This window comes from Solenopsis invicta, chromosome 5, assembly GCF_016802725.1.
Source record: "Solenopsis invicta isolate M01_SB chromosome 5, UNIL_Sinv_3.0, whole genome shotgun sequence".
In the NCBI taxonomy this organism is placed as follows: Eukaryota; Metazoa; Arthropoda; class Insecta; order Hymenoptera; family Formicidae; genus Solenopsis; species Solenopsis invicta.
In genome coordinates, this window is record NC_052668.1 from 16,957,168 (window position 1) to 17,999,213 (window position 1,042,046).

Here is a 1,042,046-nt window from a genome sequence, read left to right on the forward strand (position 1 = left end):
CGATTCGATCCATCATGATAAAAGTTAGAACTCTTCTGGAGGCTATCAGAACACAGAAGTATTGGAGAAATTCGCAAAAAAAGTTTTTCTCAAAAATTTTGGTCTGATATAAGTCTTTCGTTTTTCACTTTAGCGATTCGATCCATCTAGAAAAAAGTTAGAACACTTCTGGCGGCTATCAGAACACAGAAATATTGGAAAAATTCGCAAAAAAAATTTTTCTCAAAAATTTTGGTCTGATATAAGTCTTTCGTTTTTCACTTTAGCGATTCGATCCATCATGGTAGAAGTTAGAACTCTTCTGGAGGTTATCAGAACACAGAAATATAGGAAAAATTCGAAAAAAAAATTTTTCTCAAAATTTTGGTCTGATATAAGTCTTTCGTTTTTCACTTTAGCGATTCGATCCATCATGATAAAAGTTAGAACTCTTCTGGTGGCTATCAGAACACACAAATACAGGAGAAAATCGCAAAAATAATTTTACTCAAAAATTTCGAAGTTTGACTGATATAAGTCTTTCGTTTTTCACTTTAGCGATTCGATCCATCATGATAAAAGTTAGAACTCTTCTGGAGGCTATCAGAACACAGAAATATTGGAGAAATTCGCAAAAAAAGTTTTTCTCAAAAATTTTGGTCTGATATAAGTCTTTCGTTTTTCACTTTAGCGATTCGATCCATCATGATAAAAGTTAGAACTTTTCTGGAGGCTATCAGAACACAGAAATATTGGAGAAATTCGCAAAAAAAATTTTTCTCTAAAATTTTGGTCTGATATAAGTCTTTCGTTTTTCACTTTAGCGATTCGATCCATCATGATAAAAGATAGAAAACTTCTGGTGGCTATCAGAACACCCAGATATTGGAGAAGATCGCAAAAATAATTTTACTCAAAAATTTCGAAGTTTGACTGATATAAGTCTTTCGTTTTTCACTTTAGCGATTCGATCCATCATGATAAAAGTTAGAACTCTTCTGGAGGCTATCAGAACACAGAAGTATTGGAGAAATTCGCAAAAAAAGTTTTTCTCAAAAATTTTGGTCTGATATAAGTCTTTCGTTTTTCACTTTAGCGATTCGATCCATCATGATAAAAGATAGAACACTTCTGGCGGCTATAAGAACACAGAAATATTGGAAAAATTCGCAAAAAAAATTTTTTTTTTAAATTTTCGTCTGATATAAGTCTTTCGTTTTTCACTTTAGCGATTCGATCCATCATGGTAAAAGTTAGAACTCTTCTGGAGGCTATCAGAACACAGAAATATAGGAAAAATTCGCAAAAAAAATTTTTCTCAAAAATTTTGGTCTGATATAAGTCTTTCGTTTTTCACTTTAGCGATTCGAACCATCATGATAAATGTTAGAACTTTTCTGGAGGCTATCACAACACAGAAATATTGGAGAAATTCGCAAAAAAAGTTTTTCTCAAAAATTTTGGTCTGATATAAGTCTTTCGTTTTTCACTTTAGCGATTCGATCCATCATGATAAAAGTTAGAACTCTTCTGGAGGCTATCAGAACACAGAAATATTGGAGAAATTCGCAAAAAAAATTTTTCTCTAAAATTTTGGTCTGATATAAGTCTTTCGTTTTTCACTTTAGCGATTCGATCCATCATGATAAAGGATAGAAAACTTCTGGTGGCTATCAGAACACCCAGATATTGGAGAAAATCGCACAAATAATTTTACTCAAAAATTTCGAGGTTTGACTGATATAAGTCTTTCGTTTTTCACTTTAGCGATTCGATCCATCATGATAAAAGTTAGAACTCTTCTGGAGGCTATCAGAACACAGAAGTATTGGAGAAATTCGCAAAAAAAGTTTTTCTCAAAAATTTTGGTCTGATATAAGTCTTTCGTTTTTCACTTTAGCGATTCGATCCATCTAGAAAAAAGTTCGAACACTTCTGGCGGCTATCAGAACACAGAAATATTGGAAAAATTCGCAAAAAATATTTTTCTCAAAAATTTTCGTCTGTTATAAGTCTTTCGTTTTTCACTTTAGCGATTCGATCCATCATGGTAAAAGTTAGAACTCTTCTGGAGGCTATCAGAACACAGAAGTATTGGAGAAATTCGCAAAAAAAGTTTTTCTCAAAAATTTTGGTCTGATATAAGTCTTTCGTTTTTCACTTTAGCGATTCGAATTATCATGATAAATGTTAGAACTTTTCTGGAGGCTATCACAACACAGAAATATTGGAGAAATTCGCAAAAAAAGTTTTTCTCAAAAATTTTGGTCTGATATAAGTCTTTCGTTTTTCACTTTAGCGATTCGATCCATCATGATAAAAGATAGAAAACTTCTGGTGGCTATCAGAACACCCAGATATTGGAGAAAATCGCACAAATAATTTTACTCAAAAATTTCGAAGTTTGACTGATATAAGTCTTTCGTTTTTCACTTTAGCGATTCGATCCATCATGATAAAAGTTAGAACTCTTCTGGAGGCTATCAGAACACAGAAGTATTGGAGAAATTCGCAAAAAAAGTTTTTCTCAAAAATTTTGGTCTGATATAAGTCTTTCGTTTTTCACTTTAGCGATTCGATCCATCTAGAAAAAAGTTAGAACACTTCTGGCGGCTATCAGAACACAGAAATATTGGAAAAATTCGCAAAAAGAATTTTTCTCAAAAATTTTGGTCTGATATAAGTCTTTCGTTTTTCACTTTAGCGATTCGATCCATCATGATAAATGTTAGAACTTTTCTGGAGGCTATCACAACACAGAAATATTGGAGAAATTAGCAAAAAAAATTTTTCTCTACAATTTTGGTCTGACATAAGTCTTTCGTTTTTCACTTTAGCGATTCGATCCATCATGATAAAAGTTAGAACTCTTCTGGTGGCTATCAGAACACACAAATATAGGAGAAAATCGCAAAAATAATTTTACTCAAAAATTTCGAAGTTTGACTGATATAAGTCTTTCGTTTTTCACTTTAGCGATTCGATCCATCATGATAAAAGTTAGAACTCTTCTGGAGGCTATCAGGACACAGAAGTATTGGAGAAATTCGCAAAAAAAATTTTTCTCAAAAATTTTTGTCTAATATAAGTCTTTCGTTTTTCACTTTAGCGATTCGATCCATCATGATAAAAGTTAGAACTCTTCTGGAGGCTATCAGAACACAGAAATATTGGAGAAATTCGCAAAAAAAATTTTTCTCTAAAATTTTGGTCTGATATAAGTCTTTCGTTTTTCACTTTAGCGATTCGATCCATCATGATAAAAGATAGAAAACTTCTGGTGGCTATCAGAACACCCAGATATTGGAGAAAATCGCAAAACTAATTTTACTCAAAAATTTCGAAGTTTGACTGATATAAGTCTTTCGTTTTTCACTTTAGCGATTCGATCCATCATGATAAAAGTTAGAACTCTTCTGGAGGCTATCAGAACACAGAAATATTGGAGAAATTCGCAAAAAAAATTTTTCTCTAAAATTTTGGTCTGATATAAGTCTTTCGTTTTTCACTTTAGCGATTCGATCCATCATGGTAGAAGTTAGAACTCTTCTGGAGGTTATCAGAACACAGAAATATAGGAAAAATTCGAAAAAAAAATTTTTCTCAAAATTTTGGTCTGATATAAGTCTTTCGTTTTTCACTTTAGCGATTCGATCCATCTAGAAAAAAGTTAGAACACTTCTGGCGGCTATCAGAACACAGAAATATTGGAAAAATTCGCAAAAAAAATTTTTCTCAAAAATTTTCGTCTGATATAAGTCTTTCGTTTTTCACTTTAGCGATTCGATCCATCATGATAAAAGTCAGAACTCTTCTGGAGGCTATCAGAACACAGAAATATTGGAGAAATTCGCATAAAAAGTTTTTCTCAAAAATTTTGGTCTGATATAAGTCTTTCGTTTTTCACTTTAGCGATTCGATCCATCATGATAAAAGTTAGAACTCTTCTGGAGGCTATCAGAACACAGAAATATTGGAGAAATTCGCAAAAAAAATTTTTCTCTAAAATTTTGGTCTGATATAAGTCTTTCGTTTTTCACTTTAGCGATTCGATCCATCATGATAAAAGATAGAAAACTTCTGGTGGCTATCAGAACACCCAGATATTGGAGAAAATCGCACAACTAATTTTACTCAAAAATTTCGAAGTTTGACTGATATTAGTCTTTCGTTTTTCACTTTAGCGATTCGATCCATCATGATAAAAGTTAGAACTCTTCTGGAGGCTATCAGAACACAGAAATATTGGAGAAATTCGCAAAAAAAATTTTTCTCTAAAATTTTGGTCTGATATAAGTCTTTCGTTTTTCACTTTAGCGATTCGATCCATCATGATAAAAGTTAGAACTCTTCTGGTGGCTATCAGAACACACAAATATAGGAGAAAATCGCAAAAATAATTTTACTCAAAAATTTCGAAGTTTGACTGATATAAGTCTTTCGTTTTTCACTTTAGCGATTCGATCCATCATGATAAAAGTTAGAACTCTTCTGGAGGCTATCAGAACACAGAAGTATTGGAGAAATTCGCAAAAAAAGTTTTTCTCAAAAATTTTGGTCTGATATAAGTCTTTCGTTTTTCACTTTAGCGATTCGATCCATCTAGAAAAAAGTTAGAACACTTCTGGCGGCTATCAGAACACAGAAATATTGGAAAAATTCGCAAAAAAAGTTTTTCTCAAAAATTTTGGTCTGATATAAGTCTTTCGTTTTTCACTTTAGCGATTCGATCCATCATGATAAATGTTAGAACTTTTCTGGAGGCTATCACAACACAGAAATATTGGAGAAATTCGCAAAAAAAATTTTTCTCTACAATTTTGGTCTGATATAAGTCTTTCGTTTTTCACTTTAGCGATTCGATCCATCATGATAAAAGTTAGAACTCTTCTGGTGGCTATCAGAACACACAAATATAGGAGAAAATCGCAAAAATAATTTTACTCAAAAATTTCGAAGTTTGACTGATATAAGTCTTTCGTTTTTCACTTTAGCGATTCGATCCATCATGATAAAAGTTAGAACTCTTCTGGTGGCTATAAGAACACACATATATAGGAGAAAATCGCAAAAATAATTTTACTCAAAAATTTCGAAGTTTGACTGATATAAGTCTTTCGTTTTTCACTTTGGCGATTCGATCCATCATGATAAAAGTTAGAACTCTTCTGGAGGCTATCAGAACACAGAAGTATTGGAGAAATTCGCAAAAAAAGTTTTTCTCAAAAATTTTGGTCTGATATAAGTCTTTCGTTTTTCACTTTAGCGATTCGATCCATCTAGAAAAAAGTTAGAACACTTCTGGCGGCTATCAGAACACAGAAATATTGGAAAAATTCGCAAAAAAAATTTTTCTCAAAAATTTTGGTCTGATATAAGTCTTTCGTTTTTCACTTTAGCGATTCGATCCATCATGATAAATGTTAGAACTTTTCTGGAGGCTATCACAACACAGAAATATTGGAGAAATTAGCAAAAAAAATTTTTCTCTACAATTTTGGTCTGACATAAGTCTTTCGTTTTTCACTTTAGCGATTCGATCCATCATGATAAAAGTTAGAACTCTTCTGGAGGCTATCAGAACACAGAAATATTGGAGAAATTCGCAAAAAAAATCTTTCTCAAATATTTTGGTCTGATATAAGTCTTTCGTTTTTCACTTTAGCGATTCGATCCATCATGATAAAAGTTAGAACTCTTCTGGTGGCTATCAGAACACACATATATAGGAGAAAATCGCAAAAATAATTTTACTCAAAAATTTCGAAGTTTGACTGATATAAGTCTTTCGTTTTTCACTTTAGCGATTCGATCCATCATGGTAGAAGTTAGAACTCTTCTGGAGGTTATCAGAACACAGAAATATAGGAAAAATTCGAAAAAAAAATTTTTCTCAAAATTTTGGTCTGATATAAGTCTTTCGTTTTTCACTTTAGCGATTCGATCTATCTAGAAAAAAGTTAGAACACTTCTGGCGGCTATCAGAACACAGAAATATTGGAAAAATTCGCAAAAAAAATTTTTCTCAAAAATTTTCGTCTGATATAAGTCTTTCGTTTTTCACTTTAGCGATTCGATCCATCATGGTAAAAGTTAGAACTCTTCTGGAGGCTATCAGAACACAGAAATATAGGAAAAATTCGCAAAAAAAATTTTTCTCAAAAATTTTGGTCTGATATAAGTCTTTCGTTTTTCACTTTAGCGATTCGAACCATCATGATAAATGTTAGAACTTTTCTGGAGGCTATCACAACACAGAAATATTGGAGAAATTCGCAAAAAAAGTTTTTCTCAAAAATTTTGGTCTGATATAAGTCTTTCGTTTTTCACTTTAGCGATTCGATCCATCATGATAAAAGATAGAAAACTTCTGGTGGCTATCAGAACACCCAGATATTGGAGAAAATCGCACAAATAATTTTACTCAAAAATTTCGAGGTTTGACTGATATAAGTCTTTCGTTTTTCACTTTAGCGATTCGATCCATCATGATAAAAGTTAGAACTCTTCTGGTGGCTATCAGAACACACATATATAGGAGAAAATCGCAAAAATAATTTTACTCAAAAATTTCGAAGTTTGACTGATATAAGTCTTTCGTTTTTCACTTTAGCGATTCGATCCATCATGATAAAAGATAGAAATCTTCTGGTGGCTATCAGAACACCCAGATATTGTAGAAAATCGCAAAACTAATTTTACTCAAAAATTTCGAAGTTTGACTGATATAAGTCTTTCGTTTTTCACTTTAGCGATTCGATCCATCATGATAAAAGTTAGAACTCTTCTGGAGGCTATCAGAACACAGAAATATTGGAGAAATTCGCAAAAAAAGTTTTTCTCAAAAATTTTGGTCTGATATAAGTCTTTCGTTTTTCACTTTAGCGATTCGATCCATCATGATAAAAGTTAGAACTCTTCTGGTGGCTATCAGAACACACAAATATAGGAGAAAATCGCAAAAATAATTTTACTCAAAAATTTCGAAGTTTGACTGATATAAGTCTTTCGTTTTTCACTTTGGCGATTCGATCCATCATGATAAAAGTTAGAACTCTTCTGGAGGCTATCAGAACACAGAAGTATTGGAGAAATTCGCAAAAAAAGTTTTTCTCAAAAATTTTGGTCTGATATAAGTCTTTCGTTTTTCACTTTAGCGATTCGATCCATCTAGAAAAAAGTTAGAACACTTCTGGCGTCTATCAGAACACAGAAATATTGGAAAAATTCGCAAAAAGAATTTTTCTCAAAAATTTTGGTCTGATATAAGTCTTTCGTTTTTCACTTTAGCGATTCGATCCATCATGATAAATGTTAGAACTTTTCTGGAGGCTATCACAACACAGAAATATTGGAGAAATTAGCAAAAAAAATTTTTCTCTACAATTTTGGTCTGACATAAGTCTTTCGTTTTTCACTTTAGCGATTCGATCCATCATGATAAAAGTTAGAACTCTTCTGGAGGCTATCAGAACACAGAAATATTGGAGAAATTCGCAAAAAAAATTTTTCTCAAATATTTTGGTCTGATATAAGTCTTTCGTTTTTCACTTTAGCGATTCGATCCATCATGATAAAAGATAGAAAACTTCTGGTGGCTATCAGAACACCCAGATATTGGAGAAAATCGCAAAAATAATTTTACTCAAAAATTTCGAAGTTTGACTGATATAAGTCTTTCGTTTTTCACTTTAGCGATTCGATCCATCATGATAAAAGTTAGAACTCTTCTGGTGGCTATCAGAACACACATATATAGGAGAAAATCGCAAAAATAATTTTACTCAAAAATTTCGAAGTTTGACTGATATAAGTCTTTCGTTTTTCACTTTAGCGATTCGATCCATCATGATAAAAGATAGAAATCTTCTGGTGGCTATCAGAACACCCAGATATAGGAGAAAATCGCAAAACTAATTTTACTCAAAAATTTCGAAGTTTGACTGATATAAGTCTTTCGTTTTTCACTTTAGCGATTCGATCCATCATGATAAAAGTTAGAACTCTTCTGGAGGCTATCAGAACACAGAAATATTGGAGAAATTCGCAAAAAAAATTTTTCTCTACAATTTTGGTCTGATATAAGTCTTTCGTTTTTCACTTTAGCGATTCGATCCATCATGATAAAAGTTAGAACTCTTCTGGTGGCTATCAGAACACACAAATATAGGAGAAAATCGCAAAAATAATTTTACTCAAAAATTTCGAAGTTTGACTGATATAAGTCTTTCGTTTTTCACTTTAGCGATTCGATCCATCATGATAAAAGTTAGAACTCTTCTGGAGGCTATCAGAACACAGAAGTATTGGAGAAATTCGCAAAAAAAGTTTTTCTCAAAAATTTTGGTCTGATATAAGTCTTTCGTTTTTCACTTTAGCGATTCGATCCATCATGATAAAAGTTAGAACTCTTCTGGTGGCTATCAGAACACACAAATATAGGAGAAAATCGCAAAAATAATTTTACTCAAAAATTTCGAAGTTTGACTGATATAAGTCTTTCGTTTTTCACTTTAGCGATTCGATCCATCATGGTAGAAGTTAGAACTCTTCTGGAGGTTATCAGAACACAGAAATATAGGAAAAATTCGAAAAAAAAATTTTTCTCAAAATTTTGGTCTGATATAAGTCTTTCGTTTTTCACTTTAGCGATTCGATCCATCTAGAAAAAAGTTAGAACACTTCTGGCGGCTATCAGAACACAGAAATATTGGAAAAATTCGCAAAAAATATTTTTCTCAAAAATTTTCGTCTGATATAAGTCTTTCGTTTTTCAATTTAGCGATTCGATCCATCATGATAAAAGTCAGAACTCTTCTGGAGGCTATCAGAACACAGAAATATTGGAGAAATTCGCAAAAAAAGTTTTTCTCAAAAATTTTGGTCTGATATAAGTCTTTCGTTTTTCACTTTAGCGATTCGATCCATCATGATAAAAGTTAGAACTCTTCTGGTGGCTATCAGAACACACAAATATAGGAGAAAATCGCAAAAATAATTTTACTCAAAAATTTCGAAGTTTGACTGATATAAGTCTTTCGTTTTTCACTTTAGCGATTCGATCCATCATGATAAAAGTTAGAAACCTTCTGGAGGCTATCAGAACACCCAGATATTGGAGAAAATCGCAAAACTAATTTTACTCAAAAACTTCGAAGTTTGACTGATATAAGTCTTTCGTTTTTCACTTTAGCGATTCGATCCATCATGATAAAAGTTAGAACTCTTCTGGAGGCTATCAGAACACAGAAATATTGGAGAAATTCGCAAAAAAAATTTTTCTCTAAAATTTTGGTCTGATATAAGTCTTTCGTTTTTCACTTTAGCGATTCGATCCATCATGATAAAGGTTAGAACTCTTCTGGTGGCTATCAGAACACAGAGGCAGGAAGAAGCGGCACGACCAAGGGTGTCCGCTCAAGCTGTGGTCTGGGAGGGACGAGATCTTCGTCCTCTCCCGATTTAAAAACAGGGGACATCTCTCCCGCAGAAGGGAGAGATGCCTCGAAATATGTGAGGGGACCCTCCACCGGAGCTGGCGGGCCAGAACTTTTCAGCCCGTCCAGCTCTCAGGAGAACCCCCCAAACAAGTTGGAGACCAGAAGGCTCCAGATCACTCTGGAGGACTTCCTGCCGAAAGGTGGGAAGGCACGTCCCACCGGCTCGAGGCCGGGCCCGTCCTGCAGCAAGGGGCCGAAACCCGACAGCTGCGGACCGGATACCACCCGCCTCGAGAAGGTTAGTACTCCCGGGCCATCCGGCCTGAAAACGAAGAAGACGGCGTCTCTGCCGTCGTCCCCGTCCCTAGTCACGGACCCCATATACATGGACGTTGACACGGATAGGGATTCGACGGGGCGAGGGACAAAGCGGGCCTATGTAAAAAAGAAGCCCGCATATTACATCTCGTCCTCCTCCGAGTCGGACGAAGGTCCGACCAAGAGGGGGCGAGGCAGGCCGGCGAAAGACCCCTCTCATGAGGGGCAATTCACGGCGGAGGCCCTCGCAAAGAAGGCCGATGCAGCAAGGGCGAGGAAGGTGAAAAAGGACCACATGGCCATTAACGACCCGGAGGTCCACCCCTCCTCTGCTCGAGCCGCCAAGGCCCAAGAGAAGGCCCTAGAACGCGCCGAAGAACTGGAGCAACAGCCAATCGCGGCTGTTGCTGCAGTTATGTCGCAGAGCCTTGGGATGCTGGCCAAGTCGGTAGAAAGGTCCACAAACATCCAGGGTCCCATCAAGAGGGACTTATGGAGTGTGTACACGGACCTTACGGCCGGCTTGTCCACCATTGTAACAAGGCAAGCGGAGAGCCCTGAGGCTCGTGCGCAGCGAGACGAAAGCGCGGCACTGGCCAAGGCCAAGGCCAAGTGGGCCTTGGAGAAGAAGCGCCTGGAGGCCGAGATGGGGCAATTGCGAATTCGCCCTTCTCGAAAAGGGCCTCTCGGCACGAGCCGCCGGCGAGGGCGGAACGGACGTCGAGGTCCAGACGGATCTGGACCTCGACGACGAAGTCCTAGGCGCCCTGACCGGGGGGACCCATATAAACACGGAAACAGCCGTGGAGGGACCCCCTGTCGAGGAAACCTCCGCCAAAGCAGAGACCACCCGGCACAGAAAGTTGCCGGTAGTGGTCTCCACGGAGATATTAAAGGAGCCGTACTTCCGTCCGCCGCTAAAGGGGGTCAGCAAGCAGCTGAACCCCCTGTCTAAAGCGGCGGACCGGATAGCGGCTCCCGTTTCCCGCTCCTCCTTCCCTGCCCTCCCTCTTCCCTCCAGTACTCTGGAGACATCGGGATGGGCCAGGGTTGGGGAGAGCGGGAAGAAAGAAAGGAAGAGGGCGAAAGCCCTGACCGAGGACGGCCTAAAGGAGGCTCTCTCTAGAGTCCTCCCGGCCGTCCTCGCTGAGATGGGACTTCTCCCCGCCCCCAGGGGGGCGGAAAGGCCCAAGGCACCCCCGACTGCGGGCAAGATCGCCAGGCAGTCCGGGGCTGCCCCCCAGAAAGGAGCGGACAACGCTGTCGCAGTGGCCGCTAGGCCCGCTCCGACGACGCAGAGGGAGGCCACCCCGTCCATACTAGAGCTATGGACGGAGGTGGTCTCCAAAAAGACCAAGAAAAAGGCCGTCAAAGCCGCCGAAAGGGCGACAAAGACGGCCCCACCCCCGGCGGCGAGGCCGACTAGGGTCCTCCCGATCCCGCCCCCAAAACCCACCCACCAACAACCTTCTACTTCTTCGAAGAAGAAGAAGAAGAGGGGTGGACGTGGAGGGGGCCAGGGTGGACCAGGGGGGCAAACCCCAGGAGGAGCCGGCTCCCAGGGTCCGGCCAAGGTGACCAAGATCAGGCCGCCGACCACGGCGGCCGTAACGGTCACTTGCGCCGACCCGGGAGCATACGCGCAGGTCCTCAAGACCGCGAGGGAGAAGGTAGATCTCTCCTCCCTCGGGATTGAGGACCTGCGCCCGAGACGAGCCGTTACGGGGGCCCTGATCCTAGAGGTCAGGGGCGTAGAAAACGGCATCAAGGCCGACGCCCTGGCCGAAGGGATCAGGGAGGCCCTCGGAGTCAGAGATGACGTTAAAGTAGCTCGACCGTGCAAGACGGTCGAGCTACGGTTGAGTGGCCTGGACGATTCGGTCACCTCGAGTGAGGTGGCCGATGCCTTGGGAGCCATAGGAGGATGCTCCCCCCACGACATCAAAGTGGGGGAGATCCGAACGGCTCCCAACGGGCTAGGCACCTGCTGGGTACGTATCCCAGCCAAGGCTGGCAAGGCAGCTCTGGCCGCCCCCCGCGTCAGGGTGGGCTGGTCGAGTTGCCGAGTGGTGCTGCTTCCCCCTCGGGGGCTGCAGTGCCACAAGTGCCTGGCCCAAGGACACGTCCAGGCCAAATGTAGCAGCCGGATCGATAGATCCGGCTGCTGCTACAGGTGCGGAGGCCTTGGCCATCTGGCCAAGGCATGCACTGCCAAGGCGGGCTGCCCGGTCTGTCGCGACGCGGGCAAGCCTGCCGAGCACAGAATCGGTGCAAAGGGGTGCCTGGTTAACAAGCCGCAACGGGCGCCCCTGAGCACTGAGGACCGGAGGGAGGCGGGGCCATCTACAATCTCAGACTCAACCCCGCCCCCTGCTCCGGTCCCCATGGTGGTAGTTGAGGAGGAAGCCCCTCTCCCGCAAAGGGAGAGGACCATAAGAACCGAGAACGCGGAAACCCGCGAAACCGAGATGGAGGTGGAGGAGCCTCAGGGGACATCCGAAAATGCCCCCTAGGCTCCTCCAGGCCAACCTCAATCACGCCAGGGCTGCGCAAGACATGCTTGCGCAGTGCCTGGCGGAGGGGGGTGGCGGGCTGGCCATCGTCGCCGATCCTTATAGGATCCCCGAGGGCAACCCCAACTGGGTTGGAGATCCCTCGGGGAAGGTGGCGATGGTCAGCCATCATGTGCCGGGCGCTCCGCCGATGATTCCTCTATCGGCTGGCGAGGGCTTCGTCATGGTCGAGTACGGACCCATCGATGTCCTGGGATGCTATCTCCCCCCTAGCCTAACCAGGGGGGAGTACGAGGCGGCCTTAGACGGCATGGAGAGCGACATACTCAGTCGCTCTCCAAGGCCTGTCATCGTGGGGGGAGACCTCAATGCCCATGCTGTGGCCTGGGGCTCTCCCCGCACTGACGCGAGGGGCCGCCTCGCTTTAGAGTTTGCGGCGGGGCTCGGCCTGGTCCTTTTGAACCGGGGCCGGGTCAGCACCTACGTGGGGACCGGGGGAGAGTCCATTGTCGACGTGACATGGGCCTCCCCCGAGGCCCTAAACAGGGTCCAGGGATGGACGGTGGAGACCGGCTCCCTCGGAGAGACGTCTGATCATAGACTTATCTCCATGGAGCTGGTCTCCCCCCCCACGGAGGTGCGAGAGCAACACCGCCGCACCCGGGATAGGAATCGATGGGTTCTGAGGAAACTCGACCTAGAAGCCCTCGAGGTCAGTCTCCTCGCCTCCACTTGGCCGGAGGGAGGAGCTGACCTCGGAGCCGAGGAGGAGGCGGAGCGCCTCTGTGAGATTATGTCGCGTGCCTGCGACGCCTCCATGCCCCGCAGCAGACCTATGGCGCGCCGCGCCGCCTACTGGTGGTCCGCGGAGCTCGCCGAACTAAGGCGAGCTACCGTGGCTGCCAGGCGGGCGCACACGCGCGCCAAGCGACGGGGCATGGAGGAAGCGTTGACAAACGCCACGGCGGTCCTCAGGGATGCCAGAAAGGCCCTGAGGACCGCCATAGCTCGGGCCAAGGCCGCGGCCTGGGAGGATATGATCTCCGAGCTGGATCGCGACCCATGGGGCAGGCCATACTGTATAGTGATGAAAAGGCTTCGCTCATGGGCGCCTCCAGTCTCGGAGACGCTGGACCCACAGTTCCTCCAAAGGGTGGTGAACACACTGTTCCCCACCCGGGGGAGGGATATCCCGGAAAAGTCCGACCCTCCCCCAGGATGGTCGGAGGAACTGGAGGTGTCCAGACACGAAATGGTCGCGGCCTTCGCCCGAATAACTGGCAAAAAAGCGAAGGCGCCCGGGCCGGATGGCATCTATGCAAAAATCTGGGCCCGGGCATCGCCTATCGTAGGGGAGGCACTTCGTGCCACGTACACGAAGTGCCTCCGGGAAGGTACCTTCCCCAGGAGGTGGAAGAGGGCCCGGCTTGTCCTCCTCAAAAAGGAGGGCAAGCCCGCGGAGAGTCCCTCCGCGTACAGGCCCCTCTGTATGCTGGATGATGCGGGTAAGATCTTTGAGCGAATAATCGCTAACCGCATCATCCGGCATATGGCCCGGAATGGTCCTGAACTGTCTCCCAAACAATACGGGTTCCGAGAGGCGCGATCGACAATCGACGCGATACGTCAGGTTCGGTCCCTCTCGGAATCCCTAACGGGGGACGGGATGGTGGTGTTGGCGATATCCCTGGATATCGCCAACGCCTTTAATAGTCTCCCCTGGGGCGAGGTGGTGGCGGCGCTGAGCGAGTACTTTCGCCTGCCGCCCTACCTCGTCGCCATCGTTCAGGACTATTTCCGGGATAGGGAGCTGGAGTTCCGCGACAAAGACGGACTCCAGCAGCGGAGGGACGTGTCATGTGGCGTTCCACAGGGGTCTGTGTTGGGCCCCCTGCTATGGAACGCCGCATACGACAAAGTTCTCCGCACGGCCCTCCCGCCCCGCTGCTACGTCGTCGGCTACGCTGACGACACGTTCATAGTGGCGGGGGGGACCTCCTGGGGAGGAGCAGTCGCCAATGGCGACTGGGCAGTGGCCTGTGTCGTCGGTGCCATAAAAGGCCTGGGCCTGAGGGTAGCCCCGGAGAAGACGGAAGCCATATTCTTTCACGATGGCTCCTCCGGGGTACCGCCCCAGGCCTTCGTCCTGGTGGACAACACCCGTGTTCAGGTGGGTGCAACCCTGAAGTACCTTGGGTTGCACCTGGACGGTCGCTGGGCCTTCGCTGATCACTTTGACCAGCTGGCCCAGCGGTTGGGCAGGAGATTGAACGCCCTCAATGGGTTGATGCCCAACCTCCGGGGTCCGAGGGTGGGTGCTAGACGCGCGTACGCCCTCGCGATCATGTCCGGGGCTCTGTACGGAGCCCCGGTGTGGTTCCGCGAGGCGCTGGCCAGCCGCCGCATCATGAAGGTGTTGCACGATGTGCAGCGGCGGCTGGCGCGAAGGATAACGCGCGCGTTTCGCACCGCTCCCAACGCGGCAATCATGGCCCTGGCGGGGCTCCCCCCGGCGGAGTACACGGCCGATGCCCTGGCGTGGACCTACGCCAGGGCAAAAGCCATCCGCCTTGAGGGGGGGGTAGTCACCCCCAGGGCCGCCGCGTTGCTACGGGAGAGGGCCCGTCGGCGGGTGATGAGGTCATGGAAGAGGAACCTCATCGACAACCCGCCGACGGCCGGATCTCGGATCTTGGAGGCCGTCCTACCACACCTGGACGAGTGGGTGGGCCGCCCGTTTGGCGGCTTGTCCTACAGGACGACACAGGTGCTCACCGGGCATGGCTGCTTCGGTGAGTACCTGTGCAGGATAAGGAAGGAGCCGACGACACAGTGCCACCACTGTGGCGCCGCCCGGGACTCCGCGCGGCACACGATGGAAGAGTGTCCAGCGTGGGAAGAGCTGCGCGGAGTCCTGAGGGCTGAAGTTGGAAACGACCTCTCCCTGCCGGCCATCATCAGTCAGATGGTTGGCAGGGAGAGCGCTTGGAAGGCGGTTTCCTCCTTCTGCGAGCGAGTCATGCTGCAGAAGGAGGAGGCCGAAAAGGTGAGGGAGCGTCAGCCTGGGGGCCGTATGCCCCCAGGCGACGCGAGGAACAGAAGGGGCGGCGGAGACGGGGGTCACGCTTCGTCTCGGCCCCCACCCCGTCCACCCCGACCGAGAAGAAGCGGCCCCCGCCCCCGGAGTTCCACCGGGCGGCGGCGGGGCAGAAGAGCCGTGGCGGTCGCCCCCTCCCTCACCACTATCGTGGAGGAGAGGGACAACGGCGACCGCCACGGGAATGAAGAAAGGGAGCGACCCTCCTCCCCTTCGGCTGCCGGCCCAGTTTTTGGGACGCACAGCCGCGGGAGAAGGGTCCCCCGCGCTAGTGAGCCCGGCGAGGCAGATCTGACCTAACGGTCCGGGGGAGCGATCGCGCGCGCTACTACGCGCCATCGCTCCCCCTTCTAGCGCCTCGCCGGGGTGCTGGTGGGGGAGTGGAAGGAATTTCTTCCTACCTCCTCCCCCCCAACACTGAGAAGGAGAAGCCGCCGCGCCGGACTAGTCCGGCGCGTAGGGGCCCGGGACATCCGGCCGGGGGGCCGGACTCCCGGGCTTTACCCCCGTAAACAACTCAAGGGGAAGAGGCGGGGGAGGGCTGGTGTCCCTCTCCACCGACCTGAGGCCGGCTTGGCCTCACGGCTCTGCCGGGGGACCTATACCAGGGTCCTCCCGGCGTGCTGAGTCGGCCTCGGCCGACCGGTCCGGGGGGCTCCGGAAGCATGCTGCACGCGTTCCCGGAGTCCCCCAGCCAAGGACCAGAGCCGGACACCCGGAGGGGTTTTAGTGGGTATGCCCCTGTCGTCACGTCGACGGCGGGGGAGAGTCCCACATAACCGCCAGGCCTCCCCCGAGGCCTGGGGTATGCGGTAACGCATTTCCCCTCCGTCAACAAAAAAAAAAAAAAAAAAAAAGGCTATCAGAACACACAAATATAGGAGAAAATCGCAAAAATAATTTTACTCAAAAATTTCGAAGTTTGACTGATATAAGTCTTTCGTTTTTCACTTTAGCGATTCGATCCATCATGATAAAAGTTAGAACTCTTCTGGAGGCTATCAGAACACAGAAGTATTGGAGAAATTCGCAAAAAAAGTTTTTCTCAAAAATTTTGGTCTGATATAAGTCTTTCGTTTTTCACTTTAGCGATTCGAATTATCATGATAAATGTTAGAACTTTTCTGGAGGCTATCACAACACAGAAATATTGGAGAAATTCGCAAAAAAAGTTTTTCTCAAAAATTTTGGTCTGATATAAGTCTTTCGTTTTTCACTTTAGCGATTCGATCCATCATGATAAAAGATAGAAAACTTCTGGTGGCTATCAGAACACCCAGATATTGGAGAAAATCGCACAAATAATTTTACTCAAAAATTTCGAAGTTTGACTGATATAAGTCTTTCGTTTTTCACTTTAGCGATTCGATCCATCATGATAAAAGTTAGAACTCTTCTGGTGGCTATCAGAACACACATATATAGGAGAAAATCGCAAAAATAATTTTACTCAAAAATTTCGAAGTTTGACTGATATAAGTCTTTCGTTTTTCACTTTAGCGATTCGATCCATCATGATAAAAGATAGAAATCTTCTGGTGGCTATCAGAACACCCAGATATTGGAGAAAATCGCAAAACTAATTTTACTCAAAAATTTCGAAGTTTGACTGATATAAGTCTTTCGTTTTTCACTTTAGCGATTCGATCCATCATGATAAAAGTTAGAACTCTTCTGGAGGCTATCAGAACACAGAAATATTGGAGAAATTCGCAAAAAAAATTTTTCTCTACAATTTTGGTCTGATATAAGTCTTTCGTTTTTCACTTTAGCGATTCGATCCATCATGATAAAAGTTAGAACTCTTCTGGAGGCTATCAGAACACAGAAGTATTGGAGAAATTCGCAAAAAAAGTTTTTCTCAAAAATTTTGGTCTGATATAAGTCTTTCGTTTTTCACTTTAGCGATTCGATCCATCTAGAAAAAAGTTAGAACACTTCTGGCGGCTATCAGAACACAGAAATATTGGAAAAATTCGCAAAAAGAATTTTTCTCAAAAATTTTGGTCTGATATAAGTCTTTCGTTTTTCACTTTAGCGATTCGAACCATCATGATAAATGTTAGAACTTTTCTGGAGGCTATCACAACACAGAAATATTGGAGAAATTCGCAAAAAAAATTTTTCTCTACAATTTTGGTCTGATATAAGTCTTTCGTTTTTCACTTTAGCGATTCGATCCATCATGATAAAAGTTAGAACTCTTCTGGTGGCTATCAGAACACACAAATATAGGAGAAAATCGCAAAAATAATTTTACTCAAAAATTTCGAAGTTTGACTGATATAAGTCTTTCGTTTTTCACTTTAGCGATTCGATCCATCATGATAAAAGTTAGAACTCTTCTGGAGGCTATCAGGACACAGAAGTATTGGAGAAATTCGCAAAAAAAATTTTTCTCAAAAATTTTTGTCTGATATAAGTCTTTCGTTTTTCACTTTAGCGATTCGATCCATCATGATAAAAGTTAGAACTCTTCTGGAGGCTATCAGAACACAGAAATATTGGAGAAATTCGCAAAAAAAATTTTTCTCTAAAATTTTGGTCTGATATAAGTCTTTCGTTTTTCACTTTAGCGATTCGATCCATCATGATAAAAGATAGAAAACTTCTGGTGGCTATCAGAACACCCAGATATTGGAGAAAATCGCAAAACTAATTTTACTCAAAAATTTCGAAGTTTGACTGATATAAGTCTTTCGTTTTTCACTTTAGCGATTCGATCCATCATGATAAAAGTTAGAACTCTTCTGGAGGCTATCAGAACACAGAAATATTGGAGAAATTCGCAAAAAAAATTTTTCTCTAAAATTTTGGTCTGATATAAGTCTTTCGTTTTTCACTTTAGCGATTCGATCCATCATGGTAGAAGTTAGAACTCTTCTGGAGGTTATCAGAACACAGAAATATAGGAAAAATTCGAAAAAAAAATTTTTCTCAAAATTTTGGTCTGATATAAGTCTTTCGTTTTTCACTTTAGCGATTCGATCCATCTAGAAAAAAGTTCGAACACTTCTGGCGGCTATCAGAACACAGAAATATTGGAAAAATTCGCAAAAAAAATTTTTCTCAAAAATTTTCGTCTGTTATAAGTCTTTCGTTTTTCACTTTAGCGATTCGATCCATCATGATAAAAGTCAGAACTCTTCTGGAGGCTATCAGAACACAGAAATATTGGAGAAATTCGCATAAAAAGATTTTCTCAAAAATTTTGGTCTGATATAAGTCTTTCGTTTTTCACTTTAGCGATTCGATCCATCATGATAAAAGTTAGAACTCTTCTGGAGGCTATCAGAACACAGAAATATTGGAGAAATTCGCAAAAAAAATTTTTCTCTAAAATTTTGGTCTGATATAAGTCTTTCGTTTTTCACTTTAGCGATTCGATCCATCATGATAAAAGATAGAAAACTTCTGGTGGCTATCAGAACACCCAGATATTGGAGAAAATCGCAAAACTAATTTTACTCAAAAATTTCGAAGTTTGACTGATATAAGTCTTTCGTTTTTCACTTTAGCGATTCGATCCATCATGATAAAAGTTAGAACTCTTCTGGTGGCTATCAGAACACACATATATAGGAGAAAATCGCAAAAATAATTTTACTCAAAAATTTCGAAGTTTGACTGATATAAGTCTTTCGTTTTTCACTTTAGCGATTCGATCCATCATGATAAAAGTTAGAACTCTTCTGGAGGCTATCAGAACACAGAAATATTGGAGAAATTCGCAAAAAAAATTTTTCTCTAAAATTTTGGTCTGATATAAGTCTTTCGTTTTTCACTTTAGCTATTCGATCCATCATGATAAAAGTTAGAACTCTTCTGGTGGCTATCAGATCACACATATATAGGAGAAAATCGCAAAAATAATTTTACTCAAAAATTTCGAAGTTTGACTGATATAAGTCTTTCGTTTTTCACTTTAGCGATTCGATCCATCATGGTAGAAGTTAGAACTCTTCTGGAGGTTATCAGAACACAGAAATATAGGAAAAATTTGAAAAAAAAATTTTTCTCAAAATTTTGGTCTGATATAAGTCTTTCGTTTTTCACTTTAGCGATTCGATCCATCTAGAAAAAAGTTAGAACACTTCTGGCGTCTATCAGAACACAGAAATATTGGAAAAATTCGCAAAAAAAATTTTTCTCAAAAATTTTCGTCTGATATAAGTCTTTCGTTTTTCACTTTAGCGATTCGATCCATCATGATAAAAGATAGAAATCTTCTGGTGGCTATCAGAACACCCAGATATTGTAGAAAATCGCAAAACTAATTTTACTCAAAAATTTCGAAGTTTGACTGATATAAGTCTTTCGTTTTTCACTTTAGCGATTCGATCCATCTAGAAAAAAGTTAGAACACTTCTGGCGGCTATCAGAACACAGAAATATTGGAAAAATTCGCAAAAAGAATTTTTCTCAAAAATTTTGGTCTGATAAAAGTCTTTCGTTTTTCACTTTAGCGATTCGAACCATCATGATAAATGTTAGAACTTTTCTGGAGGCTATCACAACACAGAAATATTGGAGAAATTAGCAAAAAAAATTTTTCTCTACAATTTTGGTCTGACATAAGTCTTTCGTTTTTCACTTTAGCGATTCGATCCATCATGATAAAAGTTAGAACTCTTCTGGAGGCTATCAGAACACAGAAATATTGGAGAAATTCGCAAAAAAAATTTTTCTCAAATATTTTGGTCTGATATAAGTCTTTCGTTTTTCACTTTAGCGATTCGATTCATCATGATAAAAGTTAGAACTCTTCTGGAGACTTTCCGAACACAGAAATATTGGAGAAATTCGGAAAAAAAATTTTTCTCTAAAATTTTGGTCTGATATAAGTCTTTCGTTTTTCACTTTAGCGATTCGATCCATCATGATAAAAGATAGAAAACTTCTGGTGGCTATCAGAACACCCAGATATAGGAGAAAATCGCAAAAATAATTTTACTCAAAAATTTCGAAGTTTGACTGATATGAGTCTTTCGTTTTTCACTTTAGCGATTCGATCCATCATGATAAAAGTTAGAACTCTTCTGGAGGCTATCAGAACACAGAAATATAGGAAAAATTCGAAAAAAAAATTTTTCTCAAAATTTTGGTCTGATATAAGTCTTTCGTTTTTCACTTTAGCGATTCGATCCATCTAGAAAAAAGTTAGAACACTTCTGGCGTCTATCAGAACACAGAAATATTGGAAAAATTCGCAAAAAAAATTTTTCTCAAAAATTTTCGTCTGATATAAGTCTTTCGTTTTTCACTTTAGCGATTCGATCCATCATGGTAAAAGTTAGAACTCTTCTGGAGGCTATCAGAACACAGAAATATAGGAAAAATTCGGAAAAAAAATTTTTCTCAAAAATTTTGGTCTGATATAAGTCTTTCGTTTTTCACTTTAGCGATTCGAACCATCATGATAAATGTTAGAACTTTTCTGGAGGCTATCACAACACAGAAATATTGGAGAAATTCGCAAAAAAAGTTTTTCTCAAAAATTTTGGTCTGATATAAGTCTTTCGTTTTTCACTTTAGCGATTCGATCCATCATGATAAAAGATAGAAATCTTCTGGTGGCTATCAGAACACCCAGATATTGGAGAAAATCGCAAAAATAATTTTACTCAAAAATTTCGAAGTTTGACTGATATAAGTCTTTCGTTTTTCACTTTAGCGATTCGATCCATCATGATAAAAGTTAGAACTCTTCTGGTGGCTATAAGAACACACATATATAGGAGAAAATCGCAAAAATAATTTTACTCAAAAATTTCGAAGTTTGACTGATATAAGTCTTTCGTTTTTCACTTTAGCGATTCGATCCATCATGATAAAAGATAGAAATCTTCTGGTGGCTATCAGAACACCCAGATATTGTAGAAAATCGCAAAACTAATTTTACTCAAAAATTTCGAAGTTTGACTGATATAAGTCTTTCGTTTTTCACTTTAGCGATTCGATCCATCATGATAAAAGTTAGAACTCTTCTGGAGGCTATCAGAACACAGAAATATTGGAGAAATTCGCAAAAAAAGTTTTTCTCAAAAATTTTGGTCTGATATAAGTCTTTCGTTTTTCACTTTAGCGATTCGATCCATCATGATAAAGGTTAGAACTCTTCTGGTGGCTATCAGAACACACAAATATAGGAGAAAATCGCAAAAATAATTTTACTCAAAAATTTCGAAGTTTGACTGATATAAGTCTTTCGTTTTTCACTTTGGCGATTCGATCCATCATGATAAAAGTTAGAACTCTTCTGGAGGCTATCAGAACACAGAAGTATTGGAGAAATTCGCAAAAAAAGTTTTTCTCAAAAATTTTGGTCTGATATAAGTCTTTCGTTTTTCACTTTAGCGATTCGATCCATCTAGAAAAAAGTTAGAACACTTCTGGCGTCTATCAGAACACAGAAATATTGGAAAAATTCGCAAAAAGAATTTTTCTCAAAAATTTTGGTCTGATATAAGTCTTTCGTTTTTCACTTTAGCGATTCGAACCATCATGATAAATGTTAGAACTTTTCTGGAGGCTATCACAACACAGAAATATTGGAGAAATTCGCAAAAAAAATTTTTCTCTACAATTTTGGTCTGATATAAGTCTTTCGTTTTTCACTTTAGCGATTCGATCCATCATGATAAAAGTTAGAACTCTTCTGGAGGCTATCAGAACACAGAAATATTGGAGAAATTCGCAAAAAAAATTTTTCTCAAATATTTTGGTCTGATATAAGTCTTTCGTTTTTCACTTTAGCGATTCGATCCATCATGATAAAAGATAGAAAACTACTGGTGGCTATCAGAACACCCAGATATTGGAGAAAATCGCAAAAATAATTTTACTCAAAAATTTCGAAGTTTGACTGATATAAGTCTTTCGTTTTTCACTTTAGCGATTCGATCCATCATGATAAAAGTTAGAACTCTTCTGGTGGCTATCAGAACACACATATATAGGAGAAAATCGCAAAAATAATTTTACTCAAAAATTTCGAAGTTTGACTGATATAAGTCTTTCGTTTTTCACTTTAGCGATTCGATCCATCATGATAAAAGATAGAAATCTTCTGGTGGCTATCAGAACACCCAGATATAGGAGAAAATCGCAAAACTAATTTTACTCAAAAATTTCGAAGTTTGACTGATATAAGTCTTTCGTTTTTCACTTTAGCGATTCGATCCATCATGATAAAAGTTAGAACTCTTCTGGAGGCTATCAGAACACAGAAATATTGGAAAAATACGCAAAAAGAATTTTTCTCAAAAATTTTGGTCTGATATAAGTCTTTCGTTTTTCACTTTAGCGATTCGAACCATCATGATAAATGTTAGAACTTTTCTGGAGGCTATCACAACACAGAAATATTGGAGAAATTCGCAAAAAAAATTTTTCTCTACAATTTTGGTCTGATATAAGTCTTTCGTTTTTCACTTTAGCGATTCGATCCATCATGATAAAAGATAGAAATCTTCTGGTGGCTATCAGAACACCCAGATATAGGAGAAAATCGCAAAACTAATTTTACTCAAAAATTTCGAAGTTTGACTGATATAAGTCTTTCGTTTTTCACTTTAGCGATTCGATCCATCATGATAAAAGTTAGAACTCTTCTGGAGGCTATCAGAACACAGAAATATTGGAGAAATTCGCAAAAAAAATTTTTCTCTAAAATTTTGGTGTGATATAAGTCTTTCGTTTTTCACTTTAGCGATTCGATCCATCATGATAAAAGTTAGAACTCTTCTGGAGGCTATCAGAACACAGAAATATTGGAGAAATTCGCAAAAAAAGTTTTTCTCAAAAATTTTGGTCTGATATAAGTCTTTCGTTTTTCACTTTAGCGATTCGATCCATCATGATAAAAGTTAGAACTCTTCTGGTGGCTATCAGAACACACAAATATAGGAGAAAATCGCAAAAATAATTTTACTCAAAAATTTCGAAGTTTGACTGATATAAGTCTTTCGTTTTTCACTTTAGCGATTCGATCCATCATGATAAAAGTTAGAACTCTTCTGGAGGCTATCAGAACACAGAAGTATTGGAGAAATTCGCAAAAAAAGTTTTTCTCAAAAATTTTGGTCTGATATAAGTCTTTCGTTTTTCACTTTAGCGATTCGATCTATCTAGAAAAAAGTTAGAACACTTCTGGCGGCTATCAGAACACAGAAATATTGGAAAAATTCGCAAAAAAAATTTTTCTCAAAAATTTTGGTCTGATAAAAGTCTTTCGTTTTTCACTTTAGCGATTCGAACCATCATGATAAATGTTAGAACTTTTCTGGAGGCTATCACAACACAGAAATATTGGAGAAATTCGCAAAAAAAATTTTTCTCTACAATTTTGGTCTGATATAAGTCTTTCGTTTTTCACTTTAGCGATTCGATCCATCATGATAAAAGTTAGAACTCTTCTGGAGGCTATCAGAACACAGAAATATTGGAGAAATTCGCAAAAAAAATTTTTCTCAAATATTTTGGTCTGATATAAGTCTTTCGTTTTTCACTTTAGCGATTCGATTCATCATGATAAAAGTTAGAACTCTTCTGGAGACTTTCCGAACACAGAAATATTGGAGAAATTCGGAAAAAAAATTTTTCTCTAAAATTTTGGTCTGATATAAGTCTTTCGTTTTTCACTTTAGCGATTCGATCCATCATGATAAAAGATAGAAAACTTCTGGTGGCTATCAGAACACCCAGATATTGGAGAAAATCGCACAAATAATTTTACTCAAAAATTTCGAAGTTTGACTGATATAAGTCTTTCGTTTTTCACTTTAGCGATTCGATCCATCATGATAAAAGTTAGAACTCTTCTGGAGGCTATCAGAACACAGAAATATTGGAGAAATTCGCAAAAAAAATTTTTCTCTAAAATTTTGGTCTGATATAAGTCTTTCTTTTTTCACTTTAGCGATTCGATCCATCATGATAAAAGTTAGAACTCTTCTGGTGGCTATCAGATCACACATATATAGGTGAAAATCGCAAAAATAATTTTACTCAAAAATTTCGAAGTTTGACTGATATAAGTCTTTCGTTTTTCACTTTAGCGATTCGATCCATCATGGTAGAAGTTAGAACTCTTCTGGAGGTTATCAGAACACAGAAATATAGGAAAAATTCGAAAAAAAAATTTTTCTCAAAATTTTGGTCTGATATAAGTCTTTCGTTTTTCACTTTAGCGATTCGATCCATCTAGAAAAAAGTTAGAACACTTCTGGCGTCTATCAGAACACAGAAATATTGGAAAAATTCGCAAAAAAAATTTTTCTCAAAAATTTTCGTCTGATATACGAGGTGTGTTCAAAAAGTATCGCGAATTTTGAATTTTCGCGGGTTACGTATATTCGAATTTCGATCTTTTTGTGGCGTTATGTTGGTACTCATGTCTCTCACTTATGCCGACAAGCTCGGCCATTTTGAATGTTCACTTAATTGTTGACAGCTGCTTTGCTTGCACGTGTTTTGGATCGTCTTCGATTTTTACCTATTCAAAAAAATGGATCAAAGAACCTGTATCAAATTTTGTGTGAAAAACGAAATTAAGTGCGCGGATGCATTCCGAATGTTGACTGTGGCATACGGGGAAGCTACCTTGGACCGAAGCAACGTTTATCGGTGGTACAAAATGTTCTCAGAAGGCCGAGAAGATGTGAACGACGAAGAGCGTGCCGGACGCCCGAGCACTTCAACAACAGACGAAAAAATTAATGAAGTGGAGAAAATGGTATTGGCCAATCGTCGAATCACCGTTAGAGAAGTTGCTGAGGACCTAAACATATCGATTGGCTCGTGCCATTCGATTTTTATCAATGATTTGGGCATGAGACGGGTCGCCGCGAAATTCGTACCAAAAACAGCATCGCATGAACATTGCTAATGAGATGTTGGACTCTGTCCGCGACGACCCAAATTTGCTCCAGAGGGTCATAACTGGTGACGAATCGTGGGTTTATGGTTATGACGTGGAAACCAAAGCTCAATCATCTCAATGGAAGCTGCCGCACGAACCAAGACCGAAAAAAGCGCGCCAAGTTCGGTCGAATGTGAAAGTTTTGCTGACAGTTTTCTTCGATTGCAGGGGCGTGGTGCATCATGAGTTCTTGCCACAGGGTAGAACGGTCAATAAGGAATATTACCTGCAAGTTATGCGCAATTTGCGCGAAGCAATCCGCCAGAAACGCCCGGATTTGTGGAAGAACAAAAATTGGCTTTTGCACCACGATAACGCCCCTGCTCACACATCGTTGCTTGTGCGCGACTTTTTGGCCAAAAAAAACACACTAATGATGCCGCAGCCACCGTATTCCCCAGATCTGGCCCCCTGTGACTTTTTCTTGTTCCCTAAACTGAAGAGGCCCATGAAAGGACGACGTTACGCTACGCTTGACGAGATAAAGACGGCATCGAAGGAGGAGCTGAACAAGATAAAAAAAAATGATTTTTTGAAGTGCTTCGAAGATTGGAAAAACCGTTGGCACAAGTGTATAATATCTCATGGGGATTACTTTGAAGGGGACAAAATAGATATTCATGAATAAATAAATAATTTTTGAAAAAACCCAAAATTCGCGATACTTTTTGAACACACCTCGTAAGTCTTTCGTTTTTCACTTTAGCGATTCGATCCATCATGGTAAAAGTTAGAACTCTTCTGGAGGCTATCAGAACACAGAAATATAGGAAAAATTCGGAAAAAAAATTTTTCTCAAAAATTTTGGTCTGATATAAGTCTTTCGTTTTTCACTTTAGCGATTCGAACCATCATGATAAATGTTAGAACTTTTCTGGAGGCTATCACAACACAGAAATATTGGAGAAATTCGCAAAAAAAAGTTTTTCTCAAAAATTTTGGTCTGATATAAGTCTTTCGTTTTTCACTTTAGCGATTCGATCCATCATGATAAAAGATAGAAACCTTCTGGTGGCTATCAGAACACCCAGATATTGGAGAAAATCGCAAAAATAATTTTACTCAAAAATTTCGAAGTTTGACTGATATAAGTCTTTCGTTTTTCACTTTAGCGATTCGATCCATCATGATAAAAGTTAGAACTCTTCTGGTGGCTATAAGAACACACATATATAGGAGAAAATCGCAAAAATAATTTTACTCAAAAATTTCGAAGTTTGACTGATATAAGTCTTTCGTTTTTCACTTTAGCGATTCGATCCATCATGATAAAAGATAGAAATCTTCTGGTGGCTATCAGAACACCCAGATATTGTAGAAAATCGCAAAACTAATTTTACTCAAAAATTTCGAAGTTTGACTGATATAAGTCTTTCGTTTTTCACTTTGGCGATTCGATCCATCATGATAAAAGTTAGAACTCTTCTGGAGGCTATCAGAACACAGAAGTATTGGAGAAATTCGCAAAAAAAGTTTTTCTCAAAAATTTTCGTCTGATATAAGTCTTTCGTTTTTCACTTTAGCGATTCGATCCATCTAGAAAAAAGTTAGAACACTTCTGGCGGCTATCAGAACACAGAAATATTGGAAAAATTCGCAAAAAAAATTTTTCTCAAAAATTTTGGTCTGATATAAGTCTTTCGTTTTTCACTTTAGCGATTCGATCCATCATGATAAAAGTTAGAACTCTTCTGGTGGCTATCAGGACACACAGATATTGGAGAAAATCGCAAAAATAATTTTACTCAAAAATTTCGAAGTTTGACGGATATAAGTCTTTCGTTTTTCACTTTAGCGATTCGATCCATCTAGAAAAAAGTTAGAACACTTCTGGCGGCTATCAGAACACAGAAATATTGGAAAAATTCGCAAAAAAAATTTTTCTCTAAAATTTTGGTCTGATATAAGTCTTTCGTTTTTCACTTTAGCGATTCGATCCATCATGATAAATGTTAGAAATCTTGTGGTGGCTATCAGAACACACAGATATTGGAGAAAATCGCAAATCGTAAATCATGCGTATGCATGTATATGTCATTGTAACATAATAAAAAAAGAGTGGGCGCTTTCTAGTCTCTCTACGTCCCTGCGCAGACATCGTCCAAAATCCTCTTTCTGAATTTTACGGCCTAAGCGTAGCACGAAAAACGTTATCGGTTCGTGAGGGGAGTGAAGAGGAGGGTATGCATAGAGATAACATCGCCGCTTGCTCCATGTCTATCACCGCGATGCTTTCTCTCTCTAACTGAAGGCCTAAACAGTAAAGGACAGTCACGTTAAAAGAGAAAGAAAGAAAGTGTGAGAGAGAGAGAGAGAGAGTTGCGTTAAGATTTAAAAAAATTAAAAAAGCTAATTTTTTCAAAAGCATAATTTGAAGACATTTAAGTAATGAAGAATTATGTAAATATAAAAAGATGGTATATTTATTCATGGAGAGACATTTATTTCTTCTTCATCATATGATGCGATGTTAATTACAATTATTTTTTAAGTACTGCGTAAAATAAATGTTTCTTTATTAAAGAACCAAATTCTCTCTGTTACTATTAAACATCTTTTTTAAGTAAAAATATGATTGTACAAAATATGGGCATAAACATATTGATATGTATTAATATCAATGTTAATGTAAATAATTCAGACTATAATAAATAAAAAATTACGCGAAAGTAGACGTAATTAATCATTTGTGCACATTCTCGACCCCTGTTCTGGATGCAACCAAGGTCCATGGCCTTGGAGGGGAAGGAAGGTCGTTGCATCCACTTCAACGATGTGGAACGAAAATGGCGGCGGCCATACTTTTACTGCACACTCGCTCACTCACACAACTAATAGCTGTAGTACCTTACTATCTACGTACATACACTAACACTGACTCGCTGTCTCGAAAATGGCGGCTATGCAACGACCTTCCTTCCCCTCCAACGCCAATCCACGGACCTTGGATGCAACATACGCGATACGCGTCAGATTTTATTTGCAGCAAAATGGATGTTAGCACGGACAACAACCTACATCCATTTCTCGAGAGATGGATGTGGGTTGTTGTCCGTGCTAACATCCACACTGTTTTCAACGGCGAGTTACAAAATAGATGTGACACGTAGTTCCTATTCTGACCAGAATGGATGTGCGTCACTAGTGTACGGGAGTTTCGAAGCGTTATAGGAAAAAGGCCGCCGTGGCCGCTCTCAGGTTCCTCTCTGGTAATACATACATTGGCGTCGTAGTGTATGTCCACATTGTAGAGATGGCGTCTCAAAAAATTGTATTGGTGGAATCGTGGAGATGGCCACTCTCAAGCTTCTCTCTGCTCCTACTCCAATTGCTCCAATGTGCTTGCGATACGTTTGCTGCAAACGTATTGGAGCGTGTTGGAGTGAGTAGAAACAAACCTTATACGAAGCGTCGGTGAGTGCATTGTATACGCTTTGTAAATACCATGATTTTTTAAAGGGACGACGCGGACATAACGAGCGTGTCGTACGGGCGAAAGTCCGACGAAAAACGGAAATATTCTGGCGGAGATGACGCTCGGCAAGGTCTATCGTCTGAATGAGAGGTAGCACCGCAAAGATGACGCCTAAACGCAAGGTAAGTGTACTTACAGGTTATGACAGGCAAAAAGCAAAACTTCTATGCATTAGCTCTACTTACGTCATGATCCGTTTGTTTATCTTAGTTTTCTTCGTCAATTTAAAAATTATTGATTCTTTAATTTTTTTTTTTTTTTTTTCAAGAAAAAATCTTTTACCTAAAATATACGTGTTGAAGTGCCATATATGACTGTACCATATCGTGTTTTACAGACGACCAGTTCAGAATCCACGTCGTCGAGCAGCTCGGGCTCCTCGTCAAGTAGCTCGTCGAGCTCAGGCAGCGAGTCCAGCTCGTCCGACTCAGAGAACTCCAGTAGCTCTGCCAACAGTCAAAAAGTATCCGATAATGAAAGAAATAAGAAAAAGGCGCCGTTTCCAGCCACCCGTCATGTTAAGTCCAAAACTGAAGCAACGTCTGCGCCGACTCTGGAAAATAAAACTAAAGATAGACAGCCACCGAAACCCAGACCGTCGGCGTACTCCTCCGAGTCCGAGGAATCTCCCAGCAAAGCGAAATCGCCGCAAAAGAGGAAACCACCAGCCAAACCAAAAGCTACTGCTACTGTGGCACCTGTTGTTAAAACGCAGAGATCTCCCACGAAACCTGCATCTGCGTCGGGACAGCATAAAGCGGCACCTGTGTCAAAACCCACCAATGCCAAGCCCAGCAAATTTTCTGGTGAGTTTGTCATTTTGATTTTGTTAAGGATGTATTATAGCTACTCCTTAAATCTTGTAGAGTACAGTGTCACTCTAAAAGAGTAAAAATTGAATTTGTGCAACTTTTGAATGAGTTTTTACTCTGTAGGATTTAGAAAGTATTTTTAAAATAAAAAAAATTATATATTGTTTTATATTGAGTTTAAAAGTAATAAAAGAATTTAGTAGTAACTTTTTACAATCAAAAATTATTTTAATAAATAGAAATGTACTCTAATGAAATCTGTTAAGAAATAACGACTAAAATCTGAATGTTTTAATATAAATACTTTAAGTATTCGAAGTGATTTATGTAAAGTTTTACTAGGATGTATTAATTGTTTTTTAAATAAACAAAATTTATTTAAATAATAAAAGAACTTAGATTGATATGTGAAAACACAACTAATTAAAGAGCTTATTCTGTTACAACTATGATTTTAATGCTGATATTTCTTATATGATTTTTATATATTATAATTTTCAAGTTCATCAAATTGTGAGCTGAGTAATTTTTCTATCTTGAAATAGATCTATGTTTAATGAGAATAATATCACAATATTAAATTGATAATTAATTTAATAATAATGTTACTAACAAACATCTGTTATAGCAATGATACTAATAAGAGCTTCTTCCTCCAAATAATGCTTACAATTAGTTGCAACGTCTGATGAACTGGAAAATGTATATAAAATATAAGTTTTTATATTTTTGAAATAACTGATAATTTTTAAGGTTCTTCGAGTGCTAACAGCAAATCACCTGAGAAAGCTGGGAAATCAACGGAACCAGTCCAAAAGAAACTGAAAAAGAAAAGTATATTTAGTCCAGAAAATAGTAGCGAAAGTGATAGTGGCGTTTCAGCAAAAGTTAGCGCAGTGAAGCCTACAAGTGGTTCTTCAAAAAGTTCCAAAAATCCACCAGCCAAAGCAAAACTAAGTGATACTAAGCAAAAATCTGCGGCAGCTAGCAGACCCGGTAAACAATTTTATCTTATTTATAGAATGCAATAGTATTTATTGACTTCAGCTTTTTGTTGATAAGAGATTTGGTTTATTGCACATAATATTTCTTTACACATTCTTAAGGGAATATAGGATCCTATAAAAAAATAGGATACTATTCAACACTATTTAAAACTTTTATTTAAAGAGATAGATAAATAATGTGTTTCTCTTTTATTTATATTTGTATTTTTCTTATTTTTTTTATAATGCAATTTTAAATAAAATCAGGGTGCAACCACCTGTGGACAGACTATAAGACAGTGAAAATCATAAAGGATAGAATAAAAAACATTATGAGATCTATTAGTTTTACATTGAAGTAAAATGCTTCCAGGAATTCTCATTAATTTGTAAACATTTTATACAAATGATTCATGTGAAAGGAAAAAAAAATGTAACATTACTACTACATAGTAACATTACATTACTACTAGTAATGTATAAAAATTGCGGTATCATCTGATAGAAGACATTTTTTAGTTTGTATTTATCTAATTATGTTTTCAAAATTTTATTTCCAGTTTTTATTTGAGAATATAAACCAAACATAAAGTGGTATGTCAGTATCGGCGATTTATCTTTACTTTTATTTCTTCAAACTTTTATCTCTCCATATTTTTCTACATAATTATTCATAAGTTTATTTTATTTCTGCAAAATATAACAGTCACTCTCATCTAACCAATATTTATTCATTTCGTCCATATTGCTTTTTCATATGTAATAATCGTAAAATGTAAATGATTACTAATATTGATTTTTTAAATACAAACTTAACACATTGTTTTTAATGTGTCATGTAGTCGCGAAGCCTGTACAACCACAAAAATCAGAAAGTTCTGCAAGTTCAAAGAGTTCTGGCGGTTCAGCATCCTCAGGTAGTTCAGACAGCAGCTCCGATTCGGATTCATCAGAAAGCGTCACTAGCTCACAACCTCAACCAAAAAAGAAGGAAACGCAATCCAGTTCGCTAAGTAATACTGTAATACCACCTAAAAGGCCCTCGGCAGCAGTCGCTCCGGTAAAATCACAAAAAGCTGTTACAAGACGGCAAGGTTTGTTAAATTTTTTATGAATTTAATAATACATTGAAGAAGAAAAAAACGAATATGATTTTTTTGAATAGGTGCTGTAAAAAGTGACAACGACGGAGATGCGTCTGCAAGTGAGAAAGAGATAGACGATCGTGAAGCATCATCATCAAAAACAGTGGTGAAAGGCAAGCGAAAACTGCAAACGCGCAAAGGAAATAAATTTCTTCAGTTACAAACGAAAGCAGAAAGCGATTCTGAATCTGATACAGGTATAGGAAAAAATAATTTAATATTTTAATGAATCTTGTATTCGTTTGATTTTTTTTAAATCTAGAATTCAAGTTCTCTCCTCAATAATTTTTTAGGATTATATTTAATCATTTGTTTTGTGTTTTTTTTTCTTCTTATGATAGTAGTACAGTTTTCAAATAAAGTAATGATAACACGTGTGCGTATTCTCAAATTGTGATGATTTATTGAAAATAGCTGAGAGCAAGAGGAGCACGAGCAAATCGCCTGTCAAGCGCGCTGGTCCGTCCGCTGCCGCTAGACAATCTTCTGGAACTGGTAGATCGGCACAGAATAGTAGTACTCCCAATACAGGTAGTAGAACAAATCAAGCTTCTTACACTAGAGCACGCGCGGCGAAGGAGCGTGAATGTCCGCTGGCTGCGTCCTGCGATTCACGAGGTCATCTCTCTGGAAAACTCGATTCGCACTTTACTCTGGAAGCGTGTCCGTTTTATCACAATACCACTCCTCAAGCTTGCGTGTAAGTTGCTTTTTAGATTGTAGTTTGAGATCAACAGTATTAAATTAAAAACATATGCGTTTGATGGCGATCGAATAGAACAATTTTGATTTTTCCAGAGAATTTTATAAAGAGAGAAAAAAACGAGAGGACGAACGCAAGAAGGCGATAATAAATCTAGCCAAGAAACCTAAGGGTGTTCATCAAACTACAGAACAACGCAATTACCAACTTAAAGTACGAGAGATGAGAAATAAATGGAAGGGTAACACCGGTGACGGTAATGAAAGCGACAGCGGCAGTGAATTGCAGGGGAACGAAAAGGACAAGCAGCCTCGGCTAAGTAATCTCACACCTGATTATGACTTGAAGCTATTTATGGAAGCCCAGGCGAATGCCAGTGAAAAAATCGTAAGTATTTAATTTATGGCTCAATTAATATTATACCATGAATAAAATTGATCTTTAGATTTAATATTTAGTATTAATTTTTTTTTTTTCCCAAGTACATCACTGCATTCTTCTCTCACACTCAATACTTATTTTATATTTATAGGAAAAGGAATTACAAGAATTAGACTACGATGGAGAAGGCAGAAACGGTGGTGGCACTAAAGTTGTGGAAATGGGAAAATGGGAAATGGAAGTTTGGTATCAAAGTCCGTATCCCGAGGAATATAGCCGTGCTCCGAAGCTTTACCTCTGCGAATATTGTTTGAGATATGCGAAAAGCCGTCAAGTTTTAAGGAGACATCGAGAAAAGTGTTTGTGGAAGCATCCACCGGGACACGAAGTATACAGGTAAACATATATTCCATTGAATATTTTTTATTACTTTCACCTAATACTTCATATTTTGTATCATGGGATATAGGATATTTAAAAAAATAAAAGTTAATTTTTTGAACAAGTATATCTGTGAAATATTAGTGAAACAAAATTAAAGGAGATATAATTAAATTTCTGTTTTAATTCTTTTTGTATATTTTAGATTATATCTTTTTTCTAAAGTTATATTAAAGTTATGTAACGTTATAATTTAGATAATTTATAATTAAAATAATAATGAGGATAATAATTTAAATTATCGCATATTTTATAGAAAGGATAAAATAGGCGTATGGGAAGTGGACGGTAAGCGGTACAAGCAGTATTGTCAAAATCTCTGCTTACTGGCTAAATTCTTCCTGGATCATAAAACGTTATATTACGATGTGGAGCCGTTTCTCTTCTACGTCATGACAATCGGCGATTCCGAGGGCTGTCATACCGTCGGATACTTCAGCAAAGTGAGTACATATCTACTTGGCCATGTCAGTTTTTATTCAGTTCATAGAAATATTTTACGATTGTGTTATTTTGCCAAGATTATAACTGTAAGGATATCATCGCTTTAACGAATTGTTTTCGTGAAGCCCCGAAGGCTTTGAAGTTCCTCGTCAATCCGAATTTGATGAATTCCGTCGTTAGGTCTACACGATACCGAGCTTTCTTTCTGCAGCTTAACCAGCTCCCATCTCTCCGTAATGGCACGCACGTAGCGTGCACGGATTACGCGAACAAGGGCGCGCCTCATAGGGAAGAGGGTGTCTCGTATCTCTGACCTTTCTTCATTCTCTCCCTATCCTCCTATTCTCCCTCTCGCCATTGCCGCCACTGCCGCCACCGCCAGGTCTGACGTACATACACACACGTTGCCCGGAGGAGCAGAGTGAGGGTGGAAACCACGCACGCCTATTTACCGCGAGACACAGCATCGTTGGGAGTCGAAATCTTTACCGACGTTCAACGACCTCTGACCCTGGCGCTAGCAAGATGCGCCGCCAATTCGCGTCTCCACCCCTGCGCTCTCTCTCACACGCGCGCGCGCACACACGCGCACACACATACACAACCCCTTTTGTCTCTTTCTCCTTCTTCCCTCTTCTTTGTGAGGACGTGGAGAAAATTTTCTCCGGACTCGACTTAAACCTTTTCCCTCACCCTCTCTAATTCCCTTTGTCTTTCGCCGAGAGATGTCTATCTTCCGCGATCGGCGATCCGTCTCCGTCTCAAAACTTCCTTTCTCCTATTTCTTTCTCTGTTTTACGAGAAAGAAGTCCTTCTCGATGAAGGGGAGTGAGATGAAAGGAAGGATTATCCGTTCTACAAATTGTTACGCCAGCGTCTTGACAAGCGGATCGTTTTGTTAGATCTTTAGCATTTGTCGTTCTATCGACTCGACTGTCTCATTTCATTCATTACGTAAGGCATCCTACTTCTACCGTACTATTTTACGGACTCTGAACTTTGAAATCGATGTACTTTTAGTAAGAACATCAGGGTTTGTTAGTCATCTAGTAATTAGCCGATTCCGCAAATCGACTAAAGAATACGTCAATAAAAGATGTTTAAAATGGGACGTTTTGAATGTAGAATCTTCTTGTGGTCGTTTCTTCTCCCTTTGATTTGTTATTTTTTAATGAATATCTTAGGCAAATTTAAAAGTAATATTTTGTTTCTTACTTTTCAGCGTATACAAATTCAATTTTGGTAATTTTTATTCACGCGTTGATATGCGTTTAATTGCACTAACAATAAGGAAAAAAAGTTTTGTTCTATAAATTAAAATTTTGTTGTAATAACAAAATAATTTGATTAAAATGCACTGAACAAAACTAATTTAAATAAATATTTTTATATTTTTTCATCGCATTTCGCAAAAACAATTAAATTTTTTGTTACATAAAGCAAAATATTTGGTTGCTGTTAAAAAATGCCTTGACTAAACAAATTTTGCTGAAGATACTACATTTTTTTTCGATCAACGAACGACAATAAAATCTCAGTGACGATCAATTGATATGCTTTTGCATCGCGAATGCGAATTTCTTCGATCGAAGATGTAGCTTTAATAGCGCAAACTGCATAATACATGTAGTTTTATCGTTATTGCCGGGGGTGTCAAATCGCGTTACGTCTAACGTAAAAGAGGGCGTGTCCCGACGTGAAATATTCAGTTAAGTTCCTGAAGTATCCCTCTCGTTCAGAATTATATCACATGTCGTGAGCTTTCTCTTTGTAAAGCCCACTTATTCGATCTAAAATAATATTTCAAATGTCAACGAGGATATAATGGTGATGTCTTTAAGAGGATTTGTCCCATTTTTGAAATAATCTCGTCGTGCGTCACCCTTTGATCAACTTTCGGATAAAATACCTCAAATCGGGAACGAAGTCTCGATCGTTATCAGTATCGGATCCAGGACAGACGTGTGTAATTCTGGGTATACGTTACGCGCGCGGAATACGGATCTCTTTACCTGCGAAAATAGACTGACATTGATTCTGGTTTCACGGTATTAATATCTATTAATATCGGTAGATCGTCCCGACGCATCTCCTCTGCCGGCCGCCTGGCAAATTATGTTACACTCCGTATAAAAGGGCGTAACTCGCTTCCTGCATCCGCAGCGGTGGCGGCGGTGCGAAGTCAAAATCTTTATAGACGTTCAATGACCCCGACCCTGGCCAGACGGTCGCAGGGTAACGCCGGCGGTGGTGGTGGTGGTGATGGTGGTGGTGGTGGTGGTGGTGGTGGTGGTGGTGGTGGTGGTGGTGGTGGTGGTGGTAGTGGTGGTGGTGGTGGTGGTGGTGGTGGTGGTGGTGGTGGTGGTGGTGGTGGTGGTGGTGGTGGTGGTGGTGGTACTAGTAGTAGTAGTAATAGTAATAGTAGTAGTAGTAGTACTACTACTAGTAGTAGTAGTAGTAGTAGTAGTAGTAGTAGTAGTAGTGGTGGTGGTGGTGGTGGTGGTGGTGGTGGTGGTGGTGGTGGTGGTGGTGGTGGTGGTGGTGGTGGTGGTGGTGGTGGTGGTGGTGATGGTGATGGTGGTGGCGGCAACGGCCGGGACACGAGGGATGAAGGGTGCGAGGGAAAGAGAGAGAAAGAGCACGGCACGAGAGAGGGATGAGGGTGGCTCTGCTGCTGCTGCTGTTGCTGCTGCTAGCGTACGTACGCTATGCATGCGTTTCAGTAGACCAGGTGAAGAGAGGCGCAAGGGCAGGAAGGGTAGTCGGGCGGTTGGATGGTTTAGGCGGTTGGCCGATGACGGTGGTCCTGGAGAGGTGGTAGTAGCTCCCGCGGAAGGGGTTGTGCCGACGGTTGCGGAGGGTGTCGGCGCAGGAGGGGAAGGAGGGCGTCGCCTGCCGCGTCGGGTCGTCAACCTTTCTGCGGCACTGCGACGTCGTCGGGGTCGTTATTATTTCCTCCTCTTCCCTCTCCTCCTCCTTCTCCTCCTCGCTCCTTCTCATCCTCCTGGTTCCCGCGTGTCTTTGCACGCTCTAGCCGTCTCCGTCGCTCTTCCCCGTTCTTCCGGTACCACCTCTTCGTGGTGGCGCGTGTTGTTCTCCTTCCCAGTCCTCTTGCTCGTGTCCCGTCTTTCCGTTCGGCTCGTCTTAACACGCTCCTTCGACGCTACCCTCCGTGCTTCGATCCATCTTCGTATCCTTCGTTCGTTCGTTTGTTCGTTCGTTCGTTCGTTCGTTCGTTCGTTCGTTCGTTCGTTCGTTCGTTCGTTCGTTCGTTCGTTCGTTCGCACGGCTTCCGAGGTCGCGAGATCTCGCCTCCAACGATCGCTCATGCGTGTACACTCGTTCCCTTTTTTCCTCCCTCTTTCTTCCTCTTCGGATAGGTAAGCAGTCCGCGCGGTGTCTTTTATCTTCACATTTTACTTGTCTTCTTATGCAAGCTTCTTGTCCTCCTCGATCTATCTAGTCGCACGCGCGTAATTCTCACAATAATCATTCACGCAAGCTTCCTCGATTAATCTTCATATCGCTTCAGTGTACTCGATAAATTAACGCTAAAAAATGTTGATGCGTTTAAAGTGTACAAGCATGATTGCTTGATTTCGAGCGCCACTCGCCTAATGAGGAATCTGTTGTCAACGTGTCGACTCGACGTGAGAATCGGTCGTTCGTGCTTACCGCTTAAACCCGAGGCGGATATCCGAGCTTCTTACGTCTCTACGTTCCACGATTACACCGTCGTCGTTGTCGTCGCCTCCGTTCTCCCCCTTCGCCGATCTCTCTAACGCGACACCATCGCCGATCGCGATGAATATCGGGTCAATATTGAATTTCCAAGCGCGCACGCTTGTCTTTGAGCACCCGCAACGTTTCACCGACCGGTTTTGCCCGCTCGGCTTCAACCTCGCGTTCCCTGCTCGCGTTTCCTCGCGTTGAATTTCATCCCTCTCCTCCGTTCGCTTTTCCGTCCCTTCCGTCGCAATCGCTGCCGTCGCGTTAAACCGCAATGTCGGCTTCTCACCTTGACGTTGCGGAACGGCTACCATCGTGAGGCGATCACCCGAGATTTCTGAGAGTAGCGAACGAGTGGAATTTTGCTTCCTTTACGCTCCTCTCTGTCGAAACAATCTCTTCGAGAAGGAGAAATTTACAGCCGGAAATCGCGAGCCTGGATTCCTGCTTGACCATAACCGGCGGAGTGTGGATTAGTCGGGGTGGTATCATCCCGCGTGACTCCCTCGGTCTCACGGATTACGGGTTAGCCACCTTCTTCCTGATCCTTGTGAACGCAGAGAATAACGTTTATGCAGCTGGCAGAAAAAGAAAGCCGTTTTTAAAGTTGAATTTAATTTTAACAGTCTTGCTCTAAGCTAGAGTCTTCCAAACTTGTGTGGCTCGCAACCTACTGTATTTTAAAACGCCAAACACTCGCGACTCGTCTAATTCTATGGGATATGAAAAAGTGGAGGTGGGGGAGGGAGAAAATTGATTGTTTATATCACTTTACTCTGCCTACTTTTTAATCCGTTATTGAATATAATTTTGTAAACCTATTTCTCAAGTATATAATGAGGTACGAATAATGGCACTTAGTTTCTATTTTTGTTGATGATAACTGAAGATATTTTTGACGTTGATATTGATGCGAATTATTTTCATGTACGAGATAATTATTTAACAATACTGTCAGTACTAACAAATACTGACAATATTATTGACTGTGTGTATGGTTATTGTTGGATTGTAGAATATTGACAATTATACAAATTTTTTTATTCTTTCGAGCATTAGTGTCACACTGTGTGATAAGTATGACAGCGATAATGATGTTAGAAGAGGATGTGTCAATATTTCTGTTGATATAATTCCACAATCATGGAAATCACAAAAATTGCAAAAATAATTTAGGTTGTAAAAATATGGATGCACACTGTCAGTATTACTAACTCAATATTACTGATCTATTATTGTTCACATAAGGTCCTTACAAGCGGTTGCATTTCTTTTAACGATCGGAAAATTACATCATTATTTTTATTTATCATGGACACGTAACGATATTTTCTTACACTCTAGATTGGAATCTTTTTCCGAGCGACTAATAAGAGTACGGAAAATCAAACACGCAGGCTGTAATCATAATGGTTACTAATTAGGATAGTTATACTAATGGCTACGTTGTTCAGTCCGGTGAATCGAAGGTATGCAGCTCCGGGTAGAGATCGCAATCATCAAGCTTCTTTTTGCTTTACTCGCGAGAATCTTAAAGACGTAGAGACGACTTTGAATCCCCCAAAGTAGTTTAGGATTGTTCGTCGCAAGCTCCGACATCTCCGTCGTAAAAGTTCCTCAATTTTCTCCCGCCCTGCCCCTCGTAACTTGACCTTTCTATTCGGACTATTCGGACATCGGCATTTTGAACGACGCGGCCATTGACCCGGGGTAACTCGATCGTTGACCTTGAATCATCTGGCCGTTGACCTCGTGAGTGTCGCGGCCGTCGACCTCGGCTTGGGTCCCGCGACGTTGAACTTGGATAATCGCGCTCTTCACCTTGAACGGTGCGAATCCGTCCTTGGGATTATCAAGGATTCGTGAAACCGCCAATTTCTGTTACTGACAGCGCTCTCTCGCGTCGCGCGCATCTCGACTCCTCCGTTCTGCGAAGGTAGAATTTTGATCGAACCCTAAGAGCCTAGCCGAGCAGAAATTAAGAGGGTCGGATTGAGGCGTGAACGTTTACAGCTTCCGTCGTGTTTACTGAGACATGAAGACGAGCCGTTCTTCCGCCATTCGAAGCCTCTTCCCGCGCTCCGCGTCTATTTGTTCTCAGCACGAGATATTGCACTTCTTACATCTACCGTAAGTAGGGATAATTAGACCGAAGGTCGTTACGATGAACAGCAGGTACAGATCCTGAACGAAATGTTGATATTATTACGGAATAAAACGAACCTTTGGAAAGTAATATATTGAGAATAGTTACCCTTTAAATCTGAATCAGTGAAATCTTACTGATTTGTACAATGCTATACTTAACTGTGATCATCAGTGATTGTTCAGTGCTTCTTTTTAAGAAAGGGGTACTCTCACTGATTGGAATTAGTGTATTAGCACTAAAAAAAACAGTTCATATATCTCTTATTGATATATAGTTCTAAGTAAAAAATCAGGCTGTTCATTGTCTTTCAGCGAATAATTAATATACTGATTCTAATCTAGAAAGTAAGAAATTAATAAAACAATCAAATGATTTAATCTTTTAACGAGGAAATTTTTTTAAAATTAAAGCGACAAATAAGACGAAAATAAACTGCAATTATGACATATTGATTTAATTTATTATTCCTGTATTTATCTATATAAAGTACCAATATCAAATTAATTAAAGCAGAGAATCGATTATTGATTCAAAATTTTATATGTTTTTCTGTAAATGCCTCAGTCTGTGATGAGCATATATATATACGGCTGAACATATAATTATACGTTCCAAGCATAATAAATTCATGCCCGATTCCAACCGAATGGGTCCAAATGAGTCTAAACATACCCCCACCGTGAAACGTTTGCGATTGCGTTTTCTCCCGAAATACAACTCGCGGCAACGCGACTATGGTTTTAATAAGATTCAGGCTATATTTAAAAATCGTACCCCATTGGATATCCCGAAAAGGCGAAATGCGTGTCACATGAGATCTAGACGGAACCGGTTCTGGGGGTCGACAGGTCCCAGGTGCGGGACCCCGTTTTCCGATCTTGAAATCCTTGCGTGGTCTCGTGTTGATCGAGGACACAGCATGCACCGCTTAAAAGGAAACGAGGAAATTTTCGGTAGTCCGCCTCCCTCCAGATCTCCAGATCTTTGACAAGTGTCGAATAATTGTCGCTGTAATTGAGAGCTGTGTTCTCTTTTACTTTCTAAAGCAGTAAGACTTTTCTCAGGAATGTTGTTGCAGTATTCTGCTGCAAATATTTTGTGCTGCATAAGCAACACTCATAAATTCCTATTTTTAATTTTTTACTTCTCCTGTTTTCAATTTTTGTGGTAATCGAGTTGCGCGTCTGCTTTCTGTGCCAAATGCTCAGATCCACCCAGAACATATTAGTTTTTTTTAATTGAACCTCTCGGAAGGCATTGGCAAACTACTGAAAGTATCTTTGCCAAGACAGTTCATCACGGAACATGCATGAATAAATATTAAATAGAGACCATAATTTTCAGTCATAAAGGATCGATTTTCCGTTTTTATTAGTTTAATTTTCAAGTTTGTTACTTTGCAATTCTATCTTTAAATTTTTAACCACTATATCACTAGAGAAATTTATACATATATATATATATATATATAATTTTATTTCTTTATATTAATAAAAAATGTCTTTAAATGTTAAAATCTGAATGAGAAAGAAATGACACGCGCATTATCATGTTCTAGCATATGTCAATTTTATTACACAAGCTTACCTACAATTAACGTCTCATAAACACGATAATATCAGTACGTAATATCGAAAAGACATTTTGCGATGTACAAATAGACTAACGCAAATAGACTAACGAGTGGAGCGAGTTGCAACTCGGGTTCCAGCAACTTGGCCGGACGGTGCAGGCATTCGATTCGGGCAGGAAGAGAAGTGTGCGGGAGTCACGAGTAAACGAGACGATGGCATATCCTCTTACGTAAATATTCTAGAGTAACCAGTGCAAGAGAACAAAAAAAAAAATAAGAGGACGATGACTGGCAGCGGAACATGCATATACGTGCGAGCATCAGTGGTTGCAACACTGTTGTTTACACTATACGATCGCAAAAAACGAAGAGATATCGGATAGGATCTCGAAGAGGGTTTCTCGAGGCGTGAAAGTCCGTCGGACGAAAAATCGGGAAGGCTATCCAAATTGAAAAGAAGCAGACTATCCGTGTAACGCGTGAAGCGGAACGCATAACGCGAAAAAGAGAATTAAAAAATGAAATTGAGATGTTATGATTTTCCTGGACTATCGGTTGCTTTTCGTTAAAAGCGTAGGCTTTTGCAAGCGTGAGTTAATAAAAACTTTTATGCGCGAATTTTCGTTTGCCCGATGGAAACGCGTCTGCTCGTTTCGCAGCTGCGATACTACTTGCGTGCTATCTGAGTAAATTTGAGCCGGAGCGATGTTTGTGAGTCCATATGTACTCGCATTCGGAACGCAAGCACAGCGCGGTATTATTTTTCCTGAGTGCATCAACGAGGTACCTGTTCCGGACGGCGAGAAAGAGAAAAAGAGAGAAAGAGGGGGAGGAATAAAGAGAGAGAAAGATGGATATTCTTCCCGACGTGGGAGTTCAGTGAAATTCAATCCTCGTTCAGATAGGGACGACGATAGCGAAAGAAAATAAGCGGCGAATAAAAACGTTGTCGACATCGCGAGCGGTGTAGCTGGTTCCATTTGTGTGTGTGTGTTCATCACAGATTATAAATTACGCCTTTGATGCTCATTTATCCCGATATCGTCACGCAGTAATATAACATTATTATTATGAAAGACGAAAATGCGCGTCAACAACAAGAACTTTCGATCCGTATTCACTTGAAATTTTACTTAGCCCCCGCTGCAAAAGATCCTTTGCCCCTCCCAGCCAATCGGGATCCCCGGTAGTCGCAGGGCTATCTGGTATCCGCGCGACGTGGAAGTTGCGAGATAAAACACCCGACAGGATGTTTCCACTTTGGGCGGGAAAGGGCGTGAAAAATCGCGGACGCGGTTTCCGTGGAAACGCGACGATCCACGGTCGCTCAGGACTCATTTGCCTAACTTCCGGCGGTGCGCCAGTTAGCCCGTCACGGACGGCTCCGCGCGTTATATATCCTGAATAATGCATAGGGAGCGTTGGAGCGAGAAGGAGGGCGCGGAAGGACGAGAAAAGAAGAGAGAGCGAGAGAGAGAAGCGGGCGACGAAGAAGACGAGGGAAGAAGATTAAAGGAGAGGAAGAGAAAGAGAGTGAACGTGGAGTCGGGCTGACGCGACGACGTACCTGTGCCCTTCACGAGAGCGGTTTGGACCTGTGAAGGGTCCGACGAGAGAAAACCTCATCCGGCGTATATAATATAATAAATAGACAGACGGGGGTCCTCTCAGTGGGGCATTTATACACGTGCTTTATGACGGGTCAGAGAGGAAAGGCGAATGGCGGGAAAAAGGCGAGACGGGACAACAGTGTACCGAAATCTTTGGTCCACCTTTCAGCCTCTCGTCGGATTTTGGCTGAAAGACGATCGGCAAAAACACGACGAACGTTTGTTTTATGATAGAAACTACCGATCGAGATGAGACTGAAATAGTTAAAATTACTTTTTACAATTTTGCTACAATATCTTGCCTTTAGCCTGGAATAGATAACGTTAATAGATCAATGCGTACTGTGCACCAGATGTAGCGATCGCTCGGATGGGTCTCGCGCGTTCGTCGAAACTGTTCCTCTTGTTCCGGGCAGCACGGGCGATTGCACCAACCTGACAGGAAGATCGATCGCAGCGATCGGAAGTATCCGTTCTCGCAATTTCATAATCCGGCGGACGGAGTCACGGAGGAGCAGAATGTCGGGAATTCTTCGAGAAGCTCCTCGAGCAAGCCCTCGAGGGGGGGGGACTCGGAAGGGGCGGCGATCAGGGCGAGGAGGAAAGGACGAGGAGGCCGACAGGGGGATTTTCCAGGAGACGAGAGCTCCCCGAGGCTCGAAGGAGGAACAGACTGAGGGCTCCCGGGTGGACGGAAGAAAAGCATCAGCGCGGGAGAAGGGTCGCGCGCAGGAACCACCGCAAAAGGGAGGAAGCGAAAAGGATGAAAGAGACGGTGTAGTGGTGTAGACGAGACGAGACGGGCAGACGGGCGGGCGGGCGGGCGGGGTAGGAGGGTGAGAAGGACGAAGGACACGAGGGTCGGGCAATTTTCCTTAAAAATATCCCGCAGACGGTGGCCCGAGAACGAGAGGACGAGGAGACGCTAAGGGCGGCTGCTGGGAATTGCAGGCAGGCAAGCAGGCAGGGATAAGGGACACAGAGAAGGGATGACGTAGGGTAGTACCGTCAGAGAGTAGTACGCGTAGTAGTAGTAGAGATCGTCGATACTATACGCGCCTCGCTTCGTTGAGAAGAGGTTGGGGTAGGCTCGCCCTCCGCCGCCATCCGTTCAACTCTCCAGCCATCCCCTATTCCCTTATCCACCCCCGCGTTCTCTCTCTCTCTCTCTCTCTCTCTCTCTCTTGCTCGCTCATTCTCTCCCGGTTTCTCTCAGTCTCTCTTAACCGGTAAAACCTCGCCCCGACTGGGGTCGATCGATGCCAGACAGTACTGCTGTTCGTGCGACCAAATCCCGCCGAATGTACATCTACAAGAGTGTTTCCGCGATCTCTCCCCCTTTTCCCCATTCCCGCCGACGATGTTCTTCGGGACGCTCTCCTCTGGTTCCCATGGAAAAGGAAATCTATGGTGGCATACTTATCGCGGTCTCGGCGGCAACTAATGCTCTCGTCGATAAGAATCTTGATTTGGATTCTCTCTTTCTCTCTCTCTTTCCAGTCACTGATCTGAACGTTTGCGCTGACGATTACGATAACGACGCGAGAAATTCCTGGGGCGTCGTCCCATTCTCTTTTCTCGCGGGGAAAACCCGCATGCACCCGGTTCTCGTTACGTTCGTGATGTGTGTACGTAAATCGTGTGCGTGAATGGAGTTAAGCGCGCTTATACATCGGCAGATGAGTGGTTTTCGTCTGCAGAATTAATGGACTCCGAACTGCTTCAATAATAAATTATTGATCGGTTCGCTAGATTTTCACTCTTGAATCATCCTTTGACGTGGCAAATTCCGCAAATATTAAATAATTACATAAAACATTTTTCAAGCGTCATAAGATAAACGAGCAAAATTTAAGATCTATCAAAGAAACATGAAGGAAAAATTAAGTTTAATATGTACACACTTGTCAGCCTCTTCATTTCCTTCGTACAGCAATTGATTTGGTCGAGTAGGCAATTATTCGGGATCTCTGTCTTTCGCCATTTTACTCCTGGATGTCGTCGAGCGCGCACATTATTGAAACTTACGAAAGTCTCGGGAGGGCGGCTATAAGAGCATCATCTCACGGCGGCTCAGATCGAGCAAACTTGGGAGGGTTTTTTCTCCCCCGTTCTTTTTTTTTCGAATAGACCGCCGGATCGATGGCCGCCGTCTACAAGGTGTCTTGAAAGAAAAAGGGAAGAATGAAGAGGAGGAGACCGCGTGGGACGCGAGCGAGATACTTCTTCTTGCACCGCACCTGCTCGTCGCATTTTTAATTTTGCACGTTCAGATTTTTTTTTTTTTTTTTTTTTTTTTTTTTTTTTTTTTATACGAGTATATATATATATATCTCGCGATACGAGCGCACCCCAATAGGATCACCGTTTTAACAAGAGAAAAAAAAGGAATGAAACGGCAGTAACTAATAGATCCTCTGTTTCTGCAGAGCGGACAAAGGAGTACGGTCAGGTAATAACGGTTCGGCTCGGATTTGGAAGGACGAGAGTGCGCGACGAATAAGCCGAAGCCATAGTCGACCACAGTTCGTTTTTTCGAAATCCAATGGATCGCCTGCGAGACGACGCGTATACCCCATTGTTCGCGCACACCGGGGATGAAAATTTTCGGAACGGTCGTTTCTGCATTTCCTTCGATTTGCCCGGCTTCATGCGGGGAAGAATTTTTCTCCGGACGAGAGCAGGGCTCGCCGTACGTTATAATCCTTGCTCGCTCGTAATCATTTCCCATCCTTGCTGCTACACCGCAAGCCGAATTCGCGGAATAATTTCCCCGCAGCGACGAGAGCGCGCTGGGAAGTACTAGAGAGCCACTTAATTTATCTACTCTCCCGTCCCGTAAACGATATAATTGTAAAATTTGAGAAGCCACGTGTCGGATGCGGCTCTGTTCTACACGGTGGTCTCGTTCGACCGACGACGCTAAAATGCCACGATCACATGCTAATGCGAGAACGTGATGAAGCAGCGATCTAATTCGAAGACGAGGAGGTTCGTCACGATTCGCGGAAGGAGAGGCTCTTCGATACCTCTTGACGACGCATCGGAACGGATAACTCATCGACCGAAACACGCGGTTACATTGGAAATGCCGCGATAAGACTTCGCGTACACCCCGTGTGTTAACAGGAACGCTTTGTTCGGCATAAAGAAAGTGGAGGAGGAAACTCGGTGCATCTAAATATAGAAGTGACTGTCGCGAGGAGCTGCACAACCATTAAGCCACGCTCACACCGCCTCCTTTCGCGCATGACCAAGCGATTCGGGATAATTCATACATATGCCGTCTAATTCTCACGTATCTCGTTTAATTTCCTTGAGTCATATTTTTCCCGCAACTGATATTTTAACAGATACTTTTCCTAGAAAGCTCGTATTCTAGTCTTTACTGCCTATCACGATCGCGACTAATGCTAATTCTTAAATATAGATTCCGTCATTCCTGCATAAGCATTTCCTGCCGTAAAAGTCTGTTAAATTGAATAGTTAATTGTATCCAATTTAAATTATTTTTAATCATTTTTATAGGTCGCCATTACTCCTATTAAATATATTGGTAATTTAATTAAATAATTGGGGTTAAACAATTTAAATCGAGAAATGTTAAGTTTGACTCAAATTTAGTTTATTATTTACTAGGTTTCACGCTATTTACTTTGAAAGTAATTTAACCAATGAAGAAATGAGTTAAATGAAGTTTTTCTTTTAACTACGTAACTTTTTGTATTAAAATAATAAATTTTGGTACACATAAAAGTTAAAAACAAACAAGTTGTCATTTAATTCCAGAAATTACTTAAAATTCTAATATTTAATAGTTAAAGATGAAATTTTTATCAATTAACATCCATTTAATAATATCAATAAAATCGAGACAAGAAAATGGGAAAAAATAAGTTTTTCGTAGATTTAAATCAAATTGTTTTTTTTTTTTTTTATGAAATTCATAGATAAGATAAATAAAAAAATGTTTTTGCTGCACGGATAGTCGCTGTAATGTTACAAATAGGTTTTATTAATCCAATACGCTTGCAATTGCAACGGCAAAAAATCAACCATGCCGATGACAGGCTACGATCCCTCAGGAGAGTATTCGATGAATTTTTTATCTACCGTTCCGCTCGGTCGAGTACGTTTAATTTAACGGCAATCGGCTGCTGCGAAAAAGTTTTCGTTTGCCCATGCGTATCGAACTTTCGTCGCGGAAAAAAACGCGAAGACGCTCCGTATCAATTGAAAAATGACGCGCTTATTAGGAGATTAGGGCTGATATTCCCGATCGAAAAGAGAGAAAACAAATCAAAATGATGTTTCAGGGTTAATTTCCATTTACGCGCGAATCCACCTCGTAAATATCCAATTATCGAAGTGGAAATTTATGCCGTCTGCCCCGTTAAGCCGATTCTGCGACCGGTCTTTCCCAAGTTCCGATGACAGAACGACGGCACCACCGGCGCCGGCATCATAAATAAGCGGCCGCGAAAATTCCGATCGTTACGAGTCGCGTCGCGATCGCCTTACACGCTCCATAAACACCTCACGCAACAATACACGAGAGAGCGCCATTGTGCGTAAGATATGAGATGAAAGAGAGAAAAAGAGAAGAAGAAGAAGGTAGCAGAGGGAACTGTAGGAAACATGTTATTTATTATGCGAGGATAAGTATTTCCCAGAGGAAAGTTGGCGGATTAAAAATAAGAGACGAGCAGCGGAGCATCGCGGAAGAACTTTGTCTTCGTGCGACGCGACGCGACGCGACGCGACGCCTTGCAAATGCGACGCTCTGCAAACGTGTGCCCATTAGAAGGATCATCCGCCAATGTTTTTGTCCATGCAGCGATGGAACATTATGGATCGATTGTTTATTGACGTTGTACTGTTTGACGATACAGAAGCCAAATTGATCGAGTCTTTCTGTTCATTTAATTTCATGACTTTCATAGATTTTCTCTACATTTTATTTTTATGGACTTGATCAATTTGGCTTTTGAAAAAATTATATATGTATTAACGTGCAGTTGCTATGTAACAACGAAACTAATTCTTCGGACATGGGATATAGGAATATATTTTATGCTACAAATATTATTTTTTAGAGAAAACTGAGAAATGGTAGTGAAACCCTTGTTAGTGATGAATTTCCATGAAAAATATACTTTTAATTTATAGCACAAAATACACTCCCAATAGTCCTAGAAAATTAGTTTCATGATTGTACGTATAATTAAAAAATATACAAATATGCGGAGATTACAAATTTTCAAGACGTACTCTAGACTCTATAGTGCTCGCTACGGCCTTTCCGCTTGGATGCACAGGGCTAGAATTCTGATTAATTGCTTCTTGTCGAGGGACACCGGAGGGTCTCTCAAAGAGGGGCTTGTAGACCGATTGTTAAAGAGAGAGAGAGAGAGAGAGGGGGGGGGGGGAGTCGAGAGACGGTCCAGTTACAGCGAGGCACAAACTTTGCCCGTGGTCGAACACAATTATTTGATTCGCCTTATCCGCGCGAACGAGCGTTCTCTCGATGTATCTTTCTCCTTCTCTTACCTTCTTCTGTCTTGCTCTCTCGCAGACGTTCGTTCACCTACGCGTTGAACGACACACCAACGTCATTGTCGTCGTCGTCGTCGTCGTCGTCGTCGTCGCCGATGTGTTTATAAGCGACACGCGAGAGAGACAAAGGAGATATGCGTATGTACGACGAATGTGCTTTGCTTGCTGCTGATTTGCGCGTTCCAATAAGTTCTCCGCGCTTGTTCCTCCTCTTTCTATCTCTTTTTTTCCCTTTCTCACAATCAGTCTCGCAGCTTTTCCCTTCCCGTCGACGCACGTGCCCGTTTATCCGGGCACGCTTTACGATACGCGGGAAAGGATACTGACCGATTGGAAGTCTTTTACGAGCGACGCCACGTCGTCGCCGTCATCGTCATCGAATGTCTCTCCTTTCTGCATTCAGTGAATTCGCTCGAGACGAGTCGGCGAGGTCGGTGAGGATGATGATGATGATGATTCGCGGGTGTAACGACATGCGTATCGATCCGGTTTCTTCTTGCGCGAATTATATGTGCCGTCGTATGTATACGATATACAGACAGAAAAGGGAAACGACTCGTTCAGATTTATAGGCAACGTCTCTGGCTCTCGACGTTTACTTTACGCGATTCGTTCTTTCTAGCTTCGTGCTGGAAAATAGATAGCGATATAAAACAGATCACGTAACAGGGACAATAGAATTACAAGGGACAATTAAATTCGGGTCTCGCGTCCGCTCTGGGTACGCGAGTCTGCAGAAATTGCGATCAATCGGGCACCGGGGGGATCTTTAATGAACGATAACGAGCCGCCCGTCTGCGCGCTTCATTGATCGAAAAAGAATACTCGGCGTTAATTTAACGCCCACTCCGCTATCTCACTCCGGGAACTGTGAATTGTATGCGAATGCATATAACCGCGAGTTGAAATGCCATCGACACGCGTCGCACGTTCTCTCACTCGAGGCGATGGTTCTCACTCCGCGCGCGATTATTTCCGGCACCGTCTCGCGATTTAAAACTAACCGCCGATCGATGCGAAAGTACAACGTTGGAACCCAAATAGAAAATAAGCTAGAATATAACCGGTAAAATTGAACAGAAATTTCTTGGTTACCAGTCAGTATTACTGTAGCTGTACATACTCGTATACGTCCTAGTCGATTTGGCTCACACTTGTTTCGAAGATGACTAGGCAAAAAAATATCTGATTAGTTTCTGGTCATCTGGCAATTATATTCGAATCAGTTTTTGGTTTTCTCAGAAATTTTTTTGGAAAAGGAGATATCTATTTACACGCGCGCGCGTGAATTATTTTAAATCAGTCAAGATATTTGTATATAAAATATTGATATTTATTATAAACAGTAATCAAAATAAAAATTTACAAAAGAAACAAGATGAGAAACTACACTGGAAAAAGAGTTTGGCAATAGCTATCAAACATTGAGTGAAATAATGCCGATTAAATATTTGGTTACTACAACTAAAAATAATTTTACTTTACTAAATAATTTTAATTTAAATTTGATTATACTTATTAAATATTTAGAAAAGTTAATTATTTTTGGTTACATTAATCAAATATTTAATTAGCATTATTACACTCAACATTTGATTGATAGCCATTACCAAACTCTTTTTTTAGTATACAGATCTTTTGTTAAATCAAGTTTTTGATCAAGTTTTTCTAGAAATTTTTTTTTAAGGAGATTTCTATTTATTTTAAATCAACAAAGATACTTGTGTAAAATATTGACATTTTTTATAAAAAGTAATAAAAATATATAAATGAAAATCAAACTATAGATCTTTCTTACTTTTCTCCGTAGGGATCTATTAATAATTTCTTTTTTTTTTATTTATGAACTTCCAAAAGTGATGATTTCGCTCACATTGTACTCATGTGCGTTATTCAGAATTAATTTTCTATTTTCTATTACACCGTATTTTTCAATACGCTCACTCAAATTTATTTTACCTCCTATTTCGTCAGTGCTTTCACACAATGTTTTCGCTTTTTGGCTACGTTTTCGTTTCCAAATTTAATCGTCGCTCTTCTGCGAGTTCTTGCTTCCTTTGTTCCGAATCTTCTCGCTGTGCCTCGCAGCCTCGAATTCTCGTTACTTCATCTCGGAATTGAATCGTCACGGTTCGTGCGGTTCGATCACGTAGCGCGAGTCCGCCGTCGTGGATCTTTGATGAAACTATTTGGACTACTCGTTAGGCCAGCTAAGCTAATCGAGAGACAGAGAGAGAGAGAGAGAAACTTACATGTGCATGTATACGTATTCACGCATTTGTGATGTGCACGTATGGTTGCGCGCGTACATATACAGTATCGTTTCCACGGCGCAGATGGTGCGGTTGGTCGCCGAGAGACGTACATATATCGTTACGATCATTGATCTGTTTTATTCCTCTCTCGCACGTAGAGCGCGACCGTGGGCCGTGGCTGCGGCCCGCGATCGTTACTCTATGCGCCACCTTGCCGTGTTCCGGAGATGAAGGGAGATGAGAGGGCAGCAGGGAAAGAGAGAGAGAGAGAGAGAAGTGCCAGTATCGATTCTGGCGAACTATATATCCATGAAAGAAGCTGTACCTTGCCTCTTCGGCCGAGAGGACTGCACTTTCCTCTCCTACGCCAGGACGGCCCACGAGGACCGTGCCACGATTACTGACGCACACGAGTCAGAATTCCGCACGGAGAGTCCTTGACATGTGCATATCGCGAACAAAATGGAATGTGCGTCCGGTGTACCGTAAGCGTGATGGTAAACTGCCGGGACCATAAATCCTGCCGCAATTAACATCTTGTGTGACAGCCGGGAGCTGACTGAGCTCGATAAACACCGAGTGTAATATATCGGAAAGAAGGGAATGAAACGCGGAGTAATTGCGAAAATTGGATTGGTCAAGTAATAATAGCGGCGATTCGAATATTGTAATTTGCGCCTCGCGCAATCTACTCTTTAAAACGGAATCACGTGTATTATTCATCGATCCGCAGTACTGTATTTATAGCTGTGATCATCAGTGACTATTCACGGTCTTTCAGTGATTTCGATTAAAAGGGGGATATTCTTATTGATCGAAACCGATGTATTATTACTGAAGACAATGCACATTTCATTGATTGACGTAGTTATACGATAAACGTTCCAAAGTTGTCGAACAAGCCTCTATACTCTTACACGGAGTAAGAGTATATTTGTTGTTATTAATCTTAAATGCGTCTTTTTATAATTAAAAACTAATTGCAATCTTTAAACATCACATCTAATTATATTCAGTCAATTATCTTGTTCTTCACGTCATACGTGATCGATCTCTTCTACATCCGTGGATTAATTTCAGTTAATTGTATAATTACATTATTTTATACATATCGTACATTACAAAAATTCTCCAATCGTGACTCTACTTCGTTACATGTTCGTTTACTAGGACATTTTACCTTCGGTGCAGCGCTGAAATCATTAAAAGTTTACCGGTTCCGATTTAGGGAGTTACGATCGCCGCGTTGATCCGAGTCCCGCTGCGTTTGTCATCGCCGACCGATTTCGAATCGAATGAACGAGCTGACAAAGTGCTCCGTCGTCTTTACGACATCGTGGAGCGACCGGACAGCGCGAGGAAACGAGATCGAGTGGCCGAGAGGGAGAGAAAAGGAGCGAGACGAAGCTGAAGGAGGAAAAGTACATGGCCTCCTCCGTCACGGTGCCGTCGGTGGGGACGTCGAGACGGCCCTGAGCAGCTCGGAGACTACCAGGCCCAAGGACGTCACGGGCCCCAGATTCTCTCGCTCTCTTTCTCTCTCTTTCGCGTTATCTCTTTCTTCTTCTGTTCCCTCTCTTTCTCTCTTGATCCCCCTACGCTTTCCGCGGAACCAGCGAAGCGTTTTTCAATCCGCAACAGTCAGAGACCCAGTAGGATCTCTCCTATTTATTCAGCCTCGTTAGGTCTGGCCACGATCGAAGGTTTTGGCTCGATTGTAAAAGAGAACGACGAGAAATTCGTGTTTGACGCAGTGGCCTCGCCGCTTTTGGGAAGCCATGAACGAATCTTTCGACGAAGAAAAATTTCTAGTCCGTTTTGAGATCGATGGGGCGTCCTGTATATTTCAGACGTTTCCCGTAAGAAACGATGGGCGAATAGAATCGACGAAGACGACTCGGTCTTTGGGAACCGCTCGCTGACTCATTTCCATTCCCGTCGATTTGTCTCACTTAACTCCGACGACCGACCGTCGCGTCGAGACTAGTAGTCGCCCTTCTACACTAACAAATCACTAATACTTTCTCTATCGCGTTGCGTTTCTTAAACATCAGTAGTGTCCGCCCGAAACTTTTCAGGCATCGCGACGAATCGCCCGCCGGTACTTTCTAGGCATCCCACCGTCGATACTTTCTCGGATATTGTGCTATTTATAGCAACATCCCTGTTTCAAAATGCTCTGAAGGAGAAAAATCTATTTTATCCTTGGTAGCGGTTGGTCCCCCCCTCATCCCTCTGACGGAGACGGACCCCTCGGAGCGATTGCTTTCTCTCTCTCCCTCTCAGGGCCCAAAGTTCCCTCTTCTCCCATTGCTCTTTCCCCTTTTCATGTATAACGCGTATCTCCCTCGCTCTCGCCACGTCTATCCCTATTTCGATTCTCTCTTCTTCTTCTTCTACTTCTCCGAGTTAACACGCCAATACGCACACGTGGGCCGGCGTGTGCACGCATACACCGAGTGCGGGTCGTGTCCTTCGGACCGTTGCTGCCTCGGCAGTTAGCAACAGCACGGCCGGAAATACCGGGTGTCCGAATACCATCGAGACCATCCGTTCGAGCGCCGCGTGTCAAGGCGCTTAAGGATCCTCGGGATGTAACGTACGAGCGGATGAGCCTCGTGCCGGAAAAAGAGCCGTGTCGCAGCGTCATTGCGCTGCGTCACTACATGAGATAGATCTTAGGGGAAACTTGCTGAAATCGTACCTGGGCCAAAATCATATCACGTGTGCAATTTCGATTTGAAGATGTTCACAATCAAACGGTTCATAGTCAATCGTATTGCGCTAGCAAGAGTTATACGGCAGCTCCGAAATTAATGAAGAAATAAGCTTCTTCTTTACTTTCCAGTTAAACTTATACTTCTGTCCAATTTGTACTCATAAAGATTGACTATGAATTATAGTACCGGTATTTAAAAAAAAAATACCTGCTAAAAATCTTAGTAAAAAGATTCAGAATAATTCTAGAAGAAAAATTGATGTCGTTCTTTGTATAATAAGAATATAAAGGATGATGTACAATGTATGCAGCGCGAGATTTGATACATGAATTATGTAAGAGTAGAGAACACTCATTTATGCATTGATATTTATTATACATTACACTATTACTGTCGCACTATATTTATGCATTGGTTGTAAAAACTGCTCTTAAAATCACGAATAAAGTCATTATTGTACGTTCTCTACGCAAAAAAAAACGATTTTGCTGTACCTAAAAATTTAGTTGGATAGAAATCTGAAAATAAGTTTGTTAGGTCATCAAAATAATTACGGTTGGACTTTCAAACTGAATTGCTAGAATATCAAATTTTTTTAAGTGCAAAGGAGACATTAGCAAGAAATAATATTCAAAATTTAAAGTATGAGAAAAAAAGGAAGAAGAAAAGTAAAGGAAAGAGAGAAAGAGGGTGGGAGAAAAGAAAGGCCGTGGCAGGTGCGCGATGACTCTTAATTTTGCGGAAACCGCACGTTGAGCAATCATCCTATCCGAATTCATTCCCGAGAAATAACCGCGGTTCTAATACCTCTTTTCGTCCACCCAACGAGGTATATTCTCGAATGTGCGATACTCCGGGGAAAACGATAGTTACCGTCTCCGTAGTATAAGTTGTAATCCCGGCTGAGAGATTAAGCTCCTCTTTCACGGCGAGAATCGACGCGACGCGACGGGAGAAAGGAGAGAGAGAAAGAGAGAGATGAAAAGGGTTGAAGGGAGGATTTTGTTTTCTTTTGTGCCTGCTAGATGGCTATTATTCTATTGCAATAGCATTTTGCGACGTCAGGCGCTCACCGTGGAAAATACATCGGGTATAACAGTTCTTGCCCCGACTGCTAAAAAATCGTTTATATTCAGCTAAATTCAATGTGGCGCTTAAATGCGCGAGACTATCACGCGAAAATGCCTCTAGAGAAATGGCACTTCGTCACGCCGGTGGGATTAACCGAACGGCAACCATTCTCTTCCCCTTTTCTCTCGCGACGTCAATTTTTCGTGCATTTGCGACACATTTCTCGCAACGCCTATCTTCTCCAGTGACACTGAACGCGTCCAATGCTAAATTGATGCTCGAACGACGCGCGTCTGGACCGCGTTTGCACGTCGCGGACCGATTCTTTATTGCCGCGCGTCTTAGTGCTGCCACGGGACAAGACCGCTCAGAAATACCTTTCAGCACAAAGGGTTTCGGAGGCGGAAATGATGTTAGGTATGACAAACGAAAAAGGAACTCTTGCGGTTGTACGCAGTAAGGAAAATAGAATAACCGGTTGGAGAAACCGAGACACCCTGTATATCGGACATTCATTTCGCAAGTGCGATAAGTGAGGTCTCGAAGGCGAGTTCGAGCATGCGTTCCACGCCTGCTTTCAGCGGCACTTCGAAAAGTTCGCAACTTACAGTTGCTTTCATTATGGACGACTTACATGGTCGATACACACAGGTCGCGAGTCCGAAAAGGGATTTTATCTAATCTGCCGCACCGACGTTGCACACGGCCATCTCGTGGCCGCGTTAAAAATACTGGACTTACAGTCTTATTCGGTGTGGCCGGATGCTCTATTTCTGAGGGTGAGACTCTTTCGGAATTGCGGCGGTCTTTTCTCCTCTAGAGCGCAGGGCATTCTCACGATGACGACGACGACGACGGTCCTTGCGAGTTCCGCGAGCCCGTTATAAGATGACGTTGAAAAATTGATGCCGGTATTCTCGAGAGACACGTCTCTCGAGAGAGAAGGGCTCGCGGTGATCTTGAATTATTTTTTCGAGCTATATGTAATGGAGTCTGGCTCCTCCGGAAAGATCATGTCTCAGGTATCGCAGTGGATTTTATTCTAAATATATCGTTGCGAATATGCGTCCTTATCTTTCTCGCTTGCGAAAACGTGATGCATTTCCGTTGCATTAACGTCACACACTTTCGTGGAGCGTGTCTGACGTGTGTATGTACTCGCGCTCGTGGACGGTGAGTATCATCGATCATACATTTAATACCGAATGCATTTATATAACTTTGCTGCTCCCCGTGTTACTGCTAAACTTTTATTAACAAGCAACTATACTGCGAGACAGCAGCATCGTTCTTCGTTAATAAAAGTTCAGCAGCATTAATGATTTCGCGAATTATCCCGCGTGATAATAATCGTTAATTTGCAAGAATCTTGGAGGCGATAAATCGGCAGCGATGCGGTACTTTTAACTAGACTTCCGTGACTCGCATATGCATTCGTTAACCGAAGGCTTTAACGCTTGTGTTCCAGGAGAAGAACTCCTTCCTAAATTACAACGTGTCCTGCATCCTAACGCTGCCGCCTTACCAGAGGCAAGGTTACGGCCGGCTGCTCATCGACTTCAGTAAGTGTACATATATTAATACATTATATGCGCATTTCGCGATGACGAAGAACTGTATTTCCATTTTTTTTCCATGAATCAGTATAGCCGTTTGTACAAATCATCGTCGTTGCTGGTAGATTAGAGATATGCGAGCCAAGGTTCCTTAGCGTCGAACAGGGTTGGTAAAAGTCATGTTTTAAACATGTTTAAAACATGACTTTTACCAACCCTGGCGTTGAATCGTATCGAATTGATTTCCATTTTTTTTCTTTGAATTCGTATCGAAGCGAATTAACAAAATTTTACCTGAATCGAATCGTTGAAACTTAACTGTTAATTATCAACATTATTGTTGATTCGAATTTAAAGATTAAATAAAAAAGAGTTTTACCTACATAAGAATGATATAATTTGTATTTGAAACTCTTAGATTCGAAGCTTTCAAGTGGTTCAGATTCGAACCATAGAAGTGTAAATTCGAATCGAATCGGATATGATTCATAATTCGCACATTTCTATCAGCGAGCTGGTAGATGCGACGATACATGTACGTTCCTAAATTCGTTGTGCAAAGTTTAAAGTGTTTCTTATTTATTCTTAACGTCTACCTTCTTGATTTTGCATTTCCCATTACTTTTATCCGAGATCGCGGTTGATAGTCCCGCGGGCGCGTTTGACGCTAAACGCGCCGCGGAATGCGCGATCGCGCCGCTTCCTCTCCCCGTCGTTCGCGTGCCAATTCCACGACGAACTCGACGCGCGGCGCGATTCCTCGTCATCGACGATCGTCGTCGTCATCGTCGTCGTCGCCGCCGACGCGTACGCACGTATGTATGCACGCATGCACGTACGCACGGACGGACACGCGTGTGCACGCGCGCGAGTGCGAGCCGGCCGCGCGGCGCGAGGCGCGTAGCTTTGATAATTAAACGCGGGGCTTTTTGCCGTGACGTCATTTTCATTGATGCCGAGCGTCGGTGGCGTCGGTGGCGGGCATCGCGGCGCTACTACCGGTAGTAGTATGAGGGGGAAGAGCGGAGGTGCGTCGGGAGTTGGTTGGTCGAGGGTCGACGTACTGTGCCGTCGTGGTGTGTCGGTCGGTCGACGGGGGAGGTGAGAGCAGGGGAGGGTGGTTTCACAACCCCGCCGGCTTTTCCGCGAGCGAGACGACAACCCCCTCTCTATCCCTGTCTCTCTGTCTCTCTCTCCCCTCTCTCTCTCTCTTTCTTCATCCCTTCTGCATCCAGTGTCGATGCCATCGACTCCGCCGCCGGCTGTATTTCGACTGTACAAGGCCGGCGCTACGAGCCCGCGCGCCCCTACGCGAAATACCGAATCGCGCCCCCTGCTCGAATGGATTCGATAACGTTTGTTTTTCTGCAGAGAAATACAGGGTGTAGGGTTACCTAAGCATTAAATTACAAGATCCAAAATTGCTCTAGTAAAAGCATATATTATACGTACTTGAATTTATTTAAATAATTTTTTTTTTTAAGAGAATGTTTTCAAAGTTTGGATATTTTTTTACTATTTTGATCTTTTTATTCCGCTGTACTATTTCTTGCACCTTTTATCATTCTCCATTTTTATCGTTATTGTTATATTATTTACAACATTCACAACATTATCAATCGGCTAGTGAAGCTCAGCTTCAGCGCGTTAACATTAATACGTAACAATTTCATATACAATATTTCTTGTAAAAAAGAAAAACGTCGCTGCTTCCCCATCACTTTCATAAATTCGTAAATTTGACTTTTGTTTACGAATATCAAAGTGATCACGTATCGATACTGCGGAAGCGGTATCGTCCCTGATAACGGGGATGGTAGTGGTGGATGGTGAACCATGTAGCGTTAGGTTGGAGAACGAAGTGGTCTGTGGAAAGTGCGACGCCCGGCGTCTCGCCGCATCGATCGACCCCCCCTACGACCGCCTACCACCGCCGCCGCTGCCGCCGCCGCCGCCACCGACGTCGACGTCGCGTACACGCGTGCAGACACGCGTGCAGGCTACGCGTACACCCACACTTCCTGTCTCACGCACGCGGCGCGTCCTCCTCTCCTGGGCGACCGCTCCTCCGCACACCTTGATCCCTACAGAGAGTACAGGCTTCCTGTACCTGCCCTATACCATCGCCGCCGCCGCTGCCCTCGCCCCCGTCGCCCCTTCGCCCTCACCCGCAACCGTCGACTCGTCTCCTCGCACCCCGCTCGACGCAGGGCGCCCGAAGGGCTCGGAATCGTATGACCTCTCGTGACCTCGCTCTACTATCCCTACGTAGGATTGGCAGGGGCACCGACGCCCTTTCCCTATACCTAGGGACGAAGGGTACACGCCAGTTACGCGGCGGGGGAGGGCCTCGAAAGGACGGGAAGGGAGGGTTAGAGTCGGTGAGGGGTTACCGCCGCAACACTGCTGCAACTGGGCAGGGTCGGCATGGCGTGCGGCATCTCTCGCCTTCGTCAAAGCGGCAAAGAGCGGGATACGTGCTGCATCTCGTTGCGATATCATCCCGCCAGACGGACGAATTGGTCCTCCCATTGACGCGATATTTCTTTTTTTTCTCTCTCTCAAGGCTGTCACGATGTCTCTCCTGAAGACGGATCGTTCTCGTTTCAGTGAGAGAAATTACAGTCGGGAGCGGAAGGAAGGGTTGAGCTTCGATTTAACAACCTAAGCTGCAGCGAAATGAACATGCCCAATGATAGAATCTCTTGTTGATTCTCTTCTCATGCGAAAATTAAAAACAAATTCGCAGATCAAATGGGAATATTTAAAACAAAAAGAAACTAGGGTTTATTGAATATAAATACGAGAAGGAAGACGAACGAGATCCCTTTTGAAAAGATTTAGCGAAATTTTTAGCGAGGGCATCTTCTAATTCGAAATGTATAACATCAACATCAGCATCAGTTCGGATACTTTGGGATCGCTTCGATTAAACTATAAAATTCCGAGTTCGTCGGCATTTATCGAGATACACTTTCTCTTCGTTCCACCAATGTAATTGCTTTATCTACCATCGAGTAAGCATATACCGCGTGATAATTATGAATCGTTCCTAAATTAAGTTGAAATTCCATTTCGCGAAACATCGTGACTTCTGCCGTCGGTACTCCACTGAAATGCACGAAAGATAAATATTCCTGGTGAGTCGTAAATCTCTTCAGTCAGTGATTCTTCGATCGCGGGGCAACGAACTACCCTCAACAGTACCCAATTTCACCGTTTGCGTTCTTTTCGCGATTCGCACCCTCGTTCGCCCTGCGCCCTTCGTCGTGCCGACCCTGCCCGAGACTGGAACGTTTCTCTCTCCCTCCCTCTCCCTCTTTCTCTCTTTCTCTTCCCTTTCTCCCTTCCATCCCCGTCGATCCATCTTCCTCTCTCTCCCACCTCTCAGCGGTCACCGTTTTCCTCTTTCTCGAATTTCCACCCTCGAATTTCCTCCCCTCCGCCGGTTCTCCATTCTCTCCCTCTCCTTTCCCTTCGCTTTCCATCCTTTACCTACACACGCCGATCCCGAAAGTCTGCAAACTGAACGGACGCGTAATGAATGCGTTCCACCCTCCCAAAGTAATCAGCGGCGAAACGGAGAGGGGAGAGAGGAGGCGCGGGGGGAGGCCGCAGAGTGCCGAAGGCGGGCGGAGGGGAAGGATAGAAGTGTCCTCTCTGCCGGCGGAGATACGCGGTCTGCGAAGGTGGAGGAGATGGAAACGGCATGGTCGTTGAACCCTTCGCTGGCCGGGAACACCCTGGAACGGGAACGGAAACGTGGATGCGGGATCGGCATGTCCTGGTCAGGCTATGGGGGATATGTCTCTCTCGCTTCGTTTGTTCTCGTCCGCGGGATAAAGAGGCCTAAAGCTTCTCGTTCGACGAGGAAGCGTTCAGCGGACCCGGTCGATCTCTGCGAGAGGTGCATGTCAGACTGCTGACTTTGGAATAAAAGACATTGCGGTATATTCCTCCGAGATTTCTTTATAATTAAAAATAAAATACTTGCTCTGATATTAATATTTTTTATACGCAGGTGTTGACTTTTCCAAAAGCGTATCAATTGTCAAAACATTTCCTCTCTGCTTGAATCTCACGGATCACTGTAACTCTAAAGTGCTACTGTAGGTAAATTTTCACCCAAGAACCAAGTCAAGTATTTGCTATTAAATAGCAGCGCTGGCCAGGAACTTGTGGTTCCACCTATTAGGGTAACTTCGGTATTTACATCGCGCGAGGATTTACGCTGAAGAAGTAAGAAAGAGGGTAATTTATGTGCAAACACGGTGTGCTTTTTTGTCATATTAGTACTGCGCTGTGGTTTCGGTTTTTCATTATTAATAACGAAATTATTAACGAATGATAAAAGGTCACGTTTGAATTATAATGATTTAGATAATTTCGATAAATCCTGATAAGGATCTCGTCAGATTAAAATAAGAAAATTTTTTTTATGTATCGCTGGTAAATAACGATCGAGACCTCGTGTTACATAAGACCATCCTTAATACATTTCTATAATAAGACATAGGAAACAGTTCAATGTTGAACAAAGAATGTTTCATATGTTTTCCTTATTCAACATATTCAACTGTTCCGTACTCTGTTTCCTGTTCTTTATTCCTTCCATTGTGTCCGCGCCCTAAAGCCTAATGCACAATGAAACGCACAGGCGATAGCAGCAGGGAATAAGGAACAACTTCAATATGTTAAATAAAGAAAACATATAAAGCATTCTTCGTTCAACATATTGAACTGTTGTTTATTCCTTAGTCCCTATTTCGTTCATCGTATCTTAACGTTCTAAATGAATCGCAAGACAAACGCAAGTCAACTTTTGTATCGATGGCCGAGTACGGAAGTACGCGAGATAGATAAACGTTTCCAGAGAGATTTCGAGATTAAGAGACTCGGGACAATGAATCAAAGATGCGCCGTGGGTAATCTTTTAACACTTAATTATCTCGCTCTTTGATCCGTCAGCCGTGCGGAAGCGGCACATTCGGTGCTTTAAATAAACGTCTTTCGGCTGCGACGAGATTTATTCGGCGAAGGACGGCAGCGGGAGAGGATCACTTTGCTAATGAAGGAGGCTTTTGAACTTGTCGGCGGAGCGGGAGGTAATTTCGGGAATGCAAGGACGACGCGAAGAACGCGATATGCGACTGGATACTATCGCGAATCCATCGCGTTCACATCCTTAACACCGTACGCATACACGCGACAAGATCGGTTTATACATAATGCAAGGTGCAGAGCTATACCTGCTCGCTGCGGAGTTCGCGAAATCCATGCAAAACGCGAACGAACGAGAGCGCGCGCGCGAGAAAGAGAGAGAGAGAGAGAGAGAGAGAGAGAGAGAGAGATAGCGCAGGTCCATTAAATCCCGTCCCTTTCGAGATTGACTTTTACATATCCCAGCCTTGAATCCCGCGGATCAGTCCCGTCTCTTCTTGGTAGTTTCTCGCCGTGACTCTGTGTCACTCCGGCAAGAGTCTTCGTACGAGATAATTCTCAGATTCACGTCGCGGACGTAAAATGACGAGGATTACCAAACGGGGGCGGAATGCCCGCCCCGTTATAAATTTTACTCCGTCCGATTTCATCCTTCGACGACACTCGGAGTCGACGTTTAACGGAAACTTTGGGCGAAGTCGATTTTCGACGTTGTCGTGCTCCGGGACGAGCGTGGAAGGGGACTCTCAATCGATGTTTCCCAAGTAAGGAGGTCCTCTTTACACTTCGCAATCGTAGATTTTCAGCCGCCAGTCTCTGATAAGAGAGCGCCCGTCGATCGATCATCGACGCGCGTTTAAATGCGCGCGTTATCGATCTCGGGGTTGCGGTAGATCTGGATCTGGCATTTAAGTCGCCGTCTGAAAAACGGGTTTTTAACCGGTCCGTCGGATAATTCCATTGACGTGGACGGACGGCGTGCAACGGACGATTTCGCCGATTCACCAGCGAAGCGGGCAGGCCGCGCGGCACGAAACGCCTCGGGTTGCCTTCTCTCTCTTTTTCTCTTTCGTCTCTTCCTCTCCTCTCGGCTGTCTATACATTTTTCTTTGATGCCTCGTCGCAGAATACTTGGGACAAACGAGGCGGAACGGACGTTCAACCGGGAGCAGACCAGCCAGGGCTGGGTCCGTTTCTGTCGGGCCCACCGCCACTTGTCCGCTCGACTTTAAGTATATAATAGGATTTCGTTATCCAATTACGCTGTAGAAATTTTATTCCCTGATGTGCTGCTCCCTATACGAGTACCTTGAAGAATGCCGTATTTTTTGTACTGATCGAATTACCACAAATTATCTGAAATTACGATTTTCTTAAAATGGAGCTATTGAATATTTTAACTTTTATTCTATTTTTTAATAAGGAGATTTGCAGTGATGCATGAATTTTATTAAGACCTGCGGGAGAAGCTTGTACTGCGCTAATAAATGAATTTAATAGCACACGGAAGAAAGGATATTTTTGAAAATATATTTTTAAAATGTTAAATGTTAAAATGAGATTATGTTGAGTTCAACAGACATTGTTTACGTGAAGAATTTTATATAATTCTATCATTATTCAATAATAATTTTTTTGTACTGAAAGGAAAAAATATCGGATAGAAAATAACATTTTTAAATCAAAAATTAAAACTTGATTTTTTATTATTATTATCGAAATATCATATTGTACTCTTTAGGTGATATTATAATATCAAAATAAAAATATAATATTATTTAATTTATCGAAAAATATAATATTTTATTTTTATATATTTATTTATTTTGCTGAAATTTAATTTTCTTTAAAGGGATTTTAAACTGACAGAATTATTGATATTACAAGATACAAAATTCTCCGAATTGGCTTTATTGTATTGAAAACCCTTTTACACGTTCAAAATACACATGAGAATAAATGAAATACTCAACTTGAGCTTAAAAACGAAAAAGATTAAAAAATCATACACGATATGTCAATAACTTTTAATTTTTTTTCGTTTTTAAGCTCAAGTTTAGTATCCGACCATTCTTGCGTATACTTTAAACGTGTAAAAGAGTTTTTTTATATAACCAATTCGGAGAATTTTGTATCCTCTAATGTCGATATTTCCCTCAGTGTAGGATCCCCTTATAATAGATTAAATTATATAAGCAAGATTATCATTGTTTCATATATAATTTCTTGTTTTACACTGAAAAAAAGAAAAAAGATTTTATGTTAAAGTACATGTATTTATTTTGACATCATTTCCTTGATTTAAATAAACATTAAGCAGTATAAAATAATTTATTTTTAAGCTTATGAAATATTTTTTAAATCAAGGAAACGATGTTAAAATAAATATAATATATTTATTCGAACATAAATATATTTTTTGAAGTGTAGTTTTAATTTTCTATTAATATTTAATACCGTCTTTCTCTGTACATATTAAATATTTAATGAATAAATTGAACACGTTTGACAACTTTCTGCGCAGGTTACTTGCTGACGAGGGTCGAGAAGAAAATCGGTTCACCGGAGAAGCCGCTGTCGGACCTCGGTCTGATTTCGTATCGCAGCTACTGGAAGGACGTTTTGCTGCAGTATCTCTGCAATTTCGGCGGCAAGGAGATCTCCGTAAAAGGTAGGTCAGCGTGAAGCAGCCGCAGCCGCCGACCGTCAGTCCGTTTGGACTTCCGGTATTGCGGAGCGGCGTTTGAATATTCATGCGCGAATTGAAAGTACGCTAATGCGACTCCGCGGGAGGTCCACTTTGAACCGCTGATTTAACACCTGCCTTCGAAAGCGTAATTTTCGTAGAGGGAAAATTTACATTCGTCGCATAATACGCGAAAGAACTTCTCCGGGAACTTCTTGAAAATCTGGCGAGAGAAGACTTCCGCCAATCTGTTACTCTCCTCGTTACGTCAATCAAGATTTGATTCCGGCATTTTGGCACAACCGTACAATATGCGTAACATAGTTCAATTTCGGTGAACATTATTGAATCTATTTTAGATTTTGTCCCTCGAGAGGAGGAAATCGTCGGTACAGGATTTATACTACATTGTTATTGATCCGATGGTCAAGTTTTCCCAACGTAACTGGTTTTAGCGGTTGAATAATTGTATCCACGGAGGCCGGGATAAACCACCCGGCCGCTGAAAACCGCAGCAGATTATATATGATTCATCATTTCCTGCATTTTTACGACTCTTGTTATCGAGCTCTTCGTTTAAGTTTATTTTTATTGATATCAGAAACAACGTTAAATGAATTCAGTATTAATCGAATCGATGCAAAACGAATGCAAGGAACAAGTATATTTTTAATCAACGATTCGAGGAGGAAATCCGATGGTCGAATTTGTGTAACTAATCAGAGAAGCTATTAAGAAAGGAAAATGTTTTTCTCGAAACATTCGCGCGTGTGTGTGTGTGTGTTCATTTTTTACTTGTTGATAGTATTCTTCATACATAAAATATCTCCATGCATAAATATAAATAGTAATAAATTCACATGTTTTATTCATCGCGTATGTCTCTACTGGCCCCGTCAATTTTATTACTCTTGCTGTTTGGCATCGAGAGAAACAAGTTTCTTCTGTAAGATTGGATTATTATGTGTGTCCCTTCGAGATTTTTTCCATCGACGACAGTTCTCACTTTCAACGACGGGGTAGGGGAAGACCGTTGTCACACGAAAGAGAGAGAGAGAGAGAGAGAGAGAGAAGGTAATTCTTCTTTCAGATATCAGCAAGGAAATGGCCATCGACTCGTACGACATTGTCAGCACTTTACAGGCCCTCGGTATGATGAAGTACTGGAAGGGCAAGCATATCATTCTCAAGAAACAGGTAAGCGCTCCTTTGTGTCGTAATCTACCGCACAAATATGTATATAAACAAGCATGTACGGCTCCCCTTCATTCCGCGAAAGATATCGTCCATTCTTTCCTGCGAATACGCTTGTCGTCGTGCTTGTCGGGATTTATCGCGTCCGATTTCAGGAATAACGTTAGTAGGAACTCGTGTCGGGCGTAACGTAACGTCGAAGATGATCGCCTCGAGCGAAAAACGTCGTCGCGACTTTTATTGAGACTATGATAATCCAAACAAATCACGTTACATTTATCACGCGATAAATATATACGAAATAACAACGCGAGATAAAGAATAATATTTTTTCAGACTTTTAACTGAGGCATCACGAGCGCTGTCGTGAAAATTCTACGTGATAGAATTATTTATTGAGAATCAATCTCGCTAAAATATTTTATATGCAGAGAGAATTTTCTCATCAAATTTATCTGAAAATCTCATGGTAATCTTGGGACTACGTTGTATCTCGAAATATTTTATGTGATTTTTTTTTTATTCATTATATCTACCATGTATATTTTATATTTTAACATTGTAAAATATAAAATATGCAGTAGCAGTTAAATTTTGATCATTTTTAACTATTTCTTACATAATTTATTGTTTTAAGTAGAATAAATCAAGTAGCAATATATTATATATTTTACATGAATTTTGCAAAGCATCATTGCAATTTTACAAACAGCATGTTTTCAATCTGATTTAATCACTCATGATAATTTTATCGTACATGCTAATTAATTTGCGCGTTATTTATCCAATTTACCACAAACAATTTCGTACAACACGTTTATCGATAGTATTTTTCTATAATTTTTTTCTTTTACATGGATAAATTTTTAATTTGGAAAAAAATTAATAAATTAATGTTTATGTATTTGAAAAACTAGTTGAAGTTAAAAATTAAATTTTTTTAAATTAACTAAGTTAAGTTTTAAAAGTTATCAACTTTTTAACTTTATTGTTTAACTTTTTTACTAGTTACTATCCAACTCTGATTAGGAAACATTAAAAGACGTAATAAAATAAATTTATTTTAAAATTGCATTAATTCTCTAATGTAACCTGGAATAAAATTCCTGGAAAATCTCAGATTCTCGGAGAATTCCGTTATAAAATTTGAGTAAACACCCTCTAATATTTGATAGGCTGCCAAGTTGTCCCAAGCTTATTGTCACACATGATAAAAATTGGTAACGAATTTTATGAAGCGAATTGGTGACGAAAATATGATTGAAAAATTCCGCGTAGATATGCAATCTGGCATATTTTTCTCACTTGAAATTAACCGCGGAGGTAGATAACGAGGAATAATGGCCCGCTGATATAACGAAATGTCTCCCGCTATGCAAACGGCATGAATATCGGAAATATCATACGTATCTTATTAACGTGATTATCCCACAACAAGGACGATTCGATTTCACGCGATCGTTCGTCGCTGGTCCCGGGGAACGATATCCCCAATACACGACCGGACAGCACGACCGCGAGGCTAATTATCATTCTGTTAATTCGACCGTACTCACCCCTTGGCGCTCGTCCATTGTACATTTCTGCACTCCCTTTCCTCTTTCTCCTCTCCCCCCTCCCTTCTTCCATTCCCCCGTCAATTCGATCAAAAGCGTTCACGAGCTGTCGCGTCGTCGCCCGGAACGGAGCCGCGGATAAAAAAGAAAGGGACTGTTGAAATAATTTCAGGACGTGATCGACGACTACAAGGAGAGGGTGAAGAGACGGGGCCCCGTCTACAAAGAGATCGATCCGGAGTGTCTGAAATGGAACCCCTTCCAGCCACCCAAGACGCCCTCCGCCTCGAACTAAGGTCTGCCAGGAGCTTGGAAGTACGCCACCTTCTCCTCCCTTCGTCTGCCGACCCCCCCTCCTCGTCGTCGTGGCGCGACTCCATAGACTACGGTCGATTCTCGCGTTCCTCCTCGCCGTCGTCATCATCATCGTCCTTATCTACGTTTCTGACCTTCCCGCTGGCTCACGCAGCGCGGGGAAGCCATAAGCCGCCACCGACAGATTTCACGCCCGTAACGTAACGATGAGAGCCGTGAAAATCCTACCAGGAATCCCTCCGTCGTCCCGAAGCACGCGGGAGACGACGGTGAGGACGGTGAGTATCTCATTCTATTGGCAATAGCGTTAAGGCCTCGCCACGAGAACGACTTCTCCCCCACCGTGTTTAAGACGCGTCGCGGAGGTCGACAGGGTCTGATAATAATTGCGACTGGAAAGTCTCTTGCGCGCTGAGGAAACTGTCGCTGCGAAACGAAAGCAGGCAAGTGCGAGCCGACGCACCGGCGACGGGGATATCGAGGGCTGTTGCATATTCCGCGCCAGGCTACACTTGCGTTGTCGCCTCGCATTTGCCCATCCTATTCTTAAGTCTCGGGCTGTCTTATTTTTTAATTTTCTCTCTTTCTCTCTCTCTCTCTCTCTTTTGATATTGTTTTTACTTTTCTACACTGAAAAAACAGCTTGGTAATAATAATCAAGCCTATATGATCTTTTAAATGGTTATTAAATAGTTTTATTATTTCTATCTAGTAACTAAAAATTAAAGCTACTGAAAATCTCAATCAAGATGCGATGGTTTGCCTGCAGTTACTGCGCATAAAAGATGCGCAAAATCTGAATTTATTTATTGAACGAAAAGAGGACAATAAATGGACTATTCAATCGTTTAACGAGCAAGCCTGAAAATCTATCTTGATAATTAATACTAGACAATAACTGAGCAGGCTATCTACGCGTATTTTTATCAGGAAAACTGGTGATCGATTGTGTGTTATATGACTTGGTGAAAATAACAAAAGTGAGTAAATTTACTCGAATATTTATTTCATTCGTCAAGATCTAGTGAATTTGTTCACTTTTGTAATTTTCACTCAACTTATGTGATACTTTGGTGAGGTGGTACTCCCTGCTTTAGCCATTGAATAAAAGTCTATCAAGTCCATTTTCTACGCAATATTTTTACAATTATTACAATTAACCATTTAGTAATTGATTGATTACTATTATAATGTTTGAGTATTATCAATATAATTATTGAATAATTAAACTTGAAATCAATTCACCGAAGCTTGATTGTTTACCGAACTTTTTTCCAGTAGAAATGTTATCTACAATTATCTCAAAAGATTTGTTCTTTTACAGTAATTAAATTGCGAAATGATCATATTTATTAAGATATAAGTTGTGTATAATAAAAAAAAACGTTGAAGTTCTTGAATATGTAAATATTGTAAGATATCGATAAGCGACGGAAGAAACTCGTTAAAAGAACTGATCGGGATTTAAACTCGGGATCCTTCGTTCCAATAGCAAGTATCTCACTGTTATTCCAAATGCACCACTGATTTCCTAATGTTTTCCATTTGTCCATCAACACTTAACGATCTCTCGCTCCCCAGTATCTTACAATATAAATACGAAATGAGAATGTAAATAGAATTCAGTATTTTAAGTTGCATCGATACGATATTTACTTCGATAATTGAATGCGGAGACGCGCCAGCTTGTGCGCCGGTGTGTAGTGACGAGAAACGTCAGTTGTACAAAGACGAATTTCGCATAAGAGGTATTTGCACATAGGAATATCGTTGAACTTGGCGACGATAAGCCGCTCCTCTCTCTCTCTCTCTCTCTCTCTCTCTCTCTCTCTCTCTCTCTCTCTCTCTCTCTCTCTCTCTCTCTCTCTCTCTCTCTCTCTCTGCGCTGCGCTGCGCCGATGCTACGCCGAGGAGTTCGTTGGTGCATCGACCTTGGCATCTCTCATTGGTGCAACCTCGTTGGTGCAGTAAGTTGCATAACGGCGGGGCCCCGTTAACGCGCCGGCGGCGCATCGATCAGATTGCGTCGAATGCGCGAGCAGTGGACCACCCGGTGAAAAAATTCCAGAAATCTTTTGGCCTCGGGTATTACGCGGATAACGCACGACCCTCACACCAACGGAAATATATTCCCGGATGTGGGAGAGGAAAGGGGGGGGGGAGAAGGAAGAAAAAAAAATACGCATGCGTGTAAATATCGATTTTATTTTGGAATAACGGGCGAAATCATTTGGACGTGAAATTTCAGCTTCATTTCTCGGCGCAGCATATGACTCTCGTGTGCTCGCTGGTCAATAATCTCTCGCTGATTGTATGACCTCAAAATCTTATTCGTTTTAATCTGGAGCAACCCGATTAATCGCTCGCCATTACAACTGATATTGAACTGGTGGAAATGAGAAAGAGAGAGAGAGGGGTTTCTCGTTTAATATTCGTGTGCCTGAGCGCTGCGGAATAAAATTTTACCGTTATAATACCTCCAACTATACTGCACCGCGGCTGCAAGACGTAGGCACGAAAGATACATTATTGATCGGTCTAGGTGCATGCCTGGTTGCATGTATGTATGTGTGTGTGTGTTTGTGTGTGTTTGTGTGCAGAACAGAGAGAGCGAGAGAGAGATTTGCCAACGATGCAGAGGCCCATCGGCCTCGATCGAGCAATATGAAAATAACTCGAAAGGAGTCAAGGTCATGCACGAGTTCATTTTAAATATGTCGTATGCGTCTGGCCGTAGCAATATCCAGATGCCGAAGGACCGTCTCCAAACATCGTTTCGATAACTGGAGAGAAAAATTTGCGTTGATAAAATAGTTATCGAGTATCTTGAAAAGCTGCCGCGAAACATTGATTGAACTATCGAAAAATTATTAATTTCAGATTAAGAGATAATAAATCGCCTTTTTTTATACCTAAGACTTATTTATTTTTCACAACCCCACAGCGCTGTGAAAAATAAATAACTAATTACTTACTTGATAAATAACGAGCAATTATGCCTTTATTAATTTTTTAGTAACTTTTTTTATATATTTTTTTTACAGTCTAGAGTAACAAAGAATAAAGTATGTTCGATTATCTTTCACACTTTCGAGAAATTTTCTCTCTTAAGTGATCACTCGGATGAATCCAATGTCGGTTTTATTCTGCGTTTCCTTGGCACTATCACGGTAATTTTAATGCTCTGTTATCGTGCGATGCATGTAACGCATGTAACCCTTCTTGATACAAGCCGCGCCGTCGCCGTCGCCGTCGTTAATTAATACTCTTTCCAGCTACCGGGACTCTCTCGCAGTTGTTATTATGTGCAGTTAGCTTTGTGTGCGATGCGCTTCAACTCATTACATCGAGCTTTCCAGTCCGTATGTTTCGGCCGGAGCTTCGCCGCCGCAGGCAGTATACCGGTAGAAGCTCGACTTGCAAACTTGCTCAACTTTATCCTCGCGCGGAATGTCGAACTATCGAGAGTACTCGCGAAACTCGCGGGCGAAGCGAAGTGCATTCTCCCTCCTCAAGTGTATCTCACGAGCGCTGGACGTGCGTATCGTTTTACCGGAGATTGAAACCCGCGCAATCCCACCGTGACGGCGATTTCGATCGATTCGTCGCAGTTTTCACCGTGTCACCCCGATTGACCGTACAGATCGCTTTCGCCAGTACGGTGTGTGCTATTTCGGTGAAATATTAAGTTCAAATTAATTATAGAAATAAATGGAGAGCCAGCTCGCGCCTCGCTGAATATGAAAGACCTCGTAGCGCCGTAGTATCGAGATTTCGTCGAGACTTCGATCTCCGTGATTTAAGAGACGTTTATATATCGATCATGTATATTTCTTAACCCCTTGACTCGTCGCCGTTACATTTTATATATTTTTCTACTCGATGATATACATCGTCATCGCGCGCTGCGATCTCGCTGTGAACTTTCGCGTGCGCAAGCGAGATCGGTACGCGTGGACGGATAAATGATATTCGAGACCGACGGTCGGGGGTTGACGCATAGATTCAAATGTTATATGTTTAATTGTACATAAAATATAGACGTAGACGTATACACACTTTTATAATCATTGTTGTCATTGTCATGCAATAAAAGAGTCACACGAATCTACGTCTACATCATCTATTCTCGTCATCTCTAAAAAAAAACTATTAAAAAAATACTAAAAAAATATATATGTGCAAAAATGAGAGCATATTTATGTTTTTCGTGCATCGACTTGCAACGTAAAACTAAATAAAAGAAAAATTGACTCGTTTTAGAGAAAACAAAATCAAAGCGAGGATGTACCGATCAATGGGAGCCGATAAACGCAGGTCTCTGCGCGAAAACTCGAGGAACGGTATTCATTTTATTTGCGATAAATACTGGTATTAGTTTTAATTTTTTTTTTCTTATCTTCTTTTCAGCTATATATACATTTATCGTCAACAGCTCGCATTGCACTGTACAGACTATAATTTAAATGTGTAGCGTGTTGCTTGGTTTTGATCACACAATTTTTCCTTCCTGTTCCTTCCATTTTTTGGGGTATTTATTGTTAAAGTAACGCAGAGCCTATCAGTTAAAAAATAATTTGACGTAAAAAAAGAAAAAAATCTTGAAATTAGTCAATTTGATTCTAATAAACAATTTGTTAACTTAAAAGGGAAAAGAAATCTTAAAATTGGCCGATTTTTTGATTCGTTACGGTAGGTTAATAAAAAAATGGAAGTCGATATTTGGAAACTCGCTGATATAACGAGGTATATAACGAGGTATAAACGAGAACGGTAATGACGTCATGTCTATGCTGTTTTCGCAGAATACAGTATCGCGCTGATATAGTCCTTAGCACCAGTAGAATTGCAAAACTTCTACCGCGAACAAACCTCTTCACGAGTGGTACACGTCATCCATCGTATATAATATAGTCAACAAAATCAATTGCAAATTACGATCCAGAAAGGCATCCTTAGAGCGTTTCCGTCTTCGATAGTGGTTCATTTTTATTCCATTTAGTGCGGCAAAAATGTAAAAAGCTCTTTAGCATACTGCAAAAGAGTTTGATGATAATAATCAAGCCTAAATGATTAGTTACCAAATAACTAGTAGTTAAATTAATAGTAACTAAATATAATAATAGTAACTAATCGGGGTTATTAAATATTCATCAGTTACATACTATTATACTAATCAAATGTTTAATTAAAATTTTTGCCAAAGCTTGATTATTATCATTAAATTCTTTCTTTTTTCAGTGTATCATTTTTTGATCGGCTTTCTTGATCTGGCTTTCAGCTAGCGAAACTAATTAGAGAAACTTAATTGATAATGCATTCTTGGCAAAAAATTTAAAAAAGGGACCTCTATAAACTCGCTTTTACATCTCGAAATATTCAATTTCAAAAATCAGCAGACATTTCTGCAATTATCGAACAATTAGACAAGAAATTCGCTTACAAACTTGAATCTCCATACGGAAAATATCTCGGATTTGATTCGCACGCTGCGGAGATTTACATCTGCGGAAATTGCGTGAGGAACTAAGCTTTAATTCCACATTAATTAAGGATGGAAATATTCGTTTATAGTATGTTTATTAACGCGAGATAGAATTTTTTCAAAAGTATCTCTCTCGTTAAGATTCCCTTGTACAATGCCGGCATCCGCTTTGCAGTGAACCGCGATCGCGAGAGCGAACCGGTCGATCTTTTTTGCCCTTCCCCTCCTTTCCCGTCCCTCTTCCTCATGCATATGCAGGCGAAGCGCATAGCCGTGCTTTCGAGCGCATCTCCGAAAAAAAGAGGAAAAAATCATTATCGGACGCACGCGTACATGGGGCGTAAAACTGCCGATCAATTAGCGTAATGATAATGCAGTAGTCCTCGAATCGTACGAGTAAAATGAAAATGAAAATATAGTTTTTTGCGCATTGGACCTCTTCATGCCGGGATAGTCGTAAATATTTTTCGATCTGTGATCGAGAACGTAATTAACAGACTCACATTCGTAGATTTTATTATTTGGACTATGAATTGTAAACATTAAATATAGATTGACGAATGATCACAGAGTTACGAAACTATAAGTATTCTTCAAATAACGATTAGACTGTAAATATCTAAGGATCGGTTGTTCCACCTTCGAATAAACTATGTGGTAAGTTATTTAATGGATAAATGCCTATGTCTGCAAACAGGCATTATAATGGATGTGTAGACACGTGGACATTTATCCATCGGATAATTTACCACATAGTTTATTCGGAGATGAAACAACCGCCCGTTGGAATTTTAATTTTAATAACGAGACTGGAAGACGATAGGTACGAGAGCTCTCTCTTTCGAAATATTTCTTAAAGATAAACTCTAAATTATTTATTAAAAAAAAAAGATAGGGAATTTGTCCGCAAAATATTTTGCCGACGTTTTATCATCTCTTCTTAACTTCTTTTTTTTTCTTCCTTTTATTCTCGCTCCATCGAATAAGTGGCCGACTATCCCGTGGTAGTTCACATGGTGGTTATTTTCTCCGCGCAGCGCAATTATACCGGGGCGTGGCCAAATAGACTGAAATTACAAGCGCCAGGATATTAAACCGGTAATTACGTGGATCTGATATTAATTTCCGAGATTCTTTCGCGTCGAGCAGTAGCAATTTGCTGAACTGTATTACACCTCGCGGCACATGTGATTCGATTTTGCGCACGATTCTTTTTCTCAGGGTACCCATCGCGAGCAAGTCGATCGTCTCTCGCGTCGAAGGGGTCACGTAAAAATTTATGATGGTACATGCGCGCGGACATGGCGCACTTTGCAGAAACAAAAAGCGCAGCAACGACTGTTATAGCGCGTAATGCACGCTGAGGGAGAGCGCCGAGATACTATCAATACCGCCTGATATAATGCGTTGCCGATTAACGAATGTACCGACGTTGCAGTGACGAATATACTGACGTAATAGGCTTATACCACGGTCGCCCGATTAATAATTTCGTTCGCGTGTTTTTTACGATTAGGGCGCATTTGTCGCAACCCGAAACACGGAACTTGTACCGTTCTACACACGGAAAAAAAGAGTTTATTAATAGCCACCCACAAATGTCGAGTGGTGAAATAATGCCAATTAAGTATTCGATTAATATAATTAAAAGTAATTTAGTTATTTCCTATAAAAACCAAACGGGTTTATTTTTAAGAAAATTTAGCCAAATCATATTAGCGTTATACCGTGAATTTTATTCCAACAAGAATTGAACGGAAAACGATAATAAATATAAATAGATAGTGAATTTCAAATTTCTGCAAGAAAACCAAACGGTCCAGAGATTTTTTAACGGGTCTCTCAAAATATTAATTAAAGCCTAAAAATTTTGTTTTTTATATTTCTTATGTGTCGGGAGAAAATTATATTTATACAATAAAGATGAGAAGTTTTTTATTTCTTCAAAATTTAATCTTTTGCACTTGTTTGATTTTTACAGAAGATCATATAATACATAGAAAGTTGATGTTTCGTTTCACACACTGAGAAAAGGAATAATGTCAGTTAAATATTTGATTAATATAATCAAAAGTAATTTTACTTTTCTAATTATTTAGTAAATATTGCCCCAAATTCAGTAATACTCACTAAATATTTAGTAATGCCAGCTATTACTAAACTCTTTAGTGGATACCGAACTTTTTTAATATTAATGAGATACTTGGATGTATAATTTGCCGAGTCCAAATAACTGTGATCATCACTCGCCTTATAAATAGTAGTCTAGTCAGGGTCCCTATAACGGTAATAAACTTTTGATGGTCAAATTGTGTGTCATGCGGTCATTTGATGTCGATTTACATAAGTAATTTTGGACAACAATTCCATCATTTGGGTCAAATGCGGTGTTAGGAAACATTGGCAACCCTTTAAATATAATGAAGTCAATTCGCATAAGAACACCCGGCTCCTATCGACAATTTCTTGTTATAAGTAGTCATTAAATAATACAATGTAATCAATCGTTTGTTAATACTAAACGTTTAGAAAAGTAAAATTATTTTTTCTCATCTTGACCAAATATTTAATTGGTATTATTGCATTCAATATTTTTTAACTATTGCCAAACACTTTTTTTCGGTGTGCGCTTGCACAATCGAGTCAATAAACGCGATTATTTCGCGAAGGAGCTGTCCGGGTTTGCGCTTGAAGGCAAATTGCGATTAACGACGTAACTGGGACTCCAAAGTCGACTCGTACTATGCTTCAGCTGTAAGAAGCGATTTTTATTTTCACGTACGAGGCGCGCGCGGAGCGTAACGTCACCGATGTCGAAACGCGACTGCCGTAATCGGCCGCGTGTGGTCGATTAATTATTGTTAATTAATTAACCCGAGCTGGTGTAGAAACAAATGTCGCTGCTCTCGGATTCCTCCGCCGGGACGACGCGCTCATGAAGCTGAATAATTGCGTTATACGATCTCTTGCCTCGCCTCTCCCCCTCGTTCGTTCTCTCTACCCTGCCACGCGACCCTATGTAACGTCATTATCCCATTAGTTGACGATGAGATGTACGCGCGGCCCTCTCCTTCACCGCGGCTGCAGCAAACACAACGGCACGGTCAACATTCCACAGCGACGGAGCAACGTCGGCTAATTTTATTTACTTTATTAAACGTCTCTGCGGCATCGTGTGCTGTTCCGGAAGCGCCGGGTGACGGATACACTGGAAGAGCCAGGAGGAATGAGCCTTGTTAGTCCGCATGACATACGCATAAGTGCACCCTTATCAAATGTTTCTCTTTGCACATCAGATTTTTTGTATACGCGAGCTAAGCGTCTGGGTCCTCTCGCATATATCCAGCCGGACACATGGTAAAAAAGATGCGTATTTCCTGAAAAGATGGATATTCCATGTATTACAAAATATTGTTGGTTGCAATTCAAATAAATCAGTTTGCTAAAGTACAAAATTATGAATGTTCGAACGACAGATTTCCAAGAACGCTAGCGATTTGATTTCATGTAAATGATTCGCATCATGTACGTGCGGAGAATTTTCTCTGAGCATTTACCCTCGAAATCATAGTAGTGGACACGAGAGCCTTTGGAAAATTTATTACTATAACTTTATATTATTATAATTCTAAAATTTTAGCAATTGTATAGAATTTGTAATTATAAAATTACTATAATTTTAGTGAAATTTAACAAAATTCTAGTAAAAAATTAACCGAATTATTTTACATTATACAGAATAGTTTAGTAAAATTTTATTAAATTTTACTAAAAACATAATAAAATCCTTCAAAATCCATGATGATTATTATGATCCTGAGGATAAATTCTAAGAAAAAAATCCCTCTCTGTGTGCGTGTGTGTGTGTGTGTGTATAGTTCTAGCGGTAACTTTTTCTTATCAAACAATTAAAATAATTCTATACGAGATTTTTATTTGCTATGTTTACCTGAAGGTTCGCTCGCTTGTTTTTGGTATCGTACATTTTTGCTGTCGTCGTAAGTTATATCTTTACCTGCGCACAATTTCGACGCACGAACGTCGCAAAGGAATGAAATGTCATTCCAAGACTTTCTGAGAATCGATTACATTGCATTTGACTACATTCCGAGACAAATTTCATTATTTCGAAGTATCTCGAGTGATACTAAATTCAAGAAAATCTCGAATGCTAAACCAAATTAATTGTGCGTAAATGTCACTCTATATTTCGCAAGATTGCGTATACTGCTTATCGCACGCACGCTGTAATCGCGGAACAAGAATCTGCCGCGATTTAAATTACACGCGTTTGTAACACAGAAGCGGTAATGTGTACCACGTTCGTCCTCGTACGAGAAACAGTTTTCCCGCGGAGAGAGACGGTTTTCCGCGATGGGAAATCGCGTCGTCTCGCGGGGAAAATAATAAGGCAGCAAGGCACAGTCATATGAATTGCGCTCCAACAGGTGCCGGGTATCGGATCCACCAGAGCACCTGATGAAGTACAATTAACATGCAGCAGCCTCCACACGCTCTTCTTCCCCGATTCCGTTCTTCTTTCCCTTTCTCCCTTCCTCTCTCTTTCTTTCCCTCACATATACATGACACGTCGCGCGCACGCACACATACACGTGTACAGCCTTGTCCTCTTTTTTCCAGTCCCCTCGAAAAGGCGGTTCGTTTCTCCGCAGCGCGCGCTACTTCAGGTACCTGACTGACTTTTAAATTGGCACAGCCTAAAGTACCCGAGTAACGCGTGTCGCGAACGATACGTATGAATGAAGAAGTGGTGGTGATGGTGGTGGTGGTGGTGGTGGTAGTGATGATGGTGGCTTCGACCGCAGCACGTATCCTCCAGTCCAGAGTCTTCGCGCGTAGATCCAAGCTGCGAAGGAGAATGCGTCCTGTTTCCCTCTCCGACTACAAGGTCCGTTGAAGAAAAACCCAAGAAAAGACACGGATTAAATTTCGAAGCATAAGAAAGAACATTTCGACTTATTTATTTTGGTGAAACAATGTTTTCATGAAATTTGAAACAAAACTGACTACTTTCTGATAGTTTAAGAACACTTGTTTAGATCAAAACTTTCTATCGATTTCGAACATTGTTACGGTCGTTGTGGCGCTTTTATAAGCTGTACTTAACGACGAACTAAATGACAAGAATTTAAACATTGTTTAAAAACTCTTAGGCCCGTAAAAGTCTTTGCACCAAAATAATTTAACTTTAAACTCGGTTTAACTTACTTTCTACCTTTTTCTCTAATGCTAAGAATTTAGAAAAAAGGCGGAAGGTAAAAACGTTAAAACAAGTTTAAAGTTAAGTTACACTTACCCATCCGCTTAAATAAGCCTTTTAATTCGCACAATAAAATGAGGAAAGCAGCCTGTATAAAATCCCGCGAGCGTGTTTATCGATTACTAAAAATTCACCTCGCGACTTCATCTCCGGACTCCCGTCCCGAAACGACGATCCTGACATATATTCGCGCGATCTTACGGAATGGATGGAACACCGAATGCATAATTCATGGAGGAGAATTGCGAAGCTTTTTCCGTGGCATTACGCCGTCGGAGACCGTGTGTACAGCTGCTGCTCGCTTTTCCCCCCGCCCTCCTGCCGTCATCGGCGTCAAGTACAGCGAAAGGGAAGAAAAAAAATGCGCCTGCGAGATCCACGAATCGGCGGATAAATTTGCGCGACGCGCCCCGTCGATTCATCGTTTTCTCCGGCGAACCAACGGCGGGCTGAATCCGGGAGGAATCCGCGAGGATCCGTTGGAAAGTACCGCAAGATTGACAATGGACCCGGGGGTCCCCGGCTCACGGCTCAACCTTCCGCTCATTTATCAAGCCGAGGGACGCGCGCGGCAGATGTTGCACCGAAGCCGAGTAACGAGAATTTCAGCGATTTATTCGCGAGATGAGTATCACCGCGATCTCACCCTTCGTCCGCTCTCCCTCTCCTCTCTTTTCCTTCTTTGTCTTTCCAGAAATTTTCTTAGACTCCTCGTTACACTGTGTAAAAAAAAAAAGATATGTGAAATTACACGAACAATGTGCGTAAAAATGAGAAATTGCAAATTGTTTAATTACTATGAAAAAGAATAATTTTATCTGTAAATTTTTATTCTTACGTGTGTATAAATACCATTAATAGTAGGTCCCAAAAATTATCCAGTACAATAATTCTAATATGACATGTAATGTTTTTTTACAGTGCAACGTGGATTCCGTTCGGAGTCTAGAAAGGCAACAAATAAAACCGTGTCGCACGTAAAGAAATTCTTTAATCTTAGACATGGGCAAAAACGAGACTCAATATATCCACTGGCTATGGAAGAAAAAGCAATCGCATGATATGTAATTGCGGTTTTGTAAGCATGATAATTGTACGGCGTCGAATGAGCATCGCGTTCCATAGCAATTATCGCAATTATGCAAATCATAGTTGTCATCATTTATGAAACGCAGCACAATAACGTTCATAGCGTACGTTAATAACGTTCATCGCGGGCGTTCAAGTGGAAGATACGTTGCGTAAACGCATGATAACGCGTAAGGGTGAAAACGCGAATGCGTAACGGCGATGAGGCCAAGACGAGTGAAGTCCTTAACCCGTAACTTTTTCAACGTCGGTGCTTTATAAGTATAATAATTAAAAATCGAGACATGTTCCAAAAATGAAATAATGATTTCCAAACGTTAGAAATTGAAAGAGATCCATATTTTTTTTAATTTCATCTTGTTACGCGACATATTTAATTAGTAAATTTATAGATTTTCGTCTGGACCAGTTTGATTTGCGTGAAACTTCCGACGCATAATTCAAGCCGTTCGATTCGCCGCACGCCGCGCGATAAATCGCGTCTCATGTCGTCCGATCGCAAAATTTATGGCCGATCAGAATTATCGGATTCTAATCGATCGCGGCGCGAAGAGATCGCGAAGGTGCGCACGTGCGGCTCTTTCGTCAGCGAAAATCCTTTTATCGGAAGGGATATCAAGTTTCTCGTTTTTCTTTTATTTCCTTTCTTTTTTCTTTTCCTTCCTCCTTCCATTCTCGCTTCGCGCCCATAAATTACGCTCAGGTCGATTTATAATTCATCGGAAGGACCGTTATTAAGTGATTATCGGCAACGCGCGATTTCTCACACGCTAGTATTGCATGGAACGATTACGGGGCAACCTTGAGAAAAGCGGGGAAAAAAAATGCCGTCGCGACGACGACCCACTTTCTCCGACATCGACCGATAAATTGCTGTACGCGTCACATTTCACGGTGAATATCCCGCTTATATGTCTCAAGAATCAATCTCTTGATTTATGTATTTAATTGGAGCGATGAGGGAGAGGGTATATTAAATAACTCGGAATAGTTCCTCTAAATTTCAATAGTCGCCAAGTCGCTTACGATCCGTGATATACATCAGCGGAAATAATAAACGCTTAAGTATGTATTACGTCTACTTTTATATTAGTATTTATACTTTAAACAAAACCATATATATAAAAATTGTATTTATGGTAGTAATTTACTTTTATTAAACAATATAATTTTATAGTTTTTTTTTACTTTATTTACTTTCTTCAAAACAATTTATGCAAAATTTTATTGCGATTCTAAGCTTATTTTGTAAATAAATAAATTTTGTTTATTTATTTACAGAACAACTCTGCATTGCAATGAAACTTTACATAAATCATGTATCATCTTGTATATTTGAAATACTTCTATAAAATTTAGATTTTTGTGTCATTCCTTAGTACATTTCTATTAGATCATATTTCTATTTCTGATTAAAATAATTTTCGTTTCAGATAGAAATCCGCTATCAAATTTTTTCAAATGTAATATGAAACAGTCTGTAATTTTTTCATTATTTTTACGACCGACTGCCGCCAATAATGTCCTGCATAATAACGTATAATCGACCGAGAATGTCGGATGCCATTCCGGGAATTTATATTCGAGCCCGATTTCGAGAAACTGCCGGAAAACGTTCCGAGAAGCGAGCGATTATAAGTAAATAAAAATAAAAATAAAAAAAAACTCCGCGCCACGGCATTTCTCCTCTCCCCCTCCCTCTGCTACTCCGAGTGTCGTCGCGTTGTTTACACTAGTTTGTAACGCCCGCGCAGCCTACTTCGCACACCCTGAAGTCCGCTGCACATTAGGGTCCGAGCGCGTCGCGAAAGAAAAATGTAAACAGTATCAACACGCTCGAGCGGAGCATCCCGATTATTTACTGTGACAAGAAACGCGATAATGCCCCGTCGATGCAACAAGATGTTCGCGGATCAGATTTTTTAACTGTGCGATTTTTGTGCACTTCGTGTACTTATCAGTGCGGAGCGCGACTAATCAATTTTTATTATTCCACAGTTGGTAGAATCGGTTCCCCAGTCGCCCCCGAGCTCCGGTAACGATCGCGTCTGATATCCGTTATTGATCGCGGATCGAGAATATAAATTCGCCGATAAGAAACTCGGGCGGCTCCGGAAACGGTCCCTAGGATCTTCCCAAGGATCCTCCGATGTCGTGGAAGTGGTTGTGGACGGCCGGACGGTAGTCGGTCCTCGCGAAACGGAACGGGCGTCGCGGAGTGCCGCGTTCCGAGAATTGCGTCGCAAGTGTCGCGTCGTGTGTGAGGGTAAGCTGTTTTTCGACGGGTAAAGGACGAAAAGGACGCGTGTCGAAAAGTGTGCGTATCGAACGCACAAGATGAGATAGGAAACGTGGTGGAAAGTACTGGCGAATGCCTCTAACGGAGTAACGACTTCGCGAAAATTCCGAGGTGCCTACGTCACGCGCGGCGAGCAGTAATGGCGGACGAAGGGAGCAACGGCTTTTTTCAAATTTCCGAGGATGTGTCGTGGAGGGGGGTCGCGGACGGGCGGACGGTAATCGGTCCTCGCGAAACGGAACAGGTGTCGCGGAGTGTCGCGTTTCGGGAAATCGTCGCAAGTGTCGCGTCGTGCGTGAGAGTAAGCTGTTTTTTTCGACGGGTAAAGGATGAAAAGGACGCTTGTCGAGGGTGCGAGGTGAAAAGTGTGCGTATCGAAAGCGCGAGGTGGCGTAGTGATAAATACCGAAAAGTGCCTCTAATGGAAAGTGTTGTGTATATGCGTGAGATAAATGTGAAGTGTTTCGACACGTGGGAAAGAAAGGACGCGTGTCGAAAGTGCATATCAAAAGCAGAAAGTGAGAAAGGTGATGTGTAATAAAAAGTGCTTGAAAGTGCCTATCATGGATTACTCAAGAAAATGCGGGCAGTAATGGAAGCGGCCGAGGGGAGCAACGGACGGTCATCGAAAAGTAAGTCGAAATAAAAAGTATTTGTACTTTGATATAAGTATTTCGAGAGTCGAAGTATTTGTACTTCGATATAAGAATTTCTCACGATTTATGGCGAATAAAATTAATTGCAGTAGATTAGAGAGTAGGGCAGGTGAAATTACGCGTGGAATTTATTTAAAAAATTGTGATTAGGGTGGGACTTTGGTGATTTTTTTTTTTAAGTAAAATATATATTTGATAAAATTTTAATAAAATATAATGAAACTATTTTGTTGTATAAAATAATTAAAAATTTTAAAATTTTTAAGAAAAGAATTTTTTTTAGAAAAAAATTCTAAAATTTCTAAAAGTTTTCCAAGAATTTTTTTCTTAAGAAAATTCTTTCTTAAAAATTTTAGTAAAATTTAAAACCATTTTATGCAACAGAATAGTTTAGCTATATTTTTTAATGAAAATGTGAGTTAGTATCCTATTAAAGACAACGCGTCAATATAGACGATAAATATAGAAAGATTTTTATTGCGTAATTACATAAATAAGCTTTATCGTCACTTTATCGACACTAAAAGATGCGCCGCGTTCATTGATCGATGAATCATCGGTCGGACAATGCAATAAGAAGTACTTTCAACGAGCACTTTGAACGTAGAAGAATTCTCCGATATTTGTTTTTTTTTCTTCGAGCTTCTCTGATACTCCGATCAAAAGCTGAAACTCCGATGCGTACGGGCGCAACATCGGTTGTATCATTTCAAAAGTTGGGCAACGTATCTATGAGAATTCGTTCGTTACTCGCTGATAAATCGCGTTCCATTAGATTACAATTATCTTTACTGCCGGTCCGGATGTAAAGGAGTCACGCAACTCGGCGGAATCACGTGGCACGCAATTTGGCGATGCACGATATATCCGGCGTATTACGGCGATAAGAATAAGGATCGCCGAATGATTGGTGTAGTTGCGAGTCCCGAGAGCAAACAAATGAAGATTCTTCACTGATAACGCGCGCGCGCGCGCGCGCGCGCGATCAGTTATTGCAGATTCAAGATACCATTGTGCTTTTGGCTACTTCCTAACGCTGCACGGCTCGGTCAACGTCGGTTTTTTTTTTTTTTATTATTTTTCAGAAGATAGATAGCAATAAACGTGAACTTCGAGATTCGAAGTCGAGTGATTTATCACTGACGAATAAATCTCACGTGACGATAATTATGGACTTCTAATTACGTTCGCTGTTTTAAATATCGGTTGACAGCGCTTCTCATTTGTCAAACGCGTTATCGTCGCGTTATCTGCTCGCCAGGTGCAAATTATTCGCGCCAGTGACGCCGGAGAATGATTCGTAAAAAATTACACGTTGCAATTATTGTGACGAGCCGGTGAATCATTCTCTGGCAAAAACGAAATTTGCGAATTTGTATCGCGCGCAAATGGAGTAAGTTGAGACTGAAGAAACAAAGAGAAGACACTATTTCCTCGGTTACTTTGAGATTTTAACACGATAAAGCATTATCTTATCTAACAGATATTCGGTCTTGAGCAACACATGATAATGATAATTTCTAGAAATAATAACATTTCTCCTAACAATAGATACACAGAAAGAAACAGCGTCATACATGACTTTAGTCAAGTCACCGCATTAAAATATATTTGCATCTATTGTTTGATATATTTCACAAATTGTTTTCTTGTTTGCATTCATTTTTTTTTAATTTAATCTTGAACTTCAGCAAAATATATATGATATTTTTATTACAATATTACAATAGTCATCTAAAAGGCATATGACCATTTAAATATTAAAAAATTCTAACTTTTAAAAATATTGCTATTTTCTGTCCGATATTTTTTTCCTCTCACAAAAATGATTATGGAATAATATATTTTTCTTGATGAAGCTATACAACATTTTTTATGACAGCAAGTTACGTTCAACATTATATTTAATTTAAATATTTAACATTTCGAAAGAAAGGACGTTCTAAACAAATAAAAATGTTTCTTTCTGTGTAAGAAAGCCTTTCGTATCTTCGACAAAATACACTTTTCCGTATGTTTAAATATTTTTTTTTTGTAATTATGTAGATCATAACTTGATATTAAACACCGAACAAATCGCGCAACATTCGCCAATCAGGTGGTCATTTAAACGGCTTTTTGTTTATCGATATCGCGCGGGGATAACTCGATTTGCTTCACGTACGTACATGTATATATTTACCGGTTGATTTTCCCGCAACAATGACTCGATGTTGCGCGTTCAATTCGCCACGTCACAAAAACGCGTTCTAGAGACGAGCGTGCTTCTGCTAACGCAAATGTGGTACGACTAATAAATCGCCGGTGCAAAAAAAGAAGGGAGGGGAAAGGTTCCGCATACGAGTGCAGTTTTACGTAAGAAGAACGCGGCTGGAAATTTAAGACTGCAACAACAACGTCACATCGCAATGACGTGACACGGAAACATCTGTATTAAATTACACGTACTCGAATGGAAAAGAATTCGTCAAGTCTACAGAATGTAAACTACAGAGGTTTGAAAAGCAACAACGACGGATAATCGCGCAATAAACCTCAAGGATGTATCAGAGATCAAATTTCCGATGCAGTCTGTAAAAATTCGAGTTTTTCAAAAAAAAAAAAAAAAATTTTTTTAAGTTACATTTTTTTTCACAAAAAACTTTTTAAGGGATTCATGTGACTGTCTAATAATCTCCTACTAAAAATGGCTGTAATACAACCTTAAAATAAAACTTTCTAAATGCGTTAAACAAGCGGAAAGAAAGTACGCTGTCTTAAAATATGGAAATGAAGATGAGTCGCGTACAAAACTACGACATAAGTAAAGTACAAATTCATTTCCGTTTCTCACGGATGCCCAAAGAAAATTAGTCAGCCACTGGAAGTACAGGTAGAAAATAGGCAGGGGGCAAAAGCAGGAAGCGATCGAGCGAGCGGTTAAGTTGCACGCCGCGGCGTATTTCAGTGATCTTATTGTTAGCGATTTATATGTACCGAGTGATTGATAACGCAGACATTGACACAAGCAATTTTCAATGTCCACACTGCGTCTAAATGCGGCAAAGCTGCTACTAACGTCTGTTGCCACTACATGTCTACTTTCGCTATTTTTATTATTCCAAGCTACATGATGCTCTTCAGGTAGTCACGATAAAATCACGACTCATGCGAGCCCCGTCGTAGTGAATGTGAAAGCCGTTTCTATGCGAGAGTCGAGATAACGTGGGCCTGCGAAGTGAAGACCGCCCGACACAGGCGAAACGTATCGGAACGAAACGTTCGTCGATCGCTTTTGCGGAATAGGAGCACGAAATTATCTAATCTTCTCTCAAAAAACAAAAGGGAGCTGCTTTTGCAATGGCAGACGCTTCTTATCGAGTCGCTGACATTGCTATTAACGTCGGTTCTTGCGCTTGTATTCCTGGCGCCGGGAAGAAACTTGATAGTCATTCGTATGATGAATAATCTCTCGTGATTCATGAAACCGACACTGTTAGTCATTAGAATTATTCACGTACTCGTAAATAATGTAGATTGCGCGGGACTTATCGTGGAAAATGTTTTCTCTCTGCTCGCGCGTTTCTTCTGCACCCAATTCTTTCTACGATAAATCTCGCGGAGATGATTTCACGATTCGAGACGGGCATAAACTATCATTAATTTATAACCGCGTGCGCCGTAGCATTGACAATTGTGTTGTACAACGCTGCAACGAAACAATGAATCGCTTTTCCTTCGCGTAAAATATACGTGATGAAATGCAGTTTCCACCGAATTTGATTTTTATGCCCAAATCTTGTTGTCAAACGATTCGGGTTTTCTTGAAAGAAGTAAGATCAAATAAGGAAAGTTGGTAACTTTAATCTTGACGATTTAAGTTTATCGTGGCAATCGCGAATCGCTCAATAATTTCAATCTAATTTCTACAGCCGCTTTAAATTCCTAGTGTCGAATACAAATTGAGTTGTTCCTAATTTTTAATTATTCTTTAGGTCCTTCGAGATAATTTCTAATCGTTCCTTTAGGTCAGCATTGCTGCTATACTCAACAATTAAGTAATTTAGTTGTTAACTAAAACAATGGAGTTGAACTCTTTAACTCAAGAAATGTTTAATTCGACTCAAATTTATTATTAACTAAATCACTCGCATTCAATCGCACAGAAATGCATTGATTAGATGAGATTATTTTTTTAAATTACACGTTTCGCGTTAAAATAATAAATTTTGACGGACGAGGGGTTAAAAATAACAAAATGTTTTCTAACTCAAGGAATTCCATTCTTTAACATTTAATAGCGTAAGACGCGGAAAATAAATAAAGACGCAATGTGCACTTCACGCGACGATTACTTCTCGCGCCAGTCCATGCCGAATTGTAACAGCGGTGCGTAACTGCTCTTGAAGAAAATCGATCGAAAGGGGGGTCGCTTCCCGCCGATATCCGTTCGTCGTCCCCGGCCGTCATCTACGACAACCAAGTAAATCATGCGGAGGGAATGGCTGGAAACCTGCTTATCGCAATTACCGCATACCGTTATCGCGGAGATATTTATACATCTATTAATCGCTCGTCGTCGTTCGTTGCGAGCTTTCGAGACGACATTCCGCCTGAAACGCGTTTCGCTCGATAAGCAACTGATCGCGCTTTTTTTTTCGTGACTTTGTATTCTCAGATTTATATGCGACTCGCGCTAGCTGTGCGATCAACGTTTCGCATGAAAATCAAAATAAATATATTCCATTCGCTTTGTTTCAAAGAACATTGTAACGCAGTGCCATCGTAACTGCTGTGTTTCTTGGAGTTAGTTGCCTCTTATTGCTTCTTAGAAACGATTACTCCGCTCTTTAGTGAAATAAGTACAATTCATAAACAAGGAGATAGGGGGACTTTAAATATATCCTTTCTCCGTTAAAATATATTATTCGCTATAAACATAATTTCATTATCCATAGAATTTTACGACTGCACGTTTGTGATTAGATTTCTACACTGAAAAAAGAAAAGAGTTTGACAATAGTTACCAAATGTTGAGTGAAATAATCCCAATTGAATTATATTCGGTTAATAGAAAAATAATTTTGCTTGTTTAAATATTTAGTATTATCAAATATAATATAACTAATTGTTTGATGATACTGAGAAAAAAACATCGAAATATTAGGAAGAAAATGTTATTTGTGAGATTTTCATCAATATTTATTAATTATGAATAAAATGATGGTATAATATACATTTCCGCAATAAAAAGTTTTTTTATATTCGAGTAAATAAATTTATTTTTAAGCGCATCTTTTTCTTAGTGTAAAATATTTGAAAAAGTAAAAGCAAAAGTGTTTTTAGTTACATTAACTCAACATTTAATTGACATATTTCAACATTTGGTAGCTCTAGTACATTATCAAATTTTTTTCAGTACACAAGTTTCTTTGTATTTTTAGTAAATAATAAATCCAGTTGGGGATTGTAAGAAGCGTTTAGCTCGCGGGAATATTTCGCAAATTTCGGTCTTCCGAATGAATTATTAACGTACGCGAGAAAGGAACGTTGACTTTTTCTCACGATGAGTCGGGATAAAGTTGCGGCCGTATGTAAGTTCGAATCCATTACACCTCGATTTTTCAGCCGACAGCCCAAGGATTTGTGAAAGCCCCGGTCTATAGAAATGGCGAGTATCTCTATAGGGTCATTGCGATGAGAAATGCATCGGCACGTCCGTCGTCCGCTCGACGGAAGTCGCGAACGACGATGGGATCACGTAGAGGTGAGTGTGTGTAACGGCCATTAAGGAACTTCCGCTGCGAGAGAGCGCGCGGTAGGTGAGTCAGGAATCCGTCAGGAGAGAGGAAAAGAAAAGAAAAAGAAAAAAACAAGATCGCGCCACCTCGTGCACGTGCAGCGATAATAAACGTCGCGTTCGCGACGTTTCTTGATGGGTTTCGTCGAACGAAACACTTCGCCTCGATAATTGTGCCTCATTCGCCGATGGCAGTCCGCGAGAGACGAGACACGGTATTAATGGCGCGCGTCTGCACGAGGCGCGCATCCACCACGTCGACGATTCATCTCGCGGCTTTAACAATTCGGAGAAGCCGCTAAAATTAGCAACGAACGTAGACGACCTCATTGCAATCGCGAACGATCGGGGAGGAAAAAAAAAAAGAACTTCGCCGATATATCTACATTGTAGCAATTTCGATGTCGAACGTCATTCGATACGTTGGAACAAATGAAACGTCAGCAAATTATCTCTGCCTAGATAAACGGTTTTTTTGCTGATTTCCAAGTTATTTTTCAAACTCGATAGTACGATATCTGCGTTATCCATTTTATGGGAAGGTTGCGAGTTCGAGAACTTTTACGTAAGCGATAGCAACAAAACTTCGGACTTGCTAAAAAATTCGCACATTGATTAAGGTCAACACTCTCGGGCAATATCTATCGCGCCGCGAGATAGCCGTGGCTCCCTCGGGAACAGACGCAAACTCCTTCTTCCTTCCCGAGCGCAAAATTGGCAGAAAATCAACCCGGTCGGAATGACTTCGCCTTCTTATTTTTAGGTCACCGCAATGCGGGCCGGCGGAACGTGGACTGATGTTGCGAACGCGATTATACACGAATCGAAAGTTGTCATTTCTGGGCTACTCGATATACAAGATCGATTTCGAATTCCGCGAACGGCAGAGAAAAATTATTCATGAGAAATGCGTGAGGATGTTACACGATCAAATCGATACTTTTACGCTCAAACCTTTGCAGTCCTATACATATACACTGTTAAACATTTAAAAATCTTTAAACCAATTCCTCGAGTTAAATAACATTCTGTTATTTCCGTTATTTTTACTCTGTGTGTGTGTGTGTGTGTGTGTGTGTGTGTGTGTGTGTGTGTGTTGAAAAATATTTTAACAGAAAACATGTTGACATTTAGAATAAAAATAGAATACTTACAATGTTTTTCGTAACATTTGCAAAACGATGTCGTCTACAATCCTGAGTCACTAGTGTTCGCCACAGAAATCAACTCGATGCTGTTCGAAGGGAAATTGATGGTCTGGGTCGCACCATCGTACAGAGGTTCCTCCCACAAAGCTTTTTTACAAGGACATATAAGGAGTGGGAGACTTCTAAAGATTTCAAAAAACTTCCACGAATAGAAATCGGGCGAAAACCTTGAATAGAAATCGATCGAACACGGCTCAGGTTTGTAGCAAAAGAGTTAACGCGTGCACCTTAGTAAATAATATAAACTAAACTCGAGTTAAATTTAACATTTCTTGGATTAAATTGTTTATAGTTTTAAATTAACGACATATTAAATAGGAGCAACGGAGCGATCTCTAGTGTATATATATAAATTTAATAGTGGAATATGAAATTAGATTCGACGATTCTGGATTCACGAATGTTGAATGAAAGATGTCACATAATTAAATATTCGGTTACTGTAACAAAAAGTGATTCTACTTTTTTAAAAAAATATTTAGCAAGTGCTACAAGTACAATCAATCATTTGGCAATACTTGCTAAATGTTTAAAAAAGTAAAATTATTTTTGGTTATAATAATCGATTTTGTTATATTTAAGTGGCATTATTCGCTCATCAATTAGTTTCCAAAGCGTTCGAATCAATGCAGGATTACAATCAGCGAGCCACATTTTCAGGATATCCTCAGGATAAATTTCAAATAATAAAGATTCCTGGATTTATACTGACAGACTGACAATGAGTACATTAAATTGAGGATGGAATACTTCCCCTCGCGTTTATGAAAAGCACTTTAGACTACAAAGAATTAATAATTCCATACTCGCCTTCATAAATAATAACAATATTCCATACTCTTTCATAAATGTTTCATAAATTCTCTCTCTCTCTCTCTCTCTTTTTCTCTCTCCCGAGTTAATTGAAGATGATCTAACGGTAACGACACCGTGAGAGCTCATAAATTTTAACAATCGCCGCACGCATCGAAACGTCGATAGTTTAAGCGTCAATTGCCGCTCGAGCGCAGTTGCAACGCGACGCTTAAATGCAATTGCTACAACTGTTAAGTGCTATTTGAAGCGGACGATTAACGCGTAATTTATCTGCAGGCTTAAGCCTGAAGCTACGGTCTGAACGTTTCTGTCGTGTACGAGCCGAGTCATTTAACGAATAAGCTATTCCGATGCTCGGATATTACTCGCATTTGCAATTTAATCGGGGAACAATCGCGAGAACAAGCGCGCGGCAGGCGAATATTTTAAGCGAGAATCATTCCCCTACTCGACATCAATTATTAATGAATGATTCAGAATGTATTAATCAGATTTCCGCAAATACCGTAAATCCGACCGTCCGATCTGATAAACGCGCAGCTGTAAGATGCATAATTTCCGGCGGGCACTTCCCGCCGGGCAACGGCAACGACGGCGACGCCGTAAATCGCCATCTGTCCGATCGTCGAAGGGATCGAGCGCTGTGGAGATACACGGAGATATGTATAAGCGTCCGCGAGTTACATAGATAAGTTCGCATTAGGTTCTTCATGAACCTAATGTATTTGCGGCATCATTAAATGGTATCAGGCGCGCGAATTAAACGATATCGAGCCGGGGAGATCGACGCTGAGTTAATAATACAGATGAACAGAGATTATCGAGTGCAATTCTATTTAGGTCATAATACGTTATATCGAGTTCGGAAACTGTCCGATCGTCGACAATCGCAATAAATCTCATCGTAGATGAATTAGAGATTGAAATGAAATCTTGCGACGCGAATGTGGGTTTCATCGGGTTTAATAAATCAATAAAAAAAAAAAAAAAAAAAACGAATAAAATGTGTTACACAAATAACAACTAATTTTTTTTTCATCTCTCAAACGTATAATTTAGTAACGTGATACAGAATGGGCGGGCGGAATCTTTACATTGTTACAAATATAACCTCGGGCGAATAATAGAGAAATGCAATATATCGAGAGATTTTTTCTCCGAACTATTGAAGTAATATGTCTTCTTCAAACTTTGAGAAAAGAAAGCACGCTCTGGGAGTCGTAAAAGTATTTTGAGAACGGGATGAGGAGAAGAAACGGAAAAAGAACCGACCGAGACCTAAAAATAAACAATTCCGACCTAGCCCCTCTGTGCATTCTTTCCTTCAGCGAAATCTCTGCAAACTCACTGACGACCGTGTCTAAAAGGGATCGCAAAAGTCAAAGTTCAAATTTTGCCATCCTTTTTAAATATAGTCGTTCAGCAATTTTGAGAAATGACAATTTATTGTCGTGGGAAACGAAAGGGGTTTCGAGACACATGGAATGTCTCGGAAACTTCTTTCGATCAATTTAATAACGCCGAGATATTTTTGCCAAAAATTTATAGTACAGTCTATTAATTTTTTTTTTTTTTTTTCAATGAAATTCTCGATGAGAGAATTCGTAATTTCTTGATCCTAAACATTCAGATTTTTGCAATTAAAGTCGTCGTTAAGAAACAATCGGAATATAAATGTCGCAATTTGACAATTTGTGTAGAGATTAAAAATGGGAGAGAGAATTGCATCACACCGCGTTCACTTATTCCTACGCGCGTTATAAAAAAAAAAGTATATAAAATTACATAAACTACAAATGTAAAATTTTACGATTTCTAAGAGAAGTGTATACATTTAATTTTTTTACATTTTCAAATGTATACATATTTACTAAAAATTATGTAAAATTTATTACGTTCATTGTTCGTGTAATTTTACAGCCTCCCTTTTACAGCGCAGCTCGCCGCAACGGACCGCGATACCGCGCGTTTGCGCTTCATTAGCGGCCGGCTTCTCTCGCGCGCATCCCGGGAGCGTTTGCGGATGAGAATATGCATCCGACGCGACCGCGTTAAGAGGCACGTGTACAAAACGATCGCTGAGAAAAAAGTCTTTAAAAAAAAGGGCCGGGCTTTAGACGGAGATCCGGCCGAGGAAAATCGCGCGAGCAAATGCTCGCCCGTCGCTCGCACGTGCAGCATACGACAGCTTAACGCTCAAATTAACGTCAGATTAAACTTGACGTTATAATTAAAAACACTGCAAAGCCGCTACGCTAGTTAATCCCCTCGATATCGAATATCAAAGTTTCCGTAGCTCTGTAATGAAGTTCCTATGTTATACACGCAGAAAATTTATTCTCCTGCTTAGAAGAGGACTTTACAGGCGATTACTCAATTTTAAGTTTCCTCTTTTACGTAACGGTTTAATCTTCGTGAAGAATATTTTCTTGATGATAGTCCTAAACACACTCGTCATATGATAAACTTCTATGTGTACAGATAAATACATATTTTCTATAAATTACTTAAATTAAGTAAATATTTTTAATTTATTTCACAAATGTCCTAAGCTCATACACTGAGAAAGAGAGAACAACGTCAGTTTAGCAATGATAATCAAGCTTTGGCGAGATAATTTCAATCAAATGTTTGATTAATATAATCAAATATTTAGTCATATTTAGTAATTATGTTAATAGTAACCAATTGGTTATTAAACGGTTATCAAATGATTACTAAATATTACTAAATATTTGATTATATTATCTAAATATTTAATCAAAACTATTTCATCGAAGCTTGCTATCATCTACGTTTGATTAGTTTCATTACTCTTTTTTTTTTAGTGTATATCCGCACACACAAATCATCAAATTTATTTAAAACATATTTTAAATTTTAATAACTCAATATTTTAATCAAAAATATTGACTCGAAACAAAAATTCAATTTTCTTATTACTCTAGGTTTTGTTCAATAAAGTTTTATAACGTTCTTTGAAAGAATATAAATTTCGTTTTTTTTTTTAGTGTGTGATAATAAGTTTTTTTCTAAAATTCATAACGAGTATATTTCAAGACAACCGTCAAGAAAACATCCTTTGTTAAAGATAACCGTTAAAATGCATTGAGTTAAATCGCTTTTCTAAGCAGTAGAACTGTTCCGTGTGCGCTAACGATGTAGCGTAAAAAACTCGAAGTCCCTCATCTTTAAAATTTAAAGTCGAATTTCAAATCGGTTGCATCATAAATTATTGCGAACGCCCACGGGAGGAGGAGCGCTTGCAAAAATATCTCTCTGCAATTTAAAGGATCTCGATCTTCACGTCTCGGATTTAGCATCCGGGATGCTAAATGTGAAAAGGTTGAGAGACGTTAGTGCTGGAAATACCGGAGGGAAATCGAGTCTTGATCAACGCAACGGTATGGCACTCGTGCGCCTATCACACAATCTCCTGCATTCCCGACGAGTTACGCTCGATGGAAAAATAAGTTGTCTACCTACGGACTAGCGGGCACGTAGGCGCGAATCCGGTACCTTCTCATCGCGAAAATAGAACAACGCTCATCAGCGTCGCGCGCGTTCGCGCGTGCATTCGAGGAGAAACGGCATTCCTCGGAACGGAACATTTTCGAGGAGAGACAAGGGATTCGCGGAAACCGCAAGACCAGATGTGTCATGCCCGTAATTTCAATATCAGAAGATCACACGAGAAAACGTTGTATGTCCATAATGAGTAAGCGTCGTTTTATATAACGCTAGGAAAACGCGCTACACGGAACGCATCTGTTCCTGTTCGTGCACGTACGCAGAGACCATTCTGCAATAACGTAGCATAACGTAATTGTAAATGACTGTAAAGTGTTGTAAGGCGTGGCTGTATGTCCATTTCTGCATCGAGAAAAAAAAAAGGTCGGAAATATTAGCGAGCAAATGTTACTCGTGACGTTTTCTCTTTGATATTTACTATTCGTTATAAAAAAAAAAATTTCAGACAAGATATACATTTCTGTGAAATGTGTCTCTCGTTTTTTTTTATCATTTGTTTGCCAGGAACACAAAACTCTATTTCGCGGTACTTAAATAAAGATTTACTTCAGTAAAATAAATTTATATCCCACAAATAAATCGTTAAGTATCTTTTTCTCAGTGCGAATTAGCTTTAATCTCGGCTCGAGTTCCTTTTCATTTCTTTCTATAATAGCATTAAGAATAGGAAAAACCGAGAAGTTAATTTACGTTGATGGAAATGAATATGCAATATCGCGCCTCGCAACGTTTTATGAGCGCTTACAACGTTAACGCTATTGCAGAATGTTCTTGGAAGAATTAACCCTTTCGATAGACAAAACGATGCTTCATCTCTACCATCACGGGTATCTCGAATCTATTCGTTTAAAACGGTTCGAAAAACGGTTCTCTAAAAAATTCACAAACATATTTTCAGTTTTCCAGAACAAATATCGAAAGATCTTCACTTCAGAAAATAAAAATGTGTAATTTAACAATTCATCGAACTTGCGAGAAACTTGAACCACGAACAAGAATCGGTCGGACACGAGATGTCGAGAATAGTAGGGACAAGGTTAAAAATAAAGACTTTTGTCCCAGATAAATAATTTTCTCCGAGAATCTCGGGCCTTGGACAGAACCTACCTCAAGGTGTCAAAAACGGAGCACACACACACAACTCGGAGCAACACACGCAACGGCTCTCGGACACGACACGCAAGGAAACGTAAAGCCGCTGAAGTTTCGGACTATAATCGCGGGGATCCATTGACGAGAGCGACGAGCGACGAGCGTCGTGATCGACGAACGAAAAAATTTCGCGTCGAGAAAATTCTAATCCGGCACGCGCGCGGGACACGCACAGACGCGTTGCGTACGCGCGGGGTACCGACGGCGCGGCGACGAGGATCCCCGCGCGCACAGCGTGAATTTACGCGACAGCGAGACGGAGGGGCTCTCTCCCCTCCTCTTTCGCACTCTCCCGTCTGCCCTTGAAACTTTTGGTCTACGTGTCTGACCCCCGTTTACCCGACGCCGAACCGAACTGCCCTTGGACGGCCAGCCCGACAACGGGGAAGGCCCGAGACACGACGACGGTAGCGCAGAAGGAAAGCGGCGGCGGCGGCGGCGGCGGCGGCGGCGGCGGCGGCGGAGCTGCGGCGGAGGAGGCAGTTCAAACGAGATCCACGGATGCGGTGCTCTGGACGTGGTGGAGGGGTCGGTCCCCTAAACGAACCGTGCCATTCCGTTCGCTCCATGGCGAGAAGAAGGGAGAGGAGGGGACGACGCGGTGGAGGACACGGTCGCGGCGCCAGTGAACCGCACGCACGGATGGACGGACGGACAGACGGACGGACGGACGGATGGACGCACGCCCATGGCCGATTGTTCTCCGATCTCACGAATTTCAAGGACGTCTACGCCAAACCGGCTAGGGGGGATGGCAGCGGCGAAGGTGGGGGCGGGGGCGGGGAATCGAGGTTTAGGAATCTTCTTTCTTTCCATTCCGTCTATTGTCCGCGTCTCTCCCCCTTTTCTGCGTCTGCCCCGCTTTCGCTCTTGAAAAGAGCGACTTTAATCGTCCGTTTATAAATCTTCGCGATCCTGTTTGCGAGGTAAAAACGACAGGAGCGTCTCCGCAAATTAATCAATTAATTCGCGTCACTCGTACCTGGACCACGGACTTCAAAGTCCATCTCGATAGTCACAAGAGATAAACCGGTGATGCATCGTGGACATCGAAATTTGATACGGAAACTGGCGAAGAATTGAGACGCGCGCGAAATGAAAAGGAATTGCCGTCGTTCAAAGTTTACTTCACTGAATTTAATTAAATAACAGCTCGCTCGAAGATCGCGAAGGATACCGAAGGATTCACTCGCTCGCGCACTGACAAAGGCACTGAGACAGCTTTCGTCGAGACAACGAATTGTCGCTGACTGCGCGGAACCGGGCGACGGAATTCGGTTATATCCCGAACAACTCCTTCCTTCCTTCCTTGGACGAGGGAGAGCACACGTCTAAACGCGCGATTTCGCTCCCCCTTCGATCGTCCGACGTTCTCCGTTACAAGGTGATACGTTATGAACAAAGGCTACACCTTCGAAAATATTCAAAACAACACGGGAGATAAACACCGCTGTTCACCAGACAATAACGTGAGAGAAAAATATTATTGTGTACGACACACGACTTTGACTATATTATAATAATTTAGATAAAGATAAAATAAAGTATTTCTTTATCCAGACGATTTATCTAGATAATTTTACATAGATAACGGCAAACACTTGGAATAATGATTCTCTCCTTTCTCTGGGTATTATTTAAACAATATCGCCGTTTCGATTATAATTTCTTCTTCGCATCAGACTATTACCGTTAAATAACGATCGCACGTCAGCGTTTTCGCTCGCTTTGTCCGCGCGATGGCACATACGTAAGCGCGTGCGTATTGTAATGGAAGGAAAGACGACGAGTTTCCGCCTTACTTTCACCTAATCGCATTCGCACGTACGAATGTTCCGCCGGGAGTCCCAGGAGAGAAAAATTTCGTGAATTCCTTCACGAGACGCTCGAACGAAAGTGAAGACTATAAATAATATCTTCTTCTGTCTCCACATTTCTACAAACTGTCGCAGAAAGAGCGGAAGCCACGAACTTCAGTTGGATTTACGAAAAATGAGTAAAGAACCGCTTAAGGCACTAAGGAACGTGGAAACTTGGGTTTTATCTCTCTTTACGTATCACGCGGCATGCATCTCTCGCGGTGTGCGCGCGCGCACGATGACGTATTGGCGCAGGAATTCCGTGCAGCGCGGCGCGATGCTCCGAAGCGCACAGCCGCGGCACTCGCGGAACAGTCCGCGAGAGAAGCGCGGCAGGTAGCACGACGACATTCCAATTAGACAAACTCGTTTCCCGTTCGAGTCTCAATTGCGCGCCGCTCGACCACGCTCAGCTTCCGCGATCGCACGCCGGCGTATGTACGTGCGAGCTTCCAGCGAGATGCGATTCTCTCACAATCAGTCACGTTCGATTATGAGTTAATAACGGGAATGATAAATAATAAGAGATAATATAGATAGATAAGAAATAATAAATGGCTAAGAAATGTAAAAAAATAAATAAAATTTAGCTACATTGCGATTAGATTAATTAACAATGGCACATATATAAAAATGTCATTCTCCTGCTAAAAAAAAGCGATTACTCAATTTTTAGTGTTTTTTTTTCTTTTACACAACGGTTATCTTTGCAAAGAATATTTTTTAATAATAATGTTTTTATTTTTCTTAATAATAATCGTAAAATGCATTTCTCATTTATTTAAAACAAGTAACGTTTATTTAAAATAAACAGAAAAATACACATTTAATTAAATAAATATTACTTACTTGAAGTATTTCCTATAAATTCATCAAATTTATTCAAAATATATTCTGAATATTAGTAATTTATTATTTTAATCAAGAATAATAGCTAAAACAAAAATTCAATTTACTTATTATTCTGACTTTTCTTCGATAATTTTTTGTAAATTCTTTTTTTCAGTATTTGGTAATAAATTGTTTTTTCTAAAATTTGTAATGAGTATATATTAAGACAATTTTCAAGAAAATAATCTTTGTTAAAAATAATCATTATTTACAAGAAAAAAAGTAAATTGAGTAAATGCTTTTCTTAGCAATAAAACTTATATTTTTCTGTGTGCGTATCTTCTCGTTTTGCAGAGGAAGGCATTTTCGAATGTTAGATTAATTTCTTGTAAGTAAACAGTAGAATTAAAACACACAACCTCAAAATTTGAATGGAAATTAAATACATTTTCCAGATTTTTTTTTTTTAAGAAATGTTTAACTTACTTTTTCCATTTCTAAGAATTAGATAAAAAAAATAAGAAGTAAATTAAACCAAGATCATAAATTTAATTTGCATTAGTTGCAAAACAACTTAAATCTTCCGTAAAGATAAACGTCCATGTTTTGAATTGCGAAGTATCTCGCACAGCGGGACCGTTTCGGGTTTGACCAGGTTTGACTGTCAAGATCGGATTGCGCGCAACAGCGACGGCGATTCGGCGTAAGGAAAAAAATAAGAAATTCCAGTCGAGTCGCCGCGGCGCATTCCTAGAAGAGTCACTTGCGGCGAGCGGGCATTACGGTGCGCAGGTGCGCTCGCCGATTCAGGCGGAAACGCGTCGCTTATCGGCGACACGCAGCGCGTACTCGCGGTACTCGCGATTTAAATGTCGTCGTGGCAATCTCGCCGGCGCCGAAGGGTCGCGCCTCGATCTCGCGATAAAGCGGCCACGCGTTAAGTACCACGACGTTGAGTCTCGCCCGTGGTATTTAACCCTAGGATCACAAAGCTATACTTTCGTACACGCGGACTTAGCCGAATATTACTACACGTAATTTTCCGATAAAAGTGCATATTTTTTTCGACAAATTGTTTTCAGAAGCAGGCTAAGCATCGTGATATGAATAGATAAAATAAAAATTGAAACTATTGAATTGCTCAGTGCGAACAATAAAACAAGGAAAATTTCGAGAGTAGAAATTTGTTAAACAAGTTTTAATTTGTATTTAATTTTTTTATCTTTTTACAATATTAATTTGTCAATCCATTTTACAAAAGCAATAAGAGAAGTTTATTATATTTTACCGCTATTAATTTTGTTAATTCGACCAAATACCTTCTATTACGTGATATTGCGACCGACATAATTTATACAAGTAAATCAGAAACGTTCATAATTAAAGCTCATTTAACATCTACGGAAACTACTTGTTCATCATAATCATCTATTTGTTATTTAGCTCATGGATCGTCCGTTATTTTTGTTGCTTTTGCATTTAACGAGTCTTAAAGAGATTTTTAATTTATTCTTAGTTTAAATTCATTTTTATAATTTTCGTTAAATTAATGGCGTATCGAGTAGGAGCAATAGCGACTTATAGAAATAATTAAAAATACCTCAAATTGGGTCTAATTCGACACTAAGAATTTAACAGTGGACTGAGCATCTCGTGAATATAATTCCATGCGACGAGCGTTCGATCGTCCATCGCTCATCACGCTAACGAGATGTAGATTAAAGCGACAAATTGAGAAGCGGCGCGGCGTTTCCGGCCTCTCGCGAATCTCCCGGCGCGTCGAAGTCTCTCGAAAGAGAGGCCGAGACTCCGAGCGCGTGAAAGTCGAATCGACGAGCCGTGTGCGTGCCCATTATCGACGTACCTGCGCCTATCTATTCGGATCGGGCGACGCGACGTGACGCGACGTGGGCCCGCATGTCTGACGCGACGCGGCGGAAACACACAGACGGTGACGACGACGAATGAAGCACACTCGACCTCGGTCCTCGTTTCACACTCCTCGTGATATATTCCAATGTGAGGCACACTCGTGCGCGCGCGTGCGTACGATTCAACCACGAGCGAACAACACGGACACACGAGAACCGGGTACATCGAAAATAACTCCTCGTCGGCACAGCGTTACTCTTTGTCCAAATCGCCGCGGCGCGCCTTATCGCGAGCGAGCCTTAAACCGAGATGCGCGGCGGGCGCGGCGCGGCGCGGCGCGGAGCGGAGCGGCGCGGAGCGGAGCGGCAGAAAAATTCGGCGGATCTGCGAGTGCCTCGCCGAAACCGCGAAGGCCCTCGGAGTTAACGAACGAACGCAGAGTGGGGGGAGGATGGGGGGAATTGGGGGTAGGGAGAACGACCCGGAGTCGTTCGAAGCGGCGACGACTAGTTCTCGTCGTCCACTACCACTAAAGCGAGGAATGGAAGGAAATACACACACACGCGCACACGACGAGCTGCGAGCGATGGAGCGGAGGTGCACGAATGAAGAAAGAAAGTGCTGCGAAGAACTGAGAAGAACGAACGTGAGGAAAGAAAAGGGGAACAGCGCCGACGACGACGGAAGGAGAAGGCGGAGGATGCGGGAGATAAGAGAAAGGAAGAAGGACATTGACAGAAAGGTGAACCGGCGGAAAAAAAAGGGAAAAGTGCGTATATGTGCGAAGAGAGAGAGAGAGAGAGAGAGAGAGAGAGAGAGAGAGAGAGAAGCTCGTAGACGAGCGATTGGGAGAAGGAGTGGAGAGGAGAGGAGAGGAGAGGAGAGAGCCGACGGAGCGGTGAACGAGCACGCTGAGGGAGGAGAAGGAGGAAGAGGAGGAGGAGGAGGAGATAGCGGACGTCGGTGAGGCCGCACGGCGGCTCCGGTGGTGGGGTGGCGCAGACAGGGGCGGGGCACGTCACGCGGAGGGCCCCGCGTCGGGCGTACGGGGAGAGGAAAAGGGGAGAGAGGAGGGTGCCTAGCAACAGGCCTGCCGGCAGCCGGGCAGAGCAGCGTGATTAAATAAAACCGGCGTCGGGCACGGCGACCCAACAGGCGTTGACATCAGCACGCACCAACACAGCGCGGCGGCGATGGTGGTGTGCCGGTGGAAACGCGGAGGCCGGGTACCCGACACATGGAGAAAGAGGGAAAGAGAAAGAGAGAGACCTGGGGATGGGGTAAGGGGAGGAAGGCGACACGCACGAACCGGCAAATTCCCAGCCCATATGACTCTCTCGCCGGCTGCCGTCAGCCGCCCTGCTCGACCGACCGACCGACCGACCGACCGATCGATCGATCGACGAGCTCTATCCGTCGAAATGCTCCGAGTTTCGGCAGATAATAAATGCCTCTCGATAGTATCGAGATAACGACAGATCGCTAAAGTCGAACGAAAGGGGCATCGGTGGGTAGAGAACGTTACGCTAGAACGTTCGGATAAAAAACGACTAATGATATCTCGCGACATTTCTAGGACATTGCGCGTACTTTCATGACGAAGATTAATTATTCATGCTGATTTTTATAGGACGGTGGTTAACCGCAGAAAAAGAGAAGTCGCGTACTGTGAGGAAACGACGCGCGACAGGCATCGAGATATCGAATCTCGCGATGAAACCACGTGATATAACCAGAGAAACTCGTAAAACGTTAGTACCATTAGATACATAGGAATTACGATTCATGCGGCGTACGATTTACTGTCGCTTTTCAGGCTGAAAGCTAATTTCGATGCCACATGTCGTCAGCTTTCCTGAGAAAGCAACAAAGTTTGAAATATTTAACGTCATTAGCAACGTCACATTTTGTACAAATAATTTAAATCGTACGTGAAAACTTCGAAGATACGAGAGAGAAAATCGTTTCTTTCTTTCTTTTAGAACTAAACCTCTGGATATTAATACAATTGTGTCAATAAAGCAATCAAACGAAAATTGCGTCGAACAAAGTACTTCATTATCTCGACGCTGGACGTGTAAAATCAAAATTTGGACAACGTGAAATAAAGCAGACGTAGAGGAAGATAAATAGGAATCGTCACGCGTGAGATAACGAAATTTCAAACATTCTAGAGATAGTATTGAGAAAAGAATGCGTAAACGGAACTAAACTTTTCATAAAAATTTGACCGTGAATACATTTACTAGAATAATTTCCTCTTCTTGCCGTGTGTGTGTGTGTGTGTGTGTGTGTGTGTGTGTGTAAACCGAAGTAAATAAATTATTCTATTTACTAGAACAAAGTAATTTCAGCAGTATCACAGTAAACGTTAAGTGATCGATGGATTAATCAAGGTAACATATATTACACAGGAAAAAAGTTGTTAACTTGATTAAATTTTTCACCTTGATTGAATTTCTCGAGTTCAAACATTTACGTATTAAAATTATATATGTATGTAGTTCAAGTGTATCAAGTATTTTATGTATTTAAAGTCAAATACATAAATAATTAAACTGAACAAATTTTAATCGAGTTGAAAATTTGTTGCTCCTTTTTATGATTTTTAATTTTGTTATTCGATAACAAGCTAGCTTGTTCACAAGTTATAAGCTTTCAAGTTAATAACTTTTTTCCTCACTGTATGAATAAAAAAAGCCATGGCGCGAAGGCCAGTTTTTCGATCCTCGCGAGCGCAAAATCGCCGGCGATTAGCACCTCGCAGATTTTTCACGCGACGAAAGCGAGATTCGTGCCGGCAAAACGTTTTTTAGTCTTTAGTCTCTCTGCGGTTTCGAAACTCTGCTCGACAAAAAAATGCGCGAATTTCAAGCCAAGAATGATCTTTCGTCTTCGAGTTTCTCGTAAATCACGCGACGGCCCCGTTGCCTCGCAACTACTCGCGGTGAATTACGCACGCCACGCGTAAAAAAAAGAAGAAAAGAACACGAATAAATAAAAAAAGAAAGCGACGCACGCGAAGGCCGAAGTTTTTCGATTCTCGCGCAGCATAAGACCGCCGCCAATTATGGAACCGCCTCGCGAATTTCTCGCGCAACGAGAGAGACAGAGAGGAGGCGAGAGAGATTTCGTGCCGGCAGCACCTCGCGGACCTCGCGGACCTCGCGTCATTCGTTTCGGGAGCGACAGAAACACGAAGGAGAACGCGAACCGTGAGGACGTGTCATCGAAGGTCCGATGCACTCGCTACGCTTTTGGCCTTATACAGATCGTCGGCGCGGCACCTGTTTCCATCGCGGCACCGGATCTCCTTCGCGAACCGGCTGCACAAAGGCCGGTAATTAGCGCGAGCGAGCGAACGAGCGAGCGAGGAGCGCGCGTGGAGGTTATTTGTTGCAATTACGGGCTTAATTACTTGGCAATGCGAGCGTGGCGGCCGTCTCCTACTCCGCGCATTAAGACATAAACGAGCGGATGGCCGAGGGAGAGAAGGGTGGCGAGGAGGGAGAAATAGAAAGGGATGAGATGCACCCGAGTCCGGATCCGGCGAACCTCGGGAGCGAGAGTGCATTATAAGCGCACGTGCCTCCGAAGATCTCTCAAACTTACAGGAAATTACACATTATTCCTGACCATTAATCCTATCGAGTGCTCCAATTCGCGTTTCATCGTTCGCGTTTGATCGACAAATTACGGCACGGCAGAACGCGAAAGGTGGCGCGGAAATCCAGATGAATATTCTCGTAATGAGATTTATTATATAATTTTATCACGAATTTTATTTTATTGAATCTGGAACACTGCCTTTTCGTAATGAGACGCAATGATCGGTTGTTTTCAATAAAACAAATTAACGATAAAATTATATATCTCGTTGCGAAATTATTCATCTAGATTTCGCGGAATAATGCAATATAATTGGCGTGCACGAACGAAAAAAAAAATTCCCGCTAAATATCAGGCTGTTCGTTGTCTACAGTTATATAATTTTCAGAGGCAGACTTTTTTTCGCAAGTTATCTCTTAAGGTCATTCTACAATAGCGCAAACGTAATCGTAAGTGGCTCTAAAGTGTATTATAATAAGGCGCAGAGTTGTACGTCCAACGTTAATCAACTTTAATCTCGATTCTTATTTTATGAAAAAGATAAAAAGAAAGTTGAAACGAGATTACATAAAGTTAATTTGCAATTGACAGAAATGTGCAGCGACTGCGCTTTACAACTCCGCTCGTGATTATATTTACACTATTGTAGGAGACGGCCCTTCTCGCCGTGTTTCACCTTGCGACAGCCGGAGGCTGGACCGAAAGATACATGCACCGGATAATCATGCTTATCTCTGACGCGCGTGCGGCGATTTATTGTTTAATTCGAGGAAAACGTTATCTCAGCCAGGGATGTGCTAGTCATAATGAACAATAAATATCACCTGCCAGTGGTATTTATCTTCGCGATAAGATTCCGAGTCTGTTCTCTTTAATTGCGTACCAGCTTTCATGTGTGTATGTATGTATGTATGTATATATATATATATATATATATATATATATATATATATATATATATATATATAGGTGTGTGTGTGTGTGTGTATAAATATATGTACACATATCGTTTCTTGATTCGCGAGGAACATCCGATTGACTTTGACCTTAGAGATTATTCGTCTCCTTCTATCTCGGGCCATATTTAGCGAACCACGATTAAACGACAAACGACAAACGACATTACCGTACCTTCGCCCGACATAGGGGCGTGATTTCCTCCTACGTCAATTCAAATTACCTCTCATTCACACCAACAGGTTAATTATTTGACTTTTTTTCACAATTTTATCCTTCTTTTATATTACGTTGAAAAGAGTTTGATAATAGTAATCAAGCGTCTAGATGATAGTTAGCAAACGTTGGTGAAGTAATTTCAATTAAATGTTTGGTTACTCTATTAATATAATTATTAACTAACATGCTTCAGTGGTCGAATTGGCTAAGTACTGAGAAAAAGATACTTAAATATTTGTGAGACATACAAATATCTATTTCACTGAAAAAAATATTTTAATACGGCGAAATAAAATGTTATTCCTACCAAATCAATTAATTAATAAGATATATTTCATAGAAATGCATAGTACATCATTTTTTTTTTAACCAGTAGATATTGAAGAAAATATCATTTCAACAAATAACATTTCCTTGCTAATGTTTCAATTTTTTTTCTCCATGGTAGGAAAGTTTAAGTTCAAACATCCGAACTACGATATTTTTTGCAATAAATTTTTTATAGTATTTTAGGGGAAGAATCTTGTGTGATTGATGCTTAGCATTAATATTTAGCATTAATATTATTAAATTGACAATTGATATTACTATTCTAGTTCAATTTAAGAGATGCATTAAAAAAAATATCTGGTTGATCTAATAAAAAAATAATTTCATTGTTCTAAATATTTAGTAAGTATTATTAAATTTGTTATACTTACTAATTATTTTTAGTTATGTTGACCAAATACTTAATTGGTATTATTTCACTCAGCATTTGATAACTATTATCAAATTCTTTTATCCGGGATACTCACGCGTAAATAATCTCAACGCACTCTCCGCGGCGTGAAATTTTGCCCCAGTCGCCAAAAACGGTACGTCTGCGAGATTGCGAGGTAACCTTCTGAAATCATCCTACATGGTCGTCCTCTTTTCAAACTTTACAGGCACATTCGTGGTCCAAAAAGAGAAAGAGCCGTTCGCTCGCCGTGCGAGAGAGAAGGAGAGAGCTCGACCTTCGCTCGCTCGCTCACTTTATTTATCGAACAGCCGCACAGCAATTGCCGTCGCGCCTACGAAAGCTTCACGACGTACATACGTACGAGATCGTTGGAATTGTTGCGCAAAATGAACAACTATTCGCTTCACAAACGCGAGAGTCAGTGGGTCCTGAGGGGTGGGAGAGAGGGAGGGGGGGAGTAGCCCTTCCGACAAGCTGTTTCGCAGTTACGCCGCTACCAAGATTTTAATGCGACGAAACGGAGAAGCGGAGATCAGCTACGGAATCGCGTTGCTTCACATAGGCCCGTCGCACCGATGTATTTAACTCAGTTTCCAACTCGCATTTCATCGTCTTCTAGCTCTAGGAATAAGAAAAAGAAAGTAAAATCGAGTGTAAAGGTTGTACTATGTATCACCGGTGTCAAGCGGGCCTTAGCGGAAACTCGTTCGAAAGTCTACACGTCGAGCGAAAACAACGTAATTGCGATCGTTCAGTGCGCGGATAGGACGGTGTGTTGCGGCGCACATGTTTCTCTCGCGACGACGTAGACGCGTCGATAACGTTCTCAACGTCGCAACGCGATCCTCGCCATAGCCGTAATGCAGGGAGGTTGCACGTTGCAAGGTGAGAGCGCAATCAATATCGCGTATAGAGAGCGACTTACCTGGAGGCCGATGCGCACGTGCTCGCGCCACGTCGATCCGCGAGGTTATGCCGGGCGGCGCACACTGCGGGATGTCTGTCCGCCTTCTCTCTCTCTCTCTCTCTCTTCCTGTTTCTCTCGCCCTCTCGTCGATCGATCTCGCCTCGATCGACGTCACTTGTTTAGTGTCACTCGTAGGTCGTAGGCGCGTTCGTCTCTTCTCCCTTTTTTATTTTTCCTCTCTACCGTTCAATTTCGTCGCGTATGCCCGAATGGAGCCCGTCGGATGAAAAAAGAAAGAAGGGAGATGGTGAGAGATAAAGAGAGAGAGAGAGAGAGAGAGAGAGAGAGAGAGAGAGCCAGCCAGCGCGTGACAGTTGAAGCTTTCGAGAACTTCAAGCTCCGCTCTCGCGTGACACGACGACGTTACCCTGCCGCCGTCTCGGCAGCGACTTCCTATCGCCTTCTCGCGCCCGCGCCCCCGCGACCGCCGTTCTGTCCGCCCGCCCCCTCCCTCTCCCAGCCCCCTCTCACCGTCGTCGTCGTCGTCATCATCGTCGTCGCCGCCGCCACCGCTGCGCGAGTGATGCGCCTCTCACCATCTCCCGCGAGTAAGCGAGCGAGCGAGCGAGCGAACGAGCGAGAGAAAGAGAGAGAGAAAGATTCGCGATCTCGCGAGTCTCTGACGAAAGGAAAGGAATACGTGGAACACGTAGCTCCTTCCTCGCGCACAATTCGTCGATCGATCGATTGATTGATCCTCGATCGCTAGACACGCTACAACGCGCCCCTCTCCCCGTCAGAGTTCGCAATCCGACGGAAGAAACGCTCTCAGGCGCACCGAGAAGAAAAAAAGTCGAAACGACGTTATTTGCGTTTTCCTCGATGTTTATTATTAAAAAATTTTATTGCAACGACGAAGTATGCATTTCCGCGAAGTGCGTCTCATTCTTTCCTACTCCTAATGAAATTTTATCTCTCCGCATATTTAAACGCAGATTTAGAACAGTGAAATGAACTTTTAAGTTTCTTCTTTTCAATGTGCAAAGGGGCTCTCCCTTCTCTCTCTCTCTCTCTCTCTCTTCTCATTCTCGCGGTGCAAATGGCCGCGTTTAACACGTCACCAAACACTTGCAATTTTTACGCGAATATACCTTGTACGTATGTGTACATACGCGTATATACGAACCGGCCGGCGGATACACTTGAAGACTCGTTCGGGAACAGCTGGGTGCCGACACGTTCCCACCTCCGAGATGCGAGACCGGCGGAGCCGGAAAAGAACGCGGAAGAGACAAGTGCAGAAATATACGGACGGAAAGACAACAAAAGAGAAAAGCGAGGGGAAAGGGAGCGGGAGAAGCGAAGTAAAAGAAAAATCCGAACGAACTGATAGATTCGACGAGGACCGCGACACGCTGCGCCGCTGGCAACGGCGAGACCTTCCGGGGGCGAGGCGAGATTCGGGCGAGATGCGCGCGGAAGGTGCCTCCTCTCGCGAACCGCCGGCGACGAACTGGCCGAACGACGGTCGCGCGAGCTCGTAGAACTCCGATTCGCCGTCACCGCCGTCGCTGTCGCCGCCGCCGCCGCCGCCGCCGCCGCCGCCGCCGCCGCCGCCGCCACCGCCACCGCCACCGCCGCCGCCGATCCGCGGTGGCGCGCGCCTACTAACCGTTCCGCGCTACGTCGCCGGTCGCGTCGGCCGACGAGGCGAGGGCGAGGAGCCGCGCGTCCACGGGGCTCTGTCCATGCCGCGCCGGCCGGCGCGGCGGCGGCACAGCGGCTGACCGGCCGGCCGGTCGCGCCGGTCGCGCACGAGGCCGGTCCGGAGCTGCCCGAATTCGGCCGGAAGCGCCGCGCGTGCGAGAGAGAGAGAGAGAGAGAGAGGAGCGACGAGACGAGTCCTGGAGCTTTGTACTTTCCGCCCATCTCATCGGGAATTCCTGCCGGAATCGCGCCGCCACCGCGGTCGATCCCTTATCCCGCGCATACGTACGTGTGCATGCACGCACGTATGCACGAGCGTATATACGCGAGGCGCGGCGGCGCGCGTGTGGGCGCGCGATAGGACATGTATAGACGATACCGGCGCACACGGGTGAATGTGTATGCGTGCCTACGCGTGCGTGAACACGCACCCGCGAGGCCACCGACCGCGTCGCGACCGAAATTTTCTGCAGTCCGCGTTAAAGACCGGCTGCTGCCCCCGCTACGCGGGCAGTATGGGCCGTGGATGAAATTCGACTGGACGGAAGCGTAAATGAGGTGAGGGCGGCGAGGGTAAGTTGTATCAGGGACGAGATCGACGAAGAAGGCGAGAGAATCGAACGTGAAAGGGCGTCGAGCTTTTCTTCCGAATTGATTGGCGAGTCTTCCGATCTGCGCACCGAGAAAAATTGTATATTCTCAACTTGAGAATACCATTTTTCCTCTAATTATCTTTATAGCAGTCTTTTCTAAAATAGGCAACAAAACAGGATTCTCTTAATTTCAAGAGCAATTCTTCTAAAGGTTAGACTACACTGATTGTGAGAAAAAAATTGTTGTTCATTTGACTAAATTTTTTAATTTGATTAAATTTCTTTTGTTCAAGTAGTCACGTTTTTAACTTAAATACGTAAAATACTCTGGTAGAAATGTATGCCGTTTTCTTAAATATTCAGTTATACTAGTATTATTATTGTATTAGTTGCAACAATACTGCGTGGAAAATGGATAAAAACTTGGAGTTTTATTCAGGCTGAAACAGTTTACCTGGTAAAAATATACATAGAAATACACCTACTCAGTTATTGTCTCAGTATTAATAGACGGACTTATAGACTTGCTTATTAATCAATTGAACTGTCCATTTATTATCCTGGTTTTGTTCGCTAAATGAGTTCAGATTTTGCGCATCTTTTGTACGCAGTAACTGCAAACACAGCGTTATATCTTGATTGAGATTCTTAATTCATCTCAGTTTCACTTCTCAGTTACTATAGAAGTAATAAAACTGTCTAGTAACTATTCAAAAAATGCATGAAATTTCTACCAGGGTACTTGAATTTCATTTTTTCACTTAAATACATAAATTCTTGAACTGAAGAAATTTAATCAAATTGAAAAATTTACCCAAATTAACAACCTTTTTCTCAGTGTAGTAGCAAGTATTCTTAACAAGTTTAAATTACGTATTAGATGCAACACAAGTGATTTGTGTACAACAATTTTACACGAAGGGCCATAACAAGATTTTGATGCTGAAATAATAATTTTTTAAAAAATTTATATACATATACAAAATATTCTTAATTTTTATAAAGGTAGAGATAAGATTTTTATAGGCTACTCTAGGACTGATTTTCCACAAATATGAAAATTTAAAAAAATGTTACTTTAACATGTTGAATCTTATTGCAACGCACTATTTTCCGCCGATAAACAAATTAATAAATATTATAAATACTGATTTTTAAAACACGCAATTTGAAACGATTTAGTTCTTTTTATTACCATTTCATTCATTATTTAAATATCACAATGTTTAAAGCTTTACGCATCAAATACTACAATATACTGGCTGCATTAAATTATAATGATATAATTGTTACATACACCGAATGAAACATGATCTGGACAATGACATTCTATGTTTCATTTAATGCTTGCAATAATTATCATTATAATTCCAATCTGGACATAGAATATCAATGTCCAAAATATTTCACTAGAAATATAACGAAATATATTCTTCATTTCAAAAGATATTTTCTAAATATTCTCATCCATCAACAATGTGTTGCAATAAAGTTTGCATAACGTATAATCCTTTTATTTCGAAAATACCATTTTTTCGGCGCTGAATATCAGTTGTCCGATCGAAGATGAAATTGATGTGGACAGTTATTATAGATTCGTTACAACAGATACACTAATAATAATAATTGCAGTAGCATAACAAATGACATCCAACATCGTACAATTTTACACGCGAATTTACGACGAAAAAAAAACATGTCGATATCGCTGACGAGTACGTTGATACTGGGACGTTTAACGGACGAAGGAAACGAGATTTTTATCGATGATGCGCGCGACCGAAGGAACGACACGGGGTCTCGTGGGGACTCGCCGGGAACCGAAGTTATTTTACCATCTAAATAAAATTTATGCGGCTGCCGGCGGCGGCTCTTTCGCGAGTCATCCGCAGCGCCGTGTAATTTTAGACGCCAAAGTTCGCGTGGAAACGCACGCAATTTTCACGAAACGCTTCTCGCCGGGGAATTCCTCGCGGGATTCCCAGACCGGTGCATTTTCGTCGACATCTCTTCGATCGCACTCGCGAATCGCGCCTGCTTACAGAACGATAATCGCGATAACGGCTCCACGAAAAAAAAAACGCACGTCCGTACGCGCTTCGTGCGCGCGTTATCGGGCACTTTTAACGACCTACCCGCATATCGAAGCGTGCCACGTGGCGGTAAAAGTATCTGGGACAATATACCCGGAGAGAATATTACGAAATATGAATTACATGAAAAAAATATATTCCATTTCACAACGTTCTGTCGCAAAACTGAATATATCGAGATATTACAGCAGTTATTACCGCGAACATTGACGATAAGAGCTGCACTGTGTGTTTTTGCTAATTGCTTTAATAATAATTGTGTATAATAAATGATAATTTCCACCAAATAATGCCTGCACATTCCAAGATAACAAAATCTTTATTATATTTTTTTATCGGGATTTACGCATAAAATGATACATAATCTGTATTATGTGTTGCAATGCAAATTATGTTTTGCGTTATCTGTGTCAACAATAATCTATGAATTATATAATAGAAGATTCAGATTCTTTCAGAAATAGTGAAAGTCAATTCTTTCTTTGATTTTTAATATTATGTATTTTTATTTATAATTTATATTTTATTAATATTAAAATCAAATATATTAACAATTTTATAATTTAATTATTTTTGTACTGTTATTCAGTTTATGCAAATTCACGCTTTTGTCTACATGAAAAAGATTCGTGCAAACGTAACGTAAGCAATACATAAATAATCTACATAGATGTAACCTTGGCATAAGCGTAATTTTTATTATACCTTGCTCATAAACCTTTCTCCTTTCTCGAGCCATCGAGAATCGCGGACAAATATGGAGCTCGTACATGAGAAATAGCATCGATGATAGTAATAAGTATCCTGTCACCGAACGTCATCATCGGATTGCAATGCACGAGAGAGGAGTTACGTTCCTCCGTGCAGAATCGATTTTATGCGCCTTCGTTAATCCTCGCGTAGCCTGAGGGATGAATAGAAAGCTTCGCGTTCAGAATTATAACTTTATAAAAAATGAAAGTCGAATATAAAATTAATGGATAAAATGGAGAGAATACGAGATGTGCGATATGGGGATGGAAATATTTTTCGAATATCTGTTAATACAGCTATTAGCGTTGGAGAATAAATTTTACGATATAGGTTTGAAATTATACAAAAAAAGCAGAAGAGATATCTAAGCTCAGTTCATATTCGCGATTCTTTTCACATAAACGAAGAGAATTTTCTCATAAAAAAATTTACCTGAAAATCATGTTAATCGTAGTCGACAACGTATTTTATGTCATTTTCTCCGATTTATTAACACTGCACATATTTTATATTTTAACACAATGAAATATAAAAGATGCTTTATTTTTACTACACTGTATGACCTATAAATTTCAGTGATTTTGAAAAATGTGAATAATTTATGATTTATTGTTTTAAATAGAATAAATGTCAAGCAGCGACAAACACAAACAATATCTTACGTAAATTTTACAATGTAGAATATTTTCAATTCGATTTGATCATGATAATCTTACCATGAAGCATTATAATCGCGGAGGGTTGTTTATACCATAAATAAACAATAACACATTTATCAATAAAAGAAATAACGCAGAGTAAGAGAGGGACCCTAGATCTATAGAGGTCTCGGATTCGAATAAAGCGTGTATTTTAAAAGTAGATAATACATAATTATGTAAAGACGAACTTTATTTGAGATCACCTATGTATCATTAAACCCATTTTATAAGATTTATAATTTGCGACAGAATTTGAGACACAATTCTATTCCTAATTTTATACCGAAAACATGTGAACGAACAAGTCGCATGAAATATGCGCAGTGTATAAATACTCATGAAAAATGACATGAACTACAACTTAATCTGTCATCTACAATCTACATATTCTATATAATAATGTCATGGTCCTGGGAGCAATTAATACGTTTATTAACTGAACATAAATATTCTTGTCTATACATAGTAAAACCTACCAATTATAAATTAAACATGTTTGTAAGATTCTTTCTGAATTGAAACGTTCCTTAAGTAAATCTTCAAATTGTTTTTTTATCTCTTCTTAAAAAAATTTTTTATACTCTATTGGATCTTTAACTAAAAGTTCGTTACGCATTATATTGGCAAAAAAGTCATGTCGCTTTGTTTTCTATGTAAATGAAAGTTTTTGCTTTGTATGAAAAAATGCCTTTCATTTGCATAGAGGAAGAGCGACATGAGACTTTTTTGCCAACCTAATAGCACGTTGAGTCTCTTTCTCTTCTGATATACCATAACTTATAACAGATATTTCTTTTACTTTTTACTTAGTTTATTTCTACGTTCTAAGTTTATTTCTACGAACGAATATTGCTATAATTGTACCTGGAACGTACCTGATGTTATTATACAATATAAAGAATTCTCCAGGTTTTGTTACGCAATGTTTATATGTATTTCTTAATCACCATATTTTTTTAATAACTATGATATAAAATTATAATCGTGTTCTTGAATTCTGTCACGAATTATAGATCATGTAAAGTGGGCTATATATGACAATTTTTAAATTGTAAAAATTTTGCCTTAGAACATTTTACAATGCTGCGTGACCATTTTTATTAAACGGTTTAAAATGTCTTACATATTTCAAAAGTTCCTATTGTTATTCATAATATTTGATAGGTTGCCAAGATGTTGCAAGCTTATCGCCACACATGGTAAAATTTTTAGCGAGCTATGTAGTAAGATGCAACGAAAAATTCTCTCCACGTACTATCGCGGCTCTCGGAGCGGTTCCAATATTAAGTACATAAATCAGCCCCTTACTTTCTTTGAATGCGGCTTCGTGAGCCGCCTTACGTAACCGCACGTGCGTATTGCATCTCGATACTATCGGCTCAATGCCGATCCTCTCGCGCAGATCGCACTCGTATGGGTCGAGTACAAAAACGCGCGCGCGCGCAACGTTGCCCGTTATTACACGATCTTGTGCAACTGCAGGCAGGCATCTCGGCGCCACCTCCGTGTCCTGCGACTCGCTGCAAATTCCGACATTCGCGAAAGCGGCACGACACGTTTTCTCAATCGATATTATCCCGGAGGAAGCGGAGGAGGATGCGTAAAAGGATTCTCCTCTCATCGGGAAACGATTCTCCGATACGTCGGAGAGCGGGAGACGAATAGAATGAGAAACGGAGAGAGAAAATGAGGTACGAGACAAAGTCGAATGCAAATGCGACTAATAATATGCGAGGGACGTTATAAAGGCACTCGACGTCAAAGGGTACTGTGGAGAAGGAGGAGAAGGAGGAGGAGGAGGAAGAGGTGGTGGTGGTGGTGGAAGCAGGGAGGACGGTACTTTAAGCGGTTGCATTCGGAGCCAAGAACGCCGGTCCCCCTCCGTGTTCCGCAGAGTCGCGTCGGACCGTCCGTTAACAAGACGGCCGATAAACTCTTGACGATTTTAGTTATGCATCCGAGAGAATGGCCGGGCACAAAGAAGATTCTCTCGATCCCGCTCGCTACTCGCTCGCTCCACCCGGCTCTAACAAGATATCCAACCTCTCCGTTTATTTGCACACGGTACGGAATTACCGGCGATCAAATAAATTCACCGCACTCCCGAGGAGGAGAACGAGAAGGATAAGGAGGAGGAGGAGGAGGAGGAGGTCGCGCTTAAAAAAATGCTCGAGGCACGAGTGCACTCCTCTAAATCGTTTTAATCACTGCCAAATCGACGGCGGAAGTGGAGTTAGTCCTTTTCTCGATGTAACAAGCACCGCGTAGCTTCCGTCGTTTCTTTTACAGCTATTCGTATATCCATTACGGTCTACTGCAAGTGATACTGCTTCTTACGGTCGAAGCTAAAGCGTTTTACGTTTAAATGCCAGTCGGACCCACGCGGACGTCGGCAATAATAAAAATATCTCCCCGGCGCACATTCCACTTACATGCTACCGTCGTTCGACCGCAGCCTGGTCATATATATATATGTGTATATACATATATGTATGGATCCGATATTCGAACCGTTACGTGCTTCCGCGCCGTAACACGGCCCGAGGAAATCTTTGAGACCAGTTAAAAGGCACGTCAATGACTTACGAAAGAGATAGCGCGGAACACGATAGCCACACGCGTTCTTCCGTACCTCGCGCCCATTCTTTAGTCCGTTGTTACCCTTGGGATTTTTCTATTCGAATTGTTCTTGAAGAGAAAAAAGAAAATTTACAAATAATAATTTGTATGTCACAATTGACTCGAAAAAGGAAAAACTGTGAACGTCAATTTCATTAGCCCTGTTACAGTGGATGAATTCTCATTCAAATGCTAATTCATACAAGTTTAATGTAGTTTTTATTCTTAAAATTTTAGATAACTTAAAAAAGCGTTTAATAAGCGTTTAATTTTATTTACATGCAAGAAATATCGATATTTATTCTTCTAAAGATCTGTATAATATACAATATATTCTGAGAGAAAAAAAGGTATCCGAGAAATGTATAGAGACGAATGAGAAAAATAACGGAAACGTCGAGAGCGAGAAATTTCCCAAAAGTCGATAGATGCTCTAGGGAAATCAAAAGTCCACTCGCGATCGATACGGAAATTCGAACGGTCCAAAAAATCATAAGGTAAATGTCCCAGTGACCGAACCTACACTCAGACAGAAGCTTGCTTTTATTAATCTTAAATATGTTTTTTTTTTTATAATAATGAAATTTAATTGTAATCTTTAAATACTTAAAGATATTTATAAGATAGATTTTAAATATTATATAAAAATTAAATATAAATCAAAATTAAAAGTAAATCACACGAGAACATACATGTGAATGTTTATTATTAATCAATCATGTCAACATTACCAAAAAAAATGTGATCAAGAAAATAATTTTGTTAAAAAGAAATATAGAATTTAAATTAAAAAATAAAATTCTAAAATATTTCCTCTTGAGTATCAATAAAATCTTTTGAAAATCGAGTTTTCAATGATAGAAAAGAAAAGAAATTTTTAAGAAACCTTGAAAATTTCTGATTTTTCAGGATTTTTCTCATTGTCAGTGTTATATATCCTTACACGTCTGGCTGGGACATTTACCCTATGGGACCTTAGAAATTTCGTTCCTATTCTTGCCAGGAGTGCAACGTGTAATCGCAAATTTATGTGTACGTGATTGTCGATTCTGTTCAAAGAATCGCGAAAGATTAATAGTGTTTAATGGGGTCAAACAGCCGCAGGGGCGCGAAATTAAATTCTCGGGCGCATCGCTCGTTAACGGGAATTTAATAGCGATCCCATCGAATGTATATGCAGGATTGCTCGTTGCGCGACATTTACAAAATTAGTGGAGACAAGGAAGAAACGGAGAAGAGAAAGAGAGGGCAGAAATTTAGCGAATCTAATTTCGCTAACCAGGTGGACCTTGCAATTTGAGAAACCAAGCGACTTTTGATGTGTGTGTATGAACTGTGACGGCAGAATTGCGAAGTCGTCAAGTGGAAAAGGCGAAAAGATCTATGGTGATGTGTACAGCTGACAGCGGGACTAAGGAAAGCGGGCGTAAGGAAAAGATTGGAGATAAGCAACAGACTGAAACAGAAGACAATGCGGCTGAGAGTGCGGAGATGAGATGGGATGAGACGACTGGTTGTCGAAGAGATATGTAGCGGAAAGAGACACGCGCGTGAGACAGAGAGAACGAGAGAAGTCAAGGTCATGAAAAGAGGGAGAGAAATGGAAGAAGAGATTGGGTCCTTCACACGGCGAACAAATCGAACAAATAGCTGATCCACCGTCGTTTTTGCTGTCAAGATTTGCTTACTGGCGTACAACTCGTCGCACTGCTCGCTCTCGATGTCCGTCGCGATTATTATCGCCCCTGACATCGCCCATTACACAACAGCTGCGCGATGTCGCGACGCATTCGCAGCAACCGACTCGTGTCACTCTCTGAAATATTAAAGAAAAAAATAATGTACTAATATCATTTTCCATACTTAAACATATATGTACATTCCTTTTTTAGATACCTAAAAATGTAGACTGTACAAAAATAAAAGAAAGTTAAAGCGAAAGCCTTAGAAAGGGGGACGGAAGGTAAAAAAAAAGGGAGTAATGCGTCTCTATTGCCTCCTGTTGTGATAAGACGGGAGGTACGCGATAATTCGCGCGAAGGGGAAGAAATCGCAGTGTCGAACCCGCGAAACGGCGCGGCGAGTCACTTGGAGCCTCGATATCAGATAGAAGTGGCGGAGCGTGAGCAGATATAGCGGCCATTCTGCACGAGCGATTGACCAATTGCATCGCTCCGTGGGGGGACGCGGTGCAGCGCGCGCGCCGCGTGCCCTATCTGTACCCATGAAACTCCCGACGGTCGCGGATCGCGAGCGAGGCGAAGCGAGGTGTCGCGCGCCGCGGAACCGCGCGCCCACGAGCCTTTATCAACGAGTAACGAGAGTTCGAAGCGACCGTCTCTAACGAGTCCATTGAAAATGCCCGGAGGCATTACCCCCGTGCCCCGACGCGCTCCCTCTTATAGAACCGCCCGGCTATTTATACATTCGGCGTGTATTGTACAAGTGCCGGCGCACACTGTACGTCTGAAATTTTAATGCCGCGAAGAACTCGCCAGCAGCTCGTATATACGCTCCATGCGAGCTATATCCGACCTAGAACTATATCGCGCGAATCGCTATCGAGGCTAGGGGGGGGACCAGGGGTGGGTTGTACGGGCAACGGATAGGCAATAAGGAAAGCGTTCATAACGTGTAATGAGGTATAAAGTTAAGTGTTAGGTTTAATGAAAATATGTCCATCTCTTTTCGTTTTCATTAACTAAAAAAAATAAATAAATAAAAAAAAGTGCTAGTAATATAAAACACTAATAAATAGCTCTAATTAAACACTGCTGTTACATGGCATTGATATTGGGATATTAGTAAAGAAGTACTGCATACTGTTTACAGATAGAGTCGTTAGGGTTCTTCCTCATATTGTTTTGTTTCTTTACGTAGACGAGAGTACCGAATAAATTACTAAAGTATGTTCAGAGACAAGAAATTATAAACTAAAACATTCTTTTATATAAAGCGCCCCTGACGCTTCGACGCTTCGGGCTTTAATCCCGAAAGCCCAAAGGCAAACGTGCTACCGAGTTTACGTTACAACAATAATAATATAATAGCATAATAAAGTTGACAATAATATCGTGAAATTCTATAATATTATACTGAATTTTTTTTTATATTTTCGTAAAAGGTTTATGGTAGAATATTTTACATTTACTATAGTACATATTTATTACTATTATTAAGATTAAATTGATACTTTTATAATATTTAACAAGTATTTTTTATAATTGTACCATTACAAATTTTATTGTAATTAATGATATTAATGCGAGACTGATAAGTGATAACAGTAAAGCTAATTGATATGAACAAAAAAATGCTATTTACAAAAATTAATTTAGTTTTATATGTCGACATCTTTAGCTTTTCATTATTGGACTTTATTAATTATTAAATGTTTTAATTAAATATATTAATTATTAAATATCCTTTTGTCCTTTTTTTCGATAAATTATTAATGAAATGAGTATTTTATAGTTAACGATTTTTTACATTTTTAATTATTTTAATTCATAAATTTAAAAGAGGAGGTACGCTTTAGTAGACCCAGATATAATTTAGATGACCAATTGCATAAATCGTACCTTTCGCGGAATGTTACAAAAAAGTAATGAATTAATGAATTAATTAACTTTTTATTGATGAAAGTTCAAACATTGTAATAATAGGTACCTAAAACGATCGACAATTTCCAACGTTCATTTACGTACAAATCAATACCAAATGGGAAATAAAATAGAAAATAATTGATGTATTCGGCAACTCTCTCCTAATAAATAATTCAAGTATATGAAGGATTTAGCGTAGATCAATCTGTTAATTATTTTTCGAGGCAAAACTCTCCAGCGCCAATATGGATACTAATTCGTGGACCGGTGTATGTACATATAGCTCAGCGCGCCTGAACCGCCGCGCCGTGCGGTATGCCATATACGATCGATAATCAACACACTATTGGACCGCCGACCCAAATGAAAATTTTACATCAGGAGGCGGCCGGGCTGGCGACCGATCAAACGCGGACCGTATCTACTTCCGCGCCGTGTCACGTCGCAGGGCCGAACCCAAGATCTTCTCTCCAAGACTCCGTCTTCGTCGGGTGTTTGAAAATGACGAAACTGTCGGGAAAGTAATCCCCTCGTACCCCGTTGAACCACCGCCGATGTCTGACGTCGTCAATAGGAACGAATTAGCCAAGTGTTAATCCGATGGAGACAAGTTTGGTGGAAGGATTCACCACGACTCGCGCCCTATTCCGTGCCGAACTATTCGGAGATTTAGATTTCGGAGCGCGTCCCCGGTGAACGATTCACGAGCTCGGCTCTCGCACACGGCTGACTCGCGTTCGCGGAATGCTTTCGGGAGAATCGCCTTATCGATTAGACGGCAGGCAGCGAAGTGTAAACCTTGCGGCCAGATTGGCTGATTATTCGCTCGGCATTACCAGGTGTATCAAATGCTAATGCGCGGCGAAGCAAGGTACCCAAGCATCTGCTTACAGCCCTTCGCTCGTCTCTCCGCTCGACCCTATCTCCCGTCGCAAATCTCAACGACTCAATTCGGAGTTGCATAAGCGCCTGATCTCACTGCTCACTCGGCGTTATCATTCGATTTGCTCAACAGTCTCGGTATCCGTCCTCAACGTTGTTTGACACATATCCAAAATGGATCCCGGATTAATAGTAGGTGTGTCATATAAATACATACGCAGAGAGAAATTCTCGGGGATTTGACAATTCTCCATTTCAAAGAAGTGTATGCATTGGAATAGTTCAACCATTGTTTGAACTGATAACTAAGAAATGTTTGACTTTTCAAACAATGTGTGTTTACATCCTAATGTAAATATTCGTTAAAAAGAAATTAAATTTTTTTTCAACAAATAAACAAATATTCAAACGATTTCATTATTTCGGCGAAAGTTGCTTCAACAAAGAAATTTATTTGTTGATATATAAAATATATTTACTTTTTCAATACTTTAGTGTAATCAAAGAAAATGTTGTTTCATCGAAAATATTGTTTCGAACACTTGTGTTTTTTCTCTGCCAAACAATATTATTCAACATAACGAAACTAAAAAATGTGTATTCAACAAAATAATGTTTTATCTAAAGATATATTCTTTCTGTGAAGAGCAAATGCAAACCAAACAAATAGGAATACTGAATGTAAAAAATTTATCTTTGTGCTTTTGTCTTCAATCTGATTAAAAATTGAAAAAAAATGTTCTATCTGCTTAAATTTTCTCACGCATCACACTTATCCGAAGAACGTCTCATGAATGTCTGCAGGAAGATCTGTGTTGATTCACATTAAATAAAGAAATAAAAGACGTGGATTATTTTAATACAATGAATTATCTCTATTATACAAGAAACTTTGATAAAACTCATGTTAGCCCAAGTATTATATACGTAGCTTTCAAGGAAAAGATGAAATCCAGGTTGTATTACAATGGCTTTTTTAAGCTATCATTTAAATATTTAAAACAGGCTACATTATTATGCAAGTAAGTTCATTTTTGGCCGACGTTAACTTTTTTTTTTATACACATAATTTTTTTTCTCCTTTTTTTCGTCGCTACGTTAAAGGCATACACTCTCGGGCGATATTTATATCCTTTATATCGTGAGATTCTTTTTTGCATTTTGTGGCACGCATATGGGCATAACGTACGAAACGACTGTCCGTCCGATTCCGCCGCGCGTCTCCCCCGCTCGCCCCCCATTTTTCGCTCTCGCCTCTCCCTCAGGACGGGGACTATAGCGAATTCGCATCGGCCATATCAGCCGGTGCCAATAACGTACCGAGGCAGATGGGAGATGCGACGAGGGCCGGGTGGTTGTTGGACCGATCGCGATCGTCGAACAGACGCAGGCGGGGACAGCAGGGGGTGCTTTACCATCCGCAGACTCGTGTCCATCGATCATCGCACCCGTACCGTCTAATTATAACGATATATATATATATATATATATATATATAATTTCTCGAAAGTCTTGGTATAGCGTTTCTTATAAAATTTTTTTTTTTTGGTGACTCCAACTGAACATTTATTAAGTCAATTTTTCTATTCCGATTTTTTTAATTATTTTTTTTTCCTACGTAAAAGTATTAATATTTTTGTCTTAACGTTTTTTAGAATTGTATTTTCTTCAGTTTTCTTTAATTAATAAGTTTTTAAAATTAGATTATTCAAAATAATTACAATATGGATTGTGAAACAAATTTAATATTTTATTTGTAAATTAAGTTTATATAAAATAACAAGGAAATATTGTTTGCTTAAGTGAAAATGTATTTTTTTTAATTTCATTATATTGATAAATTTTTGACTGTAAGGAAAATAATTAATAAATTAACGTTTACACGTTTCAAAAGTAACTAGTTAAAGTTGGAAATGAAATCATATAAAATTAACAAAGTTAAGTTAAAAGGTGTTAACTTTAACTTTATTATTTAACTTTTTAACTAGTTACCACCTAACCCTGCATAATTATTATTAATCCTACATTATAGCACTAATAAAAATGGAGTTTCTGACCATAATTATTGTATCATAATCGTGCAATCAGAAGTTTTCTCTCGGTGTATAGGTTACTCGGAAAATTCATTGCAGTTTTCATACTTTGGTTGAACGATCAAATCAAAGCGTTAATCGAAAATAATCAACGCTACGCGTTTTTATGCGGTGGCGAACAAAGCCAGCTGAAAGAACAGTTCGTGAAAAGAGAGAGAGAGAGAGAGAGAGACAGAGCGAGAAAGACAGAGGGAAGGGAAGCTGTACAAGCATTTAAAGTGCACCATTGACGATCGTTTTCGTAGTAGTCGGTGGCGGAATTCAAAGTCAAGTACGCGGACCTTTGTCCGTTTAATTTGTCGCGCAGCTGAGCGTAATGACCGCGTTTGCCTTTGAACCTCGCGCATTCGCCTTTGCGTCGCGGTCGGTGTGTGAAACGTTATCGTCGTCGTCGTCGTCATCGTCGTCGTCGTTGTCGTCGGCGTCGTCGGGAACGCTTGCTCCCGACGCTCGCAAAGAGTACTGGTGCGCGCAATGCGAAATGGGGAGATGTGTGCGCGCCACGTGCTCTCGTCTTCTCGCAGGCGAGCGCGTTGCTAACGCAAACGGTTTAACGCGAACAAATTGTAATCGTATGTAAAAATATACGGCGAAATATGTTACCGAACTGTGTGGCTCTGGCTCCCCCGTTGTATGTATATTTATTCAACGTATCTAAATCAGTATGCGCTTTGCGTGGACATCCTGCATCTAATTGGCCGATTTTACCCTTTTTTAATAGGGTCACCGAACCAGCTAAACAATCACCAGTACGTGGTCATTTAAAAAAATATATTATAATAAAAAATGAGGTCTGAAAATAATAAATTACGAATTAATTCATATTTTTTAAATCTAATTTTCATACAGATTTGATTTTATCACTTTTTACTTGAAAATGTAATTATATTGAATTTTTATTTATTCATTTACTAATGCAGACATTCTACTACTTGTACATATGTTTCCTACTTTTTTATTATTACATTAAAAAGAATTGTGGATTTTTCATCCATCCTATAAATAGTCGATTTATTAATACAATAATTAAAAATAATTCCAAAACTGCAGATACATAAAGAGAAATGTTTCTTTAAATTTAACAATTTTTCTTAAATTCAAAGAAATTTATGTATTAGAAAATTTTAATCAAATTTTTACTTGAACTAAAAACTGCAATTATGTTGATATTTCAAACAATATACCTTTTCTATATTTTAAAGTAAATATTTAATTGAAAAAATTGAATTTTTTTTATTTGAACAATTTTATTAAGATTCAAATAATTTCATTATTTTAATGAAAATATTGTGTTATTTCAATTAAATACTTAAATTATTTTAATAAAACTAATTGTCTCCATTAAATTCAATTATATTCATTTATTTGAATAAAATATATTTACTTTCCAATACTTTATAATCTTGTTTATAAAAAGTCTTGAACTTTTACTTTAATAACTTTGCATGGTAATAAAAAACAAAAACGATTATCTCATCGAAAAATATTGTTTCAAACAATCGTGTTCTTTCTACCAAATAATATAATGCATCAAAACAAAAAAATTGTATTTAACAAAATAATATTTTACGTATAGTTTTAAAAACATTTTTCTCTGTATATATGTGTCATACTCTTGTTACTAAATGGACCTCTAACGTAGAACGTAGCTGACAATATTATTCCGACGACGATAAGCTGAGAATTAGGAGTGCATTAATATTTCGTCGCGAAGGTATTCGCGCTATTTTAGACACGTGACGAGCTTTAAGCGCCGCGCCGATATTCAGAGGAAAAGCGATGTTACTTGACGAATTTATTCCAACAAAGACTCGCGAGTGCTCCCACATGTTAATTTCGACGACGCGTTCGATGTCCTTGAAAGTCTATAATTACACGCCGTTCGGAAATGAAAGAAACTCTCTCGGCGCGAGGCTCGGCAGGGCCCCCATTGTTGCCTTTGCCGCTGCATGCCAATTCTTTGTACGGCGCGCGAGGCCGCACCGTAATTTTTCGGGACGCGCGAGATTCGCGTTGCGTACCCACCCCGGAGGAACGCCGAACGGTATTGGGACTTGCCAGCGGTCGGCGGTGCTCGCAGCCCTGTGTTTAGCGCTCGTGAAACGCTATTCGATAAATGTTACAGCATTTATGACAGCTGGCGCGCGCGCGAGTACACGGAACACCTCTTTTTCATAACGCGGAATGCGAGGAAACGCATCGGCGCGGCGTGGCGCGGCGTGGCGCGGCGCACGTAAAATTTCCAAGGCGTCTATAAAATTTCCGGCGAGGTGAAATATTTAGAGTGGCCGGAGAGCCACGTCGTCGTCGTCGTCGTCGTCGTCGTCGTCGTCGTCGTCGTGGAGCGAGTTGAGAGGAGACGGCGACCGATGTTTTCGCGAAGGTCTCTATAGGGTCTTCTCCGGGACCGATTCCACCGGGAAGGAAAAGAAAAGAGAGCTCGTATGTAGAGAGAAGGGTAAGTGCATATAGCGAGAGATTGGGAGACTCCTCCGGCCTAGCTTCCACCATCGACCCGATGAGTTCCCCGCTGGGAGGAACCAGGACTGACCAGACTTATTCCGGCGACGATTTTTATTGCTCGTCGCCTCGTATAAGGCTCGTCATCCTCCTCCGCGCGAACTTTCTACGAGCTTCGTGGAGGAGGTACCCACCTACACGATATTAATCCTCCGCTTCCTTTTTTCACCTATAACTTTTCATCTCTCCTCGCCGCGCGCCGCGCGCTTCTTTCGTGGCTTCATATCGGCTTCATATTCGTCTTTATTCTAACCGAGAGGAGGGAAATATATATTTCATGGGGAACGCGCGCGGGAGGGGGGAGGGGGGGGTGAGGGAAACGTCTGATCCCTATAACTGAAATTAATGCGTCTGCGAAATCAAACTGTGCGCCGCCGCGTCGCGCCGGTCGGACGGTACGATTACGTCTTCCGCTGCGAAGAAAGAACTCCGGAGCGTGCTGTCGGAGCGGCCTGATGTCGAGTGGCTTGTTTAACGTTTCGCAGCGCGTCGTTACGTCGTGCATAAAAACATCTGCAAGCGATAAAACCTGTAGGCTCGGTGTTTAATGCCGAGCGACGACTCTCGCATGCTCCTCGCTCGCTCTCTCTGCGCACTCGCCGATATATTCGACGTGCAATTTTGTGCTAAACTTTTAATCTTTCGTCACGCGCAACGCTTTGAAAAGGGACTCACTCTCCCATCAGCGGCGCGGGTCTGCGGTCAAATTTTTTCCTCTCTCGCGGAGACTTGCCTCCTTTTGACTCATTAACGCCGTTTCTCTTTCTTTCTCTCTCTCTCTCTTTCTCTTTCTTTCTGTCTCTCTCAAGCGACTCAAGTGCATATTGCAATCGCGACACGAGACGATGCTCGCTCTTCGGAACGACCCTGACGGAGTCTTCGAGTGGCCCTGCAGACGGATACGAGACGCGATGACTCGATTGCAGTAGCGAGCTCAGAAAACAAATAGAATTGCCTCGAAAATTCGAGCTCTTGGCTTTTGCCTACGCAGAAAAAAAGTTCTTTTCGAATCAAAAAATATTTGTTTGAATCAAAGAAATTTGCGCATTGCTGTACGGTTAAAGAAAAGTTTCTTTAATTAAAAGAAATGTTTTGGTTGTTCCTTTTAGATGTATTAGAATTAAAGAAATAGTTTGATTGTGCAACGCAAATCTTTTTTCAAATGAAAGAAATATATTTTTACAATCAGGACAACCAAATTATTTTTTAAATTTCTGCTAATTCCTTGAATTAAAAAATCATTTGTTTAAATTAGATAAATAATTTGCACAAATAATTTATTTACTTTAAAAAAGACTAATGCCATTTCTTGAAATCATAAATTTTTATTTTTCTCAAAGATATTTTCATTTTAATTGAAGAAAATTAAATTTAAAAAGAAAAATATTTTATGTCCAATTTATGTATGTATAAAATTTTTGCAAGCGCTCTTTTACGTGATCGATTTTTTGAGTTTGCATTTCGATATTTGGAATGCGCGTTTCGTGTCTAAAGCGGCAGAGGGGGAGGGGGTGCATAAATATCGATTACACGCATGATCGCGGAACCGGAAGTGCGAGCCGCGTATCCGCGCGAAATCGGCGGCGGTTCTTCCTGCAGCATACAATTAATTCTCCTAGCGAGGCGCGACTCGCTACGAGGCGAGTCGTTCGCCACGTGTCTCGTCACACGGAAAGAACAATAATTTTCCTAGGAAATACAGATCTAAAAATAATTATGTTGAACCGTTTGAAAAATTCGGATGATTTAACTTGATTGCTAAAATGTCAAAATTGTTTGCAAAATGTTTATCACGCTTGTATGGGCATCCTGCATAATTATTTTGACGGCTCAAATAAAATGAAATTATTTTCCGTATTTAAATTTTTAGATGCTGCAATAATATTGCTCTTTCTGCGTTAGCGTCGCTGAGAGGTAAAGGCCACGTTCGATTCGTTCGATCAAGTCGACCGGCAATAAAGACCAGGGCGACAAAAAGCGCGATATAAAACCTGCGCTCGGCCGTGATATCCGGTCGTTCGGAAACCGGTCGTTCGACGTGCATACGATTCCGTTCCTAGATAATCGCGCGCCGCAGTTTTCGGGACGTGTACTCGCCTCTTAAGGCATCGGCGAGATGTAAATGCGACGCAGTAATAAACTACGCGCCGTAAAGCACGCGAATCGGACGTTAATGTTATTAGATTACTGCACTGTTAAATATATTGAAGAATCAAATTTAAACCAATCTCCTTCACGGAGAAAGGAATACGCTGTTAAATCAACTGCAATTGGAAATATCTTGTTAATACAATAACAGCATTAATGCAACAAAAGATTAAAAGTAAAGACAAATACAGTTGCGTGAATGAATTTAATTTAAATGAATCGACTGCTGTATTAGTGACAACCCGCGATTCGACGTTTAATTGAATCAAACTACGTTTTAATTCATGTTACAGTACTTTTTTTCAGTATTAAATTAAATGACATTTTGTTATTGATTTCCATGCGCATCGAATTTATTATTTTAACGTATGCACTTAGTAAATAATAAATTAAATTTGAACCCAATTTAATATTTCTTGAGTTCAATTGTTTAACTCCATTATTTTAATTAAATTAACAACAGCATTGAGTAGGAGCAAAAGCGATTTGATATGAATGATTAAAAGTACCTCGAATCGAATACGTTTCGATACTACGAATTTAACAGTGAAATTAGCTGACCAACGTCGTGTTTTCTTTCCGAGTTATCTGAATTTTCTTTGTGATATACGGTCATTTTTATCTTGTTCCTTTATAAATAAAGAAAAAAAAACATTTATTTTATCATCTGACATTAAAAAGAAAGATCTTCGGAATTATCGGGAATTTGTAAGACTTATGCCGCGGATGCACTTATGCTATACGTTTATTTTAAGCGTTCCTGTAAAACGCATTATTGTAGCGGCCATTAGCGAGTCCGAGTGTCTTAGCACCTATCTTCTGCGCAGCCGGTGTACACAACGAGTACAAACCGCCTGCAGAGACGTCTCGCGCGCGCGATAAAGAGAAACGTGCGCGGCGAATCGATACTGCTGTGACACGTTGCGGTAGATTTCCAAAAGGACGTAGGCAGAGAGCTCAGGGAGAGATAAAGCGAAGAATGGAAATACCGACGGGCTTGTACGCGTGCAGGTAGTATCTCAAGGCTTTTAGTCGCTCCACTCTTCAGTTACGCTTCCGATAACGCCGAATGATGGGCAACACGAGTTGCCCATCCGTGAGCCTTAAGTCATAGATTATTTTTCACGAGGTAAGACGAAAAGGAACTTTAATAACTTTGCCACAAAAATTTCGGTAAAAATATACGACGTAATTAGCCCTCAAGAATTAAATTAGAGAAACTTATTGATTTGACGTTGAGGTCATTAATATAATTTCAATGTAAGAAGAAATTGAGAGGGGGGGGGACAGCGTTTTCATTGTTATGCATACTGCGCTGATGATGGTTCAAAGCGGAATCGAAACAATTTTGGTAAAGCATCTAAAAATTTAGCTATTTATAGATACAAGAAAATAATTTTGTTAGATTGCCAAAATATATATAATCATACAGTTTAAGCTAGAACGCCAAAGTATTTTGCAGCATTGCTCATCATGCTCGAGTGTCCTACATAATTATTTTGACGGTTTAACAAAATTATTTTCTGATCTGTAGCTGAGAATACAGATCTTTTCAGGTACTTTAGCGAAGCTGTTTTTCTTCCCGTGTATGCTAGGACGATACCTCGCTTGTAATTTACAGACACATTAGAGAAGAATTAATTTTGAAAAGAAATTACGCGCTAACAACTGCGTTTTTGTAGCCCTTACAGCCCTTATACCGTCCCCCTTTTAATTGTAAGAAAAATTGACTTTTTCACCGACGTGGCGGACAGCGCGAGCTGCGCATTTGGATAACGCGAGAGGGAATCAAATTCACGGACACCGCCCGAGCCCATTATCCGTCCATTTTCGAGCGTATGGAAAATTAGGGAGGCGCACACCGACATGCCTAAAACGGCGTGTCGCTGCTCGTTCTCCTCCCCGTATAGATGCACCTCGACATTGATCGAGCGCGCGCGCGCGTGCTCGTGGGCGGCTCGACGAGAAATCGCTTCTGATCGAGTCGCGTCGAGTAACACGCGGGTGCATGTGGGATAGAACCTACAGAGAAAGAGAGAGAGAGAGAGAAAGAAACGAGAGAGGAGCAGCGCGTCCAGAATCGAAAATATCGGTTCTCTCGTGCGAGCGAATCGGGCAGATGGATGGTCGTCATTCTGCGCGGATTCCGTTTGCCAGTATCGTAAAATAACGACTGTGCGACTCGCGCGAGCGAGTTTGGACACGTCACGGCAGGCGGTATGCTCGGTCAAGCCCGCAACGACGTTGCAGAGAATGGCGAAGAGGGAGGGCATGAGGGAGGCATTTATTGCGCTTGGGGAAAGATTCCGCCGGAACACGAAAGGAGATACGCGAAGAAACGAAACGGCACGAGCGGACGTGGTTACCTTAAAACTCGAGGATGCACGTGAAATAAAATACAATTTATGCAGCTCGAGAAAGGAAGCTGAATGTCGTAAGGATTTAATTTGCTGGCAAATGATACGAGCGACTGTCAGAATTGTCTCGATTAATTTTGCGCGTTAAAATTAGTTCGACAATATGTGAAACGTGATATCAATTAAAAATACATTTGTTACTCGGTGAGATAAATATCCGATTTATACGGATTAATTTATCTATAACGGTTATCGCTCCCCAACATTCGATGAGATTACAAAACAATTGGTTGAACAATAATGACGGTGCAAAAGGCAATTCGTCTAACGACACAATAATAAAGAAAGCTTAAAATTAAATCATTAAAAAGAAAGGAAAAAACGTAAAGGGTAAAAAGAGAAAGAAGGAAAGAGGAAAATCGGAAGTAAAACAAAAGGGCGAAGTCCGGTAATCGGGAAATAACGGAGGAGAGCGAGAGAGGGGGGAGGGAGAGGCGGAAAAAAGAGAAAGAGACAGTGCGAGGGGGGGTGACCTTAGAGGAGGGAGGAGGTCGGTCGTGGGAAGGAAAAAAACGAGAACGTTGGCAATGCGGCGATACGCAGGCGGTGCAGCGCAGCGCGGCGCGGCGCGGAACCGCCGAAAATGCAATGCGCCGTGCTGGAACGACGACGTCGACGTCGGGCGTGGCGGATAACTGACCTCGCCTCGTCTGGCTCGGCCGCCCCTGACACCCCGTCGACGACCGTCAGTTCCCCTCCTCTCTCCGCGTCCCTCTCCGTCGTCGGCCGGCACCGCGACGTCGCCGGCCAGGGACGGCGCGACCGCATGCGCTGCCCCGACTGCTCGTTTAGGATACGCCTTTCGTCTTTATTTATTATTCGCCATTGCCGCCGCCGCTGCCGCCGTTGCCGTTGCCATTGCCGTTGCCGTCGCTGCCGCATTGCATTTCGTGTTCGCGATATCTCGCCGCTCAAAGCGCGCAACTGCCATGGACGGCGGCGCACAAAGCGCCGCCGTAAACAATGTTTAGTTCTGAATAAAGCGAAAGAGACTGTGTGTACATACGCCGATAATTGACGGCTTGCTCGAAGGAATACGTAGCTTACGAACGGTGAAAATTATTTTTCTCTTATCCTCGCGTGAGTGAAAGAGTTGCGCGTTTCTAGCTTACATTGATGTAAATATGTATTATGGATATAATGTTAAAGAATATTATCGGGTGTTATTTTATCCAGACAATTTTCTTGAGATCCAATTTCCGCGTGTATTTTGCATTCTCTCTGCATAATAATTTTAGTCGTATTATATATACATATATATATGTCAGAGAGCCTTGATAATCTGCAAATGAGATTATGTACTCGCTCTCTCTCCCTCGAATTAGAATTGATATTGACCGCGTCGAATTTAATTTCCATATTTAATTAATCTTCCAATGGGCCCCCACTGATCAATTTCTCTAGTTGCTTATTATAAATGTATTATAAATCGACGAAAAAATTTGTTTCTTTTTCCTACAGTCTCTCATTTAATTATCCGCACGGATAAAAAATTACAGTGATCCCGTAATCTCGGCACGAAGAAGAGAAAGAGAAAAAGGGGAGCGATATATCTCCTGGCAATCTATTTTTCCATCTTAGCGTCGCAATAATGTGCAGCAGAAATCGCGCGCGAACAGCGAATCTCCGCTCGATCAATCCATCTTCGTAAATCCGGCCAGAGACCGATTCGCGGTATTGGTTGAACAATTTGGTTACAACGCCATCGACGAAATAAAAGCAAAATAAAAATAAAATAAAAAACAAAAAAGAGCGACGAAAGCGACGCGGCGACGACGACGACTACGAGGACCATCGATTATTCCCGGCGGAAAAAACAATTCGTTCATAGTAGTCGCCCGGCACCGAAATCATTTTGGCGAATATTCATTTTTTCCCTCGCGTGCACCCTCTGGCGGGCCGACCCTGCCGCCGGTGGATCAGCATCCACCACTCTTCAGCAGCCCCCGCCCCCGCGACGCCGACGCGGCCGACGCGGCCGACGTCGCGCTGCACTTGCCCCCACCGCCGCGCAATCTATCAGCGCAACCCTCATTGTGCGCGCTCGGGGGCCGCGTGAGGCAGCGCGAGGTGTCGTCGTCCCTCCAGCGCCCTTCGCATCCGTCCCCACTCCATCCCGTCGTCCTCCATCCCTCTACCTCTGCGGAGCCCTCCACCCGTACCCATTCGCCTCTCTCGCCCTCCACCCTTCCCGTCTGGCGCGCGCGTGATCTCCCGCGCACCCCGACCGATCGGCAGACGGCAGTCTGGGCAGTCTGGCCGTCTGGTTGCCCGGCAACGCGGCCTGCCTGCCTGCCTGCCTGCCTGCCTGCCGGCATCGATGCGAGAGGGTGCATCCATCCAGCCAGCCAGCCAGCCAGCTAGCGGCGATGGATCCTCGAGCCGCGTCGCAATCGCGCAAATTCCAAGAAATCTGGGTCCTTCAGAGAAATGATCTCGCGCGCGAGGGAGAAGGACGCGATTTAGTCTTCCACGCAACACGGCGACATTTCTTTCCTCCTTCATCCTATCACCTGTGTGTTGAACGCAGCAAACCGAGTCTAACTGAAACTCTTAACGATTTTATTATTACGGTTCATGTTCCGAGCATTTTATCACTGTACAAGATTACGCGATATCTTAGAATTCTTCCGTAATCAATTGCGTTCCTCTTCGTGTCGTCGCGTCGCTGCGATTTGTCGTGCGTTTCGACACGTCGTCGGACGAATGTGCTCGTCAGGAACAGGCTCCAATCTGGCTTATCGAGCGTCCTGAATACACGCGATAAAAATTAAGACGATATTCTAGGATACGGTGCTATCTAAATTTAACGACTCCGGTTTTGCCCGTTAATTACACGTCACGAGACTATCTTCGGCACGAAGCTGTTATCTTTAAACTCCGTCCCACATACGCTTTTAATTGGAGCATCATCTTGAGATTGTTGTATGATCCACGTGTGGCGGTATCTACAGGAAGAGCTATATCTGAAAGCCACGCCTGTTAACTTTAACTCGGACGAGGCTGCTCTCGACCGCTCTCGACTTTCGCGCGATCGCGTAAAAATATTAAATTCGAAAGAGAAACTAGCAGAGATCTCTGCAAAAAAGGAACGTAAAAAGGACAGTAAATCACACTAATCGTTCCTGGCAGCTTAACGCTATGATATAGATTATATCTAGAATATATGCTCGTAGGTGCACGTGTATGCTAATGATTAATTAGCTAAGTGGAGAAGTGGCACCTCGATGCGCAACGCGTCAGCGACACGTCAACGATCTGCCGGCGGCCGTGAGTCATTCCCAGCCGGCATTGACTCAGACACGAATATCGCGGCGATTCAATTAGCGCGGTAGGAGGGAGAAAGGGGGAGGTGAGGAGGAGGGAGGACATTCGTAATTGCTTAAACCGGTCAATTAGTCGAACGGGTGCGAGATCGCACTCGATCCTCTCGCGTCGCCGGCCGGCGTGGCTGCGGCTGCGGCTGCGGCAGCGGCGGCGGCGGCGGAGAGACAAAAGGACGAGCGAGGATCACCGAAGACGCGTTCGTAGCGAAGGGAATGTAACGGGGTCGCTCCTTTGTGCGGAAGACCGAACACTTGGGAGGGCTCCGGTCTCTTCTGCAAAATTGCTTCGAGTATCGGTCGGAAGCACAAAGGGGACGACGAGGAAGGGGCTCGTAGGATGGAGGAAGGATTGGCACACCCGGCTGGTGTGCGTCGGCGGATCTCGATTCTTCCTGGTACGGACGTCGCGTACGGGGAGAGATTACGAGACGTGTCGAGACTCACGAAAAATAATTGCTTGCATTAACACAGCGACGGAAGAGCCACGACTTTTTCTCTCTTCTCGCCTCCCGCCCCCTTTTTCCGCTGTCCTTCGTGCTCTATGCTCGCTCGACGAGCATGGATGCGGAAAGGGCAGAGAGGGACACGTGTCGCGTCCGCCGCTTACGCTTCGCCAGACGGGCGCGACAACGGTGTTTATAGTTATACGGGAGCAACATAATTCCAACCGAAAAGCAATTCTTAAACAACTTTTCCGCATGTCGATCGTGATGACCGTTAAATTTCTGAATCCAATGCTATTACTCTTGTATATTATAAAATAAGCTTGGTACACTTTAGCGGAAAAAATTCTGCAAAGTTCTACGCAGGTTTGGAAAGTGCTACAAAAAATTTATATGAAAATGCTGCAATTGGAACACTTTTTTAAATTTTTATAAATTTTTCTATTTTTTGCAGTGCGTCGTTTCTGTAATTTCTACAAATTTCTCGGTGAAACTACGTCAAGTTACAACGAACTACGACATTCTACACATTTCTAAGTAGCTTACTATAACGAAAAATATTTCTATGAATAAGTACAAAGTTCTATTAAAAATAGGAATTGGTAAAAATTATCAGTTTTTTTCGTAAAAATATTTCTTTTTTCTTAGAATGTATTTGACTACTAAAATTATTTGCAAATTGTTCCAATTCTATCACTTTTTTGAAGCATTTCTTAAATTTATATAGAATTTTGTAGAATTTTTTTCACCCGAGTAGGGTCAGTAATAATTATTGTAGGCAGAAGAATATTTTATTCTTAAATGGAAAAACACATTTAAATTAGACAATGAAGATTTGTGATAATCTCATAATGTTTTTGATTCAACAATAGACTGATCTGAAAAAAATTTTTTCTTAATAAATCACAATAACCCACAAAGAAGCTCATTTTGTGGACTACTAAAAATACTTCATCCCGTGGACAAAGTTTGTTGGGTTTTCCGCGGATGCATTAATTATAATGCATCGCGTCGTTTCTTATGGGAAAGTGCTTGTCCGCACAGTTCCCTGTCGACGATGTTCCGAACTGCGTAGCGATTAATCATCGTACATTATAACATCAAATAAATTTTTATGTAAAAAGTATAGCTGAAATTTACACGTATAACTCTTGTATAATAATTTAATCTTATATAATTCGACACAGAACAATTATCGACCTTGCAGCTTTTTTCACATTACTTTAGTTCTATATAGCATAAGATTGAGCACGTCAAAAATATTTTTAGTCTTGTTATTAAAAATCTTTTTTGAGAGCACAAAAAAAGATCCTAAAAGTTCATAAATATTTGTTCAAATTTTTAGAACAAGCTTCTGTACGTTTGGACAAAAATAAAATGTATTAAAAATTCGATTATTTTTGAAATTTCGAGAAACTTCCATGGATATAAATCGATCGAACACGGATAGACAAATTTGGTGATTCTTATTAAATACTTAATCTACATTCCAAAATATCCTCTCCGAGGGAAATTTTACACGTTACGTGTGCTATGTATTTCGAACAAAGTTTTCCTCGGAAAGGACGGTTTGGAATCTTAGGAAAATTATTTTTGGTAACCAATTACAAGTGCCAATTATTTCACCCAACATTTGGTAGTTATTACCAAACCCTTTCTTCAGGGCACGATTGGGTGTCTTGAGGGCCTAAATATTTTTGAACAGTTATTTCGCCTTTTTCAAATGTATCTTCATTCGTGACAATTCTTGACAATTTATGGAAACGTCGTAGAGGCTTGCTGCGAAGACAGTGCAGGTAGTCGACGCTCCTCTGCGTGTCGCTAAGGATGTAAGCACGGCTTTTGTCCGCTTTTGTGCGGAATTTGCAGGCCGCGTGGGTGAAGCTTTCATTCTTCTTTTTGTCTCCCCCTTTCTTCTTTGTTACGGACGTCCGTCCCTTTTAAGATGGAATACTACATGCGGGTGAGGTCCGAAGCGACCGGACATTCCGGAAAAATGTTTTCTCGCTAACCGCTTACCTATCCTCCCGTTTTTCCTGTTCTCTCGCTCTCTCTCTCTCTCTCTCTCTCTCTCTCTTTCCCTCATTCTCTCGCCGGACGTCATTGCGGCTCGCACGCAATGCGTGCGTTTGCACCGTGGAAAGCCGTGAATGGTACTGCGATAATATTAACACAAGATATACGTTTTGCCGATATATATATACATATATGTGAGTACGTATATACGTACGCTGACCGTCAATGCTCGCAAGTGGAGCCTTTTGTTGATAGACGACGACGACGATGACGACGACGATATACACACGCACGTGTATCAAGTGGGCGTCGATAGCCGTCGCCGTCACACGGTGGCGAGCTGCGTGACGCACGCGGACATTCGGTCTGGAACCATTTCGGAATACTCGTTGACGTGTCAACGTGAGTAATCGCACATTAATACGTACGCGGGAATTCGCGAGAGTATTAAGCCTGGCGCGAGATGAAACGTTCTCTGGCGATCGAAAAATTTCTATCCCAAATAGAGTAAAATCAGATAATACGAAATAAACTGCTAAACTATTAATATGGAATAGGGATTTATTTTTTTTTAGAAAGTATCGTATTCGAGTGGCAATCGCTGAAAGTTATTGCAGTATTATCATTATTTCTATTGTTATATTTGTGCATCCTGACTTTCTTATAAAAATTGTTTTTTTTTTTTACACTTTTAAGATTTTTCTACACTTTTTCCTATTTTATAAATTGTAAGGTGTTAGAACAACCAAAGTAATTTTAATGTAAACAAAATCTTATTAAATGTAATTTTAAGCTATCAAAATTTTAACAAAATTTGTATTAAACGTGAATTAGCATTTGGGTGAAAATTCACCCACAGTAACACTCCAAGTTTTACTCCTTAAGATTCTACCATCATCTCGATCGGGTATTCAGTGTTCGACCGATTTCTATCTATAGAAGTTTCTCGAAATCTCAAAGAGTTTCCTGCTCTTTATCCCCTCCTAAAAAAAAACTTTGTGATGGGAGAGACCTTTGTGAGATGCATTATGTGCGAGCAAACATAGTTGAGACTCTTGGAGATGACTATATACTGCATAAGGTTGCAATAAGATCAAATGCGACAAGAATATTTTTTAGGCTTGTTATTAGAAATCCTTTCTGAGAGGGTAATTTTTAAAATTGAAAAAAAGATAAAAGTAAAACCTAGATTAAAGTTAATCTGCATAGAAATGACAAATAAAAATGTAAATGATACACATGGGCTGCGTTACAAAGATTCACGCCGTCAGTACTGAAAATCTGTAATGTACGTAACGTGTATCATAGATTTTCAGTACTGACGGTTTATATATCGGAACGCAGCCTGAAAAGGACCAGTAAGCTCGTAATCACTCGAGGCCTCGTAATCATTCGTTCGAGCAACGTGCGAGCGGAGAAAGCGAGGACGAGACGCGTCGAGCTGCTCGGCTGCCTGCCCGCTTGCAACAACATTCCTTTGTTAGAAACCAATTCCTTAGCCAATAACGCCCGTCCGTGTCTGAGTCATAACGCGATCTGAGCCGAGTGACTCAGGCACCGAGACCGCCAGCAATGTCCTGACGGAGGACGCGGCATCCGGACCTGTAGCCCGATGTGCACGCGCTGTCCGCCAGAGTCTCGAAACCGCTCTCCACGATATATCCCGAATCGGACGTGTGCAACCAGAACTTTCTGTCGGCGCGACACGGGACGGGGCCCGCTTTACCGGGAAGGGCACATCTCGGCTCTTGCCTACAATTTATCTGCTATTATAGAGAAACGATAAAAACTGCGATAATAGGATAAGTAAAATAGGATAGTGCTCGAAACGTGATACTCAAAAGAGAAGTGTTTAATTTTAAGATATTTCGGTGTCCGTTTCTGAAATACTTAAAAATGTTTTAGACCGTGTTTAAATTTAAAACATTTAAAACTGAAATCTGTAAGAAGCTGGAACAGCCTAAAGCATTTTTTAAAAAAGTATTTTAAAAACGGAGATATAAAAAAACGATGTTCATAACTCAAAATTAAACGCTTCTTTGAACATATAAAAAATTTTTCGTTGTCTATATTTGTATCGGCGTAAAGAACTGAACGATTCAACGCGAAGATCTCAGACCGATAAAATATTTTTTGAATGACTCAATTCCTGTAATTTTTAACCCTCAAGGTATCATCATGGGTGTTCCGTGTCCGACCAATTTAAGTCCGATTCGAAATCTTAAATATAAAGAAATGAAAGAAATATATATTTTTTTTATTTTAAAAAAAGTGTGATAATACATACTGAAAAAGATTTTGGTAATAATAATTGAGCTTTGGTAAAATAATTTGAAATAAATTTTTGATTAATATAATCAAATATTTAATAATATTTAATAATTATATTAATAGTAAACTAACACAATAGTAGCTACTAATCGGTTACTAAACGGTTATTAAACGATCACTGAATATTACTAAATATTTTGTCATATTAACTGAATATTTAATTGAAATTATTTCACTAAAGCTTGATAACTAAGTTTGATTATTACTATCAAATTTTTTTTTAGTGCACCGTATTGCATAAAGAATCAAAGTTAAAATTAGGGCTCAAATAAACGATTCGAATGCATTATAAATGTTCGATTTGGTCGAATAGTTCGATGTAAAAAAAAGAGCATCTAGGTCGAATATTTCAGACAGTACAATTGAGAAAAATTTCCGAAGAATAACGATCGGATTATCCCGTCAAAAAGTACACAAACGGATATTTATGATCATTTAGATCGGCTAAAAATTCGATCATGATTCATTGGGAATAAAGCTATCGGAAAAAAATATCTGTCCGTTACTTTTCGAACAGATAATCCGTTAATTTCCGAACATTCCCAATGAACCGTAGTCGGATTTCTGTTCGATCCAAATATCCGTTTGTTACTTTTTGAAAGGCTAATCTGATTGAATAGTTTTCTTAGTGTGAGGAAGATTGAAAATAAAAGAGCAATTTTTCACAAACTTTTCTTATCTACTCTAATATTTCAGAAAATCATGGTTCGAATTATAACAATTTCAAACTTTCGAATCTGAAGTGAGTTTGGACATATCTGTAGTTTTAATTCGAACTATTTAACGTTATTCGATCTTCAAATTCAAGCTGTCCGAACTATTTAATCATCTGACATTTTCGAGTACTAGTTAAAATAAAAACGCGTTCGCTTAAGGCAAAGTGGGCAGATTTTTAGGGAAATTTTGTATGTGCATCACGGATCGTGCGCGTCAGGACAAGGTAATACCACCTCGCAAAAAGAAAGCCGACGCGACGTCCGGACGGCACGGCACCTGCACATTTGCCGTTCTCCCCTCGGCAGCTCGAATATTTCCGGCTCACCTTGCGACCGAGAACGCACGATCGCGAACGGTTCGCTCGAGCGAACGGTGCATCGCGCAGCTGGCGGTTTTAAGAACAGATTTTTTTGCCCTCCCCAACACAGCTCCCGCAATCAGCACGAGGCGTTATCGCATCGGCCGATCCACGACGTCTTTTTTTTTTTTTTTTTGGCGGTAGGAGAGGTGGAGCTCGGCGAGATTATCATATCCTCCACAACTGAAAAGCGACGCTACGTTTCGGTAAAAAATATCACTTTATTCGAAATTTCGTCGTTTACCGTGAAACAGAAAGATTAGCGCTCGGTGTAAATGCTACATCAAACAGTACTCGCGGGGGAGTACCGAGGTTGAATGAGCTTCGACATCGATGCGTTATATCGTATGTGCGGTATAATAGAAATCCTCGCTTCCTATCGTTCCTTATCTTTAATCGCATTTCGTTCTGTACATTAATGCTCCATGAGGAAAAAGCGATATCTTATAACTGTATATCTGTACACTTAGACATTAGATTCAGCATCAAGCTAGACAATAACAATTATTTTTATTAATAAAGATAATTGTATAATTATTATCTTTCGTACTTATTGCAGTAACACAGCAACAGCAGTTTTCGCTACTTGTATCCGTTATGTAGAATATACTTGAAATATGTATACCTACTAGAGTATATTTTATGTATGTAAACATGGAAAAACTTGTACAAATTTCTAAAATTTCTTTAATGCAATGCAATTATTATATTCATATATAATAATTGTTGATACAATTGTAAGAAAATTTCCTTTGCTATGATACCACAATATACAAGTCGGAAATTAGCTAGCTTTATAAAACTGAATAAAAAATGTAATTATTGTTCAATTTAAAAATAGACGCTTAATAATGTTTCAAAACGTTAAATTAAAAAATAATAGTAGATTCGATATGACTCACTTTTGCACTTGAGAAATTTCCTTTTTTAATTAAAGTTTTACGATTTATCAATATTCAATTTTTATATTATTTGTTATACATATTGGATATTAGTGTATTTACAAAAGTCAAATTAAAAGTTCTTAAGCGTTCTTCATGTGTTATGAATTTAAAAAATGTCATTAATTACATTCATATTTTGGAAATGTTTTTTTTATATTGAGTAGATTAGTACTCAGATACTCGATGCATTTTTTTTTAATCATCTACATTTATGCGCGTGCACGCGCGTAAATATGGTAAATTCAATATAATCTAATTGATTTATAAATAAAATCTTTAACACATATACATATATATCATGTTAAGAGATTCTATAAATTTACTATTTATAGTATGTCTGCAAAGAATATTTAATTTCTATATTCTAGTTAAAATTCTTCCAAGTTTATTAATATATTAAAACAACAAAATATTTTCTAATATATGCATAACCTTTTATATATTTATCTATAATAGTAATAAATACTAATATATAGATGCGTTTCTAATACGTTGCGTTTCTAATAACAATTATTAAAAAAAACTATTAAAAATAAATATTCACAAACAAAATTTTTTGTAATACAATTTATAAAAGACATTTTTATCGAAATACAAATATATACATATATGTATTTAAAATGCAAACATAGCTATAGATAGTAAGAATATAAAAAAAAATCTTGATACCTTTTGCTAATATATTTGTACAGTATTGAAACTCATCATAGCAAATTTTGTTGTTTTGAGATATCAAAATCGAAACTCGCTGGAAGAATTATCTTATGAATAATTTTTGAGGAATTTAATAAAGTATATACATTAAAATGCATTAGCGATACAGGCGCGCAAAATTTCGTAGAGCATTTGTAACCGTTTTCGGTGTTTCTGACCTAAAATATTATAAAAATTCAAAAAAATATGATCAATCAATTAGGTCTTGTAAATCGCTAAAAAAATTCATAGCAATTTCCAATAAATAAATCAGAATTTGTTTATAAACGTTTATAATTTATTAAGCAAATATAGAAACACTGTTTGATTTTTGTGTGAAAATTGCTATGAATTTTTCCGATATTATTTATATTTGCATTCAGTGTTGATATAAAATTATATGTTGCATACCTCGTGACTGTACTATGAAATTCAAGTAATTGATCGGGTGTTGCTGTAGGAGCTCCACCTGCGTTTTGCGACGGCATTGTTTTAATTGCTTCTTCCAGCCATTTTGACATGAGCTGATAAAAAACATAAGATATGATTTTGTCCATGTAAAATGTGACATATATATATATATATATATATATATATATATATATATATATATATATATAAGATAGGAACTGTAATAAAATACATACGTCTGCATCATTTCGGGTAAGTTCTATAATGACATCTGCTACATCGGATTGCATGTAAGAAGACAAATCAAACACTGATGCATGTAGCAATTTTATAACTAATGTTTGGCCTTTTTCTTGCAATATATTTTGTACTAATTGTCGTCGTATCGTGAAGTCTGATCGATCCTGAAAAATAAAAAGTAGAATATTGGAGCTAAATCTATCTAATTATACATATATTATACAGATTTTATTTTACTGTCTTTTTAAATAGTTTATAAAGGATTACCTTATAAGTGCGGCCGCTATGTAAAAGATCATAGAAGAATTTCATTACTGAACTATTAGCGTCTCTGTGATCCAAACTGCAAGCCATTATAGCACAATCTACAACGCTCCCAATAGCAGGAGAATGTAATAAAGGAATAGGAGCCCTTTGAAGAAACCTTTTGTATAAAAAGAATGAAACATGAGGCAAAATTTCTATAAAAATGTCAATCGATAACATTAATTAATTCATCGCAATACCTAGCACACAGCCTAAACAGATCATCTACAGTATCGGGGTGATTTTTCAAACCGTCTTCTTGTTCCAGAAGGGCAAAAGTAGGGCAGATGAAAGCTTGTAACATATTTAACAGATTCCATACACATTCCGAATCGGTTGCGTACTCGTCCACCAATATAGAGCCAAGATACAAGAAACAACTATGTTTATGTACCGTGTACAATGGTACAATCTGTACAGAAAGAAAAAAAAGAAATTATACGTATTTGATAAGTATTATATTAATAACGGTATAATTGGGATGTTAGACATCGTTATGTTCTGAAGTTATTACCTGTTTTACAATTGGCTCGAGCAAATGGGCAGCATGTTTGCCCACACAGCGCACTGCGAAACGTATACAACGGCAACATCTCTCCATTACTCTCACATCTCGTTGATATATTTCACATACATTTGACAATACAGGCCACATCTACGTACGAGCATAAAGAATGTTGTTAGTCGTTAAAAATTTCGCAAGAAGTTTTCTCGCTTTTGGTAACACTCACTTCAGTAACCACACTTTGACAAGGATGAGGTTTATTAGGGTCATCGATTTGAGGATTAGTATGTTTAAATATAGCGGCTAATCTATCCAGCCATATCACAGGATCAGTCTTTGTTCCTCTCTCGATTTGCTCTTCTCCGACTCTATCCACCAAAAGCGTCCATAGAGAACTAGCTTGAAAGCAGCACAGTTCTCTTATTGCCGGAGTAATTCCCTCGGGTGGTAACCTCGCCAAAATTATCGATACTCCTGTCGTAACAATTAGCAAATTTTATTATAAAAAAATTAATAGATAAGATTATGTATATTTTGTAACCGCATACTTTGTAATATATAACCTATAAAAATTTTATCCAACCTTTTAGTAGGCCAATAGCTGCGTCATTACTGATAGCAAAATTGTCAAGAGAACGTGCTATTTGCAAAAGTCCAGAGAAATGCGTTGTCATGTGCAACGGGCAAGCTGTACATATACTTAATAATGCGCCCGAAGCAGCACTTCCTAAACCTTTTTGATTTAAACAGTCTAAGAGAAAATTTAAAACTGGTTCTGAAATGACAAAATACATTTGAATATCGGTGAAATATCTGAATTGATGACAAGCATTTTTTAAAGTCTTACCTAATGATTGCGGATGCCTATCTATCCATTCACATAGTTCGCCTAGGAGAAGAATACTTGTATAGCGCACGGCTATATGAGTATTTTCTGGTAAATTAAGAATAGCTTCCACTACTTTTGGAACCACGTCATTTTCTTCTCTGTTACATAAAAATTCGTTTATATTATTTTATGGTCTTTATAACGCGTTTTCTTCAAAATATATGTAAATATATGTAAAAGAACCATACGGTAAAATATTTTTTGCCACCGCCTGCATTATAAAAAGCGCAGCTTCGGTCGAGTCCCAGGTAGGTGTGTGTACAGGTTGACCCTGCGGGCCAGGTCCTCCGGTGAGCGATGAAAACATTTGTCGGAAACAATGGCTACTTCCAACTACAAACACTACATCTTTTATCAAATCCGATACGCGACCTCGGAAGTCTGCAAACTCTTCACCTCCACCGCCTTCTTCCACGAGACCCAACTGGCAATTAATACATATTTTTAGTAATTATATCATTCTGTTGCCTCTTTTAAGATATTATTCAATAAAATTCAAATAGTAAATATACTAACGTGATCTGGTTCCATTTGGCAATGTCTACAGAGGGCACCGATCAGTCTCTCGATATGAGGTCGAAATACGGTATTAAGATCGTCACTATTTTTCTGATAAAGGACTTCTGATAACCGATACCACAGGTTAAAAGTTATTTGTGCAACCTTAAATAAAAGAATTGATTGAATTAATAATAACAATAATTTGTATTTATCTAATACAATAATAAATTAACATATATATTTTTTTTAAATACCTCATAATCATGATGACCAACACATGTGAGAACAAGGTCCAAAATTTTTATAGCATAATGCTGCTTTCCATCTTCGCTACCTGTCACCATAGTTTCTAGAAATGTCTCTGCTAGTTCCGTGAATATTCGACAGTAATTTATAGATCTGCAATATTTTTAATAACTAGGTTTATGCTACACAAATATACTTAAGTAAACTAAATAATTTACTTTTCCATGTCCTCGTGCGCAACAGATAAGTGATATGGTTGTTCTAAATTCATTACACTTGTAAAAAGGCACAATTGCAATTGTTGCAATTGTACGTTTGTTTCGTTGTCACTACCACGATTGGTATTGCTATCTTCCCCTAACGCTTGCAAAATTACACAGATGCAGTCAGTAGCCGTTTCGTGAAGTTGCGAAACAGCCATATGATTGCTGAGTATCTGAAAAGTAATTTGTTCGATAAAAAAAGAATAGAAAACAATTAAATCTTCCGAAAATATTTTATCAATTTCAAGAGACTTACTTGCAAGGCATAAACGACTACCTCACTCGACGGTACGGCTTTAAGTGGTATTGCATGAACGGTTATCCAGCTGGTAAAACATCGCAAAATAGTCACTTGGATTTGTAAATTATCACTGCTGTTTTTTAGGCACATTTTCTGCAATTACACTATATATGAAATGCCAATGTTAAAATAGAATGTGTGTATATATACAAATGTGTATGAATCAGGGTTGAGTAATAACCAGTTAAAAAGTTAAATGTTAAAGTTAAAAAATTAATAATTTTAATTTAATTTGAAATGTGTTAATTTTTTATTTCAAATAGAGTTATCTTTAAAACACATAAATTGAACTTATTAACTTTTTTCCTATTTATACAAAAGAGAAAAAAATATTTTCCCATATAAAAACAATACTTTGTTATTTCATATAAACATAAAAAAAATTAACTTAAAAAATATATTAATTTATTTGATGATTATACTGTAATTGTTTCAAAATTTAAAATAATTTTAAGAACATTATTTATATTAAATCAGAAAGTCGTATTATATTAAAAAATATTAAAAAATTACGGCGTTCTAATTCAATAAAAATAATTCTTTTAAAAAATAACTTTTACTTTAATTTAATCTTAATGCAACTTTTAAATGAGTTAATTTTTAATTATGCAACTTTTGTCATAACTAATTTTACAAATCAATAACTTTAACTTAATTTAGTTAAAAAATATATTTACTTGCCCAACCCTGAGGTATAAATATAATAGTAAAAATAGTAAAAATAGTTTATATATGCATATGTACGTATGTATGTATATGTATATATGTATGTATGTACATGTATGTATATGTATATATACATGTATATGTATATATATATATATATTTAGTATATGTATAGAAAAAACGTTAATAAATGCCGCAAGACTATGTAGAAGAATACGGTCAATAATTTCTTAGAGATTAGTTCTTTTTTTTAGTCTTTAGATGGTGGATATTTTAGATGCCTTTAAACTGCTTTAAGCTCGCTTGTCATATTAAGTATTAGAAATCAAGGATAACAAATTGAAAATTAGAATTCGCCACTTAACTAACTTTAATTTTAATCCATCTCATTTGATTCTGATTGATTGAATTCTAATCTCTGATCTTCAATATCGATTTGAATAAAAATGTTTATTTCAATCATCGATTAAATCAGTCATAATTATTAATATTTAATCGATTATTTTAGTTAAACTTAATCAATTAATTATGTAAAATCATAACAATTCATTAATTGATTACATTAATCACAATTATATATGTATATTTAAGATATTTTATTATTTTAGTTAATAACTAAATTAATTGATTAATTTCAAATACTGATTACAACCTATTAAGGAGAAATAATAAATTAATATATACTTTAAAAAACTTATTGTATAAATCATCATACATACCAGAAACTCTGTCACAGTATCTGCATTCGCACTGAGTTCATGTAATATATGTTGTCGATGATTAGCTCCCAACCTGTAAAAAAATTAATTCAATTATTTGTCACTTTGTGACATGAAATAAGTGACAAAAAATCACATTATACCTAAGTGACCTTGAATTTACTTCTTCCGGAAGTACCGTCATTATTTCAAGTAATGGCCAAAGGTTTGCAGTGTTTCCTCCAAATCTATTAATTAAATCTACCACTGGTTTCTGCCAGGAGGACATTTGTAAGGCCAGATCTGCTAGAGCTAGGCATAACTGTAAGTGCAAAAATTTAATGATAACGATTGGATAATAATCTATAGAACAAAGGTAAGAATTACAAAAATCTTTTAAAACAGTTTTATAAAGGAATATAAATAAGTACCTGAGTAACAATGGCAGAATTAGTATGTTCATTGATTTGCGATATATGTTCCATTAGGGAATCTCGCAATGAAGTATGAGCTTCTTGGGGTAACTCGTGGAAGGAGAGCTGAATTTTGGTACGCATTGTTTGTGCAGCAAAATAACAGGATTCTATATTTCGTTTTTCATGTAACATTTCATCAGCTATTTTCCATGCAAATACCTATAAAAATACACATACATAAAAAAATAACAAATTTTTTATTTCTCTATTATGAAGTCTAAAATATAGTAAATAATTTGCTCTACAGAATGATGTATATTATAATTGCTAATTAAATAATTGATAAAAAGAGATATGTCTATCAAATTTAGTAAGCCAAGGTTGTACTATTTTCATTGAACTCTTAACATATATTTTTATTTTTTAACAGAACACAAAATACAATCAAACATTTAAATTCTAATGTAATTAGAAAATTTTTAATCTGACTTAGTTAATACATGAATATAAAAAAAAAGATTGTTGATCAAAGTAGTGATTATCTTATTTCAGAAAAGTGTTTGAATTGTAATAAGTACACTTCTGAACATGGAATTTATATTTGTATTTCCCATAAATAAATAGTATTTTTTAGCACTTTTATTTCATGATAGTAGAGAAATTGACAAAGAGAGAAATTAATACTGCCAGGCCATTACAATTTGAAAAATTATACCTGTGTTCAAACTTAAACATTTAAATGTCTGCATGTTCAAAATTATACCTTCGAACAAAAAGATCAGTTTTTTGATCAAAAAGAAGAGCTGTACACAATGAAACTAGTAACCTTCATAGTTTACAACTTTTTTGCTGCTTTCTTAGTCCAACTGTGTCACTGATGAATAATTCAAAATTGGAAATTTGACCGAGTCTTCAAATCTCTGATTGGACCATAGAAGGATAAGTAAATTATTATTGACATCACACAGTGAGATTAGAATGATTAAATTTAAACTTCGAAGATCTTATTCAGAATTGTATCATGTTCGAAATTGCACTTAAGGCAGGAAACTCAAGTAAAAAATGCAACAATATTAGTTTCACGTCTAATTTGCTCATTTAGTACTTGATTGTTATGTAAAATATATTCTTGCAATATAATAATCTTTCCCTTTAAGGTTAGAAAGCGGCTTTCCATATTTTTTATTCACGACGCCGCTAACGCAAGTGTATCGAGAAATACGCTCGTATTTGATGTAACAAATAAAGATTAAATTTAGGAGAAACACATAGAGGAAACTTGAAAAATTTATGTTAAGAGGATCGTGTACTCACCGATTTTTGCAATTCTCCCAGCCATAATGACGCTTTTCCTGGTTCGGCCGGATTTGTATTGTTATATAAAGAAAACACGGCTTGATAAACGGTCTCCAGGTTCGGCGGCGAATCCATGTTTCAGAGAATATTCGGGTACCGCGAAATCTCCATGCAGTCGAACCTCCGGCTGACAAACGGATGCACTCGCGCGAGGCCGAACGTTTCTCAGTCCGATCTGAGGACCTAACCTCCAACGTGCAACGGACGGTATCGGGTGGCGCACCGCAAAGCCGTCATAGTAATTTAGGTTCTATTTAGCGGTCGTACCTCGTACTTCGGAAATGTATAATTTATATGTACATACAGAATATAAATTATAAATTATAAAAAACTCGTGCGCGAGAGGGGTACGATAGAAAGGGAGGAAATTTTGAAAAAAAGTACCGAAAGTGCAGTCAAAAAGAATAGAAGTTAAAGCTTGTATCAGACTACGAACTGAAAATTGAGAATTGCAAATTGAAGATTAGAGAATTTGGCCAATTAAACAATTTTATGCAATTTTAATTTTAAATTATTTTTATCTTCAACGACCCATAATTTATATCACATCACGAATTAAAGGTTAAATATTGCAAATTGAAGATTAGTAAAACACGTGTTTAACTAGTTTTAAAATAGAATTAAAATTATATATCGGAATTATTAATTATGAATTAAAATTAAATTTATCTAATCTGTGATTCTCAATGCGTAATCTCATATGGGTTTAGAGCTAATATTCATAATCAATTTATCAATTTACTTTTATTATTTATTTAGATATTATTTAAAATAATTCTACATGTAAAAACAATTGAAATATTTGATCAATAATTAATCTTTTTTTAAATATTTATTCTAATTCCAATAGTTTGTGTCGGAGTAAATGTGTTGTGTTGAGTAAATGCAGTTGTTTTTGTTGTTCACTTTACGAGAATTATTTATAAGGGTGGGGGAGGGGGGAGGGCAATAGTGATCGACAAATTCATATACCTTACTCACCAGTGTTGGACAAAAAGTATTTGTAATACAAAATATTAGTAATTAATAATTATTTGAATTACAAGCTTGTATATTTGATATTTTAAATCGAAAGGTTGCCAGTATTTTATATTTTGTAATTTAAATACTTTTTTTAATCTAGCATATTTTGGCTATTCATTGCTAGTACTAAAAATCTATAGTGTATATAACATAAAGCTATAGATTTTTAGAATTTAAACTTGCTTTAAAAAATTTTTGCAATCTAGCCCTTTTAATGTCCATTTTTACAAATGCGAAATAACTTTGATCTCTGTATTAGTGATTAGATTGTTTTTCAAATAATGCAAGTGTCTCCACGAGATTCGAGCTATTTGACGCTACAAGCGCTTTAAAGTATTCTTTGATTGGTCGATACGTAGAAATCTTTGTTCTGATTGGTTAATTAAGTGCTCCAAAGCATTTGTAGCATCAAGTAGAAACCATAGAACATTCGCAAACGCAGATACAGTTTCCACTCTCTATTAACCATGCGCAGTAAGCCCAGGTATTTCTTAACACGACGTGAGTTGACAGTTGTTGACAGTTTGATAAACTTGGAGCGAAGATTTTGGAGTACGACTGTAATCCACGATGAGTGACTATAAAATACCGATAATCGAACCGACTATAGACTACGCAAAGGTGTCAATGAGATTTTGATGTTAATCGTGCATGCACGTCGTCGTCGTTGGTCGAACTCGACGACGCCCCATGTTAAAATGCTCCACGATGATCGATGCGACGAGCAAACTTGAAATGATTTGTATTCTAGGTTCCGCCGATTAATCAAAAGCGAACGGTCTCCTTCATAAATCACTTTATCACTCACACCGTCACGTTTTTAAATAAATTTGCCCTGTCCTGCGAGGAGAGACTGTTTGATTTCGAAAATAAGTTGCAAAAATTAGAAGCATCATTAGAAATATTAGAATCAAGGGTATGTGTATTCTTGTAAGCGTATATAAAAAAACTATAAGAATAAATAATCTATTTACAATAAATTATCAAAAAATTATAACTAATGCTCTAAGAATACATCAAAACTGAAGGAAGAAGCCAGTGAGAGCGAATGCGAGTGACATTGCGTAAATTTTGGATATTTATTGTAAAATATTAGAGATTAGGCAAATTATAATTTGAATCTAATATCTTGATAGTTTTATTGTACTGAGAACATTATAAATTGCAGATGAAACGTTAGTGCAATCTTTGTAATTATAATAAATATCAAAAAAGGCTGAGTTTTGTTCAAAAAGAAAGTTTTTAAAGATGTGCAAATCTTTAAGCTTTTTTTGATGAAAGGGTTTTTGACTTTTATATGATATAAAAGTTTTTTAAATATTATTTTATGGGATTGTCAATATATGTATTTGAATTTCTTAGATTCAAATACATATATTGACAATCCCATAAAATAATATTTAAAAGACTTTTATATCATATGAAAAAATGTAATTCGAATTATTGAAATTTAAAGCTGAATCAAATTGATTTTTCATATTTAAAAGTTATACATCTCTAAAAAATTTCTATAAATATATTATATATTTCTTACTTAATTTTCAAAATGTTCTGAAATATTATAAACTTGTTATCATATCTATGATAACAAATTGATAATTCATGATATGATAATTCAAATCTATAAAAAATATTTTACTTTTTTTACTTCTTTGCTAAAATTGGCTCTTTTTTAAAGTCCTCATTTACACACTATTACTTGCATTGACTTCTCACTAGCTTGTTTATCAGACAAATCATCTTGTTTCTAGACTATACTTATCTTTTCACACATGTTTTGCTTTGCTTCTGCATAGTTATCTTCTATACCTGGTTTAGAACAAGAACATCAGAAAGAATCAAATAATGTTAATGAAACTAATATGAATAAATTGGAAGAGGTAGAAGTAAGTGGGATGGATGAGGCAGATGACAGTCAGATAAAGCCTAAAGATGAGGAGAAAGAAGTACAATCTGCAGCTAAAGATCCACGCTATGAGAAATATTTTAAAATGTTACACTTTGGTGTACCAAAACAAGCAGTTAAATTAAAAATGGAGCAGGAAGGATTGGATGCATCCATATTAGAGTAAGTTTGATATCTTTTTCTTTATATAAACCTATGATATTGATGTATTAATACAATTGATAACACATATTTACATTTAATATTAAATGGTAAGACTACCAATCGCAGCATTTAAATATTCATCTTAAAATTTTTAACTTAATTTTGCTACAATTTACTATGAAAAGTAATTATTACTGTGCATATGAAGTTTTAATTTATCTAGCACTACATGTGAGGCTAAAATATTCTAGTCCCTTTCTTTATTTTGTTAGCAATCCACAACAAATAGTTTCTATACCACAATTATCAGAAACCAATGAGAATCAAGCTGAATAAGTATCAAGGTAACTATTCTAGTGCTGTACGCGTCAATCACTTTAGAATTATTCAACATTTTTACATTATAAGATACAGAATAAAGACATGTACAAATTCCTATAGATTTATTTATTTATTAAATACAGAATGCAGAATGTAAGAAATTGAGTGGGTGGCTTAGAACTGAATCATTTGACCCTGAAAGGAGAAAAAATAGTTTGTTAATCAAAACTGATGCATGTTTTATTTCATATAAATATTTTCTAGATGTTCGTATTTACCTTTCTCTTCTTGTCACCTCCTAGTTCAAAATGTTTGCATCTTTTCAATGGAATTTGTTTCCTATACTTGCATTCCGTGCATTCCATCCTCAGTACAATTTTCTTTGTTGTTTTTGCCTAAGGTAATATAACGAAGCATATTTATATAAAAATTTGTTTATTACTAGTATTGTTATAAACTAAATTAATAGCATTACATAAATATTTTATTTAACATAGTCAAAGAATATTATGATAGCAGATAATAAATACACGCATGAATTTGCAAAATTAAAAGATATATTTATACTCATATTATTTTATATTCAATGAATAAAATTTATATAGTATCAAACTATCTCACGCACCTTCTTTCTGAAGATGGGCTTGGTCTGACCACCAAATCCTTGCTGCTTGCGGTCATAACGCCTTCTGCCCTGCGAGGCATGTCTCTCCTTACTTTTCTTATACTGCGTCACTTTGTGATTCTTGTGTACTTTGCATTTTTTGCAAAAAGTACGCCTCTGCTTCGGCACGTTAACCTATAAAGGAGACAGTTACGTAAAATTCTAATAAACAATCCGTTTGTTTTCTATTCCTGAACTCCCTGAATTAGTGTACACTTAAAATAAAATAGATAGAGGGTTTGAAAGTTAGCGAAAGCAAGAAGGAACGTTCCAGTGCAGTCTAGTGCAGGAATAGAAAACAAGCCTATTGCAACATTTTGTGCACTGAAGAAATAATCGATGAGATACGTCTGGTTTCTAAACAATTCACGAAACTCGATTAAATACACGCACCCTCGCATTGCATCGAATCAAAACATTTCATACTCATTAAGGTTATTAAAGGTTATGTTCCTCTCCACGTCAAATTATAGCACTGCAGTAACAAATATTTACAGGAAATTTCGATAAATGTAATTAGAATGCAATCGCGAATTTCATCAAATATCGTGCGACAACGATCCCCAAAATATTTACGGATAAAAACTCGTGAAAATCGAATTTATACCTACCATCTTGAACGCGTCAAGAAAAAGAAACGTCTGAGACCGGAAATCGAGGGCGCCTGTGGCTCCTGTAGAAACTGTGCAGCGCGCCTGCGCATGCGTTCTTTCCCGTTGCATTGCAACAAATTCAGAGAAACCTTGAGCATATTTTTTGCCCTTCCACATGCATAATTATTAATATAACGACCGATCGCCATGATATTTCTCGCATCTCGGTTGCATATAAGATCATTATGAAAGGAAACGCTCACGCGGTTTCGGTGGTCGGTGAGACCTCCGCGAAACCGCTATCGGATTTACGCCATTAACACAACTGACATCAAAATTGGTATATAAAACATCCAATCAATAAGTGCGATCTTATATTAAGCTACCCTTCATTATTCGCGTTACACCGGATATAAATAAACGAGCGACTTCGCACGGTGGATTCAGTCTAACGGTCCGCTTATCCACCTAATAATCTTGCGCGATGAATGAGCAACGTGCGTGCACAATTGGTCGACACGCAATGACTACGTGTACACATGCACTAAACAATAAATATATGTATGTATATACATATATACATATACGTACACATACAAAAATCTATACATATAGCGTATGTTTTTTAAAGGGGAAGGTCGAGATGTGTTTCTTTGTTTTCATTGTTTTCTCATACGTAACAAAAATGTAGTTTATTAATAGTAGTGAAACAACAGGATAATAATCTTTTCAATTAAAATAGACGCAATATGCTGTCGAACAAGCGTCGCGTTGCATAAAGGTCGACGAGCGTTTTGGAAAACTTTGTAAATTATAGCAGTATCAATATAATGCCTTTTCGCTTGAAGTCGGCTGCGTATATTCAAGATATATGTATAGAAAATCCGAAAAATAGTTAACTTCAAGCGATAGGCATTTTTTTATATATTTCGTATTTCGTCGCAGATGCATGCAATCCGCGTGCTTCGTTCTATCTATAGAATAATTCGCGCCGCACGCACTCGGCCGTGCGTCGCATCGACGCGAGGTACCCGCGAACGATGACGATGTGAATTTGCCGCGAGTCGAACGGTGGATCGTTCCCATTGCTCGATCGTCTCGCTCGGTCGTGCTCGGACGGAGGATATATCCATTATCGATTTTTCACGAATGCGAAATTGAAATCTACGTAGGTTTCGCAGCGCCAAGACTCATTTGAATCGAGCGACGTAGCCTCGAACCGGACGTCCAGCTCGGGCTACGAACTCTCGAACCCCTCGTCCTCCGCGAGTTTTAATTTTATTTACACCCGTGGCGGGCGCGTTAGACGCGAAAGCACTTCGGGAAGTCGCGAGACGTCGTGTGACGTTATAAAATCGTGACTTGTCCGCGGTAACACCGAAATACGGGCGATCGCAGGATCGGCCAATCAGGGATTTATCGGATTTCAAAGTCGCGCCATCTTCATTTTTGAACAAAGCCAGGCTGGATGTGCTGGAGGCGAGCCGGGATCTGGTAGTAGTTCGCTTTGCGCTATTCGCGCCACAGTCGTCGGCACACACTCCACACTCCTGTGACTGGTTCGGGCATCCCCCCCGGCCCACCGCTCTCCCCCCCGGCCCACCGCTCGTCCCTCATCACCAACGTCGCTCTCGCTCTTTTTCCCCCTCCTTTCGCGCTCTCACCCCCCTTCTCTCCCTCTCAGCCCCTCGGGTCTTCGCCTGACGACGACGCTGCTCTCTCGGGCATTTCGGCGGAAACCGACGTCGTGTGAGGACACGTATCCGTAGTCTCGTTCCGCGTATACGCCGAAACCGCCGCCGCCGCCGCCGCAGCCGCCGCCGCCGCCGCCGCCGCTGCTGCCGTCACCGTCCGCCGCCGCCGCCGCCGCCGCCGCCACCGCCGCCGCCAACGCCACCGCCGCTCTTTCGTACTTCACCGAGTTCAGTTCGAGTCGCGAAGCCGAGCTATTTGGATTATCGACGCGCACGCCGCTTGTTCGACTACACCAACCAACATGAGCACCAAGGAAAATAACGAGGTCGCCGTCGAGAAGGTGACGGAGAACGACAAGGCATCTGCGGACGCGAAATGCGACATCAAGGGAATCAAGAGGCCAGCCGAGGTGAGTAGTGCTGATCATATTCACGATCCTCTCTCTCTCGCGCGCGCACACACACACGGTTCAACGTTTATCCCGTGACGTTGGTCGCCACGGCGTTAGTCGCGCGTACGCGCCAACCGGCTAGAAATTATCGGTATGATGCGAATATGAGATGTGAGGCATGCACTCGTCGCCGGAGCACGCCACGCCGTCGACCACGGTTTCGCTCGCTCGGTCGGAAGATCGCATCGCATCGACGCGCTCCGAGATTGACGTCGCTGCTGCCGCCACCGCCGCCGCCGCCGTGCGACGGCGGCGGCGACCCGTGACCGCCACGACGGATTTTCCCGCCCGCTCGGCGTCTTCTACGCATCGCATCGTGGACCGCCGTGCCGCGCGAAGCGTGGCGAAACGTGCTCCATGATAGCCCGCGCCGCCGAGCGACGGCACGGCGTAGCGAGGAGAACGCCGCGCCGGCCGGCGTTTCATCGCCGGACTCCATATTTCCATGCGAGCGACTCCGAGCGTAGTCGAGCGCGCTCGATCGGACGCGCGGCGGCGTGCAGGGCACGTCTTTTTCGGCGCGTACTCGGTGCTCTTTCGTCGCAAGCGCGTAGAGCGCGCGAGGGACGCCATTGTGTATTTGTGAGGCCACCGCGAACGCGATGAGTATCTCTCTCTTTCTCTCTCTATCTGTCTCTCTCTCTCTTTTTCCGTCTCCGCTCGCCCGCTCGCTTGTTCTCGTCCGATGGCTGACGATGATGATAATGACGATGGCGATGACGACTCCTACCGGAATAAACTATAATTACCGCGTTCTGCGTTCGTAGCTGAAATTCGAGGCATCTCGCTGGAAGCCTACGCGTTCGCGCGCATGGGAAGGAAGAGACAGAAGAGACGAGAAAGAAAGATAGAGGGAAAGAGCGTTATTTAGCGGTTCGGAGTAGCGGAGCGAGAAATAGAAAGAGAGGGAAAAGATCGGAGTAACGGCGAGACTGTGCACGGCGCCATGTGCTCGTTTCCCGAGCGTGTCTTTCTTTTTCTCATCCGGCGAGAATTCGTCTCCTCGCGGCTTTTCTTCGTCTCCACGCGCCCTCTGCCTACGTACGCGCACGCTGCCGCCGCCGCCGCCGCCTCGTGTTTCTCGGCGTGCGTGTGCCGCGGCGAGCGCCATTTTTACGTGGTATGATGTCAGTGTCGCGATATCCTGGAAAAGCGGGTGTCCCGCGCATTTTTCCGATCGCCGCCGTGCTGCTGTTGGCCCGCCACCATTACCGTCGCAATACCCGCCGCTCGGTTTCCATCATGGCGGCTGAAACCAAGCCCGCGTTCATCACTCGTCCTTTCTCTCTCTCTCTCTCTCTCACACACTCTTTCTCCCTCTCCAACTCCCCTCTCCCGCACCGTCACGCTCCCACGCGTACGCGCTCTCTTTCTACCGTAATTGATCGATAATTCGCTATAAGAGGGTTAATCGCGCACGACGGTCGATCGATAGACGAGCGACGCATATCTACTCCAGGTCGACACGTTGCCCTGAAATTGTTTACCGATCCGCGCGCATAAATGCTACGCGACGAAGGCTTCCTTTTCTCTCGCTCCGTTTGTAGTTTGTACTCGGAGTATCTCCCTCCCTCCCTCCTTCTCTCTCTCTCCCTTCCCCGGTTTATCTATCTCGCTCCCACCTCTTACTCCGTTCTCGGCACCGCCGATGTACAACGGCGGCGGTGGCGACGGCGGCTCTCTCGCTCCGTCCTTCTCTTTCTATCTTTTCGTCGAAGGTACCCCACTTGCGCAGCTAGCGGCAACGCCGTGCATTATATACCCGGTGTGCTCTCCTACCTCCCTGTTCTTTTCGCGGCTGTGTGGCGGTCGCGCGCAGCGGCGCGTTACTATACGAACCTTCGAGAAAACATCGTTGCCGCGATTTTTCATCTTAAATCGCGGCACACACCGCCGCCCGTGTCGCGTCGTCGTCGTCGTCGTCGTCGTCGCCTGCCGCCGCCGCTGCTGTCGTCGTCCTCGTAGCGATAGGCCGTATTTTTAGCCGATAATTTACCATACGATTGTGTCTCCTCCGTGAAACGAGCGAAGGAACGGAATGAATACGGCGGAAATCGGAAAGAGTCCCTGCCGCGAGTTCTTCCTCCGTCGCGTTGATCGTCACGTGGAAAGGTCGGAGCGCCGCTTTACATATACGCTTACACGTTCACGCAGGTCGACGCGTCCTTATTACATCGCTCCTCCGCCTCTTGCTCCTCCTCCTCCTCCTCGTTCTCTTGAGTATCTATTAATTCGCTGGATCACGAGCACGCAAATGATCGAGGAAAGGGTAACGCGAGAAAAGACGGACAATTTCATCTCCTTGAGATATATATAAATACACACCCTTTTTGTACAAGAAGCGTCATTGATGCCTTTCCACTTGAAGTTAACTGCTTCCGATATTTGCTATAAGACATGTTGCATACACTGTAGAAAACTCAAAACGCTGCAACTTCAAGTGGCAAGGCATCAATGGCGTGTGGTGTACACTAGGTCAACAATGCCTTTTTGCTTGAAGTTAGCTGCTTTCCATATTCCGTACAGGATGCACGCATTATAGGAAATCCGGAAAACAACCAACTTTAAGCAGAAAGGCACTTTTGGTGCCTAGCGTGCATGCGCGTGTAAAAATCTAATATATATATAAAGCAAATAAAATTGTAAAAAGAATAAATTGACCCATAAGCCGGCGTTAGATCTTTTTTATGCTGTTTTCAACTTTATTGAGTCTGCGATTGTATTAATATTTTAGAAAATATGTATGTGTGTGTACACACACACACACACACACACACACACACACACATATATATATATATATACATATATATACATATGCGAGATTAGTATCGCTCCGGAACCGGCGAGCGGGAAAAAGGCGGGAAGCTCGAAGCCGAGGGAGAAGAGTTGAATGGGGAATCGCGTTTGTTGTATGTACGCTTGAAAGGAAATGTTCGCTCCGCTCTTTCGGCTTTCCAAAATTGCTGAAATTGCTCTCTCTCTTTTCCTGCCTTTATTTTTTGTCTCTTTCTCTCTCTCTCTCTCTCTCTCTCTCTTTCTCTCAGTACCGATACGACGTGAGTGACCGTAGTGTCCGGCGATCGAACGGTGGCGTTTGCCTATTGGGAGAAGGCGGGAAAAGGCGTCGCGTCGATCGGATAACGCAGTTATGGATCGATGTTCCGCCAGCCAGAAATAACTTATTGCATTTAATGGTTATCGTCGCGTCTTTCTCTTTCTCTCTCCTTCCCCTTTTCGTGGCGCTCGATTTTTCGCGCGTATATCTTTTTATCGGTTAATTATCTTAATTAAAACGGCTATACGCGTATTTCGAACGCCCGCCCGAAGACGCAATTAGTCCCCACAATTGTTGTTTTCAACGTCTTAGGATGATTGAAATCGTCCAGTTCTGACTTGCCCAGTGTGCACCGGAGAGTGTAGAGAAAGAACGCGCGCGTCATGTTGACTACTGACGAGACCGTCCCTCATTGCTCGTTCGAGTTTTCTCGAATGTCTTCGCCGGAATCTGGACGACGCTGGACAATAAAAAAGAATTTGGCGTTATGGCAATTCCGAGAAAAGCCGACTTGTTTAGCGTTTCGCATACTCGCGTAAACTACTGCCGATCGCTCGCTGATAATCTGCCGATGCGATTCACAGACGTCACGTGTTAATTACGTAACGGGCGTTCATCACGTCGATCGTCCGCTCGGAGAAATTTTATGAGGGACGTAGTCTACGCCGATAGGTTATGAGCGTTGGGTTATCTGCGAGACCTCGTGATTGGGAACGGATAGATAGAGGTAATCGTGCGGGGATAACAAGCGGCAGCAGCGGCGTCGTCGTTGTGCCGAGTCGAACCGAGCGGCCAACGGCGTGAACGTTGTCGCTGTCATTCAAGTCAAGACATAGTAGTACGCTCGGCGAGTCAACGAATGGGAGTAGTGGCGCGACGCGGCGAGCCGAGCCAAGCCACCGGCGAGTTCGAAGTAACGCGCGCGTTAGCTCTTCGATCGGGTTACCATTGTTTGCAGACGCCGCCGGTAACCGATCCTTCATTAGTATTTTATCGCAACAGGTCGACTCTGTATACATATACATATGGTGATACAATTACTCCAGATAGAGAAAGAGAAAAGAGAGGGAAGACGGAGAAAGGGAAAGGCATAACATTGATTGAGTTGAGGGGGTCTCGATCCTGCTCCGACACTTGCCGCCATGGGAGCCAAGTATACCGCCAGTTACTTCCGGTATTATTGTTACTCGATCGCCGCGATCGATTGCGCTTCTCGTCGCGATAGCGCGGGGAGTTTTCTCCCCTCCCCTCAGCCTGTGCCCGACGCCACGTGATATCCGTCTCGCGGAATGCCCGGCTCTCTTTAGTTTAGATTTATACTCTTATTCGAAGGCTTCGCGTTGCACGACACTTGGCACGCTGCTTCGGTATCTTCCTCCCTTATCTTCCCCTCCGGTTACTCCTCGTCTCGCTCGCTCGCTTGCGAATTGCACGCAGCGCGAACGTATCCCCCGCCATGGCGCGTGGCTCCGTCATCTGCCAATCACCGGCCGGCTTTCCCACCGCGCGTCGCCGATCCGCGCGTCTTCTATTGGCTGGCGTGAAACCCGCGCGCGCATCCGAAGCCGCTTTCTCATACCCGCCGATATACACGGCGCGTGTATGCTATTACGCCAGCCGGCAGTCGCTGTTACCACCACCACCACCACCACCGCCACCGCCACCACCACCACCACCACCGCCACCTTCACTTATACTACCACCACCATCATCACCGTCGCCGTCGTCACCACCACCACCACCACCACCACCACCACCACCACCACGCCACCTTCACTTATACTACCACCACCATCATCACCGTCGCCGTCGTCACCACCACCACCACCACCACCACTACCACCACCATCACCATCACCATCACCACCATCACCATCATCACCACTACTACCATCACCATCACCATCACCATCACCACCACCACCACCATCACCACTACCACCCTGCCGCCATCGTCATCACCATTACTATCAACTACTACTACTACTACTACCATGATCGGTCAGCAACGCCGTATGGTCACGAGTCCGGTGTTACCGACGCGGCCGGCTCTCTCGCAACCGTGCGAAACCGGAGCGACATCAGAATATGCCGAATGTCGGAAACCGTTCCGAGCGCGTCGGCCTCCGACACTTTCCGACACGTATCGGAGCATCGGAAGACGCGTCGCTCGGCTTATCGTCGTAACTATTCCGATTGTCATCGCGATAAATCGCTGATCCCGAATGACGATAAAGCGACTTGGGGATTTTCTCGTTGGCGACATATTTTCAGGTTGCCTTCGGAGCAAACTCCGGCTGCTGGCTGTCGTCGCTGCTTTCTCTCTTCGCCTCCCCTCAAAATCGATAAACTATGATGCTTATTGCGTTATGGCCGTTACGGGCCATCGGGACTGGATCAAGGGCATGGTACTACAACTCGGAGGACAGAGGGGTGGGGATGCTGGGGGAATTAACGTTGCGCGCGTGTGTAGGCGCTTATAGAGTTCGCGTTCCCCTTTTATCTATTTTATGTAAAGTACGATTCACTAGTCTTTCTCTTTCTCTCGCATATGCATACGTACATTCTTATACACACACATACATATGCGCGCGCACATACATACACCTTTAGCACGCGCCGCTTTGAAGTACGCGGAGGCGAAGTCACAGGACAGCTCCGCGCCAAGCTAAACGTTTATCGGCAAAGTGGTGATACTCTCTACTACCTGTTCTTCATGTTTTCGGCGCTGCCGGCTCGCTCGGTAGACGCGGTTCTCTCCGCCATTTCCCTTTTCCTGTCCTACCATATTTTAGCGGGTAGGGAAAGTCCCCTACCACCTCCCTTTCCGCGCCACCGTATTTCTTGGCGGGAAGGGACCATGTCCTCCTCGCCGGTACGCTTTCCTCCTATCTCTCTCTCTCTCTCTCTCTTGCTCTCTCTCTCGCTTTTGTTGTTGCCGCTGGCGCCGAATTTTCTTTCCTTCCTATCGTCCATTTGATGTTAAAAGAGGGGTAATACGTAGAACGAAACGATGTCGAATATGAAGCTATGCTTTCACAATCGAGATGTTCGGTAATCGGTAATGATTCACTTATTTCCTATCTGTTTATCATATCGAGTCTTAAATAAGCCGTTTTTTCCGTGTTATAGGAGAAAAATGAAGAAACAAAGAAACAGAAAAAAGAGGAGAACGGAGACGGAGAGGTAGAAGAAGAAGAGATTGAGGAAGAGATCGAAGAGGAGGAAGAAGTAGATGGTGATGGAGAGGAGGACGATGATGACGACGACATACCAGAGGGTGAAGAAGATTTAGAAGAAGGAGAGGGTAAATAAACGATTTGTCCGACTGTATCTCAAGTGGATCATTAAATGAAGAAACGTGTTCGCTCACCGAGACTTTGTCGCATTACAGATGAGGAAGATGACGACGCGGAAGGTGAGGTAGAAGGTGAGGTGGAAGACGATGAGGACGACGCATAATGAAAAAAGGGAAAACATTATGCAATTAAGAAGGGAGGCGTTAGGCACGTGAATACATCATGGTCGATTTTCGGCAAACTCAGCAAACTTACTCTCATATTGAGTGGTTGGTAATAATGTTGATATCCATCGTGCCCAATCCGTGTTATTGGATCCTCTCTATCTTCCGACCTACAAGTAAAAATTACCACCTCACCGGAATTGTGTTGGGCTGACGTACTCTACTTTGTCCTTGGCTCCTCGCAATTCTGGTCGTCTAGCCGTCACCAAATGCTATTAGGTAGTTTGAATGATAACTGTATATTCGTCCTGAGGATTCCATGAGTTGATCTTACTTGCTATCTAAATTCTTATTTCGATCGATCGATCGTTTCAATCGTTCGCGTGCACGATTCCCAAGACGAATCTATCGTTTTATCCGAATTACCTACATACTGGTATTTGCCGTCATTTGGCTTTTTTCGTCGTCGGGACAATTTTTTAACGAAAACTTATTTAAGATATAAAAAAAAACTATTATATTTAAATAGTGTAAAATGAAAAGTAATTTGAAGGTGATGATTTTTTTACATTTAAAATCAAATTTACGTTTGTAGTTCGACGAATGTCTCTCACCTTGTGCGTGTGATATATATTGAGTTTTTCTTCTCAAATCGAAATGTGTAATTGCAGTGTCTTCACAGGAGCGCGAGGCTTATTGAGCAGAATTAAGCGATTCATACGTAACATACGGCAAATGAATAAAGTAAATAGGCATGAATGGACATCTCTCGGCATTCAATGTATACTAAAATGTGAAAATCTTGAAAAAAAAATAGACTTAACGCCGCTTCGTGCTCCTGTTTGGTATAGAGACAGGAATTAAGATAAAATGCAACGCTCGCGTCAAGTAGTATGGATGAATAATATGTGACTTTAATATTGCATAATAATTATACATAGTATGTATAAAGTTATGGGATAAGAAACATTTTATTATTAACGATAATATTATGTAAACGTAATATAATGCGGAGAGGTTGTTACACTTTAGGCTTGGGCATAGATAAGGGAGAGCATCGAACAGTCAACTTATAAAGTGTAAGGGCCCCATCACCCTTCTCTATTCATTTCAACCAACTATATCATTTTTGTAGAAGATAAGAGTTCAATTATACACATAGATAAATCTATATATATATATTTATAACTCCAGAACTGCCGTACATGACGCGAAATTATAAAAGGAAAAAAAAGAATCCGAACTATATATTGTGACAATTATGTAATAAGTACTCTCCCTATATTTTTTGAATGTTCTCATTTTGAGTGTAATTCGAGCGTTTCAGTTACTTTTATCTATTACGATTTTATCTCGACTTTACTGTGGACTATTTTCGTAGCAATGATTCTTGGACTGTTGTAGAATGAGTTGGCGGGTTTTATTCATTCTTACACTCTCCTCACACGTATATAGTCCACGTTATTTCGATATCTTAATGACGATATGCACGTCACATTTGTCGATGGTGTCTATAAATTTTTATTAAATTATAATGACGTTGTTTTGCTGGTTCAACAACCGTAATAAAATATCGCTCTTTGTGCAAGAGTCGTCGAATCATTGCGATTGGCGTGTCCATGCCGCTACTTATTTTCGGGAGACTGTTAGATAAAGGGTGAAGAGACATTGCGGTTATACCATTGTACCATAGCAGCATAATAATTAAATAAAGGTAACGATAATTTGAATGCGAGAAGATGTCCCGTTTTAATGTACAAATATTTTCGAATGAGATAGTTAAATAAAACGCAGTTAGATCAGAGAAAATGAATTCGTTTTCGTAGTGATGAGTTTAATATCTCAAAAAAAGCTATGAGGAGACGAGCGGCACAAAGGCTGCTCTAAAAACCACACGGACTAAAAATCCCGCTGTATGGAAACCAGGAGATGGAGTTGGACCGTGTAAGCGTTGATACTTACGAAAGAAACGTCTCTTACCATCGGACGATTCGATGGTGCAAAAGAAAAGGAAATTCGAATACTCCTCATAACGTTGTATGTAACGCGTCCAACAAAGCTGATCGATGTCGATGTGTGGTACAGATCATACCATCTCCGGCAGTCTCTGTTAATCTACGGTTTTATACGCAATCTGCTGCTGTATTTACACGTGTTTGCTTCAAGATAGTAACTTGACGATGGCGAATTGGCAAAGGACTATCTTAAAGTACAGGTGCCTGAGCAAAATCAGTACTTTAGCGTTCATAGTATACTATACTATACATACTATAAGCATAGGTCCATTTAATTTTATTAAATACAACGCCAAGCCCCGTTGGCAACACACGCATTCTGAATAAAAAGAAAAGAAAAGGAAAAAGACTTGCGTTTTGTACTGTGTCAAGCCCGGCAGAGTACGGTACTCTTCTTCGCGCTCGAGTACTCGATGCGATTCGCAAAATTCACTTACTGGTGCTAACGGGTCTTACACTCAATCAGGCTGATCGCCCACACGTACCGTTACACCCCTACGTTTGTTAGGTAAGCATAAAAAGAAGTTTTAAGACATTAAATCCGGCAAATGACACGTGTGAGTGTGTCACACGATTTTGACGTAAACGAAAAATCCTAGGCTAAGAATTTGGTTTGTGTGTTCATAAGTCTTGTTCAAGCTACTTTTGTACAGGATACCATTTGCATCATCTCTCTCAACGTATAAGCAAGTAACCGACACACCACAGACTATATATTTCTGCCCATTCCATCAGAACTGAAACTTTCATTGTATTTTTAAGTAAATACATTTTGGAAAACAACAACGGATGGCTTTTTTATTCTTCACATGTGTGTGAAGCGAATTTTTTCTTCCCCGTTCGCGTGGATTACATATACTTGCATAATGTATTGTCGTATCCTTGCGAATACATTTGTGCAATTCAGGGACGCCGCCTGAGAAAGATTGTAAAGTAGTGATATTATACGACAGTTGTATGCCGTATATATATATATACATATATGTAAGCTACATTTTTACATTGAGATAATCCCAAGCGTTCACTGCCGACTTTTTCACGCTAAGTGTACGAGAGCGCTACTTATCGATCGATGTTATGTAAATACGCAGTCGTAACTGTAAATATGCACTTTTGTTGTATCTCTAAACAGGATATTAAATGCTTACAAAATGATCCGACATACAGTTGGATCGATGCGTGTATGTATCATTTTACTGTTTCTTCATTTTCCATTGCGTTTCATTTTTCACCCGATGTCTACAATGATATTTTTCATCAAAGAAAACTCGCGTATGACATACATATATATGTATAAAGCAATAAAATCCTGGAATTTATACGAGATTGTTAAAGCCAAACACCACTCTTTCTTTATATTTATAACAATTCTGTTTATTTACATTACAGGTATATAGTAAAATAATAAAGTATAGTTCTTAGATATAAGGTTACTTACATTTCCTGCACGTTATAATAATAAATTACCTGAGGTGATTGTAAAAATATATGTTTACATCGAAACAATGTCATCGCTATGTTACTTACTAATAAAAATTGTTCGGTTAGATTAGAGAATTGCACTTTTCCTCTTACATGTTACTTTTAAAGCTCCTGTAAAACATGTAAAATGAAGTATCTGGACGGAGAACGTTTACCGAAAATTTTTGAGTACGTTGACTCTTCAACATACTCTTCCGCCGTCTACGCTCTCTTTGAGTAAATGTTAATCCTAAATATGACAACGATATGTCAAATGTATAATTGTACAAATTGTCCGTGATTGTGATTTTGTAAAAATGTAACTGTGCACAAAGGATAAAAATGCAATAACAGTAAGCATAAAAAAAATGTGTATCTAATCTAATAATTTACAATATTGCCCGCGAGCTCTTACCCATTAAGACGAAATTTCCTCTGGTTACTGCGCGTAACTCTATTTGTCGCAAAGAATCGTATAATCTACGTATGAAAAACAAGTTATGAACTTTGATCACAGTCAGAGTATTACTTCACGCACAATCAATATTTCGTATCAAACCGCTTTTAATAACGTCTCGATCTGTAACGTCGGCAAACGAACGAACGCTTCGCACCAATGTTGGTTTCAGATCACCGACCGAACAATTTATCTTGGGTAGATAATGTTGATTACGTATAATTATCAGATAAATTGTATCACAAAAGCAACTAAATATTTATATAATATATTGTTTCAACTAATATTCGTCAATGAGTATGTAACAATTGTGTATTAATAATATTTAGTTAGAACAGAGTGTCTCTTCTTGTTCTTTGTCATAAATCTGTAAATTTCTCGAAATAATAAATTTAATTTAGGTGTAAACAAGATATAGATTAAGCAAGAAAATATACTTCTTATTGCGCTCTCTGTTTGTCCTTTTACAACATAATGTGCTTTTAGGTAATTTTTTTCTTTATAAGAAATAATTTAAATGATCTTTCTGGAGCAAGTGAAGAGAACACGTGTGTAAAACTGCATCTGAAACTCGAGTTTCTAAATTACAATTGTTTATGATCAATCTGGTAATGGTTAAAAAAACAACCATTTCTACCAACAAGACTCATTCGGATAAGATATGCTATAGCATCTCTTTCTTTCTCACGCACGCACGCACGCACGCACACACACACACACACACACACAGTATTTTTATATATTACATATATACTATATATATATATATATATATATATATATATATATATATCGCAAAATCATATCTTTTGATAACAAGTAGTTGTATCCTTAGATGTCGTTGTCTCGATTATTAGTTTTGAGTATCTTATTCAAAGCGGAAAGTTGTAGGTCTTGGTTTGACCAAGAAATACGCTCGTTTCTATCTTCATTATTTACTTCAGGCTAAAATCAAACAAAAAGAAAAAAATTTATTTAAAAATCGTAGATGAATGAAGAACATCATATTACGGGCATCACATTATCACTTTTGGTACCCTTTTTTAGAATTTTTTTTTAATAGGAAAAGTATATAAGCTATAAACTTGAAATCTGATACATTTATTCTTTGATATTTGAATGTTCTTCACAAACTTTTTCACTACATTAGGAAAGATATTTTTGGTAATTATTTGCAAATCTGTATGAGCGTATAAAAAAAAATACCAGCTTTGTTTCCACGATTTAAGATAAAAAAAATTATTTGAAGCAAAGATTAAAAGAAATTGTTAGTCTATAACAATTCTCGCTCGATTTATAAACAAATTAAAAACTTGATTTTTCCGTTTCTGTTTCGGAAACATTTTCTTACCGAAAAAAAATCGGAAAGTTCAAATTTTTATTTGATTGTAGGTTATAAGAGAAAGAAACGTATTGTAAATATCTTTTAAAATTTTACGTTAACTGTAATTAAAGAAAACTAGACAAATTATCATTTTGTTATTTAAATTAATTATTAAAAATGTTATTTCGAAAAAAATGCGTTTAAAATTTTGCACAAATAATTTATACATTAATAAAAACTTTTATATACCTCTTTAATTTACTTTCTCACTTATGGTTCAAATTATTAAAACATGTTAAAAAAATAATCGATTTTTTTGAAACCCAAACGTAAGAATACTCCCTTAAAATATGAAGTCGTGCGTAAGATACCTGTATAGCATCGGAAATGGATAATCCAGTTGACAAATTTGCGGAAAGATTTGCTCCAAAATCTGCGAGATCAGCGGAATTCCAGTCAAAATTGAATTGCTGACTATCCATGTCTAGCAGACATGCGGCTCCTGCGGTACCTAAAAGGTGTATACAATAGACCAATTGTTTAATATTTTCAATGTGCATTGTAAATGCACAAATTAAAATAACATTAGATCAGAATATAATTGAACAATTTATTATAATTGGAAGTTACCGATGTTATTTAACGGCTGTAAACCACCTTGATTTATTGGCGTAACTTTGTTTAACATCAGCAAGTTTGGTTCCGGCTGATGTAATTGCGATTGATCTGGTAACTGCGATTGATACGAGAATTGTTGAACGTCCGTTACCGACATATTTGATTGTTGCATTATTGGTTGAATGTTTGGTTGATACTGCTGTTGTATTAGAGATGGATTGTAGGTACTGTATTCCATAGGAGATGGTGTTCGTCTTGGTGATATTTGAGGCCTGAAAAGAATAAATGCATAAATACAAAGAGATACTTGAACATACAACTCTTGTTGTTTATGTTTTTATTTGGTTCTATCTATTCTAATCTCCAAAAATGAGCAGTTAAAAAATTAAAAGTTAAATAATAAAATTAAATAATTAATAATTTTTAACTTAGTTACTTTTTAACTTAAACTAGTTATCTTTAAAACTTTAACTTTTATTAACTTTTTTCCTAATTTAAAAGTTTACCTATATAAAAAAAATTCCTTGTTATTTCATATAAAAAATAAAATATTAAATTTATTTGATGTGATATACGTTGTAATTGTTTTGTTATTCAGTGTAATTTAATTTTAAAAAATTAGTTTAATTTTATATAAATAATGCTTTTCAAAATTAACTTTTAAGTTTTTTTTTTCAATTTTTAATGTAATTTTATAAGCTATTAGCTTCCATTTAATTCAGTTAAAAAAAAATTAACTTACTCAACCTTACTAATTTTTTATTCTTGATTGTTAATTTACCTTAAGGTTTGTATACTGCTTTGTGCTTGCGGAGACGATCGCATAGGTTGTAAATTGAAACCGCCTGTATTTGCGACTAGACCACCGCCGAATGGCGATATCCGCTCGGATGGCTCAGCTTTGACGATATTGAAACTAATTGCTTGATTTCCAGCATCTACAATGTTACACAGCAGCATGTATGCGATGAATGTTTTTCATTACTTATGAAAAGATGATTAATCCCCTCAAGGCAATTAAGATGATTTTAATTTACATTCATGCATAATGTTACGATGACATGCATGATATTACTATTAGTAATAATAAGCATAAAAGATATAAGAAAACATATAAGAAACTTCTCTATGAAGAAGCATGATTTTTTGCGTAGGTGTAGGTTTATACATGCAACTTTATATATTTTCACTCTTCAAACTTTTTGAGTTAAACTCTAAAAATCATTCTTCCTACACTAAACAATCACACGTCGTCTTTTTGCTTTAATAAACCACTAGCTAAAATCGTTTACACACTATACTAACGTCATTACGTCGTACCTGAATCTGCGACATGTATCAGTGAACTTTTATCTGAAATTGTGTGGGAGCAGAGAATAAACAGACACTTTTTTTGCATCACCAAGTGATCATACATATATGTATATATAGATGTATTACATCATTAATTCGTACAGTATGTAAATATATTGATCTGTTCGCAAAAGAAGCAGTTTATAAAAATTATATTACCATAGAAATATTGCACATTATTTGATTGTACTATGCTACAATTGCCGCATGTATATACATACACGCACAGCTGACTTTCAAAAGGTATAATAATTATTGTACAAGAGCAGCGCACTCGCACTATACAAAGTTTGAGCTATGAAAATTTTCACTTATATAAGTACCTATTGTCACGAATAATGATTCCACATAATCATTACGGCAAATTCCCCTTTATAAGATTTAAAGATCTGCGCGTACACTTGCTGCTCGGAATCGATTATCCCGTGTAAAAATATTCGTAAATAGAAAAATACAATATTATCATATCTCAAAATATACAAGCTCACTGCTCCCCAATCCTTCAAATTCAAGCTCCAAAGTCCTATGTAAAATACATCTTTAAATACATCTTTAAAAAAGTATAAAACAAGACTCTTTTTTACTTGCCTACATGTGAATATATGTATAGTGGTTTTTAGATATAATGAAACTTTATTTGATAAACTTCCCTTTTCACTATGAAAATTCGTTAACAATTTTCAGTTTATAAACAATTTTTGTTAAAGATGTATTACACCCATTTCTACAAAGATATTAATATTTATTCTTTAAATAAATTATATACATTTAAAAAGTGACATTTATAATATTCTAATTTTATTAAACAATACATGGTATAGTTTATTAAGCTTTTTATTATTATGATACTAAAGTTTAAAAAATAATGATAAAAATCTTGATTTTTTTATCAAATTCTTTAAATACTTTAAGATGATTTATGCGAAGTTTTATTGATATTCTAAGCTTAGTTATTCTTAAATAAATAAATTTTGTTTATTTATAGAATAACTAATCTTAGAATATCAATAAAACTTTATATAAATTATCTTAAATACTTAAAGTAGTTACATTAAAAAATTTTTACTTTTGTCATTATTTCTTAATCACACATTTCCATTAGAACACAGTTTTATTTCTTATGTTTCTTATTAAAATAATTTTTATCCAAATAGTTTACCCAATAATTTTTTTATTCTTTTGAAAATAAATGTAATACATTATATCGTTAAAAATGAACAATGTCGATGAAACAAAATCATATACGCACGAAAAATATTCTACGTATGTAATATTTCTGAAATGTTATATCGTATTTTCAAAGTGCAAAGGGATTGGATTAATTAGATGGTTAGTACATGATGAGACATAAGAACAATCGAATGTTGACCGTTTACAAAACTATACAATCGTTCGTACAAATACTGTATAATTATTTCTAACTTCGTATGTCAGTGTTCCAGTATCCCAGTGTTAGAAATTTCTTCAACAAATTTATCATGTTTATCGTAACAATTAACAAATGTATCAAATAGGCCTGCTAAAATGTACAAAAACTTCATAAATTTCATTGTAAAAGGCCTCTTGTTTAATATGCATATAAGCGTATACTTCATTTCTGCACAAAGAGTAGAAAACATCAATGGCAAAATTGATTACAGCATACAGAAACGAGAAACTGAAGGCTTGTGAGTGAAAATAAATAATTACACTCACTCCTTTAACGAGAAACGTGATGTAAGGATAAATAGCATGATTTTACATCCTAGATGAGATTTAGACTCCCGATGATAATACAACATAATATCAACGATATTGCCCACCGTAATCCCAAGCTGTAGAATTATGAAGAATTCTGCAAAAGTATACTCACGCTTCTCAGTTTCTGCTACATGTTTGAAAAGTATGGAGCTTGAGCTGTTATTAAGCTTTTGCCTCTTTCGCCTTAACGAATCGGCATCATCTATAAATCATTGTACATTATGAGTATAACGACTTTTCAAAAGATACAAACCGAGTAACGAGCAAAAGTTTGGGTGTAGTAATAAATATTTTTATTCTACTGAAGATATTTGATGACAAACCGTTACCGTCCCGACTTATTAATAATAATAAGTTTTCTTCAACTGTCATAGGATTCTAAGACGACCATTTGTCAAACAGCCAGGAATATAAATCTTGTTTATAGTCGAAGCTCACAAAGTATAAAATCTTCAAAATTAGTTGTGAACTATTCTTCGTAGGCTAGCTCCGACTACTTACTTGTGAAATAATGCATTAGATTGATTAGATAATCGAGTATTATCGAATGACAACTGACTTAGCAAGACGAAACACTCTGCCAAATATATTATTTATTAGAATAAAAATATTCATTATTACACTCAAATTTTTGCTCGTTACTCGGTCTGTATTATTTGAAAAGTTGTTTTACACATACAAGCTGGACACTCTTATTATTATATTATAAATATAATTTTCATACATCTCGTGTTAACATCGTGTACAATTGCTATGAACGAAGAAGGCCTCGGTTATTTGAACCTCACGGAATTTCTCAGTGTACAATAAAGTTTCTCCAAAAAAGAAGAGCCAAACTTCGGACAAACTGAGCTAAGGATTTATTGAGATATTTTTAAAATTAGCAGTCTCTCTGTAACAACATGAGAGAGCGAGAAAATGTTTGCATAAACTCGTAATATCATATAAAACTTAACAACAAATATAGTAAAGCAACGTATATTGGGAGTATGCGAAAATATAACAGCATCGAACTTTTGACTAGAAAAGAGTAGTTAGTTATCTGATAATAAATAACAATTATCGAAAACTTACAAATCATTTGTAAAATCCGTTAATAAGAAATATTAAAGAGAAGGCAACAAATTGCACCTCGACTAGACTAGAATTTTGCACACTTAGATAAATGCGTCGAGCTTACTCTAAGAATCGATCCATTTTATGTGGCAACGTGTCTTAGGAAACAATTCGCGAGAATTATCTCGTTCTCTGAAAAAATCTTTGGTCTAAAGATACAAATATATTCTTAAAAGAGTTGTAGCCTCAAAACTGCAAATTTACAACAAGAACCGACGATAGTAAAAGCTGCAATGTAAGACAACATTCCTCACATTTAGGCAGATAAAATCGGTAGACTCAAACAATATCATTTCAAATCATTATACAAATATTGAGTCATCTTTCAACTTGGCAGTATATCAACAAAGAAGTATCAAATCGAACAATAAAATACTTATCAAACAATAAATAGTTTAGGTCTCTTTTGCTTCTGTCAGTATCTTTCCACCCTCGACTAGACTATAATAAAAAGACATCTCGTCGAATTCTGACGCAGTCGCACGTGGTGCCATAGTAGTATACAGAGCGTAGTGCTCAGCTTCAGTTAAATCTAAACCGTACAGCGGAGTTTCATCGTCATCTAGCTTGAGAGACTTGACACTCGTAACGCTCGTCATGCTAGGACGTGGAATTTGTGATTGCGCAGCGTCTTGTACCGAGCTCTTCAATAAATACGAGGTGTTCAACGATGGATCGCTATCTCTGGTTAAATCCGATCCCGACCACTTGTCCTTTTTATTCTTTTTAGCAAACAACTTCGAAAATAGCCCTTGCCTCGCGTGTTTCGACAAAGTATCGGGTAAGGACGGTAAATTTTTATTCGGCGCCTCGGTAACGAGCGCTTGAGCGGATATTGGGCGCGGTAAAAGAGGCATTGATGGCATTTTGCGTATTCGCTTCGGAGGCAGAGGTGGCAATCTCTCCTCTGCCTCCTCGTGCATCACGTCTCTTTTAGTCGTTAATGTCGGAGTTGTAACGGACACTTCCGTATCTTGTTTCGGAACGGCCACATCTTCGTACTTTCTGTCATCGGTAATATCGAACAACTCTATGGGATTTTTCATAGCCATTTGTAAACTAGTGTAGGTCTGGTTGTCGCAAACATCAACGTCCATCATTTGTGGATTCACGTTTGTCACCGTGGCAGCTTGGACCAATTTATTATGCGTATCGGCATAAATTTCATCGAGCTCGGCCACTTGCGATAAAAATTCATTAAACGACTTATTGCCGCCATCCGCCTCATTTTTAATCTCAGTCTCATTGTTCTTCTCTTTAAGGCACGCTTCTTGTCCCTTCTGCACCCATTTGCCTATCTCGGAATAGTCAAACCAATCTGACCTATTCTTTGAATTATCTATATTTTTTAACACAGATGTGCTGTCTTCTTGCGTATTAGATTTCGCATAAGGAACAGCATCGATAATTTCTTCTTTATAATCGGTAGTAAATGCACCATTCTCTACATTATTACTGTCAAGAGCAGTATACACTTTGTTAATTTCTTTATTACTCTCCACATTTCTTCCCAAGATTAATCTTCCCGTCATTTCATTATTCTCAAAATTTAAAGTGGTTCTTTTCGCAGACTGATCTACGTTTTGTCCGGAATTTATTAACGTCTTTAAATCGCCATTACACAAATCAACGTTATTTTTTACATTATACAAATCGTTTAAAGCGCGCAATGCGGACATCTTATTCGGTATTTTCGCGTCCAGATCATTATTATTGAATTCGTCGATATTACGAGAAAACTTGGGAGTTACATTGTCAAGAAGAGCGGTCTCTGTAGACAAGATTTTACTGACAGTACTGTAATCTGCCTTCTTCTTGGCAAATGCTTTCCGCAAAGACCAGAAAGCAGGCCTACCTGTACCTAGCGGTAACATCTGAAATGGTAGCGGTGGTTCACTCGTAGCACCATCTGACGGCCTTCTGAGTTGGATGTACACTTGCACCGGTTGTTCCACTTGCTGTGAACGGTAGCTGGGTGTTCTGAACGCTATTGCAGTCTACGAAAAAACAGCACCCGTACAGATAATACAATATAGATTATATTTATTCAAATTTTGTAAAATTTTCCAAATTTTCTAGGAATTTTATTTAAAATTCTACTATAATACAAGAAAATTTTTGCATTATAAATAAAAAATTATCAAAGAAACTTTATTATAAAAAAAATAAAAAAATTAAAATTTTTAAGTAAAATTCTAAAAATTTTTATAAGCACCAATAAATTTCACGATCCATGATTTTCAAGGATAAAAAATTAATTTTTTTTTAAATTTCAAGTTTTCTTCCAATAGTAAATACCCTAACAAATTTTATTCTTTATTATTATATTGCAATTATAATAATGTATAATTAAATTAAGTTTATGTGTACTCTGCTATTGTTAACTTACTTGTTTATGTACATGCGTCGGTTGAAAATCGCCATAGCCCTCCCAGATTAGTTGCCCATCTTTCTCCTCAAAAAATCTCACTTGTATATCTTCTTTCGCAACTTTTTCACACAGTAAAATCATGTCCATGCTACCAGCGACCGGTGCGCTGCAATGGCTCAATTTGCAAATCACAAGATCTGACATTGCCTCTGAAACAGCATATATATTAAGTAGGAATTTTATTCTTTACATATATGTGCACATATATTTTTTAAATATATTCTAACTGTATTGATCATGGCACAAAGAGTCTGCTCTTTGTGTTGAAGATCCGAGTTCAAATCCCAATGATCAGAAACATCTGATTTTATTCGACCGCTATCTCTCGAAAAGCAATGGCAAACCACCGAGAATATTTTGTCATGAGAACCCCTCTAAATTAAATTACAAGTCCCGTATGTACATTGTAAAAAGCGCACACCACAGAAATACATTGTCAAGTCACCATGCTCTGACAAGACTAAGGACTGAGAAAAAAAATATATTCTAAAATGACACAAAATGCTACATACTTTTATCATAAATAGGATCAGATACAATCGGCGGCAATGGCTTGTTGAATTTTCCTTTCTGCTTTCCTTCCAGGAAAACTTGGAAACATAATCTTACCGCGTTAAGATCTATGTTAGTCGGATGTCTCTTATGGTCAAAACCAGCTAAAATCATTTAGATTTTCACAATTAATTAAATTAATGAGAAATTAATATAGGGAAAAAGACCACACATACTTCGAAAGGGATCTACTCGCAGCTCCTGACGTACTCTGAGAGCTTCTTCAATGTCCTTCTTTTTCACACATTGAATGCCCAGATTTGAAAAAGTGACAACCATATTTCCCGATGGAACTTCCACTGTGCAAACACCTTGCTTGCATACTTCCTTGCCAACAAGATTGTGCGGATGAGGTCTGTATGGGGCATCTTTTGTTACACAGGATACAACCACCATAGCGCGACCCTTATAACCCATAATCTGCAGGAAGCAGATATTATAAGTATATAAAAATAAGAAGAATGAGTTTTAAGTAGGGTGTTTACTCCAATTTTGTAAAAGAATTCCCCATATATCTCTTTGCTACAATTTTATCCATCACTAGACATATATTTATGACTAGACATACATTTATTTGTAATCGATTGTCGATATTTTACATTATAAAAAAATCAAAGAAAGGATTTCGTCAAAAAGAGATAGAATTAAAATTTAAAATTAAAAACTAAAAATTAAAATTTAAAATTAAAATTCAAAATTTTTTGCAAATAATGATGAAACTCCCTCAAAAATTCATAATTTTCAATCATAAAGAAATTTTCTGAAAATTGAAGATTTCTCGGTAATAAACACTCTGTCAAAGAATCGTTGAATGATTGAAACTTACTCGTATACTGGGAAAAGTCTTGTTCTCTGGCATACTATTGATACCAGGTATACTGCCAGCCGATCTGCCTTCGCATTCATAGCGAAACCGTAGCGCTTTACTAGCTGGTTGTTCTAGTATTTCAACATGTGGCTGAATGTGTTCGCTGTCCATTGCTATGGTAGCCATAGAATCAGGATCGGTGGTTTGAATGACGTCAACTGAAAATGGTTTGTTCATTAGATAAACTATACAACGCACAGATATTCCTCTACTTATGACGGAGTTACGTTCCAAGACTTCGGTTGTAAATCAAATTAATTGTATGTCAAATAACATTTATATTTCATATAAACAGAATACTATTCATGCAAAATAATTACTTTTTATTATTAAGATAGTCATACATTAGAAAAAATAGAAAATTAACTGAAAAGTAACAACATAATACTTGAGTAACTGTATTACTTTCTAGAAGTCAGTAACTTTTTTTATAATAATTAGTTATTTTTTGAGAGAAAAAAGCTGTAACTAATTATTTTTACAAAGTAGTTTTCTCAATTCTGATTTTATTATTATTCTACTTACAATTAATTTGATCTACAATCACAAAATGTTATAAGTAGAGGAATATCTTCACAAAATATAGTGTCCAAGGTACTTACTGATATCACTTATATTAATATCTCCATCACTTATACCATTATATTGTTCCATGACTGACTCTTTAATGTATTAAGTTCTAGCCATCTAAAATGTAATTATAAATACTCCAATTAGTCACATGGTTATATAGTCATAAAAAGAGTCTTCAGTTTTGCTATATATATTTCAACAATGAAAATATTTCTATCAAATACTCAGACATACTAGACAAATCTTAATGTGCAATCTGCATATCTTACATATAACTCTTCAAAAAATCTGTTTAGACCAGCATATTCCCTTTCTCTTCCAATATACAACTTTGATATTTTAAGCAGAATTTTTGTATGCTACAACTGCCGTGTTTGAGTGGCAAGGTATTCGAGCCAGCATCCGCAAGAAACTGGGCAGACAGATTGGCAATTTCTACGTAGAAGCTTCGGGGCCCCGGGAACGACAGCTGTTCGTTCCGTTCGCTCGTTCGCGTGGGGCACGTCCAGAAACACTGCGCGCAAGTGTCCCGGGGGAAAAAAGGAGCGCGAGGAGGGACGCAACGCTGATCCAATCATTATTTTGGGCGAGCCTAGGCCCGTACAGGCCGCGTATCTATAATTAAACTATCGTAGGACAATGTGACGGGAACGAGAGATAGAAGGAGCGAGAGAGGGAGAGAGAAGAGAGAGAGAGAGAGAGGGAGAACTCAACCAAGAGCAAAAGAGAGACAGAAACTTGCCTGGCGTACGAATCAACATGCTATATACTCTTCGAGGCTAACGCTGCTGCGTGCTCTCACGCCGCCGTCCTCGACGCGTTGTTCCCGTCGACGAGTTGCGACAACGACGACACGACGACAACGACGACACGACGACAACGACGACGATGACGACGACGACGACGACGACGATGATGATAATGACGAGTTGACCGAGAGATACGCGCGACGAGAAGAGTCGCAGTCGCGGTGTTCCGACCAGAGGCAGACCAATTTCCCTTGTTGTGACGCGGGACCACGGACGGTAGACCACGGGAAAAAAACAGCCGGAGGCTATTCCCACTATGCGGAATCGTCGCGTTCGCACTTCCGTTCCGTCACTGGTGGATCGCTTTGGCCTCGCGCGCGTGTTAACTGCGCGCTGCCTGCGTACTCTGCACTCGGCCTGCTCGGCCGTCCGCGACGAGCCCGTGACGTGAGAGCGTGAGAGCGACCGACCGGACGGTACCAGCGACTGACTCAGGCTGACTGACCGACCGACCGACCGACCGACGAAGGCGGAAAGAGCAGGCGGATGAATAAGAGCACGCGCGCGCAGCTTTTGCCGAGAGTGAGTACTCTGCAGAGGTACTCGCTATACTATGTCCTTCTTAATTTAGCTTGTTTTTTTTTATCTTTTTTGAGGCCCACCAATTAGAAAAGGATAAAGAAAGAAAAATAAAAACAAAGAAACCTTCGAAGCGACCGGGGTTTAAATCTGGATCCTCCAACTCTGCGGGCGGGTGTCTTATAGTCAGTTCGATCACCGTAGCACTTGATAATATTTATCGCAATAACCGGTGATGTGAAATAAACATAAACGGCCGACGCATATGTACAATGTAAACGATAACTAACAGGATTGGGAATTTCCATGGGAATTTTTATATACGCGTCGGCCGAATCGGTTATTGTGGCAAATATTATCAAGTGTCACGATGATTAAACTGGCTAAGGCGCCCGCCTGACAACAAGCGCTCACTCAACTGTTGAAGCATTCTTCTAGATCATCTGCATCATGATCCAGACCTTTAGATCTAGAATAATACACCAGTAGCAGCGAGCGCTCATTCAAGTGTTGAACACTTAAGAGTCTGCTGAACGCGTGCAATGACCGCATCAGCAATCCTGAAAAAATTGTTCCAGACAAAATATGTTCTAACACGTGTTCACGGAGAGACTCTAGGTAAACTGATAACATTGATAAAGTGTATCTCCCAAACGCAGCTTTAGTGACGTCTTAAATTTTCTGACAAGTTCCACAAAAAGAAAAACATTTCTTTAGAATAATCACACCTTATATATGAGTCTTCAAGTCAGTCATTTGTTTCCAGCAGCATCCATGTTTCGTCCCCATGACGAGAGACGCGCCGTGCGCAAACAATCTCAATCGTATTCGAGAACAGTCTTATGCGAAAATCGTAAGCAAACATGCCAGAAACGAGTACCCTGTCGAAACGGAATCCGGGTCCGCGAACCGCGGCCGTCACCAAGGTGGAGACTAAGCTGCCCCGATGCGTGCAACGTAGATTACCGTACGCCCCGGTACCCGTAAAATGTCATCCACGCTCGAGCCCATACCGATGCATCGATCATCGCGTATCCAGGAAACAACCCTACAGACTTGCGGTCGGGCTATCAGTGCCTAGAACCAATCGCGGACCGCCGATTCCGAAGAGTTGCTCCGACCGATGTCCGCCCGGCTTCCTGGCCATTGGCACTCCTCGCTGCAAGAAGAGTCTGTCGATGATGGACTTGACCCTGCCCGTCGCCAATCCCGACATCGGCGATCTCAAGTGAGCCGGTTTCTGCAAAAATATGAAATATTGAATTTACAATAGAGATACCTCGTGAAAGTCACATTGATGGTTGTCACATTGATGGACTATTGAAACGATAGCGATCATTCTGATTATGAAAGCGCGATCTAATCGGAGAATATGCCACTCAGATCAGAGAGCGAATCCTCTGCCAGTCGTTTCGATGAAATCGACAGGACCAAAGACATCTTGGTGAACGGCGGTAACACCTACTGCAGCGGCAGATCTTGGACGGACGCTACGCCATCCTCGGAGTCTGAGCAGGGTGAGGCTAAAGATGTGTGACTTATCGATTTTTTTTCTTTCTTGAAAACTGAAAAAATACAATTTTTTATTTCGTAAAATTACATATAATTCAAAATTTTGTTTTGCAACATAAAATGACATATAATTAAAAATCGCGTTTATGATACAAGAATACGCACAATTCATAATATAAAATAAAGATCGTAATGCAATGTTACATTTACTGCGATTATTATGATTTTCAAAGATCGCAATCACGATGCATAATTTTGCAAATCTCTCTAGGTGAGGCTACCAGTCCGACGGAGGATCCAACGATCAAGGCGGCAAACGTAGTATGCCACGTACTGGTGCTAAATGCGTGGCGACGCAGACGCGCCGAGATCGCACAGCTCGAGCAACAGGTGGAACATCTGCACCTGCAGATCGAGTTCCTGCGCCGATTGCTGCTTGCCGAGAACGACCGGGTCAGCAGGCTGAACAGCGAGCTGCATCGCGAGAAGTTGCAGCTCGAAGAGGTGACGCGCGACCGCGACGCCGTCAAATCGGTATAGTTGATCGATCATTCATTATTGAGCTGTATTTTGCATGAGCTTGTGTTTAGACTTGCTTTGCCTATTTTCTAATTTTGATCCAATAATGTTTATTTTTTCTTTTAAAGAATGAAAGATTTTAATAAAGAATTTATTAAATGGAATTTGTTAAACGTTCGCCACTGTAATGGAGGAAAACCCTATAACCGGTTTTGAGACTTACACAGCGACGCCGGCATATGCATCTCATACTTCCAGTGCGTCATTCTCGTATACGAAACGAACATGGGAGTTCAGTGACATGTTTCTAATTACGGGGATGATGTTACCGCGAAAATGCGCGACACGTGTTCCAGCGATACGCGATAGGCCGCGTTTTGACAGAAAAATATGCATTTTGCACTTGCTTCAACCCTAGAGTGTTGCTGTATTTTTTTAACGTTAATACTACTTTGGATAAAAATTTATTTTAATATTTAAGAATTTTTTTTACGCTCTCTTAAACAAATATTTTTTAATTTTTTCTACTTTATAAATTGCAAGGTGTTAAAATAATTGAACTAATATTATTTTGATGTAAAGAAATCTTACTAAATATTTTAAAATTATTAAAATTTTAATAATAAAAACTGTACTAAACTTGAAGCACCTTGAAAATTCATCTACAGCACTCTAAGTTAACCGTTCGATTAGCATACAAATTCATCAAATATTATAATTTAAAAAAAAATATAATATTTAAGTATAATATTTAATAAAATTGTAGCATAAAATAAAATTTAATATCCTTCCATTAATGTAATTCTATTAAATCGTTACAAATCTCAAACGCATTCGGGTAATGTTAAATTCTCTGTTGTAGGAAAAAGAAAAGCTGAAGATTGAACTAAAGCGCGTCGAGGAAGTCTCTCAGGAGCGATCGGTCACTGTGGGAAACTTGAGAAACGAGCTCCTGACTGCCCAGGATCAGTTAAAAGCGCTTGATGCGCAGATGGTGAAGGATCGAGAGAAGCTCTTAAAATTACGAGAAGATAAAAGGATTCTTCTGGATAAAGTTAGTTTCCTCTCTCGATTTCAAATTTCATCACCTAGGTGGTGTTTAAAAAAACCTCCCCTTAGAAAATCTGATAAAATTAGATAAGAAAAAATTTATCGTATTTTTAATTCGTAAATATCATATTTGTTACTTTTCTTGTGTTATTTAGTACATAACCATCTTTAGTCAATGTCCATTTAACCGTGTTGTGTCGAAATTGATATTGTCTTATCATATTTTCGTTTTACACATGATATATTATGTAATATTACTAAAGTCAGAATTTGTCGTAATTTCTCGATTTTCCTTAAACAATAATCTCAATCCTTGCTTACTCTTTAAATCTCGTAGGGTGAAAAACATCACTCGAAAAATTGCACAGACTTAGTTTTCATTCTTTCAAAGTGACGTATTACTCTACGAGATTTAGAAGGTAAGCAACATCCTAGGGAGCCACAGCAAACTCGCGATTCCTGACCGCGTGCATGTAAACAGCCGCATAGCGTTCGTATCCGCGCGGTGGTGATAAAGAATTGATCTGTTGTTTGGTGAGTCACTGCTACCCTCGTCCGAGACACGAGGTTACACGACGACCCCCTACCCCTCTTTCGCGGGGGTGAGTTCTCCCACGCGCGATTTCTGCGCGAACTCCTTTCGCGTTCCACGAATCAACTGACTCATTCTTTCTCCTTCACCCTTTCTATGGAGATTAGACATCTCTGCATGTCATGTAACAACAGTTAGTTGCGCAATTGTTGAGTAAACGACAGGGAAATAGTTATTAAATCGATACTTCGCGATTTCTTAATAGCTCAGACAGTACAGCATTGCAATGGAAACTATGATTTACTATTATAATTTTGAGAATTTGGAGGATGAGGATGTGGTTTTTAAATAGATGTCCTCTTTAAATGCTTCGGAATTATACTTAAAGAGACAAGGGTATTTCGATCGATTTAATGTACTATATGCTGCCAATTCGTTCAATCTAGATCGCGAGTTAGTGCATGTGTCACCGGACGATATCCACCACTTTTTTAAAGATCTCAGAATCCACTCATGGGACATCGTCAGGTCAATGCACGGCGAAAGAAATATAGCTTATGGATGAGTCACACCTTTCGCGTTTCGCCGATGACTCAATATCACGTAACACTCCTTCCGTACTAGGAAGAAGGATCAATACCACTTGCCCTATTAACTTTTATCCACCGCGGAATCGCGAAAAATTTGCAAATTGGCACAAATATATAGAACACATTATTTACACGCGCATGCAATTATATATGTGTATCATAGATCGTTCAATGTGATAACTCGAAAGGTGCTCATGTGATCTGGCTGAAAAGTTGCATCCTACACAGAAAAATTCTAAGTAACAAGCTGACGTTATTTGTTATCATTTTAACGTCAAAATAACGTCTTTGATAACATTGTGAAGTCAAAATTAAATTATTAAATTAAATTAAAAGTGTTGACAAATAAGCTTACTACGTGGTATCAATTCTATTTCTATGATAAGAGAAGAGAGTATTTAATTTACTTTTTTTTAATAACGGTTATTTTTAAACAAATAATATTTTTTCTGATAATAGTCTTAAAATACATTCAATACAAATTAAAAAAACAACTTACTACCATGTACTCAAAGAGAGAATACTCTTTCGAAGAATGTTATAAAATTTTATCGAGAAGAAAAGAGAATAATAAGCAAATCAAATTTTTATTTGTACTTAATATTCTTGATTGAAATATTAATTTAAGATTCAGAATTTATTTTGAATAAATTTGATGCTCACAACGATACTTATGATAGATTTTGCGGATATATGAACAAAATACTGAAATAAGTAATATTTAATTCCAATAATTTACAGTATGTATTTTTCTGAATGTATATAAATGTTTATTTTAACTAAATATTTTACTGGTTTCAAATAAATGAGAGGTGAGAAAGAGAATGTATTTTAAGAGCTATTACATCAAGAAAATATTCTTTTTAAAGATAACTACTTAAAAGAAAAAAATGACATTTTTCTGTGTATTGAATTATCCTGCACATTTGTAATAATATAATCAGCTGAAATCGATCGAGCAATTTACTAACAAAATAACTACTTAAAAAAATTAAATTACTTTTAAAAATTTAAGAAATTATTCGCATAAGTTTATGTCGTATAAATCTTATCATAAGGATTTTGCTTAGGTGTCAGCTAGCGAGGCACTGGCGACAGAACGTGGTGGCAGAGCAGATAAAGCGGAATCCGCGGTTGAGGAGTTACAGTTGCGATTAGTGGCTCAGATATCTCTTGCCGAGTCTTTGCAGGAACAGCTGCAGCGTACGTCTAGGTATACCTGAATTTTCAGGACAGCGACATAATTTTCATGTAACTTTAGGACGGAAACGTGAAAAATGTTTTCATTAACTTCTACAGAGTAAAAATGTTTACACATTTCCGTTCTAGAGAAAAAGTTACATGATCGCTATCCAGATTTCAAGAAACACTTTAACTTCGGGGTATTTGATATAATGTTTGCAATATGTACAATTAGGGAGCTGCAAACTGCGATGACCGAGAAACAGAGATTGGAGAAACGTCTGAAAGCTAGCGAGGGTAATGCGAAGACTCTAAGTTTACGCGCGATTTCTCTGGAGAGTCAGTTGGCTGATCGAGAAGCTGAACTCCGTCGCCTTGAAATGGAATATCATTCGCAAATGTAAGACAAATTTTGAAAACAAAAAAAAAAAAGAAATCTCGTTGTCGAGGTTAAAAGGATAGAGAGAAAGATATTTTTATATTAACATATCTCATTAGGACGGAATTAAGTGAGCTGAGAGAGCGATTGTTGCGACAATCTCAAGAGGGTGGCTGGAGCAGTCGGATATTGCAGGTCGCCGGTAGCATCATGCGCATGTCTATTCTACGGACTTTCACATTTCTATCCAGTGCTACTCTGCCATTGCCGCCGTAGGTAGGTATTTTATCACAGCTCAGTAATTTCCAACTTGCAATAATTGAGAGAACGCAAAATTTCACTCTTGTTCTACGTTGTTACCATATGCCGTTTAACAGCCGTGCGGATCCGTGACGTTGTGTAACTTGAGCAACCCTTGAACAATCAATAACCTTGTATAATAATAATAACATAAATAATGTAACATAATAACATATTTTCTTTTAGATAATATAAAACAAATTTGACATAGTTTCGAGACGATCAATAATATTGTGCAATAATTCTGAACGTTTAGAACCCATTTTAGATCGAATCGGTGAACATTTTATTGATTAAAGCAGCTGTTAGATGCTTATTTTACAATATTTAAATATTGCACAGTATTATTGATCGTCTAGAGGCCGCTTTAAACAGAGATTAATACAAGATTTCACTGAGGATTAGCGAGTATTTTACTTATCCTCGAAGATTAGTTTCATGTTTTAAAGCGACCTCTAGATGCTCGATAACATTGTACAATATTCCTCCTGAAAATGCAAAACAAACTCAATATAGCCTCCTAACGATCAATAATATAGTGAAATAATATTGAGCGTCTAAGAGTTTAAAAGAGTAAAATCGAGATATAAACATAATATTATATTTTGTAGATAAAGAGCTTAAACATGATCACAATTTTCCGGGATATAATCCGGCTTTAATCGGAGGAAACCGAATCAAAGATACCGTTCGTTCGGGAGAAATGCCTTCGGTCGCGAGGAAGAGGATGTTCTGTGATCGGAGTGCAGATAGGAGACTAACAAGGACGGGCGCTCGCAGGGCAGTTGAAAAATTGACAAGCATCAGCATTTCCTACAACATTTAAAATATGTAATTTTTTTTTAGCTAATATTTAATTTTTGAGGAGTAGAGATTTTATTTATATACGCTTGTCACAACACACACGTATACCGTACACATACCGCAGGCAAGATAAGCGGTTTTATTACGCCACGTTGGCATTTCGATTTATAGACTAAATTTTTCTTTTTCGTAAATTGTGGAAGCAAGAAGATGGATGTAATGGGCAGAGAACTTAAGAGGATTTATTGAATAAATGGATATGCCTTTTTAATCTATATTTTTTTAATTTTCTTCACATAAACTGATAAACTGATAAAAATAAATTACTGTCAGTATTATTTGACGATAGATAAACTGGCGAGGCGGTTAGTTTTTTGCTATTGCGAGGCGCAGTACGGTTTACGATCGTTGGCCGTTTGTTCATTATTTTGCAACAAATAATCTGCTATGGCGATTGCTACGTTTCATACTATTCCTTCTCTACTTAAATATAAGTACATATTATTGCACCTTAAATAAATACGTATACCAGAATGCGATGTTCACAGTACGATCGCAGTATTTCGTTATGACTAGGTAATCATGCTTATTATCGCGAATATTTTGCGCTGATAAGAAATAGATGTAATACGTAGTGTCTCAGAATACAATCATAATTTGTACTGGATGTACATACTAATTAGCTTATATTACATCCGCGCCATCATCGACGTTGGAAGTACCGTAATTTCGCCATGCTGTTATTACTATTGAGAAAAAACTAAAAAAAAAAAAAAAAATTAAACTAGCACAAAGCTTTAACATATTATTCCAAGCCTCATTATTTATCATTCTTCAAGTTCTGTTAAGATCACGCATTACGCGACAGAATGTATTTGAACTAATACTGATTAACGGAACGTTCAATGTGCTGTTACAGTGATCCCTTCATCAAATGCTCCAATCTCCACACTTATTATATATAACGAATTATATACAACAGTTACTGCAAAAAAAAAATTATTCATGCGTATATTTTGATTTGTTGTATCGTATATTCTTGTAGAGCGTCTTCAGCTACATCGTCGTACGAGGAACGTGTTAATGTAATTCTCTTTACGTTCAATCTATCATAAGTTTCGCTATGCTAAATCTCGATACAATAATATTGAGCAATTCTGATGTTGAGGTAACATTGCTCTTGCTGAATATTTACCGTTTTATAAAAACGTCATCGCGGCTCAGTAGAAATTGCATCGTCTACATCGTCGGAAGATTAGATTGTTCCTGATAGTCTTCGGCGTAACAGAAAAAAGGTAATTCCAAAAATTCTAATCGTCTACATATCAAAACGTGCGGTAAAGTTACCCTCTCTTCCTGACCTCGCTGACGGCAGGAAGTTACTATGCGATAAACTCGTAATAGAATCTATTATCGAAAAGACGTGATTTTTTTTTTTTACCTTAGAGAATGGGTTTCGCTATCGAAGAAAAAATGGATACATAAATTGATTCAATCAACGATTCTAGTCAGACTAGAAGTTCGATGGATCTTATGGTGTCCCGATTTAGATCATGCCGAAACCTTCGGTGCCCTCGCTGATTGCCAACAGCAACGCTCGTTCGAAGTGATCGTAGCACTCGTAATCAGGTAAGCAGAGTTGGTTAAAGCTGAAAAGCAACATTAGTGACAAACTAATGGTCAAAGACAAAACGTGAATATCCAAACGATACTCCTAGATGAGAACGTACCAAGTATGTGCTGTAGGCAAATTAGCGAATGTCGGTGCAGCCGTAATCTGAAAACGAGGACTCAATTGTTGAAATCCACCGGGCGGCAATTGCGAGCAGCCCGTGGTGAACTGGAGCAATCGGGCCATCTCCTCCTGTGTAAAATTGCTCACCGCCGTCCAGAACCAGTCGAGCACTCGAAGAAATTCTGGAGAACTTCCGTTAGCTATGTGATGCGCGCGTAAATCTGCCACGCTGTACTCGCCGGTTCCACACAATAACAACTACGAAAGAGATAGAGTCACGAAGTACCATTCTTCCGACACAAGTTTATTTTGATAGATTAAATTTTACACACCTCCAACTCATTTTCATCGAATATGCCTAAGAGGTTGTCGGGAATCAGTTCGTTGAGACCGCGCAGGAAATGATCGACTTCGTTGCGGATGGAACTGGCAAGCCGGTGCTGAGCGAGCGCATCCAGGTAACGAAGCTTCGTATCGTTGGTCACTCGGATTTTGCTACCACCGGGAATTAATTCTGCCACCTACGCAAAATGCAAGTGTTCATTATAGCTCTTGGACTGATGCAATTTTATTGCAAATTTCGAACGAGTGCGAAGCAGTTTATTGTTCAAGTATTAACGTCTATCAAGAAATAGCAATATGTACCTTCAATAACTGTCCATCCTTATCATATTCCTCTTCAACGAAATATAATTCCATTTCTTCAACATCGTTTTCGAGAATGTATTTCACCTTGCTTAAATATAGATCAGGATCGTCTTGCTCGAAATACTAATGACCAAAAAAAGTACAAATTTTCGCTTTATCTGTTATTGATTTTTTACGTAGGTATAAGAAAAAAGTTTGTTGTTACCTTGTAATGCACTCTAAGTCCTATAATTTGTGCGAGAAATGATCTGGTGAATCGCGCACGTACTAACTGACGATAGGAGCCGCCGAGCGCCGATTCGTAAAGACACTTTCCTACGATACGTCCGGCAAACTCATAGTGCTTCAATTTAAGATGCGGTGGTCGTTTGGGATTTGGATGCACCAGTGCCTGTTGCGATTCTCCAAACGATGCGAACAAACCGTTCCCCGGATCGAACAACGCGGCGCATATCAATTCGAACCATTCACGTCGCACGCCACCCCAATCAACACCTAAAATATAAGATAATGATTTTTGTAATTGTCTCGAAATCGATCTTCATAAAAGTTCTTTAAGGGAAGATGTATACACTCCTAGATGAGACAAAACAAGACCTAGTTTTACGAATTTTTTATAGAAAAACGAAAAGAAGTAGAAAAATCGTGTTCCTTTCATTATAAAGATTCTACTTTTTTCTATTTGGAATTTAAATTTTATTAAAAATAATATAAAATAACGTAGCTATTAAAGTTGTCCTGAATCATATTTTTATAAACGCGCGATCACTCTATCTTAAAAACGACTCAATCAACTTATAATTTTATACACTTTTCCTAGGTACTAAAAACTAGTGATAAATATTTTATTTCTTCAGCTTTTACTAAAAACTAGTGTTTGTCGTAGGATTTTTTTTATGATATTTAGATTTTTGACGCAACCGAGAGCAAAAACAGCTGGGTGTATATGCTCCTTTAAACGTAAATGAGACGTACCTTGCTCGCCTTGGAAAGTGATCTCAAAATTCCGGCACCAGTCGCTCACGGAAAATCCTTTAGTAGCTTTCATAGACTTTTAACAAAAATAAAATATAATTACAATTATGCAATTTCATGCAATATTTTAATGAATATTATTAATATATTTATATATTTACCGATTCTAAAAGCTTATCACGTTGCACTTTCATTGAGAGTTTCTCGTGATAATGTTTCTGGTGATGCTTACGGACCTCGTGATAGAAAAAATCTTGTTTATCAGCGAATGTTTCACTACCGCCGATGTTTTTCAGGAGAAACAAAGTAAAAGTGGCGGCTATTATATCACGATACAGAGATATTAATTCTACGGGAGGTTGACATCCGTCGTCTATCGAGAACGGGTAATATCCTTCGTGTTGATTAGTCGAACTTTCAAAATGGAACTAAAATGTATAATCCAAAGGTAAGCCATCATAAGTCTGCGACAGAATTAAAATCGACATGTAAAGTTATTTAATACCTTAGTCGAAGGGCACAGTCTAAATGTCACGAGTCTCTTGGGAATAAATTTTAATAAATATTCCTTAATTGTAAGTTGCTTAGGCGAGATGAAGCAGAAGACCTTCTTTGGTTTAGAAAATCTTTCCCCCTGCATGCCTAGCAACTTCGCAACGTAACAGATATCGGGATCCTTAGATGCTACGTTATTATGCACCATTCTCGCGACAGAATCTAGCAACGAGAAGCAAAGAGAGAATGTACAGACTTGATTATATAAAAGCGCAATAGGAACATATCCCTGAGCTTGAAAAATATTTTACATACTCTCGAGCACAATGATATCGAAATCTCCATTATGCAGTTGCAATCCTGCTAAGCTAACGGTTGCATGATAACATCCGCCTTTCGGAAAGCTCACTTTTAAACGAATTCTTTGGTTTGAAGAATCATAGTCGAGCTGAATGCTACAGTCTATCATCGATCCTTTATCTACTATGCTACCAATCTGAAGAAGAGAAATTTGGATAATCGGATTAAACAACAATCGTTAAAACTTTCATTTTCGCGATATTTTCTTATTTACCTGGGTAATATTGACATTATAGCCTTCCGTAGGCTGCTCTCCGGGCCCAAATATGCACAGATTGTCATATTCGTCACGTGGCTCTATTGTCATCGAATGGGCGATTCCAGCTGTACAAACGACTGTAGAACTTTGTCGTACAAAGACTGTCTTGTTTGGATCTGGTGGACCTATAGTAGATGATATTCATTACGATAGGATAATAATAGTAACTAATGATTTATATAACGCATTTTAAAGTTTGCTAATTAACATTAATTTACAGACTCTTCGGTTAAACATAATCGATTTTTGCTTAGCCAAAATGTCAAAGGTGGTAATTATTTGTTAGAAATATCTTTTTTTGAACATTAAATATCTTTGTATTGATCACTTAAGTTATAAATTAGCATAAAGGCTACTTGAAATTTAATAAAAGAGAATTTTATCATCGTATGCATTTTTAAAGTTCAAAAAATACATTAAAGAAAACAATTTTTAATATTAAATAAATTAATATTTATTTTAGTATCATTTCCCTATTATTTAAATATTAACAAGTATAAATTAATCTGTTTATAAACTTATAAAACATTTTTTATAATCGAGAAATACCGAAATAAATATATTTATTTAATAAAAAATTTTGTTAATCTATAAACTTATATAATCACATTTAAAAACTAATGATCCTTTCATGTTTCTTAAGCCATTTTCTATATTTTATCAGGTTTATTAATAAGGTATTTTCATTGTATTATTTTTGATTTCTAACTTTACAACGCACCATCAGACGTACGTACCAGGAAGGAAATTTTTAAGAAATGGACTGCCATGAACATGACACGATCCAATAAGTACAGCTATTCGATATTGTCCCGCATGGCGGACAGTAAACTTTACTACTGCAGTATTTGCAGCTAAGGGGTCAGTGCCTCCCAATTCTATTAGCGTAGCTACTCTGCGCGTATCCTCCGTTACCTCCACGATCAAATTGTCTTTGTCACATATCGGGTACGGTTGACCGTTGCGCTGATAAAACTGCAAACAGATATCCTTATATCTAACTAACGTCTAAAATAATGAGCTTTTTCTTATCTCTTTCTCTCTCGGGAATGAAGAAAACTGAATAAATCAATTAAAACTGACTCTATCTCTTGGCTTTACTGTAAGCGACACATCTCTCAAATAAATATATAAATATTTAAAGATTTAATCATTTAAAACGTCGTGAGTTTACATCTCGTGGTTGTACATCTACCTATTTCCCCATGGATGTCTTGTCGTTCTAGCGGAGATTATCGCATTCTGAATATAAATATCCGCGAGGAGATGCTGGTGGTGCAATCGTTTTACTCACTTTGACCGTAAAAGTCATCGTTTCGCCGACCAGCTGAGGCTCTTCCCACTCGAAATGAACGCGGCAGTTACTCGGCAATAAATATTTCCCTGTGACGTACTGCAGAAGAGAGTGTTTCGCTTCGGGTGCCAGAGCGGGCTGCGTCATAGCAGCCAGGGTAACCAGCCCTGCCACCGACACAGAAACCACCAACATACCGCCTGGAGAGTACAAGGAGTTATTTGTTAGGTCTACGCGTTTAATTAATGACCTCTTGATAAATGCCCATAAAAGTGTTTAATAAAAATGAAAGATGAAAACTTTTCATATTATTATTTTGCGTATGCTATTTTAATCCGTAAAGTGTTGCGTATTAAATTATTAGATAATTAATAATTAAAATATTATCTAATATATTATGTAAATATTATATACATAATAAATATTTTACTTTATTAAAAATTAATAATAAAATTTATATTATTTTATTTGACTATTTTCCTTTTATTTCGAAAGAACACATTTGTCCTTACGAAATCATATCCATCAGTCCCTTCTTTTTTCTTAAATTATCTTATTTTCGTTTTTGCAGAAAACTATGTCTAAAGTGCGGACTCTAGAATTCTCTTTCTTTTCTTGTAGATACCTGTTCTCTTCCTTTTCTGGCACAATATCAAATTTTCTAATCCCTCCGGAAAGCTTTTCAAACGCAAAGCTAGAAACTATGATCATTCGATTTTTGTTAAAAATGAATTCTGGTTGCGGAGAAAGGATTTTTGCGGAAACGGAAAGAACGTAGAATAAGAATATGGGCTCATACCCCATGTCCAAGCATCCTGATGTTGACTGTTCTTTACAACAGCACTCCACAGATCCGCTTTGAGAGTTTCCAAATCTTCTTTTGAAGTAGGTAACGACTGTCTAGCCTCGGTCCATCGTGGGAGATCCTTGCCAAGGGCCGCCCGTGCCGCATTGTCCTCCACCCAGTATACATCCTCCAGGGACATAACTTCCATTTGCATCAACCTGGCAAAGTACATCTTCAACGTTCAGAGTACACCTGGCAAAATTGTATCTTCGAAATCTTTTTCAAGATTTGTTTATTTTCAATAACCACGTGAGTAATTGATAAACAAATTTCTCGAAGAAGAGACTAACGAATGGCAAAGAGAAGATAATTATTATTAAATCTTCCTAAACGTGCTAACATAATCAATATAATTAAAGGGTTTCCTATACAAAAATTAAACAGGTTTAAAAAGTTAAAAAAAAGTCGGGTATTAGATCGATACAAGAATAACACTTTCAATTATTTCCGATTATGCAATCAAGTAATGCAAAAAACCAAATCAAGTCGACGGCTGATATTGATCCATTGTTGCGCTCTCTTCGTATTTATGTCATCGTTTCTTACTTTTGATAATAATTATGTAGGCCATGATCCATTAGCCATTGACGTAGCACCAGTCTCTGTTGCAGCAGACGCGCAGCGCGCTGCAGACGTTCCTCATCTTGCGCCGGCAGTTCGGGCAGCGCATTCACCTCGCCGCAACTCGCGAGAGTCGAGATGCCTGTCACAAAAAGAAAACAATTCACATTCGTTTGGCACGACGAGTGAATTGATTAACCTGAGACGAAAGAACGAGACAAACGTAAAAAAAATTTCGAAGAGCTAACTTTGGGACATTTTCTTGAATTTGCGCACGAGAAGAAATAAAAAAATATTATTTTTGTTACAAAATACGTGTTATATACATACAGTTTTATCATATCTTTTATTAAGAAATATAAATTAGGATTAAATTAAAACTAATATGTTTTGTTAAAAAATCATTGTTTCATGTATAAGCAAGAAATTATTTTTCGTTTACATATAAAATGATGATAATTTTATTTTTATATAAAATAATTTTTTTCTTTAATTTAACAATCTTAAATTACAGTAAAATATTAATATTTTTATCTCAAGATTATAGCATGTAAAGAGTATAATACGATTGTTTTGATTATAATAGTACCAAAAATTTCAATTTGTCGAAAATGTTGTTATATCCTATCTATTTTTCCTCTCAAGTTGCGAAAATCATGGTTGAATAATGAGAATGTATTTTTCTTGATGAAATTATAAATACAAGATTATGTATAAACAAGTTACGTTTGTTTAATGCTATATAAATTTCATTTAGCGAAAATAAAGATATTCTCAAAACAAGAATGTTCTTTTTTCCATGCATTTCGAGACAAGGCTAATTTTTTATGACGTCTCGTTGGAATGTGAATGACAACTCATCGTTAATGATATGTTTTTCAATCATAATCAACAGAACACGTAAACGACATCCGAGAAATTTGCGTAACAATTGTTTCACCGATAACGCGAGTATCATTGATAGAGAACGGGAAGCGTCGACTGTGATAATTTGATACATATGGAAGAATATGCTCGCTTATTCACAAATATCTTTTCCCTCGGTGAACAGTCAGTTGTAAAATCGCTCACAGGCAGAATGCGTTTCGAGATGTGCCGCGTCTCGCTTCTCGTTCTTCTCTGTGTTTCCGTCTTTATAGACGCCACAATCGCGACATGCACCAGCAGCACACACGAGGATGGTGAGGCAATGTTCCTACGATATTTTACGAGAGCCTTGTGTTCCCTCATCCATTCTTCAAAGAATTCCCTTTCTCTTTTATTTTTTAGTTTAGTTTTCTAGTGTGCTTCAGTTACAGTGGAAGTTGCTCGTTTTACTTTCGGATGAATTGTGAACCGCTCAAATTTCGTAAAGTGTAAAATATGTAAGACGATAAAAAAATAATTCTTATTAATTCGTACGTTTTATTAATGTATAACGATCAAGCATTTAAAAAAGTCGTCAAAGGTCAGTGCAAGCAGTAAATGTTATAATTTAAGAAAATTTATTATATATTCAATCAATTTTGAGTTATAAAAAAATATTTAAAAATGTTTGCGTATAAATTCCAATTATGAGCCAGCATAGTGTATGTCAATATACGTTTTTAATATATGTTATACTTGGTGTATTAAATACAATCTACTAATCAAAGAATTATTAAAAATTTAGAGAGTTTGTTAGAGAGGTTATTAAAGGTAATAAGTTTAATTTTTTTTCTAAATATCAACAATAATTGAAAAAGTCATTTTATATTACAATTATAAAAAAACTAAAAAGTATAAAAAATTTTCTCTAATTTTATTAACACATGTACGTCTGTAAAATATTTAATTTTGAAAATTTGACTCATAATTAGGACTCGGTTCCATAATTGATCGTCTTAATCACAATTAACCGATTTCTTTGCGTTGTTACTGTCACAATTTTTTTTTCATAAATACATCACCTAAATATTATCAGCAATTTAACTATGCCTAGGATTTAGCCAGCGTCTAAAGTGCTCCAACGTGACGTTAGATATCGTCCTAAATTTTGGTGGGCGGGTTATGGACGACATCATGATTTTTCAATCGCGGATAGAAAACATTCCCGATCGATCCTTCCAGAAATACAATCAGACTCTAATCACTCTGAATATACACGACTGCGGCATCAAGGAGATTTCCACCTACGCATTCGACGGCTTGAGGAAGCTGAAAAAGCTCGGACTACCGTACAACAACCTCACGTCAGTAAGAGATCAGTGGTTCGTCGATTTGACGTCTTTGGAGCAACTGGATTTGTCGTACAATTTCATCGCGTCAATCGAACCCACGGTCTTCGCGAAATTGCGACGTCTCAAATGGCTCGACGTCAGGGAGAACCGTTTGACGTGCCTGGAACCGACCCAACTTGTGCCGATGGCCGGCCTCGAGAAGCTCCGTTTCTCCGGAAATCCTCTCACCTTGCGATGCCGCGGCACGGTAAGCGTATCGCATTTTTTTCGTTCGAGAAAACACCGTCGTTCGAACGAGCATCATAACGGAACGAGCGCAACGGCGATGAAGATCGAGCTGCGTAATTTTAATCGCGATCCGCGATAATGGAGAATATCTACGTGACATGACATTGAAAGCAAAATGCATGGAGATATGTATTAATGTTTCACCGTTTGCTGCTCGCGATATCCGTCCGGACGATATCCGACATTCCGTTCTGACGCTCGCGTTATCGGTGACAGGTTCGTTATAACATGAAAGGAACGGTATTTCGGAAATAGTTTCAAATTCTCAGCTTTCACATTGCAGTTGACGTTGTGGTTGCAAGATCTGGGGATAAATTACAAGGGTGAGCAACGCGGGCGGGACAATTGGCTGGATAGCATATTGTGGCTCTGCGCCGCGGAGGACGATAAGATAGCCGAGTCTGAAGTTTTCATGAAGGAATGCGTCGTCCTGAATCTGTTCAATCAACTTCTCACCGGTTTGACTACGGCCGAATCTTTTCCCCTAACTATCCCGCAGAGTTGTACAGACGCAAGAAACGAGCTTACGAAATGTCTCGCTACGGATCGCAGAAACGGCAGGGAAGTTGTTACTAACGGACACGTCGTGAGAAAACTGTTGAGGCACTTAAAAGAATCAAAATCGACTGTATAACGATAGATGTACTCGTATATCAGTTAAAGTTGCCAAATGCGTATCGCTTATAAATTATTTTTTTTTTCAAATTATATTTCCCATTTGGTATATTGATTTCTATTCAAATAAATGTTGGAAATTTGTAGCATGTAAAATAATTCTTTTACGGAAATATCAATTTCAATCTAAAATTGCATGATCACTGAAAGAAAAGTGTTTGGTATTTGTAACTGTAATTGCATGGTAGTACGTAAGCACTATTTGATTTTTATCAGAAGAAAATTTGTTCAAGCATAGCAATGTGATGCTATCGATAGAAAATGATATGGTGCAATGATCCAGATAAAAAAAAAAAAACTCGGTTTTTGTAAGAAATCCTTTCATTGCAAAATATTATTAAATATTTGATTACATTAACATTTCATGAAAACTATTTCGTCACGATCTTATTATTACCAAACTTTTTTTTTCGGTGTTCAAATACACAATAAATTCCAAAATTGGAGAGTTAATTCGCCACGTTTTCTACACATGCGCAGATCTGACGTATTTATTATGCCAACACACATACTATATATCAACGCAAATTATGCAACACGGTATCAAATGGTTTATGCTGGCTCTCGAGATTCGCATCAGACATTCGTCCTCAGTAAGTATAGTAGTTACTCACCGGAGGATGCGCTCCCGCTGGGCTGCAACGACATGCCGATGGATGATATTTCGCCGGCAAGGAAATCTTTATTTTCGCGTTGTCCATTTCGACAGCCGGGATTTTTGTCCGGCATAATTCTCTCCTCCCCCCTCTCTCTCTCTCTCTCGGTTTTTTCTTTCTTAGCTTGCTCTTTCGTAGTTTTACAGTCGTTCTTAACGGCGCATTGTCCCGCTTACCGTCGTTGTCGCGTAGGTGACAATTCCCGCATCTCTTTGAAGGATTTCGTTATTCGTTTAGTCGAAACACTATGTACGTACTTGGGGTGCATCGGCGACAGCAAAGTGCATTGTGCGGTGATTGATAAGAGATCGCGTTTCGCGATATACACTATCTCTAAATGCGGGCGGTTAAATTCGTCGCGGAAATGCGACCGCTCGTTACTTCACGAAATTGCGAGCAAGTTGTTGGACAGACACTCGGAGGTATTGAGAAACGAGCGCAATTACGACGAGTACTAGTGCGGCATTAGACAGCGGAAATCTGGTTGTTAATTTGACCATTTTCCACCAGTTCCAGGAACTGCTAGAGACTCATGGAGATTAACATAAATTTCCACTAAATTGAAGTCGCAATAAAACTATTTTGATTTAATGCATTATGTATATTTTCCTCATAAACGTAGAGTGTCGCGTTTAAAATTAGCAGCACTAAATCATCGTATAATTTACGCGAGAGGCGTATGTGCAAATGCGTGGTTAATTCATATTTTATTGCTGGGAAAGAACAATCGGATTTTGCTGCACGGCTCAGTCGAGCTTGTCTTGCATTGAAATGAGAGAAAGTAATATAAGCTGGATGTGCATTGGAGAATTAAGCGGCGAACATCATTAATTTTTTCAATCGCGTGTATGACGCTTTTGTACGGCACAAAGCACTGAAATTACATCGCCGAGACATGCAAGTATACGCCGTGACGACGGTGCACTTTTGCTTGAAACACAAAAAAAAAAATGGCGAGATCGGGAGCTTAATCTACGTCGAGGAAGACAAAGGGCGTTTATGTTTTCGTTGAGAATTAATTCAACGATGGAAAACATTAATCACCCTTTCGCGCCGAACAATGGCTGCCTCCGGTACGCTTGCGAATGAAAGAATAGACGGGGCGAAGCGCAATTAATTTCAATTATTCGTGGCGATTCGCGAGTACGGATGCAGGTGGAAGCAAATAGAGGTGAGGTAAGCCGCTGCGATCGAGAGACAAAGCCAATAAAGTTGGATGGATGAACATTAATTAACAATTTGTAAATGTACCACCGCGGGAACAATCGATTCTATACATATACACGCGGACAGAAAAGAATATAGATTTATTCCTGCAAAACTGATTGGAATTCAATCGCGAGTTTTAACAAACAGAACTTCGAATATCGAGTTGTGTGTAAAAATATTTGGATATTTGCAGATTCGATTATTCGATTATTCTTGTAACGGTAAATCGTTTGTAAACTGCGTATGGTAAATCACCATTTCTTTGTGTATGGTCGGTTAAGAAAACAATTAAAAATTGTAGTCAGATAATAATAGATAAATTCCTCCAAAATTAATTCAAATTCAATCGTGAGTTTTAACAAATAAAACTTCAAGTGTCGAATTGTGTGTAAAAATATTTCAACATTACCAGATCGTTCTATTATCCTTATAATGATGAATCGCCATTTTTTTGTGCGTGTGGACAATTAAGAAAACAATTAAAAATTTTAGCTAGATAATAGATGAAAAGATTAAGAAAAATTAGCACTATGTAACATTTACTATCGTAATCTGTTCTAATAGCACGAATAATTCATACTGTACATCATCCTAGGTTTTAATTAAAGGTTCATCTTAATCCCGCAGAATAGCGAGAATAAATTTATGAAATAAGAACAATCGGTGAAATAGCGGCTGAAGAGCGCGATGTCCAAACTTCGTGAGAATTTAAATCTTTAAAGTTTCATCATTTAATTTAGAAAGTCGATTGCACGCCGTGTAAAAGTTTCAACGTGAAACGCTCGTACTGTTTTTACAGGTTTCGCTTCAATTTATCAACTACATGCAATATGACTGAAATTGCAATTGCAACTAAAAATTTTATTTAAAGCTATATTATTCCACAATTTAAACAACAAATAATAAATTAAAATAAATAAATACTAAATCTTCTTAAACAAACGATATAATTATATTATACGTTTAATTTAATGCAATTTTTGAAAGGTTTTTGACAAAAATCAAATAAGTCTTTTTTTTCTGAATTGGCGCCAAATCTCTCTACATCATGGAGAATGTTACTCTGGCAAGAATCGAACAGAAAACAAAAAATACAAATATAAATACATAGTAAACATAAGATATCTGGTCAGAAACAAACAAGTCTAGAGTTTTTTAATTTCTTTTTAATAGATTCTCCAAATTATTATATTAATCCTAAAGTCTAAATTTCCGTTTGTATATTTATTATAAATCCGGAAGAAAATTAGAAAGAGAAATAAAAGGATGTTTTTTGTTAAGAGCAACTTGCAAAATTTTGTAAATAAAAAATGAAAAATTATTGCTTTATATTTTAAATAATATTTTCTTCGTTCAGCTTTCATCATTATTGTTGTAGAAAAAGATAAATGTAAAATATATTATGAGTTAAATAAGTAATAAATATAAAATTTTCGCAAGAATCGAACAAGTCCAGAGATTCTTTCTCTCTTTTAAATTTTTAAAATATTAATTAAAATCTTAAAACAACCTTGTTGAAAAATTTTTTATTTTCAAAAAAAATTTAACTTTTGGACTTGTTCAATTTTTGTACGAACTCTTCAATTGCACATTGGTAATTAATTATTCAAGTACACGTGTACGTAGAACACATATAATTTCCAATTACCAGAGAGACAAAGCTTTGTAGCATTTCAAGTTTTTAGGCCATATCGTTTGGACGATAACGGACCGGTCAGTTTCCGGCGAATCTGAACGCACAAGATATTCCCAACGGCCTAATAAACATAACGATTTAATATTGAGGACGGCATCGCGACGGAATGGGGACGCGATCCTCGTTCAATCACGGTGACCATACATTACTATAAATTAAGTGTTTTCGAAAGGGGGTCAAGAGTCCACTCGAGGTCATAGCGGGGTTATCGTATCCACATTTTCCGCGCACTTCCTCGTTTTCTGCGCAAAATTGATCGCTTAATGTTATGTAGTCGCGGGAGGGCAAAGTTTTCCGCGAGAAAACTCTGTACGAATAGATAAAAATATCGAGACTGGGATGCACATTTTTCCGAGGTGCGATCAGCTCTTCGGGGCTGAATTCAATTTTCGCCATCGAAATGTTTAACATCCTTTCATAAGCTGCGTTTACTACATATTTAACGTAATGATCCCCCGATGATAGATGACTGAACGAGATGATAGATGTCTTATGGTAATGCGAGTGGTATATACATCCCGTATGAAAAATTGTAATGCGGTCTCATCGATTTCCGATATTCGTAATATCGTACAATACAACCGGTAATATAGTATCTTGCACGTGCTTAATAAACGCGGTATATCAGAATTGTTCTGATAGCACTAGGTAATATTAATAGGCGCCGGATTAATCTAGGGTACTGTGAGGGGGAGAAGTTGCGAGAATTAAGCGAACGCAATCTGAAAAAGAAAAAAAAACAGTACGATGCATACATTCGCACAATTAGAATTCCCCACGAGACGCAAGTAATGTACGTTGTGTTATGCGAATGTAAATGTCTAGATCCAATTACATACGTACGATTTGTAGAAAGTTTAAAGCGCTATAAAGCTCGAACGTCAATACCCCGCTAGCAATAACACTCTGATCCTTGAAACATTTAAAGTTCAGTGTGTAAAGGGACTGTAACGACTGAATTGTCGAATGGCGTATTAAACTCTTAACAGTCGTAACGATATCGTGGATATCGACACTCGTAAAACAAAGATTTTCTGAAACGCTTTATTTTCTCAATACGATAAAATTTCACCTAGTAAAAGTTATCGACGATAAATATTTCTCTCGTAACGGTAATAGACTGTGAAACGATCTGACACGTACAGAAAAATACCATTCTCGTATTTAAAAAGTGATTACTCAATTTTTAATGTTTCTTTTTTATATAATAGTTATTTTTATAAAACAATATTTTCTTGATAAAAGTTTTAAAAATACGTTCATCATATTCACTTGAAACAAATAATGAAATAAACACACAGAAAAATATATACTGTAAATTATTTGAATTATGAACATATTGCTTATTCAAATATTTCACAAATTTGTACATCCGCAAATCTATTATTTATTATAAACATCATATTTATTCAAATTATATTATTTCTGAATTCTAGTAATTTAATATTTCAATCAAGAATCTGTCTATTATTCAGAATTTTCTTCAATACAATTTTATAACATTCCTCGAAAGAGTATGCACAAATTCTTTTTTTGATATAAGTTTTTTTAAAATTAATGATGAATATATTTTAAGATAATTATCAAGATGATATTCTTTAAAGAGTAAATTGAGTAATTGTTTCTCTTAGCACTACATGGAGAGAATTTTCTCACAAATCTTATTTTGCAATGCTGCATGATAATTTTTACTAATCAATTTATAAAATATCTTTTGTATATTTCAAAAAGTTTCATCATTATTTAATATTTATTATTAATAATATAATTAGTTATATTATTTAATAATATAATTAATTAATATTTGACAAGGCTTGTCAAGCTGTCCTAAGCTATCACATATAATAAAATTAAAAACAAATTTTGCAATAAAATATAATAAAAAATCTCCGCAAAATATTTATATTTTCATGTGTGTAGTCTCGATTATAAAATCAAACCTTTTAAGGGGAATACGTTGTGCTTCGAGCATTAATCTCTTCACGATAAACATTGGCTTCTATAAATTACGCTAATCTGTAATCTGCTTCAGCAGATAGGGTACTCTCAAAAAGGTAATCCGTAAATGTTGTAAGACTTCGATCACATGTGAAACGCTTACGAAAGTTTCAGCGTCTCAGATTACGGTAAAGTGAAAAAAAGTTATGTCACGATAACTCAACGGCATTTTACTCGCGGTTCGCGCGAGAGTCTCGCGTATCTCGCGAGATGCTGGCTCGCTCGTCGACAGGTCGATGCATCTCTCACGAGGAGAGCTCACGTTTTTCCGTCGCGCGTAATATTACGCCGCCGGCGAAAATAACTTCCGGGCTAGGACAAAGGGAGAGAGGTCGCGCGGTAATCCCAACAAAGACTCTTGACCTTTTCGAACGGGATATCCTTCCGACGGTACTTTGCGCTAACGATCCTTCCAAAGCTCGTGGTGTGGCGAAAGGGCGAGGAAAACCGGGGCAATATGTATGTCACATATAGCTCATGGTTATGCATGAGAGGCTCGTGCTGGTACGCGAAGATAGGGCAGATCGATCGCTCATTTTCCGCGCTTGTTTTTGCCCATCAAGCGCGATTGCGATCCGCCAATTATAAAATTTCATTCTCTCGGCAAAATTTACGCCGCGCGATACCGTCGTCGGGGCCACGCGCAGACATTTTGCTCTTTCTTTCTCTCTCTCTTCAATGATACGTTTCCCACAACATGTTCCACTCAAAATTAATAATACTGCCGCGATATTACCAAGTCAATATATTCTCGCTTGCGCCGTCAAATAAATTAATTTCATTTGATTGATGTTCAATATTTTTTTCCTCTTCGTGTCGTCACGTCGTCGAGCACAATGCACGTAAATCTACCTCTTAATAAAGCAATAAACGTTCTGTCAACCCCTAAATGAAATTAAAAAAGTGCCAAGTGTACAGCTGAATATATATATATATATATATATATATATATATATATGTATCTCTTTATGCGAGCGGTACATGTTTTTCCACGAGTTGCATTAATATTTACATTCACCCCATCGTCGCAAACGAGAAAAAATTAACCAAAAAAAAAAAAAAAAATACGCGCTTTATTTCGCGCACCGCGCGTTAGCGCGAGTCCCATCGGTACCTGACAGCGCTTATAAACAATATCGTTGGCGCGATAACGGGGAAAAACGCATTTCTGCTTTCCCGAGTGACGTCATTACTCTTCCCGCGGTACTCGCGAGCCCGCAAATCGCGCCGACTGGATTCATTGCGTTCATTTCTCAGACGTCGCTGCAACAGACGTCGCTGCAAAATACAAAAGATCTATCTTCGTTTTTTTTTTTTACGCGGATGCTGCGCTACCTTACGTGTAATGTGTTGCGCTGAGATAACTCCAAATTATCTAGATAAGGATAAATTGCATGTTAACGTAGTTTAGCTAAGATAAATATGATTTAATTTTAAAGGACGAAAATTATTTTACCTAAAATTGAATATATAAGAATTAACAATTAGCAAAAGGGAAAAAATTAGAATTTGTAGTTGATGCAAAATTGTCGTCCAGTACCGGTCAGCTGTTAATTCGATATAGATTTTTAGGTTCAAGTAATTAATAATATATTACAAAATGACATTTAAATATTATATTATAGAACAGAACGTTTATGTTCAAAATGTACGTTTACGAATATCGCATGTATTGAATATTGAATATTTTCTTTATGTGTGCATTCGACGTGTGTTCAATCTGCACGTTTGATGATGCACTGCAATCTTCGTCGAATGACTCTTTGCAACTGATGCATTCAGTGACTTTTTCATCAAAGTCTAGTCCCTTCTTCGTTGAATCTTTTTTCTTATTTATCTTCCCCCCCCCCTAACTTTAATAATTTCTTTCATCTTCTCTTTCATCCGCTTCTCTTGATCTTTCGTAGCTATCTTTAAGTCTTTCTCAGCTTTTCTCTGCATTCAACTTTTTCTGTTTAATCAGTTTCTTTTTTCTGATGTTCGGCTATGAAAGCTGTTGATGTTAGAACTTTGTATTTGTTGTAAATAAATCTTTTTTAATTTAATTTTAATTGTTAACGGATTAAAAACCTCAATTACATTGAGGAAAAAAAAATTTGATCAGTACTGAACGATAGGCACATGGAAGTATTTTAAATTATATGATGAAAGTATTTAATGATGAAAGTAAAAACTAGCTTTGGTCAACACTGCACGATTCTCCCCGATCCTATTATCTATTATTTGTTGCCTCTTCAAAAAATTCTCTTGTTAGGCTAAATGGTAACTTACAGATTGAGGATAAGAGGACGATATTTGGTTCACGTTAGCTTAGATAAATTAAAAAAGATAAAATTTCTTTTATAAGAGATGGAGATAAAATATATTCTAATAATCTAGATGAAGATAAAATAAAATCACTTCTTCATTTAGATAAATCATCTAGATAATTTTATACAGATAACGACACAGATTGCTTAGGTTAGGTGTGATCAAGTTTAGAGAGATGCGGTCTCTTACGATCTTCCCAAACTCGCGTTTCGCGTCATTTCATGGAGGCAGCTTCCGAGAGAGACTTCAACTTTCAAGACTAATTGTAAGTAGTTTCTGCTCGTCAGTTCGTGATTGCGTCGATAACTTTTTAGAGCGAGACGGCTCGTGAAGGCGACACTCCGGATAACGATAGCAGTTCAGTCGCGTAGGTAAGGATAATATAACATCGGTTTCAACTAATTGGAAACTCTGTCATAGACGATACTCCCGAGTTATGCAATTATGCGGAGCACAATGCAGAGTTTCCCTACACGACCGCATTCAATTAGTTGCGTTTTATTCCCCGGAGTGTAATCGAGCTCACGTATACTCGCGGTGGACATTGGTCTACAGAGCGAGAAACAACGTCCTTTTTACGACGGTGAATTATGTGTCGGTAGAGAGAACCATTGTGCCTCGGGGAGTAGAAAAACGGTAATGTACCAACATATTTTGCACGAAGATGATAAGTAACACAGTCGACGAATTTTATGATACAGCTAATTTTTTTTTTTTTTTTTGCGAAGTCGACGTAAAATGTGATACGTTGGTCGAACAAAATATATTCGGTAAACCTTAAAAAGATACGCAGAGATCTGATTCCGAGAGCAACGCGCGTCAATTAATTTCATTCAACGAAATAATTTTCCGTTTCGTTATACTTTGATAATTCGGTCCTGTTCGTATTTACTTTAAGCGAAAAGCTGGATTGTAACGGATAAACGTGCACCGGCGGGCTGCATAAGCTAATTTTTATGCGTGGGACTTTGCAATAATCCGTAGTACCAGTTTTATCTCCTGGTTTGTTCGCATTAATCCCGTTTAGAATACCCAAGTGGTACGGAAAACGCGGAGCTCGGAGGATTTAGAGGACAAACATACTCGTATTTCCACATGGGGTTCGGTTGATAATCGTTTACTTATTGCTGTATGTCCTTTTCTTACAAGTAGATCAAGGTGTGTCACGAAGAACAATGTCATAATGCGATCGCAACATCTTTAACTTTAACTTTAATAACTTTATTGACATGCAAATAACAAAGCTTGTTATACACTGTTAAAAATGTCATAAAATTCAAAGTATTTTTAAATTACACAAGTACATTAGATTTAATGTATATATTACTGAAGAGCGTGCGCATGAAATTCAGTGCAGCTTTAACAACATTAAATTTGTTTAATGTACTCGCTCAAAATTTGCTTTACGTTACATTAAATTTTTTTGCGTAATTTTTTATAATATATAACACAGAACAAATGCATTTCAAGAGGTGACACTGAAAAAATTGCATTCTCAATTTTTCCTCTTATATTTAAAAATTCTTATTTTAGAGGAAATTAGAATTTCTCTCTTATTACTTTATTCTAAAATGAGCAGTAAGAAGATTTTTTCAATCGCAGAACTCTTTCAAATATTCCTCGAAAATCCATTATAATTATTAAAAAAATTGAAAAACCTTTGAAAACGTTTGTAACTTTTCAATAAAGCATTTTCGGACACAAATTTATATGAACTTTTCTCACTTATTCGACCTCATTAACGTTGTAAGTTTAGCCCCGATCTTACTAGACACCGATTTTTAGTTTCAAAAGATATTCTAAAAAAGAGGAATACGTTCTTATTTATTAAAAAATACGTGAATATATTCATTAAGAAAGTTTGCAAAGTCCTCTTATTTCTCGAGACGACAATTTTTCCGGCGCGGCATAGTACTGCCTTAGAGCCTGAATCTATCTTGATGGTCGCCGTGGAATATTACTGTGTCAAATCGTCACAAATTTCATCGTCATCGGTGCGATTTTGCGCCGATAACGATTTCCTAGATAACTATCGTGCCGGGGCAATTAACAGACTCATGCATTTAGATGATAGTTGGCAGCGGTAGGAAGGACGTGGTGTTAAATCACGCGAACTCTCGGATAGGATTTAATTTGCAATTCTCTGTACTGTGTAATCAGGCTCGGCAAAATGGCTTCTAGCCGCTCGAATCCATATCCTGCACTCGCGTTTCCGCACCATTTCGCCGAGGTGTTCCCGGAAAATTCGACTTACAGCCGCCAGCAACTTCTACGTGCCGTTCGCGATTGCATTCGTGAAAATAATCTTCGTGTTTACGAGAGTTTCGCGTGGCAAGTTACCTGCAGTCGAGTATGAAAAACGTTTTAATTTAGCTCGAAAGTTCCTAGCGATGAGCGATTATGAAATGTCAAATGATAAATAATTCGTATTAGAAGATAAATATAACAATAATACGTCAATTTATATAGCAGAATGTTTTCGAACTCAGAAATATAAAGATGCGTCTGATGAGAAAATAGTTATCTGCTTAGAAAATTTCTGTAAATTTAATGTAATTGCAAATCCCAAATGAATTTGAATCCATTCGAATTTCGAAATAAACTGTGGAAGCATATTCCTTTAGTAAAATTAACATTTATAACGTGACACGTACATATGATATATATTTATCTTGGAATTTATGTTTAAAAACTACATTATTTTTATATTATTTGTTTATTTGCTCATAGTGTTATTTAACAAAAAAGTTAAATACTAATTTTTAACTAAAAATATTTACATAACAAATAAACACATTTTATTATATTAAATTAATATTCAGGTTAACCGGTTTTTACAAAATGTTTTACACTGTAACAAAGTCATAAAAGTCACTGAAACTAATTATTCATTTACAGCAACTTGTTTACCACATCGTATTTGTTGAACTATCACAGTTCTTCCTCGGTGAACTTACTTGTGTTTATATGGCGTTGATAATTTCTCGCTTTAATGCTTTTGCGTCGTACCCTTTTGGCGATTAAGATCGTGGGCTGATACAGTGTCAGAAATTCTTTATGCAGCCTAAAGAAAAAACTTTCCGGCGTGGCAAGTTTGAAGGTTGAGGTCATCCGCGGCGATCGATACTTTTCCCTCTATCTATATACTCGTATGTAACATCGCGTGTAACACTCGAAAAATCGATCTCGCGTGCGGCAATGAGACGTAATATCCCTTATATCCCTTAATTCGAGCTTGCGTTGTGATTAACTGGCTAGTCCGGGCGTTATCTTCATCGCGCGGTTGAAGGTAATCACTGACAAGAAGAAAGTTTTCCAGGCCAAGTGAAACGTTTGGCGCTTATGCGCTTGAAGGCGAGACGATGGAAGGAAAACGTTGCCGCGAACGCTTCAACTAGTAACAGTTTCCTATTCACCGTCTATTCTCGAATATGGTACGTCAGACGGAGAAACTACACTGGCAAGATAACAAACGCGAGGCGAGGCACGGGCAACAGATTATATGTTTTTCGCCGCAATGCCGAGTTTCGGAGGATCGATTCTCGTTCGTTTGCGAAGCGTTAATCTACATCGCAAAACTCGTTGCCTGCGAAAGCTTTCTTCGGCTCGTTACTCGAGTATAATGTAAGCGCATGCATCACAATGAGAATGCTCTCGCATAAATTCACGGCACCCGACAATGAGGAAGATGACGGGGAACGTGATCCCATTCGGCGCGGCCGCTATTGTAACGGACACGGTGACACCAGTCCCGGGATTTTAGCATTAATTCTGCGTTCGACCTCGAAAATAACAGTAAATTATATTGTAACTAATTGCATTCTAAGTTAATAATAGCGACTACGAGGACACGCCAGATTTCGCGTTAATTATCGTTACAAGCATCCGTACAATCCTACATGTAGGTACGCATGTCACGTTAAGTCCACTAGGCATTGTTTTAATAGAATTATCCGGAGTTGAAATTATTCACAACCACGTCACTGCAATGCCAATTTTAAGAATAGAGAAAACGATATGGCCTTTGTATGTATAATGGTCGTAATATCTACGTCATTAGATGACGAATTCAACGTGATCATTTGTAGAATCATATGCTAATAGCAAATTGCAACAAATTGCATTGTGCAGTGACGCTAATAAGCCAATACACAATAACGAATGCTTGTTATAAAGCACTTTTGAGCATTTCGAAACTTGTTCAAAGTACACTGTAGCATTTAATTATACATATTGTTTTTGCTAATGTAGAGTGCTGACGTCTTAACGGGTCAAAGTAGTTATTCGAAGTGATTATTCGATAAGTTAATTATAGTTTTCTTCATTAAAAAAAAATTGTATTCTCAACTGAAGAATTTTCCTTTTACTTTTATAATAGTACCTACTAAAATAAGTATCAAGATTTTCTTAACTCAAGAGGGGAAATTCTTTTCTAAAGGATAGTATCAGATATTCTTAATTTTTATAAAAATATAAAAGTAAGTTGAGATTTTATAAGATTTATTCTAGGACTGATTTTCCACAAATACGAAAGAAAATATAATTTTATAACAATTATAATGTAGCCCGTTAAATGCGCTTCGATAGGCACAACATGGCTTTTTTTTCAAAGTTTTCATAGTTATTCCATAAATTGATTGTAATTCTATTAAATATTTAGTTTACATTTTTTTTACATCTATTATAAATTTTCAGTATTGCGATTTATATGCGGAAGAACGTACGTACATTTGCATATATTCTGCAACATTTTCTCTTTATTTTGAATAAATATATAATTTTATAAAAACGCTGCGTTTTTTAAATCAAACCAATTTTTTAAATCTATTTTTGTAGCAGGCCACATTACCAATTTTGTTTCTCTTTGTTTTTCTCATTATGCAATTCATTACATTTTTATAAGTAACCTAAATATTTCACAACTAATAGAAAGTAAAATTATTTTTGGTTATATTAATTAAATATTTAATTGGCGTTATTTCACTCAACATTTGGTAAGCTGTTACTAAACTCTCTTTTCAGTGTAATATAAAACTTTTTTTTTTAGTGTACCACATCTTCTACTGACAATGAATCGCATTCTCGCGCGCGCGCGTACATTAAAAACTGGTATTGAAAAATTGTTGCATATACATATTTGATGGATGCATATATATGTGCAAGGGATAAAAAGTTGTAGCAAAATAACGAAATCCCGGTAGTGGGGAGTTTTCAGTACGTCGTGCCAAGATAATCAAGGGTTAACCGCACGAATGGCGAACCATCTCCGCGTCATTCCGTTGCGGATGCAGCGTCGTTCGGAATCTAATAAAACCGCAACGACCACAAAGTTTTCTCACAACGGCAACGAAGCACGCGGAGTTGACGTCTTTTTCCTTCGGTATATTACGGGCTGAAATAATATAGACTTCGATAGAAATTGACAACAACAATGACGTCAAGTCGCGTTCGACACCCGCGAACGATCTTCCTTTCCTCCCCCCCTTAATAAAGTTTCGGCTTCAGCCGTGTATAGATCCACCACTGTCGGTGTCATTTCGAGTAAAATTCAACATAAAAATTTAAATTTATGGTAACTTCAACTTTCTCTTCAAGTAAAACCGCTGATTACATTATTTCGTAATTCGAAAACTTTCATCGTAACTTAAGTACGGCCCACACATCAAATACAATGAAAGCATTAGGCGTTTTCTTTCAATGGAATTTTATATGTGTTTCTTCTATCATCGAAGATGAGTCGCAAATTAAGTGTTCCTTTGAATCGTAAAGTGCTCTATCGCTAGAAAAAGAATTTAAGAAAATGTTGGAAAAATAAACGCCGTTACATCGAAGAGTAAAGATATTCGATTTGCTCGGTTTTATCTTTATTCTCTCGAGGTAGTGGAAACAATCATGAAATTGTCGTCCTGAGTAAATATGAACGGAGCAAAAATACCTGACATAAATCCATCCATCCTGATCTGTTTACGAAAAGGACGGTTTTGCAAAAGTATCTAAAAATTTAGTTGGATACAAATCTGAAAATAATTTCGTTAGGCCATCAATATAATTACGTTGGACTCTCAAACCGAATTGCTAGAACGTCAAAACTTTTGCAGCACTGCTCATCACGCTTGAACGTCTTACATACTTATTTTGCTAGTCCGACATAAATTTATTTTCTGATCTGTATCTATTGTAGCAACATTTTTAGATACTATAGTAAAATTGTTCTTTCCGTGTGTGATATGTTAATGTGACTTTGTGCAAAGGGGTGGAAAGCGACGCGGAATAAAGAGACGGAATCTTCTCCCAGATTAAATTTCGGTGATGTTTGTGACAGCGGGGTGCAAGTTTAGCGGCTCGGTGTCACCAGTGCGGAAATGTATGCCGTGTGCCGTGAAGAAGTGCGCGCTTGTGCTTGATACGGACGGATGCAGCGGGCGCAGTGGTGAAACTTACGGTTCAAACCGACGGCGGCTTCCATCTCTCTCCCCTCTCGGAGAAACTCTCGAATTCGATTCCAAGCGCTATCAAGATCTCCGACGGCGCCAAATGAAAAGAAGAGGAGGACGATTCGTTTCCGAGTAGACGAATACAAAGACGAGAGGGAACAAAGAGGGACAAAGAAGAGGGAGAGATTCTTTATACCGAGTAAGTTCACACTTTCGAGATCGCGATCGACACTCCACTTGCGAGAATAGTTCTCGCAGAGCAGGGTGAGATCCTTGTGTGAACGAAGTGATCTACAGAGATTTAGGTCGGGACAAGATGTGAGACTTTGAGAGTGGGAAGGTGAGAAGTAGGGATAAGAATGCTTCCGTTACACCTTTCGAAGACGCGAGTTGTTCCTACGATCGACTATATTCCACCACTAATGACAATAAAGTCGCGCTAAAGATCGAGCTGACCACCAGGGTGTCAAAGGCTCTCCGCGCGGTCAGCTGATCGGGACTCGTTCGCAGCCTCACCGTTGATAAGGACGCCGTTTCTATCGGGAGTAACGCGGACGCGCTTGTCGACCGCGAGCATAATGTCCCGCGTGCGTGAGGGCGGACGAAAGGGAACGTGAGAAAAAGAGGAGAGAGAGAGAGAGAGAGAGAAAGAGAGAGACGACAACGATGGCGAGATGATCCACGGAACGCGCTGCAGACCTCGCGGTGCAAGATTCAAACACAAACGTCCCTCCAAACCGGGTGTAGCGACTACCAATACGACGTGCTCGCGCGAACTCACGCCAGGCCACTGCATGCGATGCGATTACGAGGCCGGAGCCAACCCTCCGCGCCACGCCAACCCCACCACGGGCGAGCGCGAGAGGGCCACGCCACCCTTCTGCTACCCTCCAGGCGAGAGACACCACGCCGTCGACCTACTCTTGTCATCTTTCGAACGACTCTCCCGTCTTCGAGGCGTCGTCGAACCACGGCCACGCTCGACCACGCCACCCTCGCGCCCCGTCGCTCCTCCCCCGGCTCCCCTTCGCGCCACGCTGCTGCACCGTGTTCCCGATAGTAACACCGCACGTGATGCGTGCGTACGTGCTTCGACTGTCACGCGCTTTGGTGTCCGGAAAATCGATGATCGACTAAAAAAAACAGCGCGTCGGGACTTTGGACCGGTGAAAAGTAATTCTCGGGCGCAGTCCGTGGACACATAGTTTTCGCAGAGTATATGAGATTGCTCCGTACATAACAGCAAATATCATGCTTTAAAAAAAAGTATTTCGCACACAGAGAAAAAAACGTTTCTTTACATTTAGCATTTCTATTTGTTTGGCTTACATTTATTGTTTCACAGAAACAACATTTAACTTTAAATAAAACGTTATTTTGTCGGAACAAAGTTTTCAGGTTTGTGAAGCATTAAACCATGTTGTTTGACAAAAAAAACACGATTATTTCAAACACTATTTTTCTATGAAACAATAGTTTTTTTGATTACATTAAATTATCTTCCCGTGATTGCCCCGTGAGATTTCCACTCATGCAGCCTACAAATTATTAACATTCCTACTACAATTCGTAAGCAAGATTCAGTACAGGAAAGATATAAGATTGCACAAGCTTCAGTAAACACATTGAAAAAGATTTCGTTGGAATTACTATTATTATTACTCATTTATTTGATTGAAAGTTGTTTTATTGAAACAGCATAAGTTTATATAAAACATTATTTGTTTAAATAAAAATGTTGTTTCATTCAAACAGTATCTATTATTTGATGAAAATATCATTATCATTAATTACAATTATAGATTTAAACATTGGTTTGTTTGGACCATTCCAAATAAATTTATTTTGATACAATATTAAGTTCAAAGAAATAGTTTTCTCTGTACACCTATGATTCTACGTAATACTTTTAATCAATTTATTTAAGAGTTAAAATGAAATTTTTAAATGTAACAAAAATATAATTTAAATAAAATAACACAATACTCTCCATCAGAATAATAAAATTGTTTAAGTAAAGAAAAAATTAAATGATTTAAAAAAATATATATTTTTTTAAAGTAAAAATATATGTTATTTAAAAAAATTCCTCAAGCAATTGCATTTTTTAGTTCAAATATTAGTTTGGACTATTCCAATGCATTTTTTGGATTTTCAAAAATTTGTTAAATCTAAAAGAAACATTTTTCTCTGCACAAGGTAGCCGACCAAACTTTTCCAACGCGTTTGAATGTTCTCTTTATATGAAATATGTATGTACAATATACAGCTTTGATATAAAATGAGTTATGCTGAAAAAGTTTAGTCATTCATTTTTTTATGTACATTATATAAGAAAATACTGAAATTGATCTAAATATTTCTTTAATGGTTTTAAACTGTTCTTGAAACGAGGTTCAACAAAGTTATGATTTCTTACCATCGTAGATTCTCTCATTTCTTCGGACATTTTGCTGTAATGAATAACAAATTTTGCTGAACCGACGATATAAACCGACGCGACAGTCATGTCAAATGTGTCCTGAAAAGCACCGTAGTTCAATGAGGATGCGCCGGTGATGCGAGAGCACTGTCAGGCACGTGACTGGATTGAAATCGACATTCGCGAAAATCGAACAATTGTCAGGGAGCATTGCCAAGCGAAACGTACGTCATACGAGTTCCATTCTCCGGTAGGATATTTCAGTAACATTTTCCGGCGAAAAATGTGAAGGAGGATGAATCCATTTTGCGAACAAACTTACACAATAAAGTAGATTCGATAGAGACGTCGATCTTTTCTTAAACCTCTCTTTAAAGCAACGTCTGTTATTGATGGAAACGAAATAAAATTTCGAAATTACAAGTTACTTCTGGCAATTGCAGAAAAGAGTTTACGGTATTAAAAATTGTTCCGTCCACTTTTGCCGGGCGACGAGTTTTCCACGCGAAATTAGTTTCGCTGCATCAAAAGGACAAAAGCAAAGCAAAAAGTTTAGCCTCGGCGACTTAGCGTTAATTAGTTAAAAGCTGCGCTATTAACTTCCTCGATATTTGACTTTGGAGCGGCGACGTCGGTTTCTTTTGCATCGCGCGCACGACGCTTCGCGGAAGAGAACTTTAATGCCAGGTACGCGGAGATGCATTTTGCTTCTTATGGAAAGCAAAAAAGACTCGCTAAGTAGAACGACACGAGTTTTCTCGCTAAATCTCGGCTGCCAAGTTGCAACTATTGTACGGAAAACAAGGTATTTGAGATAATATGACCCGCTTTACGTATGCTGTGCACATAAATAATAAAGGTTTCCCCGCTAGAAATACAGATGATTGAAGTATCACTAAATAAAATTCAAGAAGATAAAAGCATCTTATATTCCCAGAAGAAATCCTATCTTGTTTTGTGGCGTAAAATTTTCAACGCTGGCTTTCACGCTTACAAAGATAAACCGCATTGGTACAGCAGACCTTATACGATATGATCAATAGAGTCAAATATTTTAGAAGCTGAGTATTGATCTGACACTTTTTTTTGTTGCGCTTTAGACGATTTTAAGGGACAAATAATTTGATCAAATCAAAATAATTTTGGTCCAAATGTATACAGGCGTTAAAAGAATATTAAAGTTATTTAAATTTTCTTAATAAAAAATCTTATTATCTATAGAATGAATTGAAAACTGTTATCACTATAAGATATTTAAACACCTCTGAAGAAAAGTAAAATGTCTAATGCAATTAAAAAAATATATAATAATTTGAACTAGATCGTTTAAGTGTAATATACGAATAAAATTGTCACCTACGATCGAGCCTGAATCTTGATACCTAATATTATTTTATATATAAATCTTAAATAAAATGTTAGTTCTTATAAACTCGAATACCGTTAGACTTGAAACGCAATCATAAATTGGAGCTAGAAACAATTATCACAAATTAAATTGATCGTCAATTTAATAACGATGCTATCAGCACTTTAAAAAACTGAAAATAATTTATTGCGAAAATTAATATTATTCAAGCTAGTGCATAATGCTAAAAAATGATATGATGTATTTATAAGATTTATGTATGTAATGGTAATGCATGTTAATGTTTTGACACATTTTTATGTGAAATTTATGTATGTAAGGTTTTAAGCAGATCATTAAATTATCATAATTGTTAATAAAAATAATTTATAATGTCAGACATTGTCACTGCAACATTGTCTTTACTACTTCAAAATCATCTTAAAGATTTCAATTTTTCGACAATTTCCATTTTAATATGAAAACCTTTTGAAAGTCGATTATACTAAATTGCCTATCCTTTGATGAGCCGCAGAAACTTCACTAACATTTCGCGTACGGAAAACTCCAGAAACCGTAATTTTGTCGAGGATAAAAACGTTCAATTCCGATGTCGCACTTCAGCGTAGAAGCATCTAGCTGTATGTCGGAACATCGCTCGAACATATTGCAATATTGGTTTTTGACCATTTCGTGGAAATAGAAATTGGAGTTCAACTCTGCATTTTTTTTCCGATAATTGCAACCTGTCCCTTGTTAAGTAGCGACGAAACTAGTGTAAAAGTATCGAGGACCTTAAAATCGGTGTGAATTTCTCGAATGTGATGCAATGTAAATTTATGATCGTCGACAACAATGCTAACTGTTCTGTATTGCAAATATAATACTACAGAGTAATGTTTGATCTTTTTTTACAGCAAATGCATAAGCTACCATCTCGTTGCTCTAATTAGTTTCACTGAAGTGCTAATTAATTGCGAAAAGCAAATAGTGAAAAGCTGACCTTCGATTTAATAATACCTTTACCCAATAGACTAAAATAATTTAATCTTTTGTCTCGACTGTAACATAATAATTAAAACATCTCGGCAATTAAAGTTTTCATTTTCATTTTCATTTTCCTCAACTTTAAATTTTCTTGCAATTCAGTCTATAATAATTTGACCGATATTTTCCTGTCGAGTAAAGCGGCAAACCAAACTCGTTGGAGCTATTCGCTTCAACAAGCGCGCGTAAGGAATCTGTAAACATACTTTTGCGTGGTCAAATCGATTGTTGAAAGCAATCGAAATGAATGGTAGTGCATGTCCGACGACATCCACTCCCGCGCGGATCGATGGATCCGAATGCCGCGTATACATTCATTATTCATTTTCAAGGCTCCCTCGCTCCATTCCGCACTCACTGACCAGACCATAGAACTTTCGGTGCTCTAGATTTCTTTCGCCGCAAATTGGTTGGCGGTTGCGGTCAGGAGCGCCGAAAGCACGCATTTAAAGCGTATTTATTTTGCCATCTCGGGAACACGACAAAGCACCACATTAATAATAATACTTGAGAAATGCTTGTTAGATTACGGAGAAAGGATTAACAAACGACTACGTCTAATTGAGCTTTGTTCTACTATTTTACTATCTACTTTATACTATCCCTTTCACGTGTCTATGTCCAACTGTAAGTTAAGAATCTTGAGATTTGTTCTTTCTAGCTGAACTTCTTGCACAGTTTATCTTTTCCTTGTCTTTCTTCAGAAAAAGAAAAGGAGAAAAGATAAACTATGAAAGAAGTTTAATACAAAAGAACAAACCTTTCGTTTAATTTCAAGACTATAGTCGACATCAATTTGCGTGTCATATTCGGTATGTACATTAAATAAGATTGGAGTTTCGAGACCGGTGTGAAGTTAGCGCCCAACTTTATAAAAAATAAAAATACTTAATACAGATCGATTGTACTTCGTTTGCATTCGTTTGTACCACTTTTCTTTTCATTCGTACCTCAAGGGGTAAAGAAATATTAGGGGATGAAAAAATAACCAGCGCCCAACTAACAGATTTTTTAATTTTGTTTATGCCATTCGAAAGAACATCGTTTGTACCTGTTTGTACCTCTTTTATTTTCGTTTGTACCTCAAGGGGTGCGGAGATACAACGCTTTTCAGTTTTTACGTACAATCTTCCTCCGGAAACTTGGCCATTTTAAAAGATATCGAAAAACGGCCAACGGTATCCGAAAGAGCGTCGTTTGTACCCGTTAGTACTACCTTATTTTCGTTTGTACCTCTAGAAATTCGGACATAAAAAAAAATTGAAAAACGTAAAACTAATAAACGCTGTATCTTCGCACCCCTTGAGATACAAACGACAAGTAAATTGGTACAAACGGATACAAACGATTCTCTTTCGAATGCCGTTGATCGTTTTTTGATATCTTATAAAATGACTGAGTTCTCGGTGGAAGAGGGAGGGGGGGGGGAACTAAAAAAACGCTGTATTTTCGCAACCCTTGAGGTACAAACAAAAACAAAAATTGTACAAACGGGTACAAACAAAGTACAATTGTATTAAGCATTTTTGTTTTTTATAAAGTAGGGTGCTAACTTGACACCGCTAGTTTCGAGTTTTCCTCTTTTTTTTCTTTTTTTCGTCTTTGCGACGACAGTTCCTGTCGATTATATTTAAAGCAACATTCATTATCAGCTATCAGGAAAACCGTGCCATTAGGTAAATGCCATTTATCGGTTAATGGATGGGATGTTAACAGTGTAGTGTGCTCTTGCCGATAGTAATAACAACCCGTGCTAAATCATCAATGAGATATGGGCGTGCCGATACGTTACGATATTGTTTCTTCCCGCACTAGAAATAGCTCGCGTTACTATTTCTTGCGCAAAAAGATCGGATATATTTCACATCTTTTTCATATGTTGTGTTTGTTATGAGATTTTGTTCGACTGCGCGATAACTGAAAGATAAAGAATCAAGGATTTCCGACTGCATACAGAAAATATCAATTCTACACTGGAAAAAAGAGTCTAGTCAAATATTAAACATAGATAATAGTTGCTAAGCTGGTGAAATAGTGTCAATTAAATATTCAGTTAGCCAAATGTTCAGTAATATTTAATAACCATTTAATAACAGATTACTATTATTATATTGGATTAACATAAATTATTAAATATTACTAAATATTTGATTATATTAATCAAACATTTAATTTAATTTATTTCACCAAAGCTAGATTATTATTACTAAACTCTTTTTTTAAGTGTTTTTTTTACTGCTACGAAAAAAGAAATTACACAATTTACTTTTTTTCTTTTAGTAAATAACGATTACCTTTAACAAAGAATTTTTCTTTATGTCTTAAAATATATTCATAAAGAATTTTAGAAAAACTCATTATCATGTATTAAAAAAATTTTATATTCTTTTGAAAAGTATTATAAAATTTTATTAGGAAATATCAGAAAAATAAGCAAATCGAATTTTTGTTTTAACTCTTCATTGAAGCATCAAATTGCTAGGATTATTAGAATTCAATTAAATGTAAAAGGGATTTGTAGTTAATTTAACCGTAAAAATACCGAATTAATTTCTACACCCAATATTTTTTGTGTACACATACAGAAAAATTTTAAATAAGTATTAGCTGTAAATAATGAGGATATTTTAGGACTATTATTAAATAAATATTCTTCGTAAAGATAACTGTTAAAAAACTAAAATTGAGTAACCGTTTTTCTTATTTGTAACAATGATATTGTTCTGCACGTGCAATAAGTTTGCAGTCAATGTGCATCGAAAGAAATCGCGCGTACGGGTTTCCGATCCAAGCTCAAACAACATTAAACATGTCGTGTTTGAGCGACTGGGTCGCATCCCTTCTGTAAACCGCCGATAACGAGATACACATACAAAGTCCGTGAACCGCGACAGCATGTGCGAGCGCCGCGATGTACCCGGCTACCGAGACGATAAAAGATCGGCGCAATGCGACTGATTTATCGCTTTATCAACGGCCTCCTTCCGGGCTCCGAGGTGGAGCGTGGAAGACGCGCGGAAAAACGAGCGCCACAACGATGATCCGTATATATCGTTGCTGATGCATGGCGATTAATCTCGGGGTTGGCAAGACGCAGCATCCCGCTCCGCGAGATTAATGGAGCGCGGATGCGCTTCCTCCTTGTAACAGCCACTCGCAAACTTCGGCAACAATCAGATATAGAATCTTTCGCCACGAGGAATCCTCCGAAGGAAGGACGCGAATATAACTTTTGCGGTATCGAACGGGGGGCTTGTCGCGGTGATAACGGATTTCGCTCTTTTTCCACGAGTAAGTTCAGCGAGAGTCGATATTTCGTCTCGGTGATCCTAAAATTTCAGGATCCCGATAATTAATCTCTCCACGACGACGTAATGCGACATCGCGATGTTCCACTACTGTCGATGCTATTGTAACATTCATCGAGATAAATTTGACGGAGGTTTTACTTCTGAATTATTTTTGTATTGATACAAATATAAGTAAAATTGAAAGCGGTGACTTCTGAATTTTACGACGAGTGTGACTGAAAATTTAATACTTTGTTGGAGAATATGTGGATTTAAATGAAATTCTGTCGGAATCTTTCTAGGTTGATATCTATGTTACACGCTGAGTCTGCTTGAAAGGAGCAGCTGCAGCTCATCACAAAGGCAGATCAAATTTGGCAAGGCAGAAGTAATCGATAGTATCCGGAATAATGCCCACGGAGAAATTGGCTTTGTGCCGAACAATAAATCTTTACGTCAAAATAATAAATGTCCGTTATCGTCTTATGCACTCTGTGAGAGGAGTTAATGTAATTTGCATCAGCAGCTCGCAATAATAGGAAAATAATATGAATAAAGTACTAGCACAATTCTCATTAATCATCTCGTTATAAGTCCAATTACTAAAAGTATCATCAAAAGAAATTGTGAAAGCAATACTATTATATCTTGAGATTGTTGCTTCTTAATAACTTTGAGTCTATAGAATCGATTGAATAACATATTGACGAATGTAAATGATAAGTTTTTAATTTAAAATATTGATTATTAACAAAGTTACTGTATAAAATGTAAATCAGAACCATAAGAGTGAGTACAAATTCTTTTTTTAAATACATTTTAATATTATAAAAAATATATTTTTTGATAATATTAAAATTTTTTGTAAAGATAACCGTCACATTAAAAAGAAAAAAAAAGCAAATTGAGTAATTACTTTTTTAGCAGTAGAATTGACATTTTTCTGTGTGCATGATAAATTCTTGGATCGTAAGAATCGTAAAGATGCTCGACTAACATTGTACGTGCGCGAGTTGCAAGCAGATTTTTGCGCAATTGTCGATACAATCTTGAAATACGTGCTATTTTAGGACATTATGTGCACAGAAATTAGCTTCAATTCATATTATTGTAACTGACAACGTATAAAGTCGCAACATCAGAAAACTATTTCTATTAAAAAAATATTTATATACTGTTATAACTGTTTTACTGAATAATTGTAAAATAATAACAAATAATTGCGATTCTTTTATTATATTTTTTATTATAATTATTAATTATTATTTTTTTCAATTTATATTTATTAGAAAGAAAGATCTAGGTCATTTTTGGGTTCCATCCCGATTTTCATAAAATAATTTTTTTTACTTTCTGATAGTCTTAATAAATAAAAAAATATAATTAATATCCGCATGAAGTTCCATTTATGATTGTAACTAACTCTTAATTGACAGAATCTGTTAATTAAAAAAAAATATTTTTAATAAAGTTTTTGAAATAATATTTAGATATTTAGATCATTATTGATTTCATTATCCATTATTATTATTCAATCACGATATATTTTAGAGATATCATGAAAGATGCTCAAAATTACTCTTGCTGGTCAAAAGAGAAATTATCAAATTTTTTCATAAGATAGATGATAACAAATGGCAGTAAATAATAATTTTAATTGCATTAAAAAATTAATGCAAACAGAAAAAATCAGAAGAAGATGAAATAATAAAATTAAAATATTGAAAAGATTCTTTACAATGATCGTAACGTCGACATAGTATAGCGACTAATGTGATCAAATAAAAAGGACAAACATATGAATATTTTATTACTAAACACATCAAACTATCATAAAATTTTTTTTTACAGCCATTCTAATTTATTACGCTAATATAAATAAAATACGTCGTAAATATTATAGTCATTTAGCTTTAAACATTGTTGCAAACGTAAGTAAACCTTGGACTTGTAACATTGTTTCAAAAAATTGATTAGAAACGCTTTTTCAATCAGCAGCTCAGATCAATTCACTAAAAGCTTTTACAGTTGTAAATAAAATTTTATTCGGATATGTATTATATTTTTTGTTAAAGCTATCAAAAAGTGAAAAAAAAATGTTTAATGAAAATTGGAAGAGACCCCCAAAAAAGCTTTATTGAATTTTCTCCTTTAATTAAAATTTATTGAAAAAAATTTTTTTAATGAATTAAAATGTCACCTGTTACATGTTACGTGTGCAAATGCCATCTATCGAAGTCTCTTCTAAATGTTTCTAACAATCCAATATCTTCAAACTGTCTCATTAAGATACAGCAATTTATTAGCTTCTTTATACGTTCATTTATGAATTAAAAGATCTTTTCCAGCTGACAGCTCAGTTACAGCTATGTCTGTCTCGATAGCTGAAACACCGCGGCAGCATCCCGCGGCAGCATCGCCATCGAGAATCTATCTGCCAATGAAGTCAACTTACCTTGCTTCTTAAAGAGCGGACGATACTGCGCGAGGCCGATTTCGGTGAGCCACTGATCCGCCTCCGTGAGTTCCCCATTGCTTCCGGTCCCCGCAGCGAGCATCAACAGCTTCCCCAGGGAGAGAACCATGGAGAGAGCCAAGAATACTCCGGACAGCACCGTCGACCATCGTGCCATTGCCCATGGAGTGCATCTACAACAGGGAAGAGGAACGTCGGGCGGCGATCGCACCAGGTCGTGACTTTTCGATGGACGTTTTCAGAAACGTCGCCCGCGACGTGACGGTCTCACGAATCTCCGCGCAATCTCGTCATCGGTGACAGACGAACGGACGATCCCGGTTGTCGCGTGCTGACGGGACCGACAGGTTATCCGCGGAGATTGGAGGTTAGGTGCGCCGCGATGTTTGTAAACAAGTCCGGGCGCCGGCCGATCAGCTGATCGTCGCCGATCAGGCTCGATCCAGCCGGTGGAAAATCGGCTTACCACATTTTCGCAGGGAGCCGTTCTCGTGCCGCACGCGGCCTCCGATCAGCACCGTGATCCTCGCGCGCAACTTTACGCCGGAACGACACGCACGTAGCGGTACGGTACGCCGTTGGAGGGAACTGCATAGATCTGCAGATGGAGCGACAGGTGGGGAGTGCGCGATAGGGAATTTCTCAAATCGAAGCGCGCGTGAAGGACAAAACGCCGAATGTATCGTGAAACAATGTCGATTTTCACTCGTATTTTTGCATTTATCTCTATTTTCCGAAAGATCCTAAAACAAATTATCGACATTTTTTTCATTAAAAAATATCAAATTGGCTCTATACGGTTCCATACTCTTTTATACAATTAAAGTATGCATATAAATGAAAACAAAGAGTTAATAACGAAAAAAACTTTTTAATTAAAAAAAATTGTAATGTGTAAAAAAAATTTGTTGTCTATATTTTTTGTACAATAAACATGAAATTAGCTTTTGCCCTCTTCTTTCTTTCATACGTACTTTAATTGTGCAAAAGATTTTGGAATTCTGTAAAGTCAATTTAAAGATATTTTCTAATAAAAAAATGTTGGTAATTTGCTTGCCTTCCCTTAAATGGATTATATTTATCATACGTTCACATTATTTCATGTTTGTTTAATTAAGTAATTAATAATGTATACGATGTATTCCAAATAAATGTTTAATCAAGATATTATTGAAGATTGACAATTTTTTATAAAAATTGCACGACTGTTAAAATTTATTATAGATGGTTAGCTCATGATATAATATTAATTTTATAAATTATTATTATTCCAACGTTTTCGTAAATACAATTTGATAATATCCAAATAATACAAAATCAAATGTTTAATAAATAAGTGTGATTTAATCCTCGACAGAAAGAGAAAGAGAAAAGCATTTGCCAACTGTGGATAAATCAGACATTCATGTTCAATTCGTCCAGATAGATTTCCCTCAGAGGCGACATCTTGAGATTACTATTGTGCTTTATTTTTAACAATTCAATATCAACTTGATCGATAAAATAATATTGAAAAACGTCTATATCACGATTGAGCAATTATAAAATAAAAATAATTTATATATGTATATAATGTAAACCATGTACTATGTACTATGTTTTGTGTTATCTATGTAAACAGAAGATAATTACTAGAATTGATGTTAATACCTTAAGAAAAGTTTCGATAAACTGATTAGCTGTATCAGTAACTGATGATGCTTCCTTAATTGATGAAATATCACCACTTATTGATATAATAATTAGTTTGAGTGGAACATTTTTTCATAAGGACGTAATGTAAGAATTTTATGTGCAACATAATAATTGAATAAAGTTTCAAGTTCAATACTTAATAAAAGAATTCAATTATAAGATATAATATTTAAGCTCACTTTAGACGCTTTATAATTTAGAGATGAACGAATCAAGATTGACGTTAAATTGAATCAAACCAAATTTTATTTCTTTGTTTAAATACGGATCGAACCGAATCTACAAAATCTTACCTAAATCGAAAAGTTATTATTATGTTGAATTATACAGATAATAAAATAAGATTTATATAAAAATAATAAAGAACATTGATCATATAATGTAAAGTTTAAGTACAGTTTAGTACTTAAGTACAGTTTTAGAGTTTACAATATTTTTTCATTCCTGATTTCAAATGGAAAAAAATATTAGGTTTTGTAAAAAAAAAAATCACAACTTATATTTTTTCCTGAAGAAAATATATAAAAGCTACAGTTATTATAAAACAAAATGTAATTCTTTAATATTGCTATTGTTATTGCATAAAAATTTTTTACGTGGGAAAAAATTTATAACCTTTTTATGTTATATTAGAAAAGAAATTTTTTTTTAATTAAAAATCTAAACATCTTCTGAGAAACATGTTAAAGATGATTCAAAATATGATGTTAAATTAAAGGAGAAATGATAAAAAGGGGCAAAAAAGAATATTTAATAAAATGTACAAAACTGAAGAATTAAAAATGAAAAATAAATAAAAAATTTCGGAAGTGAGGGTTGAACTCTCGAACCTCTTCCAAACCTGAATACGCCCATGTTTCGGGACCATTTCCAATTTCCTTTAATTTGTACTTTGCAGTAAAGCAACAGAGATCTTAAACAATTTAATTAAAAAGATAATTGCGGTTAAAAAATAAAAAACCGCAATAAAAGAGACGAAGGCCCCTTTTTTGCACGGTTGTTAAAGATTCTCGCCGGAACGAGTTTGATGCTCCCGATTCGATACACGGAACGAAGTTGTAAATTGGATGTCGGGGCGTAATGGGTGAATCTCGTTCTTTACTCGTGTCCGGTAAAGGAGGCTGAATTAACGGTTACGAAAAGGGTGCACGTACGAAGCGTACTCTCTTCTCGGCATCGTCTCGCATTCGCCGAATGCACCGTCGAATGTCGAATGCGACCGAGTTCTCGGCAGACTAGGCGTAAAAGTCAGTACTCAGGTTGAGACTGGTGGTAGCAAGCGAAAGCCACGATCGTCCCGTGTTCGTCGGCGCACGTGTATTGTAGGCTGGTGACTACGCGTATATTCGACCGTGTCGCCGCTAATTTGACCGCATGTGCCGTTTTCACGGCAGCTTCTATGTTAACCAAGTTTTATACAACCTCAAACATCTATGTCTAACATTTCAGCACTAAGACGAACATTCTCTGCTTCCCTCCCTATAAAATTATTACTTAGAAAATTTCACGGTTTTGCGAAAGCCTTTTATGATAATACACATCAATTCGTGACTGCTTGAATTGAAACGATCAATGACTAATAACATTGTCCTATTTAGCTACGAAGCATTGCCAATCTCACAATTCCGTAATATAGATATATAAATAAAGGGTTTCTCTCACTCCTGCAAAAACCAAACAAGTCCAAACATTTTTAAAAAACATAAAACTTCTTATTTTCAAATCGTTCATTGTACAAATACGATAATTTTTCTCCGGACATATAATGGATATAAAACAAAATGGTAGGTTTTAATTAATATTTTGAAAAATCTATTTAAAAGGAAAAAGAAAAATCTTTTGTTTTTTGTTCTTGCACGCATTTTCTTACCATAATATTATCCTATAATATTTTACATTTACCTCTCTTTTTGTAACATTAACGATGATAAGAATGAGGAAAAAAATATTATTATTTAAAGTATGAAACATTTTTTTACTCTTTAATTGCAAAATTTTGCAAATTACTCATAACAAAAATATTCTTTTATTTTTCTTTGTTGAAAAATCAACTTTATTGACTACAAATACAGAGTGGTATGCAGAAGATAAAACGCAACATAAATCTAGATAATTGGCTGCAGACAAAAGGCGAGATTATATGCAGCTTAAGTGCTGGATTGACTCCTGACCTGAGTAATAACGTGAACATATTGTAAATGAGTGTAAATAAGTTAATATAATCGAAAGAAAGTACTGCAAAAACAGATTAAACACTATTTGATGTAATACATATGATATCTCTAGCAGCAATAAAAAAATAAAAATAAAAAAGTACTTATTTCAAAGAAAACTGTAGTCGCACAGTTTCATTATGACACGTTCGGTAACAAGTTTCAGCGATTGCCACCTGAATGTGCTTTTTTTAAAAAATAATTTGCCCTTTTATACTATCTACCTCTACCCTAATAGATATAAGAACAAAATAACTATAAACCAAATTAAAAAAAAAATAGACATGTTTGCATGGTTTTTGTAGGAGATCCTATGTATTATTTGAACACACAGTTTTAAACTTTATTTGGTGCCGCACTGTCGAATCGGAATACGATCGGCATCGTTCGATAGCCGAATGAAGAGAAGATCGTAATGCGGAGGAAATAATGTATTAAGTAGATCAGGCACGGTGAGAGCGGCTTCGAAGTATCGGGCCGCAGGCGAACGATCGGCAAAACATGCAAATTATATACGCAGCCGCGCGGGCTACAGTGTGATATTTCTGCGGCATTATCACACGTTTCATCGAGCCGTGTCTCCTCGCAAAAAAACTTTGGCCGCGTGAAACGCATCTGCAACTATTTTCCCCTTGCTTTAACAAAGAGCGAAGCGCTCCGCGCGGAGAACGCGCCGCGAGTCCCTGTGCTTTTATCTCCGCGTGGCGATCGTCGCGGGACAAGGATCTTATTTCAGACCGCGGCACGGAGTCGAGAGCTGCAAGCAGATTTGAGACGGCGAAACGTCTTAAGCGAGAATTGAGCGCAATTTAATCCGCGTGTCGTCGCATCCGCTGGTTGCAGCGACTGCGAGTGTGGGTGGCCAAGAGGATGCGACAATAATGTTGCGACGCGACGCGACGCGCATGACGTGGCGAAATTGCGCGAAAATTTCGGATGTTTACGGGGAATTTCGCGCAAACTCTCGACGAGGGCGACGCGAGGCATGCGGGCGTGCTAATTCTCTCGAGTTCAAACGCACGACGATCGAGCCGCACGGCGGCGCCGCGTCGTCGACTTGGCACTGACGTGCGAAGTACGTTTTGGCAACGACTCTTCCGACGCACTATCTACACGGATCTGATTGTGCCGCGAATTAAAGTAGATTGGTATAATAAGTGGAATGAACGGAGCGACACACGAAGTACGCGCGTCTCGCGATACGGGACGGAAAAGAAGCGCAAATTGCGCTTCGCCGCGCCGCGCCGCGCCGCGCCATGCCGCTCTGCGCCGCGCCACGCCGGCGTGGCGTAATATATATCGCGTGTTAAGATTGAGCGTGATTATCACGGTAACCGCGGCGGGTTGCGCCGTTACGCAAATGCCGCGGAGCGAGAATGCGCGAGGAGCCGGCGCGGACGTAGCAAAGCAAAGCAAGAGCGTAATGCAGCGTGGCGTGCGTCGTCGTACGTCCGCTCGGTCTAATGACTCGTCGCGCAAATTAATGGCTCGATGATCAGAGTCGGAATCCAACGGATAATTCAATTTGGTCGACGCTTGGCGAAATTGCTGTCGCATTGTCGCCGAGACAGTCCCCGATAGGACAACATTTATGAACCTTTTCCCTAACATCCTGGGTATTTCATATCCGACCGAGTTTTATTCAAACTTCTTCAAACATTAAAACACCGAAAAAGCCTAGAGTTATTTTTTTACATTTATTTATTATACAAAATTGCAAATTTTTTAAATCAAATGCCATTTTTACCAAACTTACGATCCGACCGATTTTTTAATTCAAACTTCTTTAAACATCAAAACACCGAAAAAGCTTAGAGTTATTTTTTTTACTTTTATTTATTATAAAAAAATTACAATTTTTTAAATCGAATGCCATTTTTACCAAACTTACGATTACTTCTCTCGGCTATTAAATTATATACTACATTTTATTAATAAAATATTAAACATTCAGCACGATAATATATTTTAATTAACAAAGAATCAAACGGCTTTTGAAATAATTGTAAAATATTTATACCACAAACTTAAATTTGTCAAATTTTTGACAAATATTGTTTCGAAATTTGATTTTGATAAAATTCCTGCATTATGACGAGTCATCTTAGCGCAATATTGCAAAATTTTCGTCAATGCCATTAGTGTGCAATATTCGCACAATGTGTGCCTCGGGGCTGGTGATCAACGAGCGGTCGGTCAAAATTCAGTTTCAAAATCCTTTGAAACTGAATCGTCCTCGATGCCGAGCCTCGAAATTGCGCATCTTGCGGCTTCGCCGAACCGGACGCGCAGCGTGCGGTTTTAGTTGGCGTGTACCAGCGCGATTAGAGCCGTCCATCTTGGCTGCGATTCAGGTGTCTGATTACACGGATATGCGTTGCACAAGTGTGACATTGATGCACACGCGTGCCCAGGCATCCTCATAATTATCGCGGGATCGTTCCGGTCCAAAGGAGGGAATTTCGTGCTCGCGCGAGGCATATTTCTCCGAGCGAAACAGTAATTATGTCAATGAGGCACGAGAGCGGGAGGGGGATGCAATCGAGTCGTGTAACCGGTCACTGTGTACGCGTGAGGCATACACTTCTTCTTCTTTTTTTTTTTTTTACAAAGGAGAAGCCGTCACGCCCGTTTGTGTCACCGGATAATCGGTTTTTGTTGAGACGTCAGTTGAACTAACTTACGCTCAACAAACGCATTCGAGAGATATGAAATTAAAAAAAGAAATCGGATATTCTGTATAAAATGGCGGTCCCAAATTAATCATGAACTATTTAAGGTTAAAGTGATTTTAATTAGGACGTACCAATTTTACGTAATTAGGAGGTACCAAATGCGTACCACTCAAATTATTTCTTGTTACATTTCCCATTTGGTATTAATTTGTGAGCAATTATAACTTGTAGCTTGATGCTTCAGGAACTGTTACTACAATGTTTAACGTATCATCAATAGCAAATTAATTTATTCTTTGCAACATACTGTAAAAGGAATTAATTTTTGTAATTACGCGTTTTTATTCCTATCAATTATTAGTTTTATTGTTATCACTTATCAGTTTTACATTAATATTATTTATCTTAATAAAATTTGTAATGGTACGATTTAGAAAGCTTGATGGTTTCTATATAAATATCGAAATTGAATGCAAAACACAGCTCGTACAAATTTCAAAAAAGTAAATGAATTATAAGGCCATAACAACGAGTCAAGCGGTATTAATTTAAATAATATATATTTAATATTATAATAAGTATCTGTGGGACGACAACGTTTCACCTTTACGGAATCCTCTTCAGCACAAATATAACTCACAACTTTTACCTACATTAAAATTCTGAAGACACAAAATGATGTCAAGACGGTTTTATCTAATTAAATTATGGAAAATGTAAATTAACATCTGTTTATTTGCTCCTTTCTAGATTGCCTTATATGGTTTATTTACTTCTAAAAAATATCGATTTAATCTGTATAATGTTAATTGCAAATATATATAAACAAATCAATAAATAAAAAAATAAATAAAAATAATTACATGTACATTACACATACTTCTTTTATTCAATGAAACCTTTCTCGGGGTGTAGATTCAAAGACTTGATTCTCTAATTGCGAGCGTCACCTTACTTCTAATTGCTGAGTTTTTCATTAAAGTTACATATACATTTGCGATGATCAAACTCGCGAAGAAGGTCAAAGGTTGTTCGTGGCATATATCGCGATCCTGTCTGGGAACATAGTTAAGCGAGTCGCTCCGTAAAGTTACGAGCATGAGACCGGAACTGTCTTTGACATGAGCGAAATGTTTATTTAATGCATGGAGATTCGCGACTCCGTGAAGGAGAGGATGCAGCAGAGGCTGCCATGCGTGCACGGCTCGTTTTTTCTGTCATCCCGTATTATTTATTTGTCGCATCCGGCCAAGAGATATTCCCTGCCCAACTCCCAGCGAGGAGCATTTTATTTTCTCTCGGTGCTCGTGAGAGATACGTTCTTTCGAGAGACAGAAAGAACGAGCGCGCGCGCGCGACAGAACCGGACGCGGTGCGTATACGCGGAATTTAAAAGACGCGGCATTTTTATGCGACTTTCATTTATACCGAGGCGACGAGAAATTTTCTCCTCATATCATTTCGAACGACCAATATTTTTTTTTGAACTAGGTTGTCATGCTGATTCTTTTTTTTTTTTACTTTCTTTCTAGAAGCAGAAAGAAACTGGAGAGAGAGAAAGAGAGAGAGAGAGATCAGGAAGCAGGTCTAAACCACGGTTAAGGTTAAGCAATATCGGTGAAACCGGCTCACACAGTAATAAATCGTGCTAATCAGTCTGTCCGAGCTCTAATCCCTCGTGACTCTTTTTTAATTCACCTCGAAATGCCAACGCGCTTATCGGCTCTGTCACTCTTGCGCGACAGGAAAATAAATTCGCTATTCGGCTTTCCTGAATAGCGGGAAAACTGGATCATTCGCGAAACAAACATCGCTGCGTGAAGCCGTGCATTATTGCGCGCGTGCATTCTTGAGCTTTATTCATCAGTTATTTGTAGATCGATATCGAATTAACGAGACGGCCTGCAGTTTAACGGTATCCTGGTGTATTCCGAACCGGGATAGCGCGACGGCAGTTTATGGTGTCAACTTCGACTCGAGCCCGCGCGCGTGGCTAACGTTAAATGCACCGCGCGTATCAATTCGCGAAACGCTGCCGCCGCGCCGTTTTATTGGCATGCGATGTAATTAGAGCGGCTAACAGCCGCGCCTCGGGCGCGGGCAGTTGGGAAAACCGTAAACGCATACGGAAAGAACAATTTTACCGTGCTATCGAAAAATTTAGCTAGAAATAGATCAGAAAATAACTTTATGTCCAATTATCAAAATTATTATGCAAGACATTTAAGCACGATGATACTGCTGCAAAAAGTTTTGACATTTTAACAATTAGCTTAAACATCGAATATAAATTTTTTAATGCACTGAAAAAAATTACTGAATTTCAATAAATATTTGTTTATATATTTGCAAGAAAATATTTGCTAAATATAAATATATATTTGTTTAGTAAAAGGACGAGTAATCAAATTTAATTATCAATTTTATTTATTAACTAAATAATTACGTATTGCGAGTAAATATTTTCTTGCAAATACACAAATAGACATTTATTAAAATTTAGTGAATTTTTTTTCAGTGAGATACAACGTAATTATTTTGTTTTTCAGCAAAATTGTTCTTTCCGTCACGGATCGCGAAATGTTTTGCGCGCCGCATGCCGATTAACCATAAGACCGTAGAGATGAGTTTTTCATGAATAGAAAATCCGCAGTAGAGCTGCGGACGAATGCGGGTCGGTGACGATTACAAGTATCTAAGCATCCGATTCTAGGCTTTTACACGACGCACTGCGGCGATAAAACCGACCAATGTGAAACGACAGATTTCCCCGCATCAATTATTCGGAACCCGTGAAAGACGGCGTTTATTGGAGCGTTATACTCCGCGAACTCGCGGAAACGTTCGCCTCTACCGTTAATTAAGATTTCCTGGGGTAACAAACGAGTCGTGTAATCTCAAAGTATATACCTATACGATTAGATATTTCTCCTCAGCCTGCTTATTAAAGCGTTCTCCACTGAATTAAGATAACTTCCAATAGTTTTGTCCGACAGGTGAAATGATTGCGACAAATTTACGATCCCTCGTGCAGGTGTGCAGGAAAGGACGATTTTCTTGAAGTATTTAAATCTTCAACTGGATACAGATCTTAAAATAATTTTATTGAGCCATCAAAATAATTGTGACGGATGCTCAAACGTGATGAGCAATGCTGTAAAAAATTATGACATCCTAGCAATTTAGTTTGATAGTCGAGCGTAATTATTTTGATAGCCTAACAAAATTATTTTCAGATCTGTATCCCTGGTAGAATGTATGCAATTTTCCTAGACATTTATTCAGTTATTGTCTAGTATTCTCATTAGTTGTATTGTGTATTAAAAACAAGAATTTGATAGAGTTTTAGGTAGTGGCTGAAGCAATTTTTTTGATAAAAATATCCATAAATATCAGTAATTGTTTAGTATTAATGTGATAGGTCTTCAGGCTTGTTTGTTAAACAAATTAAATAGTGCATTTATTGTCTCGGTCTTGTTCGGTAAATAAATTCAAATGAAAATGATGATGATTCTATCTGATTTCATGAATTCAGATCTTTCATGCGCGGACGAAGCGTTACATCTTGATTAGGATTCTCAGTAGTTTTACTTTTCAGTTATTAGACAGAAGTAATGAAACTGTTTGATAACTATTCAAAATGCATAAAATTTCTACTATAGGGATCCAATTAAATTTTTAGATACTTGAGCAAAACTGTTCTTTCCGCGCACGTGTACGTAGCAACAAAGTGGATCACACCTTCTGGCGGAGGCCAACGGTCGTCCTGTTCACGTCATTAAATTTTAACTTTCTGGTTCTGAACATGCATATTTATATTGGGGGCGCGGAAACGGCTTTCGGACTCCGTCCAAGTCGCCTCGGGTCCGTCAGGACCGGCAGAATGCGTTATACGCCGAGAATTCGCATAATACGTTGAGAAGCGCACTGACTGGTTATCTGATTCCGCGAAGTACGCACGTTGTTTGTGCAGTTGATTCGAACGTGGCGAACTGTGTTTGACGTTTTCACTAACACTTCGTAGTTCCAAAAGCGAAGAACATTACCGATGAGTTTACGATTCACGCCGCTTACTTCCCATAAACGAAACAGTCTCCCAGAATTTTTAGTTACAATGGTACGCGATATAAATGAATGGAGCTCTAGTTTCCATAATTAAAAAAAACCACACAGAATAGAATAAAACTCAATGTTATGGGATTTTTCATTAGTATTCTTTTAAAATGATTCTGCTCTCTCTCTCTCTCTCTCTTGAATGCGAATCCTCAAATTTGGGTCAGAAACAAATAAGATAAATGTAAATTTTATTGTATTAAATTAGAGCATAAAAAAAGTCTGACACGGCCTCTCTAAAAACTGATAGCTCATTTATCATGTAAAAAATTTTCTGAAAGCATTGATCGATTAAATGATAATTAATTTTTTCGGTCTCCAGAATTCCCAATCTTGCAACTAATTAAGACGCTTTCGAAAGATATAGTACGCAGTAGTATGGCAATGATATCGATCGGAATAATTTAATAATAGACTTTTTTACTAAACAGTATAATAGTTGTGACTGAATAACAGTTTCAATGTAGCTGTTATTAAAAATAATATCATTAATACTGTGTCTTTTATCCTATTCTTTGTAATTTTTACGAAAAAATACATCCAGCTAGACGTTGGCGGTCCGAAATGACACTCAAATTGAGAGTTAACTCCTGAATAAACCTCCGAGTGTTAACACTCAATTTGAGTGTCATTTCGGACCACCAACGCCTACATAGTTAAGTGTATTTTTTCGTAACGGTCGTATCTCCCTTAGCGCAATTATGTGCACACTAGCCACTATCATATATTGATTCTAAGTAAATTTAGTGTCATTAGCAGAACATTTCGATAGATATAATAAGTAAAAATTAATCATATTATCTCATTATTTCAACAAGAGTTCCGATCCGTTCATTTTCCAATAGATATATTGATTGAATCTACCAGAATTCTAAATAATCAAATTCTTTTTCCAGTGACAGTTTAAAAAAGTTTTAAATATAATTTGGCTTAGCGAGAGAAGCTCGGTTAATAATAGCCCCACGATACAAAAACGTAATTTGGAATTTCATTATAGCAAACGTATTGTGAAAAGATCCGGTTGCTGATACTTCTCGTGCCGGAGATGAGAACCACGGCGGAAGAGGGTCGATCGCAATTGATCGCAAAATTAGGTTGTGAACAAAAGCAACGAACGCCGAGACGAGAGGAGATACACGACTAGCTAGCCATGTAAGGCGGCACCTCCTGTATAAGAAAGGCAGCTAGGCGGCGGCTGAGCCGTTTATTATGAAAGATAATGAGTCCATTCAATTTCAATCCGGTCAAAAGGTATCGCCGGTTCGCCGGCTATGTGTTATCTCATACCGTCATTCGGACGAGTCGCTTAGCTTAGACGCTTATCAACTTCCTTCGCGCCGCGCGCCGCCCGGTCTCGTTCAGCAAAAATTCATTGACTTTAATGTAAATCGTGCGAGACGCCATTCGTATCGTCACCTTGCGAGAGATAGGATATCATGCGGGCTGTTTTTGCCGTCGTAAACCCCGCGGGAGACGCAACCCGAGCAAATCGAGCGGCCAAGTACCATTGCCGTGCACGGAGAATAAAAGAGCGGATTTGTAATTGAAACGAGCCGTTCCGCACGTCCAACGTGATCCCGGCTCGCGTTGTTAAACACGTCGTCTCGGATCGTTCGACGCCAGATCGATTCGATCGGCCGTGCCGGCCAGAGATCGCGAGCGAGATACTCGCTGCTATCCGCGAGTCCCGTGTTCTCGATTTTACAAGTGCAGGCGCGGACAAAGCGCGGAAAATCGGTCGTACAGCTGCCGGCTATCCTTAGACCGAGTATCGACGTTAAAGGCGCAAGTGGGTTAATAGTAAGGATTGGAGAACGCAGACGCGTGTTTGCGTGCTCCGTACATATATATATGTATGTGTAAATGTAGGCGCAAGGATTCTGCGGCTCACTGACAGTTGATGTTGATGAACGATCGCCCGCGGGTCTCGCGACGCGCCGGCCGGGACGATTTGGCTGCAGCTGCATATCTGCATCTGTATGAGAAACATCCTTCCGCGGGCTACTGCCATACTTTCGTGCGGAGCGATCGGCGAACGTGTTCGCGTGCGTTTTTAGCCCTCCTTCGTCCGTGTTAGACGACAGCCTCTAACGGGAGCAACGAGAGCGATTCCGTTGAATCTGGAAAAGTGCATTTTTATGCTGCGCATCGATCCCAGTCTACTCATCGTCGATCGAAAATGCACAGAAATTCTGAGAGTGTAAACTTCACCATTATTAACTCTATTACTTCCCCAGTAGAAATTTCATGCATTCGTTGAATAGTTACTAGACAGTTTTATTACTTCCGTCTAGTAACTGAAAAGTAAAACTACTGAGAATCCCAATCAAGATGTAACGCTTTGCCTGCAGTTATTGCGCATGAAATCTGAATTCATTTACTGAACAAAAACAAGACAATAAATTGACTATTCAATTTAACAAACAAACCTGGCAATATATTAATAATAGACAATAACCAGGCAGGTGTCTACGCATATTTTTATAAGGAAAACTGCTTCAGTCACTGAATAAAACTCTGTTGAGTTCTTATGCACTTCCTGCTCAATTAATTCTATAAGCGCTACGGTATTTCTAGTATTTTAATTATATATTATCTATATATTATTTTAATTCTAGTAATATTATACAAATATTACTAAAATTAAAATAATATGAAAATAATATTCCAAAAATATTATTCTAAAAATATATTTTTGAATATTATAGGAATGTTATATGTTCGCTTTATATAATGTTCGTGGTATATTATTTCAATATCGTGAAAAATTATAAAAATGTTTAACAAATATTTGTTTAAAAATTAATGTGAATTATTACGCATAAAATATTCATAAACTTTATAATTATTATATTTAAAAATTATAATATTTCCGATAATTTAAAATATTGAAGTAAATATTATTTACTTCTCATATAATATCAAAAGGGGACATGTAACGACTCTTTATTAATATTAAATAATATTGTGGCGCTTATAATAGGGAATGAGAATACTAGACAATAACTGGAGAGGTGTTTTAGAAAAACTGCATACATTTTTACAAAGATTACGTTAGTGACAGAATTAATTACGATGCACGGGTTGAAAATTTAATAATACTTTTAAACAATTTTTTCCAATATTATTCTTTTCAAAAAATACCGTACCATTCAATTTCCACTTATTTTAGCAATAAAAAATACAAAATCTAACTACCTTGATTTAATTCCTTCCGGAATTTCTCTCGGGACAGAGAGAAAGAGAGAGACAGCAAAGACAGAAATACATATCGTGCAGTGGCGGTCGGATTCGTCACGCGCGTGAAACTGGTGCTCAGAATGTAAGTAGGAAAGGAGACTAATGTCGCTATCGTTAGCAAGAACATCCTCCGACATTTCTTGCGACAGTTCAATTAGAAAGTGTAGCCGCTAATCGCGTGTGCGAGCGGCCCTTGCATCGGCCGGGAGGATAGCGTGGCTTCCTCTCTTTCCTCTACCGGCAATCGTGAAAATGCCGTACTTTCAATTAATCAGTGCTCCAGACCGAACGCCCCACGTTCACTCGGTCTCACGTCTCGCTCGACCTACTCCGCCGTTTTGTTATCGACGATAGCTTTCTCGGGAGCGCTCTCGCGACTCGGGCTTCTTATCAGTCCTAATATCCGTGCGACAGGAGTGCGACGTACGAGCGCGCATCACCTCTCTCCAACTTCCCGAAAATCGGACGTGACGAAACGAGTTATTGCGCGAGGTCTATTCGGTACAGGCGTGCCATTGTGTGTAATCAATATGTAAATCTCCGATTTTTTCGCTCGTTTCGCACGATCCTTTCACGGATCACACACAGAACCGAACGGCGAGGTTCCTCCTCGCGAGGAGACTTCGGTTCCAGCTCTCGTCCTTATACCTTCTCCCTCTCCGTACCCGAGTCCTCGTTATCGGCGCGATTCGTGTCAGGACCGCGTGCAAAGTAGTATCCTTGGCCTCTAATCCATCGACGGCGAGTGGGACGAGATTCTCTCCCATGGGTGACGACGGAAACTACTGAAGAAACTGATCGTTGAAAGAAGTGACCGAAGAAGGACGACAAGAAGAACAGAAGAAGAATGTCTCACGGTGGAGAAGGAAGAGCTGGCCTAGAAACGCTGAGTCGGTGTTCCCCGGCGATGCGTTCCGCGACGGCGGCGATACGTCCAGAAGTGACGAGGAAGAAGGAAGCCGGGAAGGGAGGAGGGGGCAAGCGACGAGAAGGAGCCGGTGTAGGGTACGTTTCTTCCCCACCTCTCGGCGCGGGACAAGGGGCAAGTAGTATGTAGTAGTCGGGCGGTAGCCCTCCTCTCCTTTTGACGGTCGCCGTCGACGATGATGGTAATGGTAAATGGCCCATGGAGAGGCTCTCTATTCCGCGCCTCCACTGGAAACGGGAGCACGCCACGTGAAAGTAGGAAGGGGAGGCTATAGCCGGACCGACGTCGCTTCGTGCGCCTCAGTCGTTCGTGGACCTCGAAGGACGATAGAGGTCGAAGAGGGCACTTCCTCCTCTCCTGGCCTCGTGGCAATCCTTCGGCACGCTCTTCCTCGAGCTTCCTCGAGCTTCCACTCGGTCTCCTTGTACCTCTTCTTTCATCACCGCTCAACTGCCGCAAGACCTCAGTGACGAGGGTTCCGGCGATAGGATAATCGTTCGCCAGAGCGATTCCAGGAGGAATTCGTCGGCCGTGCGAAGATATCGTTTTGTGAAGTCACACCGGCAACATCGGTGACAATATCGGAAGAATGCGTCGGCAGCTTTCGCTCGTCCTCGGGATCGTCCTCCTGGGCTGTCTTCAAGGTCGGTATTACATTTGGGGATGTACCGAGAGAATGCCGCACGGTCGGAATATTTGAAAGCGACGTGGGACGCCGAGTGCCGTTCGATGTGTTATTCCAAGTGCGCGCTCGTAATTTAAAATTAAAGAAATAGCAAGGACGAAACGATCGCGACGAATTAATTTTGAGGGCAGTCTGAATGGCTCGATGTCACGCTACGGACACGGGAAGAACGGTTTTGTTGAAGCATCTCAAAAATTTAGCTGGATGCAGATCGGGAAATAATTTTGTTAGGTTGTCAAAATTACGTAGGACGCTCAAGCAATGCTGCCAAAAATTTTGACGTTCTAGCGACCAACTTGAGCAGCCTGTATTATTATTTCGATAATATAACAAAAATTATTTTCAGACATATCTAATTAAATTTTTAGATGTAACTAGACTTTAGCAGAATCATTGTTTTCTTTGGAATAATACATTTTTAATGACAATTTTTTTTTTTTGATAATTTTAATCAAATCTTGAATTGTGATGAAAACCTTTTTTTTCATTCAAAAATTAATAAAACGATAGAAAAGGGATTTATGCAATTTCTTTATTTATAACGAAAGTCGTCTCTCTTTTGTATTAATTTCAATTTCTTTTTTACGATTAAAAAAACTGTCTGTATTGTCATCACTTTTTGCATTCTTTACCATGACAATTTGATATCCACTCGCTTCACGCATGAGTAATTAAGAAGCGAACAGATTCGCAACCAGACAAATCCATTCGTTACTCCACGAGGAACGGTCGATCGAGAGTAAAATCTTCGTTAATGACCTGCCACAAATACTCAAGTGATGGATACAACGTTAGAATTCATGCGGAACATTAGACTCGGATCGATACTGGAAGTAGTTCAAACCATAAAATAATATTAAAATAGCGACTTTGTATGACAGGCAGAATTCAGTTATAATCAAATTTGTATCAATTTCAGAATGAAATGTTTACACACGATGACGTGTTATATATTCTGTCACAGATTTCTCAACTTAACTTTCTAACTAAACCGAAATTTTTCTTTGTAAAAATCGAATCGTTTTAAACTGCAAAAACGCAGACGTGTGATTTTATTTTCTCCAACTTATTTACAACAATTGAAATAATAATTTTGTTCTTTACTTCAGTAAAATAACTATTAACTTTGATTGACACGACGAAAGTTTGTTCATAAAATAATAAATTGGTCGTAAAGAAAGAAAAGTACGTCAGCGCGCAGTACTGACACTTCAGAGAAAAAAAGAGCGCTTAAATATATAAAAACTATTTGGCCAGGAATGTGTGGCCGAGGTGTGAAATTCAGATCTCCCGTTTATTCCGACACACACACGGAAGTTACGGTCCATGAGTATGGCTGCGATTAAGGAACCGTTTCTCCGTACAAGCCAACGAGGAGCAACAAGTAAATTAACAACGGCGTTGACCGAAATTTATACACGTACGCGCGCGCGTGTGTGTATCGAAGCGGACCACCTTTCCCTTTTCCTCGCGACGAAGGGCCCCGATAGAGAGGCGCCCATTGAACCCCAGCATCCGAAAGGCCAAATGCGACGCTCTTTCAAGGGAGGGAGAAGGAGAGAAGGAAGGCGGGGTTTTTAGTTTTAATCTCTCGCACGCTCGCATTCTCGTGCACGAGTCGACTCGTGAGGCCGATCTCGTTCCTCTTCCTCTCGACTCCTCCGATTTACGTTCGCTGTATGGCCCTTTTGCGTGGCTCAGTGGCGTAACTCCCCATCGGCACTATTAGATTTTTATCCGGATGCACCACCACCACCGAGCAAAAAGTACTCGTAATTACGGTTAGTTGAACGTCGAACGAATTGGAAAATGCACACCGCGAATGAACGCGATCCGTAACCAAGGAGAATCTCGTCTCGCCAGTAGCAGTTCCGAGTAGTGTAACTTTATCGATTGTAGAGTACTTCTGATCAACGTATCGAAAGGGAGCGCATCGTCGCCGCCGGTGCGTGGAAACATTACACAAAACTTATTCTTTTCGTGCCATTCCGCTTAATAAAAAATTTCTAATCAACCGCGCCTCGCGGAGGATTAAACTTAATTCCGGAAGTCCACGTACGGCGTCTGCGCTGCAGATGCACTACCGCTAAATGAGAACTGTTTATAACCATAAAATAAACTAACGTCGAGACTCCATCTCAATCTCTTCTCCAGCGTGCGTTATCTCCGGCGGAATGCGCGCGCGCGCGCGCGCGCGCGTATGATGCAACCGGGAAATACGTGACGGGTCTCTTCTCTTATGGTTTCGCAGTTGGAGTTCCGGGCGATGGTTACGCTACTGCAGTAGAGAAGTGCATAAAGGGCCCCGCGTATAGGTCGCCTCGGGTGTGTTCGGCCGGGCACATATAACGCGCAAAACGATGAGTTAGCGGGGCTGACGCGCCTAATTAAGTATGCTAATCGTCAGCTAAAACTCGTTGCTCGTACGAGCAACGAGTCTGGAAATCCACGGGACGCGCGATGCGCGCAAAAGGACTCGCGCGCGTGAGAACCCGCGAGTAACGAGTAGACACACCGCCGGTGCCCTTAACGATAGCGAAACCCTCCTCCATACCTCTCTCTCTCTCTCTCTCTCGGTCGTAACGAACTTCCGATCCACGGAAGTCTATAATGACGACGCCCGGTATGCATCGCGACCGCCGCCGAGTTGGAAAGTATCCGTTCAAGTTACCGCGACGATAATGGCATCGCCATCGAGCGAGCCATCGAGCGTGTCGTGCGATTTATGCCCTGATTAGCTAATCGTCGGCAATTCATATTGTAATTAAAAACAGTCCAGAGTGATCGAGTGAGCGACTTATGAACCGTGCGATTGGACTTTGCATTGAGCGTTGCTAATCATCTTAATTTATTGACTGAAAGAATATTGATTGAATTATAAAATGTAAATACAAGTTAACATTTTGGTATGTAAACGATTCATAATTTTTATTAAAATAACTAGACAGACTTACTTGAACGTATTCTGTTTCTGACGACACTGAGAATAAAACGGTTGTATTAATTGGAAATCAAGATTCAATCAAAATTCAATTAAAACGAATCAGAATTCTTGCAGGGATTATTAAATTTTTCAATTAATTTATTCTTTTTAAATCAATCAATAAATTTAAAAAATTTTTTTTAATCTAAAAATTGTAAATTCTAATTATCTCTCGTTTGTATTCGTCTTCAAATCGACACTAGAAAAAATGTTTTGTTGTAACAACAAATAATTTGATTAAAACCGAACAAAACTATTTAATTGATATAAAAAATATTTAATTAATAAAAAGAAATATTTTTTTATTTATATGTATTTCGTAGAAACAATCAGATTTACTCTACCAAACCTTTTCTCTACCAAGCCTTTGCTGAAGGCGCTAAATTTTTGTTCCTAGTGTAACTTTGAAAACTCGTAAGAGGAATCATTTTATTCGAATATTAATGAAAAATTTCATAATGCTTTTTAAAGCGTAACTAAAATACTTGTTTATAATAACCGGAAATTTTGTTTATGTCCTCACTAAAATTTGTTTAATTAACATGTCTTGTTAATTGAAATTTGTTTATTGTTGCTTTTTTCCTGCGAGAAATCGCAAAATGAGGATTACAAGAAAAAAAGTCTCATCACTTTGCGATACGTTTTTTTACTCGGATCAGGCTTGTTTTTACGTTTTTACGTTTTTACGTTACATAATTATGTCGAAATAATCACAGTAAAAAAAAAAACTTTGAACTGGTATCATAAATACAAGTACCGTTGACTAAATGTGTTTAGGCAAAATTATCTCTTCATTAAATAATAATTCGCGATCGTGCACGATAAAATATGTATCTGTCATCATTTAAAAACGAATTACAGTTACGTTTCACATTCTGCCAGATTGTGAGATAGTATTGTCCATCGTACGGGTGATCTCAATCCGCAAGCGAGTTTCAAGTCCAACGACAGTGAAACCGAACATAACGAATTTTCTGCGGTAATAATGCATGGCGTAAAGCGTACATAAATTACGATCATCGCCGACGAATTCATTGCGACGATTATATCTTCAGTGCTATCGCCGTCGTGTAGCACGTGTAATTTATTTTCCAATTAAAACAATACACGCTGGATTTTACTGGGCATTTAATAGCCGATAATTTATTGCGATCAGCGTAAGTGTCGGATCGTATACATCCATGTTGCTCCTTTCCTACACGGTCTGGCGCTATAAAACGGGATCGTTTCTTCCTCCTAATCGCGCGCCATCACGTAGCTCGATTCTCACTTCACGGCGTCGCAAATTTCATTAAGCCATCAGTAACGATAAATCACGGGTGTGCGTGTTCGAACGAGACGCAGAAACGCGCGACACGAGTAAAGCCGGATTTATGGATCCCGACGTGAGAAATCGAAGGGGAAGCATCGAAAATATTTGTCGCGGATCGTGGGATTTTTATTTCCGGATACGCTTTCCCAAGAAGACTCTCAGCACGAAGAGTAGCTGCACCGTGATTGGCGGTCTTTGAATGCTTAAGCTGCGAACGAGTTTCAACGCGGATACAAAGAATCCTTAACAATGCGTTCGACCGTTTCAACTAGCTCGGTGAGATGCCTTCCCTACGTACGAGAGAGAGAGAGAGAGAGAGAGAGAGACAGAGAGACAGAGATCTCATTAAAAATTGTAATCCTATTTAATTAGAATTAAGTACAATTACATAATTTGCGTAATTACCCGGTAAGGTATTTTCAAAAAAATTACTTTCCTACTCAGGATGACTCTGCACTCGCCTCTTAATTCATCCATTTTTTTTACACAATTATTCGCAAGAACGCGCGCATTATCTCTTTCGGAAGGTCTGATGAGATTTTAATTCTTCAACGAGAGCAGTTCCCTTGTTCTTAGATCGTTTGTCGGTGCAATTTGTAGCGCGAGAGGGGGGGAGGAGGGACACGAGAGAAGCAGAAATAAGAGAGGAGAGAGACAGTTGCATGCGCGGGCCCACACACCTTGAAAATTGCAAACTATTTTCATCGTCCTGAGGCGGCCATTGTCTTAGCGTGAGTCACCTTTTTAAGTCTATGCATTATATAGCCGGAATCGATCAAATTTAAAAAAAAAAAAGAAAAATAACTAATCATAGTCGGGCCACAATCTCGGCATAAATCTCCTAGCGAAGTTTTCTTTTTCTTTGTTAAACATAATTTCAAAGCAGATAAAATATTCATTTTATTAAGGCACCAGGGTTTAAAGTATCTTCTCTGCTGAAGTAAGTTTGAAGCGAGTTTGGAACAATTTCTCGCGTCGTTTTCCACATCCCCTTTATTAATGGAGAAAAACGTTTCCTCCTCTGTTAGTTTAGTTAAAAATTAAGTGTTTGCAATTTCCTGTAATTTCATTCGACGATCAGTAATATCATGAAAGTTGTTACTTGACGTTTATTGACGGCGTTGCGTGCAGTCACCGGTTTCTCATCATTTCTCATCGAGCAATGGTATCTCGTCTCTTCTTTTTTAACTGCTTACGTTATGACGCTGTTTACGCTCTGTCGCTGCCGAGGCTTATCTGCATTAAATTCCGTGTATATTTTCAATTTCCTTTTTCAATTTATTCTAGATTTTTAGCGACTTTTGTCTCGCAACGTATGATAAATTATTAATCAACGATGTACTGCAAAATAATTGACATAATCGCGACTTAACGCGACAATAATAAATAGCCAGCAGCAATCGTTTTATTAAATAGACGACATTTCAGATTTATCACGGGATGAATCGAGTTGGGATTTTGTGCGTCATTCTGCGTAGCGCCAACACTATTTCAATTTAAAACTATTCAAAACATCGATTTGCACGAGCTGGAAACTTAATCATTTGCGCAAAATTATTATCAAGCAGCAAGATCTGTCTATTCACCATTAATATTGTTTAAACAACTTAATCGCACGTTATTTAATTTAATATTTTGTTTAAGGGGATTTTATTAATTGGTCAAAGTTAATCTGAGCGATAATATGAAAGTAAATAACAATTTATTAAAGAAGGTGATTTAAACAGCATCGGGATGCACCTGCTGTCCACTTAAATGTACAGCCTTTTACGGATGGGCAAGCCCACCGATCGCATGACATCAAGCTGATTATATGGGCCGCGTCTTCGCGTTCCGCACGAGGGATCGGCCGTGACGGCTTCGTTCATAAAACAGGCCTGATAATGAATTCATTACACGTTACGCGTTCAGGTGCCCCGATAATTATAAACACAGTGACCACGGTCGCGTACAGAAAACTGGTAGACGACGACGCGGACGTGTGCCAATCAGTGCGAAAGTCCCGTAATCGCTAATTGCATGGACCAGCAGTCGGAGTAAATTATTTTCACGTTACTAAGTGCAAACTGAAATTTATTGATAGATCCGGATCTTATTATTCGGACTTAGTAACAGATTCGATACCGCGAAGCGGCGGTCAGCTTCTCACGGTCGGCTGCTTTCGACGTCCGAATAGTCATCGATTACAAATTCATTTGGCACAATTATTTTGACGTTAAGGATATTAAGAAAACGAGGAAAAGTGACGGCTCTCGTCTACATTTCGCTCGGCTGCTTCGTATTCACGCGCTCGAAACACCCGTTAAATGATTTGCGTGCGACAGCGCGCCTCCCGATTGAATATCTGGTTAATCGCCGAATCAGAGGTGTAATTTGTATTATTAAGGCCGAAGATATATACTTAGTACCGAGCCCCGGGCAGTTAGCTGTCTATAGTGCTGAATGAATGGTTCGTTAGTGCCTTCTCGACAGTAAAATGTTTATATATAACAAGTACACATAACACGTAGGCGGTGCATTTTTGTTGCTTTATTAGAGATATCACTCATTCGCGCATGCTCCGCTCGTTTATCAGAAATCGACAATTGCTTTTGAAAACGCAGAGGAGATATATTTCTGCAGTAGAGAAGCAAATCAGAATTTTCTTACGTCGAATCGAATCATATAATTCGCGATATTAAAATAATGAGATTTACATAGCGTATAAATCATGATTGGGAAAGGCCTCGGGCGAAATCCATAATTTGTGTACATTCGGTAAACGTGTATATACGTACTTCAAAGTTTCGGTAAGCTTGAGCGATACGTGTCACACGTAATGGTTAAAAATCGTAATTCCAGCAAAGAGCAAGAACCGTACGGACTGTTAAGTGAGCGTCCGTAAAGATTCGTGAATGTGTGTTATGCTAAGTGGAAAGGCGTTTACTTGTACGCCAGTGGAGTTGGGAGCACGCACTGGAGATGCTATCGAAACGGTTTCCTTGTCGTGTCGGCGCTATTTGTGCACGCGGGGCAGCTCGTAGAAAATGTAAATTATTCATTAAACGACGGATACATCGCAGTCACGTTCCTCATTCATTGTCAATTTTTATTTTACCTCGTGTACAACTAGTTGCTATTAGAATATTCAAACGAGACGGCAAAAATCCCGTCAGAGACTCGTTTGATTCTTACGAATCTCTTTCTTGCCACCATGTATCTTTAATAATCATATAATAATTATTACATTATGTTATTATTATTCCTCATTAATTTATCAGCAAACTAGGTCACGTGTCATTCTGCAGCGATTAGAAATTTAACTTATACAGAGAATAAATTAACTCTGTTTGTAGGTCACATCTGATCTTGGATTTTCATCGATCATTTTTAATAGAATAGGAATGCACAATCATTTCCTCGGGACGACGACAATGAATCTTCCTGCTGTATTTAATGAACCGTGTCGAGTATTGTAGTGGGGATTTTTTAAAGCGAGCTAAGTCATGGCAAAGTCATCTCGCACACCTTTTACGATTATTATAAACGGACCACAAGCGACAAATGGCTATGTTTTAATTAAAAAGTTATTTGAATACTCAGAATACCTGATACCGTTATTTCTACGGATCGTTCGCCGCAATGACAATAATATCGGCAAAACGTAAAATATCTCACGCACCTGAGAGTATGATAGACATGCACTACTTAATGAAGTTGAAGGAAACCCGTTTTGTGCGAGAGGCGATGTAGAATCTCTGAGTTACTATATTACAGTGGTAAATTGCGCGCGACAGAAATTTTTAGAAATGGAAATTCTCGTCTCGCGAGCATGACTCTCGCATTATTGAGTTGAAGCAAATCAACAGCCAAAAAGTGGATTGGATTTGAATTGTAAATACGAGATTGTAAAAACACATCCAGTGTTGCGCGTTACATGATACAAAATCGATTTCTTAGTACGTGCACATTGATTTTTTTCAAACGGCTCTATTAATTATAGAAGTGTGATATTTATCGCTCGCGAACGAGAAAAGAGTGTTAAAAGTAGCGAGAGTATAATTGAGCAATTTATTTAAATAATTCATTAGGCATTCCATCAAAGGATTCTCTAATGACATAATTAAATCTCGTCATTATGCGAAAAAATAATATATAATTACAGACGCGGAATCGTTGTAAATATCGGCTAAAACGTTATCGTCGAGCTATTTGTACTAACCTATTAACAGGACAACCTGCTCGACTCGTTCTCTGTCTCTTTCTTTTAGTTAATCATCAATAACCTTAGCATGACGTTGAGCATCAGTGTACTGGATAAAAGATGACGACCCATCTCTCTTTATAGACTCCATTTTATTAACGTTTCCCGAGTACGATAAATCTTTCATTTAATCTTCTATTTAAATACGGCAATAAATTCAAAAATTGTAGCTTTTCTCTTTCGATTGAACGACTCGTTAAAAGAAGTAATTCTCTCTCTTTTTATGTGATTAAATAATTACCTCGTAATTTTCGAAAATATAATCAATAATTGTATCCTTAATACTAATTGATTCAAGCAATTAGCTTCGTCCATCAATCATGCGATTATATTTCAACGTAACTTTGGAAAATGATTATTTTACGGATGGAGAGCTAGATAATTGAAAAACAATTACGTCTATTTTCTAAATAATTTTGCGACCATATCGTCGACTACGATCGACATGTGGTCATTAGGCATCGAGCCAACAGGTAGCGAGTGGCGATTGGCTCTTTCGATCGTCTCGGGTCAGGTTTTAAACACCGTTATTGTGGCCGATTCATCTTACGAGCCGATGCTTGACTTACTTTGCTGACCCGGAGACCCAGTGAATGTGTTCCCGTGAATATCAAATAAGTTGCGCAAACGACATATGATCTGTGACAGCGATATTTTGCGAGCGTGTGTGTACGCGTGTGGAGCTAGTGCGATTTTCGAACATCATTGCACGTGCTACATGTAATGACGAACGCAATTCAAGTGGGCAATTATAATTCTGCAATCTAGCATCTCTCACGTACGTTCACTTATTTGCATGTAAATCGCAAGTAATACTATATATTTGATAAATTGTGACTAACGACTCATAAAGAAAAGTTGGAGTAATATTATATATTAAAATGCTTCACATACAGGGTGTTTCATAACATGTGGGGACAATTTTAGAAACAAATTCAGGACATAAAAATAACATAAAAAATTCATGTACATTATACGTCAATCAAAATCAGTTAGCGAAATATAGATAATTTTGTAATTATCTATATTTTATTTTATTTATCGTGACAGATAAACAATATTAGATAGATACTTTTAACATTTATTAGTAACTTTTAATATTTTATTAAATAAATATTTCTTGATTATATTATTTGTTCAAAATATCCAGTTATTGTTTGTAAACTAGCTATTGCTCTTTATACAGATCTGAAATATTCAAATGAGTGTTAATGTCTTCAGTGAAAAACATATTATTTTACATATTTCACTTTGTATTATTCAAGAAAGCCTACATTAATCTAAAACACAAGAATTTTTGTCACGTTATCGTTGCAGTGTATGAGCAAATAATTCTAAGCGCAATATTTGAAATACGAGATTGCAATAATTTGCATTTTATCGCAAGAGCTTTCATATCCAAATATTTGCATCTTTCTCTCTTGTAAATTGCATACATTTGCTTTAGTTGCTTTTATCGACATCAAAGGATTCAGCACTCAGCAGAGCGGCATTCTGTGATAGTGAATTATTCTGCTAATAGCATTCGGGTTTCTTTATATTTTTGCGCGAGTTTCCCGATATGATCTTGTAACTTTATGATGTTGCGCACGTTCCTTATACATAAAATGCGGTAGCATTCCACGGTGCAATTTAAATTACAATAATTTAAAATGATTCCGCGCAAAATTTACATTTTGACAGTGTTTGTAAAATCCGTGTATCTTCCCTTTTTCGCTCTTTATATTTTTTCAATGCAACGATACTTGATTTATTCATTTGATCAAACGAATTGCATGCGATTTTAATGACAATAAATATATTAGACTATTGTTTCGATTACTTATTATTAATCTTAACTGTATATAAGAATGTTTGGCTATACGATACCAACTAAAAATTATTGAATTAAAAAATGACAAGCTTCTTAAGTTCATTTAATTTATTTTTTTGAATTTTGATTGCAAATATTCGAATTTTGGTTCTGAAATCAATTTAAAACAACAAAAAATTTAACTTACAATGGTTTATTCAACCACATTTTTGCTGCAGTTTTAGATAAAGAAAATTTTTAAGGAATAATTTAATTCAAATAAACTTTTACAATATTCATTAGAGTTTTATTAATATAAATAAATATTTTGATTAAATTCAAAATGCTATTTCTTCGTCAAATTCGCAGATATACTATGCAATTTTACATACAAAAGGCAAACAAAAAACTATTAGCTTTTAAACTAATAAGAGAATTGTGCTTAAAATTTACATAGTCAAACGTAATAATAGAAGAATCTAATGAAATTTTTATATTTTTTATAATGCTTTGAGATGTGGACATACATTCTTAATCTGTCTGCGATCGAAAGCTTTTAACGACGGCGAGCAACAGTTTTAATTAAAGCATTGATGATTCACGTATGTGCACTCCGACGATATTCTTCACAATATTATATCTCAAGATTGCTTGTTAGAAATGTAGAAGCAAGACAGGCTGCTCGAGAAATCGTGCGGATGAGAAAGCTGACGGGAAGATTCTTAAGAAGAGAAACGGATGATTAATCACGGAGCTCGCGTAATAAGCCATTAGATTCTCGCAGTTTGCGCGGACGACTGCGAGATAGTTTCCTCAGGCTAATGAAGCTGCACAATCGTTCCTACGCAGTCGGAAGACGGTGGAAACCCTGACCTAGACTTAAGTAGGTATGGAGGTAAGGTCGAGGTCACTTTCGTGTTTCCTCCCGGTGAGGAAGTTATCGCGATTAAATCTACCTCTGTCGAATCAAACGGCGAGAGCTTTCACTCGAGTTGCATAGATGACTGTCATCAAGATAACCCGATAGTCGAAAGACTTTAAAGGATAACTGTGCTTCGACTCTAATCTCTCTTCGAGATTGATCAGTTTGAGATCAATCGATCTCAAATTAACCAAGTAGTTGATAAGTCCTGAGAAAGGAGGACTACCATCGCGAGAACAAAATTGTCTATGACTTTCGCTTCGTTCCCATTCCGCATCGTCGATGGAACGTCACTTTGCATGATTGAAGATCGCTGCCGTAAGTCACGACGAGGCAAGAAAGTATAGAAGGTCGGGGTCGACGTCGAGATATATTCTCCGTAAAACAATCATTAAACGTACTAAACATCGACTATCCTCTCGCACCGATGCACGCTACTAATTAAGGGCTGAGGTAATCACTGCGAGTCTCATTACCGTGATTTAACGTTTACATAGTCATCACTGGCTGAACGGCGGAATTTGCTAAGTTTTTTTTTTCATTTACCAACCAAGTAAGAAAGAAAATTAATTAATCCTCCGCAGACCAATCTGTTTTTTAAGTCAAACCATCTAGCTCACTGATAAACAATTGCATTTTTCCAAAGATTGTAGAATTCTAAAAAAAATTCTGAAAACATTCTGGTACACTTTAACATTTAAAAATACGATTGTACATGACTTGACGATTTTTACTTTTTTTGCACATTTCCGAATTTAACGGGGAATCAAGTTAATTAATTTAACAAACCATTCGTTACTCTCAGATATTATTTTTTCGTTCAACAAGTCGGAAGAGTCCGCAAGAGAGCTCGTCGAATACTTCTTTGTGCCGTAACGTCACAGACGGCCAATAAGGCCATTGTACTCCCGTTATTCAAATTCGTTCGAGAGATTCCGGAGCCAGCGTGTCATTTACCAGAATAGTTCCATGAGCGTTCCGCCGCAGTGAGATGAAAATATAATTCACATCCCGCTAAACGCACCATCGCGGATACGCGCTTCGAACGGTCGGGGGTACGCGATTTAATGTGCACTTTGTTGCGTCTACGATTTTTGCCGCTGTCACCGACCGGTAAACTAATCCGCGCTGAGTACTTCCGGAGTAGCGCGAGATTACCTTCTTCGCGGCGCGCGCGCAAAGAACTCGCGCGAAAACTCTCGCGGCCCTTCCTCCGCGTACAGCGCAGCGTGAAGTACACCTTCGTGCGGGATAGCGATAAATTTAGCTGGCGGCACACCGTTGGAGATATATATCGTTTCGTGTTAAACGCCCGAGGTCATAATCCCTCCGTCGCCGATGAAAGTGTACGAGAGCCGCGAGAGATTCAATTGCGTTATCAAAGCCCGCGGCTAGAGTATGAAAATCGAAATCCGTACACATATACCGTTTACTAGCATATAGTTCACGCGCGTATCCGCTGATATTTGCTGGTACTCTGTTAACTATTTCACTTCCAGCTCTCTTTTGGGAAAAGAAACATCCAAAATTTAATTATTTCAAAGATTTTCAGGATCGTTGTATACGAATGTGAGATGAGTAACACATAAAAATTCTATACAAAGATAAATGTAGCGAATGCACGTGGAAAGAAATAAATTAAGTGATTCAGCAAAGCTATAGCTCGCTGCGGGCGTTCAACATCTTAACTAAAGAGATTTAATAGTTCAACAAAGAAACAATGTCTGAAAGCAATGAATGGTAAATGTTCCAATGGGGAAGCCAACCCCAATGACCTTGACCTTAACACATGACACCCTGAACAACATACGAAGGTTTCAGTCGTTACCCGTTAGTCGTCTGTTAAAAAGTAAAAATTTACATCTATAAAAATTATCGTTAAAAATTAAATCTATAATTTGAACTTGGCATCAATATCACATGATTTATACATTTGTACTTTCAGGTAAACCTATACATCCAACAATTATAGACCTTGTTTTGGGCAATAAGCATATTGGAATGGAATATAGGATTTATTTTACAAGGAGCGGCAATAAGGAATTAAAACGCGTACCTATTCGCATATGCTCCGCATTTTAATTTAAACAAACGCAGCGTGTAATAATTATCATTTAAATGGCAAATATCTAAAGATCGCGTGGTGACGTTATCATTTTACTAACAGCTTCACCCGGCAAACAAGAAACTGGGAAGCGTCATCTGGCTCGCGACATGCGATGTTACTCGTACACATAGGAAATAGAACATGGAACTGAACAGAAATATTGTGTCAACCGCTGAAATAACTGATCAAAAATCAGGGATAACTGATTTAACTTGACTGTCGAATCTTCAATCGTAATTTTAAGCTATGAAACGTAATTTCATTAATTTTTGTCTCGAAATATTAATATCTTACGGATTCCATGTATGAAATTATATAGTCATAACGAATATTTAAATTTGCAATTATCACGGAAAAAGAATTTGTTAAAACAACTGAGAACTTCAATAATTCAGCAGATCTACATAATCGTATTAATTTTTTGTTAAACTATCAAATATCTCTTTATAAATGTTGTACTTGTGCAACACAAGCTACAGCTCTGCTGAATCACCCAGCCGTGATACCGTGTTGTTTCATGCGACCTCTTACAAGTTATCTGACACGTAAAATCTCATAGCGAAAAATGTATCGCTTTCGAGCAGCGTGATAGCGGAGTGCTCGGTTGTGATTAAAATTATCTTTGTCAACGTATCGTGCGTATCGAGCGACACAATCGGACGCGGCCGAGCGCGATACGAAGCGCTGAATTATTTTCAAAACGCATGAACTGCGTTCCGCGCGATGGGCGGTCGCGCGCGCGCGCGCAGAAAAAAGCGCGAATGTGCGTATCGCAATTTTCACGCCGAGGCGACGAGGATAAAAAGAGGGCCGGTTACTGTCGCGTATAAAGACAGAGGAGGAAGTAGCGCGCGCGATACCTCTGTCTGCATGCGTCCTCGCCGTCTTGTAGCCGCGCCGGTCGAAGGTTTCTCCGATCTAACGGATCGGAGATCTCTCGTATGCGCGCACGCGCGCGCACGCACGCACGCATGCACGTGTGGAAGATCGTTCAACGCGAGTCCGATCCGGGGAGGCAGTTTTTCGTCCCAGTACTCCACTTACGACTCTGTCCACTTAAATTGAGACTCGCCGCCGCGCCGCTCGTCGTGCTTGATGATCGACGACGAACGGCACACATATCGGCGCGGTTCTTGCGCCGATCCGCGCGCGTACGCAGGGCCACGCGCGTCCCTTGTGTATACAGAGGGCTAGCCGGGATGATAGGGTACGAACACACGTAAGTGGAGCGTGAGTGGTTCTCGAGAGCGCGCGCCGCGAAAAGAGGGTCGTCCGACTAATTCGCGTAATTAGCGACCCTTCCTCTTACAGCTTACTCCATATTTATTACGGCCTCTCCGTCCTTTATCCGCGGCTTTTCAGCTTTTCATAAGACAGCGCAAACCTAATTGGCTTCGAAGCGAACGTCCAGTTGAGGCCTCGCTCGCGAACCGGAAATCATTTACCGGGAAAACTGACGGTGCACGCGACTGACGATGCAACGTGCAAAAAGACCGCTCTTCTCTCTTTTACTCATCACCGCGCGCTGGAACCTGCTTGTAAATAAATTATATGGAGGAGTCCAATACGTCGAAAGCGCAGTGGATTAGCATTCTAAAGTTCCTGTCCGAGGGATCAAACGGTAACGAATTCCGCGCGATACTTCGATACATCTGTTTCCCTGGAATTCAGGATCTCTCTTTGGATACGGATCAGGTCGCGCTTGTTCGTCAGACGACAAGGCGTGAATATCGGACGTAATTGGCAAGAACGACGGGGACTTTTAACGTCGATGTCGTCCAACGTTTTATTTTAGACGCGGACTGCAATTAGAGCGTCTTACCTGCAAATTATTGGCGCTCTGTATCCCCGAGCGTTAACTTTCGTTGTGATCTACTAAATGGAGGCGTACTTTCGAGACAGCGATACGCAAGCTATCCGCACGTTCGTACCGCAGATCGGTTAACGATAAGACGTCCTGTCGACGTCAGATATCAACGTCTTGCGCGTACTACATTTCCGATAGCACGCCTTCCGATAGCACGATAGGAGTGAAATGAAGATCGATGTGCCTAACAAATCAATAGTCACGTGACTTACTCAAAGATGTTTGGCTATATTACCAAAAAGTAATCAAAATGAAAAAATTTTGACCTCTCTTTTCAAGTTTATTTTTTTTCCTCTCTAATCAACGACTAAAAATTTTTTTATCGCAAATATCCAAATACTCTGAAACCAATTGCGAAGAACAAAAGCAACGAATAATTTAGCTGCAAATGGCTTTTGCAGTATAACTGATCATGTTTTGCTGCATGTAAATAACTTTTAAACGGGGAAGTGGTTCCAAACAAACCTCTGCAAAAATATTTATTAGAGTTTTATTAATATGTGTAAAAAAATTTGATTTAAGCCGCTTTCTCATAAAATTGCAAATAAGTACTATAAAACACGATTCTATAAAAATCAAGAGCAAACAAAAAAATTAAATGTCTTTTAAACCAATAAGAGAAATATGTTTAAATTTTTGCACAGACACACATACGTAATAATAGAACAATCAATAGATTTTTTTTAGCACGAGATGTGACACATATATTTTATTTTTATTTCATTATACATCTATTTCCTGTGATAAATTCATTTTTTGATTGATGTGTCTAAATGGACTATTAATTTAATATCGCAATCAGTACAACGACTAATTAATCGACGGACAATTATACGAGTTTCTGTGCGAGTATGCCGCGCTCGAATACACTCGAGCTACACGCGAATATCGCTGTTTTATTATCTGATGTTTCTCTTTCATCGTCGTGCACGTAGAAATAGGAAACATACCCGCAATTCGTGGGAAATAGATCGAATAGGACGTCCTCTCCTTTATCCTCGCACGCGAGTGTCCAGTCGGCCGTATCCCGCGATTTAATTAGTTTTTTGTCACGCGTTGAAATACGATATCGGCTCGTATACAGTTATAAGAGATCGCGGTGAACCGGTACCGCATGCGCGCTGTCGATCGGCCTGTATTCGTAACTTCTGCTTCGACCTCGAAATTCCTGCTGGCCAAATAGTCGCGGCACCGCGGCGTGCTCTTTCAGCTCGCTTCGAATTGCATTGTCATCTTGTGATATAACGTTCAGATTCATCGTCGACTTCATAATTAAGATGATGTCATTGTGTGTGTACGCAATGACAAATGTGGCAACAATGAGAATAATAAGTTCTTACATGTGACAGTCGATACGCTGAGAGAAACATTAGTAAATTTTAATAAATATTTATTGGAATATTATTATTAAAATATTTACTAAATGCAAATATATATTTATTTAGCACAAAAACTGAAATAACATTTTTTCTTATAAGAAAATATTTATATATTGTAAGTAAATATTTCATTAGTACTATTCGATTAAATACTTATTAGAATTTCGGAGTATTTTTATTTTTAGTGTATTAATTTTATAAAAAAAATTAAATTATTCATTAATATATTTCTCTGGTTAATAATTAAATTTATTAGATTCGTGTTTTTTTTTTTGTAAATTAACAATTGGGTTGAAGAAATAATTAATCGAATTATCGTGCAAGGGGGATGATTCTGCCATAGTCGCGCAATTCATAAAATAGATACTTCGTTGAAGATTACTGTCGTTATTTACTTATAGCGAGTCGTAGCATTCGACTAGTATTTCAAAGCCTCCAAAGAGTCTATGCTTTTGATCAACCTAGGAGCGATGCGGCTCTCATCACGTGCCGCAAAGTCGATAAATCATGTAAGTGCTGCCGCATGCCATCGTCGTTTCAAACGATCTTGCTTTAAGCTTCCTTAAGGTTGGTTAACGACACGCACGCGAAAGAGAGAGAGAGAGAGAGAGAGGAAGAAAGAGACATACAATACAGATACTATGAGGAAACCGAGATTGTTTCGCCGAGATATCGGAGAAACGTTGGCAGTAAAAATTAAGCATCTCATGAAGATGACGTATACGAGATCCTGATCTCGCGATCAATGACACTGTTGCGTTCCCGTCGCTCACGTTTAATCACAGGCACATAAAACAGATGGCACGGAGAACATTTTCATCTCGAGACAATCGAAATCAAACCCTTCAGGGTCACTGGAGGTCTGAATAACCTCAACTTAGAGGTTATTCAGACCTCCAGTGAATCTCCAATAAATCTTAAGTGTCGGGAGATATGTGATTAAAATTTTAAACGAAAGATGTTTAACGTGTTGTTCCAACTTGAAAGTGTTATGGTCCTCGATTTCTCGGCTCGTTTACGAAAAGGAGGTAAAATAATTTTGTTTGATAATTACATCGTTCCTCGTGCACCACCGTGCGGAGAGGCAAGGCGAGGCGTAGCAAGGCCTCGTTAATGCAACACCGTGCGGACGTGTTACGGGACAATGCTATGAGGAAGACGAGATCGTTTCGCAGCGATAAAGAGGCAGCGGCAGCGCCGACCGACCGGACCGGGGTGATCGGCCAACCCAATGTGTTTGCCGCTGCGCGCAAACGGAACAGTCCGGATCCGAGCACGAGCTCCCGCGATTTTGACGCTATCGATTGCAAATGATTTATGAGCCGCTCTCACGCGGAACGGACGTTATTGGCGATAGTGCGTCTCGAGAGCACGTAATTACGCCAAGACATACCGAAAGATCGGTCGAATCGGCCGTAGCCGGAAGCGCGACGATCTCTGAGCACCTTCAGATCGATCGTAAAGTAAATGTAACGGATATGTAACGATAGAGCCAAGAGTGCCAAATTTTTATACATTTAACTAAAAAATTAAATACGAAATAATATTAACGTACAAAAATAGAAAAAATTTTTAATTATTCTGAAAATAATCAAAACTTCAAAAATATCTAAAATGTTTATCTTTAATGTCCAAAATGCTTGTCAACGTATTGTATTGTTTATAAAAGATATATAAAAAAATTTATCTTAACAAATACGTTTTTAAACAATTTTGAGAACGACACCAAATGCAGATCCTATCACCAATAAAATCGAATAGAGATAAAAGTTTCAATTTATTAACCGATAAGCAAAAGCGTACGAGATAAGTATAAATTATAATAATTGGAAAGTACTGTAATTTGATTCTTGTTGCAAAATAATGCGATACCTACATTTGCCAGAAATTCCTGTTTGCACACTCTTCGTGCAAATATTTACGCAACCATATCGCGATCGCACGCGTTATCGTAACTGATGTTATGCAAACCGGTTATAATGACTGATACACTATCGCGAGGATGCACAGCATCGAATCATCATGCGATCGTTGATTTACCCGCGAAGATCATTCTATCGTTGCAAGAGTCTATAAATGAAATCGTTAAAGATTAATGTGGAAATTAATCATACTACGCGATACTGGAAAGTAATTAATTATATGCTTAATCTTTAAATACTGATAGTAAGTATAAAAAGTTAATGAATTAGGCATCGAAAATAAACGAAAACCAATATAATTTGACCTAATATATATATCCGTTTCATGGCAATATATAAAATGTAAGGTGATACAGTTCTAATTATGGATCATTTAAAGTTCAAGTAATTTTCGTCAATTTGTTTAAATTTAACGACCTAATATTTAAAAAGACTGTTAGTGTCAATGCAATTAATATTTTAATTTCAAAGAAAAATTATTATTATTATTATATTCAATAAACCATTTGTGAATTTTGGAAAAACATTAAAAAATGTTTATGTATGAGCCTCAATTTTGAGTCGACATAATTAAGTGTATCTTCATGTTAATGTATGTCGATGTACTAAATACGGTTTACTAGGAGTGTCATAATTATTTAGAAAAGTTAAACATTTCGTTTTTCTTTTTAGTACCAGCAATGATTCAAAAAGTAATTTCATATTTCAATAATTACAAATAAATTAAAGAATGTAAAAAATTTTCAATAATTTTATTAATACATGTATATGTTCGGAAGATATTTAATTTTGCAAAATTGATTTGTAATTAGGATTCGACCATCAGCTTGTATGAAATAAGAAATACGATCGATGCGCAGCGCGGTTGAGTTAAACGGATTTATGGGGTTTGTAGACAATGCGCATCGCCATTCCAACAACATCATCGATCAATGTAATAGCACGTGAAAAGCCTATGCATATCGGCGTTTCGGATCGCATTCAACGCGGCAATAGCGCCGGACAATTGAATAATTTATACTCGGGCCGCGTCGATTTTGCTCCTCGCGTGTAAAGTGACTACGGCTACGAGGAGCGGCTTATTCCGCCGAAGGGAATTTTCTTCCATCGCATAGTAACAGAAATTGCAAGCTAACGAGCTGTGCGCTTCCAAGTGAGCAGCGAAATGCTAAGAATTACTTAACAAGATAGCGTAGCAATAATTTCGACTATGAGGCACATTGCTGTCGGAAGGGAGCGTTTAGCCGGACGATTATCTTGTCACGCCGGTGGTTTAATAATCGTAAAGTCCCGATGAGTCGATGGGGAGGAGACGAAGCGAACGGGAAGATTTCTCTAACGACAGATTTAACTTCTTCGCGAAACAGCCTCGCCACGGGGTAAACGACACGCCTGGTAACTGTGCCGTTAAAAATTGTAAAATCTATTTAGCCGGCTAGCCGGCAGGTCGCCGTGAGGCACGACAAGTGCTTCCTCTAATTTGTCACGCGTCCTAACGAGTATCCTCCCCCCCCCGCTCCCCTAGTTCCGAGGGATTCTCGAAGGAGTCGCGAGAAGAAGCTGACACACTACGTAACTTCGGCACGAGCCCGATTCACATGTACGCACACGCTCGAACCACCATCGCGTACTACACCGTGAACTTGTAGACGTGTAATATGCGCGATCGTTCCGCTATCAATTACCGGCACGGCGCGACGTGGCGTGCTGTTCTTCGTCCTGCCTGGTTTCACTTCTATTTCTGGTTTTCACGATGTGCAGTCGAGAGGTCCATTCATCACCGGCGCGCCGGACGACCGATTTTCCTCGATTCCGGCCGCGAAATCGAACTCGTCGCTCCGAGCGAAAAGAAACTGAGATGACGAGTAAAGCAAACAAAGGGAAAGGGGCGAAAGAGGAGGGGGAAGAAAGTAACCCCGTATTAGTGAAATCGATTAGAAGAGATTCTCGAAGACTCTTCGTATAAATTTCGAGCGCGCTGTCGAGAGTAACGTCCGACCAGCTAATCTTGCAATTCTTCTCATCAAAGACACGGTCCGCGCCAAAGGGTTACTCACTCACGAAATCAATCAAGCATCCATCATCATTGAAATCAGTATGAAATCAATTTGAAAACAGAAATCAGTTGAAATAATTTCAACATTAAAGCTTTAAGAAATCAAATTGAAATCATGTATTTAAAGATGTGTAGAACGTTTCTCAAAACATTAAGATTATGAAAAATTGCAAATTGTTTTATACTTTGTACTCAAAAGTAATAAAATTTTCTATAAATGTTATCTCAAGAAGGAGACATGCACTTTAATAGAAATATAATTAATAATGAAATAAGACCAAATTCTGAATTTTTTTATTTAAGTACTTAAAATACTCAAAATGATTTATGTAAAGTTTCATTGCGATGCAAAGATCAGTTCTATAAAAATAACTAAACAATCACGATAAAACTTTATGTAAATTATCTTAAATACTTAAAGTACTTGCATAAAAAAATAAAGCTTTAATGTTTTACAAATAATTTAATTTTAAATACCAAATAGAATAAATAAACCATAAAAATAATGTTAATAAATAAAAATATAATCTTCACACATGTTTCATATATATACAAGTAGTTTATTTAAAATTTTAATATTAACACATTTCTAAATTTTATTTACTTTGCAGAGACCGTATGTCCGATACATTCTTAAACACGAAATCATTTGAAATCATTTGAAATCACGTTGAAATCGCATGAAATCACAAGAAATCGGAAATCAGTCAAGTACCCTGTTCACGAGTGAGTAACCCCATGGCCCGGGTGAGAAGGAGAGACAAAAGACGGCGCTCGGCATTAATCATTTTATTTACAAGCCGCGCCGCGCACACGATGCATGCAACGCACACACATTCGTATTCCCATATGAAATCATTTTCCGGTTCATTAAACTGATCTTTATTTCAGCAGTTATCAATCTCCGCGGCGTGCTCGCGCGACTTCGCCGCGTCCGCGCCTTCCACGGGCTCTCGTTTCGAGGACAAAAATTCAAAGTGCAGCATCCACCCAACCGGCGATGCATCCTTGCCGCGGTTCACCGACCCGCATATGCCTCCCTCTCTCTCTTTCTCTCGTCCCTCCTTCTTTCTCTCCTCCTCCTCCTCTTTCCTTCTCTACCCGGGCGCATTCATTGTGCATCGTACCGCATGCATGCATGCACGCGCGCGACCCGCAGTTTCTACGGTCCTATAATTCGATCTGCATTGTTCACCAATCGCCGATCGCCGCTTATCCGGACGTCGGTTGCTTATTGGCATAATTGATTCATTTAATCGAGTCGGGAGGGACAGAACGGCGTAACCACTTGTCTAGTCGTCTGCGAATGGACGCCGATCAAATTCTTCAGCGCGAAAAGATCACGTCATTCATGCAAATACAAGACGCGACTATTTAATGGATATAGTCTTTCCTCCGCCTTTTCATTTATATTTAACTGGCTTATATTTATTTCGTTCGTCATGGAAAATAGTTTTAGATTGATTCATACTTGATTAATTAATATGCGAAAATCATCAATTACTCCATTGAATCTCACGATACGCTAATTAATTTAAAATGATATCCCTGCAACACATCCCTTAATCTATTTTCCAATTTTATGCACAATTGGCTATCATCGCAACAATCAATTAGCATATTGAGCTCGAATACTCTTGAAAACATCGATGTAATTTGTATTTGCTATGTTTGATTACAATCACTGCTAGTAGATTATTTAATTTGAATAATTTTTTTAAGAGAACTATAGACGTATTCAAAGTTATCGCATCATTAAATTGATTCAGTCAACCAAATTGTATCGAAATGAGTGAGATTACACAATATGACAATTTTACATTCAGCTGTTAATAAGAATGAACAATAAGCAATAAGTATTGATTGTATAATTAATAACAAGTGATAGATTACTCACTCCCCGCCGCCCCCCATGGTCGTCCGACACCACCCAAGCCGGCTCCTCCTCTCGGAATCCCTACGTGGCTGCTTCCTCATGGCACTCACACTCACACATACACACACACACACACACACACACACGCGCGCGCGCGCGCACTAATTACCGAAACGTAACGAGTACAAGACTAATTACGCGGACCGATATTTCCCGATTAAACGTATCGCGATTCAGGACAGCCTCGCTCTCGTCGCGTCTCCGTGGCGTTTCGTTAACCACCGTAGAAAATTTCGATAGGGATAACACTCCGGTTTATCGCGCGCGGCACGCTAAAGTTAGGAATGCCGAATCGAGGAATGTCGATCGACCCTTGCTTTCCTTGTTTGTAGGCGCTATTTATCGCGAACGCGCGTCCCTATGGATTACTCCAATCAAATGCGCGTTTTGTTCAAAAGCGCTCGTGTAGACAAACCAGAGATGGAGATTCCCTTTTGCGCGCGTTGAACGTACGGCAACGCGTGCATGGAAAGCAGGGGTACCTGTACGACGCAATGCGATGTGACGATTTGTCCGGAAATTCAGAGAGACGGAAGAAAATGATACGGGATTTAGTATTCAGCACAAAAAAAGCGAAATTTTCGATTGCGTGAAACGCACGTTTTACTAACAAAAGATCGATCGCAACTTGCTGTTATTAATTTCAGTAAGCGACTCGCAACATCTCCGCGCGCTTTTCAACGATCTGAAGTTAGCGAATGAACTGCGGGTGCTTTAATCGTTGCGCGGGGAAAAGTTCAAATTTCAAATCGTTCAATGCGATGTATCTTACGTATGTACAGTCGTGAGCTAAAAGGTTGCAACACATTTTCTTCGATAGTTTTTGGAATGTAGACTTGCTCATTAATCGGCGAACGTAATTGGTTCTTACCTGTGGATCCAACCAATTAAAAATCGAACCATCTAACCATCGAAGAAAATGTGTTGCAACCTTTTAGCTCACGACTGTACATACATACATACAAGCATGTAATAATTATATGCTTGATTAATAAGAAGTCTGTAACCAAAAATTGATAAAAATAATCGTATAAGTGACGTGAGTGATTAGGAGATATTCTTGTTTTCAATACTCACTTTTACAAAAAATTTTTTTTTGAAAAAGTATAAAAGACATAAGTTTAAAATTTGGTATTTATGGTCATTGATATTTTAATATATTTTTTTTTAATTTTCAAACTTCTACTGTTGCAATGATTTAAGATTCAAAAATTATCAGAAACAAAAAATTAAAAAAATTTTCAATTTATATAAATGTAATTCTTGTTCAAACTACACGAATTAAAAAATTGATTTTTGCGCAAAAACGACAAAGTTTTAAAAAAAGTTCAATTTTTATGTCTTTCTTTTCGTGACTTTTTCTCACCGGAAAAATCAAAAGTTGGAATTTTTATTTTATTGAAATATAGAGGAAGAGAGAGAAAAATGTGTAATTCTTAAAGCAATTATCATTTCAAGAATAATTACGTAAACGTACATGAAAAACGTAACGTCGTTTTAAAGTTCATTACGCGTGCGAAACACCTCGTGATGGAAATCCATTTCTTTTCAATTATTATTCCGATCTCGCGTAGCATAGTGAAAATGATGAAAGGCGCGGCGCATCAAGCGGCACAACTAAAAAAAAAATGAATGATCGATAGGCAGAGCGGGTTACAGGGCAGCGCGGTGCGATCGATTCCGCTGGCATACAATCGAAAGAGCGTCTGTAAACGCGTAGAGTAACAAGTTTCGGCTTTTCGAAAGATGACATCTTTCAGGAATTTCCATCCTTCCCCCCTTTCGATACTCGCGATGAAGTTAATTTAGATATCGCGATGCGAGACGTTGATAAATATGGTGGCGCGAGTCATTAAACGGTGCCGGGCCGATCGATAAATTGTAATCAACGTACTTATACTGCAGTTGCCCGTAAACTTGCTTCACGCCTGTCCGCGTGGCATGCGCTACGCGTAGCCGATGATGCGTGTGTCCCGATTTCCCACGGAACGCAAAGAATCCTGCTTCGGCCAGGTTGTCGGAGCGAGACGCGACGACGCTTTGTCGAAGGAGGTCGAAAACGACGGTCGAAAAAAAAAGCTGTTCGACCTCCCTTCGTCGAGAGAACGCCGGTTCTCGCGTAAATTCGACGCAAACACTCTTTTAAGTGGGATGGACGGGGCGGGCGGTTCACTTTCAGCCGCTGATTACAGTGCAATTTGCGAGATTAACAAATAACGCGTTAAACTCACCCCGCCGCGCTCTGGAGGCTCGGAGGATCGTAACCCGCGTAATAAAGCGCGCCTCGCGTGATATATTTCCTCGATACACGACGAAACCTCTGGTAACCGCGCCCTCGAACGCCCGATACATCCCTAACTGTAAAGTTCGATTTTATAATTTGTTATATATTATGCGATCCGGTATGGAACGAGTGCCGTAAATCCCGTGTGCTGTTGACCCGACGCTCGCTGGACCGAGACCAGCAGCGGCGGCGGCGACGGCGGCGGTGCGGACTTGCACACAGCAGATATCTGCCTCGGACGGTCAACCGGAAGTAATTAAGGTTTCGACAGAGAATCTCCTTGCGGATAAACGCCACGGCCAAAAAGAGCGACGACGAGAAAGAGAGAGAAAGAAACCTCTTCCCTCTTTCTCACTCTCTTCTCCCTCCCCACTCGTCGTTTCTCTTAAAGATGCATAGAACATACAGTCCTCGTAAAGTAAACGAGATTTGGAAATGTGTTTAATATTAACACTTCGAATAAACTATAAAAACTTAAATAATATTTCAGGAATATTATTTAATATAAAATAATATTGTAGCGCTTACAGGGGACAAAACCCTGCCCGTGCACAATAGCCCGTTAATCACCGCGATTTAATACCCCGCGCCTCGCATCCCTCGTGTATACTATAACACCGCGAAAGGCGATGTACCTACCGGTGATGTACAGCAGCCTTTACCTCTCGTAAAAACCCGCGACATCGCGCGCTAACATCCCGGGCTTTCGATATTTCCGCGTGACCTAGACACCTCTGCGATTACATCGACTCCCGCTTTGCCTTCATGACATCTGGCCATAAAGCCTTCTCGCGATCGAGAAGGTGGATTTTACGCGCGTCCACGTCTGCGATAAATATTCCTCCCTCCCTCCGTCCACGAGATTGTTTAATAATCGTTCAGGAATGCGTGAGTACATCTCGCTCGAGCACACCGTGTGATGCGTTTCATGAGCGGCACGTCGCGATCAGCTCAGCGCGCCTGATTGTGCCAGACCGATCTTATCCGATGTATCGCGCATTAAACGTTTCCGCGAGCACTCTCCCGCGTTCAGCTATTTAATGGACTTCCTATGTTCAATGGACTGCAATATCCTGAGATATTTCGAGCGATCGTTTTGTCAGATGGGGGAGCGATCCCGCATTGAGAGAGAGCAGCCCGCTTGTATTCCGTATTATGGGTAAACCATGTGTATGACTCACTTCCTCCACTTAGGCAGGTATTTGTTTTTTGCAAGTTGACTTTATACTTCCTCTCCGTGCCATGCCGGCCGCGTTACACATATGCTCGAGCATTATTATTATTATTATAATTATTATTACAATTATGTCATTACAATAATAGGCGCTCTCTTAATACGCGAGGTATGTGACGGCGCGAGGTTACCGCGATGGCGCATAACAAAACGAAGCACCTAACAGTAAATGTTATTACACTTTTTTTCTTTTCTCTCTTTTTTCTTCTTCTTTAATCAGAGTACCGTTGACGCTTAAACTTCGCTTTTCTAACAGTACTCGGGCGTAGAACACGTCTATTAAATGAGTGGGAAGACGTACAATTTAGTGAAAGATCGTAACCAGAGTACATTCCATGTTTATGGTAATGCGATGCCATTAAGATACTATTATCTTTGATTTCGATTCGATTGATATTACGAAGAATTTATCGCGCGTACTTTACACGTACCTGAACCGAATATGATCTATTTAATTTATTTTATTTTTGAGACCAATCTTGTATCAACGCGTGCCAGTTCTCATGCCGATTGTTTGTCAATTTCCAAAACTTTCCTATCATTTCTAAATCTTATAAATTATTCAAAAATTTGTGTACGTAATAGATAATTGTCTTCGTAAATTTGTTTCAACATTTCATAAATTTATCATTTTATAGAATTTAGAACAAAATTTAAAAGAATTGCTTCATTATATTTTTCTAATAAAGAGCACTATAATACCATCACTCCAACAGTAACATTATAATTTATACGATATGTATTCAATACTCTCTTATCAGTATAATGCTCTCATATTCTGGTATCTATTAAAAATTTTTATTTAGTAGATCATTTTTTTGTAATTATTGCTTAAAATTATTACAATTAAAAAAAATATAAAAAAAAATTTGATTAGAATTTGATTCGTAGTCAAATTAAATAAATTCAATTCGATTTTGAATTTGTTATCAAAGATTCGATTCAAATTAATTCACCCTTACAAATGTTTGATTCATACACTTCTGTAATGCACATACAATGTGATTTTTATAAAAACGTCTCATATATCCATTTTATCATAAAATTTTTGTTGCACGAAAAAGACACATTACCACAGGTTCTAATTCTCTAGCCTCTCTCCTTTCCTACTTCCTATAACACATTTGTTAAGCACTCTAAACTCGTAAAGCGTGTTTTGAAGTGATAAATTCAAAATTGAGCCTTATTTAAGGATGTAAAGGACATTTCTCAAAACGTTAAAAAAATTATGAAAAAATTACAGATTGTTTTGAAAGTATAAGCAATAATAAAATAAAAAAATAATAAAAGAATCTGAGTTTTTTATTTAAGTACTTCAAATATTCAAGATAATTTATGTAAAGTTTCATTGCGATCAGTTTTGTAAAACAAACAAAATTTATTTGTTTATTTACAAAATAACTAGACAATTACTATAAAACTTTGTATAAGTCATTTTGAATACTTAGAGTATTTACACCAAAAAATTGAGATTTTTCTTAAAATTGTAAAAAACAATTTATTTATTTTTAATAACAAATAGAGTAAATAAACTATAAAAATGTTATTAAATAAAAGTATAATCTTATTCACATAATTTTCACACACATGTACATAGTTTATTTAAAGTATTAATAAAATATGTACATTTCCAAAATGTCCGATACGTCTTTAATGCTGACAATGAGCCTTATTCGGCTCAAGTACTACAATCAACGCACATGTTACTCTCGTTGACGTTGGTCTATTTTTTTTATGCAGATTACGTGTCCGGTGCATGTCCCAGGATATGTCCGCCGAGTGGGGAGCCCGTTTGCGGCAGCGACGGTGTCATATACGCGTCGCAGTGTGAAATGCGGAAGAAGATGTGCGGAAAGGGTAAGGCGCTTTTAATTATAATAGTTATTATAGTAGCACACGCTCTGGTTCGCTCGTCGCAAGATTATAGTTTTTTTTTTTGCCTCCCTCCCCGAGACGCTAGACGTATATCACGGTAACTCTGTATGATTTCGTTATCCCGTTTTATATATTAACCGACCGTAAGAATAAGCGCGTAGGCCCATTAGTAGCGGTTTATCGAGAAATATGACCGCGGCGGGCGCACTTCAATTACAATCACGGAAATAACGCGACCTTCATACGCTCGGTCTTCATGCGATATTACCATGCTTCACGGCGCGGTCACGATAAAGAGATTCCTATCGTATTCTCTTTCTACCGGCGTATAGAAAGTAGCCTATGGTAACGAGGATCCGTTCATTTGTATAATAGATAGCCACGATAAATTATATCGCGGCTGCAAAACGAATCGCGATTTCCTAGAGCGTTGAAACGAACTATTTACGCGTTAGAATATCGGGCAATTTGTACTTTCGTAGTGTGAGGATGAGGACGGGGGTCGTGTGTATATATACTGGAGGTATCTCGTTTCGCTTGATGACCGGGCGAAATCTATCCACGTATCTCATTATTTCGCCGTCTGGTACGGTCATTTAGGCGTTACCGTGGCCACGGAGAAGACGGCTTGCCTGAGGTCATCCGGTAGCAAGTGCGAGCATCGCTGTCCGGGCGATCAGGATCCGGTATGCGGCACCGATGGGCGTACCTATCTGAACAAGTGCATGCTCAGGGTGGAGATCTGCCGGGTCGGCATCGAGCTGTCTCATCTCGGGCCCTGCAACAATATTTCGGCCCACAGGGAGAACTGTCCGGTCTCGTGCGATTACGCGCCGCTCGACGGACCGGTTTGCGGAAGCGACGGAAACGTCTACAAGTCCACGTGTCAGATGAAGCTGCTCACTTGCGGGTACGTCGAAGGTCGACCCCGGCAATTTACGGTTACGAGCGCGGCGTGAGCTACGAAGCTCGGAAATCTTTTCCAAACTACGGAAAACTATGCTTGATCTCTCCGCGTCTGTCGCGCATTTCTGTACAACGAGAATTTCTTTTTTCGCGCGATAAAGTTAGGCCCGTTATAATATCTATTCGTGTTTATGTTTATGTCTACATCTCACCTGTTATTTCTACTGTTTTTCGCATGAAAAAAAAATTACTGGCTTTATAAATACTGTAATTCACTGTAGACGCCGTTGCAGTCGTCTCTCTCCTCGTAAAACGTAAAATGCGTATTATTCTGTGGGAAGGAGAGTTTATTCTCTAAGTCTAACATAAAACTAGCTTGGCCGCAAAGCGATTTTGACTTTTTCCGTTTCACAGCCAAGGCGTCGTGCGTACGAATAAGAAGCACTGCCAGACCACAAGACATTGTCGTGAATCGTGCTGGCGTGGTGCTAAGCCTGCCTGCGGTAGCGACGGCATTTTGTACTCGAACACCTGCAAAATGCGGGCGAAGAATTGCGGGTAAGCGGCAAATCACCGGTGAATTCAATGTACAACTGGGACCGTCCACGGAGGATCTTCTAACAAAACTCTCGCGAGCTCTCGTAACCTACCCCATCCTTTCCTCTCACCGTTGTTCCCCATACGCACTTAATCATTCATGAATTGCCCTCCCCGTTCTCTTCGTTATAACTCCCAGCCCAACTCGAAGATCACTCACGAACCTCATCCTTCGCATCCTCTTTTCATCGAGACTTTTGTATAAATATTAGATTTGTTAGAACGCAAAGCAACTGCGCGACCTAACAATTCTCGATACTTGAATTTTCTCTTGGAACAATCCTATAAGCATACAATATTCCTAGAATATTATGTATTATTGAAAATAAAAATAATATTAAAATAATAGTCAGAGAATATTTTTAATATTATTTTAATATTGTGGGAATATTGTGTGTTGAATGTTAGATGTTCATTTTTACATGATATTCGTGGTACATTACTTTAATATTCGTGCTTTTTAGCAAGCACGTCTTCGAAGTGCCGATGTCGTTCTGCGTATCTCGGGAACGGACATCCGGAAGCAACGCGTGTCCTTTAGACTGCAAAAACGAGCCGGAAGTATCGATTTGCGGATCGGACGGAAACATATACAGAAACGAGTGCGAGATGCAAATGCTAAACTGCGGGTACGTATTATCTACCGTATGTAAATTGTAAACGTGTAATTCTCATTAAATTGACTTTGCAGAAAATAAGTGATCGTACAACTTATTAGCAACACTCTCTTTTTTTTAAAATTCAAGTTGCTCTTGCTTTCTTGTTACAAATAACCGGTCGTCAAACATGAGTCTTTAGCAAAGTGTTAATCAACAGGCATGCCAGAAGAAAGGTAACGGTAGTAGACTTTGAGAAGTGCAGATCCCGGCTAACAAAATGCATGAAGCAGCAGCAGAGGTGCGGAAGCGAAGTGGATCCGGTTTGCGGTAGCGACGCGAATACCTATCCAAATCAGTGCCATTTGAACGTAGCGGTTTGCCTGTAAGTTGCATTCATTTCGAGGGGACTAACAAATTTATCCTCGCGTCACGATAAAAGTGGCAAATTGTCTATTGCAAGCTCTAAAAAAAATATTGAATTGTCGACAAATTAATTTTCTCCGATGTTTAATGCGTTTTAGAAAGGGCATCCAAACGGCTCATGTTGGCGAGTGCACGACCTTGAAAGAGATCGAACACTGCCCCGAAGACTGCGCCGAAGTACCCGAGGAACCAGTTTGTGGAAGCGACGGCAACGTTTATCGGTGATTAAGAGCGTTATTCGGATTCCAGAACGTCCATCGCCGAACATTTTAAGGGCGCGTGCACCTCAAACGGGTCGCTCGACACGAGGGCCCTCGGGCCCTTTTCATAACATCTTCTAGTCTGATATCCGGTTCTGATCGTCAATCGAGCAAGATAAATTTATTTTTATCAATTCCAGTTTCCGAGATCTTGCTACATAAATGTACATCCATAATCTCTCATAGTTGAACATCCGAGATAAAATTATTTCTGATCATGTCAGGTGCAACGATAGAGGCTTCCGCGGAATAAAATCGAAACATTTGTGCTCTAACATTTTTTTCTTAAATACGAGTCGAGCTGAACGTAATGTGTTATAACAACGCAACGATTAAATAACGCGGCCGCGGATCGTTCCTCCTGCGGAAACCGATATTTGCGGATACGTCATGCGTGCACTCGTATGCATTTTAGGTCCCTCTGCCATCTGCAACGAGAGACCTGCGGCCAGAGGGTGGTTCAAGTTCCGGCACAGCATTGTCGTACCACCGCGCTATGCAACCAGATTTGCAGTGGGGAACGTCAGTTTGTTTGCGGTTCCGATAACAAGCTTTATCGCAACGAGTGCGAGATGAAGAGGGACAATTGCGGGTAAGCCACGAATGTTGTGTTTGCTTTGTTTTACTGAAGCATAAAAAGCATTTGTTCGAGAAGTGCACGATTAGTGGGTACTTTTAATGAATTAATCCCAGAGCACTCCTCAAAGGAGCTCTCGAGAAGTGGACAATTGCACGGGATAATTGAATCTTATTAAGTCTCCTCTTCTCTTTGTAGCGGCATTTAAATAATTAATAATAGAAAGTAAATTAAATCGCTGCTAATTGTGGCGACAGGCAGGGTAATAACGAGTAATAAACAAAAATATTATCCTGACAAAGGTATTTAAACTGTTACTTCATCTTGCGAAATGCTTGGATCTTATTAGACTGTCTCCTGTTAATTGTAGATAAAGTTGCGAGATGAAATGAACACTTTTAATTCTCTTTTTAAAGAGGAAGGAGAACTTCAATTTCCTTTTTATTCGATCAAGCTTTCTACTGTCAAGGAAAGTAATTAAATTACCTAAGAATAATTTAGTGACGTTACTTCAATTTCAAGCATATAATCTTCATTCTGGTTTAGTAAAAACAAAAAAAAGCGCCTCTGAAATAATTTCATTACCACGTTGGAAGTAAGAAAGCTAATTATTCAAATTCGATTATTCTATTTATTCAGAAGCGACTAGAGAGCGGCGGCGCGTTTCGTGCCGCGCATATAATTTTGTTGACCGCGATCGTGCCTCTTCCCGATATAATACTTTCCATAGACTTTCATTACGCCCGATCGCGCCATTGAAACACATCCGAAGTAGAGGAGATCGCCTAAGAAACTGGTCCTCGAGAAACGGTTAATCTGAGCCGGTATCGCGTGCGTGTCCGATGAAAGTCCGTGAGTGATTCAGTCGACGAGCCATTCCATCACATCTTTATGGAAATAATAAACCACCTCTATCGCGCCGCATACCAGCAGGATGTTTTTGAACCCGCTGTTCAAATACGCGAAAGGAAAGTATCCTACTTCGGTAAGGTGAATTGAACACAATCGCGCGCAATCTCGAAAGTAGAAATTGTCGGTGCCTCCGCGCGCGGCCCATTTTCCCAAAGAAGTCATTTTCTATTTTCGACCGCTTTCTAACGCACGCTTTACCAGCCTATACTCATGCCAAATAATCCCTAATAATAAAAAATGTAAAATGATAAACGTACAGGCTATTGTGTGCAGTATAAGGATTAATCAAAATCCGTTACCCAAACTCCCCGAAAGATGTAATTCTAATGATGTTTCGTAAATCGTATGTATGTAAGTCGAGTTTATCGGTAAAACTGACGACTCCAACATCGCTTGAAGGTGTCTAAAAACATTTTAAGGACATATTTCCCAAAATAATCTTAAAGACGTCTAAATCATCTGACTGTAGACTTTATGTTGTCTGAGTACTTCCTACTGCCCGAAGTAAAATAATTCGATTTTTTTACTTTAATAATACGGTGTTTCAAACACAAAACAAAAAAAAAATATATTTTGATTCTAGGAAACACGTGTACGTGGTGCCTATGAAGAGGTGTGTCCAGGGCTTCCTGTTTCGCGGCTGCCAGAAGATCTGTCCACCTTATTACGACCCGGTTTGCGGCACCGACGGCATGACGTACAGCAACGAATGCTTCCTGGAGATCGAGAACTGCCGCAGCAGAAGTCTCGTCACGAAAAAGTATCACGGAGTGTGTGGGCAGCCGACGGAGGAGCCGAAAAATTATCTCTATTAAGCTCGACTGAGCTGGCACAGTGATACGAGAGAGAGAGAGAGAGAGAGAGAGAGAGAGAGAGAAAGAGAGAGAGAATAAAAAAAATCGATCGACAAGATTAATTTGGCTTACATCTCCCAAGTTTTGAGAAGCGACAATTACCATACATTGATTCGTCATGTATCACGTCATGTATCGAGTCGTGTAGTATTTAAGTTTCGCTCGGCTCGCATTAACCACCTGCAAATTCGATGAATTTCAATCGATCGAGTACTCGGGCTGTACGAGCGTAACGTTCGCGACTCTAGACTGATAAGCGCGTGATGAAGAACCGTTCACGTGAATTTCGGATACTCGATCGTCCCCTTCCCCCTCACCCCCTGCCCCTGACGATCCAAAACGCGCGCCGAATTTTCACGGGGAAAAAACGCGCTCGAGGGAAACGAGCATCTTGCCAGTTGCAGTCCGGATTGTTATCGTATTGTTACTGCTATTTCTACGATAATAGTACCGCGATTGCCGATCCCTTCTCGGACAGCCGCGCATCAGCAAACTCTCATCCGCAAACAGCGAAATTATGGTTCGCAAGCAAACCGTTATTGTACATGGCAGGACGAATATCGTCCAAATTATTTTAAGAAACTGTCTTTTTTTTCTTCTCTTTTTTTTTTTAATCGGGAAAGGGTCGCCAGTCGCGCATCGATGTAGTCCTTTCTTCGCACTTGACGATATAGACTCATTATTATTTATTATAGCATTAATCATTGCATACGATGCGATTCCATCTCTTTTTTTTTTATAGACACGCTCGTCGTTTCGATTATGACTATTAATGTGTCGACGTGGCGTTGTCAGAGCGTATTCACGTTGGGTTGGAAGGAATGTAATATCTTTTATCTTAAAAATAACTACTTTTTATCTTAAAAATAAAGCTTTCTTCATATTTTAAAACGGCTTTAAACAGTGATGTAATGATCGCTGTTTTCTGTACAATCTTTGCCATCTTTCGGGCAACTGCATAATACTTCGCGCGTAGAACTCGGGCATTTTCTCAGTGAATAAAAATGGTTAAAAATTATTTTTGCAGCTCTCTAGAATGTTGCAATATTGCAATATTTTTTTTCCGGTAGTTTAAAGAAACATGAGACTTAGTGCTGTCCTGATGGAATAAAACACTTTTTCTAATCACCAGTTCTACATTCGATTTCTACACACTCAATAATGCTTAGAGATTACAGCTGTCACAATTACGTCGTCTGAATTAAAGTTTTCTTCTAATAAAACACATTAAAGTCATCTAGAAAAAATATGACATTACTTTCCTTCCAACCCAATATTTAAGGGAATATTGTGCTATTACATCTCCCTCCCGACATGTGATGTGTATTCGTATATTATTATAATTATTATCATTGCAGTTTTAATTTATTATCGAGTATGCGAGAATTCCTTTTTTGTATCGACACTAACACTGTATACGCTTCCAATGTCAATAATAAATCATATATGTATATTTTAAGATATAAAAGCTGCGTAAATTATACGCGTAATAATTAATCGTATCGAAAATGACGTGTTATTTATTTATATTTACTTCTATTAAGATTGAGAAATCTAACTTTGGAGCGCAATTATGACACTTTAATGATATACATGTGTATCAAGGATTAATACATACAATGATATAATTTGGCTGAGTTTAATTCCTGTTGAAATAGCACGTGAAAAAAAGAACTTAAGCAGACCCGATAGAATAAATCACTAAAATTGTTGGTGTTGAAAATAAAAATTATTGAAATATTATTGAATATATTTCAGCATAAATAACACTTATTATAGACAAATACCATAAATTCTAAAAACAAATAAAAAAACAAAAATGTTAGAAAAATAATAAAACAGAAATAATAAAAATATTGTAAAGTTTTTAATTAAGTTTTTCTTCTACTTAAATATTTGCAAGTGAATTATGATACAAATGTTTAATGTTTACAAAATATTATACAAATTATTATACAAAAAATTGTAATTTTAAATATTTATAATATTTAAAATTTTAAAAGTCTTTTAAAAAGAATAAAATTATTTATTTATTTATAATTTCAAAATTTGCTTGAAATATTTTTATTCTGATCTACTTATATATAGTATTCATATATTAAAAATCTTGCTGAATAATTTTGTTAAATTCAGCGCGTTCATTGATTTTTATTTTAAACTTTATGAATTTTTTATAATTATTTTAACGTCTTGTATTAAATTCTTATTAAAATATTAATAAAATAATACTGAAAATAAATTAATTGAAAGATTGTTCATATACGATTCAGTAATATTTCAATGTTGTTCAAAACGATTTCAGTAAAATATTTTCATCAAAGTAGTGTTTCGTATTTTATTTTAATGAACAAATATAAGAAACATATCTAAAAATGAGTGACCAAACTTTGATTAATTTAATCGACAATTAATATTGTTATCAAGCAACATCTATGGTATTTTAATTAATACAATATAGAAAAACAGAATTAATAATTCTTTTGTTTAATATATAATAAAATTAAAGAGCTGAGGAGCGGCAGATTATACATCTGGAAATTTTGATATAAACAATTTCTCTCGAATTAATTGTCAATTAAATTAATCGAACTTTCCTTTCCATTTATACATAAAAAAATTTTGAAGTTATAATTACATACTCATTTGTCCAAAAAGAGTTAATATTTTGTAGTATCTACATCTTTAAATAATTTTAATTAGCAAAGCAAAATTATGAGAAATAAATTAAAACGTTCAACAGAAGTGAAATTACCCATAGACAATGAAAAAGAAAAGTTAATAATGTTAAAGTAAAAAATAAAAAGATAGTTATAATTCGTGTGAAAAAAATAATTGCATCAGTGAATTAAATCTATGCTTATTTTTTATACATATAACCGAAGGTTGGCAGCAGTCGTAATAAATGATATAATTAGATCTTTATAAAATATAAAAAATTGTATAATCATAAAGATCGATTTTTAATTTTTTTAATTTAATTTTTTAAATTAATTCTTTATTATTTAAGTATTAGCAATTATTTCCTGGAATGATTTTTCATTCTAATATTTTTATTAGATTGATACAATAAGTGCACCTCATTTATATAAATTTATAATATAAATACATATTAAAATTAATTTCTAGTAAACACATAATTACATTACTTTAGCAAATTAGAAAGCAGTTCAAAAAGAAAAACTTTGAACACAATAAATAAAAAATTAAAAACCAATCAAGACCAATATTTTGCTGCTAGTCATTTATAAAAACTCGTAAGTCAAGATTTTTAAAAAATAAATATTTATTATTTCATATTTTTCTGTTAAAAAATGTTTTTAACAACTTAAGCAAAAATTGGCTTCAAAAATATACATAGTATCACTTACCGACACTGATGCACAACAACAAAGTTGAAACTGCATTAATCTGTAACAATAATAAATATAACCAAGTTAAAATAATTATTGTATCATAAATCTTTGGCGTATAATTTTATTAGCAAATTACTTCTACGCATATTCATGTATATGTCACACTTACATAAACTTTGAAGGTACAATAAAATTAAGAAAAGAGGGACTTATTTTTCAAACTTTGCAGGTGACTTCCACATGCTACCCAAAAATTGTGTGCAAAGTTTTAAAAATGAGTAACATAAACTATAGCTTTTCAGTATTTTATAGTAGTTTATATCAGAACTCAGCCTTTTATTTGATCGTCTACATGACCACATCTTGGTTCTAGGTTCTAAGTAACTTCCATATGCTAGTTAGGATGTGTGCGCTGAGTTGTAAGAATGAGTCCCTTTTAAAAGGAAAGATGTGAGCAGACTAATTTGGAAGACTTCTTTGAAATAAATTTTTTATAACTTTTTCTAAGAGGGACTTATTCTTCAAACTTTGCAGACGACTTCCACACACTACTTAGAAATTGTGTACAGTTTTAAGAATGAGTCCCACTTAGAAAGAAAGTCATGAACAAATTAATTTTAAAGGTTAAGTTTCACATGTTTTTTCTTCAAAATTAATTTGTTCACTTGACTTTCTTTCTAACAGAGACTCGTTCTTAAAACTACACACACTTTCTGGGTAGTATGTGGAAGTCGCCTGCAAAGTTTAAAGAATAAGTCCTTAGAAAAAAAGTTAAGAAAAATTTATTTCAAAGATTTACACTCTTTGAAATTAATTGCTCACATCTTTTCCTTCTGGGAAGGATTCATTCTTACAACTCAGCGCACATATCCTGGCTAGTATGTGGAAGTGACCTGAAACCTGCAACCAAGAAATGGTTAAGTAGATGATCAAATATGACAGACTGCGTTCCAATATACACTAGCAGTATTGAAAATCTATAGATTATGTCACAAATATTGTAGACTTTTAGTACTGGCAGTGAATGTCAGTACGTAACCATATATGCAAGAACGCAGAAATACAATAATTAATAAAATGTTTACCAAACTGCCCCACGAATGCCACCTTCTGGATGGAAGTCTGCTGACAACTCGTTTCGTTGTTTTCGAATACACACGTTAATCGTACACACGACCGGAGAATTTGGCACTCTCGATATTACGCTGATATTTCATCACACACGATCGCAAACGCGAATAAAAGACAAAATGCACGCGAGAGTATGAACAGGCAATACATTGCGAAAAAGACCAACTGGCCAATGCGTCACGATACCTGAGACAGTGGCGAGTCGTTTGAACGGATACACGCGTAAATAGAAACGAGACAAATTCACTCCCGATTGCAAATCTTGTACTCAATATGATCGCACGATGACTAGTAACGATTCACTTGACATTCGCGATATTCTACTGCGTAGATGAAGCATTCTGTTCCAGCGAATACGACTGCGTACGAACTCGACAAAGCTATGCCACAAGAACACACGATACACGCGATTACGAAAGAGAACGATCACTTCTGCATGTGACACTGCGATTCACGACTATCAGAATACTCGTCCGCAATTACATCGACACACTCGAGACTGTATTTGTACATAATTCGGGTTTGGAACATGCGAGAAGCACGAAGATGCTTTGTTGCAACGTCCGACAACCGGCGAAACAGTAAACGAACATGGCGCAGGGTCACGTAGTATTGCGTATATCACGGTGGCACTAGTGGCGCTGCGACGCCGGAGCAGCGACAGCTCAACGACGATTGCCGAACGGCGACGGAGATGGCCGAGCCGCCGCGCGCCGAACGTGAGTAGTGGGGGTAGTGGGGGAAGCGTCTGGCGGACTAGACTAGACGGCACGTGATGCGTAGTACGTCGCGGCGTGGCATGTGTGGCCTTGTCGAACGTTGACCTTACGCCGCGATTAACAGCTCGTTCGTCGGTTAGCAACGTGCGCCTCAGCTAACGCAGTCTCAACTCAACGATTTTATACTGTTAGTGAGATCTACTTGCGTCGCATCGATTTCTCGTATTACGGACTCTTGTATCATTTGTTAAATCTGCACTTACGCGTACCGATCCCGGTGAAAATAGTATGTTTATTAAACATTTATTGCAGCGTTTATGAGATGTTTTCGTTGATAAAATCTCGCGTTATCGTACCTTTTAACTTTAGTTTCGAGAGTGTAGTGCAAAGTATCTGCTTTCAGTCATGATCTGCTTTCGCGAGTGCTATATAAAAAAAAATATTGTGTCTTTGATATTAAAAATTCGGACAATCTGATAGGGGAATGAGACCTCAGGACTTCAATGAAAGGAGGAAAAGGCCTAGTAGAAACATCGAGCATGGGCGGAGCAGCATGTGGTAAATATAATTTATTTATATCTTATGTGCGGAAGCGTTGATTATTTTTTAATTGAATATTTAGAATATAAAAATTAGAAAAAGAAATTTTACAAATAAAATTTGATTTTTTACTCACAAATCTGATACGCAACGGAACGGAGTTATTCAGCCACGAAGCTGCGATGATACTGTAACATACAAATATATTTAAAAATTATAACTACACTCAAAATAATCAATATTTGAAAAATTTATTTTTACACGCACGTCAAATTTTCAAAATTCGTTTTTCAATTAGCTATTTAATAATGCAATCATATCCGAAAAATACCTTTACAAAATTCAATTAAAATTTTATTTGAATTTTTTATTTCTTTAAGTATTTATTTTTTTTATTGAGATAAAACTGGATAAAAAAGGCTATTAATTTTAAATAAAAAGTTATATATACCTTAAGGTTGCTCCGCTGGAGCTCGATGTGCCAGACCTCCTCTCTCCCAGACCTCCTCTTCTCAAATCCGGGTTGTCGAGCCCCGTCGTCCCGTTGCACTCACGGAACACTCGCGTTAAATATTAAAATACTAAAATTGCGCCCGAGGACTAATTAAGTCCTATTACTTAAACGGCACTCCCGGAAAAAACGCGCGACGCGACAAACCGGTTACGATTCGTTTATTTAAATATTTATATTATCGACGAGTATACGTCAGTTTTATAAATCGAAAGAATAAGGTCGCTGAAGCAAATAAAAAATTAATTTTGAGGTATATATTTGAAAATATCTATAAACCCGACCAAATCATTTCATCTAGCTGTATGTAAAAACCAAATAATTCGAGTAATGACGAATCATCGACATGGACGAATTGATTACAATTGACTTAAAAAATAAAAAAATTTCTAATATGTTTTTTTATCGAAGAGATGTGTGTATTCTAAAGAAAGAAAGTTACAAAAAATCATGTTTAATAATATAATAAAAATGATAAATATAATTTTTAAAGACGATTACTTGTTACCTCAGAATATCATATTAGTCAATATAGGAGTCTGCTCTCCTAAGTTCTATCTACTTGAGCTCGTATAATATCTGGAAATGTAACTACAACAGGTTATTTATGTTTGTAGCTCAAATAATGTGATACAGTAAAAATATAAATAAATAAAAGATATTCACAAAATTTTATGCTCTTGCTTATATAATAAGAAAAATAATCTGATTATATTAAAAAAACTTAAATGATTAACTGTTTTTTGTAAAACCAGAAGCAGAATTTTTGATAATCATAATAGGACTTTGGTTAAAATAATCTGACCGTTTGACAGATTTAACTATAATTTGGTAATTCCTACAAGATTTCTGATTCGTCCGTTACTTGAATAGACGTCTTGGTTGACTCTACCAGATTTCCAAATGATGCAACACGATCTTTTTCTAGTGATAAAGTTTAACTTTAAAAAAATCATTTTATATCTATGCAAGTACCTAAATTTCTGTCACGTGCAACAGACATCGCTTGTTACGCAATTCGCGAAATAGCAATTTAGCGGTGGATACGGGATCGACAGTGAGCAAAAGAACGATTTAATAATTCGCGTTGGATACGGGATCGATAGTGAGCTCGTTGCGAATGAATTCTCCCTTTTGTGTCACGTTTAACACACGTCTAACGTCGACTAAGCTTTCTCAACCACGATTCATACGACACTTGTATTTTTTACAAGCCATAGTCGCAGGCAGCAAGTCACTTAAAGGAGACGCACTTTCTGGGGTGCTTTTGTCAACCCGCGACATGCTCACAAATCGTGGTTGATTCAGCTGATCGGCCGGTTAGACGCTAGATCCAATGAGACATAGTCACACTGAACCGATAACGTGACGAAAAGTTAGAGTAAACATTGCAATGGTCTCCGATACCGAATCGTACCCCTTAATAATACATGTGCCCAATCGAACGCGAAAATTAATTTTTGGGTGAATCACAATGTCTAATGCACTTACCACGTTGATGGAAAAAATTCCTAAATGTTACTGAATGTTTATTAAAATTTAGTAATTTTTCTCTCAGTACACGAAAAGCTGAAAAAAAAGAAATATACACCGAAAATCAAAGAATTTCTACTTTTAACAAATTATTTCATATTTCTGCGAGCATCTACTTCGTGGCACGTGCAAGAGACATTGCTTATACGCGAATCGCGAAAGAACGATTTAATAATTCGAACGCGTTGGATACGGGATCGATAGTAAACTCGCTGCGAATGAGTTCTCCCTTTTGTATCACGTTTAACACACGTCTAACGTCGACTAAGCTTTCTCAACCACGATTCATATGACACTTGTATTTTTTACAAGCCATAGTCGCAGGCAGCAAGTCACTTAAAGGAGACGCACTTTCTGGGGTTTTGTTAACCCGCGACATGCTCACAAATCGTGGTTGATTCAGCTGATTGGCCGGTTAGACGCTAGATCCAATGAGACATAATCACACTGAACCGATAACGTGACGAAAAGTTAGAGTGAACATTGCAACGGTCTCCGATACAGAATCGTACCCCTTAATAATACATGTGCCCAATCGAACGCGAAAATTAATTTTTGGATGAATCACAATGTCTAATGCACTTACCACGTTGGTGGAAAAAATTCCTAAATGTTACTGAATGTTTATTAAAATTTAGTAATTTTTCTCTCAGTACACGAAAAGCTGAAAAAAAAGAAATATACACCGAAAATCAAAGAATTTCTACTTTTAACAAATTATTTCATATTTCTGCGAGCATCTACTTCGTGGCACGTGCAAGAGACATTGCTTATACGCGAATCGCGAAAGGACGATTTAATAATTCGTACGCGTTGGATACGGGATCGATAGTAAGTTCGCTGCGAATGAGTTCTCCCTTTTGTGTCACGTTTAACGCACGTCTAACGCCGACTAAGCTTTCTCAACCACGATTCATACGACACTTGTATTTTTTACAAGCCATAGTCGCAGGCAGCAAGTCACTTAAAGGAGACGCACTTTCTGGGGTGCTTTTGTCAACCCGCGACATGCTCACAAATCGTGGTTGATTCAGCTGATCGGCCGGTTAGACGCTAGATCCAATGAGACATAATCACACTGAACCGATAACGTGACGAGAAGTTAGAGTGAACATTGCAACGGTCTCCGATACCGAATCGTACCTTATAATTAATTACATATGTGTCCAATCGAACGCGAAAATTAATTTCTGGACAAATCACAATGTCTCTTACACTTACCACGCTGAGAGAAAAAATTCCTATATTTTAATAAATATTTATTCGAATATTTCTGTGGAAATATTTATTTACAGTACATAAATATTTATTGTAGTAGAAGAAATAAAACTTGAATTTAATTAATGGTTCTTCTACTAAATAAATATATATTTACATTTATTAAATATTTCATTATTAATATTCAAATAAATATATATCAAAATTCAATAATTTTTCTCTCAGTACGCAAAAAGCTGAAAAAAATAAATTATACTTAAAAAATAAAAACAAAATTAGCATTAAAAAAGCATTTTATATTACTACGAACATCTTCTTCGTGACACGTGTAAGAGACATTGCCTGCTACGCGATTCGCGAAATAACCATTTAACAATTCGAACGCGATAGATACGGGTTCGATAGTGAGCTCGTTCAGAATGAGTTCTGCCTTTTTTCACGTTTAACGCACATCTAACGTCGACTAAACTTTCTTAACCATGATTCGTACGACACTTGTATCTTACAAGCCATAGTCGCAGGCAGCAAGTCGCTTAAAGGAGACGCACTTTCTGGGGTGCTTTTGTCAACCCGCGACTTGCTCAAAAATCGTGGTTAATCCAGCTGATCGGCCGGTTAGACGCTAAGTCCAATGAGATGTGATCTCATTGAACCGATAACATGACGACAAGTCAGAGTAAACATTGCAACGATTACCAATGCCGAACTGTATTCTACATTTGGTACATATGCCCATGCAAACGCAAAAATTATTTTTGATGAGTCAATGACAATGTCTTGTACGCATACCACGAAAAAAACATAGAAATATAAATGCACTGAAAAAGTAAAGTCTTGATTAATTGTTTATAAATCTAAATGAGTCAATCAATACGTCTGTTCAAAAATAGATGAATCAGAAATATTGTAGGAATTGCAAAGATTATTACAATGATTATATTAAAATCTATCAAATGTTCGTATTTTAAGATATCGAGTTCTGTTATAATAATGAGAAATTCTGTTAGTTTTGCCAAAATGCACTTACATAGAAAAAAAATTAGTGTACAATCAACAATTTATTACTTTTTGTATATGCGAGAATATAAAATCTTTTTGGAATAATTTGTAAACAAACATAATTCCCTTACATGAAGAAAAAATATTCTATATTTAAGCAAATTATGTTTGTTTATAATTATAAAATCTTCCGAGAAAATTTTATAGTTTTGCTTACATTGAAACAATGATCTAATTATATTAACAAAACTTATATGACAAAATATTCTATTATCTATATTCAAGTCCATTACAATTCTTTATAAAAATTTAATACTGTAAATTTTGTACTTTTCTGTTTGCATTTCTAATGTATTCTAATAAGAAATATAAATAACCTGTCTGGTTAGAATTTATATATTGCACAGCATAAATCTTTTGTGGACAATTCGTGTATTCACTAACATGAATTCCGGATGAAACAGGCAAACAAATTTTTACTATTATAGTTATTTAAAATGTGCATAACAAATTGTATTTTTGCGTTAATTTTTTGATTTATGTTTTTTTGCAAAATTCCTATACTGTATATATTAAAGCTTTATATTTCTTTTAATTCAATATTATTCAATTCGTCATTAATCATTATGGTATATACATAATTTTTATTCATTAAATTATTATTATGTGTGTGAATCACGATAACAATTCGGATTTAGTATTATGCTCTAAAGTAATTATTATTTACAGAATTATTATAATGTCATGACATAATTTTAATTTATGGAATTATTTTATGTCTCCACATAATTTTAATTTATCCAATTTAAATTATATTACTGCATAATAATAATTTAGAATTATTATTATTGTATTACTTGCCATAATTTTAATTCATGGAATTATTATTATGTCACGACATAATTTCAATAAATGGAATCATTATTATGTTACAACATAATTTTAATTCATCTAATTAAAGTTATGTCTTGACAGAATTATTTTTATGGCCACAATAAAAATTATAAATTCTTTTTATGTTTGGACATAATAATAATTCCACGAATTAAAATAATGGACGCGACGTAATAGAAATACCGATTTATTTTTATGTCGATTTTAATTTATGTAAACATTATTAGTTTGTGACATAGTTTTAATTTGTCAAATTATTATTATGCCTTGATATAATTTTAATTTACTTTTATTGTGACATAATAATGATTTGATGAATTAAAATTATGCCGCAACGTAATAATAAATTCATAAAATCTAACGTTTTTATTAGAGAATATTTCTTTTATATTATTAAAAAGTAAAATGGTTTACTATATTTCACAGTTTCGTTACCTTATTTATAAATTCTTTTTTATCACTCACCAATCGATGGGCAATAGTGGAATTATTAGATACATGATCATTATGATGAATCTGTAACATATAAATATAAGATCCTTATTAAAGTAACTCTTAAAATAATCAACGATTTAAAAGATAATTCTTACATAGAATTTTTTAATTGTTTTTAAATTAAAATATTATAATTATACAATTTTAAAAAGAATAACTTCATAAAAATAAATTTATCAAGTTTTATATTAAAATATGTTTTTCTCTAATTATTATTTTTTAAAAATTGAAACAAAATGACTAAAGAAATGGAAACAAACAATTAATTTTACGTGTGTAAGCAATAATGCTTATCGCAAAGTTGCTCCACCGAAGCTCGATAGCTCTTTTAACTCTGATTTGTTTCCTCTGAGTTGTCAAATTTTCTCTTCAAATTATATTCCACAATGTGCAGTAATAGAACTGTAGTAGATACATTAATATACGATCTGCATTACAAAAAAATATTCAAATACAAAAAAGTGTTCGATAACCAAAAAATATTCAAATAGGAATAATATTGAAAACAAAAATATATGGAAAAATTATTTTTGCAATTAAGTATCGTTTTTTATTTATAATTTCAACGGATATGTAATAAAAAAGTAAAGTTTTTAAATGAAAATAAATTATTAAAATACATGAATCGCGCGTTATATCGCAAACGAATATCAAATCCATGTTTTATGCGATAATTAGGTGCTGTTTAATAATAAATGTACGGTTAAACTTTGCTTACTAATTAAATGAGTAACTGAGTAATGCCATTTGTTCTGGATGTTTCGTTGATCCTTTCTGCTTACGCCGCGTTCTGTAAATAAAAAGTGAATGCAATTAAGAAGAAACAATTTCATTTCCCGCGCGGACAACTTCATAGCGACGCCGCACTTGTGACGTAGTGACGCCACGCATCCTGCTCTTAACTTCACATTCATGTACCGGTCCGCGTCTCAAGCAACAAATGTACGTTGTGTTTTATGACGATTATTATGTCGTGTTATAGTTAGAAGCATATTAATATTATAAGCTTGACATCCGCGTGCGTTACTTGCAACTTGATATATCGTCGTTGTCAACAGGTAGCGCGATATGCATCCGACCGAGTAATTATTGTGAAATACGCATTTGTACGAATCACCAGTATGAGTACAGAATTTGTATTACATAATGGTTAAACTGACAGTATTGATACGATCGAGATTAAGATTGATTTCACTTACTTATTAAGTCGCGACGCCGCTCGCTCCGGTTCCGCTCCATCCTGCGTTCGCCGCATTCTGCAATCAAACATGTAAATGCGAATCAAGATGGCGAGCCGGCTTCGTTCTCGCACGCGCGGTCAACTTTACGCGTCAAGACCGACGCCGCGATCGCGCCGCCGCCGCGCTCCACACGAACATCGAATTTACATTACGCGATGATTGCATTGGCAGTAAATTATTAATGCAAGCTTGATATAAGTCTCGTTCACCTGTTAAACGACCCGCGACGACACCTCCGTTCTGAAGCCGGTCCGTCCCGCGTCCGCTGCTTTCTGTAAATGAAACGTGAATGTAACTGAGAAGACGGCGAGAAGCGGTTCGTCTCTCGCGCGGCCAACTTCACGCGACAAGAATGACGCCGCATCCGCGCCACCTTGCCGTGGCGACGCTACGTATTCCGCTGCTAATTTTTCGTTCATGCATTTTCCACAACATTGTCCAGTTAACGAATAAATACGCTGTCTTTTATGAACGATTATCCCGTATTCGTTAGAGTAAGCGTGTTAATTTTATAAGAAGATATTCGCACGCGCTACTTGCAACACACGATAATACATGCTCGTCGTTTTGTCAATTATTCGCGCGATACATTTCTTCGGCATTCATTGTCGCGAGCGCGCGTTTTCACGAATTATCAATATACATATAAGCATCGAATCTTTATTATTTAGTCGGTTTGCGACGCCGCTCGTTTCCACGCTCCTATCCGCATCGCGTCCCCCGTGTTCTATAAACAGATAAAAATGCAAAGTTGGCGAGCCGGCTTCGTTTTCGCGCGCGCTGTTAACCTTACGCGTCAAGATCGACATCGCGGCCAGCGCGCACGCGAGCATCGAATCTACGCGATGATTGCATTTGCAATAAATGCGATAAGTCTCGCTTACCTGTTAAACAAGTCGCGTCGACGCATTCGCTCTAAAGACGGTCCCGCGTTCAATCGCGTCTTCTCCGTTGCCCCGTATTTCGTGTCTCGAGCTTTCGACGAGCGTCGGTACTTGGGAGCGCCGAAAGCGAAGTATCGCGCGTTCGCTCGGCGCTCCCTTGCGCGCCAGGTGTGCAAATAGTCGTGGATAACGCGGAGAACAACGTTATCGATATCGTACGGCAACGCACTAACAGCCAGTAACGCGGCCATCTATCGGCGCGAGCGCGCCGCCAACGGTCGCACGCGAGATGGCGCCGCGCGGAGTCCGTATTGACAGGTGCCTCGGCAGCATGGCGACCAGTGTTTACGACAACTGATCGCGGTCGATCGAACTCGTGCGGCGGCGACGGCGGCGACGGCGGCGGTGGTGTGGTCCCGGTCGAGTCAACGCACGGCTGTTTACGGTGTCGGTGGTGACCGCGTTTCTCCCGGCACGACAACGCGGAGCTTCCAGCGTTCGCGCTCTTGACAAACGCGACGCAAGAAACCGTCCTGCGAACGGCGCACGCAACGTCGTCGTGCAGCAAGTAGTGGCGCGTGGTGCTGGAGACGCAGCGGTGCTCGTCGGCGATCACGTCAGGTGGTGGATACCCTCGTCCCGCTGGAGCCCGCGGCGCGTCGCACGCACTCTCCTCGAACACCATCGGCCTCGTTATCGTGAGTACCAATTGGATTACATTGTTGTAACTTGTGTAAAGTCTGGGTCGGACGGAATCCCGTCGCGCGTAGCCCGGTATGCGTCCCTGAGGTGAATTCCGCGCGAATTTGACAACGGGGCGGGGAGAGGCCATCTTTGAGGCCGCGATCCTCCTCCTACGGTGTCGGTTCACGCCGGCGAAGGAGGATCGCGATTACGCGAATCTGCGTTACATAAAACCGGCCCAGACACGGCCGAACGCCGTGGGACGACGGCGAGTAAACCGGTCGCGAGTGTAGGCAGCAGCGGGGGCCTACCTACGTTGAGTGCACGCGCGCGCGCGCGCGCGCGCTCGAGATTCGCGATTCTCGCCAATTATTGTCTCGTGATTCGAAGGCCGTGCCGGGCCCCATCTCGATTCGCAAAATTTTATCCGCCTCGACGTGAATGGAGGTCCGGACACGGAGCACGTTGCTTACGCAGACTCCGTCCTCCTACGAGTTTTTCACACCGACAAAATTCGCGAGCGATTCGTTTGTGTGATGTCTCTCTTTTTGATATTTTGGCAAAAATACTGCTCGTGCGACGACTTTCGAGAAAAATAATACGTTGCCGAATTCAGGCCAAAATAAATGAGCTTTTTACAGTGAGCGTCAATTTAATCAAATTTTATTATTGTGCTTAAAATGTCAAGACGATTATATAAGAATATCAATCGTCTTGATATTTAAACACAATAATAAAATTTTATTAAATCGACGTTCATTATAAAGAGCTTATTTTTTGGAATGGGAAATTTATTATTTTGTAAATAATGAACGACGGTCTCATAATATTATTATCTTTCGACAAAAATTTTCTTAGAGCGTGAATATCTTGAGATTTCTCGTTAATAAAACGGAGTCATTTTTCTGTACAACATGTATCGAAAATCCCATGAAGAAAGGTTGTGCGTAACACTTCTCTTTCATGGAGTAAAATAAGCTTTAGCAATATTCGTATATTCGAAAGCTCTAAACTGGAGATGAAAATGACTGAAAAGACCAGAAACTTTGAGTAAAAAAATTTAGTTAAAAAAAATAGTTTTTTTATTGTGACCTTGATGTGAAAAGTATTTTATACATATATTCGCGAAAATAGTTTATTACTTAGAGATACTGCAGTTACTATTTTTATTAAAAAAAAATTAATAATTGAACTTAATGACGAAATAATTTTGAATTTTTTACATAAACAAAAAGATATCTATCTTTTAGATTTCTAAAAGATATCTTTTGCTCTGTTTTGAATATTTTTGTATTTTATCGAAACTTTTCGAAAAAATGCATTTCTTATCTGTTGGATATCTGTTGGAAATCTAAAAGACGTTTTACATAACAAATATCTTCAAGTATTTTTTTGTTTCTTCAAATGTCTAATGATATCTTTTAGTAACACTGCAAAGTTATTCTTAATAAAATTCTTTTAGACAACTTTTAAACATTTTCTAGAAGTATTATGAAAATATCTTTAGATCCATCGAGTTCTCGATATTTTCTGGGTTTCGCTTCAATGTATCTAATTTTCAATTCGTAAATTGCATTCGCAAAATTTATTCTCGTTTCCGTATCTGCTGTAAACTAAACGCTCTCGTCGAGTGATTACAGAGAATTTACGGAGAATCAAATGGAACGGCAATCACTTTTCGATTTCGCTACGTCATCGTTATCTTATCTTGATTGACAATAATAGGAAAAATCATTGATCACGCGCTCTCGCGAGTACGATTGCCTGTTTAACGTAGTTTCTCCATCCGTGGAAGAACGGCTGCTTCTGCGTATATACGTATATGTAATTAAATTTATCGATCGCCAAGAGAGACGTCGCGGCGGCGTTCGAGAATGCGAGAATGTTCGTGGATCGCTCTCACGTTTGTTACGCACCCTTTCCCCTTTTATTTCGCATTTCCGTCAAGCGCGGCAGCGAAAGAATGCAGTTCCGGCGTTGAATTGAAATATCTGTCATAAATAATTATACAGGATTGCCGCGTTGGTCTAACCGCGTGATCTTTATGACAGAGTTTCCCCTTCTTTTCGAATTCGGAGAGATTCCATTTCTCCGTAACAAAGATGACTGATTAACAGTCTCTTTGCAGTTTCTTTAAATTGAAATTGACTAAATTTAATTAAAACGTTAAGTGCATGTTGTGATGTTTATGTCTGACATTATTTTTTTTTATAATATACATTTTTAATCAGATACACGAAATCGAATTTCACTTTATCGTTTCTTTTCCACTGACTGATGCTAAATGATTTTTTTCGTTATATTATGCTCAAAATTTGACCATATCGTAATTATAATATGACAAAATGAAAGTAGTTCTTTTTTGTAACTTTAACTGCAAAGTTTTTTAAAATTTTGACGTGACAGAACAATTTGGAAATCAGATGATTTGCATTCAGTGTTAAAAAGCTATAGGAAATGATCAGTCCCGTCTTGGTATTATTTTTTTGTTGAACTGTGCAATCTTTTAATAAATATTAAATAATCTTACGAAATAAATGGCACGTGCTTAGCACATATTTTATTGCATTTTAATACACTTAGAATTAAATTCGGCTAAAAACAATTAAATTCATGCAATGTGAATCCGTCCAATATTCCGGGCAAGTACCTTGCTCGGTCCATTAAATGAATTTCCAAGCGAGTTGACCTACAGATTGGGCTTCTGCCCCATGATTGTCGCCGTCGCGCCGGCACTTGCATGGCTTTCATCACTTTTGCACATGGCCAGAATATAATGCCTTATATAAAAATCTCGCATGCTTCTTGTATGGTTTTTTTACGCAACAAATATTTATTACACCTATCACGCCATATCGAGCGGTGCGACTGATTTACGTCTTTATTTACTGAATTTCTTGAAACGTGCTGTAATTCTTTTAAGTCATTTCACTCGAAGAGATAGCGAGCCGATTACAGCGTCAAAGTAATTCTTGATATCGGTGTCATATCACGTTAATTATGATATCGGAACACGGGACGGAGCGGAATCTCGACTGGGTTTATTTTGTGCAACAATATCTCGTAAACTATATATTGTTCGTATCGAAATGTAGAGAATCGGGTTCCATAGCACGTTTTAATAGATGATCACGTAATCCTCGCGAACGGCGAGGCTCTCGCTCATTCGATCCTTACGCAGACGGACACCGATTTTCAATGCAAATTATTGGATCGGATCGGACGATGTATGTGATTATATAATACGCGCATACGGTAACTCGATATGTACATTCGTGTCGAAGAGACTCCTCTCGTCGGCTCCCCTAACAATTTGCGAGCGCGGTGTTCTCGCGATTCTTCGATCCTCGTGTTCGCTCTTCGTCAATTTATTTATAAATTGTCGACGTCATACCACGTTACAAGACACTGGACAAGATGGAGAGGTTTAAAAACGGAAAATCATTTAGATCTTGTTCTGGTTGTCCGCCCGAAGGCCACCAATCGCCGCGAATATCCGCGCCGCGGCTGCCGTTGTTAAGATTAATTATATGCCACAACAGCTTGAAATGATCTATTGTGTCTTAACGGCCGTGTCACACGCTCCAGCCTTGAGTGTAAGTCGAGGGAATTGACCTCGAACCGGATCTGGAATCCTTTTTCTTCGGGGAAGGGTAATGTGAAATTATAAAAGGGTGGTAGGTCTTGCATGTCATGCTAAAAGTCCCATGCTTTGAGTTTAAACGGAACTGTCTGGCGAATATTTCGTTTAAATACTCTTACGATCAAACTCTCAACTCTTTTGAGAGTATCTGTATTTTAAGGGGGTATTTTCCCGCCTTCGATACTCTCTAAAGCTTTGTAGAGTGATACGTTACTCTAAAGACGGTTTTTCTTTACAAATTTTTTTTGAATAGTAGAACAGATATTTTTTGCAGTTATTAGCAAATTTATATGGGCAAAAAATATCCATTCACTGTTATCATGATTCAAGATCCATAAATTATCTGAAATAGAAAATAAAAAAAATTCTTAATCAATATAAATATAGGTCTCGTACTCCGATCTACAACTAAGATAAAAAACTGATTTTTGTGTGTACAAAAACGGCAAAGTTTGAAATAAAAGTTTGATTTTTTTTTTTATCAAGACTTTCTTACCGAAAAAAATGGAAAAGTGGAATTTTTATTTGATTGTATAGTAAATGTATGGTAAATTGGTATAGTAAATCTCTCTCTCTCTCTCTATCTCTCTCAAAGTTCAAAAATATTAAAAAATAATAATCGAAATTGAAAAGAGTGGGAATACTTCTTTCTTGTAAGCTGATTTGCAATAATAATATTATGTACGTGCTTCAGCTTTCATATTTTCTTCGTCAACTTTAATTGAAACGTGTTTAGCAGAATAAATGGCAGTGTCTTTATTTATTTGTGCACACATAAATATAATACTTATACATATATGTGTAAATTTAAATAGTTAATTGAAGCTGACTTGATCGTTAATCAAAACTTTCTCACACCTTTAGCGCAGTCGATGCTGATAGCGAAAGTTTACCGTCGTTCAAGAGGTTAGCGATTCTATCATCGATCATCTTGATGTTCAACCCCGATCCAAGTTTGTCGGCTACTTTCATGCCCGATTCATCGTAATTAGCCGAAATATCAGAAATCGAAGCATCGACGTCCATCGTTTTTTCCCGCTGTTTATTTTCGTTACTTCCGCTTTCGACATCCGTACAATCCCTCCCGTTTTCAACCCTCATTCCGATTTTCGATTCTACAAGCTTAACCGTGTCGTTGTTTCTCCAATTCGTGCTGCTCGTACCCGAGTTCAGATAGAATTCACTGGTCGAGAGCTTCACGCAGTCTTTGCCACGCAGTTTCTGCATCAGACTCGTTATCGATCCGTCGGTTAATCTCTCGCAGAGTCGGATATAATTTTTCTTTCCCCTCGAGCGATTATTGACGACCAAGACATCGATCTTGTTCTCGTCCGCGTCCTTTTTCGACGTCACGCCGACGTCCAATCCAAGCTGCACATTCGCCTTGGCGAACTTCTCTCTCAGTACATCGTTAATATCCGGGATGTACAGGTGAAAAACATTCGTGTCTTTCTTGTTTTCTGCCGTCGTGTTTCTGGTTGGTGCCCCTCGTCGAGCTTTTAACTCATTCTTCTTTCGACGAAAACTCTCTGGGAGCTCTTTCGATAGCGCGTTTTGTAACCTTTTCGCTTGATTCACGAGCTGGACGTTCGTTGAGATGTCTCCGCGAATGGAGCTTAACGGGAGATTTTTCGATTCGACTTTAGCTTGAAAATCTACGTTCGCTTTTGCCAAGTCTCTCACAGGCTTCAATACTATCGTCGGATTCGAGGAATCATCCACAAGTTTATATTCGATCTTCCCGTTATCTCCGTGAATTTCTTTCGGTATGCCAACGATATCTACAAGATTGTTTGATTGCTCGGGTGCGATTGTTGCCACTTTTTCAAGATCATAGGCGTGCTGAGAAAAATATTATACAATCAAACTTTGAAGCGGCACGTTGTCCTCGAGCAGCGTACACTCAGAGAAAAGTTATGCTTAAATCGATGAAATTGTTTCTTCAACATAGTTTTTTCCAAGTTAAAGTGACGTTATTAATTTTTTTCCAAATAAAATAAATTATTTGTCTAAATTAGTTAAACAAATTTCTAATTTCAACAAATAATCTTTTAATGCAAAAAAGTTACTGACAGAAATGTATGAAATAATTTAGTTATTCTGGTTTTAAAAATATACATATTTCTTTCATTTAAAAAAAGATTTGCGTTGCACAACCAAACTTTAATAAAATGGAAGAATCAAAAAAGTTCTTCAAATCAAAGAAACTTTTCTTTAACCGTATAGCAATGCATAATTTTCTTTGATTCAAACAAATATTTGTCAACTTGAAACTTTTCTCTGGATATAATCTGGCAAAAAAAAGACTTACCGGCAACGATGGTAACAGGTAAAGAAAAACCGTGAAGGGGAAAGCAAAATTGAGAGCGCCCATCTCGATTCGATCAAGCGTCTGATTCGTTCGTCGGATGAACTAATTCCCACTTCTTTATGTACCCCAGCGACAATATACTCTTCAGAGTAATCATGCTTTTTTATCCATTTTTGTTTTAATGGCGCACTGCGTGTAATTTCGTCCATTTACGACGTATTGTCTGTAGAAATATCATCTTTGCCATTTTGAATTTGTTGCGGCTAGTAATTGCATTGCGTTCTTAAACTTGAGATTGTTTCTTCCATCGTAATTACTTTATTTTAAAGAAATCATTTTTACGATTTAACTTTTTTTAAATTCCTTAGTTAATGAGGAAATAGCGTGAATATCTTCTTCTACGGAAATCTCAATGATATATGAATTTATTATTCTTCATTAGACTTGGCTGTTAATTTCTCTTGCTAATTATCCACGTGATTGCACAGCGTCGGTAACGTCTTCACGACTCTCAACATGGTCCGCGAAATAATTTACCGGCCAATATTACCTTTGGCCAGGATTCATCGATTCAGCCGGATTTTCAGCTATCTGCCAGTTAATGGTCCGTGGCTTGAAAATTTATAGTGCGTATAATCGAAAGTTTGTGTTCGGCTCTCTCATCTCCTTGCCTTGATGTATACTTACATCCTGTTCGATACGGTTCGTTCGATACTTTACTACAAGAAAAACGTGTATTACATCGCATCTCAAGTATACCTGTACATGTAGATCGAATTTGTTGAACATTATCATCGTTTCTCATAATATAACATTATTATCGACTAATAAATATAATTCTCTCGTGCCTATAATAATTTTCAACACGCTAATATTTTCTTCTTCTTTTACATCGTAATCTTATTATCGTAAATACACAATGAATAAAATGTAACTAACTGTAAGCGAAGACTGTCTTGATCCTGAGCCATATTAAAGAAAGTTTATCTTGAAACGGGAATTTTTCTCATTTCATAAATTTCTTTATTACAATCTTCTGCAAAATTCTTTCCATACTCGCGGTAATACATAATTAACAAATTCTAATTTTGAATTCTAGTTTCTTCATTAAATTTATCAAATAGTATGATTTAATTATTGCATTAAATTTTGTTGATAAAAGGAAGATGAAAAATATAATATTAGTTTATTTAATTAAAAATTAAATATTACATGTCCTACATTAAAAAAAATTTTATGTTTAAGTAAATATTTTTATTTTAACATCTTTTTCCTTAATTTAAATAAATATTAGCTAGTATAAAATAATTTATTTTTAAACTTAGAAACTACTTTTTTAAATCTTACTTGAACATAAAATTTTTTTTTTAGTCGCTCTACATTTCACATTTTTAATCACTCTACAAGATGATCAATGATTTTTAAGAATATTTTAACTTGATATACATTTTTTTTTGTCAGTATAAAACAACGAGCGAGTTGTGCGGAATTGCGAACGCGGTGTTGCGCCCACGCACATGCCATTTATAGTGGTTCACGTTCGTATTTCCGGTCACGCGATTGTCCGATCCTTAATTAATCGTCGTTGCGATCATCGACCGATTACTGGCACAGAAAGCTTGTCGCATGAAATTCCCCTTTTTTCCTTTCTTCTTTGAGATCGCTTATTATTTGATGTAAATAACGACGAGAAGCTGATGAAACAGAGAGGAAAGTTGCTGAATGTCGCCTAAATTGCACATCATCAATATTTTATATTTTTAATTAATATAAGCAACATTTGGTAACAGAAATATGAAATAAACGAGAATTGAGTATTATAGACAACCGTTCAACAAGTTACATCTTGTTTTGTTAACAACACTTTAAAGAATCCATTAAAACTCATAAAAATTAATGATATTAATTTTTGATCAATTTATGTAATTACTAATAATGTAATGCTATTTTTTATACTAGATTTTTTTATATTTTATAAAAAAACGTTTAATGTAAAATACTTTACATTCAGTAAACATTAAATTGCAATTTCCTTACTTAACTGGACCGGTTTTCTGCATCATTGCAAATCAAATCCTCATCTGGTTAAAAGTTTAGTGCTATTTGTGTGCTAATTCGTTGCACAAAATTTTTGATCAGGTGCGAACTTGAATTGCGATGGTAGGAATCCATCTTAATAGAGGTCTCTTATTTATGTATGCGAATGCGTCTATTACATCTCGCTTCGAAGCGCAATGTACATTTCCTACATCTCCGTGCCAGAAACCGGAAGTTGTAAGCGCACATTACCCTTTGTCATGGTCCACTGTTTGCCCCTTGCGATAGGTCGTAATCTTATCTGGCGGTCCTTTACACCTACCGCCGTGAATATGATAAGAAAATCCGTCGTCTTAAGACTTCTTCTCGCTTTTACCGCTTTGGATTAATTGCCTTAATGCACTCTGCTAATTAAAAAGTACCGTAAATAATTAAGTGCGGATACGAGTCTAACGGCAATTCTGCAGAAGCTTCAGTCATGCCTGAAACTCTCACTTGATGAAAATCAATGAAATGAACATAATTTTTCTTTTTTTTTTTTATGAGGAGGAAGTGGAATTATATTTTTTCGAGCATGATAATTTTTTTTAACAAATGTATAAATACACGTTCCTCGTATCATATAATTTTATGACTATTGCGCTATGGCACGCTGAAGTACACGCTAAACGACAATTTGCGAATTGACATAGTTGAGACAATTTACTCAACGGTATACCGACAAAATTTCCATCTCGCGCGATCTCGCGAAATGGATTGCGCGAGCAAGAACGACGTCGTCGGGGATGAGGCTTACACGTTTCCGGTTGAAACAATTTACCGCTCGCCTCGCGACGACTCGGTCGGATTACAAAGATGATATCAGTCATTTTACCACGGCAATTAACGCCACCGACCGTGGACGCGCGAACAACCCCAGGAGCTTTTGTTTTCCGATGAACGAGCAAGATGCACGTACCGCAACTTAATGCTGCTCTATCATTAATCATTCGGTAAGCATGCATTTGGTTTGACTTTCTCGACTTATTTATCTATCGTCGTATAATTTCGTATACTTGTAAGGGGAAGTGTTAATCGCTTTCTTCGTATTTTATCGATTAAATTAACGACCGTGAATAATTTTCAGAAATCAGGACAGCGCGAAGAATGTTCGTATGAGATTCGCAGAAAAGATCGAGCGATTATAAATTAAAAATGTACGATTGGTCGAAATAACCCAGTCAGAGAACGCGATAACGGGGCTACACTCCTCTTCCTCGTTTTCAGCCTCGCACGCTTTCGCGTCGCTTTACAAAATACGACTTTAAACGTTCGTTGAGGGAAAAGAAGGATTTACGACGGAAATAATTTTCGGAGCTCCCGAGAGTTTATTCGGCACCGTGCGCTCTTAACGGCCAGCATCTCGTAAAATCTTCACGCCACACTCTGGCCTTTCTCTCCTCTCCCTGGTTCATTGACTTCGTTTACGACGATCGCTCATTTTCGATTTTTTGCCATAATTCGCAAGTTACTGTTGAAGTATAATTTAACTCTCGTGCGAGGACCAACAAAAATACTTAACAGTTACTCAAACATCTCAAGTAAGTTCTTATCGCGATATTACGAAACTGAATGTTATTGCGAAGAAATAGCTCGCTGGATATAAGAACATTAGAATTTAATTGCAATCGTCAATTTAGAAGGTAGATTATTTTTAATATTATAAAAATAAACGATTCGTTAACGATCTCACAGTGTAGGAGAATATTTAGGAGAACAAGCTCGGAAATGGCCGGTTGAAACGAGCGATTTCGAATATCGGTGCGTTCGGCGTTTTCTTCACTCCGTCGTCGTTCCGCGCCGCTTTTTCTGCGACCGATAATAAGTGGTCGCGCCAAATTGGCCGATCATTTCAGGTGAGTCTACCCTACGCGGACCTAGTAGTTAACATCCACCTCCGTCCGGTTATTATCCCACGGGATACAGCCTCCCGCGTCTCTCCTTTCCCCTAGTTGCTCTCCTTACACCTCGTAAAGGATAGAAATCAACGGGCAAGTAAGTATACGCGAAATCACACGGAAACACACGTATCTCTCACTACTTGTCACTTGAAAGATATATAAGTGAAGACTGCGTTAAAAAAATTACCCATCTCGTTGAGGTTTTTCTCAAACTTCTTTTCACACGAATTTACGCTGTCCAGTTAATTAAGCGACCCAGAAGTGGCTTAAAGATGTATCGGACATAAAATCCCGTAAATAAAATTTGGAAATGTCTTTAATATTAACACTTCAAATAAACTGTATACGCGTGAAAGATGTGTGAATAGAATTATGCTTTTAATTAATAACATATTTTTATAGTTTATTTACTCTGTTATTAAAAATTAAATTATTTTTTTACAACACTAAGAGAAATCCCAATTTTTTGTGGAAGTTTTTTTGCATAATTTTCTTGATGTTTTGAGAAATGTCTTATCTTACATCCTTAACATCAAAGTCGAAAACATTTCTCGTACATTATCCCGTCGCGTCTCCGCCTTTCCGTCGTTTCTCGCCGCGCCGTTTTTTTTTCTGCTTCCGTTTTCGAAAAAGGAGAAAACGAGCAGCCGCCTCTTGTTCGGCTCCTCACATTCAAACTACTTATTACGCGCGATTCCTCACTCCGTAGATAGCGAGGAAGGATTTCCTTTTTATTTATTTTTTTTTGTTTTCCTTCCACCTCCGCGCTCCTTCATCATGTCCCTTTTCATCTCTCCCACGATCCACCTCGCTGTTCTATCCACCGCCCTGTGTACTCGGCGTGTCTCTACACGCAGCTGCAATTGTAGAAAAGAAGCTTCAACTGGAGCAAGAAATCCATCGCACAACCTCTTTTTCCTCCGCCCAAGGTTGTATCTTAGAACGAATCGCGGTTTCCCGTCGAAGGGTGTTACGCGTTTACACGACTGATGAAAGAAATTTCCGCGAAGTGAAAATCTTCCAGTGTTTTACGTATCTTGAAGAAATTATTTCGAAAAGTCTTACGATAAACGCAGATGCAATTAATTAATTTATAATAATGATTAAGGATGTATAGAACATACAGTCTCTGCAAAGTAAATAAAATTTGGAAATTTGTTTAATAAACAAATAATAAATAAAAAAAATTGTTGATAAATTATTTTTTTACAACATTAAGAAAAATCTGAATTTTTTTGTGCAAGTATTTTAAATATTCAAGATGATTTACAAAATTTTATTGGGATTGATTGTCTAGTTATTTTGTAAATGAATAAACAACTGAATTTTGTTTATTTTATAGAATTGATATCTGCAATAAAATTTTACATAAATTATCTTGAATATTTAAAGCACATATAAAAAAAATTGAAATTTTGTCCCCAATTAAAATTATTTCTTATTTCATTATTAATAATATTTTTATTACAGCACATATAGTATGTACTTTTTCTTGAAATAACTTTTTATTCAGGTAGAAAATCGCCGCCAAATTTTTTCTACTATTTTTAAATGCAATATAAAACAATGTGCATTTTTTTCATAATTTTTTTAATGTTTTGAGAAATGTCCTATATATCCTTAAAATAACGTACAAAATCAAAGTCTTGGTTCCAAGATTAATTATTATTCACTCGGATTATAAATATTTGCAAAACGTTGGGAATTATTTTAAATACTAAAAAAGATTTATAATGATTTTTTTCCTAACGTGATTAGGTTTTTAAAAAATTGAACAAATATATATCTTAATCTTTCCCAGATTTAGAAGCGTTTTTTTTCGCGCAACGGAGAAGTTAATCTGCAAACAAAAATACTTACCGTATTTGTCTCATCCATTTCGGTTGTACCTTCCGGCTATTGAGGTCTATTTGCTTAGATCTTCTCTTTCCCCGTTCACCAATGCGCGTATCCTATTAGCTGTCGTAACTGGCGCGAGGAACGACTAGCCCACTTGACCTTATACGCCGAGTTCAACGTTTTCCATATTATCAGGAACATCCTTTTCAAAACGTCGCGTCTGCAAATTGGCATAAAGTGCTTGAACGACAATAACGTCCTCCTTCGTTCCATCTTCTCTCCTCCTTGCTCCTCTTCGCCTTCTTCAATATCTTCTCGTCTCGTCTCGTCTCATCTCAATCTGTCGTGGGTGGTGGATGATTCAGCTACGAGTACTATTACGAGTACTATTTTATAAAGAAAATTTCTAACAAAGCTTCGCTTTTTAAGCAATCTAGCCAAAAAGTTGATCGACTATTCGAATTGCCAAAAATCTTATTAAAAATGTATGAAACATCGACGAGCGTATTCCCTAGAATTTTCGACAGTTTTTCGGTTTAAATAGATGCATGTACTTTTTGTAATTAGCGGCTCTTTCTGTTTTGGGGTTTGTCAACGATGATATATGACAGTGATTACGTAATCATGTCAAGAGCGTATCAGATCCCAGAATCCTCTCTTATGGTATTGACCTTCCGTTGCGCACGTGCTTCCGTGGGACTGAAAATAGACGAAGTGGGGTGGCGACAAATAAGGTCGGTTACACATGCATAAGAACGAAGTTTAGCCGACCCCGCTCAATAAGTTCTCAGAAGATGTAGAGTGATTAATTTCGTGGTGGGACTTCGTGTCGTCGTTAATCATTTTCTAATCCGGGCATGTTAAGCGGAAAGTCGCGAGCATTTTTACAAAGTTTCGTACAGAAAAAACATTTGCGACGAAATGTTCCTTTGAAGATAAAAAAAAATGTTTTGAAAAAGATGCCTTTGTTTAAAAAAGAGGGTTTTAATGTTAGGCCTGTAGCTTTTTTATTATATCCACTGGAATATTCTAGATGAGAAAATGATAGCTTACACTTTGACTGAAACTACATGCGATGGTATAATAGATAGGTAATAAAAGTTCGTCGAGGCCTGCGTCATGAAATGATAGACTGTTAACGAAGTTGCATGCTCGCGTTCTTTACATTGATGATCGCGCCAACTTCTGACAGCTATGTCGACATGCATCGCGTCAGCTTTCGCGTTTGAGACGCATAACTCGCCAGCGAGCAGTTGAAACGGATATCAAAAGAGAAGAAGAGTGGAAAACACGATAATGCGGCTTGTCTTTCCACTGCATTTTCGATGCATTTTCGCCGTTTTTCGCCTCATGTCAGACGGATGCATCCTATATCGAAAAATAAGCTAAAAATAATATACGATTTTCTAAACAAGAGCTCTCTTAAATTTTTAGCCTAAAGTTCTCTGCTCTTTTTAAATGTATTTATTCAAATTGCGACAAATCTCCGTCATCAAGCGTGTGGCGCTGCATCCTTTAATTCTTTTTCGCCTCTACCTCGCACGAGCAATTTGTTTCACACGCGTGTCGTCTCTCCCGCTAAGCAGCTAGGGTAAAAAAGTGGCCGGGCTCGGTTTGTCGTTCGCTCTAGAAGGCTCTGTGATAACTTAGTCGTCACGTTCCTCGCGGCGACGTATGTACGTCGTGCAGGCACGAGTGCGTTTCCATTCCTCGATTGAGTCACCGATGGTACATGATCTAAGAGTCGATCTAACAATAAGTAAGAGCTATTATGATTTCCACGTTTACGTCACCATTGTTTTTACAGTATGAAACATTTCGTTGTCTACTTGCACGGAAAAGTTGCCCCGATTGTCACAACGCTGTCTATATTTCGAAAAGAAATGTATGCGAAATTATATTGATATTATATTGAATACAATTGTTGAGGCATGCTCATCTATGGCTAACAATCTTACAGTTAGTTTTTACAATAAGTAGCATTTGATTAGAATACGCTGATACCTGATTGCTTCAAACGAAGGATTGTTGCTATCTTTCTAATATGATCTGCAGAACAACCTTAGTACACAGAAAAGAAATTATTATAGTATCAAACCAACAATCACTGTCTCATATGTAAGCAAGAGTATAATTAGCAACAGTATAAATCTTCTCGAAAGAATTTTATACTCTTGCTTATATATAAGAAAATGATTGTTGATTTGATAACGATTTTTTTCTGTGTAAAATTGAAAAATCTCTAAGATACTTTCAGTTGCGCAACACTGAGAGTTCAGTTTCATCGTAGCACTAAAATAGATAGCAGGAGTATTATTATCAAGTTGCGAAGAATTTTCACATAAAATAAAGTGCGTGTTATATTGTGAGCTTTCTCGTGCGTATTATTTATATCCCACTCAGCGAAACGTTTGTAATGAACTCGTGTTCTTCCGGTTGAGTCTGCCAATATAATTTATCAGCTTATAAGCTAATCTCATGGCAGATTGGCGACAGATTCCGCTTAATTTCTGCTGTCAGTTTGCGTCAGACTGTTGAATTGCGTGCTAGAGCCGCTCTGTTTCTGCCATCAATTTGCTGCTAACAATAAGTGATGCATGTGAACAGATTCTATTATATTTCTGATAGAATTCCATCGTCATCATCTGATAATACGGTTATATTACGTTGTAATTTAACCGATATTGCGGTTGTGACATCCACGCAGCAGCTACGCTAGCTTGCTAAGGTTGAGGCAATCGTGCAAGTCACTTCCATAGCACTATGGCTCCTGTAATTCTTTTCTTGCCTAAATAGGCGTAAATTTTGTACAAAGTAATATTATTCTATTATGGCAACCTTGATTTTTCTTCCGTGTGACTTTTCGTCTCACACTTTCGTGAGCAGATTTTCTGGATTAGTCAACAGACGCGATCAATCGGTTTTCACGGCTATCACCTGATCCATTGTCATACGCGCGGTCTAGACTCATTCGCACAGGTGTTCCCTCTTATCCCTGAAGTGTATGAATCATCTATATTTCACGTTTATTTATTTTTTTCCTGCGACGATAGGATATCATGATTTTACGCGTAATCTTCTCCCTTGTATTTTACAAAAGATATAAAAAAGTTATTTGGTTAATTTCGATTTCGTTCTCCGATATAACGCGTATCTGATAAAACTTCGGCACTTTCCGCAGTGTCACAGTCACTTTTCTCAAGAGACATTGCAATAGGGATGGCAATTTCGAGAAACTAGAACGATACTAATTCTTGTCATCAACCCTTGGTCCTTCTTCTTTAATCCCGTACCACGGATTTTCTCCGGGGAATCAAGACCACCATCCGTGTTTCTTCAGAATCACTGAAGTGAGTGAACATAATCCGCTCTTTTATCCTTTTTCTTGACAAAAGAATGAGAAAACCTTTTCCCATTAAAAAGACGCAAAAAATCGGGAGATAACCTATGAATGATTGATGCATAAATTTTTCTGTTGTTCTCGAGAAAGCTGTCTCACGAAATGAGATCCCACGAAAGAGAATACGTTGAGAGAGACTGCAGGGAGGAGGACTAAGAGGCTGGAGAAACTAGGCGGAGAGAACGAAGACGACGGGAGAAAGAAAATGGAAAGAGCGAGACTTCATTTATTCGTTTAGGAAGGAGGGAGAAGCGGATAAGCGCGCTGATAAAGTGACGAGGACGGTAAAGCGTGAGGATAGAGAATATGTGCAATGAGAAAAGAGAAGGACAGAGGCAGAAAGAGGGAAAGAGAGGAACGATGAGACCGCAATGCGACGAGCGTGAGGGAAACGGAGACGGACGAGGTGCGTGAGCGAGAAGTGCGTATGTGAGGGACGTACGGTAGCTTCTCATAGTGAAGACAGTCGTTGCTTCGCCGCAAGGCTGCACGCATCGTGCCGGAAGAGGAGCCCATCTACACCCACCTTACGTGCGTGCCTTTTTTTTGCGTCGCGTGTGCAAATTCTTCCGCATTCGAATATTGACCGAAGGGACATGAAATCGTGTTGAAAAATTAAGTGCGTTTCTTTTTATCTGTCGTTTATTTCTCGTGAGACCAGTGCTTCCTGCGGTGCTCCGTGATTTAACGTGAAGCTCATACCCAACGCGTTGGTGCGTAAGCTTCTCAAAAGATGAAAGGCAGTTCGCGAAAATCGATGTTTCTCGAATCTAAATTTTTAGTTGTGTTTTAAGGCGTAAATATTTAAGACACAAGTTATTCATTTATGCTGGGAAAAGCGCGATAAATATGCGTGCTTCCTTCAAAAGTGATATCACAGCCGACAAGCAACTCGAGAGTCTAAATTTTGATTTAATTATCAGCCAACCTTCTTTCGCTTCCGGCACGTCGCAATCGATGACATCGGACGTCATAACGCAATCAGACAGGGCTGCTGTATAAATTTCGTCGCAACGCAAGCGCGAAAGAAATGCCGGAAAAATTAATGACGAGTCATCCATAGAGTGAAAAACGTAGCATACGTGTCAAGAGTCGCGAGAGATTGGTGCAACGCAGCCGTAGCTCCATGAGATTCTCGTTCCGAAAATAATCGTAGTATTTTTACCATCGCTTTTATGCTCACTTCGCTACCGCAAGCGAGCGCACAAAGTGGCGTCAATTCGGCATCCAAGTATTCTCATAACACGAAGCCGCGGAATCAGTTCGAGGGAGGGACTCTCTAGAGAAAGGATCATCGCGTATCCGCTGCTCGAGACACGAATCCGATCGTATCTCTGGTGCCGATAATGGCACTCGCGCTTTTATTCCCGATGAATCACGCGGACGTCTTTCGCTCGAGGCGTTTATCGGCGCAAGCCGTATAAACAATTTGAGCTCGGAAGCACGCAGAAACACCAATTGCACATCTGTATTTCAATCGTGGCATGTCCACGATTGATATGCAAGAGCCTCGAGGAGTATCGTCATTCACCTCCTTTACGTCATTTTTATTTCACGCGCATCGCATGTCATAGATACGTCCTACGTAATCGAAAGATTGCACGTCTTATATCGTTTCTTTTTCCCCGTAAATTAAACATAACTGGATAACAAGGTACATTATATTGTAGCAATCGACAGAAATATGCGAATCAAGGTTTTTTTGATTATTTCTTTGTTTGAATACGAATCGACAAAATTTTTATTTGAATTGAATGGAATCGTTGACATATAACTCTATTAATAACATAATTATTATTATTTTAATAATTATTAATATAATAAAAGATAGTTAATTTAAAAGTTTTTTATATTGTAAAAAAAATAATATTCATATGATATAAAGTTTATATTATATGTATAGGAATATAAACATGATTTTGAAAGATTGTTAATACACTGAGGGAAAAATTAGTAAATTTTAATAAATATTTATTTGAACTGTATTAATGAAGTATTTATTCAATATAAATGTGTATTTATTTAGTACAAGAGTCACTTATAATTTATTATTTTTTCTTATAGAGTAAATATTAATGTACCGCAAGTAAATATTTTATTAATACTGTTTGAATAAATATTTGTTAAAATTCAGGAATTTTTTCTCTCATTATATATGTAATTCGAGTCCTTTGGATTTAGAATATCGAATAGTTCCGATTCAAGTCATACAAGTATTATAAAGTAATGCAATATAAATGAGTCATTACATGTAGCTTTTTTGTAATTGTCGCGATGCCGTCTGCGGTTTTATCGCTTCATTTGGATGCTCGACCTTTCGTACACCTAATTTCTGCCTCAAAGTCCGATCGTGCCTCTTCGCGTTCGACATCGCAACTTCTAAGCGGCTAACGGGAATTCGAGTCACGGCCGGATGGCGCGATCGTTGAATTGATTTGACTTAGACTGAATGAAACGCGATTTATTCTAACTATCGCTTGTCACATTCTTCTTTCGACTGCTTGCCCATCTTTAAACATGGCTTTTGATCTATCAGTACGTCAATCAGTTTAGAAACGAATCACATAGCAGCCGTTATTTCGACAAATAGCTCGGTTAATGAGATCATTAGGATGATCTAATAAGTGCGTTAAATGGCCGGAAGACGAACGATGCGTGCGTATCGGACAATTATACTAACTCCGGCTGTATAATGGTCGGTGCAGAATAACGCTATAAAACGAATGAGACCACTTGCCAAATGCATTCTTTTATTGCGGGCACTTGATAAGTCTTATCGGTACGTTCCCGAAATTCGCTGACGCTTGAGCGAGAGATAAAGCGCCGCGTGCATTTGGAGCATCTTGAAACGGATGAGACGAAACGGCTGCCGCTGGCAGGGCAGTTACAATTATCGGCACTTCTCCGACGTGTAAACTTGGAGCTACCACCCCACCGCAATATATAGGATCTCGCTCGAAAATGCTGTCCGAGGGATGAGATTCGCACTCCCCGACATATCGACGCCACGACGACTTATCTCGACTTTCACGACATTAAAGCCTGATCTACAATATGCTTTTTGCTTCCTATTTCTTGCTTTTTGCTTCCTATTTCTTGCTTTTTGCCTCTTGCTTTCTTGTCTCTTCGCGCACTGTTTTACCGACAATCGTGTTTTTTGTCACGTGTTTCTTGTCTTTTCTGAAGTTCGTCAAATTTTATCTCGGACAACAAAGACAAAGAAACATGTTGGTTAGGTTAAATACGACCACGGTATCTTGGTGAATCGAACATAGTCTGATAAAAAATATGTCTGATAAAGAAAATAAAGCTGAGATACAAGTAAACGAAGCTTTTGGCGAATTGTTTGCTAATTTTGTGCAGAAAAATCCTTGCCTTTTGTGCATGACGATGTCTCTCGGCTTTGTGTGACAAAAATACACAAAGCAAGGAAACAAAAAGCAGAAAGCACAAAACAAAAAGCAAAAAGAACAAGACAAATTGCAAAGAGCACATTATAGATCAGGCTTTATTCCCGGTGGTTCCAACAATGAAATGCGACGTTGATTGTGAGATGCGATGTTTTTCCAATTGTTTTCTCGTACGAAGTCGTACATCGCAACAGGACCTCATCTCTGGCGCCTGGTTAGTTAGATAATTCTGAATTGAATTGCATTGAATTCTAATTGAGGAATACATATAATTACAATATGTATTACATGTATAATTGTATTATACACCCTATAAGTGTTACAATATTCTCAGAATATTATATGAATATTATTAAAAACTAAAATAATATTAAAGTAATATAAAAGAATATTATTTTACTGTTACGGGAATATTGTATTAATATTATATGTCTTTTTATATAATATCCTTATACATATATTATTTCAATAATCCGTGGAATATTAAAAAAATGTTCTGCGAATATTATTTTGGTAAAAAATCAATGTGAATTATTATTATGCATAAAATATTCATAAAATTTATAATTATTACATTTAAAAGTTCTAATATTCTTGATAATTTAAAATATTGAAGTAAATAATATTATTTATTATACTTCTCATATAATATCCATGTAATATACATATAACATTATCCAGGAGTGTATCACTTTTTATTAATATTAAATAATATCTCAGGAATATTATTTAATATTAAACAGTACTGTAGCGCTTATAGGGCATATAATTATATTATAATTATACGAGACCTCGCCAGATTTATCGCGAGTCAAAAGGAAAACGTATCATATAATTATTAGATGACCTATTTATAATGTAGGACTTTTCTTTAGCATCTGCGTTTTTTTTCGTCTTTATTATTACTTTGTTTTTTGAACCATCGAATCAGTTTCTTTTTCTCTTTTTGAACGTATTTATCTGACGATAAATTCTGCAGACGAGGAAAATTCGTCTGCAGAAATTTGTCGGAAGCGCCTCGCGGTCTGCCTCGTCTTTCCTGCGCCTCGCTAAAATCCTCCATCAGAAGCGTAGAGAAATATCGTCAGATTTTTCCTCGCGCGCCTTTAATGACGTGGTGGCGGGCCAAGTGCGGTCTAAGGAGCAAACCGAGGAGTAATCAAGTGGGGTAATTGCACTGTTAGGCGTTGCTGTTTCGATCAGCGGCTGCTGCTGCTGCAGGTGAATGAATCCTGACTCTCACGGTTCACGTTTGCCTCTTTAGTCTGTCCATCGACCCTAACTAGCTATTTATATACACAAGGAGCTCGTCTCTGTAGTCGTGCCACTGGCGGTATCTATGCTACGAACATGCTCGTACTCGCGTGTATGCATGTACATGCATTTTGCTGTCGTCTGCTGCCGAGTCACTCTATATGTGCGTCCTTGTCTGTACGCGCCCAATTATAAGCATTCTGGATATCAATGCGTGCTCGCGCGAGAGAACACGAATACGTGAATCGTTCTCTCAGAACAGTAGCCGTTTTTATCGCTGCTTTTGGACAGTCATGAACTGTAGGCGTGACGATGTCTATTCAAAAGAGATGTAGGTTTACGTTTTTAAGATGAAGTTCGATTGGTAATAATAATTAAGTCTATATGACATTTACTAAGTTTTTGGTAAAATAATTTAAACTAAATGTTTGGTTAACCAAATAGTAATATTTACACACAGAGAAAATATTAGCTGACATATAGTCATGGACCTTAGTCAGTGTCCTTAAAATAAGGATAGCTAATGTCATTTCATTGCTGTTAATATAATTATTAAATATTATTTTATTAAATTAATCAAGCATTTAATTGAAACTATTTCACTGAAGCTTAATTATCATCAAACTTTTTTTTCTTTTAATTCACTCGATTTTCGTCTTTTCTACTCTGCATAGTAGTTCATCTAATTGTGTATAGATATAGTAATTAATTATCTCAGCTTTTCAAAATTTGATCACAGCTTTTATGTCCCATATTTTTATACTAACTCTAGTTGAAACTTTCAATCAAACTTTTTGCCGCAGAAAAATTAAATTCATATGCACCGATCTAATTCGTCTAATCCATATAGATTGATTCCTTTGTTAGGCAAATATTACTGGTAGAAGCTTCTGTCTGTATTGAGCGGAAATAGGAACGATGCCTGGCTGCGTTCAGACTCGTTTGTCATTATATTGTTCGTCGTGCGTTCGTTTCGTTTCGAGTAATGGCTGAATCTTTCCCGTGTATCCCAGCTTTATGCGTTTGAACACGCGATTGGACTCTTGTGTCGGGTGCACACGGGGAGACACATGATAGTTTATTCGAGAGGAGAGGAGAGAAGAAAGGAAGAAAAGGGTATGTGTCACCCGCTGCTTACGGCGCAATGGTGAAATCCGACACTTTTATAATAACGAGTGTTTGACTTATCACGTGGGAATCGTCAACTTGGTACGATGTTGCGTAAGCGACATCGACGATCGCTAATCGATCACGTCGCGTCGCGTCGCTTGATTATCGTGATACATCGGCGGAAAGGGCGAGCGTACCTGTTAAGTAACATCATCACATAAACGAACGCTCTAGAGTCGCACTTGTACGTGCACCCTGACGTGTGACGTAGGTAATATGCGAGACCAGCCATGCCTCTTCGCGTTTTACTATTCCTTTTCTCTCATTCTATATCCGTAACAAAAAGGAGCAATCGCCGGTAAAGAGTTCGCGTGCGTGGATTTGGCGTAAAGTCGCCGCAATAAACGTGAAATTACGCGTATGTAAGTAGCTTGCTGTAGGAGCATAATCATTCTTTCTCTCTCTTTCTCTTCCTTTCTGTCTTGGTTCCTTCGTGAGTTATTATGCAATCTACAGAAGACGCATCAGCACTCTCTAAATTTCGTAGAGTGGAAAATTATCCGAAAAATTGCACAAGCTCAATTTTCATTCTTCTAAAGTGATATTTCACTCTACGAGATTTACACTGAGAAAAAGAGTTTGATAATAGCTACTAAATGTTGGGTGAGATAATGCCAATTAAATATTTGGTTAATATAACCAAAATAATTTTACTTTTTCAGACATTTTTTTTTTAAATATTACTAAATTTGATAGAATAGAATAGAATTTATTTGCTTCAGCTTTTAACAATGCCAAGAAGGGACTTGGTTTACAATATTGCTAAATTTGACAATACTTGCTAAATATTCAGAAAAGTAACATTGTTTTTTGTTACATTAATCAAATATTTAATTGGCATTATTTCACTCAACATTTGGTAGCTATTAACAAATAAAAAAAAAAAATTGTAGATAGTTATAGGAGTTCAAACTCTTTTGTCAGTACACGCTGAAAAAAATTTGTACCAAAAATTCAATTACAATCAACCTTTCTGATTGAAACGCGCAACGCGCGGCCGCGCGTATCACGGCAGCGCGTCGGATGGGCATGGAATTTTAACGTAATTTCTGTGTCCACGTCTCCCTTTTCTCCGTTCTAAATTCGTCCGCTGCAAAAGGAGCATGCACACGCGCGGGATGCGTCGCGTAAGAGAAATGTAGATTTAACGTGCGCGCGGAATGGCTGACTATTAAATTGCTCGCTGCTGATTTCGATGTTGTGCTCTGGAAGAAGATCTAATTATATGTATACCACTGCTTGAAATTCGCTCTCTAATCGGGGAATCGGTCCAGTCTGGCTTTAGGTGCGAGTTATCTCGACGGGAAATTACAGCATCGTCGCGGCAATCCCTTCTCGCGAAAGAAACTACTATCCTATGGGTTTTATTCGAGATTTCGTACTGAACGTACGATCCAGCGTCTTCTTTGATGTCAGTTATTCTCGTTCGGGCTCTCGCGCGCGTCTCAACGAACGTTGCGAGATAGATAGTTCTTCCATTAGCCGGGTGCGTTTTATCCGAGGATGCGCGAGACGCGGACCTGTTTTAAAAAGTTTATTATATTTGAGCATGCGCATTTACAGGATGATAGATTCGGCGAAACGCTCCCGTTTTCCTCACGCTCGCGCTTACTATCCTCGTCTTCCGGCAATCGGCAACGGTGAATTAAAAGCAAAGAAACGAGAGTTACGTGTGCGACTAATACAACGTGGAAAAGGGGCTCTTACTCGTAATTATTTTAAAAGCGGGAAATACGGTGTAGAAATAAAACATCGGAGCCATAGAGGGTGAGATTCCACTTTAGTGCCTTATAGCGTGCCATCTAAATAATCTAGCGTAGCCTGAGATACTGAACATTTAAACTTGTAATTAAATTATGGACGGATATCCGAGAATGAACAATTAATTAATGGGCATTCATTGCGGAGCGTTTAATAATTTAATTTCGGGATATAGATTGTGAGAAAAAGAAATTACTAAATTTTAATAAATAATTACTCAAATAGTACTAATGAAATATTTACTAAATGTAAATGTATACTTATTTAATACAAGAACCGCTAATTTAAGTATTATTTTTTTCTTATAAAGTAAATATTTTATTAGCACTATTTGAATTAATAATTATAAAAATGTAAGAATTTTTCTCTCAATGTGTATGCATGTATATTGAGAGTATTTCTACCTGTTACAATTTAGATGTAAAATTACATAATTTACGTCGATTTAAATAGTAGCCATAAGTATTTTTTTGTCTTTTTTCTCGTTTAACTGGTAAAAATTAAATACTGATTTTTCACAATAAATTCTTTACAATTTTTTCTGGAATTGGAAAAGGAATAATAAAATTATTATATACGCGCACGAACATCCAGGATCTGCTCGTATTGGCATTATTTCGTTATATTTCTGATTTATATTTCTTTTCGTTATATTTCTTTTTAAAAATTGCATTACTCGAATAAAAATTATTTCTTTATTTTATTTACATAAATATTTCAATCTAGAAATTTTTAATTTGACTGCAAGTAAATAAGCTATTGGGACCCACCAAATAAATAATTTTTTTCTTACAAGGTTTTATCTTTAATTCTTCCGAGCCTAATTGCTCTTTCAATTTGTTTAGATACCGATTAGTCACTTGCGAATAAATAAAACACGCGGGCGCGCACGTAGGCGGATTAGAATTCCGGTGCGCTTATGAGCTAATCATAATTTCCGTTATGTAGATCCGAGACGCCGTTACGTCACGCTGCGTACACCCGCACGGAAGCGTCGCGTCGAGATTACGTGAGCGTGGTGCTTGGGCGGTGCGTAATTTACCGTCAACGCTTGATCGAGCGACGACGAAAATTCGTGGTACGTGACGCGCGGAAAGCGCGTGCGTGAAAGTCGCGCTCGTCATGCACGCGTGCATGCGTGGCGCGCCGCGCCGCGCCGCGTCGTCGTGCGTCGTCGTGCGTCGTGCATTTTGAATGGAGGGACAGCGTGCGCGAACGAGTTATTGTTACAAGCGCGTGCGTATCTTCAGGCGTGTAAGTGTGGTTCGATGAACTTGGAGATACTTTTGTCTGCGAATGGTTGCGCCTGTTGATTTATCGCTCGCTCGCTCGCTCGCTCGCGCGCGCGCCACGCTTGATCTTATTTTTCGGCGCGGACACCGAGAACAACGAGTCGCTTCTCCTGACGCGATGCAGAAGACGTCTTATCGTCGCGAAACACGCAGAAGCCTCGTCGCCCGCGATTTAACGCACGAAATTCCTTGTAATTATTTGGTTCGCGAGATGCAAAATTGCAGCACTTAAATCACAATAGCGCAATGGTATAAGTGCATAATGAATTATAGAGCAGTTTATACAGTTAATTATTGTTGCACATGGTTTCTTTTTTAAAAAACACTTGAATAAAAATTATTTCTTTATTTTATTTACATAAATGTTTCAATCCAGAAATTGTTAATTTAACTGCAAGCAAATAAGCTGTTGGAACCCACCGAATAAATAATTTTTTTGTATTTTTTCTATCAGTGTATATTTATATTAATTAAACAATTTAAAAAATTATTAAATTGACTAATTTATAACCAATCGGAAACGCGAAAGAAAGGCTTCAAATTAGATAACATGCAAAATTTAAATTAGCATAAAACATATTTTGCTTATCTACTGATATTTTATTGTCCATTTAAATAGTCGTTAATGTGCATGTGTTATCGAGAAAATTTCTTGAGGATGTGCTTTTTCCTTCAGAAATGCATACTAAAGACATGACACAGCGAGAGATCATTAAAGTTCATATTAACATACGACCATAACTTTCTTTCCTTGACATGTCGTGCGTGAGTCAGTGTTTGCGCAAGTTATACATGATCGATTGACAATCATCGCATTAATGACCGTTCGATACCGTCGTATTATCGGACACCGGTCGATGAAGGGGGCGGCTTTATCACATTCACAATAAATAAATAATGGCCTCACGCATGGCTCGTAAATTCTTACGTTTTCATATGCGCTCATTAGCATTATCATGCACTAACGATTGTATGTTAATCGTTCGAGTTCAGCGAATTCAATTTATTGCGCTCTAAATTTTCCAGAAGAATTAACGCTCGCGACGAAACGCACAATTCGGACGCGATAAGCAGATCATTAGCAAAAATCATTCGCCAATTATCATTTGTACATTAACCTTTAAGGTTCAATTGTGGGTATTTCATAAAAATTTTATACAAATTAGTGTGAGTATATATTGTATTTTCTAAATTAATATCTGAGTGTCTGTTTTTATTTGAAAAGTATAATTTTACTTAAATAAAAAATCATTTATTTAAAAAAAAAATTTAAAGAATAAAATTGAAACATTAATTTGCATTGTACTAGCAAAATGACGTTAAACCTTTTGGATAAAATATTATTTTAGCATCATAATAAAAAATACTTATAACTCTCACCCAATTTGTGTGATTAACTAAATTATTTTATATTTTATTTTCTTTTCCAAAATGACGTACATTTCTAGACATTTGTTCTAGAAACTTGGAAGTATGCTGATGAAATTTTAAAGATTTTTTTAAATTACTTTAAATAAATGAAAAAGTCAGACAAGATACCCATGATTGAATGAGAAACCTTTTTTCATTGTACTGTAAGGGTTATTTCATTGTACCGTAAGGGTTAAATGGTCAGCGGGTGCAGCTGCTGAATTTTCCCAGGGCTTGATGTATTCATCATCGGATAAATCTCCCCCAGCATTGTCTCTTATTTCTCGAGCGGAATGGCTTCTGTTCGATATTTTCACGCGGTTATTCCCATTTATTGTTACGCGCGATTATGTTAAACAATTATTTTATTCACGTTAAAAGAGGGGCAACCGACTGCTTCGAAACATTAGTAATTTATTGCATCTTTCGAAATTGCTAGAGAAAACTCATGAAATTTCAAGTCGATTAAATGTGTTACATTAATGAAACGTTTCTCGGCTATTATTTGTCGTGGAGTACATTAAATGCGATGCGATAATTAACAAGAGAGGGGGTGAGGAGGCAACGACTGGCAGGAAGGGCTTTAGCGATAAGTCGCGCGATAAATCAGCAAGTGGTGCAAGAAAACGAAGAATCGTCGCGAACGTTGTCACGACGGCAGACCGGATGGCATGCGCGCAATCTTGCCCGCGCTTAGTACAAAATGCTCGGTGCTCGCTTGAAGTTCAAGGATGCCGTCATGCGCGAAAAATCACGGAAAATGACGGAAAAACTCGCACCGCGATAAAGTGGGGTAGATAACGCAAGAAGTCACGCAAACCGGGTACTCGGCAACGTGGAATTGCAGCAGACTATTTCAAAGAAACAGTTGTTATAAAATATAATAATAATAATACGCGTACGAAACAAACATTATTATGTTATTAAAGTCTTATCGAGGAAGATAATCGTTTACTGATATTCTTGTTACGTTTTGTACACTTACGTAAGCTTACATAGGAAAATTATCCAAATAAGGGAACGTTCGAATGGATTTTGATGATCTCTTACAATTAGTCGGATACGAGCAGAGCATCGTGGCTTGACGAATTAAATTACTCTGTTAATTTTACTTGGTCAATTAGACATCGCTGACCGCGCGTTATTTTCCTTTCTTTGTCGGAGAGTCCGCAGCATCCCCGGACGAGCACACGGTCGAGGGTGGACCGCAGATCGATAACTCGATATTCGTGTAGCCCCCTCGGCGTGAGCGGGCGAGACGAGAAAAGAGAATAGTCGCGGGGTAGAGGACACGCGTCGCTCTCGCAAAGGGGCAGGTCCTTCTGCCATCGGGCGATTTGCATCCGAGGGTGCTTGCCGCACGCGTCAGGGTTCCCTTTTCGTTAGCGCACGAATCAGGCGAGGATATCTGGGACCGAGAGAGGGTCGAAGCTCGAGGGTCGGCAATAATGTCTCTTCCGGAAACTTATCTTTCCTGGAGCGCGAATTAAATATTATCTCGCCGTAAGAAGTCGGAAAAAATGGTATTGATAAGACGTCTGCGTTTAAAGAATTGCTTTTTTTGGAATTCTCTGTAATTTAGAGGAAAGTGTGCGTTAAACAAATTTTTTTGTTTTAAATAAATAAGGACAGTACGGATTATTGGCGACGGGAATGTACAAAATTCAACTAGAGTGTCCTGCGTAACTTCATAATTTTTTAATAAATTTAAATATTTTTTAGAATGAAAAACCATATATTTCAAATATAAATAAATGAATCGGGCATTATATTTGATTTCAATCAAAATATGAGAAACATTGTTAATCCATATATATAATCTGTCTCGATTATAAATGTACATGATGTATAAAATTTATGTTGTAAAAGTATGTAAAAAAATAATTGTTACAACGAGAGAATTTCCATTGATTACAGTATTGACATATTGACAAGTCGTTCCGCACTAAATACCAAATTTTGACATGTTACATTCATCTCACAATCCACAATGAAATTTTGATTTATAGAATGAATCAATTAAATTATTTATGATGTGTTTCTGATTAATTAGAATTTTATCTTTTATTCGCATTTCACAATGTTCTCACTATCAAATTATTCATGTTGACCTTATTTAGAACATTTCTTTGATTGAAAGAAATATTTCACAAGTTTATAAGAAATTATTTTATACGTGTTATAATATTAAGTTAAATATAAAAAATACTCCAAAGTAAATATTTTTATTTTTTTAATACAAAAAAATTTTTTTTAGTGTACTTGAAATGATGTAATAAATCTATGCCAGACATGTAATTTTCATTGTGATAGGAATCAGAATATCAGATTCGATCTTGACCCCTTTTCATTTGCAAAACTCGGGCATTGCAGGTTAATTTAGTGTTTGCATGCTAATTACTTGTAGAAGTTGTGATTTCATGGGAAATCGAGGCACGCGACGAATGTCCACTATTCTTACTTTATTCTCCCGAATCCATCATATATAACAGGACACGATGGTACAAAGATTACGTACGTGCCAAGAATTCCGGGGTGTCGAATGGAATCGAATGCTACGAATTCCATCTCTTCGTCTTTCGTTCCGACAAAAACTTCGATGGTAGTTCCTTGTCTATGATCGAATTAGCCGCACGAGTGTGACTTCGCGCAAAGGCATCCGGAGGATCTCTTTTTCCTGGAACGAAGCATCGCCCTTTCCCACCCCTCTCCTGTCATCCTTTTACGATCGTTGTGGCCGGCAACGTTCCGTCATCTTTAAAGCCGTTACTTCGTGAAGTATTCATGATTTATATGCACGCGGGTTATTGTAACTTAATATTTATCGAATTAGAAAGTAGAATGCGAGAACGACTTTTCGACTGACTTCGTGTAGAAGAATCCGGAGAATTCTCTTCTTCGAAATGAAGTTTGCCCTTTCTGCCCTTTCCCTGTCATCCTTTTACCTTCATGCTGTCGCGTCTAGCAACAGCTCGCTATCCTTACAATCGTTACTTGGTGAAGAAATGCGCGTGAATCATGCGTCTTAGCTGATATAATCTATCTTGATTCAACGAACTAGCTCTTCAAGAGCAACTCTTTTTCGATGATTGCGTATTAAAAAGAATTTGGGAGATTTCTTTTCTCAGAAAAGAAGATTGCTTTTACCGCGCGTCATCATATCTATTATTTTCATGTTCGAAAACGTTATGACGAGAAGAAGTATGCATGAATTATGCAAACGAATTAATATAGTTTAATTTCCATAGTACTGAAATATGTACGTAATTTAATTCAGAATAACATTTTCTATCATGAGTATATTGATTCCGAGAAAAATGTAAGAGGAATAATTTCGACCAAAAAAAAAGTACAGAACATCCTTTTTAATTTACAAAACATCGAAATCTATAACAAATTACATTTACAGGTCAGGATAAAAATATTTGAAAGATTGTAATTAATCGCGTTTTATATTAAAATAGAGGTCGATATAATATCGACTATATTATAATATTTCTATAGTTCGACTTATTAGGATCGATCGAGGATACTTTGTATTTTTGACTCCATTCCGTATTTGGAATGGCAGTAATTTATTCAATAATGACGTCTCCGTGTCGGCGTTTGCGCGGTCGCGAAAGACCAACGATCTCTGCATCGTATTAATTATTAATGGGGTAGTCCGGGACACGGGGAGGGGGGTGGAATCGGTAAACGTCGAGAATCGTGCGGGATATATTTTTGAGCTTGGTACAGTGAACTCTGGCCAACACTATTTTCGGACATGACCCCATCATCCGTTTTCCGATAGAATCAGCTCTCTCCAGGTGACCGAATCGACAAATGCGAATCGCAAATAATACGCCCCGTCCATCCGTTCATCCCCGTATGCAGCTAATCCGCAATTGCGTCGTTACAAACGACACTTAGGCCGACCGACATAGACAGATATATGCAAATGTCCTCGGAACGGGTCGAATACGTGTCTCCCTCCTGCAGCGTCCAGCACATTGGTCGCGGTGGATATTCCAAGTTGTACAGGAAGCAGTGGGAGATTGGTGCGTATGTGTGCACGTGAATACATCGAAATAGGGTTGTGACCATCCAGCACGGAGGGGTTGGTTACTGTCGGCCAGTCGACTGTTCTCAGTCGGCAGCACGTACTGCAGGATTTTGCACGATAAAACTTCTCGTCGCGAACGACCGAAGCAAATTAGCTCTTGTAGAATAGAGTGGAGTAACACAATATAGAATAGAATGGAGTGACACAATATAGAATAGTTTTATTACGCTATCGTCTAAGACTTTTAATTAAGTATGCAACGAATTGCAATATTACTTTGCAGTAGAGGAATTGCATTATGACTTTGCCATATAAAAATATGAAATGCGAAAAGTTGAATAGTACTTTAATAATTATGGGAAAGAGACTCGGAAGTGTAAAACAAATATGCAGTATTGATAGATGAATGCATCGCAGATAGAGACGATACATAAGTATGCGGAACGTGTTTTTAAACACTCACTTGATCAGAATAGCAATTAGCGTATCTTCTGAGGCATCAAATTAATTTAGTAATTTAGTTAATCACACAAGTCTATTGGGGATCCATTACGGGCTACCCTGTAGGGTCATTGAGGCGTAATGCCTCTGCACTCAGGGGTGAATTCACGTTGAAGTAATTGTATAAATGCTCTTCTCGTTAATATACTTGAATTATTTATAATAGAGAAAACTCTCATCGTTAACAATCACATTATGTATCGCTCATTACATTAAAAATCGTTATAAACTTAAATGTAATGTGTTTGTGGACTAACAAACGTTGATTTTTTGTTAATATCTTATCCAGGCTATTGATAAGCAATGAAATATGCTGTGGTGTGCAGTAAATATTAAAAAGTTGTCTTATTATAAAATTACACTTTTAACAGCAAATTTAAGAATATACTTAAATAATATGTACAATCTTAATGTTTATCGAAAACATTTCGTTAATTTAATTTTACGCAGTTAAAATTGATAGTAATTTCATGGAATTCAAATATATGTTAAATATTAACAATCATTATGTTTTCAATAATATAAGCCACTTTTTTGCCGAGATCTGTATCAATCATATCCCCATAATCGTTAACTGCTCTTTCGCAAAGCAGTTGTCGAAGTAATGCATACATATTTGCGACTCTTTATCTTGATGCCATCTTTGCCAAATTAATTAAATTTTAATACTATAAGTAGTGAGTCCACGTGTACGGTACACCTGTGGGAATTTTGTTGGCAGGATTTCGTGCTATATCTGCCGTGTCTCTTGGTAGTCAGATTCATACTTGAGGGCTTCGAACCCAATGTGAAAGCCTTGAACTATATTACGGGGCAATGAACAAGTTATTAAAACTAATGTATTCTCTTGAGAAGAAGTGTGCACCCTACTTTTCACTTTTTTTTTTGCGTGTATTATAAATTATCGTAGATGGCACATATTTGATAATTAAATCTTATCTCCCTCTTTTCCTGTTCTATTTAATTTATTGTTTTTTAATCGTACACCTATAGCTTTTTATAGTATGAAGATAAATAATCTGTTCATACCAAGTACGAGTCAAATCAGATAAAATACACGCAGCTGTCATGTATTTTTATGTAAAAAGTTATACAAATATCTTGTTTGGTTCGAAGCTACTTTGTACGTCCACATTTCGTGGACGCTTGAGTCTATTTAGAGATACGTGGAAATAAAACTAAAAAGCTTTCATTAACAAACGTGTCAATGTCGTTTACGAAATTCCGCGTACGCGCTATTACAGCGGATTCCATCGCGGGCATTCGCCCCGGCGCGGCGTGACGCGTCGCGACGCGGTGCGTCGACGTCCACGAGGTCTGCCGCCGCACGCAGGGGTTGCAGGGGTGCCGACATCGGCAGGAAAGAGGGAGGAAGAGAGAGAGAGAGAGAGCAGGCAGCAGCGGTGGGAGTCGCGGCGGCGGAAGGACGCGGGCGTCGCGGCGCAGCCTGCCGCACCCAGCAAAGCGCCTGCTCCCCTTGAACCGGCAAAACATATACCTGACGACGCTGTAGATGCGCGTCGACCACGCTGTTGCTAGGCGCGCTGCTACTCCGTTCCTTTCGTCTTCGTCCAATCGCTGCACCGACGCCCACCGACCGTCGACGCCGGGTCTTCGTCTCTCCATCCATCCGTTTGTTCGCCGATTCGTTCGCGACGCCCGCCGCGACGCCGCGCGTCCATAGAATCCGGGAACCTTCGAGCGAGTCAAGGTCGCCCTGCGTCACGGGACTTTACTCGCGGAGATATCGCGCGATACCATTGCGTGGAAGCCGCGACGCGACGCGAAACTGGTGACTTCGAGGGAGGATCGTTAAGATGTTTGCAGTGATGTGGGCTTCGAAAGCGATCATCGCATGAGAATGATCTCGAGAGATAATCTTCACGAATGGGTGAAGGTTAATTGGGGCAGTAAGTCCGAGGACGCGCGAAAGGTGGTCGTGAGATCGAAAAGATATCCCAAAGGGAGTGGAAGGAAGTGAAAGGGGATCTTGTAAATCGCCTAGAGTGGTAAAGTGCTCCTGACGAAATGATCGTTTCGTCGAAAAGGGGAGTGATATAAGACTCGCTTGAGATTTGTGTAAAAAATCTTGCGGTACTTCTTCAAACACTTTCTCCAAAATTGAAACTTTTAATTTGAATTTTTTAATTGAAGATTTACCTGTCAATATATGTAAGCTCAAAGAAAGTTAATATTTTCAATAAGTCCTTCCTTTTCGCTTTTATTTAAGAAGGAGCTTTTTAGGGGGCAGAGTAGAAGTAGAAGTTTCTGAAGTGATAAAGTTAAATGACTTTTTAAAACTTCAGTCTCTCTCCCACGACTGACGATATTAAATGCGCGGTGAAATTTGGAGGTGGTCGATGAGTCGGAAGATCTCGGGGGGATCATTTTACGTCTAGCACGGGCGGAAGTGTTCGAGGCTGAAGCTTGGGGTCGTTGGGTGACCCGACGCTGAGAGGTGGAGTTTCGCGGAGTAGCGTGGTGTCAAGGTTGCACGACCTTGGTCCGGTCGGTGACACGAACGGCGAAATTCCGTAAAATCCGACATGTCACACGATACCTTATAACTTTGTTGTTTCATTAAAGGTGGCGTATATTTTTCCCGTTTGCTAACGCTTCTAATTTTAGCTCTCTCAGAGACTGTACGCGCTTAGTATTTATCTACATAAAATCGCAGTGAAATCGCTAGTAAATCTTAGAGATACGGAATATGCTAATGTCTTTCTGTTTTCTTGAAATTTTTGATGTCGTAAATTTCTTGAAGTTACAAAGATACTAAATAGATGGGAATTTGCAATCAAATGTTTCTTAGCGACACGTACACATTTATGTGCTTAAAGAATTATTTTCATGGGGACTCGGACACTTCTTGCTATTCGCAGAACACAATGGTCTCTCGGAGAGATTCACGGTTACCCCTTAAATTTTTTAACGATATCGCCATGGGCTTACAAGCTCTATTGGTCCGATTTAGAATTCTTACCGCAGGATAGCGTCGAATTACTCGAAAGTTCAGTGGTCTACGTAGTTCCAGTTTACATTCCTGTTTTCACTATAATACCGGCTTTACGAGATCTACGTTGCGTAGGCGTAAACTTTGTGAAATTTTACGAGAGCTAGACGAGACAGAAAGAGAGATAGAGAGCAATTTCATCGGGCTGTTGTTGGTTTTTGAGGCCGTGTGTAAGAATTTGTAAGAATTTATAAGCAAAGCTTTAGGATTATCGCAGGAAAAATCAGACGAATGCCATAAGAATAGTTTATAGATATATGCCTTGTACAGATTTGGTTAAAGTCAATTTGAAGACCTATCAAAGTGCAAAATATGTTTTAGTGTAAGAATAGGTTTGTATTTTTGAAGATTCTTTGCGAACATCAATATTGATTCGACCATACAAAGCACTTTCACGCACGTGATATTTCAATCTTGTGAAAGTTCTTAGTTTAAGATCTTCTTTTTAAAACATTCAATTTAAAGCAAGAATACGATAATCTAATTATTTAATTGAATTAAAATTTGACCAGAGAGCAATTACTAGATAAATAATTGAAATAATTGTAATTTAATTTAAATTTTATTTTGAAAAGCTACTATTATTATTATACGCAATCCTGTGTGACTTGGGGATGAAAATATCGGCATTTATTAATGTACGAGTTTGGCTTGGTACCAGGATAGGTTGCACTGCGGTGGTTGCTGGCCGCAGTGACTGCGGACAAACTTAGGCGGTGTCCCATAGTTTGGGGTAGGTTAGGTAGATTCACGTGTATACATACGCGTCCGCACGCGATTCTCTTATCAGTCATGAGGCTACTTGAGAAGACAGCGAATCGTTTCTCGAGCACTAAATGTAGCTTATAAGGACGGTCTGTTTCATCAGTTCTCACACTGAAAGAAGAGTTTGGTAATAGCTGCCAAGTGTTGAGTGAAATAATGCCATGTATTTGATTAATATAATAGAAAATAGTTTCACTTTTCTAAATTTTTGTAAATATCTGCTAAATATTCAGAAACGTGAAATTATTTTGTATTGCATTAACCAAATATTTAATTGGCATTACTTTGCTCAGCATTTGGCAGCTATTTCAAAACTCTTTTTGTAGTTAGTATTCTCTGCTCGAACTGTTCGAACTGCAATTCACAGCCTGTCGTATTTCTACAAACCAATTTGTCAGATGTGCAATATTCGATATTTTAATATAATTTAAAAATAACGGGAGGGTACAAAATGTGATAACATGAAATACGTTTTTCCTTACAACGAGTATATTATTACATTCTTATCGTTGTTAATTTATCTTAATCGAATCGGCTATGTAGACGTAGCCGGTGATCATCGTGTATCCTCAAAGTGCTATTACGATCAGGCGTAACGGTCTTATCGGGATAATCGGCAGAATCGGAAGAACGAGACATCGAGAGGGTAGCCAAGGGTCGTTGTTCGAAGAGGGACACGCTGGAGGACACGGTTCTCTAGTGCACCTGTCGCCCGACTGTTTGTGCCGAACGTATCGATTCGGCGGGACCGGCAGTATGCAGTGAACGGGAGAACGGGACGAAGCAGCGGTTTGTGATAAAATAGAAGACCGGCCCGGACATTCATTCAATTCCAACGTCGTCGTGCTCGAGCGACACTATTAATCGCTCGTACGGCGGAGCCCTTGATTTAATCGACGGTACAGTTTTGTCGGGAGGAACAAAAGAGTGCGCGCCGGCAAATATGAACGGCTGAACATTGATCGCCAGAACGCAGACGAATTTTCCTAAAAAAAAAAAAAAAATCCGTTGGAAATATACGTGTGTATATCTGAACCGTAGCTCTATCTCCGTAATTTCGTGCGTTTCATCACTGTGCTGTGTTTCGTCGTGAAACCAGTGAGAAGTGGGTGGGTGATGATAAGTGGCCCACCGTTTCGAATGAAGTGGGTTTTAGGATGATGGTAGAGCGTGTCGAGGATCACCTCTTCATGTATCGACGCCCCGTCTATCGCGTCTTCCAGTACCTCGAAACCACCGAGTAAGTATATCAGCCAATTACATCTCAGTATTTCTGTATGTGAGTGAGAGAAAGAGAGAGAGAGAGAGAGATTTAATTACTCGTAATATACTGAGAAAAATAATTGATAATAAAGCGAAACAAATAATCAGAGTTTTTACTAACGGGGTGTTTTTACTGTCGGGAAAACCTGGAATTTTCAGGAAATTAATTTTTTATCCTAAAAAATCATGGATTTTCATGAAATTTGATATTTAAAGAGAGAGAAATTTTTGAAAATTAAATTCTATTTCTCTTTTTCTGACAAAATTGTTTGATCATTTTTCTTGATAATACAAAATCGATTAACAATAAATATGACATATAAATTCATATGACGTACATTCTCTCGTAACTCGCGAGATTTTATTGAACATTAATGACAATAGAAGATAATATACATCGTTTTTAATTTGCATTGTATGTTTAATCACATTTCGAATTCTGTACTTTTTGTAAACTAGAACCATACATTGCAGACAGATTGTTATATGTCACATTTATTTCATATTATTTCTTTTCAATATTTGTTCAAATGGCTTTTAGGTATAATAAAATAAATTTATTTCAAAAAGTTGCATTAAAAGATTCTCTAATTTTACCTGGAATTTAGAATAAAGTTCCTGGAAAATCCAGAAATTCTTAGAGAATTCTTTTACAAGGTTAAGTAAACACCTTATTTAAATTTTAATCAATTTTGAGACGAAGTTATCCGACTTGATCATCGAAATAGATAATAGCAACATGAAAAATTAGTAGCGCAAAAGTTCAATTTTGAGTTGCCTCGCTGGGCTCAGTCAAGTTCTCCAGCTAATCGAACAGCGTGAAATAACATTTGGAACCCTTTGCGGAACGCTTAACAGACATTTAAATGAAGGGGAAGGGAGGTCTGTGTCGTTTGAGAAACAGCCAGTGGCAGGTTCCGTGTATAAAGGCTTTGATAGCTTCTTCTAATCTGTGAATGAAGGCATGACAGCGGAACAGAGTTACAGGTGCATAAAGAGATAGATGTGGGGCAGGGGAGAAAGGGGATGAAAGAGCCAGCTCTCTCGTGGAGAACATTCCTTTCGGGTTCTCCTGTTATGTCGATGGCGCTAGGTAACCATGGCAAAATCATCGACCGCAACTAGCTTGCAACTGCTGCTAATTGACGCCATTAATAATACTTCCGTATTGTCGGAGTGTTGGACGTTGCTTGTCGCCTAGAATTTTGCTCTTCTCGGAATAGCCAAATCGATTTTCTAGTCGCTAATGTTGATGTAATTAAACAATCGTTAACGTTGAATATTGAAATAGATGATTAAAATATTGTGAGTTGTGATTCTCGTACTAAGCTTTGAAATAAAATTGACAAATTAGTTAATTAAAAAAAACATTTTTGTATTTGTTTTACATTTGTTTGTCACGGTAATTGAAACACTTGAACTACGTTGTAGCTATTAATCATTATTAATTCGATATTTCCATCGAAATAAATTGATATTAATTGCTTTTTACGATATCAAGAATATTTATTACAGAGTTCTATTTTATTACTTTATAAAAAGGACACTTTATACATTGTGAACGCGCATTATTACAAAATATTTAAAAAAATTTGGTTTTTCCGATCGTTTTATTTTGACATACATTGAAAAAAAGAGTTTGATAATAGCTCCTAAATTAATAAATAATGCTAATTAAATATTTGATTAATATAACCGAATACTAAAAGACTAAAATTATTTTTAGTTAAATTAATCAAATATTTACTTGACATTATTTTATTCGGCACTTGATGACTATGGACAAATTCTTTTTTCAGTGGGAGAAAATTTATAAGATTAAAATCTATAAAAGATACGTGCAAGCTGTACTTTCCAAAGTAACAAGGGATAAGAGAGTAAGAGTCAGAGGAGAGAATGGTTAGAAAATGAGAAAAGTGCAGCTGGAATTTCTCATGGGACTTGGGTAGTCGAGATATGACGAAGAACTTTCGAAGGACATCTGCGTGACATGTTCACAAGTGACATTCGCAGGCTGGTGCAACCTCGAACTGCGAGTAGCTTTGAATTGTCATCTCATTTCATGTTGAGAGCACTTAGCCTAATAATACAAACGAAAGAGGCTTAACACGCTACTGCAATATCCTATTGATGAAAATTACGTTAATTTCTTGACAATGAGGTACTTGGATTTGTTTGATTAATTAATCACTTGTTCATTAAGATGTAAGCACGACAGAATAGACTCCGGTTTCGAAGATATGGAGCGAGTTATTTTGTGATAGTTATTTTGAAACAGCTTGCAACGATTCTATCTTTATCTGATTGATGTCACTGTTCTTGCTGTTATTTAATGCCACATCGCTCTTTCAATGTTGTACACGGAATGAATGATTTTGCTGAAATAGAGATCTAAAAATAATTATGTTAAACCATTTTAAAAATTGTATATTTAATCGTATATTTAACTTGGTTGGTAGAATATCAAAACCGCAGCAGCACTATCATGCTTGGGCGTTCCACATAATTATTTTGATGGCTCAACGTAAAATTATCTTCTGATCTGTATCTAGCTAAATTTTTAAATGCCGCATGAAAATTGTTCTTTCCGTGTAGATATAGGTTTGAAAATAATTTTGCTGGACCATTAAAATAATTGAGAAGAACGCTCGAGCATGATGAGGTGGAAAAAATTTTGACGTTCTGACAATCGGTTTGAATTTTTACATATTAATTATTTTTAGTTTCACATCTAGCAAAATTTTTAGGTACTTCAAAGCAAAAAAACATTCTTTCCATCCAGGAACTTAAATTAATTGCCGGCGTCTCGTGCGTATTGTAGCGTTTCAGAGATTGCACTGTACTTTCTTGTTATCTCCGACTCTCATTTCTTTCACCTCGCTCTCGTTGTTGGCGAACGAAGGAATAACTCAGCGCATTGTGTTCGTCGCGCTTCACGCCTCGACGTTCCTCTAGTGAATGTCATTAAAATTTTCCGCGCTCTTATACGTCGTACGAGGCGAGATGTGCCGTCATCAACGGCAATCGAACTGTCATCAGGTTGACACTCCGACTCCGATGGGGAAATTGACGATGCAATTGCTGCACGCGCCACCGTTTTCTCGGCTCGTTCCTTCGGGACGCTGCGCCAAGCGCGAATTCCAATCTTTCTTCGCGCCGAGACTATATCCAAGCCACGTTATTCGCTCCCGTGGTATGCCGAGAGACTGCCTATCGCCGCGAGCACCAGCATCGCGCGCCGTTTGCACAAATACTGTCCTGTTGTAATAACGCGGGGTTTATCATTTCATTCGTGACGCAAATGTTAATTAAAGTGTAAGACAGCTTCGAGAGATGTGAGATGTAACGAGATAGCGCGAAAGTTTGACAGCTACTAAGATTCTCCTCAGAAATGCACCGTTGATAATGGCTAACGATAACGTCTTTGCATCTCATCTAAGCGATTGTTTTTGCCTTCCCTTTTACGTAATGGTACAACTGGTGAGAAAGCGACGTCTGTATGTTTTGCATTACTCGCGTACCGTGATGTTTGCATTAACTGCACCTCGTTCTAATAACGTATTGTTTCGCATTGCGTAAATGAAGCGGTGACGAGCGTTCGTGAGAGACTCGTCCGATAGCTCTCTATACAATCAGAAATAAGAAGAATTGAATCACGCGACTTATTCTCGTTATTGTTTCAAAGCTCTTACCTAATGTTTCGTGCATGCACCCGGCGAGCGTAATATTCTTGCATCGAGCGTTATTGGCTTTTTACTTCGAACGCAACGGTACATCGAAATGCTCGTTAACCTGGTTAAAATCGTTAATCCCTTTCTTCGTTCCCGATAATTTACGGTAGATCGGGATTCGCCGTGGCGAATTTCTCGACGTGTGTCACGTAATCGGAATTCAGGCCGGCCTGTTCGAGTGGCTCCAACCGGATTCGCGCGTATACCGTAAGAGCGAAGGAATCATCGCTTTCGCTAATCGGGGGAATCGCGATGTAAATATTCAGAAATTGTGCCCGTCTCACGCTAGCTGTTTTTCCCGAAACTCCTCTTTGTAATCCTCCTCTTGTTGCTCACGCGGATCTCTTCCTCTTACAAAACTGTCGTAATTCAGGATTAAGTGCGATGCTCTCAGCGGGTCGTATTTGATTTCCTTCAGCGCGACGCGGCGCGGAGTCTCGTTCTTATTTTTTTCCAGAGCGGTGCGACCCGCAGGTGCAAGTCGTAATTTCAATATTTCGAATACGCGGGAGCCATTGATTTATTATTTACTCAAATAAAAAGATTTAATTATTGTCAAAGATTTAAAAAAGAAATTAGAAATTTATTCTTGAAAACGAAATAAAAATTCAAAATATGTACATTCTGAATCTTAGTATAATTTAATAATCAAAAATATTATGAAGAATATGAAGTCGAAATAAAAATTCGATTTGCTTATTCTTTTTGTCGATAAAAAATTTTATAATATTCTTCTAAGAGAATAAACTTTTTTTTTTAAATCCTTAGACGGTAATGAGTTTTTCTAAAATTACTGATGATTATATTTTATAATAATTATCAAGAAAATATTCTTTGTTGAAGATAATCGTTACTTAATTACCAAAAGGAAACAAGTAAATTGAGTGGTCACTTTTTTTAGCGACAGAATGTTTTTCTGTGTGTACCGTAATCAAACCACAATAATCCGATTGTAACGGACTTGTGTGCAAGTTAGTAGAAAGGTAACTGGGCTACGGATGAGGCAGACACGTGATTAAAATAAAGTACTTCCGTTTATGAGACGAGCCGATGTTTGCTTCTGCTGCCCGTGAATTAGAACATCCCGAGAAAGACACGTTGCAGATCCGCACGTCGCCGCGTCGTTTTAACATTCGCACTGTACGGCGATCGCTTCGGATTGATTCAGCCGCGCATGACGTTTATTATTTCCTTGTCCTTTGTCAGCCTTGAAACTCCAGACAGAAAACAGAAAATCGTTAAATTTATTAAATGAAAGGAGAAAAGAACGCCGTTTCGATGCGGGCGATTCGATGGTCACAATTCCGATGTCAAGGCTACATCAACAAGTTACATCATTGTCACGCTGGTCTCGTATTAAAGTTGCCTGGAGCTTCTCCAGACACGTATAGCGAGACAACTTTGTGTTTTAGTGGCGAAGTGAAGCGGTGAGAGACGTGATGAGTGATAAATTGATGAATTTTGCATTGAAAAAATATGTTTTGGTTGTACAAGCAAAAAGTACATGTAAAACGCATGAAAATTCTCGTTATTGTATATAATTGAACTTTTGATTTTTATAACTAGAATATCTGACAGGTTTAACAAGTGTCTGATTTATATCTGTCTAGTCGAATCTAGGTTTCTAATTTATGCGCAACTAGATTCTTTTTCTCGCGCGCAACTCAAAAATATTATACATCGTGATATCAGAAGCCAATTAAGAAAATCAAATTAATGGAAACTAAAGCGTTCGTATATAACGTTTCATTAATAATAATAAAAGGTTTCGCACTACCATTATGTGCAATAATATATATAATACGCAATAAGTTGACGTAATCCACAAGATAAGTGAAAGATTAAGATCTCTATGGGAGTACCTTGTCGAATAATTACGGCAGCTGGCGTGAGATAATAATCATGTAAGCGCTAGTCTTTTACCAGACCACATTTAACCACGTTGACCACACTTAACAAACTCGGTCGCGGTCCCAAGCAGTCTGCGATCGGCGTCGCATAGCGATACCGGAATCACTACGCGTCGTAAACACATGCCTATGGGAATTATCAATGCGTCCCACGCGTCGCGCACGGACACATACTTGCGGTAGAGAAAAAGGGAGTTTGAGAGAGGAGAGAATGGCAGGTGGTCTGTTCCGGCTGGTCGAGGCGATCAGTTTCTGTTGGGCTGCGAGCGCGCTCGCACGCACGCACGCACGCACGCACGCACGCATCGTCGCGGACAGAGAGCGAGGGGTGTTTTTGATAATATCGTGGGATGCGAATTTCCTTTTTATGAGTGGGCGAAATCAATCGGATTTAATTTGATCTTAGATAAATGGTAAACTGTAATTTTACGCGTTGGAAATTCAATATCTCCAGAAGGAAAAGAACAGAATTTCAGAATTGTAAGAATTGTGTTCAGGCAAAATGCCACTGTACGCCGACGTGAAGAAGCGAATAAAAGAATATGTGCTTGTATCGACGTCGTGGTATATGTAAATTGTTAATATACTTATTTTTGAAAACATAAAAAAATTGTACAGTTTGAGGGAAAAAATTCCAGAGAAAATTATTTGATCTGTTGAAGTTATATCGCTGTTAATCATATTACGGAAATTTCCTGTTATTAAATGAATTCCCGTGTCTCGACGATCGCAACGCGAAGCATGTTTTAATTAATAAAACGCCATCGCGTAATGTGTGTGTTCTGAGTCTTTTATTAGACTTTGCTGCGGTCAGCCGTTATGAATTCTTCAATCTTGCCTCTCCCACTTTCCTGTTCATCTCAATTTGAGTATTACATCGGGGATATATGATCTTCTCGATCCAGCGACAATCGTGTTACGAAGAAATGTAAAAATAATTGACAGAAGACCGATCGTCGTGTCGGAATAAAAAATTTAAGTCGACTTTATTCTCTCTCAATCTACTGCTGTTTTGAAGAATAAATCAATGTCGATTCTACATTATAAACTCCCACAAGAGCAAATGTTTAAAGTGATGGAAAAAAAAACTGAAGAGAGTGTCTTAAGTCAGATTATTAAAAACTTTGGAAAGGTAATTACCTGAGCGAATCGAATGAAAAGTAAACTTGGATGTCTATTATACTGGCAAAACAAGGATTACCGTGCGGCTTTCGAAAATTGTGTGTCGGCGAGCGTGACTAGTCGAGTTAAACTAAGCACTCGCGGGGAGTGGCTTTGATTAAGAGGGAAAAGGGGAAAAAAAGAATATAAGGAGAAGAGAGAAGAATCGATCGTTATAACCGGGACGATGCTCGGCAAATTGCGAAGCTAATTGCAATCACGGGTATTTGGAAAATGTTGGAACTCGTGGAGCGCAAAGCCAGCGGGATCTCCTGGCCTACGTGTCGCCCTCAAAATCTCGATGCCTTTGGAAAGAACAATCCCAAAAAAGGCGTACTGTTCAGGCGCAGGGAGAAGAATTGCACGCGCGAGAAGCGGTGGAGAAGAGACAGCAAGGGCTTGCTCTGCTCTCTGGGCCAGCTGGGCTGTAGCAACTCTTACAGTCCAGACACGCTGGGAACATGGAAATTTCATAAGGTGTCTCGCACGAGGTAAAGACACGTCGTTATAGCGGCTAGCCGAGTTCGTGATTGTCGCTCCCGGTGAACTTTTCACAGTTACTGGACGTTCTAGACAATTGCCCTTTCCTCTGTATTTTCTCTAATAAGACCGAATGTCGATTAACTAAACGTAATATGCGATTAACTTAAATTTAACAGATAAGTGACGTATCACGTCTATACAAACATGACGGGCAATTACATTTGTATTTTAATCTTTGAATTGAGACAAGTGCATCGATCACATTTTTTATGTATGCTGTTACGTGCGCATGTATGCTATAACGATCAGACGATGCAAAAGCGCAATCGAGAAAGTAATAGTGAAAGGAAAGCTGCGTAGGCGATAGTTGCAGGTGCGTACAAGTACCAAGGCGGGTCAGGGCCGGGGTGCACTCTCCCACCCCTTTTTGCATCGGCAATTTTTCGTCAAATCCTTTCAGTCGGGGAAAATCAGGAAGCTACTGAAACTAAATACTTTGCGATTTTGTACGCTATAAAAAAAAAAGATAAAGTAAAACAACTTGAAAGTAGGTAAACAATCCCAGATTCAAATACGGCGAACTAATTACCTGATTGTTTCAGTAAAATTTTAATGTTTCTGTTTTATCCCGCTTGTCTTAGACGCTAATAACTTTAGTTTTATATAGTCGTAAAATTAACTCAATCATTATTGGTAGTAAACGAAGGTAATGCGTACAGTTAATTGAAGAGTTTTATGAGCATCGTAAAAATAATTAGAATAGTTTTAATCGAGCTTTTCTACGAAGTAACAGGAACTCAATAAATTGTTGATGGTTTAGCGATTAGCCGACTCTTATCTAATGTGTCTTCCTGCAGCATTAATTATAATATGAATTGTTGTTTACTTTGCATAATAGACGTTGGAAATGGGACTTTTTACGACTTTCTTACTGTATGTAGATGTTAGTCAAATATTTCGTGCGAGAGGTTTGGCTTTTAATCCGATGTTATCTACGGAACGACGCCCGAAGTTCCGATGCGATGAGACGGATTACGTAGTTAAATGAACTTTATGATAGTTGAATGACATCTAATACTATACATTTAATTACATTTCAGTTTCGTCAATCTTTCGCAGATTCAATTTTTTAGTGCAATTTATTATGTCATGCTGTTTATCTTAAATTTAATTTTTTATTTATTTTGACTGATTATTTCGATCAGTTCGCGTAAATAACTTTGTGCAACTTTGAGACTTGGTACTTTCCAGCCTGAATTTCTTTTACAGTGAAATGAATAAAACGCTGAAGAAAGCTGTCATTTTTATCAGCGTAAAGCGCAAAAAAAATATATGTATAAACTTACATTAGAAAAGTATTACAACAATAATACAAAGTACCGTTAGAAATTCATAAGAAAATTATAAATTAATACAGATTATTAAGAGGCCGAGATCAGTTCTTAGTTTCCATCTGAAATGTTTCTCAGCGAGGAATAATCTCACGGCGACACAACTTCATATTAATTATAATATTAACATATCGCGTAAGTAGTTATTTATACTCGCCCGCGCAATTTGCGCACCCGATGACGTTCTTTTCCTCGCGCGCAACTCGCGTACTCGCGCGTAATTTATATCACATGTATCCTTTCGATAATTCTACCACCACCTACGAATCGCAAGATCGTAAACAAACAAGTCGCCCGTTGTACACGTGTTGCAACAATTCGCGGCTTGCGATTGCGTGCTTATCTCTGCGTAAAACTCGTGCGGCACGTCGGGATTTTCGGTTAATTTTGCAAACTCGGACGATCGCGAAGAGAAACCGCGTGGACGGGCGCCGATCGACTCATCTCCAATTTTTATTATTATTGATTCTTTTGCGAAAGCTCCTCGAGCATGTTGCTACGTTTATATGCGAACTGCGCTGCAGGATATCATCTGCGAATTCCGTTGAAACATATACAAATATAAAAAGTCAATTTTTTATCACTTTATTATATTTATTAAAAATGCATATTTGAACACAGAAAAAATATTTGCGCCAAATGAAACTAATATAATCTGTTTAACAATCGTTGTTTTATATATAAGCAAAAAATTATATTCTTGCTTATATAAAACAATGATAATTTTGCTTATAATTTAACCTTTGATATATTTTTATTTCAATATTGTAATAATTATCTAAAAAGCACAATATGATTTCTTTGATAGTAATAAAAAAATTTTAACTTTTGGTTTAAAAATTGTTATTTTTTTACTCGATATTTTTTTTCTCTCGTTTCATGAAAACTATTGTTGAATAATAAGAATATTGTTCTCGATGTAAAATTATACAACAATGTCTGTTAACTCTACATATAATCTCATTTCAATATTTAATATTTAAAAAAAATTAAATATTTTCAAAAGAACAAGAATGCTCTTCTGTGTGAAATTAAACAAATTCTGAGACACACGTGTTTTTTCGTTAGCACAATAATATATAGAGTTAGCCTAGTAGTAGTAAGGATAGCCACTCTCATAATTCTATTCGTGTAATTGCGTTCGCGATGATTTACGTACACGACCGTATCGTTTTACGGCCGTGATCGTAATGCGGATCAGTGTAACATTACGCGAAGAGCCGGGTGAACTTTCGCGCATAAATTGATATCGGCAGGCAGCTCGGACTTTCGTGAAGAGCGCAATTTGCACCAAAAATCCTTTTTACGATGCGTAAATCCGTGGTAAAAATTGTAAGCTTAAAATGCGATCCACCACACGCTTATCTCTGTGTCATCGATTTTATGTCATATTGAATTTTCTCGATCGCGTAGTAATATCATGAAAGTTGCTTTCGTTGAGACTTTTCTGTGTGCATCTTAAAAATATGATGATACCTGTTTTTTATTTCAGTGATGTACAGAGTGTCGTGAGATGAGAACAAATATGAGATTTTCATCTCTTTCCAATCTGTTTAAATAGAACGACGAAGAGAAGTTTATAAAATTTTTAAAGTGGAGAAGTTTGAAAATTTTCTCTCTAAATTTTTTGCTTTACCGTGATTGTGTTATCTGAAGCAAAGAATTGTGTAACACTTATGAAATTCAGAACACGATCATCGATTTTTTCTAGAAACTTTGCATGCTGATCAGCATCGTGGTTGGTGGTTCCCAGCGCAAACGCTTGGTCCCTGATCGACAGCATTCTTTAGCCATATGTTGCTCGTAATACACATTTGCATTAATAGGCGCAATGCAAATGCAGTTCACGGCAACGCTTCGTGCCGTTTCGATTGTATCGAAAAAAAACTGCATTTGGAGAGAATTGTTTGTTATATTTTATCACAAAATTTTCTACAAATTTTATCACGTATGATAATAAACGTGCAACAATTTGGCAGCCTATCAAATGTTACGAGTAACGACAGGAATTTTAAAAATATATGCAAAGGATATTTTTAGAAACTCTTTAATAACAAATACCATTCAGCATTGTAAAATGTTCTAGGAAAAAATTTTTGCAATTTGAGACAAAACTTTCTTATATAATTAATGATATTTAATTATATACAAAATTGGTCTTTATATTATAATTATGTATTTAATGTTATATATGTATACTATATATCGTTGTTTTTTTTTATTTTTTTATTTTTTATTTTTTTAAGAGAGCAGGCTTACTTTAGTATGATTCAAACCCGGGATCTATAAGAGTCCTGCCGTACGTGCTATACCATTTCTTACATTGATAGATATTATATATTGCCTATTTATGGGTCAAACAGCATGTCGATCAATTTACCATGCTACATCGTAAAATTTATGTAAGATATATGTGTTATTGCTCTTAGCATTTATTCTCTCTCTATTTCAAACAATAAAAAATGATGAACTATTATATGAATTATATGTAAAATTATTGAAATTTATAATTGCACAATTTACTAAAAATAATCAAACTTATTTTACTGTGTTAAAATATAAAATATTTGTAATAAATATCAATAAAGCAGAGAGAATCACATAAAATTCTTCGAAATACAATGTTGCCTTAAAATTGCCATGATATTTTCAGGGATAAATTTTATGAGAAGAGATTCTCTCCGTGTATCACGAGAGCGTCTCATCGAGAAAGCGTTTTATTGCGAATTTATTAGTCATTACGGCGTATAAAATCAAATGCACGATCATTACGTGACTTAATAATATCTCGGGCGAAAGAGCTCAGGCTTTGCCATGATCGGCAACGATGTCGACAGTCATTGATCCGCGCGGATGTCATCAGCCGGCAATCGTGACTCGATCTGTTCGATATAACGGGGCGACGAGGAGATGCGACGATTCGATTTGTCTCGCTGCACTTCAGCGACGCTAACACGATTTTTCACGACTTCTTGTGACACTTCCTTGGTCACGGTAACATCTGAAAGTGTCGTTCGGTTTCGCAATAGCTCTGGTTCTACGGTGATGGCACTATAGGGCTTGCGATTGCATTCGTCGCAGCCGCAGGACGCAACGTTCCACGTATCCGACAGATCGAAACGCGAGCGTTGTCCTTCAGGGTGAAACGAATTGTCGCGAGAGTTGCATGAGTCGCGCAAATTATTCTTGTCGCGACTTCTGTAGGAATCTACTTCTGTAGAAATTTCTTCTTCTGTTTGATCGTGCGAACTTTAAACAAACACGATGTGAATTGTTTCGCTGTCTGCGGAGAAAGAAAGGAATAATCAAATTACAAAAGTATATGAATTAGTTAGTGTTTGCCGTTATCTTTGTACGCCGAGAAAAAAGATTATTGAATTTTAATAAATATTTGTTCGAATACTTGCAATCAAAATATTTATTAAATGTAAATAAATATTTGTTTAGTACAAGAGTCACTAATGTAATTTAATTATCATTTTTTATTGAATAAGTATTTATATACCGTTGCAATAAATATTTCATTGCAAGTATTCAAATAAATTATTTTCTCAGTGCATGAAACTATCTGAATAAATATCTGGACGAGGAAATGGTTATATAAAAATTTAATAAGTCGTTACATATATAAGGTCGAAAATATAAGAACCTCGGATTATAAAGCTTTATTAAGAATTTTGAGACAACCTTTTATCATGAGATGATTAATTGATCTTTACCAAGACTTGCGCTCATGTAACAAGCGGTCTTCTGAAATAATGCATAATTGATGTGCGGAAACGTTCATTAAGCCGAACTTTTTGTTTTCTTTTTCATGTAGCCATGAGGGGATGAGCACTGGAGCAGGAGATGAAGGTGGAGGAGGTGTCGGAGGTGTCCAGAGCAGCGGCGGTGGCAGGAACACCCCGCCGCATGGCTCGCCCACCCCTATGGACAAGGCGACCTTAAAAGTCCATCTTCCCAACGGTAAGTTATTCCACCACGAAACACCTCGTCAAAGAACCCTTTGCGTTAGGCGAGAGAATGAAGGGATCAGTTGACGAGACACGCTTGCTTTTTGCTAGAAATAAAAACGGCTCTTCATGATGTCATTATTACTTTCTTATACTCTCGTAAACACGTTTGGTTTTTTAACTGTGAATATTAGCCAAATGTCATCAGTCAAAGAATAAAATAAAATTGTATAGATTTCTTCGTTCTTCTTTATCAAGGAGATTCTCCAATTTTTTACATAATATAATAACTTAATCAATTTTTTATTTTATTTTTTATTTTTTTATTTTATATTAATAGGCAATTCTGAATTTGTTCACAATTTTAAACTGTATAATTTGTTTTAAAGAACTTTTCGAAATAGCATTGAGTCGAATAGGAAGGGGAATTTGTTTAAGTAATTAATCGCAAAAAAAGTATATAAGCATTTTATTAATTATTATTTGTTTCTTGATACTGCAATTCAGGTGGCTTTAACGTCGTCAAATTCGGTGATGCGATCGACGTTAAAGGTATCATCTCTTTGGTAACTAGTCGATTAGCCGTTGGTACTAGACATTATCGAAATCTGTACGCAATGAGGCTACATCATCCCGGATCCGGAGAGAGTTATTGGTTGCATCAGGACACAACGATGTATCAGGTATAGATGAATATGCGTAAGTCGCGTGTCTAACGAAATGTCGAGACACATTCTGTTTCTCGCAGTTTCCTCGACTTGTATCTATTTTTCCAGGTACAAGAAAAGTACGAGCGAAAGCATCCGCATTGTGAATGGAGGTATGAACTCCGAGTGCGTTATCTTCCTCAGAATCTGAATGATCTCTATGAGAAAGACAAGGTCACGTTTTACTATTATTACGATCAGGTATGGTGACAATGTCAATTGACAATTAAGCGAGTTAACGTTTAACGTTTCAGAAATAAGTTGCATAAATTACATTTATCCATTTAGGTGCGAAACGATTATCTGCTTGCGAACCATGCCACTCTGGACCAGGACGTCGCGGTTCAGCTCTGCTGCCTGGAGATCCGCTATTTCTTCAAGGACATGCCGCAAATCGCTCTGGACAAGAAGAGCAATCTGGAATACCTGGAGCGTGAGGTAGAGTTTCTGGAAGCGACAAACCTCGCCCGCAAAAATAATTTGGATTTTACGATAATACACTTTCGTATACTCTTCCTTTGTTATACAACATGAAACGAATGAAATGTGTCTATATTTCTTTCACAGGTTGGCCTACACAAATTTCTGCCACGCTCTGTGCTGAACGGGATGAAGCCAAAAGCGCTCCGAAAATTGATACAGCAACACTTTAAAAAAGTCGCGGCGTTGTCTGAACTTGAGTGCATGTTCAAATTCTTTGATCTACTGCGAGCGTATTATCGTTTCGACCAGGAAAGATTTATATGTGCTTTAGGGGTAAGCAGTAGCATATGAAAATGTAATATATACATAAAAAGAACTTAAAGTAAAATTTAACCAAACTATTTTATATTAGAGAATAATTTATTTAAAAATATAGTAAAATTGTTTAAAGTTTATGTTTTTCTATGACTATTATGATTTTGAGAGTAAATTCTAAGAAAAAATTCTTTTCATGTACCTAATAAAACTAAAATAATTTTTTGACCCATAAAATGTGAAAATTGTACATGCAGAATTTATATTCACTTTTCGTATTTATTATACTTAATATCGCGCTTACAACTTCTATTCTATAACTTGCAGTCAAGCTGGTCAATACCTGTAGAACTAGTCATTGGACCGGACTTAGGTATATCTTACATGGCTCATCGAGGCGGAACAGTGGTATGTTTTCACACACATATATATATATATATATATATTTTACACTATATATATTCTTTTGTAATATAATTCTATGTAGTTTTTTTTAGAATAAAAATATCAAATCTAGTTTTTTGAACTAAAATTTTGATTACAGCCGACTAGGATGGCAGAATTTTCGCAAATACAATCCATCCAAACGTTAGTGTCTGATTGCAAAGAACACGCGAAGGCGTGCATTAAATTGAGGGTCGCGGGCGCTGCGGAGACTCTCAGTATCACTTGTTCCAGTTTAGATCAAGCGGAAAGTCTCGCAGATTTGATTGATGGATATTGTAGACTAGTCACAGGCAGCAACACTTCATTGTGGAACAGAAAAGGTGAAGATAAAAATATTATTAAAAAAACTACTATTATAAACTACTTACTTATAAACACTGATTCTACTAACATTAATAAAATAAATACTAAGTTTCTCTTTAATCTGTATTCGCAAGCTGGATCATGGAAGAATTATCCCTGTCCATGCAAAGGTAAAACAAATTAGAGACACATATGTATATATTATGTATATATTTGAATATTTTATGAAAGCAATACTATTTTATTTACATACGTACAAAATATGATTTTAATTATAGATGCACAACCACCGAAATATAGGCAAGATGGTACCAGCAGCCCAGCGGAGAAGAACGCCGGTAAAACTGGAACCATTTTGTCTGAAGATTATGCGGAGATCGTCGACGAAGAGGGAGATTATTCAACCCCAGCTAGTAAGTATATGTATCTTCATCGTTCATTTTAACAATAATCAAAAATGATTAAAAATGTAGTTATAATATTCTTTATAGATGTATTCTCTTTTTCTTTGTACTTTGTACAAAGATGTATCTACAATACGTGAGAGATGTTTGATTTGATGAATTTTCTTTGTAGCTCGTGATTATGAGATAGTCCGAAATCAAGTAGAATTAAGTGAAATCATAGGGGAGGGACAATTTGGCAACGTCCATAAAGGATCATACAAAGGAAGAGATGGCCAGACTATCGCCGTTGCCGTCAAGACCTGCAAGGTTGATGCGGATCTTGCGACTGCCGAAAAATTCCTTGAAGAAGCCTGTACGAGAATCTATATAATATAAATCATATATCGATTATAATAATAAAATATAATAGATACATAAACGTATATTTCTCGATGATTTTATAGGAAAATGATTTAAAATTTCAGATATTATGCAGCAGTTTGAGCATCCGCACATTATCAGACTGATCGGCGTCTGTTCAGAGGCGCCAATTTGGCTCGTGATGGAATTAGCCAGACTCGGAGAAATGCGTGCTTATCTGCAGTCTAATAAGCACCGTCTAGATCTTGCCACACTTTTACTGTATACCTTCCAATTGAGCACTGCCCTCTCGTATCTCGAAAGCAAGAAATTCGTGCACAGGTATTTATCAATAAACGAAATCTATTTGTTATTTTATTATCCGAACATCTAATATCCATAATTGTTTTATTGCAGAGATATCGCTGCGAGAAACGTATTGGTTTCAGCGCACAATTGCGTCAAGTTAGCGGACTTCGGCCTTAGTAGATGGGTAGAAGATCAAAGCTATTATACTGCTAGCAAATGTAAGCTGCCAATTAAATGGATGGCGCCGGAAAGTATAAACTTCCGAAGATTTACGACTTCATCCGACGTTTGGATGTTTGGTTAGTCTTTTTCCCTACTAATCGCTGATTGCTAATCATGTTCTACAAAAATTGCTCTTTTTTTAGAAGACACGCTAATAAAACTTGATTGTCGTTCCAGGTGTATGTATGTGGGAAATTTTAATGTTAGGCGTAAAACCATTCCAAGGCGTAAAAAATAACGAAGTGATACGCAAGCTGGAGAACGGAGAGAGACTCGCGCTTCCCAATCACTGTCCGCCACGATTGTATTCTTTAATGTCTCAGTGTTGGAGCTACGAACCTAGCAAGAGACCAACATTTAAAGAGATTAGAGAAACTTTACAGTAAGTATTTAAAATGTTAAAACTAAATGTTCTTTTTAAATTACGTTACATATTTTTTTTTTAAATCGTTATAGTGAGATTTTGCTAGAAGAAAAACATCAGCAGCAAGAGACGATGAGACGAGAGAACAGAAGGGTACAAGCTATGTCCTGGGGTACGTAGCAAGTTGTTTGTTATGCGATGATTTAATTTTTTAGCGAAAAGCACGTGCCATTTTGATATATTGACTACATCTATAAAATGATCCGTCTTATAGGTGCAGACGATGTGCCGCCACCGAAACCCTCCCGGCAGCCACAAAATACACCGGAGCAATCGCAACTATCCGCGGCACCGGTATCCACGTACATCGTGGCGCAAAGTCCCGAGGTTCTCGCGCAACTTCTCAAGGACAACCAAGCCAGAGGGGTATGTCCCTCCGTGTACACGACACCCGCGTCTCCCTTCAACACCCTGGCGGTACAATTTCAAGACGAGGATCAAGTCCTGACTACCGCCGTTGTATCCGACTTACCCTTCTTTGACCCCGCGCTTTCCGAACCGCCGTCCATTACCTCGCACGACACCACCCAATTAGGTGGTGATTCCACTCTGTCCGACACCAACCTAGACTCCCTCGATTCCTCGGATAGCATTCCCCTCATGTCGAGCCTGAGCATTTCAGACACGGCAGCGCAGACGCAGTCACCCGCCGCCAACCGAAAGCAGCAGAAGGTTAAAGAGATGCAAAACATGTATGCGGTTAGCTCAAAGGTGGTCGGTAGCATCACGGGGGACCTGTATTCCCCCGTGCAGAAATTCTCTGTGTCCAGCGCCGTTCCGCCGCCACCCGCGGCCGTGTCAGTCGCGTCAGCCGCGGTCGCGGGCAACGCCTGCGGCGAGATATACGGACCGGTCACTAGTTTCACCCAGAGCTCAGCTATCGTTGGTAATCTCAGTCAAAGCGCTAGCTTAGGTGGTAATTACGGTGAGAATTCCGGGAATTTCGGCCCTAGTAGTTTGGGAAGCAGTGTTGTAATATCAAATAGTAGCAGCCAGGCGCAATTCGCTGCGAGTGGTTCGCATGCTCTCAGTCAGTCGATTAATTACGGTAACTTCGCGGCAAGTAACAACACAAGCCAAGTATTTAGTAGTGGTGGCGGCGGCCAGTCTACGAATCAGAATGTCAGCGGCGTGCAGAGTGCTGGCGGTAGTAGTAGCGGCGGCGGTGGCGGTGGTGGTGGTAGTAGCGTTGTTTACTCTCGTAATATTAGCTCGGCGAACGTAGGTAGTACTGTGTCGAATGCGGACTGTTTGTATGGTCCGGTACTCAAGTTCCGCGCGCAGAACGTTCAACCGCAGTTGGCTGTAGCCGTGACCGCGGCCGCGACCGATTTGAAACCAGTTAGCGCGGCAGCTGGAAATTATGGTCAAACCGGAAGAAGTAATCTGGTAGTGCAGAATCTACAATCGCAGCCGATATATGCGCAGAATTATCCACACCAACAAATCTATTCTAATATCGCTCAGCCGGGACAGCAGTCTATGTATCTGCTGCAAATGCAGCACATGCAGAATATCCCGCGGCAGAATGTCGTTTCTCAAGCCGTATCTTATGCGGCGATACAGCACACGAACCAGCAATTAAGCGGCACTAATCCTATTTACACGGCTCACACCACGCCCGTGTCAGTGGTCCAAGCTCAAAAGGTGCACATGCCTAATTATGCTCACCAAGTTCAATCTGGAATTAGCGGTCAGACGGCGACTTGTCAAGCAACCGGCTCGAATCAATCGGCAGGCATTGGGATAATGCAAGCTTCCTCTATTCCGTCACACTTTGTCATGTCGTCATCGGCGACTCAGCAGAATATCCATTCAATATCATCTGCCTTTATAGTAGACCAACAGCAACCAAGTTCTCTTGGTTCTATTGATTATACTCAAGTACACGTTAACGTTGGCAATGTAATGACGAATATGAGCGGTGCGCATCAGCAACAAGTAGCGCAACCTCAGATGGCTACCGGGGTCGCGAAGGGGGCAAATATATCGCAAATTGCGACGGGCGTCGCCAAGATCACTACCTTCGTGACATCACAAAAGCAGGACGAGCAGTTGACGAGCTCGACCGACGGCACTCTCTCCGGCTCTCTGATCTCTTCCGCTGTCAGCGACAGCACCGTGTCGTCTAGCAGCTCGATGACAGAGGAGGCACAACAAGATCAGGTTTGACCATGCCTCCTAGGAATGTGACAAACGCATCTTCTTATATATTTGACACACCACGTCTTGTTTTGGTTTTTTATCTGGTTCGCAACACTTTTATCACATTACACTTCAGTTACAAGTCAGATGTATATTTATATTACGTGCTTCTCTGGTATATGCAAGATACGTACGCACTGGCTCACAAAATGGATCTTCTTCTTTGTTGCAATGCGATCGAAGAAACTTATTTTTTAGCAGAATTCTTGACTTATTCAGCAGGCTAATAATTTTTGCATGAAGAATGAATGTCACTGATGAATTGCTACAGTAATCATCAACATTTAATAAATTGCATGTAGCGAGTACGCGAATGCACTATCTCTTTATTTTAAATTTATTTTATATCTTGAGAAATATGCGTCTCTTTAATTTTTCCTGTATATACGTGTATATTATCGAGAAACGATTGTAACATAAATCGTTACGCAATTGTCCCAAAATTTTATAATATTAGAAAATTTGTAAATGTTGAGTAAGAAAAAACAGGTTTGCATTTCTAACGTAATTTTATTTTCATTGTTTTAGAGAAACGTACATTCGCAACTGTTCGACAGTCTGACTGATAATTTCAATAGTGGCATTGATGACGAACAAAAGCTACTGGAACAACGGTTGTTGGAACAACAACGACAGTCTGAAGAAGATAGTCGCTGGCTCGCGAGAGAAGAGGTATGTTAGAAAGAAAAAAACCTTCATTCATAATACGGTATTTAAATTTTGGTTTTTCTTATTATGTCAGAAACGTTTATCGATTGCTACAAGTGGTGATGAAAGTGCTAGTCCCCCGGTTCCACGATCAGTTACTCAATCACCAAGCCATGAACCACATTCTGCCAATACTGGCTCTCTTGGCTCGGATAAGAGTTCTGATAAAGTAATTGTAGTAAAGGTAAATCCAAAGATAATGAATTTATCAATGAAAATTACCTTTTCTTAGAAATTATCAACGAAAATTATCTGATATTAATAAATATTTATAAATTTTTTTGTAGAAAATGGAACCTACACCTACGGCAGATTTGGACAGAACTAACGATAAAGTATATGATTGTACTACAAGCGTCGTTCGTGCAATCATGTCATTATCACAAGGTAAGAATTATATTTTACATTATGTGTTTATGCCATTATTTTGGACAATTACGAGATTTTTATATTTTATTTGAACTATTCTATATTTCGACATAAAATTGCTCCATTTTCAAGATATTCCATTATTTCACAAAAAAATTTCCTTGTCTTAAAAATTAAGTGTTTCTAGACCCATAAAGTGATGTGTAGAGACTGATGCATTCCCACTGGTTTTCGTTATTATCACTACTATTATTTATACATTCGAAAACTTACAATACATTGTCATGCAAAAAAAGAAAAATTTGAATTGTAGGTGTTCAACAGAGCAAGGCTGATCAGTATTTAGAGCTAGTACGTAGAGTAGGGATCGAATTAAGGGCACTACTATCTTCTGTGGATGTTTTGGTAAAAATATTACCAATATCCGCGCATCGCGAAGTAGAAATGGCGCATAAAGTATTAAGTAAAGATATGGCAGAGCTGGTGGCTGCTATGAAGTTGGCACAAACTTACAGTGCCACTACGTTGGACGCTGAGTATCGAAAGTAATTATTATTTTGTATGATTATTAACAGATTAATACATAAATTGAGATTAATACAATAATTGATTGTCGTTACAATTCTTCTTTTAGGGGAATGCTTTCTGCAGCTCATATTTTAGCCATGGACGCGAAGAATCTGTTAGACGTAATCGATTCCATCCGTATTCGTTATCCATACGTAGACAGTCAGATTTGCCAAAAGCAATGCGATGTTGTTAACAGAACGCGGGAATCTACACCCGAGAATCGCATTCGTTCAAGTCAGTCAGGCGAGCAGTTTCTCAGAAGAAGTCAGTCGACCGAACGACAAGGCACGACCTTCAGACAAAGCCAAAGTGGTGATCTGTTACACAGAATGGGCCAATCCGTAGATCGATCTTCACCGGTAAGATAAACGCCTCATTAAGGTTATTATTATTTCTTGAAATTAATAACAAAGTTGAGTAGTAATTAGTTAAAATTAATATCAATATTAATAAAAAAATTAAATTAATATTAAAAACATTAACTTTAATAAGTGTTGAAATATTTGTTATTACTCAGGGAAGTCAATCCGATCACAATTCCGGCAGCAGCTTAGAAAGAAGACACAATATAGTAACTAATAGCCTTGAACGCAACTCGACTGCGAGAAGACAAATGGCTACTAATAGCTTAGAAAGAAAAAGACCCTCATTGACATGTAACGCAGGGCCTATGAATAATTCTGTTAATTTAGTGCCAGTCGCTTGCAATTTGGTTCAGACAGTAAGTCCCGTCATACATCCAAGTCAATCGGTTACAACGGGCGTTAATCAACAAACGGTGTTTACGACTAATAGTAAAGCCACAAGTGAGACTTCAATAAATGACAGCTAACGAGGTGCCTTGAATTGAGGTAAATTGATCATGATATGTTTTCTCGCATAAACGAGACGATCATTTACACGATTATTAATGTCAAATGTATTGATTCCAGGACTACTTCGGATCATTGCTTAACATGTATATAGATAGATGATATGCTACCAAGTTACCCGTGTGTACACATCTACACTTCAATATTTTAACAACGAGAGAACAATCTAGGATTTGTGCTTTTCAGCTCTTTTTAACCTTTAAATATGCAAATATTTTATCTAAGCGTACTTATAGATAGGACAGTATTCATTACTTGTAATATTATAGTAGGAAGTTTATCACTAGAGAATTTAAGTCACAGCTATAATGAAATATCACTCCAAAGGATTTAGGATTATCTATTTGTTATGTACAATGACGACATGTACGAGATGACACCAAATTACGTTTTACTATAAAGAAAGGAATATACACCATTTATTAAATTTCACATTAATATTATTAAAGGTCTCAAATTTACTCACACTGATCGTATTTGAAAATTTCTCGATTTTATTTGCGTCATCTCGTATAATCAGTTGATAATATATACATACATACGTATTTTAGAGGTATGTGTGTGTATGTATATATTTATAAATATATATTTAAACAAACAATATTTCCTTTCTTCGAACAATCTGCGCGAGAATATAATTTCCCGTAGGACATAATCGATGTTGTTTTTAACGCAAGTTCGTAATTTCATAGTCTATTTCCTACCTAGGAATATTATGGACAGTAATTGTAATGTAAAAAGAGGGACTGAATGTGTTATTTGTATTAAATGATTATTTAATGGTTTATACTAGTTTGCGACATTTATATACGAATGTTTTATAAAAAGCAAAAAAAAACCATTTTTCAGCGATAAGTCAGTTCCTACAAGGTGTATTTCTAGGAAGTTCCATTTTTGCGCATAAGTATACCATTAATAGCTCATCAATGCGATTTGCAATGATGTATTCATATATACAATGCATTTATAAAATCCGCGATTGAATACTTTGTGAAAAAAATTCCATTTTTACGCGAGTGCTTTTTGTATTCCTGGAGAAATTTATCTGAGGGAGTAATCTGTAAGAAATGTTCTTAGCATTCTGACACATATTATAACCGTTGTACTCATGCATTTTATCCATATATTGTTACAATTGGCATGAACGTGAAATATTTGTAGTTTGCGAGTTGTAAATTTGATATTTTAAATGGTATGTGGCTTTAAAGATTCATGTGCCAAGATGTGCTTATATGCTGCTCGAAAGAAACGAATACACTATATTTGTGTGTTGTAAATTTCCTATCAAAGGAGCTACTATCCCAGATACCAGGAAATAATGAATATTTATAATTATTGATGGTGCTTTTTCATTTGTGAAAACATCAAATACTTCTTTAATTTGAATATATTAATAATTCTATATATGAAAAAAAAGAATACGTTTATTAATTAAATTAACATTCATTTGGCCACCATATTATATAGTAATGCAATGCTATACATACATTTTATTATAAGAGTCATTTTTATCATTTGTTGTAAATATTAAAACTTATTTATTGTTATAAAAATTTTTTTATAAAAATATTTATGTATGATGTGTACTTTTATGAGATTTTTTCAGCAATGTTTTTAAGTAAATTTAAATTGTCTTTTCTTCTTATAACATACTTGTACATGTTTTATTATTTGACACATAATAATCCCTGATAAGGTAAATATCCAATTCAAGAATAATTTACGATTATTCAATCTATTGCACTTTTCTGAAGCATATTATATTCAATTGTAATTTATTTATAATACGAAAAAAAGCATTAATTTTCTAAAATGCTTCTATCATAAAATTTTGTAAGTTAATGGGATAACAAGAGTTATTTGCATAAGTAATAATAAAATTAATAATTATCGAGGCAAAGAAGAATTAAGAAAATAAACAAGCTTGAATAAGATGCGAGTTAAATTTCTGATGTTCTATATTAAAGAGCAAAGCAATGAAGTAAATCCACAAAAGGACAAAGTATCTCGACGAGTCTTATTTTTGTTTACTCGATGTGTTTTCAACAAAAACTCAAATATAACAGTGTACGCTAGCCACCGAGAATCAAACATGATTCGCCCAACTGACTTTCAAGCCTCATTTGCCCTTTGTCTGTGGTAAAAGCAGAAAGTTTGCTAAACACATTGGAAGCATGTTTTAATTTCTATCTGACATAAGTAAGTTGCGCTTTTCAATCATTACCCTTTTGACTCTATATAAATTAACTACTTATTAACACTTTATAATCATCGATTGTATATATACATTATTTACAGTTTTACGTCAATTTTAAGTTAATCGGATACGAACTGTAGTACTTTACAACAAATTTTATCCGACAAGTTGCCGTTTTAAATCTTTATTTTTTTGACTTTTATAACAGATTACATATATATTTACAGTTTTTTACATCAATTTTAAATCAATCGGATACGAACTGCAGTACTTTGCAACAAATTTTGTAACACTGTTCCAAGATCTATCTTTCTGATTCCACTTTTTCAAGCTTTTGTACGAAGAATCAATTTTATCCGACAAGTAAGTTGCCGTTTTAAATATTTATTCTTTTGACTTTTATAATAGATTACAGACATATTATATTTACAGTTTTACATCAATTTTAAATCAATCGGATACGAACTGCAGTACTTTGCAACAAATTTTGTAATATTGTTCCAAGATCTATCTTTCTGATTCCACTTTTTCAAGTTTTTGTACGAAGAATCCATTGCGACACGTTTAATTTTTAATCTACTGGCTTTATAACCGACATACCATGGACGATAATTTTTACGATTGGAAAACAATTGCTTTAATTATAATCTTCGGATTATCTGCGTTAATATTAGCATTATATATAATTTTTTCCATTATTTACACGTTGGTTCCCTTACTTAATCCGTATTGTGTATTCGTAATTTGGGTTTTTCTTATATTGCTGGCCGTGTATTATGATGATTAACATTATTACTATGATTAGATTATTTTCTTTGGCTGTTTTCTATCAGTTTTTGAGTATATGTATTTTTTGTCAATTTAACGATGACTGAATTCTAAAGGTTTTTTTTCTGTTATTTGTTTAAAATATTAAAAATAATCCTAAGTAGCAAACAATATTTTTTTAAATATTTTTAAAATATCCGAAAAACATATTTCAAAACATTAAAAATAATAAGTCAAATCCTCTTTATTTCATTAAAAAAAAAACGTTTATATTAATAAAAATATTTTTTAAAAAATGGAAAATGTTTATTTTAACTTTAAAAAAATGTGTCCTTTAATATCAAATAAAAATGTTTTAAAAATATTTATTTGATAAACATTGAAATAAATGTTTTTTTTCTATGAAATAAAGAGAAGTTGATCCATTATTTTTAACGCGTTTAAAAAGATTTTTTAAAGATATTGTTTGTTACTTAGGATACAGTATATGTAATGTAAACTATAGATTTTCAGTCCAAACATACTGCATTATTTTGATTGTACATACTAATAATTTCTTGATTTATATGCTAATAAATTCTTGGTTTAATCTTAATCATCGCATCTTAATCAAACACGGTTTTTTATCTTTCTTAATTCTCTTTTGCTTAATTTTCGAGCGTAATTTGATTTTTAATAATTATCTGAAATTATGGTCCTTTAATGAATAATTGATAACATACCATTGATAATATATCATTGATGTCATTATTACGTCAGTGAAATAAATGAAAATAATTATATACAATCTTATTTCGTCTCAAAAATACTTACAAATTGTATAAATGTAACTATGTGTAACACACGATTACAAGTTAAATAAATTACGCGTATTATTTTAACATAGACAATTATGAAATATCGTTCTGGCATTAATACAATTAATCAACAACATATGTATAAGTATTTATTGTAAAACAATTGAATGCATACTACAAATGTAATCGCTATATCACTTGCCATGTTTTGATCCGTAATATTTTATCCCATTTTTTGTCGAACATCTGGCATACTTGGTTAAAAGTGCATTAGCGTTCATTGCACCTTTTGTAAAACGCCTAAAAGAAACAATTACATGAGATTTAAATTAATGACAATATGTATTTTTTTTTCACTTACGTAATATAAGGTGTTATCTCTTCAATAGTCCATTTAGCCTTAATTTGGAAAAGTTCATTAAGTCTATCGTGAATGTTATTAGGTAGATCCACCTCAGGACAAGATACAATTTCCTTCTGCATTTTCGAAGTGTTGTATGTTACAAGGGCCGATCCACGTAAATATTTTTCTTTTGGTTGCATTTCTGAAACAAAAAAATTATAAGCTCAACTAAAGACTCTACAGTATTGGGCATTAATCGATTAATTTATTTGTTAAAATAATCAATTAAAAATTTAAAAAGTATATAACTATGTTTAAAATAATTAATAAAATTATTAAACGATTTTGTATAAGTCAATTGAGTTTTTGTTTAACTAAAGTAATTTAAAAATTAATGATAGATAAAATCACGATTAATTTAATCAATTATTGAAATAAATCAAACGCCATTGGTTTAAAAAAAATAATCATTAATCATTTATTTTTAATGATATTTAAAAAATTATGATTTTTATGAACAATTACGAACTTAAAGAATGTGTATTGAAAAGATTATTCAAACCGATATTCAATCGATAAATTTTTTTATTTATTATATTAATACTCAGTCAGTTATTAATTAAATGTTATAAGTCAGTAACCAAAACTAATTAATTTTTAAATCAGTAGTATTTTCAATCAATTGATTAAATTTATCACAGTTATACAATTTACTTTGATTCATTTTATTGATTAAACATCTATATGATTGAGTTTGTCTAATTGTAAGATTTATTTTAAAGTAATTACAAAATTGTCACTTCTTATCAATTAAGAATTTTTAGTTGTAATTATTCGATTGTTTAAATTTTGCCCAACACTGCCTACTATATACAATTACAATATCAAACTTATTAATTCCATACTATCGGGAGTTCCCAGATTCCATGTTTCTATGAACTCTTCATATTCAGTGACAGGAGAGGCAGCGAGAAGAACTTTCGCTATCATTGCACAACATTTTTCTTCATTGTACCTGCTCAAGACATTACATTTAAAAAATAAAGTCTTACTCAATATTTTCTCGTTAATCACTATAAAGTAATGTAACAGTTTACATACATGTACAATGGACTGCCATCCTTTGTTTTTGTGCTTACTTCTGTATATCTTTCAAATATAACATCAAAGACAGGTTTGTGAATAAGCTCTTTTAAACTTTCATAAGTTTTCTCTTTATCTACTTCATCAAGTTCCCAAGACTGTTCTTCAAAATAATCCAACATCAAATTCAAACTTCTTGCTTCCACGTCAAACGACACAAGACGCAAGTAACCTTAATAAAAGTTTTAAGTTAGATGATATTATTTATATGAATAAAGTATGATTTGTGTGTGTGATATTAGATCTATACATTGTAAGAGTTTTTGACAAATAAAAACACTTGTAAAAGTAAACTGCAACAACACTGTTTATTCAAAATAGTTTCTATGTGCTACTAGAATGTTGGCAATAAGTTATTAAAAGCAAAAGAAACTATTTTGAATAAAAAATATTGCTGCAACTTTATTTTTGAGTATTTTAATTTGTCAAAGAACCTTACAAACTTGTACATCTAATATAATAAAGATGGGTTTTTATTACATACCATCTATATCAGCTATTAAGAAATCTGTTAAAGCTTGCTTTAATTCGTGATCACTGGCTTGCAACTCACTCTGTAATCTTTCCCAACTATACAATGTTTTTTGATCTACCATAGATTCATATTCTAATCCCTTGAAGGACGACGAATTAAGCAGAGTAGATAAACCTGCCAGATCAGGCTTGGTTTCCTTAACCTTCAACACAAAAGAATGTAATTATATGTATTCTATGATTCAACATTTCAGATAACACTAAGATATAAAATGCTGTGAGTACCTCATAGTATGAATTGAATATCTTTTTTACATTACATTTCTCTACAGTTCTGTCATCCACTTTCCCAATGTCTGTCGCTTTGCCCAGCTTCAAGTTTGGTATCAACAACCATGAGTTAGATATCTCGGCCTCTCTGATCTCGTAAGTCCGAGTTTGCGTGCATAGTGTAGCATTGTCATGCTTGTTACCACGAAATGATACTCTGTCATCACAAAATTATTCATAATCACTTTACTCTGTAGAATGAGAATTGCAACGTTAACGTTTAAAAAAGATCTCAAAGCTCTACTTCACAGAACAAATAATCATAAGTGAAAATGTGTGAAAGAACGTACGTATCACCCTCGTTTAGTGCTCCTAATATGTGCTCGTCTACCTCCAACAATATCAGGTTGTCAACCTGATGATCCTTCATCGGATACAGACATTGTGTCACGGAATTTAAATCGGATTCTTTAATTGTGGCTAATTCTAAAATCTCGCAAACATCCTCCTTTGTGCGAACATTCCTTGACAGGAAGAGAGAAAAGATTGTAGAATTAATATCAAGAACATGTGGAAAAATTAAAATAATTTCTGTTAAATACCCTTTGTCAGCAGGTTCTATTGACAGATCAGCAGACTCCATATCGATTCATTTTCCTCCTTTCAATTCTTTGTTAAATATCTTCATCTATTTTTTCGAGTGCAGGTTTTTAAAACCTATATCAAAATATTCTCCCGCCAAGTTTAGAGTCATGGCATACAGAAAATCTTAAGAACGTATTCGATTTGTTGATTCCGTGGAGGACTAGAGAGAGCATTGCGGTGGTGGGGGTATAATCCTAGAGAACCTGGTGATTTTACATGAGCAGAGAGAAACCTGGGGGTCGATCATGAAACTTTTTCCCTAAGGCGGAAACGTGAAAAGTGAAAAATTTCTCCATTAACTTCAATGGTAAAAATTTTCACTTTTCACGTTTCCGCCTTAGGGAAAAAGTTTCATGATCGACCTCCTGACATGAGTAAAATGGGTGTATAGTCGTGAGCTAAAAGGTAGCAACACATTTTTTTTGATGGTAGATGGTTTGATGCTTAATTGGTTGGATCCACAGGTAAGAACCAATGACGTTCGCCGTTTAATGAGCAAGTCTACATTTCAAAAACAATCGAAGAAAATGTGTTGCAACCTTTTAGCTCACGACTATACACCCAAGAATTTTAATTCTGTCCATGGGAAAATTTTTCAAACTGAAAAGTCGCTATCTTTCTACATACTTACAGTTCATGATTAACGTAACGACCAATAAGCTCTAGTCGTTTCATTAACCATGAACTGCGAGTATGTAGAAAGTGGTGACTTCTCAGTTTGGAAAATTTCCCCATGGACAGAATCAAAGTCCTTGGGTGTACATCGACTGCAGCGCTACTTATAATAGAAAGTGCGTTATAGGCGGTCTCCTATGACGCACTTTCGATTAAAAAATTCATACCCCCATCACCGTAATGCTCTCTCCAGTCCACCGTGGTTGATTGTGGCTGTGTTCCGTTTTTACTGGCAGTACTGAAAATTTATAGTTCACGTCACATATACTATACATTTTCAGTACTGGCAGTTAATATCGGAACATAGCCTGTGTGTGGTTTGATCTCCTAGTCGATGGTCTGTTCTTTTTAGCTGCATTCCATCACAGTTCATCACTTCTTTTGTAGCCAAAAAGAACAGACCATTGCTTTCAAAGAAACCGAGTTTGGATTTGCTGAGCCTACGTTATAGTTTAAGTTCTTGACTGTGATTGGCTGATTCTTGATACGTGTATCGCAAATCGCAACGTGCGCTAACGGGACTCTTCTCCCTCCCACATCTACCAGCGAGCTGTAAAAGGGCCCCCAAATGACAACTCAGCAATCTCAGCATCTGAGTCCGCGATCATAACTTCCAGCATTCGGTGACCGCATTAATTGGTTGGACTTCGAAAGAGTACGTGATTCGGGATAACCTCGCTTTCGCTCGGCTGCACACGGGGAAACGCACACAATGACGGAGGTAGTGGTGGCCACTGACGAAGAGCAGTTACTCTTCCGGTTCACCAATCTCATCGCCCGTGCCGCCGACGACGCGATCTATCGCGACGATCGGATCTTTCGTTTCGGCGTGTCAGGTGATTTCGCGATTTTTTTAATATATAACTTTCTTTTTATCTCGTCGCATGCTCTAGCTGTTACTCGCGTTTCACCAAATTTTCACATTCTGCGCGTCTTCCACGGATTCGATAAGACAATCGTATTTCCGTGCTCGTAATCGCGCCAGAATGACTCTTCTATTCTTCAGTTTCACATGAAATGACGTACTCCTGTGCTTGTTGCGCGCGAAACAAGCCTCAAACTCGTTTACTCATGCAAGAATAAAATGGCATGTTTTTCATAAATTTCCGATTCTCGCGTGCCTTTGATACGAGAAATTTATATCTCAGCGAGTTCGTATCTGTTTTTTGATCTACCCTTATCATTTTTTTTTTATCTACACTTTCTGCACTGGACATAAAATTGGCACTATGTCGAAGTCATGGCTTGGTTATTTTTTTAGAGTAAAATTTTATCCGTAATTACATATAATAAAAATTTTATTTGATAATTTTATCGAGTTATTCTTGAACAATAAATGGTCAAATTATGTAAACTATTTTGCATATATATAGAAATACTTGTTTATTTATATAATTGGAAAATTTAATCACATATAATAAATGAAGAGAATCATTATGAATTATTTTTAAAAATAATTGTTGAATTATTTGGAGATACGTAGAAACTATTTGTTGTAAAATAGAGTACCATTTTTCCGGAATTAATTTGTTATATCAAATTTAATTTTTGTACATTCTGAAAATCATGAAGGAAAAGTACAGGTAAGTGTAGTTGAGAAAAAAAAGGTGTATCGTATGATCGATCATATGTTTTTGCACGACTTTGGTTGGTTATCGTGTCGAAATAATGTTGTGACATGAGTGTGACGAAACAGTTAATTTCTGACGGTTTACAGAATATACATAGAATTATTCCGACAAAATGTACATCGAAAAAAATATGCTTTAAAAAAATATTGATTAAATTAAATAATATACTGTTTTGTATAGATGTCGTTTAATTAATCGTTAATTAATTAAAAGTTATTGTTTAACTAATTAATAATTAATAGATCTGTTTATGTTGCTTAAAATCTCTAAAAATGTTTGTATTTAAAACAAAATTTAACTTTATTTATGACGTACAATACATCAATTGATTTTATTCACTTTAAATGTGAAATGGAAAATAAGAAAATTTGATTCAATTTTTTAAAAATTATTTTAAGACTTAAAGAGTTTATTGTAAATTTTTTTTTCTAAATTACATAAAATTAAAAATTAGTATTTTCCAATTTTTCATTTGAAATAATATAACTTGATGAATAATCAGATAAAAATTAATAAAAAATTTAAAAAATATGTAGGGCTCTGATTTATATATTATATAAGAGTCGAGTAATTTAACGCCATTCTTTGATAAATAATTTTATTTTTAAAATTATTTTAATTATCATTAATTATTAGAAAGTATTACATGGGTTTGTTATTTTCATAAATATTACATATGTATCAAGTAATCTAAAAAGGGAAATGAGAAAATTATTACCAATTTATTATTCATTGTTCAATTTGTTAATTTATTACAGGCGGATCAGTAGTACAGCTACTGGCGAAGTCCCTGCCTAATATTGCAACCGACTGGAGCAAATGGCGCTTCTTTTTTTGTGATGAACGAGTTGTGCCTTTGGAAGACTCTGAATCAAATTTTGGCCTCTACAAAAGTTGTTTAATTGGAAAAGTGCCTGTTAGTGAGGACCAATTTATAAAGATCAATTCAGAACTCAATGGTACTTGATTCATAATTTATTAGAATATATCAGTAACCCATAATCTTTAATTGCTCTTGATTCATTATATATTTATTGTATTAGCTTGTTTTTTATAATTTATTATTTATTATTTACAATTATTTTCTCTTTCTATATTTTAATTATTTATTATATATTGTTATATGGTTTTATAATAATTTTATAATTTAACATTATTTGTATTGTTTATTTACCATTTATTTATTTATTTATTTATTTATATATATTTGTAGCCGAGAACGCGGCGAAGGATTACATTAAAAAAATGGCCTTCTTCTTCCCGCCGGATAGATTACCGAGATTCGATTGCTTGCTGTTGGGCATGGGTCAGGATGGGCACACGTGCTCACTCTTTCCAGGTCATCGGGCCCTTGACGATGAGAACATGTGGGTCACATGGGAATTGAACGCGCCGAAACCGCCACCCAGTAGAATTAGTCTCACCATGCCAGTCATTAATAACGCGCGCATGTGTGTGTTCATTGTCACCGGCGCTAGCAAGGCCGAGATCGTCAAAGTAATTACCCAACTATTTCTGCGAATTCCTGGAGCCAATTGAATCTCGCAATTTAAAATTAATATAAATAGTTTATACTTTTAATTAAATAATTTAAACTTTTTACTTTTCTCAATACCTTGAAAAAGATCTTTCTTCAAAGATATTCAGTTAAATTCAAATGGACATAACAAACAGAATCGAAAGATAGTAAATCAACTGTTTGACACTTCATTTAAGAATTTTTTTCCACTTTCAATCAGCTAATTCTTCAGCAACTAAATTTTTCATCTTGCTTCATATTTGACTGCTAAAATTAGAATTAGAACAGGCATGGGATAAATTTTATTAATATTATAGAATTGCACAAAGAATATGAATGAGAAGTGAAAGAAAAGTAAAAAAAAACACAAAGATTTAGTTGGATTTAAATTCTTATTATTGTTCACAGAGGGTCTTGAGAGACAAGGAAGATTTACCAGCCACCAGAGTGGAACCAGTTGATGGTACTCTTTTTTGGCTGCTCGATCAAGAAGCAAGTAGGCTACTGAACTCGGACTGAAATGCGAGGTGGGATAATATAAAATTATTAATATACATGAATTACATCGACTTTACGACATTCCATATTATATATTATGATCTTGTACTCTCTACTTTTTCTCTAAATTTTTCTTCAGCTCTATATTTTACTGTGTTTCTTTATTATAATTTACCATTAAAATCGATAGGACATTTGAATAAGCGTTATATGCTCGTACCAAAGGCGTGCAAAAATGACTCGTGAGAAAATTGAAAATTTAATTTTCAATTGATATTGCTCAACATTGTCGTTTACGTAAAAAATGTGGAAACTTTGTTATTGTCGTAAATCAAGCTGCATATTGTAAAAAGACAATATTTAATAAGAAAGTAATAAAAATTTTGCATCTTTAAGAAAATATACAATTTAATAATAAGAGAAAGTGAACATTTTTTTAAAGCAATTTTATTTCCTTAATCATCATAAAATAGATATTAATAAAAAAAAATTTTTAACTTTTTATCATGAATATTTGGAAATATCATTATTTTATAAGTAATTTTTTAAGGGGAAAAGAATAAATTAAACCTGAAAGGTTTGATTTTAACAAACCTGAACTCACGATATCTAGAGCAGGTCCAAAAGGAGTAAAACTCTGGTCTACTATGATTGAGAATTCTTCAATTTTGTCAGAGTTAATTTCTCTCATGTTCTCTTTCTTCTTTTCTCGTCATTTTCTAAAGGAACTCACTTAAACTAATTTTTTTTTTTCTTTATTTCTAGCACACACATCAGTCCTTTTTCTCAAATGAAAAATGTTAAAAAAATCTTTATGTTAGTTTTTGTATATTTATCATTGTTATTGTAAGATTTATTTATTAAGTTTATAAGAATGTTGTAAGTAGCAGCTTAATGAAAGTATTTTCTTCTGCAGATATATGCAGAAGAAAAAATAAATACAGACATACAGTTCATATCTTTTGTAATATATAATAAAATTAAGAAAAATATTCTAAATAAAATGAAATATTGACAACATTCATTGTTGTTAATGTAAAAAGGATGGATTTTGATAATACAGATTCTATCTACTGAATTATTGTGAAAGCTGTTGTTTTGTTTTTGGATTATAGGATCACATTTTTTTTATTAACCTGTGATTTTATTTAATATTCCGCCATGTACAGGATATTATGGAACTGGAGTACGGTTTCCTTTTATACATTATTCCGGATATTATCTGTGATTTTCACTGTTTCATCAATCTTCACAACAAGTTAATTACGGATCTTGTTGTCAGGTCTCCTATGAGAATTTAAGGAATGATTTTGAAGATGAATAATAAATCAAAGATCGTTTATGTACACGTTGTTCTTTATTGTTTTGATATATTCAGTTCTAGAACCTCTCGTTTTATTGCAAATTTTTGTTGTTCAAATAACCGATATACTTAATATAATAATTTCATGATAAATAATAACAGTAACTATTTTATTCACTAATTCTTTTTTCAAGATATTCGGTATAATAAAAACGTGCAAAAGTGTGTACCTATACTGTATTAATTTGCACAATCAATAATAAATAGCAAATAACATGTACACTATGTATGTGTATATATATATATATATATATATATATATATATACATATATGTGTAATGTCACATATGTACACACATAAATTATCATTTACATTTTTGCTATAAAAAAAAATATCAATCACGTCCGATCCAATAACTCATTCACGATAAATATTTCACTAATCTTCTAAAATAAAATTATTGTGTAAAAATCATCGTCACCGAAGATTTAGAAGTTGACGTGTAGAAATTTTAATTTGAAAGAAGATTCTATAACCGCAATGTAATGTATTATATTTTTATTAGTTCTTTTTTGGGGGTTTTCTATTTGAATTTTGATCAAATTAAAACATTTAAATAAAATTAAGTATTTCTTGTCCAGAGTTTATCGTTATCGTGTTGTCCTTGAAGGCAATTGGTGTATTTATCGTGTACGAGTCACCGTTATTCCCCAAATATTCGGTGATAAACAACATGTTTGTCTAACTGTACATGTTTATAATACATGTAAATACATAATATACATAGTTTGTAAGTTCATAAAACTTATCTAGGGGAATGAATCGTAGTAACCGGAATATATAATAGTAAATCGCAACGGCCGGTGAAATTGAGTGTATATACGAAGTACTAACAAGATTGAAATGAAAACCGAGCGCCGCATGATTCACAACAATATAGCGATTATTACCGCCGAATTATGTGAGAATCTTGATCCAGTGAGTCATTATTTGTTTTCTTTTTAACTCTTAATAAAAGTCTAAGAAATAATATAAATTTATAACATATACTGAAATATATTTTTTTATATATAGGAGAAAAATAAATATTGAAAAGAAATTTAAAACTAACTAATAGTTCTGATCAAGAATTTCATGAATGCATGTATTATACATCCACGCACATGTTAAAAATTCTTTTTCAGTTATTTTAAGCTTTAATATTTATTTTTCTATTTATAAAAAAATATATATAATTGAATTTAATAAAAAGAACAAAAAAAGAATAAAAATATAGAATTAATTTTCCTGTGTATATATCTGTACAAATATATCTCAATAGAATATCTTGTAGAACATTTTAAAAAATATGAAAAATAAAATTTTAATTGTGTTTTGAGCTTAAAAAAATGTTATACTTTATATAAAAAAGATATTGTTAAAAAAATTATATAAATATAAGATTTTGTTTTATTCATTACAAGAAATTTATGTTTCTATTCTAATTAAAAAATATGAAATGACATCTTTAAAACCTGAGGATCAAGTAAAAAAAAATGTTATTTTGTAACAAAATTACACATTAAAAATGGTTTATTTCATACAAAATGCTTAGTATTTCAATGGAATCAAATTACTTTACATAATTTTGTGGAGCAATAATCTTATAATTTACAAAGTATGGTGTTGATAAATCATGCGGAAAAGTTTACAGTCATATACATATCACAGTGTCAATGTATAATTCGATCCTCCATTCTTCTAATTAAAACGGAATCCCTTAGGTCGACATTAAATCACGTTTACATATTATACAAAACGTATTTCTGCTGGCACTCAAGTCAAAAACTGATCTCACAATCTTTTATTTCTGAAATAATCTTATAGGACATAGAAACTTAAAATATTTTTATTTAATTAATGAATAGTCACATAAATATTATGTGATTACTATTTTTATACTGTTAAGCTATAATAATAAAAAATTAAAACTTTTATGGAAATGAAATAAATTAATTGAGTAAATAATAATTATAATACTAATTTATATAATATGCAAATTCTTGATTGAATGTTGATGATGACTTAAACGTTTCCGCCGATAAAATACGTTTTTATACTAAATAATCGAGAACTGGCCTTTCCTCCTTTGATCGCTGTCCACTCAAAACTTGCTCGTAATTTGTTTACAAAAAGACTACACGTAATACTTTTCTTACACGCAAGACATTCTTTGTACTGTATTTACTTGCTGAAATAAAGCATCATTGCGTCATAATAATAACAATCTATACAACAGCAATTGCTAGACAATCAATTATATTTTGATTCGCATTATTTTTATCTAATTTATTAATATTAAAATATTAAAAATATATTAAAATCTTAATAAATTATTTGAAAAACTGCGAGATATAATGCTCGATTAATCGAAGAAATTTCTTATGTTAGCGATAACAATAAATAAACACCGCCATTTTCTTTCTTTTTTTTTTTTGAGGAAAGACGAACGAACGAATGCGTCTTATCGCCAAATAATCATTCGCCATGTCGATTATTTATAACGAGTGAAGAGAGAAGGATAGAGAGAGAGGAGAGAGAGAATAAGTTAATTGAATTAATCAGTCACCTAGCATGCATGTTCATCACGTCATGTTGACACCCAACGCTTGTCGGAAATGCTCATATACTACGTAGCTAATAGATACAGCGGGTGCAACCTGTGAAAGAAATATATTTTTACATTTAGTAATAATCGAGCTTATAGGAATTCACAAATATTAAATTCTTCAATTTATGACAATTATTATATTTAAGTAAAAAACAAAATTAACATTAGCGAAGTTATAATATTTATATAAAGCTTCACAATAAATCAAGTACATTTCTACAAATTCAATTAGAAAAATCCTATAAAAGTTCTTCAAAAATCAATATAATTTATTATCGATACCTTGAGAAAATTAGGCGTGAGACCGCGGTACAAACCGCGTATTCCCTCGCGGTTGAGGATGTCCTTGAAGACGCCAATCATAGTGTTAGGCGAACGATCGGGTGCAATCTCGGCTTGTAGTCGCGTCCGCACTAACGCTAGCGGATACGAGCATACTTGACCGGCCGTACTCGACGCGGTGCCACACAGCAATAGAATCCAAAATGCCGGCTGTTCCTTCTTGTCGTGTGTACGTAAGTAAGTGTTCTTCAGCGTCTGCAAACATATGCTCCTTTCAAATGATCATATCGAAATCATCGATAAAATTTAAAAATTTTATCTCGACATTACTCAAATTACAACAATGAATTGCATAAATTTAAATATTGTGAAATTAAATTTATGTTCTTGTAATAGTTATAAAATGAAGAAAATAATGCAAAACTTTTTTCAGTAAAAACTTACTTCGTAGACGGCTAAATCGATGCCAGCGTAGGGAAGTATTCCTATCAGATTAGGTACATAGCCTCTGTAGAAGGATTTCAAACCGCCTTGTCTGTATATTTTTTTAGCTGCGTCCACCATACCGTTAAATTCGCCGGTTTTTCGTAATGCGAGTCTTGTTTTCAGCACCTACAAAATTATTACATATGTTTACTTATATTTTTGTATTCTATTTCTCTTCAAATAATTTCTTATTATATGTATATAAGGTGTTTCAGAACTTCTAGGATAAATTTTAGAGGATAATCTTAACAAAAATCAACAAACAATTTTTATTAAGAAACTTGAGTTTCTTTCGACGCATTTTTAAGCAGTTACGTCTGACAATAACAGTTCGCGTCTTTTTTGTTTTTGCTCTTTTCATTTCAGGATGTTGTGAACCTCACGTGATTTTGGCTTTTATCCATGTGTTTTGCGAAAGATTAAAAATAAGTCGAAGGACAAGTTTCTTAACAAAAGTAGACTTTTCTTGAAATCTATTCTCTAAAATGTTTGTAAATTCAATCTTCAATAATTCCTGTGTGTGTATTATCAATGCTAAAACAAGAACCGTGTTGTACAAAAAATTTATACGTCTCATGTGTCTAACATCATAAATGTTCAATGTAAAAAAGCATAAATCACAAGATAAGTAGAAACATACCTCGAGAGGATAAATAGCCGACTGACTGATACCACCGGCCATGGAGCCGGCGCAAAATCGCTGGTAGAGTTCAAGCTCGCGCGCTTCGTCGTCCGCTTTGATCGCCCGCTTCACTTGCTCGTACGCCATAAACTTGAGCGCGGTTTCCGGGCCAATCTTGAGCACGTTAATGCCATTGCCGCGCCATAGGCTGCTAATGCCACCCTCGCGCAACATGTACCTGAAGCAACTCATGATATTGCAGTGTCGTGTGCCGTGGACCTGCAAGGATGATCGGACGATTCTCTCGTCGTATTAAAGCAAACTAGACAAATTTATTCGCTCGCTTAACGCGTTATCATAAATGAATCGTTTCGTACGTACAATGCATAACAAATTATGAATCTTGATATTTTATTAATCTATATACATAGATTACATAATAAAAAATATACATATGTAACTTGTCTCTAATAATTTTTGAAATATATATATTACATTATATTTTTATAAATTGTACATGACCATAAAAATGTACATTAGTAAGTGTAAGAGTAATAGATTCAAAGATTTATCAATCAAGTAAATAAAAAGAGAATCATGCAAATGCTTACTTGTAGATAGACTTTGATACGGTCTAGGGGTGCGGTACAGGTACGTGATACCGCACCTGCTATTCCGCCAGATACTAAATGTCGCCACCACATTCCCGACACCATCTCACCCTTCGTGAACTCTTCGGGGACACCGATGTCCTCCCCGATATCCATATACTGTAAATAAAAAAAAAAGTCGCCCATCATTATTGAACGCACAATTATCAAACTATTGATTAAATTAAAATTGAATAAAATCATTTAGTACAGGTATCAGATTAGTAAATAAATTTTTTTTTTTTAAACAGGCACTGATAAATATAGTTACAAAAGTACTCGAATTTTCACTGCTTCGTTTTATTTCAAGTAGCTTCCGATAAGCTCAAGTAATACGCATATTATCACAGCTACGTCGTATCACTTATGTATGTGCCATTTACACACTTAACATATTCGCGTAAATGTATTATTTGAACAAGTCTTTCCATTTTGTGGAAAAAAATAATTCTACGTAAATTTATAGATTTGTACCAAGTTACTAGATCATACATTAATAAAATATTAATAAAGAATAATTAATGTAAATCCAACAATTTTTTTAAGATTTTTGATCCATTATCTTGAGAATATAAAATTTTTTGTAAATTGTGACCTCATTCGAAATCAGTGAACCCAAAAACTCCCGGATATCAAGTTTTAATATATTGATAGTATATACTCTCTAAATTTTTTAGAGTGGAATTTCATCTAAAAGAGTGGAATTCCACTCTAAAAGTGTGAAAATCCTGCCACTTTTTATCAAGACTGGCAGGATTTTCACACTTTTAGAGCGGGATTCCACTCCAAAGATTTTAGAGAGTATTTTACACAAAATCAAAATATAGCTTTGAGCCGCTATATTAAGTCAATCATTGTGAATTTTGAAATTGTAATTTCAGATTTGGATTCAGTGATTCAAAATCCTACTGGAGTACAAGAGTTGCAAAAAAATAAGAATAAAAGAAATAATTTTTAATTTTTGAATGTTTTGACACATATGTTGCACCGTATTTCAAAGAGTTAATCTAATTTCTCTGATAACATTTACGGTAATTATTTAAGAGTACGTAGTTATTAATGAATTTATTAGTAAATGTACCTTTATCTGTTTTTATCCTTTGTCTTTCTTTTTGTGGGAATTGACAGAATTTATATTTTTACAAACATTTTTGTTTATCTTTTTTTCGAACCAGCAATTATGTTTGCATTCTGATATTCATTGCCAGCGCTGAAAATCTATAGTGCACGTAACATACGCTGTATATTGTCAACGTACGTTATACATGGCTTTAGCAAAAAAAAAAGCAACTTTGCAACTGTTGTAAGAGCCTTTAATATGATTGATTTATACATTCAAATCGGACAGGAACTAAGAGCAAAAATCAATTATATTAAAAATTCATACAAAGCTGCTTTTTCTGTTAAACACGAGCCATTTATCTGACAGTGAATATCGAAACGTAGCCTTTACCTGACCTTTAATGCAAATATCGATCGACTAGTTGATAAGATTATTTGTCGACTATCTTCTTGAATTCGTCACGCCATGTATGTGGATCACTTGAATCGCTTATCGATCGCGGATATTGTATGTTATGTTTCACCAAAGGTAAACGGATCCATATACAATGACGCTATTGTGTTACAAATATTCTGTTACAAAACTAAAGCGTGTTGTAATACAAAGGACGGTAATTTAAACTAATGAATCGGCGTTTATAAAAAGAACCTTTAATTATCTGTGAGATATGCTTTCATAAAACTTCCTATCTTATTCATCATGTGAGTAACTTCATATTTATTATTCATCATATATAATATATAGTTTTAATGCATTATTTAACTCTATTTATACAGCAATAAAAATTATTTTTATGAAAATTTTAATAATACTGTCTGAATATTTTATAATCAAAGTTATTTGCTAAAAGAGTATATTATTGTGTAATAAATATATAAGTTTTTTTCTTTCTCATCACATAAATATCTGCAAAAATAAAAATCGAGATTGCTATAGCATCCACAGAGCGAGTACTTTTGAACTTCACATCATATAAACGTTATGTCACATTTATTTTCGAAAATAAAACTTGAATTCTACCAATCTAACTTGACCAAATTTTTTATTTAATCGTTTATACATTAATGCTTGTCTTTATCTATATAGATCTTAATCTCATTCTTTACTTATCTCATTTTGTTCGATTATCTTTTCTAGTTCTACGCATTAGAAAAAGCGTGAGTTCGAAATCGAGATAAAAGTTAATCTATATCGATAAAAATGGATATAATACAATTTTTTAACAAAAGTAGTCATCTGTTATTTCTTAATTCATTCAAAGACAGAGGAGATAAAGCGTATTTAATACGCCATTGTTACAAGTCATCGTTATATGGAACTCGAGATATGAAGTTAAACTTAATCTATTAGATTGAAAGTTTATTTGTTTGTTTGGTCTACCTCCTTTAGCTAATCTTGTAGTCATAACCTGTGACGTAATGATTTTGCGAAATGACGATCAAACTTGCTGTTCGTGCGACGATGGGACATTACTGCGACATTGCAAACTCGGTTGCAATAATACGTGATATCGTAAACAAGGTAGAATATTTCAAGCAAAATGACTCGCGCGAATCGTCGAACGATAAGATCGACCGCGAACTAAAAAAGGTTTACTCAGCATCCTCTTATTGTTAGAATCCGACTGGGCGACGAGCCAGGCAGTCTGCAGGTAATTCCTAAGCCTGCTCCTTCTGAAGCCACAGTTTCCGTACTCAAAATAAAACAGATATATCGGAAGCAAAAAGATACATGAAACATCCCACACGGAGCGGCGCACTTTGAACCCTTTGATTAATTTAGAGTCGTATTCTATTTTGGTGCATAGAGAGAATTTTCTCTTAAAATTTATGATAATCATGAAAAATAACATAGAATTGGAAGCATTTTACTATATATAATATATAATTTTAATAAAATTTCACTAAGTTTTCATTAAATTTTACTGTAATTTTAGTAAAATTTTAATTTTAATGAAATTTCACTAAAATTATAATAAAAGTAAAAGTAAAATTTCATTAAATAAGAAATAAAATTCTGCAAAATTCTTGTTGCCGCACGACTGCCTTGCAAGTTCTAGGAAAAAATTCTTTCTGTGCACCAAACTGTAGAGTCTTTATTACCGTTATCACATTACTACGATAACAACAGCGACTAAAAGTTGGCTGGAGAATAAATTGCATCGCTATCTGATATCTAATTGAGTAGTAATAATTGATAACAAATGCATCAGACAGGTCACATGCAACTGCACATATATATGTATCTAACGAGTTTTCAAGTTTGATATTATCATGCACATATATGTTTTAATGTGTGTGCATGTGTATGTACGAAAAGAATATACAATTAAAACTAATATAATCTATTTAATAATTATAGTTATAGATTTCAAAAACTGTATTCTTGTTTATATATAATCTTCTTTAAAAAATTTGATAATCTTGAATTTTAGTTTGAGTGTGTGTACATTATTATTAACATTGAAGTAAAAAATACATATATTTTTATTTTAATATTGTAATAATGATCTAATTTTTAATATATAATATTGAAATTGGATGATTATAATATTAAAATTAAAAGTATACATATTTTTTACTTTAATATTCATAATAATCATCTAAAACTCACAATATAATTGTTTTGATAATGTTACATAATTCTAATTTTTGAAGATATTTGTTATTCCATACTTTTTCCTCTCAACATATAAAAACAATTGCTAAATAACGAGAATATATTTTTCTTGATGAAACTATACAAAATTCTTTATGTCAGCAAGTTGTATCCGTTTAACGCTGTATACTTAATTAATCTCATTCCAATGGCTGTATTCAGTAGAAAAAACAGTTTCGCAACTGTTATAAAATTCTTTAATATTATTAGTATTCAGATCTTCGACAGAAAGGAAAAAACCAGTCATATTAAGGAATCTTGCAACAGTTGCAAGGTTGCTCTTTTGCTAAACGCAACCAACATTAATTAACATATCGAAAGTAGAGGCATCGTCAAAACAAGAATTTCCTTTTTTCTGTATGCATGTGTGAGAGCGTAAAAGATGAATTCTCGAGATTCACATTCCAGAATCACTTTCGCTCTCTAAGCGCCGACCTTGTGCCGCGCACCTGACACTTTCTTTTGCCTTTCGAAGCGGAATGCCTCGGTAAAAGCCCAGGCGGGCACTCGATTGGCTATCGACGATTGGCAATCGTCCCTGCCAACACGTTCTACTTACTCGTTGCAAGAGCTCATGGTAGCGCTGTAGAAATTCCTCGCGCACTTGACACGCGGACAGAGTACCGCCATCGGGCTGGAGAAGTCTCGGCTTCTTCAGGGCGTACATGCTGCGGTCAATCAGCTGTAATCGCGGATCATGTGGTCGCGCACACGCTCGCCGCATGAAGTCGGCCACCACTGCTCGTCGCTCTCTTCGCTACGAAGTTGATCGCGTGTTCTCCTGTATCTTCCTTATCTTTTTTTTTTCTAACTCGTTTGAGACGCTTCTCTTCCCTCCAATTCGTTTTGTACTTCTCCTCTCTTCCCTTTCTATTCACTTCTAACGATTTCCACTTGTCTTCCTCTTTTTTCTTCCAAACTTTTCTACCTTTACACTTGAAAAGGATCTTTCTAGAAGGGAAATCTGCTTTACTTCATTACATTATTCGGTTGTATCTTCTATTATGCGATTCAGCTTCTTTCGGATCACTCAAATTCCTCTCTTCATTTATCGCAATTGAGTTATATGTCCGCTGATATATTATATGAGTCACGTGGTTGATAAAAATTACACTTCCTCCATGAGGTCCGATCGCGCTTGCACACTCGTGCCCCTCACTCGTGTCACGCCACGAAATCCTGCACTTTCGCGACTTTCGAACTTTCTATCCAGCGAGATATACTCGTGCCGATCGGGGTTGCGCAAATTCTTGCGAGAATTCCCCTCCTCGTTCTCCGCCTCGTTATCTTTAGATCCGGCTGGGTCCGGCGACTTACGGGAATCGTCCGGAGTGATGTGGCAATCCAAAAATCGCCGGCAACTGACCGAGTGACTAAAATGATCGCCGATGGACGATCCAGGGGGGAGAGACGAGAACGCTGACGCACGTGGCTGGAGAGAAACGTGCACTCCGCTCGCAGGTAAGACCTGTCTTCCGACCGATCTCGAACGGCGAGAGGAGAGAGAAGGGGAACGAGCCGCGAACCAACGATTCGGCCGCTCGGAGTCCGTTAGCGAGACTGACGAGACGAGGCAAGCACGAGGAAAATCCCTGAGACACGGAGATACCGCTCTCCCTCCTCTTCTTCATGATGGGGTACGCCTCCGTCTGCTAGACTGCCCGCACCCTTCTCTCCCTCTCGTCATCGGTCATTCCATCGACGTCAGAGACACACGCGTCATCGAGGCAAATACCCGCGCGATGACGATCAAAGTCGGCGGCCGTTGCGTGTGCCCAGTGCAAAGTTTACTCAAGCGCAAGTCGACGGTAGGACAAACTTATTAAGTTCAATCGCACTATCTGCACTTTGATTTTTTCAGTAGAATACTAATGATCCGGTCGTCTCCACTTTAATATAACATACTAATTCTACAGTTGCTATACACATCGATTGAGTTCGTCTGTTACATAACATATAATTGTGTTATACTTATTAATATTTGCTATTAACCTTTCACAAGGAACGTGGGTGAAAGAGAAAAGTTCAGTCACGTGGGGTTCATGAGAGCCTGAAATAAAAACCTTCCAGATTTAGTAAAGTGCAATGTTATTTTTTTTCTTTTAATATTCACAGGGACACAGCGCTGGCGCTGCATTTTTTGAAAAGATTTTACGCTTTTAAGTACATCTTGAGTCTAAAAAACCCCACGTAACTTGCCAAAGATTAATAATTAATATTATTTTGTTCTAAGCGTAAGTCGACCGTAAGACAAACTTATTAATAATTAATTAACTTATTTCAATTCCTACACTTTGATTTTTCGTAGACTTATAACTAATTTTATGGTTGCTCTTAAAGATGTGCGCATCAGGGTTTCTTGAAACGCCGAATCGAATCAAAAATTTTATCCGAAACTAATCAAGTGGAATTAAATCGAATCAAATCGTTGATTACTTTGAATTAACGATATTATTATTATTATTATTATTATTACGTTGAATATTAATATATACATAATTACGAAAGATTTTTATGTTGTAAGAAAAATAATATTAATTATATGATGTAAAATTATTTTAAATATGATTTTATAAAATTGTCAATATATGTAATTCGTATTCAAATTTCTTCGATTCAAAATGTATGATTAGTTTAAATTCGAATTATAGAGAGCTTGATCCTAAGCTAATTCGGTTCAATTCATATTTGAATAATTCGCACATCCCTAGTTGCTATATACATTGAGATTAAGATTGTATTGCTTCCATTACATAACATTATATAATAATGATTACATGCTGTCACATCCTGTTGTTGCTTAATAATTAATATTATTCAATTTCACTTCTTTTCTGTTATTCTATTATTATTCTACAATTATTTTTAATATTATGTACTATACGCTTTTACAATGTTTTTTAATGTTATATCACTGATTTTTATTATTATCATTACTAAACTATTCAATATGTTACTCAGTATTAAAATTATTAACTATTAGTATTAAAAACTATTAATAATTAGATCGGTAAATTATGAAATTTATAAAATATTTATATATGCAAATAATAATTTATACATATATAACCTTCGTATGTATATACGATGTGTGTGTTCGTGTGTGTTGTGTGTGTATTATATATACATACATATTACATGTATGATATATATGATATTATATAAATTTTTAATTCATATGCGTATGCGTGTTTATCTGTAAATTAATATGTAATACATATAAATTTCTAAACTTAGATCTATAAAAAGTACGAAAATAAAACATAGGTACATAAAAATATCTTTGCAGTTGAGAACCACTGGCATAGCGTAAGAAACACTTGATGAAACCTTGCATGTAATTTCGTCAGATAAACTTACTGAAAATTTGACTTTCATAATATGACCGAATTTTTATCAGGATACTTCTCAAAGCATCAACGTCTATCAAAATTGAAAATCTCGTATATATAACATATACAAGATGTTCATTAATGGTTGTACCCACTTTTTACCATAGGAGCATGATTTACCGTCGGATATGTATTTCTAACATATTATTATATTAGAAATAACAAATACGTGCTCCTATAGTAAAACATGGGGACAACCATTAATAAACACCCTGTATGTATACATAGCATAAAATGAGACAAAATAAATGTGACTTACATACCCTTTTATATAAATATATAGCATATATTAGCTAATTATTACAAAAATATTATAAAAATATTATAGTTCAGATTCATACTCGTATATTACTCAAATATTTAAATAATGTAATAGGTAATATAGGTGACACACAAAACACTCGAATAATACATGCACCTTAATATATTACTAACTCTAATGTTATATACTCTTTTTTAGTATAAAAATTAAACTGTATAAAATACTCACCGTGGTATGATGCCAATACTCGATAATATCGAGCAAGGTACTACTTGGCGCATAGAGGAGAAAGTCCCGCCATTCGTTGAAACTAACATTGAGACTTCCATCTTGGTCCATGCTATGCAAACAATTAGTTTATTTTATAATACATATAATTAGAGTATGATAATATTAAAATTATCTCCTAATATCAGCGTTTAAACACACACAAGCATGCATTAATACGCATATAACAAATTCGAAAATATTATTTGATAAAAATTTTTAACATTTATTGAATGTTTCACAATCATTTTGTAATAAGTAATGTAGTTTTCTTAACAATTTTCATTACAACTTATTTAACTATGCTTTATCAACGCATATTACAATAAATTTTAAATAACTCGATGAAAAAAATTGTTAATTTGTTACAATAGAATTTTACCGTTGTAATAGTTTTGTTGCTTCCTCTTGCGCAATTTCTACTCCCAGCTCCTTAAAAGCCCTTATCAATTCTTCTAAATCTATCTTGCCTGTAAATAATTACATAAAAATAAAAAAAAATGGTAAAAAAATAATATAAAAAATATTTAGTTTCTCATAAACGTTTTGATATATTATATAAATAAATATTAAATAAAATTAAACTTTAAAAAAGTGTCTTACATTATAATTTTAAATTCAGAGAAGTTTTTGAATTTTAAATTCGTAATTTTTTGCAGAATTAATTAGCATAATTCATACTAAATGTATGCTTACCATCTTTATTCTTATCAAGATGGGAGAACTGCAATCGCAAATTTTTCTCATGTTCGCGAACATAATGTATAAATTCGGCCAAGCTGATATCGCCACTTTTAGTACGATCTGATCTGGCCAGAAATTTCTATAAAATTGAAAATTATTTTAGAAATACGTACAATCATCTGTTTTAATTTAACATAGAAAATATAATTGATAGAAAAAAAATTGTATATTACAGATATCCCAAAGAACATTATAACATTTTGAAGTCATTTAAAAGATGTCTTAAAATTTATTCAGTTATGTTAATATTTATAGGCAAAAAATGCATACATTATGCAATTTTTAAAAGTTTAAGAAATACATTTATGATATGAAACGCTTGTATAAATATTTGTCTACATCTATTCTTAAGTACTATATTTATACAGCAAAAATTTTCAGAGGAATATTGCAGAAATTCAACTAAAAAATAAAACACTTCTTATGCGAAATTTCTGCAACATTTTTGAAGCAGTTATGGAATAGCAAAATGTCTGTGACTTGAAATCTTATAGAAAAATTGCTGAAAGATTAGAGAACAAATCTGCAACCTTTCTAAAATTTACTGATTCAAAAAGTTCCTAAAATAAAATATTTTTAAATATTGTTGATTATGTGTAATGTCCTGAATGTAATAAATTTAAATATTATTTCTGAAATATGCATAACAAAAAAATGAATCAGATATATAAGATGATATTTTGTGTAACATTTTTGTACTTACATCTTACAAAAAGTGAAAATTTGAAGAACTTGAATGTTATCCATATTTCATTAACATGCATCAACTTTTCTTTAAAAAAAACTCAAAATAATCTTTTCTAAATCAAAAAAGAAGCTTAAATTTAAAGCATTATAGCAAATGGTATTTGCTGTTTTATTACACGATCTAATCTATTGCTTTGATTATTGTCGTCACATAGTGCAATTATGAAAAACATTGTGTCGCAATTGTATCAATCAGTTGCTCTGGTATTATTAACCTTGTATCTTGTAGAACACAAATAAGTCACAACATTAAAATGACATAGATATTTAACATTTATATGTATTATAGTTGTAATTATAAAATGAATCGTAATTGATTGAAAAGTAATTTTTAATATTTGGAAATTAATTTCATGTTATGAGTTCTTGTTTTATTTGGGTATGTTTCCAAATTTACTGCATGTAATATACTCAGTTTAGAAATGTTTCTGTTGCATTTTACATTTGACATTTTGCAGAATTCTTTCAGAATTGTTGCACATGAAATTTGAAATTTGATATCTCTCAGAAAACTTTACAACAATCAAAATTGGTGCTGTATGAGATATTAATAAAAATTGTACGAATTTTTAGAATTTCAAGTTAAAAATTTTCAACATAAAAATATTGAAAAAATCGATTAAAAAAACAGAAAACAAAATAAGCAAAAAGTGCATCACTTAAAAATTCAATAAATTTTCCAACAATTCAAAAAATTAATTTCGAATTGCAAAAATTTCGAAAATCGACAATTAAAGAACGTAATTGATAAGGAGGTAGCAAATTCCAAGAAACGCGGTTTCAAGAATTTTATAAATTCTAAATCGGGATTTTAAATGACAAGTTAAAAATTTAAAAAATTAAAAAAAAAATACAATCGGATTTAGGCACGGGTCCCTAACCCAAAAATGTTTAATCCGAATGACAATGTTACTGTACGCAAATATCTGTAGACTTTACATCTACTCGTTTCAACTGCACCTTGTGCACTTTGTCAGCAATGCATTCATTCTTTCAATTTCTCGTATCTTTTTTACACCTCTTCATAAATGCAAGAAAACACTAACTAGAGATCTATTTTTTATTTGGTTTTTTTTTATCAGTCTTTTTGAAAAAATTCCATTTTCTCTTCAATACTAATCTTTTCTCAGTAATCCAATAAGCTCAAGTTTATGCGTCTTTTTATGCGTCAGTCTTGTTCTTCTTTTGACACATATGCTTATTCCATTCTATGTGCAAAAGACAGAATTAGCCAAAGATTCTGATCTTCATCTTCACAACAATCAACCGAAACGATACTAATTTCGATAAAACAAAAAAAAGCCAATACGTTTAAAAGAAGCACAGTAAGACATGTGATACATTTCGAGTATCTCGTCAAGCGTAGAATGTATAATAGTACAGCTGGGGGTGCTAAGGGTAGATGTGACAGCACCATTAAAAGGAATTTTCATCTTCCAAAATCTCGCTTGCGCAATACTGTGCATGAATAGAATCGGCGAGTATGTAGGTAGAATAAATACCTGAGCGTACTGAGCGTATTGAGTATGTACGCCGACGTCGCGCAGCGCCTGCGACAGATCGTGCACGTCGATGCGACCGTTGCCATCGAGGTCGAGGCGCTGGAAGACCTGCTCCAGCCTCTCCTCGGCCTGGGCCGGCAGCTCGTGCAAGTAATGCGCCGGCGGTGGCTTGACGACCGCGCGCGCCGCCGGCGACGCGCTTATACGCGCACCGCCGCCGTTTCCCGGCATATGTACGTCGCGACGTTCCACTACGCTACGCGACACGAAAGCCAGATAAGACGGGACACCGTCGTCGCGGTGGCGGAGCGAAGCGAAGCCGTGCCGCGGTAAACCGTCTATATATGTGTACGCTCACGTACACACCACGTATACATATCTCCGAGCACACCGCGACAACCGCGACGCACGCATCTCCGCACTGCTGCTGGAGAGGGCTGGAGGGTGCGTGCGCGCGCGCGCGCCCGCGCACACGCGGCAAAATTGTCCTCTCCAACTAGAGTTCCTGTACGAAGAGTTAGGGACGATTTACAATGCGCCGCGAATACTCGTCGCTCGTTATGGCTTCCGCACAGAAGACGCAGACGATGATTAGCCAACCGCGTTAACGCTTTGCTGTATGTAGAAGCCATCAAGCGATTGCGATAGCCAATCAGAAACGTCAATAGTATTTTGGAGTTAGATAACAATTTTTGATTGGTTGCTCAAATCTGCCATTTGTAACAATCAAACAACCACGAATATAACAATTAAATATAATATTTATTAAAAAATAACAACGTAACAGTGCTGTACCTATATGCGTATTTAAATTAATGTCAATAAATTATTTAAGGTGTAGTCCATAAGTCTATTTGTCTTGCTTGCACTTTTGCAGTAATATCTTTGTTGTCTTTCTCTCTTTCTCCTACGCTCAAATATATATTTATATCTCGTTTGAAATGCAAAAGTTTTTAGGAATTTCAAGCAACATAAACAAACCTATTATTGAAATAAAAATCGATTATAAATACCGGTCATAGTATAGATTGAACCAATGAGAATATTATATAAATCAATATGGCGACTTTATGCTGGATGATTATTGGTCCAACGATCTTATGTTAAGCCTTAAGTTTGTCGCGTCGCATGCTCCAATATATTCCAACGTGCTCCAATACATTTGTCGCAAATGCATTGAAGCACGTTAAAATATGCGACGCGAACAAACCTCTAGTGTCCACGATGTTAGAAATCGGACAGAGAGAAAATTGACCAATCGCATTAATCGATTGACTGAATTGTTTAAATACGATTGGTAAATTTTCTCTTTATCCGAGATCTCGGATTTCTCGAGACTGATCTCTAATGTCATGGACAAAAGGCTTTATAATTATGCTCTGTTATGTATTTCATGTAAAATAGGCTTTACCAGGTTTTTGTGTGACTTTAAAAAAAGTTACATGATCAATACCATAGGTAGATACATTTTGGTAAATGTTCACGGACAGACATATCTCCTTGAAAGCTGGAGTCAATTGAACCTCGTTCCTTCCTCTCTAACGAGTATCTATTATTTCCGGAAAAACAGGAGACCGATTGGCTGCGACGTCGCTCGTGATGCTTCGGTGACGTCATTTCGTATACGGTTCGAGATAGCTCGATGAGCTCGATTCGCATCCCCACTGTATTGTCCGCTGTCCAACTCAGTCCAGCTGACGGGTGATCATCGTCCTCGTCCTCGTCTCCGTCGTCGTCGTCATCGTCGCCGTCATTGTTGCACTCGGTGGAGTGGGATTAAATATTCGTGTATATCCCCGTAACGGTATCGCGTGAAAAGTGGGCGGCCTTCACGGGCGCGACATAACAAAAGGCAAAGGACGAGACAAACAACGGCCTCTCGCTCGCTCGCTCGCTCGCCTGCTTGCTTGCTCCTTCTCGCTCTCGTTCCCTCTCCCTCTACTCCGATCTTCGCTGCCTCCCTTCCTCTCGCTTTAGCGTACGCTCATTCTCGCTCGCTCGCAAACGTCGCGAACGTCGCAAATCCGGGGTCTCGTAAGAAATAACCCTCGTTTCGTTCGCGCGCGTGAGAGGAAGAGAGAGTACAGTGTGCGCACTACATAAATCGGGTACGCGTACAGACGCGCGTGTGGGTGCCGTGATTTCCCCTTATCAGACTCTCGTCGCGCGGACAGACAACGCGCGCAAGGTGCGGAAGAGGAAGGAGATCGTCGTCGTCGTCGCCGCTGCTGCCGTCATCGTCGTCTCCGCCATCGTCGTCGTCATCATCGCCGTTGTCGTCGATTGCACACACGCGTATATATACGCGTCTACACCTATCGTGGAGAAAGAGAGAGTGAGAAAGAGCGCGATCAGCCATCGTCGTTCGCGGAAGTACACGGGGAGTCCATTCGTGAGGGATGTCCACCCCCGCGAGGAGGAGACTGATGAGAGACTTCAAGAGGTACTTGGCATACGACGGCATTAACGTTTATTCGTTCATCCGTTTGTCCGTCCGTTCGATCGCGTTCACGACGCCATTGTAAGCGCCAGCGGCTCCTGGTGCGCTCCCGATCTCGCGACTCGACTCAATCTCGGAGCGGAGTCAAGGATCTCGCAACTTCGGTCGGCGAATGTCAGCCGTGTTTATTATTAGAGATGCGTCCCCTGTGAAATGTTCCCTCTCGCCTTCGCCCGCTGCCGATTCGCTCCCCCATTCACCTCCCCACCATCCCCCTTTTCTGGCCATTAAAACAAACCGTTCCTCATCCTGTCGATGGTCCCACGCGCTTCGCCGCGGACTCCGATACATTCGGTCAGATTCTAGAACACTCCAGACGAATCTTCGCGATGATGTCATTTGAGTCATGATTCGTATTGAATTAATACCGTACGCGTGATTCGACGATTTTGTTCTGCAATTTTTTTTTTTTTTTTTTTTTTAATAAAGCTACTGTAATTATAACATTTATATACAATTTTTTTTAAATAAACCATAAAAACTTGTTTTTTGGAAATGTCAAAGTGCATGTAAGAGTTTTTATACTTGTAAGAGAAATGACAATTCAGAAATGTGATCCAACATGTGTAGAAGAGGTACTGAAAAACAATAGGCCTGTTCTTTTTATCTGAACTGATTATACTAATTCACAGTTTATCTTTTTATCTTTATGTTAGAAGAAAAAAGATAAATTCTGAATTAGTGCAGTCAGTTTAGCTAAAAAGAACAGATTTGACGAGTGTACAAAGTATTGAATAACACTCGCTTATTTTTCTATATAATTAGAAGAAGCATTTTTTGGATCATAAAAAATAGTTCTATATAACATAATTTCAATGAATTCTAATAAATGTATTAGAAATAATTACTTTTATTTTTTTTAATTTGCTTTACACACGATTAGTTTTCTGATAGTTAATGACACTATATTTATGGACAATGTATTAGCAAGTATCTATATAAAGATAATAATTTTAACACAATTAAATAATGGAGAGGAGAGCAAAGGAATAGTTGTAGCAGAATCTTAATGATATTTCTTATATAATTTTATATGCATTTTCTAATTCTTCAAACTGCACACTATTATTTTTGATCACAGTTTCTATTCTATAGAAATAATAATATCACTATGTTGAATTAATTTAAAATTATTTTTAATATTTTTTTTATATGCTGTTTTGCAAGACAAGGTTCTAAAAGTTGTTTTTCCAAAGATTACAGGAAGATCCTCCAACTGGAGTGTCAGGTGCTCCGACAGACAATAATATTATGATATGGAATGCAGTTATATTTGGGTAAGAGATAGTATGATTTTTATTATGTTTGCTCTTTGATAATACTCTTGTCTCAAAGAAATGTTATTCTCAGTTAGAAAAATTATATATTTGCCCACGCGTCTAATTCTTCATTAACCTTTTGAGTTCCAAGTAGGATGAGTGGAGTTCTCTTCACAAATAAAAATACCAGAATTATAGAAATATTATAGAACTAATTATAGAAAAATAAAAGTAAAACGGCATAAGTCGGGCGTGATAATTAATATGTACGGAAGTAACTCAATAACAATCACATTTCAAATTATTTAATGAACGTTTTGACTCAAAATATGATTGTTACTAATTGTAAGCTACTTCTGTGCATCAATTCTTGACTGATACACACCGTTTTATTTTTATTTTTTTGTTAATTTCGCGAGTTTTTTAAATATATTATAATAATTTTTTCATTATTAAAATAAATTCTTAATGAATATGTATGTTCTTATATATGAATACACGAAAACGTATTATTATTTATCTTAAATATGTTTTCTTCTAATCTTAAAATTTAAGTGTAATTAGATTGTTTTATATCGCGAATTTTTACAAAAATTCCATTTTGGCTCTGCATGGTCACATCTAATTACTAGGACATTTATTTTATAATTATAATTTTAAAGATTTATATTGATTATTATATTTTTAAAACTTATATCGATATAAATAAAAATAAATGATATTGTATTTATGCACTAATATGTTTATTTGCCTTATTTTAATTTAATTTTTGACGTTATAAACATGCTATTGTATGGAAAGTTTTTTGAGGTCAACCATTCACCCTATTTGGAAAGCCATGTCTGGAAAATTAGCATTAGAATCGCAAGGTTAAATCTTAATACTAACAAAGCTCTGAATGCATTCTATAAAATATGTCCATGAAATGACTGAAGAATACGTTTCGAGTTGATAAGATAAGATTAAAATATTTTAAATGTACAAAAGTTCTTCACAGAAGGATGTTTACGTATGTTTCAGACCACACGATACTCCATTTGAAGACGGCACATTTAAACTTACAATAGAATTTACAGAAGAATATCCAAACAAACCACCTACAGTGAGATTCGTTAGTAAAATGTTTCACCCGAACGTATACGCGGACGGTGGAATATGTTTGGACATACTTCAAAATCGTTGGAGCCCTACTTATGACGTCTCAGCCATCCTAACATCTATACAGGTATTATCCTTTTTTCCCTTTTTTTGCTCCCTTTTTTGTTTGCACATGTGTTTTGACGTTTCTGTTTTTGTCTGGCATTTCAAGTATAGCCGAGAATTAAACTTTACAAATTATAGAATTTAATGAATATAATATTTTGTCAGTACATGATATGTATGCGGGATTAGGAAAGTTAATTTGTAGAAGTAATTAGTTACAGTTATAGTTCTTTTTCTATTAAAAAGGAACCAGTTACCGATTCTGAAAAGTAACATGTTATAATTATAGTCAGTTAAAAAATAATGTGTTGTTACTTATCAGTTATTTTTCTGTTAATTTCTTGTAAAGTTTGTGCATTATTATTTTAAATACAAGAATCTTATATCTGTAATATTTAATTAAATTAATTGTTTTAATTAAACATTCGATTATATGTTACTTTATTTTACATATGATGAATTACAGTTATTTTAAAAACTCAAAAACCAAAACATATTTAGTATATTTATTCAATTAATTATTTATAATAAATTCATATATACATTTGAAATAAAAAAAATGTGAAAATTAATATTTTTTAAAAAGTTTGTCAAATTTTAATAAGATTATTGTAAATCTTGTACTTGTTTTAAAAAGTAAAAAGGTCAACTTTATGTGATGTTCTAGAAGATAATTCATCATTTGTTCTGCTAAACTGCAGCCCACATATTGATGAATTAATTTGAAATACATAATATAAAGTAACTTCAAAAATATTTATTAAAATTAGTTAATAATTATCACACATAAAAAAATGTAACTTAAAAATAAGTTAAATTGATAAAGTTATAAATTGAAAGAAAAAAAGTAACAATGATTGGAAAAAGGTAACTCTAACTGTAACTTTATTACAATCCTGTATATATGCACAACAAATAAATAATAATTTTGATGTTTTTTTATTGAGATTATGAAGAGATTTTTTTTCTCTTTTTATAGCTTAATGCATATTTCTTATTACGAAAATTATATATTGTAATATATTAAAATTGTAGACTATTTCATTCAAGTGTCATGAGACACAATTAAAGTTACAGCTTAGAATCATATATTTTTTTTACAAATTTATATTTACATTTAAATATATAAAATTTTATTTGCAAGTTTTGTGGAAGTCAAAAATAGTTTGCATGGCAATTAATAAATGTAATATAGCAAAATACGAAGATTTTAAAGATCACGAAGATCTTTTCTGAATCTCCCGTCAAATATTTATTTTCTTTTTGCTTTTATGTTTTAAAATCTCTGTGTCGTTCATTGTCTTTTTTTATTTTTTTTAAAAGTATCGCTCGCATTTACCTCATTGAAACATCCCTTCAAGAGGTTTGTTGCGATATAAATGTTTGAAGGGATCATTCGTTTTGTCTTAACAGCGGTTGCAATTCAGCAAAGTCTAATCACATGACGATTCTGATTTAAAATTATTTGTACGTAACACTTGCATACATCTACTTGTTCCGTAACTACTTTCGATTACCCGTTGATATGCATCTTTGATTTTTCCCATTGATTAAAAAACGAGAAAAAGGGAAAGCAAATTGTAATTTTCCCTGGACGTTTTTTCACGATTGCGGCCATGCACTTTGTCAAAAAGACTAACGGAAAAATATTATCTTCCGAAGTGTAATAAAGTAACGACTTATGTGATTGCAGTCGCTGTTAAGTGACCCGAACCCGAATTCACCTGCCAACTCAATGGCAGCGCAACTGTACAAAGAGAATCGACGCGAGTACGAGAAACGAGTGAAGGCTTGCGTGGAGCAGAGTTTTGTGGATTAGTCGCGGGCGTTAATGCGGTGCTGCTATTGCGGCATCAGTCAGCCACCAACAGCCATCAGATACAGGGGAGAACAACGTGCAGCCTTACCAAGGAGCTAACGTTTAAAAGAAAAACGAAAGAAAAAAGGAAAAACAAACCTAGCATGTTTCTTCCTGAAAGCTCTATCGAACTACCACGACAATGTGCAACGTTAGATCGAATTTTTATGATGTTGAATAATAAATTATTATAAAATTGCGTATTTATTTATTTCGAATATCTGATGATACACGAAATTAGTTATATTAAATGTTAGAGTATAAAAAAATACTTGGCTTGTGTCTTTTTTGTTTATTTCATTTCCTTTGATCTTTTCTGTGCGAAAGGGGCGTCCTATCTTTTCGGCGGCGCAGAATTGTACTTTGATTGAATTCTAGTACTTCAGTACCACACACACAAATTCACTTATATATATATTAAATTATATATATACATATATATAAGTATATACATAATAATGAGAGATAATGATATTAATAATAATAATAAATACATAATTTCACTTTATAGTCTAATAATTATAACCCGATAATCGTTTTCCACAACCTGGAGACCTTTTAGTCCTGTTTATGTACATATTCAATTTTTTTGACGAAATATTAAAAGTATACTATAACATGCTGAGGGAATCTGTCGATTATTTGTGTTACAGTCGCTTTTGGATGAACCGAATCCCAATTCGCCAGCCAACTCTTTAGCGGCGCAATTATATCAGGAAAACAAGCGGGAATACGAGAAGCGAGTGGCCACTGTGGTTGAACAGTCTTGGCTGAATTTCCAAGAGAGTCATACGGAGGATCCTCGCTGACATTAAGTATGCCGCATTTCACGATCCACGTAAGAGATCTCCGTCGCAGCTTCTCTGTCCAATATAAAAGTTGTCCCCGTATTATATATACGTAATGGTAAATTCGGATGACACGATCCGTCGGAGCTGTACATGTAATTTCCTTTGTTATTTCATTGCGAACATTCCGTGTGTTGATTCACAATCTGTAGAACACGATGAGAGGAATTCGCACAGCTCTCAACATTCTGTTGTAAAAAAAAAAAAAATTAAAAATAAAAAGTAGAAAATCGGAAACGACGTGAAGTTGCACTATAAACTTATGTGATCTTTTACTTATAAGTACAGTATGTATTGTCTTGCTCTTATAACTAGCCGTTAGGTATCCCTCGCGCAAGAGATAAAAAATAATAATGTCCGTACAATGTTTTATCATATGTTAATCTCGCAGGCAAATCGACTTACCATTTTACAAGTGTAGACGAGCTTAAGGAAAATTATGCTAAAGGATATGAAAGTTTGTAAGTTGCTTCTGGAAAGTCTACTTTCACCGTATAACGGCGCAAATATAAGAAAATAGTGTGATTATTTCTCGTTTTCGACTTGGTATTTACCATTAGAAAGTCACGCTTGTATTAGATTGTAAATGAATGTCATATTGAATAGTATCGAATTAATAAATTTTGCAAGAAAATACGTGTTCATGAATTCTTTACTGATTAAACTTTTTTTGCAATGTGAGTTGATGTAAATACTTCTGTTTAATAAGACATGCTATATACTCGAGCCAATTTTTACATAACAAGTAGATTTGGCAAAAATCGAGATAAAATTATTACGTAACTATAATGTACCCTATATATTTTGTTGACGGTCCAATATATTTTTATGAAATATGAAATGTTTTATTTTAATTGTCCAGTTATTTTATAGTTATTTACACATTGTTATTTTTCATTACATTTACATTAGTTAATGTTGTATACATGAGTCGTGTATTTTTTTGGACTATTGCTTTTGCAAAGATATAGTATTTTATCATACACTCTGATCTAATAAATGAGTATATTAAGTCAATATCGTGAATTGATACCAACGAAGGAAATGCATTTGAACATAAATCTATGACTCATTTAATATTGGTCTCATTATATATACAATCGTTAATAGCACACATACAAACGCACACATGTACATATATATATATACACACATGTATACATTCATATATACATATATATACATACGTACACACATACATACACACACACACACATACATATTAATTTTTTACAATTTAAGCACAAAGAGACATATTGCATCCTGATTATAATTTTACAATTAGAATTATAAATTAACGAGGAAGAAATATAACTCAAAATTTAATTGTATCAAATTTTGTTTACAATCAAAAAATCTTAATTCTTGCGATCTCTCTGAAAATCTCGAATTAAGTCCAATTAGGTTTGGCGAAATTTTTAAGTTTTTCACCGCTGTGCTCTTGCTATGATTTCTCTTCTTTTTCTTTGTTGTATCTTTCTAGTTCTTTAAGGAATTGCGCCTTGGGCTTCATGACGTTAGGACGATCACCTCGACATTTGGGACAGAACCATTTACCCTTTGGTTTTGTCGTTAAAGAGACACAAGAAAAATGGAACCATTCTATGGGACAAAGGTCGTTGTCACAAAGAATCATCTCGCCGTATGATATCTGATCGCATAGACAGTATGTCGGCTCGTCAGGATCTATAGCGAGATCGTCTTCTGGTGGCGGCGGCGTATCTTCACGATGCTGGTTCTGTTGATTTCCTTGCCGAGATTTCCGCTTTTTCTTTTTACCAGTTGCCGCCGCCGCTGTTTTCTTCTGATTTCCATTACTTGTATTGGATAATGCCGAAGATCTTGTTTCTGTCATTCCAACCATCATGTCCATGGAACTTGATTCTATCAAGGTTTCAGTCCTCGTTCTTCTGGCACGTTTTGGCTGACGTTCCGAGTTGTTTGCATGGCTCGCGTTATTCGAATTACTGTTCATATTTGATTCACGAACTGATTCCGAATTTTCTTGCTCTTTTCCAAAGTCTACAAGATGATGAAAAGTTAAACAATGGTACATTCTTACATTAATTTTATTTGAGAAAAGTGCAAAATATTACCTAAATTTCGATAATCCACATCCAACTGTCTTGATTTATTCTCAATAAGATCTTGTACTTGTTGAACAATTTGTAATTTCTCATCTCCTATCTCCTGCGCCGCTATTAAGGCTTGCTGTACTCTCATCAATGCTCTTCTTTTGACAGTGGGATCCGTGTCATTTCGTAGCACCTCCTGTTGCTGATCCATCTCATGTAGATATGCTGCAAAAAAAGCATCAAAACACATTACCATCAACTAAGATATAGATTTATAATAATTGTTCTTACAAAAGTTACCAAATTTGCAAATAAAATGCAACTTTTCATTGCAAATTTGAACCTAACAAGAATCTGGCAATCATTGATTTCAGTCAAATTTTATGAGTATATATTTTTTACTCATGCTATGATAAAACTGTAGGATATTGAGAACAAACTGTTATCAATAAATAAAATTATTAAAAGTTACTGTAAAGAAAAATGGATTAATTGATTTTTATGGGAAAAAATTAGTAAAGAAACTCAAGTAACTTTTTCTGAAATTATGTTTTGTTTGTGCAAAAAAACTGATGAGTTAATATTGCCAGAAAAACTTGTTATTTTTTTAGAATGTTTGAATATTGTGTCTTACAATTTTACCATAATATAAATATAACTGAATACCACATATTCATAAAACTTCTGAGCGATAGACTACCAAGTTTACCTTATAAGTAAAAGTAGCTGTAAACTTAAACCAAAGTATATAATATTACATATTATAAACTTGATATTGTAAATCATTAGGTTTTCTTAGTACTTTTATTTCTCACAACCAAAGGTTTTGTTCACATATTTCTGAATATTATCGCCTTATTACTTTATTAAATTTGAATAACATAAAGTTTAAGAGAAGGTCCAAAGAAGCGTCCAAACAAATCGGAACGAGATTACTTTCGTTATGTTGGAGAAGTGTCGTTTTACTTGTAAACTATTTAATTTCAAACAAAATTATAAAAAAAAAAATTCCTTGTTTATTATTTATTTATAAATGACCTAGCATATGAAATATGTTTACTGATAAAGGCTATAAGAAATAATCTATCAGAGAATGGCTAGAAAGCAACGAGTGGTATTAAACAGCGTATTCAGAAAATAGAAGACCCAGAGCCATCGGTGATCAAGAATTCGACCGAACTTACTTTGACAAGTGGCATCCAGCTCGCGGAGTCGGGAGACGTGTCGTTGCAAGTCATTTGGCAGATTTTCCACGCAGTCCAGATAGTTCTCGATGTACGTCGCCGAGTAAAGCGCCTCGACCACCGCCTGGTTTAGCATCGCCACGTCGTTCCTCCGTTCGCCTCTTGTTTTCGAATCTTCTCAGTGCAACGATGATACACGACAAGACCGTCAAGAATTGGCAGCCACTGTTGTGATCCTTCTACACGGACCATCTATACGGCGTATGCGGGTATGCGGTATGCGGGAGCGTGCGTAATTAATTGATCATTGGTAATTTGTGCGGGATAGATGGGCGCGACCAGCGTGGCACCACTGAGTTGCGTTCAGAAATATCGGAGTTGTGGAGGTCGCAACTGTAAGAAATTGACCAATCACAGGCCGCGATCCACTCGACGTTCTAAATGCTGCGAACCGTTTGATTTAACCAATCGGAACAATCGTGCGATAAGCTTCAGCCATTGGTCTGACGTCACTGGAAGTCGCGGCACGGACAGCCAATCACGCGTCGCGACTGTATTTGATTTCCGAGCGACTGGGGGGAGAGTCCTGGCTCTCCGGCAGCGTACTGCAGCAAAACTCTGTGAATCTCCGTTGTCTGTCCCCATCTGTCCCGTGTGGTCCCGTGCACAGCAGCCCGATCTCCAGCCGCCGAGATGACATCGACCAACACGTACCAGGGCCTCGCCAATAGCTGCCGTAAATCCAGCAAGTGAGTGCCCGCCATTACTCACGTTTTACTTGCGCTGCATCTTTGCCGGCGAATCCGAGGATCACCCCTTTCTACACCACCCGTCACCGGTTGACGTTCGCGAGGCGACGATAGAAAATTGGCGCTCGTCTGGCGCGAGACGAGTGACAATTCCGATGGCTTTTATTAGCAATCCGTGCTAATTGCTTTATTTAAATGACACTGCACAGACGGAGACATCAACAAGTATTCTCCTATTTATATTTGTCCTACTTGTTTTTTTGTTTTAATTAGATTTGAGCGCCGCTTGGCGCCAGAATCACGCAGATATGCACGCAAAATGTTTCGCATTGTTGATTCCAATTCCAAGACTATCATCGAAGTTTTCATAATTTTATTTTATTTTATTTTATTTTATTTTGAATTCCTTAAGTCGAGTTTTCCGAAATGGAATTCAGAGTCTTAACCGAAATCTTCGAATAGGCCACACATTTAGATAATGTCGATCCTTTTTTATCATGTGTACCGTCATCGGTAAAGTATTTTTGTATATATACTATTCCGAGTTCGACTCTTGCTCGTAGGTTAATGACTTTTTTTTTATACACGCGCGGGTCGATTCTTTGTTCAGAAAATGATATTAAATATTACGCATAATGTATAAATAGTAATCATTTAGTTTATTTAACGCGAAAAAAACTTCACGTTTTATAAATTCTTTTCTCTTCTTTTTTCTTATTTGCATCAAGATTTTTTTATCGTATTTACGCTGTAAATAAATTTTTACGGCTTTTAAATTTAAGAACAATAGAATATTGATTTTACGTAACTAAAAATCAATTTTTTTATTTAATTTTATTTTACATCATTATTCACGTTTACTGTCGATAAATTCGTTCAAAAAAGTTCGTGAAGTCGACGCTAGATGGCACGCGGTGTATTGAAAAGTGAGAACGCGTTAGTAACACAATTCGCCTTGTAATTTATTTCTTAAAGAATAAAGAAATTAATTTTAATAAATTTAAATTATAATATGTTTCTTAAATGCAAAAGACAAATTAGTGAATAAATTTTGTTACTACAATAAATAAACATCAATGAACGTTTGATTTTGGCCACATCAATTAATAGAAAGCCAAAATTTCTATACATACTTGTTATAAACACTAATTATTTAATGTTTAAATGTTTAATAATTTCTTGATTATTAATTATTAATTTATTTTATTATTTAATTTAATTCAATATTTGAAAGGTTTAATATTCAATTATAAATTTATTTAATCGGAAAAAATTTTTTGCATATAATCGTATTTTTAAAAAATTGTTTTTCTTGGGTGTATAAAAAGTATTTTTATCTTTGGTCAGTAACCTCGAGGCTGAGTTTTTTGTTATTTTTATCGAAAAAAAAAGATCGACCACCATACGTGAACCTGCCGACATTAGAGGTCCACTCATTCCGGAATGTACTGTCTAGTTGTTTGTAGAAGCGGAACGCGCCGAAGATATATTAGCCATAAAAAATTTTTTCTCGGGTTTGCGCGAACGTAGTATGCTCACGAGATGAGTATCGTATATTTAAACGCGTTTAGAGCGAGTATCAAGGAAGTCCTGCGGTTTTGCGCGAAAGAGAAAGCGAGGGAGAAAAAGAGAGACGAAGCGAACTCATCCTCACACGTACGCACACACGAGACTGTAAAGCTGTATATCTTGCCAGCATTATTTTGCAAGGGAACGAGCTATGTGCTATAGAAAATACTGGCGGTTTATCGCGTATCGTCTAATCATCGCCGGTGCATGCTCGCAATCAATGAGGCACTGTATATTCGCTTGCATGTGCGGAACGCATACATGTGCGCGTATGCAGTGTCTCGGCGCTGCAGTATCTCGAAACGATTATAAACGAGCGTCCCCTTCCCATCAATACGGCAAAGCTGTGTGATATTACGTCGAATCCGCCGTATATCTTACAGGATATCTCAACCGTTTTGTTATACAGTTAGTTCCACAAAGGCACATATACGCTAAGATTGATCACTTATGCGTAAAATTGAAATAATTTACTTTACACGTATACGTAAACTATAAATAATGTTTGAACTATTAATAATGTAAACAATAATGTATGAATTAAGAAAGATTCAGATTTTATAATTTTCAGAAATAATGAAAACTATATTCTATTTTTTATTTTTTCATATATTATATATTTTTATTTTATCAATAGCAGTCAGATATATTGATTGTTGATTTTATAGCTTTAATTATTTTTTTTCTATGTTATGTTATTCAATTTATAATAATTTACATTGCTTTTCTTGTTTACATGAAGAAAAACACTTAAAAGTTTGAATATTGATGCACAATTTTTGTATACTTACAGTTGATTTCTGATTAATTTGCTATGTATTCTTGTTCATAAAATAGATCCTACTTCTTCAAAAAATGTCTCCTCTACATTGCTTCAATCAGCAATAGGAGGATTTCTTACAATTTGAGCGCATAAAATGGTCGGATGTTCGATTGTCTGCTAAATCGCTTATAATTTCGTCAATTTCTCAAATTTCCAAATAATACTTTAGGAACATATTTTTTAGATGTTTTACTATAAGAATATGAAGAAAATTTTTCGTTGTTTTGGAGGTTTTAGACCAAGATCTCCGTCAGATCTGTGTCAGAAAAAAGGTGTTTGACCGGTAGAAACGCGCGTTCTCATTACGTTTAACAGTAGTGTATGCCGATAATTAAAAGAAACTTGTGAACAAACAGCAGTCGACGTACTATTCCTCTGTTTCCATTTAGATTTCTTCATCCCTTCATTTCGTTTTATTTAGATTTCCGTTACGTGCACGCATACATTATATCCCGCGAGGTTTCCCTCGCAGTATTATCGCGTCCTGGTTTTGCGTAATTACGCGGTGCTCGAGCTATGATGATTGGACAAGACACGAACCTCGTGTCCCGACGTGTCGCGGGGTTTTTTTTTCAGGGTGCCAACATATGGTTTATTATTTTGTATCGGATACGCGTACGAAAGGGGAACGTAATGGCGTGTTGTTGTTGCTCGTAAAGGCTACGGGCGCCATGGGTACACACCCAATGCGAATGCCACTCACGGTATCAAGGGCCAGTCCTATTGTCACACATGACTGAACGAACAAAAACGCGATATTAAATTAACAATGTAGCTGGAGGGTCCAAGAGTTTCTGGAGTTTTACTTTAATTTTTAATATTTCCTGTTAATCAATCTCGCGCTTTTTCAATATTTGACGTAAAGTTCAATCTTCTAGATCCTAGAGTATCATGGGAAAATGGTCAATAGAAGATGCAGTTGTTAATCATTGAATTAAGTTATTTTAATCTTTTAATTGGTAAGTGAGGTGGCCATAGGCAACGAAGAAATACAGGATTAGAAACCTTGTTCTGGAAAAGAAAATTTAGAAAGTTCTTTTTTATGCATTCCTCTATTTTCTAAGAGTTTAACTGTCATTTTAAATATAATATACCAATGAAAAAAACGTGATAATGATATTTCTTTGGGGTGTCGTCAACATCTCACCTGTATACTTACGCAACTCTTGACCATCTACCTACTTAAATGTTAATTTAACTTTTCAAATGTTTGTAGTAAAACGATGATTAGCGTGGTATTTAAAAATGAAGACTTGCGATTTCCTGCGGCATCCTGAGTAATTAAATAAATTGATTAAATTTTTATTTATAGACGTGATAATCAACTAATCGTCATCTATGATAATCAATTCGGTGTTAATCGTTCTTATCTCTTGTCGTGAGAATAATTCCCGTTTCTAGAACTCGCAACAATGCGTTCTCTTTTTTTTTTCTGAGGCGACTTGTTCGAATGCATCGAACGCATCCGCGGAACGTCGCCGCGTGCGAGTAATACAAGCTCTAAGCTTGTGACTCATCGCGGCTGCTAGCGTGCCACATAGAGGCGTATACATTTAGGGCCCCGAAGCCTCGTAATTGCATAGGTACACGACGTTTCTGCCTACCCTTTGTTCGCTGTCCTTCGTTCAGCCGGTTATCTTCGTTATCTTTTTCTCTTTCTCTCTCTCTTCCCAACATTGTCTCTTTTTGTATCTTTTTCTCTCTCTCTCTCTCTCTCTCTTTCTCTTTAGTTCCCGACAAACTCGCCACTGCACGCGTGCAGGAAAGGCTTCCATGTACATGCGTTACGTACGTACACGTGGGGATGAGGAAATGACGCCGGCAATTTGCGGCGCGACGTCCGCGAATTCGTGGAATTCCGCGATCTCGCAGTAAGCGGCTTGCTCGTTCGCGATCGGGTTATTATATCAAATAAAAAAAAGGCGTTTATTCGTTTTCTGGAATTTATGAGATGTAAATTGCAAGTATTGAAAAATGTAAATTCTCCTACCGTATTTATCTTTCACACAAGAAATATTTAATTGATGTTAAATTGGTTTTTATTCATTCGTATTTTGCCTAATTAAATTGCTAACAGCGCAATGTTCAAAGTAGCGATATGCTTCAGCGGTTTTTTTCAGTTCGAGTAAATTGGACTTCTATATAAATATCTATTAGAGTTTCATTAGCATATGTAAAAAAGTTGATTAACTCGTAATGCTATTGCCTCATCAAATCTGCAAAGAAAACGCTATTTTACGTAGGACTCAAGGACAAACAAAAAATTGAAAATAACTTTTAAACCAATAAGAAAAATGTGCTCAAATTTTACATATTTTATTGTTACTCAAGCGTAACTTTTTTTTTTTTTTTTTGATAAAACTTCGAGATGCGACACGCATATCTTTAATTCACGTTTGTTTGACTCCGCATTGTAATATAATTAATAATCCAATTAAACTTTACATTGCTTAATACTCTTTTGATGTATGTCATCTATTATCTCGCGAGCATGATTCGAAAGTGAATTAAACTTATAGATATTTGCACATCTTTATCATCACGTTATTTTTTTCTGCCTTGAAAAATAGAAACATCGTGAAGACAAATTAATTTTCTATCACCTGATATAAATTTAATCGGACAAAATTGAAAGCGGAATAAGAGATTTATTGTAAGAGAAACGTAATTATTCCGAACAATTCCGTAGTGGCGCATTCCAAGGACTTATGATAAATCGAGCGAATATTGAGGAAGTAGACTGCACCGAAAGTGGGTTAAAACGTATTTTTAAGTAACCGCGGAGATTTTGCACAGAAAAGGAAGAACGAGAACACGGCGACACGGTCGGTAAGATAAATATAACCGCTGTCGCTGGCCCGGTTTTAGCGTGTATTCCCAGGAGAAAATCACCCGGTGTCCCTGACAACGACGAGCCTAAGGGCAGAGCCTCCTAGCTATTTGCTGGCTGACCCGTAAGGGCTTAAGGCTCCCGCGAAGTCGCATCCGTCTTGCGACGCACCTGTCTCGTTTTATTCGCACGCAACTTCGTTCTTCGTATCAACAATTTTTTAATGAAAAATTCTCGCCTATTTTGCCACGGACTTGCAAGCTTGTGTCTATTTTTACAAATTATTTTATTATTGCAAAAATAAATTAACTCTACGAGCCTTTCAAGCCTTTTGAATCGTTAGCAATTTGAATCGCGTAACGTCGCGCGGATGTTGCAATTACAATGTTCCAACAAAGGGTTAGTCTCAGAAACATTATAAGTGAGTAATGATACGCAATTGAGACGTCTTTACAACGTAACTGAAGCCTTCTGTGCTATCGGGACAGATAACAATTCTTGCGTGCAAGTTTTGCGCGCGCTACGCATGTAAACTTTGTAAAAGGTTCGCGTGAGTTTTTCGTTCGTAGAACACATGTCTCGTCGTGGATATTGCATGCAAGTGGCTATTCTGAAAAATTTTGCGCGTAAATACCCAGTAAATCACGATTCATACTGCGCAAGCAAAACCTTCGAACGCGTCGTCATATAGATAACACGTGACCAGCAAAATGTTTTCTGGATTAATACAAGTGTCGTTACACTTCATACGAGTAGAAAACCTTTGTCGTCTGAGCGGGGGTCCCCCCTAAATCTCACCCCATATATTTCGTGTGGCAACCACAAGGGCTTAAGGCCCAGTGCACAGTTGCACGCTGTCGACGTGCCGGCCTCTTAATTCCCTCTCCACTCTCTTTTTTCTCTCTCTCTCTCTTTCGTGTATGCGCTTGGAAGTCGTCGTCGTGCAACTTCGCGCCGCACCTAGCTGCCGATCCACCATCAGTATTTCGCGATCGTGCGCAACCAACAGCGGCCGATCGCCCAAGCGTAGCGCACGCGTCGTGCACGTTCTCTCATACGTGTCTCTTCTTATCTCGCGCCGCTCCGACTTTCTCTCTCTCTCTCTCTTTCTTTCTCTCGGCTTTTCGGAGGTGGCGCCTCCACTTCGCGCTCGCGGCGCGCACGTCCTTCTTCCTGCGGGGCCTCAACTCGCGCCCTCTCGCTCGCACCCGCGCTTCGGTCTCTCGCTTCGTCCTCTACTCTCCTCCCTTTTCGCCCCGTGCCCTCGCGCGCGACGACGACGACGCGCCGAACCACACGAACGGAAGAAGCGCGTCATACGTGACCCAGCTTGACCCGCGTCATTCGCGTTCGCGCGTGTGCCGGTACGATTTTCGTTGCGTGTTCCGTGCTTTCCTCGCGTGGACGGTCGCCTGTCGCGCGACAGTTCTCCGCTTCAGTGTGCTTCGAGGTTAGCGAGTGGACGGCGGTTACTTCGGGGGAGAAGAAAGATGTGGGCCGGTCAGGACGACACGCAGAGATTCAAGACCAGGTGCGTTCCTCTCTCGCTTGACGCTGGCGCTCGCGCTTTTCCGCTCGATTTTTTTTTTCCGCTCTTGACAACTGTTGCCCAACCGTGATCCAGCGGTTGCGCCTTTCCCCGTGCCACGATCGATCGAGACAGCCGAGCGTATTTCTACCATTTCAGTCGCTGTTAGAAAGAACGTTACTACAAAAGTGCGCCTTAACCTTTTCACAATGCATCACGTATGAGACATTTTTTTTCATTTTCTTTTTTTAATTATATTGTGTAGTATTTATCAGTACTATTGGATTTTTCGTTGTTTTTGGACTATTTAAAGATTCTAAAGGTTTAACTCTTACTGTTCAATAATTATTGAATATTGTTAACGCTTTTTGTTATAAACAAATTAATATTTAACAAATGCTACTTTTTTGTATTAAATTCATTTGAATTATGCTAGATAAACGCCTACTTTTTTATAAAATAAAATAGATACTTTGAGGAACAAAATATAATTTTTTATAGATTTTTTGCAGGTTCAATTTTTAATCCTTTACAATACAAAATTGAAAAAGTATAAGTTTCTACGAATAAATAGAATTTTATGGTAATTTGGAAGATTTATGCGTTTGGTATTTATGTACAAAAATTTTTAAGGCTTCTAATTAAAAATGTTTTATTTAATATTGTTCAAAATAATAGGGTCTAATTTGCAAATATTTTGTCCACCATGTTGGATCCGCCACTTTAACTTTTAGAAATCTAATAGCTGATTTGAATTCGCTGACTCTAAAAATCTATAACATGCATAATGTGAAGGTCTGTTTTTTCTCCAAATTGCCTAAAAGAGTTAATGTTGTCCATCAATGATCTTTGAATAAAATTAATATTTTAAACATAGAAGTATTGAACAGATTCGCTAAAATAAATATACATAAATTAAAGTACTATGGTTTATAAAATATTGAAAATCAAAAATTGAATCTCCACTAAGTAAAATAATTTTTTACCAATGTTTTGGCAAATTTGTCTTTGCAAATTTTTTTACGTTCTTTCAATATCAAGCGACTCGGTTAGATTTGACAAAGAGTGCGTGGGACATGCGCGTGCAGGTTTCGTTTCAATCCTGCTTCCTTTCTTGTTTCTCTATCTTTCTCTACCATGCACCAGCTGCACTGGTCGTTGCAGTTGGTGTAAGGTAGAAAAAGATAGAGAGTTCTGTGACAATAGGATTGCAGTTTTGATGACACAACGTATCATCAACTTGTGATATGTATTTTCTGGAAAAATAATTATTTAATTTTTACAAATAGCATGATTTTTCATATCACATATGAATCATACATCAAAGTTTAAGTGCGTCTTTATATAGAATTCCTGAGAAGGTCAAGTGTGTGATACATATCAAAGATATGCGAACAGTATTTTTTTGTTAATGTATACACGTATTAAATATTTAATATATTGTAACAAAATTGCACATGGAAAAAATGATATAAAATTTACATTATTAGACGAATTTATATTGAAATACTATTATGAAATTTATTTATTCGCTATTTGATAATGCAAGTCATTATATTACTATTTCCAGGGTTGGGTAGTAACCAATTAAATAATAATAAAGTTAAAAAGTTCATAATTTTTGTCTTAACTTAATTAATTTTAAATGATAGTTAATTTAATTTTTAACTTTTTTCCAAGTTTAAAAATTTATGTAAAATTTATGTAAAAAAAATACATTGCCACAGAAAAAACATTTTTTTTATCATTTTATTTTTATTTGTAAATTAATTTATAAATAAAATACTAAATTTGTTTGATGAAAATTATTTTATAATGTTTTGAATAATCTAATTTTAAAAACTTATAAATTTGTAATTTAATATGAATAATGCTTTTTAAAATGAACTTTTAAGTTAGTTTAATCTTAACGCAACTTTTAACAAGTTAATTTTTTTGTTCACGTAACTTTTATCGTAAGCAAATTAATTTTATAAACTATTAACATCAACTTAATTTAATTAAAAAAATATACTAACTTATTCACAATCCTAACTATGAATCTTTCATGACAATATTTCAAATAAAACTTTTAATCAATATTAAATGGATAAAAAAATCCGCAATTATAAAGTTTTAATAAAATATTTCTTAATTCAAGGATCATGTTAATTAGTATTCTTTTATTTGTGAAACCGCATTTTAATTTCAAGACTATTAAAATTAAGATATTTTTAAATACGATTTAAAAAATTTTAAACACAATTGAAAGATATGGTTAATGAAGCGCATGACAAAGAGAGGTTTATAAGGCTGGGATTGTCAATTGTTCCACTTAGCGCGGAAGCGGAGGGAACACTAGAGATTTTCTCGCGAGACAAATACCCTGACCGACTGAGGGCGTCAAGGCGAACGGGAATCGAGTACTAATCCAGTTTCTATTTCTGCGAGACATCTCCGAGAACGAGAAAGGCAGTCGGTCGTGCCGTTGCTCGAAGATACGTAGCCATACAAAGGTTAATGTCGGCGCAACGAGAGCAACGTGAGACATTCGCCAGACGTGTTTCCACCATCTCGTACGAGTCACGCGTAAAAAGACTCGCTGCATCGAGTATCGCGAATCTCAATTGTAGAAATTACGGTGTCTTCCGCACCTGTTTATTCGACAAAACGTGTGACTAATCTGGAAATCGAGATGATAAACTGGATGCGATTATATCAATGTCTCGATATTAATTTTGTGAATTAGTCACGATTCATAAAATGCGAATGAGTCAGTTGAGATAACAGATTATAAAAAATAAATGCAACTTTTTTATAAAAAAGAATATACTGAACAAAAGTTTGATGATAATAATAATCATCAAGCTTTGGTGAAACATTTGCAATTAAATGTTTAGTTAATATAATCAAATGTTTAATAATTATAATAATAGTGACTAATCGATTACTAAATAGTTACCAAATGGTTATTAAATATTACTAAATATTTGAATATATTAATCGAATTTAATTATAATTATTTAATCGAAATTTAGCCTGTTATCTAGACTTGATTATTATCAAATTCTTTTTTCAGTGTATGTCTAATAATGTTGAAAATATAGACAAATATGAAAAGTAATGATTATAAGATTTTATGAGTACATATACACATATTATAAAAGAACGATAGATAAAATGTCCCGAATTTGATCTCTAGAATGAGAAATAAAAGCGGTATGGTTTTATAATATTTACACTTTATCTCTTCGATGGAAATGAGTAATGCGTTATAAATGTTGAGATATCAAGCAGATGACATTTGGATTATTTTTCTGATAAGACAATGATGTAAATATCAGGAGATAACGATATGACTTAGAGAAAGAAAGAGAGAGGGATAGAGAAATTAATTTATAAATATTGTCATGAAGGAGGAGACGATAAGAATGATCACAATTCCTATTAATGATCGTGCTGTATATTGATATTGTCACAAATCTTGCGTTGTATAACGATTAAAAGACAATAAATCTCAATGTGCTAAAACCGTACATTTTCATCATTTAGTGATGTCACGCAAATTGCTAAATAAACAAGCAGGATAAGGCATACCGAAGTTCACGGTTTAGTGCATTCTGATGCTGAGAATACTCGACCACTTTCGTGAGAGAAAAAGAAACGGTGGTTAAAGTCCACGCGGCCAACGACTCCGGCTTGCATGTTTCATTGACTTACTCGTCACTGTTTCTACCACATCTTAAGCACGGCGTCTAATTGCCGACAATTTCGAAATGAGAATTGTTTGAATCGCCTCGAGAGCTTTATCGCGGACAATGAGTAGCGTGGGCGTTTAGCGTGAATCTCTGTCCGCAGGGTAAAGACAGCATTCGACTATCTTATCAAACTTGCCGGAAATATCCAGCGATATGAAAAATCCTTGTTGAAGATTCGATTATCATTATGATTTTATTCAGAGATGAAAAGTAACGCGTTATAAGTAACAAATTATCATTACTTTCATATATTTTTTAAATAACAATTTGGCAATGATTTTTTTACAACTTTACGAGTTGGAATAGTTTATCTTGACAATGGTAACGCGTTACCATTGAGAAAGGTAACTCGTTAGTAGTAGCTTTAATTCTTAAAAAAATAGACATATTACAAATTGCGCCACTCAAAATAAATTTTTTTTTTTTAATTTAATAAGATAATCTATTCAACAGCATTAGAAATTTTATTTCGGATTTTGTCATAGAATTTAATAAACGTGTGCCTCTCACGGTACTATTATTAATATATTAAATTGATAATTGTAATTTTTATTCAAAGCTTCAAAAATTGAAATTTCAATCAAAACTGCGATCTTTAAAAAAATCTTAATCCGAAGCTTTGATCTTCGAAGCTTTGAGCGCTTTAAAGTTCGAATGTCGAAGCCTTAGAAGCAAATCATCAACCAGTCGTACTCTGGATTATAGTAGACAGGCCGCATATAGCCTCTCGGTTGTGCGTGCAATTAGCGCGAGACATGACCGTGTCTCTTGATACTTTCATCCAGCCTGACGCGACACGATGCGTGAATCGGCATCGTATGAATATCCTCGCTCGCTTGCTCACTCGCGCGAAGTGCAATACAAACGCGGGCGCAGCGCACCGTCATCGGTATCCTGTTGCAGTGAGAACGTCGTTTTTGCTCGTACAACTCGTTTGAGCAATTCTCTCGTATACGTTCCGGTACTCTCATTCGACCGGTTTTAAAAGTTCTTCGTTGGAGCGGCCCCGTTATTTCTTTTTTTTTCCATATGCGCAATATCTTCCTCGCTAACGAAAAGAAAAACAATTTAGCGTAACATTTAAAAAGTTTCGTTTTATTCATTTTATTTTGAAACAGGCTAAAACGAATCTGAGAGAGCCTATCGGCAAAATATCGCTGCTTTGTAAATCCCGTGAATTTTGAATTACTGCAAATTAAAAATTGCATTTTAATAAAATGTCAATAAGACGGCTTATTGTTCCGCATAGTAACACTCAATATGCCTTGATAATTTCCTCTTGGCAGCGTACGCATTAAATTTTTATGCGTCGGCCGCATGCACTGACATACGTCCCGCTATACGCGCAAGAAATGCGAAATGCGTTTGTAATACGCGCAAGAAACGAATACATGCCGCTGACAGCTTAATAGTATCCCGTTGCTTTCGATAAGAGAAAGAGAGAGAGAGAGAGAGAAAGAAAAAGAAAAATGGTTTATTAAAACCTTTTCATAATCATTATATAAATGAGTTCAGTAGTATTGCATGCCATATGTGCGTCTAATGAGGCCATTAAATTATTAAGAGAATGTCCGACAACGAATGCGTGTACTCATAAGTATAACGTACTTTCATGTAGACGTTTCCATCTTATAATAATGTTGTTTAGTACATGCACGATGTTTACGTTTTAATTAGGCCGCGCTTGTGATATTTTGCATTTGGAAGCAGCGTTTAGCGTCAAAAGGACAACCGATGACTGCGCGAGATTAGCAAAAATAAAAGATAGCAGTCGTGGGGAAAAAGGGAAAGGCGAAATGAAGGATGACATCTTGCTGTTAGGTAGTCATTAAGAGAGGCGGAAGTCGCGGAGAGTGCGTTCGGCTGTAGAATTAGAATCGTGCGGCACTCTCTTTTCTATCTACGAGCGTACGATTATAGGGACTCGACTGCTAGCCAATTAATCCTTCGGTGTAAAAATTTGGAAAATTAATTCTAACTAAGTTGCAGCTAAAGTGTCCCTTTTCTTGTGCATTTTTTTTTTAACAGACCATTTAACTTGGATTTGGTTATTAATGAAATATTTACTCTATAAGAAAAAATGATAATTAAATGCAATTAGTGGTTCTTATAAATAAATATATTTATACATTTAGTAAATATTTTATTAGGACTATTCGAATAAATATTTATTAAAATTTAGTAATTTTTCCCTCAGGGTACATAAACGAATTCAAAAATTTATAAACGCAGAATTTAAAAGCCAGATGAACGAATAATTTTTTTAGGACCAATATATAAAATATGTAGCTACACGAAGTATATATTTCACGAGTGATTTTTTAGCACTGTATAAAATACGTGGCTATATAAGATAAGTATTTATACCGAAAGTGATTATTTAAAGCATACGAAATAAAAAATTTTGTTTGAAGATACGTTAAGAATGTATTGCGTTATAAAATTGATAAAAAATTTCAAGCTCCGTTATCTTAGACGCAGTCCGTGTGCCGAAGTCGCATCCGTGATCGACTCACGAGCTCCTTCATCCTGTTGATCGGGCTAGTTAACGCCTCGCGCGCTTAAGGCGCGTTTTATAGAACGCATTGCTCGCAGCGAGTCCATTAATCTTAAGCAGGCAGAAGGGATGTTTATCTCGGCTTATTGTTGATAGTAGTCGTGCATGTGCAACATGTGCGCGGCTCCGTTCGCGAAAGCGCATCGTGGTGTGCACACGCGAAGGAAATCATTTGCCTGAGGAAATTTACGGTTGATCGTGCGATTACGTGCTAACGCGCGCGTTCCGGCGGAACCCCGCGATATTATTGCACATCCTGCGAGCGGAACTTGCACGCACGCCCCTGCTACACTTTCCCGCGGAATTCGAAACGCATGCCTCTTGCAGATTCCATCCCGTCGTCCGTTTGCCAGCGGCCTCGCCGCGGGCAAACCCGAACATGTCTTTCTCGAGTTGAAAATGAGTTTTGATCAGTATCATTATTTGCTTTATGTATACCACGTTTTCCCTATGTGTTGTCGGAACGCCGCTGAAATGAGAACATAAATAATATGGCTCTCTCGGTAATGAAAGATAAATTTACGTATTTTCATCCTGAGAGTACACGTGACGAAACTTTGTTGACCCAAATTTAAAGATTCAAGACTTTTCTTTAGAATACAGAAACATCATGGCGCATAATAAAAAAGACCGATCCTTGTTAAAATTTTTGTGTTAATGATTAACATCTCGTAAGGTTAATTTAATATATATATAACCATCATAATTCATCAAGTAATCTACATACATTACATGATTCTCTCATGGTCAGTACACTCTTCACGATTAGTTTGTACGATTGATACGTATTCGGAAGGAGATCAGTGTTAAAGATTCGCTCGCGTTTGCTTCTCTTCGTTCTCCCGATTCTTTCTCGCCGTGCCGATTAGCTGGCATTAAGCAATTGACGCGTCGATTTAATTCTTCCCAAGGAAGCGACCGGTCACGGCGGTTTACTCTTTTCGTGGAAAGACGAGGACGTCGGCGGAGAAGCATTCCGAAGCGAAGGTGCTCACGCGATCATGGTAGAGACGTAATGTAACTTGATTGCTCCTAAATACGGTACGTGTAAATACAGCGAGGCATGGTTTCTCTTACTGTACGTCGTACGTACTCTTCTTTCCGTTTCTTTTTTTTTTTTTTGACAGAACGAGGTGTTCGAATACGATTCTTAATTAAATTTTGGTAGAGAGAACGATTATATGTAGCTATTATTTTATCGTTCTGTTCAGCTAAACGCGCCTTAGTGGATATCTGGGATAAAAGATCCACGGCTCCTCTCCGTTCACGTTCAATTAGGGAAAGGCGAACCACTTTTAGCGCGTGACAATGCGATTTAAGACGTTTCAATCGTAATGCGATTCAATTACACGTTTGCTCGCTTGTGCCGGTTAAAGCTTAATGGTCAATCGAAATATATTCATTGGACGAGAAGAAGTCGGTTCCGGTCGGCGGGATTCGCTTTGGGGTTTCATTCGCTATTCGCTGGATGCGATTTCTAATATCACCCGCATTGTACGTTTAGCGCGTTACCGTTAGCTGTTAATTGTTCGACGAGATGTGCAAGAGCGTTTGCCTTAACGATGCCGCTAAACGCTTGTTTGTAATGTATTTAATTCGCGGTTTAATTTTAATTGCGCCCCCTAATAAATGAGGATCGGCAAGAACCAAGGAATTTTCTCGGCGCGCCGCTCCAATTAAAACCGCAACTAAATAGTGTCTAAATAGTCTAAGCATTTTATAGTAGCCGTTATATCAACATGAGCCATTATGTTGATAGTACTGTTATTACAATAATATTGAGTGCTATTAGTAATTTTATTTTATTTTTTTTTATAATTTTAAAATTTGCTACAAATTTTACTATGTGTGATGATAAGCTTGGAACAATTTGGAAACCTATTAAATATTATGAATAACAATAAGAATTTTTGAAGTATATGAAATACATTTTATAAACTGTTTAATAAAAATTACTGTTTAGCATTGCAAAATGTTCAGAGGCAAAAATTTTACAATTCGAGACAAAATTTTCTTATGTAATCTAATCGTATACGAAATTTGTTTTTATATAATAATTCCGAATCTGGTTCAGAATTTCGTTGTTCAGAATTTTGCGTCAATCTGAGAAAAATGGGACAAAATGGTCCAAGAGCTGTCAGTTTTAGTTGTAAAGTTATTTATTTATTGCAAATAATTTATTAGTATGGTTACTAAATAATATCTCTTTAATTCCTTTATGTTAACGAGCTTGCGCCTCCGCAACATCGCGCCCGTTACGACGGTGGCGGCGATTCAACAATTTATTACCATTGCGCGCTAATGATTCGTCAAATAGCATAAATAACGTCCACAGCGACGCACTATGCTGCGGGCCATAACATTAATCTTGCGATTCCGGAACACGCGAAAATTACATACGTGCTTGCCGATTATTTACGACGCATAAATCATGCCGATCTTAATACTCCGTCGTATTATAACATTACGGCTTGACGCTCGTTTTACGTACCGCGCACTGCAGTTTTCAGGTTTCTCAATAGATCAAACTCGGTCAGTGCAATTTTATTTGCCCATTTGTCGTTACGTTGCAAGATCAGAAGTCTAGTCTCTCGAATGCTGAAATTGTTCTCTCGATGATCCATAAAAACGTGAGCTGATATTTAAAACAACTTTAGCGACACAAATGTACAATACGGTACTTTTGTGTTTGTTAAGATAAAAAAAGAGTTTAATGAAAATACGTAAAAATTAAATATGATTATGGATTAAAAATTTCTTATATTTTTAATTATTAAAGTAAAACAAAATATCTCTTTTCTAGCATTTTTTTAATAAGGAAGAATTAACAGCCGTAAAATAAACATTTTGGATACGGTACGTAGCATCTCGGATGGCAACATGTTTTCCCCATGTTTACGTTTTAATTAAAATCCGTAATTATTTAAACAATGCGCCGTTTTCCTCGTCCCGTTAGTTGCATTTTATGTGCCACGTATATAAATGCCTGCTTGGTTCTTTTGCTCGCTGTCGCTGCGAGATTATCCGAAATACTGCGATTTCTGAAGCGTTCACTCATCGTGCGCGGATATTGTATTTTTCGACACTCGCGTGTACGCTCCTATGCGCGATCCGTCGCGTTAATTACGTATAAATACTACGCAAACGCGTGTGCGTGCATCTGGATGAAGAAAGGCGGAGGAAGAAGCCGGAATCATGCTTCGGCATGCGTAGCGTTTTTCGCGAGTTCCTCCTAGATTCCTGCCGATCCGAGAGCACGAGAACGATAACCGAGATTGTTTAGGTATTCTCGTATTTATATATACGTCACTCTGTTGTTATTTCCATTATTAATACTGTGGCATTTCCTGTTGTCAGAAACATATTTTGATTACCGCACAATTCCGCGCTGATTCACTTTTGGAAAAAAGTTTCATCAAAGTTTCTTTAATGTTAGAAAACGACTAAAATGCTCAAGATATATTTATTTTAAATAAAACCTTGATTTTTTTCATTAAAAGACATCTTTAATTTTCATTTTAATTGTTAAAATATCGAGAAACGTCAGAAAGTACGACGAATAATCGGCCTCCTCTCAAATTCGCCTTTAAATCAAAGTGATTATTGATTATCCAAGAGGCCCTCGATCGCAGAGAGCCTTATCGATATCCTTCTCGTGTTTGATCGCATTATCGATCACTCTATACGATAATCGCCGTCGAACGAGCATCGTGCAACTGGTATACGTCTCAATAATTTCTCGAGCATGTGCCGTTAATTCGTGACGATTTATTCCGAGCGTTTTCATCGACCCGCATGAAAGATCGGTATTTCTCATCGTGTACTTCCTACGTGGCGCAGGCGATCGTACGACGCGATTCGCGAGCGTAATAGAATAATACGTTCTGGAATAGAAACTCGCGGTTCTCTAATGAATATGCGCGCTCGTCAAACCGCACTGCACGCAAATCACGCGTAAGTATAGTGCATCATTGTGCAGCATTTCTAAAGGACTCGATACTTAATGTGAAAGGCGCTCGACTGGCCGGCCGCGCCGCCACCGCCGCGCTCTGCGTTGCAATCGGACCGATATCGGCCAGGGCTTGGTCGCCCGCGATCTCCGAGTGCATTTTTACATGCGCATCACACTCACGCACATTACATTACGTTCCGTCATTCGTGCCCTACCCGATAAGCACGAGAGTGCGTGCGTGCATATCCATGCCTTCATTCATGGCCTCGCCTTTGGCACATAATTCAGACCTCGAGAAAACGTCGCTCTGTCGCGCCTGCGGACTGCAAAGAAAGTTTCGACTAAATCAAATCGAAAGTTATACAGTAAGAGTGTTTGCTTCCAGGAAAAAACCGGGGAAAATCTAAAACTTTCAGGGAATTTACTTTTTGCCCTTGATAATCATGAATTTTTATGAGATACTGGAAATTTCTGGAATTTTACTTCTACCTTTGAATTCTATCTCTCTTTTTTCTGACAAATTGTATGTAACAATTGCGTTAAAAAATTCTTCAATCTTATCCGGAAGTTTGAATAAAATTCCTAGAAAATTCGGGAATTTTTTTACAAAGTTTAAGTAAACATTTTACTATCGATTTTCGGCAAAATCTTTATAATACGCGATTTATTTTGCTAAATTTTCTGATTTTCAATTTTATGCAGTTTTTTTTGTATTACGTTACATAATGTAGTAAAAAGATTATTGCATGAAAAAGCATTGATATTAACGCTGTAAGATGGAAAGTGTATCAATCTCCGCGTTGCGATCGTTGCAGGTCACAGCTCAATTATTATAACTGTTAACTGCACCCTCTAAAATCCTTTCGAGATGACACGCGAATGTCTATGGGGAACAAGTTATAATGTACGTGTCTGTGCGGCACGTACTTGTCGGATGTAATAATAACGCCGGTGAATTACGAGATATACACGCCGTATTGTATACGGATAGATAATCATGTAGCTCTATACATACGATAGCTATATTTTACTTCATACGTATTTATTATAAGAATTCGTAAGAGAGAACGAGAGAAAGAGAGAGAGAGAGAGAGAAAACTCGCTTACAATATATGCGATTTATACTCGATCACCGCGAATGTGTATGCATTATAAAGTAGGTAAACCGGTTTTCATATCTTTTAACTATGATTTTAATAAGACGTATTTAGCTATAAAGGACACAGACAAATATTTGTTTATAATCGAACGTATGCTAACGAGATTATTCTCCCAGTGAGTAATCAATTTATGCGAAATACGAAATGGCATAATATGAAATACGCTTATTTTTAAAACGTACTGTTTTACGAAAGTTTTAGTTAAAGTGCAAAATAAAACTTTGGAATTAAATATTTTATTTCGCATCATTATGTCTCGAAAAGAGCATCGGTTCGTTTTTACTCTCGTTTTTTTTCCGTCGGTCTGATTTCCGGTTATAACGGCAATGCGACATCCGGTGCGACGAAAGCGCATTATTGTAATTTGCCAGCGTCGAAAAACTCAAATTGTCTTTGCACATTGTGAGAAGTGAAATTATCGTAAAGATTGTTATGATATTAATATCATAGAGAAAAATTTCTTTAAAGAAAGAGGATACAATCGTACGTTATAAGAATAATTTGTCGTTTGCAATAAAATCTGGTAACTTAGTAGAATACATTTAACTATTGTCACTTATAATTTTATTGTTACTTTAACAATATTAAATTACATGCACATTATTGTTCTGTTTTCTGGATTTTATTTTGCTAGTAACTTGTATGATGTTTATCATGTATATTTATATTTATGGATGATAAAGACAAACACAAGTTACTCGCAAAATAAAATAAAGTAAATATTTATGTACAGATTTACATACGTATAAATTTCAATTGATTTGGTACAAAATAATTTTCATTGCCAAATCCGCGACGTGAATGCAATTGTTACTTCCTGCTCGTTAACGAGTTATTGTTTTTAAGTCGGCACGCGGCGACATGAATGCATGCTCTGATTGCCTCCATTATCACCATTTATCCTCGTAGTCCGATTTATGTGTGCACGCCGGACTAATCCACTCTCTTTCTTTGCTTCTGTTTCAGGTGAGTAGATTTTTTACTTGGAATATCAGATAAGTGCCTGCGCAAAACAATCCGTAAGTTACTAACTGTTAACCGTTACTTTCGTTCTACATTACTTGCGTTTTATAAATATTATTATTTAATCATAAACTTACATTTGACAATTATTCTTACCGTCAATTATTATTGATTACTGCTTCTAAAGTTTTACAAGTCCATACGTACAAAATGAGATAAACATATTTATCTGATTCGTACAGAATCGTATAATTTATTTTAATTGCATATTATAATGCATACTTTTATATGGAAAAACTTTAAACGCTTTTAACATAAATTTAATTGTAATTTCAATTTTTAAAGTTTGTTTCTATTATTTAATTTATATTGTATTTTAAATAATTAGAAGGGAAGAAAATTAATAAATGACAAGAGATGCATGAATGCATGCACACGAAGTACTTAATTCGTGAGCTGATTCACTAATAAGATTGTACGGCTGTACTGATCATTAAGACCTAGTACTGTAAATGCGTATGTACGCATAATACAGGTCACGTATTGCACACGTGACGGTAAGATCGTGATATTTTATTGTCGAGAATGTAGTACTCAACATGGCTAGCTGACTGTCTGCATTTTATATGCTTAGATACGAAGACAGAGGTGAGACGAAATATTCAATATGCTGCCGTGATTATTTATCTCGTGTGTGGCAAATATAAGAGCTCTACAAATTAGCAGTCAATTTTTAGTCAATGACAGATTAAATTTTTACATCTCTCTGTCTTGATTTAAAAATTTATTTTAATTTTAAGGATGTATTATATCTATTTTCAAAAGAATGAAAATAATTACAGTTTGGTACATTGTGTTTGAAAGCAAAGTTTTAATGCAGAAAATTTGGCGGTAATTTTTCACCTGGATTAAAAATTATTGGAATAAAAAAATGCTTTAATGAAAAATATAATAAGAAATAATCTGAATCACATAAAAATCTAATTTTTTTTATATAAATATTTTTTGGCGTTGGACAGGCAACAAGAGAAGAACATGTGTGATTGTATGTTAAACTTCCAATTTATTTTGGTTTGTTTTGTACAACAATTCTGCATCCACTCATCAGATCTCAGTCGAATCCTCGAGTGTTCGTTTGGTCCTGACGTGTCCTCCTCGTCTCTTTCTCGAGCTTTCGCCCTGACTCTAAATACGCATTTGCACCAGTCAGATACAGCTTGAATTCTCTAAAAGAAAGGTCTTAAAATGAAAAGGAATTTTGATTTGCAGCAAAGGTTGTGGCAATGCCACAATCACAATCGTTACAACTTTGAATAATCAAGGTGATTTATATAAAGTTTCATTGCGACGCAGAAATTAATTATTTTATAAATAAACAAAATTTATTTATAGAACAACTAGTTCAGAATTGCAATGAAATTTTGCATAAATCATCTTGAATACTTGAAGTACTTATATTTAAAAAATCAAGATTTTTGTCATTTTTTATATTTGGCTATTATAACAAAAAATAATAAAGTAAATAAATTAGAAAAATCTATTGCTTGATAAAAATAAAATTTTTATAATCGCAACTTTTACATGTATATTATATAAAGTATAAATATTAACACATTTGTAAAACTGGGTGTAATATATTCTTAAGAATTTTTTGAATTTATTCAATTCCCAATGAATTCTACGAGTGAGTTTTATTGTTTCCGGCTGTTCAAGTATTCCGTTTTTTCATCTCCTTCGAGTTTTTTTGCTGTATCTCCAAGCCGCCACTCATATTGTTTTCCTCCATCAGACGGACTCGAGTCAATCGAGCGTTACCGAGATTTTTTATCGTGCTCCTCCCGCGCTGTTCTCGATCTCGGGACGTGATTATCGATCGTTCTAACTCTATCGGCGTAAACTGCTTTATGTTTCGCAGCGTCTTATCTCTCGACGAAGGTACTCGAAGGAGGCAGGTCAGACATAGAATCGCGTTCATCTTCTTGTGACTTTCCCCTTCGCGGTTTTCGATCGAAGCGCGCCGGCGTTCTAATCTAACTCGTAAATCCTTTGTCGTAAATAACGAAACAACTCAATACTCTTAGTAATAATATAGAGAAATATGTTGCGAATATTAGTACGCTCGTTGCAGATGTAATAGGATATCGTGAAATAAATCACGTTTATTCCTTCGCCTCTTTTATCTAATTTTAAAATAAAGACTCTCGCACGATTCTCGTGAAAAAAAAAACGTCAGTGAAATTGTTCTACTAAAATATAGGTGAAATTATTTATTTGTTGAACATTCATGAATCGAAAGGTAGGCAGAGAGATCCCTGCTGAGATTTTTCTTACTCTCACTTGTAACTTTTATATCTTTTTCTCCAGATATTCATTCTAAAGAAATAAAAAAAAAATCATTTTTTTTTATTTCTAAATACCAATTGTGGTATAAAAATTTTTATTAGGATCCGAGAACTTAATGGGTTAAGGCAAAATCTATTTGAAATTAATTATTTCGAAACATAATTTACGTGCTGTTCAATAAAAAGAAATTGCGCGCGCGCTAATTAAATATAAAATTAAATTTTATAAAAAAAATTCTCATTTTACATGGGAGTATCAGAGAAAAAAAATTTCAAAAGTCTGATACATTTTATTGAGAATAATTTCACGGGACTAATTACGCCGCAGATGTTATTGAGCCGGATCTTGCGAGCTCGTGAAAGATTCCAGAGCTCGTACCAGAAAGTGAAGTAAATCGAAGCGCGGGGAAGAGAATTCCTTTCGAGGAGGAATCTAGCCGAGTACTTTGCTCTCGATAAGAAATTCGATACACCACGAGTACGCGCGAGTGATTTCCTAAACCCGATGCTCGCGAAGAAGACACCGCGATGAATGGGCCTCTTTTATCGAGTCGATACGTCGACAAACAACGCCGCAGAAAATCGGTCTTGCACAAGCGTATCGTAACTAATCCGTCATGCCGTTCTTACGGAATCCCAAGGAAGCTTTACGGCGAAACCGATGTAATACGTACTGTCGGCTGGAGTCCTCTCAATTTCACAGATTTCATAACACTATTAATTATTTCGTAAAATTTAAAATAGTCCCGTTAAAATAGAGAGCTCATTCCGAGAACGTACTCCGTTAATATAATTTCCGTAGAAAATAGCTTCTCGCATAACTGTAAAATGGAAAATGATAAAGGTTTCAAGATATAAAAGTTCTAAAACGTATATTTTTCCTCAATATCAGACGCTCATCTTTTTATTTATTTATTTTTTATTTATTTGACACGCCTTTAACTCGGATCAGTTTCATCATTGCTCAGAGCATTAATTACGATCGAGAGACGTTAATTTTCACGCGGCTTCTTATAATCTTCTGCACTGCGGTTCTGGGCGATTGCTGGGAGTGACTGAGGATGCGGTAATACTGAAAATTAGCGGCTCGCCGATAAAGGGCCGACGAGGGTTTCCCGCCTCCTGGTCGGAGGCAAGGAATTGCCCCCGAGCTCGTTGCGCGTCCGATCGCGGCGGAAGTCGCATGAAAATCGGTCTCGCTTACCTGCGTCGTAATGACGGGAAACGTTGTAATTGCTAGCGGGCCTACCGAGCTTGGCCGGGTGCGTTTCATCGGTAACCCAAGCGGACTTCTTCGCGTTTAATCGAGCGGAATGAGACAGAACAACTGTAGCGGCGCCCCCTTTTCCACATGTTGCACGCAAATCGCCTCGTACAATGATTTCTGCACACCATCAATCAATCCTGGCGAGCGAAGTTGTGGACTCCGACCGCGGAAATTTTTTTCGAGATATTTTAAACGAGCGGCTTGAAACGTCTTCATAAGTCTTGATTAAAGCGTGCAGAGCAATGGTCTCGCTAACTTTTTCAATATTTGCGGAAACAAATGTAAATTTACATTTTTTGCCGATGTATTATTTTTATTCGTTTAGTTAGAGTTTCGACTTACACATATCAGTTAATATCGTCGCAATTGGATATCGATTTACTAGGGTATTTATTTATTGTTAGAAAATCTGAACTTTTCAAGAAATCTACCTTTTATTCTTGAAAATCATAGATTTTTATGGGATTTTATTGGGATTTATTGTTAGATAAATTTTCAAGAAATTTTATTTTTAAATTTAAATGTGGTCTCTTTTCCGACAAAATTATTTCTTTGATCACTTTTTCTTGTTGACGCAAAATCGATTAGCAATAAATATAGAATATACGTTCTCTCGTGACTTGCGAGTTTTTATAAAAATAAAAAAAAACGTTTACTTAAAGAACCGTAACGGTCATAGCTAGATGATTCTTAATACTGATAATTTCTTATATCATTTTATATATATTTTCAAGTCCACTAAACTGCGCACTGATAAATTGTTCGATCTTGAAACACAGTTCTAGGAAGTTGAAGGAAAATAGTAATATTATAATATTAAATCGAGAACCAATTTAATGATAATGATGCTAACGAGCGTTGAATAATTCGCACTCTGATACCAACAAGAAAATTATTGCCCCCTTAAAACACGGTAAAGAATTTGTTCTTTAAAAGAAGAAAAGGGTCTTCTCATTCACACTGTGTGCAATACCGAAATAAAAGCGAGTTATTTCTTTTTATAGTAAAAAAAAAGCGGACGCTTTCTATACAACGTTCTGAAAACCCATTTTCCATGCGACGTTCTCGCTGCGTTTCGCTAAGTTTGCGCATTCCGGGATAAATTACTTAACAGTAAACCAGTACCGCGTGGTCGCTTTAAAAGAATCTTTTTCGTTCGGGGACATTAAGGCCCGACGAATACCGTTGCACCGTGGCTGATCGTGTGTATCTAGGTGCGAACGTCAATGTTGCACGAAGCTCCACGTCTCCATAGTTTTATTTGTGATTAACGTTACGCCGTAATCGCACGTACAAAGAAAGACTCATCTGCTGAGTTTGTTAAACAATTTTTTGTTAGATTTTTAGCAGATCGTTCTGTAAACTTCATTGAACTTAAAACAAAGATATAGCATACATAAATTTTGTCGAGTAACTTGCGTTATTTGTTACACATGACGTGTGAATATATGCATATCACGCGTATGCATTGTTTCTCGCAGTGATTGTAATGTATATTGTTGTAACGTTAGAATCGTCAGAAAGCGAGAAGCTAGTTATGGAAATTGCTTTTCTTCCGCGGTGCGAGTCGATCGTAAATGACATTCGAGAGGGCGACATTTGAATTGTACAGTTACAGTTACAGATGATATGATATTGTATCGCATCCCATACGTGCTGTAGGAGGTAAACCGTTAACTAGAAACGTATACATCAATGATACAATGATTCAGGTGATACCTGGGCATATTCGAAAGTATAATTCAGAGTAGATAATAATACAGTAATAAATTATTAAAATACCGCTGTTGCATTGCGTGATACTACTAAATTATTATCAGGATTGGATAAGTTAATATTTTTAAAAAATTAAATTAGATTATAATTAATGGGTTGTAAAACTAATTTAATTACGTTAAAAGCATGAACGAAAAATTAGCTCAGTTGCATTGAAATTAAATTAAATTAAATTGAAAATTAATTTTGAGGAGCATTTACATTAAATTAGAAAGTTGTAATTTTTTAAAGTTAAATTACTGAAAACCTTATAATATGGATCATCAGATAAATATTTTAATATTTTATGTGTGAATTAAATTTATATGAATTGTGAAGAAATGTTTTTTTATATTTTATTTTTTATTGCTTTCATATGAAATATTTTATTTTTTTACATAAATCCATTTTTAATTAAAGAAAAAATTGACAAGTTAATATTTATGTGTTTTATAAATAACTAGTAATGTGTAATCAAAATAATTAGTTGAAAGTAAAGATCATATGTAATTTATTTGAAATTAATTGAGTTAAAAGTTACATTATTTTTTTAACTTTATTATATTTACTTTTTAACTTTTTAAATAGTTATCCAATTCTGATTGTTAATAATACATCTGTTCTGGAATTTTTCTTCTCCGATTAATGTATATAGTTTAAATTATGTATCTCTACAATTTTTATTAAGATAATTTCAAGAAAATGGATTGTTGTTGTACTTATTGATTAATGTCCAATTTCAATAATATCGCGTGACTTTTGTTAACAAATCCGTCTTTTAGGTCTGAATTCTTGAGTGCGACTTATTCGATAAACATCTTTCCCCGACATACGATCCTACGATGCTTAACAACCGTTCCTAGCAATCTCCCAGGAATTTATAGTTTCCTGAAGACATGAAGAAACGCGAAACACGGTTATACTTCATTGCTCGTTCCTTCGTCTTCTTGCGAGGAAATCGCGCTGCCGACATACTTCTTCCCTCAAACCTCGCGATGATCTGCTTTTTTTTCTTCCCTCTTCATTGCCTGCGCCACACATAACCACGTACAGCTCGAAGCAATGTTTATCCGACAAGAAAGCTTATAGAAACCAGCAGAAGAAAGTTCTATCACATAAATTTCTGCGAAATTCTTCAGCGCGCAAGGTTTACCTGAATTTACATTGAAATTACTCCAAATTTATTTTCTCCCCCACCCTCCTTCTTAGAATCAATTTTCCAAATTGATTTCAAGATTTATTCGAAGGCTTTCGTAAGGATAACGCTGATAGACGATAAACTTTCGTTTTTATGTAAAGTCAAGAGTCGCACTGTGCGATCGCAGGACACTATCTTATCTCATTGGTCATCTTAATTACATGGGTTAGCAAATACTGCTAATTGCACCGGAGATTCTGCAACGTTTATCATCGGGAATATCTCCTTATCCAACAAGCGCGCTTTGTATAATCTCAATAATAAAAACTCCTAATAAACGTTCACCTTAACGACTAGGAGTGTATTTGGCATGTCGAGGATACAAAATCCGCGGTTATCTCTCGCGAATTTCCTTGCGGATTTCCTTCGCCGGCAAGATTATCAACCGAGTTGTTATCAGGCTGTGTGAATCATCGGAAATGGCTTTAATGCAATTCTAGTGAACTGCAAATAGTACAAATCATTGAGTTTTTTTTCCTTTCTTCACATGTACCGAGGTTTATTATCGAAAAAAAAAACTGGGAAAACCTGAAATTTGGGGAAATATATTTTTTACATTTTTTTAAACGAATTTTTCTTTCAGTGTACGCAGTTGTATTTTATACAGGGTATTGTAAGGGTATAGTGAAAATACGCTGAATTGCTTGTTCACTTTATTATCCCGTTGCAATTGCATACGGATAGCTATTGCATGCTTCTTGGTGCTACAGTGATCCATTTCTTCGATTTCACAATCTTACGTTTGCAAGACTATCGGTCAAATCTCTGATCGCTTCTCGGAACGTGACTCCGCCAGATAAGAAACATCGTAAATCCCATGCGATTTTTACCCTCATTTCGCCTCCGCTGCAACAAGTTTGCAGTTGTCTTGTGGGTGCAACGCGATCGCTAGGTCGCTCGGAGCCAATTTTCTTAGATTGATCGAGAGTTAACCTTGCTCCAGAAATTGGTGGAAATCGAACGCCGCACCGTGGCTTCCGGAAAGCAAACCGTTCCCGATAAAACTTAATCCGTTATAAGGCCGCTTTCTGCCACCGGAAACGTGCCAAGATACGTCGTAACACTTCGCACATCGAGTGCGAAATTAATCGCGGCGCTTTCCTCGAGATAATATCGAATGACATTATTAATCTTCGTGGAAGAGGATTCTTAAAAAAACGGAGCAAACACATCGGACTTATTAACATTTTTTTATTTGTTACATCCATTATTTTATATTACATGTCATCAATATTTTATTGAATATAAGTAATATTCAATGACAAAAATATAAACTAAATGAGAAGTGAGTAATGGAAGATAAAAACGCTAGCAGATTACATCTGCTAAAGTAAGTTACTCGTAATCACGAATCACGTGACTGGAAGTGTAATTTACGGCGTTTCCGATAAAGCGCCGTAAAGATGACGACAAACGGCTCGTGACCGTTTGCTCGTGCGTTTAAATGAGTATTAGTTTCACGATTACTTTTCGAAGAGAATGTTTAGGATCGAGGCACGCACGAGATACGGCCTGTGTCTCGAGATACACCGCGATGAGCGGAAAACCACATTATTGCGTGCAACGCGAATGCAATTGCGAGGAAGGCTCGTGAATTTGAAATGAAATTTTATTTTACGGACCATAGTTTCGCAAAGCATTTAATTAACACACATAGTTACTTTAATACGTTGATTTAAATATAAAAAAAAACAAATTATATAATAAATTGTTACGTTGCACCCAACTAGAATTGCGAAGTAAAATATTATTTCGCTGGTGACGCGCATGCACCTATAAAAGTTCTTACGCGAGTTTTACTTCACGCGGTTAGAAATTCCCCGCGAGTATCGTCAGCGCGATATGCATTTGAATGCAGGATGTCGTCGAGATTTTAATTATCCTCTCCGATACGATATAGACGTATGGAAGAAGCGCACTTTCGCGGTTAGAAAGTTTACGAGATAAACGCGTGATTTCCGAGGAAAAAAAAATCGCCCGCATTAATCACACGCCCGCGGTGATTCTCGCGCGTGTGCGGCTGAATATGGACCGATCATCATTTTCTTCATCTCCGCGCGTTTCACCTTCGAGTGCCGGGGAGATGTAACGACTCAGATTTGAAGCGGGCTTTTGTTTTGTTCCGTCAGCTGCATTTCGCTTTGAAGACCAAACTACTCAACCATATTCTCACAGGCTCTCAGGGCTGCATCGGGAAGATATGAAACATTGAAAATATTCTATTTATATTAAACTCTGATTGAAAAGCCTTGCCATCATTCAACTGTAGAAATACGTTGAAATATTTTAACGTCAACTTGATAGTTCTATGACTTGCACGCTTCTAAACGTGTAAGTGTTCTTTATTATATCAATCGATCCTGAGTGATCAACTTGTTTGTTGAAATCTAGTTCTAGAAAGAAAGAAAATTAGATAATTAAAGTAAGATTGAAAGGATAGAAGCTCTATAATTGTGCGATTGTTTGATATCTCGATTCGGCCCTGCGACTCTAGATGCGTACCGTTAAATTAATTTCGAATACCCGCGCATTGTCAGATCATCCTTTCTTGTCGCGTTCGGCTTCAATGAATACCCTTTATTCATCGATCATGGATTTGGACGGCTTAGAGATCTCGTCTCGCTTGATGCACCGACTTGAGCGAGAAAGTTTCGGTTGCGCAAGCATAAATCGAGATGCGCACGGGATGACTCTTGTACGTTTTGTTCACTCTTGACAGGTTTATCATCGAGTTATACTTGAATTTTATTCTGTTTAGAATACAGTTTTTTCATAAATAATATGACGTAAAGATCTAAAAAAAAGTCTATATGAGACGCTCGTGAATTTGAAATTAAATTTTATTTTGTAGATATAGTTTCGTAAAGCATTTAATTAGTTGGGAGATTTTTAATTAGTAAGATTTGTTTAATTATTATTTACGAAATTGTCAAATTTACACTTGTCAAATCTGAGAAAAATTATTAAATTTTAATAAATATTTGTTTGAATAGCTTCAATGAAATATTTACTATTATAAATAAATGTTTGTTTAGCATAAGAACTATTAATTTAAACTATTATTTTTAAGTACCGTAAATATTTTATTGCAACTATTCTCAAACAAATATTTATTAAAACTTAGTATTTCTTTTTCAGTGTACAATACCAAGTACAAATGCCTATTACTTATGTAGCGTTTATTTTCTAGTAGTTTTCTCGATGTTTTAACAAGAAAAATTTTAACGCATCTTGCGTATTACAAATTGTGTTTAATACACCGAGCCTCTTCAGTAACGGAACCGTCTCTGTCTCGTTTAAAGATGGTTACGATAGTTATTTGCACGATAAATGGAGGAAGGCAACTGAAGCGATCAAATCCGGTCTGTTGATTTTTCCATCGGTTGGAATAATGCCGATTTCAAAAAAGAAAAAGAGGAATATTGACGGCGGCATAAACACAAAACTGTTCATTGACCGAAACACGATCGGCGAATCCATCATTTGTCCGGCGATGGAAAAAAAAAGTGTGAGATGACTCGGTGTCTAGCATGGCGCAAAAGGCTCTGTATCCGTAAAAATCACGACTGTTTCTTATTGCACTGATAAATTAACGATTCGCCGGTTGAACTCCACGACGCTCATCTTCCGCTCGCTTCAAAGCGCTATTTGTCGGTCGTCCATGCGAAATGCTGAGAAATACTTGCAACACGCTTACTTTGTCACATTTCATCACAATGTTGCTACATATGATATGTTGTTGAGTATATATTTTGAAAATTATTTTTAGAATATTTTTATACTTTATTATGGAATATTTTATTCTTTTTCATTAGCTTCATTTCCGCTTCTCTTTCTTTCTCTTTCTCTTTCTCTTTCCACCTGTTTATCTCTATATAAATAAGCATGCACGCGTGTACGTTATAAAATCAAGCGATACGCGTCGATGAAAGCAAATTATCGATTACTCGCTTGTAAATCGATAAGTCTCGCACTCTCCTCGGCATAATCTGATCCATAATCCGATTTAAATCATGCCGATACGAGCGCATCGCTCGTCTATAAATCCATTTTCTCCTTTACTAATGCCGATGCGTTACAAATCAATCCGTCGTGTATGATTCGCGAAATGGCGATGATACCAGAATAAGACACTCATCGTGTAACGCGGGCAAGTACTTATCTCGTATATATCCACCATCTAGGCTAACATCTCGCAATTGCACTTTAATAACGTGCAACACACGCGTTGCAACTGCTGAGGTGTATGCCGCACGGTCTACTGCACTTGTCGAAAAAAAAAACCCGAGGGCACACGCCTTATCGCTTTATGATAATTGGCGAAATCTTCCGGATGTAAATTTTAACTTTTACTATTGATTGTCGTAAAAAAAATCATGATAATTAAAAAGTGATCTAATTTTTTGTGCAACATTGTTTACAATGTCGCGCTCTGACTATAAAGAATCGACGCATGTTCTAATTTAATATGCGATTGTACTTTTACGATGCAACGGAGAAAGGATGGAACCTGCTCTCTAAATTCTTTGGAGTGGAATCCCACTCTAAAAGTGTGAAAATTCTGCCAGTCTTGATAAAGAGTGGCAGGATTTTCACACTTTTAGAGTGGAATTTCACTCTCTTAGATGAAATTCCACTCCAAAAATTTTAGAGAGTGAAATACGGATATACGTGCCGTTAAAAGTGAATTGTCGATGCAAATCGATTTGATAATTTTCCAAGTCCGCGTTGCCATTCGCCGCGGATGCGCTTGGCATCATTCGCAGGACTCGGTTTGTACGCGATACGAGATTTCCTTCTAATCATCTTCCTGTTCGCCCCGATCGGCTGTGACGGCCGAATGCCTTCGCGCGTCGAATTGAATTTCGTGCTAGTTTTCTTGTGCTTAGCCGAGCGTGAGGCTCATATCTATTTTCACCTTTTCACCGTTCCGCGATTACTTTCTAAGCACAATAGGCCGCGTGCGAATGAAAGGAATATACGGCCGCGATTCCCCCGATAGACGATGATTCTGCCGCGATAAAGGTCGAAAACTAAACTCGGCTCCATCAAATCCCATTCACCGCAACATGGAAAAACCATGCTCGATTCATCGGCGGGAGAAAGCCTCCCTTAATCATTCGTATTCTTGAAAATCCAAGCGTGCCCTTTCACTCGCGCCGAGTATTCCTAAATTAAACACAAAGCATCGGTGAAAATTTTACGTTCTCTCAATTGAATATATTTTTTAAATATAATTTAATTACTTTACAAATAAATATCTTATAGTTTACACGAAAGTTAAACAAAAGATAATTCGAGATAAAATTCTGGGTTTTTGTAATTGTTTGTACACCTACAGAAAAGGTTTCTGAATTCAATGCTATTACTCTTCTATGTATTATAAAGTAAGATTAATATAGGAATAATCATAATTATGGTCGGTAAAATGTTTTATTGTTAAATAAAAAAATTTTTTAATCCAGAATAAAGAGATCTTTTTGAGAAAAAGTATCTCGCCGCTATTCTGCGGCGAGATACTTTTATCAAGGTGACATGTTATCTCAAATTAGTTGAAGAATTTCACACGATTTGTACAATGGGAAAAATAGATAAAACACTCCCTGTAATGTTTCTACTTGTTCACTGTTAATGAATGCGCATTATCGATGCGCTTACAATAAGCTGGCTATTAAGTTGTCAGGCGACTCTCTCGCCTCGTGTCGGAAATTTGAAAAAAAATTAATAACACAATCGCGACCGCCGCGGCCGCGTCGCGCCGTCCGCTTCGCCGTTTCTTTCCGTTTCATTCCGTTTTTGTTTTTCTTCTTTATCGCGCGGCGATTTATTAACGCGGCGATTCGTAACGCAAGGGACTTCGCGCGCGTGTTTCTTATACACGCGCCTTTCCCGCGCCGATACTAATTGCATCGGCTGAATTCCACTTGGGGCCCCGCGACTTCTTCTTTCTCCGCCCCTTCGCTCCGCCGATCGTATTTTTCCTGTCTCGGCCGATCGAACGCGTGCGATTTTATACGTTCAATCGACCCGTTTCTCCTAATCGGCTCTAACGGTACACTTTCCTACGTTCGTGAGGCTGCCGCCGTTCAATTTGCGAAATCAATTATCCAGCGAATCTTATGCACCAGCGAGATGTCGTTCGCGGAATGCACGCTCTAAGATTTGCATTAATTAATTGAGAATATTATCACTTTCTCGAGCGGACAACGTATCTCGATCATGCTGGTACATGCATATTTAGAAACTTTTGCATCTTTAACATCAATTTTTTTAATTAGATCTTTTGAAACTTGAGCTAGGAATTTCGAAAAAAATAGCTCCTTATTTTAAAATGATATTTAATATAGAATTTGATATTTAAACACTGAGAATTTATTGAATATTCTCCGACTTACCATAATTCTTTTAATAAATTGAGATAAAGTTTCAACTATTTTTAAAGAGAGAAAATATTTAACTAATAGAAAAAAAACTAGTTGCAACAGTACGGCACCTGTCGAGATATTAATTTCAGATAAGGAAAATCATGGCAGTTTATCAACTTGAAAAACTGATAAACATTGTTTGCTTTTTTTAGCATGTCGCGAGCGATCTTATCGAAGACGTTTGTTTTTAAGTTTTCTTGTTACTAAGTCATTCCGTGTAATTACATGCGTTACGAGGCATTGAAACGGAATTACTTCGTTGCCATGTTTTTTTTTCGCAAACTGGATGTTAAACGGACTACATCGCTCTATCATGCAGAGCGCCAATCAATAAGTAATTTTACGTAATTTCTTGAACGATCGCACTCTCATTCCTAATGCCTGGATCATAAGTCCAGAGCAGTTTTGTGTGTTTTAAGATGTTTTTCATCAAAGTAGTGGTGCAATAGTAATGGCCCTAAAATTATAAATTCGAAAATTTTAACAAGAAATTTTATAAATCATTGTATAATGTGAGTTACATATTTCTCCTATTTTCTTAACTTTGATTTTTATTGATACAAATTCAAAGAGAAATGTTTTTTGTCTGATTAAATTATTTGAAGAACTTTTCTTTTTAAGAAATACAAAATTAGAAATAAGAATATAAACATATTATTTTCATATCTTAAATTGTTTTGCTCAATAGCAATATTACCCAAAAATTATTTAGATTTAATCACATAATTTTTTCTTTTATCTAGATAAATTAAAATTAAATTGTCTTTATCCAAGCTAGATTTATATATATATAATTTATCTTTACCTAGATAATTTTAAGTTATCCAAACACTGTATATATTTCCTGAGATCAATTAGAAATGTAATACATGAAATATAAAAATGTATTAAAGTGCAAAAACGTTGTAGGCACATTAAGCATCCTCCTCATGTCTACATGAGACACGTTATGTCTATATAAGAGTTTCCAACATAATTACAGTTATAGGAAATGTAGCATATAGAGATGTAAGCGTTTAGGCGGAAAAACAGTAATTATCCGCGTTTGCGAAAATATAGAGATAGGGAGAGAGAGAGCGTGAAAGGCGGCGTGACAATTTGCGATCGATAACTTGCCATTTTCGTAATTTCCTGCGCGTCGCCTGGTCGTCACAAAGACGGACGCGAGTCCAGGAAACGTCGTCTCTAACGAGGGTTAAGCGAAATCAATGTTATTCATCGTTCACGTAACTCACCTTTATCTGCCCTTTTGGCCGGAGGGGGAACAATAATGCGTCGCGAAACGTAGCCGGATGTTACTGCATCGAAGACCGTGCCTCATTGTCTTCCGCGTGCAGCTTCAAGGCTGCCATCGGAGCGTTTCGTCCTGTCTTTCGCGCGGATTGGCGCTTCATTCGAAAAGAGAAAATCGATGGGCGCATGAGCGCAAGATGGTCCTTTCTCCGCGCGCGCGGTCTAACCATGATGGATACCCATGGCGTCCCCATCGATACAACGCGCGCCTGATAAATGGCCAGTATTTTTTAATTGCCGATACCACGCGCGCGCGTTGTGATATCTTTAGAAAATTTATAATCGACGTGGCCAACGTGATGCCGGAATCGAGGAAGCGGTAGTCACTCGGCAATCTCGGATACAAAAGACTAACTGTAGATCGCCGTTCTTTCGCCGAGATACTAAGATGTAATCAATAACCAGCAGGCGGATAAATGGTTGCGAGAAAATTCACATGATTCCTCGCTTCTGACGTCATAATTTAGTACGATTGCAGTGAAGAAACAGGAAGCGCGTACGTACATTTCCGTAACCTTTTCGTCCCTCCCTTCCTCGCAATCATCAATTTAGCGTGCGGAATTCTTAGAAATGGCATACATATAAATTATCGTGTTATTATCAAAATGGACTTTAATGCACTTCATTAGGAAAACATAAACATAATGGAGCGATTTCAATTTTTTTTTTTCTAAATTCTATCAAATCATGATACAAATCTATGAAATCTTAAAACAAATTTACAAAGACGATTGTCTACCATGAACGCAAATTTTTTAATATTTTTTAACATTTAGAACCGCTAAATAGTGCAACTTCCAATGTCGATCGCCGATGCATTTAATTCGCCGAGACGACATTGGCCGTTAATCGTCTGTTACACGCGGATATTTTTGTAATCGCGTTTTCATGGTCTCTCAGAATCCGATCGTCGCGAGATAAGCGAGATACGGGAGCAATAAGGAAAAGTGAATACTCACGAGGGGAGTGAAACGATAACGGAAACTACTATCGGGATACCGCAGATTCTCACGGTGACCGGAAGTTTCTCGGTCCGTTCAAACCGATAGTCATCGCGTCGAGATCGCGGAACCGTTAAGAGAATGGAGCGTGGAGTGTACGTGCCGTGCTAGACGTGCAAGATTCTGTGCACGGCGCCTTAATAAGAAAGCTTATTATCCGTGAATATCGCAAAAGCGTAGCGCAAAAGTACCGGCGTTACTTTGCGAATTGTTGCGAACAAGAAACCGATTGATAAAAGCCACGCGCTTCTTACGCTTATCTTGTTCCTCTCCGTTTATCAATAGCAAATTTTACATTTTTTTAAAAAGTTTTTTTTTTTTTTTACAAAGAATATTTAGATTAATAGAAGAATAATTAGATTAATATCTAAACAGAATACTAAATTTTTTTTCCCCCGAAGCGTCGCAACGATTCTCTCTGATGTTTGGAGCATCGGAGAGAAAAAGAGAGTTCGTGTTTGTATCGCACGAAATTCAATTAACTCTCTGCGACCTTTGTGTGCGGTCGCGGGCTATAACGTTCGTCGGCTGATTTTCCGCGGATTCGACACGGCGTACCGCAGTTGGGAGTACCGGTGCGTTTCCTGGATATCATCTGAGAACCGAATCGCACGAATCGGAGTACACGAGCGCGCGAGGCTTTACGAGTTCGTACATTTCAATCTTTTTTTTTCTTCTTTTCATTCGCGCGGAATACCGCGCGCAGTACCGAAATGCGGAACCGAGAAAACCGTAAAGACCGGTCGAATAGCCGGTTAAACGTAGCAGCGTAGAATTAAAGCGCGTCTCGGAGCATCCAAACGTGATGGATTAAAGCCGGGAATGGGTTATCGCCGCGTGTGGCCACGGCCAATAGCGTAATGACGCTTCATCTCGTCATGCTAAATCGGCGAAGGCGATAATGGTGCCGTGACGTTTAGATTTATCGAACCGCGCTGCAGCCTGCATATCTAGTGGCACTTCCAGACTCATAATTTATATATTTTTTTACTGGGAAATCGAGATGTATTCTGCGCACAAAAGTAAACTGTTAACAAAGTGTGGAAAATTTTTTGTTGACGGAAAGGATATTGATATAATGAAGAATTTTATTTTACGAAAGTTTCACGTAAAACGGGAAACGATATTGAAAAGCCGGAAAGTAGAATCCTGTGAAGTAAACGACGGTGCTAGCAATTGTTATGCATATTGGAGAGTGAAAGGCCGATAGAAGTCGAACACATAATTAAACGCTGTTAAACAACCGTGTCGATAATGTGACTGCGCTAGATATCAATATGAGTGCAAAATTGTGAAAAATTTCAAGTTGCCGCGAAATGTCAGTACCGGTTGTCCTTCCCTTCTCTTTCCCATAAAGACTCCAGGACCTATAGCTATTACTTTGTTTATAGACTTTTCATGGATCAGCAAATTGTGTCTCTCTGCGTCCTACGTGGCGTGTGGCTTTTTTATTTTCGTTTATTTAGAACAGAAATGTCTGGAAATAAAACGAAATTGCAGCTAGATGTGTAGTAGATCGGTCTTGCGAGACGTTCGTCACGATCGGATCGCGAGTTGATGGAAGATTAATGAGTTTCTTACATCGTAAGATCGGTCACCATTTTTCTGGGAGGTTGCTAAAACATAAATCACTTGACAAGATTACGGCGAATGAGCCATGCGACATGTCTTATTCTAAGCGATCAAAAGTCGAACAATCCAAATGATGATTTATTATTGTGCATTATTAATAGTAGCTCGTTGAGACAAGGTAATATAAACTTCGTTCTACGTCTTCAAAACTACGACTAATCTGTTCTCTTAATCGCATAGTGATGAATTAACCCTTCACGATCCAGCCGGGGATATGAAGACTCACGTGACTTTTCAATTTTAAATTATTCTGCCTCAAATTCGGAAACGTTACAAAAAAAAAATAGGCGAAAAACGTTTTAGGTCAAATAATTGTGAAATTGTGTACTGAAACGTTGGAAGAACGTAATGGAGTTTTTTTCAAATTTTTTGTAGTCCAAAAACTCGTAAAAAAACTATTGGGCACCAGTGGCCCGGTTAGACTAGGAAAGCTACGAAAAAAATATTGAGAGTCACGGAGAGAGTTGATTTGTGTATTAATCTATTATAACGTATTGTAACGTATGATTATAATAGTTGCAATCATTACTTTAATGATAATTGATTTTGATTATTTTATTATTTTTATATTATTTTATTTGTTCATAATTTATTTTTATCTCTTTATTATTTCTAGTGCGAGTTTGTTTCTGAATTTTGTCGTGCGTATTTTCTTATTAAAGCTCTTTGTCTATCTCATTAAGTCATTTTCTCATCGACCTCTACCGTGACACGCGTCGAACGCATTGCTATTGCGGAGATTCATGCGGAACCCGTCAGCGTTCCGCCTATTTGCTTGTAGACTATACGACACGAAGAACGTTCTCGTGATCCGATCTCAGGAGGAGCGCGTCGGCGCCATCGGCGTCGTCGTCGATCGGCAATTAATCGTCCGTTGCAAAATTGGATGATTCCTCTTCCATAGATCGACATTGACACAAGATCGTTCTTCACTCCGCGACGCAATTTACGGACGGATTCGATTGCCTAATGCTCATTCGCTCCACTGAAGCATTACGAAGGCCGCCTTTGGACCGATTCTTCTCGGTGGTCTCTTGGAACAATAACACTTATAGATCGTCACTGTCCGAAGATTCGACGTTCTCGATCTGCGTTTTTTATTCACTCTGCTTATTTATTTTATTTCCCTGGCAGTGGGAAAGTCTTAAACTCGCGCGAAGATCCATTTTGGTGAATTGTCCCCTCTTCCAGTGCTCGGACATACAATGCATAGACAAGATTGTTGAATTTTTGTCAGGATTTACATAACATGATTTAATTGTATAATTAATTAAAATATAAAAGTATAAAATATAAAATAAAAAAATATTTTGACAAATGTGTTTGAGGGGTCAATTAAAAATATTTTTTTTTTTTTTTTTTTTTTAATTTTAAGAACCTTCGTCAAAATATAAATTTTAACATAGTTGTGTAACTAATTAATTTTTGTAACATTTATTTTTATAATATTTAAAGTAACCTATTTTGTAAATTTCTTAAAGAGTTTAAAAATTACAGTTAAATTTTAATATTATAAAAAACTTAATATTATAAAAAAACACATTTAAAATTAATAAGTTTTTGAACACAGGGACACGTTCCATCATTAGGACATTTACCTATACTATTCATGAAATATAATTTGTGTAGTATAATGATCGTTACGCTTTATAGACAATACTATGTATTAACATATGCGTACATTCAGTCAAATGTACATAGGCAATTACGTTTCATTATATCTTGATACCTCATTATCTTTCCGGGATAGATTCGCTACGTGAGTTACGTTTATTTACGCGAGTTAATTAGGTAGCTAAATTAATTACGTCTTATATGCAATTCTTACGAAATGTTTTTGACCCGGGAAATTATTCTTTCAGAACGACGCAAATTTCTGTCTATGTGGTCTGTTTCTTTTCCAGGGTCAACAACATTTCGACATGTCTCATTATTAAAACATTGTTTTTCTTACGACAGGCCCTTTTGGCGAGTGAGTGAGAGAGAGAGAGAGAGGGGGGGATACGCCGTAATCGTAAAAATAAAATATCGCGAATGCCTAGCATCCGTCTAATGTTAGCCTGTTATATTTTAGTTTCCTGGGCTCTTGCATTCCTTTTGCCGCCGCGATGTGCTTATCCCCGCTCATCGTCGTCGTGTCTGCGTCGTGGTGCATCGCTCCGCGCGTCCGCCTCGAAACGGAAACCGGGTGTATAGTCGCGTTTCGTTTGCCGTTCCACAAGAGAAGCTAGGGGGAAACTTAATCGAATATTTCTAGGCAAAGCGCAATTAGTTTTATTACTTTTACAGAAGAAGGAGAACAATCGTCGAGACTTTGCTGATTTAATCTGATGATTTAGCTTTCGCGAGATATAAAGAACAAAATTAATTTACTTGACCGTTCTTTTCTTTATATTTTACTTTGCAAAAAAACGAACGTTTACAGTAGTATTAATTTAGCGTTTGCATTCACGTGTTTTGAAAATGTATTACTTGACGTGCTATGTTAGCCGTCGTTCATAGATTTCCGGAGTTTTAGATTAAAATTGAGACCTAGTTTACGAAAACATTATAACGGATTTTAAATCCTGCTGAAACCCGTTCATCACTCATGTGGCAAGCGCAAATGAGTATTTACACATGTAAGTTGTCACAACGTGTTTCGAGATCTCGTGCCTTTCGTCGTGAACTTTCCCAAGGGTCCGCGGAAGTGGGTGAACCTCTGGTACAATTGGCTTCTCGCCAATGTGCTTTTGGACGCGTTCAATTCGATGATGAAAACAGATCATAATTGAAAAATAACTTGGCACTTAGTCTTAGCTCATCTACCAAGTGAGAGTTTAGAAAAATTAATTGAATTTTGTTTCTCTTTAAAGATTAATGTTTAGATTAACATCAGCATCTTGAACGCGCGGACGCTGATAGATTTACAGTCACTCTTATCGCAGTATGTAAAAGTTACAAGTTAGACAGGACCTGATGCGTGCCTTTTCTAATGGAAGCGATCAAGTGCTTGTTAGTCTTACAAAGGTAAATCGCTTGATAGCTCGCTAGACAAAAGGAACAAGCTCTCCGGTGAGATATTTACGAAAACTTCCGCTCTCAGAGGCGCAGGAAATGTTGTTTCGAGGGGGAGACTATGTGTATATGTTATACATTAGGAGATACGGCTCCGGATTCAATGAGACTCTCTCGGTCTCGGTATTCTTTATCGTCCGGCGGAAATAAGCTTGGCCATGCAAATGTTCGGTGCGTGCACCGGGAACGCGCAATCTGACGTTTCGGGCAAAATACCGGGCAGAATTCGCACGATTATCATCCGCTCTCGTTGCAATTGCGAGTGGATGTTTTTTCGTCGTCCTGGGTACAGTTCGTTGAACATGTTCTCTTTATGCATTAAACACTTTTTCAATATACGAATTTTAAAAATCATTAAAGGTTTCTGAACGGTATAATTAACGGGTTCCTTACGAATAAATAGATTGTGTCCGTTCCACGAAAGAAATTAACGCGTTGAATCGACGGAACTGTGCGCGGAACTATGGCTCTTGCTTCAGAATGCGCCATAAAACCGCCGCGCTGTTTGGGCTACATCGTCAGCTGTTTCTCACCCCGGCAACATTTATTCCAGCCGAAAGAGTTCTCATACACCCAGAGAAAAGTTAGGTCTTTTTTTTTTACTAGGGCTTTTTAAGCTGAAGTGAAAATATCTTAGAGGGAAAAAAAATTTATTTCATTTCAAGTAATAACGTTATTACCATTTTTTAAGTAAATAAATTATTTGTTTAAACAAATAATTTTTTAATTCATAGAAAGTATTGAAGGACTGATTTAGTTGTTCTGATTTTAAAAATATATTTTTTTCATTTAAACAAAGATTTGTGTTGCACAATCAAACTATTTTTTTTTAATTCTATAAAAAGAACGATCAATTAATTTCTTCAAATTAAAGAGGCTTTTTTTAACTGTATAACTATATCAATATTTTTTTAATCGAAGAAACTCTTTTCTGGGTGTAAATTCTCTGAAATATATATAGGATAATATATATTTCAACGATTATCGGATTAAAATATTTCTGCGGTGATTCAAACTAAAAATGCCTTTAAAATAAAATCCATTGAAAATTAAAATATATAGAGCCATTTCTTACATTTTTAATGTGACTTCCGATCGCTCGCAGAGATAAAATTATCAATACTGAAACAATTAACGATCCTTTTCGCCCGTGTTCGCAATTGCGTGGATATTTTTGGGACACCGTGTGTACTGCAAATATCCCGGTGTTCTTCTAACATTATACAAACCGGCAACATAAAGCCCGATGCTAAACTTACTCTAAGAAGCACGTAGAAACGATAATGGGCGCAGTGCAGTACAGTACACATGTGCCGCGAACAAAACGGGTTTCGCATGTTATCACACGGTGCATCGGTTGCGTTAATGAGGGAATTTTTGTGAACGAGGCTTTCATGTTTTTGACATGTAAAAATAACTTTTATGAGCGCAGTATTTTCACATTTCCCGTGATTATTTAAATTTTATTTTCTAGACTGCGATTGCGTAGCCGAGAAATATGACGGTCTATCTTTTCTCTAAAATAACACAAATTGATGACTGAGAATCTTGTATTTTTAAGCAATTATTCATAATACATAATTACAATGATAATATCATAATGTTTTATGTATAAGAATACAAGTAAAACAATTCTTGCAAAATTATTTATATGTGTATATTTAACAGCTTGCTGAAACTATTGTTAAACAGTTTGAATTCATAATTTGTAAAGTTACAAATACCAAAATTGCAGTATCTTTGCGTTCAAATCGTCATATTTGGCAAATTTGCGCTTTCTGCAGACAGGATCTGAATAATTTCGCACAACTCGGCCCGCACGCGCGTAAAATTCGTCCGATTACATCCGACGCGCGCGTATCGGAGCGTGATGAAATTTCCAGACGGGGTGAATCGCGCCGCCGCCGCCGCCGTCGTCGCCGGTTTGTCGCCGGCACTCAATTCTCGGTAATTCCGACGCCTCTATCATCCGTCGTAAAAGGACCGCGGCGATTTAATCGGTCAATTACGCAAACGGCGTTTAGGACCGAGAGAAACATCCCCTAAGGGCGCCCCGTCGTGACGCATGGCTCGGATCTACCCTCTCGGGCCTCTCCCCTCTCCGAGAAAACACGGTTACGAAACCCTCGAAAAACAGACTGACGGAAGCCCCGTACTCGTCTCGTGTTACATCGTTCACAGTTTATCCCTTTCGCGTAAATCAGCTTTGCGGAAGTTTTAGCCTGGAAAGTTTATTAAACGCTCGGTGTCACGGAGCGATGCAATTGCAATTGCTTGAGAACAATAAAATAGTGAAGTCTCACGTCGCATGTCTCTTCCTAGTTGAGAAAACGAGAATTCTCGAACTGAGCCTCAGGAAGGCGCGCGGATGCGGGCGTAGAGATACGTGACGTCATTTTTTTTACTCGCCACCCACGCGCTACAAAGTTGCAATATGTAATTATATTTGCCCGTTGGATAACATCTCGCGGAAATACAATATTTTCTATGAGACGGAGATAGATGTAGACAGCGAGTGGCAAAGGCGATTATTATTTGTGCACACTTTTTCACCTTTGCGGTGAACATACATAATTATTAACAACATAGTTAATTTATTACTTCATCGCTAATAAGATATAATCTATTAGGACCTAAGGGTACCTCTCCATAGTGTTTTAACATCTTTTATTTGTGCATGGTACATTGAATCTTTCGTTGACACTTTTAAATGTACTTGGAAATTTTTCATAAAATTTTTATTGAATTGGAAAGTTATTGAAATCATACACGGTTACATTGTATTTAAATCTGTTCGCGTTTAGTATGTAGGGCCAATGACAGAATGAATCGATATACGCTACTAAGCGTGGATGGTATTATTCTTACGGAGTCATTGCTCCGTTCTGTACTTGCGTATTAAATTTTCAATCGTGCACAACGCGACACGCGACATGCCATTGACGTTTATCTACCATTATAACACAGTTGCATTATGTCGCGACGATCCTCCAGGTCATACCCAGGCTTCAAGAAACGCCTTGAGAAAGCACGCACCAAGCCTGCGAAACACTATCTGGTTGCTGACTTTATGTTTCGTTGACCATGAATCGCAGAGTCATACGAAAGGCGGCATTCGTTACATTTCCGTTCGATTGAACATTGGCTATGATAATTTTGATACATACAATCCAGGGTTGAGTGGTAACTGGTTAAAAAGTTAAATAATAAAGTTAAGGAGTTAACTTTGAATTTTATTTATTTTTTTTTTAAGTACATAAACTTTTATTTACCAACTTTTTTCCCAAGTTAAAAAGTTTTTCATCTATGTAAAGGAAAAAGAAAAAAGAATGCATTTTCATATAGAAAACCAATATATTATTTCAAATAAACTTAATTTATAAATAAAATATTAATTTGGTGATTCATATTGTGATTGATTTGTTATTTTTAGAGTAATCTATTTTGAAAAAATTATGACATTCAATTAAATATCAATATATTAAAAACATATTGATTATTGAACTCTCATTTGGAAAGATAACTAGTGTACAAAATTAGAAATTTTTAGTATAAATAAAAAAATTAAAAACTAAAATTGAAACTTTTAGATATATCTTTGAAATGCGAGTGCATCTTGCCTGACTTTTCGTAAAGTCTCTTCGCTGTTCTCCGTCTATCTCTCTTCGTCCGCCTCATCGAATCTGGGCGCATAAACTTACGTACTATATTTACCTTTAAAATGGAAAAATGAGATCTCGGTCTCTCGAGTGCAATCGAAGCAAAGATCAAAAACGATTTCCAAAGCGTTTTCATCCCCCTCCTCTCCCCCCCCCTCCCTCTTTTTGGCTCTGCGCCCTCCTAAGCTTTCCGGTCCCCGCTCATTACCCTCTGCGTGTCCGCACGTGCAGCATGCATGTGCAACGATGCCTACGCGCTGGTGAATCCTCATCCTTCCCCTTCTCTCCTCCCTCTCTGCTGTTCCTCTCCTCTCCCTGGTTCGCCGAGCGTATTGATTGAGGTGAATGCACGATGCTCGGCGTCGGCGTCGTCGTCGTCTCTCCTGGTCCGCGGACGGGGGTGGAAGTGCATACAGCACTGCCGGGGTACTCGCGGTGGAAGTAGCGTAGTCGCGAGAGCTCCCGTTGGGAAGGGAGAGGAGAGAAAGAGAGGAGGAAAGACGGGAAGAAGGAGAGGGAGAGAGACGGGCACGAGACACCAGGCGTTATATACCGGCTGGATCCTCGTTCGACCGTCAGTTTCTCGCCCGAACTCACGGCACAGACACCGCGAGCACTATAAACACTCGCAGCTGTCAAAGATCGCGATCATCTGAGGTGCGAAACAAGTGAAGGCGAGGAGAAGGCCGTTCGTTTTGCGCTCGCGTTTTCGTCCGCACCCTGGAAAAGGGATAACCCCTACCGGGGAGGGCTAGCTGCTCCGAGTTTGTTCAGAGGCACCTTCTTCGTGGAATTGTCCTAGGTCGGGTTAGGTCCTGGGGGATCGCCATGGCCACCTACGCGGCGTACAGGCACGTCGAGCTCGACAATGTCGGATACGGGAAGAAAAGGTAACAATGACAGTACATGTGAAACAGACTTGAGTGTGAGAGAGAGAGAGAGAGAGAGAGACAGAGCGCGAGCGTACCGCACTGCGGACTTCCCATGGGTGACATTTCCGGTGGAACTACGTGTTAAAATTATTTGTCCATGTTTTGCATTTTTTTTTTGTTTAAATGAAAGTCTTTGCGTCACGATGAATTTTCCATTTTGATGGTTTCATTGCGTACGAAAGGAATGCCGGGAGAGCCAATCAATAGCTTGTCGTGTTTAACTTAGGGTAAATGCACCCAACATATGATCGTTCACCAGATAGACGGAATCTATTTTTGCGAGTACGTTGTGTAAAGAAATAATTTTTTTCAATTTTATATATAGCTATTTTTTTTTATTAATTGTAGAGATAAAATTTGAACAGTAGATTTGAAGTTTTCGTGAAATTTGTTATAATAATTGTAATATTATTTATCAAATTGTGATTGTAACAATTGCATCATCTAGAAATTATAACACAATAGCGAAGGGTCGAAGATTTTTTTGCGATGCTCGTGTTCAATCAACGGTAATAAAGATATCACAACAACGCCCTCTCCTCTTCTTCTCTCGGTTGCATAAGATTTAGAGCCTTAGTTGAGCTTTAATTGTGAGAGGCGCAGAATGGACATTGCGCAAGATGCAGGTTGTTGTTCCTGAGCGTAAGGCGAGGGAGCAGCTTACAAGCCGGCGCACTTAACCGATTATTTATATAAGCTCGTGGAAACGCGAGGATAGCGGAACGTGCGGTTGTTCCGTCTGTCGACGGTGACAGGACTGATCGATTTACATCCAGCCGGTCGTTCTCCGGCAGTGCGAGCGAAAGATGCTGCGTCCTGCTAACAATCCGTTGACATTGCAAGTAATAAGATTTTCTGTAGGATCGATTGCGAATGGTATCGAAATTTAATAGAATCGTGAAGGATTATCTGTCGATTGTCATTTGGCGGACAAACGATATCTCTTAAATAGTTTCAAGGATGTACTGGACGTTTCTTAAAGTATTAAGAAAACTATGAAAAAACTACAGGTTGTTTTATATTTTGTTTGAAAGTAGAAAAAATTTGGCAGCGATTTTCAAATTGGATAAAAAGTTAGTTCAATAAGAATTAGGCATGTGCTCTAATGAAAACATAATTAATAATGAAATGAGAAATAACGAAAAAAATTTCTAAACTTTTTAATTTCAGTATACTTTAAATATTCAAGATGATTCATGTAAAATATCACGTGATGCAAAGATCAATTCTGTAAAAAAGAAATTATTTATTTATAATACAACTAAACAGAAGACAATCACAATAAAAACTTTGTACAAATCATCCTGAATACTTAAGGTACTTAAATAAAAAAAATTGAGATTTTTCTTAATGTTGTAAAAAATAATTTAATTATAATAACGAAGAGAATAAATAAAATGTTATTAAATAAAAATATAATTTTATTCATACAACTTTTGTACGTATATAGTTTATTTGAAGTGTTAATATTAAACACATTTCTAAATTTTATCTACTTTGTAGAGACTGTATGTCCGATACATCCTTAATTCGTGATTGACGTTACCTTGATATTTCTTTACTTTGGTAATGCGATAAGCATTATCAGGATACTTATTTCAGGAAACGTCATTTCCTACGACGTATGCTGATAATAAAACAAATACAAGGCAACGTGCGGTTGCAGATAGTAATGAGGAAAAAAAGAAGTTCTGCTTTCACAGTTCTTAATTTCTATTGACAAAAAAAAATATGCAGGAATCTCTTTAAGTGTTTTACGTTTGTATTTACATTGTGACATTCTAAGTTTTTATGCTCGTCGTTTTCTCAATGTACGCATTGCCGTGACCCAGAAATTTAATATGAAAAAGTTTAAATTTTTCTAGGAATTTTAATTGGCTTTAGCTTTAACTATCTCTTTTCGTGATTAAAGCGACAAAACTATGTGTGCCCGCGCTACCATTAGTTAGGAGATGCATCGAGAGAAGATAATAAAGATGAATCGGTAGCGAGGCAAGATTTAGAAAGCGTGACTGCTCCATGCCTTATCAAGCGTGTTGTATGTATGGGAGAAGGATGGCAATCTCTTGTTTTTCTTTTTTTTTCTTTTTTTTTTTAATAACTACCCGCGCGAAAATTAATCGACCGATGAATCTCGAGCGATTCTTCTCACTGCAAAATGAATGTTTCGCTGCGATTTAAAAATGTACTAGTAATTATAGATAACAATCTGTGGTTTTTATCAAAATATCACAACGTATCAAATATTACGACAATGCTTTGTAATTAAAACGTCACAGCTAAGAAACGTCCGGCTCGCACAGTTGTTTCTCTCCTTTCCACGGTCGCGGAGAAGTTTTGTGGCGGAGCCTAATATCTCGGCTATGATAAATTACACGTTTCGATACGCGCGCGGACGGGTTAATCCACCAACGTGGCGCATAATTGACTACAGATTCCCCTGTACTAATTGACGAGAGCAGCTCTCCTCGTGGGTGTCCGTTGACCCTGCGGCTGCAACGCGCGCCGTAACTTTGTTCGAAGGAGAATCCGCGCGATCGTAGAGAGAACGCGCGCCGCCGGCCGCAAGATTTATGCAATTGAGCTTCGTTAAAATTCTGGTCAACGCCCTCGCGTAATTGACGTGTTATCCTGCGCACGAGCGAAGGTAATTACGCGGATGTCACCGCTCCGCGGTTAATTACCGTCCGTCATGATTTCTTGCGTTCGTGCTCGTGGTGAACGAGCGTGCGTGTGCTCATTCAAAAAAAAAAACAAAAAAAATTTACGGAGATCTCTCCGTTCGCATATTAATTTCAGCGGCATTTCGCCGTTCTGTATTCATTCCGCGATGAAAAATCACGAATGTCACGGGATTCACGGCGACTCGCGCGAGCTAGGTTAATAGTGACTGTGCCGGGTGTTAAATTAATTGCGGCTCTCTGATCGGCGTGAGATTAGACGATGAGACTTCAGGCCGGGTTAATGGCTTGGTGTATTCTGAATGAAAATTCCGTGGTATCGCGTTCAAACGTATTCTCTGTTCGTGGAGGATACGTATTGCACAGTTAGATTGCGAGCTGATTAATGACGGAGTTGAAAATAAAGGGATTGACAAATTAAACTTTAGGCCATGAAAAAATTGATTTTATATAGATGATTCATGTGGAAAGGAAAGGAAACTACACTATTGAATCCTATCTTGATTTTGGGACTAATTTATGTAACACTCATTTTTATTTCTTATAAGGATGCAAAATTCGAAACAATTGTATAAACATTAGTACATATATCATTTGATAGAAGATATCTTTTATATTTATGTTTCTAGGGTTTTTATTTAAAAACTATAATCCAAAAACAAAGTAGCATGTCGATATTGGCAACATTCTATTTTTTCTATTTAATTTAGCTAAAATATCGAATACAAAAAATCACGCAAATTAATGTCTTCAAAAGAAAATACAGTTCCGAGAAGGCTGCATCATAAAATATTGTAGCGATCAGAAATTAAATTTTAACACACGACGTAGGTCAGAGGTCAAAGTGCGCATCCGAATACCGATTTCTCTCAATGACAGCGATATACGTTCTTGCGCGTGCACCTGCGTTTGACTCGAGCTCGAGTGATACTTGTTACATGAACATGCGATATCGTTTCGATCGCGACCGATGGTTATCGACCGGTCAAGAGGATGAGCACTGGTGCGTGTTCCCGTACCATCGAGATGCTCCCGTTACAATGCTTTCTCTATGGAAGCTCGATACAGTGGCGGCTTTGTTCCCCGGATGATAAACAGAGTGATCTCTGGCACGATCACGGAGCCTCTTTGTAACCTGTTCGACGCATACGTGGAATACTTGAAAAATTGCTAGCCGCGAGGTTTCTTTCGTCACGTTAGTGTCAAGTAGCACGCGATCGAGATCTCAATTTCGAAATGGGAGAAAATCTGTGGGCCGATCTTCCAGATCTTCAAATGATTACATTTTGCATTTTAATCCCTGACTTTAAATTTTCTTAGCGCGGCAAGAGTCTCATTTTATTTCAGAATGCAGAATAGGATTACGGCGTAACTTTGACCTATATAAAGTTTAACGAGATGAGACAAAAGCTAAAAATAATACCGTGCTGTTGCTATTTCAGAATTAAATAATCTTTTTAATTTATGAAGATTTAACGTTATTGTGTAATAAAAAAAAACTAGGATATCTCGTGTCTTCATTTTGGAAAAAGGTTTACTTCGTTACTTTATATAGTAACAGGGAGAAGCGTGGTCACGTGCGTTGCGTGTGTGGTCGGAAAAAGCGTTGCGAGGTCGACAAAGCATTAGTGCAATTAATCCGGCAATTCACATCGTTTAGGGCGACTCAGGAACCAAACAGGGAACCAATGTCAATTTCATTGGAGAGAATGCCTTAAACGGGGTGGAGTCTAATTCATGTAATTATCAATCAGCTATTAGGCTGCTTAACGAACCCTCCTCTAACGAAGGTAATGAGCCGCGTCGTTGATTGTCGTGTGGGTTGAACCGCACACTTTTCGATTGCATCCTCAACCTATCTTTTATCTTACGTCTTACCTTTATTGCCTAAATTACTACGATTATTAGTCTGATTAATTCAATTGACCAGTAAATTATTTTACAATGCTTCAGTATGTTAGTTCTTAGCGTTAAAAAAAATTAATAAAAAATATAAGAATGAAATAGTAATATAAAAATAATAAAAAGAATTAACAAAAATAATAAGAATTGCGGATATTTTTTTAAAGACATTGCTAAATTATTCAGGATGTTTATATTTCAAAAAACTTGAAGAAAATCTAGGATTCTTAGAAAATTTTATTGAAAAGTCTTTATCAAAATTGATCTTTTGAAAATATTTTTATTTGATTTAAAAATTTGAATAAAAGTGTAGGAAAAAAACTGTAGCCTCAGAAAAATTTTTTCCACAATTGGAATAAACATCTTATTGTTTCTAGATAAATTGAAGTACTATAAATAATAATAATAATAATAAGAATAATAATAATTTTGTTGCTGTACGTAACGATAACAGAAAATTGTGAGCAGTACAAAATGCTATAAAAAATGTAGGTGAGGTAATAATACAGTCTCGAATTCAATGTAAGAAAGATTATTATAAACCGTTAATTTAGAAAATCTCGGATTGAAACATAATCGCGTTCGCGAGCGATCGCCGAAGCGGAGAGCGACAACCGACTCTTCGAACTTAAGTTTACCTCCATGATCGCACGTGACGACTGGCACGTGAGCTCGTCTTCCTTTTCCTCCTTTCCTTTCCTCCAATTTCCTCCGCGTGTAAAACGAACCGCTCCTCATATGTATTTCGCATACATATACATGTATAATGAAATGAGTATCACGTTACGAACGACGAGACGTCTGGCCAACCCCTTATCGACACGACGCGCGACGTTCTTTATCGGAGAACGGAGGTTACTCACCCCCGCGTTGCGGAAGGATGACATTTGCCACCTTCGCGAATACGAGCTCTTGCTCGTCGGGGCTTCGCGAAATAGTGAAGGGGACTTTATGAGACTGTAGAAGCCCCGATGATGAAATGAGTCTCCTGTTCACCGCCGATTTTTCTTGAAATTACATTAATACGTATCGAATAGGAATGGTTCGTGTAATATTATAATCTATTAGAAACTGTTAAATCACACTATATTTTTTTAAGCCATTAAATACACAAAGTAGATTGTAAATAGAAGGTTTGGATTTAATGATTTGAGATATATATTTTTTTTAATTTACAGGAGTATTATTATTGCATAATCCAAATTCTAAGAATTTTATTCAAGTTTCTATTATGATATGAAAATATTGCGTTGTTTGCGCTACGAATGCAATATCGCTTTGAACGACTAATTTCTTTATCACGTTGCAAAAATGTTATCTTATCACTGCTGTGAGGCGTTTATCATCGATCGCGTCAATTACGGCGAGTACACATAAAATGCTACAACCTGCGACGTTTTTATAAACTGTAAACATCCATTCGATATCAGTTGAACAGCTGTGAAAACTTACCAGTGGTTCAATTAAAAGCGGAAACTCGAAGAGAAACATTAACGCAAATTGCGCCGTGCCGTGATCATTCGCGTTGATGAATAAAGTCTCGGGGAACCGATGCAAGCTGTTAGAGCCGATAACGGAGAGGGAGAAAGAGGGAGAAGACGAGACATCGCGGACTCTAATCCTGTTCGTAACATGATAAGTGATTTGATCATAGCTACTTGTCACGAACGACAAAGTGCCTCAAATGTCTCGGCTTGCTATCGCCGACTGACACCGCCTGATTTATTCTATTAAGTATCTAGTTTGTTATTACGACGTAGTAACAACAATCCTTTTTTATAATTTCTTATAAGCGAAATATACGATGGTATAATAAGTATAACGAATAGATCAATATTCCGACATTTACAGAATTGCAAAATTAATTTACCTGGACAATATAAATTGCTTCGTTTGATAAACGTGTGTTTTAATGATTACAGCTATTTTAAAAGTAATGAAAAAAATTATAGAGTATTCTATATTGCAATACAAAGTAATATAAAAAAATTGATTTTTGACGATTGTCTACCTGAATCCAAAATTATTTTAATAAGAAGAAGTAGAAATGTGTTTTAATGAAAATGTATTAAGAAATAATGAAAGAAATCTAAATTTTAAATACAGTCAATAAACAACTATAACAATGTATTGTTTAACAAAAATAGAACTTCTCGAGTCTTCTTTATGTGAGCATTGCTTAAGAATTAGATATTCGTACTAACTATATCATTTTTGTTTTATTATGCTCGCCGTCTAGAGCATTGACTTCGCTTGCGCATGCATTACAGTCCGTTCTCGTGATAGATCGACCGCGATAGTACATATATATAATACCGTGTGTAAAGTATTCGGATTGCCATCTTCATGAACGATCACACCTGATATTTACGTGGCTTATACGGTATGTGCTACACCTATCACAGCGTGCCTTTTAAGTTACACCATCACGTTTCCTGGATAAGACATTTTCGATCATACGATCTTCACGCAAACCTCGTTATCTCGAATGTGAAGATTGAAATGTTTATGCAGGACACCCTGCAGAACTTTTACAGTAGAAAACGTTTCGTGTTTACGTTGAAACCAGTCCTTATTAAAACTTTGGTGCTGAATTTTTATATCTCAATGTTAATTTGACATAATATGAATGTGTGTCACTTGAATATTTTGTATTAAAATAATATTCAACATTTCTCGATATTAAAATAACGCAATTCATAAGTAAACAAATAACAAAAGTAACGTAATTCTGAAATGAGAATCGCGATATTGATTTAGATCCTGATGCTCTAATTCGTAATTCCACTCGTATTCTGCTGCTGGTTCCATCAGCGTAATGGAAGACGATTGAAAAACGAGCAATATCGAATTTCGATAGCTATAATAGTTCGGTTAGTTCATAGCTATCATTCGCTCGTTAAAATTCCGAGTATCGAGAGCGTACCGGACGAGTCTCTCATGGGAGACGAGGAGGATAGATTTCTCCAGAATCGAAAATTAAGACGATCATGCTCGATAGGCAGAGGCGTAATTGGCCAGTTAGTTAATTTCTCATCAAGTCGATCCGCTACCACGATCGACGAGCGTTCACGATTCATTACGTAAAGTCTTCAAGTCCGGTGAATCCAGACGGCGATTCTTCCTTATTAAGCCCGTCGATCGCCTAAGCGTTATTATCGTAGCTAGTCGAATCTATTTACGTGTCTCTCAAGCGTAATCGTAGCGATTGGCCACGTAATCTCTCACAGCTCGATCAGCTATATTGTATACTTGCATCGCGAAGGCAGATCGTTGGCCTAATCGGGCGCGATTAACCGAGGAAGCAATCGAGCTTTCAATTACGTTTGCGTCATTCGTCAAGTAACAAATATTGATCGGACTTGTTAACGTTATCAGTATATTTCAATCTCAACAATTGCTATTTAATTGATGATCTATCTGTTAAAAATAATGAAAGCGTAAAGAATGTTGAGAGAATTGAAAAATGAACGAAAGTGGGAATACCTCATGAATATTCTTTCTTGTTGAAAATTAATAAAGTTTCTATTAACAAAAAGAGAGAGGCGATATAAGACTTTTGTGAAACTGGCACACCATCACTTAAAAAAATTTGGGAATAAGGTATAATTAAATGCTAATTTATTTACCAATTTTTTGCTCTAGTTCCAAATTTATTATCTATTCACGGGAATTTACAAATACTTAATTTGAGAAACAATTAAGTTTTAAACTTATATAGTTAACTTGGTTTTTCACTTTTTATGTTTGTCCGTTACGGTAACCGGTGTTGGTAGGTACATCCATAAACTATTCAGTACTTTGAACATCTTTTCGCAATATTTTAGAGCAATTAAGAATAATAAATAAAATTAATAATAAATTAGCAAAGAATTCAAATATACGTGTTTTTCAGAAATGGGAGTGCTAGCGTGAAATCAGTACCTCCATTTTTTAATTAATTAATTTCCTGCGAATGAGTAAGAGCAATAAATTAGCACTTAATTATACTTTATTCCTGAATTTTTATCAATGGTGGAGACTAGCTTCACAAAGGTGAATATAAAGCCCAGCTTTATCTCTGATTAAATTTCAAACAACTGCTTTAATACAATTTCGAAGGCATATGAATATTTTGTACTGTGAGATATATTCGTTTCTATCGAATTATTAATTTAGCGAGACGTTTCACATGTCGGTGCGATATGTTCACCAATTATTCTCGTCGCTTATTATTAACAGGCTGCTAAATGTGACTCGATAAAAATAACCGTATTCGTATTGCTCAACAAGTATCGCAGGTGAAAAGGTATCCCGCGGAAGAATTTATCGGAGACCGATCTAACGATTGCTTTAAATCCGTTAACCGGCGATTAATACTCTTTCATGCCTCGTAGATCGTCCGCATGGATTCTATCGATCGTAGGCATATATTCGCTTCTGAATAAGTGATGCGGCCGTCGATTGCGATTGCAATCGGGGGTAATTGGGATTAATGTGCTGTCTGTAAGCGCGAATGTTCCGCAATATATGTATATATAGCACGCGCACTAACGTGGATTTAAGACTAGGGCGTTTTTATCAGGACGATGAATGGCCTCGCCTATCAAGTTTGGCAGCTTTGTGAGCAAGCGCAGCAAACGGCGAATTAGTCGTGAATTTCGACCTGGCCGCGTTCCAATATTTCAATGCGGTTTCGTGCATTTTTAAGGCTATATGAAAGTCGATTTAACCATTCTTACACTGACGTCAGAAGCGACGAGAGTTTTTCAGCAAATCTAACAAGACCGTTTGCGTTTAGAAAAACGTTTACAACGCGTTTGCTTGTTTCAAACTTTTAAAAATACGTCTACGCAAGAAACGTTCTATCGAGGAGAGTGGAAAGATTTAAATATGAAATTTTTTTGTGGGATATTTATAACATATTAAGCAAAGTTTATCATATTTTCGCGATTTTAAACTTTTTTGCCTCTCTCGAGGAAGCAAAAGTTATATCAATATTTTTACATGCAACTTTTTTTTCAGTAGCAAATTATATTTTAAATTCTAAATCTCCTACCTTTCCTTTCTTCAATGCTTTACGCTGCAGTAACAGATACGTCTAGCCAGCTATTTTCAGTAGTTTTTCTTATCGCATCGCGAGACGCAAGTTACGTAAAATGTGGTCATTGCATCGCGGAACATCTGATTATCTCAACGCGAAGGGTTAATCAGTCGATTAGCAAGGCGCGACCGGGAAGAGAGATGAATCACTCCCGACAACTCTCCAATTTGCATCTCCCGATCTCTCGCGGGAAACTCGAGGAAGAACGGTGTGATCAAGGTGCATTGATACCGGCGCGAGACCGTATCCGCCATTTCACACGTGCCCGTTTACGCGCGACAGCTGTAATTGCCGTATTTACTCGCATTGTTCTGCAACGCGTCGAGCACGACGATAGTTTATATAACGGTGATTCGTGTAATTTCGCGGACCGCCAATCAGGCGGCTGCGTAATATAGCTTGCCAGCTTCCACAGCTGGTGAGTCGCTCATTCCTTATTTCCACTGAGGAAGAAATTATATGGACTGTCCGATCCAAAGTCGATTCGAAGCCTTAGATTAAATTGCCACTGCAGTTAAAAGTAAATCGAAAAGAATTTTTCAATTTTTAATTTATCGATGTGCAATTTTTGAATTTAAACGTTGAGTGTATTATATAAAAAGGGGTAATACTGAATGACCTTTGTCTTGTTCGCACATAATGCGATTCGATGTCTCAATCCTGTTCTTTAAATCCATTTTTTAAATTAGTGATTAATCTTTTGAGGAAAAGAAATTTTTTAATAAAAACATTCAGACATTAATTTAGAATGAAAATAAAATACAATTTTTATAATACAAAATTTTCATTTTTCACGAAAAGGCCATATTGCCTATAATCTTGGATCACTAATGGGACACAGAAATCAACTAGATATTTGCAGGAAAATCGATGGTCATCTTTTCTCTTTATAAAAAAAACTTTTTACGAAGGGATAAGAAGTGAAGGACTTTTTCAGATTTCGAAAAACTTCCATGATTAGAAATTGGATATGAGTTAACCCCAGGTTTGTGACGAAAGAATTACTAAAGTTCACAAAATGTAAATAGCGAGGGAAGGGGGCATAACACCACTTTTTCCTCTAGTTATTATTCATGGAACGACATTAGCGTCTCTTTGCAATTCATTTTTTCTTGATTTCACTTGCTTATAAATAGTGTGATAACGTTGGAGGAAGTAATATTCAATCGACACCCCCGTGGGACAAAAACGTACAATGCTTCAGCACTAATTTTACTCTCGCTACATGTTATTAGAACCTTTTTACGTGGAACGACAGGAATAATAATATGAAACGCGTGATACACGATAAGGACGGGCAGCGTCGTGGCCGCGGGATTAAATATTCACTCCGAATGCAAATCCCTTAAACGAATCTCATGGATATTCATTATTCGGGCTTACTTCGTCGCGTCTATGCACCACTTCTCGTTTCGTGGCGCGATTGAAACCCGATGCGTCAGCTTCTCTCCTATTCCGCGACCCACGCGGATATGCGTTATAATGCACGTGAATACCAACAACGCAATATATGCGCGTATTACTAACTAAATGTAACTCTACACTTTTTCAAAAATGTCGCATCGATTGTATTATATTTAGCGTTTATTAAGTTTATTTGTGCATTGCTCCTCCCTTTCAATTGCATAGTTCAAAAGATATGAAACAGAATAATTTTTACAATGAATGATTTTGGTCTCCAAAATATTCCGTAATAGATTACGTCATATTCTTGAAAAATTCAAGGATGCTAGAAATTTTATTTTTTATTTCAAGTTAAATTATTGAAATGAATTAAATTTTACTAACACGTCATGTGCTGTAAGTATATGTCAATATAGTCTGTTTTATAACTTATCTCAAATTTCGCAACTGTGACGAGGTAAAGCATTCCGGAGGCCGGAATTGCACTTAGCATAAAGGAGAAAACAGCGGAAAGTGATTATCCTCCTTCTTGCATTTAAAAATAAGAAGTTACTTTGTGTTGAATTGCGACGCATGTGAAAATCAGACGCGCCTGAATCAAACGACGTGGCAGTGCGTCGATAAGTTGATCGCGAAACTGCGCAAAGAGGCAGAGAAAAGTTACTACCGTGTCACGGACGCGACGATCGTTTGAATATTCAGAGAACTCCCACGGGGCGAATAATCGTGCCGTCGTTTGCGAGTACCGCCCGCCAATTATCTCGTCGGTTGCATTGTATTGCGAGAGGAAACGTAAGGAGCCGTCCCGAGGTCTTTGCGCGTCGTGCGCGACTCGTCCGAGTTCTTGCCCGATCCGCATGAATCAAATGGGTATCCAATAGAAGAAAACCGGTTAAATGTTTCTCAGTACAATTTGTGCGTCGTTCTTGCGTGTCAAAATTATTCACGTTAGAGCAAACTGTCTACTCTTGAAATTATAGATGTTATAAATCTATTTGGAATCAAGTAAGAAAAGAGAGAGAGAGATGTCTAAAGCATTTTATTATTTATTTATTTATTTATTTATTTGAACAAATAGAAACGTAGATACCACTTGAAAATTACGGCAATCGCACAAAAAGAAACAGTAGTATCAAATTAAATCTATTTAACAACCAACAATTTATTTTTTTTGTAATAACAAAAAATTATATTTTTGCGTTTATATATGAAACAAACAATAATTTTGCTTGAATAAGGTATTTGAGAAAAAGATCCAGCATTTATATGATAGTACAGTACTGTAAGAAAAGCCTTAGTACACAGATTGAAAACACAGCCGCTTCTGAGATATAAACAATTCAGTGTATTAATATCATGATTGATTTATTGGCTTCTACGTGTCGCATGAGACCTGAATTTCAATGTCAAGAGAGTTTGTAACTTTGTAAGAGAAAGATGCTAAGAGTATACAACAATGGAAGGACGAACGTGGAACACTTTCTGTAAATAAATAAACTGTTTAAACTCAGAAACGGTTGAGTTTTTGATCTATGTCTACTACGAGGTCTACTAAGATTTTTACTCAATATGGCGTGTACTTTCTAACTTATAAATTTTTTTTTATATACTTTTTTTCATCTTGTACAATTTAATTTTTTTGAGACTTTGATAATGTTAAATTTCAGCAAAATATTTTTATTTCGATATTATATTAGTTATTATAATAATTATCTAAAAAGCACAATATGACAAGAATATTACTAAATCATTGTAATTCTTGGATTTGAAGATATTGTTATATTCTATCGAATATTTTTTTCTTCTTAACTCACAAAAACTATTATTGAATAATAATAAGAGAATATTTTTCTTGATAAAATTATACCAAATTTCTTCATGCAAGCAAATTACAACGCTCTACGTCATTTCAATATTCAAGATTTACGAAAATAAAAATCTTTTCAAAACAAAAATGTTTTTTGCGCAGTGTTGGAAGATGTGTTTCATTCAGAATTTATTTGAAGAGATGTACCTATTTCTCCGCGGTCCTTTTCTCATTTCCTTCAAAACCAAGTACGCGTGGTACGATGGAGTAGGTGTCCTGGAGTTTAGAGCATGACAACCTATGATCTCGTCCAGCGATCTGAGGAAGTGTTAGAGACGGCTAAGCGCATAAACGGCGAATTGACTCAGCAACACTCGACGCAACGGCGCCTTGTTCACGCGAGAAAAAGACTCGGACAAGCTCAAAGTGTGTTGATGCACAATACGGACAAGTGAAAATGTTACATTGTGCGCCAGTTGTATGAACGGGTTGACATTTCGCGCGTCGGTGTCGTAATTAAGGCAGGGAAACGCACACAATGACCATTGTCCGAATATGCGATAAAAATTCAGTGTATCAGCACAATACCCTAGCGTCTTATTATCGACATCCTTCTTTCGGACCTCACTTGACGTTGTCAGGAGCTCAGTACTCGGGCGTGACCTTTTCTAACTGTTCTTTTCTTCCTTCGGAGAAGAACCCTCGTTGCTCTATCTTCGCGGAAACTTATTGAGCAATCGCGAAGGAGTCGCTTACAACAAAACAATCGCAATCTCCCTCAAATCAGAAAAACATTTATAAAATTGTCTGAATAATATTATTATTATTCAAGAAAAAATGGCCTATATATTATCGAATTGTACGATATAAATATAATATACAATTATATTTAAATTTAGTACGAAATTTTTCCTTCAACTTTAACCTTGTATCTTTGAAACTAATCCGTTTCGAACATATGGTCATATGAGATGTTCATCTTGAATTAAAGTGAAGAATCATCCCTTAAAATCTTTTAGAGGTCTTAACGTTCTGTATATGTTATAACATTCGGCCAAGGTAAAAAATCAGATAAGGAGCGCCATTAACCTGGAAACGAATTATTATTGTGCTATCATAAATTCGATTTTTCTTCAGACGTTCGCGTGCCCGTCGATTTTGAATCGATTATCTGTTGACTTATTCTTTTGCGCGGAATTATACCGTGACAGGTCAAGTACAAGGGACGTCGTGCCGGATGGTACGACCCCATCGCCTTGGTATTCCTCGAAATACTTTCCCCGTGCCATCCATCGCGAACTCCCACGAGATTAATCGATGTTTGCCATGACGCCGAGAAACAGGATCGTTAAGCCTTTTATCTTTTGTCTGAAGGTATTTTATTTCTCGGAATTTTTCTACGCGACGAAATTCGGGAGATTGTGTAAGAAAAAAAATTTTTTTCTCGCTAATACTTTTTTTTTACCTATTATACCTATTATACACTCCAAAAATACTTTTTTTTATAAAACTTCAAGTACCATTTTATAGGTAATTTTTGAATTAACGAGATTTACGTTGTAGATGATCGAAAATTTATGATTAAACGTTAATGTTCATATTGTAGCCGTTACAATTTTTTTTTATCATCGCAGGAATTATAATTTTTCACCTACGATTGTCTAAAGGAATATTCGAGAACTGTCGGGTTCCGAGGTTCTTGCATGTATCTACATAACTAACAGGTACCACAAGCCAGATGGATTGACGTCTGTCCCTTGACGGCTGGCTGACTCACCATAAGATGCGTGAAAAAATGACAATGAGCCATGTGAATATGTAATTGGCAAGAACAACATCATAGTTTCCACAAAAGCCGTCGCTGTCTCGTAAAAGCGTTAATTCCGCTCATTGTAGTGGTGCCAGGCAAAGTGGATAATGGTGGTGCCTCGACCTTATTTCCTAGCGGCGTCGATTAACCGGCGCGGATATGTCTCGTATAAGGTATACGCGCAAATATACGTCGGTTTCGATGTACTCGCGTTGTCAGTTAGGCCTCGTGAATGTTATAATCAGTGTACATCGCGCCTTGATGATAGACCTCGGCACCATTTATTTTCCCGGGGCCCCGATAGTAGTAGCCTCGTAGTCGGTCCCGTCATTCAATTGTCCGATAATCTAATAGAAAAGCCAACGGTTAACGATACCCTCCCCCTCTTCTCTCTCTCTCTCTTTCTCTTTTATCTCTTCCTGGTCCTCTGCGTGAGAAAAATGATCTACAAGCGTGATACCGTAAACCTATTTTCGCGAAATTGCGCCTCGTAAAAAGCGCATAGCGGAACATTGTCCATAACCGCATACCTCCTCTTTCTTCCTCTTCGTCTGGCTACGATGCATACGGTGTTTTTCTGCGGGATGCAGTTGGTGCACGCAACGCCGGCAAATCACCGTCTCGGATTAGTTGCATTTCTCGACGAGACGAATCATCCACTTTAATTGGTTGCGCTCGAAACCTTTCGGCGAAACCTTCGGTGAACTTGACGACGAACGGAGCAGTTTAGGATTATCGTATGGCCGTTTGATCTCCCAAGTGAATGAACACACGCAAGCGGTAGGAAGATACGTTTAGCGAAATTCCAAAGGTTAATTTAAGAAACTGGTACATGTAATATATATTATTATATGGGGAGGGAGAGAGGGGGGCGGATGGGACGAAAAAAAATGTTGGACGCTCGTTCGAACTTGCATAAGCAAGCTAACCGCTGTAAAACGATTCTGTTCTTGCATGACTTTGATCTTATAGGCGCAACGTCATTATTTCTCTTATTTTCTCGATTTTAAATAGGGAGACTTCTCGCACCCATCCTTTCAACGCGCGTTTTCTTCGCCGCGTTCCTCGTCGCGATAATCCAGGAAATAGCTCGCGGTTACCTCGCAAAAGGGTTCATCCGTTTTTCTCAGCTCTTTGGAGAGCGAGTTGCCGCACACCCGACGCCATTCGTTCGCTATAATATTCGTGTCGTGTTGAACAGCCATCAGCGCGTCTTGATGAAAGAAGAAAGAAAATAAAATAGACCGTAAACCGTCGTCGTTTCCGAGACTCGGAGCCGATCGTTCCTGGCGTCCCGAACGTTGCTGGACGCGAAAGCAGGTTGATGGCCCAATTAACGCGAGCATTGCTCGCGTTAATGGATAACCGCGCAGAGGCGTCGTACACACGTCACGTTAGCATATTTCCCGGCGCACCCATCCTGTGTCCCCTCCAGGATTGCCTGCTTCCTATGGGTTCGATTATCGTCGTGATTCGCACTCGCGTCTTATTTCGCGGCTACCTTTAGCGAGAGACGTGTGGACACCGCGTCCGACGTGTACTGGCACAACGTGTATCGCGGAACCGAGAGACACAATGGAGACCGAGACGTGACATATAGAAAATTAAAATTGTGCAAATAACTAATAATTTAGCCTTTATTTACGATCCTGTGCCGAGCCACTCGATAATGTTTGTACCATGCGGGATTTTTACTATCGGAAAAAATTGGGAATACCTGCATGGGATTTTCAGGGGATTTATTTTTTGTTCTCGAAAATATGGATTTTCGTGGAATCTCTATTGATATCCTCGGAAATTTTTGAAATTGTACTTTTAAATTTAAATTCTATTTTTTTTGACAAAATTATTATTTTTTTATTTTTTCATGATAATACAAATTGATTAGCAATAAATGTAGCATTACAGCAGATACGCACGCTATAAATTACATTTTTCATAAATGTCTTCAATTATGAATTCTTTGATCTATATTAAATCTTGAACACATTGAGAACTGATTAAATATTTGATCTTCGCTCGTTTGTGAAAAATAATTGGATCTCAAATAAATAATTGGAATAAATGAAATTGTTGTGTCAAACAGACGGCTATTTATAAGTTCACTCGTCGACGATAAAATTCTGTCTTTCATAAATGACATTTAATTTTCTATTAGTAACTACTGTTACTAACTACGAAACCAACAAAAAGTTACGCAACATCGTAAAATCTTCATTAAATGAGCACTTCGAAAGAAATAAAATGATGAGAGATCGCAAATTAATGTCGAATAATCTGCGTGTTCGATGAAGATGCATCCTGCGTCGGTGATACTGCAATAAACTAACAGAAGATCTCGCAAAATCTAGCTGCACGCAGCTCCCCGACATTTCTATCAACTTCTCTCCTATATGCAATCATCCGAGATGTAATAATGCGGAAACGTCCATTCATCATCATGATAGTGCAACGCGCGAGATGCTCGCCGCGAGATGAAGGCTGCGCGTTATTAATTAAACCGGAACGTCATTTTCTTATCACAAATTAATGATTTCTTATTCTTGTCCGTTAATTTGTAATGAGCGGAACGCACGATTATTTATTCTGCAATATCATTTCCCTTTGTTTATTCCACACCGAAGTGTTACATATATTATATTACTACTAATAAAAATGTGTGTGAGTGTGTGTGTGTGCACACAGAAAAACGTTACTTTACATTCAGTATTTCTATTTGTTTTCTCATATTTATTTGATCAAAATAATATAACTCCAAATAAAATATTATTTTGTTGAATATAAATTTTTTAGTTTTGTTGCATTAAACCATGTTCGGCAAAAAAACAAGATTAAAATATTTTTCAATGAAATAACAATTTTTTTTATTATTTATTTTTTGAAACGTTGGACACACGCAATTTATTTTATAATTAAAATATTGATTTGATTGAACGATTCCAATGTAGAAATTTTTTTAAGTATAAGAAACATTACAGTATTTAATCTAGTCGATGCCTAAAGTGAAGACATTTCTTCAATCTGACAGTAAAGCCTTATTTAACTCAATTAATATCAGGCTCCTCTTGTGTTAATTATATAAAAAAAAACCAATCCTTCTTCGAGGCAAGTTGTATTTTTCGACCTACTGAAAAATGGGGACACACGCGCGTTCCCTAAGTGATATTACTTCTAATTAAAGCCCGCCCGCTGTAGCCTTTCAGAGAGAAAAAGGAAGTGCTTCATATTCCTAATTACTACGGGCCTCGACCAGTTCCCCTTGGTTTCTTTTTTTTACCCCCTTTCTTTTTAGCTGGTACGCACGCGACAATGCGCGCGTGCCGCACGCACCGCGTCTCGTTAAGCGAAAATCAGCATCCGCAAATTGCATCGTTCGCGCTCTCCATCCCGCGCTAGTATTAGCTACGGCGTATTAACTTATCGAGATGTAGAGCTCGGGATACTGTACTCGTTCGATTCGATTTCACCGTTGGCGATTTCACCATTGTCAACGCCTGTCGCATGTAGTTCATTCTTGTTCTTGAAGATTGTTATCGCGATGTTATTTAAGAACATCGATGAATATACATGTATACATGGGATACGTTTTTTGTTATATTTAGAAAAGATTTAGGAACAGATTGTAGAAAACATGGGCGATTCACATCGTTGATTAATAAAAAAATTTTACATGCCAAATCACTGCTTGAGTTTTAATAATAAATTGGGCACGAATTTTTGCACTCATCAATATATACATGTATTCTTTTTACTCGAAAAATATATTTTTTTTGTAAAAGATTTTTTTACTCTTGAAAATCGTTGAGATATTTTTATAAGATTTTAATACTCAGAAATTTTAGAAATTTTACTTTTAAAGTGGCTTTTTTGTGATTACGAAACGTTAAAAAGCACAATATACATTTATTTTGAAGCTTCATTAAAAATTTTCTCCAATCTTGAATTTTTAATAAAATTTTGAAAAAATCCGGGAATTCTCAAGGAATTCTTTCATAAAATTTAAATAAACATCCTGATAACCGAACGTTAAGCAATGTTATTCTTTGACACGCGCGAACGAGAATAGGTTCTAAAAGTTTTTGTCTTGTCTCAATTTTAGGGTGTTGAAACCACCTGGTGGCGGCAGCAGCGACATTTTCGGCGCGGCCCCGGAAGAGACGAGCCCTCGACGCATCAAGGCTCACAATCAGTCCCAGCTGGGCTCGGCCCTTTTCGGCGACACCAACGGCGTCGACGGCCCGACTGCTGCGGTGTCGCGCAGCAGCAAGCCTGGTAATGATTCATACAAACGTCTGTTTGGCCCCCCCGATGCCCCACCCACCCCAAACGCGAGAAATCACATGCGCAGCAATATTCCCCTCAGCGGGGGATCGTCGATTTCGTCATTATCGTCAGGCACCGCGACCTCGCCTGCGAAGAGCACGGCCAGCAGCAACTCTACGTCGGGCTTCGCCAACGGCTATGCCAGCAACGGCAGCAATTCCTTCAATGATATGACAGGTAAGAGCCTAAGGAAGCGGTAGCGAAGTCTGTCCCGGGGTGGACAACAATGGTCTGTCCACTTTCCCTCGGTAGAATCTGGTTTTATCGTTGATATCTAATTAGCGATTCGATGATACTATGCGAGCTATTTAATATTTAAAATTATTGTCTATGTCTCTTTTGTGACATTGCATCTAAGAGAACGATCGCTTCGAATAAAGAACTATGTGTTTGGGTTCCGAGTGAACAGCCATGAGTCATATTTTTCTCACATGACGATATTAGATTACGTTCAAGGACTTAACCGAATTAATGAATCAAATACATTCTAGACATTATGTTAATGTCTTTTGTACAATTCATTTCCGCCGTACAATTCATCATCGCGGGGAGATGCCCTGAATACAGAGAAATTGGGCAAGTCCCATGATTCATAGACATAATAGCGAACTTTGAACCGAGCTCTAACACTTAGGGGACTTATTTTACAAGATTGTAAACTTTTTAATCTCCTTTTGATGTCCTCCAATCCTAACTGTATCTCAGTGCTGTTCATCAGGAACCTAACTTTAATAAAAAAAAAAAAACTGAGCATAGTTCTTTGTTATTTTCAGATGACAGATTGTTTTATTGAAAAATGTACAGATATATGTCGCCCCGGGACTCTCTAAACTGTTTCCACATTTAGGTGATGCTCTCTTTTATAAAACGTGTCCAAATGCCAAGGGCATGTCCGGGAAAATACGATCCCGATCTAAGTTGAAATATGTGTGTGTGTCGCAGGCTCTTGGCGTAAAAATGGTTTTCCGTTCTGATTATCGCGTTCTTGTCACGACGGAAAGTAACTTTCTCATCAGGAACGGATATTCGGTCTCTGGGAGTTCCATGTTTGTTAAAAGTACAAGCAAACCTTGCATTTTAAGAACGATTTTTCTCTATTGCGCGAATTAAAGAAAGACTAGAGATATTTCATTATATTGAGCGCGCTGATCGCGAGTGCTTTACATGAAAATAAAAAAAAAAAAAAAACGTTTGACCAATCGACAGCGCAGCGCTCCAGAGTTTTTCTTTTGCTGTTCGTGAAATCATGTCTAATTAGATCAATCATGCCTAATTAAACCAAATCGGCGAAAGTTCGTTTTTCGATGAAACATGAAATCGATACGATTGTTTTGCGCAAACCGAGTTACCGCCGAGTCGGCTTTTGGCCCGTTAATGCGGAGCTAGCGAGACACCAAGCATTCTAAATGAAAAATATCACTGTTTAATGTATACAGCTTTTTTTTTAATATATATATTTTCCTTCAACTGTTCGCAAGCAGCTTTTAGGAGAAAGAAACGATTTCGTAAGTGTGTAACGAAACATTCAAGTAGATGACACACGACACTATATCACACTTCTCTGATCATAATTAGATAGCAGTAAATCACTCTCGGGAATTATTTCGATGAAAAAAAAAAAATGATTGACGCTCTCGTCAAGAAAATTGATAACGTGATCATCGCGATGAAACAAAAAAAAAAAAAACGTTTGATTTGCCATAATTTTCATAGAGAATTCGCATCATGTATCCCAACATCATCACGTTATTTTAGGGCCTGCCACGAAAATAGGAACACATATTTTGAGTTAGACATGCCGTATAACACACATTTAGGCTTTAAGTTCGTACATTCTGCTAGTAACATAACATCTCGCTTTACGTTAAATTATTACTTGTATTATTTCCCTGTACACCATTTGCTCACTCGTGATGAACTCTTAGTAAACGACATTGAGGCGCAGTAAATCACGAAAGGAGAGAACTTCTTTCGATCGCAGCAGTAATCTCTCAATGTAAATTATTTTATCGATTCTGCGCTACATATATAGTATTATTAAACGATGGAATTCCAATAGATTAGGAATGCATTTTGTGATTCGTGACTCGTCACTGAACAAAATTTTCAAAGGGAATTTACGCGATAGAGATGAGATATTTCGATGTCGTTTGCGAGATGTCATTCACAAATTTTCGAGAACGAGGTGCACCCCATTAAAACTCGATCGCAATTTATTTGTTCGCAATAACTTTCGATCGGTTTAACAAAGGCACGCACGACCGCGGGAAAATTTTTCCATCGGCATATTAACAAACGTCGGAGAGAGACGTTCCATCGACGGTACACGTATCGTCGGCAGAAATGAAAAATATCACGGTGAAGTTTTTCTTTCTCTTTCATAACTGGCACAACACGCGAATGCGACTTGTTTCACTCTCTTACAATATCACTATTGTCTCTGTAATTTTGTTGCTGTAAATAATCATCCCTCTTCACTTCACAACTTGAGCACAACACACACCGTTTCTATTTTGCTTTTTATCTTAGTTTCTGTCGTACGGACGAATCCAAGATATCGAAGATGCCCTTTGATAAATATCGTAGATATCGAGTTAAATTGAAAGAGCTTTGATGTCACAAATGTAAATGATAAATCTAAATCTAAAAATCTACATGATAAATCTAAATATTTTTATATACAAAATTTATGGCAAAGTAACTCACGTTAACGTTAGTTGAAGTAGTAAAATATAATAAAACAATATAGAAATGTGAGATTTCAAGTTTCGATAGTTTTCTCGGGAAGGGACCATGTAGCACGGTATCTGCGATCCGCCCGTACGAATTGCCCGCGTATTAACACAAGTTGGTTGGGTTACGGTTGTGGGTTTTGCAACGATGTTACGGTGCATGGGGTGAAACGGTGAAATGGCTCTGTGGGTTCTCTTACGCACGTCGCTTCGCGCGCACGTGGCGAAAACGTTGGGCTGTCGAACGGTGCGCGAACCGCATCCCCATCGCCGCGTCCCTTCGGCAGGAGGATTGCCGGCGCGCAACCCAGTCACCGGAGATGGAATCGAGGTGACGCCCGTGAGGCGCATCCCACGAAAGTATCGAGGTAACATTCATTAATTAACCGATGTTGTTTTTTTTTATTCCTTACTAATTCCTTTCTCAAGACACGCGTCTCGATTTCCCCGATTCCTGATCATTTGTGAAAATGAAAACTTTCAGTCGCCGATGACACAAATCGGAATTTGCTTCGCATCTCGAGTTATCTGACCAACGCAAAAATATATAGATTAAGTAAATTGTAAATTAAGTAAAATTTAAGCAGCCAAATAATTTTATGTACTATTTCCTAATTGGCAAGTGGAATGCTTATTGTTAACTGCCTTAATTCTTTCAACTTTTTCAAGCGACTCTTGTGAAAGGTATTTTAGAATTAAATTTAATTTTATAAATAGCATAAAAATATATACATATATATTGTTTCGAATTGTTGTTAATTCAAATTTAAGTGAAATCCTTTTTCAGTTTTTCTGTTTTTTCTCTCTTTCAAGTTGCAAGTGCCTTATTAAAAGATACTTATCTAATCGAGCCAATTTTCCGAACGCGAATACATTTGTATGGAGAAAAACTTAATTACTATCGCGCGAGTTCTGTTTTGGAGCACGGATTCATAATTGAGCACATCCGCTAATAAATTCGTGCTAATTGTAAGTGCAAGAGTGTAAATTTCTCGTTATCCCGCAGCACGTGCAACTCGCGAATTGTGTTAAATGCAATTACAAAAAGTAATAACCACGCGGAACATAAATATTTATACGAAGGAAACGTAAGCGCACGCGCGTTTTTCACGGGCGTTCAAAGGAGGTCTTGAACGCAATCTTGCAAGATTGAAACGAGAGCTCTCGCGTGTGGCAACAACACGCGTCCGTGTAGAACTCTGGTTCGTGGAAATGTCTTTGAACGCGAACAAGATCCCAAACGTAGCGAATTGTTTATCGAGCAGCGTGGAATTACGATCGTGGTGTACCGTTACACGTCTTTTACGTTACTTAATCGCGATACGGCGAGTTTAATACGGTAATAATATTCGCCTATCGCCTCTCGTGTCGCTAGGAAATACGTTTAGCGGATCGTATCGCGTAAATCGGAATCTGCAGAAAGGTACACGGAAAGAATGGTTTTACTTTAAATGTCTAAAAATTTAGATAGCTACAGGTCTGAAAATAATTTTGTTGGATCATGAAAATAATTGTGAAGGACGTTAAAACATGGTGAACAATGTTACAAAAGATTTTGACACTCTAGCAATTAGTTTGAGCGTCATAGTTTAAATTATACTATTGTAGTTTACAGCCAAAAATTACTTTGAACCAGGTAAGGTGTTTCTTATATATTTTTGGACGCTGAAAATAATGATGCAAGACAAAGTTACATTGGTACGTCAGGTTTCCGAAATAAGAGATTCAATGTGAAAAAAGGCTTTCTTCAAATTTGAAAATTGATTCAGCTAAATTTTTAGATTTAATGAGACCTTAAAACCGTTCTTTCTGTGCAAAAAGAAAAAGCATCGATACCGTGCTATTTACGTTTCGAGCGTTCACGCCGTTCGTTGAACTTCAAAGTTCGACGTGCGTCACTCATCAAATTGATAAGACAGTTGATGAGACTTCTTAATAATTATTTATAGAAATTAAAAGTCAGCGATGTCATCTCGTGAAAGGAGAGAATACAAAACTAATTAACAATAGACAATGGATTCGCGTTTGTCCGCTTCCCATTCATTTTTGTATCACAAAAATTCGATCTCATTTGGACTCATTCGAATTTACATTGAAGACTTGCTTAATTTGATTTTTAAAAAATTGTCAGATGATAATTTAGATGTAAGTAATTGGTGAGTTGATATTAAGCGAGTCTTCGAGGGATGCTACGGTAAGTTCATACGATCGTGCTAAAGCGTAATAACTTCGCATATATATATCATTGTCTTTCCATAGTTTTTTATACAGGTGTTAATCCAGCTCGCAGACGATACATGAATTTGTTGTTCGATGGCTTTACGACTGTTTGAACTGTGTGCCTAATTGCCTGTGAGATTGAACAACTCTTTATCTTTCCCTAGTCCCTATCGAGATAAGCTCTCAACTGGTGCGACAACTTCGTTTGTGAAATCGAAGAGTTGAGGAATGACGTGAAATGTATTAATCGGGAGACTACATTCAGTGTTGGGCAAAATTCAATCAATTTATTGATTAATAATTACGATTAAAACTTCAATTAACGATTAACTATTTTTTTAATTAACTTGGATTTATTTCAATAATCGATTAAATCAAACGTAACTGTAATTATCATTAAATTTTTAGTCGTTATGTTAAGCAAAAACTTAATCGAATAATTATATAATATTGTTTGACAATTAATTACATGATTATATATTTTTAAAATTTTTAATCGATGATTATTTTAGTTAAATTAATCGATTAATGCCCAATACTGAACAAGTATATTCTATAGCGTTTACATTGGTGGTCTGAATACGGCAGCAAGCATGTGATATGGGTTTCGAATTTGAGTTGATAGAATTTTGGAATCTGCCAACGTCTTCTGTCAGGCGCGTAGGAACATAACGATAAAATTGATTAATAAATTACTTATCCAATGTAATTTATTAATCTCTTTCTTGTCTAATCATTTTACCTTTGAACAAGAGATTTTGCTCCGAAATCGACGTGAATATACAAAGAGAGTTCCTACGCTCTGAATCATTTGCATGCCAGAAATACGTGTGTTTGACAATGTAGAAATGAAATGTAGCTCATGTGCTCTTCAATCTTTTATACTTCAAATATATCTGTCTCTACGAAAAATCTTTACGTAACATTATCGAGATAACACGGTTATTTTGTTATAAAAATCGATTACGTATAAATACTTCTACTGTCAGTAAATAAAGCAGTGCAATTCTTTAGAAAAAAATCTTTAGAGAAAAATATTTGATAATTATTAAATATTTGATAATTATTAAATACGTAATCGCACAATGTAGGCAAAAACATGTAGTTTCTGTCTAGACGTTGCGTACCGATCGCTAGGTCTGTTTTGAGAATAGCGACGTGTCTATCTCGGAAGATAAAAAAATCTCTTAATAAATACCGACTAATTAATAATAGTAATTACAATTTTCGATTACAGCCAATAGAATTTAGACGTTGATTAACTTTAAACAAACTGAATGGCCATTGAAGTTAATCAGTTATATCAATAATTCCTAATTTCTCTAGAAGAAAATTTTAGAAGACCGAATAATTCGGATATTAGAACAAAGCTTCGTTCATGACGATTCCACTAATGAGAAAAAAAACCTGTTTCCACAGATGGCAACCCGGTAACCGGAACCGGCTACGCGTCCGAGGTGCAGAAGAACGGACTGGTCATGCAGAACGGAACCGCCAGCTCGAATTCCAGCATCAGCGGCGAGAAGTCGAACGACACGTCACCGGCGTCGGCAAAACCGCCGTCGCGCACCCGCGTCCCGCCCGGTGGCTATTCATCCGGACTCTGGTAAAGGGCGACGTCGTCACCGGGGTCGTCTCGTCTCTCCCCCACCGGAGTGATGCACCCCGATTAATTTTTTTTCGGCCCTGTACTCTTTAACCCATTAAAGCCCGCAGACCCACCTAGAGCCTTCTAATCGTCGTCCATAGAACGTTCCGAGCGGAAGTCTATTTTGCCACTGTATACTCAATGGATAATACCTTTTCTATGATTTTTCTAGAGATATTATACATAATAGAGAGAAAGAAAGTGAGAGAGAGAGACGAGATAATATAAATCGTGGGCTTTAGTGGATTAACACATGGTTCTCTTTCGCTTTGTACTAATTCAAGGAAATACATAGAGAGAAGTAAAAGAGTAAACGTGTTCTTAGGCCTCTTGATTCTCGGTTAACGATTAACTCTTTCGGTCTTAAGAGAGAACTGTAGGATTGACTTCGAATGTAATACGTGCTGATAATCACTTCTTTCAAAAACATTTAGCGATGTTTATTGTCAGGGCCGAAAGGGTTCAGCGAAAGAGCAGACGAAAGTAATAGTGAAATCGTGGATCCCCCAAATGTTTACAACACAGAAACGAGCAAGGAGTTGCGTTCGATCAGCAACGGTAAAGATCGCGTGTCTAAATTTATTGAGATGAGATTTTCTAAATTTTCTGAATTTTAATCGCGCATGGGATTTATTTTCACACAAAATTAATTACGTCGATCGAGAAACAAAAAGGTCTCCAGATATTTAAGCTTCTGACTTCTTCAACGTGGAAGACGGGAACGCGCGCGCAAGAGTGAACAGATTCCAGGTTTCTTGAACATAAATTGCCAGTTCTTCAATTAGCAACTCCGACACATGGATTTTTATCGCGTAACTGTATAGAGGTAGGTTAAAGCGATCATCGCGCGTAACATATTTTCGCGCGCCAGTCGGTGAACGATTCGCGAGTCGTAAATTACTATACGCAAGGAAGCGCGATTTCCTATCGGCAACGATTTACATGATAATGAGCCGTATGAAGCGGGGGAGAGCAAGTAACTCTCGGTAGAAGCGAAAGCATTTGTTTTAAAATGGAAAAATAATTAAAATATATGAGACTTGTAATCTCAAGAGTTAGGCTAAACCTAAGAGGGAAAAGATGTTTGCTCGAAGTACTTATTTTGAAATATTAGCTGATCTCGCGGGAAACTCGCTTGTTTCCCGTATCAATCAATAAACTGATCATAAAACTGTAATATAACATCAATGTTAAAATTACACTGAGAAAAAAAATTAAGGTATTAGCAAGCGAATGTTTCTTATGACGTTTTCTTCGATATTTATTAATTAAATGTGATTGTGATGATGAAATAGATTTCTGAAATATATTTTATTTTTGTGAAATATTTAATTTTTTTTTATTAGTTCATTTGTTAGGAATTTTATTTCGCAGTATTTAAATATTCATTTCATTGAAGTAAACTTATATCCTACATATAAATTATGAAGTATCTTTCTCTCAGTGTTTCACCATATTCAATTCGTTGATATTTGTCAACTTAGAGGCTCCGATATTTTCACTCATGTTTTCTGAAGTGTTTGGCTTTGATGAATGAGAGCATTGTACGTTTATTCGTGCGATTCCGAACGATCTGTCCCGTCGAATGATTGCGACATTTTGCTCGTTTCCAATGTTGCGCGTCAATCCATTTAATCAAAGAATTCGCTCCCACCTCGAGGTGAAGGGCAACGATACATATATTCACGTACACATATACTAAGATCGTAGGACTGCGATCATTATTGTACAATGCGGCGTTTGATTAGGAATGAGAACGGGAAAAAAAATCGTTGCACCAATCAATCCTGCCAAGCGTCGAAGAGATATATATTGGAAAAAAATATCAGAACATGCAATTAATGGGATAATTAACACTTTGAATGGAGTAACCGTGGATTCATGGTAAAAAATGTTAAAAAAAAAAAAATAGGGATGAAGCATTCAAGTCGCGAATGACTGAACGTGAGAGGAATGGACTGAAAAGTAGCAGCAGCGCGTTTGACAATGAAATTGTGAGATGGAGACCTCGGAGCTGTACATTAGAAGTGGCATGTGTTATTTCGAGAAAATAAAAGTGTACCATATATAACCCATTAAAACCAAGTTTCAAGTGCTTTCTTAATCTCTCCGTGCCTTCTCAATCGCATAATTTATCGTTGCGCGAACGATAAAAGAGAGGACCGAAAACTCCGTTTTTTTGCTCACGAGAGATTATCCACGATTATTTCTTGACCAGTGGAGCTGATGAAGAGAATGCAACGCTGATAACGTTAACACGTTCAAAGGTTCGTCGTGTCACCGTCATAAGTCTCTCGAAGTATAAAAAAAACGGAGGATCGTCGTTGTCGCACGACACTCTCAATTTATTCGCCAAAACTATTATTATTTATCTATTTATCGGTATTGTATACTCGTCTTCTTTTCTTAACGGGTAGAACCGAGCTCGTGCGCGACAAGTCGAGCGACGAACGGTTCGTTTCTCGTTTGTCGTGCGCCCGTCCGCGTTTATCGCCCTGCTTCTCTTCGATCACTTACGATAGCAACGCGTAATTGAATGTATTTATTTCGTAGTAGAGAGCCGTGCACATGTATTATCGTTTCTCCTTTCTCCACGCAAGGATTCTTACGCGGTCGTTTGGTGTGAGTTTTAAATATTGTTTGTAACACAATGCATTCATATTCGTCATAAGTAGTCTTTTTATACTCTGGCAATGATTAATAAAAATTTTGTAAGCAAGACGCCTCGCCTCGTTCCTTCCCAAAGTAGTGTCATGAAGGGATTCATTCGAAGATTTTAAATTGATCACAATATACATCGTGGCAGCTTTTATTGAAAAATAGATAAAAACACATAATGCAATCGAAAAAAAGGTACGTACTAAATAAAAATTATCACTGTGTAATACATACAATTACTGAATAATTTCAAACAATCAACTTCGTAGAAACAGAAATAATTATACAGCTATATTTTTACATGACGACGGATGAAGAACTTAATTAAATATATTAAATTCCTGCATAGTGTGTGCACTGTTATTTTATAGATTAAAAATGTGATTATTTAGAGCGCAGCTCGATACTTGTATGAAAATGTACGACGCAAGTATGCAATGTCTGTTTTTATACGCTATATAAGTTAGACACTTAGATAATTCATTGCTTAAGAAAATTCTGTACAAGTCACAAATCTAACTGCAAAGTGATTATTTTTTCCAAGTAACCTCTTAAAAAATATTTGTAAGAATATTCAATATTTAATACCTTAAATGATAGCAATGAGATTTCTCATTTCAGCACCGTTGGCCTTACAAAAAGCGCTAAATATGTGCTTGTGATTAGTTTCCTGCTCCATCTTGCTGGCTATCTCATGCGCTCTCTTAGTGATTATAGATGGTACGCCTGCCAATCGAGCGGCATTGAATCCGTAGGATTTCGGGCATGCCCCTTCGCTGAGCTTGTACAAAAATGTCACGGTCTCTTGTGACACTTCTTCTTCCTCCTCCGTTTCCACCATGCATGCCTGAAAATTAAAAATGCATCATAAAATAGTTCAAAAATTTCCCAAAAATATATAGTGCAACAAATATGTATATGCAATAAATTAGTAATGTAATTATGTAACATTTTCTTTTTATATTATCTTTTGAATGAAAGATCTATTCTAAAAATATTGAAGCTTCTCACCATGTGAGCTAATGTGACTTCTTCATTGGTTTTGTAATCTTCAACTAAAGAATGGTAATGCGTCGAAAATAATGTACGACAGTTTAGCTTGGTCAATGCATCGACGACCGAAGCTGCTATAGCTGTACCGTCATAGGTTGATGTGCCGCGTCCTGCAATAAGGAAATACTTTTTATTAATTTCGTCATTATAAGTAATAAACTAGCAATTTGATATGAATAAAAGACACAGCAAAATATAATACATTCAGAGAAAATTCATAGTGGTGGTAATTATAAAAGTTATATGTATAAAATTATATATATATATATATATATATAAAATTATATGTATAAAATTATATATATATATATATATATATAGTTCAATAAATTATTTTATTCTTGTTCTTGAATCCAAAATACAAACTTCTGCATAAGGTATAAGAAAATTAATCAATATCCTTCATTTTTTTTTATAAAATAGAAAGGACTCTGATTGGTTAATTCTTTTATGTGTCATGTAAAAATGTGCTTTGACTTTTACATTTTTAGAATCAATAACTTGTAGCGGTAACTAATTACTTTTTGAGAAAGAAAAATAACTAGTTATTTCAAAGTTACTTTCACAATCCTGATTTATTACGAACTTATTTATATTAATATACGTGCAGTTTTCTGTTTGTTCTTACCCAACTCGTCGAGAAGAACTAGTGAATAAGGCGTAGCGTGTTGTAGTATCGTAGCAGTTTCACTTAGTTCTACCAAGAACGTGCTTTGACCGGCCAGAATATCGTCATTCGCGCCCAATCGCGTGAAAATACGGTCCACTAGCGTCATGCAGCACGAACTGGCTGGAACGTAGCTGCCCTAGTTACGCGAGAAAATTAAATTTATGTTTTATTGATATAAGACATAATCAATTATTAATTTTACTCTCATTTTTTTTACATATTTTCATCACAAAACTTACTATTTGCGCCATGATTGTGATCAGACCTACTTGACGCATAAGGGTCGATTTACCTCCCATGTTCGGTCCCGTCAAAATCATGAAAGAGGCAGCGCTATCAGTTGCCAATGAAGTATCGTTCGGTATAAAATTATCAGATGCGATGCAGGGATGTTTCCCATCTTTTATCTTAATGAATATCTATAAAAAAAAACGTTTATTGTCATTATTGTTTCCAGTAAATGAGTAATCATTAATCCATAATATTTAAATATTACGATATTGTTACCTTGCCATCCGATCCGTCGTGAATTTCCGGAATACACATATCGCCGATTTGCACGTAATCCGCGAAAGAGATGAGCACATCCATAGTGGCCAATTTGTAAACAGCTGTATGCCACATATCATACTTTTCACTGAACTGTGCGAATATTCGCCTATTAAGATCTTTCAGGACTTTGTCCTTATGCTCTTCGGCATTCATTTGTCTTGCCAAAAGTTCCTATAATAATTAAGATTAAATTTACTAACTTTTTGAATTTTAATATTTTTACAGAGAATCTGACAAATTGTTCTAGAATTAAAAATATTAATTATTATTTTACTTGCCTTTGCCTCGGCAGTATAATAACGTTTAAAACCTTTCCTTTGTGACTGTAATTCGTATCCGGGACCAACTTTCTTAACTTGCGACTCGGGAATTTCGATTTGATAACGTTTTCTATCTGTTCCATGGAATGTTACTTTTACGCCGAAATGCTGTTTTTGTTTTTCCAAGTATTCGTCTAGATCTTTCTTGATCTCTGCGAGCTCGAGGAGAACTGAATCATATTCAGCGTCTACTCCTTTCTTCGGAACGATGCAGCCTTGCTTCTTAGCATCTTCGTGATCAAATGCGGTCTGAAATTATTATAAGGCTGCAGGGTTTGTTGAGTAAAAAAAAAAAAGAAGCGATTGAAATTCAAAGGAAATAAAAGTGAAAGCCATACCTTGAAATAGTCTAACGTCTCTCTTAATTGTGGGAACTCACCGTCCGGTTCATACCGAGTATAGCGAGTTATCAGATTACTTTTGAAATCTGTAAATCGCAAAGATATAAAATTAGACATATTAGATATAAAAATTTATTATATTTAGAAACAAAATAAGCATACCATCAAACAGTTCGATAAATTTCAACACTTCTTCGAATTTGGCGAGTGTCGTAGTGAAATCCACAATTATTCTTTTCGAATAGGTCGGGCCTTCAAACATTATGGCTCTACCTTCGGGATGATTTTTCATTTTAGCTGCATTTCCCTGAGCGTGTATCCTGTTAAAATAAAAAAAAAAAAAAACATAATTTAAGTTAATGGCTGCTTTCGGCAGAGAAAGCGACTGAATGCATAGCCATTCATATTTTAAATTTTCAGAAGCGGAATTTATCATCGCTGGTAAATTTTCAACTTGCTTGCTTAAGAGTCTTTCAAGATCCGGCAGAGCTGACAAAATTGCGCGAGCCGACTGTGTCACATCCATTCGATCCACTAATTCCTGCACAGCTTGCTGGCGCTCTATAATAACAGTTTTGCGGCAAGACGGTCTGCAGATCCATTCGCGCAGCAATCTAAAAATATATTCTTATCTTTATAGAACGTACGACAAAAAAATAGTACGTACAAAAAGAGTACCAAAGATCGAAATTTACCTTTTGCCAAATGCAGTACAGCAACGGTCTAATACACTAATGAGCGAACCTTCTCCGAATAGTCTCAGATTTTTTATTGTAACAGCGTCTATTACCATAGTGTTTGCGTAATTGAGACCTGCGCGGCTACTGGCGGCTGAAAAGTCTGGGGGAGTATAAGTATTGAAACAAGCTTGCGCTAATAATTGCTGTTCAAGTAGAAATTCCTTCAGCAAATAAACGCATCCTCCTAGCGCGTGTACCGCTAATTCTTTATTATCTGCCGGCGTTAAACCCAAACTGTCTCCTAATAAACATAACAAAATATAATTTATATTACACAAATTATTAGAAATATATAAAAAGAAAGAACACAGACACACATTTTTTAATTATATAATTACCTTCATTTAAATAAGGTTTCAAACCCTCAGGCCATGCAAAGCTTGAACCATCCTCTTTTTTGAAATAACTTTCTTCGTGAAGTTTCTTTAAAAAGACAAAAGATATTTAATACATACTAAACACAAGATATAATTTATCGATTATTATTACGACTAAAATTTTATTTTTGATTGTAATGATTTAAAAGGTCAGTCGTTACTGACCTTTAGTACGGTTGTAGCAGACCAAAATTGTGTCTCGCGTTGCAACGATTCTTTCAACGCCGCTGGTAGAGTACTGTTTATAAGCTGCTGAGTTTTTTGCGACAAATTATTGCGTTCGTATATTATCTAAGACAAAATAGAAATCAACGTTTGTTTATCAATAAATATATGTAATATTTAAATTATAATAAACTCATACATGAACCGGTGGATGATGAGCCAGCAAAGTCAATAGCCTCGAGTTGCAACGATCGTCGACAAATTGGCCAAGGTAAAATTCACCTATCGTCGTGTCTATAAAGCAAACTCCGTAGGAGCTGGCCGTTGAACCGACATCGCATTTTTCGACCAGGGATAACAGATAATTAGAGTTTGGTGTAGACGCTTCCACGTCTAACGGAGTATACACTCTTGTGCCTCTAGTACTGACTTGACAAATTTCCCGCTTCACGACTTTATCGAATTTTGTCGGTCTGGACACTATAAATAAAAAGATATGGATGTTCAATATTCAGAGTAACATATAGGGTAAATGGCCTCAACTGATTGTGTTCCAAACACTGGAAATTTTATTTTAAATACTTTCTTAAATGTATAAATTACATTATTACATAGTTGTATTTGATTTTATTTGAATTCTCAAGAAATCTAATTATTGTTATAATATTTTATTAAAAGTAAAACTTCAATCTTTTAATTAAAAAAAAGCATTTAAGATCGAATTTCCAAATATTTGGGACATTCACAGTAATTAGGCTATTTATAATTCAGAGATGTCTTTTCACAAAATATATATTTCTGTAATTTTATACTTTTGCTGCAACGTGTCGCCATCATTTCCGGATTTTCAGTTTGCTCAATTCGCGCGACTTTGTATCCTCTCTCTATTAGACTCGCCGAGTAACGACCATATCCAATTTCCGGAAATCCGGAATGAGCAAATTCACCCTGTAATAATACTTAATGCTATAAAAATGAATTCAGGAACAGTTTTGGCGATTCTCGAATGTATGTACATAAACTTACTCGCATGTACGTGAGGCTGAGCTCATTGACACCGATAACTGCATCCATGTGATACAATTCATAGAATTTGCCGATTTTAAAGAAAAATACACAGTCAAAGTGTTTACTTTTTAACTCCCACCACTGCCTCATTGCCTAAACAAATTTTAGAATAAGCGATTGTGTTACTGTTAATAATTAGTAAAAATTCAATGATAAGAACTTCTCTTACAGGAGTCTGATTATTTAAAAAGTCAGTAGGTACGTAGAGCGTTTTGGGATCATAATCTGGATCATTCAACGTTCGTCTGTTTATGTCTTTTATCTTCTCTGGTTTTAGGAAATCTAATTTTAAATGAGGCCAAGTTTGCGGAGCTGCGGGCCGATTGCTTACTGTTTGACTTTGCACAGACATAGATTGTTTCGAATCTTTTTTATTGTTCTAGAAAGACATTATTAAGTCCATTAATCTTTTTGCATAGCAAAAGCTTGTGCTCTAGGAATGTTTTAGTAATACGTAACAATTATACTTATAAATAAAACTTAACTACATATTTAAGGATAAAAAGATATAGACAATCTTGTAATTAATTATGTACTTACTGTTTTTGCATTACGAGAATTACTTGCTTGCCCTGACTTGGATTTAGAATGGGAAGTCTTTTTCTTTTGCTAAAGAAAATATATTACATAATTTTTTTGTGACAAACTTTGTGATTAACTTTCCGATTTTAATATTTCTATTTCTTCCATCTGCAATTTGGGTCTTTTTTTATTCAGTCTAAATTTTTTACTATTTACACTTTCAAAAAATTTGAAAAAATTCAAAATAACTTTTCACCATCTTTACTATATTATCGAGGCACAATGGACTGCAGTTTGCATGCCACAGGCGGATCTTCAACTGAGAACCACCCCCTCAGTCTATTATTATTATTACTATATTATTAGTTTTTTAATTTAAATATAAAAATCTTTATTTAATAAAAATTAAAATTTTAGTGGAAAAATATGAAAATATAATTTTGCTCATGTCAAAAAGACCCAAATTGCAACGGTGGTTAATATTTATTATAGCGCTTGAAATATATTGTTTTTACCACTGGTGATTCCTCTTCTGTCGAAGGTTCATGTTCCGTCTCTCCTTCAGAACTTGATTCAGATTCCTCAGACTCAGAACCTGTAGTACATAATATTGAACACATAATATTGTCTTTCCTAGCTATCTTCTCAACTTAAAATTATAATAACTTAGGAATGTTATTGTTAATCCAAACAGCAAACCTGGCTTGAATTCTTCTTCAGAATCTTCACCAGACTCAACATCGGGAATAATAAGACGCCGTTTTTTAGGCCTTATAGGCTCATCTTCATCCTCCTCACTGTTCTCCTTATATGATCTTTTCTTATCATCAGTATTTTTATTTTCTTTTCCATTTCTGAATCCTACATGTGAATTAACACAATATATATGTAATTAGTATAAGAATGATAATATTAATAATTTAAATTACAGTCAAAATAAACATTTAGTGTGGATGATTGTTCATTTATATCCTATGCATTTCTTTGAAATACTAGAAGCATCTAGGCAAAGATATGTTTTGATATACACTGCCAATATTGAAAATACTATAGTTCACATTATATATATTATCGATGTTCAGTAACAGTCTGGCAGTATATATTAAAGCATTTCAAATAACAGTCTTTATCTGTTTCTTAAAAAAAAAGTTTAACATCTAGATAACAGGTCTGGTACAGCGAATTCAGTATGTGCACATCCTTTATGCAGGAGAAATAATTCAACTTCTAAAACAGTAGACACTTCAATTATTTTTTCTTGTGTAGTTTGGAGTGAATTTTAAGGCATGAAAGTACATTTCCTTAAGTTATTTTTGTTTCAAGTTGTGAATTTTTACAAAACGTGTTTTTCAAAATGTGTTTTTCTAATTTTGTCGACTGTAATTAGTTATAACAATTTTCTATATACAATTTTTTTAACTATGATACAAATACTTTCTAAAGACATGTAAGAGTCAATGAAGAATTCTTTTATATTTTTAAAAGTAATGAAAATTCAAACATAAATGATTGTGCGTAGAGAAAGTACCTAAAAATTAACGTGTACTCTCAAAGTGTTAAATTGAAGATCATGATACAGTCATGTATGTACCAGTGTTAATTCTATATAAATTATTTCATATAAACATTTATAAACATTATAGTACTGAAAAGTAATGTTACATATGAGACTATGATTCATTTTATCCTCATATGTGTTGTTTGATGCAATTGATAGCATATTTCTATTCAAAAAACGTTTTTACAAATCAAACCTTTGTTTTTTTGTCCTCTTTTGGGAGTCTGTGACTTTTCTCTATGCTCCTTCGCCTGCGTCTCCGATTTTTTTAAACTTTTCGGAGAAGTAAAATAATTGAGTATTGTATTTTGTACTTTCGGCGTACTTGGCTTCGGCATGATCGAACGAAAGTAATATCAGAAGATATCATTTAGAAGTTACGACAAAAAGAATCCAAGAATAGCCATGCGGCGATGTGGAAACGATGTAACCACATACAATGAATGCGTTAAAAGCCCGGCAAAATCGAGACTTGTTTTCGGTTTTCCAAAAGATATCGCGATTCGACCGCCGAGAGTGCACTTAGTGCAACTCTATTGCGTTCCGAAATTCTGCCAGTATTGTCCCTTAGGGCCAGTTTCACAACCATCAGTTAATTTAATCGGCTGATTATTCTATCGGAATTGACCAATTGTATTTGTCGTTAAGTAGAATTGACCAGAAATAACCAACCACAATTGACACTTAACCAGTCAGTTAAGTTAATCGGTAGTTGTGAACTGACCCTAAGGAATACATGATGTAAACTATAGATTTTTAGCACTAAGAAAAAATAAATATGAAAATGTAAAAATACTTGAAATAAAAAGGTTTTTTTCTTTAGTAATCTTTGGGTTTCCGATTATTTCTTCCACCACGGTCCCTCCCCAAAAACGCCGGCCGGGATGGCCGCTCTCGGTTCTCTGGGTTTTCTGTCCTGCTCTGTCCTCTCTGTACATACCACAGTATATTCTTTCTTATACTGTGGTACATAGGGTACATACATACATTACATACAAGTAACAACGGCTTACGTTTACGCAATTATAGAAAGAGCTTTGACGAACTTTATACATACCACTTTGCACGTGACATTGTTTACTATTTCAACGCACAACTATTGAATTGTGGTCGCGAATTATGACGGAACAGTATCTAAAATCTATAAAAGTAGGATTTATCGGAGGCGGAAATATGGCCTGTGCTATAGGCGCTGGTTTAATTCGTAAAGGTAAAGCAAGAATACTTGCTCGCTCATCAGTAAGTCTAAAACGAGACAGATTTACATATGTTAATTCACTCTTTATCTTTTTCTAATTCTTAGTACTAGAAAAAAAAATTAGTTAAACCGAGGTCGAATTTAATCTTTATTAGTAAACATGAGCATAAGTGACATTTTTTTTGTTTTCTTGCAAAAAAAACAGGTATATTGAATCCAGATAATGTCTGGATTTCCAGCCGCACAAACAGAACACATGAATTTTGGAGGGATCTAGGAGTTCATCCAACGTTAAAGAACAATGAAGTCATAAGCAACTGTAACATCATATTTCTGACAGTGAAACCACAAATGTTGGATGATGCACTTGAAACTCTCAAAAGCCTACAACAGGGCCAGGAAATAAGTAATGAAGTTCCCACAAGCATAAAACCAGACAGCAAGCTTTTTATTTCAGTGCTGGCTGGAGTAACTCTTGATACTTTGCATACTGTAAGTTTGCAATTAAATGATAATAGGAAAATATAGTAATTTTGTATAACATAATGTTTTAAATTTCATCAACTTATGACAAAGTGTTTTTAGAAACTTTATGCAATCATAAATTTTCCAAAAATAATAAGAGCCATGCCAAATACACCCATGATGATTGGAGAAGGAATTACAAGTATGTTAAGAAGATGCTTTGTTAAATATACTATCACGCAAAAGTTTCAACACGCTTGAAATTTCCTTGCTTTTTACAAAAAGTTAAGGGAATCTCAAAGTGACACAATTACTGATTTTTTAAGGTATAAAATTCTCTGAATTAGCTTTATTGAATTGAAAACTTGTTTACACATATATGATACATACAAGATTAAATCACTGAATACTCAAGGAGAAATCATATTAAAAGATTATGATATATTGGTATTTTTTAAATTTTTATTAAATTTAAGTTGAGTATCTCATGATTTATTCTTGTATGTGCAAGTAGTAATTATTAATACAGAGTTGAATCTAGATTATGCAAACAAGACACTTGTCTATAAATTTGAAGAAACAAAAATGGAAATATAAATTTGAAGTATGTATTTAAGCTCTTTTCTCTTTAAAATGTATTTTTAAAGACTGAAGATTTTTTTTCATCAAAATACTCAACTTTCATGAGATATGAAAGAAATCTTAAGTATACTGAAACTTTTAAGCAGTAGTTTAGATCATATATAAAACTTATACATTAATAAGTGTAATTTTTAGTTTATTCCAGTAAAAATGCTGAGGCCAAAGATCTAGAACTGGTAGATACATTATTCTCTTACATTGGCATGAGTCAAAATGTTCCAGAGAATCTTATAAATAGCATTGGTGGTTTGTCAGGAAGCGGCCCCGCATTTGTAAGTTGTTATACTAATTGTTTAATAGTTAGAAAAAGTGTAATCTGATTATTATGATAATAATAGTTTTAAACATTTTAATTCTTTGTTTGAAGATATTGTCATTTTCTATTCAAGATATTTTTTTATTTTGACTCGTGAAAATTATTGAGTAATACAAATATATATTTTTTTTATAAAACCGTACAAAATTTTTTCACATAACCAAGTTATGTCTGTTTAATGCTATGATTTCATTTCAAATATTTAATCACTACAATGGTTTTACGCTCTTGTTATAAATTACAGAATAATTAAAGGCCCTGAACGAGCAAATCTATTGTTTAAATAATTTATTAAAATCTAACAAGAATGCAAATACTGTACGTTTTGGTCTAACTTGACCTTCAGCCGTACATTAACATTAATTTATCCTTATTAATATTAAATTAATATTAACGGTTTAACTTGACCTCCTTTAGCTATACATTAACATTAATTTAACATTAATGTACGGTTGAAGTTGGTGAAGTTAGATCAAAACGTACCATATTTGCATTCTTGTTAGATTTTAATAAATTATTTAAATAACAACCGATTTGCTCGTTTAGGGTCTTTAATTGTTCTGTTAAATATTTAATATTTTAAAAATAAATATGATCTTAAAAGAAAAAATTTTTTTTTGTGTGTACTTAGGCATATCTCGTCATAGAGGCATTAGCGGATGGAGCTGTAAAAATGGGTGTGCCAAGACCAATGGCAACTAAATTTGCGGCACAGGTGCTAGTAGGGGCTGGAAAAATGGTACTTGAAACTGGACGACATCCCGGCCAGTTAAAGGACGAGGTCTGTTCAGCTGGTGGTACTACTATTACTGGTGTTCACGCTATGGAAGTAAGAGGAGTCAGGTATTTCATAAATCTTTGGATACAAGATATATCTTTAAATACAAGATGTCTGCTAATAACCGCGAGTTAAATTGATAAAAATGTTTTAATAATTAATGTGAAAATCGTAAAATAGAGAGTAGAGAACTTTTCTGTTTGACCTGCTTTACTTGCCTATGACGGTTATTATCAGACTGTATGCATTGTTTATGCATTTAATTAATCAGTGCATACACAATAAATAAATAAAAATCAGTAATTTGAGAAATACAATTAATGTTTTAATTTCTAATTTTATTTTAATCATTGAATACAGAGGATCTCTGATGAATGCTGTCGAGGCTGCTGTGAATAAAACGAATGAACTGTCTAAGTTAAAATAATTCTTTTTAGTTAATTGAGGTGAGTAGATGAAGTAAATGTATGATATTTATGTATGATATTATTACTTATATAAGCTATTTAAATATTTAAAGATATTAGTTTCATGTAATGCAATATAAATTTTTTTTATTTTATCTTTGGGAACCTCAGTATAGTTAATTTTGATATTAAAAGTGTGTATAATAAATACTTATAAATCACTTATTTGAGAAATAACACAAGTCAATTTTTGTTAAAATTTAAATATTAGGGAATTCTCACAAGTAAGATATACAATTTCCTTTATACAATGTAATAAAATCAATACGACTATGAAAAAGTTTGTTGTTATTATCATAGTCGGTTTTTCGAAAAAAAAGAGAAAAATTGATTTTTTCTATATATTTTAAATTTTATTTTATAATTTTTCTCAAAAGAATCTTCACATTCTTAGAAAAGTTATTAGATTTACAGAATTTCCTAATTTAAAAAAACCTATTTTATACGGGTTCCGTATAATGATTTTTTACTTACAATGTTTCTCAAATCCATATAGACAGTGTATTGTTCTATCAACTACCTCAAAAAAAAATATTACAAACTATAATAAATTTATTTTGTAAAAGATCTATTCTATGTTATCTCTAATATCATTAATATGTAAATGTGTAATTACATGTAGAAATAAATTTATGAATTATAGTGCTATAAACTTTTTATACATTTTGTCGTAAAAATCTAATTTTTCGAGTATTCTACGCAACGTGAAGGGTCTGTAGGATAATATTCTTGACATTTAGTCATCAGTCTTTTGAGTGCTTGAATGTACTTTCTCTGAGTTTCGTCATTCATGACATGAGCAACATTCTTGGAGAAGATTTTCTCTCTACCGGTACGGGCGTGAATGCCGACCATAGTTACACCAATAGGCCATGGAGAGTTGCCTATTGCCATTTGCAAATAAGCATCACTAGCCTGAAATAAAAAATTGGATTATATATAATTTTGTATGCTTATCAAAATTTAAAAAAAATATTATTTTATATGAAATAAGAGGAAGTGCCATTTCTCAGTCAAAGCGAAATTTGGTATTTAATAATATCTTCATATTTATTATTAAAAATTTATTTTTTAGTTCTTAATTTATATTGTTTCCTAAACAAGCTGTCATCTCATTTTGATATTAATTATCTTAGATATTTTAAATAATTAATTATGTTAGATTATTGACGTTATATTATTTATTTTAAATGTAATAATGCGCTATAATTAAAAAATATATAATTTTTTATAAAAATATACCAATTTAACTTATTAATAAAATCAATCCTAATTACATAAAAATAAAAGTTTCTTAATTCTTTAAAGAGAAGATTTAAAAATGTTATCACTTTTATATTATTTAAAAAATTGAATAAAATGTATGTGTAAAACATCTTTTTAAATTGTTAAAAAAGGAATCTAAATTTAAAAAATAATATTGATTTTTATTTAAAATTTTGTGGTTCACCTTTCTAAAGCCTGTACTGTACTTTATATACATCTAGATATTAAATCTGCGTTTTGATATACTAATTCACAATGTCATAATTTATAATTCAACGTTTCTGAAATGTTGATTGTGTATGAGATTATATGCAATTGAATATTTACCAGTATATAGTTACGCTGCAGCAAATGTTTGACGATTTCTGTTAAACTGTCAGTTATATCCTCTGGCAAAGATTTGTTCTTCAATTTTCTTAGAAGTGGTTTCAAATACTCTCTCGTTTGAGCATATGTGGCGCTATCCATCTTGCCCTTCGTGCTCATCTTTTCGACGGCTGAACGACTATTTAACTGATTGCCCCATATTTGGACTAGATATTGTACAAACAAGGTAATAACATTCATATCAAAATCCTTGTCTCCCTTGTTCAATTTAGTCGACATTTTCTCTATGTCTTCGTAAGTGACACCTTCATCAGGCACGTTAACATCTCCTTTTCCATCGAGATTTTGGGATTTGGAGGATGTCAAGATTTCGTTGAGATATGCCTGATCTACTTGCTCCATGGCCTCTTGAAAATCATTTCTGAAGCCCTATTGATAAATCATTGTAATCAAAATTTTTAATAATAATTTAAACTAAACTTTTTAAATGAATTAAATATATAGAGAGCTAACAATGGTTGACCTTGGTGTCTAATAATATTTATATATAAGTTTTAAATAATTTTCAGTTTATAAGACTATTGCTACTTGAAACAATTATGAACTGAAGTTAGAAATAATAGTCACTGCACCTGTTGCTGAACATCAGTAATTGATTGTTTAAGAAAATTATTAAAATAATAATTTCAAATAATAAATTACAGATTGATACTTTTTAGATAAATTTATTAAAATACTTTTTACTTCAAAATATAATTATTTTCATTTATTGACTGGTGCAGCGACTATTTCAATTTAAATAGATCAACAATTTTAATAATACTTGGAATACAAAATTTCCAAATTTAATTGATTTTAAGTAATGTATAAGCATGTGGCAATGTGGCAGAAGAAGTTGCAAGTTTGCTTTTTATGCCAAAAATCTGGGTTCCACTCGGAACAGTAAAATTTTAAATAAATTTTTAATCGATTTTAGAAGCAATCACCACTTCTCAAAAGGCAAACCACTGACAATAACTCTGAGCAGAAAAATCTCTTCTAATAGATCGTTCAGAACCGACATTAAAATTGTAGGTCCCATATATTTATGAATATAGAAGAGATTGCCTATGCGCTGACAAGCATATGGGAAGCAAAGAAGAAGAATGTGTAAGCAGATGGATATTTCACCTTGTTCACTTCTGGCTCAAGGATTTCACATTTCCTTAATCTCTTGAATGCTTCTATCTCGGATTCACCAAATAACAAAATGGGCTCTGCTCGTTCGCGTAATCGCCTGATTACTTCTTGCCTGGACAGCAAATGTTCGGAACTACTATCTGTTAAGTGTTCTTCTGATTGTTGGCTAATGTTTGAAGGAGCAACTTCATTGCTTCCCTTGTCAGTTTCGTGTACTTCCTGTTGCTTCGATATTAGTTGACTCCTCTTGAAATATTTTTTATTTCCCTGAAAGATACATTTAACATAATATTAATTAAAAATTAAATAATAATTGATCACGCTATGAAATCACAGAACATGTGTGACATACCAAGACGTGACTTTCTTCTAGCTCCTTGCGTTTCCTCATTATTTCCGCTTTTAGAATATCCATTTTGCTAATAGACGATAACAAGATGAATAAAAGTTCAATTGTACAAATAAAAAACGAGCTTCATATGCTTTTGCTCCAGAAATTTAAATTTGTTTTCCGTGAAAGGTTATATTATTGACATTTATAATTATTATTAAATAATCATTCAGTTTAGCTACCTCTGTATCAATACTGATAAATTTAAGTTTAATCAATACGTTTTTTGTACGAAAAGAAAGAATCTCGAGAAAAAAACGTCACTCCGTTTCGTGAAGCGAGGTATTAGCAATAGTCATATTAGAATTGACAACTGTTTGGGTTAGGATACATCTGTCATACACCAAGCATGCGTCGTAATAAAAAATGCGCGAAATATGAAATATAAACCTTGTTCGTGTAATATGCAGATATATTTATATATTTGTTTTAGAATAAATTTAATTGTTATAATTGTGTGTTCACTACCCAACAATGTAATTTTCAGAAATAGAATGTAATTTTTAAACACATGAATAAGAACATTAATTATTGATCTCGAGTCGATAATGGCGCCTCTCAAGTTCCTACAGGTTCCTCTCTGCCTGGTTACGATACGTTGGATCTGTCAAAGTTTGTGGTTATGTTTACTCCGACGACGGCAAACGTTTCGTCGCGTCATTCGTGATCTATGCAAGTCGTGCATTGTGAAAACGAGCGAACGAGTAAACGAATACTGGACCCGGCAAAAAACTCAGGAATACGATGGTATTAAATGACTGCGCGGATCCGGAGCAGGTGGGATGTGGTTTTAGCGTGTTCAAGGAGGTAGACGAGGTGATCGCCCTCATAGCGGAATTAAAGCGGTCAGATGCGCCGGCGAGTCTCGTCGAGCGGAACAGGGACCGTTTCAACTTCATCTTGTCCCAGTACCAGGATCAGCATCACCTCCTGGACCCGTACCTCGAGCAGATCCTGGGATCCTTGCTTTCGATCATCAAGGACGATACGTGTCTGGAGAGCGTCAAACACAATGCGTTCAAATACCTGTTCATCATCATGTCGGTGAAGACATACAAGAGGATCGTTACCTACCTCCCCCACGAGGTGGTGGATCTTTTGCCTGTGCTGAGGATGCTTGAGAAGCAGGATCTGAACGATGTGGAAACGTGGGAGACCAGATATGTCCTACTCGTCTGGTTGTCCATCATTTCTAAAATACCATTTCCTCTGTCTCGTTTGGAAACGTCCGAGAAAATAGATCCGGAACAAACTATTATTGTCAGGTATCTATTGGTACTACTATCCATTAAGCTGATGATTTGAAAAGACTTTGATTTTTTAATTGTGAAGCTTTGAAGAAAGAAAGAATCAAAATTATATAGTTATTAATTTAACCTAATAATACCACGATAAGTACATAAAACTATATAACAAAATCTAAAATAAAATTTTTAATGCTGTAATTATATAATTAAGCTGAAAAATATGTAACTTTTAATCACTTTTATCAATTTTATTGATTCTGTTTATCTATTCTTAAAATTACTGTTTTATACTGAAGAAATAAAGTCACTAGAGTAAGCTTACTTAAAAATAAATTTATTTTTGTTCTTTTAATCTTTTTAATTCCTTATATATATAACACTCGTCTTTAAAAATTAAGAAGAATTATTAATTATTTTTATTTCAATTTTTTGTAACTAATAGAATTTTGAATTGTTGAACCTAAATCTAAATTCAAAATTTTCTTTTGAACTTAATACATTGAAACTTGATATTCAGAGATTTTTAGATTTGATGATTTTGAATCCAAAGAATCATACATTGTTTTTATTCTTTCACATGTGTTTCAGAATTTTAAAAGTCTGCAAATTGTATTGCTTGTCGAAAGACTCGTGTGCTGTGGCAGCTGTGTTTTTAATAGCAAACTTTTTAACAAGATTTGATGTCAAGAAGTTATATTTAGAAGAAATGATTATGTGGTGCTTAAAGGTAATATAAATATATACATGTATATATGAAAAATAATTTTTTCTAAGTGTTTCTAATACTTTTTTTTCAGTGTATAGAAAATGATCCTTTGAAACATGGGCCTCTGGCTGTAATAGCCTCGATATTAAAACATAGTGCTAGAGAAGATGTCAAACCATATAGTCAAATACTTCTCGATAATATGTTGAAACTTCGGCTAAGTGATAATCCAGCGGATCTTATTAGAAAATTTGGAATAAAAGTTGTCCAACGCATAGGTATCTAAAAGCTTTGAAATATATTTCATTTAATGTATTTGCACATTTTTTGTAAATGTAAAAAAGAATTTTTTTCTTTTTGATAGGTCTGGTACTATTGAGAACAAAATTAGCGTCCTGGCGCTATCAGAAGACGAATCGGCCGATCACCATTATGCCTAATGTTAAAGCGGATAATATTGCTAATACTGAAAGTATAAATGATATTAAAAAACCCATTTCAAATGACAATGAAGATCAGGAGATTCCTCCTGTTATTGAGGATATAATAGAGCAACTTATCCAGGGTCTTCGGGATAAAGCGATTACTGTAAGGTGTGTACAATTTATATATATATATATATATATCATTATATCTTATAATTTGCTTTGTATAATTACTATTATTAATACTATATTAATGTATTATGATATAGATGGTCTGCAGCGAAAGGTATTGGCAGAATAACTGCGAGATTACCAGTAGACTTAGCCGACGATGTACTAGGATTTGTATTGAATGTTTTTTCTGGGCGTGAATCAGATTCAGCTTGGCATGGTGGTTGTTTGGCGCTTGCGGAACTTGGTAAGTGTATTCTTTTTAAAAATGTTCAGAAATGAATGTTCGGTTATTTGGGGCATAAATCATAAACGGCATAAATCATTTTTTATCGAAATTAAAATATTAAGAGATTTGGAATCAGGGAAGATCCATCATAAACGTGTTACTTTTATGAAGTAACATTTCCAACCGTATTCTAATGTATTAAAATTGTTATTCTAACACTTGTATATCTTTTCTGTACATATTTTAGGAAGACGTGGTCTATTGTTACCTCATCGTCTAAGCGATGTCATTCCCGTGGTGCTGCAAGCTCTAGTCTTTGATGAACCCAGAGCTTATGGATCGATCGGTTATTTGATTAGAGATGCAGCTTGTTACATATGCTGGTCTTTTCCAAGAGCTTATGATCCACACGTTTTTGAATGTTATGTCAAAGAAATTGCGGCGATGTTGTTAGTTGTAACGTGTTTCGATAGAGAGGTACAAATTGCGCATACATCTATGTATCGATATATAGAAAAAAACAGCATTAAACATTAGTACCAAATACTTATTTAATATTTAAACGAATACATTTTATTTAACAATTATTGTATTTTATGTATAAGCAAAAAATTATATTCTTGCGGACATATGAAATTGATTACTAAGTATATATTTTTCTTAATGAAGCTATACAAAATTTTTTTATATAAGCAAATTACATTTGTTTAACGCTATATAATCTCATTTTGTATTTAAAGAAAAATGTTCTTTCTTTTGTATAGATAAACTGTAGGAGAGCAGCATCTGCTGCGTTTCAAGAAAACGTTGGGAGACAAGGCAATTTTCCACATGGTATAGATATATTGACTGTCGCCGATTATTTTGAAGTTGGCATGCGGAGTCACACGTACCTCAAAATTAGGTATAGAATTCGACAAAGATTTCGACTTGTACACTGAAAAAAGTTATTGACTAAATTTTTAGTTCAAGTTGAACTTTTTTTTCAGTATATTTTTTGTAACTTTATCAACTTTTATAATATCGTTTGCATTTAGTACTGTCAGTACTAATACTAATAGTAATACTTGTATTTTTGTTAGTGTACAAATTGCACAATATGAAGAATATACAAAGCCTTTGATAGACCACTTAGTAGCAAAGAAGGTTACACATTGGGACACTGCAATCAGGGAGCTTTCAGCCAGGGTAAGTTCAATTTTTAACAGTAATACGAATGGTACATTATGATGGTAAATATTACACAAATTTTCAGTTTTGTCATTAGTAATTTGTTGCAGTCACTTTTCAACCTGACGGCAGCTGATCCACATTACATGATAAATACAGTACTACCGACCTTGTTGGACATGCTGAATTCTATCGACTTGAATGTTAGACACGGTGCAGTGCTAGCCACTGCGGAAATTCTTGAAGCTTTATACAATCACTTTAATGATAAAATTGGAAATATTATTGGTAAGAATATGAGAGAGAGAAAGAGAGAGATATCCATGGTTGAATAAGTTATTTTTTTTTAACTCAAAGTTAATCGCGTAAAATAAAATTAAAAGTTAATTTTAAAAAGCATTATTTAAATTAAAATGATTAGAATTAATATTGAAAGGTTAACATTAAAAGTAATAGTAATTGAGTAAAATACGTGTAATAAATAATTTATTAATATCATCCATTAATAATGTAGTAATAATTCATTATTTTCAAATAACTTGTTTGAAAATAACTTAAAAGTTAAATCACAAATTATTAATTTTTTAATTTTATTATTTAACTTTTAACTTTTTAATTAGTGACTATCCAGTAAAATCATACAGGGAAAACAGTTTTTACTTTCCTTTAAATATCTACAGTAGGATATCGGTTTTTACTTTCAGGAGCAACGGCTGTAGATGATATACAAAATATAGTACGAACTTTCAGAAGTAGAGGACAATTTAAAGGTCTTGGAGGAGAGCTGATGAAACAAGCTTGCGCTGTATTGATAAAAAAATGTTCTGTCGTCCACTTTCCTATTCATTTCACAGACGTTGTAGGCACGTATTAATAGCTAAAACGAATTTTATTCTTTAAAAAAATTGAAAGATTTCCTGCAAAAACAAGTCCAAAAAGTTTAAATTTTCAGGAAACAAAACAGATTTCTCATCGTTAAACTGTTCATTGTGTAAATATAATAATTTTTCTTCGAACATCTATTTATTCTAATTAATAATTACATTTATCTCTTTTATAACAATAATGATAAAGATGAAGAAGAAAATATTGTTCAAAGTATAAAAGAATAATTTTGTTAGTTTTGATTTATGAAATTTCACAAATTGCTCTCAACGAAATCATCCTTTTATATTTTGTTTTATATACATATGATGATTTTTCTCCAGACGTGTAACGGATATAAAAACAAAGTTTTAGGTTTTGATTAATATTTTAAGCATCTATTAAAAGAAAATTAAAAAATGGCTTGATTCTTGTCAGAACAAAATTGTTCACGATGTAACACTAATGATAGAGTATAATGTGATGCCATATTCTAGATTTAAAAAAAATGGACTTGGTTAATTTTTGTACGAAATTCAATTATAATTGTTCTTAATATAGTAATGTCCATGTTGATAATACAGATGACTGGCAGAAATTATTAGAGGAGTGTTTGAGCCATGAAGTATCAGCAGTTAAATTAAAAGCGGCCGAAGCGCACACAAACTTCTTTCTAGAATATTATGTTGATATCGATTATGACGCCCGAAGTGCTGTAGTCAATCGTTATTTGGAGTCTTTGCAATCGAGTAATCAATCCATTAGAATAGGATTTGCACAAGCAATAGGTAACTTGAAAGATACATTTTATTTATTATTATTATTATTATTATATATATATAATAATATATAATTATATATATATATATATATATAATTATATATTATATATATAATAATATATAATTATATATATATATATAAAAGTAAATGTCTAGAAACGCTTGTTACAAAATGTGACCCAAGCATGTCAAATTTTTAAATTTTATTTTGATTTTAAATCTGTTTTATACAACTTAATATTTATGTGAAATATAATCACGTAAATCAGAAAAATAAAAAAAATTTCTATTCATTAAATATAAGTAATATATTTAAACAATGTTATTTTAAAAATTTATTTATAAGATTTAAGTTTGTCTCACAGTAATACTTGGCTAATTAGGTTGATTTCAGATCAATTTTTGAGCAATTAGTAATTTTTTACTTAATAACGTACATATTTAATATTAATATTATACAATTTTTTCATTAGAAATGCAAAGTATATTTCTATTTGTTTTATCTATTTCATTCTTTACAGGACATTTTTCATTATTTGTAATTCGTGAAAGAGTAAAAGACATTATAAATTCATTGATCACATGTACTCATATATCTGAAAATACGCTGAAATGGGCGGAGAGTAGAAAAGAAGCTTTGCACTCTCTAACAATGGTATTGCAAACATTGGGAATTGATGAAGCCGGTGAGTCCCTTATCATTTATTTCATATTCACACTTTGCAAATCGAGGATTTCCTAAAAACATTCAATCCCTGATAGTTAATCCTTGATTTATAAAGAAACTATAATCGAAGTATTTTTTCCTTCCATCTAATATTTTCCCCCAACTTATCTTTTCTTTCAGACAAATGGCAACCGTTTGTGCCGGATTTATACGAGTGTTATTTGTTAGCTCTTAAAGAATATACAATAGATAGTCGCGGAGATATAGGTGCTTGGGTGAGAGAAGCGGCTATGATTGGATTACACGTATGTACTTCATTACGGAAAAATTGTTTTATTCACAGAAAAAATAGTATCAAATATTAGTATCAATGATGTACTTTTTTCTGTGTTGTCAATATTCATCAATAAACTAATTGTTACTAAAATATTTGCCACTGCAGGTGCTGACAAATCTAATATCGCAAGCAAAACTATTATCTGTGTTGAACGAGGACTTGATGGCTGATGTGATTGGCGGTATCGCTCAGCAGGCTGTCGAAAGGATAGACGGAATTCGAGCTCAGGCTGGTACTGTATTCAGTGCGCTTATACACAGGTAAAAATACGTCAACATATTTTTAATGCAATTTTATATTAGTTATTAGTATTACATTAATATTTCATTAATATTAATGTTATATTAATTTGTTACTAGAAAAGCAAGAAATAAATTATGAAAAATTTTAATTAGCAAGATTTATAAATAATTATGTCTAACTTATCCTCTTCTCTTCGTAGCGATCCGCCACTTCCAAATATACCATATCATAACGAATTAAAAACTATATTTCCTTATAATGAATGTAAGGAGACCATTGAGTGGCGAATGGAATCTGCAACGTTTCCACGATTTATTAAAATGTTAAGTTTTCCACCGTACAAAATGAACTTGTTACACGGAATTATATTTAGCGTTGGCGGCTTAAGTGAATCATTGGTAAGTCTAACATTTATTAAAAATTTATTATAATATAAAGATTTCATATATATTCTATATCAAATGTTATTTTTAAGTGTGCTAATTTATTTGATAAAAGAAAAATCGACTTTTGTTTGACTTTTTAGATATATCATTTCTAATTCTATTTATGACTAAATATCTCTCTCATCTTTTTTCTTTATCAGGTGAAATATTCGAGTGTTTCTTTATTTACTTATCTGCAAGAGATCGATGAAGAGGGTTTAAAGGATTTGTGTGAAAAAATATTAAATATATTCGAGAAGAGTCATAAAAATGAAAGAATGATAACATCGATGCTGGCCTTCTTAGACCGTTTGCTGAGTTCTGGCTGCATTCAGTCTGTTTTGGATGATGCAAACAATACAATCTCAGAGCGTGTATTAACATTATTAAAACATGAAATAAAATATTCCAACAATATAAAACTGCTTATTAGTAGTATAAATGTTTTCTGCCAGTTACTACAGGTTTGTAAAAATTGATAAGATTAATTTATTAATTGATAATAGTAATAATATGATACTCTACCGTTAATAAGTTAGGAAGCGCTAGTAATTTTTTCGCATTTCACGAAAAGTTAAATATAAAAGTCTTTGAAACATTTTCAAAAATGTATTTAAGTCAAGCACATTATAACAAACATTCATTCTTTTTTCTATAAATATTAACATATTTATAAAAATGAATGTAATGCATTCTTAACTTTTTGCGAAATGTGAGAAATTAGCATCCGAACTTATGAAGAATAATGTATTACTGTATTACAGTACATGTAACTTTATGAAAATCTATAATGATTAAAATTGCATCTCATCGAATATTACATAAAATATATTTCTAGGTACGAGGACCCGTAGCAAAGAGAGCGTTTTGCCAGTTGAGTATATTTTTGTGTCACAAATACACGAGTTTAAGGAGAACAACGGCTATACGTACTTATGAAGCATTAACTCTTTACGGAGAGGAAATGGATATTGCAGAAGAAGATTTAGCAAATATACTCGCAAAATTAAATGCGACCGATTGGGAACAGCCAGTTGAAGATTTACGTCCGATCAGAAATAATTTGTGCGAGCTAATGAAGGTACCTGCTCCAGTTTTGCAAACAAAATCAACGAATTAAGAAAGGCTTACGCGCAAAGATTTTAACTTTTATATTTTATTTTTATGCTTAATTGGCATAGAGCAAAACAAAATTTTAGCATTAATATGATAATCAAGATATATTGTAACAATTTTCATAGTTAAATAATACTGTTTATAATTTAAAAAATTTTGTACATATGTACACATAAATTATTTTGTTTTTCTATCATACAAACTTGTAGTTTTATAAAATGCATTTAATAATTTCTATCGCACAACATACAAAATAAACATGTAAAAAATATTCCAGTAATACTAAAATAAAAAATGCTATTCAAATTTTTAAGCATTTATACTCCCAATTTAATTCAAGTATTTACTAAAATTGTTAACAATTTTAAAATTTAAAATTTTATTTTAGCATTTATTATAATCATACATATTCATTTTCTGTTCAGTAAAAGTTGCTTCAGTTTTGCAAATAAAAAACAGCGAAAAATACTGGTTTATGCGCGAAAATGTTAGTTTTTTATCAAAATTATATTTTATTTCTATTTTTATTTGCTTAAATGCAAATAGACAAAATTTTATCACTACTATGATAGTCAAGGTAGAGATTGTAATCATTTTCACAGTTAAATAAGATTTTAATATTTAAAATTTAAAAATATTGTACATATATACATATAAATCGTTATCTTTTTTTTATCGCAGACTTGTACACTTTGTAAAATACATTTGATAATTACTATCACACATTTTATATAGAATAAACGTGTAAAAATATTTTTATAGTCTCCTTCTCAAATCGACCCTTCATAATTAAAGATCTTGGTCTTCACTTGCAAGCTCATGTATGCTTTATAGTAACTCTCTTGACTAAGATATTCTTGGTAGTTTATTTTTCGCGAGAGGTAGTGATTAATTAAAAATCTGAACACTTAAAAATCTCCACTATGATCATCATATTTATATAATACTGAAATAGAAAGTGCTTGGAATATACTTTTAAATTTACAAGTATTTATACTCCTAGTTTAGTTCATATGAGTATTATATTATTAAGATTGTTCAAAATATTTCTCGTTTTATCTGTACTTTAGTGACATTCATTATTGTCATACATAGTCATCTTTTGTTTAGCAAAATCTGTTCCAGTTGAATAAAAATTTCATTTCTATGCATAAATGGCATAGGGTGAGACAAAATGTAATCACTACTATATATAGATAGTCACAGTAGAGATTACAACAATTTTAAATAAGACTTTAATACTGTCTTTAAAAATACTGCGCATATGTAAAAATATTGTACGCATAAATCATTATCTTTTTCTATCATGCAAACTTATACATTTTGTAAAATGCATTTGATAATTTCTACCACAATTTCTGTCACAATTTTATACAGAATAAACATATAAAAAATTTTTCTATAATACTAAAACAGAAAATTCTTGTAACATACAGATTTGGAAGTATTACTCCCCATACACACATTTAGTTCATTCAAATATTTATATTATCAAAACTTGGTCAAAATATTTCTCGTTTTATCTTAGCATTCATTTTTGTCATACATATTCATCTTCTGTTCATTGAAATAATTTATATTAATGCTGATATTGTTAGTTATGTAACGAGTTAATAGTTTAGCTCCACATTTTTCAATATTCCACTGTTGTGTCCACCAATTGCGTTTATTGATTTCGCCCGTTACTGGATCTCTCGGTAGAGAACAATTGTACTGTTTTTTCGTTACTATATTTATTTCTTTTAATTCCCGATTGTTTTTCTGTATTTGTTCACAAACAAAGCATTCGAATTTTTCCATATAATTCCCAAATTCATTCGTTTTTGTCGCTCTTTTCTTGAGCGCGTGTAGCAACTCACTGTTCGTAATGTGCTCGTTTAATTTGTGAGACAAGTATTCTTCATATGCAGAATCATTTCTTAAAAGGCTATGTAAAAAGTTGGCGAGTTCTATTGGACCGGCAAAGTCTAATATTGAGATAGCAGATTTGTTATTTGGGAGCCAATCCTATAAAATCAAAGATTTAATAGATAAAACAAATTTAATTGCAAGACTCAAGTAATAATTTTCAAAAAATACCTTGAAGGATGGTGATCCGTAATAAATCGGTACAGAACCAACGATAAGCGGTCGCCACAATTTTTCTGTGATATAATCATCGCAAATAGCATTTTCGAAGGCTATAGTAAATTTGTATCTAGCCACGAAAGATAAGAATTCACGATCGCTCAAAATGTCGAGATAATTGTTCTTCAACCTAAACATGCATATTTTGTTCATTAAGTCTGTTCAAGCTAGAATTGTATTGTATTTAGAGATGTGCGAATTAAGATTTTCTGACGCTAAATCGAAACAAATTTTATTATTCGAAATCGATCTGAATAGATAAACTTTTACACAAATCGAACGGAATTAAATTAAATCTTTCTTGATTTCATTCGATTCATACTCGAATGGTTCGCATATCTCTCCATTGCATTAAGTAAAAATATACCTGTCGTTGAGCCGAGCGTTATTTACACATGTGCCATAGGAATCGACTTGAATATGTTTTATTAACTCTAAGACGTAGCGATCCCTGTCACTAGCGGTATCACAGTCAGACTGAATATATAATACTGGTGCTAAATTTTCCACATGTATTAACACAGACTTTTCTTTGGTAGGCACGTAATACGACTTTGCTGTACACAAGTACTTCATCTTTATATCTTTATACACGCAAGACTTAATTAATAAAATTTTCTATCATATTATTGTCATTTAAAAAGATTCTCCAGTTTTTTCATGTAATATACGAACTTCATCAGATTTTGAAAATAAATTGATTAATATATAGGCAATTTTAAACTTTTTCAAATCTTTACCTTAAAATTTTCTTTATACAACTTTCTAAAATCGCATTGAGTCTTATTTGAAAGGAGAATTTTAAATAATTTAAATATAAATTATGCTTTATATTTAATAATTTAAATATAGAGTAAGATTTATATTTTATCACTTATTACAGACATTTAAATTATTATTATAACTCTTTCAATTTTATCGTTAATATTTATGAATTATAAAAATTGTTTTATATAACAAATTATTTCTATTGCTTAAAATTTTATTATTTATTATTTTAAAGATGCCCACTTCTGTATCAAAAGATACATATATAATTGAAAAGTCACATAACTACTTTGAACTTTTTTAAACAGAATCTTCTTAAATAATGGAAAATTATTATTTTTTGTTTACCTACTAATTCTTCTAGACCAGGTAGATCAAGAAGAGTAAGTGGTACATTACTAAATCTGCTAAATGTCGAAGAATAATTAAAAAGATTGAGCGCCTCATCGTGAACAAGTATAGGATTATTTCTAGGAGATTCCTCATGAAGTAAACCCCATGATATGGCACCTCTCCTTCTACTGGGCAAATCACGGACGCGGAAATTACTTCCATAAAACAGAATACTCTGCAAAAGTGATGTGTAAGACATTCAAACTTGTTTAGAATTAATTTTAGGTTTCTTTGAGCTAATATAGCATAACTTTAAATTTAGTTTAACTTATATACATATCTATATGTATATATTTAATATAATCTTTTTGATAATACTTGTATTTCCCAGAAATATTTATGCATATATATTTAAAATATTTAAATCCTTTTTATAAAAATATTTATAAGATTATAAATTGTAAATTAAAAAATATTTTTTAAAAATGTTTTGTGCTATCTGAGTAGAGAATAGAAATTAAAAGAGATTGTACTTTCAGGCGTACGTTGTCTTCAAACGTTCTGTTGTGTGTGAAGTAGCATTTAACATTTCCACAGGTTCTTACTCGATTGTTATTACCGAATGGCGTCCACCACAATATGACAGGTGTATCGTTATCATCTGGGTGTGACAGAACATCGAGATATATCAACAATCTTTGTTGAGAAGCATTGATATAGCAGTAACTTGAGGAAATTACCTGAGGAAAACATTTTCTTGCGGTCGCTGAGTATTAAGCATAACTGAAAGTCACAAAGAATCAATAAATTTTCATTGCCAATCAATTGGATCAACGTTACATGATATGTATTTTAATTGATCATTTGTGAAGCAACACAAGTAAAGAATATCACTTTTGGAAAATTAAAAAGAATGTAGATGTCATTATTTCAAACACTAAGTAAATGGAACGTATTGCTTTTTAAATTTATTTTCAAAAAGAAAAATTTTTACTTATGTTTCTCAAAAGTGACCAATTTATTTATTATATTATACATACTTGAAATATTACAACAAACAGTCCTAGTGCAATCGCGGTTGCAAACATAACACGTACCTTTCGCGGCATTATAGTTGCACGTTTATAAAAGAAAAAAAGGTACCACCTTTTGTTTAACTAATCACTGACTAATTAATGATTAGATTAAAATTAATAACTGACTAATGAGACATGATAATTGTTTAGTTTAACTCCATTCAACTTTCATGAAATTGGGTTTATTTGACGCGTTTTTGCACAAAATGAAAGAATCTGATTAAAAAAAATGTCGTTTTGCCCCGCGAATCGAGATATTAATCATTAAAGTTGACTATTCAGGTTAGGAAACCTGTCATACCGACGAAATGCAGTGACATGGATCTGAATATTGCCAGCGCCACCGTCGACATTCGATCGGTGTCAGACGTCATTTGGAGTGAAATGGTTACATTTTTAGGTTATCGCACAGAGAACCTGGTGAACGCCTAACATTTTACCGTTTCGTCTCGTAAACTTTTAGGCTCTTTCCTCATTTCAGCATGACTTACTTGAATCAGCCGGATTACGTGCGCTATTTATGCAACTGCGGCTCCCTAAAGCCTATATCCAAGATATACTTCTGTCGACATTGCTTGATGATACGATGTGGCTACTGTGTCTGTCAAGAGGTGAGTTTTTTTTTTTTTTTAATACATAAGTAATTTTGAACAGAAAGATGTAATCAAAAATATATTTAGAATGTTTTCCAACAAGAAACATAGTTGACACAGTGTAATGTGTGAATTATTTTATTTTTATTTGCCAATGTTAAGGTGAATGAAATAATTCACTGTGTCATTCATGTATCCCATTGAAAAACGCCTTTAATAATTAACTGACTCCATATATATTGTAGCATGTTCAAAGTTCTTACTTTTTCTACAAAAAATGTCTATTCTGTTTAGGTCGATTCCCATTACTGTCCTAATTGTATGGAGAATTTGCCCTCATCAGAAGTACGTCTTAAAAAGAACAAGTATGTTCACATATATTACATTTCACATATTAGAGATGAGATTATGTAAATTTAATTGTTATTAATTAATGATGTTTTGATAGATGTTTCAATTGCTTTGACTGTCCTTGCTGTTTTCAAACACTATCTACAAGAGCAGGAATAGCACCTGTGAGAGCAGCACCAAGCGAGGGAGAGGAGAACAAGGATGTTAAAGCCACTCCCAAAAAAGTTTATTATCTGTTTTGCTCATTGTGCCGATGGAGTTCCCGAGATGCAGGGATACCTGATCAATCCGTAGGTAAGAAGAAACACTTGAGTATTAAATTTTATAATCAAGAGCTGTGGGTAGAACATTTTTCTAAAAATATATTTCGGATTCCTGTTTGTAGCAACTGGAGGATGGCCTGAACAGGAAAATCCACATTTAACTCGCATTAGTGCTCTTATTGATTATCACAAGGTGTTAGCCTCTATAGAAAAGCAGCAATGCGAAAGGAAGAAATTTCATCCAAAACGCTCCTTCATGCCAGCTGTGAGTTTAATTATAACTAATTAATCGGTTCACTCAAAAACGGCTTTTTAACTATTGTTACTTGCCAATAGCAGACAATGTACAGTTTTACATCAGCGCTGGTTCGCAAGCGTATTGGGCGTCCCATAAAACCGCCAATGCAATCACAATCGTCCGCTCAGCCAGCACCATCTATTGCAAGTGAGGAAGTGGACGAATTACCGAGCGATATATTTACAGAATCTGTGGATATAACTAAAAGTAAGAAAACTTTCAATGTCACAAGCAGCAGCGATATATAGGTTTTATTCTAAATATATATAATTGTATGTACCAGTTACCACGTTGGAACAAAGATTGCAGCATCCAGACGTACAAGCTGAGAAGATAAACGAATTGCGTCCTCAGCATAGGCAATTTTTAGTAAAAAGATCGCAGCGTTGTAGAGTATGCGAACATAATGTCAGCAAGTCGGATCTTTGTCCTCAATCAACAAAATTTAAGATTTTACTAGCTGCATTGTAAGTGTTAAGGGATAAATTGTTAATAATAGTCGTAATACTAACACACTCACACGCACACATATAGAATAATATATACATAGAAACCTTTGCAATTTATTCTTGACATTTAATTAGAATTGTATTTTTTTTTTAGTTATCATATCCCAGAAGTCAAGATTGTTACCTGTGAACCACTTCAACCAGGAAAATCAAGTGAACTACTTTTAAAATTCTGCAATCCAACACAGCATCAAACTCAAATTACAATATTGCCTTTAGATACCTCATTATCTACTTCATTTACTGAGGAAAAAGATGCTAAAGAGGATACACAAGTAATATATTAAAATAAATTTCTATCATAAAGTGTAACATTTTAACATTTTGTTAAAATTACAGGATAATGAATCTTCAAGTTTATTGCCGTCTACTGTACGACAGGCACCTGTAACAGAAGACCCTAAGTCAATAAAAGTTGTACCAAATGCAGATTTGATGATGCCTCACAGTTCGTTGATTCTTCCACCAAGAGATGATGCCGCCGAATACGATGATACGAGTGATAATCATAATTTTCAGGATGATCCAAAGTACGTAATATAAAAATCATGTAAAATTATTATGAAAGTAATTTAGATGTCATTATTTGGATAATTTTTTTAGACTTGTAGTATGGCGAAAAGGAAATAAAGCAGTGATACGTCTGCACGTAACTCCGCACGATACCAATAAAGATAATGAAGATCCAGTTGTAGTTGGATTTGTCATGCAACATGGATACGTAAATACTATTGCAGCACTAGAGCACAAGTCGCCGCAGAAAGTAGATGTAAAGGTTAAATTATATCTTACTGTTGGCCAGCTAATCAGCGAAACATAAATTTTTTTCGATTTAATTAGAGAAATTGCAAAATAGAATACTCTAAGTGCTTTATAGTTTTAAGCTAATTAAATGATAAGGATACCTAAATATTAATACTTCAATGTATTATTTTACTGCATCAAGCTTGATATTCACTGCAATATATTTATTAGTATTAAACACATAAAATTAAGATTTAATAATCCTAATCAATCTTTCTATTACTTTTTCCAATTTAATATTTGTTTTTTTTTTTTATATTACTGTAATTAAAAACAGAAAAATTAAGTCTCATATTAAAAGAAAAAAATATATATATCTGTATCGTAGAATTGCTTCTAGGAATTTCATAATAATAAAAATAATAAAAAGTATATAAATTATAGTTTTAAAGACATCTGTATAAAAATTCGAAAAATATTATATAATGTTTCACAGAAATACAATGTTTCATTATTTTTAAATGTTTATTGAAAGATAAACCATATAGATGGCCATAAAAAGCTTATAGCCTACGTCCACGACGACCTCCCTTCCTACGGGTAGAATCTGATGGAATAGGAGTAACATCTTCAATCCGACCAATTTTCATGCTTGAACGGGCTAAAGCGCGTAGAGCAGATTGTGCACCTGGGCCAGGAGTCTTCGTTTTATTGCCTCCTGTAGCTCTCAGCTTGATGTGCAGTGCTGTGATACCCAGCGATTTACATTTTTCTGCAACATCCTGCAAAGCAGAAAATCATACAATTTATACAATCAATATTTTCATATTATTTCAAATACTTATAATTTAAAAATAATATATTGTACTTTTACAACAAGTGACACAAGTCAAAATTTTTTTAATTTTATAATATTTTAAATAACACAAGCTTTCAATCAGGGATATAAATTAAACTTAAGTTTAAAAACAATGAAAAAAATAGCTTTTAATAATGTAACCTAACAAAATTAATATCCACATTATTTCTAGAGAACATAAAATAAGCAGTTTGTGAATTAGTTCTAAATTAACATGTATTTGATACTACTATAAATTAATTTTTAAATATAAAATTTTTTTTCCTTTTATAACAGTAATTGTATATTATGTATTTTTGGATTGTGTCACTTTTGATGCAAGTGTAATATTTGAATGTTTTCCTTTTTATAGAGAAGAAAGTGCATGATACAAGCACATGTTCTCAATTATTAAAAAGAATTTGCTTTTCCACAAACATGAACGCTCCTTAGATTACATTAATCTATCATCTAGGTGCTGCCTGGATGTGGACACAAGTTTTCAAGTAATCCAAATGTAACATTAATTAAATCAAATAATGTACCTGAGCTGCAAGCATAGCTGCATAGGGAGAGGCTTCATCACGATCCGCTTTCACCTTCATACCACCAGTAACTCGAGCGATCGTTTCTCTATGAATACAGATACTCAATTATGTCAAAGTTAACGAATTAGCACTTATAATCACATATCCTAATTCAAAATAGCACAAACCTGCCCGACAAATCGGTTACGTGGACAAATGTGTCGTTGAAGCTAGCAAAGATGTGAGCTACACCAAAGACAACCTCTCCCTCACGAAGTTGCGGTCCGAGAGAGACCTGCACCTCTTCTTTTTGTACCTTCCCCCTTTTTGGTGGCATTTCTAGAAAGAAATGGTAAATATCTTCGATTATTACTATGTAATTCGGTCTTCTATCAATCTGCTTATTACAATATCTGCATAAACATTCTCGAGACAGATTTTAAGGTTATGTCGTGATGGGCGAAGGCAAGTGTACTATCAATGTGAAAATTCATCCAGTCGCATCCATCTGTATTGCCAAATACAAAGCAATTTCGCAGTTAGAACTTACTTATAAGTACTCAATTAACAAATCTGACTTGATATTTTTGCAAGAAAAATGTTATTTGTCGTCAAAATACCTGTAAATTTTAACGACTACAATCTCCTCGTCTTGACAAGCCTTGCATAGGAATCATAAAGGAAATTGCGTTTTTCAGAGTTTCCCTCTGCTGCCCTCTGCTTCCGCTGGAGCAAGACGCGCGCCTGCGCAATCGCCATATTGGCTTTATGCCTCAGCGTAGTGTCGTTCAAACTTGAACGAATGGTCGATCGATCGAGCGAAACGGCGCCGCGAAGTTGTGACGCGTCATAGTTCATCTCAATTCATATCTTCGTCGTCCCGTACAAGTTTCCAATGCACGTAAATGCCGGAACTGCCGAAAGCGAAGTATCGCGCCAAGCGTGAATCGTCGTGAGGAGGATCTTGGATCCTCGGTCGTGTCGCTCAACGGCAACGGTCACTCGGTTAGGATGATGCAAAGTCGCGTCGCGCGTTTAATCACGTCTTTTCCGCTGCCCCGTATCCCGTTTTCGACACGCGTGAATACCGGGAGTGTCGCGCGTTTGTGCCAAGTGTGAATCAAAAGGAGAAGAATCATTATGAGAATCTTGGATCTTGAATGTTCGAGAGCTGCGGCCAAGACGGAGCTGGACGGAGCGACCAGCAGCGAACGGTGAGTCAATTTGTACTCGTATTGTACTTTTTATTCGCCTCTACAATTCGGTATTCACGCCTCGTTCCTTTTGCGTAAATTATCATTAGTACAGTACGACAAGACAAATCGGTCAGTCGCGCGAAAACGGCTAGGATAGGAACGATTTAAAGTTTGTGTACGCGCGCTTTCTTTGCCAGGTGTGCCAACAGTCGGGTGACGTCTTTTCTTATCCATCGTAGTATATGTCCACGTTATAGAGATGGCGTTTCAAATTTTTTCTGTTCGGTTGCGTGTACTTTATGCACTCAATATTTTCGCTTTCTTTTCACTGCCCGAATATATTTATCTTGTTTTCAAGTTCAAAATTTGTAAATAATTAAACAACGCGAAAAAATCAATTATCTAAGCATCGGATATCCAACAAACAAAACTTACTTTGTAGAAACACAACACTAATTTTCCTCATTGATTTTACAAAATTTTTCAAATTTAAAAGTATCTTCCAATTAAATAACTTTATATATCGTTTTCTCAAATACATAATAATATACACATACAAATATTTGTTGTAATTTTTATTAAACTTTATACTTGTACAAAATAAAAATAAAAAATATATAGTGCATCTTTCATATGTGCATCTTCTCATATAATATTAGTCAGAATCACTTATAATAATAAATTGGTTCTTCGACTGCACACTTCTGGAATTCTGTTTAAAAATAGACACGTACTCATTAGATATTTACAAATTAACACAGTGTATTTTGTCGATAAATAGTTTTAGTTCATACTGTTTTTATATTGCTCTCATTTCCTTTTCCGCGACTTCCTCTGGGTCCTCTGGATCCTCTACCGCCTCTAGAACCCCTACCCCTACCCCTTCCTCTAGATTTAGTTGAAGTTGTATTTAAATCTTCATCACTTTCATTACTATCAAATGTTGCATTGGCAGTTGGCAAGCAAGTTTGCTTAAAGACTCTAGGAACAGGTTGCGGTGGTCTATCCAGCGCTTCAAGAATCTGCAAAAAAAAAGTTATATATATATATATATATATATATGAATAATGATATACAAATATTACATTATGCCGCTCCTCTTGGTCCTCTGAAAGTCTTTTATCGCGGAAACTTTTTATTTCGGCGCGAATATCTTCTACGGTCTCAGTATTTTGCGCTTGTACATACTCGATGGTTCTTCTCATTTGATCTCTAGCAAGTAAAATCATTCAAATAGAATGCAAATGTAATTCTCAGATATCAATTCAGAAAATAAATTATTACTAATTACCTTATAATATTCTTAAAGGCGTCCGTATCATTTTTATCAACATATCGATTTAAAGCTTCATTTAATGCTGTTACAGTCAATACTGTTAACTTATCTTTATTTTCTTCCATATCAAAATATTTTTTAATTCCTCCTGGCACTGTGCTAGTCCAATCTTGTTCTACCTAAAAAAAGAAAAAAGTTAGACAATGCCAAAATGATATAAAATAAAATCGCAGTCAACTAATTCTTTAAAAAAATTATATAACTCTTACATCTCCTTGGAATAATTCTGTAATATCATCCATATCATCAATTAGATCAGGAATGACACGCTTTTTGTCACCGGCTTTTATCTTACGAAATAGAATCATGTCCATTGGATTAGCAACTTCATCACAATATCTTTGCGCCAAACTAAAAGAATGTTATATATTTTTTTCTTCAAATGTTACTAGTGATATATATATATATATATATATATATATATATAAATTTAAAAATATATAGACTACAGTAAAATATTAAATTACTCTAGAATCTTTACAAACCTTATTGTATCAAATTGTTCATTTTCATCGTCATAAAATATTCTTAATCGAATTAAAGGTTGAACTGGTTGATTAGGATAGCCTAAAATGAGTTTGATTTTACATTATAATAATTGTGAGTTTATATATTAAAAAGAAATTATATTCAAGTAATAATAATTAAAATGATTGGCATACCTGTGAGTTGTTTAGCAACTTTAGGCATGATTTCATTTTCGATATAGTGATCTACATATTTAAGCACAGTCTCTTGCATTGAGATGTAATTTCCTACTTTACTTTTAATGTCATGATCTCGGAGAATCATGTTCTCAAAAATATATGGTCGAACGCTTTTTAATTTTAAATCTTTCATCTTGAAATTTTTCTTATTTATTTTAAGGAGACCCACATGCTTGGCTTTTGATTCACTCTCGCATAAAGAGGTAACAATGGAGCTTCCTAAAATCAGTTTAATTTATAAGAATTTTATAGAAATAAATTCTAAAGTAATATCCATACTGTCCATATAGAGAAAACAATTTAATTTTTACCTGGTTGAGAAATATGATATCCACCTTCTTCATTGAATTCAGGAGTAATACGACATTCATGTTCATGACCCCAAATAACTAAATCGAGGAATTTATGCAATCTATTTTCTGGTACATAAGCATAATCACCATGTTTGACACGATTTTGATGCAAAACAAATATATTGAAAGGGTCCATATTTTTCGGACGTAACAATTCCACCTATTTTTATAAATTATATTAGTGATTATTCTATGATAAAAAATATGAAAATAAATGTTTGAAATAGAAACCTTCTCATCCCTGTATAATCTTGATAATCTTTGGTCATTAATGTAACTCAAACCATAAAGTGCAACATAAGTATTACGTTTCTTCAAAACTATGGGAGATACAGTTATGCGAGAAAGGTCTGTCCATTTTCCAAAGTAATTTATAAGTCCAGTAGCTGACAGTATATCCATTGAACCGACAGTACCAAAACCTAATTCAGATAATAAATAAGATGTAATTTAGTTAGAAGTTTAAAGAAAGAAAAACAATAGCAGCGCTATTTACTTGGATCATCATGATTTCCATGAATAGTGAATATTGGCATTGAGACATTCAAATTCGGATCTTCGTAATTCACATGCTTCTGTGCACAGTGTTGGAATACTAGTTCCGAATCACTCAAGAATTCCAGCTTGCATTCTCTAAAAATGTAATAAAACTGTTATAATACATTTTTAGTTTTCATTAAAAATATTAGATAATGACAAAAGTTAATGAGTAACATCGACATTGATAAATTTAATGTCAATTTAAATAATACTTACCTAGTGCCCAAGCAATACTTTCGCAGCAGTTCTACACATTTGAGTAACGCGGTTTGCGACGGTTTAGTGTCGTGAAACAAATCACCGCCCAGCAAAATAAAATCGACTTCCTTCTCTTTGCCATATTTTAATATTTCTTCGAACGTTACGAAACTCTCGTCCGATTGCCCTCCTATCAAGCGAAATAATAATGTTAATTGTAATGTAGATTTTCATTTTTAAACGCATGTCAATTCTTCTTTTATAAGCAGTAGTCTGTTGAAAAATATCGTAAAAACAAACCTCTCTTTTTACTGTAGTCGAAACCGAGATGAATATCCGTGGCTACTAGGACGTTGATAGTATCCTCCGGATCTACATGCACATTAGAGGATTCCGACATCTCTCACGCTTGTTATATCAAATGGCACTCGATAATTAATTATATTTTAACGGTTTTTTTTAATATGCAGTAACACTTGACAATCAGAATGGCGCGAAATGTAAGCGTTTGTCGGTGACAGAAACATGTGAGGAAGAGGGATTATTGGTTATGCGATAGAACCGTTCCTTGCACTTCGTGTTCTCTATTCTATTGGCTCGGAAACGCTTGCCACGTGGCAGAAAGCAAAGCGGTAGCTACACTAGCCACTCAATTTATGGCTTTTCCGTAAAAACAAAATCATGATTGGTTCATTGCTTTCTACCGCACGAGCGTTTTTATATCTTTTGTGCAGGAGTCATTTTGTAAAAAGTTTCTTTTTACTCGTTGATTTCGGTCTTTGGGCAAATCGCACTGAAATTTGATCGCGTTGATTGAAACTTTAAAAAAACGTTTGTATTTAAAACGAGATAAATATATATATTTAAGTGTAGAAAAGAAAGATTACAAAAAAAAACTGAGTGCTAAAAGTGCAAGCGACGTGCAGACCCAGCACTGACCAATGAAAAACGCTATAACTTTTTTCATATGGCGGGAAATTTAATTAACTACCACGTCAACTTCAGACATTTATTTAAAAGTTTATGAAACTATTAATTATTATAATTGTTAAACTGATTGTTGGCTTCGAACGTTGTCGGATTTAATAATCATAATATATGAATATCTAAATATGATGTAGATATAAGAGAAAGCATTATGTCTTCTATGGAACATTGTTAATGTTCCGCAAAAGAAGCTATTGTCTGTATTGCATTTAATTTTTTTCTTGATATTTCTTTTAGAAAAAAAAATTAAAATTTATTATCAGTTATTTTCAAAACATAAACTTTAATTTATTAACTTTTTCCCAAGGTAAAAATTTATGTAAAATAAAAAAATATTATTATAAAAAATAGTACTTTTTTGTTATTTTATATAAATTTAATTTACCAAAAATAAAATATTAAAAATTTGTTTGATGATTGTTTCATTTAAATATTCAAATTTTAAAAAATTACGCATCTTTAATTTAATATGAATAATACTTCTCAAAATTAACTTTTCATTTAGCTTAACTTAATCTTAACGTAACTTTTAAATGAATAGTTTTCTGTTTATGTAATTTTTAACTTAACTATATTAATTTTATAAATAATTAACTTTAACTTAATTTAGTAAAAAAAATTATTAACTTATCCAATCTGAATTTATTCTTTTTATTGTATTGTGTTATCCAGTTTAGAATAATTTTGTTTGTATTTTCTACATGAAAATGATTTGTGTAAACGTAACTTAAACAATAGATAAAAAAATAATCCATGTAGACGTAATCTTATAATTTAAATGCAGCCCGCGGCAAATTTAAATTTGCGTCGATTCGCGCCAAAAGGGAAACGGAGACGGCCGAAGACGACCGATCGCGCGACGAAAAGGTAGGGAGTGGGTACGCGGCGCCATCTGACGCCCCATCAGCAGTCGCAGCAAGGAGCGCGCAGGAGGTGGTCACTGTCGTACGCCATATTTGTTGTTATCGTCGATGGGGGTAGGCCAGTTCCGAGTTTTCTCGGACTCGGCTCGCTGACGGCTGTCGCGATAACGGTCGGCGGCGATCTCGGAACTGTGCTCGCGAGGAGGTCTGTGCGTGACGCGACGTGCGGGTTCGTCGAGGAGTCGCGGAGACTATTCGCTTGTGCGCGCGGGCGCGTGCGGGGTGCGTGCGTGTGTGTGCGGTGCGTGGTGCGCGCGCGCGAGAGCGCGCGCGCGCTCTCTTTCTCTCTCTCTCTCCGGCCGACGTCCTTTAGCCGCGACGAGAGAAACATCGATGGGGTGCCACCGTGACGGCTCAGCTGTCCTGCTCCGTGCCGAGTGCGCCGCCGTGCGTGTGTGCGTGTGCACGCGCGTTTGTGTACTATCGCCGCTCGCGTTACAGTCACGCTGGTTACGCACGGTCCGCTCGATGGTGCCCCGTTAGCGTCGCGGCGGCGTTACTACTGGCGAACGGGGTGCGCGTGCGAGACACCAAAGGGGTTGCCACGACGAGCACTGACATCCGGACCTCCGGACGCGGATTTCGTACGGGGTTGGAGGTAAGCGACGCAACAAGATCCTGTGCCCCCGCGCATTCGTGCGTGCGTGCGTGTGTGTACGTCCGTTTTGTGTGTATGTGTGTATGCGCGCGCGAATGCATACTTGAATCATCCTACGAACATGTATATGTGTGGAAGGAAGCCGCGAGAATTTCGGGTTTCGTACGTGTAAGAAAAAGAAAGAACGAGAGGAGGATGGGGGGGGGAGGGGTTGCTGTCGTGTTGACGGGGTCGGGGTCGTTGTACGTTCTTGACGCGGGGTCTGTTGACCCTGGCCAAGGTCCTCGCGCGTTTCACGGCTATATCGTCGATGTGCGTCTACGCGCGCGCGATTCCATTCGATCGCGTCTCTCTCGCGGCCTCGGCTCCGCGTATGTAACACGTCAATCGCCTTAACCTAGTCCAACGACTCGCTTGACTCACCGTCGGAGCGCCGCGATCCGCGCGGCGTCCCCGACGGCGGCGGTGGCGGCGGCGGCGAGAGCGGAGCGAGCGTACACCGATTCCGCACCGCCGACGACGGACGGGACGAGGCGCCCCGCGTGTGTCGCGAGTCGAAAAATCAATACTCGCGTCTGTGAGGTAACGCGAATCAGCTGTTACTGTTTTACTCGGGGCCCGCGAGACGCTAAAGCTCCGGCGAGACGGCGGGCGTTCACGCGTTTGGCCGCGCGACGGAGATTTTCCCCAAAAAACTTGTTGATATTTCGTGACCTTATTGCGGATTGCGCTGTCCCGTGGCGGGCGTAACGAACGCTGGCCCTCGCGCATTCTGGACGAGCCTCGTCCAGACGGAAATCGTCCGCGAAATGGGCTGAACGTCTGTTACGCGAGTTCACGAGCTTCGCGGATTCATAACAATTCATAACTTGTTGATTTCCGTGATCTTCCGACTGTAATCTGTATCGCGATCAAAACCATGCAACGAACCGTCGTTTATGTAGCCGGCCTTTTGTTTTTTTCAGTTTCGTCCTGATAGGATCGCTAACTGTTGCGCAAATTTTGCGGACTCAATTATGCACTTTTGACTTGTGATTTCTGCCAAGTTTAACTATTGATTGTTGACGTCGCGTTGACCTTTCGTTCTGAGATTCTTCTCACTCCGCAAAATAAACTAATCGTTTGCGTGATTTTCACAAAATGATTTTCGCCTGATGTTGCTAAATATATGCGGTTAAATATATATAATGGACGCTCATTAATTGGGTTTGTTGACAAGGTAGATTTTATTGGGTTGGATCTTTAAAAAGAATCTCTTTTAAAAAAATCTACAAAATCTTACCCAATCAAAGCACATTTTTTCGATTTCTTGGAGAATTAAAAAATTGTTTAATTTAATTTATTTTACTTTTAATTTTCCTTTTTTATTAAATAGTAATTATAGTTAAAAATTTTTTATTTTTTGAGAAAGTTTACAAAAAATCCTCTAAGATACTTGAGCCGAATAAAACCCACTTAACTTATTTTATTTTTTATAAATTCTATTTATGAAAATATTAAAATTAAATGAGAATAAAAAGTTTATTTCAATTTTTCTACTCACAAATCTAAAATTATCTTTCATATTAACATTTGTAAATAAACATTAAAAACAAAAAAAAATACTAAATTGTAATAAATATTTGTTTGAATAGTTGTAATGAAATGCTTACTAAATGTAAATAAATATTTATTTATTATATTTTTTAAACTCTGATTGTTAACATCATTAGCCTTTCGTGTTTTGAGCTTCGTCTAGATAGGATCGTTTTGTAAAAGAAGCTGACCTATTCGCGATCTTTGTAGATTCAAAATTATTTTCAACTTGATGATTTTCATGATCTTATTGTGACTGTATTTTGGCTAATAAAATATAATAATCTTTTGCTTTCCGACCATTAATTGGATGAAATCGTTCCGAGAAATAAATCTATCATCCGTTTCGTGAGTGCTTCAATTTGAAAATTGTTTTGGTATTCTAAATATCGAGAATACATTTTCAATTATTCATATTTGGTTTGAAGATATAAATTGTACACTAAAAAAAATTTCTCCGAATGAAATCATTTCCTTTAATTTAAATAAATGTTATAAAATCATTAATTTTTAAATTTATAGGAAATATTATTTTTATTCAAGGAAATAAAATTTAAAAAAATATTTATTTGACAATAAAACATTTGTTTCAGTGTACATTTTGTTTTACTGTTATTTTATATTTGTATTTATATTTTTGTTACGAAAATACGTAGTGCGTTTTATATCATAATTGATCTTTCTCCTCTCTAACTCCCCTTCGTTCCTCGTGATCTATTAAATAATATTGGAGCAGCATTTTCCAAATTAATTCGGCGGGACCCACATCATAAAGAGGAGGGAATGAAAGTAAGAGTCCTCGAGAAGGTAATAGCCGTGTTCTACAAATGGGACTATCTCAGAAATAATGATCGACTCACGGCGGGGCTCGAAGGAATACTAAAAAGAAAAAATGGTCTTGCAAGTACGACCACAATTTTTTGGCTGGAAAAAATTAACTCATGATACCGCATACTTAACCAATCTAACAGACACAGACTTTATATCTGAACTGTTTGTGAAATTTAGAAACAAAATCTTTCTGTGGCGCCTGTTAAGGTCAATCATACCTGTTATAAAATTCGACTGTGTAATTGACAATGAGACCTAAATCTTCCAGAATATATTGTCAAATGTTACCGCCATAAATTCTATATATGACAAACAATATCTTCGCGATAAATTATTGTTGTACCATCTAGAAATTTACCTACATTAGCAAAACATTTTTTGGAGTGAAGCAATGAGTGTTATCTTTCGTAAACTTCGTGTATAGTTTAGGGAACGTTGCGCGTGTACATGTGAGCGTCTGTATTGATAACGAAGAGGTACAATAAAAGAATAATTAATTTGAAAGGTTGTCTTTTCTCGGTCGCAGGTCTCCGGGTACGCGGTGGTGGAGTCTGCGTCGCCACGCGATCGTGCAGACGAGACTCGGCGTGGCGAGCACGGTGGCAGGTAGCCACCGTCGAGGACGCGCTCGTAGTTTCGCGTGTGATTCGCACGGCAATTAAAACTGGCGGGCAACCTGGCTCGGTCCTCCGGCAGCGGTGGCGGCGGCGGCGGTGCTGGGGGTCGAACCGGCGGCAGAAATGGCGATGCTGGCGGTAATGGTAACGGCGGTGCTGCGGGTGCTAGCGGCAGCGGGGGGGGTGCTGGTGTTGGTGCCAATGGTGGTGGCGATGCTAATAGCAACGGTGGCGGGGATGGTAACACCGCGGCTTCGAGAAACGCGGGTGCTGCAGGGGCCGCCGCCGAACCTAGTAGAATTGGTGCGGATGAGGCTGGATCCGGCGGTGGACATCTAATCGAATGGGAGGAAAATGACCGCTTTTCCTTCGACGACTCCGACCGCTTCGAGGAGGACTCCCTGTGTAGCTTCAGCAGCGAGCCCGAGTCGCTGTGTAATAACTGGCGAGGATGGAGACGGCTTCCGCCAACGTTTGGGATGTCCAAGAAGTCGTGCGAAGGTAAGCGCTTCTTGTCTTCTTTCCTATCGCACTGAAATTCGTGTCCAACGTTCAAACGATTTTGATAAAACGGTTGTTGAAATTTTTGAGATTGGACAGGATAGATCATTACGAAAGGTTTACCATATTTTCAAACAAAGTTCAAAAAGAGATTACATAGGTTAATAATTTTTATTTAATTATGATTAGCAGAACACATTTTTTTCCATTTTTAAAGACGAACGATTAGTACCTAAAAATATGATAGTTTTTGTTGATATTGTTATATCTTCTTATACAACGTACGTACACATGCGGCGGCGGATCTAGGACACCCCGTGTGCGACGAATGTCGGGGAAAGGAAGCGAGATTTCGTCTTCTTTGCTCCTGTAACCGCGATTGACTCCTGTTTTCTTTTTCTGCTCGGTCCTCGCTCCGTGCTGGAGCGATCAAGGCCGAGAATAAGACCAAAACCGAAACGAGAAAGAGTGCGCGAAGGAGAGAGTAAACGAAAGCTATTGCTCGCTCTCGTTGGTGTGCGCAGTCAGCCGATTCCGTTTCGAGATTTCGCACGATCTGCATTGACGGATATAATCCTGATGGATGCGAAAGCGTCCTCGCGAATGAGCTCGGGGACTGGATTTAAAGTATCGAATGGTTTTATCGCGACATTATATCCGCGTGCAGAGAAATCTCTCTGGTCCCACGATCTTGCGTAACTTCGCGGATTCTTCTCATTACGGCGCTTTCATGTCGCGTATCGAGTTCGCCTACGAATGAATCAATGCAATAAGATCGACACGTTACAGTGAAAGTATTCGAATCCGCTTTCTCGTTGCAACGGTTGTACGCATCGAGATAGAAAGCGAGCGTACTTGCATTCGTATTTCTCTGGGTGATTTATTATTTCTGATTACAAACGGTTTTAATATAAATATACAAATTATCTCTGTATAAGAGGAAACATAATATTACATGAAATATTACATGAAAATTATATTTATAACAGTTGTAGTTACATAATTATAATATGGCATAATTACAACTGAAAAAATTGTTGTGTCCAAGTAAATATATTTTAACATCATTTCCTTGATTAAAAAAAATTTTCTAAATTTAAAAATATTTTATACCAGCTAATATTTATGTAAATCAAGGAAATGATGTTAAAATAGATATATTTGCTTAAACAGAAAAAAACTTTTTTTAGTGGTGTTTTAAAATAATATAATAAAATTAGTTATTTATTCCGAAGAAATGATTGCTACAGTACAACTACGTTTCTTCCTGAAAATGATTAAGGGACAGTGTTATCGATATGCAAGGACACCGAGCAATTACGGTTATCGAAAATCTCCATATTACTATCTTATATGTACCTTCACTTATACTCCAAACATATGGGAGCTTAAGATATTGGTCAAGCGTGTAATACCATCGTTTGGATTTCAATTATATTAATGCACGACGAAGCTTAAGATTGAATTTACATTAGTCCGCTCTCTCCGTGATCTAACTGAGAATCGTCATGGTGTAACAATAAATGTTGTGTCTCCCTCCTTTCTTTTGCTCTTCCGTCTCTTCTCATTTTAAAAGATAACACAGTATTGAAATATAAATGGAAACTAACGGGCTTGGAATCTTGTTCGTATTAAAGGTTACCGGTAGAAGGGGTTAAAACTTGCGAGTACACGGCGTTACACGGTAAGGTAAAAGCTGTCCGCTATGAATAGACGAGCTCCACGGTATGAGTGATTATTTCAGCGGAGATTTGTTGCGCTACCGTCCGTGCGTCATCGTTGCGGCCTGATAAAGAGAAAACACACACACACTACGTGATATTTCACTACTGCCGTAGCTTCCGGAATTATCATTCGTGTGTCGCAACTTTCCACGCTGCATTGCATTGTCCTTTCGCGAAAGGATGGGACGCGTGAGATTGAAGTGTCGCGTGTCACGATAAAGAGCGATCTCAATTTTCCGCGAGAAAAATAATTTTTCTTAAAGATGAGCTTTGCCAAGGAGATATCTCGCCAAGGAAGAGTACGAAAATAAATTGATGAAGTAAAACACTTAGATGTTGCGTAGTTTATATTTATATCAATTTGCCTATTTTGATTGTTCAAGGTGAAGCCCTAGGTGAAAACAAATCGACCGTATTTGAAATGTATTTGTAACGATGAAAGTGATTAACTTTCGATCAGCGGCACGTTACGATGTCACTTCAAATATTTTACATACAAATATTTTATATACGCGAGACAATTTTTAAATTTAAATTTTATGCAAAATAGGTACATCACTGAAAATACTTTTGCCGCGAGCCAGAAAGTGCGCGTGAGATGACTACGAAATATTTCAGATCCGCATGTGTTTTTTTTTTTCCCCGACAATACCGTATACGCTAGTTTTTCATAGAAAGTGGAATTACCCGCGGATATACAATCATGCAAATTACCTTGCACAGTTTGCAAACGGTTTTCGCAGTTTGTGTGTGGATTGAATGCATTAATGCAATTTTAACTTTCTCACACGAGAGCGTACCGCGCTCGATGTTCGTTCCCTTCGAGGATAAATGCAAATCTCCGCTGCTCTTTTCTACATTTCCCAGAGCACTGAAATTGTCGAACTGTGTGGAAAGCGCAAGCGACATTTCAAGAGGATTGCTTCCGCATTTATTCGATTTTTTTTTTTTGTATGAAACTTCTTTTATGAATGTTATGCATATTTTGCCGGGAACGTATTTTGGGAAATGCGTTAATGTTGACGATTAAAACTTTTTGTACAGCAGCTGCTGTTCCTCTTGTTCGTTTTCTCAGTGGAAAATCATGCTCTCGTAGCTTCATTAAGATTTAAGCAGGGTTTCCGAGAAGTTTAATAAAGACAGAAGACACGAACATATTGAGAACTTTCAAGAAACTTTCCGTTCCTCGCCTTTAAAGTGGAAACCACTTTTAAGGAGAGGAGAGTATGTGACGTTTACTTATGTAGATAATGGAAATTTCTCGAGTATGTCTTATGAAGGATAAGTTAATAACATTTTCACACATATGCTGAGAGAACGATTTTACTGTAGCAACTAAAAATTTCGCTGGATACAGATCAGAAAGTAATTTTATGTTGGACTATCAAAAGAATTATGTAAAACGCCCAAGCATAATAATGTTGCTGCAAACAGTTCTGATATTCTACTTAACCAAGTTAAATATCCTGTATTATTTCATAAATGGTTCAAAACAATTATTTTCAGATCTGTATTTCAGCAAAATTGTTTTTCCGTGTATGCACTGAGAAAAAAAGTTGTTAACTTGACTAAATTTTTCAACTGGATTAAATTTTTTAAATTCAAGTATTTATGTCTTTGATTTAAATATATAAAATACTTGAACTTCAGTTTAAGCATTCAGGTATTTAACTTAACTACGTGTATATTATATTTAATTTAAATACATGAACTGAAGAAATTCAATTCAATCAAGTTGAAAAATTTAATTAAACTAATAATTTTTATCTTAATACTTATTATATTTTTTCACTAAGGATTTATATATTTAATTTAAATATATAAATATGAACTGAAAAAATTTAATCAAGTTGAAAAATTTACTCAAATTAACTTTTTTTCTCAGCGTAGGCCTGCATAAATATGTGCGTATAACTTATGCCCATTGTTCTGCAAGATATGGCTTAAACCAATTGTACAACAATATTTTATAATTTCCCTTATCTTAATGAATACCGCGAATTGTAAAGGGCATTTCATTCAAGTCATTTCGCGTGTGTATCCCGTGTCGATCTTTCCACAGACGTTGGCCTGTGTTTGCGCGAAATCCGTGACTCGTGCGTGCACGGTGCATGCACCGCGTGCATCTTTTCGCTATCGTGTCAAAGATGATGGTCTCGCGCGGGCGAGATACTCGCCGCGTTTCTTCGCGTTTAATCTCGCTTCATCAGCAATTACCACTTCGCAAATTAAGTAGATCGGCGATGGAACGTACGGCGACGCCGTCGGTGTGCATAGATAATTCGCAGACTCTCCTACGAGATTCCTAGTAGGGCGTACAAATTCCCGGGGCTGGAGAGAATCGCTGGAAGCGCATTTGCAGCTGCGAGACGTGTGTATGCATCACGCGCCCACGCATGCATTTACGCGTCCCGGTGCATATGCACGTAAGTTCCACCTCTTCGCGTGTAGGGCGGTTTTCACATGCGGGCGTTATACCCTCACCCCTCGGCCTGTTCCAACGTTCTCGCTTCTCTTCCCTCGCCGACAGTATTTCGCGCTTGAATCGCGTCGATCGACGATACATTTTGCGGGTGACGTTTTCACGACATTGCGCACGTAACTGTATTTTTATTATATTTTCAGACCCTCCACACGGCGCGTTTGCATTTACGTAGCTTTGCAAGTTGATCAATTTTGCTAGGAAATTGAATCACGATTCAAATTAATTGCGTCACGCAATTTATATAGACAGTATCAAAGAGCACAAAAGAAACAATTTGTAAATCTGAAAAAATTTTTCAAAAAAAAAAACACGAAACAAGGTAAAACAGAGTGCACATGCTGTTACTACGTTAACATGCTATCTGCTAACAGACTAGCCGTGTAACAAGCGTCGTGGAGTGCGCTGTCTTGCAGCAACTTCACGAAACTCTGTTGGCACATGAAATTCTGTGGCCAATGATTGAAACACAGTCACCAAATTTCTCCTCTCTCACGAGCATACACCTAACTTTCCCGAGACTGTCAGATTACAATTCTGTTGATATTACACCATACGTACACCGATTACGCTCAGAATCGGGCGCAGCCACCTATATGCGGTTGTTCGCATGCATCCGAGCATGCATGCACGTATTGACATTAGGCGAAGCTCGAGATTGATCCCGTGTGCAATGAATTGCCGGTGCTTATCAAGCGGTTTTTAGCTCTGCGACCACGCGTGTATAATATAAATCACACGCGTGCGCGCGCGCGTGTGTGTATGTGTGTGTGTGTGTGTGTGTATCGCGCTCGAAGGACTCGGTCTGACATTGATCGATGAGGCCTCGTCGCGAATCAACGTTCGTTGTTCGTGCGCGAGCATTAACGCGCCCGAGTCATCGAGCAATTCGCATAACGAGATTTTGCGATGCCGATGAGACGAGAGGACGGACGTGCGCGTACGTTACCGGTTTTGCCAGACGATTGTCTCACGGGTTATTTCGCTATGCTAAGTTTTGTCGTAAAGTCTCTCGGGGCGAGAGAAACCCCGGGACCCGATTCGAGCGACTGTGCTTGTCTCCATTACGCGATGAGTCGACGTGAATAGGGGAGAGAGAGAGGCTTCGTCTAATTAAATAGCTGCCGTTCCGAGGCTGCGGTTCTAGCCTCCTTCGGTCGTTATACTCGATTTTGCGATGGGTAAGGAAAGTTAATTTGAAATATCACCGAATTACCGTATCTTATCTCCTGCTCCTCCGGGCACGTAAAAGGTAATCGATATTACCGTATCGCGGAAGGTATATCGCTCGCCCGCAAGAAAGGTGGTTGCAAGTTGAAATTCTTCGTACTTTTTTTTAAGTACGGATTTGTAAGTTTTAAATACGTCTGCCTTCAATCAGGAAAAATGATACAAGTTTAATTCAAATGAAAAAAGGGGGAAAATTATATAAATCAAAAGAGGTAGTTTTAGCAGGGTTAAAAAATCACGTTTTGAACATATTTTAAATACATAATATATGTGTTTAAAACATGTTTAAAGGGGGTACCTAATTTGAAACGTTAAAGGTAATTTTTTGAGATTTTTTAAAAATAAAAATAAAAAGGTTTATAAAGATTTTTAAAAGTTAAAAATATATATTATAAAATATTAAAAACATGTTTAACAAAAACAATGTTTTTTTTAAATACATTTTACCAACTCGGGGTTTTTTAGGGATATGACACATAGCGAAATTAATATCTACCTTATTTATACCAGAAACGAGCAAATTATGATTAGTCCTGAGTTATTTAACTTGAGTTTAATACTGCCGTAAATAATTGATTTTTAAATACGCAATTTACTCTCTCTCTCTCTTTCTCTCTCTCTCTCTCCCCCCTGAACATTTTATATCTTCGACTTGTGTTTCCACCTTCCTTGCGGGTGGAGAGAATATACAGAAGAGAAATATTATCATCGAAACATATCGGTGGCAGCAGGATAGCCGTGCAATAATATCGACCAGTATAATACTAGCCCGGGTGAATTCCCGCGACGACGTAAAGCCTCCGCGCGTCGCGGAAGCTACCGGCGTATAAGTACCCATTACCTGCTACAGAACTAACGTAGAACAATGGAGCGCGCGTCTCCCCTACGTAATTACTGCGCGGCTCGCCGTTCGAGGGCGAGGGGTCTTCTTCGTACCGTTCGTCTAGGCCCAGGGGTGCACAACTCGGATATTAACCCATGTAAGTCGTATTCTCCCCCTCTGGAGCTTCTGATGTATCCGAGTCTGCAAAGGAACAACACACGGGCACTCAGGGATGAGATAGCACGTTCGCGCTAAACTTTATTAAACCGGTAATTTTGCGATTGTTACGCGTATTGTTTACGTCACACGTATTGTGTACGTGTATATTGCGTTGTTCGTGCAGCAGCATAAATTAATTGATAATGAAAAGAAAGAGTAAATATGCGTGACGGTTAAGGCAATTGATAATAACGAGAGCCCGTGTGATTAACGGAGTTACATAAATTATCACGCAGCGATGCATTTGTGCAGCGAAAATAAATGAAGGAAAGCGAGAACGGTAATATGAATTTTGTTCCGAATTATATCAAAATGGAGCTTAGTGATTTATTTATTGTGACGTATTTACATCATACACACTGAGAGAAAAAATTACTAAATTTCAATAAATACTTGTTTGAATATTTGTTTAAATTACAATAAAATACTTACGCAATATTTATTTGATGAAGAAAGATAGTTTAAATTAAAATAGTGGTCCTTGTACTAAATAAACATTTATTTACATTTGATAAATATTTTATTGCAACCATTCAGACAAATATTCATTAAAATTTAGTAATTCTCTCTCTCTCTTTCTCTCTCTCAGTGTATATTGCGCATCTCTGGTCCAGGCGTGCTGCCAATCCGAGTCTCTCGCGTACGTTGTACAACACGGGGGATGAGAGAACGTGTTAGGTTCACGTGCAGTTCGCCGTACACGTGCGTCCGTCGTCGTACACCTATCCAGCTCGCGGCCGCAATTACTGTTCCGGCAACAGATGCGCATATTCTCGTCCATGTTGCGTGTTCCCGATAAAATGCCTTCTTAGGACACGACATGCGCGAAAGTGACGCGAATGAGAAGATAATCGTGAGGATCCGTTGAACCTGTCGCTCTTTTGTCTTTGCAAAATTACGGTTTGACATTACGGGATAGAAGAATAAAGCGAGTCAAGTACTTTTGCGAGACAGGAAATTTCGTGACAGTCCGTCATCAGCCATCCAGATCCCCAGTAGAGCTTTACGAAGTTTCTGCGAGACAATTCGTATCTTGCAATATTCGTCGCGTACTTTTTCAAGAGAGAGAAAGAGAGTTTATTAGATTTTTCTTCACTCCAGAATACAAATGCAATAGTAGCTTCGCATTCTTTTTCTTTTTTTTTTTTTCTTCAACGAATGCTCGTAACGATAATGGCAACGTGTAAAACGGCAACGGCATATTAATAAATTTTAACGCGGCGTGTCGGACATTCAATTTCCTGAAAATTACATTTTCGTTATTATCGTAATTCTACCATTTCCCCTCCCCCTTTTTCCCCCTGGCAGCGCGTATCGATTTTTCCTTTTCCCGGGTCAGCGGCTTCGTCGACACATCACGAATGCGTTCGGTGTGCGCATATCGATATTGGCATGTAGGAAATTGAAATAAATTATTCCTTGTTACGTGCGGCAGCTAGAGCGTTGCAGATAACCGCGTTAATGGGTCAATCGATCATTCGTCCGTGTAGACGTATAGATCGAACGATTTATGAGGATATCGGTATATTACGCTGGTAATCCGGGAGGTATCGCGAGGCCCAACGTCGGAATATCGCAGGTATCTCTGGTATCCTAAATTCATGTACGCAAAATCGTGATACAGGCGTGTGCGCTGCTCTCTGAGTCAAAATCAATGAAATCTTACTGATTTGCAGTACTATACTTGTAACTGCACACTGGAAAATTATCATGCTCGTGCTAAGAAAAGCGATGACTCAATTTTTATTTTTCTTCTACTGAATATTTTCTGCAAAGAATATCTCGATAATAGCTCTTAACATTCATCAATTACTTAAAAATAATATTTTCTTAAGATGAATTTTGTGCGCACAGAGAAAAATATACTTGAATTATATACATATAAGTGAATATTATTTTAATTATTTCGTAAGTTTGGTAGATCCTCATCATAAGTTTATTATCATAAGTATTAAATTTATTTATATATTTGAATCCTAGTAATTTCATATATCAATCAGTATTAAGTTAAATCCAAATTTCTATTTGCTTATCATTCAGACTTCTCTTCAATACAATTTTGTATAATATTATTCTTCGAAAGAGTATTCTTTCTTTAGTATGATAATGTGTTTTTCTAAAATTTGTGACGAGCATTTTTTAAGACAATTATCAATAAAATATTCTTCATTAAAGATAATTATTACTTGCAAGAAGAAAAAAATTAATTCATTACTCATTTTTTTGACAGTATTTTTTTTATCATCATCAGTGATTATTTTCTCTCTTTCAATAATAACACACTGATTTTGTTTAGAATGTAAAAAAAGTGCTCTTACTAATTGAAATCAATATGTTATCATTGACATTGTTTATATACATGAATATAGTTGCAAGTATTGTATAATACTGCAAATCTATTATTTATTATTTTTCAGTGATAATATACTGATTTTTATTTAGAGAGTGGACTTCTCATAAATTTCTTAACTTAGCGCGTTAGAATGTTTTTTCTAAAAGCATTTCCACTTTGTATTTTACGATTTAGCGATCTTCAATTCTCTTTTACATCTGTTGACCAGTGCTCGCTCCGCGAGACTTTAGCTGGATAACCACCTCGAGGGAGAAACGAGAATAACGCTACGTGGAAATGTAACGTAAAGGAACAAAGCTATTCCCTGCATTGCGAAGATCGTCTCGAAAGTCCTTAAGGACTCGTCAAGTCGGATGAGAATGAAGCGCTCGAAGCGCTTCGTCGCGAATTCCTCAATGCAAACAAACTACTTAATAGCTATTGTTACGAGCGTACCGATGAGCTCTGTCGTGGTGCACAATTTTCCTTGTGTCGTCCGAAAGTCTCGGAAAAGTCGAATAAAACGGCCCGTAGAAGGGAGTATTTTCATCGTCTCTCGTTGAAATGCATGATTCGAATTGTGAACACAGCGGATAACGGATTTGCAAAGAAAGTTCTTTTAAGAAACTTTTTCTTGTAATTATTATTTTGCTGATGTTTTGAAATTTTATAGAAATTGCACGATTGAATGCGTAATGTGAGTACATGAGAAGACTTGCATTAATTTTTTCTGTTTGATATAAACATTGTAAACGACAAATGTTATTTTCATAAGATATTTTTTTTATCAAAAATTCAATCAAATGCTATTATATTTGCACAGAAAAAAAGATACATTCTTGCTCTGAGAATATCCTTATTTTTGAAATGTTAAATATTAAAAAGAGATTACACAAAGTTAAACCAAGAACCAGAATTTTGAAATATGTGTTATTATCATAACAATTATATGTGCTCTTTAGAGGAATATGAAATTTAATTTCATCAAATTTTTTCAAAGAAGAATTGTTGGACGGAACATACTATAGTTTTAATTCGATACTCTAATGTATGATACTAATGGTTGAGCTCTGAATTAACATTTCATGAAAATAAGACGTCAAAAATTTATATGAAATTGAATGAATAATTGTTTATAGTTAAAAAAAAAATATTTTTTTTGCTAACAAAAAAATGGATTCTAGATTACACGAAGGATTTGTTTAAGTAGAATAAGTCGTGGTATAGTCCTCACCGCGTGCGTCCCTCGGGCTATCACGTACAGGGAAAATGGGCGTTAACAACGGCCGCAAATTCGATTTACCGACAAACTTCGTCTTCGTATTCTCGCCTCAACGACGGAAAACCACCCGCACACGGTCCGTACGGTGCGTATTACGTCCCGCCGCACAACAAATAGTGCTCTGCCACCTTGAAAGGACGGACCCGAGTAGTAGTCCGCACACGCCGTGGCGGCGCATACTCCCGACGTTTAGTGTTTCGCTCGCGCATTTAATTACCGGGGTCGCATGACGATATAGACGTCGGTGAAAAGGTGACGTGCACCAACACCATCAATCGACCCCGCCTTTGTGTTCATTACGGCCGCGCCGTAGTTCGGGAGAGTCGTTGGGACGAAACGGGTCTGCCTCGCCTCCTATTCTCTTCTCTTTTGCAAGAGCGAAGATCCGCCTGTATATCCTCTCAATTATTTTCAGTATCGACACTAATTGCGTCTGCAACGTTTTCGAATTAATGGCGTAATCTCTCGCGATAAGGGAGCGGCGCTGCTCGTTAAAATGTTAAGGCTACATTTCATAATTGCGCGCGTGCTAACTGTTCCCGCTTGTGTGCATAAGCTCCGAATGCAACGGCGATATCATCGCTTTCACGTTGCTTATTTGGCCTCGTCGCGTGCACTTTTACAAGGCGCAGAAACGAGACGAACGTCCAACGGCCAGATCGAGTGGCTGTCCGTTTCGTTCTGGTTTCCTCGAAGGGCAGACACTGATCGATGCAAATCGCGTGGGACTGAGAATAATGATCGCTTTCTCGCATGCACGTGTCGTTATTTCACTCTTGAAAAAATTCCTTTTAACGACAATTAGTCGCAGCGACGGTATTACACAATGTCACTAAACAAAGAATGATGATGTTTATCAATACTTGAGTGGATTCAAATTGGGATATTATTTATTTTATTACTGTGAAATTTTCTCCAATAAATCCAATTAATTGGATAATATAAAATATATTCTAATTAACGTTATATTATTTAGTACATGAAAAGCTTGATACACGCGTTGCAAAGTGCAAGGCAATGAGGTACAGTTCCTCTCTCATTTGCGTCGAACGTGTCATCCGTGGCGCACTTTAAATGAGGTGCAGCAGGGTTAAACAGAGAATAAGACAATAACGAATCGCCTACTCGTTTTGCCAATGACTCTGGTTCAGGGTCGGTCATTGCACTTTTGGTCCGGGTACAACAAAGAGAACGAGTCGGGGCAAGACGGGTCTATTATTCGTTAGGCTCACGACTTTCGGCGTTAGTATTTACGACCGTCTCGGTCTGTACGATAAGTATCTTTATACTGCGCACGAGGGACGCCGTCAGTACTGCCGTTCGATAGGCCGAAGAATCTCGCATATTTTTCTTGCAAACACGTTTACCGCGATTGGAGCAACTTCACGATCGAGCGGGGAGAAAATGTTACGCCAATGAGAATCGAAGTTTCGCTTATATACTTGTATGAATCTCTTCGCGCTTCACTCTCGAAACAAATATCTTTCTCGCTGTCTCTCTTCGTTTTTTTTTGTTTTTTTTTGGAGGGAGGGAGGGAGAGAAGATTATTTGGAGATATTGAGAAGTTTTATTATATGAACAATAAAGTTAGCGTATCACTGTTCAGATCGAGATACTCCACTTTGTATGATCGAATTTGCGTGAAAGAGAACATTTCTATATGCGTACAGAGAGGGAAAAGTTTCTTTACGTTCAGTATTTCTGTTTGTTTGGTTTACATTCGTTTCGCAAAAATAATATTGCTGAATATAAAACATTATTTTGTTGAGTACAAATAATTTAATTGGGTTGCGTTAAATTATATTATTTAGCAGCAAAAGCACGATTGTTTGAAACAATATTTTTCGAATATGAAACATATTCTTTGATTGTACTAAATATCACTCAAGGGAAAAACATGTCTTCGCATAAAAATGATATAAATATACGTTTGATTGAAGTAAAACTATTACTGTGCTTGGAATAACTATTTTACAATTTAATTTCAGTCCAATTAAAATTGTTATAATGATGTAAAACAATTGTTTAAGAAATAAAATCTATTTTTTCCCCAACAAATATTTTCTGTGCACATTAATATTTTTTGAAACGTCAAGCAATCGTAGTTTTCAATTCGAACAGTGATTCGGTTGGACTATTCCACTACATAACTTGCTTTCGATTTAACAAAATCAATTTATTAAATCTAAAGAAACTTTTTTCTCTGTTCACGAGACATGTCCTGCCAAACGCTCGAATGTCGGCCAATGTGTTGTTTTGTACTTCGATTACGAGGGTAGTGTGCAGGACTGCTTGTGTCACGGGGCAGGCTACAAAGCACACCAAGGCACGGTCCGTAAGCCGAATCCGGAGAAAAGCGCAGCGAGATAGGGCAGGTAGTCGACTCCCGACATCCGGTTTGCCGTGGAACGAAGTCAATGCACCTGGCTCGCAGCATCGGACCGATCCCCGAGAGCTGTCTCCTTCTTACGCAAGCTACACTATCCCTCGGCTCTTCTCCTTGTCTCTCCATCTCTTCTTTTCACTTCTTTTCTTTTTACTGGGACCTACCGAGAAAAACGTTCTTCGATGGGGGATAAACGGCCGACGCGGTCAAGCCGCTTGAAAGTTATATTATGCGCATGCAGCATACGACGTTTTGCACAAACGCAATTTTTTACTTTTTTAATTTTTTTTTATATATCGAGAATTCAGTTTGATGCTTGCGATTGTCCTCAGCTGCCATTGTCCTCAGTTTTACTCGTAGAACTTTACGGATACGATGCGCCTCTTGGATATCCCGTCGCGAGCAATTCGACACGGTGCTCTTTGCGTGCGTTTGCGCTAACGCGAGAGTAAACACTCTCTCGCCGATGATATACCGGAAAAACTCGGTCGTGCGTGGATCGCAGTAACGATCGTAAGATGAGCGCTTTAAACGAGTCTCGGGAAGACTGCGGAAAGGCCATGTCGCTAAATCGTCGATCGCTATCGCTAGGGAAGATAGAAAAAGGGATAGAGCTATAAAAGTAAGAGCTAGAGTATTATGGATCGAAGGATGGGTCTGCGCGCGGCGGCGGAATGATGCACCGGAGGAGACGGCTGTGTGTCTCTTTGTGAGGTTCATGGCCGTCTCCTTACAGGGATCGCAGGATCGATGCTGCGAGGAGATTCACCAGCCAAGGGAAAAGGAAGGGGGAAGGGGGAAGGGGGGAGAAGCCCACGGCCCTTCCGTTCCCTCGTTCTCGTCCCGTTCTTTTTTCGCTCAGGTCAGGAGCGGGGAAGGTGAGTCACACAATAACAAGCCGAGCGGAGTGTAAGACGGATAATGATGACAGAAAGAACGATGACCGTACCAGAAAGTCCTAATTGTGTGAGTCGTCTACTTTTCGTCTACGATCGTGCGCCACGCTGCGCGTCCCACCCATTGTACTCGGCATTTAACCGAGAGTCACACTGGAAGACCCGTAACATAGTTTTTTTGTTCAGTGCCGATTTAAAAATCTGCCTTGCCAGGTAGATTTTTAAATCTGCGGATCAGCGCGCTTTTGTTGTTCACAATTTGTGCTCCGATCTGTCGATTTACGGATTTGCCAGCGGATTTTTAAATCCGCAGATCTCAGCACAAGTGGTAAACAACGAAAGCGAGTCTCACGTGAACGGGTGATGAACTCTCGTGAAACATAAACGCTAGTTTCTTACGCATTTACGAGCGATGCGCGATTCTTCTTCACTCGCTCCTTCTGTTCTCAGTCACAGGCCCTCTTTACTCGCTTTACGAGTGACGCGTGTCGCGGGTAAGAGAATGAACGAAGGTTTATTCACCTCTCGCCTGTCCCTGATCGCTAAAAACGAAGTAGACGATTCGCACGACGCGGCACTTTTTGTTTTCGAGGTTGCAATTTAATATCGACAATTCTGCTCGTTTGCTATTCGACGGCTTGTGCGGCAGTGACCGTACGGGATTTTGCTGCTGTCAAGACCGCGGGAATAATTCATCATACGTTTGTCGACAACGTCGGATTGGAGTTAGTATCTTCGGCATGACATCACGAGATTAATAGCGACCAGTGGTGTTTTTCCTTTCTCTCTCGGTCTCGTACGGTCTCTGAAAATAGCGTGACGACGAGGGGACAAAGAGGGAAGACCGGTGGAAAACTAGGATCGAGCCATCTCTCTCTCTCTCTCTCTCTCTCTTCTTGAATTCGCTTTGTTTCGCTGGGGGTTTTTTTTCATTGTCGTCATAGACGTAGATTACGGAAGACAAATGTCGACAATGCGCCGCGCCGCGCCGAATTGATTCACCGGCTAAAAATATTGAAAAATATATCCACCCCCTTCCGCCTCCTGCACTTCCCACCCGCGCCCTCTCACGCGAATGATTAAATACCGCAATTCTTACCGATGTTTTTGCGCGCACGCGAGGGTAGTTGTATCGATCGGACACCCGCGGTGTCGCGTTAAAGCTGCTTTCGTTTGTGAGCTTACGAGGCGCGTTCATACTTCTATTAAAGATGTACTAAATATACTGTTAAAAATTGGTAATAGAATTTAATATAATGTACACTTTGTTAGAGAAAAAATTATTAAATTTTAATAAATATTTGTTTAAATACTTGCAATGAAATATATGTTTGTCATCCTTAAATAGCTCGTCGTTTCTTGATGATTATTTTATTTTTGCAATTGAGCGTTTTTTAATTATTTTTGTACTTGCAATGAAATATTTACTAAATGTAAATCAATTTTTCCTTAGTACAAGAATCATTAATTTAATTTAACTGTCATTTTTTTTATTGAGTAAACATTTATGTAAATAAATATTTCATTGCAGTTATTAAAATAAATATTTATTTTATTAAAATTAGTAATTTTTTCTCAGTATAACGGAAGCAATTTTAAACAGATACGTTAACAAAATATTTCAAGTTGTCAAAAGTGCATTAAATTTTATACACATACTTTTCAGTTATATATAAAATTTAATGTACTTTAATGTATAACTTGAACATACATTGAATTTCATGACATTTTTAACAGTGTATATTAAAACAAATAATTTACTTGACAAAATTTAATTGTCGAGCATAAGTAAAACATTATCGAGTATTATATTTAATGAAATTTGAGAATACGTTGCGCCGCGATGCAAATTCTCTCATAGATTGCACTTTGTATTCTATTTTTACGAGACATGAATACATAATAATGTTTTTTCTTGCTATTATGGCAACTTTGCATAATTTCTACGTAACTTGCTCGGCGCAGAATGTTAATATCAGTATTTTACACAGCGCATTAGTTTCCTTAAAATAATCCTGTCTTGCCACATGGAAGGAAGGTAAACCTTTACGTGTCCGCAAATTGCGGTTAGCATGAAAACGCTAATCGCAAACGAGAAATTGCCGAGGTGTTGACATACGTCATACCGTCCGCACATTATCGTCACCACCGTTACGACAGTCAAGTTTTCTCTTCTTTAGATTACATTTTTAATAGTGAAAACAAAATTCATTTAATAAAGAATAGATTTAACGAATAACAGAATCGCGATGATATAAATATATTATAAAATTCGCGCAATAGTTGATATTAAAATTTCAGTCGAATATACGATTTCTCTCGTGTATATCTAAATATCCTTTCTGTCTCTCCTCTTTTCCTCCATGTTTTCGAGAACAAATCGATCTTGGACGGCTATCGTCGCGTCGGTGGTAGCAACAACTCGCTCGCGTGCTCACGTTATGAATAAGTGATTGCTCTTTCGAACTTAAACGCGAAAAGTCTTGGTCGTCAGAGCCGCGCACGTGCACGGTTTCTCACGGTAAACAGAACTCGCCGCACTTCTTTCGACAGCGACGCGCCCGCGAAGGCGCCGCGCTCCGGGCGATCGCACGCGAGATGTGCGTGCGTCCAGCGTGAGAGAGAGAGAGAGAGAGAGAGAGAGAGAGAGAGAGAAAGCAAGAATTTTAATAATTTGCATTTAAAATATTATACATACGACACAAGAAATTCCGCGGTAAACGGATTGCGTTTGTGAGCGTCGAAGACGAAATGCAACGACGAATGGCACGCAAACTCGACACAACGACAGCACGGCTGTCCACATTGCGGTCGTTTCACTGGCGTCGGCAGTCGTCTATCCTGATGTAAATTCGCGCGCGCTTAGGCACACGTGAAAACGCCACCCTCGCTTATTCACGAAGTGCCGCTAAACGCGGAAATAAAAGGGAACCAGCTGCGATAATAAATAACTGGTCGGTCCGACGTAGAATTCGCCTTCTCTCTCCGAATTCCGAATAGCACGAGCTTGCACGTATATACCGTGGCAGAACAAGGAGTAGCTGCACTTTTTCCTCTTGATATATCAGCACCGAGTATCTATGTGAGAACAACGTGATCTACGTAGAATAAAAATACCAGTCACTCGAGACAGGCGTCAATGTCTTTATACTTTTTTTTTTTAACATAAAAGCGGAATTAACGAGCTCGTGGATCGTTATCTGCTGCTTCGCATACTCGTATTAGCTGCTCTAAAATATGTAAAATGTATTATTATCATTAGCATACATGCATAAGTTACAATATAATATACATATAACATGGTTGGAATAATTTTTAAATTTAATTGTAATTCTTTTCACTGCGAAATTTGTGCTGCAGTGAGAAAAAAAGTTTGTTGAAAAGCTAAAATATTTAGTCCGATACGTTCAACTAAATATTGAGTTGGTTTAGTTTTAGTTTTTAATTAAAAAATGTTAATGACTGATATGAATGAATTATACTCTTTTGTACAACTAGATAGCGAATCAATCCATTGTAATGCAAAAGCATGATATTGCTGCAAAAAGTTTTGACACTCTGGCAGCCAGCGTCGAATATATATTTTTTTAATAGTTCAACGTAATTACTTTCAGATCTGTTTTGCAGCAAAATTGTTCTTTCTGGCGCAACAGTTTTCTAATTGTATTGGACATCCATTAATGATAATGATACTGTTCTATGAATGAAATTCCTGCGTGAGATTACGACGAACTAATACAACATCGAAATAACCGGTCATTTATCTTAAACGGTATATCACGATTCGCTTGGGATTGGCTAATTGTACCAGCGATTTAGTCCAATGAAAGACTGAATTGCGGCTTGTTTCTAAGAAAACGTCAGACATTAAAGGATATATACGAGGGATATAAGAGCTCGCAAAAAAAACATGTAATAAATCCACGGATAAATATCTAATGCATACTTCTTACATGTATGCTGCTGTCAGTAAAGTTAATTATTAATTTATTTTGCATGGAAATAAGTAATGACACGTGTACGGCATCATGCGATTATTATTAACTGATTTATTTATTGAATAATAAATATACGAGATCTCGCACCCTTCAACCACATATTTTTTTTATACAAGTTTTTTCACAATTTTTTTTTTTTATGAAAATTCAGTTTTGACTTCAGGTTGAAGCACCTCATGTTATAAATGAAAATATAAGGTTTTTTTTTCAAATTTTTGATAAGAAAAATACAAATCAAAATTAGTCTGCAAAATTAAAAAAATGCATATAATTACGTTGAATGCCCGTAATTCATCCACGATCAATGGACGCATGAATGACATGGTTAGACATTAAAAGGATAAGAATACGGACGATGTAAACGAAGCTGGGTTGAAACCCGCTCTCGTTAAGAACAGTTTTGTAGCCATTCCGTTCGTCTGGTTCCCTCCGGCTCGATGCACTAAAAATACTCGCGGTAACGCTTAACGCGGCGACGCGTTAACGCGAACGGACCTCGCGAAGTCAGTCGCGGCTTTGTTGCAACTTGCGAAGCACCAGTCGCAACGGCGACAGAACGTGGCCTTCTTTACATACACGCGACCGTAGCCCTACTATCGACAAAGGGAAAAAATACGTTCGAAATACGTTAACGACAGGATCTTTGAGCTTTACTTTTCAAGTCATCTGACATTTTCACAGAGTTTAGAGAGAAATTGAAGTTTTACATTAAACAGATAATTAAAAAAAAGAAATAGGTAGCAGGTAATCTAGAAAGGCGCGAGATTGGTTTAAAAGTTTCCGCAGAATTAACACTTGGAAGAGAAATTTTAAAACCTTATGATATTTACTTTTATTTTTTCAATATCTTTCATTAAGTTTTTCTTTTTTCTAAACTAAAAGTATAGGCCGGTATTCATAGTCGATTCTTGTATTTAAGATTGTCTCAAGTACCGTCTTAATATGTCATCAACCAATTAGAGAGCAGTATTAGCATCTTAAGACATTACTTAAGATGGTCTTGAAACAAGAATCAACTATGAATACTGATTATGATTGATGTGATTAATGTACCGAGAGGAAAAAATTAATAAATTTTAATAAAGATTTATTTAAATAATTGCAATGAAACGTATTAAATGTAAATAAATATTTAGTACAAGAACCACTAATTTAATTTAACTGTATATTTATTTTTATTCAGTAAATATTTATGTATCGTAAATAAATATTTCATTACAGCCATTTAAACAAATATTTATTAAAATTTAGTAATTTTTCTCTCAGTGTGCCTTTTGTAATTGAATGCTATTTTTGGTCCGTTTTGTTATTATCGGTAACATTATAGTAATAACTAAAAATGGAGTTTATAACGATTATTACTTTAACGTTCACTTAATTACAAAAACCAATTACTACCTCTTCTCTCAAGGAATGTGTGAATTTTAGAGAAGTTCGAAGTGTGAATTTTAGAAAACTTCCAGAGTCTTTCGACAGTAATTCAATTTTAGATTATCGGAGTTCTTTCGTTTTTACAAAATTTTCGTTAGCCATCATGTATCCTAGGGTTAAGATTGGAGATTCTCCTGATCAACGCATCCTCGCCGCGTAAAAACTCGCATAGGGGCGCGTAGGGGCGCGTAGGGGCAAGATCCATTCCGACCTACAACAATAGCAGTGGCAACGACCGGGGCTGGGGCGGATCAACGTCGTTCGATAAGATTATAGCGCGGCCGACGGCGTGGCGCGGTGCGGAGCGGCGGCGGCGGCGGCGGAGCAGCAGCAGGTGCAGGTCGAGAACGGCAACGCAGGCCTGGCATAAATTTTAATCTCTCGCGAGGAACGAGGTCGCTGGCCGCCTGTTCCAGGTGTTTTGCCGGCGCTGAAAATAAAATGTGTTTTAACGAGCGGGAAAACGTCGCGTCTGCGCGAGCGTCACGCGACGTCCATTAGGCCTCGGTACGTCGCTCGAGTCCGTCATGTCTGCGAAGTTGGCGCCCTATTTTCCCGAATTTCGTCATAACCGACGGGACGTTTTCTGACCCTTTCTCGAAGAATTTTAGAGAGTTTCCCAGTGAAGCGCGGATTCGCAAGGGAGAGCAATTGCGGCTACGGCGACTACGGCGCCCTTTGTATTTCACCAATCGAATGAGCAGCTTCGATGGGGCGCTAGAGAAAAGCGCGAACACACGCGGGTCGATCGAGGCTGTATTTTCGCGTGTGCTGGCGGCGATGTCGATACAGGATTGTGCGAACGATGCCACGAGAAGATTGGTATTGACACAGACTGGTGGGATCTCGTAGGTTTGGTCGAAAGACCAGTCTCTTTCGACACGTCGATATTTCTTCGGTAAAAATCTGCACAGCGCAGCCCCGTATATTACCATTTTATCGTGATCTGTCATCGCTCGCTGATCACTTTCGTCGTTGCTTTTTAGCAGAAAACTAGAAAAAGAAATAGATCAACGATGCCAAAATATTCTATTCGTCTTTTAACTATTGCACCTATCATCACAACTTTACAATATTATTTATTATTAAATAACATTCCTGAAATATTATTTAATATTAATAAAAAGTGGTTAATGTCTACTTCTGATAAGATTATATGAGAGGTACTTAATATTATTTACTTCAGTATTTTAAATTATTAGAAATATTATGACTTGTAAATGTAATAATTGTAAAGTTTATGAATACTTTATGCATAATAATTTACATTAATTTTGGGACAAAAATAATATTCGTAGAACATTTCCACGGATATTTGAAATAATACACCACGAATATTATACAAAGCGGATATACATTAATACAATATTCTCATAATATTAAAAAATGTATTTTTAGAACATTATTTTAATATTGCTTTAATTTTTAATAATATTCGTATAATATTCTAGGAATATTGTATATGTATCCTCACAGGAAATGTATAATCTTTCTCTCTATATTATATACATATATATAATCTAAAAATATATAACTGCATTTAAATTTTCTTTTTTTTTTCCGTAAATTATGTATTTTGACTGAAAAGAAGTTTGCTGCAACTCGAGGAAGTTGAGGGTGCTACAACTGACACTATAACGCTCAAAATTTCCATTTGTACGAGATGCAACTACGCTGATTCATAAGTAATTCTTCGCGGAGAAGGGAATAAGTTTTCAAGGATCTTCCTGAATCAGCGCGGTTTTTCGTAAAGAACGAGTAAGAGAGACTTCGTAGAAGTCTCCTTATATATGAGTCACGCAACACATTCGGATCAGTGCGTTTGAGCCGATGCAGCTTATAAGTCTATTGCTCATTGCGTACGATTCGTTGGACAGTAGAGCTAATTAGAGATAATGATATTACATTAAAAATTAATTATAAGGAAAAAGCGATTGCAGTTAGACTGACGAGAATGCTAGGGATAAATGAAATATAAATTTTAATTTTCTCAATAACTGTGCGTTTCAAACAGATTATTGTGAATTTTATAAACAGCTTTTTCCGTACTTCACAGTAAGACCCATTAGAAGTTCTACCTTTTACTTTGTTAATTTCATCGGGCGGACGCTGGTTCTCTTTTAAGACGAGGCCTTCCGATCTATGAGTGTTTTAGTTCCCACCGCTCAGGCGATTCGGATTTCTCGTGAGTCACTGCCTCCTACATTTTCGAGCAGCTGCGCCTCAACTTCCTACCACTGCATTTAAATTTTACGGTCCCAGTTGGGCCCGGCTGCGATATGAAGTCGACGATGGGAGAGCTCAATTTGAAAGAATTAATTTACGGCTTAATAAAAGGACGTGGCGAACACGTGACGTGAGTAAATTATTAGAGAAGCGCGTTGTAGAGTTGGACAACCGGGAGGTTGTAAGACTATGGCACTATTTTACTCTTATTTTATACGACGAAAACGGGAACAATTTCTTAAATCTTTCGAGTAGCCGCGTGGGAAATTTACATTTTATTCTCGTCGTTTGAACCCTTGGGATCACATTAAGCCATATTTTCTGCCGAAAGCAAGAATGTAAAAGTCATCTGTGTAATGTGATATATACATAAATGCCATGTTATTCTATAATATAAAAACGTTAAAAAAATGAAATTTTGTTATTATAAATAAATAATAATAATGATAGATAATTTTTTATTTTTCTTTTCAAATATAAAAGTTCTACTTATCATCAGATCTATTTAAAAAAAAGGGGAAATGAGAGAAAAAGCTCAAATTAAATTGTTTACATTATAACATCAGAATCATGACATTATCTAGAATTTCGTATCTTCAGCAGCATTCATCTTTATTTTTGATCAATGAATTGCCGCAACTCGACACGATGGTTCCGTGTTCAAGCAATTGCGAGAGTGTCATCGAAATCAAGAAGAAACGGTCCATTCGATCGAACTAAAAGAGAATTCGATTGTGTTCAATGTGTTCTCTTTTCGCGGAACAATCGCTATTCGTGTGAGCGCTGAACCATTGTCTTGTCTTTCTTTATCAATTTGCGGCAAGTAGCATGGGAGAAGGCAGCTTATTTTTTTTATCCTATTACACTAACTAACGAAAACGTGGAAACTTTTTGAGACATCTAGATTAGTAGACAGAGAAAAATCTTACAGCGTATTATTGAAAATAAGATTTGGATAAAATTAAAATCATCTAAAAAAATCGGTATTATAAGAATGTTATAAAAAGAAAGTAAAAGAAAGTTTAATAGCATTTCTCATATGATATATTTGGAATTTCGGTTACATCCAATATGACGATAGAAGAAAATTTATTTGCTTCAGCAATTTACAAATGCTACCAAGAACGGATTTGGTTTATAATCTTTTTCTTAGCCCATTCATTCATCCATATATTACGCATAATTTGCCTATACTAAAACTATATTCCTCTGATTAAAAACATAAAAATATAAAGTGTAAATGTAACAGCTAAAGAAATAGCTAAGGAAGAAGGAGGTAATAGGATAAAAAAATTGTACAGGAGGCAGTATTCTGTTTTGCCTCCTGTACAATTTTTTTATCCTATTACCTCCTTCTTCCTTAGCTATTTCTTTAGCTGTTACATTTACACTTTATATTTTTACGTTTTTAATTCTTTCTTTATCCCTACCTACTTTATCCCTAGCCAATCTTTCTTAATAATGTCACTGGCTTTCTCGCCGATCATGATGGTCGGTGCGTTTATATTGCCGCTGACAATGGTTGGCATTATGGAAGCGTCAACGACTCTAAGTCCTTTCACTCCGTAAACTCTTAATCGTGAGTCCACGACTGCTTTGGAATCACTTCTTGGCCCCATTTTGCAGATACTGGTTGGATGGTAAATTGTAAATGTAAAATGCCGTATGGCGCACTCCCAATATTCGTATGTATCGAAAGAATATTTGTGACAGCCCGGCATACGAATCGTGTGAGGTCTCGAGCCAAATCGCTGAAACGCGCTTGTATTGGATACCCTCATCGCCAACCTAATCCCTTCTATAAGAACGTCCATGTCCTCCTTATGCGTGAAGTAGTTGGGATTGATATCCGGTTGAACCAAAGGGTTTCTACTTTTTAATCTTATCCAACCTGTGCTCTTAGGGCGTAGTAAAAGTGGCAGAATCGACCAGGTCTCGACATTGTGCAAGGGCTTGTACATAATGTTATACACACGATCTCTGAGACCGAGAATCTTTTTTATTTGTTCGCCATCAGAGCTGATGGAAAATGGCGCAAAATGAAACTGCATATCCGGATAATCACCGAATTTATCAGCATATTTGGTATTGAGAAAAGCTAATGCCTCTATTCCTGGTGTAGTCAGAGGTCCTCGCTCGTTTATAAGGTACTCATACATCGCCGAGAGAGTTTGAACTCGCTTTATTGTCAGAGTGATTGATTCGTTCACCAAAAAAGTCAGCCCGCCAAGGCCCACATGATCTTGAAGGTTATCTCCAACTCGTAAATCGGATATCACTGGTATATTGAACTCATTCAAATGTTCACTAGGACCGATTCCGGATAACATAAGCAATTGAGGAGAATTAATTGTGCCGGCGGATAAGATAACTTCTCTTCTGCATCTTACGATCTGTCGTTTGCCATCGCGAAGAAATTCTACGCCCGTTGCTCTTTTGTCAGTGTTGAAGAGCACCTTTAGTATCTGAGCGCGCATCGCTATGTGCAAGTTCGGTCTATTCTTCACTGGGCGTAGGAAAGCCTTTGCTGTCGAACATCGACTACCACGTCGAATCGTCGCTTGCGTCAACATAAAGCCGGTTTGATTGAATCCGTTTATATCGCGATTTTCATAGCCCATCTCTTGACCAGCTTGCAAAAAAGCGATCGCCAGAGGAGTTTTCCAGGATGACTCCTGTATCGTCAGATAACCTCCTGTTTTGTGATAAGGAGTTCTTGCTAAATATGGATTACGATTGTCTTCGGACTTGAGAAAATATGGGAGCACTTCCTCGTAGCTCCATCCCGCGTTTCCTAATCGAGCCCAGTTGTCGTAATCGTGCCTACAAGCAAACTCTTGTTTATTAACTGATCATTTCAATTTGTTAATGACATTTCCAAAATTATATTGTACGTACCTATTACCACGAACATAAATCATTCCGTTGAGGACACTAGATCCTCCAAGAACACGACCGCGTGGCCAATTACACTTGTTGCCTATCATGGCGAGGCAATAAGCGGACGTACTGAGTGGTGAAGTTTTATATTTCCAATCAAATTCTGAGAGTTGAGTGTATGCGACCAACAGTGGAATGTCTGAAATCTCGTTCTCATGATCGCCAGCTTCTAAGAGTAACACCGTCCAGTTTGTTACTTCCGACAATCTCGAGACTACCACGGCACCCGCGCTGCCACCTCCGACTACTATGAAGTCATACATTTTTAACAGCTGAAATCACAATGCGATTAGGTAACCAAAGTTATTAAGTATGGGGCGAATAAAATAATATGATTTTAAAGAGGAAGCGTAACATTAATTTAAGCAAATATGTTATTTTCTAACTTAAAAAAGTTTTATACATTCTCTATTATTAGATCGATTATTAGATTTCATCCATTTCATCAATAACACTAGTTTACAAAAAAAATACTTCTTTTTAATTATTTTAAAAGACAAGATGTTGCTTATAGATTTTTGGATGCTGAAAACGATGCTGCAAATCAATTTTCATCAGTATATCAGGTTTTCGAAATAATTGAGATTTAATATGCAAAAAATGACTTTCTATATAATATTTGAAATTTTTTTAAAAAAGAATATTTTCTTGAAATTCTGATCAGAAGTCATGAATGCATTGTTCATCGTCTATAAAATGCATTTTTTTCGATATTCTACTTTTTAGTCATTTTATGAAGGATTTAAATATAGAGTTTTGCTGAGATAGCAAATATTTTGCTTATGATAATGATAACTTATATCTACACTAGTGTAGTCAACATTTGTGGTATTAACAAAATTCCAAATGAGTACAAAAGCTAACGAGAGTTAAGCGCGGAAGAATAAACTAAAGAATTTTTCTTTTATTCAGTAAAATGTTCGAACGTTTTGACTCTCTTTGGAGTCATCATTAGCGTGTAACAAGTTCAAATAGCAATTTTGATTGATAATTATCTGTCCATCATTGATTCGGTGTGCGGATGAATCACTAACGATTTGCCGAATCCGAAGTGCAAATTTTCCACCGTGTACGAGTATATAATCAAAGAAGATGGCTTGATCTCCTCCAAGAAACCGAAGATCAGCGAAGCAATGGATAACGTAACTCTTTGCTATTTGCGCGATTGATTCTCATTAGCCTTTGTACTCATTTGATATTTTCTTAAATCTTGAGTTTTTCACTTAAATATAATTGATTTATGGTATTTTCGAAACTCATTGACCAAACAACAAGAAATCAATATATAATAGTTTAAACAAATGTTTACTGACATTTCTGAAAATTCAGAAATAATTAAAAGTTGTTTTATGCAGATGCTTTCTCATTAAATTATAAAAATATCAAATTATACCTTTATTATAGCAAGACGCAATGAAGATAAGTAATTTATATGATAATCACAGTATTAAACATTAGAGGAATTTTTGTCTCGAAACTGGATTACTCCAGCTAACACAGAATAGAAGCGAGGACTAGCTTCTTGCTTTTTTCACTTTTGTGCTACAGATTTATCAATTTCATGTCAGTTTAGTCGATAGTGAATCATGAGCACTACTTTATCAGCTGTTTAAAAAAATGTCTAAAGCCCACATAATGTATAAATAAATTCTTCTAGTTCTTTTTTATTTAATTTTTCATACCTCGCGTGCATTTTGCGGATGTGATTCTGGATCGAAGTTGTTGTATCTATAGACGATGAGCCCGATTAAAAATGGAATCAAACTGAGTCCAAGGACGGAAGTCGTGACAATCGAGCTTGTTAATATTGCCATTTCCGTGTATATTCACCGCTCAATATCCGCTTAAAGTCTCCGTTTAAATTCGAAGCAAGTTGTTAAATTTATCACAATAGTCTGCACTATGATAGTATTTATCAGGTGGTTCGAATTCACTCAATGACAACGTGCAACCTCCTGTAACTCTCGAAAATCGGCTTTCTTTCGAATAAACTTTAAGAAACTAACGTGTCTTAACGACACTAACGTCTCGTTCGTATGACTTTTCACTCGCTTCTATCAAGAAATCTGCAGGAATGCCTTTTATACTCCTAAATTTGCATGTGAGAGCGTGGCCTATGAACCGTTAAACTTGAAAAGAAACTGTTCCCGAATTCCATTCGGGAACCTCCTCTTAAGTATACATGTATGTTTGGCCAAGACGCGACCGCGCCACTTAATTTATGATTTTAATCGTGCTCTACTCTGTGGATAGTTTTGTTTGGACAAATTTTAAAAAAGTATACTTTTTGTCTCATCAGAAATCTAATTATCTGTTTAACATTAGAAGTATTGAGCGCTATTCACCTTCCTATTTTTTAGATTAATATTTCTTGTGTAAAAGATAAAATTCTGTGAGATCTTCAATCTTTTTAATAAATATTTTTTTAATAATTATAAAAACAATATTAATATCTAATAAATAATATTTTTTATTAATATCTATATAATAATAACTTTTTTATTATGGTTTTTATAATTGTCTTTTATATTGATAAAATATTTGGCTTTTAATCACACTGTTTTTTCTTAGTTTATTCGCTTGATTCTTTTACAGAATTTACAGTTAATAAATTTAGTTTTAGAAATTTGCTTATGCAGTTCTTAATACGTAACATAAATTCAGTTATCTAATTTACTTATTTTATTACCAATTCGCTCGTTTATTCGCGTGCAAAGCGAAGAGCTCACGCCATCTCTCATTATCTTCAGACTTGTCGGAATGAATTCGCGATCAATTGGCTAGGTTTGACGGAAGACGGAGGAAACGAACTGGATCTCATTTGGAGCAGAGCTGAGGCGATCGTTGAGCGATGCCTGGTCTCATCACGAAGTTTCCTTTCTTCCACCCCCCCCGCCATTGCCGCGCGATCATTCAAGTTAGAAATCGCTTTTCCGTATATGAGCTTCATTCTCCTCGCGGTTATCAGCTGCCGTCGATGATACAGGGGGAAGGAATTGTCTTTTAAGTCCGTAAAATGTCGCGATAATTGACAAAACTGTAATTGAAAAATTCAACGTACAAAGCAGCTCTCAAGCACAAAGCAGTCGCGGGACGTCGCGAGTAAAAAGCTTTAACGATCGAGAGTCTCGCACGGTTCGACCCTTGAATTTAATTTAATAAAGGAAAACTGTTAATTAAGCCGAGGCAATGGGAGAGAGAGGCGGGCAATCTCTCGTGTCTGAATAACCGCGCGCACACGCGCGTATATCGCGTCGGCCGCCACGGGTTTTACGACTTGCGAAGTTAATAAGATTGTGCAATGCGAGCAATATCGGCAGCAGTAAGCTGAATAACGGCCCCATAGAAGCAACATTCTCACAGATATGTATGTTTAAATTATTCTGCCGTACGGAATATCTCGCGGTTGTACATGTATATATACGTCACGCTGTCGAGGAAAGGGATTAATGTGCCATTCCTGTCGAGCGCGTCGTCCCGCAATTTCTCGTACTCGTGCGAGAAAATCGACGTTACTTATCTCGCGAATCCGTCCGACTCGCTTAGAAAAAAAGCGGCCCTCGCGTTTTCAAACGCGCGACAATCCGGATTTATGGATATAACATTTAGAACGCTCCCTTTTCTCCTTCTCGCAAGACTTATACCCTCCCCTTCGTAATCTCAATAATTACTATCCACGGGAGGGAAAAAAATACATCGGTGCAAACTGAATCGGGCGAAAAGTTAGAGGAGACAAAGAGTCAGAGCCGAGGGGAGACGAAAAAGCGAATAAAGTAGAAAAGTGGCGGTTGGTAGAGTTGAGGGAGGAAGAAGAGAGAGAGAGAGAGAGAGAGTACACTCGTATTGAGATGTATCTGTATCCCTACAGTAAGAGAGAGAGAGAGAGAGAGAGAGAGAGAGAGAGAGAGAGAGAGAGAGAGAGAGAGAGAGAGGAAAGAGAGAGAGATGGAGAAGCCGCGTCGTCATGGCGACCGTATCGATCCTCGCGGGTCGCGGAGATATGTACGAAACGATTCGCAGTTAGCGAATTCTAGCCCGGCGCGTTAATACAAGTAGGCTTTGCCGGAGTTGCGAGTTGCACCACATCGAGCCTCGCGCATATCCGCATGCAATAGTTACGCCGAGAGTTAGGCGAGCAAGAGCGAGCGAGCGAGCGAGCGAGCGCCCGGGCCCAGCCGCAAATTAATTCTCACGTCTCCGAAGCGAGTCGTCGTCGTCGTCGTCCGCGTTCCAGCTCCCGCTTTCGCTCCTGGGAATTCGTCTTTGGAATCCGATGCGATTCGGTTTCGACTCGCAACATCGTATCATATGGAAATTCGATGTATTGTTGTGCTTATCGGTACCGGAAACTCCGGGGATACTAAAGGCCAGGATTCCGCGTAACACACGCGAAAATCCTCTCTCACGCTTTTGATAATGACCATCGAATCTGAATTCTTAAACGCACTCCGCGCGTTCTCATGCAAGTATAAGCCAGCGGAGAGAATCGGCGATGATCGCGGCTTGGAACGCTTTGAGATATACGGTGGAACCGCTTTCGCGGCTGGGCATTTCGGTGCCATGCCGAAACGAAAACAAGCGCGCGACGAAACTGGAACGGTGGAATTAAATTACATATCTTGACAGGTGCGACGGCTGATTCGGCGATCAGGCCTCGATTCCACGCCTCGGCTCGCTGTTGAGCCAAGGTTGTATTTATGCTCCAGGTGCAAAACGTTCCGCTTTCCAGACTAAAAGCATTTCTTTTCTTCCAAAATTAGCTTTCAAGTCATCAATTTGACGGGATCGTTAAGGATGTATAGGACATTTCTCAAAGTATTAAAAAAGTTATGTAAAAGTTACAGATTATTTTACATTGCATTTGAAAAGAGTAGAAAAAATTTGGCGGCGATTTTCTATCTGGATAAAAAATTATTTCAATAAGAAGTACTCTGAAAGAACAAATAATTCTTAAGTTTTAATAAATATTTATTCGAATAGTTGCAACGAAATATTTATTAAGTGTAAATAAATATGCATTTAAAACAAGGGCTACTAATTTAATTAAATTATTTTTTTTATTGAGTAACATTTACGTATCGTAAGTAAATATTTCATTGCAACTATTAAAATTTAATAATTTTTTCTTTTAGCGTAGATACATGCTCTAATAAAAATATAATTAATAATAAGAAATAAGAAACGATGAAAAAAAATCTGAATTTTTTAATTTAGTACTTAATACTTAACTTAGTAATTTAATACTTAAAAGTACTTACACAAGAAAATAGAGATTTTTCTTAATGTTGTAAAAAATTATTTAATAACAAATAAATCAAATAAACTATAAAAATATATTATTAAATAAAAATGTAATGTTATTCACATAACTTTCATATACAGTTTATTTAAAGTATTAATATTAACACATTTTCAAATTTTATTTACTTTGCAGGGACCATACATGTCCGATACATCCTTAAACGAGGGTCATCCGATGTGCCAAAATGCCTCGTAATTTCTTTGAAGATAAATTGTATCTCCTCGTTCCCGAGACTCATTGTCAGCGCAGCGTTTATCGGGAGATAGATTATCTTCCGAGTATTATATTACGACGTTGTCGATGTTAATTGCTACGAGCGCAATGTTGAAAATTAATATTATTACTGCAAACGGAACTGCGCACAAACGTCATAGTGTTTAGGTCGCGCGAAAATGCCTCTCAAGTTCGTTTAGTGCGAACCAGAGGTAACGAGGTCGTTGAACTTCCGGCACTTCCGCCGTACGACGTCACCGTCGGCATTATCGTTCGAAGGATCGTTATCTCTCCTGTCGCAGGATCTTCCTACCTAAATTAACGATAGAAAAGATAACAACTGTGACTGACAAGGAGCCGCTTGAACAAAAGAGTAAAGTACTTACCATGATGTACCGCGATCGGAAAAACCGATGAAACCGAAGCTACGCTCGCTGTTAAAAGTTGGCACGATCGTTGACATCTCAGTTAGAGAAGATATTTCTGGTTACGTCGTGAATAATCGCGCGTGATCGTGAAAACCTGACCTACGTTTCAAAGTTTCCAAAAATTCGAGCTCGCAACGGTGACAACATTCGATAAATCATGCATCGTGTGCATCCTCCAAAAAAAAAGCCAGAGTGACCTATTATTACACGATCGATTTTTTCCAACGCCGAGGCAGGGTTTTATTTTACGCTGTTACAATTCGGCGGCGCGTAACTTTCAATGCCGATCTATTTATATCATCGTTCCATGCTTCCTTTCATTCATCGTTCATGCAAGGTGCGAAATTATCCTTGTCTGCCGAAGAGGAATGCTGCTGGTTCGGAGAATGCCTTCTTCCAGTTTGACTAGTCGCACTCGACACAACAAAGGGCTCTCAGCGACAGACGGTGGATGACCTGCGCCAGGCGATGTTTTCACAAACGCCAACACACACACGTTTGCAAACCAGCGTGTGATCCGACCGCAGGGTCATTTAAAGATCACCACCTCAGCGGGAAGTGGAAAAAGAATGTGACAGGTCTGTTGTGCACCTAACGGCGACTCTGCGCCACATGGGCTCGCAAGAGCATTCGTTCGTTCGTTCGTTTTCGTCGACACTGTACGAAATTATTTAAACCGAACTCGTGGGCTTTTCATCGGCTATCGCTTACAGAGCAGCTGCGAAGATGCAGTTCGATATTTGCGTTTGACTTAAATCAAGGAACATCCGCGCTATACACGTCAAAGTATCACTCGAAATGAGCGAGACAAATATTTATTCCATCCACAATCTGATTCTTGTTTGATATATCTGCTCTTACACATACGCGTTTACGCTGCCAAGAATGGAGATTTTAATATGACCATTGCAAAAAAAGCGACTTTTTTTCCGGTTTGAAAGAGCTCGGTTTTAAATGCATCGGCGAAATAATAATAGAATTAAACTAATTAAATTAATAAATATTTTGTACTCTACGCATTTAAAATCAATATGAATTGTTGATGGCTAATGAGCAAAGCTAGGTCATCGTGCAATTATAAGCACTTTTAATAAACAAATATATATCAAACTTTTCAACTGAAAACTCGCTTAATCTTCAGTGAAATAAAATACAAAACACGATATTGTGTATCTAACCGAAATGCATAGCGACATTTTATACGCGTTTCGGTTAGATAAGCAATATCATGTTTTGTATTTTATTTCAATGATATTATCAATGAATATTATTTGTTTATTAAAGCAAATTTATTGAATATCAATTATATCAATTATGAATATCATTTGTTCATTAAAACTGTTTATAATAGCACAGTGACCTAGATCTACTCATTAGTTCTTGACCATTTATATTAATAATAGAATTGTTATAATGATGTAAAGCTCAAATCTTCAAGATTTTTGATCAAAAAAGATCGAAGATCCATCTTCATTCTTTTTCAAATTCTCGGGGAAGAGGACACAGTTGCAACTCAACAAATTCTTAAGTTAATTATTTTTTTTAAATTTATTTTTAAAATTGTTTTCCAATAAATAACCAACCATACTTCATTAATGCTATTCGATTCTTTTACTTTTATTACACGATGATCATATAATTCTTTTAGTTTTATTTCGTATTGCAGTTTATATGTACAATGCTAATTTAAACATAAAAATGGTAAAGAGTGGAAAAAATTTTTTTTATGATGAATTTTTTTTTTTTTATTACGCACTTCACTTTTTTGTTTTTATAAGAAGGTGCATAAAAATAACGCACGATGTAACGAGGTTTGCATTTATTTTAAGATTTTTTTGTATTTAAATAAGTTTTGCATTTTTTCTTGAATAGTCTCATCTAGAAGTCAATTCTAAAATAATTTACATGCTTATTCATGTTTCAAGTATTCGAGACATCCGGTCAGTGTTTTAATTATAGACATTTCGATAAATTCGTGCGATTTAACAGTGATTGAGATAGAGAGAGAGATGGAAAGAGAGACTCTTCTACGTACCGATAGACTTTGCAAGATTTTATTTCCAGATTAGCCGGACAGGTAATCTCGTCGGAAATAGCGGCTACTTTTCGCGTAGATGGGCCGTTATCCAGGCTGGCTCGCGTGAGCGCGCTTCATATTTAAACCGCTCGTTTCCTATTCGAACGGAATCAGCCCCGCGTATCTCGTCGTCGCGTTTGCATCTTCGTACTGGCTGCAAGAGTACTGGAAACTTTCAATACTTAAAACTTTCCGCTTCCGAATTGCTTATCGTTGCGTCTGCTATTTCGGGCGCGAAGAGATCAAACAACACCAATTTTGTGCGTGACATCGCCTCTGAAGAAAATTGAAGTTTTTACCTCAGATCCCGGGCGTACCGTGGACCGGCAGCCTCGATTTGCCTGAATTCCAGCGTTTACCGGAATACGACGATTTGCGTACGAAAGTTACCTCTTCCGGGTCTTCATTTCGCGACGGTGGTGCCGTAAAGTTTTGTTCCCTCGCTGCGGGAACACGGTCGAGTTTCTCCGTGTGGCTGGCTGTTTGTTCAGAGACGACACTTCCTGTTGACACGCGACTGCACCACGTACCTCCGGCAATACGATCGCCGAGTGCCGGGTCGCGTCGCGTATCGGACACAGAAGATATCGATTCGCGTTTACGGGACCTGAAACTTTTGTCTGGATAAAAATCGAGCGAAAACACGACCGACGTTCTTGAAAGGAGAACGTCGGTCGTGTTTTGGCTCGATTTTTCATCGGATTACACGCACTTTGTGCACGAACGCGTACAAAGATACGCGAATCAACGTAACTCCGTTTGCGGTCGCGCGATTTGCAGTCGGACATTTGCAATTGTACATGCGACGTGTAATTAAAGCCGGGAATTTTGTGCGTAAACCGCGCGCGTGCGTGCGTCGCGTTCATGTTCAAACGGATCCGCGCTCGCAAAACGCGATGGTGATTAGAATTAGATTACACTCGGCTACATAAATTCTCACGAATCGATAAAGTGTAAATTAACCGTCGTCAAATAATGTAAATAAGGTCAGAAGGGATTTAATCAAGACTGCACCGTTTGAATCGCATTTTGATGAAGTCAGATTTTCTCAATCACAGAGAGAAAGAGAGAGAGAGAGAGAGAGAGAGAGAGAGATTCTTCGAGAAACGTCACACCATTTGTAGCGTTTTTGAATGAGAAAATCGTCGAATTCATTATTCGATGGAAGATTTAGGTGGAGTATAACGAAAAAGGATGAATGGATTGATAGGTTGGCCAAAGGAGATTAAGCGAAGGGGGTGGAGGTGAGGGGGAAAAAGACCCTGTCAGCATTCTGCTTCTCTTCCCTCTCCTCCCTCTCTCCTGTCGTGCGGACCGAGATGAAGTATCTGGTATTTCCGATATCAAGCAATTTTGCACTTGGCGCTTTGAAAGCGCCGGGAAAATATTTCACGTTTAATATAGAGGTATTAAGTATGCAGTTCACTGGTTTCATGTGTTTAAGAGTGCCGTATCACAGATATTTAATGTTCACCTTATTGTATTTTTTAAATTTACACGGAAAGAACAATTTTGCTGAAATACAGATAATTTAAAATAATTATATCGAACCATTAGAAAATGTATATTGGACGTTTAAGCTGGTTGCCAGAGTGTCAAAACTTTTTGCAGCAGTATCATCATGCTTGAACGTTTACATAATTATTTTATATGATAGTTAAATATTAAATTATTTTCTGATCTGTATTTTTAGATTTCGTAATTTGTGAATAGATTAAATCGGCTACACGGAAAGAACAATTTTACTGCAGCATCTAAAAATTTAGCTAGATGCAGATCAGAAAATAATTTTATGTTGACCCATCAAACAAATTATGAAGGAAGCTCAAGTATGATAATGTTGCTGCAAACAAAGTTTTGATATTAAATTCTAATAACCAAGTTAAACATCCGATACAATTTTTTAAGTAATTTAACTTAATTAACATAATTTTCAGATTTGTATTTCAGCAAAATTATACTTTCCGTGTACTTTTATTATTATGTTTGCAACGACCGACAGTAATTAGTATTTTATCTTAATAATACAATTTTTCTTGAAGTGCCCAAGGAATTTTCAACGAACGTTTCCGCGAATATGAATGTAAATTTTGCTCGAATTTCCGGGGACATTTCCAGTTTATTCGAGCGGGCGGTGAAAGTGCACATTTGCGACCGTCTTTATTTTTACAAACTCCTTTTGACACGAAAGAAACGGTCTGGTAGTCATATGAGAACGCCGCACGGTTCAACAGGATTTTTGTAAAAGTTTCGTGATATGCAAAATTTTCGCGCGACGCGTTTTTTGCTTTTATTAAAAACCAACTTTGCAACATGCAACAAAATCGAAACTTATAAATGTAATGAAATAATGGACTTTCGAAATTTGACAGTATGAAAATTAGTGTGGACTAATGAGAGGCGCGGTTATTCATGTGCAAATTAAATTGTAAAAAAACTTCATTCAAAATTTATTAAATAGATTGAGCCAAAAAAAAAACGAACGTTTCAATCTTCTTTGGAGTTATTTTCAGCGGCACCGTATTACAGAACTTCATAAAGTCGTTGTTGAAAACTGAATTATTTCGTAATGCAATAAAATCATATCTAACCAAAGTTAAATGGATTTTAGTTTGTTGAATTTTTATTCGTACAACAAAATGCCTCTAACATGCCGTTTTAATAGACGGCTGGCTGTAGTAAAAGCCGTGCTAAAATTCGAAATCCCTTTTTCGATATCCTGCTTTTGCGACAGCCGTCAGCCGCGCGTAACTACTTACGCATTATCGGCTCCCAAAGTCGATCGAAAGCATCCTTAAGCTCCTTTAGAAGAGTTAGATGGGTGCGTTCGGGCCTTTGACCGTGCACCATCCTCGTCCTTCGACGGCACGACATAATAGGATGTGCTTGTCGGGATTAATGACCTGTGAACACGTATACTACCCTACGATGTCTCGGAGTCGGCCAACCCTCAAACCGACCTGCCAACTCCTCACAAAATAACGTGTACCCGAGACAATGATTATAGATGAAAAATATGTCTACCGATAACACTCGATAACATTTTCGCGAGCCCATCGCTCGCCGTTGTTTAAAAGAAAAAGCGCAAGTGCATTGAATAAGTTATTTAGCTTTTTTTAAAGCTGGACTTTAATTATTTGTTAAGTTAAAACTCTTTATATAATTTTGAATTAGAGCTTATTCAAGTGTTGCATTCTAATATTCGTAACCCTGATCAAATTTTGAATGCAATAATTAAACAGTGGACGTTTTTATTAAATGAAAATCCCTCTCTGATCCGCGTCCACCCGAGGCGCTCATTTCGCTGGTAATAGCGAGACTGCTCTGACGAAGACAAATGTCAAGCAATGGTAATAATGCATCGTGTTCCGTCCACCTCGAGTATCTCTGGTACGCGTATCTCGGACGTATACATTTTACGGCAGGCTATATTTCATATCCGTGGCCATCGCCGGCCGAGGGAATCGTCCATTCTGTCGCGGGGTGTGGACGTGGACCTTTGTTTCATGAATTTCACTGCCGTGGTCCACAGGACGTAGGTCCTTCACGCTTTTTACGTTCGTCGATCAGCGAAGGCATCTCGGACAGAGTATCTTAACTCGATTTATCTCGGTGAAGTAATGCCTCGTGTCGATAACTTGCGCCCCAACGAAATTGGCTTAATGGTTGATCATTGCCATTGAGGGATTTGCATACGCCGGTGAGAGGCTTTTGTATGGATACGTAATGACCTAAATGCATAGGAGCCGATGCGGTACGTTCACGGTAACGGGGACGAGAGGCATCGCATTGATGTAAGAAGATTAATGAAATCGGTTCTCCTCGAGGCGAAGCTCGAGACGCGGAGCCCGGCGGCGTGGTATGATTTTACGGGAGCTCTCCGTACGCGAATACCGCCATTGTGCGGCTTGATTAATGCGACAGATATGATCGATAAGTTTCGCAATCATCGGGTGGGATAGCTTCTGAAGGCAAGTGCTCGCCTTTTTAAAATTGATGAGGCCGCGGTGGCGTTCCTTAATCTAATCTCGATTGACTTCCGCTCTCCTTTTTTACGAGAAACTTTGCGTATACGGATGTACGAAACAATGAAGAAAATAATGAGCGCGGAGTTCCTCTCGATCGATTTCTTTTTGCACGAGCAACGGCAGGCAAGGTTCTTGGGCGAGGGCGCCGAAGCTCGTCTGGTCTGGTCTGGTCTTGTCTCGTTTTTATATACAACGCCGCTCATCAGGACAATCTGAACGACGACGACGGGGAGATGTTCACGCGGGATTAAATCGGCTACACAGAATGGCCTTACGACCAACGTGACGTATCGCATTACGGCAAAATGGCTCTTTGTCCTCGTTTTCGCGCGGCGAGGGTGGGCAACCTCTTTCAGGGTGCAGCGGCAGAAAGGGATTCTGAAATATGAGCAGAAGCTGCGCCAGAAAGGTCCTCCGTACACACCTTCGATTCTTCGCCGCTGCACAATCGCCCTTGCGTCCGATTACGCATCGTTTTTCCTTTTTATTCGATTTTGACATTTTAATAGAATAAATTGAAATATTTTAGATTTAGCGGTAATTACCTATGGAATTATTCTTGTAACGTAGACGTAATAAAAATATAATTAAAGGATTAAGGTTGTTTTTTTAGTCTTGAAGAATTTCTATCTATATATTCGGTTTTAATTAAATAAAGTCATGATGAAGCTTCATCATGTACAATTGTAGCTTCATCTGTAATTTGATTTATTTAAACTCGAATATACATAAACGTGTTTCTCAAGCCTAAGAAAACTACAATAATTTAGGATTGAAAAAAACAATTATGTATATATTTGGGTTAAAAAAAATCAAGTTACAAATGAAGCTATAATTGTATAACGGTGATATAATTATATCACCGTTATACAATTATAGCTTCATCATAACTTTATTTAATTTTTAAAACCGAATGTATCCATAAATATTCTTCAAATCTAAAAAAAAAATAATATAAATTCTTTAATTGTAAACACGTATATACATATACACGTATGGACATTTTGCTACTATCAAGTGATATGAACGATTAATCGAAATATTCATGTCACCGTATTAAACTCGCTTTACTTGCAAAATGGCCGACGACTTTTTCAGGCGAACACTTCGAAAATCAATTTTATCGACAACAGCTATTCGCCTTGCTTTCGAAAATGGCCCCGTTTTATTTCCATAATGCTTGGCGAATCTACCTTCGGTCCGGAAGAGCCATCTCGCTCGACCGCAAATTCAATACCGTCGTCACCGAGGCCTCGATAAAAATCGACGAGAACGATTCCGGCCGATGGAGAGCGGTCGGGGCTCGTCGCTGGTTGGTATTACGCTCAACTGTGGAAAGCTGCCGCTTCCCTGCCGGAAGGACGCCCCATCGAGACAATTCGTGAAGGATCTCAAAGAATGTGAGACATCCTGTAAAAAAAAATGATTTTCTTTATTTGCACATAGGGGAAAAGCATTCTTCAAAGTCGCACGAATAATCGACTAATTGAAGTTCGATAACTTAATCAACCAACATTAATCCACATATGTGTTTAAGCAGTATTTTATACTTGTAAATTACAGGATGTTATGCAGAAGATATATGTACGTCGATAAAAGGTTTCAGAACTTCTTCCTCTCTTTCTCTCCCTTGATTTCTTTTTTCCTTTTTTTTTTTTGTTCAAAACGAGACGCTTTGTAGTCGACACGGATTTATGAGTAAAGTATATCGAGGCAAGACCTGCTGTTTTCATCCACTTTTCTCTTTCATCTCAACTCCCAGCGCGATCGAATCGATGCGGAGCATTCAACACTCGGCGGGTTTAAATTAACTCAAAATTACAGCAATTCTCGGTGTCAGGCGATAAATTTGACCTATTTCTCTTTTGGAGCTTAAAAGCATCACGGCTCACCCCTTCGTCCCTTCGATATCGAGGAACAGAGATATGGGGAATAATGATACAAAGATTTAGTGAAATATCGCCCGATAAAACGGAACGCGGGCCCCAATTCAATTTTATACGAGAGCTTCTTTTTAGCGGACGATGGACGATAAAAATCTTTCATATTTGCTTACGCGAGTTCATCGACAACGTTGATACGATATGCGGCGCGAGAGACAGAGGTTTCGGTATGCGCGGAACGTCGCTCGCGTATATTATCTGCGGCAGACAGTTCTCGCGCGAGAGCGGAAGAGGAATAAACAATTTTTATGGGGCGAAGATAAAAATTGAAATCTCTCTCGCGGGTGCCCCTTTTCATACGTCCCCGCGCCGCTTTTCGAGCTGCCGGCGAATATCGATCGCCGAGGTCGATGCACCTCGACGTTACGCTACGCGAAATTCATTTTCAGGGATCCCCCGGGGGAGGCGTTCTGGAATTTCACGACTGGAAGTAACTGGGTAGAGCAAAAATGTCAATCGCGATTGCGGCAAGTAAAAAGAGCCTTTGTCGTTTCGTATCGCGTCGATACGTTGAAAGGCGCGGCGATATCCCGCGTCTGTCGACACGCGTTTCGTTTCGTTTCGATTCGCCTTCCTATCGCACTTTATTCCGTACACCATCGCATAGATCAGGAGGATTCCAACTGTTTCGTGTAACTATTACATATATGCGTATACATATATTTGCATGCAATATTTACCTTGGCCGCCGATTATCATATTATCAGAGAGATCGGTCGTATTTAAATTAACATTATTTAAAATATCTAAAGTAAAATAAAATAGCTTAGTATATTTATTATTTTAAATAACTTTTCACGATCTATTTTTTATTTTCTACTTTAGATAGAAAAAAAGAGAGAAATTATTTAATTTTAAATAGATATTTTAAATGAATTTTACTACTTGTTAAATTCGATTGGATTTGGCTCTCTTCATCGAAAACAAAAAAAAAAAAGCAAAAAACCAGTATTGTAAATAGAGATCGTATTTTTAAAAAAACATTATTTAAAATAAAGTAAAATAAAATAGTTTTAGTATTTATTATTTTAATATAACTTCTTCCAGTTTATTCCTTATTTCATGTCATAAATAAGTTTCCGGAGTCTATTTTATATTTTTTTATTTTAAATAAGTTATATTAGTTATATCACTAATCCCAGCATATTATAGTCTTCCATCACGTTCATTACATGTGCTTCTGTTCAAAATACGTCACGAGCTTTTTACATTTCATAATGAAGAGTTTATTACAATATTATACCTAATCACCCGGTGATTAATTGATAATTACAAAGTTGCGACCACTACGTTGTAAAAACGATGTTTCTACGGCAAATTCGCTTTTAATTAAGCCACTCGATGCTCCCTGAAATTCTTGGCATTTGTAAGGTATTTCATTAGCGTCGCTCGAGGGCGAGAGAACTCCAGCAGTCGGGCCAGGTTTGTTTCCTACGAGGATCCTTTGTAATAATAGTTCATGCACGCTCACGGTATCATCATCTACGAGGAGCGTAAAAGCTCTTGTTCGTAAGTATCACAAGAAATACCAGAGTCCCTTTGATAACGGAAGCAATTGCATTACGCAACGCACCGAGATAATCGGATTTGCGCAGCTACGCGTACATTTCTTCCAATTTATTTTCCGTTGCTCTATTTAAATATCGTCTTATCTGAAACATCATTTAATCTAATCTGGACTGATAATTCTATGATATCATAGACGAATAAAATCTCTACTGAAGACTGTACCTGCAGCGAGATTGGCCTGAGAATTTTTTTTCAAATTTAACGCAGCGTAGAATATACGACGAAATTACAGGAGTATGAGATAAAATTGAAAAATACGTGCTAGGCCACGCTGATGCGTTTCGTTCTAAGCCTTATCCCAAAACAATCTAAACGCAGCTGTCTACTGCCGCACAGTTGCGCGTGTCGGAGTTTCGACTTTTATGGGAAGCAACTTTTGTGATATATCTCGCAGGAGGCTCCTCCGCGAAGCGGGAGAAGACCCACGTACTGCCAGCTGGGAAAACCTTGGGAGGAGGCATTGCGAGGCTAGGAAACAAAGCGTGAGAGCGCCGTTATTTTAGGTGGAAATTAACGGGACGCCGTGCGCGATTATCGATTTCGTTCGTGCGTTCTCGCGCGAAGTAGCGCGTGAAAAACGCCCCGCACAACTAGGGTTAAAAATACTGACGCTTAAAAATCGTTATGGAAAATTACAATTTTACTTATGTGAAATTCGCAGCTCTCAATGCCCGAGGTGTGGCATCTAATCTAAAAGAAATTGTTGTTATTGACAATAATAAAATTGAAGTAATAAAACTTTTCCCTCCGTTGCTTTTTCAACTCTGAATATCTTTCAGCTACGGCACAGGCTTACATGAAGATTATACGTTATATCGTTAATGTCGACAAAAATGTTCTCTCAGGCATTTAGAAGATAAAAGAGGATGTTCCTCAGAAGTCGGTGACACACCCCGCGTGTGTGTACGTGTGCGCACGTGGTGTACGGCTTGCATTATCTCGTGCGATTTGTAAACGCGACTCAAGGCGAGGTCTTGCGTAAAGCATCCCCGGGCGTAAAATGCAACGCGGATCGGCCCGTGCCGGGTTTAACATGCTCCGCTAAACGCGCGTCCGTTGAATAATGCACGGCTCTTTTATTCCCGTAAGCGACGTTCTCCAAGCGAGAGCGGCTCGCGGGGGCGTATCTCGTGGGCGCGGCATGTTTTATCGTTCTCCATCGCTACGAAAAAGACCGGTGTGCTTCGGCAAATCCTGGTCACGCGAATGGATAAATCTTTTTTTGATGTTAGCGACGCAACATCGGAAAAGACTCGTCGTCGCAACGCGCCGCCCGCCCGCCGCGCCGTTTCGCGAAAGAATCGCTTTTAAAAGAGAGAGATTCAACGAAACGCTGTATAGGTAATCTGCCGTAAAACCCTTGAAGGGAGATTCTTTATCAGGAAAATTAAATATCCGTCTTGTTAAGTAGTCTAAGGGATTAACAAATAATATCTTTTGTGTTAAACATGAATCTCGTGTTTAGAGAAACAATGGAGTTTACTCTCGGAATTTACTTTGTCAGGTTCGTTGAGTATACCGGTGTGTAATAAATTTTGCGCATTCGCAAAAAAAAAGATGAAAATATAACCAGTGCGCCTCGCAGGAAAAAAAATGGGCCTTGCCGCCGAACGAACGAAAATTCCGAAGGATGGAAGCGCTCGCGCGGTGCATAGCGAAAATGAGCGAGAACAGGGGGGCATTACGCAAATGAGGAGAGCACGGAAGTGGCGGAGCCCAGGCTCTCGTTGAGAAAACAACGGTTAATGCCCACGGTTGTAATAGGAAAAGTGTCTTTTCTCTCTCGCCGTGGAATTTGAAAAAAGGATTAAAGTCGGACTAAAATGGGTCGAGGGTGGTAATGCGCGTTAATTCCCCCGTGGCACTCAAATGCCTTCTCAGCATTAGACGTATCTTCCTCAATCCGATTGTTATTTTTGTTGTTGAAGACGTGCGACACAGATCAATATTCTTGCGATAAATAAGGTACCTGAGCCGAGTAAGGCTCATCAAACTTATTTTATTTTTCATAAACGTTGTTTTTTTGTTTCTAATTAAGAAGTTGAATAATATTATAATGTGTTGTAATAAACCATAAAATAATGTATACTTGCTAAACTTTGCAGCACATTTTTATAAAAACGGTTTATTTACCAACTTCGTCACAAACTTTTGTTGCAGTATAAATAAATGTGTTGCCGCCAGTTTTAATTCCCCAGCCCCTCTTTACCTACTTCCCGTGACACACCTTTTAAACATATATTCCAGACAAAGCACGTTTTTAGCGCTGGGTCTTATTCGGCTCGAGTATCTTATTTTTGCATTTATATTTCGTCTGATTACACACGGTGTTTTGCAACTCATTTGACGCGTTCTATGAAAATGTTAATTCCGATTTTTCTAAAGAATTTAAGAGCTAAGTTACGTCGCGAAAACATTCTGTATTTTACTCTCAGGTCCTATTGTGCAATAAAGAACTTGCAAGTCGAGAATAAGATCGAAAAAAGAGACGTCTAGACGGTTGTTTCGAACAAGTCCCGTGGTGCCTCTTAACGAACGCGGCGCCAACGAAATATATCCGACAATTAATAATTGTTCGGCATTCGAGTAACGAAAGCTTGTTAGTTCAGCTTGTTTAAGCGAGTGCAAGAGATCCAGAGTGGGAATTTGTCTGCGGTCTCCGGCAGGAAGTTCAAACCTTTAGTGATTCAATGTAGTTCGCGATAAGACTTTTCTATCCGATCTCACGCGGTCTTATTCCGAGGAGACGAAGAAAGTTTGTAATACGTTACACTAAATTTCCGGAATCATATTTAATTCATATTACACGGAAAAAAGTTTGCGTCGAAGGAAAAATTTGAATTCGGAGAAATATTCGCAACATTAAGTCAACGCGGTTAATTCATCAATTTGTTCCACGCAACGATCAATGTAAAATTGGCGAGCGCGAAGCACACAATGAACGCGTCATTGTCGATGCGCTGGTGCGCGGCTCAGTGATTCAACCGGTTAACGAAGAGTTAGTTAATCATCGTGCACGCGTGAGTTGCAGCCTGACGGTGAGGAAAAGTCACGAGTATCCTCGTAGCGCATTTTATCGCACGTGCAGAGAGGAGATTACGAAACGGGACTTCCGTTGCATCACGTTACTTTCCTCTTACGCTACACTTTCCGATCTCGCGTCAGCGCGAGAGCGTGACGAGAGATGCGCGAACTTAAATTGTAGTTTATCAAGGCGGAAAGTTGAGTAATCCGCTTAGGATACATCGGACGAGTTTCGACTGGAGCGCGTTTCTCGCGCCGCTCTGCCGAGCGCGATGAAAAGTTTCTCCCAATTTGTACGCCCGGGACCCGCGGCGTTCGATCTCCGTTGAAAAATTTGCTTGACCGACTTTCCTCCTCGGGTTTCTGCTTTGAAAGGAGTTTGATAACAGCTACCAAAATGTTTAGCGAAATAGTGCCAATTAAATATTAATGTAACCAAAAATAACTTTTCTTTTCTCAAACTTTTTTTCAGTGTGTGTCTAAAGAGGCGGATCTTAAATCTGTTTTAGAGAGATGTTTGTTTATGTACTGTTTCATCTCTTTCATTTTATTATTCATATTTGGAAAAATCCTTGTGACGTGTTTCGAAAAATTGTTTTTATTTATTTTTTCTATTCATCGTCCACGTATATTATTGAAACTGACTTGAAGCAAAAGGCACAAGCTTCAATGGAATAGCACGTTGCAAACAAACTACACGGAGAAAATTTTCTCTTAGAATTTTCTTTTAGAATTTATCCTCAAGATCATGATAGTCGTAAAATAACATGGCATTCAGAGAATTTTATTACACGTTTAAAATTCTTTTGTACCGTATTAAAACAGCATTTGCAATCGAATTATGGACACCTTATATAATATCTTGGCCATTTGGCAGAATGCAGTTTCATTTTGTTAGAATACCACGAGACAGGACTTCTCTTTATGACATTAAAAGTTCTTGCGAATTCTATGGTCTCGTGTCCTCAAAGAGATTTAAACGTCGTCGTTTTCTCATCTGAATTAAGTCCTCTGCCTGTTCTACGAGATGGCGAGACGGAATTCCTCGAAGCTGCAATTTATTATCGATATATTGATTCTGAGCAATTCGATGTTTCTGATTGCAGATGGAACTATTCCTCGTAAAATAAGAATGGTAAAATTAGTAATGCTTAGCTTCCTGTATCTTTGGACGTGTAACCAATTATTGTTTTTTTTTTAAGGACGCGAAATTTTTGATTTTTCGACATATTTGCTAAGTGACAAGAACATCCGTCGTTTCTTGACAATATCTTTTAGGAATCGATTTAGTCCCCATTTTGGTCCTTTTACCGCGCGTTTTATCGCAGCACACGACGACATTATAGATCTTTTATCGGGGGTCAGCGCCACGAAGAGAAACTCTCGCGGAGAACAAACTGAAAATTTACAGCAAATGTGCGCGCGCGGTGGTTAACGAACCGTTATTCCGGTTCCACCGATCAACACCGGTCGATAGAGAGGCTCTTTGATGTCCCACGATTGCACAATGACTGTTGATACCAATCGCTTTTCCGTACTGTTCGTTACTTTGTCCACAAGAAAATATAGAAATAATCGGAGACAACCGGACGTGTTCGCAAAAAAGAAAAAAAAAGAAAAAAACAGTTTTACAAAGAATACAATCGTCCCTTTGTAAAATAAATCTCCTTCCGATCTTTTAAAGTGCGATGCATTTCACCTTTTCGATCAATGCATCGTTTACTCTTTGCGATCTCTCCTCTTTCCGTCGATCTGCATTCGCTGTTCATTGACACGACAGTGTGACAAACAATACTTAATCAAATTGTCTATGTACGAGAAGTACATCTTAATCGCATAATCTGGAATGTATATCACCACGACGACGACGATTATTCATGCGATTTGGGAACTAGATTTTGTTCGTCGCAAGTTTCGGCGTAATACAAGATTTAGTGCCGAAACGTGCGAATCTCGCCGCACTTTCAGCCGAGATAAGAACGTGTTACATGGAGGAGATGATTAGTAGTCTGCCGGTGAACTTTCCCAGGATTTGTGAGATCACGATGCGATCTCCAACCGAGCTTTCGTCAATTTAACAAAAGAAACATTCCTGTTTTATCAACAATAAGTTTGAAATTCGGACTGACGAAAGTGAAAGTCGAACTTGAAGATGAGAGGGCCTGTATCTTTGTTCTATTAATTCGACTACCGAGACAAGTGGTGATATTCTTTGCGCTAATATTAGATGGAAGTCATTCAAGCGACGCAATATCAACAGTAAGTTCGAAATTCCGGCCGATGAAAATGTCAAACATTAAGGCGAAAAGGGTCTATATAGGTCTCAGCGAGACTTTGTGAAATCTTGCTGAATAATAGAAAAAGACGGTCATCTAATATAAATTTTGGTTATTGCGAAGAATATCATCACACGCCTCGGTGGTCAAATTGGCAAGGCGCCCACACGAAATGTAGGGAGATCCAAGTTCGAATTCTGATTGAAGGTATTATTTTTTCGCAATAAATCCTTTACAGCTTTTCGAGGAGGGAGGATCTTATAGATGCTTTTTAGCATCAGTATTATTGTTGTTCAGTAATGATAATCGAATATTATATATCAATTTCTTCAAAACTGTGGCCTGACACGTATTGTTTTTTTTTTGTCTAAGAACAAGCTGTAAGAAATTCCTGGAACACATAAAAATTCCTGGAACCGTGTCCCCCTTGTAAATGCGTTTTTGAAAATACCCATTCAAATTCTATGTCTACACTAAAAATGAAATTCAATGTATTTTTAATGCACATTAATAAATTTAATGTACATTAAATTTAATGTATCTATAATTGAAAAGCATGTGCATGAAATTTGGTGTACTTTTATTACATTAAATTTATATTAAATGTACATTAAATATATTATATCTGTTTGAAATTTGCTTCCATTACATTACATTAATTCTGCTTCTAATTTTTAACAGTGTAGAGTAGCAATTTCCGTTTCAAACGTTTCGAAATAATAACGAGCTTGTTGTAGCGAGACGCGGGATTGTAGCGTGATTCTTTTATGAATCCGCGCAACATGATTCCGAGCCGTAAAACGAGCAACCGGGCGAGCAGAATACCGTCGGTGAGGCTAAAGGCAGAGAAATGTTCTTCTCGGGATGTCACGCAGATTACTGCGAATCGGTGCAAACTCGCGCACCACCGTGCCGTGTAATGGGCGAGGCAGCTGGATCAGGCGAATTCGGAATTAAATGCAAATTTTATCCGCTCCCCGGGAATTTCGGATTGTGTCTGGGAGAGTTTAGAAGATAACGGTGTGGTCACGTGCAATCGCGGTTCGAAATCCATTTACGTGGAAGATAAGCAGCTCCGGTCGATAATCGTCCGGCACGAATCTTCAAGACACTTATAGGAAGCGTTTCCCTTTTTTTTTTTCTTTCAAGATGAGTTCTGGTTTCATAAGAAGGTGTAGCAGCTTTATCACTTGTTCTATCACGAACGTTATGTTTCCCGTAGACGATTACTGTCTTATATTGCGGCAGAATGCGCGCTTTATCACGGCTCGATGATTACCGCGCTTCGAAAGCTCGTCGGGTAGCCGCAATTGTAAGTAGCAATCGCATTAGGCGCTGCCTACAGACTGCGACAGTAGAACCGCGGCTTAATGCGATTGCTTAAGCACGGCAGTTCGATTATCCTATCGTACTTTGCGCCGATCCTATTTGCCGTATCCGTGAAACGCGGGATTCGAGTGGAGTCGAGATGGAGGCGAGAGCGCCTCATCGCACGCTCTCGATCTGACGGAAATGACGTTACCCATGCTGCGGCCTATTATTAATGGAAATCCAATTACTATTGATTCAATTTCAGTTTGATTGCCGGGTATCCGGTTTGCGGAAACCGAGCATCGCTCGCCGCCTCGCGGATCCCATCGAAATATTTGTTTCGCTTGCATCCGCCCGCTCGCCTCGTAAATACATTTTAATAACGCATCTCGCGATCCCGTGGGCTATTGTTCCAGTTCGCGTCGATTTGCCTGCGGGATATTTTCAATAGCACCTACGAAAGTCTCTCTAATCAAAATTGCGAGTGGGCTTGAAAAATAACTAGCTGACAGATTTCCGATTAGTTTTTTCCCACACGCTTCTCATTTCGCGAATCGAAATAGCTTTATCTCTTCTTTATTTTCTTCTATCTACTACTCTTCTCTTATTTTTTTTTTTTTCGACGAGAGCGATTTTAATGTCGAACAACGTGGCGAACAACATTTCGCAAAATTAGATTGCGATTCGGTTGACGTCAACTCGATAATACCTCGGCTCTTTCCGAATTCGGTCGATCGAATTCCGCGCGAGAGGGGAAAAAAAGCAACGCGTTCACGGAGCAATGGAAATTTTTGCAAATTGTCGGCACTCGACGCTGACTCGGTCGAGAGCGCGGCCAACCGAGAGAATTTCCCGGCGCGGCGGTCGTAGCTTTCGTTGAAGGAAATTACATTGCGCGGCAAAACCGCGACCACGAAGCTCGTTACGGTTCCCGCGCGAGAAAGACCCCGGGAGTAAAAGGCGAAAGGGGAGAGAATGTGCACCGGTGCGTTTTTCATTCATTTGAGCGGCTGCCTCTTCCGTCGTCGGTGCCAGTCGTTAGAAATTTTCCGCAGCGCGAGTCGCGCGCGAATTTCCTATGACGAACGGCATACGCGAATGCGTATACACTGAGAAAAAAAATGTTAACTTGACTAAATTTTTTAACTCGATTAAATTTTTTCAACTCAACTATTTGTATGTTTGACTTAAATAACTGAGAAAAAAAAATTCCTAAATTTTAATAAATATTTATTCGAATATAGTACTAATGAAATATTTGCTCGAATAAATTATTCGATTAAATATTTATTAAAATTTAGTAATTTTTCCGTCAGTGTTCATAATATACTTCAACTTCGGTTTAAGTATTTACATATTTGATTTAATTACATATATATTTAAATTAACTCTTTCCTTACTATCTTGAGTATTTCGTCCAACCGATTCTCGTTCGTACGAGTTTCTTGATTATTTTGGTTATTAAATTAAATTATATACATTTTATTATCTTCTAAAATGAAGTTTTAACAGTTTTAGAAAGTTAAAAGTATGGTCGTGAATTTTTAGAGATTTTTATGAACCATTTTAAATAGGTGACGTTTTGAGCATAATATTATAAGGAATGAATATGTAAATGCTTGAACTGAAGAAATTCAATCAAGTTGACAAATTTAGTCAAGTTAACAACTTTCTTTTCTCTTTTTTGTACGAGCTTATTTACGTGACGGAGCGTCGCTATGTACAAGACGTCCATTCATTAACCCGGTCGACTATTTTCAGAACGGCGAGAGGAACTTTCTCACCCGTCGTGTTGCGTCCATTTGGCGTAAGGTCGCGAATACGCGGCGATACTTCTGTCGCGAGAAAGTGAAGAACCGCGTTTTCCACTATCAATTCGATGAATATTACTTTTCGGGACAGCGGGTATTCGATGGCGCACTATTGTTTGAAACTCGGACTTGCGGGCCCCCCGTCGTCCAGCCGAAGATCGATAAAGCGCCGAGCAACATCCCGCGGAAACTGTCATGTATGCCTATGTCGTTTGCGTTTGAGAAAATTACGTTACGATCACGTGCATACGTGCCCGCGATATAATCTGATTATAGGCAAAATTTTTCAACGAGATTTAATCTCGCGATCGAGAACGAACAAAGTTTTTATTAACTGTGTTCTCTAGTTTGTTATTTTCATACGTTGGTTATCTATGTACTTCCCCTTCGATATAAAAAATATATCGAATTGTCTAAGCCCATAAATTGTCTAAGCTCGTGTGTGTCGCTCTTTGTATTGTGGAAGTTGCGCAAATAAGAACGTCATTCATAAAAGTTTATACGAGACGGACGGTAACGATGATTGATGTCATCGATCGCAATTATCGCTAACGAACGGTTTCTTTCGGTATTAGCCGAGTTATTCCTGGTGCTTCTAAACTTAATTAAGCGTGGACTTCGATGAAAAAGCCTCTCGAGCCCGCATTGCGAGACAGCTTCACTTACTTCCATTGACTGCTTCTGCAGCAATAGAACTATTTGTAGAATAATTAAAAGAATGATAGTTATATAAAAATTGAAATTATGCGTTACGCTGAAATATAACTCGAATGAACTTTTAACGACTTGACATCGTTCAATCAATGCTGTATAACGCGTCGTGCGATTTTTTGCGAACTGAGTTATTCAACATTGAAGTAAAAATGGTCTTCTTTTTTTTCAATGAAAATTGAAATTGTCTTTTTTTGAGTTGTAAAATACATTTAAAAAAAAATTCTGCGCAAAGTTACACAATATTATAGTGAATAATTTTGACACTATAATAATGTAAAATTCCATGCGTTTGTAATTTATAATATACAAGTGTAAAATTAGTTTCAGTATGTACGGAAAAGTATAGAAATAATAATGTAACAATATTTTTTGCAATTCTATCATGTTATTGTACATTCGGACAGTGATGCATTCGTTGCACACAGTGATGCCAGGCGAAATAGAATTTTCGCGTATGCACGTTGTACTATTTTTCACAGAACATTGTACTATTTTTCACAGCTACTGAAATAGTAATATTTTATTGTTGTAATGTCACAAAAATTTGAATAATTAGAATATTTAAAATATTTAAAATATTCTATCATGTGTGTACTTTTTTATAAAATAAAATATATTTACACAGTAAAAGCAAACTTGTATATTTTTTGTGGAATTACGTGATTTCTCTAAAATTACATAATTTTGGGCATAATCATGTCATTTTTACATTTATTTGTGTAAATTTTCCAAATTGTTTAAAGCGTAATTGATGCTTCAATTTTGTTGTTGAGTGTACGAATTTTGTATTATTTGCAACATTAAGTCAATAATTGTAGATGAAATTATAATCTGTCGCGATTAAAAATAATTTTCTTGTCCGCAAACAGAAAAAACTGCCTGAGGCATTGTATGCTTCACGGAGATGCGTGTGCACACATGGATAATTACCCCGCGCTCACGTTTCCAAGCACTCTTGCGAAAATCGATGATATCCCAGGAAGATTTTATTTTCTCGAGCCTTGGTACCGAGAGTTTTGCCTTCCGGAAAAATCGTGCATGCCAGGCACGCTAACTCGCAAACGGCGAACTCGTGAAGTCGCGCCTGCTTGTTAGGAGCAGGAGACGATAATTAGAGAATATTGCTATCGCGGCTAACTCGCGACTTATTTTTCTGCACGAGTCCGGTGCGTGTCGTAATTGTCGACGAAGACGGGAAAAGAGCGCAGCGCAATTATTCTCCAGCTGTGCAACAGCAAGCGAACGTACGCGAATGAAAAGGCAGAGAAAGTTATATTTGTCACGAGCGACCCTGCGCCAACGGTGTAATCTTTTTTTTTTCTTTTTTCTTTAAACTTCTGAGCGATGACCGACAAATTTCTTAACGTTTATCTAACGTCGTTGTAATCAACGATTTGCCATTGTGTTACAGATGGGCACCAAACGGTGCCAACTCTTTGCGAGCTTTCGGCACGATGCGTCGCGTCTCATATTCCCTTCGAGCTGGTGGAACACTTCTATCCTCCCGTACCGGAGCAGCTTCAGCTGAGAATAGCCTTCTGGAGTTTTCCCGATAACGAAGAGGACATACGGCTTTATTCATGTCTCGCAAACGGTAGCGCTGACGAATTTCTACGCGGCGAACATCTCTACCGTGCCAAGACCGTTAAGGAGCCCCTACAAATCGGTAAGACATTCTGCATTACGATATTCGTTTGAAACGAATTTTTTTATAGCAAAGAAAGCAGTTTTTTGGAACCCTGTCTTATTTTTAACATTTTACGAGCTTTCAGTATTGATAAACATTATTAATCTCCATAAAAAATTTAATAATACAATGAGAAATGTAGAATACAGACAAGAATTTGTATAAAAATTGCAGACAGTTTTTTTGCAAGGGATTTCATAATAATATCGCTTCCTTTGAACATTAAAAAAAATCTTTAATCTGTTTCTTTCTCTCTCTTTCAACGTATGCTTCATATTGCCATAGGATTTCATCTGAGTGCCAGCGTAAATCCGCAAACGAACGGGGTCAGAGCACAGTTCAACGTCGCTGTAACATTTGATCGGCGCAGGATTACATCATGTAATTGCACCTGCTCCTCAACGGCCTATTGGTGTGCGCACGTGGTAGCTGTTTGCCTGCACAGAATACACATGGTATGCGCATGTTAACTTTAGGAAGACTGGCATCGAGCTTGGAAGAATGGAAGAGAATCTGAATAACGTCCAGTAAAATTCTTTAATTTTTTTTTTTTCGATATTCCCTATATATATTACGTGTAATAGCGAAGATATGAAATGCGTGCCCCCTTATTATCTACGCGCTTTCTCCCGATTGATGTAGAAAGTATCGCCTCAATGTTGCGCAATGTTTTTTCAGCCAACGCAAGTATGTCTGAGGGCGCCAGTCAGCGAGTCCTTGTCACGATTGCATCGGGAACAACTGCAGAAATTCGCTCAATATCTCATCAGTGAATTACCTCAGCAGATTTTGCCCACTGCCCAGCGGCTTCTGGATGAGCTACTCTCGACTCAGCCAAGCGCTATTAACAGTTATTGCGGAGCTCCGGATCCGACCGCCGGAGCATCCGCTTACGATCAGACTTCCTGGTACTTAGACGAGAAGACGTTACACGACAACATCAAGAAGATCCTTATTAAATTTTGCGTGCCGGCTCCCATAGTTTTCAGGTGAGTAGCAGCGCGCTGATAAACCGGCAAGCGCCTTTGCCTCGGTAACAGTTTAACAGTATTACAATAATATTCATTTTACGATGTTCTTTTCAGTGATGTTAATTATTTAAGCACCACCGCACCCCCAGCCGCATCCGAATGGGCGTCCTTGCTGCGACCGTTGAGAGGTCGCGAGCCAGAGGGCATGTGGAATCTCCTTTCCATCGTACGCGAGATGTTCAAGAGAAATGACCGCAATGCCATACCTTTGCTAGAGATCATCACGGAAGAATGTATGGCCTGTGAACAGATCCTTGTTTGGTGGTTCAACACCAAAGTCGCATTACTGAACGGCACCGGATATGGCAGCAAACATAATATGAACAGTAATGTACACGCTTCTCAACACGCGTGCTCGTCCTTGTGCGACGAGATCGTGGTTCTCTGGCGATTGGCCGCCTTAAATCCCGGTCTATCGCCATCAGAGCGTGAGATGTTGCATGCTCAATTTATGGCTTGGCACTTGAAGATCATAGATAAAGTGAGCATCGCGTGTACTACATGTTCTCTCTTTCTTCGCTCCTTTAACAAAGTCAGGTTTAACGAATTTAATTGCGTTGTTTAGGTCGCCAAGTGTCGTGGCAGTTCCATGCCGCACAACTCACACAATAGAAGTAATAGTTCACAGAAGGATTCCCTGAAACATGATCTCGCGGTCTTTACCGGATTTAAGTCGGCGCTCGAAGCTTGCTACCTTGATTGGGACGAATACGTCTTGCCGGGAATAACATATACCGTCGAAAACAACCCTATGTATCACTGTCCCTTCACATGTTTTCGACATGCTGGAGATACAAGGACAGAAGTTAATCAGGTTGATACCATAAGCCGCTTTTACGGCTTATAACAATTCATTGTCACGTCGATTAAGAAAATATTATTTAAAAAACGATAAACGTCCATTTTTTTCAGGTAAATTCCAGTTCAGCGGTATTAAATTATCAGCCACCAATGTCGCATCATCATGGTCGACGGCCGTTAAATGTAGGTCTCGTCGAGTTCAGCTACTTGGACAGACGACGACTGAATCCGCGTGAATTCCCATTGTGTTCGAGAAGTGGAGGCGGCGATGGAAATCGTAGCAGCGTTAGCTCTGAAGGTTTCTGTGAGAATGACACCGACATTCCCGATATATCTGAGTCTCAGGTTGTTCTCAGACAAGGTTGTGCTCAACTAAATAATTGCGGCGATACCGATTCGCAGGTCATTATTTTCTCACTTTGCAGACATGAGCATTACTGCCCTCCTTACATATTTCTCAAAATTACATTATGACGATACGTTATTTTAGGAAGGGGCTGGTAGTGAGTCATCTTCCAACAGTAATGTTAGTATGAAGAACGCTCAAGGCTCGGACAAGCATCGCTCAAACGCCTCGTCCGAGACACATAGTGATAGTAGTGATAGTAGTAATAACAAACCTACATCCGAGAACGCGAAGTGCAGTAGGACGAATCATGCGGAGTGCCGTGATAAATCGCGCGCGGTTGCACCCAAAGGGGTCAGTGTTAAGAATGAACACGAATCCGATCAAGAAAAGGAAGCTGGAAGGCCATTCAAAGACGAGAGCTCCTCATCTAGTAGTGACAGTCCTTCCGGTGATGAATACAATGTCTACTATTACGATCCTAAAGCTGTAACCAATAATATTGGTCTACCGAGTAAATATGCTAAAAGCAATATGCATACCGCTACCACTCAGGATGCCAGTATAGTTCTAAATAATTTGAAGAAAACGGAAGATCCATGGGACATTTTATTCGCGCGAGCAGAAGGACTTTATGCTCACGGTCACACGAGAGAAGCCTGTATTATTGGAGTACAGCTAGCCGAGGAACTCTTGGCCAATCCTCCAGATCTCATGATCGAGGGACCGCCGGTGCCGGTAAAAAACAAACGAAAGAGGGTACGTTCTTAAAAATAAAAATGATCTATTAAATTAAAATAAATAACGATGCTAAAGAAACATGTAATCTTGGTGTTACAGCAACATGTAAATCCGGCCTCTCACCAGGTAACATGTCTTGCCTCAGCAACTTTAGCAAAATGTGGATTCTTGTGCACAGTACTTGCCGAAAATCCAGAATATCACAATCTGGCATTTCGCGTAGGTCTTTTTGGCTTGGAGATGGCTAGACCACCCGCTAATACAAAACCTTTAGAAGTAAGATTAAACGGAACTACGAAACAAAATTTCGTTTTATATTATTTGTGAGATTGACAGCCATCTTTAATTTGACTAGGTCAAACTGGCTCATCAAGAAAGCGAATTGGTAGTTTTGTTGAAAAGAATTCCTTTAGGACCGACTGAATTAGCTATGATAAAACAAAGAGCCGAGCAATTGAAAGATGGAGTTATGAGATCAAGAGGACACGCGCTTTTACCCATTATGTTGGCTAGTTTCATTTACGATGCGCTCGATGTACCAAGTACGAAATATTCTCTTATAATATATGTATCTTAAAAATTCTAAATTTGAATCTTTAAACAAATTGTATTTATACATGAAAAATAATATTTCTTTATCGAACAGAAAATAGAAATATAAAATATTTCACAGGAGTGAAACTACCTTCGGAAATCGATCCAAATCTTGGATTTGACGCTGCGGTGGCTGTTTTGGGATTAAAGGCGAATGTAAGTGAAGCAGATCATCCTCTTCTTTGTGAAGGGACTCGCAGACAGAGGTAACACTCATATTATTAATATATATTATTAATATATAGTGTATAATATTACATACATGCAGTATGTGCACGTGTGTGTGTGTTTGTATATTAATATATGTAACAGCATGTACAATTTTTTTATTTCAGAGGAGATTTGGCTATTACTTTGCTCGTTCATTACAAAGATGATCCCGTAAAATTGGCCAGAATAATGGACAAGTTGTTGGACCGAGATGTTCATCAACTTATTAAATCACCTATTCTTAGTAGTTATTATACTTCTAATCCTCCTACAAAGAGTGAGGTGAGAATCTAAAATATTTTCTGCGATATTAGGTGCACAAAATTTACATTTAATAACATTTTGTAAAATTTTAGATGGCACGGTTTGTTCACGATGAAGAACGTTCGTCTCCTCTAGCTGGAACTGATAATAATGGTGAAAACTTATCACTTGTTGGCGCTAACAGCAGACCTCACAGCAGTACGAGCGCAGAATTAGAGGGTGGTATGAGTGCATTAACTATACAACCGCAAATTGTACAGCCACCTGTGCCTATTAGAACTAAAGAAGCACGGTATGTATTTATGGAAATATGCAATATGATATACATATATATTACAATGTGATGTATATATTTTGCATCAATTTATACTTGTTTTGATCGTCTAGATATAAGAGTAAAAGGCTATATCCGTCTATTCCCAATCAACCGTCGGAAGCAAGCGCGCACTTCATGTGCGAATTAGCGAAGACTGTCTTATCGAAGGCTGGTGGTACCAGTTCAACTTCATTATTCACTCAACCATCCACTAGTCAAAATCATCATGGTCCCCATAGAGCGCTTCATATGTGTGCTTTCCAACTTGGCTTATATGCCCTTGGTCTCCATAATTGCGTTAGCCCGAATTGGCTCAGTCGTACATATTCAAGCCACGTGTCTTGGATAACCGGCCAAGCAATGGAAATCGGAGCTCCAGCAATTTGGTTCCTTATTGACAGCTGGGAAGGACACCTGACGCCGCCGGAAGCTGTCAGTATAGCTGATAAGTCTTCAAGAGGTAGCGATCCGAATATGGTTAGAGCAGCTGCGGAACTTGCTTTATCTTGCCTACCGCATGCACACGCTCTTAATCCTAATGAAATTCAGAGAGCTATATCTCAGGTACGTATAATCATACATGTAATCAGATGTATTATGTACAAAGAAATAGTTATTGAATCTTTTATTTATTTATTTATTCTTTCAGTGCAAGGAACAAAGTGAGGCCATGCTAGAAAAAGCTTGTATCACTGTGGAGAATACTGCGAAAGGGACTTCTGGTGTTTATCCAGAGGTACTTTTTCAGGTGGCAAAGTATTGGTACGAGTTATATCTTCGGGTAAGTTTAAATAAAATAAATTATTATTTGATAATATAAATCTCGATTAATTTATTAAATGCTTCTCTTTTTTATTTTGGCAGCAAACTCCCGGTGGAGATCAACAGGATGAGATTCCTTATGATCCTCTACAATTAGATCTTAATGGGGTATTACTAGTTGATCCAGGACCATCTGTGGATTTGTCAAATACTCAAATGATGCCCGGACCGGCACAGACGGTTGTCGTTACCAGTACACAACCACCACCGCCTCAGCACTACACTCATCCAACAATTACGACTCTGGCACCTTTAGGTAGAATTAATAATTTTTTCTATTTTAGAATTGAAATTCTTTCTTTCATTGAATTTTTTGTCATATTATAAATGTCATATTATAATGTTCCAGGCGTTGGCATGCCGTACGCCATGGGCCCTTATAGTTTTGTACATCCTCATCATTCTATCGCGACGTTCAGTGGTCCGATGCCTTCGCACAGAGTCACTCTACCACCTGCGCCACACATGCAAATGTATCATCCATTTCCACATCATCCTGGACATCCTCAACATCCACCGCATCCACATCATCCATCTCCGGCTGCTCCACCTCCACCTGGACCATATTATACACCGCAACCTCCACCGACACCAGGAACGCGTCATTTATACACGATGCAACAGCCTATACCAGTAAGTATGGTTCTACAGTTAATTTTTAATCTATATATGTATTAAGAAATATAATTTTTCATCTTTATTCAGGTCCAAGCGGGAGTGGCGGGTCCTCTTCCTGGACAAAACAGTTTACCTGGTCCCGCATTAGTTCAAACGCAATCTATAATATCAACTGTGAGAGCTCAACCTCAGGTAATCCTCAACGATATAGTATATGTTGTACTAATGTAATGCATTTAGCTATAAATAAAATGGTTGATTTCTTCGTTTTACAGGTTCATAGACAAAACCAGACATTTAATCAACAACAATTACGGACTCTTGTTTCTGCATACCGTGTAGGTATGCTAGCATTAGAAACTTTGGCTCGCAGAGTGCATGATGATCGGCCTCAAGCCAAATACGCGCGGAATCCGCCCTATGGGGAGGATGTTAAATTCTTGCTCAGAGTTGCGAAACGGCTTGGTACCCAATACATGCATCAAATTTGCATCTGTGCTGTAAATAGCATTGTGAGCCCTTTTGTCCTTCACCATGTTGCTCTGGAAGCAGCTCAATATCTTGCTAGAAATAATCCAACGCTCATCGTGCAGCACTTGAGATCTGCCTTACTGGCTCCACTAGTACACAAATGCCAACAAATGTTAGTACTTTTTTATTCTATAAAAAGAATAAAATAAAAGATAATAGACAAGTCTTTTATAATGAGTTAATGTCTGTATTAATAACAACTTATTAATTCTTATTTTAGGTATATTCAGTGCATGCATCAAAAATTATATCATTTAACAGCTGGCGATTACGAAGAATTTGCTAGTATTGTTTGTGCAGCAAGGGCTGCTTTTCAAATCAATCCGGAAGGAAATACTCAATTCAAAGAGTGGTTACAATCGATCAAAAGGTAAATTAAGTATAAAAATATCTTATGATATGTGAATATAAATAAAACGGAGAGAAACTTGGGAGAACAATCTTTTTTTTTTACAGATCTCAATCTTGTAATAAAGATTTATGGGCGCAGATCAACGCAGCGCTACAACAGACCGGCAAATGACACAGGACGGAGCCAGGCGTGACGTGGCTCACTTCCCTTCCTCCTCACCCTCAACCATCCCTGCCGCCTCCACCACCGACAACTCTCGTATTACAGCATCAACATCCCTGTCACCCCCATCCACAGAGCGTCGTATGCGTTCACGGGCTGGCTACAGTCAATAAGCTCGCTTGGGATAAAATCTCCATACCATGCATCATTGAGGAACCGGCAGCGCATCAGATGCCGCCACCTCCTCAACACCAGATAACCGGGCCACCGGGACCATCTGCATGGCAAGAGCCAATCGACAGCCGTGGTTCTCAGGGGATTAATAACAGAGACGAGCGAGATTTATCTCAAGTTTAGTTAATGTATCTAGAAACGCGTGAGTAGTTGATGATGATCAAGATGATCAATTGAAGAGGATATATGAGTTAGATTAGGTTTAATATGAATAAGTGAAAACAGCTTAATGTATAAGCTTGTGTGTTAAGTTTTACATATATGCATTATCGCTTGCATGATAAGATTTACATAGAAAAAAACATTCAGTGCGCTGATTTTTATGTAAGGATCTTCTGCATAAAGTGATATGTGTATATTATATTAACGGCCATGAATCAAAATTCATGTTCTGACTTGGAGTCATATCGGACGTGCGAGCGAGTCATAAAGTACTCACAGCATTTCTTTATATTAAGATAAATTAATTTTGAATAAATATGAATAAGCTCAATATATCTAATCGGATTGGATCGGTAATATTATGATTGGTCGAAGATTCAACGTGATTTATTAGTCAAGGACATCTCGTTTTGCCAGATACAATTCTTCATCGCAAAATGTCATATCTTTTTGATATTTTTTTTTCTTATAGAGACAATTGCAGTATATGATTACAATCATCAATTTTTTTCTCTAAAAATTCATATTTACTTCATATTTGAGAACATAGTAAATATTTTGAAAAAATGTTGCTTTTTATTTAATTTATTATCGTATCCCTGAATGCGACACAATTAATGCCAATAATAAAATAAATGTAACCAGAGAAATTTGATTGTATTCATTCTAATTTAAAACTAATTTTTTTATTGATGTCAGATAAAGGACCTATTTTGTGAAGAAAATTTTGGAAAGAAAATGCACGTTTCCGTTTTCAACAGAATATTTACCAGTTGCATTTTTATTGAGACGGATCATAGAAATCAATCTTCCTGTTATTATTAAATTACTTGAATCCGAGATTATGTTGACTAATGACAAAAAAATATAGTAGAATATCATTCAAATAAAATTAAAAGACGAAAGGATATCTTAAGTATAACAATCATAAAAGTAAAATAAAAAAAGACAATTAAAATTTTTCATCTATTTGAAGCTTATCAAATATTTCTTGATGAATGAAGAAATAGAATTTTTATAAATTAATAAGAAAGAATTAATATGTAAAATAACATTTATGTTGGATCTTAAATGAAGGAGCAGTTTGTCGCATATCGAAACCGCCTCAAAAAAATCGATGTAATTCTTTTTCTAAAAAAGAAAAGTAATGCAGTTCTCCATGAATTTTAAAGAAGTTGGTGGCAGAACACCTATACTGCATTCACTATTTTTATTTTATTTTCATTTTTTTATATTAAAAAGAATCGGAAAAAAATACAAAAAAGAGGAGGAGATAGAAGAAAGGAATAATATATTTAATTTATATCACAAATTAAATTTATATTTGAAAATTAATTACGTAACTTTATTTAATTTATTTTCAAATATAACTAATAAAAAAATACATTAATCGAACGATATTTAATATTATATAGAATTAGTATGTAGTATGATACAATTCGAATATAATATAAAAAATACTGTGCTGAGAAAGTTTTCTTACCAGCAGAAACATAAATTAATTTATATTAGATTGAATAATTAAATAAATTTAGTATATAATATATAAAAAAAATGTTCTTATCCTTTTATATTGAGTTTTACATGTGGACTGAATATACTGTGTAAGAGTGAAGAACTGTATAACTTTTTACTACATCTTTTTACTACTACTTTTTACTAACTGAAAATCAGAAAAAGTGGCTTATTAATTAAAAAATTCAGAAATCAAATAAGATAGAGCGATGCCGAGACGCAAGTGAAAATTTTTTTTCTCATAATTTTTCAAAGAAAAAGAGAAAAAGTCAAGTGAAATTTCTTGATATGATTCTATTTATCTTTTATTTCTGGTTCTATTTTTATTTCTTGACGTGTCACTGATATATCTTGTATACTTTTGTATTTTACATTTGAACTGTACATCTAATATGCTTGCATCTTACTTATTTTACGTTTAAACTGTTCTAATATGGTATTACCATTTGTAACTTATCTGTCTATGTTTGAACTTCACAACTGTCACAATTTATGTTTGTCTTTTTACGGTGCATTATATCGCGTCCGGCATCCTTTTATTATACTTTTTCTACAAGTGGAATGGTTCACTTATGATGTGTAATTATATTTTTTAACATAAAGTATTTCTAATTATTTACTATTGCTCTCTTATTTTACACAGAATAATGAAACAGTCAAGAAAATACATTAGTTGAACAAATTGATTTTGCCAAGCCTATATATATATATATATATATATATATATATATATATATATATATATATATAGTATCGATTTTTGCATCTGACAGACCAGTTACGCGAACTATTTTGTTTGCATTCACTCAAATAAAAAACATCATTTGAAGAATAACAGAACACAAATTTTAATATTTCCAACTGTAGAAATACCTAATTGAACATGTTGTAAACAGACATGCATCGAGTGATGACATACAAATTTCTCGACATTCAACTGTTGTTTTTTAATATCTGGTTTGTTGATTGAGATCGATCTGTTGGTTTATTAATTTTTTTAGTATTAATTTTCTTGGTCATTTGTTACATAGAAAATATAAACCAACGAAATGCAACGATATAATATATATATATTATATGTTATATGTTATAATACATATTATATATCGTAATGTATACGTTGTATATTATTTATTAAATACTATATATAAATATGTATAAAACATACATATGCTGAATAAAAAATTTCATTCCCGTTACGTAAAAGCATGATAGAGACGAACATTGTTTTGAATCTCAATTATGTGCTGTATGACGTGAGATATATGAATTGCAAAACAACTTGATGATAGCAATCCTATACTGCATATTTACAGCTTTTTTTTTTAAAGATAAATGGGAAAAGAAATAAAAAGAAGGAAAAGCTCGAAAGGATTAAGCATAAAAGTATAAGAATTGATAATTCATTAAATTTATAAAATGGTATTAATGTTAGAATGTAACCTGGAAAAGATATTCTTCTGAATTTTTACCGACGTAAAACATGTAAATTGGATTAAGACATGAACAATTAAATAAGTTTAAATGTATGCTATAGCGAATAAGTTGACGCAAATTCTGTTGGATGCAGCAGTGCGCATTAGTGCAGATTAGATGTACGATTTAGGTGTACGTAAATTTAAAAATTTTAAAACCACATGCATAGAGATAACTATATCAGTTAGATATAGTATATCGGCATAAGAACGAGCAGCGAAGAACGAGTAAAATAAAATCTATTAAAAACTTTTTTTAGCATATTGCTTTGTAGGCGAATAAGCGGGATTCCCATAATGTGAATCGAATTCACGAATGAATGTTGCGGATGTTGTTCATCGTTTATTCGCTAAAACTCGTTTTTATGCTTTTACATTTAGGAAAATTAGCGTATTTTAAATTTTAGTCTGTATCCAACCGAATCCATTTATATTAAGGGGGTATACTCATCTAGATTAGTCCAAACAAATCAAAACAAAGCCTAAAATGAATTTTTTTTGTAGGAAAATGAACAGAGACAAAGTAGTCGAATTTATTTCATTGTAAAGATTGTATTTTTCTTCTGTCATTTAAATTTTATTAAGAAATAATTAAAAATTGCATCGTTATTAAAATTCTTGAAAAACTTGTTTTCAAAAATACGCTATAAATAATTTGCTATTAATGAACACAATAGAAAAAAACGAGAAAGACCTTTCGTTATACTTATGGGAATCTCAAAGATCTATCTAGCGCACTCGCCGGGCTCGAACTTACTCGATTAATGTCGTAACTTTTCCATTTTTCGTCGAATCGATTTATAGAAACATTCTTTAGATATCAAACTTTAAAAATAAGTAAAAAATATCGATTTGTTGAACCCTTCTAGATGAATATACCTTCTTAAGTTTTTCATGTACATATTAAACTTAAATACTTTGTGACTCGCACGATTAACGTGAAAAAGAACAATGCTACCACGTGCGTTTCCGCGAATCAGATAATTATTATGATACATTGAACATCAGAATTCCCGATGAAGTAATTTATAAAAGCGTCTTTTGCGTAAAGAAGCGATGTATGTGTATTATATTAACGTTAAGAATCAAAATTCACGTTTGGACTTTGACTCACGTCGGAAGAATCATCGAATATCATTTTTTGCGAGACCATTTCTTTGGGTTAATTTCGCATCTCTGGCCGCAATTAGATAGGAAAATTTTACTTTCACTGATAGATAGACTTAATTATTGTCTTATTTTATTTTTGTAAACAAACAAGTTTAAATAACGATGATGTCTATTTATGTAACAGTATAGTAGTACGAAATCCGTATATATATATAGATAATTACTTAACGTTATATATACATTTTGATGAAAGTACGTTTTTACTATCTTCTAGCACTTTACTATTCTCTAACGGACCATTACATCTTCTTATTTTCTTCTTTTTTTCATCCCGTCACTTATATTTCATTTCGCTTTTCATTGTAACAGATTTCATAGATTTACATTATGCCGATCGTAACGTATTCTTATTTGTCATTATTGACAGTTCGTAAACGAAATGATCTCTGTAATTTTTAAATTAAATAATTTGAGATATATAAATATATATATATATACATAAATAAAGAAGATAAATATTACAGTCAACATATCAGCTTCAATGTTGAGCCGTCTTGTCCATACAACACCAGCCTCCAACGAAATACAACTGGAAATATCTCGTCTTTATTTTTTTTTAATACCTTATTTAACATGCGTTACATTTTTTGTTTTTCTGTTCTTTTCACATTTTTTTCCGAAAAGAATATATTGTAACATAACGTGTTTCTTACTGCCTTATTGAAGATAATTAACATAGGCTCGTAAATGAGATAATTATGAAACCATTTTAATATATTTTGCGTTTTTGACATTACACCTTTAAATCACTTGTTGTGCTATCATGAAAAAGATGAAAAGAGTTCATTGCTTACGTTATCTGGTAGCCTAAGTAAGTTAAAAAAATTAAATAATCTAAATACCGTGATGTATATGCGGTAAGAGAGAGAAGATTTATTTTCACTATATAATTAAATGCTTATAACATACATACACGCACGAGTAGCACGCCGCGCGAGGTATATTACAAGCTTGAACAATTGTTATTGTTTTTAGTATGAACTCTGAACAGTGCCTCGTCAAAATCTATGTGAAACTCTTTCCACAAGAGCCGAGAGACGTTCTACATAAGGTCTACTGTCTGTAATTCGTCTATGATATTGTTTACTGTCTGTAATTATGTAATTCCTTGTTAATTCAACATGTAAGTGGCTCGTAAAATACTGAAGTGACATCGACAAGTATTGAACAAGTATCAGACTCGAACGCGTTCTGTAAATCGTTTAGAATCGCTGCACTTTGTCGTGTTAAGATAGATTTAATGAACGTGTACGTTACTCGCGAGTGCAGTCAACATTTGCCTTAAAAAAATTGAGCTGATCGCAGCGATACTTACTACAGGTGTGGTAGTCTGATTCATCTGATTAATCTTACTGGCAATGTCTATTCTGCGTCTTTGAGACTTGAAGCCCGTAGCAAATTCTCTACGGAGACCACGATCACGAATTGGAGATTGGAATTTGATCAATCGGAACGAAATGAATTAAAATTATAATTATTTGATTGATCAAATTCTAATTTTTAATTTTCAATCGTCGATCTCTAATACGGGCTCGACATCAGTCTGACGATTGACACGTTTGGAAAGTTCTAAAGGCAGAAATGGCATTCTGCTTCGGTATCTTATAACGCGTAACGTAATTCGTATTGATGTTTTTTTGTAATAGCGTTTCAGATAATGCCGAATGAGATTCAAAGAGACTACATATTCGTAGACAAGTGAAAGGCGTTGTGTAGACTTAAATACGTACGCGAGAAGCATTTTAAATGGCACTGCCACTAATTTACAATATCGTGACGATGATGATTGTGATTTGGAAGAGCAATATCAAGCGTTCATCAGCATCGCGTCGCATCGCGACGTTGATGCTGCGAGCATCGGGAATAGATATGTTCTTCGCATTCACGAAGTTAAGGCTGCGCTTCAGTATTTTTCAAAAACACGATGCAATTTATACAACTCCTTCGTCTCTCATTATCTTCTTTAATGTTTTACGAAAAAAAACATCTGTCGTAAAAGATTAACTTTCCGAAATTAATTTCTGACGTTTCGAAGTATGATTATTAACTGTATTACGAAAACAAAAATTACGGACATATCAGTAAAATTATTTTGTGATAATATTAACTCGTTAATGATTTTACACACAAATTGTATTTTTACTCTGTTCGATAGTAACTGATTGATCATGTTTGCCCTTCCTATCATTTATTTTTTTAACATGATAGAAAAACTGAAACGCTGCATCGAGCTTTAACTACCGTGCTCTCTCCACTTGTTACACAGACAGTTAACAATATTATACAAATACTTCGTGTCACGATTAAAAAGATATTACTTGGGTAAAGAAGACGTATATATAGAATATGTTTCGTTCGTACATTTCTTATGTATTCAGCAACATCAAATGATCCGCAGATGGATTCGCTGCTCTCGTCTAGATGGAAGTATATTTGATCTAGATACATTTGCGTATTGTACGTATAATAATCGATAACAATACGCTCGTAGAATCGTAGAGACGTCTCATTAGCCTACTTATGATTACAAGATTTTTAGTATTAGAGACTGTGGTCCATATATCTCGCGAAGAGAGGACGCACTTAGGATGAGGGTAATGTCCTTCCGCGCGATGGACACACACACACACACACACATTATATATATATATATATATATATATATATATATATATATATATCAGACATATATCATGTATTTAGATAATAAATGTAGGCTGTTAGAATATATTATCTATTTTACGTACCGTAAGTTTTAAGATGATATTGCACCAGAGTATTTCTCATTCTTAATTCGTGTGATCGTTTTACAAAATTGGAACAGTAACGATGCAACGCAATAGAAAAAAATAGATAAAAATAAAAATATAGCAATTAATATAAAAATTTTTGAGTGAAATAAAAATTTCTTTTTACTACGCACTTGTTTGAGCAATTTCACTTAATTTACGGTACGTACTTGTAAAATACAAATTTTTGTACGTGCTTGTACATGAAAATTCGCAAAAACACGAAGTATGCGTGTACTTCAACGTTTATGCGAATATTTTATGTGGTGTGTTATAAAACACTTGTGTTTCTCTACTGAAAGAAAGAGGAACAGAGATCTCCAAGAAGCCAATGGACATAACATTTCCACGCGATTATTGTGACTTTACAAGCTGACTTTAACTCTTGAAGGAAGAAAATTGTGCTGAAATATTATTATTAAATCAAAGACATTGATATTATAATTACATCTTAAAAAAGAGAGCCGAAGGGAAAGAATTGTAGTACCACGTTTTACGGACTATAAAAATCTCGAGAGAATTTGATTTTTCACGAAGAGAAGTGAAGAAGTGAAAATATCGATAATGCTACAGAATAAAGATATGTCGATATTAAAATGTCGACATTGTGCGCAATTTTTTTGTTATGTATAATGTAATATATTTTGATTTGATTATGCGTTATTAAGATAGATAATTGCCATTTTATTTTAACATGAAGAATCATACTTCTGAAATCTCTAATGCATTATGTATATGTATTAGACTCAACTCTCCTGATTGAGTCATCGTAACGAACTGGCGAGTGTATAAATTTTTGATAATCTTTTTCCATTATGTATCGACGCAACATATGTGTACAGCAATCACAGTAAATTGAGATCTTATAATTTGATTGTAAATTATTATCGTTAAAGCTGCTCGACTATTTTTTTTGTACCATTTTCTTTATCAGCGATATATCTATCAATATTTTTTCGATTATTTGCTCAATTTATATCCGATTTCATCAATTTGATGGATGTGCCGATAAGTTATATATATACAATTCCATATATAGTTCACATTGACATACTTTAATCGAACTGTTTAAACATGTAATGAAAAAAAAATAAAAAATAAAAAAATGCGAGACAAGATGTGAGGAAAGAGATATCTAGCATCGTGTAAGAATTGTAGCGACATCGATGATGCGCGTGTAATGAACTGTGGATGAAACTAAAGGAACGCAATCCAGAGCTGAAGTTCCTTCCGCCTTTCTATCGGAAGTAGAAGTCTCTTTTTTAGCGGCACCAGCGACAAAAAAAGATTTGGACATTTTTAACGATGTAAATGATAACTATTGGGCGCAAGACGCTGTGCTCGCTTCTTTCAGTGATTCAATATATATGTACTTTTACCCTCTTATTAAATATAATAGAAATATTTAATGTAAGTATCTCAATAACGAAATGATGATACCTACTCTCTAAATTCATTTTTCTACTTTTAAAGCACCGCAATAATTTCATCTGTTTCCATAATTAAAATGTTATTTAAGTAAATCAAACTCGTGTCGTCTGTCGCTTGACAAAACAATAATTAATTACTCGCACGGTTTGTATCAAATTGGCCCTATTTTTGTTCTGCCTTTATCTCGTAAGCGAGACAGATTTGTAGTTTGAGAAATACATTAGGAAATATTTATACTGTAAATATATACGGGCCCGTATTGCCGCTCGATCGCGATTACGAGGGACACGACATTCTCTCGAAGCGCAGTAGAAAATAAAATAAAAGATTCGGCGAGAGACCGCGAAATTCGATCGCGCCGAATATATTTTTCGAGGGACGACGAATTTTTGAGAGAGAGAGAGAGATATAACGAAATTTCAATTTCCCCCCCGCCCCGGTTCGAAAAAGTCGAGTCCTTGTCGTGGTACGATCCTGCGACATCGTAGTAGTTGATTACTCTTATCGAAGTATAATACGTAAGTTTTAAATATTAAGATCAGTCCGCAGCTTTGTGGAGACGCCGAGCGCGCGGAGAATTGTATTCATTATATTATAAAAAGCCCGATATCGAAAGATTTAATCAGCGCGTTTACCAACGCGCAAATCTAATTTACCTGTGGGTTAGATCTCTTTACAAATAACTTTAAGAAATAAAAGCGATTTCTACAGTCTCCACATCGCTGTGCTGTTCTGCATAAATATATGAAAATGCGCGTTGATTGTGTAAAAAAAAAATTGATTATGTCGTTGATAACTCCGGTGTCAGAAGCGAACATTACGTTGCCTCAGAAACCTCCCCGTTTGGACCCAGGATTTCTAATTTACTCGAAGAACGTTTCGAGATGAGAAAAAAGTGTTTATAAAAAAAAAAATAATAAAATGTTACTAATTAACACACCGTGCTGCATGCACATCGGCTTTAACCGCGTTGCGGATTTAGGTATTGTAGAACACTCTTAAACTTTCGTGTGCCACGTAGGATAGGCCTGACGTTCGACGAATCCGATCGCGAGAGGGGAGAAAAGTAATTTTGATACGAAAGCCCCGCGGCTTTATTTGTAATCCGCTATTGGCATTGATTTGAGACTGTCAGGCGCGCGTCCGATGCTATAAATTACCGTCTCTCGCACGTGCGGGCTGCGGAATAAACTGGTTAGGCCTATCTTGCTCTCAATCAACATTGTCATTTGAGATACATTCGTCATGATCATCAATATATCAGGTTTACTCTTCAGGTCATCGAGTAGAACGTAGAGTTTTTCAACTTCTAGGTGTTAAAAGGATATTTTATAAGCTATAAGAATGTACGCATATTATATCTATATACAGACACGTATATATTATATCACGTAAGGGCATTATGCGTGTGTAATATATACTATAAATAAATAAAAAAAAAATATATATATATATTCAAATGTACAATTTTACATCGTGGATGTATTGTTATAGATTAACCGCGTAAAGGTGGCCTCGTCACGCTCTAACTTTGGAAGAACGAGGCCACTTTCGCTTGCTCTTTTACGGAAGACACGTAAGAGTATATACATATATAAATATACATAAATATATAAATATAAATATATATATATATATAAAATTTGTCATTATATTCCCGCTAAGGTACTTATTATTAATGGCTATTACGGCATGGTAATCGTGAATGTTGTGGAGTGGATCTATTTATGAATCCGTCGATCGTTAATGTAATCAAACGTGTTCTGCGTGACTTTTAATAATAGAACACTTTAAAACTGATCATGCCCCGCATCTTTTCTTCTTCGCCCATCTTAACTCACCTTGACATCATCCAGAAAATATCTCTAAGCAACGCACTCCCATTTGAATATGTGCCACAAGAGAATGATTAATAAAGAACAGTAAAGATAATGAAAACGAAACTTATTTTCTTCATCCAACAATTTTATAGTTTTATTGAACATTACTTTCTTTTTTTTTTATTATAAAGCAAATTTATTGTATACTAAAAAATTAAGTCTTGTTGATTTAAAAATCTGATAGATTTAATTAGTATGTCTGTTTAAAAATGGACGAATCAGAAATCTTATAGAAATTACCAGATTTTATTGAAGTCTATCAAACGTTTTATAAAATCTCGAGTCCTATTATAATAATCAGAAATTTTGCTTGGTTTCATTAAAGTGCAATCATATATTAATATAACAAAATCATTTTTTTTTTCAGTGTAAGCTTGACGCTCTTTTTGACATAATAAATAATTTCGTTAGCAAGAGAGTCTGCCGCTTGCTTATTATTAAATCAGAAAATAAATTTTTTTAAAGAAGTATTGGAGGAGGCACTTATTAAAAAATATGTTTGCTATCTTCGCTTATCTTGATGTCATTTGGAAAATAATGACACGCATTTTCTTCTCGTCTCGAATATATTTAAGCATAAGGCATATATTACAAAGGAATAATAAAGGAAATATCTAAAGATAATAAAAGTATTAACTAACGATAATAAAAGTAGTAACGAAGAAAATTCACTTCTTACATACAGTGATTTTATGTAGTATTATTTGATATTTTTGCTAAGTAATTTTATTATAAGCTCAATGTTCTCGACATCATAAATCGATAAGGTTATTTTGTTATTAAAAAATTTATTGTTTGTGTAAAATATTAAATCAGAAAAATATGCATATTATTTAAAAAACCATGAAAGTATTATTTTATTAAAAGATATTTTTTTTACTCCCAATTTTCGTTTATCTCATCCTGAATTCCACGCGTTTTTGTCTAAGCACGCTACAAGGTGGAATAATAAAGTTAACAATGACAGAAACTTATACTTTTTTTTATGTAATAATCTTATACAGCTTTAATTGATATTTCTTCTTTTTTATTGCCAAGTATAAATTTATCATAGGTTTAATATTTTTATATATCGATAAAACAGCGATAAATCAGCAAAATAATTTTATTAATAAAAACATTCTATTTTGTCGTTTGTGTAATATATTTAAATAGAAAATAAGTATATAATAAGTAATAAAAGATGATATAAATTCTCTCGTTACAAATTATATTCGAAGTTCACAATGAAATAATGAAAATGAAGCGCAACAGCCATAGCAGTCGTGGCCGAGTGGTTAAGGCGTCTGACTAGAAATCAGATTCCCTCTGGGAGCGTAGGTTCGAGTCCTACCGACTGCGAGGGTAGTTTTTTTTTCAACCTATATTATAGTTTTTATTTTTTTACTTCCATAAATCGATATACGCAAACAATTGCTAAATGGATAATCAAATAATCATTGATCATTCAATATTTTTATATTTTATAACAACTTATAGGTACTGTAGAAATATATAAATTGTAATGTCATACGAGTCTATTTCGTAATTGATGTCGCAATAAGAGATATTAGTGTTACAATTGCGTCAATATATCATGTTTGCTGTATCAGTTATCGATATTTCTTTCCAAATCCAAGATAAGCCATATCCGTATCGGTAACGATTATTATAGAAGAGAGAATATAGGAAATTGTAACGATACAAGCGAACGGTTATTAATCATAAATGGACGGAGAATAAATTTATGAAAAAGAAATGATCCTCGGTAAATCATATTAGGATTATTCCGTAAAAACGTTCTGCCTGCAATTATAGATAAAATCAGTTTAAATGATTTATTGTAATCGTTTATTTTATGTTCTCCACAATATCTCTTACGATATCTATGCTAAGATATTTTTATGTGTGACCAATTGAATGATGACGGATCAATAGCTTCACGACCTCAGACTTAAGAGTGTACGCGTACCTATATGTATAGGAACAACGGCGTTCTCTATTCCTATTCGATACACAGCAAGCGGAGCGTCTAAAAAAAAGATGATAATAACAAGTGCCATTTATCTTTTTGCCTTTTTAACAATAGACATCGCTCATTCGAATTTTTATGAGAAACCCCATGTTGACCAAACGATACAAAAGATTTTACGTTCAATCGGGCAACAGGATGTAATTATCAGGATTCAGAAATACGAAATCTATGACGGGGTACAGCGTCTACTTGACATCGTGGCTCGTAACATGGCAATAACGTGGCCGACGCAGATTCTTGTCTCCGGGAAAGTAACGGGTTTTGGCTTCCAGCCGGAAGACCTGGCTTCTTCCCGCACTCTGCTGATCTACATTTACGCGTCGGATGAAAATATCGACGACGCGGAACTGAACGCCATGCTGGACGACATAAACTCGATATCTCATCCTAAGCATATGCCGAAGCTGCTGTTGTTAATCGGTTCGAATAAAGGTACATTGGACACGCGGCATCAACTCGAACACCTATGGAATCAGAAACTTTTCGACGTGATTATCCTAGAAGTGTCCTTTCTCCCGCGCTACTCAGAACCAGTTTTCGTGGCTGTACACCGTTTCAACGGATTCAATGAGAATTACTCGAGAGTGACCGTGTATGAAGATGATATCGACTGGTATCCGAACAAGTTACGGGACATGCACGGCGGCACGTTCCAGGTGATGTTCGAGGACAAGCGTCCTTATGGTACTTTGGAAAACGGCATTGTAGGCGGCCTGGCCAAGCTGTTTATGAATGCGCTATCAGACGCCGTAAACGGTACGGTGGTTCATACGAGCGACTTGCAGGAGAACGACATGAGGTACAGTGCCGAAGGACTCGTGTACGAAGACTGGTACAGCACGCAGCACGAGCACACTATCGCCATCGGCGACGACAGAATCTGCGCGCTGGTCCCGGCGATGCCGCCAGCAAAGTTCCTCATTGATTTTTGGAACATCATCATCACGATCCTGTTCGGTTTTCTGCTGGCGGTGGTTATGTGGTGCGTCTCGTTGATCATGAACGTCAGCGAACGAGTCCGCGATCCCCTGAACACGATCAGCTTGATCCTCGGCAAGGCGCCGCTTCGCGGACCCCGCAGCCTCGTGGAGAAGATACTATTCCTCGCTATGGTGATGACCGTGGAGGAGTACACGATCATCTTTCAGGCGGAATTGCTCGAGTTCGTGGTGGAGTTCGCGGTTAATATGCGCGTGTCCACCTTTCAGGATCTGTACAACACGGGCCTGAAGGTGGTGGTCACACCGGTTGTGTACGACGAGCTCGCGGCCACCGAGGGTCTGTCCCCCGAGTTCATGAAGAGATTCGTGAGCTCGGTCGACGAGTTCCAAAATCAATCACTATACGGGATGGATATCACGAAAGCGTACTTTATGTCCGAGATTGAGGGTAAATTGAAGGAGACCAAGTTGAAACGTATATATGGCAAATGGCTCTTCAGACTTTCTGATCTATGCATTTTGTCGCATTATCGCGTGCACAAGCTCCGGATAAAGTCGCCTTTCAAAAATGAAGTTAACAACGTGCTGCTCTCATTGGTGGAGTCTGGCTTCGTGGTGAAGTATGTCGACGATTTTTGGAAAGACGAAAAATCAGGACGCAAGAGCGAAAGCGGAACAATGAGTCTTAGGGATCATTCTGTGTATGTCGCTTATCTCGTTATTATAGTAGGTCATATTATGTCCCTCGTTATATTTTTAGGAGAGATAATAGCGGATCGAGTTTCGAAACGCCTGCCCCTTTCTTTCGGTTATTGCAAATCGATAAAAATGTCAAAGCAATCGAAAGTGCTAAAGATTCAGTAGCACATAAATTAATTTATAAATAATTTAAATTAATTGAATAAGTAAAAGTTAATTTTAAAGTTGGTTTAAAATGTATGCCTGCGAAAATGTTTTAGAGTTGCACGTATTGTTTTAATATCTTATATTACCGCATTCCATTGTTTGTCGTCGCATCGCACAAACTAGAAACTAGATGAGTCTAATAGAATAATTATAATATCAAAAGATTAAATTTTACTTTAGTAAAATCAAGTTTACCATATTTTGGTAATTAAATAATTAAATTAATGCTTCTAAATTGTTTCATCTTCTACACGAGAAAAATTGACCGAGAATTATGTGAGAAATTTGAAAAATAAAGTAAAAATATAAAAAAAAAATAAAAATACACTATATTATTTATAGGTAGCAGTAAACGTGTGCGTTTTAGTATAAAGCATTTTAATTTAATCGCGACGATACGATTCAAAAATAGATTAATCAAAATATCTTAGATTGTAAATTTAGATGCTTTATTCGTTGATTAAAAGAGACAAGTCCCGCGGTGCGATAGAATATTATCTCATGAAGGACATATGTGACTAGAACTGTGAGAGGCGAGTTTAACAAATAAGAGTACGTCACAAGCATGAACATTGCTCTTCATTCGCTCAATAAATCCTTGCAAAACAATTTACAATTTGCATTTCGTTTAAGATTTGACACCAATAACGCGGCAGAAATACGCCCGGCAACTGGCACGGCGTCAGTCTGCGATATCGCACGATAAGCATTTGGGCTTTTTGTATTGTGAAACGTTATTGTGACTTCGTAATGAGATCTATTTTCACCACTATGTAATCAACGGATGTTCTTGTAGCACTGAAATAATTGACAAAGTAGTGTTGTAAAGATAATAATATCTAAGACAGATAACCATGAGATAAAACGCGCGCTGTTGGAAAAACAATATTTTAAAAATATAAAGAGGTCATAAAGTTTCCACACAAAAATTACGTCAGATAGTGGACTCCCTTATCGAGTCAATTATTATAATTACGGTCTGTGCAGACGACAGATTGCTAGCTCTTTTCGAAGGCGCATCGCTGTGATGTAACAAGAACTATTTTTTTTTAGAAATTATTAGGCAATGAGTCATCAGCGAAATAGAATGGCTTGTGAACGTCAGCGGTTTCTATAGGTAGATACATCTCCCTTAAAATCGGTACAGGCGATTGCTGGCTTCGCGCCCGCATGCAGTGGAAGATTTGCAATCGAGCGAACGTGACTTATATGTTTGCCACGGGCGATATCGCGGCGTATCGCGGGATTGCTGTTGTCATTTAAATTGTCCGATAACGCATATCACGTGTCGCGTATCGCTATCATCTTCGAAACGTGCGTGCCACACGTGGGTGAGCACGTTATTTGCCGGTGGCTCTGGCAGTCGAGATTCCTATTTATATGCCGTCCGAAATATGCTCCATGAATTTCGTGGCTTTATAAAAGCCAAAAGTCGCGAGAGAACATTTTAAAGAGATCTTGCAGGTATCAAAACACTTAATAAATACGGCTCAAAAGTTTCAATCTGAGTCTACCTTGATTACTTCTATTTACAATATTCTAATTTTAATTTTGTTTTTGCTTTTGTATGACTTGGCAAAACGGAAATTTACGTCAATAATCTTTCTTGCTAAATCTTCTCGATATTGCCAATGTCAAAGTGTAAGATTGCCCCTTTTTATATAAGATAAAAAGTATCGACGTTTATCGCGAAGAAAGTGAATGCTTGTCTCCTTTAAGCCTAAATTCTAATTTTCATTACGATGTATTTTAGCATTTTTGTAAAATATAATATTAGTGCAATAAATTTAAGTAAGATGATCTAATTGCATTCAATTTTTATTTCAATTTAAAATATGCTAATAACCACACACACCAAATTGATATCGGTAGTCGCTGTTTATGTAACTGTTATATGTGTATAGTAAAAAGACATTAAAACGCGAATAATCAGGCACTCGCAATGACGCACACAAGCGCGGGGGAGGTGAAGTGTTGATAGTGGAGGGAGAGCCATTGGTCCGACACGCGTGCGCATCCCCGTATTTTTTTACCCCCGCCGACCAGCTCTTCCCTCTATATATGACGTATACAGGTTGCAGTATACTGCTTTCGCTTGCAATCGCAGTAATCGAATAGGAATTCCTGGGCTACGTTAGATCACCGTTGTTGACCACGAGTTCAGGTATGAATTGCATGCAAATCGTACACAAGCGTCTTCTTTTTATTTATTATTAATTCTTGTCATTCCCAGCATCATATGCAATTAATTATCGCAATAGGAAAAATATTTAGTGTTTCTGGAAATTTATTTCGTTTCTTTTTCTGTATTTATTAATTTTTATTAGTTATTAATTTTTCTAAGCAAAGTAGCATTGTGCAATTTAGAAGGTTGTGACAGAAAGATTATATAATATATCATTCGTTTTCTTGTTTGAATCACTAAAATTTAATATTATCTTTAAATGTGATTTTAATGTAACTGAATTTGATATCTTATATCAAATTCGTAATTTGATATCTTATATCGATTATAGTGAAATAAAAGTATCATTTTTCCTTCAGTGAATATTGAATTCTTATTAGAATTTTTTTGTTTTTATAAACAACTCGGAAATGACGACTTTTATAGATATATCGTTGCTATTTTTTAACGTCGAATTCTCTGGTTCAATTAAAATCGATTTTTAAAAATTAGAATATTAAGAAAATTTATTATACTAATACATTTAATCGACGTCGTTATTTTTTTCTAACAATTGATAAAAATAAAAAATTTTTGCATTTTCATCGTTGCAGTATTAATCATACACATAATTATCGAACAAAGTGATCTCTTGTTAACATTGGATATTGCAAATCGATGACTAATGAATGCGTAAATTAGCGTCAGTTTCAATTTTATTTTTAAAACTTATTTTAAACTTTTGCAGTACTATACATTTTATAGATTACACTGTACTTGCATTAGACTTATACAATGCGTTTTAAGTTGCTAACGATAATTATTGAATATTAATTGGCAACCGATATAATAAATGCGGTTTTCTTCGAAATTCGTTCTGTGACCGAGATGCGAGGTCAAGCGTGTACGGAAATACTACTTGCACGTAGTAGTCACGTGCACTTATCAGCCACCGGAAAATTACGCTTCGGGTGCCTTTATTTAAACAGACATTTATCAATTAGTCTACTTCATTTATGGTACGGTGTTATCTTTCAACAAATGAATTTGATAAGTTTGGGATGAATATTTGTTCTGGCAAAAGTATTGAATTAAGCAGATTATTGAGCGATGGAGAAAAAGATTTCCCATGAACATTAGGAAACCAATGACTAATTAATTTTTTTTAATTAATTTCATGTAAAATTTAATTTAATAATATTTCAGTGCTTAATTAATTGATTAAATTAATTTAAGTTTAAGTTAAAAAGATATGTGATAAAGATTAAAAAATTATAATAATTAACTGGCTTTTCAAGAAAATATCAATTCCAAATTAGAATAAAAAATGTACTATTATGTAATGATACGTATTTATCAGAAAGCTATAACGTGTTATATAAGATAGTTGCGCTAAAATTTTTTTATCTTTCGCATTCTTATTATTTATTAAATTTCTATAATTTTAAGATTGATTAACTGCTAAAAAGATTTATCAATTCATGAATCTTTCCATTAAATTTATTCTGAAGGACGTGCTTGACTTACAAGGTTGTTAGAAAAGCACAGGCCTGATGGAAAATATACAGAACATAATATATTGAGATCATGATTGCTGATATGATAAGTCAAATGATTAAATTTTCTGTACGGTTATTTTTTTTACAGATTACAACCAGTGTGTGAGAAGTTCCACCAAAGGCTCTACTATGGCGGAATCTTTAGAGCAGATGCCGAAATCTGATACTATAAGGCTTCGTGATCGTCACATTGGGTAAATAACATTTATATGAATAACATAAAGAGTACAAAACACGAGGCGTTTTTGATTTGAACGCATTTTAAACAATATAAAAATATATCAGTAAAAAAAAGATGATCATTGGGATGGCTTCTTTTGATTCTAGACAATCGTGCAAGTTATTTTACAAGTCGAATCCACTAAAAATAGTGAGGGCCGAAGGACAATACATGTACGATGAGAAGAACAACCGATACTTGGACTGCATAAATAATGTCGCGCATGGTGCGTACTCATTAATTTTTCACAATTAGATAATTTGTCATCGTTTAGCTTCATTGGCTTTAATAAGCATAATAATTTTTTTAAGTAGCTCCTCTAATCGACGCAATTTAACTCCCTTGCAGTTGGGCACTGCCATCCGGATGTCGTGCGAGCCGGACAGGAACAGATGGCCTTACTGTCCACGAACAATCGTTTCCTTCACGATAACCTGGTGATATGCGCGAGTCGACTGGCCTCGCTTCTGCCGGAGCCGCTGTCCGTTTGCTTCCTGGTGAACTCCGGCAGCGAAGCTAACGATCTTGCTCTTCGTCTCGCTCAGACGCACACGAAGAACAAGGATGTCATCACGCTGGATCAGTAAGTTCGACTGCCTACGCTGTTAGAATTAATGCTCTGTGTGTTATGCGATATTTCTATAACTTTCTATTATTGAATTTCACGCGCTACGTCACGGAAGTTCCGTCGGTTAACGAGACGAATATGGAATGAACTTCCATTGTTCCGTTCCTGCTCGGATCTTCTCGGCGTAAGCAATGCCGCATGTGTATCTGGCTCCAAATATATTGGATATTTCAGGCTGCGCGCAAACAAGATGAGAAAATTCACTGCCGAACTAATCAGACCGATTTCTCTTTTTGATTGTTTACAGCGTCTTACCGCTCTAAATCGACAGCTAGGGGCGCAGGCGCCGTTTTATTCGGACAACGTGATCGAGCATACCGGCAGATCCAGGCAAATCGGATGTGGGCATCCGTTTCTTTTCACACCGCGGCGGAAATAGAATTCGCCGCCATAAAGATCTTGTCGCTGTTTTTAGGTGGCGTAAGTCTCATGACCGACGTACGTGCCAACACGTATGATACACAATCTATATTTATTTTCTCCTTCTATCGGTGAGGACGATGTCGCTGAATATTGGACTGGACTTATCCGAGAGAGAGAGAAAGAAAGAGAAAGAGAGAGAGAGAGAGAGAAAGAGAAAGAGAGCGACAGACGCTAGTTGACGATGGTTCAGATGAAAATGTAAACGTAAAGTAAATGTAAAATGTAAAGATAAAGCGAAGTCACATCTAGCACGATATGCGTGATTTTGTCAGAGTCGAGCACCAATTCTAAAAATATGCATAGTTGTGTATATTGTGTAATGTTGAGATATTAGTGTACTTAACTAGTGTAACTAATACATTGTATTAGTACTAGAAAACTGATAACGATAACACGTGCAACGATAGCTCGTGCTCAAATTATTAAAACAGCTGCGCTGTGGACTTTGCGCTTTGTCTTTCTATTAACGTTGATAGCTCAGGGCGGCTCGAGACCACACAAATTAATAACGATTCTTTGCTCGAGTTTATGAATGAAGTAGCCCTTGGCGACTACACGGACACGTGCGAATATCGTAGCCACGGTGGGGTCATTGAGCGTCTTCCGCAACAATGGAAAAAAAAGCTAAAAAGAGTTACATTTTCAGGAACTGCTTTTGATAAAATTAAGATCTATTAAACGAGATGATAATCAATAATTCTTAAAGAATTACATTAGTAGTCTTGCAGGGCCTCGAAGAATTTATATTTCGATGAACGGCCGGAGAAGAAACGTTCACGTTCGTTTCTTTGCTTTTAGCGCTTATCACGGACATTTGACCACGACAATCGATATCTCGCCGTACAAATTCAAGAAGCCTAACGGCACCGGCAAGAAGGATTGGGTGCACGTGGTAAAGTATCTCAAATGTTTTTCATACGTGATTAGCGATTTGACGATAAAAAAAAAATTGTTTATCGTATATTTCAGTTATCTGTATTTTTCTGAACAAGTCTTAAAAATCAACAAAATAGGTTCAAAAGTTTAAAAAATGTCTTATTTAATCAAAAACAAAATTTTAAGATAAGATTGTGACGATCGAAGATTACGCGAACAATTAAATTCTTTAAAATAAATATAATTTATCGCATGGATAATTTCTCTATTAATAAAGTTTACGTCATTTGGTATTTGTATTGTTTATATTATTGAACGAAATGTGTATCTCACATATTTTATACGTCGCTTTTCACTTTTAGGCTCCTTGTCCGGACGTGTATCGCGGAAAATATCGCGCCATCGACTACGCCGACGAGGATCTAGGAGTTAAATACGCCGAGGATGTAAAGCAAATCTGCAAAGACATCAAGGCTGAAGGACGTGGAGTTTGCGCCTACATCGCGGAAAGTCTTATATCGGTCGGCGGACAGATTTTGCCACCACAGAATTATTTCAAAAATGTATACAGGTATACAGAGATTATTTTATTACCTATTTTATTAATACACATAGACGTGCACTACGTACGCGGAGATTAGAACAAAATATATAAATGACGATGAGGTAGAAAAAGACAATGAAATAAATTGATGTTACAGACACGTACGCGAAGCGGGAGGAGTCTGTATTGCGGATGAGGTTCAAGTCGGTTTCGGAAGAGTCGGCACTCACATGTGGGCCTTTCAATTGTACGGCGAGGACGTTGTGCCGGATATAGTCACGATGGGCAAACCCATGGGCAACGGCCATCCCGTTGCGGCCGTCATTACAACGCCAGAAATCGCGGGCAGTTTCCGCGATACTGGAATCGAATACTTCAATACGGTATGTAAAAACATTATTAGCGTGTTGGAAACTGTTGAAGATATTCTTCTGTGACCAAGAGACTTTGCGTAATTTCAGTACGGGGGCAATCCCGTGTCCTGCGCGGTGGCGAACGCGGTGATGGAGGTCATAGAACGTGAGGGCCTTCAGGAGAACGCCTTGAAAGTCGGCAATCATCTGATGGCAGAACTGAAGAAATTAGCGAAACGACGGAAGATCATCGGCGACTTGCGCGGCGCTGGATTGTTCGTAGGCATCGAATTGGTGCGCGATAGAATTAAGAGGATACCAGCGACAGCGGAGGCGAAGCACGTGGTATCCAGGATGAAGGACAAGAAGATTCTCGTCAGCAGCGACGGGCCTGACAACAACGTTTTAAAACTAAAGCCGCCCATGGTATTCACACTCGAGAATGCTAATCATTTCGTTTCCGTTCTCGATGAAGTGCTCGAAGAAGTTGATATCGATTTCGAGGAGGTAAGTTGCATTTTGCATAGTCATACCGGCGATTATAGTTATTCGTAAATAAAATAAAGTATCAATGAAGTACAATTGTCTTATATAGCAAAAAGAATTTATCTAAAACGGAATAAACCTAGTGAATTTTATTTTAAATATGCGTGACTTTAAAAAATAATATATTTAATAACTGTTTCAGGAACCGGAAACTACTACAACCATCATCAAAGCAACAATCTCGTCGATAGAAGTCGACAGAAACACTTCAATTAACAATGGAAATTCACTATTTGTTCACGCCAATTAATATTTTGTATAAATATTACAAGTGTTAAATTTAAGACAATTTTATGTAAAAAAAGTATTATTATTTTTAAGATAAATGTTACTTCTTATTATGACATATTTTTATATAATTTTATCGGAAATATACGTAAATAAAGATTAAGATTATTTTTAGTAAAGTAAGATAATGCTATACTAAGATATTATAAGACATAAATCAATGCATTTTTACACAAATGAAGTTATTTATTAATCTCAACCTTCCCTAGTAAAGTATATAAGATTTATGTTGATATAAAAAGAAATGTATGTGTTCGTAATATGTCAATGTATCGTTCCTGAAACACTTGATTAAATTTTGCAATTGTGTTCTACCTTAGTCTTTCTTTTTTTCTTCATATACTGATGAATCGATGATAAACTGGAGTTATTCAAATAAACAATTATAAAGAAACACAAATAAATAATTTGTTTCAATGAATGCGAACAATATGTTAATATCATATGTTGCACACTTATTGTAGAAAAATAAACGTGAATTTAGGCTCGGAAGATTATAAATTATGAAAATATAATAATATCTATAAGATTCTATTATGAGTTAAATACAATTAAAATCAAGAAATGACCAATACCAACCATAGTAGTTTTTAGTGCTCTAATAATAATTTTATAGGTGATTTTACATACTTTTTTTATATTATAGTTCTTCGAATTACGCGTCGTGTGTTCACCTTGAAATGTAGTTCTTAAATAGAATCAGCAAAGTAAGAAGTAGAATATATGATGAGTATTAGCCATTTCTTGATTTTAATCATGTTATACTTTACGATCTTACAATTAGATGTTTTTTTAAATTCTTGTTTATAAGGTAGACAATTCGATTAGAGGTAAACCCTTAATTGGATCTTCTTCAATACATGCACAGTAGGCAACATTGAGTCCAAGTTCTGAGTAGAAATGCGATATTATGTAAGTTACTTAATTAATTGAATTAAAAATTGTCAAAATTGTCGGTAGAGCACAGAATATTCTATCAGTGTTGCAGCAATATTTTCAACATTTCTGCAATATTACCGAAATATTGCAATGTTGTTGCAATAATGTTAAAAAGTGGTGAATGAGAATGGTTGATATTCGAATAGAGATCATTATATAGATAACTTGCATTATTCGAAACGTGTAATCAACTGTAGTATGTAACAGATCTATAATAACAAAAAGGATAATAAATTATCAATTATATTTGATAGAACAACGTTAATAAATATTTTTAAGACATAAATTTATAAATATAAATCTACTTATTAAACGTTTCCCTAAAATTAATTTCCCTGAACGGTCGCTTAGGAAATTTTGCTTTCTCTACATTTCTTATTTTTAAGTCTTATTTTATTTTATATTCAAAAACATTTATTTCTATTAATTACATAATTCTTTATTTAGTTTCTTGTATTTGAGTTTTTTTATGTTTAAAATTAGAAGTATAAAAAATCTTCGCAAAATTACAATAAAATAGTATGTAATTGTAAAAATATGATAAATTATTGTTAAATGATACTGTATAATTATAATAAAATCTTTTGTCCTTATATGTTTAGTGTACAAACAGAAAAAAATATTTTAACAATATATTAAAATTATATTTAATGTAATATCAATAATATAAGTAAAAATCACAAGAACACCCGTAAGAATTAAATTATTATTCATCATTAATTATTAATTTGTTATGTTATATAACAAGAGTATGACATGTGAACTAATAAGCAAATGAGTAAATGAATGCGAAAAAATATATAGAAAGTAAGATAAAAATGTAAGTTTGCAGAATGTAGAAACGTTTTTGTTATTATAGAATAAAAATATCTATGATAAGATTAAGTTAATAAATTATCATAAATGCTAATGAAGTAGAGAATGATGTAAGAAAATTGATAGTAATTTGTAATGTTTTATAAATATTTTTTAAGAACTTATTATGCTTATGCTATAACGCAATTTGTTAGATTTTATAATTAATAAAATAATTGTCTTGTAAGTAAACATATATTTATAATATATTTTGCCGTTGTATAATATTATATATCCTGATTTGTACTAATAACCATAAGAATTTCTAAAAAAAAGTTAAATTTAATGACTTGAATTAAAAACTTTTGAAAATGATTAAAAGTTAATTCGTGAAAAATCAGTAGTCGAAAAGGAAGAATAAAATATCAAGCTATCCTGAGTTATCAAAAATTATTATATTCGCAAAATTAGCAAAGACGAAGAATAAATTACATTTTCATAAATTACTAGGTATTAGAAAAATCTTATTTTGCAAAGTGACATTTATTTTATATTTCATAAATGATTTAAAATTAAAAAATTTTAAACTTAAAAGTTTAAATTACAAATGCTCAAATATTAAAAAATTGATGAAGTATTAATAGAATATAATTTAACAATTGCACAAATCAAATTTTCAAATAAAATCATTAATATAAAAAATTCCAATATTTTTTTTTTCTTCATTTACATTCTATTATTAACATTTTAAGCAAATCTAAAGAGAAAGAAAATGAGTTAAATAAAGAAATCAATTACTGATTTATTCTCGCATTTTTTTATACATTTTTGAAAATAATTTATATATTTATATATTATCAATTAATTACCTTTTTTTTAAAGAAAATCACGTTTAATCCTTTTTTACTTTTTAACTTCTTTTAGAATATTTTATTTTTAACTTTTAAACTTTGTAGAACATTTTAAAATAAGAAATATATGTATTTTTAAATGCGTTTATTTAATTTAGTTTAGTTCAATTAATTCAGTTTATTTTAATTTAAAGGTTGAAAGCATATAAAAATTGAAAGAGAAATCTTGCATATATTTTTCTTTGTTCATATTCAAAGTTATTTCTTAAATCTCAGATCTTGGTCTGTTTTTGTTTCGCGTTCTGCATTTTACCATATACAAGACAAAGGCTAAGATCTGAGATTTGAGAAACAACTTTGAATATAGTGATAAGTATACAAGCTAATCTGGGATCATAATCTGGGCAAAGAATAATTTTAAAAATACTTGAAAGGAAGTGTTATTTAGTTACAAATTTCCTAATCGCGTAATCATCGTTAGAAAATATCTCTTGCAGCTGATGCCAGTTGCATATCTCGCAACTTGGATCAAAGTTTGACACTTTTAACTTTCGTTTGCCGCTTGAAAATGTATGTAAGTTCATATTACATCCGCTAATATCTCCTGCTCGACTTTCGCAAACATTTTCATTCATGATAAGATTCAAATAAGAAATAAAAAAAATAATAAAGTACATAGCACTTAATGACACAAGATCATCTGTAATCGTTATACCGACATTCTCCAAATACCAAGTGAAAATTCGACACGTGCAGAAAATTATCTATCGTGAATCAACACCCTGTTTTTCTGTTTATTCGACAAAGCAGCAAATGCATTAAGTAAAATATGATTATGAAAAATTACATTTTTATAAAATTTTATGATTAGATTTATCACGCAGGTTAATGTAATATTGCATATAAATAAATATATTTATATTATAATAAATATATTATATAAATATATAAATATACATTGGTATGAACAATACTTGCAAAATTTTCACGTTATAAATATAATTTAAAAAATGTATCTTTTGTATTTGTAGCAGATAGACAATCATACTTTGCGTAAGTTCGAAAAAATTTTATGCAAATGGTAGTAATATTCTTTTATTAACTGCTAATTACGTCGAATTTGATAAATTTTGTAGTATGGCAACGAGAAAGTAGCTGATTAATAGACATCGACGTGTTTTGATCGACTAGCAAAGTTAATAATATCTTCGGATGAAGTCAAAGTTCCGTCCGGAAGTCCGATGACACGACCTCGCCTTTACTTTCTTAAATGCGCCGTGGATGTCATAAGTAACCTATCGTGCGGAAGGTTACAAAAATTTGTCACGCGTGGAAGATACAGTTTCAAGATAGCACGGATACTGAATCTATAGCCATCAGCAGGTCAAGATGAGATGGCACACTCGGGTATATAAATTCAATCAAGGAGAGGAGCTTTCATTACGAGTTTGGTACTGGCTACCACATAACACCATGTGGTTCCCTGTCACCCTTCTCTTTCTTGGTGAGTACACATCAACTTTGCAACTAATAACAGCTTCCATGAGAATTTCAAATAAAATGTTTCGTACTTAACAAAATTTCTGAACTAAATTTTTTCAATTGACGTAGGATAGATTAATATGTAAAATAACCGCGGCTGAATCGGACTTTCACGTTTTGCACATACTTATTTAACTTACGTACAAAAGTAAATCCAATTTCTTCAGACAACATATTAAACGTAAATTTCTCCTAAGAGAAATTCCAATTCAATCCGACAATAAACACTAGTTCCAATTATTAATTTAACCATTTTTTTGTTTGGCAGCCGGCGTGGCCGTGGCCACAAATAATCACGAGCATGCCTGGGAAACGGGGAACGAGTATCAATATTCTGTATTCGGTCGAACATTGGCAGGTGTTGACAAGTTGAAACGACAATATACTGGAATTCAATATAATGGTATTCTTACCATTCAAGTAAAATCACCGGAGTTACTACAGGCAAAGTTTGATAATCAACATTATGCTCATATACACCAAGAATTGTCGAACGGTCCGGACGATTTCGACGATCCTAAGAATGTCAATTATAAACGAATGCCCATGTCAGAAAAGCCGTTTGAGATCAAATTGAAGCATGGCATAATCCGGGATTTGTTATTCGACCGTGATGTACCTACTTGGGAAGTGAATATGATGAAGGCCATCGTAGGTCAGCTGCAAGTCGATACTCAGGGCGAAAACGCGATAAATAGCAAGAGCATTCAGGTTCCTAGCGACGAGTCCTTTGCCGCCACGTTTAAAGCCATGGAGGACTCCGTCAGTGGCAAATGCGAGGTTCTCTATGAGATTACGCCGTTGACCGTAAACGAAATACAAGCGAAGCAAGATAGAATACCAATGCCGTCTTTACACAGTGACGGTAATCATTATGAAGTTAAAAAGTTGAAGAATTATGAGAGGTGCCAGGAGCGACAGCTTTATCATTACGGCTTCGACATTAAATCGGCGGGAAAGAAATGGGCCGGACAAGATAAAGTCATTTCGGTGAGTTAAATGTTAATTTTGGCAAACTACTCTTATATTCTATATTCTAGCTAAAATACATGATAAATGTTATTGTTAAAAATTATAAAAAAAAATTTATGGAACATTCTGAGAGAAAAGAAAGAAAAAATTGTTTTATTTTAAACATTGGAACTTTCTCGTATAAGAGATTATCCAAATTACATTGCAATTAATACAAACGAGAATGATAAAATTCAAGGTTAGAAATAACGCGTTACTTGTAATGTCGCTATCGTTTTCGTTACTTTTTTTTAATTAACAATCGTTAATTTTTCTTGTTTGTGACGGTAACAATGTCGTTATATTTTTACAGTAATAATAATAAATTTAATCGTTACTTTAGTTATTATTTATCATAAAAAGTAATGATAACGCGTTACATTTTTAAGATAACGGTCCTAGCCCTGATAAAATTTATAGATAAAACTTATTTGCAACTGTGTGATTCTTACAGCAATTATCCGTGACTGAAATGGTTATCTCAGGCGACTTGAAACGTTTCACTATTCAATCGACTGAGATGAAGAATGAGATAGCTGTCCAACCTGAAACATCTGATTCTCCCATTGGCAATGTCTACACCATAACAAGATTAACTTTGAAAAAGAAGAACTCGATTTCTAACTCTTGGTTTGGACCACACGAAATAAGCAACCTCGAATCAACCGGAAACCTCGTATACACATTCAATAACCCTTTCTCTGACTCTGACAACCGAAGAGTGCGTCACCATAGCGTTAGCCAAAATTCCGAGCAAGAAAATTCTTCAGAATCTAGCAAAAGCTCTTCCCAAAGCTCCAGCTCCAGTTCCTCAGCCAGTAGCTCCAGCAGCTCCAGCAGCTCCAGCAGCTCTAGTAGCTCCAGTAGTTCTAGCAGCTCCAGCAGCTCAAGCAGCGAGGAAGAAAATGAAAATGTCGTGCAAACTAAAGCGGCATTACAGAACATTTTCCTGGCTCCCAACATCCCGCTGTTACCCTATTTCATCGGCTACAAAGGAAAGACGATCTTGAAGTCTGATAAGCAAAACGTTATGCAATTTGCCAAGAACCTAATTTCTGAAATAGCTGAAGAAGTACAGATTACTTCTGAGGGATATGAAGCTACAATGGAAAAATATACAATTCTGAAGAAACTCCTTCGCACCATGAATCGCAAGCAGTACGCTGAGTTAGAACAATATGTACTCCAATTTAATAAAGGATCAGATTCCCGCGCAAATGCTTGGACCACCTTCCGCGATGCTGTCTTACATGCCGGAACTGGACCTGCTTACGTCACTATCGAGAATTGGATAAAGAGTGGGCAAGTTAAAGGCGCAGAGGCGGCACGACTCCTCTCTCAACTTCCCAAGAACGTATATTTACCGACGCCGAATTATGTTCAAGCATTCTTCGTAAGTATTCATTTATGCACAATAACGTTAAGACTCAAACATTTTTTAATCCTTTTCAACCGATTCAAATATTTATGATATTAGCTATTCAAAATTATATACATAAAAGTAGAAAATAATTTTAATTAATTTTAAGTTTTGCATAATTTAATCTGCGCAGGAACTGATCAAGAGTCCAATGGTAACTCAGCAAGAATACGTAAATGTGTCCGCGCCTATAGCACTTGCCGAATTGCTCCGTAACAGTTATATCGGCCAAAATTACTATCCGATATACAGTTTCGGCTTTATAACTCTGAAGAAAAACGATGAGGTAGTTGGCAAATATATCAACTACCTGGCTAATCAACTGCAACAAGGCTACCAAGAAAACAACAGCCGAAAAATTCAGACGTACATCTTTGCACTTGGTGTCACTGCCCATCCGAAGATTATCTCAGTCTTTGAGCCATACTTAGAACACAGCCTGCCGGCGTCAACGTACCAACGTACACTCATGGTAGCTGCCCTGTCTGATCTAGCCAAAGTTCAACCAAAATTAGTTGGACCGATTTTCTATAAGCTCTACTTGAACGAAAACGAGGCTCACGAAGTTCGTGCTATGGCAGTACATGAATTTATCTTGACCGACCCACCTATGATTACGTTGCAACGCATAGCGAAAAACACTAACTACGATACGAGCAAACAGGTGAACGCTGTCGTAAAGAGCACGCTAGAGAGTCTCGTTCATACGAAGCGATCAGAATGGCGACATCTTGCTAACAAGGCACGCAATGTTAGGTATCTAGTGACTTCAAATAATTATGGCAACTGGCATTCGAGTGGCTACCATCTAGACTTCCAAGATTGGCTTGTTAACGGACTTTCTCTGCAAACCATTGCTGGTGACGATCTAATACCGAAATATGTATATGTCGGTGTAAATAGCGTTTTCGATTTCCTTGATCAGCCCTCCGTGGAAGCAGGATACGGGCTTTCGAGTCACAGGCAGTTTTTCAATGAAATCAGTAAGCAGTGGTACTCTCATCAAGCCGACGAAATGAGCGACGAAAGGTCACGCGTTGAGAAGCTAGCGCAAGCACTTCAAATCAAGGCCAAAGAGCAGAATAATTTGGAAGGACATTTCTTGTTTAACTCGGTATACGATTCGGCGTTCTATCCTTACGACAGACACAGAATTAGAGAGGCTGTTGCTGGTGAGTATCGCGAATTTATCTTTAAAATTGTACTACTTGCACGGATATTAATTTTTATTACGTTACAGCGCTGAAACAATTCCTGAATGGAAACAACAAACTGGAAGGATCTGCATTCAACAATTATGAAAACATAATGAGCTTTGCGAATGAAGACGGTCTGCCGTTTGTCTATACTTTGGATGCGCCAACATTTACAAAAGCTAAAGTTAATTTCAAACAAGGAGGACGCACCGCGAACAGTGGCACTTTCCAAGCGTTAATCGCCAATAATGTACAGCAACAATTTGGTTTTGTAGCACTTTTCGAACATCAGAAATACCTTGCTGGTATCAACAACAATCGAGTGCTGCGTGTACCTGTGGAGTATGACGTCGAATTCAATTCGAACAACGCGAAAAACTTTGCGTTGAAGATTCGTCCGCAGAACTTACCTCGAATGGGTAATGAACTCAAACTGTTGCACTACAGCGTCGTTCCCTTCACCACGCAACAAGACCTCCTTGATCTTAAACCTACATCAAATGACAAAAATACGCGTCCTGTATTCACTTCACCAGTATACAAAACCACGGTACAAAAAGATACATTTTCCATCAAGGTAGAATCTGATAGTATTGGAAAAGAATCTGACACGGAAAGTTTTGTTGCGGACGTCTTGAGATTAACAAATGCTAATGACGATCATTATACCAAGATAAGCACAATATTAACTTCTGATCAGATACAAAAATCTGAGGGACACATCACCATGACGTATGATACGGTGACAATTGGCGGTAATAATGATAACTCCGGACAATCGAGCGAAGAGATGGAAAGCCTTCATTCCATAAGCTGGAAATCAAACAGTAAGGAGAGAAGGAAACAGATTGCAAATAACCTTAGCAAAGGTATCAAGTCAGGCGAAGTCTATATATTTGACGTAAGTTACAGCGTCCCAATGTTACATGAGAATGAGTATGTTTTTACCTTCGGTGGAATGAAGAGCAATTCAAATCAGAAGTTAAGAGGTTACTTTTATTGGAATTCTCATGCGCCGCAAGAGGTGAACTATGAAGTTTGTTTCTCACATGAAATGCAATATGCACCACGTGCTACTCCTCTCAATTTCAAATACGCCCTTAAGAACTCACCAAGAGATGAATACAAGGCTGTATTGAAATATGGAAAGACCTGCGCTACAGGAAATAAAGTTGTTATCACCGGAAGCTCGTCGCAAAGTCAACAACTGAGGGATATAATAGAGAACTCCAGCTTCACCAAACAATGTCTGGAAGAGATTCAAACGGGAAACAAAGCAGTGGAAAATTGCATGAAGGCCAATGACATCGCCCAAATGAGAGATCAGATAGATGTTCAATTTGACCTATCCAACATTGTTCCTGAATCCGTCCGAAGATATGCTAAGAAGATTATTGAATATTTAGAAAAATACGTCTCCAAAGTTTGTGACAATGTATCACGTGAGGAAGAATCCGAAGAAAACACAATCAAAAATACACTGCTGTTTGCATCACCAGTCAACAGAATGTGGCCCAACTGGCTTCCGCAATCAGTGAGCGATATTACTTCTGGTTGGTCTCCCTCATTTAATTCCTTTGGACCAAGTTCGGAATCACAGTGGCAAACAATGAGACTAAATGTAGCTGACTATCCGGATGAATTTGAATCAGAAAAACGTAAGAACAAAATTTTGTGAAAATGTTAATTAGTGTTTTTTAAATATTAGAAAATAAATAATTATATTTATTAATAATACATTATGCATTAATTAAGAAACAAATTAGTGCACAAATAATGAAGCAGAAGCTAAAATCTTTAGTACTTTATTGATTTTATAGTATTTTGTAACTATTTTTTACTTTAAATAGATTAAAATAAAAGTAGTTCATATAAAATAAACAATTCATTGTTCCATCATTAATATGTAATTTTCGATGCATTATATTTAATTAAACAAAAGTATCTTGCAAAATGTAATGCAGGACATCTATCAAAATTCTATAATTTAATCACTGTATTCTTCTTTACAGAATCATGCACTCTCGATAAAGACAAGGTTTATACTTTTGATAACCAGCTCTATAATGTGCACCTAGGAAAATGTAAACACGTGCTTTTGACCACTTATCCGCAAGATTTCCATAATCGCAGAAATTATATTCCGGAAAACTCGAAAGTGGCTATCTTAGCTGAAGATGCGGACAATGACAGCAGGAATGTTTATATATGGTTGGGCAAACAAGAAATTAAACTAAAGAAAGCGGGTAATAATGTACAAGCTGTAGTAAACGGACAGAATGTCGAGATATCGGACAAAGGCTATCAAAAGATTAATGGAAATGAAATCACTTTCGAAATCCTGAGCCTACCGGACGACTCCCTGTCTGTCGTTTCGGAGAAGTATGGAATTAATGCCGTGTACGATGGAAAACGCGTTGTAATAAGTGTGAGTAAAAATATAAAGTATAATAAAGTAAATGGTAATAAATTTTTGTATTAGAAACAATTTAACAGTAGTATAGAAAGTGTAATAAAAATTGATTTAAATTTGTTATTAGGCAAGTGATGCATATCGCAATGCCGTACGTGGTCTCTGCGGTAACTTCGACTCCAGGCCCAACACCGATTTCGTCACTCCTAAGAACTGTCTCTTGACGAAACCGGAAGAATTTGCCGCTACCTACGCTATGACTCAAGAAAATTGCCAAGGACCTGCTCCGGAAAACAAACGAAGAGCCGAACAATCCACGTGCCATGAATTTCCAGAGAATGAACAGATGAACGTTATTAGCGATAGAGAAGCGGGTAGAATGATGACAGAGGGCGTAAATTGGGGCTACCACCAGGCTAACCGCAATAAAGAACATGGACGAGGTAATAAAAGCCATCAAAATAATAAGAAACAGTATCAGGCAAACTCGCAAGAGAGTGGATCAAGCGAGAGCCGAAACGATAAGAAGAAACACAACATTGTCTATCGCACAAGAGTTGTAGAAGAGGGTGACGAAATCTGTTTCACTACTACACCTCTGCCAGCATGCCGCCAAGGTGCCAGGCCCACGGAAAGATATCCGAAGAAGGCTGATCTTTATTGCATGCCGAGGAACGATCAATCTTTGGATCTCAAACGTAGGGTCGAGGATGGCGCTAATCCAGATTTTACTCGGAAGTCTGTCAGCAGAATGCAAGTCTTCCAAGTTCCTGTCTCTTGCAGCGCCGCATGATCCGGCTATACCGAAACGATATACTAACTGCGCATACTTAATTGATATAAATGATTCTTTCTTTTTTTTAGTCTTTTTTTTTAAAGCTGCAAATATGTTGTTTTGTAATTGCAGTAAGCAATAATAAAGTTGAAGCTTTTCAACATAATTATTAGTTGTATTTCTCTCCTCCGTATATCCCATTTATTCAAAATCAACATTATCCGTTTAATAAAATCCGTTAATTACGCATTAATTAATACAGAAATAATTAAGACAAAATTATATTACATATCTTTTACGCACGAGTATTCATTATTCTCGTTAGACCGGTGGCTGTTAAATTTTTATTTCAATCTTTGTAAATAGCAACATTATAAATTGACATACACCTAAAAGATAAAACTTGTAATAAGTGATTATTATGTTTTCCATTTGATCTCAGTAGTTTATTATTTCGACTATCAGGGGACTTCCCACTCTGATTACATGATTATGCAAATTACTAGGTGTTCTAGAAAACGTAGCGTATTAGATCTCGTTATCTCGAGGCTTCAAAACCAGTCGCTACTAACAGTACTATAGTCCCGTATCACAGCATTCGCAGTTGCTTGCTGTGTTTTCTATTACGAAGTTGCTTATTCCGCACGACGTGCAGTCTACACGCGACTTTGCGGTGCCTTAACAAATCTTAAAAGAAACTGTGCTTAAAGTACAAACATTCATGTCTTTCGTATTCTTCGTTGTAATAAAAATTACAACTTATTATTAAATTTATCATGACTCAATTTCGTCGATTTCGTTACTGTCTTCAAGTTTGCTTCTTTTTTCTCGCTATATATCCAACGGTCTGCGGACAAATACTGTATATCACTCATTGTGTGTCAATTAACTAGACTATGAACAAAAGTTATATAGGATAAATGCACAGTAAAAAATAAAATGTTCAAAAAAGTCCACTCTAAATTTTAAGTTAAAATAACTCAAAAGTTAAGATAAAATAACTCTTATTTTAAGTTATTCAGTTAAAACAAGAGTTATTTTAACTTAACTTTTGAGTTATTTTAACTTAAAATTTAGAGTGGACTTTCTGGGACATACAAAAGTGTTAAATTAGCATTTTATTTTTTACAGTGTGGAATGTATCTTTGAATATATGTACTGATGGTAAAAAAGAAAAGAAATCTTGTTAATAAACAATAATGTTATAACAAAATGTAGAAAAGTGTATTTAATTTTTCCTTTAGGTTAATAAAAAATTTAAGAAAAAATGTCAATTTAAAAACAATTACAGATCCATTTTACTGATAATTTTATATAATTCTCGTTGGAAGCACTTATTGATATATTTATATTTCTATTAGCAAAATCTCGTTCTTAAATAGAAATGTTAGAAATAACAGATGATTTTCATTTTCTTTCTTTAAAAAGTTGACATATAGGAAGATAAAATTTTATCTTTTCTTTAATAACTGGCTAGCTTTCGTTAGCCAGTTCGTAATTAAGTAACAAATATAAATCGATTATTGCACAATTATTTTTCAAATACGATAGAGACGTTCTATACATATGAAAAATGATCAATAATTTATGAATATACATATTATCTTGCTATTTATCAATTAAATAAAGAATATATTATGGAAACACAATATTCTGCAAAATAATACAATTTCTATGTAATAACATAAAAGGCTTATATAAGAAGTCCATGAGATATAGAAAACAATGCCATAGATTTAAAAATTAACATCATAATTTGTAATGTAAATTAATTTTTTCTAATTTTTATCAAAAATCTCATTTATAAAAAAATTATATAAAATTATATAAAACTCTATAGTACTATCAGCAGTATCTCTAGCGACATATTTGTCTGACATTCATTATACGTATATACTTTGGCGCTGTCTACAATAGTGTGAATAATATTGAATAGAATTTTTAAATAAATCTTCAATATCCCATGTCAGCATCCAAAAATCTCGCGTCAACCGGAAACTTAATAAGTTTCAAGTATTTATGCAGTATCAGTAATTATAAATTGTACGTAAAAATTAATTTTAATAACAATCAGAAAACGCTCGTTTGTCTAATAATAGAATAATCATACTCAGAAAGGTCATACAAGCCATTTTAAGGATGTAACGTATATTTTACTTTACGATGTTTAACCCTTAAACACGTAAGTGGGTCTGAGAGATCCCATATGAAGTTTTGAACGCTTGCTATGTGAAGACGGAATGAGATAGGAGGTTCGGACCAAGACGTAAAAAAAGTTTGAAATCTCCTCTTTCAATTGATATAGTTGATCAACTTTTTTGGTCAACTAAAATCCGAATGGCACGACAGCAAAGTTTTGTTAGGGTCAATGCGACCCATATAGTGTGTAAGAGAAACTTTTTTTGTGAGTATTTTACATTAAAAAACTGGGCAAAATACGTTCGAACAGGTCAGTTTGTGGATGTTACTTGCATATACTCTGTCTAAAGTTGGAATACTATAAAATATTGTAGAAAAAAGAGTTTTTCCGAAATATATCATGAAACACATCAATTTTCAATTTTAGACACGATTTAATTAAAAATTCCTCATATTCACCTTGTTACATAAGTACATTTTTTAATAGAAATGACAATAATATAATTTTTTTTTTTTAAGTATGAATTTTTAGCTTTAAAAAGCCGTATTGTAAAGTTCTTTAAAGTTTTTTGTTGCAAAGATATGATTTTTTTTTTAAGTGGATTTTTAGATGCCCAAAAATACCTCACGTTCTTCATGTTACATAATTAACTTTTCAAAAAAAATGACTTTGCCAAATTTTATTTTGAAAATGTGATTCTTTAGCTTTAAAACGCCGTATTTGAAAGTCCTTAAACGTTTGTTGTTGTAAAGATATGATTTTTTGAAGGAAAAGTGGATTTTTGACCAATTTCTCATTTTTGCTTAATGGTTTTGCTTTTATAACTTCACAATAAGTTATTTGTCGGCAATGCCGATTATGTAGTCACACTCCTGAGATTTTGAACTTTTGTTTAAAAAAAAAATCGTAGAAAAATATTGATTGTAAAATTATAGCTTCTCAAAGTTGAAAAAGTCTCTCAGACCCAAAAATGTGTTTCCATATTTTACAGGATCGGTGTGTTTAAGGGTTGAACTAGGAACGTTTCGATAAATCTTTTAATAATAATCAAAATAGCAATGAGAAAATAACCGATTAATAAATATTGACGTGTTTTTATCGACCAGCAAAGCCAATAATAACTTCAGACGATGTCAAAGTTCTTCCCGGAAGTATGATGACACGACCTTTTCTCCACTTTCTTAAATATACTGCGGATGTTATAACTATCGTGCGGAAGGTTAAAAAAAATTTGACATGCGTGAAAGATACAGTCTCAAGTCTATGTACTAAATCTGTAGCCATCAGCAGGTCAAGCTGAGTTCACACACTCCGGTATATAAATTCAATCACGGAGAGGAACCTTACATTTTGAGTTTGGTACTGGACACCACATACCATCATGTGGTTCCCTGTCGTCCTTCTCTTACTTGGTGAGTACACATCAGCTTTGCGAATAGTAACAGTTTTTACGCGAAAATTTCAAGTAGTCTTCAAATAATCTTGTACTTTAATTAAACTTTCGAAATAAAATTGTTTGACTTGGTATAAAATCGATTAATATACATCTATTATAATTGTTGCAAAATCTGAATTTCACATTTTGCACATACTTATTAAATTAAATCAAGCCAGGCTTTTTGAGACAATATAATACGTGAAATAATTTTCACTTAAGGGAAATTTCAATTCAATCTGACAAAAAATACAAGTTCCAATTATTATAATTTGATCATTTCTTTGTCTGGCAGTCGGCGTGGCCGTGGCCATGCCTGACCACGAGCATGCCTGGGAACCGCAGAACGAGTATCAATACTCTGTATTCGTTCGGACACTGACTGGTGTGGACACGTTGAAACAGCAATATACTGGAATTCAATTAAAGGGTGTTCTCGTCATTCAAGTAAAATCAGAGGAGTTGTTGCAAGCGAAGTATATCAATCCACGATATGCTCATATACACCAAGAATTATCGAACGGTCCGTATTCCAAGATTCCTGAAGAGAATCTCGAATATCGCGATATACCCATGTCGGGAAAGCCATTTGAGATCAAGTTGAAGCACGGAGTGATCCGGGATTTATTATTCGATCGTAACGTACCTACTTGGGAGGTGAATATGCTCAAGGGTATCGTAGGTCAGCTGCAGATCGACACTCAGGGCGAAAACGCGATAGATAGCCAGAGTACTCAGATTCCCTCCAACTCAGAGCCTTCTTCCGCTACGTTTAAAGCCATGGAGGATTCCGTCGGTGGCAAATGCGAGGTTCTATATGAGATTACGCCGTTGCCCCAACATGTAGCCCAAACGAGGCCAGATAGAGTACCTATGTCGTCTGTACCCAGCAAAGGTCATCATTATGAAGTTAAGAAGTTGAAGAATTATGAGAAGTGCCAGGAGCGACAGCTCTACCATTACGGTATGGACGTTAAAATGACGAAGGAAAATATGATGAAACGAAATAAAGTTGTTTCGGTAAGTTATATATATTTTAATTGGTATCTATATTTTACTGATAATTACTTTCTTATTCTATAATCTAGTTAAACAATGTGATGACTGTAATTGTTGAAAATTATGAAACATACATTTATGAAAGATTATGAAAGAAAAGAAACGGGAAACTATTTTATTTTATTTTAAATATCGGTACTTTGTCATATACGGGGTTGTCCAAATTACATTGCAACCAGAGAATGATACGATATATAGACGAAACTTATTTGAAATTGTATGATTGTTACAGGAATTATCCACGACTCACATAGTTATCACGGGTACCTTGAAAAGTTTCACCATTCAATCTACTGAGATGAAGAACGAGATAACCGTTCAACCTGAATCATCCGATTCTCCCATTGGTACTGTCTACAGTATAACGAAATTAACTTTGGCCAAAATAAACAAAATCTCCAACTCTTGGTTTGGACCACTCGAATTAAGCAACGTCGAGTCAACTGGAAATCTGGTGTACATATTTAATAATCCTTTCTCTGATTCCGAGCAGCGAAAAGTAGGTCAGCCGAGCATTAGTCGAAATTCCGAGCAAGAAAACTCTTTAGAGACCAAAAAAAGATCTTTCCACAGTCACAGTTCCTCATCCAGTAGCTCTAGTAGTTCCAGCAGCGAGGAAGAAAATGAATCTGTCATGCAATCTAAGGCGTCATTACGAAACATTTTCATGGCTCCGAACGTCCCGCTGTTACCTTACTTTATCGGTTTCAAAGGCAAGACGATCATGAAATCTAATGAGCACAACGTTATGCAACTTGCCAAGGACTTACTTCTCCAAATAGCTAAAGAAATACAGAATCCTTCTGAAGGATATGAGAATACGCTGGAGAAATATGTAAACTTAAAGAATCTCATTCGCACCATGGATCGCAAGCAGTACACTGAGTTAGAGCAATATGTATCCCAATTTAATAAGGCAACAGTGGAAGGCGAAAATGCTTGGTACACCTTACGCGATGCTGTCGTACATGCTGGAACTGGACCTGCTTTTGTCACTATCGAAAATTGGCTAAAGAGTGGACAAGTTAAAGGCGAAGAGGCGGCAGAACTTCTTTCTAAAATTCCCAAAAGCGTTCACCAACCAACACCGGATTATATCAAAGAATTCTTTGTAAGTATCCATTTATGCACATTCATAATTATAGTTCCAGAGTCGATTGCAACATTTACTTAAACATCAAAACTTTTAGAGAAGAGTATATGAAATCGGCCAAAATTGGCATCAAGCGGAAATCTAAAAGATTAATTCCACAGTGTTTTCTTGATGTGTATGAAAGAGAAAAATATTAATTATAAAATTAAGTTTGTATATATTTTAATATATATATTTACGCTTATTTTTAGATTACATTTTACATACAGATTTATACACAACGACAAGTTTTAATAAAAGGACAAATTTAAAAAAAAACGCAATATCTTTTGTTAAAACTTATACTGTTGTGTATAAGTGTATGCAAAATATATTTGAAAATAAGCATAAATGTATATATTAAAATACAAGTCAGATAATATTACAAAAATAAAAAAAAGTTGAACATAATATCAAGTATTACGTATTTTGTATAACATTTTTTTGTTATCAACAATTTTCTGCGCACTTTCCGGTATTACAAATATTATTTTTCTCTTTCATATACATCAAGAAACACTGTGGAATTAATTTTTTAGGTTTCTGCTTGCGGCTAATTTTAACTTGAGTATTCATTTATACAGAATAACCTTAAGACTCAAGCATTTTTTAATTCTTTTTAACCAATTCAAATATTTATTATTAAAAATTATATAAAAAAATTATTTTTAATTTTAAAATTTGCATAATTTAATCTGTGCAGAAACTGATTAAGAGTTCAGTGGTAACTCAACAAGAATACGTAAATGTGTCCGCACCTCTAGCATTTGCTGAACTGTTACGCAATAATTATGTCGTCCCATCTTACTATCCGGTACACAGTTTCGGCCGTATGACTCTTAAGGGAAATGAAGAGATAGACAACTATATTTCTTATTTGGCTAACCAATTGCAACAAGGCTACCTCGAAAACAATACTCAGAAAATTCAGACATTCATCTTTGCACTTGGTGTCACTGCCCATCCGAAGATTATCTCAGTCTTTGAGCCATACTTAGAAGGCAAGCTGCCGACGACGAAATATCAACGTATGCTCATGGTGGCCGCTCTGTATGATCTATCCAGAGACATACCAAAATTAGTTGGACCAATTTTCTATAAGCTCTACATGAATGAAAACGAAGCTCACGAAGTTCGTTGCATGGCAGTACAGCAATTTATCCTGACAGACCCGCCAATGATTACGTTGCAACGCGTAGCGAAATACACTAATTACGATCAGAGTGATCAGGTGAACTCTGCCGTGAAGAGTACGCTAAACAGCATCATTAATACGAAGCGACCGGAATGGCGAAATCTCGCTAACAAGGCGCGCAGTGTCAGGTATCTAGTGAATCCAAAGAACTATGACACCTGGTACTCGAAGGGCTACTATATAGATTTTGAAAACTGGGTTTTCAAAGGACTTAATGTGAAAATGGTTGCTAGTAATGATGCCGTACTACCCAGATATGTATACGTTGGCCTTGATAGTATTTTCAACTTCCTCCGTAAGCCCACTTTCGAAGTAGGATATGCGGTATCGAGCTACAGGCAGGTTTACGATTTGATCAATGAGTTGTGGAACTCCTATCAATTTGAAGAAATGAGAGAGAAATCACAAGGATCACGCGTTGAGAAACTAGCGCAAGAACTTAAGATTAAATCCGGACAGAAGAATAATTTGGAAGGACATGTCCTGTTTAACTCGGTATACGGTTCCATGGTCTATCCTTACGACAAGCATAGAATTAGAGAGGCCGTTGCTGGTGAGTATCTTGAACTTTACTTCAAAATCATATTACTTACAAAGATATTAATTATTATTACATTGCAGCGCTGAAAAAACTTCTGACGAGTGACTCCAAACTGAAAACAACTGCATTTAACAATTTCGAAAAGATAGTGAGCTTCCCGATGGAAATGGGTGTGCCGTTCGTCTATTCTTTCGAGCTGCCAGTATTTGTAAAAAGTGAAATTAACTTTAAAAAAGGAGAACCCATCACCTCGAGGAGTGGCGTTTACGAAACGTTATTCTGCAATAGAGTACAGAAGCGGTTTGGTTTCATAGCACCTTTCGAGTATCAGAATTATATTGCTGGTATTGACAAAAATGGAATAATGCGAGTACCTCTAAAATACGAAACCAATATTGATATAAAACAGAAAAACTTTGCATTGAAGATTCATCCGAACATACCGCAATCTGGAACGAGTACTGGATTAACACATTATAGTGTCGTTCCCTTCACCACGCGACAAAATATCTTTAATCTTCAACCAGTATCTAATGAGGGTAATACGCGTCCTGTGATAACCTCAGAAATACATAAAATGACAAAAGAAAAAGGTCCATTTTCTATCAAAATAGAATCTGATACCACGAAAAAAGAATCAGTCTTGGAAGATATCGTTACGGGAATCTCGAAATCATCTAATTCTAATAACGAGCGTTATATGAAAATAGACACAACATTTGAGTCTAAGCAAGTAGCAAAGTGTGAGATACAAATCGACATGACGTTCGATGCAGTGACAATTCACGGTAAGAATCAGCAACCATCGCATAAAGAGATGCAACACCACAGTAAACTGGATTGGAAACCAAACAGTAAGGAAAGAAGAGAAGAAATTGTAAATGTCCTCAGCGCAGGTCTCAAGTCGGGTACAGTCTTTGTAGCGGACGTAAGTTTCAGTCTCCCGAGGTTACAAGACAACACTTATGTTTTTACTGTCGGCAGCGTGAGAAGTAATATAGACCAGAAATTAAGACATTACTTTTATGTTAATACTAATGCAGCGCAAGAAGTAAAATATGAACTTTGTTACTCACAAGAAGTACAATATGCATATCCTACTCCTCTCAATTTCGAATACGCCATTAATAACGAACCAAAAGATAAATTAAAGGGTGTATTGCGATATGGAAGAACCTGCAATACAGGAAATGAAATTGTTATCACCGGAAGCTCCTCACAAAGTCCACAACTGAGAGATATGATAGAGAACTCCAGCATTACCAAACAATGTATGGAAGAGATTCAAAAGGGAAAGAAATCTGTGCGAACTTGCAATAAGGCTACTGACGTTGCCCAAGTGAGGGATCAGCTAAACTTTCATATTGATGCATCCCAGCTTTCTGAAATACGCCAGAAATATGACCAGGTGATCGGTCTCCTCAATTATACGAATTTATCACAATACAATGTTCAGCAAAACTCTGAAACCAACACCATCGTTGTACAAAACCCATGGGTGATGGTACCAACCGTACAAGAGCCGTGGTACCGTTGGGCCATTAAACCTTCAGAATCACAAAGGCAAAGTGAAATTGATGTCCTGTTAGACGAAGTATCACAACGTAAGTTACAAAATTTTGTAAAAACAATAATTAATATTTTTTAATTGTTTAAGTATTAAAAGACGTAATGGTAACTATATCTATATGTAATGATAATAATTTATGTGTTAATTAAGAATCAAATTAATGCTCAAATAATGTCGCAGAAGCTCTAATCTTCTAAACTCTAGACTTTGTAGCATTTCATAATTATATTTTAAATAATTTAAATAATTGTAGTTCAAATGAAGTAAATAATTGTTCTATCATTAGTTTTCGATGCATTATATCTAACTGAGTAAACTCTCTTATGAAATGTAATGTAGAATATCTATCAAAGTCTCATATAATTTAACATCACTGAATTCTTTTTTACAGCTTCGTGCACTCTCGATAACGACAAGATTCTTACTTTTGATAACCAGCTCTATAACGTGCAACTAGGAAAATGTAAGCACGTGCTTTTAACCACCTATCCACAAGATTCCCATAATCGTAGAAATTATATTCCGGAAAGCTCGAAAGTGGCTGTCTTAGCTAAAGATACGGACAATGACAGCAGAAATGTTTATGTATGGCTGGGCAATCTAGAAATTGAACTGAAGAAAGTGGGTAATGATCTAAAAGTTGCAATAAACGGACAGAACGTCGAGATACCGGAGAAAGGCCATCAAGAAAGCAATGGAAATGAAATCATTTTCGAAATCGTGCAATTACCAGACGGATCCCTCTCTGTCATTTCAGAGAAGTATGGAATAACCGTCATATTCGACGGAAAACACGTTCGATTATATGTAAGTAAAAATCTAAAATAACTTGATAATATTTTAAGTAATTAATTATAAACAGTACGATGGTACAAGAAAGTGTAATAAAAATCGAAATAAATTTGTTACTAGGCAAATGGTGCAACATATCGTAATGCCATACGTGGTCTCTGCGGCAACTACGACTCCAGGCGTGATAACGATTTCCTCACTCCTAAGAACTGTCTCTTGACGAAACCGGAAGAATTTGCCGCTACCTACGCTATGACAAACGAGAATTGCCAAGGACCTGCTCCGGAAAATAAACGAAAAGCCGAAGGAGCCATGTGCATTGAAGTGCCAGAGCAGCAACAGATGAACGTTATCAGCGACAGAGAAGCGGGTAGAATGATGACAGAGGGCGGAAATTGGGGCTACCATCAGTCTAATCGCAAGAAAGAACATGGACAAGATAGTAAAAGAGGTCACGGTCATAAAAAATACAATCAGAAAGACTCGCAGGAGGGTGGATCAAACGAGAGTCAATATAGGAAGAAACACAACATTGTCTATCGCACGAGAGTTGTAGAAATGGACGATAAAATCTGTTTCACTACTACACCTGTACCAGGATGCCTCCAAGATACCAGGCCCGTAGAAAGAGTTCCGAAGAAATATGATCTTTATTGCCTGTCGAAGAACAATGAATCTATGGACCTCAAACGTAGGGTCGAGGAAGGCGCTAAGCCAGATTTTACTCAAAAGCCTGTCAACAAGATACAAAACTTCCAAATTCCTGTCTCTTGCAGCGCCGCATAATCTGACAATACCGAAATAATATACTGACTGTGCATACGTAATTAATATAATCTTCCCTTTTTTAATCTCTTTTTTTAAAGTTGCAAATATGTTCGTTTATTAATTGCAACAATGTACGCAATAATATTGAAGCAATAAAGTTGAATCCTTTCAACGTAATTATTAGTGGTATTCTTTTTTGCAAATCCCATTTATTCGACATCGATATTATCCATTTAATATATCATTAATTACTCATTAATTAATACAGAAATAATTTAATTAAAATTACATTTCACATCTTTTGTACAAGCAATCATCATCTTCATCAGAACAATAGCCGTAAAATTTTTATTTCACTCTCTCTAGACTGCAACACTGTGGACATGTTCCAAAAAAAACGTAATTACAAAAATTACAAATTATGACAGTGTACTGAAAGTCGAAATCTTAAAATTTAAGATGTCATAATTTCAAAATCTTAGAATTTTTACGCTATGCCTTTACTCTTTGCCCATACTATCATATATTATTTTTATATATAGATAAAGATGTTATGTTCGAATAAAAGAGCAATAAATGTAAGAGCACGTGAATCACGAGTGTGCGCGCTAATCTCCAATTAGAGTAATCCGCGAGATGGTGCGTGTCAAGCGGTTATTGGAGCGATTCGGAGTATGATACAAGAGCAGGGCGCGAGGACGGAAAATCGGTATGTATAGTCGATCACGAGAAGCGCAAGCAAACAGGCGTATCTGTAAACTTTTCTCCGAATCTGCGTGATAATTCCCGTTCGTACTAAAATCACTTTTTATTAAACTAAATACACAACAATTATATATCTCTTACATTTTTTTTTAATCATTCTGAACGTTCTGTTTTAATGTCTCTTTGAATAACTTTATGTCTGCATGATTATCAGTTAAATAATCGTGTCTTTGTTTGTTGAAATTTATTATATTTTAATGTTCACCATTTCCTTTCTTGTTCTCTTTATATTAAATATTTATATTTAATGATTAAAAAATAAATTACACATTTTACACATTTTACATTTCTTCTGAAGTTAGAATAACGCAATATTAAAGTAAAGCAAAATATGTATTATACGTACAATACATGGTTGATTATTTTCTATAATGTATTTTTTATCGAGAACATATGAATATCCACCAAATTCATGGATACTCAGAGAAAAATGTTCTTTGGTATTTTTTTTGTATTTGATTTCATATCAAAATATTTTTTTTAAATACAGACATTTCAAAATTATAAGTAAATAATTTAAGCATAATGATGATAGTCGAATGTATATCGAAATCGATACAGATGATATTTTTGTGACTGACAAGTGCATTACTTCTGCACTATCATCATTACGTAACACCAAATAATTTTTTATCAAAAGTGCAAGGAACACTAGATATGTCTGCAGGTAATCATGACACATGTATGTTTAGAATTTTAATTATTATTATTATAAATATAAATAATTTTAAAATTGTTTATTGTTATATACATATATATAATTCTGAATATTTTGTTTATTCTCTCTCTTTTGCATTTCGAGATACGGTACCATCTCGATATGTTTGCTTTAATACAATGTTTACGAATATTTATGCTATTTTTTATATTTCGAGATTGACTTTTCAAGATATTGTCAAACTTTTTAAACTTCGGAAGTTTAATTCTCAGGACAATATACGAGTTTTAAAATTTTGGATTTTTTTTGAGACATTACATGTCCATCTGTCATTCGTAAACTAAGATAAAAGTAAAAGATAAAACTTGTGTAACAAAGAATTTTCGATTGTTATGCTTTTTCTCTTTGTCTCAGCAGTTTATTATCTAGGCTTTCAGGATGCTTTCCACTCTGGCTACACGATCATAAAAATTCCCAAGTGTACTAGAAAATCCAGAATATAAGACCTAGTAATCCCGTAGCAAAACCAGTCGCTGCTAACAGTATCACAGTTCAGTATCGCAGCATCCGCAGTTATAAAGTTACTTGTCTTGGTTGTTTTCTACCATGGAGTTGCTTGCTCCGTACGACATACAGTTTACATGCACGTTTGTAATATACATCCTAAAATAAACTGTGCTCAAAGTACAAATATTCATATCTTTCATATTCTTTGCTGTGATAAAAACTACAATTTACTCTGACTCGATGAGTTCGTAGCCAACTTTAAGTTTGTTCTCTTTCTCTTATCTACCATTCCGTGGAGATCGTAGAAGTATTATTGGTTGTGTGTCAATTAACTAGATTACGAAAAAGCTGTATATAGGACAAATGGTATGTATCTTTGAATTAAATTAGTTGTAGAGAGGAAAATAAACCTTGTTGATAAATAATAATGTTATAATAAACTGCAGAAATTTGTAGTGAATTTTTCTTTTTTTATCGTAATAGAAAATTTAAGAAGAAATGACAATTTCAGAACAACAGATACAGGTTTATTTTATTAAAGTAGTTTTATATAATTCCGTAATGTATGTAATACCTAACAAAATATATTTTTTTTTGTAACAAAATCATGTTCTAAATAAAAATAATGGATATTCTTTTTTTGAAAAGTTGACATGTAGGGAGACAAAATTTTTCTTTAATAACATACTAAGCTTCAATATTTATTATCAAATTGTAAAACGATTACTACGCAAATACTCTTCAAATATGATAAAGATGTTTTATACATACAAACATACATTCCATATATACTTACTACACATACATGCGTTCTATTATGCAAAAAATTATCAGTGACCTATGAACTTACACGTTATATCATTATTTATCGATAACAGGAATATGGTACAGATGAAAACATTTCAGCAAAATAATACAATTTCCATATAAATATTACGATATAATATAATTTTCATATAAATGTTACGGTATAAGACTTATATAAGAAATTGATAGTATAAACAACGTCATTTTAAAATTAACAGTATAATTTGTAATGTAAATTAATTCTTTTTAATTTTTACAACAAATCTTACATAAAATTTCATAACAAATCAAATTTAGGACTTTATAATACTGTATCTTCTAATTAACATTAATTTTCTTGATTACACAGTCATTTTTCTATTTGAAAGTATAATGTACTATAATTGGTCACGTTTTTGAATTTCTAAGTATGTGATAATGATGCTTAATTATTCTCAGAATTAGCAGATGTAACAAGTTCTAGTGTGTACAAGGTTAAAATAATTTACTATGTGTCACAACATGGTTGGAAACAAGTTTTGAGCTCAAGTTATAGCGTATTCGATTTGTTAACTCGACCCGGCTCCGAGTCAGTGGTCTATTCTTTTTAGCTACAAAAGAAGAGACAAATTGTGCAAAAAATGGAGCTAAAAGGAACAGACCATTGACTCAGAGTCGGGTCGAGTAAGCAAATCGAATATGCTATTAGAATTTAAATCAACAAGCATCACGGGTCAAGCTGACATAACACATTGAGCGTATATAAACCTGATCAACATGTGGAATTTCTCATTTTGTACTCAGCGTTATTCGTGTAACATCATGTGGTATCTGGCTTTTCTCTTAATCAGTAAGTAGACGTCAATATTATTAAAAACATTAATTTCTATAAAAATATATGATAACATCAGTTATCGTCTTTTAGTGCGTATGTAAAAGATCTGTTTATTGCATGGAAAAGTAATTATTGCAAAATTTGAAAATTATTCTTTTATTGCTATAATTAATGAAATTAAAAATTAACGAGATTTACTTTTTCCATAATAATTTTATGGAAAAATTTTTCATGAATAAAATTAATTATATACAAGAGGGTCATGAAATATCATATTTATTTTCTTAAAATAACTTAATAGATATCAACGCGACATAATTCTTCTGCGTACAAGTTTGTTAGCCAAACATTTCTAACAATCACCATAAAGTAATTTTAACCATTGTCGTTCGTTTCAATGCAAATTCAATGCAAACTATACCTCACCATCCTATACATATTTTATGACCGCTCTTTCCTTTCTATTAATTTATATAAAATTTAATAAACTTCAAATGATTATATTAACATAAAAATATGTGTACAAAGACAAGAATTTTCATAAAAATATTTATCTTTAAACAAGTAGCATAATAAAATTCTATACATTTCCTTGACACATGTGCACTATAAAAATTTTATTTATAAAAATACACTTAGAAAAAATAATAACTGTTTTTTTCCTTAGTTGGAGCGTACGCAGCCGATCATGCGTGGGAAACGGGAAACGAATATCACTATCTTATAGAAAGTCGGACATTGACAGTCTTAGACAAGCTATCTCAACAGTTTTCTGGGATTGTGATAAAAGGTGGTCTTACCATTCAGGTAAAATCACCGGATACGTTGCAAGCTGTGGTTTCAAAAACACAATATGCTCCCGTGCATAAAACGTTGGAAAATTGGAACGATGAGATCGCCGATCTTAAGTTTGACGAGCTTTCCATGTCAGGGAAATCCTTTGAGATCAAACTGAAGCATGGAGTGATTCGGGATGTGTTAATTGATCAGGACGTGCTTACTTGGGAAGTGAATTTAATAAAAAGTATCGTGAGTCAACTGCAGGTTGATCTACAGGGCGAGAATGTAATAGCGAGTAGTGACAATCAAATACCAGATGACAGTCAGCCTTTCGGTGTATATAAAGCCATGGAGGATTCCGTCGGTGGCAAATGTGAGGTTCTTTATAGTATTACACCAGTGCCCGAAAATTTTGACTCAATACCTTTTCCAAATCTGCGCAAGGATGGTCTTAATTTCTTTGTTACGAAAACGAAGAATTACAACAAATGCGAGCAACAAATGGCTTACCATTCTGGCATCACCGATAAAATGAATTGGAAACTGGGATCTAACGACGGAGTTCTTTCGGTAAGTTAAATGTTAACTGATAAGAGCTGTCATAATATTTAATATTTCATAAAATCTTACATAACTGGCAGCAATGCAAAGAAAGAGAATTAGTGATGTTTTCTTCGATCAAATGTTGTTACATTTCTATACATTTTGTAATTCAAATAAAAATGTCAAGATACTGAGAAAAACTCATTTTTACGATTACATATTACAGAGATCGTCTACAAGTTCCATTATCATTTCGGGGAATGTGAAACATTTTACAATTCAATCATCCTTGACAACGAGTGAGATATTCGTCAGATCTAAACTTCACGATACCTACTCTAGCGCTGTCTACGATAGTGTGAAACTAACTTTGGACAGAATGAATCAAATCTCCAACCCCATGTCAGCATCCAACAATCTCGTGTCAACCGGAAACTTAGTATACATTTACAACAATCCGTTTTCTAATCAACGTAAACTGCGTCAGCCGAGTGTCAGTCTAAATTCCATGGAGGCTCGATCATCCGAAAATTCTAACGAGGAAAATCGCAGCGACGATGATAGGAGCAACTTTTTAAGTAACTCTGGCGAGGAGCGTGAATACTTGCAATCAAAACCAACATTAAACGAGGCTCCAGAGAGTCCGTTATTGCCCTACTTCATCGGATACAAAGGCGAGAGCATCCAGAAATCCGAGGATATCACTTCAGTAGCGGCTCGTTTTATCGCTCAGATAGCATGGAATCTTGAAACTTCCCCCGTTAATGCTTTTAACTTTTCACCGTCCACAGAATACATAGAGCCATGCATAATTTTGATTAGATTAATCCGCACCATGAATGTTGAACAGATTGCCGAATTAGAGAATAAACTGTCTGATCCAATCTATCATCTACAAGGCAATAAATTACCTACTGAATATAAGAAATCATATGATAAAACTACGTGGGATATCTTTTTTAATGCTGTTGTGAGTGCCGGAACTGGGCCCGCTCTCATCAGCATAAAAAATATGATAAAGAATGGGCAATTGAAGGATATACAAGCGGCAATGATTATTTCGAAAATTCCTAAAACTGCTCTCACACCTACATCGGAATATGTCAACAAGTTCTTTGTAAGTATTCAATAAAAATCACAAGATTCTAAATCTTTCAAATTTGTCATTGTTCAAATATATATTTGTACCAGCCGTTATGAATTGTTCGTAAAGATTAATTTTCATATTTGATCTCTGTGTAGGAACTGATTACCGATGAACAAGTGACGAAACAGAGATTTTTGAATACATCTGCACCTTTGGCATTCGCAGAACTGGTCCGTTACACTCAAAGCAACAGGTCCATCCATTATCCAGTTCACAGTTTCGGCCACATGGTCTCTAAACAAGACAATGCCCTTCTTGAAACTTACATTCCATATATGGCCAATCAATTGACAGAAGCCATTAAAGACGGTGACAGTCGTCGAATTCAAACATACATTATGGCCTTGGGTAATTTCGGTCATCCGAAAGTACTCTCCGTCTTTGAACCGTATCTGGAAGGCACGTTACCGGCGTCGACGTTCCAACGTTTAATGATGGTCGTCTCGTTAAATAGACTAAGCGAAAACTTCCCGAGACTCGCCAGATCCGTTGCCTTTAAGATCTACATGAATATAATGGAGGCCTACGAATTACGTTGTGCAGCTGTCTATGTCGTAATGAAGACCAATCCGCCCCTGGTCATGTTGCAGCGAATGGCGAGATTCACTAATCAGGATCAGGATCGACACGTAAATTCTGTTATCAAGACCAATATAGATGCTCTAGCTAATTTGGAGCAACCGGAGTTTCAAGATCTTGCTGCCAAAGCTCGCATCGCTAGAGAACTGTTAAATCCTCACATTGACACTGAAAGTTACTCTCAAGGCTTTCTTTTCAAGAAGATTATACCCTCTTTAAATATGGCTGAAATAACCATTCTTCAGATCATTGGTAGCCAAGACACAACTGTACCTAAAAGTTCATATCTTAATATATATCAATCTTATGGCGGTTTCAATCTACCCCCGTCAAGAATGTCATATGAAATATCGAGCTTCAGAGCATTGTTAGATATGTGGTACGAGATGCCGTGGATGATCGAAAATGAAACCCAGAAGAAATTAATTATTGAAGAGACTATTGAGAAGCTTGGCATTAAGGGCGAAGATCCGGTACAGTTTGAAGGAAACATCTTCGTAAATACCTTATATGGTTCACAATTCTCACCCTTTGACAATAATACGATTGAAGAGACTATCAATGGTAAGTATTTTAAAATTTCTTTCAAGGGTCGTTGATTTCGATAATGTAAATAATTATTATTATTCTATTATAGCGTTTAAATGTATAATATCGTCATGGCAGAGATCGTCGAAAAATTTTACATCTGAAAATATTAATTATCTACACTATTACGACATGACGGTGGCATTCCCGACTGAAAGCGGTCTGCCGTTTATCTACACTTTAACGGTACCAAAATTATTGAGAATTAACATTGGTGGAGGTCACAAAGGATCAAAAACTGAGCATTTTAAGGAACTGACAGCGGCGGGTTATATAATGGTACATGAAAAAGTTCAAAGTAGAATAGGTTTCGTAACGCCTTTCGAGCACAGGCACTATGTTGCTGGTATCGATACCAACACACGACTCGTTACACCGCTTGGCTTAAGTATTAGTGTAAATACAACGGAAGAAAACAAGAAATTTAAGCTAACATTACAACCAAGCAAATATATTCGATATGGCACTGGACACTCGACAGTTCATTTCAGCGTTGTTCCTTATACCGCAAGAAACAACATTCTGGACTTGGAACATGATTTCAGCAAACAAGAGTAAGTAATTTTTTTTATAAGTAAGTTAAGTTAATATGCTTATACATAAATTAATTTAGTTAAAATTTACGTAATTAAAAATTTCATTAAAAGTTAAATCAGCTTAAATTGACTCAAATTAAAATAAAATTTAAATAAAAACAAAAAACCTTTTATTTAGTTAAAATAATATATAATATTATAATTTTTATAATTGCTTTATTTTAAATTATAAGTATTAAAAATAATTGCAACACAAAACATTTTATTATTTTAAATTAAAAATTAATTAATTTAAAAATAACTGATTGTGAGTTAAGGTTTAATTTAATTAATAACTTAATAAATTTTTAACTTTGCTACTTACTTTTAACTTTTTAAATAGCTACTTTTTACGTATGCTTTTCAGTAATGATACGCTCCTGGTGCACACGAAAGAACCGCATGAAATACACTTTTACATAAGTAATTGGATGTTTGTGGCAAAAAGTGATCTTATTGACAGCAAAGCGTCGGAGAAACAGGGAATGGAAGCTATTAAAGAGACTGTTAATCTATTTTGTAATAGTCGAGGTGCCTATTACAGGAGATTCGACGGGCTTATGTATTTTGGAGAAGTTAGAATAAGAGCAAGTTATGATTTTGCGAAGCTGGACAGTGACAGTTCTGAAGCAACAATTCCTACAATAGTTAACAAAGAGCCTGATAGCGAGGAAAGAAAAAAACAATTTCTAAAGGAAGTCGGCAAAAATATGAATTCTGCTTATGGCCATGTTTTTGACATGAGTATTGATCAAGGATTTGATGTACAAGTTTTCACCCTCGCTTACTCGTATAGCCAAATAGATCATAAGTCACAGGCTCTTTTCTATTGGAATGTCCAATCAGTAGATGACCCAAAAATTTACGCCGAATTGGGCGCAATTGGATACGTGAAATCAAAGAGCATTAGTCTAAATCCTGAGAAAGCGCTCGAGCAGATACCGAATGATGAATTTAAAGCTGAGATTCGATTAGGAAATAATTTTAATGAAGAAATGATCAAACTCGAGGGAAATTGGACTCGCACTGATGATGTTAAGGACATGGCAATGAAATCGGAAATAGTTAAGAAGTGTCGACAAGACATGAAACAAGGCAATATTTTGCTGCCAGCTTGTCAGAAAGCTAACAAGTTAATCAATCAAAAAGATCTTCTGATGATGTCGATAGATACAACCTCAGATATATTATATGCGAGTGCTAACAGAGGTATTCTTTGGATCCAGTCATTGATTTCCGAAAATTATGTAGAGACAATGAACTTGAGAAGCTCTAGCAAGAATACTATCGACATGGAGATAAAAATGCTGCCCGATAACGATGACGCGAAGATCTCCTTGCGCACTTCACAAGCGGACGTTTCGTTCTCTCTAAAAGACATTATTGGGAACGATTCTAATGTCTCAATGAAAGACACTTTCAAAGAACAGTTGGATGATGAATGTAAGTAACAAAATTTTGTAAAAAATAGTGTTTAATAATCACATCCACCGAAATGCTATTGAAAACAAGATAACGTTCATGGATAACTAAGCATTATTTTATAATCATAATCATATTCGACCTTTTAATGTTTTCTCAATTATTATTGTCGATCATAAGATTAAATAAAATGCTGTTGTAAAAAATATTATATAAATTATTATTTATATAGTATATATAACATTAGAATAAACGTAAAAATTGTTTGCAGCTGTGTGCGTTCTCGACAAAACTCATGCTGTTACTTTTGACGGGAAGGTTTATCCATTGAAATTAGGGAAATGTTGGCACGTGATGATGACCATTTATCCACAGCGGGACCCCAATAATTTCGAAAAAACTTTAAGTATACCATCTGATATGAGAGCAATTGTAATGGCTCAAGAAATGGACGACGGCAGCAAACAGATCAAAATGATCTTGGGTGATCAAGAAGTTCACCTGCAGAAATCGGGTGATTGTCTTGAAGCTTCTGTTGATGGCGAAACGGCTAACTTCTCGGATCATAAGAGCCATCAAGAAAAGGACTTTGAAATCTATGGATCGAATGAAACAATCACAGTCTTTTCGCCGACGTATGAAATTACTGTCGAGTATGATGGAGAACATATTCTACTAATGGTAAGTAAAGAAGGAAAGTAAGTTATGCGTAATATAAAATAAACTACGTATGTTTTAACTGTGGAATACATTAAGTTCACACACAAATTTAATTAAATGTTTCTGTTGTTAGATATCCGATAACTATCTCAATGCCGTACGCGGTCTGTGCGGCAACTACGACACGCAGCCCAACAATGATTTTATTATTCCTGAGAACTGCATCTTGACGAAGGCTGAAGAATTTGCCGCTACCTACGCTATGACCCAAGAAAGTTGCCAAGGACCTGCTCCGGAAAACAAACGAAAAGCCGAGCAATCCACGTGTATGTCGAGATCGTATCGTCCGAGCGATGTCATCAGTGACAGAGAAGCGGGACGATCTTCGACCAAGAACCGAGGATGGGGCTATCATTAAGATAACCGATACGTTCAAAATACATAATAATCGGATTATTTGATTATCAGAGTTTCTATGAAAGCCTATGAAATAGAAGTCAAAAATATCTTTTTCTTACAAAAAGTTATTACAATATATCCTGCAATTCAAGCTCAGAATGTGTAAGACATATAATAATTTTTATTTTATCTAAACATCATTAAATGTAATTGATACACAAATGTTACGGTTCCCATGAAATTTTATGAAAAATTATTAAAGTGTAAAACTGCCTCAATTGCTATCTATAAATTGAAATGTTAAAATATAAAAAGATAATGCAAAGATGTTACAATTAAGCGAATAAGTCTGCATGATTAATTTTAATTTAATATGAAATTTTATAAAGTTGAATGTTAGTGCATGAAAGAAATGATTTTACTGAATATAGATATGAAAATAATTATGTTAGACCGTTAAAAAAAATAATTATGAACATTAAAGCTTACAGTTTTACAGAGTACATTATTCTATTGTAAAGTTCTAATTTAATTTATCAATACATTTTTATAATATAAATTGTACTATAGTATTATAATATACAAAATTATAACATGATGGTGTAATATAAAATATTTTATACTGGAGCATAATAAAAAACGATTTTTATCACATTTTGGATTCACTACACCTTTGAACTTAAAATATTTTACAAAAAAACTTGTAAAGCTTCGTAAACCTCATCTTTTTACTGCACTTAAAATTTAACTTTTTGCTACTTTTTGTCACGCTTGGGTCTCACACATCAAGCAATAATTACTTACTCTTTCCATTAAAGCCAAAAACAGATGAAAAATTTGATTATTGCAAATTTGTTAAGCACTTTCTAAAGATTTCTTGTATAAAAGTTTTCATCTTAAACATTCAAAAGTCACACGATTAGATGCATGTAAATTTTTTCCTTGAACAATTTGACCCATGTGTATCATACTAGATTGAATTAAAATATATTTTATACCAGTAATTTCGTTAGAACGGTGGACATTAAATTTTTATTTCAATTTCTCGAACAGAACACTGTTTGTAAACTGAGATAAAACTGAGACAAAGGCTGTATTACAAACAGAGATTTTATTATCATATCTTTCCTTTGTCTCAGCTGTTTATTATTCCGACTATCAAAATGTTTTGCACTATGGCTACATGGTTATTACTTAATGAGTTTGTTGCCGTCTTCGTGTCCATTTCTTGTTATATCCAACACGCCATGACAATACTGTACAACACTCATTGTCAATTCTACAAACGGAAGTCGTGAATAGGATAAACGGAATATAGCTACGAATACACGAATAGTGGTAAAAGAGAAAATGGACTTCTTTAACGTATATGTACATATATTGTATATAAGTATGTACATAAATTTTCTTTGTATGTTGTAATAGGAAATTTAAGAAATTAAGTGATAATTTAAGAATAATATAGTTAAAGTTCCATTTTATTGGTAGATTTATATCACTCCATTACTCATGTAACCGTTTTTACTAAAATATTCTATTAATAAGATCTCGTTCTTAATATGAGTAATGGAAGCGGGAGAAAGAGAGAGAGAGAGAGAGAGAGAAAATTTCTCATTTTCTTATTATTTTAAAAGTTGATAAAATGTAGCTAGATGACACTATAAAATTATTTAAAAATCATGTAAAATAACAACGATATTATGCAAATGTTCTTCAAATATGATAAAAGCATTCAATATTTACAAAAAATTATTAAACTTTTTATTGGACTATTCACTATCTTATTACTGCTTATCTAAATAACGGATGTACAACATTGTAAAAAAAAATTACAATTTCCATATTGAAACACAAAAGATTTACATGAGAAATCAATAATACATATGAACATTTACTTATGTCTTGAAATTAACAATATAATTTATAATACGGATTAGTACTCCTTTTTAATTTTTATCACGAATCTCTTGTAAAATTATACGTAGTTTAGTATTTATTTGTACTAACTACCCAGGTAGCAAATGTCGTCAAAGACGTTATTTTGACGTCAAAATAACGACAAATTACGTCATCTTGCTACTTGGGTAGTATCAACAGTGTCTCTTGATTAATTCTTAATTACACGATGATAATCATGGTAAATTTTAATTAGATCTAATAGGATGTACGTAGTATTTATTCATAAATGCAGACATTAATTAAGTAATTGGCAAAATAAATCATATTTTCGGCGAAGTTATTGTTCTATTTAAAAGTTTAATATGTGTATCAAGATCTTCTCTCCAATTTTCGAAGTACTGCTATCATGGCGAATTATTCCAATCACACTCGATTGTACTACGGATGTACCAAGTGCAATTCTAGTGTGTACAAGGTTAAACTAATTTTTCATATGCGATAGAACATGTCGGAGAACATGTAGTTCAAGTTGAAATCTAAATCAATGAACATCGCGTTGCGTGTCAAGCTAACATGACACACCGAGTGTATATAAGTCCGATTAAAGAGACAGAACTCTCACTTCGTATTTAGCACAATTCGCGTAACATCATGTGGTTGTATCTGACTTTTCTCTTAATCAGTAAGTACATGTCAATATTATGTATACACAACATCAATTTCAAAACGAAAATTATACAAAAGTCATTTCTCATCATCGTTTAGTAATAAAATAGAAATAAAATAATAATAAAAGATTCTCTTATTGCGTGATAAAATAATTATTGTGAAATTTAAAACATCCATTAAACATATTATTTTTCTTTTTTAATATTATCATTTATCTTAATTATAAATTATGAAAATTTATTTTCTCTATAATAATCACACCAACTTTTTATTGCTAAAATTAATAATGTATTAATATATACAAAATAGGCATGATGAAATTAAGATAATGTGTGTATAAAAAAATAAAAATAAATTTTTGTCGAAATAGTATTTAAAGAAATAGTAATATAATCAAATTCTGTATGTGTATTTTTATCTCTGCTTCGTACATGTTTTAATAAAACACAATTATAAAAAAATAACATCGCTTTCTTTCATTTTAGTTGGAGTGGCCATAGCCGATCACAATTATGCCTGGGAAACTGGAAACGAATATCACTATCTTATAGAAAGCCGAACATTGACAGCCTTAAATAAGCTAGCTCAACAGTTTTCTGGGATTGTGATAAAGGCTAATCTCACCATTCAGGTCAAATCATCGGACACGCTACACGCTGCGGTGTCTAAGACACAATATGCTCCTGTGCTCAAAGTATTGCCGGAAGGTTGGGCTCATGAAATCACTGACGTTAAATTTGACGAGCTTTCCATGTCGGGAAAGTCCTTCGAGATCAAACTCAAGCGTGGAGTGATTCAGGATGTATTGGTTGATCAGGATGTGCCTACTTGGGAGGTGAATTTAATAAAAAGTATCGTGAGTCAACTGCAGATTGACTTACAGGGAGAGAATGCAATAACGAGTGAGGACAATCGGATGCCGGACGATAATCAACCCTTCGGTTCGTTTAAAGTCATGGAGGACTCTGTCGGCGGCAAATGCGAGGTTCTTTATCGTATTCGGCCAACGCCCGGAAATGATAGCTCAATACCCTTTCCAAATCTTCGAAAGGATGGTCATCATTTCTCTATTACAAAAACGAAGAATTACATCAAGTGCGAACAACGTATGGCTTATCATTCTGGTATCACTGGTAAAATGAATTGGAGACTGGGATGTAGTAATGGACTTCTTTCAGTAAGTTTGATTCTGTCTATTAAGAGTTGTCATAATATTCTAGCTCATAAAACTTGATCACTAATTGTAAGGGCAATTTGTAAAAAAAGTGATTTAGCTCTGAATTCGAATCTTCAAATATAAAAATACACACAATGTTGAGAAAGTAAAATTTATTTTTACGATAGTATATTTGTTACAGAGATCATCTACAAGTTCGATTAGCATCTCGGGTCAAGTGAAACGTTTTACTATTCAAACATCCTACACGATGAGTGAGATAATTGTCAAATCTAAAATTAATGATACATACTCTGGCGCTGTCTACAGTAGTGTGAACCTAACTTTGGACAGAATAGGTCAAATTTCCAATCCCTTGCCAGCGTCCAAAAATATCGTGACAACCAGAAACTTAGTGTACACTTACAACAATCCATTCTCTAACCAGCGTCGTTCAAATCTCAGTAAGCAACTAAGTTCCTTGTTAAGTCGAGCCCCCAAAAGCTCTAACAGTTCTAGCGAGGAAAGCAGTAGCGACGATGGAAGCAGCTCGAGTAACAGCGAGGAGCGCGATTACTTGCAACCTAGACCAACATTAGACGAAGCCCCGGAGAGTCCGTTTTTGCCCTATTTTATTGGATACAAAGGCAAGAGTATTCAAAAATCGGAGGAAAATTACGCTTCAGTAGCGGCCCGCCTGATCGGCCAAATAACTGGGGACATTGAGTATTTTCCCGTTAATGTTTTAAACCAACCGTCCATCGAGATCTTAGAGCCATCTATAAATCTGATTAAATTGATCCGCACCATGAATGTTAAACAGATCGCTGAGGTAGAGAACAAGCTGCCAGAATTGTTCCGCCAGGACGAGCGCAACAAACTTATTAATAAAGATGATCAGAAATTATATGACAAAACCGCGTGGGACGTCTTTTGTAACGCTGTCGCGAATGCAGGAACTGGACCCGCTCTCATCAGCATTAAAAATTGGATAAAGAATGGAAAGCTCAAAGGCACACAAGCAGCAAATATTATTTCGAAAATTCCCAAAGTTGCGCGTATACCTACGACGGAATATGTCAGAGCATTCTTTGTAAGTATTCATTAAAACAAATTTTTAATTCTTCAAGTCTATTATTATTCAAGCACTTATACTGATAGTTACAAATTACGTAAAGATTAATTTTAATATTCGATCTCTGTGTAGGAACTGATAACCGATGAACAAGTAACGAAACAGAAATTTTTGAACATATCCGCACCTTTGGCATTCGCCGAATTGGTACGTTATACACAAAGCAACAAGTCATCTACATACTATCCGGTCTACAGTTTTGGCCGTATGATCTCTAGACATGACAATGCGTTTGTTGAAACTTACATTCCGTATATGGCCAATCAATTGAAAGAAGCTATCGAGGATGGCGACAGTCGACGAATTCAAACATACATTATGGCATTGGGTAATTTCGGTAATGCAAAAATACTGTCCGTCTTTGAACCGTATCTAGAAGGCGCAATACCGACATCGAAATTCCAACGTACAATGATGGTCGTCTCGTTAATCAAATTGAGCGAAAACTTCCCGAGAATAGCAAGATCCGTTGCTTTCAAAATCTATATGAATACAGTGGAGGCCTACGAATTACGTTGCGCAGCTGTCTATGTTATAATGAGGACCAATCCACCCTTGGCCATGTTGCAGCGAATGGCGAGGTTCACTAATCAAGATCAAGATCGTAATGTGAATTCCGTCGTCAAGACCAACATAGAGGCTCTCGCTAACTTGAAGCAACCGGAATTGCAAGATCTCGCCAACAAGGCGCGTATCGCTAAGGAGCTATTAAATCCTCAGATTGACATTGACAATTACTCTCAAGGCATGTTTGAGGAGAGTAGTACCCCCTCTCTAAATTTGGTTCAAATAGCCATCGTTCAGATGATTGTTAGCAAAGTCTCTAATATACCTAAAAGTGCATATCTTGATTTGCTACAATCTTACGGTGGCTTCAATCTACCCACAGCAAGAATATCATATGAAATGTCGAGCATCATAGATTTGATAGATATGTTGTTCAGAAACCAAAGTAAAGCCCCGAAGAAATTGTTTATTGAACAGACTATTGAAAAGCTTGGCATTGAGGCCGAAGATCCGATACAGCTTGAAGGAAACTTCTTCGTGGACTCTTTATTTGGTTCACAATTCTATCCCATCGACAATCATACGATTGAAGAGATCACCAATAGTATGTATTCTAAAATTTATTTTAAGGATTGATTTCAATAATTTAAATAATTATTTTTATTACTGTCATTGTTGTTATTATTATTATTGCTATTATTACTATTCCAGTGGTGATAACGTATGTCACGTCATTATCAAAGCTACCAACACAGAGATACAAATCCAATAATACAAATTACTTAAATTACTACGACATGACGCTGGCATTTCCTACTGAAAGTGGTCTGCCGTTTATCTATACTTTAACAGTACCAAGATTAATGAGAATTAGTAATGGGGGCTCTCACAAAGCTGTAGAGTCAAAAACTGCACAATTTCAGGAAACAGTGGCGGGCCATGTAATGTCGAATGAAAAAATTCAAAGTAGAGTTGGTTTTGTAACGCCCTTCGAACACAGGCACTACATCGCAGGAATCGATGTCAATGTGCAATTCTTCGTACCAGCTGGTTTAAGTGTTTCATGCAAAGATAATAAGATACGTTCTATAAAAATACAACCACACGAATATTATCGATATGGTACTAAGAATATGGCGACTCATGTAAGTGTTGTTCCCTATATCTCAAGAGACGACATTCTGAACTTTAAATCTGTTGGCATTGAAGCTCAGTAAGTTAGTCTTTCTTTTTAAATTAAATTAAGTTAAAATTAATTTAGTTCCTTTAAAAGTTATATAAGAAAACTTAATTAAATTATCAAAAATTAAAATAAAATTATTTTCAAATTATTATTTATTTTAATTAAAATAATTATAATTAATTATAATTTTTTATTATTATTTGACTTTCAACAATTACAAAAAAATATTGCTATTACAAAAAATTGCAATATAGTATACGCTATAAATTTAATAATTGATTTAAATTAAATTTGTATGAAATATTGAAATATAATTTCTTAAAAAAATGTAAATTTTTCTTTAATAATTATTAATAACAATAATATAAAAATAAATATAATGATAAAAAATTCATGTCAGATAATTATAAAGTTTTAATATAATAAAAGTATCGTTTCAAAATTTTTGTCGCCCACGTTATCTTTTAAATCAACGCAGTCGCTAGTAAAATCTTTGTTTCTTTTTATTCATAGTAACTAAATCATAACGATAATTGAGTACAAAAGTCTATTGTTTAATGTTTGAGATTTTATAGAAAAATATATTGGTACTTTTTAGAAATAAATAAATTTTGATTTAAAAAATCTTAATGTTTTTAAAGATTAATTAACAAAATTAACTAATATAAAAATAACTAAGTTAAATTATAAGTTATTAATTTTTTAACTCTATTACTTAATCCCTAACTTTTTAACTAATTACTTTTCCTCATTGCTTTTTAGTAATGACACACGTATAGTGCATACAAAGGAACCACATGGAATAGAATTCTCGATGGGTGAGGCTGTGATTTCAGCAAGAAGTGATCATATTGACAGTAACACGTCGAAGAAAACGGGATTTGAAGCTTTAGGCGTGATTTGTAATCTATTGAAATATCCCGGCGCTCATTACAGAAGAATCAATGCAATCGTTCATCTTTCACCAGCTGAAGTAAACATAACTAGTGATTTTGTAACAGTAAACGACAGTGCAGAAGCAACAATTCCTGCAACAATTGACCACCGACCACAGAGCGAGACAAGAAGAAAACAATTTCTGATGGAAATTGGAAAAAATATAACTTTTGCTTATGTTCACGTTTTCGACATCAGTGTTTCTGTTGGGCAGGCTATTTATGTTTTCACCCTTGCTTCCGCATACAATCCTATAGGCGAACAGACTTATATCCGTTCCTATTCGAATGTCCAATCGTCAGACAACGGAAAAGTCTTGATGGAGGTTTGCGCTGATATATATATGAAGCATTTCTATAAATACATAACAAAAAGCCTTCCTGTAATCTTTGAACAAATAATCGAGGGGGTACCGCCTTATGAATTGGAAGCTGATTTGCGCCTTGGAAGCTGTACGAACGGACAGATGATTAGAATCATAGGAAATTGGTCTCGCACTGATGAAGTCAAAGAGATGTTCAAGAAATCTGAAGTAGTCAAGAAGTGTCTGCAAGACATAAAACAAGACAACATATGGGTACCAACTTGTCTGGCAGCCAGCAAATTAATTAATCATAAAGATCTTCTAACGATATCAATGGAGACGGACTCGGATTATTTCTATGGGATTGCCAACCAAGTTATCCTTATGATCAAAATGTCTCTTTCCAAACAAAATCCACAGAGGCCAACAAAACATACAGATACAAGACTCGCTAACAAGAACACTATCCATATGGAGATAAAAATGCCGCCCGATAACAATGATGCGAAGATTTCTTTGAGCACTTCAGAAATAGACGTAAAGTTCTCTCTGTCAGACGTTGTCGGAAACGATTCTAATATCTCACTAAAAAAATCTCTCGATGGAGACGTAAGTGGATGTAAGTTTCAGAATTTCGTTTGGAAATTCTATTTGAATATTATTTGTTAGTAAATAAATAAATAATAATTAAATAAAATAGAATTTAATGCACTTTAATAGCATTTTCGCCGTTATGAAGACAAGGCAATGTTTGATTTATGAATAACTGAGAATTCCGTATTATTTTATAGTCGCAATCATATTCGTTCTTTTAATATTTTCTCGGTTACCACTGATGATCATAATATTGGATAAAATTTCGAATACTAAATAAATTATTTTTTATATAATATATAATAACATAATAAATATGGGAAATTTTTTGCAGCTGCGTGCATTCTCGACAAAACTCGCGTTGTTACTTTTGACGGCGAGGTATATCCTTTGAAATTAGGAAAATGTTGGCACGTGATGATGACTACTTATCCAAAACGGGATCCGTATAATCCCGGAAAAAGTTTAAATATTCCATCCGATATGAGAGCAATAATAATGGTCCGAGAAATAGAAGACGGCAGCAAACAAATTTGGATGCTCTTTGGTGATCAGGAAGTTTATGTGCAGAAATCGGGTGATCATTTCGAAGTTATACTTAACGGCTTAAAGGTTTTCCCGCTTAATCCCCCGGAGAAAGTCTACCGAGATCAGAACTTCGAAATCTCTCAAAGCGGTCAAACGATCGACGTTTTCGCAATAATGTATGGTATCAATCTTCAACGTTTTAATGAAAATATCCTATTACAGGTAAGTAGGGAAAAAAAGAAAATATGCTAGCTTAAAATAGCTTGCATATAGTATAATCGCACATAGAGTACACTGAATTTAATAAAACGTTTTTGTTGTTAGTCAAGCTACAAATATTACAATGCTGTACGCGGTCTTTGCGGCAACTACGACACGCGATCCAACAACGATTTCATCAGTCCCAAGAATTGTATTTTAACAAAGCCGGAAGAATTTGCCGCCACATACGCCTTGACTCAGGATAACTGTCAAGGACCCGCTTTGCAGAATAAACGAAAGGCTGAACAATCTACATGCATTTCGAGGTCTTACCGTCCGAACGATGTCATTAGTGACAGAGAAGCGGGACGATCTCCGAACAAGAACAGAAGATGGAGCCATCATTAAGACATTTAGAGAAAGCATAGATTGTTTTATTATCAGAGCTTACAAGAGTTGGAATAAACCTGTGGAATAAAAGTTAAAGGTATCGTTTTATTACGTAACAAAGAGATTTTTCTTCAATTCAAGTGCGAAATAATATAACGTTTGGGGAAAACTGTTTCCAAGTCAAAAACTTTCAATCTTGTTATATTATTAGCTTCCTTATTTAATATTTATCTATTTTTTGATAAATAGGTGTTTACTAAATTTTAATTACATGTGAATAATAATAAAGTTGTACGTTGTCAATGATGTCTTTAACAATTTTTTTAATTTCATATATACGACGTGTGATTAAGTAGATTATAAATTAAAGAACGATAAATTATCCATATTTAAATTTTAGTTAAAATCAAAATTAAAATTTTGCACAATAAATATTTTTATTTAAACTTAAACTTTTCTTACTTGTCTGAATATAAAATTCTAAGTTAAGATTGTATTTTATGTATTGGACACTTTAAGCAAAGTTGATTCAATTGACAATCCATTTTGTTAATAGCTTCATATAATCTGTTCGGTTGCATGTATGTAAGATTTGGATGAAAACACCTTTCAAGATATTTATTCTTTTGTCGATGGCCTGAATCTTTACTTTTTATCATAGTTCTACTTTCCTGTTTCAAATGCTGATCTACAAAGCATATGGAAAAAAAGATATTTTCATAAAATTGTAAGACAATAGGGTATGCTTGATTTATAAAGTGAGATCTTTTTGTAATAAAAATTATTTGATTTAATTTATTAATTAAACGTACTTCTGAAAACGGTTACGTTATCAGCAAGTAAACTTTTCTCAAACTCGCGAATCTCATTCTCGCATTTCTCAAAATAAGTGCCGTGAAAGATTAAAGAAGGTTTACGATTAATTTGATAGTCTCTACAAACAGCTCCTGCTTTCGAAATATATTGATCATATTCGAGACACTTTAACATTTCTTCAATGAATATGAATCGAGTTTTGTCAATTCTTGTAATGACACCGGGACGACACTTTGTTCTCAACAGATGATGCAGCTTTAGGAACATAACGTATAAGCAATGTTTAAGCATTAAATTATATAACAAAAGATGAGATGTACACGTGCAATTGCAAAGATCCAATGTTAACAGTTTATTGTTCACCTTGAACAAAATAAATAAAATCCAGAGCATCGCTTCTTGTTCAGTCACACTTTCCACATGCTCGAGTTCTCCTTGTCTAAATCTACAAAAATATTGTTGCTAACATTGCGCACGATATGGTATATGCAAGAACATACTTCTTCATATTCTCTAAAGTTTCACTGTTCTTCGTATAAACGTTCCTTAACCATCGTTGCAACTGTAAAAAGTTTATCCGTGTTTTTCTAGACCAATAGCCTCTCCAAACGGCTTGGATTCTCGTTGCCATGTCATTGTAATACTGTTGCCACATCTGGTGAACACGTTCAACTAAATACTGATTAACAAACATTCTGGCTTGATAACCGCGCCAATGACGTTGTAGAATCGTCGCGTTTTCGTGAAGTTTACGAAGATGATTGCGGGTAATGACACCGCGGAACCAAGCCTGGTAGTTTAATCATATATGTTCGATATAAAAATGTATTGTACAAATGTATATCTATTAATATATATATATCACGTTCTGCGGGATTATGACTAACTTGAATCTTACGAGCCGCGATAAAATGTTGGAGTCTTGATGATTCAGCCATCTCGTGTTTAATTTTAATTGCATTCTGTAGTTCAGTGGGATTAACCATAAATCTTAACAGCGATGCCATTCTTTTACTATATTCAATTACTTAGGAATCGTCTTATTTGATAAATGTTATAAATCTGAGATCATAATTTCATATTTGTAGGTATGTATGTACAATATATTTCTTCTCTTAAAAAAGATATGAGATCGATACTCGCATTTAGTTGTGTATCTTTTTCCATCGTACATTACTTCGTATTGTAAACGACTGTCATCATGTGTTTTGACAGGTCGATTAATAATGTATACGTTTTTTAATAAGAATTAACAGACAAAAAAACTATTTTGTCAATTTTTTGAGCAATTTGCTTTCTCTAAAAAAGCAAAATTATCATAAAATTATTCACCATAATATATCTTTGCATTATGCAAAAGTATAAAAAAATTTATAGATTTACTCGTTTTTGCTTCATTTGAAAAAAAATTGCAAAAAATGAAATAGAAAGTTTTGATTTTTTTCTTCACTTTATTGCTTATCTATATTTACACTTATTTCTTCACGTTATCACTTTCTTCAAATCTAGTTTCAACAATGACACCGTATAAAAAAAATGTATATTAGAAAAATGGTAGTTAATCTTTATTTCTTGACATAACTAATTTTTAAATTGTCGCTCACTCATAGCGTTTTTCCCTGGGAAAAAGATACCAGTCAGGGAAAAACAACACTATAAATGTAAATTAAGGACTAGTTTTCTAGTTAGTTCGATTAGCCATTAATGTGCCATGTGTATAAGAATTGCAGTAAACTTCAAACCAATATATCAAAGCTATAAGAAATGAGACTATGACTAACATAAAGGCTGATGTTACAAGTGCTATCTTCAGGCTACTGTTTTTCTTTTGCTGAGTCCTTGTCACTACGTGGAAGTCTCGCGACTGTAATAAAAATATTCACAAGTGTTATGTATTGCAGCGAATAAGCGATTGCTATATGAGTTTACCAAGGTCAGTGAGTCGCATGACCCTGAGTATAAGATTAATTTATATCTTCGTTATAATATTTATAATTAGAGCTACATGCTTGTGTTATACGGTTATGATTATTCGGAATATGATGTTTTTTTATTATGGAAATCATAACTGTATACATGAAAAGAATGATTTTGCTAAAGCACCTAAAGCTTTAAGTGAATACAGATTTGAAAAGAAATTTATTAAATCACCAAAGTAAATATGTAGAAACTCAAGTTAATTGCTAGAATATTATGAAACTTTTTGCAGCATTGCTCATGTTTGAACGTCCTTCATAATTATTTTGATGGTCCAACAAAATTATTTCCTGATTTGTATTAAACTAAATTTTTAGATACTTTAGCAAAACTGTTCTTTCCGTGTAGAAGCAGATTACTGAGTTCTAGAGTCCGAGAGTCAATATAAAATTTGCGGAAATTATCGATACAATTCAGCAACTTTTAATTAACTCGGGTATTATTAGGAAGCATTCTGTCACGACTGTTACAATTTATATTCTTGATTGATGTTTCTTATTTCATGTTTATGAACCCGGTAAAAGCCAATATCGAAGGAAAGGAAAATATTTCCTCACCGAAATTTCTAAGTTCTGGGTCTTTCGGACGAGATCATCTAACTTTTCGCCCCTATCAATCAACTTTAGGACCCCAGTCATCAGTATGTGACGTACTTCATCCAATTCTTCCTCTAGTTCTAAGGTCAGATTCTTACAAGTGATACCCTGATTATATTCTTCCTGAAATAATATCCGTTGTTTATATGTATCAATATTTTAAAAAATTTATCTATAATATATAAATTTATATTTAATAAAATGCCATTTATTTGAGAGAGAAGCTATCATAGATTATAAAATTACAAATTATTTTGTACCTCAGTTTAACTATTATTTATTATTACGTCCAATAAAAAAATTTGAGTATATTAGCAAACAGCTTATAAATTGTATTGCTTTCTGTTAAATTTGTTTTGTTCACTTTATAAATTTTTATAAGTTTTCATATTTCCTTTCCTACTGTAAAATCGGTCAATCAATCAACTTACAATCAGTCTTTTTAATGGTTTCGAGAGTTCATCTTTTGGGATATTGGTCAGGTTCGATAGATCCGCCAATGGTAATTCCTTATAAACACTGCATAGCCTCTTCAGAAAGATTTGTGCGCACGATTCTACCCATATCTCTGATGCAGGACAGTCCACATTTGATGTCAAACAGGCATAGTAAAGTTGGGGCCCAATGCACGTGTGTACTCTATATCTATGGAACAATTGGATTTTACACTCGTTGCGGCGCGGATAAAACAGCGACAGTATGAGATACATTAATCTTATTATGAGTTAATTAATCCGTTGCGACCTATCACACTTATTCAAAGATTTCAGCAAGTGCCAAGAAAAATGTTGGACACTACACTCTGTAACATATTTTTCGTAATTTAACGCGCTTTTTTAAATGGCAAACAAATCTGGCGCATAAAATCTACAGTTACATAAATTTAAAAAAATTTTACCCTCCGCTATCAATCTTGTCATTCTTGTCAGTTCTGCTATCAAAGATATTGAGGGCGATATTACGATAATTCGGATTCTGATCCACGGAATAATCTGCGATGATCTTGTATTCGGATTTATCCCATAAGGCCACCACGGCGTAGTGCACGGTTCCGTTCATTTCACAGTCAAAAATAAAGAAGGCACGTTTGTCGAGACTGAATAATGGGCGGATACTGTTGTCTGTCAGACCATGTAACGTTCAGAAATGCCAGAAGCGGCAAACATCAACGTTGTTTATGCCGATCCCGATAGCCCAATAAGTAACGAAAGAAGTTTTGATAAAGCCGATAACAGCACGTACGTGTCATGTATTTCGCGTGCTACGCGAACATTGGACAGTCAGCGAATGTTGCAGCAAAACGCGAACTGCACGCATCATTCAATTGATTTTCATCATTTACCATTTTGCTGAATATTTTTTGATTTAGTAAAATTTAAGTAACAATCGATTGCGCGAGCTGATGACGGAGGCACTGTTTCCATCAGTTTTTTGTTGTCTAGAAAATATTTATAAAGTGGCACTGTTATATATTTACCTACATGTGCGCACGTATATAATCGGTAGATTTATAAATTATAAAAAAAATGTATTCAATATCTCATATAATGTGTATTTATTAAATCGTGCATGATTTTCCATGATCTTTAATTTCTTATCTCTTCGATTATAAATAGTTGATAACGTAAATTAAAAATGTTATGTAAATAATCCTTAAGATATTTGCCATTTTATGAACATAGAGCATGAATCGCTGACTCTTAGCATCATTGATCGATTCTCTGTAAATTTATTCAAAGTCAAACGATATTAAATGCTACTTCAACGGTTTCATTTGTATCATCGTCTCATTAGTATCTATCTCTGCCTTTGAATGTTCATCAAAGAAACGCAAGATTTAGAATAGTAGTTTTAATAAAGTATTATTATTTATTGTTTACTATATATTCGTAATAATTGCGCTTTACATATTTTTATTAACTCTTAAACACGTGTTTCATTTTATTTTAATCCTTAAGCAGAAATATTCGTGACAATCATGTTACTGATAGCACATAATATTTTTCTGATAGGAAAAATCGTCTTATTTAAATGTGTAATACCATAATTAAAAATTGATATCAGCGAATTACTGATAAGTCAATAAGACTTAATAAAGTTGAAAATGAATATTGATACGTGCATAAAACTTTGTCAGTGGCAGTCGCATCGCGTAGATATAAAATGCATTAATCATACTTTCATATTCGTGTTTGTATGATTATTCGGCTTATTTTTCATTGGCAGTATTAATAAGATAAAAAAAATATTTGCTCTAGACTCCTAAAAATATCAGCTTCATTACATAGTAATGGATATTCTCGGATACCCCGCAAAAGACGAAAGATATATTTTCTACCCAACATCGTGCAGTCTCGCGAGAATCGATTCTCACGAGGGCCTCAAAGAAATCTTGTTTACGAGTAAATTTTTCATACGCTATTTTTTCCAGATAATAAAGAGCAAAAAGCAATCGTTTCAAATTAGCTTCGATAACTACTTCGAACTTCATTCGATCGTATTAACGTAAATGAAAACAGCACATTATGCTGCAATAACCAACGCTTTACTTCTTCGCGATTTTTTGGATTCGCAAAAAAACAATTTTTTTTCTCGCGTTCACTTTGTGAATATCAGTTATTATTTCTTACTGAAAGAATACGCGATCGAACAAACATCAAGCTGCAGAAATCGTTTTGCGCTTATTTACAAATTTTCTCAGTTAGTAAAGCTTCTAGTTTCTAACGGAGGCGAGATAGCGCTTGGCATGAACGATGCCGCAAGCCGCATGAGGAATTATCGCGCGCAGTTCCCTTGAGACACGACAAAGGGTATTGACTTGACGTCGAGCGAAGGGAAAATAAAATTCAGAACACCGTCAACCTGTTACCGAACGATTCACCAATGTCGACGTTCCAATCGAGCTCACGATACATGTCGATACATGCTGTCAATCAAGTGCATACGAGGTGTGTTCAAAAAGTATCGCGAATTTTGTGTTTTTTCAAAAATTATTTATTTATTCATGAATATCTATTTTGTCCCCTTCAAAGTAATCCCCATGAGATATTATACACTTGTGCCAACGGTTTTTCCAATCTTCGAAGCACTTCAAAAAATCATTTTTTTATCTTGTTCAGCTCCTCCTTCGATGCCGTCTTTATCTCGTCAAGCGTAGCGTAACGTCGTCCTTTCATGGGCCTCTTCAGTTTAGGGAACAAGAAAAAGTCACAGGGGGCCAGATCTGGGGAATACGGTGGCTGCGGCATCATTAGTGTGTTGTTTTTGGCCAAAAAGTCGCGCACAAGCAACGATGTGTGAGCAGGGGCGTTTGGTACGAATTTCGCGGCGACCCGTCTCATGCCCAAATCATTGATAAAAATCGAATGGCACGAGCCAATCGATATGTTTAGGTCCTCAGCAACTTCTCTAACGGTGATTCGACGATTGGCCAATACCATTTTCTCCACTTCATTAATTTTTTCGTCTGTTGTTGAAGTGCTCGGGCGTCCGGAACGCTCTTCGTCGTTTACATCTTCTCGGCCTTCTGAGAACATTTTGTACCACCGATAAACGTTGCTTCGGTCCAAGGTAGTTTCTCCGTATGCCACAGTCAACATTCGGAATGCATCCGCGCACTTAATTTCGTTTTTCACACAAAATTTGATACAGGTTCTTTGATCCATTTTTTTGAATAGGTAAAAATCGAAGACGATCCAAAACACGTGCAAGCAAAGCAGCTGTCAACAATTAAGTGAACATTCAAAATGGCCGAGCTTGTCGGCATAAGTGAGAGACATGAGTACCAACATAACGCCACAAAAAGATCGAAATTCGAATATACGTAACCCGCGAAAATTCAAAATTCGCGATACTTTTTGAACACACCTCGTATATCTACGCGTTTGGATGTCGCGTGGAAATGTCGAAGAGGAGATAAAAATCTGAGATATAATAAACGGTTTAGTGAAATCAACCGTTTACTAAAATCAATTACAAAACAAATCGGTATTCATATTACTGGTCTGCACTCAATATCAAATAAACATCCGTGTCTTGAAAATTTAATGGCTTTCTATAAAAATATCTCTTGTGTATAAATATGTCGTGAATATTTCTCTCTGTTAATTCGCGTATCTCGTAGCATGGGCAGAGCCCACATTTGACTCTTTAATCGATCTCTGTCACAAATTACGTAACGCGCGAAATTTTTCTAACATGACTCACCAAAATTTCCGCGTCGGATTTTGCACCGCGGCTGGACCGCTTCGAATAAACGACGTATATGAAATATGGCTTTACAGCTTGGTTTATCAAAACAGGGAAATGCTTTTCTCGCATAGACCGGCTCTATGTGTATAACCAACAACTTGCTACGTAATGTCAATGAAATTAGAAATTGTATAAAATAGAAGACAACTCATTCAATATAAAATAGACAAAACATGAAATCTATAGTCGTTATCTATCAAATTGATATCTAAAAGTTGTATATGTATATACTAAGCTAAGTAAATCGTAACTTTATATATATTCGAGAAATACAGACTCATATTTAATTCTCTAGATTAAAATAATTTTGAATATTTATCGAACATAGAGCGGCCACATCTTTATGACGGTAAATTTTTCTTTTTATTCTAAATCATCGTAATCTTTCGAAACTAACAAGATAAAGTTTCGTCATATGTGGGTTATGACGTCATATGTGGCTTATTTACAGGTGCCGAATTCGTAGAAATCAACATCGAGAGGATCAATAACTTATCTCGCGTATAGATTATACAATAATGTGTAAATTAAATGTCCGACGCAATCGTGCCTAACACACGATTTGATTTAATACGCATAATATGCATAATGAATTTTTTCCTACGGCAGTGGGCCAGCTGCCCATTTTGGAGATTGATGGCGACATTTATACGCAAATGTCTGGCAGTTTTTTAGCGGCATATTTAACATAACGACGTATATAATGATGTATAACTAAAGTATCATAAAACAATGTAATTTTACAAAATGAAATAATACTCACACATGTTATTTTCTTAAGATTTCAGGAAAAGGAATCTTGCTAAGACCCTTAAGGTCAATGATTATGAATTGAGTAAGCTACAGGCATTGCAATTTTAATAAGTTCTTTATTTTATCACTATAAGTTAACAGTTTCATACTCGTGTCCTTACCATCCTGCCCTCGTCCGTTCGATATCTCACTTTTTACAATTTTAACAATGTTCGCTTTCGCACATCTGATCTGAAATAATTACATTCTGGACTCTAGCTTTATTATTACATATTGTCAGTATACGAATCTAAAACTGTTAACTAGTGATAAAATAAATAGCTTATTGCAATTGTAATGCCTGTAAATTGCTCAATTTATAATCATGAACCTTAAAGACTAGTTTCATAATCTTCGATTAACTTAATCTGCTGATTTTTCGGAATTTACTAATCACATTTGTCGTTAAGTAAAATTTACCAAAAATAACCAATCACGATTGATACTTAACTAGTCAGTTAAGTTAACCGGAGATTGTGAAACTGGCCCTTAGAGTCGTAGCGAGATTAACTTTTTCTGAAATCTTAAGAAAATAACATGTATTATTAATTAGAATAATATTATACGTCATTTTTTAAAAAACAGTTATTTCATTAAGAATTTGTGCTTGAAAAAGAAGGATGAATAAAAACTCAAGGCATGTAACTTAATCAGTTTTTGCAATATTAATTACTGCGGACGATACTATAATGTAAATTATTTATTTATGTTTTATAGGTCGATGTTGAAAACTCCACTGCTGCACATCGTGTGTCGATGAGTGACAAATATATTTTAATTCAATAATGAATCTCTGTTGAATATATTGATAGAGATCTATTTTAACTGGATTAATATCAATATTTAATCTTACAAAATTTAATCTTACAAAAATTTTCATCCAACAATTTATTACACTGAAATATATACTTCAGTACGTAAAATAAAACTTGTTATATTTTACAATAAGTCGATTTTAAATTGAATCGTGCTGATTTATTTTTTGCCACTATCGTGAAATTTTTATATTCTACTTGCAGACTTTCTATTGTGTAAGTATTGTCTGATCTGACATCTGTTGAAAATGTTGAAACTACCTTTGATTAAAACATGAAGAGATCGATTTTTAGAGAATAACAAAAATTCGGTCACATAATTCGCGTTCAATATTCGAAAAGAAAATGTTAATAAAATTAAAGTAAAATCGCAATTTTCAGTATACACCTTCTTCTCATCCAGCAAAAATATTTTCTTTTTTTTTTAAACTTTACTTCTCAATTTACTTTGTACGAAGTTTAATGAAAAAACGGCAGACTTTTTGTATTGACCTGATAGCACAATGTACGATGCAAAGAACGAGCAGCTGGTGCACAAATGTGCAACATTCAAATAGAAAACGATAACGAAAAGCTAGCTTTACCATCTGTCGTTTATGCGGAATTAACTACCAACTAAAACTACCAACATCCGGATAGAGCCATAATACTTTATGATCCCTAATCATTAAACTGTTCTACCGACATGCATGTGCATGCGAGGTCGGGCGCAAGGCGAGATACAGTTAGCATTTGTGATTGCAAAATTGACGAAGCTTTCCATCGTAAAATCCAAGTAAAAATGATGAATCAGACGAATATCTGTTTACGTAATAGATCTCATTTCGCTAGAGAGATAGATAGCGTCTAAAGAACACACCGGAGAAAGATCGGGACTCTTATTTCATGTTTTTGAAAAAAAAAAGAAAGACTTTTACTTTATTTTACTTCATTTAACATCCAACGCGCGTGAACCTGTTTTATTATTATGAATAGATTAATTTTTTGTTTAATATATAGAAAAAAATATGATAGTAGATTAAAGACTTTTTCCAAGTTATACAATATAATAAAAACTATTAGAATAAGTAGTTCTAGCGTTAAATTAATCAGTGAATTGAAATATGGTTGAAATCATTCTGTTGATTATTCCGTCAAAATTTTTAAAATTTATAAATTATTATGAGTCTGTTTTGATTATAAAATCAAGTATTAAGTAAATAATTTAATAATTTAATAGTTATATTATTTAACTATAAAAAAAACGAACAAATATATATATATATATATATTACATGCATATAAAACTGCGATTGATGATTATGATTATATTATAACCATTTACAAGATTGTATTATAAACATTTATAAAAAATGATATTTAGAAGAATTTTATTAATCCTTCTAATTATCATTATTTATTATAAATGTGCAAAAATTATTTTGTCTTCAATTACGTGTAATCAGTGAATAACATAAAATATTAAGAAAAAGAATTTTTATCATTTGAAAGAACTTTAAAGATTACAAAAATACGGTTTACTGATTATTATGCAGATATAATTAGTACTGCTAGCAATTGTAAAATTGCTTTTCTGCTGAACGCAGCCCATGTCAAATTCCACTTACCTGTTGTTGTTGCTGTTGCTGTTGTTCATGCAGCTATTGCATTCCCTTTCCGAATGATTCTGAAAAAACAATTATTCATAAACAAATTAAAATCGTAGAAATAAAAATATATTAAAATAGAATGAGAAAAGACTCTACAGACAAAAGTCAAAGAAATAAAAAGCTTCTAAGAGCCAACACAGAATCTTCATGTGTAATAATAAAATTTTAATAATTAAATACAATACGTTTCGATCCAGGATTCGGGTCATCCTCCATCAGTGAAGGGTAACAAACTTGTTACATCAAGCCATAAGATTATTGGATTATCAAGCCCGTCTTAATATTATTACATTGTCGTTATTCATCTCAGCAGACACTTTTACTTTTAATTACTTTTGAGACTTTTATACCATGTTTAATTATCCATTGATTTGACCGGTTAACAATTTATCTTGGCGAAGTTTTTATGGTAAATAATTAAGACAGGATTAATTCAATAATCTCGTGGTTTAATGTATCTACTTGACTTTGAGAGGCTTTTTATAATAATAAAATGTATATAATTTTATAACATACTCGCGAGAAACTTGTACACGAATCGATCGTACACAAAGGGTGCTTTCCAGCTACGACACAAGTCGACACTGTGTAACACAGTGTCCATTAGTGTAAAAGAAAAAATTTTAGTTGTCTCACACTAATGAACACTGTGTTACACAGTGTCGACTTTTGTCATAGCTGGAAAGCACCCAAAATTCTTAAGACAATAGGGAAAAGATTAGGTTAGGTTAGATAATATATCTATTTTTTATCAATCTTATAAAACTACTCACATGCGTTGTTGCTTTTGATTCCCGTTGTTGAAGATGCTGTCGTCCTGACGATACGCATTTGCACACACACACACGCACTTACACGCACGCGGCAGCATACCATACAATAATTATCTCTTCAACGACGGAGTGGAAAAGCACGTATCTCGCATCGCGCGCTTGAACTTTTCTCTCTTGACACGAATGTGATTACCGCGATCGGTGAACGGAGGAGTAACGTTCGCACCGAACGACTCGAGATTTGGCAAGCCACGCATCATGCGTCGTTTGTTAACAATTACGCATGTTCGAAAAGCGCGAGAGGAGAACGGAATATTTTTACTTACGGCACACGCGGCGACGAGACGACTGTTATGGCGCGCGGCGACGCGACGTACCGGTGTTGTTTACGCGCGGCATAACCCTGTTGTCGTTTGGAGGTCGGTCGAACGATTAGGCCGGTCGGGCGACTAGACAGCGGCACGAGACATTCGCCGTGTGTCGTCGCGTTACTTCCTTCGACCTTCCGCACACCGCGTTCGAGCGGAGCGAGGCGCGGACGTCCACGTCGCACGGCGATTGAACTATGAAATTAGCCACGCTCCGAAGTTGGCGTGCTCGACTAAGTTCAGACTACTGTCAGCCCGCCCGACCGTGGCATCGCGTTGGACACGTCGAGTAGCTCGGACGGCTCGTGCACGAATGTGGGTAAAGTTTCGCGATTATTTCACTGAGATACGTACATATTCGTTTCTCATAGACGCACTAAAGCGCGCATTAGATCACATTGTTCGAGAGGTTTCTATCGCGTCAGCACTCGGCGAAATGACGATCGTGTTCCCAAATATCACACTCCGCATACACACATACGCAATCTCAATTTGCGTATTAATTTATCCACGTGTCGTACGGGACAGTGATCGTTGAAACGCGAGCGCGTAACGTTTACTCAACAAATTCCGGAAAATGCGTGAAAATGCCGCCGGGAGTAAATTACATGTACAGTCGCTAGGTAAGGAGTGGGGCGAGGTGGGGGGGGGGGAGGACGCGCGGCCCAAGTAGTACGTGAAGTTGCAGCGCGTCTCTCTCGTTTCGTCACTCGAGATTCGTCCATAACACAGTACGCACGTCGCGTCACGTACGCCGAGCAGTCCGTGATTTCGTTCAACACGAGAGTAATGAATAGGTACGAATTGTACCAACGATTAGACGCGCTCCACTGAGAGATTTGATTTTCCTCGATTTCGATTCGCTGAGGTATGCATTGCGCGAGATTTATTCGGGCGGAATATCCGCGCGACTACTTGGGGAAGCGACGATCGTATTTGTCTTCAATCTTAGCTCGCGCATTCAATTATCTACGTTGTCATACGGAAATAGTAATCGCTGAAACGCGAGCGTGCAATGCTCGCTACGCAAACTCGAGAAAAAGCAGAGAAAATGCCGTCGGGAGCAGGTTAAAACGTATTCGCGGGGCAAGGGGCGGGGAGAGGAGGAAGAAACGCGCGGCGCGTAAGCGTGAAGTTGCAGCGCGTCTCTCTGATTTCGAGATTCGAAACTCGTCGAGTTCGAGGATTCGGCCATTACTTAATACGCAGTACGCACGTCGTATCCTGTACACCGAGCGGTCCGTGGCTTCGTTTAACACAATTTCAATACCATTTCCTCGCCGCGGTATAATAAATCGCGCGTGTCGCGTGGCGATTAATACCGGGAATGCCAAGCAAAGCTCAATTGTCGTGTCGGTCGTTGCGCGGTTCGAGCAGTTCGAATAGGTTGCATGTAAGTAATGTATAAACGAAAGTTATGATTAAGTAGGAATTATAACAATGATTGTGTGTTTCGCTGAGATATTTGATAGTAATCGCTAAAACGCGAGCGTGTAACGTTCGCTACATGTAAAATCGGGAAAATGCATGAGAATGTCGGCGGGATCGACAGGTTAGAGTGGTCGTGGAAAGAGGGAGGGGGGCGGGGGAGTGAGCGCGGACAGTACGTGAAATTGGCGGCAGCACTACTTTTCAATTTCGTCGTTCGCACTTGAGATCCGTCCGTTAGGATCATTTATGCATGTTGCGTCGCGAACGCTGAGAGCGGACCGTGGCTTTATGCAACGTACTTGTAGTCTCTGTAGCATTTTTTTCGTCGCGATATAATAAAATGCGCGTGTCGTGTGCGATTAATGTCGGGTGTGCCGCGATTATTGTTGGATTGTTGTGATTAGTATACGCGCGATTGCAATTAACCGTGCCCTCGCGAGTGAATATTATGTGAGTGCCCATGAGGAAGAAGCATTGGAGATCGAGATAAAGTTCTGAGAGGAGGAGGAGGCCTGGGAGGCGTCGTGCAACGGCGGAGCAACAGGAGGTAAATAATTGATATTTTATTTGAAATTAATCTTAAATTAATCGCTCATTGATCTCCGCAATAGAATATTATTTTCGAGATTCTAAATAATACAACGCATGTATAAATTTTATTTTTATCTTATTTTAAATATAGACTTTTAAAATATTTAATGAAATATTTATAGATTGATATTTTTTACATATAAATGTATTATATAAAATATATTATAAACATTTCTTATACACAATTATCTAAATTGTGCAAGAAGATAAATGTTTGTTTATTACGTTTTCTAAAAAAAATTTAATTAATTAATTGATTAAAATTAATTTTAATTGTGGACCCTGTTTGAAATTAATTTGATCATGATTTTCCTTCTACGAGAAACTCATTTTTAAAATTTTACACACACGTTTTGTGATGTGTAAAATTGTGGAAAATACATGCAAAATTTGAAGAATAAGTCCCTCTTAGGAAAAAAGTTATAAATAAATTTCGAAGAGAGATTTTTATGAAATGTACAATGTTATTAATGAAAACATAAAATTTGTTTTAATTATTTAAAAATTATTTTAAAAATAGTAAAAACTTTTAAAGGATTGAAATGAACCATTATCAGGACATTTTAAAATACTTTTAATAATCTAAATGTTTGTTTGTATATTATTTATAAAATAAGTAGAAAAAATATTTTAACGAATACATAATTCTTCTTAAAAAAATTTAAGAACAACCAGTCTAGTCTTGTAACAAATTATATTTTTAACATTAATTTTTATACTAAAAATACTTAAAATAATCTAACATATAAATATCTTTAAGTACTTAAATATTATAATTAAATTTTAATATTATAAAAAATTGCCTTCGAAATAAATATTAATAATAATAAATTTTTATTCACGAAAAGGATAGTTTTGTTAAAGTATCTGAAAATTTAGTTGAATACAGATCTGAAAATAATTTTGTTAGGTCATCAAATTGAATTGCTAAAATATCAAAATTTTTTGCAACATTGCTCATCACGATTGAACATCCATCATAATTATTTTGATAGATCAATAAAATTATTTTCAGATCTGTATTCAACTAAACATTTAAATACTTTAACAAAATTCTCATGTTATTCTCATGTTTAAATGTCCTGATATGTTTGCTCACTGAGACTATTTATCTCAATTACTCACATTATTTAATTGTCTCTTCTGTTTATTTGAATCGCTTGGTTCTAATGATTTATACAAGTGTCCGAATAATTTGTACAAATATTAAAAAAGAAATAGTTTTAATTACTTTATGCGAAAATACTTTTATGTTCGCAAGAAAATTTTTTCGCGGAAATTACGCAATTTTTTACTTAATACCTACTTTTGCAAGACGAATAGCATAATTCCGTTCATAAAGAATTATTAGTTTTTTAATGTTAATTGTATCGTTTTAATTGAGCGTTAATCTAGATTTGTATGTTGCAGGTCAACGTGGTATTACGACTCTGCTGCTGTACGTCGTGTCGGTGAGTGAAAAGTTAATGTTTATCTTAAATTGGAATAATAAATCCGTATAAAATATTTATGCAAATACATATTAAGTTAAGAACGTTACAAATATGATATAAAATTACATGGATTTATTATCTCAAGATGAATGGGTTAAAATTACATGTATGTAATAATAATTAAGAAGAACAGTCTTAATTTGACAATTATAAATTAACAAAAGTAAGCAAATCGATTAAAACTAATTGTTTTATTTAATGCTAAAAAGTTGCCAAAAAAATTTGTTGCTGCTAGTTTTTTTTAAACACTATTGAATTGTAATGAATAAGGAGTGATTAATATTACCAAGGGGGAGATTAATTCACTAATATTTATTTTATAAATTAATCTGTATTAATTATTATTATATCTAACTGTGCTCCGCATTGTAACGATTGTAACTAAAAAAAAAAATCGCGGTGCAACGATAGAAAAAAATCGCAATTTCTCGCGGCCGAAAAAGAATATCGATGAGAAAGAGAGAGAGAGAGAGAGAAAGAGAGAGTCTCGCGGTCGGTCAGTCGGTGGCGCCTCCGCTATTCCGTCGCGGCCGGCGCGGCGATCGCGAGCGGCGGTCACGCGGGTGGCGGCAGCTGGTGGCGGCGCGGCCAATCAGCTGTCCCGAATGATTGCTGCGCGCGGCGGGCTGCGCGACCGTCCTCCTGTCCGCCGACGAGGAGTCGTCAGTGTGCGCGCCGCGGAGAAGCAGAGAGACAGACATCTTGTAGATAAAGTTGTAGCGGCGTGGTGCCTCGACCGCGAGTGTCGGTGTTCGCGGTTACGTGTCGCGGTGCTTCGTGTCGTTACGGTGTCCCGGTCATCGTCGCCACCGCCGCCGCCGCCGTCGCCGTCGCCGCCGCCGCCGCCGTCGTCGCCGCCGCCGTCGTCGTCGTCGTCGTCGCCGTCGTCGCCGCCGTCGTCGTCGTCGTCGTCGTCGCCGCCGTCGTCGTCGTACGTCGTCGTCGTCGTAGTAGTCGTCGTACTACTCCACGTCGTCCTCGTCGCCGCCTCCACCACCATCACCATCATCACCATCGCCGTCGCCGTCGCCACCGTCGCCGCCGTCGTCGTCGTCGCTGTCGCTGTCGCTGTCTCGATCGGCACCGTCCCCGTTCTCCAACTACTGCCCGTAATCGCGGTGTGGTGTCGCGCTCGCGGAGAGACTCGCTCGCTCCGAGTCATCGTGCAGGCTGACTCCGTCGTTCCTGTCAACCGAGTTGTCTGAAATCTATCGTTATCGCCGCCGTTCGTCGTGCGGCTCGCGCGTGGTGGTCCAGCAGCGATCCCGAAGCGAGCCCGCGAGCTCGCCAGAGTCCGTCGGGGATCACCTACCCCTTCCCCCTCCCCTCGCCCCTCTCGCCGCTCTCTCTTCGCTCCGCTCGTCGATACTCGCGTGCACCCGCGAGTGCACGGTCGCGCCTACCCTCTCTCCCCCCTTCCCCCCGGGGTGCGAGAAGGGGACCGCCCTGAGAAAAGGAGACCGAGGGAGTGGAGATCTCCCGTTTGAGAGAGAGAAAGAGAGAGAGGCGGCCGTCTCTCTCCCTCTTTTCTCCCCCTTTCCCCCTTTGTCGCGTCGGTGGCTCCGTCAAGAACGCCCGTGAACAGTTCCTAGGCACCGATGTGCCGCGCTGTGCGATAACTTCCGTCACCTCTCCGCCACCCTCCCTCCCTCCCCTCATCCGCCTGTCCGACCGACCGACCCCCCGCAGTCCGCGCGTCCGTTCTCTCTCCCTCCCGACGGCGTATTTCCGTGCGCGCGTGTGTACATGTGTGTGTGTTGCGGCCGCGCCGGGCTCTCGAGGTGAAAATACCGCCCTCTCCTTCTACCCAACCCCTCCGTATAATACGCTGAAGGTGGCCGCTATCTCGCGCGAGTAACAGCAAGCACACGCGAGACAAGAGGGAGGAAGAGGAGGTGGACGACGACGAGGAGGAGGAGGTGGAGGAGGAGGAGGACAAGAAACAGCAGCAGCAGCAGCAGCAGCAGCGGCAGCAGGAGGAGGAGGAGGAGGAGAAGGTGAACGAGCGAGAACGAGGTGGAGGAAAGCGGAAAAGAAAATACGGCGCGAGGAGAGGCGAACCCGCCGCCGCCGTTTAGCGAGAGAGAAGGAGAGAGTGAGAGGCGCCCACTCGTCATTAATTCCAATACAGCATGACATCCAACAATTCGCAGAAACTCCCCACGGCGGACCGAGTGATCAAAAGTAAGCCAACAAGCGATAACTTAACATCGGAGGAGGTGCGCGAGCGACGTCGCCGAAACGCGCGCGCACACGCTCTCGTCCGCTCGCGCGAATATGCCTGCTGGTTGGAAAGTGCGAGAGTGCGAGAGAGGCGAGTGTGCGTAAGTGAATGCACGCATGCATGCGTGCATGCGTAGCCCCGTCTTTTCCGGCTGCATCTCCGTCGGTAACGTCGCCGTCGCTTGTGCTCCTCCCGTCTCTCTCTCTCTCTCTCTTTTTTTCCTCATCTTTTTTTCAATCGTGCTCCGATATTCGCGACACGCGCGACTCGTGGAGCTTCAACGAGTTTGTTTAGCCGTCATTTTTAGATAGGCTTTTGCGTCGCGAGCTTTTGCGTCGCGAGGATTGTCGTAAAGAGACAAATAAATCCTCCTCGCGTGGAAGTAGGGTGGAAGGGGGGAATTGTTTCGCCGGCTCCGAGCGTCGTCCAGCCTCACTCCGATCCGCTCGCGAGAAACAAACGGAGTAGGCGCGTCAAAACATACCGCGTGTCGTACACGCGATTGATTTTCTGCCTGCCTGCTTGTTCGGCGGCGCCATTTCTATCGACCTGGTCCGGCGGTGCTTCGCGTTCTCGCGAGAGCGACGCGAAACCGCCGCCGGTGCGGCTTACTCTCCGCGCTCCTGCGAGAACTCTTTCTCGCTCTCTTTCTCTCTCGCAATTAAGAAAGAGAAAGAGAGAGAGGGAGGGGGGGGTGAGAGACCAACTCGCGATCGGAAATTCCGCGAAACTCTCGATTCTGGTCCATCGGCACTGGATAACCTAACCTCCTAACCTCCTCGCGCGGCGGCCAACCCCCCGCCATCTTCCCCGGAGGTTTTGCCTCCCTCCTCCACTCCCCTCCTCCCCCCCGGAGGTCGCGCCGCTCGGCCAGCCTCGTTTCCGCGGGGTCGAGGAACGCCGGATCGTCTCGAGACGAGCGCGCGACGGCCGCCGCGCGCTTCTTCGTCTTCTCCTTCGCTCGAACAGCTGATGCGTTACGTAGGCACGCGTGCACGCACGCACGCACGCAGAAGACGTGGTGTGCATCGTACGTGCGTGCGTTAAAGCGCGCTGTTAAAGAGGCGATACCAAGGCACCTCTCAAAAAGTCGAGTGACCGCTTGTAGACGTATGTACTTGTTGCACGTCGCATATTCGGCGACCGTTTTCTCCGCGATATCGACAGCGAGAGGGAAAAACAAATTTCGGCGTCGCGACGTCGTCGGTCTGTGAAAGGGAAGGGAGGGAGGGTGACACTGGACCGCGGGTGGATGCGTGTCACCGACAAACAAGCGCCAAAAACGAGATACCGGTTTAGGACGCACAGGTGGCACCTCGGGTCATCGACCCCTCGCGCCGAGTGGCGCTCCCGTGTTTTCGCTCGACTTTTTCCTGCTCTCTTTTCGCTTTTCCCCTTGGTTTTCACAGTCTCTCCGCTCCCCCTTTTTTTCCACCCCGCTACGGTCGGGCGAAGGCCTCGGCGTCTGCGGCGTTGCACTTCCGGCTTCCGACGATGGTTAACGTGACGCCCCGATTCCCGAATGGATGAATGTGGGTCATGAAATTGATGGAACGGAAGTATGCGCGCGCGCGTCAACGGCTAAATATTTTAACATCACCCAGAGAGTAGTCTCCTGCTTCTTTCATCTTTTCCTCTCGACGCGAGACCTGCGCTCTGCGCGAGGTATAAATAATTGTCTAATCGCCCGACTTGACTTGACACTTCCAAACACAGTCGCGAGTATGTATACGACTTTGTTTTTAGGCCGCGCGTTTATTCGCTCTATCACCTTGTTTCCGCCTTGAGTTTCTTTTAAAACGTAAAGGCAGCTTAACTGGAATCGTAAAATTTACTAGCGTAATCCGATGCCCGAGCGTCGGGTAATCCCTACTCCAATAGTACCGATTATGATTAAAAAACAGTACAAAAAAACACGTATGAAAAATATACATATTTACATATACGCGTATACTTATTTATAATTATATATTTTTTATACATAAGAAGAATTTCTCACAAAAATCGAACAAGTTTAAAAAATTGAAAATCTTTAGGAAACAAAAAATTTCTTATCTTTAAATCGTTTATTATGTAATATAATAATATTTTTTATTGTATAATAAATATAAGAATAAAAAGTAGGCTTTAATTACAAGTTGACTTTAATATTATGAGTACTCAATTCAAAAATAAAAACGTTTAAACTTGTGTGGTTCTTACAGGAATTTTAGATTTATTAACCAATTATCATATATTTTATGTTTTTATAACGTTTATGATGATAAAACGAAATATTATTTAAAATAGACAGCAATATAAATTGTTCACTTTTTATTTACAAAATTTTATAAGTTCTTAACAAAAACGTCCTTTTATGTTGCTCTGTATAAATATGATAATTTTTTCTGTAGACATACAGGGTGATTTTTGAGTGAATTATAAGTATGAAAAATATGAAAAGAATATTTCTTAACTTGTTTCAGGAAGAAAGCTATTTTTTCATTAAAAAATTTAATATAATTATTCATATATACATTCCCGATAGATATAACAATGTTTTATCGGTAATAGAAAATGATTCTTAATATCATATGCACGGACATCAAATTTGAATAAAATATTTCTAAGCATTTTCTAGATTTTCAATATTTTAATTTTTTTCTAAACTTTGACGTTTTGTATTTTACAAACGAAGCGTGTTTATAGAACTTTTTCTTTATAAAATAAATCAAAGAATAATCCCTTCCTCAATTTTTATACTCGCTTCAGAATCCTGCTTGTATAACAGCTATACGAATAAAAATTTAGACTTTATGATTAATATTTAGAGAAAATCCTTTCAGAAAAATTGTAATATTATAATATAATATTTAAATTTGTTTAAGGTTTTTGTCAGAAATTTTATATTTATTATGCTACCGATTTATGGTTTCTGTTTGATTCTTGCCGAGAAAATAAAATTTCATGATGTGACTATTGATGATTTTAAAATCAAAATTTTGAAAAAAATGTACTTGTTTGGTTTTTGTGGGAAACTTCATATGTGTATGTTTAGAAAAATGTTATGTTTAAAAACTATTTCTGTTATTCGGTTTTTTGTGAAAACATTTTTGAGAAAAATAAAAATTTATTTGATTTAAAAAAATGGCATTAAAATAGCCATTTTTAAAGTAAATAAATTATTTGTTCAAATTATTCATTCAGTTTAAACAAATAATTTTTAATTCAAAGAAAATTCTGACAGAAACGTAAAAAATAATTTAGTTCTAGTTTTAAAAATATATTTTTTTCTTAAAAAAAAAAAAAAAATTGCGTTGCACAAATTATTTCTTTAATTTTAATAAAAGGAACAATAAAAAAATATCTTCAAATCAAATAAACTATTCTTTTAATCGTATAGCGACGCACAATTATTTTTTTATTTAAACTAATATTTTTTGTTTTGAAGTAACTCTCTCTCTCTCTCTCTCTCTCTCTCTCTCTATATATATATCTATATATATATATATATATATTCAGGTATATGTAACAAGAAATTCCGGCTATACTATTCACTTTACGAACGGATCATTCGTTATAATTAATCGGTTATGTGGCATTCGCTAAGGACCGAACGCAGAGCAAATACGGATTTACACATGGAAGCGTCGTCGCGTTTACTTTTCCTCTAATATATCGGGAAAGGTTGAGAAACGCTGAGCGCTGTATACATTAGAGAGAAGGTCGTTTTAATTCGTGCCATTTAATGCAAGTATGCGAGAATCTCGAAATTGTTTTAACGCGCGCACATCGTAATTGGCTTACAAGGGGTGTGTAACTCTGTCGTCGTCGTCGCACGCGCGCGCACACACCGAGCTGCTTTCTGTACGCGGAAAATGCTCGCGGCTGCGTAAATAATGTTTCACGGCCATAACTCATTGTCGCGACGTGAAAATGTCGTAATTTCTGGCTCGTCTCCAAGAGCGCCGCGGCGGCGATCGGCGATGCTTAATCGCCAACTTTTCCACGTCTCGTCTTCGCGCGCTCCTTCACGTTTCCTCGACTTCTCTTCGGACGACGAGAGACGCCTTTTACCCTCGCTCCCGCGCTTTTTCCTTTTTTACTCTCGGCTTAATCTTGGGAGGGGAGGGTATCGCGCGCAGCATCTCGGACGTAAACGCATTAGCGTAATCTTTAGCGGTAAATGCATGCGCTCGTCTCGCGCGAGTACGCTGCCTCTAATCGTTCCGCCTCGAACGTGCTAAATCGTAAGGAACGATCTCCACGGGCATGGCTTATCTCGACCTTCCTTGAGACGCGAATAAACGCTGTATCTCTCCCGCCGATTGGTGGTGCCCCGCTCCGGTTATCCTTCCGCGTAACTTACGAAACTCGTACGAGCTCGAATACTTGTGAGCCGCCGCCGCCTCTCACCGTCTAATTTATTCTGCGAACGTATACTAGTAATTTCGATGTTTCGCCTCGCGCGACGAGATGCACGGATATACGTACGGTTAAAATTCAGGTCGTCACGCGTTTCAAGATGTTTGCGTTTGATATTATAAACCGCTTTTGCTTTAACTCTCGAGGGCGCAACCCCTTGCGCAGCACATAATGCAAAGCATTCTCGCAAGATCTTCGCGCGTACTCTTTCTTTCTCTCTGAGAGCGAACGGAGCTCCCTAGCGATTGAAAATTAAATCACGTTTCAAATCGTTTTCAAATCGATATCCTTTTGAACATTCGTGCCTTGGAGAGAACGGAGATTTTGCCTGAATTTTGTTCGGAGGATGGAAATCGGAGCTCCGTGGATCGCCGAGGGCTCGAGCGTCCGAATGACAATCGTGAGGGACTCGGACGCGTTGAAAATCGCGCGATTCTGGTCGCCACGACGCGTCGCGACGGGCCGGCTCGGCTTGAGATTATTTTAAGAATCTGACGACACGACACGACGCGAGGCGAGGCGTCGCGTCGCGTCGCGTCGCACCACGCCACGCCACGCCACGCCACATCGTCAATTACGTCGGTCGGTCGGTCGGTCGCCGGTCGAAAGAGCGAGCGCATGAGCGAGCGTGCGTTTTCTTCCTTGCGGGGACAATTACCGAATTTAAAAGGCATCGCGTTACGTTACGCCGCGGGGTCTCGCGTTACCGTGCTAATATTTTTCCAGTCTAATTGCGCCCGCCGCCGTCGTCGTCGCAAGGAGCGTCATTCGGCGCTGTATCCGCGCGGTCTCAACGATCGCCCTATTTTTTTCTGCGCCGCGGAAATTTATTCGCGAGAGATCGCCGTCCGCTTTACGCGGCGACGTGACGTGCACGAGACGCGCTTCGATCGCCTCGCAGAAAGAGAAATCTCTTGATGTAATCCTGAACCCACGTCGCCGGTCGCTCCGATAAAAATTTGTCGACGTATTTATGAGAGATATCATGCGTCGTAAAAACGATATTCTGGATCGATGGACAAAGATTAAACATCACTCGCGTTTAATGAAATTCTTTCGGTGGATGTACTTCGTACTTTAATATTGTCTGCGCAGACCAATATAATCGATATACGAGCATATATTTGTTTTATCAGAAATCATTTTTTCGTGAATAAGGAATTATATCTTCACATAGTCAAATCCTCCATATTTTTAACCGTTTATTTTTTTGTAATAAAGTTAATAATCTTGTATACTTATTTTGTACAGTAATCTTGTATTATTATTAAATTTTTGAAATGTTAAGTATTAACACGAAAGCACAATTTTATTGTAAAATCTAAAAATTTAGCTAAATTAAATCAGAAAATAATTTTATGTTGAACCATCCAATTAATGATATAAAACGTTCAAGGATGATGATATTGCTGCATAAAGTTTTGACATTCCTCCAGCAACCAATTTTTAATGTCCAATATAAATTTTTTAATGGTTCAATACATTTATTTTTAGATTTGTATTTCAGCAAAATTGTTCTTTTCGTGAAAAAAGATTACGTAGCATTAAACAGACATAATTTACATATACGAAAAAATTTTGTAGTTTCATCAAGAAAAATACGTTTTCATCATTTAATAATATTTTTCATGAATTGAGAGGAAAAAATATTAAATAGAAAATAATATTTTCAAATAAAAATGAAAATTTTTTAAATATGTTTTATTATTATGAAAGCAATCATATTGCGTTTTTTGGATAATTTTATAATATTAAAATAAAAATATAATATTTTAAGATTGAAATTTAAGATTGTTGAATTTTTTAAAGAAGATTAAACTGTATAAGTAAGATTATCATTATTTTATATATGATCAAAAATTTTTTGTTTACATATGAAACAATTATTGTTGAAGAAAATATATTGATTTTAATTTGTTACCAATATTTGATAATGGTTTCTCTATGTAATTGATATATTTCTTTTATCAGAAATAATTTTTTATACGAGAATAAAAAATTAAATTCACATTTTTTCTCACATAGTCAAATCCTTCGTATTTTAATGCGTGTATTTTTTTATAACAAAATAACTTTCTACAATAAAATAAATAATCTTGTATACACAGAAAAAGAACATTGTTTTGAGAATATCCTTATTTTTGAAATATTAAATATTGAAAAGAGATTACGTAGCATTAAACAGACACAAATTACTTATACAATATTAAAATAAAAATATTATATTTTAAAACTGAAATTTAAGGGTATAAAATTTTTTAAGAAATATTGAAAAAAAAATATATATATAAGCAAGATTATTTCATATATGAAATAATGATTGTTGCAGAGAATATATTAATTTCAATTTGATATTGTTTTTCCCATATAATCTATGTTTCTTTCATCAAATTAATTTTTTATATGCGAGCAAAATAATTTACTTTCTCTTGTCGTCAAATTCATCGTTTTAAAACATTTTTTATAATAAAATGAAAAATAATTTTATATAATATAATAAATAATTTTGATACAGTGCTACATGTAAACCAGGTGAACCAAGGATTGTACCGATTTCTTCTCCTATCGGGCCGCAGCGATCGAAGCGCGTGCAACGCGTGAAGCACGATTCGCGAATAATGTATTACGTGCGTCTCTCGTCTGCGTGACGTTTCTTTTGCGCGGGAAAAAAATAATGCGACGCGTCACGATATTCTTGACCCGGTGCATACTGATCGCATTAAATATGCAGAGTGCCCGTGCATTTCTGCCGCGCCCGTCTATCGCTCCGTTTCTGTTTACCATTGATAAATAACTCGGCGCGTCGCAACGGGAGACAAGCATTTTCGAGACTTAGGCCGCATCCTCCGACTCCGTAGGATCTATATTTAATATTTATCCTTGAGACGCGCGCGGTGTTCCGTCGAACTCCGCGGAGCGTAATACTTTTGCGTTATAAAAGCGAATCATAATTCTTTGATTGTCCCGTTTACAGCGAAGACCTTGAACTTTATTGAGCGTACTTAATCAGTACAGCTTCCACAAGCGGTTCAATTAGAAAATAAGAAAATCAATTGCTTGCATCCTTCTCGTAAGAGAAACGCGTAGGCGACGCGACGCGGTCCGCGAAGGAAACGACAACGTTGCTCTCGATTCCCCGACGGACGATCGACTGGAGTGCTCGTTAAAGTGAATTATAGACGCTCCTGGAATCATCTTTAATTTAAAAAGCGACGTTGATATGCGGCCTTCTGACTCTGATTTCGCGTGGTGACGACGGGAGAATAGCACCGAGGGTCTTCCGCTTCGAAGCACGACGATCGTAAGACGCGAATTTTTTGGTCGCCAAGGGGACGACGACGCGGTCGTTCCTTCCAACAAGTGGAATCCGCGTCGTAAACGCGATTCGCGATGATCACGCTGGATTTATCGCGCGTTATCCACGCGTTAAATTTGCCGTTCTCGCGCGGGCGTTATGACTTTGCGTATTTGCACGCCGTTGTATGATATCCGCGATGATATATGTGCGCCGGGGTATTGCGATGGTATTGTAGCTCGCTTGTTCGCTGCGAGTAACGTCTCGATGGTCTGCGTGTTATTTGCGTTTCTTTTAATATCTAGCCCATTAGCCGTCATTCGAGATGGTAATTTGCATAAGCACATTTGAAGAGTGTCTACGCGAGCGCTTCAAACTGTCGACATTTAAAAGCAAGAGTTTCAATTAAGTTCTCGGTGTATAATCAGACAAGATGTGGCGCGAAATCATTTTTCCCGAAAACCCTCGCTGTTAATATCTCTTTTTCGCTTGTCGCCCCATTTCGCTAATTCCGGCGGAATAATGTAGCAGATCACTTAGCATAATTTTTCAATTATTATTTTTTGATTGCCGGGCACGGATAGAATTAATTTTGCTGAAAATAATTATGTTTAATCGTTTAAAAAATTATATCGGATATTTAACTTGGTTGGTAGAATGTCAAAACTGTTTGCAGCAACGTTATGCTTGCCCTACATAATTATTTTAGTAGCTCAACACAAAATTATTTTTTGATCTGTATCGATGAGCTAAATTTTTAGATGCTGCAGTAAAATTATTCTTTCTCTGATAGATAATACTAGTACGGTCGAGCGTGAATATTAAAATATTCAATAGTACGTCACAACAGAATCGCTAGATATAATGAATTTATAATAATTGCACAGAAAAAAATAGTATTCACACATTAGTATCAAATGAAAATTAATATATTCTCTTCTGCAATCGTTGTTTTATACATAAGCAATAAATTATATTTATACTTATATATAAAATAATGGTAATCTTGCTTATATATAATTTTTAATTTTTTTCTTAAATTTGATAATTTTAAATTTTAATAAAATTAAATATATTTTTATTTTAATATTATAATAGTTTTCTAAAGAACATAACGTGATTTTAATAAATAATAATATATATTAAAAAGTTATTTTTGATTTAAAGATTTTTTCTATCCAATATTTTTTCGTCTCAATTCATGAAAATTGTTATTAAATAATGAGAATATGTTTTTCTTGATGAAACTGTGATATATCAAAATCTTCATGTATGTGAATTATGTCTGCTCAACGCTTTGATCTTTTTTGAATATTTAACATTTCTAAAATAAAATTTTTGATATGAAATTAATAATTTTAAAATAAGGATATTCTCAAAATAAAACTATTCTTTTTTTTCTGTGTGCGTCACGTCTTTTTCGCGGCGACAGACACCGAGGAATGAATCTCTTGTAATGCGTTTATCTGGGAATTAATGACGCGAAGATTGTACGGTATGCCTCAAGATCATTATCATATTTTTCTCTGCTAGAGCGCTGATTCTATCGCGCGCGCGAGCTCGAGCATCACGTCTGATTTGTGTCACGGTGTGCGACATGTGTGCGTGACTTTTTGCGTGGCTGGTCGTAGTAGTCGTCGATTCTGCAGAAATACCAGAGCTTGTGTGATTAACACTGCCGATTGCAAAAAATCACTTCTGTTAGCGTTCGACTTTCTCCAGTAGGCCTATTCTATAATTCAACTTTTTGTGTCATGAATTTTTATCAATTTTTTTTATCTGGGGATTTTTTTGGGTCGCTGATTTTAAATTAGAAGTCAGAATTTTAAAATTCGAAATGGCAGATTCAATACAGCGAACCAACAATTAAAATAATTTTAATAATTTAAAAAATACAAACAAAAATATAAAATGAAAATTATGATGTAAAAGGTTAACGACAGTTTGGTTAAAGTGATATTACAGCACAGATATTATATATAGAAAGAAAGTTGCGCAATTATTAAGAGTTACAGAACGGGTCTACAGCATTCCTCTCGGTTGCGAAAATTTTTTTTCGCATAAATTTACGGAATTCTCAAGAGCAATCGATAACGACGCTTTCGCTTGCGTTTCTATAACTTTTGTGACATTTCAATTTTCACTAAATGGACGGGGCGCGAGTCTCGGGATCACGTTCTTCAATTAAATATTCCCTCATGAATTTTCGATGTCGACGGTGCGAGATCGATAACAGTCTTCCCACAATCCCTGGCACACGTCGTTCGAATGTAACGATAACGATATTATTCCGTCTCATCCGAGGCTTCGCAAAATTCAATATTTCGTGTAGGAATAGAGTCTATAGCCGGACACTTGCAGCCCGAACTTATGAATATTTAGAATATGGATATGCACCGTTACTCCAGGAATGATTGTTACCGTTGCTTTTCCACATCTTGACATTAAAAATAGCATTGAGTCGCGCGCAATCCTCTTTATCCTCTTTTAAATAGATATACCTGAATGCAGTATCACGCAAATGTTATTTCTTAGTAAGAGTCGTGGAATGTGTAATGCGTGCTGAGCTAATCTTTTATCCGCTATTAAAAGAATGGCTTTAAAATAACACGGAAAAAAGAGATTAGTTGCTGCAGCAAAAATCTGCGTATTTTGCTGGTAGCTAAATTTTAGCTACGTACAACTGAAATTTAGCTACCACACGCATACAGATTCTTGCTGCAGTAACTAATCTGTTTTTTTCTCTGTGAATAAAAATCGGTTTTAGAAATCGAAGTGTCAATAACACTGAGCAACAAAAAATGAATTTTTTTTAGGATTTAACAAATCATTTCTTGTACTTCTGGCTGCTAAACACGAATCTGGACGTGAAAAAATGTCTCTATCGCGTCAGGATTTTGAAAAATCTGCTATCACAGTTGCTAAAAATCGCAGTTTTGACAGTTTTCGATGATTAATAACTCTGGACTGTGATGTGCTACAAACTTCCGCAACGTTTGAAATGAAAGATTTAAACTATTGCTATAGGATAAAAAATAAATCAAACGAAAATAGTTTTAAAGTTGTACCTAATTTCATTGAAACTTGCCTAATCTTTTAAAGTTGTACCTAATTTTACTGAAACTTACCTAATTCATGAACCCGTACAGAGACACATTTAATTCTAAAAGACAAATTTTCACAAAATATGACACTTTTATATTTCTGGGGTCGCTGAACATGAATCTAAACTCAAATTCTAAAAATTCCAAATGCTGGATTTAATATATTAGATAAAATTTCAAAAATTTCAAGAATTCAATTATTTATATTGAAAAATGTGTAATTAGTTATTTTAAATTTTTAGAATTTAAGATTAGGTACAACCTTAAAATTTGTTAAAAACAACCTTGTTTGGTTTATTTTTATCCTATAATGGTAGTTTAAATCTTTCGTTTCAAACTTTGCGAAAGTTTTGCAGCACATCCCAGGCCAAAGTTATCGATTTTCAGTAACTTTAATAGCAGATTTCTCAAAATCCTGACACGATAGAGATATTTCACGCCCAGATGTTCGTGTTTAGCAGCCAAAAGTACATAAAAAATGACTCGTTAGATCTTAAGCCAAAAAAAAATTAATTTTTTTTTGTTGCTCAACGTAATTAGATCTATCTGGATAAAACGTGGATAAAACGTTTTTATAAATATCCAGCTCGATTCGAGCTATTCCAAGGAGTCATTAGAATGACGATGATTCTGAACACTGTATCGCTCGTCTACTCATTCCTCGCTCAATCGTCTAGTCCCGCGCGACGCGGTGCGGCGCGGCGGCTCGTCGGTTTACGGCTGCTGGGTGGTGTGTAATAATAGACGCAAACTCTCATTTGGCCGGTCGGCCAACTACATTTGGCTCGGCCGCGGTCCACTGTTCGCTCCGCGGCGGGTCCGGCTGGCCGGTGGCGAAATTTTTGTTGATTTTACGAAAGAATAAATAAACAAGGAGCGAGCCCCGCGCCTGTTCGCCCGGGTCCCCTTTTTCACGGCTGCGCGCACGGGTTCGGTCCTCCGTTCTCTCTTTTTCGCCGTTGTCGAAGCACTAGGCCGGGCCGAGAGTTTTATTTTTGTGGACAACGAGCCGGCTGAGTCGCGCAGCCGCCCTTTCGCGATTTGTTCCGCCGTTAGACGGTATTTGTGAAAAGATGAAAAGTTATATACCTACGCACGCGAAGGGGGTAGGCAGGGTCTCTCGGATTAGGGTAACTGCGATGTATACGCCGCACCGCCGATCGAAAACTTAATTTATCAATAATGAATACAGAGAACAAGTTGATTTATTTACAAATGTAATCAATCAAACGAAGGTTAACGACCACTAACGAGCAAATTAATATTAAGTATTATTTGATCTATCATCATATGGTTTTACTCGAGAGCATATATAAATCAGAAAAATATCTCAAATTATAAATCGATTGAACCTTTTAACTGTACGGAGTCTCCTTCAGCGATAGTACTCACATTTTAATATCGGATGAGTCATAGTTTTAACAAATATCATTATTGCGAACATATCGTACGAAATTACAATTTCATTACGCAGAATTGAAACACTTGATGTTTTTAAGAACAGAAAACCGCGAAGGTTATGTTAATCGTGAAATCGTGAAACGTGATGTACATACGTAAATTATAAAGTTCGGTTGACATAAATGAAAATTTTTTCCTTGAGTTGTTTATGTGATAAAAAAACTTCAGCACGGTTATAATTAAAATTCCGTTATTTATTTTTTGTTTCATCGCGAAAATTAGTTGAGTCCAATTATTAATTAAGAGCTATGATCGATATTAATAATATTCATTGATAAAAATTTTTTCTTATTTGTTGAAACCGTAAATATAATGAGAAGTGTAACTATGTAAAGAAAAATTGTTATTAATTTATCTTTTCTTGACAATATGCGTAAATATCAGAGTTACCCTAATCTTGTTATCATCTCTTCTTTCTTAATCATTTTATCGTAAAAATTAAGTATCACGAAATATGCGACTTTATTTTAGCTACATCGTTAGCTGAATAAGAAACCGGTGTAGTTGCATTTTACATTAAAAAAATCTTTGCAGTAGCACATGTAGTCATACGATCATTCAATCAAAGGTCAATAGTTTGTTCTTACAAGGACATTTTGCGGTGATTAATCGATTTCTTTCGTTCTTTTTGCACAGTTTTTTTAAAGCGTTCTTTTAAAGCGTTGTATTATGCGAGTAATTATGTAAACAAAATACTAGATTCATCTCTAATATTACAAAAAAAAAAAAAAAAAAAAATTGACAGTGTTAAGTTCAAGCGCGCAGGGTATTATTTCTCGGTCGTTTTTGTTCAATTGCAATTTGCTTTGGAAACGATAAACATTGAATCAGACGCTGTCGCGTCTAGGCGCCGGCAACCAGCGCTTTACTACATTTTGTTACAATGGGCATTCTGTGCTCCGCGACAGACACATTTTAGCAGGCACAACAGGGCGATCCCTGTAAGAGCTGCGACTGGCACGTTGTAAACAAATTGCACGCGCAGCATCGCGGTGTGGCGAAAGTGTGTGTATAAACTGTTGTACAATACAATTTGCTAATGCCGGCGCGTATCCGACCGTATCGCGACCGAAGCATATGTCGAAGGCATTATCGAAATCCCGCTGAAGTAACTTCTTCCCGGAAGTCCTGGAAATTCTCACGCCCCCACACTTCAGTTTCTCAGTATGTGTGTGTGTTTCTCAGTATGTGTATGTGGAGGGGGGGGGGGGGTGTGGTTAAAGGATAAACGTACTTCGTACTTTCCCCGATCCATTTGAAACTGATTCGTCAAAGAATTGATTCTGAATCGGTTTCTCCTACTAGGAATACTTCGGCGAACTGCAATCCTTCTTCGAGTCTGTCTGTCGAATAGAGCTCGAAGGTATCAAAGCGTTTAGCGTTATTTATAACGCGGAGAAGGGACTCGAGATGTTGCACATACGCTCACAGGGTTAAGCGTCCGCGCTCCCCCCGCAATTAACCCTCGTAATTTGCCAGAGTGTAACTATATGGCGGGCGTAACTCGCTGCTTCGGACACATTGTCGCTTGCAAACGCTCGCCGCGATCGACATTTTCAGAACGTGAACTGAAGGACTGGCTTGTGTTATACGCATACATAAATAAATTGGCGGTTTGAGATGAGAGCGGGCAGGAAATTAAAACCCTCAATTAGTGCAACCTTGTAACCTTGTCAGCGAGTTCCTCCTACGGAGATCGATACGACCCCTGTGTGCATATATATGTATATATACGTATATAACGGCATGTACAGCGCGTTTACCTTGTCAAATCCCGTTAGCACTGCTAAGAGCAAATCGACTCATTTAATCGTGTTACTTGATTATCTTTCGCCGAGAGAAAATAATTAGCTGATATAAGGATTACAGGGAGAAAAAAAATTGCGTGGCAATAACCGATACTTGCGATATCTATCTATCGATATCTCTCTCGGTCTCGTTACTCTCACGCGACTTGTCCGATTACTCTTTAAATGTGCGAATTCGAGCGCGAAACTGCGCTCGAGTCCGGTAAAACCGATCTCCGATCTCACGCGAGGGGGATAAAAATCGCACGTGAAACGAGCGAGTCGCGAAATTAGAACGTTCTGTATGCCGGAAATAAAATTTTATATTTACGGTGATTAAACTGGATTAGTCGATTCAGCTCTACTCTCGTCGCGCGGCGAACTTTAATTCTCTCCGGCCGCGAGACTCGATTTTTTTTCATTCGGCGCCTGTCGTGCTGCAGAACAGATTTTCTCTCTTTCTCTCTTTCTCTCTCGAAAAACGACTGTGAGGGATAATTCAACTTTCCGTAACGCGTTTTGTAACTCGGTCGATGCCGGTCGTTCGTCATGGATTCTTGACTTCTGTTCGGATTTCCGGCGGAGGAGCGGGCTCCAATCCGCGCGACCTCGCGCGAATCTGCCGGCGCGCGGAGGAGGGAAGGTCGGTCGTACCTTCATTTAGCGTATCGTCGTCTCCGCAAGGAAACCAGGCCAACCGACGCGAAGGGCGCACGAATTCATTACGTGGCCCGTTTTTCGAGTGACGGAATATCTGATCGAAGGCAGCTATACGGCCGACGGAATCGTTTTTCCACTTTTTTTTGCCACGGTTGGTTTTTAACCCGCTTTTACAATTCGCATTCGGGGCGTCCGTAAATGGAGGGGGGGGGGGGGGTGTGTAACGGCGGGTTCGCTCACGCGTCCTTAACCGGAAGCGATTTGTTCACCGTCGAATTTTCCCCTCAAATATAATAGGAGCGCGAAGTTTGGCAAACTTTACGATTCGGTTATTTCATTAGGAAATATCTCGATGAGAGCAAGATTTACATCCCCGTGCCGGCTAATTTTGTTAACATGCTACTCTGCTAATGAATCATATTATGCGAAAGAACAAAATATGACGGGTCGATTATTTGACGGTGTAACGTCCATTGACGGTGCGGCGTCAATCGCAAAATATTATAATTAAGAAAATTAATAGAATCATTGATTGTTTGTACGTTGCATTTTGTCATCTCTTTTGCAAATTGGTCTCGTAAAAATTAGCTTCGTGCTTCACGTTCGAAGGAAGCACAGATATCTGGCGATCGCAGGTCAATGGGTCTTGAGAGAGCGAGGCGAATGAGAGGGTTGCCTCCTTTCTATCTTGGCAATTATCGGAAAAGTGACGATAGTATCCTTAAACGATTTGAGAGGGGACGGCGGATTGATTTCTCACGTATATTTTTTTTTATTTTCGTTGACATACCGATTTTCTTCATTTGCGTTCGCTTCGATGCCGAGTAACGATGCCAGTTCGCGTTTCTATCATTTCTCATCGGCGCATTTGACGCAATCCCGCAATTACACCGCGAATTCCCGAAAGCAGACACGCGAAGGGGTAACCATTTAATGTAATCATGGAACGTTGTGATCATTACAAAATCTCCACGTAATCGTTTTGCAATTAGATGAAGTCAGATGAAATCATACGTAACATAGTTGTACAAAAATAGACTTCTTTTCTTTAGGACCTGATTAAACAAAATTTTTTCCGTTGGTTCACTTTTGTTAACTGATAATGAGAATGAATCCGACGGCGAAATTGGCTCATCATGCCAGATTTCCGAGAAAATTGAGATCAAATGAGCCAAATTGGTGTTTTTCACGTCGCTATTTTTTACCTGTAATATGAATTTATATTTATTACGGTACGAAATTTTTTTACACACAGAAAAAAGTTATTATCAAATCAATAATCATATTTTCATATATAAGCAAGAGTATAAAATCTTAAATAGACATAACTTGCTTATATAAAGAAACAAAAAATGAAGAAAAAAATTAGTTTTGAATCAACAATCATATTCTCATTTATCGGCAAGAATATAAAATCTTAAAAAAATTTTGATAATTTTAAATAGATATAATTTGTTCACATAAAATTTTTTTTTTAAACAAGTTATGTCTATCTCATTGTAAGGATTATCAAATTCTTTCAAGAAGATTTTATTTTCTTTATGTACAAGAATACGATTGTCGGTTTAAAATTAATTTTTTTTTGTATGCATAATTATTATAAATTATTAATTGAATACGGTAGCAAATGATTTTGGGGACACTCTGCCACTGCCGTAAGTAGTTACCCTCTCGAGTTATCCCCCTCGGGCAGACGCTAACGAACTAATTGTGTCACAGTTATTTTCTTCGTCGCACCGGAGCACTCTGTTCTTCAGTCTGATCACCTATTCTGCAATGGTGGCATTTGAATTAATTCTCGGCACACCTGCAGTTTCTTTCCCGTGTCTCTAACGTTTCTCGGAGACAAACTTGGAACTTGCTTGTAACTTGGCGCGTTACTTTTTTGCGTGATCAACAATGATCGTATGAATGTTTTTTGCATTGTGTCTCAGAGGCATGAAAATAATTTTCCAACAGTAAAAAAAAAGCCCGAAGGATCGAATATGCTGATTGCGTCGGTGACGTTGGTGAAGCATCTTAAGTTGAAAGGCAAACTGTTTTCCTTATCATTCAACTCGTTATCCTTTGAAATGTTATGCAACGCGTACACGTGATCTGTTACATTATTTTTCCGTTAAATATAGACGATTATCTCTCGAAAGATAGATCTAGAATTAAAAATTTTAAGGTAAATATTTTAGAATACGGTTTCTACAGCTTCTGCAATTTCTATAATATACATGCAATGATAATCACAAGAGGATTCTTGAACTAGTTGAGTTAATATTAAGAGCGATCTTCTTCATTACACGAAACCGCGGGCAATCGTCCCTCACTCCATCCCCCCATATTCATGCATCAACAGGTGAATGATCGTCCTTAGTTTCCCGCGGTGCGTGCTCTCTTTCAGGCGATGTCCTCGTACTTCTTTTGATAAGCGACGACCGGGAAACAAGAAGTAACCTCCTCTCGTTGTCGGTCAGAATGACGGGACGCCCGTGCCTTTGAAGGGCGACAGAGGCACGGATCAGAGAAGGCGAGAGGGTGGGTTAGACAGGGTGGATTGAAGGAGACGAGGTGGAGACGCGACGCGAGAGCGAGATAGCAAAGGGTGCAAGGAAAGAGACAGAGAGAGAGAGAGAAATAGAGTGAGTGAGAGACGGAGAGCGAGAGAGAGAGAGACAGGCGGGGCCCGATCAATACTCACGGCCAACCCCGTAGTAACGCATAGATTACCTTATTCATAGCGTAACGCTGTGTGTATCCGTTGCTTTCTTACAACCAGTATTTACCAACGAATTGGAAAAGAGAGCCCGTGTGATTTCAAGGGAATTCGCGCGAGGATTTCCTCTCGGGATTCTCCCGAGGCCCACAATTCAGTTTTCTTCCCGACGGTAGAGACCCCGCGACGCATTCAACATCGCGTACACGCAGACAACTGAAATTGATACTATTGTTGGTCTCTGTTTAATTTCTACGATGACGAATGCGCGGCAAATCGAGATGTGCGTGTACGAAATCGTTTCCCGTGCGCGGTCGTTATTGTTCAAGTTGTTTCAATGTAACGCTGCACGTTCGCGACAATCGCACAAACGCATCTCACGTGTCGGAGCTTATCGCCACTTTAACGATCCGCGCGACCGAAATCCAATCCGATCCTCGTTATAAAGACCGGGTAAATTAGCGCGCCGATTCGTTCTCCAAATACCGTAACTGATACACACCCTGGCTCGTTCGTTTTGCGCTCCTTCGTGAAACCGAGCCTCCCGGCTTTTAATCACACGAGTTTATTTCTATATAAATGTCACGCGACAACTTTTTTTCCGTAAGATTTCACACCCTCTTTTTCATTACGACTGTCATATTGCCTATCGTCATCCCGTTATATCTTTTTATATAGCCACTGTTATCAACGCTAAACGAAACGCGAGGCGTCTCGGCTTATATCGCCGGCTTAGATCGAATGAAAGATTTATAGTGGCGTCCTGTATCTTCTGACAGACTTAACTAAGCGGGAAAAGGTCGAGGCGGTCGTCCGGTAAGCCGCAGGAGGAAACGTGTTATTTCTCCTCGTAGTAAGGGTTTACGCATCCCCACGGGAGAGGCGTCACGAGCTTCATGCATCAGCGTGCGTTTTGCATAAGATAAATAAAGCACCGTTATGGTACGCTACGAGATGGTAGAGATTACAACGAGAGCGGGAGCAAGTACGAACTATCAAGTGAGCTATCAGAAGTAGGGAAATTGTTTTGTCACGGTATACAAACGCGACGTAGTTGAATCTTTGTTGGCTCTGTTCGTTGTTAAAAAAAGAATTGTGTGAAAATTCGATTTATAGTTTGATGTAAATTATTAATTATAATTATTAGAAGAAAAAATCGATAAAGTGTAATATAAGATGTAAATATTAAGAATATCTATAATTGAATTTCAACCTTCTTACATCATGAAATATGAGGACACGAAAATGTGAATGTACGATTTGATGTAACGGAAATTCATCTACCAATAACTTTGTCATATGAGACCAGTAAGAGAGGAAAACACGACCACTTGAAAAATTAATGAGGCTACTTAAGATGTAATTCACCAAAGTCTACAAGAAATCGATTATGAGTTTAAAGGTTCAGTGAGCGACTTGACCATGATCAAAAAATAGTTTTTGAAATTTGTTCTACATAATGAAAAAGCATTTGGTACACTTAAACCTTTGTTATACTAATTAGTAATATTATTCTAATTATTTCATTGTTTGACTATACTTCATTCGCCCTAAGTACATCTATATTTTCGTGTTCTCGTGTATTTTACGGTGTAAAAAGATTGAAATTCACTTAATATTCTTAATATTTACATCTTAAACATTTTTGCTCTCTATTGACCTTTTTTCTACTAATTTGAATTGCTTTAGCTTTCATAAATTATAATTCGATTTTTTAAAAATGAGAAGTCAAATTGAATATTTAATGAAACGTTTTCGTAAGTTTTATTTCTGCGATAATTTCGTTTCTGATAACGGAATGGCAATGTTGACTGACTGAAGACTGCGCAAACACTAAAATCCATTAAAAATTTAATTCGTCGCGATTTCGGGAGTCACGAAGGGTGCACGAAGAAGATCAAAAAGATATATCATCTTAAGAGTCCTTCAGAAGTGGCTTGTCCTTCGGGGTTGGGAACGTCTACTGACACTCCCGAACGGGAGTTCGACGAACTCGAGTTTCCGGCATACTCGGGGAAACTCGAGAGAGAGAAAGAGAATGAGAGAGATTGCGCCCATCCGGCCATCCACTATAAATTTTTCATTCGAACTCGCAACTTCCATCGTTTGCATTCATATCCCTCCGGATCAATTCGCCATCCTCTGCGTCGTCGTTACACGCCGTCGATGCTCCCGTTTACGCGTTTATACGGCAAAAAGAATCATGACGCTCTTTCGCGCGTTACGATATATTTCTAACTCGCGTCATTCTCCTCCTCGGCGTGACAATCCATCAGTTAGGTTGGGTTAGAGAAGTCACCGTTGTCGATGTTATGCAAATGTCACTTCGCAATACTTTTGTACGTACGTCGAAGGAAATTTACACGCGGAAAGTAAAGGAGACGCGCTGCGAGTGTAAAAAAAAGTCGACCTCGTAGAAACACTGCATATTCTAGCATATTCTCGATAATCCTTAATCTTCTCGCTTCGTATTTATGGCGTTTCGCGGTAACTGACACCAATCATATATAAAGAATGATAAAATGTATATCCTTTCGAATTATGCAATTTTCCCAAGCATTTTCCGCGTGTCATTTCTCTATCCAAGGAGTTCTTCTATCATTTCTATCTAGGTTTCTATTATCGAGACAACGATAAACTGCAACGGGTCGTGACCCCGTTTTACAATTGCGCTTGTGCAACACGATTGAACAATTTCATCGACGAGACAATTACGATAAATCTGAAATCTATAATAGCGGTTTAATAATGAAGCACCTTTAGATTGAGTTTGCAATGATAATTTTGTGACTCCGTACCAGTTTTGTAACAGAGCGCCTTTGGAGCCACTCGAATCGATTCGGAAATATCACGTTACTGAAATATTATGTTATTTCTTAATCACGAGGCTATCTGCGCGCGGTCCACAGATAACGGCGCTGACGCGAATCTTGATAAACTCAGGGTTATCGGCGTAGTATCAAACATAGTAAGTAACGCGGCGCGGCAAATAAAACGCGTCCTGGATTTGAGAATTAATCTCACCTACTTATCGGTGGACATTTATATTCTCCTGTTGCACAATTCACTTGTACGTTATCCGACGCGCATTGCTTGTCGCTGCATGCAAATTGAGAAAAAAAAATTGCCTGAAAAATTAAAATATTTGAAAAAGTAAAAATTTGAATAAATTGTACCTTTTTCGTGCAACTAAATAATCGTTGACTCAACCTAATGTTTAGTTGATCGTATCGGATTAAATATTTTAATTTTTTAATGCATTTTTTTTTTTTTTTAGTCCGCGTTAGAATACATTAACAATTTGCATTTTCAATATTGGACTGCGCTAACTCACGCGATAATCCGTCGCTTATCGGGAGCTTCTTCCTGAACATTTCTTAATCTCGAGACATTATTGACCTAAAAAACGCGAGATTTATCACAGCCTCATGCATATTGAAAATGAAATTAATAACTTCGCCACGTCGACGGCTGCTGGAAATTTAAGAGGCGGAAAAGATCTTGGCGAAGTTGGCGGATCGCGAACTTAAAATTCAATTCGCGTGCATCCGCGACGATTGGCCGCAGAAGCATGATCGAACTGTGTAACGTCGTCCACCCCTTTGTCGCGCCGTTTTACCTCGCTCCTTGGATCGTCCTTGGATATATATCTGCGCCTGGGTATAAATATGCGCGATCAATTTGTCTCTCAACTGTGGAAAGGGCATGCATCTCGCACTCTCCATCCTGACGGTAACGGAGGGTAACCCATTCCCTTTCTTCCATTCCACCTTTCGCACGAGTACCTCGTGCGAGAGCAGCTCTCGAGGGCCACTCTTGCGCTTTCCCCGCGACTCCTCTCTCTCTCTCTCTCTCTCTCTCTCTCTCTTTTCCCCTCCTCCTCTCTTGAGTGCAGGCTATTTTTCTTTATTGCAGCCGGGTCTTCGCATCTTAGCTACGTGTTACTGCCCCCATAACGATCGCGTCGTTTTCCGACAACCCTCCTTGGGATAACACCTCGCTCTCGGACACCCTATTAGCATCGGAACGCGATTGACATTGCGCGATTATTTTTGCGAGTCATCTATTTATTTTCGTGGTCGAGAGATATGCACGCGCAATGCATATCGCGTTCACGAATTTTGTATAGGTGCGTTTCTCGCTTTTCTATCGTCCAAATCTTTACTCCCTCTCTCTTTCTCTCTCTCTTTCTCTTTCTCTATGATTCCTGAAATATAACTTAGACACCAGCGCAAACAAGATTTTTGGACGTCAACGCCAATCGTCATCTAGACACGGCGTACACGTGAAGACGATTATTTTGCAAAATAGAAACACGCGGATAGTTATTGCGACTCGGGTGGCATTATGTCGTCGTGATTGCGCGAATACGCAGCACGTGTGTGATGCGCGGGAACAGGCACCGCGAAAACGCGCGCCAGATGTCGGCCCGCGGATGTCGAATTAGCACTTTTATTGCCCGGACATTTTTCGCTCTCCGGGCGCATAACCCGGTCGCCGTCGTCGGAGATGTCGAATTTTCCTTCGCCGAGAAGCGCCCTCTCACATTTCGGGGGAGGTGTTGGAATTTCCACGCGTCGAATTTGCATCTTGAAATTTACGATCATGACTCTGTCGGAGCGTTCAAACTTTACTTAACTTTAAGTACGCGGAGGTTATTCTTTTTTTTCCTCGTGATGGCTTTTTTTTTCTCTTTCTCATTTAAAATTATCATTGGGAAAGAAAACTTCGCTCAAATATTGGATTTCAGAAGGCTGAATACATAGAATATTTTAGATATCTAAGAAAAACAAATTTGTTTGACATAATATTATATGAGGGGGATATATTTTTGCGAGAGTAATTAACCTCTCGGTGCTGTTGGATACCTTTGATGAATGGATCTTGCGTGAGCGGAATACCGTATCTATGACGTACTTCCATCTTTTGTTTATTACTTTTGTTTACTTTTCAGGCCGGACGTGTTTACTTGCCCGGCACTAAAAGGATTAAATGCTTTAAGCAGGTTTCACATAAGCTCAGAATTTTATAACGCCTGACACGGCGGAGAATAATTAATGATTATTATTAATATGAAAATTAAATACGTATTTATCAGAATAACGGATAATTGGCGCTAAAGTGGCCTGTTATCTACCGATTGAGCTTTATCGGATAAATCTATCACTCTCGCGACCGCCACGAGGGGCAGTTTGCGTTTATTTCGAAATCTCGCATAATATGAAATCTCGATAACTTTTTTATATCGTTGTCGAGCGTATTATAACCCCCTGTCGGATGACCGACGGTGAAAGGTCACCGCTCAATTTACACGAAAGTGTCGCTCCCTTGCCAACTTCGGTTTCGAAGAGGAAACGTCACGAAAATTGAATTGGCTCGCCCCCCCTTCTCTCCTATCCCTTGCAACTCCGGTACTGACCCACGTTTCGCTATTTCCGACGTTTCCTCGTGTCCAGACGGATTAATGCCTTGGAAAATCGAGAATCCGCGCCTGAGAAAACCGGATATACCTGCGTCATCTTCAGAACTCGTCTTACTCGCCTTTTCGGTGTTCGCCTTCTCGCCTTCTGGTCGATATTGATGCCTTCTCTCGAAATGCATTCTCAACAATTTGTCCCCTTTATTTATTTATTTATTTTTTTTTACAAAACGCGAGACATCTCGTTTTACACGATTTCAAAAATAAAGTAGCAAAGATATTAACGTCTTGAAAAAAATAATACTAAAATTAAACATATAATCATTGTGCCAATTAAAGACACGAATGTTATATTAATAGGATATTAATCATATATATATATACGGCGTCTTATAAAATCTGCATCAAATTTTGCAGCAGCTCATACCCTCGGGGCGATCTAACTCGATAAACATGGTCGCGGAAAACAGTGGCGCGCGCGTCCCGATCGAGGGTTAAATTGTTTCCCGTTCTTGCGAGCCACGTGATTAATCATCCTCGTGGGAGGGCGAGCCTTTCCAAGATCGACGTTTTCGGCTCCGGTGACCCGGAATAAGAGGGCCCCGCACATGCGAAGGGCTCCGCGTCGGAGGGACCTACGATCGATCGTGGCAGTGTCGTTCGATCACCGGGTTCGATTCCGTCGGCCACTCCTGCCATTCGGCCCCGGTCGACCTACGATGGTCGACTAAGCCGCGGCGAACGGGATGGTTCTTCATCCTGCGACGCCGTACACGCTCCGTCACCGATCGATACGCTCGCGCCAGCGTAGTAGAAAAGACGTCCTGTCTCTCTCTCTCTCTCTTTCTTTCTCTCTCACTCCTTTCTCTCTTTTCCTCCCTCTTTCTCGCTCTCCTTTCCCCGTAACCCTGTGTGTGTGTGTGTGTGTCACGCGAGTGAATGTCGCGCTGCTGCAATTCGAGAGAACTCATGGATCGGATTAAGTTCATACTTACCGATCCGTCTGTTACTTACGTCTTCTTCTTTTAAACGATTTAGTATATTTACGGAGGACTCCGCAAAATTCGCGCTTGCGCTCCATCCATTTGGGGATCTTTCAACGAATTCGGAATTAATTTTCCCTTGATGAAACTTTGGACGCTTATCCTCTCTTAATTAACATTTCGTATTCTGGTTTTAAATGCAACTTGTGTTATACAAGCTAGTAAGAACGTGACTTCGTAACTGCTTTAATTACATACACACGTATATCCGCGGAAATCAATTGTACCCATTAGATCCGAATATATTTAAAATTACGCCTGGAGATAAAAATCCAAATTACACTTTGAGATTAAAAAAAATTTTTTTTTATTATTTATTTTTCTAGCCATTGAGTTAAACGACGAGAGACTGTTCTAATGTGTATCGAGATTAAGCAAATAGGGCAAACGAATGCGAAAGAACAAATTTGCTTCGTGGCACGAGTACGAATCCGAATTTGCATTGGGAAATTCGTTCCATCTCTTATCGGCGCATCAAAGGAAACGCGTCTACTATACATTCGTTTCGTTTGCAAATATTCGTTCATGACGGTTCGTTTTTGGTCTGGACCTACTCTTAGAAAAGATTGAAAAGTGCACGCGTCATTCGTTTCTTTTTCGATCACTTTGGAGCCGTTTTCCCAAATTTACGTTAATCAATGTCGCGTGTGATGTCTTCCAATAAAGGTGGAATTAGGTCGCCAACGTTAATTCGCCGATCCGCGCAGATTAACTTCGGGCAGAGAGAAAGAGACGAGCTCTTCCTCCGAGTTATTTCATTTTTCATTTTGCACCGCAGATCCGCATTGAACAACGGCGTCGGCGGCGGCGACGGCGACGGCGGCAGCAGCGTGCGCAAATTGAATTTCATTTTTCCCATCTTTAATCGCCGTGTCGCATAGCACTTTCCGCGCGCGCAGATGGCTCGTGCATTAAGCGCATTCTCTCTGTGATTCATCTCGTCCCTGGCGAATACGCGTCTTCGTAACACATGCTAGTTAACGACTTGATCCCTTTCTTTCCTCGCACGCTAATACCGTTTCTTGCATGCATCGCATCATATGTCCGGCATAATAATATAATAACGTGAAACCTTTGCAAAGGCGCGCCGTAATCAGCTTTAATCCGCTTGGGTATCAAATTTCTCCTAACCATCCCTCGTTACGTCAGTTATCGCGTTATTTGCGATTCTTGCACATTTGCATATTTTGCAATGCGTCACACCGTGACGCATCCCATTAATCCGCGATGCGGGTGATGATTTTTTTCGACAAGGGGAGCTCTAGATATGAATATTTTGGAAATTTGATATTAAAGTACGGAGTTTGATGTAAAAGTAATATGTGCCGTAATGTATATTCAGGTGCCAATGGGTTGAAATACAGGATTTTAAAGTTTGGCATGATTGTACGTGTGACAGATGTCACAGCAAATAAATACAAACTCCCTCGAGTTTGTAATTTTTATTAAACAGTACATATTTAAAAAATTATTTAATGTGTTTTGCGTCTTTATATAATTAATTTTATTTTTAATTTATTTTTTATATAAATAAATTTAAAAAAGTAAAATTGTTTTATAGTATTGTAAAATAAAAAAAAAGGGATCTATCAGTCGATCTGGAAACAGTAAAGGAAAAAAATTTTGCAACTCCAACCCTTTAACCCTTTGACCCATCTGAATGTTATTTTTACGACATCAATTTCGATATCTTAACTTTCCGCAGACTAACCTGGGTCATGTTGACTAGAGATTTTTTCCATTTTACCGATTCTGCCTCAAACTTGGACACGTATAAAAGAGAGAAGTAAAAAAACATTTGGATTATACAATTGTATAATCCTAAACGTTGAAAAAATATATATCAAAATTTTTTCACATTTTTTATAACCGAAAAATACTTTGAGAAATATAACCGTTTACCAGTGACCCAGATCTGACTAAGCAGCGAAAAATAGGGTAATCTGCGGAGGGTTAATATCGAACTTTTCAAAATCCGCGAAATACATACTGGAATCTCCTCTTGCGAGCGCATATTTTCCGGCCGATTTAGGTGGTCGAGCGGGAAGGGAGGCTGGGGGAAAGAAAGAGGTGAGAAAGAGCTCGGACGAAAGAGTGGAAAGTAATTTTATACTCGACGAGCTCGAGGAATCGCACGTGCGGTTGCACGTCGGGACGAAGGTGATTCTCATCCTTTTTTTTTATTTTTCTTGTTTTTTCTCTCATTTTGGCAACACGTATGCACGCTCGTTTTAACAATGCGGACTCATCGATGCGTTCGCAACGGGTCGTTTCAGTTTTAACATCGACCGACGTTCTCCCTGTCTCCCTTCGCCCGCGCCCGTTTCATTCTCCGTGCCCTCTCGGGCGATGCGCATCCAGCATCGGACATGCACAAGCGAGCGCACATCTGTGAGGCCGCCGCGTTTTTCTCTTCTTTGCGGGATGTGAGAAACGTGTCTCTTGACACATGCGGAGTATTTCACACGGACATCCGCGTCTCGCAGTCTCGAGGCCGAAGGCGCATGACTTTCCGCTCTGCGCGATCCTCGAGTTCTTCAATTTTCGCCCATTTTTCTTTTTTTTTCACGTATTTAAGAGAAAATCAATTGCTCCCGCGAGATTTCCGAGCAATTCAGAGAAATTACGTCGGCGTGGCACATTCAGTCAGTGACGACGCGTAAGTGCACGAGTGCATTCACGGGCATGTATTTTATTTAATCGTACGTGAATCAGTTGATTAATTTTTTGGAATTGATCTTTTTAAAGTTTACGAGAGAACGCTCTCTTCAATAAGATCCTAGTAGTTATATCATATTAGTTGCTGTACAAATTGATAGTTGGCGCGTGCCGAGTGCAAGTTGGCGAGATTACGTTAATAACAAATAAACACTAGTTATACTCTCGGCCGTGACTCACGCGGAGATTAAGTCCTTAAGTGTTATAACAAAGCTTGAGAGACGATTACGATTGACTCTGGTCTTGAGAATAAATCTGTTGAACAACATTCTTGTATGCTTCTTTGCTCGTCGATTTATCTGTAGCGCTACATTTGTAATGTTACAAGTCAATTTGTCATATATTTTTTACCTTATATTTAAATCGCTACTAATTACCAGAGTTGGTAAAAATTATGTTTTCTTTTTTTTTTTTTTTAATAAAAAGAGACTTGTATGCTTCTTTGCTCGTCGATTTATCTGTAGCGCTACATTTGTAATGTTACAAGTCAATTTGTCATATATTTTTTACCTCATATTTAAATCGCTACTTATTACCAGAGTTGGTAAAAATTATGTTTTCTTTTTTTTTTTTTTTTTAAATAAAAAGAGACTTTACTAAAAAAAACCTGGTAATAACCAAGTTTAAATGATAATTATCAGACTTTGTTGAAATAATTGAAATCAAATGTTCTGTTAATATAATTAAAATTAGTACATTACAAAATTATTATTATTATTTAGCTATTAACATATTATTATTATTTGGTAATAATTACTAGTTTGATTACATTAATCGTACATTTGATTGAAATTATTTTACCAAAGTTTAGTGACTATCATCTAAGCTTGATTATTATTAATTAATACTGTAATTAATAATAATTTTTTACAATATGTGTGCCGGACTTTTTTTTCAATGTTATGTAACATCGAATTTTTGCTGTTGAAAATTGTAGTTTGCGCATTTTGCTTCATATCTCATCGTTATGCGTATTTGGTGGATACGGGAACGACGAGTCGTTAAAATTTGTTACCTGGTAAAATTTGTTTGGGAATGGGGCTGCTGGATGTTTCCAAACTAGCTGCAGTGGAGAAAGTCCGCGATCGCTGTTCCGACGATTGCTCGAACTGCAAAGCGTCGCGGCAGCGATCGTCTCTCACCACCAGCACCTACCTACTTACCTATCCGGTGCGAGTAAATTATTGCGAAAGTACGCCACTTGTGCCAGAAAGACCGATTCCTGGTGTCGAGCCAGGACACCTCCGTTTTCCGCGGAAATCTTTGTGTTCTTCGTTACGGCTGCCGCGACAGAAGATATCTCTCATCTGCCCGGCGAGAGAGAACTTGTACTCTGTCCAATCGGTAGCCAAACCCGTTGCTGGTATGCGGCAAGTAAAAAGTATTTTTGTATCAAGATAAGAATGAATTAGAGCGTAAGATTGATGGAAGAAGTTAGTTGCATTATCATTGCATTAATTGCACCGCGATTAACGTTAACGACGATCTTTTAAGTTATTCTAGAAACGGGACATGTAATATATTTTATTTTCACTGTATCGACAATGACGTAGTTATCGCATCGTTTCAATAATCGTTTTTGCACGAGCATAAAAACACTCTAATCAGTGACATTAAATGACCAGAGTGCGCGGTGAAGCAATTTGCGAATCGTCCAATGCGAATGGAAGGGGACAAAGAAAGGAGAGAGGGCGAAAGAAGGAGAAAAACGACATTCGCGAATGAGATCTCTTCGCTTTGGCCTCTAAATTTAGCCGGGTTATGAATGGATCGGCTCGTCGCCGATACGCGACGATCATCCGCACGCGTCTATTTAAGTTGAAAGCTCGGCGACACGAATTTGAAATGAGGGCCAGGAATCAAAGTATTATTCCACTTTTGTTTTTCTCTTTTTTTTTTCAAATAAAATTGCAAAAGCGAGAGATGCATCTCGCAGCGATTGTTTTCAGTCGGGTTTTTATTTCGAACGGAAACGCGATTCTATCTTTTTTTTTTTATCTCGCTCTTGTATTTCGTAGCGTAAACCAGCTCAAATCGCGGCGAGCTACGGCGTGATTCGGCGAAATGCATCCGCGGATGTTCCGCGGGCTCGTCCTTCCCTCCTCGGACGCCTAATGAATCGCGCTTAATTGCCGGCGTGCAATCATATTTAATCGTAATTAATCGCGCCGGGCGGATGTTGATTGTAGCTGCCATGGCTCGCTCGCTGCGATTTCGTATCGATTCGACGCACCTAATATTTGCATACGCTTGATAAACGGAGCGAAGGATAGCGCTAATTCACCGACTGATTAAAACCAGTACCTAACATCGCGTATGTAAATCGGGGCTATTTCTTCGCGATATTAAATTGAAAAGCTCGCGACGCGGCGAGAATTTCAAATGTGGTCCCCTCCAGGAATCGAAGTATTCCATTTTTTTCCAGATAAAATTACAAAAACGAGAGACGCATCTCGAAGATTGTTTTCAGTCGGATTTTTATTTCAAAATGGAAATGGCGGTTTCTTCATTTTTTATCTCGTTCGCGTATCGCTTGTGCGCGAATGTTGCGAGAGGGTTTTTGTTTTTTTAGACGAATTTGGAATCAGTCATTTCTATAAAAAGATATAGGTGTATATGCAATTACGCAATCATGTTGTTCAACTATTTTTATTAGAAAATTTCTCTAAACTATGGATGTGTAAATGGAGGATAAAAGCTCTATTGTAACGTTTATGATGTTGTTTTTTATATAAATAGAAAAATATTGATTTAACGTGTATCCAAATTGTTTTTCATAGTACGCTGGCATTAATTGCTTCGAGATAAATAACCGTTTAGCTCGGTCGCGAATCTCGTGAAAGCACGATAGATGGATATCACGGATATCATATGTACGACTCCGGTAACTGTAAATAGAGCGCAGATCTTGGACCGCGATCTGCGGTGGAACGAGATCGATTAGTCACCTCCTCGTCTCGTTTGGAACCGTTCCACGCTGGAACGAGCATCGTTCTCTCGCTTCTGCTAATATAATTGCGCGGCAGAAGAGAATCATTGACTCGCGTCAACCGTGTTCCAAACAGATACTTCATGTTCTCGCAAAAGTTGAATCATCGCCGGTAAATACGCGTGCCGCAGATCTCCCGATTATTTCGGTGAATCTAATTCACTATGACGCAACGTGACATGAAATTTCCGCGGAAGAAATGAACGAGCGATTAGTCACGCGATAGAGTACCAGGTGTTCCTGTATTACAAGGGATAGAAAATTAGTCGCTTCTTCGTTAGTCAAACTTAAACTTTTAAACAAATGGATAATGAAATCTTTTTCGTTGGATTTCAAAGTTTTCGGGGAGAGAGAGAGAGAGAGAGAAAGTTTGCCCGGTAAATGCTTGAGTTTCAGATCAAATCGTTGAGACGTAAGAATATTAAAAGTTACAAAATGGCGGGAAAAAAAGAACATGACATTCCATCGAATTTTATGAAAAAATTTCGACTCCAAATTGTTCAAAGAATTTCCAGTAGTTTATCAGATGCTTCGCATTCTACACGAATTTGTTCATTAACCGATGCACCGTAATAAATACCACGCGAGAATTTTTATCGTTTTTCTGTACTGTCTTGCAATCGAATTACTTCAACTTTTCTCTTTTTTTTTATCATGGAATGGCCGCGCTAAACGATTCGGAACGTAATACTACAGTGTCGATCTTCGTTTCTCTCAACTCGAACGGGGTCGCTCGTGCTTTTTCCTTCTTTCCGCCCCGCCACGCCCTTCCTTTCGTTTCCTACCGGTCGAAAGCTTCTAAAGTTCAGGAGTCAAAGCCAGCCGCGGCGTAACGGCGTCAAAGAGCTTTTCCGTCGCGCTCTCGTCATCACCGCCGCCACCACCACCGCCGCCGCCGCCGCCGCCGCCATCTCCGTCATCACGTTCCGAAACCGAAGCTTTCCGTGCTTTTATCATACTTTCCGCAATACACGCGCCTACGACGTCGCGGTACGTCTCGCTCGATCGAACTCGCTGAATTCGTGCTCGTGACGCGGTGAGCAGATTCCACTCCGGAGTTCGGTAATGAGAGCGGAACACGAAGAGCGAGAGGTACGTTTACAGGGATGCGAAACGCAATACATGCGCCGATATCGGTATATTTTAACCGTCTGCTTTTTTTCTCCCCCTCTCACTACACATTATCCCGATCGGCTGGCTCGGCTTTGTAAATGCGAAAAGTCGGCAGTTTTTTTGGTGTGGGATTTTATTTGTCCACGTAACGCCGAACGCGGTTATCCGGAGACGAGCCAATTCAAAATCAATAAAACTTGATCAGGCCGTCGCGCTATTCGGCGTGGCGGCGCATCGAAAGAGCACACGGTACGCCGGGACCATGAAACCATTATCGCGTACACGTACACACATCCACACACATACACACTCATCCGAAGTCGGTGTATGCACGCGTATACGCGTTATGGGTATGCAATTTACGTCCACCTCTGAACTGAAACTCGACGCAACGACAGATAACAACCTTTTATGCCATTAGCTACTGCCAGCAGCAGTCAATTAAAAAAATAAAAAAAAGCATTAATTGCGAAAATCTTGGAAATAAAACTCGATAGGCCGTGCCGCGCCGGGTGTGCGTGTGACACTTTTTTAACCAACGTTGAAATTGAAACCGAACCGTTGACGGAATTAATAATTGCTTCGTGGCAAGGAAGCTGCGAGAGAAACTGCTTATATCTCCAAGTGGGGCAACGTAAATCTAATTATCTCATGTCTCGCGAGGCACGCTCTTGGCTATTATGAGTAAAACGAAAGAATAAGAACGTGGTATCTAGCGATCCTTGAATGTTCTTGGATCTCAGAATTGTTTTGAAATTTAATGTATCCAAGAAAACTTATGGAAAAAACTTTGGAATTTCAGGAATTTTTGTTATTTTTGTTTTCATTTAAAAAAAATTGAATCTGATCCATTTTTACAATGAACATGCCCGGTATAAAGAAATAATTGCAAGAGAAAAAGAAGACTAATTGAAAGAATTGCGTGATACTGAAGAGTCAAAAAATCGCGAAAAACTTATGGAAGAATTAAAAAAAAATAAAAAAGTAATTTTACATGAATTATTTTAAAAACAAGTGCGGATTGAAATTATCAGATTTAACGAAACGACAATAAATTTATAATTTTTAATTCTAAACTCTAATTTCAAAGGCGCGATAAAGCGTGTTATCAATAGAAAACTTGAATTTAATGTCTTAAATGACTCAAATTATAAAATAGAAAATATAGCAGAGCAATTATCATTTGTATTGAACGTTTATTTGACATTTCTGTATTTGCCTTTTAATTCATTCGTCATACAGAATTCTAACTTAAATACAAAACACAATATATAATCAATGAAAATTAATCGTCCTAAAAAAAACAAGAATTTTTATTCTGGAATGTTCTGGAAACATCCTCGAGAATTGGCTAGCTAGATATCGCTAGATACCATGAAAGCACTCGACAACGTGCTTTCGGCGAAGAAATGAGACAGCGTAATTTCTTTGCCTTTATCTTGATTAATTTTTATCGCGCGTATCGGGAAAGGCGACATCAGACTGGACTGCCTCTCGTTGAATAATTGCAAAATCAGTGGCCGGTAACGAGTTAATTAATTAAGTGGGCTTACCGGCAGAGTTATCGGCCAATCGCATATGCGCATCAAATTGGGCTATTCCTCCTGGCAATGCTGACGCGCGTTTCCATCTTTGTGATCCGATTATTGTCGCAACGGCACAAGATTATTCCGCGCTCCCTCGACCGTAAAACTTGCAATGGAAATTCAACAGATGTTATTTATGTATCTTTCGGAGGGTGAGCACAAAACGTTTGGCGAAACGTTTTCGATTAAACGAAACGCTAGGCTAACCGAGTTGAGCCGATTCTCGGTAGAATATGTGTTTCTCTCGTCGCACGTGCATCATCGTCCGTGATTATCCGAATAATTCATGATGAGAATGGAGCATCGGGCCGCGCGCGCGCGCGTGTGTGTGTGTGTGTGTGTGTGTGCGCTAGTTTGCAAGGCAAACGGCGCCACGAGTTCACTGTTTACATCGCGATCTTTGTCGTCACGAGTGTTTCGTCGTCCGTATTCGTTAACGTCGCGTCGCCATTTGATTTACACGGCCTTTACGGCGTTTCGCACTCTGGGTATCCAAGTTATAATGTATCGCGTAAAAAAGTAATGCCATAATGCAACGTGCTCGTGTTTCCGCGTCGCTAAAAGAGAAAGATCATCTGGAGCGAACACAGCACAGCTCTCAAGGATCTTGGACTAAAATATAATTGATTACCGGCTTGTATCGGCGCTATTTTTGAGGATCAGCTGACTCTTCTCTTTCGCGTGTAAGTACGTCGAAGCACGTACTCCGCGCGCGCCGCTCGCTCACATCTGACAGCGACAATGCGATTATCGTATGCACCTCGTGCGGCGGATCGACATTATTACGTAAATGCATGTGCGCGTAAAAAGAATGACGCCGATGCTTGTATTCTGTTGCTTCTCCGACTTTGCTGTTTCGTGCAATTTTTCGATGCATACACGAGAGTCGGAGAGTCGCGTCTTTACGAGCGTGCGTCGCAAAATAGATCTCGCATTACTGCTCGAGTTAAAATGCGAAATCCAGCTTTTGCCTCGGAACGAAATAACTATCTTTTCACATCCGCTTTATCCTCTTACCTCGGTGAAAAACTGTGCTAAAACGCGTCCCCTCTGCGTTCTCAAAGCCGACGTCTTTACGCCACGTTTGAAAAAAAAAAAAAAAAAAATGCGTGTGACGAAAAAGGTCGTTGTTAGATCGTTTGGAGGAAACTCGTTAGCGCGACGATTAAATAATCGCGTTTATCCGCGCGCTTATTACGCGACCTAAAATCGGATGACGTTGACACGCCGCTGACATGGGGATCGCCCGAAGATTATTCGGGGCTTAGCAACATTGCGGTTATGCAAATAAAGCGTTAACCGGCCGTGCGGCTGCATCTCGCCAGCCGCCTTGATCGAATCCTATGCCGTTCCGCTTACGGCATTGACCGCCAACGATGCGGCTGATAGTCGCGCATAACATCGTGCGGTTATAGTCACGTGGAGATGAATGCGGCGTTCTCTCCTGCAGGAGCGAGGCTCGTGGCAATTGCGAAGCAACGTAATCGATATGTTCTCTCTCCCTCTCTCATTTTCCTTCTTCCGCTTGCCCCCTTTTTTCTTCTCTCTCTCTCTCTCTCTCTCTCTCTCTCTTTCTCATTCATGATTTAGAATTCATTCGGTCTAATCGATGATTCTATTTGAAGAAATCATTTGAGATGCAAGGTACTTGAGCCGAATAATGCACCAGCATTAAATAAGGCTCGCTTTTAAATTTACCACTTAAAAACGCGTTTTGTGCCTAGAATATATGTTTAAAAGGTGTGTCAGACGGGCTAGGGAATTAAAACCGGCGTTTATTTAGTGCAACAAAAACTTATGACAAAGTGGGTAAACGAGCAATTTTTGTAAAAATTTGTTGCTAAGTTTATTAAGTATACATTAGTTTGATTTATTACAACGTATCATTCAATTTCCTAACTATAGTAAGAAGCAAACACACACACACACACACACACACACACACACACACACACACACACACACACACACACACATACATATAACGATTTTTGGGAATCAGTATCTTTTTATGCGTAATTTATTTATTAAATAAAGCTCACTTAATTGAACTCAATGTTCAATTGAACGTGTTGGACTAAATATTTCAGTTTTTCAACCAATTTTTTTTTTCTCATTGTCACTGCAAGAATTTCCAAAAATTAAAAAATTAATTACAGACAAAATTAAAGATAATTGTAATGTTAATAGTACAGCAGACTCTAGGGGATTTCGAGTTAAATAATTTTTTTAAAAATGATTTGGAAGAGAACGTTTAGTTTCTTTGTTATTTTCAATTTATTTTTTATTTGGATCTTATTAAAAACACAAGCATTTAATAAGATTCATTACCAGAGTTAAAAAAATTTTTTTATTTACAAATGTTCTCTATGAAAGATAATTTTATTTTTGTGAGTAATTGAAGTAAACATTTTTTCTCACTTAGTTTAATTCAACATCTCCATAAAAAGAGTTTACAAAGATAAAATAGATTAGGTGGACCTTATTCGGTTCTGGTATCTCATTCAATAATCGCCCGAGCGCAATCGATCGACGGTAAAAAATTACGAAGGAAGATGTTGCTTATAAATATTACATATTTTACCGCGTTTTCGTTGTATTCCACGACTTTTCCTCGTAAAAGCGGAAGCATCACGGACTAATTCTAAGACGCTTCGAAGAACTTTCCATTTGGTTCGACTTATTTATCTTCACCTTTTTGCATCGCTGGTAAAGAGGATAAATGACGAGCTTATTTGCTAACGTTCGTAACGGAGTTCTTCGAAAAAGTGAATTAAAAAAAAAGAAAAAAATTTTTAAGCGAGGATTTAAGAGAGAGGACATTATTGAAGTGCGGCAAAATTTTGGAGCCAAATTACACATACACGCACGCACACAGATTCGCCTCATATTGCGACAAAGCCATTGCGTTTAACTGGCGATCTTTTATTACGCTCCCTCTGGGTGAAATTTAATAACAATTTTAACGACAGAGATTCGCTTGTAAAAGTTGCCTCGCCGCAACGCGTTAAAGCGTTTTTGCGCTAAGTAAAGTAAACGTTGTTTCGATCGCGGGCGTATCGCGCAGCGTCTTGTTGGACGTTCCACACCCGAGTCTAAACGTGTCAACGGCGGCGACGGTGGTGGAAGGCACGTGTATCCGACGCGTACAGATAATTACGTGTCAACACAAGTACACGGAAGCGCGCTGTATTTAGTACTCTGACCTGCCTGCTCGCGCATCGCAAGCTTCCGTTTCACCAACATCTCGACGACGAATAATTTATGCCAAGATGCGATTGTGCGCGCAATTTTTTTTTCTTTTTTTTTCCCTCTTTTCTCACGCGTTTATTTCAAAAGACTATTTTTTTTATTTACGTGGCAGGGCTTATTTATGTTTATGCAACGACTTATTCATGGGAACGCGTGGAAGAGTAAGAAGGAACAATTTAACGCTGTAGGAATCATTTATGAGACTCGAAGAGCAGTAGAGCGAATTTACCTGACGCCCGGTGGCCAATCTTGCCTTTGACCTGTGTATAACGTTACCTGATCCATTACCATTATCTGCAGGTAATGCTCTCGTTTCCGTTGCGCGCCATACACTGGCAACCATCCAGCTCGCCAGGCTTTCGCTACGGTCCTGTGATATCTACAGGGTAAAGTAGCATCTAGCTCGATGCAAATTTCAGAATTTGCGTCGACTTAACAATGGAACTTGTAGATACGGACGGTCGAAACTCCTTCTATTTGGAGCAGGAACTCGCGCGATATTGTGAAAAGAAAGAAAGAGAGGGAGAAAAAGAGAAGCGGAGTCAAGAACGACAAGTAAATTGGCTGAATCAAGGATGTCTAGCCAGCGGCAAAGTGTCTAACATCTCGCGATACGCTTCCGCCCGCCGAGTCCGCCCGCGTCTGTCTGTTCCTTGTCAATGGCTCACGGGCGCAGGTGCGCCGCTTAAGACTGTTGGAGTCCCCGCGGCAGTAGCGAAGGTAAACTCTATCCAGTGCTCACCGTCGTATATCCGTTTTGCCGTGGAGCGAGTAAGATGAGAAGTGTGAGACAGAGACAAAGAGAAAGAGATAGAGATAGAGAGCGAGAGAGAAGCGAGGGAGGAAGGGTAGGAAAGAGAGGAGGGAGAGGGATAGGCTACATGGCAAAGCATAGCGCAGCATAGGCAGCTATCGTGAGGTACGTGGATCAATATTCCGTCCGGTCCATCCTCTGACCCCATATATATCTTCTCTCTTTTCCTCTTGCGTATCCCACCCACCGTCGTCGTCGTCGTCGTCGTCGTCGTCGTCGTCGTCGTCGTCGTCGTCGTCGTCGTCGTCGTCGTCGCCGTCGCCGCCGCCGTTGCCTCGTCTTTCTTTGCCTCTCTCGTTATACACCACCCGCCTCCTCGCACGTCCCTCCTCGCCACGTCTCTTTCTTCGCTTTCTTCGCTTTTCAGTGCCGCACCACTCCACCTCAAATCCATGGCCCTCCAGGCGCCGCCGTTGCATTACGGCCGCTAAAGCGACATCGGCCCTTTTTCCCTCCTTTCCGCGTATTTGTCCGCGTGGAAACGTGGCCTTAGTCGCGACAGTTGGATTTTTTTGCGGCTCTGGACTCTCCCTGGCGATGTGATCTGGCACTTATTCTAATGGCACAAAAACCTATCGTTCATTCATCGACGATTAACTGTCACTGGCAAAAAAAAGCTGAGGGGAATACGCAGCTTGTGATTTATTTGCAGTCCATGCAGATTAGCTGTATCGCGCGCGCTCTGTTATTTTCCTCTACACGGAAAAAACAATTTTATTGCAGCATTTAAAAATTTAGCCAGATACAGGTCGGAAAAGAATTTTATATCGGGCCATAAAAATAATTATGCAGGACGCCCGAACGTGATAATGTTGCTGCAACCGTTTTGACGCTCTAGCAACCAGGTTAAACATCCGATAGAATTTTTTTAATGGTCCAACATAATTATTTTTAGATTTGTATTTCAGCAAAACTTGTTCTTTTCGTGTAGAGGAAACTTGCTGCATTCGAGTAACAGCCCCGGCGCTTCTCGGCCGACAATTGTTCGTGCAAATGAAATGTTCTCGTAGAGATAACGCGATCGCAGGAATTGCGATAAATGGTGATTATCGAAAAGTACGAATGTCAAAGGTTATTTATAAATTACAGATATTTCGTGTCCAACTGCGAAGTTTAAAAGTACTCTTCGGAGCTGCGACTTCGATTTTGTACACGCCGCTGGTTGCATCGCCTCGGCGACCTATATTTTCTCTTTATCTTCGTTAATCACGCCTCTGCCCTTTCATTCGTTATTTCATTTTTGCTTTTCCTCACTTTCTTCCCAGAGAGTGGCCGCGGCGCCATCGTCCTTTCTCGGACTTATTGACCATCGAATCTACACGGAGTCTCGACTGCCAAACGGTATTGAAGTGTCGCTTCCCTTCGTCGAAGTCGTCCCTCGTCCACTCTTCCTCTTCGACTTACTTTTATTGTCATTTTGATTTTACGCTCAGGTGCAGTATAGGTGCATCTTGCGATTCAACAGTTAAAATTATTGTGCGTACTTAGTCTTTTATACATCTATTATAATTTTTTTAATGAATGCATTGCATTTTATATATATGTTATATATATAGACGCGATGCATTCATATATAAAATATACACGTTTATGCATTTTTTCCTCTCTTTCTCTCACACCCGCGGTAATGTTTTTTTCCTGCGCTTCGCTGTCTTCGTGTCGGTTCGAATGGCCGCTTATCCATTCACGTCCATCGAGTCACCGTCAGCCCGCTACTTTCCTTTCGACGTATGCCTGGAAATGGCAGCTGTCGCATCCGCTGTCAATTATCGTGTCGCGAATTCTAAAAGGTTGGCTTTACAACCACATCGATTCCGGTTCGACATTGATCGCAGCGCATCTATAGACTCCTTTTCTCGTTTCGTCTTTCCCCGTGATCGGATTTGTAATAATAGGAACGAGATTACCACCAAGGTTTATTAGCAGGGAGTGGGGGGGAATGACAGGATTGTCGGGAGCTCGGGAGATTATTAATGACTCGAGTTACTTTACGCAAATGAATCATTATTTAACCTTTCAACCTCCATGATACTTTCATTCCAAATTTCCTAGTAAAATGAGAAGATCGTATAATGTTGATCATAATATATCATAAATTTCTAATGTAAACCTTTTGAAAAAAAGATATCGATGAGATTAAATAAACGACGGTTAATCAAATTAAATTTGATCTGATGTTAGAAGGAGTTACATTAAAATTTCGTGCTCATAACATATAATGATGTCTTCGATTATTAACGCTTATTACACATTTTTTCCGGACTCTTATTAAACAGCGTGATTTGTTCGTCCTTTCATCACTTTTAGAAGTATGAAAAAATTATCAAGTGACTCACATACTTTAATATCTTTAGAAAATATTTGTATGATTTATTTAAAAAAAATTGCTCATAAAGGTTATAGCTAATTATAACAGCCGACAAGATATTTGAAAGCAAAGAAATGCGCAGAACCGTCTATGTCCAAGGATGTGTATTAAGTGTTGATGTTCGGCGCTCGAATGCAAATTAATCGAGTTATGCCAAGTAGGTCACGGAACTGGTTTTGGCGTTCTCGGTTATTTAATGAGCCACTATCATCTACGATAAATGGATCTTCTGTGCAAACAAGTTGTGAAAAGAAAGCAAAAATTGTTTTTCTCTACTGTTCGCGTTGCTTGAAATCCCCAAAAAAATTGTTTATACCAGAAATGAGATAAATATATATTCGGGCGTTGGAGACAGCGAGAAAGAAGGCAAAAATGCTGAAAACAAAAAAAATGCAAACAACGCAGACAGATTTAATTATTATCAATTTATCAGCGATATCTAGTTGTCATTCGGCGTATCGCATTGAAGTTACTACAAGCATAACCTGTAAGCGATCTATGGTATAAGCATGGAATGACTCGCCTAATGTTTACATTAGACGCTATTGTGGACAAATCAAATTGCCAATCACGTGGCGCCGATGGCGTATGGAAAATTCAGGGCGAACAGTTCTCGTCGGAAACGCCGCGCGGGAGGTGTCTGTCGTCGTGATTGGTAGATTTCAATCTGCGAAGATTGCTCGCTGTAATTGGTAGATTCCTCGTTTGCGTCCAACTCATGAGAATCTAATAATCACAGCTCGCGCGCTCAGGCCTTAATGCGAAGATTCCTGCACTCGATCTTTATGAAATCTGCACTACAATCCGAATGATCTTGCGTTTATAATTCTAACGTAATTCTATCTATAAATACTAGAGACGCGAGTAAAGTGTACTTTTCACTTATATCTTTACGATCAAAATTGCGAAACCATAAAAACCATAAAAAGAGAATTACACAATCATTTTTTCATTAGAAAAATAGATCCTGAAACTTTATACTCGTAAAGGATCCTGTTTATTTATTCATTTAAGAGGAATTCACAACGGAGAGAGGAAAAAAGGTATATTTTTTCCTAAAGCGGATTTCTATTAATGATTCAGATGCGCAGGAACGATTGCAGTCATTTGCGATGTAATACGGAATGACAATAAACATCGAGCTAATCGCACATTGTTCACGTTGTAATGAGATTCTAAAAGGATTACACGTATCGATCGTCGTGTCACCGGTCGATGGGTACCATTCAACGCCTCGTTCTATCGAACGAGCCTCTGTATTCCACTTTGCGGAAATTCCACGCAAACTGCAGTGCGCGATGCGTTTCGATCTGGTGAGAGAAAACAAGGCGCCCCCTCGTAATTCCCCCGCAATTTAGCGTCCAATTAAAAATTTAAACACACGAACGTGCTTCAATCCTCGTTCTCGCGGATATTTATTTATTTATTTATTTTTTTTCGAAACGCGTTTCTTTAAACGAAATACTTGGCGAATATGATAGGAACGTTACACGCAAACACGCTCGTTAATTGGAGGGTCTCTCCTCGAGCGCAGTAATTCTCCGTTAATTTACAAAATTGCAGAAAGCTTTCATATTTTCATTTCGCTTCGAATGTTTGCGCAAATGATCGACGCTATCATTTTGCACTAACGGCAAATTGCTTGTTGTTAGAGGCTTATTGTTGCCGTATAACAGTCGAGTATATAATTACGACAATAACATCAAATGTAATTACTCCGCCGTAAGTAATATCGTTCGCATTTGAAATATTTGCGCAGATAAACACAACGGTTTTGTCGTTTTTCATCGCGTTCGCGCGAAACGCAGCTTCTCTTTTTCTCTGTCGAGCGTGCGGTAGCCACGCCTGATTCTCGTATCACGAAAATGAATACGTCATCGGCGAAATTACTCGATGTCAAAAGTATATCCAAGACGACGGTTTATCGAAACGTAATAAGAGGTTGAATATTTTCTTCATTTCTGAGAAAATGATATGATAAATAATGCTGTTTTGCTACTTTATATCGTGGAGCTTATTATTTTGCGGCGAGACGAGGCAAGAATTATTATCGTCTTCCAGAACGCGAGAAGCCAACGGGAAGCTAAATAATAATGAAAATAGTTTCTCTTACGGCGACGACGTTAGCTGTGATATCGTACGAAGCGTATGAGATAAGAGATCGTCCAATTGCGAGCAGCAATTGTTGCGCTCGTGACGAATGCGCCAACTTTTAGGCGAGAGACCTTCTTGGCGAGTGATCGCGCGGCCAGATACAGTCCCGCGATCGCACGTGAAACAATTTCTGGCTGGAGCAACAACAATTACACATTCGGCATTTTAATATCCAGTATCGGGGGTGCAACTGTGCAGCGCGTTGTTATACGATATTAAAGCAGTTCGCGGCGACATTATTTGGGTGGGAGAACTCGAGTAATTTAGGGCACGTAATTAATATCCTTGCGGTCGTACGTCTATACGTCTCGCCCACGTTTGATCGCTATCTCTCCCGCAGCAGATACGCGACGTAAAAGCATCGCTCGCGTATCTGCTTGTACGTGTGTGTATATACCATCGGTATAAGTCCTTGATTGAACGTTTCCCCAGTTTTCACAGTTACCAGGTATCGACTTTCGGAACTATCGGTTACCCGAGCTTTTCCCTAGATTGAATATTCAAATTAGTTGTTGTGTTCAAACCGCAGGAAATATATCGCTCTTCCGCTTAATTTCGAGCGTAATGCTCGCCGGTGTACCGGTGAGGAGGATGAAGAGATCTCGAAAAAAAAGTGCTTACCGCTGTGCCGGAGAGTTTCTTGCTTTGTCCTCCGATCTCTCGCAATGCGCTTATATACTACTTCCTTAGTGTGCTACATCCTGCTGGATTCGCGCAACCGCGCGCAGTCGATAAACTCTCGCGGCGAGACGTTAAGACGAGTTAAGGAACGCTTTGCATCCTATCTGAATGGATAAGAGCTTTGAAACGCAATTACTCGAGATTACTTTATCCTTCGAGAATCTCGCAAAAAAAGAAGAAAAAGAAAACGAGACCCCTTCCATCGTAGAATTTAAATTCGCAACAACAAACGCACTTGCACGTAAACAATGAAAAAGATTATTATTCGATGAGTGTGTACCGAGAGAATAGCATTACTTTTAACGTTGCCGCGGACGTTTAAATCCAGACGCAACACATTGACACCAGTGAATCAGTTATTCGAATGCAGGCAGTTCATCAACGCTGAGAAAATGGAGCTTGGTTGCTCCCGAGATGGATTGCTTTGCGAGAGGAGTCTTATTTTCTATCGGTTTTCGTCGGATGCACACAATGAGAGCCGTATGACGTATGTGTTTATTGCTAGAAAGAGACTGAGAGTCTCATTCGCGAACGAATGCTGAGGGTAGATCGGAAAATAATCAAAGAATCGAGATGTTACAGGAAATAGACATTTAAATAAAGGAACTTGATTGAAGAATTGAACTCTTCTATTCAATGTCTGGCGTGCTCTTGGATGTTTTGATCAATTTTCCGATTATGTTCGCGAATGTCTGGCTGCAAAGTCTGTAAGTTGTAAAAAAATAGCCATTTGGAACAATAATCGATTCTTTTTTTACTCCTTATTACTCTAAAAGACTGGCTAGACGAGATAAACTTTTCATCTTGCGAAACATTGTATAGCCACTTATATATAATTTTTATCAGCTGTAAACAGTAATGCTGCGACGAAAAGTTAAATATTTCAGTGATATCAATGGTTCGTAACAATTTAATTCATTTTTATGCACCTGTATTTCTTTCAAATTTACATTAACGTTAATGCGATATCGTTTCTTGTGTAAAGATACCAGTTATCTTATTTTAAATGCTTATTTTAAAAGAATACAACATACGTCACAAGACTTAAGGCTGCAAGCAACTTGTCCAATTATAGCCGAAAAGTTTCCTCGATTTAATCTTTATTTTTTTTTATATATATATATTATTTCGGTTGACTCGTTTACTGCTTCAATTTTTCCATCTGCCTTTAATGACGCAGTAAGACTGCAAACGTACGAAAAAAATTAAGCGGTAAACAGGTAATCGACCAATTGCGATCGAGCACTTTCGAGAACGGTAGTTCAACGAGAGTTAAACTAGATGGCAATATAGGTGAATCTAGCATATCTTCTCTATATAGTTGATACCCAATGTCATTGCCCTTTGGCAGTATTGCTGTGACCGTATCGGTATTATAATATATAACACCACGAGAAAAGGCGATTGTGTATGTAGTATTCGAGTATTATACAACGAAAAGCGAGTTTGAAAACTTTTAACGTTCAGATTGGTTCTCGTCTGTGATATAAGGTGAGGCGAACAGATATTTTATTTACTCTCCCTATATGATAGAAAATTACATTCGTTCAACGTGATCAATAAAAAGCACATGTTCTACCAGGATTACTTTGACCGAACCGAGATCTTTGAAAAATATTATCGTCCAGTGAACGATTTCTTATCTGTAATGGATACCTATTATGATCCGACGACTGACCATTTTTTGGAATCCACCTAGCCATCTTGTACGGCAATGACAACTTTGGAGAAAATGGACGAGAAGTTGAATAACACGCTCGAATCTAAAATAGAGCTTGAAAAGAATGAACAGGTGCAAGACAACGATTTGCAAACGTCGTCCACCGTGCCGTGCGTATTTTCTATTACGGCGAAAGAACAATTTCAAATATGCTTCTCGAGCCCGAGGCACGACAAAAGATACGCCGAGGGGACTTACACAACAAGGATGCAGCAAGGGACCGATCCCTTGTTTTTTCAGATCCCGCGGGAAGAAATCGTCAGCAATTCGCTTGTAAATACCAATTCCAAGGTAAACGAGCGATACATTACTTCCGAAAAAGAAAGTAGATAACCAAATCATAAATATGTATAGGATAATATCTATGTATCTGATGCGCACTTCTTACTGATGGCGTCCAACAGGAATCAAAAGACGCGAAAGATTTTGTCTAAAAGATCGTGAAAGGATATTCTAGAGATAACACTTTTCGTGAGTTCAATCCGATGAAGGACTGACAAAAGCTTATCAATTGATACGTATGGAAGAAAGATGCACCAACAAATCGCAACTAGCTGACGACGTTATCTCATTTTATGCTTACGAATTAAGTTTTTAATTTTGCGCCTATTTTACATAATTATTATTGTGTTGACGTAAAATACTACAATGTATATATCTTCTTTTTAAATATTAACATTGTATATTCCTTTGTTATTTAAAAATCAGTTATGTTTAAAGTTTACTTTATGTTCGTCCATAACATTATAGTAATCAATTAATTAGTTCTAATCAATTAAATTGTTTTGTAGAATGTTGCATATTGATGAATAGTTTATCAAATTAAAGTAATAAATAATATTAAATATGACACGAAAAATTTGCCAATATTAACGTAATTAAAGACACAATTTTTATTCAAACATAGATGACATGTTAAATTAATTAAATTTATGAGTTCTTGATATATTCTAACGAATACTCTTTCTTTTGGAAAATAATGTTCAAAAATTTGTATTAAAATTTTAAGATTCTGTATATCTGCGATTCATAAATATTATTTGTTAAATTTAATTTGTATATTATTGTGTAATATGATGTTCAGTATTAATATCTAAATAAATAAAGCATGTGAAAGCATTGTAACTATCAAAATTTTACAATCTTTTATTAGTGTGATATATATATTTTTTTTTCTAATGTTATCCAAATTACTGTCTAAATATAGATAACAGTATTATAATACATTGATTAGATTTATGAATTCTTAATATATTTCTTTTGAAAAATAATATTCAAAACGATATAATCAAATTTGAAAATTTTTATTTCATATTAATTTATATATAATAAAATAATTCATACATAAGTAAACTAATATTATTTTGTATTAGAATCTATTTATTCGTGTAATATTCGACATTAATATTTAAATAGTTAAAGCTTGAGAGCTTTAATTATTTATTAAACATTAATTGGGAGTTATAACTATATCGAAATTTTACAATCAGTATTTTATCAATATTTTGTATACGTACATAATGCTATTTTTTTTATTCTAACACTAAAAATTAGTATAAAATAACCATGAAGTTAGTGAAGTCAGCTTTTATTTAATATTTATTTTGCTTACACGACATTGTAATTCATATCAGTTTTGAATTTTCGTTACACGTCTGCGACTTTGTTTATGTCAGCGTCTGTTTACTGACGTCGCGCGGCGCCTGTACAGCAGCGACGCTCTTTATTGAGTCGGTACCAAGCCATCGCGCGATGTGGACGCATTTGAGAACACACCTAATTTTGTAACTCTCTCTCTCTAAATCAGTAATACTTTCACAGTGGTACCTATGCTCTACTCTACGTGTCGTGCTCCGCGCAAATTTGACACGGTTAAGCTGTAACAAATGCGAAAACCACATAACACCAATCAATGATAACTTTGGGTAAAAAAATACATATAAAACTTGCTCGACAAATTCTTACGTTCAACATCAACACAGCTGATAGACAGTCGCCCTTTGACCGGTATTCATTCATTGGTTCCTTATATTTAAAATCGTTGTAAATACTGTCTTAAGGCAAACCAATCACAGAGCCGAGCATCTCTCTTAAGACGGTCTCGAAATAAAAATCGAGTATGAATATCGGCCTTTGTGTCGCGAGGCGCGTTTCAGGGGCTTCAGGATATGTCGCCACCTCCTGGCATAAGCGAGCATTTGTATTGATTGTATCGATTATATTGTCCAATTAGGTGGATTTCTGCGATTTCAATGTCGCAATGCGAATGGCCAACGGGCTCGGCTTGCCGCCCGAAGAATCGCCATTTATACAATTCGCGAAAATCGATTTCTATCGATGCGATAGGTCTAACAAGGAGCTTTCGCGATCGCTCAGATCTCAACATGTCCGACGAAAAGGAGAACGTTCGCACGCCTGACGGCATAAGTGAAGTTAGTATATACGGTACTCCTAGAAACGTATCTTTTGATAGTGAGCACGATTTGTCGTTAAACGCGACGCCGAGGAGAGATCGCGACGACGCCCTTCAACAGGAAGAGACGTACGTCACGCCGTCGTTCGAGAAGTTCCTACAGTGGAGGCAGAATCGTTCTCCGGAAAATACTCCGTTTACGTCCGCGCCGACGATGATGCGCGATGAGGATCACGAGGGCACGCCGAAAGCGTCATTGTGCAACGAGTCGTTGGTCGAGCAAGTAAATCAGCTCAGCTTGTCCTCGCTGAGACGTCCACGCGCGACCTCGACACTCACGAAGTTGGATACGATTCTGAACGTCGTGGAAAGCATGGGAAGCCCCGAGAAGGAATGTATCCGCGAGGGGCAAATTTCGCAGGCCGAATGCACGGGGAATGCGGATAGGTCGTCGTCGATTTGTGGCCTTAACGAAATCTCGGCGGATGACGCGACGAAGGACGACTTGACATCCGATTACTCGACCACGGAATCGACCGTGCGGAACAACGACGGTTCGTCGTTGAAGGTGACGTCCGACAGTTCGATCGATCAGCTTCCGCCACGAGGGACGAAACAAAGCGACCGTCCAAGCCGAGAGGACGCGATCGTCGATTCCGCAGATCCAAAGACAAAGGTGGCTCGTAATCCCGTGAATGCGGAATCGATTCGCTCGCCCGATCACTCGGGAACGTCCGCGTCGTCCAACAATCCGAGCTTCATTGGGGACGGCGAGACCTTCGAAACGGACACGTTCGACGATCTGTACCATCACAACGTCGAGTGGGCACAGCATTACTTGGAGCGAATGATGAAGAAGCAGAGTGGTGGGAGTCGTTGCTTTGGGAGTCATTGGTCGAAGAAGATCATAAACATGTCTAACATATGTCGATCGCCTCAACGATCGCCAAAATCGAAGAAATCTAAGGAAAAGGACTGCGCGGATGCGAGACCGAGTTCACCAGTGCGTGAAAATACGAGCACGACGATGGACACCCCACAACGCAGAGCAAGTCCGCCTCTCAAGCTGCGTTTCGCGACGGCCAGGCAAAAGAGTCAGGTCCAGACATCCGAAAAATTCAGGCCAGGTAACGCGTTTCACCTTGGCGGGAAATGGTCGATCGATGATCGTGGCGTGCCGCGTAGCAATAACAACGTTTTCAACCTTGAGTGCCGTACGTTTTTGCATCGGCCCGACCGACCGACCGACCAACGTTGCAAGATATTGTCCGCCCTGGTGCGGCTGTTGTTGCCCACCTGTTACCTATTCTCTCGTGAATCGCTGTTGACCCACGCGAATTGAAATATCTAATTTCTATTTATTGTGCGTCGCTTGTAACCATGAGCCTGGCATGTTAAGTATGTTTCAAACGACGGACAACAAAGGCGAGGCGAAATGGTAATTTATGGTTAACATTAGCAACCAGTTATTAAAGACGCGTGACTCGAGGTATTTCGCGATTAAAACCTTGCTCGAGACGAGTTATAATTGTTTTGGGAGTCCTTACGTGCCGCGAGGCAGTTCATTTCGATGGACGGAAAAATCCGGTTTTTTTTTTCACGTCTATTATTTTCTCAGCTGCGTACTCGAGCACTTAAGCAAAGATAAATCGCGCAATGTGTTTATGCGCGATAGGCGCGATTAATGATTTTACGTTGCGTAATCGTTGTTGAGCGCCGAATGGTAAACATTACGGCGTTACGCAATCACATTGCGTAATTACATGAAAATTAAACGCACGAACGTTTTTTTATCGCATTTCTGGCTCGCAAGAGACTTTCCTTCACTCACATGCTAACCCGCGACACATCGCGGAAACGCGGGCGCAAAGTGGAGCAAATGGAGCATGCACCGTGGAGCGTGTTTCACACTACCGCGCAGCGAGAAAATGAAAATGCGCGATTCTGGTCCGCTGCGTAATTCTTGGTGAGCGCCAGCCGCGATTTAAAGCGAACACGAGAGGACCCGAAACCGTAAATCACGAACATCCGCGCGGGCATGGAACACGAGGGAAAAACGAGATTATGCGTCTTAGCGTTTGCGGCTCCTTCGTGTAACATGTACATACTCATTAATTCTTTCGAGGGGCGGGAGGAGGGGGATGGAGTGCAGCGCTTCGTTTCACGCGCAAATTTGTTCGATCAATATTTAGGCACGATTGTCGTGTATGTATGTATGTGTGTATGTGTGCGTGCGTGCACGCCGATTTATCTGACAAATCGCTTTGTAGCGCCGCTTGTAAAAAAAAAAGACACTTAATTGTCACCTGGGATTACGGTGAGCGGCATTACGGTGAGCGGCTCGACTGCAATTAATGCCGTTGCCGTGCAAGATCGGGGGATAATCTGCTGCTTTTATGGGAAGGCTTACTCGGCGAAGAGAAATTTACAAAGAGTTTTAAAAAGCGATTTCCAAGCGATTACCCGAGACTCTATACATTCAACAATTTCTTGTAAAAACATTTACGTACAACAATTTAAATGGAAGAAGGATCATGCGCTCATAGCAACATTTCGATATTGAAATAATATTTTTAGATATCAGTTTTATAAAATAAACAAAATTTATTTATTTACGAAATGATTAAACAATTACAATAAACTTTTGTACAAATTATCTCGATTACTTAAATTACTTTCTCACCATAAACTTTGTATTTTTGCCAACAGATGTTCCGTTTCCACCGTCGCACAAAATGACAGTGGCAGAAGTCTTCGACGAACGAACAGGATCTCCGCGGCCGGAGGTCCTGAAGCAACACTTTATCCTCGAAGGTAGGATCGACGAGGCCGCGGCTCTTCGTATAATCAACGAGGGAGCCGCCCTTCTACGTTTGGAGAAGACTATGATAGACATCGAGGCACCGGTCACCGGTGAGTCAAAGCTCATTCTCGTTTTGTTAAATCTCGTTTTACAAATTAAGTTTTCGACTCTCCGGTAAAACCGATTATCGATACGGTGGCCATACGTTCTTTATTCTAAAGGACAGTCTTTTATTTCCGGTAGTTGTTCTGCTGATTTATTTATATTTTCCCAAAACTCCTTTATTTTATCCTGTTATTTGTTTTTTATTTTACGAGAAATTTTTGTACCCCGATGAAAATTTTTCTCGGAATTTTTCGTATAATTTTTCCGAATTTTTTAGAATTTCTGTATAATTTATGATTTTCTCAGATCTTTTTACGAATTGAAACACTTTTCAAAAATACTTATTGTTAGAAGGTTTACATCTTCTGTCAAAATTTTTTATATATGTTAATTACGAATATCCTAAGATTTCTAAGATTTTTTGTTCTCTAATTTCTGACGAATGTTATAAAGTTTAAAGTTAAAAGCATTTTTTTTAGAAATTATGAGATGAGAAACCCCAGAATCCCATATTTTAGAATTCACATGTATGAAAAATTCTAAGAGAAAATGTAGACTTTCTGAATATTTCTAAGTATTTCTGAAAAAACGTTGCGATTCGCATAAAAATTATGAGAGAAATTTTCAGTAGCCAGCATAGTATTCCAACGTCTAATTTATTACTAAATAAATTTTTACGGAAACAGTTGACAAATTCAATTGTTTAGTTGAAATTGGAAACATGTAGGAAAAAAATTTTCAGATTTGTCTTTTAGTTTCTCGAGGAAAATATGGTCACCGTAGCTATCGGCGGGAGAACGATCTCGATGATTCTGGGTGATGTGTGTTCGAGTGTCAAGCGAGGCCGCCTTGATTAGTTGGACATAAGACATGCGCGCTTTAATTGAAATCGAAAATTCGGTTCGCGCCGCTCGGTTCCCGCCAACTCCTTGATCAATTATCTTTGAATTAAGTTCGTCGCGACGGCCTCCTTTGTGACGGCGTCTGCTGATTGTTCTGGAAGCGCGGAACAGGAGTACGTGATAAATCCCACCCTCGGCCACTTCGGATCGATTCGGTCCTATTTCCTTCGTCATCCCCTTTCGCGACCCCTTCTGCCACTCGTCGTCATCCTTTTACGTACCATTGACAGTTATTACTTTCTGCATCGCCGTAATACAACTTTCGTTTGTGGGATTAATGGGCCACGCGGGTATTCGCATTATCTCTCTTCGAAGAATTTTCTTAGCTCATCACCAAGTTACCTTTAAAACGTCGAAAAGCACTGGTGTTTGGTCCGACAGAGAGAGAGAGAGAGAGAGAGAGAGAGAGAGAGAGAGAGAGAGAGAGCGAGAAGTTTCGCGTAAAATAATATTTTCCACGTCTGATTTGCTTTTAATTAACTGAATAATTGTTTCATTACGTTGGAACCGATTGGAGAACTGCGAAATATCGGCTTTAACTCTCTAATCGTTATGAACGTCTTCAGTAATGAAGAGATAATTATAATTAATAAGCATAAATTATAATTAATCGGGGAATACGGCGAAGGTTCTTATTTATTTACTCGTTTATTTGAGAATGCATTTTCTCTCCGTGGCGAGTATAACCTTCGATAACATCTATCAAATCAATGTGTCGCGTGCACGCGCGCTCGTGCCAGCCGCATGCAGCTGCAGCATATTTTTCGCGCATATGCTCGTCGCATCGGAATCGATGGTCAGCGCGAATCGGCCTTAGATTTATATTTCACGTCGATCGGGGGCGGCCGGGCCGATGGAATCGGTAATTCCTCTTTCTCTCTCTCTCTTTCTCTCTCTTTTTCTCTGTTCGTTTCGCACGCTTTTTCGCTCCTTCGTCGTCCACGCGCGTCTCGCGCATCCTCCCCCGTCGTCCGCGGCGTAATTCATCTTTCTGCTTCCCCGACCCCGCAGCCACCTCGCTCCAGCGTTCTGCCCACGATGCGGATTCGCATTCGACGACCAGACGCCTGGCGCACCGCAATTTCTCTCTGTCACTCTCTCTCGTGCTCTTCTTTTTCTCCTCCTCCACACTCGAGCGACACGTGTGCCAAAAGCGGAGTTGGAGAAGCTTATTATACGGTATCGGTTGTTATCCACGACGAAGCAACGAGGTGCATCTATTAGGCGCGTATACTCGGATCGCGTACTCAAATTCCCTCGACAATCTCGGAATTTATAAGAATTTTTGGCCGAGAGGAGAGGTCGACGCGACGTTCCGCGAAATTCCGGCCGCTTCGTTAACTCGCCTGATGAACTGCGGCGTATCGTGGAAAACGGGGGAGTTTAATCCGGAACGGAGAAAAGAAAACGCTAGGCGCGCTGACCTATCGGAAAATTAATTAACGGCTACCACGTGCCTCGCATGAAAGATTGATATGCATATTTCCGAAATTATTTGTTACTAAAAATACTGCTTTTTTAGAACTTGCGATTGTTGTGTTAGTATCTTAAGAAACGGAAACGTGTAACGATTTTTTTTTTTTTTAATTATTAACGCTTTCCGCGACTGCGCAATTAGCGGACGGGTCTAACGATTTTTATTAAGCGCGATGTCTCGGATTGGTGGCGAGGTGGATCAAATTGTGCCTGGATAATTGAGAGAAGAAGAACAAGGCACGTTGGAGTTTTCCTTTGAATTGACCAGGTTTCTTTTCAGTCGTACGGCTTCGCGACGCGTTTCTCTTTGATCGACGTATAACCCACGATTGTTCTCAATCAACGGACGGCCAAATTTTTACACGAATAAGTTGTTCGCGGAACGAGGTCAGCCAATCAAACGGTGGCGATTTGCGATCCGCTTATATCTCTAGTTTCCAGTGCGGCTATGTATTATCGTGTATCAAAAATACGGTATTTTAATTATATTGAATTATCCAAGTGCCTTTGATGTTATTAATAACGCGAGCCTTGCAAAATGAAAGTAAAATTTTAATAGCGATTGAGGTACACCACAATTGGAAGTTAATACCGTAGCCCATAATAGCGTTCTATCGAACCGTTAATTAATTAACGCTCAAAAATACGTCTTTTATATATATATAAAGATGTATTCTTCAACATCAATTAATTACGTAAGCGTTTTAAATATATATGTATGTGTGTGTGTGTGTGTGTGTGTGTATATATATATATATATATATATGTATTTAAAACGCTTTAATCGTTAGTTTGAAAAATTCTCTTTTTTTTTCAAGTTTTTCCTCATTTTCACTCATTACGCTTCTAATTTAAAATTAAATCTCTGATCGTTTTTCGCACGACCAATAACTAAATTAAAATAATCATACCTGACTTGAGCAACGAAAGTAATATCTGAGTAACGGACTAAGAATTTTCTTTTTTTTTCCTTCTTTGGTAATCCAAAGAGGTACGTAGCATGCATGAGTAATAAACCGAGATTATAGTGCTAATCGACGTTGTTAAAATTTCCCGCAAAGAAGTTCTTTCCGGATACTGCTTCCGAACGAGGGTCTACAATAAGAGCAGCGAGCCTTAAGCCGTAACCAATCATAATCGATTATTCTCCTCGCATTCGACTGTGATTGGACAATTTCTTACGGCTTACTACTCCTATTGTAGAACGGGACTAAACGAACTTCGCGGATATTCAAATTAATGATAATGAGTTGCTCGAATGTTAGCCGAATGGGATTTCCGTTGGCGATTAGTGCGTTTCTTTGCGCCGTGAAAGAACAGCCATTTCCACGTTCATAGAGCGAAGTGGCTCGTTTCAGTTCTCGTGTCTGACTTGGCCCTCCTCTCGCGCCAGCGTTATAAGCCGAGTGAAACAGCGCGTTACGATAATCGTTTTGACGTTGCATTAATATTCTTTCGCCTTTTTTTCTCGCACCTGCAAGTTTTTTCGCAAAAATGAGTTCTTCCGTTACGCGCGTTCATAAAGTTTTACTAGTGTCTTCGCACTCGTGCTCGCGCTTGTGTGAAATGGAAGAAGTAGCGTTCGGAAAGTTAATTATCGATTCTGAAAGTTAATGCTGATCGTTAGGAAGAGAAACATTGTTTCGCAAAGAAAAAAGAAAATGGGCGATCGCTCTAAAATGGCTTTTTTTTAACACGCTGTACGTTTAAACATAGTTTGCTCGTATTTTTGAACGTTATTTCATTAATATGGCCATAATTATGCAAGAAACAACCAATCCACATGGGGTCTGTTTCATAAAAAAATACAAATAATATTTCATATGCAATTTAAAAATGTAGGCAACATTCGAGGTATTTTATAATCATTTAAGATGTCAAACTCGCTTAATTTTCAAAAATTCTTATTGATAAATTTAATTCTTAAAAATGGGCGAAAAGTAAAAAGTTGAGAGATGGATTGTTTTTATAAAACGTTGTGATGGATTGGATTATTTTTATCTTAGGGTTCAGAATTTTTACTGTCCTACTTTTTTTAAATTTTATCTTCTTTGTTTTAGTTTGCTATAATTTTTTATAATCAGGAACATAAATAAAAAGTTATAAACTTGGAGAAACATTTAGTTAGCTCTCTCCACATATATAAAATAAATCTTAGATAAAAAAAAAATTTTTTTATTAAACTTTAAGTCTTAGGTAAAAGAAAATACAGCACGAAATCAATTTTACTGATCTTCTCAATTCTCAAGCTCGAAGTCAGTCCAATGTGTGAATTGTAAAAAGGCCATGATGCAGCTAGTAGAAAATAAAAATGCTTTTTTATTAATTTTATATACATATAGGCTCTTTTTGGATCTTTTTTGTTTAATGTAGAAAAACATACGGATTACTCACTTATTACTCAATAACTCAAAAATTACAATTTTGTAAATTGGTTGTTATTAATATGCATAACTATCTCAAGTCGAAATTTTATTTATACTTTCAACCTTTTGAGCTTCTGTCTTGGTAGTTATCGGAAAATTTTCCACTTTGAGATTAAAAAGATTTTCTTAAAATCTCTTGGAACTTTTCACAGAGATCTTATTGCAATCAGTGGGTTTAAAAAAAAGTCTATTTAGTCCTTTGGAACTCAATTTCTTTTTTTTTCTTTTTATAACTATTTTGAACAATTTTTACTTATTGACGTAAAACGGAAGCTGTATGGCATATGCGGTATCTTGGAGTATTTGATGAGATATCTATATCTCGTTTGAGTTCAAAGGGTTAAGTGTTTAAAGTAAAAAAAAAGTAAAATAAAAAATCTAAAGTAAAGATAACTGCCATAACAAATTGCCATAACTGCAGCCATAGCTACACAATTTTGCAGCCCGATTTCAGTTTTTGCTCGAATGATTTTCCGTTTGTTCGCTAAGCGACCCGGACTATCGTTTTGCTTGAAGCTCCACTCGCCGGCACGTAAATAAAGATTTAATTTCGGTAACTCAAACATTGCCGAATCATTCGGTCGTCGTTCATTTCGGCGCGATTGTAAATTTGCGCCCGATCGGGGAATCCATTCCGCTCCGTTTCAGCCGCGCGCGCCTCGATTGCGGTCATCTAGAAAGAAAATGAAACACCCGAGTCAAAGGCGTTTATTGGTATCGAGAGGCACCGAGTGGGTATTAACTTTCGCGTATTTTTTTTCTTTTTTTTTTTTATTTTTCCGGCACGGAAAATCGAGAGCGCGGCTCTCGAGACTTGAAAGGAAGCATAGCTGTTATCTAACGGCGCGCTATCTTAATTGTCTTCCTGCCTTGTCGCGGCAAAATTGATACGGAGCCGGAAACATGGTTATGCGAGCGTCGTGTTGACCGAACCCGAGTACCGGGTGTATGTAGGAACATAAATTATTCATACAAGTGCGGGCGACGCGAGAGGAGGAGGAGGAGGAGAAGGTGGAGAGGAGAGGAGGAGCCGCAAGTGCGCGCGATGTAACACAGTGGCAATATTGTTCGGCCTCTGTAACGCGTCCTAAAAAGCATTAAATGTTTATCGTCTGTCGATCGCCGCCACATCGATATTGTCCGTCTAAATATTGAACTTTGTCGAGAACCGGCGAGATGGAAGTAGAGAAATATACACGTATATAAAAGTGTACGTATGTATTTAATATCCACTTTTGATCGCGCATCGGTTTTCGTCATACAATCTCGAACAATCGTACAATCGTACAATCGCGTCTCCGTTTCGATTAACAACGCGATCGTATTCGAGACGTGGCCGTAAATTTAAATCACGATGGAAGTCGCTTCGCCGAATACCGTGACACTCGCGATACGTAAATATTTCGAGACCACCGCTGAGTTTCTGAGTGGAAATGGAGTTCCTTCGCAAAAAACCCTCAAAAAAAAAAAGGGAAAAAATGCCCGCGCGCGCGTTTGCGGACCATTAAATTCGGTCTAAACGTACGGACGCACGGAACCCCCAGGGATAATTGCTTACACGTTGATTACATCCTTACACGGAACGGAACGGGCGTGGCGGGCGTTTACGACGGAGAGGAGGGATGAGGGCGGAAGGGGAGAACGAAAAATCGAGCAGCTTTTACTCGCCGCCGGAGCTCTGTTCTCGCGTTCTTTTTGCGCCGGGCGATAATACGCCGAGTTAATACGAAGGGTGAGAAAGCCTGTGAAACGCGGTCGGATAAAAGCTTCCTGGTTTGACGTTTCAATAATGCGCTCGTCCTCTGGACAAGAGGATTTGCCGGAGGACCATTATAGCGAGCGACGATGGTTCTCGACCCGCCGGCCGTCGCGGTCGCGAGTTTACGCAACGGCCGCGCCGACCGAGTTAGACGACTCGTCCGCGTCGGATCGCGGCGCATAGCGGTCAAAATGCAGTGGCAAAAGTCTCCGGGACGACAGCGGTGCTGCATATGCGAGCATATATTATTTAGAAAACTCCCGGTGGAACGCGGAGGACGCAGAAGTTGCATAACTTTCGGAGCATTAATTAAGGGAGAGTGAAAGAGAGAGAGAGAGAGAGAGAGAGAGAGAGAGAGAGAGAATGTGTGTATATGTGTATGTATTCGTATGTGGCATGTGGACTTTTAATATGTCAACGCGATAGCGACGAAACTCTCGAATGTTCTCGTCCGCCCCCTCCCCCGCGCGTAGTCGTTAATTATCTTATTAAATGGTAACGAGACGAAGCTTGTATACTCGGTCGACGGCGCCTGTCGGACCGGCAGGAAGTTTCCCCCAATTTTCTCCCTTAACGCGTAATCGAAGCTCCTGCGGAAGCGGGTACCCTTAATACTTGATGCTTTAATGCATACGTAGTATCTTGTAGCTGATATCCTACTCGCGCGCGTTGATATCTACATCGCCGAGTATGTACTTCGCGTTCAACCTGCTCCATATCAGCGCGGCACGGTGCGAAACTTATCGGATGTAAGAGAAGAAAAATATTTTCTCCGTTGTTGTACAACAGTATTTTGCATCTCCTCTCCCGTGTTTTAAATTTATGCTGTACGTGTGTGCGCTCTTTCTAAACCTTGTGGAGTGAAAAATCTCTCAAAAAATTGCACAGGCTTAATTTTCATTCCGCCAGAAGTGAATTTTTACTCTTGTTAGAGTGATAAATCTCTTAAAAAATTGCACGGGCTCGATTTTCACTTTTTCAGATGATGTTTTACTCTGGGATTTAATATTCATAGTCATAAATAATTTTCAATCTTTGATCGTAAGCATTATTAACTACAGATTTATGCATACATTCATTAATTTTTTTTTTTAATCGACGATTGAAAATGAGTTACGACTACGAATACCGGCCTTAGAGTATCGAGTAAAAATATATTCATGTGCGCGTATTTCTATTTCTATTTTTTGCAAATTTTTTTCTACTTTTGAAAAAAAAACAGATACACAGGTTTCGATACAGAAATTGTGAGAACGTGAAAAATAAAAATGAATTGTCAGTAATTGCGAGGTAACTGCAAAATTAAAATTGTTATCCAATATTACGCTCGTGCGTTGGATGTACACGGCTGGAGAGAGAGAGAGAGAGAGAGAGAGGGAGACAAAATATTTTTTCCTTTTAGATTGAGCAGTCTGCACACCGAAACTGACTTCGTTTGCAATCGAGTCGATATCGATAATTCAATAATTATGATTTAACCGAGACATCGTCCCCTGAGACGCGGCGAAAGTGGGCAGAGGTGGCGTGGAATCGATTTCCCAAGCCGGTACTGATCCCAATACAAATTCCGTTTGCGCGATATGCGAAACGATGTGTTCGTATAAAGGAGCATCCTCGGAGACACAGAATTCTCGAGGACGAGATGCAATCGATATCGGGATAGGGTCGTGAAAGGAGGGCGCAAAGCCGGCGACGGCTGCCAGGTTTAACGTTTCTTTCTCCACGTGGATTCAAAAGTGCGATATTTGATCCTCGACTGCTGACAGAGATGTACATCGGCGCGTGTGAACTTTTATGCGGCGATAGGATGCGATCAGAACTTGAATCGATATTCCTCGCGTCTCTCCCGATATGTACGATCCTCGTAATACAATTGTTACGGGCACAATTTTATTAGGGATCCGAAGGAAGCGTTACATAATACGCGATGAATTCGTGGATCGCCGAGTTAATTTGAATTTTAGCGCGGAGCGAGATTGTATCGTTACACGATTATCGAGAATACGGAGGCACATTCTCTCGTTAGGAAAATATTGTTGCGCGCTCCGTCTCTAATTTCGAATTTTGTCGGTAACCGATATTGTCAGTCAACGGGGACGTCGGCGAAGGACGGTGGCGGTCTTAATTATTTATTTAATCCACCGAACCAATTTGCTCGATCGGAGGGATTCGGCTTTATCCTCGGTGCCAATTACGAGCTTAACTTGCGCGTCAGTCGAGCGGAGACAAAAGAATGAATTAAATGAAGCACGCTCTAACGCGAACGGTCGCCTTTCCTGGTACAATCGGAACTCCAGGCCGGACGCATTATCCGAGAGATAACAATTTGTACTTTTGTGCCTCGTGCTCTCTCTCTCTCTCTCTCTCTCTCGAACGAGAGTGAGGACCGTCAAAGCTATCCTACTATCTGCAAACGCGAGCGCATTTCCGAGTGCACTCGTTGCCGGTATCATTACTGCCCAAGATACCGAAAAGGGGAAGTCATTTCGTAACCATCGGTAATGGATCATGTTGGTCGCGAAGTATTCTCCAATTAGCGAGCGATGCAAAAGCTGAAATCGAATCCCATTTTATATATAAACGGCAAATGCTGTTGGTTGTTAACGATTATGAGATTATTATTTGCGAAGAGGCAAATTAACGGTTATGGAGAGGCGTTCGTGGAAAATATAGAATGGAATCATCGATGCTGCTAGCAAAATAATATAATTATGAAAATAATATAATTATACGCTATAATTTTTTGATGATATGCTTGCTTAGATTTTATATTTAAATAAAGGTGTAAATACATCGTTTATCGATGTACAGAGGAGGAGAAAAGAGAGAGAGAGAGAGAGAGAGACGGAGATGGGATATTATTGATTTGATAAGTTTCCTTACAAGTTTCATGGTTACGTGGCGTTTCACCTCTTCTTCTCTCTTTAGGGCTATAAAGCGGTTAACAGTCGTTCTCGTATAAACCACGCTGCAAACTCGACGTTAGACGCGAAAAAGAAGTGGCACAGAAAACGCAAGTCGGAATGCACTAAGACGCAGCGCAAAACTAGGTCGACTGTGCCTTTCAAAGCGTAGAGCTTCGAGCGAGCCAAATGCTTTTATAACGCGGACTATTTCTCGAAATTACTATCCACGATCGTAAAAGCGCAAGCTCGAAGTCGGCTAAGCGAAATTTGCGTTGCGCGAGACCTCGCTATAAAAATGATGTCTATCTTAATACGTACGAGGAACGTTTCTCAGCTTTATCTCTCCCTGCGCGCGGTTCTTTAAAGAATGACGAATCAATTTGCAGTATATTTTATACTGTTTTTATTCAACGAACGGCGAATGTGATGACTCTCGCGATAGGCACTTCGCGCTCGCAACGGCACGTTTAAAGTGCATCAACGTCAGCAGAAAGAAGCTCGAGCATAAACGCGGTGCCTGCCGGTATAATGAGTTTTCAGAGTGGCCCAGTAAACGCTGACAGGCTGAGGGGAGCGCCGGGTTATAGCACAGTAAACGTCTCTCATAGATCGTCGGGGATATCGTCGTTGCGCGTTCCGTCACATAACCAGACCATTCGTCGTTTGTCATTAACATTTAACGACCGTCTAATAAAATGTATCATACGGGAGGAGCGAGGAGGAGGTGGCAGTGACATAACAATATATACACTAAAGGTGAATGTGAAACACGCGGTTATTAAATCGTCAAGTGACGAAACGTCGTAGAGCGCTCCTTTCGTCTGCATTATCTTTTATTTCTTTCGCTGGTTATACAGAGCGTTTCCCGCTACTTTCTTTGAAATTACAGTCAATTTTTGTTCGATCAATTTTTGACTTGATTTTCTTTATACTTACATCGTAGCTTTTAAATAACAAGCTATTTAAAATGAAGAACTTTAGAGGAAAATAAAGAAAAAGATAATAATTCTGTTGCGTTAACTCTAGGGGTGGATTTGACTTCCTTAATTTGAAGACTTTGTGGAAATACGTAATCACTGAGAGAAATATCAACCAGACGTTTAATTAAATAATGTCAAATGAATTTTGTAGTTACTGGTACCAAATCCTTAGTTACACATTTAGCGAACAATGTGGTCACAGTTGTATAAAAAAAGCAATTGTTTGATTAAAGCTACAGAGTGTTTGATCAAAACAACGACGCACACACATTTAGTAATTATAACTATAAAATTCATTTGATCGCTGACTATAAACGTTTGGTCTATTTCGCCAAATATTTGTCCGATGTTGAAGATTGGAAAGTTACGACAAACGTTGCGATTCCCGGCGGAAGTGCACTCAACGGGAAACACCCTGTAAGTTGTGTGCCAGATGGCCACACTCGAATAAAAATACGTAAACGGGTATGAGGCACGATGGCATCTCGGGGTGCTGGCATATCGCTCATGCAGACCATAATAATTAAGAGTAACCGATTACGCGATAGTCCGTATTCGCAGATACTATCTGGGTAGGTTTCAATAACGCAGTTCGTGACTCTTTTTCGAGGTTGAGCTTACCACGAGCCAGATGTATCCTTGGACCTTGCGCCTTGTGCGAGGTCAAGGACGTCTTCGTCGAGAGGCCGCGGACGCGATTCCGCGATTTGGCGAACGACATCCGGCGATGCATCGCGCAACTTTCACAGCCGGCGAGCACGATTGGGAGCAACCGTTGTGTTTCGTGTTCGCGTTTTTATTGGCTGCCAGTACGTGGTACCACCCTTACCTTATTTTTCACCGACCTTCCGCCTTCGCTATTCTGTGCCGTGAAGCGTTTAGGGGGGTTTATCGCGAAGAAAAACTGCGGCGTTTCTTTTCCCTTATTACGTATATATTTTTCGAGGATATTGACCGATTCTTACGAATAGAGAGGATCACAAAAGTCTATCGAGCAAGTTGATACATTACCGTGTCTTGGCAATGTACCATCAATTTCTAGGGTCTCTCATTCTGCGGCAAAGAACCCTTATGATTTTTGCCTTTTAGATCATATAGCACATAAAATAATAGGGGAGAGGGAGAGAGAAAAAAAAGGATACGATTGAATAAACATCCCCCCGGGATATTGCGGATTCTGATTAAACATATCAATCCCATTTTCCTGCGAGATGAAAAAGCATCTGGTCTGATTCACGCACTTAGACATTTTTATTGTATGTACCATAATCGTAATTAAAAATGAATCCCGACGGTTCTCTTCGCTGCACGCTTCCTCTCAATGCTATTCCGCCTGATATCGATATTTGATAGCGCGAGAACACAGTTTCGCAGTTGAGAAGCCGCTGTTACAGTTTTCATCCGCGCTCCTCGGCGGGTGTCTTACCCACATTACGGCGCGCACAGACTCTCTCCGTGTGTTGTTCGTGTCCTCCTCGAAAGTTGTACGCGACTCGAGTGATTACGCGACTCGACGCGCGAGTGACACGATATTGCGCCTTGAAACTGAGGGAGCAGACGTTTCGTTGTTTCGCGGCCGACAGTCGCACGAAAGTCGCTCGGCCATCCAGTCGCCGCCACCGCCGCCGTCGCCCCCTTTTCCCACCCAATCGGGGGTATAGTTGTGCGGAATGTAGAGCAAGTGTGCGTCCCGACTCGACGTGCATGTCGGGGTTATTATAAGATGACGGAGCTACGGCGGCACGCGGGTTCAAGGCTGCCGATTCCAGTCAGGGCCGATAAAGTTAGCCGGGATTTACCGCGCCCTTAAGTCGAGCCCGGCCCGTGGATCGTAAATTGAAATCTATTTCGAAGCGAAACTTTCTTTTTTATTATCGCGCCCCTCAAACTTTCCAATCGATCCGATCCTTCGTCGTCGTCGTCGTGACCAGTCGGGTGGCGATGAAGGTGGACCGGGAGGAGACGAGGAGGGCGATCGACGTCGCGACGGCGATTAATTTATATGCGAACGGCCGTTTCCATCGTTTCTTGCCGTTGTTCGTGAGGAGAAACTAATGCGGTTAATCGAACGTCACGAGCGGAACGCTTTCCATCCAGAGGCGTATTTGTTATTTCGCGATTTTGGTTGTTATTGTCGAGCGGAGAGAAAGGAGCGCGCCATTTCAATGGGCCGAAGCCCCGATCGAATATTGTCGCCATATTGGAGGGAATTATTTTTTTCCCTCCACATATTTATTTTGCTTTATCAAAGCGTCGCGCCGTCCGGGACAACTTTTAAGTGCTCGTGGAGCGGCTTACTCTTTTCTCCTTTTTTTTCTCCTCCCTCTTTTCCCTGTCGGGGCAACTCCGTCGAGGGGCGGGCTCGCTTTATATCCCGCAAGCGTGACACGCGAGGGTGCATGTACTCCCCCGTAGATACGGCTGCCAGAGATAAGGGCCCGTAACGGGTGTCGGAAAAAAGAAAGCACGAATCACGAAGAAACGCCCTCGTGTTCAAGGGTCGATTTCTCTCCCACTCACGGATACTGAGGTCCTATGAAGAATTATTTAGTCTTTAATTTTTATCGAGAGCTTCAATCTGCCGCCTGTCACAGTTAAGTCTCGTATTTACGAGAAAGAGATACGATCGTAAGACAAAAAAAGAAAATTATCGTACGTCAAAGAAGAAGAGAGGAGAGGAGAGAGGAGTGTAACTCCGTGTTTGCAGCTACTACTTTTCTTTCGAAACATTATATTGTATTTTGGATCGGTATCTTAATTCGCGAGAAGCGGCTTATCGGTCGGTGGATTCAGGGAGAATCGTAGAGTCGCCGAATTCTCGCTCGACACAAATTCCGTTACATCGTTATACGCGAGCTCTAAGGCTGGCCCTGCCGTGGCGCATTACGTGCTGCGAATTAACGTGCGGTCTCTATCGCCGTGCGCAGATATTCCGGGAAATGTCGCTTTAATCTACGTGCCGGGCGACGTACGACGCAAATAAAATTCCGACGTGCGATCTTGCGGCCGCGACGCGCTGCGCCGGGAAATGGTAATCCGGCGAATTTCTTTTCGTGTACGTCGCGAATAAATCGCACGAGCGATTCGTTTAGACCGAGACTAACAGGCGGCGGGGACCGAGGTCTCGTTACCACGAGACCCGCCTGATTCAACACGCAATACAATCTTTGGGGAGCAGGTACGACGCGAACCACGACGATAGCGCCCGATGTAACGAGGCGTTTGAGTAAGGCAAAGTTACACATCGCTTGGGGCACCGATTTATCTCGCCGGTGTCCGTTAAGCACACACGGTCGGTCGTATATTTTTTCTTCTTCCCCGCTTTATCTCGGGGAAACTTTTAACCGTCTTTAAAAAGTCTTTACGCGAAACTGAAATTATATTTAAAATCTGAGGTGCTCGATCTTTTTTTAAACGCTCGCGCGGTCGACCTGTTCGTACGCGAGACACGCGAAGCGTTCGTTTTTGCTTTATCAAAGATACATCTTTGATTTAATTAACTCCGTCGCGCGCTAATTAAGTCGTTGGGTGGTTACCCGGAGAATACTCGGAATGGATTTGTTTCGTGTTACGAGCGAGGACATATCGGCCGGGGGGCGAACTCTTTTTCCCTGGAGAGCAAGAATGAGTTTTACCGTGCACGCATGATCGCTCCCTTTGAAGTAAGAAGTAGTTCGCTCTGGCTGGCGTATAATCGTGACGAGGTCGCCTCCACGGATCCATTAAAAATGAGAAAACGCGTATTCATCATCGGGCGAGGCCACGTAGCGGCGGAAAATCATTATGCTTGCCTTTGCGAACCGCAACAAGCACAGAGATGAGAATTGTCTTTTTCCTACTGAATAAGGATGAGGAATATCGAAATATTTTGTACGGAATGCTAAGAGATGGTTGAAGATTTGCATTAGGAAAATTAAAGAGGGATTTATTAAAAAATATGAAAAGTATGATGAAAAAGAAAGAGAATAATAATTTTTAATTGCAGCAATAATTAATTATTATTTTGAGAAAATTATTAATGGATGTAGATAATACAGGATTTACTGTTAAAATGTACTGCAATTACCGTTAAAACTTTGAACACAGATTTATTCAGGCGTTTGTAATTATAATGCCATTTCAAATAAATTTTATTATTAGAAAAGACCGGAGATAGTCGATACAGTTTTTTTTTATGCTCTTTTGCACGTGACTAATAAATGAAATATAGACTACAAGGAAACCTTTCAATAACCACATGCTTAAATAACATAGAAATTATTTTTATAATTTAATAGTATGATTAATTTTGTTGTATTAATAGAAAATATGTGACGTACATGTAACAACCGGCCTCGTATGCGGAGTGAGTCGTTACAGAACCATTTTAAAATGTAACGCCTGTAATTAAAAATTATTTAATTAAATCAAAGAAAAATGGATGCATAACGCAGCTTTATTAATCATTTTTAAATAAATTTTATATGTTAATGTAACATTATATAAACGTAAACATATTTTATGTTGTCTTTCTCTTACATGTATCACAAATAAAAATATAAATGTATATAAAATTGCACTAAGGAAAGACTACAGAGATATAATATTATTTTCAATTTCTTTCATTTGGCAATAAACATACAAAAGAAGCAAATAGCAAAAGCAAACGGCTGTAACAACACCCCGTCATAATCACTCCAGACTTGTCATTTTTTAATATTTTAATTGCCATTTTTAATTTAAACCAAAAATATATTTCAAAACGTTTTATTATAACGGCAAGTTGTTACTTATAAAATAAAGATTCTAAAGAAGTAGTTGGGATTACGATATAATAAGATTTATAAAAACAAGATTTTATACATCATTGATTTATTTGATATTTAGCTATCAAAAATGAAAAATATTTTCTATTTCCGAAAATACACTATTCAGTTTGAAATATTATTACTTACTGCAGTATGACTGCATCGTTTTTGCAAAAATACTATATTTGCTATGCGGTATTATCGTTTGTTATTTTGCAACAATATTAAGTGTGTTCGTGTACCGATGTGTTTCATGTACTAATCATGCTCCCTCCCCTTCTCCCCGGTCTCCCCTAGATATAGATATTGAAAAAACACCATACAAAGTGAACGATATAAAAATGAAACTGTCGATTGGCCCCGATTAATTTTTTCATAATAATAAAAAATATCGTATTTTTTCTGGCTCAGTTCAACGTACTCGATTTCTTTTTCGGTACCTACGATTCTCCACGTATCAACGCGTATCGATCGGCTTTCGTTCCTCTCTTCCTCTCCCTCTGTTATTTCTCTTCGTCGTCACGCCGAGCTAAGTGCCGTGAAAAAATTTACTGGACTGTATTATTCAATGAGGAATCGCCGCGAGTAATTTTACAACTCGGGAATTCGTGTTTAATTTTAAAGGGGATTTCTCGCCAATTTCGTGACGAGAGGTGGAGAGGAAGAGAGAGGAACGTGGACGGTCACGTTCCACTGCGACATCGGTTGCGACGCGTGCATCGTTACCTACTTACCTATGCTAAATGACGTAATGAGCTGGCATATCGCGAACGTAATTTGCTCGAATCATCAGCGAACGAAATGAATTATTCCATTTGGTTTGATTCACGGGGCGGAGGGGACGACGAAGATAGTTTATCTCAATTTATCGCCGCAAAAAGCTGGAGGTTGCTAAAGAGATTTTCTGTTCTTTATCGATTATCGTGAACCAACACAATAGTTATCATAGCGATAGAACGTTTTTTACCTCCTGAAAAAGTATCCGTGAAAAAAGCTTGTAAAAAAGCTCCAACTCCATCGTGTGTTTTCGAAAAACAAATTTCTTTTTTCTACGTCATTTTTTGCCGGCGGGCGGCGCGAGGGAGCTTGAAGTATAACAGAGAGAGAGTCCGTCGAAAATTGTCTAGTCTTTTTAAACATTCGTTTGGGTTAACCACGTTTGTTGCAACGTTATTCGTACGTACGCTCTACCATGTTTGTTATATCATTTTTTTAAAACATCGTTTGACGGAGGAGTAGAATCCGCCCTGTATCTTGCGTTCCCATATTATTTTTTCGTATTCCCGTTTAATTAAAAGTGAAAATGGAACGTATTTGAGTGACATTTAAAGATATCAAGAAACATTTAGCGGACCGCGATTACCTCAGTGAAGGTTATTTTTACGAAAAGAAGGAAAGGGGGAACTTCGCGGAAAAATTTGATACAACGAAACGTAACGCGCGCATACGTTTTTATGCGACAACAAATATGCTTCGAATAATATGCAATAAAATGTCACTTATGGAGGTAATCTTTATCAGCCCGGAATACGGCGGGGCAGACCGCGTAAATTATTTCCCCGTGACACCGACCGGCCGCTATCTCTGATATTCATCGGCCGTTGCACGCGGCGCGTTTTGCACGGCTCCACGGTCATTCGATATAAACCCAGCGGCGTTTGATTACATTTCAGCCCGGCAGTTGATTCGGCCCTCCGTGCGCGCGCCTCGCGCAATACGGTAGTAAAAGGACCGCACGCTTGTGTGATGCGGTAAACGAGAAAACGACGCTGCTCGTTTCATCAGAAGCTACCCTCAGGTATCAGCCGCCGGTCCGCACTTTAGTCCGTACTCAACGGTTCTCTCATCGACCGATATGCGCGTGTATACATGTATATTCCCTTCTGTCTTACCGTACATTCGTTTTTCCGCTTCGCGAAAGGTTCGTAAGGGGATTGATAAATGTGAAGCGCAAATTTGTAAAAGGGACCTGTACACTATTGCAGTTTTACCTCGTGTCATTTTTCTTTACGCGAGAGATTTGAAAAATCGACAGCAGCTGGGTATAAAACTGAGTATCCGGATTAAGCGAGCGATTCGACGGCACTCATTGAAGCTAGTTCGTTTGTTCGTGTTTGTTCACACTTATTTGATCTGGGTCCGGCTTAAGGGACACATTTGATGGAGTTTTTTTTTCCCTCGGTTAACGATTATCATCGAGATTATCATCAAGAAGCTTCTCCACATGTTGTAGGGTCGAAGGGACGCGTTTAACCTTCATTTCATTCGTGTAATGTCACCCTTTGGTGCTCGCCCGGTCACCCTTCTCTTCGGTAATCTTCTTCTCGAATGAACCCGAGCGCGAGGATTGATGAGTGCCATTTACGTGTGCGGCGATTAAGCACATCGCTACCCACTGGTAGTGTGTCGCCAAATTATAACTCTCGACTCCGCCGCCGGCGCCAGACAGAAGAGAGGGGAGATGAAGGGAGGTCTAGAAGTGCCGCCAGGGTCAAGTTGACTTGATGCGAAACGACGGAAGGGTCATTCCGTCAGAGCGAAGAGACCGCCAACACACAACCGCGCGGCGTACCTCGCTACGGCGAAAAGAGGAAGGGTCCGATGTTGGTCCAGAAATTGCCATCGGTCAACCGAGGGTTCTCAATCGGGCGAATGGCGTCACGTGGTAAAATCGGTGGTTAGCACCGGCGTGAAAGCGAAACTGACAAAAGGTTTGATCTAAACGAAGGTTCACGAGTTATAAAGTTTCCGATGAATATCATATTAAAGTTAAGATAGAATGCAAATCAATAATCAATTTGACAATTCGAAGATTTTATCGCGAAATTGGGAAAATATTACATAGATGACGCTTGAGTCATCGTACAACTTATATTGAAGTCGAGTCAACATGTCCATATATCGATTCGACTAGAGTATCTATTAGATATCAACCAGTCACCAATATAATTGGTATATTTATATCTTCTACGTATCAATATGTATACGTCTAGACGTAGATGACAACAATACAGTCAATAAAATGCCGAAAACTTCTCTTTCGAGGAATCAATAAAGAATCGATAAAGAATCCAGTCGCTATCGAATCAAACGGTGCGAAAAGTCATGATCGATATCGATTTGATCATCGATTTATGAAGCCGGGAGGTCACGTGAATTCGATGCTAAAGATCGTGAATTTGTAACACGTTACGCTCGACGAAAGAGAACTGTAAGGAGAAGAGCCAGAGGAAGAGAGAGAGAGAGAGAGAGAGGAAAAGGGGGAAAGAAGCTCAGGCGAAGCGCGAAAGAGCGTTACGTACTTTCGATCGTTCTATTTATAGCGCGGACAATCGCGCCTCCTCTTTGATGTGCGCACCGCCGATCGCCACGCGTGCCTATCTTTAGCGTCGGGCTTTACAACTCGGGCCGAATCCGCATAACTTATTAAACGGCGCGGCCCCGACGGCGTCCTCGGCTAGTCGTAAATCGTTTGAAATAAAATTGTCGGCGTTGCCACGAGACACGAGTCGCTCTTCTCTCGAGACACGCGGGCCTGTTATGATTTAATCCGCCGAGCTCGCACTCGGAATCCAAATCGATTGAACTCAAGGCGGCTTCTCTTCAACTCCGCGTGTGACCATCTTGATAAAATTAGAGGTCTGTTGCATTTGTGCGATTTCTATCTCGGTGTCGAATGATAATGCAATTAGCTTGTATTTCAATAACACCTGTGATGGAAACAGGAGAAGAAGGTAGTATCGTATAACCATTGCTGTTTTTAATTTTCTATAAGCTTCCAGTGGCGAGTACGTGTTACAGTATATTAATCCGCGGAAAATTGTATGTATACAACGCGGGAAAAACAAATAAAGTATATTAAATATTTTATAGCAAAAAAAAAGAAAAATTGAATTATTTGTTAGTAGTGTGCCTCTTCATATAAAATTGCATTATAAATCAATAAAATGTTTTTGCTAAATTGCTTTCTACCATTTTCCATTTTGTAAAAGATGCATATTGTTTCTTCCTCTCGTACAACGAGTTTTACAATATATTATCTTTTTCCTCAAGATTATCGCACCGTGAAAAAATCATGAAGCTGCTGTATAATGATTGTACGACGCGACGGTTGCCTATGAAAACTTGTTTATTATATAATATATTGGAGAACAGGATTAATTTATAATGGAATATATCGAACGTAATTCCGCGCGCGTTTGTAATATTTCGGGGTCGCGCGTCGTGTCGGAAAGTCAATCTGCGATCTCTCTGTCAGGCATTAACCCAGACGCCCGATGGTCAGAGAGCCGCGCGGTTCTCTCTTCGGCTCGGACATTAATCGATTCTACGCGATCCTTTCACGCGGCGAGAGCCAGATTGTAGATATACGAGCGCACGATGCGCGTCCACCCACGTTGACATCGGCGCGCACGCATTATCGCCCGCATTATGCGAGCTATAATACAGCCGGGAGTTCCGGAGTTTAAAGGGGAATTCACTCTGTTTGCGAAAGATACCGGCTGAAGCATATCGGTAACTCGGCCAACGGTGGAACACCTCCTGTCGGCAAGCACGGACGCGCGACAGCGCGTTTAAGCGCATATTGCTTATTCGTGGGTCGTATCGCAAAATTTCCGTTTCCTCCGCGCAGCGAAACGCATCGCAATTTAAGTCGAGGGCATCAATGAAACTTATCGCGCTGCATTATTCACGTTACATTCTATTCCATTATCTTGCTTCTATTATTTCCGCCGATCCGCGCTCCGCTTTCGTTTGGCTTCGCATTTAATTAACCTAATGTCGTCGTTTACTAGATATATGGAAAAACTGTGGGATTTCTACTCGCGATTGGAAAAGCCCGCTGGGAAATGAGACGAAGAGAGAGAGAGAGAGAGAGAGAGAGAGAGAGAGAGAGAGAGCCGGCAGTTCGTTATGTCTGAATTTGCTTTACTCGCGATCCTCGTTTTAGCCATCAGAGGAATCAAAGAGAGCAAAGAATGCCAATAGCGAGAAGCCGTGGAAGTTTCCGAAGGTTCGTTACATCGTCTAATTTGCCATCCTGTTTTAATTAAAAAAATCCATCGGATAATCGTGTTTTTACGTTACGTATTTTTCACGTTATAATTGATTACGTCATGACGTAGCTTTCTGAATCGAGGCTAACAAGTAAAGCTTAATCAAGCCAATACCAGCGAAGAAACAGCACTTAATATTATATATAATGAAATATTATGCATATTATATATTTATATTATGAATATTTATATAATATAATTGAAAAAACCGTCTATGCTGAATATTCACTTGAAATATAATCAGCATGAAGCGAGGAGAGCGATGTTAGCTCGCGACATTTAATTTTCAATCATTCTCATCGCAAGTTGCAGATTTATGTCTAAAAAAAAAATATCTATCATAGCTCAATGATACGTTACAATCTCACTCGTTCACGTTGAAAGTATTCGAGCAAGATGGCAAAAATGTTTCAACAGCCAGACAGAAACCGCAGCCATTCGCGATCGCTTTGAATTTCCGTGCCCGCTCCTCATATAGTTTTTTTTTCTTTTTTTTTTTTAATTGTATTTTGACCAAAAGGCAAGACAAAAAAATATCTAAAACTGCAGAGAACAGCGCGAGGTTGCCTCTGGCAGTCATTCAGTTGGATTTATCTTGCCGATGTACATGCCTTCTCTTTCGTTCGCAGCCACACTCGACGCATTGTTTTCCCTGGCAAAGGTATCGGTATTTGCCACAAAACCGCCCCCGGCGGAAGCGGGAGCAGGAATCGCTTGAAATTATTCGATTCTCCTCAGCGACGTTTAGCGAGATTAAACGAATCACCGATTGCCGCTGATGTTGAATTTGAAAATAATAAAAGGGAATCGCTCGAGTAATTCAGAGGCCACCGCTCGATGCCACAAATCAAGGTTGAATTTACGCAGAAAGCTTCTTCCGTACTCGGGCAATAATCTCGATGAATATTTATTGGGCAATTTAGAGGTAGACTCGCCCCGTTGGATTTAGAAGCGCTGAGTAGATTCACTGCAATTTATTTGCCGAGCTGCTCTCTCTCCGCTCACCTTTCGCCACGGCGATGATCATAAAATTTCGCTACCATCTCCCCGGTCTCGTTTCGCTAAAAAGCTTCGAGGATCGCCGAAAAGTACGACGACGCAAAGTATTGAAATTATGATATCGTACGGTCACACGATGATCGCCTTCGAACGGGCACGATCCCCAGTCACCTATCGTACGTGATAGAAATACGGGAGGATATTCTAAGGGCTCTCATGGGCGGAGAATAGAAGTGCTGAAACAGCATAAACTGTCCCAGGTATTGACGACCGTCGTTCTTACAAGCTGCTTAAGCTAATTGTAAGAGTCGCCCGGGGAATTTGGCTGACATAATGGCGCACTGCAGTAATGTTTTGCTACGACGTCCGAATCGCGCGAGTTGATGTAATGTGAAAATTAATAAAGCACAGATGGTCCGAAATGCATGACAAAAGACTGGAAATTGCTTTGATAATTTTGCCCCAATTAATTTACCGAAATAAAACGATGAACAATACAATATTACGCAGCGTGATAATATCGTATATTATCGTGACATAAACAGATGAAAATGGTATCCTTTCAAGTTCAATATGGAAAATGCAAAGTTACAAAATTCGTGTTTTTAGGAAATACGATGGACGAAAATCTCGATTTATTTTTCTCTAAAAAAAAAAAAGATGAAAGGCAGAATAGGTAAGGATAGATAATTGGTCGTAACTCAAAATTACACAAACCAATTTTCTCGTTTGAACGAGGACATTTAATTTTCAAACAGCTTGTACAAATAAATGCGTGTGTGCCAAGAAGATGTTTGTACGTGCTCGCGGCTCTTCAGTGGCGAAACTAGCACGCGGATAGTACCGGCTCGTCGTGTAACTTAAATTGTCAAGCTGCGTTTCCCCCGGTGTTTCACCGCGGTGAGGGGCGGAGGAGGAGAAAGATTTATATGATCACGAAATAATCACAGCCGAAATAGCTTCGAGCTGCCTAGCAAACTCGCATTCCGACATCCGCTCGATGGCGAATTCCCCAGAAAATATTCTCTCTCACTCTCTCTCTCTTTCTGCTCATACATTGCGACTGCAAATAGTCACCATTGTTTTTTGAATTTCCGATCGTGCCAACTGAGAACTCTGTTTTTTTCGATCTCGCTGAATGAATGTTGCAAGGATGTAAAAATATAACAATGCGTAACGATGAGAGGCACGTATCGTAATAAGTGACTTACTCTACTTTTCGTTTTATTAGAACATGGAGGGAATATTTATCAAAAAAAATTTTACAATTTTTTTTAAATATAATTATAGAATGATTTTTTATACAAGAAGGTTATGGATATTTCTGAAATTTCTCTCTCTAACGTATCATTTTGCACTATATTAAAAAGTTATGATTCAATATAGTGTACATTTTGAATATTACACATTATTATCAATGAAGTAGACTTCGATATCTATTTCCAATAGAAATTTTAGATACTTCAATTTTAGATGGCGAGAGAACGTTTTAACGTTTCATTTGAGTGCACGCGGATGTGATAGAAAGCATAATATCTCTGTTACTCGGCTTTTAGTTTACTGTCAACGTTTAGGAAAGCTATTCCATGTGAGAGAGCACTTTGCGAGAGAAGCGTGTGGATGTACCTTATTTCTCGTTACAATCTTACGGTTTACGGTTCCGCGTGGTTGCGGCTGTCGTTATTGGCGCCGGCTAACGAAGTCGCAGCCTCTTCCACGGCGAGGATATTCCGCAGCAATGTGGGTTAACTGCACCGCCATGGAAACGTACGTTTGTTGGATTACGATGCCGCGTTACATCCGTACGTGTCTCGAATCTCTTAATAAAGCGCCCTACACGGCTATCTTGGCCAGCGGGATGGCGCGGCGGTGCGAGATCTCCTCTGTTAGCTCAGATCGAGATGTGATATGGAACGCGCATCGGAACGGTAATTCCGTTGAAATGTCATCGAAGCGAATCGCAATACGAGATCCGCTTATCGTCGGAGCAGGCTGAACGGTTTACGCGATTCTAAGAATCCGCATTATTCCGCGGCGTTAGGGCAAGCGTCGCGACTCCGTGGACGCTCCGAGGTTACTACGTTTTTTAGGAATTCCTTTTTATTTTAAGATTGTCTTGAGATTCTAATGCGACTCTGTGATTGATTTAAGATGTCGAGACTATTAGAGAGCTACAAAGAGTCTGGTCGTAAGACGATTTTGTCAGAATCCTATTAGAGAGAAGGGTAGTGAACATTCACGCTAGTGAAAATGAGAAAGATCTTCCTCTTCTATCTTTTCCTTCTCTCTCTCTCTCTCTCTCTCTCTCTCTCTCTCTCTCTCTCACAGCAGTCTCGCTTTCCCGACGAAACTTGGCGGAATCAAAACTGGCTGCTGACCAGAGTCTGATTGTTGAGTCTCTAGACTATTTAAGACCGTCTCAAACATAAAAACCGACTATGAGTACTCATGATCCTCGTAATTTCCGACTCGTCTTGGCGCGAGACACCTCAATTTCGGTATTCGCGACGCCGTACGATGTCGAAAATACGAGCGTTCGCGTATACGACAGCATCTCGTCGAAGCAAGTGTCTCGTGCTTCTACGTACGTTTAACGTCGAACACGCTGTTTTCTCTTCGCGAAGGCGATTACTTGCTATCCTTGCGCGATGGAGTGGTTGCCTGGCTTGGAAGGGGGGCGTACAGGGGAGTGTGAGTTTATGCACCACCTCGGAATAGCGGCGTAAACAGCAAGCAAGCGGATCGATTTATATGCGGCTAAGTAAGTGCATTTTTATGCACCGTTTCACAGCCGAGACCGTCGTCGCAGCCTTGCAGTCGGTTACTTCGTTTAACATGCCGTACAGCCTGCTACTTTCCCTTCGACGGACGTTGTCCGTGAAACGGCTTGTACGTGGGAAGGTGTCTACTCGAACCAAAAAGGCTTGCGCCTTGAGTTATGCTTATTCGTTCTGTATTTTTCGTCATGAATGCGGCAGCCAGGAACGCTTACAGATGAAAAGATGTAGCTGTCGGGGAAAGAGTGATAAAAACTCCACGGGAAAAAATATGGCAGGAGACATGACGAGGCGAGGCTGAAGTTACACACACGCGTACATGCGCGCATGTATTACATATAATGTAGTCGTGTAAGACAATGACACTTGTCGTATAATACTCGTGATATAGCGGCCGCGATACGTCTACCCGAAAAATAGCTCTCCGATTCGTTAGTGTCGGCGGGCCATAAATTCCGCGGGCGAAATAAATCGCGCGCAATACGCACGGGAGATTCACGAGCTTTTAAAAACGCATACGTGGCCGTCCATGATGACCGTTCGTTTCTCTGTTTAAACGGACGCCAGGGTACTCATAGATAATCAACGAGAGAGAGAGAGAGAGAGAGAGAGAGCGCACGAGCGAAATCCGCTTTGGCGATGAGCAGATTGTTAACTACAAACGTGGAAACCGATTATCAAACGAACAGAAGTCGCCCTAGTCGCCCCCGTCGACGCCACGCTTAATCGGATTATAGTAAAAACGAAGCGAAGCAACTAACGGCGGCCTCATCGTTTGCGCGGGGTCCTACCTATGTTAATCGAGTTAACTCGCCGTCTCGTCAAGCTAGTTTTAAATAATGGATAACAGCGCAATTATAGGACGAGAGAGAGAGAGAGAGAGAGAGAGAAAGGCCTGGATAAATATAGGGCGCGCAATATGATATTTTTGTTTAAGGGATTTCGAGAGAGAAGATGAATCATTCTCTATTTTCGTAAAATATCAATCTTGTAGCGGGTGATGATGTCTCACTGGCGGCGCGGCGCGGCGGAGTGGCGGAGACACGATAATTCGTCGCAATTTTGCGAAACTCGATTGCTACACGAAATTCGGGTGGGCGACTGAATGAAAGATGGTCGGGAAGTTTCCTCTGCCACCTCGAAACGTCTTGCCTTATTCTATTTTCTAAATGAGGGAAACTCCTTGGCCGAGGGGGTGGCCGAATTTCCAGGGATGATATTGGAACGTAATCGAGCAGTTGAATCGGTATTCGATCAAGGCTTGGCAGTTCGCGTTAGTGGCTCGTGTCTCGGTATCTCGCGCTAATGCACTTCGGCATGTCGTCGGCAATGTTAATTCGTGCTTACTTAGTGGCGGTCCTTGTCGCTGCGAACCGCCGCGAATATCCGTTTAATTCACTTTGTGTCAACCGAGAGAGAGAGAGAGAGAGAGAGGGAGAGGAAGAGGAAGATCGTCTCTCTGTTGGAACATGCGTGTCACCCTTGAAGTAATCTCTATTCCGAAACACATTCTCAGATACGAACTTACAGGTGTACGAATCCGCGCAATCGTCTCGGTAGTCTCCGTTAAAGTTAGTTATTAACTTACGGCAAAAGGATTGACACGCACACCTACCGAAATTGGAGCTTGCTTTGGGCAGCACGGGCGCAAAATGACTTTCCGCGCGGTTGTATAACAACGCCACGTGCCAATCTCGTTCCGTAGATGCGGCCACGTATTACGGGCGTATACGCTCCGCGCGGTATCGACAAGTACACCCGCGGCATCGATCTGCCCGAATGACGTACGCGATTTAAATAATTAGATCACGATTGCGAATACGTTGCGCCGCACAGGATACACCCTATAAGCGCGGTTTCTGCGAAAATTCAGTTGGTTCACGTGGCGCCTGACGCACCGACAAAAGCCGAGTCAATAGAACAGCACGTAACATCGTCGGGGTCACCGTTGGCCAAGCCGAAATTACGTTCTTGCTTTACTCGTGCCGTGCCCTACGGTACATCCGTATGGCGAATAATTAAACGCCCGGAGAGAGACAAAGATAGAGTGAGAGAGAGGGAGGGAGGGAGGGAGGGAGGGAGAAGGAGGAGAGCCAAACCAAGCCGATACATTTGGGGATTGTCTGAAATATTTAAGACTCGGTTTGCGGCAGTGCGGCAGTGCCATCCGTTACTGAAATTACTACTTGTTGGAATCCCAAGACACTTTCCAACGAAAAATGGGGCACCGGATTATACGAGAATTGAAAAGCGAGGATCGATGGAAGCGAAAAAATCGATCGCGGTCGAAGATCCGGCAGAATCTTGCTGCTAACCGTAAATTTTCACACCGGCTCGAGAACTAAAATTTTTAACTTTTTCCCGAGATATATTTATATTGTATTTGCAAAATTGGTTAGATCCCACGCCGAATACGCTAAAACCGAATCGATAGTATTTCTTTACAAGTATGTATTTTCTTAGCGGTATTTTCTTTTCTCGTTCGCGAAGCGTCATTTATTTATAGCGCCCGCATGCTCGCGCTCGTCTTGTTTGCTCTTCGTAGAAAACATTAGAAGTAAAAAGGAAAAAGAAGTAATAAAAATTGGTGAGAGGTGCAAGCGCGGCAGCGAAGAAAGGGATGGGACTGGAGAACAAAGTTCAGTTTCTTCCCTCTCTTGTCTCGAGTAGGTTTCTTCACCCACGCATTCCTCGCCACTTGACTTTTAAAGCACAAAAGTATCTTGATTTATCGACTCAAATTATCTCATTTTCCGTGGGAGTCGTTAATCCACGTAACGAAGATCGGCGATGCGTTCAACGCGATCGAACGAATTACCGACTCTTAATTAACATTTGTAAATTCTCGCGATTATATGTTTTGGAATGCAAAGGATGCACGGCGATTGTACAATCGTAAAATTGACAATCTCCAAATGCTTACAGGACATTACGATTTTGCAAAACCAATGCAACGTCCGATGTATTTCGTTTAATTCGCCGATTATCTCTTTTATTTATCCTTTATAGTTGATTTCTTCGCCTGTTCCCGTTCCGTTATATTAATACGATCTCAATTTAATTATCTTCGTAGATATCAGCGCTTTCGCCGTCGGGTTACCGCCTCATATTTCGCTACTTTACGCGCGCGACGTTGTCCCAGTTTCTGGGCCGAGCGACGCGGTATTAACGCGAGATATATCGTCGCGCGTTGAACAAAAAGCGCCGTCGATGTTATTTGTCGGTGCCTACCTTTGTTCCGCGATAATATTTTATATATAAACGCCGAGGCCCTCACCCTTCCCTTCCCCTCTTTTTTATTGAAACGTTAAAAAATTTTTTAAATATTATGAAAATAGATCATGACGACGCATTCACCGTACCGTACATATTTGAAGAGAACCACGCAAAATTTTGTTTAACAAAGTCGTATCTCGCGGATTTTCCATCGTACCGATGTTCAAATATCATACGTCAGGCTTTCATCAATCCCTCATTGAGTGCACCCCGCACGAGCCAAGTGTAAAGCAATGAAATGTGAAGCGTTGTTTTTTTTTTTTTTTTTTTTTTTTTACTTGATTAACACAACGGACGACTGCGCTGTACAGTACATAGTTCGAGAACAAGTTCACTGGTGTGCATCCCTGTAACGAACGGTATCGGAAAATGTTGCGAAAGCAGCGCCGTAACGTACTGCACAAACAGTGAATAATAAAAATAGTTGATAGTCGTAAGCTATGATGTTATGCCGGCGCACACCGGTATTCAGTTATGCGATAGTTTTCGCTGGATGGCGGATAACTAAGTTCCCGAGACGCGGCGTGTTTATGGACCTTCATTTATCGTCGTGTGCACAACAGTTTACCGCTTCTCCAACATGTCATACTTTCCGTTACATTTTTTTTGCTCATTTTTTACGCATCTTAGAAATATTTTCATCGCTCTCGTTCCGGTTCCTTGTTCCATCTGTTGTCTGCTAGAAGGCTTCAAGTTTGAAAAATTGTGCAAACACTTCAAAATTTGTAAAAATTTTGGACAAAAAGCGTTTGGAAAATACAGGGGAAGAATAGAAAGAAAATTAAATGTACTTTAGTAACTTTAATTTGTCTTTTATCGTTTTTATGATCTTACACAAAAAAACGATTGTATTAGTGAAATTATCATAACGATAATTGCATTGAGAGAAAAACAGTTGTTAAATTTGACTAAAATCTTTAATTTGATTAAATTTCTTCAATCCAAGCATTTCAGCTAAATGATATCAATGCTTAAATTAAAGTTTAAGTATTTTATGTATTTGAGTGTGAATACATCAATTTAATCAAATTGAAAAATTTAGTCAACTTAACTTTTTTTTTTCAATGTACGCATATATAAATTTTTATCTTTTTTAACAATAATTTTTATTTATTTAATTTTTTTCTGAGACAATGTGAAACAATATTATAAACGAACGACGGGCAATACCTCGTCAAAGTAACTCCGACGTCACTCCTGGTTCTGGTCGCTAATAGTTCTCGGTTTCGAGAACTTGAAGTTTCTCAACGTTTCCCGCTTCGTCCCGTATCCTCCGCGACACGGGAGCGTAATTTCACTTTGAAACGTTCGCAAACAAGTTTACCGACTCTCAAGGGCCGCTAATGTCTATATATTTGACGCAAGATGCGCTTTAATCGTGCTATATTAATCGCTCGCCGTGTAATTACGTCTCATTTTTTGTATGGCGCTTTTATCTCGCATAATTCGAGTATCGCAGTGCGGCGTTACGTAATTCGCGGCCCAGAAAACTTTCTGTTAATTAGTTCTCCCCCAGTTTTCCCTTTGGAGGAGGAGATGCTTCTACATCTTTCTACGTCTAATTTGGATCTACTTTTGGTTTCAGTATGCGGCGACATTCACGGACAGTTCTACGACCTGATGAAGTTATTCGAGGTGGGCGGTCCACCCTCCTCGACCAAATATCTCTTCCTCGGTGATTATGTTGACAGGGGTTATTTCAGTATCGAGGTGAGTACATGAAAAGAAGCATGCTAATTAGAAAATCGTTTCCAATTACTAAATCGCCGGAGCAAATATTATGTCATTGTAATTAAAAACTTTGAGCAATTAGTACTATGGCTAAGTAGATAACTTCCATGTATCAGCATACTTGGATATACAAATATAAGCGCAAACATAAGTAAAAATTTATACTGTTATTTCGATTTCCGGGGTGAAATCTTCATCTCGGGAATTATACGAGAACACTCAATCATCGGATTCTGTAATTAGCGCGTGTCATAATTAATTAGTTATTAAATCGTCGGCTCATTCACCCGCTTATCCAGCTTAGCGAAAGTACAAAATCGTTAATTCTCTGAGATGCTTGCCGTGATACCATCCGATTGTCGCAAACGGCCCGACACGCGTTCGCATTTAAATTATTAAAATCGCAAATTAACAATTTACAAATCTTTTGGAAAATCCCCGACCGTCGGAACGATCAATTGCACATGTATTGCGTCGGATAAATTAATCGCAATAGCTTACCTCGCGTAACAATTCTCATTTACATTTTTAATAATTGTTCTTGGGAATTAGCAAAGCACAATTTCTTGCGCTTGAAAAAGCAATATATTTTGCTCGCTTTACTTTGTTTCAAATTTTATTTCTACCACTCGAGTTTTTTGTCAAAGGTCTTTTTATTTATTATAAATATGACGACTAGAATTATACTTATAATCTGTCTATTGAGACACGCCGTGTATTCCTTGGAATGGAGAGTCTCTTTTTTCGAATGTAATAGGGAACGCAATAGTCAAGAAAGGAGGGCACGTGTGCATTTGTTAGCCGTAAGTATTGCGTTCGTTCTCCTGAATGTAATTTCGAAGCATGCACGAATAATCAACTTTGATCCGACGCGAGTAGTCTATTTTGCGAGATAAAATTTCGTCACGGGCGAGTACGCTTCATGTCGAGCATAATGCAATATTCCGCCGCGCCACTAGGAACAAGAAAATGTGCGAGAGGAGACTCGAAGTAGCGAGAGCGGCATCTCGAGTGGCGCTTCTCTCGCGACGCTCTCGCGTCTCGGGGAATTTTTACACTGTAAAGTAACGAACAATTTCCTTTCGCGAATTCCGGAAGGCAGGGGAGAAACTACAAAGTTTTAGTGCGATTGTCCTAAACCGCGCGATACATAAAATGCAATTTCGCTGCGACGACGCGTAGACATCTCGAACAGGATGCAATTTCAGGATTCTATTTTTGGAGCAAGTCGATGGTACTGTAAGTTCAACATTGATCGTGGTAAAGCTGTTGAATATACTTTGAAAACTTTGCGTCTTCCTCTAGGAGAGAATTTATTCGCCTCCTTTTTTAATTTACTCGAAATAAGAAACGTTAAGATAACTTTTATTTATAATCTTGCACACACTACACGCGAAGCGCATATTAATATATTTAAAAAAAAAAAACACGGTAAATAACCACGAGTTATAATTTCTGTCTTGTAACGTGAAGCCACCGAGATTTTACGCAACAATCTCTCTACCGGGTGCAGAAATTTACGGAAGAAATAGGGGACAATCCAATATTGTACGTGGTATTACACGTGGTGCGCTGCGTACCCAAGATTTAAATATATTCTCCGCGAAGTACATTTCGCAAGACAGCGCGCGGGCAAGATGGCTCCTTTTAAGAAAATCTCTTGATATATTCCGCGGCTGCCGTTATTCAGATCGAGATGCGTCTTCGTGGATTCTCTGAATAATGCAAGGCACAGCATGTCGTCGTTGTGAGGCGCGCACGGATGCCGTCAGATTTATGACGCACGCGAGCGAATGTCAACGGTCCAAAGCCGTATGCGAATTGCCGTTTCCAATCAAACTGATGGACCGAACTAATAGAATCTTTTAACGTTCCTTTGAAATCGATCGATGTGCATTCGCAAAAGCGAACGGATGGAAAATAATGTCGCGATGTGACCTAAAGGCTCCCACGAAACGTTCTTTTCATTTGAGTCGCTGCTCGAAGTTGGACTTTTTTATTTTTCTAAATATTAATAACGTTAATTAATTACCACACAATATTGCATTTTCCTCTCTTCATTGACATTATCATCCCGACGTTAAAGGAATCATTTTCTCTCTCATTATTGTAATAGATCGTACGAGATGTCGCAAGGTATGGGGCTCCGTGTGAAAGTAATGAATTCGTAACGAGCCAATTCGAACCCACGCATTCATACATATATTTTTAAATTCGTAATCTTTAGGGGTCACGGAGGAACTCTTTAAATCTGGGTGATGTGTAGGGACTGATAGAGAGAGAGAGAGAGAGAGAAAGAGAGAGAGAGAGAGAGAGAGAGAGAGAGAGAGAGAGAGAGAGAGGACCCGATCCGCTCCCATGACTACTATTAAATCGTATAGCTTTTATTTTCTCCCTTCGCGGAAATAACGCGAGATTTCTCGGCGGTGCCGACGTTGCTCCTTTTTTCGGAGGATAGTTTTGCCGTAGCGCACGAGCAAGTTGTGGATTTGATCGTATTTACGACTGTACAACATGGAAGCCGATCTATCCACAAGAGACACGTGAGATGAAACGTAGGCTCTTTCTCTCTCTCTCTTACACATATACACACATATTTTACGGCATATTCGAGAACAGGGAGTATCTCGTAGAGAGAAAATGGACCGCCTCCGCCTGCTGGTAAATGGTATTATAAATCGGTTGGAGCCGCGTGTGCTCCGGTGCGAAAAGAGGCTCCGTCGCGCGGGTGCTCAATCCTTCAAGCATGCTCCGTTCGATGACTCATGCGCGAAAAGAGGGTTCGTCTCGCTTTTTTTAAGAGGGTATGTCATCGAAGCGCAGGTGCAATCGCGCAACACGCGAACACCACGGTATCTGCGTACACGTACTATGCTCCTCTATACGTGTGTGTGAGGATGTTGTGCGTGGTAACGATACGTTAAATCTTCGTGAGATCGATATTCTGTTTGCGATCACGCTGGCAAATCCGAAGCCTTTTCTCCGACGATACGTTCGACAGAAACCTTCGCTCCTGATTATCCCTAGAAGATGCTAGGGAATGCATACAAAGGTAAGATCCGAGCTTACGGGGAAGACACGAATACGCTCAAGAGCAGGTTCCATCCCTTCATGATCGTTCGTTTGAAAATCTTATTTCGCGTGCTCTCGAAAATCACATTCTCGCTGCAGAGAGAAAGTTTACTTCAAATTCTCCCAAGTAATTTCTCGCGCTTGTAAGAAGACACGATTATACAATTTAGAGGATTGTATGCGAAAGTGGATAAATTAGTGAAGTATTATTGAATTCGAAACAATTAAGTTCGCAAACGTACATTCTTCTTATGTAATAATGACAATAATATTTTTATATCGATCCCCGAAAGGATTACAATGATTTGCATTTCTTTCAAATGCTACATTTCTTCGAAAAGTTCAAATATAAAGGAGAAAAATTTTCCAATACACGACTATCGCAAAATTAATTCAAAAATCAAAAATTAATCGTCACTCGAGCATTTATCGCAACGTTGCGCTCCATTCGCTTTTTATCGACAACTACCCACGCAATCAAACTCTCTCCTTCTATTAAATCACCATTTTCTACTGCATTTTATACATCTTGTTTTGAGTGTATAGACGATATAAAGACGTTCAATAATTGTTCATTTAACAAAGCGTCTTTTTATTGCGCCGAGAATCTCAAGTGATATTGAAGGAGCGAGAAATCGATATCAAAATTCTTATTGAAAAGATCCTTGAAAAGAATAGCGAAGAAATTATGAAAACATTGAAAAATGTTTACGATGATAAAGCAGCGTGTTTCTAAGTAGTACAAATCTTTGTTAAGTTGGAAAAAGAAGTTTCAATCGGCATCTTGACTGGTATTTCAATTGCCGAGTTTCAAGAGTGCTTCGCTAACAGCGGGAACATCGCTGGAATATAAACGCAAAGGGATTCTCCACTTGGAAGAAGATATTATTAATTTGGAACGAACTATTTTCAAGTCTTAGTTAAAAAAATAAAGAAAAGCGTTAATCTCTCGTGTACGAACTTGATTGTCGAGCCACTTGTGCGTTTTGCGTAATCGTGTAAGGAGGGAAACGATATCCGATACTCGCGAGCGAACCGCGGCAGAACCTGAAGGACGAGCGCGTTATTTCGTTACAATGCCAATGAGGGCCCTCGCGTGTAATTATAGCGGTCGGGGCAAGGCGAGAGCGAGCACAGCCGCTCCGTTGGCTTCGCAAAGGGACGATGGAGGAAGGGCCGCGAGGGGAAGACGATGGTAGACAGTCGATCGGGTCAGCGGGGAGAAAATAATTGACCTCGAAAGTCTAAGAAAAAAAATTGCCGGCGCCCTGGCTTTTACAGGTAGACGGGTGGCGAGGATTTATCTCTCTCTCTCTCTCTCTCTCGCTTGCTCTCTTCCTCCCTCCCCCCCCCTCTCGGAAACGCGGCGTCATGCAAAATCGAAAAAACCGTGTGTATCGGATACCCATCGCTGACGTGCTAACCGTCGCTATGATGCGCGATCCTGTGAGACGCGAGAGCGGGAGATAAATATCCTATGTAACCAAACGTGTGACATTTCTTTCCCTCTATCCCACGAGCCCCTGAGCCGCGGTTGCGATGTTGGTAGTTCCATGGTATCGATTTGATGCACAAAGGTTAAACGGTCCGGTCCAGCGGTTTCAATCGCAATCACATCTGTTTCAGCTTACATAAGACTACGGTTCTGGAATATTTTTCAACTTTTTCTCAGAGATTTCTCCCCTTCTTTTTTTACGGTCTGCAGCCCGAAGGAAGAGGGAGGGGGGGGGGCTTCTCATCTAGCCTTTCTTCGGTGCATTGAGCGAAGATTAACTTTTTAAAGGAGAAAAATTGATTCCAGAATAATAACGTCGTGCTAGTTTACATTTTTACCTTTAAATACGAGTGCTTTGAGTCTGCTGGATATAGATGCATTTTCCTCGATCTGTGGATTCTTTGATTACTTTCGTCTCGATTTTTGCAAAAAAGATCGCAGAATACCAATAAGTTTTTTTTTTCTCGTAAGCGATGGAAAATTGTAGAGAAAGTTTTAAAAACTAAATTTCCGAGTTCTGCAGACGGATTAGAAAAATCTATTCTGCATTTCAATATTATTTCATTACAACTCGAAATCAAGATTTAGTTTTCGAAATATAATATTCAACGTTGAAAAATTTTAAAAATTGCGAGAAGAAAAATTGGATTCTATCAAATTCTCGATTCGGTTTGAAATTGGTGACAAAAAAAAATTCGCAGATTAAAGAAAGCGCGTTTGACGCAATGCACTTTGCATATCGATCAAGACATGCAGATCGCTCGAGATCGAATTTTTTGGCAGGCAAGAAAATTGTCAACGAGCAACGCGAGATCGGTAAAGGCTTTAATCCGCATTGTTCGTGCGCAATTGAGCCTGTTTAAAACTGCCGCATCACCCGTGATTATTAAACAGCCGCGCGGACAACGAATGCGGGACAAATGTTGGCCGCATAAAAGGTCCGACGGGATCACACCCTGCCCTCTCCCCGTTTCCACCCCCGAAAACCATGTTGAAGCTAATGGAGTCGTCATTACGGCCGCCACATTCGAGCGAGCGAGCTAATTAGCGCGGACACGAAATTCGTGCGATATTCGAAGGTCCGTTCGTTAGCAACAGCCATTGCCAATTTAATGCGGGTCAGTGGTCCGTGTGTTACAACGAATAATATTAATTAGTGATGCATTCGCGCGTAACGCACCTCGCCTCGATAACAGCCAAATTCCGACGATTCCGATCGCTCCGGCGGATCGCTTTAGCAGCTCAAAGTTTGTACTTCTAGCCCACGATTACGATCAATAGCCAAGCTACAAGCTATTGTGATGAAAGCTTTCACTTTACGTCTATATCTTCCGTACCTTTACTATCTTACAATAATTAATACGCTGAGAAAGAAAAGTTGTTAACTCGACTAAATCTTTCAACTTGACTATATTTCTTTTGTTCGAGTTCTTATACTTTTAACTTTAGTTTGAATTTTAATTTAAACATTTATATATTTTATTTAAATACATAAATACTTGAACGAAAGAAATTTAATCAAATTGAAAAATGTAGTCAATTTAACATCTCTTTTTTTTCTCAGTGTAACGTCACAATTTTCTCATATTGTTTAAAGTTTCGTATGATTTATTCCGTGTTTTGGCGCGCAATTATCGCGCTCACTAAATAATTTTCACTCTGCACAATACCCATGTAGCCTTGTGCAACTGCGCAATACGTTTTTATCGCGTGCACGAAACGCAAGCCAAATGCAAGTCACGGCTTTCGCCACCCGATTCATTTTTGCGAAACGAGAGAACCGTAAGATTTCCGTTGCCAAAATATTCACCTTTAAGCGCTTCGCATTTGGGGATTATTAATGGCATCGTTGTCATTGAGAGCGAGAAAGAAACAGAGAGAGAGAGAGAGAGAGAGAGAAGTTGCGATTGCGATCCATCTCTCTTTGACGCGTCGATTAATAGCGCGTTAAATTACGGAGAGAATCTCGCGAGGTCCGAATGCACATTCTGCGATGCAATCTGCACCGGCAGCGCGTCGCTCGAATTCACGTCGACGCGGAAGTTCTGCAATTAAAGCGGAGGAATGCCGATCAGACGGGGAGTATCTTGGAGTGATTGGAGCCGCTCGATGGAGACTAACGAATTGTTTCGATTTAATTGAAGGATCGCGATATTGTCGGCGCAATACAATCGCAAGCTAGTTTGAATGTTTACATCTTCGACTCGTTTTCCCTTTGCAGAGCGTTCTTTGTCGTTTAAGACATTGTTGGTCGTCTATCGAAAATTCATTGCTCTTTCAATCCATTAGAAAGTTGTTTATTAATGATTTATTGACGATTTAATTTCCTTTATGACTGTAGACAATTTTGACGTTAGATATTATCAACGCGTACTTGTAGATACTCTTTAAGAATATTTATTTCGAGATATGTTGCGTCAACTATATAAGTTAGTTCATATCTAAAGGTTATGAAACAGCACTGGCGTTACTGCAGTACACGGTGAATTACGCACATACTTGCGCTAACGCCTACTCTTTTCGTTTTTGTTTCAGTGCGTATTGTACCTGTGGGCGCTGAAACTGTGCCATCCTACCACACTCTTCCTCCTCAGAGGTAATCACGAGTGCCGTCATCTCACGGAATACTTCACATTTAAGCAGGAATGTAAGTAATCTCTTTTCGGAAAATTAAACCTCCCTCTCCCTTCTCATATTCGTAATTGCAATTTTAAGAAACGCGCCGTAAGCGAGCAGTTTTACAACCTGTAGCAGCCGCGTGATTCGAGTCCTTTTCTTATTCCTTAAAAAATTTGCAAGCAATAAAAGCCGTCTCTGCTCTCCCCTCCCACCCTTTCCTCTTCGATCTCGTAATATTCATTTCCCGCGTCGTTGAATCTTTTACGTCGTCGTTGCGCCCCGTGCCAGCGCGCTCTTTTCAGCCGTGGCCCGCTTTTGTTTCGCGTCGTAATAAGAAATTATTTCCCGTTTAATAATTCGCGACTCGCGGATTAAGTCCTCCGCCGCATGTTAGTTACGGGCGGGGTGTTGCCTCGTAAGGTGAATTAGCGGAGCTCTGCGCTGCGGTGAAATTTATGCGGCTCATCTACATCACAAGCTTCGGCGCCCAACATACGCGCGCGGGTGCCATAATTAGAGTCTGAGCTTTCGAGAAAGAACTGAAATCTGAATACAAATTATGTCGGCAAGTCGCCGGTAGCTCGCGCAGACTTTGAAAAAATATATGTTTGCAAAGTGACAAAAGTAATTAAGTAATATATTAAATTTCAAAGTAATTGATGTCTCGTATCTGAGGTATCTGCTAACATATCGCATTGGTTACTGACGTAATTAAATAAACTATTCGCGTGCATAAATAGTGGATTCTAAATTTAGATGTAAAAGAAAGCATTGTTTCATAAAACAGCGTGTGAACATAATATTGGGAATACATCTGACCTAATTAACGGAATTTGTAATGAAGCTAATTTATATTGTCGTTGTTTATGTTTTTTTTATAGCTTTATATTTTGCTACGTTTATAAATATTCTATCGCGTGACGACGTCATTCTAAACAGTCAATTATTCTATAATTTTATTACAATTTGTATTTGCCTGTCTTTTTTTATTCTTTACGTGCTAAAGAATCAATTATTTTGTTTAAATTGATAAAATTAAAAAATTATGTTTCATATATATCTGTATACATGTAACGTATACATATAATACGCGTTATATATACTATACATATAATGCGTATGCATATAAAAATTCTTTGAAATTAATAAAAAATACGTTACGTTTACGCTATCATGATACTAATGTTATAGAAAAAAAGCTGCAACAACGAGGCTCGATCGTAGCGATAACTCGTGTTGCGTGTGCAATATCGACCTTGCGAGCCGCGCGAGCCCCCTCAGCCCTTTGATCACGTGCACCCCCCATGTACACGTGATCGGACAAGTTACGAGATCGTAAACCGCCGGGCATCGCGTATTATATTCGCCGAATGGCGGGAACGTTCCGGGGACGATTCACGATTCCCGCTCTCTCGTTGTCTCGCTCAAGTTAAAGTTTGTTCGCGATCGACGAGAGCTCCGGGATTACATTAATCGCGCGAGTTTACGTTACGTGGGTGGGCTTTTCCAATCCTGGTGCAACATGCATGAGGCGAACACCAGAAGATCCAGATTTGCGGCGTGTGTTTAACGTCGGACGCAGCTGCTGGTCTATCGCATCCTCCCATTGTGCATATTCCGGCGAAATTGAATCGCGAGGTGCGAAAGAATCGGCCGATCATCCGCCCTTGGTCGAAACGCATTTCCGGCGGAAATCGCGGACGCACCGCCGAGCGTGTGCCGACTCGACTGGCGGCGTCTGTACCCGCATCAGCACGCGAGAAAATCGCGTCGTATATTACGACTCGTGCCCCGTCCCGTTGCTCGCATCGTAAATGTTATAACGACGCGACCGGGGAAACCGAGACGAAGAGCGGGGGCGCCTCGCAAATACTCGCAGGTTGACCTAGTATCGGACAATTTTCCGCGATCGATACACTTTTCCGCGAGACGCCGTCGGCTTCTGCTGCGCGAGTTCTCGAGCTACGCGTCGCGAGGGATGCACCGTCTTTACGATGACAGACTCGAAGAATGCAGTTTCCTTTCTCTTTTTTTTTTTAATTTCTGAGGGTTTTTGGGTCTTTATAATTCGACTCGACTAACAGTCTAATTAATTGGTGTGCCAGCAATTTGTTCCAGAAAGGATGTCAAGGACGTCATTTATTTTTAGAGATGAAGAAACGGATTTTAACGGTGACGGGAATTTTTATCTTTTAAGTATAAATCCGCCTGCGCGGTGCCTTAACGACAGTTTGATTACAGCTTTGTCCGAGCGTCACACATAAATTACAGTACAGCGCTCTTAACTTGCTTTAAGAACGTTTTATGTGTTGTTAAACGTTTTACGCTGCCTCCTCATTGTATCCCCGCCGATCTCGCATCTCTCCCACCGCCTTTATGTTCCACGCTCACGTTGTTATAATGTCCATCGATTCCTGAATATCCTTTACTCCTGGAATTGTCTTGGAATTTAATGTCCCCTGGATAACTCCTGAAATTTTAGGCGTGACCTGGAATTTTAGTCATTTTTCCATTCTAAAAATATATTAATACTAAAATTAATTGAGTAATGAAAATTGATCGACCTGAAAAATTAAGATTTCTACCTGGAACGTCCTGGAAATATCCTCGAATTGGTTAGCCAGATATCGCTGGACACCACGTTATTGCAAACGTAAAAAGCTCACGAACGTCTAGAGGAAACAACAACAACGACAGGCTCATTCGCGTCGCACTTTTTCGTTCCGTTTTGAGGAACAGTTCTAATTTCTTTTTATATCCAGCACCGGCGTAATGTCATTTCCGCCTACGAATATTAAGCGGAGTGTTCGCCTGACAAAAACTCGTTCGCTCGCGCACGCATCGTGACCCCGATTCCACGCGCATTTAATAACCGCGATAATCGCGAAAATCCCGGCGCGCGTGCACGATGCCAGCCGGTGCTTTAATCATCGTTTTAACGGAGCTTTCGCCGTGCATTTATTGGCGGACGTTTGGAAGCCTCGCGGGGAGGGTGGAAGGGATCGCGCCTCCTCCCCCCGCTCGCGTATCGCATATCCGCGTCTCTCCACGTTTTTCTTCTTTTTCGCAGCCACCTATTTACGCGGCCTAGTTACCCGCCGCTATTACTCCGGCATTCACGTGCCGGCCGATCGAGAAAATTGCGATTATCTCCAGCGGCTCGAGCTTTTCCTCGCGATACGAAGTCGCGATACGAATAGCACGCTCGCGCAATAACAGGAGTGGCAGTGTTCGCGGCGCGATTCTCCTTTTTTTTTCCTCTACATCTCTTCCCCCCTCTACCACCCTCCCTTTAAAACGAAGGCAGCAGAAATTTAACTCTGCGAGGCCTGCGATAACTCTCCGAGTATCGTGCACATTTATTTTTCGTACGAGTCAAGGCGAAACCGCGGCGCGTTGTGGATTCCAGCGACGCGGCGGCGGCTCGTCCCTATCGCGCCTTATCTGAAACGCAGGTATAATATTGTGGGAATGTATTAGGTCGCGATAATATCCGTGGTTTGTTCACCCCCTCCGACAACATTTTTCCGACGCCGTAGCGCACATTTTTCTGCCAATTCGGGTAACAATGACGCGAGAAAAATAACGCGCTTAACCGTGACGTATAGAGAAGTTCCGATACCGGTTCTATCAAGATAAATGCGCGGTTGCTCCTTGCCGCCGTATATCTCGTATACCCGAAATATATCATTTTTACGAAGCCGTGTCTGGCGTAATATACGGTGATGTGGCTTCGATGTATGGAAATCTTAGAATAAATAGAGCCACGAACCCTTTAAAAGGCTTCTTCCCGCGAAAACATTTATAATCTTTGTATTTTTTTAAATTAAAATTATATTTTATATTAATATTAATAATTAATATTTTGTATTAATACATTATAATATATTAATTTTATATTACAATATATTAATAATTAATAACAATATTTAATATTAATATCATATTTTAATCTGTATATTCTCTATATTTAATTATAATTTAAATAGATACGATTTTGCTTCGGGCTCGCTTAATGCGCGATATATTTGTTTCGCAACTATCTCGCAACTGCGCTTCATCTGGCTCCGTCTCGCGATACGCGACGCTGGAAACCAAGATTTCGCGCTTCCCGAAGGTCGCATGCCTCGAGTCCGAGCTCGAGAAACGCATTATTCCGAGCGATTCTTGTGTCGCTCGCGCGCTTTTCGCGCAAGAAGCCGGGACGCGGTGGCCGCGCGCCAAGATCGCGCGGCGTGTCGTTTCGCAATGGACCTCGCTGCCAAAAGCGAGATCCCGTTTGTCCGCGAACGACGGGGGCGCAATTAATTCGCCGGCGATTTCGCCGAAACCGTTCATTTTTGTCGCGGGGCACAACGTGCCCTCCGCGTAATAGCCACGGCTGTAGAGCAAAATGCTGTCGGCAAAAATCAGTTTGTCGTCGAGTATCTTTTGCAAATGGGTTGCAAGGTATATTTCTCAGTATAAGAGTTTTGTTCGATAATCTCTAAATTATTTATTTCAGAAATTCTTTAGTTGAGACTCAATCGAACTTTTATATTATTTACGATGACGATCAGTCATTTGAGAAATAATGCAAAAGCTATATTTTTAATTGATAAAACTCTAGATGCTTTGTTATATTAAACATTTACGTTTAACGGTTTTTTTTTTACTGTTTTCTTCTAATCCAACTGGCTCACCAGTAGTGCTTTTAAAATGGTTTTTAGATACTAAAAAAATCTCTGAAAAAATTTTTATACACTTTTCTAACATTTTAAAATACGATTATAATTGTTAAATCCGTTTTACGATTTTTTTTGTACGTGTTCGAATTTGAGGCAGAATAATTCAAAATTGAAAATTTGCCTGGGTCTTCAAATCCCCGGTTGGATGGAGGATTAAATGAATGGAACACATCACTTTTAAATCTTGTTTTTAAAATTATCATGACACTCGTGATTTAAAAGTTATTGAAAAATTATGTTATACATAATTCATAAAAAGAGATTCATAAAAAAATCAAATTAAACATTAAATTCCAGTATGTTAATATTTTTTATTGCTGATTGTTTTTTTATAGAATATAATTTAAACAACGCAAATCACTGACTCATTGTGTTCTTTATGACAGTTTTGTGGTCTGGTACTTAAAAAAAAAACTTAATAATATAGCATTAAAGGAAATTATAAATCTCGTAATAATCTCAGTTTTGACAACAAAAAATTGATTTATTATATTGTTTCTCAAATGACCGATTTAATTAATCTCGTTATCTTTTATCACCGTCTGTCTGTTTAATTTAACCGTAATGTATTCAACGAGTTTTTCTAGACATCTCAATGTTATCTTTCTTTATCTCTCTCTCTCTCTCTCTCTCTCTCTCTCTCTCTCTCTCGTTTAATAATGAGACGTGTGTAAGCCTGAGACGTGGGAACTTCCGTCGGGTTCGACCTTTGTGCGATATTACGGGCATCCGCTTTGCAATATTTCAATCTGCAACCCCAGAGTGGGTCCCACGTCCACCAGCAGGTCGTTCATTTGCGAGATCTCGTGAAGGTCCTCGAGTGGCAACCTCGAGCGACGATCCGTTTAGCTTCAGCGCCGACAAATCTTTATCCTGTCGAGATTACTCCGCTTTATTGGTAGGAAATCCTTTTCGCGCGTCACCCCGAACAGCGATTCGACGATCCTCCGTCTATGTGTAGTAAATACAGGTTGCTTCACGTCAATTTCCGAGGTCACGCTTAACAGGAAACGTGTCAGAAACAGAGAACGATGGCTCAAGAGACGAGTTCCTCACGAAATCCTTCTGAGAGTTAAAAGTTTTACAATTTTCATATAAACAATGTCATACGAGTTAGTTATAAAAGTAATCAGAACTTGAAATTGAAAAAAAAAACAGAAGAAGAACGAGAAAGCACGGGGTGGTTTGCCCGTAGGATCGGTCCGTTTTGCTTCAGAAATGAGACAACAATTACCCGGTCCGGCTTATCTGCGGGCGATGCAGTTTATCGCTCGCGCGCGAGCCAGGCGAGAGCTGTCGGCTGCACTCGAGGTGAGACGCGCGCGGCGAAATTTCAGGAACACAGAACAGGCGTGGACGACCAGGCGGCCGCGCGAGTCTCCTCTGTATCTCGGAGAGTATCCATTACTTTAGGAGAACTGCGGGAGTGCGACGTAAAATAGAGCCCCCGTGTGTCTACCCCGCCATTCTTTTTATGGCTCATTCGCAAAAGGGTCCATGGTCGACTATGCGTGTCGCTCGTCAGGATCTCTCCTCATGACTCCCTCGCGTCTCCTTTATTTTTCTTCCTTCATCTTGATCCTTTTGCCCAATGGCGAATTAGATGTGTCTACCCCGCATTCTCGTCCCCATCTCGGAAAAATGCGCCCGCATAAAGATACTCGAAAGATCCCCAGGCACATTCGTAAAACGCCATAACGCTAATAGAAACGAAATCCCTTCGCGCGGACAAAAGTACGAATCCGTGTTTCGTAATCTTGGATCACTTTCCTTTCTGCTTTCAGGTAAAATAAAATACTCCGAGAGGGTGTACGACGCGTGCATGGATGCCTTCGATTGTTTGCCGCTCGCCGCCCTCATGAACCAACAGTTCCTCTGCGTACACGGTGGCCTGTCGCCGGAAATTCACAATTTAGAAGACATTCGCAAAGTAAGTGAATTTTTTATGTGCCTCCGTCGTTGGATGCTTACAACCCCCTTATCGAATACCGCATCAAAATTTAAGTCAAATGTAACTGCGCACCACCGTTGTATAAAATTAACATTTGACGTAAGAGATAAGACGCCTTCTCTAGATAAGAGGTGTCTTTTTATGAAACTTCTCATCGATATTTATTTGATAACATCATTGATTGAACCTTTTCTGAGTAATTTTCACGGAACACACAGAGTGTCTTTTGGCAGTACTCAATTTAAACTTCGTCCTGATCGCCTTTTCGCTATTTGACTTTTCGCAAACTTTCGTCGAACTCGGAAAAAAGTATTCGGTATTTTGACTATAAATATTTTAACGTTACAACGTATATTGAACGTTAAAATAGTTATAGTTAAGAGTTTTGACATTTGTTTTACAAGAAACTGACAAAATGGGGTTATAATTACTATAATTTACATAAATTTGATAATCTGAAAATCATTCTATATTATAGTAATTTAAATTAAGATAATTGCAACCGTTTTCTTGTCAATGTAATTATACGTTATTATCATTAACATTATTAGCAGTAATAATAATAAAATGGAGCTTCTAATCATAATTATTTTACTACTCAATTATAGCTTGCAAATAGCAAATATTTCTCTTTCAATGCCGGAGTCCAAATCAACTTCTGTCTCATTGAGGGAAAAATATTCGGTATTTCGACTACAATTGAATGTTAAAATAATTATGGTTAAAAGCTCCATTTTTTTACAAGAAACTTATCAAAAAATGGGATTGCAATTACTATAATTTAAATACAGTTAACATCCTGAAAATGATTCTAAATTATAATAATTTTAATTAAGGTGACTTTAATCGTATTTTTGTCAATGTTAACTCATTGACAAAAATACGATTACAATACGTTATTATAATTAATATTATTAGCAGTAATAATAATGAAATGGAATGTTTAATCATAACTACTTTGATACTCAAGTATAGTTTGCGAATAGTAAATATTTCTCTTTCAATGCTGAAGGCCAAATCAACTTCTGTTGCATACACAGTGAAGGTAAAATATTCGGTATTTCGACTATAATTGAATGTTAAAATAATTATGGTTAGAACGTTTTGTTTTTTACAACAAACTGACAAAAGAATGGGATTGCAATTACTACAATTTATATATAGTTGACACCCGAAAATAATATAAATTAAGAGATCATTATAATCGTATTTCTGTCAGCGTAACACATTGTACGTTGCGATTAGCATTATTAGCAGTAAAAATGATAAAAATGGAGCTCTTAATCAAATTATTTGAATATTCGATTATAGTTTACGAATAGCAAATATTTCTCTGTCAATGCGCGGGCGACCAAGACACGAGAATCCCCATCTGGGATAACGTGGCATCTTAATGAGACGCTATCATTGATAATTACGTTAGCCCTCGCCCCACCCCCATGCGAATTAGCCTTGATATTATTTCTCGTAATTGTGCCGAGGCCAATCGTTCGATCGGCGGAGAGTCCAATGACACTCCGCGCGCGTCGGAAGCGAACCAGGGAGAGCACCGACGTGCTGCCACCTGCTCTATCGATCCATCCACCTACGCCTTTTACCTTCCTGCATTGCGTGCGGCACACACGGGCGTGCGTGCGGTACACGCGTCCCGATCACGCGCGTCCGCGAGTATATAGCACCCTGCGCCAATCTCGGCTCTATCGCTTCGTCTCGCTGCCGTTCTATAGCGACGACGATCGTCGTGCGGTTTGCCTGCGTCGCTCGATCTCGAGTAGATAAACGATAAAATAAGTATCCGCTCTCGTACGCGCGTTAAATATAGTCGGGGGTTCGTCACGGCGCGGCGCGTTTCTAGACGAAGGCGGTACCAATTATTCCCCACGCGCTTTAGGGGACCCTCCCTTTTCATTACACGTTTCGCCGCGGCAATTACACGCCATTTAACGCGACTTTCATCAGCGGAATCGTCAATGATGCTCGCGCCACCTGAAACGTTATTGTTTTATTCCTGAACACCAACGTACCCAGGCGTTCAATCATTGCGTGCGTTAAACGCCCGAACGGATAGACGGTACTCGATTGTATTTACCTGGGGAAAATTGTCGCTGAGTAAATATAACCGCTATCGACTCGGCGCGGCGCGGCGATTGCCTATCACCATCGCGCAGCGTCAAAGCGACGATAAACGGGAAATAGATTCGCTTCTCTTTCGGCAGGATTTCTTGAACTATCGTCGTATCTCGCGCGCCGCGCGCGCGAGCAAGCGAGTGGGCCGCGGGAGCTTATCCGACTTAACGCGCGTTCTTGTCCGTTCCGTGAGCTCACCCGCGTCTCTCCCGCGTCCCGTGTATCGCGTTACACACTGGCAATCGAAATTTCCGAGTGACACCCCGTATTTCCCGAGGTATCGACATATCCGACCGGCTTCGCGCCCGACACGCCCGCGAGAGACGACGCGACGCGACCGAGAAGCGCGATGGAGCAGTTTCGTATTTCGCCGCGCTCGTAAAAATTCGCGCTATTTTCATATTATCGAGAATCCGGTTGGGATCTCTCGGTCTCGGGGCATCCAGCATCCGGCACTCCGTTGAGTTTTCACGACCAGCGCAGCTGCCTGAAATCTCTCGGTCTTCCCATTTCGGGGCGTCCCGCCTTTTGTGCTGCTGCGATACACACCACCCTCTCGTAAAGATACGCGGCGTTCGGGAGAGATGGAACCGGAATGAAAGAGACAGAAACGGAAGGGTGGAAGAGATCCGGGAATGAAAGAACGCGCGCGACGCGATCTCGCTTTAACGATCGACGGATCTCTCTCTCTCTCTCTCTCTCTCTCTCTCTCTCTCTCTCTCTCTCTCCTTCTTAATTAAGGGAAACGAGACCGGGCGCGATTACAATGATGCGGAGCTGTAAAACGACGTAGATTAATCCCTCCGACTACCACGGCAATTTGGAACGTGACATGTACGGAATAAAAATTCTCAGCGGAAAACGCGATTCCGCTCGAGAGAACGCCGCGGGCGAAATATAATGGGGCGAACGTTGCGCGGATGTAAACCTGATTGCGAGAGACTACGCGGAAAGATTTGTCTTCCAGCGTTCAATTAGGATAATCCGGTTCCTTCTTCCATGGTAAACTTCAAAATGGATCATGCAATTATTATCGTTCAGCTGCTAACGTTTAACGTCTCGGAAGACGTGCGGCAATAAATATTGCGCGCGCGCGCGCGCGACCCACGCCCGTGCCGATGCGAAGTTTTCTCGGGAATTTATCATCGTCGCAAGTTCTAATCGCGGCCTCACCGATTTCCCGCCGTCACCGCGCCGCCGGCCAGAATTTTGAGTGCCGCGTTTTATTTCCGAGCGGTTTTATCGCCGGCCTTTCAGGACGTTTGATATGGAAATCGACAGTCCCGGTTGAACGATATCGCGAATCCTTTGAGAGCAAGAGCCCGTAAAACGTGACCGTGCGCGTCCTGCACCTTGGAAATGCTCCTCAGCGACGCTTTAACCTCCTTTTCGTTCCTCGCTATCCGGATAATCGTTCTGAATCTTTCATCGTGACTCGTACGCACGAGATGTGTCCGCGAGAGTGGGAAAGGATGTGCCGCGCGAAACTCAATGTTGCAACGTGTATGTGGAGTATTAAAGCGGCTTTCTCTCTAATTTAAAGCGCGAAAAAGGTTGTCTTTTTTCGAATTTTTTTTTTTTTTTTAAACTGCCGCACACGGAGCCGTTTGTCTCTTTACGTCTATGTGTACATATTTACAAATTTTGGTATGGCTAAATGTTTTTATATGTTACGTACATTTTCAAAAACACACTTTTCAGTTTCTCAGAAACTATCGACTGCTGAAGTTATCGACTTCAACTTTTACGTACCTGCACGTAAAATACGTCTTTATTGCGTAAACTAGGTGATAAATAAAGAATATTGCAAAATATTAAAGTGACACGGTTTCAAAAACCAAGTATTGATTTTTCAACAATTTTATAATATTTATTTTTATTAATTTTTTAATATTTTTAAATCATTGTGAATATCGAAGTAATCCTATAATTCTGCTTCTGAGAAATCGTGTCAGCCGAGTTGAAAAATATCTTTTAAATTTACGTAACGTAAAAAAACTAATGAACGTGCAGCCACATCAAAATCTGTGGATATTGATTAAATATGTGCAAGTAGTTGTGTAAAAAAAAATATAGAAGAATACGTGCAATTGTTTTCTAAAAAAAAAAAAAAATAGAAAATAGCAAAAAATTTCAAATGTAGGCCATTTTTTTCGATCGCTCTAGACTAGAATACCTCCTTAAAATACTCATCTGTTACCCTTCCTCGGGAACGGTAAATAAATCATGGGCGTATTTTTAGAGCGGCACGCCATTTAGTTTCGAAAACGTTAAAACGCGACGCGTATGTTTGCGTAAACTTTGCAAGTTGTTAAAATTCTACAGAATCACGGAACGCGTGCAGTCTCAACAACGTTTCATTTCAAAAATCTCTCGTCGCTTTCGCGAGAGAATTAGCGTTCGCGCGCGTTACATACATATAGCGCTCTCATCGGGGAGAGTCGGGGCGCGAAGGGTTAATCATTAAACGACTTGAAGGATCCTGAAATGAACATCGTGAAACGATCGGCGTTAATCTCGGAATCGTGCGAGGGCCGTAGATCTGCATTAAAGCCGTCCAATTTCGCATCGGTCGTGGCGCATTAGCTCCGTTTAATTTATGGGATGAACGGAGGTGAGGGGGGGGGTGGATAGGATCGTGCAGGGCGGCGTGTGCATTTTATCGGCTGAAAACTCGCGATTTATGCGATCGTGTTCCGGAGAAGAGCAGGGGGAGGGGGGCCGCTTTAAATAGCGGGCGAGAGCTCGTGCTATCGCGCCCGCTATTAAGTTAATCGTCTTGCACGCCTCGCATGCGCGCGTATGCAGCGCGTGTATGCGTGTCGCGGCGCGAAACCCGCTTTAACGAGTGCAATAATAACAAACAGAGCGCGAGAGCAAAAAGGGCCGGTGGAGAGGTAACGAAGAACCGCCGCGGCAATCTTGAAAACGCGTTGACCCGTGGCACGGCGTTTCCTTCGTGGAAAAGGGGGGAAAATTGAGAAAATCTTATCGCGAGCTTTCCACTTTAATCTTCAATCAGAAACGCAATTAGTATACGTATGTATGAGCGCTATAAGTACATTTATGTAACGTAGGATAAAGCGTCCTAAGTGGAGGAGATTTCCTAGAATGTCGCGTGAGAAGAAAAGATAACACAGATAACTCGTGTGTTACATTGGGCAGTATTATTCGAATGAATGGAATAGAGTGCTCTTTTCTCGTCTAATCGGGGAGCGTTACTTATAAATCAAAATATTTATTCCATTTAGGAACGATAGGTTTCTAATACGACGGTAGGGTGTATAAAAAAATTTCATTTCAAATAGAAAACTCCAAAAAGATTTATTGTATGGAAATCGTAATATAAATACATCTTAAGAACGCATTTTTTTTTTTAGATGTAACAATTAAAAATAGTGATAAAATAGAATGCGAGAAGAATAAAGAAATAGTTGGAATTTATTGTACGGAAAAGGGTAATATAAATATATTTTGAGCTTACTACTTTTCTCTGATGTAGCGATTAAAATTGATAAATAGACGCGAGATGAATAAAATAGTTGAAAAATGCAATTTTTAAAGGCGAAGGGGCGAGGGGAGGGGGATCTTTTTAGGAAAACTGCACAAAGAGCAGCATAAGTCTGCAACTTATACATGAGGTGTTTGAATAGTATCCGGACTGATTTTATTTCTCCGCTTTGAGCATACGTCATAAAAGATATATTCCGTGCCTGTAGTTATATATACTGACAATGCTTTTAGAATTACAATAGAACTTCTTCGCTACGTAGAGTTACGTTAACAATGATTATCGCTCGTCTCTTATCTCAGCGCATATCTTTAAAGAAATTTCCATGAAATTTCGAGGCGCTTCGCTATTACCATTTTTTTCCTCCTGTGTGCTACGACGTATCCAGTCCACATCAGGGAATTTTACCCCGCATCGCTGCCGTCGGATTATAAAATTGTAAATCATGTTTATAGGAATCCGAAACTGCATAATTTTCTGCTATTCACGCTGGCGTACGGACGCCAGATAGATAAACACGAAGCTACTCACGCGTATAACACACGCACATCGTAGGTCGTGTGATACAAATCGTTCTACAAACTACGTTTTATAAATATTTAAAAACTGAGTAGTTGTTTACCACCGCGACGGATAGGTATTCCGCGATTCCCGTTCGCGCGCGCTGCTCCGATCGCGACGTTAACGAGCCCCGTGACACGTGTTAAAAAGCCGTCGTGATTGAACATAAGTGGATGACATATCTGGCAATTAATAATCTCGAGTCTGTCCCTCGCGTCCACTTCTACTTGCGAAGAATCGGCGTGGGAGATGGAGACAAAGAACAAAAGGTCAACGAGCGTCGGCAATCCCCTAATGATCGTTTCCGGTTACGCGGACATTTCTGGAATCTCCGGGAACCGGGGAAAAAGGTGACATTCCTTGAAATCGAGGTAACGTGTGTCCAATGATGCGAGGATTTTAGGAAATCCCATTTTATTAAGAGTTCTCAATTGCAAACAAATGTCTCGCTACAAAATCGGCACAAAAAAATAATTATCTCAGAAGCACGTTTTATAAATTTTTATTTACATTTTCTGTAGATTAATTAACGCAACAGAGTCCTCAAAAATAATTTTGAATTGTCGTGAGAAACAAAAACGGTACGGGAGGAAAGCGAATGAGAGCAATGTCTACTCTTCCAGATTACGAGCTATTTCTCGGGGGAGATCGCGCGATAGTTAACCCACTTCTTGCCCGTCCTCGTCCCATGATCGTCCCCGGCTTCTTTCCCCGACGTGAACAATCGCGGAAAACGAGGCTGTGGATACAGCGAGGAGGGGTGGGCGGGTGGGTGCGAGGGAAGAAAATCGAAGTGAAAACCGAAGAAATCCTTCGCTCGTTCCTCGATCCAACATTTATCGCGATTTAGTCGCGCTATCACCAGCGGCGCTATCACCAGCGGCTTTCGCCAACTCCTCTGGTTTCCCGAAATCGGAAAACGATCGGAAGTCGGTAATTGCAAGGACAAATGCTTGCAGACTGCTTTCGCATTTTTGTTTTCACCAGAATTTTTAAGGATTTTACACCACTCCTCGCGTTCGTTATTTCTCATACGTTCCTTTATTTCTTCGATTATGCAATGTTTCTCAATATCGGGCAACGAGAATGCACGTCAATATCTCGCTTGTACAAACAGCATAATACAACGGCAAATACTATAAAATACGTGTAATCTTTTCTCGTCGGCTCTTCTCCCTTTCATTGGCTACGTTACGCAAGTCAGTCCGTATTATGGAGCATGTTAATTTATAAAATTGTAATTTTCGGTTATCTCGAGTAAGGAGATACGGGACACCATGCAATATGCAGTATAGATACTTTTCCTCCCCGTCCCTCTGCCGTTATAAATTATTCCGTGTGTCCCGGCGTATAAAGGCGTGTTTTGCGAGCATCGGTATAGCGATATGAATACCAAATGACACCGTGGAACAACGCGGCTTCTCGTAATTCCTTTCTCACCGTATCTATACGCCGTGTGATGGTCGCAAAAACCGAGCCGCTAAGCCCTCCGCTCACGGTGTTTGGTTGGCGGAGCCGCGTCCATTCGCAGTGGTGGGATCAACGTCTGGACGGACGAAATTTTATATAATCCGCCATAAGACGATCGCGTCCGACGGGTCGGACTTGTTGGCGGACTTGTCGCTGTAATTATGCATCATAAAAGTATTTACTGTCGCGTCTGCTATCGCGCGAGTCGTGTCACCTGGCCGCCTTCCTCCGCGTTGGTCGTTTTATAATGCATCGCAGCTACGTGAATTAAATCGCTGAACGCGATATCCTTGCAGACGGGTGACAAAAAACTTGGCGTTGAAAGTGCCCCCTTTCCCTTTCCTCGCGAAATTTTCAAATATTTTTAATTTCTTTATTCCTGTAGATCGAAGTGAAGTTTTAACGCCGAACATTAAAATGGAATATCGTTACGTGTTTTTGTGCCGTAGCGAAATGATGCGTAAAATATTTCAGCTCTCGCAATCCCTCGTCGATTTGCCAATTGAAGCAGACGGTTTGTACGCGCTGCGATCCGTGGAAAATAAACGCCAGTGTCGGGTCGACGTTTACGCTTTAACGCGAATTCATTTCGGCCCTTAAACGGCGATCGAACGGTATTTCTCGTTTGCGAAAACGCCCGCTATTGTTCCCCGTGAGAAATGCGCGAAGGCTTTATAAAAAAAAAACGTTGAACCGTCCGCGACCTCCTCGGGGATCGAGACCGCTAATTATTTCCGTTAATTAGTATAACAACCGCGCGTGCCGACTTCATTAACCCCGTTCGGCCATCTGAATGGATCACATTAATGCATTATTCGCTTCTTTCTGCCTCCTCCTTCTCCTCCTCCTCCTCCTCCTCCTCCTCCTCCCTTCTCTTCCTCCTCTTCTTTTCCTTTTTTTTCTCTTTTTTCTATCGTTGCGACCGTCACCTTTGTGCGCCGAGACTTCGCACAAAGGCGACAATTGTTCGTTTCGCTGCCGCGAGAGAATTTTTCTTTGGTGGCGCACAAAGGCCAGAGCGCAATTCGCTTGCAATTCTCAATGACAGGCGCCCGTCGTCCGCACCGGCGACGGCGACGCCGACGCCCGCTGTCACGCCGAAATATCCCGCGTATGACTAACGAGCTAAACTGCTGGAGAAACTTTCCGAGTGCTCCCGGGATACGGCGATTATGCCCCAAAGTACATACATACTCCGGGTATCGCACCGAGGGAAACCCGACGAGTTACGCGCGCAATCACGCGTAATCGCGTAATCGCATTATCGCGAGCATCCAGTCTTCGCGTGTTTGCCGGATCAAAAATCACGGCGGGGGGGAGTTCACGTTTCTCGGCCGCGCCCCGGGATCGTTCGCGAAACGAGCATCTCTCCGCGTACTTGCGAGGGGAGAGTCCGATGCTAATGTCGGCGGAGAAACGTAGATTAAGGCGTTTTAGTTAATTAAAGCATATTCAAGGTGGAACTTGGCCGTTTTCGTTACAGCCGTTCCAGCGAGTATCACTCTCGGTGCCTTTACTGCGTACCTCTCTCGCGCTCTCACTGCGATTCTCCATGTACTTTATTTTAAGCGACGTTTAATCCGGAGACGCAAGTTCGATGATTAGAAACGATTTTATCTAAATGGAGCTCTTCTGCTGAGAAAAGGTAGACTGCGAGTATTTACCGAAGATTCTCTCACGGCGCAAGAAAGGATCAACAATTTCGGACAGAACTGTCGAGGGTCACTTTTTTTTGTGGCTTTTACGTTTGACCTCTCATACGTTCGAGTTCTCGTCTGCTTTCCGTATTTCGTGCATTCTCTAATCTCTCTCTTTCTCTCATGCTCGCGACTCAAATCCAAGCTTGTCAATTTTGGTTCTTTTCCTTTTGACTATTGTTGGACAGCCTTTACATATATTACCGCAGAACTCGACCTCGAGTAATACAAAGCCATGAATGCATATTTAAGATTTGTGCACTCGGGCTTGACGAGCATGTTACGTCTCATTATAGAAGCATTCAATAGCTGAAGCCCAGCAGCAGAAGCAATACTTTGTTGGCTGCCTGCTGTATAATAATCATCAAGACGACTAAGTCTTCTTCTCCTGACCTGCTCGTTTAGAATAGGTAGGGCTGATAGGGTCGCGAGGATCCCCGAGGACTTGCTTATTTTATCCCGGTGTCTGATTGAACTTTTCGAAAGATCCTTTTGCTCAATGGCGGCTAAATTTTAGAACGGCCTCTCATTCACCGTTCGCTGATACTGCGGCGGAGTTGTTCAAACAGAGACTCTATACGCATTTACTTTTAGAGCAAAATACAGTTCAGTGCATATACAGCGAATTTCTCTCGCTTTTTGCCATTTGCTCTCGTTTTTTTTCTGGCTTTTTTTCTCTGTCACGTTCGCGCACGTATGCACACATGCGCGCGCACGTATTTATAGATAAACTACGAATTATTTTAAATAATTCTTACACCTTAATTTTTTTAATTATCTTGCATCTATTTCTTTGTGTCACGCTTCGAGCGTTTAGAGGGACTTATCTCAGAGCATTAAATACAAGCTTTTTCTCTCTCTCTCTCTCTCTTTGTCCTTTCTTCTAAACTAGCAACAACAGCGAAACGAGACAGGCTCGCGCTGGACGCGTTTATCTTTGATCTTTGCGACGTGTGTTTTTTCAGAGATTATTATAAATCGCGGATTACGCGGGTAGCGCGGATAAAGGGGCAAACACGATTAAACACGCGTCATCGCAAGAGAGAAAGAATGAGGGAGAGGGGACCGTGGGCGCAAGGGGCCGCACGATTGAAAGGGATCTCCACGTGGAAACCGCGTAAAGGATACCGTTGAGATACACTCTGTGTGATATACGACACAAAGCGTAGCTGTCCGAGGTATCGATCGGCATCGGCGCGAGCATCGCGGCGGCGGCGGCGGCGTCGGTGGTGGTGGCGGTGGCGGTGGCGACGACGACGGCGTCGTGGCGCGAGAGAGAATCGCGCGATCCGACGCATTTACCGAGCGTTTTCTCGAACGGGTAATGGGTGGATGAAAAAAGGAGATAGGGGGGAGACGGCGAAAGGCGATTTTTCGTCCGTAATCCACAGACGATGCATAATATCTCTCAGGGGCAAAGGAAACATTCCATTAAGGAAATGAGCCGGGCGTCACGTTAAATTACATTTGTTTCGTGCCGCGGAACGACGCCTTCCTTCATCCTTGAATCCACTCCTCCACTCTGTCTCTCCTTTCTCCACCGCATCTCTCTCTCTCTCTCTCTCTCTCTCTCTCGCTCTCCCCGTTCTTCTCCGCGAGTGCGCCACTGCGGCGACCGCAATTTGGCCCGGAAGCTTGTATTTTTAATTAATGTTTCCTTCAAACGAACGCGTGATCAATGAATTGTTCCACATTTCAAGAGAATAAGGAATACCGATTCGCCGTTTGCTCTCGTTCTATTAAACGTAATTGCGACGGACGATGGCAACTTGTATATAGACAATCAAGAAATTCCGTATTTCGTTGCGATACTTACACTGGAAAGCTATACGTTGGAAAGAAGACTCGCCACGCGAACTGGATTTTATATTTATGAATAATCCGAATTTAATTCTGACATTTTTAATTCAATTCAAGAGACGCACTCGGACAAGATTCAAGAGAATAAAGAATGACGATTCCGTCATTTGCCCTCGCCCTATTCGGTGTAACTGCGACAAACGACAATTTATATATAGACAATCAGAAATTCCGTATGTCGTTATACTTTTTTAGAATGTACGTTTGAAAGATACCACGCGAGCTGGATTCAATATTATATGAATAATCTGAGAATTTAATTCTCTTTCTGTCATTTAAAATTCAATTTAGCGACGGGCTGCAATCAGATCTCGCGGGCTACGTCGCATTTCAAGTGAAATTCACGTAGTCGCGAAATTTAAGATCGATGCGGCGCGCAAGACGGCAAGAGAGCAGGTCAATGAAGCGTTATTACGTATCGTCATAATAGATACTGCAAACACGATAGGATACATAAGGCACGCTCTCTTGACTTAATGCAGCCGCTGTCATTATCGTGCAATAACTGCTCATTATATCGTAATAAGCGCCCAATACGCTCAGTGCGCGACTGTACGCACGTGTTCACGCTCGGAAACGGGTCGCGAACTAATGCCAACCCATTCGACGTAATTACGCTACCTGTTACGTGAAACTCGTATCCGGCATCAAGATCACGTTGCGCAACGTCACTTTGGCTAATCGCGGACGATGGAATCCGGCGCGGCGCGGCTCGATAGTATCGCGGAGACTCGCATTTCGAGTGGGGGAGGGCCAAGTAATTCCAAGTTTTTCATTCACTTTTATTATTTTTTTAAAAGCTGTAAATCGTGCAAAGTAATTCCTTTAGCGTCGCCTATTTCTCACTTTTCCGAGAAAAAACCCTGGAAAACTTTAATTTAATGTTCTTAATATATTTCTTTAATAATTTCCCTCTTTTGTGATACTAATAACATGGACAAGTGGAACAATTTTTTTAATTTGAATTCCTCACTCGTTACACGTGTTTACGACGAACTTAAGAGCGAGCATTAATTTTTATTTTTTGTACGTTAAGAAGCTTGATTGCGATCATCAAATGTTTTTTACGCTGCACGCCGCATTTGTATAGGACAAATTTTACATTATTGCACTCTGGGACACTCTGTTCACCGTTTATCTCGGCCAAATATTTGGCGAATGAGCGCTCCGCCCGAAATCAGCTTTAATCTCTGCGTTTTGGATTATTCCCATGCCGATTGCAGGACCACGCGAAATTATTTTACGCAGATATCGCACGTGGAAGTTCCGAAAAAAAAAAAGAATGATTTTTAATAAAACTCGTAAAAAAGCTTGACGGTGCGTTGAATCGCAACGATATTGCGAAAACAGACTGAGAATCGATATCGTTTTATGAAAAATAAAATTGAAGCTTTGCTATTTTACATATGGAAAATTCCAGCATAACGGTATGTCGTGCAAAAAAAATGAAGTTTATAAATAACGTAAACGGAATCTCGCGATCTTCGTCCTCGATATTTTATCCGCGTTGATTGCATCCCGAGAGAAAGACGGCGTAAGGGGGCGAGGGTGCGAAGAGGGCGTTTTGGCGCGATGACGAGACGTTTCGCGTCGCGCGCGAAATACCCATCTACTCACCTCTCTCGCGACCATTCATATTCATGAAAGTCATTAAGCGCGATTTCCGAAAGGCAGCTGAGCTGATGGCTATGAGATCGCGCCGGCGAACTTTTCTCGGCGAGATTAGATCAACGGAACAAATATTTGAGTGCTCTCGTTGCGGCGAGACTCTGTCTTTGCGCGCGCGGCGCTCTCTTGCTCTCTTTCTCTCCTCTCTGCCCCCGTTCTCCGCTCTCGATATCCATCCACTCCGCTTCGAAAACCCGCTCGTTCGAAACTTCGTCCAAGTTTTCGAGCCTTTAACATCGATTCGAGAGGAGTGGCTCGATTCTCTCTCTCTCTCTCTCTCTCTCTCTCTCTCTCGCGATGCGGCCCGAGAATAAATCCGCGCCGCGTTTGCGAATGTTTCATGACTTTGGGAGCGAGGCGTCGCCGTCTGCTCCGTGTCTGTCAAATAAATAATCTCTTTGCGGAATTGATAACTAAGCCAAAGTACATATTGGAGCAGGTGCTTACGGTGAAGCACCTGCTTATACAGAATTTATATAAATACGCTTTTCGTTAACACTCCTCCCCGTTTATCAATTCGGAAAGATCGAATTCGATCTTAACTCTGGCGACGTTACGTAAATTCACGTGTGCCATTTTTGATAATTATACATGTATACATGTCGTGGTTTTTTAAGGAAATACTATATATGTGGAACGCTCTGGCGTTACGCAGGTGTCAAGTGGGATCCGCGCGATTGAATCTATCTCCGTCACCATTCTAACAACGTTGAATATCGGATTTCAGTGCTTAGCGATTTAGTGGCAACCAATAGACATTTAGAAATCCACGCTGAGCACGTTGTTGTCAGGCTCGGTAGCCTAATTAATGCAATCTGCAGACGATCCGGCTTACGTATACCTTGTTTGGCCCTGTCGCGATACGTAAACTCTCGCAGCAGAGAGAGTTTCGCCGCCCTCGGAGACTCCGCGTTGCATTCGATACACGTTTCGACGCTGTCAAATCGCTGTCAAATTACGTAGTTCAACTCAAGTTCGAATTATCGCGCTCATCCCTCGTTCTTTTAGGCATCGAGAGATATCCCGTATAGGCGCCGAGGGGTCATCGGGACGGTATATAAGTACCATCTGCCGTGCGATTCCGGAAATCGAAAGCAAACGTTACGCCATACGGGTGAGATCGACATGAATGAAGCTGTCCCGCAATTAAGCGGGGGCCAATCAGTACCACATAAATTTCGCGTGTAACATGTAGCAGGCCAACTAAATACGTCCGAATAGGATACGAACCAAAGTGCAAACTGACTGGCCAGTCCAAAGCGAATTCGGTAAAGCCGACAATGGCCGTACAATTACGCCGAAAATTACGCTGCGTTTGCGCCGCCGGCCGATGTGCCGCGAGTTAATTTCTTGAGCTAATTCGAACAATGTTGATCTTGCTGTTCCAGCTGGACAGGTTCAAAGAGCCGCCGGCGTACGGGCCGATGTGCGACCTCCTCTGGTCGGATCCTCTCGAGGACTTCGGCAACGAGAAGAACGCGGAGCATTTCTCTCACAATAGCGTCAGGGGTTGTTCATACTTTTACAGGTGAGTGTGTCCGTACTCTTTCCAAGTTTTCTTCAACTACTCAGGACGCAACATAATTTGTGGGGCGAGATTTCGTCGATGTACGGAAGAAGAATGGTTTCGTTAAAGAATCTCAAAATTTAGCTGGGTACAGATCTGAAAAATAGTTCTGTTAATATTTTCAGATCTGTATTTAGCTAAAGTTTTAGAATTTCAACGAAATCGTTCTTTCCTCATGTCCATGAATTATCGAATTAAAATCTTATTAAAGTAAAATTTATTCGGAATTAACGGTTTGATTCTATTTTATTATTTTTCTTCTTAGTTCTCAGGAAGCTTCATTCTGATTGCTTATAAAACTTGTAAAACTAAATTAAATAGAATCAATTGAATGAAATTTAAGAAACATACGTAACAATTTTCTTCTTGTAGAAAATCTTTTATTTATCGATTATGGTGCACCTGTATACAAACAGGCGCAAATAAATGAAAAAAAGAATTAGATTGCAATTACGATCTTTCATTAAGCCGTACTGCCGATAAAGAATGTTAAAAAAAGGATCGCGCATATAATTGGAAATATCAGAAAATGCAATTACAATACTTTCCGTTGGCATCGTCGATATATCGGTGGGGCACATCGATATCACGGTGTTAACGTAATAATAAAGGACGTATTAGCGGAGAAAAGGAAAAAACGAGGTCAACACCCCATCGTTGCCCGGCGGGGGGTGTAGTTGACGTTCCTTTTGCCGTGGAAATACGATATGCTTGCGCGATACATCTCGCGGCTGTCGTCGACCGGTCCTCGTTTTTCCTTTCCCGCCAACCCGTTAACTCCCACCAACGGGTAATTATCTCGCCGTCTGTTTGCGAGGAACACAACCGGAAGCGCGTTGGGTGCATCCCTCGCGCGTTCACACAGCGTGAAACGAGGTAACTTTGACTGGTAGTCCTCCTTTCGAATTCCGGGAATCCCTGAGAGAATTTCCTTCTTCGCCGAATCTTCTCCTATGTGTACGTCACGTTTTCGGTTTCCCCTATGTGTACGTCGCGTCCGTCACCCTTCGTCGGCGTCCGCGGGACACGTTTGCGCGGTTTGCCCCGCGCGAGGATTAATAACGGCCGTGTTATAGCGACGTTGTCAGCAGACCGCAGACAGACACGAAGGCTCCTCTCTCGCGGATCCGCTAATTATACGAACGGCCGTGCTAATGAGCACCGAGATTCGTTAAGTGTCAGTCGTCTCGCGTGCTTGCTCGTAAATCGTTTCTCGCCTATTTGCTCGCGTGTACGTGCCACGTGTGTGTGTGTGTGTGTGTGTGTGTGTGTGTGTGTGTGTGTGTGTGTGTGTGTGTCTGAGGCAGACGGCAATAAAATTAAATTCCGGAAAACGCGTTTTAATTCTCCACGTGGCGTTTCTCCGACAGCAAATCGGTAAATCAAATATTCTTATTAAATGTCTCTGTTTAATGTGAACCGCGGCACGTTACGGCGGCCAGCGAGGAATTCGCACGTGTCGGTGTTCCATGAACACCAGCTGCGGCAGAAAGGTGATTTATCGAGGTGATTTTCATAATCAAGTTGTTCATTGATATATATCGTGGACGTGGCATACACGCACACACACACGTAGGGGCGATCGCGATCACGATAAGATAATAAGCGGCCGTTATGAAGACGTTTCAGATAGCGCCGGTCCGTTAATTTCTCATTTTCGATTCCCGCATTATCGTGTCACGGCCCGGGATAGGTACGTGTGCATTAAGTTTCACGCGAACATAAATCACATCTTCGCATCCTCGAGCGGTGCTCTATGCAAGTAGTCCGGCTGTAATCGCCGGCGCGGCGGTCGCCCGACTACACCGCGGCTCGTACCACTTACCACACAGCCCTTCCCCTCCCGAACTCGTCCGACTCGTAATGAAGCTCTCCCGATCACTCTTCCTCCTCCCCCATCCCTCTAATGGGCCAAAGTGGCTACACGCTGTTACGATGAGGAAACGGAAACACATCTCGCGGCACCGCAATTGCGTTCCACCGTTAAATAAATCATCTTATCGCCGCGCGGCCGGGATGCGCGCGTATCGAAGTTGGAAGATTCAATGACCCGGAGATCGATACCGGCCGCATTGGCGAGCGGCGCGGTTTTCGAGAGATTTCATCCTCGTCATTAATCTCTGTCGGCCGTATGAACGGCTCTTAATGGCCGTTAACGACCGTACCGCGACGTGGCGCAAACATTTCTCACGATTCTTGGCCGGGTCAGTTGTGGCAGTGCGAAAAGGGTCGTCCCGTTGACGTTTCTCGGCTGCTTAATTTGTTTATGGGAACATAAACGCGCCTGGTAAGATACGCCAATGGCCATCGTCATTCGAGCGGGGTCCGGTCGATGGGGAGACGGCTCACCCGGATGACGATAAAAGCGGCACAAAAGACCCCGGACATCTAACTCACGTTAACGCGGCGAACTTAGCGATCTAATGCCGAAGCTTCTCTCGCGCAATCCCAGAAATAGAAACTAATTCGACTTCAGTGTTTCGAGAGTGCACTTCAACAATTCCGTATAAATTCACGGAATCGCGTGTACGGAAAAAAAAAGAAGATGTTGCGCCAGTCGTACTCGACAAGTTGAGATTGATCATTTGGCGCCCGTGCAATTGTTTTCGATGCGTGTGCCAAGAGATCCGCGCGTTACGACGTTAATTCAGGTCGCGATTTTAAGACACACGAATCTCCCGGCATGAATATTCGCGTCGGTCAGCTGGCCTGGCGAACGCTCGTGAAATCTATTACGCCTTATACAAATTGTGCCGCCGCGGAACCTCGCTTCGAAAGATCTTGGCGTTGTATTAACATTTTTTTAAGGGTGATTCATTTACCTCACCACGGCAATTTCCGTGTTATTCATTAGTGCTAAGTAAATTTAATAATACGGGCGAATTAACGCGCTCCGCTTGTACGCTCGGCTAACTCCCTTAACAGCAATTATCGACAATCACCAGAGCTCTCCTGATCTTAAGCGGGCGATCGATAATGTCTGCTTGCAGTTACGCGGCGTGTTGCGACTTTCTGCAAAACAACAATTTGCTCAGCATCATAAGGGCGCACGAGGCTCAGGACGCCGGATATCGCATGTACCGAAAGTCCCAGACGACGGGCTTCCCGTCGCTCATCACCATCTTTAGCGCGCCCAACTATCTCGACGTGTACAACAACAAGGTAAGAGTCTGACAAGACGCGCGAATCGCGCCGCGTCACTCGCAAAGTTGACCGTAAACTCCGACATTAATTTAACTGTCGCATTTATGGTCAGCAGCGGAGCGTTGTTCGTTTTATCACCTATGTACCGCTGGCCCATGATCGTAAAATCTCGATATGTTTCTTCTGCTCACAGGCGGCGGTTTTAAAGTACGAGAACAACGTGATGAATATCAGGCAGTTCAATTGTTCGCCACACCCGTATTGGTTGCCCAATTTCATGGATGTTTTCACATGGTCCCTACCGTTTGTCGGCGAGAAAGGTAAGTTTACTGGATTAATCCGACTTGCTTTTGTCAAAAATGTTATCCTTCCGCGATGTATCTTGTTTAATAATTAATTTTTAACACTCACGAGAAGGCAAACTGACTTTGAACGACTGTCGCGCTCAAACTATTGTTTTAAGTAAAAAAACATTACTGAGCACTCTTCAACAGCGTAAAATGTGAATTAATTTCACGTTATGTTAAATTTTAAATCAAACAACAAAAACTTATGAACAGAAAAAAATCTAAAAAATGACTTTCACTGAAAAAATCACAACTTTTTAAATTTTTAATGTTTAAAAAAATTTTTTTTAAGTATACTCCTCAGATATAACATTTAAAAAAAATCAGTGTCAGTGCAGGTTTCAAAAAAAGGTACTCATTTTGACGTATAAGAGCAGGGTAATTTTCGAGAAAATAAATTAACACTCTTGCAAAGAGAGAATTTAAAACTGTTAATACATGGCGAAGAAGTCCAATAATGAAATAATAACGTAGAGAAAATTTAGCCGAAATTTTCATCGGGGTCACACTGATCCTCAGTGACCATTAAGAGCTAACGAGCTCCAAAATAATCCACAATCGAATAAATCGATCAGTATTTAAAAGAAAAGCATATAAAAAAGTTTTTATGTAATAATTTAGATAGGAAAGAGATATTTTGATTTTTTTAATGAGGCATTTTCGAAGTGGATAAGATATTCGTTCGGTCCGTTGAGAGATGTACTTTGCGCGAAATTTAATTAAATGATTTCTCGCTTTATCTTCCAGTCACAGAAATGTTGGTGAACGTGCTGAACATTTGCTCGGACGACGAGCTGATGAGCGACGGTGATGACGCGCTCGAGGAAGGTAATGTCTACCATTTAGCTCTCATTTTCCACCTTAATCCGTTTACACTCTATTACTTTACAGACGTTTCGAACAAGATCGGCACTCAGACTGGTCGCTCTTATATCGTGATCGGAGCGCCTCTCGTCTCTCACCCGTTTACTCAGGGGTTTATTTTCGACGTGTCTGAATTTTATTTGTCTAACACGAAAATCGTGCGGAGAGATGCGAAACGAGAACCGTCGCGTTCGACATTGAGAGCGCGCCGAGTGCAAGCGCGCCGAGTGCAAATCCGTCCTTATCTCAGCGGCATCTCGCTTACTAATCGGAAAAGCGTTTTATTTAGAGCCTCGCGATTATGCAAAACGATCGTAAAGACGGAGCGTAATTCTTGCTGCAGTTCGTCCGAGATCTGCTTCTCGATTAAATGTGATCTCCGGTAAATTCATTCCATTCGGGGGTGCTATCTCCGATAGCGGCGAGAAACGAGACGCGGTTTCAATCTTATCCGTCACCCGGAGGACGGCCGGACGGACGAGCGAGCGCGTGATAAGCGCGGGCCGAGATTCTCCGCTAATATCTAAAATCTCTTACAAGCTCCGACACGATCTGAGAGAGGCCACGTCATCCTCGCGCACCGGGGAGAATGCGCGGATTCATCCCTCACGTCCTGCCGCGTGCCGGGCCGATAGAAAAGAGTTGGAGACGATTTAACGATGAAAAATGAATCGGGATATCTCTCCCGCCCCATCCTCCGCCACCGTTCTGCGAATCGTCGCATTCTCCGCCGAAAAGGAAGATCGATCGTGCACGTGCGCCCAGATTGGATAAACGGCGAGCGCCAAATTTTTACTTGAAAGAAGCGCGCGACTGTTCATTTTCATCGCGGCGGCGAAGCTTGGAACGCCCGCCGTTAATTTTTCGTTCGATCGCTTTTAATTTAACGCGATTTCGCACGAGAGCGACGAAGCTTCGTGTTTTTTTTTTTTTTTTTTTCCCCCAGTTTGCCTCGCGGCAAATTTCGCGTGCACGATCGATCCACCCGGTGAATTTCCACCGCAATTTCGTCGATCATTCGATTTCGACGACACCTGCGAAAAAATTCTACATACTTTAAGTATTCTCATCAGATGTCCCCTGCGATTCACGATGATTTTATCGTTGCTCGCGCACCTCTCAAAATTCACTTTTTCGAGTGGAAGTTTAAAAAAAAAGAATTACGTACCGACGCGCGCGATTTCCCGAATATTCATCGAAGGAAGAAAGTTAATTTGAAAAAAAATGTTTATCACCTGGCCTCCCCCCCGCCATGATCTCTCACTCTTGTAACTTCCAGAGACAAATCTTGAATTCTCTTTCTGTTTGCATTTTCACTCGCTGCACGGACAGATGGTAAGAAACGCCGCTCGATTCTTCTAGACGTCACACGATTAAGAGCTTCATTGATTATCATTAATTTTTTAGCTATTTCATAGTAGTTTTTTGATGTCGAGTTTTTTTCTCTCTCTTTCTCTGTTTCTCTTTCTGTCTTTTTCTCTTCCTCCGTATTTTTCTTTCCTTGTCGTAGTCTCTCTCTTTCTTTTTTTTTCTTTCCTTTGTCCGTAACGTCGCGTCTCTCGGAAGGAGGAGAACGTATGTATTACGTTCGCGTCTAATTCTCTCTTCTCTTTTCTTCTTCATCTTCCGTTCTGTATAATATTCAGGCGCGTGATATACATGTGTGTACATATAGATATATTTTTTCTCTTTATCTATGCCATCTGTTTCATGGTACTTACGATTTTTCGCATCGAGGTACGAGGTTTCTCACTTGTGTTCTCCTTTTCTTTTCTCTTTCTCTCTCTCTCTCTCTCTCTCTCTCTCTTTGTTTTTCTGTATCTGCTCCGTATCTGCTCTTCTTGGCATTTTTATTTTCACTTCCCCGATTACGTATATACATGTGTGTGTGTAATACATATTCGACGTGTCTCGACACGGTACATAGCCTGGATTTTTACATCTTCAACGGTAGACTTTGATTTTCTGCATCATTATGCTCATAGCATTTTCACCCTGTATCCATACGTTCGTTCAAGATGGCACGATCCCCTTTGCTTGTTTCTCAAAGCACGTATAACTTACTTCGCGAGGGTCTTGAGCTTTACGAGTTCAAAGTACTTTTCCAGCTCGAAGTTAATCGGGCGAGGATCATCATTTGCCATCTTGCGCATCGCGCGTTTAATTTAATTCACGCATGCCTCACAGCGATCGGGTAAGATGACGCTGTAAATTATTCAACCTCGTCTTAATTATTTTATTTATTTATTTTTTATTATTTTTCGATGTTACCCGGGCGTATCTCTCCAGATCGATTTTATTTGTCATTTCGTTTGCTCCGATCGACTACCACTCTGTCCGAGTTCCATAGTCAATTTCAATTTCACATGTGTCACGTCCATCCCGCCCCCGCTGGCCTATTTTATTATACTTTCTTTTTCTTTTTTCGTGTATTTCACACATGTGTATGTATAGTCACTCCGCCCTTCGTCCCCACGGTATGGAAAGCTAAAAGAAAAGTTAAGGTATCTTTTTTTTTCTCCCGGCAATCGGCGGATGGAACTTCGCGACCGGTGATACGATCGTGCTTTGAGAGTTTTTGTTTTCCTCGTCGCGGTGGATCGAGCTGTGTGAATAAATCGAACACGTCGTCACCGAGTCGCACTAAAGACGATATACTTTTTCCGGAGATATCGACCTGTGTCGGCTGGCTGTCGCCGATTAATTTTACATTCGTCCACGTGTGCCCGAGACACCGGGTTAATTCATTCCCGCAATTCGCGGCACGTCGGAAGGTCAGATCGATACATTGTCCGGTGATATCCGTGCGGGTGACCACCGGGTCTAACAAGTATCCATCCGCCAGGCCGGGTCCAAGCTCCGAAAGAAAGTCGAGCAGCCCACCCCCCTTATCGCCCCTTCCCCCTCGCCCCGCCCCATCAAAGCCGTAGAGAACGCGCTGGCGAGAACGTTTTCCCGGCTGTTGCGGCTAGGTCGTTCTGATCGAAAAAAAAAGAGTTCAAACAAAGAGTCCCGGTGTTTCGATCAATAAAGACACCCTCGACCTCTCCCGTACCCCTCTATCCCTCCCCCGTTCCCTGGTTTCGCCTCCTTTAATTATCGCGAGAGATATATACGCGCCGCCCATGACCCCTCGTCTCTCCCCCTGCCTTGATCGAGCCCCCTTCGCTCTTGCCCTCCCCCTCTCGCCCCAACCCCAACCCCCCACCCCAAAGTTGCACTGACTGTCTTTTATATCGTACTCCTTCTCTATTATATTTGTATCAATCACACTGGCCTTGGACTCCTCCTATCTCGGCACGACACTATGCTACTACTACCTCTACTACTTCTACTACTACTTCTACTACTACCACTCAAAACTCCGATCGTTCGGCATACCGCAACCCCCGTAAAGTCGCAGCCAAAGTCGTTGTCCAAAAAAAGAATGGTAAGTCCCCGTGAGAGCCGACGACTTACTTGAAGAGCCAAGATTTTTTTCTTCTTTTTCGTGCGTGCCAAGAGTAACCCAACGAGAGTTTTCTTCTCCTTCTTTTCTTTTCTTCCACTTTGTTTTTTGTTCCCTTTTTTTGTACTACGATGTATTTGTGATACAGTGTATGATCTTAACTCTTATTTTGTTTTTTTTCTTTTTTTTTGTTTTTTTTTCCTTTTTGTTGTTCTCCTCCTCGCCAGTGTTCTCTCCTGCGTTTCGGTTCCGTTCTGTTTCTGTCTCCTCGTTTTCGTCGCGCGGCTGCGCCTCGTGACGTGCGTTCTGCCGGTTCGAGTATATGTGTGCTTACTTACGCCGCAAACACGATTCTCACGCTCGTGCGATACATTTAAGTGGCGCAAAAAGAGTTTTTTGCAAGTTTTGACTGGCATAATAATAACGCGCAGAGGAACTTCGATTTCTTTGACCTGCATTTTTTTTATATTATTGACACACACGTATATATACATCGTAACGATAATAATCTAACGATTAATTTTGATATCTTTTATCTAGAGTTATTTTATAACGTACATAATTATCCTTTTGCTGTGCAATTTTTAGATTAATCTTTACCACAATCGACAGATAAAGTTAATAAAAAAAACAACATTGTAATGCAACGGTGCAATTATCTTGGTCAACGAATCGAAAATTTCAATTATTATTTCTTTTTCACTTCATTATTATCGCGGAAACGCTTTTATTTCCAAATGAAGAACTGCATTTCGAAGCACCCCAGTAGAACGACTTCGACACGAACGTTCCGCGCGTGATATTATTTTCTCGTATGTTGAGTTAACTTCTCTCTTCGTTCCTGTATATATACATATCTCTCTCTCTTTCTATCTATCTATCTATATACTTACATATTTCTATCTTCGTCATCATCTACTACTTCCTTTAAACGTGCTGCATATAACCGTCCTCCGGACCTTTTGGATTGAGCTAACATTATATGAAATCGTCCATTAATTATATCCGTCGGGGAACACGCCGTTAAACGCCGTTTTCACTTCCGTTTCCTTCCGTTTCCTTTCGTTTCGATACTGATTCTATTGTGTTACACACCGTCACCTTCGTATCACACATGCTCCCTTACTGATTTGATTAATCGTTACAATAATCTCATTTCCAAATCTCTTTCTCTTCGTTTTTTTTTTAATCTACGTTTTGTGAATGTCTCGTTAAGCCTTCCTACCCGCTTTCGCGCTTTTCGTCGACGACGGTCAAACACTTCGTGTGTCGTTCAGTAGTATATACTTGAATAACGCGACCCCAAATCTACTCCCGATTTGAAACGACATACGTATTTTGAATTTGTATTTGCCAACGCGATAAAGATATAAGGATATAATTAACGAATGGGAAGTAGAGGTGTTCTCTCGCAAAGTAAAGAGTGTCGCAAGGCGCGACGAATCACTCCTTCTTCAGGCTTCACGGACGATTTCTTCTCAGGCATCTCCCGTGCTCTCAAATCCAAAATAACGTGACGCAAATGCGCGCGATGGGAAATACGGTCGCTCTTCTACACGGTCCCCCGACTCGGAATACCCGTCGCCTACAATAACAGCAGATTCACGTGAATTTATGCTCGTCTCGCGAAGAGCTTCATAAAGCTCGGCGGATTAGTCGAGAAAGTTCGGTGAATATACATGCCATTCGTCCGTTCTCTCTCTCTCTCTCTCTCTTCTCTCTCTCTCTCTCTCTCTTTCTCTCCTGTTTTGCTTCATTTCTGCCTTCTCTTACGTTCTCTTTCTGTCTCTCTCTTTCCTTCTCTTTCGCTAGTTCTGGGATTTAGCCGGCGAATTTCCGCATTGCATTCGTTATAGCGTTCGCGACACGGTTTTACGACTTTGAAACCACCCTCGCTCTCCTTCTCCCACCATCTCCTTCTGCCCCCTAGCAATACCTAAAACAGCCGTATCCTCGTCTCTCGTTTGAGTTTCGCTCGTTTGACTTGAGTTCGGTTTATTTGCGCGCTTTACGATGCAGCGTGAGATATCTCGCTCTTGTACGCGCGAATGTGTGTGTGTGTGTGTATGTTGTGTGTTGTGTGCGTAGCATGCCGTTGTGTGAGATGTGTGTGCCGCTTGCTCTCGTTCTCTTAACAACGTCCAGCGAACATTGGACACTCCACTAACAATGCTTCCGGTTTTACGAGCGCGACCGGCTGCGCCTGGGCCTGTTGCCCAGGTCCAGCAACGGCCGTGAGATCCCTCTTCGCTTGACCGAGGTCACCGAGAACGCATCCAGCGATCCCGGCCCATCTTCGAACATTTCGAAGAACAATATTCGTCTTCCGACCGTTTGCTTTTGAAATGCATATACGTATTACTCAAATTTCTGGCGTATAAGTGCATAAGGTATTTACTCACATCGCGGGAAGCATTTTGCCCGAATTTACTTCTATTAAGATTCAATCGTATTTCAGAGTACCGATCTCCCCTAATCTCTCAGCAAATTTGAATTTTATTCTATCGCCGTGGAAAAGATTCTCAAAAAAAAAGAGACGGAACAAAATACAATTGTTGATGAAATATAATTGTTGAAAATGATTTCTTCAGGTCAGAAATTAAAAACGGAACACACGTAGAAAATGTGACGTGCGACTTGTATTATAATTTTGTATGCACGGTCGTTGGAAGGTTTATAAATAGAAAGTACTTGGAGATTATTCAGTTGGGAGATATTAAAGCCAGATAATGGTCTGTCATAACACCTGTTCGAAAAGCGCTTGAGCTCCTTAATTTCTTATCCGATTACGCGGCATCGACGAAAAATCGATACGCCGTAATTCGAGTTACACGCGCCGGGTCACTGTCGAAAGTCGTGTTTAATTAACTAATCGCGATCGACAAGATTCTCAACAATTTCCGGCCGGGTCCGAGAGTGTGTCCGGCTTTCAGCGGATGGCGTGTGCCATCCACGCAGAAATTCTCCTACCCCACCGGGTCGGCGCTCCGCGCCTCTCTCTTCCGCGAGCGAAATCCGGAACGAAAGAGGCTTTCGGTCGCTACGGAGGAGGCGCCCGAACGGCCCGGGAACGTATATCCGATCGATAGAACGCACCGAGTTTCCGTGAGATAACGAGGGAAGGCCACGAAGCATCGATCAACCGTTTGCCGGCCCCCTTACGAGAAGCAGCGGTCTCCATCGGCATCTCGCCGTCTACGCCGACCCGAGTCAATCGTTCATTCCTGTGTGCATTCCGGCGCGCACGTAAAGTCCCATCGCGATGGAGCGACGCGATCTAAGCTCGAGCTTGCAACAATCAGCTTCCCCCCTCTCCCCTCGACTCAGTTGAACCGAAACCAGAAACCGATCGCAGTGAAATCAACGCAGATAATCGTCGCCGCGCGAACGTAATATCGGAAGCATCGGGAAGCAACGTTCAATGGCTCGTGAATGGCTCATTCATGTCTCCTCGTTGTAACTTTCTCGCGCAGTTCATCGCGAGTTGATCCTTTGCGATCCAAACTATTTCTTGTAAATGAGCGAAGATCAAGTATCTCGTCCTAGATTCCACCTAATCGACTAACGTGAATCAAAGAGCTTTTGTTACTTGGAGAAATTTGTGGAGAAAAATGTAATTTGCCGATTAGATTCGCTAGGCTACCGTGACGCGTTACGTCGAGTTGGATTCGACGTAGTGCCACAAAGAGGTAATAACCGCGAACGTTTGTTTCTTCCTCGAGTCACGTGGAAATCGAAGAGGGAGGGCCGGTTGGAATGGAGCTACCACTCGACCCAGATGCACTGAAATCAAGCGAAAGATTGAGCGCAACGAGCAATTTGACATCTCGGATTTCCGCGGGGAAGTTTACGCAACGCAGGCGACGACTTCGCAGGCACATTCTATTGTCGTCAAGCTATCCGTTAGCTCTCGATGTTAGATATCTACCCGGTCTCGTTTCCTAGGTGAAGAAAGGTAGAAAACGATTGTAACGAGTTCAGGTTGTGGAACAAAAAGGTTTGCGCTCTACGGGAGGTCTCCACGCGAGGCCATTTTTCACCTTCTCAGGTGAACCAGCTGCGACATCGTTCTCTTTCTTATACATATTTTCCGCTTTCCTCCGTACTTCCCAGCGTAAAACCTTGCGATTCTTCACCCTCGTTTTCGCGGACTCCAACGATCGAATCGATAGAAACTCATCGCGTTCGGAATAAATTCAGGTGCGCCGTTCAGATTCGTCGAATCGGCAAAATTAATCCTCGAGACGTAATAATATCGACGTCTCTGTACATCTTCTTTCCTCAAAATTATTTTCTTGTTAAAGCACACTTCATTTTCTTTCTAATTTGTATTTTAACGCGTCATATTTCTAATAATTCGAAAGATTAAAATCAAAATTCTTTTTACGCATTAACAATTGATAAAAATTTAATGTCTAGCTCTACGGGAGCAATATGCCAGCTTCTAAAGGTGCAAAAGAGAAAAAAGTCGTACGCCTTGTGGGTCAACTTACAATCGAAACCTCTCGAGCGCTTCTCTTTAATTGGCCAGTGCGAAGCGAATCTCGTCGTCGCGTTGCCGCGCATTCTGATCGAAGTGAAGAAGGGGTTCTCCTCGTGTTACTTTATTTTTACACTCCATCGAAGCCTTTAATAAGCAAACTATTCAACCACGATATTTCTCCCGGCCTGTCTTTATCCCGCGACAGTCGCGCCCTTCGATGCTGTCGCCATCGTCGTCGTCGTCGTCGTCGTCGTCGTCGTTGTCTTCGTCGCTCGCTTTTCTTTTCCTTTTCCCAATCCTCACTCACCGACACGAACACTACGACCTCAAGAAAGATTTCAAGTGACGTGTTGCGCGTTCATGTCGATTCACACGACACGCCGTACATATACCCTCGGTTGCGCAAAGCTGCCGGACATATTTTTCCACTCCACGAAAAAGTCACACCCCCCATTGGTCGTGGTCGACATCCAACGTCGGGCATTAATTTTTCTCGCTCTCTCTCTCTCACTCTCTCCTACGTACGTTATTATATTCTGTGCCTTCTCACTCACTCTCTTTATCTCTTTCTCTCTCTCTTTCTCACCTTCCGTACACACCCCGACTCTCTCACTGTCACTTTGACCTCTCTTTCTGTTTCTTTTTTTTATTGTTTTCTTTCTCTCTCTTTCTCTGCCCCTAAATCTGCTCGTTTGTTATCGTCTTTATGCTTAAGTTACCTCTTTGAGTTACGTTGAGTATACGTGTATATCCTTTACTTAACTCGGTCTCCGTCAGCCGCCGAGCGTTTTATCTTTTGATTACCAGTTTTCTTTTGCGCATGCTATAGTGTATACTTAGTCCTAGGATTAACCGAGCGAACTAGTACTTAATTCGCGCGAGGATCGCGAGAGGATCACACTCGCCAGCTTACGTCAAACGATAAATATGATAACGGAAAGCGTTCCGCTCGGACGGGACGGCACGTGGCTGGCCGGCACGTCCTCGAGCGAGCCTGCAAAAATTATTAATCGACTTCTTTTTCTCTTAGACAGTTGCCCCAGGAAACTTCCATGTATAGAGCGACGTTGCGTCAAATGATAATCTCACGTTCGATTATCACCGCTGCGTTACGTCGAGATTACTATCATCTCGCGTACAAGCTAATGAGTTTTTTTAGCTTTCGCAAACTTGTTAGAATTTTGAAACTAACCAATTTATGTACTTTGACTCTAGTCAATTTGATGCAAAATTCGCGATTTATTTTTTAAACGAACTAGAAACAATCTTTTTCGATTTGAGATGAAGTAATCTTCGACGTGCTCGAATTTGCTAAAAGCGATCGTACATTTTTAATCGAGATTTAATTCTATAATTAAATTAATATATATAATTAATTAATAATAAATTGATATACAATTAAACCCCGTATTGAATATCTCTTATTGGATATGTAATTGAGAATTAAATATATATTTTTTTTTCTAAACGAGTTAATGTATTCGTTCATATAATATAAAACGGAGGTTTATTATCAAAATCGTACCGAATACTCTTGTACGCTCGCCCAAATTTAGCAATTTCGGCGCAGACTAGAATCATCTCTCTCACCCTCTAATCAACTTATTTTCTTTATATTTACAGTATCCGCGGTCTTAAAACGGCGAAAATAGCGGGCGTAACTGCGCTCGTTTACGGGAATTTCAATATCGGCGAAGTTACTCGCGCACAGTGATTTTTGAACGATAATTCAAGTCTATTTTGTAAAATACTGAATATTCCTGGCGGGGTTTCCCGCTTCGGCGCCATGAATTTTAATGTGAAACGCTTCCCACGTTCGTCACAGTCATGGTGGTATAATACAAGTGGCGCTTTCCTTTCCCCCGGAGAATTTTCCCGTGCCGGTTCAAAATGTGACACAGACAGCCCCTATCCCGCGATTCCCGGGAACTTGTTTCGTGATTACGCGCGGAATGCGTCGGGAGTAAATATCATATTTTCGCGAAAGAATAAAACACCGCCGTTCTCGCGACAGCGGTGCCAACGGCGTGAACGTTTCTGCGACGAGCGACTTCGCCGATTTTCGAAAACTCCAGTAGCGGATTAAGCTACTCTCTTAGAGGAAGAATTTTAACGAAGCGTGAAAAAGAAGTCTCTCAGGGAGCGCATTAAGTATCACTGCTCCCGATAATTAACAAATAAAGAGAGAAAATAAAATGCATAACGCACGTTTTGCGCCAAGTCCGCGGCTGATCCGCTGCTGAGAGTCACGATGATGACCATAATGAAAATGAGAGAAAAAAAAATAAGAAGAGAGACGATACAACGACAATAGAAATCGTCTAACGCACATGCTTGATTGAATGCCACTTACGCTGTGCACACTTGTCTTTTCTTGTCTGTTCTATGTGTTGTTTCCTTTTGCGCCATAATTCTACAACCACCTCATCGCGACCACTACTACCACCAACTACCACCAACCACCACCACCACCACCACCACCATCACCGACACCAACCAAACAACCATCCGCAAACTGCCAATATAAAAAAAAATATATATATATATAAACACGTCTTCCCGTACGGAATGTGATCCGAACAAACCGACCAAAAATCTCCGCCACTCTCTATCTCTTCTCTTCGGCCGCATTTGACGCTGCTCTCACATTGTTGGTTACTTCTGTCCTTTTACTTACGTCCACTACGCTCAACCATCGGTAAACCAACCATGGGCGCACCATGGCCGCCATGGTAACCCGATGGTAACCCGACGGTGTCCGGTCCGAATACGACCCCACCTACCATCGTGTACGGTGAGTTGTTTTTTTGTTGAAAGTGCGAGTAAGAACCTACACTACAAATCCTCTGCTCTGTCTCTCTATCTCTATATCTATCTTTCCATCTTTCGGCCGTGAACGACGAGCCCGCGGGGACTCGACGCCGTTTTCGCTCCCACTCTTCCCGAGTATATATGAATACGATTTAACGAAAGCGAGCCCATCGAATTCTCCCCTCGAGTTACGTGACTCGATAATTACGAAACGTAAGATAATTCGCGCCGCGAAGAGAATTAGCATCGAGCTCCGCACCAACGAGCGATAAACCTCGTTAACGATCATGATCTATATTACTCCCCACGGGAGTTGGAGGGGATTGGATTTCGAGGGGAGATTTCGGTCGCGGGTTGATTAGTACAGCGGCGTTCAGTTCCCCGGCTATAGTCGTCCACGGTTCGAACGCAGAATATACAAATAGGAATATGTCTAACACCCAATGGTTCCCAATTAGTCGCGTTGTGCTCGGTCGTCGTTAATCCTCGACTGCTGTGCTCGAATTCAAGTCGCTCGTGTGATACGTCTTTCTCGTGAATTAATTAACATGAACACATTGTGAGCTAAAATAAAAAGGGAAAAAAAATTGAAATCCGGATTTCTGATGAGAGATACATCGAATCGAAAGTACCGACACTTTGTGAGAGACGTCCATTTGCCGCGGTGTCAGATTCGATTCCGGTGTAACAGTCGGGGATTAAACGTTCGCCATTGGGTATACGATCCTTCCTATTCTCGATGAACGGTCCACGTAACCAGGCATAGGCGTCGCATTTCTGTTCTGTTTCTACTCGTAAAAGTAGAATGAACGAGAGAGCGTTCGTGTGTCAGGTTGTTACGTGCGGCGGCGCCTATGACCCAGATCAATGTCGAAGGCCCGTCGTTGCAAAATGAGCGATACGTCCGACCTGCATTCGGAAGATCGTTTGATATCTCGAGCCGACTTGATCGCCTATCTGGTAATATCGCGAGGGGGCATCGTCAACGAGCATCGGTGATGTGTAAGATAACGATTATTTGTGCCGCGGCATTGTGAGAGTAATTGAAGAGACGAGGCACGCGCCCGTTTTGCAAGTCGGTTCGACGAAAGTAGCTGCGGCTTCTGTTAAAACTGCTTTTGGGAAACCCGATATAGAGCACTAGTATCCCTGCGCTATAATGTTCCGACCACAGGTTTACGAAATGGAAGACGAAACGTATCGAATCAGGTCGGCCGAATCGCTCGGAGGATCATTTCTACGGTATCAAACGTTATCAAACGATCTATTCAATCATTTCCCTGACGCGTGAAAAATTTTCACTCGCATTTTATTTTATTTCCAATATAAAGTGTAGCGCAAGTATTGGAGATACGCTAATGAGATATGATCTCCGATTAACGGAATCTATTTTCTTTTTGCAGTCCTTTTGGTCCGCGATAATTAACGAACACATCCGCGGATTTATGAGAGGCGTTAATAGTCGCGTTGGAGTTTTATGTTTGAGACGATGATAAAACGGATGAGAAATCGTGATCTCGAATATATATACGACGGGCCTGCGGCATGCTCAAAACTCGGTGCCAGACTCGACTGCGTTTTGATAAATGTTAGCTCGGTAGACAACTGTCGCAACGGCGTGCACGCGAAAATAACATCGGATCGCGTTACAAGCGGCGATCATTACACGCGGATCATTACAATCCCCCTTTCGTATTCAGAATCGTCGCTGACGATTCGTACCCGAGTTCGAATTACGCTGTTCCGATTATTGACATTTAATACACACCTTTACTCTTACTAGATACCACGAATTGTTCGTGATCATCGTTAACTTTTGGCACTTTTACATTGTATAAAAGAATTATTAAGTGATTCTTACGCATACTTTAATATCTCTAGAAAGTATTTATATAGTGTTGCTCATTTAAATTTAAAGAAGAAGTTTACATAAATGTTTTTATTAAAACATTGAAAACTCTGAAACTAAAATAGTTTAGCAAAAAACGTTTTTATATCTTAAAGTCGATATTCCAAAGTACAAAAAAATAGTTTCATTCAGTCGGTTGTTCAAAAAATTGAATTATTCAGCAACCTAAAAGTGAAGTGTTTTATTATGCATAAATGGGTATAAATTGAAGATATATCACATTTGAATTATGAATAATGCATTTTATTGATATTGCATTACAAAAATTTACAACTGATAAGAAGAAATATAAAAAAAAAATAATTTAATAAAATTAAAATTCTAATATTTTTCAACAGCTTGTGCAAAAATGAAATTTTTTTAGTGCAATAAAAATAATCACTTTGCATAAAATGGGTCATTCGTGTCTCAAGATGAATTTCCGAAGCGTCTTGGTCGAAGAACTTGCATTAACTGAGGCCCACCAGGGGATAGAGATCGTTATCTACTCAGACGTTCTCGACATTTTAAAGAAAAGAAATATTTAAAAAAATAGCGCAGGACACGAATGTCTAAATTAAGATGTGTATTAAGTGTCGAAAAAGTAAGATCGCGTGAAGACGATTCGCGACACATCACCGCGTCGTCGCTCGACATTCGTGGCAAAGAAATCTCTCGCGAGGACTTTCAAACGGTTCATCCTGTTACGTGAATAATTCGATATATGCTGCGTTGCGCATGATACGCGCAATTAGAACCGCGTCAAAGTTCGCGTAATACTCGTTCGCTGAAATATCATCATTAATCTATACAGTACATCGAAGGTTACACGATAATCTATGTTTAATTTCATCAAAACGCGTGGGATCTATCTCGCTTTCGCGAAAACTCGTTCCGGAATTGTTGCGCGGGATAACGCGTGTGTCTGCGTTGTTCCAGGGCAATATACAGTATGATTCTCGAATTACGCCACGAATTTCGAGCACCGCGACCGGTGACGCCGTTGCGGCAGGGATTACGTGTGCGTAACCGTGCGCTAAACACATAAATGTATAGAGAGCAAAAAGCTTGATCTGTTGTATAAGTTTGTAGTTGACGTGTACACGTCACGTTGTATGTGCCGCATCCTCTCCGTTTGTGAGCGCAGAAATTGTCGCGGGGCTGTCGTCGGACGGTTCGGCGCCGAACGAAGAGCCAGGCGGAGGCCAGTTGGCTTCCCCAAGGCGAATGCTGTTGAGCGATGATACTCGTTTTTCTCTCGCTCTCCATCCGGGGAGAATGGCGCGAATCCCCAAACGTCACGGGTGTAATTCTCCAAAATTTCAGCGCGGGAGAGTTTTATATATATATAATTTCAGCGCGGGAGAGTTTTATATATATATAATATATATATATATATATATATATATATGTATGTATGTATGTATGTATGTATGTATGTAACGTGGGATTCACAGCACGAAATTGCGCTCTTCGCTCGAAGGCCGAACGTCCAATATTTGACGTGCCTCGCGACCCTATCGATCCTACCCGCGACAGGAAAGGGCGTCTTCGGCGGAATCGCGGAACCCCCCAGCAGTAGCAGCAGCAGCAGCAGCAGCAGCTCAGAGTCGTCTTTCGCATCCCGTGTCTCGCGATTTCCCGCGGGAGCTTTCCTGATCGCATCCGCGAATCGTACACCCGAGCGGTGTAACGCGCACGGATAATAAACTGCGAGCGGCAGAATAATCTCGTTACGCGAGAATTGAGGCTAAAATCCGATACCTCGTTTCCCCGCGACGACGTCGTCGCCGACAGGCGGGGATCTCATAACCACGTAGAAGCCACCCCGCGCTAACCGCGAGATTTCGGATTACGCGAGATTGAAACGCGCCGGAACGCACCTGTGCCACGCGCGGTATAATTCGTCGCGATAAACCGTCGGGAGAGACCTCGCGCGCGCCTCTCCCGATCTCTCGCCCATTAATTGTAGAAAGCGTCATTTTAATTGACCCGCGACGCGCGCGCGTTGATATGCGGAGCAGCTCCGTTGGCTATTTGAGGAATCTCGCCGATTAATCTGTCAGCCGACAGCCGTGCGCCACCGGTCGCCGCCTCCGCGCTCTCGAAACGATCTTCGTCGATCGATCTTGCGTTTTCGAAGATGGCCATCTCCGAAAACAAAACGCACGCCGCCACGGTCGGAGATTTCGCGAACGACGGGCGAAAGATTGATATTTTTTTTTTCTTTTTTTTTTTGTATTTCCCTGCGGGCTGTGACAAATTGGGCGATACGTTATCGCGACAGTGGCCTAAGAACCACGGACCTCCTCGCCGTAAATCATTAGGATCCCGGAATTGCACGCGCGACACGACGACGCTCGAGCGAGCTGCGTCGACGAGAAATTTCGATACTTTTGGTCACGCATCTTTTTTTTCTTCCGATTCGATTCAGCCGGGGATGCCGCGAACGAGGCAAGCGGGTCTGTTGTTTCCCCAACAGCACATGATATCGAACGAATATCGTGATATCGTATTATACAGATATACGTACGATGTCATGATATTTTATCAATATTCGTACGATATCTAAGAATATTCTAGAATATTCATACGATAGCTTGTGCTGTTAGGGTTCTTTTCCTCCTTCGGACAGAGCATCGTACGAGATAGAATCTGGGGGCGAACACGTAGCGAGGACAGGATCACGCGATTAAAAATAAATGTAGACCCGCCCCCTTGCTAAAAGACGCTGCATTTGTTTCTCCAACCGATGCTAAGTGAGCTATCGAAACCCCTGAATCTTCCCGACGCGATAGTACAAAAAAAAAAAAGAAAAAAAGGCGATAAGCGCGACATTTAAGCGCCTCGATAAAAAAAAGAAGAGTAGAGGAAAGAGAGAGTGAATCTCTATCCTCTGCCGTTTCTCGCTAACGGAAGATTTTAGCGGCGCTAAACGGAACGAATTCTCTTTCTCCCCCCTTCCCCCCGTTCCTCGTTAAGGTACAATCGATCGAGCGGGCAAAGCTCGATCGTTGCGTCAATTAACGAGCAAACAGATAAACTGGCGGTTCTGGTGCGAAAGAGTTGCCGCCCGGCGTGAACCTTTGAAACGCGGACGATACGTCGCAGACCGTGAAATTCCGCCCGGCGCTTCCGTCTCGCTGGCTCTCAGCTTTTCGTAGGGCTACGAGCATGACTGAGCCGCAACTCTCTCGAGATCGCGAACCGCGTTCGCTTCCGTCGATTCGATTCGACTCGATCGTAAATCGGCGACTCTTTCGCGCTGGTAACGAGCCCCGAAAGGTAGCAGGCGATTGCCAAGGCGAAGTGGTAACGATAAGAGTTTGTAGTGGCCGACGGTGCGTACGTTTCGCGCTTGAACAGCATGCGCATGTCTCTTTTTCTCGCATCGAGTTTACGCAGTATGTGTCTACACGTACACACACACACACACACACACACACAAAATACGTTTTTGTGAAAGATGTGTACACTGTATTTACGCATGTTTACGCAGCTTCTGGTGCACGCGCGTTCGCAATCGCGTACTCTTCGCGTTTTCTCTCGTATCTCTTTTTTTCCTCGAGTCTCGATGAATAAACGCCCTTCTGTGGGGCGAAGAGTGCGTAACTCACTTTCTATCTTGCGAACGCGACGAGGCACGTGCGATCTTTTTTTTTTCTTTTCTTTTCGTTACGTGGCTGCTTGTATGTACGTCCTCCTCTTCCTCGCTCGTGATGTGCGCAGACTTTTTGCCTGCAGTTTGGCGTTGTTGTCTTGGCGTGACCCGATGAGAATAACGAGTGATTATTAATAACATAATGTATCCCCCTCCTCGGTAAGCTCTGTGGTATGAATAACGTAGTAGTTAACGTGCGACGGCGAGAATCATCGCAAGTGATTTGCAAGCGCGACGACGGACGCGCGGCAAATCGGTGACGAAGCGACGTGGCGAAGCTATTGAGTCTCTTGATTAAAATGTATTGTAAATTAATGGAGCAGCTTTTGTAAGCAGCCGTTGCAACAGCGCTACCGATCGTTAGAGAAATACTTTTTGATCGCGGGCGTATTTAAAACACGGTGTAAATTGGGAAATTTTTTAAGGACCGCCGTAACTGTCGATTTACGTCTGCTTTTAGTTTTCTTAATTAGAGGTCAGTGTTGTACGTCTAAGGAATTATTGTAAATTGCTCGCCTCAAACGGATCGCTGATTCCTTTCGCTATGTTGATCGTCACTGGATGATCTAGGTGCTAATGTTTCGTTGTCGCCATACGAATGCCATAATACGCGTCTCTGATATTTATAGGTGCAGCAGCCAATCTACGTAAGGAGGTGATCAGAAACAAGATCAGAGCCATTGGCAAAATGGCACGGGTGTTCTCCGTCCTGAGGTCAGTGCACGATAAAACTATCCCTCTTTAAATACTTTAAATACGTCTAAATACGTTCACAATGTGCCTTTAAATGCTTTAATATCAAAATAATAAGCGAATTAATTAATTATGATCCGGAATTCTGGGTTCTTAATGGCGGAGTCTTTCGCGAATTAAAAATTGAAATAGAGTCGCGCATTATTAAAAACAACGGACTTACAATTTTTGCGATTGTTTATAATAAATTATTTAACTATTACTATAATGTTTTTAATATCTGTTTCGCAGAGAGGAGAGCGAGAGCGTGCTGCAGTTGAAAGGCTTGACACCGACTGGCGCTTTACCACTCGGTGCATTATCTGGTGGCAAAACCTCTCTGAAAAACGGTAAGAATTTTACAACATCTTGACATTGCGGCTAAAAAAACCGTAATTTAGTTTAATCCATTCTTCCCCATTGCCCTAGAACAGCATCTTTCCAATTTTTTTTCTCTCCATGTGTACCTAATATTTTTTCAATTATATTTAAAAGTATCAAGAGAGATTAAAGAAAAAAAAGTTGGAAAACTGATGGGTTAAAATTTTAAAATGCAGTGAACTTTACACGCAGAAAAAAGTCATCCTCATGCTAAGAAAATTGATTATTCAATTTTCAATTTTCTTCTTTTAAGTAATGGTTATTTTTATAAAGAATATTTTTCTTTATAAGTTTTAAAATACATTTATCATTTACTTGAAACAAATAATATTTACTCAAAATAAACTTCAGCGTATACATAGAAAAATACATACTGTAAATTAGTTAAATTTTATATATATATATATATATATATATATATATATATATATATATATATATATATATATAATAAATATTTCTCATTTCAGATATTTCATAAATTTATATATCCGCAAATTTATCATAAGTACATCATAAAGCATTAAATTTATTAAAAATATATTCCGAATCATAGTAATTTAATAAATACTTTAAGTTAAAACAAAAATTTGTTTTGCTTGCATTACTTTGACTTTTATTTATAAAATTTTATAATTTTCTTTGAAAGATTACAAATTCTTTTTTTTTAGTATATTATGAGTTTAAAATTTGTGAATATATTTTAAGACAATTATCAAGAAAATATGTTTCGTTAAAAAGATGACCGTTACTTGATAAAATAAAAAAATTAAATTAAGTAATTGTTTTTCTACGTGTGCGTATATTTATCATGATTTATTCGTGATGTATCACATTAAGAAGATGCAAGTATCGGATTATTATTATTCGCAAATCATAAACGCAAATCTCACAATGATATAACTGGATAATCGCAAAAAAGAAAGAATTAGATTCCCGCTGGAATGGTTCTTTTGCAATATCACGCGTGACGTTCTCTCTGTTTCATCTTCTTTTTTTTTCTGTCTCGTATAGCTCTCCAAGGCTTCTCGCCGAATCACAAAATTACCTCGTTCGCCGAGGCCAAGGGCTTGGACGCCATAAACGAAAGAATGCCACCGAGGAAAGACGCACCGCCCACGCCGGTGAACGAGGAGAAAGCCGTGACAAAGCCGCCGCCTCCTGCGGGAGACAAGCGGGACCACAACATGCCGCAACCGCAGTCGTGAGCCCCACACTCGTCCACTCAAGGTACGCGTCCACAAATTCTAAATGTCAGGAGACGGAGGAAAAGCCTTGTGCTTGTCTCTTTGCCCGGCTTAGTCGGTTAATTTTCTCGAACTATTTAACGCGCTGTCCTGACCTATCTCGAAGCTTTTGCTCGATTTGCGTAGCTGCCGGAGTTAATGAGAAATTAATGTATTAATGAGAGATTTTTTGGTATTTTGGTCGATTCAACGAATCCTGGATTCGATCTCGATCACCATCTTACATACATTTTAGGAAGTTGTACGAGACATAAGAAGTTAGAGCTGTATAAGCTTAATCTAGGGCTGTGCCAAGCCAACGGGAAATCTAAGGGCTGTATTGGGTCCAGAGTTTCTTTTAAGGAATTGGATTAAGCATAAGGAACAAAACACATGTCTACTTCTTATTGAATTAACATTTTATCTAGAAAGAAAATTGTCGCCAAATTTTCTCTACTACTTTCAAATGCAATATGAAACAACCTGTAATTTTTTTATAATTTTCTCAGTGCTTTGAGAAATGATCTATACATCCTTAAAGAGTACAAGAACTACATCTTACGACATCATATTAACGTAAAGTGAAATGGTTTTCAGATGGCGGATGGATGGACGGGTCCTAAGATCCCGGCGCTATCGCCGCCACCACCGAACATTTGCAAACCATTGCTCGTCCCCCTCCCCCCTCCCCCCGGCTGTTATACAACAGTGCACTGTTCATCGAGAAGCCAGGAGAAACCATCGGCGTCGCATGGAGAATATCAGGAACGGACGGACAGACAGTCGCGAAGGGAAAGCAACTTTTTGTCGATGCGATTTTGAACGAGCATCATCATCGGTCCCGGTGCACGCATAGCGGAGGAAAGCAACAGCAGCAGCAACAGCAGTCAAGGAAAGGGGGCTGCATGAACATCTAGAAATAGGCGTCCACTCGGTCATTTCGTGGCGAGCCTCCTCTTCTCTTGGAGGATTTGCCTCCGTGTCTCTTTTTCGCGTACGCTCGCGAATGGAGAACGAGAACGTTAGCCTCCCTTCTGTCGATGAGCCACACGCGCGCGCCGACGTTCTCCGATCTCTCCGCGATTTGCATAATTATTCCTTGCTCTTTTTTCTCTCTAACTCTCTTTTTTTCCTTACCTTCGCTCTCTCGTAATTCCTCGCTCTTCTCTCCTCTTTCCCAACATCCACGAACGTATACATTATCCGCGTGTTTCTCGCGGATTAATCGATCCGATGTACATACGCACGCGCGCGTGTATGTACGTATCAACGACGAGCGGGACGTTAGGGCGCGATATATCTTGTAGATAGATTCGTTTACACGTCGAACGGATCGGATGTTCATGCACGGGGAAGGACGACGATTCCTCCTCCCCTCCGTTCCCGCCGGGCACCATTATTTCTCACCTGTGTCTTTCCTTTTCTGGCGCGGAAAAGCGAGGAGAGAACGTACGGCTCGCGCGCGGTTTACGTCTATCGAACGAGAGGAATCGCATAGACAGTGTGAAAGAGAGAGAATGAGAGGGAGAGAAAGAGAAAGAGAGAACGCGGACGAGCGGTCTCCGCCAAAGAAACAAAGAAGGCAGCTGGCCTGTCGTCATGAGGCGGAGCTTCCGGTTTTAGGATTTTATTAGGTTCTTAAGATGTGTCCGCCCTGGGTGACGCGTAAGGGCATCCCCCGCGCCACGGGGTGGGGTTACTTAAATCTTAAGTCGAGCTAAGCTTAGGTAAGCTAAGTCGTAAATTATATATAAATATATATATATATATATATAAATATATAAATGTATATATATATATATATATATATATATATATATATATATATATATATATACATACATATATGATATCGGAGAATTTATTTAATATACATAAATATTATAAATATTATATATTATTATTATCATTATTATTAATTATTCATTATGTAATCCGAATACCGTGTTTTTCGCTGCCGCGCGTGCACACGTCCGTCACGATCGCATGAAATAATTAACGCGCGAAAGAAATGTACGTCGAGCGCGCGCATCGTTTCCAAGTACACTCATTAGGGACATAATTTATCTTGGCCGTTCTGCACCGAGGATTCATTCCACACAATCTCGTTTGTGCGATATCGAAGAAAATATCTCGTTTTCGTTGTATCTCCATTTTCAACTGCGCACGGCCACGATCTTACACGCAAGATATTCGTTATCTATTAAGTTATTGAGGTGAATCTCGCCACGTTGTACAATGATCGTCAGATCCAGCTTGATCTCAATAATAATCGGGTTTTTTTTTCCTCGTTAAAATTGAGTTACCGATTATGATATCGTCTAAAACCTCGCTCGTATTACGCACCGTAGCGTCGGGCTGGAATCTATTCATCTTATTGTAATCTTATATGTGATCTCTATGAACTTCCGTTTTGTCATGTATCTTGTTATAAGTAAATTTTAGAATTACATATGTCGAAAACGAGATAATTTTGAATAATAGTACTTTTCTTGACGAAAACGTCAAGAAGAGACTTCATCTCGCATGAACGAAGATCTCAAAACCCGGATATTTACATATTTATCAGTGAACTGACATATATGCTCGTTTAGATATGTGATGCATATCTCTTGCTCCGACTAGTCGCACAAGTTTACTAGAGAGAACTGTGCAAATTGAAACGATTGCAGGCACGCCCGGTGGGGCGATCGTAACACGCTATCCGGGCGTGAGCTCCGCCAATATAGGCTCGAAATTAAAATCCGATAGTAGGTCATAATGGTGCTGAAGAAACGTGCAAGCTAGCAAGAGTTAAAGAAAGACAAGACGATGCGTTTTTTAAAGGGAGGCAGCACCCTGCGTCACACATGCAAAAGCGTTCTATTATATCTTGAACGCGTGCCCCTGCCTGATGTAAACCTGAATACAGCCACACTCTGCTTAGGTGCCGGAAGTGGATCCTTGTCGTCAATTTGACGACAGAACGGTACAGAACGGCCGAGCCAGACAAAACTCGAGAACCGTAATCGCGAGATGACAACGTGCCGTAAATGATTTTCGTGATGAAAAAAAAAAATGATATATTACAGTTTTGCGAGTTACTTATTTCGAGGGGTGAATTCCACGGGGAATTATAATCGCTAGAGAGTATAAAATATGCGTTTCTCGTTGCGGGAAACGTACGCGATCGTCGAGACGCTTCCGCTTCGATCGTCCGCGCTGTCACGCGCTCAATACGCTTTGTCGCACGTGACGTCCCGAGGATAATCAGAATCGAGGGCGGCTACTCTCGTCTCTCGTCTGTAATATTTATAGTAATAATCGCTCGCGGTCGTATCGTGGGATTTTGTCGTCGTTTTCGCTGTTTTTTCTACCTCTTCTCTAGAAATCGGAGACGTCGCGCCTTAGCGGGCTTCGTGAGCTGAATTGGCGTCGGTTGCGCAGCGCGGACGATCGCAAGCCTAATCATATCGGGTACCGGGAAGGAGGAGAAAGTAAATGAGAGATTCGAAGCAAAGAGCATCTCCGGAAGCCGAATGGCGGCATCGTCAGCGTGTTACGGTCTGAAACATAATAAAAGTAATGAAAAGAATATTATAATAAATGAAATAAGATATATATCTCTTTCTTCTCACTACGATATAAAATATACAGTGAATAATAATTCTATCTCTCTTTGCTACCAAGTTGTACTTATTCTTAATTAATTTACTTGTACAAAAGAATGTGTTAAATAATAATGAAATATATAATATAATATACAACACAATTATAAATAATACATATTATAATTATAAATATAAATATATATAAATATATACATATATATATAAAGATGAAGCACTACGGATATATACAGGATATCCCAGAGCTATCGTCACTCCTTTCATCTGTGAATTTCCTCGCTGACTTTTCCTTGAATGTAAATTTCCACAAGTGTGTCATCGATTTTCCACAATTTAATTCTCGAAACAAGAATAAGACCTAAAGTACAATTTTTCGAGGTTCGCCAGTAGTTCGAAAGGTAACAGTGCCATTTCTATTAAGGAATCGATTCCAAATCGATCGAAGAATTCCCGGATGAAAGAAGCTGCCACACAATTTCGGGACACCCTGTATACACACGTGTATACATATACATTACAGTGTTGGTTATCTGATGTTGCCACATCATTATGATTACGACACGATTATTATTCATTTTAATTCTTATTATTGCCATTGTCACTGCTGTCGCCGTTACAATCATTGCTGCACACTGTTATCACTTGTACGCTATCGCGAAACACGAGACGCATACGCGTTCGGCGCTATAGTGATTTTGACAAAATGAGATGACACGCGGGTCAAATTAATAAATGCGCATATGCTACATATACAATTGCGATCGTTGCTTGCAAGGCTACGATACGACGAGGGTGACATGATAATGATGATTCAGAACGCGAACTGAAGTCGCTCCCGTCTCTATCCTTTGGTTGTAGAAGCGATCCGTTTTATGAATGCGAGGAGAGAATACTAACGTGTGAACGCGAAGAATGTATTAAAGGACTTCCCTTTCGCATACACACGAACTTTCACGGACCATCCACCTTTCGGATAACAGTCTTGACTTGTGCCTTGTTTAGACGTTTCCAATCATTTCCAATCGACTCGCGCTTCGATTTCCAACCACCGTGCTCACTCGAACAAACTCATATCCGACGTTGTTCCTTTACGAAAGAAATATTTGATAAATTCAATGCGATCACGCGCGTCTCCGCCGTTGTCCTTTTTCATGAAGAAACGGTCTTCCTCGGTGACTTTTTGCGGACGAAGAAATTGATTCGTCGCGCTTTCTCTCGGTGATGTAGCATAAATTCTTAGAGCTTTTACGATAAAATTAATTAATTTTACTCTGAGAGCCGCGGCGTTATCTCGGACTGAGGATCTATCCTGCGTAGAACGATCTGGCAGCATGCGATTACTTCATCAACGCATGCGAACATCCTATTCATTCATTTGAGAATATAGCGTCGTGCCGACATCAAATATATGCGTTTTATATCCTACCATAGATACAATACACGCGACAGTATCGCCATATGTAGGACGCGAGTTTGGGTCACTCTCTTTATATCTATATCAAACGCAAAGCGAGAAAAATAGTCATGTATACATGCTAAAATATACGCCACACGTGCGTGCTATATATGTACAGAGTGCCTCGCGACAAACTATATTTATAAGCTTACTGTATAATTTAAGATCAGTTCTCTTTTAAAAATGGTTCCTTACTATTCATTTAATTTTAACTGGATTTTTTTTAAGGCTTTATTATTTATGGCTCAGTCATTGTGATATAATATTTTTAAAAGCACGAAGTAATAAAAGAAAAGGTGACATTAAAATTATTGTTAAGGAAAAGACTTTGAGCTCTACAAAGAGCTTGTCATCCATTATTTGTCATGTAAATCGCGCAACGCTCTGTATATAGAAACACACGCATAATTTAGATATTATATACGTAAAGCCTGTATTTTCTGCGTTAGTTTGCGTAAAGCCTCATTTCGTCACACATACACACACACCTACATACATTAATGATAAGTAAACCGTTTAAGCGGCGTCTCATTATCATCGTAACAGAATCGTTTAACTTCGAAAGCGTCTTTCAGGGGAGAAGCTGGCGCTTTTGTGTGGCTGAGCGCGATCTACTGTAACAGTCCTTGTGTTCTTCTTTTTTTTTGCAAGCGACTGAACTAAAGTGCTCTGTGTGACTTCGTAGCTATGTTGCGTTCTATACGTGAACTCGATGACGTACCTTCATTAACATATGACTTAGCATGGAATCAAGCTTCACTTCGTACAAGCAAAGACCTTGTTGGATTCGAGTCTATTGCAACAATTCTCGTTATTGTCGGAATTATAAAAACTATAAAGTAAAAATTTGCGCGATAATTTTTCCCGATTGTAAATGCGATGCGAAACAGATTCGCCAAGGAGAAATTCACGCTCCTTCTCTTTATCATCTGAATATATATCGCCTTTGCAATATTATCGTTACCACTGTTGTTGAGCTTTTCTTTAATTATCTCCAGTATTATCGTTCTTTCTTTTTGTAAAAATTCTGAGAAAAGGAATAAAAAAATAGAATTTTAAAGGAGACCTCTCCCCTTTCGAGTCGCATCGAACGCAATTTAATCGAGTTTCACTGAGAAATAATTTTATGTACCTGTTACGACTGATTATTATCATGTACATCGCTAAGGACAGTGAGAGAGAGAATACGTGTACATGTATGTACATACACATGCCTGCGCGCGCGTATGTATATATATTTATATAGTATGTTATCATACTGTTACGATTGTTTTATAACTATCGTTATGTCATTGGCTGCTTGTTATCGACGGCTTGCGATCGGCTAATTACATCGCTGAACCGTATGTACATATCGAGTTTTAAAAAGGGCACGTGGCCTCGCGGAGAGCGTGCATATGGAACAGAGTCAGTTGCATAACGATTTAGTCAATTTCTATTAAAAATTAGCTGGACGTAGTGGTCCTTGAGATTCTTCGCTTTCTTTTCATTGCTGCATTTTTGCAGAAAAGATATAACAGCAAGATTCTCATAATGACAATTTTTCTTAGAATTTCTGACATAATTTTTAAAAACAGAAATTTATTATTTTTTTATTATTATTTAGATAGAAATATAAATATAACTTTAAATTCTTTTTACAATTTCTACATAATTTTAACTTTTTTTTTTAGAACATTTCTAATTTTTTGCATGAATTGGAGCACTTTACAGAAATATTGAAAAAAAAACCTACATCTTTTCTAGAATTTGTTACACGTGTAAATTTTGAAATGTTCTAAGATTTCTTATTACATAATTTGCAAAGATTGGAGAATTGGAAAACTTAGTTATTTACATAGTTACTTTAAATGACATGGTGCAACAGACCTACGCCGTACGCACGCATCCTGAGCCCAGTTATTTAAGGCGTGCAACGTTCACCTGCATATCACTTGCACAATTGTTTTTGCATATGATGCGCGGAAGATAAACATCTTATGATCTCTTTAACGAGCGACTGAAAAGAAGAAAAACCGTGTTCTGAGAGAGTTATATGAACAGGTCGAATCTTATAAGTACATTAACGTTGCCGTTAACGTATTTTATTGAGATTCCCTTGTTTCGTCATAAATTTCAACACTTTGGTTGCATCCTGTCCGATCGAGAAGCTCGAATGTAGGATATTTCTCACGAATATTAAATTATTATTTTAATCTCTTTCTCTCTCTTTCTCTCTTTCTTTTTCTGGTTATTTCGCGCGGCAATATCTGTAAAGCATGGCGTGATCGCATTTCCCTATTTAATAACTGTACCTGTCTAAAGCGTGTCGTTTAATTAAATCTATTTTCTACGCTCTGTGCCAGCGTCGTGTTTGGCGTTTTACATGATAGATAAGAGTCCCGGAATCGTGCGAAAGTTAACGCGACGTGTCGCCGCCCGGAGTATGTAAGAAGGCTGTAAGAAGAGGAAACACGTTGGAGTTTTTTCGCGACACTTGACCTTTTCCAAACAACAACCACAGAAAAAAAATAAGAAATATGTAGCCTTAGACTCCGTTTCTCTTGTTCCTTTCACGCGAGCGTCGTCCGGTGGATGTGACGTATCTACTTGAGAATGAAATCCGTACAGAATATAATAAATACATCGGAAATGTGCGCGTATGTGTGTATGTGTGTGCTCTTCCCATCCAACTTTGCAGATATAGAAGAATCAGATTTACATATGTCGCCAGTTTTTTTTTGCGTAATAGACAAGGTCGTAAAACTTGAGAGGCTCATTAAACTTGTTGATGATCGCTGGAATAAAAGTTGCCATATTATTAATTTGAATGTTAAATTAGTTGATTGACATTCAAACTGTCGACTTTTAATTTAGCAAGATCTATTTTCGGAAGAAACGCTTCTCTGCTAAGAGGAAAACGTACGAGAAGACAATCTCTCGGTAAAGAATTGCTTTTTGATTCGTAATTTGTTGAATGTCTTCCCGCAATATCATTTTATAATACACGCAGAAAAATCTTGCGGTAAGTAATTATTAAATTACTTAAAAAAAAAATAAAAAATACATTTGATGGGTTCGAGAGTATTCAAGCGGTAAATTCAAAGTCTGATGCGTCGAATCTGTCACTTCGTTTCCTAAATTTTACTTTACGAAGCAACATCCAAATCTTTCGTGGAAAAGTTTTGTGTCCACTTGTAATTTTAATCTCTGTTTAACTTACTTTGTAACTTTTTTCGAGTTCTAAGAATTAAAAGATCGAAGACAAAATAAATCGAGATTAAAGTTGATCTACTTTGATAGAAATGAGCCTTAGAAATTTGAAAAATGTGAGAGAAAAATGCTTTCAGTTCACTCGTCACCGTTCGCGTTACTCTAAGCTGACTGCTATAACGTAAAATGAAAGAAAGAGAGATAGAGAGAAGATGCAAGGAGATGGTCTTTATTGGAGCACACATCCATCGGGCGACGGCCGTCAGCAACGCGCGAGAGCCGTAAATTCGGGCTTGATAACTTCTCGCGACATTCGAGGAATGGCATTCAACGATAATGGGAAATAACTGTACATACACGTGCGTTTATTATTATCTATAATACTTACTACTACGAGACTTATTCCTAAGAGATCTTTTGGCTAAAATACTTTATAGAAGCGAGACTCTGATCGCGGATGGAGACAAAAGAAGAAAAAAAAAAAGAGCGAGGACTGCATCGCATACATTGTTTAGCGCCATTGTGACTCTATAATCCCCTTCTTGAGAAAATAAGCATGTACACACATGTGCACATGTGCAAGTACGCGCACATGTATGTATATACTTATTATATTTGTTTATATATACATATACATGACACGCGCGTATATAGACGCATCGGTACTATTATTATTATCATTATTATGGTTACACGGTTCTTATCATTATTGATATCGTCTTCACTATTATAATTATCATTGTCGTGTGAAGAGAATACGATGAGTAATTATTATAAAAATAAATAAAAGAGAAAAATCTTACTTATACATAATTATAAATACGTCATGACGATATATTCGTAACGATTAATTATTACGGTAAACATAACGACATTATTATTACTATTATAAATAACATCCTATTCCCCATCTGTTGTGAATGTTTACGTTGTTTTATGATATTTAGAATATTCTAAAAATAAAGTCTATAATTTCCACGAACTCGTTATTATACGTATCGTTACACTTCCTGTTTGTCGTCGATTATTCCATAAGAGTTTGAATATCACTTGTAATTATAACATTATTTATTACTAGGAAGTAGTGTCGTTAAAATATAATTTTACCATGAAAATGTCTGTATTATTATTATTTAGAAAAACAGATCGATACAGAAATGGATAGGAAATAACTTTTTTATTTGAAGATACGACAGATTCATATAATATTACATTGATTTACCTGAGCAATGTTTGAACTTTCTCTTGTCAATCAGAATAACTGATCGTTTGGTAAAAAAAAATATTTGCCTTTTAATGAAGCTGAATGTTTATATAGAATTATAGACAGATATATTGAGAACTGGTTCGATAAGATTTACGCACACAATTCGTTTGGAAGAGATAAATGAAGCTAATAAACAGTTGCTCCATATTCGATTACAAAACAAAATCAAAGAGTTATCTGTCATATTATATAAATGAAACGATAGAATCAAATGATCTTAATAAAATGATTGACGTCCATTTTTACCAATTATCTTTAATCTCGGTCTAACCTACTTTTTATCTTTTTTTAGTTGCAAAAATTAGATTAAGAGTAAACAAGTTTAATTCGTATTAGTAGAAATTGATATAATTCCTTAAAATCGATGAAAATTTGAAAAAATAATAAAAATTAATGATACAAAGTACGTGTTTTCAAAATAAAAAGATTTTCATCCCTGGTTAAAGTTTTCCTTAGATCTTTGATATAATATTTTCATAAATTTCCATATGAATTTTAGAATTTAAAAAAATTAACTATAATTTTATAACTCTTTAGAAAATTTTTCAAATATTTTATATAAATTGTAACATTTAAAAGTATTGACAGTCTATTTTATTTTTCTAGAATACTTTACTCTTCTTTTACTGTTTTTTCAAAAAATCTAAAAAATTTCAAAGTTTCTTTTTAATCATCTGTCTTACATTTCCTGACAGCACGCAATATTTATCATAAATATTTATAAATTTCATAATAAATTTATTACTATTTATATTTTTTAACATTATATAAGTATTTTATATAAATGAAGTCATAAAATCTTTATTCCAAATGTTATTAAAATATAGACTACAAATTTTATAATTATTTTTATGTAATGTCTATGGTGAATCTTTATAATCTGGTCAATTTTAAGCAAATCGCAAAAAATGTTTATGAAATCTTTTCATAAATATTCAAATCATACTTATTATAAACATTTTGTAAATAGCTTCTTTTTAATTCAAACGTTAAAACTTTTATTTAATAAACATTGTGAAACCTGCGAGTGAAATTTTGCTTGTGGCAAAAGTGTGCCCAGATTAATTTATCGAAACATCGATTAGAAACGTCTCTGCCTTTCTGCATTTAGGGTTCAGAAGAAGCCAGGAGAAAACGGAAAATCAGCGGGTTCGTGCTCCGCGTCGACGATCTCTCTCTTTCTCTATCTCTCTCTCTCCATGCCAAGGCGCAAGGTCGCGCGGAGCGACTCCGAATCCGGAGGCGATAAATAGAAGCGGCGCGAGCGCGAAAGCGCGGTAAGGTTCACCACGTCACGTCACGTCACGTCACGCCTCACCTCGTGCAGCCGTGCGAGCGTCGAACGGTCCACGTCGCGATTCCGTCGACGACGTCGAGAATCGTCCGTGCGAAGATCGGCGTGCGTGCGCGCCGATCACGAATATGTGAACGGGAGATCGGTCAGTGCGTTCGCGGGATCGCTAGAGAGAGAGAGCGACGACCCACGTATTCCGCGTTGCTTCGCGGCGCGCGTATTCCCGTTCCTCGGTCCTTTAACCTGCGCCACGACGAGGGAAGGTGTCCGGAGGAGCTGCCGAAGATGTCATTCGAGGGAAAATACAACGCGAAGAGCCCAGGTGAGTTGAGATCGCGCCGCCGGTCAGGACCCGTCGTCCGTGCGACTCTGACATATTTCTATGGGGCTATTGTACTCATAGATGGCAACCCGTTGCCATCTAACTTCTGATGAGCCTTTGTATCGTTTCTTCCACGATAAACGCATTGACGCACTATTATCCCATGATAAAACATGAGAAATACCCTGTGTATATGAGATACCTTACGTATGTGTATATTACATGATAAGAGTCTGATGAAAGATGTCTGCTTATCTGCCACTGTCTGCCACCTTGTTGACGAGCCACACAAGTAGTATTTTTATGAATATCGATTGAAGACCGTTTATCTCATTAAATGTATGTATCTTAGCGGTGAAGAGGTTAATGAGAGAGGCTCAAGAGCTACATGAGGCCACCGAGGAGTATTATGCGTCTCCTCTTGAAGACAACCTGTTTGAATGGCATTTCACAGTGCAAGGACCACCGTCTACAGACTTTGAGGGTGGTGTTTATCATGGGAGAATCCTGCTACCACCAGAGTATCCCATGAAACCACCAAACATCATCCTGTTGACGGTAAATGAATATCAAGGAATCGTGTATAAATTATGTTATTTTGATGTATTATAGTTGCGACATTGCTACCTGTTTTATTTAGCCAAATGGACGCTTTGAAATAAACAAGAAGATATGCCTGAGTATCTCTGGCCATCATCCTGAAACGTGGCAACCATCGTGGAGTATCAGAACGGCATTGCTGGCTTTAATAGCTTTCATGCCTACTCCGGGAAGTGGTACAATCGGAGCATTGGATTATAGCACTGAAGAACGACAGAAGCTCGCTAAGAAGTACAGATATAAATCCATACTCGGACACTATGCTTCAGAAAATGTTATATATTATAATTGATCTATGATTCATTTTAGATCGCTGACCTGGCAGTGCGATACGTGTGGTAAAGTTGTAAATCTGTTGTCCAAGAACTCAGTTAAAAAACCCATCACTGAGGAGGAGCAAACCATGCTGAAAACGATCGCTCTCAAAGTAAGTAGCTAATGTGTACAATATCATAAACATATATTGAATTATTATGTAATTTGACATTAAGTATTCGATTATGTTACAAAAACCGTTAACCGATTCCATATTTCATAAATACTTAATAAATATATGTAAAAACTTATTACAGGCCGATGACTCCCCTACATCAGAGATATTATTTACGGATAATACGAGAAGTGTATCCGAGAGCGAGGTACGGCATCGTAATGTGGAAACAATTCCGCCGGAAAATATAGATCGTCAGCAACCTGAGATTATCCTAAATCGCGTAGAAACAATGTCCTCTTCGAATGATTTATTTTGGAGTATTCTTATCGCTTCTTTAGTATCCGCAATTATTCTGTTAATCTTACGACGATTATTTCTTATTTAATTTATTCGTCATTTTTGTGAAATATAGTAATATGTCATGAAGACAGTACATTTTATACACGTTTATGGATATCCTTTTTAAGCTTACAGAAAAAGAAGTCTTATACTGTCACATGAATATTGCAAACCATCCGATTTTTTAGGAAAACGTGTGTTTTTATGAAAACACATGACGAAAGTATATACATTAGTTTATATAGTACATATCCATACTGTTCTTATAAGAATTTGTCTTGAATATCCCAGATATCTTAATTTCATTGAAATGAGAAGATCAAAATAAATAAATTTTTTGTTCGATTATTTACATGTACTAGTCGCTTGCTTTCGTTAATGAATATAGTATTGAAAAAAATTATCATTTATCCAACATTTATATATTTTATTTAATAGTATGTTAAATGATATTAGTATTAAATTGTAGATTTTAATATTACTTACAAATAATAAATTTTGTTTGTTTTGATCATTGTTGTTTTCAAATATTTTTTAGGTTTGTCCAAATATATTGGATTGAAATAAAGTTCGTAGCTTTTTTTAGTAGGTGGCATTTGAACACATAAATTCGTTTCACGTGTGATTGAAACATGATTATGTGACGCTACTTTTATTCCAGTAAACATTTATTCCCAACGTAATAAATTTAAAACTATATCTATAAATTTATATAATTATATTATTTTTACCAATAAATTTGCATTATGTAATATATATATATTATATATAGCCTAACATGATACTATTTTGTAATAAATATAAGCTATACAAATATGTCTGTGTAACTCTATAGCTTTCATACACTTTTCATATGTGTATAGTCACTGTAATAAAAATTTAATGTACAAGATAATCTGTTAGAGGAGAAAAGGATTTAGAGCAAGACTTTATCTAAGTTCATTCTTTTATATGTACATAGAAATATAATAAAGTAATTATTTATTAAAGCATATATATAAACATATTATTTTGTCACATTTATTACAATCCACAGTGCAATACGATGTTTTGCAATTCCATTGCTTTTATATATTTATTGAATTATATCTTTTATATTTTTGATTGATGTGACATTCTTTCGAGAGTACCTATTTCTAAGATTCTAACAAATATTTTAAAATAGTTTCTTAAACTTGTACCTCATACAGGTTAAGAAACTCTTATTAACGATATTGTATATATAACGATATAATAGAAATATATATTAAAATGATGTTATCAATGAAATATAAGTAACACAGTCATAAACTATAGCAAACTTCATAGTCTTTTATTATCTATGTTAAGGCATTCTACATTTATCATTTACAGTAACAATTCGTAATTTCGTTCTTACATGCTTTTCATTACAATAAAATAATTCCCATCTGAAACTTTCTTCTTTTGTACATTTGCTATCTTTCTAAATTATATGTTCTGTTGACGTGTGAACTTTAAATCGCATATATCTCTCTGATTTAGATAATAGCTAATAGCTTGAAAATTGCATAAAAAATAATATGCTATACTAGAATCTCGCATATTTCTTTGCATTATTATTGGTATTTGTATTATTTTTAAATAATCTATTGTTTTAATGTATAAAATCAAAAGTCATTTAAGTGCATATCTGTATTAAAAAATTAAAGTGTAGAAGTAAAATATGGCACATATGATTTTATTTTATAAAAAATAATTTATTGTCATACGGAAGCTGCGTGAGGTAAAAGCAAAACTGAAATTTGATATATTATTAAAGTCTAATTTTTAAAGTTTAATTTTCCATTTTTAAGCAAGCAAATGCCTTACCTAAAAATTGAAAACAAAAAATATATCATTTATTTATGTATATAATTGTATATATTGCATATGCTGCAAATGATTTTTCTCAATTTGGTAACTTGATATAATTCCTTTCTGTGCTATATATTATTATAAGATACTCTGTACAGTATTCGTGATTGTATATGACATATCCTAAGTTGTACAATACACATTTTTGAAACGATATAAACATAGTTATATCGTTTCAAGAATAGTAATATCGAAATAATATAATTTCTCGCAAGTATAGGACAACTGTTTTAACTCCGTCATTGGATTTTTATAATACAAAAATACAAACAATATCTCGATAATTACTTACAATTGAATCGTTTATCAGCTATCGGTATTAGAGTTAGTCCACTCACCAGTCTCTTTAAGAGCTCTGTCTGTTAATCTCTCTATCTCAGTTAGAAGTTGTTCAGTCTCTATATCGACACATACCATCTCTGGTTCCACTGGATCCCATTCTAAACTATTTGGACTTGAGACTCTGGACCAAGGAGATGCCGTCAGACTAGAGGGTTGACTGTTATCAGAGGACGTATGAGATGTTAAAGAATACTCTGTCTCTCCCTTTTCATCTTCCATGATTGGCAGTGGCATCCCTATAAAAGTAAAATCAGTCTATGCATCATAAGATTTATAAAAATGATATAATGATAATTACCTTCATGCTCCCATTCAAGGTCCAGCGATGATCCCGGAGTGGACGAGACATAAGCCTGTTGTTTCATGAGCGTTCTTGCATCAAGAACTTGAAGCGACATGTCCAGACCGGAACTAAAAATAATCATAAGTTCTTTTAATCTTAAACACATGCAATAATTCCACGAATGTTATCTGAGTATAAATGTTTCTACCTCGTTGAAACATCATTCCTGGAACTCAATCTGGAGTACTTATTGCCACCTCGTGACCACCTTCCCTCGTCCAATAATTCCAAAGTCACCGGGACCCCACGTTTTTTCTAATTCAAATATATATAAAATTTCACAATGTAAATTAAGATTCTTTTTTCAAAACAAACTACAGCTCTCACACATATTCTGTAACATTTTTATCTTTGTATACTGAATGAAATTTACCTTGAATCTTTTTAAAGAGAGGAATGATAAGAGACTATATCCAGTAAGCATGGCAGATAAATGCAATTAATATTATAAAGTTAAATTAGAATTAAAAGGTAGAAATTGATTTTTATACCTTTTTGATCCTTTAGCTTGGTCTTCGTGCCCTCCACTGTCCATGAACTAAACATAAGACATCAGAGTTATTTTTTCTAGCAAAACCGTATATTTGCAAAACAAGCTTAGCTAATATATACCTCATCTTGTTCTTCTTCTTGGAAAGACATTCTGGTATGCCTTTGATAGAACCTAAACATACAAGAAAACAGTGAGACAGTGAAATATGATATGCTCTTTTTTAATACCCATGATATACTGGGAAGACTTTCAATTAGAAGTAAAAAATATCTCATTACAGCGTAGAATTCAACATCTTTTATTTATACATAATGCATGATCATAGTCATACATTTTAGCAATTACAAAATCATGACTCATAAGATTAAAATATTGAGAGTTACGAATAAAGTATTATTTCAACTGGACTGTTAAAAATTAGAGTATCCATCATTCAATGACTTCACTGGATATTCTAAGAGTGATCTCAGACAGTTGGTCTAACCTGTACCTGTACGGCACAAAATCTGTGACTTTTGCTAAACAGTGGCCGAGACAGGCCCCCATGACCTGCCAGCCCACGGCGCCGCGCCGTCATCTAATTGAGATGGATATTCGGATGCCAGCGTTTAACTCCGCGTGACACGGCGACGGTTTCTTTCACCAGGTGTTGCCCGGTGTCGATGTTGGTGTTGCGATCGGTCGCGACCGCTCATCGCTTCCAGTCCATGGACGAAAAAAAGAGCGTTTTGGATCAGCTGTTACCTGTGCGGGGGACAGGCCCTAGCTTTACAAGACTGGAGTTAATGGGATATACATATGTATGTTCTGTGGGTCGAACATTGTAGCACAGACTCGAATCACATCCATTTTCCAATCCGCCGATTTTATCGATAATGTCGTAATATGCTACGTAGTACCGATTTTGAAAGTGGCGGTAGTGTACAGGAAGTTTCAAAGTGTACTGCGTCTCGAAGCTTCCGGAAAAGAAGATCGGGAGCGGGAAATGGAAATTGGGAATTAGGTTAAGATGGTAAGATGCTGTGTGCCGTGGTGTGCCGCTCTCAGGTTTCAAGTATTCAGGTTTCTTTCTAACCTACTGAACACTACTAAATAGTCAATTTTAACGATTAATATCTCGCGAGGCAGACCGACGCTTATTTTTGCCAGATTCTTTCGTTTTGTGCAAAAAAACGCGTTGAATGAGCTCAATTTCCTTGAAATCGGAAGTAAACTGTATATCCTGTATATATACAAAAAAAAGAATTAGAAAAGTCAGAAAGGAAAGAAACGTGACTCTCACGGTTTGTTGTTAGGCGTTCTTGCTGTGTTCTTCAAGAGATACAAATAACTGTAAAAGAAGAACCAAGAACAAATTGACATAAAATTAAAGAATTTTGACAAAATTTTACAACATTTACATTGGAAAAAATGGCAAAGCATGTAAACTTTTCGGATGGTCTGAAAATTGGGTAAGAATTAGAAGAATTAGAATACGCGAGACCACGTTATTACATTTGTTATTGTTTCAGTGATTTGATAACTCCCGATGGAATTACGTTTGATCTTGAAGAAGAAATTGAGAATGATGAAGAAGAAGATTTTGGATATTCTCCACATGTACAATTCAGCAATGAGGATATGTTAAATATGTTAAATATGAATGATTTTGACGATGATAATGAGGATGATGAGAAAGAAACTGTATCCCTCTGTGGTATAAGCTTCTCAAAGTTGAAATTGAAAATGACGAGCTTAACTGAAGATGAAAAAGTTAATAAGATTTTATATTATTTGTTCTTTGTACATATATTACGTTACACATTAAATTTAATTACATTATTTAAAAGTCACATTCAAGGCCTTCAAGTCCAACTAAAATATTTAATATATTTCTCAAAATTACATGAAGAGTATAAATCTGTAAAAATCTCTGCTATCTACCAAACTAAAATTCAGCTTAAAAATGCAATGAACAGTAACTACCCTACAATGTCTAAATAGATTGCAATGGAGTAATTTTACCAGTTGCCTCTAGAATTTAACCTAAACTGTACAAAATCATGATATCTTACATCTATCTTGTATGATTATTCTTTCTCCTCTGTTATTTATTTTATTGGTAAATTTCTTAAATGATATTGATTTTATTAATAAATTGTTTTCTAATGCAATTATATAAAATTTGTAAATGTAATTTTAATAAGCTTAATGAAATTATGTTGCTAGGTCATGAAGTTTGTTAAGCAAAAAGGTGTTGGTGAAGTTATACCATCCAATGCTCATGCCACCGTTCACTACATTGGATATTTTGAGTATAGAGATGAGCCTTTTGATTCTACTTACTCTTGTGGGAAGCCAAGATCGTTGCGTCTAGGCCAGAATATTGTTATACCTGGTCTAGAAATTGGTATACGTTCTATGCAAAAGCATGAAATAGCAATATTTGTGATTCATCCTGATTTTGCTTTTGGAGCTCTTGGTTGTCTGCCTCGTATCCCACCTAATGAGGAAGTGGCATTCGTTGTTCATTTACTCGATTTTATTGATGATGGCTGTGCAGCTACATATCAAAGTCTCTTACCAGAGGAGAAACAATTGTTTAATTGTGTGGCAAAGCCTGTAACACATATGCTTGTAACTGCCAAAAGTTATTTCACAAAATATAACTACAAACAAGCGATACGAGAGTAAATAACTGATGTTATAAAATTTCTACAAACATGCAGTTAAATAAATTTCTATTAAATAAATTTTTTTACAGATACAAAAAAATTATTGATTGTTTGGAGAATGTCAAATTAAAAGATGAAGCGGAAGAGATTGAAATGAATAAATTACTGACACGAGCATATGTGAATCTTGGAATTTGTTTCAACAAGCAAAACATGCCTACTAGGGCTTGCATGGCCTTAAGACGTGTGCCAAATCCAACAGCTAAAAGCTATTATCAGTAAGTATTTATAAACATATTTAATTAACATATTAAATTACTTAAACATAATAAATCTAAATAAAATCATAATAAATTTTTTTTATATTTTAGTTTTGGAAAAGCTTTGCTGAATATTGGAGAGTACAATGATGCAATGAAGGAGTTACAAAAAGGTTATGCATTAGACCCACAAAACGAAACCATTCGAAAAGCAATACAAACAGTAAGTTGAAGATTTTTTTATTAAAACAAAAATTTTTGTAAAAACTTTTTATTTTTTATTTATTTTTTTTTTTTTAGACGAATGTGAAGCAACGCAAATATCTGGACATAGAGAAACGCATGTATAAAAATTGCTTTAAGTCTAAGGAAGAACAAATAAAAATGACTGAATTTCGAAAAGCCGCGCGTGAGATGTGTGAAAACCTTATCAATAGTAGCGACGTAATAAGACAATCTCTTTCGGAAGGTTTTACGAAAGAAGAACATGAAATTATACATGAAGAAGCTGCTATATTAGGATTAGACGTGGTAACATCTACCAGATATGGCAAGGAAACCGTATACCTTCAAAAAAGCAAATCATAAAATTACATTACTCGAAAATTATTACTTAAGTTTTTTTTGTAAACAATTATAAGAAATGCCTTTAATATCATAGTTAAATGCATGATTAATTACATATTATTGATTGTGCTACAATTTATTAATATTTGAGATTATATACATTTTTTCAGTATTTTCTAAAGAAGGTAAGACATAAAGAAATAGATGCAATTTTAGATCGTTAAATAAAACCTATTATGATTAAGCCTTATTTTCTTGCTGCTGAGCAATCAATTTTAAGTGATTACGAGGTTAAAATTTATTAAAAATATCAAGAAATATTAGGGTTGGATAAGTTAAAGGAATGTTAAAATTATCTTGTTTTCTTGATCAATGATTTTTTTCAGTATTTTATTTTATTAATGGTATTACAAATATAAAAATTTTTTTCTACAATTAAAGTATAGATGCAAATGTAACTCAAGTTGGTCGACTTTATGACGAAAACAAAATTTAAGAAATTTATATTGGATGCTTCGTAAACCGTACGTGTGTATTATAAATCGTTCTATTGGTCATATTCACGATTTTAGCATTCTCTTAATATATTTTTTAACTAAAAATTGAGTTAAACTTGGCTTATAAAATTAATTTAATTACGTTAAAAGTTGCATAAGCAAAAAAACTAATTTAACTTAGTTAACAGTTAATTTTGAAAAATATTATTCATATTAAATTAGAAATTCTTAATTTTTTAAAGTTAGATTACTCAAAACAATTATGACATGGATCACATCAAACAAATTTAATATTTTTGAATTAAGTTTATATGAAATAACAAAAAAATATTTTTTTTATATAAAAATTTATTTGTTTTATAATTTTTTTCTTTTTACATAGATACATTTTTAACTTAAAAAAAGTTAATAAATTAAAGTTTGTGTTTCAAAAAAAAAAAAAAAATAGTTGATGTAAAGAAGGAACCAACCCTGATCACCCTGTATATCAAAGAATCCTTGATATACAATCTGATGTTCTTGTAATTTTTTAAGTTTATAACAGCTATTGCGTAAGCATATCAAATATGAAATCACTCTGATTGCAAGGGATTTCTAATATGTTATGTGCCATGTATTATAATGTGACCAAAGAGAATCTAACAAGATAGTAGATGATAGTATTAAGGTCTAATGATTTTATATTTTTTGTTAATGTAATAAAGTTTTAATGAACAAAAACTGTTGTTTATATTTGATACCAAACATACCAATTCTAAATACGTAAGAAAAGTACATACAGAGCTAAATTAATCTATGATACTATATTTGGATACACTTAAGTTAGAATAAACAAATACCGGAAGTTCGTGGAGCCACTCTTCTTATGCGTTTTCTTGCTCAACGTTAGTAATAAGATCTAATGGTTCACGACTATTCTGAAAATATTTTTACTTATATAACATAAAGGTATATATATAAGAAACTGTTCAACAAAAACGTCGAAAGAAATCACAATGTCTTTTATTACAACGTTCTTCATATTTCTGTTCCTAAGTAATATAGTTATATACATATAAGTAGTTGCAATTTTTTAACGAAAATACAAAATAATACAAGAAAAGGTAAATGTATTCTTTATTCTTATTATTTTAATTTGTTTTTTTAGATGTATCTTTCAATACAGCTGACTTATTGGGTAATCGACTATCTATTCAAAATTCTCAAGACCACCATCCCGAGGAAGGTCTCGTCGAGGTCTTCCTGAATCCAAATTCGGTCATCCCAAATAATCCTGTGTTGATCGATGTGCTCGAATTAAATTTTAAAGCAGAGGATATAAGTTATGAGCTTTATACCAAAGATAATAAGGAACAACCTATTTCTCTGCGAGTGGGTGATGCTATTCAACTGAAGGATTCGCCGTTTAATCCTACGTGGCCAACCAAGATTATTATTCATGGATGGACAGAGACAGGAAATGCTTTTTGGCTACATGACATCCGGCGAAATTATCTTAGTGTAGGGGAATATAATGTAATTTGTGTGAATTGGCTCATTGGTTCAACCAGAGAATATCTAACATCTGTCCAACTCACTCAACAGGTGAGCGAAACTTTCGCATATTATATAAAAAATGATTGAATAAATAAAAATAATTTAAGTGAAAAGAATTAAACCTTAAATTATTCTGTAAAAAAATGTTGCTTATAATCACAAAATTCCTATCAATACGAAATATAATGAAAAAAGGCTTATTCTAAAGAATAATGTAAATTGTGACACAATGATTTTTTTTTCTTTGCACAACATACAAATTGTGTGTAAAGCACAATGAAAGTGAAGAGAAAATTGATTTTGCGAGTTATAAAAAGTCAACTTTCTTCAATGTGCATTTATTTCTAAAAGGTAAAAATTCTTTTTGCAAGTATATATGAAGTAAAATCAAGATTCGTATTTTGCAGGTGGGAGAATACGTGGCTGCATTTATCGAATTTCTTGGATCAGAGACTCAAGTTTCCTTTGACGATATTCACATTTTGGGACACAGTTTGGGTGCCCATGTAGCCGGATACATCAGTAATTCTGTATCGAAGAAACTCGGGCGTATTACCGGACTTGATCCAGCTGGGCCGGCATTCGAGACACCTTATCTTAAAGATACGAATGAGCGACTGGATGCCGCGGACGCCACTTTTGTGGATGTTATTCATACTTGTGCTGGCAGTTTAGGTTTCTTCCGACCTATCGGCCATGCAGATTTTTATCCGAACGGAGGAACATTTAAGCAACCCGGATGTCCTATATTTTCATCCCGTAAGACGTTATATTTTACAATATTATGTACAGGAAGATATTGAATCTAGCTTATATTTTTAGAAACCTGCAGCCACGGTAGGTCGTACCAATTTTTCGCCGAGTCCATCGTACATCCTGATGGCTTCATCAGCGTGCAATGCTCCAGTTGGTTGGATTTCCAGCTTGGTAAATGTGGCGATAATAATTCTAGCATCGCCGTTATGGGCGAATTTATCAATACTGATGTTCGAGGTATTTTTTATCTACAAACCAATGCACAATCGCCATTCGGAAAAGGCAAGGTAAAATGAATAATGATAGATAACTTTGCTATCTATACTTATGATACGTATTCAGATAATAAGACCTGCAGAGTAGAATAGAATATGTTACCAATTTTTGATGACAGAAAGGCAACAAATTGTACACACAGTATTACCTAAAGATGTCAGCAAACTATCATCAAAAGTATGATAAAAGCCGCTATTTACAGATGTTTACATTACTTAAGACAGTCTTAAAATAAAGCCTTTAACGACTGACTCATAATTTTAAGATAATGTTTTATGTTCTAAGCTTTTGTCTTCAGTTACGTATAATAACTGTCTTATGTCTCGAGTCTTAAATCAAAAAGTTTCTGTTTGTGACTTAAGACAAAATCATAAAACATTTTCTTAAAACTACAAGGCAGTCGTTCTGCTAAGGGTTTAAGATTCGACTATAAATACCGGCGAAAGTTTGCTGATATATCATGACAGCAGAAATCGAGCAGAATTTACAGCTTCTACTCGATTTCTGCTGCCAATCTACTGTCAAATTATACACGCGCGCGTATCCTACATGATTTCTGCCACCAATCTGCTGACACAATATATCAGCAGATTTTGTCGACAGATTGTGAATAACTGATCGAACAGATGGCTACGGGTTTGTAGTCAAAATCTGATTGATTTGCTGCTAATCTACTAGCAAAATGCTATTTGGGTATACATGTATTTTTCATTACAATTAGTGATACGGAAACGTGCAAAGAAGAAAAACATAGAAACACTTTACTTACATGATATCTCTATTACAAATAAATTACGATATAAAACAAGCCGATACAAAATAATAAAAAAATTATGCGTATGGAAATTTGTATGTAATAATGGAGTATATTTCGCGCGTCAGTTTTATCGTTCTGCAAGCGTCGCTTCTTGGACGGTTTCTGAATTTCATCTCCACAAGTTGTATGCAATACTTTCGACGTACTCTATCCCAGTTGACGACGTTTTGTGTCCTCGGAATATTATTTGAAAAAGTTTCACTAGTAGTCAGACCTGTTTGAAGCAAGTTAATTCGATTTCTTGCTGCTTGCTGTTAGCGGAAGCATTCTAGTAATTTAAAATGAAAAAGAAGGAGAAAGATTATCTGAAATGTTCAATAAAATTTATCAATAAAATTGTTCAATGAATCTTGTAATCCTTGACTTTCCTTAATTTATGACTTATTCCACAAAAGTGTATTTTTTTAAAAAACATTTTTATTTTACATAGTTGAATATGTCGTTAAATTGTTTGTTATAAAAACGTTTCAAAATTTTCTAAAATAAAGGGTAGTGAAAATATTTTAAAAATAAATAAATAACAAAAATCTGATTGTACCCTGTTATAGATCATTTAAATGTATAGCGATATTTATAAATTTTTCCTAATAAACTGCAATATTTTTATATGTAATAAGAATGATTATATGTACGTACGGTAGAATATTTTAGAAAAACTCCATGTTGCATATTGGGTTACATGTATCTACATGATCTGCCGATCTTTTGCCTTGTAATTCGTTCCTTCAAAGACGTTCTTAAGATACTTTGTCCATGTGGTAATGAGGTTTAACGGTGCTGAAGCTGTTCTTGTTCTTTAAAAAGTAAGGATTAGAATAAAATTACAGTAAAGATTTGCAAATTTAAATGAAGATGCATAAGAAATTAAGTAGTTACTTTTAAGTTTTACATAAAAGTCTGACGAAAAAAGTAATTCTTTCGTGGCACTGAAATTTAAAGTTTATTTAATTTTGGATACATCTTTAAGTAATAAAAAAATCTTAATTTTTATTTAACTTAATACCTATAAGATAGTTCAATGAAAGCTTAATCGCAAAAATCAAGAATTAAATGCTATACATTTCGTTGAATGTGAATAAAGATATATAATAAATTTTTAGTAATAACAAAATTAGTAAAACAAAATTTTTAGTAATATAAAATTTTTTTAAAACTTTTATTAAAATGATTAGTAATCAGCCTTATACACTCGCAAATGTTTCTATATAAAGACAAATATGTAAAAAAAAAAAGAAATAGATATCATATTGTTCCTATTATATCATAATATATTATACACACATGCACGTGACACATTTTTATATATTGTTTAGATTAAAGAACCTCTTTTTGCTTAATTAAATTTTAATGGGTATGATTAAATTTTTTTCAAAAATACCTAGAAACTTGAAGAATAATTTTTACGTTATAACATATCACACAAATGTGTGATTCTTCCTCATATAAAAATATACACTTAATAAATTTTAATAAATTAACATATTAAAATTTAATAAATATGTTATATTGAAATACAAAATGAGGTACCAAATTTCACTTCAATACATTGATTCTATTTCAGTGATCTTCATCAACTGTATGTTTCGCTGAGAGATGCTGTTCATAAACTAAAACGGCTGTCTCATTTAGTTTTTGCAGAACCTTTGAACTTTGTTTCACCATTCGTTGTCTTTTTACGTTGCTATAACAATGCATCATTACCGATGCACCGTACTGTCGCGACGTCCATTTTTTGCATTATTACAGAGTTCTCTTAATAGTTGAGTTTCGTAAAATCCAAAAAAAGCTATGGTGAACACGACGTTGGAGAGATGACGTGAATTAATAATGAAAGGGAATATGAAGAACATTTCATGAATTATAAATATGAGGAATATAAGAATTATTTCATTCGGTTAGGAATTTATAAATTTTTGATTAGCAACGAACGATTACATGACAGACACATTGTGATATTTATGTGCGATCCTCTACTTTGCATATTAGTATATTAGAGCTTTGCCGTAGGGTGTGCAATTATTATCCTTTCAAAAACCAAGAATAATTGATAAAAGAAAACAAAAGAAATACGTCAGTCTTCATGTAGTATCGGACATGAACAGCTCTAAATATTATGAATATGCAGGTCGATTGTTTTCTTGTGAAATCGCATTTCAATTTGCAAATACCCTAAGTTAAATTTAGAAAATTTTAACTTTGTTATTACACTTTGTTATGTATTGTTGTATTACACTTTGAAAAAAAACGGAGTGAAAAGATATTTTCTTTGTTTTTTAATTATTCGTTACATGTGATTGAAAAATTAAATGTGAATTCAGAGGTGTGAGTCAGAGTGCAATTAGCGAAAGGCACTTCTGAAAAGTGAATATTTGTATAAGATCACAGGTTCACGCACGTCTGTATATTACATTTCGGATTTTTACATATTTTAGAAAGTGACAAAAATGAATTTAATATAACAGTGTCAAGTAGGAGTTATATTTATAAATATTCATTAAAGATATAACTATGTAATCTAATATGATAACTATGTAGATTTAGAATGGGCCATCGGGATAAATCGGTTTACCCTGCAATGTGTCGGGCTATGGCCTGACGAGAAATTAAGCAGTAGACAGAAATTCTTGGCGAACGTACGAGCTTTTGTCATTTTCACTACATTGGTTACTGTGTCGATTATACCATCGATATTTTCGCTGACGAGGGTCTGGGACGATATGATAGCAATAATAGACAACTTGCAAATCCTGTTACCTATCTCAGCCACTGCCATGAAAATCATCATTATGTGGCTTCGAAAAGAAGGTATATTTAATTGTACACATAAGTACAGAAAGGCATAGACATCTGAGTTTGAACGAGTATTAAGGCAAGTTTAGGACGAACGCTTCTTTTCAAATATTTGTTTATTATGACCAATGATTATTCGAAAAACGGTAACGCAAACTTAAATAAAAATTAGCAAGTAAAATTGAATTTAAATTAATCTAAATTTAAATTAAACTGAACAACACTAACAAAAGATTAGAAACTAAAATCCTAAAACTAAGTTAAAATTTAAACTAAACTTAAATTAAATTTAATAATAAATAAATTATAAATAATGTAGTACTATTTTTTTATTAAAATCGCAATTAAATTACAAAACATTCCGTAATTCTTCTAATTTCGTATTTTCATTGTAGCATTCATAGCACACGTACAGCATATTAATACATTGGAAATACGGAATTACGGAAGAATTACGGAATTTTTTGTAAATTTAATTGCAATTTCAGTAAAAAAAATAATACTATATTATTTATAATTCATTTATTGATTATTAAACTTAATTTGTGTTTAGCCTGAATTTAATTTTCATTTAGTTGTAGGTTTTTAGTCTCTAGTCTTAGTTTGTTGTTTAGTTTAATTTCAGTTCAGATTAGTTTAAATTTACTTTTATTTGTTAATTTTTATTTAAATTTACATTATCGTTTTTTGAATAGTCATTCTTCACAATGCACAAATATTTAGAACGGTGCTCGCGTCTTAAACTTGCCTTGATACTCGTGCAAATTCAGATGGCTAGGTATTTCTGTCCTCGTGTGTACATGACACATACATTTATTTGATTATTTGATTTTTTATCATAGTAATTTCGATCATGGTAATTCTAATCAAGAAAATACAAGAGATATCACATTGCACTAAATCCTACCCTGGCAAAAATACAAAGCTTCTTGAAGCATCATACAAGCGTCGAACGAGCGTCGTACAAACATCTTATGCTTCGATGTTCCATACGTTTTTCGATATTCCAATTTACACTTTACGCTTTATTTTCGCCACGATACAGATAACAAATTCTTAACATTTGTTTCGCTAATTCTGTTATGCCACTATCGCTATGTTTGTTTAATCAGTATGAGTTACATCCTTATATTTTCGACTAATAATAACAATTAAAATTTGCACTAGTTTTACATTCTTGCTCCTGTTAAGATCTCACCTTGGTGGTAAGCATGGTGATAGCAGATTGGATCAAGAAGAAGACAGAAGAGGAGCGCGATACCATGATGAAGCAGGCAAGAATTGCAAGAAGGCTCGTACAGTTAGGATGCATTATAATGGTTTCAGCGATTGTCATTATTATCATCCCACCGTGCTTCGGCTATTCCATGAGATATTTGACAAACGTCACGGATCCGGGGAAGCCGTTGCTGCTGCAAACTTATTATTTTCAAGACACGACCCAGAGCCCATATTTTGAAATCGCTTTCGTTGCGCAAGCTGCAGCCGTCGTAATGGCCGCGTTCTCTTATACGGGGATCGACAACTTTTTGGGTCTGATTGTCTTTCACATATGTGCCCAGATGGAAATTCTCAAGGAGCGATTTCTCAGTCTGAAAGAATACAAAGATTTTAATATCGGCCTGTCGACAAATGTTCAGAATCACCTGCGTCTTATCAGGTTGCAAATTTAGCTTTATTACTCTTATCACCGATTGTTTTGATTAATTTTTTAATTGGCGATTCACCAAATACTAATTCTGATAATTATATAGGTAAGAAAAAGAATCGAATTATCCAAATTTAAATGCTAAATTCAACTTTATCACATAAATTATGTTTTTGCGTTATAAAAAAGCAAATATAATTTTCTCCGATATAAATTACTATAAAAAGCATTAAAAATGCGTACAACTAATAAAATATGATATAATAGGTCCATCGATATCATCGAAAGTACATTCAACTTGATGCTCCTGGCATTGGTAGTATATTTCGGAATAATATTTTGTCTTCAAGGCTTTCTGATAATTAGCGTAAGTCATAGAATTTATTATTTTATAAATAAAATTGTGTCGGATAAAAATTATCGTGCAAGTATGTAGTGAATATCACAAAGACTCGAGAATCCTTTTCATATTTTCTCGCGAAAGTAATGCACACGAGTTATTTTTGGAAAATAGTAACACTACTAATGTTGTACAACGGTACAAGTACAAATTAAAAGAAAAAAATATATATAATTACGCAAATATGTGTTTTAACTTGTATAGATCATTGATGATGGTGGCAATGTCTCTTTTCCGCGAATATGTTGGCTCGTTTCGGTAGTCATTAATACGTTCGTTCATATGTTGCTTTACTGCGTAGTCGGTGAAATTCTCATTTCTAAGGTGAGTACTATTTATTTCTTTACATTTTTTTAAAATTATTATATCTCTTATGTATCGTAAATTAGTATAATTGGTTGTGAAGGAAATGCATCTTCAAAGTACAAAACTATATTATTGATCTTCGATATGCTTAGCACGTATCAATTCCCAAAATTATTTTATTAAAGAACAATATTAGCATTCTAGTTAATTGCAATTTTTTAGCGCATTAATTAACGCACGTTGACAACAGTGCACATTTATCTTTATTGTATGTGATAGATTTTGATATAAACTTTTATTTAATGATATATAACGCAGTGTGAAAGCATATATCATGCGGTGTACGACTTTGCATGGTACACACTGAAACCGAATGAAGCCAAGAATCTGATGTTGATAATGATTCGTGCTGATAAACCTCTTTACATCACTGCAGGGAAAATGTTTCCAATGACATTATCTACGTTCTGTAGTGTAAGTTACTTTGTTATTATATTTCTTAAGTTGCACACTTACGAAAATATTAGATCGAACTATTAACCTTTAACTACATTGGCGGAACACAAACGTATTCCACAATTACGCAAATATGTCTCGTGGCACAAACGACGTTTTACTATTATTTAAAAATGTTCTAAAATTAACGTTGTCGAAAATTAGAAAAAAAATTTTTGTTTTTGTTACATAAAGCCTTACAAGCTTTTTTTTCAATTATATTTGTATTAAATGATCATTTTTTAGCTTTAGAATATTTAATTATTACACCATATCAGTAAAAACACTTATTTTTTAAATTTCATTACAGTTTAAACACTTGTCAAATTTTACACACCGCGGATGTAGTTGTGTAGGCCAGATTTTGCCAGTGCAATTGTGGATTAAAATACTATATTATTTGTTTTTACTTTCGCTTAATCTTCTTATATTTTCACTTTCAGCTGATCAAAACGTCTGCCGGATATATATCGGTACTACTCGCGAATCGTTGATATTTAGATATTGATCAGGGCAGTTTTCGATGGAATCTGATTTTTTGCAATATAATAACGAAATATTGAGAAACACTCAATCGATGCGTCACACAATTCATTTTTCCACGTGAATAAAGTAAAATCGTTGAAGAGAAATTTTGTTCATATCTATAATCAACTAATAAATAATTGTACCCGCATTAAAAATGCCGTAATTTTTATCAGCAATGCCCTATCCTTGTCGTTCAAGTGTAGTCTAATATTGACTTGAAATTTTGTTAGGTAATATAAAAATATTTGTTTAAAATACTTAAATTACTAACATTATATTTAATATGATATATTAATTTAACTTTTAAATTGTATAATAATTTCAACATGTTTAATCTGATATCTTGATATAATTCACTCGCGCTATTACATTAGCAATATTGATAATGAATTAACGTCACTTACACATGAATAGTTTGTTTCTCTCCCTTTCTCTCTCTCTCTCTTTAGTCGGTCCTTTATGATTGAAGATTGTTTCCACTTGAATGCTCTATGTGCTCTGTAATGGCTATCTTGGCACTCTTAGTCGTTTGCCATTGCTTTCCGAGAGGTAGGTGATCAATTAAAAATTTGATATATTTTGGACATTAAACTTGGATCTTTGGCACAGAAAATAGACGCCCAATTTTTACGTCACCATTTAATAATTTATAGCTTGATATAAATATACGTAACGGTTTTTTTTTATTTTTCATTGCACTGCTATTAGCCACGTTTTCTACTTACTTCGTTAACTGCTGTCACGATTAATCTATGTCGTATTGTTGTCTTTCGGCCTTTTAACAATGTTACGAACATATATCGCCGAACGCTCGTAAAGCTAAAATGGCGACGCAACAATTTTTTACGTTTTGAAGTTCGTTCGATGAAAAATGTCAGTTAAAGTTTAGAAAATGCAAATTATTGAAAAAGAGCAAGTTTTTAAAGAAGAAAACGACGAGAGGATAAATTAATAATGAGCGCCCCGACGAAAATTGAAGGGCGTTGCACCCGTTTAGATATTCATAGACTATTTAGCGATGCAAGTAGGAGGAGCCATACAAATTTGTTTCTTCGAACGAGAAGACACGTCCGTAAAAAAAATGACGCGGTAGACATTAATATCTGAAATATTTACGAGGTGCCTATACTTTGCATCTTGGCATGTGCATTTCAGAATTTCTTCCGTGAGCATGCGTAATTGCTCCTGAGAGGCGAGGGAGAATGCTGAATTCATATAAAAAATGCCAGTCTTCGTTTAGTCTTGAACATGGACAGCTCTAAAGAATCCGTCCACACAGGTGTCCATATTTTTATGCCGCTAAATTCTACATTAATAAACATATAATAGGCAAAGCCGTTTATTATATTGATATGTGAATCTATAAATATAATCTATGTTTAATATATTTTTATTAGAATACGAAAATTTGTAATATTTCATGGTGAACTGTCCTGTTGCTTGTCGGTGGTTCGAGATACGCTTCTCCTGTTACCGTTAATTGAACAGACGATTAATTTTGTTTAAAAAAATTAAGTAACGTAAACATATTTCGCTGTACATTTAAAAAAATTTATGTAAAACCCCACGAATTTTCGTATTCTACTTCATTGTTGTTTAATTAATTAAAAAATTATTTTGAAAAATAACATTGTTATGCCTGCAATTTGATTTTTTATTTATGTGTCGTGTAATGTTACTAAAATTTATTTATCGCTTCGTATCTGTCGATGTAATCGACATAATAATTATACAGACTTGAAATGGGCGATCGGAATAAATCGGACAGCTTTAAAAATTGTTGGTCTTTGGCCAGACTGCACGTTAAGTCATCAGCAAAAACGTATGACGAATGCAATGGCTCTCATCTTTTTTTTCATAATGATTTGCGTATCGGTCATACCCGGAATGTTGGCGTTTGTAAGAGTCTGGGGGAGACTGATGGAACTATTGGACAATGTGCAAATCGGTCTACCCTTCTCAGTGACCACGTTCAAATTTATCGTCATGTGGTTTCACAAAGATGGTAAATATGTCTTTTTATTTACGAATATTTACTCCATAATATTTTACTTAATTCTCAAAGCAATTTGATTAGTACTTTTGCATTCTTCCCTGAAGAGCTTGAACCGCTCACAAAAATGATCATAGAAGATTGGCTGAGAGCAAAGACAACGGCAGAACGAAATATTATGATAAAGCACGCGAGAATTGCCAGAATATTAATCATATTTGGATGTTTTATGATGGTCATTGCGTGCTTCAATCTCATGGTTCCTCCCTTTTTTGGAGCTTCGCTGAGATATCTGACAAATTTGACAGATCCGGGAAGACCGTTTCTGGTGCAAACGTATTATTTGAATGATTTTTTTTCAACGGACTCTCCATACTATGAAATTGTGTACGCCTCACAAGCTACAGCGATCTTCATAGCTGCAATTTCTTACACGGGCATCGATAATTTTCTGAGTTTGGTTGTATTTCACGTATGTGCTCAATTGGAAATTCTAAAACGGCGATTGCTCGATTTGGACAGCTTCAGAGATTTCAACACCGGATTAGCTATTAATATCGAGGATCACCTACGTCTCATTAGGTTATATTAAACTCGATTTACACATTTTACATATGTTATATTATTTTTCTTTAGTGATGTAGAATGTAGAGGACAAAGGAAATACAGCAGTTTGGTTAAAGTTTGAACACTACTGAAGCATATTGCGCGTGTGAAGAAAACTCGAATAAATTCAAGAACATCTCAATTGTTATTACACTTTATGTTACCATATTTAATGCAATATTAATTGTTAGACTTATGATAAATAAATTGTATATATGTTATATGTTTTTGTAATTGAATTGAAATATGAGTGTCAATCGAAATATCAAGTCAACAAACGCAAGTGAACTTTTTATCACACTTTCACGTGTAATAATTTTACATATCTAAAAAAATGATTGATATAATTATTTTTTATTACTTTTAGATAGCGTTAATTTTTTGCATGAAACAAATATATCATTTGCAAATCAAAATTGTTGTAAAACATCATATATGTTTTTCAAGATCTTTTACTTGACTAAAATCGTTAAATGTTACAATATGCGATATTTTATGTCGTAGATCTGTTGATATACTTGACAACACATTCAACTCGATGCTTTTGGCATTATTAGTGTTTTTCGCATCGTTATTTGCCTTACAAGGATTTCTGATAGTTTCCGTAAGTTAGCGAACGATTAAAGAGAATTAGGTTCCATTTTTGATATAATATAAAATACTTATTTATTGTTACAATTTCATGTTGCGACGGAAATGGAGAAAGTAATGAAAATACATTATTTGTGATACTCTTTCCAATTTTCCGTGCAAATCATACGCACACATTCCCTAAAGAAAAAGAAAACTAAGATATTAAAATAAATTTCTCAAAAAAAAACGTCGACAGAAAATATCTTAACGTGCCTAGATCGTTGACGGAACCGCTACCGATGTATCCTTTTGGCGAATGTGTTGGCTCATTACGATTCTTATTAATATTGCTAGTCACATGTGTCTATACTGCGTGGTCGGAGATATTCTTATAGACAAAGTAAGTGCTTAACTCCCAAATAACCAGTATAAATTATAAATAGCCAGTATAATAGCCATTATTACGAGATTGTCTCTTTTCTGATTGTTACAAGTTAGACCACTTCAAAAGAATTTCTAATAAGAATGATATGTCTTCAAAAGTTTTCAAAGGCTCTCTTTAAAAATCACTTTTAAACTTGTTATTTATATTACTTACAAAAAACGTGTAACAAATACATAATTAATACAGATTTTATGAACAATATTTACAGGCCGAAGAAGTATATAATGCGGTTTATAACTATACGTGGTACATGAGACCACCAAAAGAAGCTAGAGACTTGATGATGATGATGATTCGTGCCGAAAAGCCTCTGTACATTACCGCGGGCCGGATGTTTCCCATGACATTGTCCACGTTTTGCAGTGTAAGATATTCATAATTCATCTACGATGAATACGTGTCCGTACGATTAACTTTATTAGCAATTAACTTATCGAGTAATCCCGGCAGTATTACATTAACATAAAATTGAATTATTAATTTTTCTTCGTTTAATATGTAAAAAATGAGATTAGAAGGATTACAAATTAAAATTAAAGATACAAATTGTAATTGCAAATTACAATGTACGTTATATGGAATATTGCCATAAGCAATACTACTAGAATTAATTAATTGATTAAGTTAATCAAAGCTCAATCTTTATAAAACCAGACAGCTTATTTTATTTGCGGAAAGGGAGGGGGGGGGTTATATTTATTATTGTGCATCCACGCTACCTTTTTATGCATATTTATATATGTCACTTCTTTTTCAGTTGATAAAGACATCAGCAGGTTATATATCTGTAATGCTTGCTAATCGATAATTTTTCGAAATTGATTAAACAATGAAGACGGATGAATAGATGCAGGAAGCTATATTTAAATGCGCAATCGTATCTCTATTCATCTTATGTTTGTCTGTGATTTCGAGCGGCTATCATTAAAAAGAAAAATATCACGTACATAGTAGTTAATAATAAAAAATTATAAAATATAAAATTATTTTATTAACCCTTACTCGCCATTGTGGGATCATTCGAGTCCATAGACACTACTAAATGTCTATGCTTGAGTCTGAGGTTTATTTGTGGAGAATTACGGCGCCGCAGTAGCGATTTTTAATTATTTCAATAGCTAGGTCAGCAAAAATTCTGAAAAATTTATAATATAATTAATAACTAATCCTAGCTTATCGAGTAAAGGAGCTAAAGTTGGAAGTAAGTAATTTTTATACTTTTATTTGATATTTTATTTTATTAATATTTTTGCACAATATTTTAGTTTTTATCTTATGATTAATGAAAGTATTTGATTTTTATGTTATTACAGAAATGTAGAATTATATGTTATAGTTTAAACAAATATATAAATATAAAAATGTAATTTTTTCTTTTTAATACAAAATTTGTATTAAGATTTATTAAAATTATTCGTAAATCGCGAGTGAGTCCACGATGGCGATTAGGGAACAAAAAATTAGCGAGTAAGGATTAAATATAATGATATAATAAATCATAATAAATTATAAAAAAGTTATGATTATAAAGAAAACATTTTTGATACGCAGAACAAAAAAATGCGTTGTGCTTACTAGTTATATAAATTATAAAATGTATGAATAATATTTATATTATAAATTATACGTTAAGTTAAATAAATGATAGTTCTATAAAAAATTTTATAAATATTTAATATAACATATTTATATATTATTTATAATAAACATTTGACGTACCGTTGCAATGCACATAAACTTTTATTTATAATTAAGCAAATATTTCCTACGCAGCACAAGCAATATTTTATTGTTATTTAAAAAAAAATCCTAATACTAATGTTGTCAAAAATTAAAAGAAAATCTTTTTTTGTTACTTAGAGCCCTACAACTTTAGCTGCAACTTCAGAATGTTTAATTAATTTACACTAGATAAAAAAACTTACTTTTTAAATTTTATTTCAGTTTAAACTTTTAATTCTGATGTACGAAACTTTTCCGAGGATGTAATTGTATGGGCCAGATATTTTCAGTGTAACTAAAGATTAAAATATTCCTTAAAATATTCATACTTATTTTCCATTACTTAATTTCCATTAGTTATTTTTACCTTTGTTATTTAATTCTCTTATATTTTTACTTTTAGATGATTAAAACGTCAACCGGATATACATCGATATTGCTCGCTAATCAATGATATTTAGATATTGACCAGGGCAATTTTCGATGGAATCGGATTTTCCGCAAAATGCAATAACAAGATATTGAGCTTAATCGATGCGTCAAACAGAATTTGTTTTCCCACATGAACAAAATGAAATCGCTGGTTTGAAAGAGTAATCTTTTTTTTATATCTATAATAAATAATCGTACCGGCATTAAGAATCTTGTAATTTTTATCAGAAATGCCTTATCCTTGTCATTTAAGTGTAGCCTAATTGATTTAAAATTTTGTTAGATAATATAAAAGTATTGGTTTAAAATACTCAAATTAGTAACAGTACATTTATTACAATATATTTAATTTTTTAATTGTATAAAAGTCCCTCTGTGTTATATAATTAATATCTTAATATAATTTAATCACACTGTTTCATTAGCTAATAAATTAATGTCACTTATACATGAATAGTTGCTCTCTTTCTCTCTCTCTCTCTCTCTCTCTCTCTCTCTCTCTCTCTCTCTCTCGTCCTTCATAATTGAAGATTGTCTCCACTTGAATGCTCTACAACCTCCATGCTCTAGATGTTCTAATGACTACCTTGGCACACTTGGTGGTTTGTAATTGCTTTCCAAGAGGTGGTCAATAAAAAATTTGATATATTCTGGATGAAATTAAAACTGGATCTTTGTCACAGAAAGCAGATCCGCAACTCTCATGTCACCATTTAATAGTTTATAACTTGATATAATTATACATAATTGTTTCTTACTTTCCATTGCACTGCCATTAGCACGTTTCCATTTAACATACGTACTTAACTGCCGCGACGATTAATATTCTATTTCGTGTTGCTGTCTTTCGTTGCTCCGAACATATATCGTCCTATGCTCGTGAAGCTAACGTGGCAACACGCAATAATTTTTTGCATTTTAAAGTTTTTTCGATGAAAAATGCCAGTTAAAGTTTAGAAAATAAAAATTATTGTTGAAAAAGAGCAAGTTTTAAAGCGAAGAAGAAAACCACGAGAGGATAGATTAACAACGAGCGCCCCGAAAAAAAAACTGAAGGGCATTGCACCCGTTTAGATATTCACAGACTATTTAGCGATGCAATAGGAGGGCTGCATGAATTCGTTTCTTCGAACAAGAAAATTGCATGCTCGTAAAAAGAATAACGTGGCAGACATTAATATCTGAAATATTTACGAGGTGCCTGTACTTTGCACCTCAGCACGTGCATTTCAGAATTTCTTCCGTGAGCATGCGTAATTGCCGTGCTCTCTGAGAAGCGAGGGAGAATGTTGAATTCATAAAAAAATGCCAGTCTCCGTTTAGTCTTGGACATGGACAGCTCTAAAGAATCCGCCCACACAGGTGTCTATATTTTCATGTCGCTAAATTCTATATTAATAAACATATAATAAGCAAAGTAGTTTATCATACTGATGTGTGATCTATAAATATAATCTACATTTAATATATTTTTATTAGAATACAAGAATTTGTGAAATTTCATGGTGAACTGTCTTGTCGATGGTTCAAGATACCCTTATCCTGAATGGAATCCGGAATCGTTAATAGAACAGACGATTGATTTTGTTCGATGAGATTGAGTGACGCAAACATATTTTGCTGTCTATTTAAGAAAATGTAAAAATTTTTACAAATTTTCGTATTCTATTTTATCGTTATTTAATTTAACTAATTAAAAAAATAATTTGATAAATAACATCGTTGTGAATGCGATTTGGTTTTTAATTTATTTCGCGCGACGTAACTAAAATTTATTTAACATTTATCTGTTGATCTAATCGACGTCATAATTATGCAGACTTGAAATGGGCGATCGGAATAAATCAGACATGTCTGAAACTCATGGGTCTCTGGCCAGACAGCGAGTTAAGTCGTCGACAAAAATTTGTAACGGATGTACGCGCTATCATTTTTTTTACCATAATGATGTGCGTGGCGGTTATACCTGGACTGATGGCGTTTGTGAGAGTCTGGGGCAATATGATGGCGATGGTAGACAATATGCAAATCAGTCTGCCTTTCTCAGCGACTACTTTGAAATTTATCATCATGTGGCTTCACAAAAAAGGTAAATCTGTTTTTTTTATTTACAAATATTTAGTCTGTAATTTACTTACTTCTCAAAGTAACAATTTGATTTATACTTTTGCTCTTTTCCGAAGAGCTCGAACCGCTCACAAAAATGATCATAGAAGATTGGCTCAGGCCAAAACCGAAGAAGGAACGAAATATTATGATAAAACATGCGAGAATTGCCAGAATAATAATCATGTTTGGATGTATCATGATGACGCTTGCGTGCTTTATTCTCATCATTCCTCCCTTATTTGGAGCTTCGTTGAGATATCTGACAAATTTGACAGATCCAGGAAGACCGTTTCTGGTGCAAACGTATTATTTGAATGACTTTTTTTCAACGGACTCTCCATACTACGAAATCGTGTTCGCCGCTCAAGCTACATCGATCATAATGGCTGCGATTTCTTATACGGGCATCGATACTTTTCTGAGCTTGCTTGTATTTCACATATGTGCGCAATTGGAAATTCTGAAAGGGCGATTTCTCAATTTGAACAGCTTCAAAGATTTCAACACCGGATTAGCTATCAATATCGAGAATCATCTACGTCTCATTAGGTTGTATTAAACTCCATTTATATATTTTATATTGTGTAATTTTTTTTAATGACGTTTTTGTAATTGAATTCAAATACGAGTGTCAATCAAAAGATCAAAATCAACATACGCAAGTGTACTTTTTATCACACTTTCGTGTAATGTACTTTTATACATGTCTAAAAAAATAATTGATATCTTTTATCTACACTTTTGCATCGAGTTACTTTTTACGTCAAATGAATATATCATTCGCAATTGTTTTCAAAGCAAAACTGTTGTAAAATATGACAGGTTTTTAAAGATTTTTTATTTGACTAAAACCGTTCAATATTACAAAATGCGATATTTTATATCGCAGGTCTGTTGATGTCATCGAAAACACATTCAACTCGATGCTTTTGACATTGTTGGTGTTTTTCGGAATGTTATTTTGCGTACAAGGATTTCTGATAGTTTCCGTAAGTTGACGAACGATAGAATTAGCCCTTCCGTTTTTGACGTAGTATAAAATATTTATTCATTGTTATAAGTTCTCGTTGCGATGGAAGCGAAGGAAGTTGTACAAATGGTACACATACATTCCTCAAAAAAAAGGAAAATTAAGATATTAAAATGAGTTTTTAAAGAAAAACGTTGATAGAAAGTATCTTAACGTGTCTAGATTATTGACGGAACCACTACTAATGTTTCCTTTTGGCGAATATGTTGGCTCGTTTCAATTCTAATTAATACTGGTAATCACATGTGCTTATATTGTGTGGTCGGAGAGATTCTTATAGCCAAAGTAAGTGCTCATCGTTACAAATAGTTAGTATAATAAACAGAATTACGAGATCGTCTCTTTTCTGATTGATTACAAATCAGTTCACTACAAAAGAATTTTTAATAATAATGATTTGTCTTTAAAAGTCTTAAGACACTCTTTAAGAATCACTTTCAAACTCCTTGTTTATGTTTCTTACCAATGACGTGTAATACGTAATTAATAGAGATTTCATGAACACTGTTTACAGGCCGAAGCAGTATATAGTGCGGTTTACAACTACACGTGGTATTTGAGACCACCAAAAGAAGCTAGAGATCTGATGATGATAATGATTCGTGCCGAAAAGCCTCTGTACATTACCGCGGGCCGGATGTTTCCCATGACAATGTCCATGTTTTGCAGTGTAAGATATTCATAATTCATCTATGTGTCCGTACAAATACGATTAACTTTATTGGCAATTAACTTATCGAATAATCCCGGCAGGATCACATATTAGCATAAAATTGAATTATTAATTTTTCACTGTTTGATACATGAGAAAAGAGATTAGAGAGATTACAAATTATAATTAAAAATACAAATTATAATTGCAAATTACAGTGTGCGTTATACGGAATATTACCGTAAGCACAATACTGTTGGAATTAATTATCGATTAAGTTAATCGAAGCTTGATCCTTATAAAACCGGATAACTTATTTATTTTTTTTAGCGGGAGAGGGGAGTTATATTTATTTATTATTGTGCATCCACACTATCTTTTTATATATATTAATATATATCGCTTCTTTTTTCAGTTGATAAAGACATCAGCCGGTTACATATCTGTAATGCTTGCTAATCGATAATTCTTTGATATTAATTAATTCTTCGACAATGAAAACGGATGAATAGAAGGAAGAAACTGTATTTAAATGAACAATGCACAATTATATCTCTATTTATTTTATGTTTATCTATAATTTCAAACGCGATTAAAAGGCAAAAGATTTACGTATATAGCAATTAATAATAAAAAAGTTATAAAAAATTAAATTATTATTATTATTATTATTAAATATAATGATATAATCATGATAAATTATAAAAATGTTATGATTATACAGAAAACACTTTGGATACTACGCACAACAAAAAAATTCTTTGTTCCCGCTAGTTATATAAATTGTAAAATGTATTAAATGTTAATATTATAAATTAAGTTCAAAAAAATGATAGTTTCATAAGTTTTATAAATAATGAATATGACATATTTATACATTATTTATAATAAACATTTGACATATCATTGTAATGCATATGAGCATTTACGTTAGAAGATTAATTTAAAGAAGATTAATCTAAAGCCAATTATGCCCACTTATTGTTTTCATAAATATCTTATTCAATTCTTTTACATTTCGTGAAAAAAGGCAATTAAATTAGAAGTAAAAGTGCGTATAAGCTAAAATAGCAACTACATAATATAATAGTGCGGTAAAGGAATCCGAAAATGTGTCAGAGTTACTGACAAGTACAAGTAATTTTCCTTTAGTTGACTTTGCAGGATCGAAAATCCTTTTACATGTTCAAAATACACACAAGAATAATATTTTTCGTTTTTCAATTTAAAAGGAATCTCTTCCAGTATTTGTTCTTGCGTGTACTTTAAACACGTAAAAAGATTTTCAATTATTTATAAAAAGCATAAATTTAAAGAAAATGCAAAACCTGTCTTGTATTTTTTTTTAATAGAATAAAGTTTCAGTTAACAAAAATGTTGTTTATATCTGATCAATCCTAAATACGTAGGAAAAATACATGAAACCGAATTAAATTACAATGCATGCTACTATGTTTAGATATATTTAAGATAGAAAAACAAACACCGGAAATTCGTGAAGCAACCATTATCGTGCATCTTTTTTGCTCGAGGTTAGTAATAAGATCTATGATAGATATAAAGATATTTTTTGCTTATATAATATAAAGGTATATAAGAAACTGTCGAACAAAAGCATCGAAGAATCACAATGTTTCTTATTGCAACGTTCTTCGTAACTCTGTTCCTAAGTAATGTATAGTTTATATTATACATATAAATAATTTCAACAAAAAACTTTTTAACAAAAATACAAAATAATCCAGTTATACAAAAAGAACTGTACATTTTTATTATTGTCAATTTCTTTTTAGATGTACCTTTCAATACAGCTGACTTACTCGCTGACTGGCCGTCGATTCAAAATTTTCAAGATCGCCATCCCAAGGAAGGTCTCCTTGATGTCCTTATGAATCCAAAATCGATCATTTCAAATGATCGTGCGTCAATCGACAATATATTTGAATTAGATCTTAAAGCGGACGATATAAATTATGAGCTTTATACCAACGACAATAAGGAGCAATCGGTTTCGCTGCGAGTAGGTGATGCTACTCAACTAAAGGATTCGCCTTTTAATCCTGCGTGGCCAACCAAGATTATTATTCACGGATGGATGGAAAACGGAAATTCCTTTTGGTTACATGACGTCCGACGAAATTATCTTAGTGTTGGGGATTACAATGTAATTTATGTAGATTGGTTTGCCGGTTCAGCCAAAGAATATCTAACAACCGTCCAACTCACTCGTAAGGTAAGAGAAACAAATCACGTAGTCTGTAAAATAGCGTTGAATAAGTAAAAAGAATTTAAGAGAAAAGAATTAAACTTTAAATTTTTTATGAAAAAATGTTCGTAAAATTTTTTCATCAATTTTGCTTTAAAGAATAATGCAAATCGTATCGCAATGAAAGAGATTTTCTGTTTGCACGATATAAATTGTGAGTAAACCGTAACTATGAAAGTAAAGATGAAATTGATTTCACAAAGTCACGAGAATTTGCTTCAATGCGGATTAATTTTTACAAGGTAAAAATTCTTTTCCAACGACATAACGTGAAATCAAGTTTCACGTTTCGTAGGTGGGAGAATACGTGGCTGCGTTTATCGAATTTCTCGGATTAGAGACTCAAGTTTCCTTCGATGATATTCACGTTTTGGGACACAGTTTGGGTGCTCATGTAGCCGGATATACTGGTAGTTACATGTCAAAGAAACTAGGTCGGATCACTGGACTCGACCCGGCTGGACCGGCATTTGAGACGCCTTATCTTAAAGATACGGAGGAGCGATTAGACGCCGCGGACGCCAATTTTGTAGATATTATTCACACTTGTGCCGGCAGTTTAGGTTTCCTCCGACCCATCGGCCATGCGGATTTTTACCCAAACGGAGGAACATTTAGGCAACCTGGATGCCCTGTATTTTCATCCCGTAAGACAACGTTATATTTTACAATATTATGTGCGGGAAGATATTGAATCTAGCTTGTATTTTTAGAAATCTGCAGCCACGGTAGGTCGTACCAGTTTTTCGCCGAGTCCATCGTGCATCCCGATGGCTTCGTTGGCGTGCAATGCTCCAATTGGATGGATTTCCTGCTTGATAAATGCGGCGATAGTAATTCTACCACTGCCGTTATGGGCGAATTTATCAACCCTGATGTTCAAGGTATTTTTTATCTACAAACCAATGCGCAGCCACCATTTGGAAGGGGCGAGATGAATAATGATGGAAACGGACAACTCCTGTAACTACACTTATGACACGTACATATGTATTTTTCATTACAATTAGTGATGCCGCAAGAAAACGTACAAACGTAGAAAGTACTTTACTCGCATACCTCTATCACAAATATTATGATATAAAACAGACCGATATAAAGTAATAACAAAAATTACGCGTATGGAAATTTACGTGCAATAATGGAGTATGCTGCGTCAATTTTATCGTTTAAACCATTTCAACAAGTGTCGCTCCTTCACTAGACGGTTTCTCGATTTCGTCCCCAAATCGCATGCGATACTTTCGACGAACTACGTCCCAGTCGATGACGTTTTGTATTTTTGGAATATTATTTAGAGAAGTTTGACTGATGGTCGGACTTGTTTGAAGCAAGGAAAAGTTAATTCGCTCTTTTGCTGCTCGCGGTAACGGAAGCATTTTAGTATTCTGAAACAAAAGGGAAAGAAAAAATCACAAGAAATGTGTTAAAAGAAGAGAAAAGATCATTTGAAATTGATCATCAAATTGAAGAGGGACACTTGGGGCGGTTTTCTCTGCTTCCTCGTTAGATCATTTAAATATATTGCGATATTCATAAATTTTGCTAGTAAACTACAATATTTTTATATGTAATGAGTGTGTAATAATATTTACGTACGGTAGAATATTTTGTAAGAACGCTTTGCTGCATATCGGGTTCCATGTATCCACGCGATCTGCCAATTTTCTGTCTTGCAATTCGATCCTTCATACAGAGGTTCTTAAGATATATTACCCATGTGGTAATGAGATTCAATGGTGCTGGAGCTGTTTTTGTTCTTTAAAAATAAGGATCATAATAAATTTACAACAAAGATTTGTAAATTTAAACGAAGATTTATAAGAAATTATGCATTTTAAGTTTCATATCAAAGTCTGACGAAAGAAATAATTCTTTCGTAACATTAAAATTTAAAGACTTTGTTTATTCAATTCTGTCAATCTGTCACTAAATGGTAAAATCATATCAATTTTTATTTAGCCTCGTGTAAAATAATTCAATAAAAGCGCAGTCGCAAAATTCATTCATGTTAAAGATGTAAAAATCGATTAAATACTTTCGCAAAATAATCTTTGCAATTGTGTTTACTTACTTTTGCATCTTGCGAATTAGTTTGCTAAGACCGTATTTCCATTCGATATCACTCTGTGACACAATCTTGTGATATGTGTCGCTCATCATGGCAATTAATAGATTAATCAATACTATGACAGTGACGAGCATGTATAGCGAGAATGATACCTATTAACACAAAAAGTACTTATTTGTTAAATACTAGAGATAACGGTATAGATACAGATAATTAGTACATATTATTTCCTGGGAAAACGTTACCTTGAAAAAATTAACCGTCCATGGTGGCTGCTGGTCTTTGCCTACTTTTATAAAGGAGTTGCTGTCTTTTTGGCCGAAAATAGCGAAGAAAAGATTCTCTACGATTTCGATTATATTAACGTGTACTGTGCAAACAGAAAAAAAGAAGTAAGTAAGAGTAAGTTAAAAGAATCTTATTAATATATTAATCTTAATTGTCATGTTCAACTATATTTTGTGAAAATCATTGTGTTTAAATTAGTTTTGTTCCTACGCTAAAATATAGCGGTGTAATATAACTGAGGCAGAGTGTTCGTAACTAGTAGTCATTACTTTGGACACTGCGGTTATAATTGCAAATTTCGGAGTACACCACTAATAACAGAGTAGATTGGTGTTACCGCTATTCATTGTCATTCTGATTACAAGCAAAAAAGGTCGTATAATATTTACAATTCTTGAGCTGTTAAACTGTAGAAGTTCATGCTGACGATGGTCAACTATCCTAATCTTCGTTCAGTAAAAATTGGCGATCATTCAGAAGAAAAGTCAGCGAGATTTTGTAAAACCTAAAACATGCGATGGGATGAACAGCGCGTATCGAGAGATATCGATGAGCGAGCACTGAATGATAAACTGCAAAGAGATGTTCACATTTGACATATATCGGTGAAAGATCGGTGAAAAAGAATTGTCTAAACGCATTCACAAATGCAGGATGGATGCGATGAATGCGGCTTGCAACGTGAGAGATCTGCATTTCGATTCGCTTTATGTACCCTGCGAGAAATAGAGAAATTAAAACGACAGAAATTTACTCTCTGTAAAGATATAAATTTTTAATCTAAGAAATCAGGAAGAGGTTTTAGAATCATTTTGAATTTTCTTTTTTTTTTACCTTTGTCTTCGCATTTTATTTTCACGGTTTAACAATCCAAAGTTAAAAAAAATGCTTTTAAATTAAGAAGTTAATTTGTAATATTATGTAAGACTTTTCTTTATGTCTAACGTCGTCTGTGTACGATATTTGTACGTCGCGATTAGAAAGAAATAAAAATAGATAAAAAATTTCTAAACAAAATCCCGATTTTAAAGATCAAGCGTTCATCATACAGAGAGAAATTCTTTGCGTTAAATTCGCTTTAATTTAACTATTTCTTCTTACAGGATATACATGTATGATGCGTGCCAGCCGAACGTGCGGATGATCGAGATGTGAATCCTGTAGACGCTTCATCTCCGATTAACGTATTAACGAATATACATGCTACACATCAAATTTATGTGTATATATATACATATATTAGATGATGATGTGGGTTTCGAAGGCAGCTCTAATATTATGGCCTTACGTAGATACATTTCCTACAAATATGTGTATCGAGCGCACCGATATATTACACGAAAATATCGTGAGAGCAACATGATGCAGGCATAATGATCGGTGCGTGCATCGTTGCAAAAGAGCCGTTACGCAATTGCGCTCTATAAGTATGTATATATAAATATATAGATTTATGTCGTACATATATGATTAATAAAACATTCCAGGTGGGAAGAAAATGCTATAATTAAATAATGTTAATGACTAACCGTCAAACGTAACGTGGAACGATCCCTATGAACACGGGTATTCCCCATGGTAGCCTCTAAAACGTGTTATAGGTAATCGATTAGACTATGGATCACAAGGAGCATAGGTTTGCTAGCTAACAATAACTGTACAGGCGATGCAAGGTCGCAAAGTCTTAGACGTTTATTTCAAAAATACTGACAAGGTTTTCCGTGTATGCTCCACGGCGATATGTACAAATAAACGCAATGCGATCGGACGCATTAATCTGGCGAATCTGCAAAAATAGGAAGAGCTTTGATCTCTCTTTCGTTCTCTCGTGAGACGTATGTAATATATTGTCGACGGTTATTTTCAGCATTTCCGTCTTCGTTCAAGCGAGTCCAAGTCCCGATTTCACGCCAGCATTCGACGAGCCTTCCAAAGCCGCCAATGGATTCTCGGTCGATTCCTTGGTCTCTTCAACCGACTTTTCCTCAATCTTTTCGCCGTAAAGGTCTCTATACTTGTTCCTGACGACCTCCCAGTCAACAACGTTGTCGATCTTGGCAACATTTCTAAAGGACAACTGACTCCCGAGAGGACTCAGGTGAACTACCGATAAGGCGAAACTATCCTTGTGTCCCACTTGCGTGTTCTTTTTTATTTTTGATAACCATTTGGCTCCCATTTTGGTACGAGGAGACAGACGGCTGCCGCCCATTAAGTTCATCAGAGAAGGCTTTTGTTTCTTTTTAGAAAAGCGTTTCTTGCATTGATTGACGAAATACGTGATCCACGTGGTCAGGAGGTTCAACGGAGATGGTGCCGTGGTGGTCCTGTCGCGTATTGAATATTTAATCGATTAGTGCGACGATAAAAATGATATTTCTATCTGACAATAACATGCAACGACCTACCGTTTTTTCTCTTCTTTATACTTATTGTTTTTTAGTGCGTCTCATTACCTGTGCATGTTTCGAATGAGCTTGCTCAGTCCGTATTTCCATTCGATGTCCGACTGCGCCTGTATTCGCTGATAGGTATCGCTCATCATAGCGATCAGAAGATTAATAAGCACCACCACCGATACCAACATGTAAATGCCGAAGGAAAACTTGAAGAGATTGGTCGTCCATTGGGGCTGATGCATTTCCACTTTGAACTGTTCGTGCGTTGTCTGACCGAAGATGGCGAAGAACAACAATTCGACCGCGAGTATGGGATCCATCCTGACTGTAAATACGCGTTAAACAACGTATCTAAAGTTTCTCGTGTATATGGGCGCGGGCGTATGCAAAAATTCTCTGCCACTGCAGCTTAGACACATGCTAACGTTGCTACTACCAAACGTCGCAAAAAAGATTGATTTCAAGCCATACAGGATGTACATATGTGTACTGCGACTCGTACCAATTTCTCGCCTTTTTGTCTGTCGTCGGAAAAAGTTCAAGCGCCTAAAAAAAACGCGCTTTTATTTAACGAGACGGTTTCTAATTTTAAGCGCATAAAACATAAAAGGAACTAGGAGATTTGCGATGTATTACGTGCAATTATATCCTAAATATTACAAATATTTAAAGGACATTTAACAGAGGCCTTTAAGTGAAAGAAACCTTTGGATATCTTTGGATGCCTTTAAACATTTGCGATGTCAGGGATATTTTATTATTACCGTTTGTGTAAACATTAGTTAAAGCCAATTTAGCTTTAAAGTGTCCTTTTTATTATTCTTTTTTTTTCTACAGAAACACCTACAAATTCACTCAAGCCATTTAACTCTAATTAATATTTACAGCAACGGTCTCTAATGGAAAATCTCGTCGCAACAAATCGATCGAGGAAAAAACTGCGACCTATGGATGATAACGCACTATGGTGACGCGGATGAATGATCCAACATTCAATGAAACATCGAGAGCGAGCGGAGGTGATGAGGATTCGGCATTCGCAGGCATCATCCGGTCGTGCCATGTGACGGAGAGGGGTATGATGTGTTCGGCGAAATTGGCCCATTCTCATATATTTCACAAACAACATCAATTATGTACGTTCCTACGAGATTCATGTATCACACGTCGAGAGACTTTACTTACTTAGATGCTTAAATGCTCGGCTGGTTGCCGGTGCGTCGAGGATCACGCGAGGATCCTCTATGGTGGTCTCGCTCGATCGTCTGAAGTTTCTGAGTCTGCGGTAGCGGTTTACGATTTTAAATACTGTTTATGGAGGGTGTGGGTCTTTAGCGCACTTAGTCGCTAAGTCTGTCTAGTAAATAATACTGAGCGCGACGGCCGATGGTATCTTAGTCGCTCGTTTGCTCGCGCTGCTTTTCACGCGGGTTCGCACTCGGCAATTCGGATCGAAGGATAGCAAGGGTGGCGACGACAATCTTTTACATGGACGGATTTGGGATTGTCGCCGGTACCGTCGAGGCGTTGGATGCCGTCGGTCCGCTCTCATCCTCTTTCTCGTCCATACCCTTCTCCTCCTTATCCGATTCCTCCTTCTCGGGCTCATTCCCGGTCAGAGCAAGGTACTTCTTCCTGATCGAGTCCCAGTCCACTACGTTCTCTATTCTGGTTGCGCTATTGAAGGACAGCTGGCTACCCAGAGGACTGAGGTGCACCACGGAGAGAGTCACACTGTCCTTCGGGCGGACCTGACCCTTCTTAACCTTGGCCAACCATTTCGCGCCCATCTTGGACCTGGGCGATAAACGACTGGTGCGCTGGAATCCCATCATGTGCACCAACGAGGGTCGCTTGCGTTTAGCGGTGCGCTGCTTGCATAGCTTGATGAAGTACACAGTCCAGGTGGTGAGCAAGTTTAGCGGGGACGGAGCTGTGGTAGTTCTGTAACACGCAATCGCGTTTCCAACACGGAATGCTCCGTTAACCCCGTATGCTTAACTGCGAGTTATTTAAGGGACCGATCGAGATCGCGGCATTCAGAGGCTGTACGTAAAAGCGAACGGCAACGACAACGGTCCCCGTCTTCTTCGTACGTGAGTCGCGACGCGAAGGGACGCGATGAAAAACGCGAGAGCGTCGTTTCAAAGTAACGTTAAAGTCTATTTATAACGTCGGTGTTCCGGTCAAACGTGGGAAAAGGTAATCGGACATGCTATTTCGATCGGAGCCGACGGTTATCGTAGCGGTTCATCGTAGCAGACGCTGTATTATATCGCACGTATATTCGGAGTCGCGCACGCGTAAAAGGTCGCAGGCTTACCTGTGCATGTTTCGGATCAGTTTACTCAGTCCGTATTTCCACTCAATGTCCGACTGCGCCTGTATCCGTTGATAAGTGTCGCTCATCATGGCGATCAGCAGATTAATCAACACCACTACCGAGACCAACATGTACACGCCGAAGGTCAATTTGAAGAGGACCGAGGTCCACTGCGGTTGATTGCTCTGGACCTTCAGCTCGCTGTGGGTCGTTTGGCCGAAGACGGCGAAGAACAGATACTCGAAGGCGATTATCGGATTCATCTTTACTGGAATTACGAGGCACACACACACACACACACAAGACGTTTCTTGGTAGCTCTAAAGGCTTTCTTGTTCTCTTTTTTTTTTTAGCTCATTGCTTCGTGCCATTACAGATCGGCTACTACTGGTGGGTACTCGCTATTTGATATACGAATGCGCGTGCGAGTATTCCATAACGTACATAACGATCGAGCGAGCGAGCGAGCGAGCGAGCGAGCGAACGAACAAACGGAACGAACATGCTCATGCATATCTTTTATATAGACTCTGGCCATGCTCTGCAGCTGCGGCTGCTTACTAACGCCGGATGCATGCCATGAACTTCTTATTGCAGGCTGCGATCATCGTCGAGTACGTACTGTCACTCGTCTTTTCAGCCTTGTCGCTCTAAGTTTGTCTTGCATTTACATCCGACTCAGATGTAATTGCGCTTCCCTTTTTTTCCTTTTTTTTCTCTTTTTTTTCTCTTCGTCGTGCTAAAAGATACTCGTGACGAAGGCATTCTATCATCATGCGCGTTTTAGGACGCGCGACGAGTCCAACGATGCATCCCGCTAACCGGGGGATGCACCGGCGCGCCTTTTCTCGAGGCAGCTAGTGATCGAACAATGGGGGCATTCGTCGAGCGTTCTATGCTGAATGAGAGAGAAAAAGAAAAAGAGAGAGAGAGAGAGAGAGCGAGAAAGGAGGGCGCGGGTGATTACTTTGAAACGTATCGCGCTACACGTTTGCAGTGGATAAAAGGATGCGGCATGCAGCTCGGAGATGCACGCCCTCCTCCTCGCTTGCCTCCTGGCTTGCACGATTCCAAAAGCGGGCGCGTCACATCACGCAAAATGTTTGCATGCAATGACACGATGAGAGAAAGAGCGGTAAGAACCTTTTTCGGCCGGAGTCGTCCTGTGCAGCGGTCCATTAAAGAAAAAGGAGAAAAAAAAGAAGAAAAAAGGGGGAACGCGAAGGAAGCGAGCGTTCTGTGATGGGGTGTGGGGCAGTCCGCAAAAGTCAATCCAGTCATACATAAAAAACAATCGTGCGATTGATGCACATCATGAATTTGCATACAACATCGGCGTCCACTAGCATAAACACGATTCTAGCAACTCACAATTATTATACAGATACAGATGATAGAGAGGTACAGAGAGAGACACGCACGTTCATACACATATATGTGTGCGTGTGCGTTCATGTATGTATAATACATATACAGGACACATACGTACAGCGAGACACGGGGATGCACACGGGCAGAGGCTGTGAAAGAAACACGAGCACATATGCTCCGGCAGTAACGCTAATCGACAGCTAATCAATTGCATGGACAGGGAACGTCGTGTTCTCGAGCTTTCAGACCAATTATATAAATATTTGTTCGGTACGCTGCGATGCGGACGCTTCGCTCCAATCCGCAGACGGATTCGAAGCAAGGAAGAGCGTAAAAAAAATTTTTAATTCTGCAATTGCAGCAATGACTATATGTATATCAATAGAACTGTCACATTTGAAGTGTTTCAAACAATTGCGATACTATTTGCGCAAGAGAGAGAGAGAGAGAAAGAGAGAGAGAGAGAGAGAGAGAGAGAGAGAGAAGAGAAAGAGAGAAAGATATTATTCTCTCTCGGTAAACTTTCAATTGATTTTTATTTCATCTTTTTACCATCGCCTCCGTATCACAGCATACTACGCGAAGAATAATATTCGACTTTGCGTGTAATTTTTTTTTTTTAATCCTCTCGTTTGACTTTTTTTTCTCGCTTCGTCATGTCAGGCAGCAGTTTCAGCAGACAACACACACTGGCCAAATGCACGATGCAGACGAGACGACACCGAGATGGATCGTGTCCCGAATTCAGTTTCGCGCGCGCGCGCGCACGCTTTTTGTTACGGTTCGCTTTCCGCGCTCGGGTCGCTTCTGATTAATCTTTCTCAACCAGCTGAAAACTTACTATCTCTGCTGTTATCGTCACAGCACTCATTCTTTTTCTTGTAACGGCCGAAGCGACGAGGAGGCGCCGTTGGTGGCGTCTCCATTATCCATTCCGTAACATTGGCCAACAAATCTATCATTGCAATTCAGTCGATTATGATTCTGTATCGCTCCGCATGTCTCTGAGTATGATCGACATGAAGTAGATCTACTTTGGAATTTCGATAAATGAATAGTTAAGAAGTCTAACGCGCGCAACTGTGTCCGCGCAAGGTATCAACGACTCTTTCGAAATGGGAGTAAATTTCTTAACGGTTGGGCCGGGAACGTTGGAAGATATAAACGTTTGTTTCTCTGCATATAAATTACTCACAGTCGAGTACAGAGTCAGTACAATTTCGATGAGTTTAACTATCCATTCAGGCGTTTCGTAACATCGAAATCTGAATTCATCGAAATTGCGCTCACGTAGTTCTGTAACTCCTGACGTAAACTGACGCAGGAGTGGAAGAACGCGATCGCCGATTTGCACAAAGGAGGAAATTTGCACCGTTATCTCGGTACCCACGCGAATTAGCACCTGCGTGGGCGAAAGCACTGTCTATGTCCTGTTAATAGAAACCAGTAAACCGCGCGTCGAAGCGATTGCCAATCTAAGATCTAAGCCCTACGTAAGTATCTACATAACGTATCTACGATACATGTCGTATCTACAGTACATGTGCGCGTATACGTATTTATCCTATAAATGGAGCTGTAAAAAAATCAATTAACTGCGCCACTAGCTCTGGATTGGCGTCAAAATATATAGTAAGAGAAAAAGATACAGATAGAAAGATAGAGAGAAAGAGGGAGGAGGAAAGAAGGTTGAAAAGGGAGAGAAACATAGACTTGAGAATAATATGTTTCGAACTTACCGTCGGAGAACGCCTTCTTTGGTTTTCCGTCCTCCTGTAACGCTTCTCTCATCGATGGAAAGTTCTTGAACGCTTGATTAAGCGCGACGAAGTGCATGGAGAAGCCAAAGACGAAGATTGCCAGCACCGCGAGAAACCTCGCGAGATCCTTCATAAGATTACCGATGATGATGGCCCACGGTCCGAACAGATGATGAAACGACAGGAAGTCCAGGATCTGCACGCAAGCTAAAAGGAAACTGAGGGCAAAAAGCTGGTTTCTTAGGTAGAGGAGAGTCGGCCATTGTGGTTTCTTCACGATTACAAATCCCATCAGATGAAACGCGACGCCGAATATGCCAAAAAGCAGCACCGCCAGCTTAATCCAACCAAGGCCGCTTTTGTCACTGGGATTCGTTAACTCGAACAGCAACAATCCCGATAGCATCACCAGCAGACACCACTCATACCAATATGGTATCAAGTTGCCTCTCACCACTGGATAGATTGGCGTAATGCCGACCAGCAACAGGAAGACCATCAGATAGATGTGCGATGTGAGATATGACATGAACTTGATGATAGGTACGTTGTTGTACTTATGCCCGAGAGGAAGGGCGAACACCACCCAGACCGGCGGGCACACGATGAAGGCGATGAACAGCAGGATGGTCCTGAACGCGTTCCAATTCAGACTACCTTGCCACAATTCTTGCAGATAGCGCTGTACCACGGTATGCGCGATCACTTCCTTCTGTTCATTCTCGATCAACACGTCCAGGAACTCGACATTCCTGCGATCCATCGACGTCAAGATCCTGCCGGCCGAGTCAGCGCCCGCCGCCAGAGCCAGCAACTCGGTGGCCATTGCTTCGCACTGTTTCCCAGCGGCAATTAAATCTTTAGCGCGCTCCTTTTCTTTTTCAGAAAGCTTCACGTAGATGTTGGACAGCTTGGCCGCAGTATCGACTGGCGCGGGTGACACTAGCACGAACTCCTCGATCGGTTTGTTGTTATGACTTTTGCTACAGACCATCATGTTGTAGACAAACTGCAAATTCGTTTAAAAATCAATAAATTAAATTTGAGAACATTGAAAATTCCTGCAATATTATGTCTAGACAATTATTTGTTTGTGCCAAACATGAGACAAATAACAAATATTATAATACGTAGTTTTCAAAATAAAGTTATAATCAATCTTAGATGCTTCGAAATTATGTCACAATTAGATTTTCTTAGATTTCTGCTTTAAACAACCGCAATAACATAAAGTTCATGTTTTATGAATGCGGTGATTCAGCGACTGAATCTTGATTAGTTATCATGAAGTCTGCTTATATAATTAATTATATTAGGGTAAAGTTTTCCATAATGATACGACTGAAGAATTTTATGACAGTGATATTCATCTCGTTTTAACATTATTTAAGCTGCACGTGCATTATCAATTTTTCGTCTACGAAACCATAATTCATTTCGCGTGCATACCTAACATCAAAACGCTTTACTAGTTTCGGTTTCGTTTAACGAAATGTGCAAAGTTTTAAAATGTCGTGTGTCTTTTGAGCTCACGAGACGCAATTATAGTACACGAAAATTTCGAAAATATAGTCTAAAATAACTGTGAAATTATTTCTAAGCAATACAAAATTTACAAAGAAATTGAATTGGCGAACCATATATTGATATGAAGTTTCTGCATCATGACATATACAAAGAATCTTTATACCTTTTAGTTTTTAATTAAAATTTTAATTAAATATATTTTAATTTTTAAATCACGAAAGATATCTTGTAGATAGATATTTCTCATATAAAATAAAATTTTTGTCAGAGTTAAAGAATAAATAGTTTCGTCAAAATAAGATTTCATGCGCAATTATGTTTTCTATCATTCTTTGATTATACTATTAAGAATATAAAACTTGTCGTTTGAAAACTTGCTATTTAGAAATTCGATATTTGAGCAGTCCTCATCTGTTTTTCTTATCAAAACAAACATCTTACCCTCTTGTCTTCCATCAGAGCGTACGTATCGTGCTCTTTCTCCATGAGATATTTCAGCACATCGTTGTGACCCTCGGAAGCGGCGAACCAGATCGGTGCGCAGCCTAGATTTGTCTCAGTTTTTGGAGATCCGCCACTTTCCACGAGCAACCTCACTACATCCAGATGGCCAGCGCGTGCAGCACAATGCAGCGGCGTCCAACCGTTCTTGTCGGTCGCATTTATTTCCGCGCCCTGACCCAAAAGAACTTCCACCATCTGATAATGACCGTGAGTCGCCGCGATGTGCAGCCCGGTCTTGCCGTAGCGATCCGCGCTGTGCAACAATTCCGCCGATCTGCTCAACAGCAGACCCACGACAGTTATGTGACCGCCGAAGCAAGCCAAATGTAAGGGGTTCCAGCCGTTCTCCGTCGTCGCTGCGTCTACCTTCAGTCAGAACATCCTCGAATTCAGTCGAAGTGTTCGGTAACGATTTAGTTCTTTTTAATAACTTGAGAAAATTAATGTAAACAACTTAATTTTTTCAATTTCACAAAGTATATTAGATAAATATAACACATTAATTTATTTTATAAATTTTTTGATTAATTATTGTGATATAATCTCAGTTTCTAAATGTTTACTAAATTGATTGAATATTAATTTTATAATGCAAATATTCTTTAATTTATATCAAAATTATTGTATTAGTATATATATTTTTTTATAAATAACTTTTGTGTATAGAATTTTACTCAGAGTTACATCATAAATTACTTTGTTTTTAAATCTGGATAAAATATTATCAATCAAAATTGTTGTCATACCTGAACTCCCGCAGAATTGAGAAGAAGTCGTACGACGTTCTCATTTCCAGAATATGCAGCTAGATGAAGAGGAGTCATGCCGGATTCAGCTCCTAACTCTCCTACTAAGGATCCTCCAGTTGGTGGGTCAGATTTTACGGTTCCGGGTATGTGAGTTAGCAGTTCTCTAACCGTATCTAGAACAAAACCGAAATTTCTTTATAAAAAATTACAAGGTAATTTAGAAGTATAACAAAAGAAGTACTTTAACTGTATTTACATTTCTTTAAAATTAATTTTAAAAAATATTAATAAGAAATATATTTTATTCATTTAAATTTAGTGATGGTTTTTTAAGGTAGTTCTTTAAAGTAATTACTTTAATATATTAATGTTAATTATTAATAAATCTCATTTTATACATAGATATAATTCTATACCTACATAAACATACTCGTAATTATTATTAAATGTTTCATGAGAGCCTCACTCACCGGCTTGTCCAAAGTAAGCAGCAACGTGAAGCGCGGTGACGCCAAGTTTTTTGCTGGATATCCTAAGGGATTGAGACGATCTCATCACTTCAAGTACCTGGCCGTGACCGTGTTGAGCCGCCAAGTGAACCGCAGTGAAACCTGCACGATTCTCATCAGCGCAAGACGCGCCGGCTCTAACCAGAGCCTTCACGACTTCGGCGTGTCCACCTTCCGCCGCCAATTGCAGAGGAGTTGCTTCCGTCAGTTTATTTCTAGCGGTTATTACGCCCTGCCTGTCAAACTTCATCAGTTCTTCGATCACCCGGACGCTGCCTTGCATTGCGGCGATGTGGGCGCAGGTATTGCCATCCTTGGTGCAGGCCATCACGAGGTTGGCATGCCTCTGCAAAAAGAGCTGAGCTACTTCGGCGTAGTTGTTCATGGCTGCAGCGTGGATGGGTTTTTGTCCCTGATCATCCGTGGCGTCTATGCTGGCACCGAGTTCCAACAGTAATTTGCAGACTTCCAATTGACCCGCTCCCGCCGCTAGATGAAGAGGAGTCTGCTTCCTCAGGGTGAGGACGTCTATCGCCGCGGCATGATCCTGTACGAGAAACCGTACCAGATGTGTGTAACCGTTCATGGCGGCCAAATGCAGGGCAGTTCTTCCCACGCGCGATTTAGAGTTTATAAAGGCCTTGTTCGCCAACAACGCGTCGCAAACTTGAAGATAGCCGTGCTCGGCGGCTAGATGAAGAGCGGATCTACCCTCGAGATCGAACACGTCCACTCTGCCGTGATTGGCGAGGAGAGTGGTCACCAGTTCCATGTGGCCCCGATGAGCGGCGATCAGCAAAGGCGTCCAACCCACGGCGCTTTGCCGGTTCAAGGCCTTTTGCACGTCCGTAGCCGACATGCGACTAATCATCTCCTGCAAAACCTCGTTGTTGCCCGCGAGTGCGCAATGATGGAACGCCGATTCCTGAGCCTGTCTGGTCTGCATCGAGACGTCCGCGCCGCTATCCAGAAGAGCGCGAACGACGGCGCGATCGTCTCCGGGGGTGATGACTTCCGAGGGTTCGATTTGGGCCGCGTAATGAAGCGCGCTGGCACCTTCGTTGGTCAGACTGTTCACGTAGGAAGTCGCCACTTCCGGGCCCTTCTTTTCCTTTACGAATTCTATCAAGTGCCGGACCACGTCAGCTTTGCAACCTCTGCAGGCTAAATGCAACGGCGTTTCTCCGTTCTGAGAAAAATAGAAATTTTTAAGTAAACTAATATAATTGAGCAGTTATCGTTTCGAGAAAGTTATCTAACATTACACAGAACATAATAAAAATAACGTTTAATTTGCTCAATTATTACGACATTACGTTAAAATTGATTTTTATAAATTAGATTTTATTTCTTATTTTTTTCGATGTACTTTTGATTTAAACATTGGATCTCCGCCATCCTCGAGCAGTAAAAGGAGCGTCGCTAAATTTCCATGGCTGGCTGCCACATGCACGGGCGTTTGGCCGTCATCGGTTGTCAAATTGGGACCTGCCCCAGATTTCAATAACATCAGAGCGCATCTGTCGCCGTCGGGTACTCTGGCAGCTATGTGAAGCGGAGTTTCACGAAGTTTTCCACCTCTCACGTGTACCTCTGCGCCATATCCTAGAAGAGTTTCCACGACAGCCGGTTTGGCACTTTCCACGGCTATATGGAGTGCCGTATAGTTATCGTTCGTTATCGCGTCCACCTGCGTACAACAGTAAAACAGATATGCGTTCCGTACAATAAAATTTAATATTGGATTTGATTTTTGGAGATACACAGAAAATATCTTTAATTTCTTATGAGAATTAAATTTTTTTTACACACATCCGAGATAATTACTTTTTTTAGGAGCCAAAAATCTGGCACTTTTCAAAATAACGTAAACCAAACAATTTTTTTTTTGTTTCTATACAAATTAAACAATTTTTTTATTTATTCTTATTATTTTACGTTAATAATACTTTTTTATATGCTATTAATCTCTTTTCACTACATTTCTCTTCTATTTATCATAATATTTACGACTCAGAAATGATCCATGATGGTCTAGTCAGCGCACATCTTTATTTATGTGCTGACGATAGTATTGTCCATAGTAATATGATAAATAACAATTACTTTTTCTCCTCGTTGCAGCAAAGTACTGATAATGCCTACATGGCCGTACCCTGCAGCCGTGTGAATAGACCTGGCACCACGTTTGTTCGGCATGTGCAGATACACGCCCTTCTTGAAGAGCATAGTGGCACATTCCGAGTGTCCGTTCAGCGATGCTATGTGCATCAGTGTGGACCCGTCTTTCGTTCTTTCGAAGATGCTTGCTTTGAATTTATCGGCCAGTAGTTCGATGATGGAAGCGTGGCCATTCTCAGCGGCCAAGTGCATCGGCGTTCGATCCTGATGATCGGTGATTGAGGCGGAGGCTCGGACACCGTAGAAATATTTCACTAGGGTTTCGTCACCTTCGGCGCTCGCTATGTGCAATGCAGTTTGCCCATCCCCCTAAAATATATGTTACACTTTCTAAGTAGTTGATATACTTAAGATATTTATGTTTTCCTCAATAGCACTGTATATTTTATTAAAAAGTACATTTTGTACATTTTTATCTTAATCTCTCTTTATTATCTTGATGATTCGATAAAATTTGGAAAATGATCGTTTCTGTTTTATTTTGATCACATTGGTAGTAAAAATTATATAATTTAAGCGATGACTTTTGTCAATAATTAGTAACAACCACTCAACTTTTGTTGCTTTAATCTTAATATCTTAAGTGTACATATCTCAAGTACCACATACATATATCTTAAGTGTATCACACATATCTTAAGTATATTAATTGGAAAACTTGATTTTTACTAATATTTAGTCGATATAATCAGTGCGACACTTATCTCACGCATTACGCATATATATATATATATGTGTGTGTGTGTGTGTGTGTGTGTGTGTGTGTGTGTGTGTGTGTGTGTGTCGTAATAAATTTTTGCGACTCAATTAAGGGCCAGTAAACAAATCTTGTTACGTGACGGTACAAAGTAAAATAACAATGCAAACGCAGTTGTAATTTTTCAAAACTTTAAAACTTTGTCGTAAATTTTATAACCGTCTTATTTCAAATTATTGCTTATTTAGAATCATAACTTTGCAATTGCGGCAATTTATCACGTGCGTCACTTCTATTTTGTGTACGATCGATATCGTCAAGTTTTGTACTCAAGTTTCTTGCCGCAGTTCGAAACTTAACGTTAGAATAGACAATGTATACGTTATTTAACGCTTTGCTTTATAATATAAAATTTCGCAATCGAAAATATCGATATTCCATTAATTTTACCAGAAGTTAATTAAAACAATATTATATTGCACATTTATATTCCGGAAATTCGAAATTGTTTACACGGTCAGAAGATAAAAGAGATATAAATGGTTATTTCCGACTGTCATAAAATCGTGGAAAGGATAATTAAACGCGTATACAGTTAACCAAAATGTGAGCGAAAAATAGTAAAGTGGCCGCATTGTATTTACACTGCAACGTATAATTTGCGAGCTTCAAAGCATTCGAGGGTGCTATGTATATAATTGGCAAAGTTTCAACGATATACCGTTCGATTATCATCGGCTCAATTTCACTTCGCTTTGAATCTTCGTGCTTGGATTTAACGTACATTTTGCATGTCGACAGATGCGCCGTAATCCACCAGGATTCGCACCATGTCGATGTCTCTTCTTCTAGCGGCCAAATGCAGGGCGGAATCACCGGCTGGTGTGGTGGCGCGAAGCTGATCGGGAGCTTGCTGTGCCAGAAGTTCGCGGCACATCGACTGATTGCCAGCCTCGACTGCTAGCAGAAGAGGTATCTTTCCTTTCTGTGACGGACAATACAATTCAAAAGAATTGTAAATGATAGAATATCTTTCCTACGATCCTATGCTTCTCACGGACAAGGACAATAGCGTGATGTAACGAAAGAAAAAATTGTTTCAAAAATACAAATATAAGAGACAATTTGTTTACTTTTTATTAAAATTAAAAGAATTATAAATTATTAATTATAAATACTATTTATTTAAATAGCTCATAAAGTAATCGTTGTTTAAAGAAAATTTGAAAAAAAAATAGTATTTTGTTTCATTTTATAATTTTACCGCTCACATACCTATATTTCTAGAACTTTATGAATGTCAAATATTTATATCATTTACAACAAAAAATAAAGGGAATGAATTTCACGTATAATTATGGAAAATGCTAGAGATAATCATAGAGATATTTTTACTGATGTTGTTTTCGCATAAAGAAATCTTGACAGGTATTATTGTAATATACGACACACGACACGAGAGTTTTTCGTGCTTACGCGAAATGTCTAAATATGCATTGGTTCGACGGCTCGATATAACATGAATCGTTATTGTTTTTTTCCATACGGGCGGCAAGGCCGGACTTCTCCCCGATCGGGTGGCGTCGTACTATCACGACGGGGTTGTATGACAAAGGGCGAGGGAGACAAGGAGGAAAAAGCGAACTGGAGAAGAGTTATGGCGCCGTTCGGTACCAGGTAGCGATCTCTCGGTGCACGGCACCTGTCACGCGAGAAACGCGGACGCGAAACGGGAGCATCACGCCGCGGTTATTGCGGAAAAACCTTTATCTTCGTCTAATTTGAAGTTTCGGGGCCAACATGACTCTGCTTATGGTGTCACGCTGATTGGACTCGTCCTGAATATTGAAGAGATCGACTTGACTTAGCAATTTCGGATCTCTCAAAGTGCTAATATTTTCTTCATTTGCCCTTTTTGCAACGTTGTGAAATTATTTCGGGGCTGCTACTTACACCGTCGACCTTTAGCCTGATGTCTCGTCCTGCAGCACTCAGGAGAGCTCGCAGGATTGACGTTGCGGTGCCCGTTTGTCTCGATGCCACTAGATGAACCGCCGTTTGTTGCCTCGGCTAAGCACAACGAATATATTTCAAGAAAACAGTTATAGAGGTTTATTAAATTGAATGATTTAACAAAGAATATTTAATATTGATTTTAGCACTCGTTATAATTAAAATTCATAATTGTCTCATTATTTTAATATCAAAACCGAGACAAAAAAAATATGAATTAAAATTAGGCAAAGAATTGGTGACTAGATAGAATTAAATTCTTTGCAATAATTTGAAGCAACTCTCTAAATTCTTTAAAGTGAAATCTCATTCTAAAGAGTAAAATTTTACTCTAAAAGAATAAGATTCCACTCCAAAGAATTTAAAAAAAAAAAAAGATTTTTCCAAGAAATCGGAATTTCAAAATATATAGTCTAACACTATAATTACATTTTGTTCTAAAATTGCTACGATATTTATACAAAAATAAAACTATTCGTACCCCTCCGGTGGTATAGGGATCAACGCCTCTCTTGGACAATAATAACTTAACGACGTCCTCCCTCGAATACATAGCAGCGATGTGAAGGGCATTGTAATTGTCCTGTAGAAAACGTGTCAATGAAATGCATTTGGAGCTCGCTTATCGCGAATATCTATTCGAAAACCTCGATCAATTCATCCGATAATCTTGTATTTGCAAATTATGTGGTCGCCCCAAATTCTTTCTATTGAATTTTCATCGAATTAATGGTAGTTAACGCACACGAGGGGAGTTTTATAGAAATAAGTAAAACGGTAATGGAGCTATGAGTTTTGTCCTGCCGCGCCCGTCGGACTGACCCTTATGATGTTTCAGGTTTCAGGTTTCTGATCACGGCATATCAGCATGCTATTTGAAAATTATATTGGAATCATTGTGGGAGCGGTAAATCGATAGTAGCGAGTATGCAACGCCTTGCAAGTTCGCAAAGTGATGTTCTAACATGGTTAACGTCGCTCAGTAGTACCTACATAAGTAAAAGGAGCGATGTCGACTATATGCAGAAAGCCCCCGACGAAAATTTCATGTTTATCGAAAATTTATAACAAGTTTGCGCTTGAGCGTTAAATAGATGTTTCATTGAATTTTAAAAACAATCTTCTACCAAAAGTTTCGCTGCGCACTGATAATAATAATTATATATTTTATTAAAAATATTAAAAATAATTATTTCCCTTTTTAAATTACTCATTCGTACACGTGTGCAGCCTATGACTTTTGACTTTAAATAAAACGACCGTCATTCTTTTCTTTCTTCCTTCTTTGTCCTGACGCATAGGACATTCGAAATCAATAAATTTTACTATAGAGTTCTTGAGGCGGCGTTTCCAATGACTTTCAGAAGGTTGCACCGAGCGCGCTACATAATTGAACCCCTGTCCGGGGTGTCAAGCGCAAAAAGCCGCTTGCAATAGCAGGCGTTTTTAAAGGTTGCCTGGCGGGCAGCTTTTTAAAGATTTAACGATCAAACTTTAATCTATCCTAAGAATCGGACCCTTTTTCGCTGCGGCTGATAGTTAGCTGACTCGGCGGCCTACTTATCCATTTACACGGCTGCCCGTCTTTGTCCACTCGGTCAGTAAGCATAAGCCCCTTGACCTTGGCCCTCCTTCACGCAATCGTTCCCTCCCGACTTAGTGACTGACTTAGCACAGATTGCGGCTTGATCATTAGCTGTATACGTTTCGTGGCACGCGTCACCTTCGCAGGTGCTATTACGTGCCAGTGCCACGTAACCCCAGCACGAGAACTTATCGCGACGGCAATGAATCAAAGAATGATGAATCAAACATTTTTTTCTACTTTTAAGTGGAATATCTCGAGAAATACATCCGCCCGATATAACGCGATCCTTAATGCGATAGAGTAATTAACGTTTTTTTTTCCATGAATTTTTATCCAGGAGTAATTATCATGGTCTATCGAGCGACTTATTTATATCGCGGAGTACTTGCATTGTTTCTGGCGCCCACGTCGGAACCGAGCTCGATCATCCGATCGAGCAGCGCGCTGCGGTTGTCCTTCACCGCGTACATCAACGGCGTCATCCCAGTCGTCTGCAAATAAAAAAGCTTTGCCTAGGAAAGTAAATTTGCCATGTGATTTTTTTACGACTGTTCGACCATCTAATATCTATATCTGAAAGTTTCCTGCTACAGATGCATTTATGACAATGGAATTTATTTTACTCATGGAAACGTTACGTGTTTCCATGATTATTTCTAAAAATTCCTTATTCGACTACGTATTAATTTCTTTCATGCCAGAAACGCTTCAGCCTCTTCGGCACAGTCGTACAAGCAAAACTAACCGTGTCCAAAACACCGGCGAGCGGGACGATGAAGCCATCCTCTCCCGCGCTCTGGACCGTCTTCTCCAGAGACTTGAGCAGCTGGTCCACGGGGGCCCATTCTCCGCGTGCCGCCAGGCCCAGCAGCCTGTGGGCCCCTTCTCTGGCGGTCGCTCCGGCAGAGCTGGGCTTACTTCCGGGCTGCGTCGGTTCTCCCGCGGCCGCACTACCACCGCCATTGCTTCCCGTCGACGCTGAACCACCATCGTCCTTACCGCCCGACGGGCTGTCCTCTTTGCTGGAGGGATTCTTCTTATCGTCCTTGCCTGCCGGTGGCTTCTTGTTACTGCTCATACTATGCTACGTGCGATCCCTCCGCGAGCATGATTCGCTCGAGCGACTCACTCTCGTTCAAAGTTGCACACCGTTAATGGTACACGGAACATGGAGATTGTACGGCCATCAGGCAAATATCTTTGCTTTGGCGCGACGTACACTTGGCAGAATGTAACTTACGACGACGCTCACATTTAGACGATTTTGAGCGATTTTGAGAGCTACCGAAAAATGAATCAGTTTTATTTTATGGGAGAAACAAATAATTTCGAATCGAGGTATTACAACAAACACGAAGAGTATATGCTGCAAATATATCATTGGAATGATACATTTCAGACATTCGAGACGATATTGTCATATGAAACGCAAAGTCTAATGGAAGTTACTAGTTTAAGACATTAATTTTTTTTCGCGGCATTAATATATGTAATACTTTTACAATTTTCCGAATATTACATCACTCTCAAAATTCTAGCAATATTCGTGTGATTATACTTCAAAGTTCGATTTATCGCTTATAAAAAATTATAAAAATGTCTACAAGCAAAGTGCCGCGAGAAGGAGAATGCCTTAAACGTAACGACGCTTCGAGCGACTTCCGTTAGATTTACTCGGCGTTTCGTATGAGAGTACCGTCTTGACACAAGCGAAAGGTCCTCGCAAGTTGACGCACTGTTAATTATTTTACTGCTCGGTCAGTTGTATCGAGTAAAAATGTAAGAAGCACCAAACGAGTGTTAACGGCACAGTCAGTCTAGCGATTCTGAAGACGGTATGTAACTCAGAGTGAGTTGAGAAGAAGAGAGAGGGTTGCTTCCCTTCGGGCCTTGCTCGCTCGCCAGGATCGACCAATCGCTGACTCGGTCTCGCGGTTCGTTAGGGTAATGCTGCACCAATACTCCTTCACCTTCGACCTGCACGGATTGCTTGTGCTGCACACAAGCGCGTAACCGTGGTAGGCCGTGCTGGTCGTCGCTGGTAGCAGGTAAGGAAATCAAGCAAGGGGGTGGTGGTTCAGGGTAGAGGAAGGGTAAGAGTTGCGGAGGGGCTGTTATGGCTGCCGTCGACACGCGACTTCCGGACCAGCCCGGCAGGCACGCTATCCGTCTATCTTGAATCCACCGGACTCTGCCACGGCTCTGAATAACGTTCCTCATTCCTCTTCGCTTTCTCTCGCCTGAGACTAAAGACTCGCTCGTGCGTGGTCTCTATTTTTCCCTCTCTTTCTCTCTCTCGACATGCATATTTTTCTTTTCGATAATACGTACACTTTGGGCGTGCAAAAACTGCGAGTCGCGTGATAAGAATGCGATAAATTGTATTTAACATAGATGACATTAAATAACACACACGAGTCAATTAACTGGAAAAGTATATCTCGATGTTTAAAATAGTTTGAAATATTTTTCCAATGTAAAAATATTTAAAATATTTAAAAAAGATGTAAAATTTAAAAATATGTAAAAATATTTAAAAAGGTCTTTTCCTAAAAGTTTCATAATTATTAATCTTCCGTCAGGCGCATCAATAAATATCGCAAATTCGGTGCAAATTGAGTACTCACCTATAGTTGACTCGCTAAAATAATTTGCCGAAAAAATAAAAGGGACATTGAGAAAAAAGTAATTAAAATTACATTTAATTTTTTATTTGCAATTTACAAGTATTATAAATAAAGTAATATTGCAAAGTGGACTTAGTCACAAAACCTTAACCTTGAATACGCGTGATCGACTGAAAGAAAAAGAGTATTTAATTTACGTAACAAATTTTTAAATTTTTAAAAATTTAGTTTTTATTTAAATATTATATATATTTACTGTTGATCGTAACTCATGTGCAGGTTTCTCGCGTCAATTTATATATGTCGATTTATTTCTATCGAATAATCAAAAGTGAATATGATTTAAAAAAATATCTTAAAAAAAGAGTATAGCATAGCCAATCGTTTTTTTGTTTAGTAATGCTATTTAAATTGCAAACTATTTCTTGACGTAACACTCTTTGAATAACCATTCCAAGGTGATAAAAGCAAGAGCAACATCGCTCACAATGTGTACAGTGTGTTCTCTACTCATACAAATGACGTGGCATTTGTTGCGGACTGAAAACTAGTTAGAACCACTTAACGAGATATCAATAAGCTGAGTTGCTGATATGAGTCTGAATTAAAAGCATCATGTTTATCTGCATTCACATTCGCTTTATTGCACTATCAGTGCATTGAACGAGTCTTACTGAACGTACACGCGTTGACAATCACATCAGTTAAATGAAAGCGTTCCCCGCATTGCAGTGGTCCGCCTCTATTTAGTTATTTCTATTCGCGATATATTCTGCGCTGAACGCATTAAATCACAGGCAGTGTTACGTAATTTATTCCACAAGTACATCAGTGCATATCCGTTTGTGAATGTACGTGTGTGATAGGAAGAATTACTTGATAAGATTAACAGAAAAAGAAACGGATAAGATTAATAAGAAGGATGTTTTATTGTGATATTGTGTTGATATTAAAAAGATTATCGATATTGAATCATATTAACTTATTTCATACGTGCTACTAAAAGTTAAAGTTAAAAATTTCCAATCTTTATGATATATAGCTTTACTGATACCAGTACAATCTTGGATGATTTGTTTTTTTTCCGTTGTGTATGAATAGTCAATGCAAAAAGTATTTTAATTTTTTATTAACATAAAATATTACGGTTATTGATATAAATAGATGCAATATAAAAAGTTTAAAAATTCGTAATTCAAACTTTTTTTCACGTATAGTATTGTTTTATTCATGAAAATAAATAAGAAGTCGTCTTAATTATAAAATATTACTTCCTTTGATTACAAGAGATATTTAATATTATATATCCATAATTCTTTCTTCAATGGTTACATAATTTCAAAACAAACATTGTAAACATGTGGTCTCGCAATTTAATTTTTTTCGAATATATAAATCATATTTCTTATGTTTTCTCTATTTGTATGTATTAAATTAAATAGTTGTTTAGTTACAATAGACGTGATGAGTCAGAGAATTTTATATTGCATTTGTAGTGAGTAAAAAAATTTTGTGATGTATTTTTCAAAGAGAAAGATTCTTTATACAAATGTCCAACTAAATGTTTCTTAAATTAAAAGAAGACCTTTAAACATTATAAAATTGATGTCATTTGTAAATATTTTTAAATATTTTGAATGCGCTTAACGTTATGGAAAAAATGTGGTTTTTACATATATTACTATTTAAGATTAAGCAATATATACAATTTTACTACTGTTCAAGAGATGAAGAGAGTTTAAGAAACAGATAATGTTGTGGCGAATATGAGATAAGGGTTTTACTCTCACCAGAGTAGATTATTTTCATGTAAAGTTTAGTGAGCGTTCTGCCTTCTTACGCGACACAAGTCTGATTAAAACTGTTTTTCTTTAGAAAAATGCTTTCTTCATTTAATTCGGTTTCGCGATGTGCTGCGTCCAAAATTTTGAAATTTCATTTAAACCACTCACGATGTTTCTCCATGCTGCGTTCTAATCATAAAGGTATGTAAAGGAAAGTTATAATGTCAAATAAATTTAATGTAACTTCGAGACCTAATATAGTATAAGTTTAATTTATTATAACAAGTATAAATTATACAATATTCAACATTGAAATTATACTGAAGGACGTTGAATCTATAGATAGTTTCCACAGCTAAGCTCCCTTTTTATCTATGTATATTAGCAATAATTATACTTTTCAATAATGTCGAAATTAAGGCATAATTTGAGTACATAAAATTGCAAAAAAGTATAAAAAGAAGAAATATTATATTTTTTGGTCAAAGTGGATCTTGGTGCTTGATAATATTTTTACATCAATTTGTAAATTTTTTAGTTTTCTAAATTGTATGTCAGATTTGAAACAAAGAGAGAGTTGGATGGATAGAAATTATTAAGCACTACGACCGACAAACAACATTTCTTTTCTTTCTTCTATTATTCACATATCATTGCAAAAAAAGTAATACTTTGCAAAAATTTGAATAGATAACGATTAAATATTTTTCGCCTATGTTGAGATCTCGCTGTTAGTATTATTTTAACAATGTTTTAATATGAGAATTTTGTTGATAAAAAAATTTAAAACTTTATCAAATTAATTTCAAAGATAAAAATACACAACTTGATCTGCGGAATTCGACGTCTGTGCTTTTAAATTTTTATTGTAATTAAAAAATTGTTGCAGAAAAACGTCAGATTCAAAGATCGAATATCCAAGCAAGGGTCAATTTTTCTCATGCAATCAAAGCCGCTCACATGTACAATCCCGGCGAATCTCCTATAACAGACAAAACCATCGGACAGTTATTAGATGAGGCAGTTACGATGTGGCCTGAACGGACTTCTCTTGTTTCAATTCCTCAAAATATTCGTTTGACATTCACTCAGCTTCTTCGACGGGTCGACTCGTTGGCCGCGGGTCTCAAAAAGCTAGGCTTAAAAAAGGGTGATCGACTGGGCCTCTGGGGTCCGAATGATGTAGAATGGTTTATAACTTTTTTTAGTGCAGCAAGGTTGGGATTAATCGTCGTCGCGATTAATCCCGCTTATCAGCAGAACGAATTAGTGTACTGTTTGCAAAAAGTTGGCGTAAAGGCGATTATCTCGCCCGACAAATTCAAAACGCAAAATTATCCAAAGATGTTGCTCGCCGCCAAGGAAGTGTGCCCTACTTTGGAACATATTATCATTTATTCACCTGATCATGTGACGTAAGAGACTTCAATGTTATCATATTAAAGTATCACAAATGTGAGTAAATACTCATACTCACGGAAAAGATTTCTGGATTCAATTACCACTGTTTTTCTATGTATCATGAAATAAAATTAATATAGAGACATAATTATTATTTACAGAATAATATTTTTTTCTTAAATAGAAAAAATCTTAAATCTTGAATAAAATAATCTTGGTGTTGTTAGACACTGAAAATTTAAGACAAACTCATAATATTCTTGATTTAACAATAGACTGATTTGAAACAAATTTGAAGAAGCAGAGGTCATATACGAGATAAACGTATAAAGTAGAGATATAAGATACACTCGGCATTATACGCAGCATAAGTAACGGTTATCTTTACAAAGAATATTTTTTTAATACTTATTTTAAAATATACTCATCACAAATTACCAAAAACTCATAATCATACATTTAAAAATGTATTCTCTTTCGAAGAATATTATAAAATTGTATCGAAAGAAAGTCAAAATAATAAGCAAATTGAATTTTTATTTTAATTTAATATTCTTGATTGAGAAGTATTAAATTCAGAATGCATTTTGAATAAATTTGATGCTTATGATTACCTTGTGATAGGTTTGCGGATAAATTTATGAAATATTTGAAATAAGTAATATTTAGTCATACATATTTTTCTATATGTACACACAGAAATTCAAGTAAATATTACTTATATTAAATAAAAAATAAATCTATTTTAAAAATATGTTTTAAAATATTCACGACTATGAAGTAAGTGGCGTTTAATAACTCAAATGTTCATTATAGTTTCTTAAGTATTAAAATACGTTAATCGGTACTTAAAAAAAGAAAGTTAAAAATTGGGTAATCACTCGTCGTACAATTAGTTTTATCTTGTTTCTTTCGTTAACTCTTATCTTGCCAGTTTCAATGAAACAGTGCATGAAGAAGTAAACAGTAGAAACAGCATAATAACAAAGTCATAGAAGTTTAAATCCAGATCGATTTTCAGGTAGAAATTGCTGTGCCTAAAGATACTTGTATATAATTTCTTTTACTTTTTGTTAAACAAAAAAACAAATATTCAAACAATTTCCGTTATAATTATTATAGTTATAATTATTAATTATTTTCTTATATTATACATAATATTAATTAATTATTATTATAAATAATAATAGTTAACAAAGTTTCCTAAAACGGTCGCCATAATATCTTGGAAACAAGTGACTCGATTGACTTACGCTTTTACATGCATGTGCAGAATGTCTCTCTTTATCCTTGAAAATAGTAATAACAAGAATAGTATGTTCATTAAACATTTATAAGAAATTTAAGTCTTGAATAGATTTTCATTCGATCTTTAAAACATTCACTGATTTACTTAAGAGATGGAAATTTAAACACATGGAATTGTTATAAAATATTCACGACTATGAAATAATTATGCAAGTGACGTTTAAATGACTCATATGTTCATTATAGTTTCTTAAGTGTTGAAATATTACTGTCAGTAGATAAAAAATATTATTGTCACTGGGTGTTTGCAACAATGCTTTCAAATTTTCGCCAAGGCTCTTCGGAAAATTGATTTTTTTTAGTTTTTATTTCGGTAAATATTAAATTATTATTTTTATTTTCTTTTGTTCAAACAATAAGTATATTTATATAGATTAAAAAATTCTTTGATTTTAGTGTTTCACATAATTTAAGAAAATAACAATTATGAAACAAATAATGTACAAAATGATTTGTAACATTTCAATTATAAAACCGAGATCTATACAAATTCATAATAAATATTATCTAAATATAATTAAATATGCATAATTTTATATTCATAAGTCCAATCTTTCGTGAGCTTTAGGATACTTTTAGTATGTTATCACACGAGAACGCGTGCATTCACGTGAATATCGCGTGAGTCCTCACATTTGACTGACAGATATCTTTTGTATGGCTTTACGAAATGGATTAAGAACATATGGTTATTGTATCATAACGTTTCGTGCCCCTATATTTTTGTAAATGTCAGTTTCTATTGTACGTAACGATATATGATGTCCATTAGATTTTACAAATTAGTCTATTTTCATTCTTTTTTATGTAAATTATCAGTAAATCTCTGAACTTTTAATAAATTCTTATTATATTTAAAAAAATATTAAGTATAAAATTAAACAAAAAGTTTAACATTTAATTTATGTTTAATTAAAAAATAATATTTTTATTTATCCTCATATATTAATATTTTTATATATCCTCATATATTAATAGAAAATTATACTATATACGTATTATATATAGAAATTTTATTATAATAGATAATTATTAAAATGTCACATTAATTTGAATATGCTTCTTGGTAAATGGCCGAGGTTCTAAGCATTCTGTTTCATGACATGAGAATAGTGTATCGATCGAAAAGGAGACGAAGATTGAACGATTCGAAATACTGAGAAGGGTGATGGTATTTAAAACGAAATAGTTTCGATGTCAAAGAAAATGTTCACACAAACCCTGGCTAACCCGTTGAGATTCGTTTCTTTAAAACCGTTTCTCTTTTTAATTTCTTCCATCATTTTCATTGTGCGTTTTCTTTACGTTTTGCCGTTGCACTCGGTAAACGTGAGATCGCGTGTTTCCATTTAAGCGTAGCGCTATAGCTCTCCAACTTTTACCGATCAACTGATTTGATTAATAACCGTATGGAAGAATCATGGTGCAATTAGGTTAATAGCTTCACCGAGGTCTTTCCATTCGCGCTCGTAAACACCGTGTCATTGAGGAAATGTAAACGATATTCGCACGTCTAATTTATAGCGGTACGCGTCGTTTTGCCGACGTTGAAGTTTCGGCAACGACAGCGGAAGTGGATGCGATCGCCGCCGAGCAGGACAAAATATCGTGCAATGACGGATGCAGTATACAGTTCACGTCGGGTTCCACCGGAAGGTCCAAAGCTACGCTCATCTCGCACAAAAGTCTCGTAAACAACAGCAAAGAGGTGAATTGTACAAATAGAAAAGTTAGATATTAGAATGCACTCTAACTCGTCCTATCGGATTAATTAAAGAATTAAGAAATTAGTAATATTTAAGTGACAATAGAGAGTAACACTATTCTCTTAATTCATAAGATAGGATAACCATTTAAAATGATTATTTTGACTAACGTAATTTCTTTATGTTTCATGCCTGATTTAAGTTAAGTGTTACACTTGCTATGTTTTCTCTTCATATCTTTGAAAGAATCGCATTATTTCTGTGTTGGCAGGCTGCGCGAAGGGCGAAGATAACTATCGAGAACAAAATATGTTTAAACATGCCGCTATTCCACGCATTTGGTTTGGTAATGGGTCAAGTGCTCATCCTTCACAAGGGAAACGCCGTGGTCATAGAAGAACGCTCCTTCAATCCAGTAAAAACCTTGAAGGCGATAGCGCAAGAAAAGTGTGCCATAACATACGGAACGCCAACTATGTGGGTGAGCAAGGACGAAATAGCTGCATGCCAGATTGTGTTTGAAAAATTTCCGCTCGGTAATGACACGTTTCACGATGCGCTTATAAAGATTGTACAATTAATGTATTTCAATATGACGTTAGGACAAACATTTCTGATGAGGTGACGTTATTATCTAAATTGTTAAAATACCACGAAAGTCATCCGGAAGCCGTAGGAGCGCGCGATAAGTAATCACGCTTACTGAGCGGAATTCCGAATCGATAAAACTTGTATGATTCATGAATAAATCCCGTCTAAGCTAAACCTTGTTAGTCCCGCAAAGTGATTTTTTTTTACGAACAATTTATTTTCGACATGCCCGTATTATAGAATATATTAATAGCAACTAAATTTTCTCTTCATTTTTTAACACTGGCAACTCTTATTTTTTTTATTATTTTGTCTACAGTACAATCTAATCATAAAAAGTAAATTTTATTTAATTAGTAATCATTGTTAGTTAATAGAATAAAAGGAAGTAACCACTTATATCTTACTGCGTAAGTGGAAGTGTAAGATGTTTATCTTACGTTCTGATAATTTATAAAAAATTGAAGATAATTTATCACGTGTACAAGAACAAGTAAAGAATACATAATAATTTTTTTCTATCAATTGTACATTATAGAAAAAAATAATTTTAATAATTATACGTATTGCAATAATGCGGCTATTTTGAATGAAAATATTTTATTACTTTGACATGCTATATCCTTTAAATGTCTGCTGTGTACCATTGTGCACGTGATTGTTATATCTCACTGCTCAAGAATTCGATTAAAATAATTATCCGTTAATAACACATGTAATGATAGTGTAATAATTGATTTATATACATATATCAACGTTTTAATCATACAAGATCATTTTGCGAGGATTTGATTATTTTTGTTAATCATTTTAACCGATTTTTTTAGTAAACAATCCCCAACATCTTCATGCATTTCTGATGTTAGAACTTACTGACGACGATGTTTCAGCTAATTGTTATGAGAAACTCTATCCACGTTTATACACATTCAATATTTTATAAGCACATAGACGCGCACTGTTTACGTGCTTAAACCATTTTTTCTTAGAAACTGTAAGACAAACAAGAAGTAAATTGTTCTACATATTTTACTTATTCATTAAGTTATTTTTTAATTTCCTTCAACTATGTCGGCCCGCATTTTTTCAGAAATTTATAGAAAATTAATATTCGAAATAAGCCAAGTTTGATTCATGTGTGATTCCACTTAGGTGAACTTAATCGAGGCACAGCAACGATTGCAGCTACCGATGGACAGTCTTCAGGCAGGAATTACCGGTGGTGCACCTGCGTCTTCTGAACTCTTCAAGCGAATTCGAGGCTTGCTCGGCTTCAACGATATGATGGTAAAATCAATCAAAGCTATAGTTCTTCAGTTCGCCAGTTTTAGAGATTACTTATCACGATCGTGATAATCAATTGGCGTCATAAATTTTAGACGACAATTTTAATATTTGCATCCTCTACATTCATCTATTTATACAAATCTCTGTATTAATGAAATAAACTTCTAATTACAGAGCATATATGGCCTCACAGAAACAACGGCTGTAGTATTTCAATCATTGCGTGGAGAGGATTGGCACCTTTCGGAGAGCACTGTGGGACATTTGGGAAATCATTGTGAAGCGATGGTATACTTCAATTCGTTATTCTGGAAATAACTTCCTTTAGTTTCGATCTTCATGGCTTTGTCATGTGTGCATCTTTTGACACGTATTTTTGCATAAACTAGATCGTCGATAAAAACAACTTGCCCGTTCCTTTTGGAAAATCTGGTGAACTTTGGATTCGCTCGTATTGTAATATGTTGTGTTACTGGAACGACGAAGAAATCACAAAGAGGACCTTGACGGAGGACGGTTGGTTAAAAACGGGCGATCAGGCTGTTTTAGAGGAAAACGGATACGCTACCATAGTCGGGAGACTTAAAGATATGCTTATTAGAGGAGGAGAAAATATTTTCCCTAGGGTAAGCACAATCATTTAAACGATGTAAGATGTACATTACTCTACTAAACGCATTTCATTTTTCAATATATATATAAAACAAAAACAAATCGATTAAAGATATACTAAAAAAAAAAAAAAATTAGATGACTATTTTATGAGTTTTCTTTAAAAAATGGTAGTATCTTTCGTACTAAATTTTTTAAAAAATTATTTAACTCACTGCTACTTGCTTCCTTTACCTGATATGATTATAAAGGAAGACTGGGTTAAAAGAAACAGGGTAAGTTGTAACATTTATATAAAAAAGAATGTGAACAAGATAAAAGTGTAAAAGAGAAAAATTTGTTATGACCAGCACAACAAACTTTTATCTTTTCTTTTTACGCGCTTTCATATCGTGTTCATAACATTTTTTATAGATGTTACAACTTACCAGTGTTATCTTTATCCCACTCTCCCTTATTATTTCAAATAATGTAGACGTACAATCTTGATTCTGAGTCTTACTTTTCGAAACAGAAAATTCATACACAAAAATTTTTTGAAAATTTCATTCAATCAAAGATTTCACTCAATTTGCGTTTTCATGCGTTTTGTAGGAAATTGAAGATTTCCTGATGACTCATCCCAAAATAGCACAGGCGCAAGTTATAGGGGCATATGATGAGGTCTACGGAGAAGAAGTTTGTGCATGTATTCAACTTCGCGAGAATGCTACAATGACGAAGAACGAGCTAACGGACTATTGTAAAGGCAAAATAGCGCATTTTAAAATACCGCGTTACGTAAAGTTCGTAGATGAATATCCAAAGACCACGACCGGAAAAATTCAGAAATTCCGTCTGAAAGAACAAATGGAAGACAGCGGTGTGATACCGGCAAGTCCAAAACATTCGTAATAATTATGGACAATAGTGATAAAATTTTGTAAAAAATCTAGTGATAGAAATTATAAATTGTATAATTATTATTGCGCGAGTTTACATAAATTATATAATTTACAAGTCTAGGAATTATATGTCTATTAATTGTGTAACTAATAGATATTATAAAACATTGTAAAAATTATATTTGTAAAAGTTGTTTAATCTTCTAATCTTGCATGTTGAAGTGTACTTTGTTAAAATAATATTCAAAAAATTCAAATATTTTCTTAATCTTAATAATAATCTTCTATCTAATATTATCTCATTATATTATTTAAAGTAATAAAAAAGTTATAATAAATCAGAGTGAGGTAAGTTAATATATTTTTTTAATTAAATTAAGTTAAATTAATAACTTATAAAATTAATTTAATTACGTTAAAAGTTACATGAAAAAAATTGACTAATTAAAAACTAAGATTAGATCAAATTAAGATTAAAAAATCAAGATTAAATTAAATTAAAGATTAATTTTGAAAAGCATTATTCCTTAGATTAAATTAAAAATTCATAAGTTAGATTACTCAAAACAATTACAACATATCCTCAAACAAATTTAATATTTTATTTGTAAATTAAGTTTATGTAAAATAACAAAGAATTTTGTTTAAAAATATTTTTTATTTAAGAATACAGTCTTTCTTTTATAACTTTTTTTTTATATAAATACATTTTTAACTTAGAAATTAATAAAGTTAATAAATCAAAGTTTATTTGTTTCAAAAATAATTTAAAAAAAAATTAAAGTTAAAAGTGAAGTTATACATATAAAATTAACTAAGTTAACAATTATTAATTTTTTAATTTTATTATTTAACTTTTAACTTTTTAACTAATTGTTATCCAACCCTATTAATAAAATAATATTAATATTACAAAAAATTATGTAGGATAATTACAATTCGTTGCGATTGATTAATGTCCTGTCGATAAGGCAGTTCTCTCGATGTATTCATGGTCGCAGTCGTACATCGTACATACATACTCGTAACATTGTCGGATCTTTTTGAAGCATATAGATCTAGTTATTTGACTGTGATACAATTGTGACACGCTCGAATCAGCTGATTTTCGGATTATGGCCGAATATCTGGCATCGATTTTCGGGACTGAGAAGGACAAGTAAGCGTCAAATCGTGATTCCATGTCGTTGCTTTGCACGAAATAGAGGTTATGGTTATGATATAAACTATAAATTTACCTATGTTTTCAGAGTCAATTGTTCATTTTATTTCAAGATAGGCGCCTGTCGACATGGAGATCGATGCTCGCGAATTCATAATAAACCGACCTTTAGTCAGGTAAGATACATTTGCTTATCTTTTATGTTTGAAATAATTTGCATATAATCTATAATTGTAACTCCATTTACATACGGTGCACTGTATTATTAAAATTGCAAAGCTTTTTCGTGTGACTGGCTACATTATTCCGTCACGACCGTGATATTTAAACATTCTTTTAAAATATGTATTTGACAAGTGATGCCTTGAAATTTGGAACAGTATTTTTGTCTTTTGTACATGTATTAAATAGGGTTTAAATTGGTCCAAGAAAGTAATAAAATGAATTTCATTATTACGCAACGTATATATTGTTTACGCAAGTCTGTGTTCTTCAGACGTGCCTACTGCAGAATCTGTATGTAAACCCTCAGAATTCTGCGAAAAGCGCAGATGGATCTCACTGTGAGTATTGTATCAAGTCTTAATAAGAATATTATGTAATATACAATATGTACATTATATAGCTCGGAATGTATTTTACAATAGTGGTCGCAAACGTGTCTGACGAAGAGATGCAAGAACATTACGATAATTTTTTCGAGGATGTTTTCATCGAATGCGAGGACAAGTACGGGGAAATCGAGGAGATGAACGTGTGTGACAATCTCGGCGATCACTTGGTTGGAAATGTTTATATAAAATTTCGCAGAGAGGAGGATGCTGAGAGAGCGGTGAACGACTTGAACAATCGTTGGTTCGGCGGCAGACCGGTTTACGCCGAGCTCTCGCCCGTCACCGATTTTCGCGAGGCCTGCTGTCGTCAATATGAAATGGGGTAAATTATCTGTGAGCTAAAACACAATTTACAAAGCGTAATAAACAGGCACGAAAATGTATACGTGAAATTGTGTGTGCGTTTAGCGAGTGCACGCGTTCCGGATTCTGTAACTTCATGCACTTGAAGCCCATCTCCCGGGAGCTGCGCCGCTACTTGTACAGCCGAAAGAAGGGCAAGGGTCGATCAAGATCACGCTCGAGATCGCGAGGTCGCGACCGCAGGAAGAGATCCCGATCTCGAGATAGAAGATCTAGATCTAAAGATCGACGCAAGGGACGAGACGAGAAGGGGGGCAGGGACGGCAGATCTGGGCGCTACTAATAAAATTTTGTTCGTACATTTTAAATTTAGTTTTCATTATATCCGAGATTTAGTATATCTACTTGTGATTTTTGATAGTTAAGTTCTGTCTTATATTTTAAGAAATCATATGAAATTGTATTCCTTTATTATTAAACAAATAATAGTTCGAAAGTTCATGTAAAACATTTTCTGTCTAATTGATAATTTTTTTCCTTCGATGTTTTATATTCATCGTTCAATATTAAATTACTGTGGTATTACTGGGGTATATAAGTTCTGTAATAGCGGTATAGGCGGCAGCACCAACTTACTGATGTGTGTCTAGAAAAAAATACACTATTGTATTTTTACAAGATATATTTTTTGTGTATGCATATCAATTAAGATAAATAATGGGTAATGTATACTCAAAATTTTTCATTAAAATATTGAAAAAATATTTAGTCGGTATTTTATCCTGATTCCTTCTTCTCTTAGTTAAGAAAAATAAATAATAAAACTCTAAATATGTATTTACTATAAATGATTAATTACGTAAATTATATATACGCATTTATATTTTTTACTAATTTTTTTTAAGATAAAAATAAAGTTTTAAAATCTTAACACATTTATTAATGAAATAATTGTACATTTGCCTATTTATTTTAGTGATATTTTGGAGATAGCAACGTTTATCTCTAAAATAAAAATAAAGATTTATAAAAAATTATATCAGGATTTTTTATTTTTATCGAATTTTCTTTTTCAATACTTTCTACTAGAAACTTGTACATTCGTCACAAGATGTCACTTGTAGCATCTCGTAACATTAAATTTTATTTTTAGTTTCTATCGTTACAATATAAATATCATTTCAAATATTAACTTAATATTTGAAAAATAGTATTTGTTTATAAAAGTCAGTTTATTTAAGAAAAAATAATTTATACGAATTGTGTAAATTGTATAAAACTGTTCATACCTATATAAAAATAAATATCAATTTTTAGAAATATATATATGAAGTTATGTCATATTATTATATAAGCAGTCGCAAAATAAAAATCTTATAAATTTTCCAACGTTCCAAAACTGTAAAAATTTGCAACAAGGTTAACAACTCGCGAGTAATTTCCAACGTAGACGGTAAATCTCTTCCCGATAATAGCGACTTCGCGCAGTGCAGGGGCTATTCGCGAGCCAAGGCTTTATTCTCTTTTGTTCTTATTTTAATCGGTGCCCGCGCATATTCCTTGTCTCGTGCCGACCAACTGTTGCTCAACAAGTTGTTGTTGAAAGATGACGCGAAGGTGTGGCGGGCGTGCGCGCAGCCAAGCAAGAATAGCAAGAAAAAATTAGAAGGGAGAGGAAAAAAGAAGAGAGAGAGGAAAGAAAAAACGCAGCAAAGAGAGAGAGAGAGGAGAGGGAGGGATAGCATCGACGGTTTTCAAGGAGAATCACGTCTCTCCTCGGAATCGGTTCATCCGAACCGGGCACGTGTTTCGGCTGGGCCTAATTGGCGGGCTCTCGGGGCCTCTTGCCTCGCTTCAAGACTCCGAACGGGCGTGCATTACCGCAGCAGATGGTGGTCGTGATTGCAGCTGCCTCCGATGAACACCTGCCTTCTCTTTCGAACGACTATCGGAATACCGATGTCTGTTCTCTTTGCTGCCATGCACTCACTATGCGTTGTCGTTTATCTCGCGCGCTTTTGAGATTTATATCGGTCGATTCCACCAACCTTTTCGGAGAAAAATGATAATAATCGTCACGACCGGAAGAATCAACGTGCGTCAAGTCGCGGTCAATTTTATTAACGCGTGCACATTCGTGCCGAAAAGAATGCCCGCGATATTAACATATTGCCGTAATACGGGTTACATATAAAGCATATCCGATTCCGTTAAACATGTACATAATTATTCGTTTGCGCCTGTACGTGGGATTCGATTATGGATGAGTTGTAAATGCATCGCGGTTGTCCGTCATGGTTTAGCTATAATGCGCATACGACGAATACGATGTTTTTCAAATATTTCCATATGTTTTTATAACGTCATACATTAAATAAAACGCCCCTGTAAATGTTATTGCGCGCGCCCAAGTTGATTTGAATGCGAATCCCTAAAAAAAATATATATCCCGTATCGAATATGTATCGTAACAAAATTTTATTGTTGAAAATTTACGGTTGGATTTTCTTTGACCGCGGTTGCAAATTTTATTAGCAAGAGAAAAGGATCGATTTTCATTTCATAAAACAATCGACAATGCACGAAAATATAATACGGTAACAGAATTGTTACGATCTGTAAAAGCCCCTTGTCCAAAACTCTATGAACAATTTTTTCTTAAATATTATAAATATAAATATATATTATTTATAAAAAAATGAAGATGGAAAAGACTTTTATAAATAAGCGCCCATAGACGACGACAGTTCAATTAAAGAGAATCAGTCAGCTCTTAATTTCAATTTAATAATTCTGACATTGAATCGATATCCTTTCAATTAAATTTTCTTTCTTCTACGATGAATTCCGCCACAAGTTAATTCATTCACACTAATGTTACTTGAGATATCACGAATGTAAAAGCGTGGAAAAAGATTCTCCTGAGAATGTCGATACGCGAAGTTGCAAATTGAAAGCTGAGCTAGAACTGAATATAATAGTCCGCTAGCGGGTTATTCGAGAACCATAATTAATCCTGGCAATCCGCCAGAATATCTTGGTCACAAAGGAAAGAGACTCGTTTCTGTACCGTCAGATGGGCACAGAAGAAGAGAAGAGAAAGGAGAAACACGAGAGAGAGAGAGAGAGAGAGAGAAGAGAGAAAAAGAGAGAGAGAAAAAGCAACTCCCGAAATGTGCGCGTAGAAAATCGCGCGTCTGCCGAAGTCCGACGAGAACAACGGACAGCTGTGACCGCGATTTCCCTCGTCAGGGAAACGAGCTAACGAGCTGTCAAACGTCACCGAGCCGGAAGGGCCCGGGCCGTTGTTGAATCTCGGTGACGCGGCGACGGACGCATCTTCGATCGGCTTCCCCGCGAACCGAGCCTTCCGTAGCAGGATGTGTGCCCGTCTTCCGCTAACTGCACGACGGAGATTGGCAATTACGCCCGCCGAGATCGATTTGATATTGAAAACTGGAAACGTTTCAAATGGCAATCGGGGAAATCTCGAGTGCCACACGGCGAGGTGCGCCTCGACGCGAACAAAACGGTTCGCGGCCGGACCGTGGAATTCTCCTTATTATTTTACGAAAACGTTCAGCGTCGTCGTAACATAATGTTAACGTAACGTCGACGCGGCACAACGTTAATTAATGAGTCGTATTATCGTTCAGTTAATTATTCTCCGCTCTGTTCGCCGTTTTTAACGAGAGAATAAATCGACCTAACGACGATGGTACGCGAAAATTGCAATCGAACGTCAGGCGCGTTGCCTTTGCGACGTAAATGATTTATGAAAGCTAGGGGAAACGAGGGTCGTCGAAGAGAGCCATTCCATAAAATACGGATAACTGCGTGTCGAACAACGGCGAGAGGAACGGGAGGAGGAGGAGGAGGGAGCAGGAGGGCGCAGAGGGGACGCCTTTCAATCCCTCTGTATGAGACAACTCGTTCGATAGTGGAAAAAAAAAATGTTTCGCGAGGCCATTTAATCGTGAGGTCCGAGTGCAGCCTGCGAAAAGGCTGAACCGATGGTTTCATGCTCCGAAAAAAGATGGGCAGGCCTCTCCGAAATTCGATCACCGCAGAATCATCGCGCCCGGTGATCTTGCAGGTGATTCGACAAAGGCGGGAGCTACATCCGGCGGCTGCATCTTTCGACGAGAGTGAGAGAGTAAGAGAGAGAAAGAAGAAGAGAGAGAGAGAAGAGAGAGAGAGAGAGGAGAGAAAAAAAACAGAAGAAAATAACCGGTGGAAATTTGTAGTACGCAACGTGACGACCTAATTGGTATAATAATAAAAATGGCGCGTTTCGGCGTTGCCGTGCCGGCGAATTCTCGTTTATATGCAAATGCATCTCGGCCGCGACGCTTCAACGGCTATATCCGAACCTTCGCAAAAAGCCGATTCGCTTCTTCCGTTGGCGTTAAAACGATCTAAATGATCTAATCGAGTCTCGAGAAAATCTATGCCAGAGTCCCTGATAGTCGCGCGCCGCAACGTCGGCGAGCCGCGTTATTACTTCAAAGGCTTGTTTCATAGAGAAAGAGAGGAGACACTTTTATCCCGAGTCGTTCAAAACACAGCTCGCAACGATATTCCCCCTCCCCCCCCCGGTACGCGCACAAACGAAATAAAATTAAGTGTTGTGGAATTTTAACAATAAACGATTTTATTATGGGATATTGCACTGTGTAATAAAATTGCATCAATCTGTGCGACATGACGATATGTTATTGATGATATAATCAACAGTGGCACAAAGAACGTAAAATTAAAATATTCATCGAAATACATATTTAATCGATATTTTTACGTATATGTTGGTACGATAAAATATCACCGCGCATATACTTTCTTTCCTAGTTTCTTTTCTTCGAAATATCCTCCAGATATATAGCATTCACTCACCATATTCATATTATTTTTCCTATTTAAAAGCGCTTGAATAACGTATTCCGAGAATCGGGCGTATTCCTCTCAAGATAGACCCCGTGCAGACGGAGCGATATAGCGCTTTCGCGAGATTTATGAGGGACGTCTTTTACGCCCTTCCTCTTTCCTTTGCCTCAGAAAAGAAAACCGGTTCATCAGAATTCATTGCAATCGGTATAATCGAAATCTGTTTTTGTTCTTCCTCGATTGTGCCGCGATAATGGACAATGACATTGTTAGGGGATGCAAGAAAGGCACGAAGAATGAGGAGAAAAATGGAGGGAAGGAGTCGCGCCGGCGAAGAGAGGGTGACTATCGTCGTCGTCGTCGTCGTCGTCGTCGGGTGAAACGACTACCGGTGAAGGAACGGGCGAATAACGGCGAGTTTAATATGGCACCGCGGGGCTCGTTTAATCATTTAATCGAGTCCCCGGCATGCCTCGGTTTTCCATCGTCGTCACTCGCAGCACACCTCGTCCCGTTCTCATCTCGACGAATACCTTCGAAAGGGCCGACGCGATTACTTAAGGACGATTTCGCGCGTGTTCCGCTTCTCCTCCCTCCCTCCCGCCGTTGTTTCCATCTCCTTCTCGAGCGTTTAAGACTATCCTCCGAGAATATCGCGGGCCCTTTATCTCAACCCTGCAATATCCGGTCGCACTCGTGGCGAAACTCATCGAGTTCGGATCGGTATCCGCGAGGAGGAGGCCGGCTGAGCCCGGCCAGCGTGTGCAGATGGCCCCCGTTGATTCTGGACAGCAATATTCAAATACAAAGGGCGGCTGAGCCGTTTCGAGTGCAGAGCACACACACTCGTCTCGTCGGATCTGCGGCGGATCGCAGTAACTTGCGAGAACGTCGATGTAATGAAAGAATCTAGATGCCTAAGAGCGACGACGCGCGTCTCTCGAGTTGTAAAGTCGCAATGCATAAATCCATAAAAGTCACGTACAAAATTGCGCATAATTTCTCCGCTTCTATTTCGCAATAAACTGAAGATATTTATTTAACATAGCGTGTAATTGAACTTTTCGCATTTTGAACGACGCGACGTATGCAAGTTATTATTGAAAGGAGAATTATATTCATTTTCATTTAATTCGTATAAAAAGATTACTGTTTTCTATACAACTCTGAAAAAAAAATCCCACATTTCTCGTAGTTTCTAATACGGTATTCCATGATGAGTTTAGAGTTGAAATTGTCACGCACAACCTCGTGTTCTTCGACGTGTTGAATCGTTCGAGCAAAGAGCGTTCCAGTCGCGCGCCTCGCGTTCGATCGCACGTAAAAAGGGCGATGACACCACGTGGAAAATTAATGACAGCGTGGTTCACGAGAACCATCGGACTTGTAAAAAAAAAAAAAAACAAAAAAAAACGACGTCTAACCAGGAAGCAGTTTCACCCTTACATTCTCATTTGCCTTCGTGCCACACTGTGTCCCTTGGCATCGGTTCCGCTCGGCAGTGCGACAGATTACGCGAGAAGAGGTAAAATGGCGAGAATGGAGAACGCTCGGGGGGCGTAATAATTCGGTGCTAAATGCGGAGAAAACCCGGCCACGCTCTGACGGGTTAGTCGGTGGCGCGGAATACAGTCTGTCCGTAATGCAGCTCCGGTGCGAGGATAGGCTTCTCTTAGAAAATAATGACGGTGGAAGCCCGGCGGGAAATATTTTGCCCAGAAGTCGCGAGAAATTAAGTATATGTGACTCGCCTTCGGTGATAACGAAAAAAAATACATGCGCCGTCGCGGATTTAACGACGAAAATTAGAGAAATGGTGAATGCAGCCGCGATGAAAATACATTTTATTCCCCCCATTTTGTTCCGCGGTAATTGTTTTGACTTATTAATCGCAATTAATATTGCCAGAGGAAAGAAAAGCTTTCCTTGGCAAGTAGAGTCGGAGGAAGAGGCGAGGCGAAACAATAGGAGGTAAACGAGCTCTAAAAAATGTGCAAAAGTAGAAGTAGTTGAGGATGTTTAATGGAGCGTCTCGGTAAAGAAACGAGCCGCTGCCGACGCGCGAGTGCACTTGAGTCTTTCTTACTGTGAGCTCGGACAGCTTTTTGTTCGAAAGATCCTGCGACTTACAATTTGTCGAAGAGATTGAAGACCGAAATATAAGGAGCAAGATGTATATCCGCGATTTGTTGTTGTTGTTTAATCTTGGCATATAATCACGGGCAATTTTTTATCTGTCGGTTAAAGGTTCAAAATGTTAAAAAGATTTTCAAGCATACGTCGTCAAGAGTAATACTAATCTGAAAACATTATATCAAAAATTAATCTCAATTTCAGAATTTCTGTCTTAATTTTATAATAGTCTCTTCTAAAATAAGGACTAAAAAGATTTTCCTAACTTCGGGGGAGCATTTTTAAAGGATAAATTAATAACATATTTTTAATTTTTATAAGGCTGCATGAGATGAAATTTTTTATAGAAGTTATTCTAGAACTGATTTTTCACAAATGAGAAAGAAAGTTTTATTAATTTTAAAATATTGGACTTTATTGGAACACGTGCTATTTTTCGCAGTTCACGAAGGCTAAATATAAAAATAATAAAAATGACAAATACTTTAAAACATGTATCTTTTCTTAAACGATTAAACTAGTACTCTTAAAGCCACCTTTTATTATATGCCGACTTATCCATTATTTAAATATTACGGTGCTTAAAGCACTTTGAGCAGCGCACTCTGGCTATGTTAAATTATAATGATATTAATGTTGCATATGAAACATGGTCTGAATAGAATGTCATTGTTTAAAAGTTTGTTAAGAAAAATATATTCTTAGCTTTTTAAAGGATATTTTAGAAAAGATGAATATATTCTCCCGAGCGCATTAAGAAAATATAAAGCTTGCAAAGTGGATAAGTTGCTCTTATTTCGAGAATGCAATTTTTTTTCGGTGTTCAGAAAATTTAGGAAAATCGTATAAATTACAATTTTACGTTGTGATTGGTTATCCGATTGGTCAGGAAATCAAAAATTGAAGTGTTTCCAAACGATCATTTCGCCAATGTTCATATTTCTTCATATCGACAGCAATTTCCAAGGTACTTTCTTATATTGCTGAAGGCTCATACGCTTCTTCTGTCCGAGATCAAAGGACACGAATATATGGCAGCGCCGGATATGAGAATTTGCGCGCCGGGCGCCCGTTTTCGATGGGAAATTTGCGATAGGTCTATTCCGTTACAAATCTTTCGCCGCCAATAAAGGTCTTTATCCGAAAAAGCTTCCGCGGAGGATTACGAGAACGGTGGTTTCTCTATTGGCTTTCCCGCCGGGTCGAGGAAGCTCCGACGAATCCCCCCCGGTTCTCCAAGCGTTTAATTGGGATTTTATACGACGAATTAGACTAAAAGGCTATTCGCGTAGGATCGTTTAACGAGTATGGAAGGAAACCTCGGATGTCGGGTTCGCGCTGTCCGTTCCGCGGACGTCCCGCGCACGGCAGATATTTAAGCTCGCTCTGTGACTTTCCAGCACTTTGCTCTCTCGCATAACACCTACAGGCAAGACCGCTTGAAAAAACACCTGCGAAATTGTCTGGTTACTTTGCACTCTCAGTTCAGGGGGATGACGGCCCGAGATCTTTCCCAACTGTGTAATGGGCCCACGACTGCTAAATCTGTCTGCTAAAACTTTGAAATCACTGGAAATAATACTTTTCTTCCATATTATTTGAGGTGCTTCACGTATTTGAGGTAATCATCGCTAAATATAGATTATCTTTACCTTTTTGTTATTTTAATTTTTTATAAAATACAGTAGACTAAGAATGGAAGAGCTTACAACTGTAGAGAGCGTGTTTTACACGAAGAATTAATCTCTTTTCTATTAAATCACGAATTACGTTGCATTAGAGATCAACGCGTTATGCAATGCGGTTTACGTGCAAAAAAAATATATTAATAATTAGGACACGTTTGATTGCTACAAGTGAATAAATCCGTTTAAGGAAATATGATTAGAACATTTTGTCGCATACGTGAAAATTAATCGGTTACGAGGTAAAACAAATTATACGCAGATTGTCCGCGAAATTATTTCAAAGATAGCGTAACGTGTAAAAAGACGATGACGTCGCGATTGGTGTCCGGTACCTCGTTACGATGGATTTACGACGGGCAATACACGCCGACCGATTTTCTTGTCTATCTGCTGGCAGTCGATGAAAAAGGAAGGACCGTCCGAGCGGACGAACGGAGGGAGCGCAGGATGAGAGGAGGAGACGTTGGAAGGGATAGGGCGGAAGGCACGCTTCGTCGATTCCGAACCCCCCTGATTCTTCCCACGTCCATTTCCCTTTGTCGTCGCGTTTTCCTGCGGTTGCCGGCACTATGGCCGTTCTACATCGTGCGCCGCCCTTCTCCCCCTCCTATCGATCGCGAAACGCGAAATGGGGATTCCCTTAATTTAGACCCCGTTTTGATGGAACACTCGCCCGATAATGGATTCGGGATGCTTTGACGTTTGGACGTTTCCCGTACAGAGTACTTTGATTTAGTGTGGATCTGACTCGCGGAAGGCCAAAGAACAAAGGCGCTCACAAAGAAGAACCCCGAGGAACGATGCACCGATGCGCTCGATACTGAAACGGCGACGGATAAAAAAAAGCCATAAATGTTTCTCTATGTCGAGGGGGTAACCGTTAATAGTCGTTAAGACAAAGAGCGCCGTGGAACTTTCCTTCGACCTATATCGATAGTAATCCGATTTGATGTCTTGAATAAAAGAAAAGTATAATCGTGAGAGAGCGCGGGAGCTAATAAAGCTAATTTCGTCGATAATCATAGGCAAGAATAAAGGAGAACTTAATTATAATCGGTTGTCAATTGAATTAGGTTATTGCTAAATAACGCAACAACGATGATTTCGTGCAACAACAGTTTCAATTAATTGCGTTGTTTTTACATTGTTTTGCTAATGTGCAGCACATGTTTCTGAGATCAGTGTACCACGCCGTGCGTTTTCATATATATTTTTCATACGTTAAGCTCAATTTACAGTTATACACATGCGGTCGATGTTTACTCCGCTTCAAAATGCAAACAATTATCAATGGCAAAACAGAAATTGCTATATTTGGACAATTACCATTGTTTGTTGAAAGCCGACAGTATTTTCGAATAGCTCGCGTGCTCTGCGCCGATATATGTATATGTACGGAAACGTGAAATCTGTATTTCACAACGACCATTGCGAGAGGTAACGGTGTTCCTCTAAAGCGTCGAGAGTGCTTACTTCGTTTTCCCTAAGCAGGTGATGGCGGATATTGATAGGACCTTCTGTAGAACCGTACGGATTTTTTTGTATCAATTTTCCGGCTTCATTCAGTATTTGAGTGCATTGTGCTCGGCGAACAATAACTCATCTCGATATTGCTGGGCTGGCTCTCGCATCCGATATTCCCCGTGCATATCGATACCGCTTACGCTTTCCTTTCACCCCTTTCCACCCTTCTCTCCTTTCTCTGTCTAATTCTCACGCTATGTAAATCTCTCACTTTCTCTCTCTCTCTCTCTCTCTTTCTCTCTCTCTCTCTCTCTCTCTCTTCTACCTTTTTAACCAATAAAGTGCATGCCCGTTTACGATTTTACGAGGCGAGACGAAACTTCGTCCATTAACCCGTGACTTATTAGTCGTCGGCTGCGATGCACACGAGCTGCAAGCGATCACGTCGATGACATATTTGGCCGATGAATATAACATATTCATTGAAATGCTAACGAGGCAACGAGTACGACGCGTCTGCCGTCGGATAAAGTAGGCGAGATTTTGTTGAAATGCGGTATCGGCGCACGGAGGGTTGCCTTTGTGGCTAAAAGTGTTTCATTCAACGTATTTTACATATATGCATAACTGCAACTACTTTATAGTTTCGAAACAGATTATTCATGTTTGATCTCGGAAAATCGCTCAAGTTTCGATCCCGTTCGTTATCGTGAATTCATTTTACCTTAGTTCTACATAATAAACGATATATAAAATTATTAAAAACGTGAGTAAAACATGAATTTTTTATGTCGTGCAAAATTGCAAAATTTAAAAAATTCATTGCTCGAAAATCTCTTTTTCTGCATTCATTAAATTGAAAAAAAAGTCACAGTATACGTTATCTTTGAATTACGTTTGTAATATCTTTCCTCTCTTCTAAATTGTAGTGAATACATTTTTAATTCGTCCCTTAGAATTCGCGTAAGGATATTTTGCCTAAAAATTTAGCACCTGCTCGTATTCTCTCGGCTTTTGCTACGCTCCGCATCTGTCACAATCCCGACGATCTCTCAATGTCCAGTTGCCCGATACTTTCTCGCGAAATAATCTTTCGTGACACGGACCTAGACGGCCTTGCCAGGTGTTTCCAGGAGGCATCGGGTTTAGACAAGCCTTTATTCAAGCTTTCAAACCAGTTTGAAAGGTGAAAGAGGATCGTTTTTAAAAGATTCTTTATATGATAGAATTGTACAGGAAAGAAAGAGGGAGAAGGAGAAGAAGGAGAAAGAGAAGAGAGAGAGAGAGAGAGAGAGAGAAATAAATTTATAAAAATTCTAAACAAGAATCGTAGCAAAGTAGTTTGACAAAGAATACAAACAAATTGAGTCATTTCTCGTCTCTTTTTCTCAAAGGTTAAGTCAGAGTTCCTCCTGTCGGGATTAAAAATAATCTCTCAGCGTCACGTGGCGTCTTATTATGCGCTCTAGATGCTCCGTGCTCTCGTTTACGTTTGCGCGGCACGTGGACCTCTCGCTCGTGGGATTGTCTCCGCTCGACGGGATGGCGGGCACGAACGAGGAGCTAGATAATGAAGGATGGAGCGAGCTGGCCGGCCAGTGTTTGAGAAGCACTAGTCCGGTCCCAGTAGAGTGGTCGGTCTTCTACAAGGCTATCCGGCGGACCCGGCGACGGAACGGGCCACTTCCCGTGGGAGCCTATTCCATCTATCGCTACCTGGCCGAGTGCCTGAGCGCGTGAGTGAGAAACCAGGTTATATGCAGATACGTCCTCCCTCCCGCCACGTCTTTCCCGGTCCCTTCTCGCGACCGCCATCCCCTTTTGCCTACTTTCCTCCGGATTGTCACCCACGAGGATCTTGCAACGGTACCCCCGCGGTACTTGCTGCGCTGAGAAAAGGAGCCTTCCGCCTTACCACGTACATATATGCACGCGCGCGCAGCACACACACACACACACACACACACACACGCGCGCGCGTGCACAAAGGACTCGTTCTCCACTTCGTACGATATCCTCCGGCTTTCATCCTTTGCGAATCGATATTACGCGTAGCGCCACGTCTACTTTAAAACCACTCTCGACGTTTTCTCTTTCTCGCCTGCTCGACGAAACCTTGGAATCGGAGACTCTCCGACAATGGCGAGAGGGTAATGTTGCTCCGATATATCATTTGCTTTTATACTACGCGATACGCGCGTAAATCTTTCTAATATATAAAAAACGGATTCCCTGTTCTCGCTCTAAGGGGAAAATAAATTTCGTCTCAATCTTGTAAAATTTATCTGAACTCTCATACATTTTACAATGTAAAATTAATTTCTTAAAGATATTAAAGATGGAGATAATAATTTTTTATATCGACAAACGATATAAAAGAGTTTCGATAAATATTCATTGCAACCACAACGGTTCCCGGAGAAAAAAAGACGGTCGAACGTTGGGTTGAAACTTCACTGGGCTCTTTGGAAAAAATGATGTAATTACCGGAGTTATCCTAGATGACGGAGAAGCCATCGCACGTGCAGGACACGCGCCTACTCGAGTTACGGAATAAATGATGTAAACGTAAGTTTTCAAGACCTCAGGCGAGCCAGATGCGTAAAGTTTTTTCCCGCCCCCCTCGCCCCTCTCGAAAGACTCGATTGGATTGCCGGAAGTTTTATGTTGCATCTCCGAAAGGATGTTAACGAATCCTTATCGAATTTACGGTGGGGAAAGGATTCGACCACGAGGTAAGCGGTATTGAAAGCTCCCTCGAGCTGCCGTCGAGGCCTCGGCGATTTGTTGAGCTTCGCAAAAATCCTTTTATAAAATCATTTAATGGCGCAACGAAGGCGAAGCGACAGTAATTATTCGTTCAGACTGAAGCACACTCGCGAAGCGAGCTTTTTCTTCGCTGTTTGCGCCGCTATTGTTTCTCCGCAACCAAGACTCGTTATGTGAACCCAGTTGGCGATTCTCGAGCCGTATAATAATCTCCTTTATACGATATATATGCCCGAGTGACCTGGTGTTTTACATAAAACTAGGGAAATTGTACGATTCACGTAAAGGCCTGCACGATTCGATCGTAGTCGATGTTACGTGCGCGAATAATACCTTTCGATTAAAATTCACTAATCTTTTTTTTCTCGCGTGCGCCAAATTACACGGTTACCTTTGCTTCTACAGCGGCCGCGCCGCGATTTCGATAACACGAATGTCAACATTCTATCGTTTGGCAGTTTCCATCGCGCATTCGTAGCACTTGATTTTTTTTTCCTGTATCTCGCAGATGCTTTCTCCAGAGGACGCGAGATGCAATCTGCATATAAGGAAAGTGCACAGTATTATTCGGAAGCTTCGCGCTTCGCCGTGTTTTTAATCTTCAGACCTCGCTAACAACGATCGATCATCGAATCGTAACGATTTGTCCTCGCCATGATTCGCTTATCGCTGGATCGAGCGGCAAAAAATAGAGGAAAAGTTTGCGACGGTAAATGCCTTCGCACCGTCATCGGCGACGAGTTCTGCTTGTGTTCCGGATTCGTCGCGGCGAGAGATCGTTAATCGCGTTACAGATCGATCCCCTCGAATCCGCGGCCGCCGTGCCGCTCACTATTTTTCCGTTCTTCGTATTTCTCCACTGCCAGATTCGATTAGACGTTTTCCTTCCGCAGGTCGGATTATGCGAGAGGGTCTCGCCGAGGGACGGGGAAAAGAGTTCCACCAGGTTTGTCCTGCTTCCTACGCTCGGAGCAGGAAACTTCTCCGCAACTATCCTCTACTCGGGATCTGCGTTTTCTTTCCGATTTTCCTCTTGAAATATGTATAATGTATATAACCGCTCGTTCGTTTCGAAAGTGGGAAACTTACCTGGCCGCTCCACACCAGTACTGGCGGGGCTGACTTTTCTCTCCCGGTGTTTCTTTCCGTTCCGGTTGCTTCCGAGATTACGAGATTTCATTTAAATTATAATCGCGAGCGCCATAGCGACGCCCAGACTGGAGTGGATTTAATTAATAGCGTCTACAGGAACAGCGGAAAAAGGGGACGGATACCGAGGAAAGAAGAAGTCGCAGCGGAATCGCGACTCGTCTCGTTAGTTAGGATTTAACGCGCCGGCCGGAAGACTGTTCTCGTCAAACAACGGAAACGAGACGAACTAAAGATTAGTCGACAATTTCTTCCGCACTGTCTCCATGCCGGAAAGTCATTTCTCTAACTGCGGTTTTAAGACGTTACGTTCTTTTTACAATAATGCAGGATAGATACAATCAATGCATTTAAAGTACCGAGGTATAAATAGCTATATGCAACGTTTTTATTCTTTTTCTATACTACTTGGGAGAAAGCTGCTGAATGCGTACCTATTCAATATTTTACATTTTTTTTTCATATCAATATTTAGTGACAAAAAAAAGTAAATGAAAAATAAGTAATATAAACAAAAATTTAACAAGTTTTATTTTGTTGTGCATGCTATCAGCATTTTAGAAAATTAGATACATCTGATGCAAATTTTTCATCAATTTAGATAACAATGTAATTATGCAATTTTATTTTGAATTGTTATTCTTTTTTAAAAGAAGACTTGTAAAATATTTTACATTTATTGTAAATACACATTTATAATTATTATGAAAATTAAATCAATATTATTATTAACTCTATCAAGTTTCCTAATTTGCCATCACCATAAATTTTACTTGTATAAAATAATTGCTATAAACAAAAATATATTGATAAGTAACTACGACATCAAGTTACAATTTCGAACTTTGGTTTACATCTAAAATAGAATCAAATGCAAAATATAATAAAAAATAGCTTAATTGTTACGTATTTAACAACTCTCCCCTATTACGCTGTTACGTTAGACTAGTGTATCTTAGATAACAACTATTTGAAAAGCAAGACATAGCATTCTAAGAAACGAACAGGTGCAAGCTCTTAAATTATTACACTTCGAGAAACGTACGGAATTCTCGTATTCACGGATACTATACGCGAGAGGCTTAATCTAGCCAATGGTAACGGCTGGCAATAACGCATTCGTATCTCCGTCGAGACCTCAATGATGGCCCATGTGTATGTGCACCCATAAAAACGGGACGCTCCCGCCCTGTTTTTCCCCTTTGTCCGTTCGCATTCGGGGTCCAAGATAGCGCGCAGGAGAATCTCTCCGTGCTTACGGACCTACGAGAGGCCGGGAGGCGATTGTCTGCATGCGGCAGAGAGCGGGACTAAACATAAAATATAGCCGGAGGTACACGCCCACGCATCGACGGCGGTTTGCCGCCGTTAAATACCTAAATCGGCCGTCAGCTTCCTCCCCCCTCTTCTCCACCCCTCAATACGTGCGCGCGGCATGTTAAACGATTAATCGCGCTGATTGGATTCCAATTAGCCTGCTAACGGGTACAACCGTGACCATATCGAATGCCGGATACTTTTGGATTTTGCGTATTAATGGGCAGTACACCCTCCCGCGAGTTCCGATGTATACGCGCACCCTAACGCGTGGCACGTGAGCGTGCCGCGTTCCCGTTCCAGTGCATGCATTTTCGCGCGATGATTCTCACATTTGGTTACGTGAAACGAAAATCAATTTTCCATGAGCCACATATTGTACGAGTTTTCCATAACGAGAAAGAAAAACAGAGGAGGCTCAAAATTACTACACTACAGATTGATGGTTGACGGACCAAATAAATTTAATCAATTTCTCAAGATTTTTATTATGTTGCTAAACTCTTTTTATATCATGTTGTAAATTAATAAATTTTTTTCATTTTAAATTTGTTTATTAAATATTTCCGATAATAATTATTAATTACGTTAAATAATTGAATGTAGATATTGATTTCTTTAAATCAATTTATAATAGTTTATCACCGATTTTTAATAATTATTATTAATGTATAAAGAATCAGTTAAATTTATACAACTTTAAAATATCAACTTAAAATTTATTTTATTAAATATTTTTTAATTTCTCAAATAATCACACCTCTATTTTGATTTTTTATAATTATTTCAACAATTATTCTAATTACAATTATTATGCCTTTTATTTATTACCTATCTCTCTCCTTTATTATCATTATTAAATTTAATGATAATACTTCTTCCTTCAATATTTATTAAACCTGAAAATAATGATAAATATTTTTTCTATTTTTGATTCATCTACTTCCATAACTTTATCGTTAAATTGGATTATATATATATATACAAATTCGCGATTTTACCAGATTTTATTTATTTCTGTTAGATTGGAAATGTGATCCTTTTATAATTAACATGATTTTCCATATTTTATCACAATGATCACCGAAATCTCGCTCACAGTCTTTCAACGCGTCACGAATAGCGTACACATCTAACTTCGATAAAATTACCGTCGCAGACATCCCGTGTATTATATCGACCGCTTCTCTTTCACGAGTTTAAGTGCTCGCGAGACGAATCTGATAAATTTCACAGCGCAACGAGTACAACTTACCTTTCTCGCTTTTGCGGCGGAATCGCGCGGACTTCGGAGGATACGAGCCAAAATCGCGCGCGGCGCGACAAGGCACCCTCGCAATAGCGCGGATTCGCTTCCACCAGCCGCTAAGCCGAACTAAGCCCCGGTAAAGTGTCGTCAACTTAGAGTACGAGCGACCGCCCCGGCTAAGCTGCGCGCGTGTAAAGTAATTCCGTTTAGTCTCATGGTGAATTAATAAAGAGTCAACCCCGATGGGACCATCTGTGTGACTCACAAGCGCCGACGGAGCTCTTGCGCGAGAGCGCTTCAGCTCTTCCCCGTTTCCCCCTTTCCGTCGCGTCGTTCTCGTGACGTCTCCTTTCCGTGCTATGCGTGTGTCCCGATTCGAAAGCGTCGAGAGCCCGTTTTCGAAGCGACGATTTCGAGCAAACTGTGGCCGAACTGCAAATGACTATTCCCCGAGCGAAAGTAGGAAAGCGAAGGGACAGCGAGCTGTGTTTGCGTATTTGCATTCGATTTCTCGTTCCCTTCGAGAAGAAGGAAAACACGGAGGGGCGATTGATGCCCTTGTATACTTTATAGCCCGTTAATAATTTTTCAAAGATGTGCTGAAAGAGCCCGTTCTGTCTCTATCGTCTTTTTTTTTTGCAGCGTACATTTTTCAAGCGAATGATAATTTTTAAATTGAGAAAATATTGGATAGTTGAGAGATTTAAATTTTCTATGCAGATATCTGGAATGTGGCAGATGCAATTGTCATATGCAAAAATATATATGTATATAAATTTCCTATGCAGATATCTGGAATGTAAGATGCAATAAAAATGTATCTTTATGTATGTTGTTACACATAACATTGCATCCCATATTCCAGACATTTACATAGAAAATTTAAATCTCTCAACTGTGAGATATTTTTGTTAGTTTTATTTCCGTTAATAAATTACCGTCTATACTTGAAAAGTTATCAGCATATTAGCATGTATGCTGGAATATCGAAAACCTGTCACACGCGGTTCTTTGTTGATCATAGCGTGAGCATTTAAAGAGCACGACGAATAGTAATCAAATACTAATGCATTTCCTGCCGTAGCACAGGCGGTCTTCTTAATACAGATTAACTAAAGTACATTCAACGAATGAATTAGTCGGATTCCGTTTCCGCGAAGGAGAGATTCTCGCAAGAGCGACATGAGAGAAATACAGAGTATCTTACGAGAAAGCACGGAAACTGGATTGAAAGTTTCACGAGGAATTCTTGTTTGGGAGCGCAAATTACCTGGTTTTCGAGATCCTTCCTTCCGCTTGGGTATTCTTTTTTGACTCCTCTTTCCGTTTCTTCTCGCGAACTTGCGTCTCCTCGCGGTAATGGTACTTTTCACATAAGAAAGGATAACTGTCTACGACAGATGCCGTGCGAAAAAATACAATATGCGGTGGAAGACATTTCAAGAATAACCGTGAAAAGTTCCGAAAAGATATATGCGCGAATTACGATTCTATATATCGTCGATAGGAAATTGCATCAATTGAGAGACAAAGGTAATTAAAAAAAAAAATAAAAAAAAAATAAAAATAAAATATAAAATCGTTGTTCGTACAAGATGGAATAATAGTTGCTTGCATAAGTGGCCTTCATCCGCGTATAAAGGTAGTATTTTTAAGGATTTGAGAGCTCACTTGATAAAATTCTCTCTATTCCGGCCCATTTGCCACGAACGGAGTCTACTCAGACACGAGGGATTATCGTCCAAAGGATGAAAGGATATGAATATATATATATATATACGCGCGCGCGCGCTCCAGATGAAATTATTAAAGAGATATTCGGTGCAAGCGTCGTCGTTTGAGCACCGGCATCTCGGCGTTCACAGAAAATTTATGTGAACGAGTGCTGATCGATTACCGTGGCATTCAAAAGGCGTCTTCCGTGTTTCTGTGTAAGTGGAGATAAAACACGAGCAGTCGCGCCGTCTAGAATTATGCAGATTATGCCAGGATGAGGATGGAGAGGGAGGAGAAAGAGGAGGAGAAGGAGGAGCGTGGACCAAAGTCGAGGGAGTCTCTTAATAATTCACGATCCTCTAATGAATAGTCGTGATGAATCGCGCGATTCTTAACGGTCCAATCGAATGAATCATCTCGCGCCTGCCTGTCACGTCGATCGTTAAATCCGTCGTAAACTAAATTATATTACACGAGCATATTTCAAAATATAATCGAGGCGTTAATTCTCTCGTAGCGAGGTAACACGTATGCCTTACTTCGTTTCAGCCCGCTCCCTTCCAACAGGTACTCTCAACTCGGACTGCATTTGCCTGCGGGTGAGCAATGTGCCAGCTAAGTCAAACTCGTTTTGCAAAACACGGATTAGCCTGCCGCAAACACAGCGATTGTTTGTCGTATAAACAATTGGATGCTCATCAACTTTACAACACTTGCGGAAACAAAATTGTGTGCGTTACGTGTAGTATAATGCACGGTGGTACAGTCCAAGTAGAGTTAATGGAGACGGAACACGAGAGCGATGAGAGCGAAATGAGAAGGGAAGAGAAAAGAGCGCTCGCGCGCGCGCGCGCGAATGCCGGAAGAATGTTCTGTCAATCGCGGACGGACGTAGATCCGAACTTGGAAATTGCGTGTCTTGAGCTCGCTGACGCTTCGTGCGACGTAACAACGAGACGTTGATGAATCACAAGGGCAATTACAGCGTGGGTGGTAACAGCGCTACAGATTACAGGAGATGCTGCTTATTACACAACCGGAGGATGACGCGTACATAATGTCGTGGTGCACGCGCTCTTGTAGTTCGACACGCATCGCCGCGTGTGTACGAAGCCGTACACGTGTGCCATTATGTGGGCGGAGTTAGATTATACCGGAGTCGGTTAGCTAATTATTGGGCTTATACGCAGTCATTTAATTGGTTCAATATCTGGGGAATTTCAAGGGTGCATGCCTTCTTTACTCTCTGCCGGAGCGATACGAGCTCTGTCAGACTTCATTTCTGAAGCACTTGATGAAATTGCCGAGCACGCTCCCAGCCTAACCACGAAACATTTGAATTAACATTGCTTCCGAATTCTAGAAATCATGAATATGGCAAACGCGAATACAATTTATACAATTTTCATCACATTTTTCCGTAAATATATTAAAGCAATTTACGTTACGCGAGCGAGTTTCCATCAAACAAACGCAATATCCTGACTCGTGCCGTCGTAATACTCGTTTTATGAAAGACTCGTTGTCTCTTAATAATGTTCCATTGCAACAATGGGTCGATTAAAATTCCACAAAACTTTTGGCCATGCTTTTATAACATGCAGCGCAACGAGAGTACCCTCGTAACGATCGATGCAGAGTGCACAAATTAGAGGCACTCGCGTATATAAAATCCTCCTAGCTATTTATCCGCGAATTGGAGCGAAAGAGAGAGGCAGAGGGAGAGAAGGGGGACGAAATATACGGTAATATATCGTTGTGCAATGATGGTCCTGGCTGGCGTTGGAGGGCCCAAGTCGGTGCGATCGTTGGCGAGATACCGTGTCCGGGAAACGAGCGGCAGCGCGATGAAGTGTGCATTATGCAACGGTTTATGCATCGTTTCCCTTTCTCCGCCGACTCTGCGCGCAACCACGGGATCCTCTCGTCCGCGGCGTCGGCCTATCTAGGAACGCATCCGCGAATTAATTAGTCCCGGAGCAGATAGCTCGCGCGAGCGGTGCGGGCTCGTATACACTGAAAATTGTCGTCTGATCGGCACACGCGGGCGAGAGACACCCGCGAGTGCATTTTAACGAGGGTTTCACCCGATCGATCGCACCCATTATTACCTCGCGGATGCTCCTACCACCCGCGTGGCTGCTGTTTCCCGTTTTGAGCCGCGCGTTCGTGTTAACTGCATACGGTCCGATTATCCGATTTATCGACGATCGCGCGGCGAGGCGGGCCGTTAACGGGTCGCGCGCGGACGCGCGGGTGCGCGCGAATTAGCGAGATTGTTTTCTAACGAGGCGTACGCGCGCGTACGACATCGAATTAACAATCCGGTGGCTGTATCCGATGGCGCCGATATCCGACGCGTATGCTAACGTAGTTTGGCCAGCATTTTCGGAAAACACGCCGATAGGGTATGCGGCGTATGCGTCACGCGGCCTTCGCGAGCCTCTCCCTTCGAACTAATTGCACATTCCAACGAAGGAGAGCCTCCTCTTGATTAAATGTTCTATCTTCTTTCAGGTGACATCTTCGACAAGTCGCCGCATGATCGATGCCGACGCACTTACGTTCACCGTGTCCGTTCTACGATGAAAAGTCGTCGCGAGCCTAAGGCGACTTTGAAAGAACGCGTGATAAATGTTAGGTTACAGCAATTTGTTTAGCATCCATTAGAAAATTACGATCACTCTTGCGATCTTGACGGATGGCCGGGTCTCGTTTAAAAAAAAACATATTAATAGTGTCATTTTTCTGCTTTCAATTTCTTTCACTTTCCTCGCTCGATAACGCGAGTGATTGACAATTTCTCAGTGGTTAAACATAAAATTTAATGCTGGCACACAGATTTGTTTAAGGACAAATAACTTTGATATGAGAAAATATAACGAACGATCCGCAGATTATAAGGGAGCCATCGTCGATTAAAATGTAGAGAGTAGCCGAGGTGCTTATAGAGACTCACTGAGGCGTGCCGTTTATCTTGAGAAGAAGGTCTCTGAATTAAGAAGATCCGAAGGAAATTTTAAAGAAGTTTAACCATGCCATCTTTGACAACTTCAGTTTCATCGAGCAACCTTTTTGTCAATAGCTTCCCGAGCATTTGATCGAAAGCAAAGATGTTAACATCTTGAATAAAATTTCAATGCGGCGCGGCGCATTGAAATTTTATTAAATTAATATAATGCTTCTCTCTCTCTCTCTCTCTCTCTCGGGATAATTCGATAAACAATAACGACCAAGGATTCACAAATTACGGCAAGTTCAATATTGATGTCGATGACAACGATTGGCGGATGAGCGTAAGAAGCATTGGGAGTCTCTGAAGCATCATTGGCGGCGTGTCATTGATCGTGAAGAGGGTTTCCAGGTTGAGAGGGCTCACAAGACAACTTCGATTTCAGCAATAGCTGTGCGGCTGCCGTGGTGCGCCGAGCACATTGTCGATGACGTTAACGACGTCTTGTCGTGAGAACGCGACGAGGCTAATGCCGGTAGGCGGGTGAGAAAACTATTAATAAGAGAAAGGCCATAAAGATGGATTGGATAAGCCAAGGTGCTACGACGGACGCGCGACGCGTTCGGCTTAGTATTATTACGATCGATACGAAAACACACCGTCGTCGCCACCGCCACCGCCGTGCCGCAATGGTTTACATAGAAATACACCGGAGAGGAAAAAAATCGTCGTCGTGTCGCGGTCGCGCCGACAATGCGTAATTGGATATTACTTGCATATCTAATTAATACGAACGCGAAAATTGTGCCGGACTCGGCTCGATCCTTATCGTTGCGTAAGCGGCCATCGGTAACGTTGCCGTATTAATTTACTATTTTCATGAATTCAATTATTCAGTGTAATTATTGAATGTACCGAGATTTAACCGATATCCGTGTTACGTGCTGCAACGCCACGCCGTCCCGGAAATCTCGTTTATTAGAGGCAGCGGTATCCCTCTTTTGCATATTAAGATCCGCGCCCCGTGGATCCATTAATATTCATTTTCATTTGTCGATAACGGATTCCTCCCTTCTTTTTCCGCAAAGGAGAGGCAAGAGAGACAGAGGAGAGGAAGAGCCCGAGCGTCATCTCGTCCTCCTCGAGTCAACGCACGATCAGATTATTTCACTATTAAAATAAGGAAACTCTGATAAAGAGTTTTGCGGTGGGAGCAGGACGACAGAGATCATACTTTCAAATGCAATCAGCTCGGCCGCCTCGGGAGGACAGGTAATACCCAAGTATCCGCGCGATACCGATGACCGACTTACCCACCTTCAAGGTGGTATCGGGATCCAGCCGGCATATATTACGCCGGCGGACAATGTGATTTATAGGGAACACTCGCGCCTTGAATACCACATCCCCGATTCTCCGCGAAAGTCTATTATCCAACGCGGTTATATTCGCGGCAGTACGCGTCGGTGTGCATGTTCCAACTGAGGAATGAGATCAAATCCTTCGTCGGTAGTTTCCAAACAATAGACTCGGACTCGTACGAGTAGTGCTTAAAGAACAGAGACGTGCCGCGGCGGCCGGCGCGGCGTCGAGAACTGACAACGTGACAGCTACAAGTGATGTCACGGATCAACCGTCGCGCTTCCTTCTTCTCGCGCAATTTCTATTTAGCCTTGATTATTTTACAGAGAAAACCGTAGAAATTGCTTTCATTGCTTTTCGAATTATTTTATAATTCGCACGATTCTGTATGTGAGACACTAATTATAAATACAACAGCTACGTGGCCGATATTATAAATCGTTAAATAATGCCCGAGCTCCGCTTTTGGCGTATATTTTCAGTTTCAATTAAGCGCGAGCCGATAACTCAGCAATTTTCTCCGGCCCAATGATGTGATACTCGAACGGCGGATTGAATCGAGATTTACGAATATGCACTACCTTGATCCCATCCATAGTTCTAGATCGCATTCCGGAACACGCCGCAGCGCGGGCGCGGTATATCTTTCGAAATTGAGTGGTGAAGCGGGGGCTCCTCCCGGGGTGCAATCGGCCGGTAATTCATCACGGTAGTCGCGCTGACCAGAATCGCAAAACGCGCGAGCTCGCTCCGTGCGAATCGCTCCAGAAACGACCGGAGATTACATACACAGGGTGCGCTTACGTACTGAATATTTATCCTACCTTTTTCCGTACGTCATATCGCCGGCATTTATCGGCGTCCGTCTGCTCGCGCGCGAGAAAAAGCTGGGACCGCACGGAGCGATAATAATGCGCTCTGCTTCGTGTTAATTACACCGCCGTATATAATCGCATGAATTATTCTCTTTCTCTCGATTGGCGCGGGGCGAGTGGTTTCGAACGAGGGCATGCAGCCGAAATAAATTTTTACGTTTTAATGTTCGCGTCGTTTCTCCCCTCCCCCGTACACATGCCGATCGCCATGCGGACTGAAACGTCCGATTTGAATAATGCTTTGGGCTTTCGGGTGAGGCCGCCGCGCCGCGCGCCGTCCTCACCGGCGGCTATTTTCGCAATTTTCTCCCCACATGAAATCGATGCCCATTATTTTTAATTGCCCGCGGCTGCTTTATTCGCGATTTGTCCGTCTGACGACCGAATGCGGCTAGTAGGCCACAACAATAGCGGGAATCTCGGATGAGAGCTAGAGATAACGGAAGATTACAAGCGCATTGAATGCCGACGTGATCGCGACATTCGTATCGACGAGCGTGGAGAGCAAAAAAAAAGAAAAAAAAAACAGCCGTCGAAAGGCTAGCTGCGCCGTCATCGAATCGTTGCCGTGTGAATCGAATGCCATTCAGATTAGATTTATTAAAATGATAGGCTGTCAGTTATCGTATACTCGCCGCACGCCGGCGTATCCTCTCATTCAGCCCTTCGCCAATTCCCCGTGTGTTCAGATTTTAATGGCTGTCGGCTAACCCGCGCGCAATTATTATCATCGTTCGGCTGATCTATCGGCTGGTCATCGTGTATATTATCCGGCGCAGCGCGATTCTCCGGGATGTTCGCCGACCCTGACTAAGTGTCTCTCATTAATTAGTTAGCCGCGATTTGTCGTTGATTATTCACGAATAATTGATAAATTTTCCGAGGCCGCGGTATATTATCGGACCTGTTTATGTGCCATTAACTGCGCGAGCGATTTTTGCATAATTAAACCAGTTGATGAGCACACATAAACTGTTATTATAAGTTATAAACGGAATATTTCGCTTGCCGTATGATAATCGCCAGGACCGATTTCTCCTTTCAATTCGCTCTCCTTTCCTTTGAGCAAATATTTAATAATATTTTGCCGAGTTAGAGCCGCGCTTACGAATCGATTTCGTGCGGCTGCGTAAACGTCAGAGAATCACTGGACCGTTTGAAAAGCGCGACATCAAAGTTTGCGCGTAATGTAATCTGTACGTTCGGAGTTTTTAAACATTGACGAAGTACGACACGCAGCGCGCCTGGACGATAAATAATTTAAGCTCAAAGCTCTCTTACGCTGTCGCGACGGTCGTGACGTGCCGCTTCATCGAATCTATTCAGGCTTGGGAAGAAACGGAAGGATGAGAGCGGCTGGCGATGTTAAAGGCAATGGTAAGAACGAGATCGTAATCGAATGGACGGGGAGGGACAAAAAACGAGAGCGGATAAAATCAGACAATAAAAAAACGGGGCGGACGTCTGTTCCTTCTTATTTAATTTCTGCATACCGGATGACGTAAACGTCGCACATTTTCTCTTCCTCATAAATACTAAGAATCGAGAAAAGTATAGTTTGTTTCTCAACGTGTATTTCTCGAAATACGAATAATTCCCTTTTGTTTTTCAAGTCACCAGCGATCAAAGATTAAGAAGTTTTCACAAAAGTGAAAACACGGATAACAATGCAACAAGAAGATAAACAAAAGATTGTTCATTTGCTAAAAGGAAAAAACTTCGTTTGTTTTTCAAAGATAATTAAATTTATAATGTTATTAGCGAGATTCTATGTTAGAACATTAAAAGACCGTTTATGTAAAGTACGTCAAACTTAAAGAATATACGCGTGAAATTTAACGATGAAAATTGATTATGAGAGGAAATAACAGTCCAATTAAATTTCAACTAAAGATAATAGATAGTCGCGGGGATATTTTTGGTAGAAAAATAGCACTGTCTGAAACATTCTGTAGCGCTCCTACGTATAGTGTAAAAGACGTCTTCAAGAATCGAGCCAAGTAGTATCTCCGGGAAATTATAACGGACGCTCAATTTAAATCCTTGGGGATACACCTGGAAACCCGAGTGGTTCTTTCTATGCAAACTCGGCTGACTCTTACTTAACAAAGCGTAATTTATCGAGCCGCGGAAGCGAGATGGAGAAAAAGGGCGGGGGAGGAGGATGGGAAAGGCAGCCCTCCTCTTCTCGATATTACGCGTTTTCCATCTCGTCGCTTCCGTCTGCAGCTCTGGAGAGCAATCTCGGTACGACGGACGGGCTACGTGTCTCGCAATTTTTCAAACTATTGCGTCATAACACCGGTAATCAACTATACGTACTGTGATAACACTGCAAGACGTGCGAGAATCTCATTTACGCGCCTTTCCCGTCCGTATGCTCGAGTGCACATAATTTTTCGTGCGTTCTTCTTTCGTTTTTTAATTTAAGAAATACCGACCTAGAGTTTTTACCGGTAAAGGCCCCTGGCAACTTTTAAACTGCGCTCTTTCTTTTCCTCTAAATAATAATCATATAATCGTACGTTGTATAATAATTCTCTCGTGTATAAACGCATTATATTTTAGCAAATAAGTGAAAAATAGCAGGCCAAATGAATTTGGAAATCTGAATGTTGCGAAGAATTTGGATATTCAAACTGGATGATCGAACTCGTTACGCCACGCACACAGATTTCGGCAACAGCGAAAATCCAATAGTGATAATCGCCGAACGCTCGTAACGCATCGAACGCTCGTTCTCATGGAAAGTAGAAGGGTTCTCGTTCGCTCCCTACGCTGATCCCCTTCTCTGTGAATACCATGGGATTTTCGCTGCGGCACAGCGCTACTTTCCACGCGAATTTTTCCCACTAGCAGAATCCTCCAGGATTAGGTCCTGCCAGTCAAGTGGCTTCGTAACTCCTCGTTATAAGGCCACACGCTCGAAGACGGCGACGATGAGACGAATAAACACGCGCGCGAGTCCCCTCGTTTCTGTTACGATCTACGCACGTAACCGGTATATAACATTGGTTCTCATAACACCGTTTTATTTTTTTGTAATGAAAAAATACTGGCTGTGTGATTCGAAAATTAAAGTGATAGAGATCCATGCTCTCTTTGAATAAATTTATTGTTATATATATTAAAATTATATTTACTATATTTTACGTTATATCATATATCAAATTGTATTGAAATTAAACATATAATATACTATAAAAATATTAAAAGATTATAAAATTGTTATGTATAAAATGTAAAATTATATGACGTAACTAACTTATAAATAAAAAAGTATATCATAAATGTACAAATTTCCTTTTTTATTACTCGCTGTAACATTCAAACTCAACTTTGAGAACCGCTGATGCAAACATTTTATTCGGGTTTCATCCAACCTGCTTGTCGAACGGACCTGCGCCGGCAATAAAAACAGACTATTCTGCGCCTCGGAACGGGGAGAAAGAGAGACACATGGTTACCCTTACACAGAACCAGATCTGCACCGAACAATGAATCCCCGGCTCGAGCTTGCGGACTCATCTTTCATCTCGACGTGGCACGCGCCGCGGTCGCATCTGGCAGGTTCGTGGGGGGTCAATTGAAATTGCGACGGAGATTATACCATGGATCGCGAGTTCGCGTTACTGCATAACTTAATTTCGATCGCACGAATTCGTGTCCCTGCGCTCGCGAGGGATTATCGCGCCGATGAGTTTATATCAAGGGGATAATAGCTCTTTATATAAATTGAGATAAAAACGGATATAATATCTGTGCGAACGATATCGCTTTCCCCATAGTTCAAGTACGATGTCTCGTCTGTGGGATTTCCACGGAGATAACGATTGGTTTTTAAAGTAAGAGAGATATTTTTTTCCTCGACGCAAAGAAAAATTGAAACATCTTTAAAGTTGTACACGGAGGATATCCTGAGGAAGACAATTGTTGGAATAATCAAGACATTTTTTATGATAGTTTTTTTTCGATAGTTTTTCATTTTCTTTTATGTACACTGAGAGGAAAAATTCCTAAATTTTAATAAATATTTATTCAAATAATACTAATGGAATATTTACTTACGGTATATAAATATTTCTTCTATAAGAAGAAACGATAAATGAAATTAATGGCTCTTGTATTAAATAAATATACTTTTACATTTAGTAAATCTTTTGTTAATACTATTCGAACAAATATATAATACAATTTAGGAATATTTACTTATGGTATATAAATATTTCCTCTATAAAAAAAAATGATAAGAAATGAGAAATTAAATTAATGGCTCTTGTATTAAATATTTACTTATGGTATATAAATATTTCCTCTATAAAAAAAAATGATAAGAAATGAGAAATTAAATTAATGGCTCTTGTATTAAATAAATATATTTTTATTTATTAAATCTTTTATTAATACTATTCGAATAAATATATAATAAAATTTATGAACATTTTCTCTAAATTTTAATAAATATCTATTCGACTAGTATTAATAAAATATTTATTTACGGTACTTAAATATTTATTTTTTAACAGAAATAATACTTAAATGAAATTAGTGGTTCTTGTACTAAATAAATACATATTTATATTTAGTAAATTATTCATTATTACTATTAGAATAAATATTTATTAAAATTTAAGTAATTTTGTTTTCAGTGTAGGTTTTTATTGCTAATTTTTATTTCATTGGATAAAATAAAATAAAAGTACTTGTTTAGAGCAAAGTGAGATTACCAACTGGATTGAATCATCTTATCTGTCTATCGTCTCTGCCGTTTGACGACAGCTAAATTCGATCGGTCAGCAAAACGGCGATTTCCGCGGCGTTTATCTCTTTTTGGAAGGCGAGTTTCCGGCGTTTGTACGTGCTGATCCTCCAGTTCCATACGCGCAACCCTCGTAGCTAACCGTCCACTTCGGCGCCGCTTCGCATTTTCGTTTTCGTCCGATACCTCGCTATCTCTCGTTCTTCCCTCTTCTACCAGCGAGCTAAACTCGAGACGTCTGGCGTTGGCGGAGCCTGATTAACTCGAAAAATCGACTCGCTCGCTTCTTTCTCGGAAAACTTTGCCGGTCCCCCTCTGTGCCTATCTGCCATCTCTCTTTCCTCGGATAGAAAACGGAGAACGCGAGGAGAGACAAAGAGCGAGAAAAGCGCGTACCATTGTCGACGGTGGAAAGTAGTGAACGCCGGGGAAAGAAGTTAAAGGCAAATAATGGCGCGAAGGATAGACGGGGTACAGGGAAGCGGGGCAAATCGAATAAGAAAGCGTGCCGTATTTTATTTCTCTTCCTCGGGAAATCTCGCGCCTCCCTCCGCGGTCATGAAACTCCGCTCCGCGAGCGTTGAAGGAGGAACGCCTTGTTCCTGAGGGTGCCATAATACCGACAAAACGGATCGAGAGGATATAGGCATTACCGTGGAACGGAAAAGGAAGAGAACCGAAGGACCGTAAAATACCATCGCCCCCGCGCGCTGACTCACCGGAGATCCGATGAGTCGCGGCATTTCCGCTTTTAACGCGAGACTGCAAACGGCGTGCCTCGACGAATTGAATGTGGGAGGACAAACATCGCGAGAAACAGAGTTTCTGAGTCCGAGTTTCGAAGGGTCCGAGATTTTTCAAGATTTACGACATGTTTCTCTATCGAACGTCGTTCGAGTTTAATCGCAGTTTACCTTACGTCAGACCGATAGCGCATCTATTGAGGAAGTTACAACTGCTGAGACTCGATCGACTAAGTTTCTAAAGACCGCGGATTAAAAGACCGGAGTAAAATATATTCCTTGTACTGGAACTGAAGTCTCCCTCGCGATGAAATATGCGAACGGTAATACGCCATTTTTAACTCGACAATGGTAACTTACTAGTTGATGCCTCCTTTCATCAGAGATTTAATCACGCGAGGCATTAGCAATTCTTTTTAGCTGTTGATCCGACGCTGGAGTATTCATCCTTCGTCTCGGTTCATTATTTAATGAGACCGGCGCGGCGCGCGGCGGCGTACGAAATCGCGCGGTTACGCAAGAGATCTTTGTTTATTGTGGGCGCGAAGGGAGCGAACTGGAGGGTTGATTTAATTCATTTACGCGCGCGGGGTGCGGGGTGCCTCTTTTCTCGTGCGCCAGGGGCGACAGGTTTCTGGCAAACATCTGCGAACTCTTGCGTGTTACCGGTAGGGCTCCCCTGGGAAGGAAACCCCCCGATAATATTCTCGCGGCACGAGCCGAATTCCCGACATCGTGAGAAAATCCGCGGTCGTGAATTTCAAGATTGATCCGCGTCCCGTTTTGTCGCCCACCGTCAATTAGAACGTCCTCGTTAATTGTGATGTAACGTAAGGCTTTTAATTCGCAGTCTTCATAAAAAGAACTGTCTTATCAATTATATGTGCAAAAATGGAAGGAAATAAGTTCGATGATTAATTCGATACAACTACCAACGTCGTTTGACGAGAAATGTCTGCTTCCGCCCGTTAAACAATATCGCATTTACCGCGTTATTTATTACAGCCCGGGCAACTCTTGCGACAGCAGTTTTCGAACGAATACCTGAATTGTCCTGGATTTTATTTCTGTAAATAGTAACCCATTTCATTCGTTTCATCGATTACTTTATTTTTACAATTAATTTTAACACCGGGTATTATACTCCAATTTACGTCTTTACTTGGCTTTGCAAGTCATTCTGTTAGAATCATTTTTAGCATTTACTTGAAGCTTAGTAAAGGGATGCTTAATAAAGGGATATGTAAAACGTATCGAAGATAAATCAAAATATTAAAAATTTCATATATTTTTAAATAAAATAAAATTAAAAATACATGGGTCATATTTCAAAACATTATCAAAAATATAAAAGTATCATATAATATTTTAGTATTGTGTTTGAATATCTGTGTAAAATTTACGCACAATTCACTTATTAATTTAAAAGATATTTAATTTTCCATTTACTCTTGATAAAATAGCGTTTTGTAGTATTTATTTGCAAATTTGATAGAAAAGTAACATTACCAATTAAATAAAAATTTTTACATGTACTAATAAAACTGTAATAAATATTCGTGCAAAAATTCATTTGAATCCACTTACTCGGTTAAAAGTTATTTAATTAAAACTGCAGCAAAAAAAAAAAGAAAAAACATTTGGGCATTTGCGACCAAAATTTTTTGTTGTTGATTAGAAAAAATAAATCAAGAGAGGCCTTCAGTTTTTAAATTTCGATAATTTTTAACTCGTGTATTACGTAGCCAAAACATCCTTAATGTTATTCTTGCCCCACTGCGCTTGGTTCTTATTTGATCCGTACATCTTCCTTTAATTTTTGAATTTTGAACGTGTTGAAATTGCACGTACACTTGATTTTCCAACGATTTTAGACATAGCGTATGATACGAAGTGCAAGGTCGACAGTGACGCGCTGCATTCGCGACACGCGTACGTACCTGCATGCATACGCGGCTGACACATGCTAGATGACGGGGAAGACGCGAGTGTGCAACGTATTACGTGGATCCGGCGCAAGGTGTCATGTAACCCAGATCCAGTATAAAGCGTGAGCGCCTGTTGGGACGGGATTTACTTAACGAGTGAGCGTTAACCTGTCGGAATAATCCACGTGGCAGAGGTAATAATGGACTCAAGTGCAAATGCGCCTCGGGGGTGTCCGGGGCCGTCCCCGCGGCTGTAAATAGTGCACGCTTTACCAGCAACCGTCCCTGTCCGTCCGAACGATTGTTTCAGCTCCGGCTGTTGCCGGATCTCAACGTTAGCCTTCCCGTTAACGAATGACCGTATTCGCGTTTGCGCCATGCGAGTAGAGCCCGAGATCGCGTTCATCTATGACGATACAGGAGACGGGACTTAGGTGAGAAGCATTTTACCTACGAGCCGCGACCTCGACCGATCAAAGCTCACAGCCTGCCGAGCCCGGGTAGCTGATGGCGTCGCAACATTTCAGCTTAGGTTACCATAGTGATAACAGGATTAAAGACACATAGCTACATAGTGGTTGTATTATGTATCACGGGTATATAAGTTACTCTAAAATACGTCCGGCGACACGTACGTTAGCAACGACGATGATATTGAAGGCGAAAGTGCGGGAAACGATAGTTGTTGTCAAATCATATTCAGTTACGTTTCATCAAATTAAATATTTTACTAACTAATCGTAATATTTCAAAAAATGTTTCGATGCATACTATATATATATATATATTATATATTGCTTGAAATTTATTTTCCTAGACGGGTGAATTACATAACAAGAGTTGGAATCCGCGAGTTTCACATTTAAGCTTTACAACGGGCTGCGGCAAGCGACAAAATGGCGAGTGGCTTCTCTTGTTTTAATGATGATTGCTCAAGTAAGATTGCACGACGGACGTGCGAGATATTAAGATAATTACGGCGAAATCGTAGACGCGAGACGGGCACGAAGCATAGCGGAATAAACGTGCTTCTCGTTTCGGCGATAGAAACGCTTATGGAAGCAAACTATTTCGCCTCTTCTCTTTTGCTTTAAATGAAGCTGCTTTCCTTTCGAACAAAAATCTGACGTCATTTAAGAATGTTTAGTACTTATTTTTGATATACTAGAAATTTAACAAAAACAGATTGTCCTCGCATATAATAGGAAATTTATTTAAAAGAAATCCGGTTTTCAGTTTTTTAAATTTCAATCATTTTTAGCTCGTATTGTATAGCCAAAACATTCTTAATCCTTGATTTACAAAGTAATCCCATTGGACCAATATTGAATTTTTCAACGCTTGTGTACATACACTGAAAATTTATTAACATGCTTTAAATAAAAATAATGCAAAATTGATTATTATTAATTTTGATTAAAACTAGATAAATAAGGATCCAATAATAAAAATGCTTTTAAGATTAATGAGTTTTACTTTTTTTAGCCTCTGAAAAATAAGAGTGGACCTACCACATTAGAAGCGTTATAATTTTTGCACCTCGTAAATCAAGGGTTAGTAGCATGTATACAGAATTCTTTAGATTTAATAAGATAATGATATTTTGTTTACTCATTCCAATACTTGAGCATTTTTTTTTTAATTGGCGTTCAACAAATAAAAGAAAAAAAGGTATGAAAGCACTTCATTTATTTAACCCTCTCTTATTTTTGTTCCCATTTCACGACGATCGATTCTGCAAAATTATAATTAAAATTTCGCTAATGAAAAGTCGACTTCAAATACGTTAAAATTCTTTTTGTTTTAAAATATTTCTTGTTTGTTCATCTCGCGTAAGTTTACCGTACATTATTTTTTTATAAATGTACATTTTTAATTAACTAATTGTATTTAATTTTATATTAAATAATTGTGGCCGTAGCTTTCGTGGCAATTCTTGTTCTAGAGTCTATGCTATTGTAATAAGCAAACTGCACAAAACGACCCCCGGAAAAAATCTCGTAGTAATTGTAAAATGCTTTAATGATGTATTTCAGAAATTAATTAGAAACGGAAATTTGATTATTTATAGCGAAGCGCTGAAGCGGCAATGTTTATTTGTCGAAGTAAATATTTTGCGTGCCTGAAATGGAAGTCAAAGTGACGGGGAATTGGAATTACAAAATAGTTGCTTTGCGATATGCACGTGCGAGAATCTCTCTTTAACGACGCTCCGATTCGTGCGTATCGCGCTCTGAATTTTTCACCTTTTCGGTTGCAATTCGTCATCGGATTGAGAGCGCGTATAAAGTAATACGAGTCAGCCAAATTGAATAATGCAAGTAACGGAGAGCCATGATGCATCTAGCATCTATCATTGATTAACTTAGGACACCGGCAACGAAAATACTCGATACAGCTGCGTTACAGCAGTGTGCGTTAAATATTTCGTGCGACCTGGATGACACTCTGCGACGAATTGGCTGATGCTCGATGCCGGGCGTTTGTTTGGCGACGTACGGCACGGCGCAATGTTTGTTTACACAAAGTCGCCCGCGCGCTATCGTCCATAGTCCATACGCCATACGACTCTGAGCGAGCGGATAAAGGCGCGTGCCACTCCATGTGTATCGTCACAACACGTCGAGCCTTCATCCAAAACACACATACACGTTCGCGACGCGGATTTCTTTACAAAAGACCAGCGATTATCAACTCGCGCGATTGATTGTTTTCCGAGCTCGACGCGTTCATGTTAAACTACACGTCTAAACGTGTAAAGAGTATACACTTGGATTTGGAGTGCGTGTTTACAGCCATTCGATAATATCGAATAATCGAGCAACAATGCCAAGCAAAAAAAATTTAATATATATATTGAATATTTTTGTTCCATACCGACAAGTATAATATGCTCTAATATGAGCGTGTAAAGGTTATGTATATCGACGCGAGTGTTTCGCGCGATTCACTCACTTGCGTTAGGAATCTGGAAAGCCTCCTGGGAGAGGATGAAAGTTGCACAGCGTCCGTCGTTCTGTGAATCACCCACGGGCGAGAATCTCTTTGACGATGCTCGGATTCGGGCGTTGCGATGTGAATTTTTCACCGATCTGGACGCCGAGCGACACGACGAATCGCCAAGGGTGGTCCGGCGGGAGAGGCGGGCGGGAAAATTCTCTGAAACATTCGAAGCGGACAATTATATCGCGGAAAATGCAGGGAACGCTATGTTTTCATAAAGCACGTTAAATACTGTGCATTTCGTAGCGCGCGTTGAATGTCTCGTTGGAAACGGCGAATTGACTGGCGCTTGTTTTGTTTTTTTTTACGCGCACGACGCGCGCCGTGTTTGTTGACACTGCCTCACCCGCGCTCGCGGCGCTCGCTGCGTCGTCACATACCTTCTCGAACTCCCTCCCCCCGTTGTCGCATCGGCCAGCGCGAGAGGTTAGTGGAGTACCGGGTACCCCGGCCTGCGTAAAATCGCTTTCGAAGCTCAACGGCTGGCGTGTCGAGATTGCGAGTCGGCGATAAGAATTCAACGAGTGGTGGATTAAAATTGAAATTGTTGGTGCGAAATTCTAGAATCTTCGACTCGCGGTTCTCACGATCTCCGATGCGCAGTTTGACGCGCACTCCACTGAGGCTTGCAGAAACATTGTCGCGACATTGCTGCAAGTTCTGTGCGTATAGGGGGATACTCGACACTTACCGAAGAGCCGAGAATTTCGCTGACGACACTCGGTGCATCTCTCTGGAAACTTCTCGTTGTCCGTCCCGAGCATCGCGTCGTTCCCGGACGCGGAGTAATACGCACTACGCAGATCGACGGAGCAACTGAAAGTGACGAAGAAAACCGATACTTCAACGTCGATTATTGCAATATACGCGTGTGCTCCGTGATTGTCTGGGAATTCGAGGCGCGTGTATACGGATTTTAGATCGTATATGTTTGCAACACATCGCGATATTTTCGTTTTTAATTGCATTTTTATTTTTGGGACTAATTACTAGTCGCGTGCTCATTGTCTCGCGTCGCGCGTTTCGGCGTAAGAATACTAGCGCCTAATCGGCATCGGTCGGCAATCTTCGCGCCCCTCCGCCCTCCGCCCTCCGCCGCTAGCATTTTCCCGTAAATCACTGATCGGTTCGCACGTACCCCGCGGTAGCCGCGCTGCGTAGCTCGCGGTTCAGTATCTATTAATTGTGCATCGCAAATCGCGGCGCCTACACGACGGTTCGCCGATGCCGTGCAATCTCGCGATCAATCTCTCAAACTCACTCGACCACCGCGATGTCCGCTGCGAGAGAATTCGGCATGGGACACTCGTGTACGGGACTATCGCGTCCCAGGGACATCCATTCGTTCGGTCGTTCACTTTGAATTCGCGATAGCGATCGAATACTTGGGTTAGTTTATCACTTAAAATGCGCAAAGGTATACGGAGGTGCAAGCCAATTGTAGTACATACCGTTCCCTGCAACAGGTGTAGCATCGTCGTCGTGGTCGTCGTCATAGCGGCGGTACTAGTGTGAAGTTGGCCGCACCGGTCTTCGAATTTTCTCTCGCCATTGCTGCCACCATTGTCGTTGTCACCATTGTCGTCGTCATCCTCGTCGCAGTCGCCTTCGTCGTCGCCGCCGATTCGCAGAACCGACCCATGCAGAGAACGGACGTCGCGACGAGTTTCGATATGATCACAGTGTGCCCCGCGATTCAGTGTTATGTGTCCGAGTGAAAGACACAACACATCGAACGTTCGCAGAGCCGGAGTCGACCCGACGGACGGACATTGCGACGCAATTTGGTAAATACGATCGCAGCGTATCCCGCGGTTCAGTGTTATGTGTTCGAGCGAAGGGCACAACACGTCGGACGATCGCAGAGCCGGGGATTAACCCGACGGAAGAACGTCGCTACGCATTTCGGTACGTTCGCAGTGTACCCCGCGGTTTAGTGTTTCTGTATCAGAGTGAAGTTGCCGTCGGCTACGTCATTAGCGGTACGGTCGCCATCGCTGCTGACGTGGATTCGTCGAGCCGGGGTCCACCCGACGCGACGCACGGACGTCGCGACGCCTCCGCGATTCAGTGTTTACTAATCGCGCATTGCAAATCGTGGTGTCTACGCCGCGACGGTTCACCGATGCCGTGCAATCGCGCGACGAGACTCGCTCGTTCGTTGCCATCCGTCGCGAGAGAATTTGACGCAAGCCGATCATGTATCGCATTCCATGGACATTCGTCGTCGAGAACATTCGTTCGTTTGTTCGTTTACGCTGAATCGCGCGCGGGTGCAGAGAAGTGAACAAGCTAGTGCAACAGGTGTAGCGTCGGCGTCGTCGTCGTCGTCGTCGTCTCGTAGCGACGGGTGTTAGCGTGAAGTTAGCTGCGCGATCTTCGAATTTCCTCTCGCCGTCGCTATCATCGCTCGTTGTCTCTGTTACGTTTGCCGTGTGTGCGTTGTTTACCGACACGAATCGCCGCAGCCCCTCGTGATTTTCGCGTTATCCTCAGCCATCGCCGCGGCGTAACAAAGCGCGGCGTAACAAAGCATGCATTGCGTCGCTTCTCCGGAAAGTGTGCCGGGAATGCCGTGCCGGGAATGTCGCACGTCGCAGTGATTAGCGTACGCGAGTTTATCGTGCTGCATCGCAATCGTAGGTTCGCCAGTGAGTCAGTAAACGGGTGTGTGATTCAATTTAGTTCAGTGATTAGTGGTTCCGGTCCCCTTGTGGGTATGTGGTGTGTTCAGTGGAGGAACAGTCGCCCGCGTTGACGATGGAGAGGCCTAGGAGGCAACGGGCAACAGTGGTGCAATCGTAAGGTGAGCAATTTGTAACTTGTATTTCATTTATTATTTACTACACTCTCACATTAATTGCTCGCTTATCTCCATGATCATTTCACATCGTTGTGTGAACTCTATAAAGTTCAATCATTGTACTACACAATTGATTTGAAAGTTATTGCATTTTACTGGGAAATGCAGGTCAGAATGCTTTTCGCTTTCTCAAATCTGAATCTTTACCACTCTTGTCATGGCTATAACTAGTTTTCTGATTGTCTGTGTGGAAAATTTTGTAGATAATCAAGTTTATAATTATAAGACGATGAGTCGAGCACCTTTCTTTTGTTACATATGCTTTTCATTTAAATCTTGACTTACATAGGCTGAAGCGCAAAGCATTACAACAAACATGTGAAATATAAATGAGACTGTTAATGCCATAATTAAGAAAGTTGGGTGAACTTAGGTACTTTTAATGTACATAAAGGTTTGTTTAATACTGCAGTTACTAAATAACCTATTTATTTTTGTGTATATTGCTTAAAATGTATATTTGTGACCATACTACAATTTTTATTCTTTGACCTCTTCGCTAGAGATGCTTCAAATGAAAACTATTATAAAACAAATCTCCTAATAATCTTCTAGAAACTAAATTCACTTTCATAGTCATACTTACTATTATTTGCTTTCTCAGAGAATTTATGCAAGAAGCAAATTAGGTTTCCTACTGAAAACGTTCGATTAAAGCTACTAGAAAGCCGTACTCTATAAGATTAAATTGTGTTTTTGAACACAATTTAGAAGATTAGGAGATTTGTTTTATAATAGTTTTCATATCTCTAGAGAAGAAGTCGAACCACAAAGATTGTAGTATTCTGACAAGTACACATTTCAAGCAATATATATGAAATATAATTGATTTATTTAGTAACTGTAGTGTTAAACAAATCTTTATATATATTAAAAACACCTACATTTGCCAAACTTTCTTAATTATGACATTAACAGTCTCATTTATATTTCACATTTTTGTAACGCTTTGCGCTTTAGCCTGTGTGAGTCAAAATTTAAATGAAAAGCATATGCAACAAAAGAAAGGTGCTTGACTCATCGTCTTATGATTATAAACTTGATTACCTATAAAATTTTTCACCCAGACAATCAGAAAATTAGTTATAACCATGACAAAAGTGGTAAAGACTCACATTTGAGAAAGCGAAAAGCATTCTCACCCAAAAAGTGAAATATTAAACTAAAAAGGATAGGAAGATAAAAACATATTTATTAACAAGCATTCGGCTTTATAAACATCTTTTAATTTATACATCCTTGCACGGTACATTATTTTATTATAAAAACACTCATGAAATCTGTAATCTACACTTTCAAGAGTGCGACATTTGACAACATACTAAAATGCATTTAAGTGCATGGAAACCGTAATAAATCAATTACGCTATAAATGATAATCAAAGTGATAGCTGGGGGGCATTTGGCCATGAAATCCGAATGCACTCAAAGCTGTGTTCATTATTTTGTAAAAATAATATGTTTTGAGATGATAAGATTTTATATATTGAGATGAACATATTATATCAAGATTTATATTAAGAACATATTATATTAAAAATTATACAATAAAAATATGTCTTGTATGTACACTGAGAAAAAACATACCAAATTAGTCAAAATTTTAGTAAACAATGTGTTTACCTACAATTATGAACAGATGGAGCCTTCAACGCGCGCAATAATTATTTTAATTATTTTAATTATTTTTCTAATTCTCGAATATGTTTTTATTTTACAGATTAAATATGCGATTCCGCTGCTGCGCACTGGTGAGTGATAAATTATTTTTTTATTACTATTCCGAAGTTTGACTCGTTGTCAGAAAAGCCAATCCATGCGTTCGCCAAGTTCTTAAATAATTTATATACTTGTCACATAGTTTACCTTTAACATTTAATTTTTTTTTAATATAATCTCTTGTAAGGAACAAATCTGTTTCCTAGAAAAGAAGTCCAAGAAAAGTCAAACACAGAATATTAAGAAAATCTAAATATAAAAATAAGAGCAAAATAAAAAAGAAAATACTAGGAAAAAAAATAATAAAAAGAAGGAAGGAAAATAAGAAAAGAGTAAGTGTTAGAAAATGTTTTGTTTGTTACAAATCTTTTAAAGAACACAAACTTGGTGCAAAAATATGAAATTAAAAGACAAAAAATATTTTATTAATAAACTTTAACTTCTGAAATACATTATTGTATTTCTACAGCTAATTTTAAACGCTATCGTATCTTGCAAATAAAAAATATTAACAAACATAACAACCGGTTACAGATAAGAAATTGATATACACATTACATTTCATGAGCTTGCCTTCGTTACAGAATTGCTGGTCAATTCATGTTTTATAATAGCTATACAAAGCGTAGATCTTGCTGCATCCTTCTTTTTTCTATTTGGATCTTTTAAAATACTGTACACATCTTTTGCACTCAGATCTTGGTTCCTATTCTTTATAAATTTCGGAATATCATATTGTCCCTGCGACACACTAGAGAAGGAAGTACCAATTAATCTTTAGTTAGTCAGCGAAGTGGAACAGAAATTCTACCTTAAATGTCTTTATAAACGTTTGAGATATTGATACTTAAAAATTTGCCAGCATTGAAATCTATTCGTAGCGTTTCCACTCCAATCGATTCGTGTCAGTCGAGTCAGAAGTATTCTCGGAGAATACTCGAAGTCCTGCAGTTACGGCACGCACGAGATTCTGCGAAAGTTCAAGCTGGGTTGGTTGAGACGATTCGAGCAGCCAGCCGTCGCGAAAGCGCCGGGGATCACAATCAGATGCTCGGCGGAGGAGGCGTTCTAAACTAGTGTACTCACCGTGGCACGAATTCTATCTACGACAGGCGTCGAGCAAACGCGGTCGATCCGTTTTCGCTTCGTCGACGAAACGGGGGGGGGGGGGGATTACTGACGGGACGCAGGAAGAAATGGAAGAATGACGGCTTCCTAAATTAAATTCATTAGGAAAAGTAATTGAAAGAGGTCGGCGAAAGGACACCGATCGTTCCTCGATTTAGCTCTGCCAGTAACACCGGCTCGAGTGGCCCGGCTCTTCTTCCCGAGGCTAGGACAATTTACTAGGAAGGTTCCACCTCCGGCGAGCCTCGATTTTCGCTTCGTCGCGTCGTTCTCTCGAAACGCGGGATTGCCGAAGCCCAATCGACGTGTGCGGAGATGTCCGTGCAGGCGCGTATATGCGCGTGTTACGAACGGGAACAGGTATCATGATGGCGCGCCCGGTTTTCTCCGAAACCCTCCGGTGCAATTTTACTGCGCTTGCGAATGCTGTAACCTGTTCCGTCCGCGCTGGATCCAAGCTTCTCTCGAATCATTCGCCAGCAATAACGGATTCCACCGCATTGCTGGCGGGCATTGAGCCTCCCGCTTCCGCGCCGCAATTGTATTGAACTATGACATTGGATGCGAGAAATCATTTTATATTCATAAATTGTTTTTCTTAGATTACACGTTGAAATAAATCAGCTTTTTTTTTATAAGCATTAAAAATAAAAATTCATTAGGTTTCGATGAATAAAGAAAATCTAGAAATAATAAACTTTGCCAATAAAAGCCAATTTGGCGAATGGTAACTCGTATATAAATTTATAATAATTTGCGTGATTCAATATTAATTTTCAAAACAATACATAATAATAAACGTTTCGATCAATTCGGTCCAATTTTGGGTCGTTTTCAATATAAAATAGTTACAATAAAATGTATCCACACATTCTTGTTTATCTAACAATAATTAAAGTTGCTGTTGGATACGTGGAATAACTAAAGTCATTCGTTTTGTATAAGCTACCTCTTCGATAATATAAATTGGTAAAGTATACTTTCTTTTTTTATTACCCTGCATTAGTAAAGGTAAACGTGTAATTTAGTCTCTGCGTGCGTCCTATTTTCAGAGATGATAAGAATGGCCTTTATGACAGTTGATCAAGATTTACAGCTATTTATTACTTCACGAATCAAAATTGCGTGATAACACGCGAAAGAATTAATTTATTTCGACGTATGACAAGAAAAAAAGTTTATTTTCGCTTCTGATAATTCATTATGACTGCGGCAGGAAGTAGGAGTATTAATAATTAATTTTCGTCTTCCGCTCGATGGAAGATATCGATTCAGCCGTTATCAATTGTCTTTCAATTTTTAATAGTACCTGAAATAATATTGAGCAAATTTCGCTTATAATTTAACTTGATAAAATTACAACTGAAAATTATGTATATGAGTTTTATACCAATTTTATACGCTAGTTTTCACAATAATATTTGTGAGTTACGTTTTATTTTATTTTCATGTCTTCAGCAGTCAGTGGAAAAAGATATTTTCACCTTCTTTATCTATAATACAATTAATCTTACATCTTTGTTATCAAAATAACGAATTATGCACATAAAATATTAAAAAATAGAAGATGTACGCTTGAACACAATTAGAAAAGTTTCGCATCGCTTTATCGTTTCGTGATGCCTCTGTGACTGCATCATTAATCTTTCCAGCTGGGCAATTTGTCTGACAAGTTGTCAAAGCAAAAATCTCGATAAAAAGTCCCATCATTTTTCAGTCAGATCGCCATTTTTAAAAATCCGAACTGCTATTAACGAGAGTATACGTTAATACATTACACGAGTATAACGTGTAACAAAGTGCAGCCGCAATATAAATGGCAGGTAGAGGCATACAGTCCGCATTTAGAAGTAAGATATATAACTGACTATAACTGACTGAGTTGAAATAGATGTTGGTATGAAATACGTGCACGCGCCGAGTCGCATGATAAGAGACTTCGCCAATCCGCTTTTCGGGAGAAGAATAGTCTCCAGCTGCTCGGTCGAGATATTGCTTAGCGACGAGGAAGATGTCGCGGATTGTAAAGGATTGCGACGGGCTCCACTTGTTGAATCGCTTCGCTCTTTCGTTTTGAAAATTCGTCCGCGCGTGGAGTACGCTCGTATAGAAATTCCTTTATCCAAGGTATATCCGTCGTAACGAGACCGCCTAAGATAAAGCGACGTCCTATGCATACGCCCTAATTTCAAATCGCGCGTCGTCTCGGCAAGAGACTTCTCTGCGAAAGCTACTCTCCGGTTATTTGACAAGTAATCATAATTTCGGAAACTTACGACTGTTTGTTATCCCATGTTTACTCGTTTCAAGAACTCGTAATAATCATCAAATAATTTTTGATAAAAGAAAATGCAGCTGAAGCACTGATTACACTTGATGCTCTTCAATTATATTAAATCTCTCGCAGCAACATTGTAGAGGGAAGCCGCTGAAATAATTTGAAAACATCGGGTATGCTAAGTTATGAAGATAACGTTGGATGTACTACAGCTTTCGTCCGTAAGCTGTATAAACTGTAAATTGGTGCTAAAATGCAGCCGGCGAGACCGGGTAACAAGGTGCTCCCCGTGTTGGGCGACCAAATAGCGTTAATTGAAATTTATGAAAGTGGTCGCGGGAGACGGCCAAGCACGTACGCGATGGGTATAAAAATAAAAAGTGGCACGACGTTTTCATCCCTAGCTCGTATGAGGGTTCGGAGCCCGAGTCGCCGCGCCGCGGCTCGGAACAATCTATCGCGAATTCTCCTATCTTTTTTTGGCCTTTTCGTTGTAAAATGCACCTGTTTCTCATCGGCGCGCGCGGCGTGTACGCTCGAAAATAGCGTGGCGTCTAATATATCTTTTTCAGCGGAACTTGCGGTATCACGATAGAAAGAACAACATAATCGCTCCCAGAGTATTACGCTTGGAGTCTCTCGCGCTCGGCCGTAGAGGGAATAAAGAATATCTGCATACACACAGGGGCGCGAAGCACACCCGCGTTGGCCAACTGTGTTGTACACGCGGGAGAGATAATTAATCGCGTGTATCAAGACAATTCATTATTCGGCGGCGGTTTCCGCGGTTTGCCCGGAACACGAGTTTCCGTAATGCCGCGTGTGAGCTGCCGCGACGGAGAGATAGCGCGCAAGCAAAATCTTGTCCCGCTTCTTGCGCGTCAGCACGAGTAGTTGGTTGATAAATCCTTCGCGAGTGGAACAAGAGAGACGTCCCCGTGATTATAACCAGTCGTGAAAATAATCGCAAGCCCATTTTGCTGAAAGCCGCACGTTCAAAGTAATTAGTCTGATTTTCTTCCACCGCCAGTCATTGCGGGCGCCGCGACTGCGTTTCTCTCAGTCTCTTTCCCTTTCGGTGTATAAGATGAAATTTGTGCGACTCCATTTTGATGAACATTCCGGATGAACTCACTGGCAGGAAAAGAAAAAAACGAAGAAAGGAGAAAAGGGATAATATTTTTGCAAAGATAATTACTTTCGCTGAAGAATCATATTCCATTTTTCTCTTTTCTCCTCTTCCTTCTCATTCGTTTTTTCTCCTCTGTTTTTTTTTTTTAATGAATATTTTAATATTATTTAAATAATATTTATATTATGCTTTACCTATTTATCATCCAATATTATATGAAAATATGTTTTATTATTAGCTTTTTTCAACTATTCAAATGACAATGGATTAATTATTTCTTCCTGCTCAGAATATTCAAAGTTTGTCTTGGCTTTTACATAAAAGTCATTTTATTCAACCCGGTTATTTTAGTTTATCGATACAGAATGATTATGAAGATTGAACCATGTAAATTCACCTTTCTCGTTCTTTTTTCACGACCCGACTTGTTTTTCTCATTATCTTGTTCGCTCTGTCATCGCCATTGATGCACTCGAGTTTAATGGATGCCGCTTGTGTAATATACACGGCCATGTATATAAGCATCTCTTTCTTTCTCTTTGGTAGTTACTTTGGGATAAAGGTTAAAGAGATCCAATAAAATTCGAAAAAATTGGCTAGATATTCTATGACGTTACACTTTTCTTCTGACAAAAAAAAGAGAGAGAGAGAGATGGAAAAAGAAGTTCCAGGGAGAGAAACAAGTGGGTGGCTCGTTGGCGAGGGTAGTTGCATTTTTACAGGGATGGCGGCGATCACGCGACCGAGAGAAATTCAATTAAGCGGCGTCGTTGAAACGGCCGTCGCTTGTAACGACATTTCTCCGCCGTCGCGGTCCCGCCACTCTTTGAAGTTTATTCGTATTCGCTAAAGCGTGAGCGTAGGTGCGCTCATGGACGCGCGTGCGTGCCCATCTCCGAAGGAAAGCCCCGGGAAATTTTGCGCGGTGAAATATCCTCTTATTTCATCGAGGTGCGCGAACGTCACGTTTGTTATATGAGTATAAATGTAAAATTGCGAGGTAAAATTGGTAAAACATAAATATTACGTCTTTTTCCCTTTGCAACCCATATCTACTGCGCGAAAATCTAACGCAATGTGTTACATAATACAAATTCAATGTATAAAAAGTGACAAAAATAATTGGATGATGAAGTAAGGTTTACGTAAAAGTAATAAATTTCTATATTTATTTTAAAAAAATACTCGATGTCTTCTCGAATAAAAACCTATTTTTCATACGCGACGCGTTAATCAATTATAAGTGAATTCACATTTGTAATTTTAAGTAAAATAATAATAATTTATTTAAAACTTCTATGTAGCCGCCATGTATTTTATCAACATAATATAAAAACATTTAAAAAATAATATAATATACAGGTATGAGTTACAAAAGTATCTTTTATGTGAACAAAGCAGAAATCTCTGTAACAGTTATGTGACCTGTGTAATTTCCAAATGACATTTAGAAAAGGATGTTTCACATTTGTAGGAAAAAATTTGATATTTAAACACGCACGCGAATTTTCTATTAATTAAGTCTCTGAATCTTTTTCTCTCTATTGCCTTAGACGCACGGATATCTAATACACCCCACGGTAATGTGTTTGACATATCGATTTGTGCTTATCGGGCTTTGTTTAAAATGTTGAGCTTGCATAGATACGGATAGAGGCTAAATGCAGCGCAAAAAAGTAATTGAACGTGGTGCGCTGTTCTCACCGGTCCCTAGACGCAATTAATCATCGAATATCGCGGATACGTTCCTGTGTTATTTATCGCCCCTTTGAAATGCACGCATTGAATAAATTTCTTATTCATGCGACATGAAAAATTGCCGCTTAATAACCTCGCTCGAACACAACACTGACATACTTCCTCCAGAGGATTCCTACACTCATTTAGTTCTCTAGCTTTAAATGACCTTAATTAAAACATCCCCTGGATTTCTCACGATAAGGGAAGCTCGTATTTCCTTGCAATTTTAAATTCATCCAAATCTTAATAAATCTCGTCTCAAGCTGTCCCTTCGCTTCATTACGCCTCGTATGTATCTCGTGAGCAGTAAGGGGGTTAAATTCTTTAATTGAGTTTCACTTTAGCGTGACGCAAGTGTATCCGTGTAACGTGAGGATAATCCCATTTTACTGTTAGTGCTCGTTGAATAGTTTGCCCCAACTTCGCGGTGTCGCTATAGAACGAACGAGGTGCGGAAGAGGAAAAAGATGGGAAAAAAGGGGTGAGGTGCAATCGTCGCGGTCGGTTTAAGAAGAATCGCTGGCGCCGGGTATTCCCGACGACGTCGAAGCGAGAATAGTGGTAAGGAAGGCACGGTGGCGAGAAGGGGTGCGCCGGCAGGAAGTGCGCCCTTTCCTACAGATGGAGAAATATTACAGTCATTATCGCGGTGCCACGAAAGTTTGGCCGAGTCGGTCCTTTCCTAGTCGGTGAACGCGGGGGTGAATGCGAGAGAAGCTGGCAGGGAAACTGTGTTTTATCAAGCGATTCTCCCTCCCGCACATAATATCCTGTCGAAGTCTCGTCACCGCGTTACCGTCCGACAATCCATAAAAATAACTCAATTGTGCGCGGATTTGTCGCTCTCGAGAGAAACAAAAACTCGTAGCGCGAGAATTATCAATTATCGTGTCCGTCGATTTATTGAAACTGCGTGTAAAGTCCACTCATTCACACGACCTATAATTTGCGATAGAATTCTAGGCGGAATTTTATTTATAATTTTATATCAAATTATATATAAAATATTCGATTGTTTCTTTAATAGAATTACTCAAATTGGGTAGAATTTGACACTACGAATTTAACAGTATTGATCACATATATATGTAATCACATTAATTATTGTAGCTAACAGCTAATAATTTCCTAACAATACTTAGATTGGTAGGTTTTTTTTTTTTCAAGGGAGTAATAGCTCGCGGCCTCTCAAGAGCCTTTAAATCTGTTATCGGTCTTCGAACGCGGTGTTTACACCTTTCGCTGTGGGTCTCGAATGTGTTGTCCTGTGGCGGGACGAAGTAGATGCGTACGATTTACAGGCAAGACGGCGGCTATTTGTATTATCCCGCGATATAGGATCCGCGCAATATACTATAGATCATCGGCCACGATCTCCGGATATACTTCGGCCGTTGCGCGTTGCACTCGACAAAATGGGATAAGAGCAGTCCATTTGTAAAGGCCGAGCTGAACGTCGGCAGGTGGATAAGAGCAATTTGAGGCTGTCTTTCGTGCCCCCTCTGTCATTCGCCTTCGACGAAGAGAAACGTACTCCGCCGTGAACCTCGGCCGCCAGGAAGTGAAAAGCACGGACCTTTTCTCTTCCTCCTTTTCTCTTTTTTTTCTCTCTCTCTCTCTTTCCTTCCTTCTTAGTGGCCACTTATGCGACCAATTTTGTCCACGCTTCCACGTACGAGTTTCCACGAGCGAGCTTCCCCGAAGCAATTCAATCGTGTCTCCAGCGATACGTACACTCGTGGTTAAACTACAACTTCGTCGCACTTTTCTGTTACGAGATCGCTTGAGATCGTTGTTTCGCACGCGATATTAGATGTGACAAATAAAGTGGAGAGTTGAAAAAAACGTGACTTAAACGGATACACAATTTTAATTTATTTTTTGATTTTGCTGACAGACTTAGTGGTTTTTTTTTTTAGTTTCATGCTTATGCTTTATAATATAAATAGAGACAACATTATATAAATGCGTATGTATTATTATTTGTCTGTTGAATGATCGAACGAATTATCACGCTGTCTAGACGATATCGTGTCAAAATGTCATGTATATCTGACTTGCATTACGATTTCAAAGCATTATTACTTTGAAAGACAAAACGGCGAGCGTTTAAATATCTTAAAAGTTTTACAAGCGCGCATCGAGATCAAACATTTAAATACAATCTTGACTAAGAGCTCGCTGCCGAGCGATCATAAATGAAGAAGTGGAGATATAAACTCCAAGCTTGGGCGTACACTTCTAGATTTGCGAGTATGTTTCGTCGAGGAGCAGCGGAGCGACCGGGAACAGGCGAGTGTCATAAATTCGGTCGCGGACGGCGTGAACGTCCTCCTTCGTTTCTGGATTCTGTATACTGGATACCGGTAGTGAACATATCGTCCCGGACGTAGCGTGCGGGAGTGCTCGCTCGTAAATGATCACGATTCACGCGGTAAGGTAGCTCATGAGTATAGAGTGCTGTTATCATGACGTACCGTGACTGCAGCGTGGTGAGGTCGAACTCGAAAACCGGATACGATGGCGCGGCGCACTGCCAGGGGTCGAAGCAGAAGAACGGATGTAGACAGCGAAGGAGATGTCAAGAGGGTGGCGGGGAGGATTAGGAAAACAGTGAGAAACCGACGGGGACGAGACGCGAAATTTGCGTGGTTGACAAAAGTATACTGTTAAATTCGTAAGTCGAATTTTACCCGATTTGGGTTATTTTTATTTCTTAATCATTCCAATAAGTCACCATTTCGTCTACTCAAAATATCTAACTAAATTTAACTGGAAAATAGGACGATAGAATTTTTAAAAAGAAAGAGCTGTCAAACCTGTACGAAGTTTACGACGAGCCAAATGAGGATAATTTATGTTACAAGCCAAGTGCTTTAGATTTTGTGACTCGTCAAAAAAGATACGAAACAATTATAAAATTACCGACTAATTTAAACTTAATTTCATTGAAAGATCATTTAGTCAACTTGTATTTCTTAAATTTAAATTTCTATCAAGTTAATAATTTTCGAATTGTCAAGTACTTTTGATCTGCTTTTTGAAGTCGCTGTTATGCGCCGTAATGAAAGTATAGATATTAGAGTACTTTCCTATTTGCATATGGAAAATGGCCCTGTCTTCGTCAACAGCATACCGTTTTCCTTTCGCATTTTAGAAAAGTAGTTAATTCGAAATCACTAGCGTACAGGTTTCTTGAATCGCAATCGTAATATTCTGTAGATTGAATTTTCGTTAAGTAAATTCAAACAGTTCATCTTATCTTAATTCATTCTGCCTTCGAAATGAAATAATTGAATAATTTATGACTTTTTTTGTCATTTATGAATTGCATGAATAATAAAATATCAATCAACCGTTCAGCAATGTGTATACTTATTTTTTTAATTAATTTTCTAGTTTTACCTCATTTCTGTGATTCATCGATTATACAAGTTTTCTAAAACTCTTGATTCTCTTTGAAACGCATGATTTTTTATTAAAATATTCAATGTACTCCTGTTATTCTTAACAAAATACGGTGAAAGTATGTATCGTGAAACTTGCGAGTAAAGCGTCCGTATGCGAGAAGTTCCTTGTACGAGCGCGTTTGTCATAAAGTCTTCTATTCATGGTAACTTTCGAGAGTCACTTTCGAAGCGGACTCGTCCAGACCTTTTGCAGAGCTGAAACGTCTGCAGCAATCGTAAACAGATTTCTTGTCGCTACATTTATTATGCACGAGAGATGTTTGCCGACTGGTCCCGATCAAGATATATCCAGCGCTTTTCCGAGATATTGCAATGGGGGAGGTTTCTCTTGCGATTTCATTGCATGGAGACATTTATTGCGCGTCAAAAATGTCTGCCTGAACTTGGCAAAATCTCTTAGGCGATGCCATGTTATTAAAAACGCGTGAGAAAGAGACTCGCGAGCGCGCACTTTTTTTGTTTTAAATCATATTTATCTTTTCACGGCACTTAGAGTGAGTTTTACGCGTGTCGAGGCGAAATATCGAACTCACGCGGCAATCGAGGGTGGAACAAAGGGTAAGCGAGACTCGGTGAGGGAGCTTCGAGCTTTCGGCGTTACCCCACTGCCGGTCGGTGTAAACATTTGCCGATTGTACGCAAAGCCGGTGCCGATGGCTGTAGGTTGAGCAAACTCCGCAAACTGAATATATCTATATACATATATATATACATGTACGTATACGATCGCGCGTCGGTGGATTATCGAGGAATCGTCGTCCGGTGCATACGTAAGCGCCGTGATTTGGTAGCGTGTTCATTGTTATACCGCGAAATCGACCTTCTATCCACAGGGAGCGTCGAGGGTCGAGCTGAAATGAAATAAACCTACTGGCAAAACAAAGGGTACTGCGTACGTGCATGCGCGCGTCTCAGTGGCGTCGAGTCAAAAAAATTATCTTGAAGGATGCAAAGAGACCCATTTTTTTCCTCATCGCAACAAAAGATGGTTTTTTCATTAATATTATTATTATATATAATATTTTAATATATATAATATTTGGTTTTGTACTAATATTATTGATATAGGTATATGTACATTGATATATAAGGACGTACAACTGTAATATTATATTTAAGAGATGCACAAATGCATTCTTGCTTTTTTTTCTTTTGGTTGTTCTTAAGTGTGCATCTGTCTATGCGCGCGAACTTTGATGAAAGCTAGCTTATGATCCGTAAAAGATAACCGTGACAAGAAGAGTAGTATTCGTTCATACGACGATATCTTTGCTACAGTACCGATTGGAGAAAAGTTTTAATAAGCGAGCACTTTCGAATATGACGACTTTGATAAGCTTGACGTCCTTAATAAGGATGATGAAAAAAATAAATCTCTCGTTGTAACTTTCATACTTTATCGGGTGCGGAATATATATAGCTGTTGTATAAATAACGAGATTTGTTCATAATAATCAAATTTTGAAATTATTATAAGTCTTCGAATGTGCCAGGTAACTGTTAATAACTGATTAATGTTCAAGCTTTTAGCAGGCTAATGAAATATAAAATTTCATATATTATTCATGTTCTTCATCAGAATTTGATAGATTTGTTACAATGTGATTTAATTAATTAATTATTTCATTTAAAGTTATCAGAATTTTCAAAGGCATTCTCATCTAAAATTTTTAATAACACGTTGTCTTGGAGTTTTATTATCAAAATTTTAATTGAAAAGTATCATCTATTCAAAATAAATATTAGAATACTTAATAAAAATCTTGAACTTTATATTTAAAAAATCCATTTTATTGTCGTTACGAATATATTCTCGTATATGTACAGCATACATTCCTTGAAAAAAATTAATGCTTTAAAAAATGTTTAACGCACTCTTGTTAGTTAAACGAGTCATTTTGCATTTTTGTTCTTATTCCGTTTTTTATTTATCAATTTTTAAAATCCTTGAAGTGGTTATTCAAGGACAACAGCCGCGTAAATTTTCGGATGACATGTTAGAATTTCTCTCGCACCTTTTCTCGATTTTCACATTCGTTTTGGCATCGCTTGTCGAATATATCGACCGGAGGTCGATAATTTATGCGAAAACCAGCGGCGAGTAGTCGCTTTATTTTGAACTCGATGCGCCGTATAAAAAGCAGTTAAATAAAAAACACAAAAGCTCTTTCTCATATTGATGCTATCCATTTTATCTTCCATCATATCCAACAACAGAGAGATCGAAAGCTTAAAGTAAGCGTGAAAAGATGTTTTTATTATATAGATTCATGTCTGACAGCGAGTTAGATCACAAACGGAAAGGTCGTCGCTTTTTTTTATATTTTAATACGCAAAAGTAAAATGCAAAATATTTTTATCGTTTAAATTACTATATCTATTTTGTTTATATGGATTGCCAACTGTCTTATCATAATGAATTTGAGCTTGACGGTACAAATAAAAAAGAATACTTATTTAGGATATATCAAATTTTTTTTTTTTTTTTTAAGTTTACTTCATACAAAGTAATGCATTTATAGACTTGCTGATATTTTTTCGTTTAATGTTTCATAGCTTCATTCGCTTTTTTATTCCGTTGACATGTTTTTTATGAAAAGGACAGATGTTGCGCTTGAAAATGTATTATACAATTCCATGGCACTTGTTACTTTGTTGAATTTGGTTGAAACAGAAAGAACCTCGCGTAAAATGGGCTGCGAGCGAGCAATGAAATTAAATCGTACATCATTTTATGGATATTGTATTCGGGTACAACCCCCGAAGAGATTCTCGCGAGCGTTTTTACTGTGGAAGAAGATAAAACGGTGCTTTTCAAAAGTGTATTTTTTTTTATTTTTTGTTCGTGCTGTTTATGAAATACACACGAAAACTTATGAACTCTAATGCGAATCGTGGAGCTAGCCCCGGCCGACCTAGTCAGATCGATGTTGGATACATGTAGGGTAAATACGAATAGAATATCGATAATATCGCGAATATGGCGACGGCCAATGTAAACGAGGCTAGTATCAAAAGTCACATTTATGCAGGTCGGTTCGCGTACACACGGCGCACAATGTTGCCGCGGGATTTATGCGGAATATTTTTACCTACTGCGAAGCGCTGGCGAGATATCCCGATGCGTACAAAGGGTGGATCCGAGTGCACCACGACTTCCGTAAGCGTCACGATGCGCCGCGTCGCGGTGTGCTTCGGGGTGATTCGTTTCGTGCCGGGGAAAGAAAAGGAAAAATCCCTCGAAGAACAACGCGGATATATACGGGGACACCGATTTCTACCGGGAAGTAGAGCGAAGTGACTACGGAATTTTTACGAAATTCCCTTGCTGCCGTCGAATAACGAATTGCATTCGGGATAACGTCGACGCGATTTTTCCTACGATTGGGAATTACGAATCCCGTACACTAAAAGCATGCCGTGGAAGTTCGCAGGCAGTTGGATTAGCCGGGTCAATAATCACCAAGGCGTGAGATTTCGCGAGGATTGAAGCGAGCTTTTCCAGGCGAGTGGCTCTAAGCGATATCGAGCCAGTTGGAATTGTTTACGCGTGCCTCGTAGGTTAATTTAAACAAAATCTCCCGCCCACACTTTGCGATTCACGTTGTCAGGAGAAGTGACCCGGCTAAATGCATTTTGGGCTATCCGAGTAGAAAGGCTCACGGCGAAACCTCACCGAGCTCCGCCGCGCTTTAGTAATCACCAGTCAAGCGTGAGCCGATGCAGTCTTTGATGAGAGTATTTCATTAAATTTGTTATTAAAATTACAAGAAATCAGAAACATCAGCGTAAATAGTTATAGGCAAAATTTCAGGTGTAAAGTGACGACGCAAACGACGATAAAAGATACAAGTTTCAATCTCAATGATTTTTAATAGTACTCTCTTCCAAAGATAGTGACGCATAGCGAAGCGCGCGCACGGCGCGGCGTTACGCGCCACATTACGTCCATTTATCCATCAACGCGGCGACAGCATCCCCGTCTTCCGGTCGTGTTGGTTGATCCCCTTACCCTCTGTGCAAACGACAACGCCACTAACGGGCGGCGTCTTTGTCCGAGGCGCAGCGACGTAGAAATTGCTTCCACAATATTAATACGTCCGATAATCTCGCAAGGCACTGTTTTCCGTGCAAATACGCGGCTCGCGGTAATCCCGCGTATAGTTTCCGGCTATAACGGCAGGCTTTCATTAAGCGCACATACTGCACCACTGTCCCTCTTTGTCCCACTGCCGCTGTGCCATGCCGTTCGTTTACGTCGCGCGGGTCCGCGTGTCGGCGTCGGTGGCGGCGGCGGTATGCCAGTTCGTGGCGGCGTCGAGGCGCACGTTATTACCGTCTGTCCGAGACATTTTAACGTTTGATACCGTTCTCCGTTACGTTTTAACGCGCTCGACATAACCGCGCGGCCGCAGCTTGACACTCAGAAGGACCCGCACGAGCGTATCATATAAAATACCGCGGAAACCGTACCTTAACCCGAGATGGGGTTTACTTCTCGTTGAGAAATTAGTCGAGATTGTGAAATGGATATTCTTTCCCACTGCACTTGCCTGTTTTTGCGAAAGCGGAGTTTCCGCTTTAATTGAAAGTACGTTGCGTGTTAGTTACACAAATTCCCGCAAAATAAGATGATTTTAAAAAGTATGGGAGTGCCTCTAATACGTCGCGCATACAAATAATATTTTTACATGGAAATGCTTTCGTCAGAAGTTAGATCTTATAGCCTTCCCTAATAGCACGAGATATCGCACGAATATTCTAGAATATTTTAGATATCGTATAAATATTCGTACGGTACCATGATATCGTACGTATATTTGTACGATAACGTGATATTCGTTCGATATTATGTGCTGTTAGAACTTGGCGAACTGTCAAGGCAAACTATCGTAATATAAAACTTTTTTGATACGCTAACAATTATGTTCACGTTTTCTGTCTTCTTTCGTGCGATAAAAATATTCTCGACGATTAAGGAAGAGCACTATTTTTTGAAATATTTTATAAAAATATAACGTGTGTTATATGCGAACTACAAAGCTATATATTTATCGTGGTTCGATTTTGCGATGATGAAGCTTACGGAAGTTAAATTTAATTTTAGGAGATGAGTTAAAATTGAATGAATTTATTCTCGTATTCGCAAGGTAAGCGCGTCGAATTTAAATTGTTGATAGCGACTATCGACATGCAAAATGGATCGTGATTACATGAGTGAACGATTATTGGATATAAACTGGCGAGTTGCGCGTAAGATGCTGACAAAGTATCGGGCATTTGTATACCGGAGAGACGCGCGGGGACGCGGAATGGAGTTTAATATTACGATGATCTTGTTGGTCGAGAATAAAAAACGCTGCCCGACGCGCAAAGATCGAAGACTGGATGGCCGGGGCCGTTTCGTTGCCCACGGCGCTCCATTTACTATTCCCATAGGGTACCAAGCGAAACGCTTATACGGGCTGCCATTGTATTAGGGTGCCGTTGCCTCAGGCTCTTCTATCTATCATCGAGCATCATGCTGGGATCGCAACCCTCGAGTTTGCGCACTTACCGCGTCGCGAGATGCCGTATTGCACCCCATTGCGATTGCGTCGAGCTGTATTCTCTCGTCGTAACGAAGTAGCGTCCATAACACATTTATTGTACGCGTTATACAATTGCATAATGCTAAAATAGATCGCACTCCTGACTTCGAACGTAGAGGGAAACTTGACTCTCAAGTTAAAGCGCTCTCAGAATAACGAAATTTCAGCGTCGCTCGAAATACGATCAAAATTATCGATCAGTGTTTAAAACAACCATTTTTTTTCCCAAAATAGATCAAATATAATATAATCGACATATGGTTATTTTTCTTTCGATTATATTACATTTTATCTATTTTGATGGAAAGGAAAAAAAATTGGTTGTTTTAAATACTGATCGATGATGATTTTGATTCGAACGATGCTGAAATTTCGTTATTTTGAGAGTATAATATATTCAACATATGATTATTTGTGTTTCGATTATTTTTACATAACGAGAGGATCGAGCCGGCGCGACAAATTTCCCGTTAGCAAGGATTAAGAGAATCTTTCTGCCTTCTGAGAGACATTGCTGGAAAATCTGCATTGGAAGTTGGAGAGGATTAGAGCAAAGTAGAAACTACCGGGTGGTCGTAATTTGTTCGCAAAGTGCCGCACAGACCGGTGTTAACCGTAATGCACAGCGTTATACATAGTCGGGTTAGTAATCGTAATAAGTGAGAAAGGGGTAGCGAAAAACGCAGCCGTTTGCGAACTAAAGTATGGCGTGGGATATTAAAAGAAAGAAGTTGAATCGAACAAAATCTCGATATATGTGGTGGAACGGATAGGAAAACGCTCCCGCATTTTATTCGCGTGCGCATCCGAGGTAAAAGGATAACTTTTAACAATTGGTTCGGAGTTACGTAAATTCGAACCTCTTATTTTAAAATCGTGTAATCTAATTTCTAAAGCATGGAATTTCGTGTTTAAATATAATTGCGGGATAAAATTAAGATAAAATTAAAATCGTATTCGAGAATAATTCTATGTCGAGGATATTTTAATGAAATTTTCAAAATTATAATATGTTCTAATGAGATTTTCCAAATTCCATATAAATTATATTTTTAAAATAGATTATTTTCGTAATAGGTTTTAATAAAAACTTTAGGGTGATTTAATTAAATAATGACAGAGGACCCTTTCATGATATTCAAATCGATTCGCATCGCCTAAAGGCTCTTTGCATTACAAGGGAAACGGGAATAAAGATTCGTTGGTATCATGAGAAGGGCTATTCATCCGATCTCGTACTAAGTTCATCACCCTCGGCCCTTCTTACATTTTATCTGCGTTCGTCTGTATGCGTTTCGGATTAGCGACACACGAAACTGTGGGGCGGCGGTGTTATCCCCCTTGCAGATTCCGTCGATGATTACTGTTATTCACGGACAGGCGGTGGTTGAAATAAATGTGAGACCTGTACCCTCGATTCTCGCGTCCATTGTGACGATTAAACTAAGCTATGTAAGTAGCAATCTACGTCAATTTTAACCACACGGGAAACCCTGGAAGGTATATCTTGTTTCGATTAAGACGATGAAATGGTACACCTAATGCATTCCTACGTTTATAATTAACATTTGTATCGGATTTTATTTCAATTGATTGATTTGCTGTTTGCAGCGTTACAAAGCTCGCGTAGCATGTAAAAATAAAAGAATGAACGCAATGAACAAATCTCTTCGACGGGAATGCGCGCATACGTGGCAATCGGGAAATCGTGCGTTTAAACAAATAGCGCAGAAGAAATCGGACGATCCCATAATTTCTTTATCTGCACGAACGGATGCTGAGGAAGAAAAAGAACGGGTAAAGAAAAAGAAGGAGGAAGAAGAGAGAGACGTGGCGCCGTGTTGGAATGCTTTACGCCGAGATCATTATCCCGATACGCTCCCAATCTCTCGACATCGGAATCCCGATCGGGTCGTAGGCCTAACCCGCGCGTAATCCTTTCTAATCCTAAGGGAGAACCGTGGGGATCCGTGCAAATCGGCAATCTATTCCTAATGTCTCCACTAATCCCTGGTTTCGTGAACGGAGTAGCCTATCCGCGTCTAATGGTCGTATTTACTCACCAACCGGGCCTCTTAGAAGCTTTGCGGGACAGTCGGGTCCGATACGAGTGAATCTTTTTCCAATGGTCCGCGCGCTATCGTCGAGACATGCCCTTCGTTGTATTGATCGTGGAATTCCAGTAGCCGCCGCCGATCCTTCCCAATCAAGAATGGCGCAGTCATTTCCGCAGCGCGTCGTTTAGGATGTCGCTCGGGTCATCTGCGACAGATTTATGGTGAATCCAATTATTTCTTGCCGCATTAGTGTCGTCTGTGATGGAAGGTTTCGTTATTGGGCTGTTCCGTCATCTGAATCAGCGCTCCGTGTACGTTAAGTGCTGCTAATGTCGTGCACGTAGTATCCTGCCCTGATGGATGAGAATATTCTCCACTCACAGGATGCCGCGCCGTTGCGTGAAAATCACGCAGCCGTGTCCAGGCTATATATATATATGTATATGTATATACAGATATTACGTATTTCTCACACCCACTCTATCTATCATACATTCCGAAGATCAAAAACTGACAAGAAGGGTGATTATTTCTATATCAAGCATACAAAGAGCTTCTGCGCTCGCGTGCACGCGTGTGTCTTGCGCGCGCGCGTGTATGTGTATGGTTAAAAATTAAAACAATATAATCTTTAGAGATATATACAGAGGGAAAAAGAGAGATAGATAAAGTACACTCAGAGAAAATTTATGTTTAAATTAATGAAATCGTTTCTTTAACTTGATTTTTTTAAGTTGAAGTGAAAATACAAATTTAATTTCAAGGAATCATATTACTAGTCTTTTTTGAAGTAAATAAATTATTTTTCAAATTATTTGTTTAATTTAAACAATTTTTTAATTCAAAGAAAATACTAACAGAAATGTAAGAAATAATTTTTCTCCGAGATTAAATAATAAAATGGTTTTCTGCATCCATTTATATATGCCCGAAAGAAATTTGCCCAGATATTAAAAAAAAATCTTAAAATACATTTAAGAAATTAAAAGGATGTGAAATATCTGGTATTTACTCGCAGTTTTATTAAAATCAATTTCGCGTTTTAAATGGTCTGTTAATTTGCAAATTATACAGTAAAACTGTAATGCGCAAGTAATAGTTAATACATTAAAGTTATTGAAAGAGAGGTAAGAGAGAGAGAGAATATTTGTGTGTTGCTTTTGCACTGAATCTGATCTTTGTTACATTATATTGCGGTGTTATATCTATGATCGTTGCACCGGGAGCATTCCGAGCCGGGCTCAGGAAAGTTGCCGCCATCTCTGCTAATTGTAAGGTACTCTAATAATAGTAATAAATATATGGCAGTTCACGGAGGGCGCGGCGGTTTTATGAAAATATGGTGGACTCGGGACAATACCATACCGTAGAAACAATTATCGGACTTCGTAGTGGCGGCGGTGGCGTCTGCTGTTTGCATCGCGACAACGAATTTCTGTTGGGAAGGAATTACCGTTGCGTGCGGACGACGTCTTTCGTAAAACCATGGTTGCTTCGGCCTTTAACTCTCCGATTCACATTTTAATTTTCCATCTACTTAAAAGTTATATAAAATTTATCACGATAACAAAATATTTACATTGCTCGCGTAACGGAATATGGCAAGTATAGAATAGAAAATGTAAATCCTAGATGAAAAACCTTCTTAAGTTAAAATTCTGTTGAAGTATAATTTATTTAAGATTAAATGAAGAATGAGAGACTTTGCTCTCTAGTGGTTTCTCCCGGAATACCGTAGAATCGGCAATTCTACGGAATGTCCTATTTGCTGATGTTAATTCCGTATACTCGCCTCATATTTTGCTTCACCTGAACAAATCCTCCATTGTGTTTGGAATGGCAATTAAAGATAAATAGTTAATCGCGTTGAAGTTAAGAATTTTTTAGCATGTGGCGGGTTAAATTTTACTATTTCGCGTCTATCTCGAGATAATAACTTTATATTTGCTTTTCGGGAAAGAAATTAAATCAATTAATTTAATTAATTAAAGTTATACTTTAATGTTAATCATTATAAGATTTTGCTAATTGATGTCTAAGCAGTAAATCTGAGGAAATCAAATAATTAATGTAGTCAGGAACGTCAAAATTTTTATACGGATCGAAACATAATTTTATGACGCGCTACTTTACTACGGCATAAGGATCTTATAACTATTCGTCGATTAAAAGAATTTCTCGCGAATAATACCGAATAATCGCCGATGACAATTTTTGGCGAAAATTCGAGCATGTATACTGCGGTTTACGTTATTAACTCTCGTTAATCGATGCTTTACGAACATAAACGAGCCGTGGATTATGTGGCAACGTAGATACATCATTCTCCTAAGATTATAGGAGCATCTTCTGGGTGTCCGTCTCGGTGTAATCTACCTTAAGGGGGTTGCACCGGCGTCGGTCATCTCCGCAAAATTGCAGCCCTCATCGAGCCGAGATTAAACCTCGCAGTCTCCGCCAGCGCAAATGCATGGAGGGTCTTATCGTTATGCGCGCGTGCATGTACATGTATATGTGCATTGGTGTGTAAGTGGGTGGCCGTATCATGCTCACGTACGAAGGAGCGAGCAGACATCTGGTTCGCGCATCTAAGAACACAGAGGGGTAATGTTGGAAAAGGGTTACGCCGGAGGAGCATAGCTCGCGCAACCCTTTTAGCTCCTTACCCCTCGCCATCAGCGTTTCCTCTCTCGCACTTTCGAGACGTAGTCGCAGAGCCGTGTGTCATGCTCGCCAGTGGGTGCATTATCGTACAGGTGCTTCGTGCCTCGAGAGATACGCGCAGATCCCAAAACACGCGACTTTGGTGTTTATTAATTTCTTTAAAGATGCTGTGATAGTGTCAAGAATACGTACAAATAGTAACATACATTTATAATCATTAAAACTGAAAGCAGGCATCAAGATTCAAGATGTCTTAGAGATTCTAAGCTTTATTACTACAATATCTCAAGACGTGTGTATTATTGAGTCGCGCGCGAGGATCTTGGCGAGCATTTGCCGAACCACACACATAAATGCTTGCCGAAATGCTTGCGGTTTGAGGTTTGACTTGATAATCTGGACTTATACACGTAAAGGTAGAAGTTAGACACACCAGTTTCTGTCTTAGTCTATTGTCGGTCTTCATTCCACAGTATCGTTACCAGTCATTCACATCGGTCCGGAGGGCCTCTTTCGTACTCCACTTCACGTGATTCCTCGGGCTTGTTAGCAGCCGCCGCCGTGAATTCTCGAGTCTCGCGGCTAGTGGGTTCTTTGTGTTTGCCGGTTGCCCGGGCAACCCTCGAAGAGTTTGCTCAGGATTAAATATGTAGTTTCGAATTAGGCGGGCACAACGTCGGGTCTCTCTCAGCCCGTGAAACGCGGTCTAAGATGACGCGTTCTCGAGCTGTGCGGACGAGCAGTTCTTTAAAGACGAAGGCAACAAAGCAAGTCTGAGGGAGGAAAAGGGGTCCGCGTGTAACCGTCGAGGCGACGATTCCGCTGTTTCGCGATGCGAGATTTATATTATATAACATATTACATTTTCAGGTAGTAGATGGGTTGCAAAGGGAAAAAGACTTAATATTCTTGAATATGATTTATCATATTTAGAGATCTTTACTCGGCTGTGATTACGCTGACTCCCACTGACTTTCTCTCGAGACGAATAATATTTGAAAGCATGCTAACGACCGCCAACTTATGATACAAATAGAAATTCAAAGCAAGATAAATCATAAAAGATATAACGATGACATGACATATTGCGATATCTCTATACATCTCTGTATGCTTTGATATTTTTTTCACTATATGGTATCGTTATTAAATAATGCTTACAGATAAAATATAATCCATTAAATTTATATGCTGTAATAAAAATAAATTAAATTTTCTTTGTAATAAATTCTAAACTTTTCTTATTTACAAAATAGAATTGACACTAAGTATATTATTATATTAATGACCAATATTAATGTAACTGATTGACGCGAGCATCGATCGTTTGCCAATAAATGAATGAACGTGATAAAAATATCGAAATATAAATCAACAGATTCCTAATAAATAATTTATTAATTAATTACTTGCGTCGCCGTTGTAACGTTGAAAGTTCAATTTATTACGCTTGATAACATTTGACGAGAGATAACGTGAGATTCAAAATGAATGACAAGCTTTTCTCTCGCACAATGAGTACATTAATGTATACAGTCAACGTATAATTTTTTTTACATTCTCGATATTGTACCTTTATGAATTTCTATACCAATATTTCGTTATTATATTTGCAATATGCTATGAAAATCAGTCGGCGTTAGGAATATATATATGTATACATTTTAATATGTGAAACATTTCAATATAATTAACATGTAGCGCTCTAATTAACTTTAAAATAAATTATATAAAAAATTCTTTCGTTCCGCGACGAAATATTTATCAGATCTCACGTTGGTTCACGTGCTTCAAGCGATATAAATATAAATATGAATGGATAATCTACGAAAGGTTGAAATAAAATTGGCGCGTCATAAAAATAAATGTAATTAATAATCATTGCTGCGTTTTTTATTAAATAAATTGGTTGAAATATATTACGTCTGTATATAAATTCACTATTGTCCCTTTATTTATGCTTGCATATTAAACGTATAAATATTAAATATTGAAAAAAATTTCCCAGTATACATATATGTCGCTTTCTTACACCAATTTAATATTTAATTCTGAACAAATATAAGCAAGCTAAATAATATTCTAAAAGACATTTATAAAAAAAATGAAAAAAAGCAATATTAATTTTTTTAATTGAAAAAGATTTTACTATATGTACAGGCAAGAATGTTTTTTATGTTCAGTTAATAAACAAGTAACGTCCCGGGACCAAGACATTGTCACGTGGATGATCAGATGTGATAATAGGTTAAGTTTAATTTATTTCATTTACAATTCATGAGTATACATTACGCATATTTCATGCATCTTGTTTGTTTTCGTGTTTTTATATAAAATTATAAATAGAATTCTGTCAGAATATTCTATATAGAACTACAAACAGAATTCTGTCTTGAAATCCGTCGCAAATTATAGACCGTATAAAGTGAGCTTTATGAAGTCATTTCTTTTACGCTGTAAAATCTCGCGCCATTTTTATCTACGTCATAATTTTATTAAAAAGAATTTAATGTCAAAGATTACACAGCGAGCATCACAATTTTCATTAGTTGAGACAGCTGTAATTTCGAAGTGTCAGTCTCCTCTCACGTCATTAGAAGTAAACGTGGAATTCTGATTAATGCGAAGCGACTTATCGGAAATACAATTAAGACGAGCATTCATATCATTTGCGAACGCGAAAAAAAGCAAACAACTCAGCCACGATTCATCTTTCAATTTATCAAGAAACAAGAATTCAAGACGTCGCGTCGCGACAAATTGAGGCAAATTGCTATTTCAAGAGTTACACATACAAAGGATCTATTTTACTAATAAACGGTATGAGGAGGGTGGGGTGTAAGACCGTTGTAACATATAACAGGTCAATTATGAAGAAAGAGCGTTACAGAACGTTTGTCTGCCAACGAGCACGTCTACCAGCTGGCTCTCTCTCTCTCTCTCTCTCTCTCTCTCTCTCTCTCTCTCTCTCTCGCTTTTACATCACTTGTACATCCCCGCGAATCACAGAACGACGACAACGACGTTTCCGCCGGTTAACGCTCACGATAGTTTCCTTCGGTCCTTTGTTCCACCGTAATGACCAAGGCGCGCTCCTCCTTCCCGCCGCGGCCTCGAGATTGCGCCGTAAAGAACGTTATCTCGGAGTGGTGTTTTCATCGGATTCTCCTCCGTCTTGCTTGTTCTCCTCCCTCTCATCGCGTCGCGCAACAACGATCGTTTCGTTTTCGCGAAGGAAGAAAAATTACACCCGGCCCCTGTTACCCCCGTCGCTCGAGCCAGTTGAATATATCGCCGGCGTGGTCCGTCTATGGAAATCGCGCGCAAATCTAAATATTTATGTCCCGGGTATATGCACATATCTTACCACGCGGATTTTTCTTTCGCGAGAGTCGTGTGTACGCCTGCTTGAGCACTTAGCGAGATCGCGGAATGTTGCGACAGTCGTATAATTTGACGTGTCGTCGGGACACCGTCGTGACAGTCGCGGTACGCATTGATAAATGTAGTGCTTCTTGCATTTAGTGTACAGTCAGATTACAGTATCTCGATCGGAATGATAAATTCACTCGACGATAATAACGCTCATAGATCACGTTGTTAATTTAATATTCAACGTCAAACGTTAAGACACCAACGTATTTTACATTTTGATTTCTTTCTCTGTTTTATTTCCCACTTTATATATATTACTCGCCAATCACTTTGTGTTTCGTTAAAGTGAGTTTAGATTGCATTGGCCGACGTAAAACCTTTGTCATGATATTTTCTTGAATTCTGAGAAAGTTTTTCCTAGGACAATAATAAATGCGCCTCTTTTTTTATCTCTCCTCTCGTTCCTCTTTCTTTCTTCGTTACAAATAGATTCGAATTTGCGAGCCAGTTTACTAGAAGCATTCCAACCATTACGGTATCTATCCCTCCCCATTTGCCTGCGAACTTTTCTCCCTTCGGGTGCATCTTTCAGGTAGACTCGGGCGTTTACTCGTGTATGCAGACCGTCGATTTGCCGACTCGCGAATGCCGATCGCTTACGCTTAGACCGACGTATTTGAGTTCGTTACCCTTGCGTTAACATTTATGTTATCATTCGCCATGAAAAATGAAAGGCAGGGATCGATGTCATCGTAAACTGCGGTTATTTTAACAGACTATCGGCAAGATAGCGATATACACAGTACTTATCCGTACGATCCGTTTTTTCCATAACGTAACGCATTATGTTTTATTCTGAATACTCTCCCTCTTTTTTACTATTCCTCTTTTGAATCCTTTTTGAAATTACAATAAATTTGTAATGACTCAAAGAGTTTTACAAGTTATGTATAATAAAAAATTCTCATTGTTGAAAAATTACTGATTTTTGGAAACTCTTTTTGAAAAGAATAATAAGTATTAATAAAAAAAAATATATAACACGATTCATGGAAGACATCACAAGTGCGTGGGGTACGAATCTCAATTTTAATTGACGTTTATTTTATAACGTAGAAAATATCCGTTTCGAGATGCATACTTACATTTGGAGTAACGCGCGAACTACACGCGGAATAATGAGGAAAAGAGAAAATATGCTGATATAAAAAGTGATATAAAAAGGGGAAGTAGCAGAGAATGAGTGCGTTTTTCACTCACAATCAGACAAAATTACGCGCTTTCGCGTAACTTTCACATTTAAGTATGCAACGGCATACTCGTCGCTTTGCTCCTATCTGAAAAATACAAAGTACGTCGTATTTTCTGTCGTAGAATAATCTACATTAGAATCTACATTAGAATTCTTTAAGTTTTATCTACGCTCTGATGCATACAGCGGCATCACGCGAGAGGTTAAAAACCACAGGCCTTCGCGATTTGTTGTTTTATATTTATACAAAGGGGCTTCCAAAGGGCTGTTCGAGGCACTGCGCGCGTTGCAACATTGGTGTAAAATAGTATAAATTTAAGGCTGCAGTCACACGATGAAATGTTTACAAACACATCCGCCGGACAGCCCAATAAAATATTCAAACGAACATCAACGCATAAAATATTAACATGTTCCCTCTCCGAGTTTCCCATTTCGGTTCTGGTTCAAAAACGTTTTAAGAGACGACTATTTTGACGCACCGAAACATTTCGCGCTCAGCCCAGTAGAAATGCAGTTGACGGATTAATTAGAAAATGTTTCGGCGTAGTCATGCGCTGCTACATATTTCGGCGTTAATGAAGTTCCCCTCTAACAAAGTTTCTAATGAGATAGAGAAATCGTTCTACCGTTTTGAATAGCCCGTATTGTTCGTAAATCTTCGCTCCAAGTAGTTTTAGACTTGAGTCCTCTTTGATCCGGAATTATGTAGCCGGTGGTTCGCGTTCCGGACGTGAAATTAAAAAAAAATTGCTGAGCAGAGCGCAAAATCTTGAATAATAATACGAATCGAAAAACAACTTTGTGTTTACGACAGTCGTGTAATTGCGAGACATTTGTTCTAACCAATGTAATTGCAATTATTCATCTATAATAAGAACAGCTGGAACTATTCAAACTCATAATTTGTAAATTCTTTTGTTAATTTCAGCTTTAATCTTTACGTAAGATACATGCATATATATTGAAAAAAAAAAACTTTAAAAGATTAAAAAATAAAGAGTTAAAAATTGAAGCTAAAGATTATTATTTTACTAAAATAGAAATAAAAAAAAAAAATTTGAACAGTAATATTATTATTAAACTTCTTTTCCTCATAAAATTATGTCAAAGTAAGGTTTAATATAGCACACATACACATACAATAATTATATTTACACGTATATGTAAATTATTCTAAACAATATGGATTTCATTATCAAAAAGACGAGAGATTAAAAGAGAAAGAAGAAAATGTCTTTCAAAATATATATAAGCACATTATTACTAATATATAAATAATATAAAAACAAAGAGAATTATTATTTTAATTAACGAAAAAACAAATTGGGTCTATTCTTATATCAATTTATAACACAAATATGTTTTGTACCAAAAACGAAGGATTCATAACGCGCCAAATATCGTTGCAGAGATATGCATCCAAAATGGAAAGCACGTGATCTCTTTTTTTTTTTTTTATACGAAGATGCACAGAAAGGCTATTTCGCTTTATGTTGTTACAAAGGGCGATTGAGTCGCCGACGTATCAACACAACGAGGAAACTGTTTACCGTCGTCGAAAACTTTGAATTGCATTTGTGCTACGATCTCGCTTCTGCAGACTCCGAGGCAAGCTATCAAACGGCAATGTCGCCGAATGAACGAAAAGTACCACAAAGGGGACGAACGGACGAAGCTCATCGATCAAGGGGGATCAAGGGGCCAACGACGACACGCCTTTGGTGCAAAGAGGATCGCATCGTGCAGCACATTCACGTATTTCGGCGACCCTCAGGAAAGAGATAAAACGCGCGAAAAGCCGAGTATGGCACACTCACTTAATTGCACACGCTACGCACACGTATACGCTAACGCATTATGCTAATCACTCGAAATTTATCGCGGAGACGTTTAAGAGTTAAGAGATTAAGTATGAAATACTGCTGCCGCCATCGTCTCTGCCATCTTCCAGAATACCGTATGCACGACGAAATGCACGAAAGAGTCTCGGTAGGACAGGATTTAAATACGACGTGCTTAAAGAGCTTGTCGCAATTTTAGCTCGCTATTGCTTTATTTCGCTCCGCATTTGTCAACTCGGAAGAAAACGGATTGAAAATTATTTACCAATTCAAAGGAAACGTCGTATTGCAGAATTTAATGTGTAAGACGCATTTAGATTTGTTCAAGCTTACGTTCTTGCCGTCGTGCATATTGCCTAATATTTGAATAATAAAAAATAAAATAAAAAAAATTGGAAAAATGTCAGAGACGAGAGACATTTTTGATTATTGAAAACAGGAGGTTAAAAGTTGCAAGTCCAGCGTGAAAGCGCGAAGAGTCTTAGTCAAGCATCGAGCATCGATAGTAATCAGCAAGCAAAGAAGAAGCGGAATAACGCGGTGACACGCGACGAAAGAGGAAACGAAAAAGGGGTGGTGAAAAAAAAAGCCGGAGGGAGGGAAAGAAAAACGCGGGCTACCCCGCACGGCAGGGTTGTTATCGATATTAAACGAGCCGCGTGTCGCGCTGCGCGACTCCGCCGTTGGGTGAGTTCGTGTTGGCTTGCTATCGTAATAACACGCTGCCGTGAGCATATGCGACGGGGGTGGACGATGGCGTCGAGCCATGAAGAGAGCGGGACCAAGCACGGCGACGAGTAAAACGAAGAAACAAGACGGCGCGGCGCGAGTACGAGGCACGCGCTCCGTTTACGCACCGTAATTGACGCTGATTAATGCCCGCCGCGGTCGAGCTTTGATTTAATTCAATTTCACCGAAGCTTATCTCGTCGCGTCGCAAATAACTGTTCTGTCAATAACGGGAGAATGGAGAGGAACGACCGAGAAGTGGAAAATAGATATATTTCTAAAAGCATTTCGAAGCTCGGATACACTTTTCTGTCATAAAAAAAATAGAGTTGTGGGAAAACTCGGGAGAAACATAAAGATTTCATTTAAAGTTTTGATTAAAAGTTTTGATTAAAAGTTATTTAAAGTAATTTTTAACGCAACTTTATTAAAGACCAAACTAATATAATATAGAGGACGAAATGAGAAAAGATTGATTAGTATTTCAAAAATATTTACAATTGTAAATATTTATAATTTATAAGAAGAAAGTTTATAAGCAGAAATTTGTCAAAATTATAGAAAAATAACAATAATTGATTTTTAAAGGAATATTTAATGGCCGTGTATCTTTTTCGTATAGATAAACTTTATGCTGTCTTTAGAATAACACTTATATTTAAACAAAATCCAATTACATACGAATTGAATCGCAATTGATTTTTGATATAATTCAATCTGATTGAAACAGCGAAGGGTAACAGAGAGAAATGGCGTAGAGAAATAGAGGTCAAGAGGAGGAAGAACGTACCGTAAGAGTTTAGAGACAGCGAGTATACGTATTAGCCATTTACCGCTGATTAAATTTCCGGTCGGTGCTCGCACGACAAACAGTACGAGCGACGCGAAACGTTGTACGTTTGACAACGTCGTATAACGACAACGTTCGTCACTTAAAATCAATCACAGACTAGCATTTCACGCTGGTGTCCAGTTTTAACGGGCTCCAAGCAATTGTAATATAACGGATAGCGTGGCTAACAGTGCCGCAGGAAACCGCAAACCTTTGTACCGGTTGTAACTATACCATTTCGATTGCATACGATCAGTAATCGTTGGTTAGAAGCATCGCCATATCCGCGATTATAAATTTCCTTCGTTACAAAGTCAGTTACAATCGCCGTTCGTTGGAAAATTGAAGCTGCGCCTTTATTATTTATGAAGATCCTGAGCTAAATACGATCTACTTAATTTATTTCATTTTTAATATCTGTATCTAATGGCATTTTTAAAAACAGGATTTTAAAAATTCTATTTAAAAGAGATTTAAAAAATAAAATTAATTGAATAGGTCTTATTCAGTTCAGCTTATCTTGAGAGATTACGTATCTTCTCAACTTTTAAAAAAGTTAATTTTTTAATCTCAAATCATTTTTTATAGTGTTTAAAATATAGACAAAAATGGAAAGCTGCCAAAAAACATAATTATGTCCTTGAATTTTCTTTGTCAAACTTTAAACATGTCCGAAATCATATTCTTCAGAGCTCTAGCACGATAACTTTAATAATTTTCAATCTTTTTTTCTTATAAAACAAGTTTTTACGTAGGTAACTGCAGTTTTCTATATCGGACCATTTAAACAATTTTTTATTGTAACAATTTTTTATAAACATTTAAAGGTTGAAAATTTGACAAAATTTTTTTTTTTAATGTTACAACATTTTGATTCTTACAAAATTCTTCAACCCGACCCGTCAATCCTCAATGAATCTAGAAACACGTGACCATTTTTCTTATCTTTTTAGTTTGAAATTGAAGGAGTATCTCGCTGAGAGTTCGAGAGCAGCTCCAGTAAAAGTCAATTTAAATAAATCAAAACAGTTAAAAGTTTTTTTTTAATAAAATCAATAAAACATCTTTCTGTAGATATCCATTTTTTTTTATTATCCTTTTTATTAGTAGAAATTGAGAGGTTTCTTAAGATCGCGCGCGTCGTGATTTGTCGCGAAACGAGGAAGGGACGTGTTACGTTTGCGCGAAATAACGAGAGAACAGTGGAGAAGCTTGTGGAGACAGGACTGATACGTACGGCTACGTCGTTCCACGATGCTCGTCCGGCGAAATCTCGTTTCGCGGATCGTGGCCGTTTCAGTACGGCGGCGTGACATACCTCACAAGTTATGGTACTTCGCGGTAAAAAGGAAAAGATAATGGAAACGGGCAAATAAGATTCGCGAACAGGACTAGAAAGAGAGGGAGATCTAATCCGTACATTTCATGCAGCAGGCACGAGGTTTTCGAAGTTGCGTTTCGCGGCTTGCACACAATACATCATCATTAGCAGATGTATGTTTGCCTTGAATTTTGCCAACCAGGAACTTTAACTTGTTTAAAGCACTGCGAGAGTATTTTAGATAGTGCGGTATATCCTTTGAACTCTGCATACACTGAGAGAAAAAAAATACAATAAAAATTTTCTATATAGTTTTCTGTATAAACTCGAGTCAACATAATTCTTCTTCCATCGTGTTGAGAGGGCGCGTAAATCTGTGTTTGTGAGCACACACACATCTCGTAATTCAATTTTGAGAATTTTTTTAGTAAAATTCTGGTTGTTTAATTTTAATTTTGATTTACCTTCAAAAAGATTAATTCTTTTAACCTTTAACGCAAATTGGAGATGGAATCAGATCGTTAATACAACTTTTCAAAAATCGTATTTTGAGTCGCAATTTTATTTTTAATTTAATTTAATTAAGTTTAATAGTATTATTTTTAAAATTATTATGTAAAAAAAATATAAAATTATATACTTAAGGTAATATGTCTATTTACTTAAAAGTAAATATATTTATTTAAACAGAAAAAATAAACGTTTGCATCAAAATATACGATTTTAAGAAAATATATTTTTTTCATTAAAAAATTGTTTCTCTCAGTGTAGGAGTACTCGGTGGAAAGCGATTGGGTGAATGTTTACTTCTGCTTATTGATACCAATACCAATTGTGATGCTTTGGCCCACACTTAACCATAGATTCGATTCCATCCCAAATCCGCGCATCAGATATCGCGCATTTAAGCCAACAATGGGAATGCTATGCATAATTTAGTGCGTTTATCTGTCTTTATTTGGCAAACGATTTTGCAACCGTGGTAATATTAAAATTCTTAAAAGAATAAAACGCCAGAGCAGAGAATAAACTTTTATCTTGGTTCTTTTTTTATGTGAAAATTAATAAAAATTTTATTGGCCTTTAAATTAGACCTTGATGACAGGCCTAAATTAGACCTGTTGTTCATTAAAAAAAAACACAATAAAATGGCTAGATAAATAAAGTGGCTAGATAAATTTTTTACATCGAGTTAACCAATGTAATGTTCCGCAGTGTTGCACACTTGTTTTGCAATCCTAAATGTTTATTTTCAGGTTTTATTACCGCTACATTCTGTTCTGTTACACTTTCTAAGATCCAGTCTAAGTTTCATGCTTGACGCTCATGTTCCATCACTTGCGGTATACAATAACATCGTGCTCGTGTTCGGCGCGCGTAGAATACTCGATTAAATTACCGTCCTTGTCGTCTTTAGCCGCTATCAACAGATCTTCCGGCTTCGTCTTTGTCTTCTTTGACGGCCACTCATTAACCTTCGCCTATACTCCTCCTGCGGCATGATCTCTTTTGAACCTTGCCCTTCGAAACGTTAGAGGAAACCTTTCGAGTGTCGGTTAATTATCCTTTACCGTTTTTGCTACAGCGACAGCAGTATATTGCTAGCCCAAGCTGGCAGTGATTGATTAACATCGATCCAACGATTATGGATACATAAAGGTTTAATGAGATTTGCATAGACAAGCAATAACTGCCGTTCAATAACCGCTGTTCATGTTGTCAATAACGTGTTTGAAAAATTTACTAAAAGATATTACGAGACTTTCTTTTTTAAATGACGCCTCGGGTCCGTCGCTTTAACGTAGTAAATGCACATATAATTTTGTTCATATATTTCGAATAATGAGGGTAAAGTAGGTTGTCGGTAACGATAATGGAATGGACGTGCTTCAGAAAACTCGTTGAAAATTCTACTTCGAAATGTGCAGTCGATGTACGTACGTGTGTACTCATGAACGTATCACAGCGATGAATTTCCAATGACTATTTGATGTTTTAGCAGATTCCGAATCTAGCAAAGTCTCTTTTCTTCCGTTTCTCTCTTTCTCTCTCTCTCTCTCTCTCTCTCTCTTCTCTTTCTCTGTCTCTCTATCGATAGTGACCGAGTTGCGATTAACACGGCAATCTCGATGTTCCAAGCCGGTCCGGGCGTTAACTGAATATCCGAGCGTGCAAATACGTCGCCCATCAACGAACGCGTTGTGCAGCGGCGCAAAGTAGGTGCGGGATGTAGCGGGTTTGCGTCGATCTGAGGCCAGCCGATTCGCCGATGGCAATCACGAGCACGAAGAAATTCAATTTATCGGTACAGTCCTTGTCGCGGCGCGGACCGCCTCCATCGAAATTCCCTCTGGGCTCCTGTCATCGGACTTTAACCTCGAGATACATTCGCGTGCCGCGTTATATTGCCGCACGTTTTCATTTACTTTTATTTATCTCCTTCCGCATCCGAGCCAATTGCGAGCGTAATTGTAACGATTATGAAGCGACGAGTGCACCAAAGGAAGAACTTGATCGGACAATCTCGTAATATCTGAGCACAAAGTAAAGCGGTCAAGTTCGGAAAATATTTTAAAAATAGAAAAATTCTTCAATTCAGAAAAAAACTTATCCCATCTTCTCCTCAAGTATTGTTACAACGTAATTTATATTTGCCAATGATAGTTTTGTCTCCGTAAAGTTTGTAATGACACTTGTGAAATATAACAGCTAGCTATTGACCATATTTTTATTTTGCGAATGATAGGATTATCGGTGGAAAATATTTTCGTGTTATATTTTTAAACTGGGTTAAACCAATTTTTTTCCCCAAATCTTTCCCATTGTATCGAAGATCCCGTATTTTCGAGGAAAAATATCTCAATCCGACACCGCGGCGTAGCGGTTTGATCTGTCGTGGATAGAGGGGATGTATCGTATTCGGATTCGACGATCACGCAGTGGGTACACGATCGCGATGGTTACGCGATCGCGAGAATCTATAAGCTGGCTGATCACGCTGATGCAGAGCAAATTCGACAGTCTGGGGAGACGGAATATTCAGCTGAGCGGGATTACCGATGCGGTGTCAGGACGGGATGGAGAAGCGGATCGAGGCTACGTTAACGTTAACGGCGATGCCAATCGCCACCGGTCGATATCGATTTATTCACGAATACCGGGATATGTCGTGCAGAATCGGTATGCCCTGCGACCCCTAAGAGAAATCCATTATTCGGACTGTCCTGCGTCGCCATTACTGTGTCCGCCGCCTAGGTCGTTGTAACTCCTTGGCAAGTCGTTTCCATATCGGTGAAACGTGCGCGCGGAAGCGCGTAAATGTCCGTAACTCTATTTCAGACGACATTACGGCGATCGCTTTACGACACGCTTGGCGCGTCGCTAAGTGCACGTCCGCGCCGACGTTTGTTCCTTCCCTTTCCCTTCTTTTTGCTTTTTTTTCATTCACCAGCGGGAGAACTCGGTGCATACTAATGGCGAAATCTTTTTTCCGCCGTTATCGGAAGCGCCCGGTCTTATCGTAAGTGGGCGAAAATGAGAATGAGCGCCCCGCGGTTTTCGTCTATCGCCACGCGCAGCTCGATTCTGCTCGTGCCGTGCTTATCGCCCCAATTGTCGAACACGAGCATCGCAAGGCAACGAGTACATTTGTACCTTTTTACATTTCCCGAAAGAACGAGGAGAGAATCTCGTTTGCTAAATTTTGTTTTTAAAATTATCTTGTCAAGTAACGTCGAAATGTACAATAAAATTAATCCTTGAATTACGCACTTATTACTTATTAATTATTATTCATTTTCAACGACTTCTCTGAGGGGAGGAGGATACTAGGAGGGGGGGATATTGTAGAGGCTGGAAAATTGGTATTTTAGAAATGTTTTAAAAGAAAACAATACACGTAGATATAAAATTTGATTTACTTTATACGAAAGTACATGTTTTAATGTATATGTGGAGAGAAATGACCTCGATATCTCTTTTTTTATGCCTTTCAGTATTGACGCAAACAGGCCTCTAAAAAAAAGAGAGATGGGCTGGTTGACACGGTTCCTCCAAAATGGTTGATCTGAAATCGAAAAAGCGAAATGATTCTTAAAATATAGATCGATCTTTTTGGTCTTATCGTAAGGAATTTTTAATTTTGAAAAATTAAAAGTTATTGAACTTTAAAAAAAAATCACATTTTGATCCTTTTTAAACTTATATTTTTTAATGTCTAAAAATCCAATTTTAAATTAAAAAAAACTACGATAGGAATTCTTATTTTACACGTATTTTGAATTTTTTTAGTCGCGATCGGATCAAAATTGTTCAAGATATGCTGTCAACTTGAAAAAATGTGATTTCCAGAAAAATGCAATCGGATAAATATGTGAATGAAATGGAATATTTTTGATTTACGTTTATTTAGCGATTCCTGATCCATAAAGCGAATACTCCTGAAATATGTACACGTTTATTACAATAAAAATCCAAAAAATTGATTTTTTGAAAATTATATAACATTTCCCATTAAGACATCTTTTAAAAAAATAAATATTTATTGTTGGCACTCGTCGAGTAGACATTTTCAGCCAATAATTTGCTGTGCACGATTTGCTCCTCTCTTGTACCGTATCGATAAAAAAAATTACTAAACGCGAAGAAAGGGACAAAAGTCAAGGAGAGAAAAAGAGAGAGATAGAGAGAGAAACACTGAGAAAGGAGCAGTCGGCACAAGACAGGCGACAACGGTAATTCCTCGATTGTTCTCGCCGCCAGTATGGTTTGCCGTAACTCCTGCGACAATGAAGGAGTTACAGAAGTCACTATTACCGTCACTGACGTTACTACCGTTTTCATTGACTTTGAATTGCTTCGTGCAAAGGAAGACATTTAATAATGTTTCGCCCTACATTTTCACTGCAGAGAAAGAGGCTTTAACGAACGAATATTGTTTTAAATTAAAATAATGAATATGTAATGCTGCATATAAATGCATATATATAAGGCGCTCTAGATGTTACGTATATATATATCTTTTTCCTCTTATTCTACAGACCTCTGTAAATAGAATTCCAACAAATTCACAGTCAACCTTTTCACAGGCAATTTCTGTAAATCTTTGAATACGCGACATATTTTCGATAAAACTTAAATTAAAATCGATAAGTTAAAGCTCGCTCTAAATTACTAAGAGCTAAGATTGCACAATGGTCGCGACTGCGCGTAATTTCAGGTGTAATTCAATCGGCGAGCACCGCCGCGCAGCGCGATGGGACGCTCGCTCGCGCGGGAGTCCCCGCACGATAAACGGTATTTTACTCGGACACGTCGAACGTGTTTCAATAAGTTTCCATGTCGCACAGCGCACGTACTCGAAGTCACGCGCCGAACGAATCGGCGGCAAATAGATTCAAATCGAATCGAGCGCGATCGACACGCGATACCTGGTTGCGCGCTCGCGTGATCCTGTCCGATTTACCGCAGGCTTTCCGCGTCATTGGCGTCGTCGGTGAGACAATATTTTACAACGATAAATTATTATAGCCGCGTCGACCTCACGCCTAACGCGAATACACAAATCACCGCATTGCTCATTCGCCATCTCTCTCTCACGCACGATTCATGTGTACCATCGTTTCTCTTTGCTAGCCTCCCCTCTGCTCCCCCACGCTCTTCCTCACCTCTCTGTTGCGTTGCACGCAGATGCGCCGATGCACTTTGGTCGATGGATGAGAGTCACTCGATTCATCCGTTTTTAATTCATAGATATTTACACTATTAATGTTGAAATCAACATTACACCCAGAAAAAAGCGTTTCTTTGAGCCAAAAAATATTTGAGTGAAAAAAATTTGTGTATTGCTATACGGTTAATGAAAAGTTTCTTTGATTTGAAGAAATGTTTTGCTTGTTTCTTTTATTAGAATTAGAGAAATAGTTTGGTTGTGCAATGCAAATTTTTTTTTAATGAAAATGGATTTAAATAGATATTTTTAAAACCAGAACAACTAAATTATTTCTTACACTTCTGTCAGTACTTTTTTGGAATTATTTGTTTAAATGAAACAAATAATTTAACAAATGAATTTTTTATTTTTAAAAAAGTTAACGTCATTTTCTGAAGTCAAATAAATTTTTATTTTTTGCAAAAATATTTTCACCTCAACTTAAAAAAATCAAGTGGAAAATACGATTTTATTAACTTAAATATAATTTTATTCCGCTTGACGCGATGATATGCGTCAACATTATACGATATGTATATAACTGTAAGATTTAAGATTGATTTCTAATGGTACAGATTTGCCTCCGAATGGACATAAAAAAAAACCGTTTTCTGGTGCACTATCTTTAACTCTGCTATTTTATCAAATCTCTTTGATCTAAATCTAAAATGTATTTTTTTTATATAAAAGCTTTTTTCTCTAGCATTTGTTATAACTTTATTAATGCAAAATCTTTTTTTTTTTTTTTTTGTAAAAGTTTTCTATTTTTTTATTTTTTTGAGCTTTTTTATCATATTGATTCAAATGGTATGATTCAAATAGCGTGACCCAAATGGTACAATAAATTCACACCAAACAGGTATAGTTTTGGTCGGTTTGAAACAGCGCGTGCTTTTTTTACTTCAAATTTTGACGACATTCTAGAAGCGGTCTAAATTAACGCGATTCATCTACAATTTTGCATTATTACAACGCGATACATTGTAATTATTGCCTCGAGCTTATTCGCATTATGCATATTCACTAACCGCCTATAATCTGAACCACGACCGCCACGGGTCGAATTTAGCAATTCCTAGTGAAACGAAATGAACTGTGTAAAAGGAGAGCTCTCTCGAGGCCAGAGTAGTGTGGACAAGCCATAGTCTTGCTCAGGTGCATCGATAAACTCGGAGAAACTCGAGAGGCCACGTTGATGCTACAACGTCGACTCCGACGACGTTGATTAGGATTAGCGGAAGTTCGCACAATGTTGGCAATTTGTGGAGCGACGAAGTCGTCGAGTGGACGGTTGTTTAAAGAGAGAGCGAGAGAGAGAACGGGGAAAATAGGAGACAAACAGCGAAGGAAGGCGAGAGAGAAGGAGGGGGCAGGGGGGGGGCTTTCTGAAATGAAATTTACATAGTTCACTCTCGATGATGATCTCTGCGTGATAGATCCCGAGTGGAAGCAATTTTAGTGTCAGCATGTCATTCCTAGGGACTTTAAATTAACGTTAACGCGGGAGCCTCTGCTTCTGTAGCGACGAACGTGTGGAAGTATCAAACACGAGCGCAGTGTGTAGTTTCTCCTTAACCAGGAGAGACCGTGTAGCATATATGCAAGTGCACCCCCGTGAATTTCGCAGAAACAGTCACAGCGATAAGGATACATCCCGCGGGAGACATATGTTCGAAAATCACGCCTTTGTGGATGACCACTGGAAATTTTAGAAGCAATCTCTGGGGGTGGTTCTTTAAGAGCACCGACTGTTCATTCCGACGGTTGCGGTTGAGAAAAGACTTTCCAGAGACTGCTTCCGTGACGCGTAACTTTTCTATTGGCTACGCCTACTCTGGATCAGAGATCGATAATGCGAAAGCAATGCCATAAGAGCTCTAGAGAAAATCTTTACGCGAATCGTATGTTTCAGAGTGCAACGGTGAAAGGCAACGATTTGATAAAATGAGTTTTTACCCTTTCATGACGCCACACTTCTTAATAAATTTTATAAAAATTTAAATGACGAAGAAATGACTTAGACAATTCCCGAGTACTGTTGGAAAACAATCTTTGAAGATTCTTTAAGAAAATATTATCTAGAAGAGTAAAATTTGATCGCAGGTTTTAAAATAATATCATAAGAAAAATACGAGTAGATCTTAAAAAGAGAATCTTTTATGTTCCTAAAACTATAGATATTGACAAAATTGCAATGTGATGCTTTTATATACATATAATAGAGATGCTTCGTGTATATTCGATTTTTTTGGGGTAATAAAAAATCTTGAAAATTTATTTAGAGAAACTAAAAATAAAAAAATATTTTAATATCATTTTGCGTCTGTTATTTATTAAGAACGAGTAATTTAAATATTATTAGATAGTCAGATACTGATTATTGGGAAACACTCGAGATCTGTTTTGGAAACGATTGTAATCATCGATATGTCGATTCTGATATATTGTAGCATGAATGCATTCTATTGTTATACTGATCAATCATTTATCTACTATCTTGTGTGAATCATTTGTTTGAAAGGTGATGTAAGCTCAGTTACGAAAATTTTGCTAAAATCAATCCAGTGCACTAGTTGATATTCATTGAGTGTTTCATTGAAATTCATCAGCGAATCGGATTTCGAAACTGAACCTCCACTCAAGATAAGTTCACATGAATCGATACGAATATATATCCGTGTCATTCTTGTCACGAAATGCGCAAAAATGAGAATTCAGAAAATGAGCGTTATTCAAAAATTATTACACATGGTATAAATAGGCATATATTTGATTGACATTTTAAAGCCACATACAAGTTCTTATTAATCAATGTCCTGTTTTTTTTTGCGTAGCTGTACAGAATGTACAGTTATTTCAGTTATACTATGTCAGATATTTAAGGTGTCAAATCATGTCAACTATACGTCGAATTACAAGGATTTGTACTAATAAAATCTTTCTTACATTGAAAAATTGTTTTTTTTTATGTATTACGAAAAGATAAGAAGTGATAAAAAATATAGTTGTCTTTTTTAGCTTCCCAATATAAGCAATTTTGACAGCAATTATTATTTAAATTAGTATCTTTTGAATATGAAATACAAAATTTACAAAATTACTTTTTATCTTGAAGTAAAATATTTTGATACGTGATAGATAAGAGAAATAGATTCGATTGTAATAGTATATTCGTAATTTTTTGCATTCCCTTTTTTTATCGTAAAAATTCAAGCAAAAACAAACGTTTTCAGATCAAATGTACGTTATCGTAATTCGAAGTGTTTGAGTTCTATGTAACGGGAAACGTTGTTGAGGAAGGACTTCCGTTGCACTGTAGCAACGATCGGTTTCCCATCGAGTCCGGTTTACGTTTACAAGGGCTGGGAACGACGGAAGGTCGTTAAAACGTCAAGCAAATTGTTCGCCGCTCTCTCTTGCCATTGCGGTGGTACGTTTGGTAATACTTGTTGTGTTTTTGGGAATGTTAGGAACAAGGTATTAGAGACGTGATGCGCAACGTAGAAGTAATGCGTAGTGCTTTTTTTCATCCTCAACCCCACGTGTTAACTAAAATTTACAAATTTCCGTGGCTATCTATCGATTTCCTATAATTAAATAAGATTTCAATAAATTGAATGGAGAAAGCACATGAATGAAAATTTATATTTTGATCAGCTTACATTTCCGTTTTAATAACTGTCAAAGTATTTTCGTAACAATATAAAATACCATATTTTTGCAAATTAACTATTACTTGTAAATCAGTTTTTCATCCATATAAATTGTATACATTACAGTATTTTCGATTTGTAAATTGAATGCATTTCTGATAAATCCGAACAAAGCTATTATTCTCTTTTAATAATTGGTCATTAAATTAAATATATTCGGCCAATTTGTCATTAATAAGCCTATTAATTATCGAGAATAATAATAAGTTACAAAATGCTGTCAGATTACGTTAATATTTTTATTTTCATACAGCAAGCAACTTGTTCTTCATGGAAATGTCTACTGTGCATTGCCATTGACTGTTTTCTCCTCGGTCGAGTACTTTTCACCTGCTCGTTAAGCAAGAAGAGTAGAATTAAATGGTCGTTAGATGATTCATTATATATTATTTGAAACGACGTCGTCGATACATCTTGGAAGAAGACCAGGAGCACCTCGGTCGAAACGTAAAATAAGTTAATATTTCTTTTTATTTTCTCTGATAATAACTCTATTCTTTCCTTTAACATTTTTTCACGCTTCATTACTACTTGAAAATTTATTTTAATTTAATTTTATCTAAAAACATCTTAATTTTAAATAATCGATAATATCGAAATATTATTATGCATTATTATCGGAATTATATCTAAACAATTTGACGTTACTTCTGTCCTTCTTCTTATTAAGATATATTTGCCTTACTTTCATTAAAGATTTTTATCTTACGTTATTTGCTTCAAACTTTAATGATTAATTTTTTTAAATAAAAAAGCTTCTATACACGTAATGAATATTAATGTTTTAAAAATACAAGTAGAATCGATCGAGCGAAGAAGCTTCTTGTGTTTTCGTGTAAAACTTTCATAGAATTTCTTCGAAAATTTAACTCAGTTGTGACGCTTCGATCGTTACGTATTGTACATATATATTGTCATCGCGAAAAGCGATAAACATAAAACTGCGTTTCAGCCAAATTTACGCGAGTTAACTACGTTGCTTGTAATTACTGTCTAATGGTTGTGCAGCAAGAGACAATGCGATTAATCGCGAAACGCTTGGGACATGGAAGACAAGAGGCGCGCGATCCAGCACGGCAGCGCCAGCTTCTGCGTCGCTGTCATAAGCTCTAAACACTTTGTTCGAAAATGTCCTAAAAGCTTGCCGCGCCTCTCTCGCGTTCGACAAATTGGAGCACCAGCCGGACAGTCGCGTCGTCGTTAAAGACTGCCGCAGCTCTTCGGGCGTGGCGCGCTTTGCCGCTCGTTAAATTGGAAAACTCGTTAAAAATTACCATTAGAGGTGCAAAGGCTGCGCGAGCACATGGAGAGGAAAAAAGATTCCATGAATAACGCGTGGGGGAAAAAAAGAAAAAAGAAAAGAAGAAAAAGACGGACGTGGACTTATAGTTATCCTCTCAGTTTAACGTTTCATGATGAACGATTTTTCGCGATGCCCATTCATTATTTAAATTTTATTTATAGAAACGATGTTCGTTTATAGAAACAGTCGATAGAATATTCTGAATATTGTGAATCGAATTTGTCGACTCATTGGATTATTATAGCATCGACTTGAATATTTACTACTTCCACTTGTAATTTTTATTGAAAAGGAGCGAATATGCGAGAGCATGTCAAAATGGAAACTAATCGGGCGGAGAGGAAACGGCACAACGATCTTTCGATCGCTATTCGATTACGATAGACTGCTCGACATAATTGCCCATCGAAGCGCTGTCATTTGGCTAAATACGAACAGATGGGGAAAGGGAAAGATAAATAGGCCGATACACCGAGAGGAAAGGGGTGGGAGTTGATCGGGTGACGAGGAATGCGATCGGAACTGACCACCGGATACACGCGATGGGTCAAGTTAATTAATCTTATCGCTAATTAATTTCACCTGGCGCGCGATAAGCCGCTTCCGAACGAATAACGCGGAAATCGGCTGCGATGTGACTCGCGGGATGAGGGTGCTCTCGCGTGCATACTAACGCTCCGCGTTTTGTTGTTAGTCCCGAAATAGATGCATATAATATACGCTCTTCGCAATGAGAGACTCGGAATAACACTTTAAGCATTATACGGCTGCCACGCGATAATACTCGCCACCACATTAATGTCCGTACGAACGATAATTCCCATTTAATAATTACCGGTGGCATGATAGCGCGCGCGAAGCCCGGGGCCATAATTACTACGCATCGACGGAGTACATCCCTGCCAATAATGTCCGCGAGCACTATGGGGGATTGCTTAAATACGGCTACGGATAATATTTTCATTAGCTTCCCCATTACCGAATTAATTAACGGATATATGTCACAGAGAAAGGGGGCAGGGAGAGGGAGAAGAGAATTGAGCTGGTAAGAAAAGAACTTCAGTTTTATTCTTTTAAATTATGTAGAGATTTTTAGAAATGCGCTCGAGATAACGTACTTAATATTTCACGTACTTAATATTCATGCAATAAAATTTTAATACTCCACGGTAGATGTCGCAATGCTGTTAACTGCTATTTATAATTATATCAGACATTCAGAAATAAAGAAACAAAAATGTTTTAATGATTTTTCTAAGAAGTTTAATAAACGGACGTTAAAGAAATAGCACGTGACATATTTTTTTAATTTCTTTTACTAAACATAGATTTATCAGATTGTATCATATAAACTTAATACTTAAACGTGTTTTTCTTTCGCTTCATATTCTAAAGTCGTTTAAAAAAAGAAAGTGTTAAAATAAAGTTTTAATACTCTGCGGTAAATGTCGCTAACAATGTTGCTAATTGCGCTATTTATGTATAATTATATCATACAGTCAAAAATAAAGAGACAAGAATTTTTAGATAATTTTTCTGAGCAGTTTAATAAACGGACACTGAAGAAAAATAGTAAATGATATATTTTTTAAATATCTTTTACTAAACATAGATTTATCAGATTGTATTATATATGACATTAAAGAAAACTAATAAACGTGTTTTTCTTTTGCTTTATATTCTAAAGTCGTTTAAAAAAAGAAAGTGTCATTTAAAAAAAATTCGTGTTTTAATTATATTAAATTGGACACGCAATATTAGGTTTCACAGTCGAAATGCAGATATGCATACGATTGTCTCTATTGTCGTGTTATGCTGTTACGAACAGTGAAATGTTTTTATCGAATAGCTTTTGCGGTCAATTGCAAGTGCAATCCTCGAACGTTTAGAGATATTTTCGCGCCGGGGCATCATGAAATCACATCTGCGAAGTGCATCGAGCTGTGCAGACGTGACGTTTCACCTCGTAAACATCCTACGTGCGTTCTCTTTTCAATTTTTCACATTTTTATGAAAAAAAACTAAGAATACAATTGCCAATAAATGCGTTAATATTTCTCTATGTATATCTTTTCGTATGTATATTCGCAATATCGACGAAGCGAATGTCCTCGATGAAATACTGTTTTTCGTAGCGCGAGTAACCGGATTATTATCGAAGAGAATTATTTTCATCCGTTCGCCCAGAGAATGGATATTTTTGAACTGTAAACCATTGTTTTGTGTGTAAAATTCATTTATTTGTTTTTATTTTAAATTAGGGAAAGTATAAGTATAATAAGAAAATCAGATTTAAAGATTTATATTTAGAGATTTATATATTAAAAATCAGATTAAGTCTTGAAGAGTGTTCAAAATTTTTTAAAAAATTCAGAAAGCCCATTGAATACTCATGTTCAAATTCACGTATGTGTGTACATATTTTTTGCACAGCGAAGCAGTTAAACCGATTATAATCTGTGTGAATCTATACGTAAAAAAAATTATACGTCTGATACGTTCGCGCTGCAAACTGTAGATTGTTATCACTATCGATTTCACACTGGCAACCGTTTCAGCTAATCAAAAATCCATATAAACTAAAATTCAAAATAAAATAATAGTTGAAATTAGAACGCATGATTGAAATGACGTAAAGCGATATTTAATCCAGGTCAAAAGAATATTGTCTTAGTCAAGTGATAAATAGTCTTCATTTGTTCTCCAATACACAATTATGGTAAGCGTAAATCGTTATTAATTTTTTTGTAACACGTCTACGACTCTATTTTGTTTTTTCTCTTATTTTTTTTTACATGGAAAAAGTTAAAAATAATTAAAGTAAGAAGATTACATTGTATAAAATATTAATAATTTTTTAATAAAATTTTTGAAAATCTAAGATGAAATAAAAAGGCGCAAGTTTACTTATGGCTATAGTAGCTATACGATTAGATACGATAGCGCTTGTCACGATCGTCTTGATTTGAGATCGGTCGTGAATCGTGAAGTTACGCGTCATACGTAGCTATTCGAGAAACGAGATAGTCATGTCCTTGAATTTTCCGGGATGTCGCGCTGCTATAATTCCCATCCGCGACGAGGAGCCAACGACTACGGGGGAACGGTGGCGAAATAACCTTCGTGCGTTCTCACGCGAGGAGTATGCGCGCCTATTAGCTTGCGCACAGCACGCTCGTGTATTATACAGCACCGACACTCTTGGGACGGCGCGCGGCGTAAGGAACGCGGAGAGTACGCAGAGATGCGTAATCCCAGACCTCCGAGCACTTTCTCGGCAACCCTGTGATTCATACGTATTACAGGCAAGCACCGGGTAACCCGTCACCCGTTCTGATATATGCACGTACACGCGTTTAGACGCGTACGTGTGTGAGTGTATGTTAAAAAGAGAGAAAGAAAGTGGAGGAGAGAGAGAAGAGGGGGTGCGAAAGCGGATGTGCGATCGTAATAATGTACATGACAAAGACACCGACGTAAAAAGAATGACGAAAATTGCAACTATAAAGTAGGAGGTGAAAGAGTAAAGGTGAACGTACGGAAGTATGGGAGATGTAGGCAGACGACTCGCCTTGGACGTATCTCTGGAGATGGAATTTGCAATCCAGAAAGTGTCACTGCAGCGCGAAAGCGATATCGCTTTCGATGTTATATTTACGGTGCATTGATGCACCTCCATTCCTTCTCATCGTTAAATTTACGTCAGTCTCATAGCGATATTGTAAAAATATCGCTGTCGCTTCTATCACATCGCAGTATAAATTAAGTAAAGTTTAATAATAAGCAAATCACTGTGATATTGAATAATACTTGATATCTGAAATAAAACGGCGAATTAAAGAAGGAAACTCGATTAAAGATGAAATTAGAGCGCCGCAGTAAATATTGTAGGTCGGTATAGAATGTATCTAGTTTATACTCCGATAAATCAATATTTAAAATAATAGAAATGAATTTAAAGCTCGCGAATTTATTTTTATTTAATTCGTGTTCTTTATGTATCTCTAGATAAATTATAATAATTTATCTGAATTTTAACATGTGATTGCCTCATGTCGATTTTTATCTAATTACATCGAACATTTTAAGATATGTTCTCTTTCTCTTTCTCTCTTTTTCTCTCTCTTGAATGGAAAAGAGAATTTCCATGTAAAATAAGAAAGGTGAAAGTGAAAATTAGAATACGCGTGCTATACATTTTTCATGAGCAATTAAAAAAACGAGACATTATTCATTTCCTAAGCCTATTGTCAAATTCTTTTCGAATCTACGTAATTTTATATTCTTTATCGTAATTATGGACTTTATTTGACTTAAATTTTGTTCCTTTCTTTTCAACGACGTTGAGAAACGATGATTAAATATCGTGGACGGGCAAGAAACCGCGTGCAATTATGCGTCACGCTCAACGCAATTTCGAAAACTCGGGGCGTACCACGTTAATGAATCAGCGGTTGGGTCCGCGCGTTAGTCGTGCTCACAATGTGCGAAGTGGAAGTCCGGCGACCGTTTAACTACCTTCACTTAGTAGCAACGATGTAACACACGCGAGTCCGATTAAAAAGCGAACTTCTATTCCGTGGGGCCGCGTTTCAGCCGGCAGCTGCCGGTCACCATGTTGTATTTTCGATTCGCGCGCACGGCCGTCAAAGATGCAGATTAACGCTTAATGCAAAACGCAAACGCGTCAGCGCCGGAGGATACAGATCGCCAGCTTCAGTTTTGCATTTTTAGGTCGTGCCGCGATTCGCATTCGTGACATGCGGATTTAAACGCCAACGCGCAAACAATAGTTGAAAGAACACGGCGGCCATAAATAAACGTAACGCGTCGTTCGTGTGCAAAGCGATTAATCCGTAACTGAAATAATACTTTTTTGATGCGCCTCTTCACATAAAACATAACGGTGGGTTTTACACAGTTTGGAGAAGTGATAATATCAGTTACAAGACGATATTTCGTTACGGAGGAATAAATAAAGGGAATACAATAAAATGCAACGAAATAAAATGGACAGATGATTTTTTTCGAAATTTCCAAACAGAATTTTCCAGACTCAATGCAGATAAATATTTTCGGTTAAGAATTAATGCCGGTTCAGATGACAATTTGTTAAATTCAATAAACGTAATTTGAGATTATACGCTCACAGTAAAACGGAGAGTTCATTTCTATCGCGATACTTTTACCAAACCAGGAATTGGAAATATTACGATATCGGTGCTCTCTCGTTGTAAACGCTGTAAGATACATTTATCCGTAATATCGATAATACTAAAATTACTTCTGGCAGAATTATAACAGCGTTTCAATCTGCGAATTCAAAACATACACGATATTCCTATTCCCATATTTGTGTAACGGGATTACGCTGGAGTAATATCGCTGTCGATGCCTCGCAATAACGTCGAGACTTATTGTTCGCGATCCTAACACTATTTTCCGCGATAGACGCGGCGCGATTGAAAAAAAAGCGATGAAAAATGTACGCGGAACAAGTTTAAAGCGTGGAACGCTATCCTGTAGTCGATGCAATTTGAACGCACGCATATTCGAGTGCGGGACTGTTTCTCGCTCCCTTGCTGCCTCTCTCAATTGCCTCGCCGAAATACACGGCGAAAAACGCAATTATTCGTACGTGCGCAGTTATCAACAGCACCTGCGATGCCACGCGTGATTGTAGACGAGAAAATGTTGTTTCGAGCTCGGTAATTCTACGGCATTGCGTATGTAACTATTACTCAAGGAGATCTGGCAATCCTGTGTATACATAATATACACAGAAGTTTTTATAATGTATATACATATATATTAAAAAGCTCATGAATTTTTATTTCTAATTAGTCTAATTTTAATTCATAATGTCAAAATCACGTCGCATTTATTCGCGTCACAAATTAATAATTGTGATTAATAATTTCTTTATGTTTAATATATTTAATTTGTATATATATATATATATATACATATATTTATTAGATACAATATATAAATTATTAATTGCGAATGTTAATAGTAATATCTATGACAATTAGTTGGCGACAAAGTTGGCGTAATTTTAAGTAATTTTAGAATTATAAGTTAAAATCAAATAATTAGAAATGTAAAAATATATACTCGTGCAAATATAGGAGATTATTTTAAAAAATATTTTTAATAAATGTAACAAAATAGTAGAAATATTTTTATACGTTATATTTATATGATATTGTATATTATAAAATTAAATGAAAGGATGTATAAAAAATTATTAAACATCAGAAATGGAAAAAGCATTAAAATATTAATGCGATTAAAATAAATTGTTGATTGAAAAAACATCGCATGAAAAATAGATATTGTTTATTTTAACATTTCTATTTAAATATATATATGTACGTGAAGATATGTAAAAGTTATTCATCTTAATTAACATCAGATTTTAAAACCATTTTGCACATCTTCGAAGTACGTCGTACCATCGTCACCAGCTTGATATTCATCGTTATTTATTCGACATTCATTCTTGTTAATATTACATACGGAAGAAGTCACTGATGCGAAAATGCAACAAAGACTGTAACTATGGAAACGTCGCGAAGCAGATGGATCTGACGAGATAGTGAGAGAGAGAGAGAGAGAGAGAGAGAGAGAGCAAAGGGAGAAAAAATAAAGAAGAGGAAGAACGAAGAAACGAGTCGGAGAAAGTACAGAAAAGAGGAACAGAAGGAAGGAACAAAGCACAGAGGGAAGCAATTCCGACGGCAATTGTCCGTAAGCCGTGCAAAGATTGCGGACCAATTTCCGCCCCTTCGTGCGTGTGCGAATTTATTTCTTCTCCTCTTCTCGCTTCTTCGTTCGTTCGACTTCTTCTTCCACGATTTTTACAGTAGCCATGGTCCAGTGGCGCGTCTCCGTCCGCGTTTGAACCGTTTGGACATGAAGAATAAGTGCAGAATGCAATCTTTCTAGTTTCTATATGAAATAATGTACTTTTTGTCTTAAAGGATATGATTTGACGGCGTGCAAATTTTTAATATTAATGATAATTTTCCGTACAATTTTCTTCAGAAATTTCTAACTAAAAAATATTTATATCCACGCGGAATATCGAAGAAAATATAATCCAAGTTTATATATAATTTACATAGGGGAGAGTTATTAAATATGTGTATTACTTAAATTATTTTATGCTGTTTTGGTTACAAATCAAATTCGAAATTATAGCTTGATATTTCAGGCATTTATTATTACATTTTAAACCTTAATAATAAATTAATTTATTACAAATTAATTTATGATTTAAAAAATTAGTCGCGTAAAGCGTATCTGTAATTTCCTAAATCGTATTCCTTTCGAAAATATCGAATTTATAAGCTAAAGTAATTAAAAGTATAAGAAATTATTAATTATATTTATTTTATTAATAAATTTATTAAAAAAAGCGATTCAATGTTCAATATTAAATAACAATAATGAAAAGGTAAAAACATCGAAATAAAACTGGCTTGAATTAACTTTTTGTAACATTTTTATTTATAGCAAATATTAGTTTTATTACTATCAATTTTACGTTAGTTTTATTTGTATTGTAGTAAAATTTGTGGCGGTACGAGTTAACTTGATTGAGTTTATAAAATTATTGATTTAATTTTTACAAACATTGTAAATACGTATACAATGTAAAATATTCTACAACAAACTTTCTGAAAACAAATCAATTGTACAATTCAAAATCAATCACGTTGTTATCAGCTTTAAATTGATAAAAAAACATCAAATCTGATTTTCTAAAAATGCTTATGCACAAAACAAAATTAAATTTGTTGAATTTTTTTATATTACTTATTTTTTATTTACTTTTTATTTTTATCATTAAATGTTGCTTGTATAAAATAAAAATATAAAATATTACGGAGATACGCTTTAGGTGATTGGCTTTACGCATTCAGCAATTTTCCCCTAAATCAGTCTAGGATTAATAGCAAGTTTATATAGAAATAATAGATATCGGCAATCTATTACACGGGTAATTGGAGAAATATAATAGGAGTTAGCACGGGAAAGTTGGAATAATCTGTCTCTGACGTTTCCTCGCGTACTGAATTATCCACTGAACAAATCTAATTTGATTGGGGGTGGGGGAGGAGGGGCTTGTGTATCCGCAGTCACCGAGTACGCTCAGTCGATTCGGTGATCCTGTCTCCGTGTATAACAGCGATATCAGGTAAATACGTGCAGAAGGATTTTTGCTCCTGGCATCTGGCCAGGTCAGTAGACATACCCGCACACATAACTGGTCGGATGAATCTGTTGGGGGAAGTACACCGCGGCAAAGTCGGGTAAAAGGGAAAAAGTCAAATAAGAGAAGGAAAAACGCCACAAAGGTCTCCCGTACAGTGACTAGCTGGCTTTTCGTAGCTTCGTAACAGCGTCCGCAACGATGCACGTCTCGCGATAATCAACGAGCGCGTATAATCCACACGAACGGCACTTTTCCATCGCGAATCTCAACGATAACTCCACGTTATGACACACAGCTAAATGTTCCGCTTAATCCTTTGATGCAGTTTTTATTTTATTTTATTTCAAAAGTTGCACATAATGTTGATAATTATCAATTACGTTATAATATTGCTCGTAAAGTACGGTCACATTTATGTGCAGAGTAAAGTAGAAATTCCGTTATGCATATTTTGCAGCATCACATCATATTATCGTATCCTTCCGTAAAATGTTAATTTTAATCGAGTTACTTGCGGCATCGCAACATTTCCAAAAAGCGCAATTGGTTGCAATTCTAAATAATTATTATTTTAACGACTTCACGATGCGATTATTATTTATGGAAAAATTCTCTGATGCGATTCGATTATATTCCAGTTGACTGCAATACAAATTTCCCACGTAATTCGCCATCATTCCGCAATGGATCTCAACACGATAAGATTCGGAAGACCCCGATTTAAGGGATTGCTGGGAAAGCTTTCGTTATCGCTCTGAGGGAATTAATCGTTTTAAAACTGCGCGCTACGTGCCGTGAAGCGTAATAAAAGTATCCCGCGAGTTGATACGCGAAAAGCGTAAACTCGCGCGCGTCGGATTTTCAGAAGGTTTTACCGGCTCGGTGAGGTAAATCGTTCCTCTGCGCAAGGTTGAACTCGTCGGGAATTTTAGTGCAACCTATGACGAGGTATAACTTTTTAGCAGCGCACCGCCCTGCCTGTGCGGCTCCGGCCGGGTATCCGCTGGCACAGAGGAGTTCGCGAACCGCTATCAGATGGTATACCCCGATGGAGAATCTGTTTTTCCTTTTTTTTCCCCCTTTTTTTTATAGTTCGTAAGCGACGCGTAGTGAAGCGAGTGTAACGAACGTTAAATTGGACAATGTGACCTACGATCGACGATATGGTTGAATCTCGTGCGTTTCTTCTGCCGATATCAATTCGCGAAGATTTACAGGCGAGCGGAATTATTGATGCGACGTGAGTCGGGCGAGCGAGCAAAAAGCGAACGCGTTCCGTTCTGCGCGTCATCGAGGCGATTAACGTCCTGCGATTTCGATATTCCATTGTGTGCAAGCACGACTAACCGAGAATTCATTGGTTTCGACCTCCGTGTTTTTTTTTTTTTTTTATTCACAAATAAGCGAATCGTGAAATAGGTATTTATTCGTAACGCACGGTAAAGCTGCTGCGGATCAGAAAAGAGTAAGGGGGATTAAGGATACAGCAGCGCAGATGTCTAACGAAATTAGCGGAATATTTACTTCGGTAGCAATTATTGCAGTGCGCGCGCGTATAACGATTTTACTTTACTTTCTACAGTTTGCCTAATCGAGGGGATTAAATATACGGCAATACTGAAAAGCTTTTTTTTTACCGCTTCGCGAATATCACGACGCGACGCGCTGTGGAATGTCGCAGCCATGTGTGTAACTCGACCTACAAACGAATAGCAGAAAAAACAACGAATCGTCGAGTACAGCGTTGTTCCTTCGTTATTACCGTCCAAGGTGGAGTCTTAATATTTATCCGTATGCGCGCCGGGACGATTTAAATGAAAGTGCTTATTACTTTTTAGTCTGCCGTTTACGGGGGAAGTAATCCTCTTATAATTCCCGGTAGTTACTTTCGAAAACAATTTTACGTTGCTTTTACCGTGCGACATTGTTCCTCTCCAGTCCGTGCCCGATGCGAAAACCCGGAGGGCTATCAATTTTTTTTCGAGAGCCCGTAGCACTTGGGTTTCGCTGCTCTTTCGGTGCACCGAATTTTGATCCACTTCATGTTTTTTTCAATTATTTCTCGACAGGGATGGTGGCCTCTGTGTCCGGTATCCTCGTTCTCATTTCGTCCACGCTGTTTGAGTCTCGTCCTGCCCATGCTGGCGGATGAAAAAAAGATCGTCATTGAGGTAGACGGAGAACACCGGAGCAACTGGACTATACAGCGCGACGAGAGTCCCCCAGCTCGGGGTTTTGATTAAAACTAAACAGCGGATAAAAATTCCTCGCGCAGCACGTACACGACGCATGGTCCGGTAAAATTCTTAGTTGCGGCGCGTTGCCAGTGTTACACGCATGAAACGCCCGCCCGCATTCCTCTTGTGCTCGGCGCTGAGAGAGAGGGCCGAAGGAAAAGCGGAAGCAGAGCGATTTAATTTGTTTATTTCGCCGTTTGCCTCGCCGCCGCGCCGCTCCGACCCTGCTTCTCTCTTTACTACCCTCGTAAACCAAGAGCAAGAGTACACTTTTCACTTCCCCCACATTCAGCAACCGCCTCCGCGTTATTACGCAAACGAGGAATCTTTCGAGGCCGTCCAAACTAATGAAATGCTGTTTTGACTCGCGGTACCTGATTCTCTTTAACCGTATGAGAATGTCGGCCAAAAGGGAGGAGATGATATGGAGAGTTTATTCGTCTATGCGACGCACAACAAGAGCTCATATTTGTACTCATAGTTACAGTTCTTTCGACCCCTTGCTATTCATCCGTGCTTCGTGCACTGTACTCTGCAAATCTGAATCGGTGTATTATTCACTGAATGACAATGGACCATTAATTAATGTCTACTGTATATACGTACATGTAATTAATTATGTAACAATAATCCCGACATAGTGCTGAAGAAGGATATCTAAAAGTACATCTAAAAAAGTAGAAAAACATAACGAAATTGTAAATCTAAGTATAAAAGAATCTGTAACCAGGTAATCTATAATCACATATGTTCTAAAAAGAGGAATCGGAAATCCATTCTGTATTTTTCATACGTGAAAATGGACGGTCACGTAGTAATGCGTCTATGGCATCGTTTTTACTAGGCAATTCTTCAACTTCTGAAACCTCTGTTATTATTTTGGTATGACACCAACGGAACGTGACGCAGCGTGAATATTTTGTGAGCCAATAGCATCCACAATATATTTTTTCACATACGCACTCACTCATTCTGTACAAATAGATTAAAAGATTATACGAATATACCACACACACACGCATACACACGGGGACAATAGAAACAAAAATCTTCCAATGCTTCTCGCGGCTATCCTGAGAAAACCGGTAATGGCGGATGGCAGTTGACAGAAGTGCACGATTTTGTCATTACACAAGTCGGAGAAGAAGGGGTCTCCGGCCGGACGAGGGCTGCGCTTGGCACGAAGAAAAAAAGAAAAGGGAGAATGAAACGAGAGAAGGACAATCGGGGTGATGGAGGTGGAGGTTGGTCTTCGCGGGAAGAAAAGAAGACGGCGGGTCCAGTAACGCGTAAAGCACCATGATTACCCTTCCACCGTAGGCAAAAACCACGAAGAAACGGGAGTAAATAGGCGGACGGGCGGAGAAAGAAAACGAGAGAAGACACGACGAGCAATACTGCACGAGCTGACGCAGGATGAAGAAGAGGACAACACGTTTGAGAAAGGGTCGCGCGGTCTCGACCGGAGTTCAACGGACTCGCGCGTTGCATCTAAGTACTCTGGTGTAACTCTCTCTTTCTCTCTCTCTTTCTTTCTCTCTCCGTATACATGTTCCTTCTCCATCTACTCGCCGTACATCTTTTTCCGTGCCTAACGCTTCTACGTACGTGCACAGAGAGGTCGGTATCGGGCTGGCTGGCTGGCTGGCTGGCTGGCTGGTTGCGAAACGTTGGCCGGCAAATGTAACGGTAGCCTTAAGCGTGGTCCGCGAACGTGGCTTAGTCCGGAGGATAGATAAACGTATAGTAAGATGGATACTGTCTACGTGTTCCGAGATAGAGTCCCTCGGGCTCTAAACTATGGCACGAGAGTGTGCATAAATATTCCTTTGCCTGGCGGGGATTAAGGCAAATTTTGGCAAATGCCGACAGAAAAATTTTCAATAATACCTCTATTATTTGTTTTCTATTTCTCTTTTAATATTTCGATGACAGAATAGCGCACGCTGACTCGCACTTTAGAAGATAATAATTATTTCAATATAAAATCATAAATAATTAATTTTAAAAGTATATTTTAATAGATATTTCAAAATAGAGTAATAAACAATCACTTGTCGATGAAAATAGATCCATTACATTGCATTATCACCAAATCAACCGCCTATTAAAATCGTATTTTGCGATCGTCGTAGTATAAGCGAGTGTAATTACCTCCGGGGTATATCGGAGCTAGTTGGGAAAGGGACACGGTGAGGGATAAAGGGGCCGGATAGTCGTTACGTCGTGTATACAAGAAATTGTAGCCCGTGGCTGAGAACCAGAGGAAGACGATCCGTAGAGGTTTTCGTCATGAATAACGCACCCGCTGCAGTGTGTCCGCGGAAGCGTAAAGTTTCGAACACGCTTTTTTGATTTAGTAACGAGCAGATGGAACGGAGAGGCGACACGTGCACCCGGCGCCGGGAAAAACTTATCGCAAATAACAGTCCAAATAGTTGTTCGTTACGCTGATGGCACGCTGACCGAACACCATATGGAAGTCCACAACTCTTGGCGATCGTACCGAAATGTCCCGGGACAATTCCAGAATCCTTCGTTAACTCTTCAGCTATTTGAAGTCCATTCTATCAAACGGAAACTTTGAGACTTTAATAGTGTTACTCGTAAAGTCGTGGATAATGAAACTGTCCTTATTGAAGATCAAATCTACACGAATTCTCTATATTATTCTCGATAATATGTTAGAAAAGAAATGATTTTAATATCTAAAAGGTAGAAGGGAAAAGAAACTCGAAAGTCTAGTTACGGATAAAATGTCAAGGTGCTAGGGTTAAAGGGTTAGAACAAGTTTCATCAAAAGGGCGTTCAATTTCCGTCCTTCTTCCCCGCTTCATCGACCCTCGCGAGGTAGAGTTTAACCTCGCCGCCTTGTACCGTCGATTGCCCTCGTTAGCATCGCCGGCGCATACGCACTTCCTTCTCCACCCGCACTCGCCGTCCTCCCACGTCGGCGAATGCACCAGCTCTCCCCTTAAGTTGTTCCCAGAACACCTTGGTTGCGCGCCATTGCCTATCCGCATTCCCGTGGCGGCACATCCAGGCCAAAGTTTGCGCACTTAGGCGAGCTGGGAGTAACGAGACGAGGAAGGCGAAGCAACACGTTGCACGAAACTTGCTCTATTTATCAGCGGTTAAGAGATGCCCCAGCGAGAGTACTCAGCACGTGTATATTCACGCGTGATGCAAGAAGGGTGAGATGGGTGGAAATGGAAAGACGAGTCACGATGAAAAACAAAAGTGAAAAAAAATGATTATTGCGAGATGAAAATCGTTGCATTGTTATTAATATGACGATTGACAGCTGTGGCAACAATAACGATTCATATTAACTTTCAAGCGAAAACAGAACCACGATAATTTCGTACGATACGATTAGAGAAACAACTGCGAACTGTTGCAACTTCCGAATTCCGTTCCGTATTATACGTACAATAGTTTGGTTTGATTCCATTGCAGTCGATCGTTACTTTCAGCGATATTAGTTGCACTGTGTTTCCTCTGCTATCTTAATTTACATAGATTTTCGCATATTTCGCATATTTCACGAGTTTCCGATTTCTGAAAATATTTTATATCGAGCAGATATTTCTTTCTCCAGAGTAAGAAACTGTTATTACAATTCCTATAGAATACATTTTAGATAACGTAATAGAGTGCAATCAATAACATCACGTTAATTAATATATGTAGACGAGAGGAAAGTTGTTTATACACACTCGATATTCAGTCTATATTAATTGCAGATTATTACCTTCAAAAAATATCGGTTATTTTAATTACTACGGTACCGATATACTGAAGAGATGGCAGTTAATCCGTTTCGAAAGTGGGTTACGATTCTTGCATATAAATAAAACAAAATAAGCTAAAAACATGTAATTCTGCGAAATTTACATATTAACTCACAAGCAGTAGCGATTTAATACAACACAATATGAATTTACATAGGTCGCATAATTCGCGAATTTCAATAAAGCATCAATTTAATAGCAAAACCTCGTTTCACTTGTCGTCATACGTAATCACCGTTGTGATTTTCGATTAATTAGTGACGCCGCTACCGTAAAATGGAAGCTAACATCGATGTGTGATGTATGTGAACGTGACCACTCAAAGCTTAATATAAATGCAATGTATAATTAATATACGCATAATACGCAATAGCATCGAGATGCTTCTCAATTGTCACGCACGAAACAGGGTATTGTATCTATTTGACAATAGATTAATCTTGTTACATGTAAATCATACGAATCATTGCTTTCGCATTTTGTCTGGAATCTATTGTTTTGCGGAATACTTTTGCGACTTTAGATACTACAATGTCTATATCTCGCGATTAGGATGCAAATATTGACTGGCTGAATTTGATTCGAGCGTATATAAATGGCAACGTGAATCTCTCGAGTGAAAATACGTCGCATCGTTCGGAAAACGTGACGTTAAGCGAGCGCGGCATTTTGCGACTTAATCTCGTCGTCATGGTTTTTGACGCTTCTCAGTGAGGCGAAAAGAAAGGCTGTCATCGGGATGCGCGGGACTGCACTTACGAGTGAACGATCTGCCGTCACTCGACTTTACGACGGTCGCGTCCGCAGTCAGGTTTTTACACTGTTTTTATGAGCGAGAGTCCGAGCCTTCTTCCTAGCGGGGAAGGACCCCCGCGAGACATTGCTCCGCGCGCGTAAGACCACCCTCCTTGTCGCGTTGCGTCGTCAGTCGAGAGGGCCACCCTAGGACGCAGGAACAAAGGAGAAGAGAGAAGAGACCGTCGCTGCGCGGCGCGACGCAACGCGACGCGACGCGGCGGTGTCCCGGATATGCGCGCTGTTTCGTCTCGTCGTCGTGTCGTCGGGAATACAAAAGGGATTACAGTTTCCGAATCACTGGATGTCTCGCTTAGTCGGCGTCGCTCTCGCGAATAGGACCGGATGTGCGGGGGTTGCGGAAGGGCCGGAGGCCGAAACGAAACGGGGTTGCGACGAACTCGAGTAAGTCTCTTTTGCTCTCTGTCTCCCTTCTTCTCCCTTCCACGTCTCTCTCTCTCTCTCTCTCTCTCTCTCGCTCTCTCCGGGTCAACATTCGCCCGGGGATCGCACGCCCTAGGCCGTATGTTTGTTCTTTGTCGAGTGCGCCAAACTCTCCCGTCGCGAGCGAGATCGGGAACAAACGAAAACCCAACTCGGTAATATCTGACAGCGCGGTCGATGAACCGCGCGATTCTCTTGCGGTTTCTCGCGGATTTCGTGCCGTGGAAGTCAATTGCGTTCGCGGTAACACCCGCGAAAAATCGCGACCTATTGAAAGCTTCCGCGACTCAGGAATCGACGGGGTAAATGCGGAAACGCGGCGTGGAACGAGAATCGAAAATAAAGAGAGGAAATCCAAGAAGCGATTTGTCGGTTCTCAACGAAGTCGCGCTTGGAACTACGAAATCACGTCGTCGTCCCTGCTCTCGTCACTCTTTTTTTTTTTTCCTTGTTTCTTCTAATTTAACTCTCTCGAGTCTGCCGCTGGCAGATGCTCGACTCAATTGAAGAAATCCCTAAAGAGGGACTAGACTAGAAGACGATAGGAGCCGACAAGGTAGATTGAGAGTAGATGGGAACGTGAGTCGGCAACGATAATTATATCTGCGACAACGCTGGGAGTGTTTGTTTTTACTTCGTTTCCATAGTACTCGCGATCGTGCGAGCGCGTTACACTTTACCCCAGTATAAGTTTGAGATTACAAATACTTGTTATGAAGAAAAAGTACGAGAGAAGAGATCAAGATTTATTAATATCGTCAATTAGTTCTATTCTCTCGGAGAGGAAAGCGATAAACTCGTAGGTAAAGTCTATATCGGATGATAAGACGAGGAGATAAGAAGTTTGGAGTCTCTCTTAGGCAACTTTTCAATAAAGCTCGCGACCGGTTTCTCCGACGGTCTCTATCAGCCACCCACAATCTGTTGACTTTTTTTATCCGTTATTCGCCGGTCGGTTCGCTACTTTGTCGTTATCGGTCCGGACGCTTCTTGCGTTTGCTTTTCTTCGTGCGAGAAATAGGCGTATTCCTGGGTAAACAGCGATTAAAGTTCGATACTCGTCGGAAAATAAAACACTGCTTTCACGTTTACTGTAGAATTACTACTATTTGACCCGAAAATTGACTCTAAAACTTCCGGAATTGTAAGGCCACCGGATATTATTTGATTCTTTATATTACACTGATTAATCTTTTGGAAGGTATATATAAATTTATGCTCTTCCTTTCTTTCCACCAGCAAGTTTCATTTTCAATCCTGTTCGTTTTTTTATATTCGCTATAAGATGGATCATAAGATCAAAAGCGCTTTGAGGATTCGCTACGACACGATAAATCGCTACGACACGGCTTAGCTAGCGAAAAGAGCTAAAGGGAATAAGGCCTGTAACTTAGGTAAAATTCTCGAAGTTTTATAAATTGGAAAGAATTACGGCTAGTTTGCGGGCACGAAGAGAATCGAAATTTCATTGGCTGATTTCGCAAAAGATATTTTCGCAGTGCCATTAATCATCGACCATTTTGCCTCTCGGTAGAAAACATTCGCTTTGACTCATCGTCAAATCGGATTGTCTCGCTTTGGTTCCGGATCTCCGAGCTATCAAGGAGAATCATGGCACCGCATCGAACTACTTTCTGTCTCGAGAGAAGGAAATACGGCGTCGTTTTTCCCCGCTCGAATTGATTTCGCTCGAATTAAATCGCATCATCAAATTATTGATTAACAGCCAACAAGTGATTTATTTTTGCAGAGTTGTATTTATTTCATTTACAATTTACATAATCATGTGGGTATGTTGGATATTTTTTAAGAAATTGTGCTGAGAGAGCCGCTAGATATCGCACACGTTACATAATTCCTGATAACCGTCGTCTCCTGAAGGTATCAAATGCGTATAAAGCTCCTCAATTTTGTTGGATAAAACTGCAAGATTGCATTTCCTTGCAAAGTTGGTAATTCTAGGAAAAAACTAAGAGAGATTTATTGAAAAATTCACGGATTAATCGGTGAATTTCAGCAACTTACGTGCTAGCATTTTCTAATTTTCTTTAGTTTTACAAAAAAAAAGTACATGGGATGGAAGGTGAAGTAGTATAGATAAAAAGGAAAGAAGGTCAAAGTTAAAAGGATCGCTGTATATCGGAAATGAGCATGCATTCGCGATGCGGTATGTAAGTATACGAGGTTTTATATTGCGGCGATTGTGGATTGAGTGATACGGAGCGAATGTGACGTATATCACGAAGAAAGCTCGTTATAGCTTTTAAATTAGTCGCTGACTTCTGTGAGAGTTCTACCCCGCTAGAGTTTCCGCTCGCGCGACATCTTACTGCGCTCGTAAAAGAAATAGCGTTTCTCGACTCTGTGTCTCTGTGTACGTGAGTTCGTGTATGTGTGTGTCCTCTTTCCATTGTCTCATTTTTCGTCCGTCTGAGAACATCGTAAAAAAGTACTATGATGAAGAACGACGCAAGTCTGAACTTTCGTCAAAATTATCCACTTTGTACGTCTTTCGATTTCTGAATAGATACAGATATTTTATTTCTTGCGTTTCTTAAAATAATTGCATGAAAATTTTTACTCTTCTCACTATATTAATTCTTTGGCACTGTAGTAGTTTGACAAACGGCGTCATAATTTTTCGTAGTCAGAAAGTAATGATTTCAACGTGCAGTTTTACTTTTTGATTTTTATTAGAAAAAAAATGAACAGTCATACATAATATTTAGAAAGATAGTAAAAAAATTAAAAATTAATATGTTTATGAATTGTTTATAATGTATTATAAATTACAATATTATATAAAAATTCGGCTTTAGATTTAATAAGATTTGAATTTAGGGGCTAAGTCTTCTAAATAGTTGAAAAGAAAGCGACGCTCCTTTTCGTTGAAACTCCAAATATTCTCGGCCTAGATCCGACAGATCAAAGTGGAGCGTATTTACGATCGGAGAAGAAGAACATGAGCTTATATACCCTAGCTGGTCTCTTGATCCCAAGACGAAACAAGTAATTCCAGTCAGCTATCTATTTATCGATCTAGTTTTCCCTCGCCCGCCCTCTTTCCGCTTTTTTCCTCCGACTATCCCCCGGTGAAACATCTCTGCTCGTGTCCATGCTCTCTTTACCGTCCGGGATGTTTTGTCGTATGCCTTGGTTTTGCGTGGCGTCGCTCGCAAACAGGAATGAAGATTTATCCCGTTGGTGTCCCGCGGTTGACTTCCGTTTGTCAAACTGCCCGTTCCGTGTCTCGCGATTTCCCCGTCGAGCAGTAACGGTCGACGATAATCGATGCCGCACTCGCGCGCCCGGAAGTTTCTCTCGAATTCGCGATGAGAAAGGGAGGACTCGCGACGTTACGGGGTGTGTATGGTATCCCGCATAGTCCCACATGGACACATCTTGCTTGCTTACCCCACAGTGCGAACGTGCACCGTGCTCTTATTCTAAGCTCGCGGAGCACCGCAAACGATCCGAATTAGTCAAGTCGTTAAATCGCGCGGCACTCGGAAACTCGTATAATTTTCCACCCGAGCGGGGTTAGGCAATACGGGGGAACTAATTGCGAACGGTCTTGTTGGGCTACGTCAAAGTCGAACGATCGATTTAAATCTTGCGGCGACTCAATCCCTTTGGATAAGACGCGAATAAATGGCGCTGTTTGATCGACGAAATTTACCTCTCGCTCCGGAATACGTACAACAGCAGCATTGTGAGTAAAAGTAGGGCATGGACAGCAAGACATTCGTGTATTTCTTCGGTGTTTAGAAATAATTTGGGAACAGCAGAATTAAAAGATGAGGCGATAAACTTGTGTTTTCTAGAGCGTCGCGTTTTCCCATCTTACTTTGCTCTTATCGCGCGTGAATGAGAGAAAGGAAGGCGCAAACGATTACCAAGCCGAGAGAGAATAAGGAGATAAGAAGCGACGGGTTTCTTTTCTGCGCGATACTCTTTCTCTCTCTCTCTCTCTCTCTCTCTCTCTCTCTCTCTCTCTCACGAGACGCGATTTTCTTGCTTTGTAGTTTACTACGGCTCCGATACTGTCTCATTCGAACGTACGGCCGACGATATCGATGTTGTTGCCAGATATCGGATTTGGCTTTGTCGGTAGCCATCCGCCTAGCCTTTCCCGGGCAGGATGAATCGAGTGGGATCGTGTTTCGGAAGTCTCTCTAAATCAAGTATCCGCGTCGTTCGAAACAATTCCTCGAGAAGGGTTGCGGTCCGTGAACCGTAATCGTCTTGCTGAATTTCGAAGTAACACACGTAGTTACCGTTATTGGAGAATTGTTCGAGGTGCCACTTGGAAGCTTGGCAAAGACGGCAAGATTTAACACGTTTCTTCTTCGCATAATTCTCCCTAAAATTACTAACCTAATGATTTGAAATTGATGGTTAATGATTACGAAAACTTGATGTTACCATATATTGCAGCGCAAATGGCTTATGAAATCACTGACCCATTATTAACAATTATTATAGTTTTACTGCATTTAACTATCGATTTATTTTTACTGCATTTAATTATCAATGTTACATTAAAATTAATTTGAAAAAGACATTTAAATAAATTTTAATTTTATATTATTAATTTATTTCCGATTTTATACATTTATCTATTTGCATCTGTAAAAAAAAATACAGTAAAATACAAATTATATAATGCACAGAACGTTGAGCAATTGTATATTTCCATAGCATTAAAAAAATTAGTATTGAATAAATATTATGTCAATTTAATATTGCACAATTGTATAATACTTTAATAGCATATGAAAGACCTTAATATTATATAAATTAATTGGTACAATTTTTCCCTTTAAATTATTTAATTCTTTTAATACTATAGCAATCAGTTTTCGACAAGTTAATTGTTATAATAAATTTTAATTATTTTTGGTTGTTACAGTGCATAATAACTGCACGTAAGTTGATGAAATCGTTTCTTTAACTTTATTTTTTTTTAAGTTGAAGTGCAAATACATTTGAGGAAAACAAAAATTTATTTTATTTAAAAAAATGACGTTATTATCCTTTTTAAAAATAAATAAATTATTTGTTTAATTTAAACAAATAATTATTTAATTCAAAGAAAGTATTGACAGAAATGTACAAAATAATTTATTATTGTTTTAAAAATATATTTCTTTTATTGAAAAAAATGTGTGTTGCACAACCAAACTGTTTTTTTAATTCTAATAAAAGGAATAAAATCAAAAAATTTCTTTGAATCAGAGAAACTTTTTTTTAACCGTAGCGGTGAACGCATTTCTTTGATCCATCTAACCAATGGATATTGTATGCTACAGATATTCTTCGAGGTGAAAAACGACGAGAAGAGAACACCACCCATCGTCGGCGACTTAGACTTAAAATAAACGAACCGCAGCCGGTTTGTCGCGTCGCGCGTTAGTTTCGGGAGTGCCGTATAAATACTGGACTACATTATATAAACTTTTTTCTTAATTCCCATTTGATAGACTCCTAGTTCGAGGGCCGGGAATCGCACCTCTGCTGCTTGGCAGTGAATATTCTTACTGGGGCGTTGCGTATGGTGGGCGTGCGCGCCGCACCGCGACGTTTCATGCCGAGTGCCCGTGCACGAGGTAATGCCGGGCCGCATGTACGACATGTTTCGTCCGTATGCATGTTGCGCGGCTGTCTGGTTGTGTGAGGTTACACGCTCTGTCTCTGGCAATCGGTTCGGTCCTAAGCGGTAAGAGTTCGGATCGGTTGTCTTGGATTCGCACGTTTCTCTTGCTCTCGTCCACCTAAGGCTTTCTTAGACCCTTGATACCCTTTTTGGATTCTTTGGATCTGGGGTTCGAGCCAGTGAATCACGTTTAATCTGACTTGGTCAGAACTTGGCCTTGTAGGTTAAGCTTGTGACGAGAGGCTGGCTCTCATTTCCTGATTCGTCTAAAATGCTAGACGTCGGCAATGAGTACCTTCTTCTCTCGTCCTGCCGGAGTGTCTTGTCGACGCCGCTTGGATATAAGATCCAGTGGGACTGATCTCGATGATCCGTTGGCTGGGCGTATGAACGAGTCAATTTTAGACGTGACTTTTGTGAGACAAGAGACGTAGGAATTCAATATCATTGATTTCGTTTTCTTCCGCATGGGGCTTACCCTTGTTCGGAGGCGGGTACGCGTGCGTTCTACTCGTCGACTCGGGGTGTTGAATCCACGGGAATCCCTCTGAATGGGAACTCATGTCATGGGTCTTATAAACCCGAAATGCCGCAGTATCGCGCGAAAAACTTTATAAATAATTAGTCCACGCGCGCAAATTTAGTATATTATTCGCGAGTGTTTCGCGCGTGCAATGAGAAGAAGAGGACAACCTTAAGGACACTGAGAGGAGGAGGAGGAGGCCTGGGAGAGGCATCGGGCCCCAGCGGAGCAACCTTGGGGTAAATTTTTTATTTATATAGATTTAATAATCTTTCTTCCATTTATTCGATTGCAATAAATTTAAAAAAAGCTACTTAAAGAAAGAAAATTCATATAAAATTTTATACACACCCAGAGAAAAGTTACGTTTAAATTGATGAAATGGTTTCTTTAATTTAATTTTTTTAAGTTAAAGTGAAAATACATTTGAGGGAAACAAAAATTTATTTGCTTTTAAGAAATGACGTTATTAGCTTTTTTAAAAGTACATAAATTATTTGTTCAAATTGTTTATTTAATTTAAATAAATTATTTAATTCAAAGAAAGTATTGACAGAAATATAAAAAATAATTTGTTGTTCTGATTTTAAAAATATATTTTTTTCATTGAAAAAAAATTTGTGTTGCACAACCAGACTGTTTCTTTAATTAATAAAAGGAACAATAAAAAATTTGTTCGAGTCAAAGAAACTTTTCTTTAACCGTATAGCAGTGAACGCATTTCTTTAAGTCAAACAAGTATTTTTTTACTCAAAAAAACCTTTTTCTGGGTGTATAAGAATTAACTTTTGAAATATTGATTATTTTGAGCGTAATTTTAATTTTTTAATTTTATGTTTATTTGTTACAGTAATCACCGTAGCTTCGTAGCTGAATAACTCCGCTCGTTGCGCATCGGGTCGGTGAGTCGTAAATCAATTTTCTTTATTATATTTTAATGTTTTACAAATTCAGAATCAAAATATTAGTATTTTTTATTTGGTAAAAAATACTTTAACTAAATTTTTATTAAAGATGTTACAACCTTTTTTTAGTGCAAATCGACTCTAGAAGTAAAAATTAATATTTTTTGAAACGCAAAAATGAGTCGCAATTATTTATCCGAATACGCGCACTTTATTAGTGATCATTACAGCCAATGATTTTAATTATTTGTAATTCGAAAATGTTATCTGGATTAACGTAAAAAACGTTCTAGACGAATTAATCTTTAGATATTATTAAAATAAAATATGATTACAGGATGTACTTTACTTATTGGAAATGAAAAATAAATATAAAATTACGAAATATTTTGATTCGAGTTAATTTTACACAATTTCAATAGCGTTTTGTTGTGTGTATTATGGATATATTATTCATGTACGGATTGTTGTATTTCCCTGCAAATTCTCTTTTTATGGTCACGCGACAGTTAGAGGTGTGTCAAGGACGTGAGATAAGAGAAGACATAATAGTGTAAATAGCGTTGATGTGATGGATCAGTTGCTCGGTATTCATTATGATTCAGCCATGCGAGGCGCGAAATGTGCAAAGGGTGCATCGCTTTGTGCGTTACGGCAGAAACGTGCGATGTCCGTTTTAACCCTCAGATAGACACGTTATTTTATACACGCACTGTTACACACCTGCGATCTCTGAAGATTCCCCCTTTGTTTTATAGTCTACAGTTATGATTCATAATTTACGTACTGAAAATAATAATTATAAAAGTTTGCGTTTCTATCATGTGCAATATCATTAAAATAATAGTACGTGCTCCGTGCGTTTCAGTTTATTATTAAACAGATGCTATTTTTGTTTTGAACTTCTCGTATGAGATATAGGAAAATTTTCGCTTTATGTTTTACTTATATACAACAATGTACTTTATTATGAAAATATTAATAATGCGAACGGAAAAGTGGTTTAACGGTATTGAAATATAATTTAAATGAAAATCCGAGGATTGAGGGTATTGCAGCGCATTAATGTAAAAATTTAAATCGATGTGTGATGTAACTTCCGGCGCCGCGCCATCCGAATATAAAGCAATGCTCTCTGTTTGTTGTACCTGCATATGTCTGATATTCTTACATCACGGTCACGGTTAGATCAAACGATAAACGGTCGTTAGGGCACCTGCCAACCGCCACTCCGGTAACCCCGATGTCGACCGTCGTGTGCAGTGGACACGGTGATGCACATGAAAACCGTTAAGCTTACGTCGTCCTATCAAATTTTATCTGTCGGTTAGGTTTATATATATATATATATATATATATATATATATATATATATATATATATATATATATATTTGAAGTCGCGATGATTAAAAGTTTTGTATATTTAGCGAAATTGGAAATATGAATGAAATGAAATCTAAAAAGTAATTTTTGTGAGAAAAAGAGTAAAAACTGTAAAATATACTTTTGAATTGCACCAGTTTGTAAAAAAATTCCGACACGAAAGCAAAAATAACAAAAAAGGGGTCGTTTCTCTCTTTCTCTCTCTAGCTTTATACATATGTATATATTCAACTGTGATACGTATATAAAATAAAGCTTATAAATATACAGGATATTCCGAAATTCGCGAATCAATATACTATAACAAGAAAATACTCGAAAAATTAAATAAAAGTCTATATCTGTAAATTTTTATTTCAAATACTAGTTTTGGATATAGGGATTTAAAGTTGGCCAATCGCGCAAACTACGTTTAGACAGCCGCATGTCTGTGAGTTGTACGTGCAGTAGTATTAGTAATCGCATGACAGGTGACCTTTTAAACGTAATCTCTGATTGATTAACTTTAAGCTTTTATATTTCGAAATCTATTGCATGAAATAAGAACTTTTATAAATAACTATTTTATTATTTTGCGAGAAACTTTCTTGCTACGGTATTTTGATTTGCGAATTTTGGGACACCTCAATAATTATTGATGATAAATCAATTTTGTATAATGTAATTTTCTGACACGTAGCATCGCTAATCGCCCCTTCAATTCTTTTATAGAAAGTCGATATTTTAATCAAATTGTTTCTCGGGATATGTCCCAACGTTCTAGTCGAAGTCGTATCAATTATGCATCGTACTGTCGACACCCAGACGTCGGAAATTCATAAATTATCCAGTACGTAGGGATGCTGAACGAGAAGGCGAACTTGGTTAACGATACCCCGGTGAACCTTATCAGAAAATCAACAGATTACCATCGCGTCATCGCATTACCGTCGTCCAATTATACGCATACATGATGAAATTTTCTTTCAAATATTAATGATATGATCCAACACTGATATAGTAACAGTGAGTAAAGAAGCGATTAGAGATGTCTGTTTCAAGAAGCTATTTAATTTGATCAAGTGTAGTTTTTACTAGATAATGCCGGCTTGATATAAACGATCATTAGGCTAGACAATGCGTTGAGAAATAACCGCGCTATAAAGGAATAAAACACTTTCTTACGCAAAGTGCAGAAACCGTGACGGTGCATGTTAATCAGTCATGAGTCAGATACGTTAATCGAGGCCGAGATGAGAATGAGATGGAGCAAGTCAATATCACCTGCGGCCCTTGCACGTTTACCCAACACTCGCCTCTCGTACGCTTATCAACAGTTTTGGCTTATCAACATCATTTTCCGTTATTAGGAAATTCAGGAAACTTTGACTACCTTCTTTCGACGCTCTTCTCTCTCTTTCTCTACTTTGCTCTAATTATTATTATTAACATTGAAACTTTGTCTCATTATGAGAAAAGAAAAATGGGAGGTATCTTGATGGGGCGGAAGTTAAAATGAGACAAGAAGCAATTGAAAGGGTAGTCGATACGGTATATGTATGTACTTTGTACCTTTTTTCTTATAATCAGAGCGAGGAGCCTCGATAGGAATAATTCCTCAGGTCACGCTCGACCGCGACCAACTCTTCGCTCCGGTTTCCCTCTCATTGTGTGTCCCGCGCTTATTCCCCTACTCGCCGAGCGACCTCCTCGCGGTCTACACTTTATCTTCCCTGAACCGTCTATGCCGGCGCGATGCAATGCGTGCGTAGGCCGTGCGACCGGAAGCCTCCGTCACGGCTCGTCGAGCCACCGTTTCGTGGACTTGGCCGAGGAAGAAGACGATACACGCTCGCATGTGAATCGTTCGTTCAAGTGGCGTGCCGTCTCCGCGACTAGATCAGAGATGAAAAACCAGATAGGGAACGCACGTTGAAAAATCCTGGGAGACCCCGAGCGACTCTGCGAGATATCCGTGAAATATTTAACGTTTAATTTCGAGAACTGTAGATATTTGATAATCGCGAAATTGGATTCATTTCATTCAATTTAAGTTATTACCGGCGATAAAGGATATAAAGCGGCGAATAAAAGAAGATGGGAAACGCGCCGAGGTGGATGTGACTCGCTCGTATCAACCGGATGCGATCGCCGCGTATGGTGTCGTGTCTCCCATTGTACGCGAATGATTAGAGCCTCCTTGGCTCTTTGTCACGCATTTCGCATCGCGTCACGATCGTTCTAATTACTACGCCCTATCGCGCCGTTTCGCCGCGGTTCTCCGGGATCGAGGCACTTGGACCACCACCACCACCATCACCACCACCACCAGCCGTGCATTAGCGATAGTAACTGCCTGAGATAATCCGAGACTCGATTCGCACGGCCATGTATCACGCTCTCTCGGTATGTTCAGCGCTATAGGTAGCTTGATATAGTATGCCGCGTGGACTCATTCTATTAGATTTGTGTCCTTAATATTATATCATTGTAGCCGGTGTTACGGGGCAGGTGAGATTTATCCCAGGAATGTTGCTCTGCGTTAAAATGCAGTACGTAACTACATATTTGCATAATGTCTATAATGCCGGAGCTGTGTGTAATACTCATTATTATTACGCGAACCTGTCTCCTTGATCGCTAACGACACCACGAATTACCGATTATCCCTGCCATTCAATCCGAATGAGTAAAAGTCGGACGATCGATAACCCATTAAATTTTAGCGTACCTAATTGCGCGACGACGGGATCGAACGCCCGTCCGACGGGTCCGACCTACATCCGAGATGATCGCGATCCACGTCGCGCTGCGCGCGGCCTTAGAGGTAATTTGCAATCGTGTCGGCGCGCCGGCATATTTCGGATTAACGCCCTAATAACGGATGATATCTCGGCCCGGTGGGATGCCGTCCGCGCAAACTTAGACGTACCTACTTGAGGAAGTTCGAAGGGTCGTAAGAGGATATACCGGCCTTGGTGAACCGGTTGGCACGCCGTCGTCGTCGTCGTCTCCGCCGCCGTCGCCACCGACGCCACCGCCGCCGCCGCCGCCGCTATAGCAGATATAAACGTATCGCATGGGGATTTGGCACGGTAGAAGCTCGGTAGGTAGCGTGTAGGTGAGCGCGTACGCGAGTCATATTAGTGGGCGAGCGTGGTGCGGGACGTAGCGTTACGGTTAGGAGCCACAAATTTGGTCGGTACTTCGGCTGCTTATTAACTCTGGGTCCCGCCCGGGTGGGAATATACTTAAGGCGAATTTACGTGTTACGCTTCCGCTGGCCATACCTTGGACGAACTGCGTTTCTCGAAAGAGCAGGAATATGTCGAGCAACGTTACTGCGGAAAGGAAATTGTAAAATGTACCCGACTTGTATTCAATTTTACAATGTTGGATAATTCTTGACTTTTTTTTACGATTAATAATTAAAATAATTATTTTTCTCTTGAATTATTATTTGTACGATTATTTAAAATGAATCGTAGAGCATCTCTGAGAGAAATTAAAAGACTTAATTTTATACACAGGAACAGATATTCGAATGTATAACGTGTATAAAATAATTTGATTAATTGTGTTTTTATTATTTTCGATTTTGCAAGTTTTTATTAAATTTTTCAAGTAAAATCGCGCTGATGATAATTATGGATGATTGCTCGGTGCCCGATTAATGTAAATCCGCTTTTAGTTGCATTTTAACTAACGACCGTGCTGCGATGTGCATTATCGTTGGAACTGTGGACCCTCGAAACGACGGGAATCGCGGCAGTATTACGTCGGGTTGTCGGCACCATAAAAGCCATTTCTACGCTCCGCGCGATCCCAAGACCCAAGCAAGATCGATCGATGTACGTCCAGGATTCCGCCACGGTCGCGGAATCGATTACTACTGAGCACGCGTGATCGGGTCAGTGGCCGTTTCTCTAGAAGGCCACGTTCCAGCCGGACGTGGCTACGCCGGGTGATCCCCGAAATATTCTTTCGAAAGAGAGTCTTGAAAGATCTTTTCACGTTTTCAGCATATATAGAGGCGCGTCTTTATGTTGTAAGTGGCATTGCACAGATATTTCGAACAAATTTGGTCGGATAAAATCATGAAGCTGGCTAGCATATTTTTCTCTGTGCCGGAAGGAGGATCTATTTATGGAATACTAGTCTCTATATAAAAATGAAATATACATTAGTATTATTACGTTATAAATTTTGTTAAACAGCGAATGTCTAAAAAAATGAAGAAAAAGGATCGAATATAATTCTCTATAATTATACGTGAAAAAATTTGACTTGATTAAAACTGTTATACAATACGATGCCTTTAACAACGTTTTATTAAATAGTTTATTTCGACCGCGAGAATGTCACTTCGTAGAATGCAGGCAAATACAGGGCAAGTCGCTTGTAAGCGCCCGGCAATATGAGGAATTCGTTCGAGCGGCGTTCGCCATCCAAGCGTCGATCGGGGGATCAATTAACACCCTTTTAATCGAACGGAACCGTGATGCCGGTGAACGTGGCACAACAAGGGCGGTCGGCCCTTCGCACAATGGTACCTGGTCTCTATAGGCGTCGCGACTTTAGAACAATGGGTCCCAATATCGCGCTCGGCGAGTTGCCCGGTCTTACTCACTCTCGGTTCCTTTACTTTCTCTCTCTCTCTCTCTCTCTTACTCTCTTCCTCGGCTTGCCTCTTCCTTCGTTTAGACAAAACATCTAGCCTAACCTAGCGTAACTTCGACGGGAAAGGACGATGATGGTGACGGTGACGACAACGACCAAGTCGCCGACTAGTCGTTCCAGGCACGTTCTCGATTGGCACGTTGACGGCTAACGTGCTCTCTCTCTTTCTCTCTCTCTCTCTCTCTCTCTCTCGCGTCCTTTGCTCCAGATGGTAGCGGATTTAAAACTTTAGGAATGGCACATTTAGGCACCCTACGGTGCGGTCTTTTTAGTCACGAAAACACTTTGCACCTTATTATACTGCACAGTTATAATTAAAGAGAGAGAAAAAGGGGAGAGAGAGAGAGAGAAAGAATACTAATTAAAGAAAATACCAGTTAAATATTCAATATCATTTAAATTTAGAAACGTGATACACCAAAAATTTTTTATCTTCGAAACTCTTGAAATTATCAAAAAATGAACTTAATCAAACGAGCTAAAAGTTTATGCGCAGTGCAAAACAAAATAATTCTTAAGTATAATTTTACTTAAGTAAACTTTCAGTAGTCGTTGAGTTTTATTTTTATAACAAAAAATTTTTATCTATCTTTACAACGAATTGAAAATACCGAGAATGATAAATTTGCGTTTAGAAAATTCTTAATAAATACGTGTGAAATGTTTCGGATCGCTTATCAATAATTTCGTCATTGCGTTCGGGACGCCGTGCAAAAGTATCGATTCGGTCGGGACGAAATTTTGAAATGACGTGCCTCTGATCAAATGGACGATTGCCGAGTAGGGAGTTCGACGCTCGAATTTGTAGGAACGATGCGATGCGATGCGGTGCGATGCGTCGCGACGCCGGCCTCGTATCACGGGCGATCGTAAAAGTCGACTATTTCGGCCGTTTGATGTCGTATTGAGAAGTCGTTGTCTCTGTACTTTCTCCATCGATACCGTGGATGGCGTCGACGGCAAGTGGATCGGAAATGTCTCGCGCAAGGAGACGATCACACAAAATTGTATGACGCATCGTGAAATGATTTCTCGGAAGAGTTTCATTGCGATACAGAGACATATTATACATCTACCTTTTATATACGGAGCGCGAATAATTCTCCAATATACATGCAAACTGTCGGTTAACACATTCCCGAGCTATCGGTCTGCCTAATGACTCAAACCGTTAAGGAGATCATTTGCGGCCGTTATTTGCCGTTCGTCGGGAAATGAAATGGATGATAGGCAGGACGATAATCTACAATAAGGGCGTAGAACTGAAGAAAATAATTACGAAAGTTGAAGAACATTTATGAACTTAAGTGCGCGGCGAGTAGCTGAGTGTCGTTAGCATAGCTAACAAGTACTCGGAGTAATCGATGCCGCGCGAGCTCTTAAGCGCGAAGTGACTTCGCGCTTTCTCAAAGATGCATGAGCCGGGTTTCATGACATACTCGCGCGTACAGTGCGTGAAAAGATTTTCGATAAGCGATGCCGGTACGTCAGGCTTCGATGTCTCGCACGCAACGCACGTTGCGTCTCGTGCACACTGCGAGTGCATACGGGTTAAAAGGACGGAGGAAATGCACCACTGCATGCAAAGTCAAACGAGAAGAATATACAATTTAATTCTAACGTCTCGTTGAGATGATTGATTAAAATAATTTTCTTAAACGTTTGATGAATCAGTAATAAAATTACTGAATAAATCACCGCTTGATATTTTTCATTTCATTCTGCTTAATAACGACAACTTTGATATACGATAACACGCTAAGCTTTTTTGAATAATTAAAGTTAAGAGTGACAACTTTTAACGATATATGGCTTATCTTTTTTTTTTCAGGTAAGGTATTATTTATTTCTTAACTCATATTTGTGAGCTATATGTTCAAGTTATCGTTAAGATATGATCGATTTTAATGTTACGATTTGAATTATCACGATTCGCGACGTCACTTTAGAACATAAAACATGTGTAAAAGATGCACGACGATGCAAGATGTGGTAATGGCATAAAGTAGTAACAGAGCTAAGCGCACGTGTAGCATGCAGACGCGGAAGCTTCGCGTTCTACGTTCACCTTTAATATCTCCGGCGATATCTTCGTCCTTATCTGTCTTCTGTTAACTCGGCCGATTCAACCTTCTTCTCTCGCATGGTGATCAGGTACGCCAGCATCGTCGAAACTTTTCCAATCGGGCCGAAAGTTTGTTCCGGTAATTAAAGCCGCATGAATACTCGATGGGCTTACCTATGTCGGTTACTTCCACCACTCTTGCTTACTTTTGAGATCCACCAGAGCGAAGAATGGTTAAAGACGAATCGTCAATTTCGTTCGTGTCCCGCTCGTGACTGTCTTTGTCGCTGAGAAAAGGATAGAGAGAGAGAGAGAGAGAGAAATCTCCGTTTCCGGCTTCGCTACGCTCGACAGGCTGCAGATCCGGCTTTCGTCACCTCGTCGACTATTTTATGAATCAGTAATGAGGAGTATAATTCGATGTAAATCCGTGCCGCGTGTTGCTCGCTGTAACAACGCCATTTACAATTCGTTTGCTAATAGCACAATAATGTAGTTTATTTGTCATTAATTTCACAATGCTAATTAAATAAAAGTGACTTTATCTGCAATTGATAGAATTAAATCGACTATTGATTCAGTTGTTTTTATTAATGGAAGAAATCGACTGGGAAATATTGATTGAAATTTTGTAAATTAAATCTATTGTAATCAGATTTTATGCAACTTTCACTAGGGGGTACGAGAGGTAATATATATAATATCAAATTAATAGTCGCATTTGCAGCATTTGCATACGTACGGGGAGGAATGCATAGCGCAATTTGCAGAGATCGAAAGAGTCGTGTATCCGTATCGGCATTGCGATCTTATCGCGCCCTAAATTCGTTCTTGCTCGTTGCCCTTTCACGATTACTTTCTCACGAATGGGATTCGTTTCGCTTCTTTCTCCCCTTTGCATCCGCGAGTTACCGCTATCGCGGCCCGGCAAAAGCCACGTTAGCTTCTCTCTCTCTCTCTCTCTGCGCTTCCGCGGCGACCGCGGCAGTTAGATTAGGCGAAACTGCTTAAACTGCTCCCTAGACATCCCTTCATTAGATTCCGCGCGGCCGTTACTGTACCACGTGCTATGAGAACCGAAGCTCGCCGCCGTTTTGCTCGCTCCTGGTCGTCGTCGTGTGCCGCTCGGTTGCATTCCGAATCTTCGATCGGTCCTCTCTCGCGTCACGCTCTTCGCTTCCCGACTTCGCCGCGACCGTCCCAAAGGATACGTCCGAGGATGTACGAGCAATTTGGACGCGTGCGCTCTATTTGGCCCGAACCGTCGGGAACGAATCGTTAACTCTCAGATTCACGTTATTTCTTTCTTTACGTTGTTACATCGAAAGTAACAAAATGTTCGTGACTGCGGAATATCGCGAATCTGCTCGTCGCCAATGAATTATGCGAGGGGGAATTCACAACCCAAAATTTTGTACACCAATGCCGATTTTTGGCATTGCTGTAAAACACTGCCGACATTTTTGTACACTGCCAACAATGCTTATTGTTAGTCAATGCCTACAATGCCGTCAATCCTATATTAAAATTAAGGCAATGCCATGCAATTATGAACACTACCGCGTGCCCATTATCATACGCCAATGCCTGCACAAGAATTCTAAAGCTTTCCCGAAGTATTCTACACAATTATACAAAAAACTTCCAAAAATTTTATTTACGAACTGTATCTATACATTTTAATGTAATTGCACATTATTATGTGCTGTCTTATGCATATAACTTCAAACAATGGAACACTAAAAATAATAATAAAAATAATCAAAATAATGACCTTGATATTGTATTTGTTTGTAATCAAAATAAATTTTAAACATTCTTCTTTAAAAATTCTATACATTTTACTGTAATTGCACATTATTATGTGATGTCTTATGCATAGGTATACCTAACTTCAAACAATAGAATACTAAAAATAACAATGTCTGTTAAGTTAGCACCCCCACCACAAAAAATCGAAACGCCACTTATGCCAAAATTAAGTGCTTTTTATGTGCTAATTATGTACCCTATTTGAAATTTTTGTGCTCGAGCGGTTTAGCAGGAAAATGAGATTGAAGGTGGGGGTGCCAGCTTAACGTTAAGCCAGCACCAACTCATATAAATAATTAATAAAATAAAAAAATAAATACACTAGAATTAAGTGCTTTTTATGTGCTTTCCAACGATATATAAATAAATGTTCGTACTCAATCTCTTCGACCAGAAAATCGTCCCGAAAGTACGAATACACATTAACGGTACAAGAGTAAAGTACCAGAAAGAAAGCAATTCTGAAACTGATTATAGGCTTAAAATATTCTCCTATTTATGTGCTTTCGAAATATGCAAGACCAGATTTTTGTGCTCAACCACGTGATCGAAAAACCGACCCTGAAGTGAGCACCCCACCGTTCAGGTACAAGAGTAAACTACCAGAAAGAAAGCAATTATGAAATTGATTATAGGCTTAAAATATTCTTTTATTTATGTACTTTCGGAATATGCAAGAAAAAATTTTTGTGCTCAACCCCATGATCGAAAAACCGACTCTGAAGTGAGCTCACCACTCCCCAACCACTGACGACAATGCCGTCAATATTATAGGTCACTGCTTACTTTTTTCGGCAGTCCACTGCCGAAATTTTGTACACCAATGCCGGCTGTGAATTTCCCCTCGAAAATTTATGATAGATAATTAAAAAGAGGTGACTTAATTGTTTATTGTCGCACATTTTACGTACAAACTAATATGTTTTTCATGAAATTTTAATAATTTATAAAAATGCATGCATAAAAAATACTTTTAATACAGATTGTTCCGAGGGGGAATTCACAACCCAAAATTTTGTACACCAATGCCGATTTTTGGCATTGCTGTAAAACACTGCCGACATTTTTGTACACTGCCGACAATGCTTATTGTTAGTCAATGCCTACAATGCTGTCGATCCTATATTAAAATTAAGACAATGCCATGCAATTATGAACACTACCGCGTGCCTATTATCATACGCCAATGCCTGCACAAGAATTCTAAAGCTTTCCCGAAGTATTCAAAAATTTTTGTGCTCAACCCCATGATCGAAAAACCGACTCTGAAGTGAGCTCACCACTCCCCAACCACTGACGACAATGCCGTCAATATTATAGGTCACTGCTTACTTTTTTCGGCAGTCCACTGCCGAAATTTTGTACACCAATGCCGGCTGTGAATTTCCCCTCGGAATTATGCAAACGAGATACATGCGGATGAAAAGTGTTTATTTCATTGATTGTACACTTAAGGACGATACGGTGCGAAGAAAAAAATCAAAACAGATAAATAAGCTACACGAATCAGATTTTTTAATTCAAAAATACAAGCGCGCGTAATCTTAATTGTAGATAAATATAACTTTTGATTCTACAGAGAGCAAAATCGAACCTTTATGTTCTTTTATTCAGAGTTTAAGAACGCATGAATAAATCTGTGAAATTTATTTTCGTATGTAAAGCGAATGTCAACAAATATGTAGTGGAAATGTACGCATTGACACATTTCTATATTCACTTGTGGATTGTATATTGAGAAATTAATGGGCGCAATGTGACTTTATTTGCATATCTCTTGGTAACATTTATCATTGTGAATGACAAATATTACTGTGCACGTAATTAATAACTGATATAAAATTATAACATTTCAAAAATATTCTGACCCATACTCGAAACGGGATTGCAGAATAACGATACAGTTCCGGGCACAATGGTTTTAATCCTTCATATTTAAGTAAGCAAAAGAATGAGCGGCTACGCTGTCGTGAATTTTGCAAATTTTATGTGAGGTAGCAAAAGATATTTAATTATACATATTTGCGTGCGCGCTCGTCAGAGATTCGATTTAAAATATAAATGTATTTCGTTCTTTCTCGCTTTTGTATTTTTAAATGCGTACATGCGTTTCAGCTACTTTGTCCTTTTAAACCTTAATGCACAACTGTTATGTTATTAGCGCGTAATTTCTATCAGCAGGAATTATGAAAACGCTCTCCTCGCGCATTACCTTCATTTTCATTCACATTATCTCCATATTTTCGAAACTTTCGAGCCGATCCAATTCGCTCTATAGTCAGTTGCGCCACGAGCGTTAAAAACTCCATTATTGCGCTTTTTTATATACAATAGATTATGTTTGCTTTTATCGGTAAACTACAATTTTTCTGTCGAATAATTTGGCGTTATGGAGAGACGGGCGGCACATATATCGAGGCAATTTGCCACAAATGAGGTAATTTTCTGTTTCGTGGCGACCGAAATATTAATACGACATAAAGCAAATGTCGAGGTGCATTTGCAGTTCCATCGACTATTCTAGCAATTAATATAATTTGATACATAATGCATGCATCCCCGCTTATTTTCGGCTACTGTCAAATTTTTCGTCTGTATTTTCAATCTGCATGTTCATTTACGTTTCTCTTAATTAACATACAATTACGCTTTTGTTTACACACAGACACACGCACGAAACTTGAAAATTATTTAGCTTCCAACAATTTAGGTAATAACGATTGCGCGTGGGCACGCGCGTATGTGTGTATATTTAAATAAGAAAATTATTTTTTACCATTTTGCGTCTAAATAAAATAAATTGTAATGAATCGTAATAAACATATTTACCGATTTTACAAAATTAATGTTACTTCAAGAGACAACATAATAAAGCGAAATAACAATTAAATCAATCGCCTTTTATATCTCAATATTAATTGTCTGTGTGAATAATCATCCGTGCTAATGATATATTATTCAATTCTATAAAATATGAGATATCGGAGATATCAACGACCGAGCGAAAACCATATGCGTATGATATTTGAAAACTTATATCGATATATGATAGCTCTCTGCGCGTAAAAAAATTGGACCAGTTATTGTTGTTAATGTGTTAAGTAGCTAGAACTGGCTCGGCTATGGTCTGTAGGTTACATCGGCGTAAAAATCTTTTCCCAGCGAAAGTTTCGAATGCTTTTCAAGCACTTACCACGAGACTCTCTTCGACATCGGCCGCGCCGATTCGCAGCGATCGACTCGCGGAGCGAAACGAGCGCGTCCATGTTCCGCCGTAACTACGAATCGATTCTCGTTTTTCTCGGCTTCTCGACCGGAACGAAATCGGCTCGCCATCGTGCCGTGAACGCCCCATTGCATCCAGCTGAGAAGGAACCGCAAAGAGTACGACATCTCGCCGTCCTTCTAACATCCGTCTGGAAAAATTGGCGGCAGTGGCGTAACTAGGTCTGCGTGGTCGCAAGACATCGAGTCTCTTAAAAGCACTCTCTTTTTCTTCCTTTCAACGTTGTATTCTCTCTCTCTCTCTCTCTCTCTCTCTCTCTCTCCCCTTCCCTTCTCATAAATTGCTAAAATCTATTATGATTAAAAATTCAACGTTATAAAAATTAATGTCATATTACATGTACATATTGATACAGCCGAATAATTTTACATCTTCAAAGGTCTTTGCGCGCACACATACACACACAGGCGCAAAAACTTTGTAGGTGCACTGCGATTTTTTCCCTTTTCTCTCTCTCTCTCTCTCTCTCATCTGATTACGCTGTTGATCGTTGGATTCGCCGGACTTTGGCGACTTGGAAAAAGTTTGCGGCTCGTCTCGCCTGCAGTAGTTATCTGCTTTCCGTGGTCGATAAGCAATCTTGCGGCCACGCATCGTTACGACAATATTTCTAGCTACGGGACGACAAATGCGTTCTTGTGGTACACGTAATGAGCATAACGAAACCTGCCGCGGACATCCATCGAACGAACACGTGCTTGATGTGCGCGCATGATTACGCGTGGCTTCGAAAATGCAAAGTAGCCGTGTTTCCTCTTCATGCATATAATTTTTGCCTAGATTTGATTATTTCGCGCGTAATCTTTTCACGGAATGTCGTAGCGACTCGAGACGTTCTTGTTTTATTTATTGTCATCAATCTTGTCGCTTTGTATCACACATGGTTGAGATATCCTTTTTAAAAATAGATGCTCGAAGGACACTTTGGTTAAGTGATCTCATAAAAAGGTTTATGTTCCAATATTTCACCGAAGATGCTGCGAAAACGGCCTGACAGGTAAAATGCGCGACGGCATTTCGATCGAACGAAACGGAATCCCTTTTCGGCACCAGCCGAAACATTTTACTCGAGAATAAATCTCATCTGACAGGTCGATAATCTTGAAGAGAACTCGAGAGATATTACGCGATATTAATATCGCGAGCTGTAAATTTCTTATCACACTATCGATAATAACATTATCCGCGTGGCGGCGATAACTCACGAGAGAAACAACCCATACGTTTACTGGCAATTAATTGGACGAAAATTGTGCTATATACGCGAGCAATTTACATACCACAAAGTTATGCAGGTTTAATTGTTATGTGGCGTAAATTAATGAAGCAGATTCAGCGGTTGCGTATCCCCAGCAACATGCACAATCGTGTGTACGTAGCTTCCTTACTTAGCTTCTCGCTTCATTTACTCGTGTCCGCTTAATCCTGCGGAATTTAGTAAACCTATTTGCCTATTCAAAACGCGGAGCTCTCCGGGTCTTTCTGGTAATCCGGGCCGCTTATACGAGGCGCGTATTTCTCGCGATGAAGAACCCTGGGTAGGCATTAAGGAAGCCTTCGTGCATAAAGGCGAATCGGGCGTGCCGCCGTGCTTTCTTTGCATAGCCACTCCTCCCGGCGAAGATTCACTGTAGCGAGAAGTCGTGCTTGTGCGACGTCGAAGATTACGGCGCAGGGGACATCCGTACGAAGACGTTGACTCCTGTCACACATCCGCAGAGCTATGGGCGATCGTTCGTGGGGAACCGGTTTGTCGACGCGCGCCTATTCCACGTATGGGTGCACGCTTGGTAAACCTTCGACGGTTTTATACCGTTTTACGGGCGAAGATTTCACGGATTTCCTCATTCATACCGTTTTCACGGCTGACATTTATTAAAAATTTCACTACCGAGCTCCGACTTGGAATTCGTCGGGCGATAATTGAACGCCCAAGAAACGGAGCGAGTTCTCTCCCAAAGCCGATTTAAGGGACTTGAAAAGTCGGAATAAGTCTTTCGTAATATGTGTTAAGCTCGGTCATATAGAATAACGTCAACGAGCGAGAGAAGAAGAAATTCGTAGATTTTACGAACGAAGAGAATTATCAAACGGAATTTCGTGTTTTAGAGTTTAATAAAACAGAATAAATGGTGGTGGGAGCTTCGGAAAGAAGACAACGCACATGGGACAGGTTACATTTTTTTAATCTTTGCGTCTCGGTAGAACGTGTGCTGTCAATATTGGCATTTATTGAAGCTCTTCTGAATAATTTTTAAATAGTCAAAAGGTCGAATGCGAAGACGTGAAGAAGTTTTAAGATTTCAGAAGTTTACTGTCTCATTTAGCAGAGTACGGCTTATGTACGAAAAATACAGACAGACAGTTCTAGTTTTGAAAATAATATTATTTATTAAAAGTAATAAATGTGCAAGAGAATAAATGCAGTTTGTAATGAGAAAAGTTATTCCGAATATATATTTTGAGGTCAAATTAAAAACATTGAAATAAATGAGAAGATGGGATGTGCATGAAATATTTATTACAAGAATTGCAGAGCAACCGGTTAACGCAGGAGATTCGCAAACTCGATTTGCGTTGAATTAATTAAATTTACATTTTATTTTAATATTATTTACAACATTATTGACTTGTTTAAGATCAGAAAATAATTTTTTTTAAACAAAGTGATTTAATTATATCAACAGCAGTTTTAGCTCTTTCGTTAACTACAGTCAATTTCACTGCTTTAATTTTGACGAAAGAGAATAGTTTGTAATATAATATCCCTGAAATCACTTATAGAAATTAATTATAGAATTGCAGAATTATAGTTTATAGAATTATACGAGCGTTTTAATATTTCAAGTAGCGGGCAGTTTCTAAGATTAAATGTTGATTTTAGAAATTGTCTGAAAATAGCAAAATGTCTGTTCTACATTTATAAGTTAAGAAAAAAAGATTGGTGGATCTGACGAAAACGTAAATATCACGAAAAGAAGTCGCCAGCTGCATAAATAATAATGCAATTAAAGGACGTCGTTACTGAAACTGACCGTTACTCGGTGTGCAATCGGTGAGCTTTCTGCGAAAATACATTACGCGAGAGGCGAGAGGGAGAGAGAGAGAGAGAGAGAAAAAGAAGATAAAAATAAAGAGAAAGAGAGAGGGGTGGTTGCGTTGTGCGTTATATTGTTCGGCGAATAACGGCATTGCTATACCTCCTTTCGACGGCGCATTGCAAAGTACCGGGCTGCGCAAAACCACCGGCGGCGTAGATTGTGTGCAGCATTGCCGCTGCACTTAGAAAGTGCTCTGCATTCGCGCGGAGAGCACAATTTACACGACGGTCGAGGAACGTATCCCGGTGGCACCGCGATTTAGATTTATTCTTTTCACGAGTTCGAAATAAAGTAAACGAGCGAACGACTCGTCGTCTAGCGGCATTTGCCTCCTCCTCCATCTCCGTCCCTTCGTTGCTCTACAAGATGTAGAACACTAAATCACAACGACTATCGCCGTCGAGGGAAATATAGCGGAACCCGCGGTGCTTCTCTCGTTGTTTCGTTAATGGCACAAACGAGGCAGATAGGACAGAGGCGAGTCGAACGCGCGAGATTTACGAACGGCGCGGCGGCGCGGAGCGGGACGAATACATCCGCGACACAGCGTCGGCGGATTGTAGCGAGTATACTCTCGGTATCCTGCGGGCCCTGGATATCCGGTCCGAGAAGCCGTTTCGACAGGCAAGCAGGCGGGCGGGCGGGCGGACGAGCGAGCAGGCAGGCAAGCAGAAAGGAAGGAAGTCTCTCGGTCGTGTGGCTCACAAGGACTGCAGAACTACACGCTACCAAATAACATGCAAATTCAATACTCTTACCGTGAGATCGGTTCAAAGCATCTCAAAGACGATAGTAGCTAGATGGTTTACGGCCCCGCAAATTCGCGCAGGTGGCTTGCCACGTGAGACATTACGTCGGGGGATACCGTGTACCTGACAATTAAGGAAACATTCCGACTCCGTGCGCCTCAAACAAATTGCGAAATGATTGCAACGCGAAAACGAGCTCTCTGTTGTGCATTTTCGCTCGCGACACGTGCTTTCGCTTTAAGAGAGTTTCGGGCTTCGCGTTATAAACGAAAAGAAAATTAGTTTTATTAATGCGCGGGAACAACGCGAAAGAGCTCTGCATACGTACATACGAAATATCACGCTTCCTTTTAACCACAGTTTTTTTAATGGTTTAAATTCAATTTTTCCCTATCCGTGATTATTTTATGGAATATCTAATTATGAAAATACTTTTATTAATGAAAATAATACGATTCCACTTAATTTCAGTTAAATGAAAAAAATTTGATATTGTGCTGAATTCCGTTCAACATAAAAAAAATTCAGGGAGGAATATTATTATTGGCCAATCATAAAATAATAATTTTACCATTAAATTTTAGCAAAGGCGAAAAAGTCGGTTAAATTAAAAAGTGAATAGCTCTGAAATATTTTATGTATCAAACATACGCGAATTCCGTTGAAGCTTTTGTATTTATATTTAAAGATGTTCAGTACGTTAAAGAATGAAAAATGGCGGTGACGATTGAGTACCGCATCATTTAATCGAAATGTTGCGACCGCTCGAACATAAACTATATACCGTGGACGATGCATCGACGACATAATTTAATGTCGAAATAACGTCGACGTTGCATTGCGCTAAAAATTTTCAATTTCCAATGAACGTTGCCGCCGCGACGCGGTAACACATAATTGATGTGGGCCTCCGTAATTCAAACTATTTCGCCGTAAATTACGCGTGTGAGGGATATTCGTAATAACAATAATTACAATAATCTGATGGAGACTGGCACGGGTATCGGCACAGAAGCAAATGCAATTAGCGCACGCCACATTGGACCGAGGGTATCTGAAATTGATGAGCTAGTTAGATAGGTTCTCGGCACGCCGGATTTAGGTATAGAGCCGGTGCAACGTTATGTCGCTGACCGAAAACTATCGTCGCAAGAAATTTGCATCCACTAAAGCCCGAGTGCACGTTGCCGCGCGAAATAAACCAACCGCGGACCAAATGTCGCGTAATATTCCTCGACCCGAATAAGATTTTACGCGGTCCGTAACAATGCGGGCATTAAGTTATAACGTAACGTGACGCATGCATTACTACAATATTTCCGTCATCGGAAATGCGCTTCTACGCTCGTGTCTCAATACGTCTCCGCGCCCAATCGATATTTCGCGCGTTACTGATCTCATCAATTATTTTATCGTTATCTTTCTATTCTCTACTACTTGAAAGTTAACGATCTCTCGAACAGAGAGAGCGACGGAACTTCCTCTATAGGGGATGTCAATTTACTCCTATCTCCATAAATTTTTATCATCTCGGGCACGCGATTCCGCGCGGTCGTCGTGACATAAAAGCAACGGCGTCTAAAAACGCGAGATGGATAGGTGGTCTGATCTACGTAGCGCGCAATCGTCGAAAATTTTATCACGATTCTCGACAAAGGTAGCAATGCGAAGACAGAGAGATCAAAGAATGATACCTGGCTCGCTCGCGTTTTATTTATTTATTTTTCTTTTTTACATACATGCCTGGCAGTAATGTGGTAGCGTGCACTATCATCTGCAATGCGCCTTATTCGTGTGTACGCGACGAAATGCTCGTTCCATTAACGTTATGACGATGTACAAAGAGAGTCTCGAACACGTGACAATACACGATGCTCTCTTTCTCACGCGATACAAAATATTTTGACACAACGTCGAGTATAAGATATTATTCGACGACGTGCTCCATTTTTACTGGAACTTTTATGTCGAGAATGTAAGGCGTTTCTATTAAAGTTACAAATGATTAAATAAGACACATTAGCTTATTGCGTTCTGTTCTTTCCACGCTAGAATAGTCAAATAATACGCTATGAAATATTCAATTTTTGTTTCTTCTTTTGGAGTACTAACTGAAACATGGAATTTACTTGAAGGATGAAAAGGTTAAGTCGTTGAGAAACGAATTATTGCAAAGTTGTAAGTACAAATATAACATCGCAACGCCACATTATATGTAAAATTGATGTTTCTACGGATTTAAATTTCAACTTGGTTTCTTTCGATTACATATTTTATCATGTTTACGTCACTCCTTTATCAACCTCTCTCACGATGTATTACGCTGGAGTAACGTTTTGTCAAGTTGTCATCCAAGTATTGCTTTCTATGAGGATCCACCGTCTCGCCAATACTCCAATTCGATATCGTTATATTCTCGCCAATTTGACAATTTCTGTCGTACGTTTTTCAATTATTCGGCGCATTCGCGAAAATAGAGATGTACTCTTAATTCGCTGAAATGACAATTTCGTTCGGTACAATGGGAGGCTCGCGAACAAAAAGATTTACAACATTCAGCGCGTGAGTTATGCCATTAATTAAATCTACATTTGAAAATGCAATAGGAGATTGTATCTCGCTCTTTGCATGCCCTAAAAATGGGCTATTCATCGCTCGCGAGTCAGAAACGGCTTGGTTTATTGGACGTTTCCCCCGGGCGCGGCGACGGCGGGCGGCGCGCAACTCTTTCTATATTTTCGAGTCCCTTCGTAACGTGTCTCACGAAGGTTTCCAAGGAGCGCGCTCATGGTTTTTACATATACATACATCTCTGAGACGACGCCGTACACGGAACGAATCCACTTACCGACGCGCCATACGCTCCTCCCATTTCCTTACCCCCGATCGAGATGTGCCGAACAAGATTTGATGTTTTTCCAAAAGGATTTTTTTGTCATTCATAATACATACATGTTACGTACATGCGACCGAACAGCCAGTCATAAATATGTATTCGTATAAAGTCACTTTGGCAAAAAAATCTGAAGGTACTAAAACTCCATCAAAGATGAAAGTACTATCTTTGGTGAAGCGCGCAAAGAAAGGAGAGAGAGAAAGAGAGAGAAGGAAGAAAAAAGCTAATCGTAAGTCGTGCAAGTTCTTTGACACTTGGACATCTTCGAATAGGTCGCGCTTTAATCCTTCAAGAGAGTTAAATCTGGAATTTTAAGAATTCGCGCGAATTCTCCGGCTCAGAAACCGTAAGTCGCTTCTCTACCTACCCCTTTCGTTCCTCAGGGTGTTTTCTTGTTCCCCCTCCCACCGACCGCGGAGCGGCACGGTCCGGGTGCATCCTGGACAGGAAATTAAAAAGGACCACCCGCGGATGTTGGTTGCAATCTCACGAAATTCCGAGGCAAAAGCGATGATGCGAGGCGAGACTCGTACTTTGCGGCACCGCCAGCGCGATGCAGCTGCATCGTGGGAAGCGGTCCTCTTCTATATCGATATATCGATTCGAATATATGTTGGAGATGGAAGTGGTTATTGCAGAGGGAAGTTTTGCTTTCCTTTACGTCGCGCGAGCGCGCGTACACGTTCTTGGGTTTCCGTTTTTTCGCGACGCATTCGAGAAGTGATTGGCTGTTTATCAGTATATCCTACGATTCTGTCTCTATTTTTGTTTTATTATCTCATTGTCCGTTATGTCCACATTTATACGGACAAATAACGTTTTCGCTTTTTTTTTTACAGCAACCTTGTCTAAACTGAGAGAAATTATATACCGGTTTTACTTCCTGTCTCTCGCTGTCTCGAACCTTCTTGAGTCTCTGTGTAACTCATACATAAGCATAAAGCCATCAATTTATGGATCTGCAGGTGCACTTGCTCTTTCCTATTACATCTGTATATTCGCTTTTTTTTCTTCCTTTTTATCGCGCTTCCCCGCAGGCGTTATAAAGACATATACGAGCGCAGACGTGTTTCATATTATATGGCAATAAACGCGATCGCGCGCTTAGAATTTTCTCTTTTATTAAGAACGAAAAGAAATGAAAAAATGCGGAGAGAGGAAGTGACTCGATGATGCGGAAATATTGTCGTTAATGAAGAAAGGGTACTAATTAAGAACGATGAACTTTCAATCGTGAAAGCTTTCAAGATCTTTGATGGGTAAGAGAACAATAGTGTGTATGAATAATATATATTTATTATTAACTTTAAAATGCTGTTCATATTTTTCTCACGTTAATATTACTTTAGAAAAATTACTCCACGTAGCTAAGAATTTTTTTTTTACATTTTTAAGAATTTGTTTTAAATAATTTTTTTCTAGGAATTCTTTTTTACAAATTGTAAGATGTTAGAATAACTTAATTAACTCTATTTTAATGAAAAGAAAATCTTATTAAAATATTTTTAACCATCAAAATTTTAAAGCTGTACTAAATTTGAATTAGCACTTTGGGTGAAAATTGGCACAGTAGTAGTAGGGTCAACGGTTTATTACAAAGTAATGCAAAATCTTGTAATATATTAACACATTCTTACACACGTGTTTAACGGTGCGCGTTAATCGTCTTTGATGTTTTATCATCCGGTTCGTGCGCGAATATCGAGTGCAGGCGCGTTAACGCGCGGTTTTGCGAATCGTCGGGCACATACTTACGCTTCTTTTTCGCCGCGGAGCCGGCACACAACAGACGTTCTTTTCTTCCCCCTTTTACGGCCACCGATCGCTGCATCTGCCGTGCAGATATCGTCGAGATGGGGCGGACCCGGCCGTTATTTCCAAGTCTTTTTGCGTAGGCGCTTTGCGCGGTACGTACCATTATCCCAATGTCTTTGTCCAACCGGTTTCGCGACAGCCCTTCGTCCTTGTTCCTCGGGCATCTCTCGCAAAAACGTTATTCTCGCACACGTGTCCCTTTATGATCATCTCCGGATCCGCTTGCCCCGAATCGACAGACGCGAATGGAGCCGGTAAACGCATCAATATTGCATTTAATTCTTAATAATGGATTTAAATAACGTGGATAATATTATTTTGATAGAGAGGTCCTTGTCATAAAATTAATCAGAGAGTATATTAATTTAACAGCACGTTTGCATCGAGAAATCTATTACGAGCAATTATATAAATAGGATGCACTTTGATTATATTTGAAATTTCAGTACGCGCTCGAGCGTTATGATAGGCAGATAGGCATTATAACGGGAAGGTAATAATACGTAGGCGAGCTTTGTAATAGGAAGATAATAATAGCCGGAAGGGTATATTAATTCTGACTGTTGTAGAGAAGCAAAATGTTTCTATTAGCATACGCTTAAACAACTTTAAACCTGTAACTCTGAAACAATTGGATATTCTTCCATTTCGCCAACACTGCGCCTGTGATTATTAATACAACTCTTACAGGTGTTAATTGTCACGGAATTCCGAGTTCTAATCAAGCACGATCGCGGCGTAGATCCTAGACTAGGTAGCACGTACGAGCGTAACGATCGGATCGAGCGCATTACGTTCGGAGATATCGGCAGAGACAGAAGGGGCAGGGTGGCGAGAGGGGGAAGGAGGGCGTAAGGGACAGGAGGGACCGAGGGCACGAGCAAACGGAATGCCATAAATCTCATGTAAATTCGGCCTGCTTGATTTGCAAGCACAATGCCAGACGATTCTACCGCCTCCAGCAACGCGCGGATACGCCGTCTACGTGCTCCCCTCACGCTCTCCGATCGAGTTTCGCGATGACGACGACTACGACGTCGTCGGTCATACTGGGTGTTCTGAAACGCGTGTCCCTACGCATCAATGCTCCGAGTTATGAATGTTCGGAAACAGAGATAGACGTAGCAATGAAGAACAAACTTTAGTAGCTGACGTATATGAAATGATTGTACATTAAGCATACAGGGCAATGCGAAAATAATGTCATGTCGATAAAGATATAACTTCATATGGAGAAGAAAAATTTGATTGTTACTGACATATTTAGTCAATTAAATCGAAATGGAAATATCTCGGAATAATATCGCTGCAATAATAGAGGTTAATGTTTAAATTATTATCAAATTTATGCAATGAGGCTTCCTACAAGTACGAATCATTTTATATACGTATATATATGTACGTATTTATACATGTACGCTTAGATTTTAATAGAAATCAACAGAGTTGAAATGATCCTCTTATATAAAATGTTTCCATTAATTGTTTAATATTTATATTTATATATGTTATTGAATAGTCGGAATAGTGTATAAGAAATTATTCAGAATATCTTATATTAGAACTTTATCACTTAAAATTTGACAGATTTGTATTAAAATCTTAGCGAAATATGTCGCGTTTTCAGAATATTTTACCCGTAATATTTTTATATAAATTATTAACACTTGCTTATACATAATATCATGTCACTTGAAAATGAGTAAAATTTAGTTAAGAAATGTCACTGCCGTCACACAGACTCTTGTTGAAATTTGCTCTGAAATTACAGATGAAACGTTTACGGAATTTATATATAATTAACTTTAGGAACTCTTGTTTTTCGAATATCAAATTGCGCTACGGTTTTAATCACAGCGTCGCCGTGCCGATCGATTTTGGCTACCGCCAACGGGAAGCCGGTTTCGGATGTAATTATCGCGGCGAATCGCGCGAGCGGCGGAACCAGCTGATAGCTACGAAATAGCGGCGCGTTAACGTGGAAACGACTCTGCTGCCGGACGGCGCGACGGCACGTGAAACGGTAGCGAAGCGTCGGGACGGAACGCGTTGCAGTATTTCACGTCGCTAGCGCGCCACGCTGTTGAAGACGACCCTTAGGCGGCTGGTGGGTATATTAACGATCGTCGACGCGACATAGGAAGCGCTAGGAGCCGACGCGTTAAGAGGCCCCGGTACCGTCGTCGACGAGCATAAATTCGACCGGTCCTGGCTACTCTAACGTATCGTCACTGTCGCGCGGTGGGACTAGGAAAATTTTCGACGACGCCGACGATTGTCGTCGTCGCCACTTCCGCCCTTCTCGTCGTACTCGACCTGGCACGCGAGGCAAGGTTGACGACGGGCACGCCTCGCTTCCGTGCCGTTTATCGTGTCTCTACGCGTCGGTCACGGAGAGACGGCACTCCCGAGGGACCGAACCGATCTTCGCTCGGCTTCCTCGTGTCGCACGCGCACCGTGTCGTTCTTCCGGTCCGTCACGTTCGCGAGAATACAATTTCAAGTGAGCTCTGCCTCCCCGCCGGAATTTGTAGCACGAGATCTAAGGTCTCTCTTTCTCTCTCTCTCTCTCTCGACATATATACGGAGTGTCGCGGAGCAATTCGCATTCTCGTCTCATTTAGAGTAGCTTTGTAACTCGAGCGTCGTAGAAGGAATAATTTCTCTGATTAACCAAGGTTTACGCTAAGACCGACCGAGAGTTAATTTGAAATGGATCTTTGCCTTCGCGGAAACTTACTCTGCATTTAGTTATCCGGATATTTAGTAATGGGACTTGAGAAGTCGCGATAAGAGCGGTGTATAATAAATCTTCTGTATCAAGAGATCGATCTTGATGAACTTGAATAAAAATACTCAATGCTGAAACGAGTTGCCATATCTTTAGGACAGTCTGCATATTATCAAAAAGAGAAATCATTTCCGAAGAAATTTGAAAATGTAGGTAGAATTAGTTTAAATAATAGGCATTACTCTTAAATTTGTACAAACAACTTATTTCCAGAAAAAAATTGAATTCAACAAATTAGATAATTTAAAAAAGAAATTACGCGAAATTAGAAGCATTAAATGAAAGCATTGTATGAAAGCTAGTAAGAAGAGGCCGAGCATTAATAAAATTGTGGCTCAGTGTAATGAGTTTGCTCGATAACAATTGAGTTATTTGATGACATCCCGCGGTTTTATTCGCCCGGTGTCATATTACTATCAGCATATAGAGAAAACCACGGAAGAAAACGTTGTTATAAATTCACGAGTCGCCTAGTTGGATGCCTAGATACAGACGCGGACACGGGCACCTATAAAACGGCACCTGCGACACGTGTGCGCGCGATGAGTAGGTCGCACGATCGATGAGATCGTTGGAAAAGAGTGTATATGCGTCTTTCAGCCCGAGAAAGATAGAGAAGGAGAGGAAGAGAAAGCATTGGACGGAAGAGTATTAGCTTGTATCCGCGAAGATACTCCACGTCGTGTCGTTCGGCCATCGAAGTCGACTGAAAATCGATAACGTGGATATCGAACGTCCGCCATGCAACTACGTAACAAGTTAATGAACTAACGTCGATGTAGCGGCGACCGTTGAATTACGCGATTCCCGTGCTCGAGGACGTCGATATTATTGGAAAAGTGAATTTATTTCTTCTGACGCGCAACTTTTCTCGCGACCGTTCGTGCCTCGGAAAATTCGCGGCACAAACGGCTCGAACAAACGGCTTCCTCGCCCCGCGGCTCTGTAATCCATAGATACGAGTGGATGATAAAATATATTTTTCTTTTCGGTGGTGTAAGTAAATTTTTATAGAATAGACTGCAGAGCTTGATCAACCGAGAGGTAATCGTCCGATAATCTGCGAAAGTTCTTATCGGTTTTTCTTTTCTTCGTTGTTTTTCCAAAGATATAAGATGACAATGCTCTTAGAAAATCCAAGCGCGATCGTTGTGACATCACGCGATCGCGCATTTCTATCGGTAAGCAATTCTTTCACTTTTTTCGTTCTCATTAGCGCTTACTTTCTCGAATCTTGCGTTCCAGAGCAACGTCGGCTATCACGGAAGATGTGATTACGTCACGGAAAATAAGCCGATCGACGTGCGGAGCTTCCGCGGTTCCGCAAAGCTCTCGCCGTTGGATGCGAAATAATCCCGTTGCTTTTCTCCGTTATTCCTCCGTTGCTTCGTTCGCCCTTAACGGCTTAAGAAGATGCCATGGCGAAGTGACCTAGCAGCCGGTATTCAAGTGGTGTTCCTTTCGAGGCGGGATTGCACGGCGATTTGCCGAAATTGAAAGCAACGGCATTACACGCTCGATTACGGCACCTTGCGCGCTGTTAGAGTAAATGACAACGGGAGATAGTGCTATTTGTTCTCATTTCGCCCTCTGTAAGGAGTTCTTCAAGCCCCTTCATCCACCACGCTGCCGCGGCGCGTAGTGGACCCTCGTTGAAACGTTCCCGTGAAATGTTATCATAATTAGCTCGTTTTCGACCGTGAGCATATCTAGTCGTTATAGACGCATGCTGTCGTCAATTATCTCTCAACGGTCTCTGCAATCATCAAGGGTATACGCAACGATGATCAAGTGATGACGCTGTTATTCCGATCGAAATCTTTCCGTGAGTAACAGCGTCATGCTGGCTCATTGTCTATCGTGCGCTTGTACCATCCGACCGTAAATACCTGAACGATTGTTACGCCAATGAATCCTGTAATCATTGAAAATATACGATTGCCTGGTGTCGCGACATTAGCCCTTTCGCGTAGGTCTCGGAACGTGCAATGGTGCCCAACTTGACACGACACCTCGACATGTCGTGTTCGCGCTAGATATCCGATCGGCGAACAAGTTTCTCGTCCAGTCGGGCCACCTTCGACCGGCCAATTAACGTCGTAGCCGCCGCTAGGTATTTAAGTCCCCGAACCGGACTTCGCGTGACCGGAAGGACAAGTGACCGAGGTCGAATGGCATCGCGCGCCTACCGGACTCCCAGTTTTACGATCGGCCGGTCGCCAAACTCTGCTTTTACGGTTACTCTCTTCCTATCTTCTCGCATCGTTCATTTACCTGAAAAATTAACCAGAGATATATGTGACGTACTTTGAACATTTCAAGTTATAAGTTGGAAATAAAAATAAAAAAAAAATAGAAAATTTATTGCGTTTTTTTCTCTATAATTTTCATATTTGATTTCAGATTTTTGTACAAATCAATTTTCTTCATCGAGTAATAATAAGATGATACACTCTCGATGCTCAAAGATCGTTAAAAATTCAAAACGAACCTAAGCATACAACCGGAAAGTGCCTCCCTGATTTATGAAGAAGACAGAATCTCATTATCTAGTGTTATCACTGGCAACACTGTGAGAGGAGAAGGCGACGGCTCGTTTGGTTCGCGTCTTTTTCTCTCGTGTCTTCATATTATATCTGCACGACGGACGTTGCCACGGAGAGAGAACGCCGTCTTGACGAACGTACGTCGGTGTACGTGACTCTGACGTCGTGGGCTTTATCTCAGGATAAGCCAACGTTCGCACCGTGAGACCGCATATAAAAAATCATTGCACCGATGCGACGAGCCGGTGCTTCAGTCTTCATCTCTCGAGTTTCTGAGGTCGAGGAAGTATAGTACAGACAGCGCGACAACTTATGTTAAAGAAAACAGAAACATTGCCTAACGATACACGCATGGCGATGCATGGTGGCAGTTCGATTATTACTCAGTCTATTCAAACTTACAATTAGTCAAATTGAACTGCGAAAATAAATTTTTTTTTTTTTAATTTAATTTTTGAAATTTTGAGATCATCGTCATATAATTTTCATTTATTAAATGAAAATTATATCATTTTTTGCTAAATACATGATATGTTTTTTTTAATTCTTGTGCATATAAAAGTATTAGAATTACCAAAAAATAAACAATTCACGAAATATTTTATATTTTATTCTGACATTTTGTGACATGAAATATAAAATATCTTTTATACTATCAATGTTTTAATAACCATATGTACTTTAATGCATAAAATAATAAAATGCATCTACCAATGTAAAGAGAACCATTTTTTAATCATTTTTCAAAAAATTTATGTAATTTTCAATGTATAATTACTAAAGTAATTTGCACTTGCAATTATCAGAGTTTTTATTAAATTATATAAACAAAATTTGATAAAAGTGATTTTAAAATTAAACAATGTAGCAATTGGGAAAAATATTCTGAATAACATTTTGCATTAATTGTAGTTGATATACATATAAGAGCACATTGAACAATTGTTAACTATTTTGTTTATTACGTAGTTTTTTTAATTTTTATTTTATACAGAAAATTTATTGCATGTTCTAAATTGCCGATCACAAAAATGTAACGCCCCAGGTAAAAAAGTGACCTCTTGTTATCCTATTTATGATTTTGAATGCGTTGAAATAATTGGATGTGAACGTAATATAATCGTACATGGCATATCAAAAAGTAATAAGCGTAGCAATAAACGTTTATTTTTTTTTTTATTAAAGCGTTTATTTTACATCGCTTTTTTAAAATAAATTTTATATAATGTTAAAATTAAATGTTAATGTCGCGTAATATACAAATACTAAGAATTTTTTTATTATAGCAATTAATATGCAGTAACGATAATAACAATGTGTATATTGAAAATACCTTTTATGTGCTTAGTCTGTATTGTATATAGGTTATTATTGAATATATCTGAAAATAGAAATGCAGCCAAAATATAAATAATAAAGTTACAAATCCTCGTAACATAAAATATTTATATAAATATTATATAAATGAATAAAATACAATGGCATATGCGAAGACCCTTTTTTCATTATTAAATGAGATATACAGATTTTTATTAATAATGTACGAGCACAACGCGAACAGAAATTTTAAAATAGATTATATTTGCGGAAAAAGAATTATGTAATTGTTAATTCATTGAATATTTGAGTTTTAATGCAATTTAATATTTTACATTTGCAAAACTATATTTACATTCACATTTTCATTATTCAAGGCATTAAACTTTGGGATATGAGACATTTAAGTAAACGGCACAAAGGTGACAAGCACATACATCGCTATACATTGTATCTCGTTCAAGTTCAATGACATTTTATATAAGATTGTTTCGCGAACGTGGTGGATCAATATTAATGGCGTCACTGACAAAATAATAGAAATCTCTCATTAACCAATAACGTGGCATTTGCTGGTGTAGTTTACCCCGTATACAAAGCCATTATAAACATTATTTGGATTGTTTGCGAGTCAACAGGTTATAATGGCATTGTTCGTACGGAGTATCTTTGCCGCGCGCATATTGGCCTTTATGCCAACTGGGACTGAATTATCAACGCGTAGCCATGCAGAAATTTATACAATACATATAGAAAGCATTATGCTAACAGAGAAAGATTGTACTGCGAGAAATTTTACACTACAAAAAAAAATAATCCACTTAAAAGGATCAATTATGAAATTGACGATGCAATTATATATTAATTTCCGAAAGACACATTAAAATTTTTAGATATTTGTTTAATGCATTTGTCGAAATGTTCTCTGCGTTAAATAATTTTTCATAAAAATTGATTCTTTTTAATTAAAGTCTTGGAAGGAAAAAATCTTAAATGTCGCAGAGTTTATATGGAAACAAAGCGTGACACAGGACATTTAGTATATTTCCGCAATTAAATAACAGGTATTATGCACAACGGTATATTGCGTATCAAGTAATAGAAAACGCTGCTGAAATTATTTCGACCGTGTTTAATACCAAACATGTTTCTTCTGTTTTAAGGAGAGAAACGCAAATCTATCTAATGTAAAATTTAATTATTCCATTACAGTATTTTCTGCAATTCTATAAAGAAAAGTTAATTGTACCGAAATAATTGTTCACGAAAACTGGCGTATCCCAAAATTGTATTTTTACCAACTCATGCCGCTATTCCGCGCAGTGGCTCAATTATCGTAATTTTGCCTAAAGCGTGGCGTGCACGGGAGCATCCCGTGAATTTGCGCAAATCTATAAAAACGATATGGTGCTCTTGCGGGCCAGGTCAGGTGAAGTAGGGTGCAGAAATTGAACAGTGAGGGAGAGAGAAAGAACCAAAGAGAAATAGAGGAAGAGAGAGAAAGAGTGGGAAAGAGGAAAGTTTGAATAAGAGAAAATAGAGTTGGGTCCCAGCCAGGCCCGTAGGTATAGCCGACGATTACGACGTGGATTACGGTCGAGAGGATTCTTTGGTAACTTCCGCCCTAACGTTACCCTACTCGAGTAGCGATACTCTCGATCCCGGATTTTCTCGATTACCCAAAGCCGAATTTCATCTCACGGCGTTGTGCGCGCTCGCACGTCATGCGATAGGATCTCCGCGAAGCGATTTCACCCGTGTACATCTTATCCCGTGAAACGAGCCCCCATAATTTCGTAGCGAATATGCAACGCTCGTGAAATCGGGTCGAGAGCCGAACGCGTCGTAGATTGATCCTTCACTGGGAGAATCTACCGCTGAAGTCCTCAGATCTTCTGTATTTGCTGATTTTTTTTTCTTTTTTTTTCATAAAAATATTCCTCTATTATCTCACTTAAAAATTTCCTATCTAAAAAATACACATTTCCATTTTGTAAAAAAAATTTTTTATTTTATTAAAATTATTGTCTATTAAAGATCGTAAGATCGTATAACCAGTGACATTCAATCTTTCGGCACTCAAACTCTTTTTCCAAGTCAATTGACCTCTAGAAAGTCGATGCCAAGCCCGTTGGGAATTTTTGATCTACTTTACTCGTGTCTCGAGATAAAGTGCATCGCGAGCAATCGTCTTCACATTGGCGAGATTGGCTGCATTTTAAAGTCCCCGCAAGAAGCGACTCGCCCACCGCCACTCGGACCAGCCAGCCAGCCAGCCAACCAGCCAGCTAGCATTCGTCTCAGTTTTTCGTATTTTTCCTGCCGTTTCTTTGTCTATGCGGCTTAACGACACCGCTTTCAGGATTAACCCCGGCAAGCTAGTTCGTTTAAGACTAAAAAGCCCCTCCTTCGCGTACTAATTACCGTGAACCGGTCCGGCTTGGTCTCCCCCTTTGCATCGTCCCCCCTCCCCTTCTCTTCGGACAGTAAAATAAGAACACGGACTCCGCCCTTTGTAGCGCTCGTTTGGACAAAATTCCAGGCTTTTCCGCGTTCACCCATTTCCTATGGCCGCGTATTACAATGGGCTCAGAAATGAACAACGCGGAAAACAGCAGAAAATTCTGATTGGCCAATGAAAAAAGTACGATTCAATGACCACATTGATTTTGTGAGCTGATTACATTTTCACGGATATTTCGACTGGGATCGGGGAAACGTATATTCTCGACCTCTCGGGATAGCCGAACTCCGTCTCTGTGATTTCGAAATCATTCTCGTCCTCACTCTACGCGAACGGGATGACAAGGAGAATTGTCTCCCGTCCTCCAAGTCCGTTTCGTAATCGGTCTTGGCCCCTCGTAAAAGTTTCGGCGAGCGCGTTTTGTAAGAAACGAGCTTACCAAGGTATCCCACGACTGTCCGCAATCCTGCGAGCTACAACGGCGGAAGGAAATCTCGCGAAATGCACCGGCACACGGCTCGATTCGCTGATGCCGTATTCGCCCCGCGATTGCGCTCGGCATCGCTAAAGCGATTACGCTTACGCTTAATAAAACAACAGTCGGATGCATTTAACGAGAGACGCTCTGCTACTGGCGCGGTAATTTCCACGTAGCCCTCTCCGCCGTTCGTCTCGACCCGCTACTCTCCTACTACGCTACCCGCAATACACTTGAAGGCGGATTTACACGATTCATTTTTGATGTTCATCCCAACTGAATCGTTTAAAAGTGGATAAAAAATACGATGATGTCGGAAGGGAAATGTCGCAACGTTTAAATAAGAAAATTATCTCGTTATTGCAGGTCCACGTTAAAACGAGAGATAGATAAAATTGTCATTCTACACTTGTGCTTGAAGGAGGAATTTAATTTAAGAAAAAAAGATCCAAAAAGTATATATTGAATAGAATTTAAAGGCCATGAAAATAAGAACCTCTTCGTTTTACGTATCGTCTCGCGCGATTTATTCGAAACGAGTGTAAATTCGCCTTAACGGTGCACTCGTCGCGTATCCTCCTTCATCCCTTTGCCGGTTCTTACTTTCGTAAATGGCACGTGCGTGCTCGAAAGCACTCCGTCGACCTCGTTTGGTAATGTCGCCGATACGCGGCTCTCTTACGATCCCGGCTCACAGCGTTTCTCACGAATGTCGTTCGGATATCAAATTAGTTGCTTTCCGTATCGGTTGCGATACATACACCCGCGTTGCGCGTCGATTCCCCTGATTATTTCAAGGGAATAAAGCCCGCTCCGGTTTTCCAAGCCTCGCATGGATATTGTAGTCCTCGAGCCGCCGACAAATGGGACGGCTTGTAGTGAAATAATAAAATGGATTTTTGCGAAATATTTCGTGTTATACGCTGAACGAAATTACGACGGCTGTACATGAAACGCGCACGAGTCGGAGGGTAACATAACAAAAGTCAGTCTCTAATTATTGTAATTTAATTAATGCGAAAAAGCACCGCGGATATTCGATAACATATTTGTCGAAACAAAGGCCATATCATTTTCGTAACGCGATACGCTCGGCCTCGCTAAAAGCCGAGCGACACGCGCAACGCGAACTGCAAGAGAAAAATATTACAAGCTATCTATAAACTATAAACACGTGACAAAGACAAAACGTTGTTATCCCCTCAGGAGGTACGTCTTCAAACAGCATCCTCTTCCGCGTGTAAATATTAATATACCTCGGCTACATGGACAGGCGGTGTAATTGCATAAATGTTACATCGCGTCTAAATATTGTCGGCGCGACTCTTGTCTTTACACTGGATATGTACTTCGTCGAGTGTAACTGACCCCGTGCACTCCTTGTGGCTACTACGCCACGATCGATCGTCTTTGACGACCCTCTCTTTCATCATGGCCCCGCACTGAGACAAAGAAATGGAGAATTAAAATAAAGTGAACGAAAGGTTTAATCCTCAACGGTCATTGGGGTCTGTTTGATCCCAAAGAAAGTTTCGGCTAAGTTTTCTCTGTATTATTATTTTGATATTGGACTTTTGTTGCTAAGTTTCCTCTTCGCGAGGAACCTGCCTGGGACTAGTCAGTTTATTTTCTCCAAAATTACCCTCTCATACCTTAAAATGAATACTTGTTTTTAATCGTGCACTATGACATTGCTTTTTATCTTAAAGTGTTATATCTGAAGTAAGTGTATCTTAAAAAAAAATTTTTTTAATATTAAAAATCTAGAAAGTTATAATTTTTTAAGTAAAAAATTTGATTAAAAATTTAATATAACATTAAATTAATTTACATTTTATACTAGTTGAAGAATGTTCAGTAATTTTTTTTACTTAAAACAGTTAATAGTTCGGACACGACAATCAAAGTCAATTCTTTTGACCTCATGTGATTGTTAAGGGTTAAATACGCACTCATCTTTAAAAAAAAAGAAAGAAAGAAAGAAAAAAAATTTGTCGATTTGCCGTGGAAGTGAGTTAACGTTCGCGTATCTAGTATCGAAGGGTAAAACAATCTTTTCTACTGTCGTATGCAATACTTGGTTGCACGGTATATTGCACGTGTATCGTCCATTCCATTCCACTGTAAGCGCATTGTGCCTCGTCGCCGAGTTGCTTTCTCGTACGGAGAGAATGAAATTTCGTTCTTCCCAATAGAGCGGGTTGCGCGAACCAAGCAATATGGTAACCTCGAGAGATGCGTTAAAAGCCATCCACACAGTGGGATTATTTTCTTCGCTGTCAGGTAGCGGTTAATAAAATGATTGTGCACGTGCTCTGGAAAACATACGAGTATTATACCGGCGTTGTGAAACATCTCTTCTTCGTCTCGCGATAAAAGGTATCAGGGCTGATATATAGGGTAGTCTGGACGACGTCGTCGCGCGCTTTCCCTCTAGTGCAGATTCCACGGAAGTTGGAGACGAATTTTAATCTTGAAGATTTTTTTATTTTATTTTACACCACTAAATTTCTCGTGCGTCGCGTCGCTTTAATTTACGCACACGTCTATTTGAAAATTCACGAGCGAACGCATCACTCTCAACTGCGATCGATTGCGCGATTACGTTTCCATAATTCTCGATATGTATCTCCCCTGATGCTTACGTGAATATGAAACAAACGCCAACATCATTCTGGTATTCTCGTCGGTGAAGGTAAAGCTGATGTAAAAGAAGGACTTCATTGCACATTTAACGTACAGATATAGCCATATGGTTCTCGTATCTCGCATTTGCATACGCACACATTACGTACCGCTATTAGATGAATAAAATTTAGAAACAGACAGTTTAAAGCTAGAGGAGTGGCCATTCTTGGATATCGCGGTGTTTGCATGAGAATTTTGAGTCCTTCATATCTTTCAATAATACGAGTGGAAAAGTAAAACCGCATCGTAAACGTAAAAGCAAAAGAGCAAACGGGCGTGCTCTTGCGGCAACGAGATCGACGGTAGCAAAAGCCCAGCTTTACGCTGTCGGGAGGGGTTAAGAGCAAGAATAAACGTCGTTGAGGCCTGAACGCAGTTGCATAGTGCAACGTAAACGCAGCCATTGAACAAGCAGTGCGCGACGTCCCGAGGCGATGATCTACACGGAAGCGATAACTAAAAAATTCGCATTTTTCCGTCACCGTATCGTCGAGTCGTTAACCCCACTGACACCTATACCGTGCGCTCTACTTTCTTCATAGTCTTTTTCCGATTTCTTCATCTTTTTGTAAACGATAAAAAAGCTAGAGGGACTTGATCGAATTAAGTTTAAGTAGCATAATGTGAAATCGATTTAGCCGAGAATTTAATTTGATGTCATTTTGATTAATAGACGTGCTTGAATCTTGACAGTCTTTGACAATTATGTTTCGTGGTAAAATACTAATAGCTTAAAACTGAGCGCAGGCTAAGAATTAGATCACCGTAATTTAATTAGCATAAATATTTTGTGAATTTAATAATGTACGATTCAAGAAATGTTCACAACTTAAAATTTAATTTTGTCTCTGATATTTGACCGAAGAAAAGTTTTGTATTGCTCTACGAGACACCCTGTATATCTGCCAAGGTGTCTTCGACTTTTACGCTGTCTTTCTCTTCCGGCTATCCTCGGGGTTTCTGGCAATGCTGCGGAATAGCATTGCATTGCCAACCATTGGCGGCATTGCAGTAAACCGACCAAAAGATCAGCCTCCCGACGAAGCCGCCTGGGCCAATTGGGTCGCGGATAATTTCATAAACAAACAATAGCTACGCTAGCGGAAAATGCGAAAAGCCAGAGACAGTCGTGCGGAGAAGAGAGAGAAAGAGCGAGAGAGAGATAGTGCGCGCCCTGGGTACCAAAGCTAGAGCGTACTTTGCTCAAAAAGAAGAAAGAAGAAATTCACTCTATTTCTACGTGGTCTTAACACTCGCGTAAAAAAGATGTTTACTATCACACTCGTGAGCGACAAAGTTCGAGTCGGCCAATTAAAAAATTAAATTAAATTATTGTGCATAAGAATACCCTCAGATACGACCGCTTGTTTACTTTTTGCACGTCAATATACGTATAACTTGAAAATATAGAGATGGAAGTTGCAAATGCATGCTAACAAATCCAATTTATTTTATTAGAACACATTTTTACGTTCAGCCAGCTTTATCTTAATTATGAAATATTGTATTTCTCGCGCGCCGAGGCCGCCGAGCGATTCTACAGATAATTTACCAAACATTTCTAATTGTTTGTGAAGTTTTATAAATATTATGTAACCATCATTGAATTAAACATATAGTATTGTTTTAAGAATAGAAAATAGACTGCTTGTTTTCCAAACAATCAGAAGAGCCGAAGAAGCGAGCAGAAACCTTGTTTCCGATGTTGCTCGATCGGGTGGAGGAAAATATTGCCATAAACTCGGAGGTGTCTTCACAGATGAATCTATTTGTATATTTAGGTCACGGATAAACAAGCGCGTAAAACGTAACGGTATTTGTAGTATCGAAGAATGATGAACGCGCCGTCAATTCATTCACAATAACAGGATCGCTCTCCTCGTGCTTGGCAATTACGTGCGCGTTGACCGTGCCGACGAGTATATCGACAGGCGATGACGCGTTTCGACTCGTTGGGACCAAAATAAACGATAAAAAAAAAAAAAGAACGAGCGTAATCGGTGACTTGTCGAGCGTGTATTTAGTAGAATTCGCGAACGCTTTTTGAAACGCGTGCCGATAGTCGCGTATATAGGATTGGTTGAATCCTCCCCTACCGTCGCTCGTTGGAAGGAATATCGTCCTCGCCTATTGATTGAAGTAAATTTTGTACATGGCGTGTGGTCTCTCCGAGCGAAGATAGTTGGTGATCAGAACGATGCGATCGGTAACTATGCATCACCCTGTGCATGCGATCCCGCACGCGGATTAATGCCGGCCAGCGACGAAACAACCCTCTCTCGCCTCTCTCCGTCCGTCGTGCGGGCTGTCAGCTCACCCCGTAACTTTATTACGACCGTAATAAAGTTGTACGCCGCTAGGCTATCGTTCGTATTAAACCGCGCATCGCGAACGGAATCGATGGACGCGCGATTTCCATCGGTCTCGCAGTGCGGCTCGCCTCGCTATAATACGATTGTCAGCCGGGATTTCAGATGAAATTGGAAGGTGTGGAAGATACGATTGCCACGGTAATTACCAGAGCAACACAGTGTCGCGCTCGTATCTGGTCCTTTATCCGGACGATTCCGGATAATTTGCCGCTAGAAAGAATCGGAAAACGAAAACGCCGCCAGATAGCACGGTAATTATCGACCGAAACTTTCGTCGTTCGTATACGGTACGCAGATGTGCTTAAACAAATAGAGTTACAATTTGCGAACGCAGCTTTCAGCGCGGCGGTGTGCGTTGGCGCAAATTGGAATAACGTGATCTCGATTACGATCAAATGACTTTTTTTTTAATCATTTTGTTTACAGAGCACGATGCAAATTCTATGACAAACTCGCGCGATGAGCCCCGTTCGGCTAATGATTATTTTCAACGGGAGCACACACGGGCAACACACTAGAGCTGCTTACGCTTCGCGTTCGTTATCATTCGACGGATTCGAATCAGATTACCTACTCGGTATCGCGTCGTCTTTCGCCGAGAGAATCGTAACCGGCACTTTCGCGACTGGGTGGATCGTCTAACGCACTTAACAGTGTTTCTTCGCCGTCGTTTGCGGAAAAGCCGGGTCGAACATGCTAAAAGGGAGAAAAGCAACGCCGGTGAAAAAGGCGGAAGGTGAGTAGGGTAACGCCGTAGGTCGTGGCAGCGCGTTAAGATCCACTGGATGGCTGCACAAGCACGAACGCGAGAGTTTTACGCATGTAGGTCAGAATTTACGCGAAATTTTCATACGCTAGTAAATATCCGGCGCGATGTCGCGTCATTATATAATCCTCCTGTTCGCCCTTAGCGGTTAATGCAGCTTTGTCGGTGCAGCGTTATCAGAGGAATTTTAGTGGTTTCCCCTCGGTTTCCCAAGAGTACACGTGGCGACAGCGACGAATAAGTAAATCACTTTATCGCGCGATTTAGAGCACGATTATGAATGTGGAAACTGGAACGCCGAAATAAAGGGAAAAAGGTTAGGTTAGGTTATATTTAATAACTGCGTTAGGCATACATCTCATTCTTGTTTTCCCTGTCTCCATTTTACTAGAAGGTATACACTGTTCTTGTTCTTGCTCGCTGCCATTTTGCTGATATATTAGTCTAAAGTGCCATGTGTCAGAGTAAAGGAGGAATAAACGTTCTTGCTCAATGTCCCATACAAACGATACTTTATCGACTTTATGGGCTTACGACGGATTGATACCTTGTCCAGGAGAATTGATATCTCGCTATTAGAAACTATTGCCCCGGACAACGGTAACTTCCGGAAGATTGATTCATGTCTCGAGAGAAGAGGGGCTCGGAGTATAGTTGCAGTGAATACAGATTTCGATTCGATAGACACGCGCGCAGATGGCGATAGATTTTTCACAGCCTACGGCATCGAAAAGAGATAATGAGAAAATGATAATACATGACGTATATATTTTTATTTTTTTGTCGAGAATATTTTATCGTATTAGAAATTACTAAACCGTTCATAATGTTTTTGCCAAATGGTACTTTCCGTTATTTCCATTGTTGTATTCCGAGTATCGTTTAACTGCCATTAACACTGAAATTACTATCACGATTCGCGCGTTTGATTTTCATGCGTTGTAGTAGTATTAAGCGTGAAATGCATCGTTCCGAAATCGTTCAGGCTGTAAATTTATGGCGTGAAATATCGTGCAGGTGCAATTAACGCGGCGTGAGTTTGTGTTGTAAATAGAACCGAAACTTATTATGTTAATTATTACATAGCATCACACGCATAAATTATTGAGTATACGAGCAGTCGACATTTATACGCGATATTTTAGGTATCTCCGATATCGGCCGACCTTACGCGCATATGTATAAGGAATATTTTTGTAACTGGAGGGGAAAAAAAATAAATGTTCTCTTTGACACCCTTCGAAATCCACGCGTTAATTATTCGAATGACTGATGCGAAATATCCTGATCGTATATCAATAGCGTGTAGTGACTTTGATACCTTTATTCACTGAAACACACCATGTCATCGGATTTCTGTCAGAGTTACGAGATCGTTGCCGAATCGACGACACCATATTTTATCATCACTGAATCTTTTATACCGCATAAATCCGTTGTGTTATCCCGTTGATAATCTCATTATTGGACGAACGGGGTGTAGCGAAATTCGAAAGCCCATCACGAACCGTTCGATCGAAATAATCGTAGCGTGATTAATTAGCGACAGCCGACGTCCGGATTGACGTGAGTACATTGTTGTATTTGCGACAGTAGGGCGTAAAAAAAATAAGAAAAAAAAACATTGACTGGGAGAGTCGTTAATGGCATCACTTCTGAACGACAAGTAACGTTGTTAACCGTAACATTCTCGGCTGTACCGAGGCCATTACAACATATATCGCGGTGTGTGTACGCGTGTATGTGTTAGTTGCCAGCGAAAGATTCAATTTCTGGACAATACATTGGAATATTGGTCGTGCACACGGTGGAAAAACCAATCGGGAAAAACTTGGGGGGGGGGGTGGAAGCGACTTGTGTGCGAAGCATGCCAGAAATCTGCGTGAAGAATTCAGAATAACCGAGTAAATCGCAACAGATTAAATACGCGTGTTGTAAATTCAGGTCAAGTTGAGCGGAGCAAAAATCCGATCAAAGAAGAGAACTCTTTGTTTTCGCCCTATATTATGCACGATGTAAGTCAGTAGGGAATTACAATCAGCGGAAACTCGCCATAACATGTACGGTCACGTTCGAAAATAAAAAAATAAAAAAAAGGAAAAAACAATCGATAAAACGCGACGAGAACGAAGGCATTCATTCATTCATTCGAAATCTTCCACATTCGTGCGCAGTTCCATTAAAAACGCAAATTTCACGAGCGACATGCTGTAGCGTTTGCAAAATGATGCACACTAAATACGACGTACAGTGCGTTCCGTCTCTTTCGGAATCTTTTATCGTGGCTCGTGTGTTTTTGAAAATAAAAAAAAAAATTATCTATTTCCTTCCATAGTTCTGTTGAAGAGCAAAGAGGATTACCACAAGTCCCTATAATTTTGTGCAGAAATTCAAAAAGTTTTTGCAACCGAGTTTAGAATAGAAAATTCCGCTACAACAAAGAATCAATGTTGGCATGCCTCTGAAAATATTGTGGACAGTACAGATTTAATATTATATTCGTACCAACGGGTCACGTGTACTAATTTTATTGCATTTTACTTATCGCGGTTAAATGTAATTATCAATTTTAACGCGATATAACTGTAGCGTGACTTCGAAGGTGATATTTTGATCAATAGAATTCTTGTAAATGATAGACGCGATCACTTAGTCACGCCAAGAAAAATATATGCTCAATAGATAACGTTCCCGAGCGCGACGAGCTGCAAATCGATAGAAAATTCGCGCTCGCGCATTTTCTTAGTCCCCGTTCATGGATCGTTATGCACCCTCTCGTGTTGCACGATCAATTTGTCAGAGCAACGCGGTCTGATCGCGTCTAGGGATCGACGAAAATGGGGGAGAGTCGAACCACGCTTGACGGAATACAAAAAGCAACTGCTATGCCCCTTGTACGACTCTGTTAAAATACAATCTCTGGGGCGGAAGCGAGAGCAGGAATCCATCCATCGCGGTTTGAGCATCGACGACAAGACGCGTCATTGATCAAGTCACGGGCTCTGCTATCATTTTTATAAACGTCGCAACGTCCGCTGTTAAGCTGACAGCAGGCAAAGCGCTATCGATGAACCGTCGCCCGTGGATTATAGCTGTGCATCGTGTAATAAATAGAAACGTTTAATTCTGGAATTACAATATTTTTTTTTTTAATGAGTTTAACCCAGAGAGAAATCGCATAAAACTGGAACATAAAATTTTGAATCTTAAAAGTCTGTTAAACTTGTCACAAAGATGATATTTCCTTTTTTCTTTTTTTTTCTTTTATTGAAAAAGATTACAAATATCCGGATCTCTTTCTGGTTTTCAAACATCCTCGCCATCAACATCAAAACATTATCTATCTCTGGTGTAGAAAATCCAATATATCTACGACTGTTTACACGTTATCATGTTTTAAGCATACACCGCGAACAGGAGACGAAAAGTAGATTCAAACGAAAGTGGCTCTCGGTCTTCATACATCATACATATTCTTGCTGTAGACAGAGTGACAACACTTTTACCCTCTTCACGCTCGGCGCAGATATCGATTTGTATTTGTCCATAAGTTAATGCGGCGCGCGGCTTTGCGCATGTGAAATTGCATAACACTCGAGGGTCAGAATAACGACAAAAGCACCACGCGGCGAGAGAGAGATCCGAGAAGTCGAGGAAGGGTATAGTGCTTCGCTTTCGTGGCAACGTGCCACGTACCCGCCTCACGTTCTCTACCAAATTACGTAGCGAGGCACAAGCGGTATAAGCGCGCAACAGGAAGGCGTACCGAATCAGTACAAATAGCTTGATTCGCAGAATACTAGAATGGTACGGTATTCCAGACGGCGAGCAGCGGTAAGCGGCTCTTAATCAGAACCGATGTAACCACTCACCCATAATCAGAAGCTACACGCGACGTCGCCTCGATGCAAATACACTCTCGATTACGATATACAGAATGCAATCTGAGTTAGAGACGATCTCAAACTAAAGACGTGAAAAACTTGGGTGAAAAAAATTTTAATTCAAACTTGTTTAATATTGAACGCGGGATATGAATAACGCGTATCTCAATAAGGCGCGTGTATCCATGTATCTACGTCGCAGTTACTACTAATATACGTAAAATACTTGACGACGAAGTACTTTCCGCGACGCAATCGGGGAACCTAAACGAAAATTAAAAGAGATTTATCATTTCTTCCTTCACCTCTTCTTCGCACTTTCGTAAAGGAGAGGAGATACGTCGCGTATCTGTCTCTCTCTCTCTCCCGTTCTTCGTCACACTCTCTTGAATCTCTCGACAGTGAACGCGTTCAATAATTCGCGACTTTGTCGAACACGCGATTCCTCGTGAATCTTTCACGTATGCACCACTGGGAATGTGGCCGTCGCGGCGAAGTCAAACTACTCGCCGAAGATCCACGTGTATTGCACACCGCTGACCAGCGGAATTGCTAGCTTTCGGCGAAAACGAACGGCCGGCGTACGGGAATATATATATGTATATATATATACATACATATATGTAGCAGCGGCATGCTAAACCAGGAAACGATTCACGCGGCTCTTCGTCACCGCGGTGCAAGTACGTTTTATATTTAAACACTGTAGGGTATCACTCAGAGCGGTGAATTTTCAATGGGCGATTGTCCTGCAGCCCAAAGTTACACATCTCGAGCTCTGGTCAAATAGAATCCTATAAACGATTCTAAAGGCGACGTCTCGCGCGACGTTCCCGCAAGGAACGCGGACAAAAGCCCGCGTTGTCGTTTTCCTCCGCTGTGTAATCCCGACGGAGTTAAAGCGCGAGAGGGTGGTCGCGCGACCACGGCGCGGCGCGCCAATTCGCTCGCGTGTCAATAACAGCCGGCACAATTTAGTAAACGTCAGATTTCACGCTATCGCGTAACGGTGGACTATCGATCAGACATATCGTAAAAGTTAATGTCTGTCAGCGGCGCGTGAGAATTTTTTTTTTTACGGCAATTTTTTATGGTAAGTAAAGATAATGCCTTAAATGGAGCGCTTTTAGAACGTACTTTAGAATGAATGGAAAGATTAACGAGAGGATTAATACACCGGCGGCGCGTCAATTGAGATGAAAACTGTTAGCTCGGCCCGTTAAACTGCTGATGAATTCCCAACGAGCGACGTGTTCCGCACGTCTCGCGCAAAATACACGCGCGCGAAACAAATGCGCGGGATGTTATTTGCCCGAGCACACTTGCCGCCGCTTGCGAAAAAAATCAGCAGCTCGCTCAACGGAAAAAGTGAGAGAGAGAGAGAGAGAGAGAGAAGAAAGAGGAAAAAAACATTCGTATCTCCGCGGGTCGGCTCTCAATCTCCGATGCGACGGCGTTGTCCATCGCGCCGCACCGTCCGTCGATCCTCTTTCCACCGGTGGATTTATGGAGAACGATGCATTACGTAAATTGCGAACGCGCCGCGGGCGATAGGGGGAAGAGTAACAACAGCGGGTTGCGTCGCGTCGCGTCGGAATCGCGTTGCGGCAATTGAGGGGCGGCTGACCGAACGGCCGCGCGACGTTACGTTGCTACGACCTCTCTCAACGTCCAAGATAACGTTCGGACCTGCGTCGTTGGATGACGTACGTAGCGATCACCACCACCAAGTGCATTCTCGCGACAGGGCGCCTTCATTCGATTTACTTTGGTAATCGAAAGGAGCGGAGATATTTCAAGGTTTAACGGCGTCGCGATCGCTTGATATATCGTCGCGCAAAATACCGAAAATCTCTTTTAAAAATTTTAAATAGGAGAACTGGCACGAAGTGGACACATGGTATTTCCATGACGGTTTGATTATAATCGGCACATCTGTAATTCGCACGTCGCAATTGAGGATTTAGTTTGACTAGGATTAACATGGTTTTAAGCGGATTTCTCCGCACGGGTTGAAAAAACGCTCAAATAAAACTAGCGCACGACCATTTTGGACATGTCGAACTATAGTGACCAAAAAAAAAAAAAATGAAAGAGGCGCGGAACTAGGTAGGTAGCGAACGCAGACGAACACGAGGGCGCTTTTTTTCCGAGCGTGAATTCGACGACGAGCTAAATTTGAAGAGCGACCTTAATTTCGTTCTATACCGCGATTCGCGTAACAGCGCGATCGACCGGCTCTGTATAATCCCGATTTCATAACCGTCATTATTTTCGGAGTAACTTCGACGCGCAAACGGTACACTTTGTGGCTATGCGCGGCAGACAATCGCGTATATGTGTGTATGTACGCGTGCGTGCGTGCGTGCATGCGTGCGTGCGAGCGTGCGTGCGTGCGTGCGTGCGTGCGTGCGTGCGTGCGTGCGTGCGTGCGTGCGTGCGTGCGTGCATCCAGCGCGAACGAATAATGCCCGGACCACGATAAAACGTGACTGTCGATGACGATATCGGTTACGAGCAAACAGCCGGTCAAGCAAATATTTCGCAATGACGGCCACCCACCGCCCATATCCCCCTCCTACCCTCTCGGTATTATTAGCTGGGATTTCAGGATGGTCTTAATTACGTTTCGCCGGTCGATGCGAACGTGGCAAATGGCCCATTAAGCCGCGCGACCGCGTCTGTATAAATTGAAAATCATAAATCGCCAATCAACCGCGGGCTCGACCGCGAATGATAATTGGTCTCGTGCCTGCACCAGCTGAAAGAAGTTAGGACAGCCGATTGAGCTACCGAAGTTGGGGACGACGACGCGACGCGACGCGTCAAATATATTTCGCGAGAGTCATTTGCGACCGTAAACTTCGAGATCACCTGACATACAGCTGCGTTTCCAGCCATTGTAGCACCGCTTCGTCACATGCAGCACCCCGCAAATTGGACCATGCTCTTAATCGCATTCCGTTAATCAGTACACGACCGGAGTAGTAGATGACGATCTGCGAGTGCCCCGCGACAACGAGAGGGAGATTCTCGACCTAAATTACTACTATGATTCTGGTATATTTTTACTAATGTAGTCCGCGACTGCGAAACGTAATCATAAGATAAATTTTATACGGATTTAACTTGGATAGAAAATTTAATTGGACATTTTGAAAATACACACGTAAGATTAAAAGTAGTGAAAAATAGAATTTCCCGCCGAGAGAATAATCGATTTTACTTTCAACATTTTTTTGTCTTTTAATTTTATAAATTATTCAATAGCATAGTGTTAAAAGTAAAACTGAGATAGTGAGACAGATTAGATTTCGGCACTCCTGAATATTGGGCAGAGTTTCTTAACGAGAATTTAAATTGAGGCATGCATACCGATTTATTTAACACTCAAAACTAAAGGATTTCGGCAAATTTTCAAAGAGAAAGCGCGAGAGAGAGAGAGAGAGAGAGTCTCCGCCTTGAACTTAGTTATTTAAAGTTGGAAATACAAAAGCTGCGAGAAAATATGACGTTCGGCTAAATTGTTACTGAGGAAATACCGCTCTCAAATTCATCAAGTAACTTATTCCTGAAATCTCATCCGAACTTTACGGAATATCGCGTCGATTAATATTTAAAGCGTCAAACGGGGGTGACAATGGTACGGAGCGTATAATATTTCACGCTCTCGAATCTTGGAGTTGATCTTATCTTTATGAAAGTTTGCTGAATTCTGTTCTCTAATGAGTCCCAGCCGCGCGCGCGAGGCGACATCAATCAGACTGCTTGAAGTCTGACGGAATCCGGCCTAGGGAATCATCTTGCAAACATGAAGGATGTGAAACTAGGGCAATAATAATACGATCTGGATATTGGCACTCTTTGGGCGATTCGTCCGTACGCGAACGTCCGTGTTATCGAGCAGCAGGCGCACACCAGTTCCGTGCGACTCGATTGGAGCGATATGCGTCGGGCGAGGCGTGAAAAAGAAAAGAGAAGGAAGAGAACGAGAAGAGGAAGAGGAGGAGGAGGAGAACTAAGGGGGCGAGATAAAGTGGTCCGTAGAGAATGCCGAATCCACGGGAAATATCGAAGAAATTCTCGGCGCCGGAAGGACCTCTGGCAAAAGAAATTGAAATAGTTTCGTAACGGCTTCTTAGGGTGAAATCAAGTGGTTGGATAGGATCGTTACGAGATAAAGAGAAAAGGATCGATTCCTTTGTATGGATCTCTTGTGCGAAAGGACTGCTCATCTCTCGCGCCGTCGTAATATCGTGATTGGTCGCGTGAAACGTTTCCGTTCTCTCTCTCTCTCTCTCTCTCTCTCTCTCTCTCTCTCTCTTTTCCTCGTTTCTCTTTTCTATTTCTTTCGGTGGCTATATCGATCGTGGCGCAAAGCCGCGTAGTTCGAACTGCATTTCATTAATTTTTTTTCCCCTTCCCACCCTCGTCGTACCTGCGTTTCCGCTGGTTTCCGCGCATTTCATTCATTCTAAACAGGACACGCGGGTGTCGTGGGGGAGATCGGAGGGAACGAGGTAGGATGATACAGGCAAGAAACAATATAGGTTCACGGAGAAGTAGATCGATTTCCCCGGTCTCTACGTACGTGTGCTATGTCAACTGGTGCGCTTTTCGCAACGAGCATCGGGCTATTTATTTGCAAACCCATCAGACGTAATGGGAAGTTTTCCGAACGGTCAACCTGATCACTCTTCATCGTTACGTTAAATCAACCGGTTAGTAAAACTTGAATCAATGTTTTTTGACTAAAGTAAAATTAATAGAAAAGAAACGCGACAGATATTTTACATTAATGTTTTTTCAACTGATTGAACGAAAATTTAACAATGTTATTATAAGTTAATATCAATTTCTGATATATAAATAGTAGTTAAATGATCGAGGAAATATTATCGGATTTTGACAGATTCAATTCATTCGTTTCAAACTCGGCGAGAAACCGCCAAGTTTTATACATACAAATAGACGGTAGTGAAACACGACGAGATTATAATGCGAATTTATATGACGGATGGAGAAGCGCATAAAAGAGCTAAGCAAAGATTTGACAGGAGTAGCGGTGATATACTATACGAGCGAACAAAAAAGAATACTGGAGGATTGGCCTTGAGGCGAATTCTCTTTCTCTTTTTAGTCAAGAAAAGTAAGACTAATACCGACCCCTACGTTTTTTGCTGCTTTTAATCTACAAATGCGTCGTGGTTTAAGTCAGAACGGCTTCAGCTAGAGAATCCTCAGTGGGATACGACTGCCATATGAGCTAACATAAGTATACTCATATAGTCAGAATTCTGAAATCTTTGCTTTAATTCGTTTAACAGAATAATTACTCTTAATACGTTGCATCTCAGTTTACTTGAAAAAAATGTCAATAATGCTAATAGAGAAAGAAATAGAGTTTTCATAAAATATTTAAACATTTAAATTGATCCGAAAATAATTTTGTCAAATTATGATAATTGTTTCATCATGAAAATAAATGTGTAAGACGCTCAATCTGGTTATTGAAATGTCAAAACTTTTTGCACCATTGCTAATCGTAATTAAACCTTCATAATTATCTTCATGATCCAACTAAATTATTTTTAGATCTGTGTCTAGCTAAATTTTTAAATATTTTAACACAAAATCGTTCTTCCCGTGCAGCGTTATTATTTAAGACTATAAATAAATATTGGTCGATGTTTGATTTCTGCAGTATGATCACTTTAATTACACTGGATCACATTTTTCAATTTTTGACGTATAGGCAGATTGTTATTTTTTTTTAAATATTGTGTACGAAAAATAATATTTTGCATGCAGAGATTTAAAAAAAATAATTGTGTTTTTTTTTATGTTATATATATATAAAGTTTTTTTTATACATTTTCTATTCTTGTCTATTGAATCTCCGAATGCTCGCGAACCATTTCTCCGATGTACGCGTATATTATTCGTAAAATTTACTATCTTAAACATCAAACAGTCGTGTATTCGCTTGATTAGTGTGGCGCGGACTAGGGTATAAATCTCTACATAAATCTGTCGCATACGAACACGTGGAAGTCTTCCTGACATTTCGGTCGCTAACGCAGGGATAGAATTTATTCGGGAGTTCTTATCCTTCGGGCTCGCCCCGTGACTCTCCTCCAAATTGTATTTTTACGTTACGAACTTTTATCGCCAGCCCGGAGTTCCGCGTTTCGTCGTCCGACGTGTATCCCCGACGTAACTAATGGCAGATCGTCGTATCGGGAGAGCCGTGCCAATCCTGAACGGGATACCGATAAAAATCCTATACGTTTATATCGACGTATCTCCGTGGAGTAGCTGGACGCAGGATATCGGATTTAGTACGGTCAACTTGTTTCTCTCACCCTTCTTCCTCTTCCTTCTCCTCCCTCCTCCCGGTTGAAACTTATTCCTCCGAGCGGCATTTAATTGGAGCCACCACCGAAATTCGGATGGTCGCTTCACATGAGAAAATGGATCCGTCTCTATTATAGGATTTAACTATAAAGGTGGGTAGCACGACGCGCCATTATACCGAAGCTAATATAACGTGGATTCTTTAAGCCTGATAAAACGTGCAATTAACCGGCTATTATAAGCCGATCCGATACCGCGCGCGCATGTTGGATATGAATTTTAATTAGCGCAGTTTCCTCGATGTAGGTCGAGGATTAGATTGGAGATATCAAGAAAGATAATGTTTTTTAATCGAACATAAATGTTACATCAAACGGAGACAAAAAAGCGTCGTTTTGGTTTGAAATTCGGTTATACGTGTAGTTTACATGTTATTATTCATCGTTGTGAGACCCGAAATTATTAGCGAAAAATTCCGCGCTGAAATTTACGATGTTTCGCGAATGATCCCAGACATTCTCGGACGTAGTAGATCGTGGCAGCTGGATGCTCTTGCACGCCTTCTTCCTAAGGTGTTAAGAGATTAACCATGCGCGCAGTAATACGATAAGCGCCAAATTTAATCCAACGGAAGCGACCGTCCGAACAAATTACCGAACTGACTAAAAGGAAAAAATGTACGCGCAGGCTGCGACAATCGTTTGGATTTCGCAGTGAGAAAATTAGTTTTTCTTAATTGAACGAGGGGTATCCACGTTCGATTCCGCGTAATTGGAATCGTAAACCGTCGTCGTTCTCCAATGAGGGAGGAAGAGAGAGAAAAAAAGGAAAGAGAGAGAGAGAGAGAGAGGAATAGGGAGCTCACGGTTACCTTCTCGATGACTCGCGCGCTGGTCACGATTATTGCGAATGAGTTTCATCGGAGATTAGAATCTCGGAATATGGATGGCAATCTTCGCGGTTGTATCAAACATGCCGACGAGACGCGGCGCGGAAAATGATGTATAATACAATGTTTTAACCGTTGGTCTCACTTCGAGAAACGACGAATCAGTTTGGCACGTTAAAGCGCATTCAAAGGCGAAAGAGTGAAAAAATTTAGAAGTCTATTTTTTTCGTGAAAATTATGTCTAAAATTTTACAAAAGTTCTCTCTCGCTCTTTCTCTCAGAGAAAGTTCTTTAATAAGAATGAATGCAATCATCTGCCTTTGTCAGATCCCTCGGCTGTACTCTCATTTTATAAGCAACCAGCGTAATAATTCTTTCAGTACTCTATTATATAAAAATTTCCTTGAGCTTTCTCACCACGAGAGACGGGCGAGTTGCGTGTGTTTTAATTCAGGTTGGCGCTCGCCTTTTTCTCTGGACGCTTCATATAAGCCGCGAGTCGAAAAATTCCCAAACGATAACTCGTTTTCCGTAAAACCTCGGCGCCGGATGTGCGAGGCGGATGGGTACAAAAGTGCGCCAGCCTCGTCTCGCGGAAATTTACGCGCGCGCATACGTGCGCGTGTACGCATCGTTCGTTTGCACACGCATGCAGACGAAAAGTGGGAGGGGGTGGGGGGAAGGAAGAGAGAGAGGCAGGAGGAAAGAACAGAAAAGGGAATAAACCATGCGCACCGTGACTACATGACACGCGAGCCCGGTCGGTTTTCATCTCTGTTGCGAGAAGACGACGCCGTCGAGTCTCACGTGCGCGCCAGCGGTTTTTCACGGAAATCTAGTTAGATTCGCCGGGGCGGTAGATCCGTTCCGTGAGTGATTTAAGTAGTGACCGAGTAGTCAATGCGCACGAGAGATGCACCGCCGGGGGGTGCATCATGAGTGCACCCTCCCGCGCTCCGCGCGAGCATGTCTCCCCCCCCTCCCTCACTGGGCGCACCGCCACCCTCTGCCACACGCTGCAGTCCGGCGCGGGAGAGTACGAAAATATCCGGGCTGGCCGTCGGCCAACTAGCCGGTTTTCCGAGCCGTCGTTCGTTCGTTCGCTCCGCGGGCCTTCCTCGCACGTACCGTCAGGTATTTATGGATCGCCATTCGCGGATTTATTGGTATCGGGCGTATTTTACGCGATACCTCGGCTCGTATAGTTCGCGCCCTAATAATATGCCGGCTGCGGCGCGGCATACGCGCGCCTCGCTGCCACCGATGGTATCGTTCGTCTCGGCCGCGAATATTTACGACGTTACGCCTTGAAAAATCGCGCCTCGGCTTACGCGAATATACTTCCCGTTCTCTCTTTCTCTCTCTCTCTCTCTCTCTCTCTCTCTCTCTCTTTCTCTCTGCCGAATTCGTGCCTGTGCTCTCTCTTTCGTCTTCACGTCGGTCGTTTGTTCCTTTATCGTCGCGACGCTACCATTCTATCGCGCGCGATATCATGACTGATACCGTTGCTCGCTTGCAACGCGAGCGAGAGAATCCTCCGCCTGATACACGCAACAGATCGTTCTCTCGTGGCACACATGATTTTTTGATGCAGTATAAAGTTCGGTTAAGTGGTGCGGGAAAAGCTCGTGAAACATCTCTCCTTTCCAGGAATAAATGTAAATTATTAACTGCGAAACTTGTATAAAAGGTAGGAAATAAAAAATCGATAATATACGCCGCGCTCCGCCCGGTATAATGAAAACGGAGAAAACTACCGAGAGATCTCTATCCATAGAGGGATCGTCTTGCGCGACTCGCAAATATTTGATGGAAAGGCTCTCCCATCCAAACCGGTGGAAGGTGATTGCGGTTAGCCAGTTACATCGGAAATTCAATCGTTGTGTGCCAGCGAGCAAACGCCGCGAGACTCGCAAATCCCTCGCGGCTTCGCTCCAAGGAAACTAGCTCGGAAAGCTGGCGGGATGTAGGAAGGGAAGAACAAAGTAGGAAGAAACAAACGAATGAACTCCTGGCACAAACTATTCACATCGTCCTCGACGTTGGTAGTCGTCGTCGCCATCGTTCACGTCCTACAAAACTCCCTTTCCATTAATTTCTAAATTTATAGCGCTGTCTCATATCTGAGATTTACGTTACCCGAGAAATTTATTGATCACGATTAATGTATGTGAAATACGGACCTGACAAGGAACGAAACTGGCAATTTTTATCTTTCTCGCTCTCTTCATTTCTCGTCGTCGTCGTCGTCGTCGTCAAAAAGTAAATAAAAAGGAAAAAAAATATATGGAAAGAGTAACGACGTGCGTTCCCGGAATTGTTCGTTTTCTTCATTTTTTCGCGTTCTCCCGTCCCGGCTTTCAGCGACTGCGAAAGGGCCGAGTCACGAGCGGGGCTCGCGGGGGAGGGGTGGGTCGCGGGTGCGCGAAGCGTATCACGCGATTCCGCAATCATACCGGCTAGGGTAACATGCACTCGCGTCCTTATCGCGGCCCGCAAAGTGAAATTATTCGACGCGAGCCTCTGTTTCTGATACGCGGGTCCGGCGAGGCGCACTTTTGCGCGACGCGTTTGGCACACGTTAAGGGGGCCGCGAGGGGGTCTCTCGGTTAACGCGCCTCGTGGATAAAAATGCGCCCGGAGACGCTTATCGTCGCGTTCAGCGGAGCGAAAAACGCCGACATTTGCATGGGGTGGTTGGGGGAGGATGCAAGCGAGCCAGGATGCGGAGGAGGGAGGAAAATGATTCGTGACGCATCGACCGAGTGTCATTGCGAGAAAAACGGATTAACAATGAACGAGGCTATCTTTGGAAAGCGTGAGCTGGCAATCGAGGTTAATTAACCTTTGGATTAACGGCCCGCTAATCTCTTCTCTAGATTTTACAAGACTGCTTGTGCGCTATATACGGAGATATAATTTGGATAATGATGATTAGCGCTAATAAATGTAATTAAGTTCGAGAGGATTACATGAATCGTTGAACGCGAAAAGGTATTTGTACCGCGCCGCGGAATTGCTACTAAATTCAAAGTAATCCGTATATAAATTAATAACGGTGAAAAGTTTTTTTACGAAAAGCAAATTTTCATTTGTAAAAGCGTATTTTTTCAATGATTACTCACATGCGTAATTCAATTATGGATAATCAATAGCCAGGAAAATTTGCAGCGCATACAATCCGGCGCAACCGAACGAATATAAGAGCTCTCTATACTATCTGTCGTTCGATTAATAACGATCGTTGAGAGAATTCGTCGAACCGCGAAATGTGTTTATCATCCCGAATTGCTTAGCAGTCGCGTCGCTGTTTAATAATGAGGAGATTGCGACTGCCTTTTTAAGCAGAGATCGAATCTTTAAGAATAAACGGCCGACTTTCGCGAGAAGAAGGGGGAGGGGGGTGGGGTAGCGAATCTCGCGTTGCAGACCGAAATTGATTTTTATGTTCGTGAGCCGGACTGGATCGAGGAGTGCTCGACCGGCCGATCGTGTCGGTATTTCTTAACGAGGGTATACTTTTTCAGTCATTAGCCGATCGCAATCGCGCTAACCATTGTGATTACGCGACGACGTTGGTGCACGGTACGTCGTTGGAGGCTCACGTGCTTAAATGGCCCCGGCCGCAAGGTTTCGTTGTAACGATCACGCAGTGGGGGGGAGACAGGGGGATGTAGGGGCTAAAGACCGTCGTTACACCCCTGCTGGTGCGAACACAGCCGGCGTGTCGGGGGCGTGGAGCAGACGAGGAAAGAAAGCGCCGGCCGCGTGTTCGCCGCGAGATCTCACCGTCCATCCGTGCGGTGTGTCGAACCGAGCGATTCCCGCTGTCCGATCGCGACGGGAGTACCTGCCAATTACGACGGTGTAATTAATAGAGATTACCGGTCATCGAGGAACGCTCGATGGAAACGCGAACCCCCTCGACCGCGGTTTCAACGGTCTAGCCGAGAGGTAGACCTCGCCGCGCGCTAGATTACGCGCTATCACGTCGCTCGTTCGTTCGCTCGCGGACGATAAGCCTCGCCAAATACCGGGTGTACACGATACGGGAAATTTTAAAATCATTTGCGACCGGAAATTCGATGAAAGTCGACGATTAAAGCGTGTTTTTTTTTTAAAGCGCGTGCATACCCGCGAGAGGTCAACGTGGCGCGGAGAAAACGCGAAAAAAGGAATCGAGGACGATAAATAGAGCAGCAATTTATTTAATTGCAACGGAGAGCGTGCGCATGGTCTTTTCGATGCCTTCCTCGAACATTCAAATATTCTCTCGGACAAACGGTATCATCTGGCGAGCAGGCAAATTCGATCAGTCTATAAATCATCGGGGTATTACTATCGACATCGGTCGTCATACTCAAATGTCATCCAACTAAACATCAAGCATCAAATATCCAGAATTAGGCTAACATATCGGTGCACGCATATTTAATAGAAATATTCGCGCGCGGTCGTACGAAATAAAGATCAGCGTGGCAAATGTTGCTTTTTGTTATATTTTGCGACCTTTAACTTATTTTTATAAAATTTATTTTGTGATTTGATAAAATCTGTTGCTCTAAATTTTACAAATATTAAAATTACTCGCTCGACTTTTTGTCACATAATCAATTTGTGATATTGTTCGGTAAAAAGGAAAATACGTGTAGTATTTTAGCAGAGGGGTACGCTCCGACGATGAAAAACAAGAGTGTGCTTCGTTGCTCCGGCATATATATATATTCAGATTTAAGGAAAGTACGGGAGTAACGAAATCAAAATAGATGGGAACAGAAGTCGCGCTTATCGCGATATTTCATGAGCGTGTAAGAAACACATCGAAAATATGAACAATCCCTTTGAAAATCGTTTATGACGTGGGCGATTTAGAATATTGCTCGCATACGGGGTAATCGAGGTTAATGAAAAAACAAAGCGATTGCGAAACACGCGAACCACTCATTCGAATATTCTCGTTACATTCATAAAAGGCATGCGAACTATACCGAACAGCAGCGTGCCATTTAGGCTGTAACAAATACCCGGCGTTGTTAAAGCGCATCGTTATCACGAAGCAAGGAAAAAAAAGTCGCATTATCCTATCAAAGAGAAGACGGCGAACGTAGAAAAAGTTGTCTTCTAATTAGCGATCGAGTAACGACAAGTGGTAGCACACACAAATTAACTCTCTGCATCCGGTAGTTCCTAGTCGTTTAGATCGCATTACATTACGGACGTCGAACTGAACTATACAATTGTACCGCGAGTAAATGCGCACGTGTTCGCGGTTCAAATTTTGTTTTGTCAGTACAAGATCGTACCATTAAAGCGTGAGGAGCGACGAGAGAGTGCCAGACGCCCTGTAATATTAATCGAACGGTGCAACGCGCGCGCAGTGGTGGTGCGAGCGCAGTCGTTTAAGTGCAGCGGATCCGAATCCACCGGTTACCAAACAGGTGGAGAAGAGACGCGTCGTTAAAATTCAATTTCGCCCGTGAGCATTAGGCCGAACGAGTTAAACGCGCACACGTTCGAGAAGCCTGAAGAACGTTGTTCCCGCGCGTGACTGGTAGTAAGGTCAGCGACTTTTGCCGTACGAGAGACTAGAGCGCGTACCCAAGCATTTTCTACCCCCTTCTTTCGCATATATGTACCGGCAATACCCTTCGACGTTTTACGTGCATCTATCTATCCTACATGCGTGCTCGGCCGTATGCATGCGCTCACGCGTTTTATTTATTCGTCCGGAATGTACAGAGCGTCCCAAAACTATCGCTGCTATTGGAAGACACAGCAGGGTATATAACGATAAACGGGAAGAACGATTTTGTCCAAGTATCTTAATAAGTATCTTAACTAAACGCAGATCTGAAAATAATTTTATTGGATCATCGAAATAATTTAATTGTGACGGATGTTCGAGCACGCTGAGTAATATTGCAAAATATTTTGACAGCAATTCTCTAGCAATTCAGTTTGCGATTTCAACACAATTATTTTAATGGCCTAACAAAATTATATTCGTATCCACAAAATTTTCCTTTAGCAAAACCGTCCTTTCCGTGTACTTAACGGAGAATTAAACACTTTTAGCAAATTAAACCCTGATATTAATTGAGCATTTTTGGTAATGAAACCAGATATGTGAATCAAATTATAAGTTTTATTCAAATCAGATATTTAAACGCTTTTATCATAGATAGATATCTCATTTCAAACAAAACTGTCAGTCAGCGTCGAATATTGAATTACGAGATATTTTCTGTCAAATTTTCTTTAAAGATAAGACTTAAAAAAATTCGATAAAGATCTTCAGGTAATTTTCTGAAACACTCCAATTTCCAATAAACGCACAAGTATCTAGAGCATTATTATATCATTCACGCATTCCTTTGAGCGAAGCAGATGCATTAGCAATACGCGCTTCACAATTAATGGGTTTTCAACGGCAAGATTGAAACCAGCGTGGAATTTCAAGGATTAACGCTCGGTTAAGCTTATGCATCGAGCAACGACTCGATACGAACAGCGTAACCGTTGGCGGTGGAGTAAACGCTCGGTGACGAATACCAATGAACCATATACGTCTCTATTTACACTCGCGTGCTATGTACGCTCTGTGCACATTGGGCGTGGAGGCTCGTCGTTGCGTATACCGAAGCAGCGCACCCACATGCACACAGACGCAAAACATGTATATATATTTTTGTGTACGTACGTGTGCGTGTATATATTGGCACGACGTGACACGCGTGCTGGGGGACAACGAGACGAGAGTCTAAGACACTCCTCCTCTGCGAGCTCTGAAATGCCGAGGAACTTAAATATTTATTGGAATTTAAAAGTTCCGCTCCTCGGAGTATTTAAGAGTTTGCCGAAGCAATAACGGGGTACGGGTCCTGGAATGAACGCAAAGACGTACTCGCCGTCGTCGTTGTTGTGCGCCGCGCACCACGCTCCGGGAAACACCGTCCCGTTCCCGGCTTTCTTCTCCTCTCTTTTTCTCCGTTCACCGCGCGAGAGAACGATAGCGGTGGAATACCTGTGGGGCGCCGGCGAAATGGACAGACGATAGGAGCCTCGCGAGGGCCCTCATTTTCTCCATCTTGTCGATGCGTTTGCCTGTGCCGGTGCACTTTCAGAGTTTTCGTCTATTCTCTTCTTCATTTTCTTAATGCCTGCGCACAAAGGATGAAATCGAATGCTAATGGAATCATGTCGGGATACACAAATGGCGCCGTTTTCCCTTAACTGAAAATATTTTAGAAGAGGTACAGTCTCCTCCCCTTCCCCTCCCCCCCAAAAAAACTATTTATCTTGTATCTGTATCTAAAAGTTAAAAAGAAAAGCGAGTGATTCATCTTATATACAACACGTCATTACATAAAAGACAGTTGCCGCGCATATACTTGAACGGTTTTCCTCGAGGAGGAATTAAATGCCATCTCTTTTGCAACTTTTAAGACTTGGACTGTCTTTGCAATTAATTTTTGAATTAAAATTCTATTAAAGTCCATTAGAATTCAAATGAAGAATAAGGTTTTGTTATCTGCTCGCAGCCCCGAAGCTTAACTCCTGAAAATTTTTAGCTTTTCATAAATCCTCCTGACTTTTAAATGCTGCACTATCTCTAGTAGAGATAGTAGGAGGCTAGGAGACGCGCTACGTAGCCGGTAAATATGTATCTTGTCCTCGGCTTTTCCTTCGACGTTCCGTATTATTATCTGGATAACGAGGCCGCCGCTCGCCCGACGAAGTCGCTGGAACTCCTCAAGCGAGATAAGTGCGTTTCGACTGGATGAATTCCGACAACAATTCGCAAAGCGACGCTAATCGACGACTAAGAAAGACGCCTGATACCGGATGCACCGGCACAGTCGCCCGGCGCGTTTCCGCTTCTCTGGGCGGGAAAGTGTGAGCGATAGCGTCACGGATGAACGGAAGCAGTCGCCTTCTTGGCGCAAGCTCGTCACCCCGAACCTCCGTCGGGCTAATAATATCCTCGTCATCGAGGAAAACCTCGCCTCTCGGACATGAGGCCAGCGTCGATTGGATCGATAATTCGACTTACTTATGCGACTCGACGTCGACGATCGGTCGGGGTTAGCCGATAGGCGAAAATTTCGTCTCTTCTCGAAAGCCTCGATAAAAATCATGCGGTATAATTGCGATTTAATTACGTCGTTACTGTGAAATCCGCCAAGTTGTTACTTTTAATACGTTTCATTACTTTTAATACGTTTCATTGGTAAAAAAAAAAAGATTGCTTGCAAATAACGTTGTACGCGCCCTACATCCTGCTTACTCTCAATATTTCTTCCTTAAAAGCGAGCGACTGCATACGCGAAAGATGCGCACGTAAAACACATATACCTTCGTTCGTGTACGTGATACGCAAGCGATAACTCCAAGATGTCTGACAACGTGCTTATTCTCGAGCACATGAATACCGTCCGATATCTTCTGGACACTTTAATTATTAAAACGACTGGCAGGAAATGCGAGGCTATTTTCGGGGGGAGCATTTTCATCGAATAGCAAACCAAACGGAAGAACGCGATTTTACGTCGGTCGATCACAGAGACCGTTTCGTCCTACTATGGCAGTAGTCGCATAAAAGCATCACGAAAGGAAGAGGGTATGGCTGAGAGCAGAAGAGACGCTACATAGAGCAACGAGCAAAGGGATGGAGAGGAGAAAAAAAAAGATCGGCTTTGTAATGCAGAACGACTCGCGCTCGCGATCCCAGGGGCGGGCGCGGTTTCGGTGTGCCGACTTCCGCAGAACGGGAGAAACGAATTGTCACGCGGATTGTCGCTTTGCCAAGATGAAACGCGAAGGTCGTAACCTTAACGAGACGGAAACCGTGCCGCGGCGAAGGATGAAGCGGGCAGAGGAGGAGGAGAGGGAGAAGGAGGGAGGGTCGGTAAATTTAATTAACCCGGAGCTCCCCGCTGGGGGCTGCTGTTGAGGCATCGCCTGCGTATGAATTGTAAAACCGCACCACGCGAATAACTCGGGAGGATATTAAAAAGAGTGCGCCGGAAGCGCAAATGAAATGCGACCGGGTTGTTGTTGTACGACGCCGGACGAAAAAACGCAAGAGAGAGGCGAGAGAGCCGCCCGCGCGAATATCCTTTGATACGCGCGCGATGACTCGTCGATTTCGCTCGCGCCAATTAACGCAACTGCGACGTGAAAATTTGCATCGTCCTCCCGCCTTGCTGTGATCGACGAAAATAGAGACATCGCCCGAGCCGCATATCAGATCGTCATGGAGCGTGTACATATACCGGTAGCCGCATTCGCGACTTTTACGTTAATTACCCGGTGGTTTTGCATCGTGACAGGTCGCTCTGTACGGACGTAATAAAGCGTTGCTACATTCATGTATACAGGCTGTACCAAAAGCCCTGAGCTTCTTTCAATCTTCCATAAAAATGCGAGATGAAAAAAATGCCGCGCCGATATTTCTCAGTATCGACATATTGATAAACTCTGAATTTATCTAAACTTTAACTTAAAGGCTTTTCTCGCGATGGATATAGACAATTAAATGTTGAGCTTGAATTAATTAGGTAACGAACTTCAATTTGACAGATAAAAAAAGTTGCCACTCAGATCATTTCTATTAGAAGAACAAAAAATTAGAGTGTAAAAAAATTTTCTCAGCGATTGCCGCGGAAAAGTGCAATTTTTGGCACGTGCTGTATATACGCCGCAGAGAGCAAAACGCGACGCGCGATTTCGTCGGAACTCCGATTCCTTTGCATTTCGCACAACCGTAATCAACGACAATAACCATCGATCTTCCGAAGCTGCTGCTGCGCTTCCTCCGGTTCGCGAAAAGACGGCGGGGAAAAACGTTCTGTAATCTTGATCGGGCTGTTGGGTCGTAGAAAGCAACGATAAATACTATCAACCACGGCACAGCTGACACGTTGAGCTACGATGGGCTGTGAATCTCGGGGTGAACATATATAGTCCCATCCATTGTCGAAGTTAATGGACGACTAAGGATATCCGCGTAATTCCGCAGTAATACAAGTTTAACCGCGTCCCGAGGCGATACGCATCCCGAGGCAAAATGTAAAAAAGAAACAGCGTTAAAATGAATGTCAATATTTGCGCGGTTGAAATGTTAGTACAAGGTATAATAGTCAATTAATCGTCTCTCCGTCTTTTTCTTTCTCTCTGCGTCTCTCTCTCTCTCTCTCTCTCTCTCTTTCTCTCTCTCTTTCTCTCTTTGGGCGTTTATATTTTGTATCGTCATACGCATCACGTTTCACGTACTTATTTGGAGTGAACGATGAACCATTTGTCTTCTGTAAAATTAACAGTTAAATAGTCGTAATCGAAATGGTCAGTAATTTCATCGTTCGTTAATTCTACATGCGAGGAACGATTTCCTGAATATTGAAATGAAATGGACGAATGTTACAATGTAAAGTTTTGACAACGCTGCTGTCGCCGGTGGAAGAAGAGTATTAAATTAATGTCGAATACGAAAGCAGAAGGGTACGTGGTTTTTCAAGAGGGGTGAAGGAGGGGGCAGGTGGGGCGGAGGAGGAGAAGGGAGGACAAAAACTCGGCAGCGGAATAATATGCGCGGATGGCAGTCGGGAATGCAAATGGCCGATGCAGTCCATTCGTGAAACGACGGTGACATTATAGTGACGTCGTGTTGACGTCAAGGCGACATTCAAATCGCGGATTCAGAGACGTCAAATAGCTTTTTTGCCGGCGAAAAAATAGCGTATGCAAATCGCGCCACCAGAAACGGTCGCCGGATTTTCTTTCATAAAATTCGCGCTACGAAATTTCCGACGGAAATCTCTGTTACGCGTGTTTCAGACTCGGGTTACTTTGCTTACTTTTCCGCGCTCGCTGGCGCGCGAAATATCATCAGAACCGGCCGGTCGAGCAGGATATTCCTATCAGAATTTGTAATTAAACTTTTCAAAGCTTCGCCGTGATTCCGATATGTGCGCGCAAATCTCTGGCCGAGATGCAGCAATATGAAATATGGATTAATCGCTTTATTATAAATTCTCTCCGATGTTATGAAGATCGCGATAACGTTATCGCAGAAGCGAAATCTGTGCGACAGTTGTGAACGAAGATTAGTATATATCATGTTCTTTATCCAACTTGCTCGAATTTCTCGGTCGCCATATTTTCACTACTCTATCACCGATAGTTGCGATGACATTGTTAAATAAATTAAATATCGTATATGCATATATGCAAAAGAAATGTTTTTCTTTAATCTGACCCCTCGGCCACTTTCAATTTATTTAGCGAGCGTTTTATGCTTTAGCTTATCGCATGGCTCGCCATCTGTCCGCCGTTGGCTATTTATTTGCACATTTAATAACTCTGATCGAAATAAAGAAGCTTCAACGCATTTTTATCGTCATTTTGAACAGTTTTATATTTCACGATTTATTCTTTTTTCGCATCTTTCTCTTCGTTTCCTCTCCGCTACCAGTTTGAATAAATGTATCTACCGCGTTTGATCGCAACAATAAATACCAATTGTGCAAATTTTTTTGCCCCGCATATCACTTTATAACGGGGTACTTAACGAGCTCTCGTTTGAGTACGCCAGTTACTAATGAAAAATGATCGGCGCGTTGTTGTCAGGGAGTAACGCGCGGAGGCTGCGAGTGGCCGTCTAATAATTATGAAGATAGCTCCGCGCGATTATTAATATTCATTAAAAGTAGCAACAGCGAAACTCTTGCCTCGCGTCTCGCGGATACGGGTTGAGGAGGAGGGAGTTCCGTTTAAGAAGCAATACCTTTAAAAAATAATGTCGTAGCGTTATGTTCGGCCATCATGACAAAGAGTAACCACCGCGATCGTAATGAGCGAATATAAGTCAGCCGTACCACCATCGCTACGTCATTATGCATCACGTTCATGTTCGTCTATCCTCCTTTTTTCTTTGATATTACTCGCGCGCACGCTCCTGCGCGGCGCTGGTACTTTTCTCAACGTGGGAAAAGCCATCGGATATGGTTAACGAGTTCGCTCGACGCGAAGTCCGCGACTGAAAACTTTTGCATTGTAATATGAAGACGAGTCTATATTGTCTTCCTTGTCCGTTCCGATGTACTTTCCTTTACCTTTCTCTCTCTCTCTCTCTCTCTCTCTCTCTCTCTCTCTCTCTCTCTCTCTCTCTTTCTCGCCCTCGTCTTCCTTCCGCGATCTTCTTCTCGTAGCTCTCGCCAAAGACTTTCGAGCGCATTTTCCTCCACGCTCGTCAGTGACGGATTTCTCAATATTTCTCTTTGGGAGTTTCTTTACTTTAAACAGACTCATATTAATTATTTAAAAAAATGAAACGCGTATAAAAGCAAGTATTCGCAGCGACGTGATAATGATATTTTTATCGAAATGTTTTATGTAGGTTACGCTCCTACGTATCTCTGATTTTACTCTTCGTGATATTTTTGATATGCTCACACAAGCTATAGCTAATATTACCTCGAATTGTATTTTAAAAAGTAAACCTTCCGAAAATGTTCTCTCTACCCATCGACGTTTTCGCGCTCGCTGAACATCGCGTTTGCTAAACGTCGTTTGCCGTTACCGTTTGGCCCACCGTTTTCGTTTTCTCTTCTCCGTCTGTCCCTTTAACGCGCGCGGTGATGTAAGACACTCGCGATAATTAGGCTCGACTCCCACCACCCCTGCGACGGTAAATACCGTTGAAAGTTCTGACGTCGTCGGGTTCAAATCCCAAGTAGATCCAGCGCGATACCTCTCTTAATCTCGCCGAGTCTCCCGTTAATTTCGAGTAGATGTGCGCCGTGAGTTGCACGGCCGGGTGTCGTCGTTAAGCGTTCTTCAGGACGTAACGGCGTCAACTTGTACGCCTTTCTTGGATGATGGAAACGCGGACAGGCGCTCTCTCTCTCTCTCTCTCTCTCTCTCTCTCTCTTCCTCTCTCTCCCCCCTTGGAGTTTCTATTATCCATCTCATCCGTCATGAAGGCTTTGTCGTCTGATGCGGGCGTGTCGCTTGCGTGCGCGAGTCGTAAATCTCACCCGAGGTGGTGCGAACTATAGAATCTTCAAAGTTGTTCGCTGTCAATCCCAACTCTGCCCCAGATAACCGAAACACAACACCTTTGGATTTTGTCCTAACAAAATACAAGAATTACAGTAATTGATGGTGCGAAATCGGCAAACGCTCGACTTCCTCCCGAAAAAGACAACGATAATACTGATTTCTAACAACCTGCCAAAATTTCGTACACGCGAAAGTTACTTTTTGCGTGCATATAACACATAGGATTTGTCATTATATCATCGTGCAATAAAAATATAATTAGTCATGTTATCTATATTAATAGTATTATGTTTCATTAATTAAGCCAAGTGGTGTACGATATACGATATACGATATACGATATATATTTGCATGCGAAAGATAGGCAGCTGCAATGTAGAACCATACGCAATTCAAGTTAATTAATTCAAGGGTGCGTACGGGATTGCCCGCAAAGATTACTGCGCTCTGAATAAATGAGCGTGCTTTTCAAGAAAACATGTGAAAATCTTTTACTGAGGTCGGCTCAGAAAATATAGCTTTCTTATATACATTTAATACTTAACATTAATTAACTTGTTAATAAGGATGCTATCGACTATCGAAAACTAATCGTATTCCTATTTTAAACCTATCTTCTTACTGATTTTGACCGATGACATTCTTAAGTGTTGATAACGAGTAACCTTGAACTATGCATCGTCCTGTGCAACATAATGCAAAGGCCACGATATTGCGATGTTCGTTCACGCGATGCAGTATGCCCTATAAAAGGCGCAGTATTCGCTGGATAGAGCAGAAGGTTCATCGATAAGACTTTAAGTATTAGCGAGCACGCGAAATACTCGGAAATGTCGGGACGATTCGTCGCGAGAAGATTCCAGTACGAACGTCTCCCGAGACACGTTAGTTACGGAAATCGATTTTCCGCACCGGGCATACTTCTCAAGCTTTGTATTTTAACTTTGTCGTTGTAACCGACGGCATACTCGTAATCGAGTACGTATCACAGAAACGTAATGTCCAACGAGACCCACTTTGGCGAACGCGCGCAAGTATAGTTCTGCGTTAACTGCAGCCTTCTGTACGAAGTTCTAAATAGCCGATAATAGCAATCTATTAATCGCGGTATGTAGTCAACGATCGATGGGGCTGTAATCCGCGAATGTTGGCTCGCAGTAACATATACGACCAATAAAATTCAGCGGTGCTGTTGGGCAAAGGTATCAATAATAGCAGCTAAATGGCCATCTTAAAAACGTCTTACGTAATTTTGGATTTTTCATTTGTTAAATATTTCAATGGGCAAAGTTTTTTTTTATAAAAATTGTATAAAAACTGTTTTTATTATTGAAGGATTTTAAGGGAAGCTTTATTTAAATTTTAGTTTGATATATTTTTTGAAAAACATTATTACCTATAAACAATAAATTATGAATAATGCTTGTTATATTGCAATTTTATCTGCGCAAGTTTTAAAACAGCTAAGTGAAATTTTTATCTTAAAACAATCAATACGGAAATAAATTTTTATATTGTATTAATAAATAAATAAATTTTTTATTTACAAAATTTTTTATGCATTTTGTAAATACTTGAATGTTTTATGATACTAAATTTGTAAAATTTTATTAATATCTCAAAAAACAGCATTTCAGTTATAATATTCACTGACCAAAAATTACTATTTAGTAAATTAAAAGCGTCAATGATATCGAGGTTTAAATCAGGCGCTCGCATCAGTGCATTTCAAAATTAAAAATAAAATGACAGTAATGGAAATGCTGTTGAAAGAGGAAGGATATTACTATGTACTAATTTTGCGTACTAATTCTGAAAACTCGGACAATCGGTTGTGGCATTATAGTCGTGAACTGCGTAACTTTACAATGGAACTATAACCACAATTTTATAATAAAATTTTACAAATGGGTTATATGTGATTTTGGCAAAGTTTTGAATAGTATGGACCTACCACTATTACATATTAATATGTTCGCCGTAATAAAATTGTTTACAAAAAAAAAGTAATAGAAGAATGATCTTTTTATTAAACGATGTACAAAAATTTATTTATAAATTGAACAAGTACGGTGTAAATACTCTGCCATTCATTTGTAACTTAATAAAAGCGAATCATTAACGTTTCTTTTTAATAAAAACGTTAATTGGAAGATTCAAGTTTTTTTCTCATCTCACACGATTCGATTACATCTTAAGTGTTTCTTACAGATGAAATCGAGGGGTTCTAGGAAGGCGGAAAGCAATGAAGCGATGAGAGAACGACGAAGTGGTCCAATAAGCAACTACAGATTCTATGAATCTCTCGATTCTATTGTTTTCGAGAGCTGCATGAGAGACTGAAGCGCTCGTATGACCATTCAAAGCTTCTGCGATTGTTTCTCCTTTCAGCAACAATCGGATTGTGCGTCATAATCCACGCATAATGAGCGTTATACAGGTCGCTTCAAAGATTAATTCTCCTAGATTCGATAAGAGTCAAAATCGGTAAGACACGGGCAGTGGAGGAGACTGTAAATTGTTACGATACGTTAGAAACGTTTTAATCGTAATACGTAATCGCGTTATATGATTAATTGGAAAGATTTTATCGAATCCAATTTCCAAGGCGGTAAATTAATAATACGATTTTTCGCTCGTGATGATTTTCACACAGTTTTCATAGATCCGCTTAACCGCAATCCGTGTAATAATTAAATAACCCCGTAATCCTGTTGTGATGTCTCGACATTGAAACAGCCGGCGGATGTGCGAAACACTGTATACGCTCACGGGATAGAATGTTCTTCACGTAATAACGAACTAACTGCATTATTCCTGTAACGTGATTTAATATCTTGGCACAACTGTACGTTGCTAGGAACGCAAAGACAATCCTATTACAATGCGCCTGGCAAGTTCCAGTTTCATGTATCAAGGTGAAACAATGGGATCGAGGATTTCGTGGGATCTTTATGTATCTGGCGCCCGGGCAAAATTCCCGTTGCATCCTGCAACTTCTCGCCGTGAAGAAGGAGAACGGCCGTAGGCCTCGTTGCTGCGCGACGTCTTGCCTCGCGGCGTTGCGGCGCAACTCTCTCCGCCTTCCTCGGACCAGGCATTAAAATCGCACACGCGCGCCATACGGCCCGGCTAAATTTATCCACGAAATACTGAACATTCCCCGCCGCTCGGTGCTCGGTGGAAAACGCAAACGGTCGCGCCCCGCCGTACCATACTGTACTGTACGGCCGTTGGTGGTGCTCGTTTATAGGGCTCGTCGCCGCCGCGCCACGTTATTATCGCGACCGGAGAGTTACGAGCATCGTCCGGTCGTGTGCCATTGCCATGCCGGGGTTCCCCGTCCAGCCAGACCCCGACTTCGACCTGCACGGTTGAAACTTCCCCGAAATCTGGGTCGAAAATAATTCACTGAAGCTTCCAAACTAAACTCAATAAAAGAGTTTAGTTTCTCTTCTTAAATATGAATACTGGCGGTCTCGCGTTTACAGTGATTCAATTATCGGTACACGGAAAGAACGGTTCTGATCTAAAAATTTATAAGGTATAGTTCTGAAAATAATTTTGTTGGATCGCGGCAAAGCGTGATGAACAATTGCTGCAAAAAGATTCGACATTTTAGCAATCAACTTGAGTGTTCTATATAATCATATTAATAGTTCAGCAAAGAATTATTTTTAGATTTCTTTGTATCTTTTAAATCGGTCTTCCATGTAGTCTAAATGATATGTGATGTTGCGTAAAAAAATTAATCGATACTATAGATATATTTTTATGCAACTTCAGTTTTAGAAAAATTGATTTATCAGAATTAATTTAAAATATTCTTTATCAATTTTTAAAATTTGATAATAACTTTTAATTAATAATAATAAATTTTAATCTCTGGAAACATAAATCAGCAACGAAAAAAAGCAACGTATTTTAACAGCGGCTACCAAAAGTTGCATTAAAAAATCTTTTACATGATAAAAAATAAATATTTTCTGAAAAAGTTCCTGAAATTTTTTTTCTAAAATATTAATTAATTTTTTTATATAATTTTATATGTAATTCCTGATAATATTATAAATAATAAAATATTGTGTGTTTCAACAATATTTAGGTGAAACAAATTCGATGACCTTTTTTATTGTAAAATATTGTTATAACTGAAAAAACATGTTAGTATTTTTACAAAATTTAAATATTTTCTCATTGAAAACAAAATTTTATAAAAAAAAATATTTTGTTATATTTTTAACTTATTTTCCAAAATATATTATTTTAAATTGCAATCAATAATAACGGGTTATTTTGTTTTTGTTTATACGTTTTATACCTTTCTCGAATTTTTTTTCTACTATTATTTTGTTTTATATTTATGTAAAAGTTATTTTTATAATTATATGCACATTATTTTTTTTAACTACGAGAGAGGCAATTTCTCTCTTTTTCTCACAGGAAAGCTATTTTGTGAACTTTCTGACCGTCCCTCGGTATATAAGAGCAATGCGTCTATGAAAGTCCCTTCAGCCTTTCAAGGATTCTCAAAAACGCCAAGCGCGGAGGGTCTTTTTTATTATATTAAATTGAATACCAAGATTCCGCGCGTTCCTCATATTGATCTCAGCGCGCGTCCTGGACGCGCATCTTCGAGTCGAACGTCGTTTGGCGGCGGTCGCAAAGTCCCTCGGCAAATTGTTCGGGGAAGTTTATTCGGGATCCCCGGGAAGTGCGGCGCGCCACGCTATCCTCCGGGGGACCGAACTTGACGCGCTCGTCGTCGTTGGTTTTCCGGGGGCGGACGCCCGGTGATTCCGCCGGTGATAGCGGCAGTTTTTCTTTCCGGTCAGCAAGTAAATGAGCTTCCGTGACGGGTCCGCTTCGCGGCCGCGTCTCGAATCCGTTAAATAGACACGGGGGAGATCAACACACGCACACGCACACACATATGGTGCGGATATATACGCGTGGCCGCAAATATTTGCGGAGCGCTTTCGCGAAGTTGCCGTACAGCGAGGCAGTTCCTGCCCTTCTCTCCCCTCTCCCCTTCAACGAGGAATCCGTTTGCCTTCACTGGAGTAATCACCGGTATACCTCACCTCGCCGGTGGATCGATCGATCGACACGAGGAATCGGTGCGAAGCGACTCGGTCAAGCGCGATGTCCGCCGAGTTCCGCGTAGAAACGTGGAAAAGGCATCGTTAGCCGCTTTATTGATATCGATCGGCACTTCAACTCTGGCATCGTGTCGGAGAGCAGCGTAACAATCTCTAATTTTTACGTAATATGACTAGAATTTGCAAAAGATTTTCAAGAAAGATATTCTACCTTCTTCCATTTAAGTCTTCCTTTTCCGATATCTACCGATATTTCTTTCGCGATTTGAGTGTAAGCCGTTAGCATCCTTTTTCTGATATGAATAATGAACGAAGTACGGATACTTTTCTCGAGGATGCTGCGTCTCTGCAGATCCGCTCCACTCTCGTTGACGATACAGAGAAATCGAGAAATAAAAGAAGGGGCCGGGGGGTGGGGAAGGGGATGGAAAAGGGAGAGAAAAAAAGGTACACAACGAAGCGAGAAGAAACTGTACGACACTCGGGAGAATCGTTCCTCCTGGCGGATACGGAGTATACGCATTAAAGGCATTTTGATATTATGCAAATGCGATTAAGCGCACGGAAGGTAACATGGCGCGTTGTCGTTCCCCATGGTCTCCTCTCGGGATAGTTTCAGAAAAACGTCGGTTGCGCCGCGCTGCCGCGGCGCACCGTTATCGGCCGTATTCCACGGTAAACGCCAGAGGATCGTAGCAGCGCCGCTCGCGAAACGAGTGCCGCGCAGTAACGAGTATAAAACGGCGCGCGGCAGCGCGGCGTTCCGGCGGATGGCCGACCCGTACGATAGCCGCCGTACATAAAATCGCTGCTTCGATCTGCAAATCGCTTCCACGATAATCTGTCCAGTGGAGTAAGCAGACAGGACTGCGCCCCGATGCACTCGGCGATGCATCAACTTTTGACCTTTTCCTCTCTTTATCGCGCTTTCTATTTGCAAATTATGCCAAATGGCACGCTAAAATGTTACTAAACGAGGTAGCGTTGGATCGAGAGATTTAATTTTAAACAGAAGTGCTTGGAATATTCTATCAAAATATAGTTGATAGATATCGTTTCGGAACTACGACACTTCTCGATACGTATTCTTGCTGCTCTATTTACTATTTTATTTTGAAAGATAAAATGTCCAAATTTGTAACTTTATGTATCTTTAATTCCTTCGAAATGTCACGCTACGAAGATAACTGCAACTGGCAGCCTTTCAGACAACTATATTGGCCAACAATTACCGGCATGTAAACGAGTTCGCAACAGTCAACAAGTGCTAGCCTCAACTCTATTGGCCAACAAAGTTGTGAGTCTGTAGTAAAATTCTTTGTTGTCCAACTAGGAACCAATGTAAATAGCGCGTACAGACAGACCCGAACGTCTAGATGCGCTCGGATATCCATTAACCGTATCGTGTAATATAATGCACGTCCGCCTGCAAGTGAAGCTTCATGCACTTGTCCGCGGTAATATAAATGCCATTAAACGTAATCTATTTCCAAAATTACGATACTTTTGTTCGTAAAAGAACTTTCCCAATGCTCTCTCCCACACCGATTTTCCATTCTTCAATCTATTTTACAAAACAAACTGTTTTACGAACTATTTTTACAAACTATTTTCTTTCTCCGCAAAGAGTTTTTCGACGTTTCCTCTATTTTCGCGAAATTCGTAATCACTATGCGAATGTCACGCATAATGGCGGCGCTTACACAGTTAGCGAAGACATAAAAATATCGAGCGTAACATTACGCTTTTCCGTTTTCCGTTTTCCGTTTTCCAAAAGCGGGCTAATGGAGCCGCGATGGTAATGTTTGGAATAACGCGCGTCAGAACGCAGTTTAGCAGTTACGGTAAGCGCGGAAACCTTTTGCCACGGACCGGTGCGCGAATTTACCTCCGACAAAATATTATGCATATACATACGCCGGAAGTGGATCCTGTAATGCGTTCGTATCGATCAATGGTACGTTATGGGACGCGTTGGATATTAGAATACTTCGCATAACGCTGGGGTTTATACGGAACGCCCTGTACGCGTCCACATACGAAACGCCGACATTCCATCGATGCCGAAATGTACCTATTACGACGACCACGAGCCCGCGGCTCGTGGCCGCAGCCACGGCCTGGCGTATCGCGGGTCGAACGTGACCTAACCAGAAGCTAACCTCGGGTCAAAACGGGCCAAACGTCGAGCTGAAATAAACCTCGCGTTCGTACGCGCGTTATCGGATTTAGGAAAATGCGACCGCACGCTCGTGTGCGCGATACAAAAATCAGCGCGGGAGGCGGAAACGGGGGACGTAGAGCTCGCTTTGGAGTGAGCTACGTCCAACACGTGCGTGTGTGTGTGTGTGTGTATGCGCACGGTCTACTTTAAGTACAGGCGCCGTATTTAGGGTACGCCTTCAAATTTATGGACCTCGACCTCGCGTTTCCGCTCCGAAATATCCTCATACGTGGGACTGCAGAGAGGAAGGAAATTTACTACATGTGTCGAGGTAAACGATTACACACTTGTATATTTTTCCGCTGAGAAAGCGGAACGCATGTGCAATTCGATGATACGCGGTTCGACGCGTATGCAATTAATTTCGCTCGCACGAGCGGAGAACGAACGAGCGGACGAAATGCGCAAGGTAAAAAATGCAAAACTGCTGTAGTTTATTAATTGTGTATAAAATTCGAGATATTGTTTTCTAAATTGCATTCGATAAGCGTGAGCTCGTCCCAATGAATATCTCTCATCGCGCCCGGACAATAAAATTCGCAGAGTCCGCGCTCTGACCTAATGGAAAAACTTTGGCGATCGCGCGACGACGATTTACACGGAAATAAAGTTACACGTGTCGTTACAAGCCAGGCGCGCTGCGGCGACGTGTCTTAAAATACGACGCTAAATGCATGCTGAACCGTTACATCGTAACACTGCACACGTGTGCGAGGGCTTCGCGTGCTCGCTCGCTCGCTCGCGAGAGAGAGAAAGGACGAGAGTGGAAAATCTGCGATCGCGAGCCGAGCCGTTTTCTTGTCATTCTCCACCGTTCGTTGTCTCGCACACGTGCATGCCTCATGTCCACCGGCGGCAGCGAAAACAACCATACGAATTGTCAACGAATTAATCGGTGACACATTAATTGGTGCGCAAACACACAAGTCGAGCCGCGCGTCGCGTCCCGTATTAAACGTTTTGCGAAAATAATAACCTGGATCCGCGCGAGTTCCGCGTCGCAATGTTATTGTTAAATGTGCATCAGCCGTCGTTCCTGCAGTCGTAAATGCATAAATGCGCCTCGGTGTTCCTCTATTTTCAGCGTACGCACCGGCAACGTTTACGTTACGACGGCAGGTAAACGTACTGTAAAAGATATTCAGAAAAGGGATAGGGGAGGAAAGGCGTGTGTGTTCCGCGCGATAGCACGCGTGTTTAACTTAGACGAACCCTCCTCTCGCGTCGGAGCAAAGGTAAGTCGTAGGGAGGAGGGGGGGGGAGGAAGCCGCCGCGGCAGCGTGGCTGCATAAAGTCGGAGCAATAAAAATAGTTGTAAAAGTCGAGCGTATCTCGGCTCAATTTATGCTAATAGAGTTGGCCCTGGTCTGGTTGAAGATGCATTACGTTTATCGCGCCGTGCACGCTTCGTGGTAAGCGGAGCCGCGAAGTCGCCTGGATGAGAAGACGCGCGCGATGCAGCCGCGTGCGGGTGACCGTACGCTCCGCTCCGCTCACCGTCACGTCGCGTCGTCCTCCGTCTCTCCCTCTTCAGCGCGGCTAAATCGATCCGTTCGCGGTCCCGTTCCACGCGAAACTCCACGCTTTCACCTTGCTCTCCGTATCACTTCGACTTAATCTTCGAGCAGGTGCAATTGCGCGCCGCTTTCATCAGACTCGTCATAAGGCTATCACTACCTCAAGGCAATCGCGAGAGAATGTTCTTCTTTCCTTCGATTTTAAGGAACGTCTACACATCTCCTCGATCACGCGCCGTAAAAGTTGTAAATTTTCAGCGTCGAGTATTTTGTAATTTGAAAATGTAAATTTATGTTTCGAGAGAAGACACTGCATTTGCCGGCCGATTTAATTTGCGACAAGGATTTAATTCCGCTAATTATCCTAATGTGCCACATATTTCCTTACAATTTTTTACCAGGTATTCCGCGTAATTGTCACGTTTCAAGCTCTCACATTAACTCTCTCTACTTATTCTCATTAAGGATGATCGCGTCAATTTCATATTACATCAATACACCCCACAATCGTTCTAATTGCCGCTTAGTTAGCTCGTTATTATTTCGTCATTATTGCGTATTTATTTCTGTTTATGTCTCTCATCGCTTAATCAATGTATTATATGACATTTACGTCGCTTAAACAAGCACAATATCCGACAGCAGTGATTCCCAACACTTTTTTCCCTCGCGAATGATTTTAAATTGTTTTTATCAAAAATTATTCTGCACTTGAAAAATTAAAAAAAAAACTATTAATATATTTTTTACTAGAATGAGAGTACGTGCAGATCGAACAAACGTATTTTACGTATTAAAATACATCGAGCTCGGAGTCTCACGAGTATGCGAGCCACTGTCGGATACCTTTGCCATGTAGCATATTAAACGACCTATATCTATATCAGTCTATTTTCATCAGTTATAGCAAACTAGAACAAACTCGCTTACTACACCAGCGCTAATTATTTCGGCGAAAACATATTGGCAGATTTGTGTAACAAAACGTATTGTGACCGAGAATTACTATCGAGGCGAGCTCAGTTTCGAAATGTTATTACAAGAGAACAGTTGTCGATGGCAATCCGGTTTTTTTACGGATTTTCTGACTGGATGGCAATCGTACGCCACGCGAATACTGATGAGGGCAGTAACAATGGAAGTTGAAGGGAAAATTTGCCTCGCAGTCCGCACAGCCGTTTGTCTCTAAAAGTCGAAGAACGCCCAGCCAAACATGCTGGTAGTCGTTGCAATCTTTGCACTAAGTACATTCAGTCGGAAGTTACTGCTAAGAAGTCCCGTGGATCCCGCTTCGCGACAAGCTATTATTTATTGATCCACTTCGAGCAGGCAGCATACGCTTCTTCTTCTTGTTTATTTCATCCGAGTCAACAAGAGTGCACGAGCGTATCAGGCTTCGCTTCTAGGAAAGTAACGACGAATATTTATACCGCATTCATCGGGATGTCACGTCCTAAAGTTTACAATATTCCACCGTGGCTGTGCGCACGGTACGGACTTCGATTTCCTTTTCCCCTAGCGCAGACGGAATTGAATATCGCCGGATTAAAATACGGCTCGATACACCGAATTAAGGAGAGCTGGAGAGATAGCCCGGGCAAACGTTTTCGTCGCGATCTGTTTCCGCGCCGTGAACGATTTTCGCAAGAAGGAAGGAAGATCCGCCGCTGCCGCCGCCGCGTCTGCGGTGCGGTTCAGTGACCGTCGCCGTTCAATCTCCAGGCAAATTGAATTTTTTCGGAGATCAAAGAACGCGCGGTATATAACCGGCATGAGACGGGGCGGAGTGAAATATCCTTTAGGCTTATAGATCTTCTTTTATGCGGGAACGCAACTCGTCTCTCGTGATGGATGCACCGGAAGGACACGGAACGCCACCAGAAACATTCCGGCCCGTTGACGGTCTTATCCAGATTATCTTGTCGAAGAACACATACGCATGCACACGCGAGTCTCGGCACTTGACATTCCCAATGAAAATAGCGATTCAAGCCAAGCCGACGCGACGCCGCCGGGCGAGGACGGTAACATTTGTTACGAGAATGGTGAAACAATCGATATCCCAATTGTCGCAGCAATCATGCTGCGAGTTCGTCGCGTCGCGCCGTCGTGTCGATTTGTGTCGCCAAGCCGATTTCATAAAACGCGCTCTATGTTTATTAAACACGGTATCCCCGGGGGGGACAGTCCAAAATTTTTCGCGGGATGCGCACAATATATATACAGAGTTTTACATTGGTTTTAATAGTTATCGCGACGTTTGGGAGTTTCATCGAAAAATAAATGACATGGCACCGTATGCAATTTTTGAGAAATTTTGTTCAAATACATCAGACATTGATATTCAAGTATCGTGCTTGTTTTTTTTTTTATTCGGGTTTTTTTTATTCGGCTTTTTATTTTTATCTACGTTTGGACAACGCGACTGTTATTGACAGAACGACGATGCAACGTTGCGATTAAAATCTTCCCCAAGTAGAAAGGAACAAGTTGTTATCCGAGCGAATTCTATCGTTCTTACTTCTACCTCGCGAATATACGCAACCCGGTTTCCAGTGCTACTTCTCATTACACGTTTCAACGAAGGCACACATAGGTACCCGTTCCGTATTCTCCCTTGAACCGAATAACGTTTGGTACCCGGTATCCCATTGAGTGGCGCACGGTGCAGCTTCCGATGTTGATACTATTGCCACCATTGTGAGCGCACCTGCTTCGGTCCCGTCGAAGATGCGAGAAAAGAGCAAAAGCGCCGGATATAGCTGGATAAATTTGCGGGAGAACGATGATGCGAAAAATTGCCGTATTTCAACAACAAACACGAAAAATCGCACCGCCTGGCGATTATTAAACTCGGGGGAAAAATTAACGCTTTAGAAACTATTCGCAATTTTTATCACCATTTTTCCGCTTTTTTAAAGCTACTGCTACATTTAGGCGACACTTGACACACGCAATATTTTTGGTCGTAATATTTTTCAAAAATTATTTAAAATGTTGCCAAAAACACTCCACTGTATTCGGTGTATTTGGAGCATCTGTCCTTTTTGAGATACAATATATGAGTTTACAAGACGCATTATTGAAAATCTAGATTATTTATTTTTTTTTTATGCAACCAGGCAGGCATTTTTACAAAGTGAAAAAGAGAACACAATTCAACATATTAAATCACAATAAAAAAGCACTTGGATGTACACTCGAATGAAAATGGCAAAAAGTAGGTTATTATGGTATGGATCGCTCCAATTTTAATTGGAGAATTCCCCTGAAATCAGATTTTATCGCGTCACGTGCAAGCCAAGGACTTCTTTCTTAACGAGATAATACCAAGTTTGACGCCGCGTCGCACTTGGCATATCGTCCACGGATAAATTCACGCGACTAACAGAACGCGCCTGAAACTTGTTCGTGATAAAAACTTATCGGGCCACCACGCCACGGTGCACAAGTAAGTTGTTGCCGAATTTGGCGTAGAATTTCCTATGCCGCGAGTCGGCGGTGGCGGCGCGGCGGGGCGGTACCCTCCAAATCCCAAACCGAAACCCCGAGAGAAGCTCGTTCAAGTATCGTGCAATTTGTAAAAGTGCATCGGTACGCGAGTCCATCGTCCAAATGAAAAGCGAGTGCTACGTGGCGCCCTTACGCCACCTTCCTCTACCATCTTTGCCTTTTACGCCTGCTGCTTCCTCGTGCACAGACCGAGTTAATTAAGGAATACCTTTCACGTCGAAGCTAATATACCCCGTATAGATCGAAGACGGCGGTCTAAACGCGGCCCGGGAAATGGGAACGTCAGTACAATTTGTTAAGTAACAATAGACACGCTTAACACCGTTCGTCTTCTTATTCGCTTGCCAACAGAAACTTGCATTTTACTGAATATTCATTACAAAAGTATTTCGCGCCAAGTATATTTCAAGATAGCTTCTTAACGTAGCTTTTCTCTAGTAACCATTAATTGCCTTAATTATTATCTATATATAATTTACCGATAGTTAGCTCTCTGATTCATGAATATTTAATTTATCTGTGTACTTACTGTCAAATATGATTTTTCAAGTCTCAGTTTTATACATTTTATGTATAAAATTTATGAACGTAAAATAAGAACTTTTATTTAATTCGATTTATAAAGATTTAATACGAATTATAAAGAGAGAATATAAATCTTATTGCTAATAAAATTTTATTGCTATTCTTATAAATATCATATTGCATTTTTTTTAAATATCTATCGAAGTAATGACTGGATTTAGAAACTGCTTTAAATTTTTTAATATGTACGTAGACATACTAATATATATATATTTTTAAAAACATTCAAATTTTTATATCAAATTATTACTTTGATATATATTAAAAAAATGTAATGTAATATTTATACAAATGAAATTTTAAAAATCTATATATTCTTTTTTTATAATTAGTATTAAATTTTCACAAATCAAATTAAATTTCTCATTTTACGTTCATATATTTTATACAAAATTCTATAAAACTGAGACTTTAATAAATAAAGTAAAAATATAATGTACTTAAAAGTGTAATTGCGTGATTTTTTATAGCGAAAAAAAACTAAAAAAACCCACATGATCTAAGAATAGATATGTAAAATGTAGTATAAAATATATATTAAATTAGAAGAAATTTTAGGAAGGATGATTCTTCGAAAATTGATCGAAAGAAGCGTCGCGGATTTGAAAGAAGGCGAAAACGGAGGGCGATCGACAAATCGTGCGTAACAGCCCGAGGGTCTGCTGTAGCTCCGTCATCGTTCGGAATAGTCATCTTTTCGCGACTTACAGCTTGCGAAGGCAATTTCCAATTCCTCATTGTCGTGCACGACGGTGCCGGGACGATGGGCTGGATCTTTGAACCTGTCCCATCGCCCCGTTAATGATCGGGTGCTGCGATGCTATTGTTCCTCGAGTGACGCTTCTCGATGCAGAGGACGCGATAACAAGTGCCGACTGATGCGACTGGCGCGGGAGGATATAAAACGTACAAAAGAGGGGAAGGGGAGGTGAATGAAAAAAAAAGAAAAGGGGAGAAAATTGCAACGAGGCGACTTTGTAATCGCGCACTTCCTCCTACGATGCCATTAACCTAACCGGGCCGTTCTCACGGGCTGTTAATACTGCGACTCACTCTATACACGCGGAGCTGCACTATTTAACGTCGCGCGGAAGGAAGCTATTGCGGAGACGCGACGTACAAACGTTGACCTTTGCTCTTTAAAACGCTCTCATTCGAGAGAGGCCAAGATATTTTTCTCAGCCTCTGGGATTATATTAGGTCGGCAAGCGAGCTCTCGTATGTTTTTCACGCGATATAATATCATCTTATTTATACGCCGTAATCGATACGCATCATATTCAGATATGAGGATGTCAACTTCAAGAAGATAAATTGATAGCGACATAGAAGATTATTTTTATTCCATTGACTGACGTTATTAACTCTTCGTTGTCCAACGTTTTTTTCCGTTGCTTTCCTACAATAGTTGAACTGGGTCACTGGTGCCTGATGGCCTTTTCGGGCTCTAAAAAATCTGAAAAAATTCTGGTACACTCTTCCAACATTCCAGAATACGATTTTATAATTGTTTGAGCCGAAAGATTTTTCGTATTGCTGTGTACGTGTCCAACTTTGAGGTAAAATAATTTAAAATTAAAAATTTGCCTGGGTCTTGAAATTCCCGGTTGGACAACGGGGTTTAAACGTTATTATACGCGACCAGCTATTGGAAAACGGATATCGGTCTGTCGAAAATTTCCTGTTCTTTGAGAATCATCGTCGAGATAATCACGTGCGTGCGGAAACCCGTTCGCGTAAACACTCTCGCAATGACTCGCGATATTTATCATCGTCGCTGAACGAGTATACGAGAGATAATTTCGCGAAACGACGGTCTCGGATGCCTCATCTCTCCACCGTTCGCTCATCGAACGTGTTTCGCACGACCAGCAAAACTGAGTTTTCTGATCATCCGAGGGAAATTCCTGAGATATCGCGAACGCCAGCGGACAGATAAATCGGTACGAATACCTACCAGATTTGTTAAAACTTTGACGAACGTATTCGCTGATATAGATATATGTATATATACCTCCAAATATCCAAATAAAAAGTGCCCTCATTCCGCCGGACGGGTCTCGCTTGTTTGCAAAAGCTGCACAAGAGGTCTACGAATAAGATGTGTGCAAAGATACGGTCTCTCGTACGAAAAATTCTTACAGCGTACGAGGAAAATTTTCTATTTGCGCACAATGGTTACGTCGCGAACGGCCGGATGAGGGAGCGAAGAATCTTGCAGCTCTCCTATTTCTCAGACGATACAAACGGGGGAAGGGGGAGGGCAGGCAGGCAGGTAAGTGGAGTGCTGATACTCGATCGTCTCACGTACCTTCGCCGAACGACGACGTTGTCTCGCGCAACCAACTATTCCATGCACGTTTCATGAATCATAGATATCGACAAGGGTATCGACATTATCCCGCTAAATCATTTTAGGATGGTTTCTCAGGCGCGAGATTGTAGGTATCCCTCTTAATGAAGCGTGGTGACTCCGCGCGCGCATTTGTCTTCGCGCTTTCACCCGTTCTCCATCCATCACGTATCGTAAAGTCAAAGCGTGTGATCTTAGTTCCGTCTAATCGCGCACCGTTAACGACACCAAGCCCGAATTACCGGTGTTACCCTACGGTCGCGCGTCCGTAGATACCGGGCGTCGCTTAACGAGGCCAGTTGACCAGATCTAGTTTCTAACCCGGATGCGGCTCGTGTTCCATTGACCGCGACGTTATTGGCTTTCTAGAGACACCAGCGATTCCACCATAATTTTCATTAAGCCATGGTAAGCGTATGTTCGCAAACGAGACAAGGACAAATTTAACAGATATCGGCTACCATCTCGGCTAGCTATTCTCTTAGCACTTTGCGCGAGTGAACTTTTTTTAGCAAAGAAGCAACGGATTCAAAAATGTACATCTCTATGTGCAATCTGAAAAAAAAAAGAGCTGTCGGTGCGCATTGCATTCGCGTGGGATTGAAATGCACGCACGCTCGTCCCACGCAAGGAGAACGCAAAGACGTACATACGTTTGCTTCACTTAACTCACGTCAGGGCGGCGAAGTTACCGCTCTGGACGGAAATCTATATGCCGACAGCCCGCGAGAGCCACAATAGTCTGTAAACGCGATAGTATCACCGCGCGCGTCACGGCAGCGAGACAGCGTTTCCCCTCACCCTTCTTCCATTCTTCCTCTTCATGCCTTCCTTCCTTCCTCCTTTTCCTCCCTCGTTATATTTACGTTGCGATATCCGGTAGTTCGATCGGGGCTACCTCGGATGTCAGAACTGTCGAAAGGAAAACAAACCGTATATCTGCGTTGTTCGAGTTTAATGGACAACAGCGACGTCCGCCCGAGCACGCGACTATCGCGAAAGGAGAAGAGGAAGCCATCCGCGATAAGAATTTCCACGTAGAGCACGTACAGCACGCGTGACGACGTTCTTTCGGACTGTCCAGTGCACCTGCCTCTATTGCCAACAGCCAAATGTTGGCTGGACTAAACGGCATATTTGGCAGAAATTGTGGGAATCATCGAGAAATCCATTTATCGTTAATTTAATTTGTCTGCTGCAGTCAGTGTAATTATATTGCATAATATACTCGCAGTATATTATGCATTACTTTTGTTTCAAATGCACAACGATTGCTTTAAAATGCAATTTTAGATAACTTGGGAATAGAAGAGAGACATTTAATGACGAAATATCTTGATCTCGTCCTTTCTTTTTTTTTGTTTGTTATCTTTGTACGAAATATAAATGTGGAAACATTTTTAATTTTAGCTTTTTAAATACCGTCATTGACCAGATCACTTTTCACTCGAATCTGTGGAATTTGTAAGCAAGAATGTTAATGGTGTAACTAGGATGAAACTAGGATACGATGAGGTAATTCGATATTATGCGATCGTTAATCGTGTTGTTCATATACACTATATAAAACGGAAATGGATATTTCCAACGAACAAACGGCTGAAACGTAATTGACTACCATTGTTTAGATATCTCCTGCAATGCTCCGTTTTAAATGTCACAAAGCAGCCATGTGTGTCGCTTTTAACGATCCCTGGATGAACGTACACAATGTTCCACACGCAACCGCACACTTTTTCCTGGCTATAAAATCATTACTTCATTCTCTGACTTTTATTAATTTTTATTAAGTTTTTTCTATTTGAAAGTGGTAAATGTTGTGAAACGAACGATATTCCTTTTAATGACACTCAAACCGAGTAAAAATGCTCGAACTATTCCGTATAATGCTGTGTCGCACTATATGCGCTACGTGCGTGCATATAAAAGAAAAAAAAAAAAATAAACGTACGAGAGAAGCAGGGAGAAGTAGCAAAAGTCGACAGTAGACAAACATAAATTATCCGATGTCATTGCGCTTGTCCGTCTACTTGTCGCGTCTCTGTAGGTTTTTCCAAACACGCACGGGCGCGACCTAAAAATACCTTTCGTTCAGCTCTGTGTAGAGTGCAGCTGCATCAGCATAGTCGAATTCGGTGTCAAATATCAAGTAGACCAGCGTAACTTTCAATTAACGCGGTCGCACACGATGAATGCCCGCGCGGAATGACGACGAAGACACGACAGGGTAACGGACGTAAAGGGAGCGAAAAGAAATATCGTAACGAGGCCGAGTACGGCCTCGCGAGTAAACGGCACGATCGCACGTCGTGTGCTCGTCGCGAAATCGAACTGCCATCGTCGAATCGGGCGGCGCGAAACTCGACCCTATAATTGGATTTCGCGCAAAATTTGATCATCCCGGAATTATTTTGGAATAGATCGTTTATTTTTAGCGCAACACGGAATAAGCTATCTCATGCCGGGCCGATTTAAAGCAAACGAACTGGCGCTATTTCAACACTTTTCGTTTAAACAACGCATTGGAACAGATTTCAATTTTGGCGCGAATAACTTGGTTCTAACGACCCTTGACTTGATTTCTTCGCGTAGAATTATCGTGGCCTATATCCGATCACATTTAGCTATACAGACGTCCCTGCGGGATCGCGCAATCTCGCGATGGTTTCTATAAAGTCATTAACAAGCCGTGCACCTATCAGAAACACTCTACCGGAAAATTAACCGCGTGCTTTGAGTGTGAACTCAACAGGACCGGCCTGCTCATTCGATCTAACGTACTCTCACTATTACGTTTGCCACTATTGTTCATGCATATAGATATTATTGTAGATTTGATCAAAGGCGCAAATTAATTTTCTTACAAAATTATCGTCTATATTACTCCTGTTATATTAATCAGAGACATCCTGTGGACCGTTTAATGTTGCGACGGTTTCTATAAAGCCATTAACAAGCGTGCCTATCAGAAACACTCCACCAAATAATTAACCGCTTGCCTTAGTGTGGAATCAACAGGACCAACTTGCTCGATCCAACATACTCTTGTATTTGCCACTATTGTTCGTGCATATACACATCGTGGGTTTGGCCAGAGGCGCGAAAGGTTAATACTTATGCCGTTCACAATGGGCCGGCATCCTATCAGGGCATCCGATCTCCGGGATGCTTTTTGTCGTGTTTGAAGAGTCAAAGCATGAATGCTACAGGCCACAAATCCTAAAGAAATAATGCAAGCATCTCCGCAAATAGTTTACGCCTCTCTGTTTCGAGCTTTTTCATGATTTTAATCCTAAGACTACAAACTATATTTTTGTATGTACGGACTTTCTGCATGTTGAACCTCTGAGACCAAGCCCGGATGTTTTTACACATAACTCTGGCAAAATTCTATATTTTTAAACGAAATATTTTTTCCGGTATAATACTACACGGAAAGAACAGTTTTGCTGAAGCATCTAAAAATTTACCTACCTACGAAGGATACATTGAAGCATGATAAGCAAAAACTTTTGACATTATAGCAACTAGTATCCAGCATTATTATTTAATGGTTTAACCAGAAATTATTTTCAGACCTGTATCTAGCTAAAATTCTAAATACTTCAGTAAAATTGTACCTCCGCGTAGATATTGTAGAAAATAATTATGAAACTAATATTCAAGAAAATTGCAAGTTTCAATTAAATTGCGAAATATAAATGCTTAAACAAGAAGCAATTTTCAAAAGTGTTAGCAATTTGAAATTTTAGCCGAGTTTCACAGACTCATACATACATAAACATATATGCTTAATTCTGAAGTTAATATCTAATTGATGAAAAATTATTCTTGTGCAAAAAAAAAACTGACTTTGTTTTGTTTATTTCTTCGTTATTTACAACATACACACAAAAATAAATTCTTAAAGAAATGCTTTAATTTAAGAATATTTTACGCTTAGAATAGCATCAAGACTAAATAATCTTCGATTAAGAATAAATTATTCCTGAAACAAAGCGAAAAGATATTCTTACTTGAAAACAAATTTTACTTTATTTAAAGAATAGAATTGCGCCCGTTTAACATTAAATATGCTTGTATTAAAGCTATTTTTTTTTCAATGCAGGCAGGTCTGCTGCGGCGAATTTATTGCACATTTTACACATGTTGCTTGTGGGCAGCAGATCCGCCTGTGTTTACAGGCAACTAACGTTTCTTTATCGCTTTGACAAAGTAGACCGTCTGTTAATTATGGATAGTTTAGGTAGGGCGAACTCAACATTTTACTTATCTTTGAAAGTTTAAATCACATTTTGGAGGCATGCTGTATGAATATAATATTTCATTTACGAAACTATTCTCACTTATTTCATAATCATTGATGATCTGTTCGAAAATGGGTTTGGTTATTACTAGTAAAAATAATGCAGTTGACAGAAATAAAAATTACTGGCGTTTTGTTTCTTCCACCAGTAAAATTAGTAGAAGCTTTTAATTAATCCAAAACGTCATAAAGATTTTCAGGTTAAAATTACGGACATTTCAACGTTACCGCAAGCGTGTAGTAACATTACAAAAGTTTTTTGTAATTTCTATATAATGTTACAATGCTTTAATGTAAGGTTTATGCAATGTTTTTTTTCTTTATCTTTATCTTTTTTCATATTTAAAATCTTTCTTTCAAAAATAATTAGTTAAAGTTAAAAATTAAATTATTTAAAATTAACTCAGTTAAGTTAAAAGTTATTAATTTCATTATTTAACTTTTAATCTTTTAATTACTCAACACTGCAAAAAAAAGTTTGTAATGCAGGGCAATGCAAGATCTCTCTAAAAGTCGTTGTGGTAGTCTCGCACAGGGAGAGAGACTTCGCTTACCCAAGGCGCACGTGCACGCCGATTAAAGTCCCATTACTTGGGTCGTTGACCGCACGCGGTCACGTGAGACAGGCGCACGTGCTTGCCGTCTGGGCCGCCTCCCCACTCTTCGTCAGCCAAGAAGAGTGGGGAGGCGGCCCAGACGGCAAGCACGTGCACCTGTCTCACGTGACTGCGTGCGGTCAATGACCCGAGTGGGGGGGCTTTAACCAGCGTGCACGCGCGCTATAGGCGAGCGAAATCTCTTTCGCTGCGCGAGACTACCACGATTTTTAGACAGATCTTCTTGCATCGCACCGTGTTACAAGCTCTTGTAACTCATTTACAGAGTTGGGGTAATTAAAAAATTAAAAGTTTAATAATAAAATTAATAACTTTTAACTTAACTTGGTTCATTTTAAATAATTTAATTTTTAATTTCAACTAGTTATGTTTGGAACACAAATTTTAATTTATTAACTTTTTACCAAAGTTAAAAATTTTAAAAGAAGGAAAGAATTTAAAATGAAAAATGAAAGAAAAAGAAAATAGGAGAACGAATATACATAAAAGAATAATAGACATTTTTAATAACCGCTGGATTAGGTATGATATTTTGAAATTTTGATATTAAAATAATTTATTCAATAAAATAGTTTCTTTTTTGTTTTTCAGGAAAAATCACATGTAATAGACGGATAGATATTATAAAATGTTGAATATAAAAAAGAAAAGATAAAATAATAAAAAATGAAAGGAAAAAGGAGTTTTTAAATATGGAAAAAAGATAAAGGTAAAGAAAAGAAAGGAAAAAAAGAAGAGGAAGAATTTAAACAGAAAGTGTATTATCTTGCTTCATACTAGGATCCACTAGGATACTAGGTTGTTATGCCCGTGAACGCGAAACAAGAGAGCTTCGAGAATAATATGATATTAGAAACAAGAATACTATCTTAAGATTAAAATATACTTTACGCAGATTTATTTATTGGTGCAAGTGAACAGTTATAATTGAAGAGAGTATTTCATACTTAAATAAAAGCAAATAGCATTCAAAAATAAAAATATTTATGAAATAAGAATTCATTTTTTTGTGTGAATAAAAATATATTTTTGTTGTTTTCAAATAATTTGCTGAATTTGTTGAATTATTTTTAAATTCGCTATTCAAATCATTCTCTAAATTTGTATATTATTCTGAAGTAAACTTTAAGCCTTTTTATAATTAATAATGGTTGGCTAGTCAATTTATTCTACTAGGTAAATGAATCTATCTATATGCCAAAGAAAACTCATCTGGAGGACAGTTTCGAGGTTTCGCCATGTATATGTATAAATGAACTTCTACATATATATTATAACTTCTATAGATAACTTGATCGTAATGCGATTTGGCCGACTAATTGTGAGTTCCATCTACGAAGCGGCAAGAAGGTTGGAAATAATGCTCGCGGCTTGCGCTCCGCACAATACTCGAAGGAAATCACCGCCTGAGACTTTAATTCCTCGATTATCCTACATTGCCCCGTTAGAGGATATTGCTGGCGTTATGCAGCTTCTACAGAATAGCTTCTAACCCGCTTGTACAGCTTCTCCTTGGCGCAAATCGGAAACGATCCTGTATATCTGAGATATGCTTGTATTATCTGTGTCCTACGTATCTAAGAAACTCTTATAAACGACGCTAAATTCGCTTCTTTCGTCTTTTTGGACAAAAAGATACGTCCGATGAAAGTAACTTTGATATCTTTAATCTTTAACTTCTTAACTATAAATGCTCTGCATACAATATATACCTTGGATAAAGATTGAGATATTTGCAGCAGTTAAAGTGGATTGCAGACATCTCTAGTGCATTTCTTATACAGGTTATATATATTTTGTGAACGACTATTCATGGATCGTAGTTGCAAAAGACTAAAATGTCATATAATGCCGGAAGAGATAAAATAGCTAGCAGATAATGTGCTGCATTATTTGAAGATTCTTTCGTTACTTATTCTACACTGAGAAAAAAAAGTTGTTAACTTGACTAAAATTTTTAACTTGATTAAATTTTAATTGAAATATTTAGGTATTTAAATTAAATATATAAATTCTCAAATCAAAGTTTATTTTATGTATTTGAATTAAATGCATAAATAGTTGAACTGAAACAATTTAATTGTGTTGAAAATTTTAGTCAAGTTAACAACTTTTTTTTCTCAGTGTATATCTCCCGTAGAAAATCTCCATATTTCCTGTCAACGAATCATTGTGTGACGCTAGCCGCGAGGTGTATCGGCAAAAAAATGCGCTCGACTTTCGCAGAATCGTAAGACGATCTTACCGAACGAGCGAACTTCAAATTACCGTCCACCGTAACTATTTCCCATCTGTTTATCTCGGAAGATCGTGTATCTCGCGACTAAACGAGCACAGAATAATAACGACATAATTTTTTTTAAACTTACTAATTAACTCACTTATTTCAAGATTAAGTCGAATAACGTATCTCAGCATCAGTGTGGCCGCTTCATCTCGTTCTAGTGCGGGATTGGTCCTATCCGATCGAGGCTACGTATTGCGCGCATATAGCCAGGCGATTACGCGGCACTGTCGCGTTTCCGGTACCATGCTCGCGTCGTTCTTTTTTTTCTCATTCCCTGTTCCGGGTAATGGAAACGTTTGGGAGCAGCGATTCGGTTCTATCTTTGCCGATTCGGATTGAATTGCCTTTCTGGTTATCGTTGGTATTACTATCGCGACCGTTATCCCCGTCCTTCTCCTTTATCTCGCCACTTTCTACCGTTCGCTCCATCTATACGTCGTTGCTCGTTGGAAACGCCTTGTTACTACGTTCCCAGAAAATATTCCGACATAGGTAAGCCTAGGGAGGCCGTACAACGTACACACAGAAGACCTATAAGATAGCGAAACAATGAACGTCGCAGTACGACGTTATACGACTGATAGGTCCCAAGAATAACAGGGCGATATAAAATGCGAATGTTTAATTAATTGGGTAAAAGAAGAATCTTTACATTGGGAGATATGAGTTTATTATTAGAACAAAAAATGATTCGATAAGAAAACAGATCGATTCGTTATTGTCAATCATTTCTCGTCATTTGTCAGTGTAAAAATACACTGTTTATCACAAATCACAATTGTTTCTCAGTATCTTCCTTATAAATATCAAATACATACTGCTATTATTACTTGTCGGTAACAAGAAATATAATTTGTTTGTCTAACAAAGAAAAGGTCACGTCGCTTGTGTATTATTTTAGAAAGCAAATCAAAAGTAATAAATTATATTTGTTTTCGCTACTGGTATATCTGTCATCATTATATCTTGAAATCAAATTTGTTACAGAGATATTGGTGGCTTGTTGAATTAATCAAATTTTTTCTCTGTGTTTTATTAGTGTACGTTACATAGGAGTGCTTTGAAATAGCTATTGAAAAAAACTATTGAAATAATTATTGAAACACTATCTTTATCGTCAATTATGTTTCAAGCAAACATTTGAGCAAAATTTTTTCGTTTTTACTTTAATTTACAATAATTCAATAAACCCGGGTTGAATTTTTTTTTTTTCATTTACAAAAATATCCTTCGTCATACTTGGAGCGAAAGTAGATTTAAATATCCTTTACTACAGGAGCTTAAAAACGCTCGTAGCCGAACGAAAATGCGGTATTTCGGTGCGCATGCACGTTTTCTTGTCGTTTCATTACAAGGGCTGCCGGGGAGTAGCCCGGACATTTTTAGAGGTATCCCGCGCAATTCTGTCGACACGCGGACGTCCGGGCGCGCATTGTCAGCGTCTTGTTAATCCTCCCGCATCGTCAATCTTGTTCCGCCGATGCAGCTTCCCGTGCTGCTCTCCGTAACATGATACGAGCATCCTCGCGCGCTGAAAGCGTACGGCGAGTCCGCTTGGGAAAAATCGCGATACACAGAGAGAAGAAGCGAGTAGTCCGCGATGTGAGAGCGCGACGGCAAAGGAACCGACGACGATGCCGTGTGCATCTACCGGTTGCGGTGACATCGTACTTGACCGAGATACCGATACCACAGCATCGCCCCATACTCTTGAATCTCGTATGGGCGTTCCGGCCTCGAAACACGGCGATACGCTCGCGGGAGCGCCGAGTGCCGCCAGGAATACGCGAATAAAGCGATATTCGTGACTAAAGTCCGCTCTTCACGTCAGTTCGCGGATTGTAAAACAGCGAGGTGAGCTGCGGAGTTCCAGATTTTTCTCTCATCAAAATCTCCGGGGATGGGTGGAAGTTTTAAATTAATTACTCATAAATATGCTTATCTCGCATAATGTTAAACATATGTTAATGCAATGTTGTAATTTTGTAAATTAAAAGGGGACCGGCGCATCCCTGGCTAAAACGTGAAACTACACCTGCAACGTTTCTTTTCCTTTACCAGCACAACGCCATTATCCTCTCTACGTTCTACGTGCCCAAGTTTTTGTAATGCATCAATTATTCGCGAATATAGCGAGAATATGTATGTTATCGATATTTATACAAGATGAATTACAGTACTTTGTTTAATATTATCTGAGGTACATTTCGAACGGCTTCGTAAGTTATAACATTTCATTTTTGTATCGTACATACACATAATATTTATACGATCTCGATGCGCGATGTTGACTCTCTAGCTTACGTTATTATTGTTATTTTAAATACTTAATATTGAAACTTGGAAGATTGTGAAAAAAAAAACATTACTTGTGCTTCCATTAACGAAAGCAATATAATCGATATTTGCATCGGATGAATTACATTTTATATCGCATTTAATATTATGCGAGGTACATCTCGAATGGCGCTCCGCAAGCTATAAAGTTTCATTTTCATATCGTAATACATAACATTTGTACGATCTCGATGCGCCGTTGACATTCCAGTTTACGTTACTCCTATTAAATGTTAAAAATTGTTAAATGAAGAGGTAATTGAAAGTAGCGTCGAAATACGAATGTGTAAAAAAGAAGCATCCATTATCACACGAGGCACATCGTTATTCGGCGAGCGTGCGCGGCGATACTCTCTCGAAATCGAATATACATGTATTTTCTCGCGGTCCGATGGGCATTCTCGGGCTCGTATGCGAAACGACTTTCTCATCCAAGAGTGATGATCTACCACAACGAGGCGTCTACGAATAATCGGAGGCTGCCTTTCATTTCGAAGTGATGCACGCTAGGCGCACGGTGCGCTTAATTGGCGCAACGGCGCCTGGGTTCGTTCGCGGCCGGAAGCCCGGCGTACGCTAATAAGCGAAGCGCGCGGACAGGGAAGCTCGCTTAGCGCGTCAATTTAATTTTTAATTTCCCCGGGCTCTTACCACCGGCCTTTTTCTCCCTCCGCTGGTGGCGTTCCGACAGTAGTTCCCGACCCCGATGTTCCCGACTGTCGCGTGCGATACACGGTCACCTATTCCGCATCCGTAATGGCATAACGACGTCCGCGTCTAGTTGTCAATAACGTGGTATATATATCCGATAACTTAATTATTCCGCTATACGTTAGGTGCGGCCTGGAAACAGCTCGGTGCTCTAAATCGATCGACATCTCCCCTCGAATAGGACGAATAAGTAAATTAGGTCTCTGTATGCAGAATCGCGAAGTATGGATCCTACTCGCCGTACAATGCCAGGCGTTTGCACGTTAATAACGATAGTCTGACGTATGTATAGCGTGTAAATTATCCTTTGTGCGACTGTAATATGCACGGGTATAATCTGCCCTGTGTACCGCACTTGTAGAATTTTCAACCCGATTAAATTTTCTATCGCTTTTATCGATACCATTAACGCAATCATAATCTGAGGGAAAAAAGTTGTTAACTTTACTAAAATTTTTCACTAAATTAAATTTTTTCAATTCAAGTATTTATGTATTTAAGTTAAGCATATAAAATCTTAAATTAAAATTTATGTATTTTATTTAAATACATAAATACTTGTACTGAAGAAATTTAATCAAGTTGAAAAATTTAGTCAATTTAATAGCTTTTTTCTCAGTGTAAAGAAATAGCACATTGTTAAGCCAGATTTATTTGATTCTGATTCGTAATAATACGAATAATGTACTTGTTTAGATTTTTATAACTTCTTATTCTGTGACAAAAATTTTTTTCCATTATGAAAAATATTTGAAGATATAAAAAATACTTTAGGTAATATACATCTTTTTTAATAACCCTGTGTTGTAGATACACACACGCACATACGTATACGTCTAATTATTTATTAAGTTTCTTATAGATACACACACACACACACACACACACACACACACACACACACACACACCTCAAAAAAGTCGCAGTTAAGAATCGTCGTTTCATTTTCCAACCCATTTCCGTCAACATTAGTTAAAGCTGATTGAAGTTTAATTGACTCTCCTTTTACCTTCTTTCTCTTTCTTTCTTTTTCTTTTCAAGTAACGATATAAAAAGAAACCGGAAATCATTTAAACTCTAATTAATAATTTAAATTCTCTTAAGCTTTATAGAAACGGTTCAATTGAAAAATAAGTAATTACTGCGGGATTAATACAAATGGTTAATGCAACATAGGGCTAAATGAAATTGCGCTGGCGCGATACCGGAAGCCGGTATCGATTTTTAAACAATAACGCCAAGTTTCGGGATGTAATCATCACCTGCTTCGCATCTCGCGCATCTGTCGCTTGAAAATCGCTTCTCGTTTAAGTGTACGCGACATTCGCGAATATTCAAGTTTTGAAAGAGCAACGGAGAAGTTTTATGCGCCGATATTCGGTTCGCACGGCGTCCATACCGATGTAACATATTTCGGCCCTTCAATCTTAAGAGCGCCCAAGAGTCTGAGACAGCTTAGAGCTCGGGTTACAAGCTTCACGTGGCTCAATAGCGGCAAAAGGTTCGAGGCGGACAAAGCGCCCGTTCATCAGACCCTCTGGCAACGGCCACGTTGTCCGATGGTAAATAATCTGGTGGTAATAAATCTGACAACAAAATGCGCGCGCGGGAAAAATACTTTCCTTCTTCCTCCTTCACGTTTTTTTTCTGTTTCAACCGGTTCTCTAAGAAAACCGCAAATATTTATCTTCCGTATACGGAGATTGAATATTTTGCCTAAAAATATATGCCTATGTTTGAGTTGAGTTTTTGCAGATAGAACGAAAAGACCGTCATTAAAGTAAAACATATTTGCTTTACAATGTGGCATTTAGCGAGCAACCCTCAATTATGTTCGTTTCGAGAAAAGATAAATTTTCTATTCTCGCTAAAATTGCATTTGAAAAAAATTTTTCTCTTTTTAAATTGTTTTTTGCGCATTATGTTATCTTATGTTTAATAAAAGTATATTGCACTTTGTACGAACTAACGATCTTCCCGAGGTGTCGACCGTCGCATTCCGTTCTCCTTTTAACCGTGGCGAGTACGAAAAGTGAGGGAACAAGGGCCGGGCAAAAATCGTCTCGTTGAGTTTATCTTCGCGATAAAAGTTTACCTTTCGTTAGACGGAAGTGCCTCGGTTTCAGAAGGCACTTACGTGCCGTGTATCCCGCGCGCGTTTCTTGCACTTCTCTCGCCCGTGATTCGCGGGAAAGTACGGTCGACAATACGCTTTTCCCCGCGGAAAAGCGAGCAAAACCCGCGAAGCCAGCCCAGGGGGATAGCTCTTGTCTCGGACAAAGTCAAATATCGAAGCGACGCTGCTGGTCCGAGTTTCCCGCCAGCTTTCTCGTTACTTACTCTGGCCTCTAATTACAACGTAACTTTCCGGCGACGACGACAACGACGACTCGACGGCTGGGACGGCGCGCGCCGTCCGACGAGAGGACGATGCGGGCCGGCGATTTATCGCGGCCGGCATATTGCCGAGATATTTTCTCGCCGAATCTGGCTTTCCCGGAAAGAGACGACGGTGCGGCGGGTAACTTCTCTCCGCTGTGAAATACGGCTTTGAGCGAAAGCTCCTCGGCGAAGAGTGTCCAGGGAACGCACGCCGCAAGCTCTTCTAGCTCTCTCTCTCTCTCTCTCTCTCTCTCTCTCTCTCTCTCTCGTCTTTTTTCTCTCCTTTTTAGGGTCTTTTCGTTCTGCCTTTACGAAAGGAGTCTACGCGGAATCTCTCGCTCTAGGAGGCGAAATGCGAGTTCACCGAGGCCCTCGGGAAAAATGAATGAAAAATATTGTCTTGGACACAATGGCCCCGAATCCGTGGCGGGATATCCCCGGCGTCGTAGCTGACGCTCTTCACCACGCGGAGGGTGAGATCGGCCGCTAAGATGAGAGAAGAAGGAGGTGGAGGCTCTCTGACCGCGCGGGAGGGAGGGAGGGAAGGTAAGGTGGTTGCGGGAGTAAGTTATAGGCTAGGATTACGAGATTGCCGCGAGGGGATTACGACGATGGGCTCCTGGGACGTCCAATCTCAAGGATAAACACTTTCTGACGTTCTTACGCTCAGCCGAGGCTCCCATCCGCGTCGTCTCCCTCTCTTTAGCGCCGCACTTCGACCATTTCTGTTTCCCCCTTGCGGCCTCGCCGAGCGCGCTCCCACGTCCTTTGTCCTCTGTCTCGCACCCAGCGTCAACGGAAAGCGGGGCCATCACCCCGCTTTCCACCTTCTGCTTATAAAGAGCTCTCGCGGGTAGCCGACTACTTGCGAAAACTCATTTCTCCCGCGCCGCGCCGCTTCACCGCACCGCGTCACCCACCAACGCTGCGCCGCGCCGCGCCGCGCCGCGCCGCGCCGGGGCTTCCCGGTGTTTTTGACGTGAACAGGCGCATCTATCGAGAAAGGTTTGGAAAGGGCGCGTAAATGAAGACCTCTTTCGCGCTTTCGACCTCGAGTGGCGGGACGTGCTTTTCGCTCGAGCGTTTGTCAAACATTCGCGTTTCAAAGTGCAAGGAAAGAGCGAGGGAGGGAGACGAAAAGAGGGAGAGAAAGAGGATTTGGTCATTGAATGTAAATCGGTTATTTTGGAAACAATATAGATTCAAGGATTTAAATCCAACGAAACCTTCTTTCGACATATATATACACATAGATGCTCTTTGCTGAACGGAATAATATCCAGATTTATTGCTGTGTATTTCATTATGCTCGCGCTTCTATGTCCGTTTCGAGTACACACGTTTACCGCGCGAGCAGATTGTTTGCTAGCTGATCCTTGCTAACAAACGAGAATCGATTTATTAATAATTTAGTTTCCGGCATCTCCGGCGAAACATTCCGGGAGCTAATTAATCCATTTTGCGGAAATGTAATATTTCGCTGTACCTACGCGTTCTCGCGCAGGCAAGTAGATTACCGCATAAACCAATGCATGCTAACCGGTTAATATTACCGCATTTAACGATCACACCGTTCACTTAATATTTCACCTAATTTCGATCGGTTTCTCTGTGGTATACATAATACGTAAAAGACAATGATTTCTCGACAATGTCTCGTGACGTCGCGTCACACACAAAGGCAAATTTGTATTCTATCGTGCGATCAATTTTTAAGGATGAATATCGACGCGGAAATTGTAAAATCAATTTTTCTTCGGCAGAAATGTTCGCGCCGTATTTTGGCGAACGACGTGCTGGTGGTGGGTCTATCGACTAATTTGGCCCGGTAATTTTGCGAGCCATCCCTCAAGACTTTCTGCGGGTAGAGAATGGTGGAAATGCGCTTTGACGGACTTAGGGGAGAGAGGCCCAAACCAACCACCGCGACCAAAAACTTTCTTCCACCACGAAGAACCATTTCCCACTACTTTTACTTCGGCTCTTTTAGCACCTCCGGTAGCACGTCTTCACCCTTGGCCATCTTTCTCTCTCGCCCCCGTTCGTTCTATTCTCGACGGAACTACAGAAGTTTAGAAGGGATGCGCGTCGGACCTACGAGTTGGCTCGTTCTCGACTTAACCGAGCTGCCGATATACCCGGGCATAATAATTCCCGCGCATATCGCGCGGGGGCTTTTCCTACGGTCTTAGAGCGGTGAATTCATTAGGAAGTTTCCACGCGGGCGTGCATCCGGCGAGGCCGCGCGCGAGAATTTAAATTCAACGTTTAAAACTGGTATTTCTTATAAAACCCCCGCGCACAACGCGCGAGGATATATATGAGGTGAAGCAGGAACGGTTGAGGCGCCACGAAGTGCCGATGACGAGAGGGAGAGAGAGAGAGAGAGAGAGAGGAAAAAGAGAGTCGCAATTTATTATTCCGCAGCGAACTCCATCAGAGCAAGAATACACGTAGCGCGTATATAAATATGTCTGCAACGTATAATAAACGATTTTCACGGAAGAAATGGTTTACGCGTGAAATTGGTATGAAATAAACAACAGCATAGATTACACAGAGGGCAGTAGCATACATTTCCATATTAATCAACAAACTTTTATAATATATTATTGGTTACGCACAATGGAGACAGACAATCGATTTTATTCCACTCGTATGTGAATACTGCAAAGACAATGTGTAATTGTATTATTATTTTTTAATTATTTTTGTAATCCGATTTCACGTGTAGATTTAAAATGGGCAGTATATAAAATATGTGTGTACCCGAAAAGTGAAAATTGAGAAGTCTGGAAATATTGTCATCAAATTGGAGATTGTGCATAAAATATGAAGTAAACACTCAACAAATGTAGGATTGATCTTTTCTAAGTCATGCGATTGTGTATCTCCATTTATTTCGGTAGAGCGATAAATGAAACATGTGATTGAGTTTTAAATATTTATTACCTAATTTATTCGTTGCCTAATCTTCCATTATTTAATGTGAAAAATCGAAAGAGTTAAAAACACATCGCGACATTATTACGATCTCGCTGTAAGGTCGTTACAGTGTCAGGAACAGTAATCAAAGTTCATTTAAATGGCAAGGTCGTAAAAACGTTTGCACTGGAAAATCAGCGCGGCTATGAATTTTCAGTCGATACAGCGGCTTATTGACTTTATTATAAATATGACGACGAGGCGGAAAACCCAGAGAAGATGCGGCGAGGAGAAAAAAAGAAAAAAAAGAGAGAAGGGAAGAAAAAAAAAGAATAGCGAAGGAAGTAAAAGCGAAGGCGGATAACGTCGCGGAAAAACGAGGATGGACGAAGGAAAGCGCCGCGGCTAGAAAAGTTGGAGAGATCGGCCGCGCGCGCTTGGAGCCAGCCTCTCTCGCAGCGCCGGCTTGAAAGATGGAGGAAGGCGCTGCGCTATCCGCTCGTGTAAAGTCTCTCTCTCTGCTTGCAGCTGCGTAAACGCCGAGACTACGTAACGACGTAAACGCAATGCCTATAAATAAGGCGCTCGCGGCTAATAACCGGCAGCAGGCACAGCGGGCACCATGAGCCGCAATCCGTTTAACTTTGCTGCCGTTGGCGATCGCGTCGTTGCTTTATAGGACGCTTCGCACCCCCTGGTCTTGGTGGGTGGTGGTACTTTCCCTTGGGGAAAAGTCAGCAGGCGACAAATTATTAGTTACGAGAATTAAATCCACCGATACGGAGTTATGCGTCGGAGAGAGAAAGCTTTTTCTTCTCTCTCTCTCTCTCACATGCAATTTGCTTCTTATCTTCATTTATTTAGCGCCATCCAATATTCTGTTGATTAAATTCGAAATTAAAATCACGAAAAGATAAAGTCCATCTGAATTTGAATTGAAAAAGTAAAAGATCTTCCTTTTTTTTAAATTGCATCTCATCAACTTACTTTGCAAACAGCTGTGATTTATCAGTCGCTTATAATTCGAAAGTTATGAATGCCTCGACATTTTAATTAAGGAAAAATTTAAATTAATTTAATAAAACGTTTTATTATAATTAATATGACATAATACGCATGAACTAAGCAATCCTGGGCTCTCGCGAGATTTTTGATTTCCCCTCTCCCGTAATAAAGTGAAGAAGTATGATGTTCCGTAGATCGATTCCTACATAGGCAATATGAATGAAAGAATACTAGGGAAAAGCTGTATTTACGGTTGTCGCTTATCGGGTATATTTATCATACGACATTGTTCCAATAGGGAAACGACTACGGGATACAATAAAGCTGAATAAACACGGGTAAACAAATGTAGTGCACGATGTTTTATCTCACACAGGTGACGGACGATCATAGCGAGTGGTGGATATTTAGATCTTCGCAGCTATATTGTATTACGTAACGTTAAAGCCACAAATGGTTAGGTACAAGCGCTGAAGGTTCATCGTTCGCGTAAATTGAGCGCTCGTATCAGCATTGCAAATAAATCAAGCTTTGTGACCGCAAGATTCCTGCGTGTTTCCTCTTCTGTGCTTTTTGCCTTGCAACGTCAATCCTCGGAAATGTCGTATCTTAGTCGCGATGCTAAATCCCATCAAGCGCTTTTTGAGTGTGTGCACACGGGCGCCGTCAAAGAGCGCGCACGGCACACATTAATACCACGATTAATTGGAGCGGTCGTATCTCGGTGACAGTGAACAGAGCTTTCAAGCTCTCCCGTCCACTCAAATTAAATAAGGAGCCTCCTTTATACGCGCGGTTCTCTTTGTAAATGGCTCACTTAAGCCCTGATCATCCTTTTGTTATTGCCGCCATTGTAGTTTTCCGTCGTTAACGAACCCGATGTCGAATAACGACGAACATTTAGCCGCCGGTGCTAGATTCTGATCCGTTGTGAAGACAGCTTTAAGCTTTGGCATGCCGTACTTGTGCGTACATACGTGTGTGTGTGTGTCTGTGTATACGCGATACGAGAGGAATATGGTACGGGATGCGGGAAAAAGAGAAAGAGAGACAGTGGTTGGAGGTATACGTATACGCCAGCGATGATGAGAAGGATCGAGGTGAAGGTGAGACAAAGAAAGAGAGAGAGAGAACGAGAAAGAGCTGCGGGACGGTACGGTAGAAAGAGAAGGAGAGAGAGAGCTGAAGGTAGGTAGGTTGCGAGTGAAAAGACATGAGGAAAGACGGGGCGAGAGACGTGGCCACGGAAGGGAAAGGAAGGCAAATGCGTTGGTAGGAGCGGTAACCGGCTCGACTGGAACCCAACGGCGTGGAGCGATTTTCTTCTTCTTCTCTTCGGGGTATGCGATCTCTTACGCTATGAACATTTCGGCCGGCCCTATTCAAGCCCACCCTCATAAAAAGATCATCCCTAGTGGGCTCGCGCCTTCACATCTTTAAGGTTCTCTCTTGCAGGTAGGTGCAGCGAAGGTGAGCGAGGTTTTACAACTTTTGCGCTTCCCTGCCATTTCTCCGTCGTACAAATTTCTGTTTATAAATATTGCTTTAAAGTAATTTGTAAAACTGAACCACGCATTTTTTTAAAACCCCCTTTTTGAAACTGGAATCAAACGGAAGAGAACGATTGTTGATGTTCGCTCGTCGCTCGAATAGCGCACTATCCATAAACCAGAATGTGAAAGTAGGACTAATGGTTGACATGAGGGCACACGTGCGAGATACGTGTAAGCATACGTGTGCCGTCGGGTATACGTACCGCAGCCGGGAATGTAATAACATTGTGCCGTTATTACGTTAAAGAGCGGTAGATTAATATAAAGATGGTTTCATGACTCTGGACTTCCGGACAGTGGTGTGATTGCAAATGTAATGAAACATGGCGAATACTCGGCGGTATCAGAGAATCGTACGCAAAAAGGGCACCTGTGTCTGCGTGTTCGTGTGTGCAAAAAGGCCACCTCTCCCGGGAATCAAATAAATGTGGACTTTGTAAAGGTGGTTCGTATCCGTCGCTGGGCAAATGAACGTGTCAGTCGCACGAATGGCGGAGCACACTTTTGTGCGATGAACTTTGTAACAGTGTAGAGAGAGAGAGAGAGAGAGTAAAACGCGCGTGCGCGCGATATTGAATGAAAATGTGCCGTGGGTTTTAGCAAAAGACTTGCCGCGAATTGTAATTGGTTGAAGGTATTCGGCCACGTACCGTTTTTGCAACCGTGATTGACACACATAGATCAAGATATATATCACGAGTAAAAGAAAGAATGAAAGACAAAGAGAAATGCAAAAAGAAAAGGAATATAATATTTATTATGCTCCGCACAAAGTAAATTCTTTTCTGAGCAAATAAATGGAAATATGAAGTAGAGTGCAGCAATGCAGTACAATATAAAATTGCAGTATAAATAATAATTGAGGGCAAGAGAGCTATTAACTAAAAAAATAAAAAATGATTACAAAATCAATTTTGTTAATTTTAAATAAAGTAAAAGAAAATAAAATAAAATTATTAAATAATATTTGTTTGTAATAACGGCAATATGAATAATAACTAGTAAGTGAACGATTAATCAGAAAAATGAAAATTATTGAAAAATCAAGTTTGAAATAAAATAAAATAAAAAGAAATAAAGTAAAAATATATTGAATGAAAATTGGAATGATATGAAAAATTAAAGATGTACACACATTATAAAAATATATGTACGACTGTGAATGCATTGTCTTTTTTTCTTAGTATTTTTTTCAGTGTACGTAGACATTTGGTAGACATTTCGTGCATTTTTTAAATAATAATTATGAGACAGTTTATTGTTCCAGTTTAGTAACTGAGAAAATTACTTAAGATCGCAATCAAAATGTAACGCTTGTCTGTAATTACTGTGCACAAAAGATGCGCAAAATGAACTCATTTGCAGAAACGGGACTATTAATAAGTGGACTATTCACTTGATTAATACGCTCTCTAAAAGCTTGTCTGTTGATACTAGACAATAACTGAGCGGTATTTACGCATATTTTATCATGGGAAACTACTTTAACCATTAAGTAAAATTATCAAGTTCTTGTTCGTTTCCTACGCAGTATTGTTACAACTATGAGAGCACAGTGATCCTAGGCAGTAACTGGAATGGGTCTCTAGGAAAACTACATACGTTTCTACAATGGTGTACAATGAATATATATATTATGAATATGGCATGCGTGTAAAAAGAGAGAAAGAGAAAAGGAGCCGTGAAAATCTCCAGTATCCTACGCCAATGGAAGAAGTGGGACCGGTGTGACTGGTTCGCAGATGCGAGACCCTCGCGGCCAACGCCGCCATTCTCGACAACATGTGGTCGAAGCCAGTAGCCGATCACTCCGAAGTTGAATTCCACATTATTATATCGTCCCGGGGAGAAAAAGCTAGCGGAGCTTCCTGAATGGGTCCTGCGCGTGACTTTTAAATAGAGAACAGCCTAAATAACGTCCCAATAATAATGAAAATACAATAATAATGAAAAAAAAAACGACCGTCCTCCTAATAACCATTCGTTGTTATTCCTTATTCTTACACGCGTTTACGCAACGTATTTGTTCGTCTTAAATTAGGCTTGACTCAAGTAGACGTCGGTGCATAAAGGCCAGCACGTTCAAACTTAACGAGTCGATAGATCAACCAATACGTCACGTTTCCTCTTCTCTTTATGTTCAATGGATACGCATGTGCTTTAACAGACCTCGCTACTATATAGGCACGCAGACGTACCGTAGAGGAGGGGATTTCCCTCTCTCACAATCGTTGATATTTAAATGTTCGTTCAGTCGGATATCCAAACAATATTCATTTCCGGGCGTCCGAAATTCAAACGTTGGAAAATATCTCCTATGTATTTCGCTATTTGTCAGCATGACGTGATGTCACCCATCGTATCGTTGCTCACTCATCAATTTTTCGATATTTTCCAGAAAAAGAGATATTCGGAAGCGTGTCACGGAAAATCCGATTCCATATTCGCATACTCAAGTATTCGGGGAATCGGGATGGACGTGTAAGACCATCTCGGTTCTCGTCACGCAGTGATAATCAGCAATTTGAAAAAAAAAAAAATACGAGATTGGAAACAAATAAGTAACACATTTCCTTTCGTTGCCATTACGCTCGTATGCCGCATCCCAAAGTTGTTTTTTTTTTTTTATCATTGTCGAGCAAAATAAAACTCGAATTGGTATTTCGTGCGACAAAACAACATAGTATCCGTAAATAAACCTCGGTTTTTATAAAAACATTATTGTGTTTTTACTGGTTTTTACCAAACAGCCGAGTTGGCTGAATTGAATCGAGACAAATCGATTAAACGCATCAACAAACAGCTCTTTTTTTTCATTCGTTTGCTTATCCTAGCACAAAATCACGTCAAAATTCGCGATCAGCATCATTCCACGAACGTAAGCATTGTCAGCGAAGATAATTCGTTAACAACGCCGAACGGTAAGTATAATCGAGTTTCGGCGAGGAGATTCGTGACCGATGTTCCATGTCGATATTTTCAACGGCCAATTATCCTTGTCCTTCGAGTATAAAGAAAAAAAGGTGGAAAAAAAAAGATAAAGAGGAAATGTGCGTTCGAGCTGTCCAGTCACGTAGAGGATCTACCGGCTGAATACACGCTGGAAAATAAATGCGGATCTCGGAAATAAATACGTGATGGCACGCACGCTTCGTGCTTTCGAATATCTTGAAGGTAACACGGGGAACGTGTTTTCTTCGGACCGACAAAACCGAGAAGGTCGGATCGGGCGTGTTAGAGAGGTAAACCGACGACAACGATTAACTACGCGAACTGGTCTATTCTCACGTTTTGCGCAGCCACCGCGGGACGCGCGGTTCAGACTTTTGGAATCCCCGCTGAACCAGACGTGAGCTTTGCGAAAAGAAAGAAAGAAAGAAAGAAAGAAAAATCAGGAAACATTCGTTAGCAACGTAACAATAGAAAATACTTGCGTCAGGCGACATTAGCACTGACAAGCTCGTGACACACCCTGATTCGATGCACGGGTCGCAGCGCACGAAAATTCCGGGAAAACATTGGAGGGAAAATGCGCCGTAAGTCGCAAGGAGAAAAGTAGGAAAATGAAAACGCCAACCTCGTCGCAGGGATTCTTCGTCGGATTGCTTCCGCAACTTCCGCGCGCTCGCTTCTACGTGGATTCAGCGAAAAGTTGTGATTTTGACAGGCTGTCACGCGAATCGTCGCAGCGCGTTGCACACGTACGATAGCCATGTATGCAGCTGCGCGCGTATGTGCGTACACGAACGGGGGAGGGAGGGAAAGCGTGCCGGAAATCTGTGCAACAGGTGGCATCGACGGGCAACTGCAGTACAGTTTCGTGCAGTTTCGAAGGAACATTCGGCGTACGATGGCAGCAAAGACAATTTCGATCCGCGTGGAAATGGAATGAGATTAAACGAGCTCCGTTACGCGGAATTCGCCATAGCCGCCGTCGCCGGATAGATCGTCACGCACGCGGATCGATCTCCGTCGCGCGTCTTCTGCGATGGAATTTCGTGATTGCGAGACGGAGATAAGGCGGCGTACCTTCGATTTTTATCGCGCGATCTCGCCGCACCGTGATACGCGGTATATTCAGTTGTATCGCCGCGCGCCGCGATCGGACGGCGAAACCTTGAGGCGGAACGCGCGGCGCGGCGCGACGTAACCGAGCATGAAGCTGCTCAATGCGGAATTATTGAACATGAATCATTCTCGAGGCCGGGGGAGAAGGGGGAGGGAAGAAGGCAACGAGGAGAACGCCTTGCGCTTTTACGTAAGGCATTCTCTCGCGATTACGCGCGTGACGACGAGGACGCGCGTCGAGAGATGTCGTAAAATCCTGCGTTAGAAGCGCTACCGCGTATCTCCTCTCCTTATTTCTCGCAAGCTGGGATAACTCCGCTTATCTGTACTAGCGGTTTTCAATCTAGATCATTCACGAGGACGCCACGTCATACTTAATAACAGCCGCCTTTCACTTCCGCTCTAGGTTGGAAAGTTTATTATTTATCTAGTTGAGAAGATTGAAATTCCCTCGCGCGATAACGAGTTATATGAACGGGAGCGAGAAATGATAAATTCTTACCGATGAGCGCGTTATCTGCCTCGCGAGCGAGACTTTGCGAGGACTTTCAGCCTTCAGCGCCGCGCGCGCGCGGTTCCCTCCGCTTCCGTCTGCCTCGGGCGTCCCCCCCGTCTTGGTTCTACGACCTAAAATCGCCGGTTTCTTTCGCGAGAGAAGAATGGAGAGAGAGAAAGAGAGACGGGACGGGACGGGACGGGGCATCTGGCGTCGTACGCGTACGAGTATGTCCCACGCTCTCGCCCATTGTTCGCGAGGATACACACGTACGAGAGAGAGAAGTATTTCCCTCCGAAGAAATACTCTTCTGTGAAATACTGTCGACGTCGAGAGGTTTAGCTTTGAAAATCACTGCGAGTGGCGGCTAGGCGAAAGCCTGACAAAAGCGCCGAAAAGAGATCCCGAACGGACACCCACTACCATCGATTATGAGAACGAGCGCGATTTTACCCGCGGGTAGCCCGCAGCGAACAGTGGGAAAATTTTTCTCCTCGAATTGTAGTATAACGTCGCTCGTAAATAAGTCGCAATCTATCTATCGGATGATAGGTACGTTGACCATATTTTCTCCGAGAATATAAAGGACAAATCTGAAAATTTTAGAATTTTGTTCCTGTATACTGAAAGAACAATTTTTGTTAAATATACAGATATGAAAGTAATTGTGTTGGATTATAGAAATAATTGCACTGAAAAAGGATTCGGTAACTACCACTAAATTTGTTAACTTTTCTTTAGTATTTTTCTAATTCTTTTTTTAACGTAATTATTTTAGTGATTTAATATAATTATTTTCATATCTGTATTTTCAACAAAATCGTTCTTTCCATTTCTTTCAGTGTTTCCAAACCAGTTTAAACTGCATCTAGAAAAAATCATGTTTAAATTGATGAAATTGTTTTTTTAATTTGATTTTTTTTTAAGTTGCAGTAAAAATAACTTTTTAAGAAAATAAAAATTTGATTTCAAGAAATGACGTTATTAGTCTTTTTTTAAAGATAAATTATTTGTTCATATGATTCGTTCAATTTAATCAAATAATTTTTTAACACAAAGAAAGTACTGACAGAAATGCAAAAAGTATTTTAGTTGTCCTGATTTTAAAAATATATTTATAACAATTAAATTTATTAGTTGTTTCTGTCAAAATTTATTCATTAGGACGATATTAGATGTTGGAACGCTAATTAGAAAAAAATTTCTCGCAAAATAAAGGACAAAATTGGGTTTTAAGAAAATAAATAAATCTCAAAGATAACTATTCGAAATAAAGGATTTCAGAATAAAGGAATGGCACCGCAGTGATAAGTCAACTTGGCTAGAAAATATCGTTGCCGAAGGCTTGAATTTCAATTCATATGGAGGCTGTTTCGAATTTTAACGTGAAACGCTTTTGTGTTGAGAAAAGTTTTCTTGCTACAAATCAACTTGGGAAAATATTTAACACATCGATAAATATTAATTGCAGCATTTTCTCTAATCAAGTTACAAGAGTGCGAGGCGGCAGCGAACCCCTTAGTTAATTTTAAGCAAATTTAACTTAGTCTGTAGAAGTTTATTTAAGAAAATTTCCGTTTAATCTACGAATCCCACATGTATTATTACCTGTTCAAAGCCGTGAATACGAAGTTCTCCTCGTACTGGAGAAGTCCAACGTGCAACGTAATGCTCAAGACGGCCACAAATAATCGGGAACTCTCTCTCTCTCTCTCTCTCTCTCTCTCTCTCTCTCTCTCTCTCTCTCTCTCTCTCTCTGTGCGCTCCGGGGACGTCGTTCTCGCCGAAAAAGCACGCTGTCAATTCGCCGTCAGCCCCGTAAAAGGACAGGGCCGTCACGCGATTTATCAAAGTAAAGCGATGAGATTAAAGTTCGGACCAGCGTGGACGGGCGCGAGGGATGAGCGACGATAATGTAAAAGTGCAGGAGGAACGACGTCGCCGTCGCCGTGTCGAAAGTTAGTCGCCGTCGCCGCGACCGTACAGCCGCGGCGGCGGCGGTGGCGGCGGCCGACGCGGCGCGGCGCGGCGCGGCGACCCGCTCTGCTCCTCGTCCTCACGCCGCCGTGTAGGAGGGAGGGTGTACCTACCCGGGGCACTCGTTTTACGAGGAGACGGGCGAGCACGCGAGCGAGGCACGAACGAAGTAAGTAGAACACGGGCATAAAGTCGTTATCGAGCCGGGTAACCGGTCGGTGAAGCGGGAGGGAGGGAGTTTGGCTTATCGCTCGCGGGCAGACTCTTTGACTTCTATCCTTGGCGGAGCGACTTGGCCGATTAGCGTGTCACGTTTCGACGACTCTAGATCCAATTATAGGGAGAGACGCGAAGGAATAGAGGAGCCCGGGTTTCTAATTTCCCCGGCTTCCCCACCTCCCCCGTCGCCCTCGATGCCCATAATGCTGCAGCGTGCTGCGCCGGCTACGGGATACAATGCTTCTCGTTACAAAGGATTAACGTAAATTATTTCCCTCCCGATCCGAGCGGGGATTACGATGGGCTATCGATGTATCGCGCTGAGGTTTACGCCACGCCGGCCGACCGGGATGCCACAGGAATTGCGCGCGATTCCGCCTTTTCAGGGAGACAGACTGCGCACGAAAATCGCGACCAATCGCTGGACGTTCGTCGGTATCGCCCGCACGGATGGTCGCAACATAGAAAAATTGCGACAATTTACTTGCGATGGTTCGGCGCGTGATCTCTCTCTCTCTCTCTCTCTCTCTCTCTCGATGCATTTGTCATCGAAAGATGAAAATTCGCCGCGGCAGGAGGACAATGCGCCGCCCGCGCCGCGTCGGGCAGGGCGCCGAAATTGATGACACCGTGCGCCGTGCAACTAAGTGCAACGCCAATTCAATCGTCGCTCGATCGTGCGCTTCACGCTGCAGTCCGCGGAACGACTATGTCGCGGTACCTATCGCTCTCCGTAATCTAATTCGACGGCGATTTTCACGGCCTTGAACGAGAGAAGCCGGATCGTGCGCCGCTATGACGCGGGGCACGGTTAAATTTAGCCGCCAACGTCTCTTAGGAAACGTTGAACCCAAGACCTTTCCATCCCCACCGCGAGTCTTCGCCGCGTCGTCCCCCTTTCTCGTCCTCTCCCACGTCGCCGGCGTCTCGCTTCCTCTCGCCGTCATCTACCGTCTCCTTGTTCTCTCCTCTCTCGCGTCCCATCGAGCATCCCCCTGTATCCCCCCGTGGTTTCTTCTCCTCCGAGTTCTCCTTCCCCCTTTCCTCTCTTCATTGGTGAGCGAGGGTGGGCCATAGCGTTCTCGTCTAGTGTTTCTCTTTGCGTCGCTTCTATCTCTCTCTCCATCTCTCCGTCTCTCTGCCCCTTCGCAGCCGCCCGTCTCTTCGATAGAACCACATGGATCCAGAGGCGTGCAGACCCCTGCCGCTCTCGCGGAGAGATAAGCAGTTTGACGCACTCCTCGTGAACAAAGTGACGATAACGCGCAGCCGACGTTGGTCTCCTTTTTTTTCAGTATCAAGGTGCGCGGGCGCGCAAACGCGCGCCCGCGCCTGGGAGCGCCAATATTAAAGTTTCATAGTTTTGCGACACGTAAGAGAGCAACTCTCGGGTGTCCTTCTTCCTCCTTATCTGCATACTCGGTCTCTCTTCGTTTAACTCTCTCGTTCTACCTCATCTCATCTTTCCTCTCGCTCGCACCTCTCCTTTCCTTACTTGCTCTCGTTTTCCTCGCCGCGTCACGCTCTCAGCAACCTCTCTCCTCTTACTCGAGGGTGATGCATTTTTTTTTGCCGGCCGTGCCTGCACGGCGAAGGGCCTCGCGGTCGCTGGAAATGCCGGAATGAAAGAACTCCTTGTTAGTTTCCGAGCTTTCGTTCCACGACGGTTACGAGCGCGTGTCTGGAATGCGCGGCGTACGCGTTTCGCGGAATATTGTGGTCGTTCGTTATGCTGACGCCTGAGCCGTAGCTCGGCGGAAGCTACGAAGACCATAACGATAGCTGCTGAATCGACTGACACGCGGGGGCTGGATTAGTGAAAGTCTCCGTTTGCGAACTACAACATTAACCCACTTGCGTACATGAGCGCACATATGCCTCCGCATAGCGTACGCGATCACGCGTGTATGTACCAGCACGCGAGATGCAGACATGACGACGCAGCGTACACGCTTGAGTTTTCCAAATCATTGTTACGCGGTATTTTATATAACAGAATAATTCGCTAAAATATGACGATTGCGGAACGCCGACTGGAAAATTACTTCGATCGAGTTCGCGAAAGTGAAATCCACTAAGAAATAAGCTGGATCACGAAGAAAAGTTACGGAGCAAGTCCAGAGAATGCCGGACTGTCGAAGCGAAATCGAAATATTTCATTCTAGTTAGCAGCGAAGATTGATAAGACCGACGACAATAAGATAAAAGTTAGTTCCGTGCTACAAAATAACTCGAAAAAATATGACGATTACGAGATGGCTAGAAAATTATCTCGAGTTCACGAAATCTATCGGGAAATAAGCCCGGATCATTGAATGAGATCCATAAGTCTAAAGTGTCAAACTGTCGATATCGAAATATTTCATTTCGTGCTTACGAGAGAACAGGACTTAATAGTTTCTCTTATTTACGCAAATAGTGGACTAAGATTGAAATGTTTATAGAGCAGAAGGGGGTAATGTGGTTAGCTCAAAAATAAATTTAAAAAATTAGTTTAGTTTAAAAAGTACATTGTTTTGTTAAAAAAAAAGAAAACAAAAATGTCGCACAACAATTGTCAGCTATTGTGTATCGACACGTTAGCGCCAATAACGATAGGGTACTAAACGAATAATTCCATAAACAATTGTTAGAATTCGTCATATAATAACTAAGATAATAGGGAAAAGTTATAATATCTCCATCTTCTTTGTTAGATAGAACGTTCTATTTTAATTGCGTTATCACATGCTTTTTTTTGCGGTCACGTCTAATTTTTCCTAATATCGGTAAAAGCAATCAATTACGCGCAGACATAACTGGGTGTGCGCGTTGATCTTTCCGGGAACAAGTTTTAGGAACAATAAATTAAATAATTGAAGGAAAGCCGTGCGGAGACGTTAATGAATAACCCAGAGATGTCGAACGTCAGGAGAGAAATCGCATTTCCCGGACGAATTTCGGAATGTGATTTACGACGCCGTGATATAAGAGAACGTGCGAGTTTACCCCCCTTTTAGACTTCGAGAATATAACTCGGCTTTAATGAAGATGTATGGCCGGGGAGTCAAGAATTATCCGAAGGATGCGATGATGCGATATAATACGTCGCATTAACCCACGCCGCATTTTTCACATAAAACTCGACGGTATCACAAAATTTCGAGGGAGTAGTTTCCTGATCAACATCGCCGATCGAGTATTAATTACAAATTGATACGAAATCCGTTTCCGCTGCGTTTTTCGTGCTCCTCACATTTTTTCTCTCTTTAATCTCTCTTCTCTCTTTTACTATATATTTTATATAGTCACAGGAAATCTAAGATTAATTTTAATAAAGAAATTCAACGATTTCCAATTTAACAAGATTAAATTGAATGCGCGGTAATGCGAGATAATCCTATCTAAAATGTTGAACTTTCGAATGTTTTTGAAGCAACAAAAAATTTTATTGCCACATTTGTGGCGGTAATAAAATCAGCGATTTTTTCAATTTTTTTTTCCGAAACTATAAAAGGATATCTCAGAAGTCAGTATTCTCATCTTTCTGGTCTTTCTGTTCTCTATTATTAAATCGGATCTTCTTCGATTGTGGTTTGGGTCTAGCATTTTATTGTAAATGTCTAGTTTACGAGATTTAGTCCAATAGGAAATAAGGTTTCAGGCAGTCACCTTTCAACACAAAACATATTATTCGCACGCGTTCCGATCCCCGAATCTATCACTAAAATTTTTGACAGAGGTTTATAATCAGTCTTGTTCCATAAGAGAACGAAATAATTTCGATTGCAGAGGCAGACGTCAAGGGATCGTTGTCGCAAAAAAAACCGATCTTCTATACGAAGTTGTTATTCGAGGTCAATATCGTTATCGATTATAGTGTTGCAACATAAAAGTTTAAAGGGAAATAGTAGTACGCGTGATCCTCGCAGGTAAAATGGATCGCCTCCTCGTAGTAAATACGGGTACGCGCGAACATAAGACGTAAAAGGGGGACAAGAGGGAACAGGGGGGCCCTTACCCGGCCTTCCTCGCCTGGGGCCAAGACAATGCCAGCCAGCGTCAGAGGCTTAGCCGGTTCTTGACGCTTTGCCAGGAACGGCGCTAGACCTCCTCAGGTCCACGGTCGTCGGTATGTAAAACGGGCCTCGGCGCATTCCGTAGCGTCTGCAACGAGCGTAGGATCGCTTGCCAAAACAATGACTTTGATGTAAGAGTCGTGTAGTCGAGACCTTAGCGAAAGACATTAGCTGATCCTCATAGAGAAGTATCGCTACGGAGTCAATTCAGATTTTTGCCAGTCTCTCTTTTTATCGCGCAACGCCAACTCGAGATGTTTCAACCAACAAATTTACATCTCGATATTCGTAAGTAATATTTCGTCCAAGACATTTCGTCCATTCCAAGTAGCGCTAAGTTCGCACGTTGCTTGGAATACCGTGACTCCTATCCAGTCTGTCACGAATCGCGATTCGATACAGGATAAAAAAAACTCTCAAACTGAGGCAATTTTAACGTTAACGATCGCTATTCGCGAAGCGAATAAATACACAAATGCGCGGACATAATGGGAGCTGCGAGAACAGCCGGCCCTGATCTCGGGGCCCTAACGCCGGCAGAGCGGACCCCGGTTGCAGCACGTCGTGCAACGTTGCCGTACATTCTTGAACAGCGGGTCAGTGAGGAGTTCTTGGAGCGGCGAGGGGGAACGGGAGAGCGGGGGCCCGTGCTTGAGCGCGGGTCGCCTCTCGCCAGGTAGGGTTCACGGCAACGCATGGAGAACGGAAAGCTACAGCGTTCGTGCCCGGAGGGCTCGGGGCCCGCTCGACGAGCGATGTTGCCGTCTTTCTTGATGACGCCACGACGGGCCCCGCTATAAGGTAGCTTCACGTACGATCTCCGCGCACGCCGCGATGCACAGCCATCGGCGACCATCTGCTAGCCCTCGGGGCTTTTGAATCGCTGATGGTTAGCGTGACTCGGCAGCCGCAGCCGCAGCCGGAGACGAGATCGACAAGTTTCGTGCCGTGGCGAGATGCTGCGCGCGGTTGGAGGCCATCTTGGCATCAGCTTGACTCTCTCTTTTTCTCTCTCTCTCTCTCTCTCTCTCTCTCTCTCTCTCTCTCTCTCACATCTTCGAACGCATCGTAGAGGGAAACGCACTGCCACTTCCTTCGATCGATGGCATGTCTGTCATCAGACGATGAACTTTGCCTTTTAACCCATCCAACCCATCCCTACTTACGCTCATTTAAAACTTAGGCTTCGACGAGGAGCGATTAGACGCGCGACGTCATTAACCCCGTCGAGCGCTCATAACCCGAGAACCGTTTAAATTTTGATGATATGGGGGTACCTTCCATATCATCTCGAGATATCTCGGGTATTACCCGGGTTGCGGCTCGATGTCGTTATTACTCCGGAAGACGTTACTTATCGTTTCTCATATTTTCTTCCTTTTTTTCTTTCCTCCTCCTGCCCCCCTCCCTCCCTCGTTTATGATAGGCTGCAGCCGAGGAAATGGCATCTTCGTGTCGCGATTATATTTATAACTAGATCGTATACGGTTTGATCGTATCGTCGTGTGTGCTCGGAGGACACGAATACAGAGGCCTTAATCAGCCGTTAAGTATATCGCGTTAAAAACACTGGGGAAGAAAAATAGGGTCATAGGAAGTACACCTGAGGCGCATAGCGAGCGCGCCGCGCGCGGCGGCGGCGACGGCGGCGGCGGCGGCGGCGTCGGCCACCCCAAGATAAAAATGGAAATTGCACGACGGACGGCGCGCGATGATTTTCCGGCAGATAGTTGCTGATAAAAATAAGACAGTATAAACAACGCGAAGAAAAACAGCGCGTTAGACCACCCTCTATATGGCCTCTTATCTCATCGCTCCGAGTTATGAAATTTTCTAGTGCTTCATCGCTACATTGTAACTCTCGCCAAGCGCATTGTCACTGTTTGTCGAGATAATACAATTTCGTGGCAGAGTGACTGGAATAACGGAAGAGAGAAGAGAGGAGAAACGGGGGCGGCGAGGGAGAGAGAGGAAGGTAGGAGAAAGAGAGCTTCAAAGTGTCATCTCCAACAAAGACGATCCGTCCGAGCGTAACGTGTCGGTTGTCGCGTTCTTTCGATTTAAAGCCAAAAAATTTCCGATGACTTCACGTTCTCGATCTCCGAATTCTTTCTCTACACACGCTACGGCGTAATCGACGTACGGCGATGCGTAAGGGATACGGGTTCAGATGTGTACCGTTACCTCGTCCGTTCAGGCGATACGCACTCGATACAAGTATGCCATGTGTGCTGACAGAAGGTCATCGTGCTCATCGTGTCGCTCTTATCGCGCGTAGATCAGACTTTTAGAATGTGAAAGATCCACCACCGATTTAAGAGACGTTTATACGGAAAGGCTCAATCACGCGAGATACGATTCATATTCCGTTTCGTTGAGTCTAATAATTCCTTGAGGTGCGTGTATTATATCTTTTCTTATCACTTGTTAACTTTTTCCCCTGTCAGACAAAAAACTTTCACGACGTGTACAAGAAGGTGGAGTAGTCAAAAGTTGAGGCAGCTATTAAAGAGCGCGTTGTTTAGCAGCTATAAGCAAGCGAAGTGTGAGCGATGTGTTAGAGCGTGAGTGGAAGGGGAGGGGGAGGGGAAAAAGATCGTCGAACCTTAATTTATGCGGGATTAACATTCTCTCACGAGACTCCTACAAGACGCATCGTTGTTAATGTGTAAACAGCCTTTGGCAGTCTTGCCACGCATGCTTGTAACTTATGTATAAGTTTGTACATGAAACATTGGGATAAGGTAAGGTTTAATTAGCAGTCTAGGGTATGTAATACGGAAGCCCGCAATGAAGATTTTGCTTAAAGTCAACGTGTACGCACCGCGTTGAAGAAGATTTTTATCGTCAAAAGAGATTTACCGCAATCAGTTTTAACGCAGATCGCATTTCTAATACTCAAAGATGAGATTTTTAAATTTCTACTGTTACGGAAACATTTATTGAAAAAGATAGGAGTAGGACGCGGAAGCAATGCGTCTTGGATAAATAAGACGGTCGTGTGAACTTTCGCAAATTTCCACGCTGTAACAACGATTTGATCTTCAATGCGTAGTAAATTTCATATGCAAGTTGTTATAAAATATTTTTTTTATTTTTTGCAATTATTTCCGCCAATTATAACTTAATTTTGTGCGGATGTATTAATGTATGCGAAAATGCATATGCGAGAATCTAAAGTTTTCTTTTTTTACAAAAAGTGATGTTTAACTGGCCTGTTTAAATCGCTTTTATCTCGGTCAATTATTGACATAATTTTATCTACCGTAGAGATAATAATGGATCCAGAATGTGTATAATGAGTTGAAAATGGAAAATAGTATCAAAATCGAGTTACGCGAACGGTCGGAAAAGAGAGATGATTATCTCACGAGAGATATTAATGCATCGTCGCGAGAGCGATTTAATCGCGGTATTTTACTGCGTCGCGTGTGGATTTCTTAGGTTTGCTTTTCCATTTGGCTGTATGTTTACCGCACAAGTGTTTTTTTTTCTCCGCGTGTTATATCAAATGATAGTCGAGTGCAGACATGGCAATTAGCGCATATTTTTGAACATTTGGAGGAAGACGGTTGATCAATTTGGAATTTCTATTATTGCATGCCGCACGTTTCTATTATTTGAAGCGCAAGCTATGTGAAACGGAAATCATTATTCCGGGGTCTCCGGTGTTCCAACGAGTTTTGGGAGTATCGTCGGCAATATCTTTAGCCGTTAGGATAATGACTATTTGCACCAGCGAGTGAATATTCGCGAGGCTCAACTGTCGATTCGTCGAAAGGTCATTGTTAATCGCGGCGAACGCGAGCGAGCGATTGCGAAAGGAAGAGCAGCAGCAGCAGCAGCAGCAGTAGCATTCGCGAATTCAAAGCCCGGCTTGCGCAGGGCTTGGCCCTCCAATACGCGAATCGGAACGCAATTGTTGCTGCCGCAACTATGCCAGCGATGCTTTCTCTCTCTTTCTATCAGAGAGCGCGCTCCCTCATCGCACAGGAACTAGAGTAACACGGGCGGATGCTTCATTAATACGCCGATCGTGAATTGTTACCATTTAATTAAATCGCATTTTCCGCGCGCTTTCCATGACTCCGCGGATCAGGAGGAGCGACTGCTTCGGCGGTCCGTAATTAAAACTGCGGCTCTTGTCCCTCGCCTCGTTTGTTCGTTCTCTCCTGCCTTGTCCTTCTCTCTCTCTCTCTCCCTCTCTCTCTTTCTCTATCTGTTCCAAACGACGATAATGAAGTCGCTGACGTCAACATCGATCGATCTCCTCTGGACGGAAACGTCTATCCTAGCTGCGAAAAGTTACGAGATCAGGCTTAGGCTGACGCGTCCTAAATAAGCGTGATGCTTGCTCCCTCCGATACCTACCAGGGCTTCATCCTCGTATCTCGTGCAATACGGTTACAAAACGTTCGTGAATTTTCCGATATCGATGAAACTTTGTACGTTTGTAAAGTGTTAACGAGAATCACATTGAAAATATTCTCTGAAAGTGCGAGAGAACGAGGCAGATACATAGACAGAGATGGCGCGATACAAGAAAAAAAGTTGTACGAATATCACTGAAAGGTCCCTTTAAAAATGGGCCTTATACGGGTCGAGTACCTTGTAAACATGTTAGAGAATCTCGCAAATAAATTGTGCATTTTATTTGATATGAAAAACAGGAAAAGCAGAGCTTCTTTTCGCAATTCGACGATTGTGCATTAAATGAATTTTAATAACAGTTTTATTCATGGCGCAGACGACCCTTTTGAATTTGGTCGCTCTCTAAGGAATTTTTCGAGCCGAGCTCAAAAGACGCGCGCGCTGCACAGCTCTCGCGTATGTAAAGCCAAGAACCTCGTTCAAGGCCAGCGCGGAATGCATCCTTTTAGCCCGAAACTTTTCACTCATGGGAATTTTG

At 38.4% G+C, this 1,042,046-nt stretch overlaps 50 protein-coding genes, 7 long non-coding RNA genes and 1 other non-coding gene across 114 annotated transcripts; 32 read left to right on the forward strand and 26 right to left on the reverse strand.

The window, feature by feature from the left end:
- Positions 1 to 28,527: 28,527 nt before the first annotated feature.
- LOC105205807 (histone acetyltransferase KAT7) lies at positions 28,528 to 66,752 on the forward strand. The gene is made up of 14 exons (XM_011175327.3): positions 28,528 to 28,651; positions 28,729 to 28,866; positions 29,082 to 29,550; positions 30,310 to 30,552; positions 31,385 to 31,636; positions 31,708 to 31,884; positions 32,102 to 32,387; positions 32,486 to 32,777; positions 32,923 to 33,167; positions 33,469 to 33,655; positions 55,788 to 55,881; positions 63,341 to 63,487; positions 64,593 to 64,699; positions 66,425 to 66,752. Exons 2-14 carry the CDS (start codon positions 28,828 to 28,830, stop codon positions 66,545 to 66,547), a joined length of 2,661 nt encoding a protein of 886 aa, XP_011173629.1. The 5' UTR covers positions 28,528 to 28,651; positions 28,729 to 28,827; the 3' UTR covers positions 66,548 to 66,752.
- LOC120357720 lies at positions 38,278 to 39,770 on the reverse strand. Its single transcript, XR_005574739.1, has 2 exons — positions 39,694 to 39,770; positions 38,278 to 39,608 (listed from the first exon to the last, which is right to left on the reverse strand). It is a non-coding gene; the product is annotated as an uncharacterized LOC120357720 (long non-coding RNA).
- Positions 66,753 to 131,642: 64,890 nt separating the features above from the next.
- LOC120357743 lies at positions 131,643 to 133,479 on the reverse strand. The gene is made up of 2 exons (XR_005574766.1): positions 132,761 to 133,479; positions 131,643 to 132,678 (listed from the first exon to the last, which is right to left on the reverse strand). It is a non-coding gene; the product is annotated as an uncharacterized LOC120357743 (long non-coding RNA).
- A 2,885-nt stretch (positions 133,480 to 136,364) lies between these two features.
- On the reverse strand, positions 136,365 to 144,910 carry LOC105194289 (transportin-3). 3 transcript variants are annotated; one of them, XM_026131793.2, is made up of 18 exons: positions 144,557 to 144,910; positions 143,258 to 143,461; positions 142,991 to 143,148; positions 142,848 to 142,920; positions 141,418 to 141,555; positions 141,117 to 141,334; positions 140,907 to 141,051; positions 140,668 to 140,814; positions 140,340 to 140,575; positions 140,110 to 140,249; positions 139,846 to 140,037; positions 139,489 to 139,736; positions 139,272 to 139,412; positions 138,958 to 139,169; positions 138,719 to 138,875; positions 138,448 to 138,615; positions 138,212 to 138,324; positions 136,365 to 137,979 (listed from the first exon to the last, which is right to left on the reverse strand). In XM_026131793.2, exons 1-18 carry the CDS (start codon positions 144,671 to 144,673, stop codon positions 137,919 to 137,921), a joined length of 2,868 nt encoding a protein of 955 aa, XP_025987578.1. In that variant the 5' UTR covers positions 144,674 to 144,910; the 3' UTR covers positions 136,365 to 137,918. The 3 variants fall into 3 exon arrangements, with proteins under 3 accessions (XP_025987578.1, XP_025987579.1, XP_025987580.1); XM_026131794.2 differs by having other exon boundaries at positions 143,000 to 143,148; positions 144,557 to 144,775; XM_026131795.1 differs by lacking the exons at positions 142,991 to 143,148; positions 143,258 to 143,461; positions 144,557 to 144,910 and having other exon boundaries at positions 141,418 to 141,566.
- A 1,124-nt stretch (positions 144,911 to 146,034) lies between these two features.
- Positions 146,035 to 148,109, forward strand: LOC105194288 (WASH complex subunit 3). Its single transcript, XM_026131801.2, has 4 exons — positions 146,035 to 146,242; positions 146,373 to 146,537; positions 147,418 to 147,689; positions 147,944 to 148,109. Exons 1-4 carry the CDS (start codon positions 146,192 to 146,194, stop codon positions 148,005 to 148,007), a joined length of 552 nt encoding a protein of 183 aa, XP_025987586.1. The 5' UTR covers positions 146,035 to 146,191; the 3' UTR covers positions 148,008 to 148,109.
- LOC105194287 (60S ribosomal protein L44) lies at positions 148,098 to 149,504 on the reverse strand. The gene is made up of 4 exons (XM_011159139.3): positions 149,268 to 149,504; positions 148,618 to 148,791; positions 148,271 to 148,387; positions 148,098 to 148,187 (listed from the first exon to the last, which is right to left on the reverse strand). Exons 1-4 carry the CDS (start codon positions 149,424 to 149,426, stop codon positions 148,167 to 148,169), a joined length of 471 nt encoding a protein of 156 aa, XP_011157441.1. The 5' UTR covers positions 149,427 to 149,504; the 3' UTR covers positions 148,098 to 148,166.
- A 1,361-nt stretch (positions 149,505 to 150,865) lies between these two features.
- Positions 150,866 to 160,717, forward strand: LOC105205805 (glutamic acid-rich protein). Its single transcript, XM_011175323.3, has 3 exons — positions 150,866 to 151,353; positions 157,586 to 157,760; positions 157,848 to 160,717. Exons 1-3 carry the CDS (start codon positions 151,246 to 151,248, stop codon positions 157,913 to 157,915), a joined length of 351 nt encoding a protein of 116 aa, XP_011173625.1. The 5' UTR covers positions 150,866 to 151,245; the 3' UTR covers positions 157,916 to 160,717.
- On the reverse strand, positions 160,345 to 167,649 carry LOC120357851. Its single transcript, XM_039449608.1, has 6 exons — positions 167,609 to 167,649; positions 166,997 to 167,086; positions 164,573 to 164,729; positions 163,804 to 164,063; positions 163,545 to 163,684; positions 160,345 to 162,794 (listed from the first exon to the last, which is right to left on the reverse strand). Exons 3-6 carry the CDS (start codon positions 164,614 to 164,616, stop codon positions 162,681 to 162,683), a joined length of 558 nt encoding a protein of 185 aa, XP_039305542.1. The 5' UTR covers positions 164,617 to 164,729; positions 166,997 to 167,086; positions 167,609 to 167,649; the 3' UTR covers positions 160,345 to 162,680.
- A 72-nt stretch (positions 167,650 to 167,721) lies between these two features.
- LOC105205802 (embryonic polarity protein dorsal) lies at positions 167,722 to 173,652 on the reverse strand. Of its 2 annotated transcripts, none has more exons than XM_011175317.3 (7): positions 173,167 to 173,652; positions 172,454 to 172,538; positions 171,810 to 172,009; positions 171,160 to 171,403; positions 170,944 to 171,087; positions 170,390 to 170,580; positions 167,722 to 169,997 (listed from the first exon to the last, which is right to left on the reverse strand). In XM_011175317.3, exons 2-7 carry the CDS (start codon positions 172,503 to 172,505, stop codon positions 168,396 to 168,398), a joined length of 2,433 nt encoding a protein of 810 aa, XP_011173619.1. In that variant the 5' UTR covers positions 172,506 to 172,538; positions 173,167 to 173,652; the 3' UTR covers positions 167,722 to 168,395. The 2 variants fall into 2 exon arrangements, with proteins under 2 accessions (XP_011173619.1, XP_025987582.1); XM_026131797.2 differs by lacking the exon at positions 173,167 to 173,652 and adding an exon at positions 172,694 to 172,850.
- Positions 173,629 to 180,891, forward strand: LOC105205803 (ribonuclease Y). Of its 6 annotated transcripts, XM_039449603.1 has the most exons (10): positions 173,649 to 173,755; positions 173,805 to 174,370; positions 174,522 to 174,980; positions 175,136 to 175,269; positions 175,536 to 175,798; positions 176,646 to 176,837; positions 179,026 to 179,168; positions 179,373 to 179,537; positions 179,636 to 179,792; positions 180,428 to 180,891. In XM_039449603.1, exons 3-9 carry the CDS (start codon positions 174,616 to 174,618, stop codon positions 179,790 to 179,792), a joined length of 1,419 nt encoding a protein of 472 aa, XP_039305537.1. In that variant the 5' UTR covers positions 173,649 to 173,755; positions 173,805 to 174,370; positions 174,522 to 174,615; the 3' UTR covers positions 180,428 to 180,891. The 6 variants fall into 6 exon arrangements, with proteins under 6 accessions (XP_011173624.3, XP_039305538.1, XP_039305537.1 ...); XM_011175322.3 differs by lacking the exon at positions 173,805 to 174,370 and having other exon boundaries at positions 173,629 to 173,755; positions 174,519 to 174,980; XM_039449604.1 differs by lacking the exon at positions 173,805 to 174,370 and having other exon boundaries at positions 173,635 to 173,755.
- LOC105205800 (apoptosis-resistant E3 ubiquitin protein ligase 1) lies at positions 180,885 to 270,865 on the reverse strand. Of its 6 annotated transcripts, XM_011175313.3 has the most exons (18): positions 270,625 to 270,865; positions 270,310 to 270,361; positions 267,799 to 267,838; positions 215,821 to 216,014; positions 187,780 to 187,936; positions 187,186 to 187,391; positions 186,387 to 186,586; positions 185,830 to 186,067; positions 185,048 to 185,217; positions 184,789 to 184,969; positions 184,484 to 184,695; positions 184,140 to 184,406; positions 183,979 to 184,054; positions 183,209 to 183,498; positions 183,001 to 183,126; positions 182,688 to 182,876; positions 182,351 to 182,613; positions 180,885 to 182,269 (listed from the first exon to the last, which is right to left on the reverse strand). In XM_011175313.3, the coding sequence occupies exons 4-18, from the start codon at positions 215,996 to 215,998 to the stop codon at positions 182,167 to 182,169; spliced, it is 2,856 nt and encodes a 951-aa protein (XP_011173615.1). In that variant the 5' UTR covers positions 215,999 to 216,014; positions 267,799 to 267,838; positions 270,310 to 270,361; positions 270,625 to 270,865; the 3' UTR covers positions 180,885 to 182,166. The 6 variants fall into 6 exon arrangements, with proteins under 6 accessions (XP_011173615.1, XP_039305532.1, XP_011173613.1 ...); XM_039449598.1 differs by lacking the exons at positions 267,799 to 267,838; positions 270,310 to 270,361; positions 270,625 to 270,865 and adding an exon at positions 230,426 to 230,559; XM_011175311.3 differs by lacking the exons at positions 267,799 to 267,838; positions 270,310 to 270,361; positions 270,625 to 270,865 and adding an exon at positions 216,308 to 216,449.
- LOC105205799 (chondroadherin) lies at positions 188,780 to 191,051 on the forward strand. The gene is made up of 3 exons (XM_011175310.3): positions 188,780 to 188,975; positions 189,755 to 190,239; positions 190,564 to 191,051. The coding sequence occupies exons 1-3, from the start codon at positions 188,795 to 188,797 to the stop codon at positions 190,912 to 190,914; spliced, it is 1,017 nt and encodes a 338-aa protein (XP_011173612.2). The 5' UTR covers positions 188,780 to 188,794; the 3' UTR covers positions 190,915 to 191,051.
- On the forward strand, positions 230,857 to 266,058 carry LOC105205801 (agrin). The gene is made up of 9 exons (XM_011175316.3): positions 230,857 to 231,349; positions 259,168 to 259,284; positions 259,903 to 260,212; positions 260,623 to 260,766; positions 261,270 to 261,434; positions 261,622 to 261,786; positions 261,926 to 262,048; positions 262,503 to 262,679; positions 264,160 to 266,058. Exons 1-9 carry the CDS (start codon positions 231,295 to 231,297, stop codon positions 264,389 to 264,391), a joined length of 1,488 nt encoding a protein of 495 aa, XP_011173618.1. The 5' UTR covers positions 230,857 to 231,294; the 3' UTR covers positions 264,392 to 266,058.
- A 4,798-nt stretch (positions 270,866 to 275,663) lies between the features above and the next one.
- On the reverse strand, positions 275,664 to 278,293 carry LOC120357850. The gene is made up of 5 exons (XM_039449607.1): positions 277,949 to 278,293; positions 277,274 to 277,336; positions 277,023 to 277,079; positions 276,542 to 276,613; positions 275,664 to 275,844 (listed from the first exon to the last, which is right to left on the reverse strand). Coding segments are annotated over exons 1-5 (444 nt in total). The 5' UTR covers positions 278,200 to 278,293; the 3' UTR covers positions 275,664 to 275,843.
- An 83-nt stretch (positions 278,294 to 278,376) lies between these two features.
- On the forward strand, positions 278,377 to 336,587 carry LOC105205797 (focal adhesion kinase 1). Of its 7 annotated transcripts, none has more exons than XM_026131780.2 (24): positions 290,017 to 294,515; positions 312,967 to 313,663; positions 326,183 to 326,328; positions 326,823 to 326,998; positions 327,092 to 327,223; positions 327,311 to 327,460; positions 327,590 to 327,778; positions 328,088 to 328,168; positions 328,305 to 328,527; positions 328,645 to 328,680; positions 328,789 to 328,923; positions 329,087 to 329,269; positions 329,382 to 329,598; positions 329,674 to 329,864; positions 329,965 to 330,169; positions 330,244 to 330,323; positions 330,426 to 332,377; positions 332,945 to 333,088; positions 333,159 to 333,308; positions 333,412 to 333,511; positions 333,807 to 334,038; positions 334,128 to 334,422; positions 334,581 to 334,914; positions 334,996 to 336,587. In XM_026131780.2, exons 2-23 carry the CDS (start codon positions 313,581 to 313,583, stop codon positions 334,893 to 334,895), a joined length of 5,415 nt encoding a protein of 1,804 aa, XP_025987565.2. In that variant the 5' UTR covers positions 290,017 to 294,515; positions 312,967 to 313,580; the 3' UTR covers positions 334,896 to 334,914; positions 334,996 to 336,587. The 7 variants fall into 7 exon arrangements, with proteins under 7 accessions (XP_025987569.2, XP_025987565.2, XP_025987562.2 ...); XM_026131777.2 differs by having other exon boundaries at positions 313,014 to 313,663; XM_026131776.2 differs by having other exon boundaries at positions 313,044 to 313,663.
- On the reverse strand, positions 283,128 to 284,649 carry LOC113003237. Its single transcript, XM_039449249.1, has 2 exons — positions 284,587 to 284,649; positions 283,128 to 284,126 (listed from the first exon to the last, which is right to left on the reverse strand). The coding sequence occupies exons 1-2, from the start codon at positions 284,647 to 284,649 to the stop codon at positions 283,128 to 283,130; spliced, it is 1,062 nt and encodes a 353-aa protein (XP_039305183.1).
- Positions 336,588 to 338,579: 1,992 nt separating the features above from the next.
- LOC105205795 (sister chromatid cohesion protein DCC1) lies at positions 338,580 to 341,708 on the reverse strand. Its single transcript, XM_011175308.3, has 8 exons — positions 341,530 to 341,708; positions 341,278 to 341,451; positions 340,943 to 341,144; positions 340,668 to 340,860; positions 340,142 to 340,355; positions 339,946 to 340,055; positions 339,059 to 339,242; positions 338,580 to 338,997 (listed from the first exon to the last, which is right to left on the reverse strand). Exons 1-8 carry the CDS (start codon positions 341,568 to 341,570, stop codon positions 338,892 to 338,894), a joined length of 1,224 nt encoding a protein of 407 aa, XP_011173610.2. The 5' UTR covers positions 341,571 to 341,708; the 3' UTR covers positions 338,580 to 338,891.
- Positions 341,709 to 342,773: 1,065 nt separating this feature from the next.
- LOC105192961 (6-phosphogluconolactonase) lies at positions 342,774 to 346,973 on the forward strand. Of its 3 annotated transcripts, XM_011157252.3 has the most exons (5): positions 342,774 to 343,083; positions 344,637 to 344,837; positions 345,092 to 345,375; positions 345,806 to 345,924; positions 346,661 to 346,973. In XM_011157252.3, the coding sequence occupies exons 1-4, from the start codon at positions 342,960 to 342,962 to the stop codon at positions 345,914 to 345,916; spliced, it is 720 nt and encodes a 239-aa protein (XP_011155554.1). In that variant the 5' UTR covers positions 342,774 to 342,959; the 3' UTR covers positions 345,917 to 345,924; positions 346,661 to 346,973. The 3 variants fall into 3 exon arrangements, with proteins under 3 accessions (XP_011155554.1, XP_011155553.1, XP_039305319.1); XM_011157251.3 differs by lacking the exon at positions 346,661 to 346,973 and having other exon boundaries at positions 345,806 to 346,330; XM_039449385.1 differs by lacking the exons at positions 342,774 to 343,083; positions 346,661 to 346,973 and adding an exon at positions 343,851 to 343,992 and having other exon boundaries at positions 345,806 to 346,330.
- A 378-nt stretch (positions 346,974 to 347,351) lies between these two features.
- On the reverse strand, positions 347,352 to 362,933 carry LOC105205794 (calcium-binding mitochondrial carrier protein SCaMC-2). 3 transcript variants are annotated; one of them, XM_011175304.3, is made up of 9 exons: positions 362,526 to 362,933; positions 360,229 to 360,355; positions 359,915 to 360,002; positions 359,494 to 359,605; positions 351,852 to 352,010; positions 351,259 to 351,519; positions 350,577 to 350,744; positions 350,133 to 350,387; positions 347,352 to 349,899 (listed from the first exon to the last, which is right to left on the reverse strand). In XM_011175304.3, exons 1-9 carry the CDS (start codon positions 362,754 to 362,756, stop codon positions 349,825 to 349,827), a joined length of 1,476 nt encoding a protein of 491 aa, XP_011173606.1. In that variant the 5' UTR covers positions 362,757 to 362,933; the 3' UTR covers positions 347,352 to 349,824. The 3 variants fall into 3 exon arrangements, with proteins under 3 accessions (XP_011173606.1, XP_011173609.1, XP_011173608.1); XM_011175307.3 differs by lacking the exon at positions 360,229 to 360,355 and having other exon boundaries at positions 362,526 to 362,711; XM_011175306.3 differs by lacking the exons at positions 359,494 to 359,605; positions 359,915 to 360,002; positions 360,229 to 360,355; positions 362,526 to 362,933 and adding an exon at positions 356,171 to 358,045.
- Positions 362,934 to 364,131: 1,198 nt separating this feature from the next.
- On the forward strand, positions 364,132 to 370,773 carry LOC105205793 (ubiquitin-conjugating enzyme E2-17 kDa). 2 transcript variants are annotated; one of them, XM_011175302.3, is made up of 4 exons: positions 364,132 to 364,968; positions 366,222 to 366,302; positions 367,305 to 367,509; positions 369,999 to 370,773. In XM_011175302.3, the coding sequence occupies exons 1-4, from the start codon at positions 364,925 to 364,927 to the stop codon at positions 370,152 to 370,154; spliced, it is 486 nt and encodes a 161-aa protein (XP_011173604.1). In that variant the 5' UTR covers positions 364,132 to 364,924; the 3' UTR covers positions 370,155 to 370,773. The 2 variants fall into 2 exon arrangements, with proteins under 2 accessions (XP_011173604.1, XP_011173605.1); XM_011175303.3 differs by lacking the exon at positions 369,999 to 370,773 and adding an exon at positions 369,181 to 369,848 and having other exon boundaries at positions 364,140 to 364,968.
- A 241-nt stretch (positions 370,774 to 371,014) lies between these two features.
- On the reverse strand, positions 371,015 to 373,739 carry LOC105205792 (inhibitor of growth protein 1). Its single transcript, XM_011175301.3, has 3 exons — positions 373,453 to 373,739; positions 372,290 to 372,493; positions 371,015 to 372,215 (listed from the first exon to the last, which is right to left on the reverse strand). Exons 1-3 carry the CDS (start codon positions 373,586 to 373,588, stop codon positions 371,638 to 371,640), a joined length of 918 nt encoding a protein of 305 aa, XP_011173603.1. The 5' UTR covers positions 373,589 to 373,739; the 3' UTR covers positions 371,015 to 371,637.
- Positions 373,740 to 374,018: 279 nt separating this feature from the next.
- Positions 374,019 to 445,576, forward strand: LOC105205791 (microtubule-associated protein Jupiter). 4 transcript variants are annotated; one of them, XM_039449381.1, is made up of 5 exons: positions 374,019 to 374,201; positions 436,668 to 437,068; positions 438,373 to 438,396; positions 439,911 to 439,991; positions 443,263 to 445,576. In XM_039449381.1, exons 1-5 carry the CDS (start codon positions 374,146 to 374,148, stop codon positions 443,451 to 443,453), a joined length of 753 nt encoding a protein of 250 aa, XP_039305315.1. In that variant the 5' UTR covers positions 374,019 to 374,145; the 3' UTR covers positions 443,454 to 445,576. The 4 variants fall into 4 exon arrangements, with proteins under 4 accessions (XP_039305315.1, XP_039305316.1, XP_011173602.1 ...); XM_039449382.1 differs by lacking the exon at positions 374,019 to 374,201 and adding an exon at positions 380,413 to 380,954; XM_011175300.3 differs by lacking the exon at positions 374,019 to 374,201 and adding an exon at positions 417,348 to 417,839.
- On the reverse strand, positions 445,344 to 453,988 carry LOC105205867 (probable DNA mismatch repair protein Msh6). The gene is made up of 20 exons (XM_026131886.2): positions 453,712 to 453,988; positions 452,657 to 452,818; positions 452,473 to 452,552; positions 451,976 to 452,044; positions 451,605 to 451,814; positions 451,394 to 451,528; positions 451,180 to 451,315; positions 450,567 to 450,847; positions 450,368 to 450,493; positions 450,164 to 450,248; positions 449,781 to 450,066; positions 449,544 to 449,699; positions 449,248 to 449,405; positions 449,083 to 449,171; positions 448,703 to 448,993; positions 448,380 to 448,595; positions 448,112 to 448,291; positions 447,831 to 448,008; positions 447,161 to 447,312; positions 445,344 to 446,996 (listed from the first exon to the last, which is right to left on the reverse strand). The coding sequence occupies exons 1-20, from the start codon at positions 453,851 to 453,853 to the stop codon at positions 446,739 to 446,741; spliced, it is 3,390 nt and encodes a 1,129-aa protein (XP_025987671.2). The 5' UTR covers positions 453,854 to 453,988; the 3' UTR covers positions 445,344 to 446,738.
- Positions 453,989 to 454,331: 343 nt separating this feature from the next.
- Positions 454,332 to 457,948, forward strand: LOC105205790 (pyrroline-5-carboxylate reductase 2). The gene is made up of 6 exons (XM_011175299.3): positions 454,332 to 454,725; positions 454,919 to 455,205; positions 455,299 to 455,380; positions 455,956 to 456,092; positions 456,768 to 456,979; positions 457,275 to 457,948. The coding sequence occupies exons 1-6, from the start codon at positions 454,635 to 454,637 to the stop codon at positions 457,339 to 457,341; spliced, it is 876 nt and encodes a 291-aa protein (XP_011173601.1). The 5' UTR covers positions 454,332 to 454,634; the 3' UTR covers positions 457,342 to 457,948.
- On the reverse strand, positions 457,232 to 460,942 carry LOC105205789 (pre-mRNA-splicing factor 18). The gene is made up of 4 exons (XM_011175298.3): positions 460,506 to 460,942; positions 460,145 to 460,420; positions 458,975 to 459,403; positions 457,232 to 458,296 (listed from the first exon to the last, which is right to left on the reverse strand). The coding sequence occupies exons 1-4, from the start codon at positions 460,566 to 460,568 to the stop codon at positions 458,060 to 458,062; spliced, it is 1,005 nt and encodes a 334-aa protein (XP_011173600.1). The 5' UTR covers positions 460,569 to 460,942; the 3' UTR covers positions 457,232 to 458,059.
- Positions 460,943 to 461,288: 346 nt separating this feature from the next.
- On the forward strand, positions 461,289 to 469,679 carry LOC105205866 (tubulin-specific chaperone D). Its single transcript, XM_026131802.2, has 17 exons — positions 461,289 to 461,809; positions 462,380 to 462,518; positions 462,589 to 462,775; positions 462,862 to 463,090; positions 463,192 to 463,340; positions 463,570 to 463,799; positions 464,087 to 464,226; positions 464,405 to 464,510; positions 464,603 to 464,780; positions 465,197 to 465,355; positions 465,941 to 466,144; positions 466,660 to 466,824; positions 466,986 to 467,110; positions 467,248 to 467,402; positions 467,585 to 467,783; positions 467,972 to 468,274; positions 468,649 to 469,679. The coding sequence occupies exons 1-17, from the start codon at positions 461,289 to 461,291 to the stop codon at positions 468,928 to 468,930; spliced, it is 3,471 nt and encodes a 1,156-aa protein (XP_025987587.2). The 3' UTR covers positions 468,931 to 469,679.
- On the reverse strand, positions 469,520 to 473,564 carry LOC105205786 (alpha-(1,3)-fucosyltransferase 10). 2 transcript variants are annotated; one of them, XM_026131803.2, is made up of 7 exons: positions 473,195 to 473,564; positions 472,895 to 472,937; positions 472,688 to 472,815; positions 472,170 to 472,389; positions 471,421 to 471,637; positions 471,006 to 471,183; positions 469,520 to 470,933 (listed from the first exon to the last, which is right to left on the reverse strand). In XM_026131803.2, exons 1-7 carry the CDS (start codon positions 473,261 to 473,263, stop codon positions 470,451 to 470,453), a joined length of 1,338 nt encoding a protein of 445 aa, XP_025987588.2. In that variant the 5' UTR covers positions 473,264 to 473,564; the 3' UTR covers positions 469,520 to 470,450. The 2 variants fall into 2 exon arrangements, with proteins under 2 accessions (XP_025987588.2, XP_011173595.2); XM_011175293.3 differs by having other exon boundaries at positions 471,421 to 471,610; positions 473,195 to 473,563.
- A 12-nt stretch (positions 473,565 to 473,576) lies between these two features.
- LOC105205787 (dynactin subunit 4) lies at positions 473,577 to 476,483 on the forward strand. 2 transcript variants are annotated; one of them, XM_011175294.2, is made up of 9 exons: positions 473,577 to 473,841; positions 474,118 to 474,188; positions 474,272 to 474,468; positions 474,560 to 474,702; positions 474,774 to 474,942; positions 475,019 to 475,202; positions 475,339 to 475,519; positions 475,584 to 475,774; positions 475,848 to 476,483. In XM_011175294.2, exons 1-9 carry the CDS (start codon positions 473,713 to 473,715, stop codon positions 476,062 to 476,064), a joined length of 1,482 nt encoding a protein of 493 aa, XP_011173596.1. In that variant the 5' UTR covers positions 473,577 to 473,712; the 3' UTR covers positions 476,065 to 476,483. The 2 variants fall into 2 exon arrangements, with proteins under 2 accessions (XP_011173596.1, XP_011173597.1); XM_011175295.2 differs by having other exon boundaries at positions 474,777 to 474,942.
- LOC105205788 (40S ribosomal protein S14a) lies at positions 476,450 to 478,120 on the reverse strand. Its single transcript, XM_011175296.3, has 4 exons — positions 477,974 to 478,120; positions 477,542 to 477,692; positions 477,372 to 477,459; positions 476,450 to 476,770 (listed from the first exon to the last, which is right to left on the reverse strand). The coding sequence occupies exons 2-4, from the start codon at positions 477,688 to 477,690 to the stop codon at positions 476,552 to 476,554; spliced, it is 456 nt and encodes a 151-aa protein (XP_011173598.1). The 5' UTR covers positions 477,691 to 477,692; positions 477,974 to 478,120; the 3' UTR covers positions 476,450 to 476,551.
- A 989-nt stretch (positions 478,121 to 479,109) lies between these two features.
- Positions 479,110 to 482,546, reverse strand: LOC105205785 (double-strand break repair protein MRE11). The gene is made up of 12 exons (XM_011175292.3): positions 481,984 to 482,546; positions 481,702 to 481,873; positions 481,442 to 481,578; positions 481,177 to 481,367; positions 480,904 to 481,105; positions 480,548 to 480,811; positions 480,371 to 480,452; positions 480,095 to 480,236; positions 479,841 to 480,004; positions 479,635 to 479,761; positions 479,344 to 479,571; positions 479,110 to 479,261 (listed from the first exon to the last, which is right to left on the reverse strand). The coding sequence occupies exons 1-12, from the start codon at positions 482,081 to 482,083 to the stop codon at positions 479,205 to 479,207; spliced, it is 1,866 nt and encodes a 621-aa protein (XP_011173594.1). The 5' UTR covers positions 482,084 to 482,546; the 3' UTR covers positions 479,110 to 479,204.
- A 1,029-nt stretch (positions 482,547 to 483,575) lies between these two features.
- Positions 483,576 to 555,432, forward strand: LOC105205779 (zinc finger SWIM domain-containing protein 8). 2 transcript variants are annotated; one of them, XM_026131787.2, is made up of 22 exons: positions 483,576 to 484,191; positions 487,124 to 487,715; positions 537,792 to 538,046; positions 538,353 to 538,522; positions 538,746 to 539,056; positions 539,153 to 539,579; positions 539,664 to 539,912; positions 540,011 to 540,301; positions 540,390 to 541,004; positions 541,086 to 541,262; positions 541,342 to 541,528; positions 541,633 to 541,786; positions 541,916 to 542,072; positions 542,147 to 542,346; positions 542,442 to 542,934; positions 543,020 to 543,151; positions 543,235 to 543,448; positions 543,542 to 543,825; positions 543,898 to 544,002; positions 544,086 to 544,453; positions 544,562 to 544,711; positions 544,798 to 555,432. In XM_026131787.2, exons 2-22 carry the CDS (start codon positions 487,694 to 487,696, stop codon positions 544,862 to 544,864), a joined length of 5,028 nt encoding a protein of 1,675 aa, XP_025987572.1. In that variant the 5' UTR covers positions 483,576 to 484,191; positions 487,124 to 487,693; the 3' UTR covers positions 544,865 to 555,432. The 2 variants fall into 2 exon arrangements, with proteins under 2 accessions (XP_025987572.1, XP_011173585.1); XM_011175283.3 differs by having other exon boundaries at positions 541,660 to 541,786.
- Positions 508,584 to 525,723, reverse strand: LOC105205778 (glucose dehydrogenase [FAD, quinone]). 2 transcript variants are annotated; one of them, XM_039449391.1, is made up of 3 exons: positions 524,926 to 525,723; positions 511,643 to 511,956; positions 508,584 to 511,567 (listed from the first exon to the last, which is right to left on the reverse strand). In XM_039449391.1, exons 2-3 carry the CDS (start codon positions 511,945 to 511,947, stop codon positions 510,175 to 510,177), a joined length of 1,698 nt encoding a protein of 565 aa, XP_039305325.1. In that variant the 5' UTR covers positions 511,948 to 511,956; positions 524,926 to 525,723; the 3' UTR covers positions 508,584 to 510,174. The 2 variants fall into 2 exon arrangements, with proteins under 2 accessions (XP_039305325.1, XP_039305326.1); XM_039449392.1 differs by lacking the exon at positions 524,926 to 525,723 and adding an exon at positions 519,663 to 520,352.
- A 1,211-nt stretch (positions 555,433 to 556,643) lies between the features above and the next one.
- LOC113003227 lies at positions 556,644 to 559,330 on the forward strand. Its single transcript, XM_026131788.2, has one exon. The coding sequence runs from the start codon at positions 557,534 to 557,536 to the stop codon at positions 559,328 to 559,330; it is 1,797 nt and encodes a 598-aa protein (XP_025987573.2). The 5' UTR covers positions 556,644 to 557,533.
- Positions 556,771 to 556,852, forward strand: Trnas-aga. Its single transcript has one exon. It is a non-coding gene; the product is annotated as a tRNA-Ser (tRNA).
- A 2,001-nt stretch (positions 559,331 to 561,331) lies between the features above and the next one.
- Positions 561,332 to 567,150, forward strand: LOC105205780 (alanine--glyoxylate aminotransferase 2-like). Its single transcript, XM_011175284.3, has 9 exons — positions 561,332 to 561,536; positions 563,184 to 563,289; positions 563,423 to 563,541; positions 563,664 to 563,898; positions 565,165 to 565,258; positions 565,605 to 565,813; positions 565,944 to 566,169; positions 566,248 to 566,646; positions 566,828 to 567,150. The coding sequence occupies exons 2-9, from the start codon at positions 563,225 to 563,227 to the stop codon at positions 566,933 to 566,935; spliced, it is 1,455 nt and encodes a 484-aa protein (XP_011173586.2). The 5' UTR covers positions 561,332 to 561,536; positions 563,184 to 563,224; the 3' UTR covers positions 566,936 to 567,150.
- LOC105205782 (vitellogenin-2) lies at positions 561,522 to 578,081 on the forward strand. Of its 2 annotated transcripts, XM_039448876.1 has the most exons (14): positions 561,522 to 561,536; positions 563,184 to 563,289; positions 563,423 to 563,541; positions 563,664 to 563,898; positions 565,165 to 565,258; positions 565,605 to 565,813; positions 565,944 to 566,169; positions 566,248 to 566,625; positions 571,761 to 572,090; positions 572,566 to 573,504; positions 573,665 to 574,703; positions 574,772 to 576,385; positions 576,740 to 577,155; positions 577,268 to 578,081. In XM_039448876.1, the coding sequence occupies exons 2-14, from the start codon at positions 563,225 to 563,227 to the stop codon at positions 577,931 to 577,933; spliced, it is 6,330 nt and encodes a 2,109-aa protein (XP_039304810.1). In that variant the 5' UTR covers positions 561,522 to 561,536; positions 563,184 to 563,224; the 3' UTR covers positions 577,934 to 578,081.
- Positions 578,082 to 581,400: 3,319 nt separating this feature from the next.
- Positions 581,401 to 588,724, forward strand: LOC105205783 (vitellogenin-3). Its single transcript, NM_001304585.1, is given in 7 exon segments — positions 581,401 to 581,467; positions 581,786 to 582,510; positions 582,782 to 583,660; positions 584,385 to 585,429; positions 585,498 to 587,021; positions 587,379 to 587,794; positions 587,900 to 588,724. Coding segments are annotated over 7 exon segments (5,286 nt in total). The 5' UTR covers positions 581,401 to 581,436; the 3' UTR covers positions 588,566 to 588,724.
- Positions 588,725 to 589,264: 540 nt separating this feature from the next.
- Positions 589,265 to 608,596, forward strand: LOC105205865 (Vitellogenin-1). The gene is made up of 17 exons (XM_039449250.1): positions 589,265 to 589,335; positions 591,973 to 592,113; positions 592,766 to 593,448; positions 593,648 to 594,538; positions 594,664 to 595,711; positions 595,785 to 596,289; positions 596,678 to 597,753; positions 598,004 to 598,413; positions 598,526 to 598,807; positions 601,324 to 601,372; positions 601,845 to 602,536; positions 602,718 to 603,608; positions 603,723 to 604,761; positions 604,869 to 605,370; positions 606,103 to 607,199; positions 607,509 to 607,924; positions 608,027 to 608,596. Exons 2-17 carry the CDS (start codon positions 592,041 to 592,043, stop codon positions 608,309 to 608,311), a joined length of 9,939 nt encoding a protein of 3,312 aa, XP_039305184.1. The 5' UTR covers positions 589,265 to 589,335; positions 591,973 to 592,040; the 3' UTR covers positions 608,312 to 608,596.
- A 375-nt stretch (positions 608,597 to 608,971) lies between these two features.
- On the reverse strand, positions 608,972 to 610,402 carry LOC113002637 (spermatogenesis-associated protein 17). Its single transcript, XM_026131792.2, has 3 exons — positions 609,997 to 610,402; positions 609,610 to 609,899; positions 608,972 to 609,554 (listed from the first exon to the last, which is right to left on the reverse strand). The coding sequence occupies exons 1-3, from the start codon at positions 610,114 to 610,116 to the stop codon at positions 609,092 to 609,094; spliced, it is 873 nt and encodes a 290-aa protein (XP_025987577.2). The 5' UTR covers positions 610,117 to 610,402; the 3' UTR covers positions 608,972 to 609,091.
- Positions 610,403 to 610,540: 138 nt separating this feature from the next.
- On the reverse strand, positions 610,541 to 620,905 carry LOC105205784 (vesicle-associated membrane protein 7). 2 transcript variants are annotated; one of them, XM_026131790.2, is made up of 5 exons: positions 619,963 to 620,905; positions 619,148 to 619,206; positions 612,114 to 612,327; positions 611,644 to 611,805; positions 610,541 to 610,973 (listed from the first exon to the last, which is right to left on the reverse strand). In XM_026131790.2, exons 2-5 carry the CDS (start codon positions 619,174 to 619,176, stop codon positions 610,791 to 610,793), a joined length of 588 nt encoding a protein of 195 aa, XP_025987575.1. In that variant the 5' UTR covers positions 619,177 to 619,206; positions 619,963 to 620,905; the 3' UTR covers positions 610,541 to 610,790. The 2 variants fall into 2 exon arrangements, with proteins under 2 accessions (XP_025987575.1, XP_025987574.1); XM_026131789.2 differs by lacking the exons at positions 619,148 to 619,206; positions 619,963 to 620,905 and adding an exon at positions 612,581 to 613,510.
- Positions 620,906 to 625,767: 4,862 nt separating this feature from the next.
- Positions 625,768 to 764,286, forward strand: LOC105205864 (serine/threonine-protein phosphatase 2B catalytic subunit 2). Of its 12 annotated transcripts, none has more exons than XM_026131943.2 (15): positions 625,768 to 626,029; positions 674,464 to 674,667; positions 703,593 to 703,717; positions 710,841 to 710,952; positions 717,436 to 717,581; positions 731,885 to 732,024; positions 735,054 to 735,225; positions 735,401 to 735,527; positions 736,302 to 736,382; positions 737,751 to 737,753; positions 739,816 to 739,848; positions 753,339 to 753,423; positions 753,694 to 753,791; positions 754,837 to 755,052; positions 755,646 to 764,286. In XM_026131943.2, exons 1-14 carry the CDS (start codon positions 625,978 to 625,980, stop codon positions 755,028 to 755,030), a joined length of 1,572 nt encoding a protein of 523 aa, XP_025987728.1. In that variant the 5' UTR covers positions 625,768 to 625,977; the 3' UTR covers positions 755,031 to 755,052; positions 755,646 to 764,286. The 12 variants fall into 12 exon arrangements, with proteins under 12 accessions (XP_025987728.1, XP_025987717.2, XP_025987719.2 ...); XM_026131932.2 differs by lacking the exon at positions 625,768 to 626,029 and adding an exon at positions 671,212 to 672,881; XM_026131934.2 differs by lacking the exon at positions 625,768 to 626,029 and adding an exon at positions 671,212 to 672,881 and having other exon boundaries at positions 753,345 to 753,423.
- On the reverse strand, positions 670,508 to 671,408 carry LOC105205776. The gene is made up of 2 exons (XR_851305.3): positions 671,307 to 671,408; positions 670,508 to 671,218 (listed from the first exon to the last, which is right to left on the reverse strand). It is a non-coding gene; the product is annotated as an uncharacterized LOC105205776 (long non-coding RNA).
- Positions 764,287 to 765,812: 1,526 nt separating the features above from the next.
- Positions 765,813 to 768,551, forward strand: LOC105205775 (ubiquitin-conjugating enzyme E2 J1). Its single transcript, XM_011175279.3, has 5 exons — positions 765,813 to 766,187; positions 766,540 to 766,745; positions 766,828 to 767,018; positions 767,097 to 767,214; positions 767,360 to 768,551. Exons 1-5 carry the CDS (start codon positions 766,151 to 766,153, stop codon positions 767,603 to 767,605), a joined length of 798 nt encoding a protein of 265 aa, XP_011173581.1. The 5' UTR covers positions 765,813 to 766,150; the 3' UTR covers positions 767,606 to 768,551.
- A 294-nt stretch (positions 768,552 to 768,845) lies between these two features.
- Positions 768,846 to 771,393, reverse strand: LOC105205772. Of its 2 annotated transcripts, none has more exons than XM_011175275.3 (7): positions 771,103 to 771,393; positions 770,732 to 770,783; positions 770,611 to 770,657; positions 770,493 to 770,526; positions 770,268 to 770,374; positions 770,075 to 770,187; positions 768,846 to 770,012 (listed from the first exon to the last, which is right to left on the reverse strand). In XM_011175275.3, the coding sequence occupies exons 1-7, from the start codon at positions 771,156 to 771,158 to the stop codon at positions 769,741 to 769,743; spliced, it is 681 nt and encodes a 226-aa protein (XP_011173577.1). In that variant the 5' UTR covers positions 771,159 to 771,393; the 3' UTR covers positions 768,846 to 769,740. The 2 variants fall into 2 exon arrangements, with proteins under 2 accessions (XP_011173577.1, XP_011173576.1); XM_011175274.3 differs by having other exon boundaries at positions 771,097 to 771,393.
- On the forward strand, positions 769,879 to 770,285 carry LOC120357811. Its single transcript, XR_005574811.1, has 2 exons — positions 769,879 to 770,020; positions 770,094 to 770,285. It is a non-coding gene; the product is annotated as an uncharacterized LOC120357811 (long non-coding RNA).
- Positions 771,394 to 771,517: 124 nt separating the features above from the next.
- LOC105205773 (inactive peptidyl-prolyl cis-trans isomerase FKBP6) lies at positions 771,518 to 775,310 on the forward strand. 4 transcript variants are annotated; one of them, XM_039449395.1, is made up of 7 exons: positions 771,608 to 771,624; positions 771,908 to 772,063; positions 772,124 to 772,364; positions 772,821 to 773,281; positions 773,356 to 773,544; positions 773,638 to 773,749; positions 773,827 to 775,310. In XM_039449395.1, the coding sequence occupies exons 2-7, from the start codon at positions 772,023 to 772,025 to the stop codon at positions 774,112 to 774,114; spliced, it is 1,332 nt and encodes a 443-aa protein (XP_039305329.1). In that variant the 5' UTR covers positions 771,608 to 771,624; positions 771,908 to 772,022; the 3' UTR covers positions 774,115 to 775,310. The 4 variants fall into 4 exon arrangements, with proteins under 4 accessions (XP_039305330.1, XP_039305327.1, XP_039305329.1 ...); XM_039449394.1 differs by lacking the exon at positions 771,608 to 771,624 and adding an exon at positions 771,658 to 771,674; XM_039449396.1 differs by lacking the exon at positions 771,908 to 772,063 and having other exon boundaries at positions 771,518 to 771,624.
- Positions 775,311 to 775,450: 140 nt separating this feature from the next.
- On the forward strand, positions 775,451 to 778,323 carry LOC120357810 (pancreatic lipase-related protein 2-like). Its single transcript, XM_039449397.1, has 4 exons — positions 775,451 to 775,625; positions 775,738 to 776,174; positions 776,534 to 776,885; positions 776,949 to 778,323. Exons 1-4 carry the CDS (start codon positions 775,586 to 775,588, stop codon positions 777,176 to 777,178), a joined length of 1,059 nt encoding a protein of 352 aa, XP_039305331.1. The 5' UTR covers positions 775,451 to 775,585; the 3' UTR covers positions 777,179 to 778,323.
- On the reverse strand, positions 778,147 to 782,097 carry LOC120357814. Its single transcript, XR_005574814.1, has 3 exons — positions 781,964 to 782,097; positions 778,612 to 778,769; positions 778,147 to 778,280 (listed from the first exon to the last, which is right to left on the reverse strand). It is a non-coding gene; the product is annotated as an uncharacterized LOC120357814 (long non-coding RNA).
- Positions 778,736 to 784,297, forward strand: LOC105205770 (odorant receptor 43a). The gene is made up of 6 exons (XM_011175273.3): positions 778,736 to 780,780; positions 781,957 to 782,425; positions 782,681 to 782,780; positions 783,018 to 783,137; positions 783,438 to 783,593; positions 784,058 to 784,297. The coding sequence occupies exons 1-6, from the start codon at positions 780,693 to 780,695 to the stop codon at positions 784,106 to 784,108; spliced, it is 984 nt and encodes a 327-aa protein (XP_011173575.3). The 5' UTR covers positions 778,736 to 780,692; the 3' UTR covers positions 784,109 to 784,297.
- Positions 782,202 to 784,994, reverse strand: LOC120357813. Its single transcript, XR_005574813.1, has 3 exons — positions 784,868 to 784,994; positions 784,547 to 784,740; positions 782,202 to 782,357 (listed from the first exon to the last, which is right to left on the reverse strand). It is a non-coding gene; the product is annotated as an uncharacterized LOC120357813 (long non-coding RNA).
- A 273-nt stretch (positions 784,995 to 785,267) lies between these two features.
- Positions 785,268 to 788,737, forward strand: LOC105205769 (odorant receptor 43a). Its single transcript, XM_011175272.3, has 7 exons — positions 785,268 to 785,421; positions 785,878 to 786,147; positions 786,243 to 786,717; positions 787,246 to 787,345; positions 787,592 to 787,714; positions 787,968 to 788,123; positions 788,517 to 788,737. Exons 1-7 carry the CDS (start codon positions 785,391 to 785,393, stop codon positions 788,565 to 788,567), a joined length of 1,206 nt encoding a protein of 401 aa, XP_011173574.2. The 5' UTR covers positions 785,268 to 785,390; the 3' UTR covers positions 788,568 to 788,737.
- A 2,403-nt stretch (positions 788,738 to 791,140) lies between these two features.
- LOC105205768 (odorant receptor 43a) lies at positions 791,141 to 794,620 on the forward strand. Its single transcript, XM_011175271.3, has 7 exons — positions 791,141 to 791,275; positions 791,733 to 792,002; positions 792,097 to 792,571; positions 792,912 to 793,011; positions 793,215 to 793,337; positions 793,567 to 793,722; positions 794,120 to 794,620. Exons 1-7 carry the CDS (start codon positions 791,245 to 791,247, stop codon positions 794,168 to 794,170), a joined length of 1,206 nt encoding a protein of 401 aa, XP_011173573.2. The 5' UTR covers positions 791,141 to 791,244; the 3' UTR covers positions 794,171 to 794,620.
- Positions 794,621 to 795,316: 696 nt separating this feature from the next.
- LOC105205765 (pancreatic triacylglycerol lipase) lies at positions 795,317 to 797,109 on the forward strand. Its single transcript, XM_011175268.3, has 4 exons — positions 795,317 to 795,374; positions 795,498 to 795,937; positions 796,266 to 796,617; positions 796,684 to 797,109. The coding sequence occupies exons 1-4, from the start codon at positions 795,335 to 795,337 to the stop codon at positions 796,935 to 796,937; spliced, it is 1,086 nt and encodes a 361-aa protein (XP_011173570.2). The 5' UTR covers positions 795,317 to 795,334; the 3' UTR covers positions 796,938 to 797,109.
- Positions 796,939 to 818,165, reverse strand: LOC105205767 (serine/threonine-protein phosphatase 6 regulatory ankyrin repeat subunit A). 7 transcript variants are annotated; one of them, XM_026131841.2, is made up of 15 exons: positions 816,696 to 818,148; positions 816,340 to 816,441; positions 814,844 to 814,945; positions 814,303 to 814,419; positions 813,134 to 813,334; positions 811,578 to 811,961; positions 810,841 to 811,161; positions 809,433 to 810,660; positions 808,960 to 809,135; positions 808,151 to 808,579; positions 806,162 to 807,191; positions 798,287 to 798,411; positions 798,045 to 798,193; positions 797,570 to 797,729; positions 796,939 to 797,358 (listed from the first exon to the last, which is right to left on the reverse strand). In XM_026131841.2, exons 1-15 carry the CDS (start codon positions 817,026 to 817,028, stop codon positions 797,140 to 797,142), a joined length of 5,076 nt encoding a protein of 1,691 aa, XP_025987626.2. In that variant the 5' UTR covers positions 817,029 to 818,148; the 3' UTR covers positions 796,939 to 797,139. The 7 variants fall into 7 exon arrangements, 6 of the variants coding, with proteins under 6 accessions (XP_025987626.2, XP_039305323.1, XP_039305321.1 ...); XR_005574810.1 differs by lacking the exons at positions 796,939 to 797,358; positions 797,570 to 797,729; positions 798,045 to 798,193 and adding exons at positions 799,859 to 799,914; positions 800,041 to 800,656; positions 800,786 to 801,053 and having other exon boundaries at positions 816,696 to 818,159; XM_039449389.1 differs by lacking the exons at positions 796,939 to 797,358; positions 797,570 to 797,729; positions 798,045 to 798,193; positions 798,287 to 798,411 and adding exons at positions 801,917 to 802,672; positions 803,052 to 803,319; positions 805,264 to 805,377 and having other exon boundaries at positions 816,696 to 817,231; positions 817,687 to 818,165.
- Positions 818,166 to 819,078: 913 nt separating this feature from the next.
- LOC105205760 (medium-chain acyl-CoA ligase ACSF2, mitochondrial) lies at positions 819,079 to 828,331 on the forward strand. 2 transcript variants are annotated; one of them, XM_026131929.2, is made up of 9 exons: positions 819,079 to 819,690; positions 820,453 to 820,562; positions 821,251 to 821,776; positions 824,595 to 824,778; positions 825,048 to 825,257; positions 826,520 to 826,654; positions 826,829 to 826,942; positions 827,044 to 827,280; positions 827,861 to 828,331. In XM_026131929.2, the coding sequence occupies exons 1-9, from the start codon at positions 819,671 to 819,673 to the stop codon at positions 828,158 to 828,160; spliced, it is 1,836 nt and encodes a 611-aa protein (XP_025987714.1). In that variant the 5' UTR covers positions 819,079 to 819,670; the 3' UTR covers positions 828,161 to 828,331. The 2 variants fall into 2 exon arrangements, with proteins under 2 accessions (XP_025987714.1, XP_011173564.1); XM_011175262.3 differs by having other exon boundaries at positions 819,147 to 819,428.
- On the reverse strand, positions 820,618 to 865,288 carry LOC105205763. 2 transcript variants are annotated; one of them, XM_011175265.3, is made up of 3 exons: positions 864,913 to 865,288; positions 864,174 to 864,377; positions 820,618 to 821,343 (listed from the first exon to the last, which is right to left on the reverse strand). In XM_011175265.3, exons 1-3 carry the CDS (start codon positions 865,187 to 865,189, stop codon positions 821,318 to 821,320), a joined length of 507 nt encoding a protein of 168 aa, XP_011173567.2. In that variant the 5' UTR covers positions 865,190 to 865,288; the 3' UTR covers positions 820,618 to 821,317. The 2 variants fall into 2 exon arrangements, with proteins under 2 accessions (XP_011173567.2, XP_011173568.2); XM_011175266.3 differs by lacking the exon at positions 864,913 to 865,288 and adding an exon at positions 864,454 to 864,861.
- LOC105205762 (splicing factor U2af 38 kDa subunit) lies at positions 829,115 to 830,974 on the forward strand. The gene is made up of 5 exons (XM_011175264.3): positions 829,115 to 829,309; positions 829,401 to 829,488; positions 829,809 to 829,875; positions 829,960 to 830,248; positions 830,335 to 830,974. Exons 1-5 carry the CDS (start codon positions 829,266 to 829,268, stop codon positions 830,570 to 830,572), a joined length of 726 nt encoding a protein of 241 aa, XP_011173566.1. The 5' UTR covers positions 829,115 to 829,265; the 3' UTR covers positions 830,573 to 830,974.
- Positions 865,289 to 866,745: 1,457 nt separating the features above from the next.
- Positions 866,746 to 931,517, forward strand: LOC120357812. The gene is made up of 4 exons (XR_005574812.1): positions 866,746 to 867,027; positions 868,805 to 868,835; positions 929,749 to 930,854; positions 931,466 to 931,517. It is a non-coding gene; the product is annotated as an uncharacterized LOC120357812 (long non-coding RNA).
- Positions 931,518 to 1,042,046: the final 110,529 nt, after the last annotated feature.

What these genes read in the sequence shown, in the direction of transcription:
- LOC105205787 (XM_011175294.2), top strand. Translation starts at nt 473,713, where the DNA reads ATGACTTACTTGAATCAGCCGGATTACGTGCGCTATTTATGCAACTGC. An exon ending in GCTACTGTGTCTGTCAAGAG is followed by an intron (nt 473,842 to 474,117) that starts GTGAGTTTTTTT and finishes TATTCTGTTTAG; the next exon opens with GTCGATTCCCATTACTGTCC. An exon ending in AATTTTCAGGATGATCCAAA is followed by an intron (nt 475,775 to 475,847) that starts GTACGTAATATA and finishes TAATTTTTTTAG; the next exon opens with ACTTGTAGTATGGCGAAAAG.
- LOC105205793 (XM_011175302.3), top strand. Translation starts at nt 364,925, where the DNA reads ATGTCCACCCCCGCGAGGAGGAGACTGATGAGAGACTTCAAGAG. An exon ending in CTGATGAGAGACTTCAAGAG is followed by an intron (nt 364,969 to 366,221) that starts GTACTTGGCATA and finishes GTTTTTCCAAAG; the next exon opens with ATTACAGGAAGATCCTCCAA. An exon ending in CCATCCTAACATCTATACAG is followed by an intron (nt 367,510 to 369,998) that starts GTATTATCCTTT and finishes TTTGTGTTACAG; the next exon opens with TCGCTTTTGGATGAACCGAA.
- LOC120357850 (XM_039449607.1), bottom strand. Translation starts at nt 278,199, where the DNA reads ATGGCCGCGTTACTGGCTGTTAGTGCGTTGCCGTACGATATCGATAAC. An exon ending in CGACGCGACTTGTTTAACAG is followed by an intron (nt 277,337 to 277,948) that starts GTAAGCGAGACT and finishes TTTCATTTACAG; the next exon opens with AAAGCAGCGGACGCGGGACG. An exon ending in CGTCGCGGGTCGTTTAACAG is followed by an intron (nt 277,080 to 277,273) that starts GTGAACGAGACT and finishes GTTTGATTGCAG; the next exon opens with AATGCGGCGAACGCAGGATG.
- LOC120357810 (XM_039449397.1), top strand. Translation starts at nt 775,586, where the DNA reads ATGTCTTTTATTACAACGTTCTTCATATTTCTGTTCCTAA. An exon ending in CTTCATATTTCTGTTCCTAA is followed by an intron (nt 775,626 to 775,737) that starts GTAATATAGTTA and finishes TTGTTTTTTTAG; the next exon opens with ATGTATCTTTCAATACAGCT. An exon ending in ATGTCCTATATTTTCATCCC is followed by an intron (nt 776,886 to 776,948) that starts GTAAGACGTTAT and finishes TTATATTTTTAG; the next exon opens with AAACCTGCAGCCACGGTAGG.
- LOC105205866 (XM_026131802.2), top strand. Translation starts at nt 461,289, where the DNA reads ATGGTATTAAATGACTGCGCGGATCCGGAGCAGGTGGGATGTGGTTTT. An exon ending in TGATTATGTGGTGCTTAAAG is followed by an intron (nt 462,519 to 462,588) that starts GTAATATAAATA and finishes CTTTTTTTTCAG; the next exon opens with TGTATAGAAAATGATCCTTT. An exon ending in CACACGTACCTCAAAATTAG is followed by an intron (nt 464,227 to 464,404) that starts GTATAGAATTCG and finishes TATTTTTGTTAG; the next exon opens with TGTACAAATTGCACAATATG.
- LOC105205789 (XM_011175298.3), bottom strand. Translation starts at nt 460,568, where the DNA reads ATGGATATTCTAAAAGCGGAAATAATGAGGAAACGCAAGGAGCTAGAA. An exon ending in TTGAGCCAGAAGTGAACAAG is followed by an intron (nt 459,404 to 460,144) that starts GTGAAATATCCA and finishes ATTTATCAATAG; the next exon opens with GGCTTCAGAAATGATTTTCA. An exon ending in TGCAGCGTAACTATATACTG is followed by an intron (nt 458,297 to 458,974) that starts GTAAATATTCAA and finishes TTTTTATTTCAG; the next exon opens with GCTAGTGATGCTTATTTGCA.
- LOC105205769 (XM_011175272.3), top strand. Translation starts at nt 785,391, where the DNA reads ATGGACAGCTCTAAAGAATCCGTCCACACAG. An exon ending in AAGGATTTCTGATAGTTTCC is followed by an intron (nt 787,346 to 787,591) that starts GTAAGTTAGCGA and finishes TAACGTGCCTAG; the next exon opens with ATCGTTGACGGAACCGCTAC. An exon ending in CATTGTCCACGTTTTGCAGT is followed by an intron (nt 788,124 to 788,516) that starts GTAAGATATTCA and finishes CTTCTTTTTCAG; the next exon opens with TTGATAAAGACATCAGCAGG.
- LOC105205802 (XM_011175317.3), bottom strand. Translation starts at nt 172,505, where the DNA reads ATGGAACAATATAATGGTATAAGTGATGGAGATATTAATATAAGTGAT. An exon ending in GCGAGTAGATCCCTTTCGAA is followed by an intron (nt 171,088 to 171,159) that starts GTATGTGTGGTC and finishes AAATGATTTTAG; the next exon opens with CTGGTTTTGACCATAAGAGA. An exon ending in TGATCCTATTTATGATAAAA is followed by an intron (nt 170,581 to 170,943) that starts GTATGTAGCATT and finishes ATGCTGTTTCAG; the next exon opens with AGGCAATGTCAGATCTTGTG.
- LOC105205792 (XM_011175301.3), bottom strand. Translation starts at nt 373,588, where the DNA reads ATGCTAAACCAGGCGGTGGTCGAGGCGCTTTACTCGGCGACGTACATC. An exon ending in GCTGGATGCCACTTGTCAAA is followed by an intron (nt 372,494 to 373,452) that starts GTAAGTTCGGTC and finishes CTTTTTTTGCAG; the next exon opens with CATATCTACATGAGATGGAT. An exon ending in TGTGGATTATCGAAATTTAG is followed by an intron (nt 372,216 to 372,289) that starts GTAATATTTTGC and finishes ATCATCTTGTAG; the next exon opens with ACTTTGGAAAAGAGCAAGAA.
- LOC105205782 (XM_039448876.1), top strand. Translation starts at nt 563,225, where the DNA reads ATGGCGGAATCTTTAGAGCAGATGCCGAAATCTGATACTATAAGGCTT. An exon ending in ATTATGTTCAAGCATTCTTC is followed by an intron (nt 573,505 to 573,664) that starts GTAAGTATTCAT and finishes TAATCTGCGCAG; the next exon opens with GAACTGATCAAGAGTCCAAT. An exon ending in AATTAGAGAGGCTGTTGCTG is followed by an intron (nt 574,704 to 574,771) that starts GTGAGTATCGCG and finishes ATTACGTTACAG; the next exon opens with CGCTGAAACAATTCCTGAAT.
- LOC105205801 (XM_011175316.3), top strand. Translation starts at nt 231,295, where the DNA reads ATGCGTCGGCAGCTTTCGCTCGTCCTCGGGATCGTCCTCCTGGGCTGT. An exon ending in CCTCCTGGGCTGTCTTCAAG is followed by an intron (nt 231,350 to 259,167) that starts GTCGGTATTACA and finishes TTTTTTATGCAG; the next exon opens with ATTACGTGTCCGGTGCATGT. An exon ending in GAAGAAGATGTGCGGAAAGG is followed by an intron (nt 259,285 to 259,902) that starts GTAAGGCGCTTT and finishes ACGGTCATTTAG; the next exon opens with GCGTTACCGTGGCCACGGAG.
- LOC120357851 (XM_039449608.1), bottom strand. Translation starts at nt 164,616, where the DNA reads ATGCGATCGTCTCCGCAAGCACAAAGCAGTATACAAACCTTAAG. An exon ending in ACAGCCGTTAAATAACATCG is followed by an intron (nt 163,685 to 163,803) that starts GTAACTTCCAAT and finishes TACACCTTTTAG; the next exon opens with GTACCGCAGGAGCCGCATGT. An exon ending in CCATTTCCGATGCTATACAG is followed by an intron (nt 162,795 to 163,544) that starts GTATCTTACGCA and finishes GTTTGATTTTAG; the next exon opens with CCTGAAGTAAATAATGAAGA.
- LOC105205778 (XM_039449391.1), bottom strand. Translation starts at nt 511,947, where the DNA reads ATGTATGACTTCATAGTAGTCGGAGGTGGCAGCGCGGGTGCCGTGGTA. An exon ending in ATTTATGTTCGTGGTAATAG is followed by an intron (nt 511,568 to 511,642) that starts GTACGTACAATA and finishes GTTTGCTTGTAG; the next exon opens with GCACGATTACGACAACTGGG.
- LOC105205762 (XM_011175264.3), top strand. Translation starts at nt 829,266, where the DNA reads ATGGCCGAATATCTGGCATCGATTTTCGGGACTGAGAAGGACAA. An exon ending in TTCGGGACTGAGAAGGACAA is followed by an intron (nt 829,310 to 829,400) that starts GTAAGCGTCAAA and finishes CTATGTTTTCAG; the next exon opens with AGTCAATTGTTCATTTTATT. An exon ending in ATAAACCGACCTTTAGTCAG is followed by an intron (nt 829,489 to 829,808) that starts GTAAGATACATT and finishes TGTGTTCTTCAG; the next exon opens with ACGTGCCTACTGCAGAATCT.
- LOC105205767 (XM_039449389.1), bottom strand. Translation starts at nt 817,028, where the DNA reads ATGAGCAGTAACAAGAAGCCACCGGCAGGCAAGGACGATAAGAAGAAT. An exon ending in ATCCCTATACCACCGGAGGG is followed by an intron (nt 814,420 to 814,843) that starts GTACGAATAGTT and finishes CGTTGTGCTTAG; the next exon opens with CCGAGGCAACAAACGGCGGT. An exon ending in TGACGATAACAGCAGAGATA is followed by an intron (nt 803,320 to 805,263) that starts GTAAGTTTTCAG and finishes TCGTAATTCCAG; the next exon opens with TAAAGATGAATCCGATAATC.
- LOC105205786 (XM_026131803.2), bottom strand. Translation starts at nt 473,263, where the DNA reads ATGCCGCGAAAGGTACGTGTTATGTTTGCAACCGCGATTGCACTAGGA. An exon ending in AACGCTCGGCTCAACGACAG is followed by an intron (nt 471,184 to 471,420) that starts GTATATTTTTAC and finishes ATGCATGTTTAG; the next exon opens with GTTGAAGAACAATTATCTCG. An exon ending in ACGGATCACCATCCTTCAAG is followed by an intron (nt 470,934 to 471,005) that starts GTATTTTTTGAA and finishes TTGATTTTATAG; the next exon opens with GATTGGCTCCCAAATAACAA.
- LOC105205775 (XM_011175279.3), top strand. Translation starts at nt 766,151, where the DNA reads ATGTCATTCGAGGGAAAATACAACGCGAAGAGCCCAG. An exon ending in CAAACATCATCCTGTTGACG is followed by an intron (nt 766,746 to 766,827) that starts GTAAATGAATAT and finishes TGTTTTATTTAG; the next exon opens with CCAAATGGACGCTTTGAAAT. An exon ending in TGAAAACGATCGCTCTCAAA is followed by an intron (nt 767,215 to 767,359) that starts GTAAGTAGCTAA and finishes AACTTATTACAG; the next exon opens with GCCGATGACTCCCCTACATC.
- LOC105205799 (XM_011175310.3), top strand. Translation starts at nt 188,795, where the DNA reads ATGGAAGAATATGCTCGCTTATTCACAAATATCTTTTCCCTCGGTGAA. An exon ending in CAGCAGCACACACGAGGATG is followed by an intron (nt 188,976 to 189,754) that starts GTGAGGCAATGT and finishes AACTATGCCTAG; the next exon opens with GATTTAGCCAGCGTCTAAAG. An exon ending in CCTTGCGATGCCGCGGCACG is followed by an intron (nt 190,240 to 190,563) that starts GTAAGCGTATCG and finishes TTCACATTGCAG; the next exon opens with TTGACGTTGTGGTTGCAAGA.
- LOC105194287 (XM_011159139.3), bottom strand. Translation starts at nt 149,426, where the DNA reads ATGTGGAAGGGCAAAAAATATGCTCAAGGTTTCTCTGAATTTGTTGCA. An exon ending in AGCCCATCTTCAGAAAGAAG is followed by an intron (nt 148,388 to 148,617) that starts GTGCGTGAGATA and finishes ATATTACCTTAG; the next exon opens with GCAAAAACAACAAAGAAAAT. An exon ending in GAGGTGACAAGAAGAGAAAG is followed by an intron (nt 148,188 to 148,270) that starts GTAAATACGAAC and finishes TTCTCCTTTCAG; the next exon opens with GGTCAAATGATTCAGTTCTA.
- LOC105192961 (XM_011157252.3), top strand. Translation starts at nt 342,960, where the DNA reads ATGACGGAGGTAGTGGTGGCCACTGACGAAGAGCAGTTACTCTTCCGG. An exon ending in CTTTCGTTTCGGCGTGTCAG is followed by an intron (nt 343,084 to 344,636) that starts GTGATTTCGCGA and finishes AATTTATTACAG; the next exon opens with GCGGATCAGTAGTACAGCTA. An exon ending in GCAAGGCCGAGATCGTCAAA is followed by an intron (nt 345,376 to 345,805) that starts GTAATTACCCAA and finishes TATTGTTCACAG; the next exon opens with AGGGTCTTGAGAGACAAGGA.
- LOC105205768 (XM_011175271.3), top strand. Translation starts at nt 791,245, where the DNA reads ATGGACAGCTCTAAAGAATCCGCCCACACAG. An exon ending in AATCATCTACGTCTCATTAG is followed by an intron (nt 792,572 to 792,911) that starts GTTGTATTAAAC and finishes TTTATATCGCAG; the next exon opens with GTCTGTTGATGTCATCGAAA. An exon ending in AAGGATTTCTGATAGTTTCC is followed by an intron (nt 793,012 to 793,214) that starts GTAAGTTGACGA and finishes TAACGTGTCTAG; the next exon opens with ATTATTGACGGAACCACTAC.
- LOC105194288 (XM_026131801.2), top strand. Translation starts at nt 146,192, where the DNA reads ATGAGTGACTATAAAATACCGATAATCGAACCGACTATAGACTACGCA. An exon ending in TAGAAATATTAGAATCAAGG is followed by an intron (nt 146,538 to 147,417) that starts GTATGTGTATTC and finishes GCTTCTGCATAG; the next exon opens with TTATCTTCTATACCTGGTTT. An exon ending in TTGGATGCATCCATATTAGA is followed by an intron (nt 147,690 to 147,943) that starts GTAAGTTTGATA and finishes TTATTTTGTTAG; the next exon opens with CAATCCACAACAAATAGTTT.
- LOC105205797 (XM_039449596.1), top strand. Translation starts at nt 320,723, where the DNA reads ATGTTGGAACTCGTGGAGCGCAAAGCCAGCGGGATCTCCTGGCCTACG. An exon ending in GGTACAAGCTATGTCCTGGG is followed by an intron (nt 330,324 to 330,425) that starts GTACGTAGCAAG and finishes TCCGTCTTATAG; the next exon opens with GTGCAGACGATGTGCCGCCA. An exon ending in GCTGGCTCGCGAGAGAAGAG is followed by an intron (nt 333,089 to 333,158) that starts GTATGTTAGAAA and finishes TTATTATGTCAG; the next exon opens with AAACGTTTATCGATTGCTAC.
- LOC105205765 (XM_011175268.3), top strand. Translation starts at nt 795,335, where the DNA reads ATGTTTCTTATTGCAACGTTCTTCGTAACTCTGTTCCTAA. An exon ending in CTTCGTAACTCTGTTCCTAA is followed by an intron (nt 795,375 to 795,497) that starts GTAATGTATAGT and finishes ATTTCTTTTTAG; the next exon opens with ATGTACCTTTCAATACAGCT. An exon ending in CCGTCCAACTCACTCGTAAG is followed by an intron (nt 795,938 to 796,265) that starts GTAAGAGAAACA and finishes CACGTTTCGTAG; the next exon opens with GTGGGAGAATACGTGGCTGC.
- LOC105205779 (XM_026131787.2), top strand. Translation starts at nt 487,694, where the DNA reads ATGTCCAAGAAGTCGTGCGAAG. An exon ending in CCGGCTCCCATAGTTTTCAG is followed by an intron (nt 539,057 to 539,152) that starts GTGAGTAGCAGC and finishes TGTTCTTTTCAG; the next exon opens with TGATGTTAATTATTTAAGCA. An exon ending in GCGGCGATACCGATTCGCAG is followed by an intron (nt 540,302 to 540,389) that starts GTCATTATTTTC and finishes ACGTTATTTTAG; the next exon opens with GAAGGGGCTGGTAGTGAGTC.
- LOC105194289 (XM_026131793.2), bottom strand. Translation starts at nt 144,673, where the DNA reads ATGGATTCGCCGCCGAACCTGGAGACCGTTTATCAAGCCGTGTTTTCT. An exon ending in TAGGCATCCGCAATCATTAG is followed by an intron (nt 140,038 to 140,109) that starts GTAAGACTTTAA and finishes TTGTCATTTCAG; the next exon opens with AACCAGTTTTAAATTTTCTC. An exon ending in AGCTATTGGCCTACTAAAAG is followed by an intron (nt 139,737 to 139,845) that starts GTTGGATAAAAT and finishes TTGTTACGACAG; the next exon opens with GAGTATCGATAATTTTGGCG.
- LOC105205763 (XM_011175265.3), bottom strand. Translation starts at nt 865,189, where the DNA reads ATGCAATTAAAAACGAAAATATCGCGATGTGTTGCAAACATATACGAT. An exon ending in GCGAAATTCTCGGCTCTTCG is followed by an intron (nt 864,378 to 864,912) that starts GTAAGTGTCGAG and finishes CGAATGTTTCAG; the next exon opens with AGAATTTTCCCGCCCGCCTC. An exon ending in TTTCCAGATTCCTAACGCAA is followed by an intron (nt 821,344 to 864,173) that starts GTGAGTGAATCG and finishes TGTCTGTTATAG; the next exon opens with GAGATTCGCCGGGATTGTAC.
- LOC105205865 (XM_039449250.1), top strand. Translation starts at nt 592,041, where the DNA reads ATGTGGAATTTCTCATTTTGTACTCAGCGTTATTCGTGTAACATCATG. An exon ending in CATGATTTCAGCAAACAAGA is followed by an intron (nt 596,290 to 596,677) that starts GTAAGTAATTTT and finishes TATGCTTTTCAG; the next exon opens with TAATGATACGCTCCTGGTGC. An exon ending in GATTGAAGAGATCACCAATA is followed by an intron (nt 604,762 to 604,868) that starts GTATGTATTCTA and finishes TTACTATTCCAG; the next exon opens with TGGTGATAACGTATGTCACG.
- LOC105205800 (XM_039449598.1), bottom strand. Translation starts at nt 230,544, where the DNA reads ATGGGAGAGAATCTCGTCCCACTCGCCGTCGATGGATTAGAGGCCAAG. An exon ending in TCCGCTCTTTAAGAAGCAAG is followed by an intron (nt 187,937 to 215,820) that starts GTAAGTTGACTT and finishes TTTTTGTGACAG; the next exon opens with GCATCTCGACTCTCGCGAGT. An exon ending in TTGCCTACAGCACATACTTG is followed by an intron (nt 182,270 to 182,350) that starts GTACGTTCTCAT and finishes GTTGCTTTTCAG; the next exon opens with CTTTAACCAACTCTGCTTAC.
- LOC105205785 (XM_011175292.3), bottom strand. Translation starts at nt 482,083, where the DNA reads ATGTCGGAATCCTCTAATGTGCATGTAGATCCGGAGGATACTATCAAC. An exon ending in TGGAAATCATGATGATCCAA is followed by an intron (nt 481,368 to 481,441) that starts GTAAATAGCGCT and finishes TATCTGAATTAG; the next exon opens with GTTTTGGTACTGTCGGTTCA. An exon ending in GAACAATTTGATACAATAAG is followed by an intron (nt 480,237 to 480,370) that starts GTTTGTAAAGAT and finishes ACATTCTTTTAG; the next exon opens with TTTGGCGCAAAGATATTGTG.
- LOC105205780 (XM_011175284.3), top strand. Translation starts at nt 563,225, where the DNA reads ATGGCGGAATCTTTAGAGCAGATGCCGAAATCTGATACTATAAGGCTT. An exon ending in CTTCGTGATCGTCACATTGG is followed by an intron (nt 563,290 to 563,422) that starts GTAAATAACATT and finishes TTTTGATTCTAG; the next exon opens with ACAATCGTGCAAGTTATTTT. An exon ending in AGAAGGATTGGGTGCACGTG is followed by an intron (nt 565,259 to 565,604) that starts GTAAAGTATCTC and finishes TTTCACTTTTAG; the next exon opens with GCTCCTTGTCCGGACGTGTA.
- LOC105205770 (XM_011175273.3), top strand. Translation starts at nt 780,693, where the DNA reads ATGATAGCAATAATAGACAACTTGCAAATCCTGTTACCTATCTCAGCC. An exon ending in AATCACCTGCGTCTTATCAG is followed by an intron (nt 782,426 to 782,680) that starts GTTGCAAATTTA and finishes ATGATATAATAG; the next exon opens with GTCCATCGATATCATCGAAA. An exon ending in GTGAAATTCTCATTTCTAAG is followed by an intron (nt 783,138 to 783,437) that starts GTGAGTACTATT and finishes TATATAACGCAG; the next exon opens with TGTGAAAGCATATATCATGC.
- LOC105205805 (XM_011175323.3), top strand. Translation starts at nt 151,246, where the DNA reads ATGAGCACCAAGGAAAATAACGAGGTCGCCGTCGAGAAGGTGACGGAG. An exon ending in GAATCAAGAGGCCAGCCGAG is followed by an intron (nt 151,354 to 157,585) that starts GTGAGTAGTGCT and finishes TCCGTGTTATAG; the next exon opens with GAGAAAAATGAAGAAACAAA. An exon ending in AGATTTAGAAGAAGGAGAGG is followed by an intron (nt 157,761 to 157,847) that starts GTAAATAAACGA and finishes GTCGCATTACAG; the next exon opens with ATGAGGAAGATGACGACGCG.
- LOC105205788 (XM_011175296.3), bottom strand. Translation starts at nt 477,690, where the DNA reads ATGCCACCAAAAAGGGGGAAGGTACAAAAAGAAGAGGTGCAGGTCTCT. An exon ending in GTAACCGATTTGTCGGGCAG is followed by an intron (nt 477,460 to 477,541) that starts GTTTGTGCTATT and finishes CTGTATTCATAG; the next exon opens with AGAAACGATCGCTCGAGTTA. An exon ending in CAGCTATGCTTGCAGCTCAG is followed by an intron (nt 476,771 to 477,371) that starts GTACATTATTTG and finishes TCTGCTTTGCAG; the next exon opens with GATGTTGCAGAAAAATGTAA.
- LOC105205803 (XM_011175322.3), top strand. Translation starts at nt 174,616, where the DNA reads ATGCCAGAAACGAGTACCCTGTCGAAACGGAATCCGGGTCCGCGAACC. An exon ending in ACCGCGACGCCGTCAAATCG is followed by an intron (nt 175,799 to 176,645) that starts GTATAGTTGATC and finishes TCTCTGTTGTAG; the next exon opens with GAAAAAGAAAAGCTGAAGAT. An exon ending in ATGGAATATCATTCGCAAAT is followed by an intron (nt 179,538 to 179,635) that starts GTAAGACAAATT and finishes ATATCTCATTAG; the next exon opens with GACGGAATTAAGTGAGCTGA.
- LOC105205864 (XM_026131932.2), top strand. Translation starts at nt 671,594, where the DNA reads ATGTCGCAATGCGAATGGCCAACGGGCTCGGCTTGCCGCCCGAAGAAT. An exon ending in GGTTGTTCATACTTTTACAG is followed by an intron (nt 732,025 to 735,053) that starts GTGAGTGTGTCC and finishes GTCTGCTTGCAG; the next exon opens with TTACGCGGCGTGTTGCGACT. An exon ending in CAAAACCTCTCTGAAAAACG is followed by an intron (nt 753,792 to 754,836) that starts GTAAGAATTTTA and finishes TGTCTCGTATAG; the next exon opens with CTCTCCAAGGCTTCTCGCCG.
- LOC105205867 (XM_026131886.2), bottom strand. Translation starts at nt 453,853, where the DNA reads ATGCCGAAGCCAAGTACGCCGAAAGTACAAAATACAATACTCAATTAT. An exon ending in AAGAGGACAAAAAAACAAAG is followed by an intron (nt 452,819 to 453,711) that starts GTTTGATTTGTA and finishes ATTCACATGTAG; the next exon opens with GATTCAGAAATGGAAAAGAA. An exon ending in ACGACGGATCGGATGGCAAG is followed by an intron (nt 448,292 to 448,379) that starts GTAACAATATCG and finishes TTTTTTTTATAG; the next exon opens with ATATTCATTAAGATAAAAGA.
- LOC105205772 (XM_011175274.3), bottom strand. Translation starts at nt 771,158, where the DNA reads ATGGGGGCCTGTCTCGGCCACTGTTTAGCAAAAGTCACAGATTTTGTG. An exon ending in CAAGCTAAAGGATCAAAAAG is followed by an intron (nt 770,527 to 770,610) that starts GTATAAAAATCA and finishes TACTGGATATAG; the next exon opens with TCTCTTATCATTCCTCTCTT. An exon ending in CCTTGAATGGGAGCATGAAG is followed by an intron (nt 770,013 to 770,074) that starts GTAATTATCATT and finishes TTACTTTTATAG; the next exon opens with GGATGCCACTGCCAATCATG.
- LOC105205795 (XM_011175308.3), bottom strand. Translation starts at nt 341,570, where the DNA reads ATGGAGTCTGCTGATCTGTCAATAGAACCTGCTGACAAAGG. An exon ending in TATTCAATTCATACTATGAG is followed by an intron (nt 340,861 to 340,942) that starts GTACTCACAGCA and finishes TTTGTGTTGAAG; the next exon opens with GTTAAGGAAACCAAGCCTGA. An exon ending in CTTAATAGCTGATATAGATG is followed by an intron (nt 340,356 to 340,667) that starts GTATGTAATAAA and finishes ACTTTTATTAAG; the next exon opens with GTTACTTGCGTCTTGTGTCG.
- LOC113003227 (XM_026131788.2), top strand. Translation starts at nt 557,534, where the DNA reads ATGATAATAACAAGTGCCATTTATCTTTTTGCCTTTTTAACAATAGAC.
- LOC105205784 (XM_026131789.2), bottom strand. Translation starts at nt 612,741, where the DNA reads ATGAACGGAACCGTGCACTACGCCGTGGTGGCCTTATGGGATAAATCC. An exon ending in GACAAGATTGATAGCGGAGG is followed by an intron (nt 612,328 to 612,580) that starts GTAAAATTTTTT and finishes ATTGTTCCATAG; the next exon opens with ATATAGAGTACACACGTGCA. An exon ending in AACCATTAAAAAGACTGATT is followed by an intron (nt 611,806 to 612,113) that starts GTAAGTTGATTG and finishes ATATTATTTCAG; the next exon opens with GAAGAATATAATCAGGGTAT.
- LOC113003237 (XM_039449249.1), bottom strand. Translation starts at nt 284,649, where the DNA reads ATGGGCGCTCTCAATTTTGCTTTCCCCTTCACGGTTTTTCTTTACCTG. An exon ending in ACCTGTTACCATCGTTGCCG is followed by an intron (nt 284,127 to 284,586) that starts GTAAGTCTTTTT and finishes ATTGTATAATAT; the next exon opens with TTTTCTCAGCACGCCTATGA.
- LOC105205773 (XM_039449393.1), top strand. Translation starts at nt 771,622, where the DNA reads ATGGTAAGATGCTGTGTGCCGTGGTGTGCCGCTCTCAGGTTTCAAGTA. An exon ending in TACAAACAAGCGATACGAGA is followed by an intron (nt 773,282 to 773,355) that starts GTAAATAACTGA and finishes ATTTTTTTACAG; the next exon opens with ATACAAAAAAATTATTGATT. An exon ending in TTCGAAAAGCAATACAAACA is followed by an intron (nt 773,750 to 773,826) that starts GTAAGTTGAAGA and finishes TTTTTTTTTTAG; the next exon opens with ACGAATGTGAAGCAACGCAA.
- LOC105205790 (XM_011175299.3), top strand. Translation starts at nt 454,635, where the DNA reads ATGACGGAACAGTATCTAAAATCTATAAAAGTAGGATTTATCGGAGGC. An exon ending in GATTGGAGAAGGAATTACAA is followed by an intron (nt 455,381 to 455,955) that starts GTATGTTAAGAA and finishes TGTAATTTTTAG; the next exon opens with TTTATTCCAGTAAAAATGCT. An exon ending in CAGGAAGCGGCCCCGCATTT is followed by an intron (nt 456,093 to 456,767) that starts GTAAGTTGTTAT and finishes GTGTGTACTTAG; the next exon opens with GCATATCTCGTCATAGAGGC.
- LOC105205791 (XM_011175300.3), top strand. Translation starts at nt 417,778, where the DNA reads ATGGCCACCTACGCGGCGTACAGGCACGTCGAGCTCGACAATGTCGGA. An exon ending in TAGGAGAAAGAAACGATTTC is followed by an intron (nt 438,397 to 439,910) that starts GTAAGTGTGTAA and finishes TCCCTTCGGCAG; the next exon opens with GAGGATTGCCGGCGCGCAAC. An exon ending in CATCCCACGAAAGTATCGAG is followed by an intron (nt 439,992 to 443,262) that starts GTAACATTCATT and finishes CTGTTTCCACAG; the next exon opens with ATGGCAACCCGGTAACCGGA.
- LOC105205794 (XM_011175304.3), bottom strand. Translation starts at nt 362,756, where the DNA reads ATGCCGGGAAACGGCGGCGGTGCGCGTATAAGCGCGTCGCCGGCGGCG. An exon ending in AATACGCTCAGTACGCTCAG is followed by an intron (nt 360,356 to 362,525) that starts GTATTTATTCTA and finishes TCAATTTTATAG; the next exon opens with AAATTTCTGGCCAGATCAGA. An exon ending in GCAACAAAACTATTACAACG is followed by an intron (nt 359,606 to 359,914) that starts GTAAAATTCTAT and finishes TTGTTTGCATAG; the next exon opens with CATGGACCAAGATGGAAGTC.
- LOC105205807 (XM_011175327.3), top strand. Translation starts at nt 28,828, where the DNA reads ATGAGAGGTAGCACCGCAAAGATGACGCCTAAACGCAAG. An exon ending in CAAGGAGATCTCCGTAAAAG is followed by an intron (nt 63,488 to 64,592) that starts GTAGGTCAGCGT and finishes TTCTTCTTTCAG; the next exon opens with ATATCAGCAAGGAAATGGCC. An exon ending in ATATCATTCTCAAGAAACAG is followed by an intron (nt 64,700 to 66,424) that starts GTAAGCGCTCCT and finishes AAATAATTTCAG; the next exon opens with GACGTGATCGACGACTACAA.
- LOC113002637 (XM_026131792.2), bottom strand. Translation starts at nt 610,116, where the DNA reads ATGGCATCGCTGTTAAGATTTATGGTTAATCCCACTGAACTACAGAAT. An exon ending in TCGCGGCTCGTAAGATTCAA is followed by an intron (nt 609,900 to 609,996) that starts GTTAGTCATAAT and finishes TTAAACTACCAG; the next exon opens with GCTTGGTTCCGCGGTGTCAT. An exon ending in ACTTTAGAGAATATGAAGAA is followed by an intron (nt 609,555 to 609,609) that starts GTATGTTCTTGC and finishes ATATTTTTGTAG; the next exon opens with ATTTAGACAAGGAGAACTCG.
- LOC105205760 (XM_026131929.2), top strand. Translation starts at nt 819,671, where the DNA reads ATGAATAGTCAATGCAAAAA. An exon ending in ATGAATAGTCAATGCAAAAA is followed by an intron (nt 819,691 to 820,452) that starts GTATTTTAATTT and finishes GTTTTTCTTTAG; the next exon opens with AAAAATGCTTTCTTCATTTA. An exon ending in GAAATCATTGTGAAGCGATG is followed by an intron (nt 826,943 to 827,043) that starts GTATACTTCAAT and finishes TGCATAAACTAG; the next exon opens with ATCGTCGATAAAAACAACTT.